We start from the raw sequence: 1003608 nt of genomic DNA, 5'->3' as shown, positions 1-1003608 counted from the left end.
GCCTTCCTCCGACGCCAGGCCCCCGCCTGCGGCAGCACCTGAGCCCTGCTGCGCTAGCGGCGTAACTGCTGCGGAGCGGGGACGAGCCGCGCTGGGAGGCGAGCGAAATGCACGGAAACTTCGTAACTTCCTAATCTGGGAGCGGCTACCGGCCGCCGCGGTGGCGAGCCCACCTCACCCGCCCCGCACGCCGGTGCTCGGTACCCCCCAACCCCAGCGGCTGCGCAAACGGAGTCGGCGCAGTAATGCCTCCCCAGGTGGAGGAGGGGGGTGGCCAGTGAGCTTTGACTAGTTAAACGGTTGGAACCCAGCTTCCGCCTCTCCTAGACCAACCAGCTCTGTGACCTTGACAAAATTACAGGACCACTCTGATCCTCAGTTTCCTGCTGCAGGAAACTGGGACAATAATTCCGATTTAGGAGCTGTTGGAAGGATGGAAAAAAGACAATAGGTATAAATTCTCCCAGCACATTGCAGGTACTGAGCAGAAGCTGTAGTTTAGTCAGCAACCTCCACTCCTTCTCCCACCCTTCATGGACCTCCCTGGGCCTGAGTTGGGGCCAGGACTTCTCTGACCTTAGAGGTAGGTCAGACTGGCTGAACTCCTGCCGGGCCTGTGCTGGGGAAGAAATGAAGGTTTGCTTTTTACTTTACAGTCACTAAGCTGGCACTTTCTTGGTACCCAGCATTCTGCCAGCGAGGTGGGCCCCTACTGAGTACCTCCTGCATGACAGGTGCTATACTGGGGGTTGGGATGCACGGGTGAATGAGACAGGTCCTGGTCCTAAAGGAATTCCCAGCCTAGGGTGGAAATGACCTGACCACCCAGTGCCAAGGCTTGGAGAGCTGAGGGTAGAGGAGGGATCTCCCACAGCAGCCCCATCCGGGGCCCTTCCATCTTTTAAACATACTAGGCTCAAATATTTTAAGAGCTTTGCTTCATTCACAGGATAAAATGTAAACACTCTAACTCAACTTTAAAAGCTTTGATGATCTGACCTTAAGGTTACATACCCTTACCTTTGCCCCCCTCCTTCAGGCCAACTCGACCAGCCAGTCACACTGAACCTGAGAACTGAAGTTGACATGGCACTTCTGAGCCTCCTGAGCCAGGCGCTAGGCCCCAAATCCTTTTCTACACCCTCTCCCCGCCTCCAACCACCAAACCTTTCTTTATCCTCCTGAAAAACTCGTTGATGTTCCTATCAGTCAGCTCAGAATGTATTCTCTCCAGAACTCCTGGCTGCCTTCAACACAGTGTCTAAACTCCCTCTGCTTTACACATAGCTCCGTGAAACCATGAATTCTTATAGCACTAGATTGAAATTTTTTGCTGTCTGTCGCCTTCCTGGACTATAAGCACCTTGAGGACAGGGTCATCTCTCTACCTGGGTGGGGTAGGGAATACTTGAGACGAGATCATTAAAGCTGGGCTTTGCAGGAAGAACATGAGTCGGCCGGGGGAGGAGAGACAAGCTGCTGTGAAAAATTCTGGGTTCAGGGCACACTAGCTGTGTGACCTTGGAAAATCAGTCTCCCTGGGTCTTAGTTTACTCATCTGTCAGATGAGATGATAATATTTCATACCTAACAATATGCAAAAGTTTGTCACAAGGATCCAATGAGAAATATATCTCGGGCACTAAGTATGGTGCTTGGCACTTGGTAAAATTTTAAAGTGTTCTTAAATAGAAGGATTGGACAGCATCAAGCATTCAACGGTATCTCTTATTCCAATATCTGTTTTTTGTTTTTTTTTTTGGCTGCAGTGCAGCATATGGAATCTTAATTCCCTGACCAGGGATCGAACGCATGTCCCCTACAGTGAAAGCATGGATTCCTAACCACTGGACTGCCAGGGAATTCCCTCCAATATCTTTTTAAATTGAAGTATAGCTGATTTACAATATTGTGTTAGTTTCAGGTGTACAGCAAGGTGATTTAGTTGTGTATGTATATATCTCTTTTTTAAATTCTTTTCCATCATAATTTATTATAAGATATTGAATATAGTTCCCTGTGCTATACAGTAAATCCTTGTTATTTATCTATTTTATACACGGTAGTGTGCATCTGTTAATCCCATACTCCCAATTTATCCCTCCCCTTCCCCCTCCCCTTTGATAACCAAAAGTTTGTTTTCTGTGTCTTTGAGTCTCTTCCTGTTCTCTCTTATTCCAATATCTCTGTTGGATTTATAATTCCAAACATTCCTGAAAAAAACATGCACATGAAACCAAAGTAAAGAAAGTAAAATTTTCAAGTGTGCCTCTTCCTTCCTGTCCCCTTCTCCACTCCCTTTAACCCCTAACCCCACTTCCCAGGGCAGCTACTTTTAAGTTTTTCATGTCCTATAATGTATGTCCAGAGAAAAAAGAAGATTGCAGAAAATTATGTACTTATAATGTATGTGTAATACTTGGATTCTGCATAGAAAAAGGAAAGGATTAAACACCAGTTACTGCTGTTATGCCTGGAAAGTAGAATTGGGTGTGGGGATGGGAGATTTTCAATAATTCTGCATTGTTTCAACTTTTTAAGAGTACATATACACTACACATAAAACACATTTCTAAAATTTTTCTGAGGTAGGGATTTTCCTGGTGGCACAGTGGTTAAGAATCTGCCTGCCAATGCAGGAGACACGGATTTGAGCCCTGGTCCAGGAAGATCCCACATGCCACTGAGCAACAAATCCCACAAGCCCGTGTGCCACAGCTACTGAGCCCAAGCACCGCAACTACTGAAGCCCATGTGCCTAGAACCCGCGTGCCACAACTACTGAGCCCACACACCCAGAGCCCATGCTCCTCAACAAGAGAAGCCACTGCAATGAGAAGCCCGCACACCACAACGAAGACCCAAGGCAGGCTGAATGAATGAATGAATAAATAAATAAATAAATAAATAAATAAATGTTTACTGAGGTATATTTACATATCATAAAATTCATGCATTTCAAGTATACAACTCAGGGGTTTTTAGTAACTTTACGAAGTGCTGCAACGTCAATATAAATCAGTCTTAGAACATTTTAGATTCCCCATAAACCTTTCGTACCCATTTACTGTTAATCCCTATTCTCACCCTTAGTCACAGGCAATGACTAGTCTTCTCTGTCTCTCTGTTTTTGCTTTTCTAGTTATACTAGATACATTTTGTAATCAAATAGATGTTTTACAAAAAAAAAGAATAAAAATATCACCTCTTAATCCCACCCAGTGATAGTACTCAGTTAATATTTGTATCTATTGTTCCAAACTTTTCCTATGCATACAAATATGTAACTTTTACAAAGTGAGATTATTGTATACCTTCAGGGTTTTTCTTTTTTTTTTTTTTTCACTTAACAATATAAAGTAATTACACCTCTTTTTGTGTCACTGAATACTCTTTTGCATGATGTTGTATCTTAAGAATGATTTAATTAAACCAAATCCCTATGTTGGGTATTTGGGTCTTTTCCAGTATTTTCACTGTTATAAACAGGGGGAGGTAATAGATGTAAAGTTCTAGAGCTCAGTGAGTTTTGAAATCATACCTAAGTTCAAATACTAGCGCTTCTTGTTTCATCAATTCACTGCCAAATATATACTGGGAATCTACTATGTGCTAGTCCCTAGGAACACAAGAGCAAGCAAACAGCTACCCAGCCCTACCCTCATGGGGCTCAAGGACAGTGGGGGAGAGAGATGTATTTTAATCAAATAATAACACTGAATGGCCCACAGAGAAGGGAGCCTCCAGGCAATGGAGAGGGGGAAGTATGGTTCTCTGAGGAGGTGTCTTTGGAGCACATCCTTCACACAGCCCTGTGCCATTCTTCCATAAGGCACCTAATAAAGGGAGGTGAAGTAGCTGCCCTGCCTGAGCGATGTGCAGCCCCTCGTTTAGTTCCCAGTCCCTTCACCCTCTTAGCTCATTTGGCCCTCTCATTTCCCCACTGAAGAGAAGAAAACAGAGGACACTGAGGCCCAGAGAAGGAAGTGAATTGCCCAAAGTCACCAGGACAGGAAAGAAGGGCACAGCTGAAATTAGACTCTGGTCTGACTCCTAGTTCAGTGCTCTTAGCCCCAAAGGACACTACCCTCTAGAGAGGGTGCTCATCTTTGAAGGACCACATTGAAATAGAGGCAGAAAACACACAGAGCTGCACTACCCAATACAATAGGCAATCATTAATTTGAATGAAATTTAATATTCAATTTCTCTTTTGCATTAGATATATTTTAAGTGCTCCATAGCTACATGTAGTTAGTAGCTCCCACACTGAATGGCTCTGATATAAAACTTTTCCATCATGGTAGAAAGTCCTATTGGTCAGGGCTGACCTAGACAAACAATAATAATATGGTCGTAGTAATAGTACTATCTGACTTGTATATTATTTTCTAAAGCACTTGCCCTGGGAGGTACAGGTCAGTGTGGTCTCCCTCTTCTTCATTTCCCTACCCCTCCCCACACCACAGGCCAGCTCTACAGAAAGAAGCTGAAGACAGAAAGGTGGCTAGTTGTGCCATAGGTGGGGGGTGGAACCTAGGGGATGTGACATCCCTCAACTTCGTGTCACCATGTATCGAAATCCACATGTATCTCTAGCCATTGTCTCCTCCTTCCCTCCTTTTACAAAAACTAGCTCTTCTCAACCAAGGCCAGGTCCTTCCCCTGTGCCTGGACACCCTCCTTACCAACCCTCTAAGGAATTTCACTCCTTAATGTGCCCTTCTCTGCTGTGATCAGCCTCTCCTTCTCTACCAGATTCTTTCCATTATTATCCAAACAGTCTCTTCTATTCTTAAAAAAGAAGAAAAGAAACTAGATCCCCAGATGATCACATGCACCTTGCAGTTTGAGAACCACTGACCCAAAATCAACAGCTTCAGGTGCCAATTGGTGGAGACTCGAATATCACAGCAAAATTGCTGTTGCTGACACAGTTTTCTGAAATGGTGAACAACTTTTGGTAGTCTGAACACAACACGGTGCAATCTTCATTCACTTTGCATATTATTTGCCTCCATGGAATATTAAATCATGCTAGAATATACTCTGTCTTTGTATAAAAAAGGGAGTTAGTTGTTAGGCTCAGATAATTGTACATAGGACTTTCACCTATGTAAATGTCCAGTGTGACATTCAAAAAATCATGATGCAGGGAATTCCCTGGCAATCCAGTGGTTAGGACTCCACACTTCCACTGCAGGGGGCCTGGGTTTGATTCCTTGTCCGGCAACTAAGAACCCACATGCCACAGCATGGCCAAAAAAAAACAGAAAACAAAAACAATACAAAAAATCATGATGTGTAAATGTCCATACATTGCAGGACATCTAGCATTCTGAGCTTCCCCCCAATAAATTCCATCATGATTACCCAAACTCTACCACAAATGTCTAAAAGCTCCAAGTGGACTTCCCTGGTGGCACAGTGGTTAAGAATCTGCCTGCCAACGCAGGGGACACAGGTTTGATCCCTGGTCTGGGAAGATTCCACATGCCACGGAGCAACTAAGCTTGTGTACCACAACTACTGAGCCTGCGCTCTAGAGCCTGAGAGCCACAACTACTGAGCCCACATGCTGCAACTTCTGAAGCCCATGCACCTAGAGCCTGTGCTCTGCAACAAGAGAAGCCACTGTACTGAGAAGCCCGAGAACCACAACAAAGAGTAGCCCCCACTCCTGCAACTAGAGAAAAGCCCGCGCACAACAACAAAAACCTAATGCAGCCAAAAATAATAATAATTTTAAAAATGTATTAAAAAGAAGTAAAAAAATAAATTAAATTAAATAAAAGCTCCAAGTGAGAACTACATCTTGAGACTCACTCAACGGCCTATTCAGGATCTCTATTTGGATATCTCATATGCTACTCAACTGTCCATAAGTGCTGGAGTTTTCCCCTAAACCCCAAACCTATTACCCCTACTATTCCCCATTTCAGTTCTCTTGTTGAGGCTGTGACAGCTATTGACATTGAATGACCAGTAGACCAAAGGTTTCACATGGGCAGAATGTTTCTTTAATTTGTTCTGTCCGTGTGCCTTAGAATAGTGCCAGGCATAGAGTAGTCACTTAAATATTCAGTGAATGTCTGCCCAGCAAAATTGTCCAAGTCCCCTTCCTCAGGTAACAAACCCCAAACATTCCTGGTCAGAAAGTCCCCACTTCCTACAGAATGTCTTCTAATATCCCTGATACTTATATCACTTAAAGATGCAAAACAGCCCAGGTCTACTGCTGAAACTTTCCCACCAAAGTTCTCTCATGGCAGAGGAGACCAAGACAGCCTCCCTGGAGGTCTGAGGCTGGAGCCCAAAATCATTAGCCTCAAGCTTAAAATTTCTTTGAAGTCTCACATTTTATCTTTTAAATTCATGCACATTTCACCTTTTAGTCCCATGTTTGTTTTAACATGAAAATAATGTTTTAAATTACTTCCCTCTAGGAGAAAAATTCAAAGCCCCTTTTCCCAACACTTCAAAAAGAAATTCACACTCTAGGAAGCTGTTCCTTACCTATCAGGTGGCTCTGAATATCCCCTGGCACATCACCACCCAGCCCTGATGGTAATTATACTAACAGCCAACATTTATTAAGCACTTATTATATGCCAGGCAGTACATCAAGCACTTAACATGCATTATGTCTTTAATTCTCACAACAATCCTGTGACGTAGGCACAGTTTTCATCTTAATTTGAGGCTCCAGGAAGGTAAGTAACTTGCACTGTGTCACAGAGCTGATGAAGAGCCCCAGGTTCTTCATTCAACTTGGTATTCTTGATCACTGTGCTGTCCACCCAGTTTGAAAAAGCAAGTTTCTAGACTTTTAGAACAAGAATACTTTCAGGCAGCAGGAAAGCCCTAAGAAATCACCCAACCCCAGTATTTTGCAAATCAGGGAAAGCACTGAGGTGTTTGGATCTCTGGATAGGTAAGTTTTTAGGATCCACAAGTTCTAAAAGAAGTTTCTAAATGTGTGTCTTGGCTTCAAATATAATTTCCAAATAATAATAATAAAAGCACATTCTGGATCACTGGGCCAGCCATCTGGTAAATGATTTCTGATTTCCCAAATGTAGTGCTCGTGTTGGTGCAAAGGGATTACCTAAAATGATGAATTTAACATTAAATGCAGATATCTTAGACGAGCGGTCAAATTTTCAAGCCAGCAAGAAATCCTTTCCCTTAAAACAGTGATTCTCAACTAGGTGTAATTCCCTCCCCATCCCCCAGCCCCTCCTTTAGGACATTTCACAATGTCTGGAGACATTTTTTTGGTTGTTATAACAACTAGCATCTAGTGGGTAAGATCCAAGGATGATGCTAAATATCCCACAATACACAGGATAGACCCCCACTCCCATAACAAAGGATGATCCAGCCCAAAATGTCAGTGGTGCCAAGGGTGAGAAACCAAGCTTTAAAAGGAGTTCTACGTGGGGAGCAAGAGAACAGAGCAGAGGGGAAAGGATTGAAAGTGAGGCTTCTCTGAATGAGCCTTGTTAGATAGCTTTGACTTTGAAATCTCATAAATGATTCATGTAATATTTAAATCATTAAGTCATATAAATTTTTAAATAATCCCTAAAATGAAAAACAAGCCAAAACATGAACATAACTTTATATGAGGTTGATAGCATGCCCACAAAACAAAAAGAATTACCCCAATTGAAAGTACTTAAAACAAAGTACTTTCAACCATACATCTTCAATGAGATATAGTCTAAGGATAAAGGGAAAAAACAATAACAAGGAAATCTCAAACTTCTCCCAACAATCTTATTGTTAGTAAAGATATTAGTGTTGCTATTTTAAAATATGTCTATTGTGGGATAAAACATATTGGTAATTATTATCTCTCGTGGTCCTGTAGGTTAGCTGGACTTAACTGAGTGGTTCTCACTTGGGGTCTCTCATGCAGTTGCAGCAGAGGTCCACTGGTTCATCTGAAGGCTCAACAGCACTGAACATCCAAGATGGTGCACTCATGCTGTTGTCTGGGGAGCTCAACTGAACTGTTAACTGGACCACCTATATGTAGCCTCTTCATACATCTTAAGATTCTCACAGCAGGGGCTCTTAAAGCTAGTCCCAGGACTGGCCCAGCGTTGCCTTCCCTGTATTCAACAAATCTCAGTAGTCACAGGCCCAACCGGATTCAAGTGGGTGGAGGTATAGATTCCATGGGAGTGTGCTATGCATGGGAAGAAACTGATGGCCATGACAGGCTACCAACACAGAGCTGAGTACAGTGACACTTCCAAAGCATGGGGAAATGACCTTGCCCCTTGTTCCTTGCTCTGTTTAAACTTCTTTCAAATCCATCCTCTTCTCTCCATCCTTTCCCCGCCACTATTTCTAAGAGAGTGGTGGCCTCATCTCTCCTCATTCTGTTATTGGATAATTGTTACATACACTCTGAGACTTTTCCAGAAGCCCAGGTAGCCAAGATGAAATGAGCACCTTAGTAAACTGAAACTACTCACTGGCTCACTGAAACATTTAAAAGAAAGAATTGCCAGGAGGTCCTCTGATGCTGCCACCGCTGGCCACTGTGTTCCTTTCCAAAGCTCACTTCTTAAAAACAGGTCACAGAAATCGTCCTTGCCAAGTCCCAGTGAGTTTGGATTTCTTTAAAAATAGCTTGTTCTTCAAGTGCAAAAAATAACATCTGAGACGTTTGTTTAAGTGTGAAACACACCTTTGTCATGACTCAGTACAGGCTGAACGGAAGTTTATTAAACTTTTCAAAAAGAAAAATTTCCTCTTGAACCAAGAAAGCCTGAGAGACAACAGCTTGGGAGTGGGGAGGGGGGAGCTGCAAGAAGAAGAGACAGACAGGTGGAGCCGGGAGAAAAGCAGTAAAATGATCTTTCTCATCATGTGAAAGCAGTGTTCACATGCCGTTCCTTCCACCTTGAACGACCTTCCTCCTCCAGCCGGCCTGATAATATTCTCGTCCTCCTTGAAGCCTCATTTAAATTTCACCCCTGTGAAGCCTTCTCTGACCCCTCCAGGCAGAGTTACTCCCTCCCTCTTTGTTCTCCAAACACTTTGAACTTGTCTTTATTATTAGCACATTGTATTGAAGTTGTCGGTTGGTTTACAGGTCTGTCTCCCTTCTGAGACTGTGATCGTCTCATCGGCAGGGACACTGGGTGAGTCACCTGCGAGCCCCTCTGCCTGGCGCCAGGCCTGGCACAGACAGATGGGGTGTTGGGAGAGGTTGTTGATAAGAGATGGTCTCGCTGGGAGCTGCCTTCAATCCTGAAGTCACTGTTTTCATTCTTGTTCCAGTTTCCAAATGCCTCCTGACTCTCCAACACCCTCCTAATACCAGATCTTTCAATCTACCTGCCTCTGAGCCCTTTCTGAGCTTTCAGCCCTCACCCTGGATACAAAGGAGGAACTGTCCTCTCTGCTACCTAAGGCCAGCTGCTGCCCATGTCCGCTGGATCACATGCCCTTTGTTTCTGCAACTGACCCCCTTTCTCCTGCATCATTGATAACTTTCTCTTTCTGGTAAATTATTCCACCGAAATACAAATACTCCACTTTTTCTCAACCAAACACACACACACACACACACACACACACAAAGACGCCTTTCTCTGCAATTATCCTATTCTCTCCTTATCACACTGCACTCTGTTCCTCTTAATCTTATCAAGGTCATCTGTGGTTTGGGACTTCCCTGGTGGTCCAGTGGTTAAGACTTCACCTTTCCACTGCAGGGGACACAGGTTCCATCCCTGGTTAGGACTCAAGATCCCACATGCAGCACAGTGCAGCCAAAAAAGAAAAAAAAAATTAAAAGAAAAGGTCATCTGTGGCTTCCATGTTGTCAAATCCCAATGGTCGGTTCTTTCTCTGCCTCAGTTTCCCTCCTATCGAATGCACCCGCCCCTCTCCCTGGCACTGTGACTCTGCCAGAACTCAGCAGCATTCAACACCACTGTTCCTGCTCTTTTCTAGAAACACTTTCTTCCTGGGCTCCCAGGACTGCACATGTCCTCCTTATCTTTCCACCTCACTGGCCACTCCTTCTCAATCTCCTTGGGTCGCATCATTGCCCTCAACCTACTTCTAAATGTTGGAGTGCCCCAGGGCTCAGTTTTCAGATCTCCTCACTATCAAACCTACTCCTAAGTGATCCATCTAGTCTCAACGTCTGACGCAGCCCTGGATAATGCTCAGATTGCCATCTGCAGCCCCAACCAGGACTCTGGGCTCGGTGGCTAAGCCTACTCGATGACTTCACTTGGACGTCTAAAAGGCATCTCACACATCTAAAACTAAACTTGTGGGACATCCCTGGTGGTCCAGTGGTTAGGACTCCACCCTTCCACTGCGGGCCCCTGGGTTCCGTCCCTGGTCGAGGAACTAAGATCCTGCAAGCCGCACAGTGCGGCCAAGCAACAACAAAAATAAAATAAAATAAAATAAAAATAAAGAAATGTTAAAAAAATAAAAATTAAAAACATAAATCCAAACTTGTGATTACCCTCAGCTCATCTACTCCTTCCCCAGGGACCCCCACATCTCGGTAAAGGAAATGGCATCACAGTACACCCAGCTGTTCAAGCTAAAAGCTTCAGACTTCTCTTTAACTTCTCCTTCTCCCACACCCCATATCCAATAGTTCAGGAAATTCTATTGGGTCTGCCTTCAAAATATACCCGGAATCTGACATATATTCACTACTTTCTCCACTACAAGCAATAACCTCTTAATTGGTCTCCCTGATTTCAATCTTTTCAACCCAGTAGGTAGAATCAGCCTGTGGGAAAAAAGGATTATGCTCAGTCTTACATACAATGCCAATGGCTTCTCCATTTACCAGAAGTCTTTATTATGTCCTACAAAGTCCCACACCCTCTGACCCCTACCTGTCTCTCCCATCTCATCATCTTTCAATCTCTCCCTCACTCACTGTGTCTCAGCAACATGGGACTCCTTGCCGTTTCTCAAACAGATGAAGAATGCTCCTGCCTCAGAGCCTTTGCACTTGCTGGTCTGCTCCCAACCTCCAAACATCTGCATGGTTCACTCCCTCACCTCATTCAGGTTTCTGCTTCGATTTTACTTATTCAAAGAGGCTTTCCTGGGCCAGCCCATCTAAAAGAGTTCTCTCTCATCCTTTATCTCACTTTATATTTCTTCATTGTGCTTTTCAATTTCACATTGTACCATAGTATATTGACTTGCCTTTTATTGTATGTCTCCCCTGCTTCTAGATTGTAAGCTCCATGAGAGCAGTACTCTACCATCATCAGTTACAGCTTTATCCCCCTTCGTGCCTAGAAAAGAGCCTGATATACAGGAGGTGTTCAATATATACTTATTGAATGAATAGCTACCTGACTGATTGAATGAATGAATGCATTCACTTCTTTCTACTGCCCCACCCTAGGCCAGGCTTCAGCATCTTCCATCTGTGTGGCAGACTGTGAAATATGGCTACAAATTCCTCCTCTCACACGCACACCCCTTTGCAATGTGACTTAGCCCTGCCTCCCATCAAGAGGCAGAGCCTCTTTCCCCACCTCTTGAATCTGAGCTGGCCTTGTGAATCGCTATGGCCAATGGAATCAAGCAGAAGTGTTATTGTATGACTGCCAAGGCCAGGCCTTAAGAGACCTTGCAGTTTCTACCTCCACTCTTTTAGAACACTGCCTCAAGAGCACCATGCTGAGAAGTCAAGGATGAAAGACCATTTGGACAGAGGTCCAGCTGCTCCAGCCAGCCTGGCTCCCAACCAACCCACCAACCAAACACAGCTGCATGAGGGAGCATAGGTGAGACCTGCAGAAGAACTGCCCAGCCAATGCACAGAATCATAAGAAATAACAAATCATTGCATTAAGCCACTAGATTTGAGGGCCATTTTGTTACACAGCAATAGATAACTGATACAATCTGGATAGTTGCAGTGGCCTTGACTCTAGTTTCTCTTCCTCCAAATTTATCAACTCCAGTTCAGCCCCACAGGTCACCAGAGTGGTCATTTTAACTTACTCACACTGGATGAACAATTTTGTTAAGTCTTCAGTAACTCTGCATCTTACAGGGTAACAATGAGCCTCTGTGTTGTACTGTATGAAACCCTCAGAGATCCAGCCTCCACAGACCTCTTCAACCTCATCTCTAAACACAGTGGCAACCTCTGCTGGGAAGAGCAGTTCTCAGACTCTCTGTGCATCAGAATTACTCGGGGAGCTTCAAAAAATTCCAGTGCTCAGGCTCCTCCTCCAGAGACTCAGATTTAATTGGTCTGAAATGGGACCCGGGCAACAGTATTTTTTAAAAGCTCCCAGGGGGATACTAATGTGTAGTCAGGGTTGAGAATCATTGAGCTAGAGGATCTAAAATTGTATTTTAAAATCGCTGATCTTGCCTTCAAGGAAATTCAGAAGCTTCAAGGAAAGATTAAATTATGCTCAGTGCCCTTTTAGCATTAAGTAAGCAATATTGTGTTCTAAGTTTTGGGAAATTGGTAATAGACTCTATGAGTATATTCTTTATCTGAAACACTGAATTACCAATACTTATTCCCTCCATTCTAAGACACACCCTTTCCACAGTTTAATATTTCTGAAATTTCAGGCTCCATCTTATCATTAATACGTACATTTAATGTTACTTTATTTCACCATAAAACTGTAATTAGACTAAAGGTGTGTCTTATTGCTAGTAGTGATCACAATGAAGAAGCATCTTTCTGGGGGCTTCCCTGGTGGTCCAGTGGTAAAGAATCCGCCTTCCAATGCAGGGGAGGCAGGTTTGATCCCTGGTCAGGGAACTAAGATCCCATATGCTGTGGGGCAACTAAGCCCTCAAGCCACAACTACTGAGCCCGTGCACCTCAACTAGAGAAGAGAAAACCCTCATGCTGCAACTAGAGAGGAGCCTGTGCGCCTCAACGAAAGATCCTGCATGCTACAACAAAGATCCTGTGTGCCTCAACTAAGACTCAAGGCGGCCAAAAAAAAGAAAAGAAAAGAAAGAAACAAAAAGAAAAATCTTTCTGGGACACAGCACTGTTGCATGTGCAAAGTGCTATAGCTTCTTTGATCCCAATTGATTCTCCCACCAACTTGGTGAGGCAGAGTTTTGAACTATGTTTTATATATATAAATAACTGCTATAATTTTGAGTATTTCCCTTGGGCCAGACACTTAAGTATTTTGCAAATATTACTATCTCATTTAAGCCCCACAGTGACCCCAAATGTGGCCACCTATCATGCACAGGGAAACAGAGGGCTGAAGACGTTAAGTAAATCACTTAGGGGCTCACACAGCTGGGAGGCTTGGGGAACGTGCACCATAGTCCACTGGGGCTCTGAGCATGCCATGGGGTTTTCAGGAGATGGTCCTCCCTGCTTGTTTCTTAGAATAAAGTACAAATGCCTTGACACAGCATTCAAGGCTTTTTATAATCTGTCCCAAACTTACACTGCAACTGTAATGAAAAATCCAGAGCCCACAGGTAGAGAACAGTCATCAGCTGAGAAGAATCCCAGTAATTAAGAGCCCACTACGTGCCAGAAACTTAGCTGCAAAACCAACCCAGGCCCCCTGTGAATACTCTCAGATAGGTTGCTAGGAAGATCAGAGATAATATCTGCAAAGCCCCCCTCCTCTTTCTTCTGCCTCTCCTTTGGGTACTACCGCTGTCCCATAGCGTGTAGTCTTAGTGGGGCTGTCAATCAAGATGCCCCACCCTTCCCTGGCCAAGGAATAGGTGAGTGACCTGAGGTAGACCCATTGTACTCTCTAGGGATCTGAACCTTGAATAGAGCCAAGCACAGTCAGAAAAATTGGGTCAAGTTGAATCATCCCAATGACAAGTCCCTGTCAATAACAGTAATATTTATTGAATATTTAGAGAGCAAGGCACTAAGATAAGTGTTGTATGGATATTAATTCATTGAACCCTCACAAAATCTTATAAAGGAGGCCCTGATACACTCCCTATCTTTCCTGTCCAGCAGCTGAACAAACCAAGGCAACAAAGCGAAGTGACACAGCCTATCTGGGCAGAGTTGGATTCGAACCCAGACAGCCTGACTCTAGGCCCGCATCCTTCACCAGTAACTCCATCGCTTCCTGGTTGTACTCGTCTTTAGATTCCCTCCCTTGGGCCTTTTCTTTCTGAGCCTGGCTCTTTGTCCTTGCCTCAAAGTCATCCACACTGCAGCCTTCCAATAAATTCCCTTTTTACTCATGAGCCAGTGTAGGTGTCTGTAACTAAGAAGCCCTAACTAATTAAAGGAGCATTTCTCCTGCTTGCAGGTGAGGAGGCTGAAGCCCTGGGAGGTTAAGGAACTAAAAGCAACACCTATTATTTAGTAATAATAACAATAATCATAGTAGCTAGCATTTAAAAAAAATATTTAATGAGAGCTTGCTACAAGGCAGGCTCTGTGCTAACAGATCTGCATAAATTATCTCATTTAAATTTCACACCCCCCCCTGTGAGATCAAGCTGTGTTTTTTATTGAGATATAATTCACATGCCACAAAATTCCTCCTTTTATAGTGTACAACTCAGTGGTTTTTTGTATATTCACCAAGTGGTATACCCGTCACCACGATCTCATTCCAGAACATTTTCATCACCCAAAAAGGAAATCCCATACCCATTAGCAGTCATTCTCCATTCTCTCTGGCAACCACTAATCTACTTTCTGCCTCTATGGATTTGCCTATTCTGGACATTTCATGTCAGTGGAATCATACAATATGTGATCTCTTATGACTGACTTCCTTCACTTAGCATAATGGCTTCAAGTTTCATCCACACTGCAGCACATATTAATACTTCACTCCCTTTTATTGCTGAATAATAGTCCATTGTATGGATATACCACATTTTGTTTATCTAGTCCTCAGCAGATGAAGGTTTGAGCTGTTTGGACTTTTTTGGCAATTATGAATAACACTGCTGGCAAGATTCATGTACGAGTTTTTGTGTGGACATCTGTTTTCATTTGTCTTGGGTAAACACCTAGGAATGGAATTACTGGGTTATATAGTAACTCTACATTTAACCTTTTGAGGAACTTGGCATGGCTATTATTATCCTCACATTATAGATAAGAAAAAGATGCCCAGATTGGTTAGGGCACTCAGAGCCACAAGACTTAAAAGTGGTGGCTGGGCTTTGGGTCTGATCTGGCTGTCACAGGAATAGAAAGGAAAGAAGACTTTGTTCTAAAAAAGATCACTAACAGTGTGGAATTTTTCAGAAATTTTGACACCTGAGGAATTTAGTGCCGCTTCAACTCTCAGCAAAACACACTTCCATCATCATCCTCTTCATCACCGTGAATACTATTAGCTGCAATTTGTTGAGTGCCTGCTGTGTCGCTGGTATTTGATATACTATTTGTCCTAAACCTTAAAACAGGGAAGCCTAGTAGAGGTCTGACAGTCCCCAGGTTTGTGTCCTGCTCTGCCACTTGGGCAAGCAATGTAACCCCTCTGAGCCTCAGTATTCTCATCGGTAAAATGGGGACAATAGTAGTTACCATTTTTTAAAATGATTGTGAGGTTGCATGAGATAGCACAGTAAGAGATCAGCAAATACTAGTTTCAACAAGAGCCTGTCAAAACCTAAAGTCTGTCTCCCACGCAAATTTTCCAGCTGAGAAAATGGAGAGATTAGGTGTAGGCTATTCAGGGTCCTGAAGCTAGGGGTGGAAAAAGTCATGCTTTTTCATCTTTGCTCTTTCTGCCATTGGTCCATCCCTTGCTCCCCCCACTCCATCTGGGGACCACTCAGACACCTGGGATTTCTCCACCTTGCCCACCTTATGAAAACTGAGTAAGTGCCAGCCTTTGGGGCCCCTAATGATTCCCAGCTCTCACTCCCCTTCTCTCACATCAGACTGTGTCTCCCAAGACATCTCCTCCCCCAGGAGCTCTGGCTGCAGCTTCAACCTCTCAGCACCTGGCCGCTGGGCACGCTCCAGGGAGACAACTTGGTGGAGTGGAAAGAGTGTAGGCTTTGCAGTCCTGAGTTTGAATTCTAGCTCCATCACTTAGAGAAATGGCATCAGTCCCCTGAGTCTCACCTTCCTCAAATGTCAAGTGGGAAAAATGATTATACTTTGCGGGGTTGCTGCAAAGATTTGAGAATGTATGTCAAGTATCTGGTACAGGTGCCTGGTGCACCATAGGCGCTCAATGAATGCTCAGTACCCTTCCCTAACCCTGCTCCTCTTGTGGGGTGGCAAGGAGAGGCTGAGGCTTCTAGAAGACAAAGCTCAAAGATGGAGTCCGCAGGGCTGGGGAAACAGCTTGGCAGCTGGAGTGAGAGCAAAGGAGGACTGGGGGGTGGCAGAGATCAAAGGCTAAATTATGCAAATAATTCCTTTGTTCCTTGTAGTTTGCACTTGCTTTGGTGCCTCCTGGGGTACAAGGAGAGGCAAATTCACACCATATGCACACAGATTCACAAAAGCACACGTGTGCAAACATGCGCACAAACCCAGATGCCCATGGAATACGCCCTACCATACCACACACAAACAAGCACATGGTCGTGGGCACCTTTGTCTGCTCACAAGTGCGTGTGTATATACTCCAAACGCATACTCATCCGCACGCCCATGCAGTCATTCAGAAGCTCATATGCCCATGAACATGGGTGAATGCATGACCACGTGGGTACATGCAAGCACATGTGTGTGCACAGGCACACGCGTGTTCACGACCACAAGCCCACACGAGAATGCACACAAATGCTTGTCCACGTGTGCGTGCATTCTCTTTTCAAATTCCCAACTCTAAATAGAAGCATAAGCTGCAACATATGTGCCTCCCCGTCGTTAGGAGAGAGGAGGCTGTAGAAAGACAGCTTTGCAAAATAATGTAGAGAAACTGGCAGGGGTTCCAAGCACTGCAGAGAAGGTTGAAGGGATGGGGGTTGTCCAGCAGCTGGGTGAAAGAGGACAGAGGATGAGATGGGTCTCTTAGGGAGAGGAGATGACCCCTGAGGTCACCCACCATCAACCTGAATCCAAATTGACCAAAGGTTTATACTAAGAGCTCCCAGACTTATCGATTACCATGGCTATTCACAGTCAAACAAGGCTCAATATGAACACTTAGCATCTCCAATAGGTCAGGCACCGTTCTAAGCCCTGTACGTGGAGGAACTCATTTAATCCTCAACAAAAGTATGCTTAACATTAATATGACAGTTACTAATATTATTCTTCTTCTCCTCAATTTTCAGACTGGGGAAGCTGAGGCAGGCTACCTGCCCCCCCCAAATGATGGGACACCCAGATTCTGGCGTGACCTCCAACTTTGGAGCACCTCTCTGGACTTGCCATTTCCAGATTTCCTACTGTGCCCCCCTCCTCCCTCCTGGAGCCTCCACTGCTCCACTGACCTCTGAGCACAGACTGGACCACCTTTGCCCTCATTCATTCATTCATTACCATGCAAAGCATGAGTCATTTACTCCTATTCATGGTACAGACTACAGAAGGTTAATATGGTCTGGTGGATTGGAGGTGGGGACAGAGGGAGTTCAAGACCTGCCTTCCTGGGAAGGTGACTTTTTCCCCCAGCTTTGTGGAAGCATAATTAATATGCAATAAACTGTATATATATCGAAGGTATACAGTTTGGTGTGTTTTGCTATATGTTGATGCTCACAAAGCATCACCACACTCAAAATAATAAACATAGCCATCATCTCCAAAAGCAGGGGATGGTTTTTAAGATGAAACATGAAGCAGAAGTTGCCCACGTGATGGAGGAGTGGGAAGTGGGAGGGAAGAATATTTCAGGAAGAAGGGTCCCTTCCAGCTCAGGTCCTTCGGAAAGAAAAAGCAAGTTTCAGCTGAGAAACTCAAAGAAGCTCTGTGTTGCTGCAGTGTAGGGTTGGGCAGTGAGCAGAGAAAATGGGGCAGGAACAGTTCCAAGGGGCCAGATTACAGGAGCCTGCACTGGCCCCGCCCTGCAGTCTAGAATTCTCGCAGCCTCTTCATCCTGCTACAGGTCAGGCTGGTCCCAAGGAGGAAGGCAAGTTGGAAGCGTTTTCTCCATGGACCAAAAGAGCAAGGCTCTCACTCAGCCAGGGAGGCTCCTGTAGCCTATTTCTAGAGGCTAACCCTACAGAACCCAAGGTAGCACTTAGCTCTGAGCACTCAGCCTGCCTGTTAACTGGTAGATTTTTAAATTTTTAATCTGTATTTCAAAATCTGTAAAGGTTTTTAAATTGATTTTGAAATTCTTATTTTTTTTATAAATTTATTTATTAATTTAATTTATTTATTGGCTGCATTGGATCTTCATTGCTGCACACGGGCTTTCTCTAGTTGCTGCGAGCGGGGGCTACTCTTCATTGTGGTGCGCAGGCTCCTCATTGTAGTGGCTTCTCTTGCTGTGAAGCATGGGCCCTAGGCGCATGGGCTTCAATAGTTGCAGCACATGGGCTCAGTAGTTGTGGCTCACGGGCTCTAGAGCACAGGATCAATAGTTGTGGCTCACGGGCTTAGTTGCTCCGTGGCATGTGGAATCTTCCCAGGGCAGGGCTCCAACCTGTGTCCCCTGCATTGGCAGGGGGATTCTTTACCACTGCGCCACCTAGGAAGTCCATGAAATTCTTATTTTGAAGATACTTAAAAATAGCCATAATCCCACTTGCCCAGATATGACCAACATTAGCATTTAGGCATATATTCTTCCAGACCCTTTTCTATACCTAATTATATATATATATAAAACTTTAAATGGATAATATCAGGTTTTTATCCATATTTTAAAATTTAACATGTTATACGTTTCCGTGTCTATAAATATAGTTCTATAATAAACAACTCTTTATTATTGTATTTTTTAAAAGTGCTGTGATAAGCTTTCTTGCTTATACACCTGTACACAATTCCTTGTTTCCTTAACATATTCAAGGAATACAATTATACATCTTTAAAATTGACTTTATCGAGAAATTCCACATTTTTAATGATTTTGATATATATTGCCAAAGTACTCTTCAGAAAGACTGACTCAAGTTTTCAGTTTATGAGTGTTTCTCTTACCAAACTGTTGCCAATGTATATTATGTACTAGCAGGTTTTTCTTCTAAACCTGGTCCGTTAAAACATGGCATCACAAAGCTGCTTTAATTTGCGTTTTTAATAGTTAGCAAGATTGAGCATTTTTCATGTTTATTAGTCATTTGTATCATTTCTACTTGCCTTTTTTGGATGTAAAAAATAATTTCATTGCTTATTCTAATTATCAAAGTACTACATTCTGACTACAGAAAATTTAGAAAATAATACCTATAAAGAAGAAAATAAAATTTAGTCAGATACCCACAATTAACCATATTGTGGATTTTTTTTTCCACATAGAGAGGATTAGAAATAGATCACATATTTAGAAAACCAAAATAGGATCATGTTCTATATAGCTTTATATACTGCTTTTAAATGCATTTTAGAGTGGTAATTTTCTTATGCTATTAGGTATTGTTTTAAAAACATGATTTTAATATGTGCAAAATGTAGTTATACCATAATTTACTTAATAATTGCCCTAATTTAGACATTTAAGTCCTTCCAATTTTTTGCTGTCATAAATAACAAAGTAATAAACATCTTAATCCTCAAGTTTTTTTCATTTTTTAAATTATTTAGCATAAATTCCTGGAGGCAAAATTTCTAGATTAAAAAGGCACAAAGAATTTTTTTAAGGCTTTTCCATAACTTAAACTCTGTTTCCACATACACTGGCATTACCATACAAGAAAAGTGCCTGTTTCTTGACACACTTGTCAAACTGGGTATTGAAATACTAGGTGAAATAAGGAATCTCATTGTTATTTTCAGTTTTGTTCCTTTGATTACAGATGAGCCTGAGAAATGAACTGATACTGTGTCTTACTTTTCCAGTCCAGCTCACAGTGATGGGAGCTGGGGGAAGTGCGTTATCTATGTTTGGGGTCTTCTTCCACCACTTATCATAGAACTAGGCACAGCTTTTGTTTTTGTTTTTTGGGGGGGTTTTGCCACACCACAGCATGTGGGATCTTAGTTCCCCCGACCAGGGATCAAACCTGTATCCCCTGCATTGGAAGCGAAGAGTCTTAACCACTGGACCACCAGGGAAGTCCTAGGCACAGTTTTTTTTAAACCACGTTTGTTGTTTAATTCGAATTTTAAAATAATTTTAGTAATATTAATAACTTTATTTAAAAATGTATTGCTCTTTTCTGCCTTTAGCTTTGCCCTCTTGTGAGTCACTCTCCGAATATCATCAGAGTGATCCTTCTAAAACATAGGTCTGATGGTGTTACCTCTCTCTAAAACCTTCAATGGCTCACTATCCCCCACAGGATAAAGTGCAAGCTCCTTGGCCTGACATTTGCGGCCCCTTATGGTTTTGCCTCAACCTTCCTTTCCAGTGTCATCGCCTAAGGACATCCCCTAGACCTTACCTCCCTGACCCCACAACTAATCTCTTAGCCACACCAAACTCCAACTTGCTGCTTCCCATTCAAATGGAGGGCCTTTACCCACACTGTTTCCCTTGCCCGGAATCCCTTCTCCCTTTTTCACCCGGCAAAGGCCTCCCAAGCCTTTGAGATCCAGCTGAACAGTCCACTTTCCTGATTCCCCAAAGAGAGAGAGCTTTTGGTCTTGTCCTCGTACCCCCATAATACAATGAGCATGCCTTGTCGTTCCTCACCTGAATCCCCAGCTCCTCACCGCACTCTGCATCCTTAGGGGCAGAAACTTAGTGCCCACATCTCCCTCCCCGGGTGCCTGGCAGAGAGTAAGGGCTTCATACATGTTTGCTGTTGAAGAAAAGTGTCTCTCTAATAATCTAATATTTGGTTATAGAGCACACACTCTGACCCAAAAGCTGTCATCAAAGATGTATAAATTAAAACACAAAACTTTTCATCAAAATGTCTCCCAGGAATGGCTGGGTCAGAGCGGTTGGCTAGCTGCTAAGGTGTTTAATAAAAACCCCAGTTAATTAACAAGAGAAAAATTCCTTTGTGGTTTGCTTCAAGGCAGAGGACAGCCAGAAGCTGGTGCTGGAGACAGATCCTGGCTTCGCTTCAGGTTTCTTTCAGAACTTTTAGAGTTAAAAGAGCAATTTGACAGGATGACTATGTCTAACCACTTTGACCTTGCATCCCACTGCTAGGAACCCAAACTAGAGAGATATCAGCTCAGTTGTGCAAGGATACACATGTGAGAATGAGCTGTTAATGCACGGTTAGGAGGAAAAAATAAGCAAATCATGCTGTACCAGCCGTAGAATCCAAACAAATGTTTAAAAGAGTAAGGTAGATCTGTTATGAGATGAGAGTGAAATCCTATATAGGATTCCATTTTGCAAAACAACAACAGTGAATTATGTACACAGGTGTACACACACACAGAGTTTGTAAAGGTATGAGAGAAGATCTAGCAGGCTACACATCTAATCTCTGGGGAGAGAGTTGTGGGGGAGGGGAGGAGTACTTTCACTTTTTTACCATCTCAGCTGTGGGTTGTTTCAATTCTTAAAAGCAGATATTAATTTTGTAGTTAAAGGGAAGATAAACAAATCCCTTTACAAAGCTGGCTTCCAAGTATCTTCTCAACCTTGACTCACAGGGCTTCCTCATTCCAGGGATAATTGAGTTAGAATAATCACTAACAACTGTCACTTGTGTTTTCTTTTCAAGCATTATCCTACCTACTATGTGGGATTTTTTAAATATATATTTAAAATTTTTATTTATTTTTGGCTGCACTGGGGCTTTGTTGCTGCATGGGGGCTTTATCTAGCTGTGATGAGCAGGGGCTACCCTTCGTTGCAGAGCATGGGCTCTAGGTGTACGGGCTTCAGCAGCTGCAGCACGTGAGCTCAGCAGTTGTGGCACAAGGGCCCTAGGGCTCACAGGCTTTGTTGCTCCGCAGCATGTGGGATCTTCCCGAACCAGAGATCAAACCCGTGTCCCCTGCATTGGCAGGCAGATTCTTAACCACTGAACCACCAGGGAAGCCCCCCAACTATATGTTTTGATTGTCACAACAAACCCACGATAGACACCATTATTATCACCACCATCTTACATCTCAGGAAACCTGGATTCATGAGTGTCTTCAATTTATCAAATACACAAAGAAAAAAAATTATATGAGTACAATGTTAGTGGAAATGATAGAATGGGCCCCCTATATTCTGCTAGCAGGAGTGTAAATCGGTACAAGCTTTCCGGGGAGCAATTAAAGTATTAAAATTCTTTAAAACCTGCATCCCTTTATCCCAGCAATTCCTTTTCTAGAAATTTATCCCAAGGATATAATTAAGGACATGCACAGAGTTTCAGCCATAAGGATGTTCATTTAGAAGATGCTTATGATATTGAAAAATTGGAAACCACTTAAATACCCAAGAATAGAAAATCACTTAAATAAATTATGTTTTGTTCATATGAGAGAATACTATAGGGTCATTAAATAGTGGTGAAGAAGAATATTTAATGACAGGGAACACAGTTCGTGATGCATTTTTAAAAGTAGGTCACAAACAGTATGTATTACATGAGTCCATTTTTGCTTTAAAAAAAAGAAAGAAAAAAAGAATATACCTAATATACATGCATAGAGAAAAGGTTGAAAAAAGCATAGCAAAATGTTAGTACTAGTTACCTTTGGGAAGTGAGACTACTGAAGATTTTTTAATTGACTCCTTTTCTTAATTGTATTTTTATAATTCTCCCTTGCTAAATGTCCTATATGAAAGTGTATCATTATGAATTGTATTACATTTTTTGTATTACTTTTTTAAAATTTATTTATTTATTTTATTAATTTTATTGGCTGTGTTGGGTCTTTTTTTTTGCTGTGCGTGGGATTTCTTTTTAGTTGCGGTGAGTGGGGGCAACTCTTCGTTGTGGTGCGCGGGCTGCTCATTGCCATGGCTTCTCTTGTTGGGGAGCACGGGCTCTAGGCACATGGGCTTCAGTAGCTGCAGCACATGGGCTCAATAGTTGTGGCTCACAGGCTCTAAGGCGCAGGCTCAATAGTTGTGGTGCACGGGCTTAGTTGCTCCGCGGCATGTGGGATCTTCCTGGAGCAGGGATCAAACCCGTGTCCCCTGCATTGGCAGGTGGATTCTCAACCACTGTGCCACCTAGGAAGCCCTGTATTACATTTTTTAAAAGAGATTCATCTCCTTGCTTTTGCCCCTGCAGCAACTTTTGTGGTCCTGCCTTCGTGCCTTCCTCCCTCCCACATCCCTGCCCTCTCTGCTCCCGGCAAACACTGCTCATTCCACAAGGCCAGCTCCTCCAGGAAGGCTGCCATGATCTCCGCTGGATTCTGGGCTCCCTAGCTCACACTCAGCTTTCTGTTATTCTTGCATGAGACACAAGTATCATGTGACACTGCCATAGTATGCTGGGAAGTGGCTAATCAGCCCAGGAAGCTTAAGGCATCTCCAAAGCAAGCACTCAGTCCCTTGTCCTTTAAATAGATCTAGCGGCTTACACAGCAGGTATTTGTGTACCTTAAAGCCCAAAAGCCCTCAAAGCCCCACCTCGGACTTTCATCTGCGGCTCTCCCACTCAACCGGCCTCACTCTGTTCTTCACGCTTGGCTCACTAATCTCTTGGTTCTGCCCCCAATCTCCCAGCACCCTGTGGGCTTGCCTTGCTCTGACCACTGGTCTGCCCATGCTTTAGAGCTCACCTTCCGGTTGCATTGATGTCTGGATAATAAGCAATGCCACCTTTCTTCTGGTCCTCCAGCCCTTCACCAATCACCTGCGCAAAGTCAGGGGCCAATAATGACCATAGTTTTCATATAGCAAACATCTATTATGTGCTGGGCACTCTGCCAGGTGCTTCACTGGCCAATCTCCTTTAATCTGCATAATAATAATAACCATAGCTGTCCTTTACTGAGTCCTTACTCAGCTCTTTACATGCACTCCCATTCTCCCAAGCATGAAAGAGAGTTTCAGAGAGGTAAGGCGAGTTGCCCAAGGTCACAGAGCTAGTAAGGAAGGGGTTGTGCCCCATCTCAAACCAATCCTTGTCTTTGTGCTAACTTCATCCCTTTAACTGGTACCCTTTGCTGCTCCTACAACTACCCTCTGGGATAGATGTGAGAGATGGGCAAACTGAGTTTTGACAAGGTTAAGTTATGGTTCAAGGTCATTTCAGCAAATCATCAGAGGGGCCTGGGAGCTTAGCCCAGGTCTGGTCTTGGCGAGGCACTGGATGAATAGGAGGGTCACAAAAGGGGAGAGTCTGGTGGGGGAGAGGAATGGGGCAAAGGTCCCCACCAGGAAGGCAGAGATCCAGGGCTGGGCTCCAATCTTGGCAGGAGAAGTAAAGCTGGGAAGGGAAGTTTCCCAGCGTTCCCCTCCACCCCAGGAACACCACCTACTTGTCTGGTATAGCACAGCCATTCTTAGATCATGCCTGCCACTGTTCCCCTTGGACTTGAGCTCAGGGATCTGCTGAGAGGGGTGAAGGTGGGGTGCTCAGGGCTTTCTGGCATCTGGGAGAGCTCAGATAAGCTGGGTTTGCCACTGCTGACCTGCTAGAGAGTGAGCTGCCATGAGCAGAGGCCATGCCTCATACCACTTCTCATCCACTGCGGGCATAATAAAAAATTCAGGTGATGGATCCTGGGTGCCAAGGATGACATGGTGAATCTGGGCCCCAAAGTTCTTGCTTCAGGTCCTGGCTCCATCACCAACTTTCCCTGGGGCTTTGGGCTTATTACTTTCCCTGATAGTGCTGTAATAGCTCCCCTTTTGGCTGTGGCATGATGGTGTGTGTGAAAGTATTTCAAGATCTAGAGTCAAGAATAGCTGGTATAGCCACTCTGGAAAACAGCCTGGTGGTTCCTCAAAAAGTTAAGCATAGAGTTACCATATGACCCAGCAATCGAACCCCTAGGTACACACCCAAAAGAAACAGACAGATGTCCACATGAAAGCTGGTACACAAAGGTTCACAAGCAGTATTACTCAGCCCCAAAGCAGAAATAACCCAAATGTCCATCAGCTAATGAACGAATAAACAAAAGATTTTTACCATAGTAGAATATTATTCAACCATAAGGAAGAATCAAGTACTGCCTACATGCTACAAAAATGGATGAAACTTGAAAACATTATAAATGAAAGAAGCCAGGCAAAAAAGGCCACATGTACGATTCCATTTGTATGAGATATCCAGAATAGGCAAGTCCATAGAGACAAAAAGTAGACTAGTGGTTGCCTGGGGCAGGGGAAGTTGGGGGGAGTGATTACTAACAGGTACAGGGTTTCTTTGGGGGTAAGGAGAATGTTCTGGTGATGGATGCACAAGCTTGAGAATATACTAAAAAGCACTGTACAATTTAAAAGGGAGAATTTTATGACATGAGAATTAAAAAGAAGAGGAAGAAGAGCTGGCATTGACTTGGTGCTTTCTCCTCCCAGCTCTGTGGCTTCCTGCATCTTACCTTAATCTTCCCAACAGCTCTCTAAGGGAAGGACCCTCATTACCCCTTTTTGTGTAGATGAAGAAACTGAAGCAGAGGGAAGTTCAATAGCTTGCCCAAGGTTGCACAGCTCTGTGCAGTGCAGGTGCAAGGTCAGCGTGGACCCCGCGGTACTTTGTACCTTTTCCTGGGCCCAGTTTCTCTGTCCATCTCCCCCAGGAGGCCATGGGCGCCTGGGGAGCAGATGTCTTACTCTTGGACACCCAGCTCAAGGCCTGGCTCATAGACGTTTATTGAATGGACAGAAAATTGTGCTATCTTTGCCCTCTCGGCTGGTTCGCAGAGAAATCGACTTCTCACAAAAGCACAGCATCCGCCGTGAAATCTTAAGGCTGCCAGATGCCGCATCGCACGCGCCCTGAGGTTGCTGAGCCGAGAGGCAAGAACCACCTCAAATCGAGACAAAATGCATTTGTGGTTTTGAAGGAAAGCCGTTAGAAGACAAAGTCTGTCTTCCAAGGCCAAGGTTGCTCTAACTCCGTTTACTTAAAGTAGAAAGAAGACACTCCCGCCCCAGTGAGTCTGGGCCAGATTGCAGGAAGGAGCGTTTTTTTGCTGAGCGTCCACCACGAACCGCAGGAGAGAGCGGGCGGGGGACGGTGGGAGCCAAAGCAAACATTCTGAAGTCAGAGATAATGGCAGAAGGTGGGAGGAACGGGACTAGGTTTGGAGGCCAAGCAGGAAACAGGTCTGAAAGGAAGGGTGGGAAAGCAGGAAGCTTTCTGCGCTTTTATAAAAAGATGGCCCTCCTGAGTTTCGGGGGAGATCCAGTTGGAGCCAGGCTGGCTGAGACAGCAGAGAGCCCACCCTGCTGCAGCAGCCGCCTCCTGGGCTGCCCCCGCCCTGCCATCCTGCACGGGGGCCGAAGGGCTCCTTCTAACACAGAGATTGCCCCAGCCCCCCCCCACTCAAAATCCTTCCAGGGTTCCCCATCGCCTATCATTTAGAGAAGCATCCAGACAAGGCGTTTCAGGCTTCTCTGTCCACACGCCGGCCCCAGCCCTCCGGGTCCCTTCAGCTTTCACTGCCCGCTCTCTGTGTGTCACCACCCCCGGATCTAACGCACCCAACTGCATGCTCTTCCCTAAACGAACTCTACCTTTCCCGGCCTTTGCATTTTCCCTTCGTCACAGCTATGTTTTGCCTCCTCAAAGAGCATCTCGAGGGACTCTTTTCTCTACTTCTTGAATCTCCCTCATGTCTAGTCCAGGGCTGGCCATGCACCAAATGCTCAGTAATTGCCGGAAGAACTCATCAAGTGACCACAACGGTGGAGAGGGTTCTGAACAATCCACCTGTTTGGTCAGCTCTTACATAGCTGGGTGCCTTAGGCTGGGGTCCCCGGGAAGCAGCCTCTGAGGAAAGGACTGGGGTCCAAATGGTGCATTTGGGAGGTGGGCATCAGCACAGAGTGCTTTCACAAGCAGGTCCCATTCTTAGCAACTACGGCCCCATCCCTCTGGGGACGTCTGGGAAGTAGGATGAAATACCACTTAGAGTTGCTGCCACCATGAGGGGCAAGGACACTGGGGTATTCACCTGCCTTCGTCTTGACTGAGGGCAGTTCTGGGGTGTTTACTCCTGGGCACCTGTGGCCTGCTCCTGGCCTCACAGCTGCTCACAGCAGGAGCCCCCAGGCAGGTTCCAGATGAGTAGGAGGGGCGGGGGCACGCACGATGGGCTTTGCCTCCAAATGTGGGCCCCATTCTCCCAACCTCTGAACCTTTGCTGTGCTGTTCCCATACCTGGACTGCCCTCTTCCAGGCCTTTCCCACCAGCAGGTAAATTCCTACACGCCTTCATGGCCCAGCCTGATGGTGTCTCTCTGGAGGCTTCTCCTGACCCACCCCAGAGGAGTCAGTGCCTCTCCCACCGGCCCCACAGCACCCACTCTCCGTATCACTTGTACAGTGGTTCCCACTGCACCTCCCCTGTGTTACCACCGCGTCCACTAGTGGCCACAGGGTCTTGTCTGTCTGCCCCTCCGGCCTGGGAGCCCCATGAAGGCAGGGTCTCCATCTGGCTCATCGGTGTCCCTAGCACCCAGCAGAGTGAAGGTGTCCAATGAGTGAATAACTGAGTGAATAAGTATTAATAATCTCAAATATTTGTTGAGCACTATGTGCCAGACTCTAATCTAAATTCTTTCCACGTGATGACGTTTACTGTACACGGCCACCTACGAGGGAGGTGCTATTATCATCTCCAACGAACAGAGGAGGCATCCAAAGCACGGAGGACTTAAGGACCTTAGCCAGGGCCCCGCAGCTCTAAGTGGCCAAGTGGAGAATGATTGGGAGGACCTTCCCTGGTCCCTCAGGAGCGCCACGCCCCCACGAGCCAGGCAAGAATGGAGACTCCGCTGGCCCAGGGCTCCTCTAAGCCACCTCGGGCTAGGAAACCATCTGCTTGGGAGGATGGTGAGAAAGGAAAACAAAGGAGGCTGCAGAGAGGGGCCTGGAGCCTGCCCTCCTGCGAACCGGAAACCTGCCCAAGTCTCAGATAAGTGGAGCTGCATGTGGGGTCCTGTGCAGAGCAGCCTGGGTAGGTGTGAAGGGTGTCGGGTCACATGATTTCCGGGAGGACAGTTGTAACAACAGATTCTCCCAGCCAGGCAGCCCCTCACAGGCTTCTAAGCTGCTTCTTTTCCATGATCCCATGTGCCCTTCACCATCCCTTACTCCAGCCCCGGTGACGTGGAAAGGTATGGGCTAGATGAGTCTGCCCAGGGTCTCAACCAGAGCTGGGGTTTTAAATTAGGTGTGTGTGACCCTGAGGGCGGTACTCTTTCCACTGTGTTTCAGTCCTCAGTCAGGATGCAGGGCAACCTTGCTTTCCCTGGGGGCTGGGGAGAGAGAAGCGGGGAGAGAGACAGCCAACATTACATCAGGCTCTCAGTACGTACCAGAAAAACCTCATTCCATCCTCATCACAGAAAAGGATGAGAAAAGGATCATTACATCCTTTCAAAGCTGAAGAAACTGAGGCCCAGAGAGGTTAAGCAACTCAGCCAAAGACACGGAGCAAAGGACTGGAGAGCTAGGAAGGGGACCAATTTGCAATGGCCCCAAAGTGTAAAATCTAGCAGGTAGTGGGGGAGTCGAGGGAGGGAAGGAATATGGGAATATGTGTATAAATACAGATGATTGAACTTGGTGTACCTCAAAAAAAAATCTAGCAGGTATATAGGAGAAGAGGACATTGGAGGTATTGTAAATTAAGTTTTGCCAAATTGGATACGGCAACTGCACTGTTTGCCTAAAACCTACTAATCTGTATGCACTTCATTCCAGAGATCCCTCACACCACAGAACAGGAGACAGGCTGCCTGAGACACCTGAAACTCAGACAATTCACCCTACAGCAGGCATGAGACACATAGCCAAGGTCATGAGTGTGAGGAGGATACCCACTGCTCCTGTGGCCAAAGGCAGCTGAAGAGGCTGGCTGCCGACATAGTGGTCCCTAAGGCTTGAGGCTTAAGAGATGCTGAGGCTCTGTGCAGCAACCCCTGGGGGTTAGGGAGGGGCAGACATCTCAGGAAGGCATCTCAGAGGACAAGCAATGATTTTGTTAGCTGCTGAAATCCCAACTGTTTCATGAAATTTTATTTGGCCTCTTGGGAAAGAACTAGCTGTGATCCAACAAGGGCAAAAACGCAGATACAGGGAAAAAAAAAGAAAACTAGTCTCTTAAAATGCAAAGGCTTGAAGGTGCTTCCCAGAGACTGCACTGAGATAAATTCAGTGGTAAAAGAGACATCCGTTCGGAAATGATGACTGTTTCATGGGAATCACAGGGCAGGTTTAGGAAAGATGTTTTTCTCAGTAATATGACAGTGAGCTTGCAGCAACTGTTCAAGTTAGCAGTTAAGGAGAGCTGGAATTCTCCTTATTACATTAGAAAGGTTTGGAATTAATAGGGAATCCACCATGCAGAGTGGAATGCACTTAACAAATACCAAAGGCATTTAAAAATGTAAGACCAAAGGTTACAATTGTTTCATCTTTGCAGAGTTTCCCAAACACTCTCACTTGCATTAAATCACATGATCTGCAGAACCCTAATGTGCAGGAGAGTGGCCAGCAGTACATGTTTTCTTTTTAAAACAGAACAAAACAACAAAAAAACCCAGCTTTTTTGAGATATAACTCACATACCATACAGTTCACCCATTTAAATGCACAGTTCATTAGTTTTTAGTATATTCACAGAGTTGTGCAACCACCACCGCTATCTAATTTCAGAACGCTTTCGAAAATAAACCCTGTATCCATTAGCAGTCATTCCAAATTCCTTCTTTCTCCCAGCCCCTGGCAACCACTAATCTACTTTCTGTCTCTATGGACTTACCTATTCCAGACATCTCATATTAATGGAATCATATAATATGCAGTGTTAATGGGTTGAATGGTGTCTCCTCCCCCCAAATTCATATGTTGATGTTGTAACCCTCAGTACCTCAAAATGTAACCCTGTCTGGAAATAGGGTTGTTGCAGATGTAATTAGTCAAAATGAGGTTTTTAGGGTGGACCCTAATGCAATGACTGGTGTCCTTAAGAAAAGCAGAAATTTGGATACAGAGAGAACACCATGTGAAGATGAAGGGAGAGATTGACGTGATGCTTCTACAAGCCCAGGAACACTGAAGATTGCCAGCAAAAGCTACAAGAGGCATGAATAGATTTCCTCAGAAGAAAGCAATGCTGCTGACACCTTGATCTTGGACGTCTACCCCCTAGAACTGGGAGACAATAAATTTCTGTTAGTTAAGCCACCCAGTCCGCGTTACCTTGTTATGGTAGCCCTAGCAAACGAATATGCAGGGTCATCAGTGGCTGGCTTCTTTCACGTAGCATCATGTTTTCAAGGTTCATGCATGTTGTAGTGTGTATCAGCATTTCATTTCTTTGATGACCAAATCATATTCTATCATATGGATTTTACTGAACAGATACACCACATTTTATTTATCCATTCATCAGTTGATGGAATATGGGTTTCATTTGCTATCATGAAACATGCTGCTATAAACATTCATGTACAAGTTTTTACGTTGACATACATTTTCATTTCTCTTGGGTATAGATCTATCTATATTTCTCTTTTCTAGCTGCAGAAATTGAACCCCCATGAGACGACTTGCCCAAGGTTATCATCTAGAGCATGGAAGGACAGTCCCGCCAACTTAAATCTGTTTGATTTCAAACCCGGAGGTCTTTCAACTCTATTAGGCTACACACACTCACACTCCTGCGAACTCGTTCACTCCTACACACAACACACTCGCATAACAGATAGCTCTTTGAGCCCGCTGCTTTGCCCAGGGTGCAGAAGTTCAACGAAAACAATCAAACAGAAGTGCTGCGATGCTGAGGAAGACACGGAGACTTCCAAGGAATAAATAAGTCAGGACATTGATTTGAATATCACCGAGGGAAAGACCAAAAAACATTTAAAGGGGTATAAAGAGGTTAGTGAAGAGCGAATGGCTTGAATGTGGTCTCCCGTAAGGCGCACACAACTTCTATCGATTGCGACGAGATTTCTGGAAACAAATGCAATTTACCAGCAGAATAGTATGCAAGTCAAAGTCATTTATGTGAAGAGAGCCGCACTTGAAATCTGTGCAGGGCTCTGCTCTCACCATCCAGTTACTCAGCGCAGGCGGGAACAGCTTACATAAGCAGGCTGGCCTCTGATGGGGCGAGCGCAGGAAGATTTGATTTCACTGTTTCTGTGAGTGAGCGGGATCAGAAGCTATTCTGAGTGGCCTCAAAGGAAAAGCGCCAGAAATCATAAATAAAGAAGAAGTCAAGCGTGTCCAGTGGCCATATCAAATGTGACATTCCTGCAGAATGTGGGAACATGGTATCTTTCAAGCTGCTGATTCTTTAAAAAAAAAAAATTGAAAATACCTTAGTTCCCAGTGACAATAGCATTCACTACAGTTAAAACCTAACAGAAGGCAAAGTGATTTGGGGCAGAAGAAAAAAGTAGCATTTGGAGGAGTGTGAGATTCAGCCTTTCTCTTAACAAATATTTATTTTCGACACTCTCTCTGCCTATCATTCTGTCCCCACTGTTCTCCAGTCCCTTACCCGGCTCCATTTTTTTCTTACTTTCTTATTGCTCCCTGAGCATATATTGTACATTTACTTGCTTATTGCCTGTGATGGCTAATTTTATGTGTCAACTTGACTGGCCCACAGGGTGCCCAGACATAGGTCAAACATTGTTCTGAGTGTGTCTGTGAGAGTATTTTTGGATGAGATGAACATTTGAATCAATGGACTGAGTAAAGCAAGTTGTTCTCCCTAATGTGGGCAGCCCTCATGCAGTCAGCGAAGAGCTGAGTAGAACAAAAAGTCCGGAGGAAGGGACTTCCCTGGTGGTGCAGTGGTTAAAAATCTGCCTGCCAATGCAGGGGACTCCAGTTCGATCCCTGGTCAGGGAAGATACCACATGCTGTGGACCTATTAAGCCCATGTGCCACAACTACTGAGCTCATATGCCACAACTACTGAGCCCGCATGCTGCAGCTACTGAAGCCCACTTGCCTAGAGCCCATGCTCTGCAACAAGAGAAGCCACTGCAATGAGAAACCCGTGCACTCTAGCAAAGAGTAGCCCCCACTCACCACAACTAGAGAAGCCCATGCATAGCAACAAAGACCCAATGAGCAAAACAAACAAAAAACCCAACCAAACAAAAAAAACACCAGGTAAAAGAAATCAATGTGTTTAAAAAAAAAAAAAGACTGAGGAAGAGGGAACTTTGACTTCCTGACTGTTTGAGCTGGGACATTGGTTTCTTTCTGCCCTTGGACTGGAACTTACATCATGGGCTCTCCTGAATTTCAGGCCTTTGGACTCAGACTGGAATGATATCATAGGCTTTCCTGGGTCTCCAGCTTGACAATGCAGATTTGGGGAGTTCTTAGCCTCCATAATTACATGAGCCAATTCCTTATATTAAATATCTTGATATAGATAGAGATATAGATACAGATGATAGAGGTGTAGATATAGGGGTGTGCGTGTGTGTGTGTGTGTATACACACACATCTATAGGTATATATCCCATTGATTCTGTTTCTCTGGGGAACCCTAATACATTGCCCATCTCCGTTAATGCAGTGTAAGCTATCTCACCTCGCTTCCAGATGATGTCATTCTCCTGCTTAAAGTCATCAGGGTTTCCTTTGGGGTATAGAGGGCCATACACAGAGAGCTGGCCTTGAAAGCTGACATCTGGCAGCCACAGATGGAGACAGTTTCTGACCCTCTCTCTGACTTAGGTGATTAGACTTTTCTCCAGGTGGCCTCATGTCTCAGGGATGCTCCCCCTCCCTTGATTTTAGCATCACTCCCTCAGGTGAGCCACCTCTTATCTATGCGGGAGCACCAGTCAGCCGAACTGGGCCTCTCTCCCTCTTTCCTCCTCGCCTCCCCCCAGGAAGGTACGATTCAAAGACGGGTGGCACTTATTTAATAACAGCTGAGATTGTAATTCACACACCACAAAATTTACCCCCTTAAAGTGTGTAATTCAGTGATATATTCAGAGTTGTGCAACCGTTACCATTACCTGTTTTCAGAATACTTTTTATCACCCCAAAAGAAAGCCTGTAGCCATTAGCAGTCCCCTCCCCTTCCTTCAGATGCTGGTAACCACTAATCTGCTTTCTGTCTCTATGGATTTGCCTATTCTGGATATTTTGTATAAAAAAAAAATCATACAACCTGTGGCCTTTTGTGTCTGTCTTCTTGCATTTAGCAACATGTTTTCAAGGTTCACCCATGTTGTAGCATGTCTCAGTAATTCATTCCTTTCTATTGCAGAATAACATGTAATTGTATGGCTATATCACATTTTGTTTATCCATTCCTCATTTGATGGACATTGGGTTGTTTCTGCTTTTTGGCTATTATGAAAAATGCATCTGTGAACAAGTTTGTGTGGACAAATGATTGGATGTGGGCATATACATAGCAGTGGAATTTCTGGGTCATGTGGTAACTGCATATTTAACTAGCTGTGGAAATGCCAAACCATTTTCAAAAGTGGTTTTAGTTGGGAATTCCCTGGTGGTCCAGTCGTTAGGACTCTGTGCTTTCACTGGCGAGGGCTTGAGTTCAATCCCTGGTTGGGGAACTAAGATCCCAGAAGCTAAGCAGTGTAGTCAAAAAAAGTGGCTATAGCATTTTACATTCCCACCAGCAATGTAGGAGGGTTCTAATTTCTCCACATCCTCATCAACACTTGTTATTGTCTGTCTTGTTTGTTTCAGCCGTCCTAATGGAGGCAGAGCTTAATATTCATGGTGGGGTCTGGGGTAAATGTTGTGTACTCAGGAGTTTACCCAGCCTCTTTGTCGCCCATCCTTCACCATATTGGCCCATCTCAGCCACCAGACCCCTACTGTGCTTCCACCTAGCATCCCTCATCCTTCCTGGCTCCATTCCACACCTTCCCATGCTCTGAGGCACCCTTGTCTCTGTGCCCTTGGCAGTTGTCCCACCTCAAACTAGACAAACATCTAGAACCAAATACAGCCACCTGCCTGAGGAATGTGGCTGCTGTCTGGACCCTCAGATGTTAGGAACCAACGTTCTTGGCTACAGAGTCCAGCCCACATTGAGCCCAAATAACCTGTCTCTTTAGATACCCCAAAGGGAGGAGGAGTTAGTTCTGATTAAGGTCAGTTCAGGAAACAGTTACTGGACTTCCCTGGTGGTGCAGTGGTTAAGAATCTGCCTGTGGGGGACACAGGTTCGATCCCTGGTCTGGGAAGATCCCACATGCCTCGGAGCAACTAAGCCCGTGCGCCACAACTTTTGAGCCTGCGCTCTAGAGTCCACGAGCCACAACTACTGAGCTTGCATGCCGCAACTACGGAAGTCTGCACACCTAGAGCCCATGCGCTGCAACAAGAGAAGCCACTGTAATGAGACGCCCACACACTGCAACAAAGAAGAGCCCCTGCTTGCCACAACTAGAGAAAGACCACAGGCAGCCAAGAAGACTCAACGCAGCCAAACGAAAAAAGAAAAAAAAGTTACAGTTGATGCTGCATGGAGATAGTGGTGTTCCTGGCTAACCTTTATTTGTTCAGTGCTCCCTGTGGGCCTGGCACGGTGCTAAGCATGGACACATGTGCTCTTTATTAACCTTTACCACAGTCTTATAAAGGAATAGAGTTATCACTTCTATTTTATGGGTGAGGAAATTCTGTTGAGAGGACAAATCACTTGCTCAAGGACGCAGAGCATGCAAACACTGCAATATAAGCCCTGGGTTATCTGAGACAGAATATAAATGCTTACTTGGTATATAGAGCTTCCCTATGCGTTGGAGATGATTTAGGTGCAGTCCTGCTCTCCACTTTCAGGTACCAAAACCTGTATTAGTTTCCTCTCGGTGCTGTAACAAGTAAACACAAACTTAGTTACACACAAACTTAAAACAACACAAATTAATTATCTTATGGTTCTGGAGGTCAGAATGCCCAGTGGGTCTCACTAGGTTAAAATGAAGAATGTAAGCAGGTTAGGGCTTAGGGAGAGAATCCACTTTCTCATCTTCTCCAGTCTCTGCAGGCTGCCTGTGTTCCCTTGCTTGTGGCTCCATCTTCAAAACCAGAAATGTTTTTTTGTTGTTCTTTGGGTTTCCAACAACATTTTTCTAGGAGTCTTAAGACTCTGCAACCAGGGAATTCCCTGGAGGTCCAACGGTTAAGACTCTACACTTCCACTGCAGGGGTTGCAGGTTTAATCCCTGGTCTGGGAAGTAATATCCCACATGATGTGGGGCGTGGCCAAAAGATAAAAAGACAAAGATTCTGCAACTGTATGGACATTTTTTTTTTTAATTTAGCTCCCCCAAAGACCAGAAAGGGCCAAAGCTACCAAAAATGTGGTCCAGGTTCTCAACACTTTAAAAAATGTGTTAAGTGTCTTGATACATGCTACAACATGGATGAACCTTGAAAACATTATGCTGAATGAAAGGCCATATGCTGTATGACTCCATTTATATGAAATTTCCAGTGTAGGCAAATCTATAGAGACAGAAAGTAGATTCATGATTGCCAAGGGTTGGAGGAATGGAGGGGAAACAGTGAGTGACTGCTAATAGGTACAGGGTTTATTTACAGAGTAATGAAAATATTCTGAAGTTAGTGGTGATGGTTTCACAACTTTGAATACACTGCTGAATTGTACACTTTAAAAGGATGAATTTTGTGGTATTGTAATAGAGAAGAACAAATCTGACTCCATGTTGGATCTGTTTCTTTTAATTTTTGTATTCTATTCTTTTGCTACAAGTTAATCACCAAAGGGATGTTGCCTATAAGCTTAAATTATACATAATGGCCCATCTCTGGGAAGCCTGCCACCCATGTGATGAGCATTCAGCTAAAATATCTTTGTGTAGCTCACAGGAAACTTCCTGACCAGGCCCACCTGTGAATGGCTACAGGCAGGAAGAAATCAACACATCCCCTATGGAGGCTGACTGGAACCAGAACTTTACCTCCCCCCCTCTTAAGCCTGAATTCTAACTCCGAGAAGATGATTCTTTGGGACACTGGTCCACCATCTTCTCTGTCTGCTGGCTTTCCTTGGTCGTTGCTATTCCTTGCCCCAACAACTCATCTCTAGATTTATTGGCCTGTTGCGCAGCGAGCAGTACGAGCTTGGAATTGGTAACAGTATGTGAATTATATCTCAATAAGGCTGTTACTCTTTAAAATGTGATAAGTGTAAAAGGTGTTTTGGGACACAGAAATCTCGTAGTCAAGTCTGGGCTTTGGGAAACTCTCTCCAGATGATGCTATGGCCATGGCTGAAAGATGAGTTACGTATCAAATGAAGGAAGATGGAAAGGACATTCCAGGCAGAGGGAAGAGTGTGAATAAAGATATGGAGGTATGAATAAGCATGGCATCCCCAGAGCTCCCCTCCTTCACCTGGTCTGCCTGGATCCAGGGCTTGATAGATCGTTAGACAGATGAATGGACGAGTGGATGAATGGATGGTGGGTGGGTGGATAGTTGGTGGATGAATGGATGGTGGGTGGATGGGTGGGTAGATGGTGGATGAATGGATGGTGGGTGGATGGGTGGGTAGATGGTGGATGAATGGATGGTGGGTGGATGGGTGGGTAGGTGGTGGATGAGTGGATGGTGGATGAATGGATGGTGGGTGGGTGGGTGGATGGTGGATGAATGGATGGTGGGGGGGTGGGTGGGTAGGTGGTGGATGAGTGGATGGTGGATGAATGGATGGTGGGTGGGTGGGTAGATGGTGGATGAATGGATGGTGGCTGGGTGGTGGATAGATGGCAGATGAATGGATGGTGGGTGGGTGGGTGATAGATGGCAGATGAATGGATGGTGGGTGGGTGGGTGGATGCAGTGGTAACAGAGGCACATATAACCTAATTATCTTATCTTATCCAATACTTAGCCTTTATGGAGCACTCCCTTGATGTCTGGGTCAGGAATTCAGGGAATGTCAAAGATGAAAGACACAGTGTGCCCCCTGGGGAGTCTGCAGTCCTGAGTGCAGAGCACAGGGTCAGTTGTGGAGACACATCACTGTTGCTGCCAGGGGACTTCCCAGGAGAGGGACCAATGGTTACATTTAGGGGATGGACAGAGAAGAAGGAACTGGAGGAGAAGGTGGAGAGGAACACAGGAACCAGCCTGCGGTAGCCTCACCCCTTAGCTCTGTAGGGAAAAAGAAGCCATGGAACAGGACACCCTCAAGGTGGCATGCTGTCCAGGGAGAGCCCTGGCCTGGGACATAGGAGACCTGGGTGCTTGTCTCCTTTCTGCATTCAAATCCCTGTGTGACTGGACTAACCTTCTCTGGACTCTACTTCCTTGTCTATATGATGACAAATGTGAGCTTGAAAGTTTCAAAGGCCCTTTGGTGAAGCTGAGTTGGTGGAGTCTTGAGACAGCAAAGCAGGGGAAGAAACATCATTTCAAATTCATGCTGGGCAGTGCGGTACAGAGGAAAGAGCAGAATCCTTGGACTCAGATGGTCCTGGACTCTCATCCAGCCACACCCCTTACTAGACCCAGTGTCGTGGGCAAATACCTTAACTTCCCAAGTCCAATTTCCCTCATTTGCGAAATAAGCTTATCAACACTTATCTCAGAGTTGTTGTGAGGATTTAAGTAAAAACTGTACATAGGGCACTCAACATATGCCAATTTTTAAAAATGTTAATTCCCATCCCCTGATTTTATTTCTCTCTGTTTAGTGCACATATTTTAGGTTTAATCTGCACCTTGTTCCCTTTTCCTCTGAGAAGCCCCAACACCAGGGATGAACCCCAGCAGCCATGTGAATATTACGTAACCCTGTTGCCTTGGTCATCACTGATTGGACCAAGGTGGTCACCTGACCCAACCTGGGCCCATCAGGTTGAATTTGGAACTGGGGCACCAGTCAGACTCTGCTGGGTGCTTGAGCCAGCCAGTGGCACATCCGAGAGTCGAGTTTGCTTGAGGAAACAAAGGAAGGATGGAGGGAGGAAGGGGGAGAATGAGGGAGAACGGGAGGAAGGGAAGACTCATTCATGCCTTGACTTAGTTTGATGAGCTACTAACCCGAGGCTTTGGGCACCTCTCCTGAGACTGATCCCTGAGGCTGAAGTCCTGACTGATGTCACCATATCACAGAGGGTCTTTCCTGTGTCTGCTCCTGACAGGGACCCCTCTGAGGAAGAGAGGGCTCAGGGGCAGACAAGAGGAAGGGCCCTGCCGAGATGTGCTGACATTGGCCAGGAGTGGCCACCTCTTGCGGAGCCAGAGATTCCCCTGGGGGTGTGTGGCTGCCTTAAGGACTCGCGGTGATTCAGGTGGTACCTGTTGAGGCCTCCTAATGAGGACGCCCAGGACAACAAGGAAGATCAGGCCTCCTGACTCCATTTTGTGCAGACAGGGCCAGGAACCCCCTTGAGGGTCCAGTGCTGCTCTGGCGCCAGGCCATGGGTTGTCGGCTGCCAGAGCTGGCCTGTTCTAGGACCCCTCTTGGCCATCCTGCTCCCTGCCCTGCCCCGCTGACGTCTCTCTCCTACCTTCATCCCACCTCCTGGCTGCTACCACCACTTCTGATTCATTCTCGGCTTCCGCTCTCTGCTTTCTTTCTGTGTCTCTTGGCTTCTGGCCTTGCAGAAACAGAGCTCTACCTCTCTCCGGAGGCTCCCTCTCAAACCCTGAGAGAGAGGCGTGTTGGCTCATTTGGTTACTGTTATCTGTGCTGGGCCCTGGGCTCCTGCCGGGCTGCTTCCCAGGCCACGGGCCCGCCCGTGGGGATGGCTGCCTTTGTGTTGGGTACACACCTTAATCCAGTATGCAAGGGTGGGTCACCCAGGCAGCTTTATTCTAGAAGGTGCTGTGGGCCTGGCAGCTTTCAGAGCATGATACCTCTTTCTCCCGTATACATGGGGAAGGAGCAAATGAGACTGTGGAGGTGGATACGCTTTGAAAAGTACAATGGGCCCACTGGCACAAAATCTTTATTATTTACAACATCAACAAGGCCATCATGTCACTCCTCACGGAAGTTTTACTTCCCTAGAACTTGTTGGCCAAGGGCAGTGGTTACCAATGGCCCAGGTCTTTGATTTCCAAACTCTCCAGGGAAGTTGCTGGGACACCCAGCCTCCCTCCACCTCCTCCCATTAGCGCTGCTTCATCAAGAAGCTGCCTTACCTGCTTCTCTGGTCACTCAGGGCTCTCCCGACAAGGCTCACAGATCCCCACACTGCAGACGGGCTCCCAGGTGCTTTCACTTTAGAGCTCCTTCCACTGGGAACCCAGGACACTCCCCACAGCTGGGGAACCAGCTTCCTCTTCTTTTCAGCCCTGCCCACAGGGAATTGGGGGGAGGGGGCTATGGCTGTTCACCACCCTCTAGCTCACAAATTCTAGCCCTTTGGAGAGAAGGCCTCTTCCTCTGTCAAGATCCCAAATTCCAGAGAAGGGACCGTGACTGGTTCAGCTGGGGTCAGAGGTCCACACCTGTGCAATCAGCTACAGCCAAGGGCTGTGTCGTAACCACCTCCATAGATACGGGCTGGGCAGCGGTGGAGGGGGTCACCCAGGGCCAAGCCTTCACACCAAGGAACCTGGCACGTCACTGTGCTGCCCTTTGCCCTGCCCTCTCGCCAGCACTGGAGTCAGCCCCTGGACTCTCTGCTTCCTCATGAAGCTTCCTGCCCACCTTGGACCTCGGAGACAGACTTGCTTCTCTCCCCTTTCTCATTTGAGTGCTATTCTTTGCACCCCAGGGCTGGACTCTCAGGCCCCAAGTTCCCTTCTCTTGTTTTGGAATCTAAAGGGTCGGGGTGGGAAGGGCGGCCAGCTTATCAGACAGTCAGCCCTGACAGCCCAGGGTTCCCAGGCTGTTATGTGGCTTAGGCCCCCCTTCTCCTACCTCCAGATACAGTCTTTTTTCTTCTTTTTTGGTAATAGCTATCCTGAGATATAATTCACACACAATACAATTCACCTGTTTAAAGTGTACAGTTCACTGTTTTGTTGCCTAATTTGCGTAATTTGTATTCACAATTATGAAACCATCACTGCACTCAATTTGTAACACCCCCTCCAAATCCCCACTAGCATCATTCCCTTTTTTTTCACCCCAATTCCTTCCCCCGCAGCTATAGACAACCCCCAATCTACATTCTGTCTCTATATATTTGTCTATGCCTGACATTTCAGATAAATGGAACCATACAATATACAGTCTTTTGTGACTGGCTTCTTGCACTTAAGATTTTCAAGGTTCATCCACATTGTAGCAGATATCAGTACTTGATTTCCTTTTATGGTGGAATAATATCCCATTGTATGGACAAACCACATTTTATTTATCCATTCATCAACTGGTAGACATTTGGGTTGTTTCTACTTTTTGGCAATCATGAATAATGCTGCTGTGAAGATTCACGTGCAAGTTTTTGTGTGGACACACATTTTCATTTCTCTTGGGTATATAGCTAGGAGTGGAATGACTAGGTCATACAGTAGCTTTATGTGCAACTTTTCGACGACCGTCCAGACTGTTTTCCAAAGCGGATTTTGCATCCCCACCAGCAGTGCATGAGGACTCCAAGTTCTCTGCATCCTCGCCAGCACTTGCAATTATTTGTCTTCTTGATTGCAGCCTTGAGAAGCTCTTACTGTCCATCCTAGAGGGCCTCGCTCAGAGGCCAGCCCTTCCCCGATCCATCCTTGCTCCCTGGCTTCTCGCCTTGGAACTCCCCTGCCTCCTTATGACTGCATGTAATAGGGCCTTTATAAAACTCAAATGATGCTATGGAAGGGCCTCATGCTGGGGCCAGAGTCAGAACCAGTTCCTCTCTGGCACGTGGTGTGATTTGAACAGAGATTAGAGAAAGCCCAAGCAAAACTAGCCCTCCAGAAGCTGCTGTCACAGCTGAAAGCTTCCATTAGAGCTATTGCTCTGGGATGGGAGGCTGGCCCTGAGCTTACTCAGGGCTCGACTGGTTTGTAAAACAAAAATTCACTTAACTCCATGTTAGAGACTTCTTTTGGGGGTGGGGGAGGGTGTGTATTTGGCATTCATTTCTCATTGTTCTGAAAACAGTGCTTTGATTTAAAAAAAAAAAAAAATCCCTTCTTCACTCTCTCTTAGTCTATTTGGTTTGGGTGGGCCTGGACCCTTCCAGAGGTAATGGCCCCTGTTTGCCCAATCACAGTGAATGATTCAGGGTGGTCACATGACCCCATCTGAGCCAATGATAATCAGCCCTGGGACCTTTTCAAGATGAACCAATGAGTCAGCAGAAACACTGGTCTGCAGAGGAAAAAAAAGCAGATATGCAGAGAAAAAGCAGAAATGGAAGATAGTGTGGCCTCAGGGAGAGAGATCCAGAGAGAGGCATGGAGTCAGAGGTAGCCTTTTCATTCCTGTGTTTCTGGTTATGCTTTCTGCAGTGGATTCCATGACATCCCTCCTTGTTTTATAGTACACCCCATTTTTAGTTGAAATTCTGACTCATTCAATTTTACATGACAGAAGCTCAAATCAAATTAGCTTAAACAAGAAAAGGGGGATTTCCAGGCTCACAAAATTGGAAAACTCAAAGGATGAATCCAGGTACGGTGGAATTTAGGGCCTCAAATGACATCACCAAGAAGCTATCTCTTTCTTCGTGTTGGCTTCTTTGTTAGGTAGATTTTCCCATGAGGTAGACAAGATGGCCCCAGCAACTCCAGGCTGTGTAGAGACCCCTGAAAGGCAGCACCTCTTTCCCAACAGTTCAATAAGGTTGGAGACAGATTCCCATTAGGCCCTGAATCTGCCACTGCTGTTCCTGCTGTTTACTTTCAGACCAATGGGGATGGGGAGGGGAGGAGGAGAGAAAGAGGAGGAAAGGGCATAGCATTTGTTTAGTACCTACCAATGTGGCGGTCACTGTTCAGCTCATTTACCTCTGATGGAGCCCATTCACAACCTCAGCTGACTGCCTTGGAAGGAGGGCCAATCCTGTTCAAAGAACACTCCTTTCTGTGCCTGAGCCTTCTTGGGCTTGAATGTGCAAAGATGGGCAGGGTTTGGGATAGGGCCTGAGAAATTTGAATTGTTCTGCCTAGGAAAGTAGAAGAATTTGGAGGGGTAAATAATAATAATAATAATAATAATAATAATAGCAGCTGACATTATTAACACTCTGCCAAGTGCTTCCCATGGATTACTTTATGAAACCATCACCACCAATCCTCTTATCTTCAGCTTCTATTATCCTCATCAACAGATGAAATTGAGGTTCAGAGAGGTTAGGTAATTCCCATCTTATCACACAGCTGATAAGATGCAAAGCCAGGCTCACAGAGCCAGGCCATCTGGGAACAGAACTCTTGCATTTAACTACTGGACTATTTTGACTCTCAAAGAAGAGAGATGTGAGAAGGAAGATGAAGAAAAGAGCCAGGATTGTTGTACAACACAGGGAATCTAGACAATGTTTTATAGTAACTGTAAGTGAAGTATAACCTTTAAAAATTGTGAATCACTATTTGTACACCTGTAACATATAACACTGTACATCAACTGTACTTCAATTTAAAAAAAAAAAGGAAAAGAAAAGAGCCAGGATGAGGATAGGGAATTGTGTGAGGTGAAGGGGCCCACAAAAACTTCCCAGGGGTGGGCTGACCAAAGAACTTTTAAGAATAGGATTATTGGACTTCCTAGGTGGCGCAGTGGTAAAGAATCTGCCTGCCAATGCAGGGGACAAGGGTTCGAGCCCTGCCCTGGGAAGATTCCACATGCCACAGAGCAACTAAGCCTGAGCGGCACAACTACTGAGCCTGTGCTCTAGAGCCCGTGAGCCACAACTATTGAGCCCACGTGCCACAACTATTGAAGCCACATGCCTAGGGCCCGAGCTCCGAAACAAGAGAAGCCACTACAATGAGGAGCCTGCGCACCACAATGAAGAGTAGCCCCCGCTCACAGCAACTAGAAAAAGCCTGTGTGCAGCAACGAAGACCCAACGCAGCCAATAAATAAATAAAATAAATAAATTTATTAAAAAAAAATAGGATTGTTCAATGTCTGTTTGAAGATGTTTTTATTGTAGTACTTGAAACCATCCCTCTGACTTCCCTAAATCTTCCTCTGCCTGCCTTACAGACAAATACCTTCTGTGGTGGGTTTCTGGTGGAAATAGCAGGAGGCGATGGCCACATTCCATGTCTCAGTCAGAGCTGTGTGAAAATAAAACAGCAGACTTGGGTCAGTGGCCCAATCCAGACACTAAACAAATTTAGCAGAAGTTGCCGCTCTGATGCAGAGGGGAGTGTGAAAATGTAAACCATTCCAGAACCCTCTGAAGCATTTGGGATATCTTTGCATTTCCACAGGGTGTGGAAGATAGATTTGAACTGATTTTTTTTTTCTTTTTTTTTTGGCTGCACCATATGTGGGATCCTAGTTCCCTGATCAGGGATCAAACCCATGTCCCCTACATTGGAAGTGCAGAGTCTTAGCCAATGGACCACCAGGGAAGTCCCAGATTTGAACTGATATTTTTGAAAGCATAAGGGATGGGAGGCCCCAGCTGACAAATGGGTTACATACAGATGGCAACCTGAGTCTTAGAGAGGCCCCAAACCGTGAGAATATCAGTTCCCCTCCTCTGCATCCCCGAGCCTCCAGCCTTGGGATGGGGTTTGAAGATCAGACTCCAGTTTACGTTTGTGATGGAGTGGGCCAATGACTTAGGTGAGAAAGTGACCAGGGAGGGGCGTGGCATCTTTGGGCCTGAATGTCTGACCCGGAGCATAAGCCTTCTTGTCAGAACTGACACAGATGAACTTCAAAGAAGGAGCGGGCTGGCTTTGCTGCCTTAGGTGGGAAGGGTCCCAGGGCCTGGGATGTGGATACATCTGTGGATTGGCCTCAACTGGCTCCCGCTATAAGGAGAGGAAAGAGAGGGGCAGGGAGCCAGGCTGAACTTGGCCAGGGACTCGGGAGAGAGACTCAGACCTGCCTGGTAAACTCTGATGAGGAGAAAGTCTGGAACGCTGGGCCCCCGGGGGAGGGCACCGCTGGCCGGGGTGGGGGCTGTCTCAGAGGCGGCCCTGAGCTGCAGCCAGAGCCGGAGGAGGGGGATGCAGGAAAAAGGGAGGTAAACTTGTCCCGCTGCCCACCTGGGCAGACTCAAGGCCATTAGCTTTCCCAGAGCAGCTGAGAGATGCATCTTGTCGGCTGCCAGCGGGGCCCAGAGGACGGCCAGGAGCTGGAGGCTGTAAGGCTCTCAGGCGAGTTCCTGCAGCTTTTCCCCCTCCTAAACCTTCCCAGGGCTTCTCTAAGGCTCCCTTCTCCTCGCTGCCTCTTCCCATCCTCTCTGCTTTCCCTCCAAGGCTGCAGCATCCCCTTTACCCTGATGACACCCAGGTGTCCATCTCCTGAGAGCTCCGGACCTCGTACCCACCCCTGAAACCCTGCACCCCCGCTCCCGATGGCCACAGACCCCTCACGCTCAGAGGCCCCAATCCACACTCCTCTCTGCAGCCCCAGGTGTTGGGAACAAGACTTCTCTCCTCAGCTCTTCCTTTCCTTACCCCCCACCCCGCCAGAAGAGAGCTAGAGCTCCGGGTCAGGCCCCCCCGACTGAGCCATGTTTACCAGTGGGTGGGCACGGGGGAACCCGACCCCACACATGGCCCTGCCCACACTTGGCTGAAGCTCTTCTCTTCCCGTGCCGTGGGATCTGTGCTCACCCTCTGCTGCCTTCCCATCCCTGTCGCAGAGGTGGTTGGCTAAGCGCTGCCCGGGCTCGCTGCTGCAGGCTCCTTCTTCTCTGGAAGGTCATCTGCAGGACCTCACTGCTTCAGGCCTGTCCCTCCTGGCCCTCTTAAGGTGATGGGATCCTGAGATTCGAGCTTGGCCTTGGAGGGAGAGGCCTCCTTGGGCCTTAAACCGACCTGGGTTGGGGGGCTTGGCACTGGGTCGAGGGCAGAGCCCAATGAATAACACAGTGACCCGTGTTTCCTGTGATATAGCTCCCCCAGACAGTGCAGGGAGGGGTGGGTGTTAAGAGACAGGTGTCCCTCCTGGGTCCCTCTGCCTGATACATTCAATAAAGCCTCACTCCATCCTGATTTCTAACTATCTTTCCCCTTCAGATCCGATCCCCTTTTCATGTTCCCTGTAAATGGTTTATGAAGGACTTTCAGGTCCCTGGGTTACAATTATGGGAGTTTTGTTACCAGTGGGGAGTCATGCACCTTTGACAGTATTTGGTCCAGTTTCTAACATGCAGACCCTTTTGGTTATAAGAGCAATCTCATTCTGGTTAAGATCGGGTTGTTTTAAAACTTCTGGCTCAGGTTTGATTACAAACTTTCTTTTTCCTCCACTAGGTAAACTAAGCTGGGAGCCCTGGGTGCTTAAGGTGTGAGTGTGAGTGTGAGTGTGTGTGTATGTGTGTGTGTGGTCTGTCTCACACACACACATACACACACACACACTTCCCCTGGGCTCACCCCCAGGGCTGGGGTTAGGGGAAGAAAAGAGGGACATGGCCGTCCCTCTAGTGGCACCTCGTCAGGCTGGGGTTTCCCCTTTTGTGAGTCTCGGCTGTGGTGTAACTGGTTTAACACCTGTAGGTCTGGTGGCAATAGGTTGAGGCCCCTGGGTCCCACTGACCAGGGACTTAATTCCTGGCCCCTCCCCCAGGCACTGGTGGTCCCTCCCCAGACAAAGCTACACCTTCCAGTGACCCCCTTAGCCGCACATCAGTCACTGAGAAGGTTCCGGGGAGCCTGCCGCCTCCACCCCCTTCCAAGCCCCCACATCCTATGCTCTGCTCGACCTCTCTGCCTCCCAGGAACCAGAACCCAAAGGACTTCGCCCTGACACTGTGCCACCATGTCCCCCTCTGGTGGGCCTGGGGCAGGTGGCAGCCCACGGCTAAGCAGGCAACCAACGGGGAATGACAGCTTGACAGCTCAGTCTCCCCTTCTCATGGTCATCCCCAAACTTTATGGGCAGTGCCCTGGGGATCCCATTTCTCCACTTTTGGAAGTAGAACCACCTCTCCCCTGCAGGGCCCTGAGTGGGGGATGGGGGGCATTTTGTGATTGTTCACTTCTTCAAAAGGCAAATTTCTCCAGGCTCTGTTGCTCTCCATGGTAAAACATACCAAACCTGTTGGGCCTCTCTTCCCCTGGGGACCCAGAGTCTCTGGGTGATCTCTGGGACAAAGATTCCTATCAGGACTTCCTGCTGTGCTGTTGTACCTGCCAGGCTGACCCCAGGGGCCCGGGAGTCATCCTAACCGCTTTCCTCTTCTTTTTTTTTTTTAATTTAAAAAATTTGTTTGTTTGTTTTCATTTTTGGCTGTTGGGTTTTCGTTGCTGCGTGTAGGTTTTCTCCAGTTGTGGTGAGTGGGGGCCACTCTTCGTTGCGGTACACAGGCTCCTCACTGTGGTGGCTTCTCTTCTTGTGGAGCACAGGCTCTAGGTCTGCAGGCTTCAGTAGTTGCAGCACATGGGCTCAGTAGTTGTGGCACATGGGCCCTAGGGCACACAGGCTTCAGCAGTTGTGGTGCACGGGCTTAGTAGTAGTGGCTTGTGGGCTCAGTAGTTGTGCTTGTGGGCTCTAGAGATCAGGCTCAGTAGTTGTGGCACACAGGCTTAGTTGCTCTGCAGCATGTAGGATCTTCCTGGACCAGGGATCGAACCTGTGTCCCTTGCACTGGCAGGTGGATTCTTAACCACTGTGCCACCAGGGACGTCCCCTTCTTCTCCTTTTTGCTGCCCCATGACAAATCTTTCCTTGCCCATCAGACTCACTTCTCTGCTCCCTGTTCATTCAGGGGCCCCATCCATTCTCACCTGGACACGCATCTCAATGCTTCCCCTGCTCCAGGTCCTTCCACCAATGGCAGTGACCTTCCTAAACTCCTAAAATGTTAGTCTAGTTATATTCCTCCCCTTAACAACCTCTGATGGTTCCTTAATACCTAGAGAATATTCTAGCTCCTGCTCCCATATTCTAAGCCTCTCTCAATTTGAGCTCCAGCCTCGGCTCCAGCTAAGTCCACACTTGTACCCTCTGCTTAGCTGCCGTGGCTTCATCTAGTGCACAGCTTGACAGCCGGTAGTGACCGGCCCCTGGCTGTGAGGAGTGTGTTGAGGGCTGTGAGGAGAGTGCTGTGATCAATTAGTGATGCCTGCCATGGGTCCAGGGCTGGCAGAGCTGCAGGGTTTCTGCCACCCTGTTCCAGTCGTTCCAAGTGGTCCACCTTTTCCCACCTGGAGTCCACCCTGGACTCTCTGTAGCACACATACTGCATTATTGCCATCATAAACACTCCACTTGTCCCCACGCTTGCCACGTCCTTGCACACGCCATTACCCCTGCCAAGACTCCCCTCCACCTGTCCTCCATCTGTCAAGTGGCCCCTCACTTTTCCATCTTTCTATTTAACTGGGGTGACGTTGCACCTCATCTCACTCAGGTTTATACTGTGGCCCCACCGTAATTATTAGCAGAACCCTTTGCTCTCATGCATGTCCCAGGTCTCACTGTGAATCATGTACGCTCACCCTGACTCCAGCACACACGACTCTAAAGGCACCTGTATCATTTTTAGGTCTGTCTTGCCAGCGCCCAGCCCAGTGTCAGGCACAGAGAGGGATCGTGGGCTGGAGCAGAACTGAACTGGCAGGAAGAAGGAGAGAACGCAGACAGCAGGGTGAGAGGTGGAGAGACCCGGTGACAATTAGCATTTGAGTGGGGCCCCTGGGACCCAAGTGAACCAGTCAGTACCTGCCTCAGAGGAAGTGGGGGCTTCCCATCAGCCCCACAGCTCAGGTCCCTGGGGGGCGGGGCCCACAGAGACACCGCGGTGGGAGACTATAAAAAACTGATCGAGGGAGGCCCAGATACTGTTGGCCTACCAGTGTCATCGGAAAGTAAGAGATCTAAAAATACAGCCGGCAGACAAAGAGGAAGTGGGTGCAGCTGAGGCACAGCTATTGTTCTGCACTGCCTGCTGCCCTGAGGGTGTCCTGGCGGGGGAGCTGGTGCCCCAGGGTCTTCACTCTGGCAGTGCCCCCAGCTCGGAAGGTCCCTCCTTTCCTGCACTCTTCCCCCATCGAACTCCCCTTCTGGAAGTTCTCAGCTGCAAAGACACTTCTAGAAAGCCTTTTCTGACTTGTCGCCCCACCCCCCCACAACCTGGATAGATTAGTTCTGATCTCTCCTCCGCGGCTCTGTCCTTAGATCATTACTTATGTGATCGTCTGCCTAACCTTGACCAAAGCCCCTCATCCAACTTTGGTCAGAGGGCTTGAAGTCAGGCACCTGGGCTCAAATTCCGGCTGTGTGACCTTGGACTGCATGCTCTGTGCCTCATTTGTAAAATCTTTCCTCACCTGTAAAATGGAGACAGTTCCAGCAGCCACCTCGCAGGGTGGTTACGACTGTAGCACGCTTTGAAGCACATTGCGTGTCTAGAACCTTCCCAGACACATTGTAAGTCCCTTTATTATCAGCCAGCGTTCGCTACTACTATTACTTGAGGGCCTGGCTGAATTGATATTCTTGCCTCACCGTGTAGCCCCTAGCAAAGTGCCTGGCTTATTTATCAAATGGACACATTTTTATTTATGTACTACCTGGTTCCAAAAAAAGACTTAAGGCCACATGACAACATACATTATTGAGAGTTTTGCAAATTTTAAAGCAAGCTTAAAATGTCTGTTATTTCTTCTTGACAGCCCTGGTGTCTCCCCAGGGCTAACCATCCCTCCCAGTCACCGTCTGGTGTGGACCAGTGGGCCCCCACTGGCACTGGGGCCCCCTCCCTCCCAGAGTGTCTGTCTCTGGTTACAAGAAAAGCCTGTGTCCCATGGAACTGAACGGAAATGTGCCTCAGGTCACTTCCTGCCACTGGTCCCAGTTCTGCCTTTCAGACCTTGGCCTGAGAATATCTGCAAGAGATTTGAGGACGGGGAAGCTTGCGAATCCTGGGCAGAGGCGTGGGCTGGGGAGTGGAGCAAGGGCCTGGGGGGGGGGTGCCCTGGGCTGGCCAGCCATCCCTGCCCGGGCCTCTGAGGGCAGCTTAGGGGTGTGAGGACAATGGAGCTGTGTTTTAGTTAAACCGTCACTCTTGCCGGAGTCCCAGGGAGCCTGAATAATTGACAGTGTGGTCAGCAGCTGACCGCTACTTCTAAGCGTGGCAGAAATCGATCAGGTCAATGTGTACTGCCCCAGCCCCGGGAGGCCTGGGGGTCAGAGCTGAGAAACACTGCCCCATCCTGGGTCCTAGTCAAGCAGTGGGACCGCAGTCAGGCGGACCTGTCTATGTGCTCAGTGCCATCCTCCTGCCAGACTGTTTCCTTCTCTTCCATGGGGCCAGGAATCCGCTCCTCACCAGTGGGTAGAACGGGAAAGTGCCCGGCAGATAGAAGGGGAAAGTGCCCTAATCAGAACGCAGATACAAACAGTGGGCTGGATGGGGAGGATGAAGACTCTGACGGGGGAGGTGTTTGTGTCTGAGGTGCCTGCCTTGCAGCCTGGAGGAGGAGGTCCAGTCACTGGATAATTGGGTCTGGAGCTGATGGGAGGTGGAGGTTCAGGTGTCCCCACTCTAAGTGGTCCCCAAAGCCACAGGAGTGGATGAGAGTGTCCAGGGTGAGTGTAGAGGGAGGGGAGGAAGCAGTACAGGTTCTGGGTGATGGGCTCAGGGAGAGGAGACCCTGGGGGGACAGAGAAGGAGCAAGGTCAGAATGTGGAAAGCTGCTCAGAGGTCAGGTAGGATCAGGACTGAAAGCGGTCTGTCTTCTGCATTTAGGGGGCTTATCAGGGCCCCCTGTGAGGGCAGTTGTAGGAGCATTCGTTGTTGGGTGGGTGGGAGGAGAACCCGATTTTCCTAATAGCAGGGCCTCTAGAAGCAGGGGCACGAGGAGAGCTTAAGGGCTCCCAGGCACTCACTTAGGTGGGTGATACCCGGAGGCAGCTCTGGTAGCATCAGGAACACTTAGGATTTAGACCTAGATCAGCCCCTACTTGTACAAGCCCTAATTTTTTGTCTGCTTCTTAATTCTTTTCAATCTAGTCCCTGTTGTCTTCTCCTCTTGCCTCTTCCCCCACAATCGTCATCCAGAAAACTCCTATTCACCCTTCAAATCCCACTTTGAATATCACCTCCCACTGCAGGCAATTCCTGACATCTGCGCATGTAGAGTTCATCCCTCTCCCCCCCTACCTTGGGCATTCTTTCTTCTCTCACATGTGTTTGTTCATTCACTCATTCATTCGTTGACAGGGGTTGACAGCTCACCTACTATGTGGCAGGCTCTGTGCAGACCCTGGAGATTCAGTGAACAAGACAGATGGTGACAAACTCCATTTCCAACTGCTGGGGCAAAAAGGGGGGAACTCAAGGAGGCACTGAATAACCAGATTGCTGGGGGGCAGAGCCACAGCTGCACCAGGGGCTAGGATACTGCCAGCACCCCACCATCACCTTCTCTTCTCTTTTCTCTCTTTTTCTCCTCTCTCTGTGTCTCTGTCTCTGTCTCTCTCTCTCTTCAGCTTACCTTCCTACTCAAATTGGCATCCCGTACTTTGTGGAAAACAGAACTGCTCTTAGCTCCCAAGTCCCCACCAGGGAGGGTATAACTGTTTCCCCCCAGTTCCAATTTTAAAAACCAACTGCAGAGGGCTTCCTAGGTGGTGCAGTGGTTGAGAATCCACCTGCCAATTCAGGGGACACGGGTTTGATCCCTGCTCCAGGGAGATCCCACATGCCGCAGAGCAACTAAGTCCATGCGCCACAACTACTGGGCCTGCACTTTAGAGCCCGTGAGCCACAACTACTGAGCCCATGTGCCGCAACTACTGAAGCCCACGCGCCTAGAGCCCATGCTCTGCAACAAGAGAAGCCACGACAATGAGGAGCCCGTGCACCACAACGAAGAGTAGCCCCCACTCACCACAACTAAAGAAAACCTGCACACAGCAAAAAAGACCCAACACGGCCAATAAAATTAATTAATTAATTAATTAATTAAAAAAAAAAACCAACTGCAGAGAAGTAGCTGGTTGTCCAGGTTTGGGTCAGGAGCCCACCCCTCCTTAACCAATCAGCCGAAGCTAGAGAGTGAGGTCATGGGACGACGTGGTAATTCCTGCTGGGACCACCAAACTCCACAGAGCAGGGAGAGGAGCTGGCCCCCAAAAGAAGTAGGGATCTTTTTCCAGTACGAACTGTGCAGGGCAGATGGGTTGGTCCTCAAACCAGTAGGGGTCTCATAAGGCAAAGGAACGCCATGTTGTGGAGGAAGGAATCCTGGTACCAGATGTCTGGGGGCTACAGTCCAGAAGGATCCTCACCTTCTTGGTGCCCTGGACCCCTCTGACATCAAGTGAAGATTCCACTTCTCAGAATCATGGTTTTAGATGCATAGAAGAAAATACATGGGATTACAAAGAACACCAGTTATGCTGGTTCTGTCCACAGCTGTCTTGGGGACCTTAACTGTTGAAGGAGTGTGAAAAGACTTTAGAAATTTGCTCTGAAATCTCCTGGAGGGAAAAGATGGGAACCTTGGCCTTTCCCTTGAGGGTGGAAGCTGTTAGCCCTGCCTGGAGCCCGGGATGGCCCTGGAAGAAGCTGGCAGCAAAGGAGATCCTTGGAGGGGGTGGGTTGGTAACCAGGTGCAGAGCTGAGGCTACAGCAGGCAGGGTTCCTGGCGGCTGTCAGTGAAGACTGGCTCTGGTTAACCTAAAGGAGGTGTTTGGGAAAGTGTCAGGCGGCACGTACAATTGACGGGAGACTGGAAAAGCAGGCTCGACGGGAACCCAGAGGGTGAAGGCTGGGCTGCTGCCTGCCAGCCGGTCACCATGGCTCCTGCTGGCACCCGGAGACGGTGCCACTCTGCTGCAGCGGCCTTTAAAGTTCTGCCTGACGCTGGGCCTCTGTGTCACTCTAACGATTCAAGGTCCCGGGAGGGTTTGTCCAATGGGCCACACTTTAGGCCAAATGGCCACAGCCTGGTGGCTGGGGGTGCGGAATATGTGCCTCAGTCAGTGTCTGTGGTGCTAGTGGGGTTCTTCCACCATTCGGGATCCCCCAAATAGATACTGGTTAACCAAAGCCGCAAATGTCTACTACGGCTGGTTCTGAGATGTGCGCGTGCACATATGTGTGTGTGCGTGCGTGTGCGTGTGTGTGTGAACTGAGGCGATGGGTCATCTCTTCAGTGCTGTTCTGTCGAGAGCCCGGTCCTGGGGTGCTGTGCAGTGACCTGTAACCCTGGGGAGAGAGGTTCCTGCCTCCGCAGAAGAGGAAATACTGCAGGCCTGAGGCAGAGCATAGGGCCTTTCAGGAAATGAACCCAGCATCCCCATTTCTTCTCTGCAACCCTTTAAAAACAAGGATTGCTGACTCCTTTTGGCATGAGTTAGCAAGGACCGCGGGAGTCTTAGACTTACCATGGGGTGGGGTCTCTCTAGAGCAGGGGTCCCCAACCCTGGGCCATGGACTGGTACCAGTCCGTGGCCTGTGAGGACCAGGCCACACGACAGGAGGTGAGGGGTGGACGAGCAAGAGAAGTGTCACCTGCCGCTCCCCATCGCTGCCCACTGCTCCCCGTCGCTCCCCATCACGTGCATTGCTGTCTGAATCATCCCCCATCATCGCTCACACTACCACCTGAACCATCCCCCCGCCCCCACCGGTCCATGGGAAAATTGTCTTCCGTGAAACCCGTCCTGGTGCCAAAAAGGTTGGGGACCACCGCTCTAGAGAGAAGTCTTGGGCTTCCAATGATCAATAGATAGGGCCCAAAAAGACAAGCCTTTACTCAGAACCTCACCCTTGGGGCACCGGTGACCTGCGTCTCCATCTCAGCCGTCTTTGCCCATGAAGCTTCCAGCCCAGGGCCCAGCACCGAGACCCGGCCCGCTATTCACCCGCTGTCCCTTCTTCCTCCTGGGCTGGGCTACACTTCCCAACCTTCCTTATAGTTAGGTATCGAACATGACCTTGGATCGGCTGATGGAAAGTGGACAGAAGTGGCCTGAGCCACTTCCAGGCCCAACGTAGAAGTCTCCATAAAAATCCATAAAAGCCTGCAAGTCTCCGAATTCTACCCCCATCCAGCACAAAGCCAGTGATTCTGAGATCTATGGGACAGTATAGCCACAAGAAGGAGGGAGCCCCTGAATCACCCCTCAGAAGGCCCATCCACCCATCCTCCACCACTATATCCGCCATGTGAGCCAGAAAGACAACTCCACTGTACCACGGAGACTGGGGGCCTGGCCACAGCAGCAGCTGGGTTCACGGACGCACTCAGCAGATGACAGCCGAACTGAGGTCTCCACGAGCCTGGACAAAGCACTGTCCTGTCCTGGGCCTCAGAGTCCTTGACTACCAACAAGAACCTCCTGCATAGCACAGGGAACTCTACTCAATATTCTGTAATAACCCATATGGGAAAAGAATCTGAAAAAGAATGAATATATGTATATGTATAACTGAATCACTATGCTGTTCCCCTGAAACTAACACAGCATTGTAAGTCAACTATGCTCCTATTAAAAAAAAGTCACACACACACACACATTCTTTGACTATATGAGAGCCTGGACCAGGTAACTTCTAGGGACCCTTCCTTCTGGGGCAAGGGAGAATTTTAGCTACACATACACACACACTCTCTCCTTGCACTGGGGGCTGTGTCTGTAAGGATAGGCCCTGGAATGGTTTCTCGAAACTGTTTCTCTCAAGCACCCAAATGGGGATAGCATTCCGGAAGCTTGTTTCTAACAGACATCAGTATAACAAAAACACATGCTATAAACCAATAAAATGCGATGACCAACTCCAGTGATAAAATGTGTTTGTTTATATGTATTTTTATACCTTCCTGGATCATAAAAGGAATTACATTCTCATCAGATGGTGTCCACGCAGACAGCACTGCAGGGAGAGAGGAAGTGGCAGCTTTTGTCCTTATAACCTTGTGATCCTGTGGACTAAATGGCCATCTTTGTTGGCTGCTTTCTCCGAATCCTCCAGGGCTGATGAGGGGGTGGGGTGGGGGTGGGGTGGCAGGAAGGGAAGAACGGCAGATTCTGTCGAAGATGATTTCTTCCCAGGCTCCTGTCACAGCCCTTCTCCCCTTTCTTACAGGGAGAGCGGTACCAGTGAGGCTGAAGTCTTGCGCTGTGTCTTAGTCACAAAGGCCCTTGGATGGTAACGATGGCTCACGCTTATCCACCAGGCACTGCTCTACCTGCTTTGCATAGAGTACGAACTCACTTAAACCTCATGATATACTTTCGGGGTCGGGGGGTGCATTTTACAGATAGGGAAACTAAGGCACAGAGAGGCTGAGAACTTGTCCAAGGTCACACAGCCAGCAAGTAAACAAGTTGATATTCTCACCTAGCCAGCTCCGGCTCCAGAGTTGCCTCTCTAGGTTGGGAGAAAGATTCTGATCCTTATTGTAAAAGCCACCAGAAGCAGAGGAAAGGAGTAGTAAAGTAAACACAGATTCTCTGTGTTTGGCAATGTCTGGAGACATTTCTGGTTGTTACAAGTGGGGAGGATGGGCTGCTGATATCTAGAGGGTAGAGGCCAGGACTGCTAAACATCCTACAACGTCCCGGACAGCCCCCGCGCCCAACCAAGAATTATCCAGCCCTGAATGTCAACAGCACCTAGGTTGAGAAAACCTGCTCTGAGGTCAGGCAGGCCTGTGACCTCTGCCGCTTCCTAGCTGTGTGGCCCTGGGCAACTGGCTCACCCTCTCTGAGCCTCAATGTCTTTAGGAGAACATGGGTAGGGGATCAGTGAGACAAAGCCTGATGCATAGGAAGTGCTCTATAAATGCCAGCTCTTGTTGTCTCCATCTTATTCTTCCCTGCACTTCCCCATCCTTACCCGCCCCAGGCCCTGTCACATTTCTTGACCAAGAAACAGAACCAGGTGAGCTTGGGAGAGTTAGGAGTTTATGTCCCCTGCTTGCTCCTGGATGTGCCGATGTCTTCAGCTCCTCTAATTACTTATTTAAAGGCTATCGATTCCTTGGCTGCTGCTGGGAGGCCTCGCGGAACTCCTGTCTCACAAAGAGCAGAAGCGCCTTGGCCTAGCGACTGGGGCCGCAGCCTGACATAACCAGGCAGGGGGTTATTTGCACCGGGGAGGCTCGTGAAATATTCATGTGCTGATTTAAATACCGAGGATGTCAGAGCTGGAAAGAGCCAGAGAGATCATATCAGCAACGCCTGCCCTCATTCAGAAGGGGATGCAGCTGGGTGAGGTGGGGAGGGAGGGAGGCTGCCACATGAGGATTCAAGACACACGCCAAGGCCTCGGACTCACTGTGTGACCTTGGGCAGGTCACTTGCCCATTCTGGGCCTTTGATTTCTCAAATGTAATGAGAAAAAGGGGGTTGTGAGGCTGAAATGAGATGGATATGTAAGAATAAACATAGCACATAGTAGGCCTGCAAAATCTAACTGCATTTAAAATTAGCGACACTTGGATCTTCCCTAGTGGTCTAGTGGTTAAGACTCTGTGCTCCCAATACAGGGGGCCTGGGTTCAACCCCTGGTCAGGGAACTAGATCCTGCATGCCATAACTAAGAGCCCACATGCTGCAACTAAAGATCCCAACATGCTACAACTAAGACCCAGTGCAGCCAAATAAATAAAATTTTAAAAAAAGTCGGCAAGCCTGTCTGAGCCTGAATTTCCTCCTCTAGAAATTTCCCAGGGTTGTTAAAGCTACATGAGATGACAGATGTGATCACCTTTACACCAGGCCAGAGACAAAGGGATGGCTGATAAATGTTAAATGTTGTGTGTTTAACTCGCATGTATTAGTGCCCAGGTGCTGTGCTAAGCCCCAGGTGCTGTGCTAAGCACTTAACAGGCACTAGCTCTCGGAAGCTCCCCACAGCAATGGTGGAAGGTATTGTTACCTGAGTCCCAGTGGCATGCTGATTAGCTGACTGCTGGGAGTGGGGGAGGGAAGTCCTGCTTTGTAACCTTTGTCTATTTCCCTGGTGTAAATACTCCCACCAGGGCTAACTGCCAGCCTGACGTCACTGAACAGACTGGGATGAGATGTATGCACCCCTGGATCTCTATTTACAGATGAGGAAACTGAGGCTCAGAGAGGTTGAGCAACCTGGTCAAAGTCACACATCATGATGGGCCAGAACCAGGACAGGCCACACCGCCTTTCTCCCAGTCCAGTGCTCCTCCCATCACGTACTCAGGCCAGCGCTGGGGCCACATTGTCCTCCCACCCCAAAGCTTGTTCAGGACACCAAGAGAACCACACTTCAGGGAGCGCTGGCTCCAAGCTGGGCCCTGGGCCAGGTAGTTAGAGATGACATTCTCTTACTGATTGATCCCACCAGCCTGTGAGGCAGGAATTCTGGTTGCCCATTAATGGAGGAGGGAAACGAGCTTAGCCAGGGAAGTGACTTGCCCAAGGCCACAGGGCTGGAATGAAGTAGAACTGGGAATTCCAAGCCAAGCCTCCAATGACTCTAAAGCCCACATAACTTCTCCACCATCTGGCCAGACCCTCCCCCTGGACACCGGCCCCCAGACTGCCTGATCCATGGAGGTACCCATGTGGAAAGCCCATAGGTGTCCACGGACCCACTTGCTTCCAAAACTCACCTCTTTCTCTGTCTCAGTGGCATGTACTAGAATCAGCTAGGATTTTAAAGAAATCAATCATCAGAACCCACATCCGATCATTTGAATCAGAATCTCAGGGGAAGGGCTTCCCTGGTAGCGCAGTGGTTAATAATCCGCATGTCAACGCAGGGGACACGGGTTAGATCCCTGGTCCAGGAAGATCCCACATGCTGCGAAGCAACCAAGCCCGTGCACCACAACTACTGAGCCTGTGCTCTAGAGCCTGTGAGCCACAACTATTGAGCCCGTGTGCCGCAACTACGGAAATCTACGCGCCGAGAACCTGTGCTCAGAAACAAGAGAAGCCACTGCAACAAGAAGCCTGCACACTGCAACGAAGAATAGCCCCCACTCACTGCAAGTACAGAAAGCCCACGTGTAGCAACGAAGACCCAACACAGACAATAAACTAACTAAAAAAAAAAAAAAAGAAGAATCTCAGGGGAAGAGGAATGAGGACCAAGTGGCCCTGGTGTTTAAAAGCCTCCAGGGGATTCTGATGCGCAGCTGGTCCTGGGAACCACGGCCCTGTTTCTCAGTCACCCCTGGTTCCCCTAGGAAGAGGCAGTGGCTAATGGGGAAGTGTCAGACCCTAGAGAAGGACCCCAGGTGCCGATACTCCCAGGGCCCTCGAAGATGCCAAGGATGTGTCGGTGGGGGATTATTCTGCATCTTAAATGGACACAGACACTAATTCACACACTGAATTAGTCCCTTTGTCACACAGCTGCGGGCACCGGACAAGCACACCGGGCAGCTTCCACTCTCCCCCTGACTTGGTAGCCCGCCCCACTCATTTATTCATTTACACAGCACGTGTTTATAGGGTCACACACTGGGCTGAGTGCTGGGGCGCAACAGTGACCGAAGGGCCCAGTACCGGCCCTCGAGGAACGTAGGGACCAGTGCACGCAACCAGAGGAAGGAACCTGCATTCACAATCGCTGTGAATTTTCTGGCTTTGTTCAGAAAAATGAATTATACTGCAGGAGGCAGGAGGGCAATGTTGATGTCTTGCTTCTGAAAAGGAAGGAGAGGAAGAGAAGACGGTAGGGCAGCGGGGAGAGAGTCTGGGTTGAGCCCTGGGGCAGGGTGATCAGAGCCAGGCAGCTGCTGGGTTCCGACGGCATCTGCTCAACTCGGCTGTGTGGCTGCGGTGCAGACCCTCCCCGTCCTAGGAAACCTGGAGCAGAGGGCGTGTTGCTCATGCATGGTTTGTGTTAGCGGCTTGAGAGGAGCTGAGTTTCACGTTGGGGTCAACACCACATAGCCCAGGGATAAGAAGGAGAGGGGCTGGGGAAACGAAGTTTCTCTGCAGATAGGCCGGGAATGGAGGCCTCTAGTTGGATCCAGAGGGCCCAGGGCCCCAGCTGCCACTGGGGTGACAGGGGAAGGCGGGCTTTTTATCAAGTGATTGCAGATGTGAGGAGGCCGGTGAAGCAGCAGTGTGCGGTATTACGAAGTACAGAATAATTTGGGGGAGGGGTGATCATAGTCACCACTGATTGAGCAGGTCTTGCGCCCCGGATTTTGTACATTGCACGCCATACACATTACGTCTTTGAATCCTCACCAGCTTTTTATGAGGTAGCAGCTATCATTATGCCCATTTTATAGATGAGGAAACGGAGGCTCAGAGAGGTGATGTGACATGCCCAAAGACACATAGCTGGTATGTTGCAGGGTCAGGATTTAAATCCAGGTCTTTATGATTTGAAAACCTATGCTTGGGACTTCCCTGGTGGCGCAGTGGTTAAGAATCTGCCTGCCAGTGCAGGGGACAAGGGTTCGATCCCTGGTCCAGGAAGATCCCACGTGCTGCAGAGCAACTAAGCCTGTGCACCACAACTACTGAGCCCATGTGCCACAACTACTGAGCCCGTGTGCCACAACTACTGAAGCCTGCACGCCTACAGCCCATGCTCCACAGCAAGAGAAGGCACCGCAATGAGAAGCCTGCACATCGCAAAGAAGAGTAGCCCCCACTCATCACAACTAGAGAAAGCCCACGCAGCAACAAAGACCCAATGCAGCCAATAATAAACAAATAAATAAATTTATTAAAAAAAAATGAAAGCACGTGCTCATCACGTCCACCCTGTTGAAGCTGCCTCACCTTCTACTGCGCTTTCGTCAGAAGGCCCACAGGCCTGTGGATAAAAGAAGGGACAGAACTCGCATGCACACTGGTCCACCCGGTGACATACACACAAAGGAGTAACTGGCTCAGAGAAGTAAGAGAACTTGCCCAAGGTCACAGGAACTTCACAGCCCAGGCCTTCGCTCTGCCCCTACAGCTGTCAGAAGGCAGCAGCCCTCACCTGTCCTCCGCCCGTGAACCTCTGCTGCCCCGCCAGTGAGGCGGCAGCAGGCACCCCGGGCTGGGTCTCTGGGGCAGGCCCAAGTCTGGGCCTCAGAGCAAGGTCATCGGGCACCTCCCAAGTCACCCCCAGGGAAATCATTAAAGGGCGTCAGGCTCATTGCCTTTGTGGTAGAAAAAGGGAAAAAGACAAGGCAGAGACGCAAGGAAGATGGGCCTGATTCCTGCCGAACTCCTCCCATTTGGCTGAGTCAGCAATGCCGGGAGGCCTCCCTGGCCTCAGCACAGCATCGCAGGAATCTGCAGATAGGCTGGGGTTTCTCTGCACTGGCCGGCAGGGCGGTGGCGGTGACGAGAACAGGGGGGAAACGGGCTGCTGTTTTTCTCCTCGGGTCCTAGTCGCTCTCTCTACCCACCCCCACCCTGCGTCTTGCCCATGTCTTTGAAAGGCCACTTGTCTCAGACTTCACAGCACTCAACAGTCTAGAAAGCCCTTACAAAGAGCTCCGTGGCCTCTAAATGGTTTATGATTCCGAAGTGCTTTTCGGATTATAAAAAGCTAATCCACAATAGCTTCCTTAATGTGGCAACATTTACTAAACGCTTTGCAAGTCACAACGTGTTTTATAGTTTGCATCCTCCTTTGCAGCCCCAAAATGCTTGCCTCTCTGGAGAGATCTTAATAGTTTGCAAATCCTGGTCACACCCTTCACCTCATCTGAACTGCAGAATTAGCTCCATGGCCAAGGCTAATAATATCTATCCCTTGTACAGCACTTAGAGTGTGCCCGGCCGCCGTATGAGAGTTTTATGTATGTTAACACGCTTCATGGGCACAACAACCCTGTGAAGCTGGTATTCTTATCATCCCTGTTTACAAATAAGGATGCTGGGGTGCAGTGAGGGAAAGCGTCTTGTCCAAGGTCACAGGGCTGTTAAGTAGCAGAGCCTGGATTTGAGGCATTGATGTTTGGTGGGATGAAGGCAGGTTTTGTGCCCATTTTTCACATGAGGAAAACGAAGGGCCAGCTCTGTCCTGCTCACTGTGTCTCGGCACATCTCTTGGCTTCCCTTTTCCTTCTCTGCAAAATCAAAGGGATAAGCCTGCCCCAGTCTCTTCCCAGCTCTGAACAGATGTGAGGCATGGTGGTGACAGTGGCAGCTGGAGCAGGGCCAGGCCTGAGCACCCACCTTGGCCTTGCTCTCTGTGTGGCCACTGTGTGGCAGGAGCCCTGCCTCGGTTTCCCCTTCTAGGGCTCAGCTCTGCTCTGCACACAAGGTCATCTGGAGGCCTGTCCTGAGACCTCCTGTCTCACACGCAGGAGAAGGGAGGGCAGGGTAAGGGGGGGGCGGAGAGAGCAGGGAACTTCTCTGGGGGCCTGACTCAGAGAAGGGAACTGCAGAGAGGAAAGTGGGTGCCCCTGGAGAAACTCTACTGAGAGCCTGGGGCAAAAAAAATCACACAGTCCAACCCTCCAACCCATTGTACAGATGGGGAAACTGAGGCCCAAGAGGTGAGGGACTCATTTGTGGTTACACAGAGCACTGAACACAGAGGTGGGACTGGAACTTATTTCTAGGCTCTTCCATGGCCCATGAGGAGAACTGGCTTTTGATCTAACAAGGCCTCAGACATTTGTTCATTCATTCATTCAGCCCGTCGGTCAGCTAGTCATTCAACAAACATTCCTTCAGTCTCCATCACACACCAGACCCTGGAAATAATAAGGGTGGGTATAATCATGGTCCTTACTCTCATGGGACCATGAGTTGAGAGCCAGGAGCTGAGCTGTCCAACCACAGTAGTCACATGTGGCTATTAAGCACTTGAAATGCAGCCCATCCCAACTGTAAGTGTAAAAGACACATTGGATTTTGAAGACTTAGTAGAAAAAAAAAGTTAAAAAACAATCTCAGTAATCATCTTGATTACAGGTAGAAATGATATTTGGAATATATTGGGTGAAATGAAATATTAAAATTAACTTCAGCTGCTTCTTTTTTAAGTGGCTATTGGAAAATTAAAACTAAAAATTACAAAAGTGGCTCATATTATGTTCCTATTGGGCAGTGCTGGTCTATAGGGAAAGTCAGAAAAGGAACAAATAACCCCCCCCGGCAGTCTTACCTTCATGCTCACACTGGCCAGAGGTGTAAACAGGCTCAGAACAGTGGTGGAAAGCTGGCCCGGGATGTGATGAGGGTCCGAGAGATGGAGCCAACTTATCTCCAGTTCTCAGTTCTTCTTCTCCTGGGGGCCCCAGGAGTCCCTCTCATTTTTCTTCCTCCTCCATTTTCTTCTCCTCCCAGAGCCTGAGGCCAGCTCCCCTTCAGTCCCATTTCACGCCACCACCTCCAGGCTCTGCAGCAGCTGCAAGGCCATCAGAGAGGAGCATCTACGTGGCAGGCACTTACGTCCCCTCTCACAGGCCCTTCTGAACAGCCGAGCCCCCCCCCCCCCCGGGGCAAACCCTCTGGGGCCACACCGCCTGTACCCGGGCCTGCCCACCCACCCCCACCAGCTACGGCCCATCACCCGTAATGACCCATCTGATTACAACTGAGCTTCAGGTCTTGCAGGGAAAGCACAGGAAGATCTGATCAGTGGAGAGGGCCAGGAGGAGGTGGCACTTGAGCTGAGGTCGCTGTGTAGGTAGATGTGACTTCAGGGAAGAGTAGGTGCAGAGGCTGAGAGCACTGGGCCCTGAAGGGATCCTGACAGCAGGTCAGCCTGGCCAGGCTGTGGCTCAGAAATCTGAGGCAGTGGTGGGAGGTGGGCTATGGGAGTGCACAGAGGCCAGATCACAGGGCCTTGAAGGCCTTGAATTTGGTCTCTATCTGGGGGGCACTGGGGAGCCAGGGAAGGTGTGAGCAGTTCCTGGAAGCCTGAAGCTTTCTCTGGCCTTGGGCAAGGATCAGGGGAGGCAGAGCCTGAAGCCAGCTCTCTCTTTTTCAGAAAGTTGGCCCTTTTGCAGGGCTTGTTAGAATCCCAGCTCCACTGCTTCCCAAGGTTCGCTGCTGTGTGACCTTGGCCAGATGACCTACCTCTCTGTGCTTCAGTGTCCTTATCTGTGAATTGATGATAGTGGTGATTCCCTGTGAAGGTTTTTGTGCAGACCCAGCGATGTGCTGCGTGTGAGGCGCTTGGCACAAAGTAGGTCCACACATGGTTGTCCCCTTTCCTGTTCCCTTCCCTGAGCTCCCACTCCACCTGTCAAACTCTATGCCCCCGCTCCTCAGGCAGCAGGAAGCAGGACTGGGGAACATTTCCGCACCCGTCAGAGTATTTATAGCTGTGTTCTGTCAGCTCGTTGTTGTTTTTCGGTTGCATATATATTTTTACATTCTCCTCCGTCACACGTGGTTTTTCAATGTGGCTGAGAAACACTGGGGGTGGATGGATGCAGAGGGTGGAGGTGGAGACCCTTGACCCGGACAGCACCTGGGCACCTGAGGACCCAGCCTGGGTCATTTCTCTCCAGCTCAGAAACCATCAATGGCTCCCCAGTGCCTCTGCACAGAGTCCAGCCCCTTTCCTGTGGCACGAGGAGGCCCCAGGCCCCACGCATTCCTCTCTCCTTGCCCTCTTTGCTCCACTCCTCTGAGCCGCTGGCTCCCTGGACATGCACAATGCAGGAGGAAGTGCGCCAGACATAGCTCTGCCACTCACCAGCTGTGCCACCTGCAGCAAGTGTCTTTCCCTCTCTGAGCCAAGTTTCCTGTCCTGTGAAATGGGGATCAGTACTTCCAGCCTCATGGAGCTGCTATGAGGATTAAAGGCAAGCATGAATGAACAGTAGCTGTTATTGAATGGGCTCCAGTCTCCCGCCTCCAGGCCTTTGTACAGGTTGTTCCCCCGTCCCCCTCCCCACCAGGAATTCTCTCCTCCTCCCGACTCCCAACTCCACTTAGAAAAGTCCTTCAGGGCCCACCTCTTCAGGGAGCCTGGAGGGCATCGCAACCTCTCTTGCAGAGGAATTCTGAGAGTTCTTTGCCCCAGTAGTCTTTCTCCTCTAGAGATAGTTTACACACTCCTAGCTTGTGAAGATAGCCTGCACTCTCACAATGCAAAGCCTCCGCATGGTCCCGTCCTATCCTCGTGCCAGCCCCCTGGGGAGTGGGCACCGTGTCCCCATTCTGCAGAAGAGGAAGTGGATTTAGGAAGGAAAATGAGTCATCCAAGATCTCCTCCAATCAGGATTTCCAACTCGAGGCCCTGCGGTCATTGCCATGAGCAGTCGTGGGCATGTTCACCTGCCCTGTGCCAGACAGGTACCCTCAGAATAAAGGTTGGTCCAAACAGCCCTTCCCCTGGGACTCGGGGCTTTTCTCCTAGTCTTAGAGCCCACCCAGGCCCACCTCTCTGGCCTCTGAGCTTCCTTCCCCCAGCCCGGGACCCCACCTGCCAGGGCTCCCCCACCCCAGCTCTGGCTGACTGAAGTGGGGCGGGGCAGGGGTGGGGAATGAGGGCACCGTTGCTGGGCAACGAGCCTGGAAAGGATTCAAGCCTCCTTGAGAGGAAGGGAAAGGGGACGTTTCCTGGGAGCCGGAGGTGGAACGGTGGTGATGGCCTCCACCTCAGCTCCACTCTGCAAGACCAACCTCTCATCTTTGCTGCTCCGACCCTCCTTCAAAACCTCACATGCTTACTTTTTCTCTCCTTCATTCACTCATCCTAACTCACATGCATTTATTTATCAATTAGTTTGTTAATTTATGCATTTACCTGCAGCCTGGGGAATCACGCCTTCACCACTTACCAGCTGTGTCTCAGTTTCCCCATCTGTGAAATGGGGGTAATAACAGTACCCACCTCAAAGGCTTGTGGTCACATGGCACATGGTGAGCACTTCATGAGTGTCTGCTCTTAGGATGATTACTCATTCACAATATTTTCTAAGCACCAATCCTGTGCCTCGTGTCATGTGGTGACAGAGGTAAAGAAGCTCTCAGTTTAGGGGGAGAGACAGACAAGACCACAGGTGGAGCTGGCATGGGCCTTGTCCATCTGGTGTCTGGATTTTCTCCCTTTGTTTCCTGGGCACAACATGGGAGGGTTAAGAGCATGAGCTGATCCTTTGCTTGCCCACTCTGTGCTCTTGGGTGACAGATTGAACCTCTCCTGATTTCAGTTTTTCTTTTTAATTAAATTAAATTAATTATTTATTTTTATTTTTGGGCCAGGCTGCACAGCATGTGGGATCTTAGCTCCCCAACCAGGATCCAGCCCTCGCTCCCTGCATTGGAAGCATGAAGTCTTAACCACTAAACCGCCAGGGAAGTCCCCATGACCTCAGTTTTTCTATCTGCAAAAAGGGACCGAGCAGTAACCATTTTACTGGATCTAGTAAGGAGGAAATGAGATCAGGTGTGACTCTCCTTGGGCACACAGTAGTCAGCTTTCAACAACGGCAGTAATTACTGTTACTGGTGTCTGGTGGGACCCGAGGCTCCTCAGGGCGCTATGACATCCCTGAGGGCCGAGACCCAGTTTCTCCCCCACCCTTTCCTCTCCTTGTTCCACCATCCCAGGTCTGCCTACTATTTCCCACCTCCACACGGATGTTCATGCTGTTCCTTCCTCCTGAAATAACCTCTCTCCTGCCTTCTAAAGCGCTGATACAGTTCTTGGAGGCTTCAGGCCCCAGCTGGCATGGCTTGCAAAGCAAAACCGGGAGAAGATTTTCCAAAGACCCCCAATCACCATTCACCTCCTGACTTACTTCCTGCTGCAGCCAAGCCCCCAGGACCCCACCTGCTGGAGGAGCCAGGTGGGCTGGCTGGCTGCAGCCTCACCAAGCCAGCTGGCTCAGCTGGGGCATTAGTCATGCTTTTCTGGGAGCTTCTGTCCCCTGAGGCCAAGCCCACAGGGCCTTCTCAGCAGGTTTCCTGCCCACCGGCTCCCTGAGGCCCCGAGAACACTCCCAGGAGAGATGGTCCTTGTTACACCCACTCGCAGCATCCTGGGCTGCCTCTTCCCAGCACTTGGCACAATGGTGATGCATTCGTTTTCTGTGGGTGTGTTTGTTTAATACATGGCTCTTTGGCCAGCCTGTACATGCTACAAAGGGCAGGCCCTGCCCACTCTGCCCCCATACCCAGCCCAGACCTGGTATATAGCGGATGCTCACTGCACAGCTGTGGATGGACAGATGGATGCACGGATGGGTGGATGGATGGAAGAATGAACAGTGTGGAGCAAATGGGGAAAGTGGCTGCCTTAGCTGCCATGACAAAATACCACAGACTGGGTGGCTTCAGACAACACAACTTTTTCTCACAGTTCTGGAGGCTGAGAAGTCTAATATCAAGGTGCTGACTTACTTCCTACTGCAGCCAGATTCAGTGTCTGGTCAGAGCCCACTTCCTGGTTCAGCCATCTTTTTCCTATAACCTCACAAGGTGGAAGGGGCCAGGGATCTCTCTGGGGCCTCTTTCATAAGGGCACAAATCCCACTCTTGAGGGCTCCACTCTTAAGACCTCATCACCTCCCAAAGGCCCCCCATCTAAGTACTCTCACACTGGGGGTTAGGTTTCAGCATATGAATTTTGGGGTCTATTAGCTATGGCCTTCAGTCTTCCATATAGATGAACTGAGGAAGGGAGACTGAGTATCAGGAATTCTCAAGGTGAATCCCAGCTTTGCAAGCCTGGGCAAGCAGGGTCCCCTCCCTGGGCCTGCTTCCTTATCTGTGCTCTGCCTAGAACCATCGTGCCTACCTCAAGGAGATGGATGTGGGAATCAGAGCAGATGAACCGGGGGGCCCTGAGAGGAGCAGTGGCCTGCCTGAAGTCGGGGCTGGTTGCAGTCACGCAGACTTACGGACTGCCCGCCACTCTGTCCCTCACTCCCCTGCTGCCCTGGGGAGGCTCGGGGACACGGGGGCCTTTCTATGGGAGACCAGCCTCTGCCTGAACCTAGATCCCACAGAAGCACCGAATGGTCCAGGGTTTGAATGCTGGTTCTATCACGGCCGAGGCTTCCTCATCTGTCAAATGGGTGATGAGAGAAGCCCATGTGGTTGTTCTGAGGAGACAGGAGGGTCATGATGTAGGATCCTGTGGTGCCCAGGACACTCCCTGCCTGCGAAAGGGCAGCTATTTTCGTGATTCTTATTGTTCCTGATTCGTATTTGTGTTTCGCAAAGAAGATCCCGGTTAGTGGTTTTTGAAAATACCTCTCTGGGAAGTGAGATTCTGTGATTCTGCTGTCGTGGCTGATGGGCTTGTCAGCTGGTCTCCTCCAGTGAGGTTTACTCTGGTCCTACCCTCAGTCTCAGCCGGACTCCAGTCCCTTCCTACCTCCCATGTACTATCCCTTAGTTCTGTCTCAAGTGTCCCCTAATTTCCATGGGCAACTAGGGCTCAGCCTCCGATCAGGCTCAGGGCTGAATCTGGAGCCAGGATCAGGCTCAGTCTGCGACCAGGCCTGTGGTTAGTCAGGGTTCAGCCTGTGACTGACGTTAGGGCTCCGACTGGAACGCGGATCAGAGTGTGGACTGGGCAGAACGTAGGCTCAGCCTGTAAGCAGCACTGAGTACCAGGGACCTGGATTGGGTCTCATTCAATGTTGGGGCTGCGCTCTGCCTCAGATGTCTGTGATGGGTACCTTAGATTGGGTTCCTGGAAAGTGACTCTGAGCTGGAGGATTGTGTGTGGGTTTACAGGGGCGTGCCCACCTGGAAGGAAGTGGGAAGGCAGGACTGGGCAGAGGGAGAAGCTGACTGGTGATGAGGTTGCAACAGAGGCCCCTTCAGGGTTCCCTGGAGCTGTGATGATCCTTCACTGTTGTCCCAGTTGAATCAAGGGAGCGGGGCCTTTGTACCCCCACATCACATGGGCACTGGGCTCCAGCGGCCCGGGCAGGGGGCGTAACCCAGTGAGCCAACAGCAGCTGGGGTGGATAATCGACCCTGAAGGGGACTCTGGAGCCCCCAGGATCCCCTACAACCAGCCTCAGGGCTCTGGCTCAGACCACGGTCTCAGCCAGCTATTGAGAGTAGAAGAATGACACGTGGAGACTGGACGTCCCCACAGGACAGGATCTCTGTCCCCAGCTTCTAGGGCCTGGCTGGGCAGTACAGGCCTCAGCTCACAAACGGAAGAAGAAGAAAAGGGTGAAGTGGGGCCAGCTGGTCAGCTGCCTCCAGAAGCTCAGAGAGGGTAGGCTACCTGCCTGAGGTCACACAGCTGCTCAGGGCAGAGCCAGGCCTGGAATCCAGGACTGGCTGAGTCCAGAGCTTCTGTTTTCTTGACAACACCAGACTGTGAGCTTATTAGAAAGCAAAGGCTGGGAATGAGAGGAGGAAAGACACTCCACCCAGTTCTCGGTGCAGGGCTCCAGCATCCGCCAACCCTGGCTGCCTCTGGCTGGCCCGCCAGGACCCATGCCCAGGGGAGGGAATTTGGCATCTTGCAGCAGGCGGCCCTTCTTGGGTAATGAGGCCCAGCCAGCGGTTTGCAGGCCTTACAATGTGAATAATTCATTTGCAACCAAGTCTGGGAATTAGAAACTGTTACCGGATGATTTATTTAACAGGGGCTGCTGCTGGGGAGAGGGGAGGAGGACTTTGAACTATAAGAGGAAAGTGTGTGCCCTATAGATGGATTTAAAGAGGCCTATAGACCTGGGTTCCGATTCCAGTTCTGCCTCCTACCAGTTGTGTGACCTTGAGTAAGTGACTTGTCCTCTCTGTGCCTCAGTTTCCTCGGCTGTAAAACAGGGATAATAGAGTTGTTAGAAGGATTAAATGAGGCAGAATTTGGAGAGTGCTTCAAATCATGTCTGGCTTATAGTAGGTGCTAGTAGGTGACCTAATAAAGGAAAGCTTATACATAATGATAGGAACTAAGTTAACTGGCCATCTGCTTTGCGCCAGGCCTCATGCCAAAAACTTTATAGGCACTATCCCACAGCACTTATATAAAGTGGGCATTATTATTATACCTATGTTACACATGAGAAAGTAGGAGCTCAGAGAGGTTAAGTAACCTGCTCAAGCTCACACAGCTAGTCCTGGCAAAACAGGGATTTGAACCCAGCAGGCTTCTCTGACTCCAGGGCCTGTGCACTTACATCCACATTCCCATATCACGGACTTAGCACACAGCTGGTGTCTAACGTTCATTTTACTGAAACTTCCCCTTTCTCCCCACATCTGCTATTGAATTCTATTCTAATAACAAATCCCACAGGCGGTCAGGGAGATCGTGGTCCCTATTTCTCAGATGAGGAGTCTGAGGCTCAGAGAAGGACGTGGATCGCTCAGCGCCCCACAACCCCAGATGGAACCCAGGTCTCTCCAAGGCCTCACAGCCATTGTCACAGTTGTAATGTCACAGCTCAGCTTTGGGTGTGCCTGCTCACCCCCGGACAGCACTCCTGGGAGCAGCGGCTATGTCTTGGTTTTGCCTGATTCACAGAAGGTCCTCATTAAATATCAGATGAAGGGAGGGAGGGAGGGGGCAACCCTAAACCCAGGTGGTAGGTGGGCTCTCTTCCTCCATCATTACAGTGCCCTGCCCGCCCCCATAGGACACACTGGAACACACCTTCTCACGCACCCCTACAGGGTGAGGAGGGGCTGGGGGCCAAGCTGGGGCTGGGGGACATCAAGGCCCTCATGAGCTGCCTACGCACTTGCTGTGAACCTGGCTCTTCCGAAGGGCGTGGTCCTTGGCCTTCCACAGGGGGGCAGCACTTTGCCCATCTCAGATTCCCAGCCCCTTGCCAAGGCGAGGCAGGGTCTCTGGACACTGCATGCTGACCTCTATGTGAGCAAGGGGGTATGGCTGTTCAGCCCACAGTGTCGGCCTGTGGCCTCAGGGCCACGTGTGTCTGTGAATGAATGAGAGTCTGTGTCTGTTCTGTGTGAGTGGTGTGTTTGTAGATGTGTGCGGAGGGATATTTCTGAATCTTGTGTCTATCCATAGCTATCTGTGGGCATGTGTGTGTGTTCTGTGTAGGTGTCTGTACCTCTTTGACCTTCAGATTTGGAACGATCAGATGTACGTGTGTGGGCACCCGTGTACAAGTGTGCCCACGTACGTGTATGTGTTGGGGTGCTATGGGGGGCATTGTGAGGACATCTGCGTACTTCCATCCAGGCAGGTGTAGGTCTATGTGAGCGAATCTGTGAGTTTGTGGAATTTTGCATGTGTCCAGGTATTTGCATATCTGAGTTTGGAGAGCACTTCCTGTGGGATGTGTGCGTGCGTGCACTTGGTGTGGGATGTGTGCAGACACACAGGAGTATACAGAGATAGGCCCAAGCTTTGGAGTTGGGAGTCTTTGTTACAGGTCCAGCTCTGCCATGTGACCTCAGATAGACCCGCCCCATCTAAGCCTCGGTCTCCCCTTGTGGGAAACGGGTGTTTACATCAGCCTTGGATTCTGGGCTCCTGGCTCAGCCAAGGAGGCAGCTGGAAGTGAGCTGTGATGGTGTTGTGGGCAGGTTTTGTTACAGGTTATTAAAATCCTGTTAGCATTATTTTGGGCTTGGATTTGCTCTTTCCATCACATTTAAAAGGAAATGGATTTCCTGTTTCAGTGTCCGCATTTGTTATTCATTCTTTGTTTTCATAAAAATTTAAAAGACTACTATTTAGACTCAACTGGAGAGGTCAATCACTTTTCAAAAAATTGTAATTCTGCCCCTCCCTTCCCTGCAGCCGGAGCAATCCTTCAACCCATTGCAAATGCCCAGCTGTCCTGGCATTGCCACCAAGGCCGCAGAGCCTGCCCCCTGCTCCCTGGCAGCACCCAGGCTCCCTAATGGTGCCCCATCCTCCCGGTCGCCTCTGGGCCACCCCTACTCTCTGCCTTCTGCCACGTTGCCCTCTGCCCCACTCCTGGAATCCGCCAGCCTCCCCTGGCCTCCAGGCCTCTGTACATGGCCCCCCTCTGCCTGGAATGCTACCTCCCCTGCCTCGGGGGGGAGGGGCCAGGTGATGTGGGAGGTGGCTCACGGGAACCTCCCCCAACCCCAGGTTTTTGTAGGAAGGGTGGGGTGTGGACAAGTGGCTTGTACGCTTCTAGTTCCCGAGCTGCTCTGACTTGGGGAGCTCTGGTCCATTCCCATCCCTCAACTGGGGGCAGCAGTGCTGGCTGGGACTGGCATTGCCTCTGACAGTGCGGTGACCTTGGGTGGGTCGCTTCCCTTCGCCCATAGGGAGAAGGGGACAGGGCACAGAATGGGATGGGACAGGCTGTCAGTACTTCTTGCCTACAGTACCCAACCTCTGTCCCCACCTGCCTAGATGCTCCCCCGACCCCAGCAAGCCGGTGGCTGGAGGACCAGGCGGCTCCGAGACTGTGAGCCACTGGACTTGGGCCAGTCCCCTGGCAGGATCCCCAGAGTCCACATCTGAGCCGCATCTGAGCTGTGGGGTGGGTCCAGCCCCGCTCTGAGAAGCGGGTGGAGGCTGGCAGCTGGTGGGAGAGGGGAGCTGGTCTATCCTGGAGCTCCCTCTAGTGTCTCCAGAGGGGCCTGCAGCCTGTCCTTCAGGCTGGGGTTGTCTGGACCACCCTCCCCGAGCCATCTTGCCAGCCCCGTCTTCACCCTCATCCATCCATCACTGGGGGTTCACCAGGCTGGGATGCTGGGGTACACTCTGGCCTTCTCCCTCTTTCTCAGCCCCAGCAGACACCATGTTCTGTTGTTTCTGCCGCTCAAATGCCCACCCTCATCCCCGTCCTCTGTCTTCCTCCCTGTCCTAATTCAGACTCCATGACCTTTCCCTGGGATATTTCTACTCTCGCCCTCCTGCGGTGCATCTTCCACACTCCTCCTAGAGGGTACTCTGCCCCATGCAGACCTGATCGTGTCACCCGCCCCCCCCCCCCCCCCCACCAACCCCTCCTATGGCTCCCCAGTGCCCGCAGGACAAAGCCCAATCTCCTTGGTACCTTACAAGCTCTTCATGAGCCATCCTCTGAAGATGCACCAGCCTTACCTCTGACCACAGCCCCCCACATCCTGACCTCAGGCAAATTCATCTGTCTGCCGTCCTGAAGGTACAATGGTTTCTCCTACACCTGACTTTTGTCCATGCTGGTCTCCAGCTAGGTATGCCTTCTGGCTCTCCTCTACCCAGAAAACGCCTACCTCCTCTGGGAAGCTACCCTCTGACAGCTGGCCTCTCTGTCCTTTGGGTTCCCACCAGGCTCTGAGCAACTGCCTCCCAGCACTGTCTGTTCATCTGTCTTTCTACTAGATGTGAGCTCCCCAAGGGCAAGGGCTGAATGGCCCTAGCTGGTGTATTAATCACCTACTATGTGCCCATCCTTAGGGGGTGCAGACGTCTATACTGGCGACTAAAACAGGGCATGGTCAGTCAGTCCTGGGGGCTTCAAGCGAAGCCGTGGGGTCTGTGGGAGCACAGACGAGGCCCCAGCAAGCCTTGGGGTGACCAAGGCTGCTCTGAGGAGGCGATGCCAGAACTGGGTCTTAAAGGATCAGCCAGGTGTCAGCACAACATTCATCCAGGGTGGGCTTTCCAGGGAGCAGACCCTGGCAGCAAAGACTTATCAGCCAAAAACCAGCCGGGGAGAGCGTGTGTGTGTGTGTGTGTGTGTGTGTGTGTGTGTGTGTGTGTTTTCAGCTGGGGTGGGGTAGGGACATGGCACAGCTGGGTGTAGGGGTAGTGGAGAGGGTGGGAGCTGGTGGTGTGGGTGCGCATCTGGGGAGGTACAGGCAGCTGCATGATGAGGATTTGGGCATCAGGTTCAGGAATTTGGACTTGGCCTGAGGGTAACTGGGAGTCGACAATCTGGGACTTGGAAAAGTCCCTCTGGCAGTTGGTGTAGAACCCAGGGTCCTCCTGGGCGCTGTTCTGGGAATTTGTGGGGGTACGTCCAGTTTTCATGATGACTGGGGGCACCAGTGGCATTTAGTGGGTGGGCCCTGGATGCTGGTCGCCCTGCAACGTGCAGGACAGTCCACACCGTGGAGGATGTCCCAAGTGCCCTTTGGCTTTTGCATGTCCTGTCAGATATTCACGTGGAGGAAAAACACCTGTTTGTGTCTGAGCCCAGAACCCAGGCCTGGCTTGCATAGGCATAAAAGCACTTCTGTGTGAATGCTCTGAGCTTTAACATACACTGAATTTGCCAGAAATACAACCTCCATGTAACTTGAAGGAAGATTGATCTTTACCTTGTTCAGAACTTTACGTAGAGTTGTTACCATCTGGAAAAATTACTTACTTAATACTTACAACAGTACTTGTGGTATATGAGTTGGTAATACATCATTCTGCATAGGTCTGCATTTAGGGCTGTTGCATTCAGGGGGGTTCTACGTATAGGCGCAAGCTTCTCGTTATTTTATCACGTCTTCTAGTGTAGTCAATGAGAGTATTTGCAACTTGAAAGACCAATCAATCCTAAATTTAACCAACACTTATTCAGCTCTTAACATGTGCCAGGCACTGTTCTAAATGCTTCATGAGTAATTACTCCTTTAATCCTGATAACAACTCCATGCAGTAAAGTGCTGCACAGAAAACAAAACAAAACAAGACAACCCTTTTTGACTGGGGAGCTAACTGAGCACAGAGAAGTTAAGTAACTTACTTAAGGTCACACAGCTGGGAAGTGGGGAAGCCAGGATTTGAACCAGTGTCTGTGCAAGTCACTGCTAGCATACATGGCTCACTCTTGGTATTTCAGTCAGGGCACTGGGATCATTTTCTGTTGGGGAATTGTATGCATATGCACGTCATTTCATTTCAGGTTAATAAGGGGTGACACAAGATATTTGTTACCAAGGGGGAGTTGATAGAAGGTTAAGAACCACAGGTAGAGAGCTCCTGAGAGAGCTGGGCTCGTCAGGAAGCTCATCTGGGGAGGGTCGTTTGAGAAGGGCAGGGGGCTGGGAGCAGACCTGGACACACCCCAACATTCTGAGGGGAAAGGGAGCAAGGAATAGCCAGGTGGGTAGGAGGGAAGCCAGGGGAGAGAGTCCCAAGAAGGAGGGAGTGGATAACAGCAGGGAAGGCTCTGGAGAGATCCAGTGAGGTCAGGGCTGAAGGCAGCCCCACACTTGGCCACAAAGAGAACAGGCTTCCCTGACCAGTGAGAGCCGAAGCAGCAGCAGGGCCTCCACTGGAGCTGTAGTCAGAAGGGCCCCCAGTGCACGAAGAAAGAGGGGGAGCCCTCCAGCTCCTGCTGCCTCCTAAGGGGAAGGGAGCCGTGAGGAAGGCCACAGGGATCCGCAGGGCAGAGAGGGGAGAGGGTAGGTCGGGGTGGGGAGTGGGGGACAGACAGAATAACCACATAGCCCCTGAGAAGGGAGAGGCAAGACCCTGGGGGGGGCATCCAGGGCACAGGTCACCTTGTAAGAGTCTGGAGGCATCTCCTGAGTGGGAAGCAGCCCCCCCGGGTCACCACCCCTCCCCCACCTGGGCCCTGGGGGCAGTAGCCCACCCTAAACTGAACTCTGAGGTAGATACTAGTATCACCCCAAGATGAGGAAACTAAGGTTCAGAAAGTGAAAACAGACCAACAAAACCTTGCCCAAGGGCACAGGGTAGAATCAGGATTCAAATCAAGGGGCCTGATGCTAAAGCAGGTGTTACCAAGCCACTAAGCTTTACTGCCACATCTCCCTAAGGCTCGTGGGCACTCGCCCCAGGACTGCGTGCCCTTGACCAGGGAACAGGCAGCAAATAATGCCTGAGTTGGGTGGAGCGCAGTTAGTCAACCTACAGTCAGAGGTTGGGGGAGGGGAAAGGGGTGGCGTCAGGCAGCCCCTAGTTCGAATCCTGCCCCTGCACTGATTACCTGTAGGACCTTGAGCGGTCAATCTCACCTCCCTGAGCCTTGGTTTCCTCATCCATACAATGGGGTCAATGGTGACCTTGCAGTGTCGTTGAGGAGGTAAAATGGAATTATGTTGGCTTCCTTTCCCCTTCCTCAGCCCCACCTCCAGGCCGGGAGGATGGAGGAAGTGGACTCTCCTGAGGGACCGTCTTCTCAGAGAGGCTGGCCCACTCTTACTGTCTCTTCTCCAGATCCGAGCCTGGGAGTGCCCTGTCGAACCTGGGTCCTGCCTGCAGCCCGCGGGCTTCGGGCGCCTCCTTCCCGCTCACTGGGGCTCCCTCTGCCGGTGCTGTCTAGTTCTCGCATCCCTCCCTCAGTGTCCTCCTCTCCTGCCACGGTCCCCACCCCAGACCTCGCAGGACACTCCCAGTTCTGGCCACAGGGTGGCGCGTGGCGGCTGCAGGACCCGGGCGAAGGTGGGGGGGGGGGCGGGGCGGGCTTGGAATAGGAGCTCAGACAGGCGCCCTACCGACCCCGGAGCTCACCGTAAAAACGTGGGTGTTTGTGTCTCCAGAGACCCAGGGGTCTGTGGGAGCCTCGTGGTTCTCCTGTTCTCCGCCTGGGGCTGCCTGGATCTCTGAGAAGCAGAATAAAGAGAACTTGCGCTGCTGCTGCAGCTCACGGTCACCCCCACGTTGCGGATGACGAAACTGAGGCCCAGGAGAGACATTCACGTGCTGAGGTCGCTCCCTAGTCAGTGGCAGAGCTGGGCTCAAACCTGGGTCTGTTCAGCTGACTAGCCTGTGCTTCCTCAGCAGAGTGGAGAGACGCTCCCGCTTGGAGGGGGAGGGGCTCCTGGTGTATGTGAGAGGCAGGGAATTAAAGGTGATTTGGGAGTGGGGGGGGCTCCGGAAACCAAGGAGCAACTCCCACCCCAGAGGGACCAAGACTGGAGGGTGGAGATGCGGCAGGGATGTGGACAAGGGTCCTCCCAGGCCTACGGTTTCCTCTCTGAGCACTTCCCCAGCGCCGGGGAACCAACAGAGCCACCGCTGCCCATATCTCGCGGGACGCCCACTGTTCCCTTCCCGGAACTTCCGCGGACCATTGCCTGTCCCTCAAGCACAGCCGGGAGCTCCATTACTTTACTGAGTCTGTCTCTCCAGACTGTGCCCTAGGGACACATCTAGGGCCCAGCACAGGGCCTGGGTGGCCTGAGTCCACGGTCACTGAATTGCACTAAACAGGGATGAGTTGGCAGGGGCCAGTTGCTCATTTCAGGAAGTCCTTTCAGCAAGGGGATTCTCCTTTCACTGGAGCTGAGGGCAGTGGAAGAATGGGCTGTTTTTTGATGTTGTAGTGCCTTTGAGATGACCTAGATTCCTGGGTCCAGGTCCCCACAAGAACTCCTCCCCTCCACCCAAATAATATTCCCCCCTCCAGCCCGGAGCAAGCAAGCATCAAGTGCAGCAGGAGACTGTAAGGGCAGACAACAAGAAGAACTTCCCAGCACTAGAGAGGGAAAGCCTGCTGCTTAGTTAGAGCTGCCATTCAGTAGAATGGGCTGCCTTGCACTGTAGTGAGGTTTCTGGAGCTGTAAACAGCAAAGGCAGAAGATCTAGGCCAAAGGGGAGAAACAGAAAAGACTCCGTTTGGCTGGTGAGGTGGTGGTGAGGGTGGGGGGAGCCAGGGGCCTCGTCCTGAGGGCTGAGGTGAGAGGGGCTGTGTGTGGCAGTGTGGGGACCTTGGGAATGAAGGGGGGGGACCGAGGGACACTGAGGAGGAAGAGCCGCCCGGAGCTGGTGCTGGGTTGAATGGGGGGAGGGGGGCGCCAGTTGCAGGAGGGGCTGCAGGGGTGGGATGCCTTCTCAGGTGGGCAGCACTGGGCGGGAGCAGGCTGGGAAGAACAAGCTGAACGTGGGGGGTGGGGGGTGGGAGGGGGGTGGTGGGGGGTGGTTTCCAGCAGAGAGGAGGTCCTGGAGGGGAGCTCAGGCCGGGCTGGGGAGGGAGGCCCAGGCTAAGAGAAGATGGCGGGGGCGGGGGGGGGGGGCAGGGTGGGATCACTGAGGACTTGGGAGTAGCTGGGGCATCCTCTGGTGAGAAGAACAGCCCCCAGAACAGAAATGTCTCTGAGGAGGCTGAGGCAGCAGGACCTGCGAGGTGGGAGGAAAAGGAGGGGGGGCCCTCAGGAGGGAGAGAAGGGTGGGCCCCAAGACCAGGCCAGACCCAGGGGGGCCCCCCGAGGCCCCATCTGGAGTCCGGAGCCCTGGGGCTCGGGGAGAGGGGTGGGTCCGAGCCCTCCTCTAGACCCTGCTCAAGGTGGAGCTGCCTGGGAGGGCGGGGGTGGGGGGGGGAGGGGGAGGGGCGGGCGGGAGGGGCCGGGCCTCTGTCCACGGCCTTAGTGCTGGTTGGAGGGAGAGGGGGGTGTGGAGCCCGCCAGGCCGCCCGTTCCCACAGCCGCCGCGCAGAGCGCTGCCATGTCGCTGGCCCGGCCTGGGACCCGGGACCCCAGGCCCCTGGCGCCGCTGCTGCTGCTGCTGCCGCTGCTGCCGCCCTGGGGGTCTGCCCGTGCCCTCCCGGCCGGTGAGTTGGGGCTGGAGGCTCGGGGGGCCTGGGGCTGGATCTGTGCCTAAAGCAGGCTGTGAGGCTGTCCTGGCGGGTGCCGAGCCTGACCGTGGGGTGCAGCGGGGTGCGCGGCTGTGGGCCACCGGAGCTCCAATGGTCGAGGGGAACTTTGTGGGGGGATCGCGGCCGGCTGGGGTCCGGGTAACGGGTGGGCCGTGTGTCTCGGGAGGTGTTGTATCCTGTAAGGGAGGGGCGCTGGGCTGGGGTATTCTGGCTTGTGAGGCCCGAGTCTGGGGGGCGGGCGTCTGATGTGAGTTGTGTGCAGGGCGTGGGTTGTGGGTGCATCTAAGTTGTGAGGTGGGACAGCTGTCCTGCACAAGCCAGGAGTTGGGTCTGAGGCTCTGTGGGTGTGATGGGCTGTATCCCAGTGCAACTTGTGGGGTGTACGTTATCGAGTGGGTTGAACTGTGTCTTTGCTCTTGACGTGAGGACATGGGGTGGGGGCAGCAGATCCCTGCGTGGTGGACTGGGGTGGAGACGAGGGAAGGAGACCCAGGGCTTCAGCCTGCATCCCCTCCATTTGGTGAGAGCCCTGCTTGCCCTGGAGGGGGTGGAGTGCTGGCGTGCTCTGGGGTCCCTGGGGGGGGGGGCTGGGCACTTGGGAACACGTGTGTCCATTGTTGCCGCCCCCCCACCCCAGCATTCCCAGGTCAAGCTGAAGGGGCTTCATGAAGCCAGACCCTGTTCACCAAGAGGTTTTTGCTTTTGTTCAAGTGGATTCACGTGTGTGTGCGCGGGCCTGGAATTCTTCCTGGGGGGTCTGAGGACGCTTTGTCTTGGTCACTATAGCTACCCGGCCAAGCCTGGGAAGTCTTGCGCAGGAGGGTGGCCTGGGCTCCACGGCGGCTGGGGGAGCCCCCACCTCCTCAGAGTCCCAGGGTGTGGGGCCAACCCCCCCAGGCCCCTCCCTGGGGCCTTCCTCCCCTTCGTCTCCTCTCCTGTCTGCAGGGTCCTTGGGGAGGATGAGGCCCCTGTTTTGCAGGGGAGAAAACTGAGGCTCAGGGAGGGATGGGAGCTTTCCAGCGGAGCCCCGAGGCACACTGGAGAGGCGCTGGGGACCTGCTCTCCGCACGAGGGGCATGCGATCCTGGTCTGTCCCCTACCCTACAGTGCACACACACACGCCCCCGCCACACACCAGCACAGTGGTTGGCACACACAAGGGCAAACACCACCACATGAACAGGTGTCCACAGGCACATGCAGACCCACCACATGTGCATCTGAGCACACACGCCCAACGGTACGTGACGCATGCCTGCACACACGTGTGCGTTCACACCCAAATGTAGCTTCATGTGAACCTTGTGGCAGAGTGGACACTACGTAGATGGGTGCTATAGACGGGAATGCTGATATACACACTCGCCCCCACACAGCCCTGCTGCAATTCCCAGGAGACGGGGCGCGGGTGATGTCACTTGAAAAGTAATTTCCATTCCAGAGGGGATGGGGGTTCTGGATGCCCTGGGCCCCTGGCTCTGCTGCCCACCCCTGCCAGGCCCTGAGCAGGGCCCCTCCGTCCTGGGCCCACTGGTTGCTAGGAGAGCGCCAAGCATCTTGGAGCACAATGGGGCACGTCGCTCTCACATCCCTCCCTGATGCCTGCACACCCAGGGGGCCTGGCTGACAAAGGGGCAGCGAGTCCAGCCCCCAAGTGTGGCCCCTCCTCCAGCCAGAGCTGGGTGGGGGCCTGCAGGACAGAGAGGGGGGCAGGGAGCCACACGCTAGTGCCCTAATGTCAGGATTTGTTGGATAGTCAGTATTTGCTCCAAGTAAATATCTGTTGACAAATGAATAAATAATACCATCAGCCTTTACATGGCAGGCGCCGTGCTACTGGACTAACATGATCGAATTTAATTCTCACAACTGCCCTGTGAGGTCAACTCTGATACCCTCAGCTTACAGAGGAGGAAAACAAGGCCCAGAGACGGTCAGTAACTTGCCAGAGTCACAGAGCTTGTGTGTGTCAGGGCCAGGATTTCACAGCCGCCTATGGGACTAGTCTATGTAAAGTCATATCTCCTCTCTGTGCTTCTGTCTAAAGGGGGCACACCAGCTCACTCTGAGGGCTGCTACAGGGATTCAGTAAGAAAACGCAGGGGTTCTCCAACTTAGGTTTGGCATGGAATCCCCTGTTTCAAACGAAATTTTAGACAGAACCCAGAGGCCACTAATAGTTAAAGGTGGCCTGTTGGGGTGGCAGGCCTGGAACCCCATCTGCCCAGTCTCACCCCCATTCCAGAAAGTGTCTCCGTGGCCCCAGCCCTCTGAGACCATGGTTTGGAAACACTGGGATTTGCCAGTGCCGGGCAAGTGGTAGGCAGCGGAGCCATGACAGCTGCTGTTGGGATTATCAGAATTACACCTTTTAACCTCAGGTGATAAACATTTTTGTAAAAGACTATTTCATACTCTCCTGCCTTGTTAGAGTTATTTAGCCCCTTTCTGATGGTTCTGCCTCAGTTGCACTGCACTGTTTATTATTCAGTCCTACCCTTGGGGCCTCATGCTATTAGGTGGACAGTTTTTTCCCCTATGCCAGAAGCACATCTTATGGGATCCTGGGTGACTTCTCAGATATATTCTCTTTTTTCCTTTGTCAAAATGAGAAGCTTCACAAAGCCCACCCTCAGCAAATGCTTCTCGTTAGTTGTTGGCAGTTCTTGCCAGGTCCGTTCCAAGTGGGCATAAAGTAGGAGCTACTGGGCACCGAGTGAGGCCTGAAGCACCGTGGCACTGTAAGCAGCTGGGTTCTGGTTAGACAGGGAAGACTGCCTGCTCTGCGCAGGCTGATACTGGAATCTTCACTCTCAAGGCAAGACTTCCGTGACTCTCTCCGTGCCTGGGGGAGGCTGGGCCAGAATGCTCTAAAATGACAATACGTGGGTGGCAATTTCCAGTTTGCAAAGTGGGAATTTCACCTGCATCGGGAGATGTGGACTTCTCAGAAGTCTGGAAATGATCTGCTTCTTAGTTTTTTGAGGGATGACCCTGGTCATGTTTATCAACCCGAGTTAGAAAAACAGAAGTTTTCTTAACAGCACCCACCTTTTCCAGTTTGAATCAAACACAATCATGTAATAATAGATGTGAGATGTGTAGCACAGCTACACATGCACTCGTGAAATGGTTCTTGTGATTATAATCTTGTCCTTTCCATGAAGAAAATTCCCTTCCTGGAGGTGGGCTCTGGGCCTTCCCAGGGCAGGGCAGCAGGTCCAAGGGGAGGGGCGGGTGTCCGTTAATCCCTCCCCTGCCAGGTCGTCCCAGGCAGCCTGAGAGGTCAGGAGGGATTTGTAAAGATAAGCACAGGCCCCTCATCACCCCGGCAACAGGCCACGCCCCTCCAGCCAGGCCGGGCAGGCCCCTCCTCTGTCCCGCCATCCTCACCTCTCCTCCCCTCAGCCCTGGGCTAGCCTGGCCTCCTGGGCTCGCTCCTGGGAGGCAGAGAGCCCAAGGTCAGTGCTTGTTCCCAGGCCTCAATATTCAAAGGAGTCCCCAGGGAGGATGTTGTAATGCAGATTCTTGGGCCCCAGGCCCAACAGTTCTGCATCTCTGGGTCTGGAGCGGGGCCCAAGAATCTGTATTCTTAATACAGGCCCTGGGGTGATTCTGGAACCCCCAGAGCAGAGGCTCTGGAGCAGTGAGACCTGGGTTTGGATTCCAGCCCCTCCTGGGGAACTGGGAAGTCACGTATCTCTGAGCCTCACTTTCCTCAACTGTAAAAAAAGGAATGATAGCACTTCGTACCCCCTAAGGTAACTGTGAAGACTGAGATTACACACGAGAGATGGCTGTCCCTCACACGCAGGCTTCTGGCACTACTGCAGGCCTCCTGGGGCAGACAGCTCCCTCCTCCCTGCCTGCAGGAACTCTTTCCTCCGGTGGGGCTGGACTCTGGCTCCCGGCGCTCCGTCATATAGGGTTGTGGCCCATGGCGATGAAGCACCGTCCCCTGCCCCCCAGCGCTGCCCCCGCAGCCTACTCTGACATGGAGAGCTCTGAACTGGGGGCAAAGCTCCAGACTAGGGTGGGGTCCCTTGGGTCACACAGATGAGGGGTGGCGCTTGTCGGGATTAAACGAAGGGCCTGTTGGCACAGGACCCAACAGCCAGGGCCCTTCACAGTGGGAGCCGTGACTACTGTGCTCCTCGCCCTAAGTGTGCTGGGTCCAGGGACCCGAATCATGATAGCCAGGGCCCTCACTGAACGCTCGCTGGTGCCAGGGGTTCACTCACGTCCCCTCAGTGGCTCCTCACGACACTCACAGGGCAGGTCGTGTTCACACCCAGATCCCAGCCGGGTCGGACGCCCAAACCTGCGTCCTTTCCTGAAGGAGCCCGATCCACTCACCCCCATCAGAGCATCTTCCCCACCCCCCCCCCCCAATCAGAGCATCTTCCTCCCCCATCAGACCAGTTAGCCCTGCGGGACCAGGCTCTATACTGATCAGTCCCCATGGCTCAGGATGGGAAAAAAGAAAGACAAGTTGCCCATAAGCCCCTCAGAGAGGCCCAGATGCCCCCTGCCCTCACCCATGTGGCCAGGCTTGGGGGAGGGGAACTGTGGGCAGAGACAGTCTGTGGACCCGGGGGCCCTAGAAGGTCGTCTGGGCCTGACAGTGCTCCCCACCTGCTGTCCCCCTGCCACGTGCCCGGCCCTGGGTGTGTGCTTGCCCCCACGCCCTCTTGGTGAGACTCTCAGTGACCCCATGTTGAGATGTACCAGGTGCTTTGGGCCCCAGGCCCAAGAGTCCTGCATCCCTGGGTCTGGAGTGAGGCCCAGGAATCTGTATTCTTAATACAGGCCCTGGGGGGTGGATTCTGGAACCCGCAGAGTGGAGGCTCTGGAGCAGTGAGACCTGGGTTTGGATGCCAGCCCCTCCTGGGGAACTGGGAAGTCGCGTATCTCTGAGCCTGTGGGGCGGGGCCGGCAGCCAGGTTCCCTTCCTGGGTCCGTCGGTCAGCACCTGTGTCTCCCTGTCCCCCAGGCTGCTCGGCCCTGGCTGGCAAGGGTGCGGGGTTAGCCAGTGGACAGCCCTGCCTCGTGGAATGTGGATGACGCCTGAGAGGCTGTCGAGCCTTATCTGGGGGTCTTCGCTGGGTGGGGGAGGGGAGGCACAGGGCTTGATGCTGTTCCGGGGCCTGGTTAGTGTCTGGATGACAAGCTGGGTGGGGGAGGGGCACCTCTTGGAGCCCCAGGTTGGGGGGGTGCCTCCTTCTTATGGGTGGCTCCCCTTCCCCCATCACTTACTGAGCTCCTACCACAAGTGGGCACTTGACTGCTGTCCCTGAGGCTTTCCATCCTTCCACATTCTATGAGGCACGTACTATTATCATCCCTCATCAGATTGGGAAACGGAGGCTCAGTAGGAGAAATGACTTGCCCGAGGTCTCATAGCCTGTTGGCCGAGCTGGGATTTGAACCCAGGGCTGTTTGACTTCAAAGCTTCAAAGTTCTTACACCAGCAGGACACTGACAGGCTCTCAGGAAGGGAGGGAGCTGGTAGTTCAGTCAGCACGTCTCCGTATCAGCCCTGAACCCTGTGACCTCGGCCAGTCTGGCTGCTCGCTCAGTTGCTGATGGCAGATACAGTGAGGGCCAGGGATCCCCTGAGAAGTTCCCAGGCCAGCGGGGCCAGGAGGGGAGGAGGGGTGGAGGGGGCAGAGGGGCCTTTGAAGTCCTCCATCTCTAGTTTCACGCAGGGATGGAGTTACCAGACCCCGAGCAGGAGCGGTGGAGTGGGCAGTGGGAGGAGACCCCCTCCTGGGAGGGAACAGGCTGGGGACCCCCTCCCCAGGTGGGGCTAGAGCCCAGGGACAGACCCTGAGGGCTGAGCCAGCGCTAACTTGCTGTGTGACCTCAGGCAAGAGTCCTCACTTGCACTTTTGAGCCTGGATGCTCTCCTGTAAAATGGGCCTAACAGGGCCTGCCTCCAAGGGGCGCTGCGGGGATGCGGGGAAGGCTGACACAGCGGAGCGCGAAGCTCACAGGGTCCGTGGGCGTCTGCTCACTAACCCTGCCGGGAGAGCCAGGCATCCAGGCTCTCCATTCCCTGCTATGGAGGCCCTCCCGAAACCACTGCCAGTTCTGGGTGCAGGTGTGTGGGGCCTGTTGGGACCTGGTCTGTAGACCCCCCTGGTGCTCCCTCCATCCTCCTGAGTACTGACGGACCCCTGCTGCTCTCTGACTCCAGGATCTGGGGATGGGCCTGCGTGCGGAGAGGGCAGTGTCCTGGTAGCCCCTGCCCACCCTGCCCAGCCAGTTTCCTCTCTCTACAGGAACGGTGCCTTCGGAGACCCCAGGTGCCTGTGCCTCAGACCCATGCGCTTCAGGGACAGAGTGCCAGGCTACAGAGGATGGTGGCTACACCTGTGGGCCCCTGGAGCCCTGGGGCTGTGCCAGCCAGCCATGCCACCACGGCGCTCTGTGTGTGCCCCAGGGTCCAGATACCAATGACTTCCGCTGCTACTGCGTGCCCGGATTCCAGGGCCCACACTGTGAGCTGGACATCGATGAGTGTGCGTCCCGGCCCTGCCACCATGGGGCCACTTGCCGCAACCTGGCCGACCGCTACGAGTGCCACTGCCCCCTTGGCTATGCAGGTAACGGCCCCAGCTGTCCCCAGAGGCGTGTGTGATGTTGACCCCATCAGCGACTCAGAGTTGTCAAATCACGAGCTCAGCTTTGACCGCAGCATAGAGTCACCCCCAGGCATCCCCGCAGCTCTAGGATGTACCCACTCTTGGTCTTGCTGTGGAACGGATGCTTCTTGGGCTAACCTGGCAGTTCTGGATGAGAGTGTGAGTGAGTGAGATCTTGCACGGTGCCTGACACACATCAGACACAGGACGCATGTTATATGAGCCCCCTGTAGGGTTCAGGTGGTGCCAGGGGTGGAGACACCCCTCAGGCATCTCTGGGACTAGAGTGCAAATGTGCCTGGTTTGGCTTTAATGAGGACACGTCTAGACAGTATTTCTAGCATCGACTTACTCCAGCAAAGACATCATTGGGTGGCTCGCTGGATGGTTCTAGAGCCTGCATACCCCTGGTATGGTTCAGGGTGTAATGTGGACCCCCCCTCCCCTGTGGGCGGGAGCCCCCACAGCTTCATAGAGACACTGGTGGTCTTGCACAAACTGTAATGTAGATATACCCCCAGGGATCTCTGCTGTCTTAAGGGGGACAGTTCCCTCCTCCAGAGTATGGCCTTGTCCCAGTCCCATCCATGCTCCAGGTGAGAGCATCCTGGAGCAACTGCCTGGAAGTTGGGAAGGAGGGCGCAGCTGGGGACAGGTCTGGAAGCGAGGCTAGGTCTAGGGCAGCTGGGAGCCTGCAGTGTGGACCCTCCGGGTTCTATTCAACCCTGAATCCAGACGACTCTCTCTGAGGGCAGAGGGCAGTGTGAGGTCACCTCAGAGCAAGGGGTACAGACTTGGGGGCTGGGTTCCAGGAGAGGGGATGTATAGTGGAGAGACGGATCTCGGCACACAGACGAAAATGAACTCTGGAAACGGGTTTTGTGTACCTTTCTCATTATTTGAGAGCCCAGGTGTCTGGACAGATTAGTTGTGGGTGTGTGAGTAGGTCATGTAAAAGGCCTCAGTGTCTGCCAGTATCCACGGGTGTCTGGGCTCCCTGAAAGCATTTGTGGGAAACGTCTGTGTGTGGGTGCCAGCAGGTGCGTGCCTGCCGGATGCATGGTGCTGGGACGCTTTGGGTAACGCTTTCTGGGTGAGTTGTAGATGTGAGTGGGGGCAGTGTCTGCTGTGATTCATTTCCTCCTCCTTCTGTTCTGAGCCAGGCGGGGGAGGCTGGGATTCCAGGCGGCCTGGGCCTGGCTCCCCCTGGCACAGAGGGTGGGAGTGGGGCTGGGTCACAGGAAGGAGGGGCTCTGTTTTGTGCTCACTGAGCCGGGAAGGGGGGAAGTTTCCAGCTGGAGCCAGCTGGGTTCCCGGCCCCCCATGACCAATCCCACTTAGGGGGCAGAGGCAGGGCCACTGGAATGTACAATGACAAGTGGGCTCCACGATGAACTCCGGCAGTGCATTTCCAAACTCTGAGATCCTCCATCTCCCTTCATCTCCACAGCACCTCCCCCGAGAGCCTCCCAATGGTCTTGGTTTTGTCCAGGACTGAGATGGTTTCCAGGACACAGGACTTTCAGTTTTAACAGCAAGACAGTGCAGGGAAAACCTGAAGGGAGTTGGTTACCTTGGTCCAGCCTCTCCCTCTGGGGTATGTCCCTCCTCGCCGGGGTCCCTCCTTACACCCTCCGCAAAAAGCCAGCGGAGTGAGCCTTCTAAAATGCAGAGAGGACCGTGTAAGTCAGCTGCTTAAAACTTTTAGGAAAAGTTCTGATTGTGTTACCACGGCCTGACACCCCCCACTCCTGCCCCACCTCCTCCACTCTCCCCTTTGCTCCCGACCCTACATGTGCCCCTGCCCTAGGGCACAGTGCCCCTGCCCCAAGCAGTCTTCACCAGTAGTCTCTCTGGAGAGACCAACGGCTGGAATCCAACTGCTCACACAGCCCCCTATCCTGGTCTAGCGAATGCCCCCTCATCCTTCAAAAGTCTCTTCTTCCAAGAAGCCTCCCCTGACTCTCAATTCCCCTGGCTCTTGCTTGCACAGGATCTAGCACGTTCCCACTGTTGAGGTTAGCAAAATTAAAAATCAGCCCTCATTTACGTAACATTGACCTAATCCCCGTCTCCTGGGCTAGACTGCTGTGAGCTCAAGGGGGCAGGGATGTCTGTGTTGTTTCAACCCCACTGCCGTTGCTGGCGCAAGAAACACCTGCTCTGGATGAAAGGATTCTCCCTTTGGATCCTGATGGTCCGCCGCCGGTCACTGTCTGGAGCGGGCCTCGGGTCAGCCTGGCTCGGTCTCTCTCGCTCTCCCTCTGGGCACCCAACTCTCTGTCTGTCTTGGGCCCTGTCCAGGCGTGACCTGCGAGGCTGAGGTGGACGAGTGCGCCTCGGCGCCCTGCCTGCACGGGGGCTCGTGCCTGGACGGCGTGGGCTCCTACCGCTGCGTGTGCGCGCCGGGCTACGGGGGCGCCAGCTGCCAGCTGGACCTGGACGAGTGCCAGAGCCAGCCGTGCGCGCACGGGGGCGTGTGCCACGACCTGGTCAACGGGTGAGCGAGCGGCCGGGTGCCCTCGGGCGGGGAGGCCGCGCGGCAGGCCTGCGCGGGGCGGGGGAGGGGGCGGGCGCCGTGGAGGCTGAGGGGCCGGGGCGGGCGGGGGGGTGGGGGTGCCGGGCGCGCGCTCAGCTCCGGCCGCGCGACCCCCTCCAGGTTCCGGTGCGACTGCGCGGGCACGGGCTACGAGGGCGCGCGCTGCGAGCAGGAGGTTCTGGAGTGCGCGTCGGCGCCCTGCGCGCACAACGCGTCCTGCCTCGAGGGCCTCGGGAGCTTCCGCTGCCTCTGCTGGCCAGGTGTGTGCGCGCGTGCGCGCCCGCGCTCCCGGGGGGCGGGGACGCGGGCGGAGGAGGACACCGGCCCTGGGACGACGGGCTGAGCTGAGTGTGTGCGTACCCCGGCAACTTCTCTGAGCCTCAGCTTCCTGATCTGCGAAACACAGCTAATCACAGCGCCTGCTCCTGGGCTGCTGTGAGGAGAGAAAAGGTGCAGCGCCCATGAAGCCTGGGCACAGGGCCCGGCACCTGCGCAGTGCTCAGTAATACTAGTGATGATAGTAACGCGATGCTGATGCTGATGAAGGCTGCCGTGGTCATTCCTACCCTCTCAGTGTGTCCCTCTCTCGGAATATCCGTGACCATATTCTGAACTGTTGTCCCAGCCTGGCCCTGGCAGCAGTGGGGGGGTGCTGCTCGGTGACCCCGTGTGACCCACGTGTGGGTGTGTGTGGGTATCTCCCTAGGCTACAGCGGCGAGCGGTGCGAGGTGGATGAGGACGAATGTGCACTGGGCCCCTGCCAGCACGGGGGCCAGTGCCTGCAGCGCTCTGACCCGACCCTCTATGGAGGCCTCCAGGCCGCCTTCCCAGGTGCCTTCAGCTTCCGCCATGCTGCGGGCTTCCTGTGCCGCTGCCCGCCGGGCTTTGTGGGTGAGCCCCTTTGCCCCCCTTCCAGGGAAGCAGGTCTGTAGCGTCCAGATGTGGGGCGGGGAGGGGGGGGATGCTGGAGTGGGGTTCAAGCACCTCTCTCTGGCCTCAGTCTCCCTAGCTATAAAATGGGCCCTTTCCAGTTGCAGTCTGGCTCTGAGGGAGCTGTGGGAACCACAGCTGGGCTTCTTGCAGGGGACGACTGCAGCGTGGATGTAGACGAGTGTGCCTCACGGCCATGCCTCAGTGGAGGCCTCTGCCAGGACCTGCCCAATGGCTTCCAGTGCCACTGTCCAGATGGCTACACAGGTGCCTGGGGAGGGGTGGGCACTGGGGCAGGGCAAGGTCAGAGTTGGTGGGCCTGGGGCAAGAAGGTTTCTCCTGGCTGATGTGTGCAGGCTGGTTGATGGGGTCAAGGACATTAGGGAGGAGGTGGGTATGGTGGCCCAGGCGACAGGTTAAGAGGACCTGGGCTTTGGAGGTGGGAGTGGAGGGAAACTATTTTGGAGTGAAGGTTGAGAAATATTTGTGAGGGCGCTGTAGGTCCAGTGGGTTATTTCAGGTGTGAGTGGGAGGTGGCAGGGGTGCCGGCTGAGTTTCTGCCCTGGGTGATGCTGGGTAGAGGATGGTGAGTTCAGCCTTGTCCATACTGAGTCTGAGTGTCTGGAGCACCCGCAGGGAGCAGCCTGGGTGGAGGCTGGTGATCTAGGGTCTATGGCCCAGGAGAGGGGCCTGAGACGGGGTCAGGAGTGTCATCCTGGCAGTTGGGGTCACAGGTGGCCAAGGTTGTCCGGGAGAAAGTGTGGAGTGATGGGCAGAGAGAGCCTTAGACACCTGACATCAAAGGGCTGGGCAGAGGCCGGGGGGCCTGCAGGAAGGACAGGGCAGTTCAGCCAGGACAGAGGAGGTAAAATCAGTGGGGTGTGTGTGGGTGGAGGGTGAGGGGCAGTGTCTGGAGAAGGATGAGCTTGACCTTTGGGGAGCTGGGGCCTGTTGGGCAGGAGCTGGGCCTGCAGAAAGCCTCTCCCTGCCTTGGGTACAGTGGATGCACAGACACACAGACACCCTTCCCTGCGGACACTGATGAACCCGAGGAACTCCTCACACACCACAGAGTGTCCCTGCCCCCTCTGGAATGCCTGTGATGCTTCCCCCACACCCTCCCGCATTCTTGCTCCGACAGGCTGCCTCCTCTCCCTGGCACGGTTCCTGGGCACAGGCTCCCCTGCCCAGGAGAAGGAGGCGGTGATCACCACCCTCCCTTCCACCCTCACCCACCCTTCCACCCTCACCCACCCAAAGATGCTGGGGTTCAGCATCCAACTCCTGGCTGGCCAACACCCCCGGGCACCCTGAAAGCCCATCTCCTGCCCCCACGGGCTGAGGTTCCCTGAGTCCTGCCCCAGAAACAGTGGCCTCATGGGTGCCTGGCAATGGGCCCACCGCAGCGTGCCCTGCCTCTGGAGAGCATTCTCTGCGTTGCTTTCCTCTTCACCACAGCTCCCTGAGGTAGGGTTCTAAATCCCCATCTTACAGATGAAGCCATAGAGGCTTTAGAGGGGCGTGTCATCCCCCCAGGTACAACAGTGTCAGCGGGAGCCCAGCTCCTCCCCAAGCTGAGCTCAGCTGATGGGTGACAGGGAGGTCAGACCTCTGAGGTCAGGGACTGGGAGGGGGAACCCCGGCTGTGGACCTGGGATCCTTGCCACTGTCCATCCCCTTCCTCCCTTTGGGTTGTGCTGGGCGTGGGGGAGGCCAGTGCCTGGCATTCCTGAGCCAGCTCTGAAGGAGGCGGCTGGCCAGGCGGGGAGCTCTGCTCCCCAGCCTCGGTGCCGGCCCACCACCCTCAGCCCGTCTGTGGGGAAATGCAATGGGGCTGCGGGCTCTGTGGACCTTCCTGGCGGTGTTATGGCTCCTGACAGGTATGCAGGGCTGGGGCCTCGGGCTGGGGGCTGGCTGTCCCCAGAGGAGGCGCTGGTGATTGTGGGCTGACTGGGGCCACGATTCAAATCCCGGCGGCTTCTCTGGGCTTGGGTTCCCCCTGGCCGGGATACGCGGGCACGGCTGCCCTCAGTGATTTTGTGGAGACTCTGGCTGAGCAGGGGTTGGGCTGTGGCCTCTTGACCCAAGCTGGGGACAGAGCACCTGGCGTGGGAGCTGCTGGAAGGGAGGGTGACCTCACAGCCAGTGCCGGGGCCCTCAGGTGGGGGATGGGGTGAGGGGGCTTAGAGCCAGGGGCTACTCGAGTGCCACGGATGCTAACGTGCACCCCCCCTCCCTCCTCCATTTCATCACTCCATCCACAAAGGCCATGCCAGGTCCTTTGCTGGGCACCAACGACATATCCAGGCCTCTGGAGGAGATCTCAGCTGAGTACACAGATATTTTCAATACAGGGTTCTGGGGAGCTATGCCTGGGAGTGGGCAAGGAGTTGGGAGTGACACAGTAGCTTGGAGTTGGGGGTCAGAGAAAGCCTCCTAGGGGACTGGCCATTTGAATTTGGGCTTTGCTGGATGAGTAGGGGTTTGAAAGGCAGGGTTAGGGAGCATGAGGTATTCCAAGCAGAGGGAGCAGTATGAGCAAACCCGAGAGGCCGGACTTCCCGGCAGATGCTTGGAGGAACAGGCAGCTCAAGGTTTGTAGGGGGCAGGGCTGAGATTTGAACGCCTGGTAGGACCCAGGCCATAAGGAATCTCGAGTGCCTGGGTGAGTGACTGGATCTTAAGTAGCAGAGGAGCCTGGCCAGCTGATGCTTTAGAAAGAGATCTCTGGCTACTTGTAGAGATGGATGATGGAGGGGATTCTGAAGGCTGGAGAACCATACACTAGACTGTGGCCTGGGGAGCTAGTGAGGCAGGGGAGGTGAGGTGGGAGGAAAGGGGACATTGGAGAGTGCTTAGGGGATTGAATTGACTCACCAGATATGCTAAAGGAAGGAGTGTCTTGGATTCCAGCCTCTGGGGCCTTCAGGGGACCTTAAGAAATCCTTTGGGAATTGGGAATGCATTTGGTTGATAGATACTGAGGTCCCTGACCCAAGAGGCAGGTAAGCTCTGGGTCAAGACTGTGGTTCTGCCTTGCGTGCTGAGCCTTGGCCTGGTCTCTCCTGAAGGCCTGACATGTCAGGAAGATGTGGACGAATGCCTGTCGGAGCCCTGCCTCCATGGCGGGACCTGTGAAGACACCGTGGCGGGCTACATCTGTCGGTGCCCAGAGGCCTGGGGTGGACATGACTGTTCCGTGCAGCTCACCGGCTGCCAGGGCCACACTTGCCCGCTGGCTGCCACCTGCATCCCCACCTTTGAGTCAGGGGTCCACAGTTATGCCTGCCGCTGCCCACCTGGTACGCATGGACCTTTTTGTGGCCAGAATACCACCTTCTCCGTGGTGGCTGGGGGCCCTGTGTGGACTTCCGTGCCAGCTGGTGGCTCCCTGGGTCTGGAACTGAGGTTTCGTACCACGATACCTGCTGGTGCCTTGGCTGCTCGCTCTGACACTTGGGGCAGCGTGGAGCTGGCACTGGTGGAGGCCACGCTTCAGGCCACACTCTGGAGCCACAGCAATAATGTGCTTGTCCTGAGGCTGCCGGACCTCCCCCTAAATGACAGCCACTGGCACCGAGTGGGGGTGACACTCCGCCTCGGGGTCCTGGAGTTGCGGCTCTGGCACGAGGGCTGCCCTGCCCTCCTCTGCGTGGCCTCCAGTCCTGTGGCCCCGCCTCCTACGGCTTCCCCGGCCCCAACGCCTGCCGGGTTCTGCTCCATCCAGCTGGGTGGCGCGGCCTTTGCGGGCTGCCTCCAGGATGTGCACGTGGACGGGCACCTCCTGCTGCCTGAGGATCTCAGCGAGAATGTCCTCCTCGGCTGCGGGCGCCAGGAGCAGTGTCAGCCTCTGCCTTGTGCCCACGGAGGGGTCTGCGTGGACCTGTGGACTCACTTCCGCTGTGACTGCCCCCGGCCCTATGTTGGTCCCACATGTGCTGACGGTGAGGAATGAGCTGGGTGGGCCCCAGGGCAGGGGCTGTGCCTGCCCCCAGCCCACAGGCCTCATGCCTGGCACCTTCTCTCCCCGTAGAGGTTCCTGCTGCCACCTTTGGCTTGGGGGGCACCCTGAGCTCTGCTTCATTCCTGCTCGACCAGCTGCCAGGCCCCAACCTCACCGTGTCCTTTCTCCTCCGCACCCGGGAACCTGCTGGCCTTCTGCTCCAACTTGCCAACGATTCAGCAGTTGGCCTGACAGTGTTTCTGAGCGAGGGCCAGATCCAGGCTGAGGTGCTGGGCAGCCCTGCGCTGGTGCTCCCTGGGCGCTGGGATGATGGGCTCCGCCACCTGGTGATGCTCAGCTTCGAGCCTGATCAGCTGCAGGGCTTGGGGCAGCAAGTGCACGTGGGCGGGAGGCTCCTCCCTGCTGATGCCCAGCCTTGGGGTGGGCCCTTCCGAGGCTGCATGCAAGACCTGCGACTCAACAGCCTCCACCTCCCCTTCTTTCCACCGCTGCTGGGGAACTCCAGCTTGTCCGGTGTGCTGGGTAGCGGGCAGTCCTGGAACCTCACCATGGGCTGTGTCTCTGAGGACATGTGCAGTGTGAGTGCTGGGGGATGGGTGGGCCCTTTTTCTAGGATACACCCTGCGTCGCTGGGGGTTAGCATGTCCTTCTACTGGTCAGGTTGGCACCAGGAGGTGGAGAGCCTGCCCAGGGTCCCAGTGCTGGAGAGAGGCAGAGCAGGGTTCACTTTCATCTCCTCTCTGACCAGCTGCTCTGCCCTCTGACAGTCCCCATACCTCCTCTCTCAGTCTTAGTCTGAGACAGACACCCTGACCCAGGCAGAGGGCCGCCCAAGCCTTTCTGCGAGAGTTGCTTGGGGGACAGGGACACTCAGGTTTGTGAACAAAGCATCAGCTCTAGAATTGGAATAGCCTGGGTGTGAACTCTAGCTTCTCTATTTACTGGCTAGGTGACTCAGCAAGTGGTTTCTCCTCTCTGAGCCTCAGTTTCCTCATCTGTAAAATGGGAATACTACTTTTCTATTTATTTGTGAGGAGGTAATGTATCTGCAGTAGGTGCTCAATGAAGAACCACTGCAGGGATGGTTATGGTGGGGCAATGCTAACCCCAGGCCTGAGTCAGTCCCCGCCCTGATTCTCCTGCAGCCTCCGCCCTGTCTCAATGGTGGAACTTGCCTTGTCACCTGGAATGACTTCCACTGCACCTGCCCTGCCAACTTCACCGGGCCCACGTGTGCCCAGCAGCTTTGGTGTCCTGGCCAGCCCTGTCTCCCGCCTGCCACCTGCGAGGAGGTCCCTGATGGCTTTGTCTGTGAGTAACTGCCCTGGGAAGTCCACATGCTGGGTGCAGGACACTCAAGCTGGGTTAGATCCCACCCCTGCCTTCGGGGCTCAGAGACAGTGGACCAGGATGCCAACAGCCCCAGCCCAGTGTGGTTGGGCCACTGCATCCAGAAGGACAGGCCTTCTGCAGGAAGAGAGCACTTGCTAGGTTTTCAAGGGCAAATAAGACTGACCCAGCACAGGGAAGGACATTTCAGGAAGGGGGCAAAGCATGTGCAAAGGCATGAGGTTTTTAAGAACTGAAATACAAATACGGGTATCAGGGTTGCTAGGGTCCTTGAATGCTAGGCCAGGCAGCTTGGGACTTTTTGCCAAGGGCAGTGGGGAGCCATGGGAGGGCCAGCAGGAGAAGACATGATCAGCATTTTTAAAAGATGACTGTGTTATATTAAAATGATTGCAGTGACGAGTGAGCCACAGTGATGACACAAGGCAACTTCACTAAGGAGAGAAGGAGAGAGATTTTCCGAGGGGTTATTATTGCCTGGTCTGTGACTTGGAGGGCAGGGTGGGCACAGTAGGGTAGCTCTCCCCAGCCCAGAGCTGGTTCTCTGGAGGTAGTGCGTTATGAGGCGGGGGGAACAGTTCCTGGGATTAGATGATAGGTGTGTGTGTGCTCTTGCCCCCTGATGGGGGGGGGGGGGGCGCAGCAGACTGTGTCCCTGCATCACTCGGGTGTGCTTGGGCTGGGGTGGGTGCGGACAGACCGTCTCCCGACGCTTTCTTTCTCTCCCTGCAGGTGTGGCTGAGGCCACGTTCCGCGAGGGACCCCCGGCCGAATTCAGTGGGCGCAACGCGTCATCGGGGCGCGCGCTCAGCAGCCTCTCGGTGGCCTTCCGCACGCGAGACCCTGAAGCCGGGCTCTTGCGCGCCGCGGACGCCGCCGCCGCCGTCTGGCTGGCCGTGCGCAATGGCTCGCTGGCGGCCGGCGTGCGCAGCGGCCCGGGCCTGCCGGGCGCGGTGCTGCCAGCGCCCGGGCCGCGCGTGGCCGACGGCGCCTGGCACCGCGTGCGCCTGGCCATGGAGAGCCCCGCGGCCGCCGCGTCGCGCTGGCTACTGTGGCTGGACGGCACGGCGACGCCCGTGGCGCTGCGCGGCCTGGCCAGCGACCTGGACTTCCTGCGCGGCCCGGGCGCCGCGAGGGTCCTGCTGGCCGAGAACTTCACGGGCTGCCTGGGCCGAGTGGCGCTCGGCGGCCTCCCGCTGCCCTTGGCTCGTCCGCGGCCCGACGCGGACCCCGGCTCCAGGGAGACCTTCGCGGCCTGGCCCGGAGCTCCGGCCCCAAGCCTCGGCTGTCGCGGAGCGCCCGTGTGTGTCCCCTCGCCCTGCCTGCACGGCGGCGCCTGCCGCGACCTCTTCGACGACTTCGCCTGCGCCTGCGGCTCGGGCTGGGAGGGTCCGCGCTGCGAGGCCCGCGCCGACCCGTGTCGCTCGGCGCCCTGCGCCCGCGGCGCCTGCCACGCGCGCCCAGACGGCCGCTTTGAGTGCCGCTGCCCGCCTGGCTTCGCGGGCCCGCGCTGCAGGTGCGGTTGGCGGGCCCGGGCATCCTGAGTCTGAGGAGCCGGGTGGTTACGGGGCGGGGGAGGGGGGAGGGGGGAGGGGGGAGGCCCCCGGGGGTGGTGGGTGGGGCAGACTAGTCCGGAAGCGCGCCTGCGGATGCGCTGGTTCCATGGGCCAGCCGCATCCCTTCTCTGAGCCACCGCGCTGTTATCTGTAACTTGGAAACAACAGCCCCCTAGAGTTGCCAGATAAAACACAGGACACCCGGGTAAATTTGAATTTAGGATAAACAACAGTGTCGTTTGGGAGTGGGGGTGGCGGAACCCAGAGCTAGTGTTGGAAGAAAACCTTGACGCTCTCCAGCGGAGCTGCCCACCACCGTCAGTCCTGTGGGACAAGGGCAGAGCGAAATGGTCCAGGTCGGCCACTTCCCTTATTCAGTCTGGCAATGGCTCCCCACTCCTTTTGGAGCCAAGCTTATGGAGGGGTGTCTGGCAGAGGCCTGACCCCGCCTCTCCCCACAAAGAATGCCAGGGCCAGGCTTTATGTCTAGGAGCCTGCTTTCGCCCCAGGAGAGTCCTTACATTTCATTGGCTCCTCAGAAGACTCAGAGCCTTGAAGGGTTCAGCCTGATGTTGTACACTTTGCTGGGGGTGGGGCTGGAGCAGAGCAGAGTGGCAGCCCTGTGTCCCACCCCTTCCACCCCAGACACCACTTCCATGATGGACAGCAGGGTCTCTAGGAGGCGGCCCTGAAACCCTTGGATGACAATGAAGAGGCTCAGGTCACCTGAGTGACCCATAGGCGTGGGGGTGGGCCAGGTCCCAGGTGTCCTGCCTGCAGTCCAGCCTCTGTGCTTTCTCCTCAGGTTGCCTGTCCTGCCAGAGGGGTGCGCCCTGAACGTCACCTGCCTCAGTGGAGGCCCGTGTGAGGATGGGCCCCAGGGTGCCAACTGCAGCTGCCAGGAGGGCTTTGCTGGCCAGAGGTGGGTCTGGGGTCCAGGGGCCTGGGAGGCGGGATGGTGAGTATGGAGAGCTGGGCAGGGCGGGCCTCTGGTTCCCCTCCAAGCAGGGCAGGTGAAGTAGGGTGTGGATCCTTGCTCACCTTCTCAGCCCTCACTCAGCCACACTCCACCTCTGTCACTTGAGTTCTTTCCTTCTGGGGCTTCCAAGACCATCCTCTGTTATGCAGATACCTGCTGGGAAGCAGTTGACTGGTGATGTTTCTTAGAACCCCATGCTCAGCCCACCTGCATCAGGGCCGCCTGGGGAGACTGTAAAGATGCAGGTTCTGGGCCCACTCCAGACGGAGTTCGCATCCCTGGACAGCTGCCTTTACATAGGCTCCCCTGTGGCTCTGATGGAGTGAGAGTCATCCTCAGTCATGAATGCTGGGGTGAAGGGGCGTGGTGGGGGATGGAGGTCACATTCAGCTTCAGGGCCCAGCCAGGCAGGGACACTGCTGGGGACAGTGGATGAATGAGCTTTGATGCCTGTGTGTGTAGAGGGTGGGGAGGGTTTGAGGAGGTAGAGGCGCTGGGGGAACAAGAGGCAGCCTGGGAGGGAGTAGCTTTCTCAGCCCCACCCTTGTCCCTGCCTCCCAGGTGTCAGATCCCCTGCGAAGCCAACCCCTGCTTGAATGGTGGCACCTGCCGGGCAGCTGGTGGGGTATATGAATGTATCTGCAGTGCAAGGTTCTCAGGCCAGTTCTGCGAAGTGGTGGTGAGTGATGCCAGAGGGGGCGGGTGCCCTGTATTGGACTTTAGTGAGATGATGTTTGGTGCTGGTGGGGGGGGGGGGGGGGATGGGGGAGAGGAGTGTATACAGCACCTGTGGAGCTGTTCCTGGACAAACCCTGTCATGGGGTGGGGAGTAGCGGGGAAAGGAGACTCAGGTCCCTTCCACACCCCCAGACAGGAGGTCTTTTCACTCTAGGGAGAGCTTGGGGGCCCCCACAATGCCCCTGGGGACTGCAGTAAAACAGTTGGGATTTACCAAGTCCGATCTGGACCAGGATTCAGGGCCCCCAGGACCTTGGAATTCTGGCATTTACGTTGGTGAATACAAGAGCCTGTAATCGCTAGGGGTTTCTAGAGTAGGAAGATGTGGGGAGTCCAGGATTCTGAGCCAGAGAAGCCTTGGCGGCTGTGAAGGGAGCCCCTGACCCCAGGGAAGCTCAGCTGAGGAGAGGTCAGAATAGGTGGGAATCAGCAGGCAGCTTGAGCTTGAACCTCTCTCTGGCTGCCTCCCCACCAAAGGGCAGAGCAGACTCTGCAGGCCCAGCCGGAAGTGAGCCCAGAGTGGGCGCAGCAGGGGGTCGAAGCCTGGGGAGGATCCTTGATCTCCACAGGCTTTCAGCGGCCAGGGTCATAAACCTAAAATCCCCTCTGCTTTGGGGGAATGTTTCCTTTCAAGTTGAACTTTACAGCCTCTGGCTCCCCCCTCCCCACTCCCCCCCCCTCCCTCCTAGGGAGGAAATGGCTTTACAGCTCCCCCAGAAGTGCCCAGGGCTGGAGGCTGGGGAGAGAGAGCCCATTCAGGGCTGGGATGATTTTTTTCTATGGTCTTGGGCACCTTCTTCAGGGCTGGGGGCTGAGACTTGGGACCCAGGTCCCAGTGGGCTGAGAGGTCTCATGGGGTAGAGGGAGGACTGGTGAACCTGAGACCCTGGGCCCCCCTGGAAATATGTGATTCTGGGGCTTCAGAACTCCAGGCCTGTAGAATCTTTGGTTGGGGTATCCCAGGTGTCTGTGGCGAGACAGAGGGGTGCTTTCCTGGGCCCCCCAAAGCCTGGTCTGAGTCTCCTGGTGGATTCTGAGCTCTCCATCAGCCAGGTCAGCCTGCTCCACCTCATGCCCTGCATGGGCCCCCTTGCTGGAGAGCCTCTCTCGCTACTGCCTGAGATGCCTCCCACTCTGGGGTTAAGCCTGGTCTCTACAGACACTTAAAAAACCAGACAACCCTTTGGGATCGGGAGGGATCAAGTCCCATCACTTCAGACTGGGTGTTTATTGAGAGAGGCAGGGTGACAGGGCTGGGCACTGAGGCCCACCTTGGCCAGTTGAAGGAAGGACCTTCGGCTGGAATTCGAAACTGAAGGATGGTGGTGTGAGTTGGGCATGGCATGGCATTGGGGGCAGATGGAGGGCAGTGCCAGTCCTGGCTCAACACCCACTAGTCATGTGCCTGGGGGAAGCTGGGCAAAGCCTGTTTTCTCCTCTACTACTTATCGAGTGCCTACTGAGCAGGTTCTGCTCTGCATTTTGGGATATACAGTGAACAAAATAAACCAAAGATTCCTGTCCTCACAGAAGAAAGGGGGTGTCCTCGCTCCTGCTTCATCAGATCACTGTAAGGTTGACATGAAATCCCATGCACGTGCGGAGCTCCTACTAGGCATTCAGTAAATGTGTTTTCTTTCCTCCTAGCCAGAACCCCTCTGCTGTACAGGAATCCCCTTGCAGTGGCTGATAGGTGGCTCCCAGGCACTTGCTTGCATACCTCTGGGGCCAGGTCTCTCACTACCTCCCTGGGAAGCCTCTGCCCAGCGATGTTTTTTTTCCTCTCCTCTGAAGGGCCTGGGGGTCTCCTTGCCTCCACAGTCTTAGGCATCTTATTGCATCTCTTGCAGAAGGGCCTACCGCTGCCGCTGCCGTTCCCGCTGCTGGAGGTGGCAGTGCCCGCGGCCTGTGCCTGCCTCCTCCTCCTCCTCTTGGGCCTCCTCTCAGGGATCTTGGCGGCCAGAAAGCGCCGCCAGTCAGAGGGCACCTACAGCCCGAGCCAGCAGGAGGTGGCCGGAGCCCGCCTGGAGATGGACAGTGTCCTCAAGGTGCCACCTGAGGAGAGACTCATCTAGGCACACCTGACTACAGCTCCAGTACCTGTGAGGTCCTCGACGTCTACCTGGAAACCCAAGGAAGCCGCTTCTGGGAACCTGCAGGGAAATGGCTTGCCCCTTCTGGGCCTTGGGGAGCTGCTGTAGGGCGCAGGATACCTGCTGGGGAAGTGTCCTCTTTGCTGGGAGCCCCTGCCCCTGCCCTGTCCTGGACTGAGGGGAAGGGGCACGCTCAGGGAAGTAGAGAGGGGCCAGTGAGGTTGTGGACATTCTCCATCCAACTGCCGGGTCTCACCTTGGCAGGAACATGGCTGTGCGGGGAGGAGCACCTGTGGGCGCACATGATGTGTTCTGGAGTGCATGCGAGTGAGTGAGTAGGTGTGTGTGTGTCTGTACCCGAGACTGTTGATCTGCAGGTACCAGTGTGAGTGTTATGGATGGGGCTCACGTCTTTGCAGTTAGTGCACATGACCGTGTAGCGGGTGCAGGCAACCCCATGGAGGGGCAGCTGGGCAGTGACCACCTTCCCAGCCCCGGGACAGGGGCAGCCCAGGGCCACGAGTTCTCCTGGAGGCCAGGGCTGCCCAAGGACCAAAGCTCCAGCTCTGGCAACTTCTCCCACCCCTGGAGGCTGCCCCCGCCCCAGAGGCAGCTGGAAATCAGTGGGGTGGTGAGCCAGCTATTAACGAGTGAGCTCCTGGCTCCCAAAGCAAATGCTCCCTGAGGCAGATCTGTCTCTGCCCTGTGCCGGAGCCAGGCACGCGCTGCGCCGGGATGCAGACCGTGGGGCAGACCTGCAGGAGCCGTGGGGGTGTCTGGGCCCGTGCAGCCTTCCTCCTGCAGGACTGTCACTTGTAGAATGGGGAAAGCAGCCCCTGCCTACCTCACAGGGCTTGTGAGGATCGGCTCTGCAATTTGTTAAAGTCCGGTCTCCTGTGAGGGGCTGCCCGGGTCATCCCAAGGTGTCGAGAAGGGAGAGAAGAGAGTGGGGAAGGGGCCTCCCCGAGGGGCGGCAGGGAGGCCGGAGGGTGATGAGGACGGAGGAGCAGCCCTCCCTGCCCACCTTGTGGTTCTCCAGCTCCTCCCGCGCCCGTGTTCTCTCCAGGCTGCCTGGCGAGGCTGCTCCTTCCCCTGCAGACCAGTCACCTCCCTAATGGCCGCTGAGGAGGGGCTCGTAGGAAGCTCTCAGGGTTGTTTGCTGAGGCAGGTACGCGGCAAACATTGGCACCGCCTCTGTGTCGGGGCTGGTCCTGCGGACAGACACAGATGAGGGGAAGAACTGGCTGCTTTGCTTCTAGTCCCTTTCCTGGTGATGCCATCACACAGGGACCTCTGATCTCTGAGGGGCACCTGCCTGAGAGCCTGGGCTCTGAGCTTCAGAGTCCCTTTGTCTCCGACCTGGCGATGTGCCCTTTGGTCCTTCCTGTTTCCCAGGCCAGCGCCCCCTATGCCAAGGCCAGGAGACCCCTTGGTACTTCTTGATTGGAGGTCAACCTTACCCAGCTCCCTTAGGGGTCTCAGCCAGCTTCCAGAGGCACAGGAGTCAAATGTGAGGTGGAGCCATGTGGTGAGGGGGGCAAGGGAAGGGGTGAGGGGCTGAGACTGGGATGGGAAGGGCCCTGAAAACTAGGTTAAGGGGCTTGCTTGGTCCTTATCCTATAGAAAGTGGGACCGCCTTCCCTCCAGTTTTCTCCATGACTCCTGGGAAAGTGGAGGAGAAAACATCTGCTACCAACAACTTAGCCCCAGCTAGTGCCTTGGTCAGTTTATGAAGTCAGAGATTCGGCAAACCTCTGTTTGTGCACGCTCCTAAGAAAAGACCATCTGGTGGAACTCCAATACATAAAAGCTGGGCTGTTCTTCTTTGTCCTCCTCTTGTTCCTAAGGGTTCTGGGTACCTGTCATTTTTAAGCACAGCCCAGGGAGGGGGACACAGCCAAATGACGGGCAGATGGTGGGGACAGAGTATGTCTAACACCCAGTCTGGGTGCTTTATCCAGGTGTCCTTCCCCAACACAGCCTACAGAGGTATAGGTTCCCAGGCTCTGTCAGCCCTTGCTAATGAGAGGTCTGTGGGGGTGAAGTTCCAGGTGGCCCCTTAAACTTGTTCTTTCCTGGAGCCTGGGTGCTTTCAACATCATTGGTGACCTGTAGCCCTGCTCCGTGGACCTGGCAGGACCGTGCACACCTGTGACCAGCCCACCCACCCCCCGCCCCTGCCCCGAGGCCCAGCTTGTAAGGGGACGGGGCTAATCTGGGCCCAGAGGCCCACATGGGAACAGGCTTGGGAGTGGGCCCGGTGTCAGAGTCTTCCCTGACTGCTCCAAGCCCTGGCCTCTACCTCTGCAAATGGGGATGCTGAAGATGCCTGAGGCCTTCCCTTCCCGCAGAGCTTCCTCAGGACACAGGGATACCAGCCTTCCCAAGAAGATTTTATTGAACGCAACACACAAAATTTCATCCTTGGACTTGCAAATTCAATCCAGCAAGTGAAGAGACAGCGTGCTTGCCCCCAGCCCCCAGCATGGGGTGGGCTTTGCTTCCCTGGAGCCACCTGGTGCCTCTTGCCTTAGACGGCACACTGGGTGGGCTACCCTGTTACCAACAGGGCTCAGGGGTCTGTTCAGAATGGGTGGATTTGGAATCTCTATTGAAACACCTGAGTGTCCTAGAGGTGCCCACGTGGCCCAGACATGACACGGTCCCCCATTCCAGCAGCCAAAGGACATTGCTGAGATTCAGAGAAGACGTGCCCAAGGGGCTGTGATTGACTGAGGAAGGGGCTGTGTGCTGGGCCAGCAGCTCTTCGCACCCCACGCCAGAGCAAACCTCAGGGCCAGCCCTCCAGGCCTCACTCACTCGTGTGTGGGGGTGGTCTCCCAGCCCCTCAGACACGGACAAGGCTCCCTGGGGTTCCTTCAGGAACCCCCTTGTCCCGTCAGACACCCCTGAGACTGTATATCTGACCATTCACAAATAGGAAATGAGAAATCAGGTCAAAATGCTCACAATTTCCTGCATGTCTCAGATAGTTGTTTTCTTAAATGGTTGGGCCATATTTTAACCTGGTTTATTGAAACTAGTCAATTTCGAGATGCATCAAATCAATAAAGTAAAAAGGAAAGGAAAGATAAAAGAAACAATAACAAAATATTTCAATTTAGCTTTGGTGACATTGGCCTCAGGAATTTCTGTGCTGGCAAGAATCACAAGATGGGCAGGGAGGGGGTGGCTCCAAGCCCTGCTCCTGCCTCCAGGCTGCCCACTCACCAGGGGCCTGGAGGGGTCTCAGTGCCCTGCCCACTCCTGCCCCAAGGAGCCAAGCAGTTGGGACTCCTGCATCTCTGTGGTGTTAAGCTTGGCCTTCCAGTGGGAATCTGGGTGCCTGCTTCTCAGCTCTGCCCCCTCAGACCCACTCGACAAGAGGCCAAGTCCCATGTGACAGTAACTCGAGACCAGGAGAACCTGTGGGGACCAGAGGGAGCGTGCTGGATGGCAGCCTGACTCCTCCTGATGCTCTCAGATCTACCTGTTGCCATTTTGTCTTCTACAAGTCAGAGCTGCTGGTGCTCCCAGCCCCCATGCAGGGCTGGCTGCAGCTTGGTTTGGCTACCTTGAGGGATCGCAAGGATCCCTGAGCCCCCAGAGCCCTACCAAGTCAGAAAAACGGAAGTTTGGTGGTTAGGGTGAAGACTCAGGAAAGAATGCATGTGCCTGTTGCTAGAGAGGGTTTGGAAATGCCTCACCAGGTAGATCCTCCAGCCTGGGAGAGGGGTTCCTTACTTTAAACTCCAAACCATGTGCATCTCGTGCAGACGAGCTCATGCCGAGGGTACTGCCAATACCTGTGCCCATCGAGGTGGGGTATGCAGGGCTGGGCTGCAGTTGGGGCAGGAGAACAGGGCTCAGGAGGAGACATCCTGAGGGGGCACGGGGCTCCTGGTGGGCGATTTCCAGAGGGAAGGTGGGTAGGACATGGTCTGGGGCAATCATTGGCCCAGCTGACCTCTTTAGTGCAAAATCCAATCAGGGGTGCAGGGGAGGGGTGGTGGCAGGGCGGGACAGGTGCCCAGGAGCTGGGTCATTCCCAGGCTGGAACTAGCGCCATTCTCCAGAGATGGGCAGTGTGGAGAGGAGGGGGCAGCACAGAGGGGTCCCATCTCTTCCCACCAGTAGAACCTGGGCAGAAACAGAGCAGCAGGGGGGGCAGGGCCGGCCAACCTCGGAGCTGCCGCGGCAGGCAGCCTGGCCTTGGCTTGCCGCGAGCCCTCAGCGCCTGCTCACTCGAAGGTCTCCCACTGCTTCCTGAGCTGCTCCACTGAGCCGGGGGCTGGGGCCGGGCTCACATCTTGCTTGGTTTTCCGTAACAAATCCTCAAAGGGGTCTCTGGCCTCTCGTGGAGCAGAGGGCCGCAGTGCTGGCTCCAGGCCCTGGGGGGGTCTGGGAGGAAGGAGTGGGGGGTCTCCGGGTCTCAGGGCCAGCCCTTGCTTGGCCTCAGCAGCCCTGGCGCTTGAGCGGGCCAGGGGCAGTGTTCGGATCCTCGAGGGGGCGACTGCTGGGGGGCCCAGGGGCTGCAGAGAGTGGGCACCCATGGGCATCTGGCCAAAGAGGTTGGGCATGGAGAGGGCAGACAGGTTGGGCTGAGATCTATGTGGGGCACAGAAGCCAGAATTGGACAGCAGGAGGCTGGGAGCAAAAGCTGGCCCCAGGGAAGCAGGAGGGGCCCCGAAAGGCCCAGCTGGTGTGGAGACCAAGGGCATGGTGGGCAGTGTTGCTGGCACCGATGGGACAAAGGGGTTGAGTGATGGCTGTGGAAATGGGGTGGGGGTCCCCATGGGGGGAAAGCTAAATTGGGGGGTAAATGGGGTGGCTACATGTGGGGCTGCAGGGCCTGGAAGGGTACTGCCTGACCAGGCTGTGTTAAGTGGGTCCAGGAGGGCCAGCAGGGCGTCACTGCCTGTGCCCGCAGCCCCTGGGGCCAGGCTGAGCGGCTGAAGCAGTTCAGTGGGGTCTTGGGGGACAGCACTGGGGAGGAGCCCACGGGTTGGGGCTGAGCTCGGGGTAGCCTGCCTTTCCCGCTCAGCCTGCAGCCGCTCCGAGGAGAAGTCGCTGAGGGCAGCGCCAGCAACCTGGAGCTTGGCTGGGCGGGCGGTGGGGGGCGGGGGCACGATGCCCAGCTCTGGGGTCTTCCTGCCCTGGGGCCGGGGGATGGTGATGCTGCTCAGAGTGGGGGTGGGCATCTCTTCCTTATCGCTGGCGTTCAGGATGCCATCCTGGTTCTGGGGCCTGCAGGCCAGGGCTGGGGAGTTCCCGAGCAGTGCTGAGGGCTTCTCGGGGGAGGTGGCAGGAAGCTTGCTGGGGATGGCCATGTCGTCCTGGCCCAGGCTCCAGAGCTTGTTGTGCGGGTGGGCGAGCTTCAAGGCTCCTGGCATCCCGCGGCTCCTTTCACTCCTGCCCAGGTCCAGCCTCTGTTGGAGGAAACGAGGGAGGTAATGACCACAGGCAGATCTGGGACAGACTGGCAGGCAGCACATGCCCCTCCCCAACCCTCCTGTGTGCCAGGTGGACACCAGGACTGTGGTCCCAGGAGTGTGGCCAATTACCCCCTGGGGCCCAGAGCAGTTGTGGGCTTGGCCCAGGTCAGCGGCAAAAAGCAAACCCAGGGGGGCTTCTCTCACTGGGTGGCACAAAGGGCCTCCAGAGAAAGCCCTGTCTTTTCAAGCCAGCGCTGCCAAGTAGTTTTAGGAAAAGGACTCCATCTACTAACTCTCTACTGGCCTGGCTCATTTTACTTTTCAAAGTGTGTGGGCACTTTCAACCACCCATGAGCCTAAGAAGGCAAGTGAGGCTCAGGGCCAGGGTGAAGGCACACTGGCTGGGAAGGAAATAGGAGGACTGGGCTCAAGTCCCAGCTCTGCCACCTACAGGGCCCACAACCTGGGCATCACGTCCCTTCTCTTGGCATGAGCTCCCTCATGGGCAGCCTGGGAATATCAGGTCCCTGCAGAGGGGCACGTATGAATCATCGGATACGTGGGAGCTTTGTGAATTCCACACTGTGACCAGAGTGTGCAGTCAGCAGCTCCCAGTCGCCAGTGAGGAAACAGAGGCACAGAGAGGAGGTGTGATAGACTGAAAGTCACAAGGACGATCAGGGGTCGCACACGAATATCCAGAGCCCAGGAACAGTGATCCACAGGCTCTCCAAGGAGCCTTGGTGGGGTTGAGATAGTCCCGGTTCCACCAGGGGTCACAGTCCTGCCCACCTCTGATGTGGGAATGGAAGTGGGGGCAGATTTCCATCAGGCTGCCGCATCTTCCTCCAGTGGTCACTGTGAGGGAGGTCTGGCCACCAGCCAACTGCAAGGTTGCAGTCAGGTGGCTCTGAGCATGGCTGAGGACCCTGGAAAAGTTGCCGTTTCTCTCTTGGTGTCTTTCACCGTTACACGGGGAGACCTGCCTCATGTGCAGAAAGCGCCTCCAGCTTGCGGCCCCCCCCACCCCATACCTGATAGTCAAAGGTCCCCGGCTGCTCCCTCAGGTCTTTGGGTGTCCGAAGGTCCTCCAAGCTTTTGGCCTGGCCCAGCGGCTGCAGTGGGACCTCCATGTCGAGGCTGCTAAAGACGTCCTCCAAGAGGTCAATGCTGGCGGCCCGGTCCGGTGGAGCTGGGCTGGGGCCCACGGGCTCCCGCACTCGCTGCTCTGGGCTCTCCGCCTCGTCTCCCGCACTGTCTGACTCCTTGAGTGTCCGATATGGCTGCGGCCTGGGAGGAGGCAGAGCAGGCTGGATTCTCCACGCCCTGGGAGGAGCAAACAGCCCCCACCCCCGAGAACCTCCAGGCCTGAAGAAGCACACCCGGGCGCCTTGGGAGAGGAGAGTGTGCTGGGTCCCCGCGAGTGCAGGCGTCTGGGCAGTGCCACTCTGACAGACCTGGGCTGAACTTGGGCTCTGCTCACTGAGGGGCCTGGGGCAAGTTGCTTTGGCTCTCACTTGCACTGAGGGGCCCACCTAGTTTCTCCAAACCACAAGACCCCCCGAAGAACTGGCTAGTGGGCCTACATGCCATTCACACAAGGCATGAGGGATGGGATGTGGCTGGAGGAGGAACAGGCAGGAAGACTCATTCCTGAGCCCACTGTCTGCACTCCCACCCCTGCAGTCAGGTGCTGGGAACAGCTCGTGGGGAACTGAGCTGAGGAACTCTCTCCAGGGAGCTGCCTGGTGCACCCTGGGATACGATCTGGGCCTCAGCCTGTGCTGACCTTGGTTCCAGCCCTGGTGCCATCTATTGCTGTGGGACCTTGAGCAAGACACTTAACTTCTCTGAGCCTCAGCCGCTCCCCCATTCCATAGTGCACTCCCTTGCAGCTGGTGGTAGGATTACACAAGCAAACAAGGTGCACAGCAGCCATTCTGTCCATTCAGGCACCAAAACCTTGCAGCCAACCCAGGTGTAGGTGACACAGGGTGCCTCTTGCTATCCTTTCTCACAAGCCTGAGCCCCAGAGTACGTGGAGAATGGTGGCCACACCTCTAATGGAGCCCAGGCCAGAGCAGCAGCCCACCTCGTCCAGCCACGAGGCTCTGGCTCCTGGGTCAGGCAGAAACTGCCCATGACTCTGGTAAAGTGGGGGAAGGATGCCACCTGCTGGTCCTGAAGACCCACTTGCATGAACCTGGGCAGGGGACAGTTAGCAGAGGGAAGGGTCTGAACTAACAGTGTTGACTCTTGACGAGGACTACATCAGACTGGACTCTCTTTGAAGCTACACAAACAGCCTGTGAAGTAGGACTCACCCCCTCCCCCACTTTATGGATGAGAAGCTGAAGCTCAGAGAGGCTAAGTAACAGAACCTATGTCACACAGCACGTGGCAAAAGGTAGAACTGGAAGCCAAGTATGAGAGACTTCTAAAGTCCCTCACTTATTCTGACTAAATCATCTGACCAAGCTCCTTTAACCAAGTTTGAACATGATGAAGGAGATAAAGAAAAGTTAGTGTGCTTTGTAATTAAGTAAATAGAGTTCTTTAGAAGAAACCCATTTTGTTTTGAGTTAAGATGGCCTCTTCCCTTTCAAACACACAAAAGCCTATGATTTTCATAGATCATGGCTCAGGGAGTGAGCATTATTTAAAATAATTAAGGCATCAATTAATTTAAAAAGAATGTGACCTGCTGAACTCTGCAGTAGGGGAGTCCTTGGGCGTTATCTTTGTGAAATGGCTTTACCTGCAAGGTGATTTTAAGTTGATACATGGATGAACAGTTCTTATTCCAATGATGCTATCTTTATTTTACTTAATAACAGAAATAATAACTGATACATTAAGCCTATGATATCACAGATATTATTGTTTAAGACAAGGTCTTTCTTTTAGTTTTAAAGAAGCAGATTCACTGTACAAACCAGGTGGCATGTGAAGCTTAGGCAACACTGACTTAGGCCACTGCTCGCTAAGTGAGGACATCAGGAGGGGACTGACCTGCCCATGGTCACAGGTGAGCTGGTGGCAGAAAGGGCCAGAACCCTCCTCCCCTGCAGGGGCAGTGGCAGGAGCAGAGCTGTGGGATTTATCAGGTGCTGGAGGAACCCACAGGCCAAGCCTCAGGGGAGGGACTGGGAGCAGGGAGATGGTGAAGGGGGCTGGGAGGGGAAGCAGGGGAAGAACCTCTCTTCTGTAATCTGGCTGAACGGTTCACTCCCCAAAGGGTTGCCGTGGGTGTTCAGCAAAGCGCAGTTCCCTTCCCCTAAAGGCTCCCATTAAAAACACCATGCAAACAAATAAACGAAAACCAAAGCTGTTCTTTGCTCAATCCCAGCTCTGAAAAGCCTTAGGTAGAGAGGCAAGAATTGACAAAGAAAGGGCAGCCACCAAAGCCCAATTCCAGGGGTGGCTGGATTGTGGTGAACCTTCTTTTCTCTTTCTTTCTTTTTTGCAATTTGTAATTAGAAGGAGGCTTAGGCTATAAATAATAATGATAAAAATTATCTTAAAGTCAGGCAGATCAGTAAAACCTTTGGATATGTCAGCATTAACATATACATTCCATAATGGTAACTTTTTTTGGTTTTTTTTTTTTTAAACTTAAAATCTGACACTCCATCTCCATGGCTTTCCAGGATGTGCTGAGATAAAGGAAGACACAGGCAGCAACAACTAGGCCAACCACAGGCACCGATTCCATTAACAGTCAAGTACATTTTCCCCATAAGGAATAAGACCCATGCTCCCATCTCACACCTTTAGTGCCCAGTCAGTCTTGTCACCTCACCCCATTGTCAGAGCCCCCGTGGGGCTGGCAGAATGAACGTCCTGAGAGGAGGCACACAGAGGGGCCTATGTCCTGCAAGCTGGCACTGGAAGGCAGCAGCCCCAGACACCCCTCCCCCCACACAAGTGCAAGCTGGCCACCCCCGCCCCTCCAAGTGGTCCCGGAGAGTCACCAAGCCGAGCTCAGGGAAATGCAAGAAGGAAGGAGAGACCATTCAAAGGGAGTGGAGAAGAAAAAGCTTTCAGTGAAGCCAGAGCTCGGGCCCTCTTCCCGCTGGCATTCATCATCAGAGGAGTCTTCGGAGAGGAAGACAGCATAGTGTCGCAAGGGCTTTACGAGGCTGGGGCGGAGGAAGACAAGAGAGAGAACAGTTAGGAGGCTCCTCAGGACTCCACGTGGCAGGGTGGGAAGGAGGCCTGTGGCTCAGCGCCTGACCCTGGCCTCCCTCTGCCAGCCAAGGAGGAGGCTGCCTGGAGAAGGCCCGACAGGCCCCATGGTGAGGAAGCTGGTCCCAAACAGAAAAGAAACTATGCGTTTACCACTTGTGTCAAGAGCCTTAAATGCATCTATGACCTCATAATTCCAATTCCATTTAGATAACCCCAAACGTAGCAACAAATTATGCACAGAGATGTTCATTATTGCTATGTTTATAAAACACAGGACAACCTAAATTTTCACAGTAGGAATCTGAAGTAAATTATGGTACCGTTGGCTGAATATTACCCTTCAATTAACCATAGTGTTTACAAAGAAAAATCTAAAAGTCAGGATGCAGAATTGCAGTTATACTGTGTTCTCTCTCATCTGCTTATGGAGAAATGCACAGAAAAAAGACTGGAAATGTATGTGTCTAAATGTCAACAAAAGCTAGTAGGTTATGCGTGATTTTTTTCCCTCTGCTGATTTTTATTTTTTGTGTCTTCTACATTTTCTCCAATGTGCATATCTGCTTCAATAATCAGGACAAAATAAAAAATAAAAAAGTTAAAGAAGAAAGGGAGCCATGTGGAAGAGCACTCGCGAGAAGGCCCTTTTCTGATTATCGGCCGCTCTCTGGAGTCTCCCTCAGATGCCTCTTCAGAGAGTCTTTTTCATCTGTGATGTGGAAATTAAATATTCATTGGTATAAAAAATACATCTCCCTTGTCAGCCACCTGTGAGCTCTACCTCCATAAACACAAACACATACACAGCCCAGAGAAACTCCACGCCGGCTCCGATGAATTATACACTGACCAGGCCCGTGAGAGGCGTGTGCTCAGGAGAGTGGAGCTGGACCCCGCAGCCCTCGGTTCAAATCCCGGCCCTGCAGCTGCTGCTCTGGCACGTGGTTGGGGAGGGGCAGCCCACATCTCTGCTCTGTACAGCGGGCTAGACATGCACCAAGGGTCCCGGGGCAATGGTGAGGTGTGGGATGGTGGGGTGGGAGACACAGGGGCACCTGATGGGGGCCGAGCTCCTCTCCCCCCAACCCCCAGCCAGAGTAGTCTCTTTTCTTTGCCTTATATGATGCAATTCCTTTCTGGTTTCATTTCAAGAAGAGGAAACATGTCCAGAAAAGTGCATGGGAACCTGGGTTGGATGGTAGGTGAGGGACAGAAACTGTCCCTGAGGGGACTGGGAGAGGGGATGGTCCAGCTGCTACTACGATCCAACCATCTCCGGTGCTAAGCCAGTTGTTACCCAAGAATATGCTGTTTTTTTAAACGTGGAACCAAAGCTGGCACCCAGGGCTGTGAGTTCCCTAGCACTGTCACACCTGAATCGTTCATTTCCAACTTCCATTGTCCCTGGAAGTTAGCTGGGCAAAGAGTTTTGTCCTTGTACGGAAGCAGAGGTTGAGGCTCAGAGAGGGAAAGCCACTTGCGTGGGGTTGCACAAGGAGGTCGCAGCACTCCTCTCCCCTCCCAGGTCGCCTTGCCGGGCGTCAGGGACGAGACACATCTCAGCCTGTCCTGGACTGGTGGGAGCACGGCCTAGGGGACGCAGTCTCCTGCGGATTCCGGAGAGAGGGTGGGGAGATCTGACCTGCAGAAACGTGCTCTGGCCACCACAGGGGCCAGGCTGCCTAGCTCCTGCCTTGTCTACCGCAACAGAAAACAAGGTCTAGCAGAAGGCCTGTCTTCCACATGGCCACTGGAATCCTGTTCTGAATCACAGCCCCCACCTTATCACTCTCCCACTTCACACCTGCATACCTGCTGCTCTGAACCGCGATTTCATTGTGATTGGTTGTGTGGTGGGTAAGGTGTCAGCAATACTAATGCTCAGATGTGTCTGGGATGACTTACTCATCTGTTTAAATGTTAGGAGGACCCGCCCTCATTCACCAGCACAGGACTGGTCTCCCGAACGGACAGGGTGCAGGGAGGCAGGCACCCTGCCTCAGGCTGTACTCTGGGGAGCTCGTGGAATGCGCTGGATGGGCGGAGTGACGGCCTCCAAGTCCAAGCTCCAAGCAGGGCAGACACCGTGCTTTGTGCCTGGCCTCGCCCATCTCTGTGCACCTTCCCCACCACCTCTGCCACCTGCCCTTGCTTTTGCCTGTTGCACTGACTGCCCTTGCCCTGCAAGACAGCTCAAACCACACTCGTATGGAGCCTTCCTGGAGCTCCCAGCGGAGCTTTCTCCCTAGGTGGAGTTGGCTTCTCCTTGGGCTGCATGGTTTAGTGCTTCATCAATACAGTTGAACCTCTTGCAATTCTATTTCTGAGTGGAGGTCTTCAAGGGCAGAGGCCTGGCGCATTCTCTTCTCTCTCCCCACCAACAGCACAACGTGAGTGCAGAGCAAGTGTGCTGAGGGAATGGGTGGAAGCCAGCATGCTAGGGGGACAAGGCCCTGCACACGCCTGCTTCACCCCTCTTCCTGGACCCCCACCAGGCACGTCCCTTTTCTCCGCTCTCTGGTGTGGAGAGAAGGGAACCCTCCTACACTTTTGGTGGGAATACAAATTGGTGTAGACACTATGGAGAATGGTATGGAGGTTCCTTAAAAAGCTAAAAATAGAGTTGCCATGTGATCCTGCAGTCCCACTCCTGAGCATATATCCAGAGAAAACTCTATTTTGAAAGGACACATGCACCTCAATGTTCAGAGCAGCACTATACACAATAGCCAGGATATGGAAGCAACCTAAATGTCCACTGATAAAAGAATGGATAAAGAAGATTTGGTACATATACACAATGGAATACTACTCAGCCATAAGAAGGAATGAAATAAAGCCATTTGCAGCAACATGGATGGACCTTATTGTACCAAGTGAAGTGAGTCAGACAGAGAAAGACAAATATCATATGATATCACTTATATGTGGAATCTAAAATATGATACAAATGAACTTATTTACAAAACAGAAACAGACTCACAGACACAGAAAAACTTATGGTTACCAAAGGGGAGGGGGGAATAAATTAGGAGTTTGGGATTAGCAGATACAAACTACTGTATATAAAATAAACAACAAGGTCCTACTGTATAGCACAGGGAACTATATTTAATATCTTGTAATAAGCCATAATGGAAAAGAATGTAGACCTGTAGAACGGGACCATGTCTGGGGGTAAGGTTGTGAGGATATTGGGGCAGGCAGGAGTCTCAGAAAAATGCATAAAAGCATATCCACAAGTAGGCATTGTGCCAGGGGCTTTACATAGGTTACTTCTACCACCCCCAGCAGGAAGCAGGAAGGTGTCACTGTACAGATTTTGTAGAGGATGAGACTGTCATTAGTCCATCCATCCACCTGTCTGTCCATTCATGCACCCAACAGAGAGGCACCTCCCAAGTGCTTGTGGTGAGCAGACCCAGTGCTAGCTGAGCACGGGGAGTCATGGTGAAGGGGAGAGGCGTGACCAAGCCACTCAGCCAGGAAGTGGCGAGCACGGATTCCAGTCCAGGACCCTCTTTTTCCTGTCCTCTGGGCTGGTGGTAGATATGTAAGAAGGGGACACGCACCTCTGCTTGGGTCAAACTGAATGAGGCTTTGGGTGGCCCTCAAATCCATTTCGAATGCCTTTCCAACACCCATCCAAACACAGGTTCCTCTCCTCTAGTTTTAACAAGTAAGCAGACAGCACAGCTTGGCACATTAGCTGAATGCCTCTAAACCTGTGAGGAATGTCTAGATTCACACAAGAGCAAAGAGACTTTCTGCTGGACTCAACCTTGGCTTCATCAGATCAGGATGCTGCACTTCCCATCACTGTCAAAACCCAATGCCCGCCCACACGCGAGATCACGGAGGATGCTGGGGCGGGGGGGTGGGGAGTGGGGAGAGGGAGCCTCACTTTCCAGCTCTCCATTTTCCTTCTCCAGCCGGCTCTTCTGGCCAGGCCAGACTGGTCGGGCAGTGGCTTCAACAAGAGGTTCAGGGTGTCTCCTGGACACATCATCTGTCTCTCAAGAGCGACGGAACACCCAGATGAGCACTCTGCCATGTTGTCTGGTCAGAGTTTCTTCAGGTCCAGGCTTTGGGCCACATGGATGACGATGACACTAGCAGTATTTACAAGTGATGGGCTAAATGCTCTCTGTACAGTTTCTGATTAATTACTCATCACATCCTCATTTTGCAGATAAAGCAGCCAAGGCTCAGAGAGGGGGGTCTCTTGCCCAGTGTCACACACCAGCTAAGGGTAAAGCATGCAATCTGGATTTGCCTGACTCTAAACCACTTTGTGATCCTGCCTCTTCAGTTCTGTGGACCTGAAACAATGAAATAAGGGGTAGGGTGTTTCCCCTTCCACTTTTGATAAAAAGTGAGATTTCAAAATAAACTTATTTAAATTCAGCTGCTCATGTTCTCGCATGAAACATACAGTCATATATTTGTCAGAGACAAAGGACGAACCGTCGAATACGTCCAGGTTTAAATTTTTTATTAGCTTAAGGCAGAATATGAAAAAAAAAAAAAAAAAAGTGTACCTCTTCCCTCATTAACCCAATTCAGCTACTACCCTGCAGTCTGCCACCCACCACTTGCCTGGATTTTATTATACACAAAGAGCTGTCTGTGAAAAGGCAGGTCGTGGTGAACTTGGCTACCCAGCGAGGGCTGCTGGAGTCTTGGCGAGAAAGAAAGGCCTGCTGTCCATCATGTTCAGACCCCATCCTCTCCCACGGCTGCTCCCGCCTCTGCCCACCTCATCTCGGTGCGGAGTTCCCATGCAGATGACTCCCCGAACCCTTTCTAATGTTTGGTTTAACGTGTCGCCGGCTAGCACGCGCGTGTGACAGTGGTGACAGGCGCGGCTGTTCCTTTTTAAATACCATGTCAGAGACACGGCGTCAGGAAGCGGGAACGTGCTCTGTGGCTCTCTGCCGTGCTGGGATCGCACGGGCTTATTTTTTAATGAGGAAGATCTGCATCTCGAGTTTTTTTCATGTGTCACTTCGCGTGGACAAATCAGCGGCACGTCACGCTGGCCCAAAATGAAATGCTGACAAATGTAGATATTTCAAATTTAATTGACATTTAAATGTACTTGAGATAAAGAAGGGAAAAAATCAGCAAGGACTTGGTCTCTGGAGGTAACGAGGGGAGCTGGTGATCATTTTTTAAAGGATCATTTCACTCCAGCACAAAGGATCTTTCTAAATGTCTTGGCCGCTCTGGCGTCCCTTGATTACAGGGCTCCTATAGGGCTGACAGGCAGAGACAGGCCCCAAGATGCGGCCTGTCTGTCCAGTCTTCCACCATCCCCCATGTGCCAGCCAGATGACCTCGGGAAAGTTCATTGTACCTCCCTGAACCTCAGTTTCTTATCTGCAAAATGGGGATTCTATGGCCCTCCTGTGAGTCTTATCACAAAAGTTGAATGAAAATATTCGTAAAGGGCTTTGCATGGTGCCCAGTGCATTTTTAGTTACTACCAACAAATAGATTACTGCCAACAAATTACTACTGCCAACAAACAGATTCTGAGCTTCTTCACCCTGTACAGAGTCTCCCTTCGGTGTTCAAGGACAAACAGGGTGGTCCCTACCATCAAAGACCTTCCCAGTCAAGGTTACTAGTCCCCAGCTGGGCACCGGCACATCAGAATCATCTGCCTGGAGACACTGCCATGCCCCCTCCATCACCACTACACAGGGCCAACACTCTGGAGCACACCTTATGTGCATGGGTTAAAAACAGAGAAAGAGGCTCTGAAGCAAGTCAGAGGGGTCTCTGGGGGAAATAAGCTTGGTGCAGGACCCACAGGGGAAGCTCTGGAACTTGCACTGGAGCTATTCCCTGTGTGGCCTGCGGCAAGGCTAGGACTGTTACCAGGGAGGAAGAACTGGAGACCGATACGGGAACCTGCAGGACATGGGATCTTTGTACTCAGTGGTATGTGAATATCTACTGAAGAACAGTAAGGAGTGACTCCCTGCTGTAATGAGTCATCATCACCAATGAGAACGTGTCTTCCTGTCACGTGGACTGGTCTAGTGGGGACAGGTGAGTGTGAGGCCAGGTCCTTCCCACCCCGCTAGGGACTTGCTCTGCCAGAGCACAGTGGTGGGTATGTCTGGCTCAGGAGCTCTTGGACAAGGCTCAACTTGGGAGGTGACACTGGGGCTGGGCTTTTAATCGTGAATCCAGCAGAGGCTGCACAATGGCCTGGAGGTGTCTCTGGAGCAGGGGGCACAGGGGCTTGAGGCTGGGGTGGGGTTTCAAGACAAGAGGCAGGTGGGGTTGGCAGGGGCCAGTTAGTGGAGGGCCTCACACCAGTGTGAGGACTGAAGGCCATGTGCGAGGTCAGGAGGTGACATGGGACTTGGGGAGGCAGCAGGGAGGCAGCAGGGGGGCCTTCTTGGCTCGACTGCCCTGATCTCCATCTCTTGGGTTGTTGTGCCCTTTGCCTTTCCAACCTTCATGCATCCATCCACTTATTTATCAACCATGTTTGTCTCCCTCCCTCCCTTCCTCCCTCCCTCCCTTCCAAAAAGATCACTAGGGTCGATTTCCATGTCCACACCCATGCCCAGCATGCCAAGAAGCCCTTCCCGGGTGCTGGGTGGACACTGCGTAGGTGGAGAGGCCCGGCTCTACTTTCCCACCTTTCATGCTCTTTGCTGGAGGGAAGATGGGGAAGGGAGCACCTTAGGGGAGCTTTCCCTGCCTGGAATTGTGCAGATTGTGAGCAACAGCTGCCCCTCACCCTGAGGACAGCCTCTGCCTGCCGAGAGCCTGAGTCTTTTCTAGGGACCATGGCAGCAGTTGGGGGGGTGGGGGAAGCATCTGGTGAGAAAGCAGTGGACGTGGAGAGGGGACCCAGCAGACCTGGGTATATGTGCTGGACCTAGGGCAGGTCATTCCACCTGTCAGAGCCGTGGCCCCCCCGCAGCTGAATGAGCCAACAGTGTGTTCACTACGAAGACTTTCGGGGAGCAGGGGAGGCTCACCAAGGGGACATATGTCAAAGTACTGGGCTCAGAACAGGCACTCGGGAAACGGTGATGTGGAATCTGGAATGGGGAGGGTGCTTGTTGGGGTGGCAAAGCCTTTCAGGGGAGATTGAGCTCAGTGATGTCTTGAAGATGGGACACCTCTTGCAAGGGCATCCTAAAGGCTTAGCTTTTCAGCTGGAACTAACTCCTCCAGCAGTGACAGCTCCTGGAAGAGTCCTTCCTTCTGAGCAGCAGGCAGAAGTGCTGGAGATGAGGGGGTCCTGAGTCTTCCTGGGCTGCTGTCGCCTGGCTTCTGCTTGGTTTTGTCTCCCGGGCCCCAAACCCACAGTTGTGGAGGGGAGGGGACCCGAGTCAGGTCAGAAGCCTCTCACCTTGCTAATTGGGTCTGCGCCCTTCTGCTCGGTGTCCTGGTGGCTTGCCAGGGGGTAGTGCCCCAACAGCTGCCCCTATCCCCTGGGGCCCAGGGCCCAGCTCGCAGTTTGGAGATTTGCTCCTGGGGCTGATCGCAGTTTCTGGCTCCCAGAGGGCCAGGCTGGGCAGGTGCTGGTAGCTTCATATTCAAATCCTGATCACACCTGGCTCATAGTAGGTGCCCTTTACACACTTGTGGTTGTTAACTGACACCCGCCCCCATCTCCAGGACGCTGGGCTGTAAGCTGCCCTCAGTGATTCCTTTGTTCATTCATTCAGTAAATATCCCTGAGTAACGTGGGCCAGGCTCCGGTCTGGGAGTTGAAGAGTCAAAGCTGAAGGTCACGCAGCCCTGCCCTGCTCACAGACTACCGGGGTGTGCGAGTGTGTGTGTGTATGCATGCAGGGGACGTACCGGGGCAGTCCTGGGCACGGTGGCCTTGGGAGAAGGGAGCCTGCAGTTTGAGGAGGTGTCGGGGGGAGTGTCAGATTGGTGAGGGCACAGCAGTCGCTGCTGCTGACTGAGGATGCTAGTACAGCTCCTGTGGGCAGTTCCCCAAATCGCCGTGTTCTTTGGGATGTTAACAGGCATTGTGCTAAGGAAAAAAAAAAAAAGAGGGCAAAGAGACTTACCCAAGGTCTCAGACTGGGAGCTGGTGGGCCAGGATGCTGCCCAGGTCTGCGGAGGCCAAGCCAGGGCTGTGTACCAGGCCCCCACCCTCAGGGCAGCTCTGGGTCTGTGTAGGAGGGAGAGGGGCACCAGTTGTGACCCTCAGCCAGGAGCTGTACTGAGCCCAGGTCTAGAGGAGACGGCGTTGTGGGGCGGGGGGGGCCTGGGGGCGGAGCAGTATGTCATCTCCTGCCAGAGCATGTGTGCAACCAGCCTGAAGAGATACAATTGCAAAGTGTTCTGAGACCTGGTCTTTGGGCAGAGCTCTCACTAAATGCTTCTGGCAGCTTCTTCTGATCTTATTTTAATCTTCTGGGGCTTTGGAAGCTGGGGTCACGCAGTGCAATTCAGATGAGCAGACGCTACAGTTCCTGAGCAGAGTGGGCTGGCCATTTGGTGCACGCAGCGCCTGCCCAGCCAGCACCACCTGCAGGAGTTCTCCTTGGCCAGAAGGATTTCTAACGCCAGCCGCCAGCCGCACGTCCCTCTGGGTCTCCCAGACCCAGATTCCTGAGGAATCTACAGTTCTGATGGGAGTGTAAAGTGGTATGATTCTTTCAGAAAGTTATTTAGTAATACAGAGCAGAAATCTGCCTGTAAGACTGGTTAAGGGATGGGCTTTGGCATTAGAGACATGTTTGAAGCTCAGCTCTGCCACTAACTAGCTGTGTGACTAAGGGCAGTGACCACCCCTCAGAGTTGCCGCTACTTCTTCCATAAAATAGAGCTAAAGATACCTACCCCCAGCCTTAGATTTCTTGTGAGGATTTAATGAAACAACATTAATGGTACTTGATCTTATAATAATATAAAACTAGAAAAAACTTGGAGAACAAGGACTTTCACTTCGGCATTTTTCACGTTTGTGAAAACCTGGAACAATGTACAAATCCCATAAAAGGGGCGTGGTCAAGCAGGCCACACACATATACACAATGGGATCTTCTGTGGTCACCACCAAGCGGCTTACATGGACATGGCGCAAGTCTGTTCTATGGGATATTGTAAGGAAGCTGGTGGCTCTGCAAAATACATCTAGAAAAAAGACTGGCTGGGAATCTGCAGAAATGCTAATAAGTAGCTGAACTGAAGTAGTGGGATTCAGAATGAACTTGTCTCTTTTTCCTAACTTCCAGATTGCCTATAAGGCTATTGGGTTATTTTTACAAACAAACAGAATTACTAGAAAAGAGCTAATTTTTGCATGGACTGGAGGGTGTTCTGCGTGTCCCCTTTAGAGGACAAGGTGTGCATTGAAAGAGCTCAGGCTCTGCAGCTGGCCGGGACTGGGCATGTCTCAGATCCACACTGAGCACAAGCCCCATCACCATTAGGACTCAGCAGATAGCCCTACCCTTCTAGGTTATTGTGAAGATTAAAAAAGGTAGAGGTTGCTTGTGACTATCTCCTTCCCAACTCTCACGGCACTGAACGAATGAAAGAGAGAGGCACCTGGGGCCCAGTAGGTACACCCCACCCCCCCAGCTTTGGCCTCTGTCTGCTCGCTGTGTGTGGTCCTGAGGGGCGGGCAGTACTGAGGACAGCACTGCCTTTTAGGGCTTGCTATCGCTCTTTCTAAGCTTCACACTTGATGGGAAATTGCCCCATATCCAAGAAGCCGAAGGGAAGAAAAGCTGGAGCCTGGCAGCCATGCACGCTCCTGCTGAAATAACCAAAGCCCACCTTTAACAGGTGGGGAGCTGTGACCTCACCATGCCCACTGCAGCCGCCATCGTCCTCACCACTCAGAGTAGCTCACAGTCATAATTAGGTTCTTAACAAAAAGCCTGGATGTTGCAGAAGAAAGGGCCAGGTCCGTCATCAGACAGGTGATCTCTCCATCTTCCAGCCCTGAGACCTTGGGGAAGTTATGGAAAGTCTCTCTCTAAGCCTCTGTTTCCCCACACATTAAATGGGAAAGCCACCACCTACCCTTCATGATCTTAAGGGACGTCAGTACATGTTACTTCTCTTTCCTTCCCCAGATAGAAACACTTGGGCTCCAGTTAACACTGCTTCCTTGGCAGGAAGAGGACTGTACAGCTCTGTTCCCAACCCCAGGGAAGCAGAGAGGTAGGTGGCATGTGGGGCAAGTCATCTCAGGACATGGAGCTGTCTCTCTGGGCAAAGCCAGGTGAACAAGGGGCCGCCATGGCCAGCAGAATGCAACAGAGAGAATGAAATCGAGCAGCATTTGGAGTCCTGGGCCTGCTGCTTTCTAACTGGACGACCCTGGAACACAGGTCAATACACTTTCTGAGCCTGAGTTCACGCTCTATGGAAGGGACTCCTGAGAGGACCGAGAACACACGAGGCACTCCCCTGTACTCGCTGCCAACTGGCCTCTGACCCACAACCTAATCCCTCCTAACCCTAACTCTCACCCCGGGGGCTCCTCAGGGCATACCATCTGCCCTGTTCTGAATACTAATGTAAGCAGCTAATACCTCTTGAGGAGAAGTAGTCACTGAATATCAATTAGCTAATGTTAACTGAAAAACAGAGGGAATGTTTTCCCTGGAAGTCTTCGTAAAGTATTCTTCCAATTGTTATCAAGTGGTTTTGAGGGGCTAGGACACCTGCCTTTCACTGGGGAAAGAAATCTGACACAGGAAAAATTTCGTTTTGGGAAAATGCAAGTCAACAAAATTCAGCCCTGGGATTCCCTTTACGGCCTCCTTTAAAAATCCTGAGAAGCTCACACTTAGCACGTTTTTGAAGATATTTGCTGAATGAATGGATGCAAGAACGGACATGAGCTAGAAAGCAAAAAATGGACTTCAGTGGGTAGATTGGCCAGAGAGCTGCTGGGGATGCTACCGGGCCTTGATGAATTCCAGACTCTGAGCCGCTGCAGGAAGCCATGGAGACTGTCTTATTCTTAATCAGCTTCATCCTGCTGTCCACAAATTTAATTATTTAATGTGCTTTTTGGAAGTGAGAGTTGGGGCAAGAAGTCGGGAGGACTGAATCCCTCCCTCAACTTCAAAGATCCTGTGTCTCCTGCTGCCGCCCAATTCCTCTAAGTTTCCAATGCACTTTGATATTCCCAGTGGAGACAAAGATTCATGATTCAAGAAAATCCAGGTCAGATTAAAGGGCCAGGCACTGAGTCCGTGTGCCCAACACTGAACCACCCGCAACAAAGGCCCATTAGGATGTGGCTCCTGCCCGCCGGCTTGTCTTCTTGTGTCTCCCAACACAATGCTGACAGATTGGTGGGGCTGGTTTCTTCTCCCCCAAAACAATATTTTATGAGGAGTCTGTTTTATTAAAATATTTTCCGCTGGATGCTTCCTATGTTTCAAGAAGTTGGTCTTGCCAGCTGGAGCTGATGACAGTTGAGAAAAACACATCCAAGTGCTGTTGTGACATGGCATTTGGAAGTGGAGGAGCACAACGGGGGGTGGAGGGTGGGAGAGAAGGCAGCATGGGAAGAGACGCAGGAAAACACCCGGGTTGCACCAGAAATGTCACTGGCATTATGGGAGGACAGCCCCGCCCCCCATACTAAAAAACATGAACAGAAACCCTTGGAATGATGTCCTAAAATACACCTCCCTATCTCCTGGTGGACCAGGGTCACTGTTATGTACGATCACAGAGAACTTGTCATTTGTTTTCTATCACTGCCAGTTTGCCAACCCACTAAACTAGCCACCCCTTGCTCACACTGGTTCATTTCAACCCCAAATGTTTCCCGAAAAGAAATCTAAAACAAGGCATACCGCAAAACAAACAAACAAATGAAAAACACCACAAGAAGTGGTTCCGACATAGTTCTGGTAGTCACCAGAATGATGGGGTTACCAAACACTGGCTCTTTGCATACACTGACGAAGCAATCCCCTATCACTGGGCTGGAAAAGCAACTGTGTAAATAAATGCGGTGATGAAGTCCAAGCTCTAATCAGGAACCCGGCCATAAAATGGGTAATGCTTTTCTGTAGGATAGGAAACGCTGCTGGTCCAGGGTGTTTTTGGTGCAATGCAAGAATACTCTGGATTTGCATCTCAATATCTAAAGGACCATGACCCTGTATCCCAGTACAATGTCTAAAATATTTAGCCCAGTTTTAAAGGGATGGCTCTAAAGAAAAGTGAGTAATTTCATTCCCCTAAGGAGAAATCTTTGGGGTCTGAGGCTCTCTGAAGCCATGCAGCATTTTCTCCACAAGGGGGCAATCACAATCCACGCCAGGGAAACAGTCCTCGCTATTCCCACCGTCCTGTGTCCTATTGTGCACAGCAAAAGTTAAACCTACACCCAGCTTCTGGAGTCCTCTCTTCCACATTCTGCATCACTAAGCATTCCCAAGGCACGCAGACATACACAGGTTTGAGGGCTGCCTAGGTAGGCTGGTTCTCTCTGTGGTATCTCTAGTGATACCATACTGTAAACCAGAGAATCCTGGAAGAGCTGAAGTGGACTGCTACCCGGGCTAGGCCACAGCCTGACATTGGGAATTATTTCTTCCTTTTAGCTCTTTTTCTGGCTAGGACCTGCTGTCTCCCTTAACTTTGTTCCCTGAGAACTTTTCTGAAAATAAGGAAGACACGAGGAGCATTCCCCTCTTCACCCAAGGGACTTCAGGGTCCCAGGGGCAATTTTTTTGGTTCCCTGAACAACCCTAGACTGAGATGGATTCATGCACTTTTTCAAGGCACTGCAGGAAGCCAGTGTATAGCTGCTGAGTTGTCTGGGCAGAGACCACGGGCTGTGCACCTTGGGGACAAAGGGAAGCACTGCATCCCTCTGATGGAAGCAGCGCCACCTTCTCCAGGTGGCTCTAAAGCCGGGGCTGTGTGCAGCTTTAAGCCTCCCGCATTCAGACAGCTCAGCCTCTGGCCACCGCCTGTCCACCTGCCTCGTCATCCCCCTCATCTACCCAACATCTACCCAGCAAGTGATGCTAAGCCAGGTCCTATGCTTGGTACGGGGCACAAAACCCAGCGCCTGTCCTGAGGAGCTCTGGGCCTGAGGGGAGGTAGAAAAGCAAAGTCATAATGAAACAAATGCTAAGGCGCAGGAGAGCAGAGGTACTGGGGGGTGGGGGGGCAGGGGCAGTGGACGAGGACAGTCCTGGGTACAAATCCGAACTCTGGAGACCTCGAGCAGCCCAGGCCTAGGAAGGTGGTGGCCCTCGTTAAATACGTCGCCTCCTCTATCAGGTTCCTAACTCTCTCTTTCTGACCAGCTATCTTTAGCACAAGAAAAGGCCTAGAACCTTCTTCTAAGCTTGTCTGAGTACCCCTTGGGTGTCACCACTCAAAACCCAGCCCAGATGCCCGGCTCCCTGGCCTCTGGGGCCTCCGGCTGCTGTGATAACTGCCAGCAGAACGGACACTGCAGATCAAGCCCTGCTCCCCGACGGACCTCTTTGTGAAACACCCGCTTGGGGCTCCAGGGAAGCCTTTCGAAGGCGTGGGCTCCACCAAGCGCTGGCCCCACTGGGCTCCTGCAGACAGAGGGGAGGGGAGAACAGGGTACTCACTGCTCGGGGCTCGAGACGGACGTCCTCCGGCCTTCCACCGTGATGTTGCTCTTTGGTCTCTTAACAACGTGTGGCCGTGGAGGGCGCACCTAGAATGGGTACAGAAGGAAATCCCTAAGAAGGGCTGAGTTGGAAAAGCCATACAGGAACATTCTCAAGACGCAGATAAGTGGCCCCAAAGCAAACGATGAGGAATGTTCACAGCACAGGCTCAAAGGCTCTGCTTATCGCGGCCATTGAAATGGCAGTCAACCCATGAACTGGAATTCCGTGGCCTACGCAAAGGGGAAAGGCTCTTCTGAAGGGCTGGGTGTCCTCATCTGCAGGTAGGGAATGGTTCCACCTGCCTCATGGAACCCTCGCAGGGCTGCTGTGAGGGTTCAGTGAGACACTGTCTGTGCAGGACCCGGAACAAAGAGGCCCTCATTAATGATAGTCCCTCTTGCCTTCTCTTGGAACCTGGAAACTGGTTTGACAGAACAAAAAGGTTTCACTCAGACTTTGTTTTTAGGGTACATGTACATATTTTGTTCTTTTTACAACTGAATTACGGGATGCTTATTTTCCTCTCTAAGTGGGAGGGGGAGAAGCAAATACAAATAGCACTGGAGCACCAATAAGAGTCCTCCTTCTGCTCCCCTGGGCATCCCTATGCAGTCCTCCCAAGCAGGACTCGGCCTGGACGTCACACAGCCTGTGTGGCCACTGCACTTACCACGTAGACCTAGCTGTGACAGTGAAGTACACAGCTTCCTGGTCCATAGCCAGGCTGCAGCGACAAGGTGATTTTGTTTCTGACCTGTGGCCTCTGCAAGCCAAGGTGACGGATCATATAAAATGACACCCTCTTCTCCCACCAGAGCCCGTAATGAGAGTTAGGCTAAGAATTTCTAGGTGTCCTTAGAAGGATACTCATTTGGTGCAATCAACATTACCTGGCTTTAAATTTGGCACCATTATCTCTGAACAATGCCAGAAAAGGGCTGGAGAAAGTGAAGAAAGCCTATCTGTGATTTTGTTGCCAATAAGAACGACTGAGCAGCCCTGTTCGGGGGCTGCTCTCTCTCTGCAGAGGAGGGACCATGGCAGGAAACGCCACGGTTGCTGAGGTCAGCGGACAAGACAGGGGAGAGCACACAACATGCTCCAATCCCTGCCTCCCTCTTCCCTGAAACCCCCCCACCCCACCCACAGCCCCGAACTCAGCGCTGGTGGGTGACGCAACACAATGGCTTCAGAACACAGATTACAGAAGTTGGCTGCATAAAAGACAAGTCTATAGTCTATAGTCTATCGTCTCCTCAAGCCCTCAGGTCTCCGCACATCTGATGTAACCAGAGTTTTTCCTGTGGAATGGCCAGTCTGATCTCAGGCTAGTTTGGCAAATCAGAGCTGTGGTAAAAGCCAAGGGCATTCCACCAAACTCGCTGTCTGCTATGGGATTCCTGTGACGATTCAGTGAGATGGTGCTGGGAAAGCGCCGGCATGGGCCTGGCACACAGTGGGGGCTCCATAAACGCTCATCTTGCTTCTCTGGGACCTTGTCAATAACAAGAGGCAGGCAGGCGCGGGGGTGTCTCCGCATCAGAAGGTGGATTTATGATGGTCTTACCGGTGCCCAGCAGCCTGCTCAGGGCTGGTTGACAGGGACCCCTCAGCAAGATGTTTAGAAAGGAACACTGCGGCTTGGAATCTAAGAAGCGCGGAACAGTGTTGCTATCCTTCTCACTGTTACTAGAGCAGTGCCTGCCGCAGACCAGACCTCCAGTCGCCAGCTGCTGAAAATGAATGCACCCGTCCCCTCCCCCGCCCGTGCTAACCCTGAAATGTCTTCCCGGCCCAGAGCCAGACTCCTCCTGCAGCTGGTAAGCAGGATCACCTGGTTTGCACCTGACTTTGCACCACAAAGGGGGGCGGGGGATGCAGTCGGGGCAGCGCTGCCCTGCTCCGGAGGTCCTAGGGTGGGGGCTTCGAGAAGGTCAGACAGTAAGGCCTGTTCGCTTGTCCTCGCCCACAGCTGCTCCTTGTACAATAGAGGCAGGTTAGGAATGTGAACTTGTGGCTGAAATGGGGGGATTAAGTTTGTGGCAACTTCAACTGAACTTGCAACGTGGTGAAACATGGGGAAAAAGAACAACAGAGCTAATTAGACGAGCTGAGCTGTCACAGTGCCGCTGAATGGCTCAGTGCCAACAAACAAAAGGAATGGGTTGGCAATCAGCAGGATCGATGGAGAAGACTGCTTCATTAGGGATGATAAACCAGACAGAGCAGGAGAGGGAGGGGCGGGAGGGGGAGGGAGGCAGCGAAGGGGGGCAGGGAGAGAAAGGCACGGAGGACCCAGAGACAGTCACCCGCGCGGCTGCAGACACACCCAGAGTCACACACACAGCTGACTGGTGTGGACAAAGCAGACAGAAAATTATACTCACGGACAGACAACCACCCAGAGACACGCACAGAGGCCTCGAGATGCCAACATACCCACAGTCTCACAAATACACACTCACAGAGGCACGCACAGGAGAAGAAGGCACATGCATGAATCTCTCTCTCTCTCTCTCTCTCACACACACACACACACACACACACACACACACGGCCGCAGACAACGTACAGCTAGAGCCGCAACCAGGCACAGACACACACGTACAAAATGGTTTAATTAAGCCTGAATCACAAGACGATGCAGACAACTGGCCCGTCATATTTCAGCGATCACATCCGTCTTTCCGGGGTGCTTAGGAAGGGTGGGGGCTGGGGATGAGGGGAGAAACCACATACACACACAACGGCGACTGGCCCCACCAGTGCTGGGATCCCAGCAGCACCGGGGGAGAAAATGCAAAATGCAAACAGGGATTTGGAGCTCTGTTCAAGGGGGACTTGAGGGGAAAGTTGGGAAACCAGCCAATTCCCCACTGGATTTAAAACCTGAGAAATCTAAGTCGGCAGGGTTAAATGTGTATTGAATACAAAAGCACCGAGTACATTTGATTTTAATGGTGAGCAAGAAATAATAAATACAGAGCTTATAAAGCGCTTCACATGCGGCCGACCACAGCCTGCCTCTCCCCTGCACGCCCCAGCCCACTCCCCTGAGTCCACCAGACATTGGCAAGGCTTTCTTCTGCTCTTTCCTTTTTCTTCTTTTTAAAATGAAAATCTAAATCCTCTGGTCACATCTGAACTCCAGCCACAGGTGCCAGGCTACAAAGCTTCTTCCAGAAAGGCTGAATGGCTAGCCCCCATGCTCCCACTATCCTGGGCTGATGGCCATACTTCTGCCCAGAATGTCTGCAGCTAAGTGACCTGGTAAAGCCTGGCTAGGGGCCAGTGCCTCCTGACATTAGAGCTTGTCAGCCCATCTTCTTCGAGGCCCTAGAGGGGTTCATACCCCATGTGCTCCAGGTTCCCCTCTGTGTGCAGTGGTGCCTATTGGAAGTGCTTGCATGAGTGCACTCGAAGTGAACAGACCCTGGGGCACCGGGGAACACAAGGCCCAGAGAGCAGAAAACGTCTATGGTTGCCAAATTAGTTCCATAGTGACCCTGCTTGGCAGAAGGTATTTGGGTTTGTAGAAGGTGTTTGGGTTGGCAGAACTGGGGTACCTGCACCCACCTCTTGAAAGGGACTATGCTAGGCACTACACATATATGACCTCATATCCCACCAGGCAGGTGTAGCAACCCATTTTACAGATGATGAAACTAAGGCTCAGAGAAGGTATGCATCTGGCCTAAAGTCACACAGCCAAGAAGTGTCCAAGCTGTGATTCCAACCAGGACAGACCTCTCTGACTTCCAGGCCCAGAAGAACCAGTTCTGCTAGGCACTTGCCTCTTTAGCATCTCATAACCCAAGCAGGGTGCAGCCCCGAGTGCTGGGGGCTGTACCCCTGCACTAGGGCAGTAGCAGAGGCAGCTGCTACTCAGGCTTTGCTCAGGGCAAGATTTGCTTTCCCAAGTCCTCAGCTGCCAATGGATGTGGCTGAATTCCAGCCCCCTCGCCCCCCAATCTGTACGAGTCCCCACACTGCCAACACAATGTGCAGCCCACAGTAGCTGTTTCTGGTACATGCATTCTTCCAAGCGGAGCAATCCTGCCCCAGATCATACTTTCTAAGAGATTCCCTGCCTGCCTTGGATCCTAGATCTCTCCAGGGGCTCCTGAGAGCTACCCTGTGGATGACCTTGGTTTGGGAGACGCTGCTTGGTGAGCAGTGGGGAGAGCAGGGCAGAGAGGTGGGCCTGGGCTCAAAGGCCAGCGTGGCTTCTTATCATCTCTGTGGTCTCGGCTACCAGTTGGGGAAACAGAATCTGCCTCCTCCAGGCTGTTGTAAGGACAAAGGAGCACAGTCTTAGGCACATAAAAGGTGTTCAAAAAATGTCAATTCTCCTCACCTCTGCATCCCTGCCAGGATCCACCACTGCTGTAGAGATTCCACAGGAAGCCCAGTCTGCTGCTAATTAACTCTTCTCACCTGAAGGCTCTGCCCCAGTCCTTTGTACTACAATGGACTCTCTGGAGATGGAGATGGAGGGTCCAGGGAGCCTGATGTGCTGGAAAGACCACGGGTTCTAGAGTCTGGTGACCCCTTTGTGTAGTTGAGGGACTGGGGTTAAGTTACTAAGCATCAGCTGTCTCATCTCTAAAACCGGTGGAGGTGATGCCTACTTCATAGAGTTACTATGAGGCTCAACTGGGATGATGTGACTAAGACTGATTTGCTGACTATATGAAAATCCTAGGTGAACGGTGGTTATTAAGAAACTGGGTCATTCCTTAGAAGTTGTAAAACCTGCTAAGAAGAGTAAGCACCGCTACTGTGTGCCAGGCACTGTGTTGGGTGCTTTACAAATGTCATCCATCTTGACGCTCACAAAAAGCCTCCATGAACAAGGGTGTATTAGAGAGAGGAGCGAGGCTCAGAGAGCTTCAGGACTTGCCCAAAGTCATACAGCTTTGGTCTCGAGCCTGGCTCTGTCTACTCCCCAAATCTATGTTGCTAATAACTGTACTGAAATTCTACTTAATCACACAAGTTGGCTTCCTGTCCCTCAAACTGGTTTCTTTTTGCTGTTTGTGCCTTCCTTCCAGGGAGCGGAAACATTCCAGCCCCTCGACGGCTGTGCTGATCACGGTTTGACTGGGGTACAGGATGGATCTGTCACCCGCGGTTGGAACTGCCTCCACCCCAGCCCTCTTAACTCCTGTACTCGGCAGGGAAGGGAAGGAAAAGAGTGCCACAGAACTTTCCAACATCCGCACAGACAGCTGCCACCCAACCGAGGCTGGGTACACGCACCAAGGATTCAGGACAGACACAGTTGAGAGAGCTCCTAGCCACTTCCGGTTTGGTGCTGCCCGATTCGAATCGATTTTTGTTCAAATAAACTCTTAAAATTAAAACAAACAAAAAAACCCAAAATAGATACAGTTCAGCCTAGTCACCTGCACCCCTCAGCCGCCCCACCTTTCAAGATGGATGTGGACACCACACTGGGGAGGGCAGGAGGGGCTGGGACTTGGGTGTGTGGGGAACTCTGATGGCAGCTGGGCAGGCACTGGGCTCCTCTGGCTTGACGGCAAGAGTGGTGGCTGCTTTCAACAAGAAACGGAGAAATTCTTCTCTTGGAAAACAGCCCTCACTCAATGGTCCTGGCAAGTTTCCTTCCCCCTTTAAAGAAACCTGCTAAAGTTAACGGGCCTCGGCATGACCAAAGTCTGAGCTCACAAGAAAAAGGACTTCACGGATGCTAAACACCGGACCCACACCCAATATTTTCCCGAGAAACCACAGATGGGTCCCTCTCCCTTGCTGGCCCGATCCCAGGTGTTGGGGGGTTTATCACATCTCATCCTGCTTTTCTGCCCTCACTTGGAGCTTTGCTTGGGAAGGTGGAGCCCCACGTGAGGCCTGGGAGAGGAGGAGACTGGTCTCCATCTGAGCCAGCTCAATATTCTCTGGGCGTAGCCTCCGCCCCTGGGAAGGGACATCAAATGCATTTCCAAACCAAGATCTGGCGGAACGAGACCCCTGCTGCCTGACTTCTGCTTCCTTTGTGAGGAAGAGGCGGCTGCAGCCTTTAAAGCTCATCGGCTAGCAACCTAGGAGATGCACTCAAACGATGCACACACGGCAAACACCCCACACAGCAGCCCGGCTGCCTTCAGCTCTGACCTGCAAGTCGCTGAACTGATTCAGGAAAAGGAGAGAGAAGCCCAGAAAATGCAAGTTCAGGTACATGCCACACAGAGGGAAGCTGAAAAACCCACTTCCTGGTTTTCTTTGGCAAGGCAGCTGAGTTCAGACCCCCGAGGTTTAGTCAGGCGGGGAAACGGCTCAGGCAGTGTTAGGCGGGAGGGTAGGACCACCGGCTACTCACGGGCCTGGAGCGCTGTATCTTGGGAGGCTGCGGGCGAGTGGGACGGAGTCTCTGTGGCTGCATTAAAGTGGAAACTTAAGGAATCAGTACACACGGAGATGGTTTGATGCACTTCCACACACGGCTCCAAGCATCCAGCACCCAAGCCAGAGCCCGAGGGCCACCCTCGACGCCTCCTGCTCCCTCAGCTGGTCACCGGTTCCTGCACATCCCCTGTCAGAGGCCCTCCCCTCCGCCTCGGGCCTGGATCACTGTCATCACCTCCCGACAGGGCCCCTGCCTGGATCGCCTTGGCCAGTCTCTACACAGGCCAAGGGGGATCTTCTAAAATGCAATGAGACGCTGCCACACCCCAGCTTCAAGACCTCTGCTGTCGCCTCCTATCCTGGGGCCACAGTTCAACAAGGCCCTGGGCTGGCACTGCAAATCCTCCAAGACCTCGGTTCTGCTGTGCCCCACCCAGACCCCTCCCAACTTTCACCTGTGCTCACCAGCAGACCCTCGAATGGCCTGAGGCTCTCAGGCCAGCTTCCTGCCTGCCCAGCAGGTGGAATGACCTACCCCATCCCCATCTGCCTGGCAAACCTTTACTTGTCCTTCAAGACTCTGCCCTGGTCAGGTGCTGCCTTCAGTGCTCCCACTTATCACCCACGATCACCCCATATCTGTGCCGCCCACACCTCCCATTCTCCTTCAAACATTCATTTCCTTGAGGGATTCACCCCTGTTCCTCGGGAAAAAATATCTGCTCAATAAATGTCTGATGAACAAATAAAATTTGCACAAAACGCCTGACTTTTGAACTCAGGACCTAAATAAAAATCAACAGAGCACAGACCTCTTAGCTTGCTCCTCAAACCCTTTATTGTGAGAGTCAAGCTTTGTTCTGTCAACGGCCTGCCCATCTAGATGCCCTGGACAGTGGGGCAGATGGGTAGACAGAGTAAGGAGAGTAAAAGTCCACAACAGACCAAGGTCATGGACACTCAGCAGCCCTGGGAGGCTTCCAACTGGTTCCTCTCATCAGTCACACAGTTCGCAGAGGTCCATCATTTCACCACAAAGTCCAGACCTGCACCACCCACTATAGGAGCCAATGGCCATATGTGGCGAGTCCAAATTAAGACGTGCTGTAAGTGTAAAGTGCACACTGGATTTCAGACACTTAGTTTGAAAAGAGAATGTAAAATATCGCAATAATTTTTTATATTGATTATATGCTGAAATGAAAATGTTTTGGATATTTTGGTTAAATATATTATTAAATTAACCTCATCTGTTTCTTTTTACTTTTTTAATACAGTTACTAAAACATTTAGAATTCCGTGTGTGACTCGCATCTGTGGCTCCCGTTATGTTTCTCGTGGACGGCACTTCAGAGCTTCACTTGGTGGAGTGGTCCTCCAGACAGCACACCTGCCTTACAACTCATTCTCTACACCCGACTCCTGGAGGGAGCGGCCGTGTCTCAGGTGTCCCTGAATCCCTGGTGGCCAGCACAGGGACTGTCAGAGTGGTCTGTGGAGAAAGTTGGCTGACAGACTTGGTGGAGAATTGGGGTCCCTCATGGCACACTGAGAGCAGACGTGGACGGAAACACAGTGTGGCTTCCCAGATCCTGTGCCATTATGCCAACCCGTGCTTGGTGACCCTTCTTCCGTTGGAGGCTACCTGGGGTTGGGATGCCACCCAATGAGATGAGCCTGGCTGCCCACAAGTGCAGAGGCTTCTGCCCTTGCTTAACCCCCACTCTCACACACAACCCCCACTTTCCCCATCACCCTCAGCTACCCTCGTCCTCAGCCACTCTGCTTCTGGGTGACCTCCTTCTCTGGCCCCAGAGCCCTTACCACTAGTCACCTCTGACCTGACCATCTCTGTCCCTGCTGGCGGGGGTGGCAGCGTGGCTGGGCATTCCGGAGATGGTCTCTGGGGTCAGACAGTTTCAGACTGAACCCTAGGCCTCCACTCACCCTGCGGCCCAAGATTTAACCATCCAAGCCTTACTTTCCTCATTTGTAAATGCGGGTAACAGCACTACCTACCTGAGGGGGCTGTTAGGAAGTTTCAACGACACGACTCGCCAAGACCTTTGGCCAGTAGACGCCAGTGACTACGACCATCAGCAGGTTTCCCTGCCTCCAGCCTCTCCCCCTCCCAATCCAACTTGCATGCTTATTCCAGAGTGGACTTCAAAAAATACATGCCCAATTACGTCATTTGCCAGCCTAAATCAACTCAGTGGAAGGCTGGCATCTCCCAAGGTGTCTTCTGAGAAACACCATCCTGCAAGATGCATTGTATGAAGGAAGAAAAGGGGTTTCCCCAGACAGACAAGCCTGGCATGTGCCCTGTCTTGCTCCATTTGGAAATTCACAATGCTGGTTAGCACAGCAAAGGCTGCCAACCTTTGCAATAAAAAATCCTACCCTGAACAGGCAAAACACTATGAACTTTTTTTTTTCCCCATGAAAGTCCTGTTTCCCATATTTATTTGAATATAGACTCACTTCCTCTATAACACCTGTTATTATGTCCTGGAGAAATGCTAACGGAAGTGTTCAAAGCCCTCCAGATTTGGGCCCCACCCATAAGCCTATGCAGTCTCATCTCTGGTGCATCTCCCCCCAGCCCTGCCCCACTCATCCCCTTGCTCTCCCTAAAAGCTCAGGTGTTTTTGAAGGCTGTTCCTGAAACACCTTCCATCCCCTTTTGTCTCACTCTTAGTGCCTCTTATTCATCCTTCACTGTCTGACTCAAGCACCGTTTCCCCCAGGAGGCCCTCCCTGCTCTTCCCTGAGTGGCTCGGGTCAGGTGCTCTGCCCCCATGTATTCCCAGCACAAAGGTTGTAATTAACAGCTCACTCATCTCATTTCTCTATTTACCCTGGTGTCTAGTATGGCTCTGGGTAAATAGGTGCTCAGCAAAGATTTCTGGCTGAAGTTTCCTGGGACATGTGGAAAATCAACACGTTAGTTCTCTAGATTCTGTGATTAATTTATATTGCTTTGACTGTCATCAGGAAGTGCTAGTTCTTTTGCAATTGAATTTATAAATGGTGGGAGGAAGCTAGTAGAGTAAACCAACGGGATCTACAGACACCAAGAAACAGTGCTGTGGTACAAATGTCCTGAGTGCAGCTGTGAGGACCCACCACAGGGATGCTGGGTGGATCACAGCAGCTCCCTCAGGGTAAGGTGCGCAGTGGACACACGGCTGAGAAGCTTCCGCTTCTTGGAGGGGAGGGAGCAGTAGGGCTGCTGGGCCATGGTGGTTGCCGCTTCCCAAGTATGCTGGGTGGCATGACAGTGTGGGACACAGGTTAGGGAGAGCTGAGTACTCTGGGGACCATGAGAACAGGTCACAGGGGTGGAGTGGTGGTGACCTGGGTGGGAGGAGGGGGTGAAGAGAGAAGCTAGAGGAGAATCAATTCAACATACCGTTTTCTAGAACATGGCTCCAGTGCCGGGGAAGCTGAGTCAGGAAGTAACTGAATGTGGGGCTATGACAGGGTGAGGTGAGGCCCGAGAAGATGGCCAGATACAGTGAAAGTCATTTCCGTGAGCCGGGGCCCCGCCCCCACCCCCGACCACACTCCCAAGGCCCAGGGCCGCGCACTTGTCTGTCTCGTCCCACGGCTCCAGTGCCGGGAGCTTATCCCTCCATGGACAAGGAGGCAGACTGGAGGGAGGGAAAGTGACCTGCTCTCAGCCTCCTGACTGTGAATCCAGGCTCCTCCCACTGCCGGAGGAAGAGGAGGCAAAACCAGAAGAGCCTTGGAGCAGAGAATCAAGAGGTCCGGGCACTTCTGCAGAGAAATCATGTCACATGTGATCCTTAATACCCTGGGTACACTGACTGCTGATTCTCAAGTGAGTTCAAAAAGGCTGCGCAATCTTTTGCTAAGAAGAGTTCTGCTCAACAATTCAGCTGGCACTTCCTGAGCTGAGCTACGGCATGAGGGATGGGGACGCTGGGGGTTTCCATGACCAACACAAGCACCTGCCTTCCTGAAGGTCACGTGCAGTCATGTAGTCAGGAGTCCTGTGAATGGGAGGACCTTGGTTTTCCAAGGAAGTGTGCTGTGAGCAAGGCACTTTTGAAAGGGGCTAGATTTTACTAATCTCTTCTATTTACATGATGCGTTTTCCCTTCAAAGCATTTCTACTTCTCTTCTTTCCTTTGAGCCTCGCATTTCCTGGTGAGGCAAGTTACAGGAGGGTTATTTCCCTGCAATAGACGCAGGAAACAGGAGGCCCAGAGAGGTTAAGTGACTAGTATGAGGTCACACAGCTAGTAGCAGGAACTAAAACAAGCAGGTATTCTTAGTCCATTGTGCTATCCTTGTCAACCGAAATTTCCAAAGTCATCTGGAATCCTTTCTGATTTGGTTTTTCTAATCCTTATCCCTTCTGAAGTTGGACTGTTGTTAAGAGATCTGTGCCTTAGAAAAAAAGGCTGATGAGAGAATGACTGACATCCTCTCCTTCCTTTCTTATTTGAGTATCTCTTTCCAGTGCTTTCCAAAGGAGATTCACATGTTGATTCATTTAACAAACAATGGAGTATACTTTGTACAGGAACAGGGGCACACCAGTGAATAAGACCCAGGCCTGCCCTCAAAGGGCCCCCACTCTGATGGAGGGGTTATAATACAGGGGGAAAGAGGGGTGCTGAGGTCTGTGGAGATACCAAGGAGGGGCTCTTCTATTCGATGGGGGTGGTACAGAATTTAGGTGCATGAGATGGGAAAGGGACTGGATTATACAGTGGTCCAACAAGACCGAGTGAGGGTGAATGTGAGGATGGAGCAGGTCAGGAGGACCAGCTGGTGGGGCGGGGGGCGTGTCACATAATATAAGGCCTTGAACGTCAGACTAAGAAGTGTGGACTTTCTCCTGTGTGCAGTGGGAGGGATTTAGGCATGAAGGGACATATCAGAGGCCTTGGTGTCAAAGATGGATGGGAGGAGGATGGGTGGGCTCCTAAGGACAGACACTCCCTTCCCACCATGGGGGCCTGGCCAGACCTCCATGTTATCAACTCACCAGCTGGCACGTGACTGCTGGGAGGTGTGAATGTGAGAGGGTAAGCCCCAAAGTGTGATTGACACGGAAGTCCCAGACAAGAGAGGAACTCTTTGGCCTCTGACAATCTCTGCCTGGCCCTCGGTGTTTATATTTGTCAGCTGTATGGGCCAGGTGAATATGCTCATTGGATATGAAACCCACATTTATGAGGACAGCATCTGATTTGCAGCTAATTTGTTGATGCAGCAAAACACATTGTTTCCAAAAGGTCAGGAGGGGAAGCCGTGTTGGAATATCAACTTAATTACCTGGGCGGCATGGATGAGCGGGTGCTGTGCACAGGGCTGCAGGGTGGAAAATGTTTCATTGCTGGGCATGGACTTGGGGCAGAGAGCGAAGCGGAGGGTGGAGATGGGAGCAACCTGTGAGGTGGGCAGAGCTGAAGCTCTTGTGGCCCACTGTGTTCCAGTGCCTAGCCAGCAGAGCTGCTAGCCTGGGACTGCTCATGCGGGGAATGAAGGTCATTACTCCATTTCACAGATGAGGGGAGGCAAAGACTTGCCCAGGGTCACACCAAGCAGTGGATGACAGGTCTTTGGAAGAGGGTCAAAGAGCTTGTCTCAAGTTAACTGCACGCTATGGCAGGGGTTCCTGTGATGAATGTGGGAGGGGACCGGCTGTTTGGGAACCAGTGCACAGATCTCCTCAGTCCCCATGGAGGACACACCTTGGACTATCCCTTCAAGGTCAGAACCAGCATCCCCATTTCACTGCTGGGAAAGCAGGCTCAGGGAGGGGAGACAGATGCTACCTAAGGCCACACAGAGGGTGAAATGTCAAAGTCAGTGGGGCAACAGGCCAGACCCCAAGTGGAGACCAGTGGTGTGGGGAAGGGGGTAGAAGATCAAAGATGCCCGAGGCCACAGGGACCAAGCAGCCTCATTGAAGGTTGAGGGCTATGCATGCAAAGCTTGGGGTGGGGAGGCGACCTGCTTGAGGTGGCAGCCAGGGCCCCTGCAACTCCTCTTTCGGAGGGCCAGAGAAGGTGGGGCGTGCCCAATGGCAGCTGGAGGCATGAGAACGGTGGCCTCCAAGGTCAGCCTCAAAGGGGATTCCAGATCCTTTGGGTCTGAATGGTGTTTTGAACTGTCCTTTTTCTGTCAGATTCCCATCCAACCCACCTGGAGGAGGCCCTGGCATCCTCAAAGGGGAGGCAGGGTAGATGCGGGGGGCTCCTCTGTCCTAGGGACGTGCCCCAACCAGATGCAGTGCCAAGAATGGAGAGGGTAAAAGGGAAAATTCACAATTAAACCCTGTCACTGTTTAACGAGGGAAGAGTTCACCTGGTTAATTTTCCTGGCTAGTAGCCACATCAATGCTCTGACCTGTGCATGAAATGGCCCTGGTTGGAAAAGGAAGACAAAGCTTTCTGTGGCTTTACAAAGGGCCTCTGGGCTGAGAGCAAGGCTCCTCTACTCCTCGGGAAGGGAGAGCCGCTATTATGCAAGGTATGGAAATAAAAGAGGGCTTCTTTTGATAAGCCTCCAAAAAGGAGTGTATTGAAGCTATATTTGTGTGGAGTGTCTCCTTTGAAATGCCCAACCAGCTTTCTCGGGCACAGCTCTCGCCAGTCCCCCAACTCCTGTCATTATCTTGAATCCTCTCGTCCACACTTGATAGAGCTGATCCTGCTTGTTGGGGAGGATCAAATGCTTGCTCCGCTTCAGAGTGTCAGCAAGGACGCTGGAGAGGACTGAGCACTGGTGTCCTACAGCACTCGCTCTGTGCCAGAGGCACTGGGCAGGCCCTGGGCCCTGACAGGGGATCCTGGGGCCCTTGGGCTCTGCAGTATCTGTAGAGGTAACTCTCAGCTCTGAGCTATAACCTGGGAGGGATGCTCACGGGAAGATGCTGCACAGGATGGACTTCCACATCAGAGCTGAGGAAGAAGTTTCCATTCTGCCCACACAGGGCGACAAGGAGGTGCTTCTTCATGGAAGGAGGCTGGGAGGGGCCTCATCCTGGAGCACCCTTGATGGGTATCCCATCACCCAGTGTATCCCAGTCAGTCCTTAAACTCTAGATAGAAGTGCTGCCATGATCCCCCCAGCCCATGTTCGTGCGATACATTAGGAAGCTGGTTGTCAGACTCCAGAGGGAGGTTCCCATGTGCCTGCAACTCACCACCGTCCTGTGGCACCCTCTGCAGGGGTGCTGGGGACTGAAGGTGGCCCTCGAAGAACAGCCGTCGGGTCTGTAAGCCATCGTCTCTGCAGAGGGGCTGCCGGAGACTCAGCCACCTCGACAAGTCACCTTGCAAGGCCATTCTCTCCGCCGGGCCCGGGCACTCTTTGCAGTGAGTGATAGCTGAGCTGAGAGACGCCTCGGCCTGGTCCTGAGAGCAGTGCATTCTTCCCCGATGTTGACAGGAGTAGTATTTTGTAGTGGTGCTGGTTAATTTGTAGTGGCATTTGTGGTTTGAAGCCTTGTCAAGATCCCTGATTACTTCCCGTGCAAGGAGCTTGGCTGACGGGGAAGTTCACATGCTGAACAAAAGCAGCGAGGCAGCTGTGAGGTAAGGCTGCAAGGGGACCGGGTGACCCCGGCGCTTGGGGGACAGAGGCGGGGGAGGGAGGAGGGCCAGCAGTGGGGCGGGGGAGGGGAGCCTTTTGTTTTTAGTCAGGTGCAGCTGCTCGGTCTGAATAGGTGGCATCCCATTGGCGGCCTGAGGTCGGGCAGCAGATGCAGCCGTGGCTGGGCAGGGGCAGGGAGCCTTGCTGACGCGTGCCATTCTCTGCCCAGACAGAAGCAGGAGGCAGGGGCTTCCCTGCTACCTACGCTGGGCAGCCATCTGGGATGCCATGAAGGGTGCCTGGGTGATATTCCCAGGAGGTGGGGGATGCGAGGAGGGGCTTCCAGATGTTGGGAGAGAGAATCTCCCCTCTGATAGTGGCAGGGGGGCTGTTTTGAGGCACTTGCTATATTCCAGGTTCTATACTAGGAGCTCTACCTGTAAGGTCTCTAATGATCCCAACAACCCTGCAGAGAAGGTAAAATCCCCATTTGGCAGATGAAGAAACTGAGGCTGTATGGCTCAGTGACTTGCCCAGGCCTCACCACTAACAGGTGGCAGAACCAGGCTCCAGACCCAGGTAATTCTGACCCCAAAGAAGCCCACACTCCTTCCATCAGACTCTATACACAAATGGCAGAAAGAAGATGCTGAAACGTATCCCCTTGAGAATGAGGGTGCTCCCCTCTCCCTGGGGAATTCCTCCCCCCACATCCTCTGAGCTTTTTGTCTTGCTAAGTCCGTTCTGACCACTCAGAAAGGTTCGTCTTTGCAGCCGCCTACATTTCACCAGGCCTGTGTCCTGACTTGGGGAGGGTTTGCTCAGTGCATTTAAGGGCCGGGGCCAACTCAGCAAAACCAAGGCTAATTTATCATCTCTGGAATGATGTCCACCCCAAGCACTACACCACTAGGAAATGAAAATAAAGACCTTCTCCTGGTTTTGCAGTTGTACAGATAGGATCACACAGCATCCTCCGGAAAGGGAGTCCAGTGATTACAACAGCTTCCACACTGCTCTACCTGCCACCAGCGCCCCTCGCCCCGGTCCACTCGCAGCTCGGGGAGCTGGTCATGTCCTACACACAGTCCTCAGCAGACCATTCAAGATCCAGTCCTTGGCCCACCAGCCCCATGCCCCACCCACCACAAGCAGCCCCTTTTTCCAGCCCTACAGACCTCCCCGCCACTCACGTGCCACAGCTCTTCACAAGGTGTGCCCATCCTGCATCTGCCTACCTGGTGGATTCGGCTCATCCCTCAAGCCTCTGTCCCCTCCCTGGAAGCCATTCCTCTCTTCCTGGCTGGATAGAGCCAGGTTTCTTTTTCTTGTCCCTCCCCTAAAGACGAGGGGCTCCTTGTCAGTGCCATAGCCTCTTGATCACATCTGGATCCTGGGCTCTAGGTCCAAGGTCTGCACATGGTCAGTGCAAAGCAAATGCTCGCCCAAGACTTTGGGACTAGCCTCAAATGATCAGTAAGGCCATCGCCCAGCATTTGACTAATGTGGACCAACTAGTTGTCATCCTATCACTGAGTCACACTGTCCACAAGGCTGGCAAGATATCTGATCAGGAATGGCATGCTTCTGATCAGGAAAAACTCTCAACCTGGAGGTATCCTGGTCTAACAGGTTGAGCCCAAGGCCACGCCAAAGAGCAAGAGACTCTTCGAGGAGAATGCAAAGGTGGGAAGCTTAGATGTGGAATATCCCCAAATTTCCCCAGTGTCTGTTAAAGACAGACAGTCAGGTTCACCAGACAGAGTTTTTTGTTTTTTTTTTTTTTCCTTCCCTTGGAACAAATGGATGGAGAACCTGGTTTTAAAATTCCTGGACCCTGGAATACATTTCTATCTGTGTCAAAGTCTAGCCCTCCACCGCCTCAGCAGAGTTTAAAATCCTAGCTAATAGGTTAACAACTGTTTTTCTTCAGCTTCAAATGAAGAATATCAGAAGGCTGGGGGGATATGCAGCTCTCCAATTTGTACGGACTGCACACAGCTCCCTGCAACGTGTGTTTGACAGGACTGACATTTTGTACCGCTGTGAGATGGGAAAACGTGTGACATTTTTATTCATGGTGGCGTACGCCCTTGTAATGATCAGCTCTGGTCGATGTGCTTACCGCAGCAGCCCCAGAGCCCTCGGAGAACAAACAGGAACCCAAGGTGCCAGCAGTTCGACTGCCTTATTAAACACCGCCAGGATCCTAACGAAGACCAACTGCTGGAAAATCTCACTGTCAAATCCTCAAGGACATTGTCAGCGCACAGCTAACTGCATATATTTTTCATTTAAAATACTGAAATCCAGCATTGTGCCATTACAACCAAGGGGAGGGGCACCCACTCCAGCGGCCATTCTGTCAGCTGCCTCTTCGGAGCTCCAGATGCTGGAGCCAGATGCCCAGTGGGATTCAGGGCTCAAAAAGGGGCGGCGGAGAAGGGAAACGGATTTTCTGAAAACCCAGCCCAACCTTCAGGGTGAAAGGCTGAAAGTTACAGGGCTCTGGTGAGAGTCACTTGGAAAGTTGATCCACTGGTTCTCTCCTAAGTCTAAGTGAATGTACATAATGAGAAAATCCGTTCCCCTCAGCCAGCCGTCTTCTAGTAGGTGCAACCCATCACATTCTGCACCTTGGTGCTAATCAGCCTTCTGCTTGGCGGCACACCTTAAGACATCTGCAGGAACACACGGCCATGGTAGGTTTCACACCTTGGCAGCAAAGCTGTATGTCAGGGTGCCCACCTGCAATCTCACCACTTGCCTTGATTCCAAGGCCTCAAGGTCAGCGTGCAGGAGGACCCCCTCCCTTCCACGGTCATTTTGAATGCTGATGCACACTGACGGATGGAAGCCAATCACATGGCAGACCCCGGAGCTTTGGTGGTTGTTACTCGGGGTGGTTTGGTTATGGCTGCACACGCTAACATACTGATGTATTTATTTTGTAAGTATGTATTATTTATGCAGTGCCTCTATTTCCATATTCCAGCCCTGATGCACCAAGACACACTCTGCTATTTATTTATGGGGTCCTTGGCATAACAGGCCTAACAAGACGCTCGTGTGTGGTTCTTGCAGGTTTGCAACAAACCGTAAGTGGTTGGCTAAACAACTGGATGTTTTCCATCCATCACAGACAGAGGCTTGCATTTTAAGGGGCTGCCCGTAAAGCTGGTTTAGCATAACACTGTACATCATCCTTGGCAGAAATGCCCTGGGACACTGAAGAGCTGGCAACCCAACGAGAAGGAGCCCTAACCTTCCCCGTCCTGGGATGGGGCAGGGTGTAAAGTAAGTCATGGGTACCCTGGTTACAGGCCCCAGACCGAGACGGGGAAAGGAAAGCAGATGGTAGACAGCCCTAGGGCAGAAGCAGGACAGTGAGGGCGGAGATGTCCTGTTCCTCCCAGCTGGCCACTCTGTCCCTCTGCAGAACCTTTCACCACTGACCCCATACATCCCAATAGAGACTCCTTTCATCATAGACTGCACCTCAAATCTCATTAGAGCATGCTGGCTGGAGGAGGAGAAATGCAGCCTGCATCCAGCCCTGTGCCATCCCAAGGTGAACATCAGCAGCGTCCATGAGGGCATCCAGCGGACCACAGTGCTCTGTCTCTTTGGTCTCCTGGACCTCTCTCCCATTGTTCCCTCATCTTCACATCCCGTGAGCTCTTGTCTGAATGCTGGCAGTGTCATTAGTGGTCTCCTGGCCTCACCTGCTTTCACCCCTTCCAGCAGCGGCCAAGAGTGAGTGTTCCCAGATGCCATTCCCTCGACTGTAATCCCTCACTGGCTACTGACACCCACAAGATACGATTCAAGCTCCCCCAAGGCCTGGCCCCCATCCACCTCTGCAGTTTAGCTCCTGGCCCTCACCAGCTGCCACCATTAGCATTTCTCTTTCCATATGGTTTGTTCACTGTCTCCCTCAGACAAAGAGTGCCATGAAGGCAGGACACACATCTCGTTCCTTTGTGACCCTGGGGACGTGGACAGGGCTTGGAGTTCGACATGTCTCATGATGTGTTGGACAAGTGAAGGAAGGCATTAATGAAGGCATAAAGAGGTAACTCAGAGTTCTGCCTGGCAAAAAACTCCAAGACATCAGGATTTTTAATCACAAAGATAGGAGGGCAGCAGGGGAAGAATTCTTAGCTGGTCATCATGGTTTGGGCAATGCAAGGTGTTTGGCAGACAGCTGTAGGGTGAAAGCATCTCTCTGCCCTGCCCTGTCTCTGTGGAGAGAACTATCCCCAGGTCAGCGCACCTCAAGAGCCACCATCTTCTGCCTTTTACTGACCTCTGCACCCCACCTGGCCTCCTGAGGCACCATTTTACAAGGCTCAACCTACTGCCCTTCTGGAAACATCTAGTATCAACCTCTCCATAAAGTGCAAATAGGGATTTACCTAGAAGGCATTAGGGACTAGAGCATCCCAAGGAGGACCGAGAAGTGGCTGTAATCATGGACATGTCAGAAATTCAGTTTAAACTGCTTCCAGGAAATGTTAATCCCCCATCACACTCTGCATGTTAAGTGGGATATAACCAGTGACCCCTTGGGAGAAGTCCCTTTTATACATTCTCTTTTAGTACTTTTATTACATTTTATTTTTATTACATTTTAAAATTCTTTGCCATATAAACGAAATCTGATTCAATATTCCAGAAGACAAGGAACTAAGCAGATTGACAATAAAACTGAGCTGTCAAAAACAGTGACCTAAATTAGGGACATGGTCAGTGCCATCTCAGATCTAGTGTGCAGGAGACTGGCAGGCAGCCTTTGCTGCCAGGGAGCTGCTGTCACCACCAAACTGTCCCGGGTCAGGCGAGCTGAGCAGTATGGCGGAAGAAGGCAGGGTTTTGAATCTGAGTCCATCCTACCAGCCAGGGGATTAGGGTAAGGCCCTGGACCCTAGTGAAAAGTGGGGCACTTGTGGTCCCTCCTGCGTCAGTCTAGGGAAGATAACGTGAGAAAATGCAAACACCTGCTAAGCACACCGCCCGGCTCCCAGCAGGCACTCGGAAGGCCGGCATCACTGTTGTTCTTACCCCTGCGTTAAGGAATCCAGGGCTCTGTTAGGTTTACTCTGGGGAGAAAGCAAAGTCTCAAATCCAGGCAGCAGCCATCAGCCATAGCCAGGAGTGGGGGAGAAGCACAACACAGTGACCTTGACCTCCCTAGCCACTCTAAGCCGCATTGCTGGATTCTAAGTGTGCCCCAAACCATCAGCAACCACAACCGGATACCCCAGGAACCAGATGGAACTGAGGCAGAAGGCTTGATGAGGAGGGTACAGTGAGGGGAGGGCCCTGGGGTCTAGCATCAGGTAGACCTGGTTTGGAAATCTTGCTCTGCCACTTACTGTGTGACCTTGGGCAAGTCGCTTAACTTCTGTGAGCATCAGCCTTCTGGGGATAATAACAACTGTATCGATCTCATAGGGTTGTTGAGAAGATTCAGGGAGATGATACTGTGGGGGCGCATGGCTCTCACAAGTAGGTTTGCATGAGAATGAAGACCAACTGGACCCCTCCTTATCCTGCCACCTCTCAGGTAGTCCTTGTCACCCCTTCCCCTGGGCACTTACCTCGTCCACAGCAGGGCTCAGGGACTGATGGGGGACAATGTGACAGGCAGCCCCTGGCATGCGCTCCCGTGGCTACGGGGTGGGGACTCCCTGCACGGCCAGTGACACTGAGCTGACTCTCCTGGAGGATCATGCTTGCGGGATAGAATTTATTTTCAATATTTTATGTTTTATTTCCCCTTCCCTACTGGGATAAACTCTCCACCTTTGGCACAGAGAATTCTAATCTGAGAAAATGCCTCCTCTGGTCTCGCTGAATCAGATTTCCTGCTCTTGTCCTGCTGGGCTCAATCTCTCCCTGGCAGGGAGCTGCATTCCGAGCTGCTCCAGCACAGACCTTAAAAGAAATTCTGTTTTTAGGCTCTGGTCAGTCCTCTGGCAAAGAGACCCTGCTGTCACACTGCTGAACGCAGACAGGCTTGGGGGACGCAGGAGGCCTGTCGCACACGCACGGCACAGCACGCAGGGGTCCTCAAGTGAACACAGGCCCACAGAACAACAGCCACCACCTTTTTTGGTTTCTCCTGCTCTGCTGAACTGACTGGCGGCTCAAGAGCATGGGGAATGCACAGAGCTGCCCTCACCCCCGCCCCCCAGGACCCACTGCCTTCCGTGTATTCACAGCTCACTACTTGGTTACTCCCCAGAGTCACTGGTCAGCTCATCTGCCCCGGGCCCTGTGAGGGTGCTAAGGTCACGGAGATGAGGCTGACACTATCCCTGCCTGGGGACAGTGCGTCAGGCGCAGGGACAGTGCTGGCCAGAGCAGGGAGGGGATGGCTCTGTTTGGAGGGGTCAGGGAGGGCTTGTGGGGCAAGAGGTGCTTGAGCGCGCCCTGAAACGCTGATGGCATCTTGTCAGCTGGAACAGAAGAGGAAGGACATTCCTAGCACTGGCGACAAGAGGAGCCCATTCATCTCTGGGTTCCTCCAGCGCCCAGCACGGAGCCTGGCCTGGAGCAGATGCCCACAAAGAGCTGGCGAAGGAGTGAATACAGAATTGTGCTGGGCACTAGAGGAGAGGAAGGGACTGCTCACGGTGGGGCACTTAGCAGTCTCGCAGGGTGAGAAGGAGCTGGCCGGACGTCGAGGACGGCAGGTACCTCCAGCCCAGCAGGCCCAGCCATGGGCAGGGGTTGGGGCAGGGGCCCTGGTGGCTGGGTAAGTTCTCCTGATCACCCACTAGGTCTGTGCCCCGGGGAGGGAATCCTGGAGAGGGACCCACATTCTGGAGGGCTGAAGGGCCTGCCTATCTCACTACTTGCTGACGTTTTCTGATGCCCCTTGTGCCTTATAGACCAGCGGAGGGATGTATGGATGCAGTGGAGCTGATGCCCACGTGGAACCGGGGTGAGGCAGGTCTGGGGAAGACCAAGGACAGACTAAAACATCGCAGCGAGTGGAGCTTGTGAGACGAGTGGATGAAAAGCAGACACTGGAGCTGCCAGAGCAAAGGTGGTGCTGGAAACCACAGGGGTAGCTGAGATCCCCACTGAGTGGAGAGTTTAGAGGGGACAGGCCAGAGCTGGGGAAGAGCTCTGTCCAAGGGAAGGAGGACCAAAGACTTTGTTCCCTTGGTGCAAATTCCAGCTCAGACCTCTCGCCCTGCTGGACTTGATACTTCATCCACCCACCAGGCTCCCGCCAGCCAGCCCAATTTCCATGCCTCGGTGTATTTTAGTCAGACCTTTCTGGAGACTTTACCTTGGGCCAAAGAAGTGATTTAGAAGGCAAGAATTCCTTACTGCAACCAGCCAGAGAAAGCCATGGGGATTGCGTGGGTAAGGTGCGGGGAATTCCAGGGCTTAACTGAAGTCAGTTGCCGCCCAATCCTAGAACAGGCTAGAGCACCAGCTGTGTTTGGTCTCTCAAGTTCAGAACCGTCATCAGGTATCTGAGACACAGCCTGAAGAAAGCTGCTCCCACCTAAACTAGGACAACGAGCTCTCTGCCTAGTCCTTGGAGCTGACAGAAAGCAAGGGTGTTAATTAAATATTGTGTCTACTCTGCAGTGATCTCCAGCAAGTCAGCAGTGATGAGGTGATGGGCACCTCCTGAGCGTGCTGGCGGGGAATCACCCTGAGGACCAAACTGGTTGGAGTTTAAAGCAAACGAGAAGGGACTCTGAGATGCCCCGTGGCATGATCACACGGCACAGGTCTGCACCTTTCAAAACCACAAGAGGGGTTCTGTCCACCAGGATTGAGCTGAACCACTCACTGTGACACTGTGGGCTCCCTGAAGGCAGGGGCCTTGTGATCGTCACCCTGCTTTCACAGATGTGGCACAGAACAGGTTCTGTGATTATCTGCTGAACAAGCGACCTAGGTTCTTGGCTCTTTCTCCACTCCTGGCCCTGGGCTGCAGCTGACCTGGCACACTCCACTCCCCAGGAGGCGTCTCAGACAACTGTGCCCATCTCTGTAAGCTGCAAGCCCTGATTCCTACCTCCCTGTCGTGCACTCACCTGCCCCCCTCCATCTGATGCCCTGGTTGACCTCTGACCTGGACTCTCCAGATACGCTCTCGATTTTGAGATCCCCACCACTCTGGGTGTGAACACTCCTCTGCCACCAGACAAGAGAACAAGGGCCTGGGACAACATCTCCCGTTTGGCTTCTGTGCACATTTATCAGTTTCATCTGTTTGCCCTTCTTTTGATAATAGTCCCTAATTTCCTTTCCAGGAACTACCCCTCCTTCACTACTTAGGTACGTGTTTCAGGCCTACTCATGGCACACAGAAAACCCTTGGCCACAACGATGGGTTCCAAGATAGGCATTTGATCAAAGTTGGTTCAATGAGTGAATCTGTGCCTTGTGCAGTGGTCACTAGGAAGTGACACGCTCCTGCTGGTCTGGCCCCTGCAAGGATACAGTCTGGAGCTGCTACAGCCACCCTGTCACCAGGAAGGGAAAGCCTCCTTGAGAATGGCACCAGCAGAGGAGCCAAGCCGAGAAATGCAGCAAAAAACTGGGTTTGACCGACATGATTTAATACCTGGATCAAGCCATACTCGAAGCTGGTATGAGTGAATAACTTTTCTTTTGGGGTTTATGTCTCCTGAACCCAAAGTAATCTAGCTGATGTAGATTCCCAGTACAAGCCCTGCCCCTGGTCTTCAGGGGTTGGACTGGCTCCTGACACCCCAATACTAACTCCTAGACATGCCCAGTTTCTATCCTGTATTCTAATCCCTCACATATACCAAGAAAACACCCAGTGTGCCTTTGGTATCTAGTGATGGGTTTGGTGTGCAGTGTCTATACCAGGTGCAGGATACTAATTTTCTTGTCTTGGTGCCACCTGAGGCCCAGAAACATTAAGGATGGCCTGAGATCTGGAAGAAAACCAGGAACAAGGCCTTACCTGTGGTCCAGCATCCTGGGATCCTGGGCCACCTGCCTAGGCTGCTGCACTGGCCCCATCACTACAAACGCAGCAGGAAACTGCCATGTTCTTGGCACAGAGCTGAGGCGTGAACCTGAGGTCTAATAACAGACAGCATGGCTTTGAATCCTGACTGTTGCTTCTGAGCTGTAAACCTTGGCTAAGCCCCCAATCTCTCCAAGCCTGCCTCCTCTGCAAGAGGAGATGATACCCAAGACCCAGTAGGCTGGCTAAAAGGACCAAGTGGGCTAACCTGTGGGAACTGGAGTTGGAACACAGACCCCCTTCTCCAGGTCTCAGCGCAGTGTCTGACACGCGGTGAGCAGTTCAGGGCCCCGCTCCCCTCCCCCCGGCCCTGTGACCACAGAGGTGCCCAAACTGCTGTCAAAGTGTCCAAGATCTGGCAGGAGGCAGGCGGTGTGGACTGTGGCCCCTGGCCCTTTGCAGTCCCCCTTAACTTGTGTTGAACGGAGGTCAAGTGGTGGAGCTTAGAGAGCAAATCGCTATTTTGAACCTGGACTTTCACGTGGCTGCTGACATTTCTCAGCCCCTCCGTGGCACGTCAGGCGCCCCCGAGCTCCCTGTGGCAGGAGGAATACTATCTGAGAAGGCAACAGCATGTGCTGGATTTTCAACCCAATCCTTATGAATTTCCAGAATCTAATTTCTCTTTTTTGATTGGCAAATTTTTCCTCTTGAAATTGAACATGTCTGCTCAGAGGAGCAAAGCCTGGCCTTGTTAACCTTGCATCAGAAAGCTGTCTCTGGGCTACCTGGGCTATAAGAAAGTGAAGCCACACAGAAAGACGGGCCCAGCCAGCCAGCCACCCTCGCCAGACAGACCTGACAAACCCACGACCAATTAGGGACCACACTGCTTTTGGTAATGGCAGCGAACGAGTCAGAGCAACTCTGCGCAGCCACCTGCCAGCACTGAAGGCAGAGCTCCCTTCTGGCCACCCTGCAGCCAGCACGCGGGAGCTGGAGGGGATGGAGTGGGAGACCACCCCAGTCATGCCTGCTTTCTCACACAAAAATATGGTTGAGAGAGTGGAAAAAGGGGCAATGGAAAAGGGGAAAATACGATATGGAAAGAGCAGGGTTTGAAGGAGCAGTGTGCAGAGTGCTGCCTCATGGTCTGTGAAGGCACAGCCGTGAAGTTAGGCCGAGAAAACGACTGGACTGCAGACCATGACGCTCACCTTCTCACTCATGCCCCGTGCCCCAACCTGCCCCCGGCCCCTTCCCCTCACGTGTCTGAGTCAGACTTGGGCACCATCTCCTGGCCGTGCCCCCAGCACCTCTCCCTCTACCCCATGAGGCCAGCCCTCCTCGGTTTAGGTGATGAGTTTCCCACAAGAGCTGTAGGCACGCAGGCCAGTTCCACGTGTGCGTGTGCAGGGGTGCATGTTCTGAGAGCCGTGGTGTGATGGGCGCTGGGAAGAAAAGCTGACGGGGAGGCCATGTCAGTGGGTGACTGACATTTGGCTCTGCTTTGGCTCCACTGGAGAAACAGACTGATGTTTACTGAGCGCGTATGTGTAGCACTGAGCCAGACAGATGGTACCTCACTCAGTCCTTGTAAGGACCTATGACGTGAGTATTACTATTCCCACCCTAAAGCTGAGAAAACTGATTTCACTGAGGTTACGTTACTTAGTGAAGGTTACAAGCTTGTTCGCGCCAGGACTGAAATTTAAGTCCAGAGCTGCCTGATGCTAAAATCTGTGCTTTACCCTCTACCACTGCTTTCATCAGCTGATCAGCCTTTGCCTTTCAGCAGCTACACACTTGGGGGGTGGGGGGCTGTACTTGCTTTCTCTCTCTGTGAATGGCTGTTACATATGTGTGTGTCTGTGCATGTGTGTGTGTGTAATTTTTTGGCCATACCATTTGAAAGCGAGTTTCAGATATCACCTAAATACTGCAGTGTGCACCCCTGAGGCATAAAGGTAAGCCCCTAAAAGCCATGGCATCAACAATAGCTCTCTCATATCGCATAACAGCAGTCCACCTTCAAATCTTCCAATTTTCCCAAGAATATCTTTGAAGTTAAAAAAAAAAAAATCCAGGTTCATACTTTGCATTTGGTTATACAGCTTAGTCTCTTTGACAGATTAAATTTTTGCTTTTTTGATAGAATTCAAGGGACACTGGGCCTTTCCTTCTCTTGCCTGCTTTCTCCCCAGCTCTTCTTCTTTCCAGGTCGACCCAGCCTGGGAGTCTGGGGGTGTCCCAGCGCTCACCTCTCTCCCCTCTGCTCCGTTCCTGGGACATTTAGGACTAGATCTTAGGAGCTCACAAAAACTCAAAATAGAATGAGACAGGATCTAAATTCCTATAATACAAATCTGATTCTACTTGGAAACAAAACCCTTATTTATGGAAAGTGGTTTGGAAGTAGTTTTTAACCACTAATGGAATATTCATTTTCCTTTTTCAATTGAATGGAATTATAAGCATAGCAACTGAAATAAAATCAAATAACTTAGATACACAGCAAGTACTTAAACAATAATCAATCATTAATCAACATAAAAATTCACATCAATAATAAAACCCCAAGATGTCTACTGACTGCCAGGTCAGTGCCAAGCCCTCTGGTGGACGTTCCAGGCTCGCATTCTCATGGGGGAAGACAGGCAGGCATTAAAGATATAATTACAAGGCTGCAGGAGATGCACTGCAGGTGCCAAATTCTGGGGTAACACAAAGACAGGAGCAACCAAATAGTCGGGAGGATTTACAAAGGGGACCTCCTCTGAGGGCGGACAGGCAAGACCATCACGAGCTATGCCAAGGGTGAAGGTGGAATCTTCAGGGGCAGCGAGAAGCAGGGAGGTGGCATGACCACTTGTGTGTGACGCTGTGTGGGGAATGCAGTGCTGGTGAGTCTGGAGGCCAGGAGGCCAGTTAGGAGGCTGTGGCTCAGTGCAGGTGAGCAATAAGACAGCCTGAACCAAAGCTGTGACAGAGGTGGTGGAGAGGAGAGTGACTGGGCAGTGTCAGGGGGCAGAAGGGAGAGGTTCTGGCGGGTGGGGAGTGGACCCAGGCTTCTGGATGGACCTTGCTGTGGTGGGAGATGGAGGAGGAGGGGTGAGTGTGGCAGGAGTGCACATTCAGACTGCAGGCCTGTGGTGTGAGGTGTCTGGAAACATGGGAACATCTGTTGGAGGTGTTTGGGAGGCAATGGCTGAGTTGAACGGAATCGTGTGTGACTTCCAAGCTCAATGGGGCAGAAAGGGGTTTCTCAGCGCCCTCACAGCCAAGGGTGCTGAGAAGGCATTCGCTGGCTGGGCAGCTTCTCCAGAGCAGCACAAGACTGGCACTAAACGACTCGGCCCATGCTTGTAAAGCCAGATCTCTCTGCGTGCTCAGACAAGCAGGCAACGCATTCTAAGAGCTGCTTCTGGGGGTGTATCCAAACCACTCCGTCCCAGGTCTCTGGGAGCCATGGTAGTGCTTAGTTTGAGCTTTGGTTTAACTGGCTTTTCAAACCTTATGTTAAAGAGGTTTAGTGAGCTTTGCTCAACCAGGAGAACAGACAACTTTCAATGCACACTTTTTGGAATCTATCAGATTGGAAGGCAGGCAATTACTTTGTTTGTAGGATTAACTGGGGGGAACACAATGAAGGGGTCCTGGAGTGGGTGTGCCCCATCCTCCCACCTCCTGAGAAGGCCCAGTCCCTGGCCGAGGCCCACAGCATGTGGCAGCACGTGTCCAGGACTAGAATCCGGTGTCCCTGGGTGCCTCTGCCAGTCCAGTTCCCCAAGCCAGGGAGGGAGAGCTGCACTGAGAGAAGCAGGGGTGCTGCTGGTGTGGAGTGTGAATTAGCTCCTGACTCAAGTAAACTTCTTCTGGGCCTGCTCCCCCATCTGTACAATGGGTATGAGGCCTTTTTCCTTACCCCCTAATGTCAAAGATTCGATTAAATGAGTACAGAAGTGAAGGCACCTAGTGGCTTGTCCATCTTATTAAATGCAGGGAGCAGAGCTGTTTCCATGGGGGTGCTGCCTCTGTGGATTTCTCAGGTGGGGAAGGGTCAAGGCAAGATGTCTGGCTGAGGGGTGCCCAGACTCTGCTGGGGAGCGTGGGGCTTCCTCACTCCTTCCCCAGTCACAGAAAGGAGAGAATGCCCACTTCCCTGTCCAGGAGAGAAAAGCATGGGGGAGCCCTTAGCTTCTCTCTGTGCCCTCTTGCTCTTAGCTGCCTGGGGCAGGAGGAGTGCTTCACTCTGAGTTTGGGAGAAGGAACTGAGCATGCTCTCCTCACCTCCCTGCACCACCTCCCGCGCACACAGCAGAGAGTCCACAGGCACCCTGGGCACTGCCTGCAATTGTCCACATCACCTGTGGGAAGTAGCTGTCTTTTCAATTCAGAGGTGAGGTTTGAGCAAGCCCATTTGGCTTCAGATCTAAAGCAGTATTCTCCTTTTAGCCTATTGGTAAAAAAGGTGGCATTTTTATCTCATTTGACTGTCTCCTGGGCCTTATTTCTCTTTTGATTCTGAACTTGGGAGAAAAAAAAAGTTATTTACAGTCTCCCTAAACCTAAACATTTTCCAAGGAAGGAAAAGGTATGCTCAAGTCAGAGACTTTTGAACTCTTGAAAGAAATCAGTCATGATAAGGATGCAGAGCCTAACCACAAACCCATTTGTTTGCCCTGGTCTGGGACCATCCTCACGGCTCATGAGGAGCTCCGAGTGGCGTTACGTGTGTGTCTGCTTTAGAAAACAAATGAGGGACTTCCTAGGTGGCGCAGTGGTTAAGAATCTGCCTGTCAAGGCAGGAGACACGGGTTCGATCCCTGTTCCAGGAAGATCCCACATGCCGCGGAGCTACTAAGCCCGTGTGCCACAACAATTGAGCCTGTGCTCTAGAGCCCGTGAGCCACACTACTGAGTCCATGTGCTGCAACTACCGAAGCCCATGCGCCTAGAGCCTGTGCTCCACAACAAGAAAAGCTACCCAATGAGGAGCCCACGCACAATGAAGAGTAGCCCCCACTCACTGCAACTAGAGAAAGCCCACGTGCACCACGCACAGTCAATAAATAAATAAATTTAAGAAAAAAAGAAAACAAATGAAATGCTAGTGACTTCAGTTTGTTGACAAAATACCTTTTAGCGATAGGGCCCAGCTTAGGTCTACAGTGGTTCTGCAGGTGAAGAGGCTGCCATGTGGGGCCCTCAGTGCACCCTGAGCGCACCTCTCTCACTGTTCTCGTCACTCTGGGTTGGGCTGTCCATTTGCTGTTCTTTCACCCTTATTACACCCCACAAGGACTTTTTTTTTTTTTAACACATGGTAGGTCTCAACACATGGATGAATAGAATTAAAGGGAGGAATGGTCATGGCCTTGAAGGAGGAAGCTCCAGTGAAGCAGAGGCAAGAAAGCACCTTTTCTCCCCTGAGGGCTCTGTGAAGGCCTCCCCCAGACTCCCTGCCTCCCTGCCAAACGTCTCCCTGAAGTCCCCTGGCTGGCTTCACGGCGCTAGCTTTGTGAGGTGGAGGGATTAATGTAATAAAGATCTCACTAGTCTCTGCCCCAGTGGAAAGCTAACTGTGCTTCAAGGATGAAATCCACAGGAACACAGACTCAAGGCAAAGGTCTTTCTAAGGTTAGCATACGCTGTCTGGCTACCTTAAATTATTTTTCTGGGATGCATTAGCTGTACTAGACATTTCAAACAGAAGCTGATGTCTCTCCTTGGTGAGGAACCTGAAGTGGGCTCCGGAGTTGAACTGTCCTGGGTTTCTGTGCTGGCAATGTGGCCCTGGGAAGGTCCCTGAGCCCCGGCTCTGGGTCCATAAGATACAGCTAATGATCGCTTCCTCCAAGGACTACGGCAGAGGGAACATGGAGACCTTGTACTGTTGGGGCTACATGAGAAGTTTAGGTCACATAAAGATGGACACTTAAAAAGATATTTTTGGATACATCTTAGAAAAAAAATTGGACCAGTACATCAAACCTATGGTTTTATCAAAATCATTGCTTAAGATGAGGATAAAGTTGGTATAAATGTCAGGTTGGAGTCTGTTTAAAGAAAAATATCATGTAAAAAAAATAGTACAGATGGAGGACAGAGGAGAGTGTGGCAAAAAATTCTGAAATGGAACTCAAAAGACTTCTTTGAGAATACACAGCCCCTAAATCTCATGCCTGCCGCTAGCAGGTGCTCTAGAAACGCTGCCTGTTCCGGTCAATGGCCCATCAAAATAGGTGCCTGGAGAAGGACTGAAAGACAAGCTAGGACCAGGGCAAAACTGGAAAGAGTTAAAAGAAAAGGGTCTCTGGTTTCCCTGGCCCATCCCCCCTGCAGCTAATCTGTCACCTAATGAAGAAGCGGCCGGCACAAGTGAGCTGGCTGGCAGTTCACTTACAGCAAACTGATTAAGAATGTTCAACCAACAGCAGACTGTAGACCTTTCCAGAGAAAATAAATAGAGTGTAGACTGTATGCAAATGTGTTTGTCACTTTGACAGCACGTCTCAATTAAGGCATCTCGAGGCTGTGGGTAGGCTCTGCGGCTGCAGCTGTAAGGGAGAGCCTGCTGCATGGCTGATACTTGGGGCTTGACCTTAATCCGCATGCATGCATTAAAAAAAACCCTGCCTTCCTGTACACTTGCATAATGCTGGCAGCCACGTGAGGGAAGTGACAAACGGGGAAAAAAAGCCACTTTCATCCTCTCCAGTTTACAGACCTGTGAAGGCACAGACAGCTCTTATTTCAACAGAGTTTGGGGTGGCTTTTTTAATTGTTTATCCCCAACCCGTGCGCACACACACTCTTATTCTGCATTTAGCTGGGAATGACATTAAAGCATCTCTACTTCTCGCTGAAATGGAAAGAAGGTCTTTCTCCATTTCAAATAGGGCCTCCTTTTTTGTGTTTCGAAAATGGAATGTTTAACACCATGAAATCCCTCTCCCCCGCCCCCTCTTTCTCTGTAATGGGCTCCAAACTCCAGAGAGGGGCTCTTTTCATGGGAAGGTTAGTGTGTGCAGGAATGAGGACAAAGAAAAGCAGGAAGCTGGCTCTGGAATGTCATGCTGGCGATGACCGGGGTGGGGGGTGCTGTGCTTTCAGCAAACACAGCCAGGGAACTGGGGCGCAGATTCCTCCAACAGGGCCGGAGCCCCTGGAGGAGGCAGCTCCTCAGGGTGCAAACACCGACACAATTTGAAGATAATCATTAATCAAATGAGCACTGCCCCGTGGATGCTTCTTTCTTGCACAACATTTCAATTTTTATAACACCCCTTTTAAGTGTAAAATCAGAAAAGGGGGATGGATGTCTCCAAGTTTAAGATGTATGGATGTATTATCTAAAAATATTGATTACAGAGGAAGATTCTTATGTTTTAACAAACTCATCCCTCACAATAATAACCCACAGCAACAATTTCATTAGTTCCCTTCATTTCTAAATAGCTCAAAGCCTGGTACACAGCAGGCACTTGAAAAATGCCTGTTAAAAGCAGGAACGTTTTAAATGCATGCTTCTAGATCCTTTAGGTGATAAAATAGCATCATATTTAAGATAAAATCATGAAGATTATTTTAATACGCTTCATCTAATACATGGTTAAAGAGTCAGGTGATTTAAGAATGAATAACCTTGCAAACTCTTGTTACAGTCATAGCTTGCTAACAGAGCCATTTCTCACAAATAAAAAAATTATGACTTTTGCTAATCAGGAGAGTCAATTCGAGAGTAGGAGGGCATACAACATTTTCCAACCAAAAACGTAAACACAGATTGGGAAAAGGATAAGAAAATTTTCAGTTTCTATATGTTTTACTTAAGAGAAGAAAAATCAAACAGCTGGACAATTTTTAAATGCTCAGGTTGAAAACAGTTGGTTACAGAATTGGATCATGAGAATCGTAGCGTGGGTGTTTACTCTGAGAAGCACAACCCCCAATATTGATTTTCAGGAAGTACATTAATAAAGAACTCCTAATTGATTTTTTTTTAAGACTTTGCTTGTTGCCTTTTATTTGAAGGTGCAAAGAAGGGCCTGGGATGCTAAAGTGTTCTAATGAGATGCTTAGCTAACAGAGGCACCTTAAACGGAGTGCCTTGGAGTAGGGAGGCAGCAGCTGCATTTAATGACTTCATTCAACAGTTGAGCTGGTTTATGACCATAGCCATACTGTCTCCTCAAAATTTCTGAAAATTCACCTTTTTGAAACATGTTTGCACCAAGCGAAACTTTGACGATGTGCAAAACTCCATGGAGTTGTTTTGTTTTGCCAGGAAGAGTGGAAATGAAAAACTTCTACATGTGCTATTTTTTGTCTGTTAAAACATAACAAAAAACGCAGGCCAGTCAAAGGGCCAGGGTACATACCTGTCCAAAGTGGACTGTGATTGGCCTCCGGTCTTCTCGGAATTTGGGGTCCTTTGCTTCCACTAGTGGGGACGGTGCAGTCTTTGGCAGCTGCTCTTCTGTGGTGGGTGCACAGCCATTCTCGGTGATATCCTGCAGGGAGAAGCCCGGTGGGGGATTGGTGTCAGGGTCTTGACCCCTGTGGTAAGCACAGGGGCTCCCTTCAACCCCACCTCTGAGAGGCCTGCCAGGGAACTCCCGCTAGGACATTCAGAGCCTATCCCCCGCTAAAGATGGAGGAAACAAAAGGCTAATTTGGCCCTTTGACTTTTAAGAAGTAGAGAAACCAAAATCATACACATTAAATTACAAAGACAACATAATAATTTACAATAGTGAGGGGAAAAATCTTTCATCCCACTACCTTACACAGCTATTTTAATTTTTATATATTCACTCTGTCCACATGCAGACATTTAAAAATTACTTGCAATCACAGCTCGTGCATAATTTTACATTCTGTTTTTCCTACTATAAGCATCTCCATGGTGCTACACAGTCATTAGAATGATAATTTTAATGGATGCATAATATTTCACTGAGCAGATACTCAATAATTTAATAAACCATGCTTACTACTATTGGGCATTTAGATTGTTCTAATTTTTTTTTTTTAACTTTCTAAGCATCACACTGATAAACACTGCAGTCTCTTTCTTTTGGATTTTTTTTTTATGGAAATCCCTAGGAATAAAATTGCTCGATCAAAAGATATAAACATTTTGAAGGCTTTTTATTCATTCTACCAAACTGCTTTCCAGTTTACACCAACTACCAGCAATGGATGCACTGTCAGTTTCACCGTTTGCATTAGCCTTATTATTTTAAAAATGTATTGCTAATTTAAGAGGTGAAAAATTAGACCTCATTGTTGTTTTAATTTGCATTGTTTTGATTATTTGTGAGTGTGGACATTTTCTCCACATTTGTTTACTGATGACGATACTGTTTGTGAAAACAATGTGTTCTTGCTCCCTCTTTCTTGGCTCTAGTCTTTCTGGCAGAGAACGAAGGAAGAAACTGAAGTCTGAGTTAGGATTCTATGACCTGGAGAAAATTTAGAGAGCCGATGTCATTCTTTTAAACTCAAAAACTTATATTTAATTTGTGCCTGTGATGAATGAAGCCAAATTTTAAGGTAAAGGAAAATCCCAATGTGCAAAAGGCAGGTAATGACTCCTTTGTCTAACGCTGGCAGCTGACCATACCCATGGGTTTCTAGGGACGTGGATGGTGCTCACTTGTGTATTGTGGATCATATGGCTTTATTCAAGTCATGAAAGTTGCTTAAATCTTCATTTGAGCAAGAGAATAAATGTACAAATAAGAAACATTTAAATCATTGTTTTTCACTAAGTAAAAATAATGCACAGCTAGAATAAAATAATAAATTCAGTTTCCAATTATTTTCATTGTAAAAACAAAACACATTTTGGTCAACAAAACACATCCTTAGTACTCATTAAATTCGGCACATAAAAGACTTGACAATTGGTTGTTCTTACTTAGTCAAATAGAGAGAATGGTGGCACATGGAGGAAAGTGATCCCTTACTAAATAATAATGCATTAAGGAAGAAATGCATGTAACATCTTTGAGCCTCAGTCTCCTCATCTGTAAAATGAAGCTATGGAAGCTATGAGGAGTAAAGGAGATTAAGTAACATAAGTGTCTAGAACATTTTTACTCAATAGTATCCTATATACGGTACTCAATAATAATAACTGAGTACCTGCTAATAAGATACTCAATAAACTACAGGGAGTAAATCAACTACACTTTAATAAAAATAAATGAGAGGGATCCCTCCCCCACCCCTCCTCTCTATATATTCAACTCCATACACCCAGCTGAGTCTCTGCACTGCTTGGTAACAACACAGGGAGTTGGTGACCTCTTGGTTTTTCAGGGAGGGCTTGCATCAAGTAGCCCCCGAGTCTTAGCCTGGCTGAGGCTCAGTGATGAGAGAAGCTGCTGCCAGCCAATTAGAAACAGCTCTCCTGGAAAGGGGCTGCCCTAAGGTGCTCAGGTCAAGTGGAACAAAGAGGGGGAGGGGTTCCTTCTGTGCCAGAAGGTAACAAAGGGCAAAAGGGGCATTCTGGATCCAGTGGGGTTACGGAGAGGACAGACATAAGAGGCTGAGTAAAGCCAAACAGCAAAAAAAAAAAAAAAAAATTCACTTTAGTTCAGGAAAAATACTGTGTGTGTGATTGGTTGGGGGAAAAAAAGACATGAAGCAGAAAGGTAATCTAGTGAGAAAATACTGATAGTAATGAAAAATATAAGATACCTATTTTTAAAAATGTCTGTGGTAGTTATGGGAAAAGTGTCTTAGTTTAAGTTTTTAAGTTAAAATTTTAAGTAAAAATGTCTTAGGTTTTGTTTTTACCATTAACTAGCTGTCTGATCATTCTAATTCACTCAACCTCTCTGCACCTATTTCTTTATTTTTACAATGGGGAGACCACCATCTGCTTGGTGAACTTCAAAGCTACTAAGAGAATGGGTTAAATGAGATGAGATGTGAGCAAGCTTTGAAAAATGTCAAAGTCCTGCGCAAATTGAACGTTAGAGCCTTCTTCCCTGCAAAGTGGAAAAAGCACCATCTAAAAGGAAGAGCTTCCCTGTGTTGAGTGCCTACTACTTGCAGTCACTTCTCCAGACCCTTGACCTTCACTCTCACACTTAGTTTCCACAAGAACCACAAGGTAAATAGGATTATTGCTCTTTTATAGGTGAGGAAACAGGGCTCAGAGAGGGCAAGTTACCCAAGGCCACATGGCTAGAGAGTAGAGAAGCCCAGAGTGATGTGATTTCTGGCACTTATACTGCATATCGACCCAAGACAATAGCACAAGAGAAGGTATTCTGAGTTGAGGAGGTGCTCAACCAATCATCAGATGTGACCTCGGCCTCAGAAACCCCTCTGTCACACTGACCCTCAGCTGCCGTGCTGTGTGATATCTGCGCAATTCTCTTATCCCTACAGACGGAATGCCTTGGGGTTTGGGTTCTCTGCCCCAGAGCCTGGAATATAATACACGCTTTCCAACAAATCTTTGTAAAGTTGAATTGAACCTTTGGAAACCAAATGTGTCCAGTATACACATGTGCTTGTGCATCAGTAAGCACGTTAATTTCCTTTAGTTAGAAGATCCAAAGGTGCCCAAGACTTCTCACAAAGCCCTGTGGCTTGCCCCGCCAACCTGTTAACTTCACTATTTCCTCCACCTGGGGAAGGACAACTGCTTCCTCCCAGGATCCTCGAGAGCAGAGCGGGAGGAGCTCTGGCCAGGAAAGAAATAGGGCCAGTTCACATCCTCTGCTGTAGGTACCAGCAGAGACCATACACACTGCAGGAATCCAAAAACACAATTCTTGGTACCTGTGACTAAAGAAATTGTGTTCTAAGAATTAACTGAGATGTCATCAGCAAAGAGTATGGGAAAACAGGTACTCATACCCTTCTGGTAGGTAGCAATTCCTTTCAAAACTCTAAAAGACATAAAGGGCCTTTGGCCACTAATTCCATTTCCAGAAATCTATCTGGATGAAGTAATGAAGAAGTCCCATAAGGATTCACCTATGAGGACGTCTGCCTAGAAAAAATGGGAACTAAAGTGTCCAATAATGGGATTAATGAATGGACGTATGTCCATCAGATAAAACTGTATATAGCCATTTAAAACAACATGTGCAAGAAACATTTAGTAGTCTGAGAAATGGTCAGAATACAGTTAGTGAAAATGCAGGTTATAAAATGAGATTATTTTCTTTTTGCTTATCTGATTTGTTGAATTTTCTCCAATAAATGTTTTTCATTTTAAATGTTCAAAATGTCATTTAAAAGAAACAAAACAAAACATGCTTCACCCCCCCCCCCTCAAATTATGAATCTGACGGGAGGGGTAAATCTGTTCCTTCCTGAAGAGTCACACAGGAGAAAGACACTAGACAGAGCTGCAGATCAGAGGCCACTGCGGAGCAGTTGATTTCTTCCCAGGAGTCCCCCATGGCTTGGCTCAGGGCAGGGGCACTATTAGTTCCCATCCCTCAGTAAAGCAAAGAAGTCAGAAAATAATCTAGTTTCTACCACCTTCCCCAAGCTGGAATCAAAAATCATGACTGGGATCTAATCTCCACCTGTCTGTGGAGAAGGCAGGGACAGAGTCCCCGGGAGAAGTCTGGAGGCAGGAACCCAGTGGAGGAAGGGGGCACTGAATGGCCTTGGGTGGGAGCTGGGGTGAAGGAGCTGAGGATATGACTTCATGAGGCAGAGATTCGAGAACATTCCTGGCCCAGGGGAGGTAGGGAGCAGGGCGCCTGGAGGACTACTCTGGTGGCTGTGTGGAGGACCAAAAGGGAGAGGATCCTATGCCAGCCATGTTCTCAGGGTTCGTGCCCACAGGTGTGTGGGCAGATTGGCTGCTCCAGGTGTGGGATATGAGAGGACAGATGGGATGGAAACTCGCGTTTGCTGAGTGGCTACTATGTGCTGCTGTTTAAACCCATTACCTCTCCTAATCAAGAACAATCCAGTGAAAAAAAAATCTCTATTTCCCCTACTTTATAAATGAGAAAAACTAAGTTCAGAGAGGTCTAGTAGCTTACTCAAGGTCACACAGTTAATATCCTACACAATCAGCACTGAACCCGGCTCACCCATCTGCCTCAGAAGCCTAAACACCACGCCACAGTGCCAGGGGTTTCAAGGCTCCTGTGGATGTGAGGCTGAGGACTCCCACCTCTGATTCAGCTTGTTGGTGTCCATGTTCAGATTTGTACAATGCCCTACTTTTCCAGTCTACTTCACACTACAGCAAATGCAAATTACAATATGAATATTGATATCAAAATAGTATCCAGAGTTGGAATTTCTGTGATTGAGGTTGCAGCGGAGACAGGGAGCTGACAGTTGTGTGATGCAGTGTGAAAGCATCTGTTCTATAAGAGTCTACCTGGATCTCCCTGCCCCACATGTACTTCCTCACTCTCTTCAATACACTAGGAAATGTTTAGCCAGAACCTCAAGCCTCCGCTAACCCAACTGTGAATGTGCTCCTTTCAATCACACAAGCTCTAAATCAACAAGCTCGATTTATCTTTAAAAGATCAAAGATTTAAAAAGGGCTGTGAGGAAATTCCCTGGTGGTTCAGTGCTTAAGACTCGGTGCTTTCACTGCCGTGACCAGGTTCAATCCCTGGTTGGGGAACTGAGATCCTGTAAGCCAACTGGCGCAGCCAAAAAAAAAAAAAAAAAAAAAAAAAAGCTGTGAAATGGGCCCAGCTGATTCAGTCATTTTGAATTTGATACTGAAGAAAAAAGATAATTTTTCAGGGGTTCCCCAACAGGCAAAAAAATGACATCCTTATGTAAATACCTTAATGTTCCTTGTAGGTAAGAAGCAATGTGTGTGCAGCTACTGCTTTTAAAACAGGGCATTCTGGTGCCAGCTGCGTACAGCATGCAACAGAATGAGATTTGTTGAGAGCCGCGAGCCCAGCCACGCAGTATCCTCCCACAGGCCAGGTCTGGCGGGGAGGTGCTCTGGACGAAAGCACTGTATTCTCTTTTTAGAAAGCGATGGCTGGATAGCATTCTTTGCCATTTCTTCTTCTTCCTAATTTTGAGCAAGTTAAACTTCAAAGAAGGCCAAGCTATAGAAGAACTTGACCACCTTGCTCCATTTATCCAGAGAAATGTGTTATCCATCCTTCCTTTTTTTGTTGTTGGGCTGAAGCAGAGCAGGTATGGAATAAAGCCACACTACAGTCTCTATTAACAATTATTTGCCAATGGTCACACGGATACCCTGAAAGCTCCTCTTTCAGATGCTTTGAAAGTCTGCAGCACAAATGAACGAGGGATGGAGAAGGGGCCCTGCTCGGTTGTGTTAGAGATGGACCCTCCACACACCATGGTGACCTCTCCACAGGTCGGCCCCACATTTTCTATTTGCAATTCAAACCCAAGGCGAGAGTGAAGAGGGCAAGGTTGGGTTCTTGATTATATCTGCAGGGTCACCATTGCTATGCAGAGTTAGAGGAGGCCAGGTGGCAACCCAGTATATTTGAAAATTGGGTCTTTGTTGGGAACTGCCTCAATTTCATAGCAGAAACCAACCTTGAGATGTCTGTATTGGACACATCTGGGGAGCCACACAGATATGTTGCCATGTAAAGGGGAGGAGGCAGAGAGGGGGGAGCAAAAAAGCCAAGGAAATATTTTCTACTGCAGTGAGAGAGGTCAGACAAAGCCAAATTCTAAATTAGCTCAGGAAAGGGAGCTGGAGCACTGTGGAAGACCTGGTCCCGTCTGTCCCAAACAATGCTAGAGTTTCAATTACAAAATAGCTCTTCCAAGAACAACTGCAAAATATCAAGTCGGCAGAAATCTGTAAGACCGAAGGGGGGAAAAGTGAAAATTGAAAAGGGTGCACTAATAGATCTGTCAACAGTCCGATGGTGACAAGCCACATTTCTATGAAATGCCTTCACCATTTGTGTCACCTGAAATGTACTGACACTCTCTATAGAACATTATCTCCTGAAGCTATTCTTGAAAAGACTGGCAGGGGGAAGAGGAAAAGGGGAGGGAAGACTCTGTCTCAGATACCATCAAGGAAAGGAAAGGGAGATGGCACGGAGGAGAATGATCTAGATTGTTTAAGTGAACCTTTGAACAATATCAAAACCCCTGAGCTTACCTGGCTATTTGCAGAAACGTTACGTATCATAAAAAGGGGATTTTCTTAAGGCCCGATGCTTATGTGTACAAGGAGGGAGGCAATGGCCTGCAGAGGGCGGATCTGACCAAGGAGGCACACGTGTCCTCCACCTGAGGAGGGAACCTTTCTTTGCTTACTTCAGGTAATATTCTAATACTAACCCAATGTAGTTATCAAGGAGGGAAGACCTGGTGAGAGCTCCGCCTTCCCTGCCCCTCCATTTTATATCTGCAATCCAATTCAGTTGCATGTGACTGGGGTAGGAGATAAAAAGGTGTATTTAGGGACTTAAATAACAACCAAGTAAAGAATTCCACCTGCCAGTCTCTGGAGGGGTGCAACGGACCACAGTTAAGGTCCATCTGAATTTACAGTAGCAGGATTTTTATTTCAGGACTTGAATCTCTGCTGCTAAAAATTCACTCTCAGCTGAAACTAAGCATTTGCATGCTTAGTCAGAGCAAATTATTTTCCAATTAAATGAAAGGAATCAATTCCTTTGACCATTTCAAGTTAATGAAAGGTCCTTTCTGACTTCCTAAAATTAAAACTGCTTTCAATTTTTAAAAAACTGCCAAGATAGACAAAGGCCCTTATTAACCTGGCACATTTTGGAGGCGTGGGGATAACGAAGTAGGTGATCCCAAACATCTTTTGGAAACTAAAACACTTGTTTCAAGAAGGCAGTATGAAATAGGATAGTGGTAAGAGCACAGACACTGAGGTAGATGGGTCTGGAATCAAATCCCGGCTCTGCCAGGTTTAAATAGTGTGACCTTGGACACATTACTTCACCTCTGAACTGTGGTCTCCTTACACATGAAATGAGAATAACCCCGCCCCAGGGTTGTTCTGTGGATTAAATGCGAAAGTCCCTGGGCTGGACCATCCTTAGCAAGTGCTTCATGAAGGCTGGCAGTGCTAACAATGATGACGATATTCGTAATAATATAGAGATGTCCTCTCTGTTATAGTAACCTCCCTGGACAAGTCCAGAGAATCTGGTAGGGGGACTCTTAGCCAGGATGCAGCCTGTATGATTTCATATGACTTTACTGATGGTCCAATAAGACAATCAGAGCCTCTCCCTGCCCCTCTGAGTCTCACACACGAATTGTGAGCAGAGCCTGCAGTGCGCTCCTCAAACCCACCCTCTGTGCCCTGTTCTGCGTGGTAGCCACAAGCATGATGGAACCACGGCAGTCATTTCCCTACAGATGCTTCTTGGTTTTGGTTACAACCAGCCCCAGGGCAGAGGTCAGCTGTAGGAGGTGGTGGTGCCGGGATGGGGAGGCTGAGCCACTTTGTATGGACCCTGGTGAAGCCCAGGCCCGGTGGGGCAGGCAGGGGACAGACCGACAGACTGAACTTGCTTGCCTTTGTGGGTTTAAGCCAGTCTTAATGTTATTTGAAGACAGTTTTTTGTCTGTGAATATTTATAACAGTGTGAAAACTCCCGGACAGCTGGTAATGCATTTTGAAGTGTGCTAACAACACTGTATCAAACAGCCTCTATTGATCACATCGTACTTTTTTGTGGCCACGCGTTTCATACACGGTGCTTATACATTTTGAATAAGAACGTCAAGTACCTTTTGCTTCAAGCGGTTTTTCACCTCTTTTATTCCCATTTTTGCATGATCTTTTGCCTGCATGAAAAATTAATTTAAGTTAAGATTCCCTTTCTGTTTCCAGCAGGGACTATGCTTGATTTCAGTCCGTCGTGAATCACCTTCTCTGATTACTAGAAAAAGGAAGGAAAAATGGGATCATCAAGTCGAAAACATAATGGCTAAGAAAACAAATACAATGTTGAAAGGTTAAAAAAAAAATCCGTTAAAGAGGCTACAGAGATTTTATTTTCTGCATTTTGATGGCACTTTTTCCTCCCCCTCTGAAGCCCTTCTTCTGCTCTCTGTAATTATTTATCTCGCAGCCTGGTGACAGCTACCAGTAAGAGGAGAGCAGCAGCTTCTCCAGCTGCAAGATTCAGAATATCTATTACACTTCACCAGGGCAGGGCCTCAGGACCAATTTGCTGCCCAGGCTGAACAGACACATCGCTGGGTTTCTCTGGTGCCATTTCTTAAATTTCATTTTGGGCAGACATCCTGGCTTTTATTTTCTGTCATTCTAAGACCTGTGTGGTTCTCTTGGCAGCCACCCACCCCATTAAAATAATTAAAATTTAAGCACAGAAAGGACTAACAAAATTAAAAATGGAAATAAAACAAAACCACCCCAGTCAAGTGGCTCAGAGTCAAATTAGCAAGCAAGAGAAATCATGAGAAAAAATACTTGAGGCTTGTAAAAGAAGGAGCATCGGAAACTGGCGTGTTCTCTTATTTTCACTCTCTGCGGGCACAAGTTTCACAAACAATGCGTTTCCTATAGGGCAGTGATGAGGGAGACGATGAAGAACTTGGGACAAAAACTAAGGGGTGTGTCCCAGCATGAGCACTCTTCAGTCACCTGCAAAGTAGCTGCTTTATTCCAACATAAGAACAAGGACGTGAGCAGGGAAGGTCTGCCAGAACACCTGACAGACCACTGCCTCTGGTTCTCAGGGAGGCAGCCGTGGAGCAGCCTGAATTTTAGCCACCCCCCGTCTACATTTTAAAAGCAAAACCCAGTAGCCTCCCATTTCTCTGGAGCAGCAACTGTGTGCAGAAACATTTTAAATTAAAAATGTCACTGACCTGGTCATAAAACATCAGCACTTAATAGTTCTAAGAGCATTGAGAGCTTTAGGAAATAACACAGCAGCCCCCGAATCATCTCTGAAACATAGGATCAGATCTATTTAAGTGTTTCGTCATGCTAAAGAACAGGTTTGTTTGGATCCTGAGACCAAGACCAATACTTACAAACTTATAGACAGTCTTCATGGCCGGGTTTGCTTTCGTTTTTACAGTATTCAGAATTGCTCCACTTCCTTTCTATAATAAAAACGTCAGTTAGCAATTTAGACTTAAGATATAGTAGGCCGACACCAGCAAAGACGTCTTCTCTTTAATCAAGTTCAGCAACATTTCAAAAGAGTGTAACTTAATTAGAGAAACAGGCCTAGATAGTGACTGGTCCCGGGCAATTCAGTTATGGGTGCAATCCCTGTGGGTGGGAATGGGGGCGGGTGGGGAATGAGGATGATGATAAACTAGCTGAGGGGGACCCCAGGCTCTGTATTTTGCTTGGCACCTGTCTGCTGGCTAGGAGGAAAGCTCATCACATGCTCTCTGAGGCAAGGGTTTCCTTGGAGTAATCTACAGCTTCTCAAGAAATTCTAGTTACCATGGACAACATTAAGGTAAGTTTAATAACAATGGACTCTAACACCAAGCTGACGCAGGAAACCAGGGGCCTGATCAGGAGAGATTATCTGGCTACTGTGGCTACCTCAATCCATGCACCCTCCTTTCCTCACCCTGGTTTTCTCTGTTGTTTTTAAAAAATCACTCTGGCAGGCTGCCTTTTTTAACATGTACATCTTGACAAAAGGAAAGAATGATTAGCCATAGATGTTCATCACTTATACTTGGTATGAATCCAACATACCGATTTCTTGGCTCTGTTTCTTTCGGAGAACAGGGGTGCAAGGGGAAGAGGGAAGGCTTCCTCAGTACACAGAGGAGGCAATGAATGCACATAAAATGGAGAGGCTCCAGATGTGTTGTGAGGGCTCACTGTGGGGACACCCTGGCTTAGGGGTACCAAGGGTACCAAGCCACCAGAGGGCCAGTCTCTGCCTTCAAAGACCTCCAGTCTGGGGGGTAAACAAGTGCAACCCAAGATGGTGAGAGCCACACTGGCTGTGTGCACAAAGAGGGTGGCGGCAGCTCGTTGTGTGGAAGGGCGGAGAAGGCTTTAGAGGATGAAATATTTGGTCCGTGAGGGATGAGTAGGAGCTCATGGTGGAGATAGGAAGGATGAGAACATTCTAGGGACAGGAAACAGCACATAAACAAGTGCTGCAAAGCCATGGTGTGTTCTGTAACAAGGGCCATGCATCACAGGAGGACTGGCAAGTGGGGCTGAGAGCCAGATGGGGTCAGCCCATGGAGGGCCAGCACAAGGAGTCTACACGCCAGAGGATTTTTAAGCAAATGCATCACATAATCAGATCTGTGGTGGTTTGGAAAGATAATTACAACCAATCTGAATGGAGAGAGAGACTGGATCCAGTGCGTATACAAAAGAGTAAGATACACTATGTAATTATTGGGATTAACTTATAGCACAATTTTTGGTAACTGCTTGTATTAGAAAATTTGAGCTTTAATTAAAAACTTCAAAATTTGACCTAGAAAGCATTCTCTGTTGTAGGATAATAGGAAATTTTCACCCACTCATTTATTCCATACTGCTTTCCAAAATTACTCAGTATCCTGTTTCAATGGTCCTTTAGAGTATTAAAAGTCCCTTTATCAATCAATCAACAAGTCCTTATTGCTTGTCTGTGATTTGCCAAGTGCTGTGTTTGGCCATACGAGAAGAACAAAAGAAGCCTTTCATTGAGGAATTGCTTACTCTCGGCCAACTGCAGCCACTTCCAAGGGACCCGCCTTGGCAGCAGCGTGCTTGGCCCACAAGCAGGAGAGCATACTTATCACACTCTGCTGGAGTTGCTTGTTTATGTGCCTGCCTCCTCAATAAGACCAGGTGCTCCCCCAGGGCAGGGTCTGCGTCCTGTTCCCCCCTGTCTCCCCAGTACCCAGCGTGGTGCCTGACACACAGAAAGCCTTCGGTAATACTCACTGATGAACCCATGTTAAAGGAAAGGCAAGCACTTGAATTCTTTAGTGGCTTCTGAAGCCCTAGGCACCTGGCTTCCAACACAATAAAAAACTGTTCAAAACAACAGCAAGAGGATGAAAACTCTCAGTGACGTGTTTTCCATCCTCTCAGGAGCCTTTGCTGTGAAAATATTCAGAGCAGCGAGAGGGACACATTTTTGGTTTTCCCATGAAAAGTTCCCAATTGGTCTGGCCCTAGAAGGAGACCCCCAGAAATGCTCTAAGATGGCAACATCTTTCAACATGCATTGGCCTGCTTCCTGAGACAAGGCAGCTTCTCCTGGCTCTCATCATCCTTACTGAGGGATGGTTTGGACAGTCTCATCCTGCTAGTCTCCACCTGGCAGGAGAATGGCCTGGCTTTACAAACAAAAGCATCTTCAGCTGGGAGAACGGAGTGCCCTGGGCCAAATGACAGCCTTGTGGGTGGCAGGGGAAGAGGAGGGCTGCCAGGAGGCTAAGGAGGGGCCCAGGTGGCTCTGCGAGGGTGATACTTACCCGGACTGTGGAAAGCCACTGGTGGTACAGTTTATCACTCCCTGGGGAAAGAGGAGGCAGAGAAGCTGGTATTTAAAGAAGTCATATATACACCCTCAGGAGTTCCTCAAGTTGCTTTCAGCATGCAGAACTTGGAAAGTTCAAAATCTGGAGAACCACATGGAGGCTCCCATGCCCCTCATTCCCTGAAGGAGTTGCTGCCACAGGTTTTCTTTCTCAAAGTGAGATTTGATCCTATCAGTGCCCTGAGTACAAACCAAATCCTCCTCCTTGCCTACTGGATAGAGGTCAGACCCCTTAGCAATCCTGCCTCTCCTCCCCTGTCTTGTCTTGGCACTGCCCACCCTCTGCTTCTCCATCCTGTACTAATATCCTGCACAACCTCAGGCTCCCTGACCACGAATCCTCCAAGCTGTCCATGTCCTCGCAAATGCTGTTCCCCTTGCCTGGCTACCATTCCCTGCTCTCTCTGCTGCGCACACTCAGTGACCAGCTCAGTTATTTCCTCTGTAAGCTTCTCCCACTCCTTCCTCTGAATAGCTCTCTAGGATAGGTAACACCCATTCAGAGGGCCATGTTCTCTAAAGTTCTGTGAGCCACGCCAGGGCAGGAACCACAGGGCTGCGTGTCCAGTGTAAGCACAGTACTGGACACACACTAGGTGTCCCCTTATGCTTAAGCAGTGACAGGGAAAGAAAAAGGGGGCACTGTGGGGAACTGATTCATTTTATTTGGTGGGATATGGAGGTCTTATCAGCAGACAGCTTTTCTAGAAGTCTGAATGACTTGACTTAGTTTAGAAACACATAAAGCCCATCTTCTCCCCAGAACCCATATTCAACTGTTAGAATGCTACTCAAACCCGCCTCCTCTGTGAAGCTCTCATGTTACAGAATGAGCATTAATAGAGCCCTATTCTACCTGCACAAAAACCTGTGTCTGCTCCTTTTCCTGCAGTGGTTTAGTCTGCGTTTGTCTTTAGTTATGAGCTTTCTCCTCAGTCTAAAAGCTCCCTGAGGGCAGAACTGGGCCCCCCACTTATACTGTACAGGGCTGTGGACACAGCAGGTGTCCAGGAAACGCTCATCAGTGATTCACACACTGGTTTTATTGATTATTGTGCTCTGCATGCAGCACAGGCTGGTGGGGCCTGACAAAGGCATTTGTAGGTGAGATCACACCTAGCTCTATGAGTTTATGGACTGCCAGTTGGATTATCAGCACAGTCCAGACCAGACACATGCGCAGCAACAAGAGGAGGCGAGTAGTGTGATTATTATTGTTTTGCATTTAGTTTTACTTTGCTGACAAAGACTGAGGCTTTGGGAGGTGGAAAGATGGCCAGATCGGGATTCAGGAGACAGGGTCAGCCACTAACACTTCTCTGGGCCTCAGACGCCTCCTCTGAAAAATGAGAGGATGATTCATTCCTCTGGTTCTAAAGGTCTGCAGAGACTGGGCACACCGCAATGATCTTATTTTAAAGAAACATTTACTAAGCAGTGATTCTGCGCCAGGGTCCATCCTGGGCTACTGCACAAACATTTCCTCAGGGTCTCTGATTTAATCTCAACAGGATTCCTGTGAGGTAGGTACCGTTGCACTCCGTGCACAGATAAGAACACTTCAGCTGAAAGAGGTGAAATGACTCGACCACCTATTCATTGCGAGGCAGTGAATCCAGGTCTCCTAATTGAATTCCTCGTGTGCTTTCCACTGCACTGTGCAGGCCAGTATGTTATCTAGACTTCGCCCACCCAGGGGAAGCAAGTGACCCCAGGATGGAGGACTTCAGATAAGCCAATGTGCATCTCATCAGAACGTGAAGAGTAATTCCTCCAACATTTCAAGGCCAAGGTTGAAATCAGCCTCTCTCTAATTCCCAGTGAAGGAAAAAAGAAATCAGTGCCACTCCTAGCGAACACACCCCAATCCCACAGACAGGCCACAGCTCAGAAACAAAAACGAAATGCCCTCACCAGCATACTCGCCCATGTTGATCTCCTCTTCAAAAACATCACTGAAGCCCTCGCCGGAATTGAGAAGGTCTAATCTACCATCGATAAACTATACAAAGAAAGAACAAAAGCATAACAGCTAGTACAAAGGAACAGGGTAAGGCCGTTCAGCTGGGCTCCTCAGTATATGACCAAAGAACTAAGACAGGAAAGGGTCTTTGGAATTGTGAGCTTAAAAAAGTGAGTTTCTGAAAAACTGGCTGTGTGTTCATGATAACCTGTAAAACTGCATGGCATATCTGCAAAGGCTCTGTTTGATCACTGAGCACCTTCCTCACCCAATCTCCCTCCCCAGACTCTGGGCCTCTTTGGGCTGAGGCCTGAGTCCCACCCATGCCTGCAGCCTCAGTGTTTAGAGCGGAGGCGGCTGCAGAAACCCCTCCAGGGACCCAGACGCACACCAGGAGAGGGACGCCGGGCACCTGTTTGAAGAGCTGCAGCTGTGTGGCATTCTGCAGGAACTGTCTCATGGCTCCAGAGCGATAGTGGGACACGAAGGCTTCCTCGCAGAAGGTGATTGGCTCCTCCTGGGAGACAGAGATGAGACAGGGAGAGGTGGGTTAGAGGGATGGAGTGTGAGCGATCCGCACTTGAACTCTGTTAGGTGGCGCTTCTGTATCTGCTGATTTATCTAATCCTTATGTACCTGTGAAGTGGCTGTTATGCTGGGTGGCCTTCTACTCTATGGATGAGGAAGCTATTTCAGAGAGGAAAAGACATCTCCCAAGGTCACAGAGCTGGTAAGAGGCAGGGTGGGAACCAAAGGCAAGATTCCAAACCCTGCCCCAGCCCCTTCCACAGTAGCCACAGTCACACCCCAACAGCAAGTTAGTGGGATGTGCCCTTCAATGGGATGATTTCCAAACTTTTCTTTTCACTTTTAGGAGAGGAACACTTTCTTTGAGAAGCACCTTGTGTAGCACTCATTACATTCAACAGCCCAGCTGCCCTGGGAGGGCTGGGGGTGGGGATGCTGGCCAGGCTCTCCTTGCTGGGAGGTCTTCTTCGTACCCCCCCCCCCCTCCAAATTGCAGTCCCTAAGGCAGCCTTGGAACACAGTTTGAAAACCAGTTACACAGTGATCTTAACCAGTAGCAAGTTATAATTTTAAAATAATTAATTATATTAGAAACCAGGGATGATCAAAAATAAGATTTATCATCCAGTCAACTTTGTGCTTATGCTGTTTGATAGGAAAGTTTGCTTTTAGCAAACTACATTTTATGAGTCAAGAAAATGACACCCTAAGCTTAAAAAAAAATACCATCTTTGTAGTTAACACCTCAGTCCTTCTTTGAAGGTATTTGGAGTACTCATCTATACAGACAAGTCTTTAATTTCAACAGTGTATTCTCAATTCTAAGAGATCAGACTTTTACATCTTGAACTAAATTAAAGGTACCCCTCCCTTCACAGACTTGGTGGCAAACACAGACGTTTGAAGCTCCGCTTTTATCCTGCTTTAATGAGTTAGGTGAGTGTTAAATTTACTGTGTTGCTGCTGTAATTTCCGAGAGTCCCTCCTGCTTAAATCTAGCCAGTACTAGCTCAGCAACTGGGCAGACTTACTGCACAAGGGTGGTAAGGATGACCCTAAAATACAAGGGTGAGGGGAATATTTATTTTTTACAGTTACACCCCACCTAATTTTACAAAGGATCTGAGGCAGCTTACATTAGCACCTAAAACAAAGAAAAAGATCAGTGCTGGAAAATACATAAATATGTAAAATGTATTTATTTGGGGAAAAAGTATCTGGATATGCAGGTCCTATATGGTTTCTAAAATTCAGTTACAAAATTAGCTCCGAGCTTCCTGGCTGCAGAAGCAAGAAGGGAACAATGCAAGTGCTATACTGCCTATGAGAAAAAAACACACACCAGTTCCTCAGGAAAAAGTTTCCATGACATTTATTACTTTGCCGTGGATTTATACCTTCCTTGCTGAACAGTGGAAAGATCAGCTAGTGAGAACCAACAGAAGCCCACCTGGAATTTCATTCCTGTGGCCTGGAAGTTTTGCGTCTCACCCTTGGAACCACATCAGGGCAATGAATTCTCTCTCCAGGAGGTCTCACCCACGAGCACAGTGTCACTCATGTACTGCTCACTCCTAATAAACACTGTCAGCTCAGACATCTCTTGTTCCACACCCATATGTCTCAGTCCCCACCTGGATGGCCCATTAGAACCTCAAACTCAGAATGGCCCAAACTCCCAGTTACTCTCCCATGTGGACTGCACTCCAAATCTGTTTTTCTTTCCTAAGTTATCATTATCCATAGCTACTCACAGTAGAGCTATCAGATTTCCCTCATTTTTCCCATTTTTCAGTGCCATGTCTCATCTGTCTGTCCCCTGCTCTCCATCTCTTGGCACGGGCCTGACTGCCATGGTGGACGTTCAACTTTGTGTCCCTCTCCTGTTTCGTTCCTCCCCGTCTACTTCAATTCTTCTGGCCAGAGTGATTTCTAAAATGCAAATTGGCTCACGTCACTATCCTACTAAAGAACTTTGACTGTGGAGATGTTACGTGTGTGTGATTATGTAATTCTTGCACTGGACTATAAGCTTCATGCGGGCAGGAACAGTCCCCGTTTGGCTAGCAGCTTGCGTGTCACACACATGGGGTCCTGTGTCGTGAAGGAAAAACAAGTCCTCACTCCTTAGCCAGGAAAACAAACCCTTCCTAAGCTGACCCCAGCTTTCTTTTCCAGAGTCCTTTTGTGTCACTTTCCTATGCTCCCCCGTATACCTTATGCTTCAATTGCATCTCCTAATCATAGGCCATGTGTCCTTTCCCACTTTCTGTCGTCCTTTAAACACAGGCCTGTGTGCAACAGCCACTCACCCCTGCTCAGTGCTCCTATGGTGCCTTGTGCACCCCAGGCGCTAGGTACTCTTCACTGGTGTCCCTGTGACCAGGAGTTTGAGTGGGCAGAGGCCCTGCTGGACTCATCACTACACTCCTTGGGGACAGTGCAGAGCCCAGCCCCCAGGTAGAAGCTCAGGGATATTGGTTAAAGAACCACAGAAAGTGCTTGGCCCTGGTTCCTGTCACAGGAGCCCTGCGGTCTCTTGTGTGGCTCAGACATCGCTTAGCCTGATGGTAGAGAGCTCTCAGAGCACGAGGCCAGGTGAGTGACGCTTGTGTCCGGGGAGCTTAGAGCTGCTCAGAGGAAATGCTCATTGGAGCTGTTAGCATTCACTCCTGGAGCTTTGGTCCAGTGTTGCCAGGAAGGAGAAGTCTGCTAAGGGATCAATAAATTCAAGAGATTTTGCAACCAGATTTGTATGGAAGAGTAGCCTGAGGCAGGCTTTAACTGTAGGAGAGCAGAAAGAATCTCATCTTTGGGGAGACAGGAACATTTTGGGGTCTGTTGTCTATTTACTGGAGATGACATCCCCCTGGTCAGATGTCTGTGCCATAGAAATGAACAGAAGGTCATGGGCACAGATGGGAAACACTCAGGGGAAATGTGACAATGGGGGCTTTTTCCATAGAGAGTTTAAAGAACAACATCAGCAGTGTCCGTTGGACATGGAAACAAGTACTGCCTACAATGTTGTGCTGCTGGGATGGGTGGCAAAATATCCACCGGAGTCAGAGAGGAAAAGGCTAATCCTTGCAGGGCAACAGGTGTGAGTTATGTGAGGAGAAGTGGGTGCACTCAGTGGAAGGGTGAATAAGTTAGATGAGCCATTCCCATCCATTCAGGGCAGCTATTCTACCCTAATCCTGCACTGTCACCAAGAGTCATGTATAAAGATCTGATGGGTGGCAGGCACAGAGGGCGCATTCCCCTGTGCTACTCATCTTCTAAGGAAGTGACAATAATCACGGTTTACCTGATTTTTACAGAATAGCAGGTAAGGTACCTTGCCTGAGGTCACATGACCCGCACAAAGCCGAGTTGGAGTTTACTACAAGGTGGTCTCCAAAGCCCAGCCATCTCGTGCATGGTCTGCTATAGACTCGGGTTTTCTCCAAGGCCTCAGTTCTGTTTGCCCTTGGACACCTGCTGTGGAGCACGGCGTTCTCGTTAAAGTGGGAGTGCCTCATGTTCTCCTAGGGGACACTCAAAGCACCAGCCCCTCATAGACAAACAGCTCCCGGGAGGGAGTGGGCGAGCCGCTGCAAAGGCTCTTTCTGCCACGGGCCCAACTGGATGCCTAACCGTTTGCACCTGCATGTCCGCCCCCTCCTGTGGTTGAAATGGCCGCCCCCACTCTGCTCTCTGCAGTGCAGGGGAGCAGGCAAGGTGTCTTGTTAATTCCTTCCTTTATAAGAAGTGCCGATTTAGTCCTCCTGTTAGGCTGATTAAACCTTTTGTCTTCTTGGGCGACACTCTAGGTGCTGGGGTTACTGACTGATAGCGACGTTAATGCAGGCAAGTCGGGCCGTGAGCGTTCAAGCTCAGATCGCATTAGTAGCATGTTCCGTCTATGACCCAAAGGACAGTTAAACACAGCTGCTTGACCCTATCAAGGATTTTGTTATGAAAAGACGAGTTTTACTCTCAGATTATCTCCCTGACACATGGAATCAATTGAAAATTCCATTATTAATGACTCCATCTTTGTTAACAGGTGAAGCTGTGATTCCAAAGGTTTTTGATACTTCCAGAAATAAACGGCTTTTATCCACAGCACTGTGGGTACTGGCATAAAAATAAAATCTCTCATCAGAGTCTTCCGCATCTTTCCTTGTTCTGCTGATCCATATGCAAAGTATCAAATTCTTATTTTCCTTCACAAATTTAATTTTTACCAAAATTTTATGTGCACACTTACCCTGCAATTCTAAGAAGAAGAAAAAAAAAAGGTGTCCACTCTTTATGGACTTTGCTTAAATTAAAACAAATGACAATTTTGTAAGATTCATCCATCCAAACATTTTAAAAACACCTACTGTGTGCCAGGTTCTGAGTTAGGGGAAGACAGATGAACAAAACACAGTTCCTATGAGTAATCCTACTAAGCAGATGGCGGGGGTGGGTGGGGGGGGAGTGGGTGGAGGTATGCATAGGTGATATACGAATGGCAGAATGTTATGTTTATAGCAGCCTTATTCACAAAAGTCAAAAGATGGAAGCGATCCAAGTGTCTACAGATGAATGGATAAACGAAATATGCATACAATGAAGTATTACCCATTTTTCAAAAGGAAGGAATTTATGGCACATGCTGCAATATGAATGACACTTGAAGGCGTCATGCGAAGTGAAATAAGCCAGTCACAAAAGGACAAATACTGTCTGAGTCCCCTTATCTACAGAGTTGTCAACTTCACAGGGACAGAAAGGAGGATGATGGTTGCCAGGGGCTGGAGGGAGGGACAGGGAGCTGTTGTTTAAAGGGTACAGGCTTTCAGTTTTGCAAGACGCAAAAAGTTCTAGACATGGATGGTGGTGATGGCTGCACAACAGTGTGAATGTACTTCACGCCACTAAGCTGTCCACCTAAAAATGGTTAAAGTGGTAAAATTTATGTTATGTATATTTTATCATAATTGAAAAAAAAATTTAAATGATAGGATGTTTAGTTGTAGTAGCTGGGCAATGGGTACATAGAAGTTTATTTTGCATATATTTGAAATTTTCCATAATAAAAAAAAAAGAAAAGCTTCCGTTACCAAGGAACCCTGCCTACTTCAGGGAACAAATAAGTACAGTACAGCGTGACAAGTGGCACACCAGAGGGCTGGCTTTGTTCTTTTTGGGGGAGTAAAACCATCTTTAAAAAAAGCTTAAAAAAATTAAAAAAGAACTCTGATCCATTTGAGGTAACACAACGTGGGGAAAGGACACGCCTTGGGGTCAGAAAGACCGGTACTTGAACCTGGACTCTGACGATACTGGCCACGCAGTCCCAAGTGACTTGTCTTCCCTCATCTGTGACAATTACTCAAGGCTGGCCCATCTCTTAGGGCTGCTAGAAGATTAAGACAGATGACAACAAATAATCATTTCTTGAGGGCAGAGATTGGGTTTTACCAAGGCTGGTAACATAATTTGTGAGACCCAGTGCAAAATGAGTATGCAGGAAAATAAAAGTGCTGTTGAGTACTAAAATACAAAGCTTTTTTCTTTTTTTTTTTTTTTTCATGGTCTCTTTCTAGACTCTTTATGGTACTTTTTAAGTTTGCTATTTAATGTCATTCCATGTAAAGAAAAAATAAGAATTTAAATTATTAGCATGGCTTTTATTGTTCAGTTTTGTATTGTGCAATGCCAGTTCTAAATGCTAACATATGTGGAATCGTATTTTGTAAATTGTATATGCATTTGTATTTTGTTCTTACCAGACAGTGGAAATGTTGCACAAAACTAACTCAACTGTTTTTTATTTCAGTTCTTGATATGCGCACATTTTATTAACATTCTCTCTCTTCGGCTTACTGATGAGAAAGGAAAAGGGACTGTGTTTGCTCCATCTTTAACCTCTCCTTCCATGTCATCATTTTCGTACGAAGTGGTTGGCTAACACAAGGATGAGTAAGGAATGTGAGAGGTTTCTGTGGTCATTGGTGCTTCCTAGAGCACCACTGCCTTCTCTCAGTGTAGAAGTTCTGGGAGCTGTCAGTGCTCTGCTGCCTCAGCCGCAGACACAGACACGCTCACCCCGCAAGCGAGCTCTGCGCATGCTGGGTGCACTGGAGCAGCTCTGTGCAGCTCGCCTCTGCTCCTGCGCATGCTCCACTGTCCCACCAGACTGCGTTCACAAAGCATGAGTTTGAAGGTAAAATTAGTAAGAATTTCGAGATGGTGGCAGCAGAGCATAAACCAGGCGTGGGTCTTTCTGTGCGCGGGGCCTCAGTCACACATCACACACCAGCGAGGCCCACCTGGTCTCACACTTCTCTTCTCCCCTCTCCCTTTACAGGCGAAATACTCAATAGGGACGCTGGTTGTTCACTCTGTTTGCCATCTGACTGGGCAGCAAAGAACTGCTTTAGGCAAGTTTGTGGGTTTGATGGAGGTGGGGTTTCTGAACTCCTGAGCATGGCACTCAAGGCTCTTCATGACCTTCCCCAGCTGATGTTTCTTGCTTATGACACTGTTCACCTTGTCCACACACTCATTTCCTTCCAGGAATTCTGGACTGTTGACCACCCCCCAACCGCTTTACACACTCTCACTCCTCTGGCTTCCTTCTTCATGTTACTTCTTGTGAGAACCTTACCTGATGCCCTCAGGTGAAGAGGGCCCTCTGCTCCTCCTCCAAGCCCCCACACCAACACCACCCGTGCCCACCAGCCACTCCCAGCCCACTGCAGTCTCCTAGAGGCGGGCTCTGATCTACTTCCCGCGGCTGGCATGCAACAGACATCAGCTGAGTCACTCCAGGAAGAGGCAGATGGGGGAGTGGGACACAGAGCTGGGTGCCTGTCCCAGCTCTGCCCCTGTGTACAAATGGCTGCACCTCTCAGATCCCCACTCTCACCACCTGTCACATGGCGGTTGCTGGGGGCTTAAACAGGGATGAATGTGATAGCGTGTTAGCAATGCTCGACCTTGGCCATGCATTAGAGTCACACGGGGCACTTTTCTAGTAGTTTCTAAAACTCCCCAGGTGACTCTAGTGTAGCCAAGGTTGAGAACCACTGGTGTAGGTGAAAGTGACCAGCACAGCACCCAGACCAATCAACATCCATTTTTTAAAATTAAGAATAAAGAAATATTATAAAGAAAGACAGAGAATCTGGCCCTGTTTATCATAGCAGTCCCAACCCAATTGCACTTTGTGTACCTCCAAATTCCTAATAAAACACCCAAGTCATTGGCTAAGGTGCAGTATAGCCAAAATCTTGCTCTGAAGTCTGAAGGGTGCTTCTATAGCCTCCCCTGGGCAGCCAGTACCGCCCTACCAGCCCCTGCTCCGGGCCGCGGCACCACTCTCAGAGCTGGGTCGGAAGAGCTGCTCCTCACAGGGTTAGCTATGGTGGCGGCCAAGGAACCTGGGCGAGTTCCCAGCTGACACGGAAAAGGCTGAGCACAGTATCTAGCCTAGAGAATGCCAGATCCTCACTGGAAGGCAGGGAAGGAGGGTGGGAGAGCTGGGACAGCAGGATTAGACTCCAGTCACTCCAGGTTAGCTGGAGATGCTGCTAGCTGAGCACTTGCTCTGGATCAAGGTGTACCTTCCCCTCCCTGAACCCTCACGAGAGCGGGGGGTATCCATAAACGACTCCCGTTTTACAGATGAGGAAAGAATGCCCATGCAGGTGAAATGTTCTGCCCAAGGTTTCAGAGCTGGTGGGTCTGAATGACTCCCAAATGCAAGTATGGTCTCCTCCAACCCTCAGAGGCACGCTGTGGTACATGCTCGAGGGCAGCAAGGAGGACCGGAAGGTGGCTGCTGCACAGCCACGGTCATGGCTGGGCTGGGCCGAGAAATGTTTGGGGATGACAGGACCAAGACGGCCTTCTGAACCACGTGGTAGCCCAGGCACGCCGGGGAAAGCCTCCCAGCCTGGGCCCCTGTGACTATAATAAGCCCTAAACAAAGAATCAATGTGTCACTGTGAAGGCGGCTCACTGTTGGGATGATTTAAGTCAGGGGAAATGTGGGTGCCCGACAAGAGCTCCTCGGATGATTTGCAGGGGCAGGGACAGCCGGGCTGACAGTATTTGCCCATTCGGGTAGGCCAGCCGCTCAGTATTGACAGAAGCCCCCCCACATGCGCGCTAGATTACAGTAAAGACATTCAAATCACAGGCGCAGCGGCCCACGCCCGGCTGCTCTGTGCCAGCAGCCCCTTCCTTCTGCATTAACTGAGACAAACAGGCGGAAGTCAGGAAATTCTGATTAGTGCGGGGTGGCGGACGAGCCGGGAGGCCCGTGGAAGCCTAGGAGACACAATGAAGTGGGTCCTCGTGCATACTAGCTTAAGATTTCCTTCCCAGAAGAATGCAGATGGGGGCAGCTCAATGGGGAAAGCAGGTGCCCTGGGGATTAAAAGAGGCCGCTTACTGAGCGCCACCTGCGCTGGGCGCTGTCACGTGCGTTATCTCACTGGCTCCTCAAGGCAACCTGCGAGGTAGGTGTCGCTGCGACCTCCATTTTACAGATATGGCTACTAAGGCTCAGAAAGGGGACGTCACCGGCCTCAGGCCACAGACCTGGTCACTGACAGAGCCAGAGTTTGAAGCCAAGTCTCTCTGGCCCTGGGGCTGATGCAACACAATGTAGTTAAAAGAAATAACCACGAGATAGTATTTGATGTATCAGCTGCCACCGGGGCTGCTCTAGCAATTCGGGGAGATGGAGTAGAAGGCGGTGATGAAGAAAGACAGTGGGCTCTGGAGAGGTGAGTGAGTTTGGGTTCCACTCTGCGCTTGCAGGAGCCAGTCACCTCTGGAGCCTCTGTCTTCTTACTGATGTGCCAGAAGCGATCCCTATCCTCATCCTCTGAGCATTCCTACCATTGTGTGGGCAGGTCCAAGGAGCAGTGGTTAGGTCAGCGAGAGCTGGTGACCACCCCCGCCGCGGAGCACCGCGCTCTTCCCAGTAGGAAGCAGGGACATGCCGAGATCTCAGTGTCAAACACCTTCTGCTTGGCCACCAGAGTGTGCCTCGCTGTCACTAAGAGCCAGATTCTGGGTTTTAACACAATGACCCCTGCATTCCAAAGTCCCAGGAAAGGATGTGCCACACTGACTAGAGACGAGGATGTCGTTTCCTGAGAGCGAGAAGACAGTTCAAGAGTGCGTACTGGAGAGGGGGTGGGTTTGGCGGGCCTGGTGGGCCCCTGCGAGAAATGTAAGTCAGTCAGCAGGAGAACCAACGTTAGCTGTGCCGTGGGAACATGGGACTCACGGATCAAAGGCTTTTTTTTTTTTTTTTAAAGGACATGGAGATAAAACTGGAGGAGCACAAATTAGTCTGTAGAGAGGAAAAATTCCAACCTCTGAGTTAAGGGAGGGGAAGACAGACAGACCTCACATGAGATATGTAGTCCACCAGTCCTTGGTGACACTTCCTCAAGGGAGCTCACCCACAACAAGGCCCATGTGCTGGGTTATCGAGCTCACTCACTGGGTCACTGGTTTATGACCAGCCCTCTCCTGAATGTCACTTATTCAGGGCCAACCTCTGCAGTCTGGATGGGGTGTGCTGCCCAGGAGGCTTTGGCAGCAAGTTTTTAGTCATGAATAAATGGCAGCATTGTGAAGGGGAAAGGGCACAAGGGGAAAAGCTGAAACCCTGGACTTGGCATTGATTCCTTTTCTTTGCCTGGGCCTCAACTTCTTCATCTGTAAAATGGGAAGGTAATGAGCTAGAAAATCTTCAAGGTACTTTCAAATGCTAACGTGCTATTTCTAGACACCCATCTAGGTCTTTCTATAAAGGGCCTTTCTCTATGAGGTCACCCACAGCCCCCCACAAGGAACGTGTCTCGATGCACAGCCCTCGGTGCAGAGCTGGGAACAGGGAATGAACTCGAGTGGGAACGGCAGCTCTGCCACTTACTGCATCTAGAGCACAGTGGAGACTGCATCCTGAGCCCTCTGAGACTGTTCTCTTATTCCCCAAATGGAAGATATACTTCTTACCTCACAGGGCTATGTGGAGATCAATAGGTGATTCATGTAAAATAGTTAGCTCAGGGGTTGACTCATAGAGGGGCTAGAAAATATCAGTCTTCTACCCCAGATAATGGTAGTTCTCTGCCCGGAGCATGCTTTCTGTGATTTACTTCAGGGCACATGACGCACATGACCTGCCCAGGACATGTGGAGTCAGGACGACGATGTGGAGTGAGGAGCAAAGGGACCACCCCCACAGTGGCCTCTGCAGAGCCCCTGCCTGGGTCGGGTGCCAGGCACACAGGAACTGTGGTTGAAGCCTGGATCTGCATAACAACCCTATTAAGAGAGGCTCTTTATCCTCATCTTACAGAGGGACATGACTTGTCCAAGGCCACAGCACTGCAAAGACCCAGAGCAGTATTTGAAGCCCCTTCGGTCTGTCCCCAAAGCCCAGGCAGGCTCTTCCTACAACACCCCAGGGCACTCTGAGCATGCTCAGTTGCCCAAACTTTTTTTCTTTTCCCCCCTGTATTTCTGGGGGGAATCTGAGATACAGAAGATGATTTCTCACACAAAAAAAGTCCCGTCCCACATACTGCAGCCCCAGCCCAAGGAGTCTGGAGTCTCTAGATGGGCATTATGTACTACCTGGGGACTCAAAGGAGGCTCAGTGCAGACCAGAGCTCCGTGAATGGGGAAGCAAGTGAGCCTCTGTGAGCCTGTTTCCTCATCTGTAAATTGGGGATATTACCTACTTCATATCAAGAGGTTTGAAATGAAACAATATTTGTCCAGGTGCCAATTCTGAGTGGCACACAGCAGGTGCACAGTGGTGGTTCAAGTCCTAACAGCTCTTTTCAGATGCCCTCTGAGAGCTGGGTGTTTCATCTTGTGTGGGACCTTTTGCATCTTCCCTCAACAAATACCTGTGACAGGGCTGGGAGAGCACAGACAGGGTGACTGTGCCAGGGGCAGCGCGGGCTCCAAGAAAGGCCACACGGGGGTGGGGGTGGCGCTAATTTAAAAACCAAGCTCCAAAGAGGAGTAGGCACTAGTTAGATGGAAAAGCAGAGGAGGCCATGAGCAGAGGAGCGGGGCCGTGACAAGGCAGTGCACAGTGTCCCTGTGGTTCGAGGGGCATGTCACAGACGGGGTGAGACAGATGCTGACTCTCCCCTCCCTTATTTGGGGGCGTCTTCCCTGAGAGCCAGAGATCTGAGGAGTGGTGAATGCTGGACCCCTAGAATACACAACTCCAAGAAATGTGCAAAAAATAATTACTCAGCACATGCTGGTGGCTCGCCCCTGAGCAACCCGCTCAGCCCTGAGCTGAGCTTCCCATGTCCGAGGAGCAGGCTTCATTCACAGGGAATGAAGGGCCTCATCTTCAAATCTACCTCCTACAGGCCAGGCTGTGGAAGTCCCCCCCCCCGCCCTTCAAGGATTAACTGGGGGACAGCTGCCCTGGGATGCTCCCCCTCGCCTTCCTTCTTCCTGCCTTGGCTGGGTGGGGTGTCCCTGCTCTAGGTTCCGCAGCCCCCGTGCTAACCTCCACTATAGCCCTTCCTGTCATTTTTGCACTCCTGGCTGCCCGGGCATTCCCTCGCCGGATGCGGACCCCGCCTGGGTACAGGCGGAGTCTTCCTTGGCTCTGCATCTCCAGTTCCTAGCACGGTGCCTGGGTCAGCGCAGGCACTCCGATGCTTGTTGAATGAATTATTCACTGCAGATAAGGCAACAGGAACACTTCTGAGAAAGAGGCCAACGGGGTGGAGAGCAAGACAGACAGACTGAGGATGAGGGTTAGCGGGAGGAAGCGAAGAGAGAATGTGGAGTGTGTGCTGGGAGGGGTAGCGGAGGGAGGCGGGCTGCCGGGAACACTGTCTAATTAGACCACATGTGCAGAGCAGCATCTGGCTGAAAGCGCAGCAGTTTACACCGCTCCTGGAGTTGTCGTGGAGACAACCACATGACCAGCCTGGAGCCGAGACTCAGGGGCAGCAATCCAGATGCACTCCTAACATATTCTGACAGAGAGCAGATGGGCAGCTATTTGCAGGGCCAAAAAATGCCAACTCCGCTCCCCTCCAGACCTGTGTGCCCTCACTGATCATTTTCATCTTGTAAAGTCATTCTTATATGCCCTGGAACCACCAGTTCCTCCTGTGTAGGAATCAGTGTGAAAGCTGCTATTTCTGTAGTTCTCTGACCATCACAACTTCCGGCCTGCTCCTCTGGGTGAGGAAATGTCGCCACTTTTAATGAAGGGGTCCTCTATGTTGGGCTCCACTGCCTCAAGCCTCCTCCCTCTTCCAATCTCTTTCTCAATTAAAAGTGTCTAAATTCCTCACTCTTTAGGCCCCACTAAACAGACCCTGGCTCGGGAGCAATGCTGAGCAAGTGTGGGGAGAACAGGGGCTTTGTGGCTGAGCTCCGGCTGGGCGGGCACTCACCTGGGGCACGCACTGGGCCTCTCCAAGCTTGGTTTACTTCTCTGTGAAGTGGGCTTTGTAACACCAGCTTTCACAGGGTTATTTCAAGGATTAAATTAAATAATTATGGAAGATCCTGGAAAATAATAAAATCCTATATAAAATGTTTACCAGCATAAAAGCTCTTTATAAACTTCAAAAATTTTAGGCAGAAAGCTCATTATCATCTGAGTAGTAGAAAAATGACCAAAATCTTAGGTGCTCTATGAAATTTTATTACCCACATATATGGCAAATTTCTCATTTATGTCTTTGGCGAGGTGGGAAAACATCTAGTGTCGGAGAATTAGGTTGGTTTAAATTCTGGCTCTGATGCTTACAAGCAGTGTGATCTTCAGGAAGCAACTTAGAATTCTTTAGAGCCTCAGTTTCTTTATCCATTAAATGGGAATAATCATTTTTTACTGCCTATGAGCTAATTCTAGTTGGGACAATATATGTAGGCAATATACGTAGGCACACAGTAGGCCCTCAATATATGTTTCCCTCCTTCCTGATCATTTAACAGAATCAAGCAAAGCTGAGGGTTAGAAGAGCGTAGTGAAAAGCGTGGGTTCAGTTAGAGTGGGTTGGAGTCCCACCCGCTGGCTGTGTGGCCTTGGGGAAGCACTCATCTTTTCTGAGCTTCGGTTTACTCTTCTGGAAAAGGAGAACAGGACATACCTGTCACACTGTTGTGTGGTTTAAAGAGAACAATGAACATAGAGCCGTTAGTATCCCATAAAGGTCACCATGATCCTCCTCACTCTTACTGGAGAAATCCTCAACCCTTTTGGGAAAAATCACACCTTTTATGTGGGTCCAGCCTGGGGCCCATATGCCATACAACAGAAATGAGGGTCCTTTTTGATGGACAGGGCATAAAGTGAAGTGAGGACCTGGACTGGAGGTGTGGGCTGCTTTGGGCTCCCATCAGGACGGCATCCCGGTCCAGCTTGCTGCCTGAGTGGCGTGTGGGGCGGGCTTGTCCAGGTGCATGGAGGCTTATTTATAAAGCACCGCAGGGCTTCCCGCTGCCACACTCGTCTGCTATCGCAGGTGTAGGGAAGGCCCAGCTAAAAATATTGCTAACGTGGGTTTAATGTCGCCCAGCAGAGACTAATGATTGTTTTAAGTAAATATTAATTATAAGAGTCACCCAGATAGAGTGCTGGAGTGGCATGAATATTCCTGCATCTACATATGCAGGTGAAGAGCCCATGTGGGGAGATAACTTCTTACACACCTCCTCCAGGGAGTTATTTAATGACTGGAGGACTCTAAATATCTGGGCGATTTCTGGTTAAAAGATTTGGGAAGTGTCTTAATATGTGAGATACAGGGATTTTCCTATTTGAGACACAATCTTCTCCAGACCAAATAGCTGATTCAGTTCTACTGGACACTTTACCATGAAAAATTGTCACAGTGGTGTGGAGAACCCAGATTTGGTTCAAGGCCCAGCACGCTGGCCAGCCGATCTGGGGCAAGCATCTGCCCAAGAACCTGGAAGTGGGGGTTCCCAGACTGAGATGGTGTTCTGGTTCTAGTGCTTTACTACCTGTGTCCCCTTGGGTATGCTCTCTCCCTGAGTCTCAGTTTCCTCACCTGTATGGGAAGCTAACATTTGGTGATTAGTTTGATCAATGGTTCTTACATCTGGTATTGCAAGGAGACTAGCCTAGGGAGGGTCTTTTTAATGCAGATCCCTGGGCTGTGGCTTAGATGTTTACAAAGCTGCTAAGATTCTAATGCATTTGGGGACCTGGGTCGGGGGAGTAGCAGTAACAAGAGAGGTAGACACACGTGCTTACAGGGTGCTAGGCGCCTTTCTAAGCGTGTTACATGTACACACTCATTTAATCCTCATAACCCCATGAGGTAGATATTGTTGCTGTCCCCATTTTACAGTTGGGAGATGGAGGCACAGAAATGTGAGTTAACGTTCGTAGGTTCACACAGGCAGGATTTGACCCAGGTGGTCTGGCTTGGGTCTGTGACTGACCTAGACTGTAAGTGCCAAGCGGACGGTGGTTCTGCTTCTCTTCATCACCATTGTGTCCCCAGCGCCCAGGGCAAAACCTTCCGGAGCAGGTGATGGATATGATCATCAAACACTTAGGCAGTTTTAGATACGCATATCTCACAATATCCCAAGGAAGATGGGATCACACCCTCCATTTTCAGACAAAGAAACAGAGGGCAGGACAGTGCAGTAACCAGTTTACGGCCATTTCCGAGTGAGTGGTGGGACTGGGATTGGAGGGCAAGCTTGGCTTGCTCCTTTATCTCCTGCTATGTAGCCTAGTAGGACACGATAGCAAATCCCTGCTCTACAAGAGGGATGTAAGGATTAAATGGGCATAAGACTCCTTATACACTAAACAGCTTTCCAAATCCTCCTGATGGACTACCTCCATCTCTCCCAAGGCAGTTACTTCAAAGATAAGGGTGCTCAACAAATATTTGTTGACTGAATGGAAACATACCAACTGAGATTATGACCCCACACAGTTTTTGGAAAAGAGAAGGTTCTCAGAGGGGTCTTTATACCTGGGCTCTTTTTCCAGGACGTGTGGACAATAACAGTCCTATGTGAGGCCAAGACATTCACTGGTTGGGACCCCAGACTCTGACTTTCTAGAACCTGGATTCATGACCTTTCAGCTCCTGATCTCTATGCCCCAAGTCCCTCCTGTAATAGACAAAGCCGAGAGAAGAGGGTGGGACTGCATCTGACCCAGCAGGACTTGGGATAGACTAAGCCCAGATAACCAAAGCCAATTTCGCTCTGCAGAAATCCTTTGTCACAGTTGGGTTATTAAGTCTTCCAAAGGCTTTTGGAGGTTGTCAAGGGAATGAGCATCCAGGAGATGGGCTGAAATCTGTGCCAGGGGCACCATGGTGGCTGTGACTTCTAGCCATTTCCCTGCCTGAGACCAGTCCATAAAATAAGGACAGTTTTGTTCCCGGGAAATGGCAGCCCCTCCCAACATGTGGCTAGCAGGTGTCTTATCTTCAGGAATATCAAGTCACCAAGACCGTCCTTCTTTCCATAACAACAATAACAACAGGAGTAGCCACTTAACTGAGTGTCTGCTATTCACAAACAGTATTTATTCTAGTTAGCCATTAACATGCTGAATTGTTTAGCGGAAATTGTACTGATGTCTTCAACTTACTCTGAAAACGCATCAAAAAATAGATGCAGTGATAGATGGACAGATACGTGATAAAGAAAGCATAGTAAAATGTTAATGGTACAATCTAGATGGTAGGTATATAGGTATTCACTGTACTATTCTTTCAATTTTTTTGTATGTTTGAAACATTTTGTAACAAAATGTTGGGGGGAAAACCCACAGGGGGACATGAAATGTTAGACTTCAGAGGGGCAAGGGTGGTGGCAGGCAGGATGTGTTATTCTACCATCAACTAGTCTTGAGGGGACACCAAACATGACATTGTGTTATCCAATTTACTGCTGATCTAGTGACAGGGAAGTATTAAAAGTGAGTTATAAATGAAAAGCAAACTACTTAGTGCACATCTACTATGAGCCAGGCATTGGAATAGTAGTGACTAAACTGGTCAGTTTCTCTCCCCTCAGAGAGCGTGGGGAGAGCACCTCCCTCCCCCCCACCCCTCCACCCCACACATATATGTGACAGGCATGTGACGGCATCTACCCTCTTTTCACAGATCTGGAAATAAAGCTCTGAAAGGTCAAGTGACTTGCCCAGGACCATACAACAAGTAGGTGGGGGGTTCACAGCTGGGGGGGTTCACCTCTAGGCTTGTCTAAGTGTAAAGTCTGGGTTCCTTCCTCGGCCACCTTTCAAAAAGGTCACTAACATCACCAAATCTCATTTGTTCTGGATGAGAGGAGCCACGTAGAAAACTGACATCCCAAGATCATTTGCAAATTTCATTCCAGTCATTCTTTTCAACGCTGCCCCTCATCAGACTGGGTCCCAGATTACCAGCAACCAAATTTTAATTCTCTTCACTTGGAAAATCTTTCAGCTTTTAAGGTGGCTTCCCATTCATTACCTTATTTAATGCTCACGTGACCCTGAAAGATAACTCTGGAATTCCATTTGACCTGTGACAGGCTGTCTGCTCAGCCCTCCCTTCCCTCTGCCCCAGGCCTAGTAGGGGCTGGTGAGTTTGGTGGAAGGAAAAGAGAAGCTGTCCAAAGACAGCAAGTGGATGACAGAGTTTTGACTGGACAGTTCCAGGCCTTTCACTGCCCACTGGCCTGTTTGCCCCTTCAGGACCCCAAAGACCTTTTGCCAATAACCTCTCCACAGGGACCAAGCGATTCTCCCTCTTGCTCTGGTGGCACATTTGGAGCCTCTCACTTCTTGCTTCCTTTAGAAGATAACTGCCGGGTAATTTGTGGTTCTGGCCAGGGGGACTGTTAAAAGACCATCCCAAGAACCCCTGAAAAGAGCTTTTATTTAGTAATGATGAATGGGGAAAGCAAGTGTCAGCTGAATTCGTTTTAACTAGCAATACATTCCCTGTGTCAGGATAGACCACCCCCCCCCCCCAAAAAAAAAAAAAAAAAAAAAAGAGAGAGAGAGCAAGAGAGTGTGGGCTGGTAATCTGAGGTACTTATGAACAAAGTTGTTTTAAGAGAAACACAAGATAACAGACTTTTTGCTGAAGGACTACTTTACTTCCTAGACATCCCACCCCCAGAGCCATCCCTCTGATCCTGGGAGGCTGCTCTGGTTGGTTCCCGCCTCCAGTCACCTCCCTGGGCCCTGCTTCCAGGCTCTGCGCCGACTCCTGCTGACCAGCACCTGGAGGGATCTTCCTAATGTGCCACTCCCGCCATCTGATGGCATTACATCCGCTAAAAGCTAAAAGCGCTGCCCTGCTCCCTGCTGCTTCTGCGAGGGCTCTGAGGCTCCTCTTAGCTGGCATGCAAGCTTCCCAAAGGCCCCTCCAGCCACACCTCCTGCCACTTTCCCCTGCAGACCGGTCTCAATCACTGCAAGCTGCCTGCAGCTCCCCTGTGCCGACCACACTGTTTCTGACCTCCTCGCTCTTCTTTCCTCCCTTCATCAGGCTAACTCCTACTCATCCTACAAGGCCAAACTCAGGTGTCATGGCCTGCAAAAGCCGCCCCTGTCCCCAGGGCCCCTCTCTCTGGAACTTCCGTGGGCTCCCATGGCACCCCGAGCTGACCTCTATCATCTCATACAGTTCCCTGCTTACCCGCCGGCCTCCCCCTGGGACATGAGCTCTTTACAGGTAGGGAGGGAACTGTCTTACTGGCCCACGGTTCCCTTAGTGAGCACACAGCCTGGCACACGAATGGCACTGAATACCTGTGTGTTGAATGAATGAATAAATGAACGAATGAATGAATGAACCATCTACCATCCTATACGGGAGTGAGTCCCATGAAATGAAGCTGCGTTCTGAAAAGTAAAAGAATACCAAGAGAGTTTGAAACAGACCCACACCATCCCAGAATTCTTCCTGGAGCAGACGGCTGCACAGCAAGGCTGCAATTATAGACACGCACACACACACGCGCACACATTGTTTAAAAAAATTCATAGAATGCACTTAACGCTGACTTTTTTTCTTATTGGAAACCTGTTTACAATCTTGTCCACTGTCAGTCTTAAATGTCACTTTTCAGAAAGATGGCTGCTGCCAGGAGAAATTTATTTTCAAATTGAATCACAGCATGTTCATGCCGAGAAGCGCCTCTTTTGAATCTCTAAATTGGAGGGAATTCAGGGAAGAGAACGCGAGGTGATTAGAATCTGCAGAGGCTGATTCAGGAAGAAAAATTACGAAGCTAAAATATGCATGGGTGAGCTAAACAGCAGCTCTTAGTTGGTGGAGATGGTGAAGACAGGATAGCAACTACCTGTAAACCTACCAGAACAGCCAGGAGGCACAGGAAGAAGTGGAAACAGGGCTGAGGGAGTGGGGGCATGAAACTGGGAGGGGGGAGGGAGTCTAAGCAACAGGAAGGAAGTGCACATTTACTGACTGCCCACCTCTGCCAGGTACTGTGCAAGGTTGCCTTTGCCCACTAGCTACATCATTCCTGTTGTAAAGGTGAAGAGACTGAGCTTCTGAGAGATGAAGAAACCCAAATAAGGAATTGGGGTGGGGGTGTGTGTCAGTGTCTACCAACCACCCTGCCACCAGCTAGTGACTAAGACGAGTTTGCAGTAGGCATCACTGTCCCTGCTATTTGCCAGAGGAGGGTGATCAGGGAGGGCTTCCTGGAGAGGGAACTCTTCAGCTGAAGCTGATTATGCTTCTTTGTTCCTGCTCAGAGGAGAACTGCCAGCTTAGGAAAGTGAGCCGGACCTCAGCCAAGCCTCTTGATTGGACCCCCACCCTGGGGTGTGTGAGGTACCTGTCCTCCACGGCAGATTCTGGCCCCTAATGAGCCAGCCAGCAGGCACTCTGCATCCTGGCTCCTGTACCTTTAAGCCAAGTGAACTTGGGCCAGTCTGAGCCCAGCTACCTCCCTGAGAAAATGGAGCTGATGCCATCAGCCTCATGGGGATGCTGTGAGGATGAAAAGCACTGGCATGTGGTTGGAACCCGGTATGAACATTATTTTTCTTTTTTTAACACTAACATTATACACGTTGTTGATCATTCCTTTGACCTGGCAATTGTGTACTCATCAGGACCCAGCTCAAGAAACCACGCCTTTAAGAAGCCTGTCCCAAAGTTGCACGGTGCCCCCTCCATTCTGAGAGTCCCACAGAGGCCTTGAGTCAGGACTATGCTTTGTTCACCACTGAATCCCCAACCCCAAGGGCAGGGCCTGGCACATGGAAGGTGCTCCAGAGCCACCAGTGAAGGGATGGCTGAGGGGCTGCTCAGCCCCTCCACCCGGCTGCTGCTGAACCCCAGGGCGGCCTCCAGGAACTCAGCGAGCAAAGCCTGGGCCTTGCATGCTCGCTTCTGCATGCAGACACTACCTGAAAGCTGAGGATTCCCAGCCCAGGCCCGGGGGCTCTGTGGGTTCCCTAGCTCTAAGTCGACCTGATGCCTGAAAACCAGTGTTTGTCGGAGTCTGTCCTGCGCTGCACCTGCTGTGGAGGAAGTGCCCTGTGCTGCCTGATGTCCCACTCTGATGGCTTCTGAGGGAGGGTGTGTTCTGGGGCAGCTCAGGCTCGAGCAGGCTAGTCTGGGCACCCTGGCTCTGCTGCTCACTCTCCATGTGACTGCTGGGACGTTGCGGAGCTAATCAAGCCTCAGCTTGTTGTTTGTAAAATGGGGAGAATGCAACCTACCTCACAGCGTTGTCATGGGGAACAGACAGCTTTTATGTCAAAGTACCTGACTCAGGGCCAGACATGCAATGGAGACTCAGTGGTTGGCAGCTGTTATTGCTGTCCTATTCATTCTCAGTCTCCCAGGACTACATAGTAAACTGGTTATCTCCTAGTAATTGTGGTCATCCAATATAAGCTATTAAATGTTACTTTATTAATTTAAAAATGTGTCTAAATCTGGTCGGAGTGACTTGGTTCTGTTGAGTTGGCAGCTCTGGTCTTTGGGAAGCCTGAGCACCTATCCTAAAATTTCCCTATTCAGAATCCAAGGAGCCCACACCAGGAAACTCATTGCGTCCCCAGTCATTTGGTAAACCTCTATCCAGTGGGCCACATGGTGAAGGGAGAGGGAGCTTGGTTTCTGCAGACAGATGGATCTGGGTTTGAATCCCACTCCGACTCCCTAGCGCCGGGCTGCTTAGAGCAAATCTCTCATGTGGAGGCAAAGGGCTGTGGTGAAGACCTGACCCTTGGATCCCAGTGTCATCTGACCCATCAGGGCATGTGCAGAGAGTGCCACCCAGGGATTCTTCCAGCTAGCCCTCTGATACTGTTCCTGCCCTGCCTTTAATCTTTCAGTGATTGTCCTGCCTTCAGGGTGGCTGTCCCTCTATTCATCAACACTGACTGCCAATCTACTATGTACCAGGTCCCGGGGAGGGTGCAGCGGTCAGGAAGTCCGAAGTCTTCACCCTGCATTTGGGGGCCTCCCGCACTGGCCCCTGCCTGCCCTTTCTGCCTTGCCGCCCCTCGCTCCCTACTCTGCAGCCGTAGTAAGTGCCTTCGGGTCCGTGAATGCACAGGGCATACTCTCACCACTGAGTCTCTGCCCGGTTTCCTTCTGCTTAGATGGTCCCTGCTCACATCATCCACCTGCCTGACTGTGACTCCTGCCCCCTCCTGGCCTCAGGTGTGAGCTTCCCTCCACCAAGGCCCTCAGTGCACAGCATGGCACGAAAGGGAGACCCTGGGCAAGAGCGGGGAGTCCACGGGCCGTAGTGGCCGGCAGAGCTGACCCTGCTCAGTTCCGTATCTTCCCACCTGTGGCACCTGGGGCAGGTGACATCACTGCTCTGCCCCCAATCTCCTCTTCTGTAACACATTGGTGGTAATGTCTGCCTCAAAGTTTCATCTCAAGGATTACAGGACACCCATGGTAGGGGTGAGGTAAATGGCAGCCATTGTCATTGTCTCCGTAGTTTCTTGCCTGTCACTCTAACTAGACTGGGAGCTCCCTGAGGGCAGGAGCCATGCCTCTGCCATCTTGGGACACCCCGTGTGAGGGGCAGAGCCTGGTGCACTTGAAATGAGCAAGTGACAAGTCTTGGGGAAAAACGTCTCTTGAAATCAGAAGCCTCTTTGGTGCTGAAGGAGTTAAAGTCTGCTCGTGCTTATAAACAAGCCCCATTTCAGCTCAGCACTATCACTGGGTGTGAGTCACAAGGCTTAGCAGGTGTGGGCAATAATGAAAGGCTTCAGCAATCTACCTGGGCACGGTGTTTTTGCCTCTAATTCCAAAGAGGAAACTCTCTCTATGGAGAGCAGAGGAGCTCATTAATGAGACTAATTAGGTGTAAAGGGGGTAGAGGCTGGCATCAGCTGCAGCTTGGAGGAGCTAATCATTAAGCTCTGTAATCTCCTGCACTGAACACAAGCAGATCAGGCTCAGGCGCTGCGAGCAGGCTCCCACACCTGAGTACCTGACCACGGGCTTTGGAGAGGCTGAAAGGCCTTACCTCTCCCCCTGCCATGCTCCACCAGGCGATCTCTCTTCCTTACACACACACACACACACACACACACACAGACACACACACACACACACAGACACACACACACACACACACACGTGTCAACTTCCAGGGAAAGGAGCCAGCTCGTCCAAGAAGAGGCTTTTCTCTCAGTGCTCCCTCACCCCTGAGAAGCATGTGCTGGGAAGTTGTACCTTGGGTTTTATAAGCTTTCCTGGATATAAAGAATGGATCAAAGACTCTCCTTCTTGGCCTCCACATGTAGAAGATGAAACTCTCGTGCCCAGAAGTCCAGATTTCCTAACCATCATTCACATTTAGCTGCCACTGTGAGGATCTCTCTTTCTGTATCCTCTCCTCCCTGGCCTGTGAGCTCAGTGACCTGTGGACTGGGGGCTGGTTCCCTGGGATCTTCAGTGGCTGACATCCCAAGGTGTCATGGATACACTGAATGTGTGGAGGGACAGATGGGAGGGAGGGTGGCGGGGAGAGAACAGATGGATGGATTGTGGCACTGCCACTTTTCCTCAGTTCTGTGGCTTTGGTCAAGTCATAACCCTGAGCCCCAATTCTCTCATCTATGAAAGGAGCATAAGAAGATCACGGGCGCAAGAGCATTTTCAAAAGTATAAACCACATATAAAAGTAGTTCACTTATAATTACTGTGTGTTTAAAATTTCAGTAAAAGAAGTGAGAGGCTGATCATCAGGGAAGTGGGAAGATAATTCCAATGAAGTCCCCACTCTGGGTTTGAGCTCTCCAAAGGGGTAGAGGCTGCAGGGGTAGAGGGGCTTGCACCTGGAAAACTGGGCTCTCGGATGCTGGCGCCGAGGAGAGTCTGCACTGTTTACAGAGCTCTCACTGGCTTCGGTCCTGGCTGCCTGCCACCTGGGAGGCTCTCCATCTCAGTGACGTGCCCTCAGAGACTCCTGGGTGGTGGGGAAGGAAGAGCTCGGCTCCTCGTCTCCCCCATGAGACCCACTCCACACAGCCCCTCTTTGACCTTCTACATCTGCAGCAACATCCAACGGGAGCCCTCAAAGCCAGCACTGACCAAGCCACAAGTGTTCCGCCAACACACCCTGAGGATCAGCTTGCTGGTGACACCCTCCTTGCCCTTAGAGCCTCAGCTCTGCCATGAGCACCTTGGTGAAGCCTTCCCTGATATCCAACTCCTTCCCTCCCCCCGCCAATCTTCTACAGTCCTTCCGTCTTCTGGGCACCCTCCACCCCACCGCTGACCACTTGTTCCCACATTTGTCTCTTCCATTCCATCGTGAATGGGAAGAAAACTCCTTCTTCCCAATGGAGCTGATCTTGTCAACCCCAAATCAGCCAAGGGGCGGGCATGTGACCTGTGTCTTTCCAACTGGAGGCCCCCATCCTCTGGTCACAGTGATTGGTTCAGGGTGGCCCAGATGTAGCCAAGCTGGGCCAAGCAGTGTCCTCTGAGAGTTAATGCACAAACACTGGGGGCGGAGACTTACTTCAAGCTCTAAGGACCACACAGGCCCTTATGCCTCTACTGCAAAGCAAGAGAATGTTTGAAATAAAAACTAACAGGCAAAGCCAAGCCAAACCATGATTGATGAGAGATGAGACAACATCATTTGAGCTCCTGAAGCCAGTCATGGCTGCAGCAAGGGAAGCCTTGGGGTTCTCAGCTATGTGAGCCAAGAAATTCTCCCTCCTGCTTTTTTTTTGCCCAAGTTAGTTTATGTTCTACCATCTACAACCAAGGGAGGCCAACCCAGGGTTTAACCAGGTCTAGGGCCATTTTAGTCAGCCTGCGGGGCTTTTTCCCTCCCCAATATTATTGCTGCCACTGTCCTAACTAGAACAGCCTTCATATTTAGTTCTCCCCCTCTTGCCTTTGAGTTGTGAGCCAAGGTCACAGTTCTTGACCAGAAACAAGCAAAGACACGGCAGGACCTGAGGCTGCTCTCAGACAAATGCCTGAGGCCCCCAAATAGCTCTCCTGGATGTAGCTGTCCTGTGGAATTTTCTGGCCCCACATGCTCCTTATAAAAACCACTGTTTGTTTCTCAAAGTTTTTTTTTTCTTCTGAGATCCCTTAGAATATTTTCCACTATTTTCTTGGACTGAACAACAAAAATCATGAAAATATCAATATACACAATGTCCTATAAAATCAATAGCTTTAAAATAATTGGAATTAAAAAGAGGAGCAGTGGGGACTTCCCTGGTGGTGCGGTCGTTAAGAATATGCCTGCCAATGCAGGGGACACTGGTTCGATCCCTGCCGGGAAGATGCCTCACGCCACAGAGCAACTAAGCCTGTGTGGCAAAACTACTGAGCCTATGCTCTAGAGCCCACGAGCTACAACTACTGAGCCCGTGTGCCACAACTACTGAAGCCCACGTGCCTAGAGCCTGTGCTCCGCAACAAGAAAAGCCATCCCAATGAGAAGCCCGAGCACCTCAACGAAGAATAGCCCTTGCACGCCACAGCTAGAGAAAGCCCCTGCGTATCAATGAAGACACAACACAGCCAATAAATAAAGGTATACTCTTCTAAAAAAATAACAAATAAAAGTAAAAAGGGGAGCAGGGGAGCCCAAGACCTGCCCCCACTAACAGTATGAAGCAATCTGAAAGGGGTGCTGATATGTCTGAAGCTCTGATGCTTTATGTACATATTATAATCCCCATTTCACAAATGAAGAAACTGAGGCTCAGAGAGGGTGAAGTATGTTGCTATCCATCACACAGCTTGGCAAATGCCTACTGCTCCCTGTTTAAGGCCCAGCTCAAGTGCTGTCTCCCCCGTGACCTGAAGCCTTCTTCCTGGCATCTCCAGCAGAGCCCCCACAGCCCTGCATCCCACAGTTACCACGGGGTCGCCTCCTGATGATTACAGGTGGGCCTCCACAGTAGGCAAGATTGCAAGGCAGAGACTTCTTCATTCATCTCCATATTTCTGTCCGTCAGGGCAGGGCCTGGCCCTGGGCATGGTTGCAATAAATGTATGCTAGAGTAAATAAATGGCTGAAGGCGTCATGATTTGAACCTCACCTGTTCAACTATAAGCCAGACAGAGCTTCCCCTCCCCCAGATGCCTCCGTGACTGCCTCTTATTCTCCCTGGAGAGGGTCAGGCTGGGTAGGAGAAGTGGTTACAAGGCTAGAGGGAGCACGGACAACGGTAATAAATATGTAAAACCCAGAATTCGTTACATCCAGCTAATTCCAAATGCAAAAGACACCACATCCTCTTAGACAGACCCCAACGAAGGAGTCTGGCTTGTGGTCAGAGGAGTGGACCAGAATTGTTTGCTCCAACTTAAGAAATCATTCTCTTCTCGATGCACAAGGTATCAACAAGACTCTCCATCCTCCACTAATTTTGTGGCCAAGGGATCATCCCCACCCCGCCTCAGTTTTAGTTCTGTAAAAGATCCTCTTTTTGGTCCCTGAGAGGTCCCACCACCTGATGGCTCTGAACTAGAGACTCGCTGGTCAGGAATCTCAAAATGTGCAAAGCGGAGGATGTAGTTCTCTTAAAGAGACAGGGTTACATCAAGATGTTAACACTGCACAAAGTAAACTCTGTCCTCTGGGGGGAAAATGCTCCATAAACCAGAAATAAAGCGAATATCCCTCATGCAGTGCACTTGAAAACAGGCACCTTTATGTGGTGCCTGCCTTCATCTGTCAGCCCAAAGAAAGGGAGAAAGGGCCTGGCGAGCCACCCAGGAAAGACAGCTAATGCTTACAATTCAGGCAGGCAGGAGGTCTGCGAACGCTCCCCTCTAGCCTCCCACACTCGAAGCATTTCCTAGAGTGAGGGCTTCAAAGGTAGAAAGGGGAAAAAAGATTTTCCCTCTGCCCTACGCCAGCCAAGAGGATATCTTTCTGTTCCCTCTGACAGACACAGACACAGACACAGACACACACAGACACAGACACACAGACACACAGACACACACACACACACACAGAGCTATAGGAGAGAACCAAAACTACACACCTTGCTAGAAAGGAGGGGATTGTGTTTGAGACCACAGATGAAGGTCATGCCAAAAGTACCTGATCTGAAATGAGAGGTTTAATTCCTATTTCTGAAACTTACCAGGACTAAAGGAGATTGAGAGAGAGTGGGAAGAGGCACTCCATGTGAACTGCTAGCACAGCAGTGGGCACACACATCTACAGATCCTGACATTCACTAGACTGTATTGACTGGGTCTTCATTACCAAGTATAGGAAAGACCATTTCTCAGTAACAACTAATGAGGAAAATCTTGAGGGGCACTGGATAAGGCCCTATTCCTCCTCACCTAAGGCCCCAAACTTCTTTCCTATTGACTCTGCCTCAGTGGTATGGCTCCAAATAAAGTTCTCTGTCTGCCCGTGGTACTGAAGTTCCCAGTTAAATGCTGTATGCTCTCTTTTAAAAGACAAAAGTCAAGTTTAGCCCCTATCAGTCACTAACACTTTAGTGAAAATTAGTCCATTTGGTGTTTAAAAGCAGGAGAACAAGTCATATCAGATTTTGTGTTTCTTTTTCTAATAGCTGGTAAGGTAGCTTGGGGGTAGGGCCGGGGGGGGAGGGAGGCAGCTACTTTAGGTACAATACAGGCGGGCGTTAGTGAGACATTTGGGAAAATATCCGTCTCCATGTGGGCAAAATGGAGAAACACAGGCTGAACAACCATAGCTAAGTGGTGGGTTTGTAGCTGTTGTCAAAACTGTTGGCCAGTGTGCTCTGTCTGTGGTGAACTCTCTACTTTGTTCTGGTGCTAACCAACAACACCAATAGTGACTTAGACAGAAGCACCGAAAATGCCGATCAAATCTGTGAAGGAGAGGGTGACAGCAAGGATTAAAAAAATTCTCAGGAGACAGGAACAATGGGCTGAAACTAACAAGTTCAGATGTATTTAGGACAAATGTAAATTCCTACACTTAAGTTCAAAAAATCAACTCTACAGGTACTAGTCAAGGCTGACCATATGGCAGGTATAAAAGTGGCAGAATTTTATGTCCGATACATGTTCAGCAATGGCCAACAGTGTGACATGGTTCAATAAAAGAATAATGCAACCTGCTACATTCACAGAAGTAGAAAATCTAAAGCTGCACTCAAGAGCACTAGAGTCCAATAGAGATACGATACCAGTCACACATGCAATTTAAAATTCTCTAATTTGATTCTGGGGCAAATTTCTACCTCATCCTGCACAGATAAGGGAAATAAACAATTGAAAAGAAGAGACAATTCTCTAGTAGCACATGTAAAAAGTAAAAACAAAAAAAACAAAAAACAAAAACAAAAATAGGGGAAATTAAATCTAATAAAGTGTTATATTTTACCCAGTAAATACAGTAACTATCATTTAAACATTTAATCAATATGGAAACTTATTGAGTTTTACATTCTTTTTTCATACTAAGTCTTAGAAATCTGGTGTATATTTTGCCCTCACAGCCCATCTCTGTTTGCACTAGCCATATTTCAAGTGTCCGATAGCCACATGTAGCTAGTGGCTACTGCACTGGACATCACGTGTCTTGAGTAAGCATGGGGACAGGTCTGCCAAGTTCTCTTCTCATCAGACCACATGTGGAATATCTGGTATTTTAGGCATCTAGGAGGGACAATGACAAACTAGAGCCCTCCAGAGACTAGCTGAAGAACTGGGATGAGAAGGCTGGTGCAAAAGGACTTTTAGGATTTGTAGGAAAATCACAAGCAAGTGATATTAGTGGTATGTGGCTATAGAGCATAACACTAGGACTAGAGGATGAAAACTGTGATAAACAGATCTGGCTCTTCAAGAGTGAGTTTTTCTGACACGAGGGGCATGTAAGCAGAAGCCAGCTGACCTGCTGAAGGGGATGTACGTAGACAGGAAGTTGGATGTCCTCTAAGGTCCCTGTCAACTCCGAGATCTAAGTGTCACCATCAAGTAGAATGGCTGGCTGTCTAGCCGACAACCCAGAACGTACATTTCCAAAGATGTTTTCTCTGTCAAGCAGTATTCTTGGGGGTACAGATTTATTCTGGCTGACCCTCGTGGGCTGCCTGTGTGGCTCTGGTTGTCAGATAAAGGCATCATGGGGCCTGAATTCCCATGGTCCCTGCAGTCAAGAAGCTTACAAGTGAGGGTGTGCAGGGAACATTCCTCGTTAATGTCATCAACTTGCTGGCTCCCAGCTGACTACGGTGAACAGAAGTGCCACCAGAAGGGTCTCTGTGTGAGCGCTCCTCCTGTCATCTCATGGGAAAAGGACACCTCCAGTTCTCCATGGACTCCAAGGCTAGAGAGGCCTCTGGCCCATGGAAGATCCTGGGAAGCCCAGAGCTCTGCTTTGGATGTCTCACTACCCACTGGTTGCCTCTACCTGAATGTACCACGGACACCCCAACATCAACATGTCCCCAATTCAACTCCTTACCTCCTATCCCCACTCCCACCCTGTTCCTCTGTGACCCTGGATTTGGCTGAGTGCTCTGTTGAGCCAGCTGGCTGTCACTGATCTGGGTTCTGGCTCTCACAACCTGGTGGGAGAGGCAAAGGCACACATAACTCTAACATAAAGCAAACTGGCTGGAACAGAGGGCTTCCCAGGGCTCCCTGGGAATGGCAGAGGAGGACAACAGAGATAAATCCCACCCAGGGGAGCCTGGAGGGGCCTCTCAGAGAAGGGCTTCCTTTCCTTCCCCTGGTGTTCATAGGGGAACGTGTGTTAGCTGTGTACTGGACACTGGAGGCCGCCATGGACTCTGATGGGGCTTCTGTCCTTGAGGTGCCTGCAGCCTCCCGGGAGAGACGGGTACACGAATAAGGGCAATAAAGGGCTTAGGTGAGAGGACAGAGGCTCGCCTGGGTATAACGGATGCCTGAAAGAAGAAGGTGCAGATCCCACCTGGCTGTCATGGAAAAGCGACACAGAGGAACAGAGGGCGGGATGCTCATGTTGAGCCTTGGATCTGGTCAGGTGGAGCCTGGAGGGTGTTCCAGGCAAAGAGCGCATAAGCCAGAGCATGGAGCAGAGCAGCCTGGGGCCCAGGGCCCACAGGAACAAGTCTCTCCACAAGGGGATGTGGGGTATGGAGGAGAATGTGAAGGGAAGTGAAAAGAGGTGATCACTGGCTAGATCATGAGGGTCTTAGATGCCAGGCCAAGGAGTTGAGACGCTCACCTCTACAGACTGGGGGGCACAAGAAGGTTTTAAGATCAGATCTGTCAGGAGTAAGTGTGCCTTTTTTTTAAAGCAAGAATTTTTTTTGTTCTGCCTTCATTTTAGTAAAAATGAAGCATTATGGAGCTGGCAAATCATCTCTGCATCCCAAAGACAGTGCGACATGTGATAATGACTGTGAAGCGAGGCTGAGCCTGTTAGCAAGAATGACCAGGGAGTGAGAGGCAGGAGCGGTGCATTACCCTCCGCCATTGTCTCTTTGTTTGAGCATCATTAGGAAAGGAGCCATTAGAAAAACACCAGCCAGGTAATAGGAGGGAAACAGGTCTTGGCAGGGCTGTGTTACCCATGGAGAAATTAGCAAATAAAATTCAGAGAAGGCAGGGGCTTCTGTGCTAACCCACTGAATTTCTTGGGGAACAACGGCACATGTGGCTGCCAGCTGAGGAGCTCTTGGTGAGGCTGCAGACTCGCCCGGCGTTCTGCAGCAGGCTTCAGGTGGGCAGAAGCAGCCTTCTGAGGCAGGGCCATGATGTGATCCCCAGGCCCCTCTCAAGGGCTGGTCACTCACCCCCGAACCACTCTCCCAATCACCAGGTGATGCACCAGGGATGGTGTGATGACCCACGAAGCTCACACTCCCCGACATGGTAGCACTTGAGCCCCAAGGGAGTCAAGGCAGGCCTGTCATCCCCATTCCACAACTGTCGGCAGTAGGGAGGGAGGGACTCGTGTTATTCATATACCCGTTCCCTGCCACTTTGCTTAGCCCCAAGTTCCCCTTGTCGAAGTGAGGATCACTCAGAATACCAAGAGTGTCAAAAAGGAGAGGTAACTCACTGGTCAGAATGAAAACTGAGGGTTGGAGCTACCACTACAGCAAACAGGAGCACCCCAGACGGTGGTGCCATCACAGTAACAACGCTCCCTTTCCTAATTCTCTTAGGTTTCAGATACTCCTTTCAGAAACCCAAGATTTCATGGAGTGCCTGTTACAAGCCAGGAGCCAGAGAAGAGTCACAGCCTCTGCCCTACGCTGTGCAGTCCAGTCTGGCACTTAGAACAGGGGTGTGCATCCCTGAAGGAATTCAGCTGGGGCCAGGGGTCTGTATTGTGGGGGTCAAAGTTGGGCACTCTGCCTTAGGGATATCTGAGAAGTACTGCTGGGTGATAAGGAACTGCTTAAGGTGGGGAGAAGACAGGGTGTGTAGAATAGTTTGTGGGGAGAGAGTGGAGGCCGGGGGACTGGAGGGTTACTACTTGTACCACCATCACTTCACGTACAGCTTCTGGTTCTCTCTCCTGACAGCAGTTAGAAAGAGAAGCAGAGGGACTTCCCTGGTGGTCTAGTGGTGGAGAATCTGCGTTGCAATGCAGGGGATGCCGGTTCGATCCCTGGTCGGGAAACTAAGATCCCACATGCTACGGGGCAACTAAGCCCACACGCCACAAATACTGAGCGCAGTGAGAGAGCCTGTGTGCCGCAAACTACAAGAGCCCACACACCCCGGAGCCTGCGTGCCACAACTGGAGAGAAGCCCACAGGCTGCAACGAAGAGCCCGCACACTGCGAGGAAAGATCCCACATGCTGCAATTAAGACCTGACACAGCCAAGAAAATAAATAAATAAAATAAATAAATATTAAAAAACAGAAAGAAAGAGAAGCAGACATCTTGGGGGTGGGAGTTGGGATAATCCGTCTCTGGGACTCTAAAAACATTCTGCAAATGTTTCTGGGGAAATCCCCTCCACTAAGGGTGCTACGTCCCAGGAAGATGGGGATCTGGGCAGAAGCCAAGGTACTCTTCACCTTTCCTGGTAGCAGGGCAGAGCACATTTCTTTGAGTGGGCCAGGCCTGAGGGTCTCTCAACTGACAGCTGCTTCAGTGCCAGGAATTTTCATGTCACCTTGTACTAATGGAAGAGGTTCCAAAGATGAGGATACTCTAAAGCTTCCTACTTAGCCAATAATACCAACTTTTTACTGCTGCTCCAAAGGAAGCTGGAGCAGCTTGGAGGTGGGCCCTAGAACTGGCCTCATCCGAGTGTAGCTCCTGGTTCTGACACTCCCCAGCAGCTGGGGGAGGCTGGGGAGACAACTGCACCCTTTTTAATCAAAACTGATCCACCCGTGAGGCTGGCAGAGTTGGTGCTATCTCAGTTTCATAAATGAGAAAACAGGCCAAATGACTTCTGGGGGATATATACAGCTTTCAGGGGTAGATTTAGGGCTAGAATCCAAGACTTTTTTTTTTTTTTTTAAAGCCCTTTACTGGAATATAATTGCTTTACACTCTTGTACCAGCTTTTGAGGTACACCAAAGTGAATCAGCTGTATTTATACATATATCCCCATATCCCCTCCCTCCCGTGACTCCCTCCCACTCTCCCTGTCCTGGCCCTCTAAGGCATCACCCATCATCGAGGTGATCTCTCTTTGTTATACAGCAACTTCCCACTAGTTATCTATTTTACAGTTGGTAGTATATATGTCTATGCTACTCTCTCACTTCATCCCAGCTTCCCCTTTGCCCCCCACCCCCCCAACCCTGTGTCCTCCAGTCCATTCTCTGCATCTGCATCCTTATTCTTGCCCTGTCACTGGGTTCATCAGTACCATTTTTTTCTTTTTTTTAGATTCCGTATATATGAGTTAGCATACAGTATTTGTTTTTCTCTTTCTGGCTTACTTCACTCTCTATGACAGACTCTAGGTCTATCCACCTCATTACATATAGCTCCATCTCATTCCTTTTTTATAGCTGAGTAATATTCCATTGTATACATATGCCACATCTTCTTTATCCATTCATCTGTTGATGGGCATTTAGGTTGCTTCCATGTCCTGGCTATTGTAAATAGTGCTGCAATGAACATTATGGTACATGTTTCTTTTTGGATTATGGTTTTCTCTGGGCATATACCCAGGAGTAGGATTACTGGGTCATATGGTAGTTCTATTTTTAGTTTTTGAAGGAACCTCCAAATTGTTTTCCATAGTGGCTGTACCAACTGACATTCCCACCAACAGTGCAGGGGAGTTCCCTTTTCTCCACACCCTCACCAACATTGGTTGTTTCTAGATTTTTTGATGATAGCCATTCTGACCGGTGTGAGGTGATACTTCATTGTGGCTTTGACTTGCATTTCTCTAATGATTAGCGATGTTGAGCATCTTTTCATGTGTTTGTTGGCCATCTGTATGTCTTCTTTGGAGAAATGTCTATTTAGGTCTTTTACCCATTTGTGGATTGGGTTATTTGCTTTTTTGGTATTAAGCTGCATGAGCTGCTTGTGTATTTTGGAGATTAATCCTTTGTCCGTTGCTTCGTTGGCAAGTATTTCCTCCCATCCTGAGGGTTGCCTTCTTGTCTTGTTTATGGTTTCTTTCGCTGTGCAAAAGCTTTTAGGTTTCATTAGGTCCCATTTGTTTATTCTTGATTTTATGTCCATTATTCTAGGAGGTGGGTCAAAAAGGATCTTGCTCTGATGTATGTCATAGAGTGTTCTGCCTATGGTTTCCTCTAGGAGTTTTATAGTGTCTGGCCTTTCATTGAAGTCTTGAATCCATTTTGAGTTTATTTTTGCATATGGTGTTAGGAAGTGTTCTCAATTCATTCTTTTACATGCTGCTGTCCAGCTCTCCCAGCACCACTTATTGAAGAGGCTGTCTTTTTTCCATTGTATATTCTTGCCTCCTTTGTCAAAGACAAGATGCCCATATGTGCTTGGGTTTACCTCTGAGTTATCTATTCTGTTCCACCGATCTTCCTTTCTATTTTTGTGCCAGTACCATACTGTCTTGATCACTGTGGCCTTGTAGTATAGTTTGAAGTCAGGAAGCCTAATTCCACTAAATCCATCTTTCCTTCTCAAGATTGCTTTGGCTATTTGGAGTCTTTTGCGTTTCCATACAAATCGTAAGATTTCTTGCTCTAGTTCTGTGAAAAATGCCATTGGTAATTTGATAGGGATTGCGTTGAATGTGTAAATTGCTTTGGGTAGTATAGTCATTTTCACAATGTTGATTCTTCCAGTCCAAGAACATGGTATGTCTCTCCATATGTTTGTATCATCTTTGATTTCTTTCATCAGTGTCTTATAATCTTCTGCATACAGGTCTTTTGCCTCCTTAGGCAGGTTTATTCCTAGGTATTTTATTCTTTTGGTTGCAATGGTAAATGGGACAGTTTCCTTAATTTCTCTTTATGCTTTTTCGTTGTTAGTGTATAGGAATGCAAGAGATTTCTGCACATTAATTTTGTATCCTGCTACTTTACTAAATTCATTGATTAGTGCTAGCAGTTTTCTGGTAGAGTCTTTAGGGTTTTCTATGTATAACATCATGTCATCTGCAAAGAGTGACAATTTTACTTCTTCTTTCCCAATTTGGATTCCTTTTATTTCATTTTCTTCTCTGATTGCTGTGGCTAAAACTTCCAAAACTATGTTGAATAATAATGGTGAGAGTGGGCACCCTTGTCTTGTTCCTGTTCTTAGAGGGAATTCTTTCAGTTTTCCACCGTTTAGAATGATGTTGGCTTTTTAGAATCCAAGACTCCTGATACTGAGTTCAAGATTTTTCCATAGCCTCTGGGGATCCTTGGCAAAGGTGACTCAAGGTTGAAAAACGCCCTCAAGAGAGCAGCTAAGAATACTATTTCACTTTGGTGCTCAGACAGGTCATCAAGCCAGATCCTCTCTGTTAAGGACACACAGTCTGACAATCCCATTTCCTAGCCTCTGCACAGCTGCCCTCTCTCTAGAAGCTCCACCTCACCTCCTAACTTGTTAGCAAACTTCTACTTATCTTTTAAGACCCACCTCATATGTTACCTTCTCTTCAGACTTCCTTTTTTTTGGGTACTTCTCCTATACATCCATCTACTCCAACCCATCACTGTCTCATTCATGGATTTTTTTTTTCTCTCCGTGTTTTATTTTATTATTATTATTTTTTTTTTTTTTTAATCATTCATGGATTTTTAAAAAACTGTCTTGTCTCCCTCACAGGACTTGAGCTCAGGGACAAGGGGCTGCCCCTAGTCATCTTTTGATCACCAACAGCCAGCAGTGCTGACACAGTGGGGGTCAACTGAATGCTTCTTGAATGGACAGTCTTAGTTAGGTCAGGGTTCTGGGAGTGGAAAATAGCCCCAGGAGGACACACTTTCATTAATACCCGCAGCTCTTCCCTCCATGGGTAAACATTTGAATGGCCCACGTGGCTGAGTCACAACCTCACAAGACAAGGCCCCCTTCCTCCTCAAAGGAATAATTTAATAAACCACAGGTGTTACAAATTGCTACTTTCTCCACTGTGAAAGACACCATGAGGAGTGGTGTTGGGAGGAGGCAAAGGAGAGGGGCAAAAATATCAGGGCTGTGTGGTGGGAGATCATGATATTTACAAACCCTGAAAGAACCCCTGACCAACATTAAGCAAGCGATGTCCTAATAGAAGGCCAATAGGTTAGACTTTTTGGATTCTTTCAAAGACAAGCAAAAGTCGTGCTATCAGAGACCCCCTCCAGTTCCTATCCATTTCTTTCCTTCTAACTTCCCCCCTGAGCCGTTTTCCTGGCCCATGACAAGTACGGAAAGCAACTCTCTGAGCGTTTTTAAACACTATTTTTCTATTGTTTTAATGGCCCCACTAAGGGCACCATTGTTCCTTGGCGGTATACACGCTTCATTCTAGTAATTAGCTGTCAGAGAGGACCCGACAGCAGCCTAATGTTGTCCCCTCAAATCATATTAATGAAATGCAATCCACTCAAATGTCCTGAATGCATATCTGTAATTGCATTAAGCAGAGAGACTGGGGACATCAGGATCAAACTTCAGTCTCTGAACAGAGTGTTACGATCAAGCACATTAATCCATTATTTCTTCAGAATCTGACAGCCAATTAATATAGCAGGCCTTCATACACCAGGCAAAGGATTGATGTCCCAGTCATGATTTTGTTTTTTAAAAAAATCATTAAAATGACTGTTTGTACTCAGGGATGTCAAAGTAAATGCTGGGTGTAATGTTTCTAATCAAAATCAATTGTTCAAAGGTGGAAAGATAAGAAACAAACTTTAGAGAAGCACTGTCATCGCTCCCAAAAAATGAAATTTAAAGATCTGAAAGTCTCACTGCTTTCCCTGGTGTTTTTTAACAAAAAAGTAGCTAAAATTAAGTATTAGTCAGAGTTCAAAAAGCTCAGCTTCATCAAGTGATTTTGAACAGGACACGTTCGGCATGGATTCTTTTTTATTTTTAACACAAACAGGTCTTTGTTTTAAGGATTTCACTAGTATTCACAGCTTAAATGCCTAAGTACACAGTGCGAGATAGCCCAGTCCGGAGTTTTCCTGCTTCAGTCCACAGAACACATTTTGTTAATTACCAAAGCTGCCTCATACAAATTAGAACTTCTGCTGGACTGGGAAGGCAAAAATAAGAATAAATACCTCTTCAAATCTGCAGAATTGCACAAATGTCCTATGAATCAGACACACTTGGAAGAGTGTGCAGGTCAGTGGTGCATTCAGGACTGTGATAAAATTTAATTAGAAGCTGCTATTAGGACAGTGTTATTGATGTGCTGGAGCACGCGGAGATAAAACTGCAGCCTACGTATTGCCTGTGGCCTTGTGAGAACCATCTTGGTGACGCTGACTGAACCATGCTGAAGTCACCCTCATTTCTGGGTTGAGGACCGGAATGTGCATCCTCCACCACCACTCCCCTGCCTCCTCTGGTATGTTCCAGCTACACAGCAACCAGTGCTGCTCACCTCCATGGTGGGTCCCTCTACAAATTTTCCTTGAGTGACAACTGTCAACACTGAGCCCTGGCATCCCTTTCTTCAGCCAGGTTGGTAAGCTTTCTGTGGGGCTCCATGACTCCCACACTTCCCTCTGGCACAACACCTGCCAACACTGTGTGGGGAGTGCCTGCTCCCGGGCTGAATTCCTTTACCTGAGTGTGCATAGCTAGAGTGTAGGGATGACCACCTAGCATAGGGCCCAGCACGTAGTGGTGACTCAAGAAAAGCTTGCTGAATCCAACAGAGCCTGAATATCTTTAAAGCTCTTGATGTGAACTGCCACGCTGCTTTCATACTCCTCTCAGCGGCATACGAGAGTGCCTTGTGGGCTCTACTCCAATTGTAAAAACTGGGTGTGCTGACTTTATCTTCTATGGCTCACCATACAAACACTGGCTGTTTCTAGTTTTATTTCCACAGACCCACCTCCCTTCCACCTTAAAAAAAGAAAAACCAAAAAACCCCAAACCCCACAACTCTACTTCTCAAGATAAGTCTCACCCAAACCTCGAGAAATGGGACATTGATTTTATAAGCAACACCACAAAAGTAGCAGTTGTCTCATCAACCCAGACCCCAGGCTAGGAGAGGGGAAGCTTGTAATTACTGTGCAAGGAGCCTTAAGAGTGGACGTGGAGATGTACAGGGTATGAAACAAGATGTGTGCAATTTTAGGGTTCATGTCAGAAAGACACTTTTAATAGAAGAATTTAGATGCTGACAACTAAGAGATGGTTTAAATATGCAAAGCCTTGGGTGAAATAACTGCTGGGAAGTTCTGATTATAAAGAGTCCTGTACAACATGGGAGGGTGGGGAAGAAGAACACAGCATTTACAGAGCGCCCACCATGTGACTTTGCACAGGCTCACTTTACACGCATTTCTCATTCAGCCTCCATGACCATCCCTGCGAGGCAGGAATGATTGTCCGTGTTCCTGAGGAGGCTCAGGGAAGCAAGGTAACTTGCTTAAGGTCATCAGTGCACTAGTCAGGAGCAGAGCTGGGATCTGAATCCAGGTCTCCATTGTTCTAGCCCATCCTTCCTCTCCATGCCATGTCTCACCAAAGGTCATCAATTTTTCTTCTGTGAAAAGAGTTTTAACTACCATTGAAGCAAAAACACTATTCAAAGTATCCCAGGGGCTTGGAAGAAGAAGGTACACAGTAAAGATGTGAGCAGAAGGTGTAGTGAAGGGGGCCAGGGCTTTGAGGCCCAACAGGTTGGCGTTCAATTCCTGGCTCAGTCACTCGGATGCGTGATCTCGGGCAAATCACTTAGCTGTTTCTGATATTTGGTTTCCTCGTCTGAATTATGGGGATAAAACCACATACCATAAGGGGATCCCTATAATTTTATCCAACCACTCTCTCCTGCTTACAGGTTGATGGATGGTGGTAATTCATTCTTCAAGGCTCAGCTCAGTCACCTCCTCAGGAAAGTGCCTCAGGTCTACTTCCTGCCCACAGTAAACACCTCTGACTCCTCTACTCATCTCTGAGCACCAGGCAAGCATGACCTGGGTGCTCCCTTCTCTGCACCCTCAGGGCCCAGCACAGAGCAAGCACCCTCCCTCTTCACCTGGGCAAACAAAAGCCCCACACTATTCCAGCCGCTTAGCCTACATGGGAGTGGAAAGTTTAATTAAAAAGCAGAAAGCCTAAAAAGTTACCTATTTTTCCCCTTAGGTTTCATCATTTGTACGAATTTAAATGAAGCAGGTCACCTGGATATGCCATGGTCTCTGAATGAATAAACATTTGTAAATGCCACTCAGAGAAGACAGACGCAGAAGGCCTCTCTCTGCAGGTCCCATCTCAGGACTCCAATCATTTCAGGTTGGCAGACAGTGTGGGATTAGATTTTCTTAAAAGCAAATCAAGGCACCAAGAACACCAATTTCAAGCTCTCCATGAATTCTGCTGTTGTTCTTAAGTAGATCATCAACATCCAATCTAAGAGAGAAAAATAAGCTCAGACATGTTCCCCCTTCACACTCTGGCAAACTTCTGTTTATCCTTTAAAACCCACTGTAGAAACACCTCCTGTGAAGCCTGCCCTAACCCCTCTTCTGGGTTCCCTGAACAGACTTCAATAACAGCACTTAACATACTGTGCTGAAGAGTTCTCCACATGTCTCTCCCACATGACAGTGAGGGCAAAGGCAGGGTTCTGCTCACATCCGAGTCTCCAGCTCTGAGCTCAGTGGCAGGACTAGAGTAGGGGCTTGATAACACATGCTGAAATTAATATAAAAACATCTTCACTCAAATCTGGGTTTCTCATCTCTAGCATCACGGTCAGGATCTAACCATTAGGCTCAACTCAGCTCAGAGCCAGAGTATTGTTGCACCGAAAATAAAGCCCACCAATTTTCTAATATGTCTACAGAGAAATATTGCTCAGCAATTTCTTGAACAACCACCTCAGAATTATTGAGGGGGAGTAACTAGCGAGCAGACTGACTGAAGTTCAGTACCTGGCTTTGCAACATCTAGTTGTGACCTTGGCTATGAAGCAAAGCCTTAGTTTGCTCATTGACAAAGCAGAGATAATACCATTTATCTTGTAGGGTTGCTGGGGAGAGTAAATTAAATAATGCATGTCAGGTGATTTGCACAGTGCCCGGCAGATGGTCTGTGCTCTTAAATGGAGGCTTTCTGGGTCAGGAGGTACAGCTCAGTGTTAAGATCATGGACTTAGGAGTCAATTGGATAGGTTTGAGGCCTATCAGCCACATGACTCTGGGATAGTCAACCACCCTCTCTATGCTTCTTTCTCCTTACTCATCAAAGTGGAACAACAGCAATACCTGTTAGATGGTTTCAAGGAATAGTTGGGAATGTATGTAAAAGTACCTGGCACAGTTCCCAGCACATAGTAGGCCCTCAATAAATGGCTTCAGAGAACCAGGGAAACCTTTAGCATCAGTCTCCATCTTCTGCCTCCAACCTCCTAACCCCGAGCCCATCCTATGTCAGTCACCAATTCTATCTGTGGGCTCTGGCAAGGCTGCCAGGCAGACGACCTTGACTCGGCATCTGGCCAGCCTCCTGCCTGTAGGACTCCCAGAAGCCCACATGCGTGGAGAAGGTGTAGATTGTATCCAGAGGGGGCTCTCCTTGAAACACACCTGAACATCTCCAGGTGTAACCAGGTGTCTAATCAGATACTGGTGACGCTCCCCTGCCATTCTCCCCCAGCTCCAGTCCCTCCTCCAGGCCAGAGTGATCTTTCTAAAATGCTGACCAGATCTTGTACTTCTACTGACTGCAGCTCTCCATGGGATGCCCCATCTCAAGCTCTATGTCCTAAAGCTGGCTCCACAGCATCAATAGGACTTCTGCCTCAGAAGGCTTTGATGGTTAAAAGTTTGAGAAATACTGGGTTAAACCAAGTTCAGTATGGGTACCTGCCAAGCACGTGTAGAGCCTTCATTGTACACGGTGTACTTCCAAGAGGTGAACCAAGTCAGTGTATTCTGAGAGTCTCTTGGCCACAGAACCCTTTTTATTGGAAGAACACCCATTACCACCAGTTTGAAAAACACTGGGCACACTCCTTAGAATGGAATTGGTAAGAGTATGAGGCTTTTTCACAAGCCCTCCTTTCTACTTTGGTCCCTCCCTCTGGCCCTTCCTCCCTGCACCACTATTTTTCAATAGTGCAGAACTCATGGCTTTGCTCCAATATGTTGCACCCCACCCCCTTCCTGCCTAGAAAGAGGACCCCTTCTCCATTTGGTAAAACTGCACTTGCCTTTCAAGGTCGAGTTCAAATATCCCCTCTTCTGTGACACCTGCCCCTCAGCCCATCTCATTTATTCCCCACCCACTCCCCGCAGAGTATGCTATAGGGATCCCTTTTGACAAAGGGATGACCTCTTTATTTGCTTTTCAAACACCTCCTGGCCCCCCACCACAGGAGATAAGCTCCTGCAGGGCAGGGTATTCCATGAATGATCTATCTTTGTACACCTGGCACCAGGCCTGCACAGGATAGGTGCTCAATTATGCTGAGTAAATACTCACTATTCAGTCAGAAGGAGCCATTGCATGCAAAGTAACAGAATTTTTTAATGTGGTTTAAATGCCTTAGGTTTTATAGACTTAAAGACTTCTTTATTTCTCAGAACATAAATCCTTAGCATCTGACTATAAATTCTTAGTGGATTTAAAAGCATCATGCACTTTCTGCTCTACTGAAGACAGAATCTGAGAAAGGCAGAGCCGAGGGGCCTTCAGAGATCTGCTGACCCTGCTCTGTCATGTTAAAGATGAAGAAACCGAAGCCCAGAGAAGGGAGGGCTCTCCCAGGGGCAGCTCTCCTGATGCCCAGGCCAACCCTTTCCCCCTGCAACTCCATGGACTATACAGGCAACTCCTCAGGTGTATGGAGGTGACCAATCAGGGTCTCGTGATCCAACTGCCTCCTCATGCCTAGCTGAACTGAAGAGAACTTCTCTGTAATGATATCAAAATGTGCTGCCTGGTAATTATGGACTCAACAGTCATGATGAGCTGTGGTACATGTAGAAAAGGCTACAAAAAAGCAGTGACATCATGGCATGAGAAAAGCCACCTCCCCCGCCCCAAAAGACTTGGCTGGTGTTCACTCAATGTTAAATGATGGCAGTCACATATTTCTTCAATATAACTCTGAAGGAACTCCGTGATAATTTGGCATCAATATCCAACTTATGTTACCTAACATATTTTAACAGCTACAACTCCTTGCATGAGATATTCTATATGGACGGATCTATGGTGATCAGTAAATTACAATATGTACAAGTACAAATGCCTCTAAGGAAACAGAACTTTATGTAAATATGTGGTATTTTATACAGAATCCATGGTACCTACTTACACAGGTTACTGTAATAGATGTGTAAACAGATATACGTTGGAGAAGATAATGTTTGTCTTCACAGGGACTTGGGCTTATTTCTTTAAACAATAGATTGTGAAGCGGGATTTACAAGTACCCTCTACATCTTGAGGCATGTAGGCAACACAGCTTTAAAAGAGTTAACATGTCTCTACCAGAAGTCTTAACAAATTGAATCTTATTTAATTAGATATTGTATTTGGGGGGAAAAATGAAATAAAATTCTTTCATTAACTAAACCAAACTCCTTAAAGGCAACAATATGTTCCTCTTTGTCAGGACAGAATGGAATGAAATCTTTATTTTAATTGGGGTCAGATGAGGAGCCATTTGGCTTCAGATGCTTTGTTTATCAGCCCTGAGCTTTATGGCTGAACCGGAACGTGAAATATTCCATTACACAACTGTTCCACTTAAAAGCCCACTTTCCCAACGATTTTTCATATGTTAAATGCTGTAAATATAGCCTAAGCTTGCTTTGAAATTTAGAAATAGAATACTTAAAGATTCCCCAGCGACATGATGATCCCAGATGGCCCTGGGTCAGAGGTGCTACTTCTTCAATCCAGCAACGTGGCTTCCCTTAGACAAGGGCCCTGAGGTGCAGAAAAGTAGGCTAGGAGGCCATCACTGTGCCACTGTCCCTCAGCGTGCATGAGTGTGTGCCCTTCAGATACCTGAGCTGACAGGTTCCAGATTTATGAACGAGCATTTACCAAACACCTATTACATGCTAGGCTCTGAGAGACAGCACAGTATGGTGATTAAGAACAAGGACTCTGGAGCTAGACACTAACACTGTGGGACCTTGGGCAAGTCACATAGGCTTTCTATGCTTCAGTTCGCTCATATGGACAATAGGGAAACGAAGAATATTCACCTCACAGGGTTGCTGTGAGGATGAATGAGTAATATGTGTCAAGTGCTTTAAGAGTGCCGGATACAGAGTAAGTGCTATTATTATGATTACTGTTAATAAATATTTCCACATTTGTCTTCATAACAACTTACTGAGGTAAGGGGAAGCAAAGCCCTTTCATAAATGAGGAAACAGGCTCAGAGAGGGTAAATTATTTGTCCAGGGTCACACAGCCACTTCAACCCAGGCTTGTCTTAAGTTCAAGGCTCTTTCCACAAAGAGATGTTGCTTTTAGGACAAAAAGAATAAACACATATTTGAACTTAGAACCCTGAGATGGCTCAAAATTTCTATATACTCTTTAAAAAGAGTATAACACTTATAACATTTTTGCATGGGTAATCATGCAGAGGAGAACAAATTTGTAACCACTGCCATTTTTTCTTATAACTTGTGTCCCCAAGGGAACTCTAAATAGATCTTATTATCTACAAAAAAGATGACCTATGTCATCTAATACAGTAAATGATTCAAATTTAAAAATTGGCATCTTTATTATAACTGAGGATAACATTAGTTACAATTAAGTGTATTAACTCATTCATTATGTGTTTATGTGCAAGGTTCTAGGCTGAGAGCCATTCAAGTTGACTGCATGAGATTATGATTTCTCTCCCCCAAATGTATTAAGGCAGGAAAATATTATTATAGAAATACTATTTCTTGTCTTAAAATAACGTAAAATAACAGTGTTCAGAGACTCAAAAGACAGTTTCCATTTCCACTGTGAAGTTTCATTTGGCTTTACTCAGTTCCCCATAAAATGTATTCACTCAGGAAACAATTTGCTTTTCATCTTTTAAGTTCCAGCATCGAAATTCATCTAGAGTAGGATTCTTTTTCAAGCACATCGGCAATGGGTTAATGATGACATTATCTGACAGCTCCCAAATAACACAGGCAAAGAGAGATGGAACTAATCAAGAAAATATTGCCTCAGCTAGACTTGGCAACTCCAGAGCCAGTGATACACTCGACAAGGCTCCTAAAATGAAAGTAGCAAAGTTTTGGCAAAAGGCACATGTTTTAGTTTCATTTTCAGTGTAGATAATGTCTGCACCTGATAAGAGCGAGTCAAATTCCAGTATGTCTTTGAAATTTGCATTCACACATGCTTACAGAAAATATAGTCATTTCAAATTAAATGCATCATTCATGGTTCATAAATTCTAAGACGACACCCATGAAGTTCTCTCTCTATATTTTCCCATCTTCTGTGAAATGCTTTGTTCTGGAAAATGTAATAAAATGAGCTGTTTCTGCAACTTCACAGCAGGTAATTTAATTTGATGGTAAATCACTTTCCTGTACTATTTTCATATAATTGTGCCACAATCTTTTGACACATTAAAAAAGATAAGTGGACATCTACATGTATGTAATTCACTAATTGCACATCTTCAGTGAGGGAAAATGCTTATTTTAAAAGTTATTGATTCTCTTTACCAGAGTTCAAAGCGAAGGTGCCATGAACATCTAAATAAATATCAAGGAAAGCAGAACCAGGTGAAGTGTGAAGTGTTAAATTGTATCTAAAAAAGTATAAAAGATAGAGAAAAAAGATAGATATACCAATTTCCAATTATCATAATGTTGTTTTATTTCTAGCACATTCTCAAACTTGAAAAACAAACACTGAAACCAGAGGAATTAAGGAGAGTGCCCCCGGTTGCAACTGACAACTACAGCAGTGCAGCAGAATGAGGCCTGGCTTCAGCGCAGACCTGGGTCTGGTCCCTGCTTGGCCGCTTACTAGCTCTGAACACTGAGAAAGTCACCTCTTACGTCCAATCCCCCAGTTTCTTCAATTGAGGAATGTGACCAATACTGGTACTTGCACCTCCTCCCTGATAGTCAGCTGTGTGTGTTAGGAGGGCTTTGTGAATCACAGAGCCTAAGCCAACACCAGTGATAGATGCTGCAGGGTGAGGCAGGGATGGGGACCGGAGGGCAGAAGAGCTGCAGTGCAGCTAGGCTGGGGGGCTGACTGTGGTCTGGGGTCCCTTGGCTCTCACAACAAAACCCAGCAGTTATCAGGCCTCAAGACTTGAGGGTCTCCGCTTTGCTCGTATGTGGAAGCTGTGTGCGGTCAATCAAATAGGAAACCAAAATCAGAGAGGAAAATGACAAAGGGAGAGAGGGAGAAGAATACAGAGGATCGAGTAGGTCAAAGTGTTCCTGGAAAATAAAAGCTCCAAACAAGAGCCAGCAGAATGGCAAAAAGGCAAACAGACGATCAAAAGCAAGAGAACAAAATGCAGGCCGGGAAGTCAGTGCCAAAGAATTGATTAGTCAAACATATGAATCTCTCATGCTGAAGCAGAAATATCACAGCCCTGGCTCCTCACTGTGGAGCCCTCTCGGCATAATGGGAGCTATGAAGAAACCGGGGAATAAAGCAACTTTCATTTTTCCTCTGTGAACGCAGAGGGCCCGGCCCCATGAGGACCTCGCCTTGTGCTGGCTTCGAGGGGGAGCATGGCCCCTGGCCACGGGAGTGGGGTGCGAGTGAATGGGCCGGCACTCGGCTCACTTCACTTGAAAGCTTGGAGGCCTCTACAGACGCAGATCTCGGGCAAGAACAGCATCCTGGGACGTGGACTTATAGATTCAAATGAGGAAAGGTGAGTGTCCTTCTTAGCACCATGGGGACTAGAGTTCCTTCGCTTCTCTGTTCAGCGCTCCTTCTGTGCTGCACAGGCCCACTGGTTACGCTGGCAGCCGGCAGTGACAGAGCGCTACTGAACTCAACAAAGCAGGAGCCAGAAACTTAGCAGAAATGATGCAACTGGAAGATTCCCAAACGTGTGGGGTGGCCCCAGAAAGGGTGTATATAAGTTTGGTTGGCAACAATAAAGAACTGTTAGGCAGCTTGGAATGTGGAAGGAGCAGCAGATTTGAAGCCAGCAGACGTTGGTTCTAATACTAGCTTTGCCATTAATGGTTATGTGATCTTGGCCAAATTACCTCATCTCTCTGAGACCTGGTTTTTCTAAGCTGGAAAATGGGGATAATGATACATACCTTGAGGGATGCTGCGAAGATTAAATTAAATGAGATGTGGAGATGCCTGGAAGTGTGTTTACCTCAGTGTTGTGCAATTTACATAATCTGAAGAAGACATGCTGCCACATTTTAAAACATTTCTGGTATTCTGGAAACTAGAGAATAAGCTACATTGTGGCTCTTCTCTGAATGGCTACAGGAACTTGGATCACTGAAGTTTATTACCACTGAAATCACTCTGAGGCCTGTTTACCTTTGGCCTTTCTTCTCTGGTGACCTGTGGGGCTGCCTGGCCTGAGCTCCAGGATGGAAGAGCTCAGGGTTTGCTTCTCTGTTGACTCTGATTCTCAGTGCAGGCACCTTGTTTACTCCACACCCAGGGTCAGCCTGGCACAGGGGAAACAGCTCAGGCTTTGGGGTCAGAGCTGGTGGGAAGCCCAAATCTGCCACTGACTCAGCAGTAAAGGTGTTTCTAAGTTGTCTATATACCTTGTACGCATGTGTTACTGGAAATTGCAAGAAGGAAATACATTTTTTTAGGGTCAGTCCCAATGGGACAAGTGAGATTCAACAGAACTGATGCAAATGGAAGATGTTCTACACACCTCAGTGCTACACTGTTAATTTTCTGTCAAGTTCTCCACCTCTTTCCCTGCTTACCAGGGAGCCAACTAAGGCTCAGGGTCTGAGGACATCAGAGCTGGAAGATTCCCTGGATTTCATCCAGTCCAGCTCTTCCTTTTACTGTTGGAGAAATGGAGACCCAAAAGGGTTAGGCAATTTGCATCCAGGTTACACAGGAAACTGGAAGTACTGCTTTGCGGTGGTGCTGCTCTGAGGTGGCTCCAAAGTCAACACATAGAGCATTGCCCTTGACCACTGGTAGGAAGGGACTAGCTGGCTCCTTCATGGACAGATTGGTTGGTCAGTACTGCTGAGCTTGCTGCTGCCTGGAAGGCAAATGACTGCAGAACAGTGGGATGTACACCCTGCTGATAACTGCCTGCACTGCCCACTAGAGTGTCTGCTTGAGATATATCTCAGATGAAAACTGAAAACCTTCCTCATCTCACTGCAGCCTTGCCCAGCCTCTGTTCTCTAGGATGAAAAAGATAGGAAGGAATCAGCTGGGTACAAAGAGCTGCTATATATATATAATACTCAAGAAACTAAATGTCAACAATCCTCTAAAAAATTCCAAGTCTGAAAAAAAATTTGTATATAAATATCATAAACAAAAGGCTTATTCAACCCAACATATAAAAAGTTCCTAAAAATCAAGAAAAAGAATAATTACCCAATAGAAAATAGTCATATACTTTATAGAAAAAACCCCACAAATTATTCTTAAATGTAATAATAGGGATGTATATAAAATTTCATTGAGATATCACTTCTTACCTGCCAGATTAGAAATAATCCATATGTTAGCAATACAGTCTATTGGTGAAGCTATGGGATAACAGAATAGGAATGGGGGAAAAATACAACCCCTATGGAGGGGAATTTGGCAATAACTAGCAAAGTTACATATGCAATTTTTATTTGACTCAACAACCTCACTTCTAGGACCTATCCCAAAGATATACTTAGAAAAATACAAAATGATATATGTACAAGGTCACTGTGACATCTAATAGCAACATCCAAGGAACATCAACATGGTACTGGCTGAAAAAACTGTGACACATCCATTCTATGCAGCATTAAGTAGCTGTAAAAAAGAATGATGAAGATCTCTGTACACAGTGATGGACTGATTTCCAGAAAAGATTAAGTGCACAAAAAGTAAGATGCAGAACAATGGATGTAGTAGCTACCTTTTTTCAGTAACAAAGAGGGGTGATGGGGGAGGGAAGTATAAAGGTAGAATGAGTGGGGATGAAAGCTTGATTTCTCTGAATGAATCTTGTTACATATTCTAAATTATGCAGAGAGTTCATAAAATCTAAAAAAAAAAATTAAATTTTAAAGAATTCCTAAGAATTAAAAAGATACTGAAACAAATGAACCTAACTATATATTACATTGGTGACATAATCACTTGGAGAAAAGAATTACTGTAACAGACCCTACAGACAACATTCTGTGTATCCTCAAGGGGCATTCTTAAATGACAATAAAAACCAAAACAAACAAACAAAAAATCATAATTTGAAAATTACTGGCAGCAATAAATTTGATGTTTTAATTCTAAAACTATTATGTAAATATTGATAAAACAAATAATTATATTGTATGAACATTTTTAGGAACCAAGAATTTCAAGATAGAATAAACATATAAGTATAAAATTTAAAAAGTAAAACTTATGAAATTTTCAATTGAAAAGAAAATCAGTATGAACTCATTATTCTTCCTTCTTTTAAAAATATACACCTAGACTCTGTCCACTGAAAAGCTCTAGAAGTAATGACAGATCAGTAGCAATGACCACCCCCAGTATTCAGAAAATGGTCTCTCAGTGCTACTCCCCACTACAAAGAACCAGGGCTCACTGAAGAAAGGGCTGATTCCAGATCTGGGACAGCAAATTTACAAGATGAACCTGAGGCATCTTGTTGTGCTGGAATACAGTCATGAGTTAACAATCAGAAAATCCACATCATGGGACATTCTATAAGACAACAGGCCTGAAATCTTCAAAAATGTCAATGTCATTAAAGACCAAAACAAAACAAAACAAAAAACGAGGGGATTGTACTAGATTCAAGGTCACTAAAGAGACAATAAGAACCAAATACAATGTGTCACCCTTGTTTTGACCTCAGGTATATAAAAAAAGAAAGTTATAAAAGATTTTGGAGCCAACTGGGAAAAGTGAATATAGACTGTAAATTGATAATATTTTTATATCAATGTCACATTTCTTGAGAGTAATAATGGTAATTATTCTTGAGAGTAATATGGTAGATAATGTACTGCTTCTGAGGAGACAGGCTGAATTTAGGAGTGAAGTGTCATGATATCTGCAACTTACTTTCAAATGATTCAGCAAAACATAAAACAAGAAGTGAGGTGTATATACATATTTAGAAAGACAATGTAAATGTGTAAAACACTAAGTGTTGGTGAACTTAGGTGAAGGGTTAAATGGGTGTTCATTGTACTGTTCTTTCAACTTTCCCATAGGATTGAATTTCTTCTAAATAAAAAAGTTGAAGCAAAAAGAAAATATTAAATTCTTATTTTTTAAAGATGCTTACTAATATAACCTAAGGGTAAAATGAAATATAATACCTGAATTTGCTTTAAAATAGTTTGGCCAAAAAAAAAACCAAAACAGTGGGCAGAATAGGAGAGGAAATAAATGAAACAAATAAGACAAAAATGTTGATAGTAGTTAAAGCTGTGTGATGGATAGATGAGGGATCTGTACTCTGTACTTCCTGTATATTTGGAAATCTTTACATAAAGAGCTCACATAAATAAAAAATAAAAAACAATGAGAGCCCAGCAAATAAATGGACACTAGGCAGGTTTCATAACAGAAAAATTAGTATCTGGCTCATACACATGAGAAGTTCAATGTCACTAGTAATCTAAAGAAATGAAAATTAAAACACAATTCCATTATTTTCACACATTATAATGACAAAGATAAAAAATAAAGATTCCTACTTGTAGCCCAGGGTGGAGTGTAGATAAGAATGGACAACAGTAAAACATTTATGAAAAGTAATTTGACAAGTATATCAAGAACCTTAATAATATGCATAGCCTTTAATCTGGCACTGAAACTGCTGGGAATTTAGTTTAAGGAAAAACTCAAATGCCAATGAATCTCTCTACATAAAGTTGTTCACATCAAACTACCACCACCAACAAAGATTTAAATTTCCCTCCAGAGGGGCACAGTTAAGTAAACTGTGGCAAATCTAAGCAATGAAATTATATAGGCATTTACAAAGACACTATCTCATGGCCTGAGAAAAATCTGTATGATGAGCATCACATGAAAAAAAAAATGAATTGACTATATCAGCTCAATTATGTAAAAAGGCATAAAAACATTTGGAAAGAAATGCACCAAAATTTAATGCTGGTTGCCTTAAGGTGGTGGGAATGTGAGTGACACTTTTCCCTCACATTTTTATTTCTTTTCCAAATTTTCTACAATGAAAATACATTACATTGACAATCAGAAAAAACAATACACATTATTATTTTTCGGATGTTGTTTCAACCTGGCCCTTTGCCCTGGTGTAAATTTTTATGATTGCTACTGTTATTACAACGAGAAGAGAAACATCTTAAGTGACTGGTTAGCTCTGAGTGGCACTAGGGATTCACCCACGTGGGCTGGATTTTATCTAGTACAAAGGACCCTATAAGTAGGAACATTCAAAGGCAATTAGTTGGTAACAATATTATAAATAGAAAAGGAGCCAAATAAATGTTTCCTGGATATCATTAATTTAGTTGTAAAATAGATTCAGAGTTACTCTGATAACCCCATATAAAGAAGGCACTCATTATAAAGACAGCCATGTGTTAAACAAGAAAATGTTAGATGCAGAGATGGCTCTGCTGTACACAACTAAGATATTCCCACAGAGACAGCAGTTCTCAAAATATCACCCTCAAAAACAAAAGCTTCATCTAGGAAAACAATCCCAGTGCAATACTAATTGAGTTGGTCCTGCCTACTTCTCTCCTCCTCCCTGCTCTGGCTCGGTCTGAATGCTATGACCCAGTGCAGACCACTTCTTGGAACTTTCTTACTTATAAAGTGGGCATAATAATTTACAATAATATTATTGTATAGGAATACAGAGAAGACTGGACAAGAGGCATGGGACGCACCTAGCACAGTGCCTGGTAGGTAACATTGATCCCATCTCAAAAGAACTCATGCGCCTCTGTTTCCACTGCTGGTAAGCAAGTCCAAGTCAACCCCATCCTGGGTGATCACAGTGACCTCCTAACTGCTCTCTCTGCTTCCACTAAGACCCCACCCACCCAGCAGCCACCGTGACTTAAAAAAAAAAAAAAAGGTTGTTTCACACCTCTGTCTCAAAAAGCCTTCACTGGATTTCCACTGACTTTGAATAAAACCCAAACTCCTTTCCATGGCCTTCAAGTCCTTGTGTGATCTGGCCCTGCCTAAATCTCTCACTTCGACTCAGGCCACGTGCCTCCCCCCTGCTACATCCTAGGACCCCTAGATCGCTTTGGTTCCTCCAAGGGAACCACTCTGCCTGGAACGTTTTCAACTCAGCCTGGTTGGCTGATTCTCACCCTTCACTTCTCAGGTGAAATGTCAGCTCCAAGAAGCCTTCCTTGACTACTCCATCTGAAGTAGAAGCACTGAAATACAGCTCAGAGGCAACATTTAAAATGCTATAGCTGTCCGTCTCCCTGTTTACTGTGTCTGTTCACTAGACTGTAAGCTTCTTGAGGACATTTGTCTCCAGTCACTTCTATTGGCCACCTCATTCCCTCCTCTCTCTTTCCTACCACAACCCTATCCTCCTCCGTGAGGACAAGTGTTTCAGGCCCTGTCTCAGAGGTAGGGGGGTGGGTTCTCACACTAAGCCAATCCCAGTGGCCTCAATTTCCTTACCAGTGATTGCTTAGGGCATGGGGATATGACTCAATTCTGGTCAATGATGCATGAGGAGAAGTCACCAGGAGAGCTTCTAGCAAAGGTTTTCTGAATCTTAAGATATACCAGGAAGAGATGGTCCTTTTGCTGCCTTTTGAGATTGCTGTGAAGATGTAATGCCTGGAAGTGACACAGTCATCTTGAGACCACGAGGGAAACCATCCTGGTAGCATGGCCAGTAGGCTGAGATAGGCAGACTCAAGAACAAAAGAATGGGGTTCATGATATCATCAGTGAGCTGCTCAATTAGCCACTCACTGAACTGCCTACCTCTGACCTTTCTAAGATCAATAACAAAGTCCTTATTATTACAGCCAGATTTCTGTTACCAGCAGCTGAAAGCTTCCTGGTACATTATTTTGTTCTCTCCCACCCACAATCCACTGTAGTGCTTAGCACATAGTAGGCCCTCAATAAAACTTATTTGAATGAACGAATCAGTGTTGTATTAAGAAAAAAAGTATTAAGAAAAAAACCTTGTTTCTAGAGTAGGATTCATATCATTTCTATGAGAAAAGTGTTCAGTTTTTGTTTCTCCCCCCTGCCACTTTTTTATTAAACAACCATTAAGAGAAAAAAAGGAGAAAAGAGGGAAAGAAAAAATTTAAAATACAATTCTACCATCCTAATGTAGTACAGAACTGAGCTATTACTGTAAAGGTTCATACTGTAAACACAGACTCCTTGCACCAAGGCAGCTCACAGAGATGCAGTTCCCCAGTTCCCTTAGGCAATAGTGCAGTGTGAGTTTATTTTATAAATATCTCAGGAATAAAAAGAAAAATTTTCCATTGGCTATTAAGCTTCCTAGAATTATTCACAGGAGAAGTTTTTAATGTAAATGGAACATCCATTTCTAAATAACCATCCTAGTAGTTAAGAGGCTTTGGAGTCAGACATGGGTTTGAATCCTGCCTCTGCCACCTCTAGTTGGTGTAACCTTGCGCAAATCACTTAGCTTCTGTGAGCCTCAACTTCCCCATCTATAAAATGGAAATAATACCTAATTCATAGTTTGTTTTTTGGTAAGATATGAGTACTCATATGGCCCTAAACTTGGACCTTAGTATACTGTTAATGCTCAAAAGATGTTATAGTTATGATGAAATTGTTCCTATGATAATATTTTTAAGTTTCATGATTCCTTAAAGAAGGGCCTTACATGTTGAAGGACACAAGAACTGGCTAAATGCCATGAGCCACAAGTCAATTGAGATCTGGCTTCCCAGTGTTGCCAAAGGCTGGCCTCCTTCCTGGGGGACAATGTTGCCCAGTGAAAAGAGCACAGGCCTTGGAATCAGTCAAAACTGGGCTCTAGTCCCAGCCATGCACTCAATGGCTATGACCTTAGATCTGACATGAAATCTTCACTCTTCAGTTCCCTCATCTGTAACAGGGGTCCTACTACTCCCATCCCCACCTCCTGCCCAAGGTCTTTGTGGACTGAGTGACAGAGCACATAGAAAGTATCCAGTACGGTGCCTGGTACACAGGAGAGACAAAATACACGCTAACTCCATTCCATTTCTTTCAGTATCAGCTCTTCCTAATCACATTCACATTGAAACCAGAAGTTCTCACTACACAATGAACTGGGCCCCCCTGGCAGGAGGGCGCAAGAATGGTAAGTTGGCTTTAAAAAGATGACTAAATTGCCCAACAATGGCAAATACATATAATAAACCTATCCCACAAATGTTTTATTTGGTTTTAAGGTCCTGCTGTGCCTGTATCCCGCTACCCCCTTGAACATGGGGGTCTCTACGGCTCACTCACACAGGGAAAATTGGCAGACCCCTCTCCCACGCCCAGAGCTGCTTCTTGTGCCCTCTGCCTGAGGACGGCAATGTCACAAGAGCAAGGGAGCTGCACAATGCCCAGAGATTGATGAAAATACGCATCTGAAAAAGGGAACGCTGTGCAGAGAGTGGTCGTGTGGGCAGGCCTGGTGCATGGGAGCAATTAGAGCAGGTTTGCAACAACTCAGTGCTGTTCTATTCAATTGCTTAAAGAATTGCCATAGCAACAGCAGCCACACATAGTAAAGTGGCAGCAAGATGGAGCAAACACTTGAAAAAGACTCTCTCTTGTTAACCCTCCTCCCCTCCCCAAAATGAATAAAGGGCCATTTTGTTTCTCTAAAATAGTCTTCCAATCAATGTCCATACTTCATGCCAAAGTGGGTGACTAGATGCTCATCCTTCATCTTTTTGTGTGTGTGTGTGTTAATAACAGCAGCTACCTTTTAATGATCTCCTACTATGTCCTGGGCCCTGGGCTGATGAAAACTTCACCTAATAACTCTAGAACCTGGCATTTACTGAGGGCACACTTTATCTGCATTGGGGACAGGAGATGTCCTGGACATTGTCCCCACCTGCAAGTAAGATGGAGCCATATGCAAATTTGTTTATGAGATGGGGTGGCATCTGAGCCAAGTCTTGAATGAACACTCAATGGGCATCCATTATGTACCAGGGAAATACAGATGAATAAGAGACTCTCTTTTTCTCCAAAAAGCTTACAGTCTAGTGTGGAGAAGAAACATGGAGGTAAAGCATTAATGTGAGGTCACATCTAATTGCTAATATATGGAGTTAGGAGATCACATTCAGTAACGTACTTGACAAAACAAAACAGATTTCAGGAGGGGTGTGTGGGGAAGGCTAAACACTTAAAGAGCGCTGCCTCCTGTCGGTTGATGGCCTAGGTCCCTTAGCTGTGTTACTCATGGGCAATATTATGTTACAGGCGGATCCCCAACTTCGCGCCACGTGCTCTTCCTCACCCTGTTGATGAGATGTTCCTCATCCCACAAGAACCATGGGAAGCGGTAATTCCTACTTCATGTGTACGATAAGATATGCAACCAGAGCTCAACTAGTTGTGACTTGCTTTTAGGGTCATATAGCTAATACGTTAGAGTTAGAGATTTGAATCCAAGTCATTCCAATTAAAAAGCCTGTCATGTTTACTTGGTATGCTGAATAGATTCAGACTGACAGGTCACTGGTTGGAAAGTTCACAGCTTGTTCTTGGAATAGTGGAGGTTGGTGCTGGAACCCAGACCAGTGGAGCAGGCAGCCTCTTCAGAGAGATTCTATGTAGAAAGATGTTCTTTCCCCTCCTTCAGGGCTGCAATTAGGCACAAGCTGGCCTACTGGGTTAAATTTACCCTTGCTGGGGAGGGGGAAGGTGACTAAAGGAAGGCGCACAGCAAGAACTCCAGCCTCCTTTTTTGAGGCCTTCCCTGAAATACGTGCTAACCATCTAAATTCCACAAGAGAAGACACTATTTGAGAATTTGCCTCAATCACCTGTGTATGTAGGTGGGTGGCAAACAAATGCCACAAGCCAGGGGGCAGAGAGAAGACTGCTTTAACCAGATCCTTCTCTTTCTGACTGATAACTCACTGACCAATAATCAGCTGGCATTATGACCCTTCTCCACAGGAGTCACGGGGAAAAGAATTTAAGAACATGCTCCAAACACTGGACAACAGGCAGATCACGGACCACTTCCTCCCCACTAATGGGCAAATCCCCCAGCATCAGGTCAAAGAAAACCATAAACCTTCCAGGTTCACCCAGCGATGCTCTCCACCATTCTCTAGTCAAACCTTCTCTCCTTTCCTGCTGACCTGTCCCTCTTGTCCCCAATCACTGCCCAACACACACACACACACACACACAGTTAAACCCTTCAGATAGACACCCCCTCACCTCTTCCTTTACCAGAATCCCCCCCTTCAGGCTTCCTTCCCCACTGATACTCAGGCAGAGTGGCAGAGGGCCTATTCTCTGCTCGAAGGCCAATCTAACCACCCTGCTTTGCCAAATTCCTTTCTTCTCAGGCCTTTGGTATTGTCAAATGCCCTTACCTCCCCTTTCTTCCTCGTCAGCATTTCAATGTGCTCATATTTCTTCCAATGTTAAAACAACAAACACTCTCCTCCCTGCCCTCCCCCCCCCCCATTTCCCCTCCTTCCTATAAAGCCACCTGGCTATCATGATTCCCTCTCTCCACTTCCTACCAGCCAAACTGCCCAGAGCAGTTGTCTAATAGCACCCAAGATTCCCAAGACCTTCTTGTGGTGAACACCCACAGGAGAGTCTCTGTCTTAGTCTAGTTAACCTCTTTTCAGTGCTGGACACATTTACTAAGCACTCTGATTCCTGGGCTTTGCTGTGTTAGCCTGGTTTTACTCCCATCTCTCTGGATGCGCCTTCTCTGGCTCCCCTTTTTTGCCAGCCTCTTACATACATACAGATGTTCTTTGTCTTAGGCTCTCTTTACCTGTTATGTGATATATTATACTTCACCTAGTTAAATATTTACCACCCATATACTGACATCTCGCAAATCTCTATCTCCATCCCAACCCTCTCCTCTGATCTCATGGATTCCTATTCAAATCTGCCTGACTGGACACTTCTTGGATGGATGGCCACGGACAAGTCAAACTCAACATGTATAAAGTTAAACTCATCTTCCTTCCCAAACTGGTTCTTCTTCCTTCATCTGAGGGAGCAGGATGAAGTCACCTGGCTCAGTCTTGCTTTTATTCTCTCTCCTCTCCATGTACTCAGTTACTGAGACCTGGGGATTCTACCTCAACATGTTTCTCAAGCCCATCCACTTCTCTCCACCGCTTCAGTCCCTTTCCCAGTCCAGGCTGCCATCATCTTTCCCCTGGGTATGGTAACAGCCTCCAGGGTGGCCTCTGCCTCCAAGCTTGCCTTCCTATCACTCAGTTCCCTTCTCACACTACCACCACAGTCACCTTTAAAACATGCCTGCATGTTCACCCAACTTCCTTTCTTTTACAACTCTTCCATAGTTGCCCCGATGATATCAGAACTCATTTTAAGCTTCCTGACATGGCTTATAAAGTCCTCGCTGATCTGGCCCAAAGCTACCTTTAAATTTCACTTCTTGCTAAGCCCCTCCCTTGTGCCAATGTCTGATACCTACAGAGGATGCCTCCCTCTCTCCTTTCCCTGGCTCTCACTTCTCAAATCTCAGTTTGTGTATCACTTCTTCTGAGGCACCTTCATTGAGCCCCAGTTTCTGGTTGGGGGCCCCTTCCAGGGTCCAACCTTATCCTCTACTTCCCCTCTGGAGCACTCATTAAACTATATTATAATTGCCTATTTGCTTATCATTCTCACCACTGGTCTGTCTCATTCCCAGTTGCTAACCCAGTGCCCAGTATGATTACTGAGACATAAGAGGGGCTATTTGTGGTTAAAACAATGAACAGGTGAGTGAATAGAGAACTGAAAGAAAGGTGCATTTGTTTAAAAATAAGTTCATGCTATAAGAGTAGACGGTCATAGGATGGTAGGAAAAAAACACCCAATTTCTGATATGAATTGACTTCTAACCTTGATTCTGCAAGTGACTTGTTTTGTGACATGGACTGACTGTTTAATGTCTTGGAATCTCAGTTCCTCATCTGTAAAACTGATGTTACCACCTATCTCTCAGGTTACTGTGTTAAATGAGAAGACACGTAAAAGCACCTGCCACCATGTAGGGTGCATAACAGGCATCAGAAATGTTTTTTAAAATTAAGTGAATAAGTCTAATTATTCAAAAAGAACATTTCAAGGTACATGAGAACAGAGCTGGCTGGTAAGACACATGACCAGCACTCCATCTGCAATGATGAAAGAAAGCTAAAGGCAGAAGTCACGAACTCAATATCAAAGCCATTCTGTGCAAAGGAGAGGATTCCTCCAAAGATGTTAAATTAGAAGAACTAAATTTCCACACGATGTTCTCATTACTTTCCTAGCAAGCTGCTGAGAAAGTGAAGCCATTTTTCTTGGCAGCTTCTCTAGTACACTGGTCTTGCAGAAAACCAACATTGCTGATTTCCTCCAGGATTGGGGGTTGCTTGACAGAAAACCAAGATGAAAAGAAATACTTGCCATATTTATTGCTGAAGCCTGATAGTGTGAAAAAACTCTCCTCACAGGCACCCAAGCCAGGATCCTAGAAGTCACCCTAGACCACCCCCTTTCCAGCGAGTCCTACATTTTTTGACTGACTAATTCTATCTCTTAAATCTCTCTCAGATTTGTTCTCTTTGCTCCATTTCCACTGCTTTAGAGTCCTGAGTTCAGTTTTTCTTCCCAGAACTATTAACAGCTTTCTCATCAGTCTCAGCTTTGGTCTCATTTCCTCCCAACCAACTTCCCTGATGCCTTCAGAAATGCAAATGTTCCATTCCCTGCTTCAAATCCTTAAGTGTTTCCACTGACTGACTGACTGACTGACTGACTGATGGCAGGACACCCAAACATTAAGTGAAGCAGTTAAAGGATTCCACAAACTGGCCCCTGCATCCTGGTGTTATCGTTCAAAGACACATCCTATAATCCAGCCATGTGTCATGTGGAACAAATGAGTCTTTTCTGAAGGGTTACTACTCTCGCTATTCCCTCTATTTAAGGTAATCTTTTGTTTTCTGGAAAACTCCTTCAAGACCCATTTCAAGTGAGTAATCTATTCCTCTGGGAAGCCACCCTTAACCTATCCTGGCAGATTTAATCACATCTTCTTTTGTGCCATTCCCTTATCTAGAACTTTCCTTCATTTTACTACATTACAACTGTTTTTCATGTTTATTCCCTCAGGGGCTTTTGAGTTCCCCTGTCAAATAACCTGATCAACATAATGTTTTTGAATGAATGAATGAATGAATGAATGACAAAATAATGTGTATCTCACCCTCATCTTTGGCTGTAATGCCCAAGCTGGGTTGTGTGAGTTCCTACAAAATGCTACTGAGCTACTTGAGATAAAGAACAGATAAACAGATACACTATTACAAAGGAATTACACGCGATGTGATTTGCACAGAAAAAAATCTATGTGAGTTTGGACCCTTCCTCCCTCCACTATAGTGATACTCAACACCAGCATTCTGTGGGTGCTTAACAAATGCTGAATAATAACAAGAGACTTTTTAATTTATAGAATAACATTGTAAACATTTCATCACTTCCTTGTGGCTGAAAAATTCTACATTTAACAACATCTGCCCAATAAAGCAAAACCAAAATTCTGCTACTGAGAAGAGATAAGTGGTACACAAACAAACCTTGGTGAACAGTCTATTTAGACAGCCAAAAGAATGGGAAAGATGGAAATTTTGTGCACCATGAAAGATAAAAAGGAACTAAAGTTTCCTTTCTCAGAAACAACATAGGAAGAAAATGGAAAAGAGGCCAAATATAACTCTTGACACTTCTCAGGTCACTAGCACGTGGCATCCTGCACAGGCTGAGGCTGGAGCCATATTCATCCTCCCAGTTACATCCACCCACATGACAGGATAATGCAGTGATCTGAAGCTATTTCACTGTTCTGGGGTTTTAACTTCTGGGATGAACTCATGAATTCACAAATGATAGAATCCAGGTCGGAAGCTAAGTAGATCTGGGTTCAAATCCAGGCTTTTACTTCTTTTTAGCTATTTTACCTAGGGCAAAATCCAATCTCAGTTTTGTTTTTTTTTTAAATCCATAAAATTAGCAGAATATCACCTATTCTGGAGATAATACTGAAGAGTTCAGCAGAACAAAACACAGAGAGATCAAGAGTAAAAGAAGATGAAAAAGTAGTTGGATAAGAGATTGGAAAGTACCAACATATTGATATAGGAGTTTCCAGAATAAAAACCCAAACCAACCATACAAAAGAAACCCTAGTTTTGGCAGAGAAGTAATATTTAAAAAGATAAGGGCTGAGAATATTCCAGAACTGAGGAAAGATGAGCCCTCTGGCTGAAAAGACACTATGAGTACCAAGGAACATGAATAAAAATAAGCCCATCCCTAGATACATTATAGCAAAATTGCAGAATATAAGGTGAAAGAAGTTCCTAGAGAGAAAAGATGGGTTTTTATAAAAGAATGACAAGTGATTGATCACAGATTTTTCACCAATAAAAACAGATGAGAAAAGACAAATTTTCAAAGGAAGAAGGAAAACTGCCAATGTACAGTTTCATATTCAGATAAACTACCCTTCAAAAGTCATAGTGAAATAAAGATATTTTGGACATACAAAGATAAAAGGGGTTTGTAGATCCTCACTGAACAAAATATTAAAGATATAATTCAGCAAGAAGAAAAGAGAACCCACAGGGAAACAATGGTAAACACAGATGTTGATAAATTGTAAAACTACAGTCTGTTTTATTGTTATTGTTTTTTTTTTAAATATTCTAGTAATGATAAGATTTGTACACATGGGTGCACAATGAGTAGTTAAAGTACATTAAAAGCCATGTATTGTTTAGGAAGAGAATAAAGATGCTAAATAATTTAGAATTATTAATTTATGTGACTTCTATATGTGTAGGTTTTTCAGTATTCCGGGCTAGACTTCCAAAAAATTTTCCTAGGAAAGCAAAATGTCCCCCTTATCCATTTGTAGATGTAGTCTTCCTATCATATTTTATAAACAGCTTGCCTTAAACTAAGCTCATGTTTCAAGTTACTCTGTAGAAGGTTTGTTTAGGATCTCTCTCCCCCTCTGCTTTGCTCTTTTTCCCAGCTGAGTCATTTCCTTTCCCTTTTAACTTCCTTCATTTTTCACATTTGAACTTCAATTAAAAAAAAAAAAAAGCCTCCCAAACACTCTACTCTTTTTTTCTTTTTAATTTTTAATTTTGACATAATTTCAGATTTATAGAAAAGTTGCAAGAATAGTATAAAGAATTCCTATTTACCCATCACCTAGATTTCCAAATGTCAACATTTTACCACAATGGCTTTACCTTCTCTCTCTTCCCCCACACACATTATTATATTACATATATGTCTCATCTGTATAAAATGTTTTTCTGAACCATCTGAGAATAAATTTAAGACATGATGTCCCTTAACCCCTACATACTTAAGAATAGTCAGTTCTGCTATAATGTGACATATATCTTCCTAAAATTCACCATGCTTGGGGCACAATACTCAAAAACTTCATCAGTGATATGTTAGAAATTAGAAAACTAATAAAAACAGTACACCATTTTATACATGTTCAGTGGATAAGAAATATACAAATATTATAATAAACATGCCACTTTTACCTTGAAAAAGACCTGAAGTTTGCTGTGAAAGTGGCTGTCAGCAGGACTGCAGCATGTGGGTAGATTCTGAAGTGGTGGAAGAAGGATGGAGAATTGAAAGACTGTTGTGTACAGGAAATGTGTGACTCGTCACACACGTGGTGAACTGAGGCAGCTCTTAGAGGTGTGTGCATGTGTGCATTCTGTGTATTCCTACATGTCTTGGTTAATTTGGGTGCAGTTTTCTGCAGTCACCTAGTATTTCTCATGGATGAGATCATGCATGATCAAACATGATTGAACACATTATGCTCAAACGGTTCCCTAATATGTCAATTGCGTTGGAACAATCTTGTGTTGTTAAAACAGGCATTATAGCAAACTGTATTTCCTAAAACCAAGAATGGTGTCTTATATAACCACAGTATAATGGTCAAAATCAGGAAATTAACATTGGTACGGTAAAAATCTAATCTATAGACTTTACTCAGAATTCACCGATTGTCCCAATAATGTCTTTTTATAACAAAAGAAAATCCTGGCTCATATATGGCATGCAGTTGTCCTCTCTTTCAGTCTCTTTTAATCTAGAATAGTTCTTGGGTCTTTCTTTGTTGCAAGACATTAACTTTTTGAAGAGTACAGGCCAGCTATTTCGTAGACTGTGCCTCAATTCAGGTCAGACCCTCTACTCTTAGCTCAATCTATCACTGTTGGCTAAAGCACTATTAACGCCTGAAATCTTCCTGAATGTGATTCAAGTGTGGAGGTAGGGTCTGTGTCTTTTATCATAGCTCCCTTTAAAAAAATCAAGTGAAATCTGCATTGGGAAACCTAGAAAATGGCAGTTACCTAACTGCCCTTAAAATAAAAGTCCCTTCTTTGAAGAGAATTAAAAAGACACACAGAAAGCCCATCTACTACAGAAGGTAATTGGCTTACAATACTCCAAAGTATAGAAGTACGTCACCCACCGAACAGTCATTTTGGAAGTCTGACATTCAGATTAATATTTTAGGAAGGCTACTGTGACTGGAGGAGGAAGGTTGAGAACTAACATTTTCTGAGCATCTACAATGTGGTAATTATACACATTATGGTAATACGCATTTAATCCTCATAACAGCTCTGTAAAGTTGGCGTCACTGTTCCAATTTTATAGATAAGGAAACCGAGCCTGGATATGAACACCTGCCTAGATTGCTCTGAATCTTACACTCTTTCTCCCATATCTCTCTGTATCTTCTAAGAATTGCCAGTGTTCTCATGTGTATTAATCAACAAAAAGACAAACCAGTAAGGTTGCAGTCCAGGGCAGAGCATGAATCAAAGAAGCTGAATCTAAGACGTGGATAAATAACGCAGATAGCGGCGGTCACTGCTTTACCTAGAGCTGGCACTCACGAACAACAATGCATTCACAAGCATATCTGGGACATATTATGCAGAAACTGCAGGGTTACAAGTTAATATTTAGATGAATTATCTCATTTTGGGCTTCCTCAGTTTCTACTGTTGAAATGTTTCTCCTGAAAAAGAAAAAAGCACCTTTTCTACAGAGCCAAGCCCTGTATCCAAGTCAAAATTCTACTACTTATTAGCCATGTGGTTGTTGAATGCCAAGCTCTGTGTCAAGCACATAGTAGGTGCTCAATACACGCTTCAAAAAAACATTTTGAAAATGCTTTTAATCAGTTTAGCACTGGGCTTTTCCCCCAACTATATTCTTATCTTGACTAAAGCACAATCCAGTCATTCACTCACTCACTCGCTCACTCACTCTCCTTAGCATGCCAAAAACACAGCTAAGAGATCTACAAGAACGTTCTGGTGTCCTTTGGCATACTAAGGTTTAGAACAGGAAAGTTCTAAATAACAGCTGAGAAGAAATGAGAAATAATACCACGTACCTCTCTAAATAATAAAGTGTTCCTCATAATTCTTCTAAATAATAGAGGAAGAAAAGCAAACACACTGAAGCCTGACTTTCTCAGATTCCAAAGCTTGCCATTCCCTGTGCCATAAGTGGAGTTCAGAAAGACAAACCTCTTGGAGTTTGGGGCTTGGTGACTGTGATTTCTTTGTGTGTACCCATCCTGTGGGATGTCTGGAGGGCTGGAAATTGGAGGGAAAGCACCTTCTAACCAGCCAGGTAGGTTTTAGAATAGGGTATGCGATGCTGCCACTATTGATGGGGACCCATTAGATTATTCCAAGACTCGGGGTTCACAGCTACAGCAGGCAATTTACCTGTCCAACAGAGTTGGTGAATTCTTTCTTCCTAGAAAAGTCAACAAAGGTAAAGGCCATAAATTGGATTATCTGTTTACTTACCAAAAACCTGGGAAAGAATGTTTACTTACATTCAAATTGAGCCATCCTGTCTCTTCCAAGGCCACTGAGGAAATCCAGAACCTCAACATATTGGGTCAAACCACACTTTAAGATCCTTAGGAAATTTGAAATGTGTTACACTAAGAAGGATCCAGACCTTGCAATCTCCGGGCTGAATTTTAAACATAGTATTATGAAACTATAAAATTTGGAAATTATTAACACCTCATCTACCTTATAATTCCATTGAGTTTCATTTAACTTACCATGTAATTTATATTTACACATGAAAAACTATATATAACCTATATGAAGGTATGTAGCATAATAATAAAATGATGATCTGTGATGCTACCCCCTAACTTAAGAAACAGACATTATCACTGTGCTGTCTTGGTGTCCCTCCACTGCCTCTTCCCGTACCTCTCCCTAGACCCCACTAACTCCTGTCTTCAATTCTGTTTCTCATTCCCTAAAGTGGGTTTTTTTTTTTTTTTTAAAAACACATTTGTGTGGCTGAAATAATATTTAGTTTTGATTATCGAGCCTTAAAAAATTTTAGTACTGTATGTTGCTAAGATTCATCCCTGTTGTTGCTTCACTAATTCACTAATTTTTATGGCTGTATAATATCACATAAATATATTATAATTTATCTATTATCCTTCAGTGTATATTTGAATTGTTTCCAGTTTTTTTGCTGCTATGAAATTTTTGGTACATGTCTCCTAGCCTAAATAGGCAAGAGTTTCAACTTTATAAAATAACGTCAAATTGTTCTCTAAAATTAAGGTACCAGTTTATTCTATAAGCTGCAAAATAAGGGTACCTATTACTCTACATAGTCACCAATGTAAGTATCTGACTTCCTAATGTTTGCCAACTTAATAGGTGCAAAATATAATGATGTTTTGGTCTTAATTTCAGTTTCCTCGATTTATTAGTGAAATTGAGTATATTTTCAGATGTTTCTGTTCATATCTTTCCCCTGTTTTAATTATTATTGATTTACAGAAATTCTTTATATAATCCAAAACCAAGTCTCTGTGTATTAAAGTTGCAAATAAATATCTTCCTTCAGGCTGTGGCTTTTTTTTCCCTCCCCACTTGCTTTACAGTATCTATTTATTTGTTTAGGAACAAAGTTCTACATGACTTTCTCTGAGAAGTAGGATTCAAAAAGACAAGAAATTGGAGGTAGGCCAAGATCCTAGAAGACATCGTTGATGTCTTTCTCTTTCCCTCATCCAACACATTAGCAAGTCTAACACCAAGTTATACCCCAATCTGACCACTGCTCTCCACCTCCGCTTGGCCACACCGTTCTCTCCCCCACTTTCCTGACTTCTCCTCTGGAGCCCCTGCAGGCCTTTCCTCACACAGCAGCCAAAACAAGTTTTTTAAAACTGGAACTCAATCATGCTACTCTTCTGTTTAAAGTCCCTCCAACGGTTTCCACTGCACCGAGGTTAAAACCCAAACTCTTCCAGAGCCCACAACGTCCTTCACAATCCACCCCTTGCCTGCCTCTCTGACCTCATCTCCTAGGACTTCAGCCACGCTGCCTTCCTTTCTCTCCCTCAAACTGGCCAAACCCTTTCCTGCCTCGGGCCTCTGTACTTGCTGTGTGTTCTGCCTGGAATGCTTTTACCCCAGATAACTGTACACCTGTCATTTCTCATCATTCAGGTCTCAGCTCAGATGCCACCTCTTCAAAGAAGAGCAACAAAAAGGACCTCCACATTCCCCTCAAGCCTATGACCTGCTGCCCACTACAGTGTTTTCTTTGTGGCACGTGTCACTGTCTGAAATCATCATCTTGTGATTTTTGTTCACATTTACTACCTGTCTTCCTCCAGGGGAATGTAAGTTCCATGAGAGGACTTACTACACTTGTGGATTTCTCAGGAAGAAATGGAAAAATGGAAAAGAAGGATTCTGGGAATTTGGTAGCAGTGATAACAGTAGTAGCACAGTTTTTTTCAATATCTTCAAATCCTCACATAAAAAAGGCAGAACTGGAAAGCAAAACTTCAAACACGTGCAACATTTACAACAAGAATCGGTGAACAATGAACCCCAAAATGTAAGCAGGTGAGTACAAACCATCAGTACCGCAAATCACCAAGACTTGCTTGGTGTTAACATTTGCACCTACAGACGTGAGAATGAGTGAATCTCCAAACAGCCAATGGGGTCTTGCAAAAACTCAGTGGGCCGATTTAAGAACAGTAGCTGAAACTGGGAGGATTCTGATCTCTGCAACAGCTGAGAGTGCAAGGGACCTACAATAAGAAGCACTGAAGGTGCTGGAGTGGTCCAGCCCCTCCGAGCCCTATAAGCCCTTATGAACTCAAGAGAATATGTCGGGACTCCCTTCCAAGGCAGGGATGCACACTGGGCAGGAGCTGCTAGGAGTGGAACCAAGACTAAGCAGGACAGTGACAAGGGAGAGGAAGGTCTAGATCAAAGGGGGTGATGGGAACACTAGAAAGGTTCACAAAGCATCTGTCAAACTTTTGAACACTACCAAAAATGACAAGAGAAGGAGTTCTGTGAAGTCAGAAAAGCTTTCTTGAACTTCATCTCATTCTTAAGTCAGGAAAACTAATTTCACATATAAATGAATAACATAAAGGCATTGAGGTAAAATCCTTCACAAAGTTATAAGAAAAAAAGGGGAAAGATATGCCCACAAATAGATTAAAACTGCAATTTACTATTTCAAAATGAGCTAAAGACATTAAGAAAGTTATACAAAGTATGAAAGAACAACATATGAATTGTAAAAACTTAGAAATGAGGGGCTAGAACTCAGGAAAGAATTAGATATAAAAGAAAAATTCTTTTCTGAAATGAAGACTAAACTAGAGGGACTATAAGAGAATATTAACTCAACTGATAACGCTTTAAGAAAAACAAAAGAAGGGAAAAACTTTAAAAATAAAAAGGAATTCTATCTTAATAAGAATATAAAGTTAAAAAAAGCAATTGAGATAAAAAAGATTTTAAAGAAAACGAAAGATATTGAAGACAGGCAAAGAAGATACACAAATAATTGGAGCCCCTGAAGAAAATAATAAAGCAAAAGAACAGAACCAATGCTAAAACCTATCATTCAAGAAAATTCTCTTGGAATTAAAAAAATACTTGAAATTGTATGTTTTATATATGTTGAAAGACCACATTATCTACCTGAGACAACAGACCCAAAATGACCATCCAAGAAGGTCTAATAAAATTACTGGACTTTAGAAGAGAAAAAAAATCATTAGCATCTAATAAAAAAGAACATGTGATTTGTTAAAGAAAATTAAGATTACCACCAGACTTTGACAGCAACACTTTTTGCCAAAAGAAAATGTAGTAATACATTTAAGATATTCAAGGAAAGAAACTATGAGCCAAGGATTTTATATCCAGCAAAATGGACTCATCTAGGAAGGGCACAGAAAAATTCATTATCAACAGAGGGAGTATTGTTAAAACAGCAGAGGGAATATCGTTCTCATGAGGCTTCCTGAGGAATCTACTAGAGAGACAGCTTCAGACAACCAGAAATGGCCAAAGAGCTATTACCATTAGAACTGGTTACAGTAACCTGAAGCTTGAGACTAAACAATGGCTGAGAGGGAGAGAGTCTAGTGTGTAACAGCCGTGTGTTCTAGCAAGGTAAATACAGCTCGACTAGCCAAAATCTGCAGGGAGAATAGGGAGAGAACATGCAAAACAAAGTTAAAAGATATTCTGTAATCATGATGGTGGTAACGTGTTTACTGAGGCTGCTGTGTATGACAATAAATTATTAATTATGAGATACTATAATTCTATTATCCCCGGTGCCCTTCACAACCAGAATTCTCAGTATAGAAGAAAGGACATACAAATGTAATAGGGAAGAGGTTAAGCAAAAGTTCTGTAGTCTTGAATTGGGACTGGAGTATCTATATATACACACACATGCACATGTATACTTGTATATGTGTGTATCTCCCTCCTCTGTCCACTGAAAAGGCCTGGCAACAATGACTAACCCAAGCACCCAGGTTTTAATCTTAAGATATTACTTTTCACTAAAAGAAACCAGTGCTTCCTGAAGAAATGTCTTATTCTAGGTTTGGGGGCAGGAAAGGTACAAGATAAGCCTGAAGCATCTTGTAATTTCAAGTAACAAGGGAGTAAGGTAACAAGGGAGTAAGGTAACAAGGGTCATGTAAGAAAAAAAAAACACAACTCTGGGCCAACCTGAAGAAATTCTCACTGGCTAAAATGGGACAGTTTGAGTTTCAATAATAATAATAATAATAATAATTGCAATGGATCCAAACCCATTAAATATGTTTAAATCCACCATGTTATACTAATACATATACAAAAGAACTGTCATGTTTTGAGGGTGTTAGGGAACTAATACTTTATACTAAAAACTGGTAAATACAGGAAAGAATTAAGCACTTATCCTGTCTTTGCTATATAAACTGTGACACTGGGTAACAATATAGTAAATGAAGGAAAGTGTCTCTTTATAAAAATATTCCAACCAATAAATGAAAAATAAACAATAAACTTAGAACATCATCATTTTGCAGCTCCCAGTGAATAAACAGATATAGGTATTAAGCATCACTGGATACTAAAAGTCACTAAAAGACACAACCAGACTTGATATGCCTCCCATAGACTTGCCATATACCACCTGCAATCTCGCCAAGAAGACTGAACCTTAGTCTATCTAATCTCAAAACCCAGTAGCCAATTAGCAGGAAATTTGGAGGACAGAGGAACATGGTGAACAGCACCATGATCACGCAATCAGCATAACAGGGGTGGAGGAGGAATCTATAAGTTAAAAGAGAATTTTAAAAGCCATACATTTTTTTCTTTAATGAACAAGACTAAACTATAGCATCTAGGGGTACACATTTGGGTAATAAAACTATTTTTAAAAAATATTAAAGTCAGGATGGTGGTTACTTTTGGCATGAGGAAAAGGATCTTGATGGAAGGGGTTTCTTGAGTGGGTAGTAAAGCTCTATTTTTCATTCTGGGTAGTGTTGGTCTTTAGCCATTTATTTGATTAAGGCAGTTTTCTTTATCTATTTTACAATGGAAAAAATTTTTTTATTTTTATTTATTTATTTATTTATTTATTTATTTTTTGGGGGTACACCAGGTTCAATCATCTGTTTTTATACACATATCCCCATATTCCCTCCCTTCCTTGACTCCCCCCCTCGAGTTCCCCCCACCCTCCCTGCCCCATTCCTCTAAGGCATCTTCCATCCTCGAGTTGGACTCCCTTTGTTATACAACAACTTCCCACTGACTATTTTACAGTTGGTAGTATATATATGTCTGTGCTACTCTCTCGCTTCGTCTCAGTTTCCCCTTCACCCCCCTCCCCCTCCCATACCTCGAGTTCTCCAGTCCATTCTCTGTATCCGCATCCTTATTCTTCTGAGTTCATCAGTACCATTTTTAGATTCCGTATATGTGAGTTAGCATACAATATTTGTCCTTCTCTTTCTGACTTACTTCACTATGTATGACAGATTGTAGTTCTATCCACCTCATGACATATAGCTCCATCTCATCCCTTTTTATAGCTGAGTAATATTCCATTGTATATATATGCCACATCTTCTGTATCCATTCATTTGTTGATGGGCATTTAGGTTGCTTCCATGTCCTGGCTATTGTAAATAGTGCTGCAATGAACATTATGGTACAAGTTTCTTTTGGGATTATGGTTTTCTTTGGGTATATGCCCAGTAGTGGGATTACTGGATCATATGGTCATTCTATTTGTAGTTTTTTAAGGAACCTCCAAATTGTTTTCCATAGTGGCTGTACCAACTTACAGTCCCACCAACAGTGCAGGAGAGTTCCCTTTTCTCCACACCCTCTCCAACATTTGTTTCTGGAGTGGGTAGTAAAGCTCTATTTTTCATTCTGGGTAGTGTTGGTCTTTAGCCATTTATTTGATTAAGGCAGTTTTCTTTATCTGTTTTACAATGGAAAAAAAATTTTTAATGTATAATGATACCTGTCTAGTGGGAAATATTGTAATGGTTGAATGTCAACGTTTCTTAGTAAGCGGTGTCATCATGATGAGAATTCTTACTATCTTTCTCATTAAAATACAGTCTTGACTTTGAAAAAGAAACCTTCATATCAACTCCACTGTTTCCTCATAGGAAAGAATGTAGAGAAAACTCAGCTATAAAGAGTTATTTTTATCTACTTAAAAACTAATATTGTTGATAATGGAGGAAGCTACCCATGAGTGGGGACAGGAGGTATATGGGAAATCTCTGTACCTTCCACTTTTCTTGAACCTAAAACTGCTCTAAAATACAAAGTTTATTAAAAAAAAAACAAAACAACTCACCTATTATTAAGTTCTTTGCGTGTGCCAGGCACCATGGTGTATTATCTCACTTAATCGTCACAACACTCCTATGAGGCAGGTTACATTTGTTCTCCCCCTTTTACAGACAAGGAAACTAAAGCACAGAGGGGTTAATTAACTTGCTCAAAGTTACATCAATAGAAGAGCAGAACCTAGATCTATCTGACTCCTGTGGGAATTTCCATATTTGATCCATCTTTTGGTGCCCAGTCTCTACTTTTGGAATTAAACTGACTTACTGAATACTAACGATTAGGAAACAGATATTAAGGTTACATAAGCTACTACCTATAGCACCACTTCTTGGAAGTAGAGGGAAAAGAGGCATGAGTTCCTTTGAGTCCGGTAGTCACAGAGACCCTCCTCTAGGACAGGCTGATCTCCTCAGCACTAGGGCTTGAGTCCAAGCTGGCAAGATGCTTTCTGCATCAAGATTAAATGTTTTGGGGAAACCAGAAAGATGAAAGAAACAGCTCCATGCTGCTGACAGCAGGGAGTGCAGCAAAAATGTTTTCTGTACCCTAGGAATGCAAAGTCACCACCCTGACACATTGAATTATCAACTCCAGACTAAGAACCGAGATGTTAGAGTTCATGTTTCTTCACTAGATGCTGGAAACCACCACCAAAGAGGATCAGAAACAGCATGGGACCAGTGGAAAAAAACATGAGTTCTAGAGGCAAACAGCCCTGGTTCCCAATCCTGGTTCCATCTCCTACCAGCACCTACCTAACTGGGGGGCTCTCTTTATCTCCTTCCTTGGCTTTCTTTTTCTGAACAACACTTATCACCACCTGATACAGTACATATTGACTTTCATCTTTGTTTCTTGTCTGTGTCTGCCTAGAATATAAGAGATGTGAGGGCTGGAACTTTATTTTGTTCACTGCTGCATCTCCAAGCACCTAGAACAGTGTCTGGCACAGTAGGGTCTTGTTAAATGTTTGTTCAAAGTTGTTAGTTTAAATTGTTTCAACTCTGTCTGCTTTAAGTTCCCTATCAAACTGGAGATACATACCATGCACATTTAACCGAGAAAATTTAAGGGCAAGAAGTAGGCGTTCAATAGATAGTGGGTTTCCCCTCTGTATTTCTTCTGTGTAACTTTCCTCAAAGGAGGATAAAACTAATCAACTCAGGATAAAAGTTTCCCTTCAAGGAATAGATAATGACCTTTTAAGCTGCCAACTGACTTGCTCAGGACACCCTCAGACCTACAGACCATTTTTAAGGCTATGAAGATGAGAGTAAAAGTGCATCACAGCAGGAATATGGGCAGAGAAAGTCTCAAGCAAACGGCTTATAAATAATGCCAGTGAGCTGTGACTGAGGAGAGCAGGGTGAGTGGAGATCTGCCAGGTCACATCACTAACAGGGACCAGCAAACCAAACATAAATAATCTCCAGTTAAAGGCTTTCCAAAATTCCTGCCACACCTCCATGGAATGTGACTGCTAGTCAATTGGGCGTGCACTGGATAAAAGGGGAGCTGCTCCACAACCTGTTGTGGAGGGCGGGGGAGATTAACAGAGAACAGTGCTTTACATCCACCATCTCATTTAATTCTGAAAATAACTTTAGAAGGCTGGTATTTTCATCCCCATAAAACAAATTAAAAACCTGTGGTTCAGTGGGGAAGGGCTCCCCGAGGTTTCACATTTCTTAAGTGGTAGCTTTCCTGGAATCTCAACTTTCTTTAGCCTGTACTGAACTGATAACTACGATACATGTAGGGTACCTCTCCAACACTGGGATATCCCATTGCACACTTTACTAACTGCCCCCCACTCCAATGCCCCTGGGAAGTGACTATATTAAGAGATTAAAAAATAAAAAATAAAATAAAACAAAAACAAAATAAATTAAAAAAATTTAAAAAAGAAAAAAAGAAATTAGACATCTATAGATAATAATTGCTAGCAAATAAAACTCCAGCCAATTCACTGAAGTCTGGAGTAGTCAATCAACATATGTGGATTTCTAGCACTCCTGTTAGCCCTAGGCTAAGCCCCCCAAATTTTAAATACCTTGTTCTTGTTTCATTATAAATTATAGGAACCAGTCAGACATATGTCAAAGACACCCTGTGACAGTATCATTTACATAGAGATTCTCCTTCCTATTTTACAATTCAGGAACTAAGGTTCAGGAAGGTATAGTAACTTGCCTGGAGTCACACTGTTGGGAAGAGGCACAGTCCAGGCTGGCACCAGGTCTAACTATAAATCAGGTTTTCGGTTTTTTTTTTAACTTCACCATGTTGTTTAGTATTTGTTGGGGGGTGGGGTATGTATATCACGACATAGCCTTAATATCTGGAATCTGGGAGTCCTGTTTGACCTCAGACCCACTCTCCACTCTTTTCTATTCTGTACAGAGGGCAGGCTGAGTTCCCTGGGCTCCCGAGTCAGCTGGCTTCCTGCTTGGTTTGGCACATGTGAAGTGCTGGTGGGAGATGAGGAGGAGGACGAGGAGGACGAGGACGAGGATGAGGAGGAGGAGGAGGAGAGGAAGAGGCTGAGTGTTTCTCCTCTCTCCCCTGCTGGGGCGGGCTGTCCAGCAATGGTTCGCCTCCTCTCTGACCCAAGCATCCACAGGTTCGCCTCCTCTCTGACCCAAGCATCCACAGAGCCACAGGTTCCAGCTTTTGCCAGGTGACCCTGGCCCTGGACCCAGGCACACCACCTCTGCTGTTGCTAATCTCTGGATTACCTCTCTGCTCCTCTGTCAGCTGGATAACCATTTCCTTGAACTGCTTTCTCTCCTGTAGACATATGAAGGGGTTTCTGTCATCCTGGTTAGATCCTGACTGATACATGGATCGAGTTGCTGGACCGAGGGGACAGGGACCGGTGGCCTGTGGCCCTGAGCTAAGAAAGCTGAGTGATGGCTGGGCTCTGTGTCTCAAGACCACCTGTTGACCACAATCCTTTGTCTGACTAGACAAGAAATGCTTTGGAAAAGGAGCATGCTTTTTTTCTGAGGCTCATAGCAATGAGACTGGGGTGAAATGAACGCAGTTGGTACCCTAATTCCATGGCCTCACAGCAAGAAAAATTCACCATCCATTTTTAGCTACAGCAGTGTTTCCCAAACTGTGGTGAGAAGTAGTAGACACATAGAATGTTAATAGGTAGTTTGTGGGGAAGTGGGTTTTGAAAAATGCTGGGTTAAACAAAGTTAACCAGATTTCTTTACAGCAGGGCATTATAAATACCTTAAAAAAAAAAAGAGTTACAGTATGCAGTATGTGACAATCACAAATTTTATGTGATCAGAAAACATATCAATATCTTGTGGATCTAATATTTCAAGGACCACTGTTCTAGAAACGCTGGTTTATAGTATTAGTGCTAAATCCCTTCGTGGCCTCCTAGGTCTTTCATGGACTGAAGCTGACCCCTTCCTCACTTTGTCCTCAGCTATGCTCCTTCCTGTCTGTGTTCTAGACACACAACTGCTCACAGTACCCAACCATGCCATATAATTTCAATGCCCCTTGCCTTTGCAAGGGCTGCTTTCTGCCCCTGCTGCTGGGGAACTGCTACTCTTCCTGCAAGGCGCCAGGTGCATCCTTCCCTGGGAAGCTTTCCCTCAGCATCCAGGCAGGAGTGACTGGTCATGCCTTTGGATATCTACCACCCTGTAGAACATTCCACTATAGCAGTTACCGCACTTAGTACAACTCTCTGCTTACCTTCTGTCTCTGCCCCTGAAGGGTCCTTGAGAACAGGACAGAGTCTTACTTGTCAGTGTGTGCAAGCCAGTGACCTGGGCAGGGTGGTCACCAGGTCAGGTTTGTGGGGGGAACAAGTACATCAAGATTTTAAATACTTGTAATCATTTCCTGTTAATTGACTTATAATTGACTTACATTTCATGTTAAATCAAATAATAGTTTCATTGTTATGATGACCCATAATAAATTAACATTATATTAATGTAGTTTTTATTATGATGAAAATAATTGATTTTCTAAAAAATTCTAATATCGATTACAAAACACCATCAAGAATATTTAGCACCTGGATTAACACTGCTACCAGAAAGCTCGCCACTAGGTGTCAGTCAAGGAAAAGAGGAGGAAGGGCTGCCTTTAAAAGTGTTTTGCTTTTTCAGCCAATTATCACTGTAAATATCAAATATTTAAACAACAAAATATTAGGCAATTAAAATTATCTACTAAAGGGGTGTTTTTAAGAATATATCCAAAATTTTGAAATTTCCCATTTGCAAAATAGTTTATAAATGGTGTATTTTTCAAGAAACATTTGCACAAATTAGAGACTGACGCCAAAGAGGAGATCAGCTCAGTATTCTGAAATGACCTCAAACTGTACATAACACAGACCACATGGTAATCACCATTGGGGTGAGTGGGCAGAGGAGAGAGTGTGGTTTCTAGAATCAGACAGATGGAAGGTCCAAATCCTGGCTCTGCCATTTCTTAAAAAAAGTGACATAACCCTCCCTAGCCTTGGTTTCTCATCAATAAAATAGGGCCACACCACTTCCTCCGTATGAGGACTGTAAAAATCGAATAAGAGAACATACATATAAAGAGTGTAGCATAAAATAAATGCTTCATATTATTTTCTTTTTCTTAAGACTTCAAGTCTTAATGATTTATTTAACAAAACTGTGTTTCAGCTCCCAAACTACTAAGGACACTGTAACCAGGGACTATTATAATTTCATTCACTCCACAGAGAATTATCAAGCACCTTCTATGTACTAGGCTCTGTGCCAGGGATCCATGAGTAATCATGACATTCCACTGTGGCTTCCATTTCTTTGTGAAAGGGTAGCATAAGGCTGAATGTGACTGTCTATTTCTGAGAACATACCCACACCCTATAGAAAATCAGTGTGGATGCATGTCTGAGGGGTTGAAGGCTGGGGGAAGGAAATCTACAATTTTATCCTCTAATCATCATAAATACCATAATGTCCTCCACAGAACAAACCCACCATCACTCCACCTTATGTTACTGAACCTCTATTGTGTGCTGGGGGTATAAGAAGGAATAAGATAAAATCCTTTTCTCAAGAAGCTCACAGTTTAGCTCTGTACATGAAGTCATATAACACTGTTTCAGGCTCTAAATTGTCAGATGTTATCACTGCTTGAAAATGGATCAGAAAGGTTTCTTTTTTCGGTCTCACTGAAAAAGTAAAAGACCCTAACACAAGATCATTTGACTTAAAACACTGGTAACAATAACCATTTCTCTTTGCCACTGCTTCTGCAAAGATACAGTATTTAAAACTGCCACCCTGGATTCAGCTCATATACTGAATCCACGGATCCCTTAATATACTCGCCTTGTGTATTTTCCTAACTAGAACTGAATATTTACTGCATCCTCTGTGGTGATTTCACAGAGGATGATCCTCTCCAGATCCTAAATGCCTGGGGTTAGCTACCATGCAGATGCTGGGCTATGTCTGTTTTACATTTACATGTTCATGGTGTGGTGTTTGTATCAGATTCTTCTTTTCATGCGCTAAGATGAAGCCGTGGATAATTTTTTTAAATTAAACATCTATATTGTGCAACACTGAAATATGACCACCTGTCTTTCAGATACATAGTATGGGGAAAAAGGCATCCTTCATTCATTTGTTCAGCCATTCATTCAACAAACATTTAACGAGTACCTACTAAATATTAGACTATGTGAAGGACACCAAGGAGCAGCAAACATGGTCCCATTAGACAGGAACAAAGTAAGAAAGGAGCCAGGATTACTAAATGAGATCAATTTAAAGCCTGGAAATCCTCCTGGATAGTCTAAGATACACTGGCTGTGTTTTATTTTTCAAGTATTTCAGAACATGTGGGGATTTCATTTTGATCATATTCAGTGATGCTCTTTGAAATAATACAGTAAAGCTTGATCATTGTGTTTAAGTGGATTTCTTGCCAGTTCTCATGTTCTCTCACTTAAGAACCAACTTTTTACTTGGGCAGTCTACTTCTAGAACAATGGCTCCCGGTTTGGTGAGCATTCACTGTGTGAATCAAGGTGCCAGGACTCCCAAACTGTTTCTAAGCAACATCATTGTCCCTGGAAGGTGGACACTGGGAATTTGGTGCCAATATCAAACAAGGGTCATCTTCTCCCAATAGGCAAAAATTGTTTTGATGAAATTGGAAAAAAAGATTCTCAATTATATTTTCTTTTATGCATGTTAGAAAGTAATGCATTTCTGAATTTTAAACCCTTGGTACCACCACTCCTATTTGCCTATAAATGCTGGTGAGCAGTAACATAAATGAATACCAAATAAATACTGAAGGAAATAATCAAATGTGATTTATTGCAAATCTTTCATGCATTATTTGAGATAAAAGCTGAACTTTCATAGTTACTTCAAAATACAGGAATAAATGAGCCAGAATCTCATGTTTTGACTGGTTCCAGGTAGCCTGACATCTGCTGAAAAGTATGGTCACCTCTGTTCTAGAATGTGGCAGTCTCATCTCCTCCCCTTTTTTGTTTACCTTCATATCACCCAGGAAAGGTCACTCTCATTTAGTTAAAATCTGTCAGCAAAAAGCTATATTATTGCTATTTTTCTCAATAGTCCTACAGGGTAGGAATTATTTCCATTTTATAGATAAGAAAATTGAGACTCAGGTCATCATCTGGCAGATGACACAGCCAAGAGTAAAACCCAGGTGACTCCAAAGACCACACTCTTTCCATCACACTCAGGAGCCTCCTTAGCCACTCGGAGCCACAGAGCTACAAGTGCTGGTCCCCGGAGCCCTGGTTGGGAGCCCCTCCCCTTATCCCTGTTTCATTCGCAGGACGTGATCTTGACTTGGGATGAACACTAAAATGAGAAAAAATGGTAACCAGGAAGTTGCCAGCCGCTTCTCCAGTCCACCATAGACTCCTATGTCAATGCATCTATTTAGCTCAGGCCTGTAGGTTTTGGCTATAATTCTCTACCTACTTGCCTAAAACAAACCAGAAAATCAGAAAATCTTTTACCAACTTTTCCTACAGAACATTCATGGGTACCTATCCATGCTTCACAAACATACCACTGTCCACTTAAAAACAGCACAGGTTGTGTGGAAAAAAGTTGGTGATTCCTCAAAAAGGTAAACATAAAATCACTATATTACCTGGCAATTCCACTCCTAAGTATATACCCCAAAGAACTGAAAACAAGGACTCAAACAGATACTTGTACAGTAATATTCACAGTGGCATTGTTCTCAATAGCCAAATGGTGGAAACAACCCAAGGTCCATTAACAGATGAATGGAAATACAAAACGTGCTATACACATACATACAGTGGAATATTATTCAGCTGTAAAAAGGGTTGAAGTTCTGACACATGCTACAATGTGGATGAACCTTGAAAGCATTATGCTAAGTGAAATAAGCCAGACACAGAAGGACAAATATGATACAATTTCATTTATATGAAATCTCTAGAATAGGCAAATTCATAGAGATAGAAAGTAGATTAGAAGTTACCAAGGGCTGGTAGGATGGGGGAATTGAGAGTTATTGCTTAATGAGTTCAGCGTTTCTGTTTGGGGTGATGAAAAATTCTGAAAATGCATAGTGATGGTGATTGTGCAACATTGTGAATGTAATTAATGCCATTGAATTGTAACTAAACAATGGTTAAAATGGCAAACTTTATGTTATTTGTGTTTTACCACAATTTAAAAAAAGAAAAAAGCAAGGGCTCTGGAGATAGACATGGGTTTGACTCCCAGCTCTACCATTGCTGAGTGGTGTGGAGACTCTCAGAGCCAGCCCCAGAGGCACACATACCAGCCCCTTCCAGGCTTCATCTAATTTCTTGTTTCCTTTGGTTTCCTTACTTCCTTATCTCATCTTGCTTTACGGTTCCTCAAGCTTTTTTTTAGCACAAGATAGAGGCACAGACACATTAGTAACATCCTTTATATATGTTCTGGGTATACTCTGTTTGCCTCTGTGGAGGGCAGGGAGCACATACCACGAAGCATTCTTAATTCTTTCCATTTTGAGCTGCTCTTAGGCTGAGTCAACGGAAATCTGCTTCCTTACCACGTTGTGACAAGTTGGCACCCAAAGTCAGGCTCCTGCATGCAGACTTGTATTTCTTTGACTCAGAAGACTTCAAAATAAAAGTATCAAAGCTGTATTCACAAACATGTTTGGTGGAATATTAATGATAATCTCAAAAAATTGGTAACAATCTAAATGTCCAACATGAGAGTGGTTACAGAAATTATGGTAGCTTACTTGATAGAATATTCTGCAGCCATGTAAAAAAGCCTTGGATGTAATGCTAAATAGAGGGAAAATAAACTTGTAACTTAGATTTGATAGCAACTATGTAAGCACTTTGCATAATGAAAAATAATAAGAATATACAAAAGGTAGTTGAGGTAGTTGTGTTAATTCAATGGAACAGTGATATTTTAATTTTTTTTTGTTTGTAAATATTTTCCTATTTTCTGTTACACTAAAAACACATAAATACAGTTTGGGTTTGTTTTTTTTTTTAACCATGAGATCAATGGTGTTACTCAACCAGAAGACAGATATATATGGTATTTTTCTGACCTGCTCCAACATAGCCTCGTCCATTCATGCTTGAAAGCCAGGCTATCAATCTGCTTTTATCTTAACTTCTCTGTCTTCAAGGGGTCTTAGGTGGATAAATATGACTCAGCAGAATCATGTGCAAAATCAGGGGCTGTAAAGTGGATGAAGCCAGCGAACCCACAGCTGAATCTGGAAGCTGGGCCTCTTGGGAAGGTCTAAGCAGGCAGCACTGGACGAGCTGGCTGCTGCCTGCACAGCCTCCTTTGCAGCACTGACGCTGACTGTAGGTTTACTGTCCCCACCTCAGTCATCGCTCCCCGTGGGCAGGTGCTGGGCTCCATTCATCCCGGGGGGAGCCCAGCCACCACACTGGCCCAGAGACAGCCACACGAGCCTGCTGAAGAAACAACTCTCACAGTGCTCCACCTATACTGGCCTTTCCACAGCTAACTGGCATAGAACAGAATGCATCTTAAAGCACCAATCCCCATCAGTTTTGCTCTTTGATCTAACATTTACCAGGGATCTGCAATGGGCCTGACATGGGAAATGCACCTTCATATACACTGCCTTAAGATGACTCCATGTAGCCATGAGCTATGAAATAAGAAACTATGGACAGAAAAAAGGATACAATTAAAGCACACAATTCTATTTTTAAAAGTTCCTTAAAACTGAGGCCACTGTGCTAAGAAATGTCTTCTAAAGAGAGGGTGGTGGTTTAGTCTTATTCAGATTTCAAGATGATATCATTTTAAACAAAGGAGTGAGGTAAAGTAAGATTCTTTTTAAAATTCATTCGTTCTCCCTAGGAGGGAGAAAGAGGACTTGAGGCAAATTCAAGACCCACACTGCTGTACACATCTTCCAAAAGTTGCAGTCTTCTACCCAGCAGAGAAAGGATCCTTGGCCTAGCAATTAAAATCATTTGTCTTTTATCCCCTTCTTGCCAAAAAGGACCCCAGCCCTAACTAGTTAATCCCTAACACACACTGCTACTCCCAGAGTTGCCTGGCAACTGCTAGGAGGCGTGTCAGAGAGCAAGAAAGGCCTAAATAAATGAGCTGGAGCCTGGGCTGCTGCTTGACATGGATAAAGGGGGTTTTTCCAAATGGGGCTGTCTGGCTGCTTGTGGTTCTGTCATTTAAGTGGAGAAGAACAAGTTGGCTTGGCTGATATTGTTAAAGACCTTGGGCTTTGCACCTGATATGCTCCGAGTGTTTGAAAAATGGGTCACATGCCCTTGTGATTTGCCGACACCCTCCCCTCTGCCAGGCAGCACCAACCTCCAAAGCCTAAAGACAGGGTAGAAGCAATGTGTATGCAATGAACAGAGGTCGAGGGCCAACTCCAGCCCCACACACTTCTCTGTTCTTTCATTTCTTTCACCCATCCTTCCATCCAGTCTCAAAATACACACATTGATGCCTTTGCTATGTCATGACCCATGCCTGGCGCTGGAAATGCAGAGAAAGAGTTGTTAACGTGGAACACGAGGAAACCAGAACAAAGACAGGCGAGGGGGTGAGGTGGAAGAAACCCGGGTTTTTGAGTCAGGCTGACCTGAGTCTGACTCCCGGCTCTGCTATGTGCCAGGAGGTCACAGGCAACCTCAGCCCCCCTCCCCCATCTGTAACGTGGACAGCAAGGGGCAGTCATGGGGAATTACTGAGACTACGGATGCAAAGCAACTTGGGGATGAAGATTGTTGGGCCACCAAGCAGGTAGGAGACTTGGCTGTTGCTGGACACCCTGGCGTATCACTTTCTGACCCTCAGGAGGAATAAGTCACCTGGCCCTGAAGAGAGACCACACTGGGGAGCCTACACGGGCCCTCTGGCCCTGGACGGGCACATGGCAGAAGGCACGGATGGAGAGGGGCAGCCTGGCCCATGGCTGGGCCTCAGCAAGTGGGCCGCTTTCCTCTTCCCTTCCGGGCAGGGGAAAGAAAGTGAAGCTTGAGACTCCTCAGTCAACTGCATTTTGAATTTTTTCCAGTAGGAGAGGGAAAAAAAAAAAAGGCCAAGGAGTTGAAAATCTCAAGCACGCTCTGGGCCGTGGAGGAGCTGTTGCCTGCCCATCTCTGCCTCTTGGGCTGGGGTAGATCCCTTCCAAGGGGCCCTGTGGGAGCTGAGAAGAAAGAAGCATCGTCGAGTCTGTGATGTTTCATGTTTTTAAAAAACCCAACCCTGTGACTCTGCAATGACCCTTGTCCCGTGGCCGCAGCCGCTGGCCCAGGTGGGAAGCCCCCACACTGCAGTGTGCGGTACACCCTTGGACACCCTCCGCGCCCTACAAGCTCCTCCCGGCCCAACCCTGTAGGCCGTCTTCGTCTTCAGCTGTGGACTGTTCTCCACTCAACCTGCCCCAGAGTCTCCCCTCCAGGCTACCAACCACTTCTGATCACCAGCTCTCTCCTTCACTTTATGAATCGAAGGCCTTAAATGTACTCAGGTCCTTTGACCTAGTAAAACCTCGTTGGCAATGCTGCCTAGGGAAGTAATTTAGACCATGGCATGAAGATTTATAGAAAGATGTTCACCATCGTGTTGTTTAAAATGACGAAAGGTTAACGACAATCAAAAGGACCAGCACTAGAATAATGTGGTGGGTCTTGGCACTGGTGTCAGATCACAAGAACTTGATAAAAATCTCTGCGAGTGGGGCCCACACATCTACCATTTTAAGAGCTCCACAGGTGATTCTGATTCACAGCCAGGGTTGAGACCCCTGGGGTCACCTGATGGGAGATGTACAGCCAACGTTTAAGAAGAGTTTTTATATGATATGAAAAAATGCTTACAATACACTAAAAGGCAAAACTAAATAAAAGGGAACTGGATTGCTTTGCCAGCAATATGTTAAATCTCTAAAAGTAAAAAAATCAAAACCCCAAACCAAAATGAAACAAAAACAACCCCAATCTTCCAATTTATCCCTCCCCTACCTCCTTTATATATAGAACAGTAACTAATAAGAACCTACTGTATAGCACAGGGAACTCTACTCAATACTCTGTAATGGCCTATATGGGAAAAGAATCTAAAAAGAGTGAATATATGTATATGCATAGCTGATTCACTTTGCTGTACTCCTGAAACTAACACAACATTGTAAATCAACTAAACTCCAATAAAAGTTAAAAAAAAAAAAAGAAAGATGAGGAAAACTTAGGCTCAAAAACAGACAGACAACCCAAAACCCTAGAACCTTGGTGGAAACATGCTAACACGTTATCGCAACTCCAGATGATAGGATTATGGGTATTTTCTTATTTCTAGTCCTGTTACTTTAAACCTTTTTTTCTTTTTTTTTTAATAACCAGAGAAACAACTAAAAGGCAAGTGGCCCTATGAAGGACACCCTATCCCCTCAGCACCATGCACCCTCCCCCTGCCGTGTGGGCTGACTCTAAAACCCCTGACCCCTTCTTGAGCTCACATGCACTTTGCAGTCATTATTTTAATTACTTTCACAAACAATCTGGTATTAGAAGTGTTGTTATTCCATTTTTTAGATGAGGAGAATTGGCTATAATTAAATCTATGGTTTAAAAACCATCTAGATAACATGGTGAGGCTTGGTCAGAAACATTCAGGCCCTCTGACTTCCCTCCTGGCCTTACAGAAAAAAGTCATTCTGGTACAGATAAATCAGAGCAAAAGCACAACAAGTCTGCCTTATTTCATTGATTCTAAGATGCAAATTTCTTCACATTTTAACATCTTTGAAATCTTGACGGCATCCTTCAATTATAATTGGCAGCACCCTTTCTTAACGATACATGAAATAGTGGTACACCTCATGATGGAATGATAGCTAAAATTCAATGAAATGTACCATGTTTACAACCTATCCTCAAAATGCTACTTTTAATGGCTACACAATATTTTATCATATGGCTATACTTTAATTTACTTAACCAGTTGTTTATCATTATAGACACTTAGTCTGTTCCATGTTTTTACCATTATAAATCTGCTGCTGGGGACACCTTTACATCAAGTTTTCCTTTTTTCTACTATGGGCATCATCCTCCTCTCCCAGATTCAAATCTTGGGAGACATTTTGACACTTCTTGTCCCTCATCTCCCATATTTTATCTATTTCTAAACTCATCTAGTCATTTCTTCTCTGTGGCATCTTTTCCTGGTGTAACCACTGAAGGGCTTTCTTCTGAATTCCCCAACAGTCCCCTGGTCTCTGCTTCCAGTTTCCTTTTCAGTCCAGAGCTGGATTACTGGTCAAACATGACTTCAGTCACATCACATCTCTGCTCACACTCTTAGCCTAGCACCCAAGGCTTTGTCAAGTCTGGCTCCAAACTCTCCTGCAGCCCCATCTCCCCACCCAAACCCATGACTCCAGACAAAGGGGCCATGAGAGGTCCTCCCTTTGCTCACCCAGATAACTCCACACCCACCACAGGAAGGGATGCTGCTGTCTTTTTCCAAGTTTCACCTTTCCTATGAAAGGTTTTATGGCTAATTTGCTCCTCACCAACCATCTGGAAATACAGAATGACAGGTATACTTATTCTCATTTCACACTGAAGAAACTGAAGTTTAGAGCGATTAAGTGCTCTGCTCAAGGCTGTACAGCCTAGAAGTACAGAGCCAGGCTTTAAACTCCAGGACTTCCATCCTTAAGCCCGATGCCTTTGAGAGCCAAGTGCAAGTACAACCATAAACTTCTCTGGAGGAGCAACTTGTGCCCAGACATATACCCAGTGATATGTATCAGTCTCAACAGCCTCTGGATCTAGACGCATACATGACAACAGTGACATCACTGTAAGAGTGGAAATACTTCATGTCTGTCAGTTCCCAGCAGCCTAAGGAAAGGACTGGGCCAATTGTCCCAATCTCACTTTAAAGAAGGGAAGAAGACAGAATTTTCCTTGAATTATACCAGCTCTCAAAACAGCACTGAACCTGATTGGTTTGGCTGGGTCCAAGGTCAGGACAAAGAATCAGAGCCACTTGTCTTGGATACAAGCTTCCTTTCTTAGGAAGCAAAACGTGTGCATCCCTTCTATTATGTGACCATGACATCGCCTGAAGCTGAGGCAGCCAAGTGAGTCAGGCCCAAGTGCTGGATGGAAGACGAGGAACAAGGTGGCATTAGGCTGCTGCTCCCTGAGCACCCACTGCCCTGGCCACTTCACAGAATGTGTGCCCTGGGTAAAGGGAAAACAAAGTGCTATCACTCTGTGCTTCGCTTACACATACAATGGAGTCATAACAGTGAAAAGTACTTAGCAAGGTATAACTGTGGCTTATGAGGAAGCGTGATCAAGATTCACCATCAGAGTCTGCACATGAAATGCACTGCCTGATATCTACTCATCTTCTGTCATTTAATCTAATAAAATGCTATGGGTTAAATCAAAAGGATCCTGACCTACAGGCAGTGTGAACTATGTTGGTCCCTCAAAGCCACTCCGACTAGGCTGGGTGTGGCTGCCATCTCTGCCTGCTCAGGGTGCAGGGAGCTCCACGTTCCTGAGAGAAAAGTGCTGTCAGCAAGGTCCCCTCCAGAGTCCTCTCCTATGAGGCGACCCAGGTCCCCGGGCCAATTGCTCGATTCTCTTTGGCCAAGAGGCAGGTACTCGATGAAAGCTTCTCACTGAAGCTGGGAGAGCTGGTAGTTTCTTTGGTTTTAAGGATTACCTGGTGCCTTCATTTCCTCACAATAACTAATCACCTCACGGATGAGGCAACAGAGGCTCAGAAAGGTTGAAGGGCCACGGAGGGAGGTGACATTATTCCCCAGTCCTCAGCACACTCTGTAGTCAATACACCAAGACCACTCTGGGAACCTCTGAGAAGGGAGCCCCCTGGATACTTTGCTTTCTTGAGTGTGGAGTAGAGGTCCCTTTGCAGGAAAAGGGTGGCGCACCACATGGGAAGCATGGGCTTTGGGACCACCTACCTGGCTCCTCCACTGGTTAGCAAGTCATCGCTTCTGTGAGCCTCAGTATCCCCATTTGTCAAGTGGAGATGATCACTGCTACCTCACAGGCTTACTGGGACTCCTCAGTGAGAGCAGGTGTGTGTGCAGTGCTGAGCGCTGCGACTCACAGAGGGTGCTACTGTCCAGGGAGGGGAGGGGTCCTAAGAGCCACAGGAGCAGAGTGCTTCATGCAGGGCAGTGCAGCTTCCTTGTGCTAAGAAGTAGCACGAGGGGAGGACACTCCCCCAGCCCCCCATCACATTCACACACACACACACACACACACACACACACCTCTTTTGATGAATTCAACAAGCAGAAGAATAGGTTTCTTGTGGCCCTGACTGAACGTGGATTCCTGACATGCCAAGAAGCTACTCACCGGCTCGATTTTCAGAGCGTTTCGGTAGCTACCAAAGAAAGCGGCCTGGGCCTTGAGGAAGGCTCTGGCCACACCATCACCAGTCGTCGTGGAGACCTTCTTCAGCCGGTTCTTCAGTGATGAAATCTGGTGACGGAGAGAAAGGAGACACAGGCTGAGGGCAGGGTCGGAGGAGGCTGGCTGGCTATGCCTAACACACACAGAGCTCTAGAAAATCCCCAGGAGGGGGTGGATTTGACACCTCAGCTGCTGGGAGAACAAACATGCATTCAGTATTAGGGCAGGTTTTTGAAATTTAAATAAATATTGTTCCTATTAGAGCATATCTAATAAAAACAAAAACAAAACCGCTTTCTATGTGCCAGGTAATTGCTTCTGCATAAATTTTCTTACTTAATTCTTTCAACAATCCTGTAGGAAAGGGATTGTGTTCCCATCTTGGAAGGGTGAAACAGTCTCAGAGAGGTTAGATTACATGCCTAGTAACAAACCCAAGAAGTGGCCAAGTTGGAATATGAATTGAAGTCTTGTAATCTGAGCCAGAACTACACAAATTTTTTTTAGTTCCAGTTCCATTTCCTCTTCAGATTACTTACAAATGTTAGAAATAAATGGCTTATTTATAATATAGATTGTAATATACATTATTATATACCTCACACCTCATACTCTACATATATATTTATCAAATGTATTATAAACTATAATTTCTTAAATATATATAAAGTATATATAATGTGTATAATATATATTATTATAAACCTCATACTCCAAAGGAATAGTCATTATATAGACTTATAGAAACATACTTTATATTTTGTATAGAAACATACTTTGTATGTATATAATGTAAACATACATTATATAGCTTATAGATATGCACCCAACAGACTAAAACAAAATAGACAAGAAAGTCAGGGCAATGGAAGAAGAAGCAGCCCAGTATAGACCTAGTATATAAATATAAACCATCAGGCTTACATAGTAGCTAGAAGTAGACTTCAAATTTGACTTAAGAGCCTCCTAGTGGTCAAAGCAAAAAGGGAAACATGAGAAGTTATGAGATTCTTTGGGTCCAAAGCAGTTGCACAAATGAACACAAAATTTCCTGAAAGTGAGAACTAAAAGAGATTTTTCCTGTGAGTCCTCAACATAGGAAAGATTGTGTGACATGCCATTATATCTCAATAAAAGTTCTTAAAAAAAAAAAGATTGTGTGACATGATGGTTGTTGCCCTCAACATCAGAGACAACATCAAGCTTCCTGATCTGCTTCCAATATGCCATCCAACTAAGGATGCTATATTGCACAACTTCTAGGCACACCACTCACACTGTGTTCCATGTGAGAAGTGCCCCTGGAATTGTGCAACTTGGTAGCCTTAAGTCAATGATGATACAGTGGTGGGCAAAACCAGACAGGGGTCCTGCCCTCATTAAGGTTATATCCTCATGAAGAAAATACCAATACATTGCTACCATGACAAGCCTGTGATAGTGCTCATCAAAGAGATCAAGGGAGGCTTCCAGAAGAGAAACAGGCTTAGACTGAGATCTGAAGGATGAGCTGAAGTAGTTAACTCACAAAGAAGGGAAGGAACAGTGTTCCAAACACAGGGATCAGCATTTGCAAAGACACTATAGTGAGGAGGAGTTCAGAGACTAGGGAGAACTGTAGCTTCAGTGGAGAGAATGGTGGAGAATATGGCTTACAATGAGGATAGAGGGAAAGGCACAGGTCAAGAGCTATGAATACATTAAGGGATTTTTTTTCCCTTCATTTTGAGATAAATGTAAAGCTAATGACTTTTTAAGCATGCAGGTGTCATATCAAGAGCACATTTCAGGCTTTAGGCTTTCAGATTTAGGACCATCTAATGGCTGGACATTATTTAAAGATAAAATTTAGGGTAAAATTTAAAGATAAAATTGGAAACCAGATGCAGGTGGTCCATGAATCATCTAAAAATTTTTAATATGAATGAGTAATGATCATTTTTCTGGGTACAGGCTGTATAGCTATCAGGTTCCTAACGGTACCTGTGAACCTAAAAATATTAAGAATCTGGGATGGATTACATACATTTCTGAAATGCTCCATGGATATTATTTCTTATTACCAAGCTTCTGATAAGGGTTTTGTAATAGCTTTTTAAGATACATTTTACATATCATAAAATTCATTCATTTAAAATATATAATTCAGTAGTTTTAGTACAGTGACAGTGTTGTAGAACTATCACTATTATCTAATTCCAGAACACTTCCATCATCCCAAAAAGAAAACCCATCTTATTGGCAGGCACTTCTCACTCCCCACTAATCCTGCTCCCTTCCTCCCTCACCCCAGTTCTAGGTAACCATTGATCAACTTTCTGTCTCTATGAATTTGCCTATTCTGGACATTTCATATAAATGGAATCATACAATATGTGGTCTTTTTTGTGACTGGCTTCTTTCACTTAGCATAGCGCTCATTATAAACATGTTTCATCTACATTGCAGCACTTGTTAGTACTTTATTCTTTTTCACAGTTGAATAATATTTCATCGTATGGAAAGACCACATTTTATTTATCTTTTCATCAGCTGATGGGCATCTGGGTCATTTATACTTTTGGGCTATTATTATTAATGCTGCTACAAACATTCATGTATAAGCTTTTATGTGGAGACAGCAAAGATTTTGAGGCAAGAAATAGAATGGCAAAAATCCTCTGCTGCCAGATCTTTTAAGATAAAAATAATCCATGTTTACTGAGCATAGCGGAAGAAATCCTGTGCTGCTGCTAAAGGGGCGCGCCACATGCTCAGACAGTCTCGTGAGTGAAGGTGGGATGACCTCCTTCTCAGCTAAGTCAGAAGGGACGGGAACATGTGTTGAGGGGGCAGCCACTCCATCTCCACTCAGAGGTGGGCCAAGGAAAGCAATTTTCCTCTGCAAGCGGCTTGGAATCTGTCTCAACACCTGGGTGTAAATATTCTGTTTATTGTGACACCCCTACCCCCCCATTCTGAGATACATGTGCCCCAGCGCCACAGTGGTGAGAGCTCATGAGAAGCAGAGCAGGCCACTCTGAGCCGCGGCAGACTGTCATGGACCTCCAACTTGAAATAGCAATATGAAAAAGAAACATGCTTTATTAAAATGTTAAAAATACTGCCCACTTCCCACCCTCCAAATAATAAAAACCTGCCTTTCCCAGGGACGAGGCTGACATTTCCATCCTTTGAAACAGTAGAAGCCGGTGTCGCTCTGCTCTTTTGGCTCCTCAAAGCCCTTGGGCCACCTGTGCCGCAGATTATTCCTCACTTAACCTTCCCTGGCCTTTCCCTTTCATTCGGGAGGTGTTTAATTACCTTGGACTCACAAGGCTGCACTTCAGGTGAGCCTCTCCTAATGGCCTCATTACCATTTTACACAAAGAAGTCGTTGCTGATTGTAACTGAGCAAATAGGAGTGTGTGCCTTCCTGCTCGCCCCAGCTGCTCTGTAACCAACCAAGCGGTCCTGGGCTCTTGGTGCCCCTGTGACCACTTAGGCCAAGACTTCTGAAGACCTCTCCTCACCCTGCAACAAGGAGAAGCTTTCGTCAGCACTTCAAACTTTGAAACTTCAAGTATATGCGCATCTGATAACTGGTGATAGCATTTTGTCCTTTAAATAAAAGCGAGGAAGGAAAATCTAAGGCTTAAATAACCCACAGTCATACATCTAAAACCCAACTGGCTCTGAGTACTCCTGGGGGTGCTGGTCAAATCATTAACATCGGGCTCACCTGGCATAATTTGGGGGGGGGGACAGAAAAGCCAGTGAGGGTGGCTTCCTCATTTAATGAGGTATCAGGAGGGAGACAGAAAACAAAGGGAAGAGAGTACAAAATCGAACTCCTCCGCTTCTTAGCTCCCCTCCTCCTCTTGTCCCACCTTGGGTACCGCAGCATCATCAACCAGTCTCCCAGGCTAGATTCAGACGTTAGATTCCATTCTTCTCCTTCCCTTCCCACAACCATTCTCCACATCTTACCACCTCACCCCCAAATATATCCTGAATCTCTCAGTGCCCATGACCTTGGCCCTGTGCTACTCAGCTCTATCCAACCTCTCTGGCCCAGATAGGGGAGTAGTTTCCTAGAAGGGCTCTCTGTCTTCAGTTTTCCCTCAATGCCATCCACCCGTAGCTGTACTAGTATTCTCGGAAACATACAAATCTAATCACTTTCAAAATCCTTCAATGCCCGCACCCTTGGCCATCACCATCTGCAAAAAAACATCCCAACTCCTCAGAGCAGTCTGTGATGCTTTCCTCAATTGGCCTCACTTTCCTTGGCCCCACTTAACGGATACTTGACTGATACTGAATTGCTATCTAGTAGCACATACTACCCTCCAGCCCAAACATCTGTTGACAACTCAGATGGAGTTATCCCTTGTCCCTTTCTGTCCTACTTGTGAACATCTATTTACCCTTTGAAAGACCATACAAGTGCCCATAAGTAGGGGCCTATTAAGTAAATTATACCACATCCTTGAAATAGTGCAGAGCTGCTAAAAAAAAATGTGGCAGTACTCTATGAACTAACATGAAAAGATGTCCACAAACTACTCCCAAATGGGGGGAAAACACAAGTTACAGAGCAATATATATATCATGAATCATTTAAAAATACATAAATATATAAAAATCATTTATATATACGGATGTTTATGTATATGTAGTAAGAATCTAAAATGCCACGTATCAAACTTTATGAGGGATGCTTTCACTTTCTATTTTATGCACTTTTGATTGTTTTACCTTTTATAAAAAAGCATGTTACTTTTACAATAAAGAATTTAAACAAGGTATTTTTCTTTAATTTTCTCAAATTAAACACTGCCTTAGGTTAAGGGAAAGAGGGAATCCAGATGTCCCCTCCTTTGTGAAGCCTTCCCTGACCACTAAGACGGGCTTGATGACACCCTGTCTGACCCCCTTGGACCGCATGGGTGATTTGTCAGTGAATTGCAGTGTCTACCACCTTTCCTGCTAGACTGTGAGTTCCTAGAAGGGCCAGCAGTGGTCCTGCAGTACTTGGCCCAGTGTCACCATTCAGCACTTTTTGCTAAATAAAAGATGAGTGGTGTTTTGACATTTTGAAAGGCATTTCCAGTGGTTGAGGCTTCCTGCTAAGGGGAAAATCTAGGATCATATTCTTCAGTGATTGATCATTGGAAGAACTGGTCTTGGGTGGGAAGGACTGGGGGAGAAACTGATACTCATCCATTTCGCTTTTGCAGAAGGCCATCACTAAGATGCGCCCAAAACTGCAAGGGAAATGAAGCTCTGGTCGCTGAATGAATTAAAGTGGACAACTGGACCAGTCTTACACAACACTGCACACGCCACATGTCCAGTAATATACGCTGTATCTCCCACCCCATCCCTCATCCTCTTCCTGTTTTCCCTGGTCACTGCAGGTTCTACCTCTGGGGTCTCTTGGTTTCACCTGCTCCTCTATTCCCACGCACTCCTCAGGCAGTAGATGTGGAGCCTGAATCACAAAAGCCTAAGATTAGAAATCACCTTTCTTACTTTCTTAACCTTTCTGACTTCAGTTCCCTTTGCTGTAAAATGAGGTATTTGTAACATATATACATTGTGAGGATTAAAACATAACAGATGTAAATGGAGAACAGATGTAGCAAACTGCCTGGCTTTGTGTTTTATTTAATTAGTACCTGGACTACTGTACCAGTCTTTTAACCGGTGGCCCTTCTTCTATTTTCTTCCTGGTCTAATCCATCATTTGCGCTGAATTATCTTTCTAAAACGAGAGGTTGAATCATATCACTTACTTTCTCTAAAATTTTCAGTGGCCCCACGATGCTAACATATAAAGTCCAAGTTCCTTAGTACAATATTCAAGGCCTTCTATGGGTTTGGCTCCAGCTCTGTTTCCAACTTTATCTTCTACTCAATTTCAGAAGCCTCGAAACTATCCCTAAGCCTGGGGTATTTTTTATCTCATTCTCTAATAAAACACTTCTATTAAAAAAATTTAAAAAAGCCACTGACTTTCTGTGATGCCCTCTGTCAGAACAATGCCCTCTTTCTCAGGGCACATTAGTCTGTTACTTTGGTTGATGCCTAATCTTTGCAGACCTCATGCTGGAGATGCTCTGGGAACACAGCTGCATATGACCAGGGCCCAGCTCCCTTGGGCTTGCAGTCAACCCCCCCAGACCAGCCACAAGGTAGCTTATTACCACTGCGAAACGGGCTTTCCCACTGCCTTCACCACCGTCATAGTTAGCTCTTTTGTATAACCAGCAGCTTACGTATTTTCCTTCCCACTATGATGAAGATATAACCCTTGCAATTCAAATCAGCACGCGACAAGTATAGGTTTATTTCGTCATCACTTGGTTGCAATTTGGAGGCAGGGAGAGGAGAATAAAGATGGCATGCTGCTCACCTAGTCACCTCTGAGACACTCCTATCCACCTCTTTCCGTCAGTGCTGGCACCTTAAGATCTTTCAGCAGCTTCCCTGTTGCTCTGAGGATAAAGATTGAAGTCCTAGCCTGACCTGCAAGGCTCCAGCCTTTTCCACAACTGAGGCTCCTGCACCCCCTGCATGGCTTCAGCCACACCCACCAGGCTCCAGCCACCCTGACCTCTCTCACACCCCAGGACCTTTGGACAGGCTGACTCCTCTGTTTGGAGTGCTCTCACCACCATTACCCCCTTGCCTAGCATTCAGCACTGTGCAATTGGCCTTTCCACAAACAATCCATCACCTGTGCTGTCCAACGTGGTAGCTGATATTGAGCACTTGAAATATAGCTGCTCTGATTGAGGAACTGAATTTTATTTCATTTTAATCAATTTAAATATAAATAGCCACAGGTGGACAGTAGCTACCATACTGGACAACCCAGGGCCCTGGATCAACTACTACTCATCCTTCAGATCTCAGTTCAAATACCAGTGGCTCAGTCTGACCCCTTCAGATTAGGCCAAGGTTCGCTTGTCATATACTCTCACTGTACCTTTCCTTCAGAGACAAACAGCAGTGTGATGATGCATTGTGCGACAGTCCCTCAATGTCTATCTCTTCCATTAGACTGAAGGTTCTAGGGAGGCAGGGACCATGGCCACCCTCAGTGCTGGCACAACACTGCAAGTAGAGATATAGTTCTTCTCAACGTCTGACTCTAGTCAGCCTGTGCAGGGGGCTCCCATTTCTTGCATTAACTGCTCGGTGTCAGAACTGGAGTTAAAAGACATTTTTTGGCAAATCAGACACCCAGCGGCAGCTGGAAGGGGGGGCAATAGAATTACTTTCTCTCCCCCTTTTGAAAACAGCCCTTAAGGACTAAGGCAAATTGATTCTTCCTTTCCTGAACAAACTAGACATCAAGGTTTCGTTATAAGATCTCTTGAGGAACATGTGGGTCTGGAGAGGGGAGAAGGAACTATTGCCTTGTTTTCTCTTCCTCAGGGGCACGTATACATTGGCTCCTCCGCTGCCTTCACGTGGGCAATGAAAATGGCACAGTGCATCTGTCCACACCTTAGTTAGTCCTTGCCTCAAATTTGAAGCAAAAAGTCTTGATGTGTAAAGGCAATCTCACCCCACTCTCTTTCCCAGTAACAGATTCTGGGAAAACCAGGAATTCATCAGGAAAAAGGAATAGGAACTAGTGTTTATCAAGCACTCTACTAGGTACAAAAAGCAATGGTAGGTGTTTTTATACCCAGCATTGCATTAAAATTTCAGAACAAGTGGGCCAGGCAGGGATGGTTATTTCTACTCTACAGATGAGAAAAGTGAGCCTCAGCCCCATGTCACACAGATAGTACAGCAAGGGGCAGAGGCCAAAGTCAAGCACATGTCTGTCTTACTCCAAAGTCTGTGCTATTCCATTAATTCTTACTGCTGCCAGGATTTCTTAAACCAGCAAATTAGATTTGTCCACGATACTGGTTTATTTTTTCTACAACTTAATATATCTCCATTATCGCCTCCTTTCATTCCTTGCTTTTCCGTTTCTTGCTTGAGAACATGGTTGTACCTTGACCTTGGTTGGCTTTAATTGCTTCTTCTGCATCCCATTTTTCCCTCAAAGAGCCAGGTTCTCCATGGGGGAGTGGGGACTGTGCTAGTTATGGGAGCTCCAAGCTGGGGCTGGCTATGACCCCAGGGGCCCAGGTCTCTGCTCCCTGTCTCTCCTGACATCTCATGGGCCGCGTATTAAGTCAGAAAGTTAGAGGCAAGCATTATAATTCTAAGCAGCTTTTTGTCGGACAAAAGGATCAATTTTCATTATGTGAGTGGCTACTTCACTACATGCTATAATGGCTTTGTTGAGCATCCTGAGAACAAACTATCAAGTCCTCAGGATGACATTCTTGGATTAAAAAAGTACAATTTAAAAACAAAAAGGCCCATTTCTACTATCTGCCAAATAAAGCTCAGGAGGGGTCTTGCACTCACAATGCACTCCAGCTCCCTCCCTGTGCGGTGAAACCCAGTACCTCAGAATTGTAAAAGGAAACACACAGTAGCAAAAAATTTTGCATTTTTCTATCTATTTGTAATACTTATCTTCCTCCAAACACCTTTTTTTTTGCCCAAAGGAAGTGAAATTGTCTTTGTTTTCCCTAAAAAACAATTTCGTTTTAACATAGCACACACACAATTAATGCAGCTGAACACTAAAGAAGACTACAAGATTTGAGCTCAAAGTAAATGTGTTTTTATAATATTAGGTGGTCATTCAATAAGAAGATTATTTCTCTCCAAATATGTGCAAGCATGTATGCCTATGTATGTATGTATCCATGGCGTATTTTCAAAGAAGGGTTTTCTCCCCATACTTCTGGCAGTTTAGGTTTAAAGGTCAGATTTAAACTATCACCATGTTTCACAATGCAATCTGTGCAGTGCTGCGTAATGAAATGGTTCAGTAAAGGTGCTCGTGGAAATTCTTTTAATTAGGTCTAAGGCTTTTCAGTTGTCAACATGAATAAACCAAGAACCATTCTCTTGCAAACACAAAGCACAAACTACAAATGTAAGTTACCTTTGAAAAGACAGATACACACTTGTAAAAGGAAAGTTATAGTACATGTTTTTTTACAACATATCCTTCACCAATTTTTTAAAAAAATACCAACATCTTTCAACAACAAAATGGACTGCAGATCAAAAATAAAGCTGTTACTCTATTTCTAACGAACCAGGACACTAATGCCTAGTTCTAATGAAAAGTATTTGGAAGAAGGCTAAAGTTAATCATAACTAAAAATGTTTACCAAGAGACTGACTTTTTTCACGAGCAAAAGCCACCTTTCCATTTAACTATAGTTAATCCTATAGCTCAGCATTCTTTCAATCAGACATGTGAATGTTCCATAATGACTCCTGCAAATTGAATGATATTGATTAAAAATGCACCAAAATGCACTTTTGCCCTCAGCATTACCTGAGGCCTAAAAGATGAGCATATCACAGTAGGAACATCATCAAGACTCCTGCTTTTCGAAGCTGTGTTGACAAACTAAACTATTTAGATTTGAAATTTTCAGGCATCAGCTCAAAGCTGAATCTAGGGATTGAAATTTACAAAACAAAAACTGCAAGAAAATGGTAGGCTGCTTGGGGAAGTTGGATTGTATATGCATTGAGCTCTGATGGAAAAAGCAAAGCTAAATGATTCCAGTTACCACCAATAGTTCAGGGTTAGACGGATACAAAGGTGTTTATAAAAGTCAACAGGCTGGCCTGTGACTTGACGTGGAATGGGATAACCCAAATGGAGCAATGGTTGCATGTAACAAACATGCACGATAAATCCATGCATTGATTGCTCAACCAATGAATGTATGTCTAGCAAACCCTGAGTTCAAATTCTGACTCAGCTGCTCAGTTTAGCTGGATGCCTTTAGGCATCTTCTTAACCTCTTCTCTTCATTTATCAGAAAAGGGGTAAAGTACCTCTCCCTTCCCCTCAGGATTGTTATGTAGATTAAATGTCAAGATTTTCAAAGCCTCTAGCACAGTGCTTGGCACACAGTAGGAGCCTAATAGATGGTGACTACTCTTCCACAGTAACCCAACTCCAAAGCCCAAACTACCCAAGCCACTATTTTAGCATAAAAAAGAATAATAGGCTCACAATTAACATTTTCTAGGGCATCAATGACTGAAATGTCACTCATTATGCTAAGCCTAGTGGGTTTATCTAGACCCAAAACAAACTTATGTGTATTTGGGAGTTAATGAAGTGCTTGGTGTTTACAAAGATAAAAGCAAGATTTGTCTCAGCAATAATCCTGGGCTGAATGGATATAGATTTCCATGCTTAGGGTTGCGGCCAGGCCGGATCCATGGCGGATCACATGGATACATCCACACAGAGTGAGATATCTCCCAAGGGGATCTGGGCATCTCCACCTCCTCAGGGGAGGAAAAAAAAAAAACAGGAAGGGGGGTGGGGGGGTGGGAAGTGTGTATAATAGATGTGTTTCACAGTGTCCCTGCTGTGATGAACAACTTGATCCACTTACAGTTCCAAACACATGATGCATAAAAGAGCTGACAGAAATTCAGTTCTTGCAAAGAAAAGCATCTGCTCTCTAGTGGGAACGGCCAAATATTAAGCAGTTTTAAGGCAGGGCAAAGACCTAGAGGAGCACACTTCATTATCTAGATAGCCAGAGTCAAGAAATGCAGAAGATCACTAACGAACGAAGAAGTAGCCGAGATTCCAAGCATTAATTACCCATAGTAAGATGATTCAAGTTAAATCTTTGTTACGACAAATATTAAGCCCAGCTGTGTTTATGTAGCAGTTGTGAAAAAGGAGGAAAAAAAAGAAATTCGTGTACAATATCTGTGAGCTCTGCCAGTTAATTGAATTCGCTGGCAGCATTTCCTCTACCACGAGCCAAACATCCTCAAAGATAAAATGTAGCTTTTAAACAGACCTGGGGAAAACGGAATCAAGAAATTTCAACCAATAAAACACAACTCTTTACTGGTATAAAAGTAAAGTAAAATTCAGTAATGAAAGGAAGGAAGTCTCTTAAACATTTACTGCATTCCAGAGCCTGGAGTTGCGGTTTATTGCTGAGGTCTCTTCTGATGTCCCACAGTGCTCCTGCTCCAGCATCTTTAATGAAGACCCATAAACTCCCATAAAATACTTGATTGTTGACAAATCATACACACACACACACACACACACACACACACACACACACACACACACACACACACTCTCTCTCTCTCTCTCTCTCTCTCTCTCTCTCTCTTTCTCTCTCAGGGCAAGGCCCACTGGATCACAATGCTCCTTCCCTCCCTGCATGAAATTTACAAGTCATGGAGTGGACAATGTCATGGAGGATGGTCTAACACAGAACACAGACCTAAGAGACAATCCCCTAAAAGCATGAGGGATGAATGACTGGATAACAGTGACTGGTGATACTGATAAGAACTCTCTTGGGCAAACTGTCCCTGGCAATCTTGATGTTGACTCAAGTCCAACATCAGATTTGGGGTGGGGAGAGCTTGGCCATCATCTAGGAATCATAGAAGCACCAAGATGTTGGGTCAAACATTCCACCCGTAGTCTGTAGTGCAATGTAGTGCAGATCCTATCATATCATTATCTGAGCTACCTACCTTAGTTGATGCCCCATTGCCCCAAATATGAAGTCCAAACTTGTTTTTATGACAGAAGACCATTTCCCATCTGGTTCTTTCCATCTACTTCTTTGGTCTCAACTTTCGTCCCTCCCGAACACACACCCTATGTTCCAGCTGGACTAAACTATTATTCTCTGCCCAAACACATTACACTTTTGTTTACACCTTCAGCCGCAATGCATTCCATTCCCATCTCCCAGTATGCTCCTCTCTCCTTTTCCAGGAACGGTGACTGTTTCTTGTACATCTCCATGTTCCTATGGTCCAACACACTAAACACACACCCAAAAAACTTTGGCTGGATAAATAATCTCCATTCCTGAACTGGCTATCGATCTGCCCTTTTGGGACACTTTGAACCAGAAAGTGTCAGGAGGTTCTTGTGGAAGGAAACAAAGTGAGTAGAAGAGCGGCAAGAGATATGTAGAAGAGGCAGGCAGAAACTAGATTATAAAAGGCCATATTATGGAGCTTGAATTTTACCCAGAGGAAAATGAGGCACCATTAAAGGGTTTTAAGCTGAAGAGTGATATTCATGTTCAAGATTATGCCTTCACTTACAGCAACAGAGAATGGTCTGGGATTGGAGAAGTGGGGGCAAGTCTGGCAGCCCAACCTTCTATTAGCTCTTCTAACAACCAGCCAGTGACCACACTGGGAATAAGGTCCATGTCTTAATCTTCTCTGCATCCATTACACCCAATACAAAGCCTGACACATAGCAGGTGCTCAGGGAATGCCTGTTTTGGTTTGTTTTGTCTTTTCTGGCTTTACTGAGGTCTAACTGACAAATAAAATTGTATATATTTGAAGTGCACAAGGTGATGATTTGATAAATGTATATATTATGAAATAATCATCACAATTAAGTTAACATTCATCACTTCACATGGTTACTTTTTCTCTGTGTGTGGTAAGAATACTTAAGATCTACTCTCTTAGCAAATTTCAAGTACGTAATAGAGTATTACTAACTATAGTCACCATGCTGTACATTAGATCCTTGGAACTTATTCATGTTATAACTGAAGTTTGTAACATTTGACCAACATTTCCTCATAGGAAATATCTTTTGAATATTTCCTTTCTATTAGAGAATACAAACAATATATGTTTTAACATGGCAAAAGGATCAAATCCACAAGGGTACTAAGTCTGCAAGGCCTATACACATAAAGATCTACATAAGATCCTCAAGACAATCCAGAGTCTGCGCATGTCCCCACTCAGCATTTTTCTTCCTATTGGGATTTTAAGAATGGGTTTTTTGCAAGGTTTACTATTAGTTCAGACATCTCCCAGAAGGACAGACTGCTAAGCCAGGTAGCTGTGTGTCTGCTCCCCTACTTCTAGGATTAAATGTACTGCTGATTCACAAGGTAGCACACCAGCACCTAGGAGGCCCTAACAGCAGCATCGCTAAAGTCTGAGGGTTCCGGGCCTTTGGAAAAAATGGCATAGAGGAGCTCCAGCCAACAAAGCTGTGAGCAATGGCCCAACAGAGCAAGGCCATCTCTGAGCAGGGACTGCTCTCTCTCCAACTAGTATACTAAGTGGGGGTTACTCCAGAGGAAAGGCAGCAAGCAGACTCTGGGCTTATTTGAATCCGGGCCCTTCTGAACCAGTTTTGCCTTTGGACTCCCACAGACAGTCAGCTACATGATATAGCCCAATTTAATGTAATCTGAACTAGTCCCGAGGTCACAATTAAACAAGATGCTGTCATTCATTCAGTGAAAACTTACTGAGTACATGCTATACATTGAACTCTGGGGCAGATACAAAGGTAAAGAAGGAAGAGTTTTTAGTCCCTACCCTAGAGGGGTTTGAAGAGAGGACACAAAAAGACAAAAATAATTCCGATACAACATGACGAGTGCTGTAACAGAGGATGTGCCATGTGCTTTGAGAATACAAAGGATAGAGCAATCAACTACTGAGGGAGGGTCAAGGAAGACTTGATACTAGAAAGACCAGAAAACTGATTGGAGTTATAAGAGACTGAAGGCAGGAATGTAATTAGGAAGCCATTGCCAATTTTCCAGTTTCACAGCACAGAAGAGAAGTACAGGGTCCAAATGACTGCTGGACCTCACACAGGTGACTGGGATATTTACACATGCATATAATTTCCACCAAAAAATTTTAAATGAATTTTAAACAATTTTTCAAAAGTAGGTGCTAACTTTCATGTTACTGATAAAAGTGAAAACTGGCATAATCTTTTGGGGAGGTGGTGGTATTTAAAAAGTACATATCAAAAGTCTTAAATTTTTATATAAATTTTTACGATTCAGAAATTCTACTTCTAGCAATTCATGAAATTCAAGTAAATGATATAGAGAATTAGCTACAAATATGTTCATCACACTGCTGTTTAAAACAACACAAAACTTGAAATTACCAGGTCAAATACATTATGGTATATATCCATACATTCACACATTAAAAGGTATGAATTTTAATGATTAAAATGGTCACAATATAGCAATAGTTATCCTTTTTTTCTTTTTACTGTGATGCAGAGCAATGAATGTATTATACTTTGTAAACCAGTATTATGTGTATATTATGTATATCTAATTTAAAAGTTTCATGAACTGATGCTTACCCATACTATTTGTGATAGACTCTGATATTTCTTGTTCAACTCCTTTTAAAAAACTGCTTGCTGTGACCCACGAAGTTGATTTTATGGTTTCACTAATGGGTGACTACTTGCAATTTGAAGAAAGCCATTTTTAGGTTGTAAAGTAAAACCCCAATGGCATTTAGTAATCATGACCAAAGAGTCAAAATGCTTGGCACTCAATATACCCACTAAATTGTAGCTGTAACGTACACTGAATTTCTCCCGTCTCTTTTTAAAAGGGAACTCTGATCTTCAGAAATCTGCTTTTCTAGATACCTGTACAAAGTGAAGACTCAAATGTTGAATGAATGAGTTTTCCAAGATCTAGAGTTCAAACAAGATTGCATATTTTGCTCACTCTTTCATTCATTTACTCATTCCACAAACATTCACTGAATGCTCCTGTGAGCCATGCACTGTGCCAGGGCTGTGTTCACAACCATGTAAAGCCCACATGCTTAGGAGGGGAAAGAGTTATGATACAGTAAGTGGTATAAAAGAGGTATACAAAAAATGTTATGAAATCCCAGAGGAGGGAGTGCCAAACTGTGGAAGCATTATAGAAGTGACATCTGAGGAGTGCTCTATAGAACAAATAGGTTTAGCCAAGCAGAGAAGGAAGGGTATCCTATGCAGAGGGAACAGCATGGAAAGAAGCATAGAGATGTGAAAGAGCATGAGGCCTTGGGGAAGGGGATCATTCTCCTTGTGGCTGGGAAACAGGGTATGAGTAATGAAGTGATGCAAGATGAGGCTGAGGGGTTGCCTGGGGTCAGCGACCAGCTTGTGAAGAAGCTTGGATGCCGCATAGAAGGACTGGAAACAACTCTGGCCTGGGGCACTGTAGGTGCTCTGTAAACAGTATCTTTCTTCTCTTGCCTTCCTCCCTTTCTCACACCAGTGAAGACTGCTCGAGGTGGTTTCTCTCTTGCTTTACATGCTTAGAAACCTCTTGGATATCCCTCAAAAATTCCACCAAGGAAGAAGTTTAAGTGATTTAAAATGCATCATTAAATCATCTGTGATCTTTTAATCCAAAGAATACGGAGAAGAAACTATAGTCCTGAAAACATACAAACCATAAAGCCGAAAGTCAAGATTCACGTGTTTCAGGAGGGAAGAGGAAAGATGATTTTCCCGTCATAAAACTAGTAATAATTGTATCACAGAAAATTTAGAAAATGAGAGAAAAAAAATGTTAACTCATAACTTTACTATCCTAATATACCACTGTTGATAATTTGGAAATTCTTTTAAAAATCTTCTACTTCTGAGTATCTGGCTGTTTTTCTTCATTACAGTCACAGTAGATACATCATTCAATATTCTGCTTTTTTCACTGAATTGTATCCTTAGCATTTCCTGTGTTTCCCACATTCTTCATAACTATCATTTTCAGTGGCTGTATGGTACACTCCATTGAATGAATAGCAGTGGAATAGATCACCTTAAATACTCCCCTTATTTGGATACTAAGGTTGTTTCCAACTTCAGTTAATGTAAACAATGCTATTTGGTTAGGTGACTTTCTCTCCATTTACAAGTATTTGCCAGAAAAAAACCTTAAAAGTAGAATTACTGAGTCAAAAGGGAATACATATTTTAATGTTCTATTACCTATATCATCACATAAGAAAGCCTGATTTAGAAGAGCATCAATCAGGTTAGAGAAAGCATGAAGTAAAAGAGAATGTAAACATAGGGTAAAAGTCTCCACATACATGTGCATACACAAAAACTTGTGAGTTTCAGGCCAAAGAATATTAGAAAGGGCCCTGACTGAGCTCTGAAAATCAGTGATAAAGTGTAGTATGTCCACATCACTGGAAGCCTGGAAGAGTTTGAAAGCTCTCTGTTACCAAGCTTTTTAAAAGCTCTACAAATTACCCGTTGGCTAAAAAGTGTATACTTAACACTCTTGAAGGAACAAGAGATGTTCTTTAAATTTTAAGAGGGAAACAGATGAAGAGTGCTTGGCTAAATGGTTGCAGAGGGAGGGATATTATGGTCTCAGCATCCACATGGGCTTGAGATAAACATCAAGTCTATAAACAGGCAAACAGGCCTTTACACTAATAAAAGATGGACTGTTCGTGCCATATTCCTTCCCCCAAATCCACAGCTAGGGAACAATATGATACTGTCAGTGAAAGCAATACATTTGCAAGTTTCATGGAACCCAGCAACGTACAACAGTATTAACCTTGCCAACTCCCGTTTTTTTTCCCCCAGTGGCACAAAAAGCTAACGGAGATAAGACTACAAAATTTAAGACTAAATTGTCTAGGTAACTAGTAGAAAGCCAGAGCCATCCTGCCTCCAAAGTTACCCCTTAACCCATGTGCATAAATCATGTGAAAATCAGCAGAGCTATTAGAACTTTCTTTTTAAAATTAATTTCCAAGTCCTCTTCCTTTTTAAAATTTACTTTACTGTCATTACTAATATACAATAGAATGCATACATTTAAAAAGTACAGTTCAATTAGTTTTGACAAATATTTACATCTGTGTAACCATCACCACAATCAAGAAATAGAACATTTCCTTCACCTCAAAATGTTCCTTCCTGCTCTTTTCAATCAGTTCCTGCCTTCTCCATCCCAGGCTAAGGCAACCACTGGTCTGCTTTCACCCACTACAGACTAGTTCTCTTTCTTTTAGATTTTATACTTGAAATCATATAGTGTCTGGCTTTTTTTGCTCAGTATAATATATTCAAGATTCATCCATGTTGTTTTGTGTACCACAAATATGTTACAATGAATAATGATTCACATAGTAAAAAAATAGGGATAAAACATATTGCTTATCCATCTATCAGCTGATGGAATCAGGATTATTACCAGGTATTGTTTATGGTGAATAAAGTTGCTATAAACACTCATGAATCAATACAAACCTGTTTGGATATACATTTTCATTTCTCTTAGATAAATACCAAGGAGTGCGATTATTGGGGTATATTGTTGGTATACATTTAACTTCAGAGAAAACTTTCAAACTGTTTTCCACAGTGTTTGTACCACTTTATGCTCCCACCACCAGTCATGAAAGTTTCAGATCAGTTGTTCCACACCCTTGCTAATACTTGTAATTGTCAGTCTTTAAAAATATTTTTTAAAGTCATGAATGACTTACACACAGTAAAATTTACCACTTTCAGTGGCTAGTTCTATGAATTTTGAAAGATGCATCTAGCCATGTAACCACTCCCACAATCAAGATACAGAACAGTTCCATCATCGTCTGATTTTCCTTGTACCCCTTTATAGTCAGCTGCTCCTCCACCCCCTGCTCCTGACAATCACTCATCTGATTTCTCTCTCAACAGTTTTGCCTTTTCCAAAATGTCAAATAAATGGATTATTCCACTTAGCATAATGTGAGATCCATCCATTTTGTTGGATAGATCAGTACTTAGTTTCTTTTGATTGCTGAGCAGTATTTCATTTTATGGGCATACCACTGTCCTTCTCCAGCTGAAGGACATTTGGAATGCTTCCAGTTTTTGGTGATTATAAACAAAACATTCATGTACATGTGTTTATGTGTACATAATTTTTCATTTTCTTGGATGAATACCTAAGACTGGAATTACTTGGTCACATAGAAAACATTTAAGATACTCATTTATAAGAAATGCACGGTCTTTTCATGTCAGCCATACCTGTGGGTATATAGCAGTACCTTCCTTGTGGCATTAATTTACACCCTCAAGGAGCATCTTTCCCTGTGCTTATTGACCATTTGAATATCTTTTATTGTTAAGTGTCTCTTCAAGTCTTTTGTCTACTTTTTAATTTGGCTGTTGTCTTATTATTCAGTTTAAGGGTTCTTTACGTATTCTGGGGAAAAAGTCCTTTTGCAGATATAAGTATCGAGAATATTTTCTCTGTCTGTGGCTTGCCCCTTTGTTTTTAAAATGATGACTTTTGAATAGAATAAGTTTTTAGCTTTTATGAGGTTTAATTTATCATTTTTTCTTTTATGATGTGTTTTACACATCAACTAAGAAAACTTTGCCTACCTCAAGTTCATGAAGATTTTCTCCTATATTTTCTTCTATTCATTTTATAGTTTTTGCCTCTAAGTTTAGGTCTTTAATCCATTTTGAGGTAATATTTGCATGAGGTAAAAGTCAACATTCATCTTCTTCCATATAGATATCCAGTTCTTTCAGTAGCATTTGTTGAAGAAAACTATCCTTTCTCAGTTGAATTACTTTGGCATATTTGTTGAAGATCAATTAACCATTTATATGTGGGCCTAATTCTGATCTATTTATTCTGTTCTATTGAACTCTGTGTTTACTTACAATGTTGATCTACCTTTACTATAACTTTATTGTAAGTCTTAAAAGTAGGTAATACAAGTCCTACAACTTTGTTCTTTTTCAACATTGTTTTGGCTATTCTACATCTTTCGCATATTCATGTACATTTTAGAATCAGCTCTTTTTTTTTTTTTTAAAGCCATCTGGAATTTGGGCTGGGATTACATTGACTCTATAGATCAATTTAGGAAAAATTAACATCTTAAAAATATTGAGTCTTCTAGTCCAAAAAAGTGGAATATCTCTCCACTTGTTTAGGTCTTTTAAATTATTTTCTCAGAAATGTTTCATAGCTTTCAGTATACAAATCTTGCACATATTTTGTTAAATTTATTCCTAACTATTTTGTGTTTTATATGCTATTTAAAATGATACTTTAAAATACATAATTTTTCAATTGCTCATTATTAGTATATAGGAATACATTTGATTTTTGTATACTAACCTTATCCTGCACCTTTGCTAAATTTGCTTATGAGACCCCCTTAGGATTTTCCGTATACATGATCACATTGTCTGAATAAAGTCAATTTTTCTTCCTTTCTTCTTTCTAACCTTTAGGGCTTTTACTTCTTCTCCTTGTCTTAGTGAATGGTTAGAACCTCCAGTACAATGATGAACAGAAATGGGAAGAGCAGACATACTTTGTTTATTCTCATTCTCAAGGGGAAAGCATTCAGTCTTTCACCACTAAGTACGATGGTAGCTGTAAGTTCTTCCTAGACTCTCTTTATCACAATGAGGATACCCAGGTTTGCTAAGAGCTTTTATCAAGGACAGGTGTTGAATTTTCCCCCAAATACTTTTTTTTTGGCTTATGTTTTGATAGTTTTCCTTTTTTAGTCTGTTGATATGGTAAATTACACTGATTGATTTTCAAATATTTAACGAATCTGTACACACTTAATCATGATGTATTATCCTTTTTATATATTCCTGGATTCTATTTGCTAATATTTTGATAAAGATGTTTAAATCTATATTTATTAGGTATATTGGTCAATAGTTTTCTCTTCTTGTAAATTCTTTGATTTTCATGTCAGGGTAATGCTGACCTCATAAAATAAGGTGGAACCTCATAAAATAGGGTGGAAGGCATTCCTTTCCTCTCAATTTTCTGAAATAGTTAGTGTAAGATATATCCTTAAATATAAGACAGAATTAATCAGTGAAGCTATCTGGGCCTGGAGTTTTCTTTGTGGGAAAGTTTTAATTACAAATTTAAATTTCTTTAATAGAAACAATACTATTTTCCATTTTCTATTTCTTCTTCAATCACTTTCTGTAATTCGTGTATTTCAAGGCATTTTTTCATTTCATCCAATTTGTCAAAATTGTAAGCATCAAGTTGTTGCTATTCCTTTCCTCTCTTTTTAAAAAAGTATATATTTTGGAAAATTTTTAGATTCACAGAAAAGTTGCAAAGATAGTAGAGAGAGCGCCCATATACACCTCACCCAGTTTCAGTTTTGCATGTCTTACATTACCATGGTGCATTTGTCAAAACTAAGAACCCAACACTGGTACATTATTACTAACTAAACTCTAAACTTTATTGTGATTTCACCAGTTTTTCCACTAATGTGCCTCTTCTATCCTAGAATCCAATCCAGAATTCCACACTGCATTTAGTTGTCATGTCTCCTTAGTCCCCTCTGGTCTATGACAGTTCCCTAATCTTTCCTGTGTTTTTCATGACCGTGATAATATTGAGAAGCACTGCTCAGGTATTTGATAGAATGTCCCTCAATTTGAGTTTATCTGAAGGTTCTGTCATGATTTGACTGGGTTTTTGGAAAGAATACCACAAAGATGACATATCCTCCTCATCACATCATATCAAGGTTACGATGATATACACATGACATCACTTGGTTAAGGTAGTTTCTGCCATTTCTCCACTAAAATTACTTTTTCCTTTTATATACTCTAGTTTTTGGAATTCAGTCACTAAGTCCAGCCCACACAGCTTAAATGTATATGTGTGTGCGTGTGTACATGTGTGTGTTGGGGGGGAGGGGGAGACAGAGATTAAGCTCCTTCTCCTAGACAGGACAGTGCCTATAGATATTATTTGGAATTCTTCTATAAGGAAGATTTGTCTCTTCTCCCCTATCAACTCCCTCCATTACTGTTTGTATGATATATCTTTTCCTTATCCTTTTACTTTTCAACTATCTGACTTTTTATATTGAAAGTGGAATTCCTGTAGACAGCATATAACTAGGTCTTAGTTTTTAAATGTAATTTAATAATCTCCGTTAAGTGGAGTTTTTAGACCATGTACATTTAATGTAATAATCAATACAGCTGAGTAAATCTATCATCTCGCTAACTTTTCTATTTGTTCCACCTGTGTTTGGTTCCTTTATCCTTTCCCCCCAAAATCTTTTGGATCATCAGCATTGGCTTATTAGCTATATATCACTGCCTTATTTTTTTTCCTTAGCATCTCCTCTAAGGTTTACAATATACATTTTTAACTTAATAGTCTACTTTCAAAAGATATAATACCAATTTACATATAATTTAAAAACCTTAAAATAGTATACTTCCTTTTTCCACCTGTCCTTTGTGCTACTGCTGTTATACATTATATTTCTATGTATAGCACATAACACACAGATATTATTTACTTTACTCAATTATCTTTTATAGAAATTAAAAATGAGAAAAGAAGTCTCTTATATTTACCCACATATTTACTACTCCTGGCATTCTTCATTCCCTTATTGTCCACGTTTCTCTATGGTATCATTTTTCTCCCATATTAAGAACCTCCATTAACATTTCTTGTAGTGCAGGTATGCTGACAATGACTTCTCTCACTTTTTATTTGTCTGAAGAAGTTTTAATTTTGCCTTTATTTTTGAAGGATATTTTCACTGGATATAGATTTCGAGGTTGACAAAAATTTTCTTTTATTGTTTAAAAAAATGTCATTCCATTGTCTTCTGGTTCATGTTGTTTCTTATAAGAAGTCTTCTCGTTATCACTTCTTTCTTTTATACAATGTCTTTTTTTCTTTAGCTAATTTAAAACTTTTCGTTGTATCACTTGTTTTCAGTAATTATCATGATGCACCTTTGTGTGGTTTTATTTGGGTCCATTATGCTTAATGTTCATTGAGCTTCCTGGAACTGAGTTTACTGTTTTCATCAACAGAAAAAAAAATTGGCTATAATCTCATTAAATATTTTTTCTGTCTCTCTCCACCCTCCTCTCCTTCTAGGACTCTTATTACATGTATGTTAGTTGTCCTGATGTTGTGCTATGGGTCCTCGAGGTTCTGTTAACCTTTTTCAGTCTTTTCCCTTTCTATGTTTGATAATGGATAGTTTGTTTTTTTTTTTCCCTTGAATTTATTTTTATTTTTATTTTTTACAATAAACTGCATATATTTAGAGTGTACTATTTGGTATCCCAATCTCCCAATTCATTCTCCCCCTCAGCCCTCCCCACTTTCCCCACTTGGTGTCCATATGTTTGTTCTCTACATCTGTGTTTCTGTTTCTGCCTTGCAAACGGGTTGATTTGTACTATTTTTCTATAGTCCACATATATGTGTTAATATACAATATTTGTTTTTCTCTTTCTGACTCACTGCACTCTGTATGACAGTCTCTAGGTCCATCCATGTCTCTACAAATGTCCCAGTTTCATGGCTTTTTACAGCTGAGTAATATTCCATTGTATGTATGTACCACAACTTTTTTATCCATTCATCTGTTGATGGACATTTAGGTTGCTTCCACGTCCTGGCTATTGTAAATAGTGCTGCAATGAACACTGGAGTGCATGTGCCTTTTTGAATGATGGTGTTCTCTGGGTATATGCCCAGCAGTGGGATTGATGGGTCATATGGTAGTTCTATTTTTAGTTTTGCAAGGAACCTCCATACTGTTTTCCATAGTGGCTGTATCAATTTACATTCCCACCAGCAATGCAAGAGCCTTCCCTTTTCTCCACACCCTCTCCAGCATTTACTGTTTGTCGATTTTCTGATGATGCCCATTCTAACTGGTGTGAGGTGATACCTCATTGTCGTTTTGATTTGCATTTCTCTAATAATTAGTGACGTTGAGCAGCTTTTCATGTGCCTCTTGGCCATCCGTATGTCTTCTTTGGAGAAATGCCTGTTTAGCTCTTCTGCCCATTTTTTGACTGGGTTGTTTGTTTTTCTGATATTGAGCTGGATAAACTGTTTATATATTTTGGAGATTAGTCCTTTGTCTGTTGATTCGTTTGAAAATATTTTTTCCCATTCTGAGGGTTGTCTTTTCATCTTGTTTATAGTTTCCTTTGCTCTGCAGAAGCTTTGAAGTTTCATTAGGTCCCACTTATTTATTTTTGTTTTTATTTCCATTATTCTAGGGGGTGGATCAAAAAAGATCTTGCTGTTATTTACATCAAAAAGTGTTCTTCCTGTGTTTTCCTCTAGGAGTTTTATACTGTCTGGCCCTACATTTAGGTCTTTTATCCATTTTGAGTTTATTTTTGTGTATGATGTTAAAGAGTGTTCTAATTTCATTCTTTTCCATGTAGCTGTCCAGTTTTCCCAGCACCATTTATTGAAGAGGCTGCCTTTTCTCCATTGTATATCCTTGCCCCCTTTGTCATAGATTAGTTGACTGTAGTTTATCACTGGGCTTTCTACCCTGTTCCATTGATCTATATGTCTGTATTTGTGCCACTACCATACTGTCTTGATCACCGTAGCCTTGTAGTATAGCCTGAAGTCGGGAAGCCTGATTCCACCAATTCCGTCTTTCCTTCTCAAGATTGCTTGGCTATTTGGGGTCTTTTCCATTTCCATACAAATAGTAAAATTTCTTGTTCCAGTTCTGTGAAAAATGCCATTGGTAATTTGATCGGGATTGCGTTGAATCTGTACATTGCTTTTGGTAATATAGTCATTTTCACAATGTTGATTCTTCCAATTCAAGAACATGGTATGTCCCTCCATCTGTTTGTATCACCTTTGATTTCTTTCACTAGTGTCTTACAGTTTCCTGAGTACAGGTCTTTTACCTCCTTGGTTAGGTTTATTCCTAGGTATTTTTTTTTATTTTTCTTATATTTTTTAATTTTTTATTTTTTGGGGGTACACCAGGTTCAATCATCTGTTTTTATACACATATCCCCGTATTCCCTTCTTTCCTTGACTCCCCACCCCTCGAGTCCCCCCCACCCTCCCTGCTCCAGTCCTCTAAGGCATCTTCCATCCTCGAGTTGGACTCCCTTTGTTATACAACTTCCCACTGACTATTTTACAGGTGGTAGTATATATATGTCTGTGCTACTCTCTCGCTTCGTCTCAGTTTCCCATTCACCCCCCGCCCCCTCCCGTACCTCGAGTTCTCCAGTCCATTCTCTGTATCTGCATCCTTGTTCTTGTCACTGAGTTCACCAGTACCATTTTTAGATTCTGTATATATGAGTTAGCGTACAGTATTTGTTTTTCTCTTTCTGGCTTACTTCACTCTGTATGACAGACTCTAGGTCTATCCACCTCATTACATATAGCTCCATCTCATCCCTTTTTATAGCTGAGTAATAGTCCATTGTATATATATGCCACATCTTCTGTATCCATTCATTTGTTGATGGGCATTTAGGTTGCTTCCATGTCCTGGCTATTGTAAATAGTGCTGCAATAAACATTACGGTACAAGTTTCTTTTAGGATTATGGTTTTCTTTGGGTATATGCCCAGGAGTGGGATTACTGGATCATACGGTAGTTCTATTTGTAGTTTTTTAAGGAACCTCCAAATTGTTTTCCATAGTGGCTGTACCAACTTACAGTCCCACCAACAGTGCAGGAGAGTTCCCTTTTCTCCACACCCTCTCCAACATTTGTTGCTTCCAGATTTTGTGATGATGGCCATTCTGATCAGTGTGAGGTGATACCTCACTGTGGCTTTGACTTGCAATTCTCTGATGATGAGTGATGTTGAGCATCTTTTCATGTGTGTGTTGGCCATCTGTATGTCTTCTTTGGAGAAATGTCTATTTAGGTCTTCTGCCCATTTGTGGATTGGGTTATTTGCTTTTTTGGTATGAAGCTGCATGAGCTGCTTGTATATTTTGGAGGTTAATCCTTTGTCCATTGTTTCATAGGCAATTATTTTTTCCCATTCTGAGGGTTGCCTTTTAGTCTTGTTTATGGTTTCTTTCACTGTGCAAAAGCTTTTAAGTTTCATGAGGTCCCATTTGTTTATTCTTGATTTGATTTCCATGATTCTAGGAGGGGGGTCCAAAAGGATCTTGCTTTGATGGATGTCATAGAGTGTTCTGCCTATGTTTTCCTCTAGGAGTTCTATAGTGTCTGGCCTTACATGTAGGTCTTGAATCCATTTGGAGTTTCTTTTTGTGTATGGTGTTAGGAAGTGTTCTAATTTCATTCTTTGACATGTTGCTGTCCAATTTTCCCAGCACCACTTATTGAAGAGGCTGTCTTTTTTCCATTGTATACTCGTGCCTCCTTTGTCAAAGATAAGGTGCCCGTATGTGTTTGGGCTTACTTCTGAGTTCTCTATTCTATTCCATTGATCTTCCTTTCTATTTTTGTGCCAGTACCATAGTGTCTTGATCACTATGGCCTTGTAGTATAGTTTGAAGTCAGGAAGCCTGATTCCACCAACTCCATTTTTCCTTCTCAAGATTGCTTTGGCTCTTCGGGATCTTTTGTGTTTCCATAGAAATCGTAAGATTTCTTGCTCTAGTTCTGTGAAAAATGCCATTGGTAATTTGATCAGGATTGCATTGAATCTGTAAATTGCTTTGGGTAGTACAGTCATTTTCACAATGTTGATTCTTCCAATCCAGGAACATGGTATGTCCCTCCATCTGTTTGTGTCGTCTTTGATTTCTTTCATCAATGTCTTAAAGTTTTCTGCATACAGATCTTTTGCCTCCTTAGGCAGGTTTATTCCTAGGTATTTTATTCTTTTGGTTGCAATGGTGAAAGGGAGAGTTTCCTTAATTTCTCTTTCTGATCTGTCATTGTTGGTGTATAGAAATGCAAGAGATTTCTGGGTGTTAATTTTGTATCTTGCAACTTTACCAAATTCATTGCTTAGCTCAAGTAGTTTTCTGGGGGCATCTTTAGGATTTTCCATGTATAGTAGCATGTCATCTGTGACCAGTGACAGTTTTACTTCTTCTTTTCCAACTTGGATTCCTTTTATTTCTTTTTCTTCTCTGATTGCTGTGGCAAGGACTTCCAAAACTATGTAGATAGTAGTGGCGAGAGTGGACATCCTTGTCTTGTTCCTGATCTTAGAGGGAATGCTTCCAGTTTTTCACCATTGAGAAAGATGTTTGCTGTGGGTTTGTCATATATGGCCTTTCTTCTGTTGAGGTAGGTTCCCTCTATGCCCACCTTCTGGAGAGTTTTTATCATAAATGGGTGGTGAATTTTGTCAAAAGCTTTTTCTGCATCTATGGAGATGATCATGTGGTTTTTATCCTTCAATTTGTTAATATGGTGTATCACATTGATTGATTTGCATATATTGAAGAATCCTTGCATTCCAGGGATAAACTCCACTTGATCATGGTGGATGATCCTTTGAATGTGTTGTTGGATTCTGTTGGCTAGTATTTTGTTGAGGATTTTTGCATCTAAATTCATCAGTGATATTGGTCTGTAGTTTTCTTTTTTGTAGTATCTTTGCCTGGTTTTGGTATCAGGGTGATGGTGGCCTCATAAAATGAGTTTGGGAGTGTTCCTTCCTCTGCAATGTTTTGGAAGCGTTTGAGAAGGATGGGTGTTAGCTCTTCTCTAAATGTTTGATAAAATTCACCTGTGAATCCATCTGGTCCTGGACTTTTGTTTGTTGGGAGATTTTTAATCACAGTTTCAATTTCAACCCTTGTGATTGGTCTGTTCATATTTTCTCTGTCTTCCTGATTCAGTCTTGGAAGCTTATACCTTTCTAAGAATCTGTCCGTTTCATCCAGGTTGTCCATTTTATTGGCATATAGTTGCCTGTAGTAGTCTCTCGTGGTGCTTTTTATATTTCTGTGGTGTCCATTGTAACTTCTCCTGTTTCATTTCTAATTTTATTGATTTGAGTCCTCTCCCTCATTTTCTTGATGAGTCTTGCTAGAGGTTTATCGATTTTATTTATCTTCTCAAAGAACCAGCTTTTAGTTGTATTGATTTTTGCTATTGTTTTCTTTGTCTGTATTTCATTTATTTCTGCTCTGATCTTTATGATTTCTCTATGTCTACCAACTTTGGGTTTTGTTTGCTCTTCTTTCTCTAGTTTCTTTAGGTGTAAGTTTAGATTGTTTATTTGGGATTTTTCTTGTTTCTTGAGGTAGGGATGTATCGCTATAAAATTCCCTCTTAGAACTGCCTTTGCTGCATCCCATAGGTTTTGGATCATTGTGTTTTCATTGTCATTTGTCTCTAAGTATTTTTTGATTTCCTCTTTGATTTCTTCAGTGATCTCTTGGTTATTTAGTAGTGTATCATTTAGCCTCCATGTGTTTGTGTTTTTTACAGTTTTTTTTCCCTGTAATTGATTTCTAATCTCATAGCATTGTGGTCAGAAAAGATGCTTGATACGATTTCAATTTTCTTGAATTTACCAAGGCTTGATTTATGACCCAAAATGTGATCTATCCTGGAGAAGGTTCCATGTGCACTTGAGAAGAACGTGTAATCTGCTGTTTTTGGATGTAATGTCTTATAGATATGTATCAAATCAAGCTGATTTATTGTGTCATTTAAAGCTTGTGTTTCCTTATTAATTTTCTGTGTGGATGATCTGTCCATTGGTGTAAGTGGGGTGTTAAAGTCCCCCACTATGATTGTGTTACTGTCGATTTCCTCTTTCATAGTTGTTAGCATTTGCCTTATGTTTTGAGGTGTTCCTATACTGGGTGCATATATATTTATAATTGTTATCTCTTCTTGGATTGATCCCTTGATCTTTATGTAGTGTCCTTTCTTGTCTCTTGTAACATTTTTTATTTTAAAGTCTATTTTATCTGATATGAGTATTGCTACTCCAGCTTTCTTTTGATTTCCATTTGCATGGAATATCTTTTTCCATCCCCTCACTTTCAGTCTGTATGTGTCCCTAGGTCTGAAGTGGGTCTCTTGTAGACAGCATATATATGGGTCTTGTTTTTGTATCCATTCAGCCAGTCTGTGTCTTTTGGTTGGTGCATTTAGTCCATTTACATTCAAGGTAATTATCGATACGTATGTTCCTACTACCATTTTCTTAATTGTTTTGTTTTTGTTTCTGTAGGTCCTTTTCTTCTCTTATGTTTCCTGCTTAGAGAAGTTCCTTTAGCAGTTGTTGTAGGGTTGGTTTGGTGGTGCTGACTTCTCTTAGCTGTTGCTTGTCTGTAAAGCTTTTGATTTCTCTGTCGAATCTGAATGAGATCCTTGCTGGGTAGAGTATTCTTGGCTGTAGGTTATTCCCTTTCATCACTTTAAATATATCGTGCCACTCCCTTCTGGCTTGCAGAGTTTCTGCTGAGAAATGAGCTGTTAACCGGATGGGGGTTCCCTTGTATGTTATTTGTCATTTTTCCCTTGTTGCTTTTAATAACATTTCTCTGTCTTTAATTTTTGTCAATTTGACTACTATATGTCCTGGCATGTTTCTCCTTGGGTTTATCCTGCCTGGGACTCTCTGCGCTTCCTGCACTTGGGTAGCTATTTCCTTTCCCATGTTAGGGAAGTTTTCAACTATAATCTCTTCCAATATTTTCTCAGGTCCTTTCTCTCTCTCTTCTCCTTCTGGGACCCCTATAATGCGAATGTTGGTGCATTTAACATTGTCCCAGAGGTCTCTTAGGCTGTCTTCAGTTCTTTTCATTCTTTTTTTCTTTATTCTTTTCTGCATCCGTGATTATCACCATTCTGTCTTACAGCTCACTTATTCGCCCTTCTGCCTCAGTTAATCTGCTATTGGTTCCTTCTAGTATATCGTTCATTTCAGTTATTGTGTTGCATATCTCTGTTTGTTTGCTCTTTAATTCTTCTAGGTCTTTGGTAAACTTTTCTTGCAACTTTTCGATCTTTGCATCCAATCTTTTTTCAAAGTCCTGGATCATCTTCACCATCATTATTCTGAATTCTTTTTCTGGAAGAGTGCCTATCTTCTCTTCATTTAGTTGTTTTTCTGGGGTTTTATCTTGTCCCTTCATCTGGTACAAAGTCTTTTGCCTTTTCATTTTCTCTGTCTTTCTGTGGCTGTGGTTTTCAGTTCCACAAGACGAAATACTGCTGATACTGCTTGATTCTGCTGTCTGCCCTCTTGTGGAGGAAGCTGTCTAGGAGGCTCGTGCGTGCTTTCTGATGGGAGGGACTGATGGTGGGTTGGGCTGGGTGGGCGGAGCTCAGTAAAACTTTAATCTGATTTGGTGGGTGGAGCTCAGTGACACTTTAATCTGCTTGTCTGCCAATGGGTAGGGCTGTGTTCCCACCCTGGTGGTTGTTTGGCCTGAGGCGACCCAGACCTGGAGCTTACAGGCTCTTTGGTGGGGCTAATGGTGGACTCTGGGAGGGTTCACACCAATGAGCACTTCTCAGAACCCCTGCTGCCAGTGTCCCTGTCTCCTCAGTGAGCCACAGCTGTGCCCCCCCACCCCCCGCAGGCAACCTTCCAACACCAGCAGGTAGGTCTGGTTCAGTCTCCTATGGGGTCACTGCTCCTTCCCCCTGGGTCCAGGTGAGCACACTTTTTTGTGTGCCCTGCAAGAGTGGAGTCTCCGTTTCCCCCAGTCCTATGGAGGTCCTGCAATCAAATCCCACTGGCTTTCAAAGTCTGATTCTCTGGGGATTCCTCCTCCCATTGCTGGACCCCCAGGTTGGGAAGCCTGATGTGGGGCTCAGAACCCTCAGGACTTCTGCGGTATAACTGTTCTCCAGCTTGTGAGTTGCACACCCAGCATTTATGGGATTTGATTTTAACGCAGTTGCGCCCCTCCTACCATCTCATTGTGGCTTCTCCTTTGTCTCTGGATGTGGGGTGGATTTTTTGGTGAGTTCCAGTGTCTTTCTGTCAATGGTTGTTCAGCAGTTAGTTGTAATTCCGGTGCAAGAGGGAGTGAGCACATGTCCTCCTACTCCACCATCTTGATCAACCTCCTCATAATGGATACTTTTTATTGCTATGTCTTCAAGTTCATTGATCATTTATGTGGTAGTGTCTAATATCCTTTAAACCCTATCAGTGAAATTTTCATTCCAGGTATTATATTTTTCACCTCTAGATATTCCCTTTCATTTTTTTTATATCTTCCATTTCTCTCCTAATTTGGTTCCAGTCTTCCTTTAAATTCATGAGCATACTTACAACTTTGTAATGTCAATCTTAAGGTTCTCATCTGCTAATCCCATCATATCTGTCATTTTTGAGTTTGTTTCTATTAACTAATTTTTCTCTTGGTTAATGGGTCACATTTTTCCTGATTCTTAACATGTCTAGTATTTTTTTTTGATAGGATGCTAGACACTGTGAATGTTACATTGTTGGGTACTGGATTTTGTTGTCTTTTTTTAAAAGAGGGTTGAAGTTTATTTTGACAGGTTAATTTTGCTGTATATCAGGTTGATTGTGATAAGGCTTAAAAAGAAGTGGTTTTGTTTAAAACTTTCTACTGAAGTTTAACATACATACATACATAAAAGTACACATATCATTTGTGTCCAGCCTGATAAATTCCTGCCCATGTACCTGGCACTCAGATCAAAAGCCAGCACACTACCAGCATCACTGAAGTCCCCTCTTATGTTCTGCAAGGCCTGATTATAAGCTGCATTAGGGCAGGGCTAAAATCACCTTTACTCTAGAGCTAATTTAGACTACCATACCAAGGCCTGGCCTCCGGGGGTTTCTAATGATTGCATGAGTGACCAACAAGATCTCCTTACTCTGGCTGTGCTAGAGCTTGAATGACTCCTACTCTGTAGGAGCTCCCTACTACACATGAGCAGATCAGTCTACAGCAGATTAGTCAAGAGGACTCAATTCAGATTTTTGCTGGGTAGCTCCCTCCTACCTGGTCCTCTGACCCACAAGTTTAAACCACCTCTCCCTCTGACTCAGATCTGCAACCCCTTGATTCAGCAAGACTGTTGTGCTTTGCTGGGGAGTCCCCTCTGGCAACAGGGTCCAGAAAATGCCTTAAGGCAGAAGGCCAGAGGGATCATAGGCCTCATCTCAATTGCTTCCTTTCTCTCACAGATTATATTCCTGTACTGCCTGTTGTCCAATATGTGAAAACAGTTGTTTTTGTATTTGCCCAGAGTTTTATTTGTAAATGGAGGGAGGAGAAATTCAGTTCCAATTATTCCATCATGGCTAGAAGCAGAACAAAGGCCTCTTTTAATAAAATTTCCAGCATGGATGCCATGTTTTGCAAGATTGCATCTACCAAAATAACCCAATCCATATGTCCCTTCCATCCTTCCATTTATCTATTCAGTAGCTGCTACATCCCTTGGAAACAAAGACGAATAAAACTTGATTCCTGCCCTCAAAGAACTCACAATTAAAAAGGAAAGCCAGAAATGTCTAATAAATTATACTGCTGGATGGTAAATATAATTTTATAAGCAATATCAGGGTTTGTGAGGACAAAGAGAAAGGTACAGTCAAATCTACTTGGAGAGGTCAGGGAAGGTTTTTACAGACTTACGTTTAGCCTGAGTCTTGAAAAATGAGTTTCATTTTTCACTAGTGATTGACAGATGGAGTAGGACATTTGGGACAAAAGAAATGGCATGTAAGTATAAAGTTATGGAACAATATGTAAGCTTGGGAGAACTACTAATTCCAAACACCTATACATAGGGTTTGAAGCAGGGAGGGGAAAGAGCTAAAGTTATGGGAAAAAAATGGGAGGCTCCTATCCTAAGGGAGGGCCTTGCATGCCATGCAAACCATCAGTTGCATCCATAATTCATCATCGCTGACTACCACCTATAGAGCTCATAGGACAACTGCTTCATACATACTGTATTCATTACATTTAACTCTCACAACCACATCTTATAAGGAAACTAAGGCTCACAGAGCTTACATAATTTTGCCCAAGATCACATGATTAGTAAGTGAAGAAGCCAGAATTTAAACAAAGGTCTGTCTGATTCCAAAGCCAACAAAAGGAGCTTGCCTCTAATCTATAGGCACTGGGAAGTTATAGAAGAATGTTTTTGTCTTCAGAAGTTGTTTTTTGTTTTCAAAATCATGTTCATTGATGAAATGGTTTTCAGTAGGAGAAAATAAAGTTAAATTTATGTTTTAGAAAGGGCTCTCTGGTACATGAGGAAGAAGGGCTGGGGTCTGAAGAACCAGTTCAGAGGCTGTTGGAAACAGTGCAGGCAAGAAATAAGAGCTTGGATTAGGTGGTGTTTAGGAGGGATGGAGACAAGGATTTGAGAAAGTTTAAGAAGCAGAATCTGTCAGATGCAGTAAACAAGCAGCTTTGGCAAAAGGGGAGATCTTGAGGTCAACTGTGGACATGCTGATACACTGAAAGGACCTGGTCCTGTGCCACACGCAGAGGACGCAAAGGTGTGCCAGACAAGATTTTCTACATGGACAACCTGGAACAAGTGTGGCAGGTGACTGTCGACACCCACTAGAAATACATGGCAGACCTTTAAAAATAAAAAACTGGTTTTCTGACTTAAAAAAATTAAATCTATAAATTCCACTGAAACACAGTAAGCACTATATGGACCACATTCCCTCCTGACTACTATCTTGGAATCTTGGATCTTTGATCAGAGCCCCATTCTGGAAACTGCTGCTGTAGAACATTCTCAACCCTCCACCAACCAGCTTGCAAATGGGAGGTCCTTTTCACGCAGGCTGAGAACTGTTAGGACGTGGAGGGAACCAACTGTCCTTTAACTCTGGCTGTAATTATTGACAACGATTTTATTAAGAACAAATGCAGGTACCAACAACATGAAAGCACGGTGCCGAGCATCTGATGAACACCACCATTGCATTTACTCGCCACAACAATCTAACGACAAGCCTCGTAGTCCTCTTGTAAGGATGGGAAACTGAAGCTCAGAGAGGGAAAATAACTTGCTCAAGTTGCTTTGGTTCTCTGAGGCTACCTCACTGATCATTAAAAGGCATCTTGGAATATGCCATCTTCAGGAAGCCTTCACTACCCTCCCCCGGGCCCTTCAGTGCCTGATTCCTATTTTCTTTGTGCCCCTGTTATGCTATATCCTGAGATATATGTAATTCATATTTCTGTTTCCCCTACTTGAATATGCTCTCTGAAGGAAAGGACTAGATCTGTTTCATCTTCGCTGATGCCCAGCACAGGGTCACAGGGCTGCACATGGGCTAGTTAGTCCATTCCATGATTTCTGAGCCATCAGTCACTCATCTTGGGCTGCCTGGGGCCCCTGGCCATTCCTTATACTTCAGATACCCCGGGCTCACTTGTCACATTTACTCAGCGCTTGCAAGGTCCATACCTAAGGCACCTATGACTTAAAGGGAGAACTTTCCCACTGAAAGGGAACCGGAATAGAAACCTTAAATTCCTTGGACCAAAAAGAACTCAAATTACAGCCAAGAGGCCCTAAGACACCAACCATGTACCCTGTCCTGATCAACAGCAAACCTCATAGAGTCTGGCACTTGTATTTTTCCTACACTGTCATCTCTCTCTGCCTCAGAGTGGGACCATGTGTGGGCTGGGTATCATCCAGACTAGGCTCCAACCACAGCTCTGCCCCCACCAGCCGTCTGATCTGTAGTAAGACACATGCTCCCTGGGGTTCTTTTCTCCCTCACCTATTCCATGGGGCTAGGATGCCAACTGAATGAGATCCCGAATGCAGAGGGTACCTAGAGGGGCGGTGGGGCTGGGGGGCTCTGTGGAGTGACAGAATTGGGTTCATTTCTTTGCTCCCCCTCTTTTTAGCTCTGTGGGTAAAGTGAGGATAAGAAAAATACCTTCCTCAGAATAGTGTGAAGAGTAAATGGGAGGCGGGACTCCCCTGGTGGAGCAGAGGTTAAGAATCTGCCTGCCAATGCAGGGGACACAGGTTCGATCCCTGGGCCAGGAAGATCCCACATGCTGCAGAGCAGCTAAGCCCATGCACCACAACTACTGAACCTACGTGCCGCAGCTATTGAAGCCCATGTGCCTAGAGCCCGTGCTCCGCAACAAGAGAAGCCAATGCAATGAGAAGCCCGTGTACCTCAACGAAGAGTAGCACCCACTCGCTGCAACTAGAGAAAGCCTGTGTGTAGAAATGAAGACCCGATGCAGCCAAAAATTAAAAAAAAAAAAAAAAAAAAAAGTAAATGGGTGGTCAATGATGAGTGTTTAGCACATAGAATTCAATGAATTGTAGCCACTGTTTAATTATGGTACAAATGACACATTCTTACAGAACATGAATGACCCCCCAAAATCTCACAGTGAGTTTAGAGCAGAGAACTCTAAAACCCTGTTGCAAACCATTCATCAACAAGCAGCAATCTCTCCCAGACGGCTAATTCCCAAGTGCCACTGGGACTCCTAGCAGTAATGCAGCAGCAGTGCCCCCTGCCACCACAGAAACCCAGCCCCGCACTAGCACACACGGCCAGGAACACCCACTCCTTCCAGTCTGGATGGCAGCGTGACTTTACAGACTTTCTCGCAAGCAGAGGCACTGAGACGAAATCACAAACATCAGAACTGTACTTCCCAGGGAAGCCCGACCCTCCTCATTTGTGTGAACAATGGGGGAGACTGGGTCTACTTCGAATAGCCACCCACACGGCAGCAACGTGAGACAGGTGTGTGGTCAGATGTCGGCAAACATGGCAGCCAGTTGCTTTTCTCTAAATAGGCCCACTTTCTGTCTCGACCTGAGGTAACTAAGAAAGATTTAGAGCACGTGGAGCCACATTCAGAGCACTGGCAGGTACCTGGCTATATGGGAAACGGCTACGTGGGAAATGGCTGGGCTTGATGGCAGCACTGGAAAAAAAATGTAGGTCTGAGATGCCCCACAGTGCTCACAGTGAAGCCCTTCTGCCTGCCTTCGGTGGGGTTACCCTGGGAGGCTGTCCTCCTCTCTGGACACGGGGATGGCAAGACCCCCAGGCTACACAGAAAGAGGGGCTGTCTGGACCCTGGGTTCACTTCAGATGAGGGTTATGAGAGCAAAACAAGACTAAAAAAATGAACCAGCTCCCAACTTCCTTCACTGAGACTAAGGTTCCAGTTCTTAGGCCACAGGAAAACCACAGCTGTCTCTGTCCCTTCTTCTCCCCAAAGGCATGTTCACGTGTACTGCATGAGCTCCTGGGAGTCAGAACTCAAGAGCTCATTACCCACCACATCATTTGGGAGGCTCTGGAGGTCATCGAAGGGGGTTTCCAGGGTGTTGGTGTCCACATTCAGGATCACGACATCATCCAGGGCCATGTTTCTGACTTTCTGCAAGTAAAAAAAAAAAAAAAAAAAATCCAGAAGAGAGAATCATTAAAGGCCCACGAAGACACAGATAGTTCCCTGGCTTTCTCTGGGAAAGGAGAGTAAGGAAGAAAAGTGACATTTGACAAAGGCGTACTCCGTGGCAGGCTCAATGCCAGGCAGTTCACATGTGTGAGGCCATTTAACTGTTACAAAAACTCTGTGAGCTTGTATGGTCATCCCCAAGCCCCAGAAGTGGAAAGGGTTTCAGACACTAAGTTTACATGCCCTGGGTCACATAGCTAGGGGGAGAGATTTTTACACCCCAACACTGTTTTTTCTTTTCCTGTATTTTCAAATTGAAAAAAAAAAAGAAGAAGCTTAAGTCTGAAGCTCTGGCTCCAGGAACTGTGATACACAGCTAGGCTCTTATGATCAGCCCCATTCAATCCATCCCCTCTCATTTACTAAAGACATCTCTTTCAGACCTTGGCATTCTTGGGTTTGGAATACATTGTATAGCCTAGTGTTAACATATTAATATTTCTCTTAAACATTAAGTAGAAAGGTCACACTTTCAATTTGGTTCCATTTTCCATAGAAATCCAGCTAGTGAATCATGGCTCTGAGGCTCTGGCCATACCCCATTATTCTACTGGTACAGTAATGGGAAGGGTAAGGGAGACTTGTGCCTACTAGGTGTTCATGTTTGGTGAGAGGATGAAGGTGCAGCATGGAGAAAACAAAAGCCCACCATTCACGAGCAACTCTCCATCGTCTGTAGAAGTATAAGACTGTGTGTGTGTGTGTGTAAGCTGGTTTTCAATCACACTACTTACCCACCACTAGAATCCATCTCTACTTTCCTCCAGCCTACCTACCACTTCCGACCTCATTCAATCCTCTTACCCCATCATATATCAGAGCTCATTTCTTTAGAGTCTAGAACTTTCATATTGTCCTGATTAAGCAGAAAGACCCTATAATTTGTAGTCCAAACTGGGACACCTGTGGATGTGAAAGAGAGCATATTACACCAGGGCAGCAGCATCAGATCGGCTATGTGGTCACTCTATGTAGAAGGGGTCAGTTTCATTATCAGCCACCCTCTGAGCTAGTGGGTATGACCATGCAGGTGCGCACTACTCAAGCACGCCCAGCTAGCTAAGCTAAAGCTGAGATCTGCCAATCCATGTGCTTGCTGAGTGGCATCAGCTGAAGGTGGGGGTAGGTGCCAGTGGAGGGAGGGAAGAGACGCCTTTTCCTAATTCATCCAAGAGCACCGTACAGCTTAGCAGTGGAGCTCGGCGTCCAGAGGGCTGCTAAAGCCTAAGTTTGCTAATGCTCTGGAAATGGACAATCACAGTGTAGTAGATGCTTACTAGTGCTTGCTCTGTGCTTTACTGACTAATTCTCATTTAATTCTTACCAAATCCTGCAAAGTGCACACTATTATCTTCATTTCAGGTAACTTGAGGAAAATAAGGTTCAGAGAGGTGAGATGAATGGCAGAGGTAATGCAGCACTGGCTTCCTCCACAGCCCATGTTCTTGTACCCCACCTCAGCCTCCTCATCGTCAGATACCTCCAGTGAAACTGACCTCTGCCACCCTTGTTGCTGAGTCCTAGCACCCCTTTGCCTGCCTGCCTCCCCCTGTTGGGGTGTGGGTTCCTTCAGGGGCTCATCAGTTTGGTTCAGCACTGCATAATAACCAGGACCCAACAAAATGATTGGCACTTGGTAAGTGCTCATTAACACTGGTTGATGTTTGCTGTCTCAAATCCCAGCCTCTAGGACAGAATTTGGTACCTAAATAAACATTTTGAGATTCTTCCGAGCAGAAGGGTGGAACCATGCTGGTCAGAAGCCTCCTAGGGTTGAAATAATACTCCCAAGGGCAGGATCCTGGAACCCTTCCACTCAACAAGACCAGGAGCCTCAAATTTCTTCTGCTGTTGACTTCTCCAGGGGCTAGTCCACAAACCTACCAATCAATGCATACATTTACTAAATGCTTCCTGTGGGCTGAGAGCCGCATGGGAGGGACAAGATTGCCTACTTAGAAGTTTATTCTTTCCTCCAAACCCCAAAACTCATACTAACTGACTGCTTTATTCACAGGGTAAAAAGCTATCCTCAAACGGAACTGATAACTAGTGTTTTACAAAGCAGAATCCCATTTTACAGTTGAGAACATTAAGACTCATGGTGAATTGTCCAGAGCTCCTTAGGTGCCTCACTTTGCAGTCCGACAGGTTAAATACTTAGCAGTGCACAAGCAGGAAGTTACAAAAGCAGCCTCAACAAGAACCTTTTTCACTTATATCACACTTCAGAGCTCACAATGCACTTTCACACAGATTCATTTTCAACAGTTGCTGGAGGTGAGGGAATCACCATTTCAGAGATGAGAAACTGAGGCTCACAGAGGTGACGTGGCTTCCCCAAACCTATGTGGCTAACGAAATGGCCTCTTCACCTGTAAAATCGAGACGGTAACTGTGACTGCCCCACCCCCAAGTCCCCTTCCCCCCGGGCTGCTGCTGTGCGGATTAGAGGTGGTGTGTGCACAGTGCTGGGCACACAGCAGGCCTTACAGTAGCTATTACTATTGCTTTTTCAACATACGTATCAGTCATGGCCAGTCTGAAAACTGTAGTGGCGATGGCCTAAGGACAAAAATCCTCTGGGCCCTCTTGGTAACTGCTGGGCTCTCACTTCAAAGGCTGAGACACTGGCACTGGACACAGAGAAGGGGCCATGAGGGGCTCCAGAACTCGGCTGGTGACTCTGGGCCTTGAGGACTGAGCTGAGGGCAGCCGCACCCCACAATGGCCGATTTTGCCTCATCTGACCTCCAAAGAGCTCCAGAGCCCCAAACAGATGTGGGCAGGGGGCCTGGCCATTGGAGAAAAGCCTTGGGCTGAAAGGCCCAGTGACAAGGCTGTTGACTCTGGATCAGAATCGGGTGTTGCTTCTGCGTTCCCAGTGGGGCCTCAGCAGCACAGACCAGTCCTTGTGGGCTCTCCACGGCTGGGCTGGAATGGGCTTTTGATTTCTTCCCACTCCTGGCTGGAGGACTTGCCGCTTAAGCTGTGTGGAGTGTTTACTTTTTGAACAATGGCAGCAGGCTGAAGAAGAGGAAAAGACCTGGCCCTTTCTTCTGACTTAGCAGGCCAGGGTCCCCTTAGTAACCAAAATGCCCGAGCACCAGGCTCCAGGAGGAGCTGGGTCGGCACAGTTTCCTCCCATAGGACAATGCTGCCCTCCTAGTGGCAAGGCCTCTTCCAAAGGGGCTGGCATGGACTCAAGGGCCTTCCTGAAGCTCATGTTCCCAAGGAAAGAATCAGAGGCCAGCTTGGCCGGATGATGCCCTATCCCTGAAAGGCTCAAGGAAACAAGAGGAATGAAGAAAGGCAAAAAACAAAACCCCTCAAACTGGGGGATGGGGTGGGCAGTGCTGATGGAGAAGGAAACTGGGCCATTACTGGGTGCCCACATTTAACCCTGACCATGCCATGAGGGGGGTATTACCAGCTCCATGGTAAGGAGGAGGCTCAGAGAGGTCAAAGAAACTGGTCCAAATCACACAGCTAGGGAGTGGCAGAGCTGACTTTTGAACCCAGTCTGACTCTTTCCAGAGATGTCCTCAAACCAGTTGCTCGGACTTCAGAACAAGTATCCACGTAGCGCATGCAGCTACACCAACACTCTCAGGGCTTGCTTTTCTTCACTTGTCTTTTGTATCATTAAAAATTAGGTATGTAAAAAAAAATGGGAAAGACAAAAAAGTTCAAAGAAGAAAACTGTGGTTACCCTACAATGTTTTGGTGTATTTCCTTCCATAACCCTCTCCCCCAATCCCTATTTTTTAAAACACAGATGAAACAATTGGTAATGTTTCTTTCTGATTTTCTCATTTATTACAATATAAGCAATATTTCATTTCATTAAAAGCTTTGTAAAGATCATTGCTAATTGCTACAAAATGCTCTACTTTGTAGAAACAAACCCAATCAAGCCCATGTTGTTGGTTATTTCCAGTTTTTAAGAAATTATTATAAATCATATTGTTGTGAAATCTGTAGGCATAAAGCCTTGTGGTTTAGGATGGATTCCTAGAAGTGGAATTTCCTTTCCACTTCTTAAAGAGTGTCCCTCTCAAATTCGACTTTGAGAGAGATATCTTTACTTCCAATTATTTTAAAGTCATTTTATCCACAGCTTGTGTTTCCTACTCTAAGTGAAGAAAAATCAGCAAAGACACGAGCAGATGTCAAAATAGTCCTCCAAAAACCCTACCCAATTAAAACACTTACTAGTACCGCAGCACACCGAGACAGCTCTCCGGTAGCTCGTCCCACCAACACATTCCCTCTCTTTTTAGTTACAACATATGCCAAAGCTCCTGCCAGCTGCAAACCCTCCCCCCACCAGACTCTATAGGCTTTTTCTCAGAATGAAAAAAAAAAAAGGAAAGATATGACATGCACACCGGCTTTCCAAATGGCATTTCTTGCACAGAGAAACACAAAAATGGCATCTTCTCATAAATATTGTTAATCAAAAATGTCTTTCCCTTTATGCTTTGTCACAGACAGACTTCACCTGACCTCTGCCTTTCAGGACAAGAAAGGGAAAAATCACAGTATGGGAAGTGGTCAGGGACAGCTGAGCAGATATAGGTTTAACCTCATAAATTCTCCAGGTTTTCATCTGTAAAATGGGCATCACGATAGTATCCACCTCAGAGAGTTGTCGTGAGGATTAGATAAGCGAACACACGTAGAGTTAGCACAATCCCCAGGACATCCATGAGAAGCATTCAACCAACAGTGGCTCTCTTGCCTGTCTGTCCCCTCTCCCTCAGTGGTTTTTGAAACCTCAGCAGAGCCTGGCTAACCTCACCCCAGAGGGCCTAAGGGAGCGGAAAGTTTGCCTTTCCCCATGGAAGCCTATGGTTTACTCCCACAACCAAAATAACAGCTCAATCTAGAGTTATTAATACAGGCATTCGATTCCTTCCCTGGTCTGTGGGCTTCTTGGGGCCACCAAGACAGATCTCTGTACTCTCAGCTCCTGCCCCAATATTTGGCTCCCAGCAGGCAATTTCTGAATGAACGCATGAATGAATGTGAGGCAGTAGAGCCTAGAGGGGAAGAGCATAGGATCTGGAAGTCAGTCTGTCTGAGTTCTCATTTAGCTCCTCCACTTACCAGCTGTGTAGACTTGGGCATTTCACTTCATCTCTCTGTGCCTCAGTTTTCTCCTCTGTAAACAGTGCCTACACCTCATGCTTGTGATGAGGATTAAATCAGTTAACATCTTAAAAGTACTTAGACTAGTGACTGGCACATGAGACACTCAAGCTAAAATAAAATTTAAATAAAAATGGTCTTTTGAGGGTGATGGAAATACTCTGTATCTTTATTGGTAGTGGTTTCATGAATGTATAAAACTTAGAATTCATTGAATTGTACACTTTAAATGGATGGTTCATTGTGCATAAATTACAACACAATGAGTTGGTAAACACATTAGCGCTATGTCCAGAACACACAATAAAGTCACAAGAGACTGTGAAAAATAACAACGCATGAATGATGGTGACCAAATGCCACATGACATGGTAATTCTGCCCCAAACCGTCATCAATGCACATTCTGATTTGCAGCTGTGTTTGGCTCCCTGCCTCCTTCCTTTTTTTGTCTAGCCTAGGATTTCTAAAACTTTTTTTCTACTCATACCTTCTAGGATATGTATAGAATCCAATGCCCCGATACACTTCCCTAGGCAAAAGTGGGATGCACTTGAGAATCACTCTACCTTCAGTGTATCTTCTCTAGTCAAGACGATTTTACTGAACCTTACTTTCTTAAGTTGGTTGTATGAAAACAATGGGTCCCTCCCAATCCCCGCTAAAATATAAAGTATCAGCTACACTTGTCCATAGCACACTTGTCCTCCACACAGATGGGGGTGACCCTGCCTATCTAGAGAGGGGATTGGGCAGCTAGTGACAAAAGGCAGGACTTAGAACCAGCTCATAACATGAAGAACAAGGACCTGTACTGGTGACATAATCCAGGGGATCCAAAGAATGGTCAGGAGCCTGTGCTGCTCCCCTGGCTGAGGAAGCCAGGGGCTGGAGGTGGAGGAAAGAAGCTGGTCCTGGACCTTGAGAAGCAGGGGCCAAGATCCATCCCTGCTGCCTCAGCTGAGAACTAGGGTCCTTATCTTGGATGGAGGTTGTGGGGGGTGGGGGGTCAGTGAGGTGGCATGCATGGAATAAATGAGTCAGCACACAGTGAATCTTTTCTGTTGTCCCTCCATCAGGACCACAGTCAGGGCAGAGCTATGTCTCATTTGTCTCTGCATTTCCAGTGCCCAGCACAGTGCCTGACACAGGGCACATGCTCATTAATTGGAGAATGAATGAAATATTGTGGCTGGGTGCACTCTATTGGGAGGCAGGCCTGGCACAGATGTCAATGTCAGCCCCAGAGTACAGTGTAAGCCCAATGTTAGAGTTTGCACGAGGACGTGTGATGGGAATAATAATGACAATGACGATAATCATGTAAAATTATCATGATTAATTCATGTAGAATGAACTCACAGTTGACACAGAAAGTAAGATGGGCTTTACCATAGGAGCTAAGACGTGGGTTCTGGAATGAGACAGCCAGATTCAAGCCTCGCCTCTGCCACTGTGTAGCTTTCAGATAGTTCTTCACTTTTCAGCCTCGGTTTTCTCATCTATAAAATGGGGATAATATTACCTACTGTCCAGCTGTGGTTGGAGATTTAAGTGGGATAATACATGTAAAGAACTTAACACAGTACCTGATTGCAGTAAGTGCAATAAATGGGAGGCTCTGAAAAGCCAGTTTCTATCCTTGCAATTTGAAAGTAAGATTAGAGTTCCAAGAATATACGAATTTGAACAACTGATTTTCAGACCAAAGGCAAAGGCTAATGACTCCACTATTATGATTCTGTGTCATTAAAAACTACCACCAACCTATTGTTCTTTTCCTGGCTATGTCTCAGGGACATGAGCACATTCTCTGGAGCCAGACTGCCTGAGTCCGAATCCCAACACCGCCAGTTACAATTGTGCTACCTTAGGCAAATCCTTTAACTTCTTTGTGTTTCAATTTCCTCATATGTCTGATGAGATTAAAATAGTACTGACACCCAGGATAACAGTTACCCTTGGGTCAGAGGGAGAATGACTACAAGGGGGGCACAAGAGGGACTTCTGGGGGCTGTTAATATTTTGTTTCTTCACCTGGTGGTGGTTGCATAGCGTGCCTACCTTATAAGAACTCCTCTTGCTCTACACTTCAGATAAGTGTACCCTTCCTATAAATCTCATACTTCAGTAAAATGTTTACAAAAAGCAAATAATATGGACTTCACTGGATTGTTATGGTGGTTAAATGAGTTAATATATGTATAGTACTCAGAGTAGTGTCTGGCATATAATAAGCACTGAGTATTGACTATTATTATGAAAACAATATAGCAATAATTCTATGCATAAAACAGATTCAATCTAGAATATATCTCACTGTCAGAAAATTCGTTTGCAAAGGTATACACCTCCTGGACACTTATTGCTTCTTCAATCAATCCTGTCCCCTTCTCCAGAGAGGAGCAAAGCAGCAGTATTATTGGGTACATTCCGAGGGACCTTTGCAGTCCTAAGTCAGCCTGCTTTGGGAAAATAGCAGGACTGAGTAGGAGTCAAATTGGGCTTTGGGTTTTATCTTCTTCAAGGACCCAGGGCAGGTTATTTAAACCTCAGTTTCTTCCTCTTAAAATGGGGCTACGACCATGCGCTACATAGGGTTGGGACAGGATTAAGTAAAAAGAAAAAAAAAATGGAAACATTTATTTTATACCTACGTGGACATGTTTCCATCTGCCCAGGGTGCTGGTCTTGGCTACAGGCAGGCCTTCTCCCTGCTACAGGGACCCCCGAGGCCTGTAAGCAGTCTCCTCTCCTATGGCCAAGCCAGCACCTGAGGCAGCACCTCTGACACCAGCATCTGGATCACCAAGCAAAGGGGACGGGTCTAGACCGATTTCCTGCAAAGACATTTTGCTTCAAGAGGATGCATCATCCTCTTAAATCAGAGCATTATCAAGCCCACAAAGTGCTTTGCTTTGGCTCAGAGAAAGTCCAGTGTTTGTTTGTCTCTGAAAAAGGTACAACTGATATGGCTCCTGGCATTACAATTTATGTCTCACTTAAGTAATGACTTCTTGGCAGCTTTTTTTAGTTTTGAAAGGTAGGAAATATGGTTAAAACTAAACCCCAAATTACATCTTAATAGTTCGTTAATCTAAACTTTATACTAAGCAACTACTGCTGGACTTCACACAGTCACCTCTTGGGCTGACTCTACTCCTGGTTACGTGTGGGCTGGCTGAACGGGCCAATGTTACACGCTCTGCTTCCATCAAATGACCGACTCCCACAACAACAAAAAGAGAGCTACTAGCTTATGTGTTCCTCCTGTGGCCCAACTCCTACACGTACCATTTCATGCAATCCTCATGACACCCTTGTGGAGAGATGAGGAAATGCAGGGTCAGAGAAGTAAAATAACTTGTCCAAAGTCCTAACTATGGCTCAGCAGCAGTGTAGCTAACGTTGAACCCAGATGAACACCAAAAACTCTGTATTCCCCAAAGCATCTTACTAATCACTCTGACATGTCATGTCCATCACAAACACACTGAGCAACCTGTAATTTAACAGATGTTTTTCAGAGACATACCAGAAGAATCAAGCAGCTTGATGGTTGGTCCAGATTCCATTAAAATTCTCAAGGGAGAGGGTTTCCTACGGAATAGCGTACCATCCAATATGCGGAATACTGGACGGATGAGGACACTGAGGCTAAAGAGATTAAATAGTTTGCCCATGTTCTCACAATTGGTGTTTGACAGAGAAAGGATCTGAATCTGGGTTCTCCATGCCAATGTTCTTTCCACTATACAGCCCATAGCAAATGTACTCAAATGCATGCGCATGTATATGAGAACATAACAAAGAACAGCATGGGGAGCTGCTGGCCTCCTAGGAGGAAGGGAAAGAGAAATCAGAGGGAAAGTGGAAAGGACAGGAAGAGGAAAGGCAAATATTCAGGTATTCTAAACTCTATTCCCTCCTGAAGTCTCAGATACACACAGAGGGAAGAGTGATATTTTCCTTCCCTTCCTCTGGCCCCAAAGGTCACTGAGCTGCCAAGCAGTTGAAAAACGTAGTGGTCTTTTCTGTGGAGCCAGGAGTCACTGATTTGCTCCTTCCTGCTCCGCAAAATTAAAAATCTAAGCCTGACAGTTCAGAGGACTCCTGAAAACACTGCTGGAATTTCCCAGCGTGCTTTAAACAGAAACAGAAGCTTGGCAGGGGAGGGAAGTGGTATAAGCACCTCACAGGTCAGGCCAAATCCACTCCTCACAAGGTAATAAGCACCGACTCTCATTAACAAATCCAGAGATTTTCAACCCAGGTCAGCAAAGGGGCTATTTCATCAATGGGCTTTTTCCTTCCTGATCATCTATCCGTTGGACATTCATTCATTCACCCATTCATTCACTCGTTTGGTTAGTCATGTCAACCTGATGGATGACTAAAACATGATCTCTAAACTCAAGGGGCTCTCGGTCTACTTGTGTGTGGGGATGTGGGTAGGGCAGGGTGGGGTAAATTACAATCAATAAGCCTAAGAAAAGGCACAGTCACATGTAGTAGAAAAGACCTCACTCTGGTGGAACATCTCCATTCATACAAAGCTTGCCCGGCTGCCTCCTCAGGATGGTTAGAGGCCCAAAGTCTCAGAGTCTCAAGGTTGGTATCCTGGCTCACTCACTTACTCGCCAGGTAGCTTTAGGCACAGACCTTTGCCTCCTTTAGCATCAGTTTCCTTCTCTGTGAGACTGGGTCTTGATCCTCACCTTCAGGATTGTTGAGAAGATTAAAGGGAGTCACAGTAGGGCATGTGCTTCATAAGGGGCCAGCCACAAGGCAGAAGTTCAGTCAGTGCCAGTCCACCTCCTTCTGAGATTTTGGTTCCACCAGCTCTGCCAACTCTGGGGCTCACTCTACAAGTCCACCCAACACAGCACCACCATCCTCCCTGGCCTCTGCTCCGCCCCCTGGAATGGAGGGGTGAGCTCATGTACACCTCTGACACTGCTGGGGTTTTGTCCCAAATTGAAACATCCTTCCTACTGCTAGAGACTCAGTTTCCTCATGTGTAAAAAGAAGGAGAGGAAGATGTCAACACCTTTCACACTGCTGCAAAATGCAAACAACAGATGAGGTGGCAGAGCACTTGGTAGGATGTGAAGATGCCCAGACATGGATCACCGTGATTATCTCCATCCTGCAAGATGCTGCTCTTCTATGAAACCTTCCTGACTATTCCTGCTCCCACAGCAAGTGGCCTTCTTTGGTCCTAAGCAAGTACAGTGGGCAACACATACTTGGGTCCTCAATTAAAAACTTGGTTAGTGATGTTTCTAATTGTTTCATGGCTACCTGTCACTTTTCCCTTAAAGTAACTGGTTTAACCATACCATATTTACATATACTGCAATAACACTCACTGTTGTTATCTATAAAATATTGTAGAGTTTGAAAACACTATTTTAAAATATATGATTTCATTAGATCCTCAAAGCAACCTCATAGAATAGGCATTATTATAATGTCCCATTTCACAGAAGAGAAAAATGAAGCTCTTGTCCCACGTCCAGAGTAAAATCAGTCAGGCTTTGAGCTTTAGACTGCCGTACCCAAAGCCTGGTCCCCTTCAACTCTCTGTGGAGCCCCCTCTACTTTCCTGGTTTAACAAATACTGAGGACAATGACCAGGTCACATATTTCTTTTGTAACCTCCATAAATAGACTTACCATAGGCTAGATATATAACAAACAGACCCTAAAAGCAGGGCCAGTATAATTTTTTTTTTTTTGTACACACTAAAACACTTCACACAACAAAACAATTGGGTTTGAATTCTGGTCCTGCTAATTATTGGCTGTGTGACTTTGGACAAGTTACTTAACCTTTCTGTGCCCAAATTTCATCAACTGCAAAGCCAAGCCACCACTTCTAGAGCACAGACTTGTAAAAATTAAATAATGAGTGTAATGCATCCAGCAGTATTTCAAAAATAGTATCCATCCAATCTGAAATGATGAAACTTGAACTTAAGAGTTTCACTTGGGGTTTAAGGGGATATTGATTCCCTAGTCCCAAAATGGTTTGGGGTCACCCTCTCATAAAATAGGGCCTTCCTTCCTCCCACACAACTGCCACTTGCCATCATTCATTCATCACTAAGCACACCAAACCTGGACTCCCATCTCCACCTGCCTTTTATTTGAAATGTCAATTTTTAAAGAGTGGAGAGGTTGGAAACCCAATTTAACAAGCATGCTGAAACATTGTTTATTGCCCCCATAAACATGGCTTAGTGAGAATTACGGACTTAATCAGAGTGAACTTATCTCCCGGTGAAAAGGAACACTTTAAATTTCAGAAATGGCACCTTCACTGTGAAAATCTCTTAACTTTTCAAACAAACTACAGGGGGTCTTAAACATATGGGCAGTAAAGGGGCAGTCATTACTGTGATTTGTCTTGCCCCAGAGCCAAGGAACCCTAAAGGTCCATAACAACTTTAAGATCTAGGAAAAATATTTGGAAAATCATATTCAGGAGACATGTCTCTAAAAACACCCAAAAGGTCTGCCGAGTGGGAAATAATATCTGTACAGTTGCTTGGGGCTGCCCAAAGGAAAGGACCCTGTCGTCATTAGAACAGGGCTATTTAACAAGCAGCAGCACTGAGAAAGCTCACCTCTCCTCCTGTGTGTAAGATTAAGCATTTAGCAATAGGCAATATTTTGGGACCTGCTTTTTCAGAAGAGAGGTGCTACATAAATCCCAAAGGCTGCTAAACAGCTGGTCTGATTTTTTTTCTTTCTAAAACACATTTCCAAAGGATGAGGTTCTGTGAACCCCAACTTCCTAACCTGAGACTTCATTAAGGCTGCTCTGATCATTCCAGGAAAGGTTTTCATAAAGACACCCTATTTTGCAGAGAATGTATCAGCCTGGCTGCCAGAGGCAGGAAAGGCAACAGATATAAAATTTTATTATTTCAATGCCCCAGTAGCAGCCAGGAGGACTTAATGAAATTGCCAAGATTTACAATCTGAAATAGCTATTGCACAGACAGATATGGTTAAGGGAGCTGTGCCCTCTGACCTTTCAACCCTTTGATCCTCACACAGCAGGTGGCCTGGAGCCCCCTCCTGGGCATCTTCCCTCTCTTCCGACACTGCTGAACCTTGATGTGCAATAAGCCTGACCCTACACAGGTGACTCTCACAGTGCTTATCACCAGCAGCTGCTGCTAATGGAACAGCCCAAATCACTTGGCCTCGAGATTCTAACTCCAAGATGGGGGGAGAGGGATCTGCTGTGCAGTGTCCTAATGGTGCTGAAATGATGCCCAATAGGTCAGCCCCAAGTCCAGTTGTTTGGAAATGCTTAACGATGTCATTACCAAAAACTGTCCTAGAAATGGAACTCTGGCCTCCTCCGATTTATACTTCGAGTTAGGAAAAAAAAAAAATCACCTTTTAAAAATAAATCACAAATCTCAAAAAAAAAAAAAAAAAAAAAAAAAAAATCAACTCCGAAGTCCCAAATGCATCTCTCAGAACTTCCCTAAAACCATGTGCAGCAAATTTATACCAATGAAAATCAAAACAATTTTTGGAAACCTAAAATTGACTGTTTTCAGTTCCATGAAATTTCATTTAAAAAACCCCATATGCCAAAATGTCCAAATTCTCTTATTTTTAAAAATTGGGATGACTTCCAAAATCGTAGCTATCTTTTTCTTCCTTTTTTTTTCTTCTAAAGCTAAGGATGGGTAATGTGCATATGTACTTATCAAGCTTCATAATTTAACCCATTCGGTCAGTACAAAATACTTTCAATAAAATGCTGAAGAGGCAAGATACAAATTTATTACCACTGTATCTTTTAAAACAACTGACTCCTGGGCGCCAGCGTTTAATAGATATTCTGTTTGGTTAAGGACATGTCCAGGAGTCTAGGCAGCCCCAGTCTGCAGCTTTTAGTTTTTGTCAGATATTTGGGTTTATGGAAGAAAGGATTTTAGGCAGGACACATAAACCACTCTGTGGGATGTTGATAATGTCCAACTTAAGTGTCACTGTTGATCATATTTAGGAAAAGCCCTCAGCCCATGCCTTTGTTTTTAAACAAGCATAGTACTGTGGCCCCACTTTTTACGTGCAAAAGCCTGAGCTTAGGTCATGAATGTCTGAACCCAATGGAAAACAAAAAACAAAAAACAAACAAAAAAAAGCCCACTTCTTTTGTAGCCTAAATGGCATATATTTTAAATATTCAACTTTAAATTTATTTTGAAGTCAGCTGAAAATCAGACAATATATAGAGAGAGGTTTATAGGCTCCAATTTTAGTCACACTTTTTTCTATGGATGTTTAAGTTTAGTACAGAGAGCAGTTTATGGAGAAATCAGTTTAGTAGCGGGGGGAAAAGGTGCAGTTACTATATCACAGTTTGACCACTTTGTACAAAATTATTATTGAGTTCTCTTCTTCAGAGATGCCTATTGGAAATACTTTATTAATAATAGCTACCATTGAATGAGGGCCTACTAATGTGCATGGAACTTTAGCCGTATGATTTCTAATTGTCATCACTGTAAGGCAGATGACCCCATTTTGCAGCTGGAGATGTTAAGGCATACATGCACAGATGCTCAGTGACTTGCCCAAGTTACAGAGGGACAAATAGTGGAGCTGGGATTCAAACTCAGGATCATTGACTGCCTTTACTTAAGCCCTTGGTCCATCCACATTTTTCCCAACAAAAGCAAAACAAAAACAAAACAACACAACAATATGCAATAATCTGTGCAGAAAATGCCAGATTTCAGCTTGCTTACACATTGCCATGGCCCATTTAAAGGCCTTCCAAGTCAATTATTTTAGGTCATTAAGAGGAAGTTTAATTTGGTTGACAAACACCCTTACTGTGGTGACCTCACATATCAACAACAAATGTCTGATGGTCACAAACCTGCACCATGAGTCTGCTGAGCATGGTGTTAAACAAAACCACATGTGCCCTGATTCCAAGTAGGATTTGACTAGGCCAAGGGTACCACTATTCAATCATCATGCTGCTGGTCTCAGAGCGCCCACAATGGCCCCGCCCCTAATCACTTGCAAGGAGTTTATGAAAAGAAGTCACTAGTCCCATGTGGCTGTGTTCAGTTGAGGATGCCTTTAAGCTCATGTTGATTTAGAAAAAGTCACTCAATAAAAAGTACAAAAAGAGGCTGAAAAAGAGGGCAGAGCCAATCTTAGGTAGATGTCTCAGCTTATTGTAAAGAAAATTTACCAGTTCTATACACACATAATACTGATAATCACATCCATTTACTTGGCGCCTACAATGTGTCAGGTACCAATTTTCTCATTTACTCCTCATTAAAAAACTCCTATGAAGTGGAGAATCTACCCATTTTACAAGCAAGAAGTCTGAAGCTCAAAGAAGCACCTTTACATCTCCATCTGCAAAACAGGAGCACCCCTCTCAAAGGCGTGACAATTAAAAATTATATGGCTCAAGTGCCATGTATATTGGTAGAACCTCATACAATGGTTGGTATTATTATTAAATATTTCCAATAGGCATCTCTTCAGAGGATAACATAATAGTAGTTTTGCACAGAGTGGCTGAACTCTGTGATGTAGTAACCATATCTTTCCCCCTGCTAAAGTGATTTCTCCTTTAAACAAAGGAGATTGTTTAAGTCGCCTAGTAGTGGTGGAGCTAGAATCTGAATCCAGGTCCCCACAACTCTAGAGCCCGAGAGTTGTTTCCACCCTGCTCCACAGCCTCCAGCATGCTGCTCCTTATCTTAATCTGACAGGAATTTGGTTAGTTTAAGCATCTCTTAGTAACAATTTAGAAACTACATTTTCTTTGAAGTCAGTTTTTTAACGTTGCTAAGTTGACCTGCTAAGTGATGACAGGAAAATTGGAAAACAAAAGCATCAATGATGGTTTCACATTTTCTACTGGGACTCTCCCTCATAAATTACTTAACTCAGTTTTTCTAATCTATAACAGAGGGCTATCTCATCTCACAAGAGAACGTTTCAGTCACAACAAATTAGACTGAAAATGTACTGACTGCAAGAGATACTTAAATCAGCCAGAAGTACTTGTTCCCTTTGATTACATAAATTACTACTAGAGCTTTAAGTTGTTTTATATTAACTAATTCCAACATTAGGATAAGTGGCATTTAAGAACCATACTCATTTTAAAAGCAGATGCCACACGAGGAGGAGAGCTTCCAGGGCAAATCCATCAGGCGAAATCCAGAACATTCTTCAGGGCCCAAGTTGAACAGAGCTGCTGAATTTTCACTCTGAATGCTCTGGATGTGACAGAGATTCACATGTGATGATTCTGCTTGATAACAGCACACTAAGGAAATTCCAGCAAGACCAAGCTACTGTCCAATTACTTTTCTCTTTATATAATTAGACAAGCATCAGGGTTTCATTGATCTAAACTTTGCCTCTTATTTTTATACTACTCACTACGAAGAATAATGTTTGGTAGAGTTTTTCAAAAAGCTCTTCACATCCATTATATCAGTTTGTTCTCACAGCTCTTTGAGATGGATAATATGATCTTAATTTCACTGATGAGAGAATGGAGCCTTGGAGAGGTTAAGTAACCCAGCCCCAGTCACAAGTGTACTCAGAGCTTTCCTCTGGAGAAATATGAGGCTGCCAGACGTGACCCCTCCTTTCCTCTCGCTACAGTCCCCAGTGCACGGCCTGGAGGCCACCCTGAGAAAGAAAACCTCAGGCAAAGGTGAGAGCCTCTGCCCAGGATTGGGGCAGGGCTAGGCGTAGCCCACACAGGCTGATCCAGGGGCTCTGGGGTCTGACAAACCCATCACAGTGCAGGGACTGGATGCAAATTATTTTATCTCTCTGAGCCTCAGCTTCCCCATTTGCAAATATGGATATCGCTTCCTTAACAGAGAGACTCTTAGGATGTGCAAAAGTGAGAACAGGTATAGCATCTAGCACTGTTTGGCACTGAGCAAGGACACAGAAGATGGCAGTTTCTTCCCAACTCTCTCCCTTTCTTGCTAAAGCTCTTCCCATGAACCGAAGACTGAAGCTACCAGGTGGAACTTTTCAGGCAAATATCACCATCTTTTAAAGCAGGACTATGATTACTTATCACTAACAAACAGATCTCACATGTAGTTTCTCAGTTCTTGTGAGGACACATGCACAAGTCACCAGCTATACCTGCGTGTAAGTATGGCTCAAGAGTTTTTCATGAATCACACTGTTAACAAGGGAAAACTACATCTCACTACCGTCCACCTGTGGTGTCCTGTGAAGAAGCAAAATGGTACAATGGTAAACAAGAAACACTCTTTTACCACGAGACTTAAAAAATAAACATAAAAAAATGAAGAAAGGATTAAAGACTTCCTACGCCAGAAGAAAATGAAGAGAAAAAACTAGTTAAAATGGTATGAATTCAGTTGATGGCAGTTCAGATTCTTTGAGAGGTAAAGGGGGAAAGTTATTTTTCTTTGACTGTAAATAAGTAAATCCTCTTATTTTGTGTAAAACCTCCACAGTTAGACCACTGCAGACACATACAAATATCACCTCTGGATCCCAGAGACTGAGAGGCATTTTGATGTGGACAGGGATGCTGTCCCTGGAGTGGTGGCTCAGTGCTGCCCCAAGCACTTGGGGCATTTGCAAAACTAGGCTTCCACGAGCTCTGGCTAAACCTTCCTACATAAAGGATGGTGAAGAAGAGAGGAAAGCTGTGAACTGGGCCTGTCTTCTCATGCCCCTGTCACGTGTCTCTCGAAATTGCAGGTAGAGGCCTGTGAACTTGGTACCTGGGTATCATTCTCCCTGTTCCTACTGCCTGGAACTTAGCACTTAGTATATAACCTAAATTTATCCTCTCAGACTGGGCTGTAGAAAGATTATCTAATTCACAAAAAATACTTGGAAACAGAGAGGAAACAAAAATCTAGTAAAAACAGTGCTTAAGACCTCAAAGAAAAGTCATCACTACAAATACCTCTGCCATGGTTTGGTAGCAAGGAAACCATTCGGAAGCTTGGGTTTGGGACGCTAATACATCTGAATTTTATATATATGGTTGTGTTGTGTAATTTACTTAAGAATTACCTTGATCTTTACAAATATCAATTTACTTTATTAACATGGTTAAGCAGTTTCCAAGCATTTTATATGGAAGGACCGTGTTTCTAATGGCCCAGGAGGAGGAGGCCTGCCCATGCCTCTCCCCTATTTACACCCTTCAATGGCTCTCCATTGCCCTATAAAGTTGAAACTCTTTAACACAGCTTACAAGGCCCTAGATGGCCTGGCCCTTGCCTGCCTGCCTCAGCGCTCCTCTTCCCTTTCAGCTCCACACTCCTGTTAGACCCCGAACTGCTCATTCTTCCTGGGAAGCACCATGGTCTACACTGTGAGTCTTTGCAGATGCTGTTCCCTGTCTGCTGGTGGAACTCAAATTTATCTGCTACATTTCCATTTAGGTATTCCCTTCCTCTGAGAAGCAGAGCCCTCAAGGCTCAGTCTGCTGTCTTTCCTACCAGAGCCTATTGCCTCTCAAATTCCCTGCAATTACTTTCTCCTTGTCTGCATCTGTCCTATAGACAAAACTCTGAAGGCACAGATTATGTCACCTTCACCATTTTGTACAGAACCCCTATGTCTGGTACACAGAAGGCTCTCAAAACATTACTACAGAAGTGGATGTGTACTGTGTACTGACCACAGGCCAGACACTGGGATATGTTGGACATATACAGGACTCATTTATTTAATCTTTACCACAGTCTTAAGAGATGGTGACTAACCACTCCTACAGATGAAGTAAGATACAGAGACAAAGTACCACACCTGAAATTACTACCGTAGGGGAGTGGTCAAGCAGTATTTTCAAGTTCTTTAAAAGTGCCACTTTTGCCCCTGACCCAGCGCCTCCGGCACTGTCAACCAGGAGAAAACAGCACAGGCACAAGCCAATTCTAGTGAAATTCTTTCCCTAGGGAATGAAGATGATCCCTGGAACCCAAGAGTCCCTAAAACACATTTTCAAAGCTACTGACTTAACAATGTAAATGGCTTTAAGGCCACTGAGGAAATAAAAACAATGGTTGCTGACCTTTGTTGAACTCTTTACGCGCTAGGCACTGTGCTGGGTACCTGATAAGCTTTATCTCACTAGATCCCTCAACGATACTATAGGGGAGCTATGGCCATTGCCCATATTTTACAGATGAGAAAATAGAAGTTCAGAGGTCCATCACCTTGTTCAAGATCAAACAAGCAGGAAGTAGGGAGCCAGAAGCCAGAGCCCACATTCTAACTATCACACTTTACTGCCTCTGTGTATAGGTGGAGCTTCATTTATTTACAGGCTAACCTGAGCCTCTGTCTGCACTGTGTCACTGCTTCCACTTTTCCTTCCTCCTTCCTCACCATTCCACCACCGGGAATGACACAAAATACCTTCTGCATGCATCCCTCATGTGGTTCTGAGGCCTGTACACAAAGCATTGTTTGTGAAGCTTGGAAAGGAAGGTTTTCATTTATCAAAAAGGAGAAGGAATCCATCTAGCAGACCTGACCTGGCACCTGCTACCAGACGTGGCACAGAGGAGGAGCTGCAGAGTGTCTCCTGAACTCAACTGAGGTCGAGGGCATGAAAGGAAACAGTCACCGTGTAATCTGGCCGCGTGTTGGTATTTCCTAGCTGCCAGCTAACATGATCATTCTCTCCAAGAAGAAACTAGGTCTATGCCAATACCCTTGGCTATCCTGCTAACTTACCACCAGCCTCAAATTAGCATTTGCTTAAATGAGAGAAAGGATATAAAAAGGCAGTGGAGGGATAAGAATGACGATCAGCTAGAAACTTGTCACTTTAGAAGGAAGGTGGACTCCTTTAGGTGACTAGGTTACCAGTTAAACAGACAGGGCACCCTGTAAGAGCCTGAAGGCTAGAATTATATCGTCCCCCCAAATAACCTTTTTTCAAATGAGAACACTAGGTTATAATTTATATTTCTTTTTGTGCAACAAATTTGAGTGTCATAAAAATGGTTAAAAAGTCTTCCTATGGTAGCTTTTTCTAAACTTTTATGAACATCTGCCACATTCATTTGAAGTTTAAAAAATTCTGGCACATATGCAAAGGCATAATAAGGTGCCTATAGCTTTCAAGAAAAAATAACAAGACAGTCAAAAATAAGCCTTTTGCTGAATTGCCAGTAAGAAAACTAGTGTGCGAGAGGAGATGGGTCTTCCTGAGCTCCTTCCCTAAAGAGCTGTCCTTTGGCCCCAGGTAGGAGCTCTACCCCAAGCATCATAGCCCATGGTTCCTAGAAGAAATCTCAGGGAAGCACCTCTCTCACTTGAAGGTATAATAGAATCAGATAAGCCCAATGAAAAAGCACAACTAGAGCACTCCGAGTCTGAGCTGAAATCCATGGGAGGAGATCAGGAGACTATATTTCATGACTTGGTAGTTCACAGCTGCCTCACACACACAGGAAACGCTATTTTGTTTGGAAAGCATCTCAGCTGGCTCCAATAGTGGGGCAACTACTATTTTTGTTTTCCTTTTAGTGCTGACCACACAGTAGTTCAGCATGGCAAAACCCTCCCTAATTTAAATCACCAGGGCTAAGATTTATCTTGGCCAGTGCTTCCTGAACCTTCTCACTTAAAACCCTTCTAAAGCCGAGGAGAGTGGACTTGCAGCCATTCACCTAAGTGCAAAACTCTGCCTCAAGTTTTAGCTTCGAAATTTATCCGTGTTGTGCACTGCATGTTTTACTACAAAAACAAACAAACAAACAAAACCCCCAAACACCTTGCTTTAAATTGTTTACAATCATATACAAAATAAAAAAAAAATGTGCTCTCTCCATCTTTAAGAAAAATTATGGTGCTGGGTTCCCTGAAAATAGCGATGCCCATTGGAGGGCTCTACTGTGTTCCAAATTCCAGCTTTCCAAGCCCTCACTCAATCCTTCTTTTCAGAAAGCACCTGCTGAGTGTCCTGCTAGGTGCTGAGGACACCACAGCGAATGAAGCATAGTCCTTGTTCCCAAAGAGCTCCTGCTCCTAGGGATGATGCAGAGGACAGGGAAGAAAACAGCTGTTATCCCGAGCAAGAGGTACAGTAAGCAAAGACGATGGCCAAACAGAAGGACTTCCTCAAACAGCTGGGGAAGAGCAGGCTTAACCATGCAGGGGTGCGGGGCTGTGGGTGTGTTAGGGACCAGCCAGAGCACTGGCTAACAAGGGACATCAAGAGGACAGAAGACTTGATAGCGGCAGGGAGACTGAGCAGAACTTGGGGAGTAGGGCAGAGGAGGCTGAAAGGCAGGCTACTTAAGGCAGAGTGACCAGATAGAAGGCAACCCCTAAATGTTGGAACCAGGGACTGAATTACATACTCATCTTCATACCTCCAAGACCTAGCAAAATGTCTGGAACACAAGAGGCCTTGATTTTGCTTCTTGAATGAACGAATAAGGCTTTGCAAAAATCTAAGAAAGCAAAGTAAAATGTCAACGAAGGCACTGACGAAGGAATAGGGAGAGAGACATGTCAGAGACTTGGTGACTATTCAGAGAGAAAGACTGAGGAAGAGGACACTCAGCCATGCTCAGTGTGTCCCACTTTGGCGCCTTTTCAGGCAGTGGTGCCATTCACAGGGACCAGGAACAGTGGAAGGGGAGTGGAATAACTCTACAGAGGGGCATGTGTGCGCAGATAATAAGGGGTTTGGGGAAGACTGAGTTTGAGATATCGATAGTACATCTCGGTGACCTTCAACTGGCACTTGCAACTCTGGGCCTTAAGTTCAGAGAAAGGCATGCCAGTGTTAGAATCACAGTTGGGCGTCACTGACATTACCTTAGTAGCGAAAGCAAAAAGCCTTAAAAAAGATGGCCAGAGGGCATGTAGAGAAGAAAAGCAAGCCAAGACTGGAAACCTGGACAGTGCTCAAGGTAAAAGGCCATGAAAAAGGAGTCTGAAAAAACCCGTGCTGGAACAGCCTGGAAAGCAGAAGAGGCAGGAAAGAGCTGTGGATGCCGATAGACCAAATGGTCTTTAGATTAGTGTTTCCAACTGTACAACAATTGGCACGAAAGGTCTATTAGCAAGTATTCGCTTTCAATTTTTCACATAGGAGCTCTGAATACACCCCCTAGCTTGACAAACAAAGGTAAAACACAGAAGAAATCTCTTCAATCTGATCTAAATACACCATCCAAGATAGCCCATAAACTGTGTACTGTATGTGTTCAGGGCTGGGTGATGACAAGGAGGAACTGTTAACAGAATGTAGGAGCCACATGGCCGTCCTGTCAAATTAGAAATTTGAGCAGATTTCTGTGGTCTATTTTGATCAAGATTCTCAATGTCAAACAAACAGGTTTTTCGATAACCAACTTGTTTCATTTTCGTAAGCACAATAGCACAGTGTGCAACAGTGAAGAAGCAGGTGGTCCTCGTCTACGTGAAATGAAGGGAACAGAAGAAGAGAAGTAGCACTTCCTTTAAGACATGCAAAGCATCATCACAGACGGACATAGCTGTAGCTTTTCCCTCTGAGAGCTTATCTCCTGTGCAAAACAGGCAAGCCCCCTACCTCCTGCCCCATTTTGCTCTTGTGCATATTTCAGCTCTTTCCTGAGGAGGGAAAAGCTTAGGGCTCATGTCTGCAAACCAGTGGCACTTACAAAAGCACAGAAAAGTCCTTTAAAAGAATTGCTATCTAACCAGTACAGTCATGTAGAAAGCAATCTAGCCTTAGATTCATAGCTTTGACCAAGCATTTCTACTTTAGGGGTTCTACGCTAAGGAAGTAAGTCAAGATGCAGATTAAGCCTTATGCATAACGATGTTCACTGAAATGCTATTTATAACAGTGAAAAATTATAAACAGCATAGTGTCCAACAGTAATAGGAAAATGGCAAAGTTGTGGCATATCCAAACAGTAGAAGGACAGGTAGCAAATTAAAAACTGTTACTGAGAGTAGGCAAAAACATGTAGAAATCCCCATGCCATAATATTAAATGAAATAAAGACATAAACTTCTATACCACATCAGTTAAATGCATTTACACAAAATATATATTCACGGATTAAAGATGAGGACGAAGAAGAGTAAAATGCTAACAGTGGCTGAACCTGGAATAATGCTATTGTGGGTAATTTTAATGCTCCTCCTTACACTTCTATATACTTTCTATACCACATTTTCTACAGAGAAAAAAATGTAATATTGTTGCAGTGATTTAGAATAAACATCATTTTGAAAAGTGTATCATTTCCCTTCCCTCGCTCAAACCCTTAAAGAACCCTTTCCTCCTGCCTCTTTGAACCTCACTCCCTCACCCATGAAAATTGACAATCTCCAAACAAAGTGAAAAAAACACTGGAAACAAGAGCCCAGTGGAAAGGGTCTAAGCTGAACGCTCAGCTCTGTGCATGAGGTGTTGCTCTGACACGCTCCCATGTGTAGAGCTGTGAATCCAGAGACTGAGGCTCTTCCATTGCCACGTAGCAAAACAAAACCACGAGTAGAGAGATCTGGGGAGGAGAGGAGCCAACTTACCTCCATTAAACTTAAATGGATTCCTATGAGGTAGGGCATGGGAGCACTGTGAAGAGAAACAGAGACACACAGCTGCTTTAATGTCTGTTGCTTCTGACAGAAAATTACAGATGGTTCACTATTTGGAGAAAAACTGTTTTAATAAACGTATGCACAGTTACATTTCCTTTCACAACAGAAATCCTAATATGACATTTTGTTCCCAAGCCTAGAAACTTCAGAAGAATTTCAAAATATGGGCAGTCTTAGAAGCAGCACGGGTGGTGACCTTGGCGTTAGTCCCTAAATAGCAGCCATGTGATTGCATAGCCTCAGTTGCCTTATCTTTAAAATGGCATTTTGGAATCTAACTGGCAGCTTGCTATCAGAATGAGAAAATATATGTTGAGTGATTAGTACGGTTCCTGGTACAAATGCGAACCACTGTTGCCATGATTACAACAGAAAAAGCAGTTAACAATGTCAGATGGAGGGCATAATGTGCTTCAAAGAGGAATGATTTTTTATTTGCTGTTTCCTTCTGCCATCGAGAGGTGATCTAACCATCCTGATTGGACAAAGTACATCAAAGCCAGCAAGTACATCTCCACCCCAATTGCACACATGCCATCCGATGACACTGTAATTCAAAAAGCCCCTTCCAACTGCTTCATTCCCAGAGCAATGGGTTCCCTTACTTAGTGACTGAGCAGGAGACGCGAACTCAACTCCAAGGGCTTTAAAACCTGGGCATTATGGATTGACTATCTTTGGTTTCAGGTGCACTCACACATATTATCATTATGATGCTACTTACCAATGATAAATGGACTACACAGTACACAAGGAACTTGAAATTCATCTTTCCTAATCCACACAGCAACCTCACAAGGTAGGTACTATGCCCACTTTACAGAGAAGGAATAGGCCCAGAGAGCTTAAATCACTTCTCTAATGCCACAAAGCAAGCGGCAACCCTAGGATTTCTCTCCAAAGCTTCTTCTGTGTTACACTGACTTTGTAATACTGGACCTAAAATCCCCAGGCCTGCCTCACACAGTGTTGTTCCTGGGGGTAGGGGAAGGAGGTCAAGGAGTAGAGAGGAAGGTAGAGGTTGACACCTTTTCCATCTGTCTCTCCAGCACGTGATACATCCAGTGAAAGGTGCAAAGGGTATTTTATAAGCCCAGTGGAAAGATACCTAGCTCAGACTGAGGTGACCAGGTACCTTTCCTCCGGTGCAGCTGGTGGCATGGAAGTGGACCTAGGAGGGTGGCTTTCTTGGGGGACAGTGAAGTGAAATGAGGAGTGGGAAGAAATGAAAAAGGAGAGGTTTTCTTTTCACTGAATGCTAAGGAGTTTAGGCTTTATCCTGAAAGCAATGGATAGGCAATGAAGGTTTTTTAAACATCAGATGTGCATTTTAAAATTGTTCAAACATTTAAAAATAAGAAAGAGCACAATTCCCTCATTACCATTCAACAAATAAAATTCTTCAAGCAAAAATCCTTCCCCAGAATGTAAAATGTTCTCCTTACTACAGATCTCAGCAGTAATATATCTTGGGAGCCTGTAAAACAGTCTTGAATATTAGCAGCACAGTTTGGGAACTATTCTTCTAGAAGACTTTTATATTTGATAATAGCCAAAGAAAGAATTAGACACACAACCGCAGTGAAAGTAGAGTTGTCTTTTCTTTGCTTTCTTCTCCTTCTCCTTCTTCTCTCCTTCTAAAAGAAGGTATCTGCTGTGCACATGCAGCTTCCCTTTGCTTCTAGGGGCAAGGAAATGCCCTATGATATTTTTTTCCCTTAAACTGTAAACCATTAGTTTAGCTGCCAGCTACACAAATGCTCAAACTTCCCAGTGTGCCTGGCTCTGCTGTCCAAGCCTTCTCCAGTGTACACTGAAATGAATGTGTTTCTAATTAAGTAGCTTCAGGAACACGACAGCTTCAATGTCAAAAATACAAAGTCTGAACCCTGGCAGGAAGCCTTAAGACTGCAAATGTCTCATCTAGTGGAACCTTGCCTAATGTAATGAAAGGAAGCAGGAAGAGTGCAGAATTCCAGAAAAATGGCCACTTATTAATGTGTCCAGAAGCACAGGCAAACACATAGATGGGAGAAAAACTCAAATCTGTAATATTTAATCAAATCTTATAAACTTTCCCAGCTCTAACCAGCACTGTCACGCAAGTGACAAATGACCCTGAGTTTTAATTAGAATTTCAGAACTGAAATTCCAGCAAATGAGTTAATGTATAGAAAGCCATTCCAACAACTATGAGAAAAAATGTAAAAATAAATACCTATAGCAAAAGCCTTTGTATAATCTGACTACAGGCTCTTATCTGAAAAAATTTTTTCTAGAATTTTAAATATGTAGGTTTTAATGCCATGCTCTTTTGTCCTGCAATAAAAAATCAATGAGAAAGAGGAAGAAGGAGCCTTAGAAGTGATGGCAGATGTAGAAAGGGACAAAGTGAGACCCACTCTTCTGATACCATTAGGTAGGCTTTTTATTAAAGCTCAATAATTTCCCAAAGAGTAATTATGGCCTATCATAGAAATGTAGTTTCTTAGCCAACTTAGGGCTGCAACAACTCTGTATTTAGAAAATATTTAAAACACATTTATTCTGAAATCACAGCATGCCATGTTTTGTATGAATGCAAATTTGGACAAATACCTTTTACAATGTCATCATTTGCTTACAAAGCTTCAAATGCGGCCCTGAATCTACTGCATTTTTGTTCTGCAAATATACTGATTACAAATTTCAAGTGGGGAGAGGGAGTGAGATAAAAAAAAGAAACCCAGAGACTCCTTAACATCTCAATGTAGCAAATATGTAACTAAGTAATTCTACCTGCATTCTGAAAACAATTTCTATTCTCAATACACCTCAGTAGTTATTACAGCTACTGAATCGTTCTTTTTTGTTGTGAAAAGAAATTTGGGGGGGGGATATACTCACCCATGATCAAGTCATCTTATCACAACTACCTTCATTTTTGCATTATTCTCCTCTAATATTAATGTTAACATTTAAAAATATCTTTGAAATTATAGAGTGCATATATTTTATTATTTTCTCATTGGCTACATTAACATTTCCCATATTATACTACAACCTCTGTGATTATTTTAAAGACTGTGTAATATTCCACCAAGTATGGATGTCCGTTAATTTACTGAACCCTATTGCTAGAGTTAGACATTAAGTCACTTACAACTTTTCACTATAAGTAATTTCATAAACATGGAATTACGTAAACATGGAATTACCAAGTCAAAGGGCAGGGCTGTTTTTAACATATAATCTTTTGTTATATCTTGCCAAAGTGTCTCTTAAAGGGGCAGCACCAGCCCCAGTGGAAATCTTTCAGGATTGCTGCAGGGATTATAGAGAACCCATGAAGCGCCTAGCACAGGAGCAGCACATGGTAGGCTTAGTAAGTTACTATGTCCGAATGGGTTCTCTTCACAGCCCTGGAATGGGTGGTATCATTGGACCCGTTCTCTTAGTACCCAAAGAATGGTTTCCTGTTCCTGCCCTGGTCCTAAAGGATACCTGGCAAAGTGTTGGTGAGCACAGTCAAGACTCCATGATGAGCGTGAGGTGCTTGACAAGCGTCACCCCTATACATGAATTTCTGACCCCAAGCACACTCTCTTGTCTACTTACTGAGCTCAGTAGGGTTATCACTTTCTTTGAAGGGCAACCTTTAAACTTGATTTTATGTACCACCAAAAATGCAAAAACCACCAAGTAAACTATGATTCATTACTTGCTTATCACACAGAATGACACATTTTTAAAATCACTCATCACTCTTTCTTAAAAGAAAATATAGCAAAAAATTGGTTAGGCTGGTCGTAAAAAACTTCACATTCAGAACCTGACACATTTGAATCATTTTCTGATTCAGAGTCATCAATGCCTATGTTTTTTTCCAAGGGTATCTCAGTAACAAAACATAATACTGTACCTAGATGCTATCTTCCTTTGTTAGGTGCCAGAAAGAACTTGTTTGTCACTTATTAAGAAAATATCAATGCAAATACCTGTTTCACCAATAGCATATGAACACCATGCTTCTCTGCTCTGGTGCCTTTCAGCATTCACACTGACTTTACATTTCAGTGCTGAATCTAACTGTGATTTGGAAGACATTTTAAATGGCAATTAGACACAACATGTGCAGAACCAACAATGCACAAAATTAAATTAAAGGGGTGATAATATTAACAGCCGCGACCAAGTTCATGCCTAGGAGGGCCATCGCAGTTGTGTCACAACTGCCCTATGGCTGACAGTGATTGTGGAATGCCACTGGTACATGTCTGAGTAGTGGGATAGGGTGCATCTGCCCTAGGCCTTTGTTCTCTGGGAATTATGGCACTATCTGACTTCATCAGTGTCACCCTGGAAGAGTAAAAGCTATTCTTTCTTCCTTCTCCCTTGCAAAGGAGAAGGGTTATATTGCTGGTGTCAAGGCAGTGACAATATAATGAATGACCTTTACCTGAAAGGCATGTTTACTTTGAATCCTCTTAAAAGGAAAAGGAACTCATATTAATTGAGCTACTATAACCCAGCTGCATCACTTATACATAATTCTCAAGGCAACTCTGCAAGGTATTGCTACTGTCCACAGTTTCAGGTTGGGAAATAGGCTCGGAAAGGTGAAGTAACTTGTCCCAGGGTCACACAGCTAGTAAGCAGTGAAGTTATAATTCAAAGTCAGGGCTGTTGAACTGAAAGCCTATACTACCCCACACCACATGCTCAGTACTTAAGCCAGAAGAAAAGGAGTGCTGGAAAACCAAGGAGGCTATTCACCCAATCCTCTTACCAACTCCAGGCCTGCAATGCAGAGCACTGCTCTTATAGGTAAGTCCTACAGCATGAGCTCATTCCTAGCAATGGACAGGCATGAATATGGATACTGCAAACTTATTAATGATCCTATAGTCCCCGTTCATTATTACTGCACTTTCTCGATTTAATTCCTTTCCCCCAGATAACTAGAGCCCTCTTAATTATTTTCCCCTGAGGTGAGCGGCTACTAATTGGAAAAGAGTCAGGTGAAATAAAGGAACACTGGCTGCTCCAATACATAAAATGTAGCTTCTCAAGATAAAGAGGGAGGAGAGGAGAGATGAGATGTGGAGAGAGGTAGGAGGGCCCCCACCCCAACGTAAGCAGCACCTCTCTGACCTCAGTAAGGATATAGCTTAGAGCTGCCCAGGGATTTGGAAGGTCCACTCTTTTTCTTTTCCCATATTAACGCATAGTGAGCTTTACAATGTACACATCACGGCACCCATCTTGCCTCTCAGAGACACTTCACCTTTTTAGCCAAACACCCAGATCTAAAAGGAATCCCACAAGTCTTTCCTCAGTTCACTGTCTTTACAGGAAAGGAAAACTCTGGTCTTATTCATTTGAGCTTTTCTTGCTTCCTTCCTTCCTCCCTCCCTTTCTTCCTTCCCTCCTTCCTTTTTTTTTTTAAGAACTTTTATTGAGATACAGTTAACATACAATAAATTGCACATACTTAGAGTGTACAATTTGGTATTTTTTTTCTTATTAGAAATGTATATATGGCAATCCCAATCTCCCAATTCATCCCCCCAACCCTCCCCCTTCCTTTCTTTTTGAAAAGAAACAAAAGTATAAACACAGTTTGTCTAACAGTTTAAAATTCTGCTTTGAGATAATGAGGCCTGGCATTGTTAGAGATGTTAAAGGACAACAGAATGGGGGAAAGAAAGCAAACAAAGACCATACAACACACCTGTTGGAGAACACCAATAATCCTAGTTTTCACCTTCCTGAGAGTGACCGGATAGATGAGCCGCAGGCTAATACAATGGCCAGTGTTGCACAGGGCACGAAGAAGAGCAAATGCTGTTTACGGTGCACTTGCCACAGCCAGCACTAGGCTAAGGGATTGACGGACATTTTCTTATTGGATCCTCAGGACGATGGTATGAGGTAGGTATTACTATACCACCCACTATACAGATGAAGAAATGAAGGTTGGGAAACTAAACAACTCACTGAGGTCACACAGCTAGTAAATGGCGGCCTGAGACTAGAACCCAAGTCTGTCACACTGAGATAGAGCAAGTTCACTGCTTCCCAGGAGCCCAGCCCTGTGCCCAGCTGTGGAAGAGTGGAAGGAGGTTCGGAAGTACCACGTCCTGGCCCCTCCACGTTCTAGCCGAGACACCGGCCAGGCCCTCACCACAGGAACCCCAACTTGCCTCTGAGCTGAGCCACGTGTGTCCCTGTAGGCCTCGGTCCCTGCCTCCTCTAAGTCCTACTGAACCCACGCTGTCCACCAAGCACCACTTCTCAGATCACCCCGGGGTTGCTAACACCTCCCTATTCAGAGGCTTTTGTCTGGGTCGCCCATTTGGCATAAAGCACATGCTAATTTGTATAGTTATTCCAGACTGTCAGTCACAGGAGACCCAAACTCTGTTTCTGATTCCCCCAAGTCTATGGTGGGGCTGTGTGCAGAGCCGGACGAATAAAGATGTGGGTATGTGCTAAGTGTTCACCAAATACCAAGGGATGTGCGGGAAACCTTATCTTATTTAATTACCAAATAATCCAATTTATACCATCCATTTTCTAGATTAAAAAAGGGACTCGCAGAAACTTGCCCATGGTCACAGTTAATGGTGATTCCAACCCAAATCCTCCTACTTCAAAGTCTCTTACACTACTCTTGCTTTACATTAACCTTTTTTTAACCATTATGTTACACTTAAGGAAAAAAAATGGATATTTGATAATTATAGTTGAAAAATAAAATATCCAGTGGACACTTTGTAGAGCCAGAATAAAACTACATTTGCCAGCTAGCTTAATGAATCGATACCCTTTCTTATTCTAAACAGAATTTAAGGCAGTTTATAGGAATATGTTCAATACAGCAGCAAAGTAGGGGCAAAAATAGGGGCAAAGGGAAAAAACATAAGCCAGGGTGAGGTGAGTACTTCAATGTCTGCTGTGGGGTTTTGTACACTTGCTGGGATGGCCACAAATCTGGCTCTGAGTCCTCCAGCTGCCAACCCAAAGGGGGAAACAGGATTGTAACTCAATTCACGGTGTCCACAGAGAAAAATAAACTAGTCATTCAGGAACTTCAACTGGGGAGGGGAAAGAGAGAAAATTAACATCTTATGGTGCATTTACCATGTGCTCAGTGTTTTCCACATGCCGGTCAGTCAGTCAGTAAATATTCCTATGTGTCGGGCACCACGTTGGGCTGGGGATCGAGGAAAGAAAAAACAGTTCTGATTCCTACCTATTTGGAGCTTACAGTTAATAGCAGACAGCAAATAAGCATATTCTTTTATGTATGTAAGCTGCCGCGAGGAGACGTACAAGGTGCCGCGGGGTGGACCTAGGATGACCTCAACTCATCCCCACGGCAATCTTGAAAGGCTGATCTCCATAATTCACACAGGAACCTATGGCTCCAAGAGGTTAAGTGACTTGACAAAGGTCACAGCTGGTGAGAGGCAGAAAATATGACTTGAAAGGTAGAAGGGGTGTGAATGCCATTAGTTAATAGAAGTTTTCTTAAGGGAAAAAGTATTTAGCTTCTTGCCTGGTTCCAACTGACCCTCCCTGATTTATGAGCAATAGCAGAGGAGGAGGGTCTGTACGAGGATAGGAGCAATCCTAGATTAGAAGAGGCAGCACAGACTGCCTTGTTTCCACCTGCAGTTTTGGCAGCCACAGTACAGGGCTCACAGCAGTGGAGGGGCTGGGCACGCAGTGCTGGGCACTGGAGATGGTCTGCTAATGCGAGACACGCGCGTATCTGAGCTGATGGTGAAAGTGCGGAGGGAGGAGAATGCCCTCCTGAGTATGAGCCTGTAGCTTCCTGGGGTAACCCTGGGGGTTGAGAAAGCGTTCTAAGCCACCAAACCCAATTGAAACAAACACAAGAGTTACAAAGATAGTGCCTGGACAAAAACCCAGAAAGGTCAACATCAAAGACTTTAGAGTAGTCCGCCCTTTTTTGCCTCCTCAGTCCACCGGAAGGAGGCAGACTTGGAAAACATCAGGAAGGGCTCCATGGCTAAGACCATTGCAGCAGGAGAAGTTAATCACAGGGGAAAGGTCAGGAGACGGGGCTCTCTATTGCCCCAGAGAGTTCAATGAGAACCATAACAGCCAGAGCCAGGCTGCAAAAGGAAGTCTCTGGTTTGAGCCACCAGCAACCTATGAGACCCTCGTAGAAATGCAGGAAAGAAAGATGCACAGAAGAAATGAGAAGAGAAAAAGAGGCTTATGGATAAATAAACCAAGAGAAAGTAATCCCAAAAAAAGAGTGTAAAAGTTGAAAACGCAAGTGGTAATGAGGGGGGAAAAAATCTTTCTGTTCTTCCAGGACTAAGATATGTCACATGCCAAGAAACATAGTGTCCAATTACCTTCTTAGCCTAGGCTCTTAGTCCTTCAAATATTCACAGGGAAGACAAACTCATATTTGTTGAGAGATTACTCTGAGCCTAGCACTGTGCTGGTGCTTCGTGTATTCTCCCTGTGGGAGAGGCAGGGACACATCCCCAAATCCCTGCCACGAGGTAACCTCCTCCAGAGCTGAAGCTTCTCTGAAGATAACATACATGGTCCATGGCTCCTGCTCTACTGCTGACCATGAACATATGCAGAATGTCTTTGCTGAAGAAACCATTATACTATGTCTTAGAAGTGTCAGAGTTTTCTAAGTGTTGGATTCAAGACAGGCTCCAGGTCAGGGAGGAGTAAGGAATTACATACAGGATATGCCACAAGAAATGGAAAACCAGGCCAAGGCTTGGTCATATAAGCACAGATCAGAGCCAGCTATGTCCCATGGAGGCCAGGCAGAAACTGGGGCAAGGGAGGCAGGCTGTTGCCCCTCACCACATCAGTCAGCAGAAAGGGGACTGGGAAGGTGGGACTGGCAGGGTGGGTCCAGATACTCAGATGTAGATGTAGCAGCAAAGAAGGTGGAGGACCATGGGGCAGTGGGCTGCCATCAGGGGAGCTCCCCAAAGGGTGAGTGGGCAAGCCAACAATCACCATCCCCAACTGTGGAAGGGTCACTCCCACGGTAAAGGGACACTGTCTTCTCTAACCCTGCAAGCCCCAGCACCCTCATAGGAATGTCAATGCTGAGGCTGGATGACAGCTGTCACACACTGCACTCCTAGCATCTGTGCCATCAGGGGCACCTTGGAGGGACCAGATGAAGGATGCCAACCATCTAAACAGACTACTCATTTTTATAGAACATTTGCTTTTTGCTATATATACTTCTGAAAGGTTAAAAAATATTATTTTAACTAATAAGGATGAATTACCTTACTAAGAAGAATAAAGAATGTATTAAAAACCTAATGAATCTGGAATTAGATAGTGGTGATGACCGCACAAACTTGTGAATATACTAAAAACCACTGAATTGTACACTTTTAAAAGAGTTAATTTTATGATATCTGAATTACATTTCAAATTTTAAAAATCAAATGGAGAACTTGAAAAGGCAGTTTTCCTATAGAACCTATATAGTATATAGATTCCTACAGAATCCACAGCATAGATAATGCAAAGAGCCATCTCTTCTTTCTCCGATTTTTCCACCAGGAGGATAGTTTACTCAGAAATTGCCCAAAGCTTCCTCCAAAGGCTCTTGGAATTTTCAGTTTTGGGTGCTGCTGAAGGAAATGAAGGTGCATCTCAGCATAGGGCTCAGTGACCGTCATCACCTAACAACTTCTTTTTAGGTGCCTACTTGATGCCAGGCTCTTTCTGGAGAACAATATTTTTAGCTATATTCTTGTGGATGAGAAAAGAGAGGCTCAGAGAGACTATGTGATTCACCCAAAGACGTATATTCAGTAGGACCAGAGCCAGGATTTGGACCCAGAGCTTTGACTTCCAAGCCTGAATTATTTTCTGCTACTCAGCCTCTCTGCTCAAACCTCAAGGTCAAGTCCAGTCAAATCTTACTATGAGATTTACCCAGGAATCTATAATTTCACTTTGTTCAACCAATACACATGGTTTGTACACCTTCTAACCATCAGGCTCAGCACAGACCCAACCTCCCTCCTTCTGTATGAAACTGAAATCTAGGTCCTTATCCCCTTCTACCCTCCCAGATGAGTTCCTGCTGCAGTGGTTGCAACCCCTGAGCAATGAACCTATCGTGGCCCCTAGATGCTCCTTAGCTTAAAAAAACCCCTCCCAACTCTTGCCTGGACACCTGAGTTCTTTTGTGAAGTAGTGTTTTCTCAGATCCAGAACGATCTACAAGCTCCTACCTTCCTATGCCCAATGCCAGGGACATAAAAGGCACTCATAAATACTTGCTGCAAAATGGAAATGACACAGTTATTGCTTACATGTTAGAATTCAATCTTGAACAAAACTTGCACAGCCCAGAGTTTGATACATATATATGAATTATATATTATATAATACACATATATATAAGAGTTTGAGATATATATATATATATACCTCTCTCAAAGAATTTTAGTCATAACTGTCTACCTAATTCACTTCCATTCTATCTGGGTCTTGCGAACTTGAACTGGATTCTTGGATCATTTATATATATACACACATACACGTTAATGTATATTGACTACAAATACATATACACAGTCAGTAATAACAAAAATAGTACCCACTATTTATGAAACACCTGCTTTTATCAGTAATAATTACTACTCACATTCAACAGAAGAGAAAACAGTCTCAGAGGTGTTTAGTGACCTCAAAACTAGTAAATGGGAAGCCAGAACCAAAGCCAGGTTTTTCTGTTTCTACCACACCACACTTTGTTGATTTCTATCACTGCCACCAAGAATATCAAAAAATCCCACTTACGTTCGCATCAATTTATGCCCTGTGCAAAATTTCAAGGCATCAATGAAGACAGATTAGAATGGACCCAGCTCTAATCATTCAGCTATCACTTCACAGCTTCGTCTAGACTGATGCCCCATCACCCACATGGACTATGCACCCTGTGAAAAGGCATATTAAGACTGTTTGTAAAAATCCTAGATGGAATACATGATGCACTATGTGGGGGTTGATTCTGAACCCCACGTATAGCACAGATAAAGAGCCTAGAACTAGGATGTCTCACAGAGAATCTGAGATGCCCACTCTGAATGGAAGAATGGATTCCAGAGGCACCTAGAAATGTCAGGAAATATGATGTATTTTACAAAGTCAGATACAAAATCCAAACCTTAATTGTACACATTTAACTTTTTGGTTCAACTATGCCCTCAGAGAATATCGGGAGTTAGCTACTAACTTGGTTCTTGGTCTGGCAGCCCTTTAGGGGGGAAAATATGAACTTCTCCCTGATCTGCTTTGGAAATATTTTATCACATATTTGGAAATACGTTAACAGGTGTCCAGAATAACCCAAATATACAATTTAATTTGGGAACTGATTTGTGGTCCTTATTTAGGACTACTTCTGAAGAAGTAGCAAGAAAAAGGAATTTACATGGGAAATACCATATGGCTTCTACTGGGACCTTTTATTAGCAACATTTAATTAGCATAGTGCCTGGTACATATTAAGTGCTCTATAAATATTTCCTGAATGAATGAATAATGAATGATAACATAAGTCCACAATTATTAGCAAATCATCAAAAAGCTACGTAAAGAATTTTTTTTCACAAAATCTTGGTGGTAAGTACAACTTATTCTCTAATTCTTTAAAGGATATTAGTAAGGAAAGCATTAATACGAGATGGCCTTGGGTTTCAAGTGTAGACTCTACCATTTCTTAGTTGTGTCATGGTAGGTAAGTCACTAAACCCCTCTGAGCTTCAATTTCCTAACCTATTCAATGGGGCTAATATTTACCTACAGCTTGATTTTCAAGATTCGCAATAATGTTTATAAAGAGCTTGACTTGCACACTGTGTTCCATAAATGGTGATTATTATTATGAAAGGGAATGTTGATTTTCATCAGGAAGTTAATCCTTTTGTCCCAGAAATGGGAAGGCTCTTCCAACACTGGCCAAGGTCAGGGCTGCCATCAGCCAAGGTAGGAAACATTCTCCTTTTCACTTTCAAAATCAAGAGAATGGCATAGATCTAAAGTAGAAAGGAACCAGCAGCACATGTTTTTAAATATTCATAAGGGCTGGAAATGTCTTACTCCTTTCGTTTTCTCTGCCATCTGCTTTTGTTTCTTTTCTTTTCATTCTTATGCCACAGCTGCAAATGAAAACAACCATACAATAACCCAAGTTAAATAAAAAAAAAATCAAAATAAAAACAATCTGATGGGTAAAAAGAGAAGATGAATTATAAAGTTTTTCCCTGAGCTCACAAGGCAGCAGAAGCAAGAAGAATGTCTGATGTGAATTAAACCTTCTGGAAACCAAAATCCATGTCCCATGTGTATAATAACCATGATAAGAGCAACCACCGTTTACTAAACGGCCCCTTTGTGCCACTTGACGATCAGTACCTCTAATTCCCAAAGCCACTCTTCAAAGTAGGTAAATCAAACCCATTTTACAGAAAAAGAAATGGCAGATCAGAAAGGTAAAATACACTTTTAATGGTTACACAGCTAGTAAGAGATGAAACAGATTTGAACTTGGGTCTAAATACAAAACCCAGGCACTTTCTCTACCACCCTCTCCAAAAATGGGAAGGAACATGAAAAAAAATTAATTTGGGAAATATTTAGGGCAGACTATTTGTATTAAATAGATTTATTCAGATAATTAAAATCTGTGATTATAGCTCTAATTAAAGTTAACTTAGATAATTGGTTGTTGTATTTGTGAATGTGCAATTAGTCTTCCACATAATTGCAGGCTTTCAGCATCATACTTTCCATTTATTCACTGCATCCCAGAGCTTTGCTACACTTGCTTCTGTTCTACCAAAGGCCACATTACAGCTCTTGGGGTCTCTGGGTCCAAGGACCATGACCTATGATACCAATAGTAGGGTCTAGGCTCAGCCCCATTTAGCATGTCTTTGTCCAGAAGTCGATGAACACCTCATCTTCAAGTGCAATGTAAAAAGCTCTTACAGCCTACGCTGTTGTCCTGAAAACTCCTAGCAGCATGTACCTGAAGAAAAACTGGCAGCAGTGGTCCTCATGTGTTAATTACACTTGCGAAGTCTATTATGCATAGAAAGGGCACCTGCTGGCAGTGAAAATGACTAGAATCTGCCCTTCCTGTGCAGTGAGTAAATTGAGAGTTCATTTCTACAGGAGATAATAGTTTTCAGATTCCATTTCGTGTATCCCCTGCATGGGGACGTACTTAACATTTAAATCATCTGCAGAGGAACAAACCTCCTTCAGATTTACATGTTTCAGGCTCCTAGCACTTTACTTAAAATGCTAGTTATCCCTGCTGGCTCTTAGCACCAAGGATTAAACTTAATGGTGGTGAAAGTCACCGAGCACAACAGAATAAAGTTATTAGCATTGACTCAAATTTCATGACATTTGTAGTTTCTGACCAAAGCAGTGGTAGCAGGCTGAAGGTGATCAAATCAAGCCTTGAACAGAGGATCTGTTTTTCCTCTTGGGGTCTTTTATTTCATCATTCTTACATCTTGCAGTTAATAAACAGATACCAATCCCCACAGGCCTGTAATCATTCTTTGGTCAAATGTCAAAAAGTTCTTCCATGAAAACAAGAGACCAGGAGAGAGACTGCTATCACACAAACAGAAACTTCCAATATGGAGCCTAATCACAAAACCCACTCAGGCTCCAAAAATTACAAGCCTTAACTCTGAGTTTTTGGAGTGAAAGTTTGGGGTGACAAGGGCTTTGCAGCCATCCTTGCCAAGTTCTCCCTTCTCCGTTAGAGCTGCCAGCACCATTGCTCTTGGTCAGGCTGGTGAGAGTTCTTGAGAGGGTTAGAATTTGAGAGGAAGTTGAAAAGAGGCTCTTGGGTCAACTTCCACAAGAAAGAGGGAAACAGCTAATAAATCTTCTAAGTAAACAAGAAAGGAGGGCTGGGACCTTAGATGGCAGCTGGAAAGAACAAATGGCCAGAATAACCATTGATTTTTTTTAATGAAACTTTCAATTATAAAAGCTATTGTTTTCCACTGTAGCAGTAGAAATATTTGAAAGTATGGAAAATAAAATAAAAATCATGCAGAATCCCTCTCCCTCCTCCCCAACACAAATCACTGTTAACATTTTGGTATACTTCCTTTCAGACTTCTGCCTCTCTATATGTACGTGTGTATGTATCTAATTTTTGTGTTACATATACACATAATTGTTTGTTTTTGTAAAAATGGAATTATATGTATATCACATCTATTTTAGGGCAAGTTACTAGACCTCTTGGGGTCTTAGTTTACTGACCTGTGAAATGGAGCTAATAATACCTGCCTTACAGGGTTGCTGGAGGAATTAAATGAGATACAGATGTAAGGAGATGGTCCAGTGAGCGGGGCGGGGTGGGGGGTGCATAGGAGAGATTCAACAATGGCAACTGTTGTTATCACTGATGTTACTGACAGAGCATTTTCTTTTCCATAGTTTTGGGACTCTAAGCTGCTGGTTTTAAACTAGCTAACAATTTAGCAACTAAAACTTTTCAAATAATGGAAAGGGAAAGCTCTGGAGGCAGAGGGACTATAGTGACTTTCTCAGCTCCACCAATCTCTGTACACAAAATCCCCTGGGTGTTCTACCTAAAGCATCAAGACACACAGGTGTTTCTTCCAGGGAGAACTCTAAGGTTTCCCCATAGAGCACACGTCTGGGGTGAGGTGTGTGGGGGACCCTGAGGCACATGTCTGTGGGGAAGGGACCTCTGTCTGTGTGGGTGAGTGTGGGGCCACGTATTGGGCGGGGTGGGGGGTGGGTAATGTACCTGTGAAGGGTGCTGTACGTCAGGGCTGGGGCACTGTGTCAGCAGATCCTCTGTGATTAAGGGGACTGGGTGTCACTGGGTGAGTCTGTCTTAGGGGACATATGTCCCCTTTCCCACCTTTTCTTTCTATCTCCCTTCCACCTTCCCTGGTGTGCTTGTTCTTTCTTCCCCCCTTCACTTTCCTTGCCTCTTTCCTCCTCTCTGAGCGTCAGTGTCTGCCTCTATCCAGCTCCCCAATCTTTCATTCAAACAACAATGAACACTATGGATAGTGAACAGGTCCTTTCCTTTGACATATATGACAGCAGAATAAACCAAGAGCTGGTTCAGAAGCTCAAAAGAAGCAACAAATCTATGCAGAGAAATTGCCCCTTAATCTCAAGAGAGGTGGGAGAAAGGCATGGATAAAAAGACCCACCTTGATAAGAAAGATACGCACTAAGGAGAGAAATGAGCCAATTCACTTAATGCTATGCACTGGAGAGGGCCGCTGAGCTTCACTCGATGGCGCTAAGCTATATCTTTGTTGAACCCATGGCTTCTTGGGATGAGGATGAGCCCAACACATGAGGAGGACCATGGAATACCTTTAAATTCCCAGGACGACTTGGCTACCTGGGTGAACCTCTTCATGGAGTAGACTGCAAAATGGGCTGGAGATCCCAGCAAAAATTATGACTGACCTGGACTCAGTCTCTCTGAACCGAAGGTAAATGACCCAAGTCATCTGTTCTTAAGTGACAGGGCTTTGACCCCTCAAATGGGCCCCTTTCTCCTGAAGTTCTCAATTTCTGGCAGGCACTGCAGAGCCTTTTCCTATTCATGTGTATCGCTCCCTTATCAAATTCTGCTGATGTAAGCTGTTTGGAGATAATGTCTTTAATCATAATACACTGGAGAAAGAAATTATTTATAAGGACAATAGATCACACAGTCTTTTTTGTTAATCCATTGGAGACAGACGATGAAGATGATGCTTCTGTGGAAACATTTACTGACATCTATTATGAGCCAGCTTTTCTACATGGTGTCCTTTCATGTTATTTCATTTCATCTTCATATAATTATGTATAGAACAACTTTATGTTGCAGATGAGAAAACAAAGCTTTTAGCCAAGTGACTTGCCCGAATGGTGAGTTGACTCTAAAATAAGTCAGCCTCCCTCCCTCTCTCCCTCCCTACCTTCTTTCCCTCTTTCCATTAAAACACATTTCACTGAATAGTGGAATTCCCCTCAAGAGACTTCAGAGGGTTCTGAAGGATGCTCGTGCTCCCAAACCATAGCGGAGAGCAAGTCTTACAAAACGTGCCAGGGCATGGTTGAAACTTGAAGACTTTAGGGATCTCAATTGTTGTTGACACCAGTTTCCAATTTGTCTTAGGAAAAAACAGTCACACAACTACTTGGTGCTTTGGTTTCCCTACGCTGAGGAATGGGGAAGGTATTATCTACCCACTTGAACTCCTAAGAATGCCATGACATATATGAAAGCTGTTTGGAAACCAACAAGCCACACAATCAGGTGATCTAAAATTCAGATCACTTTGAAGTCTGTATTTTTAATTTGGAGTCACCAACTGCATTACAAGTTATAGACCTAACATGCCTGGTCATTCTCTGCAGAAGAAAAAGCAGAGGACAGGGTAAGCAGCAGCCTTACCAGCAGTAGTCCAGCAGATGTGGAGGCAGGACGGGGATGTACACGTGCTGCCAGAACATGGGGTAGAGCATCGCAGCAGACCCGTGGATGCAGGCAGTCAACTGCAAAGGAAACAAATTAGAGATTCAGAGCTGAACAATTAAAGACAGGAGACACTGTCATTTGAATTCAGCAATTAAATTAAATATATACTTACCAACATATTTAAAGTTATGTTAACTCAATACCTCTAATTCAAATTAAATAAGAGCTTTCTTTTTACAAAAAAATGTATTTTCTTCACAATTTTCATGAAGTTAATACACAATGACGGTAGAAAATTTAGAAAATGGAGAAAGGGATAAAAGAAAAGTCCTCACCATTTGAAAATAATTTAACATTTTGGGATATTACATATATATGGACTTTTCTAAGAAAAATCAGGACTACTGTAAATACAGTGTTGATTTGCCCTAAGTTAACATTATTTGCTGGCATTTTCCCATATCTTTAGAAAAAATCTTTTAATGCCACTCAGTGAATTTCCCATACTATATTTAACCACTCGTCCATCATTAATTTATATAATCAGATCAGGTCAATAATTTTTATAGATGGTTCCTAGATGTAGAATTTAAAGACAAAGGTTATAAATATTTTAAGGCACTTAATAAACATAATAAGTGTATTAATATAATAAACAGATGAAGGATTGAGGCTCTTTACACTCCCCTAGCCACGTACTGGGAGGCTGGCCTCCCTTTACCTCACTGTACCGATCTTCATTTTATTTTTATTTCTCTGATCATGACTGAAGCTGAATATCTTATTATATGTTCTAAACTACATTTCTTAAGTAAATAGTCTGCACATATTCTTAGTCCACTTTTTCTAATGAGAATTAGTATTTTTTAAATGATTTAAAAGCAAATACCGGATATGCAAAGGATAGTAATCCTTTGTGATGTTTTTGAAAATAATTTATCCTTATTTAATTTTCTTTGAATTTCTGGGTAAAGAGAAAGCTTAAATAATTACATGGGCAAATATTTTCCTTCATGATGGTTTCCACTGCTTTTATACTAAGAAAGTCCTCCAAATTTTTCCTCAGCATTTAACTCCTTAATCCATCTGGAATTAATTTAGGTTTAAGGACTGAGGTGAGAATTTATTTTTTCCACATAGTTAATCAATTGCTCCAGCACTGTTTACTGACTAATCCTTCTACTCCCTCTTCTTTTGACTTGTCCCTATTTCATATTTTTTTCTTTTTCTTAAGAGCTAGCCCCATCATACAATCAGTATTTCATATAACAGAATAATTAGGAAACAAAGATACAATGGAATAAAATTGCTACAAAATTCAATATAGTGAGAGAAGGAAAAAAACCCAACATCTTTGGAGATAGGGCTGTGAAGTGACAAAAGCCAACAACACATGTTTCTTTCTGTCTTTTTTCTTTAATGTTTCTTTGGTTTCTGGGAAGCCTGTTCCCATGAGGACTTTGCTTCTTTTGGAAGCTGTTAACCGGCCTTTGCTGACAGAAGGACATTTACGTGGCAAAAGAGTGACGTGCCAAGGCCCAGTTAAAAGAATCCCAGAGGTTAGTGTAACATGAACAGCTTTAAATTGGATATTCTGCTGATGGTTCACAGTTGTGAGAGCTGTGTATTAAATCCAGGGCCACTACTTTTTTCCCCTCCATTTCCCTCCAGACCCTGTTCTTTAAATCAGGTACATGCCATGAACAGGAGCTCATTCAACAAGCTCTCAAGAGTAGCTCCCAGTGACTCTGCTAAGGTTTAATCCATCTTTTCTCAATCCACTTTGGTAGGTTTCCACATAAAGGAGGCTCTCTGTCATATTATACATGACTAATCTCTTTGGGCTTAGAAAAGATAAAAAATCTTTACCGGTGTTGAGTGAGTGGAAAATGAACCAACTGTACTCCAACTCCACCCTGAAGTCAGACTGGAGGGTTACACTGGCCTTCGGTCCCAGCTCTTCCTCCCCATTCTTTAACCAACTGCCAAAGTACTGTTACTAAAGTGCAGGTCCAGTCATGTAACATCCCACTCAGAAATGTGCTTAGAGGCACACCTGGAAAACGCATGTGCTCATGTCTTCACCAGCTCCCTGTCTACCTGTGGAGAAGCATCTCCAGCCACAGTCTCTATTACCGTCTCCAAGTTTATCCTTGGAATAAATCATTTGCAGATTTAGGAATAGTTATGTACTCCTTTTCCTCCCTTCTGTCTTCCCACTGGCCCAGATCTGCGCCCCTAGCAAACTCCTCCTCCCTTGGGTCTCTCTGTACTACCTTCCTCTACAAAGCCTTGCATGGCTCCACTGGGCATGTGCCCACGTGTCCCCATTATTAATGGGACTATGACTATTTGTCCTCTCACTGTAAAGTACAGTAAGACCCTGTGTCTCTTTTGCTCATGGCATTATACACACACACACACACACACACACACACACACGTATATGTATATGTGCTAGATAATGCAACGTTTCTTGAATAAAAAACAATTCCCACTTCGAGTATATTCATGATATAGTTAGTGGCTTGGCTTTTCATAGTATTGGACCAATATTTTTATGAGTCTCACAGAGCAGGGTATATGATTCAAATCCCAAAACAATAATTTTTGGAAAATTAAGTCAATGGATCCATCCAACCATTTATTCAATAACACACCTACTCTGTAACTCTACAACACCCAAATAAATAAATAAAAGCACCTAACAATCTATACGGTGCCGTACAAATGTAAGGTATCATCATTGTATGTATTCACTGGTAATTTTCTTTGAAAAAGTCATTCAACAGAATGTTCCTGGTTGAGACAGAGCCTGAATACTTGCCTCTTTTTAGCTTAAATTGGTTTGAGTCAAAATCCTATTTCAAGCGACACAGTGGCAGAGATCTTATCTTCAGACAATGTTCTTTTCATGTCTCCTTAGCCTCAAAAAAACCTAGCAGCTAAATGACAAGGTTTTAAAATTACTTATCCCTCATAAAAACCAAACTTTTAAGATGTCTGATCATCATTTTCATTGGGAGGTTTTCTGAGGGCCAAATCTCTGCAATTGGAGTAAAATGCTTTTACCTATTTGATTAAGAAAACAAACAGAAAAAAAAAAAAAAAAAAAAAGGAGTGCTTTGGCTCTTTTCAAAAATACTAAATGGCACAAACAACGTGCATCATTTCTTACAAATAGTGACTAAGTGGACCACAGAAAACTGTTATGACATATCTATGCTTAATCAGAAATAACATACATCCCATAAATTATCATTAGCCACTTACTTAAAAAAACAAAACTTTAAAACTAAACTCCATTAAAAAAAAGAAGGGTCCTAAAGGCCTATGCTCACTTCCTTACAGAATACAAAATTTAAAAGTAATGAAAGTATACAATTTGGATTGTAGTCAACAAAGGGGTATTGTGAATATTTAATTGAAGTGCAAGTTGAGGAAAATGATCTATCAAAATCTCACTCAGTGGGAGAATGGAAAGATAGTATGTGTAAAATTTGCCCAAAGTCATTAGTCACAATGAATATTCATCAGAAGCCAATTATCAATCCCATTTAACGACACCCCAAAAGATTTTGCCCTGAAGCAGCTGAATAGTCTAAGACTCCAGACAAAACTAGACACATTACACAGCCAACAGCCAGTCTAGCCAGGACAGAAATTGTAAAGTAAACCACTGGTGGGTTTTTGGACGCACTTTTAGCAAATTCTGTCCTCAATTAAAGGTGCACAAGGTCAGTCTGATTTCGGAGCTTTCTATATGGCTCCATAGTTTCCTTTGACGCAAAAGGAGAGAAAGGAGAAGGCAGTGGAGGTAGGACATGAATGGAGAGCCATCAATGATGGGGTTTGAAAAATCACAAAGACACATTTTTTTTTTTTTCAATTTGAGGTATTTCTTAGGGATAATGCCCAGATTGTCACAATCTTAGATACCAATTCAGCTGATTCCTAAGAGTAGCTCTGCAATTTAACATGGAATAAAAGTAAAGGGACCCCCTTTAAAAAAAAAAAAGGAATCTCAACAGTAAGTGCCAGGCACCATCCTGGGGGTTTAGGATCTTGCAAAGAGCTGTTTTAGAGGTGGGGTGTGTGTGTGTGTGTGTGTGTTCATATACACTCCACACTACATTTCACAGATAAGGAAACAGTTTCAGAGGTAAGATAACTTGCCCAAGGCCACATAGCTAGTAAGTGACAGAACTGGTACTCATATCCAGGTCTGTCAGACTATAATGGCCACCTCCATGACGCATAAGTTAACTACTGTTTTGAGTGCCTATACTGTGCCAATACAGTATGCTCAGGATTCTGAACTAGGTGACATATTGTCCCTGTTGGCATGGCCAAATTATGTAGAAAATTATATTGAATTTGTCTTGCTGTTAGATGACCAAATATCTAGAGCAAAATACTACTTAATAGAAAATAATCATTTAAAAAACAAACACAGAACTGATGATTTCCTGAGGATTAGTTACATTTAAGTAAGGAGGTGTAGTATCTTTAATTCACAGGAAATTCTAGAGAATGAAGGAACAAGTATTAAAGGGAAAGGTTTACATTTCAATTTGGGCACACCTACTGGAAAGTCTGGCTTTCTGTCATGTTCCCTTTCACATACTTTCATGGAGTTTCCACTAAATCTCTTTTTGATCTGAGCAAGTCACTTCCTCTCCTGGGTCTCAATATGGAAAACAAGAGGCTGGACTACATGATCCCTGTCCCCTCTTCCAGCTTTGACAACTTTGATCTAGAGGAATTTCCATCCTTTGATGTAAAGAATGCTCCTCCTCTGCCCCAGCTCACCTTCCTCAGCCACACTGACTAAGCATAAGTACAACAGACTCTGTCTCAAAGTTGGTCTTGCTTTCTCTTCTCTGCAGTCACAGGGGCACACCTGAAACTCATGTGCTATCTAGGAACCACCATCTTTCAGCCACCGCATCTCCATTACCTGACTGTGGAAGGCACAGCCTTCCTCCATGCTTGTCCCCTGACACTCTGAAGATCTCAGAGGTAGAGAATCTTAGGAGACCAGGGGCATGAGACTAAAGATGTGAGCTCCTCAAGGACAGAGACCACATTTGATTCTCTCCTTATCTCTAACTATGCTTCACACAGAACAGGTGCTGAGTAAATGTTTGGGGAATGTCAGAATGCCTCCAGCTTAACATCATGAGGAATGGTAGACAAGATTATCAGACATTTAACAAATTTCAATTGCTTAATAGATCACAACTAGAAGCTGTAAATTCCGAAGAGGTATGAGATTCCAAGTTCCAAAAGTTGAAAGAGGAAAAAAAAAAATCAGATGGTCACGGTCACTAGTCACATCCAAGAACTCAATGTTAAAAGATTAAACTGACACCTACTTCATCACAGGGTTAGAGGCATTTGAATTTCTTCTCTGAACCCAAACATCAGCAAACTAATAAAGCACAGAATATAGAGAGAGTACCAGATTATGAACCTTAAAGACAGGTCACTTTTCAGTCTACCCATTTCAACCAAAAGTAATCCTATGTATAACAACTGTAGAAAACCCTGTGTCTTAGAGAAGTTGTTAGCTTTCTCAAGTTAAGAATTAGATTCTTCTATTTAATTATAAACCACCCTTGTGGTCATAAGGAAATAAATGGTGCCATGATTCAGACAATATGATTCAAACAGTGCTTTGATTTTTATTTATTCTTACATGTAAAACCCACTATAAGATCAACAAAAAGTTTTAAGTAAAACCTTCAAGCAATCTGAAAGTTAATGTACTCAACCCTTCAAAAAGAGTAAGAGAACAACCTTTAATTATAAATGGTTCAAATTGTGTTTATTATAGTTAGTGAGGGAAGAGTTGGCTTTTTAAGAAACTATCAAAGATGCTTTGGCTGAAAGAGAACTTAGCCTCAGAAATCAAAGGCCTTCAGCTCTTCTAGACAGATGCCAGACATGTGAGTAGAAAGAAGAAGGAAAAGAGCAAAGAATGTCCTGCTCTTCTTAGACGTCGAAATGTAATGCTTCTGTATTTATTTTTTGTGGGGTAGGAAGGGCAATCTTTCTTCAAGTAGTTTTTCTTTCATTTGGGTAGAACTCATCATACTTCTTGCTTCTCCACCATTCTCAGGGAAAAGGGAAGGAAAAAACTCCCACAAAAACCAACACAGCAACATGGAGTCAATCGAACGCCTTCCACTGAGAGAAAGATCACTCGGGCAAGAAGGAAGCTTAGGCAGTCACCTGCCTACTCAATCACGTCTCTTTCCGCCCACCCCTCTGTTTTTTTTTTTTAAAGGTATCTACTAACTAGAGTAATCAGAGTAAGTTATTAATCAGGGCAACAAGTTTCGTGCCAAGATCTGACACTTCAAAACATCAAAGCAACTAAAACTGCCAGAGAAAAGCTTTAGCCACCAAAGCAGAGGCAGACAGTATGGTATTGTAAACTATGGTGTAGATAAGCCTGTAGCACCATACGTGAAGAAACTGCAGACTTTTTTTTTTTTAAGATGAAAAAGAAAAAGGTAAAATTACATTGGGATTAATAACAATTCGTTTAAATACATGGACAGCACTTTCCCATTCTGCACCTATGACATATTCTAACTGATCATGGACACAGTCTGCAGGTCCCTCTGAACATGCAACCATTGTCAGTGGCTCCAAGCTGGCACTCAAGAAGAAATCTATTTTCCACCTCAAGTCTAGCATAAGTGGATATTTATAATTCTTTGAAAATATTTCTAAGGTGATAATTTGTGTTTAGCTAATTTATATACTGCTTTAATAAAGAATTGCATTTTTTAAAAGAAAGAAAGTATAACTGAACATAGAATCATAAATACCTATCGGGCATCCATACGTGAAAAAGAAACTAAGAAACCTTCACATGGTAGGAGTTACTAGATTTGAAGGCATAGGGAAACAAAAATTTCCCCTGCACACTTTTGTCAGACAAATCCAACCTCAGAAAGTGACAGTAAATTCAGAAAGATTGAAGCTATAAACAGACACCACTGTGACTACTTACTCAGCATTTACTATCTGCCAGGCACTGTTCTAAGTGCTTTACATACACTATTTAACTCATTTAATCTTCACAGCAGCCCTATAAGGTAGGTAGCATTATTGTCCCCATTTACAGATGAGAAAACCATGATTCCTAGATGCTAAGGACATCGTGTAAGGTCACAGTAGTGGCAGAAGCAAGCTATAAACCTAGGAAATTTAGCTCCAGAATTCGTGCTCTTAGCCCATAGGAAACTGCCTCTGTGCTATGATCTGTATTAATCCGACAATTACTGAGTATCCACTATGTGTACACGCCATGCCCTCAAGCGATTTAAAATAGAGAGAAAAAGATCAAAATGTAAGCAATCAACGTCAACACAAAAGCATTATGAAAGAGGTGCTATAACAGAGGTTCAAGCGTGCTAGCACATAAAGAAGGAATCATTAATTCTGCCTGGGGCAAGAATCAGGTCTGCTTCCCAGAGAGAGAGCATGAGAGCAGAGCCTGGAAGGATGAAGACAGGAAGCAGTTAGTCTTTGGTCAGCTGGTAATGCTGGGTTAAATGAACACAGCAGCTTCTTAGGCCACTCCAGCTCCACGTAGTGATGACTATGGAGATCTGAACAACAAATGACAATTTAGTCAATGACTATGTGACTAGTGAGAAGTGGGCGGATATGGACAATCTCATACGAGTTGCCATGACTATTCTCTGTTGCTTGGATTCATTCACCATCCACTCTCACTAGTTGTACTAATTAAATCTTCAGAGCTCTTCCAGGATCTCTACAGCCTTCTTTGCTTCTGAAAGTCAAACCAGAGTTTATTGCCCCAACAAGGTAGGATTCAGAGTAGTATGTGCCCAGCAATGGGCTACATGTTTTCATATCTATGACCACTGAATCCTTTCAACAACCCTGAGGGGGGTATTAATACTGCCCTCTTTTTACAGAAGAGGACAGAGAGACTCAGAAAGATAAGCTGCCAGGGGCTAGAGAGGATTAAGTTACACAGGTAGAAACTGAACAAAACCATCCTGGCTTGAAGTCTGGTGTTCTCTCCTCTCCTTCAGCCCTGCTGTCCTTTTTCTTGGGAAAAGATAGCAGAAACAGGGCTGTATGAATCATCTAGCTGGGAGAACACACAAATATCAAGATAGCAGATAAGAAAAAATGTGAATTTTCACAAGGTCTGTACCAACCCCTAACTATATAGTCTAACCTCACATCACACTACATTTGCTCACCAGTTACCACACTTTCAGCTTGCAGAAACCATGGGAAATTTTGAGTTCTTGTTCTCACTGACTCAGCACATAGTAGGTGTTCTAATTTCGTTAACAAAATCCACAGATGTCTGCCAATGTTAGTGCCATTTAGGGCTTTTGCAAGTATATTAAGATGTCAGTGACTTGAATATTACTCATTAGTGTTTTTTAGTAGAGATCTGATTCATAAGAGTCATATAAAAAAGCTATCAGTCCTATAAAGAACATACAATTTATTGCACAAACTGACCACGCTACTAAAATAATAAACAAGATACTCTGCAAATGCTCTCAATGCAATGGCTAAAAAGAAATATCACCTCTCTAGATCTATTTATACACACGTATCTAAAATTACACTGGTGGACTACATTAGCACCCAACATTACTGAGAGCTTAAATAGATTATACTTACCTCCGTCCTGTTCTAGACTAGTCCTGCTCTATACTTAGCTCTGTCCTGTTCAATGTCAAAATCAGAGCTCTCTCAAAGAGAAGTATGGAAATAAATAATTTTTTAGTGCTAATCTATACTCACAAATATCTTCTAAACAAACTTAATCAGCCTCTAATACACAGTCTCAAAATGAAAAGGACTCTAATGATGCAAAATAACTATTGTCTTAGAGAACTGTCTATTCACTGGTTCTGAATCTGCTTCTGTATCAGTCATTTGGGGAACCTTAAAAACATGGACATCCCATGGCCCCATGTTAGACCTTCTGAATCACAATGTCTGGAGGTGGTACTCAAGAATCTGAATTTTTAACAAATTTTCCGAGTGATTTCTAACACAGCTAATCCCTGAGTCAGCATTTAGGAATCGCTAACAGACTGAATCCTCTGTCTAGTCCATAACATGTACTCAATGTGTTGAAGTCAGAGGCAGGAGAGGAAGGCAACAACCAGTAGGGAGACCATGGCTGGTTGAAGTCACAGCAATTTTTAAAGTACTGCAAATTAAACTGTTGTTACTCTATATATAACATAGTTTATATAATCTTCATAACATCAAGGTTCTTCATTCTAGTTATAGCTCAACATGAACAAGAGAAAATGAACTCACACATAATTAAATAAAGAACATAGTTCAAAAAGCAGTTAATTGTATTTACATTTAAAAACCAGAGAAAAACCACACAAATAAAACATACCAACCTTTTCTCCTATTTCCTGCCAATGGAAGTTCCTTTCATTTATTTCTAACAGTTTTTAATATTCTCTGGACCACAATAAAATTTTATGTGATGGAGATTAGAGAGGCTCTGCTATTTGAAAGTTTGGCTGCAGAGTCTATATTTCATGCCACTTCATTACATTTTGTTAAGGATTTCCCTCTTCACCGAAAGGGATTAATTTTCTTCTTACTTCTTTGAATACTCTTCTTAGGTTGTTAGTGTGAACTAGGTTAATCTCTCTCTTTTTTAACATATAAAAGATGAACAAACAAAATGTTCAATTTATTTTATTTTTTAAATGGAACACTAAATTTAGTCTTAGAATTCTCTGTTTGGTAAGTTTCCAGTTACAAGGTCTTGGCTTCCCTTGAGCACAGTTTGAAACAAAATAATGCAGTTTGTTCCTACCGCTGGAACATGCAGAGTGGAGTGTGCAGGCAAAGAGGCCCTGGCTGTGGTCCAGTATTTCAAACCTTCTTAAACTGCCACTCTCATCTAGGATTCAAGGGCTGAAGATAAGCAAACAGGATTAGTTACTTCTAGCCCAGAAGAGCTAGGAAAGCTTTACACACATCATTCAGGTACCCAACCCACTACACAGGCAAGGGTAGTCATAACCAGGTGGAGTTCATCAGGAACGAAGTGAAGGTGAAGCTCAATCTGAAAAACTCCCTAGTCCACAGACTGGCCCTTCTTAGGTCACAAGACCAGGTGGTGCTAAGATAGTGAATGCTGTCAGTTGAAGTGGACGGGACAGGACTGAAGCAACGTTGGGAAGTTATGCATCCCTTCACACCAACACTGAAGTGTCTACTAAGGGCCAGACCTGAGGATGCTGGGGGAGACAGAAATATCACCCACTACTCTCTAGGTCACCAATGTCCAAGGCCTGCCCAAGGCCCACATTCTCTGGGACTAAACAGGAAGAAACCAACAGGGAGAAGGTATTAGGTTTTTTTCCCTTCTCTACCTGACGTACTATCAGAAAAGTAGTAATTCTTTTCATAGTTATGGGTACCACACAAATAATTAGGTGTGAAGGCTCAATTAATTAGGCAGCAGTCTTGCCACTAAACTGTGCTTCCTTCCTAAGAACTTGTTTTAAAAAGCATCCATTGAATAAAACAAATACACATTTCTTTGTGAAGTAAATATGCTCTTGTCATCATTTAACTGGATATTCTTAGTTTTCACAACTTCTTGCAGCATCCCTATGTCACAGAGGGAGTGATTAGGGCCAAGATACACAGGGGCTGAAAGGAACTGCAGCACTTGAAACCTGAAACCACAGTGAGTTGGGGGAGACATGCCCCCGGGACCACCAAGGCTGGGCTCACAGCAGAGGAGCAGCACGGATGGGGCTGGGTGAGTAACAACATGCAGACAGAGTGGGCTGAATCTGAACGGTGCTCATGGATATGGGGCTTTGGCTAATAGGGTGAGTGTGCCAGGTAGAAATTCACATACTGGCCTTCTGTCTCCCTGGTGCCAGGCACATAGAAAATGTTCACTAAATTGGAAGTAAAAAGCTTAGATATGCACTCCAAGGCAATGTCCAGACTGAAATTCTTTCTGTGATTTCAGATCCATGGTTAACAGAATGCTTACCAAGAATGTTTCTCTGGGTACAAATGTCAAAGGGAACTCATAACAAATGGTGAGTTATCAAGGAGGCAGTATGAGGCAGTAAGAAGGGGGTTGGCTTGGAGCCAAGAGAAGGGGATTTTAATCCCATCTCTGCTACTCATCTTAGACAAGGCACTTCAACTTTCCAAGTGCCAATATTCTCATCTGAAAAAAGAGAATAAAACCAACTAATTTCTAGGGTTGTTGCAAGAAAAAAAAAATTAGCACAGTGTCTGGCACATAGTAGGTGGCTCAAAAAGGGTAACTTAAAAGAATTTTTAAACGTTGTCAGGGATAACTGGGGACCTGCCATATAAAATATAGAGTGAATCTAAATACGGGCGTCCTACATGCTTAATCCACGGATGCTGTTGACACACCTTGGGTAGTCTTGGAGCTATTTACAGGCTACATAAGAAGCTTCCCTAAATACTGTACAATCAGGACTGACTTCTTACCCAAACCAGCATTACCAGCTCCACCAGCCACCTGACCCACCAGCTTTGACTCAGAGTATCTTTTTGGCTCTTTATAAGAATTTTCAGATCCCCTCAAGTGTGACAGATATTCTTAACAGTGTGCCTCTGGTTCTTGTGACAGTTCCCATATAAGGACTGTGATGCTCGTTTGAGAGGTGGCACCCAATAAACATAACCTGGCCCCCACAGCAAGCACTTTGAAGGGGCTAAGACTCATCTATACATTAATTCCTGGTTGTTTCTCCCCTTCCTGAAGCCAAAGCCTCCCTTCCCCTGACACTGCATCACAGTGATCCACCTGCATATCCATCTCTTTTATGACTAGGACGTCACCTTGGGCAAGTTAATCGATCTGTCTGAGTGGATGGGCCATTCTGTAAAATGGGGATAATATTGCTCTTCTAGAACTCCTGTTGCAATTAGATGATATTATCTCTATAAAGGTCTTATTTTAGACCTACTTGCTATCCACAAGAGTTACCAAAAAGCAATATGAGTTAAACTCAGATATGAAAATCTGGAAGAAAAATGGGGCCTCTGTGTTAGAAGAAATCTCACTGAAGTATTCACATTAGAGAACAAGATGTAGTTAAGCCTTCCCTATTTATCATTTATAAAACAATCAATATACATTAACTGTGCAAAAGAGAACAAAAAATTAATGTTTTTCTTATACAGAATATCACAACATTATTGACCGAGAAAACCTGAAGTGAATATTACCTGACTCTGAACTAAACATTGCTGGGTTTGCCTCTATTGACGCACAGTTATTTTTACACAAGGCGGAACTCTGGGGTGTTCGACGGCTTTTATCTTTCAGATGCTTGATGGCTCTGAGAAGCATTAAGCCTACATCTTATCAAACAAAACTGAGAAAAATGTGGTTTGTCAAGGTGTGACAGGCCACATCTGGATCTGTCAAGAGAGGGTCATCAGAAACTGCAGGCTAAAGTAGCCTTTGCATTCCCCCTCATCGAAAAGATAATAAAAAGCCACTATTGAGGAAATAAAAGGCAACAATTAGAAAACTTCTTAAATTCTGAAACTGAAGAGGTCCAAAGGCTTGGATAAAACTGATGTCTGCTCAGCTCCTTCTCCCCAGAGAAACTGTACATAACAAACCGATCAGGATGCTGCTGACTCCATGTGAGGCGTAAGGAGACCCCTCCCCTTCCCTGAAGAGATTTCTACCATCAGGTAGTAGAACTCAGAACTCAGTTAAGAAATCAACTTTTTGTTGAAAAGAATTTTTTTTAAGTCAAAGTAATGTGTTTATAGCCTGAAAGACAAAAACAAAAAGTGCTAAAGCCTTATACTACTAACCAACAGCAGTCCATCTCATGATACTCCTTATCCTTAATTCAAAGTAATCACATTCAACACAATATTTATCTCCTTATTTCTAAATATCTATTTCTTGATTAAAAATTTTAAACATTAATACTTAACTTCCCATTATAGATGTTAATAGTTTACCAAAAACATATACATACATCTTATGCCAGACTCTGTTCTAAGAGTTTTGCAAGTATTAATATTAACTCGTTTTATTTGACATGAGGTCATTGGTGACTGAACAAAAGCTGTTTCAGTGGAGGTGGGAGCTAAATCCTAACACAAGACAGAGGAGAGAATGAGAGGAGAGGAATTAGACAGTAAATAGCAATAACTCTCTTGAGGAATCTTATTCTAAAAGGAAGAAAAAAGATAAAAGGGATGCAGTTAAAGATGTTTTATTTTGAAGTTTAGGAGACACTATACTATGTTAGCAAGTGCATAAGAATGTACCAGTAGAGAAGAAAAAATAATGATGCAGGAGAGAGAAGCTCAATGCTGGCGGAAATTCCATAAGGTAACAAGAAGGACGCTGAAGTGTTATCTTCTCTATGAGGCACTCCTTGGCCATCCCTGCCACCTCACCAGTCCCCATCCACTCTCCTCCTCTGTGTTACTGTACTCCTCGTACTTAGAACTAGCTAATGTACAGTATAGTTAACTCACCTTGTTTATTAAAGATCTACCCTACTAGAATGTAAGCTTCACGTGAAGACAGAGATTTTTGCCTATTTTGATCATTGTTGTATCACCAGTACCTATGACAGTGCCACAAAAAATATTTGTTGAATGAAGTCAGATGGACAAGTGGAGTGGTTGCCCTAGAAAGGATGGACAGTTCATCCACAATAGAGAAGGCGAGTGGAGGACTAGTGACCACAGGAGGTTGACAAGTGTGGTAGGGGCTGGTGCCACTCTCTCCTGAGCACTTCTATTAGATAAGGATAGAATTTCAGGTTAGAAATAATTTTCCCTTAGAAGTTTAGACACTGTTTCACTATCTTCTGGTTTCTAGCATTGCCATTGCAAAATCTTGTGCAAGTTTGATTCTTAACCTTTGTACAAGAACTACTTTGTCTCTATCCCTGTATTGTAAATTTCATGATAAAAGGGCTTGGTATCTTCTTTTTTAACTTTCCAAGAATTCTGAAATATATATATACATATAAAAGTATGTATATCATATAAGCGACTTTTAAAGGAGAAATATATAAGACGCCAAAACCCAGCACCTAGTTCAGGGCTGGCCAACTACAGCCTGAAGACTAAGTCTGGTGTGCCTCCTATTTTTGTAAATAAAGCTTCCTGGAACACAGTCACACTCACTAGTTTACTGACAGTAAACTACAAGGTCAGAGTCCAGTAGCTGCAACAAAAAACCATATTTACTATCGGACCCTTTACAGAAAACTTTGCTGATCCCTAACCTAGCTCAAGAAAGAAAACAATACTTCTGGTGTCCCATATATGCCTCCTATATTCCTTTCACTCCCTCTGAGGACACTACTACCTAAATTTTTTGTTAAACATTCCCCACCCCCCTCATAATTTGTATGTATCCCTAAATAATATACCATTTAGTTTTTCTTTTTTTTTCTAAGAACTTTTATTGAGATACAGTTAACATACAATACACTGCATATATTTAGAGTGTACTATTTGGTATCCCAATCTCCCAATTCAGTGCCCCCCAACCCTCCCCACATTCCCCACTTGGTGTCCATGTGTTTGTTCTCTACACCTGAGTCTCTATTTCTGCCTTGCAAACGGGTTGATTTGTACTGTTTTTCTATACTCCACATATATGTGTTAATATACAATATTTATTTTTCTCTTTCTGACTCACTTCACTCTGTATGACAGTCTCCAGGTCCATCCATGTCTCTAAAAATGTCCCAGTTTCATGGCTTTTTACAGCTGAGTAATATTCCATTGTATATATGTACCACATCTTTTTTATCCATTCATCTGTTGATGGACATTTAGGTTGCTTCCATGTCCTGGCTATTGTAAATAGTGCTGCAATGAGCATTGGAGTGCATGTGTCTTTTTGAATGATGGTGTTCTCTGGGTATATGCCCAGCAGTGGGATTGATGGGTCATATGATAGTTCTATTTTTAGTTTTGCAAGGAACCTCCATACCGTTCTCCATAGTGGCTGTATCAATTTACATTCCCACCAACAGGGCAAGAGCATTCCCTTTTCTCCACACCCTCTCCAGCATTTACCGTTTGTCGATTTTCTGATGATGCCCATTCTAATTGGTGTGAGGTGATACCTCATTGTCGTTTTGATGTGCATTTCTCTAATAATTAGTGATGTTGAGCAGCTTTTCATGTGCCTCTTGGCCATCCGTATGTCTTCTTTGGAGAAATGCCTGTTTAGCTCTTCTGCTCTTCATTTTTTGACTGGGTTGTTTGTTTTTCTGATATTGAGCTGGATAAACTGTTTATATATTTTGGAGATTAGTCCTTTGTCTGTTGATTCGTTTGAAAATATTTTTTCCCATTCTGAGGGTTGTCTTTTCGTCTTGCTTACAGTTTCCTTTGCTCTGCAGAAGCTTTGAAGTTTCATTAGGTCCCACTTATTTATTTTTGTTTTTATTTCCATTATTCTAGGGGGTGGATCAAAAAAGATCTTGCTGTGATTTACGTCAAAGAGTGTTCTTCCTATGTTTTCCTCTAGGAGTTTTATAGTGTCTGGCCTTACATGTAGGTCTTTTATCCATTTTGAGTTTATTTTTGTGTATGATGTTAAAGAGTGTTCTAATTTCATTCTTTTCCATGTAGCTGTCCAGTTTTCTCAGCACCATTTATTGAAGAGGCGGCCTTTTCTCCATTGTATATCCTTGCCCCCTTTGTCATAGATTAGTTGACTGTAGTTTATCACTGGGCTTTCTATCCTGTTCCATTGATCTATATGTCTGTATTTGTGCCACTACCATACTGTCTTGATCACCGTAGCCTTGTAGTATAGCCTGAAGTCGGGAAGCCTGATTCCACCAATTCCGTCTTTCCTTCTCAAGATTGCTTTGGCTATTTGGGGTCTTTTGCATTTCCATACAAACAGTAAAATTTCTTGTTCTAGTTCTGTGAAAAATGCCATTGGTAATTTGATCAGGATTGCATTGAATCTGTACATTGCTTTCGGTAATATAGTCATTTTCACAATGTTGATTCTTCCAATACAAGAACATGGTATGTCCCTCCATCTGTTTGTATCATCTTTGATTTCTTTCACTAGTGTCTTATAGTTTTCTGAGTACAGGTCTTTTACCTCCTTGGTTAGGTTTATTCCTAGGTATTTTATTCTTTTTGCTGCAATGGTGAATGGGATTGTTTCCTTAATTTCTCTTTCTGATCTGTCATTGTTGGTGTATAGAAATGCAAGAGATTTCTGGGTGTTAATTTTGTATCTTGCAACTTTACCAAATTCATTGCTTAGCTCAAGTAGTTTTCTGGGGGCATCTTTAGGATTTTCCATGTATAGTAGCATGTCATCTGTGACCAGTGACAGTTTTACTTCTTCTTTTCCAACTTGGATTCCTTTTATTTCTTTTTCTTCTCTGATTGCTGTGGCAAGGACTTCCAAAACTATGTAGATAGTAGTGGCGAGAGTGGACATCCTTGTCTTGTTCCTGATCTTAGAGGGAATGCTTCCAGTTTTTCACCATTGAGAAAGATGTTTGCTGTGGGTTTGTCATATATGGCCTTTCTTCTGTTGAGGTACGTTCCCTCGATGCCCACCTTCTGGAGAGTTTTTATCATAAATGGGTGGTGAATTTTGTCAAAAGCTTTTTCTGCATCTATGGAGATGATCATGTGGTTTTTATCCTTCAATTTGTTAATATGGTGTATCACATTGATTGATTTGCATATATTGAAGAATCCTTGCATTCCAGGGATAAACCCCACTTGATCATGGTGGATGATCCTTTGAATGTGTTGTTGGATTCTGTTGGCTAGTATTTTGTTGAGGATTTTTGCATCTAAATTCATCAGTGATATTGGTCTGTAGTTTTCTTTTTTGTAGTATCTTTGCCTGGTTTTGGTATCAGGGTGATGGTGGCCTCATAAAATGAGTTTGGGAGTGTTCCTTCCTCTGCAATGTTTTGGAAGCGTTTGAGAAGGATGGGTGTTAGCTCTTCTCTAAATGTTTGATAAAATTCACCTGTGAATCCATCTGGTCCTGGACTTTTGTTTGTTGGGAGATTTTTAATCACAGTTTCAATTTCATCCCTTGTGATTGGTCTGTTCATATTTTCTCTGTCTTCCTGATTCAGTCTTGGAAGCTTATACCTTTCTAAGAATCTGTCCATTTCATCCAGGTTGTCCATTTTATTGGCATATAGTTGCTTGTAGTAGTCTCTTATGGTGCTTTTTATTTCTATGGTGTCTGTTCTAACTTCTCCTGTTTCATTTCTAATTTTATTGATTTGAGTCCTCTCCCTCATTTTCTTGATGAGTCTTGCTAGAGGTTTATTGATTTTATTTATCTTCTCAAAGAACCAGCTTTTAGTTGTATTGATTTTTGCTATTGTTTTCTTTGTTTCTATTTCATTTATTTCTGCTCTGATCTTTATGATTTCTCTCCATCTACTAACTTTGGGTTTTGTTTGCTCTTCTTTCTCTAGTTTCTTTAGGTGTAAGGTTAGATTGTTTGGGATTTTTCTTGTTTCTTGACGTAGGATTATATTGCTATAAACTTCCCTCTTAGAACTGCCTTTGCTGCATCCCATAGGTTTTGGATCGTTGTGTTTTCATTGTCATTTGTCTCTAAGTATTTTTTGATTTCCTCTTTGATTTCTTCAGTGATCTCTTGGTTATTTAGTAGCATATTGTTTAGCCTCCATGTGTTTGTGTTTTTTACAGTTTTTTTCCTGTACCATTTAGTTTTTCTTAGTTGAACTTTATATTAATGAAATCACACTGCATATTATTCTGCAGCTTGTTTCTTTTACTCAGAACTCTGTATGAGACACCAATCACATTGATAGTGTAGTTCATCTTCACTTACACAGTATTCTACTGTATGGCTATGCAACAATTTGTGAGTTTTGTGTTGGTCATCTGGGTTCTTTCCAAGTTTAAAAAACAAATCCAAAAACAACGCTGCTACAAACATGTTTGCACATGTATCACATGATACATGATCAAAAAGAGCCTGTATGTATGTGTATGTACACACACACACACACACACACACACTTTCACCCAGGAGTGGAACTGCTGAGTGTTGGGCATATGCAAATAGTTCTGTGCCATATACTCTCCAAAGAGTAGTACATGAAATTCTCCAATACATCTGCAATGTAACACTTGGTTTATCAGACATCTAATTTCTGCAAATCTAGTGTTTTAATTACTGTAGTTTTAATTTGCTTTTCTGTGATTACTAATGTGGTTGAGCATCTTTCCATATATTTATTAGCCATTTGTGTTTCTTCTGTGAAATGCCTATTTGTGCTTTTTGCCAATGTTTCTATTGATAGATTTGTCTTCTGCTTTTTTTAAAACTATAGTAGTTCTTTATATATTTCAGATATTAATCTTTTGTCAGTTTTATATATAGCAAATATCTCACCTCAGCTTGTGACTTATCTTTCCATTCTCTGAATGGTATATTTTAATGAACAAAATTCACAATTTTAATCTTTTCCTTTATGTAATGCATACTTTGGATTATTTAACTGAATTCATTTCTACTCCAAGATCACAGCGCTTATTCTGTCTTCAAAAAATTTTAAAATTTTGCCTTTCACATTTAAGTCCTTGATCCATTCGGAATTCAGTTTTGCATGTTGTATAAGATATAAATTATCTCCCTTTTCCTCCCCATGTGGATAATCAATTATTGAAAAGTCCATCCATTCCCCCAGATGTTGCAATGCCACCCCTGTTGTATATGAAGAACCCACACACATGTGGTCTGTTTCTGCAATCTATTCTGTTCTATCAGTCTATTTGTGTATCCCTATGCCATTACTAGCATCTTAATTACTACAGCTCTATAAAAAGTCTTGATGTCTGGTAAAGCAAGCTTTACCACCCATTCTTTTTCTTCAATTATGTCTTGGCTCTTCCTTTGGCTTTTCATATTAATTTTAGAATCAGTTTGCCAAGTACTATGTAAAATCCTATTGGGATTTTGAATGGAATTGTATGTAATCTATATTATACATCATTTACACCTTCAATATAATGAATATTCCTATTCATGAACATGGTCATGCTTTTTCTCTATTGAAAATTCACATTGAACATATGAATTTTCCCTTTCAATATGTTAACGTGGTGAGCCATAGTAATAGATTTTCTAGTATTATCAGCCTCACCTTTCTGGAATAAACTAAACTCAGTTATTATGCACTATATTTTTAAAATTTTATTTATTTATTTATTATTTTCAGGGGGTACACCAAGTTCAATCATCTGTTTTTATACACATATCCCCGTATTCCCTCCCTCCCTCGAATCCCCCACACTCTCCCCGTCCCAGTCCTCTAAGGCATCATCCATCCTCGAGTTGAACTCCCTTTGTTATACAGCAACTTCCCACTGGCTATCTACTTTACAGTTGGTACTATATATATGTCTATGCTACTCTCTCCCTTCGTCTCAGCTTCCCCTTCACCCCCCACCCCCCGCCAAACCTCGAGTTCTCCAGTCAATTCTCTGTATCTGCGTCCTTGTTCTTGTCTTGTCACTGAGTTCATCAGTACCATTTTTAGATTCCGTATATGTGAGTTAGCATACAATATTTGTCTTTCTCTTTCTGACTTACTTCACTCTCTATGACAGACTCTAGGTCTATCCACCTCATGACATATAGCTCCATCTCATCCCTTTCTATAGCTGAGTAATATTCCATTGTATATATATGCCACATCTTCTTTATCCATTCATTTGTTGATGGGCATTTAGGTTGCTTCCATGTTCCGGCTATTGTAAATAGTGCTGCAATAAACATTCTGGTACATGTTTCATTTCGGATTATGGTTTTCTTTGGGTATGTGCCCAGTAGTGGGATTACTGGATCATATGGTAGTTCTATTTGTAGTTTTTTAAGGAACCTCCAAATTGTTTTCCATAGTGGCTGTACCAACTTACATTCCCACCAACAGTATGCACTATATTTTTTATGTATTTGCTACTGTTTTGTTTAAGATTTCTACAGGTATGTTAATGAGTGAGGCTGGCTGATAACTTTTCTTTCTTGTAGTGTCTCTTTGTGTAGTTGAATGTCAAAATTATACAAGTGTCACAAGAAAAGCTGGGATGTGTTCATTCCTTTTTCTAGACTCTTGGGGAGTTTGTCTAAGATTGAAATTACCTGTTCCTTAAGATATTTGATAAAATATACCTGTAAAACCATCTGGGCTGAGTGTTTTAGAAAAAAAATTTTATATACTGATTCACTTTCTATAAATTAAATGACCTATTCAATTTTTATATTTCTTCTTAATTCAATGTTGGTAAATTATATTTTTCTGTTCATGTCACCTTAGTTTTTGAATGTTGGCATGACATTCATAACAGCATTTTCTTAGCATCTAAAGTTTCTGCTGTATCTACTCTTTGTGTTTACTGATTTACTCCTTTATTTCATTTTAGTTTTTGGAAGAAGCAGAAATAACTTTGTGTGTTTAATCCACTATATTTATCTAAACAAAATCACACAGGAGGTACATTCTTCCTTATCTATAAGACAGAGAAATGACAGCACCTACTACAAACTGTTATAGTGACAATTAAATTAGTTACTAGATGAAGAAGGCTTAGTATAGTGCCTGGCACATATTAAGGCCTAAAAAATATCATGATTATATTATAGAGAATTCAATTCCACTGTTATGATGTCCCATTTTTGTTTTACTTAAGTGTAATGCTTCAAAGCAACAGTAACTGGTTATGGACCAGACTCTTTTAAACATGCTCTTAATCTGTTCAGCCTCATAAAGAGGCAATGATAAATCTGGTTGGCAATATTCTCCTTCCAAACCTCAGTCTGGGTGTTCAGGCCCTGAGACTATGAACTGCACTCATAGTTTAAAATAAAATGCAAAACAAAGCAAGAAGTCTATTATGGGCTGTTTTTCTCTTGAGGGCAAGGGCCATACTTTTATCACCTACTATGTGCTATGAGCCTAGCACCCAGCAGGCAATTAAAAAATTGTGCATTCTTGACAAGCAAACAATACCAAAAAATAATACAGTTACAATAAAAACCATAAAGAAAATTCTAATGGTCTCCCTAAGTTTTCATTATTAGGTGCCTTGAATTCATAGGTAAACACATAGGTAAATCATAGGCCTATGATTCCATCCATAGGCCCTTCAATAGGGAAATTCTCACTATAAGAAGGTCTTTCTACCCTCTCTAACAGTCAACTTCTCCTAGTCAATTTCTTTATGTCAGTTTTACCTCAAAAAGGAAAAACAAAAAACTGTAAACAGATATTGAACTTTAGTTAATAACAAACATATTCAATTATTTGGGGGGAAGCACAGTGATGTCTGTGATTTACTTCGAAATGCATCAAAAACCAAGGTAGCTTGATGGGCGGTATGAGATAGGCGTGTGCCAGAGCCAGCACAGTAATGTGTCAATGGGAGAGTCTAGACACAATTGTACGGATGTTCACTGCAAACTGATTTCAGTTTTCTATGTTTGAGAATTTTCATAATAGATGCTGGAAAAAATATAAACTCTTATACTTAGCAAGTTAAAAAACCAACATAGAAAGAATATGAAAAATATTTATATTATATAGTAAAAGTTATTACAATATAAAAAGAGCTCATCCCAATTTTCTTTTAAAATCAAAAGCCCTATAAGTTAAATGGGAAAAGACATTAATAAAATGCAAATAGGAAAAAAAAAAAACGGATGGAAAATATTCAGTTACCTCTAACCAAAGAAATTAAAAATAAAGCAAACCTGCTATACCATTTTATGCCTATTTTATTAGGAAAATTAAAGCATGTGTTCAACATACACAACTCTGGCAAGGCTGCAGTGCAAATAGTACACTCAGGCACAGCTGTCAGCATCCACTATAAGAAAGCATAGCCTGTTTGGGAAGCAATTTGGCATCCATAAGTCATAGCACTTATTCAGTCCTTTGACCCAGAGGTACCAATCCTTAGAATACAAACTGTATCAGTCAAATGCAGCCAAAAGATGTTCACTGCAGTGTTACCTACTAAAGGATTAAACTATGAACAACCTAAATAGCCATCAAAAAAAGAAAGATTTAGCAAATGATGACATATCAGTATAATGGAATATGATATAGACGTATAAAAAATGACGATAATGGAAGCTTATGTGGAAATATGTAAAGTGCTCATAACATAATCAAATGGGAAACTATTTATAATTGATTGTGAAACTACAGGAATAAATGAAATGTGCACTGACACTGTAAAGGAACATGAATAATTAATGAAAATGACATGTTACTATCTGAGGGGATTGTGTCTGATTTCTTTTTCTAAAGTTCTCTTTAATCTTTCCAATACATACTTCAATTAAAATAAAATTAAAAGGCCCGTCTCAAGACTGTCTACTCACAGTGCTGAGTTTGCTGCAAATGATGAGTATCCGGCGTTCGTAGAGCATACTGGCATACAGATGTAACATGTTGTTTACATCCACAGCCACAAAATATTCTGTCAGATTTCTCTAGGAGAAAGAAGAAGGAGAGGTTTGTGGCTTATTTTGTTTGTTCTTATTACAAACAGTATCTAACAGAAGCATGAGAAACAGAATAAAATCAGCAAGTATACTCCCCTCTTCCCCTGTCCTATTCTTTCTCCCTGGGAGACCAAATCTCACACGTGAATCATGAAATGTAAAGTTGGAAGAGAACTTAGAGATGAAGGAGTCTGAGCAATCACACCTCTGGGTGATGATTACAGTTTACAACATGAGGTCATGTGCAACAATGAACTTGCCCTTCACGTCAGTTCCAAAAGGTGAGCAGCACAAGAAGTCTGCAGTCTTACAAATGAGGAAACCAAGGCAAGAGAGAGACACCAACATCGAAAAACATAATAAGCAGTAAAGATGGGACTGCAGCTCAGATCCTCTGACCCTGGGTCCTAGAACTTTCCCAAAGCACCATGTTGTACTTCTGAGCAAAAGAAAGTACCCAGGGACCAAAATGCTTCTGGCACAGACCCTGTTTCTGTCCAACAGGTCCCACCCACAAAGGCCGGACATGCCCCTCTCCTGTCATCACTGCTGGGGTCCCCCCTCCTCCACAGTTTACATTTTCTAAAACGGCTCAGCTGGAAGTAAAGCAATTTCCAAGATCTACAATTTCCAGGTATTTCACTCAAAAGGGGGAAGAAAACCATTGAAGACAAGCAGCGGCAAGTTGTGACAAAGCAGTGTTTTAAACTAGCTTTTGTCTGTAGCCTGGGCTTCATTCCTTTAATTAGTACTATAGATTGGTACTCTTCAGCTTTCAGAAAAAATGTAATGTGTTTCATTTCTGCAGCCCCTTCTATACCCACCTGACTTTAATAATACACATGAATATGCTAATTTCTTCAATGTTACAGGTTTTCAATGCCATACAATATAATCCTCTGAAAATGAAGGAGGTTGGGAGGGAAGGAACACTATTGCCAGGGGTTGCAGTTTATAATGATGAAAGATCCATAACCCCCATAAATTCAAGCAAACCAGGTGGATTTTATATGCAAAATAGCATAAAGTGCTTTTCAACAATATTATGGGTTGGGAATAAGAATGGGCACTTATCTATGATTTACTGTTTGAGTACCAGGTTAACTATCAACCCTTATAAATAAAGCATGAGTGAATTAATAGGTCCACATACTGACTACCTCCCAAGTACCAGGCACTGGACCAGGTACTCTTGAATGTGTAATTTTAAGCAATCCTCAAAAAAATCCAATGAAGTATTATTCTTTCCAACATATAGATAAACTAAGTCTGGGAGAGATTTGGTAACTGGTAGAGTCAGATTTTGGCCACAGATGCAACACCATAGCGCATACACTTTCCCTTACATTATATTCTCCCTCTTAAATACTTTTAAACATCTACAATATACAAGGCTTTACATATATTATTTCACTCATCTTGAAGCCATTCCTTGAACAAATATTATCATCTCTATACACAGATAAGAAAACAGAGGCACAGAGAAGTAACTTTACCAAGGTTATATACAGTAAGTGGATAAGGCATTGTTCAGTCTTGGGTGGGTTTGCCTCTGAACCTGTGTGGTTTTTTTGTTTGTTTGGTTTTAATACACCACTAAAAATAGTAGATAAAAGTTGCATTTGGAAAGAACAAAGCAGGATCAAAGTATGGCCAAAGAAAAAGTGTTTCTGTTAAAAATTGTTATTCTATTTATTGAGTAATCCTTACGTGCCAGACAACAGGTAAACCCGTGTTCTCTCTAATCTTCTCAACAACCCTGAGAAAGACATTATCAACTCCACTTTATAGATGGGAAAACTGAGGTTCGGGAAGGTTAAATAGTCTTCTAAAAGGTCACCCAGCTAGAAAGGGCCAAGTTTCAAAATCAGGTTTCCTGAACCCCAAACTCTTGCTCTAACCACCACACCAATTTGCCTCTTAACAAACTTGAAAAACAAAACTAATCAAACAAGAAAGTCGGTCTGAATTAATCAAAAAGTGTATCTCTGGCCCGGTGGACTGAGGAGTGCTGAGCTAATGAAGTCAGGATGGGGTTTGTTCTGAAGACAGTGACACGGCAGAGCTATTCTCGCAAACAAAAATACAAGGCCCTCAGCTGAGCATTTCAGTAAAATGCTTAACTGCTGATGAATTACATGAATTTTTCTTTTAGGAGAGGATGGAAGTAAAAAGAAAATAGAAATGAGGAGCTTAAAGAAGGCCAGAAAGCCCATTAGCACTTTTGACAGATCCAAAGATAACTCTGAAGCCACCAAAACGTGGCCTCAAGAGTCTGCCAAGAAGCTTCACGCTGGGTAGAAATATGTTACACAGCTTGCCGTCCAAATAGGGAGACACAGCGTCAGAGACAAATCCTGCGCCTTATTTTGGTGGGAGAAAAAAAAAAAAACACAAGGATACTTTTGTGGATAGGGAAGGGAACATTTCTGAAATAAAAACACCACTTGGTTGAGGTATAACCCCCAGCCCAATCAGGTTCTGAAGGACTCAGGTGCTTGTTCCAAAAAACTCTACGCAGGTATGTTAAAAATATGTAACATTTAACCAAATTCTCTCTAAACTGTCATGTACTTTTTTTGGTATTTCTCATCCCATCTGTGCTGATTACCAAGATATTTGTGTCTAAACAGAAGCTGTCTTTCTTATCTGCTTCCTCCCTGCCTCTTTCCTTCTGGGATGCCACCCGCCTAGGCGGTGGGAGTGGGTGGGAGTGCCAACAGCCCTGGGAACCTCACTCAGGGATGGGAGCACCTGTGGGGCAGAGCGGACCTTGGGGACACCTGAAGGGAGCCCTTGCAGTTCCCACCAAGCCTCATCTAAGAAGAAAACCCCTCGGAGAGAGGGGACTTCTTTCCCCTGCCTTTAAGCATCCGGTAGCTTAAGCCACAAGAACTCTCAATTTCTCAGGCCTGCCATGCTTTTCACACCCCCAGGCCTTTACTTCCGCTGTTTCCTCTGCCTAGGACGCTCTTCTCTTCCTTGAGGACACCCATTTCAAGACTCAGCTCAAATGTCGCCTCCTCCTAATAGGCTTCCTCAACTCATCTGTCAAGGCGCCCTTTGTGCTTCCATAACAATTCGTCTCTATCTTAAAATCACTCAGTTACAAGTATGTTTGTGCCACCAGACTGAGATCCCTTTGGGTAAAATGACGTATCCCATCATCTAGCAGTTTGATAAAAGAGGGAATCAATGAGTGGAGAAAGCAACTGGCTGAAAACTACTGCTCATTAGCTCAGGCGTGAGCAGGGTAGTGGAAGAGAAGCACAAGGGCCTGGAAGGGGAACAATGTGGTGTGTTAGGAAGAACGCAGCACTTGACTTCAGTAAACCTGGATCTGAGTTGGATGAAGTGATCAATAACTTAGTGAAGGGCCCACAGGAAAAGAAGTGACACTGGAGACTCACAAAGTCAGGTAAGGTAGCTGGGGAAGGGGGAGCTTTTAGAGGTATCTGTGGCTACATTCATTTAAAATGTAAAGAAATACGTGGTTTGTTCATCAGGTAATTGGGGCGGGGGGCCGGGAGAACTGTACACAGAGGCAGGTGTACATTTCACAGCCAGGTCAATCATATTTTTCAGACAGGTAACAACACAGTATAGGGAACGAGAAATAAGAAGAGAAGGCTTCCATGGCAAGTTATCCTAGGTCAAGACTGCAGCCAGAACATACGGTGAGCTTACATTTATTAAAAAAAAAAAAAAAAGCCACAGGTATGCCACTCTCTCCCAGCACTTGCCTTTAATGGAACTAAGTCTTCAATCTTCCATTTCTGTTTCCTATAATCAGCCAGTCAACACTTGTTTGACTCTTACTAAGTGCTTAGTACTACCCTGGGAGCTAGGCCTGCAGAGATTAACTAAACATGACCCCCATGTTCCAGAAGTGGAAACCTGGTATGCCAAGAACTGTGATCCAGGCTAGACGTGCTCCAGGGCTGGCTGAGAAGGGAAGATTCAACTCTGCCAGATGGGTATGGGGGGAAGTCTGGGGAAGACTGGACAGAGGAGAAGATACTCACTCTGGGCCTCCCAACAGGGGGTTCACTCAGGGGACAGGGGGAAAAGCACATTCCAGACAGAGGCAAGGGGGAGAGAGCAGCTCTATGCAGGTCAGTGGTGCACAGGGCAGGGTGCAGGGCAGGGAGCGTTCTGGGGCAGGGGAGCTGGGTTCAGATCCTGTGGGAGACTAGACTTTTATCCACAGGTAACAGGGAGCTGCTGGAGAATCAGGACACGATCATATCTGTGTTGCAGAAAGATCTTCCTAGAGGTCCTGTGGATGATGCACATGAGAGGGCAAGCAGGAGGCAGGGCAAGCAGCTAACAGGCTACTGCCATATTTAGGGAAAGAATGATTACAACAAGCTATTCAGATAAAAGCTTTGAATATGGATGTCACAGATCTCTGCAAAGTGGAATCACAGGGCTTGACAATGGATTAGACTTGGAAAGGGGGTAGGAAGGATCTGGAATAAGCCCAGACTTCTAGGTTCCTGTGCGCCACATCTGTTCACTTGCTCAACAAGTTTTTTAAAGGGAGAGTCCAGTCTTTTAGTGAAGGATCAATCCTCCTTCTAAAGAACCATCAATCCTGTCAAACATGGTGTTGCTGTCCACCTAGTCTTAGGCCTGGTGTCCTGGGTTATAATGCCATAAGCCTAAATTACCATCCCCTTTATTCCCTGACAATTACTCCTCCGTGAGATTCATCCGCTGAAACGGAAAACCTTGCTTAGATAGACTACTTCCCAGTGTCCACACTCAAAAGGGCTCAGTTTTCTCAGTGCTAATAAGTTTTTAGGCTTAAGGAAGAACATTCCTTTTCTATTCATGGAGTTTAAGCATTATTTAAGTTGCATATAGTTATGTGCCTCTGAGCATCCTCCTACATGCCTAGCATTTGTTATATGGGCCCACTCTGTAGGGCTGGGTAGCAGGGACATGAAGCTGACCACTTCCCAGGCTGAACAGGGCTCAAGTCTGAGGCAGGTATCTGGTTAACAAAGACAGAGAGCCTGGAAGTTGAGCTTCAGAAGAGGCACGTGCTGTACAAGCTCCTTAGGCTCTCCAGGCTTTTCATCTCCACAAAGCAACAGTGGTGAAGAACCTTCCTTTCTGTGACTCTAAATCCAGACAAAGAAGGGAAGACACCTGGCAAAACCTCACTTCCCCCAGGAGAAGCCCCATAGTGGCTGCTCCCTTCTAGCTGTCCCTGCTGGCTCCTGTGCCGATCCAGGTGGCTGGGGACTTCAGACTCGCTGTGATCCACGCCCCGGGTGAGGAAGCGGGTGGGGGTGGTGATGGGGGAGTGGAATGGGCCTCGGATGGGAGGGGATATAGTCGGGCTTAGAGAAAAAGCGTCTTAGGTTCAGTACCTTAGGGAAATGAGATAATCCCCAAACTAAAGAACTGACTCTAAGCTGGGTACTCCTTGGAGCCTTCGAAACAGATGCTAGTCCGCCCCACAGTCTGTCATTTTATCAGTCTTTGTGACTGTGAGCTTCATACACAGTATAGATGATAAAGACTTACTGTGCTGTGTCTGGAGGAGGTTTCTAAGGCAAGAGGCTGGTTTTGTCCATGGGTCTTATTTCCTGAAATAACTCCTGCTCAGATTATTTTACCAGAATATAAACCTTTAAAATCTTCAATTAATTTTTTTATAGACGAATTCAGGTTACTTTAGTTGTGTAGAATTCTTAAAAAGGAATTATAAATTTGGCTTCTAAAATAATCTGTTTGCGAAAGAATCCCACAAACTCACACAAGCAATCAAATCAGAAAAGTATATTATAGGAAAGAAAGCAGAGTTTACCCAGAGGTCAACTTTTATCCCTCTGCGTGAATGGAAAAACCATTAGAATAAACAATTACCTGACAACTCTTAACAGCAACAATGGAATTCTCTATAATCTCAGTACTTGATAATAGGTCTTCTACTACCACCTCAACTTTGTTTATTTTTGAAAGTCATGATGAGTTCATAAATCTTTTCCATATCATGGAGCATCTTTTGACAGAGTGGAGTCTGGGCAATGTTATATGTAACTGTCCATTCTAAATGCTTTCCTTGCATCATTAACCACTTGGTATGACACAGGCCAGATAATTAAGACAGGTTTGTTTAATATTCTAAAAGAAGGCCTATATGATTATCCATTAATCAAAAGTAAACTTCAAAACCTGGCCACACAAAAAAATCCCTTATACAGCCAGTTTACAATGTAATTATTAACACATATCAGTTCATGATCTGTGACTTTTTTAAAAATGCAGGTCAACTGTTTAAAATTTATAAAGATTTATGCTCATTTAATTATTGCCTGTATAAAATTCACTCCTACATGTGTTATCTTGATAGACAGAAAAAACCCTGAAGAGCAATTACATACTGATAGTTTTTCAGTGAAAAGGAAGAAAATATTTTCACACAGAAATTGTAGAAATAATGAGAATTAACTTCAACAGAGATCTGAAAGTGGAAAGAATTAATTTTCTACATTTGCTTTTCATTAACATCTTGCAGACTCACTGGCCCAAAAGCCAAGTGAAAGGAATCATTATTTTTCCTTCTCCTGAGAGTGACTGCATTGCTAATTCATTCATTCATTCATTCCATAAATATATACTGAATATCTACTCTGTTCTAGGTACAGTGCTAATTACGGAGATGCAGTAATGAAAAAATACTGATCCTGCTGTTACGGAAGGAGAGGTGATAAACACAGTCACATAATTATATAATTTACACTTTGGATGAATGATTTCTTAGGAGGGTATTTGGAGCCACGGAATGGAGGCCCAGGATTCAGCAGCATCTCGGAGCGGAAATCAGACTGACCTGAGTGTGACTGCTGGTTTTAGCATTTACTGGCTGGGTGGTTAGGGGCAAGTTACTTCACGTCTCTGGGCTTCATTTCCTCTTCAGAGCAGGGATAACAAAGGCTGCGGTGAAGATTTCATGATATAATAAATAGCGCCTGATCTGATCCACCGTGGGTGTTCAACGAATATTACCTCATTTCTCCTCCTCACATTAACCCTTCTCTGAAGCTGTCCGAAAGAATACGATTATCTGCTGACAGAATCAAGTTCCATATCCCAAAGTCCCTTTACCCTTTTCTTTGCTTATTCTCTTAGTTCAGTATGTCCCTAAGAGGAGATAATAAGTGTGTACACAACACCTGCCACATGACAGGCACTAGAGTCCTGGACTCTATTCCCTGTACCATTTCCAGTCAATGGTGGCTGCTAAGAGACTTTTGTGGCCAAACATACACTCCATGAAAAGTGCTGATCTTCACAACCAAGAATGTCAGGAAAAACCAAGAAAAGACAAGCTCCAAGAAGTAATGTTCCCTAGTCCTCAAGCACAACTCAAGAGAGGTTAAGAACTTTAGGAAAGCCGAAGGAAGAAGGGAAGGAAAGAACTATCAAAAGCAGTAACTCTGTTGCACCAGGCATTGAACTTGGAACTTTACATGTAAAACTTCATTTGTTCTTCTCATTTTCCTTTATTAGATAAGGAGGCTCGAGAATATAATACGTATCCCAAGGTCTCAGAGTGGTGGAGCCCAGTGTCTGGCTGTCTCCAAAACTCATGTTCTTTCCACTACAGCAGACTATATCATATTAACAACCCCTTCGCTATTGCTTGTTTCAATTTGCAAGGCGGCAATTTAGTCATTTTAAATTAATCCTTGAAAAATCACCAAGAGATTAAAATGCAAATTTCAACATGGCTAGAGCTCAGTAGTGATTCTATGTCAAAAATCACACAAATTGGCCCTACAAAAGTTCAGATTTTCCTTAGAGGAAAAGCTTTCCTGCTTCATTTCATACTTGAAATATGGAAAGTCATTTCTTTTCCTTTTTCCTCATGAATATCAAAAGTCAACCGTAGGGAGGCAGGGGGGTATAATGGAAACAAAATGCTTTGGTTCCTTACAAACCTGGGTCACTACACCCCATTTGGAAGCAGACCTTGGGCTATAACCTCAGGCCTGTGAGCTCCGGGTCCCCACATGTAAAATGAGGCTCACGTCTACCTCTCACAGAGTAGCTGTAAGGATTTAAATGGAACCATGTATGTTAGGAGTCTGGCAGATTGTTTTTATTATTCCTGCTTAGAAACAAACAAGGCCAGCCTTTTACTGGTTTGCAAAGGAGGATTTAGGGGACAATGGGTCATACACAGGGAATTGGTTCATTAGTGGCAAAACCAGCAGAGGGAATGCAAATTTTTTTTAAATGGTGGGGGCAGGGGAGGTAGCATACAGTGTAGACAGGAATTGGAGATGGGGCTATGAAGAAGATAAAAATTTTTTCCTATGCTATTTCAAATCTCAGTAATTGTGGCTTTGAAAATTGAGAAATTGTCAGGACTTTCAGATACCTTAAAGTTCTTAAGGAATTCTCAGTCCTTAAAATTAAAAAATAAAAAGATGAGCTTAACCTAGGCAATAATTGTTATTATAACATTATTTATAATAGCAAAACATTAGAAACAATCTAAATGTCTGTTAGTAGGTGAAGCATAGTTAAAACATGTGGGGATTTCCAGTAAAATATGGTGGACTAAACACAAATATCTGTCTTTTCTCTCTCCTGATACCAGGCAACCCTCAGCCCCCCTGCCAGGAAAAGTCACAATGAAATAATTTTAAAAGACATAAACCTCAAAGAACAGGAGAAAAGACAGTAATTGAAGAGAGATGTCAAATTTTTTGGAAGCCACATATTATTAGAGAAATGGTTCTCAACCTAGGTTATTTGCCCCTAGTGACTTTTGGCAATGTCTGAAGACATTTTTGGTTGTCACAGGTGGCGGGGTACCATCTTACAGTGCGTTGAGCCCAGGGATGCTGTTAAACACCCTGCAACACACAAGACCCTCCTATGCAACAAAGAATGATCTGGTCTAAAGTGTCACGAGTGTCAACCGAGGTTGAGAAATTGAAGAAGACTGACCTGGCAGCCCAGAAAAGGCTGGGACTGGGGCACAGGGCAGCAAGCATCCAGCCCAATTCACACCACAGAACTCAAAAAAAGTTCAGGAACTGGAGATGCCCAGCATCTCTAAAGGCTAGGGGAAGGGTGCCAATAAAAATAAGAGTAATTTGATGCCAAGATTCTCCTCTTCCAGCTCAATCAGCTAGTCAACTGGCCTTTTGGAACCCTCCCCAAGGAATAAATGTTTACTTTCTAGTAACCAGAAAGCCTTGGGGACACCAGGTATAGCTGAGGACAGGGGATAAAGAATTAAATAAAAAATGGGAGGGGAGCTCAAAGTATACATGCTAAATGTTCACATAATCTACCACCCCACTCAGCTTCTAGAACAGGTGTGATAAAGCTTACACTCATTGGCAAGAGAAAACTGACTAGTCCAAAAGAAAAGATTCTGATACTGATGTTTGAAACCTTCCCCTCCTCCCCAGTAGCCAGGCCTCTAAGCCATGATCTACAGTAAAGACCACCAGATAACAAGCCCACCAGGTAACAAGCCCCATTCATGAACACAGAGCCTCCAAATAGCTTTTTAGTGCCTCACTCAAATATGACTGGGTAGCTATTTGAGGAAAGGCCTCTACAATCAAAGATACAGAACAAAACAAACAGAAGAGAGGACCACTAAGGAAGAACACAATGCAAGGAGAAGAACAATTTTTTAAATTTATGAATAACAGTGTCGAAGACATAAGAAGAAATGTTGCACCCATGAAACAAGATGCCATTGAAAATGAATACTCTATTGTACAACACCAAAAAGCTCTTGGATATTAACAATGATGGCAGAAGTAGAGAGTTCAAAAGGGTGGAAAGATTAGTTGAAAAAAGTAGAAAAAAGACCAAAAGAGAGATGGAAAATACAAAAGTTGTGAAAATTAAAGGATCAACACTAGGAAGCTTAACATGCCACCACAGAGATACCAGAGAAAGAAAAGAGAAAAAAGTAAAGAGGAATTTTTTCAAAGAAATAATGTGAGAACATTTCCCAGCTCTAAAGGACATGGATTTTCAGACTGCATGGGTCCACCAAACGCACAGCACAATAGATGAAAATGGACCCATAGCAAGGCAAGTCATTGTACAATTTCAAGACACGAGACAAAGGATCCCCCCACCCCCCAAAAAAATCCACCCAAAATACCAAAAAAAAAAAGGAGAAAAAACTCACAGCAATCTGAATGGATTAAGACTTCTAAGTTTCAACATGAAATCTAGAAGTTGATGGAGCTATGTCTTCAAAGCTCTGAAGGTAATTCCCAACCCTATCAAGAGTAGAATAGGGGCTTCCCTGGTGGTGCAATGGTTACAAATGCTCCTGCTAATTCACGGGACAAAGGTGTGAGCCCTGGTCTGGGAAGATCCCACATGCCACAGAGCAACTAAGCCCGTGTGCCACAACTACTGAGCCCATGCGCTGCAACTACTGAAGCTCACACACCTAGAGCCCGTGCTCTGCAACAAGAGAAGCCATGGCAATGAGAAGCCCGTGCACCATAGAATAAAGTCATTTTCAGTCATGAAAGGTCTAAAAATGTTGCCTCCAACACTGTAAGGAAACTACTGGAAAATGTTTCATCAAAATAAGGAAATAAGATAAGCAGTAAAATATGAAATCCAGGAACTCTTATTTGACGAAAGTTGTATAAGAAAGAAAACATATCATAATCTATCACATGATTCAGTTTGGTCACTGAAATGTAAACATTAGCTTTTGATTCAAATTTTTTCCTGAAGATCGAGAAAGGATGGAGGAGGGGAAATGTGAGTGAGAAAAAGATACTTCATGTGTACGTGTGTTTCTGGGGGAGAGGGGATCAGAGACCTAAACTCTCATCTTCTGGGAAAATCAATAGCTGTAATCTGAAACAGAAAAATTAAGAACAGCAATATGAGCATGTTAGTTAAAAACATGGAGAAAAGTACAACTGCTAAAAACTTGAAGGTAGCTGCCTCTAGGAAATGGAAATAAAGGAAAATTTGGAAATGTCATCAACAGTTATGTGACATTACATGTTTTCTAAAGCCATTAATATGTATTATTTTCATAAGAATAAAAATACCATTAAATATCATTTAAAATGGATGAAAGATATGCACAGTTTTGAGAGTACATTAAAAAAGTGAGTTGCAAAACAATATGAATAGTACTGTTTTATGTCTAAAAAATGTCTACAACACACAGGCATTCATACATATGACACGTGAATTCATAGAGAAAGGTCTGAAATGACACTCATCAAACTCTGGATTGAGAATGGGATTAGCGGTGGGGGAAGGATGGTGGTAATGCAGGACCTTTCACTTTTTTTAATATGTACTTCTGATTTGTTTAATTTTTTTACAACAAAGGTATTTGTAAATAATTTTTCATAACACAGGTAAACATTCATAATATATTGTCATAAAAAAAGCAGGTATAAAGGCATATAATTGATATGATCCCCTCCCCCCCATCATGTTTTTTAAAATGTAGCTTCTGGGCTTCCCTGGTGGCACAGTGGTTACAAAACCACCTGCCAATGCAGGGGACACGGGTTCAATCCCTGGTCCTGGGAAGATCCCACATGCGGTGGAGCAACTAAGCCTGGGTGCCACAACTACTGAGCCTGTATTCTAGAACCCACAGGCCACAACTATTGAGCCCATGTGCCACAACTACCAAAGCCTGTGCACCTAGAGCTGGTGCTCTACAACAAGAGAACCTGCCGGAATGAGAAACCCATGTACCACAACAAAGAGTAGCCCCTGCTCACTGCAATGAGAGAAAGCCTGCACGCAGCAATGAAGACCCAATACAGCCAATAAATAAATAAATAAATAAATAAAGTAGCTTCTAAGCTTTAAAAAAATGTATCAAAAGAACCCTCTTATCTCAAGCAAAATATTACCTAATTCCTAATTTAAGCAGATAGAAATGAATCTGCTCTGAATACAGCAGGAGCATCCATGCCCTCGTGGGTCAGCCATCTAGCTCCCTCAGGCATTCCCGTGTCCCAGAGCAACCTCAGGCAGGGCTCCAGGCAGAACAACTTGAAAACTACTACCATCACATAAAGGAAGAAAAGAAAAACTCAGAACATAACTTTCTCTGGGATTACAATGATTTTTCTTTTGCTTCTTATAATACACATATATACATACCATTCCTATGACTTGGAACAGTTTAAATAGTAATAAAATCTGTTCCTTACCATGCCTATATAACCACCTAAACCTGTTACATTCGTAGCAGCGATGGGTAAAGAAGGTCAATAGAACTTCACTAATCTTTTCAAATTATGATTCTATACTCATATCTCCTATTTCTTAGGGTGACTTTGATCAGTTACATTTTTCTAGAAAATTTTATATTATCAATTTTCAAATTTATTGGATATGTCTAAGATTACTTCGTTCTTTTATTTCAGTTTTACTTTAACAATATTTTCTAATAAAATTGTAATGTATTTTTGTAGTTTTAGTTTTTTTAATTGCTTTGCTATTCTTTTTCTAGCTTCTTGAATTGCAAGTCAAGTTCATTATTTTCTAAATTTATTATTATAATATTATTATATTATTTACAATGAAAGCATCCAAAGCTATGAATTTTCATGAGAGTAGTTTTGGCCATATCTATTAGGCGTTTGTTGTTCAGTGTTCTCACTGTCATTAATATCTAAATAATACCCAATTTCAATGTTTTATCCTCTTTGACACAACCACTCCTTCAAGTAGATGAATACTTTAAAAATCTTTATTCATCATTAATTTCTAGTTTTATTTCATTACAATAAAAGAGTGGCCTTATAAGAGTTTGAGTTTTCCTATTTTGAATTCTTATCAATTTTTGTAAATGTTCCATGTCACACCCCTGGCTTCTGCTCTTTCTGCAGGACGTTTCCAGTTCCTTTTGAGTTCCTTCATCATCTATACCTTATTGACTGCTCAATAACCATGTCCTTTATGTTGCAGAAACTCCTCAAATTTTCTAGTTCATGGTGGCTCCTTCTGCCATTATGTGCACATTTTTCCCCTTACTTTTATACTTCTTTTATCATTTCAATGGAATTTTTTGAGAGATGAAAGGTAAAATTATAGGCTCAAAGTGTAGCACAGTATATGAGAACTCAGCTTCTAGTATCGAAAAGATCAATGTTTGAATTCTAATTCTACCTCTTCTTTGCTACAGAACCTTGAATATGTTACTTAAGTTTTCAGGACCTCTGTTTCCTTATATAAAATAATAATTAGGGTAGTTACTACCTAAGCTTGTTAAGAGAGGTAAATGAGAAAATACAGGTAAAGCACTGAATACATTATTTGACAAGCACTAGTACTCAATAAACATTAGCTATTGTTGTTAAAATGGTAACTGTGGTCTGGGTTTTTTTTTTATTACTTAATGTCAAACAAAAAAGAAGCAATGTTTTCCACCAGAGCCTGATCACAGATAGTAAACTTTGTGAATATTTTTGACAATCCCCATTTATTAAGACCGTTACCTAATCACAACACTATAGACTAACTTCATTAATTAAATGTGATTACTCAACATATTCCAGTACTTTAAAAGGTAATCAAGTACATACCTGAAAGAATCAACAGGACTGAACAGATATCTGTGCACCAATGTTCAAAGCAGCATTATGCACAATAGCCTAAAGCTGGAAGCAACCCAAATGTCCATCAACAGATAAGTGAAATGTAGTATGCTACATAAATATGATGAAATATTATTCAGCCTTAAAAAAGAAGGAAATTCTGACACATGCTACAACATGGATGAACCTAGAGGATATTATGCTAAGTGAAATAAACCAAGCACAAAAGGACAAATACTGTATGAATCTATTTAAATGAGGTGCCTAGAGTAGTCAAATTCATAGAGATAGAAAGCATAGCGGTTGCCAGGTGACGGGAGGAAAAGGGAAATGAGTTGTTTAAAGTTGTTTAATGGGTACAGAGTTTTAGTTAGGAAAGATGACAAAAATGCTGGATATGGATGTTGGTGACAGTTGCACAACAATGTGAATATGTTTACCACTGAAATATATACTTAAAGACGGATAAAACAGTAAATTTTACGTTATGTATATTTTGTCACAATTTAAAAAAGCAACCAAGTGCCTTAGTGGTGGTGATTCTATACTTAATTCTACATAGTACTATTTATAACCCAAATAAACCATTTTGAAAATGTCTTAAGACTAGGCTAGATATGTCATTCAGCTTGTTCAGAGAGCAAATATTACCCTCTGCTCCCTCAGAATCACGTACACTAAGTCTTTAAGAGGTGGGGGTGGGGGTCCTCATACTTCTACCCACAAATACTTTATTTTACTTTCTTAAAAATGAATATAGAAATGTAGTAGAAGCATAATTCTACTTGAGTATGTTTACCCTAATAAAGAAATCTTTATATGGTAAGTTCTTTATATAGAAGCATTTTATTTACAACAGCAAAAACTAAAAACCACCTAAATTCACAACAGTGAGGCAATAGCTAAGTAAACTACATAGGAAATTGAATATCATGCGGCCAACAAAAATGATTATGAATGAAATGGCAAAATGCTTATGTAATAAGTGATTCTATGTAAATGATACATTCTAAAAAGACTGCAATTAATGCACAGAAATCTCTTGCATTCCTATACACTAACAACAAAAGAGCAGAAAGAGAAATTAAAGAAACAATCCTATTCACCACTGCAACAAAAAGAATAAAATACCTAGGAATAAACTTGCCTAAGGAGGCAAAAGACTTGTATGCAGAAAACTATAAGACACTGATGAAAGAAATCAAAGACGATACAAACAGATGGAGGGACATACCATGTTCTTGGATTGGAAGAATCAACATTGTGAAAATGACTATCCTAACCAAAGCAATTTACAGATTCAACACAATCCCTATCAAATTACCAATGGCATTTTTCACAGAACTAGAACAGGAAATCTTACGATTTGTATGGAAACGCAAAAGACCCCAAATAGCCAAAGCAATCTTGAGAAGGAAAGATGGAATTGGTGGAATCAGGCTTCCTAACTTCAAACTATAGTACAGGGCTACAGTGATCAAGACAGTATGGTACTGGCACAAAAATAGAAAGGAAGATCAGTGGAACAGAATAGAGAGCCCAGAGATAAACCCACACGCATATGGGCACCTTATCTTTGACAAAGGAGGCAAGAATATACAATGGAAAAAAGACAGCCTCTTCAATAAGTGGTGCTGGGAAAATTGGACAGCTACATGTAAAAGAATGAAATTAGAACACTTCCTAACACCACACACAAAAATAAACTCCAAATGGACTAAAGACCTACGTATAAGGCCAGACACTATAGAACTCTTAGAGGAAAACATAGGCAGAACACTCTATGACATACATCAAAGGAAGATCCTTTGTGACCCACCTCCTATAATAATGGACATAAAATAACAAATAAACAAATGGGACCTAATGAAACTATAAAGAAGACAAGACAAGCCTCAGAATGGGAGAAAATATTTGCCAACGAAGCAACGGACAAAGGGTTAATCTACAAAATATACAAGCAGCTCATGCAGCTTAATACCAAAAAAGCAAATAACCCAATCCATAAATGGGCAGAAGACCTAAATAGACATTTCTCCAAAGAAGACACAGAGATGGCCAACAAACACATAAAAAGATGCTCAACATCACTAATCATTAGAAAAATGCAAGCCAAAGCCACAATGAGGTATCACCTCACACGGGTCAAAATGGCCACCATCAAAAAATCTAGAAAGAGTAAATGCTGGAGAGGGTGTGGAGAAAAGGGAACCCCCCTGCACTCTTGGTCGGAATGTAAGTTGGTACAGCCACTATGGAAAACAGTATGGAGGTTCCTTAAAAAAGTAAAAATGGAACTACCATATGACCCAGTAATCCCACTACTGGGCATATACCCAGAGAAAACCATAATCCAAAAAGAAACATGTACCACAATGTTCACTGCAGCACTATTTACAATAGCCAGGACATGGAAGCAACCTAAATGCCCATCAACAGATGAATGGATAAAGAAGATGTGGCACATATATACAATGGGATATTACCCAGCCACAAAAAGGAATGAAATTGAGTTATTTGTAGTGAGGTGGATGGACCTAGAGACTGTCATACAGAGTGAAGTAAGCCAGAAAGAGAAAAACAAATACCATATACTAACTCATATATATGGAGTCTAAAAAAATAGTACTGATGAACCCAGTGACAGGGCAAGAATAAAGATGCAGATGTAGAGAACGGACTTGAGGACATGGGGTTTGGGGGGTGGCGAAGGGGAAGCTGGGACAAAGGGAGAGAGTAGCATTGACATATATACACTACCAAATGTAAAATAGATAGCTAGTGGGAAGTTGCTGCACAACACAGGGAGATCAACTTGATGATGGGTGACTTGGGCTGGGATAGGGAGAGTGGGAGGGAGTCATGGGAGGAAGGGGATATGGGGGTATATAATACGACTGATTCACTTTGGTGTATGGCAAAAACTGGCACAACAGTATAAAGCAATTACATTCCAATAAAGAGCTTAAAAATATATACATAAAAAATAAAAAAATAAAAATAAATAAAAAGACTGCAATAAGACATCAACATGTTAATAAATGATTACCTTTGAGAAATATGAATAATGATCATTCCTTGTCTTTATGCTTCCCATATTTTTCAAATATTCTTTACTTGGTTCTGCTTTTATAATGCATTATTTTTACAATGGGAAAATATAGCTTTTGTTTTTTTTTTTTTTTTTTACTAATTTTGAAAGAAAATAAAAGAAGAATAAAAATTTAATTTACCCCTGCTCAAGTACTCACATTCTCAGGGATGCTGGGAAGTTCTCTGGTATCAGGCACAGTAAAATAAGAATGCTGGAAAAGAAAAACAAAAGCTATTTATTTCTTCAAAGGTATGCAACAAGCACATTATTCACAAACCAGGTAAATGATCTGAAGATAATTCCTCACCCAGATGAAGTAAAAGAGTTTCATTCATAGAGAATAGTCTATGGAATATTTCCTTTGGATAATGTTGGATTAAAGCCACATGCATTAAATCATTGGTTTGATAGAGTTCTTTTCTGTGAGAGAGGAACTTCTTTGAGAGATACAAAAGAACAGCTCAAAGAAGTTAAAGGCTAAATTCTCATATGACGTTTACAGGTTTCTGAAACGGACTTCATAATATATTGTTCAATGAGGCAAGTGGACTCTAGGGACCAAACATCACTAGGTTCACTCAGGAATGGTCTTTACCAACCAAACCCACCATTTCATTTCAGCACCTGAGATTATACCCATCTACAAGCTGCGGGCCAAATCTTACCGGAAGGCCCAAGGGATGTTAAGGACAGCTCCAGTGGAAGGACTGCTGCACTGAGCACTGCAGATGCCTAACAGTGGAGAAAGTCTTTCCACTATACGTGCCTCCCGACTTCCAGTGCAAGTTCCAGTGAAAGGAGCGGGAGACTCAATGAAGTTGAAAACCTGACCTGTGCAGAGAACTTTCAAGGAGGCATCTCCATGCATGTAACAAGCATGTGTCTCTGAGTTAAATGAAAACAGGCTGAACTGATGACACCTCCTCCGTGCTACTAAAGACGCAGAGAACAATGGCAAGCAGGAATGGAAAGAGCCTGGTGCTGGCCAATTAAAGAAGGGACTGTGCAAAGGCCAGGAAAGGTCACATACAGAGAAAGTCAGCTTAGCCATGGCCTAAGTTCAAACCTAGTCCCCCAAGTGACATTTCAGGAAGTTCTCCCCACCCCCCATTCTTGGATAATTGCAAAATAAGTAGGTCTCTGGAAAAATGAGTTGTACAGGCTTCCTGAAATGAAAGGCCTGGGGGACAACTGCAATAACGAAAAAAGCAACAATAACATTATAAGCGATCTGTCTCATAGCAGATATTTATGAACACCTGCTGCATGGAAGGCTTTACACCAGGTACTTTATAAATAGTATCTCTAATTTCCATAACAAAATTTAAGATAGATATTATCTCCATATTACAAATGGGTAAATTAAAGCTTAGAGAGGTAAAGTGGCGTAAGGTCATATAGCTAGTAGGTGACAGAACTAGGATTGAAACCAGGTCTGCATAACTAGAGCTATGCTCTTTCCATGATAACAGACTGTTATACCTCTGCTTTTTATGAGCAAATTATAGCTAAAGCTATTTGAATTAAACTAATAAGCTAAAAAGTAAAAAGCAAAGAAAAATATTAAAAGATAACTTAAAAACACTCCCTGCAGTGCACTATTCCAAAATCTGTATGTTTTGCTAAAACATTATCTATGAATTATTACAATAGAGATTATGTATCATATTAGCTATGGGAAATTAATTGGAAACTAGTTAATTAATTCAACAATGAGGATTAACATAGTAAAATACAAGTTAAATTTGATGCCATGAGATACCAAATTCTATACCAGATGGCTAGAACGGAATTCCAGGAAATGTTCAGTAATGGAAGTCCACATGGTGATGGAGTCACAGAATAAGGATCAGCACAGTGAGGGGGAAAGGACAGGGACCACCGAGTCACCTGCTTAATAATTATGTGATCTTAGGCAACTTCACTTAATAGCTCAGAATCTCAATTTTTTAAACCTGTAAATGGGAATTGTATTAGCTACTTCAGAATTGTTGAGAAGAATAAATTTATACATGTGAAGTACCTAGCATTGCATAAATGGTATTTTAACAGAAAATTATTATTACTGTTCTCAACTGTTAGTTTGTATTCCTATTTTTCTCAATCACCTATAGCACACACACAGAAACATTCTCTTGTGACTACAGACAAAAAGTCCAAGATTGCCATTTTATCAATTTTTCAGGCTCTATAATCCAGATGAGACCAACCCTTCAGAAATGCAACATGGAGAGAAGAATTCCTTGCGAACAGGAGAGAAGAAAATGTCTGCCTTTACAAATGCAATAGATTGTAAATAGCCCACGCAATTCCAAAACCAAGTAGTCCCCAGGCCGTCCTTTGAGATTCTGTCTTGCTCCATCGCCCGTGAAATGCTGGGACCAGAGGAGGTCAGAAACATTCCTAGAAACCACTGGCATGAAACAGCTGTACCCCCCCAACAGTTCCTCCTGCCCTGGCAAGGGGCTTGTCCTTGAGGCCTGGCAGCCACTCAAGGGAAGGAGAGGCCCTTCCTTCCCAGCAGCTGGTGACCCAGCCAGGCTACTCCCCAGCTACCTGTCGGATATCATTACAGACTGAAGCAGTGAGATTAAGCTGCTTAGGAAAAGGGACAGAGACAAAGGCAAGGTTGCTTAGCTATGGGACAATGACTGTGGCAGGTTTAAAGCTCATTTCTTCATCTTTTCCAGACACTCTTCCTTACACAAACTTCCAGAAAGAGGTTTCTTTCCTTCCTATGCTCCATTAAAATGAGCAAAACCCTCTACCAGTTCCTTCTTTCCTCTGTCTTTCAACACTCATGGCCTAGTGGAAAGAACATAGGCTTGGAAGTCAGCCCTGGGTTTAAAAGCCCCAATCTCACTTATTAACCACACAACCCTGGATAGGCAAGTATCTTTTCCTCTCTAAGCCTCATTTATGAAATGAGAATTCTAATATCTATTTGTAGAGTTGTTTTGAACATTAGAGATGTATACTTGGCATAAATTAGGAACTTAGTGTATAGTAGATCTATTATTAGTTATTGGCAGTAACACTGCTTTCAATGTGATCATCATGAAAAAAAAGAAAACAACCCTTTAAGATATGTTCATTTTCTTTAAGAGGGCAAACACCAAGATAATTATCACTGGATATCAACACTGTACCTAGGTCTAGTGAAGCTGAAAGACAACACTCCTTAAATATTCAGACCCCACAACATGGGGAAATAGCCCCTGGATAATCAATAGCTGTCCAAAGCGTATCCATCTGAGAATCCTGATGAAGGTCGTGACATGGGTTTGACCAGAGAACTGCAGTAACTGAAATATGGAAAAGATCTCCTTATCTGATGCCTTATCTGATAGATGAGGAAATTGAGGCCCCCGAGGGTAAAGGTTTTGATTAAGTTCACTCAGGTCACTGGCAAAACTACGACTTGTGGACTGAAATCTCCTAGTTTGTGATTCAGAGGCTTTTCTTCCCTGGCAAACTACAGACCACATAGCATGTGTATAAAAGAGTTCAAGGAAACCATCTGGCCAGGAACTGCTAGGCAGTCTCCATCCCTGTCCTTGAGGGTGTACAGCCCAGTGGGGCAGATAGGAAAACAGGTTGCGCCGTGTTTTGTGACTAAGTACTGCAAAGTGTATGAGACACTTGGAGGAAAAAAAAGAAAACCTTAGCTAAGTCTTGAGAGGGTATGAATGGAGGATTTCTCTGGAATAAAAATCTGAGTTGAGTTCTGAAGAATGAATACGGGTTACCTTGGTAAACAGGGCAAAGGCGATGTTGAAGGTTCAGGAGCAGCAGGATAGGCTTCAGCAAAGGGGCAGGCATAGCAGTGCTGAGGGTCAAAGCATGAGGCAGGGAGCCCCAGGACAGGGGTTGAGGATGCAGGGGCCAGCCATCCCATTCCAAGCCCAGCATCTGCCATCCAGGAGATTCTAGTGATGGGATGACAGCCAGGAAGAGAGGAAATACAACTCCCCGGCCTGGCTTGAGGTCTCAGAGTAATCAGGGATGGGGAAGGGGCAGATGACAAAAGACAATCCCATCTGGCTCTTTCTGACTGTTAATAATGGAATGGTTTCTCAGTGACTGCTAATATTCTGCCCCCACTTACCACGCTGAGATGAACAGACACTCCTGGGTCAGGGATAGGAAGTTTGTGCAAAGTTTCAAGAAGCTCATTCCACTGACTCTCCTGAAAGAAATAAAAGGCCTAAGTTACAAAGACAAGGGTGAACCTTTGGTTAGAGACCTGCAGAGAGGTCTGGGTACACAGTGACCTGTGGGCCCTCATGATTGAGGAGGTGCTGGTCCCACAACAGAAATAGGTTTGATATTCAAGTAGGGTTGGACAAAAGACACTGCTTATGGCTCAATAAAAGAGCCAAATAGATCCTCCCACACCAAGTTTGACATTTTCTATTCAGTGAGACACCTACCATGACCGCCTTTTATGGATCATATACCATAGCTCTCAGCAAATCTATCCTCTCAACTCCATAGCAACAACTTTTAAATGCAAACAACTGCAGCTTACAGGGCGGGGGTGGTAGGGAGAAATAACAATGACACTATAGATCTTGTCTTCATCATCATTACCCTCAATTAATTTTATTGAGTGTTCACTGGATACACACAGCAGCCTCCAATTATGGAAAGTTAAAAATGAACTACTACAACAGCATGCAATACAGGATGGTGGCGGTGCATTTTAATTAGTGAAATTGAGCCACAGAATGAAATGCAAAGCAGTACAAATTATTGGATTGAAAACAGATTCACCTTTAAAAGGCTCAAAAGAAGGTTGCTTACAGAATTACCCAAAAGCTATTTCTCCCACCCTGTGGAATTCCCTGTACTGATAAAATAGTAATAAGCTTATATTTGTACCCATTTGGTAGCTGTTGGAGCCTCACAACTACCTCTCTTTATATATTGAAAACTAAGGCTCTGAAGGGTAAAGCAACCTGACTGAAATCAGCCAGCTGATGAGTTGCTCAGCCAGGAGCTAATCACAGGTTTTCTGTGTTCAAACCCAGAGCCCTCTTTGCTGTTTCGCAACTGTCTTTGTTAGTGAATTTAAAGGAGAGAAAAAAAGAGGATGGGCCCAGATTTAAATCCTGTTTCAATCTGAATTCATAAATTACTCAAATTTTTCAGAGGGTAGAAATGAACATGTGTAGGTACACAAGTTTAATTCTGCTCTGAAACAATCTCAAATTTACAGAATAATTTTTTTTGTAGGCCAGTACAAAAAATCTTTATTTCCATTTGCGAGTGCATTACCAACATTATGCCCCATCACCCATAAATACCAAGGACATTCTCCTACATAACCACAATTAATCATCAAAATTAGGAAATTACCACTGAAACAACATTACTATCTAATCCTCAGATCCCACCAACTGTTACCAACTGTGCCAATAATGTCCTTGATAGCAAAATAATCCAGTTCAGAATCACATGTTGCCTTCAGCTTCTGTGACTCTCTAGTTTTCATCAGTCAGGAACAGTTCTTAAGTCCTTCCTGGATTTGTATGAACCCCACAGTGAGACCAATCATTCTGTAGAATAACTCTCACTTGTCTGATGTTTCCTATTGATTTAGATTTCAATTCATCCCATTTCTCATGATGTTCACTTTAATCATTTGATTAATTCATCTGATGTCTCTACTGTGAGGTCACTCATTTTCCCTCTGTGTTGAGTAAGCATTTTGTGGATTGATACTTTGTATAAATAACCCATTCCTCAAACTTTTAATTTATCTATTTACTTATTTCTATTAGTATGAACACGTGGTCTCCTGTTTTATTCAATGGGTGATAATCCTTTGTTATCATTATTTGTTCTGATGCTCAAATTGTCTCAGATATGACCAGTGGAAACCTTGTGTGCCTGCAAGCTCACTTTTGTGTCTTTCTGGCATATCTCCATCATAGTTTGTTTTTTTCTTAACTTTCACTTCTTATAATCTTCCACTTTATTAACATTTGAAAAAAAGCAGTGGCTTCAATATCATAAATAATATAATATATAAGGAGACAGGGCTAGAGAGTAGAGAAATATTGGGTTGGCCAAAAAGTTCGTTCAGGGTTTTCAGAAAGGTGGTATGGAAAACCCCGAAAGAAATTTCTGTTTGGAAACTATTGGCTAACGCAATAGTTTCCAAACAGAAAAAAGAAAAAAAAAGAACTTTATTCAACAAGCTCTCTATGACCCACATGATTAGCAAATGTTGAACTGCATTTTCACTCTTTGTCTTTGCATCTTTAACCAGCTATTCTGGCTCAGGCTTTATTTATTTGGGGGCAATAGCATGAAGAGCTTTTTATTTAAATTAAATTTTGTTGGAGTATAGGTGCTTTTCAATGTTTTGTTAGTTTCTGCTGTATGGCAAAGTGAATCAGCGATACATATAGTCCCTCTTTTTTGGATTTCCTTCCCATCTGGGTCACCACAGAGCACTGAGTAGAGTGCCCTGTGCTATACAGTAGGTTCTCATTAGTAATCTATTTTATACATAATAGTGTATATATGTCAATCCTAATTTCCCAACTTATCCCACCCTCCCATGCCCCCTAGGTATCCATACGTTTGTTCTCTACATCTGTGTCTCTATTTCTGCTTTACAAATAAGTTCATCTGTACCATTTTTCTAGATTCCACATGTAAGTGACATTATATGATATTTGTTTTTCCTTTTCTGACTTCACTCTCTGTATGACAGTCTCTAGGTCCATCCGTGTCTCTACAAATGACCCAGTTTAATTCCTTTTTATGAGTAATATTCCATTGCATATATGTACCACATCTTCTTTATCCATTCCTCTGTTGATGGACATTTAGGTTGCTTCCAGTCCTGGCTACTGTAAATAGTGCTGCAATGAACACTGAGGTGTATGTATCTTTTTGAATTATGGTTTTCTCAGGGTATATGCCCAGGAGTGGCATTGCTGGGTCACATGGTAATTCTATTTTTAGCTTTTTAAGGAAACTCCATACTGTTTTCCACTTTTCCCAGCACCACTTACTGAAGAGACTGTTTTTTCTCCATTGTATATTCCTGCCTCCTTGTCATATTAGGGGATCAAAGGTGCGTGGGTTTATCTCTGGGCTTTCTATCCTGTTCCATTGATCTATAATTCTGTTTTTGTGCTAGTACCACACTGTCTTGATTACTGTAACTTTATAGTAAAGTCTGAAGTTGGGGAGCCTGATTCCTCCAGCTCTGTTTTTTTTTTCTCTCAAGATTGCTTTAGCTATTCAGGGTCTTTTGTGTTTCCTATAAATTGTAAAATTTTTTGTTCTAATTGTGTGAAAAATGCCATTGGTAATTTGATAGGTATTGCATTGAATCTGTAGATTACTTTGGGTAGTATATTCATTTTCAAAATATTGATTCTTCCAATCCAAGAACATGCTATACCTGTTTGTGTCATCTTTGATTTCTTTCATCAGTATCTTATGGTTTTCTGCGTACAGGTCTTTTGCCTCCTTGGGTAGGTTTATTCCTAGGTTGCAATGGTAAATGGGACTGTTTTCTTAATTTCTTTTTTTGATCTTTCATTGTTAGTGTATAGGAATTTAAGATATTTCTATGTATTAATTTTGTATCCTGCAACTTTACCATTTTCATTGATTAGCTCTAGTAGTTTTCTGGTGGCATCTTTAGGATCTTCTACGTATAGTATCATGTCATCTGCAAACAGTGACAGTTTTACATCTTCTTTGACAATTTGGATTCCTTTTTCTTCTCTGATTGCCATGGCTAGGACTTCCAAAACTATATTGAATAATAGTGGCAAGAGTGGACATCCTCGTATTGTTCCTGATCTTTAAGGAAATGCTTTCAGTTTTTCACCACTGAGAATGATGTTTGCTGTGGGTTTGTCGCATACAGCCTTTATTATGTTGAGGTAGGCCTCTATGCCCACTTTCTGAAGAGTTTTTAATCATAAATCGGTGTTGAATTTTGTCAAAACCTTTTTTTGCATCTATCAAGATGATCAGATTGTTTTTATTCTTCAATTTGTTAATATGGTGTATCACATTGATTGATTGGCATATATTGAAGAATTCTTGCATCCCTGGGATAAATCTCACTTGATCATGGTGTATGATCCTTTTAATGTGTTGCTAGATTCTGTTTGCTAGTATTTTGTTGAGGATGTTTCTGTCTACGTTCATCAGTGGTATTGGCCTGTAATTTTCTTTTTTAGTGATATCTCTGGTTTTGGTATCAGCATGATGGTGGCCTTGTAGAATGAGCTTGGAAGCATTCTTCCCTTTGCAATATTTTGGAATTTTGAGAAGGATAGGTGTTGACTCTTCTCTAAATGTATGAGGGACTTCTCTGGTGGCACAGTGGTTAAGACCCCACACTCCCAATGCAGGGGGCCCAGGTTCAATCCCTGGTCAGGGTACTAGATCCCACAATGCAATCCGCAACTAAGAGTTCACATGCCACAACTAAGGAGCCTATGAACTGCAACAAAGGAGCTGGTGAGCCACAACTAAGGAGTCTGCATACCACAACTAAGGAGCCAATGAGCCACAACAAAGGAGTCTGCCTGCTACAACTAAGACCTGGCGTGACCAAATAAAAATAAATATTTAAATAAATAAATGTTTGAAAAAATTTGCCTGTGAAGCCATCTGGTCCTCGACTTTGGTTCATTGGAAGATTTTTAATCACAGTTTCAATTTCATTACTTGTGATTGATCTGTTTGTATTTTTTATTTCTTCCTGGCTCAGTCTTGGAAGGTTGTCCCTTTCTAAGAATTTGTCCATTTCTTCCAGGTTGTCCATTTTATTGGCATATAGTTGCATGTAGCAGTCTCTTATGATCCTCTGTATTTCTGCAGTGTGAGTTGTAACTTCTTTTTCATTTCAAATTTTATTGATTTGAGTCCTCTCCCTTTTTTTCTTGATGAGTCTGGCTAAAGGTTTATAGATTTTGTTTATCTTCTCAAAGAACCAGCTTTTAATTTCATTGATCTTTGCTATTTTTTTCTTCATTCCTATTTCATTTATTTCTGCTCTGATCTTTATGATTTCTTTCCTTCTACTAACTTTGGGTTTTTTTGTTCTTTCTCTAGTTTCTTTAGGTGTAAGGTTATAGGTTGTTTGACATTTTTCTTGTTTCTTGAGAGAGGACTGAATTACTACAAACATCCCCCTTAGGACTGCTTTTGCTGCATCCCATAGGTTTTGGGTCTTTGTTGTCATTTGTTTCTAGGTATTTTTTGATTTCCTCTTTGATTTCTTCAGTGATCTCTTGGTTATTTAGTAGCATATTATTTAGCCTCCATGTGTGTGTGTTTTTTACAGTTTTTTTTTTTTCCTGTAACTGATTTCTAATTTCATAGCACTGTGGTCAGAAAAGATGCCCGATAGGATTTCAATTTTCTTAAATTTACTGAGGTTTGATTTGTGACCCAAGATGTGATCTATCCTGTAGAATGTTCTGTGTGCACTTGAGAAGAAAGTGCACTTGAAAAGAAAGTGTATTCTGCTGCTTTTGGATGGAATATCCTATAAATATCAATTAAGTCTACCTGGTCTAATGTGCCATTTAAGGCTTGTGCTTCCTTATTAATTTTCTGTCTGGGTGATCTCTCCATTGGTGTAATTGGGGTGTTAAGTCCCCCACTATTGTGTTACTGTCGATTTCCCCTTTCATGGCTGTTAGCATTTGCCTTATATATTTAGGTGCTCCTATCTTGGGTTCATAAATATTTACAATTATTATATCTTCTTGGATTGATCCCTTGATCATTATGTAGTGTCCTTCCTTGTCTCTTGTAACAGTCTTTATTTTGAAGTCTATTTTATCTATGAGTATTGCTACTCCAGATTTCTTTTGATTTCCATTTGCAGGGAATATCTTTTTGCATCCCCTCACTTTCAGTCTGTATGTGTTCCTAGGTCTGAAGTGGGTCTCTTGGAGACAGCATATATATGGATCTTGTTTTTGAATCCATTCAGCCAATCTGTGTCTTTTGGATGGAGCATTTAATCCTTTTACATTTAAGGTAATTATTGATATGTATGTTCCTACTGCCATTGTCTTAATTATTTTGAGTTTGTTTCTGTAGGTCTTTTTTTTTTCTCTTGTGTTTCCTGCCTAGTTCCTTTAGCATTTGTTGTAAAGCTGGTTTGGTGGTGCTGAATTCTCTTAAGCTTTTGCTTGTCTGTAAAGCTTTTGATTCTCCATCGAATCTGAATGAGATCCTTGCTGGGTAGAGTAATCTTGGTTGTAGGTTTTTCCCTTTCATCACTTTAAATATATCCTGTCACTCCCTTCTGGCCTGCAGAGTTTCTGCTGAAAAATCAGCTGATAACCTTATGGGGATTCCCTTGTATGTTATTTGTTGCTTTTCTCTTGCTGCTTCTAATATTTTTTCTTTGTATTTAATTTTTGTTAGTTTCACTAATATGTGTCTCAGCATTTTTCTCCTTGGGTTTATCCGGTATGGGACTCTGTGCTTCCTGGACTTGGGTGACTATTTCTTTTCCCATGTTAGAGAAGTTTTCAACTATAATCTCTCTTTTTAAAAAATTAATTAATTTATTTATTTTACTTATTTATTGGCTGTGTCGGGTCTTCGTTGCTGCACACGGGCTTTCTCTATTTGCTGTGAGCAGGGGCTACTCTTCATTGTGGTGCACAGGCTCCTCACTGTAGTGGCTTCTCTTGTTGCAGAGTCAACTATAATCTCTTAAAGTATTTTCTCAGACCCTTTCTCTTCTTCTTCTGGGACCCCTATAATGAGAATGTTGGTGTATTTAATATTGTCCCAGACGTCTTGAGACCATCCTCATTTCTGTTCATTCTTTTTTCTTTACTCTGCTCCATGGCAGTTATTTCCACTATTCTATCTTCCAGCTCACTTACCTGTTCTGCCTCAGTTATTTTGCTATTGATTTCTTCTAATTTATTTTTCATTTCAGTTATTGTGTTGTTCATCACCATCTGTTTGTTCTTTAGTTCTTTTAGGTCCTTGTTAAACATTTCTTGTATCTTCTCAATCTGTCTCCATTCTAAACAGAGATCTTGGATCATCTTTACTATCATTGTTCTGAATTCTTTTTCAGGTAGATTGCCTATTTCCTCTTCATTTATTAGGTCCTGTAGGTTTTTACCTTGCTGCTTTGTCTGCAACATATTTCTTTGTCATCTCATTTTGTCTAACTTACTGTGTTTGTGGTCTTCTTTCCACAGCCTGCAGGGTCATAGTTCCTCTTGCTTCTGGTGTCTGACCCCTGTGGGTTTGTGTAGGCTTCCTGGTGGGAGGGACTGGTGCCTGAAGTCTGGTGGTTGGGGCTGAATCTTGTCCCTGTGATGGGCAGGGCTGCATCAAGGGGTGTGCTTTGGGGTGTCTGTGAGCTTAGTACAACTTTATACAGCCTGTCTGCTGATGGGTGGGGCTGTGTTCCTGTCTTGCTGGTTGTTTGGCGTGAGGTGTCCAGCACTGGAGCCTGAAGGTGCAGGAAGATGTGTGGAGCCAGGTCTTAGTGTCAGATGGAGACCTTTGGGGGAGCTCACACTGATTAATATTCCCTGGGGCTGGGAATTCTCTGGTGGTCCAGCATCCTGGACTTGGAACTCCCACCCCAGGGGCTCAGACCTGACCCCTGGCTGGGGTACTAAGACCCCACAAGCCATGTGGCAAGGCCAAAAAAAAAAAGGGAAAAGAAGACAAACAAAACCCAAGACAAATAGCAAAAACAAAAACAAACAACACCAAAAGAAGAAAAAAAACTAAAACAAAACCTAAGACACATGATAAAAACAAAATAAAAAAGACCAAAAAACACAAGAGAACCAAACAAAAGAACCCCAAAATGAAAACAAACAAAACAAAAAAATAAAAACAGAATGCAAACTTAAAAAAAGCAAACATAAAACAAACACACAAGAATGATGAAAAAGAAAACATAAAAACCAAACGAAGAACAAACCAAAACCAAAAAAAAAAAAAAAAAAAAAAGTGAAATAAAAATCTTTAAAAAATATTTAAAAATTTAAAAAGAGAAAAAAAATAAATGAAATAAAACAACAGAAATGAAACAAAAAAAATTTTTTTTCCTGGGGCCTCCACTGTCAGTGTCTTGCCCCCACCATGAGCCACAGCCAACCCCCACTTCCCCAGGAGGACCTCCAATACCTTTAGGTAGGTCTCTGAGCCTGCTGTGGGCCCTGTGGGGGCAGCTCAGACTCTACCTGGCTCTTGCACATAATTGCCCCCAAAGTCCACAGCTGCTTAAAGCTAGACTGGTCTTAGTTGTGGGAACACTGGTTGTCCATTCAGATATCCCACAGATGCAGGGTTTACGAAGCTGATCACAAGGATTTAACCCGTGGCTTGTGCAGCTGCAGGGAGAAATTTCCATTCCTCTTCCTTAGTCATACAGCTCCTGGGGCTCAGCTTTGGTTTTGGCTCCACCTCTGCATGTGGGTCACCCTCAGGTGTCTGTTCCTCACCCAAGTAAGGCTGGCTGGGGCATACTTGCTCACTCGGGTTGGGGAGGGATAAGGTGGCCACAACTAGGGTATGTGCGCTAGCTTCTATGGAATCCCCCTCTAGTACCTGCGGCAGCAGAGACTGGCAAGAAGTAGCAACAGACTGGGGCATGCTTGCTCTGGTGGGAGTCCCTCCCAGTGCCCGCGGTCTCCCAGGAGACTCAACTCAGGCTGGGGTGCGGAGGCAGGGGCTGGTATATGGGGAGAGTCCGTGATGGCGGCCCTGCCTATTGCATGCCACTCAACAATGGCACCTTGTTTCCAAGGAAGACCACACTTCCTCCAGGAGCATCCCTAGCCACCAAGCCCCTCCATCCCATCTCCTCAGGTTGTTTCCTCATAGCTGACCTCCTTACTCCCATCCCTTCAGGCTGTCTCCACGCAGCCAACAGCAGTCCTCTCCCTGGGTCACTCTCCTAACCCCATGCTTTAGCACTCAGGCCCTGCCTGCATTGGCGGATTCCTATCTCAGACTGGGGCGCCCAGGGCTGATTCCCAAGGAGGCTTTGGTGGAGGCAGCACTCAGAAACATGGAGCCTGCATGGGTGGAGGAGGACTGTGCTTAAGGGGCGGGTGAGCTTGCTCAGATGGGTGCCCCTCCCAATGCCCGTGTAGGCAGAGGCCCGCAGGTGGGGAAGAGGGTTGCAATGGTGGCCCTGCCCCTTGCACACCACTCAACAGTGGTGCCTTGTTTCTATGGAGGCCTGGGTTACAACAAACTTTTTCAGTTGTGGAGTTCCTTACTCCTGTCCCTTCAGGCTGTCTCTTCACAGCCAACAGCTGCCCCCTCCCTTGGTCTGCTCTCCAAACCCTACTTTCCATCACGCAGTCCCCCTCCACGCCAAGAGACACACAACACAGGCTGGGTGCACAGAGCTGCAGCATGGACCATGTGCGTAGATGTTACTCTGTCCTGCCTTCTACAGACCAGTTGCTGTGTTCCCCTCTGAACCCCTGAAGCTCCTTCTCTGTTCCAGCTGATTCCCCCTCCATGAGAGGGTCTCTCTAACTGTGGGAACCTCTCCTCCCTTCAGCTCCCCATCAGGGGTGCTGATCCCTTCACGTTTCCTCTTTTTTTTTTTTTTTCTTGTCCTTTTAGGTGTCCAAGGTCTTCCACTAGTGTTCAGCAGGTGCTCTGTGAGAACTGTTCCATTTGTAGATGTATTCTTTTTTTTCTAAATTTATTTATTTTTCGCTGCATTGGGTCTCTGTTGCTGTGCACAGGCTTTCGCTAGTTGTGGTGAGTGGGGGCTACTCTTCGTTGTGGTGCACAGGCTTCTCACTGCAGTGGCTTCTCTTGCTGCAGAGCACAGGCTCTAGGTGCACAGGCTTCAGTAGTTGCAGCACACAGGCTCAGTAGTTGTGGCTCACAGGCTCTAGAGCGCAGGCTCAGTAGTTGTGGCACACGGGCCTAGCCACTCCGTGGCATGTGGGATCTTTCCGGACCAGGGCTCAAACCCATGTCCCCTGCACTGGCAGGCAGATTCTTAACTACTGCACCACCAGTGAAGTCCTGTATTCTTGACCTACTTGTGAGGACAGGTGAATTCCATGTCCTCCTATTCCGCCATCTTGACTCCTTCCCACTCTCCATCATGTTTTGAGCACTTCCTTACTTTTGGCCCAAAAAGATGTTCCAGACTCATCTTATACTTTTCCCTGTCTCAGCTCTGAAATTAGACATTTCTTCAGGAAGTTCTGTCTCCTTTTAAGTAGAAAATGGATTTAGAAACAAAAATTTGGGCACATCGGTGTGCTTACTGCTACTTGTGTGTAGTTGACCCCAGTCCCTTTCAGTGGATAGAGCCAGGGAATATCACACAGACACACCCACAATACACATTTACATCTCCATTTTCTGTATCTATCACATATATTGAAAGCCATGGGTTCACACCAATGGCTCTAATTCCAATCCAACATAGGAATCATTCTAATTTCCTCCCTTTACATATTTGTAACTATAATCTAACAAAAGTGAAAAACCCTGCCCCTATTTGCTTATATACTAGCAAGTAAATATATTAAGAAATCTCTTTTATCACTGCCCCTACCTCCCTCTCCACCTAGACGCCCTCCTTGCCCCGCTCGAATACTGACATCCAGTGCTAGGCCACCAATGTCTGTCTCCCTCCCTCGGACCTCTCACCAGCAAAAAATGCCCTCCTCACCCCAGGTTCCAACACCCTAGTGCTGGGCCACTGCTGCTGTCCTCTTTCCCATGTAGCTCCTTTAGATCCCATTGAAGTTCTGATATCTGGTGCCCAAATGATGCCAAGCCACCATCACCACTGTCCCACATAAATAACTGCCTCATTCCTCAGCCTCCAACACCCTCAGCCAGGCTTCTCTCTGGCTCAGATGTCCTCCTTTTTTTTTTTTTTTTTTTTTAATTTATTTATTTATTATTTTTTGGGGGGAGGGGTACACTGATCAGATGTCCTCCTCACCCTCTGCCATGCCACAGGGATGCCATCATTGCCCTACTCAGGGCCTGATAACCATGTTGTGTCAATGACTCAAACAGACACCCTCATAATGTAGCTTAGGCTCTGACACTCCATGCTGAGCCATCATGGGCACTCCCCATGCCCCGAGTTGAAGCCTACCTACCCTGCCCAAATTTCCCAATGACTTCTGGACTCGGGGAAGGGATTCTGTTTTTTTAATGAAAGCTCTTTCCTCCTGCTGTAATCTGATAGCCCATACCTGGCAAACAATTAAGCCAATTGTAGGCAGACTACCTATTATCTGTGTCATAATTTCTTTAACCAGAAGAAATTTAATAAAAAGAGTCCTTTGTATAAGGTAAACAGACTCCACTAAAACACATCACTGATCTCAGTCCCCAACACTCCAAGAGGCAGGGTCCTTAACTGAGGCAACGGCTCAGAGGATCAGTACACCAATTTTACAGGGTAGTAATCCTATCTCCCTTATGCACTGTACCTACCCAATCTTTCCTGTATCGCAAGACATGTTTTTAAAAGTCTAGTAAGTTTTGTTTTTGTTTTTTAAAAACTGACTGGAACTTATGTATGGGAGAAAAAAATGTGAGTTAACTTCCCATTCTAAGACTATTAAGAGCCTACACATTACACGGTTCTATTTACTAAAGACATCTTTCAACTTTGAGTGAAAAACTGAATGTTTGACAAAAGTGAACCGTGAATCAGAAATCAATGAACAGACCCAAGGTGGCCTCTTAACTCATTCAGCAAAGAGTAAATCACTTCTTTTATGACAGAATTCCCTGATACTTAAGCATCCTTTCAGAGTGAGTGTAGTGATCCAAGGAGCCATTTCTATTAGTTATTCCTTCCATTTAGTGTGGCCTCTGGAATACATTTGCCAGTGAGTAACTCTAACTTAAAGATTTATCCATGATTCACACAATTTCCACCTTTCTCCAAAAACAGCATTTCCCAAAGTGTGTTCCAGGAAACACTGGTATCTCAGAATGTTAACATTTGTCATGGAATTAAAAGGGTATGGAGCCAAGTAAGTTGGGAATACCTGGGTAACACAGATTTCTCCACTGTAGGACTTTTCAGAGCCTATATTACATGAATCTTAAGGAGACAAAAATGAGCCAGAGCTTTCCCTTTCCCAGACCCCAATATTACTCAACTACGGTACCCTTTTAAATGGCACATTTCTTAGAACTAATGTTCTGTAGAAAATATGATGAAAAAAATTCTTTAACGTTTAATAATAATATATCTCAATTAAAAATCTTAGGCCATTTACAAAAAAGGAAAATATAATAAGTTAGATATAGGGACAAATATTCAACTCACTAATAATCAAAGAAATGCAATTAAAATAATGTGAAAAAAGGAGAAAGAGAGAGAAAAAAGAGAGGGAAAAAGAAAAAAGAGAAACAAAAGAAAAAAGAGAGAAAAGACAAACGAAAAACAAACAAAAACAATGAGAACTCTTCACTTGTCAAGAACACAATGAATTCAACAAACGATATTGGTGAGAGTATGGTGACCCAGGCGTTCTTGTACTTTGCCAGTAAAGCATATCTTTTAAGAAAATAGTACAATTCTTTTGGAAAGCAGTTTGGCAAATGTTTTAAAAATGTTTATGTCCACTAACTTTTAAATGGCCCATCTGAGATTCTCCTCCTAAGGAAACGATCCAAAATGAAGAAAATGTTTCATGCTCAAAGATGCTAATGGCTATACTTATAATAGTAAAAAAGAAAAAAAAAAAAGAAAAAGGAAATCGCAAATAATGAAAATTTCCAATTTCAGCAATTTCAATTTTCAGTAATATAAATTCTGTTACTGAAATTTCTCAGTAAACCAAGGTACATGATACATGGTATGCAACCACGAAAAACATTTTTATTAGCATGCGGGAAATGCTTCTATTATTATGGTACCTTAAAACTGTGGGCTTCAAAAGTCTAAATACAGCTCCAGTTGCCCCTTGACACCCATGTAAGATCCTTTAGCATAACATTTCTTCCAAAAGTACAGTGAGGTAGAGCTGAACTTTTAAAGTGATTTTCAGACCCTTAAAAAAATTATTGTAAAAGCACAAGAAAGCCCTACTGAAATGGGAACTGGGACAGCTGGTTAGGTCACTTACCAGTTAAGTGTTTTACTCACAAATCCCAGCAATTCAAATCTGTACCTCAGCAAAATTATTATTTAATACATATCATGAACCTTCAGAGCTGCTTGGGAACATAAGATGGTGACTATTAACTCTGAATTCTAAGGGTCTACTTATCATTTATTTAATTCAAAAAGTAAAGAAAGCATCCCAAAATGCTAGCAATATTTATTGGGGAGGTGGAGGTAGGGACACATATTAGGAGAGATTTTTCTCTTCCTTCCTACTGCTTTCTGAATTTTCCAAACTTCCTATAATGGGAATGCATTACTTTTTTAGTAAATGTTTTAGTGAAATACAAGGCATGTTTTACTTTTATAGCCATAAAAATTAAAGTTTACTTGTTAAAAAGAATAAAATAAAAGGCAAATACCTGTCCTTTTGTCGTGTAATCTGCCAAGATGTTAAGCAGCTTATAAAATACTTCGAACCAGGGGAGATAGCTGGGGGAAGAAGAGGAAACACACGAAATATTAGTACGCAGGTCAAAAACTTGAACAGGAGTTAATTCAAGACGGTACATTTCAGTTTCTCTCTACATCCTAAAGAACCTTCCTGTCATAGGCTGTGCTAGAAACACAGACTGGTAAAATGTTGATTATTTCTGAGATTTTAAAAAATCGCCTGTGTAAGGCAGAGGACTGAATATCCATTATAAATAATTCCCATGCCTCAGAGCTAGAAGAGGTTCATAGAGAAGAAATTCAAAGCAGACTCTACAATCAGGAATCATCTCTGAATAGCACTCCCAGGCCTCTCCTACAATACCCACCCCTTCCAGGAAAGCTTCTATTCAAGTTTCTCACGATTGGACACACACAGCCACACACACATACAGCACTTCCACTGCTGCTATGTGCAAGGTGTCCCAAAGTCTCCATGAGCCTGAAACCATTCATCAAGTTTTCTAATATAATGCACCCTTCTCTGTACTTATTGCAAAAAGAGCTCTAACTCTGTGTCCCCACTGCCCTCCACTGGGTCCTGACCATCATGTCCCTTAACTCTGACAGCCTGGTCTTGACCTTACTCGACCCTCTGTGTGGCTCATAGAATGGTCTTTCTAAAATGCGAATCTAAGTGGCACATTGGATTAAATTCCTGCAGTGGTGCCCCATCACTACAGGAATTCTTAGGACAGTGTTCAAGGCTCTTCTTTCAGATCCTTGACTGTCTCTCCGTCTGGCCTTGCTCTGTACCCCTACATACATACTCCTCTCATTGCAGCCATACTCCAAGGAATGCTCAGGCATCCTCAAGCCTACCTGAGCTAGCAATGCATACACTTGGCACTTTTCTCCCTCTGACCTTCACGATCTAGTCTAGCTGATTTCTGCTCATCCTCACTACCCCCTCCCCATCCCCACCTCTTGTGCCCTAATTTTCTCTCTTCTGTGCTGCCCTGTCATGTGCAAACTCCTGTTATAATAGTCCACACACCATGTGGCACTCAATGGTGTGTCGGTCTTCCTAACAGACTGAGCATGACGAAGAAGAATTACTTTGTCTTCCCAGGGCCAGGCACAGAGCCTGGCAAACCCTCAGTGCTCAGTGTTGATGGAACAAACAAAACCCAACAAAGACTAACAGCAAAGGTGCATTATTGCTATAGAATTATTGTTGAAACATATCCCTACTCCCAGGAAGTTTTTTCACTTAAAATTTAAATGGCTTCTTTCTCCATAAGAAACTTTTCCAAAGCGACATCAAACGGTCATGTGGGAAGAGTGCCGTACCAAGCTCTTGCTGTCCTGCTCGCATCTGCCCTGCTGCGCTAACAGTGTCCGTTACTGATAGAGGCGAGCGCTGACTCCATCCTGCCAGGCAGAGGGAAATCAGCGCCCTGGACAGATTACCAGCTGTACTGCTGAGGGTAATAAATGAAGTGAGAGGCAGTAGAGAGGACAGATAAAGCACACAGTTCTCTGTCATTAACGTCTGTCTGAAGCCAGCACATGCTACTGTAAAATTTAAGTAGCTTATCAAAATATACTGATAAGCAACTTAACTTTTCACTTCTATGACAGTATTATCACTTATGTTAATATGTTTCAATCAGTTCTGGCAGCTGCATATTGATTATTACAGAGCAAATGACTGCTGCCACTTTACACAGCATTTACTTTGGCAGAGTAATGTAAACATTCAAGAGGGATTAGGGAGGAGATAAGTTTCTCCCTTCCTATTCTGTTAAATAAACCTTGGCTGAGTTAAAAGCCATTATAGAAGGAACAATAAATCCCCTCAGAAGAAAACTCCTGCCCAGATTAGAGGACTCTTAGTAAACAAATTCAACTAAGGATTACAAATATCTTTTTTTCTCCCCTGAAAGAAAAAAATACCACTAGTTAAATCCAGCAGGAAGTGGGGAGGGGGGGAGTGGTGGTGTGCGCGGTGCCGGAGTAAGAAGAGAAAATATTTTCTTGTAAGGAAACTATGGCTTCAAGTAAATGAGAGAAAAGCTGAAGTCATTTTAGGAAAACCTGATGAAGTGACTTGGGACAGGCTGGCTTCTCTGATAATTTAGCACTGTGGTATACAGGAAGCAGTTCTGGCCACTAGGTTCAACTGGCCAACATAGTTTGGACCCAGAACCTCACACCTCCGCATCCTCCCCTGCTGTGAGGACACAGGAGGGTGACGTGGTACAGTCACCCAGCCTACAGCAGACTGTGCCCAGGTTCTCATACACAGCCTCGACCTCACCAAATCGATTCTTTTTGGCTACGCTAAACAGACCCTTCAGCCAGTTTTGTAGTTACCCTGGAAATCAGCCATCTCTTTCTCCCTTCAGCCTGACCGGACACAACTGTTCCCCACATGTTGTCCCCTGTGCACTGACAGATGAATATCTAGTGATGGCAGTGTTAAGGTCTTGAAACCAAAACCCAGCTGTCTTCTTCTTCAAAGGATCCCTCTTTTCCCCTGTTGGGAGGCCAGGGTTCACAGCTGAACTTTATCCAGTGGCGTTTCCTGTACTGCTTCATTAGTGCCTACACAACAGCTTCGCGCTGCCTGCAAGGGTGCAGGTGAGGATATGGAGACCCTCCACTCCATTTTGTGCTCGTCTGTCAGCATGGAGTAAACACTACTTCCCAATCCAGAGACAGGAAACAAACACTCCATTACGCCGCTCCTCCCTGGACAGCTAAAAAGGAGTCCCAAACATCTCAGGGCCTGCTCAATTTGCTACCTTTATGCAACTGCTCAAGTGTGCAATGCAGAGCATCACCATGTGGTGGGCTCAGTCCAAGGCTGGGGCCAAAAATCCCAATCACAAAGGGTACCTGTACTCAAGAAGGCCACAGTCCTACATGGGAAAAAGAGACATATAGAACAAGGAGTGATAGTTTAGGTGGGCGGAGCTGGAACTCTTTCCCAAGTGGTTTATTTAGCCTAGGCTTTTGGATCAAATTATTAAATTATAAGGGAGCATTACCATGACCCAATCAGCAGAGCCTTGATGGGGAAAAGCCAAAATGAGAAAAGCCTGCTTCCCAGGCACTAGCTTCAATCCAAGCCTCTCTTGCCAATCATGGGTCAGGTAACTGTCCAAGGCTCTGTCCGCACTCCCTGACTTGAAAGTCAAATGAAGAGGCTTTTGTTTTGTGTGAGGCAATACAAAGTCTTAAACTTGAGAAGAGCTCAGGCAGCACCCAAGTGTTCCTACACACATGGCCTCATTGACGTGGACTATCATAAGCCTTTGTAAGATGTGCAGGGGCAGGTCCCAGAGATTGTGCATATAGTCAAAATCACCCATAAAAATGCCCTTAAGTTGACTCCAATGTACAGCAGTCTTGGTTTGCATAACTAACAAAGCAGCCTGAGTTTGGGGAACTTATTGAATAAAACTGCCTCTGTTCAAATCTGTCAGCTTGGTGAGCTGCTTACCCTCCAGGTGAACTTAGGAACTGAGTCCAATGGAGGACAGATGACTCACTTTTTTAATCTCACTCCACTGAATGGACTTTCAGTATAATCATTTCCACACATGTATAAGTGACCTGTAATAGTGTGTATATGATGGGATTCTGCTCCAGCGTCTTAAATACTAAAATAGAAAACCATTAAAATTTTAAAAAGCTCTCCCACTTCTCTTACTAATAGTTCAGTTCAAAGCCTTTAGACGAGCCCAGAGAAGAGAAGGGGGGGGAGGGAGAGATGGGGTGTGGGGTGCAATAGTGGCAGAGGCTGACCAAGTTGAGAAAGGTGGCCACCTGGGAGAAAAGTAGCTATGAGCAGGATGTCACAGCACAAGCATGGAGAGAAGGATATCCCCGGTTGGAACAAACTGGCACAGAGTTTGGAGCCCAAGTGGGGTGAGGAGGGTTCCCGGGTAAGAAAAAGTCAGGGCTCCAGAAGGATAAGGAGAGTGTCTACACAGGAGGTGGCCTGGCTTGGAGTGTCAAAACTCAAAAGGGGTAAGAAGCGTGTTTAAGTAGGGGAAAGGCCTGCACTGGGTAAGGAAAGCATCTATATTAATAGAAAGAAGTTGACTAGACTAGTGTTAGAACCCAAGAAGATTAAAAAGAGGATCTGGAAGGCAGTCCAGTGTAGGATGTCAGAGCCCAAGTGGGTAGGAGGGCTTCCATGAAGGACGGCCAGGCAGAATCCGAGCAGTTGAGAAGGATGTCTATGACAGGAGGAGGCAGGAGTGATTGCCTTGCCTATGATGTCAGAGTTCAAACGGCGTGAGGAGGTCAGCCACAGAGGAGGGGGGCTACAACAGAGGGAGTTTGGTTACACACAGGGGAATAGATCAAGACTGAGCAGACAAGTAAATATATAACAAGAACCAAGCACATTACTATCAGAGAAGAGAATTACAAATATGGATGGGGAGAAAATAAGAATGAACCCTACCATGCTGAACTGCAATTAGATGTAACTATATGAAATCATGGAGCTAGACAGATACAAGAAATACAAATACAAGTGTATATATGTACACACATATGTGTATATACATTATAGATAAAGCTAGATATTCTCTGGCTAGAATATCTCTAGCTCTAGCCACTGAGGGATCTGGCAGAGACTTCCCAATTATAATAAGCACACTTAATGCCCAGATCCTGGTTTCTAAGTACCATTCTTCACTAGAAGGAACCAGTGCTCCTTGAAGAAATGTCTGATTCCAGGGCCAGGGCTGGGAAATACCTTGTGCTAGAAAAAAGGCAGTGTTCAACATACGATTAGGACATACCAATGGGACACAAGAGCTAGTATGGATGGGTTTCTACTGGCCAAATCTGTGACAATTTGAGCATCAAAACAAATAATGATAGAAAGAGATCATATAATAATAAGTAAAATAGGAAATCACGAATGTATGCTGGAATAAATAAGCAAATTAAAAGTGTGGTAGGCACAGGATAAGGATATTCCTAGTATACTTTTTAATTACAAAGGGGAAAAGAATGGAGAATCCTGGAAGACATGCCCTTAATTCAGTAGTGGACTAACTGAAACAGTGTACCACCTGGTAGAATGCAATGAAAAGAACACAGCATACTATCATATTCCTGCCACAGAAGTAGAATCTAATTCCTGAGGAAATACCAGATAAACTCAAACTGAAGGACCTTTTACAAATAACCTAAATGTCACGTTCATAAAAGTCTAGGAAACACTGAGGAGCTATTTCAGAATAATAAGGCTAAAGAGACATGACAACAAAATGCAACATGTGATTCTGAACCTATATCCTTTATACACACACACACACAAGTGGGGGAGTCCCAGTATTACATGGTAGCATTGCATCAAAATTTATACTAATTTTCTGATTTTGATGATTGCAATGTAGCTATGTAAAAAAAAAATTTTTTTTAATACATACTAAAGTATTCAAGGGTTACTGGGTATTATTTTGGCAGTATCTCCCAAATAGGGCATTTGTATTATACTCACAACTTTTCTAAATGTTTGTTACTGTTTCAAAATTAAAATAAAATGGGGAAGAGAGAACCTAAAGAGTCTCTTCTTCCATCAAAAGTAGACCAACTACTTAATATTCTTTATACAATAAGTATACAGAATAATGACATGAGTTGGGAAAATAAAATAAAAAAATTTAAAACCATGGGAGGAGTATGCAATGGAGAGAAGAGCTGGTTGTAACTGTGGGTGGAGTCAATATGCATCACACAGAGAAGGTTGGGCTTCAGCTAAGTCTTGAAAGAGGCTGTTCTCGGCGTATGAGAAGAAGGTTGGAAGGGGTGGGGATACAGAGCAATAGAGGCAGGGAAAACTCATGAGCAATGGCTTGTAGGCACAAGCCTCTGGGCCTGACTTGAGAACTGTGTGCTGTTGGAATAGCCAGAGAGTAGGGTGTGCAGGCTGCAGGATGAAGGATGAGGTAGGGGGCCAGGCTCTGGAGGGGCCCTCATATGCCAAACCCACAGGCCTCCCTTTAATTCTGAAATCAGTGGGGAACCAAGGGGCCAGTTAAAGAGAAGTTCTGAAGATGAGTATTTAGAGCCAGGCAGAAAGAGATTATTTCCCCCTCACCATAGTCCAGTGGATCATCTCAGCCTTACCAGAGCCAGTGTCCATTCTGCTACCCTAAGAGGAAAACCTTAGGTAATATGATCTCCTTTTACACGTAATTTGAGAAAGATCAATATAATGCTCTGGCTCTAGTATGAAAGAGATGAAAAGTGCTTTATAATAAAAACTTTACCATTTAAGCACTCAAGCACCATTATATTAGAAGATATAATGAAATAGTACCTCCCTGAGGGGCCTGTCGCAGATGTGTGTCTACTCATGCTTGGAATGATGAGTTTAAGGCTAAGAAGAGCGACATACAATACAGTCTTCCAATTTTTCTTGGTGATTTCCACTGCCTGAGGAGCTCTTAAAACTCCATTGTGGGTACTCTAAGAGAGGTATCCCTTCTTTTCTTACTTCCTGTCAGTAGACTTTGCCAAGATTCATTGGATGACAAAGCATCCCTTGGCTAAGGCTACTTGGCCTTCAGTTTTTAAAGCTTTCATATTACTCCCCCCTCCCCCATCCAATTTAAACAAGCAGAGTAGCATGGCATGTGGGGAGAACACAGACTTGAGTCAAATAACCCTGTATGAATCTCAGTTCTGATACTTAGTAGCTGTGACACCTCAGGGAAGCACTCTCTCAAAGATTCAATTTCTTCTTCTATAAAAAGATATACACCATCTATCTAATGTAACTGATGTATACAGAGATACCAAACCTGGGGCCTAGAATACTCTTCCTGTCCTTCTCTTCCTAACATTCTTGGTGCCTGTTTCAGAGGCTCCTCCAGGACTCTGTATAGGAATTCCTCATGTCCTGCAGTCACCAGAGTGGACAGGAAAGTACAAGCTGTTCTAAGAGGAAAATACTCACAAATGATATGACTGCTTAAACCAGTAAGTCCCCACTCAGCTCTTCCAGTTTGACCAGCATCTATACCTACTCCTCCGTCAGTGTCTCGGTTGGTCAAACGTCTACAATACAAAGCAAATAAAACTACAACCTTTGCAAAGGATGCAGGAATTCATGAAGCCCTTGTTAGAGATGCTGGACATCTGCTCAGAGTTGAGGTGACTAACAAAGTGACTAACAAATGAAGACCTGGCAGCATTAGACCAGGTATCAAGGGACGAAGAGAAAAATCAAGAAAAACAAGAATGGTGGCACAATAGTCACATCAAAAGAAAATAAATTCAATATCAAAGGGGTAAGAGAGGCCTTGAAGAAATTGATGACATCCTCAAATACTTTTGGAAAAGTGACTCCTTTTATAACTATGCTATGAAAGTCAAACATGAAGTGTTGCTACATCTGAAAAATCATAATCCCCCCCCCAAAAACCCTACTTGATTCATTATTCTAAGAATTAATGTGTTGTTGGAATAAAAGCTAGATTTTGTCAAAATGAATTTATTTTCAAAGTTTGTTTCATTTTTTTCTAGATAAAAATTCTAAATACCCCCCCCCCCATTTTTACTATAAAATTTACTTAAATAAGTGCATTTTAGTCCCAGAATATGAGGCCCTCCTGGGCTAACTACCCTCTATGAAGACTCACCTTAGTTCTTGATTAGTATCAACTCCATGGGAACAAGGATCAATGACTGTGTATTGACTGTTTAATCTCTAATGTGTGCCTGGCACATGTTAGACATCCACTAAGTCAGAACTTCCCTTGACAGATGTAACTCATCCTGTAGTTTCTAGTAAGGCCATTACCACCAGAACCACAGAGTAATAGTCAACCGACGCTTATTGGGAGGAGGGACTCCAAATTTAGGAGGCAGAATTTTGGTTAGAAAAATGATCCAGAACCAAAAACAATTCCTATCAACGGACTGCTGGTGTCTGTGACAAATAGCTAAAATAGAGTGAGCAAATATTCAAAGTAGATCAAGAAGTACCCACAAACTTAAGATTTCTTGCTCCTTGCCCATCCCTTCAACACAAGTAAACTCCTCTATCTACTTTTTTTGTTTCTACTGCCAGTACTATGGGAAAATGTCCCAAACCAAGCTGATTACTGCAGTTTGGCAACCTAATTTTTCAAGCACGGGTGAACCTCTGAAATTGCCCAAGAATCCTCTAATCTGTTAGTGTATCAGGCCCCAAGTTCCCCACAGAGTCTGCTCTAAACTTATTCTTTTTCTCTCATCTGCAATCCATTTCTCCTGCTCTTCATAAGATACTCTTCCCTCCAAACTTACTGAAGAGAAAAGCTCTACTATGAGCTTGCCTCTCTCCCACTCCTACACCTCTCATGTCCTCCCCTTTCCCTCCCAACTGGAGGTGAAAAGTGGGAAGACCCTAGACCCCAAGCACACTGCCTTCTATAAGACTTATCTTCTCCCTCACTACACTCAGCCAACAAGCATTCCCATCTTTAAGCCCAACAAAAACCACCCATGTGTGCTGGTCTACTGTTCTCAAACTAGAGCCTTAGCACCAAGGTGCACACATTCCTCCCTATGAGAAAAACATACCACATCCTCCTGAGCTAACCACACTAAGCTTCAATGAACATTTTCTGGAATTTAAAACTGAGGTGACGTTTACAGTCCAAACATCACACATTTCCACATCATTCACTTTTCAAATGCTGCAGTCAATCATCCATGAAACCACATATTTCTCCATATTTTATTAAGACTCATCCATTATACGGCTGGTACACTGCAAGGTGCATGGAGAATGAGACCCAGGATCCAGCATTTGGAGAGCTCACTTTCTCATGAAGGAAGCAGACACATTGGCAAATAATGTCAGGAGCAGTGTGTCTGTGCTATGACAGAGGTTCACAGAAGGAACAGAGGAGAGGTTCTGGAAAGTCTTCCCACAGGAAGTGACACTTTGCTGATCAACTTTACACACACACTGCAAAGTCAGGAGACCCACCTGTTCTGTCACTAGCTGTGGCCTGAGCTGTGTTTCTCCTCCCCTACGTGTAAAATGGAGATATGCTATCTACCCTCACATGGCTGTTGTGAAGGGGAAACATATGCACTCACCACTGAGCCTGGAACAGAATAAACAATGTTTTCCCCTGATGAAATCGTACTCTTTTGCCATTAAGATCAAAAGTTGGAGGAACCTAGATAAGGAAAACAACAACAACAACAATAAAACAATCCCCTCTGGGAGATCAGAGCCGGTCTCACTCAATCTGAGCATCCTGCTTTGCTCACAGTTGCTAATCTCAAATTGTAAACTTATTATGGTATCCAGTTAAGCTCAAGAATCTCTGATTTATGTCCATAATTAACATCCCATTGTGATACCTATTATATCTATGCAGGAAAATATATTGTATGTACTGAATGAGCAGAAATATTAATTTGCATTAGGGAAAAAACCCAACAAGCTCCCGTAAAACATCTGTGCTTACATAAATCTACCCAAACATACACTTGGATTTGATTTTGGAAACAAGGTCTTTTCTCTCTTGATGGGTATTCAATAATTGTTGCTTTTAGAGAGCAGATCTGTCGTCTTCTTTTCTATGACAGTATTACTATGATTGAGGGAGATTGCTCAGGAGGAAAGCAAGGAGGCACTTTTCTGTTATCACCGGTGAAGTGTTGGTAACAGAAGATCTGTGGAGTAATGACACCTGCACTGACAATTCAGTGTAATTCTCAGATATTTTCCATTGAGCCTAGAGAGGGTGAGCACATAGGCTTTTCATCATTTTCCTAAGAGAGTTTATGAAGCAGCCCACTCCTGTATTCACACACCTGCAAGACTTTTTCCCCATTCAGAGCATCTTATTTTATGGTTTAAATTACTACTGTAATATAAGGTAATTGGTTAGTGAGGGTCTAACCATGGCCCACCTTACAGAAGCTTTCATAGACTAAAAGAGAAACACATTGTCTCTACTGGGAAAAAAACAAACAACCCACAACAAAAGGAAGAAATGGCTACACAAGAAGTCCTGTCTTACTTTCAGAAGTAAACAACAAAATTAATTATCCCACTGAGACACCATTTGATATTATTCTCATTTTAGAGCTTGGAAGTGGAAGCTAATGGGGAGAGGGGGAAATTTATCAAGCGATAAGTGCTTCGAAATATTATCCTTTACAATAACTCTATAGGATGAATTATCATTCCATTTTACAGATGAGAAAACTGAGTCTCAGAAGTGAAGTGACTTACCTAGGACAGCAGAGCTACTAAAAGCATAACTCAGACACAAAACGAGTCCAATATGATCTCTATCCCAATCACTCCATAAAACACAGTAGTAGCTGTACAACCTGATCAAGGACAATAGTCAATCCTGAGATTAGGATTTAAGATCCTTATCTCACAGTTCTCACTGTAATGCCCTGATAAAATGAAAGCTTGCCTCCAAAGCCCCCTCAGCTCTAAGCATCCTGAGCAGTCCAGCTTTGGCTGCCTCCCAATAATTCAGCATGTTTTCTTACTTTGTCAGCTCCAGGGACACTAGTCATGTGTCAGCTCTTTATTGCTTTAGGAATTAGTGTACATGTTATGTTCAGAAACACAAATATAAATAGCTTGATTTAAAATGTTTTAATCAAGCATGGCAAAAGAGATATCTTAAGTTTCCAGTGCTTCGCGTCAAAACCCAATGCCTCTGCTACCTTAGAGGTGTATTAACAACTTATCTAGAAAAACAATGGCCTGTGTCATACATTCTTAAACAGACTGTTGCCCTTTTTAAAATTTAAAGCATAAAACTTTAAATGTATGCTTATGGTGACAATTAAGGAAATGTGAGATTAGACAGGGCATCAGTTTTCCACAAATAGCACTCATTTAAGTTCATTTCCACCCCAGATCTCTGCTTGAATGTTATATCATTCAATCGCAAATCTCTCTATAAAAGTGTCTGGCTGTCTCTTAAAACCATTTACGCTCTACGCATCAATGCCTTTCCTTGGCAACTTTTTCCATATGCTTAACATCTTTCAGGAAAGCAGTTCTGTCTCAATTCACAGGACAGCACACCAAATCAACACAAGCAGGCAGACAGGTAAAGAAAAGGAGGAGGAGAGATGGGCACAAAGAGAGAAAGTAGGATGTAAATGTAGCTGGTCCAATAAAAGTAATGTTTTAGAAGGCAGAGTTTTAGGCCAAAAGAAAACTAACCAACCACCTATCCCCAAGCAATCAGAGAGCCCTGAACTTGAATTTATAACCCAAACACCCTGTACCATATGCAACTTGAGACACACAACTGGTAGCACTACTGGGGATTTATGACTTATGACTTGTTCATATTTAATTTGTAACCAAACACTTCCCCTTCCTCTTAGCTACCTTAGAAGTCTTGATTAACTCTTGTTTTCACAGGTCAGAGGTTAAATAAAGGAAGGGAAGCATTCTGGGGTGAGACTGCCCAGAGCACCACATCCAAGAGTGACCTGTGCTAGGAACATTAAAATAAGTGATAAGATTAGAGATTGTTCAAGACAGCTGATGTTCAAAGCCTCCTTTGGGTATGAAGCAGGATCTTGCAACTAGAGAGCTGGCAAGAAAGGCGGACAGGAAACTGCTCTCAAGTTACCTTTCACGACAGAGCAATTCTCTCACCAAGAGCTTTCCCCCAAAATGTTTTTTGGAAATGAGACTGAGATTTTAAGGGAAGGTGAAACGGGAATTTGTATAAGCCAAACAGCCCTTCTGCTTGCTTCATTCTGCCACAGGCATTTGTCTTGCCCACCAGATGCTCCTACTCCAAAGAAAACCTCCACGGCTATCTCATTTTGGTTGTAGACTTGGGCTAGCACAAGGGAAGCAAATTTCTTGTACACACAGAGAGAGGCACAGCTACCCTGCCGAACAGGGTATAATTTGTCCAACTGCAAGATCCACCTCATTCCGAATACCTCTACTGCTGTGCCACTCATCATGCACGATGACCACCATTTATTCTGGAATACCAAATGCCAGGAGCTTTACACGTGTATTTGATTATTTACTCCTCATAGTAATTTATTAAGTAGGTACCATTACATCCCCAGATAACATATGAGAAAACTGAAGCACAGAAAAAGTAACTTGCTTAGAGTCACACAGCCACAGAGTACGTGAGGGTTGGATCCACGTCTGTGTGACTTGCTGTATCAGTAGGTATTTTTCTGAAAAAAAAAATATTCCTCAGGGAATAGTACAGTAAAGTACACACTAGACAGCACATACACTTTATATGCGATTAGGTGCTTTCAAATTGTCAAAATGGGACAATCATTATGCTCATTTGTTTTATAGCTAGCTTTCATTCTTTCATTCATTCGTTCGTTCCTTCTTTCCTTCATCCATTCGTTGCCTAATATAAGCCAGGCACTGGATAGAGAGTTGACTAAGGCATAGCTTCCACTATAGTAGACCCCTGATTTAAATGTGTATGTGAAACCATTATGGCATTAGGAATGATCTGATAGAGGCAACAAAAACAAAACCTGGAAAATGTGAGAAGTAATGACTGGGCCACCGTGCAGGAAGCTAAGGCAGGTGTTTTCTCTGCACCATAATCACAGAAAACAGCCAGAGCCCGGAGCAGGCAGTTTCCTCAGCTGAGCCCTTCAGCAGGATGGAGGAATCCAATCTCAAGCAACCTGAGAAGATGGGCATCCAGTACAGGGTGATCAGAGTTGAAATATAAAATGCCATTAGTCACTGTCTGTTGTTTCCCTGACAAAAAATCCTGCCCCTTGGCCACTCATTTCTAAAATAATCTTTGTGCTTATGGCCTATTGCTTTACTATAATCCAGGAGGAGTCTGTAATGCTAAAAAAGCCTAAGATTGGTGTTATTAACTCAAAGTATGGCAGCTTAGAGGAATGTCAAGTGTTTGATTAAACAAGTCATAAGTCATCGTCTCCAGTAGCACCACCAGTTGTGTGTCGCCCTCAGAACAAACCTTAAAAACTAATTTTTAGACAAAGGAAGCTCAGCCAGCAAACCTGGCAGAAACAGGTTTCTCTGACATAAATTCTTAAACTCGTGTAGTATGAAAGAGAGCAGGAAAATTGTCTTTTAATGAGTAACTATTAAAAGCAGAATGTGAAGGTTAAAAAATGTATGCATGAATTATTTTTACTTTATTTCCACCAGCATTAAATGCTGTAACAATTTTTTGGTACTATGTTTTAAATGGAAGTTCTTTACCATGTGTATAATAGTGAAACATATGTACACACATCTAAATACATGCTAAGAAAATGGTTAAATAAATTATGATAAATCCAGGCAACAGAAAAGTTGAATATTTTTAGTAATACTGTAGGAAAATACCCATGAAGTAATATACAGTTGACTCAACTGGGCACGTCCATTTATATGTGAATTTTTTCCAATAAATACAGTACGTGTATTTTCATTTTACAGATCTTTAAATTAACTAACTGCAGGGAAAAGTTTGTGTTTGATTACTGATCGCAATATGTGGAATCAAAAGAACTAGGGTTTGAATCCTGCTTCTATCCAAACTATTTCAGCTTCCTGCCCTTGGGAGAGTCATTTATCAATTCCTCTGTTTCTGAGGCAGAGATAGCAGGATGTGGATCTTCAACTTGCGACGGGGGTCGCACCCCTAACCCCATGTTGTTCAAGGGTCAACTGTAGACTGAAAAGAAGCAATATTCACAACTATGTATCACGTACAATCATACACACTCAAGGAAAGACTAGAAGATAAAAAATTAATAGTGGTTATCTTTAGGTTTGGGGATTACAGATAACCTTTGCTCCCTTCTACACTTTTCTCTACATTTTCTATGGCTGATGTTTGAGCATACAGTGCCTTAAAAATTAGAAAAAGGTTGTTTTGTGTTTTAAGTACTTTACCTTATTCATAGTTGCAAATACTTGCAACCAAGCTAAATTTACAATAGTTCACAAATTATGGACTATCAAAATAATGGAATATTTCTTAAAGCTTTCAAGAGTAAAATTTATTTTTTAAAGTTTGATATTATTAGGAAAAAATCATTACTTTAGAGTCACAAGCTTATAATTATAGGCATTAAATTTTATTTGTTACTTTTATTTCTTTTTTTATTGAAGTATAGTAGTTAATATACAATATAAGATCCAGGTGTACAATATAGTGATTCACAATTTTTTAAGGTTATGCTCCATTTATAGTTATTATAAAGTATTGTCTATATTCCCTTTGTTGTACCATATATCCTTGTAGTTTATTTTTTTCCTTGTAGTTTATTTTATACATAATAGTTTGTACCTTAGCCCCCTACCCCTATATTGCCCCTCCCCTCTGTAATATTATATATTCATTAAAATCAGACTACCGAAAAATACTTAAACAGAGAAAAATATTTACAATATATTTAGATATAAAAGCAGGCTCTATAATATATACAAATGATTTTCCATTTTGTGTTTTCCTACATTTCCCAAACTTTCTACAATAAATATATATTAGTTTCATTCACTTTTAAATTTAAAAAAAGCCACATGTGTGATCCATCCTGCCTATCAACTTCCAAGTCATCTTGTTTGATGATAGGGAGGTGGACTGGTTAGGGAGAGCAGAATCAAAAGCCTATCCTCTTGTTTCCTTAAGTGTGCTTAATAACCGTAATACCCAGTTCCAAAAAAGAGGTTCTCTGGATGAAATGGAAGCATGCACTCTTTAACAAACTGGTCACACCACTCTCATGCTCTTTCCACTGCACTGTGCTTATCATGGATCTCAATTCCAGGGAGCGGTGGTTGGTTAATAAGGTTTTCAGTGACCTTCCTTACTGTGGGAGCAGTCAGCTTCCATCAACCCTGATGGGTCTCAGAAAGGGGACATACTCACTTGTACAAGGCCACCCTAAGTTGAGAGGGGAAAGAAAAAAGGGTCAGAATCTTTTTTTCCCTGTTACATTTTGAGGCCAAATCCTCAAGCCTGGATGGTTCACATAAACATTTAGTAAGCATCAATACATGCCAGCCTGTGCTAGACAGCCAGGATAAATACATGAGTGAGACACAGTACTGTCTGTTCTCAAGGAACCTTGGTCTCTCAGGGAAAGACAGACATGTAAATGGTTAATGTCAATGCACTGTGAGGCTGCTATGATACAACGGGGCACTGAGAGCTGCAGGAACACTGAGGAAGAGCATCTCAACCAGACTGGGGTATTAGCTAAACGAGGAAGCTAAGTTAGATGAAAGAAAAGTGCACTTCCATCTGGAGGGGACAAAATATTCCAGAGGCATAGAGACGATGAACTACAAATGGTTTGGGGTGGCTGGTTTCCACTTAAAGGTAAGGGCAAGATGTTTCTCCATGTGATTTTTTGGGGGGAAGTGGTTGGGAGGTGTGGTTGGGAGGTTCGGATGGGGGTGCAGATGGGATTCTTGGCAGGAGAAGAAGATGAGACTATAGAAATCCAAAAAGACCAGCTTGTGAGGAGTTTTATGTGCAAGACTAGGGAGTTTAGCTCTTCTCCTAAAAGCAAAGAAGAGTGTTAAGCAGAGGAGGGATTTGATCAGCTTTGTCTTTTTGGAAGTGCACTTTAATGACAGTGTGGAAGGTGAACTGAAAGGGGAAGTCTGGAAGCAGAGAACTCAAAGGTTCTAAGACCCAGGTACCTGGCAAAGTCCTCCAGGAAGAAGGTTCTAATAGTGAAGGCTTGTGTCAATGCTCTTTTAATCACTTAGAGAAACTACTGAATGCAATCAAAAAGAGGATTTGGCTCCAGGAGAATAACTAAAAACTGAGTTCCTATTAGGCAAAGGCTGGCCTGAAGAGTGAGCCTCCTGCAGAAGCAGCATCCACTGTGTAATACAGTAGGAAAGGAGGACAGCCTGGAACAACAGGTGTGCTTCCTCTACCTATCAAAGGGCTCCCCCTGAGCTGTAACTTCATCTCTCCAAGCCCATTTTCCTCTGCCAAAGGGCAATACTTCCTATTTATCTATCAAGGCCATAGGTATGGAACGAATTAAGCAACTTAATACAAATTTAATAATAATTTTCTAATGCAAATAATACAGAGTGCCCATCAGAGTTCACAGACCATACCAGGCACTCAAAAACAGGTAGCTTCTGTTATGATTGTCAGGTAGGAGATGTCTACCTGCTCTCTCAGGAGAAGGAGTGGTTCTAAGCCATATTTGGGGTTATTTTAAATGCTTTTAAAATGCTGAGCACCACAAGCATATGTGTATTCTTTACAATTACTTTTACTAATGTATTTGTCATCAAAGAGAGGACGAGGGGCAACAGAAATTATATTAATATTTATCCACTTGCAATACCACTCAGCCATGAAAAAGAATGAAATTTTGCCATTTGCAGCATCATGGATGGACTTGGAAGGCATAATGCTAAGTGAAATAAGTCAGAGAAAGACAAATACTGTATGATATCACTTATAGGTGGAACCTGAAAAAAATACAACAAACTAGTGAATATAACAAAAAGAAAGTAGAATCACAGCTATAGAGAACAAACTAGTTGTTACCACTGGGGAGAGGAAAGGGAGAACAATAAAGGGACAGGGGATTAAGAGGTACAAATTATTAGGTATAAAATAAGCTACAAGGACATATTTTACAACATGGGGAATATAACTATAAATGGAGTATAACCTTTAAAAATTGTGAATCACTATATTGTATACCTATAAATTACACAGTATTATACAGAACTATACTTCAATAAAAATAAATACAGTATCCCTCCCCATGAAAAAGGGAAAAAATATTTATCCACTAGATACAAGATAAACATTTCATTTCAAAGACCGAATGAAAACAAAGGAAAAAAGATAGGGATCATAAATGCGTCACCAGTGTTTTTTCAATCATTCCTCAAAGAATGACTCTTTTCAAGCTAACACTGCAGATAGTTCCTTAAGCTCTCCTGACTGAAGGAATATTACTTGTTGTTCTTGACTTTAGATAAGACTTAAGCCTAGAAGATTTAGTATGCTATAATGATATAAAAGATAGCAACAGTAATAAGACTCTAAGAGCTATCATTAAACAAATATATGGATGTTAACCTTTTTACCTTTCACAAATGTTTGAACTAAACTTCTATTTTAAAATAGAGCAGCTTCTGTTAATTTAAAGATCAATTCACCACATTGAGCCATTCACAGGATGGGAATGAAAATATCTAGTCCCTTAGCTATGTCAGGCAGTGACCAAGCAGTTCAACGGTATTATCTCTACTCCCCACCTCTACTCCTTGCCTGAGCTCAGTATCACCATGCTTTCTCCTAGCTATGAAATCATGCCCAGCCCAGAGGTATCTGACCATAAAACTTGGGTAGTTCCAAGGGTTTGCTCCATGACCAGAAAAAGCAGAACCCAAGCTCTCTGCTACCTGCCCACCCAGACAAGGCAAAAGGGGTATGAGAGCAGCCAGTTGCTCTAAACTGTTCAAACTTCTCATTTTGTAGCACAGGGAAGGGAAGTCCAAAGAGCGGAAGGGGCTTTCCCAGAGCCACCCATTTACAGAATCAAAAAGCTATCGGGACCTCCCTGGTGATCCAGTGGGTAAAACCCTGCACTCCCAATACCAGGGGCCTGGGTTCAATCCCTGGTCGGGTTTGCATGCCACAACTGAGAGTTTGCATACTTCAACTAAGAGTCCTCATGCTGCAACTAAGGAGTCCGTGTGCTGCAACTAAAGATCCCACACACCACAACGAATATCCTGTGTGCTGCAACTAAGACCTGGTGTAGACTAAATAAAAAACAAAATATTTTTTTTAATTTTTTTAAGCTTTTTATTGGAATATAATTGCTTTACACTCTTCTACCAGCTTTTGAGGTACACCAAAGTCAATCAGCTGTATTTATATACATATCCCCATATCCCCTCCCTCCCGTGACTCCCCCCCACCCTCCCCATCCCGGCCCTCTAAGGCATTACCCATCATCAAGTTGATCTCAGTTATAGAGCAACTTCCCACTAGCTATCTATTCTACTGTTGGTAGTATATATGTCTATGCTACTCTCTCACTTCGTCCCAGCTTCCCCTTTGCCCCCCCCCTCCCCCAACCCAGTGTCCTCCAGTCCATTCTCTGCATCTGCATCCTTATTCTTGCCCTGTCACTGGGTTCATCAGTACCATTTTTTTTTTTTTTTTTAGATTCCGTATATATGAGTTACCACACAATATTTTTCTCTTTCTGGCTTACTTCACTCTGTATGACAAACTCTAGGTCTATCCACCTCACTACATATAGTTCCATTTCATTCCTTTTTATAGCTGAGTAATATTCCATTGTATATATGTGCCACATCTTTATCCATTCATTTGTTGATGGGCATTTAGGTTGCTTCCATGTCCTGGCTATTGTAAACAGTGCTGTAAATATTTTTTAAAAAAGAATCAAAAGGTTACTCAACAAACCCAGAATACTGTCACCACTGAATGGATTAGCAACCCCTCAGTATTACTCTGTCCTTTCTTATTATGCTATAATTCCTGCCAACCAGGGTGCAAAAGAACATGGCTTCTCTTGTGTAACAGAATGTGGAGTAGTTGCTGTCTTCATTATCTGGAATTGTCCTGAAACATCAAAATTTCAATTGGATTCCACAGAGAAATCCCACAGTCTCTTACTAACCAGGATTTGAAATAATGTCTGTTTAGCTCCAAACTCGATGATCTTTCTGTCTACCTATATTTTGATATCTGTTCCGACATCCTTCTGGTTTTAGTATTCTATGGTTCATTTGGACATCAAAAATGTATTGACTGTGAGGCCCTTTGCTGGGTCCTGGGGCTAACAGGTGAATCAGATGCAGTTTCTAGTTTTAAGGAGCTCAGTGTCTAGAGGGGAAATCAGACACACAAATCAACAAGGGTAATTACTGAGATAAGTGCTATGAGAGAAGTGTGCACAGGCAGCAATTATCTCTCACATGAGCCTGTGTATGCGCACGTGCGCGCGCACACACACACACACACACACACACACACACACACACACACACGGGGCAGATGACCAGCCCCATCATATGTGACAGAATTTCTTTAAATTCTAACGGGGCTTAATAATTCTAAAGTTAAGTAGAAACGGTCACATTATAAGAACCTTTATTTTACATAGGACAGTTGAACAAAGGCTACTGGAGCTCAGGATCCAATAGTAATCCCCAAAAAGGGCCACTTGATTTTTATGAACAATTTTCTTCTTCCTTTTTCTGTTAATACAGAAAAACTGGCACCTTTGTCTGAGTCCAGAATGTAAAATCAGGAAATAAAATGGCAAGTCTTACAACTGTGAACTTCAATCAGCTCATTACAAACCAAAGGGACATATTTGAATGCATGTTGCTACATTCATTTACCTATTCTGCCAAGCCATTCAATTACACGATTTCAGATTCTGTATAAAAAATACAGCCATGTTTCTTTCAAAAGCTGGTATTTGGAGGAAAGTGATTAGAACAGCATGCTATGATACATTAATATAGTGGTTTCATTTAATGGACAATGGCAGTTTCTGAAATGCTCCCTGTACTTCAAATTATTACACTTAGAATTCATGACTACAATGTGTCTCAACTTTTTTCTTTACTGCCGTACAATACACTCCATTGCCACTGTGAATGCAAACAAAACACATTATCAGAAGAGTTTTATTAGCATTTATAATCTTAATGAAAGTCATTTTTAAGGGTGGGCGGTGGGTATAGGGGGTTGTGAACACTGAGGAGGATAAAGCATCATAATTGAGGAAAGAGTGGAAGAAAGGGAGAAAAAAAGCTAAAGCAGTAGAAAAATCTTAAACCAAAATTTAACATCTCCTTGGAGAGAGAGGGCACAAAAGAGATGGAGTTTATTCTAACCAGAAGCAGCTGTTGCTGTTCGAATTAGGAAGCATTCCTAATGAATCAGCAGTTCTTATAATAAATATACTTCCCTTTGAAATGTGAGGATTCTGCTATGAGAATTTCTTTTGATATATTTTTTACATGAACTCATTAGACGGAGAAGAGGCAACGATCGAGCATGTTCCTTTCTAAATTATGATGGAGATCTTATCCATATCATGTCCTCCCAAGGTTAGTTAGGTGGGACATAGGAAAACAAAAAATAAAAAACACAAAGCTAAAACGGTTTCTACTGATCAACACTCTTTGTGACTCACTCCAAACAAACTTGGTAAGATGCTATGTTAACAGCCACGTCTTACAAAATACCTGCTACTACATGAACTTAACAAGTGCCAGTTAAGTTTAAAATGAAATCAGAGCCATATAAACAATGAAAGAGGCATGTCTTTTGCATTCATTAAAAGGAATTCCCAAATTCCAACATGGTGAAGAGTTGCTTGCAGAGTATATCCTGTTCCCCAGATATCCCTCTTGCCATTTTAAAAAGAGAAAAGGAAAAAATTATGCATATTTATAAATATGCACACATGCATATTTATTTCCTCTCCACCTAGGTTCCATATTACTCTTTTTTTTTTCTTGCATTTAAAAACAGCCATTTTAACAGAGGTTTCTCCAAGCAAAAATCACTGTGCTCCAATCAATATAGACAGAAAATTTAAAGGGACATCTTCCCAGTAGCAGAGGTGAGAGAAACTAGATGGATACTATTCTACCCACCAGTTTTCTCCAACTTTTAATCATCAGTCTTCCTCCTCTTCTTCTATGGTTGGTTTCCAGGATTCTTGGATCCTTGGTACTCAGTACAAAAACCAGGAACCTCAGAAGGAGTTGTAGAGTGACACAAGGAATAACAGAGAGACTATTAAAGCTGCCTTGTCTCCCCTAACACCAATGGTACTTAAGCCTTAAACTTGGAAGTGAAAATAAAAAGACATTCTAAACATAAACACCATCTTTAGGCTGCTTAAAAACAACCCTATTCACAAACTTAGACATGACCTCCTATCTCACTTAGGTCACTTGTGCTCTCAACAACAGGTTAAGAGGACGCAAGGGATATGCAGACCTGCAAAAAACAGAAGTCAAAGACCAAGATGATTTAACTCTATCATTACCATGCCATACAGAAGAGGTGGGACTGAGTAACTTTTTAGAGGAAAGAAGACTTGCATCACATGAATGGAAGTGGTAGATTACCCTGCTTCTTCTACAAAATCAAAGCCCTGATAAGGATGAACTCAGGGAGCAAACAGAGGAGTCTTGAGAAAAGATCCCTTCTCTCTCTCTCTCTCTGGTGTGTGTGTGTGTGTTCTACATTCTGAGTAATTAGGACAGTGGCGCTCAAAAAGGCTCAGGAAATGCGTCTGAGATCACTTGATAAATGTTAAATATTTGAACTCAAGTCCCTCCAAAGCTGCAAGACTTTGTTGCCTCCGTATTGATTTCTAAATCACGAAGAGAGAAGAGACTACTCCCTGGGCAACATTACCTCTTTAGAACATTTCACTTGGCCATAAACTCAGTGTCCTTCTCTCAGATGGAGAAAACAAGGTAGAGAGAGAGGGGTTAGGTGACTTGACCAACATTATATAATTCCATTTGATAGAGAGACTAAACGTCCTAAGGGACAGACTACTAAAAATTATTCCTCCTTTGTTTTCCAAAATGAGTAATCACCAAATAGTTACTTCCACAGAATTCCCTTAGATCCGTTGCCCTGCAGATTTGTATTCCTACAGAAATGCCTGTCCTGGCCTGGTGCTTATTTGGCCCAGGTCTCCATCAACCAAAAGGACAGCTCTGCAGTTTATATATTGTTTTGCCTCGCATGCTATGTTGGACAACCACACTGGCTTTGAAAATATTTCATTAGATGAGGATGGATAAAATATATGAAGAACTGGCAGGGGAAAAGAAGTTCAGATGTCTGAAATGCAGACAATGATTTTTACACAATCATATCTACCTCAGAGCTGCTCATGACAGCAAAAAAATGTAAAGAGCTTAAAAATTAGCAGCGTGTTTTTCTTAGGGACTGGAATAAAAGACATTTGATTATAAACCCAAGCTTCACACATTAGAGATAGGTAAGTTAATTAAAACCCTTGGTTCCCTTTTCTTTAAAACGGAACTACCTGAAAGAGTTGTCATAAGGATTCAACAGGATTCATGTGACATGCTTAGCACAGTTTCCACATGGAAAGTAATCAATACATGGCAGCCACTATTACTATTATTATTAACTTCAACAATAAAGTTCATTAGATTAAGTATGGGCCTCCTTTGCAATGTAGTATTATGTGGCCATTAAAATGTCCTTCAGAGAGAAAATTTTAATGTTATGAAAATACGTAAAAAGAATATCAAAAACAGTATTTGATCTCAAATATGTAAATTTAAAAATGTGTGGAGGAAGGAGCAAGTTAGGGATAGAGGATTAAGAGGTACAAACTACTATGTAAAGAATAAATAATATACAAGGTTGTATTGTACAACACAGGAATACACCCAATATCTTACAATAACTTTAAATGGAACATAATCTATAAAAATATTGAATCACTATGGTGTACAACCTGAAACTAATAGATTATAAGTCAACTATATGTCAATTAAAATTAACTAGTAGCCACATTAAAGGAAGAGAAAAAAATTTAATTTGTGCATATGTATTATATGTATATTTACATATATTAGCAATAAAGGACTAAAAGGAAATGCACCACAATTTCCACCTTTTGGATGGTGAAATTAAAGATATTTTACTTTTCTGCACTGAAAAACATACATTCATTAAAAAGCCACTTGCATTTTTTTTTCCTGTGGATATCCAACTGTTTCATTAACATTTTCTCTTAACAGACTATCCTCCCCCCACAGCCTTTAATCATCCTGGCACCTTTATTAAAAAAAAAAAAATCAATTGATTATCTATTCTGTTCCACTGATCTATATGTCTATCTTTGTGCCAATACTACAATGTCTAATACTGAATACTACAGCTTTACAATAAGACTCAAAATCAGGTAACACGGTTCTTCCAACCTTACTCTTCTTTTTCAAACTTATTTTAGCTAAGTCCTTTGCCATGTGAATTTCCATAAAAATTTTAGAATCCAGCTTGTCAAATTCTATTTAGAAAGCCTAGTGGTATTGCACTGAACCTGTAGATCAATTTGGGGGAATTGACATCTGTATCAGTAACAGTCCCCCACAGAAACAGAATCAATAGGAGACGTGTGTGTGTGTGTGTGTAATTTTATTTTAAGGAATTGGTTCAAGCAAGTCAAAAATATGTAGGGCAGGTCAGCAGGCTGGAAACTCAGGCAGGATTTCTCTTACAATGTGAGGCAGAATTCCTTTTTCTTTGGGAAGCCTATTTTTTTTTGGTCTTAAGGGCTTCAACTGATTGGATGAAGCCCACCCACATTTCGGAGGGTTTTCTCCTTTATCTAAAGTCAACTGATTATAAATGTTAATCACAGCATCATCTAGACTAGCGTTAGACCAAACAACTGGGCACAAGAGCCTAGCCAAATTAAATATCACAGCATCTTGACAACAGTGAGTCATTGAATCCAGGAGTGTGGTTTCTCTCTTTACTTATTTAAATATTCTTTTAACGTATCTCAGCAATGTTTTATACTACATGGTGTCCAGGTCATGCAAATATTTTGTTCAGTTTACCCCTAAGTATTTCATATTTTGATGCTATTATAAAAGCACTGTTTTATTAATTGCAATTTAAAATTTTAATACCAATTTCCTTAACTCACATCATATACAAAATTAATAGAAATGGATCAAAGACCTAGATATTAGATAAATCTATAAAGTGTCTAGAAGAAAATATAGGAGAAAATCTTTGTGCTCTTGTAGTATGCAAAGATTTCATAGGACACAAAAAGCATGAACCATAAAAGAAAAAAAAATCAATAAACTAGACTTTGAAATTAGAACCTTATGATATGTGAAAGACGCTGTTAAAGTGAAAAGGCAAGCCACAGACTGGAGAAATATTTGCAAAGCACATATCTAATAAAAGACTTACAGCCAGAACATATAAAAAAAACTCTCCTAGTTCAGTAATCATAACTCAAAGAACCCAATCTTAAAAATGATCAATAGATTTAAATAGATGCTTTACCAAAGAAGATATGCAATATCTTCTAGTAAATAAGCACATAAAGAGACTTTCAACACAAATTAAAGCCACAATGTGACATTGCCATAATTCAATAGAATGACTAAAATGAAAAAGACTGACAATATCAACAGTTAGTGAGGAAGAGGAGCATTTGGAACTCTCATATATTGCTGGAAAACAATTCTGTAGTTTCCTATAAAGTTATCATACCATAAGACCCAGAAAAGTCATATGTACATACAAAATCTTAAACATGAAGGTTTCCATCAGTCTTTTTTTACAGCAACCAAAACCTGGAAACAACCCAAATGTCTATCAACAAGTAAATAAACTGGGATATATCCATACAACAGAATACTATTCAGCAATAAAAAAGAACTACTCATAAACGTAACATGGATGAATCACAAAATGTTATGCTAAGCAAAAGAAGCTAAACGTGAAAGAGTATATAATGCATGATTTCATTTATGTGAAATCCTAGGGAAGACTGAGCAAATCTATAGTGAAGGAAAACAGATATGTGGTTGCCTAGAGTTGCTGGGGGTGACTAAAAGGGGAACAAGGAAATTCTGAAGGAACAGAAATGTTGTATATCTTGACAACAGTAGCGGTTACATATCTGTATACATTTGTCAAACTCACTAGTGTATACACTTTAAATTGGTGAGAGAGAGAGAGAGAGAGTGTGTGTGTGTGTGTGTGTGTGTGTGTGTGCGCGCGTGCATGTCTGTTTACATTTCTTTAGATCTTCCATTCTGGCATATAGAGATATTTTGAAAAACCCTCCCAATCAAAATTAGCAACAAAGTTGGCTTTTACCCTGAAGCTCTTTGCCAAACTATGGGCACTTTGAGCTCCCAAACAATAGAGATAGAAGGCAGAATTGAAAGGAGATAAAGCTAGAAACCTCCTAAGGATACTACAACTTAAAGCTTGAGGACTACATCTTTAGTGGAAGGATAAAAAAATTTGAATACGTTCTGCCAGTAGAGAATTTTCCATTCTTGATGATCTCAAAGGGTGGAAGGCAAACATCTCCACTGATAATTTCTAACTAAAAATATGCTCTCACATAGATCTGCAATCCAAATTTATCTACAAAGTCAGATAAAATGGCAAACAGATAATACATAGAGCACCATAATCATTAGGACTCCTAGGTAACAGCCAGAAGAGAGGGACTAAAATCTCACCAAGGCCTCCAAAAAAAAAAAAAAAAAACTTCCAAATATAGCTTTATGAATAACAGATAATTAGATACAGAATATAAAAAACCATGTTTAATGTGTTTAAAAACTAAAGAAAAGAATGGAAATGAGTAGAAAATAGAAAACTATGAACAGCCATGTAAATCTATAAAAGAATGAAATAGAACTTCACAAAATGAAAAGATTAGACACAAGTAAAGGTAGAATTAGTGAACTGAAAAATAAACCCAAATACATTACCCATAGTATGGTTGAAATACACAAATAGAAGAAAAAATATGAAAAAGAAGATAAACAACATGAAAGAGAATGAAAAGGTTGAACATATTCTAATCAGATTTCCAGAAAGATGTAATGAAAAGAATGGAGAAGAGGCAATAGTCAAAGAAATAATGGCTGAGAACATTCCAGAATTGCTGATCCAGAAATCCCAAGCAAGATAAAAGAAATCCATACCATAGGCAAAGAACTGTGAAACCGCAGAACTCCAAGTGAAAACAGCATGAGAGAATAAGTGACTTCATTTAAGAACAACAATTAGACATAACTCATTTATGGCAAGTAAATTAAATAAGTAAAAGCAAATTAGAAACACCAAAGGACCTCCTTGATCTAATAAAGAATAATATTTAAGGCCTATCTTACTGAAGAAATCTTAAAATACTTCCTTTAAAAATCATGAATAATAAAAGGATAGTCTGTTTCTACTCATCATTGTACTGGAGATACACGGCACCACAATTGAACAAGAAAATAAAATAAAGAGTATAAACAATAGAAAGGAAAAAAAAATAAAAACAGTCATTTATAAGTTACACAATTTTCTATCAGAAATCGAAAAGAAACTATAATAAATTACTAGAATTAATTTGGTAGCTGGGCAAAAAGATCAATATTCAAAAATCGACTGAATTTCTAAACAACAGAAGAACAGAATATGCAAAGGTATATGCCATTTACAAAAGCTATTAAAAAAAAAAGTTCTTAAGGGAAAAATGATCCAAAGATATGCAGAATCATTATGGAAGAAAAGAAAAAAAGTTTTTGGCCATGCTGCAGAGCTTGCAGGATCTTAGTTCCCCAACCAGGACTGAATCCAGGTCATGGCAATAAAAGTGTCAAGTCTTAACCACTGGACTGCTAGGGAATTCCCAAGAAACTTTTAAATGTTACTAAGTGATATTAAAATAAGACCTAAAGAATCTTATATCATGTTCAAAAATTGGGTAGGACGACTCAACTAACATAAAGATGTCAGTTCGCTCCAGACTTATCTATGTATTCAATGAAAAGTCCAATCAAAATATCACCATGATTTTTTATGAAACTTGATGAGTCTAAAATTTACATGGAAGGGTAGAGGACCAAGAAAAACAGGATATTTTTGAGAAAAGTGAGGAAACTTTCCTGACAGGTATTAATTAAGGCTATCATAATCAACACAGCAAGTTACTGGCACAAGGATAGATAAATTAACTAATAGAACAGAATGAAAAGCCAGAAATAAGACCATGCAGATCAGAAAACTTGATCTGTGACAGGGCTGGCACTGCAAATCACTAGGAGAAAGAGTGGATATTCAATACATGTTACAGGGGCAATTGGGGGGTAGGGGGGGAATGGATCCCAACTGTACAGTACCCATAAAAGGCAATTCCAGGTGGATTAAAGATTTAAATCTGAAAGGCAGAAACATCAACTTTTGGAAGAAAAGTAACTCTGATAACAATACAGAACAAAGACATTATAAAAATACATATAACCTAATATCTCTCATGAACATAGACACAAAAATTCTAAATCAAATATTAGCCAACCAAGACCAGTAATATATAAAAAGAACAAAAAATAATTATCAAGTGGATTGGTAGACCATTTAAAAATCAATTGTCAGGGAGGGTTGGTGGGGGATGAGTTGGGAGATTGGCATTGCCATATACACATTACTAATAAGAAAAAAAATAGCAAATTGCAAAAAAAAAATTTAAAAAAAAGTAATTCTAGCATCAGTGCCTGTCCAGCAGCCAGCACAAAAATATCAGTAAAAATCAATTGTAATTTACCATTTTAAAAGAATAAAGGGAAAAAAAGAGATGTTTATAGCAATAGATGCAGAATAAACAACAAAACTCAACATCCATTCACAACAAAAACCCTCAGTAAACTAGGAAAAGAAGGAAACCTCCTCAATTTAAGGGCAACTCTAAAAATATCTATAGCTCATACTTTATGGTAAAACATAAGACTGAGAACAAGACAAAGATATTCGCTCTCACCACTTCTGTTTAAAATTCCATATGGCACTGGAGGTCCTAGCCAGTGCAATAAAGATATAGAAATAGAAGGCATAAAAATCCAAAAGAAAGAAGTAAAACTGTCTCTATATGTAGATGACATGATTGTTTACTTTACCTAGAGAATCTGTAAAAGAACTCTAAGAACTAATGACTGAAATTAGCAAGGTCACAGGATACAAAGGATACAGGGGTCAATATACAAAAAAATCAATTGTTTATTATATAGAGCAAGCAATTGGCAAATACAATAAAATAAACAATTCTATTCGTAGCATGGTAAAAAAAAACATAAAATACATAGAAATAAGTGTAACAAAAGACATGTAAGACCTTTAAACTGAAAAATAAAAACTGCTGACAGAAATTAAAGGTATAAACAAATGGAAAGATATGCCATGTTCAAGGATTAAAAGATTCAGTATTATGTTTTCTCTCTAAATGGTGCTACAGATTCAACACAATTCCAATCAAAATCCCACCAGATGTTTTTACAGAAACCGGCAAGCTGGTTCTATAACATACATGGAAATGCAAAGGACCTAAAATATCTAAAGCAATCTAGAAAAAGACCACAGCAGTTGGAGCATATTTACTACCAAACTTTAATACTCACTCTAAAGCTATAGTAATCAAGACAGTATGGCATAAGGATAAATAAATATATCAATGGCATAGAATAGACTCATACTTACACAATCACTACCAAGGCATCAAAGTAATCCAATAGGGGAAAGAAAGTCTTCACAACAAATGGTACTAAAATGACTGGATAACCACATGGGAAAAAAATGAACACTGACCCCATACCTCACACCATGTACAAAAATTAATTGGATATAGACCACAGACATTTTAAAAGCAAAAGGCAAAATTATATAGTTTCTAGATGAAAACATAAAAGAACATATGTTATGCATGAGAACATAAGAAAAACCATAAGAGCATGACTTGGGGGTGAGCAAAAGTTTCTTAGGACAGAGAAAGCATTAAACGTAAAAGGAAAATGTTGATAAATAAACTTCATCAACATAAAAAACTTCAGCTCACCAGAAGACATTATTAAGAAAACTGGCAAGCTCTGGAATGGAAGAAAATATTTGCAAAATATATATTTGACAAAGGATCAGTATCATTAAAATACACAAAGAAATGCCATAACTAAAAAAAAAAAATCAAAGATTTAACCATTTTCTTCATATGCCAATAAACATATTAAAAAATGCTCATTAGCTACCAGGGAAATGCAAATTAAAACCACAACGAGCTACACCCACCAGAATGGCTAAAAATAAAAAGACCAACAACATGAAATATTGGTGAAGATGTAGAACAACTGGACCTCTCATACATTGTTGGTGGGAGTGCAAAATGGCACAACCACTTAGGGGAAAGATCTGGCAACTTCTTATAAAACTAAATACACAACTATCCTATGATTCAGCACTTTTACTCCTGCATTTACCTAAGAGAATAAAAATATGTTGTCATAGAAAGACTTGTACAAGAATGTTCACAGCAGCTTCATTCATGATAGCCAAAAACTGGAACTGCCCAGCTGTCCATCAACAGGAGAGAAGGTAAACTGTGATATAATCATACAATGGATGGATATTCATCAACAAAAACAAAGAACTATTAATAAACCAACAACATGCATAAATCTCAGAAACAACACTGAGTAAAAGAAGCCTTACACAAAAGAGTACATATGATTTCATACATACAGAATACAAAATCACAGAAGTAGCTTCCTTTGGGGGATAGACACAGGGACTGATGCATAGAAACTTTCTGGGGTGATGGTAATGTTCTATGTCTTGATAAGGGTTCGGATCACACAAGTATATGCAATTGTCAAAACTCACTAAATAGCATATAAATTTTCTCTAGGAAAGGAAAGAAAAAAAAGAATGGTAAACAAATATTGAATTATAGTTAATAATATTCAAGTAGAAGTGTTCAGAATGAAGTATACTAATGTCTGTAACTTACTTTTAAATGCATAAAAAAAAAGATACATTGATGGATGGACAGACATGTAATAGAGCAAGTATGCTAAAATGTTAATTGTAAAATCTAGGTGATGGATGAATGTTAAATACTGGAAGGAAAAAAACAATCCTAAGTGAAGCGGTGGTAACAGGGAAATCGAATTTCCTAGGATAATAAGAGCAAATGAAAGGATGAGAAAAAGAGAGTATAAAAATAGCAGTAAACAAATCGGGGCAAGGGGATAGGGGCATATAAGGGGGTGATTTTAAACAGATGGGTCAGAGAAGGCCTCACTAAGAAGGTGGCATCTGAGTAAAGACACGAAGAAGAGGAGTGAGTGAGTCATGTACCCAGAAGAGTATCCAGGCAGACGGAACAACACAGGTCAGTATGGCTGGAGCAGAATGGGTAAGATGAAGAGTAATAGAAATGAAGTAAGGAAAGGTAAATAGGCAGCCAGACTGCCTAGGGCCTTGTAATGGGAAGACTTTTCCTTCAAAAGGAAACCACTAGAGGATTTGGGGCCGAGAAGTGGTCTAATTAGACAACCTTTTAAAAAGCCCCCTCTAGATGCTGTGCCAAATATAGACATTATCATTCTTTCTCAACCAGGATTTTAAGGAAAGAATTAAGCCTTAATGCACTGTGACAATCATTTCACAATACATACATATATCAAATCATTATGTTGTACACCTCAAACGAATACAATGTTACATATCAGTTACATCTCAATAAAATTGGGGTGGGGAGGCTTAATGCCTTAAGTATTCCTTTGTAATGAACTAACTACTCTTCTAACATCAAGAATAATACAAGTTATGGGGGACTTCCTAGGTGGTGCAGTGGTTAAGAATCCGCCTGTCAATGCAGGGCATATGGGTTCGAGCCCTGCTCTAGGAAGATCCCACATGCTGTGGACCAACTAAGCCCATGAGCCACAACTATTAAGCCCGCGCTCTACAGCCCATGAGCCACAACTATTGAGCCCATGTGCTGCAACTACTGAACCTTGCACGCCTAGAGCCTGTGCTCTGCAACAAGAGAAGCCACTGTGCACCACAATGAAGAGTAGCACCCGCTTGCCGCAATTAGAGAAAGTCCTTGTGCAACAATGAAGACTCAATGCAGCCAATAAATAAATTTATTTATTTATTTATTTATTTATTTTGGAAACTTTATTGAGATACAGTTAACATACAATTAGCTGCATATATTTAGAGCGTACAATTTGGTATCCCAATCTCCCAATTCATTCTCCCCCCGCCAAACCTCCCCGCTTTCCCCACTTGGTGTCCATATGTTTGTTCTCTACATCTGTGTCTCTATTTCCCCCTTGCAAACCGGTTGAACAATACAAGTTATGACCAGCCTTGGGATAATCGAGAAAATAGTCATTCAAATCCTTTTCTGTGTTCTGGGATCAAATGAGGAATGATGTTTGAGGACAGTCGCATCTGGGAAGTTTAGACTGGAATCAGGGAAACCAGCTGCAGCAATCTAACAAGAAACGATGGTGACTTGGACTAAGGTGGTAGCAGTGCAGGTGAAGAGAAGTGATCAGATCCTAGACATACCTGAATATAAGCTAAAACTGAATCTGCCAATGGATTTGATACATACTGTATTGAAGAAAAGTCAAGGACAGCTCAAGATTTTTGGCATAATCGAATGCAAAGAAGGCATTGCCGTCAATTGAGAAAATCAGAAGCTAAAATTTTAATGTTATGTAAAACTGCCTTTCAGACAGCCAAGAGCTGCTGTGGACAACTGGAGGTCAAGGGAAAGCCCAAGTTTGAGGCTGATATTTAATTTTTGGAGTTGTCAGATGGTATTTATAGCCATTGTCATGTAATCAAGGGAGTAAACATATCTTAAGAAGAAAAGATGACAAGGACTGGGCCCTGGAGCACACCACTGTTAAGCGATTTGGGGAGCTATAGAAGAACTGGAAAAGGAGACAGAAAGAAAAGCCTGGGAGATAGTACAGGAAAGTAGAGTTCCCTGGAGATGATGTGACAAAATGTATCAAAAATTGGTTCAACAGAGGGGTTTCCTACTTAACCTCTCTGAGATGGGAGAAATAGCCACACACTTGAACAATGATGGGAAAGATACAGTAGGGAGGGGGTAAAATGACAATCCAGAATAGAAAGAGAAGAGTTAATGGAATCATATCTTGAGTAGGTAAAAGGAGATGGGATCTAGTGTACGTACAGATGCAGGGTTTTGCTCTTGCTAAGAATCTGGAAAGTACAGGAGAGAAAGCAGAATATATGGACAAACTTGCAGGTGGGTCAGAAGATGGGGTCATAGCAACTTGCAGAATTTATCTTCTGATTATTCATAACGGCAGTGTTTATATTATAGTAAACAAACCCACACACACACACATACACACACACACACACACACAAACACAAGTGGAAATGTGTCCATCAACAGGAGCAGTTTTAAGGCCATTGGTCATGTTCTTAAGTAAGGCAGTAGATTCTCAGGTGTTCACTTTATCATTCCTTACATGTATGTATTATTCTTTCATATGCATCAAATAATGCATATAATAACTATTTATGTAGATCTATTCTGGATAGGGTACTGGAATTGAAGTGTGGTCAAAGGAGACCTGCATTATGTCTATATTATTTAAATATTTATGATGATTTAAATGATTTACAAAGAAAATGTTGATATATTGCTTGCATAATATTTTTGAACATCTAAGTTTTCTGGGCAGGTGACATTAAGGGTCATTTTCTTCAATTTTCTGGTATGCTGTACATTTACATCAGAGCCTAAATATACTCACGGCTGGAAAAATATATTTTCAGTAACCATATATAAAATATTTTAACTATGTATATGAAAAAACACTAAAAGAATATGTCACAATTGTTACATGCAGTGGAGGGTTATGTGGGGGGGGGGGTTCTTCCCTTCTATTTTCTTATAGTACCTTCACTTTGGCAGGGACAGTAGGATGAGCAATCAGTATGGTTTTTCTTTTTATTGAGATACAGTTAACATACAATAAACTGCATATATTTAGAGTGTACAATTTGGTATCCCAATCTCCCAGTTCATTACCCCCCAACCCTCCCCACTTTTCCCACTTTGTGTCCATATGTTTCTTCTTTACATCTGTGTCTCTATTTCTGCCTTGCAAACCAGTTGATTTGTACCATTTTTCTATAGTCCACATATATGTGTTAATATACGGTATTTGTTTTTCTCTTTCTGACTCAATTCACTCTGTATGACACTCTCCAAGTCCATCCATGTCTCTAGAAATGTCCCAGTTTCATTGCTTTTTACAGCTGAGTAATATTCCATTGTATATATGCACCACATCTTTTTTATTCATTCATCTGTTGATGGACATTTAGGTTGCTGCCATGTCCTGTCTATTGTAAATAGTGCTGCAATGAACATTGGAGCGCATGTGTCTTTTTGAATGATGGTGTTCTCTGGGTATATGCCCAGCAGTAGGATTGCTAGGTCATATGGTAACTCTATTTTTAGTTTTGCAAGGAACCTCCATACCGTTCTCCACAGTGGCTGTATCAATTTACATTCCCACCAACAGTGCAAGAGCGCTCCCTTTTCTCCACAGCCTCTCCAGCATTTACTGTTTGTAGATTTTCTGATGATGCCCATTCTGACCAGTGTGAGGTGATACCTCATTGTTGTTTTGATCTGCATTTCTCTAATAATTAGTGATGCTGAGCAGCTTTTCATGTGCCTCTTGGCCATCCGTATGTCGTCTTTGGAGAAATGCCTATTTAGGTCTTCTGCCCATTTTTGGATTGGGTTGCTTGTTTTTTTGATATTGAGCTGGATGAACTGTTTATATATTTTGGAGATTAGTCCTTTGTCTGTTGATTCATTTGAAAATATTTTCTCCCGTTCTGAGGGTTGTCTTTTCGTCTTGCTTACAGTTTCCTTTGCTGCGCAGAAGCTTTGCAGTTTCATTAGGTCCCACTTATTTATTTTTGTTTTTATTTCCATTATTCTAGGGGGTGGATCAAAAAAGATCTTGCTGTTATTTACATCGAAGAGTGTTCTTCCTATGTTTTCCTCTAGGAGTTTTATAGTGTCTGGCCTTACATTTAGGTCTTTAATCCATTTGGAGTTTATTTTTGTGTATGGTGTTAGGGAGTGTTCTAATCTCATTCTTTCCCATGTAGCTGTCCAGTTTTCTCAGCACCATTTATTGAAGAGGCTGCCTTTTCTCCATTGTATATTCTTGCCTCCTTTGTCATAGATTAGTTGACCATAGTTTATCTCTGGGCTTTCTATTCTGTTCCATTGATCTATATTTCTGTTTTGGTGCCAGTACCATACTGTCTTGAAGCATGTATTGATTACAAAATTGGGAATAAAATTTTAAAAAAGATAAACTCTTGGAGGCTTTCATTTTCCAACTCTTTTAGCATTCTCAGTACCCAAAGTTGAATTTTGTTTTTAACTGGATTCTAATCTCCTAATAAATGATTACTTGATTTCTTCATGATGTCACTGGCTAACACTCCACTAAATGTGTGACCCTGGGTTAAACACAGGACTTGAATTTCATTTACAGGACTTGAATTTCATTTACAGTATTGGGATAACCACTCCTGCCTCAGCCCCTTTTGGCTGTCGGCAGGTTGCCTACTGTGCCTTTGGAATCGACCTTAAGTCACCTGGTTAGCATATCAAGAGCTGTTACTTCACAAACCAACAGGTTTTAAATGGTCGGGTCTGTTCCATCTAAAAGCGGGGATGGCAAGCATTTACGCAACCAGACTAGGGAGAAGGCCTAAATGGAGCAAACAAGTCTCCTGTCGGCTCAGTGGCCCCTCTATATTGGTCTCCTCAATTCCTGGGACTTCTCTTTCCCAGCCCTATCCCCACCTCTGGCCCCTCTCTGAGCCCCAGTTTCCAGGTAAGAAGGTATGCTCTTTGTTCTGGTGTCTTTGGAATGGATTTCTTGTATTCTTCAAGCACCGATTCTCATCCTGGGATCAGCTCTTGCTCTGAAGGCTTTCCTGCCTCATTCTCCCCAGACTGGATTACCCTCGGGTCTCTATGATTGACCTGGCATTGATTCTGCTTTGCTAACTTCTGACCTTGACCTCAGAGAGCCAAACAGAGGCCTCTTATGCTCCACCCTCCTCCCCCTTCCTCCAGGCACTTTCCCATATCCCATTAAGTTTTCTGCAAAGGCCCACCTTCTGCTAGCATCAAAGCTTTCTATGTCCTTGGTACATGACCTACTGCTCAACAATGGCTACTGTCCATCCATCACCTCCACAGGAGCCAATTCTGGCAGATATATGTACCTACATTGTGAACTGTATTTCTGATAGTACCTACTGAAGTTTCTCCTAAAACCTGGCCATAGTCATGAGAGTTGGAAAATGTTATGGTAAACTTTCCACCTAGAATCTCTAAGGAACCTGAAACCAAAATTTCCTCAAGCCAAGTGATCTAAAATTCAATGGAATATAGGAAGAGAGGTATCAGAAGGGGGAAATTAACATTTGTTCACCAACTACTATGTGCCAGACATTTACCTGAACACGCTATTTAATCCTTGTCACAACTCAACGAATTAAGAATTACCACTGCAGATAAAGAATCCAACACTCAGAAAGGTTTAATAACTTTCTCAAAGTAGCCAGCACTTGGTAGACAATGTTTTGAACTCAGGTCTTTCTGATTCTAAAGTCCAAATTCCTTACCTAGCTATGTAAATAAAACTCAGATTTGTACATTTATTTTTGATAAAAAGCATTCACCTAAAATTATAAAAATGAAGAAAAGGTAATTCCAGAGCAATATGATGCCAGAGTTTGTTCTGTTTTGATTTTTATTCCACTAAGCAGATTTTGTAACAAGCACCACGTATTAAAGAGTTTTGAGGGCCTTTTGTTCGGTTACAGGCAACCAGCAATTGGGAAATCGCTATCAGAGTTTGCATGGCAAATTCTGAAGGCTGAGTTTAACAAAACTTCCACTCTAGGGAATCCTTTCTGATCATTCACCAGTCAAGGAAAGATAACCCAAGTGCAGTTGCACTGTCAAGTCATGTAAAGGTGATTTACCTAAAGAAAATTCAGCATCATGCAAATTTGGTTTGCACTTTTAAGAAATTCTGATAACTTTAAAATGTTGCTAGGGAACTCACACCCCCTAAAATTATAACATAACTAAAAAATCTTGAAAGAGATCATTTCAATGTATCTCTCCCACCTACCCTGGATGAGTAACAGGTATTTGAGAATGTTTACACAAAAAGGAATAAACAAGTATACATCAATATTTATATGTGAATTCAATAAAATTTTGTCTTCCAACTCCACTGCTACTGTGAAATACCACTGAAAAACAGAAATATCATTTGTATGTTTGACAGAAACAGTCATCCAACACCCTGGCCTTTCAGGTATTTCAGTGACCTGTCATCTTTCTGACCACCTCCTTTACCGCACCTCAGTCATCTCTTCCTTTGGTCTCCCCTTGACCCTCTCATTGCCAAATTAAGACTCCCCAATTCTAAACCTACTTTCCTATCCTTGGTGTTTGTTCACCTTACAACTCCTACTATACTTGTTCTTAACCCTCATCACTGATAGTCTCTTCGTTCTCTCCCTTTATCAGACCCTATCTTCTTCACTCCTGCCTTATCCAGGAGGTCCATCATATCGAGTCCCTAAAAGCCTATGTCTCTTGTCCTTTCATCACGTATGCACGAAAATGCCTTATCCCTGAATGAATCCAACTATTTACCTTCTCTATGCCTACATTTAGGTTGATATGCACGGCTGGGAAAAAATTCCCTACCAATATGTTATACCTCTTAAAATTCTACATGTAAAAAGTCTACAGCATCAACTAATCCTTCAACACCACCCAACAATTCTTTTTTCACTAGTCAGCCTACACAACTATTAAATCTTCACCGTTATCCCCTCAAACATCTACTCTCCATACACTCTCCTCCTTACTCTCAGTATCTGATCTCCCCATCTACTTTATCAAGAAAATAGAAACTAACAGAAAGGAATTGCCTCAACTTTCCAACAACATTCATTCATTCACTTAGTATTTATTAAATACCACTGGATATCTGGGCTCTGGAACCTGATCACCTACAATCTTATTCTAGTTTTGTTCTTTGGATAAGTCACTTAACCTCTTTGTGCTTCTGTTTTTTCATTTCTAAATTAGAGATAAGAATAGGACCAACTTCACAGGGTAGTTGTGAAAGTTAAATAAGAAGCATATTTGGAGCATTTAGAATGGTACCTGGCACAGAGTAAGTACGCCATAAATTTTAACCATTACTACCACCCTGATGACAACTACATGGGTCAGGTACCAGACGCAGACAAATCTATACCCAATCTTTCCTCCTCCCTTTCTATCACAACATAAGAAATGTCTGTGTCTCCTCTATCTAAGACCAATACCTCCAGTCTCTTTCTTTCAATTGGGTTTAGAATAGGATAAAAAGGAAAATAAATACAGCCTAATGTGAGAAGACTTTGAAGGCAAAATTAACTAGCCCAAGGTCATAAGGCTATTAAAATGTAGAGCTGGGCTTAGAAATCAAATCTGACTCTGTAACTGTATCATTCTGCCTTCCACATTTCCTTCAGATTTGACAGAAAGTTCTCCCTAAATACTGCAGCTCCTACTACAGAAATGAAGCTCAGATTTGACACATGAGTATTTTCTCCAAAGTAAATACGGGCCTTTAAAGGCCTGAAACTACAAGTATGCATAAAACACTCTAAATCATGGAAGAGGGAGTACTGAATTCTGAAGGTGGTCAGAGAAGGCTTCACAGCCTACAGATGCCAACGGGAATACTGTGAACAGAAGTATGCAGAAAATCTCTGGCCGAGAGTTAACAAGGGGCAGGGAATGCCTTGATGGTGAGAAAAAGTTAGAGCTGCTACCAGCAGGAAATCTCCTGGACATGACAAAATCTGTTTAATAAAAAAGGAGAACATATTAAAACTATTTGGCATGTGGGCCCAAATCAAACGGTACAGCATGAAAGTCTGGAGATCACCTGAGGACTAAAAGCAGTGTCTCTTCAAGTAGGGAGTTAGAGTTCCAACAGCTGTCAAGGAATCCCGACCCTTCAAGTACTATTAAAGAGGTAATATAAAAGAACTTTAAGGAGTAACGGTGGAGGTGGCAGATAAGAGATTTCACTATGTTCAGAACACCTGGAATCACTTAAGAGACATCTGTTATCATCTGGGAATCAGAGATTAGAGCACAGGACCACTGGTTTAGGTCAATTCAAAATAGCATTTCCATTCTCTGCAGAAGCTGTTCATACGAGTAGGGCTATGGGACTTTGGGCTTTTCATCACAGCTTTATACAGTTTTCTTATTATGGCATTTAAAACTATATAGTTCTCCCACATATCAGGGTAAATACAATAAATAAATTTTAAAATTAAGACAAAGAGAATATGAAAAAAACTAGATTATCTTGAACATCACAATACGCCAGTAATTCTCATATACAGTATTTTAATTCTCATGACGAGAGGATAATAGTTATTTAGTTGATTAATTACTGATGTTATTACCTCTAAACTGACATTCAGAAGTAAAATATTCTGCCCAGGGACATATAGTTCATAAAAGATGAGCTGAGATTTGACTCTCGATCTATCTGACTTTGCCACTATACCTCTTCATATAGGGAGAGGAGGGGGAAAAAATCATAAAATGGTGTCCCTTTATAAAGCTAGACCAATGGCTTACAGACAAAAATCATCTAAAAACTGGAATTTACTTTTTAAATTACTTAAAAAGTAATATGTTTAATTAGAAGCATTCTTGCCTAGCAGGCATGTTAGAATTGATCAAATAAAGGAAAGACAAAGCAGTGGCATTTTATGCTGGAGAATATGCAGCTGGGTAGATCAGCCTGGGTGGTGGTGACCAGAACTCACCCTCCCAAAAGTCATTCTGATGGGCTGGGACTGGTGTTCTCTTCCGTACGATGCTTCAGTCACAGACACCAGCCCCAGTGGTGGGGGAGGCTGAGAAAGGGTGCATGTGGCTCCCTCCAGGCCACTTCGTTCACCACCAGGTTGAAGGGACAAATACCCTCAGAGCCAGCACTATCATAAGAGAGCGCCATAAGTGCTGTGGCATAAGAAAGGCAGCACAATTTCACACGCTTTCACATGCCTGTAGGTTACCATAACTATAAAACAATAGGGGAAATTGCTGAGAACAGATAAATTGAAAATGGATTCCACTCGAGGCTCTCTCTTCATAATTAGGGTCCACAGGTTGGTTGCCAGGAACAAACATTTCTCAGTAACAGATTTTACTGACTTCTTAAAAATTATTTTTTCACTGACTTCCAGTGAAAAATATGTGTTTTGTTCACAACTTAATTTTCCTGGATTAGCAAGAGAAATGAGAGTACAGCAGTGCTGCAAAAAGTAACTCTGAGGCTTAGAGACCCTGAGTTGGTAGTGTATCACTGGCATGAGGTTCTAAAACTCACTCATATAACACCTGCCTTGGTCAGATGATCCTATCAGAGACTGAGCTGCCTGAAGACAGAAAGCACAGCTCCTCCATTCTTCATTCATCCATACAGTAACGTCCTTCCTTCCCCTACAGAAACGCCTGAACAAAAGAGGTGTTCAGGCATGGTTGGTTAGTGGGTAAGTGAGGAGAATTCGTTAGCAAACTACCTAGGGTTGGTTTTCAGAGGTTAAGCAGCATTTCCCTGGATTTAAACTCAGCTGATTCTAATCCAAGGTACCCAGATTCTAGAGCCATCAACTGCAGGGCTGGAGCTCAGGGAAATTAATGCTCCAGCACTGGATTTTAAAGCCACAACAACTGTCCCTTAAGAGCGTGACTTGTGCTGCCCTGGACCACTCTAGGGAGAAGCCTCTTTCAGGATATATGTGATCTTGGTCACTACCAAAAGCACAGCGGAGAAAAGCATATTTTCTTGTATTCCCTTAAAAAAGACACCATAAGAAATTCTAGAGGGGGTGGAAACGCACAGCATAAGAACAAGGGAAATTACCTTTCCTGCAATCGTTGTTTCTCAGTTAGCATCTTCATAGATCTCTACTCCTGGGTCAAATTAGATCTGATCAAATAGAGAATGGACCCATGGACAACACTTATCTTCAAAGAGGAAAGAACACTTATGATGCCCATTTGGTGTTTTAAAGGTTCCCATACAGCAACAGTATTAAGCTCTCATTTTCAGCATTAGCTGAAAGAGTGTTCAAAGCCTTAAAAGGAGAAAGGGGGAAGGAAGGGAGCCTGCCGAGGCATCACAGCTGTCTTGAAAGCTGGAAGACCGCTGTAGTCACAGTCCATCAGTTTCATGCCTGCGGTTTCCTTTCATTCTCAGAGTCAATTTAAATTACTAATAATCAGAAAACCTACATGACAAGACATCTATTAAAGACAACTACTAATAAAATCAAAACTAAGTATCAAATCGGATCATGGTACGGCTGGCTCCTGGGTTATAATTTAAGCTTGCATGAAGTGCAAACTAATGCAGTGGAGGCACTGCTCCGAAGAACAAAATTAATTGCCTTTGTGAGTTCTCTCAACTCACAAAACTCCTTCAGGGAAGTTACTGCTTTGTTAACAAACAGTAGCCACTTAAAATCCCAGATGCTGTTAGTATTACATACATTCTTGATGGGACAGGGGCATAAAGAATAAATTTTTGTTCTCAATAAACTATGCCAACATTTTAAAGTGGGGATCACCTTACCATAACCACATGAACTATAAACACAAACATGTAATCTAGTTTTTAAGTCTGATACAAATTACTCTGTCTTGGTGAGTGAATGTGGCTACTTCCTATTTCACTTTTCCTTTTGTTTGCTAAAGTTACTACGTAAAATATACTGAAAAAGAGTAAATATACAGTTACATTACAGCCCAAGCAACCCGGCAGTGTCTGGTGGCATTCTACATAAAATTTAATTGAAAGACCACCAGATTAGTCAGGTGACCCAGATACCACTCTCAGCTCTGATCAAATAACCTTGGACAAGTAACGCCTTCTCTGGGTCTCTTTGCGAAATTGAGGGACAAAGAGGCTCTGATACTAAGTGTGGCTGTAAATTTCATGAGGGTGGAGATTTTCTTGATTGCCACTGTAGTCCCAATACTCATTTCTTGAAAAAATGAATAGAGTCCGTGGGCCAAATCCTGACTACAAGTCATATACAGTGTAACTTTTTTAATCCCTATAACAACACCATGAAGGGAAATGATTATCCCCATTTCATTGATAAAGAAATGGAGTTTAAAAAGAAAGCCACTTGTGCAAGAACACAGCTACTGAGTGGAGTGGGGACTTGAACCTAGGTTTGTCTAACACCAAAACAACTTCCTATTTTTCTCCACTAAGTAGAATTATTTCACCTACAGCATACATGTCTCAAATCGTTTCAGTTCACTCAAGAAAACAGGATATACATAATTTTTAACTTCTAAACCCTATTTTAATTTAGGACTTTTACACTTTTCATACATTTACAGAATTGTGAGTAGCCTAATGGACAGAGCATTGCAAGAGCCTTTCACGTTCTCCCAAAGGTTGCCCTTCGGCCACTTCATTTCCTCTAGCTTTTGCCAGAGCGCATAGTTTATTCCCTACCACTCTAATCCATCGCTGAAATGCCAAATACTGTGCTGTTGGAATGGCCCTGTCGCTCTAGCATGCACGGTCCACATTTTTGCAAAGCAGCTACAAAAGCAATTTTGGAAACATACAATTCTTAACAACTCTCCCATCTGGTTTTCACACCGGCTCCTTCCTCCATAAGCCCGCAGAAGTCACAGGCAGCTCCTGTTTTCTGGGAAACTAGCTGTCTTTTCATCTTGCTGGGTGTATGTTATGTCTGTCTGTCAGCAAATTGGGAAATGGCCTCCATCCTGACAGATACATTTTGCAAAGCCTTAAAAGCACATACACTAATGTGAAGGAAAAAAAGGAAATTTTTCTGTTTTTGGAATCTGGCTATTTGCTCTTTACAGCTTATGTGTCAAGGGACTGGGATTTCCCAGGTAGATGTACTAATGTAAAATGCATTAGTGTTAAGGTGGGGGCTCCCAATCCACCCAGGGCCAAAGGGTTAATACAAAATGACAGAATTTAATGACTGCTATTACGGTTGCCAGGCAACCAAGAGAAGGTGTGCCATAAAGGCCTAATTAATGAATGAGGTAGCAAGAGTTTCTGTTAACTTGGTAAGCAGTTCACAGTTCACCATTGGTTGGCTTTGCCCAGATGGTAATACTCTTAAGCTTTCTTAGCTCCACTGAGCAGCAGAAAAATAATGTGATTACAGTTGCAGCTCTGGCTAAAGTTCTGACATCCATTCCATACTCAGCGCAATTTCTCAAGTCAGTTGAAACAAGAGTCTCCTACAAGGATTCATATCAGGGATTATATGCTTGCATTTGATTCCTCATACATTCCAGGTCTAGAGGAACACTGGGATGGTTATTTTCTGAGTGCTCTTTTGCTACAGTAACATTAAGAGTAATCAAAATTTGGGGTCAAAACTGAAAGCCATTGGAATTAGAGGCTTTGTTGGGAAATGGTTCTTTTCAAAGTAGAGCCCAGATGACAGTAACAAAGGACTACAGTGGGCGGCCCACCACTTGCCAAGGGCCTGTCCTAGTGCTTTATATTCACCATCTCTGCTTCCCACAGCCCTGCGAGGTAGGGGTCACCACTCTCACTTTATAAGCTAAGGCTCTGAGAGACTAAGTACCTTGCTGGGTATCACACACACTGGTAGAACGTGGCTGAGCCAGGATTCAGACCATGTCCTAACTCCCAAGCCCGTTCTCTGCACAGCGTGCTATGCTGCCAGTGCTGTGGACAGCATCATGCTGACAGCCACCCTCCTGAGAGTGCTCTCTTGGTGTCAAACACAGAGCTAGTATTTAACATCTATTATTTTATTTCATCTTCATCCTTATAACAACAGAGATTCTGCTGGAATTATTAATCTCTATTTTAAAAGAAAGAAAATGAAACTCAGTTAGGTAACCACCCAAAGTCACAAATCTGGTAAACGGGGAAGCCCACACTTGAACTCAAGTCTGCGGGTTCAAAGCCATTCTCACTGTGCCGCACTACCTCAGCCCTTAACTAAGGGCTGGCTCTAACTTCCATCCTGAAAATGGACAATATACTCAATTACTCTGCTCCCTCCATGCCATGATCATCAATTAAATATCTGAACATTTCTTTAAAGAGCATACCTTCTACACCAGAATGCAGCTCAAAACCACCACCTACTCAAACAGGCGAAGGCCCCTGAAAGCAGGTGAAATTGATTAGCAAGAGAGGAAGAAAAGGTTTTTCTCCCCCTAACCTGCAGCTAAGTCTTGAAGGAAACAGAGAAAACAAGAGCGGTTGAGGGGACAGAAGGGGCAGCAGCCTCAGATGGTCTGAGCTCCTAGGGGAAATGCTCTTATTCTTTAAGGGAGGAAGGTCCGTGCATGCTGAGGGGCCAAAGAGGGGAGCCCAAATGAACAAAGGTGAAAAGAGGAGGAAGAAAGATTGAGACCAGTTACTCTCATTAATGGGCCTGCAACTTCAAATGTCATCAAAGTAGAGGACCAGCTCAGTTTAGCAAAAGATCTGAAGAATTGCCCCTCCAATCCTTTCAATCACCAAAACAGTCTTTTCACTGGGCCCAGGCAACTAGTACAAATGTTCGCTTTTCTAACTATCAGGGCTATTTAAAATACATTCAAACCTTTTCGGACTAATCATGGCAAAGTTAATTTCATCTTTTCTTTTCTTTTAATGGTTTGGTCCATGATTATTTACAACTGACTCTTGCTTATCTATGGCAAGTTTTAAAATCGAAGACTGGCTTCCTGCTGCCACTCGGTACACATGTGGACTGCCTCAGTCCTGCTGTTAGTATGCACTTGGGGAAGACAAATAGTACTAGTTTAAGCAAAATGGAATCAGTCGCCTTTGTCCAAAAGAAATGGCATTCATTCATTCATTCACTCATTCAACAAACATCCCATGAGAATTTAAAGGCAAAAAGCTAGGGATTTAAGTACAAAAAATAGGCCTTTTAGTTTATAAGCCTTCAAGATTTAGATTATAAATGATAGTCCTTCCAACTGTATAAGTGAGAACTATCTTCTGCCTTAGACTGCAAAGCTCACTCACTTGCTCACTTACTCTGCACCTCAACTGTTCCCCTCCCTCTCTGCCCTAATGTAGGCCCCCAGAGCTTCCCTTCTGTCCTATTAACTAATTCTTTTAAAATGGAGCCAAAATAATTTCCAACACACACATCTGATTATGCCACTCCCACAAGATTCTCCAGGTCACTCTTCACAGACGTCAGGTTCAAGTCCAAAAGCCACACATGGCATGTGATGTCCTTGCTCTCTCCCTGCCCCCCAACCCCCTGGGGCACTCTGCTGCAGGCACACTGAGTGACTTGCTGCTCTGCAGCAGCACTGTGCTCCTCTGGGTCCGGACCCCTGCTTGCTCTTTCTAATCTTTGTTCCTACCCAATCCCCACCTACCTGGGTAATACTCTTACCTGCCCTTTACATGTCATCTCACTTCTTGACTTCATCAAGTTAACTGACCTTCCCCAGGGCTTTGTTGTTCTATACATTTATGACACTCAAATTGCTAGCTTTATCATCGTCTCCCACAAGAACACCTCATCTCTGCATTGCCTAGTTCATTGTAGAATGCAACACATGCTCATCAAACTGATATTTATTGAATGAATGGACTATAACTAACTATAGCATATATAACTATAACATACTATCAGTTTTATATAGCAATAACACACTACTCTAGTTGCTTGCTGCCCAGATTGGTAAAAAAAGAAAATTCCCAATTTCCCTTCCTTCCTTCATTCTTCTTCCTTCCTTGAACTAGTCCAATCTTTGTAGTCTTAGCAGTTGGGGCTCACTCTCATCTTTAAAGTCAACTGAGATCTTCCCATTAACCTGCATTTCTCATCCTTACCCCCGGAGTTGGAAATTGAGAGTCACAATATAAAACAAGCACCACTCCTCAGAAGAGAGGGAGGATCCCAGAGATTACACATGTGGAACATCTAATCAACTTCTCAAATCACACATACCTAAACTTTCCTAATGAGACTTTAGTATGAATTTCATCCTTTAGTAGTACTGGAAAAAACACTGCATTCCCAGCGCTGGCTCCAGGCCAAATCTGTCCTCAACTTTGGCACTGAGAGTTCACCACCTGAAGTGGGGAGGAGAAGGGAGGAGAAGAGAACGGGAAGAGAAGCAGAAGACCATAAAGTTGCAAAAATATCCATTGAACACGCTTGAGAAGAAAAGCCTGGTTGATTTAAAATGAAAAGTAGGATGCAGACAGGAGGTGGCAGCATGGACTTGAGGTCTGAGCATCAAAATGCCTGGCCAGGCCTCCCTAGCCTTTTCTTCAAGGCTGTGCCACTGAAGCCAGAGCATAACCTCTCTGAGCACAGGTCTGTCCTCTAAAAAAGGCAGAAGTAACTCACTTTTCTTAGTCTAAAGGATATTCTAAGAATAAAAAGACTAAAGATAGTTAGCAATTCCTATAAAAATCAAGCTGTAAAAATTTAACAAATTATTTCCCAGGGCTTTCATAGCTGATACAAAATTGTCAAAATCTAAACTTGCATTCTAATTTTGACTAATATTCTAAATTGGTTTCTAATGATGCAAAAACATGAAATTGGCTTTATTGTATACCATTTCAATATGACTTAAAAGCCATTAACAGATCCATCTACAGGAAAATTCTTAGCAAAGAGAAATTCAAAAGCAACTCTTAGTCATTTTTGAAATCTCAGTTTCAAAGAGTTCTAAGTTTATAGTAAAACATCCCTGCAACTGTAATACTATTCAGAGAGCAGTGACACCAATTAAGTATCCCCCAAGCCTCAGGAATTGTTAAAGATTTCGATATGGCTAAAAATTTAGAAGTTGAATATAAAACTCTCTCATGACCCTCATTATATTTTTCTTCAAAAAGTTTCAATATTAGCAGCATAATTGTGAGTTAAATGCTAAAATTCAGCGACATTCAGAGACAGAATTTACAAAGCCTTTTAAGACACTTAAAAGCTGAATGGCTCAGGTCTTTGATGTGACTGAATGCTTTGCAAACCAACTAGAGAAAAGTTTCCTTCTCTCTCCAGTATGCAAAGGCAGCTGCCCATGACTACAGGTTCTAGAGTGTGATTTGGAAGCATTTTAGCATCACACTCCTCATAATTCAAACCCTGGTTTGTGTCTATCTTTATAGGTCATTGTAGGCCAGATGGAAAATATTAAGGAAAAGATATTGCAACAAAACCAGAGGCTGTGGTGCACAGTTGCAAGGCCCCAGTTAACCACAAGCAGACCTGCAGGCGGGCTCTGCTCAGCTACAAGCAGAGCTCTGGCGCATCCCCTCTCTGCCCAGCAGCAGGAGGGCCCCAGGCCAGCTGAGAGCGGCCACTGTGCCAAACAGACTGTGCGAGTCTCACTGCTCGGATGCTTCCAGAGAAAGAGCAAGAATCGATGGGCTCCTTTGTAAACAACTTCTTGTGCTTTCAGGCTGTGACTAACTTCAAAGGTGGCATAACTTAATCCTGTCACAAATTATGCCATGGAAATCTTGAGGCAGTTTTCTTCCTAAGGAAATAAATACCTATGCGGTTGCTTATAAACTGGATTCTAATAGGTAAACAGCAAACAGCAAAAGAAAAACAAGCACAGCTTTTAGCAAGGAAGAAAAACTGCACAGCCAAATATAATTTCTTCTCACTATTTAAACCCATTTTCAGTAAAATCTTGCTGGATATTTTTATTAGACCTTAAATTTAAAAAGTTTGAGCTGCACTATGACATTTCTTTATACGTATGTCTCTAGGAACAGGTCCCGACTCACAGTATTGACTCACCCTCAAATATTTGTTAAATAAAAAGTTTTAATTGCTAATAATGACTAAACTTTATTAAAGGCTTAGATTTCAACAGGCATGCTTCTGAAGTCTTTATGTGTATTAAATTTCGGGAAAAAGTCAGTTTACCAAGAAAAGCTCTCATTTAGAAATGATGTAAGGCAAGTGTTAATATCATTATTCCCTTTGCACAAAGGCCTAGGATAATCCAGTAATAACTTGCCTAAGATTTAATCTAAGTCTGACTACAAATCCAGATTCTTCCACTACTCCATGCCGCCTCTCCACACCATTTGAACGAACTTTAGCCATTCCAAGCATGGCTATTTCCGAAATGCACTGGACCATGAAGCCCTTGAGGACAGGGATAGGGCTTTATTCATAGTTGAATCCCCAGCACCCAGCATGAAAAGATGAAAAGAATGAATGAATGAAGAGTAGTAGAAGGAAGAGCCTCAGGCTTTTACCAGTTGCCCACATGCAAGCACACAAGATAGGCAGTGTTGACTCCAAGTGTCACAGGAGAGAATACAGTACTGGGTGGTTTTGATAACTGTGGGGGAAAATTAGTGCATAAAGAGGAGGTCTTGAGTATGGATTTTTAACCTGGGCTCCAGAGACCGTAGAAGGGGTTTTATGAAAACCCTTAATGTCTATAAAACTTTATAAGGAGATCCAAAAACATTCTTTTGAAGACAGTTGCTGGAGCTTTCAGCAGATTTTGAAAGGATTCCCATCACTCAAAAAAGTCAGCCCTGTGAGGTAATAAAATTGGAGAAGACCTTCTGGAAAGCAGAGTGGGTAAGACCACGGACTCTGGTGGTCAAGGGCCCATGCTCAAGACATGCCCTCTGAGCAGGCATTGAACCCTGGTCAGATCACTATCACTCTGAAGCTCAGTGTTGTCATCTGTAATTTATCGATACATAGTCGTCACAGGAATTAACTGGGATAATGGATGTTAAAAGTACTGGGCATGATACCTTCTCTCTACCTGGCTGCACTCCAAGTATGTGTAATACACAACAATAACAAATGAGCAGGAGATGGTACAGAACCACCGAAGGGTGTACAATGAAGGTAACAGCTGCTTTTTCTTCCCTGAAACTGTTTAGCTCTCAAAGATTAAAAACCCAGAAAATGTCCTTTTTTTCCAGAGTGTCTACTAAAGAGCCTCATTTTTATCAAGCTGAAAGTTAATATCCACACTATAAACTAGATTTTCTGAAGTAAAGGAAGTTGAACTGTATTCTCATATGCAAAGCAAAACAAAAGAAATTCTGAAATGCCTATGACAGCCGTTGAAAGAAGGAAACATGGATTCTGTCTCAAAATTAATCCACCTGTACAGAGAAGATCCTCTTTTTCAGATTCTCCCAGATATATCCTTTGAAGCTATCTTCTTGGACATCATAATTACAAAATCGTGCAAGGGTTATGAGATCACAAGCAGATGAAGACTCAAAGAAGAAACATCAAGAAACAATTTAGGACTTCCTAGGTGGTGCAGTGGTTGAGAATCTGCCTGCCAACGCAGGGGACATGGGTTCGATCCCTGCTCCTGGAAGACCCCTCATGCCGCGGAGCAACTAAGCCCATGCGCCACAACTACTGAGCCTGCGCTTTAGAGCCCGTGAGCCACAACTATTGAGCCCATGTGCTGCAACTACTGAAGCCCACACGCCTAGAGCCCGCGCTCCGCAACGAGAGAAGCCACGGCAATGAGGAGCCCGCACACCACACCGAAGAGTAGCCCACACTCACTGCAACTAAAAAGAAAGCCCGCGCACAGCAAAAAAGACCCAACACAGCCAATAAAATAAATAAATAAATGTATATATTAAAAAAAGAAACAATTTAAATGATAGGAAAATACCTTCAGAAAACAGACTATAAATTAGTGTGAAAGTCATGAAAAATTAGTATTTAATTTTTTCACTGTATCATTTACATTAGCAACAACAACAACAACAAAACAGGAAAGAAACATTTAGGTATAAATCTAACAAAATATTGTGGGAGTTGTACACTGAAAACTACAACACATGGAAGAAAGAAATCAAAGAAGTCCTAAAGAGAAAGATGGACCGTGTTCATGGATTGAAAGATCTGAAAATTTTGTTAAAACGTCGACTTTCCCCAAACTGATTTACATATTCAACCCACTATTAATCCAAATCCCAGTAGGATTTTCCATAGATATCAAAAGCCAAGGAGCCAAAAGAGCAAAATTTATGTAGTAAGGCAGAGGAACAAACAGCAAACACAATTTTGAAAAGAACGCAACTGGAAGACTCATGCTGATTTCAAGAGTTACTACAAAGCTAAAGTAATCAAGACAGTATGGTATTGATAGACACAGACAGGATTGAGTTCAGAAACAGATCTCACAAATACAGTCAATTTTTGACAAAATGCAAGAGTAATTCGATGGAGAAAAGATGGACTTTTCAACAAATGTTACCGGAACAACTAGACATCTGTATGCAAAAAACAAAACAAACAACAACAACAAAAACCTCAACATCAGACCTTGAAAAAATTAACTCAAAATTGATCATAGACCTAAATGTAAAATATAAAACTATAAAACTTCCAAAAAGAGAAATAGGAGAAAATCTTGTAGCCTTAAGTTAGGCAACAGTTCCTACATATGACACCTAAAGCATGATCCATAAAAGACTGACGTGTGAAGCCTTAATCAAAATAAAATCTTTGAACAGACAAGCCACAGACTCAGAGAAAATATCTGCAAATCACATATCTGACAAAAGATTTGTTATCACGTATACTTTAAAAACTCTTAAAACTCAACGATAAAGAAACCAACTTTTTAAATGGGCAAAAGACTTGAACAGACACTTTACCAAAGATGACACACAGATGGCAAATAAGCACATAAATCATAGATGCTTAAGATAAACCACTCATTAGGGAAACGCAAATTAAAACCACAATAGATCCCACTAACACCTAACAGAATAGCTAAAATTTTAAAATAGTGATAATACCAAACACTACTGAAGATGAGGAGCAACTGGAACTCTCATACGTTGCTGGTAGAGATGCAAAATGATGTCACCACTCTGAGAACCAGCTTGGCTGTTTCTGGTAAAACTGAATGTATACTCGGCACATGATCTAGCAATCCCACTCCGAGGTATTTACCCAAGAGAAACAAAAACTTGTGTTCACACAAAAGCCTTTATGCAAATGGTTACAACTTTATTCACCATCATAAAAGCTGGAACAACCCAAATGTCCTTCGTGAACGGATACATAAACTGTGGTCACAGCCATACAATGGAATACCTACTCAACATAAAAAGAATGAGTTGCTGATACACACAACATGGGTGAAACCTAATCACATTTTCCTATGTGAAAGAGCCAGTCCCCAAAAGATACCAATCATATGATTACATTTTGTGGGATTTTATAAAAAACAAAACTCGAGAGTAGCAATACTCATATCAGACAAATTAGACTTGAAAGTAAAGACTATTAAAAGAGACAAGGAAGCACACTACATAATGATCAAGGGATTCATTCAAGAAGAACATATCACAATGGTAAATATCTATGCCCCCAACATAGGAGCACCTCAATACATAAGGCAAAAACTAACAGCTATAAAAGGGGACGTCGACAGGAACACAATAATAGTGGGAGACTTGAACACCACACTTACATCAATGGACAGATCATCCAAACAGAAAATAAATAAAGACACACAAGCTTTAAATGACACATTAGACCATCTCGACTTAACTGATATTTATAGGACATTCCATCCAAAAACGACAGAATACACCTTCTTCTCAAGTGCACACGGAACATTGTCCAGGACAGATCACATCTTGGGTCACAAATCAAACCTCAGCAAATTCAAGAAAATGGAAATCATATCAAGCATCTTCTCAGACCACAACGCCATGAGACTAGATACCAATTACAGGAAAAAAACTGCAAAAAATACAAACACATGGAGGCTAAACAATTCACTATTAAACAACCAAGAAATCACTAAAGAAATCAAAGAGGAAATCAAAAAATATCTAGAAACAAACGACAACAAAAACACAACAACCCAAAACCTATGGGACGCAGCAAAAGCAGTTCTAAGAGGGAAGTTTCTAGCAATACAGTCCTACCTTAAGAAACAAGAAAATGATCGAATAAACAACCTAACCTTACACCTCAAACAACTAGAGAAAGAAGAACAAAGAAACCCCAAAGTGAGCAGAAGGAAAGAAATCATAAGAGCAGAGCAGAAATAAATGAAAAAGAAGGGAAGGAAGCAATAGCAAAAATTAATAAAACTAAAAGCTGGTTCTTTGAGAAGATTAACAAAATTGATAAACCATTAGCCAGACTCATCAAGAAAAAAAGGGAGAAGATGCAAATCAACAGAATTAGAAATGAAAAAGGAGAAGTAACAACGGACACCTCAGAAATACAAAACATCATGAGAGACTACTACAAGCAACTATATGCCAATCAATTGGATAACCTGGAAGAAATGGATACATTCTTAGAAAAATACAATCTTCCAAGACGGAACCAGGAAGAAATAGAAACCATGAACAGACCAATCACAAGTACGGAAATTGAGGCAGTCATTAAAAATCTCCCAACACACAAAAGCCCAGGACCAGATGGATTCATGGGCGAATTCTATCAAACATTCCGAGAAGAACTAACACCTGTCCTTCTCAAACTCTTCCAAAATATTGCAGAGGAAGGAACACTCCCAAACTCATTCTACGAGGCCACCATCACCCTGATACCAAAACCAGGCAAAGATGTCACAAAAAAAGAAAACTACAGACCAATATCACTGATGAATATAGATGCAAAAATCCTCAACAAAATACTAGCTAACAGACTGCAACAGCACATTAAAAAAATCATACACCATGATCAAGTGGGGTTTATCCCTGGGATGCAAGGATTCTTCAATATACGCAAATCAATCAACGTGATACATCATATCAACAACTTGAAGGATAAAAACCATATGATCATCTCAATAGATGCAGAAAAAGCTTTTGACAAAGTTCAACATCCATTTATGATAAAAGCTCTCCAGAAAATGGGCATAGAAGGAAATTACCTCAACATAATAAAAGCCATATATGAGAAACCAAAAGCCAACATCGTTCTCAATGGGGAAAAACTGGAAGAATTCCCTCTAAGAACAGGAACAAGACAAGGGTGTCCACTCTCACCATTATTATTCAACACAGTTTTGGAAGTTCTAGCCACAGCAATCAGAGAAGAAAATGAAATAAAAGGAATACAAATTGGAAAAGAAGAAGTAAAATTGTCACTCTTTGCAGATGACATGATATTACATATAGAAAACCCTAAAGACTCTACTAGAAAAGTGCTAGCACTAATTGATGAGTTTAGTAAAGTAGCAGGATACAAAATTAATGCACAGAAATCTCTTGCATTCCTATACACTAACAATGGAAGAGCAGAAAGAGAAATTAAGGAAACTCTCCCTTTCACCATTGCAACCAGAAGAATAAAATACCTAGGAATAAACCTGCCTAAGGAGGCAAAAGCTCTGTATGCAGAAAACTTTAAGACATTGATGAAAGAAATCAAAGACGATACAAACAGATGGAGGGACATACCATGTTCCTGGATTGGAAGAATCAACATCGTGAAAATGACTGTACTACCCAAAGCAATTTACAGATTCAATGCAATCCCGATCAAATTACCAATGGCATTTTTCACAGAACTAGAGCAAGAAATCTTACGATTTGTATGGAAACGCAAAAGACCCCGAAGAGCCAAAGCAATCTTGAGAAGGAAAAATGGAGTTGGTGGAATCAGGCTTCCTGACTTCAAACTATACTACAAGGCCATAGTGATCAAGACACTATGGTACTGGCACAAAAATAGAAAGGAAGATCAATGGAATAGAATAGAGAACTCAGAAGTAAGCCCAAACACATACGGGCACCTTATCTTTGACAAAGGAGGCACGAATATACAATGGAAAAAAGACAGCCTCTTCAATAAGTGGTACTGGGAAAACTGGACAGCTACATGCAAAAGAATGAAATTACAACACTTCCTAACACCATACACAAAAATAAACTCCAAATGGATTCAAGACCTACATGTAAGGCCAGACACTTTAAAACTCCTAGAGGAAAACATAGGCAGAACACTCTATGACATCCATCAAAGCAAGATCCTTTTGGACCCACCTCCTAGAATCATGGAAATCAAATCAAGAATAAACAAATGGGACCTCATGAAACTTAAAAGCTTTTGCACAGCGAAAGAAACCATAAACAAGACTAAAAGGCAACCCTCAGAATGGGAGAAAATAATTGCCTATGAAACAACGGACTAAGGATTAACCTCCAAAATATACAAGCAGCTCTTGCAGCTGAATACCAAAAAAGCAAATAACCCAATCCACAAATGGGCGGAAGACCTAAATAGACATTTCTCCAAAGAAGACATACAGATGGCCCACAAACACATGAAAAGATGCTCCACATCACTCATCATCAGAGAAATGCAAGTCAAAGCCACAATGAGGTATCACCTCACACCAATCAGAATGGCCATCATCACAAAATCTGGAAACCACAAATGTTGGAGAGGGTGTGGAGAAAAGGGAACTCTCCTGCACTGTTGGTGGGAATGTAAGTTGGTACAGCCACTATGGAAAACAGTTTGGAGGTTCCTTAAAAAACTACACATAGAACTACCATATGATCCAGTAATCCCACTCCTGGGCATATACCCAAAGAAAACCATAATTCCAAAAGAAACTTGTACCATAATGTTTATTGCAGCACTATTTACAATAGCCAGGACATGGAAGCAACCGAAATGCCCATCAACAAATGAATGGATACAGAAGATGTGACATATATATACAATGGAATATTACTCAGCTATAAAAAGGGATGAGATGGAGCTATATGTCATGAGGTGGATAGAACTACAGTCTGTCATACAGAGTGAAGGAAGTCAGAAAGAGAAAGACAAATATTGTATGCTAACTCACATATACGGAATCTAAAAATGGTACTGATGAACTCAGTGACAAGAACAAGGACGCAGATACAGAGAATGGACTGGAGAACTCGAGGTTTGGGACAGGGCAGGGGGTGAAGGGGAAGCTGAGACGAAGCGAGTGAGTAGCACAGACATATATATAGTACCAACTGTAAAATAGATAGTGGGAAGTTGTTGTATAACAAAGGGAGTCCAACTCGAGGATGGAAGATGCCTTAGAGGACTGGGGCTGGGAGGGTGGGGGGGACTCGAGGCTGGGGGAGCCAAAGAAGGGAGGGAATACGGGGATATGTGTATAAAAACAGCTGATTGAACTTGATGTACCCCCCAAAAAATAATAAATAAATAAATAAAATTAAAAAAAAAAGAAACTAAGATACCACAAGCCACACAGCAATAAATAAATAAATAAATAAATAAATAAATAAATAAATAAATAAATAAATAAATAAAAAAAATCATAAGAAAAAAACAAAACAAAACTCTAGGGATGGAGAACAGATCAGTCATTGTCCGTAGTTGGGAATAGGAGGAGGATTTAACTACCAAGGGAATTTGCAGTGACTTAACCGAACTCTAGTTTGATTGCAGCAGTAGATAATATGACCCTGCACTTGTCAAAACTCATAAAACCGTACGTTACAAAAAGTGAATTTTATGTAAACTAAAAGTGATGAAATAGGATTAAAAGTCATGGTATCTCAATTTTGAAAAAGAAATAGATTTAAACTTTTCTAATACGTACACTTATCTGATTGAATTTGTTTAGGAATGTAGGCTCTGGTATCAGAAGAATTCTGCCACTTTTTAGTTGTATCACTTTAAGCAAGCAACTTAATCTCTGCAAACCTCAGTTTCTTCATCTGTATCATGGGGACCACAGTGCCCTCTCCCAAGGTTATTATGAGGATTAAATGAGGGAATGCATGTAAAGCATTCAGCAAATTGTAAGCATTTAATAAATAGGAGCTGTTACTTACTTTTATGCATATTTTAGCAAGTTTTTTTTAATTATGGAAATAAACGATGTTACATTTACCCCCAAACCAGAACTACTTTAAGATTATTATGTGGTAAGATTATATTGTGATACCTGAAACCAAGAGAAGTCACCTATTCCGAGGGAACTGTTTAAAATACACAGATGACTAAACATTTACACAGTCATCTAATATCCTGTGCTTTCCTTAGCAGGGTTCAATATTACAACTGATTGTTTAATTATGTGTCTGCCTTCAGACCCTGGGCCATGTGAAGATGGGGAATGTGCATGTCTTGTACAATACTGCATCCCCATTGCCTACAGTGGAATACCCAGCACCTATAGACACCCAATACATGTCTCCTTAACCTAAGTCAGACAAAGCAGGAAGTATGTGATGGAGGCAGCACATAAGAGTGGGAGGAAAAATGGATTTTAGAATCAGACAAGCTAAGTTCAAATATTGACAATATAATATTAATAACTAATATTAACTTATTAGTTAATAACTTCTCCAAGGCTCCCTTTCCACTTCTATAAAATAAAGACAATGTTTCCCTTGCAGGGCTGTTGTGAAGGCTGACTAAGATAATGCATGTGAATATACAGAGCACTCAGTTCCTCAAACATGATGGGCTTCCATGTCTGTCTCATTCTCTTATATTAACACATCCCAAGAAAGGAAAGGGCTTGGGAACAAAGCTTGAGAAAACTAAAAAAAAAAAGGGGGGGGGGGCCCTATTAGGTTTCAAGTTGACCACCAGGTAAAATTTGTATGGGATCAATTCAATTACTACAAAGAAGTCTCATGTGTTATTATTTGATCCCCATAACAATACTTTGAAGGATTTATTATTGTCCTCATTTATATAGATGGGGGAAAAGAAGTCCAGAAACGTTAGCATATACTCATTAAGATGTAGCTGGAAAAATATGAGCTGGGACTTGAACGTTCTGAGTTTACATTCTGGGCTTTTTTCCCCAGGAGAATCAAGGGACAAATCAGAGGACACGTTCATCTAAGGACTCAGTGACCTTCCCAATATTAACCAGTTGATAATAATTAAAATACTCTAATCCTACTATAACTGTTTCTAGATGCTCTAAACCTGTTCATCCGGGGAGGAATGAGTGATTACCACTCACAGAGCCCCTACTGTTTACCAGGACCCTGCTGATTTGCAAACATTATCTCATATAACAACACTTCGAGGTGGATCCTTATATCTGAATTTCAGAGATGAAAAAAAAAACAGTTTCAAGAAGCATGGTAACTTAACAAAGATCATAAGCTGGCAAGTGGGAAGCTGGGAAGCAAACCCAAATCTGTCTGATTCCAAAGCTCCTCTCTTTCTACTCTACCACAGCTTTATGGTGCTCCAGACTTTAAGAAGCTGCCTTCCTGATCCCCTCTCATCACCCTCACTGCATACACAGCACTCAGTATTAACCTGAACTTCTATAGATTATCCTTTCAAAATAGTAACTGTTGAGGTATATTTCCTTTTAATAAGTTTTTATTACTAACCAACAATTCTTAATTCCCAAAACAACCTTTTAGAAAAATCACTGAAGACAGTTAGAATGCACTTTCTCTACAAATATACTCATAGCTGGACATGTAGTTCTGATGAGAAATAAAATTCCTTATAATAATTATACATACTAACAGCAATTTTGTCTTTATTGAGGCTAAAAGCACAAAGAAAAAATGAAAAGGATGTCTCAGTAAGTATCTGAGAACAGATGATCTGTAAGAGCTGTACTGTGAGCTTGGAAGGCCTAACATTATCATTTACCATTTTAAACAGGGAGAAAACCCCAGCACCTCACCCAAAGGCACACAGTCCATGAGTCTCAGAGTGGAGTCTTGATCCAAGTTTTTTCCTCTCCTGATCCAGTGGTTCTTCTCTTACTACGTCAGGGTTCCAGGCCAGGTCATACTATAACGTTGCAAGGAAAAAGCCCCCTGCCCTCTTAGTTTCCCCAGGAAGAGCTATTAGGGGAAAGACAGTAATAGCATAGAGCCACTGTCCCTATCCACTTTAAGAATGAATGAGGTTTCATATTTAATATTCCATCTAAAAGTGACAAAAGTGCTAAGAATCAAATGCAATTTAAAAAAATTTTAAACACGTCCATGCATTGGCAAGACTGTACTAAAACTTGTAGAATCCCTCTGATCATGCATCTCAAACACATTTGTGGAAATAAGGAAAAGAGTCATCCAAGAAACACGAATTATAGCAATAAAGCCCTAATGAGCTCACTGGAATTTAATAAGATGATTTGAATTTAAAAAAACAAAACAAAAACCAGCCCACAGAAAATTTGAGTCTCAAGGGACACTGACAACTATCTAGCGTAACTCCCTCATTTTATAGATGAGGTTGATACAGGCCAGACACCTCGCTCAATGTCACCTGGCCTATCAGAAGTACATATAGAACTTGAACCCAAGTCCTAAAACTAATCTTTTCTATATACGACACTGCTGCCAGTGAAGACTGTCTTAATTAACTACCAATGCTATGATGCTATTGATTTTAAAGTTATAGAATGTCAGTGTAATTTACTGGCATTTTTAAGACACACAAAAATTTCATTAAAGCCAGTGAGGTGAGCTAAGGGAACATAGTAGTTAATCCTGCCGGAGTTGGAATTATTATTATACTAGATTAGAGTTACTATTGGCTTCAATATAGAAAACACTTAAAATTTTTTAAATTAACCGTGAATTGAACTCAGTCACTATATAATTGTGTAGTTTGAATTAAATTTACTAAGAATACCCAGTTGTGTTTGGAAAAAAACATAACAGAAGCAAAGATTTTCATGTGTATCCCTTGATCTTTAAAATAGTTTTATATGATAACAGGATGTCCCAGGAAGAGATTTCAAACTCCATTTTCTTCAGGGGACTTAGCAGCCATCACAGCACTTCAAAGCGGGTAGCTGGTGGATTGGTATATATCATGAGCAACTCCCTTCCTTTGGAAATATTTTGAAAATAATACTCTTAAAACAAATACACCTGAATTCCAAGTGAGTAAAGGGACTGCTATTTGGTAACTGTTATTGAAGCTTTGCCACTTACATTCTAAGCTATTATGTAACCGAAAAATACAAACATCCTCCTGGGAAATTTACATTCTGAGAAAAGTTTTTCCAAGACCATTTAAAAGAGCCTACTAGTTGATCTTAGCTGAGAAAACTTCCTAGAAGAATGAGAAATTGAAATAAGAGGAAGAATATCCAGAATGTAAAACGCTAAACATATTAACATTTATCAGGGGACTCATAACCAGCATTTGTTAAAGAGAATTTTAAGATTAATAGCTAAAATGAAATTAAATTTAAAACACAGTTAAACTAATCTGTTTGTTACTCACACAGAATCTCAAAAACAGTCACTAAATATAACCTACATCCCTAAACAATTGTTCCTGATTCTCCTTTTACAAAGTAAAAACCTAAAGATAAATAATCATCACAAAGCTGCACACTGTTGACATCTGGGCCAGATTACATCAAACACTGCCTTTCGATTCAACACAGCACAAGAGAATAAAAAAAATTTTTCCCAATTTAAACCCGTCCCTAGAGCCATAAAGAATGAAAAACTGCCGAGTCAACAGTTTCCGGGTTTGCGCGTGCGTGTGTACGTGTGTTGCGGGGGTAGGGGTTGATGTTTTCGTTTGCTTGCTTTTCAGTTTTTACTCCATGCATGTTCGATCCACCTGCATACTTTTCTGTATTCCCCTCGCCCCATCATTCATTGGCTTTGTAATGCTCTGAAAACTTGCATTCCAAATTATTAATGGAACAAACCTCATATCCTAAAGCGCCAAAAGAATTGGCTACTGGTACAGAAACCATTTGAAGGACACCAGCAACTTTTCTTAAGGCTATTGTTTTATAGTTAAATGCCATTCAGAGCAACTTGAACTAGACCCTTCTACTATCAAAGAGAGTAATTCACTGGGTTGCCTAGGATTTGGCTGGCAGGCCACCCTAATATTTATCTGAGGACAGCTTTCACCTTTGGCTAGAAAATACTAACACAGAGCTTGAAATTGACCAAAGTAAGGAAAGTAAATACTATGGAAAAGACATAACCTGGATTTGCTATGGCTATTACTCAAATGATGAAACCTGCAATACTTTGTTACAACATGTTCACATGTATGCTTGTGTACATATAAATATAAAAGAAGCTAAAAACATTTAATATGGCTTTTAACTAGAGTATAACACTTCAGCCTTTACCCTAATCTAGAAACGTTTTCAAAAATAAAATCTGAAGGACATAACCAGTTGTCTGCTGTACTCTCAAGAAATCTGTTGAGTCACTCTGATTTCAGTGTTGCTTTCATTAGCAAAAGGTAGGAAAAGAGGGATTTGTAGAATTTCCAGAGCTGACTTAACTTTCGAATAATTACCTTATAGACATTGGAGCGAGCAGTGCAGTGAGGGAGTAAGAAGGCCTAGCACAAAATGCATATGGGAGAGGAGGCAGAGAAAATAACGAGCAAACTTTGGGCTTTCTTTCCAAGCTTCAGGATTCTTTATTTTCTTATTAAAAATAAATTTTAAAGCATTTATCTTTCCTAAGCTCTACAACTAAGTTCCTACTCTGAATGAGGATAATCTTCAGATATAATAAAACCAAGGGAGAAAGCCAGACTTTAAAGCATCTAGGAGTGAAAAATTGAAAAAAGAAATGTGGTAACCCACGGAAAAATCTCAGTCCAGCATAGATATGACTTGTAGCTGAAAGTTATCTCAGGTTTTCAGGTCCCACTCTCCTGAGATGATGAACTCATACTATCTTTTAATGAGAGGCTCATATCTGCCTTTAATGTGTGAAAGACACTCCCAGCTGGAGGAGAGTACAAGAAAGATCTAAAATATTTGCTTCAGCTGTAAAGCGCTATTAATGAAAGTTTAGAAAATGAGGTAGCATTAGGGGGAAAATCTCTAGAAGAAAAGATGACATACTCTCATTGTATGAACTCTTAGGGGAAAATACTCCCTTAAAATAAAATCTGACAAATAATCTTCCCTCTCCTACACACGAGAGTTGTTCTCCCTCCTCCACCTTGTTCAGAGCACACTCTTAATCCCCTGGTATGTAGGAGACAGAAAAAAGGGCTTCATATAATTTGCTATTCACACAAAACACCAAGGTTGAGACTCACATGATAAATAGAGAGGTTATGAAACCCAACGGATTCATCAGCTCAACTGGGGGAGAGCTTTAGAATTAATTCTTGTAACACAACCTTTACGTGTGTTTAAGAATGGGAGCACTTACAGTGAAATCCTGTGCAAAAGGGAACCTCAACACCAGCTCAAAGATTTCTGTGTAATTCTCTGTACTGTGTAATGTTCTGAGATTACTAGCATCTTAATTGACAAAAAGCAAGGAAAAATAGAATCTGGCTTTCTTAATCATCTATTTATCTATCTAAATATGTTTTCTAACAATCTAATCTACTCTTAGAATAGTGTATAGGCACAAAAACAACCATTTCCATGGGCTGGTAAAGACTTTCTATCGCATTTAGAGTTTGAGACACTTTCAAATACTTAGCTGGTCTTCAGAGTAACTACATTCCCTGAATGAGCAAGGAAAGTCTTAGAGTCAGCAAAGTATTTGAGATGTTTTCTTATGAAAACCCTCTAACCCTTTGATAGAGAGTAAGAGAGAAACATGATGAAATTACTAAGTTCCTTTCTGAAAAACAAGTCTGTTTCCAACGCCTAAATCAGGTATTTCATATAACATTTTTACCTGTACGTTAACAACTGTACAAAGTAGGTCTCATTATCTTTATTTTATAGATGTGGGAAATGAGGATCAGAAAAAGTTAAGTGACTTGACTTGTCACATGGCTAAAAAGTCAGAATTTGAGGGACTTCCCTGGTGGTGCAGTGGTTAAGAATCTGCCTGCCAATGCAGGGGACACAGGTTCGAGCCCTGGTCCGGGAAGATCTCACATGCCGCACAGTAACTAAGCCCATGTGCCACAACTACTGAGGCCTGTGCTCTAGAGCCCACGAGCCACAACTACTGAGCTCACGCACTCTGAGCCTGTGCTCCACAACCAGAGAGGCCACGGCAATGCACCACAATGAAGAATAGCCCCTGCTCGCCACAACTAGAGAAAGCCTGCCCGCAGCAATGAAGACCCAACATAGCTAAAAATAAATAACTAAATAACTGAAAAAGACTTTGAATCTAGTTCTGACTAAAGCTTTGCATTAGAACTTTGGGCAATTAAAACATGAAGGCATCATCTACCTTCTGTGGGAGTAATAAATGCTCTAAGGTAAGGGTGTTGAGGAAGGGGTATTATTTGTGTGTGTGTGTGAACAGGCAAATAGTGGGATTGGGAAATAAGTTTTTTTACCACTTTTATTCATTCAACAAATATTTATGGAGCACCTATGATAGATCAGGTACTCTTATGTGTTCTTTCTTAATCACATCTAAATTCTTATAAAGCCTCTAGGAAATTATATAATTTCTCTTCTTAGAGTTTCCATATTCCTAGCCTATGTGCCATTGATTCTTAGGCCAATGTGACATTCCTTTTTCTCCTCACACATGCCTGACTGAAATCACGCCAAACCTCAGCAGCTTTTAGAAGTGATAAGTTTGCTGGAGTATTTATGTTAAAAAGAACAACTTCAACAGCACAATTGGAAATAAATATTATATTCCAACAATCAAAATTTAACAAGTAGTCAAGTAGAGAGAAATGGACTGATATGATTGTGTATCTCAGGATGACAACTGATAACCAAGATAGCTCTCCTAGCCATCATCAACATGTTACAGTATTAAAATAAATCAACTTTGTAAGCAGAATAACTGCTTCCTCTTTTTAAGCTGATTAACTTATTCATTTTTTCAAAACATTCTATTTGCCTCCCTGTCTTTAAATTCAAATAATGTAGTCTTTGGATTAAAGACAAGAGCTAGAGAAAATATTAGTCTCTAGTCTCAATTACTATGTTGGTTTGCAGGGGTAGCAAAACATTTAAGGCCTTTTCTTATGATTCCTTTCGATAGACAGCTAGGGAAAAGAAACTGCTTAACATTCTCATGCCTCAGTTTCCTCAACAGTCAAATGAAGAGACATCCTGGCTACCCCTTCAGCTTGAAAGAAACTGAAATTAGTTAAGTAAAGCTCCAGAGTAGATGCTGAGTACTATCCAAAAATGTGTTGTTCTGTATATATTTGAGCAACACAGTACCGACAAAAAGATTAAATCAAAGGTTTTGAGGCAAGAGGGGAAAGGCCAGAATCATCACCATCAAAAAGAATGGGCAGTCATTTTCTCTTTTTCCTTATGTTGAGAGAGAATTCTGCATTGCCTATCCCAGCCAGAACACTAGGAAGATGTGTCCAGTTCAGGCCAGAGTGTTGCTTTTGGAGTGAAGGGGTATCACAGTGCTCTGGAGTTCAGCTTCCTTTGCACATACACAAACACAAGTGCTCAGCGCCCCAATGCTGTTTGTCCCCTCGGCCTCACAGCCCTGCCAGTTGGCAAACCCAAGCCAGGAAGTTGTCAATTCCAATTGCGTTTAAGGCCATGTAGTCCTATTAAAGAAGCCTTGCTGGTTAAGGGGCGTCCTCTGTTTCCAAAGCATGGGAAAAAAAAAAAAAGGGCTCTGCTTAGATTGAAGCTGGCAACTTTCACTGACTAGAGTTTTCAAGGAGCTATGAATGAGTTTAACAAAGGACGTCTGTGGCTAGTTTCTGGCTGAAGTCCATGTCAACAGTTTTTAAGGTCACAGGCCACACTAACTAACATTTATTCCCAGCAGACCCTGTTCTAAACACAAGCTGTAAGTAGTACAAATTTGGAATTTTTCTGTAATCCCTTGAGATATTCCTGATCCTTCCACATGTTTCTGCTCAATTAAAAACAATTCTCACTTTGCACCACAAGAGAGGCCGTGCTCAGCAATCTCAGTCCATCCTTAGGGTAGATGAACAAAAACCTGGCAAATCAAAGGGCTCGAGTGGGGAAGGGAAGGAATTCAGCTGGATCACACTGAAAAGTGCAGACAGCTCCCCAGGGGCTCAGTTTGTGAAAGCATAAAACGAGTTATGACAGAGATCCTGAGGCCATAAAAAAGCAGGTTTGAGGCACGAACTGGGAATAGGTTCCCAGTCCTTTCACACAAATAAGATACAAATTTCTGAGAAAATTAAAAGGTCAACTAGGTGAGTGTAAAACAGTGATAATCTATCGGATAGATGCTAAATAGTCCACTGTGAAATTAATACAATCATTTCTCAATTAAGATGAATTCTTACTCACTTTTAATGTTCTAAAATCAAGATGCTTCTTGAAATCAATCTGAAAATTCATCTTTTCCCCCTGAAAAGCTGTTCTTACCTCTATGGTACATTTTAATAACTGATAGTATTTTTAAATCTTGCAAGGCAACATGGGAATAATTACTTTGAATTGAACACCAAAAATCTCATTTAATCCTCACGGCTCCCATGGGAAGTATTTTCTGTTTTACGGATGAAGAAACTGAGGCTCAAAAAGGTGAAGTGACTTGCTTGCATTCCTATGGAACCAAAATTTGAACACAAGTCTGATTACAGAGCTCAAGTCCATTCTGCAAACTCAGAAAGAGAAAAACACATACTAGAGCATCAATGATCATTTTGGTAGTTAAAGCACGACCATTTGTGGCATTCTATATTTGGAATCATGTTCTATATGAAGGTAGTTATAATTTTTCCAAATTAAAAAAACACATAAACTGTGGTGCAATGAATATTTGGATTGAACTTGACAGGATAAAATTGCAAGAACTACTTCATTAAAAACACACAAAGAAGAAAATTTAAAATACCTGTGATCCCATCACCTAACTTGTCTCATTGTTAATGCTTTGGTATTCAATCACCCTGGCTTTTTTTCTATAAATTTCTTACGAAATAGAGATATCACATATGAAAATTCATCTCTTGCTTTTTTTTCATAACATTATGTCCTAGATATTTTCCATGTCATTAAATAATCACCAAAAACATAATTTTAATGGTATTAATTTAGCTATCTCCCTCTGCTGTTTCTAATTTTTCATTCTATATGCTATAATAAACATTCTCATACACGTATCTGTACATATATTTGAGTTTTCCTTAGAAGATTTCCAAAAATGGGAATAATTTTAAAGGTTTTGAATATATATTGCCAATTATTTTCCAGGAATGCTGGATCATTTTCCACCCTGACCCATAGTGTGTAAGTGCCCACCTCATGGCCACCAAGTATCATCTTCAAGTTGATGTGACCAGGCTCACACAGACTTGGTTATGTACATGCCCACACAAATCACATCTATGACAATGAAATGTATATGTTACAATTGGTCTATCCTCCTTTTAATAACTCATGCACTATGTAATGTTGTAAGGTGCCGGCAACTATCTTACCAAGATTTTTTGCCTGTATTATCTCTAGTCTCAGCCCCGCAAAAGTAGATATGAGGAAATTAAGGCTCAAAGAAGAGTAAATGAGCACCTAAAAGCATACTTTTACATCAGCAGGACTAGGATTCAAGTCCTGCTCTGACTCCAGACCATGCTCTTTATGCCATGCCACCTTGCAGCTCATTTCACTTCAGGGATGATGAACTTAACCTCTTACAACCCCAGCACTGCCTCTTTCTCTAGCAATGCCTCTTCAGACAATGAGGCCAGATTAATCTTTAGGGAAATAAAGAAAGACAACACCTAGATCTCACAGACTTTGAGAAAGGATAATAGCAAGCTGCATGTCTTCTTTAGAAAGCAAGAAGTGGCAGCAATGTGGGACTAGGAGGCCGCTTATACACAGCTGGCAGAACCATCAAATGGCATAGCCACTTCAGAAAACAATTTGGCATTATCCAATAAAGTTGAAGATGTATGTACCCAAGACATAGCTAATTCAAATCCTAGGTTCATACACCAAAGAACCTAGTGCCTCTGTCTACCAGGATACCTGTTCAAGAATGTTCATAAAAGCCATGAACTGGAAACAGCCCAAATGGCCACCTATAGTTGAATGCATGAACAAATTGTAGTATGGTCATACAAAATGGAATACTTATATAGCAAAGAAAAGAAACAGCACGGATGAATCTCAGAAATAAAGAAGAAGAAGATGTAAAATAACAATTCCAAATTGTATAATTCAATTCACACAGGTTCCAAACCAGACAAAACCATACCATATTATTCAGGGATACCTATATAAGTGAAAAATTATTCTGGGGTGCTGGAAATTTCTTAACTTAGACAGTGATTACATGAGTACTTGCTCTATAATTTTTGGTGTGTACTTATGTGAGTATATATAATATATAAATATATGTACACATGCATATATACTTATGTGTGTACATATAGTTAAAATCAATGCATTTTCTTTTTGCAGGTTATAGTTCACAGTTTACAAAAGAAAGGCACAGGGTTGTAGTCAAACATTTACACAGCAGATACAACACACAAAGAACTTTATCAGCTGCTGTTTTATTAGTTATCACAACAAAATTCTCAATTAGTATTATCCTCAATCCACCACTGAAATAACAGACAAAGATGAATGATGGATAAGTGAAAACATTTTATATTATTAATCCAATTTTTAAGAAGAAGGTTTAAAAAATCAAATATAGTACCAATGTTCATTCCATTACAACATAAATATTAACTCTAAGGAAAGGACAAATTCAGGGAGTCCCACTGTATGAAACAAATGATCTCTGCAACTAAAAACACCTGGAATTTTAATCTCTGAGGAATTTTAATAAAAATAAAAAAAGATAAAAACAAATATTGTTTCCAGTAGTTGGGGAACAATGGCTATCTTTACTTAATAAGGATAACCAACATTTAGTATATTTTCATAAACTAATAGAAAAGAAAAAGTACAAATCAAAAATTTCTTTAACATGATAATCAAAATTACTACATATGGATTTTCTTTTAAACAGATGACAGTAAAAATCCTAGCTCAGCAGAAAACTGGACACTAGCAAATATAGTTTCTTCATAGTCTTTTTGGCTTGGAGCTGTTTTTGTGGCTTTTTGTTTTTATCCCCCCACCCCCAAAGACTTGTTTTCTTATGTGACTAGAATTTTAAAAATTTAAAAAAACAAATTTTTGTTTAGGGAAACCAGTCATTAGGAGCTCAGGCAAAAAAACTACAGGACACTGAATTTCACCCCAACTTCTTTTTCCATCACACGTTTAAATAAGTTTTAAAATGTCAAGTTTTTTTAGAGCCCAGCATTTTTTGCTGCATTTGGGCTCATTAATACACATAAAGAGCCAGTTAAAATACCAGACTGAATAAATGAACAATGGGACAATTAACCCCACATACAAAGCTCCACCCACTTTACTTCAAAGACGTCTGAAATATAACGGATTAGAAACCATAAATGATGCCTCTCAGAATTCTGTAATAAATATTGCTTTGTATTATAGATAAGGGATTAAAAATCTCCATAGTGGCAGTCTAACACATTTGTGAATTGAGTTAGAGGACAATTGCCCTCAGTTTTGCTGGAGGTTGTTGGTAGTTTCATGTCCCAGGAATGAGAAATAAACACCTATTCAATTTCCATTGCATACCACAGCATAGAACTTAATTTTACCTACAACGGTCAAAAATTCCCTAAGTTTCTACATAAACTTTTAAGATACGTATACTTTCTTTTCATTCAGAATGTAATATATTCAAAATCAAAATTCATATTGCTACGTAACTTTAAAAGTATTCCCTTTATGCCCCATTATTTTTGGCATTTTACAACTCACACTAATAAAAAGAATTACTTTGAAGATATAAACGTCAAAGTGAAATATGGAAAGGAAAAGTAAACTAAATACATTATCTGTCATTTCATTTAACTAAGACTTTTGATACTATTTTCATACTTCTATGTTCATTGTTTTCAGAAGTTAGTAACTATTCTTCATAGTCAAGAACTGGGTAATAGCTCACACAGTAAGATTAAAAGTAGTTGAGCTTTTCTTTAAAAAACAAAAATACCAAAGTAATTAGCTAAATGACAAATTCAGTAGAACAAATGCATCTTTTAAAAGAACAAAGTCTTAGGAAGAAATTTTTTTTTTTTTTAGATAACTAAGAGCTTCTTCCCTTATAAATCAATCTCACACAAATAAATTATATAGTCAAAAAGAGTCTCAGGAAAGAATATTTAATACATGCTTACTTACAATATGATAAACGAAAAAGCTAGATAGGAAAATATACCTACAGCATGATTCCAGTTCAAGGAAAGAAACACATCTCATTATTCTAGTGATAAGATGACAGACCTCTTTTCTTATTTTTTAAATTCCTCTAATGAGGAAGTATATCTTCATAATCTCAAAAAAATACATCTTAAAAATAAGTGACTCATAATTGATTGTAAGAATTGTGGACTCTTCAAAGTTCAGATGGCATAATGATTTTTCCGTTTGAAATGATGTAAAGAGGTACACAATTATCTGTCTTCCAGGGCCTTTCCATGAGGGAAAAATGTTAGGCTTCCTACTGCTTCTAAAACTGATCACCGGAAGGGCCAGAAAACCTAAATTCAGACTCTTCTTTGTATTCACAAATCTATCTTGCTTTTAAAATAAGAGTGTAGCTTAGATCCAAAGGGCAATTTTAGGTGTGAAGCATATTGAGTTGTTTTCCTTTTTACCTCCTGCCCCGTGAAAAGTAAAGATAAGGCTCAAATAAATACATTCTGCTTATTGTTCCTGTTGTAGGGAAAGTGGCTTGCTTGCAGGGAGATCCAATAAAAATTGCTGATACTCAAACTCAACCAAAAAGCACCAAATGGCCTCTCCCACAAAATGTTTTCCCTGTCTCCCAAAAAGGGTCCCTCATATGGAATTCTTAAGACTCTTTCTCTCAGAAGGCAGGGTCAGTTTCACTGGTTTTCCATTCAAACATACTCTGCATCAGATTAAAACAAAACTGTATCATTTTCTTTACTCCATAATCATATGGTTGGATTGTTCACACAGACTGCAGTGACGCTGGTCAAAGGGAATGTGACTTTTTGATGCTAACTGGATGTTACTGAGTCTTGAAAAACCTTAGTCCCAGGTGGTCTTAGGCTTATTCTCCCGAATGGAAAAAATCACTGCCATAACCTGGACAAGAAGCTGGATTGGGGGTCAGAAGATTGCTATTAGCCAGCTAAAGAATTTAGGACAAAAAATCTTCCCTCTTTGGGTCTCATTTTCATATATAAAATGAGGATGGGCTGCAGTGCATTATTCTTTTTATTTATTTTTAATTTTTTTTATTTTTTATTTTTATTTATTTTGGGGGGGGGGGCTACACCAAGTTCAATCATCTGTTTTTATACACATATCCCCGTATTCCCTCCCTCCCTCGACTCCCCCCCATCCTCCCTCGAGTCCCCCCCACCCTCCCCGTCCCAGTCCTCTAAGGCATCTTCCGTCCTCGAGTTGGACTCCCTTTGTTATACAACAACTTCCCACTGACTATCTATTTTACAGTTGGTACTATATATATGTCTGTGCTACTCTCTCGCTTCGTCTCAGCTTCCCCTTCACCCCCCGCCCCCTCCCAAACCTCAAGTTCTCCAGTCCAGTCTCTGCATCTGCGTCCTTGTTCTTGTCACTGAGTTCATCAGTACCATTTTTAGATTCCGTATATGTGAGTTAGCATACAATATTTCTTTCTCTTTCTGACTTCCTTCACTCTGTATGACAGACTGTAGTTCTATCCACCTCATGACATATAGCTCCATCTCATCCCTTTTTATAGCTGAGTAATATTCCATTGTATATATATGCCACATCTTCTGTATCCATTCATTTGTTGATGGGCATTTCGGTTGCTTCCATGTCCTGGCTATTGTAAATAGTGCTGCAATAAACATTATGGTACAAGTTTCTTTTGGAATTATGGTTTTCTTTGGGTATATGCCCAGGAGTGGGATTACTGGATCATATGGTAGTTCTATGTGTAGTTTTTTAAGGAACCTCCAAACTGTTTTCCATAGTGGCTGTACCAACTTACATTCCCACCAACAGTGCAGGAGAGTTCCCTTTTCTCCACACCCTCTCCAACATTTGTGGTTTCCAGATTTTGTGATGATGGCCATTCCGATTGGTGTGAGGTGATACCTCATTGTGGCTTTGACTTGCATTTCTCTGATGATGAGTGATGTGGAGCATCTTTTCATGTGTTTGTGGGCCATCTGTATGTCTTCTTTGGAGAAATGTCTATTTAGGTCTTCCGCCCATTTGTGGATTGGGTTATTTGCTTTTTTGGTATTCAGCTGCAAGAGCTGCTTGTATATTTTGGAGGTTAATCCTTTGTCCGTTGTTTCATAGGCGACTATTTTTTCCCATTCTGAGGGTTGCCTTCTAGTCTTGTTTACAGTGCACTATTCTTAAGAGCTCTTTAAACTCACCTCTGAGATCATTCTGCAAAGGCAAACAACCAATCATGGCTCTTTAATCTAAATATACATGAAGAGAAAGAAACTTTTGAAACTCGTAAAGGTTGCTTGGTGGCAAGAAAATAATATCTGAAGTTTTGAATCAGACACAAAAGAAAGGTACTGGCAATAAGCCAGTTGAGAGTATTAGCAGTTGAGAATATGAGCTCTGGGTTGGATTTGGAGTTCCAAACCAAATTCCTTCCCTTACTCCTTGTGAGATCTTTGCCAAGTCACTGTATCTTATTCAGTCTCAAGTCCTTTATCTCTACAAGGGAGATAATTTCATAAGATTGCAATAAGAATAAATGAGAATTATGTAAACCACCTGGCATATTAAGTAAATGCTGATAAATGCTGACTCCTCCCTTCCCTTCCAAATCCTCTGTAGTGAACTCTCTTGACTTAAGTCTATCCATCTACAGAATGGTTTAACATTAGCCATCAGCAGCAGTTGCTAGAGGCAGCAAGATGAATAAGCTATGGAGGGAAAACAACAGCAAAATTGCACTCCTGGAGTTCCTAGAGTGGTTTCACTTGCTGCCCTGCACATTAAAAGTGTTCTGCCTTCAAAACAGAGAGAGAAGATACCACGTCTATTGTAATCCCCAACTCATTCAACTCAAAATGAAAAATTTCTTTCAGCCAAAGTCTTGCATTTTCAAATACCCAAAATCCTGAGCCAGGCTGGTTTCCTTTGTAAAGGACCAGAAGGAGAAAAGAAGCTTCCTCCTACAGTGGACAGCCCCAAGGCTGGCTGCTGGTGCAGAAGATACACCTGTCTTTCCAACTGTCCAGTCTGCCAGCCCTCAAACAGCAGGCAGCCTGGAGAACAAGGAAGGTTTTATTTATTTCCCTTTCTCCTCTTTAAAGGTGATTTTCTTAAAACTGTACAGCTTGTTACTATTGTTGAGTTGTGACTCTCTAGAGAATTATACATTTCTAAGCATGAAGGCATCTGTGTAGCAATAAAACATGCAACATTCCCCAACCATTTCATTTTTTTTAATTAAGAAAAAAAAAGTTACAGCTTCCCACAAAGTGATGTTCTGATGAGCACACCCCCCATGCAAGCCTTTCAAAAATACTCTCAAAAAGGGCCCTGGGCCTAGTAAACCAGAGCCTCCACAGGCCCCATCCCATGGGTTCAGTTTCTGACAGAAGCCATGTGCCAGGACCCACAATGAGTGGAATTATAATCTGCCCTAGCAATCAGGCCTTCTCCCAGCTGACCACCCAGAAAAAAACACTATACCCATCATACTTTTAAGGGAAGGAATTAAAAAGAAATCAAACAGCCCCAGAGAGATGGAAACATTCGAAAAGCAGAGGAAAGTCTTCTGTTAAATAGTATGAAAGATCCAGGTTTCCCAAACGGCGTTTAAGGCATTGGGAAGAAAGGCTGATTTCTCCCAGAGGGGCCCCAGCTTTGATGCCCAAACTGCCCTCAAACATCAGGCTGTGCATTTTTGTATAGCAGGGTACCCTCAGGCGAGACAACCATAAATAGCTTAAAATAAGAATAGGAGATTCCATCTGTTTCTGGAGTATTTCAGCAGCACCTGCTTTCAAGGTAAAAATCTGGGAGCTGTCCCCACAGCCTTCCTTCTCAACTCCCTTCCCCAACCCCCATACACTTATTTTAAACTAAAGCAGCTAAAACACAATCCAAAAGGGCTTCTGCCACTGCACCTGCCTAAGGAAAGAGTCCTTTGATTTTTCTCCTAAACTGTGCGTGTTGTTTAAAAAACAGTGAAGCAGTTAGAGAAGCCAAAGTTCTCAAAACCAGACTGTATCACTTCTAGCTTCTTTTTCTCTGTGAAAACTGAGCTTTTCTGTTTATAGTAGAAATGAGTACAATACAGATGAAAAAAGGATGCAATAGCTATTCCTGCCATTAAGTCAGAAAGTGTTTCAGAAGGAAGATGGTTCTCACTTAACACAATTAATATTTAAACATAAGCCCACATGCCTGCTTGCATGGAAAGAAGGACAATAACTCCCCAATGAGGGCCAAGGAACATATTTCATTAAGCATAATTTAAAAACAAAAAACACTGAAGTTGAGGCTTGAAAATTCCAATCTAATCAGATGTTACTCCCAAAGTGATGTGCAGCATCCCTCTAACAATAACCAGAAAATCCCAAGCAATACTCATATCAGACAAATTAGACTTGAAAGTAAAGACTATTAAAAGAGACAAGGAAGCACACTACATAATGATCAAGGGATTCATTCAAGAAGAACATATCACAATGGTAAATATCTATGCCCCCAACATAGGAGCACCTCAATACATAAGGCAAAAACTAACAGCTATAAAAGGGGACGTCGACAGGAACACAATAATAGTGGGAGACTTGAACACCACACTTACATCAATGGACAGATCATCCAAACAGAAAATAAATAAAGACACACAAGCTTTAAATGACACATTAGACCATCTCGACTTAACTGATATTTATAGGACATTCCATCCAAAAACGACAGAATACACCTTCTTCTCAAGTGCACACGGAACATTGTCCAGGACAGATCACATCTTGGGTCACAAATCAAACCTCAGCAAATTCAAGAAAATGGAAATCATATCAAGCATCTTCTCAGACCACAACACCATGAGACTAGATATCAATTACAGGAAAAAAACTGCAAAAAATACAAACACATGGAGGCTAAACAATTCACTATTAAACAACCAAGAAATCACTAAAGAAATCAAAGAGGAAATCAAAAAATATCTAGAAACAAACGACAACAAAAACACAACAACCCAAAACCTATGGGACGCAGCAAAAGCAGTTCTAAGAGGGAAGTTTCTAGCAATACAGTCCTACCTTAAGAAACAAGAAAATGATCGAATAAACAACCTAACCTTACACCTCAAACAACTAGAGAAAGAAGAACAAAGAAACCCCAAAGTGAGCAGAAGGAAAGAAATCATAAGAGCAGAGCAGAAATAAATGAAAAAGAAGGGAAGGAAGCAATAGCAAAAATTAATAAAACTAAAAGCTGGTTCTTTGAGAAGATTAACAAAATTGATAAACCATTAGCCAGACTCATCAAGAAAAAAAGGGAGAAGATGCAAATCAACAGAATTAGAAATGAAAAAGGAGAAGTAACAACGGACACCTCAGAAATACAAAACATCATGAGAGACTACTACAAGCAACTATATGCCAATCAATTGGATAACCTGGAAGAAATGGATACATTCTTAGAAAAATACAATCTTCCAAGACGGAACCAGGAAGAAATAGAAACCATGAACAGACCAATCACAAGTACGGAAATTGAGGCAGTCATTAAAAATCTCCCAACACACAAAAGCCCAGGACCAGATGGGTTCACGGGCGAATTCTATCAAACATTTCGAGAAGAACTAACACCTGTCCTTCTCAAACTCTTCCAAAATATTGCAGAGGAAGGAACACTCCCAAACTCATTCTACGAGGCCACCATCACCCTGATACCAAAACCAGGCAAAGATGTCACAAAAAAAGAAAACTACAGACCAATATCACTGATGAATATAGATGCAAAAATCCTCAACAAAATACTAGCTAACAGACTGCAACAGCACATTAAAAAAATCATACACCATGATCAAGTGGGGTTTATCCCTGGGATGCAAGGATTCTTCAATATACGCAAATCAATCAACGTGATACATCATATCAACAACTTGAAGGATAAAAACCACATGATCATCTCAATAGATGCAGAAAAAGCTTTTGACAAAGTTCAACATCCATTTATGATAAAAGCTCTCCAGAAAATGGGCATAGAAGGAAATTACCTCAACATAATAAAAGCCATATATGAGAAACCAAAAGCCAACATCGTTCTCAATGGGGAAAAACTGGAAGAATTCCCTCTAAGAACAGGAACAAGACAAGGGTGTCCACTCTCACCATTATTATTCAACACAGTTTTGGAAGTTCTAGCCACAGCAATCAGAGAAGAAAATGAAATAAAAGGAATACAAATTGGAAAAGAAGAAGTAAAATTGTCACTCTTTGCAGATGACATGATATTACATATAGAAAACCCTAAAGACTCTACTAGAAAAGTGCTAGCACTAATTGATGAGTTTAGTAAAGTAGCAGGATACAAATTTAATGCACAGAAATCTCTTGCATTCCTATACACGAACAATGGAAGAGCAGAAAGAGAAATTAAGGAAACTCTCCCTTTCACCATTGCAACCAGAAGAATAAAATACCTAGGAATAAACCTGCCTAAGGAGGCAAAAGCTCTGTATGCAGAAAACTTTAAGACATTGATGAAAGAAATCAAAGACGATACAAACAGATGGAGGGACATACCATGTTCCTGGATTGGAAGAATCAACATCGTGAAAATGATGTACTACCCAAAGCAATTTACAGATTCAATGCAATCCCGATCAGATTACCAATGGCATTTTTCACAGAACTAGAGCAAGAAATCTTACGATTTGTATGGAAACGCAAAAGACCCCGAAGAGCCAAAGCAATCTTGAGAAGGAAAAATGGAGTTGGTGGAATCAGGCTTCCTGACTTCAAACTATACTACAAGGCCATAGTGATCAAGACACTACGGTACTGGCACAAAAATAGAAAGGAAGATCAATGGAATAGAATAGAGAACTCAGAAGTAAGCCCAAACACATACGGGCACCTTATCTTTGACAAAGGAGGCACGAATATACAATGGAAAAAAGACAGCCTCTTCAATAAGTGGTACTGGGAAAACTGGACAGCAACATGCAAAAGAATGAAATTACAACACTTCCTAACACCATACACAAAAATAAACTCCAAATGGATTCAAGACCTACATGTAAGGCCAGACACTTTAAAACTCCTAGAGGAAAACATAGGCAGAACACTCTATGACATCCATCAAAGCAAGATCCTTTTGGACCCACCTCCTAGAATCATGGAAATCAAATCAAGAATAAACAAATGGGACCTCATGAAACTTAAAAGCTTTTGCACAGCGAAAGAAACCATAAACAAGACTAAAAGGCAACCCTCAGAATGGGAGAAAATAATTGCCTATGAAACAACGGACTAAGGATTAACCTCCAAAATATACAAGCAGCTCTTGCAGCTGAATACCAAAAAAGCAAATAACCCAATCCACAAATGGGCGGAAGACCTAAATAGACATTTCTCCAAAGAAGACATACAGATGGCCCACAAACACATGAAAAGATGCTCCACATCACTCATCATCAGAGAAATGCAAGTCAAAGCCACAATGAGGTATCACCTCACACCAATCGGAATGGCCATCATCACAAAATCTGGAAACCACAAATGTTGGAGAGGGTGTGGAGAAAAGGGAACTCTCCTGCACTGTTGGTGGGAATGTAAGTTGGTACAGCCACTATGGAAAACAGTTTGGAGGTTCCTTAAAAAACTACACATAGAACTACCATATGATCCAGTAATCCCACTCCTGGGCATATACCCAAAGAAAACCATAATTCCAAAAGAAACTTGTACCATAATGTTTATTGCAGCACTATTTACAATAGCCAGGACATGGAAGCAACCGAAATGCCCATCAACAAATGAATGGATACAGAAGATGTGGCATATATATACAATGGAATATTACTCAGCTATAAAAAGGGATGAGATGGAGCTATATGTCATGAGGTGGATAGAACTACAGTCTGTCATACAGAGTGAAGGAAGTCAGAAAGAGAAAGAAATATTGTATGCTAACTCACATATACGGAATCTAAAAATGGTACTGATGAACTCAGTGACAAGAACAAGGACGCAGATGCAGAGAATGGACTGGAGAACTCGAGGTTTGGGGGGGGCAGGGGGTGAAGGGGAAGCTGAGACAAAGCGAGAGAGTAGCACAGACATATATATAGTACCAACTGTAAAATAGTCAGTGGGAAGTTGTTGTATAACAAAGGGAGTCCAACTCGAGGACGGAAGATGCCTTAGAGGACTGGGACGGGGAGGGTGGGGGGGACTCGAGGGAGGATGGGGGGGAAGTTGAGGGAGGGAGGGAATACGGGGATATGTGTATAAAAACAGCTGATTGAACTTGGTGTACCCCCCAAAAAATAATAAATTTAAAAAAAAACAAAAAAAAAAAACATTGAAGTTGAGGCTTGAAAATTCCAACCTAATCAGATGTTGCTCCCAAAGTGATGTGCAGCATCCCTCTAACAATAACGAGAAAATTCCAAGCCTGTGTAGACAGCAATTTCATGTACAAAAGCCACTTTACCCTTGGTGTACAAACATCAATATTTCTAACGCCTGCCCCAGAATACAGGATGGCACACCACTTTCTATGGGATAAATCCGAAATCTTGAGCATGTTCCACAAGGGCCTTCACACCCTGGCCCCAAGACTTCTATGGCATCATCTCGGCTATCACCCTCTCATCAGGATTCTCATTATTCTTTCATCTTGCTATAGCTTTCAATTCTCTGGGCCTTTGTGCAACCAGTTCTCACTGCCTAGAGAGCTTTTCTCCCATTCTCCTCCAGGCAAGCCCCCAGTGATTCTCCAACACCTAGTTTAACTGGAACCCATCAGCAACACTTTCTCTGATTCTCCAAGTCAGACATGGGCACTGCCTAATCTGTGACCCCAAAGAACTTTACACATATATATTTTTTAAAATAGCACTTATCACATTATATTTTTTATATAAATTTATTTATTTATTTATTTATTGGCTGTGTTGTGTCTTTTTTACTGCGCGCAGACTTTCTTTAGTTGTGGTGAGTGGGGGCTACTCTCCGTTGTAGTGCGCAGGCTCCTCATTGCCGTGGCTTCTCATGTTGCAGAGCATGGGCTCTAGGCTCGTGGGCTTCAGTAGTTGCAGCACATGGGCTCAATAGTTGTGGCTCACAGGCTCTAAAGCGCAGGCTCAATAGTTGTGGTGCATGGGCTTAGCTGCTCCGCGGCATGTGGGATTTTCCTGGAGCAGGGATCGAACCTGTGTCCCCTGCACTGGCAGGCAGATTCTTAACCACTGTGCCACCTAGGAAGCCCCACATTATATTTTAATTACTTGTTTACACTATCCCTTCCCAAAGATTAAGTGGCTCCTAAGACAGTAAGGGTAGTAGAGGTGAAATGGGAGGTGCGTATCAAAATCAGAGGTGGCCTGGGTACAGTGCACTCAGAAGCATATTCAATTTTATATTTGGTAAAGGACAAAAAGTATATATTGTTTTCAGTTTGTAATACCAAGTTCAGAAAATTCAGCTTACCAAAATTTTGGATGAACATGACATCTGAAAGGTTCTCATATGGGTAGCTGGGGCTAGATCTTTGTGTCTATTTTAAGGGACCTTGAGGTAAATAAAGGCCAAAGACTATGTGTTATGCATTGCTCATTCCTGGTATACACTAGATACCAAGCTAATTACTAATTGAATAAAAACTTTAAATGTTAAACTAAAAAAATTTTAGACACCATCTTGATGAAGCAAGTTATTTCTTCCCAAAATGTATAATAGGTTCCGAACAATTCTATTTGGGTATAAAGATAGTTACTCAAGCTTTCTCAAGAGCCAAAATAAGATCCCTATATATAAAGAAGAAAACTGCAGAACACAAATATTTTTAAAGTTCCTTTATAAAGAGTAAAGAAATTTAACATTGTATGGCTTATCTTCCATAATCTACTCCCCCCACCCCAAGTAATACAGTATGGCTTTGAACTCTTGTGTTCCTTCTGTTCATCCAAAACCAGAAATTGGCTATAAATAGCATATTTCATTACAGCTTTAGCCTTGATGGGGCATGTGTTACTTGGGCAAACAGAAGCCATGAAAAAAATGATCTAAGTTATTTTGTCTTAAGATATTTGAATGATTTCAGAGGTAAATACTTATTATATGTTAGACTCAGATGGTGAGTCTAAGACGGTGCTATCTAAAAAATGCTAAAATACTTTCTCAGATTCCTGGGTTTATAATGAAGAACAACTAACTTACCCATAACTCTTGTTCTCCTCTTGTTCTCCAAGCTGGTGCTTTTAATCTAGTATTAACTAGTATCTAGCACCTAGTTAAATAATATAATAGTGACTCTCAAGGTAAAGTAAAATGCTTTAACAGAAAGAACCAGTCAATTGTGGGAGGAAATAATGCTTCTGGCTTTATAAACCATGGCACTTTCATTAACAAGACTTATACTTTAGTACAACCACATCTCTGTCAAGGTTAGCTGGTGACAAGAGTTCAAACCAACTTTGAAAAAATGTTTAAAAATAAACTCAGGGATTCATTTCTTCGTAAAACAAGTATTACTAAGTGTCTACCATGTGCAGACATTCTTCAATACACTTTGGGTGTTTTGCGAACAAAACAGGTAAGAATTCCCAGCCTTCGTGGAGCTTACATTCTAGTGGGGAGAAACAGACAATGCCCCTAATAATGAACCTAATAAGTTAATATTGAATAAAGGATGTCTAAGAACCTTTCTTGTGAAATTAAGTTCAAATTTTGTAAATGCTGATGATCTAGTCCTTTATGGACATAATGCCTGTCCATTGTGTCAGTGAATCTCCACTGTAAGACTCAAAAGTGCATCTCTTATGACTAACATGAATTGTTTGGTAATATGAACCAATAACTGGATTTCATATTTTCTCTTTGAACTAGTGTCCAATGAGGCCTGTCCTCTCACGCAGAGCCCTCAGTAGCCTGTTCTTCCAACTGAATGCAATGGATCTCCCTGTCTCTGAAAGCCATGCACACAATGTCTTGGTCAAGCACTATACTAAGTGGTAGGGATGTAGAGTTGCTTAAGACACAACCTTTACCCTAAAGAGTTAACTGTTCAATATGAGAAAGACACAGGAAGATAGAGGTTTATGAGTGTGTAACTGAAGTGTGCAAAGCATGCAGGGTGCATCCAGAGGATGGGATGATTACCTCTGCCTGGAGAGAGCTACTCTGAGAAGTGCCCAAGCTGAGTCTGGGAGGATGTGTAAATGTGTGAAGGAAGAAAGGTCCAGTCGTTCATATGAGCCAGGAAGACATGAGCTTGGGACAGCAGTCAGACAGGAAGTGATCCCAAAAAACTAAATCCTGGAACATTAGAGGCCTTGTCTGAGCAGATGCCATCATTAGGAACTACATATCTCATGGGAAGAAATGGAAAGCAAAAGTAAAGGTGGCTTCCGAACATACTTGAGCTAGAGTACTGGGCACGGTGGGAATGGTGACTGGACCTCAATACACAGGTTAACTAAAGAAAAAGCATCTGAAGAAAGCAAGGAGACCCAGCAGCAAAAGAGGATGATGCTAATAATGTAACCCAGACCCAAATCCCACCCACGTTCTTTTGGTAGACCTCACTCCTCTCCATTGCACGTGTCACCAACCAGTCATCCAGGGTTAACAGCAAGCCCTTCCACTCATATGCTGGTAGTCTTGACCCAGCAATGTTACCAAACCAACCACAGGGAAAGTACCATTCTGTATGCCTTGTATATAAGCAAAAACTGGATAAGATAAAGACAGCCTTCCGCCCTCATGTTAAATACCCATGAAATGCATGTCCCAGAATTCATAGAAGGCTCTATTTTCAACTACAGCCACTATCATCTGGCATTAGATTATCAATAGTAGGACTTCCCTGGTGGTCCAGTGGGTAAGACTCTGCACTCCCAATGCAGGAGGCCCGGGTTCGATCCCTGGTTGGGGAACTAGAACCTGCATGCATGCTGCAATGAAGAGTCCACAAGCCACAACTAAAAAAAAAAAAAAAAAGATCCCACTTGCCACAACAAAGATCCCACATGCCTGCAACCAAGACCCGGCACAGCCTAAATAAATAAATATCTAAAAAAAAAAATCTTAAAAAAAAAGATTATCAATAGTTAAGAAGACTATGCCATGGGATCGCTCTATGTGTTATATATAGGATATTACAGCACGATCATCTGTCTCCCCAGCTTGTCTTGGGAACTCTTTGAGGGCAAGGACTAGCTAATAGTAGGGACTCAAGGGCTAACAAACAAATGAATTAACCCACCAAATTTTTTTCCATAGTTCCAAGCTAGTATAAGAGATAGAAAACACACCAATTGCTGTTATTTTGCATTCTAAATGATGACAGCAAGAGGCTATTCAACTAGCTTCTCACAAGCATGAAGTCCATGGCCCTACATGCAGACACAGAGTCAAATGCCAGAATCAGATGTGAGCAATTTTTAAATTTAAATTTTTAAATAAACAGTTTTCCACTCTCTGAAATTTGCTGAGTGAATGTAATTGTGCCAATTCAAGAGTCCCCTTTCCCCCAACACACACATCCAAGCTTTGAAAAAAAACATCATAACCCAAAACATTATGGGACAAAAACCTTTCTGCAAAACTGCAGGAACTTGGTTTAAACCCTCATCTCCTCTGAATGAGTACATAAATAGGCAGTGTCTTAGCCAAGGCTGAAATACATTAGACAAAAACGGAAGAGAAAATTTTCTTGAAAAAAAATTGTTAAATAAAAAAGTAAATAATAATTTACATCAGAGTCTAATACCCTGGGCAGGCAGTCCTTGGGCCTCGGCTACTGAGGTATGCTTGAGAACAACAGCCTCACAAAGCAGCCGGGTTTGTACCTTCTTCTTAAAGTCTTTCCAGCAGTTGTCCTCTAGTGCCCAAATTACAGGTGCTATGCTTGATGAGGAAGAAAGTTTGACTTCACTGATTAAAAATAATAATGATAATAAGATCTGTGTAGAGAAACACAGAAGTAGCAGTCCTGACTGACAGTTATTGAGCTAAGGCACTTCAAGAGTCAGCCCTCACACGCCCCACCATGGTGTGAGGCTGTCTGTGTTTGGGGGGCGGGGGGGGGGGGGGGAGGCGGTGGTTTCTGCTTAGTGGGGAGGAGAAGAAAGTACAGAGACTAGTACACCAGAGAACTACCCTTTCTGGAATTCATAGAGGGTCTGCCCTCTTATCCCCAGACCCAAGCCCAAGACTGGGGACCCGGGTTTTGTCAGGGGCGCCTCCCTGCTGTCCTGCCCTGAGCTGTTGCACATGAGCAGAGAGAGACAAGAGGCAGGCCCCTCTGACACCTACTTAACCGAGGCAGATGGGGAGGAGAGTGTGTGGGATGCCTTTACTTGCCCCTCAGGAGGCGCCCAGCAGGAGCCCACAGAGCCAGCAGCTCTGAAATCAGATTTCCACACATCCTCCCACCCCAGAACATGCCTTACCCCTCTGGCAGGAGGAAATGGAGCATTAAGTAAGTGTGGTTCTGGTGTATGGAGCGGGTTTTAGAAGACCCAAAGAAGCCTTCTTAACAGGATTCTGTACTTTTTTCAAACCTCTACAGAGGGAGCCAAGTTGGGAAACAGTTACTAACTCATTGACCCAAAGGGGGCAGGGGTGTTACTTTGAGAAGGACACAATCAGTGTCTGCAAGACGTCCTGAGCTACAGACACATACTTTATTAATAATCTTACATACACAAAATGTCCAAGGGAAAGCCTAACAGGCTAATTTCTGACAGCTCCAGATAACAGCAGGAGGAACTGAAGCCATGCTGATTCTCCAGCTTCTACACACTCCACAGAAGCAATGATCCCTTTTCCCACCCAAGGGATGTGATACAAATAAATAAATACAATTATCTGTAGAACTTAAAGTGCAAGGACAACATTGTGAAGTCCTTCTCCCCAAGTGCAGTGACTTGTGGGAAACAGATAGGAAAATAAAAAGAACAGCTGGAAAACTTAATTACAGAAGAAAAACGCAAAAGCTGACATTGTTTCACAGAACTAGCCAATAGCCAAAGCCATTTTCCTTACCTTAAGATACAGAAGCAACTCTTTGCTCCTGAAGATAAGCGGCAGAACCCAAATCTCTGTTTGCTGTCAATGTCAGTGAGCACGAACGTGAAGTTCTGGCCAACTTGGCTAACTGTGAGGCTGCGGCAAAGACAGAACAAAGGGGAAAATGAATGTGCAGTAAGTTTCCTGATAAAGTATCTAATCACAACAAGTCATTGAACCTGTAACATTTCCTTTCTCAGTGGAATTCTTTGCAAATGAACTTAAAATTTACACACTTCAAGGGAACAGATTGTAAGCTAGTATTAAAAAAAAAAAAAAAAAAGACAGCAAGTAGTGACCACCTCATCACAGCTACCAAACCTCCTACTTACTGAGCTCAGGCAGGTGTGTGGTCACTGTTGATTACTGCATACAAGTCTGAAAGGTGCATTCTATTAACCCCATATTATAGATGAAGAAATAGCCTAGAGTGGCACTGCCTCAGGTGCACCTGGTAAATTGCAAAAAGCTAAATTTTAAAGGTAGGCCTATCTGACGTCAAACCCTCTCTGCCAGCTTGCTGGTAATGATGCTCATCTGATCATTCCTCTAGTTCAGAAAATAACAGGGATTTTGCAACCACAGAATTTAAGTGCCAGCCACAAAGTTAAACACTTGATATTATACCATCTCATTCACTTCCCCAACAACCCTGGAGTTTAGAGGATGTTTCCATTTTACAGAAAAAGAAACTATAGAACTGAATAGGTGAATAACTGAATCAAGTTCACAGAGCTACTAAGGGAAAGAGCTGGAATTCAAAGGAGGGCAAGGTTAGGTGTTACTTCCTAAATTCCTGTATCTTTCATAATTTCCAAATTTATGAGGAATATTTTATATTTTACAGGACAGAAATGGCAAATGTCTTATCAATGCAAGGTATTTTTTAAGGAAACAGGTTTTAAAGAAAAACACAAGATAAAAGCTAAAAATTCCTGTATCAACCCCAAAATCAGCAAACCACACATAAAATAAAAAACATCTAGTTCAAAACATTAAAAAGCATATTACTAATCAGGTTAATCTAGAAATTTTTTTAAAGTTACAAAATATTTAAAAATCTACTTTTTTAAAGCCAATTTACCAGTTAGCTTGGATTCCTATTTAAAAATAAGTTAAATATTAAAATATGAATACACAAATTTATGTTAATATTTTAGAATTTGGCATTGAATTATTCAAAGAAACTCATTAACTTATATTGTATTTTATACATATTTTACAAAATATACTCAAATTGATGCTCTCATCTATAATTTGTTATAAAGTGTCAGTAGAAATGAAAAATCTTGGTTCACCAGGACTTTTCCAAAGGCAGACTCACTGAATTTTTTGATAGGATATGAATTAAGTTTTCAAATATGGATAGCTTTCTTTTCTAAAACTCCCCTATACAGGCCACATAAGAAAATTAAAGAGACTTTCAAGGTATTCCAGGACAAAAGGTCAATGGAATCTACCTGGTCATACTTAAGAAAAACAATTACAGCCCTCAGAGTGGTTAGAGAGTACAAGAAAATAATTCAGAAAGAAAAGAGTTTCAACTCTCCTTTCTTAACTAGGAAGGTGAACAAAAACAAGGTAGCAATTTAAAAGCAAGGTGGTAATAAAACAAGTGTAAGTAAGTAATGCTATCCCTCCACCTTACACAAGCCAGGAGAAGGAACACATTTCTATAAAAGTTATAGAGCTGTCAAGGGGACACCAAATGCTACCTTCTTATGGCTGTTATGTTTTATCTATAAAGCTTGGATACTGTGTTACTATGGTGATTTAATACTATGTTTTAAAGGGGGATTATATGATTAATTTTAACAAGGTTGAGAACTGAAGATGTGTGAGAAACAGGATTCTAGCTCACATAATTAAAGTGATTTGGGAAAAGAGTGGGCCTCACTGGGGGAGCAGGAAAACCCATATTATTAAAATATTTAAAGCAACAGGTCAGGATGATTCTAAGTTACAAATAAGGTCATGCTTTTATGAAATACTATTATGTGACATATAAAATATGACTTTGTTTTTTTAACTCAGGGTTTGATTTCACTTCTAGAATGTTTAAAAAGAAGCATACTAGAAGCAATGGGTATTGATAGGACTAGGTGAAAAGAAAACACCCAGGATTTCTAGGAAAAGGACACAGAAGGAACACAGCTTGGTTTGTGATTTGAGTGTCATTAATTTCTCTATTATCTTTTCACTACTTTCAAAAAGGCTGAAAATTCTTTCAGCTACATTATAGGCTCAAAGAAAGATTCATTACTGATTTACTTGGTTCAAATCCCAACTCAACTGCTTGCTAACTGGGCCTTAATTTAGCAAGTTATTTAACCTCTAAGCAGTTCAATTTCTTCCCCTGGAAACTACCACCCAACCCAAAGCATATTTGGGGAATAAATAAGATAAGCATTTGGTATAAAGGCTGGACCATAGTAGGAACAATTAATAAAAGGGATACGAGCTGCTAACATCTGAATGAAAACTAAAATTCATATTAAAATCATGCATTTGCTTAGAATCTTCCTGACTGACTCAGCTTTGTAACACCTGTAAGTGGAGAAAGGAAGGCTACCTTTCCTCTCTGTCGCAACTTTTCAGTAAGAGGGAGTCCTCTGGGTGACCAAGCGAGTTGCTCACTCTTGCATTAAAGTGAAAAAGATTCTTTTTAGGGTACCACAACTTACAAGGGGTCACTTATTCTCAGTTGATTCACCTTTTAAATTCCTAGCAGGGTGAAGTACAAGTCATTAAGAGCCCCAGACCATTAAACTCTAAAATATTTTTTCCTTGGACAGCCAAATTAACAGTCAAATTGAGTTCAGATTAACTCAAAGGAGTCTGAATCTTCAAGGAATTTATCATTCCCTCTCTACTTGCTAAGGTAGTCTATGTTCACTATTTCTCTATAAAAATGACTTTGTGGAAAGGGTTGCCTTCCTTAAAGGCTGCAATTTTGTGATTACCTCCAGGATCCGAATCCATACATTTTTAACAGGAATCAGCGATTTCATGATGATTAAAGGTAGTTGCGACCATCTCATCCAATTCTCTTGTTTCATAGATGGGAAAACTAAGGCTCAGGGTATTTTGTTGTTGTGGTAGTGGTGGTGGTGGTTTTGGTTTGCTTTTTTCAAAGTATCAAGGGCCAAAATAAAAACTCAAGCCTAATTTTGGTTTAAAGTCCTTTCCATTCTGCCACGCTGCACCAAACACAATGAAAACCCTCCCAAGAAGTTGTCAACTCGGTATAAGGAACTCATGTATGTGAGGAATTCAGATAGTTATCAAACAGACTAACTATACTTCCCACTAAGCAAGAGAAACCAAATTTGAGTATTTCCAGAATTAAGCCCAGGAGACCAGGGCCAAAATCACCCTTAGCTATGCTTCCCATGCCTAGGTGAATATGGAAAACAGAAAAGCAATGACCATTCCAATCACAGGCTTTAAATTTCATGCTGCCTCTTAAATGCCTGTCAGCGATTCAAGACCTCTCCTCCAGCATTTTGCCTAATGTTCAAATTATTTATAGGTTCAGTGTATAAATGGCATGAAGCATGTGGATGGATAGTTTGATTCCAATCTTCCAGTGAGAAATCAGATTTTCTATATCAGCCTCACTTTTAAGTTTAGTTACCCATCTTACAAACTAAGCAACTACATCGGGCACCGTAACAAGTGCTGGATATACAACGTCTACCCTGCTGTGGAGCTTCTTGTCTAGCTGGAGAAGCATAATAAACACAAAGCATACAGCTTGTGATAGGGTTCCATGAAACCAAAGAAAGAACAGAGACAGAAGAAAATGGAAGAGAAGGAAAAGCCCTATCGAGATAATGTGGTCAGAGACAGCTTCTCAAAAGCGATGACAATACTGACCTAAAGGATGGGATGGAGCAGCCACTCCAGAAGCAGGGGACTAGCTGTTTCAGGCAGAGAAGGAGCTGCGCAGAGATTCTCCGGCTGGAAAGAGCTGGGCATGTTCAAGGTACTAAAAGGACACCAGTACAGCTAAGACAAAGGAATCGAGGAGGAAGTGATTGAGTCACTAGATAAAGCAAGCACCAGATCATGCAGAGAGCCCCATATATCATGGTAAAGAATTAGGATTGGCTGATTGATTAGTAAGGGCAATGGAAAGGTACTGGATGATTTTAATCAAGAGAATAACAGTTTGGTTTACAGGTTTAAAATTTTTATCTGACTTTTATGTGGAGAACAGTTTGGAAGAAGGCAGAAATAAAAAGAGAACAGTCAGGAGGCTAGAGCAATAGTCCAGGTGAGACTGGATGGTGGCATAATTCTTGTAGTGAGAGTGAAGATGGATCAGGTGGATAGATCCTAATTAGAGCCAGCAGATTAACTGAGATGGAGTAAACAGGCAGCATATTACCAATTAATGGTAGGAAAAACTAACATGTTTGGGAAGAGTTCAAAGAGTTTTATTTGAGATAACTTTAAGAAACCTGTAAATAAAAATGTCGAGTACATAGCTAAACATACTATGTAGGAAATCAGGGGAAAAGTTTGAGCTGGAGTTATAAATTTGGAAGTCATCTACACAAAGATGGTATTTAACACCATGATAAAGGATAAGATCACTTAGGAAGAGAGTTCAGAGAAATAGAAGAGGATCCAGGACTAAGTTACAGAAAAACCAATTTAGAGGATCGGTAGAGAAGAGATCATCAAAGAAGAAAAGAAGAACCACCAGGCAGAACAAGCAGGAGGGAGTGGTCGACCATAGCCACAGGGATCAAGATAAGAGAAAAAAATGTCTACTGAATTGAGCACCATGGAGGTTTTAGATGGTCTTAAATAAGAAAAGCTCTAGTTGAATGACAAGAGCAGAAGACAGGCTGAAGAGGGCTGAGCAATAAATTAAGACATGTAGGGGCTTTCCTGGTGGCACAGTGGTTAAGAATCTGCCTGCCAATGCAAGGGACACAGGTTCGAGCCCTGGTCCAGGAAGATCCCACATGCTGCGGAGCAGCAAAGCCCGTGCACCACAACTACTGAGCCTGTGCTCTAGAGCCCGTGAGCCACAACTACTAAGCCCAGATGCTGCAACTACTGAAGCCCACGCACCTAGAGCCCATGCTCGGCAACAAGAGAAGCCGCCACAATGAGAAGCCCACACACCGCAACAAAGAGTAGCTCCCGCTCGCCACAACTAGAGAAAGACCACACACAGCAACAAAGACTCAATGCAGCCAAAAATAACCAAAAATTTAAAATAAATAAATAAATAAATAACAGATGTGTAAGTAACTCTTCCAAGAAGTGGAGAATCAGGCAGTAATTGAATGGGAATGAAGAGTCAAAGATGGGTATTATTTTTAGGATGGAGGAATACCAGAACTTGTTTTTAAGCTGTTGGGAATGATTCAGTAGAGGCAGAGACTTATGGTGCAAGAGGAAGAAGATGAAACAGTGAGGTCTGGACTTCGGATTAGAATCCCAGATATGCCACTCACTACAGATGTGAGCACAGGCAAGTTATTGCACCTCTCTGAGCCTCACCGCTAAAATGGGAATAACATTTACTTTGCAAAGTGGTTTTGAGGATTAGAAATAATGCATACAAAGTAACTGGCATCTAATAGGTACACAATGAAATTAATTATTATTGTTATGAAATTATAAAATTTGAGAGATGGAACTGAAACATGTTGCCGTCCTGTTTATTACAGCTTCCTGGCAATTACCTGTTGGGCCATCTACTGCAAGGCATCCATAAGAGCTGCTTCTCCCTTCCTTCACTGTGAGAAATTAGGCAGGAATCAAGTCTTATCAAACTACTACATCTCCCAACCTTTGGTTACATGAGCCTCAAAGCTTCCTTCCATAAACACACCTTTCATCTGCCTAAGACTCAAGTTTTTCAAATTCCCTGCTCAAAGATCCAAGTGGCAAAAATGGCATTGACCCAAAATGCCTGGGGATGACGAGTAGATCCCCACTGTCAGATATCTGCTTGAGAAACTCATTGGATAATTCTAAGAACAGAGATCCCTCCACTCCCTCATCTACATGGGCCTGACCAAGTAAAAATGAATCATAACTGGAGAATCAAAAAGTATCAAGACAAAACAAAACAAAAAGTATCAAAACTAGAAGGAAAAACAGAGGTCTAATTCAATTCCTTCATTTCATCCATGAAGAAACTAAGGTGCTCATGGGAGAGGTCATTTGCCTCACAGCATAGAACAAGTCAATGGCAGAACTAAAACTATAACCTAGGTCTCCTGGTTGCTACCCCCAACGCTTTGTCCACTAAATCCCAACTGCTTCACGGTTCTCGAATGCTATAGAAAATAACCATGGGGCACAGCTTAACCAACAGTTTAAGCTAAACCAAGGGGCTAAACCAAGGATGGAAAACAAGGGATGAAAGTGGCCAAATGGATTCAGTTTTGCAAATTACAGCAGGATGAATGTATACAAGTGGAAGCAAGAGGAGAGGTCTGGGCAGAAATCACTTGCCTTAATTTCATTTTCTTTCAATTATCTGAATAAAAATGGATTTCATTGTCTTCAGTTATCTGAATTTTCTACTTTTTTACAATAAACATATATTACTTTTGAAATAAATGTTAAGAGTTTGCTTGGTTACTTTATTTGTGCTGTGGTGGATCTCACGGTGGCAGAATGATATAGAGTAAGTACGATGCATCTGGAAGTCAGACAAACGTGGGTTCCAAAAGCAGCTTTGCCACTTACCTATAGTGGGACCTTGGATACGTTACTGAACCTATCTGAGCCTCTGTTTCCTCATATGTGGCATTATGATAATGGCAACCTTGCAAATGTATAAGCTTTTAGTGTTAGAAAAGAACACAACACAATGCGTGGCACGTAACAGACATAATAAAATGGTAAATAGCATTTGAACCACATCTGCATCTGTGATTACATCCTAAATCATTAAACTATGCCTCTGCCCTTGAAAAAATTATGTCATTTCACTTTATGCTTGTGTCACTTGTGTGTACTAGTATAATTAATAGGACAACTGAATGGTAGTTGGGTTTTCTGGGTTCTGAAAGAAGATGAGCATAAACATGAAGAAGAATAGCTTTTCTATCATCCAGTGAGTCTCTTGAGTGCTTTGACTAACTGAAGCAGGTTGCCAGCTATCAAGAGCAAGTAAATAGTACCACAATATGAAATGGTATTCAAATCTTTTTTTTTTTTTTTGAAGAGACTGTTTTCATCAATAGTAATAAAAACTTTTGAGAGTGATACAGGGATCTCAGCACTGTCATTTCACTGCTCCTTTCCACCAAGAGCTTCAAGTGCAGTGTAGCATAGAAAACTCTGGCATGGGAAGAAGATTACCTGTTTTTTTTGTCCCCCAGCTCTGTAATTATATGGTTATGACATAAGCAAGTCATTTCACCTCTACAGATCTTACTTTCCATTCTGTAAAATGGGATGCTTGAACCAGATGAATTCAGCTTTAAAATCTGTGGTCTCATTCCCACACATTTTTAAGGCCTCCTGTAGTCAGAACCCAAGCTCTCACGGCACACATTACCCTGACAGCAGAAGGCTTCATCTGCTCTGGCCAAACAATCTCTAGGCTTGTTTGCAGTTTCTCCTCTACCTTGCTCTTTAGTGTGTATGGGGTGTTGGGCTCTCCCTTCCACTTACCCCGTTCTTGCTGTCTTTGCAGTCTCAACACAAGCCTCACCCACTATACGATGTCTTCTCTGACCATCTCAGTCTTTCTCAACCTCACTATCCTTTTGGACAGATATTGTTTACCATGTCTTTACAATACTTTCTGGACTAGACTGAGAAACACATGGAAGGCAGAGCTCCAAGTCTGATACCATTTCCATATCACCCAACATAATGCTATACATTCTGAACCTTCATTTGCTCTTTTGTAAAGGAGATAACACCACCACCTACCTCCTAGAGTTGCTGAGAAGAATAAATGAGGTATTGCTGTAAAAATGTCCAGCAAGTTGACCAGAATCAATTAAAAACTGAAATACTAATTTCCTTCTTTACCACCATTTGGTGACTGGTCTTCCCACAAAGTGGTCTACTGAAAAATGTACTCATTTGGGAGATAGATGTCTAGACTGTGCTAACAGCCTAAGTGGACCTTGGCAAGTTACAACTTCTCTACAGCTTAGATTTCTTCCAATCAAGATAACAGCACTTGTTCTCATCTTTTATGATAGGAGGATAAAATGAGATAATACATGAGAAAGCACTTTCTTTTGAAGAGCTACCAGCATTATTATTTCTCATAAGTCCCAGTTTCAGAAAGAAAAATCTTAAAACAACAGAAGAGACAGCAAGATGTCAATGTTAATGGGCGATTTGATGACGACTGTGAAAACCCCACTCTTGATATAGACTAGAAATGTCAGAAAGTTGTATTATGGTTCCTTGAGGTAGAAAAGCACAGATACTGAAAAGATTAGGAAGCTTTCTTTTTTGAACATAATCACCCGGGGCATTACTCATCTCCCATGCCAACATATTTTCTAAGTCAAACAATATCATAAATACATCTAGGGGGCTTTGCGGGCCTCGGAATCTGGGCATATCCATTTGACAGCGCTAACTGCAAGCTAATAAAAAACACTGAGATTAAAACCTTTGTATTTTTTTGTAAATAAACAATTATTATCTCTTCTGCACTGAAGTATGCCAGTTAGAAGTGGGGCAACAGAAGAGAAAAAATATAGCTCCCCCAATACGGTGATTTTTTTTTTTTTGTATCAATAAAAGTTATCAGTGCCTATAGGGTGCATAAAACAATACAATGTAAGAAAGAACCATTGTACACAGTAAAGATTAAAATATATCCACAAAGAGACATTTCCGTCCCAAATCTTTTTGTGAAAAAAATATGAGAAACATGATTTAGGGGGTGGTAATTCAGACAGAGCATTTTAGAAGATGTTTTTCTAACAAAATAAAGACATCAGACATTATTGGTAACAAAACAGATTTTAGGACTTTAACTTAAGGACTCTGCTTTTCTTCCACTTCAGAATGTAATCACCCAGACAGGTAGGTAAGTAAAGATGTGTATGTGGCATGAGAGAGGGAGGGTGTGTGTTGGAAGGGGGCGGGGGGTTAATCTCATTGTGCATTTCTTCTAATATTAGTTTATAAAGTCAATTAAGGAATACCTTTCCAAAACAGATCACCACTCTAAAAAGGAGTCAGGTAAAAATATATTCTTATTTTTCTTTGTTAAACACCTAGCCACATTTTAAAAACATTTCAGCTTTATTAATTTGTATAAATATGCCCTTGCCATAATTTGTAATACATTTTATAAGCGACTGGAGGAGATTTCATGCATCACTAATTCATACATATAAATGTGAAGTTTGCATTAAACGTCTCTAAACAAAACCCTACTTCCTTGCTATTTTTAGAAGGAATAGGATAAAGAAGAGACAAGAGGACTCTCATTACAGAGACTGACCCTCTTAAAATTAAGGCTATTCTGTTTTGAGCATCAACCTGTTACTAAAACAGCCCTGGTACCAGGATTTTAAAAGGTCCGAGTCTGGAAATACTACAATGGTTGATTGGTTTAAAAAATAACATGTTAGAACCAGAGAAAACAGTGATTATAAGTGGCTGGCAACATTCCAGAGCTGCTTTTTAGTACTCCTTTGCTTTTTAGTACTCTTTTAAACTCCTTCGGCTACCAATTCTCATCTCACACCATTTTTAGGTTTATGCCAAATAAACCAGGACACTGCTACTACAACGTGTAGAAAAGATCCAAGCAGTATACTACCCACATGCACTCTAAATCACTAAACTCTTTCAGGCCTGCCTTCTCTGGGTATACTAAAATACATGATAGAACCTTCCTGAAGATGGGCACATTGTACAGCTTTCCTGGAACAGATTATGGCAGTAATTATTTATAATGATATTTTCTAAAACCTGTGTCGCTAAAAGTGGAATTTTTAAGACGTAACATTTATACAGTCTCATAGTTCAATTTTCCATGAAGAGAACATTACAAATAGGCAGCAATCAAGTGAAAAAATAAATGATTGTAAAAATAATGCTTAAACTGTAATGAAAAATACAATAGACATTTCTTAAAAATAAGATTAAGATGACTATTTTGTCATTTTATTAAGTGTTAGTAAATGATAGTTTTATAAGTTAAAAAAAACTTTAAAATTGTTTTAAAAATAAACCATTTAAAAATAAGCTATTGGCTTATTTAAAAAAACAAAAAAAAGACCCTCAGATTATTTTAATTATCTTCAAGTTCTGATATTTGTACCGCTTCAAGAAACAGTTAATCATAATGCAAATACTAAGGAAATGTTTAGATGATTTTTATTTTTCAGTCTAGAAATCTACTGAAAATGCTTATTTCCCCAGAGATACCATTCTTAGCTATCTAAACAAAATGCAAGACACTATTTGGCGACATGCCTTTTAAATAGCTGAACACCTTTAAACAAGTTGGGCCTATGCTGATTTAAATTTTCAGTTGAAATCTAAGAAAAACAAAGTCTATACAATACTCATAAGGTCATGGAGTCATGTAGTATTACTTGGTTAAGTCAAATACACTGCTATTTCAATAAAAAATTAAATAGCACTGGATTAAATACCAACCATTCTTAATCATGGTTTGAGTCTGATAACCAAAATAAAAAATTTAATGTCACGCAAAACACATCTCACAAACTAACCAAAGCAAAGCTCTAGGCTTTAAACTTTTTGATAGCGTCAATAAAATCCCCAGGAAAGGAGAATACTGCAACTCTCCTTGGAACATAGGTGTTTTAAATCATGGTTAAACAGACAGAATGTTAAGAATGGTATGGTTTTTATTTTCCATAGCAGGTTTATTGACACTTTTTTTTTCTAGTAAAGTTTGAAAATCTGACACTACCTGTCCACATAGAAGGGGAAACAAAACTTGGTCAAAGTCTGTAGAACTTCCTGTGGAGAGAAAGAGAGATAATTTATACATCTAATGGGACCAATAAATCTAACATTAACCACAGCACACAATCTAGTAACTTTACCCTAAAGAAAGAGGAGACAGATGAAGAAATATGGGCTTTATCAATTACAAGGGAGGAGTACCAGGCAGTCAATCATGAGAAATAATAAACATGATCAAACTTCATTAAAAATGAAAAATTAATCAAGAATCACACATGGGCAAGCAGCAGGAGCGGTGCAGGAAAGCTCTGAAGGGAGGGAGGCGGGTGGGTTGCTGAGTGTTAACACCCCTCCAGGGACCATCTCCAGCCTGACCATATGGATCAGAGTGAATAACACCAAGCCACATGGGTTTGGCCTGGCAGGGCCGCTGTTGCTGGCACCGTTTTTGCCTGTTACCTAGGAACAGAGGGGGCCAGGATTAGACAACGCTTCCCAACATCAATAGGCCAAATCATAAGCAAAATAGAAAACCAACTTGAAGATAATTGTCCCTGAACATTGTCAACTACGTTTTTTTAGAATTTGAAACTTTTTTTACTTTATAAAGAAGCTGCCATTTCTGGCATGGATTTATTTTATAATCAAACTATAACAATTTTACATGTGCACTATTTTCAGTCATTATCATTAAATGTCTTATCAAAACTGCACACACTTACCTGCTTGTAATTTATAAAAGTCCAAAGCAAACTACCAGTTTAAATGTCTTGTTTACAAATATGTAGGTACATAAAACCAAGCACATTATTCAGGGGAAATATACAAAAAGGGTACCAAAATAAAAAGAGTGACATTTCAAAGACTTATGCATAAAAAAGAAACTTCTAATATTAAGAATACTAAATGAGACACAATATACAGTGGTGTGTGACTTTTCCCAATAGGTACATTTCATGTATACAGAATATATACACACAGCAACACACAGACCCAAGTAATTAATTATTACTTCCTTCATAGAATTTTCTCTAACTTGACTTAATTCTAACTGCAGACTTGGACAGACCACAGTTGGTGCTTATCATAAGTTCACAGACCAATGTTATAAATTTTAAAAAAGTATTCCTTTCATGCATTTGATTTGCTTTTTAACTATTTAAAATACCAACTTCAAGACAAAATGAAGAACACATTTTTCAGTCATTGAGAAGCTGGTTCAAATTAAAACAAACCTGCCCATTGCAAATCCTAATCCAAGTGATAAATTAAAGATCAGTTTACAAATGTAGCACTTTTCTAACCAATAATGATGAATTATCAATGCTAACTGAATTGATGCTTCTCGCTTCATTTATTTTTAAAACCAATTCTATCATTCAAGAAATAAACCACATCAATCTAATAACCCACTCAATGAAGCGGAAAGCACATTGACTTTCTCTGCCAGAGCATGTTCCGCCTACATAATTCAATTGAGCATATCCTATTTTTTAATATCATTTCAGACTGGATGTATATCACAGCACTGTTAAGGCATGTCATGAAACAATAAAGGGATAGAAAAGTGAAAAATGAAAAAGGGTGGGTAAGAATACTTCAGCATATCCAGGGGCATTACTGATATATTAGTTAATTTCATAATGTGGCATATTCAGAAGACCATGTACATGTTTTAAAACTCATGTTAAAATAAGTTGCAATAGGTAATAGGGAATCAGGAAAACAATAGCAATTTCCCAATGCATAATGTTATTATCAGGCAAATATTGGCAAAGAGATCATACAAAACATTCATTTTAATGTCTGCAGTTTTAATCATAAAATATATTATAACCCCCATAAAAAAACCTCTTAGGATTTACACGTGAAAAGAAATTCCTTACAAATTCCTTTCACATCAAGTTTCAAATACCACAAAGCATCGCTTGACTTTAGTTTACGTACCAAGCATTCTTTAAAACTCAGTCCCCAGTGCTCTCTCATTGCCAACACCAGCTACAAAGACATTTATCCTTTACCCTTCAAAAGTTACAGGTGCAGAAGTACTCCTCTACGCTATGCTGGAGTTGAGTTGCCAAAAGGCTTCAAGATTTTTGAAAGAAAAGACCCCCACGACTATAACAGAGTCAGAGAAATCTAATACCCCCAACTTATTACTCACTACAATATAGAAACTACTTACCACTTTCTAATGTCAAGAGTAATAACCAATCATGAACTTGTCTGTCAGATAATATTAGAACAAATATCAAAATACCCAGTGTAGGCTGAGTATAACCCACCTCCCAAGAGCTTTCCTTTTTACCCAAGAAAGCAGTGATAAGTCTAATTAAGCAATGAGGCAGGGGGAGGCGAGGAGGGAAGGGAATATAGGCAAATGTAGGCACATGTTTGTGCATTACAATATGTTTCTTCGTGTTTGTGATATTACAAGAGCTTGATATTCCAATTTAAATCAAACAACATGGTGGTGTGCTGTCAAGGAGAAAAAACTGAGCATTACTGTGTGTTAGGCATATTCACACATTATCTCAATCAGAACTGAAAAATCGACTTAGTTTGGGGAGGGGTGGACAGCTATAGGGAGGGGAAAACAAGTAATGTTGCCTATAAATAAAAACTGCTGAAATAAACCAATCTTCTTGATACTGATGTTTTCCTTATGTATACACATTTAACTACCTTATCGTCTCTTTCCAAAGAAAAACACAATTACATCAATATGAAAAGTATCACTCTCTGAGAGGGACCTTAAAACCCTGATTTAAACATACTTTGAGCAACATGCTTATAGCAGAGTGTCCCAGTCTTTCAATACTAACTTTACTGGGAAAACCGTCACTAGCCAGTTACCAACCCCCTTTTCTCTCTAGAACCTGTGTCTTTGGCTAGGGAATTTTCTTTGCAGAAGGTAATTTTCCTGTTTTCTCCTCCCTCTCTTCCTCTCTTCATCTCTTTCGCCTCCACAAGCTCTTTCAGACAACTGGCCTCAGTACAACCTCAACTGCCACATAAATAGGGATCTTCAAGATGCAGTACAGCTGATGAAATGTAAATGACCTCATTGCTAAGGCAGGGGGTGGGGAAGATTGTGCCAGCTCTCCAGATCAATTCCCAAGTTTATATTTTCACAAATCTTTTTATGTACAGTTTGATTTTTTAACATTTTAATGAGCAAAAAGTGCATCTATAGTAGCCAGTCACCACAGTTAAAGTGCAGGGCATGAACTAGATCCCAGGAGGGAACCAGTCCACCATGTCACCACTGGCTTTAGGACATTCGCCACCTGGTTCCATGTCCCCAGGTTCCAACTCTTTTCATAATCAAAACACTGCTGACATTATAAACCCCAGACGGGTTTTCTAAAATCCCTCCCAATCAATATATCCAACACATAACTTATTGGAGACAACACTGAGCTCATTGATTAAGGTGAGTTCAGTAGCAAAGTTTTCAAAATAAATGAGACAAGAATACAGCCTTCAACCCCTTTGTGTCATCAGACAATTTATGAAATAGGCAATTTCCAAAAGGGCTTTTCTTCCCAACACAATATACAATATTTCATGTGGGAAGAAGTAAGAGCAGAAGGGGGGTGGGGAGTGTGGAGCGTGGAGGGCGGGCAGTTGCACTGACCTTTCAGTTATGTGTACATTAAGCAGCAGACTGCACAATGCAGTAGGAAAGCAACAGCGTCTACAAAGCTTTACCCACAAGGAGATACCAAATCTCAGAGTGTGAGCCAAAATATGAAATCGACAACCCTAACACTGGATTCACTTGCAAACGAAAATCAGAAATGAACTCAAGATTCATCTCCGTCTTCTTTGGATTCATTTCACCCAATGTGAATTCTCATGCAGTCAGAAGGTCCATCAGGGGAACTTATTCCAATCCGGACAAAGTCAATTAGAATCCTATCTGGAGGCAAAACTTCGAAGACTAAATTTGATGTAGTTAACAAGGGTTATTAATAATAAGAAGGCTAAAGCAATTCCCCCTGAATTTGGAGTGCGGGGTGGGAGGGTATATGAGATCCTGCAACAGCCATCAGTTCAGATGTCAAATACTTTGTTTTCATTACTTCATTGAAACGCATAAACAAAAATAGTTGTATTTGGTAGATGAAAACAACCGGCAGTCAAACACAGACATACACACCCCACAAATAAATGCCATCTGAAAGACAAAACTGCAGGCTGATTACAATGTCCACTGGGGTTATAGAATGTTGGGAGATGAGGCAAAAAGATTGCTTGAATAAATGAATGTATTTTAAAATATGTAAAGCTACAATCAGCCTCTTTGTAGACTGCTGGTATAGCAGTCGATAATTTACCTTTGTCCAAAAAAAGTGAAGGAGGAAGAAGCAGGGAGACAGTAGGCGAGAATTTCCTGAGTTTCTCATATCTAATTCACTTGCTCATTTCAAAACGTAGATGTGTGATGAAAATATCAGTGGAGCCCAAATTCCTAAAATACTCTATTTCTATGTTTAAATTTTTTTAATAGCATGAGGGAAATGCTAACCCTCTAAGTCCTACAATTGAGATCAGTGCAACTGACTTGAAAGAAAAGCCTTTGATTGATGATCTTAAAACTCAAGTGGAAAGTTAAAAACAGAACACACACAAAATCCAAACATACAAAAAAGCTAACAAAATTTCTACTTTAAGCCATTTCACATTAAAACCAGGGACTCCAAGTGAAAGCTAACAGAGGTTTTAATGCTTATGATTAAGAAGAGTAAAACAGAATGGTAAGGAGTTCTTTGAAGCTTAATTAGCACCAAGTTCAACAATGTTGATCAGAAATTTCCTAAATATGAATATAGGAAATATAATTTCTCTCCTTCACTATAAATATCAAATTAAACCCAAGATCCATACTACAGTTACAACCAAACTTTTTTTTTTCCCCAGTGAGAAAAAGCTTTGAATAACGGACTTTACAGAAAGGCCTTTTAATACCGGAACATAAAAGCCAGGTCAAATTTCTAACAACGCTGCTCAAATGCTACAGGGTCTGCTTCTTTTCTTTGGTATATTTCAATATTTACTCCCAGTTCACTTTTTATAAACTTTAGTTAATTCTGAGTCATGCATATGCTATCATTATGCTAACCTGTATAATATCTAATATGTACAATGTTGTAATTCAAAAATTAAATTACAAGGTATAGAAATTCACCATTTTCTACACCATGTATCATATAAACTTTATATCTAAATTATCAAGGACATTAAGTACATGGGTGAAATGCTTACAACAGCAGAAGAGCCACCTCCACAACTACTTTTAAGTGTAAATCTTCATGACCTTTGAAGTCCAAAGTAAAAATACTGAATCTTACAAAAAAAATTTAAATTTAACACAGTCACTTTATCCTTTTGTATCCTTTCCTTTCTTCAAGAATTACTTAAAACAAAGTTGTCCCCAAATTACAATATTACATAACATCCTATATTCTCGGATTTCATTTTATTAACTTCAAATCTTACAGCAAAAGGTTTGAAAATGAGAGAGCTATATTTATAAGGTCAATATAAAACACCAATAAACTTTCTGACACTGTTTCAAATACTTCCAAAACGAACAAATGATTTGGTCAGAATCTCTTGCAATTAGCATTCAGTGGTATCAGTCATATAATTCCTTGCACTTAATAGTATTACTCTACAATATTTTGCTTTGTTCATTTCCTTAAGCATTTTAAATCCTATTATCTGAACATTTATGTTATCAATTTATCTAAAAGAAAGAAAGGTTGGGGAAAATGTGGGGGAGGAGGTACAGCTGGGGTGGGGGGGGGGGCAGCACACACAAGTCAGCACATACCAAAGGAATAGAGTCCCAACAGTGAAACTGCACAATTTCACTGAAGAAGCAACTTGCCCTCAGGAAGATACTATTTAAAAAAAAAAAAAAAAAAAAGAGCACTAATAGAAATACTATTTTGTAAGCATATTAAAAACTGTCAGCTTTTAAATATTTTAAATGTACACAAAAATGTGCACAGATGGGCAACTTTTCTATTCACGTTAGCCTAGAAAAAAAACCTTCCATTATCAAGCTCAAAGTCCTTAAATTTTTTAAACTTAATTGTGCCTCTATTTCTTAGAATTCACACCCCAAGGCCAAAGCTTTCCTGCCACCAGTCCTTCAAATCTGACTTGGACATTACACGGGAGGAGGCTCGAAGCCTCCCTGAGGTCTCACTTCTTTTACAACACGCGAAAAAGCAGTCGATAATGGGCCCATGCTGAATTCACTGCTCTCCACGTCTCCTCTTGGGACACAAGCCTAGCAGATGTGATAAAAACTGTGTCAGAGAAGTGGCTCCAGTTTGTGCCTTAATGACAACTTAAACCTCTAAACCAATATAACCAAAGAGAGGAGAGGTAACAGAACTGGCTGTTACCTCTCTCTCCTGCCAATCGTCGAATATCTCTGAACTAAATTAGCACCTCTACGCACAACATCCCCTGCCACCCGGCAAAATCCATTCTAATTTTAAAAGAAACAAATTCAGCAAACACATCGGGGGCACGTGTTTCTGGGCTGTGTGTGTGTCCCCATCCTAAAATTAAGCCCTAACATATATTTTATGTAGTTTATATTTTCTCAAGCTATGATTGTGGATTCAGATGTATTAAAGGACTGCCTGGTATATTTCCTCTGATCACTATCCTGATAACCGTATTAACACATACAACTGGTAGCCTTTCCCAAAAGTGCCTAAAGCTCTAAAATATTTTTAAATATGTTCAACCATAGGAAAGAAAAGAGATATTCTGAGTAACTGAAACATTCTAATTGTTAAAATTTATACAGGAGAATTTTTTAAACCATGGGTGGTTATACTTTTCTTTTACTTTGTAAGAACTCTTTGTCTAACCTAATGATATGGTACCAAAAACACAGATTTAAATGTGTACTTCTGATAACATTTTCTAAATTCTATAATTCAGCCTTCAGATGATAGGCCTTTTTATCCAGTATCTTGAAAGCCTATTCAGTCACAATTGCATACCCACTTAATCAGCAATCATTGTTCTGGGATGCAGGACTTTGTTGTCAAGACAAGCACCAAAACCTTAAAAAATTTTTTTCAGAACTGGCATAAGAAAAAAGTGATCTTTGTCAGACAAGGACAAATTTATGCAAATCTTTTATAAACATTCACAAACATTTATTTAGCTTTTGAAATGTTGGCCTCATTTGAGAGCATGAAAATGAGGGGGAAGTAGGAAAACGCAAAGGACAGCTTAGAAGCTGGCACGCTACATAAATATTCAGAAGGAAGATTATAGGATTCATGTTAGGCTGTCTTAGGCTTCTCCAAAGTCCACACAGAATAGCAAAGAACAAAACTAACGAGAAGTACAGCAGATGTTAGACAATGCATCAGCCTCTTTTCCTCTCTCACTTGGCTATACTTGGACGCTTTTATATTTTCTTTCAATATGGTTAGGTCATTCAAGGATTCTCCTATAGACTATGTATTGTGGCTACAGATCTATAAGCTGGAGGTCTGTCAGCTTTCCAAAAGTTTCCAATGAAAAGGCATTATGCAAATTCTACCTCTCTTACCCTCTTTCAGGGGGGAAAAAAGCCTCCAGTATGCAGTCATCGGAGTATTGGAAGCCCCAGCCTTCATTTCTGGATAGCTGTGTTTGCCTCAGGGCCACGCTGCTTGTTTTGACAGTGGATCCCCCTAGATAGTTGGGATTAGTCGAGCTTGTTTAGATAAACTTGAAATCAAGGCCTTCTCTAGGTAGACAGCTAGATGTAGCTACCGAGTTTCCAGCTGCCTCCTCCTTTCATCCCCAAACAACTGGAGATTCACAGTAGCTATCACAGCCACAGGCTATGTCACATACATAAGTACAAAATTAAAGGCTGCTAAAAGAAGCCTTTGTAAGTCTTAGTGCTAAAATAAGGAATCTGTACTGCTTAGTTTATACAAATTATTCTAGCACTACCAGTATGGAACTGAAATCACCAGTTAACAAGGCATATTAATCAAGGTTCCCAGCTCCTTCAAATAGACAGGATCATAGTTTCATAATATACCTAACCTTCTGCTTCTTAGCTCTTGTTTGAGAGTAATCACTTAAAATGTTGAAAAGGAAATAATAGGTTTTATTTATCCAGTGGCAGGGGATGTCAGACACCGTCAACAAACACTGTGAGCAGAATATGAAAATCAAAATGTAAATATCAAATCCGCTTTTGAGAGAGAATTATTCAGCAATTGATTAGACAGGGCCTCAGTACACAGTCATCTCCAATTACAGAACTGTTTCACAATCAACTTTTATTTTCCACAACTTACAAATTCTGATGGAATGATATCAGGAGGATTCAAGAACTGAGGAAATTTATACTCAGTACAGAACAGATCGATGACATCTCATTACAAAGACAGAAGGCAAGTGATATGAAACTCTATTGATATAAAAGTATACAATTCAAATAGTTTTCTAAAGTCTAATACTCAAAGATTTTACTCTTTTGCAACTAGAAAATGTCTCGTCAGAGAGCCAGAAAAATACAAAGAAAATAATTCAATTCCACATATACATTTTATTTCACTTTACATATCTTGCTCCAACACGTCGATGCTAGTGTTTACCTGAGGCTGCCTGGGATAAATCAAACACAACTGAAATAGGTTCAAACAGTTTCCAGAACTATTCTACGGTAAACCATACAGCACAGAAGGCCTTCTGACCATACTGTCAAGTCACATAAGGCAGTCTTCAATCAATCAAGTTCATGTATCGCCAATGAAAATGTGCTCTCATAATTTAACAGCTAAGTCACTATTTAAAAGAAAAGCCGTAAGACATGTAAGACATTCTGGAACTGCAGTCATCATCTGAGGTTTTCTTATGAAATTTTTGGTTTATTTCATGTACAACTTACAAACTAAAGAAGGACTCAGCAAACTTTTTCTATAAAGGAGCAGGTAGAAAATATTTTAGGCTTTATGGGCTACTTATGGTCACTCACAGATTCTTCTGGGTTGGGGTTTTTGTTTTTTGTTTTTTCCAACTCTTCAAAAAAGGTACAAATCATCTTAGCTCAAAGGCCACAAAAAACCAGCCCCAACCTCTAACCTAGAGTGTCAAGGAGCCTAGTCACACAGCATTACCCAAACAAACTCACCAATACCCCAAAACTCAAATTTAGAAATTCTTGAAAGGAAACATGACAATGCCAATCATGTCGGTTCTCTGGTGATCCAACAGTTCACACATGATTACTGCTAAATGGCCAAAGGTCTACTGCAAACAAACCTACTCTCTTTTGGAAAAATTACTTAAAATACAAAAAAATATAAAGAATTAAAAAGAAAACATATTTCCACCACTCAGAATTCACAACTGTTTTGTGGCATGGACTCTTCAGAGAAACAATTCCTTCTTATATTAACAGTTCACTACTACAGTTAAGGTCCAGGAGTTTTCTTGACATCATGCTCTCTGGATTCTCAAGACCTCTTCAATTTGAGGATTATTTTGTTTATAATTAAAATTTTATTTTATTGAAGTATAGTTGATTTACAATGTTGTGTTAATTTCTGCTGTACAGCAAAGTGATTCCATTGTTTATAATATTTTTTAAAGCAATATTAAAAAAGAAAGCTTTTTCTGGTGCTTTCCTTGCCACTCACTCAAATACATGTTATATGTACACCCATCGTTCTGTTAGATGTAGAACACAGAAGGGCCTCTTCCTGCCTCTCTCACTTCTCAATTTATGCCCCACCCCCAACTCTTTTCCTTTATGTGTGTTTCCCAGGAATTTATCTTTCTTCTTCTCTCTCTGTATCCTCTTCCATTTAACTACTTTCACAGACTACTTATACTTTAATTTCAATTATCATCACTGTGTAAATGACTCAGATTCAAATCTTCATTTCTAAACTAACTCTCCAGCTTCAGGTGCCCATTCCAACTGCCTTTTGAAATTTCTGCCCCATGTCCCATAGGTACTTCAAGCTCAACATGTAGAAAATCCAGACGCCTTATCTAGGTTCTGGTACACTGCTGCCTGCTAATCCCTTTCACCCCATCAAAACAAGAAAGAACCTCACTACTAATATTTGTTGGTGGACAGATGATCCATTCATGTGACTTTGATTCAAGTATTTGCTGTGGTTGTTGAATTTCAAAATAACTCTGAAGAAACCTTCCCAAGTGTCAATTAACAAGAAAGGGGACAAGGGAGCCCCAGAAATCAGGAATATTTCTAAGTCATCTTAGAAAAGAAAACAGATACATTTTCCTAGGAAAGATAATATATTTAGTACCAGACGATGTGCTGAAGACCCTGTCTGCATGGAGTTTTCCATCTAGTTGGAGAGAGAGATGCTATGCAAAGGAATACGTTAATACATTGTTGGAATTGTGACAGAAGCTGTGAAAGAACAGAAGAGACTGCTCTAAGACAAAATGAAAGAGGCCAGAATTTAGATGGAAGGGTCAAGAAAGGCATCTCAGGAAGTGACCTTTTGAGCTGAGACATGAGGAATGAGCAAGTGTTTATCAAAGATTGCAAGAGCGATAAGGAGAGGAAAGCCAAAAATAAATAAAATTTAAAAAACAAATAACAGCAAGAGCAAGGGCCATTGAACAAGAGCCCATTGGCACATTAGAAGAACTAAAATAAGCCTGGCATGTTGGAGCAGAGGAGGCAAGGGAGAGAGTGACAGAAGATGGGATTAGACAAGTTGGCAGAAGCCAAATCACGTGGAGCCTTAGAGGGCATGCTAAGGGGTCTGGACTTGATTCTTGTGCATTGGAAGTCACCAGGAGGATGTGAATCTTTTGCATCCCACTTGCATGTCACTTCCTAACCCTCTATCTACTCCCAAGTCTTCTAGATACTAGGAGGATTCAGAAGCTATTCTCAGTGAGCTCTTCACATCTCCTGAGTTCCCATGCCATCATTCCTATCATCAGACTGCCCATAATCTCAAGACCCTCCATTTCCACAGGAGGGGAAAGACACACAACTGGGTGCCTGTCAGGCCTCTGAGATGGAAGAGGAGCCTCACACAGGAGCCTTAATAATAACCCTGGCAGCAAGGAGAGAGGTTGTGATTGAGGAGAGCAACATAGGAACTGTAACAGATTTGAATAGGACCAGCTGAAACCTCTCTTCAGAACCTAACAGTCTACATCTTCTTATTTAATCTTCATAGGAAAGCAGTGAGACCACATGGACAAAGGTGAATTGAGTTTGAGAATCAATATTTATTCTTGATATAGAAAATGAAAGGAATACAGAAAACTGTTAAAGTCTGTATATACGTATTATTAGTCATTCCTGTCAAAGTTTTACCATTTACGACTTAAAACCTAAGAATTGTGTGTACAATTGAAAGTATCTAATTGATTTACCTAAGTTTCTTCTGTTTCAGCCTGTATTTTGTTTCCCATATACTAACAGTCGGTCATCTACTCTCTGGAAGGAGTGAAGTGACAAGTGGAAGGAGACTGACAAAACAACTAATGTGTCACATTCTGTGCTAGGAGCTTTACATATATTCAATGATCCTACCAGTAATGTGATGTTGATATTATCACCCTCTTACACATGAACTGAACCTTCAAAGCCAAGTAAAATTACCTTCGGTAGAATGGTGAAGTAACTTGCCTAACTGGAAATAGACAGTGATGGAAAAGCTAAGATTCAAACCCAATTTCATCTGTCCCAGGAGCTCAAGCTCTTCCTACCTTGCTTTCCAATTGCAACAGTGGAGTAAAAGATTTTTGTTGTTGTGTCGAAAGGTCTTAGGTTAGGGTAACCTATGTGCCCGCTTGCCTAGGACATTCTGGTCCTGCTCATTATCCCTGTGTGATCATGGCACCCCTTTTCACTCTCACAGGTGTCCTGGATTGGATGCAATGGTCTTTAGTCTTAGAGAGAGGGAAAACCATGGTTTGTCTGAAGGGTACTGAAAGAACAAATAGATGTTCCATCTGCCTTGTAATGGAAACTGGGGAGTGGTGTTAGAAGAGTTAGTTTTTATCACTTGACTCCCGGCTCTTTATCCACATTAAGGAGTTATCTACATTCCAGGACTTAGTGCAATACTAGACATCAACAATTACACGGAAACAGCAAAATCTTCTCTTTGCTTCATTTTCCTCATGCTACACTAGAAAACATTTATTAAACTAGACTTAGGTATTGTATACACATCATGCCTAATTGTCCTACAAATTCTACAAAATCAGTATTACTACTTTGTTTTACAGATGAAAATAATGATGCTGAAAAAGTAAAGCCTTTGCCCAAAGCAACATTTCCAAAGCCAAATCTCACATAACATGGGGACACTTGCCTTCTACTTTTCTTTGGGCCAAACATACCCCCAAAAAGGCATTTAAAATTTTTAGAGGGGATGACAATTGTTAAGAAATAAGTGAATAATGAAAAGAATTTTAGCTGCCACTAAATCTGTTTATTATAACAGATACATTTTTAAAAATTCCAAAATATTTCTCAATTTACCAAGGGTTAGATCTCTAGGAATGATAAGTATCTGTCAGGTTGGAAGAGTTTTCTGATAAAAATAATGTTCTTAACAGTCACTGCTGATACTTCAAAAGCTAGATGTTATTAAAGAGGCATCATGTCTGAAATATATTCAAATAAAAGAATCTTAAATTCCTCTTTCTTGGCAAGGTGAGATTTAATAAATGAATGTTTTGGTTTGTCCTACTTTGTTCAAATTCTGAGCCCGAAGATCACAGTGAGAATTTCACTGTTTATTGTTATATATCAAATATCTGGCCTATTAACATCCATGTACAATACAAGGTCCTACAGATGTGGACATGTAGCAGGCAAGAATCCCTGACTTTCTGCCTGGAGGAGAGAAAGGATACATAAACAAGAATGTGCAATAAAGCGTTTTAAGTTTTCTGACAGAAGTATGGTCAAGGAAAAAGGCAGGCACTGTCAGGTCTACCCAGAGGATATCAAAGACTCCTCAGAGATGGTGACATTTGAGCTGACTTTCAAGAGCTGGGTCAGCATTTACTAGACAAGCAGACTAGATATTTAAAATATTATCTAACTATCTAATATTTAATAATACTTAGTATATTATATAAATATAAGTATAAAATATTACATAAAATATTCCAGGGATAAAAGCAACGTGAAACAATATCACATATTTCACAAGGTTGATATGAAAGATTTTTGGTAAGCTCAATTTTATTTAAAAACAATCTTAATTATCCTTTCCATTTCTACCCACCAACCCCTACCTGCCATATATATGTATATACACACAGAAAGACAGACAGACAGACATGTACATACATAGACTAGTTCACAGTCTGGGCTTCACATTATACCAAATTTGAAATCTGAAACTGATCAGAGTTAGACAGTTTGAAATTACGGCAGCTGGAGGAATCTTAACTCTACTGCATATAGTATTTTTAAAATGAAAGTTAACATAATAATGTAAAGTACTACATGCAACCAAAAAGGCTAATTTACAAGGACAGTGGGACCCATTACTAAATTTCTGAGGTTTTGAAAATTGAACGTCTCAATATACAGATTTTACAACAGAAATAAAATAATTAGTTATTTAAAATCCCTTCATTACCATTTAAAGAGTTTCCATATTTTCTGTACATTTTAAAACATAAATATCCAGTAACTGTTTCTGGTTATATCTCTTCATCTTTACTTGACAAAGTATTCTCTCCTACCTTTGTGACTTCTCTAGATTTTGCTCTAGAACAGTGTGGGCTTAGAAAGAAAAGATTTTTCAGAATTCTTCCTAGGATCAGCCTGAAATTCTAGAGGCAAATTTATGACACATAGCCCTAATACCTGACAAAACAAAAGCACCAAAACCTGCTACCTTGAATCTATCCCCTAAAAATAGTAGGCACTCTATACTAATTGGTTATTATTAAATGCCAGGTATTATTCTGAGCACTCTACATTTCAAGTCACCTAAACCTCACACGAATCCTATGATGTCTTTACTATGATTATCTCTAGTTTATAGGTGAGAAAATTAAATCCCAAAGAGGCAAATCCCAGTAAATGGTACAGCTGGGATTCAAACCCAGTCTGGCTCCAAAGGCCATGCTCTGTTCTCTCCTTTCTGGAATCTGAACTCCTTAGCAATTATGTCTGTGTATTACATACTTCTACATTCACAGTTATTCGCTGGCCGCTAATTTAGCCTAGCTGCTAAAAAGAGCCAGTAACATTGACTACAGTCATTCCTATACTTGAAGAGTTCACAGTAAGTAAACAGTACAATGTAAGGAGTCAATGCTCCAAGTGCTCTCCTAGTACTGAGGATAGAGTGACTAATTCAGTCAGAGCAAGTTTCACAGAGGAAGTGACATAAGCAGGGCATTTAATGCTGAAAAGAAGTACATTGGGTGGGAGGGGGAACTGAGGAAGGCATTTCAACCATAAAAACATCTTGGGCAAAAATATACAGGTGGGAGAGAGCTAACCATGCTGGGAAATAGTGAGACATTCTATGTCTGGTTATAAAGGGAAGTGGTAGAAAACGAGGCTGGAGGTTGGGTCAAGGCCAGACTGTGACGGGTCTTAAATCCAAGTTAAGAAATTTGGAGTAGATCTTGAAGGCACCAGGGAACCATTAGGAGTTTTGACTTAAGAGAGATGGTGTGATTTGATTTAGGTTTTAGAAAGATATCTCTGGCCATCTTATAGAAGGTAGTCATTACAAGGTCATTAGGTTGTAGGTCATTAGGAAGACTCTACAGGAGAGAAGCTGAGAGTGTGAATGCAGAGGGAAATAGCAGAATAGGACAGATGAGAGAGCAATTTAGGAGGGATAATGAACAGGGTTTGATGACTGCAGACTTGTAGGTACATTCAAACGAGCAACAGGGACTGATTAAATGAGGCTAAAGTTAAGACTGACCACAGCTCTCAAAACCAGACACAGTCCACTTAGTTATCATCATTGAGTAACTCACCAGAAATAAGACCATCCAACAGTATTCAGAGATGTCTAAAATTTACTAGTGATTTTTGGGAGCCAGAATAAAACCAGGAGAACACTTCTAATGAGAATGTATAAATGAGGATTGTCTAATTCCGATTCCTAGAGTCAGATTCAAGTAAATAGTAGCACAACATAGCTGTATAGCCCTAGCATGCCTTCAGAAAGAATAGCTCAAAAAGAATTTGTCTTTTTAATGAGTCCCTTCTACGTAACTGTAACAGCTGGGGAGTGACCAAATTGGAAAGAAATCTTCAACTCAAAAGAAGAGCCTTAAATCAGAAAATGTATCAATTTTTCAATTGAATTTGGCTAAATGTTCAAGGTTTTGAAATACAGTTTCATTAAGAAGCCACTCCAATCCCATCCCATTCTTAAATTCACCCTCTTCTGGAAAGGGGGGGGATGGAAATGAAAGATATAGACATGACAGAATAGCACCTATTATATACAAAGTGGTTTTTCTTCAGCAAACACTTTAAAAGCATTCATCCAAGGTGACAAACTTGACTTGTAACAGCACAAGGAGAGAGGCAACCTGTGATAGATTCTTTTTTAGGATTATTTTTCCCCATTCATGAGCCTATAACCTGAAAAACATTTAAACAAGCCAATCATCAATAGGACACTTTTAAACATATATAAAGAAGCAGACATTTAATTTGGGATGTATTTATACATCTGCAATCTATCAATGAATCTTTCTGAATCTGTAATGTGGTCCCCCAAAATGGCTACATTTGGTGGCAACTGTAGATACTGAGGCACTACTTGAAGAAAGCAGCTTCAGCAGGGTGTTTTGTTGCTATTATGCTAAACAATCACCTCCTAGCTTTTAGGGTCTGAAGAAATTAAGAGTTTCTATCTGTGGATGAGAAAATTACATTTCTACCTACAATCCCAGACTGACAAGTTACTAAGAAATACGGAAACTGACTTTTTTGAGAAAAAGGTTTGAAAAAAATCCATGAATCAACAGTGACTTTTAGAAAAGCACACATCTAAAACAGACCTAAAAGGTGATCTTCTTTAAAGGCAGCTCCAAGACTTTCCACTTGGGTTTCTCTGTACCACGCTTATTAACTTTACTAACTTCTATGGCTTCACAACACAAAGAACAAGAAACTGCAGAAATGCGATTGCATGGTTGCATCACTACCCAAAGGTCCTAGTTTTCAGAGAGATATGCCCAGTTTATGGCCTTGCTATTGTTCTACAAGCTATCAAAACACCCTGAACATGCATTACCTTTGTAGCCTACTAGACAGTAAGGTCTTTCAAGGGGCAGAGGAAATCTTCTACTCTTCCTTCCTCTTTACCTGGTATGGTACCCAGCTCACATTCTGCAGACACTACACTTATTAATCTCTCACTCAATTAATGCACAAAATCAAATCTTGTCTCCTACACAGTTTCTGCCACCAAAAACAGACATGAGGGGCAAATAAAAAAACAGGAAGTGTAGCCACTTATAAGTTATTCTTTTTAAGGCTGGGTTGTGGAGCCATTTTAAAGGGTGACCCACCTGAACCTTATATAAGTAAATCCTTTGGATAATATTCAAATGAATTGACAAATTCTCTTCCATGGCATATGGAGTCATAAAAAGTTTCCAGGACCAAACTCGACTTCACCATTTAAAGTGGATCAAATCTGAATGGACTGTATAAGTAGGCTAGAAGTATGACAGCACCCACTCTGGAGAAGAATAGGGGAAAAAAAGAAAGCCCAAAAGTTTCCAGGAGGAATGGGATACACCCAGGTCCAATTCCATTCTTTGTGAGCTTGGTGAATGCAAGTCCCCAAAAACCACAAACCCAAAGTCTCAATTCCAACTTCAAGATTCTATGGATTAGACAAGTCACTATAGAAAGACTGGCAGAATCTTTGTGGAATCAGTGCCACACTTTATACAGATCAGGTACACTCTGCTTATGTTTCTGTGCCTAACAATAATGGGAAAGTCAAATTTTATCATTTGTTTTCCATTTTGTGTAAATATTGTACGTGTGTCATATTACACAGCGTTGGTGCAATAAGGCTTCCTTTCACAGTAACAAAAAATGTAGGAGCTATGGATTATATCTGTAATTTTCTTATTAGATAGTATTCTTTCAATGCATCAGGGCATGAACAAGTTTTGAATAGAAATGTTTAGTCTCTGGCTCACCAAGATTTTGAAGAAAAAAACTTGAAAGTTTCCATGCACAGCTGCTCACTAAAAGAAGGAGGCAATCACCAACACACAAGTAGGGAGTCTTGATTAAATATTATCTCTGTTGTCTTTTTCAAATCAGAATCTTTCAATCCACTTACACAGGTTACACTGTGAATAAATGAGTTTAAATGTTTTTTTTAGAGCATACCTGAAGCATGAACAGATGAAAACTCCATATTTAAGTAATTACATGCAACTCAGAAATGCCAATTTCCATCACAATTAGCCTAAGTTATGCAACATATTTTTGTTCCTTTTTAGTATATAGGTGATGTATGTTTTTACAATTTGCTTAACTGCCTATAGTGAAATTTTAAAATCACACAGACCATATAAAACCATAAAAGAAAGGGTACCTTTTTATTTTTCCCAATGTACCATGTTTCTACATTGCTTATAGAGCTTATACAAGAAACACTGTTAGTTTCTATATAAAGATTTCCATAAAAGTTTTATAGTTTCTATAAATGCATAAAGATTGTTGGTTTCATTATAACCTCTGTTTCAGTGCCAGTGGAAAGAAAAATTACCTGCAACTCTAAACAGCGATCTACATGTACAAGGACGGGTAGGTATGCTCAGACTTCTAGTTAAACAGCTCTAAGATACTTGCTATATTTCATCAAAATACAGATGAGTGCAGTGGAGAAGCAACTTCTAGCACAGTCAACTCTAATCACCACTCTTAGAACAAACAGGCTATAAAAAATGCAATTGTGAGAACAAATTATTAATTCTTCACATTTTAGTACAAGAAGTAAATTGTATTATAACTAATGTATTTTTAAATGGTAGGTGTAATGCCTATTATACCTGACACATTACAAGGCAATGGAAATCTTCTCTATGATAGGTTACCGTATCTTTATTCTAAATTATCCCATACTACCTATTATAATTACTAAAGGCTCATTTTTTAATCTGAAAAATTGTATGTTTTGAAGCCAAAGATGAGATTTTGATGAGAGCAGTGACCATAATTTGCTAACACGTTAATTTAACTATCCTTTTCTCCTTTAATTCAATTAGTATTCATTACAACTGCACTAATCACAATGAATAAGGTTTTACCAAGTATTTCCATAATTATGAATGAATACAGTAAGCATAATAGAATAATTATAAATCCACTTAATTAATTACAAGGCTATTTCCAGCAGGGAAAGATATTCATGTTTTGTTTTCTTATTTTTAATGCTAGATTGACATGTTGATATCTTTGAGAAACCATTTCCAGAAATGAAAGAAACACATTATTGTGATTCTGTTCTTTTTTAACAAAAATTTTCTACCAGACAGGCTTTATTAAGAGCCCCATTTTCAGAAAGCGGAGCGGGGGGTTGGGAGGGGATGAACTGGGAGATTGGGATTGCCATATATACATTACTAATAAAAAAAACATCAAATTGTACACTTAAAAAAAAGAGCCCCATTTTCTAAACTTATAGTAAGAGAATGAAAAGAATCCAGTTTAAGCTACCAAACCCAAAGTACCTTGAAAATTGTATCTGCAATTTAGTAATCTTAACCCTAAAAAGATAATTTAGACTAATTTGGATTACGCTTATGAGGGACACAATTTTTTAAATTTCACAAGTAAGTTGTTAGAGGTTTTTTTTTAAACACAGGATCCTTTCCAAGTCAGGATCCTACCAATGTTGATGTTTTAGTATTTAAACTAGCTAAGCATTAAACAAAAGCAGATGAATAAATAATATGAACTCTGAAAAGACCTTGCATTTGCCTTTGTTGTTATTTGTTTTTCTCTTTTAAAAAACATAGGCATGGCATATCTTTCAGGAATTAACAAAGCCTGTACTTTCAGGTTTTAAGACAGCAGGCCTACCAGATTTTAAATGAAACATTGAGTGCTACAGTGATTTAATGATTTTAAACCATAGATGTCATTGCAGTCTGAGGGTGTCACAGACAACTTAAGGAAAAAAAAACAAAAACAAAAAAAACAGGGCACAGAGAAATCACTTTGCCAGTAATTATAATCAAGAGTCCTAAAATGTGGCTCAGGCTGCTCATTACTTCTTCCTTCTGTATCAAGACCCTTATTTACATTTCAGATTACATTTTTTATGAAACAGTAAGATCTATCAGAGCTGAGAGGACTGAAATAATGAGGGGAAAACATTTTAATAAAACGTGTTGGGTCTGCATTACTTCCGTGTCAGAAAGAAAGGCTACTTCTGTAGTGATGGATCATTTATTCTGCTTCTAAATGAGAAGCAAAAAGATGAAACTGATGAACTTTTACTGCCCATTTGTCTTTAGCAGACAATTAAGACAGAGAAGATCAAACTGGATTATCATACCACGCAGACAACCGGCCCAACAGTAGTGCATCTCCGGGACCACAGATTTGTAACTCTCTTTTATCCCTCCCCTTTCTTCTTACTTCTTTTTCCACTCTAAAGGCAGTGCTAGCTTTGTGGCTCAAGGAGAGCCAAAAGGCTGGTCATCATTATTCAGTCACAGATGTCAATCTAACCTCCCTTTTTTCTCAGTTTCTAAAGCAGTGAGCCACAATAATTTGTGACAGATTCTTTTACTGTAAGGTACAAAGAACACACAGAATAAAACATCTAGCAGCAGCAAGCGTCTCTGATCAAGTGTGCTGGTACATGGGAAATACACTATATGTAAAAACAAGCACTAGTAGTTTAAGCGAATGGGGAGAAAAACTGGGGGGGGGGGGATGCTGTGGGTGTGTAGTAATAAGTGCTATATTTTGTGGTGAATTATCTCAAATATTCCTTATGGATTACATCATAAATGTTTTAATACTAGAAATGTTGTCTAGATTAAGTATACATTCAGTGTTTAAGGCTTGTATGTAATAGAAATATTTCTAAGAATTCCTTCATAATAGCACACCAAGGGGAAAGATAATTTGCTTAATCCAACAAATGCAAAGAAGAAAAAAACATATAAGATCAGAAGCGAAATTATAAAAAGGTAAGTAAGAAATATGCAGGTCTCATTTCCTTTAACAGATCAACTCTCTGATTTCTTGGAATTTTGAGGTAACTTCTCCAAACAAAGTAGAGCTTTCATTCATCCTTCATTCTTGAGTTATATGTGGTAAAGAAGGGAAACTCTGTGTGTCAAGCTGGAAGAGATGCTAAATAAGGCAGTGATGTGCATACACTCATAAACCTACATCCAGCCCATTAGTATCCTCCAAATTTCAAAACTAAGTCACTGATCTAAACAAAGAAAACAAATCCCTATCCTAAGAGCACTTTAAAACAGCTAAAAGTTATTTGATTCCTACTATAATTTTAAATTATTCCAACTTCAATATACACAATACTTGTAAGACTATCCATTAACTAAAGTAAAGAGAACTAAGTTCACAACACAGCAATACTTAACCAGGGAACTGGGCTCTATACGCAATGACAGAATTGATAATCTGTATTTCTCTCTGTTTCTATCCCATGTTTCATGCGTACGTATGTGGAGTGCCTGTATATATACATACCGTACCCAAACATAAACAAATACATATACTCAAAGAACTAAACATGAAAAAATAAACACCAACGTGTCACAGTAGTTATCTTTGAGTAGTAAAATTTTGATGACTTGTATTTTCTTTTCATTCTTTCTTTTAATTTATTTTCGTTTTATCTTTCTTTCCTAAATTGCTTTTTGCTCATGAACATATTACCATGCAATTTTTTTTAAGTTACACACATACACATACACACACACAGATCATGGTGCTCACAGATTTTCAGATATAGCAAGAAAACATGTTTAAAGGAATAAATCCAGATGTTAACTCTTATTTTAAGTTTTCTCCTACATAATTTTTTTCTCATTGGGTAATTCAGATCATGGGACCACAAAGGTTATTTACCTAGACAACAATATTTTAAAAAATGATTTTCTTAGGAGCTATGGTCTCAAGTCTATTCTAAACAATATTTTAAGATTTTCCACCCTTTAAACATTGTCTAAAGAAAAAAAAACCATTAATAAAAAGGTCCTATAATCTATGGATTGTGTAAATTAAATCCAAAGAGCTCAATCCCATACCAACTTAAGGTAAGATAAAAATTTAACTCTCCTGTTGGAAGATGAAGCAAGGGGTAGAGTGAGAAAATTACTATTTTTGTTAAATCTCATTTTAAAGTCTTGAGATCACATGCAAAGCAAACCATACCAGTTTTCTTGGGCTCTTGTACAGTAAAATCTCATGACAAAGCATCTCATTATCCTGATTATCCAGTTATATTCCTAGAGATGTATCAGATGCCTTGCCCCCTATACAACAGGCCACATTGCAAAGGTGTTACTACTACTGTACTGGATATTTATATTTCATTGTACTTATCCCCCATTCAAAGACATTTTTTAAATACACAAAATTAAATGGATGTACTTCAGAAAAATGTTTTTACTGTGTACAATATTCCACATGTGAAAGGCTTTATAAAATTGTTTTATTGTGTAATCAAGGATGCTTTTATTTCAAAACTGCTTTAAGAAGCATACCAAATTGCATGTTTGAACTAAAAATGTAAGGTGACTCCAAAAAGCTACAAAACATTTCTAATATTTCTCAAGATAGAAAATGGAATCCAGAATGTACAACCTAGATCTAATTATAAACAGTAGAGCAGCTTCAGAACTTCAGCAGTATTTTTTGGGTAAAATAGTTCCTTCCACTCCACTCAGTCCATGCTTGCAGAATGCAGGAAATTCAAGACAGCATAACCAACTGGCCAAACAACTTTCACTACCATCATTAGCACCACCCTCACCCCTAAATATCATTCCTATATGTGTATCTTCTCCTTTAAGTACTACCATAACACAGTTTCATAATCTATTTTCAATTCCAGGAAATGTTATAAACTTCCATCTTCCCTACCTTTTTGTTATGCTGGTTCTTGACTGCTTACATAGCATTAAAAAAAAAAAAAAAGTTCACAGGCAATCCATAAAGGATTTGCTAATGAACTGCAGACTGTAGCATACCTCAAAGTAAAAAGTAAATTTCTGATAGGCTTTCTTCCTTACTTTCTGTTCGTTTTTCCCCTGAAGGTAACACCCCAAATCTAGCACCAATATTTTCAATCCTACTTCAATATGCTTTATTTTTCGTCTTGGGTTCCTAATTACTGTTTCCCTTCCCTTCTAAAAATTCATTTATCTCTTTCAGTAAAAAGAACAGTAATAATATGTTGAACAACTCTGAAATAAATTTTGTCATGTAAAAAATTAATTACGCATTCCGAACCTGGTCACTGTAGTCCTCCGGGAATTGCCTCTGCACCTCAGGATCTGTAAATAATTGACAGATAATATTAATTGGCTTTGGATTAGTGAGCAAGCAGAGGATCACACATTAATATTTGATCAGAAGATGATAGCAGCCCTGGCAGGGGATCCAAGGGGGGCAGCTGAGGCTGCTATGTTGATGAGCACAAGGAAGGACTCGGCAAGGCACTCCCATTACCCTCCACCAGAAATATAAAAAAGAAAAATTTTAAAGACCTGATGCTACTGTTAACTTTAGACTATTACCTAATGCAAAAAATCTTGCCAGCTGCAAATTGCCCTCGATATATTTTTCCAGAGAAAGTGAGTCTTAAGCCTGCTTGACTTTTCTTCTCTTATCAGAAGCCTCCTTTTCATAGTTACAGATGTGGGCTTGATAAACCACCTTAAAGGCCAGTTTCAGATTGTGTGTGTTTTTGACAGGGGCGGGGGGCAGGGAGGTCAGGGTGGAGGGAAGGATTAAATAAGAATTCTTTCAAGGAACAAATGGAAAACTCCCTGCTGTTCAAAATAAAATATATCCTTCCCCCAAATATTTATGATCTCTTGAAAATAGATGAAGTTTTCTTCAAAAGAAAACAATACACTTTTAACTTGTCAGTGTTAACAAAATATCATGACATGAGATATTATGTTCTAACATAATTAGACTTGCTCAGAAACCATAAAAATACATAGGTGAAGATATCTTTCATGACCATCTGTTTAAAATGGAATTAGGAAAAGGGTCACTTGATTCTTCAATCATAATTGCAAGATAATCCAATGCCATCGTCTGTAAGTCAATACAGAAGTATAGTAATTAAAAGCTATTAGCACTCCATTTGCTATTGATTAGGAAAACATTCAATCTTTTCTAGTAAGAGAGAGATCTGATTCCTCAGAGACACATTAAGACGAGTGATCAGAATAATATCTATTTGAGAAATCATGTATCAATGCAAAAGGCTTGTGGAAAAGCACAATATTTGAAGGCCCCCAACCACAGTGATCACAATATATACTACTCAGTTTTCATATCTATCTTTTAAAATACCAGTTTACTTCTCCATGAAAGTTAATCCATGTAAAAGTTAAAACCTTCCATGTCACAAGATAAAGACGCAGTTAATTGTTCTGCAATTAAAGAATAAAAAAGGGAGAAAATTATAGGCCTATTCACAAACTACATTTAAATCTTAAAAATACCAGTTTTCAAGTCACTGAAGTCAATGGATGTTATTTTTCAAAACTCAAGACTGATAACAAAAGTAGAAATATTTAAAAGGTCACACCTAAAGCAGAGCTTCCCAAAATGGGTGGTGCAGAAAAGCTGAAACTATCTGTAGACTACTTCAGCTCTTGAAGTGTCCTCTGGTTGACTTAAAAACTAGGGATCAGTTTCTTTATTCTCATTTTCAAATACTAGGAAGAGATAAATGATGTGTGTAGAATTGTGGAGTAATCCCCCCTGTAGTACCTTGCAGGGCTGCCCTGGTAAGTCAGGGGAAGTAGCTGTTGCTTCTCTCTGGCCTAAAAGGCTGAAAATACACAAGGACTTGGCCCTCTTGTGACAGGAGGCCAGAGGGCGCTAATAGTGTGGCATGAAAAGCACTAGGTCTAGTAAGGGGTGGAGACTAGCCAGCAGGATGCGAAGAGACAGCCACACCTCTAAAAATGTGCTCTGGGGGTGGGGTTGAGGACCCAAAAAGAGGGCAGTGGCTATAATTCCTAAAACATACATAAGTGACTCTGTCCAGAAAAATAACTGCTATTTTAGGATTTAAAATTTAGTATTGAGACCCGCCCCCACCCCCCAATCCCCTCAAAAATGCAGCTCTAAGTCACTGAGGGACAGAGTAAAACAGAGGCTGGAAAAGCCACAAAATAACCTAAGCCTTATTTTTTTTCTTCCAGTTGTCATGTGGTTATTAACACTTACTCTTCAACCAGAAAACTTTATACAGAAATGGCTCACATACAAATCTTTAATATCAGGTTCTCTTTCCTGCAACAGTTTGCTTCTTGGGAACCACAAAATATCAATGGAAATAAAGACAGAATAAAACCAAAGACTACTTTTTATCACCATTTTCTGAGGGGATGAATATCAGAAACCACAATTTGTGGTATGTTCTTCAATTTAAAAAAATGTTTCTTGCTTTCAAGTGGGAAAAGGGTCTTTAAATCTCTTTAACAAACTAAACCAATATATTAACAAGAAACTACATTAAAAATTAACTTGTCATTTTTAAAATGTATTTTATTCATATATACAACATAGAATTGAAAGAAGAGAAGGAAAATAGATGAAAAGAAAGATCAACTTTTTTTTAATACACTGAAGTTAAGGATGACCATGGAACGCCAAGATGGGGGTCATTCAAAGCATATTATCCTCAACACTGCCTCAGTGGTAGGCAACATCGACCAAACACCTCCATCAACTAAACTCCTTCAACTGTCCTAAGACTAACCCCAGAGTGAGATTCCCAGATTTTAACAGAATCATGTTCCAAGATAATACACGGATTATTATTTACTATGATTCAAGCATAAAGCTTTTGATTCCCTTTCTTTAAGGCCCTGAGATTTACAAAAGCAAACTTCATGGGTCTTGAACACTCTCAAAAGCAACATTTAAAAAAAAAAAAAAAAAAAAGGCAATGCTTTTTAAAACCAAAGCCCAACCTATAAAGTTCCATTCAGTTAGCTCAAAGATCCAGTCTGATAGTTAATAAAACTATGAAAGCCATTTTCTAAAAATTAACACAAAAAGTAAAAATAACTTGTATGAATTTTCTTAAAATGTCTATTTTGCACAGGAGGTTGAAATCATGTTTCACATTCAGTCGATCATAACGCCATAATGTCACCAAAATATCGACATTGGAAACATCTGAGTTAAAAAGGTCCAAATACAATCTGCTTTTCTCAAGCAACACAACACCCGCCTTACTAACAGTTTCAGCATGGCACATGTACAAAACCTAGCACCCTGCAGTTCAGCAAACCGCCTTTAAATTTTCTGTCTGGCAGCAATCCACTTGCGTGTCTGTATGTTTTTACAAGTACTCTATGTATTTCATTGCATCAGCTGCATTTCTTTCAGTTTTAAGTGGTCTGGGAACATTTTATGAAATGTTCTATATCTTTATATGGAAAATAACATATACTGGAAAACTGTGCATCGATCTAATATTTATACATCTATTTCTTTACCCACCATCCAATGCTATAATTGCTAATGCTCCAAAACTTCTTCTCACATTCATACCCTCATTGCCAAATGCAGTGTCACCAAACAGCTAACTTTCAACACAAAAATCTGCAGATGAGAGCACTACCATGGAAAAAAGTAACATAACAATTTGTTTAGGCAATTGGCAGTAAGAATAGTTATCAGCATATGTCAAGCTTTCTCTCTAATAAGTGTCCCTCTGACAGAAAATTAAGAACATAATATAGTAATGCATTATTCTTCTTTCTCTACAACTTTCTCCAGGTTCAAATAATAGATTCTTACAAAATTAAAAATCAACTTCAACATCTCCCAGGAAAATATAATCTTTTTGTTGAAAAGTATTTAAAATATCTTGCTAACAAGATGTATGGTATGGAAAAGACTATACATGACTTAACCACATAAGGATAAAAGAGATAGCTGGCTCTAGAACAAGGCTTTGCATTATGTCAATCTGATGAGAAACTACCTTCTCTCAGCACCACGACCATGCAAGAGGGTGATCCCACACAGACACATGTGCACCACTTCCACTGGAGGTCACAAAAGCATTTCCACATTTAAAACAGACATTTCACAGCATAGGACTCCCCACAGCACAGTCTCATTCAGGAGCAGAACATGACCATACTTAAAAGCCTACGTCTTCACAGCAAAAAAACAAAAACAAACAGAAAAAAACTGATCTCAGAACAAATGCCTTAATTTTTTTTTTAAAGAAAAGCTAATTTTCTTCTATCTCAATAGTCCATGTCTTCTAGTCTTTTACTACAACATACTTTTAAATCTTTAAGATATACCAGATTGCCACAGGATGTTTAATTAATAGAATAAGAGTTTGGGCAAGACTTACTGGAAAGGCACTATAAATTATTTTACACAGGCTCCAAAACCTTGAGTTCTGCCTTAGGCTTAAAGTTTCTAGAAAACGTGGTAGACAGATCTTTTACAACAGAAATGCAAAATAATTCATAAAAGTACTGTGCTTATGTATGAGGGCTCATTTGTAGATTGGTAACTAATAAGTGTATACACACACACACCCCTCACCAAATTATTTTCCTGTTTTTCTGTGTCATACCAATGACTGACTCCATTTGAAGGGTCAAGGCATGACACTTTAACTGATTATTGAAAAATACACTGACTTCATTTTCTGTGAAAGGTGTAACAACTGCATAATAATCAAATGTTACAATCTTCTATAACTGGAGCTCTTTTAGGAAATTTAAGAGAAACTGCAAATGTAGCCATTAACATAGGCATTTACACTGCTTTCACTTTCAGCATGCCAGGTATCAAGGTATAAAGCATTACATTTAGTGCCGACTAAATTTATCTAGTCATTATCTCTAGGATATTTCCGTCAATAAGAGACAAAATATTAAGCATATTTAAAGCTTATAACGATAAAAATCTGCCCCTTAAAAGTGAGACTTTAAAATTAGCTATAAACGATATAATCTCATTGTTCAATTTCATGGAGTTTAAGATACTATCTTCCTCTCCCCAAAACCACAGATGTTAATCCCAGCTGTAATCAGATTTAATTTTCCAGATGAGAAGATGGGAATATGCTGCAAACGGGTAATAGTCCATTACACTGCTTTTTCCCTAATGACATTTTCAATTTTTATATACTAAAAATATAGACCCTCAGAAGATGGTCTGAGAAGTTGTACATCCTGAGGACAAACTCAATCCTCCTCAAAACACACTTAAAAATAAGCTTTCTTTTAATCTTTAAGAGGAAAAGTTAGTTTTTTGTATAATGTAGAATTAAAGTTTCTTGACAGTATGATTGCAAACTGGACTACACTAAACTAATAAAGAGCTTCAAGGATACTACCTATTAAATCTGCTACAGCTATAAAAACTCTGCTTCACCTACTTTGTATCATAAAATACCTGAATCAGTAGTTTAGCATTTTAGCCAAATACAATTATTCTAGTAAATTATTTCATTTATGATAGTTAAAACTCACTTATTAAAAATATTTTTGAAAGGAATGTTTCATAGTTTAAAAAAAAATAACACATTTTCCTTTTCTGTGACAATGAAACAAAATGGTTTATGTTCTTTCCTTTAAAAATATTTTTTAATTAAAAATTATTCATTTCAAAAAAAATTTGATTCCAAAATGCAGGTTTTATTCTAAAAATACAAAGGAGTATAATTCACAAAATTTTTAAAAATTCATTTCAAAGTACTTTAAATGAAGTATTGTATGTACAAATGGAATTTCTTACTTTAAAAATCTATTCTAGGTATAACCTTTTTGCTATAAAACATGAAGAATGTAAGACATAAAAATTTTGAGTCAGCACCAATTTTAAACCATGTTTCTATTCTAGCCTTTTTCCTCAACACTGGCATTTAAGATACATTCAAATACTACTTCACAGCAGCCAGCCTGATAAACACAGGAATAGTTCACCATCTACACCTATAATGCAAATCCAAATAGCATTATTCAGTAAAGGAGAGCACAGCCCACCTCAGTATGGCAAGCAATGGAACCATTCATGCGCCAGATTCCTCCTCAAGCTAACATATTCTGCCTTTCAGACATATCCTGCTCTGATGTGACTATTTATGAATAAACAGCAGACACTGACCTATTGTTTTCGATTCTTGGAGTTATGAATGTAGTACAGTTACCAATTAAGTGAATCAACAAGTACTAAATGCATCAGCTGTTCTACAAATAATGAGTCCATTGACATTATGCAGTAAAATCTAGGGAGTTTCATCTTTCTTTCTAGAGAATGCTGATAGATTCTGACCAGTAAATGCCACAACTTACTGATAATGTGAAATATTTCTCATAACCAATTTCACCTACAGGAATATAAGTCTGATCATTAACCAAACTTTTGCTGCATAAACCCAAAAATCAAACCTAAGTCAAATTCCAAAGGGAGATTTAAAATTGAAAAGAGAGGGTGTGCTGGAAGGGAAAGAAAAAAAATCAAAAGAATATGTTCACTTACACTTACCTTTTTCCTTACTGAATATCCTAGTTTTCAATTTTCATTATTTAAGTATTTATGGTTTCTTATATTGGTTCAAAGTCTGGAACTAATCCGTAAACACCTATCAAACTGATAAATACTGATGGTTTTTAATGGTTATATTCTCAGGCTTCCATTACTTTATGAGTTAAGATTAGTTTTACCCCACCTTTTTGAATAAGTACCATACGTATCAAATTTTTATTCCAATGTGAATAATTACTTCAGACTTAACCTAAAGGACAGCTGTGCCCTGTATGTACTACAAAAGTGATATCACTGCATATGGTCTTCATTAACAGATATATCACATTTGTCAAATTTGGTGAAAAGAGATAACTTAATTATCTACTCAAATAAAAACTATTGATTGAGTACCCACTATGTGCCAGGCACTATAATAGGCATTTTACATAAAATGTCTAATTTTATCTTCATGACAAACCTACGATATTGGGACTACTAATCAATTTTATCATAGTTAAAGAAAGCAATAGGTTATTACTAGTCCAAAGTTAGAAAATTAGTATTTATACACGGCACAAATACTCTGATGTGACTAGCCCAATTGATGAATAAGCCATAGTCTTTGCTCTCCAGGAGTTTACAATCTAACTCTAACAGAAAATACAAAGAATAAAACAAGCAATCATTACAGGGCCTGGTAAATGCTGTGCTAGGGATTAGCAGAGGGGCACTGAGCCTAGTCCTGGCCAAGACAGAAAAAGCTTCAGGGAAGAAGTGGCAGAGCCAGGTGTGGAGTCTGGGACTACACCAGGGTTCATCTCATATCACCACACACCCCTTCTGAACAGCCTAGGGAACACTGAGTAAGTATTTTCTGAGTCAAGGGCCCATGTTTTACTTAGCTTTGTCTCCTACAAAATGTCCTGAAGATTATATATATCCAACAGTTACTCTGGCATAAAAAATAGAAGAAAATAAATTCATTAAATACCCTATCTTTCCAAATGGATAAAAGGTCAATTTCAAAACACTGAATTGAAAAGAAGCCTTTGAATACTACAGGCTTCCTATAGATACACTGGCATATAGTAAGCACACGATAAATACTAGTTGTTATATTATTAACCCCAGTGGAGAAATAAGCAAGCACTATAAATTAGATGGCTACAGATGTATAGGTGTGCCTCAAATTGAAAATACATGTGTTCCTGAAATAAACTTTTATAAACCCAATTAAAATGTTCCCATTGCCTGCTATTACTTACTTAGAAATGTTACAACTTTATCAGAAACTGATTTTCTCTTCATCACCAGTGGTTCAAAAATCCTTTAGCTACGGTTTATTTGCCTCCTGGCATCTGTTTGCTAATGATCTGTAAACATCAAATGCACTAGGGAATCTCCCAGACTTACTGAAACCCTGAGGTGAATCTCTGTATAAATTGAAAGACCTTTCTGCTAATTCCTTTGCTTTCTAAGTTTGCATTCTGGATTTTAGAAACAGTTTCATTAAAGATTTTTACAGTAAAATTTATAATGCTATCAGCTACCACTTACTGCATGCCTAGGTATACCAGTATTGCCATAGGTAGTTTATTTTATTATCTTATTTAATCATAACAACAACTCTGCCAGGTAAGTAGATGTATCCTTATTTTATAAATAAGAAAAGTGAGGCTCACTAAGAACAAATTCAGAGTTTAGTAACAGAGCTGGGATTCAGCCTAGAACCATCAGACTCCTAAGAAACCAACACTGGTTTTCTTTTTTGGCTTTATTTATTTATGTCCTCCTGTTGATCTGTCTTCTAGTCATTATTGTGACTCAACAATAAGAATACATCTGGACAAATAACTAAAACATGTTGTTATGAAACAGGCCTCAGCAGATTATGAATGAGAGCTTTCCAATTTCTCTATTTAAATTTCTTTGCCAAGTTCAGGAAATAAATAAAATGACTCCAAAGTAACTAGCACTCAATTCAACTAGTAAATATAGTATTTCAAAGATAAATTCATATTCAAAACTTAGAGTAATTATGAAGGCTAAAGGTTATCCTTGTATCATCTATGAAAAAACTCATTGGCTAAACAGAACGAATAAGAACACAAAAAAATGTTTCCCTATGTAAGAAAATGTATTTCCAGGTACCTCTAAACCCCACTGAGAACTAAGGTCAAACTAGTACATACAGTAAAGATAAAGCTGATACCCCAGCAAGGGAAACACTATGCCTGTCCACCAGAAGACTCTTACACCAAAATTCCACCTCTCTTCCCCGGAGGGACAAGCCATTGTTGTCTAGTTGTTATCCGTATCATTAGAGAAGCAGTGCCTACATCCTTTATCACTTTTGTGCACAAGGTAAAATATACATAACATAAAATTTGCCATTTTATCCATTAAGTGTACACTTCAATGGCATTAGGCATATTCACATTACTGTACAACCATCACCACCATCCATTTCCAAAACTTTTTCATCTTCCCCAACTGAAACTCTGAACCCATTAAAAAACTCCCCATTGTTCCCTCCTCCCCACCCCCCAGCCCCTGACAACCACCATTCTTCTTTCTGTCTCTATGAATTTAACCACTCGAGGTACATCATGTTAGTGGAGTCACACAATATCTGTCCTTTTGTGACTGGCTTATTTCACTTGGCATAATGTCGTCAAGGCTCATCCATGTTGCAGCACGTGTCAGAATTTCCTTTCTTTTTAAGGCTGAATAATATTCCATTGTACGTACACACCACATTTTGTTTATCCATTCATCTATCTATGGACATGAGTCTCTTCTATCCTCTTGCTACTGTGAATAACGTTGCTATGAACATGGGTGTACAGGTATTTGTTCAAATTCCTGCGTTCACTTCTTTTGGATATTTATCCAGAAGTGGGAGTGCTGGATCAGATGGTAATTCTACATTTAATTCCTTTGAGGACCTATGCCACTTCTAATATGTTTTAAGACCTTTATGTTATTAAAAGGCTAGAATCCTTAGCCTGGCTGTTAAGACCAACCCACTCAACTTCATCTCTGCTTCTTAAAGATAAATCCCCAAGCCTAGCCTGCCTGATCAGCTCACTTCCCCATAAAACTTGACGTGCTTCGCTCATTGTTCTCCTCTTCTTACATCTAAATCAGACTCCTCCAAGACATGCTATTAGGCATCAGAATTTATAAATGTGGCCAAAGATATATTCTTATATGAATTAACATTCAATCACCCTAGGACTTAAAAAAATTTAAAACACAAGGAACCATGTCCTCCATCAAAAGTGCAATGAATTTTACATGTAGCTGGTAAAGGAACAGCAAAGCTGGTACATTTACTTACGTTGCTCCCGAACTCAAGAAGCTCCTTTCACTTGTTTTCTAGCACTCACGCTCAGCCGGCAGCAAAATTCTCAACCTCTTCTAAGTTCCCTTCACGTTCTTACTGTGGCCAAAAGCTGGCTTCCTCTGGAGCCCTCTCAGGTGGTGAAAGGTTTCCTCTCCCCCACTCCTTCCACTGGCCTGGAGGGGCGTTGGCCTGCACTCCTTGTTGTCACTTCCAGAACTTTTTCCCTCATTTTCCAAAACCCCAGATTTCAGCTTCAAGTCACCAGACTACACCCGCCACCCCACTCTGCTGTCCTCTACTGATCCCAGGGTCACTCCTCGTCCCTTGAATCTTATGGAAACTGCACACTGCCCCTCACTCTACCACTACGCCCACCACAATCTTCCCAATTTTATTGACACTACATATTCACATAGGTGATCCTTCTAAATCCCAGAATTCTTGACTCCTTGGCCTCCTCTCCATCAAGGAACTTGTCCTCTACCCAATCTCAGCTACTCACTCTCATGGTCATATCCAAACTCTACAGTTACCAATAACTGAAACTCCCTCAATAATCACAATTTCAAGTACCTCAGTACCCAACCATGACCTACCTCCTTCCCTTCTAGATCATTTCCTATAGCAATCCAACTTCATTCTTCAATCCCACCAGACATTCATTCTGTCAATCTTTTCACTACTCTTCATCCACCTCAAGTCGACACTGTCCTATTTACCTAGCTTAAATTCTATTTAGTAACTGTTCCTGTACTTACCTCCTTGACTCTTCCATGCCTCTCTTACTTTGTCATCCTCACTTGGCAAAACCACAAACCCTGTTAAATCCAGCTATCTACCTGCACCCTTGTGCCTGAAGCAAACCACACAACTGTGCTGACTTAATATAACTTTAAATGTGGATTACTCACTGTAAGTGAGCTTTAATGTGACTTGGTAATTATACCACATTTTCCTTAAGTCATTACTGTCTCACTCTCCTTAGTGACTATTTCATACTTTCTCCTCTCCCATCAAACCTCCAACTTTCCCCAACCTCAACTGCCACTAATTATCTTACTTGCCCCTTCACTGAGAAAACCAAATAATCAGAAGAAAACTCTCACAAGCCTCCTCCACCACTTCTACCCACTTATTATCTGACTCCATAGACTCTGCCTTTATCCTATTACTATGAAGAACCCTCCATACCCCTTGCAAAGGCCCCTCCTCCACTTGTGAACTAGGATCCTCTCCCCTCTCACAGCTCAGACATTGCTCCACCAATCCTTTTGTTCTCTTAATTTTACCTCTCTGCTGGATCTTTCCTATCAGCATGCAAACATACTGTTATTTCTGCAAATATTTTTAGAAGGTCAAGCCCACCTCCCCACCATGGCTACCACCCCATTTCTCTCATTCTCTTTAAAGCTATAGTCGTCAAACGAGTATCCATACTCATTGTCACCAATTCCTGTCCTCCTACTCTCTTGAATCCATGCCAACCAAGCGTTCACCCCACCAATTCTCTGAAACAACTCATGTATCAATGACCTTCTTACTGTTGACGTCAATTATTAATCCTCAGTCCTCATCTTACTTGACCTTTAGCACCATTTGACACCCCTGACTACTTCCTCCTCCTTGAACCACTTTCTTCATGTGGCTTCCAGAGCATCGTACTTCCCTGTCTCACTGCTGCTCCTTGGGCTTCTTGCTGATCTCTTCCTATAGAAGAGTCCCAGAGTTTAGTCCTTGGACTTCTTCACTTTTTCTTCCTGATGTCCTTCTTTGCTGGTATCTTTCAGTTTCATCACTTCAAATACAAATATGCACTGTCAGCTTTATATTTCTCCAGCTCAGATCTCTCCCAACTCCAGACTCATTTATCTGTCTACTCCACATCTCCACTTGGATGTCTAACAGACATCTCAAATTTAACATGTCCATAACTGAACTCCTGATCTTTCCCTCACATTCAGATCCAATCTGTCAGCCAATCCTGTCAACTAAATCTTCAAAATATATTCAAATTCTGACCATTTCTCTCCACCTCCTCCACTACCACTCTGGTTTAAGTCACCAACATTTCCCACTTGGATTACCACAATAGTCTCCTAAAAGGTTTCCCTGCTTCTGATTCCTTATAGATTCTTTTCAAAACAGCAGCCACAAGTGGAGAAAGCGGGGGGAGTGGAGGGGACGAATTAGGAGATTGGGATTGCCATATATACATTACTAATAAGAAAAAAAATATCAAATTGTACACTTTAAATATATGCAGTTTATTGTATGTCAATTATACCGCAATAAAAATTCTTAAAAACACACACACAAAAAAACCCCAAAACAGCAGCCACAGTAATTCTGTTAAACTTAAGCCAGGCACTCTTATGTTTTCCCTTCACCAGCAATTCTCTGACCTCACTTCCTAATATTCTCCCCTCCTAATTCTGTTCCAGCCAGGCTGGCCTATTTGCTGTCCTCAAACATGTAAGCCATGCTTCCACTTGACGGCCTTTGCGCTTGCCGTTCACTCTGCCAGATAAACATCAAGGAATAAGGCATGTGCTGTAAGTCTTCATTCACAAGTTACTTTCTCAGTGTGGTCTTCCCCAATCACCTTATTTAAAATTATAATTTTTCCATATCCCTGATATTCCGTAGTCTCTTTTCCTGTGTTATTTTTCTCCTTAGCACATTTTACCACCAAACATACTATATACTATCTTATGTTTTCCCTTACTAGTATGTATGATTTAAAATGGAAGGGATTTTTGCTTTCGTTCACTGCTATATCCCCAACATCTGGAATAGAGCCTAGCAAATAAAAACTGAATGAATGAAAGAGGGAATGAGGGAAGGGAACAAAAATTCAACTACTCCTTCCAGCAAACAATTTGGTAATATACTTCCAAATCATGTGTGTGTGTGTGTGTGTGTGTGTGTGTGTGTATATATAATATATTATTTACATCATATATGTTCTATATATTATATATATGTTATTATTACATTATGTTACTATTACTATTATTACTACTACTTTTACTTTACTTCATTATGATACTTCTTACAATCTCCCTCTATGGGCCCTCCAGTATTAGAGAGGTTGTTGGGCTAAAAACTATTACAGGATCCTGCAACTGGCATACCAGGTGTGATTCAGGCGCTGCCATTCAGATACACCTGGGAGAGACTTGAAATCAGCACAGGCAAGTGGGGAGCCAGGAGATAACATGAAGAATCTATTTTTCTGATGCAGAACTAGCAGGAATGGCATGATGGCTCTGGAGGCAACAACCTTGGCGGAGACTTCCTGAGCCCACAGGGCAAAGATGGGAATATCCCAGGGCTGACAGTTGGGAGGACAGCTTCCAGATTCCCCCAACTTCCTGACCGTGGCACAGGCAGTAGTTCTCTCGGTGTTACTCTGCAGTGTTACTTCTGCAGTGTTACTCTGAAAGTTATTCCTGGAGATTCAGCCTAAAGCCTATTCTTCCACCCTTTCTGATTATTATGTAAAACCGATTTCTCTGTAGTCAATCCTTTTTCTGATAGAGTTATCTTATCTTCAACTGGACTTTGACTGATACACATCTTGTGCATACCTCTGTCCTGTATTTATCACACTGGACTATTATCTTCCATTTACTTGCTGACCTTCCCTACCTAACCCTAGCTTTCTTGACAGAAACACTTTTAACTATCTTGTTTCCTGTTTACCTAGAACAATATCTGACTCACAACACACAATCATTTTTTTTAGTAAGCTTTTAGACAATTGCAGTAACCATTATAAATATGAGAAAGATTTGGCATGAATATTAAAGCGCTTGCCTGGGAATCAGCAGGCCTAGATTCTGCCGCTATGTGATCGTAAATAAGTCTCTAAACCTGAATTCTCTCAAACACAAACTGAAATTTTTTTACTAAATGAGGTTTCTTGACTCAAATTGTATGATTCTATGATCTAAAATCCTTAGACAACTCATTGCTTTGATAAGACATCTGTGTTTTAAGTAACCTTTAAAGCAGGGTGGCCCTGAGGAAAGCAATTCTTTCTTGTTTTCCCTGTGGCCAACCACCCTACAGAGTTAATATGACTCTCACAAGAGACAGAAAACAATTCTAAAGTCCTTTCAATGAAGTAAAATTCTACATTTAAGCAGCAGCGGCTATTTAAATATCATTCTATTTATGCCTTTTAAATTAAGGATTTAGGAAGTCTGAACACTAAAATACATATTTCCCATTAAGAAGCAATTAGGTAACTCAATAAATTGTCCTAAACCAGACCTACACACTTGACGTAACAATAAGAATTTTAAAGACTCAACTCAGCCTCTCTGAGTGGCTCCATGACTTTGCTTCCATGGTTTCACTTTGTAATGTGGAGGGGTTTCCTCTCTCTTGCTATTATTGTAAAATCTGCATTCTGTAAAGGTCCAGCCTCCATTTCAAGAACCAATAAAACCTTGTAGGAGATAACAGGATTCTTGGCTTGGAGTAATTCTATATCTCTCCTTCTCAATTTGCATTTCCACAGTAGTGGTGTTTAGAAAAACACCATCGCGTGTGTGCTTTCATGCTACAAGGCAACTCTTCCTGGGTGGAATTCATCAAGATTCCCCTAAGCTTCTGGGCTCTACAATCATGCTGAGGGCACAGCTGAGTGGAGCTAGGTGAGGAACCAGAGGAAGCAGGGCATACAGGATATGTGGGGGGTTGGGGGTGGAAGGGCAGTTAAGTGAGCAGCAGAGGCTGGTACACAAGGGGAAGGGGAGGGAAGAAAAACAATTCAAACCCCATGGTGCCTAAAGCTAATCACTGTCAAAGTTTCAGTAACTTCTTTCAGCTCTTCTCCAAGCCTGAATAAACCAGGATTCTCAGAGAACTAGCCTGTGCTCAGGGTGCACTGAGACAAAGGTATAGCAGCAAAAGCTGTCATCTTATTGCTTCTCGAAGACTTGCTCACACGGTCCCTCACCTTTGAGTAAACAAGCAACTCATCCCTTAGAATAGGAATGTGGCTTTGTTCGGGTTAGTTCTTCCCAGCTGCAATCTGGGGTTTACTGAATTCACAGGATGCAGCAAACACAGATTGGAGAATGCTTTCCCCAGACACTGACTACATCTTCTCTCTATGCATCCTAGTAGGGACAAACCAGCCCTGCACTCCACTGCACCACCACAGCCCTGTTCTATGTCCAGGTATCATTCCTTCCTCCAGTATCTCATCCTATGGTAGACAACCCATGTACTGCTGCCACAGTAGCTCAACATACACAGCCAAGTTCTGCTATGCTCCTTTCTGGGGCCCCCTGGCACTTACAGGATTAAGTCTGCCTCATAAAATTTTTAGGATTAAGTAAAATAACAGATGTGAAGCACTTTGAACAATGACTGGCATCTAGTAGATGCCTAATACTCTTTTTCCACCCACATGCAGAAAGCATATAAAAACAATAAACAACTTCAGAGGTAACCGACTATTCAGTTCCTCTGACTGTGACCTTCTGTTTATGTAGCATTGGAGTCTTTACCAAAGCTGTATTTCCAAGCTGTACTTGAAATCCTGACCTTTCCCAGATAGCCCTGCTGTATTGTTGGCTCCCATTCCTTTCCAAGTGAGATGCCTGATCTTTCACATTTGTCCTGTTGTCCTGATTATGCCCAACAGGAGCTCTTACTAATTCATGCTGGGCTCCTCACCTGTCCTTGCCCTCAGCTGCCCATCATTGGCCCTATCCAAGAAGGTCCAATCTCGAGAACCAGTGATGTGAGGCTGTCAAACTACCCTGACATCATTTCCCTTCCCAAGTGAAAAAAGGGGTCCAGTGAACTAGTGGGTCACTCATTGCAAGATTATTTTTACATACTCACTACTAGTGGTATATTAGGCACTAAGAGGGCATCAAGAGACATGATCCTGTAGTCTCTCCATGATAAAACACAACAAATACTCCCCTAAAATGGCCCAGGTACAACAGAAATTAAGAAGGTCTGGAAAGGAAGGGTGACTAGGCAAATTATAAGAAAGTAGTAGCTTCTGCTAGAGAATTGTATCCACTGTCCTTTCACATCAACATTGTCCGGAGTTACCTAGGCAGCCAAAATTTCAATTTGAACTTGAATTTTTTTATCCTTCTTGCCTTAAGCCTTGACCAGACCTTGTTAAACAATCAACTGGGCCTCTCCTTCCCCTCACAGCTTCCAAAGTTGCAAGTATTTCCCAAAGAGATGGAACACCAAACCCCATACCTTACCACACTGAAAGATGCCAGAAAAGGGTTGCAAAGAGATGCTGAAGTTTTACAATCTCTTAACTGCTGTCTTTTCCCCTACCTCATCAGATTAGCAAAAGTTCAAAGTATGAGAAACATCTGGCGCAATTGAAAATCTGCGGAAATAATCACTTTCATATAGTTGGTAATTAAGAATGTGGTTGGAGGGTGGGGGGGAGTTGAGGGAGGGAGGGAATACGGGAATATGTGTATAAATACAGAGGATTGAATTTGGTGTACCACAAAAAAAAAAATTGATAGAAAAGCGTATGTTTAGGTATACATAGGAATATAAAATGGTGCAAAAGTAATTAAATTTTTTTTCCAGAAATGGAATATTCTATATTTAAGGAAATGCTGAAATAAAGGAATATTTCAGGAAAAAAAAAAAAAAAAGAATGTGGTTGGATGGAAAGTAATTTAGTATAATTTTCACTAGCACAAATAGAATCAATTTTAAACGTCTATGCCTTTTAAACCACCGATTTTACTTCTAGGAAAGCATCCATGGAATTCATGGAGATCACTGTCTTCTACAAAGAAGTTTATTACAGAGTAGTTCAAAATACTGAAAATATGAAAACACCTAAATAATCAACAGGGCAATAGTTACATAAACTATGGTAAATCTATGCAAAAGAATATTATAGAGTCATTAAGAGTGATTTAGAAAAAAAAGAAAAAAAAGAAAAAAAAGAGTGATTTAGGAGAATGTGGAGCACCTGGAACTCCCATATACTGTTAGGAACAATAAATTGGTACAACCACTTTAGAAATTATTTGACAATATTTAACAAGGCTAAACAAATATACACCTACCTTATGACCCAGCAATTCTACTCTTAGACATATAGCCAAGAGAAATAAGTGTACATGTTTACCAAAAGACATATATAAGAATATTCATGGTAGCTTTATTGCTAACAGTAAAACAAAAGTGTCAATCAACAGAAGGATGGATAAATTGTGATCTGTTCCTACAGTGGAATACTATATAGCAATCAGAAAGAATGAACTACATGCAACAACATGGATGAATCTTGATCAAAAGAAACTACATGATCCCATTTACATGAAGTTCAAAACCAAGACTAATATATAGTGACAACAATCAAAACAGCAATTGCCTCTGGGGGCAGGAGGAGAAGGGAGGATACTGACTAGGAGGAAACACAAGGGAACCTTCTAGGGTGCCACAACTGGTGTTTTCATCAGCTTTACTGAGGTACAACTGACAAATAAAAATTGTATATATTTAAGGTACAACTTGATGTTTTGATATATGTAAACAATGTGAAACAATCAAGCTAAGTAATCTATCCATTACCTAATATAGTTACCTTTTTTGTGTGTGGTGAGAACACTTAGGATCTACTCTCTTAGCAAATTTCAACTGGGTATTGTTAACTACAGTCACACTGCTGTACCATACCTGAACCTGAGAGTGGTAGGGGTTACACAAGTGTATACATACATCAAGCTGTACACTTAACCTTGTGGGTTTACCTCTTTGTAAACCACAATACATTTTTTAAAATAATGAAGTGGTTAGAACATGTATAAGTGACATGAGGTGTCCTTTTTAATAATTTTTAATTGAACTTCTGAAATACTCTTATATTGATTGCCATAGAGATTTAACAAATATTAACTCTTTTATAACTTGTCTTTGGTATATTTCATATATTACATACTTCACCCATGTTAAGTCTAAAATTCAATGATTATTAGTAAATTTACCAAGTTGTACAACCATCACCATTAAGCCAGTTTTAGAACATTTTCATCAACCTAATGAAGTTCCTCATGCCCCTTTATTGTTAATCTATTTTCCTACTCATGTTCCAAGCAACCATTAATCTATCTGCCCCTCTAGATTTGCTTTTTCTGGACATTCATCTAAACGGGATCATGTGTGGTCTCTGCATCTTGCTTCTTTCCCTCAGCATAATGTTTTTCAAGTTCATCCATGCCATAGCATATATCAGTACTTTGTTCCTTTTTATAGTTGAGTAGTTTCCCGTTATATGAATATACCACATTTTGTCTATTGACTCACCAGTTGATGGACACAAATATTAATTTTTGCAACATTCCTATTTACAAATATAGCTAAAGGGTCACCTCCCACCCTCATCCCATTCTCCCCCTCCTCTCCTTCCCAGAAGTCACCATTGTCTTGAGGTTGATGTGCAGCCTTCCCCTTCATGCTTTTATACTTTTAATTCAGATGAGTGCACCCATGACAAAACACAGAGTTGTTCTGTGTTTTTAACATTTCCATATCTGGTTTACTATATGTAATATTTTTCAACTTGCTTTTTTTACTTACAGTAATATTTTTGAGGTTTGTTCATTCTGTCTCAAGTACTCATAGATTGGACTCATTCATTTTTACTGCTATAATATTCTCCAACTATGAATAAGTCATAATTTATCCATTTCCCCTATTGATGGCCATTTAAGTCTTCAATATTTTTTTACTCAAAAAAAAAAAAAACGCTAAAAACACTTTTTTATTATGTCTCCTTGTGCACATGTGAGAATTTCTCTACATTATCTATGTAAAAGTGACACTGCTGTTTCCTAGAGTATGAACACCCTCCACTTACTTTTACAATGTATTGCCAAAAGCACTTAAGAGTTTTTGTTCCCCAACATGCTCCGTGATACTTGGTATTATTCAACTTTTAAAATTTTCTGCCAGTCTCACATATGAAACAGTATCTCATGGTTTTGACTTGTATTTCCTGGATTTTTAGTGATGTAATCTTTTCATATGATTATTAACCATTTGAATTTCTTCTTTTGTGACTTGCTACTTAATATTTTTGCCTATTTTTCTACTTATTTCTTTCAAGTTCCTTATGTATTCCAGATCCCAAACCTTGCAAAATTTCTCCTTCACTCTGATCATTTTCTTTTTGTTTTGTTTATAGTTTCTTTTGCCATACCAAAATTTTAAATTTTAGTGTAGTCAAATCAAGTCTTTTACATCATGATTTGTGTTTTTCCATATCTTATTCAAGAAATCCTTTCATATCCATACCTTTAAAAACATTCTCACATTTTCTTTCAAAAGCTATGAACTTTTGCTTTTAATATAGTTCTTTAATCCAGCTGTAATTTATTTTTATAAATGGTGTGAGCAGGCAGAAAACTTGTTTCAAGTGGACAGCCAATTGTCTCTCAAATAGAACTGCCTGGTGACAGCCATTTTGCTCCTTAACTCCTAAGGGCAGCTGGCAGAGCCCTCCTCATCCGCCCCCCCCCCCCCAAATGCTTAGAGAAAGAGTTTAATATGTCTTAATTCTTTTAAATATGACAAGTCATAGCTAGTGATATTTGGTAGGACAGAATATACCAGAATACACTGGGTCAAGTTTTCTTACACCCAAAGAAAAAGACGTGTTTCACCTTTATCCAACAAAAACACAATGAATCCAAACAGATACTGGACCACCTAGCAAGTGAAAATACTAAGCAACAGCAAAGTGGTCAGATATTTCTACCACCTTTCTTTTATGAATCATGGAATACCAAGTTTTAAGAGCATTTCAGGGGGACACAAATCCAAACTTTAACCTAGCCTTCAAACTTCACAATCTCACAGCGTCCCTCTCCTTTCCAAAGCTTAGGCTTAGAAAAAGGCCACAAGTAAATGCTTATCTCAATAATTACAATGTTAACAGAAAAGAAATGCCTCATTTGATACTGCTGCAATCATCTCTAAACTTCATCCACAGTGATATTCTTACATAAACAATAATTACTTCACCGATATAAATCCTCATGGAACTACTTTGGGGATTTTTATATAATGTTACCTTTACAACAATAATTTACATAATGTAGCAAGTATCAAGCAGCTAAATTTGAATTCTTTGTTCTCTTGAAAAAGGGAAAGAACACCATTTTAGTTAATGATATGTTTCTGAATATGACACTATAAGGCATTCTTCAGGAGGTACGATATACGAACATTGATAATTTACTAAATAAATTCACTGTGCTCAATTCTTTTATAAAAATTCACAGGAACTGTTAATGAAAGCAAATGTTAATTTAATATTTTTTACCCCTTCCATCTCTTGCCATCTATTAAAACCTAACTTGTTGAGAATATAATTTTTAACAGTATTTCTTTGCAAATGCTAAACTGCAACTGCTGTATAATTACCTTTTCGGCTGCAAATTTTCATTCTACGTACTTTATGGTATATTTTATATCCACTTAAAAATGTAAACTCAGTGGTCAAGAAAACAAAAAAGGTACTCTTTGGTTTAAAAATTCATTAAGCATAATAAATTCAATTAGACACAGTATGAGGTTTTCCTCAAAGCCATACAATAATAATACAAGTATTGTATTGTTCAAATATTCTCATTGTTATACAGGTTGTCACATTTCACTTTTAATAGGAACTGACTCAAAGAGACCTTGAAACAAAAGTATCCTAACCAAGTAGCAGTTCCCAAAGTGTCATGCTAAAAACACACTACTCTCCAATTCACACAATTCAAACAATCAAATCGGAGAACAACCACTGCTTTATTAATAGAACAATGCACACTAGTTTCCTGTGTCCAAGTGATGTTACCTAAAAAATATTTAAAGAAAAACTAAAGAGGCAGTAATTGGAATAATATTAATAATAAAATATTTTTAATTGATCAGTTAGATCTCTATCACTGAATGATATTTTTGTGAGTCTAGTGATGATTCCAACTTTAGCTGAAAACAAATGAATTCCAGTTTCTTAAAGGAATTCCTAACGCTGACAATATTTTCCACTGAAAATATAAAACTGAAAATGATTCAACCTCTAAAGACCAAACCCCACTAGAAAAGAAGTGTTGTGGTTAGGCAGAAAATCAAATGTTATTGAAACTAAGATGATGGAAATAAAACAGTACCTTCATAACAAAGATATCACAACTTTATTCTTTAAAATTATTCATCAAGATAAAATTTGCTCTCCTGCAGGGTAAGATGCCAATGCAACTGATTTTATACCATCTAAGCAGTGTCTACATATGCACCTTCTGTTCTTAAATCAGCAGGAACCACTGACCAGCTTAAGCAGTATTCCTAGCCCAATATTCAGCAAATGTGTAAAGTCTGACACCCCCTCCAAATATACATTCGACCATATAACTACTTTAATAAATTCGCATGACTACAGACAATCGCAACACACTGAACAAGTCTAATTTAAAGAAGGATCAGAAAGTCAGTTATTGCAAATAGCCATTGCATTGCAGGTCAGGGATAACCTCTAATAACTCCCACCACCCCAAAAGGGGGAAATTGTTTTAATTTATTAAAAGCATGTTTTCTAAGAGAATTCCTAAAGATACATAATGTTACAACCTACCTAATTTTCCAAACTGGCTTTACTCTTCTTTATTATATAATATCTAACATATGGGCAGGCTAAAACACATCTACAATTTAGTCTTTCGGGACAATCTAGCGCGCAGTACAAAAACAACAACAACAAAAACAAAAACTGGTGTAATAATTCAAAAGGAATAGGAAAACATGCAGCAATATATTCAGAAGATAAGAAGAATGGAAACAATTACTGAGGACATATTTGGCAACAGGCACCAAACTGACTTAACATTTTCTTTCTTAATCTTCACAACAATCCTATGAGATAGGCACTATCATTCTTAATTCACAGATCAAGGAACCAAATCTTAGAGGTTAACTGATTTCCCCAAGGTTTTGCAACTATCAAGTGACAGAGCCAAGATTTAATCTCAAATTTGTGTGACTTCAAAGTCCAAACTTTCATCTGCACCACGCTCTCCCCATTAAAAAAAAAAGAAGGTGGTGGTGAAATAGGCTTTATGGGCTAGCCTGAGAAGTTAAATGCTGTGGATGAAGTTCTTTCTAAGGAGACATAATTTCAAATAAATATTTTACAAACTTATTCAGCATGACCCTTTGTTAATTGGGAATGTTGATTTGGGAATCAAAAATCTGTGACAAAAATCTATAACAAATATCAAAAAACAATTTGAAGGAATATAAATAATTACCTGTCTCTCTAAAACTACCCTTGGGGACCACAGAGTGATTCATTTCAATAGTCCCTTGAATAGAGGCAAACATCATGTTACTTTGAATTCACAGAGGACTGGACAATTTTCAAAGAGCTTTCACCAAGCCTTAGAATTCATAAAATCCTCAAAACAATCCAGTGAAAAAGTTAAAGGATTATAGTGGATACATAAAAGAGGAAAATAAAGAGAGGTATTCTAAAGGCAGACAGTAGTACTCATCAGTCCCACTAATTCTATCACCACACCTTCTCAGAGGCAAAAGCACAGCCACTGAGATGGAAAGAGCTGTTGATGGCTGACTGGTCTCTCGCCTGTGGTCCTCCCTCAAGGCTGAGGGAGCTGGTCACTTCTGGCAGAACTCCATGGGCTACAGCAAGAGAATACTGCCCTGTTCTAAAAATATCCAAACTCTCTACATAAACAACTCCAGGTGTTACTATCATTTCAGAAATGACAAGGTTGAGGTTTAGAGCTTAGATTATTAATGAGGTCACAAATTAAGTAGCAGGGACAAGATTCACAACCAATCTTTGGTCTTCAAGATCAGAGATTATTACCATTTCTAGAACTGCTTTGAAAGATAACTCATCTTTATACCAAATTATAATAGGAAATGTAAATTTACAGAGATTTCACTGCAGGAGATTATAAATAATAAACAGCATGTTGGTCCACATGTTGGAAGGCTTGAGGAAGAACAGATCCTTTTATTTGAAGACATACACTTAAAAATGCTAATCCTCCACATGCAAGGTGTAATGGTAACATAAGTTGATCAACTAATATACTGGAATTTTTAATCCAAATGAATATTACCTTCACAAAATAATAACAAGGCTACACACTTATTTCAATGTTAAATTATTTGGGGAGTAACTTTCCTCAGAGACTTTAGAATGTTCATTTAAATCGCTCATATCTTTGTAGTTGGAATATAATGGATACAGTCTGCAACATGATTAGGTATTACATAATACAGGTCTCAAGAATGTGCCAATTATGCACACTAAAGTTTGAGAACTGTGGCAGAGTAGTATTTAACAACTATCTACTGAGACCATTTCTCCATCCTAAATTTTAAAGAGCAGCATTACTATACAATACTCTGCCTCCTTTGCTTAAAATTACAAATCATTCAACCACATGCACACATAGGTGCATGTACAGAGGTAGCCTTCACTATCCAAACTCTAACCATCTTAACAGTCAGATAAATGTGACTATTATGAGTTTCTCGAAAATCCAAGTTCTTAGTATTTGTCATCCAAAATTCATGAACCAGATATTATAGATTCAGATAATGCAGTAGTCTTGCCACCCAAACTCAAGAAAAAAGAGATTCAGAGAATAAGAAATATTTGATATAAATGGGGGGGGGGGGGGTTTACACACATGTGTTAACATATCCCAGAAATGTTACCAATGACTATACCTAGGAATTGAGATTAGAAGCTATTTTAGTTCTTTCCTTTTGCTTTTCTGAGTTTTATAAATAATCTTCAATGTAGGTACTCTAAATTAAAACAAAAGATTATCTTAAATTCAGATCAACATGCAATCTAAATAGTACATTATTTAGAGATACCTACATATATGGTAAAATAATTATGAAAAGCAAGAAAGTGTGAAAAAAAGATGGGGAAGGGTGTTTATCTGAGGGTGGGAGTGAGGGACAACAGGAGGGCAGATTCAGGGAAGGAGCAAACAGAGAGCTTCAAGGTCTTAGCGGTGTTCTATTTAAGCTAACGTGATAGTTTGTCTTCAAAGACGTCACCAACAATTACCACCATCCCTTTGGCACATGCCACTTCTTCCACCAAGTCATGGAGTCTTGTTTCCCTTCTCCTTCAGCTGGGCTGACCTCATGACTTGCTTTGAACGACAGAATGCAGTGGAAATTATGCAAAGCCATTTTGGGGCCTAGGCCTTTAGAAGCTTGGCAGCTTCTGCTTTCATTCTTTCAGGATCTAGCTTCCATGTTATCTCAGGCTGGACTTGTGAATGAAGAGAGGCCACATGGACAGAGAAAGGCCCAGCCAGGACCCAGCTGTTCCAGGCACCCAGGTGAAGCATGAGACACATGAGTGAAGCCATCTTGGACATCTGAACTCCCAGCTGAATGAAGAACACCAACTGACACCTTGTGGAGCAGCAGAATTGCCTAGGGGGGCCCAGCCAATTCACAGAAAGATGAGAAATAATAAATCAGTGTTGTATTAAGTAGTTAAGTTTGGGGGTGATTTTTCCTAGGTAGCAATAGATAGATAACCAAAAATAAAAAAACTATATCGCTGTTTTCTATACCTTATAAGTAATAAATAATCTTTTGTAGGATTAAAGTTTTAATTCATAAGTTATTTATATTCAAAGTGAATAATGTAATCGCATTTTATATTCAAAATATACAAAATTGATTTTCTTGTGGGATTTCAAAAAATAGCTGGAGGAACAGCATTATCCCTGATTATCCATGTCAGTTTCCCTGTCATAAATAAGATTGGTCTGTCCTTTTCTTTTGTCTTATCTTTTTGTCCTAATATTTTTGTGTTTGAGTTACAACAATGTAGTAAGATGAAGAAGCATGCCATTTTTGAAAAACATTTTAGAACAGTTTAAATAGCACAGGCATCCTCTGCAAAGATGTGAATACTGACTAACTAAACCATCTGGAACTGGCAACTTTTGAGGAGTAGTGTTTTGACAACTTTATCAAATTCCTCCATGAATGTTGTTCCAGGTAAGTTTTCCACCTCTTTTTCACCTACTTTACTAATACTTATTTTCCTCTAAAATATTCATTTCATCTCAAATTCATAAAAAAATACACAATATTCTCATGTATAAACAGACAATAGACTGAATATACACATAATAAAATAACAAGAATTATCTCTGAGTGTTGGAAAATTTTTATATTGCAATTTAAATTTATTTCCCAAATTTGCCAAAATAAATGTCATAGTTTTAAAATGAAAAAAATGTAAAGAATCAACAAGAAACCATTATAGCTCCTGTTCTATGAGTAGGACAGCATCTAGCTCCAGTGTGCAACAGCTGACAGAAATGCAGAAAATGTGAAAATAAGAAATAAGAAAATGTGAAAACTGAACTCTGTAACTTGACCACAGTCTTTCCTTATGGTGGATTAGAGGTAACAATTTGTATTATTTGAGCATTTGCCACTAATACCTACAAAACAGATTAACTATAAGGAAGGGAGCAATCTATGCTTTCGTGAGATTTTACAAGACCCCCAGAATATTCTGTTCCATCAAGTCTGTAAGAGTTCCAAAAAGACCTCTTAATAGGACTGCATTCTCATGCCTTTTAAAATTCACTGTTTTATCTGGCTTGGCGGAGGACAGGATCCAGTTCCTCAGCCCAACAATCTGCAGAGGACAAGCACACAAAATACCATCCCAGTGGACACAATAATGCAGCAGCAGCCACAAGCTCCAGCCCTCCCTTAGCTTGCATTATCATAATTTATGCCTCCTTGGAGACTGGAATATAAAACAATGATTAATGCTGAGAAAGTCAACAGCATCAAAGGTTGGAACTGACCACTGGCCTTAAGGAAGAAAATCATAATTCAGTTATACAAACATTTATCAAACCTGTGTTTTAAAAATCCACTGAAAAATGAAATCACTTTCCAAGCTACCAGAATCATAACTATTATCATCTTAATCCTTAAATGCTATGGTTCCCGTTTATCTGGGTCTGTCTTTCTATAACCCTACATATAACCTGGGTTTTTATACATCTGTATAGCACTTGATTTTATCAGACTAATAATTACAGCCTATAAAGTCACCAGGGCAATAAAATTTAATAAGAGCAGTAATTTGAGCTATTAGAGAATGTCACTATGACAGACATAATGTTATCATCATTATATAGTTTATATAAGACAGATTTGTCATAATAAATATTAACAGTATTGGAGATGTATTTTCAATACAGTGGAAAAGGCCATGGTACACAATATACAGAAGTAAAAATTACTTTAAAAAATACACAGGTTAGAAATAGATAGATATAGACTCCACATAAAGAGGGGAAATTAGTAATCCCAGAAGTTCTGGTGATGGCATTGGTGCCTAAGGAAGACTCTAGGGCCCTGAACAGTGTACCAAGTCAGCAAAGGCATAGGGAATAACATTTCTTTAAGAACTGGATATATCCTCATTTAGCTGCCCTAACTTAAACACAGTTTTGCCTACAGGCTACACTACACTGTGCTACAGCTACAACAATAGCTTGCAAACTTTTTTCTTTTGCCCATTATCCATATTAAGAAATATGTTTTATCTCCAACTGTTACATACATAACATCCACAGATCACAGTTCTAGGAAACACTACTTTTCCTTACTATATGTTATTTTCTCTGACAATTGCTATTCTATTCCATTTCATGTTTTAAAATTCACTTCCTGACCTACTAAATTGATTTCATTACTCACTAGTGGGGCATAACCTATAGTTTGAAAACTACTGGTAGGCCTTCCTTAATGCTTAAGGGGGAAAAAAGGAGAAAGAAAGAAACTAATACCAGAAACCCATTACGTACCATATAATATGCAATAAGACATCATTTGTGTTCTAATTTAGTTTTCACACCAACCCTATTATTCAGGTAATGTTCACTGATTTCAACAAATATTCATCCTTTCAACAAATATTTACTAAGTACTTACTATGTGTCAGATACTGTGCTAAACTCTGGAAATAACTGAGCAGTGAACAAAACATACAGTCTATGCCCTCAAAACACTAGAGTCCATGGAAGGAAGATATTAAAAGGGAGGTAAATGCTACAAAGAAAAACCAAAACATGATTTGAGAGCACATAACTGACAGATCCAACTTACACTGAGAGATTACAAAAGGCTTCCCGACAGAATTATCATTTGAGCACAGACTTTAAGGATGCAAAAGAATTAGACAAAAGTAGGGAAAAGGAAAGTGGTAGGGGTAGAGGAAACAGCACTGACTAGAGGAAGACCCGAGGCAGGAAAGAATTTGGATCAAAAGAAGAAATAAAGAAGGCCAATGTAACGATCACTGAGCACAAGGGAGATGAAGCCAGGGAAGGAGTCTGGTGCCAAACTACACAGGATCTCACGGAGCACATTAAGGACTTTGGACTTTATTCTGGTATAAAAGGAAGGGACTTACAAGTTTTGAACAAGAAGGAGTGGGAGGTACAGAAGAAGATCAGATATGGAGAATGAATTAGAATTGGGCAAAGCTGAATCTAAGTTTAGTTAGGTGGCCAAAACTGTAGTCTGAGTCACACTGTTTCTCACTTCGACACAAGTCATGGCAATGGAGGTGAAAAGAAGTTAGCATAAGTTGAGTTAAGAGGTAGAACTGGAGAGTTAAAAGTGAGTGAATGAGAAGATAGACCAAGACAGAGAAGCAGGGAGAGAATGACTCCCAGGTTGCTGGTACAAAAACTCTAAGATGGGCAAGCCGTAAAATGAATAAAATTTGGGGGAAAGATCCTAAATTAAGTTTGAAATGACTATAAGGAGAAATTCAAGAGGAGCCATGCAACAGACTGTGTGATATCACACACCTAATAAATGACAGAGACAGACTGGAATCCTGCCAGGGCTATTTAACACCAAAATCAAAGTTCTTTCACAACACTGAAATAAAGATGAGAATTATGGTGATGACAATGATAAATAGGAAACAGCATCAGCTAACAGTTATTGAACTCCTACTATGTTCCAGGTACTTACAACCACTCTGCTGAAGCTGCTGGGGCCTAGGGGGGCAACGTACTTTGCAGAGGTTGACAAAGGAGCAACACCAAAATTTAAACTCAAATCTAAAAGGACTCTAAAACTTATGCTCGTAAACTCTAAACCACAGTGCCTCGCAAATCCAGAAAGGGGATACCAATACGTTAAGTCTCAGTCGCCTGCCAACAAGAGAATGAAAGTTCTTTGAAGGCAGAGCAGTGCTGATTCATCTTTGTAAACTCTACCACAATGCCTCATTAGTGGTTTGCTGAATGCAATGTGAAGACATATGTACTCAATTTGCTGTTAAATCAATTTTTTTTTAGATTTGGAAAATCACCAAGAGATTACATATTATTAAGTTTTTTTCCCAATGTATACAATTTAAATTCAAACACTTAGGTAACTTCAAAACTGAGAGGGTCACAAAGTAAGTGAAAGATGTCAAAATGGCAAAAATACTCTTCCAGACAGGCTAGATATTCTATGCAATTTTTTCCTGACACCAGCACACCTTACAATCTATATCTAAGGTACTACTATAAGCTATTATTTTGTTTTAAATGTGAAAGTTTTAGCCATCTACTCTAGTATAAGATTAAATACTTAGAAAATAAAACAAAACTCTCCTTACCAAAAGTTTACCCTTTGGAGAAAAAGGTTAACTTCACTGTATAGTCCCAAAAAATGGAGTTAAATTTCAGTTCAAGAACTTTGGTAGCACTTACACATCTTATATAAATCTTATTTACAACTGGAATGAATAAAATTAGTTCAAAGTTAATTTCAAGGTCTGTACTACAAGAAGGCCTTTTAAGAAAGAAACCTTGGCTCCATTTACCCAATAAACATTAAAAAATTTTTAAACGTGCAGGAAGCATGTTTACCACATTCCATAAACTTTAATAAGCCACTGAGAGTAAGATGCACCACCAGTCTATTACTATCCAAAAAAAGAAAAAGAAAAAGGTAGGGGAAATTAAATTACAGTGTAATGGTTTCCTAACATGTAAAATTAACTTATACTTATTCACTTCTTTAGAACAGATTTTTTTATCTAACACTACTGTACATACATAATAAGTAAAATATAAGCACAACAAATTAATGAAAGTATTTCTAAAACTTCTTCACATTCAGAGAGCAACTCTTCTGAATCACTTTTCGACTCAAAGTCCTCAGTCCAGGCTTTTTCTAACAATATCATCCCCTGTGCTACCAGGAGCACTTGGTGACGCAGCATTTTTTTTAATTAAAAAAAAAATTTTTTTAATGTTCCACTACTGCCTCCAAGATTTTTTCCCGTTGCTGACACCCATTCCACAATGGATGCTGATCTCACTAGAGGATGCCAATAGAAAGTTTTCAGATTAAAATCTACATTCATATTCCTTTTTCAAATGGTTCTAAAATGTCAATAGTTGCAGGTGTCCAATCATATCACCAGGACCAAGAGCCAAGTTCTTCCATGCTTCAGCAATGACATCATGACAGCTGCCTGGTTTGCAGTGATTGAAGACCCCATCTATTGTAAGACGCATTGTGATTTCAGACATTAAACTATGAGAGAAAATGTGTCCCGGAAGTGATGAAATAAGGTAAATTGGCTCTAATTCTATAAGATGGCACACTCATCACACGAAGTCTCATCTGGAAAGCAAGATGTGGCTGATTGTAATTTTAAACCCAATTTTTCACTGCTCCTTCCTTGAGAGATTATACATCCCTGCCTGTTGGCATATGACTTGCAGTGCCCTTTTCTGCGGACATAGTGGCCAAAGAAATGTGAACGCAACTGACCTGTGCCAACTCGCAGCCAGAGCTGTACAGGCCATTACGACTCCACTGTTTCTCTTTTCCTTTCACCATGAGAAAGGCTCATCTCAGTTGAGTGCTGCTCCTTCAGTCTGGGTCCCTGACTGAGATACAAAGCTGACCCTGGAGCAGAGCTACAACCAAAAGATACTGCAGGAAAGTAATAAACTTGTTTTTCTCAGCCACTGAGATTTCTAGGGTCCTTTCTGTTAATTTGTTAAGGCAGCATAACCCTAGGGAAAGTTTATTAGAACAGAAGATTCCTGATATGAACTATGGACTCTAAAAACTTATTTCCAAGTGTCTGGGCCAGAGAGGTTCCTCTAGGCCACCATGTTCTCCCCTGTGACCTGCCAATCACTGTTGCAGAGCACACTTCCCCTTCGTCACCTTACTTCCAGACTATTTGTATCAAATCGCTCCTCACACCACATTCCATGCTACTCTTGATTCTCTTGGCTAAGCTTCTCAATACTAGCTCTTCTCTTTTCATTTTCATCTTGCTCCTCAGGCTTGCTTCAAGATACGATCTTCCCTTGGGTTCCCATCTAATCTATTTCTATTCTCTGCCATGGCCTGCCATTCCATCTGTCATATCCCAGAATCCACCAACTTTGGCACATATCCTGTGGACAACCATCTCACTCATTCATCAGATGTGATGCTCAAACACCAACTAGATTCTCTTAGTTGGAGGTCTATCAAGAAGTACTTTAAAAGTTCCTCTTTCAAACTGAGTATGATCCAAAGCAATATGAAAATTTCAAGAAGTGTAAAGTATGACTCTAGAAAGAATTTTTTAAAAGATTTTTTTGATGTGGACCATTTTTAAAGCCTTTATTGAATTTGTTACAATATTGCTTCTGTTTTATGTTTTGGTTTTTAGGCTGTGAGGCATGTGGGATCTTAGCTCCCCAGCCAGGGATCAAACCCAGACCCCCTGCACTGGAAGGCGAAGTCTCAACCACTGGACCATCAGGGAAGTCCCCGAAATAACAATTTAAACCTAACTTAAAGCTGGAAAATAACTTCTAAAATTCTAACAAACCTATAATTAATCATACAGTATGGACTGAAAATTATACATACATAGAGATTTAACAAGAAATCAAAGCCTATGATGTATGGCAAATACTTGTAAAGTGTTTTTCCATTGAAAAATAGCTAAATACAACTCAACTAATTGTGTGGGTGGATTCACATCCAATTATTTATGCATACAAAATTAATTATACGTTTCTACAGTCCACATTACATATATACACCTACATAATACTGATTCTATTTGGACTTGTTTCTCTATCACTTAAATTTCCTGTGTACCTGCCACTTAATATCAAGGTACTTGTTACCCTCAAGTCCAAAGTCTGAAAGAGAAGGTGGACTAGAACAGGATTATTTACTGCCTCAAGGAAAAGACTTTGTTGTGATCCTGGACAACATTAGTCTATTCAAACACCTGTTTCCTCATAAGGAAAATGGGGCTAGTACCATCTTCCTCAAGGAATGAATGTTATGATTATAAAACATTATAAGAAATTTAAACCAGTGCCTGAATAAAGGGCTCCTTTTTAAAAAGCTAGGTGAATTTCCACTCCAGTTAAGGAGAACTAGGATTTAGATCTATGTTTCTATTGAGAAAAAATAGAACAGATGAATAAAATATAAAAAAGAACAACTGTTCAAAGGCATCAAAGAATTACCCAAAAAGTATCAAATTACATTGAGCCAAGATACCAGAGATCCTTTAAAAAAAAAATCATTATACCTTTGAGGCCACATTTCTCCTGAAGATGTGGGCTGATTCCGGGAAAGGCAAGTAAGAGGCTAAAAGGTGATCAGAGTTTTCAAATCACCAACAGGTTAACAGGATGAGACTGGAATTCAGGGCCCATAAAAGAGAGGTCATCTCAGGAAGCACCTTAGGCTTCAGGCATGAACCCCAAATAATTATATCCCATGATAAAAGTGAAAAGGAAATAAATGAATTCTCAGAGACTGAAGCCCATCTTCAAATGATCTAAATCCCTGACTGAGAGAGAAGGATGGGGTGAAGGAACTGGAGATTGCTAGTGCTCCTAACCTAAATGGGAGGGAAAGAGGAAGGGAGGGAGGGAGGGAGGGAGAGAGGAAGGATTCTGCAGAAAACTAGAGCTGAAATTTCAGAACTGGAAATATAATTAAGTAATTATTCAATGGACAAGTTTAACAGAAAACTCAATTAGTTTAAGAGGAAAATCAGCAAAATGGTAGATAGGCCAGAAGAAAATACCCAGATAAAGTCCAAAAAGACAATATACAAAATATAAATATAGAATATAGAAAAGAAAGAATAAGAAATACATGACCTACTGTGAATAGGTCTAACTTACATGTAATCGCATTCCCAGGGCAGGGGGTGAGGGGGAATAGGGTTACAAGCAATAGGTAAATACTGGTTAGAACTGTGTGAAAATTAATGTGAAAAATCAAATCCTAGATTCAAGAAACACTCTAAACCTCAAGCAGGAAAAATACAAATACAATATAGTACCACTGTTGAAAACAAAAGATGAAGAGAAAACCTTAAAACCAGCCAGAAAAAAGAAAACTGCCATCAAAGGAACAACACTAAGACTTATAACTGACTTTCCAGTAGAAGAAAGGGAAGCCAGAAGATAACGAGATAATACTGTTAAGACTCTGGGAAAAAATAGCTGCCAAACTAGATTTTTACACCCAGTGAAAATATCAAAGATGAAAGTTATATTCTGGGAAGAAGGTGATATTCTGGGGACCAGCAGCACAGTTTTTGAAACTCTGAATACTCATCTAGGGTCATCTTCCAGGATAAGGCCTTACACTGAAGGGAAACTTGGGGTGAAATTATAATTGAACAGAAAAACTACAGAGGAGGCAAAGAGAAGGTTCAGATAAATGTGGGAGAAGAAAACAGAGCCAGGAAAGATTAGGTAAAAAACCATTACATGCTTTTAACTACCAAATGAAAACACCAGAAGACAGAGCTTAGTGAAGTTATAAAAGCTCCCTAAAAACTCCTCCTCCTATAAGTTCAGTAAAATTAATTTCACATATAAATGAGCAACAAAAAAGTGTTAATACAGTAAAATTCCACAGGAAGTTACAACAAAAACCAGAATAAGATTCAGCTAATATTCCTACAGACAATGAAAGAATGTTAGAAACACATGGCCACAAAATAATCAAAACTGTAACTTTCTATTTCAAAATGTAGAATAGTTAAAATACATTAAGAAAATTGTAAAAGACATTAAAAAACAGAAGTCAGAACTATAAAAGCATACAAGTGAGGTAATGAACTCAGGAAAGAATCAAAATTAAAAGAAAAACATCATTTCAGATATGAAAACTAAATTAGAAGAAACATGAAAACAAATACACACAGCAGATAAAGAATGAAGAGAAACATAAAGGGGAGAAGTCCAAAAGAAATGAGGAAATAGAATTCAAAATAAAGTAGCAAATAATGAAGAGAGACGCAAAGAAAATCAAACAGATGCATAATAAAGGACAGAAAGAAAACAAAAGGAAGAGAAAAAATACGAGTATTTTTACTAAATTTTAGCATTTTTACAAGAAAACTTCTTAGAATGTAAAATAATAATAATGGTGAATTAAATCTCAATTTTTAAAATATCAAGTAAACCTCAAGATAAAAATCATTACTAGATATAAAAATGGTCTTTTCATAATGATGAAAAGTTCAATTTACAAGGAAGAAATAATTCTCAATTAGTATACACCCCTATAATACCACCTAAAATGTATAAAGCAAAAGCTGACAGAACTATAAGGAAAATGAAAAAACAAAATCTCATTCTATGATTATGGTTAATATACATTTCTTTTGCAACTAAAAGAACAAGACAACAAAAAATTAGTAACAGTATAGATGAATTGAAAAGATCTTGACCTAGTTGACACAGATAGAACATTGCAATCACAACTGCACAATACATATCTTTTAAAGGACACATGTACTATTTACAAAAAACAACCAAATTCTGGGCAATAAACCAAGTCGCAACAAATTTCACATGATTAAAATCATAAAGAACAGGGAATCAGTAACAGTTTTCTTAAAAGGCTGCACAGTTAATTATTTTAGGCTTGTGGACTAAATGGCCTATGTCATAACTATTCATTTTGCTGTTGTAGCAAGAAAGCAGTCATAGATAATACATAAACAAATGAGTATGGCTGTATTCCAATAAAATGTCACATAAAAACAGATGTCTGAGCCCCTGGGCCATAGTTTGCCAACCCCGCAACAAACTATGTAACTCTGACCAAATTGAAATTAAGCTAAAAAATAAATAATAATTAGAAAAATCTCTAGATGGTTGGAAATTGAACAGCACACTTCTAAATAACCTGTAGGTTAAAGTCAAAGTAAAAATTAGAAGATATACTGAACTGTAAAATGAAAGACATTAATAAATCTTGTGTGATACAACCAAAATCATGATTATAGGGGAAAATGTAACCTTTATTTTTTAAAAGATTTACCAGAAAGTAAGAAAGGCTGAAAATCAGTGATGTAAGCCAGGATAGGCAAACTATAGCTCCAGGATCAAATCCAGCCCACCATCTGCTGTTGTAAATAAAGTTTTATTGGAACACAGCCCTGTCCTTTGTTTACATATTGTCTATGGTTGCTTCCCTTTTATAGCAGCAGAGGTGAACAGCTGTAATAGAATTGTAATAGAATCCACAAAGTCAAAAATTCTAATTAAAGGACACCATTCAGAATAGCAGAGAATATCAAATACCCAGGAACATGACTAATGAAAGATGAACAAGACTCCTACACAGACAGTTGTAACAATTGAGAGAAATTACAGAAGACTTAAATGGAGAAATATGTCATGTTCATTACACATTCTCCATGTCAAGACTAAATATGTAAATAATCAACCTACTCCAAATTTACCAATTCGATAAAATCCTAATCAAAATTCTAGCAGGGTGTTTTAAGGAAATTAACAAGCCAATTCAAAAATTATATGAAACTACAAAGACCAACAATAACCAAGTAAAATGTTTGACAATAACAAAATGGAAGAACTTACTCTACTAGATAATACAACTTATTTTAAAACTTCAGTATTCATTCAGTTGATATTCATACAAGCAAAGATGAGTACCTCATGAAGAGACTCATCCATATATGGACTTTTGATTAATGAACAGTAGGGGAGAGGAGGTGGGAGCGGGGAGGAGGAAAGGTGACAGAGATGGTGGAACAGCTGCCCTATACCTCATACCATCCTGCCCCCCCCCAAAAAAAATCAATCCCAGGTGCATTACAGACTATACATGAAAGGTAAGTTTAAATGTTAAAACTTCTAGGATAAATACGGAAGAAAATCTTTTAAATCCTTGGAACAGGGAAAGAGTTTTAAAATAGGACACAAAAAAGCACATAGAAAATATTAATAAATTGGACTACATGAAAAGTAAAAATTTCTACTCAGCAAAAGACCTCATCAAGAGTAGAAAGATAGCCCACTCTTGCCATTCTTATTCAACATAACATTGGAAGTCCTAGCCAGAGCAGTTAGGCAAGAAGAAATAAAAGGCATCGAAATTGGAAAGGAAGAAGTAAAACTATCCTATCTGCAGATAATTTTATATATAGAAAACCCTAAAGACTCCACCAAAAAATATTAGAAATAATAAATGAATACAGTACAGTTGCAGGGTATAAGATCAACATACAAAAATCTATATTTGCATTTCTATATGCCAACAATGAGCTAGCAGAGAAAGAATTAAGAAAACAATTCCATTTATAACCACATCAAGACAACAAAATACCCAGGAAATAAATTTAACTAAAGAGATGAAAGACCTATACACTGAAAAGTGTAAGATATTATTGAAAGAAATTGAAGATGACACACATAACCAGAAAAGTATTCCATGCTCATGAACTGAAAGAATTAACATTGTTAAATTGTCCATATTATCTAAAGCAATCTACAGATTCAATGTAATTCCTATCAAAATCCCAAGGACATTGTTCACAGAAATAGAACAAAAAATTCTAAAATTTCAACAAAAACACAAAGACCTCAAATAGCCAAGGCAATCCTGAGAAAAAAGAACAAAGCTAGAAGTATCACACGCCCTGATTTCAAACTGTATTACAAAACCATAGTAATCAAAACAGCGTAGCATTGGTAGAAAAACAGATAAACAGCTCAATGAGCAGAACTGAGAGCCCAGAAATAAACCCAGACACATATGGACAATTAATTTACAAAAAGGGAGCAAAAAACATACAATGAAGAAAGGATAGTCTCCTCAGCAAATAGTGTTGGGAAAACTGGACAGCCACATGAAAAAAAAAATGAAACGAGACTACTATCTCTCACTATAATCTATTTTGAGTTGATTTTTGTGTAAAGACTTGAATGAAAGACCTGAAACCATACAACTCCTAGGAGAAAACAGACAAAATGCTCGCTGACATCAGTCTTAGCAATATCTTTCTAGATATGTCTCCTTGGGCAAGGGAAACAAAAGCAAAAATAAACAAATTGGGACTATATCAAACTAAAAAGCTTCTGCACAGCAAAGGAAGCCATACAACAAAATGAAAAGAGAAAATACCAAATGGGAGAAGATATTTGCAAATGATACATCTGATAAAGAGTTAATATACAAAATATATAAAGAACACATACAACTCAAAAACAAAAACCTCAATTTAAAAAATAGGCACAGAAGCTGAACAGACATTTTCTCAAAGAAGACATACAGATGTCAACAGGCACATGAAAAGATGTTCAACATCACTAATTATTAGAAAAATGTAAATCAAACCACAATAAAATATCACCTCACACCTGCTAGAATGCCTATAATCAAAAAGGCAAGAAATAACAAGTGTGGGCAAGGATACAGAGAAAAGGGAACCCTCACACACTGTTGGCAGGAATGTAAATTGGTGCAGCCACCTATGGAAACTAGTACAGAGAGTCCTCAAAAGATTAAGAATAGGGACTTTCACTGGTGGCACAGTGGTTAAGAATCCGCCTGCCAATGCAGCGGACATGGGTTTGAGCACTGGTCCAGGAAGATCCCACATGCTGCAGAGCAACGAAGCCTGTGCGCCACAACTACTGAGCCTGCACTCTAGAGCCCGCGAGCCACAACTACTGAGCCCATGTGCCACAAATACTGAAGCCCACACACCTAGAGCCCATGCTCCACAAGAGAAGCCACCACAATGAGAAGCCTGCACACCGCAACAAAGAGCAGCCCCAACTCTCTGCAACTAGAGAAAGCCCGTGCGCAGCAATGAAGACCCAACGCAGCCAATAAATAAATAAAATTAAAAAAAAATTAAGAATAGAACTGCTGTACAATCCAGCAATTCCACTTCTGGATATTTATCTAAAGAATAAAAATACACTAATTCAAAAAGATATGCGCACTCCTATTTTCATTGCAGCATTATTTATAATAGCCAAGATATGGAAACAACCTAAGTGTCCATCAATGGATGGATAAAGATATCATAAATGTATACAATGGAATACTATTCGGTCATTAAAAAAAAAAAAAGATGAAATCTTGCTGGTTTTGACAACATGGATGGACCTTGAGGGTATTAAGCTAAGGGAAATAAGTCAGATGGAGAAAGACAAAAATCATGTGATTTCTCTCATATGTAGAATATTAAAAACAAAGAAAGTTAATGAACAAATCAAACCAAACCAAACCAAATAAAAACAGGTAGATACAAAGAACAGAGTAGTGGTTACCAGGGGGGCGGGGTGGGGGGGAGCCATGAAATGGGTAAAGGGGATCAACTGTAAAGATGAATGGAAACCAAATTTTTGATGGTGAGCACATTGTAGGGTATACAGAAGTAGAAATGTGTTGTATACACGAAACAAATAATGTTGTAAACCAATATTACCTCAATTTTTTAAGAGTGAAAAGATAAGCCACAGAATATAATTGTAACAAATCAAACAAAACAAACTGTAACCATCAAAGGGCTTATAATCTGAATGTACAAAAAAATCCTAAAAGAAAAACAAGATAGCCAAATAACCAATAAATACATTAAAAGATGTACGACTTCATTACTAATCAGGAAAATGCAAATTAAACTGTAATGAAATACACCATACAACCACCCAGAATGGCTAAAATTGAGTACTTTTGATATTAAGTGTTGGTGAAGTTACGGAATGACAAAAACTCTCACACATAGTTAGACGGGAAGCAAGTTGGTTTAACCTCATTGGGAAAACTGCTTGGCATTTTATGCTAAAGTTAAATACGCACACACACTATGACCTAGCAATTTCACTCCTAAGTATATCAACAGAACAGAAATGTGAGTATACAAGCAGCAAATATATTCAAAATAATGACAAACGCTTCATTATTTGAAACAGCCAAAAAGAAGGGGGAAATGTTAATGTCTATAGACAATAGAATGGATCAATTATGGCATATTTATATAATGGAATACTGTATAGCAAAGAATGAAATGAGCAAACTATAGTACCACACAACAAGGATAATCTCATAGATGTAATGGTAAACAAAAGAAGCCAAGTGAAGAAATATCAATAAATACACTCGATTCTATTTATATGATTTCACTTATATATGTTCAAAAACAGGCAAAAATGATCAATGTTGTTAGAAGTTAAGATAATGGTTCTCGAGGGAAAATGGAGGGCGCAATGATTGGAAGGACACATAAGGATGGCTTGCAAGATGCTGGTAAATGTTCTATTTCTTTACCTGGGTGGGAGTTACACGGATGATTTAACTTTGTTATAATTAATCAAGTTTTTAACTTATAATTTCTTATTTTCCTGTCTGTGTGCTTAAATAAACTTTTTCTAAACATAAAACTAAAAATGATCAGCTGGAAAAAATTAGAATGTAACATGTTTTGTCAGCCAATTTTCTTCTCTATAAAATCCTTGGAGGTGGGGGGAGGATGTGAAATTTCCTATAATGATCAAATGAGGACCCTATTAATTCTGAATTAACAGGATATAGTCTGATCTTAAAAGGCATAATATTTACATTTCAGAAATGAGTTAACAAAAAGTCATCGGCTTCACCACCAGTGAAGTTTCCTGAATTTGCCTCCATGTTTGATTTAACTAGGGGAAAAAGCAGCCTATATATTTTTCCGCACATAAGCCTTCAAGTGAGCGAACGAGAGAAATTCACCTTTTAACTTTAAAAAGATTTGTATTGATAACACACAACAGTGGGTGTCAAACCCACAGTTTAAGCAGAATACAGTTCCTTGTTTCTTATTATTACCACTGTTAAAAGAATGAGTGCTTGATTCTTATATCCTTGACACAAATTAAGACATTTGAAATTCCTTTGCCAAAAGAAAAATAGATGAAAGGTATCTACCACCTCCAAAATTTAGCAAGCACCAAAATAATTTATTCAACATATAAGGATCATGGCATAGTAATAAAAAAAAATCAGTATCATTTACTGAGTTTTATTATGCGCTGGGCACTTGCTAAGCATTTAAGATATTTTATCATAACACCACTATGAGGAAGACAGGATTATTTTTCCCATTTTATAGATGAGGAAATAGAGCCTTAGAGAAGTCAAATAATTTGCACACAGTAAGTAGCAGAGGGGGCATTTAATCAGTTCTTTAGTTTGATGTGAAAAATAGGTTTTCTATTTTCTATTTCATATCATTTTTTTATCTTGAAATTTTGAGCCTAAGTATTATGCAGGGCAGGGAACGTGCATATATATGTACACACATACACACTTAATAAGGGTTTTAAAGACGAAAAAATACTCACATCTGCAAGCCCGCTGTGTAGCAATGCATCCGAACAAGAGCTTAGGTTTGCTCCAAGAAACAAAATGGACTTCTCAATGATAGACGAACAAGCCAAAGCACTGCATATAGTAAGTCTACAAAGCATTAACTGGATTAATTAGCAAGGGATTTGAGAAGCAGCTTGGAGCTAGGAAACCAAAACACTAAATTGTTTAAATACTTTGGCAAAAGATCAAGGTTTCTAGGCAGCACTGGGTCTCCTTCCATCCTTTTCGTTCCATGTTTTAACACATTTAACCTGTCTGAGGTACTTTTTCATGAAATATGAATGACATTGTCAAAATACCAAAAAGAAAAGTGAATTAAAAAAATACTGCAAGCTGTTACCAATTCTGCCAACATGCGAGAGCCCAGGCAACATTAATTACAAATCAATCGCTTAGGACATAAACAGCTCTTATCTCTGGTAAACTCTCCCTCTAAAATAACTTGCTTTAGGGAAAAAAACAAAGCAAATGTCTCTTCTATTATACTTGGTGACCTAATCAGGACAAAGAAACAAAATAAAACAGGAGAAAATGCACCAAAGAGCAAATGTGAAAAAGGAATCCTAGCTAGATGAACGCCTGGAATGCTACAAGAACAGCACTATCATGTAGAAATAATGAAGAGGAAGTGGTCAGGGTAGGGACACTTACTTGAATAGGTTTCTGGTTTCCAGGAAGTAAGAATTTTTACAACGCAACTGATTTTCACAAACACATATGGCGGCAAAATGATAAAAGAAAGCTTTCAACTACAATCATGGAGGGAAAAAAAAATTCTAGTTTTATGAGGGCCAAGTACACACATCACAACCCCTCCCCCAACTCCACCACACACAAATAATCAAAATACTAAATGCAAAAATCAAAGGGTCCTTCCAAAAATCTAGTTAATCTAGACTCAGCCCACAAACTACTAATTTCCCTCACTCTATCTTAGATATTTCTGAATTTTCCTCTTAATTTTCCTAAAGGGTTAGAGAAAATCTAACTACCTTTCTACAGCAAAAACTCAAAATTCACTACTCCACAGAGCACTTCATTTATTCCGATGGGGAGAAGTAGAAGGGAATCACTAACTTTCCATCAAGATACATCCTGACTTCCATTATACACACTAGGGTTTCTATGAATATAGGGTATAAAAGTGGGGAGAGCTCCAGCTATGAAGCGTGGCAAAAGCAGTATGGTTGGAGGCAGTTTTCTTAGCCCCCATCAATTAAATGATGAATATGCTCCACCTTGAAGCCATATGAGGATTAAAGATACCATGTGTAAAGTATCCAGAAGTGTCTGACACAAAGTAGGTTTTTAACAGTTACTATTATTATTTCTTCTTGGCTCTAGGCATATTGTATGTAAAGTTTCAAGGATAATACAAATTCTTCGCTCAATCAGAAGTTTTACTGACAATTACATAAACAAGGCACTGGCAGCTTATGGTAGGTTGCTATATGCTGGTCATGAACAGAAGTTATTCCAGTATGTCCAAGGCACTGTCCCCAAAGAGTTCACAGCACTGTCACATCAATTGCACACTTATCCAAAATAACTGTGAGGAAAGACTAATGGGCAATAATACCCCTGGGTTCACATATGAATTAACAAAACTAAGGAAATCACAGAGTTAACAGTACAGCCAAGCTCATGTAAATTTCCTGACTATGGGTGTTTTATTCACTAAACTTGGCTGCCTGTAAGAGAAAAATAATAATAAACACAAATTTATTTTTTCAAATAAAATTATAATGAAGAGAAATATAGTTAAAAAAGAATACAGTTTTCAAAAAAATGAGAGGATATATTATAAAATTTCCAAAAGAAAAGTGGCCCAAAAGGTAGATAGGTAGGTAAACTGTATTACACTTTGGGTTTAAGTTTTTTAATATTTCATATTATAGAATTTTTTTGAAATGACAACATCATACACTATTCATTTCAAGTTTGAGGAAATACTAAAATACTATTGCATTATAACAATTTTCCATACAGGTAAACATAGCTTTTTAAAAAATAATATTTAATGCTGTCTTAAAAATAAAATAGTGTTTATTCACATTACAAAATTCACTACTTTTTCAAAAGAAGCTCTGTTTCATTTAACAGTGGCTAGTTTACAAAAAACACTAATAATATAAAATGTTTTGGGGTATTTATTGCACAAAACAAGCTACAACTATATTTCTGTTATCTTCTATACTTTCCTTACTAAACATTTACTGAATACCTACAGTAAGTGAGGCTCTCTGAATACCTTACATCATTAAAGGTCTTATGCCATTAAATTCTCAAAACAACCTTAGGAGGCAGATGGCAATAATTCTGTATTACTGATGAGAAAACTGAGATCCAAAAAGATTAGGTGCCTCAGCCACATTAGTATACTGACCATTGAAGGGCCAGGATTTAAACTCTAAACTGAGCATAAAACCCATGCATCTTAGACTATACAGGCTGCTTTCCCATATTCCTACATTCTCTGTAATTAAAATAATCAAAAAGCTACACCACCCCACTGCCTTCACAGACACCAGTGTCTCATCACTCAACAAAGATACTGCACAATTAGCCCCCACTGCCTGCTCCCAAAAGGACTGAGCATCTTTCAACAAACCAGGTCAAGTTAAAGGAGAAGAAAACACAACTTTAAAATAGTCTTGTTGCATCAGCACAACCCAGAAGCTACCAGATTCTTCTATCCAGGGTTAAAAATATGGATACAAACATACAGACATATATAGCTTTTCTGAAAATTGAAAAACTAAACTATTTTAAAATTATCTTTCAAGACTATATACTTTCTATAAAGAAAGGCTGCGAGCACAACTCAGGAGTCCTTGACTCGATAATCGCCAATCTCACCCCAAACCTCAAGGTCAGCATTTATTTTCCTAAAGAGCTCCAAGAAAAGGCAAAAATTAAGAAAGCTGAAAATGTGCTCAAATGTAAAGACCAGAAAAACTGTTAGTCTGCTTTGAATTCAGCTGATGTAAGTTGGAGGCATAAAACATACAAACCAATGCAACTTGTACATTACTCTGATACTCATTCCTCTTTACCAACTGCCTATGAGTGAAAATACATGTTGTAACAAAACACTGTATTAGCTCCTTTATTCCTCATAGCAAGCCTCTAGGATGGGCCCCATTAATAACCCCATTTTACATACTGAGAATTAAAAAGTTGGACTTCCCTGGTGGCTCAGTGGTTAAAAATCTGCCTGCCAATGCAGGGGACACAGGTTCCATCCCTGGTCCGGGAAGACCCCACATGCCGTGGAGCAACTAAGCCCGTGCGCCACAACTACTGAGCCTGTGCTCTAGAGCCTGTGAGCCACAATTACTGAGGCTGTGTGCCACAACTACTGAAGCTCGAGCGCCTAGAGCCTGTGCTCCACAACAAGAGAAGTCACCACAGTGAGAAGACCACAAACCACAACAAAGAGTAACCCCCACTGGCTGCAACTAGCGAACGAAGACCCAACACAGCCAATAAATTAATTAATTAATAAGTAAATATTTTTAAAAACAGGTAAACAAGAATATAAAAAATAATAAAAATAAATAAAAAGCTAACTCACGCAACCTAACATCACACAACTTACAAATGGTAGTAACTGAACTAGAACTTATGCTTTTAATTGAACCATACTTTAGCAAAACCTTCTTCCAACAGAGAAGTTCAAAATATACCTGAATCATTATCTTTAAACAGAGATGTCGCAGACACAGTCATATTCTTTTGGAAGCAGCATGGTATAGTGGGAAGAAGCAGGCCTAGAATCAAATCACCAACCAACTACTTACTAATTGCATTATCTTAGAGTAAGTTAATTTCTCTGTGCCTTGGTTTGCAACAACTATAAAAATGAAGACAATAGTTCATATCTTATGGGCTCCAGGAAAACTAAGAAAAAATACACACGTGTGCATATACATGTATATGTGTATATACATGTGTGTATATATATAGCAAATAGAAGCCTAACAAATGCTATCATATCCATGCTCTTATCTAGCTCTTGAGTTTGCTCCATTTCAGCACTCAGAAGAAAAATCATGATGACTGTTAAAGAGCAAATGCAGAACCTACCAGCACTTTTAATCAGGTGATTAGAAAACTGAAATGTTGACGAGTAAAGAAATAGCCATATCAAGTCATTAGCCACAATGGACCAAACCCAAACACTGCAAAAACTTCCTTAAACTGCATTAGATGTTTCTGCCAATCATTCAATGTGGCCCCTGGGAAGAAAACTCAACTAAGAAAATTTACTTTTCTTTCTAAACTCAGTTTCCTTGCATGGCGGCAAGCAGGATCCAATTACAGATTTGGACCCTTGGGAATCCTACCTTAGAAATCTAGTTCCAAAAGAAAATTATATCACTTGCCCTCAATGGTAAACCCCCAAACTTCCAACCATTTCCTCAGTTTCCAAATACTGCAGATGACTGAGGGAGTTCATACACTTATTTACAAGGAAGTCCTCAGCACATTAAGTAGAAATTATCTTTATGTGTATATCATCTCCACAAAAGGTACACATGGGCAAGAGTCAGGTCTTATCCATCCAGCCATATTTCACTCTCTGCTCACCCATGGCCCCCAGAAAAGGCAGTATAGCATAACACACCTGGCTGACCACAGGGATCATCCCAGGCCTAGGCTGAGCCACATGCTCTATGCTGGGAACACACACAGAAAATGTCTGTCAGCCATGGGAAGCCAAGCTTGAAAGATCATATAGTCTGAGGATGACCAATTTGAGCCATTATCAAGATAAATAGTGAACCAAGGAAGCCAGCAGCAAAAAAAAGGAGAATGAGCAAAGCCATGATGAAAGAGATGGAATCACCCCAGTGTACAACTTTCCAGTTCTAGTTTGTCCTTGTGAAGCCCAGCACATTTTGCTGCCTGTTCTTCCCTGTATAACAGACCCCTCAACCTCCATCCCTGCCTTCTTGAGCTAGTAGCCTTAACAAGGACATTAGCCTATTGCCTGGCACACAAAAGGGATTCAATTAAACATTTAAAAACAGGAGTACAAACCTTATAAAGTACCTGATGTTAGATGGGCAGTCCCATAATTAAAGCTGCCTCAACAGACAGGCCAATTTCCCTTAATCCACTTACCAAATAATTGTTGAGGAAACAAACAGTATTCGAAACAACATGACAATTTATTCTAATTTATCATCCAATAATAATTAAGCATTTGAAGCTTACAATGAAAGCACAGTTCTGCAGTTCATATTGTTCTTTTAAATTAAATAATTTGGAATCCTGTGAAGAGTCCCACCTTACAGCATACTCCCTCATTCTTGTGCAAATACAATCTGTCTATCAACATATTAGCATTTCAATCACCTTTGCTTTTTCCATAACTAGGAGAGGCTGCCTTCATTTATTCCTATTGAGCATATACCACCTATGAATTATTTCTAAAGCTAAGGAGCAAAATTGCATTTAAATCCAAGTAAATGAGAAACAAACTATTTTTGAAAATAAATGCAGGACACTAGTTCCATATACATGCTCCCAAGTATTATAAATATGCTTTTCAATGATTAATTTACCTTAAGCTGCAAATAATTTCCTCTGAACTAAGTCGTTATACTAGTTGGAAATGCAAAAGCAACACCACATTTCAAGATTTTTTTTTGTCTATTTATCTTCTTAAGAATTCTGCATCAATTTAAATTCCTGGGGTAAATACATCCACCATTCAAATAAATTTTTTTCGAAGTCCCCTTTAAGCATCCCTTTAAGGCACTGACCATAAATGGTGTAGTTTGCCCTGGACATCATTAAAATGTAAAGCTAATGAGGATTCAGCTGAAAACAGAAGGAATGTAACCTATTTTCAGGCAAAAGTTCTAACACAGCAATCAGAGGAAAAAGCTCTTTGATGTTTCTTTGTCTCTTCTCATTAATTTTTTTTGTCTAAAAAAAAAGACATGACAATTTAAACTAAAAAAAAAAAAAAAAAAAATTACGTATATACATACCTACCAAAGTTTAAACACAATAATTATAACAGAACTCCAGTGAGGTCATTAGAATTTTTTTATGAGATTAAAAAAAAAGACTCAGTCATGTATACACGGGGATAAAACCACCTACTTGGCAGAACTGTCATAAGGTTTAGAGATATGGTAAGTAAAGTGTGTAGCACAGTAACTGATACATGGAAGGTACTCACTGATATTAATTCTCTCCACTTTTGTCCCTCTCCGGTCTCCAAAGGCTGTGGAGAGCTGTGTACAGCGCTGGCACAAAAAGAGTGCTCACAGAGTAGCCATTATTATTATCACACATGATGTATTCCTTTTTCTTGCAGAAAAATTCACTATATTAACCCTAACCTTCTTTTCAAGATTTATGCAAGATTCAGCACCTCCTGTCACTAGACAGGTGGGGCATTATCCAAATAACCAGCATGGAGTAAACAGTCCCGTGTGACATTTTATCATGTGAAGTGCCTGCACAGGTATAAATATTATATCCTCTCCGGTTTTATTGCCTCATTTTACAATTATACTACTAAAGAGCAAAATAGCATGCAGAATGTTAAGTGGCATTCTGCTGCTTGGAATTTTATCCCAAGGCTCCATTCAGAATAACAAATGTGGGAGCTATTTCATCTCTGCTCTGTTGTGAAGAAAGTCATCACCCTTACTTGAATATATACGATGATTTGGCTTTCTGCAACCCATTTTGTGCTAAGTGAAATCTTAAACCAAATGTGATAATTACCAAGAAGCTGTCATTTAGGAAGTATTACAGTGCTTTCCAGAGAGACCTTTTTGTACATCTTGTAACTGTTATACCAATTCCATAATCCCAGTAAACAAAGCCTAATCAGCAATAAGTGGATCTATTTAAGATAATCCACCCCTAAATAACATTAGAATTTAGAATTTTTCTACACTCAAACAAAAAAATTGTAAATTCAATAAACTAATCAGCTTTTCTAAATGTTAAGAGACCAAAACAACGTTTCCCTAGCAAATTTCATTTTAAAAGCATTTCCACATAAATTATCTCGTCACTGATTCATTCATTCCATAAGTATTAAATCTTCTTAGTACTGAGCACTGGTCATACAGTGGTAAAGAAAACAGCAGGTAATCCTACCCTCACACAGTTTTAGGTCCAGTGGAGAAGCAAACAAACTAATAACCACAATAAGTAACATAATTACAAGCTATGATAAGCACTACAAGAGGATACAGTATATGGAACAAGTTTACTTTGGTGATCTCAAAAGGGTTCCCTGAGGAAGTAATGTCTGAGGTAAGAGCTGAAGGAATGCGAGTTGCCTAGTTTAAAAAAATAAATAAAAGGTGAATAAGTTTTAGGATCGTGATAGTTGAGATGGAAAGAAACAACTAGTTTTTAAAGACATTTAGGTAAATCAATCAAATATCTGTGATACATTGAACAGGCTGAGTGGGAAGGTAGGTGACCAGGATAAATGCAGTAGGTTTCTAGCATGCAGAACTGGATTAAAATTTTAAAAATTGTTGCTCACTGGAAGGGAACCAGATCTTCCTCAGAGTCAGTGGGGAGATCATGAGTTAGGATTTAGACATTTTGAATTTCAGATGCCTCTGAGGCATCCAAATGGACTGGGAGCTCAGAGGAAGAATTTTGTACCTCATTCATTTATTCAACATGCAATTCCTAAGAAACAATTACATATCAGGACCCATGCTCCTCATAAAGGAAAAGGAGATGAACAAGATGCTGAGCTGCTTTTTAAAGAAACAAACACAATAACAGAGGTGCACAAGTGCACTGAAGTTCAAAGGAAGGTGAAACAAAGTCTGCCTGGACAATCAGGGAAGATTACATGAAGGAAATTATCCTGAAATATAAACAGCAGTCCCTCAAATGGAGAAAGGGAAAAAGCCTTTTAGACAGAGGAAAAGCATCTGAAAATGCTAATTAGTCTGCAGTGACTGCAAGTACAAAGTGTGTGAGTAGTAAAAGGAAAAACATAAGGACCAAATTTGCAGAAATAAAAAGGATTATAAGAGAATCCTATGAACAAATGTATGACAACAAATTAGATAATTTAGATGAAATGGACAAATTCCTAGAAAACCAGAAACTACCAAAACTCATGAAGAAACAGACCGTCAGAATAGACAAAGACAATTAATTACCAATTTTAAAACGTCCACCAAACAAACAAACCCCAGACTCACATGGCTTCACTGGTAAATCCTACCATACATTTAAAAATAATTCATACCAATTCTTCACAAAGTCTTTCAAAAAACAGAACAGGAAGAAAAACTTTCCAACTCTTCTAGGAGGACAGAATTAATGCTGATATCAGAACCAAATAAATACATCATAAGTATAGAAATGCAAAAATCATTAACAAGGTATCAGCAAACCAAATCTAGCAACACATGAAAAAAGAATTAAGCTAGGGTTGAGCAGTGCCAGCACCACCTCCAGCACAGGGCCCACAGACTCAGTGATGCAGCAGGACAATCGCACCTGGAAGGTACAGCAGCTGGAGCCAATCTGCTGATTTAAAATAATAATAATACACAGGGTAGGCAGAATAGGTGAAAGGGATTAAGAGGTACAAGCCTTCAGTTATAAAATAAGCCATTGGGATATGATATACAGCATAAGAAATATGGTCAATAATATTGTAATAACTTTGTATGAGTACAAATGGTTACTAGACTTACCACGGTAATCATAAGTCAAATCACTATGCAGTGAAACTGAAACTAACTTAATACTGTATGTCAACCATATTTCAGTTAAAAAAAAAAGACTGGGGAAAAAAAAAACTATAGACCATGACCAACTGAAATTTATCCCAAGAATGCAAAGTTGGTTTAACATCCAAAAATAGATGAATGTAATAAATCACACCAAGAGAATAAAAAACAAAATAATAAGACCACCTCAACAGACACAGAAAACACATTTAACAAAACCCAACATCATTTCATGATAAAAAGCATTCAACAAACTAGGAACAGAAAAGAACTTCATCAAACTGATGAAGGGCATCTACAAAAACCTACATCTAATATCATACTTAAGAGTGAAAGACTGAAGATTTCCCTTCAAGATAAGGAACAAGACAAGCATATTCACTCCTGCAAACTTCTATTCAAAATTGTATTGGAGGTGCTAGCCAGGGCAATTAGGCAAGAAAAAGACAGAAGTCATCAAGATTGGAATGAAAGAAGTAAAACTATATTTGCAAATGACATGATCTTATATAAAGAATATCATAAGAAATCCATTAAAAAAACTATTAGAACTAGTAAAGTAGTTCAGCAAAGTTGCAGCAAGATAAAAAAAAAATCACTATACAAGAATAAATTCTTATTTCTATTTACTATCAACAAACAATATGAAAACAAAATTAAGAAAATTCCACTTATAGTAACATCAAAAAGAGTAAGAAACATAGGAATAAATTTAACAAGAGAATTGCAAAACTTGTACTTTGAAAACTATAAAACATTATAGGAAGAAAAGAAGATCTAAATAAATTGAAATCACCCTATGTTCATGGGCTGTAAGACTTAATATTGTTAAGGTGTCAATGCTTCCTAAATGGATCTACAAATTCAACTCACTTCCTAACAAAATCTCAGCTGGCTTATTTGCAGAAATTAACAAGTTGATCTTAAACTTCATATGGAAATGCAAGGGACCTAGAAGGGCCAAAACAATTTCAAAAAAGAGTAAAATTGGGAAACTCACACTTCTCAATTTCAAAATTAACTACAGGGCTTCCTAGGTGGCGCAGTGGTTAAGAATTTGCCTGCCAATGCAGGAGACATAGGTTTGATCCCTGCTCCAGGAAGATCCCACATGCCTCGGAGCAACTAAGCCGGTGTGCCACATAAAAAAAATAAAATAAAAAAAAATAAAAATAAAAAGATTTAATAACAAAATTAACTACAAAGCTACAGTAATCAAGACGGTGCCAAAAAAAAAAAAAAAAAGACAGCACAATACTAGCATAAGGATAAGAACAGAATGAAGAGTCCAGAAATAAACATTTACAATTGTTAATTTTAATTGTCAATTGATTTTAAACAAAGGAGGCAAGACAATTCAGCGGGGCAAGAATAGTCTTTTCAACAAATGGTGTTGGGACAAATGGATATCTACATGCAAAAGATGAAGTTAGACTCCTTCCTTTTACCACATACAAAAATCAGCTCAAACTGGATCACAGATCCAAGCATGCAAAATAAAACTATTAAAATTTTAGAAGAAAACGTGAGTAAATCTTCTTGCCCTTTGGATGAACTTTTTTAGATACAACACCAAAGCACAAATAACAAAAATAATTTGGAATTTGAAATCAAAAACTTTTGTGCTTCAAGGACACTATCAAGAAAGGTAAAAGGTAACCTACAAAATGAAAGAAAGTATTTGAAAATCATATATCTGATTGGGGACTTGTATCCACAATAAACAAAGAACTCTTAAAACTTAAAAAAAAAAAAAGATAAATGACCCAAAAAATAAATAGGCAAAGGGTCTAAATATATATATTTCTCCAAAGAACATATACAAATGCCCAATAAGCACATGAAAAGATGCTTATCATCATTAGTCAATAGACAAATGCAGATCAAAACCACAATGAAATACCACTTCACACCCATTAAGATAACAAGACACACAGACAATAGCAAGTATTGACAAGGATGTGAAGAAATTGGAACTCTTGTACATTGCTGGTAGTAGTGTGCTTAGGAAAAACCCATTCTTCCTCCTATGTCCCTCTCCTTTATTCTCACACTACTACCAACTCACAACACTTCTGCCACCAAATGTGTGGGGGTTTTGCCCCACGCCAAGCAATTCTCTATGACATCAGCTGCAATCTAACTCAATTCTAACACTATCTCCCAGGAGATAACATGATAACAAATTAAAGACTCAGCCTGACAAGACTGCCACCCACCTTATATACCAACCACAAGTAGTAGGTCCCCAGATTCCCCACAACTTCTGTCCAACTTGGCTGCAAATTGGAGGTTCCCATGACCTCCTCTGCTTGGATTCAGTTATTTGCTAGAATAGCTCACAGAACTCAGGGAAACACTTATGTTTACTAATTTATTATTTAATAAAGGATGTGATAAAGGATACAGATGATAAAGAGCTTTAAAATGTGAAAGGAAAAAATAAAAAGGATACAGATGAACAGCCAGATGTAGGTCTGAGAGGGTCCCAAGCACAGGAGCTGCTGTCCCTGTGGAGTCTGGGTATGTCATGCTCCCAATATACAGATGTGTTCACCAACCTGGAAGTTCTCTGAATCCCACAGTATGGGGACTTTTATGGAGGCTTCATCATGTAGGCATGATCAATTATTAACTCCATTTCTAGTCCCTCTCCCCTCTCTGGTGAATGGGGAGATGGGGCTGAAAATTCTCAGCTTCCAATCACAGCTTGGTCTTTCTGATGGCCAGGAGTCATCCAGGAGCACACCCAGAATTGCCTCATTAGAACGAAAGATACTCCTGTCTCCCAGGAAATTCCAAGGAGCCCTGTGTCAAGAACTGGGAGCAGAGACATATATTTCTTCTTAGTTCATAGAATGTAAAATGGCGCATCTGCTTGGGAAACAACTTGGCAGTTCCTCAAAAAAGCTAAAAACAGAATTATCATATGATCCAGAAATTCTACTTCTAGGTGTATACCCAAAGGAATTGAAAGCAGAGACTCAAACAGATACTTGGATGCCACTATTCACTGAAGCATTATTCATAATTGCCAAAGGTAGAAACAACCCAAACGTCCATCAATGGATAAACATACAGTGTATACATACAATGGAATATTATTCAGTCACAAAAAGGTATGAAGTTCTGATACATACTGCAACACAGATAAACCATGAAAACATCATAAGTGAAACAAGCCAGACACAAAAGAATAAATATTGTGATTCCACTCATATGAGGAACCTAGATTAGGCAAATTCATAGAAACAGAAAGCTTATCAGGTTACCAAGGGCTGGAAAGAAGGAAAATGAGGAGTTACTGCTTAATGGTTACAGAGTTTCTGTTTAAGTAATGAAAAAGTTTTGGTAATAAATAGTGGTGATGGTTGCATAAAAGTGTGAATGTAATCAATGCCATTGAATTATATGCTTAAAATGGTTAAAATGGCAAATTTTATGAAATATATATCTCACAATTTAAATAAATTAATGTAATATACCAACCGTCATAAAATTGTACTCTTTAAATGGGAGAACTGTAATGGTGTGTGAATTATATCTCAACAAAGCTGTCAAAAAATAATTAAAATTAAACACTAAACATGTGTTTTAACAGCAATTAGACACAGCTACAGAAAAAACTAATAAACAAAGATATGAAAAATTTATTGAAATGCAACAGAGAGACAAATTGAAAATACAAAAAAATATGGTTAAAAACTGTGAAGGACAAAGTGAGAAGGTCCAACCCATGTCTGGTCAAAGTTTCAGAAGAAGAGGAAGGAAATAATGGTGGGGAGAAACAATAACTAGAGATATAAAAAAGAGACCCCAATCCTCATATTCGAAGAGCTAAATCCTAATCAGGATATATAAGAAGAAAAATCCACCAGTAGACATATGCCACAGCTACACTAGAGAACAAGAGAGCTTATCTATATAAAAATAATAATTAGAATGGAAAGTGATTTCTCAACAGCAACACAGAAGCCAGAAGACAATTAAATGACATCTCCAATGTGCTTTTAAAAAGTATCAATCCAGGGGAAAAAAAAGAAAACTTTCAGATAAACAAAAAACAGATACTTGCCAGCAGCAAAGGACTATTCAAGAATGAAATTATCCCAGATGGAAAAAGTCTGAGATGCAAGAAGATGTGAAAGACAAAGAAAGTAGAATATACATGGGTAAATCTAAATAACTGACTATATTAAAAAATAATAATAATGTCTTACAGGTTTAAAGAAAATACACAACAATAAAGGCATTTAAACTGGGAGAGGAGTGATTAAAGTTAGACTATATAATGCATTATTCAGGAGGAGGGTAAAGATGCCAATTAATTTTGCTAGGTTATATAAACACGCTAAAATTTCTCAGAGAGACTGTATATTTCTATCAGTTTATAGAAATATATCACATACTCTGAAATAAATAAATATATAATAAATTAATAAACAAATAATATCACAGACTCTGAAAGCACACTACCTGGTTAGTGTAATAGTAAAGTAGTACCTTTACTACTTGATAGTCATGTGGCCTCGGGCAGTTAAATAATGTCTCCATGCCACAGTTTTCCCATCCACAAAACTAAGACAAAAATAGTATCTCCTAGGGTTTTTGTGAGGATTAAATGAGTTACAGGTAAAGCATATAGAACAACAGCTGGTTACATAAGTAAGTTCTATGTAGGTCATAGCCACCATGATTTTTAGTGTAACTATTAAAAGTACAGAAAAAACATCTAAATTCCAAATATAAGAGGAAAAAAATAGAATAAAAATGCTTGATTAATCCAAAGAGGTGAAAAAAAAAATTAAAAAGCATTCCCAGTGAAAGATACAGATATCAGACTGCATTTTAAAAGATCCAGTTACGTGTTGCTTATGTGTTATGTTGAAGAGACATACTTCAAAATAAGACTGAAAAAGTAAGGAAATAAAACAATGGAAATGTATAATTTGATGAGTTTTGACATATGTATTAACACATGAAACCATGATCACAATCAGTCGCCCCCAAAAGTTTCCTCCTGCCCCTTTGAAATATATCCCTCCCTCTCCACTTCTCACCAACCATCCCTAGGAAATCACTGATGGGCTTTCTTTCATAAACTATTGATCAGTTTTCACTTTCTAGGTTTTTGTTTTTTTTTAAGTCTAGCAGATTTTTTTTTAAGCTCTTTATTGGAATATAATTGCTTTACACTCTTGTACCAGTTTTTGAGGTACACCAAAGTCAGTCAGCTGTATCTAGGATTTTATATAAATGGAATCAAAGAGTATGTGCTCTTTTGTAGTCTGGCTTCTTTCACTCAGCATAATCATGTTGAGATTCATCTAAGTTGTTCCACAACTGTTCCTTTTTATTACTTACTAGGATTCTATTGAAGGTAATAACTCAATTTGTTTATCCATTCCCAGCTTCTCCCAACAACAAATGATGTTAAAATTAAGAAATGGCTTCTGGGTGAAAATCAAATCTAGGGCACTCTTAGGATACCACTGTCTGAAGATGAAGCTGAGGGCATAATTTTTAAATTCTTTGCAAGACCTCCAAAAGATCCATGTGGTACCATAGAGAATCATTCAGTCAAACGACAGGGCTTTTAGAATGTTTTAGAGTATAGTTCCTCAGTGGTCTAATTAGAAACCCAAAGTAGAAATGGGCTCATCTCATTTGTAGATATGAATATTATGCGAAAAAATAATACCAATAGGTTTGCAGGAGAACCAAGGATTTTTAAAAGGAATTGTACTAGGAGAAAAACTGCCAGCTTGGACTGAAAGGAACAGAGAAAATACAAAATGAAAAAAAAAACACCAACATTTGAATCACCAAACTCTACAGGCCTGAAGCAGGCTGAGAAAACTACTGAGATGCTAGCACAGGTTCCCGTTTATTGAAAAAGAAAAGACGACTCAAAACCCAAATGCCTAGAAGGTGGAAAATTAGAGCCATGGAGAATCATTCTCAGGCAGGAATAGGACTGACTGAGTCTCCATCAAGAAACTTCCAACATGGGACTTCCCTGGACGCACAGTGGTTAAGACTCCGAGCTCCCAACGCAAGGGGCCCAGGTTCGATCCCTGGTCAGGGAATTAGATCCCACATGCATGCTGCAACTAAGAGTTCACATGCCAAAACTAAGACCCAGTGCAACCAAATAAATATAAAAAATAAAAGTAAAAATAAAATAATTTAAAAAAAAGAGACTTCCCACATTTGCCCAGCGGTATTTCAGAACTGCTATGGAGTACAGCCTCCTGTGTGTTCCTATGTCCCCCCCACTGCCTCCTTTTAGAAGATGAATGTCTCCAGTAGTTGTCTTATGCCTGTCCCACCATCACATGTTCGGGAAAGAATAAAGGAGGAAGCGGGGGTGATGGGGACAAATAACTTCTCTCTTTAGTTCACAAATTAAGAGGATCTGTGCTTGAGAAGACTTACTTAAGGAACTGTATCCAAGGCACTTCATTCTCATCTAGGCCTGACATAGTTCAGGAGATTGAGGGGTATGAGCTGATGCTGTAATGGGATTAAACTTTGGGGGGGCCTTGGGGGAGACTGAGTGAACTTATATTTCCATAGCAATTGGGTATAAAATTGCTCCCTACTCCTCCATTGAGCTCCCACAGCACCTTGTGCCTATCTTTAATATATTTATCCCAAATATTTATAGTTGCTGGTTTACAATTTGTTTCCCTCACCAGACTTAAACTCCTTAAGAAACAAAGTGTTTATTTTATTTATACCCATAGCATTGAATAGTCCCTCAAATTACTCATTTGAATGTATGAATCAGTATATGAAGCAAGCCCAGGATGTCAAGGATTCAGGTCATGCAAATCCATGCTGATAAAAACAAGGTCACATTCCTAGGGCACTTGTGAGACAGACCTCAGTGAAACAACCAAGAACACTAAGCAGTTAAAAACAAGAATGATCACTTTATAGACCATAGCAGTGTATGAAATACTGAAAATCAGAACTGATTCTCAAGAACATCCTGAAAACATCACCCTATAAACCTGTATTTTAGTAGCCCGACACAGCTCAAAAGCATTATCTGATCAGAGTACAACTGGTTAAAGAAAAAAAACCTTCCAAAGGTGATTTTTTTTTTTCATTTTAAATTTTACTGTAAATAATAAGTGATAGGTTATCAACAGGGCAGAGTACAGCTGTTGTGTAAAAGAGGAGGAGGGAAGGGAAAAAGGAGGGAGAGAAGGGGGAAGGAAATATTTCACTTAAAACAACACTTTCATAAAAGCCCCTGAATGGAAGACACTGAAATTATGAGCTCCAGCCAGTTTAGGGAACAAATCCTTCCATGAGAGTTTTCAGGAGATTTCTTTTTTGATATAAAAAGGCTTGATGACAGGGTAAAGAAACCACTCAACATCACTGCAGGACAGCACTTAGAGACATCTTTCTGTCTTGAGATACCAGCTTCTCAATAAGACTACTGTTCCTTTCACTGGGTTGGAAAATTTCTCAGAAGCAGCAGCACCTCTTTTAGATAATCCCTGCAATACACCTAAAAAAGCAACTTCTAAGATATCTTCCTGGAAAAAATTAAGTATATACCTTCACCTTCAAAAAGTCACTTCTATTGTCTAAACATGTAATTTGCAAGAAAAGGGAAACCTTGAGTGAAACAAATATTGGGCAGCAATAACTGAGTCAGAAGAAAGTATTCATAAATCAGTTTTGAATTTGTTACAGTACCTCATTTTAAGCCTGGTCATTCTTAGTTCTTTTCTTCTCGCAAATCAACTTTCCTGGTCTCTCTTAAACAAATGGCAAGTAGTGCATTCCAGCCCTCAGCTAACTCTTCTGCCCAGGAACCTGAGATTGTTGCATGACCCTAATCACAGCTTTCCTAAAGAAGTGACATGCTTGAGGTTTAGTACTCTGCCTAATATAAAAAAAAATAATAAAATTCAAACTGACCCAGAAAGAAAACCAAAAACCAAACAAGTCGAGTGATTTAATCAATTTAGCCAAATGGTTAACAATCCAAGTGAAGTCTCTCTTCTCTCTCTTGGTCAAGCATATCTTTATCGGTTACCAAGATAGTATCAGACACTGCATAGCCTACTGCATGCATAGTGGTAATAAATGCAGTGGATGGGAAACAGAAGATAATGAACCAATCCTTGATATACACTAAATCTCTTTCCACCCTGCTAGAAAACAAGGGTAAGCCCCTGGAGATACTCTAGAAGTAAATGTAACTACAGGTAAAATCCACTCTAAAAAATACAATTATAATGTCTAGTTCAGAGTAAATGGAGCCATTTCAAAAGCCTCACAAACAACTAATACTAATATTGCCTTGTTTATTTGTATAAAATAAATTTCAAAGAATGAGAAATTCTCTAAAACAAATATTTTTAAATGTCTCTTCATTTAGGTAGCTACCTACTGAAAAGACAGTTATAATACAATATACAGGGTATCAAAAGGTAAGTCATCTAACCAAGTTTGAATGGGGTAGGGGAGAGGAGGAGGTAAGAGTAGACAGAGAAAAGGGATGGTTAAAAGTCTTCTGGAAGAGAGGGCACCTGATCTGAGTCTTAAATGCAGGTAAACCAGGAGAAAAGGAGGAGGATGGTACAGAAAAAGGAGGAAACAGAAGAGATTTAAATGATTCAGCTAGAGCACAAGGTCAACGTCGGGGTGGCGAGAGAAGAGAGAAGAGTGGGTACCAAGTCACGAAGGGCCTTGTATGATGCTAAGGATTTGAGTATTACCATATAGGTAATGGAAAGGCGTTACAGAGTTTAAGCAAGATACAGTCATGACTACATCTGTTTAACATACACATCTCACTGACAGCAGGACAGAAGATAGGTTGGAAGGAGGAAGACTCCAGCCTAGGAAACCAATTAAGTGGCAATAATTCAAGGAAGAATAAGGAGAGCCAGAACCAAGATAAAGTTGGATGATGATGAAGAAAGATAGGAACGAGATTAAGAAATCAGACTTTCCCTTTCTCTCCCCTCTTCCTAATCGGCAATTGAATCCTAAAGCCAAGGTACACATCCACACTTGGTGAGAAGTAACCACAGTGGTCCAGAACAGTGTCCACATACAAGGGCACCCAACACGGGGAGAGAGGGGCCAAGCAACATGAGGAGTGTCCACACAGTAAGGGGCCATCCAGTATACGGTGTCAGAACCCAAGACGAATAACAAGGGTATACACACAGAGGAGCTGCCCAGCACTGGCAGTCAAAGCCCAGCCAGGGAGAAGAAGGAACCCACAGGGAGTAGCTGGCTGGTATGGGTTATCAGAGCCAAAACTGTTTGAGAAGAGCGTCCATGTAAAAAGTTGAACTGATGAGGTGTCAGAGCACCTAAACAGGGTAAAGGGACTTCCATACAAGGGCCGCCTAATACAGGGTATCAGATCTTGAGCAGGAGGAGGAGGGCAACAACACAGAAGGAGGTGGCAGTTATGTACCGGGTGTCAAAACCCAAGCTGAATAAGGCATCTGCAATGAAGGACCAGCCTGTCATGCATTATCAAAGCCCAAGCTGGATGAGGCAGACATCCATGTGGCAGAGGCAGAGTAGCATATGGTAGCAGAACTCTAGTGGAGTAAGGAGGGCATCCATTCTGCGAAGGAGGTGGTGGCAGCCATGATGAGAGACTGGTCATGTACAAGAGAATAATAAAACGTTAGTGTATTAAGGATAATAGGAACGAGGTTGCTTGCTGCCAAAAAAAGAAGTTAATAATATGGAAAGGGAGAAAACCAGAATGAACCTTGTGGTGTTGGACTGAAATTGGAAGTACTGAAGTACATCAGTATTCACAGATGGATACAGAAATACACTCAGATGTAAATGTATGTGTGTTCACATACACATCAAATACTCTCTAGTTCTGTCCATCAAGAAGGCCTAGGGGCAGCAACACTTCAATAGCAATGAGCATACGCAGCATCCAGATTTTGGCTTTTTTTTTTGGAGGGGCCACGCCTCACAGCATAAAGGATCTTAGTTTCCCAACCAGGGATCAAACTCGTGTCCCAGGCAGTAGAAGTGTGGAGTCTCAACCTCTGGACTGGCAGGGAAGTCCAAGATTTTGGCTTTTAAATAGCATTTTCCACTAAAAGGAACCAAAGCTCCCTGGAAATATGGCAAACGTCAGAGCTAAGGAAAAAAAAGTAAAAGATGAGCATGGAACATCTTGTGCCAGAAAGTAGAGAAGTACTCAAGGAATGATGAGGATGTGTCCAAAGAGCCGAAGTGCCCCTTCAAGCTGGTTCCTACTGATCAAAGCTGGAACAAATTGAATAATGCGGTTTATTATAATAGTCTGGGTAACAATAATAACCTTGAATAAAAAAGGAAATGATGAGTACAAAGTCAAATACACAAATAAACTGAAAGCGTAATAAGGAATGGAATATTTATATCATTTCAAAGCACTTTCCCCCAAAATACTTATTACAAAGAGGTAAAGAGTAACTTTTCAATAGAGAAGCCTGGCAAATACTACCTTACTCAAGTGATCAAGTGATCATCCTTAGCAATGGTATAAGTCGAAATTGTCCACTGGCATCACGAGAAGAGCACAGCATCACTTCTGTGATTTCCTGCCAAAGATGCTTAACTTAAATCTAATCATAAGAAAACATCAAACACAAATTGAGGCCTGCAATCTTCAAATGTCAAGATAATGCAAATCAAGGAAAGACCCAGAACTGTTCTAGACTGAGGGAGACTAAAGAAACATAAAACTAGATGCAATTTGTGATTCTGAACTGAATCCTATTGCTTTAAAGACCATTACTGGAAAAACTGGCAAAACTGGGAATTAGATGGCAGTACTATATCAAAATGAGGACATTAACCTTGATGAGTATATTGTGGTTATATATAGGACAATCATCCTGTTTGCAGCAAATCCTGAATTATTTGAGGGGGAGGTCTGCAACTTATTCTCAAATGGTTGGGTTGGGGGAGGGAGGGACTTGCTTGAAGTGTAATTACAACTCTTCTATAACTTTGAGATCATTTAAAATATTTTTAAAGCTTTTTAAAAACATGGGGAAAAAATACTGTGGTTCAACTTTAAGACACTGATGAAAGAAATCAAAGACGACACAAACAGATGGAGGGACATACCATGTTCCTGGATTGGAAGAATCAACATCGTGAAAATGACTGTACTACCCAAAGCAATTTACAGATTCAATGCAATCCCGATCAAATTACCAATGGCATTTTTCACAGAACTAGAGCAAGAAATCTTACGATTTGTATGGAAATGCAGAAGACCCCGAAGAGCCAAAGCAATCTTGAGAAGGAAAGATGGAGTTGGTGGAATCAGGCTTCCTGACTTCAAACTATACTACAAGGCCATAGTGATCAAGACACTATGGTACTGGCACAAAAATAGAAAGGAAGATCAATGGAATAGAATAGAGAACTCAGAGGTAAGCCCAAACACATATGGGCACCTTATCTTTGACAAAGGAGGCACGAATATACAATGGAAAAAAGACAGCCTCTTCAATAAGTGGTGCTGGGAAAACTGGACAGCTACATGTAAAAGAATGAAATTAGAACACTTCCTAACACCATACACAAAAAGAAACACCAAATGGATTCAAGACCTACATGTAAGGCCAGACACTTTAAAACTCCTAGAGGAAAGCATAGGCAGAACACTCTATGACATCCATCAAAGCAAGATCCTTTTTGACCCACCTCCTAGAATCATGGAAATAAAATCAAGAATAAACAAATGGGACCTCATGAAACTTAAAAGCTTTTGCACAGCAAAAGAAACCATAAACAAGACTAGAAGGCAACCCTCAGAGTGGGAAAAAAATAGTTGCCAACAAAACAACGGACAAAGGATTAACCTCCAAAATATACAAGCAGCTCATGCAGCTTCATACCAAAAAAGCAAATAACCCAATCCACAAATGGGCGGAAGACCTAAATAGACATTTCTCCAAGGAAGACATACAGATGGCCAACAAACACATGAAAAGATGCTCAACATCACTCATCATCAGAGAAATGCAAGTCAAAGCCACAATGAGGTATCACCTCACACCGATCAGAATGGCCATCATCACAAAATCTGGAAACAACAAATGTTGGAGAGGGTGTGTAGAAAAGGGAACTCTCCTGCACTGTTGGTGGGAATGTAAGTTGGTACAGCCACTATGGAAAACAGTTTGGAGGTTCCTTAAAAAACTACACATAGAACTACCATATGATCCAGTAATCCCACTCCTGGGCATATACCCAAAGAAAACCATAATCCGAAAAGAAACATGTACCATAATGTTTACTGCAGCACTATTTACAATAGCCAGGACATGGAAGCAACCGAAATGCCCATCAACAAATGAATGGATACAGAAGATGTGGCATATATATACAATGGAATATTACTCAGCTATTAAAAGGGATGAGATGGAGCTATATGTCATGAGGTGGATAGACCTAGAGTCTGTCATACAGAGTGAAGGAAGTCAGAAAGAGAAAGACAAATATTGTATGCTAACTCACATATACAGAATCTAAAAATGGTACTGATGAACTCAGTGACAAGAACAAGGACGCAGATACAGAGAATGGACTGGAGAACTCGAGGTTTGGGAGGGGCCGGGGGTGAAGTGGAAGCTGAGACGAAGCGAGAGAGTAGCATAGACATATATATAGTACCAACTGTAAAATAGATAGTCAGTGGGAAGTTGTTGTATAACAAAGGGAGTCCAACTCGAGGATGGAAGATGCCTTAGAGGACTGGAGTGGGGAGGGTAGGGGGGACTCGGGGTGGGGGGAGTCAAGGGAGGGAGGGAATACGGGGATATGTGCATAAAAACAGCTGATTGAACTTGGTGTACCCCCCAAAAAAATAATAAATAAATAAATACAAAAAAAAGATGTGGCATATATATACAATGGAATATTACTCAGCCATAAAAAGGAATGAGATGGAGCTATATGTAATGAGGTGGATAGACCTAGAGTCTGTCATACAGAGTGAAGTAAGTCAGAAAAAGAAAGACAAATATTGTATGCTAACTCATATATATGGAATCTAAAAATGGTACTGATGAACTCAGTGACAAACACAAGAACAAGGTCGCAGATACAGAGAAAGGACTGGAAAACTCGAGGGTTGGGGGGGCGGGGGGTGAAGGAGAAGCTGAGACGAAGTGAGAGAGTAGCATAGACATATATATACTACCAACTGTAAAATAGACAGCCAGTGGGAAGTTGCTGTATAACAAAGGGAGTTCAACTCGAGGATGGATGATGCCTTAGAGGACTGGGACAGGGAGGGTGGGGGGGAGTCGAGGGAGGGAGGGAATACGGGAATATGTGTATAAATACAGATAATTGATCATGGTGTACCTCAAAAAATAATAATAATAATAATAATAAAAATACTGTGGTTCAAATAGACGTAGGGAGAGCCTAGTATGACTTTCAGGCTTCTGGAAGTGAGCAAATGAATGATTACTAATGCCATTCAACAAGACCTTAGAATAGAAGGAACAGTTTTAGGACTGGCTTTTCAGTTTTGCTTTGCTGCGTGGCCAGAAGTGGGGGTAGAACATCGGGGGTAAGTGGTGCTAAATTTAATTTGAGCAACCTGTGGGACATTGAGAAGCAGCTGCTGGCAGAGGAGCCAAGTCTGGCACTCAGGAGTCTGGGCCAAAGACACAGACTGAGAAACTACCAGTCTGTAGGTGATAGCAGAAACCAAGGTGTGACTGAGATCACACTGGGAGATTTTATACTCCACCATATTGCAGAAGTAATCTGAGATGACTTTTTAAAAAATACACATAGTTAAAAGGATTTTAAAAAATACACATGTAAACTGAGGGATAAAGGACAAAGGGAAGATTAAAAGGGGAAAAAAATAAAGCCAGGGCAAATAATAGCATACAAAAATGCATAATAAAAAATGCATATAAAAATAATAGCTTACTGGACTTCTCTGGTGGCATAGTGGTTAAGAATCCGCCTGCCAACATAGGGGACATGGGTTCAGCCATGGTCTGGGAAGATTCCACATGCCATGGAGCAACTAAGCCTGTGCACCACAACTACTGAGCCTGCACTCTAGGGCCCACGAGCCACAACTACTGAAATCCGCGTGCCTAGAGCCCATACTCCACAACAAGAGAAGCCACTGTACTGAGAAGCCTGTGCACCACAACAAAGAGTAGCCCTGACTCCCTGCAACTAAAGAAAGCCCACACAGCAACGAAGACCCAATGCAGCCTAAATTAACTAATTAATTTTAAAAAAATAAAAATAATAGCTTACTAAGAAAGTTGCATATAGTTCACTGAGCTAGAAGGCAAATATAGCCCTAAGGTTCCTGAGAGGCCAAAGAGAACATACAGCAAAGAGGAGCCTCTAAATGCTACATGGACACCCATTTACCATACAGTATGCGCTTCCTTTGTTAGCATTTACCAACAGCATAAATCTGACATTTTCCTTTTGAAAGAAAACAAGGTATACCATTATCTGTTTGCTATCAAAATAGGCTTATATTTTAACATGATATGAATAAAACAGTTCTGATACTTTTTTAGTCATCAGAACACAAATCTATCTACAACCATGAATGCTTCCTCTTCATTTATAGGACCAGGAATAAATTAAGAGAATTAACAACAGGAACAAACATTTGCATGGGGTTTATAGCTTAAAAAGCATTTGTATTTACTGTACATTATTTCATTCACTCCACATACCATCAATCAAGACTGGTATAGACTTAATTTCAGATTAGCAAATAGGTTTAGAGACATTAAATTACATATCCGAAATTATATGGCTAATAAGTAGGAGAATTTGGACCATAATTCCAGTTTTCTTACTCCATGGTTCACTCATTCATTTATTCATCCATCCAAATATTTATGAAGCACCTCTCAGAGAACACTGCCCATTCTGTATTGTTGCTGTGAAGATCAAAGAAAAGTGCATGGGACTGTTTACAAAGTATAAAGCCTAAAAAATGTTAGCTATTTTCAAAGCATCATCATTAGATCTCCCTTCTAAAGATATCAGCCCTGCATACATTTTTGGGAAACTAAATATGGTATGGAAATAGAAAATATGCATGAAATTTGGTTGGGACATATTGGAAAATGCACATCTAGAAGTAGAGGAGTGTGCCAAGATGAAGCTGGGATAGGCAGAGAATAGTTCATGAAAGACCTCTTGCCCTGCTAATGAGCTTGACTTTAGTTTGTGGTAAAAAGAGGACAGAGAAAAGTGTAAGAAGGGGAGTGCTGTGGTCTCAGCTGTGCTTTTGAAAGATCCCTCAGATGACAACATTAAATATGGATGTGAAGGAAAGCATAAAGGCCAGTTAGGAGGCTACAGTAATGAGCTAGGAGAAAGAGGGTACAGGCTTGAGCTAATTGAAGGTAGCCACTTAACTTTAAGCTAATTTTAATCTGCAACATTACGTTGTCTCTGGCCTCTAAAGACCTAAGGGAAACTGAGACAGGCCAATAGGCCCTTAGAAAGAACAAGTTTTAAACAAGGTGTAAGTCATACTACAGACAACTGAAAAACTAAAACAGAATCATCCCTGGGACTTTGTTTCTGCAATGGAGTTACACAGTATAATTACTATTCTTATTAATCTACAGGGAGCCTACTTTAAAGTCATTAGTTCATTGTTTCTTTTTAATCTGAATGATTCTCAGTGATTAAAGTTTTTATCAGTTACAGAATTCTCTATAGTGAAAAAGAACAGCTGACTTCAGATGCATTATGCTTTAAGCAAAAACTAACACTCATTAACAAGATTACCTGTTGTGATTAAATAAATACAAACTGTTTGCAAAGTTTGTAAATGAGTAAAACAGCATAAAAGTAAAACTTACCACTTAGCACAAACCTTATTTTCTTAACTCTTCAAGTCCATGTAGGAAATAGGGCAATCCCTCACTTTTCAGTTTCCCATTTCCCCACTGCATTGCCTAATAAACACCTATACTTCACTTTCTGCTGCTTTAACTTCCTCAATTGTATCTGCTAATAATGCCTAAGCATGTTGAACAAAACAGCAGCACATGAAAGAAAGCCTGTGTCCTATGTTTTACAGTGCTCCACATGGCACAACAGAGTTTCTAATAGTGCATCAGGTCATAAAAGTTGTACATATTATGAAATCTCAAGACAGCTATTTTGTGGAAAACATTAATTATATTTACAAAAAGTTCTTAGCAAATCTTTAGTAAAGGCTACAATTAATTTATGGAGCCTTGAAAAGTCTACAAAGGGTATCAGTGATAATACTAGAAAAGAGAAAGAGTTTCATCTGGCCTTAAACTGCAAAGTTCATGTCTAATTTGACTGATAAGAGTCAGACCACAGACTATTAAAGTTGGAAGGGATCTTAAAGGCCGTCCAATCCATGCCTATGTCCCCACTTCAAGGGTAAAAATCCCATGTAAGACCCTGACCAATGCTTATGCAGCCTATTTATTTAAGAAAAATTCTCCTTCAAATATTCAAGTTTCAATTTGGCAGTTAATTTCAGTCTGCAAGTTAAAAGGCACTAGCTGTCAGTCAGATCTCTCACCCAGTTCCCTCCTGAAAAGAAAAACTGACAGATCACAGGAGCTTTCTTTTGTAAACCAATTCTGGAACTTTCATGCTTCTTATTTGTTAGGTTAAAGGTTAAATTGCTGACCTGTGCCCTCCTGCTTAGCGGCCTTCCCCTTTTTCTGTAAAGCTTTATTTTGGGGCTGTATTTACATGGATTAGTCCCTTTTCACGCTAAGAAGGAATCTGTTCACAGCCAAAGCCTTAGTTCTGGTTGTACAAAAAGCAGCCACAATTATTCACCACCAGACAATGACCATATTGTGGATTTACAAAAAACCCACCCCAGCCATGGAAAGATCTGTTCTTGCTGCACAAAACAATAGAAGAAAAATCTTATCAAGCATTCAAGAGAAAGCAAACAAAGCAAGCCCACTGTGAACTTGATGAAGATGTCAAGCTCCTTTAAAATATATATATATAAATCAACAAAGAGGGGTTTTCTTGTAAAGTCTTGGGAGTGAGACTTTTTCTACTCTGAGTTTCCCTTTCTGGTTAAACACAGTCAGTATCAGCAAGACATTGACAGCCAAGACCTGCAAATGCTGCCATTTTCTAAGCACGCTTACAGACACTTTCTTAAATGCACAATGCAAAGAGGCTTTCCTTTCCAAATATGCCCAGTGCACATGCCAGGCAAATCATTTTCAAGCTAGTCCCTTACTACACAAGCTCTTTCAGCAAAGGCAAAATTCTTGTCCCAATCTCTAAGGAACAAACATAGGCTACCTCCCCAACCCCTAACTTACTAATTCCTTTGAAAAAGGGGGAAAAAAAAAAGAAAGGAAAGAAAAAGCCATTGGATTTAATTAAACCATAGCTCCAACAAGATTTCCTCATCTGACACCCATGAAGTATTATATACACCCAGTTCCTTTGGGCTGGGTTTGAAAGACAGTCCCAAGTCACAGAAACAAACTTTCACTGGGAACATTTTATGTAAGGTGAGGACTTCACAGCTGCTACAAAAGCTAACTCCAGTCCAGGACACAGCTGTCTAACAAGACATGAGAGCAAATACAAAGAATTTCTCCCACCAACAAGTCTTTTAGGTAGATGATTTCTATTCTCTTTAGGCTAAAATGACCTAAATCCACCATCAGCAGAATGCCCTTCAAGTAAAATAAGAAAGTAAAATAATCACAGATAGAAACAAGCACTAAAAGTACACCTAAGAATCCCTAAAATATAATTTATTTAAAAGGAATAGTTCTTTAATTCATCATAGAGCAAAATACTAAGATAATAATACTTTATTTTGATCTCAGAAAATGGCTCAATTGAAGGCTCCTTACAAATTTTGGAAAACATCTGTAACAGCTTATCTTTGACACAGCCCTCTCTCTGTTCCTCTATCTGCCTCTCTATCTCCCTGATCCTTCTCTGTCCCACCAGCCCCCCCCAAAAAAAAGGAAAAAGAAAGAAAAAAAGGGCAATACCAAAAATTTGGTCATGAAAAAGTTTAAAACTTGAGAGTAACATAATTTGTCTTGTTGTAAAACAGGCTGAATTTACATGTATAACAACAGGGAACTGGTTAATCAAACTACAAGACTGATGGAAACTTAAAAAATTAATTGAAATGCTTAAGATAACCATCTTTTTTTTGGCTGCTTGCGGGATCTTAGTTCCCCCCAACGAGGGATTGAACCCGTGCTGCTGTAGAAGCGCAAAGTCTTAACCACTGGACCGCCAGGGAAGTCCCTATGATAACCACCTTAAAGTCTTACTTTTTCCTATTTAAAAATGTACACCAAAAAATAAAATAAAAAAATTTTTTAAACTTAAATGTACACCAACTGCATGTTTGTCAAATTCAAAACTTGAAAGTGGGATTGCAATGGAGGTGATTTTATTCTCCTTCAAACTTCCTGTAATATTTTGTCTTTTTTAATAGTATTTTTAGTGTGAAAATGAGACAATTCTGGCCAATCGCCCTATTTAGATGACTATGACAACTACAGAAAGTACTTGCATGCAAAGCCAAAGCACAGTGTCTCAGAAGTTTGCTTACTTTGAATTAGCAAATTTATGATCCCCAAGAAAATTAGGATGGCACTACAAGGACCAGAACACAAAGTAGGAAGTACTTAAACTCCTCACCAACTTCTAGGAGGAACGAGATTAGGGCACAAACTACACTCAGAGTCGATTCAAATGTAAATGCTCTGCTTCCTCTCAAACAATGATAAACTCCCTCAGAGTTAATAGTTTCTCCCTAAGAGATTCATCTCTCTTTTCAACTTAGAGGTATGTTTTGGAGAAAAGGAAGAAACACATGGTGGGGCTTAGAGCAAAACCTTTTAAATTCTTTGTCATAAAAGCTGCAGAGTAAACTACATTTCCTTTACTAATCCTTCGAACACTTGTTAAACTTGAGTGCGCTGACAACTTTGCCACTGCAATCACATTTTGGTTTCTAACAAGTTAAAAAAATACTGTGGTTGTACTAAATTGTATTACCATCTTCCTTGAACACCAAGTGAGAATTTATGCTGCCTTCACAAACTGTTGAAAGAGACACTCCCTAGGGAGAAATAACTTTTGGCACATTGCATAGCAAAGCTAAAGTTACAAAAGCAGGCTAAAATATCTCTTTCACCACACATATATTTTCATTCTCATTCCCTCCCTCTCTCTTTTCCTCTCTCTCTTCCTACCCACTCCCTCTCTCACTCACACACTCACCAATATATAAACATGAAAACATGCTATGCCTTCCACAGGCAAAGGAACTGTCTTGAAAGACCCTAAGTTTAAGTTCATATCTGGAAAACAAATTATGTATGTAAGTTTTTTACATTAAGTATGTAAGTCTTTTTGTTAAGTAGCTTTTCCATGTCTTTGGAAATACATTAACAAAGCTCCACAAATTGCTCACCAAAATAAAAAGAAAAAAAATACAGAAAGTCGTTATCAAGCATTTCAAAGACTCTCTACTCCTCCAAGCTATGAAGAATAATATAGGTGTTCTTTCACGTCAGGAGGCTGAAAGAGTAGAAAACAATGACTTGACAGAAGAAAGAAAACTAGGCACTGTTAATTATTTTATAGTTAGTATTTTATTTCCTCTTCACAGCAGCTCTAAAAGATAAGCTTTAACAAACTCATATTTGCAAGTGCAAAACCAAAAATGATGATTAACTTCCCCAAGGTCAGATCACTATTAGTTGCGGAGCCATAATTCAGACCCAACTCCAAAACTCTTTCCACTACACTCACTGCTTCTGCTAGAGCAGAGGGTGGGCAGCTTTTCGTGAGACAAATTCTCATGATGCTGGACCACCAGGCAGTTTCCCAGGGGTGGCAGAAAAAGCCTAAAATGCAGAAAGTATGGGCTGTCACCGAGGCCAGAGTAAATGCCTCATTGTATTCTGGGAAGTCTGATGGACGCGTACTAAATGGAGAGGAAAAGGCATTCCTCTCCTAGCGAGACAAATGTAAGCATGCCTTCCTTTAAACTTCTCAACCTGAGCACATCTGCTCGTAGAAAGGGCAGAATAACATCTTCCAGAAAAATCGCTAGAGAGAAAACCACAAGATAACTCTTGCTTCTAACATAAATGCCCTCCCCCTAGTTCTACCCAAGGATTTCCATTAAAAAACAGGATATAGCAAATTGAGCAGGCATTCAACCTATTGGAAATGAGATATTTATCAACAATACAACTGCAGAGACTAATCAAAATATCAAGGTTCGCTGCAAACAGTTGGAAATGTGTCAGTTCATTCATGTGTCCAACAAATATGTGCTGAGTGCCTACTATGTCCCACTTACTGTTCTAGGTGCTGGGTGCACATCAATGAACTGAATAAACAAAGATCTCTGCCCTTGCGGAACTGACAAAGTTTGATCACACAGGGTCCCTCAAGCTGATCAGGATCTGCCTAAAAGTCAGATTTCTTATTAGTAAAAAGAAATAAATTATTCCTCCATGGCTTTGCAAATGCTTTGCCTCCTCCCCTCCCCAGCACTTATCACACAGCAAGCTTTGATAAGCAGTGCTGAATGGATGAAGTATGATACAAAAACACCTTTGTAAACAAAATGGGGAAATGTAGTAGTGGACAGCCCTAAATCTCAATTTAAATTGGGTCAGGAGCTAAACTTTCATCCTACAGCAGAACCAGAGAAGCCCAAATAAAACCTGAGTAAATTCAATCTCCATTCAGCAAATCCAAGAAAAATTAGGTCCACTTGTGCCAGGGTCCAACCCTCAGGATTAAGAATTTTTTCAAAACCTAATCCGGACTTGCTAGGGCTGGCTACTGCAGGCAATAAAGGACCTAGTCAAGCCTTCCAAATGCCCTGAGCCTGAAACTGCCTTAGATGTGGTCCTGCTATCACAGTGGAGAAGGAATGAGCCTTCAATAGGAACAGATGACATTTTCCCAGTTTAGACCCCCAATGACCCTCAACTTCTAGTTTGAAGGATCAAAACAAATGAATCCAACTTCTTTTTTTTTTTTTTTTTTTTTTTTTTTTTTTTTTTTTGGCACACGGGCTTAGTTGCTCCGCGGCATGTGGGATCTTCCTGGAGCTGGGATCGAACCCGTGACCTCTGCATTGGCAGGCAGATTCTTAACCACTGCGCCACCTAGGAAGCCCCGACTTCTTTTTAAATAATAGTTCAAAATGAGAGATGCTCTGTTCTGTGTCCTGTGCTTAATTCTTTAATATTTTTTTCTCTTTTAATCTTTACAATACCACCATGAGGAATATCATCATCATCCCCATTTTACAACTTAGGAAACTAAATAAAACAAGGATAGAGACTAGGTAATTTGCCCTAAATCACACAGGGAATTGAGTCACAAGCGGAGTTGGAATTTGAACCCAGATGATCTGATCCTACAAACCATGCTCTTAACTAGATTTTTGCTAATTATATTTTTGAAGTTTTTGGGGGAAGAGGGGCAAGAACTCCTATTAACCAAAATATTTAGCAGGAAGAGGGAATAAAGTAAATGTTCTGCTGAGCTGATTTTCTACTTCATTGAGAGCCATGATGAAAATATTTTTCATTTCAGTCTTTGTAGAAAATCTTTCCCAAATACTGCTGTCAATTTTCCTCTCATGGTAAGTACAATCTAACAAACTAATGGAACTCTTTCCCTGTGATGTTCTAGAAGTCAATTCCAACATTTTGAGTATCCGTGATGATTACCACTGAGGACAGGAAACTGAGCTAAATATACATTAACTAAAGACCATATTCCAGAAATGAGCTCTTTTAATAAATCTCTGATACCAGCTTACTTTCTGGCTCTTCTCACAACTAGACAGTTAAAACAAAACACCAAAAAACTCAGGTAACTGAGGATTTATCATTGAGTTCTTGTTAAAGTTTAACTGTGACATGAGTGGAGGAAAAAAACATATAGGTTAATCATTTGAAATTATCCATGTGTCCAAAGTGTGCTTTTCTGGAAAGAATTCAGAGTTAATCCTACATTTTCAGACAATTTTCTCTTTATCAAGTGAGTTCAATATCTTCATCTCACTATTGTTCTCGTATTTGAACCCTTTCAAAAAGGAATTTAAATTAATTATATCAGAAGGAAGATTTAATCTCAACAAAAATCACAATCGCAGGAAGTTTTATTGTTTGGAGTTTGGTTGGGTTTGAAGTTTGGGTTTTTGTTTTTGGTTTTCATTTAAGGATGATGTTGAATTAAGTCATCACAAGAATGCCTAATTTGTACTTGTTTCTATGTTAGGCATTTTAATACATACTGCCTCTAATTCACAAAGAGATATAAGTTCCATCGAAACAATAAGCAAACTAGAATCAGTTTAAATAACTTTACCAAGGTCAAACAACTAGTTCGTGGCAGAAGAAATCTGACTTCAAAGCCTATAGTCTTTCCATTACATTGTTTTTATTACAAATTATCCATGAAGATACTTACTGACATTGTTATAATCTAGACGGCAATCCACCTGCATCTATTTTCTCATCAAATAAGGCTTTGTGATAACATAACATTCTAATGCCTAAAGAACGCATTAAAGGTAAAAAAAAAAAAAAAAAAAGAAAGAAAGAAAGAAAAGGAAAAAAAATGTCTTAAATCAAGCAACTTATTAAAGTTTCCTGCTGGGCAAAGCAAGCTCATAGTGATAGCTTTTCTGAAGATTTCTTCTTCTAATGAAAGCCTTTGAGGAGACTGCATGTTTTCAATGTAACATAAAGAAGAAAATGCAAAATGTGTTGTGAAATAATACCAAAATAAGTTCAAAGGCTAGAATATAATTCCCTAACAGTTAAAAAGTTTCCTAAGCATTTAAAACATGAGGTACAGTTCCTGTCTTACAGAGCTCACATTCCACTTTCTATAGAGTCTAGCACAGCACTGAACCTAAAGTGAGTGCTCACAGAATAAGTGATTAAAAAACTCTAACCAAAAATTAGATGTATGATAATAAGACCTCAGTCATATAGACTCCTGGGGAAATGAGGCTTATCGGCAGTTTTTGAGAAAACTGAAGACCTACATTTTTCAGCATTGAAATTTAATCATTTTGATTGTAATTCCAAACTACATTATATATTTCACTGTTTTGAAAAGAGTATTTTGAATAAAACATTTTCTTGATGACTACAATGGACATTTATTTTGGCTGCCTAGCATCCATTCTCCCTTCCTCTGGTAATAGCACTAGATTTTCCTCTGAGGAACTACCCTGACACATTCTCAGGCTACAGAATCCAAGTGGCATTGAATAGGCCTCCAACATACACACTCCCTCATTCCCCAATCAACATCTCAGAGTTGCTCACCCAAAACCATCATGATTGGTTCATAGATCCGTCTATTACCCAAATGAGGCCTATTACAATGGTCCATGGGTTAATGGCTAAAAATAACATAAGACACTCTTTTTCCACTTGGGTGACTAAATTGGTAGAATAATCTTGGATTTACTAGTAGCCATCTTTGCCACTGTATAGAGAGTACTTGCCCAGAAACGAACCAGACACAGCAGACAGAAAACCAAGAGATAAAGATATGACAAATCTATGAAAATATATGTAGAACACCTAGATCCAGCAAAACCCAAAGCCAGTTTTATCACTGCAACTTAGTATTGAGAGCAAACAAATTCCATTTTTTGCTCAAGCCAGATTTCGTTGGGTTTCTGCCACTTACAGCAAAAAGAATCCTAATATAATTATTTATTGTCATCAACATAATCAATAACTGTGCTGATCAATATAATACAGAAAAATCCTCAGGGCAAAGGAAAGCACATAGGGCATAAGCTAAGTGCTTTCCCATGAATAAAAGATTTAAGTTTGAATGCATGGATTCTGAGAAATCTACTTTGGTTGGTTACTTTTACTTACTTCCCATTTTTCAGCTGTGTTAGACTGATAACAATTGTTGGACAGCAGAGTTCCACACAGATAGGAACTCTTGCCTTAAATAAAAATAACATAGTAATTTAAAATAACAGCAACTCTGGAATAAACCTAACAAAAATACATACAAGAACTATATGAGGAGAACTACAAAATTCTGATGAATGAAATCAAAGAATTAAAGAAATGGAGATATATCCCAGATTCACGGATCAGAAGATTCAATATTGTCAAGATGTCAGTTCTTCCCAACTTGATCTAAAGATTCAATACAATAACGAACAAACTACAAGCAAGTTACTTTGTGGATATCAACGAATTGGTTCTAAAGTTTATAGAGAAAGGCAAAAGGCCCAGAATAGCCAACACAATATGAAGGAAAAGAACAAAGTCCGAAGACTGACATCAACTGACTTCAAGACTGACCATAAAGCTACAGAAACCAACACAGGATGGCATTGGCGAAAGTATAGACAAATGGATAAATGGATCAATGGATCAACAGAGAACCCAAAAAGAGACCCACAGAAATGAGTCAACTGACTTTTGCCAAAGCAGCACAGGCAATACAATGGAGCAAAAATAGTATCTTCAACAAACAGTGCTGGAACAACTAGACATCCACATGCAAAATACTGAATCTAGACACAGATCTCTCTTAAATCTTTCACAAAAGTTAACTCAAAATGGATCACAACCTAAATGTAAAACACAAAACTATAGAACTGCTAGAAGATAACATAGGAGAAAACCTGCATGATCTTGGGTACAGTGATGACCACAAGCATAACCCATGAAAGAAACAATTGAGAAGCCAGACTTCATTAAAATTAAAAACTTTTGCTCTGCCGAAGACAAAATATCAGGAGAATGAGAAAACAAGCTATAGACTGGGAGAAAATAGTTACAAAAGACACATTTGACAAAGGACTGTTATCCAAAATATACAATGAATTCTTAAAGCTGAAAAATAACAAAACAAACAACCCAATTTAAAAAATGAGCCAAAGATCTTAACAGAAACCTCACCAAAAAAGATACACAGATGGCAAATAAACATATGAAAAGATGCTCCACATCATATTTAATCAGGGAGATGCAAATTAAAACAATGTTATACTACTGTACACCTGTCAGAATGGCCGAAATCCAGAACACAGACAACACCAAGTGCTGGTGAGGATATGGAGCAGTAGGAACTCTCATTGCTGCTGGGAGTGCAGAATGGTACAGCCACCTTGGAAGACAGTTTGGTGGTTTCTTACAAAGCTAAACATACTCTTGCCATACAATCCAGCAATGAGGCTCCTTGGTATTTACCCAAAGGAGTTGCAAACTTATGTCCACATGAACACCTGCACGTGGATGTTTATAGCAGCTTTATTTGTAACTGCTGATACCTGGAAGCAACCAAGATGTCCTTTAGTAAGTAAATGGATACATAAACTGTGGCACATCCAGGCTATGGAATATTATTCATCACTAAAAAGAAATGAGGCATCAAGCCATGAAAAGACATGGAAGGACATTAAATGCATATGACTAAGTGAAAGAAATTCATCTGAAAAGGCTACATCCAACTATATTACATTTACAAAACTGGAGATGGTAAAAAGATCAGTGGTTGGTGGGGAGGGGACAGTGTGTGGAGGGCAGGGAGGGCTAAACAGGTAGAGCATAGAGAATTTTTAGAGCACTGAAAATACTCTTATACTATAATGATGGATACATGTCATTATACATTTCTACAAACCCAGAGAATATACAACACCAAGAGTGAACCATGACATAATCAATGGACTTTGGATGATTATGACGTGTCAATGTAGTTTCATCAATTGTAACAAACATATCACTCTCAGGGGGAACGTTGATAATAGGGGAGGCTGTGCATGTGTGGGGCAGGAGTATACAGGAAATCTCTGTATCATCCTCTCAATTTTGCTATGAATAAATCTTTTCTTAAAAAAATTAAATCTTTCAAAACAAACAATAAATAACAACAGCTCCCATGAATTAAGAACTTTCCATGTCCCATGGACTCTGCATTTTATTTTGACCCTTTCAACTGAATGAAGTAGGTACTATTAGGGCCCCCATTTTATAGTTGAGAAAAAGGAGGCTCTGAGATTAGCATTTTGTGGCAATAAAAAAACAAACAAACAAAAAAAAAACCTTGCAGCTCACATGTATTTTATTGTTTAGTGGATCAATGAATTCTTAGTCCACCTAGAGGGCTATAGGCCTAACAGGATGAACCACACATACAACAAGAACCACACTGTTGTGAATAAACCAAAAATTGTGAGACTTCCCTATTTTATAATTTATACCCAGATGGCCCCTAAATCACACACGTTAGAAACAGGAATAAATCTGCAATCAGCTTCAAATAACTAAACATTAATAAAATATATTGCTCACTTTGTTACTTTGTAAGAACAGCAATTCAAAGTCATTCTACATAACAATTTAGAGCAACAACACAGTGTAATAAAAAACACAAGCTTTAAGCAAGGATATACAATTAAGGTAAAATTCAAAATGTAATCTCAATAGAAAAAAGCAACTTGAGAGAGGCATACAGGAGGGCTTCAGAGATACAAAATGTTCTATTTCTTAAGTTGAGTGGTAGGTGCATGCATTTATCTTTATTCTTTAAACTATACACATATATACATATATACACGTTGTGTCATAGTTTCTATAAACTTGTTTAAAGAATAAAGTCATACTAGAGTTCAAATCCCAACTCTGAACTTTGAAAAAATCACTTCCTATCTGTAATCTTTAATCATTCAACACTTATTGAGGGTCTACCATATGCCAAGTACTGTTCTATTCAATAGATGTTAGAATATAAAAGTACAAGAAACTATTTCTGCTCTCATGGAACCCCACTTTTCTTACCTATACAATTGAGATAATACTTCTTAAATTAGGTGGTGTGCAAAAGCTTTATTACAATGATCTGTCACTAGACTCACTTCTAATTTAAAGAAATAATCACCATAGCAATACTAAGATGCAAGGCACACTGTAATTCTCAAAGCTACCTCTGACTTTTAAAAATCAGCTTAAAAAGTATGGTGAGATGAGGTTCCACACCTCTATCCCAAACAAGATGTTTTCTAACTGGCATATCAGGTACCTAGAGTCAAGAGAAATTACAAAGATTTTTAAGTAATCCATGTCTTTTGCGTGAACGATAATTTGTCCCTACTAAACTACTACAAATAAAGATCTATACCTTAATACTCCATAAAGTGGATTCCATTTCCCTGGAAAATTCAGGAGAAGCAAAATAAAAGCTAAAGTAATCATGCTGAATCAAAAACAACAAAAACAAAAACCCTAGAAGAAACCCTTGTACATCAGAAAAAACAAAAACTCTCATTTGAAAAGATACATGCACCTCAATATTCATAGCAGCTCTATTTACAATAGCAAGGAAATGGAAACAACCCAAGTGCCCATCTACTGATGACTGGTTTAAGAAGATGTGGTGTGTATATATATAGAATACTACTCAGCCATAAAAAAGAATGAAATATTGCAGCAACATGGATGGACCTAGAGAATATCACAGTAAGTGAAGTCAAAGAAAGACAATTATAGGGCTTCCTAGGTGGCGCAGTGGTTAAGAATCTGCCTGCCAATGCAGGGGACACGGGTTTGAGTCCTGCTCCAGGAAGATCCCACATGCCGCAGAGCAACTAAGCCCGTGCACCACAACTATTGAGCCTGTGCTTTAGAGCCCATGAGCCACATCTATTGAGCCCATGTGCTGCAACTACTGAAGGCCCCGCACCTAGAGCCCATGCTCCACAACAAGAGAAGCCACGGCAATGAGGAGCCCGCACACCACAACGAAGAACAGCCCCCACTCACCACAACTAACGAAAGCACGCACACAGCAAAAAAAGACCCAACACGGCCAATAAAATAAATAAATGAATAAATAAATTTATAAAAAAAAAAGACAATTGTATACAATACCACTTATATGTGGAATCTAAAAAATAGTACAGACGAATCCTACATACAAAACAGAAACAGACTTGGATATAGAAAACAAACTTAAGGTTACCAAAGGGAAAAGAGGGAGGGGGAGGGATAAATTAGGAGTATGCAATTAACATACTCCTAAACTACCATGTATAAAACAGATAAGCAATAAGGATTTATTATATGGCACAGGGACCTATATTCAATATCTTATAATAATCTATAATGGAAAATAATCTGAAAAAAATATGTATATATAATTGAATCACTCTGCTATACACCTGAAACTAACACAATATTGTAAATCAACTACACTTCAATTTAAAAAAAAAGAAAAGAAAGAAACCCTTGTATCTTTCATGAATGAAAACTGCCTCTCCCGTGATTTTCTCTATAAGCCTGATTTTTCTTCCCCTACATTGTCTGATTTTTCTTGCTGCATGTGCAGGTCATATTAACCAGCTATTTTGGGGAAGATGCCACAGGAATGAAGTTAAAACCCTGATTCTACCACTTGTGGTTGTCAAACTTGGGCAATTACATTAACCTCTTTGAACCTCAGTTTCCTCAAAAATAAGACCCATCTTTGAGGGTTGTTCGAGGCTTAAAAAGGAATACTAAAAGAAAGTGACTGGGACATAATAAGGACTCAATTAAAGTTAACTATTTTATCACCATTCTTCAAAAGTTTGCTGTGATTTATTATCTTATTTTTATTGAAAAGAAATAGAATGATAAATTTTGTTAACACCTCTAAGAATATTTTAATCTGAGGTAAAACAACTTTCAAAAGGGCTTCTTTGCCTCCTCCACTTCATCTTTAAAGAGAAAGCATAAATTGTTTATTTTTCAAGTCAATTTTTTAAAAATATCTGATGATGTTGATCATACACTGATCACAAGCAAAGATCCCAGAACCAGAGTCCTATAAAATGAAAGCTTAAATTCAGAACCACAGATCAAGCTCTCAATACCTTAAGTTGGCCAAGACTCAGTTTTCTTCATGAAACTGCTAATACAGAAATGTGAACAGAATTTAAGAGAGATTTTAAAGCCAGGTGGGTGTTTTTGTTTTTGTTTTTGTTTTTTTTTTAGGTTACTGCTCAACTCTGAGGTAGCTGAAAAACTCAGTTAACTAAAGCACCACGTCTTAAGCATTCTTTTCATAAAGTTCTCAAAACAGTTTCTCAACTTGACTATCTACTTCTTTTTAGAAAGTGGCCACTGGACCGATGTATTAAAAATGCTGGGAGAAGAACAGACACAGAGGGAGGCTGGTCTAGGGAACAGCCTTGAGAACCTGATGCTGCCACTGCTGGTGCGAAGTGGCTGCCCAAGAGTACCTGCAGCAGGCTCAGACAGAGATGCCAGCTGTAAGGAGACACTTGTGTTTGAAATGCATTCCAGAGTTTCAGCGTGGCCAGTACCATCTGATCATGGGACTGGGCAGGCTCATCCCCCTTGCAAGAGCACCCTCTTTCAAGACCTTCAGTCAGATGGCTGAACTCAGCTCTGGGAGCGTTCACAACTGGAGATGACTGTATTCATTTTCTGGTGGGTTCTTCAACAAACACACAAATTGGAGTACACAAAATGAAACTGGCAACAACAACAAAAAGCACTAAAAAATTAAGAACAAGGTAGGTCAAAGATCTACTCAAAATGACCTTCTTTTTAAAATATTAAAATCACATACCTAAATAACAAGGTTATACACAAAAGATGTTCACTGGCATTATTTACAACAGGGACTGGAAACAATCTAAAGATGTAATTATGAGTAAATACAGCACATAAACATGATGTCATAATTTATAGCAACTAAAATGATTTTTACAAGCTATATTAATAATTTTAGGAAAAGTTTAATGATTTGAGGGAGAACAAGGAAAACACACACATGTAGCCGAAGTTGGGGGGGGAAATTTATATATTTACACACACACACACACACACACACACACACAAGAAGGCTACAAGGAAATAAATCAAAACATTAATAGCAGTTATTACTGAGTGATAATTTTTCTCTTCTTTATAATTTTTCAAAAATTTTTAAATTTTATACATAGTCAAAAACTAGTAAGAAAACAAGCTACTAAAACTTTAAAGATAAACAGAAAAAAATACACACCAAGATAATCTGCCAATATGTACTCAAATAACTGGAAAATTTTTAGTATTTTTTTTTTATTTACAATGAGAATATACCACAGTATAAGAAAAATCATAAGAATGAAACTCTCACAGAAATCTACAGAACAAAATGTATACTAAATCCTCCAATTAAAGACCCATAAAGTAGTCTCAGTGCTTTCTAACCCACCTTCTCACAGCAGGGAATTAATCCCTCTGGGGGATGCAAACAAACTTCAAAGAGAAGATTATGCCCAGACACTAGTACTGTATAGCATAAGGTTTATACTTAAGTTTGCTCAGATATTTTGGCAGAGATCAGAGATGCAGATCCAAGGAACAAAGCCTAATTTTAAGACTGATTCTTTGCAATCATCTAAATGGCAAAAATAATGCAACAAACAGTATCAGAAAAAGGCAAATATAATAAGTTGTATTAAAAAAAAAAGGTTGTATAAATAGACAAAAGTTACCTAAAATCAAAAACTAAGTGACCAAAAAAAAAAGAAAAAACTAAGTGACAGCTTTTTCACTGGTATTAGCAGCTAGGAAATCTTACGAATTCTCAAAGAAAGTAAGCAGCACCGTGAGTTCAGTTTGTGTACCCAAATTTTATTTGCACAATCTTGGGAAGATGTCCCACTCAGTGCCATAGGTCTGGATGCAATATCTAAGTAGAACCAACTGAATACACATCCTTTCCATAGATGTCACTGAATGCTCTTCAGAGCACAGAACACCGGAGTGTTGACAATACTTTTACATGTGTAGACATTAAAAGTAATCGATGGGAAAAAGAAGTATCTTTAACATTTAGTAATATTTCTTACTGGCCTTTCTCACATTTGTCATCCTTTTATTGTGAGGTAATATTTTAGGTATTATTTAGAAGTACCCAACCATTTTATATAAACATGTTTTATGTAGAAGAAAAGCATATCTTAGTAATTTGGCTTTATTTAGTTTCCCAATTTTTAAAAATCATGGGTAATGAATTAAAATTAAGTTTAGCTTTTCTGGATATTAATCATCTAATAGAAAATTAAAATCCTTGATATATTAAAAAATGTGGAAGACAAAACTATAAATTTCTTGGAAGTAAATATAGGATAATAGCTTCATATCTGTAGGGTAGAAAAATATCAATAAACTATAGACATGAAAAATCAAGACGTTTTGATCAAAGATACCAGAAAGAGAGTTAAAGGCAATCCATAGAGTAGCAGACTGATATCTACAACACACTTGACCAGACAGATAATTAACATACATAATATACGATTTTAACAAGGAAAAGATAGAAAACAATTAAAAAATGAGTAAGCCTTGAACAGGCACTTTAAAAAGGAGATATTCAAGAGGTCAATAAGCATATAAAAAGGAGGTCAATCTCATCAGTCACCAGGAAAATGCAAATATAAACAAGGAGATACTACTACACAACTATCAGGTCTGCAAAACCCAACAAATCTAATTGCACTGAGGACTAATGAAGATGTTGAACAATAAAGACTATCAAACACTGCTGGAGGGGGTGTATACAATCACAATCAACTTTGAAAAACAGTTTAGCATTACCCAGTAATCTAGCATGGTGTATATCCTATGTAAATGTATGTTTACATGCACTACCAGGATTTACATATAAAGATCACAGCAGCATTGTTTGTAATACCAACTGCAAACAACTTCAAGTGCTTTCAGCAGTAGAATAAACTGTGATATAATATTAAAGTGTATTACACTGCAGTGAAAATAAATGACTACAGTACACACAACAACACGGAGGACCCTTACAGACTTAAGCAAAAAAGCAGCAAAACTACATACAGAATAATTCTATAAAATTTAGAAGCAGGCACTACTAAATTAAATTTTTCAAGGAGCTATACTCATGTGGTAAAACTACAAAGAAAAACAAAGAAATGAATATCATAAAAGTCAGGATAGTAGTTACCTCTGGAGGAAGAGAGGGAGGGAATTCTGGGGTGCTGGCCAGCCTGACCTCTAACATTTACAGGGCCTTAGGCAAGAGTATAAACAGAGGCCCACAAACCATATGTCTACATATTTAAAAGATATGAAATAAGCTAACAAACTATTAAGTAAAATATGTTCCATCCTCCTATCATAACTACTTGGAAGGCCAGATTCACGCTGAGAATTCTTGGATTCCTTAGAGTTCCATGTAGAAACATGGTTCAGGGAAAAGTGGCCACTGACCCAGAGCCCATCTTCCCCCTTTTCATCCCACACTGCCAGGAACCTCACACACAGGGATGCAGTCACTTCCATTCACAAATCCAAGCTCCATCCCACACCCTGCTCCCCACAAACAGATACCCTTAGGCTACCCTTTGGGCCTAGGGGTGTGTACACCAGCAGCCAGTCTACGCTCAGAAGGACAAACCACAGGGAAGACTCACACAGACTCTGGAAATAAGCCTGGGGCCACTGGGTCAAGAAATTCTTAGATCCTAGGTACTCAGGCTCTAAATGGGCATGTCCCATAGGCCCCACAGACTCCCTGCCTGAAAGGGGCACTTCAGAAGAGGGCCAAACCAGGGCCCTCTAAAGCATAGGACTAGACCAGGGGTCCTCTTGCTAGGACCAGAATTTCCTTAGAATCAGGCAATATTATCTGTCTTAACCTGGAGAGCAGTAACATGGGTACTCACTTTATAATTATTAAACTGTACATTGAAGTTTTATGTATTTTTTTCCATAAATAATGGAATGGACATCATATCCCTGCTTCTGATACACTGAGAAGGACATGATATCACATTTGAAATATTCCTACCCAAAATCCATAACCTGAATCTAATCATGAGGATACAATCAGATTCAAACCCAGGGGCTTTCTACAAAACAAGAGACCTAATATCTTCAAAAACATGTCATAAAGGGTTAAAAAAAAAAAAAAAAAGGTTGCAAAACTATTCCAGACTGAAAGAAACTAAATAGATGTGAAAACTAAATGGATTACATGATCCTGAATTGGATTCTGGATCAGAGGGGAAAATGCTAAAGGATATTATTGGGACAACTGATTAAATACGAACAAATGACATTAACTTTCTTACTTCGGTAACTGTACTGGAGTTATTTAAGAAAATGTCCTTATTCTTAGGAGATATATCCTGAAGTATTTAAGAGTGAAGGGTCACAATGTCTGCAATTTATTCTCAAAAGGTTCAGCAAAAAAATACAATTTATTCTCAAAAGGTTCAGCAAAAAATACATACAGAATGATATAAAGCAATTGTGGCAAAATAGTAACAATTGATGAATCTAAGCGGGAACTTAACTATTCTTGCAAGTTTTATCTTTTAAAATATTTCCAAAATTTAGTTTTTAAAAAGTAAAATAAAGGGTTAAACAAGAAAAGATCTGTCTACGAGAGAGGAATTAGATGACTAAAAGAAGAGGATAAGGTAAAGACTTTTCATTTTCTTCATTTTTCTTATTTGTACTCATCAAACTTTGCTCAATTCCCCAAGAAAATTCATTTTGCCTTTGGGGGGAAAAATCCTACAGCATTGAAAGGGGGAACATTAGCAACTGTAGAAATAAGAAAAATTTCTGTCCTTAAATCTATCTTTCAAATCACAGCCGTCACCAACTGGTTATTCTGTCGAGTCAGCTCACAGAGGTATTGTTGCATGAACTTACCTAGTATCAGCTACCTCCCTTCCCAATCCAATGGTTTGCACAAGTAGAGGCATAACTTAAGATGAATATTAATATTCTATTTCTAGAATGACCATAACTTTATAACGTTTCACAGCCTTCATTAAATAATCCAGAAAGTGGAGCTCACACAATTCTCAGTTTTGATACTGAAGAATACATTCACTTTAACAAATATTGCTGACATTGTGCAAAGCCCTGCAGATGACGTGGAGAGATGTATACAACACGGTCACTGCCCTCAAGAAGGCAACTTAGCAGAGTGAAGAGGACTTGAACCAAAAACCCTGGCTATTCCACACAGTAACTATATGATCTTGGTAAGTTATTTGACCTCTCAGATTCTATTTTCTCACAGGCATAATGGAGATGACATCTAACTATCTTTAAGAGTTGTATTATAAGGGCTGACTATGTATGTCAAGTATATAGGACAACAGAGCAACAGATACTCAATAAAAGGTAACTATTTTATGAGAATTACAATCTAATTAAAATAATGAAGTAGAAAATATGCCCAAGGTTGCATAGCCAATTACAGGCATAACTACCATTGGAATCCTGATTACTCCAAGCTTCTAATCCAAATAAATTCATTCTCCATTAACACCGAATAATATATGCAACCGTTGGTGTGTGTAGACCAAGAGCTGCTCCCTAACATACCTTTGGCAAATGCATCACTCTCTTAGGTACCAAGAAAAAGAACACTAGGTCAGAAGGTTATTTTTTCTCATTAACCAAGAAGTATTTTAGGTCAAGAAGTGATTTACTCAGCCTGCACAAGATACTCTAACTTTACCCAAGACCCTGTTGTTCACGTATTCACGTCCAAACTAGTCCAAAAGCTAAAGCCAAAGGAGGTGTTTCCTTCAACTAATTTCCAACCTTTTTTTAACCAGTTCACATAAAATTTACTGAATTAAATCCATTTCAAACATCTCCTTCCAGTGTAGTGGCAGAGATTTCTCTTTATATGATTTTGTAACCCAATTCTAACCTTCCTTATTAGCAAGGTGACAATATTTCATACTAAGGAGTTGACTTCTGGGTATCTCTGAAAGATAGAAACCAAAACCCAGTGATTACAAGGAATACAGCCATACTTCAAGGCTGTTACAGCAATGACTCTTAATTTAAATTGTTTACTGTGCTTATTCTCCATTCCCTAGGATGACGTGGGCACAGATAAAAGGGAAGGACACTTAAACATACTTAAAGATAAACAACAGTTTAGAGTATTCACATATTATCCCATGTGCATGGCTATCTCATACAATACACAAACACGCGATATCACAATGGAACACGCAAATACCTGAAAGAGTGCCACCTGTCCTAGGATAGGCCACTTCAACATACACTTCAAAGGTGGTCTCCGGGTTTTGCCTACAAAAGAAACAGATCGTGATCACTGACAAGGATTGAGGCAGCATGGTATAGTATAAGCAGGCTGTGGTATAGGGCAGACCTTGATTAAAATCATTAGCTCCACAACTTAATGGCTGTAGAACTCTGGTAAGTTACTCAACTTCTCTGAGCCATGCCTTCCTAATCTATAAAACGAAAATACCTAACCAGAAGAATTACTGTGAAACGTAAAGAAAATACAAAAATTGTCTAGATACAATGTCTGGCACATAATAGGTTAGCCATTATTATGATTGTTACAGATGTCATATTTCCAATTCATACAGCTGGATCTCCAAAACCATAAATAGAATTTTGAGGAAACGCAAACCAAAGCAACACCAGCACAAAGTAACCTTCTCCCTCATACTCCAGGATAAAATATTCATATGATGAAGTTAACTTGTTTATTTACAGGTTTTAAAGACTCAAATAAGAGAAACAGTGTTCTATCTCATTAGGCTATTATGAAGACAGGATGCTAATCTAAATTTAAGATGCTGTAACCACAAATGAGCCTTCGCAGGAATTGGCAATGGCAAGTATATGAATGTTCATTATTATATCCTTTTACCTTTTTATGTCATAAATATTTCATATTAAGTTTTTAAAAGATCATAGGATTAACAGAATGTTAACAGTTGTTCATTCTGAGTGATGAGAACATTGGGGTTATATTATCTTCATATTTTCTCTTTTCTTTTTGATTCTAAAACTACAATAAAAAGATTACTTTCAGATTGCATGAAAATCATTTAACAGAAGAAAATGTTACACATTCAAATGTCTATGACTGAATTCTATTTTAAACCTGACAACAAACCTCAGAGAAGAAAGTTTCTGAGTTGCCTAATCAGACCTAAGGGTTAATTACAATCAACTGAATACCTTGAATTTGCCCAGTAGATTCCACTTTTCAAAATAACTATCTCATTTATCTTATTTCATCCTCATTATAATCCTATGAGGTATGTGGGTCAGTCATTACCCTCACCATACAGGTGAATCTGAAGCAAAGAGATTCTAAGTGACTTGTTGGTAGTCTCACAACTTGTTAAAAACACAGCCAGAACTGCAACTCAGACCTCCTGGTGCTCAAATTCTGTGTTTCATTGATTCTAAGATGAAATTTTTTCCCATGTTCCAATGTCTTACAATCTATTGCATCTTACAATTCTAAATGGCAACATTTTTTTTTCTTTCTTAGTAGTACGTATAATAACAGTGCATCTTATAAATAATGGCATCTTAGACTCAATAAAATACGGTAATACTCCCTCTACTTCCTCAGGAGTAGTTGTCAATCAGGGATCTACTTATTTCTCTTCTGAAGGATCATCATTTCCTCACTGAAGAAAAAGTTGGGCTTCTGCTTTAAATAAATACCTACAGCGAAAAGATTTGGCTGCTCTAAAATTCAAGGAATTTAAATATACTTTGTCAAATATAATTTTTAAATTAGACATTCAATCAGAGTATCTTACTTAACTAAATAAAAGTAAACTCAAGTTTTAAGAAAGCTGTTTAAAAATGTTTTTGTGCTTTTTTTTTTTTCCCTGCAAGAGAGTACAAAAAGACCTACAAGGTCAGCATCCTTTGGTCACCAAAACACTTGTGGAAAATACCACATAGAACATCCCCCTTATTCAAATGATCTCAAAGTAGAGGGTTTGTTGAAAGAAAGGAATGTTCTAAGGTCATCTGAAGAATACCAGGAAGATTTCCTCTAAAACCTAAAAATATCTTTAAGCCTATTTTGCAACTGGCTGAATTTCATCTCAGAATTTCATTCCTCTGGATTAAGATAATGGCTTTCAAAATGTGTTCTGTGGGACCCTAGGACTCCACGGAGATTCCTTGGAGATTCCATGCATTTTTTTACCCAAATATCTACTTTTAAGTTTATTTTTCCCCATTTAAAAAACTGAAAGGAAAAAAACATGAGCGTGCAAAGGTGTTACATACCAAATTTTTTTAACACTGGAGCTCTGACATGTTAACCTGTGCCACTAAGTTAAGGTGGTTTGTACAGATCTGCTCTCTCTTAAGTGGAGAACATCCTAATGGTGTCTAAACTTATTATCTCTGCTTCTTCTCCTCCCTTTCTCTTTAACACACTTCAACCAGACTTCTGAATCCACCACACCACTGAAACAACTTGCCATGATCACCAATGACCTCCACATTGCTAAAGTGGGCCAGAATGGTCAATTCTTGATGCTTGTCTTAACCTCTCAGCAGCATTTGACACAGCTGACTGATTTGCCCTCCTTCTAACACGTTCTTCACTTGCCTTCGAGGACATCACTCTCGATTAGTATTCTTCCTGCCTTACTGGCAGCTCCTTTGCTGATTCCTTCTCACACAAGCTCTCCTACCCTCGAACTTAGTGCTGGACCGCTCCCTGTCTATACTCTTTACTTAAATGATCTCATTCAGTTTCACAGCATTAATTACTAGGCAAATGCTGACAAGCCCCAAAGTCCTGTCTCTAGCCGGACTTCTTCCCTGACCCCAGATTACCTTATCCAACTGCCTGCTCAACATCCCCATATGGATTTCTGAGAAGCATTTCTAACTTAACAAATGGCACTTTTCTTCCTCAGACCTGCATTTCCTGATATCCGGGGGCCCGGGGGGGGGGGGAGGGGGAATCATACCAAACTTGGTATCATCCTTTACTCCTTGCTGTTTTATATGCCAAATCACCCAAACTCTGTTGATTTAATCATCAACATATCCATACTTTTAATGGGTCTCAGCATCCCCAACCGACCATCCTTGACAGATCACCAACATTTCACCTCGATTACTTTAACACTCCAACTGGTCTCACCGCTTTCTCCCTGGCCTTCCTACAGTCAGATTTCAACTCAGTGGCCAGCAATCCTTTTATTCCAAAGGTCAGGTTATAGCAGTCCTCTGCTCGAAACCTCCCCAAAGCTTCCCATACCACTCAAAGTAAAAATCAAAGTCTTACTTCTGGAGATGCATGGTGGTGATGGTTGCACAACAATATGAGTATACTTAATATCACTGAACCATACACTTAAAAACAGGCTGGTAAATTTTATGTTATATGCATTTTACTATGATTAAAAAAAAAATGAGGAGGACAAAGTCCTTACAAGGTCCTACATGATCTGGTCTCTGCCTATCTCTCCAATTTCATTTCATACCTCTCTCCCCTTGCCCACTGTACTCTAGCCACACTGGTCTTCTGTCTGTTCCTCAACACACCTAATTCATTCCTATCTTATAGCCTTTGGTACTGACTTCCTGTCATTCAATTACAGCTTATACCTGACCTCCTCAGAAAGGCCTTCCCCCACATACTCTCTAGCATCAAATTTTAATTCTCCACATCTCACCAATCACAACCTTGTTTCCCTCCTCTAAATGTAAACTGCAGGAGAGCAGAGACTGTTGTCTGTCATACCCACTAGTTTTTCCCAGGTACCTAAACAGTGCCTGGCACATGGCCAGAATCAAGTAAATATTGAGAAGGAATAAAGGAAGTACAGACTAGCATTCCTGGGATCTAAAAAATTTCCACATAGGAGTGATTATACACTTTTGTGACAAACTTTAGCATGTTAAAAGACAGATTTTGAGCCCCACCTCCAGAATGTCTGGGGTAGGACCTAAGAATTAGCATTTTTAATAAGTACCCAAGTAATAGTGATGCTGCTGGACTAGTGATCACACTTTAAGAACTACTAATCTAGTTAAATGGAATTCTTCTTCCAAATAATTAGTACATATAATGCAAAATAAACATAAGGTATACCTCTATAATCCATCATTTCAATAGTGCTTTTGCAATAAAAGATTTCAAAGAATAAATGCATTCGTGGAAGCAATGAAGCTAACTTCTATTGTTATCCATAGTTACTGCCTCATTCTAATGAATGATAAAACTACCTAAGTTTCTCAGTTCAAATAGATGCCAGAGTTCTGTTACATGGAGTCAAAGATTATGACAGTCTCTTGGGGGTGGGGGTGGGGGGAGGGAGCAAAAAGCTGACTACGACACTAAAAACAAACTGGACTATATAAGTTACAGTCCTGCTTATCTGTGATCATCAACACGCATTACAGAAGCAGTGAGGAATGTTGTGACGAGTTACATGACACATAAGGGACAGTGAACCCAATGCAGATGGAAGCATTTTCTAATTCTCTGCAAAACAATAAGTTTTAAAGTGTCTCCTCTAAATGCAAAAGGCCAAGAGACTCTTACTTAATATTTTCATTAAATCACTAAAACCACTAAAATTCAGTGGAACTACTGAATACCTTGAGACTACTTATTTCCTCCATTACACTTTAAGATGCTTAATATTTTTAACTATCTGGCTAAAATAACTGAAAATTTTATTTATGTCCTATCAACACTCCTGCTAATTCAGTACACGTAATAATACTAGAATACCATATTCCAGGCATCTTGCAATACAGTCCCAAACTTTTCCAGAGCACATCATATCTTAACATATTACCATGGAAAGGTCCTGGTTCTGTGATGATATCCCATTATTAGTTGCCTCAAACTCCTATACCTCCACGATCTGGAACTCTGTCCATCTGCGAAGGTCTTTTTTTGCCACCCACCCTTACCTCGAGCAGTCTTGAACCCTAAGATCCAGTCATACAGAACTACTTGCAACTCTGAACAAACCATGCTCTGATTCTCTAATGATAACATCATTATCATACTACTACCCATACCTGCTCTTTCCTATGTGCCAGGCATGATCCTAAGCACTTCACATGCATTATCTCAGTTAATCTTCAACAATCCTGTAAGTATTATTACCCCCAGTTTAGAGATGAGAACACTGAAATTCAGAGATAAACTAGCCAAAGTCAAAGCAAGGAAGTGGCAGAATCAGCATGGATCATCCAAAGGCACTAACCACTTTACTATTCTACCTTATTCAGCTGCTCTTCTGCAAGGAAGTGTCCTTACAGTCTTTTTCACTTGACAAATTCATTCATCAAGTCTTAGCTCAGGCATTTCCTCCTCTCTGGGAAGCCTTCGCAATCCCCCACACTCACATCCTAGACTGGGTTAAGTGCCCCTCTTCTGTGCTCCCAAGGCACCCTGTACTTCCCCACTTTTGCAGCTCTTACCACATTCGACCCTGACGCAATTACAATTACCTGGAGAGCTTTTAAAAGTCTTGATGCCCAGGCCACACCCCAGGACAATTAAATCAGAATCTCCAGACATTGTTTTTTTTTTTTAAACCTCCCCAACTTATTCCAATGTGCAGCCAAGGTGGAGAACCACCAGTGTGCCTCTAATTAAATATGTTTTCCCTACTAGACCAGCAGCTCCTTGAGGGCACCAACTGTCTCCTCAAATCCCTAGTCCGACACCTGGCACAATAAATGTTTGATGAATGAGTTTTCCTCCAACATCTGACACATAGTTTCCAGTTCCCAATAACTATTTCTCTTTCTCTAACAAGAGGTAATTTACTGAATACACACTGCTTACACCTGACTGTTATTCTTTAAAGATGTTTTCCTTTGGAGTCAAAGGTATCAATAAGTCACACCTGCTGACAACAGCCTCAGCTCTTAAATACGAAAAAATGACACATAAGCAGCTAAAATGTGTTTGAAAGAAGGGAGGTCTGCTCAGTTCTTGCCTCTGGGAGAATGAAGCCTGAGAGTAAGCCAAGAGAGCATTTCTATTCAATACCACACTCTTCTGAACACAATTCTCAGTGATTCACTGGAAGGGCCATGCTCAGTGCTCAGCGCCATGTTCTCAAAATGATTAAGTACACTCAGCTTGAAGTCATGAAACAGACAAAGGCTCTGACAACATTCAGGCAGCAGGAAAGCTAATTTTTTTTTTTTAAAGAGCATCATGCTATTGATCACTCTGCTGGATCATCAGCTTTCAATTAGGACCTACTTTTCTTCAATTACAATATATTATGAGATTAGGAGAAAAATGTAACACTAACTCCTTACAAAATGAATCTTTGCTGCATATGGTAACCATGCCATAATGCTATGCTCTCATCCCTTTCCGTGTTATTTAGAAGGACAAACAGACACACAGTACTGGGTACCCCTACTCATTTCACAGCTATCAAATCTTCACACCAGCTAGTATTCTAACGCAAAATAGCAAACTATTCTCTATGGATTAGGGTAAAACTTCAGCACACTGTCTCCTTAGTTACAAACTTATATGCTGAAGGGGCTGAGATATACTATTTCAAAATTCATACCAACTTAACTGTCTTAAACTTGACAACATGGTCAAAAGTAACTGTATACACTTCAGAATGTGCTAGCAAACATCACCTAATAAACATTGATTCCTTTAAGCTAGATAAACAAGCAAACAAGGTAGTGTTAATATTTCCAACAAGTCTCCGTTTGTTTCAGTAGACTCTGAAATTAAAGCCGTTTTTCCAGGCTGAAAATGCTGTATCAAAGGGTGCTTTCTAACCCATAACAAGTTAACACCTCCAAAGAAGAATGCTGTCATTGTTGAGACTTGTCAAAAAATTATTAACTTAGTTGTGTAATTATATACACCAGTCATTTCAAGATTTTGCACTTAACTTTTCATTTCTAATAATGTTCTCGAGATCAGATTAATAAAGACACACAGACACTGCTATGAGAGGAGTTACAAAGTTTTACCTTACTATAGATTCCTATGGAAAGATTCTCATGCCACAATGTGCAAAGTAAGTTAACTGGAAGAAGTAGAGCTGGATCCCAAGCAGAAAGAGCCTGCACACCCCTTCACAATGTGTAGTACTCCATGCACTTTTAATAAATTCTCTCCTGTGCTGAGCAGCAGTGTAAAATCTAGACTTTCCAATTATACTAACAGCATTTGCAAAGATGTCATCCATTTCCTTATCAATAAATATTTCTGTCCTTAAAAAAATTTTAAGAAACTCCCCTTCCCTCAGTTTTCCTCTGCTCTTTCTGAACAATTTACTCCTAAAACTATCACGTGGGCAGAGCAGGGTAGGTGCCCACATCAGCAAGCTCAGCGTGAGATGTCAAAGCCTGAGCAGGTTGAGGAAAATGTCCCTACAGACGGGGTGACCTAACAAGAAATGTCAGATCATGAGCGAGGTAGGAGAACAGCCACGCTGAGAGGTGGCCTGGCCAATACGATCTCAAATCAGAGTGAATGAGGAAGGCATCCACTGAGGGGAAGCACCGGCGTGGGGAGCCAGAACCCAAGGAGGGTGAAAAGAACATTCATGCTCCAGGGCAGCCACAACCAGGATGCTGAAACAAGTGGAGTGTGAAAGGTGCCCCAACACAGGTATCAGAGTGCAAGAGGGTAAGGAGCATATCCAAGCACGAGGGACCCTAGTGTGGGGTGGGGAGTCAGAGCAGGTATGAGGAGGCTGACTATGTAGGGTGGGAGGAGAATTGCCCAGCATGATGGGGAATCAGAGGGCAAGCACGGCATCCACAGGGCAATGGGAGAGCAAGGGCATGTCGAACCACCACAGTAGGCACTGTAATCCCAGGAAAGCAAGGTGAAAAACACCCACACGGGGTGGAAGGTGATAGTGGAGCATGCCTAACGCAAGCCCAAGACCAGTAAGGAAGTCCTGCTTTCTCACAGTGGAGGTTAGCAGAAAACTATAATAGAATGAATTCTAAGGAGATATTGGTGTGAATTCAAGGTTTTTAATAAGTATACAATAGAGAACTGTAAATATAACCTGACTTTTAACACACACATACTTCCTGGCTCTGTCTACTGAAAGGGCCTTGGTAGGAGCAACACCCCAATAGCAATGAGCATATCTAGTAACCAGACCTTGACTTCTACATACAACCATCCTCTAAAATGAACTGGGGGGTCCTTGGAGAAATACCTGATTCCAGGGCTAGGGCAGAGAAAGTACAAGATGAGACTGAAACATCTTATTGTGCCAGAAAGCAAAGAAGTGCTCAAAGAATGATGGGGACATGCCAAAAGGATACAAGAGACAAATTAAAAAGGCTCCCACTGCCAATCTGGGTAATATGAGCATAAAAATCAATAATATTAACAATTATTAACCAATCAAATAAACAGAAAATCATGAACCCACGTTGATATAAATGAATAAACTGACAATTTAATAAGAAATGGAGTATTTACGCAGTCTTAAAGTATCTTCCCACAAAATCTTTCCTAGTTGCAATGATGAAGAGTAGCTTTTCAGTGTAGAAGTTTGGCAAAAACTACCTTAATCAAGCCATTAATGTGATCACCATCAGGAATGGACAAGCTACTAGAATGCAATGACAAGAGCTCTGTATCACGCCCATGATATTCCTGTCCAAGATGCTTAACCTGAATCTAATCTTGAGGAACATCAGACAAACTCATATTGAGGGACTTTCTAAAAAATACCTCACCTGTAATTTTCAAAAGTGTCAAGGTCATGAAAATCAAGGAAAGATTCAAGATCTTTCCAGACTGAAGGACGCTAAAGAGACATGACTAATAAATGCAACGTGTGATTCTGAACTGGATTGTTTTACTGTAAAGAATGTTACTGAGACAATGACTAAAATATGAACGAGGTCTAATGATTAGAGATAGTAATGAGTCAATGTTAATTTCCTGATTTTGATGGTTGTATTGTGGTTATACAGGAGAATGCCCTTGTTTGTAGGAAAAGCACACTGAAGTATTCAGGGGTAACGGAGTATCAGGTCAGCACCTCACTTTAGACTGGGTTTTAGAGAAGTTCTCTGTATTGCCAACTTTTCTGTAAGATTCTGGTTTAAAACAAAAACAACCATTCATTAATAGTAATTTCCCTGACATGTTTTTCACCAAGACTTTCTCACAAAAATGATACGTGGTTCTAGGGAAAGAGCCCCAGACTAAATATCAGAAACCCTGGGTTCCAATCCCAGGTAAATCCCTTACCCACTATGGGATTAGAACATTCCACTTACCCTTTCACATATCAGCTTCCTCCCCCATCAAGAGATAACATCTGTCCTGCCCATCTCAAAAGTTGTCTCAGGGATCAAATGAAAGATAAACAAGAAAGTGCTTTGTGAACTAAAAGATACTAAACCAAGGTAAAGAGTATTATTTATTATAAAAAAATAAAATTGCTTCACCTTACAAATTACAGGCTTTGTAAGTAATCTAGACATTATTGTGTATTTCAAAGATTCAAAACTCTTAAGCTTTCAAATACTGTTACTAAAAGCAATCCAGAAAATAAGGAACCATCCTAATAGAAACATTAGTCTAGGGAATAAATGAATTTTAAGAACAAGGGATAGTTCACACTTAAAAAAGAATTTAAAAAAATCTCCTCTACAGGGAAAAAATACTGAACAAATGCAATGTATGAAAATCAAGAGTCTCCGGATATACAACTTTACCTCTCAATTGGTAATACTGTGACTGTTTGTACAGTTTTATTGTTATTGTGGAACTCTCACCTTCCTTTCTGAACCTGATTGTCAAAACCTTGTCAAGGTAGTGGGATAGTATTATTTTCCCTGTTTAACAGAAAAAGAAACTGAAGCTCGGAAGTGGTAAGACTCCAGCTGATTCCCGGTTTTAAGATTTCAAAGCCCATGACTTTTCCATGTCCCCTCTTCAAAAACTACTCCCAGTTGTTTAAAGTAGCAACTCCTGATCCTAGATTAGGGATGGGGGAGACAGACCATTCCAAAGAGCACATGAAAAGCTTCACCACCCTTCCAGGAATAGAGACTTTAATTTTTTTACATACAATTTTCAGGGAGCTCATGAGGCTACTTATGGAAATAGCTTATTTCACTGATGACTTGCTTTATGTTCTTTCTCATTTAATCCTCAGGCCAAGCCTATGAGAGATTAATATCATTACCCCATTTAAAAAGAGCAGATACTCTGCACAAGAGCAAGCAGTTTCTAAACCTTGTTAATACTTACTAAACACTTAACTGTGTGTCACATACTGTTCTAAGCACTTTTTAATGTATTATCTCATTTAATCTCCCCAATAACCCGTGAAAGAGATATTATCATTCCTATTTTACAGATGAGGAAACTGAAATAAAAATAAAAGCTTAACTTCCCAAGGTCAACAGCTTATAAGAGAGAAAGCTGGGATTTGATCTCAGTGTGGCTCAAGTCTCTACTGTTATTTTTTAAACCAACTCTACATATATAATATTCATTTGTATCTATATTAATATATACACACTAAAATGCACCCATTTAAGTGTACAGTTCTAGGAGTTTTTGCAACTGTATACATCCATGTAACTTCTACTCCATTGATTTTTTTTTTTAATTTATTTTATTTTATTATTGGCTGTGTCGGGTCTTTGTTGCTGCACGAGGGCTTTCTCTAGTCATGGAGAGTGGAGGCTACTCTTCATTGAGGTCCATGGGCTTCTCATTGCAGTGGCTTCTCTTGTTGGAGAGCATGGGCTCTAGGTGTGTGGGCTTCAGTAGTTTTGGCACTTGGGCTCCGTAGTCGTGGCTCGCGGGCTCTAGAGCGCAGGCTCGGTAGTTTTGGTGCACAGGCTTAGTTGCTCCGCAGCATGTGGGATCCTCCCAGGCCAGGGCTCAAACCCGTGTCTCCTGCATTGGCAGATGGATTCTTAACCACTGCGCCACTAGGGAAGTCCCCATTGATTTTTTAAGACTTTTTTTTTTAAAAGAGAAGCTTTAGGTTCACAGCAAAGTTGAAAGGAAGGTTAAAAAATTTCCTACATACCTACCGCGTTCACACATGCATAGTCTCCTCCATTATCAACATGTCCCACCAGAGTGGTACATTCATAATAGTTGATGAAGCTACAATGATAACAGCACTATCACCCAAAGTCCACTATTTACATTACAGTTCCCTCTAGTTATATAGTCTATGGGTTTGGACAAATGTCTATTGCCATGTATCCATCTTTACAGTATACAGAGTATTTTCACTGTCCTAAAAACCCTCTGTGTTCCACCTATTCATCCCTCAATGCACCAGCCCCCAACCCCTGGCAAGCAATTATCTTTTTACTGTCTCCATAATTTTGCCTTTTCCAGAATGTCATATAGTTGGAATTATACACTATGTAACCTTTTCAGATGGGTTTCTTTCACTTAATCATATGCATTTAATGTTCCTCTATGTCTTTTCACGGTTTGAGAGTTCATTTCCTTTTAGTGCTAAATTATATTCCATTGCCTGGATGTGTCAAAGTTCATCCATTCACCTACTGAAGGAAATCTTGGTTTCTTCCAACTGTTGACAATCATGAATAAAGCTGCTATAAACATTCATGTGTAGGTGTCTGTGTGGACATAAGTTTGCAACTCCTTTGGGTAAATATCAAGGAGTCTGATTGCTGGATTGTATGGCAAGAGTATGTTTAGTTTTGTAAGAAACCACCAAACTGTCTTCCAAGGTGGCTGCACCATTCTGCACTCCCAGCAGCAATGAATGAGAGTTCCTACTGCTCCATATCCTCACCAGCACTTGGTGTTGTCTGTGTTCTGGATTTTGGCCATTCTAACAGGTGTACAGTAATACAGCACTGTTTTATTTTTTTTCAGATAAAATATTATAGGTTTATTTAAAACTTAACCCTCACCTTCAGGATGCAAAATACAAATGCCACAAAATGTTCATTTTTTTACTTTGTAGTTTACAAATATACAAAATAGAAGTTTGCTTAAATTTATATTACATATTTATTAAGGCAAGAAACTATACAGAAAACATTTGTTCTGCTTAAGGCATACTTGGGAATAAACCATTGTACAAATTATTGCACATCTGAAACCACAGTAGCATTGTTTTAATTTGCATCTCCCTGATTACATATTATGTGGAGCATCTTTTCATATGTTTTCATTGTGTGTCTTCTTTGGTGAGGTGTCTGTTAAGATCTTTGGCCCAGTTTTTTAATCAGGCTGTTTTCTTAGTTTTGAGTTTTAAGAGTTCTTGGTATATTTTGGATAGTGGTCCTTTATCAAATGTACTTTTTGTAAATATTTTCTTCCAGCCTATAGCTTGTCCTCTCATTCTCTTGATACTGTCTTTGGACTAGCAGAAGTTATTAATTTTAATGAAATCCAGCTTATCCCTTCTTTCATGGATCATGTTTGTGGTGTTGTATCTAAAAAATCATCACCATACCCAAGACCGTGAAGATTTTCTCCCATGTTATCTTCTAGGAGTTCTATATTTTTATGTTTTACATTTAGGTCATGATTCATTTTGAGTTAATTATTATGAGGGATGTAAGAAAGGTCTGTGCCTAGACTCAGTGTTTTGTATTTGGAAGTCCAGTTGTTTCAGCACTGTTTATTGAAAAGGCCATTTTTGCTCCATTATATTGCCTTTGCTCCTTTGGCAAAGATCAGTTGATTGTATTTCTGTGGGTCTATTTCTGGGCGCTCTGTTGATCCATTGATCCATTTCCTATTCGTTCACTGTCAGTTTCTATAGCTTTATAATCAGTCTTAAAGTCAGTTACTGTCAGTCGTACAATCTTGTTCTTTTCCTTTATATTCTGTTGGCTATTCTCAGTCTTTTGCCCCTCCATATAAACTTTAGAATGAGTCTGTCAATATCTTCATAATAACTTGCTGGTATTTTGATTGCAACTGCACTGAACCTATAAATCAAGTTGGAAATAACCGACATTTTTGACAATATTGAATCTTCCCACCCACGAACTCTCTCTCCATTTATTCTTTGATTTCATTCAGAATTTTGAAATATTCCTCATACACATCTCGTACATATTTTGTTTAATACCTATTTCATTTTGGGGGGGGTGCTAATGTAAATGGTATTGTGTTTTTAACTTCAAATTATACTTGCTCACTTCTAGTATATAGGAAAGCAATTAATATTTGTATATTAACCTTGTATCCTGCAATTTTGAAGACATTATTTTAAAAATTATCCAAGATGAAACAGAGAAGGAAAAAAACCCAAAAAACAAAAACAAGACAGAGCATCATGACCTGTGGGACGACTTAAAGCAGCCAGTAATTGGAATCCCCAAAGGCAGAAGGGGCAAAAAAGATATTTGAAAAAAATAATGGTCAAAACTTTCTAAATTTGATGAACACTATAAATGCACAAATCCAAAGAGCTCAACAAATCCCAAGCACAAGAAACATGAAAAAATCCAAGACAGATGATAAGCAAATTGATCAAAACCAGTAATAAAGAGGAAATCTTAAAAGCAGAACAAAAAACACGTGTTACATTCAGAGGAACAAAGAACAGAATGACAACAGATTTCTTGTCAGAAACAAGGCAAATGAGAAGACAGTAGAGCAACATCTTTTAAGTACTGAAAGAAAGAACCGACAACCTAGAATTCTATTCCCAGAGAATATTTCAAAAGTGAAGGCAAAATAAAGATTTTTCAGACATTACAAATGCTGAAAGAATTCTTCACCAGCAAACCAGCACTGTAAGAAATGTTAGAAGTCCTTCAAGCAGAAAGAAATGATGCTAGATGGAAATACAAATCTATACCAAGGAATAAAGAACATCAGAAATGGGAACAACCTGAACTAAAGTCAAATAATCATCTCAATAGATGTAGACAGTTTCACTGGAGAATTCTACTAAACATTTAAAGAATTAATACCAATTCTATACAATATCTTCCAGAAAACAAGAGGAAGAAACACTTCCCAACTCATTTTACAGGGCCTGTACTACTCGGACGCCAAAACCAGACAAAGACAGTACCAGAAAAATAAAATTCTACACACACACACACACTACAGAACCAATATCATTCCCAAATACAGACACATAAATGCTTCGCAAAATTTTAGCAAATTCAATAATATACAACATGACAAGTGGAGTTTATTTCTGGGATGCAAGGCTGGCTCAATATTGAAAAATCAATGAAGTCTACACCATATTAATAGGCTAATAAAGAAAAATCATAATTATATCAATTCATGCAGAAAAAGCACTTAATAAAATTCAACACATTCATGATAAAACAAAACAAAAACAAACAAACTCAGAAAACTAGCTTCCTCATAAAGGACCTAATAAAAGGTCCTTTAATAAAGGACTTCTACAAAAAAACCTATAGTTAACATTATACTTAACGGTGAAAGACTAATTATATTTGCTCTAGGATTGGGAACAAGACAAGGATGTCCACCCTCACCACTTCTCTATCACACTACAGAGCCTAGCAGGGCAACAAAGCAAGAAAAAGAAAAAAGTCATAAGAACTGGAAAGGAAAAAAATTAAATTGCTCCTATTTGAAGACAACACAACCATCTATGTAGAAAAGAATCTGGAATTTAAATTGAGATAATCTCATTCTCTCTTTTCTATCTACAATTTTTCCATTTCCAGATGACCTCCTTCTAGAAATTTGTCTTTGTAACCCTTCCCTAATGGTGTCCAAAGCCAAAACCATAGATTTGGATAGCTAAGGATTTGAGACTTCAAAAGCACAAACCATAATGTGAAAATTTGATGGATCAGATTACATCAAATTAAGAATTTCTGTTCAACAAAGGAAAATTTTGCTTAAAATTGAAGTATTATCTCCATTTAGTTATTTTTTTCTGTGACATGGGGGAAAACATCCAGCAACATTCAATTTTAACAACAACCTGGAAAACTGTTAATTAATTCATCCATCACTAAGAAGTGGATATATACATGCTATATCACTAAGATACACACACACATACACACCTCCCCTTTTAAAAAAGTGGGGGGACCAAGGTTGATATCTGACAAGATGAGTCAATCAGATTCTCTCCCCTAAGAATCCAGAGCTGAGTCACAAAGCTGGAGTCAGTTATATGGACTTGTTCTAGGACTTAGGTCTATTAACTGACCAAAATCACCTGAGAAATCTTTTTCAAAATACAGATTCCCAGGTCCCAGAGATTCTGATTCAGAGGGTCCAGGGTGGGGTCCCAGAAAAAAATGTTAAGTTCCCCCAGGTGATTCTAGTACATAGCCAGCTAGGTTTGGGACCTACTTAGTTAAATAATGCCAACATTGATCACAAGTAGGAAGAGCCCATAGAGAGAAGGAGGGAGACAGAAAATACAAGAGTCTATTTGGTCCTTGAGAAACTACAAGAGCCTAGAGGCTGTGGGAGTGCCCAAGAGACTGACTGTGGAACCTCAGCTCCCCGAGTGTTCAGGTCCAGGCTCTCTGTGACCTGCCATGGACATCTATTCAAGGGTCTGCTACTCCCTTAATATAAAGATCATTGACAGACAGGAAAACTTTAATTTTCCATAAGATTTTCAGCTATAGTTGGTCTGCTTACTCACCCAGGTAAATAAAATGCCCATTTTTAATTTAGAACATCTTTACTTTTCATATAGTTTGCCTATGCTCTAGATTTATTGATAGATGGCACTTAATCACAGACATAAAAAGTTCCCAATATAAGGAAAGGCATCTCAGAATACCTAAGCTGTCCAAGTCCAAGGCCCTTCAGAGAACTTCAAGACCAAATGGAAGGGCTTCCCTGGTGGCACAGTGGTTAAGAATCCACCTGCCAATGCAAGGGACAATGGTTCGATCCCTGGGCGGGGAAGATCCCACATGCTGCAGAGCAACCAAGCCCATGCGCCACAACTACTGAGCCTGTGCTCTAGAGCCCGAGAGCCACAAACTACTGAGGCCATGTGCCACAACTACTGAAGCCCACACACCTAGAGCCCGTGCTCTGCAACGAGAAGCCACCGCAATGAGAAGCCTGCGCACCACAATGAAGAGTAACCCCCACTCGCCACAACCAGAGAAAGCCCGTGTGCAGCAATGAATACCCAACACAGCCAAAAACAAAGTAAATAATAAAATAAATCTTAAAAAAAAAAAAGACCAAACGGAAGAACAGAAAACAATCCACAGACTACCAAATAACCCTTCAGAGCAAAGTCAACATTAAAGCCGAGAAAATCTCTTGCTGTTTTACAGTATGTAAAGAAGCATGAGTCCTAGAATGGTGAAAACTATCCGCTTGCCCTAGTTCTGGCCATGAACTGGCTGTGCAGCATCGAGTAAGAAATGGGAGACAACAGTAGGCTAGGAGGACTAACATGTGAGCACACATGGACTGGCTGTAACATAGCTTTAAAGGCTTCTCTCTCTAGAATTCAATTTTCCCATCTCTAAACAGATCACTAAGAATGATCTCTTCCAGTTCTAACATTTCTAGCTCTATTATTCTAAATCAAAAAGATCTGCAATCTTTTTTGCAAAATACAAAGTCATATTTTAGTTGTTAATATGAAGGTTCATGTTTTATGTATCAAAATATTGATTTAGATTAATACAAATGATAATTTCCCAAGTTCCCAACTTATAAAAGTTCTTTGCCCTGAATATCAACTCAACAAACACTTAAATGAAATTCAGTCACTTGCTCTGGGGCGGTGGTTTTCACTGTGCAGGGCAGATATGTCTTATGGGGAAGGGGAAGGAAAGGAAAGGAATCTACTACATAGAACTACTTTTATTGTTTTAGATGTCTAAATTTCAAATAAGATTTCCTCTGACAAAGAGTTCCAGAGCTTTAAAAACAAAAGTTGCTCAAAGAGCATACATGCAAACAAAACAAATGTATAAGATAGGGATGCTTATTATCCAGTTTACCAATAAAGAATCTAAGGTACAGATAGATTAAGTACTTGCCTGAGGTCAGGCACGTAGGAAATGAGGAAGTTGGGACTAGAACCCAGGCATTTTTGCTCAGGTCCATGCTCCTAACTACTATGCTACAGCTCAGCATGCCACCACACAATTTAGAAAATAAAGACAAAAATATAAACTCCAAGGCTCCCAAATGCATTCAGGAATAAAAAGATACTCATTAGCATGACATGAAAGGTTGTTTGCAATTCAGCCTTGGCTAGACCCTTCAGCCTCATCTGCCACCACCCCCTACCAATACACACACACATACACACACACAGTTACAGTCACATTGTGCTTCTCATCAGGCCTTAATCTCCCCACATGTTGTGTATGTACATTTACCATTTATTGAGCTATTTCAGAAGGGCTGGGCACTGAACAAAGCACTTTATACACACCTCATTTTATCCACATGACAATGCTGCGAGGTAGGGAGTATTTCTGATTTTTACAAAACTGTCTTAGAGAAATTAAATAGCTTGCCCAAAGACAAATATCCTGAGTACATGAACTCAAACTCAGGTCTGTTCTTACTTCAAAGGACATGTTCTAGATCCCAATTTCCCTGCCTAAATTCACTCTATTTCCAAACAATGTCCAATTCATTCATTCAAGATGCATCTAGAACAGTGATTGGCAAGTAGTTGGCATTTAAGAGATATGCTGAATGAATTAATGAATGCCTCCTCCCTGGAGGCTCCTCTGACTCCCTTACAAAACCCAGTTGCTCTCTCTACATTGCCACAAGACTTGTTTCAAAGCTCTATTATAAGGCTTCCCAAGAGGTAGTCTATACTTTCTACTTATATGTGCATATTATCCACTAGACTGAGAATCATGTTTCACTTCATCTCTATTCTCAGTCCCTAACAAAAGGCTTGGCTTTTAACAAGCACTAAGTTTGTTAACTGAATGAATTTCCCTGAGGAACAGGAGAGAGATGAGTAAGAGATTCGTGATTCATATTAAAACTTCTTTTTTTCTCAGGAAATAAACAACATTCAGAACTGTGATATACTCAAATGTGTGCTCCATAAATATTTCTAGGTTTCAACTATCATCTGAAGCATCTAAATTTAACTCATTCAACACATTTATGAGTAATCTAAATACATACATATAATGGCTCTTAAGGAGCTTACAATCTAGTCAAGGAGACAAAACATAATAAAATATAAAAGTAAACAGTCCAACATGAGCTACCATAAGGAAATACATGACTAGATGTCACATAAAAGGTAAAACAAAATGCTGTGGGTTTGCAAGTTGAAGATCTCATTCTGAGCTAAGGCTGTGGGTCTGATTATCTGTGGACAGTCGGCAGTGAGGCTCTTTCCAGTCAGTAGCAAAATGAGGGGGAAATGGGACAGTGCAGTGTGTTTTCCATAGAAAGGTATTTAATTCAATTTTTAAAACTGTCCCTAATCTAACGTTGTGTTCCTCCTGCTTTCTTGATGTAAAACTGTAACTTCTTTTCAAAAATAATGGTGAGAGGAGATGATCATTTTTACGTAGTTCCACAAAACTTGTTTTAAAATTTTTATTGGTATAAACATTTCAAACATTTGGGAACTGCTGAGCTAGAGAATTCAAGAGAAGCATCATAAAGAGGTAGAACCTGAAGCAAACACTGCCAGGATGAACACGGCAGCAAGAACAGGATTTAGTTAGTCGGGGAGGAAAGAGATTTTAAGCAGGTGGAACAGCCTGCACAAAGTACAGAGGTATGAATGTTCATGTAAAGTCTGAAAAAGAGCAACTAGATCTGCCTGATTAAAATCTGGAAAAACTGCAGCTGCAAATTCCATTTCTGGCAATGTGACAAGCTAAGTACATTTCTGACCTTCCACTGAAAACAAGTATAAATAATGGATTTTTTTCATCTTCTCAAATAAACACACTGACGAGCTTACAAGAAAATAAGGAAGACTCAGATGAAGAACTAAGTGAAGACTGAAACCCAAGAAGGCAATCAAAATACAAAAAACTACCTTTCTCCTTGAAGGCATTCACATAGACCAATGCAAGCTTCATTCTCCCAATCTAATGGGGTTTAAGGAATGCAATACAAAACTAAGGTTCAACCTAAGGTGGAAAGTGCCATAGATACCCCTCCCTCATAATTTAAACTGGAACTACAAAGGTGATCAAGACAGAAACCCATCCACACGTGTACACATTCAGGAACTATAATGAAAACCACTAGTCTCAAAACTTAGCATTAAGAAAGGAAAATCTTTCTGCAAGTTCAACCACAAACTGGCTCTCACAAGGGATTGCTACTGAATGGTCAAAAACCCCTCAATCCAGGAATTTAAGTTGAAATGGTCACAAACTAAGTGGCCACAGGACACTAACAAAAGAATTACATAATCTCCTGTGGAAAAATTCACTTCAACCTTGGCCTCAAAATAATTTTCACAAAAAGTTCCAGGAATTACGAGCTCATGGGCAAAAATTAGAAAACCCTCAGGGAAACAAAGCCCATAAATAAGAACTTCAGAAATAAAAGACGGCAGAATCAGACTTTCGAAGGCTTCAGATACTTGAATTGTAAGTCTGGATATGGGATAAGTGTTTACTAAGCTTAAAGAAATAAAAGGGATTGAAAATTAATAAAGAGTAAGAAACCATAACACGATCAAGCAAAATTGAAAAAGAACAAAAAATTTCTCAAAATAAGATAAACACAATGGATGGCTTAGGAGCAGAAAAGATACAACCAAAGAGAATTAGTGAATATACAGAAATTATATAGAATAGTATTCAGAAAGAGAAAATATTTTAAAAGAAAGCAGAAGACACAGAAGATAGACACAGAAAATATAAAACCAGTCAGTATTCTAGAAGTGGAGGAAAGAATGGGTTATAACCAATAGCAGGTTTTAGAAAGCTGGTTTTAATATTCTATTTACCTTTCTGGGTTCCCCTCTTCACTTAGCACTGGGTCTTAAAAATGGCTGAAAATTTTCCAGAACTGACAACAGATACACATTCACACATTCAAGAAGCCCAATTAATGCAATTAATCCTCTCAGTCCTCCCACTACCAGGTCTGGACTATAGATTCAGTCATGGAAAGAGCACAGCAGAAGAGCGTTAATAAAGCCCCAGCTTTCTGACCAGCAGAATAAAAAGGGTGGCCTAGGGAACTGGGGAGATAGGAGAGAAAGGAAAGCTTAGAAAAATGACCCCAAAAGTTGGTTTTTTTTTTCATAAGTTTATTTGCCATCTGTATATCTTCTTTGATAAAGTATTTGTTCAAATCTTTTGCCCACTTTTATCTACTGGATTCTGTCTTGTTGATTTGTAAGAGTCTATATACTGAGTTTATATATTAATATACATGTTAGACAAATGTTTTATATGAAGGAAGCAGTAGAAATAGAAAGAACTGGTCAAATGTGTGAGTTTCTAAAAGTCTGTGGCTAGTCTTTCCATTTTCTTAAAGAGTCTTTTGATAAGTAAAAGATTTTAAGTTTGATAAAGTCCAATTTCTCAATTATTCTTATATAGTTTGCTTTTTGTGTCCTACTCAAGAAGTTTGACAGCACTTTACCAATAGACAGCACTTTACCAATAGGGACAAGTAATGTGGGAGGGATCAAAAAAAAAAAAAAAAAACTTCCTAGATTTCTGCCTTGGATGAATGAATAAATGCAACACCACACTGAAACTATCTTCTCAAAGGACATCCATAACCCACCGTTAAACCAAGTCATCTTTGCTGGACTCCCATTTTCCACTGACCTCCCAACAGCATTCTACATAGCTTATCCATGTCTCTTCTTTTCCCTTAGGTTCAAATCTTGAACCTTGCTTTGATATACTCAGTTTGAAATTAACTCTCATAGCTTCACTTTTCTTATCCATGCCAATGATTTCCAAATCTCTACCCTCTCTTTCGGGTAATAGTGGCACCAACATTTATTGAGAGGCTTACTCTGCGACAGGCACTAAGCCTGTCTTCTGATTGCCTACTGCATATTTCTCTTCAGCCTATAATTAGTTAACACTCAACTCAATTCATCGTTCTTGACCTCAATGCCAGTTCTCCCTCCTGACACACCAGTTTCTGTCAGTGGTATGCTGACGCTCCCAAATTGGAAACCTTGATATTATCACCTTTCACTTTAGCTTCTCCTCCTTCCCCATATTCAATTAATTCAGTAGTTCTCCAACTGTTACCTAAAACACTGGCAGTTTGGGAAATAGACTAAGGTGCCAAATATGGCCTTTTCCCAATTTCCATGAAAAAATAAGGTAATATAATTTTAAGTTTTCCTTCTATAAATTTTTCTTGAACCTCTCTCACCTGCTAGTCCCTGTCTATTCTAAAATATAATATAAAGTAGTATCTGATTTAGGAAAGAAAAGTGTAGTTTGAAATTTAATATATAAATATTTCATAGTATTCCTAAGAATATCATGACTTTTAGGTACACCATCACCTGAACATGTTTGAGCACCACTGAACTAATAATGTGCAACTCATATTCCTGCTAAATTGTTCTTTCCTGTGCAATATGGAACTTTTCCTATGAGGAAGTTAGACCAAGGTGGGAAAGGTCAGACCAATTTGCCTGAGAAAAGATTAAGAAGTAGGCCATCAGAACACTCTATAAATTTCTTCCTCCTTAATTCCAGGCTATGACTACCTATCCTGTGGCACCAAAGAGAATAACCAACTTATAGGCAGAGGAGAAACAACTTTCATCAATCAGTGTTAGAATGACTAACTTTATATACTAGTCACAGCAAGTGAGACACCCCAGGCTGCATCCTCCAGTTAAACCAGCAAATTCTGAACTGTCTTTCTCTGCTGATTATCAGTATTTACTCTGGGGATAAAGCATAACAACCTTAGCCTAAGAAAAACAAACACAAATACAAAAATTTATAGTCCCAAAGGGGATTTGCCAAAGCCACATGGTTTGGGGATTATCAGTTATTTGGAACCATCACAAACATAAATAATTGAAAGTTAAATATATAAAAAGACTACTGATTATACTGTTTTATGAATAAAGCCCAGTCAACACCAAATTTCCATATTAAGTTAAACATTCATTTAATTATTCAGTATATATTAACTGAGTGCCTACTATGTGCCACAAATTGTGCAAGTCACTCAAGGTGTAATAGTGAGCAAGACTCTCCCAGCACCTGACTTCATGAAGTTCACACACTAAAGGAAAGACATTCAAAGAAGAATAACAGTCAAAGCTGATGGGCAAAGTTTCTCCAAGAGCAGCAGGAAGAGTAACGGGGATGCTCAGAGGTTTCTCCAGAGCTCTATTTGAGCTAAAACATGAAGAATGATTAAAAGTTAACCCAGGGTATGTGCATGTGCACTTAGAAGTAGGAAGTGAGGAGTGCTATGGATGAGGCTGGGATCAGACAAGAACGGAGGAGAGAGGACACTAAGAGTCATATAGACCTGGGCTCCAATCCCAGCTTCACCACTTATAACCTGTGCGCCCTGGGCAAACAACATCTCTGACTTTAGTCACTTTATTTGTAAAAGGGGGAAATAACAGTTCTTACCCCATAGGATTATGGTGAGGAATAAATAATATACTGCATGCAAAGTTATTAACTTCCCACTTGTTAGCTCTGTGACTTTCTGCAACTGGAAATCTCTGTGTCTTTTTCATCTGCAAAATGTGGATCATAGAAGTACCTACTCCTATGTTGTTTTTTGTTTTTGTTTTTTTAATTTATTTATTCGTTGGCTGTTTTGGGTCTTCGTTGCTGCGCGAGGGCTTTCTCTAGCTGTGGAGAGCGGGGCCTACTCCTTGTTGTGGTGCACAGGCTTCTCATTGTGGTGGCTTCTCTTGCTGTGGAGCAGGGGCTCTAGGCATGCGGGCTTCAGTAGTTGTAGCACGTGGGCTTAGTAGCTCCGTGGCATGTGGGATCTTCCCCAACCAGGGCTCAAACTCGTGTCCCCTGCATTGGCAAGCAGATTCTTAACCACTGCGCCACCAGGGAAGCCCTCCTATGTTGTTAATGAAGGTAAATTCAAAGATTAAGTGTGAAGATTTAATGAGTTAACAAATGTAAAATACTTAGAAAAGTACTAATGTTCAAAAGAATTCAATTGATGTTAGTCATTATTTTTATATTAATAGGCAGAGTCAAGATCTCAAAGGGCCTTTTAAGCTATGTGAGGCGTGTGGATTTTAATCTGGAAACGTGGGAAGGATTTTGACATGATCCAATTTGTCCTTTGGAAGGCTTACTCTGGATACTGACTGGACTGGTAAGAGTAGTAGAAAGAATCCATCAGGAGGAGTTACAGTCATTAAGGTAAGAGAAGGTGGTGGCCTGGACCAAGAGGACAGCAGTGGAGACGGAGACGAGTGCATGAATCAACAAGACTTGATGTTTGGATTTAGGATGTGAGATGTCCCCGGGATCTTTCCTTCCCTTCTACCCTCTATATGCCTACTAAAGATTCATGAAATTCCATTAGTTCTCAGTACTTGCCACTCTGTAACTGACTCCTAAAATATATCTTTAGCTCCCAACTTTCCTATGACTTTCAGGTCCATATTTCAACTGCCCCTGGAGAGCTCCCCATGGACAGTTACCTCACTCAATATAATGCAAATCAAACCAAAGATTCATTTCCCCAGAAACATCTCAATGTCCTTATTTTTAATGCTAGCTCTGTCACCTTTTTCTCTCAGTTACCCAGGCTACAAACTCTGCAGTCATCATCCATCTGGTTGTGAAGACTTTCTAATTTTCTGATACTACTCCCTGACAACCCTCATTGAAAACTTAACTATTAAAAATAAAGGCAAATGTGATGCAAAATAAAAGGAAATATCCAAGTATCAGCCCTCATTACCTCTCTTCTAATATAACAGGTTAATTTGCCTTCCCACCTTCAGCCATTTTGCCCTTCAATCATGGGTCTCTCTCTCTCTCTCTCTCTCACTCACACACACACGCTGTAATAGGTAGAGGAAGATACTTAATCTCTTGACTTTGTCTTTAAATTAGTTATACTGGTTGTAATAATTACACACAAAAAGTACAGTGAGAACAGAGACAAGAATAATTCTAATGGAGTATACTCTGGGAATTTTAGTTCTTTTGCATGTCATTAGTTGAAAATATAAGAGTATCAGGCAGTGAGGGAATAAAATTCTACCTCAGTAGTACAAACACCTGCTAGTCACTAGGAATTCAACTGGGGACAATGAACATGAACCAGTTCTTCAACTACAGATCTGAGAAGGGGATCACACTGTCACCTGTGAGCATAAAGAACAGTGCCCATGGCATCCCATTCATTCCACCTGTGGCAAACAGCAAATGTAGATACAGCGCACCTTGCTCAAGAGCACACGGAAAATAAAAGACCTGTTAAAAATATTGCAAATGGAGGAAACAGAACATCATCTCTCGGAGAACAAATATACTTCTAAAAAAGATTAATATATTTCAGGAAAGTGACATACTTAAATAGAGCAGAAACATGACTTCAAGGAAACAGCAACAGAAAGCTACAAGGGAAAGAAAAGAAGATAAAAAGACAACAAATGAGAGCCTTTTAAATAAGGATGGAAGAAAAAGAGTGACTTGCAAGGAAAATAAAAATGCATGGTATTAGACACATTACCTATGGTATATGGTATTCCTGCCGAAATGTTTAAATATGAACTTAAACATGAGGAAACTATGAGAGAAATCCTAAATGTAGGACGTTACACAAAACAATGGTGAGGATTCTTTAAAAAGTCAATGTCAGAGACCAAAAGAGGAAAAAAAAAAAAGGCAGAAGAACTGTTCTACATAAAAGAAAACTAGAGACATGATAGCTAAATGCAACATATGATCCCTAACGGGACTCAGACTCAAAAACGAACAGCTGCAAAGGACATTATTGGAACTGGGAAAATTTAAAAATGAATTTTACATTAGATAATACTATTGTATGAATGTGAAATCTCTTTATGGTGATAAAAGAACTGTAGTTATATAGAAGAATATACTTGTTCTTAGGAGATGTATGCTAAAATACAAAGAGGTAAAACATCATGACCATAACTTGATATTGAATTGTTCAGCCAAAAAAAGTAAAATAAATCTGTGTATATAACTGAAAAGGGCGAGTGAGTGTGAATGTAGAAGGGGGAAGGGAGGGATTACCTATCCCCTCATTTTAGGGAAACACAGATAAGCATTTTCCTGTACTCATTACTTATGAGTAATAATTTTCTTAAATTCAATATAGAGACTTCCCTTGCTTATCCAAAATCAGTAATCACTGATAACTTTTTACACTAAAAATCATACCATTTCTTTAATAGTTTTTTAATATGGTCCTGTTTCTTATGAGGCCAGTATAACCTTGATACCAAAATCTAACAAGAACACTACAAAAAAGAAAAATTATAGCCAAAATCTCCCGTGACTATAGATGCAAACAAAAAAATAAAATAAGGACTTCCTAGGTGGCGCAGTGATTAAGAACCCGCCTGCCAATGCAGGAGATACAGGTTCAATGCCTGCTCCAGGAAGATCCCACATGCTGCAGAGCAATGAAGCCTATGCGCCACAACTACTGAACCTGCGCTCCAGAGCCCACCAGCACAACTAATGAGCCCATGTGCCGCAACTACTGAAGCCCGCGCACCTAGAGCCCATGCTCCACAAGAGAAACCACGGCAATGAGAAGCCCGCACATCGCAATGGAGAGTAGCCCCCACTCGCTGTAACTAGAGAAACCCCAAGCACAACAACGAAGACCCAACACAGCCAATAAATAAAATAAACTTATATATAAATATAAATATATATACACATATATATATATAAAAACTCAGGGAGGGAGGAGGAAGAGAATATGATTTTTAAAAATCAAAATTCATATATAGGAACTTCCCTGGCAGCACAGCAGTGAAGAATCTGCCTGCCAATGCAGCGGACACAGGTTCGAGCCCTGGGCTGGGAAGATCCCACATGCCACAGAGCAACTAAGCTGGTGTGCCACAGCTACTGAGCCTGTGCTCAAGAGCCTGCGAGCCACAACTACTGAGCCCATGCGCTAGAACTACTGAAGCCTCTTGTGCTCCGCAACAAGAGAAGCCACCTCAATGAGAAGCCTGCAAACCGCAATGAAGGGTAGCCCCTGCTCTCCATAACTACAGAAAGCCTGCATGCAACAACAAAGACCCAACACAGCCAATAAATCAAAATAAATAAATTAAAAGAAAAATTCAGATATGACTCTTTATCAGTCTCAAGCACTTTCTGGGCTGCAAGCAGCAGTGCACGTATGGCCAAGTCCAAGAATCACACCATACATAACCAGTTCCAAAACAGCATCAATAAACTCTAATCATAAAGGCATCTTTTAAGGAGGAGGAACATAAGTTCCTAAGGATCTTGAACTTTTTCCAGAAACACAAGAATGGTCTAAAGAAGATGCACACCAATAAAACTAAGACCACCAAGGCCTTTGTCAAGCTCAAGGTCCTGAAAGCTTAGGAGACATGCTTGTATTAATGACAATGATCTGCTGAGCTGAGCCTTGCACCAAGGCCAAAGTCAAAGCCAAGGCTCAGGCTCCCAAAGGTGCCCCAGCTCCCCAAAAGGCTGCAAAGTAGAGGTTTCAGTTTGCCAACATAAGGATGGAAGTACTCGTGTGATGCCCTGGGCTGCTCTTTACACAAGACTGTTGTCCCCGTGCTATTTTGGGTATACATACCCAGATAAGAAACAAAAGATATTTAGCATAATTTTAAATTCTGAATGGATTGTAAAGTATATGACACTGATGTTAAGAATATTCTCCTTCTGAGAGTAGCACAGACATATATATACTACCAACTGTAAAATAGTCAGTGGGAAGTTGTTGTATAACAAAGGGAGCCCAACTCGAGGATGGAAGATGCCTTAGAGGACTGGGGCGGGGAGGGTGGGGGGGAATCGAGGGGGGGGAGTCAAGGAAGGGAGGGAATACGGGGATAAGTGTATAAAAACAGATGATTGAACCTGGTGTACCCCCAAAAAAATAAAAAAATAAAAAAAGCTTAATAAAAAAAAAAAAAAAGAATATTCTCCTTCAAATGGGATCATGACAATGCACCAAAAAGGAAGAAAGTATTATTCTAGCACCCTCATGGCCTATGTTAAACAATACTTAAATATTCATAATAACACAATTTTTAAAGTTAACCTAAGGATAAATAATGGAAAACTTGGCTTTGGTCATTGAATCAGAACTAAAATGACCACATAAAAGTATAAGCTTAGAGGGCTTCCTGGGTGGCGCAGTGGTTGGGAATCCGCCTGCCAATGCAGAGGACATGGGTTTGATCCCTCCTCCAGGAAGATCCCACGTGCCACAGAGCAACTAAGCCCCTGTGCCAAAAAATTAAAGAAATAAAAATAAAACAATAGAAGCCCGGTCTAGAGACCACTCTAAAAAAAAAAAAAAAGTATAAGCTTAGAGAAAGTAGATGTATCCTTCTCTTAGAAAGTGGGGCGTCAAAAGACACTATTGAAAGTTAACAGAATAAAGAGGATTAAATATATTACATTAAAACATAACCATTATAAAAATTAGAAATAATATAAACATACAAAACAGTGAAACAGGGAAAGAGAAAAGTATTATAAAGGTACTCATCTTTCATTTCAGGGTGTAAATACTGTCTAAAGTTGATTAAGAGATAGAGATTTTTCTAAGGGTTAGGGTTAACCACCAGAAGAACTAAAAATAAAAGTAATTAATAGAGGCTGTTCCTAAAGGACTGTGGGGTACAGTAGAGAACTATTTCTCTTCACCATGAGCTCTTCAAACTATTTGATTTGTTACCACATGCATTTATAGCTTTGACTAAAATAATTTTTAAAGTTTGACAAACATTCTGTTGGTGAAGCTGTAAGGCAATAAGGGAATATGAACCGGCTCAACCTGTGTGGAGGAGAATTTGACACTTTTTATTAAAGTACTCGTTAAAATTTTACTTTACAATTTTACAATTTTACTAAAGTAAAATTACACATAAGTTTGTTTTTTGACCCCACTTCTTAAAATCTATCCCAATGGTATAATGGTAAAAATACAAAAAGGCACATTCACAAGACTATTCATTACAGCATCATTTGTAATAACACCGGAAGCAACCTAAATGACCATCGGCAGGAGACTGGCTGAATAACCCATGGACCATCCATCCAATGGAGTACTACACTGTTCCTACAGAGAAATGAGGATGACCTCTGTATACTACTACAAGTGATCTCTTTACAGGGTATAAAATGAGAAAAGTAAAGGAGAGAAAACTGCATACAGAATGCTATCATTTGTCTGAAAGGTTGGTGAGGGGAAGTGTGAATGTACTTATTTACCTTTTTTCTAATGAAATTAAAAATGAAAAAAAAAATTTTTAACTAGCTACCTACAGAGGAGGGAAGGAACAGGGTGGTGTGGGAAGGACAGAAGTCAGATTTTTCTGAATAAACCTTTTTTGTAGATTTGGGTTTGAAACCATAGAAGGTTTCAAACAAAATTATAAAACAAAATTATTTTTAAAAAGCCATCCCAAAGGATTGAAAGAAGAAAAAAAAACCCGCCATGAATTGAGTTGGTGATACAACCACATAGAAAGATAAACTATTTCTAGTGGTTTTAAAAGAGTAACTTGACTATACATTCCTAGTATGATACACTCTAAGGACAAAAAGAACTGCCAAATTAAAAACAAAACAAATAAACAAAAAAACCTGTTTTCCATACACACAGTTGGTGGTAATATTGGTACTGCTGTTGAGTTTTGTAGATATTGTGGGATAAAGCAAAAAGAGTACTTCTGTTGGTGGCATTGGAAATCAAGACTTTTGGCATGAGTGATAAGAGATTCAGAAGTAAGAATGATGAGGTTAAATTAAAATGCTATACACACACATGAAAAGATGCTCAACATCACTCATCATCAGAGAAATGCAAGTCAAAGCCACAATGAGGGATCACCTCACACCAGTCAGAATGGCCATCATCACAAAATCTGGAAACAACAAATGTCGGAGAGGGTGTGGAGAAAAGGGAACTCTCCTGCACTGTTGGTGGGACTGTAAGTTGGTACAGCCACTATGGAAAACAATTTGGAGGTTCCTTAAAAAACTACAAATAGAACTACCATATGATCCAGTAATCCCACTCCTGGGCATATACCCAAAGAAAACCATAATCCCAAAAGAAACTTGTACCATAATGTTTACTGCAGCACTATTTACAATAGCTAGGACATGGAAGCAACCTAAATGCCCATCAACAAATGAATGGATACAGAAGATGTGGCATATATATACAATGGAATATTACTCAGCTATTAAAAGGGATGAGATGGAGCTATATGTCATGAGGTGGATAGAACTACAATCTGTCATACAGAGTGAAGGAAGTCAGAAAGAGAAGGACAAATATTGTATGCTAACTCACATATACGGAATCTAAAAATGGTACTGATGAACTCAATGACAAGAACAAGGATGCAGATACAGAGAATGGACTGGAGAACTCGAAGTATGGGAGGAGGCGGGGGTGAAGGGGAAACTGAGATGAAGCGAGAGAGTAGCACAGACATATATATACTACCAACTGTAAAATAGTCAGTGGGAAGTTGTATAACAAAGGGAGTCCAACTCGAGGATGGAAGATGCCTTAGAGGACTGGGGCGGGGAGGGTGGGGGGGACTCGAGGGGGGGGGAGTCAAGGAAGGGAGGAATACGGGGATATGTGTATAAAAACAGATGATTGAACCTGGTGTACCCCCAAAAAATAATAAAATAAAATAAAAAAATTTATAAAAAAAAAAATGCTATAGTCTTGACTTGTAAATATCCATATGAGCATGTGATGTAGTTTACCTTAAAAATACACACACACACACACACACATACACACACTAGTTCTGACCCCTGGAGAAGCCTAGAAATAACAACTGACCTAGCAGCAAAAAAAAGAAAAAAAAAAAAAAAAGAACCTTCTAAAACCCAGACTGTAATCTCTAACACCATTTCCCACCAAAAGGAAGCAAGACTCCTTAGAGAAACAGTAGAAAACATGTCTGGAGCAGGAAACATACAAGATGAGTCTGGGATTCTGTCAAGAGGACTCTAGAAATTAACTTAAAGCAGCTCCCATTAGACAAAGATAGGGCAAATTAACATCAACGAGGATAACTATAGTAGAGTGAAATACAGCAAACAGGTTTAAATCTATGTGTTTAAAGTGATATTCAGAAAGAAAAAAAAAATCAGTCACCTTGGAAAAATGCTAGGAAATTAACTCAGTTTGAAAAACGAATAAACTGAATCAAATATTTATTCTGCCTTTCCTATATGCATTGCACCTCAGGGTAACCAGATGGTTGATATGCGTAAGTTTTTCTTTATGGAAGTATTCTAGCCAATATCAAGAAGAAATGATGGAAATAAAATATCACCATTTTATAGCCTCTAATAAATTAATGGATCAAAAAGAGATAACCAGACAAAATTTGCTTCAAAATAATCTGGGGCTGGAAGGCAGAGAAGAGTTATGGTCAGTTATCTATAAATGGAACTAACAAAGCCATAAATTAATAAGTGCTGAAACTGAGTGATGGGCACTTGGGGGCTCGTTATACTATTCGCTCTACTTTTATAATGTTTAATTTTTTCCAAAATAAAAAACATTAAATAATTTTAGCATTCGGAAAAAAAGGAATGAAGTTATATTAAAAAGACTAGAAGTAAAGAGTGATACCAGCTAAATAAATAAATATAAACGGGGTAAATCTTTTTTAAAATTGAATAAATTTTCAACTACTGGTGAGAAAGGAGGCATAAAATATTCTTAAATGCTATTATCATTTTAATTATTTGCATGCTCATCTTATCTCTCTTAGTAGACTTTAAGCTTCTTTTCTCCCAACCAGTAAGAGGAATAGTGCTTTGCATATACCAAGATCACAAACCTTCAAATAAATTCAGTAAAATGTACAACACATCATCCTAACATAGAGAAAAAGCAAATGCTTTGTCCACAAAAAAAAAACTATAAAAAGGAGCCCTTGCTTTTTTTTGACTTTTTAACTCTAGGTTGTTCAGACAAGTGTGTCCCATCCACTCCAAACAATATTAATGACAGCTGCCATTTACTAAACAGTCATTTTTCTGCTGAGGGCTAAACTAAGATTACTTTTAATTCTCACAACAACACTAGAGATGAATTTATTAGCTTCCTTTTATAAATTAAAAAACTGAGGCTCAGAAACTTAGAACTCAGATAGGGATCGTGCATGTTTGTGGGGACTCAAAGCTGAGGGTCTCCGAGGCCCACAACCCCCTCACTCCTCTCACACCCTGGAGTAGTTCGCTTGGAGTCAAACAGCATCTTTCTCTAGATTGGTTTCCTTCCTCCTATTTATTCATACAGCCTAGGCGAGATCAATGCAACATCCCTGAAACCTTTCCTGTGGCTAAAGTGAGTTCAAAAGTTTATTTTTTTCTCTCTTCTTAAATCTAACACGGACAAACATCCCCTCAGCAACTCCGCCCAGCCCACTTGAAGTCTTACTCATCTAACCAAGCACACATGGCGCCCTTAAAGATTTCTTCCTTTCTCACCACAGACTAAAATGCCTTCTCCCAATTATAACTTTTCACTTTTCCTCAGAAAAGCAAACACATTATATAACCAGTCCTCACCTTCCAAACACTCATTTATAATATAACTCCTCTAACCTTGGCAAGTCATCTTTGATTCTTCTCTCGCCTCTTACATGTAATTTGTCACCAAGTCTTGTCAATTCTACCTCTAAAATCTCTCTCAAAGTCATCCTTTTCCTTTTGAAAACCAAAACCTCACTTCAGGCCTTGATCTTCTCCAGTATAAACTATAGCACAGTTCCATAAACCAGTGGTCTCTAGTTTTTTTCCATGCATTCCTCCCTATCGGTAAAAAATTTGAGCTTACCTCCGATATACGTATTTTTATTTGTAAATTATAAGAATGTCTTACCATACTAATCTATAGTATATTATTAGAAAACACAAAAACAAATTTTGAAGGTTGATATAGAAACGAATGTAGATTCTAACATACTCTTTTCACAACCCAGTGGATCATGTTGCACAACCCAGAGATATCACTGTTCTAAACAACTGCTGCCAGAGTAATCGTCCTAAAAACCCAAATCTGATCATATTACATTCCCAACTCAATCCTTCAATGGCATCAGGTTCTAGTGTCACAAACCTGTTTTTTCAACTTCATCACCTATAATCTTTATCCACATATTCTGTATTTCAGGTGTATCTGTAATCTCCCTATGTCTTTACACACACAGTTCCTTTCATCTGGAATGTCTTTATGCCTGACATATGTAACAGTATCTCTAAGAGAAAAATACTTTTTTTTTGGCCACACTGCCTGGCACGTAGGATCTTAGTTCCCCAACCAGGGATATAATCTGCAACCCCTGCATTGGAAGCACAGAGTCTTAACCAGTGGACCACCAGGGAAGTCCCAAAAATACATTCTAAATGCCATAACCAAATTACAAATGAACTTTCGGGATGTAACCTATCTTTTCTCTAGGAACTCATATATTTTGTTACTTCCTGTATGTGGCTCCTTTTCCAGTCCAAAATACTTAGAAAGAATGGGTATGGATTTCAATTAAAGTAGAGGAAACCAACTTTGCTTTGTTTCCTTTGGTTTATTTTTCTTCCTTGTTTATCTTTCCATTTCCCAACAAAATCCTTTTAAGCAAAAAGGATGTTTCAAATCCAGAGATTAGTTCCCCCTAGGGCCAGGTAAAAGGCTGAACTTTTGCAACCCACAAGAATTCCAGCCAGGAACTTACACACAGATTTAACTGCCTGAATAAAAACGTTTTCCTATAGCAATACTCCAGGTTTTATTTTCCCTGTTTCAACTTTCCTATCTGCTGTGCAAACCCCTCCAAGTTGACTGCAATGGCTCAGATTAGAATGATGGAGCTGCAGCAAAACATTTTCCAGAAAAGTCATGAAAATTCAACGGACTGACTCAGTACTAATAACAGGGAGCTCAGTCTCCAGCAAGACTTTTGTTCCACCACCCCAAGTCTTCGACTGAGGGGAGCACCATGGTGGCGAGAGGAAAGAGAAGAGGAAGTCACATCTCAACGCCTAGTCTTATCACACAGAAGGAAGATGTCAGTTGTGCTACACAACAGACCTCAAGAAGCAGCCAGCCTGTGGTGCATTTTGGTAATGGAATCTTTTAACAGGCTGCCCAAAGAACCCCTGGAGCAGAGCAATCTTAAAAAGCCAAGGCTGCTTCTCTGTATCAGAAAACAATGATGGGCTTATCACCACTTCCAAGTCATATAATGTCCACTGTTCTTCCTCCAGAAATCCCTCCTCCCTCCTCCAAATTTCACTTTTCTTTCAGTTCCAGTTTCACCCTCTTCTAAGAACCGATCTCTGTCTACTCTGATCTTTCGTTTTCTATACAACTCATGCTGGCCAAATCATAACCACAATGAGATACCACTTTACACAATGGTGGTGCAATTGCTTTGGAAAACAGTTTAACAGTTCCTTAAAAAGTTACCATATGATCTAGCAATTCCACTCCTAGGTATATACCCAAAAGAAATGAAAACATATGTCCACACAAAATGTTCACATCAACATTATTCGTAACACTGAAAAAGTGTAAACAACCCAAATACCAAACAACTGATAAATGGATGAATAAAATGTGGTTTAATCATACAATGAAATATTATCCAATGATAAAAAGTAATGAAATACTCATATATGCTACAACATGAATAAACTTGGGAACCATTATGTTTAGTGAAAGACAAAAGATTATACATTACATGATTCCATTTATATGAAATGCCCAGAATTGACAAACCTATAGCAACTATAAGCAGGTTAGTGATTGCCGAGGGCTGAGAGGGCTTGAGGGGAATGGGGAGTGACTGCTGATGGGTATGGAGTTTCTTTCCAGAGTGATGACAATGTTCTGGACTTGGATAGTGGTATTTGTGAATATACTGAAAACCATTTAATTATATACTGTAAAAGAATAAGTTTTATAGAATGTGAATTATATCTTAATAAAGTTGTTTGCAGATTACCACAGCCTACAAGTCCCTGCTCAGGACCCCAGTCTCTCTCTGACCTCACCCCAGCTTCCCTGCCATCAGGCACTACCCAAACCCACTATCAGTTCCTGAAATCCCTCTAGGGTTTTCTTGCCTCAAAGCCTCCGTATATGCCCTACTCTGCCTGGAATGAAGTCTTGTGTCTCTTTACATGACTAATAACTTCTCATCCTTTTAAGTATCAGCCTGAATGTCATCTCCACAGTAAGTCCTCCCTCCCTACTCGTATCTAAAACAGGAGAGCCGCTCCCATCGTCCTCTCCCAGCATCCTGTGTTTACAGCACATCCACATAGCTTTACATGAACTGATTTTTTTTTAATCTGTCAGGTCCAGCAGATTGTAAACTCCATGAAAGTAGAAATAAATATTATTCCCATTAGCACCCAGTGTCTAACAATTCCTGGCATTTTAGTGCCTGTTAAGTGCTAATTAACATTTTTATTCCCCTAATATGTCCTGTCTTCATACAATATGTTCTCTCTATTGAGACTACTACCGCTGCTGCCACAACCACCACTGTTACCACCATGATCACCACAGCCTTCACCACAGCTTCTACTCCCTCTGCCACCATTCTTACCCCTTTCACACCCTTACCCATCTCTACTGTCTCAACTGAAACACCATCTTCTTGATGAAACATTCCTTCCTTGGAAGCTCTCCTTAGGAGACAGTCTCTCCTTTTACTCATCTATTCATCACGGGCTCCATCTCCACTATAGTAATGACCTTATTTGTCTAACACTTGGGTTTTTTGGTGGACAGGGCACCTGGAGGGAGTTGGTTTTGTTTTACATTTCTGTTTCACTACTACTTTGGAGAGACTTATAGCAAAGAGAAATCTTTTCTTTTTGTGTCCCCAGTACTTAGCATGCTACCGGGCACATAACATAGTACTTCTACCAATTATGATAACAATAATGGCTAATATTTACTGAGTATTTAATACACCCTTGACACTTCTTAGTTCGACAGTAAGTAAATGAATGAATGAATAAATTTCTTGGTTACCAACCTCAAAGAGGTCACAGTCTGACAGGGACAGAAGACAGGTATACATGCTAATGCAGAATAAACAGCACCACAAAGCCAAATCAGCTGCCCTGTCCTCTCCATATGCCTTCAAATCTTTGAGTATGCTTTTCTCCAAGTCCATAAATGTCAGGTTTCTTCAAACTCACTTAGAATACTTCCTTCGATTACTTACAATCCACTTCCTGCCCTTGGTGCCTGGAAACAATTTCTAGGATGTCACCACAAGCAATATTAAACTGCCACAGTTTCCTGCTGTGCATCTACATTATCAGTTATATTGCTTCATATTAACCACATTCCAGTCCACTGGGATCACTCAAACACTAAATAAGATTTAAACATACCTGTCGAAGATTGCCAGTTACCCCTGTTCCTTTTCTCTCTCTAGATAAATAAATGTCTGCTCACGTTTAAGGTTTGGGAGCTTTCCAGAGTGCTACTTGCACACAGGTGACCTTTTATTTCCTTTTTCAACTAGATGTTTGGTCTGAGGCAAGACAAGTTACCTTTATTAAAATGAACATGAACTAAACACTCTTCAGAAAAAATAAGGAACTGCTGCCTGTTTGTGCAATTTGGCTTAAAAACTTATAAAACATAAACACTCTTCCTCCTCAAGAGTTCAAATAGCAAATTGTTATTTTTTAACTCTATGCACAACTCAGAGCCTTTATAGTTAGGAACTTAATTCAGATTCTAACCTATTTCTTAAATGCATTCCATAAACTCTTCCTAAACAACTTTATGTGTCAGGTACTGGGTTTGACATAGGGATCTCAAAGACAAATAAAATAGCCCCTGCTCTCAAGAAGTTTATGTCAGACTTAGTATGGGAGACACACAAGGAACTGGATTTAGTGCTTATGACAGTGATAAACACGGGGCCACAGAAACAGATGCAGGACACCTGGCCTAGGTTGGGGGAAGAGGGGACACAGCTGAAGGACACCTGGCCTAGGCTAAGGAGGGATGGGGGCAGGGAACCGGCATCAGGGTAGGCTTCCCAGGGATGGCATCTGATCTAAGGCCTATAAGCCCCCATTCTCTCATTTGAAAAATGTAGCTAATAGTACCTATGTCATTGGACAGTTGTGAGGATTTGATGAAATGGTTCACATAAAGCATTACCACCATGCCTGACACAGACGTTGTGCTCAGTCAGCTTTAGCTTTAAAAAGAAAGTCTGATCAAACACTAAACCTCAACTCCTGTGCCTAGCAACTCACCTGCTTTACTACTGATCATATAACAGACAGCAGCTTCACAATTACACACAGTATTGTTTTTAATCAACTATTATGTTTTAATGAGAGAATGCTGAGTCCTGCTCTGCATGGTCACCATCTAATTCCTGGATCATCAAAACCTTCTTCTCCAATACCTGAAACGCACAGTTCTCTAACATTTCTGGTATAAAACATAGCAGTTTTCTTAGTCTTTTGATAGAGAAGGTGTAAAACAAACTAACGAATACCGAGTTCTTAATATGGGCCCAGCAGTCTTGTTGATACTGTGTTTGTTGCTCATAATTACCCTGCAACATATAGTCTTCCCCATTTTACCTTCAGGGCAACTGAGGGAGAAAGAGGTATTTTGTCGAAGTTTCTCAGCAGACAAAAGAACTGGAATATGAATCCAAATCTGATTCCACATTGCTAGCCTGACTGGACCACACCACATCAGAGATGAGGAGAGAAAGCACAGGTGGCCAGAGTGCTCTCCTCCCCTACCCACAAGACTGTCCTACACAGTAGAGCCTACACACTTAGACTTCACCTAAGCTGGGGAACACCCTGAGGTCAATCTGTTCTTTCCTGTCAGGATGGAACAGATGGTCAGTAGTAATCAAAGTCTTGTCTCCCTCCAAAATTAAGGAAGCACCTAATAAGATGGTTTCCTCACCACCTATCCATCCTCATTCCTACCTCCAGGCAGATGCTACATAGTCGACAGTCACCATAAATCACAACTACTTTTCATAATTTCTCTCTTCATATTCTTTCGGCCTCACCACAAGTAAAGCTAACATAATTCCCACGTCTAAGTTTTTATCACCAAGCAGTCTAGTTTCAAGATCAAGAAGGCTATTCTTTATACCAATTTCATGCTTAATAGAATTTCATGCATTAGTATAAGTTCTCCTGCCCAAGCACTCAGATAAACAAAGATGGGTTCCACAAAACACTCTTGAGAAATGTATTTGTCAACCTGCAACATTCAAGAGCAAGACAGAGACCTGATGCCCAGGCATCTGAACTTCGACTTGTTGGATCTTCATGCTGACTCTGACACTGCCTTGCCTCATATTTGGCAAATTTCTGAACTTCTCTGTAACAAGAAGTGTAAGCACCTTCACAAGTATACTCTGCGACTCTATGGTGGCTTTTGTAAAGTGTTTCTAAGTGCTATTGAAATCCCAAGTTTACAACTCTTACTTGGAAGCAGGAGCTAAACTTGGAGTGCCTCTTTAATCCCAATGGTTCACAGAATACATCTTTTTACCTCCCAAGCTTCTTAAGCTCTTATTTGGAGCATGCTTCTTTTTTCCCTCATTTCCACAAAAATCAAGAATTAACAGTGTATTCATTCAACCCATCTATTTTCATTATCATAAGCTAACTTTTCTAGTCTCAGGGCTGCTGCAGCCTGTTAAGATACATTTTGTGAATGGAGACCTAAGCCAGTCAGGGGACTGCAAGGCTGGGCAAAGGTAACAGTGCATGGACATCGACTGCACAAGAGATGCAATACTTGAAAAATTATTAGATTTCGTCCATAAGGCCCTTCCCCTTTCAAACTTCCCTAGCATAACTCTCAAAATGCTGAAGTAAACACATTCCTCAGACTTTCTTGTCAGCGCGGGTTTAAAGTATCCTATGAAAGCTGTTTTAAGGAAAAGCCTGTGCTATTAACTTTGTTTTTAAATGCCCTTAAACAATTCTATTACTCATAGAGAAAAAGTGAACATTTGTAAGTGATTAGAGATAAGGCATCTCATGTTCTGGAACTGAGGAAGGGAGAGGCCAAAAGAGGACCTGGCTGGGAGGGGAGATAGACTCCAAAGTAACACACCCAAATGGGACTGCATAAAAGTTGCACTTTCCAAAGACAACTTCTACGTCTAGAAAGAGGGTAACAATGTTTCAATGGTTCTGAAGTGAGATGTATCAACTTTTTCCGCGGAAAAGTAACCCCTCACCAGGGACTCCAGGTGAATGAATGAGTGAGCGAATTTGCCAGATTGGATTACAAAACCCTTCCAACGATTATCAAGATCAGGTGCTCAGTTACAGTACTGAGGTATCTTCCCTCATAGCCTTTGGCCCTTGCCGTGGGGAGACTTGCATAGATAAGAGGGGGAAACGGGGAGAGAGAAAAGGGCCTTCCTCCCCAGGCCACCCAGACCTTCGGTCCTAGAGGGGCCCCTCCCTCTGAAAACCTCACGCGACTTTTATGGGGGCCCCGCAGGCCCTAAGCAGCCAGGCTGCCACCTCAGGACCTATCCAACTCTCAGGGGCGCCCCAAACATCCATGTGGAGAGTTGCTTCTGGAGATTTCTCGCCCTCCTCCCAATAGTTGTGTGACCGTTTTCAGAGGCTCTCTGTAACCCGGGGGGGGGGGGGGGGCCACCCTGTAATCTCAGCTGTTCCCGCCCTCAGGTGAGGAGGGGACACCTGACCACCGGCACCCTTCCACCCCGCGCGCACCCCGCCCCCGCGCCTCCCTGGATCGTCATGGCAACCGTCCCCCTCCCCGCGTGACGCCGGCACGCGGGGCGCCCCCCGGGTCCCGGCAACAAGTCCCCCGCGCGGCCTGAGGCCTGCAGCCTTGCCCGGCCACCGCCGCCCCTCGCCCGGCCCGGCTCCGCCCGGCCCGGCTGCACTCACTTGATCCTGGAGCCCATGGTCCCCGGGCCTCCTCATGGGCCCGTGGGCCCCGCTCGGCGCTGCGCTGCCCGCCCGCCCGCGGCCGACCGGCCTCCCTCCGGCGCTCTCCCCGCCCCTTCCTCCCTTCCCTCAGGCTGGGCCCGCCCGCTCGAGGCTCGCTCCCTCGCCGCCTCCGCCGCCGCTGCCTCCGGGGGTTAATGTACTCGCTTCAGCCCGGCGAACGCCATGGTTGCCGGCGCGCGTGCCCGGCGCGCACCGCCCCCTCCGCCTCTCACACCACCGCCCCCTCCCGCCCGCGCCGCCGCCGCCCGTGGGGGCTGCCGGGAAGTGTAGTCCGCTTGTGGGAGGCGGGGCTGCGGGAGGGCGGTTTGGGGGATGGAACCGCGCATCTGCCGGGTGGACTCCAGGAGCTGGGTGCCTGGTGCCTTCCGGGTGCCGGCCGCTAAAGACCTCCCCTCCCACTGTTCGCCTATAGAAACCAACACCTGCGACCCGCCTTAAAAGATCTTCATCCCATAGAGACCCCCAAGCTCACCTGAAGAAACCTTTACCCATTCCTCTCCTGTGGAGTCCTCCCGCCCAGTGGCTCCGGTGTAGAGATGATCAGTCTCCCACTCAGGCCTCCGTGAAAACACAAGTTTTTCCTTTGAAAATCCCATACGTTCCAGTCAGTTCCTTAAGAGAGCCACAGACCCTCTTCTCTGTCACACCAGCCACTTCCCCAATATGGTCCTTGATGGAGACCCCTTCTTCTCCCCTTAGACCTTTAAGGAGACCTCACATCCCCACAGGAAAGCCACCTGGGGACTTCATAGGACCCATTTATTGGCTCTGCTCTGCCCTACCCTTGAGGGGCTCTGCCTCCTTTTAAAAATTAGCCATTTGGGGGCTCCAATACAGAAATCTCGTGTTACTATAGCAGTCCCTGGTAGAAACTAAGTCAAGGCCAATGAAAGTACTTGAGAGCCAAGATCACCAACCTGCTCCCCCTTGGGGCTCACTTTAATGAACACCCTAATATCACCGCCTTTAGCCTGGAGGAATCACAAAGGCAGCAATAATGATCACTGCCATTAGCTACTGTTCAGTGCATGGGTGAGTGAGTACGCTCTCTGAACCAGGCACTCTATTTCCCCTACATGGTTAGTACCAATGCTCACAATAATCTTCTGAGTTTATCCCCTCTTTTCACATAGAGGAAACTGAGGCATGTGCTCAAGGTCACATAACTAGCAACTGGTGGAGTGGAGATTAGCATCCAGGCTGAATAATTCCAGACACATGACATAGTTATGCCTTAGGATGGCACCTTTGGCCACAAGTCAGAAGACACCCTAGGTTCATGGTTCACTTGTAAAATTAAGCTTTTCTTCTCTTTTTTACACTTTTCTGTTCTGAAAGTCCATTCATCTCTTCTGCCATTTTAGCTCTTATAAATTCATGGAATGTCTCCCGCCAGTCACTACAGTAACTAGTTTCAGCCAGATAGGGAGCAAAGAAAGCAAGAAGAACTCCTTTTGGAGTTACATTCTTGATAAAGATAATGTCTCTTTTGCCTATGCCCTGAGGTTATTGAAGGCATAGGATGAACTTTTTTGAATTAAAACAAACAAAAATTGAAAATGTCCAAACTGCTGTTTTGAATTGAAAGTCTTTTGTATCCAGACACCAATACTGACTTATAAACACTCCCAGGAGCAAAGCTCTGCTAGACAGGCAGGGCCTCTGTCGTATTTATTCACCTTGTTTCCTATGAACCCTCTCCAAGGAACAGTTGTTATCAAGATCTTCCCTGGAATGAGCAGCCAGTTCAAAAGCTCTGAGCAGGAAACTGTAAATAAAACAGAGTTATTTGGTGGAGGGCAAAGCTGGCTGCTTTTCAAAGGAGGTTGTAGCCATCCCGGCCACAAAAATGTCTGAGTGCCTGCTGGGTGATGATGCTGGAGGTGCTGATGGTGGTGGTGGTGGCGGTGGTGTGTGTATGATGGAGCGGGGAGCTTTGAGGGGGAGGGCTATGAATCTGTCCAGGTGGCCTCTGAGACTGCAGGGTGGTCTGGGGAGATGACATTGAACTGGGAGTTAGGATCCTGGCTTCTAATTCTAGCTGCATCACTGCATCACTAGCAGAGAGATTTTAAGCAAATGATTAGACACTTGTCTGCTTCAGTTTCTTCCTCAGTAGAATGGGTAGAGAGCTCAAGCAGAAGCTCACATCATAAGAGAGCGTGTGATGGAAGAATTAAGAGGGCAGGCTCTGGAGCCAAACTGCCTGGGTTCAAATCTCAGCTCTGTCTTTTACTAAGTATGTGCCCTTGGGTAAATTATTCCCTTTCTCTGTGCCTCAGGTTCTTTGTCTGTAAAATGGAAATTATGGTAATAGACCTATCTTACCAAGGTGGCTTGGGAATTAAATGAGTTAATGACACATAAAATACATAAACAGTGACTAATATATAGTAAGCACTCAAAAATTATCAGCAACTATTACATGCAAGACACTTAGCACAGTTTGGCTTCTATTATTAATAGTAATAATCTTCATAATAAATAGTCCTGTACTTGAATTCAGTAGACCTGAGTTCCCAGGATGTAATTGTTGACATTCTGAATCAATTAGAAGTCAGTTCAACTGTAAATGATAGAAGACTTAAATAACAGTGGCTGAAAAAAATAGAATTTTATTTCTCTTTCACATCAGGTCTAGAGATGAACATTCCAGAGCTGGTATGACAATTCCACAAAGCACACTCTAACATTTGAAGTCATAGCGACAGGACAGGGCAGCTGATTTGGTCTTGGGATGGTGTTTATTCTGCATTAGGTTGTACTTTTGTCTTCTGTCCCTTAGACTGTGACCTCTTTGAGGTTGGTGACCAGAATTCTACCTTATTGCTCCCCTGTTCTCCAGAGGCAGCTTCCACCTCATGGTCTAGGATGGCTACTTGAAATATCTTGCCTTCTAATCTGCAACCAAGACAACAGAAAGGAAAAAGGTTATGCCCCACCCCAAGCCCTAATCTTTAAGTACATTTCCCTGGAGTTGCGCCTACTGCTCCATTCACATTCCATTGGTCAGAACTTAGTTATACAACTACATCTCACAAGGAAATAGGGCCTTTATTTCAGAAATCATGTGCACACCTGAAACCGGGGTGGGAGGTGTGTTTCCAGGGAAGAAGGGGAATACAGACATTGCAATCTCTCAAGCCATGCTTGGCTATGTGACCTTGGGCGAGCCCCTGACTTTTTTTGGCCCTCAATTTCCCTATATCCAAAGTAAGAGTTTCAGGCCAGATGACCTGTCTCCAAAGTCCTTTTCAGTTCTAAAATTCTCTAATTGGTAGCTTATTGTTTTATAATTCCTTTAAACCTAGGTGCATCTGATGTCGTTCAAACAAAAGCAGACTTCTGTGCCAAGTACATGGCATAATCAATGTTTGGAATTAAAACCTTCCAGTGATGAGAAGGGGTTTTGGAACTTTACCTTCTGGACTATTGTCAAAATAGGCTAACATAGGCTAACTAAGCACATCTAGCAGTTAAAAAGTCCAACAGTGTGTGCGATACCACCCATGCAGACACTGATGCTCCTGGGTTTCCAAGCTGGCCCTCACTCCTCTGTATCTGTTTGGTTTTTCTGCTTAGGATTTAAAGGACTGTCTATTGAGGGGAGAAGAGCAACCCCAAGGAGCTCTAATTCCCCACCAATGATACAATATAAAACGGACTGCTGGGCCAGTGGTCTGTTATTCCTAGCACACTTGGTTGTGATTCTATATATTTTTCAATTGAGATATAATTTACATGCCATAAAATTCGCCATTCTAATGGGTACAATTCAATGGTTGTTAGAGTAATCACCAAGTTATGCAACTATCAGCACTGTCTAATTATAGAACACTTCATCCCATAAAGCAACCCCACACCCATTGGCAGTCACTCACCTTTCCTGCCCTTCCCCCAGCCCCTGGCAACCATGAATCTACTTTCTGTCTCTATGGATTTGCCTATTCTTACAAGTGAAATCATTTAATAATATGGCCTTTCTGTCTGGCTTCTTTGCACTTAATGTAATATTTCCAAAGTTCATCCACCTACCATCTATCAGTACTTCATTCTTTTTTATTGTGTGATAATATTCTATTGTATGGATAGGCCACACTTTGTCCACAATTGTTATTGATGGATGTTGAGGTTGTTTCCACTTTTTTGGCGATTATGATTCTGATGATTATTTTTGTGTGGACATATGTTTCTAATTTTCTTGGGTGTTGTGGTCATACTCTGCAGGAAGAATCCACAGCTCAATTAATAGGGGTGCTGCTCCCCTCACCCCAAAAAGGAGGGTTATATAATGAGGGTTTTGTAATGAGGGTTCCAATTTCTGCACATCCTCATCAACACTTGTTATTTTCTGTGTGTGGTTTGTGTGTGTGTGTGTTTTCCATAAGAGCCATCCTAATGGGTGTGAGGTTTTAACTTTCATTTACCTAATTATTGATGCTGAGCATCTTTTCATGTGCTTATTGGCCATTTGTATACCTTATTTGGAGAAATGTCTAAGTCCTTTGCTCATTTTTTAATTAGGTTGTTGTTGAGTGGTAGGAGTTATGTATTCAAGATATTAACCTCTTATCAGTTATATGATTTGTAAATACATTCCCCCATTCTGTGGGTTTCCTTTTCACTCTGTTGAAGTGTCCTTTGACAGAAAAGTTTAAAATTTTGATGTAGTCCAATTTATTTATTTTTTCTTTTGTAACTTGTGCATTTGGTGTCATATCCAAGAAATCATTGCTAAATCTAATGTCATAAAGCTTTTCCCCTATGTCTTCTTCTAAGAGTTTTTATAATTTTAGCTCTTACATCTCAGTTTTTTATCTAACGCGTTAATTTTTCTATAGGGTATAAGGGAAAGGTCTTTGTTTTCTTTGCAGGCTAAAAGTGCTTGAGCCCTTCCCCTCACATGGTTAGTAACCCCAGCCAGGGTGCTCCCCTGCTCTCTGATTGTATGATTCACTGTTCCATTATTGTTAACAATACTATTCAATACCTTGCAAATACTTAATGATTTTATTTTTCCATCTGCTCAATAATCAGGGAGAGCTATTTTCCTTGCTTTAAAAATGAAGATGCTGATACACAGCAGGTGTAAGTGACTTACCTGAGGTGAAACAGCCAGAAGGTGATGGAGCCAGAACTCAGCCCAGATGCCCTAACTCCTATTGTGGGTTTATTTGTTAGTTCCCTAAGATATAATGTTTTATTTTACTATGGTTTTCCTTCACCAATTTATTCATTAATTCATCAAATATTTTCCTTAGTGATAATAACAACTTCATATTGTTAAAAAATAAAAAACAAGACTGTGCTACTACCATATTATTTCATGACCTGGTATCCCATTGCTCAGGATTTTGTGCTTGGGACAAGGCATTATTGACGGAAAATTTCAGCAGAACGGCAAAAACCAGGTATATCTACTGGATTTATACAACTAGGTTTTGTATATCACAAATAATCAGTCTAAATATCCTAGACTTCGACTTGACTTCTTAACACTACAGAGTATTACATACTCAAATGGTAGAAAATGACTACTAAACGTTCCAGACATTACAGTGCTTTATCAAGAGGAGGACATTAAAAAAAAAATCAGTGCTTCCTACCACTGCTGCATGAATATAATGCTCTGGAATTAGCAGAAAGTGTAATTCAGAATACGAGTTAGTGGAACTGAATCATAATCGTGCCATATATGCTTACCTAACAATTATTTCTCTATTTCTCAACTGGATGTCTTTCAATAAATAAGAATTTATCATTTAAAAAAAATAAAATAAAAAGCAAGAATAAACAGCACATGTAATTTCTTTACAGTCCTCTCCTGGCCATACATGGATAGAAATTGATGTACTTAAGTCTTTTCTTATAGAAGCTAAGGGCATGGGCTCTATGTGTGTGACAATGGGCAAATTAGTAACCTCTCTCAGACTCAGTGTCCTCATGTAAAATGAGGATAATTGTACCTTCGTCACAGGGTCATTGTGAGAATTAAATGCGTGACACGTGAAGCACACAGATTTGCCTTGCATTTGGTAATGGCTCAGTGTGAACAATTATATAATTGTCTTCTTAACAACAAACAACCAATAAAAGCCAAATTCTAAGAAAGGCCAGTGAGAATTGCTGATTTAAGTCCTTGGTTCCCGTAATTAGCCACGTGTATCAGCGTCACCTGTGATGCTTGTTAATAATATGGAGTCCAGAGTTCTGATTCTGGATATTCTGATTTAGAAGCAAGATCAGAGACTCAATGGTTTTAACGAGTTCCTCGGGTGATACAGCCCCATAATCACTGGGTCTGTGGGAACCACTGATTTAAGCTTTATCCAGATGCCAACGTGAATTGAATTCCCATTAGTACCTACAGGGCCTCAACAGGCCACCTGCTCCTCTCCCCAATGTCACCAGCCTCCAGCTCTGGATCCTGCATTCCCCGTGCTGTCTTCCTAAAACAGTCAGTGCATCTGGCTGAACACTGTTAGTACTTGGAGGCCCAAGATAGGTGTCATCAACAACCCATTCGCTCACATACCGAATCCCTCCTATGTGCCAGGTCCTGTGCTTTGAACTCTTTTTCGCTCCCAGTTGAGGCCCATTCCTCTCCCCAGCCCCTCAGTGTAGCATTGAGCAAACATTTTCAGCGGCCTTACTGTGTGCTTGGTGCCGTGTGCTTGGAGCCTAATGCTTGTTGCCAGGGATACCTCTATAAATAAGAGGGTCTGTGGATTAGACACAGTACAGAGTGGACACCCTGTAAAAGGACCTCTGTGCTCCCAGACTTGCTTCTGACCCCTTTGCCTTGCCTCTGGTGCCCAGATCTCTGGGCTTTCCAGTTCACTACCTTGCAATTTGCTCTTCCACATTCCTTCTCTCTGCACCTCTATTTTTACCTCTATCTTACATTTTATGTGTGCATTGTCTACCCAGCCCTGACCTTGGCTCTTCTCAAACCACCTTGGGTATTAATTCTACTTGTTAGGACTTCTAGGGCCCCCTGCCCTAGAGCTGCTTCCACTTCCACCTGATTTACCAGTATTTTAGGCAAGACTCAGGCCTAAACTCCAGAGGTCCTGTCCATCTCTTCCATGTTGAAGCTGGTCACCACTTACCGCCACCTTTTTGGAAGTGAGCTGGAGAGTGTGTAGAACTCTGCCCCACTGTACTCTTGGACTCTTTTGCCAGTTTTCCTTTATTTTATACTTTTTCCTACACGCATTTATATATATTGCTAATATATATAATGTAAATTATTTTCCCTACTTATTTTAACAACCCCTTTTCCTAAGCCTCACATAATCATTTTAGTATTTTGGTTGTGAGCAGAAAATATAGTTGATTGAATTCTAAAGTTTCAATCCTAGTATATCTCCCACTTCACAAATCAAGGCACACAAAGTGAGTGACAGTGGCATACTTGTCTTAGCATCTGAGTGGAGATTAATACCACAGTTCTTGGCCTGGGCAGAGTTTTTGCTAGTCAGTCAGGGTGGCCATGACACAGAGGAGGAGATCCACTGATCCACTTCAATGACAAAGTTGTTTTTAATTTGTAGGTAACTTACTGACGTCCTTAAAGGTGGCTCTACCTCCTTAAAATAATGACCCAACCTCCTGTGAGCTCTGCTTCCAGTGGTGAAAGTCAAATCTCTTTAGGAACAATAGAGGCAGTATTGTGTGATGGTTAGGGCACAGACTGCCTGGGGTTGAATCCTGGCCCTACTAGAGCAAATTACTTAACTTACTTTCCTCATCTGGAAAATAGAGATATTGTTAGTACTTGTTTCATGGGGAGGTAACAAGAATAAAATTATTATATCCATAAACACTGAGGACTCAGCAATAATAAGTATTTGATAAATGAAGAATTATCATAGATACAATTGATAACCACTGACCATATGCTTTACTCACATTATCTTCAGTCTTTGCAACACCCCTGAAAGGTTGGTACTCAGATACACATTTTCAGAGAGGAGAGATGATTTGCCCACAGTCACCCAGCCAAAAGCAATTTAGGAGCTGAGAGTTATGCTAAAGGGCTGTCAGATTCCCAAGCTGCCTCTTCTTCCAAAACAACTTCTACCAATTCTCATTCTTTTCTCTCTGTCTCTCGCAGCTCAGCTAAAAATATCCTGAGCAGCATCCTCATTAGCTAATATGCATATATTATTTTGTTGCTTTGTGAACATAATTGGTTCATTCAAAGGGAAGCCTTCCACCTACATGAAGGAAGGAGCTGAGCTGCTCTGTGAAAACTCATCTGAATTCAGAAGAGTCAGCTGCCTGTGGAAACCCCTCTGCTTCCGGGCTTATGTCCCTAGCTGGATGGCAGTGTGGCAGAGTGGAAAATAAATGTTCCATTCACACACTCCTGCCACATTTGAGCTGAGAGACTTTGGGCAAGTCCCTTCCCATTTCCCAAGAGTCAGTCTTCTCAGCTGTTAAACGGAGCTCCTAGAAGCACTTGCCTTAGAGAGTTGTGGTGAAGATTAAATGAGATAACTCATGGGGCCTGACATTTAGTATACGGTCTCTCAAAATCTGGAAACTTCTGCAACATAGGCATCCTGTATGGAATAAACAACCAACACTTGCAGGAAAGGCAGGGTGGCTTAGTGATGAAATGCCGAGGATCTGGAGCCAGGGGAATGATGAATCAAACCCCAGCATACACCAGGCTCTGGTTCTGTGACACAGTTTCTTTCTCTCCCCAAGCCTCAGTTTTCCTGTAGTAAAAAAGATATAATATATATAAAGAGCTTAGTAATGCAGAATGGCTGCATTCACAGCAAGCCTCCCCAACCAGATCATCTCTCTAACAGCAGTGGGAGTAATTGATTTCTGCTTCTAGGGCAGCACACACACAGACACCACAGAGTGTTCATCCTGGGGCAGAGCATGTGTGCTCCGGGCTGCTAAAGCCAAACTGTCTGCCCTGACTTCTCCTGCTGGTAATGTGGCTGATGACAGCTTAATGGACTCTTTACCCTTGAATGCTAAGAGGAAAATAGCTCATGGCATTATAACATATGAATGTATGGGGGTTTTTTTCTTCTTGAGAAATGTAGAGAAAGAGAGTCAGAAACGTAGGTAGACTTGAGCCAGCAATCTGAACCTCCCTCTTTCTGGCCCTGTCTATATGGTGGACAGATTTAGCCGTTGCAATTAATCCAATCATTCATGTTTGCAAAATACTGCCATATCTGTGTGTGTGTGTGTGTCTGTGTGTGTGTGTGTGTGTTTCCTTGAATGACCTGGATGCAGGACATAGTCAGTTTATGATAAGAGGATGTAAATGCCCCTAAATTATTGATTTCCCAGGGACAAGCCAGTTCCTCTCAGAATGGATGGGTAAATGTACACACTCATGTACATACACGCGCGCGCACACACACACACACACACACTCTCTGTTGTTATGCAGAAGCTGGTCAAGATCCACCTGCATGACTTTCAAAAAGCCATGCCATTCTGACCCGTCAGGTAGGGAATCCCCACTGTGGGAAGTTAATTTTTTCCTCAGCCTCACAGTCTGAGGGAGGAGGTAGTTCGTGGCAACCACAGACACCTCCATTAGGTTGAGAGGGGCCAGGGAGGCAGGGATGAGGGCAAAGAGAACCATATGGAAGAGTGGGGAGACCACAGACTTGAAGAGCCACGCTGACCTGGGTTCAAATCCACCATCCTGACTTTGGGCAAGCCTCTTCCTCATCTTGAAGCCTCGGTTTTCCCAGCTGCAAAAAGGGTTTCGTGACACCCCCTGACATGGTGCTGTGAAAACGAATGATAAAGCAGGTAAAGGCCTAGCAGGACAGGAGGCCCGCGGCCAGGCTCAGGGTAGTGCTGGGCACAAGGTGGCTCTGCTCCCTCGGGAGGAAATCCAGGCCAGGCAGGAAGTGCTCAGAGTCCCAGCTCCCGTGCAGCGCAGGGAGCATCCTTTCCAGCCACCCAGAGCCTTGCCGAAAAGGAAGCCTGTGGAATCGCGCGGCTCTCCATCTGGCTAATGTTCACTTATGTTTCCTACTGGAGAGCATCACTTTTTTCACCTCACCTGGTTTGTTTACCCAAACAAGCTGCTCATTAACAACACGAATTGCATTTTCTGCAATTCTGTTGACAGCACAAATGTCTGCAGTCAGCCTGGGAGTTTGGTGGGAACTGTTGCCGGATCCCACCCAGCTCAGCCAGCGCAGCTTCTGAGGAAAGAAATCAAGGCCAAGCAGGGATCCAGGGAGGGCCGCTGGGGGTAGAGGAGGAGGGCACCTGTCTGGGGCCTGTTGGCAAGTCCAGCCCAAGGCCTCCAGGCCCTGAGTGGAGACAGGGCTTTGGGCCCTCCTGGGAGAGATGAGGCACTTTCCAGAAAACAAAGGTAGACAGAAGATTTTCAAGCAGGGGGGAGAGGGGAGGGGGAGAGAAGGAGCCAGACACGAAAGAGGAGATGAAACCCCAGACCGAGGTACAGACCTGGCAGGGGCGGAGGCCCAGCCTCAGCAGGGAGACCCTGAGGGGCTTCCCTTGTGGACCCAGTAAACCCCCAGCAACAAGCAGTAGATGAGAAAAATAAAAAATAATTCTCTCTCTTCTTGGTTTGGCCCCAAAAGGCTGAGATCAACCTCTTTTGCCAAAGCTCTACTCTCTCATTTCCTTTGCTCAAGCAGGAAGAAAGACAAGGTTTTTCATGTGTATGTTCATTTATTTTAAATGATTGCCCTGAGAATGCTTTCTTTTCTGTACATTTCCTCTTTCAATAAGTTTCCATGGACCATTTACTGATTGCCGTGCAATTGCTGCTGAGGGGTATGGAAGTGAGAAAAGACATAGCCGCTGACGTCTTGGAGTTGTTAGTCTAGTGAAGGGAGTGATATTAAATTATATGACAAACAATTGCAAATAATGATGCGTTGGATGAGGGAGAAGTCCAGGATGGAAACATGTAACAAGGAGACTTGACCTCTGACAGGGGCCATCAGTGGCATCTTCTAGAAAAAGTGAGATTGAAGCTGATACCACCATTAAGAGAAGTTATCTAACTGAAAAGTGTCAAGGAGCAATGGGCCTATGTGTTTGGTTTCAGATCTTTTCAAGACACCAAAGAAAGTCTTTGAGTTCCTCCTCTGTCTGAGGGAAAGCTTGTATGGAACCTGGGAAGTAGATGGTAAATGCCTGACTATTCAAGATAAGCTCTAGGAGGCAAAGCCCCAGCCAATACCATGGTCTGGCCTATAGTACACATACACACATATTGGTTAATGGAAAAAGAAAATAGCGGGAGGTGTGGGTAGGAATTTCACGCAGGGAACAGCATAAGCAAAGGCTCAATATGTGTCCAGCCCCCATCGTGTTAATGTTAATAATAAATCAATAAACAATACTGTTTAACATGTATCTGCAGTGGCTGTCTCTATATAATCAGAGTTCAGATTCACAGCATCTCAGTGAGGTTAGGTCACCATCCTCACAGCTAGGGAAATCCCCAATTCAGGGTTCCTCTGCTCCTCTATGATACCTCAAAATTTGTCATGCCCCCTCCTCACCCTGGCAGACCAGGTTCTTAACACAGCTCTTATCTCAAGAATGGGTGATACCAATTATCCAGCCAGACCCCCATGCCCAAGAGCCCAGAGGTAGGACAGAAAACACTGGGGCCCAAGAGCCAGAACATCCTTCTCCTCCTTGCTAGGGTATCAAACATTCCTCATTGTGGCTTTTACTTTCCCCACCCCCTCCTAACAAATGATTTATTCTGTAGGGCCTCCTGATCCAACCCAAAGTCAAGAGGGATAAGATAATAATAGCAGAGTTGTGTTGAGAAATTACCCCATACCAGACACTGTTCTAAGTGCAGTTACTTGTATTAATGCATTTAATCCTCCCACTCACCCTGCGAGGAAGACACTTGATCATTCCCATTTAACAGATGAGGAAACTGAGGCATCAAGCTATTAAGTGACTTGTGCATAGCAAGCACCCATTATACTTCCCCCACCCCTCGTACCTCTTCAACTCTTTCTGGTGGTGGATCAACAATTGTTGATCTCTTCTATGTACCACACATTGTACATAATGGTTTCATTTAATCCTCACATGAACCACCAGGTAGAAATGGTTTTTAATCCCCATTTTACAGAGAAGAAAACTGAAGGTCAGAAAGAAAAGTGACTCATCCCAGCTTCCTGGGTTGGAGAAGATCTTAAACCTGGGTCTGTTTGCTTCCAAAGTCCACCTGCTAACCCCAACTTCCATGCCAGGCAGGATTCTAGTGCATTCTATTGTCTCCTGCAGTCCTCATCCAGGAAATGCATCCACAGTGGTATCATCACACCCAACACATTTGGGAGAAAGAGCTTCCAGCCTAGACTTCAATCTTCTCACTTGATAATGGAGGTAAAAACCCCTAAATCCTAGAATTATATAGCAGATTAAATGAGATCATGTCTGTTAAGTACTGGGCACATAGAGGCACTTGAGAAATCTTTTTTTGCTCCCTTCTCCCAGCTCTTTCTTCCTGGTCATTCACACAGTCTTGGTTTGTGTAAGTCCGTCCATTTCCAGTGGGTGCCCATACTCACCATCAGTCATTTCAGTTTCCTCTGGGCATTGTAAGGTGCTGTGTACACCTACGGCCCCATACAAATAATCACTAATAACAGTAATAAACCACTCACCTTTCATTTACTGCCAAGCACAACGCATTCTGACATGTTCCTCTAGAAAGGCAAGCCCATGGCTGCACAGACATGGTAAGTCATTTTCCAAATGGGCATTTTCTTTGGAAGAACTAATTTAGCCTCACTTCCAGCAAGCTGCATTCCTGAGGCCTCTAAGTACAGAGATTCAAACTGGCCGGGGTGTATCCTGGGCTCAGTTGGGGGCCAGTACACAAGGAAAAGAAGACTATCAACTCCAAAGAGCGTACATTGCCTGGACTGCATCATACAAGTGGGGAAACTGAGACCCAGAGATGGCAAAAACTAAGTAATGTTAATAATCATCCCAGCTGCCATTTACCTAGCTAGAGATGATGGCAGAGACTGTTCCAGAAGAAAGTCTCCTCCAACAGGAAGCAATCAGCCACCAGTTAGAACAATCTAGATAAGCCCAAACACTCTCCAGACTGGTCACGAAAAAATTTGAGTCTTTTCAGAAAGCAATTTGGCATGTCAAAACACTTTTAAAAGTTAATGCTCTTTGATATAGCCATTTCCTTTCTCAAAATCTGACATCAACCATCAACAATGGAGACAAAAGAAATGCACAAAAATTGCTGCAGTATTACTTATATATGTCTCAGTTTTTTGTTGAGCATCTACTATGTGCCAGTCAATGCATGGCACTGTCCCGTGGTTAGACCTCAGGTTACCCAGGTCCATTCAGTTGGCTTCATGCCCTAGGGAGGTAATGTGACAGAATAGAGGGAGCCTGGGAGTTGGAAAGACATGGATCTTTTATTCATTCTTTCATTCACTCACTCACTCATCCATTCTACAAATATTTTAAAAACCCTTATAGGTAAACATAGAATTACCATATGATCTAGCAATTCTACTCCTAGGTACACCACCAAAATAACTGAAAACAGGTATTCAAGCAAATACTTGTACGTGAATGTTCTTCTCAGCATACGTAATAGCCAAAAGGTGGAAACAACTCAAATGTCCATCAACCGACAAGTGGATGAACAAAGCATGGTATATACATACAGTGGAATATCATTTGGCCACGGAAAAGACTGAAGTGCTGATACACACTACAATGTGGATGACCCTCAAAAACATTATGCAAAGTGAAAGAAGCCAGACACAAAAAGTCACATACTGTATGATTCCATTCATATGAAAAGTCCAGAATCAGCAAATCCATAGAGACAAAAAGCAGATTGCTGATTGCCAGGGGCTGAAAAGAAGAGGAAATGAGAAACTGCTTAAGGGTAGAGGGTATCCTTCTGGGTGATGAAAATGTTTTAGAACTAGATGAAGGTGATGATTGCACAACACTGTGAACATACTGAATGTCACTGAATGGTACATTTAAAAATGGTTAATTTTATATTATGTGAATTTCACCTAAAAAAAATCCTGATAAGATTTTTAGGGAATTAGGCACTTGTTCCAAGAATGAGACAAAATCCCTGCCTCCATGGAGCCTGGGGCAGGCCTCCCACAACTGAGTAAACAGAACAAAACATAAACAAGATGACTGCAGCTTGCGATAAAGCTGAAGCAAGGTAGGGAGGTAGAAAAACTGAGTGGAAGGGGAGTTTTTTAGGTCATGTGCTCAGGGAAGGGCTCTCTGAAGAGGTGACATTTAACAAAGAGCTAAGTGAGGTGAAGGCGTGAATGATGTGGATAGCTGAGGGGGAAGAAGTTTCCAGGTAGAGGGAAGGGCAGGTGCACTGGTGCTGGAGCAAGGATGAGCTTGGCAAGTTGTAGCCTAGCAAGGAGGCTGGTGTGACAGAAGCAGAGGGGATGAGGGAGTGTCGGGAAGCGGGCAGCCCATGGCCTGCCTGGGCTGCCTTTTCTGAACCAAATCCTCATTTCTAAAAATGGGCCAGAATCCCTACCTTGAAGGTCAGCCACAAGGATGGGAAAAGGTCCCAGGCTTCAGCAGCCTGTAAGAACAAGTGCATTCATATAAAGTCTTCTCTTTCTGGATTCTAGAAGACCAGGCTTTCACAGTTCCAAGCAGGTCTGGGATTCCCAGGTGCTTACATGTGTCCAAATCCCAGACCTGGATGTCATGCACGGTCTCACCTGGACAGACGAGGACTAGGCAGGGCCCTGCCCCTGTACAGATGGCACTGCCGGTGCCTCGAGGCCTGCAGCTCAAGCCGCCATCTAGGGACACTCATCACCCTATGAAGTGAGGAGAAAACTCCCCTCCGTGTGCTCAGCTGGTGAGGGTGGGTCCCTGCAGCCAAGCTGTTTGAGACCTAAGGGTCACAGAATTTGGTGAGGTATTTAGCTTCTTTCAATTCAAGGAAGTAGCCCTTTGTTCCCTGAGGCACATGAGGCAGTGAGTTTCAGTAGTTCCTGTGCTCACCTTCCTTTTAAAGTCTCTCTCATTATACGAAACAACTTGATGGGAAGTTCTCTCAGGGCCCTCATCCTTACCCTGCAATGCAGCAGGGTCTCCACCACCCCAACTCTGGGTGAGTCCAAACCTCTGTGGGGGGCAGGGCTCAGTGTGTGCTGGGTATTCTCCATGTGCTCCTCAGATCCACTCTCTGCCACTCTGCTCTGTGCCCCAGCAGGCTGGACTGCATCAGCCAGGCTCACCTACCCCCTAGCTTCTGGTTGAGTTCAGCCAATGGGGAAGACCAGCAGAAGACTGAAGGGCAGGAGGGGAGAGGGATGGGGCCTTACACCCCGCTACACTGCAGCCTGGCTGAGGCTGCCTCTTCTCTCCATGGTCACACTCCACAGCAGTGGCACCTGTCTGCAGCTATGACACTCATCAAATTCAGGAAGCTCCCCCTCTCCCTGCCTCTCACATCACAGATAATAATGGCTCCTTGCTCTTGCTAATCCTGGGGTGCTTCACCATCCCATAGCCCTGCCCACCTATGCAAATAGTCTCTTCATTGAACTCCTTTTAAGTATCCCCTCTTGCCCATGTCCCCTCTCTCCATCCCAGACCCTGAGTGATACAAAGTCTTTCCCCTGGGAGCCCCTCAACTCTTCTGCAATCAGCAAATGTAAGCAAAGAACATCATCAACGCACGCCCCCTTCTCAGTCCAGACAAGCAGCCTTGTTACTTGTAGAAATAAAGAACGAGCTCTTCCAGATCCAGGTTAGAGATGAAGAAAGGCTAAGGATAAGCACTTGGAAAGACATCTGAGGATGAGCTGCTTTCAAAGCAAACAGAGCTTTGGAACAGTGGTGAGTTTTGTTATGACTGGTGAAAGTAGGGATAGACTACAGCTATCAGGCATCTCTGCCTGTCTTCTCAGTCCCATAGTTCCAACATATACAGACATTCTGGAATGAGACAGGGAAGGACTGCAGCTAAAATCCAGGATCTGATTGGGGGAAAAGATGACAGGATGCGAGCGTGTTGGAAAGGCCCAAGTTAATAGTTTGATTTCTCTCAGCACTTCACAGAGAAAAAGAAGCAAAGGTGAGATGTTTATTTTCAAAGCAAGCAACATATTTCTTATGTTCTTATATTTCTTATGACAGTATCTCTGCTTAATAGCCCTATCATGTCTAATAGCTTAGGAGATAAAATACGCTTCTTTGATCTGAGCTAGTCAAGAAGAGTGACAGCTGGCATTCTGCACACAAATTTAGTGCCTTGTCTAATTGTGTTGACTTCTCATTATTGGAAAGTCTCACAACCAGTAGAGAAATTTTTTTTTTAACTTTATCAAACTGTTAACCATTTCCTGGCTCCTACCCGACTCCACCCCCCAACACACGCAGCCTCTTGGAAATGACACCCTTTCAAGAGTGGAGTCAAACTTGAGCATGACTTGGCTCCGGGCTACAACTTGTGTGAGGGGCCCTTGGGAGCTTTGCTGATCAAGAAGTGGGTCCTTCCCATCCTCATGTATATCTCCTCTTCCAGCCTGGGGTGGTTATGCCAATTTGAACCCGATGACAACATCCACCTGGGCTGATTTTGAATTGATTTTGAATGTGATTTTTATCCAGCCATTGGAGGTCACAGGGCACTTGTAAATCAGGCTTACTTATAAGTAAAGGCTGGAAAATAGAAATGCATCAAAGTTGGTCTCTGCCAGGAAATACTCACTATCTGGTGGGAGAGATGGGCACATAAACATTTGTCCTACCTTGTGGTGACTACGTTGGAATCCTGATTTGGTCTTCCTCCCAGGATGATCTTGGGGATGTCGCTTCCTCTTTCTGAGCCTCAGTTTCCCCAAAGGCAAAATAGTTTCCTCAACAGGGCAGTGGCTTGCCAACTTTAGGTCACATGGGAATCACCTGCAGATCTTTGTAAAGCACAAGTTGCTGAGCCCCAGAGTATCTGATTCAGTAGATCTAGGGGGAGGCCTGAGAATTTGCATTTCTAACAAGCTCCTAGGGGAGATCACACTTTGAGAGCCACTTTCATGCCTGATGGGGCAGATTACACGAGCTAAGTTGTGTGAAAGACACAGTGCAGTGCCTGTTTGAGCTTTACTCAGTGATTCTCTCTATAAACCACAGACCTACATACACAGCACTGGGCAAGCACATGGGGTGGGGAGAAAAGGAGGGAAGTCTTCCTAAATGTCGTTTAGCCACAGAGGCCAAAAGTAGGAAATGAACAGCGAAGCTCATCTGGGGGCTAGCCAGCCCTCTTCTCTGCTGAGAAAGACCATTTCCCTCCTGAGGCAATGGCTTTCAAACTTTCTACTGTGACCCACTGGAAGAAACTCATTTTACATCACCACCCTGAACACACACATGCATATGTGTTACAAGGGAAACACAAAGCAGGGCTTCTCCCTTCTCTGTGTGATGATTTTCGGTTTTATTAAGCATTAAAAACATTCATTGCACAATCGCTAATATTAGCCAAATTAAATAGATGCTGTACCAGATTACACAAGGGTGCATCTAAGTCAGATTTAGAGAGGCATTTAAATCAGAATTGGGCAGGGAAGGTTTCTTACAATAGCTGACCCTATGAAGTGCTGATGATGAGTCAGGCTCAGTTATGAAATGGAGCTAAATTCCAGATGAACAGATTAAAACACATGCACACATGTACGCACATTTGTGTTTTGACTCACTTAATCCTCATACCAACTCTTTGAAGTAGATAATATTATCACCACCTTTATCCCCCATTTTACAGATGAGGCTAAGTGACCTGCCCAAGGTCAGACAATTGGTAGGTGGCAGAGCTGGGACTTGACGCTGAGAACTCTAGCCCCAGATTCTGTATTAATAGTCACTCTGGCCCACTGCATCTCTGTGCTAACGGACTGCAATCCGTAGACTAGAAATCTATGCCTGGAGACTTTAATCATGGCCCATCCATTGGGTTAACAAACATTTAAAGATTTCAAGTACCAATCAGAATCCTACATGTTGGCACAAATCTAAATAGAGTGATTAATGTCTTTCTTTTTCCACGAGTCCCCGCTAGGTGCCATGTTTTGTTCCAGGTACTGGAGTACATGCAAATTAGTTAGCACATTGCTCAGATGCTCAACATGTAGTCACTGGCACCGGCTCTTTGCCCAACCCTGTGTTAGAGCAGCCATACCTGAGCCTGACACTCAGGGTTTGGGGGTCCAGGAAGGATCAGGGGGCCCTCCCTTGGTTTCACATGCACCAACAATCCCATCTGGATCCCTTCTTTTCTCCTAAAGAAACGAGAGACCAGGACTCTCCTCTTGTTTCTTCCTCCCTGCAGCTTAAACACATAAAATGCCAGGCAAGCAGAGACGATTTATGGAAGGTATTAATAAGGCCAAATTTGCGGTGGCTGGTTTGGTTGCGGCCGCTCCTTCCTGTGCTCTGGGCAGTGAGAGCCGCCAGGGAACACCTGTTAAATGAATTCTGTGGTCCTGTCTTTGGCCCCCATCCTGATGACTTCCTGCCCCTATTAGGATGCTCTGCAGCAGGCTTTGCTGCCAGGAAGTGGGCAGTCTGGCCCTTTGGGGAACCCCCTCTGCTAGTGGCTAAGCCAGAGCTTAGTTTGATTCCTTCACATCGCTCCCCAGGTGCACACTCACCAGCCTGAGGCTCTTCCTCACTGAACAGATTGCCCAGACTTTGGCCGTGGTTCGCAGAGATCATGCTGAGTTAGTATTCTAAAGCTGTAAAGTCAGTTCTCTATGCTTTAGTCTTTTTTCTCCCTCTGAGCTTCATAGTCTCTGTGTGCTGATCTGATTCAGAACACTGGATTTCTTTCTGATAATTTCTTTATGAATGGTAAAGACTTGGGTTTTGAATCAGACAGGCCTGGGGTTGAATTCTAATTCTACCACCCAGGGGCTTTGTGACCTTGGCTGGTGACTTTATTACCTGAGCCTCAGTTTCCTCAACAGAAAATGAGGATGAAAGAATGCATGTAAAGGTCAGCAGAGACTAAAAAGATGTGACTAAATGCAATGCTGTATTCTGGATTGAATCATGAGACAGAAAAAGGACGATAGTGGGACAACTGATGAAATCTGAATAAAGTCTGTAGTTGAATTAATAGTGTCTTACCGATGTTAATTTCTCAGTTTTGACAAATGAACTTTGGTTATGTAAGACATTAACATTAGGAGAAAGCTGGGTGAAAGTGATACAGGAGCACTTTGTACTATCTTTGCAACTTTTCTGTAAATCTATAGTTTTTCCCAAATAAAAAGTTAAAAAGGAATTCCTGTAAAGCCCTGAGAAGAGTGTCTAGACCCAGTAAATTCTTGAAAAATGTTAGTTATTTTTATCATCATGATGACAGTCTCATTTATTCCTTGCAACTCTGTGAAGTAGGTATGATTTTCAACCCCATGTTACAGATTTGGAAACTGAGACCCAGAGAGGTGACAGACTTACCCAGGGTCACACAGCTAGGAAGTGGCAGAACCCAAGTTCAGTCTAGCTCTGCCATTCATGCCCTTAACCACTCCGCCTTCTGCTCCATAGTGCTATCATGGAGATAATAAATGATAAGTAATTATCATTACTATGATAAATAATAGGGGGAATGGGACAGAGGGATGTAAAACAAGCACAGATTTTAGACCCAGAAAGACCTGGGTTCAAGAGCTACCTCTGCTGTGGACCGAGGGCAAATTGTTTAACCTCTCTGAGCCTCAGGTCCTTTGCCATTAACATGGAAATAAACTCTCTGGAATAACTGAGATGGCAGTAAAGGAACTAATACATTGGAGAAGCTCAGTTAACACTAGTTCTTCCTCCAGCAACGTGTCTGCCCACCTGGTCCAGACAACTGCCTCTCACTCTGGGGATCGAGCAGGGGTTCTTACCTGGCTGTCAACTCTGATGCTGCTAGTTATTCACTGTGCAGCTTTTAACAAACTACTTCACATCTCTGAGTGCCAGGTTGCTCAAGTATTAACTGAAGATAAAAGTCCCTGCTTTGGAGGATTCTTGAGAGAATTAAGAGATGTATCTGAAAGATCCTCAGCACAATGCCTGGCACTAGATAAGTGCTCAGTGAATGGTAGATACCATTCAACAAGTATTTCTGATTCTCTCCCCTTATAGGCACACAGTAGAGTCACACCTCTTGACCCCCTGATGTTTGGGTAGGACCGGGTGACATGTTCTTGGCAATGAATTGTGAGTGAAAAGTGATATGTGCCATTTCCAGGTCAGGACACCTGATTACCTCTGGGAGAACTTCCAAATCCCTTTTTCCCTTTAGAGAAAATGATCATAAAAACAAGAAGATGGCTGCTCTTCAACCTGAGTCCCTTTGTGACCAGATGAACAGCATCCTCGTTTTGACCCATGATGGACATGCAGCGTGAGTAAGAAATAATCATTTATCGTGTTAAGCCACTGAAGTTTTAGGCTTGCTTATTATTGTAGCAAAATGTAGCTTAATCTATACAGCACTTATATTAAATAACTATTATAAATTAAAGAAAAAATATACACACATGACACGTTCATCTACCAAGCATACTCATCATCCCAGTGAGCTGTAATTTATCTCCATTTTACAAACGCAGAGATAGAGGTCAAGGATGCTTGTCCAAGGTCACATAGCTGGAAAGTAACTGAGTCTGAACTTGACATGGCTTCAAATCTTCAAATTTGCTTGTTTATAGCATGGTTGCCAGCCACAAGCTGTACCACTCAAGATGAATTTGGGTCAGAAACTTGGATCCTTGAGAGGTTTCTAGGAGGTGGTGACAAGGTTGAACTTTACTTTGTTCTCTTTCCATCTCTGCCTCTCACATCTTGCTTTGCTCTTTCATAATTTTAATATCTGAAACCTCACACCAACCATGTCAGTGATGTGAGTGTTTTCAGAAAACATGTGCTGGGCATATGATTTCAGCTTAAGCTCTAGTGCTTTGTAATTCCCATATTTTTCAACCAGACAGATACTTCTCTGCTCTGCAGCGCCATTGCATGCTGTGTCTTTTTTTTTTTTTTTAGAGCTTCTCACTAGTAAACTCTTTTTTAATTAATTAATTAATTTATTTATTTATTTTATTGGCTGTGTTGGGTCTTTTTCTTGCTATCCGCAGGCTTTCTTTAGTTGCAGTGAGTGGGAGCTGCTCTTCGTTGTGGTGCGCGGGCTCCTCATTACCATGGCATCTCTTGTTGCGGAGCATGGGCTCTGGGCGCGTGGGCTTCAGTAGTTGCAGCACATGGGCTCAATAGCTGTGGTGCACAGGCTTAGTTGCTCAGTGGCATGTGGGATCTTCCTGGAGCAGGGCTCGAACCCATGTCCCCTGCGCTGGCAGGTGGGTTCTCAATCACTGCGCCACCTAGGAAGCCCTGCATGCTGTGTCTTCACTGTGAGTTTATTTTAGAGTCTTATCCAAGCTCGCCTCTTATCTTTCCGTGGCTCCAAATGAGTTACTTACCCTGCAAACTGCATCTATAAAGTGGGGTCATGAAACCTACCTTTCCTGTGAAAAGCAGTTTGCAAACTCTGTAGAGCATCATACAAGTGTTAGTGATCACCCAGCACTTCACTTATATAGGCAACAGCAAGCACTTATTGAGTACCTACTGTATACAACACTGGGGGCCTGGAGATAAGAAATGAATGGGATGCTGGGCCTGCCCTCAAGGAGGCAGTATGTTGTCATGGTTAAGAGCACATATGGTGGGACTTCCCTTGTGGTCCAGTGGTAAAGAATCTGCCTCCCAATGCAGGGGACGTGGGTTCGATCCCATGTGGGGGAACTAAGATCCCACATGTCACGGAGCAACTAAGCCTGCATGCTATAACTACTGAGCTCACGTGCCACAACTAGAGAGAAGCCCATGTGCCGCAACAAAAGATCCCACGTGCTGCAGCTAAGACCCAGTGTAGCCAAAATAAATAAAGAAATAAAAGAAAATAGATAAATAAAATAAATATTTTTTAAAAATAAATTGAAAATTTAAAAAAAGAGCACACACAGTGAAGTCAGAGAAACCTGGGGTCCCTCCCTTATTCTTACACTCACTTGTGGCCTTTAGTCTTTTTTCTTCAACTGCAAAATGGTGATGATATTAACATTTACCGCAAAGCACTGTTGGAAGGTTTAAATGAGATGATGCCTAAAAACTGCAGTGCCTGACAGGTGGGAAACATTGAACAGGGTGACCACGCAGTGTTTGGGAACATAGTAGGAGCTCTATAAATGTCTGTTGAAAGAAAGCAGGAAGAGCAGGGCATGGACACAAATGAAGGTGAGCTTCCAGGAGAGATCTAGCCAAGCTGACCTCGGTCTAAGCTAAAATGAAGCCCCTGGGCCTAGACCAAGGAGGAGGTTCGGCAGCCTTGAAACTCTCCCCTGCGGGAGCGAGGCTCAGAGTCAGGAGCCCTCAGAGCCACCCGGACATTAATGCCACCGTGGCACGTGAGAAAACATGCTTCCAGCCAGCACTTCCCACTTGGGCAAGCAAGTGTTAACAGGAGAGCGAGAAATGAGGAGTGAACATATGGAATGCCATTATAATGCAGAACCCTGGGATTAAACAGCTCAGTGGCAGGGAGCAGCCACCCTCCAGGCTCCAACGGCTCCCCTGGGCTCCCCCTTTCTCTCTCTGCTTGGGTTGGCATACACCACAGGCTCCGGTTTTAGGAAACAAACTTGCATCCAGGGCTGAGGCCACAGGTGGGTGACCAGGGCTTTGGGGTCAGGCAGACCCAGGTTTGAATCCTGATACTCCACTTTCCCTCTGCAAGATCATGGCAAGACACATCACCCCTCTGAGCTTGATTTCCATACCTGTCAAGTGGGGATGATACTACCTTCCTCACCAGGTTTGGTTGTGTTATTAGTAATGGCTCACATTTATTGAATGGACTTGATGTGCATTTCCTGCATCCACTCAATTAATACTGACAATAACCCTAATACAGGTTATCTCTATCCCCATTTGACAGATTAGGAAACTGAAGTACAAAGAGGTTACAAAACTTGCCCACAGCGAGCTGGGATCTGACACTAATATCTATGCTTTCTCCACTTCACCATTGGAAGACATTTGACTCACATTTCCTCCACTTCAAATATCTTTAAATCTGGGAAGACATGGGGAGAAGAAACCCAATTTTTTTAAATCAATTTGAATAATTAAATTTGGCAGCAAAAAGCTCAGGATCGGAAATACTTTTCACCACCCCATTGCTGAATCTGTTTAATGTATTTTGAACCAGCTTAGTTCGGCTACTTAGGAAATGGAGCAGGAGTTTAAATTTTAAAACTAGCAGCGAGGGGTCACATCTATATGATGTTCGGAGAAGTCTATACTCAAAGTTGGCTTCCCACAGGAGTCTCAGGGAGGTCACCCTCACCTCTGAACTCATCCGGGGCTCTTTAAAGGCAAGAAGAGCAAGAAAAGGAAGACTTGAAGAAAGCTTTGCGTCTCAAGCCATTTATTTCCATAACAAGCATGTTTCATCTTCAAAGCCCTTTACAAGCCATAATTAATCTTCAGAACACCTTAGTGAGGTGGGTGCATGGCATTACCTAGGTTTTATAGGCCAAGGTGGCCCAGGGGAGGCCTTTGGATGCTCTGGCAGGCCAGTCTAGGATTTCCCAATCCCAAACCAGGCCCATTCGATTAATCTTCAGAAAATGTTTCCTGATATGAAGGAAGGTATGTAGGAAGAAGAGGCAGGACTTGGGACACCTGCAGAATGTAAACTCTGGTGGTGGTGTTATTTAAATATGTTTCATTTTATTAGAATTATACATGGATTGTTAATTTTATTTACAGAAACTATTAATAACAACAACTCGTGCTTATATAGGTATATTTAGCATTTCCAAGGTGTTTTGTATGCAGTATGTCAAGTATCATTTCATTCAATGCATATTTATTTAGCACTTACTTGAGGCCTGGGGATGGACCAGTAAAGAAGGCAGGTAAGGGTCTGTTCTCATTGGGCATGTGGCCTGGCGTGAGAAGTCACCATTATTCTCCCTCTCCTTTTTTTCTAACGGATGATGGAACTGAGGCTTAAGGTCACTCAATGAAGGGGTGATGGAAGCAGAACTCAATCCAGGTTTGGTAGATTGTGAAGCTTGTGTTCTAGCCAAGTACAAAGATGTTCATGGCAGCGACACTTAAAAATGGCAAAGAATTGGAAGCAACCTGTATGTCCGTTGGTTACGAAATGGATAAATAAAATGTGGGAAATGCATGAGATGAAATATCACACCCATCAAAGATGTAATATTACGTTCACTTACAGATAATGTCAAAAGGAAAATGTAAGAAACAGAATTAGATGTATAACACATCACTTCCATAAAAATTTAAAAGCACACTCAAAGCAATGTGAAATATTTACATATATGTGAATAAAGGTATAGAAGATGGATTGAAAAGCCACGTTGGATACACAACGGTGGATGCCTTGGGGGTAGAAGCAGAGTTATGAATTAAGGGTAGGGGACCAAAAAACTAGGGGTGGGGTCATGCTAGATGAAGAGAGTGGGGTGCCACAAACCAAGGGACCTGGCTGACGGACTTGATTTATGTAAGGGTCCTCCCAGGCCCCCTCTAAAACTAATAACATCACAAGACACACACATCATCTGCTCTTTTACAGGCTAGATTCTCTCCCCTCAATCTCAGTGTCGAAATTGCCTGTCGAACTTGAACCAGCCAAAAATCTAAATGAAAAACAGGAACAAAAAGAGCAAAATTTGAAACCAACTTGAGAAGTGAACAGTGTCTGTTTGGGCTGCAAATGGGTGCTGTCGAGCGTGTGTGACAGCCATCACGGAGCAGAGACCAGGAGCAGCTGAGCTGTGAGCCCTTTTGGGCCTGGGCCTGCGCCATGGGCCAGGTCAGCCATGACGCCACGGAAGCCATGGGGCAGCAGGGGAATGGGGGCTGGAGACTGCCCGCCGAACCTTGCTTCCTCACACCCCAGAGCCACACTTGCCTGCTTCCTTGTTGGTTTCCTGCCATGGCATGATCGATTCTTACAGATACGTTTTCTAGAAGTTGAGTTGTGCCAGGCAAACCATGCCAAAGCAGCCTCATTTCCATGTGTGGTCTGGGTGGATTGGGGGAGACTGGAGGCAGAGTGATTCTCAATTCCAGCAAGGCACTTGGAGGAGTATTTCACCCACCTGGATCTTCCTAAAATGCAACTCTGACCGGGCCCCTCTGCTGCTGAAACTGAATAGAGTGGGAACCGCTTGGCTGTGCACGTAAGGCCTTCAGTGTTCTGGTCTCTGCCAAACTCCTAGCCTGGTGCTCTCCCCTCACCCTCTCCCCACCAACCCTTCCCTGCGTTGTTCCCGTGGTCATCTGACCCAGCTTTGAGACTCAGCTGCATTGTTACCTCCCCACAAAACTCCCCAGACCTTTCCCCTTCTCCTGCTCCACCCGATCAGGAAGAATTGACATACCAACTACATCAGTTACTATGGGTGAAATGCTGAGGACAGTAAGCCTTAGGAGCTAGATATGCCACAAAATTCAGAATTTTTCAGACTTTATAAAATAGCTAAATTTCATATAACATTTTATTAAAAAACACAAAAAAAAGCTTGCTCAGAATATGGAGCAGGCCACCGTTAAAACTCATTACTGTTTCTGCAGGAAATGCATGAATATTCACACACTAAATGATGATTATAAATAGTTTCATGTCAGGTCAGGCAAGGTTTTGTCACTAAACTTCTGAAAGAGAATGTTGGTGTTGTTTTTCAGAGCATTTAGGATTTTGAAATTGTGGACCTACACTACTATTATTATTCCATGTTCTGTTCCGCTGTTGTAACAACATTCCTTAGGACCAACGCAAGCACTTAGTATCCACTAAAATTATGCAAAGCAATTGACATCAGTAATCTCATCCTTATGCTACCATGAGGTACAAAGAAGTTCAGTAACTTGCCCAGGTAAATGATAGAGCTGGGACTTGAACTCATAGCTTTTCTGACACCAAGGCCCACACTCTTAGTTACTACCCCATACTGCAATTCACTACTGCTCTTTACACATCATGGTACTTACCTCCTTTTGCTGCAATTTATACTCTATAAGTTTCTCTCTCCAACTTGGCCATGATCTCCTCAGCTGTGGGGACTTGGAACTGCTCCATTCTTGCCTGCGAATGAGTGAATGAAACTCATATGCATTGGATGGTTACTGCTGTGGGCTTGATGGGACTGTCATGATTGGCTGTGTCACATGTTAATGAGTGCCAGCTAAGGGCCCCAGAGTCAGGCAAAAACATCAAGACAGATTCCCAGCCTTTAAGAGGTTCACAGTCTAGGAGGAGAGATAGGATGCATCTCCCTGCCACCGTAACACGAGGTTAAGGTAAGAGAGACGTCTGCATAGCGCTTGGGAACTTGAGGGAGGAGAGGCCATCCTGCTGGAGCTCATAGAGGGCCTTGTGGATCTATCCATTAGCTATTTTTGCATTTTAAAAACCTCAAAACTTAAAGGCTTAAAACAACCATTTCTTTACCTGACAAGTCTACAGGTCAGCTGGGCAGTTCTGCTGATCTGAGCCAGCCTTGGCTGACCTTTGCCAGGCTCACTCATGTACGTGAGGTCCGCTGGTGGGTGAGCTGGGGGCTGGTCTTGGATGACCTTGGGTGGACAACTCAGCAGTCCTCCATATGTGGTTTCTTCTCCTGTAACAGCCCAGCCCAAGCTTATTCACTTGGCAGAAATGGGGAGGGGGGGGGAGAGGAGGGGAAGCAATAGAGACTGGGAAAGTATGTAGGGTGCCTTGAAGCCTAAATTCCTACCTCACAGGTCAGCAGGGAGGACTAACTGAAGTGAGGCAGGGAAGGTGTACGGTTCATTGTATGTCAACTGGACTGAGCCATGGGGTGCCCGGATACTTGGTTGAACACTGTTCTGGGTGTGTCTGTGAAGGTGTTTCTGAATAACATTAAATTTGCATCAGTAGTCTGAGTAAAGCAGATTGCCCTCCCCTACGTGGGTGGGCCACACCCAATCAGCTGAAGACTTGAATAGAACAATAAAATGGAGTAAACAAGAATTCCTCCACCTGACTGCCTTGAGCTGGCTCTTTCTGGGTCTTGGGCCTGCTGGCCTTCAGAGCGGGACTACAACATCAGCTCTCCTGGGTATCCAGCTTGCCAACTGCAGATGAGAATTTGTCAGCCTCCGTAATTGGGAGAGCCCCTTCCTTACAATGACAATGTATCTCCTACTGATTCTGTTTCACTGGCCAACCCTGACTAATACAGAATAGACTCTTGGGTAGCATGAGTCATCATGCCCTCTTCTCCCCCAAGCAGCGAAATTAGGTTTTTCTTTTCTTTTTTACTAAGCTTTTCATTGAAGTATAACGTAGATACAGAAAAATGCATGAATCACAAGTCATAATAAGCTTCATGGATTTTCTCAAAGTGAACATATCTGTGTAACCATCACCCTTATTGAGGTAATCAAACGTTACCATCCACCAAACCTCCCTCACTTATATAAACCCCAAACATTTTTAAAAATAAATAAATTTATTTATTTATTTATTGGCTGAGTTGGGTGTTCATTGCTGTGCATGGGCTTTCTCTTCTTGTTGCGGTACACTGGCTTCTCATTGAGGTGGCTTCTCTTGTTGTGGAGCATAAGCTCTAGGCACACAGGCTTCAGTAGCTGCAGCATGCGGGCTCAGTAGTTGTGGCTTTCAGGCTCTAGAGTGCAGGCTCCGTAGTTGTGGCACACGGGCTTAGTTGCTCCGTGGCATGTGGGGTCTTCCCCGGAACCCGTGTCCCCTGCATTGGCAGGCAGATTCTTAGCCACTGTGCCACAAGGGAAGTCCTATATAAACCCCAAACATTTATATAAATGAAATCAAATACCATTTGTCTCACTTCTTTCACTCAACATTATGTTTGTAAGATTTATTTATGTTGTTACTTATAGCAATGATTTATTCTTTCTTGTTGACTTATAGTAGTCCATTATATGAATTTATAACAATTTGTTTATCCATTCCAATCTTTTTTTAAAAAAAATATTAATTAATTTATTTATTTGGCTGCATCAGGTCTTAGTTGTGGCATATGGGATCTTCACTGCAGTGCATGGGCTTCTCTCTAGTTGTGGAGCGTGGGTTCAGCCAGGGATCAAACCCGGGTCCCCTGCATTGGAAGGCAGATTCTTAATCACTGGACCACCAGGGAAGTCCCTATCCACTACTCTTATTGGATACTTGGCTCATTTCCAGTTGGGCAAATATAAAAAAAGTTGCTAGGAACATTCTTTTCCTTTTATTGCAGTAAAATGTACACAGCATAACAGTTACCATTTTTACCACTTTAAAGCATACAGTTCAGGGGCATTAAGTGCATTCACATTGCTGTGTAACCATCACCATTATTCATCTCCAGAATTTTTTCATCTTCCCAAACTGAGACTCTGTACCCAGTAAACAATAACTCCCCACTCTCACCCCCCACCCCCCAGTAACCACTATCCTACACCCCCCGGTAACCACTATCCACTATCCTACTTTCTGTCTCTATGATTCTGTGAATATTCTTGGATATGTATTTTGGTGCACACATGCCCACATTTCTATTAGGTAAATAATAATGGCTATGTCAGGTGTGCATATGATCAGCTTTTGAATATAATATCAAACAATTTTCTAAAATGTGTACAAATTTACACTCCCACCAGCAGGATACAAGAGTTCCATTGCTCCACACCCTCACCATGACTTGGTACTGTCAGCTTTTAAAATCTTAGCCAGTCAGATGGGGGGGTGAGCTGGTGTCTATCTGTGACTGTGATCTTCACCTCAATGATTTCTAATGCCACTGAGTACCTTGTCATATGCTTATTGGCCACTTGGATTTCTGATTTTATCAAGTACCCAGTTAAGGTTTTGGTTCAGTTTTCTATCAGATTGTCTGTCTTTTTCTTATTGATTTGTAAAATTCTTTAAACATACCAGATACAAGTCCTTTGGTACATAAATGCATTGCAAATACACTGAGTTTGTAACTTACTGATTTTTCACTCTCTTATGATCTCTTTTGATCCATAGTTCTTAATTTTGATGAAGTCCAATTTATCAGTATTTTTCTTTATTTTTTTAAATTTATTTATTTATTTTTGGCTGCATTGGTTCTTCGTTGCTGCACATGGGCTTTCTCTAGCTGTGGCGAGCGGGGCTACTCTTCACTGCGGTGCAGAGGCTTCTCAGTGTGATGGCCTCTCTTATTGCAGAACATGGGCTTCAGTAGTTGCAGCACACAGGCCCAGTAGTTGTGACTCGTGGGATCTAGAGCGCAAGCTCAGTTGTGGCAGCACGGGCTTAGTTGCTTCACGGCATGTGGGATCTTCCTGGACCAGGGCTTGAACTCACGTTCCCTGCATTGGCAGGCGAATTCTTAATCACTGTGACACCAGGGAAGTCCCTTCTTTATGTTTTTGTGTCCTGAAATCTTTGCTTACTGAAGGTTATGGAGATAGTCTCCTTTGTTTACTTCTAGAAGCTTCAGTGTTTAATCTTTCACATTTAGATCTGAATAAAAGCTAACTTCCCCTGTGATTTTATGACAAACCTGTATCCAGCTCCCCTCTCTTTCCTTCCAGTATGCCCCATCACCTTCCCTCCTCACTGTGTCCTGGCAGATGAGGGGGAAGACTCGTCCTCCTTTCAAAGTCAGAAAAGAAACTCAAGACTCAGGTGGGTGGGGAGAGGAGCGGGGGGATGCTGGCTGGGCTGGCAATCATTGTGGCTGTACCCACAGTCCATTTCCAGCTGGAAACTTCTCAGCAGGGAGGCCAAGGCCATTCTTCTTCAAAGAGACACCCCTTCTCCACTCCAACCTGGCTGATCTGAAAGTGCGGTCAGGGCTCCTCCTAGAGCGTGCAGGGCACTGGGAAAATACATTTTGCAGGCCTCCTGTCTATACAAACAATCTGAGTCACTCAAAATCAGTAAGTCGACACCATTCTGGTGTGCCAATCTCACAAGATTCTACAAAATCCCACATGGGCCACCAGGAACGAATTATCTACTCACCGGACTGCCTTCCTAGAACTGAAGTATGTCTGGTCCATGTGGGCAAAAGTCTTGAAGCTCTTCAGGCATCTGATTAAGCGGAGAAATGAATCCTAGGGTCCACAAAGACCCCAAGCTCAGGGTGCCCCACCCAGATGGCACAGCCAGCTTAGCCGATGCCAGCCACCAGAAGGGGGCTTAGAAAATTTCAAGGCACTTCAAGCAGGAGGACCCTCTGAAGAGCCGGTGTGGAGGAGGGTCTGAGGGTAATTCTAGGTGCAGTCACACCAGGGTGCAGTCAGGGGACCCTGGGAGACCTTCCCTGATCAAACCCTCACAGTCCAGTTTCCTGTCTTCAAGGCCTTCTTCTTTGGGTTCTGTGGTTCCTGAGAGTCCCATCGTCTGGCTGAATTCTTGGTCTACTTGGCTTTCAAGCTCATAATTAGTCACAGTCTCATTTCCACTTCTTCTTTGTGTAAACAGTACATAGCCTACTCCCCCCCTCCTCCTCTTCCCTCCCCTCTCTTCTCATCTCCATCTAACTTTCTCTGCCTTCTCTGTTTCTTTCATTCTCCATCACTCTCTCTTTCTCCTCCCTTCTTTCCCTCCTCATTTATCTCTGTGCTTCCCCTCTATTCTCTTCCTCCTCCTCCCCTACCAGACACACACACACACACTTTGGGCCTTGCAGCCCCTGAACTCCTCTGGCTCAGCCCCTCTCCCAGGCAGGCGTGTAGACCATATGCGTTTCCAGGAACAAGCAGGAGCCCAGCGGATGTAGCATGGCAACCTGGTAACCATTTGTTTTCACCTGGTTTTCATGCTGCTAATATGTTGGAACATCTCCATACTTTAACCCTCCTGGAGCAGGTTGCACAGTCTTGAAGGAAGAAACAGAAAGGAGAAGAATATGGGAGAACCTGTGGGGTTCCCTCACTTCATCCAGCAGCGATCAGTCGAGCCCTAACCTGCCCTCGGTGGGGCCTGGCTGGGGTCAGGGGAAGTAGAGGTGAAGCAATCGGGCTGAGAAGAGCTCATAACAAAAGGAGGGAGGCACACAGCAAAAGAGTTTACATCCAGCCTGATACACACAGTGAGGGGAAGGGGGCGTGCTAGAGCACCCAGTGGGGCATCTAATGCAGCTTTGGGGTCCATGAGGCTTGCTGGAGGAGGTGTTGCCAGAGCTAAATTGTGAAGGTCAACATCAAGGTCAAGTAGGTGCTAGCTGGGCAGGGAAGGAGGACAGAACATTGTACACAAGAGGAACAGCAAGTAGAAAGAGCACAGAAGCTTAAGAGATCCTGGTACCTCCAGGTAACTATGTTCAGAATGGCAGTGTGTGCCTGTGCGTGTGCGTGTGTGTGTGTGTTTATGTGTGTGTGGTATGTGGTGTTTGTGGTGTGTGTGCCTGTGCATGTGTGTGTATGTAGTGGGGGTGGAGAATATGTAGAAAATGAGGCTAGAGAAGAAGGCAAAGGCCAGGTAATACTCCGAGGACCTTAAAAGCCAGGCTGAATAGCCAGGGCCTTACTCCAAATGCCATTAACAGAGAGTGGTATAGCCACATTTGTGTTTTCAAAAGATCCCCAAGGTAGAAGAGGAATAGAAGGAGGGGTAGTGGGAGGCAGGGAGACTAAAGATGAGTCCCTGCCTCTCTCTGGTTCCTCTGCCCCCTTCACTGGGGACCATGGGCCCCTATTCCATCAGGCTCTGTCTCTATCTTGGGCTTGTGTGCCAGGCCAGCTTGCCCCTGGGTAGCTGCATTCCCTTCTCCATGAAGGCCTTCAGGGCTGAGCCAGGACAGGCAGCTCCAAGCTGGGCTTCCCTGGCCCCAGCCGTAGCCTCAGCCTGCCAGGCTTCTAGACTTAACCTGACCTCAGTGGGGTGGGGAAGGGAGGCACACAGCAGCCCAACCCCTCGGGCAGATGGGTCCAGGAATCAGTCTGGCCATCACCCACTCGGTACCCATGTGTCTAGGTGAAGCTCTGAGGCTTGAGGTGCGCCCTAGTTTCAGTTTTTACCCACCTACCTGCTGGCTGAGAGTCAGTTTGGCAGGAAATCCTCAAAATCTGAATTCAGACTTCCAGAAGGACCCGGTTTCCTGTCCTACACTGTTGTCACACACAGACTGTGTGTGCTTGGGCAAGCCACTGCACCTCTGGGCCACTTTCCTCACTTACAAAATGAGATTCTGGTCTTTACCCTTGGAGACTTGGGAGATTTGCATGACATGTTGGAAGTATTGTGCCTGAAGTCATACACGTGTGGGCACTAAATGAATGGGGCTGTGATTGTCATCCTTGTGTTCTCTGATGGCCCTGGCTGGAGTCCTTACTAGTTGTGTGACCTTGGGCAACTTACCCTCAGCAGGACCCTGTTTCCTCACTTGTAAAATGGGAATAATGCCAGCATGTATTGTAGGGAATTGTGAGTTAATCCAGGTGAAGGGCTCACGCCAATGCCTAGTATGTAGTAAACATACAATAGTATCTTCTTATTTGAGTTTCTCATGAGAAACTCTATTTTTCTCTCTGATTTGGAGGTCACCACTGAAGCCAGAACCCCTTGAATAGTGCCCCAAGATGCAGCTTATGTCCAAGAAGCCCCCAGACCCCATATAACACAACAAAGTATTAGCTGTGGAAGCACACCTGGTGGGGTTATGCTTAAGACATTTCACAGACAATTTTACCAAGATTGTCTGGGGAGTGAGGTGTGGATTTTGTTCAGTGAATTGTTCAGCTGAGTTTCACACTGGGTGAGCCATAAGTCGCTTCTAGTTTGGAGAATATCGTTCATTTATTCAGTCAACACACTCTGATACCTTCTCTGTGCCAGAGAGGGATGCTGAGGAAAGCATGCTGAAATCACTGCTTCTTATCAATGAGCAGACATGTTACTGCAATTTCCTAGGTGGATGATGTAAGCAAATTCCACTTCCCTGTAAGAAGAGCCAAGAGCAAAATTATTTCTTCTCTTCCAACAATTCCATATGATGCTTCCAGGTCTGGCAAAGACATTCCCTCTATTTAGATTCACCGAGTCGTAGCTTTCCAAGAAAATTCTAATGCAGCATTCCGTTTAATCTGCAAACAACCCTGTAAGGAAGAGATTATTATATCCTTCCTGCAGGAGAGGAAATCGAGACCCAGTGACCTACCCAGATCAACCAGCTAGAGAATTGAAGAGCCAGGATTAGAACCTAGTCTTACCCAACTTTGAAGTTCACATTCCATTCACTGCACGATGCTGACCTGTAAGGTCCCCTCAATGCCCCATTTACTGTGATTCTTTTTTGAGATTTAGTCCTCGGGAGAAGGAAGTTTGTCTTCAAGAAGGAAGATTCCACTCTCTGAATGCCCTTGATTCTGGTTGGTCGGATAGTCTCAAGAAGGATCAGCCTCAGTTTTTCCCCCCACATCTTTATGTTTTCTCTTTACGAAGGTAATTCATGCCTATTTTTAATAATTCAAACATCATCAGAACATTTAAAAAGTGTGAGTCTCAGGTATTCCCCTCCCCCAAAATAACAGCTGTTAACAATATTGAACATATTCTTCCAGTCTTTCCTCATGCAAATATTAATAACACACACAAATATCATAATAATTGTTAGTGTTACAGAAATAAAGCATACCGGGACTTCCCTGGTGGTGCAGTGGTAAAGAATCCACCTGCCAATGCAGGGAATATGGGTTCGATCCCTGGCCAGGGAAGATCCCACATGCTGTGGAGCAACTAAGCCCATGTGTCACAACTACTGAACCCACGTGCCACAAATACTGAAGCCTGTGTGCCTAGACCCCGTGCTCTTGCAACAAGAGAAGCCACCGCAATGAGAAGCCTGTACATTGCAATGAAGCGTAGCTCCCCCACTCTGCAACTAGAGAAAGCCCACAAGCATCAACAAAGACCCAACGCAGCCAAAATAAATAAATAAATACATTAATTCATTCATTCATTTAAAAAAAGAAATAAAGCATACCATACACCTTTAAAAATGTTAACACTATATTGAGAACATCATTCACTGTCGGTTCATATAACCTGCTTCATTTGTTCTAATAGGTTGCTATAGACTGAATGTTTGTGTCCCCCCAAAATATATATGTTGACCTAATCTCCACTGTTAAAGAGTATTTGGATGGGGGTCTTTGAGAAGTGATTAGGTCATGAGGGTGGAGCCCTAATGAATGGGATTAGTGCCCTTATAAAAGAGACTCCAGAGAGCTTTCTCCCTGCCTTCCTTCTGTCAAGTGAGGTTATAGTGAGAAAATGACCATCTGTGAACCAGAAAGTGGGCCCTCACCAGACACCAAATTTGCCAGCACCTTGATCTTGGACTTCTTAGCTTCCAGAACTATGAGGAACAAATTTCTATAAAAAGCTTTTTATAACTCACCCAGTCTATGGTATTTTTATTATAGTGGACCAAACTGACCAAGACATAGGTGCATGGTAATTCAAAGTATCGATGCACAATTTTTCTCACCATTCCCCTGTGGATGGCTATTTGGCCTGCTGCCTTTTTTCACTTACAAAAAACATTGCTGGAAGGATTCTTGAACCTTGTGCCACCGTGCCCAGCACTTCTCACTTGAAATAGTATAATCTCAACAAAGGATTTCTGTGAATAGCTTTTTCAATGTTTCCCTCCCTTACCAAGCTCTGAGATTTTTTAAGGGAACCTAACGGGATCATGTCTGTGTGTTCATGAGAATATCTCAGTGCCAAGTTCAGTGCCTGGTACGTAGTAGAACCTCAGTAGATCATTTTGTGTGAACAACTAAAGGAACACATTACTGAGTAGATCTATGCATATTTGAGTTTGTGTCTGCAGGGCACATTATTAAAAGGAGAAATGTCAGGTCACAGGATGTGCATCTTTGAAGCATGTTTACAGGCTGCAAAGTTGCCTATGAAAAAAAAAATGAACCAATGAGGTTAGGAGGTTAGGAGAGAGCTGGTTTCCCCACACTGCAAGGAAGACACACTTTGGGAGGACATGAGAGTATAGTTGTATTCCATTATGTGCCATATAGAATGCGGCGATCCCAGTGATGAATCTTCCCCAGGCTACCCTTCAGGAGCTCTCACCTGTTACCAGCTACCAAGAGAAGAAAGGAAATATGAAGCTGCATTGCCTCAGCAGGGAAGACAGCTCCCTCCCCAGCACCAGCATGTGCCAGTGCTGCCTGCTCCCAGCTGTGCCCCACCTTGCCTCCAGCCCCTTGGTCTCCCAGCTGCCTGGCAACCAGCAGTTAAAGACACAGCCTTTGAGGTCTCTGCCTGCCTTGCCAGTTTTAGTATGGCTGCCCCATGCCCTCTCCTTAAAGGCAGAACAGGAGCAACAGCCAGGCTTGCTTTAAAACTGGAGATTACCCCACAGCTGCATGGGTCTGGGAGCTCAGGCAGCAGGCAGAAACGCAGCCTGGAACCAGGGGTTAGGTGAGCAAGGAGATGGCCCACAGGACCTCTCTGCACTGGACCAAGTACTTTCCTCTGACCTAAGGGATGGCTGCCTGGGGTTTCACGTGTATGTGTGCATCACGAGTATGAGTGTCCTAACTACTATATATAAAATAGATAACGAAGAAGAACCTACTGTGCAGCACAGGGAACTCTACTCAATACTCTGTAATGACCTATATGGGAAAATAATCTAAAAAAAGAGTGGATATAGGTATATGTATAACTGACTTACTTAGCTGTACAGCAGAAACTAACACAGCATTGTAAATCAACTATACTCCAATAAAAATTAAAAAAAAAAAAAAAGAGTGAGTGTCCTAGAAGCACAGGTGCAAGCACCTGCCCCCAACCTCTAAGAAAGCAATGGAAGGCCAAGGCATTCAAAATCTCTGGCTTGGTTGGTAGGCAGGAAACAGCTGAATCCTTCCCCCCCCCCCGCCCCATTTAGGCTGCACCCCTCTTAGATAACATGTCACATTTACCTTTCACTAATTCTTTCAACAAATATGAATTGAACACCTGCTCTGTGCCAGGTACTACTCAGGGCTCCAGTGACAGCACAGCCAGATAAGATCCCTGAACTTTAAATTTTAAGAGGGAGCAGAGTATATGAGCACAAGCAAATAAATGAACTAAATAACTTCAGATGGAGAGTGTTTTGAACAGAATAAAACAGGCAATGCACTCGAGAGCATTGGGGACTGCCTTTAGACTGGGTGGTCAGGAAAGTCCTCCCCAATAAGGTAGCATCTGAGCTGGGGCTAGAATGAGGAGAAGGAGCCAGACCAGTAATGAACTGGAAACAGAGTGTTCCTGGAGGAAGTCATGGCAGGTGCAAAGGTCCTGCTCCAAAAAATGAACTTGGTGTTTGATGGTCTAAAAGATGATCAGAACTGGAACACATAAGCCAGGGTCGGATCAGGCAGGACCTGGTAGACTGTGGGAAAGGGTTTGCATTGTTTTGCATGCAGTGGGAAATCATTTCCTACTTTGTATGTAAGTTACTGTTAAACATCCATTCATTCTTTCGCTCATTTGTTCAATCAGCCAGTTGGCCAGTCAGTTAACAATCTTTCTCCGAACAAAAGCACAGGGACTGGGGAGAGAGATGAATGAGAGACAGGCCTTGCCCTTGCAAAGCTCATAGCCTAGTGAGCAGACATTGTGGACGCAGATACCTACAACCCAAAGGGACACACAGAGGGATGCTTGAGGTGCTGGGAACCCAGAGCATTTTTTTCTGAAGTGGGAGGATTGGGGAAGACCTCCAAGAACACACGATGTACTTGAGCTAGGTCTTGAAACACCAAGCACCATGCTGGAACGTCAAGGTGCTCAGTATATATTTGTCAAATGAAAGAAGAAAGGGAGAGAGGAAGAGAAAGAAGAAAGAAGGATGGGAATTTGCCAAGTGCTGAAGAGGGAAAGGGCATTTGAAGCAGAAGGAACTATGTGTGCAGAGTTTCAGTGACATGAAACAGTGTGGAACATGGTCATAGGTGACGTCCCAGAGGTAACAGGTGAGCAGAACACTTCCCGCCTCCAGTTCTGGAACTCCTGCAGTTTATACCACATAGTAGGTGCACAGTAAAAATGGGTGGGGTGGTATTTAATGCAATTTGCTAAATATTTCAGTCTCTCAGTTTCCAAGGCACATGCTAAGATTGCATGGCTCTGCCATATGTAGAGTTAGGTGTGGACTTGCCTTGGCCAGTAAAATATGAGCAGAAATGATGTGAGTCACCTCTGAACAGACGCTTTAAGAGCTGGTGAGTGATTTGTGGTGTTCCCTTTTCCCTGCCTCAGCAATCACAGAAGTCTGGGTCCCAATCACTCAGCTTGGGTCCCTGAGGGGAACAACATAGAGCAGAGGTCCCCAGCCAACCAGCAGTGTGCATACAGGATGAACCACTGAGACTCTGGGTGGGGGCGGGGGAAGGGGTTGTTACTGCAGCAGAACCCAACCTCTCCTGACTTACAGAATGAGTGAGTGAGTGAGTGGAGATGAGGGAAGATTTCTGAGTTAAAGCAGGGGCGTAAGGCCCCTTTGGAAATTATGGGTGTGGTGAGGCTGTCAAGGAACGAGTCATCTGAAGCCCATAAAAATATTTCTTGAGACAAAAGTCTTGGAGTCTCTTAATTTAGCCAGTCAAAGGGAACTGGACTATCTCTCCAGCCACCCTGACCTCTCCCATGGGCTTTCACTTCTCTTCTTTCCCAGGGACAGCATTTTGATTTTCCTATAAGCATTGCTGTAGCCTTGGCCCATTTCATTGGCTTATTCATTGTTTCCTAGGCATTTCTTGTGACCTAGTCTCTGCTAGAGATAGAGAGAGACACAGAGAGACACAGAGAGAGTGACAGAGAGAGAGAGGGAGAGCTGTCCACAGTACAAGAGATTGAATTGGCGTCCCTGACATGTAAACTAAGTGCAGAACAATGGGCCAGAGTTCATCAAATGGTAAAGGCAGGGGGGACTTCCCTGGTGGCACAGTGGTTAAGAATCTACCTGCCAATGCAGCAGACACGGGTTTGAGCCCTGGTCTGGGAGGATCCCACATGCCGCAGAGCAACTACAGCCATGCACCTCAACTACTGAGCCTGCGCTCCAGAGCCCGCGAGCCACAACTGAGCCCGTGTGCCAAAACTACTGAGCCCATGTGCCACAACTACTGAAGCCCGCAAGTCTAGAAGCCTGTGCTCCACAACAAGAGAAGCCACTGCAATGAGAAGCCCGTGTACCACAACAAAGAGTAGCCCCAGCTCTCTGCAACTAGAGAAAGCCTGTGCAGCAAAGAAAGAAAGAAATTAAACAAACAGGAAAAGGCAGGAAGAGTATCTCAGGCAGCAGAGTCAACATGTTGGAAGGCATAGGATTATGAAAGAGAAGTGAGGCTCTCAGGTGGGCTAAGTGGCAGTGATGGAGCCAGAAGCTTAAGCATGGAGAGCTCGTGAAGGGCCTTGAGTGTCAGACTGAGGGATTTGGACTTTGTCCTAACATCAATAGAGAGCCAGCAAAGGTCTTTGGGAAAAAGATGGGCAAAAGATGAGTTAGGTAGAGCTGAGTTTGGGCTGTAAGAAGCACGAGACAAGGGTCCCCCAGCCCCCTCTTCCCACCTTGGTCTCTGGCAGTGAGCCCCAGTGAGACCAGTCCCTGCTCTGTATTTCCAGTATCTCCATCATGTTGCTTAGCAACCTCCTGCAGACCCCTTACCTGCCTTCTTAGATCTCGACCGAGCCCAGCCTTTGTCCAGCTGATAGCATCTTTCCCTCTATCTTCTTATCTAGACAGGGGTTTTTTAAACAGTTATGAATGAAGGTTCTAGAGCCCACAGACCTGGATTCAAGTCCCAATCCACAATTTCCAGCTGGATGATTTGGCAAGTGAAGCAACCTCTGTGAGCCTCAGTTTCTTTGTCTGTGAAATGGGACTGACAACTGATATACCTCACAATGTTTAAAGAGAAACAGTTCAAGGAAAGAACTTAGCAAGGCACCTGGCACATAGTAAGTCTCGGTGAATGGTCAATGTGATTATTATTAACAAAGGGTGACCTCACAGGGGACGAGAGTGATGTTTAATGTGTGTACAGTGCTGGGAGGGAGGGAATGTTACATATTCCCAGCTACTTTGTAAACTCTTTGGACTCTTATAGCTTGTGCCCACTATGCCTTGAATTTCCTCAAAGGCCCTCATCTCCCCATGTCCTGGAGGTTGAATTAGCCAGGTGGGTGGAAGGTTTGCACAAGGGATGTCTCCTTGAGCACAAGGCCTTGGGTCTGCATTGTGCTGTCTCTAAACCCTGTGACCAGAGATGGGCAGCTTTGATGTGCAGCTACAAAGGTCCACCTATCTCTGCCTGAGATGGCCAGCTCTGTACAGGTGACGACACCCCGCCTGCTTTGAGGATGTCTTTAATAAGCGGTGTTCCCCTGAAAGTCACAGTGACTGCTCCTGGAATGAGCCTGGTTAATGGGCACAAAACAGACCTGGAGCTGTGGTCATACCCGACTCCTTGGGATAATTGGGGTAAATTTTTTCTTGGGCCCAAATAGGAAGGAGCAGGCCTTGGATGTGTGACTGCTGCGTGGGGCACTTGCACACCTAGAATCTCGCCAAATCCCCTCAGCACACTTGCAAGTCACCCTTCCTGTCTCTGACTTACAGATGTGGACTCCAGGCTCAGGAAGGGCCAGCCACTTGCCACACAGCTCTAAGGAGAGGAGCCAGAGGAAGCAAGGTCTACATGACCCCCAAACCCAATGACCTTTATTTCTATGAACTTAGGGGGAACATGTTCTAAGGTATCTCTTCTGCCAGGCTAAGCCCTATTCACACTCTTTCCAGAGAGTAAATCTGATGATCTCACCCTCTAATACTCAACTCCACCCCCACCCCCCACCCACGCTTAGAACCTTGCCATGGCCCACCTTGGCCTACCAGTCAAAGCTTTCTTGGGAGGGAGGTTCCCTATACCCACCTCACTGGCTGGCCCCCCACCTTCCCCTGAGACCCCTCCAGCCCCCAGCAGGAGCTAGTCCTTGTGATCAATTCACCGTTCCCAGTAATACCTCCAGGCCTTCGCCCATGTTCTTTCCTCTGCCCACAGGACTTCCCTCTACCTAAAACTCTGCCTGGGAAACTTACTTTTCCTTTCCAGCAAAGCTCTAGCCTCACGTCATCTGGGAGGCCATCCTTGGGGCTCCCATGAGAACCCCCTCTACCACAGCCTGCTAATGCTCTTGACCACTGAGGGCGTTTCTCCTCCACCAAATCACAGTCCTTGAAGGCCAAGGTGCTTGTATGCTTCGAACTTCCAGTTTAGGAGTTCACAGATTTTGGAAGCACATATGATTTTTCTCAACAGAGGGTACTCGAGAGCTATAGTGAGGGTACAATCTCCAAGGCGCAGCAGTACCTAAGGTTCATTAAGGCCCTGCTATGACCTAAGTCACGGCCAAGCACTTTACACAGAATCACTCATTGATTCCACGCACCTTGTGAGGAAGGTTCTTTTTTATACCCATTTTACCCATGAGAAAACTGAGTCCTGCAGAGCTTAAACATCTTGTCCAAGGACTCTTCATCTGCTTAGTGACAAATCCAGGAGGGTTAACTGAATCTGATGGCATTCTTTTTGTGTATTTATTCAATCTGTCAAAATTTACTGAGGGCCTGCTCTGTGCCAGGTGGTGTTTTAGGCACTGGGGATACTAGATAAGGGGTGTGTGTGTGTGTGTGTGTGTCTGAGTGTGTGTGAGTATATATATATGAGTATGTAGGAGTGTGTGTGCGTGCGTATATCGTAGAGGCTGCAGGTGGTGACTGGGGTGAGGATCAGGGGAAGAGTCCCAGAAGAGGTGACATTCAAGCTGAGACCTGAGAATAAGCCATGGTTAGGTCAGCAAAAGTGGGGCTGGGGGAGCCTCTAGGAGGGAGAGCAACAGAGGTGAAGGCCTGGCGTGAGAAAGAAGACAGTGGTTTGGGGGAATTGGGGGAGGGGGGAGGGCAGAGGTTGGTGGGAGATGGGGCCGGAGATGGAGGCAGGAGGTCCCAACAGTTAAATTTATTTATTTGTTTATTTTTATTTTTATTGGCTGTGTTGGGTCTTCGTTGCTGCGCGTGGGCTTTCTGTAGTTGCGGTGGGCGGGGGCTGCTCTTCATTGCAGTGCGCAGGCTTCTTATTGTGGTGTCTTCTCTTGTTGCGCAGCATGGGGTCTAGGTGCACGGGCTTCAGTAGTTGTGGCTTGCGGGCTCCAGAGCACAGGCTCAGTAGTTGTAGCACATGGGCTTAGTTACTCCAAGGCATGTGGGATCTCCCCCGACCAGGGCTAGAACCCGTGTCCCCTGCATTATCAGGCAGATTCCCAACCACTCTCCTGTCAAAGAAGCCCCCATAGTTCTCTGACGACCTAGAGATTACGTGCCAACAGCCTGCTGAGTGTTCCTCTGTTAGAACAGAGAAAGGAGAGCCAGAGGTGCAGAGGGAGGTGGTCCCAGCTCTCAGTCAGCTCTGTAGTGGAGTGTAGTATATGCTGGGTCCTGGACCAGAAGCTGGGCACCCTGGGTTTGGACCTTGGGGGCTGACCGGCTGTGTAGGCCTGGACAAATTGCTTTACCTCTCTGAGCTGGTTATTCCACGTGAAATAAAGAGACCACTTCCTATATAGTTGCCCTAGAAATGCTTGCCCCTTCATTTCCTCCTGGAGAAAGGAGCTTATTTTGCCCAAGAGGGCCTGCTCAGGATAGAATAAAACATTTATTGGACATGCTCTGATTCCTTGCAACTCCCAGCAGGCAGTAAAACACAGGGCGGAAAAGCTGTCCCAGGGACTTTCTAAGATGAAACGTGTCTGCTGTAAGGCTGGGCTCCCTACTGGCCTCTTACGGACCCTCTTTGCCAGCCTCTGAGCTGCCTTTCCTCTCTGCCCAGAGGTTAAACATGCCAAAGGCTTCTGTTTTTTTCCCATTTTTTTCCCTCTGCCCCTGCACCAAAGAGAGTTATGACAAGCTTGGAGCTGCTGCCACTTTCTGGCTGTGTGTTCCCAGGTAAGTCAGTTTCCTCCTCTGAGCACAGTGGTTTAAGGGCATGGGTTCAAGGTCCGTCCTAGCTGTAAGGCCTGGGGTGAGTCTCTGTGAGACTCAGTTTCCTCATGTGGAAGATGGGAGAAATAATTACCACTGTGATTGTTGCAAATAGATGAAGAATGGAATGCATTCAGCACAAGGCCTGGCACACAGCACCCAATACAGATGCTCTTTTTTTTTGGGGGGGGGTGCCTTTGCCTTTTAGTCTAGGAAAAGTTTTTGTTAGAAGTAAGGGAAATGTCAGCTTTGGAGTATTTTTTACATTATGTTTTCTGTAATTTAATTTAATTTTTTTTGCCACGCTGAGAAGCATGTGGAATCTGAGTTCCCCAACCAGGGATCCAACCCAGGCCCTTGGCAGTGAAAGCAGGGAGTCCTAACCACTGGACTGCCAGGGAATTCCCAGCTTTGGTTGTTCAATTGTGGTAAATACGCATAATATAAAATTTATGATTTTAACCATTTTTGAGTGTACAGTTCAATGGCACTAAGTATATTCACATTATGGTGCAGCCATTCCTGCCATCCATCTCTGCTTTCTCATCTTCCCACACTGTAACTCTGCACTCACTAAACAATAACATCCTATTCCCTCTCCCACCAGTCCCAGGCAACCACCATTCTATTTTCTGTCTTTGAGAATTTGACTACGCTAGGTACCTCATACAAGTGGAATTATACAGTGCTTGTCTCTTGTAACTGGTTTACATACTTCATTTAGCATAAAGTCCTCAAGTGTCACCCATGTTGTAGCGTGTGTCAGAATTCCCTTCCTTTTAAAGACTGAATAATATTCCGCTGTATGTATATAACATATTTTGCTTATCCATTCATCTGTCAGTGGACACTTGGGTTGCTTCTACCTTTTGGCCATTGTGAGTAATGCTGCTATGAACATGAGTGTGCAGATATCTGTTTAATTCTGTTTTCAATTCTTTTGGATGTATACCTAGGAGTGGAATTGCCAGATCATATGGTAATTCTATGTTTAATTTTTATATAGTGTGTTTTAAGGCCTCCATTTCTTCAGCTTAAACAGGGACACCATGGCCAGAGAGGGGCTCCTTCTCCACCCCTCCTCCCTCTGCCCACCACAAGGCTTTGGTGCCCAACTCAAGTCTCCCTTGAGTTATGCTGACTTTCACTGTGGTGGGTGTAGCTGGTGTGTTTCTGGCCCCCCATTGACACGTGGCATCCAGCCATCCCTTGTAGGACAGATCTTGCCTCGGGCTTCCACTTCAAAGAGGACTTTAGGGGCCCCCTCCTGTTTGATAGAGCTCCCTAGATGAAGCCAAAGCACTGCCGCCTTGTCTCAGCACCATTAGGAGGATTACCTCTTCCTGCAGCCAGCCCGGGGGACCCCAGCCCAGGGCATCATTGTCACCCCAGCCCCACTGGCCCTTCAGAGTCTGCACCTCAGCAGGTTAGTGTCGTGGTTACAAGCATGGGCTTTGGGACCAGACAGATCTGGGCTGGAGATCTGGCTCTAGCAGTTGCGGGCTGCGTGACTTTGAGAAAGCCACTTCTTCCCACTGAGCCTCAGTCTCCTCATCAGCAAAAAGGGGATGGCAATAAACTCTGTTAGGAAAATTGAGCTAATGCCTGGAAATCCCTGAGCCTTCTGCCTGGCACAGAGCAGATGGTCAGGAAATGCAGCTGTCATGACCATGGTCTTCACCTGGTCAGGCAGGAAACTGAAGGAGGTGGAACTTCCAGATGGAGGGGGGCTGGGATGGTGAAGCACTTTGGAGCAGGGTCCTCAAGGTTCCAGCTGAGGTAGCTTGGGAGGAGATTCCAGGTTGGTGAAGCCCAACCCCTCTCCTCCCCATGGAACTATCTTAAATTCTCTTTCCTTCTTATGAGTTGAAGGTGGGGAAGGGAGCATACATTTATGGAATATCATTGTTATGCCTTATTGTGTCTCATGGAAAAGGTGTCAGTCCTTACAGCTTTGTTTATTCTTCTTTAATTGAATGGAAGAATTTTTATGAGAAAATTGGTCCTGTTTTTTTGCCATTAAAATATGCCTAAAAGGGCATGTACAGGAGGCAGCAATGTGGATGCTGCCTCCTCATCTCTCGTTAAATCCCTGTATTTGAACAGGATGTTAGAGTTCACGTGATTCTGTCCCATTGTGCATTGGTCATCTTGACCCACTTTACAGATGGTGACACTGAGGCTCTGAGAAGTGAAATGGGCTCCACAGAGAACTGGAGTTGGAAACAACACTTTCTGTTTTAGGCAGTCCTCACTAAGGATGTTGTAATGGCTTGAATGGTGACCTTCAAAATGATATGTCCATAAGCAACATGTAAAAGAATGAAATTAGAACACTTCCTAACACCATACACAAAAATAAACTCCAAATGGATTAAAGACCTAAATGTAAGGCCAGACACTATAAAACTCCTAGAGGAAAACATAGGCAGAACATTCTATGACATACAACAAAGCAAGATCCTTTTTGACCCACCTCCTAGAATAATGGACATAAAATCAAGAATAAACAAATGAGACTAATGAAATTTAAAAGCTTTTGCACAGCAAAAGAAACCATAAACAAAACAAGAAGACAACCCTCAGAATGAGAGAAAATACTTGCCAACGAAGCAACGGACAAAGGATTAATCTCCAAAATATACAAGCAGCTCATGCAGCTGAATACCAAAAAAACAAATAACCCAATCCACAAATGGGCGGAAGACCTAAATAAACATTTCTCCAAAGAAGACATGCAGATGGCCAACAAACACATGAAAAGATGCTCAACATCACTACCAAAGCCACAATGAGGTATTACCTCACACCGGTCAGAATGGCCATCATCCAAAAATCTAGAAACAATAAATGTTGGAGAGGGTGTGGAGAAAAGGGAACTCTCCTGCACTGTTGGTGGGAATGTAAGTTGGTACAGCCACTATGGAAAACAGTTTGGAGGTTCCTCAAAAAACTAAAAATAGAACTACCATATGAGCCAGTAATCCCACTCCTGGGCATATACCCCGAGAAAACCATAATCCAAAAAGAAACATGTACCACAATGTTCATTGCAGCACTATTTACAATAGTCAGGACGTGGAAGCAACCTAAATGCCCATCAACAGATGAATGGATAAAGAAGATGTGGCACATGTATACAATGGAATATTACTCAGCCATAAAAAGGGATGAAATGGAGCTATGTGTAATGAGGTGGATAGATCTAGAGTCTGTCATACAGAGTGAAGTAAGCTAGAAAGAGAAAAACAAATATTGTATGCTAATTCATATATACGGAATCTAAAAAAAAAAAATGGTACTGATGAACCCAGTGACAGGGCAAGAATAAGGATGCACATGCAGAGAATGGACTGGAGGACACGGGGTGTGGGGGCAGGGAGTGAAGGGGAAGCTGGGACGAATTGAGACAGTAGTATAGACATACACTACCAACAGTAAAACAGATAGCTAGTGGGAAGTTGCTGTATAGCAAAGGAAGATCAACTCGATGATGGGTGATGCCTTAGAGGACCAGGACAGGGAGAGCGGGAGGGAGTCATGGGAGGGAGGGGATGTGGGGATATATGTATAAATACAGCTGATTCACTTTGGTGTACCTCAAAAGCTGGTGCAAGAGTGTAAAGCAATTATATTCCAATAAAGAGCTTAAAAAAATATGTCCATGTCCAGGAATCTATGAACGTGACATTATTTGGAAAAAAAGGTCACATTCAGATGTAATTAAGCTAAAGAAATTGAGATGTAATTTGCAGATGTAATTAAGTTAAAGAATTTGAGATGAAGTCATCTTGGATTACACAGATGGACCCTAAGTCCAACGGCAAGTGTCCTTATAAGAGGCCGTAGAGGAGAAGACATAGTACAGAGGAGGAGAAAGCCATGTGAAGATGGAGGCAGAGATGGGATTGTGCAGCCACAAGCCAGGGAAGGCCTGGAGCCAGCAGCAGCTGGAAGAGGCAAGGAAAAATTCTCCCCTACAGCCTTCAGAGGGAGTTCAGCCCTGCTGACACCTTAATTTGAGACTTCTAGCCCCCCGAACTGTGAGAAAATAACTTTCTGTTGTTTTAAGCCACCCAGTTTGCAGTGATTTGTTATGGCAGCAGTAAGAACCTAATGCACTGGTGGTGACTGAAGCCCCTAGCTCAGCCTACTCTTCATCATAAGCCCTCTTTGGGATGACCACTCCAGCCTCCCCTCTGCCCTCCTTGCCTCCAAGCTCACTCCCTTCAGTCCCTCTGCTGCACTGTGACTGCCAGAGTGATGTTACTAAAATGCACAACAGCATCTCATTCCTTTTTGAAGTCTATCAGCTAGAACTGTCTGTTCCAAGAGACAGAAAATCCAACCCAAACTGGCTTACACAAAAAGGAATTTATTGGCTCATGAAACCAAAAAGGCCAGGAGCTAGGGCTAGCTTCATCTTGGCTGGATTCGGGGCTCAAACGATGTCACTGGGACTCATTTTGCTCTGTCATGCTGCCTTCTGCTCTGTTGGCTTTGGTTTCAAGCTCTGCATGGCAGTGAGATGGTGGCAGCAGCCCCAGCCCCTGCTTCCTGTTAGATTAGAGACCAGCAGAAAGGTTCAAAGACTTCTGTCAGGTCGTCAGACTGAAGTCCTAGATTGGCTCCCATTGGGCCTGCTTAGCTATCCGTCAGCCAATCACTGTGGCCACAGGAATGGAATGTGCTGACTGGCTTAGGTCTAGATCACATGCTCCTTCTCCTGGAGTCATGGTGGAGTTGTCTCTACTAGAACCACACGGACTGGGCGGGAAGAAAGGGTAAAAAGGGGGAAGATGCAATCCCAAAAGAAAAGTCCCACTCCAAGTATAGCAAATGAATGCTGAGCAGCCAAAACAACAAAAAACAAACAAGCAACAATAATGAAAAAGAGGTGGTGCAGTGGTTAAGAATCCGCCTGCCAATGCAGGGGACACGGGTTCGATCTCTGCTCCAGGAAGATCCCACATGCCGAGGAGCAACTAAGCCCACATGCCACAACTACTGAAGCCCACGTGCCTAGAGCCCATGCTCTGCAACAAGAGAAGCCACCATGCTGAGAAACCACCTGCACACAGTAATGAGGAGTAGCCCCTGCTTGCCACAACTAGCAACAAAGACCCAGTGCAGCCAATAAATACATACGTACGTAAATTTATATATTAAAAAAAAGAGTGGAAAAAAAAAGTGAATGTCCACTCAGATGCTCTTCACTGGTTCTGCCAAGACACATCAAGATCTCTGTCCCTGGTCTCCAGGCTTGCCTCAGTTCCAATTTGCTTGACATACGCAGGTACATCCTGTCACTTCTTGCATGTGCTTTTGTTCACATGGCGCCCTTACCGAAAATATTATTTTCCCCTTCTGCACACCCTTCACCTAACTGATTCCTACTCCTCCTTCAAGATTTCTCAGCTGGGGGTTTTATCTCCACCCTGGATCCCCCAAAAGTATCCTGAAGCGCATCTATAATGGCTCTTACTCCATTGGACTGAACTTGAATGCTAATGAGTCTGTCTCCTCCACTAAACTCTGCACTCCATGAGGGCAGGAATTTATTGTATTTTAATTTTTATTTAACAAACACATAAAGTCCTTTCCAAGGATCAACCATCATTCTAAGCTCTTTACAAATATTAAGTCATTTAATCCTATAACAAACACATAAAGAAGGCTCTATTATTAACCCTACTTTAAAGATGGGGAAATTGAGATAGAGAGGTCATATCTGACTCATCTCTGTATTTGTCAGGCCCAGCTCAGGGCTAGGCACATTGTAGGTACTGAAAAATATGTGTCTTTCAGTTGTCTCTCCTGGTTGTCCAATCTTACCATGATAGCCACGTCCTCAGATTTTCCCGTTTCCCAAAGTTGCCCACGTTCTTGGTTTTCCCAGCCTGAAAGTGTTGTTGCTTGGGTAGCCTGGGCTGGCATCCCTCTGGCTCTGCATCAGGTGCCAGGCTAGTGACCCAAGAGCTGGCACAGAAACCTATGACATGAGGAAGGGACCTCAATCTGGACCACTTAGGTTCATAAAATCCCTGCAATTGGAGGATGAGCCCAGGAGATGCCCCTCCCCACCACAAAATGATCTTCTGCCTTCCTCAACAGAGTGCCACCCTCCTCCTCTGTGTTCCCAGAGCCCAGTACAGGCGTCACTTACCTGGACAGACTCCTGAAGACCACTCTGTCCAGAATCCTAACCTGAAACTTCTTGAGCTTTAACTGGATCAAAATTAAAAGGTATATATGTCTTGTCCTCACAAGAAAGATTATTTCATTAAGGTCAGTGAGCCTCTACTTCTGCAGACCTGCCTGGCTCTGTCACTTCTGTCTCCCTCCTGCCACCAGGGCTCAGTCCCCATCCCTCCTTCATCACTGTTTGAGCTGCCTCTTCCTCACAGGTTCTTTCCTCTGTCTATCTGGTTTGTCTGTCCATCCCTGGCCTTGCTCTGCCTCTATCCCCTTGTCTCTGTTCTGGTCTCTTTCTGTCTGCCTGTCTCTTTTTCTCCTTGTCTCTTTCTGCTGGACTCATCTCTCCTGTGTCCCCTGGCATGTGTCTGACTGTGTCTCTTGCACATCTGTCTGTTTCTCTCCTGACCTCTCTCCCCGTCCTTGGTTATTTGCAATGTCCAGAAATGGGCCTGGAACCTCTATCTTTCTCATCATATCGAGAGGACCCCTCTGTAGCAGGGCAGCCTTGGGGCTTCCCAGCCTGGACTCTCTCCGGTTCTATGAGCCTCCTCTCTTCTCCCCTTGCTCCTCAGGGCCCCTCTGCCCAGCCCAGGGGGGTAGGAGCCCTCCAGGCCACCTGGCCAGGGTGGCTGTCTGCTGCCCCGAGGACCCAGGCCACTGTGGCTTTCCTTAATGAGAGCGCCTTCAGTGACACATTCATTATTCCTGTTCGGTCGCTTCGAGTCAGAACTGATTAGTTACACTTACCGCCGCAAAGATGTAATGATTTTATTGTTTATCTTCAATTTATTTTGATTAACATCTCCGTTCTCTTCATTGCAAGTGCAATTAGGTGCAATCTAACAGCGACTACTTTAATTTTGTTGAAATTAAGATGAATAAGTGATGGCTTATGGTGCTTTGTTTAACAAATAAATCATAGTTAAGAGGAGTGTATTAGTAATAAATGAAAAAAGACAGCTTAATTAAAATGCATGGAGCCAGCCTCTTGATGTACATCCAAAATCCAAATCTGAATTCCAGAAATCAGAGGGAGCTGAGGGCTAGGCAGACCCTTGCCACCTCTCACAATGGTGATCAGAAGATGACAGACGGCTTATTTTGGTTTGGAGGCTGCTGGGCAGAGAAGAGCAAGGCACACAGACGACCCTTGTGAGTGGGTCACACCTTGTCAGCAAACGCCTCCAGGAACCTGGTGAGAAACCAGACTTGGAAGAACACAGGAAGAGAAGCCTCATCCCCCACCCCAGGAGGGATGGGCTTCCATGCCCACACCCTGAATTCTCCCTGGGAACCCACTGAGGGCAGGGGCCATGTTACCCCTTGCCCCGCCCTGCAGGTTCCCTTGGGAGGTGGGGGAGATCATGCCAAGCCGGGGAAACCCAGAGCCAGTCTCTCAGTGAGATCTCCTCCCCGCTGGGCTGACAGGGACTTCCCCATCTCTTGCTTTGGAAACAAAGTGCAAAAAGTCAGCCCTGGAAAGTTTCCCGTGTGAAGTTTAAAAGCGCCTGTACTGGAGAGGCCAGCTTTGAAGCAGCTCGCTGGGGCCCCTCGGTAGGCTCCTGCGAGTCAGAGGGCCGGCTCGCCTCAGATCCGACGCACCAGCCACTGCAGGGCTGGGAAATGGGAATTGTTTTTAAGCTGAAAAATTACTCGTAGAGCTCACTCCTTTGCCACCGCTCTTCTTTTGTTCTCCGTCATCTCCTTCCTCCTCCTTTTCCTCCTCCTTTGCTTCCTCTTTTTAGTGGAGAGGAGTAGCAGACCTGGGTTCAAATCCAGATGTAGGTTCTTACTAGCTGTGTGACCTCAGACCAGTGACTTAAGCTCTCTGGACCCCAATGCTTATTCAGAAAAGGGAGAGCAATGGTGCCTCTGAGGCAGGGGGTGCTGTGAAGGTTAGTCAGCATAACTGCGCAAAAGCGCCCAGATCCTGCCTGGCCCAGAGGAGGAGCTCAGTGAGCATTAGCTGCCTCCCTCTCTACAGGTCCTCCTGTCTCCTCCTGTCTGTGTACTGCTTTTAGCTAGATCTTCACAGACAAGTCTCCCCATCCTCTCTCCTGGCTCACAGCGCCTATTTATCCTTAGTCCTTCTGCATTTAAACTTCACTTTTCTTTTTCATCCTCTCAATGCATGTTACTGAGTGCCCTACCAAGCCCTGCGCCACACTCTGAAGGACTGTACAAGGTGAGCAGACCAGGACAGGCCTGCCCTCAAAGAGCTTCCAGTCCCGCACCCCAAGTGCCTTTCATAATGGTCATGACGGTCCTGTGTGCTCGAAAGTGTCTTCCCCATGAAACGAGCACTTTGGGAAGGTAGGGGCAACGCCCAGCACAGAACCTGGCACACAGCAGGCACTCAGTGGCTCCTGCTTGTTTGGTTCAACAACAAATGCCGGCTGAAGACGCTCCCATGGGGCTGACTGTAGGGGCACAGAGAGGAAGGAACCAAGCCTGGATGTGTGGTCTGGGGGAGGCCACACTCACAGATGCCAAGGCAAGCAATGACACTGCAGGTAGACCGTGATGGGACAGAGCAGCGGAAAGGACAAGAGACGACAACCCCCAAAACAGATCACAGGCAGAGGACGTGTATGGGGACTGAATCTGGCTTCCCCCTTCCTGTCAAAAAAGGGAAATCAGGACTCAGGTGATTAGCATGTACTGAGGCCCAGGTGCCTCCGCAATCTATAAGCCCCTCCCCCTCTGTGCCTGGCCCTGCCCACCTCTCCAGCTTCATCCCTCTCATTCCTTCTGCTCCAGCTACCATTGGCCTTACTAGCAATGCTCCCTCCTGCCCCTCACCCCTGGCATATGCTGGTCACTCTTCCAGGAACACTCTGCCTTTAGCAGCACCTTCCCACTTCCTGTCAACTGCAAGCCCCACACCTGACTTCAGCTCTCACCTTGAGAAAGCCCTTCCCGACCCAGCCCAGGTCAGTTTCCCTGGTTCTTTGGTCTCAACTGCACTCTCTACTCCTTCATGGCACTGTCATGAAATAATTATGGAATTGCTATTCATAGTCCATCTCCCCAGGTAGACTGCAAATTGCTTGAAGACAGACAAATATGGGTTCAAGGCCACTTAGTGTGCAGCCTTGGGCAAGTCACATCACTCTAAGTTTTGGTTTCATCATCTGTGAAATGGCAACAATAAGTATCTCCCTTTTAGGACTGTGGTTGGGATTATCCATGGTATGCATCGTGTGCCTACAGAAGGTTATTTATTCTGTCCAGATTTTATTCCACAAATTTGTAATGAGGATTACACTAAGGGTACAGCAATTCACAAGGCAGGCTGTCTGACTCTGAAGCTGCACTCCATCCAGGAAACATCTTTGAAACTTAAAAGTCTGTGTGTGTGTGTGTGTGTGTGAGAGAGAGAGAGAGAGAGAGAGAGAGAAAGCAGGGAGGAACAGGCTTTCTCGCGCTTGGGTTTAAGGACAGGAAAGAGTATTGTCCTTCTTCTTGGTGTCAGTGAAGGAGGAATCAGCAGGTGACAGGGCCTGAGATGTCGGATCCAGCTCTGGGATCTGCCCTGGGGACCACAGATGCTTCCCCAGAGAGGCTTTCGAGTCCCCAGGAGAAACCACTCTTGACTTTTCCTGCTAAACTGGCCTTGTGGTACTTGTCCTGGCCCAGGAAGCTGAAGATGGAGATTTTGTGGGGCACAGTTGGCACCTAGTGAGCCCTGGTCGCCAGGCAGCTGCCACAGGGGCTGCTGCACTTGGCTAAGTATGAACTCAGAGAGGGAGAACCAGAGTCCACGAGCACTTCCCACATGCCCTTCCTGCGGCGCCCCTCCCAACCACATCACCGAGAGCGGCTTATTAACTCCTTTCAGACACGGAAACTGCAGCTGGCAGGGAGGAAGTGACTTGTCCGAGGTCTCAGAGCAGAGAAATGCATTAAGTTGGATTCCAGGGCTGGGGCTGCCGTTCCAAAGAGGGAGAGATAAATAGTCCTCCCGGGCAAAGGGTGCAAGGGGTGGAGAGTGAGGGGAGGGAGAAAGAAAGAAGAGAGAGTGGGAGAAAATGGTGAGAGCGACCGGGGAGAGAGGGTAAGAGAGTCAGCACCACGGCTGCAAAGAGAGAACACAGAGGCGCAGTGAGCAAGAGAGCCGGGGACACCGGGAGGGACCGAGAGAGGAAGGGAGACAGAAAGGCGACAGAGACCGGGAGATGGAGAGAGACCGAGGGAGGCGGGCAGAGACGGACAGACGGAACGGTCAGAGCTAGTGACAGTGACGGGGGAGCTGGGGGAGCGCGCAGCGGGCGCGGGCCGGCGGCGGGAGGGGGAGGAGGCCGGGATGCAGCGCCGCGCGGCCCCCGCCGCCGCCCCCGCCCGGGCCGCCCTCGCCCGCAGCCTAATGACCGCCGCCCCGCCCGCGACGCCGGCCCGCGCGGACCCGAGGTGGCCGGCAGCTGGCGGCGCGGGGCCGGCCGGGGAGCCGCGAGCGCCGCAGCGACGGCGGCAGTGCCCGGCTCGGCGGGCCCTGATTGATTTGTCAGCCGAGGCGACAAAACCGCCCCTCCGATCCGCGCCCCCGGTCCTCGGCTTCCCCGGGCGCGGGGCCTCCCTCCCGCGCCTCGCCCGGCTCCCGGGCCGGTCCCGCAGGCTGGAGCTCCCCGCCCCCCGGCCCGGGCCCCGGCGCCCCTCCTCGGCCCCCCGCCCCCCGCCCCTCCTCCGGCTCGGCCGGGCTCGCCCGCGGGTCCTGGGGCTGCCCGCTGCCCCCTCGCCCCCGCTGGGCACCGTGCCAGCCCCACCAGCCCTCACCCTGCCGCTCCCCCCCAGCCCGGCGCCCCCGGCCCCCGCCCCCCGGCCCTGGCCCGGGGCCGCCCGCCGAGCCGGCCACACCCGCGGCGGAGGACTCGGAAAGGTAAGAAGGCGCCCAGGCCGCCCCGAGGGGCAGAGGGCTGCGCGGGGGGCGCGCGAGGACCGGGGCGCGAGAGGACCGGGGCGCGTGCGGACCAGGGCACGGCGGGCACCCGCGGGCCGGGGACCGGGAGCCGTCGCTGCCACCGAGCGGGGACACGCGAACCCCGCCGGGCCGGGAGGGCGCTGAGCGAGTTACAATCGCATCGGAAGGACCCGGTGGGAATCGGGTGAGAGAGTTATCCGTCTTTCTGTCCGGGGACTCGGGGGTCTAGTTCTCAGCTACGGACGTCTTTCATCTTTTAAGGAATTCTCCTCCTCTCACACCTTCATCTCGGAGTCTCTAAAAATTTACGGAACCATTTTCCTATGTCTCTTTTGAGGAATCACCTTTTTGCCTCTCTCTTTCTCAGGCAGAAGGAGTCTCTTCTCATCCCTTTCCCCAATTAAGCATAGTCCCTCCTTGCCCCATTGAGAAAGATTTTCTTTCTCTTTCTCACTCCCCAGTTGAGAAGCAAATTCTCTCTCAGAATTTACCACCGTCTTCTTCTCTCTCACCCATTTTGAAGGCTAAACTCCCTTCTCTGTCACCCTTTTACGCCGTTTAATTCTGAGGGTGCTGACTCCATTTGAGTTTTCAACTAGGGAATGGACCCTCTGTTCTTCTGGGTGCAGGGACCAGTTATGGGGACTCCTTACCCAAAGCAAGGTACCAGCCATCCCTGTTAGCCTCCAGGCAAAGGGCAGCTGCCCAGGTGAATGGGGCATTTGTTTCCAGGGATGAGAAGGGAACACTTCACCCAGAAACAAAGAATTGGGACTGACTGAGACTGTTCCAGCCTCTTCGCAGGTTGAAGAACCCCAGCTTCTGGGCTGAGGGCCCACATGGGGCCACCCTCCCCCACCCCTTTAACTTTAAAATAGTTTAATGAACACAGAGAGAGAAATCATTTTTTTTACTCTGCGTGGTGAGCAGTCTACAAAGAGAAAGGGGAAAGGAGGGAGAGAGCTTTAACTCTGATCCCCGCAATTAGTTCCCTGGGAGTGGGAAGGGGGGGCAACCCGGGAGCCTCAGTTCTTCAGATACAAAAGCATTTAGATCGCTTTAGACCGGTTAATCCTGAGTCTGGCTCGGGTCTCTTTTGTTTCCCAACTCCATTGTGGGTTTTGTGCAGTTTCTCTCTGTTCGCGTGATTGACTAGCCAATGGATGGTAATTATCCAAATGTCCCCTCTGTCCTTTGACTGACTTCTCCGTATTATGGGCAACTGTCATGCATTCTGTCATTCCATATCATATTACATGTATTATCATATGAAGTCTTCCCCCCCCATATAAAGGAGGGAGCCTCAGCCCAGATGCTGCTGCTTTTAGAAGGAAGGGCCCCGAGAAATTTGTCCTGGGCACAATTCGGAGTACAGAGCAGGGGACTCCAGAAATGGGAGGTTCTGCAGGTAATTTGTTTTGCTGGCTGGGGGTGGGGGTGGGAGGTGGTCTCTGGGGTTGAGGTTAGAAAGACTGTGCTGCAGGCTTGGAGCAGGCTTGCCAGCTGGTATTCCTCCGGCCAGATGATTGGAGCAGTTTGGACAGATCCAGCATACTTTATGGAGAAACTTAGAACCAGCCTTTTGACCCCAGAATATCAGAAAAGTCTGCAGGGCTGAGTGCTTTTTGGGATACTAGAGCTTAGTAGCATGTGCTCAGGACATCAGTCGTTGAGATCCCACATTACACATCTTCTACTTGTGGCTCTTCGTAGGACAAGTTTTGGACTCTTGTCCCTGTTTGCTGCCAAGGAGACTAGGGACGGAGGAGCCAGCCGTGTCAATTCCAAACCCCCACTAGCTGATGCTGAAGCTCTGAGAAGGGACAAGCTTTTCCAATGATGCTTTTTTACAGATAAACTTAATGCCCCTTGGTGCAATTGTGCGTGCCATCACTTAAGAGGGAGGCAGGATTTATAACAAGGAGGCTTTGCAGACGGAGACTCTGGGGTCCTCTGAATCTGTGAGCAGGACTAGCCTTTCTTCTGCTAAAATGGGAAAAAATGTTTTATTATTACAATGGATATGAAGTGCCGCCCAGATGTACAGCCTCACAGTTAATTACCTTGTTCTTCATCAAATATAAAAGCAATAAACTCTCCAGGAAGGAGGGGTGTGTGTGTGTGTGTGTGTGTGTGTGTGTAAATAGGTAGATGGATACATGGATGAATGCAGGGGATTGAGAAACCAACACTCTTTTTAAGCCCACAGAAAAAGATAGACTATTTTATGGGAAGCATAATACACTGCTGCGAGATGCTTTGAATTTTTCGATGATCAAATATACATGATCAAGCTGTGCATGTTCGGGTGTGAGGTGCACTGACGGTCAATGGCTATTGATCAGGCTGTTAAGTGTTTCTGCTCAGTTTTATAAATATAGATGGATCCCAGATGATTTAAAGAATTGGATAGTTAAGAAACTGGCATTCTACATTTCTTTGGAGAAGGGGAAGTGGCTGATTGGTTACAAAAAACACAAACCATTGTTTACTCCTCTACACACACACACACACACACACACACACACACACACCTTGGAAAAGATGAACTTCATTTGCAGGGGTGTTCATGAATAGAGTAAAAATATTCCAAGTGTTTTGTTTGGGGTCTGCCTAAAGCAGTCACTTTGCTGGAGCATTATTCACAGGCTGGGAGTTTACTTCTCTCTCTGTCTCTGCCTCTCTCTGTCTCCCTCCATCTCTCTGTCTCTGTCTCTGTCTCTCTATCACTCTCACACACACACAGAGGCAACCACAATTTTGACCCAAACTGACTTGCTGCTGAAGAGATGGGGGGAGTGTCATTCTGGGGAGTAGGGTCTAAGGTCTTTAAAACCCTTCTGGTTAAGAACAGGGTGAACTGGCCACATGGCTTTTCATGATTAGCTAATTTCTCACTAACCTAAAGATTTTTTAGAAAGGTGTGGGGGGTATGGGGGTGTGTGACTATTTAAAGATAACCTCTAATTGGTCTGGAAAAATTCAGCCAGTGGACACTTAGAAAACCTATTTCTCTTTCATTCTCTCTCTCTCTTTCCTCCTCTCCTCCTCTTTTTCCTGTCTTTCACTTTGCCTTCTAGAAATTAATAGTGGACTTTGAAAGGAAGCGGCAATGAGAAACAGTTGGGAACGGGGAGAAGAGAAAGCACACTTTTAATTTTTTTTAAATTGTGTTGCATGGCAATCTTATTTGTAATCATCCAACTAGCTATTTTGTAGAAAGATCATGTTCAAGAAAATCAGCCTTCACCCAGATCAGTGAAACTCAAACATACAGACAATTTATAGTTATGGTTTGGTTTCACATCTGAAAAATACAGAGTGTGGATTTTAGATTTTTCTGTCTGGAAATACCTTTTCCAGCTAAGAACCCCTCACTGAGAGAGCTCAGGCATTCTTATTGATAAATCCTCCCTAGAAATGGAACTGAAATTGGCATCCCTCAACAAAGTTGATTCACCTAGAAATGGATGAATCAGTCCTGATTGGGTGGACATGCCCTTTCACCTCATTGTGTCTGACCTATCACTTAATTAATCTCTCCCAGATGCGGAGCTGTTGACAGTGCCAAAGATAAGCAGTATTTTGAACAAAGCAGAAAGCTTTTTAAAGAACAAGGCACAGTGAGGCTTGAGGCTCTTAAAAATGTGTAAATCATCAGCAGTTAGATGGAGTTTGTTATAGCTGAGGCTCAGAGATTGTCCCATCTTTGCTAGAAACTTTCTGTGCTTTTCTTTAACCACTGGTATCTATCTACATTCATTTTCTGCCTCTCCTTTCTGTCTCTGGTTCCCTTCCTCCTGCCACTCCCTCTCTCTGGATTCAGACTATCCATGGCTAGTTTTCTGAAAATTGTCCTCTGCTTCCCAGGTTTGTCCCTGGTTCTTCAGATCCTTTTGATAGTATTAGGGCTATCGAGGTGGTCAGCTTCGAAGGCTTTCGGTGACAAAATATTGACCACATTTGCTAGTACCTTATGAAGGAGGACATTTGTGCTGAAGGCACCTTGGTGACATACAGGGAATAGTTCATTAATTAAAAGACTTGCTAATTGCTGCTTGAATTACTGTACAGAGAGAATGAAATGAGTTTGTAAAAAATGACAATTTGGGGATTTTTTTTTGCTTAAAACATTCTTATAAGCAGGTCCTAGAAAATGTGTTGCTTTTACTCATGCCTCTATCGTCAACTATTCAATTGAGCTTCAATTAATGATAATATATGGTCCAGGATCCTTACTGGGCTGACTGATGGAAGAGCTTTGTTGAATTTGGTGCAGGTGGCACTGTTTAATAAGCACAGGAAAGAGTGAATAATGTAGTGCTTGCAAAGAGAAGTAGATGCAAAATAGATCGCTCTAATTATGGCAGCCCCCAGAAATGGAGATGCAAGCTGAAATGGCCAACTAGCCGAGGAAATTCCAAATAGAACTGATTGTCCCCTGCCTTTTTACTTTTGAGGACTGATGGTAGCTTAAAAAGTAAATTTGGATGAGCTCATCTGATTCAACACAAGCACAAATTCAAAATCTAGGTCTGATGACCTATCAATGTTTGCCTTAACTGTCTAGAAGCCTTTACCAGATAGTACCATTCAGCTCTAAAATGGGGCCATCTGAACATTTCATCCTTCAAGAGATCGGCACAAGCTCGTTACTACTAGTCTTCATGCTTTACTGCAAAGTGTCAGGAGATTCTGTTTTTGTTTTTGTTTTGTTTTGTTTGAATTTCTTTATGCCTGAGAAAATGAGTCTATTGGAAATCAAAGTGTGAATACTTAAGCAAACAGAATTTCCCATATACCTGCAAGGGCCCGTAATGATTTTCATTCATGCAAAGATAATCGATGGAACATTAGTTGTTTTAATTAATGGAAGAATAAAAATGGGGGAGGGAGGCAAGAGGTTGGGCTTTGGCTGAAGCTTATGTGGGAAGTGACTCGTTCCTCACCTAAGGAGACAATGCCAGCTCCCCAAATAGCAGTAGATATTTGCTAATCAAGCCAGTGGAAAGTTGGGCTGGGGTAGGGAAAGAGCTCTGCTGAAAGCTCAAGGTGAGAGAAGGTGACCACGCGGAGCATTTTCCCTTCCCTGGAAGCTCACTGTTCCCCTCGGAAATGTGCCACATCCACATCACCTCATAGGAGAGGCACCTTCTTACTTCCCAGGAAGGTGCGATTTGTGCTAGGAGCCAGTATGTTTTGTGATGGTAAAATAGTGCCAGTGACTGGGAAGCCAAAATCAACATTCTTTAGCCTGGATTAAGGAAAGGCTGGGGCTGAATACTTGTGAGCTTCGTGAAATGGGCTGACAGACACACTGGGTATGTGAGATATGGGCAATCCGTATCCAGTAATGTCTCCTGTGAGTGTGCTGAGACTCTTTGATTGGGGACTCAGGGGGGAGCCAAGTCCAGCATCTTTAGTCAAAACCCCCTCTTTTTGTTTTGTGGAAATGTTTACCAAATCCTCCTCCAGTCTAGTCAGCGCTGGCTGGGTACCCGCGTCGATTAGTGTATGTGAAGCTCATAAAAGGTTTATGAGGAAACCTTTGCTTGGAAATAGAGTTGAGGGGTGTCCTGCTATCAGAGAGGGGTGGCAGAGATGCCTTTGAATGGAGAAAGACTGTGGTAGGAATTTTTCCATTCTCAAGTGCCTGTAGACACAAGAGGTGTCAGCTAGTCAAGAGTTCAGCTCCTTCCTCCCCCATCCCCACTTTTTTCCATACAATCCTCCTGATTCTCCTCTTAGCAAAATGTGGTTCCCTGTGTGAGGAAATTTATTGCTGTTAGTTGTGCTTCTACCTAAAAAGCAATCAGATTAACAAAATGAGCAGAATTCTAGGACTGGGGCCTTTCTAGGACTGGGTAGTATTCTGGGTTAGATTAAGAAGAAATTACCCTCAAGGAATGGTGGTAGTTGTACCAGCTGAAAAAAAAATAGACATCTTGTTGTAATATTTACTCTTTTTTCTTTTTCTTTTCTTTTTTCTTTCTTTCTTTCTTTTTTTTTTTTTTTTTTTTTGCTTCCAGGGCAGTTTACATCTTTGCGTGGAAAATGTAGGTGGGAAGAGGCAATTAGCTATTGTGTATTTTATTACAATTGTTCTTTAAGAATAATCTGATCTGACAGATTTACATCGTTGACACTGTGATTTAAGCGGACCCAGATACAAACTTTCCCCACCCTAATCAATAATGGGAAATCCTTTTGCTGAGATTAACAATCTCCGACCCAGTATATTCATATTTCTTTTGCCGATTCCCTGTAATAAAATTGAACATTTTGTCACCACTTTGAGAAACACTGCCAAACACCTTAAAACACATGTCACACGCCAGCAGCCCCTCATTTCCCTCCTCCGGGAGTTTCTACATCTGGAATCATAATCACAGATAAAAACCTTGACAAAATTGCATCTGAGCACATTCCTCTCCACAGCCCTTACTTTCTCGTAACATTTAATACAATATTAATACCTGCTACCGAAAGGCAGGAGGGAGGAAAGGGCTGCCAACCTCCATGTTTCCTGATGCATCATGTTCAAACCTGAAATTTGCACTTCGTGTTTCATTTTAAGTTCAGTGCATTTAACAGGGCCCCAGAGAGAGGGCCCTGGTTAGTTCCCCAACCTGCTCAGCTGACGCTCTGGGAGGCGGTTTCGGAACTGTTCAGATCGCTGCAGGGAGAAAAGGAGGAGGAATTGGGCTCCTCTCTGCCTGAGCTGGGCCAAGCCACTTATCTATCCACAGACATGGGGTTCTTCTTTGAAACAACTAAGGCCCCACTAATTTTTATTGTCAGTGGTGGTAACCAGCAGATTTTCTGTAAGGTGTGACCAAAGCAATGAGTTAATTTCATAAAGAGGTGGCCATGTCTGAGCTGACTTGCTGCTGATTGACAGCCTCTCACATCAATATAAAACACTTCCTCCTTTGCCTCCCCCCACCCAGACCTGGGAAGTGGGGTCCTTGTTGAAGATATGGGGCTTTTCTGCCATCCTTGTGATTCAGCTTCACCCCATCTCTTCTTGGAGATGTCCACAACCCCACATTCTTGCACATTGGCAAGGAAGCACCATTCCTCCGCTATACAAATGAGAAACAGAGGATAGAGAGCAGAGGAAAGTGCAGACAGCTTACCCCATGGGGGGTGGGGTGCGTTCCTGGGGGCATGTGTGATACACTGGAAGTAGATTTTCAGATGTTGGTGGCTTTGTTCAGTCCTTGCCATTCTCTAACCAGAATTAGAGTCAAGACAGACCATAGCAATCTCAGGGAGCCCAACCAGCAATGCTCCCTCCCTTTTTAAGATTTAAACCACCAGGTTTCTGAAATGAATAACCAGCACCTCTAGTAGCAGCCTCACTGTAGAGGGACACACCCCCATACACACACACACACACACACACACACACACACACACACACTTTCCCTAAGCAAGATCCACTTCACAGCCGAGCAAGGAGTGTAATTTGCTGAATGGTGCAACCCTGAGAACAGGAGACATTACACTTTACTTAGGGAAGCGAGGCAACTGGCCCTGTGACTGCAGCCAACAGCTTTAAGAACACAGTTCTTCCTGCTGCAAGGCAAAGAAACAGTTGTCTTTGCCTCTTTCTTCTTTGCAATTATTATCCAAGAGGCTTTCCCCACCCCAATTCCCAGCACCATCATCCTCAGTGTTTTAGGTCCTCCATTGGTGATGCCCAAAGGGGGTCCCCAGGCAGGTGGGTCTGGGGCCAAAGAGGGCGGCTCCCCTTGCGCAGAATCCTTCCCTGGTGGCTCCCAAATCAGGCGTTTTCTCTGCCTGCCTTTCCCTCGGGGGAGACTCGAGAGGCTGCAAAAATCTGGGCGCCCGTTCGCTCGCTTGTCAAGAAGCAAACTGTCTTCACATTCTCCAAGAGCAACATCCCTGCCTAGGAAAAGGAAAGAAGAGGCAAAATAAATAAAACCAGTTAATGTTGTAGTTAACTTGCAAATCAAGTAAATCTGTTGGTGCCGTATTTGAGAAATAAACCATCAGAGCGTCACAGCAAACACACACTTCTGAACGTCTTCATTTTGATTTAATGGTATATCAGCGTCAACTATCGCTTCCTCTGCTGGTACACACGGCCTGATGCCGCGGGAGGAGGGTGCCCATGTTTATCACCGAGTGAGATGACTAATTACACCTTGTCAATCACCGGCTATGAAGACATAAAACCAGCGCGCACAATGAAGTAGTTGCCTGCAGCGTCAATTAGTTGGCGATTCGGAGGTTATTGCGTGGCCCTGCTTTGGCCGCTTCTAATAACGGGACAGCGCGCCGAGAACAGCGCACTGATCAATCACCCTCCTTCCGCGGCTGCCCGGCTCCCGCCCCCTCTTCCCCCGCCAGGCCCGGCCTCACTTTCTCTGGGCGGCATGTGCTTCCTCCCTCCGCGGCCCCGGCTCCGTGGCGCCGGCAGCCCCGGGAAGTTTGCGCGCGGCAGCTCCGCAGCCGGCAGCCGGGAGCCCCGCAGCCTTCGGGGAGCGCCGGGGCTGGTGGCCCCTTTGTTGGAAGAGGCGTGGAGGGAGCGCTTTTGTTCTGAGTTAGTCACGGTGGCCGGCTGGAGGCTGCTACCTCATTATGCGCAGGGTCTGCCTGTCTGCGACGAAGCAGATGGTGGGGAGGTAGGCAGCGGCGAGAGTAGCCAGACCTGAATTCCGTTCACCTGTCACCTCCCACAAAAGGCAGGTTCAAGGTACTTAGGGAGTCGCTTCCCCTATCTGGGGGAGGGGCGTCGAGGGGCCGCTGTTTCCGGCGCCTCCGAAGGTTGCATTTACCTGCGGTTGCCTGCTCCCCCCATCTGCCTGCCATCCCCTCGGCTGCGGCTTCTCGCACCGTGTAAATGTCACTCACGTGTCAGGATGTGTGTTTACAGCCTGTTCCTCTCCTTGTTTAGTCTCCGCGGACAGGGCTCAGCGGTTGTGCGACGTACCCCCGCGGTTGGGGGAGATTAGCAAAGTTACCGGCCTCTGAACCCCGGGCTGGGGGTGGGGTGGGGGCGGCGGCGAAGGGGGCCAGATCCCGTGGCGGGAAATGGGTTTGAGCCTTTTGCAGACCGGAGCGCGTCCCAGCCTGACACGGAGGGATAAATAGGCGGGCGCACCCGGCGGGAATCCTAACTGCCAGGGAATTTGGGGTCGGTCAGCGATGGGTGTTGGATGCTGGTCAGAGAGGTGGCGAAGAAAGCGTGTGCTTACAGATATGGGGGAAGTGAAGAGCCGCAGGGTGTGTTTCCACGTTTCTTGGGACGCCCGTGGCAAGAGTTACCGAGTACTCCTCCCCCCGCCCCGCAGTTCCTAAGGCAGCCCCTAAGGCAGCCCCTGGAGTTCTCGAAAACGTATTGCATCCGTCCAGCCTGGGCACAGAGCTGCACCAAAGACAAACGCTCCAGCGTTGTTACAATTTTTTTCCTATCCGTTGGGCGACCTCCCGCTGAACCCCAGTGACTCCCAGATTACATTTTCATTCCATACTTTCTTTGAAAGAAAGTACCCCAGATGCCTCAGTAAAACATGCTTGTGTATGCGTGTAGGCGTCCATGTGCCTGGGCGCTGGCCGTGTGCAGGCGCCAGAGCACACGACTGTGTGAACACTCGCGCACGCGCGTCTTTGGGATTGCGGTCCTCTCCTTGCCTCGCCTTGGGGCATCTGTGCTTGTGCAGCATGTACACACATACTTGTAACTTCAAGAGGTTTGCAAATATGCAAAACATGGCATCAGAGACTCATCTGCACAGATCTAGGTAGAGTTGCCCGAGTGTGCAACTGTACATGTAACTGTGCAATTTTCCAGTTTATAGATGCATCCTCCTGCCTGGCACTGTACACTTATACTTGAAGTGCACGTGCTCGCTCTACATTCCTGCTGGCTCTGTTTTTGCCAACAAAGATGAACATGTGCATTTGCACACATAAGCATGCCTGTGCTAGGGCATTATAAGCACACATATATTTATGTCTGAAATTTATGTAAGGTTTGTGCAAAGTATGATTTTTGCTGCCTCAGTTCTATGCCCTGTGAAATAAACTACACAGATCCTGGCTAGCCCCTTTACCTCCTATTGGCAAGCAAGTCACTTCACACTAACCCGCCTCCAAAGCAGAGCCAGGAGATGGGACTCTAACTACTAGCTCATTCAGTTTTTCTCTACAATCACTTTTTATTTCCTAAATCCTGCTTCACCATACACCCGGGTATTGCTCCCAAGAGACTCTTGGTGGGCCTGAAGTCTGGGGGTTGGGGTTGCAGTTGGGATTTTTGCGGCAGGCCAGGTTGTTGGAGAAGTGGTGCAGCCAGGCGGCAGGATGGATGCCCTTCAATTACTGGGTCTGTGGCATGAGGCACCCAGCAGAGAATGGGCCTGTGGTTTTTAAGAACCTCACTGATGCCTAATGTAGCTCCGAGTGGGAAAGTTTTTAAAGGGAGGAGAAGGAGAGACAAGAGGAAGTGATGAAAGAATTTGCTTAGTTCCTACTGTGTTCCAGGCATTTTACATCCCTGATCTCTTTCACTCATCACATCCATGTGGAGGGAGCTTACTTGTCCCTCACTTAAAAGATCAGATACAGGCTTAGGGAAGTTGTCACTTGCCGAAGGTTACACTGCAAGTAAATGGCAGAACAAGGATCCGAACCCATGCCTTTCCTAGTTCCTAGAGCCATCTCAACCCACTCTTCCAGGCTGGAGAGAGACGGGGACGAGCGAGAGGGAGCTACATGCTGGGACATTAATTGGGCCCTAGCTCGCTTGAAGCAAGGATAAACTGACTGGTGCCACTCCCCGGGAGCCACAGCTCCCGCCGGTTCTTGCATCTCAGGCTCAGCCGGGTCCGCGGGAGGCCTGAGCGGCAGTCCGCAGCCCGCCGCGCCGAGCCTGGGCTGAAGGCAGAACTCGGCGGGAAGCGGCCGAAGGCTCTCCCAAGCTCTGCCCCAGGCTTGCCTTCCCAGGCCTCCCCAGCCAATGCCCGAGGGGCGGCTCCGGACCGAGGGGAGACCAGAGTAAGATCTCCTCAAGCATCCTCTGGGCGCTGCGCCTTCTTAGGATGGAGACGGCCGGGAAAGAGGATTTAATTTCCCTTCCCGAAGAAATCGCAGGAAACTGTTTGTAGCCTAAAACTCCAAACCCCGCTCACTCTCTCCTCCCTCCCTTGCTCCCGCCCCCGCCCTCCAACCTCGCCCACCAGCTCCCACCATCTCATCTCTCCTCTCCTCCTCTTGCTGCTCCCCTCCCTCTCGGGTCTCCCGCCTTCCCGGAGCACGCGCTGCCGGGGCCCGGGGGTGCCGGGCGGCCAATGGCGCGGCGGCAGGACGTGATGTCAGGCGCGGCTGTAGAAAAGGCGCGGACGCTTGGCTGGCGCGGACTGCAGAGCCGGGGCTGGGCTCGGCGCGCTCTTGGAGAGCTTTGCGCGCGGCAGGGCCCGCGGCCGGCGGCTCCTCCTCCCACTCTGCTCCTCCTCCTTTTTCTCCTCCTCCTCCACCTCCTCCTCCACCTCCTCCTCCTCCTCTTCCTCCTCCTCCTCTTCAATTCTCCCGGTGTCTCTGCTCGGCTCGCTGGCTTCGGAGAAACCCCTACTCCAGTAGCCGACCCAACGCCTAAGCGGGTCGCCTTGGGCTGGGGGCACACCCCGGGGAGGGGAGAGGTCCAGGCAGCTGGGCCGCCGCGGGCACCTAGTCGCTCCCTGGTGAGCCCCGACCGCAGCCGTCGCCGCCTCGGGCAGAGTTTGCGCTCCTGCTTTGCGCCCCGGGTGCCGAAGCCGGACGGGCGATGCCCGCGGCGTGAAAGCGCCCGCAGCGGGCGCAGACCTCTGCCCTCGTCTCCCGCCCCCTCCCGCAACCCCCCCCCCGCCCTGTGCCCTTGTGACCCTGGCTTTGGCGCCGCCGCCCAGGCGCCCCGCGATGTAGCTGCCCCCGCGCCTCGGCGGGAGGCGTCCTGGCCCGCGGGCGCCAGGGGCCCGGAGCCCGGCCTGGGGGCACAGCCGAGCTCGGGCGGGGCCGGGGCCGCGGTGGCGATGCACCGGGCCCGTTAGCGCGGGGAGCGCCAGGCAGCTGAGGCGGGGGGCAAGCCCTCCCGCGGAGGAGCCGCGCCCCCGGCCCCGCCGGTTCCGCCGCGATGCTGTTCCACAGTCTGTCGGGCCCCGAGGTGCACGGGGTCATCGACGAGATGGACCGCAGGGCCAAGAGCGAGGCTCCCGCCATCAGCTCCGCCATCGACCGCGGCGACACGGAGACGGTAGGCGCACGGCTGCGGGGTCGGGACCAAAAGCTGGGACGGGGCTGGCTCGGTCTGCGCCTCTGCTCTCCTAAGTTTGGGGGTACTTGGGGGAGCGTCCTTCGTGCCGCACGGGACTGGACGCTGGGGACCGCGGACAGGATGCAAGGCCCGTAGCTCCCGGCTCGGGGGAAAGCCGGCTGCTGGGGCGGAGGAGGGAAACAAGGTTGAAACTGAAATTTCAAACCCTGAGGGTGGAAGAGAGCATTTCTCCCGAAGTGGGAGCGAAGTCCTACCCGCGGCCCGATGGCTCTCTTCTCACTTCTACGGGCTCTTTCGTCTCCAGCCCCGCGCTCTCCTCCACCTCTCGGCTCTGGCTGCTGGCGGCGCCGCCTCCGGCACGGGGAAGGACGAACCAACCGGCAGCACTGGGGCTCCAGCCGACTTGGGCCGCTCCCTGCCTCCTGGCAGTCGGGGTTCCCGTCCCAGCGCAATTTCAGGGGTCGAAGTCTTGTAGGCCAGCGCTTTTCGTTGTTCGCATCTTGGGCCTCCTGCCTGGCCCGGCTTAGCTCGGTTAGGGCTGGGAGTTCAGGCTCTGGCCTGGCTCTTGTGGAAGGAGAGTCCATTCGGATTTCCACACCTGGCTCCACCAGTCCAGGCCCAAATAGCCAGTTCCTTGCCTCAGACCTCCCTGGGGGGCAGATGAGCAGACACTGCCCAAGCCAGGCCCAGAAGTGACCTGTAGAGGCCAAGGAGGGGGGAGCGTGAGCGAAACTTCTCTGCTTGGAAAGCAAGAGCAGCAGCCCCAGTGCCTTCCCTTCCGAGCTCTTCTTCCCAAGTTAAACACTCTCGGCCTGTCAATTTGGTTAGGGGAGGATTTGGATTGAGCCTGTTCTGCACTCAGAGACTTTGAGGGTGCCCATGCACCCCACTCACCATCTCCCAGAACCCAAGAGGGCCCCAGCCAATGTGGTAGAGGTGGTGGAGGGGCAAAGGCTGCTGCGTGACTTGCCCTGGCCTAAACCTTCAGCTTAAGGATCCAGAGATCACTGGGGTTAGGGGCCAGGAAATTCACCACATCTCTGGGGAGAAGTCTGAGTGGAGGGTGACTTTTAATGGTCATCTTACCCCTTTTTCTGGGGCCCAGCAGAGTGGCTTCTTTAAGAAACAGTTTGGGGGGGAGCTTTTGGAGGACTTTGCTGAAGTAGCCACTGCTGCCCCCAGCCCCCAAACACAGCATGAGCCATTTTGGGAAAAGAGCAGAGGGGACAGGAAAGGGTAGAATTAAGGAGGAAAATCTATCCAGGCCAGCAGCCAGTCCTGGGCCTGCGGCCGGCTTGGTCTGCATGGGTGGGCATGGGTCCTGAGCCCCCTAGATATGGGCCTTTTGGGGTGGAGGAAGCGCACTGCACACCCTGGCAGCCACCCCCCCCCCACCCCGCGTTTAGGGCTAGCTGGAGCTACGGGAGCTGCGGGTGCCCGTTTCCCCACCGCGCGGTGGGGTCGCAGGCTGACGCAGGCGCTGCCGTCTTGCGCCTCCCTCCCTTCGCAGACCATGCCGTCCATCAGCAGTGACCGCGCTGCGCTGTGCGCCGGCTGCGGGGGCAAGATCTCCGACCGCTACTACCTGCTGGCGGTGGACAAGCAGTGGCACATGCGCTGCCTCAAGTGCTGCGAGTGCAAGCTCAACCTGGAGTCGGAGCTCACCTGTTTCAGCAAGGATGGAAGCATCTACTGCAAGGAAGACTACTACAGGTAGCCCCCACCTTGGGACCCACTGCCCTGAGCACCCAGGACCCCTCATCTCAGACGCAATCTTGTACAGTTGTCTTCCCTCCAGTCCCAAGGGAGATTCCCTACCTAGGTCTCCCCTTCTCCAAGCCAGTACAAACTGGGTGACATCTTTTTTAAACAGCTATTTGAAGGAACTCTTGAAAAGATCTGTGAAGTGTAGGGACCCAGAGAAAAGCAGAAGCTGCCCTCTTCTTAGTTTAGATCAAAAATAAGCTTGGATTGGGGGTCTTACACCCTTTTCCCTTTGAAGTTTCTTGGGTCAACTAGAGGGAATAGAAACAGGCACCCACAGACCCAGGCAGTCTGGGCTGGTGTGGAACAAAGTTGGAGGGAGAGCTGGGGGATTGGATTGGGTGCATTTCCGGGTCTTTCCTGGAGATGGAAGTGAAAGCTGGCCAGGATTGAAGAACCGGAATCACTAACAAGCTCCAGGTTCCTTGGTTCTCCTCTCTGGGTTTAGGGTTAGGTCTGCTTATTCTCTCTCGCTCTCTCTGTCTCTGTCTCTGTGATTCTTACAAATTGCAAAGGTTTGTAGGATGCCCAAGCACTGATGTGCGAGGCATGGGTACAGGTTGACGAAAGGGTAAATGGGAAGTTTCCCTTACTCCCCAGCAAAGGCTTTCCCAAGGCTTGCCCAGACTCTGGCCAAAGTAAAGCCTTTTTAGCATGAAAACGGTTAAGAGAAACTATATTTCAGGGTAGGACCAGACCTGGGCCAAAATCTAGTTCCCTCTCCCCCCATCCTCCAAGTTATGACCCACTTGCCCATCTTGAGGAGTGGATTTCTGTCAGTGGCAGTAGTGGCATCTGGAGGAGGGATATGGGGGGTACCCAACCCTGTGTCCCCACAGTCCCCCCCTCGATGGTCCCTACAGGCGGTTCTCTGTTCAGCGCTGCGCCCGCTGCCATTTGGGCATCTCGGCTTCGGAGATGGTGATGCGAGCTCGGGACTTGGTTTATCACCTCAACTGCTTCACGTGCACCACGTGTAACAAGATGCTGACCACGGGTGACCACTTCGGCATGAAGGACAGCCTGGTCTACTGCCGCTTGCACTTCGAGGCGCTGCTGCAGGGAGAGTACCCCGCGCACTTCAACCACGCCGACGTGGCGGCTGCAGCGGCGGCAGCTGCCGCGGCCAAGAGCGCGGGGCTGGGTGCAGCCGGGGCCAACCCTCTGGGTCTTCCCTACTACAATGGCGTGGGCACGGTGCAGAAGGGGCGGCCGAGGAAGCGCAAGAGCCCCGGGCCCGGGGCGGATCTGGCGGCCTACAACGCTGGTGAGTGCGAGGCGCCCCGAGCGCCCTGACGGGTTGAGGGAAAGTGCACAGCGTCAGTGGCAGAGAGCAGAGTGAATTTCAGTGTGCTATACACATATGCTTATAGCATTCTGGGTACTCCAGCCTTTAGCTTCCCCAGGCCCAACGGACGACCTAGCAGAAGGGACATTAGCTCCCTGGGCTCCAGCCCGTGCACCCTCGGCTGGAGCGGGAGGAGAGGGTACATTTAGTGGTCTTGATGCTCTGGGTGCAGGACCTCGTCGGCTAGAAATTTTTTAGAGGCAGCTTTTTGGTTTAGGCCTTCTACCCACTTTGCTGGGCAGAGAGTGCAAGGATAGAGAAAGCAAGGCAGAGCCAACACCAAACACTCTCTAGGTTGGCGTGGCTGAGGGAGAGGATCCGGGGCGATGGATGAGTGAAGCAGTGCGGCGGGAGTCCCAAGAGAAAGGACTGGCGGTAGCCGGGGACACCAGGCTCGGCCTGGCCTGCGGCGGGGTCATGCGAGGTGTCCTGGAGCCGTCAGGCTCGGGAAACTTGGGCCCAGGAGCCTTTTGAGCAAAAGCGGGTCGTAGTGTCCTGCCCGATCCTCAGGCTCCGCCAGGTCTCGGTCTTCCCCGGGTGCTTCCTCCGAGTTCCGGGTGACAGCGGGGCGCTGGGATGAGAGCCGTGACCCTCCAAAGCCGGCGCCCCGGGATGAGACCCAGTAGGCCTGGCCTTGCTCCGGGGTAGGGTGGAGGGCTCGTTTCGCATTTCCGGCATCTTTGAACCCGGCGTTGCTCCGGGAGAGACTCTGCCCCCTCGCGTGTCCCTCCGCGCTCAGGACAGCTGCGGAGGTTCTGAGGCTCGGCAAATTGAACCATCAACATCTGCCCGAAGTCTGCACGGCCGGGAAAGGTTTATGACTCCCCGGCCTTCTGAACTTGATGGAGTTTATTTGCAATTACTTTTTCTTTTCTCTGCGACAGAATCGGATTCGGAGACTTTGTTTTCCTCCTCCTTTTCCCCTTAGTTTAATGCACAAGTGGAAATAAAACAAAACATAAACTCTGAACTGTGCGGAGAGGGCTGTGGTGGGGAAAAAGTCAGGATTATTTTGATCTTAAAAAATCTGAGCTGGCTGGGGGTGGGGGACAGGATGGGAGGTGGGTGGGGGTCCCCTGTTCGCTCCAACGAAGTTGCATGTGGGTTGATCGTGGGGCATGTGTGTCTTGGTGTTCGGAGCTGGGAGGAAAATACAGCCCCCAGTCTGGTGGCTGCAGCCTGGTCCGGGGAGGCGGATTTAATGTTTGCTGAAGGCTCTACCAGAGATGCGGCTCTCCAAAACGTCCATCCCTCCTCACCCACCACCCTGAATAGACCACACTGAGTCCAGATCCGGTCCCCCAAAACAAAGCCGGTCTATTTATCAAGTGGGGTCGGCCTCCAGTAGGAAGCGACAGGCGGCATGGGCCACAGGGAGCGTGGTGGGTGGGGAGCGGGATTATGTTTTCCCGGGGCAGGCAGGTTCGCAACCGGGCTTGCAACTGAAAGGTAGAAGGTACAGAGATTTATTTGTGCTTTTTGCTGTTCCGCCGCCTTCCCGGGCGAGGCCGTGCGGCACGGAGCAAGATGTGGCTAGAGGCTGAGTTTCAGAGGAACTGGCACCCCTACAAGACTTCCACACGCATGCCATATCCTCGTTTTCTCTTTGGTCCCTCTCTTCTTTTCTTTCCCTTTCGGCTCTCCAGGCTCCACTTTCTCGCTCTGCGTGTGTCTCCCGGTTTCTCTGTTCCTGTCTCTTTTTCTCTCTCCCTGCGCTTGCGTCTCTAGCCTTGGCCCGGGCTTCCTAAGCTGGTAGAAACCGCGCACCGCGCGCCGCCGGTGGCTGTGCGGCTCGCTTACTCGGGGCTCCCGGGACTAGGTTGGGGCAAGGAAGGGGGCGCCTCCCTGGCCGCGCCTGCCCGGCCAGGCCTCTCCAGGTCTGGCTGCGGTCTCCTTCCCTCCCCTCCCGTCACCCGCAGGAGAGAAATGGCCGCAGTATGGGCCTCGGGACCGCTGCGACTGGAAAGAGGGCCCCGTGGAGGGTGCGATTTCAGTGGTGTGTCCGGGCAAGTGTGTGTGTGTGCGCGCGCGTGTGCGTGATTCTGATTGCGAGGACTCGAGCTTGTTTGAGTGTCCCGCACCCAAGGGCCCAGCCGTACTGACCCCCTGCAAAGCCCATCGCAGTGGGAGACAGGCCGGTGGAGGAGCGGCGGCACCTTACTACGGGGCGGTGAACTCGGGCAGAGTGGGGAGGGGGCGCCGTCGGTGCGCCCGGCCCTCCGCTTAGGGAAGGACAGTCGGAGCGGCGGGGCCGCAGGGTCGGGAAGTCCTTCCGGGGCGGTGGCCGCGGCGGTCCTCCTCTGGCTGCCCCTCTTGCCCGAGAGCGCAGCCCAGGTCGCGGAGGCGGAACTGAAAGCTAGCCCGCCCCGGAGTGCGGCTGCCCGCGGGCCGGGGGCGCGGACCAGGCGGCTGGAGTCCGTAAGGGGCACGGGCCGCGCACTTTGCGCCCGGGTGTGCGCGCCGCGGCCACGGGAGTCCCGCGCGGACCGGCCGGACGCCGGGGCCTCCCCCAGCCCCAGCTTTGTGTGTGTGTGTGCCTGGCGGCGTAATTACTGATTTGATTCCAATCCATTATTTAGACAATTGAACCTACAATCTCGTCTTTAGTAAAATGAGGCGAAGTCAGATTTGATTACAGGTTCAGTCCCAGCGACAAGAGCTCGAAACCCGATGGGTTAATAACAGATCACGAGTAAATTATTCATGATTTTACGAGCTCTTTAGCTCCATTGAATCGGTCTAATTGAGAGGAAAGAAAAAAAAGGAGAGAGAAAGCTTGGTCCTCCCCCTCTCCTCGTCCCCTTGCTCCTCCCAGGATCCTATCCTGGGGAATCTCGACCAGGCGGGGAGCTGGGGTGGGAGTGAGGGGGCCTGGGGCACCGACCAGATCTGGGCCCAACAGCCGCTTCTTTGCCCCCAAGCACAGTCCCCTGCCCCAGCCGTTGGCCAGCCTCAGCCTTCCTACCTTGGGCAGACTTCTTTTCTGCCCTCCCTTCTTTTCCCTCTTTCCCCTTTACACCACTCCCCGGCCCTGAAACGGCTTCGAAAAAGCCACCTCGCAAGGAACAAGTCTCCCTGAGACCCTGGATTTAGTTTCTTAACCTGGACCCTCCACCGCACCACATCCCTACTATTTCCAGGCCTTGCTGTCCCCTCAGGCTCTCTCTGTGTCTCTCCTGATTTCTTTCTGTCTTTGTAGCGGTCTCTCTCTGGTTCTCCCCATATTCACTGCTTTCTTTCCCTCAGCCTCTCCTCTCTTTTTTCCTGGCTCTGTCCATCTTCCCTCCCTACCACCTCTCCTTTTCTCTCCATTCTCTCTGTCTTTCTACATCTGTCTCTTTCTCTTCTTTCTCTTCCCTTTCTTTCTCCCTCCCCTGAACCACCTGCCCCCATCTAGGCTGCACTCAGGGCACGTCCCTTGGGTGCGTGGGGCGCCAGGGTCCCCATGGAGCTCATTAACAGCAGCAAGGCCCAGGCAGGGGCTGGGCGGAGGGATGGGCCCAGAGATCCCCTGTGGGGAGGCCTGCCCCACCCCTCGTGGAGCTGGGGACTAGGGGCAAGAAGAGGGTCGCTCCCCACAGTGGGGGCAGGGCAGTTTCCATGGATCCCGTTTGGAGTCATTCTCTGATCCCCTTTAAATCGCTGGATCCCCGTTCTTTACTCTGGGCAATCTCAGTGGGAGTACAGCCCGGCTGGAGGGCTTGGGTGCCTGGGTGCCTGTGGGAAGGGGCCCTTAGGAGGTATAGACACTTGCTGACAACTCTGAGGTTAGGAACAAGACCTGCGTCTTGCAAAATTTTTTCTGCAAGGGACTACTCCTGACTTGGGCAGGGGAGGAGTAGGTCACCAGGAGAACAGGAGTACTTCTGAGGTAGTGTCACCAAACAAAATACAGGACTCCCAGTTACATTTGAATTTTGGGTAAACAGCAAATAAATTTTTTTTACTGTAAGTGTATACAACATTTGAATTTTAAATAAACAACAAATAATTTTTTAGTATAAGTGTATACCATGCAATATTTGAATTTAGGCAAACAACAAATCAGTTTTCCATACAGGTATGTCCTATGCCATATTTGAGACATCATACCAAAAAATTGTTCATTGTTAATCTGAAATTCAGATTTAACTGGACAACCTATATTTTTATGTGCTATATCTGCAGCTCTGTTATGGGCATGTGATAAGACAAGGAGATACATTCCTAGTTGCCCACTCTAGGGGGACTGAATTAATCTCCTATGAGATATTCCCCAAAGTAAGACCTTATGTGTGGGATGGCTCAGGATGTATTGAGGGGATCTTGGAGAGGGGTCCTTCATGGCCCCATCAGCCACCAGGTTGCTAAGCAACTTTCTGAGGCCCAAGGTTCCCATCCCTGTCCCCCACCCCCAGTGCCTTCCAGGCATTGGCAGGCCCAGCTGGGCCTCTTCTGGATGGGGACTGGCTCCCCAAAGAGTCATGCTTCATCTTTGCCTGCCTTTGTGGTGTCGGGGAAAGAAACAGCAAGGAGGCAAGCACTGCAGTGTTGAATCTAGGTTCAGCAGTAACCAGTGGTTGTGGCTTTATTTCCCTTAGCATTAGTTTCCTCATCTCTAAAATGGGGTAAATAGCAGTAGCCACCTCTTGGAGTAGTAGTGAAGCCTCCCACCCCGTGTATGTAGAGCCAGAGGCATACCCTGGGTGTGGAATACATGTTCATTTCTTCCTCCAACTTCCTTCCTTTTCCAGTTAGAACTCTGCCACTGCGTGAGATTTCCAAAGATCACTTAACCTCCCTGCCTCATTCACCTCATTTGTAAAACTGGGAAACAACGGCCTCATAGGGCAGTGGTGAGGATTAAGCTACAAAATACAATTTCCAACCTTTGACCCACTGCCTGCAGCCCAGGGCTAAGAATCATGCAGTACTTTTGTGTGTGGAAACTGATGAGGGAGAAATAAAAGAGAGTGGAGAGTATGGTAAGTGAGTGGAGAGTATGGAAAGTGAGTGGAAGTCTGTGACTTCCAGGTGCCCACCCCAGACACTGTGTGAGGGAAAGGGGAGAGGGAGACTGGAGAGTGCATTCCTCCTTAGGGAATGCAGGGAGAAACGGAAAGATCATGGGCCTACCTTGTCTGCAGTCAAGTGACTTCCATTTCGGAGCCTCAGTTTCAACATCTGTAAAAAAGAAGAAATAATGCTTGGCTCAAAGGGTTGTTTTGAGGATGAAAATATGCATGTAAAGCCCTTTAGCACATCCTGTGGAGTTGAATGTCATCAACGAGTTGTAGCTGTTGTTGTTATTATTATTACTATGTTATTGTAACGTGATGGCTCCGAATGGTTTTTGGATTCTCCTAGAGCTGGGTTTGAATCCAGCATTTCCTAGCTGAGTGACCCTGGGAAGATGGCTCTCTCAACCTCAAATTCCCCTGTACATCTATAAAATGGGATAATATCTCCATCTCAGCAGGGTGCGGCACCCGAAGTGTGGTCCTGAGGCTAGAAACATTAGGCGGAGCGTGGGGGTGGGTGTGGACTTGGCAGTGTAGTGGGGGGCTGGGCCAGGAGGTTCACCTGCTGCCTCTGCGTTCCCTCCCCAGCACTGAGCTGCAACGAGAACGACGCAGAGCACCTGGACCGCGACCAGCCGTACCCGAGCAGCCAGAAGACGAAGCGCATGCGCACCTCCTTCAAGCACCACCAGCTTCGGACCATGAAGTCTTACTTTGCCATTAACCACAACCCCGACGCTAAGGACTTGAAGCAGCTAGCGCAAAAGACGGGCCTCACCAAGCGAGTCCTCCAGGTCAGCCGGGCCGGGGATAGGGGTGGGGGCATCTGTGGAGTCAGGATCTGGGGTGGAACCCCCCAGCGGCCGTGGGCCTTGGAAGGACCTTACGCTCTACGTCCGCCTATCTCTGTTTATCTTTATCTGTTCTCTTTCTCCATCTCTTCAGTCTATCTCTAGCTGTATTTCAGTCTTTTCTTTTTCTCTCTTTGTCTTCTCTCTCCTCCAGTTTTTGTCCCTCTGTTTCTGTGTTGTGTGTGTGCCCCTCTCCTCTTTGCATACACACTCAGTCTCTTTTTTTTCTCCTAAGCAAGTCTTAGTTGCTATTTATTACTCAAGTGACACTCAAATATGTTCATGTTGTAAAAGGTTCAAGCATTTCAGATAAATCCAGAGCTCCCCCCCCCCACCCCAGCCTTGGCCCCTTATACCACGATGCCTGTCCAAGGCAACTGCTGTTAGCCTTTCGCTCCTTCTGCTTCTTGCTCCTCACTTGTTCTCTCTAGTTTTTCTCTCTCTCTCTCTTTTTTTTTTCTATCTCTCTCTAGATTTTCCTTCTGTTTCTTTGTTGTTCCTCAGACTCTCCCAGAAGCAAGGTTTGTCAGGGAGAGGGATCAGGGTAGATCCCCTAGGTGGAAGTAGATGGGTGCCTCTGAAACTAAGCAGCATTACATTTGTATGTGAGGGCGCTTTTTTGATAGGGAGGATCCAGAGCTTTTCCCAGATTTCCTAAGGGTCTGTCTATCACCTGCAAAATATTAAGAACTCCATTTGGGGAGTCCCAGGTGCCTGTATGACACAAACTTGTGGCAGAGCCTTGGGTCACCACTTTTTAAATCTTCAGCTCCTCCTCTTACTCATTTCATGGTCCTGGGCGAGTCACTTAACTCCTCTGAGCCTCAGTTTCCTTACATGTGAAATGGGCACAAGAAATGATCTACACTGAAGGCTTATTGGAAGCGCAATTGAGATAATGTAAGTGCCTATCACAGTAGCTGACACTTAACTGCTCAGTGGATGGTAGCTAGAAATAACATTAGATTAATCAGCTAACTGATATTAACTAGTATGAACGATTCTGGTGGCTGGACTTGTTTCCTCATCTGTACAGTGATAAGGTGGGAGAATATCTCCCTTTATAGCCAGTTTAACCAATTTATTCCCCAGAACGTTTGGTTGTAGGGGTAACAATGCACATTTTTGGGTAAGAAAATCGAGAGATGAAGTGATTTGACTGTGGTCCCACAACAGGAGCAGTGGTGCTGGGATTTGAGTGCGGGCCAGTCCGACCCACCCTCCAACCCCAAGTCTTTGAGGATTGAGGGTCCGGGGGTGGGGGGCGACACCGGGTGGTTGAGAGTGATGGTGATGACACCAAAGGCTGTGAAGCTGCCCTAAGTTTTCTTGCGAGTCTGTTAGAACTTTTAAAAAAGCATTTTGGAGGTGACAGCGGTGGCGGGATGGGAGTATGACGCTGGCGAGGGTCCGCAGATCTCCGGGGAGCCTGGAGTCCGCGCTCCCAGGCTGGCTGGGCCCGGCTGCCGGCCCGGTGCACAGCTGAGGGGTCTGGGGCAGCTTGGTATCGCGCAGGCTCGATGGCGTAGCGGAGGGAGCTGAGGGCCCGGCCAATGAGACGCCGATGCGCCTCTCTGGACCCGCCCCCCGCCCTGGAGCTCCGCGGGAGCCCCGCCCCTCCCGTTTGGGTCCGTTTTGCCCAAGGTCCCTTTGACCAGGGCTCGGGAAGAGGTGGGGACGCTGCCGCGCCCGTTGGGGTCTCAGATCCTGCTGGTCCGTTTCCCTCGAACTTTTCGTTTTGGGGGTTAGGTCGGGATTAGGTTGGCGCCCCCTCTGTTCCTCAGCCCTGGATAAATTTGGACTGAGGATCTGCAGTCGCAGCCTTTTTTCTGGTTAGTAGTCCTTACGCTCTCTTAGATGCCCTTACGGTGAGCTGGTGGTGGGGGAGGGATCCGTGAATCAAGCCCTGGGAGCAGGCAGGGGCAGAAACAGGGGCTTGAAGTCAGGCAGAGCTGGGTTCTGTTCTGCCCCTCTACTCACTGGCGGTGTGTCTCACACACATTAGTGACCCTCTCTGAGCTATAGCTTTCTCATCTGTAAAATGGGCACTGTTAGGGCACATACCTCACCAGTTATCCAGATTAAGTGAAATAAAGAGTAAGTGTCCGTGGTTGGGTCTGAATCTGGAGTGAGGAGTCGATCTCTGCTGGCCTTGGTGAGGCAGGAGGCTTGATTTAGGAGCACACTGGATTTCCAGCATAGCTGTCTCTCGTTCTTTCATCTGACCAAATACCTAATGGCACCATGCTCTGGGGACACAGAGCTGAATGAACCACAGTCCTGAGGAAATTCACCTATTCGGTGTCGAGACAGACCCACAATCAGTTTCCCCACAGTGTGATCAATTGGGAGGGAGTTACTGTGGGAGACCAGGGGAGAGACCAACTCCCCACCTCATCTGAGTGACCTAGGACTAGACTTGCCCCTCCTCTCTTAGAATCCTGAGCCAGGGCTGTTCACACCTGCATGCCCTCTCCACCATGGGGACTCAGAAAAGCCAGGGCCTGGGACTAGTTGAGAGAGAGACACACTGACAGTTATGGTATGTCCATTAATCAATAAATGTTTGAGTTCTCTATTTTGTGTCTACTATGTTTTGAAAGACTTGTGAAGTACATTTGCTCACTGGGTACTCACTATCAGGCGTCATGGTCCCTTGACCTCCATTGTACAGATGAGAACATTGAGGCCCAAATGATTTCCATTTGCCCCAAGTCACACTTTGCTGGTAAGTAGCAGAGCTGGATCCAAATCCAGACATGTCTGATCAGTGGGCATTCGCTCTTTCTCCTCTAAGCCAACCCAGCAGTGACTGCCTCTGAGTGTATCATTTATGGCCTTACATTGTTGGGGTGAGGGCAGTCATACCTATAGGGCACATCAAACCACTGTTCTCCCTCCTCCCAGACCTCCCAATCTCTTGCACAAATCTTTAATATTCCCTAACGGCACGACAGCTCATGATTATGCAGCAGTTTGCAAGGCATTGTCTTTCCAGCCTCGCATCTCCCTTACCTTAATATTTTCCTGCCCATTTTACAAATGAGAAGCTTAAGAACTAGTGAGATGAAGTGATTTACTTGAGGACACAGGAGCCAGGCATTGGCAGGCTGGGGCCCTCTCCTAGGTGTTCTGACTACTGATTGGCCAGCTGGGGGGGAGATGGTATGGGGGCAGTTTGGGGCAAGGCAGCTGGTGGTGTGGCTTTGGAAGGTAACATACAGAATAAAGTCCTTTCTGACATAACAGCAGTGTGATTTGGGCACTTTAACTTCTCCTCTCAGAGCCCGATTCCTTGTCTTTGAAGTAGAGATAATAATAGTTTGTACCTTGAGGATTCCTGAGGACTGAGACAATGAATGGGAAGGCTCCAGCATGGTGCCTGCTAGTACAAAGTAGACAAAGTAGGTGCCCATGAAATGCTGTCTCATCACTGACTACACAAGCTTAATGGTCCTAGGCCTTGGGTGCCCCCTGCAGGTTGTGGTCCACCTCTACCCTTCAGAGAGAGTCTGTGTGGTGGGGCAGGTTGAGGTTGAGACTGTGTTCCCAGAAGTGAATGATGTAGGGTGTGTGTGTGTGTGCGCACGCGCGCGCGCGCACCTAGGGGTTCTAGGCTGTTACTGAATCCGTAATGCATAAACACCATAAACATGGCAGGCCTGGGATGTAGTATCCCTGCTGGGAATTTGGAGCTGATATGAGGTCCAGACTTAGCCCTCCCACTTGCTCTCTGAATGGCCATGAGCAAGTGACTTAACTTCTCTGAGCTTCAGCTGTGAAATGAGGATAATAACAGTGCTTCACTAAGTGGTTGCAAGAAGTAAATGAGATGACATAAAGAGTAATTTATATATATATTAGGGACTCAATACATGTTAATTTCATACACATTTACCTAGTAAGGTTCAGGCTACCATCCCCTTTTGCACACATTTTAAAAATTTAATTATCTTCCTTTTGCAGAAGAGGAAACTGAGGTTCAGAGAGGCTAAAACCCTTGCACTGAGTCTCACAGCTAATAAGTGACGAGAGAAGTCAAACCCAGATTGGTCTGATTCCACAACTCTTTCCAATATAGCACAGTGTAGGGCTTCTGATTCTCAGCACCTCCCCCCGCCCCTTGGATCTAGCTGCCGAATGCAGCAATGCAGATGGGAGACAGGGGAAGGAGTGAGTCGTAGATGCCATGTCTTGGTAGGAAAGCAGGAATTCTATTGTAAAGCCTTAGCGGCATAAAAAGTGCTCAAAACTGTCACCACCAGCAGCATGACAACCACAGTGCTCACTAGTCACCAGTGGGCAAGGTGACCGGGAGACAGAAAGGTCCCTTGGATCGAGGTTCATTAAGACATTAAGCTTTGCCAATTCTCGGAGAGCATTCTTCAGCATATCCACGTGCCTCTGTGTTGCCTCTCTTCCTTCCTGGGGAAGGATCAGGGAGGCAGAATGTTAAGATGCCCTACACTGGGGAAGAGGCTGGTGAGCTGATGGATTTGGATGGGTGAAAGTCTCCTTAGGGGTTCCTGCTATGACTTGGAAGGAAAATACATTTTAACAACCAACAGTTCAAAAACATTCTTTAGATGACTAGTTAGTCATCATTAACCTATGTATGTAGGCATCATTAACCTATGTGAGAACTCAAGAACTGAGGACACTAGCTTCCCTCCGTTCACTCACTTCAACAAATACACTGACCTGCCATGTTCTGGGCGGGGCATGAGGTACTGAGGATTCAGTGGTGACCCCGGCAGTGAATAGGCCCGGGTGGAATGTACAGTCCACGGGGGAGACAATGTCCAGAAAGATAATGTATAAATAATTTAAATGGTGGTAAGATTGCTCTCTATGTTTTTCTGTATATTTGAAATATCTCATAGTAAAAATATCTTTAAATGATTCCGGGGCCAATGCTAAAGATTGACTGTGTCCTTCTCTTAGAGATCAGAGTACACTGGCATTAATACAGGCATTGCGGAATCTTGAAGAAATTCAACTTTGTCTAATCCCACATTTCACAAGTGTATTTGGCCACAGAACCCTTATTGAACTCTTGGCAAAAATAAATAGAAGAAGTGCTAGGATGGAAAAATATAGGGGTGCAATGAGAGCATAAACATAGGGACGTGTCCTGGGGAGGGAGGTAGTCAGGAGTGGCTTCCCTGAAGAGGTGAGGTTTAAACTAGGACTTCAGTTCATTGAGCCTCAGCTTCCCCACCTGTAAAATGGAGAGAGTGAGCATTGTTCTGCCTGATATTTGCACAGGGTTGTATGGAGTGTTTGATCTAGTCATAGACGGTTGAAGTTGGATGAAATTTCACAGATGATTTGGCCCAAATCTCTCCTTTTTGAAGAGAGGAAACTAAACAGAGGTGGAGTGACTTGTCCAAGGCCCCAGAGCAAAGTAGTTGTAGCCCTGAAGCTGGAACCAAGGGGTCATGATGTCCAGTCCGCTGCTCGTTATTTTTTATTCTTTTTTTTAATTAGATGCTTTTTTAAAAAAAAAGTCTTTATTGAATTTGTTACAACATTGCTTCCGTTTTATGTTTTGGTTTTTTGGCTGCGAGGCATGTGGAATCTTAGCTCCCTGACCAGGGATCGAACTCACACCCCCTGCATTGGAAGGCGATGTCTTAACCACTGGACCACCAGGGAAATTCCATTTTTTATTCTTTAAAGAAAACTTTCTTTAAAGTTTATAAAATTACAGAACCACCACACAGGCAGGTTAGAAAAAGGGGAAAAAAATCACCCATGTGGGGACACAGGAAACCCATAATCCAGGTGTTGCAGTTTGGAAGTTAAATAGTGGGTAGGGGTAAGGGCCCAGCCTGCCGGGATTCACATCTCAGCTCCACCTCTTTGGCCGGGCTCTGGGCCTCAGTCTCCTTACCTGACAATAACATCAGTGCTGACCTTGTAAGGCACTAACAGGAGTTCATATGTGTAATGTAGAAATTTGCTTAGACGTTGCCTTTTGAGTGAATAACGTTCGTCGTTATTATTTGCTTTGTGAAGTTGCAATACAAGAGGCTGTCATTTTGTTATTCTTTTCTTCCTCACATAACATTCATCACATTTCCTCTGCGACTGAGTGGAGTGGCTGTGTCATGACTTCCACGTGTCCCATCTGGTCGGATGCTTTGGATGCAGCCATTAGTTTTGATGTCATAAAAAAATGCCAGTGGACGTTTTGGGGCTTGAAGCTTTTGTCTTTTGGCTGGTTTCCTTAGTGGCCCTGGAGGGGATTTTTGGGGCAAAATGGATTTCCCCCTGGCCCTCCTGGTCTCCTTGATGAGAGAATCCTGGGGGGACTTCCCTGGTAATCCAGTGGGTAAGACTCTGGCTTCCAGTGCAGGAGGCCTGGGTTCAATCCCTGGTCCAAGAACTAAGATCCCACATGCTGCGCAGCAAGGCGAAAAATAAATAAATAAAAGAATCCTGGGGAAGGGGATTTGCAAGGCAAAGCACAGCCTGCAGGACCAGTGGATGTCTGAGGAGGGGGCACTTAGCCATGTGGGCTTCCTCATCCACCCAGGACTTACTGGTGATCCCCTGGGCACCCGACTGAGGCACTCCTTGGAGATGAAGAGAGAGGGCTGTCAGTTTAAGAAGATGGATGGGTAGAGCAGATCACCTTCCTTGTTGCAGCTGCCCAAGAATCGCAGCCTGTCAGCACCCCAAGAGGCCATAGAGATGGTGTGGTGTGGTCCAACCCCCTTGTACAGGTAGGGAAATTGAGGCAGACCCAGAAGTAAGGGACTAGTACAGGTCACTTGGTTGGTCAGTGGAAGAACCAGAGCTGAAAGCTACAGCCTGTGCTCTTTCCACTACATCATAGTTGCTTCTGTGTTTACTCACTCATTCATTCATTCACTTGCTGACTCACTCAGGATCATGTGGTAGGGAGAGCATGGACTTTTTAATGTCAGATAATCCTGGATCCTAATCTCAGCTTGACCTCTGTGTGACCTTGGGCAAGTGACTTCGCCTCTGAGCCTCTCTGGTTTTAAATCTATAAAATGGGTATAATGATAGTACCTCCCTACTTGGCCTATCATGGAGATAACCTGTGACCGTGCATGTTAGAGGACCACCAGGGGCCTGGCATGAAGAGGTCTGTAAATGTTATCTGTTAGTATTACTATTAACTCAGTGCATATGACTGATTCTTAATCTTTGTCAGTCCCTGTGTTGTATCCCCAGGGACACGAAGATGACTTAGACAAGGTCCCTGTCCCAACAACCTCTTGGGAGGGGATTTTTTTGAAATTCTGGTGATCCCTGGCTTAAGATGAGAAACAAACTCCACAAAACCCCCACGGCAGCTGGCTTTTAGTTGAGTTATTGACTTTCATCCACTGGATTCCCAGTGCCTCAGATCCTGTAAAGCAGAGAAGGCAGTTGTAGAAGATGGTGTCATTGTTTACAAACCACTGTTAGGGGCAACGCCGGAGAAATAGCAAACAGCCAGCAGCTAACTGGTTCCAGCCCTTCCCAAGGGCTTGGAGCCCCGGACCAATGGGCGATGCACTGCCCCCGGGACTTCCCACTCCTGCTACCGCTTAGAGAGTCAGACACACAGGGCGCTCACAGGGCCACACATGGTCAGGACAGGATGGTGGCAAGAGCATCACGGCTCCAGCCTTCCTGACCCAATCTGCAGTGATACTGTAGGAAAGTCGCCTCCTCTCTTGTAGGGCCTCTGGGGGCTTTCTCCATCATTTTCCCCATCAGTCCTTCTCTGCACCAGACAGACACAGAGTCTCACCTCTGTAGATTTCTGCAGGCTGGGCAGGGAAGGAGCCCCCCCACCCCAAGAAGTGCTTTTGGAGGCTGGTCTTAGAAGCACTGTATTTATCTGCAAGCCCCCAGGAGAGGTGATGGCCTGCTTTGGCGGGGAAGGCCAGGGGAAATGTGCTTTCTTCCTGGAAAGATCCAACGGGAGAGAGCTTTGTTTCTTGACTTCACAGGGTCTGCGTCTCCCTGCTTACTCCAGGATTCTCAAGGCTGTGCTTTTTACTTGAGTCCAAGTTGTGTCAGGCCACCAAAAAGGTGGGTTTGAGGCCACAGGTCCCTGTAGCTGGGGTGGTCCCCAGGGGAGGGTTGGGCCAACAGTTGGCCCTTCCCATCCCTGTCTGAGGCACTGGGAAGACAGGCGGATGCAGGCACATCTGGAATATGCAACTGGACACCCCAGAATCTGTTCAATTCCCCAAGGCCCTTTGTTTTATGGGGAGGCTTCTGGCGGGTGTTTTCCTCACGCAAAGGCAAGTGATGGGGCCCCGCCCTTTGGGCTTTTCTCTCTGGGAGATACAACCTCCCACCCCAACCTCCTTGCACCCCCCCCCCCCCCCCCAGATTCTCTAGGCTTCTCCCAAAGTACTTTGAGGACCTCAGGGTACCGCGGGAACTCTGTGCAGTTTGACGAGTGGAAATAGTAGTTGTAGGGGCGGGGGCTGTGTAGATAAGTTTCAGTGCTCTGTGTGTACAGGCTCGTGTGTAGCGGCATGGGTGTGGATGTGTGCGTGTGCCTGTGCTCAAGGGAAAATGAAAGCAAACCCTATTCTCTCTCTTGGGCATTCTCTTCATACCGAGCTTAGTAACTGGGCCCCATGCCCCACCTCCCTCGTAGAGGATCCCGGGACGCTGTAGGTTGGGAGAGGGAATCTTTAATCTGGCAGCTATGCCCAGTCTGCCCACCCTGCCCTGAGACCTGAAACCCCGTGGTGCAGGATGCCGGTGGCTTCTCCAGCGGATGGTGGTGGGGATTAGCAGCTGAATCCTTTTCTTCCTCTTTGTAACTCTTTATTGACGGATTCCTGTGTGTTCTTTACATCGTTCTGGTATTTCCCAGACTTACCATGAACAACTTGAAAAATGGCACCAACAAGAAACTTGTGGGATCTCTTGCCGGCTTAAAGGTGACTGCTGAAAAAATGAATCTGTCAACCGTGGTGGAAAATGATTAAAATTTGGTTTGTGTGAATCTTTGAGAACAAAATAGAAATGCTGTGTGAGCCACACACGTAATTTTACATGGAAAGTTTTCCAGTAGCCACATTGAAAAAGCAAAAAGAAACCTGTAAAATTAATTTTAAGGATATATCTTGTTTGGCCCAGTGTGTCCAATATATTATAATTTCAACATGTAATCAAAATAAAAATTACCATCAAGATAGTCTACCTCCTTCACATCTGATGTGGTTCTCACAGACCAGCCATTTTGGGGCTAGCCACGTTTTAAGTGCTGGGTGGCCACATGTGGCTAGTAGCTACCATATTGGAGAACCTCCTAATAGAAAAGGAAACCCTGCAACAGGCAGTTCGAGGAAAGAACATTTTTATTGTATTAAGAACAAAATATTGCCAGACCAAGTTTTTAATAGCCCCCCCCCCATTCCAGCAGATTAGCACGGATTAGCATCTCTGAGTTAAACACTGAGGGTGGGGGGGTGGGATGCCCTCCCAGTCCTGCCTGCCTTCCTCTGACCATCCCTTCCCTCTCCCCCACACAGGTCTGGTTTCAGAACGCCCGGGCCAAGTTCAGGCGCAACCTCTTACGGCAGGAAAACACGGGCGTGGACAAGTCAACCGAGGCAGCGCTGCAGACGGGGACGCCGTCGGGGCCGGCCTCGGAGCTGTCCAACGCCTCGCTCAGCCCCTCCAGCACGCCCACCACCCTCACAGACTTGACTAGCCCCACCCTGCCGACTGTGACGTCCGTCTTAACTTCTGTGCCTGGCAACCTGGAGGGCCACGAGCCTCACAGCCCCTCGCAAACGACTCTTACCAACCTTTTCTAATGACTCTTGGTCCCCCGCCCCTGCCCCACAATTTCTTTAAAAAAGAAATTATCTTTAGTTGAATTCCAAGTGTATTTTAAAATAGAGGCTTTGAGCAACTAACTAACCACATTTTAGGATCTCGCCTGGAAACTGAGGAAGAAAATAATTGTGCCCCCCCCCGGCTGATGCAGCGGTGTGGACTGGAATTACTTGGAAGATCTATCTGCAACACAACATTTGTGTCACTGTACAGTTTTGTGGACTGAGCGAGGAAAAACAACAAATAATTTAAGTTGGCTAGAGCTTCTGTATTTTCAAAGACTGCCACGTGCCTTAGGAATACTGTTTTATCTCCATACTTTGGATGACTTGTTCATTTTTCTCTCCCTCTTTTTCTCTCTGTATATTTATGACCAGAGCAAAAATGTAAAAAAAAAAAAAAAAGTTTGTTACTTTGAATAGTCCTAAAAAGAAAAAAGAGAAAAAAAAAAAAAGGAAAAAAAAAATCAAATCCCCTCCAACGGTCGCTTTGTTGTTTTAGAATTTTAAGGTGGAAGTCTGTTCGAATATCAGAATTTGTAAACTCTAACCAGTAATAAAACCACTTATTGAAACTAGTCGGTGCCACTGCTGTTGAGTGGGATGCGAAATTCACAGGACTTAAGAGTCTTACTGAAGCCCAGAGATAAATTCCAAGGTCTTCACCTATTTATAATATTTATTTATAATAATTTATAAATATTTATTATAATCTTCATGGGGCCCCTCTGTGCCCCTTTTGTGCCAGACTTTGGGCTGCTTGTCGGGATCCAGAGATGAAGTAGACACAGTCCCTGCCCTTAAGGAATTCAGAGTGGAGGCAGAGAGGCAGGTCATTTTAGCACATGTGCTAGGTGCTAAGTGGGGAGCACATAAGCAAAGCACCATTCATTCATGTATGTGTTCTTTCAAATATTAAATAAGCACGCCCTGCTGGATACTTGTGACAAAGGTCAAAGGTCATCACACCTGTCTTTCTGCTCTTCTCTGGGCTGGAAGGGCATGTCGGGCAATGAGAGAGGCCTTTCCCCATGAGGAGTGAACGCTGTCAACAAAGGGCAGTGTAAGCTCGAGCTTTCCTAATAAAAGACACAAAATTTCAAGATCTTCCAGGAGGGCAAAACCAATTGAATTTGGTTCCCTTACTAAAGCTTCAGGTAACCTCAGAAACCCGGAAAAAAGATGCATCCAGAGAGGACAGAGGATGAGAGCCAGGCAGAGTAAGGTTGGAATCTCTTCTGCGGAGCAATGTGAGCTGAAGGAAGTCATTTCACCTCTCGCGGCCCCAGTTTCCTCAGCTGGAAGGTGACAGTCATGGCCCTTACATGACAGGTGTAGTGAGGACGACGTGAGGTGTGTTGAAGGGCCTAGCAGAGGGTCTGGCATGTAGTAGGAGCTCAGGATATTTTATGCCATGACAAGTGACACATCAGGACCTTGCAGGTGGAGAGCAGGAATGTGTGTGTCCAGACATTGCCTGTCATTGCTGGATGCATCAAGCAGGTGTGGTCTCTGTCCACTGGGCCTCTTACACCCCTTATTTCTCACCCTGAGCGCTACTGCAGGGTACTGTGTTACCAGCTTGATCGAATGCCAGCCATCGTCTAGCAAAATGCCCCACACTGGCCCACCAATTTGAAAACCCAGAGGGAAGATCACAGATGCTTTGAGGAGAAAACAGCCAGGCAAGACTGCCCAGGGGAGCAATCCAGTCCAGGACTGAGGTCTCTCTCCCTTCCTCCTCCTGCCATCGTGCTTGGGACTGGGTGGGGGAAGGGAGTAGGGCAGGAATGGGATGAGAGTCTGTAAAGCTTGAAGTGACTCACTTTCTGAAATGTTAAACACACACACACACACACACACACACACACTATTGTTTCTATTGCTATTTAATGCCTGGCAAATAATAAGAGCTCAATAAATTTTTTGTAAACTTTTATATTGATGTATAATGTGCATAAAGGGCGCATTTCTGAAATGAACAGCTTGATTACTGTTTTCCAAATGAACACACCCGTGTAACCACCACCTGGATCAAGATACAGGATATTCACCGCACCCCAAAGTCTCCCTTGGGCCCCCTCACTGTCAACCCCTCCCAAGGTAGCTCCTACTCTGACTTGTAACACCATGGATCAGTTTTGTCTGGTTTTGATAGGTACATTTTTGCTGAATGAATTCAGGATTGCTCAAGATTAACCAGTGTGCCTGGGTTCAGGCAGCTAGTGGTGGAGGAGCCAGGCTTTGAACCAGGTCTGTCTCCTGATACCAAGCTCTCAACCTCAGGCAGATACATTCATGGTCACACATCCAAGCATGGGGGTTAAGAGCCTCAACTTTTCTACCTGTCACATAGGGAAACAGAATCTACACCTCATTGCGGACTGTGTAAGAGAATGCCAGCAGGGGGCCTGGCCTGTGGACAGCCACACAGATACACCCCGACTCCAGGTGCTCCCGGGGACCCACAGACACCCATGCGTACACTCTTGAGGCTCTAATGGATGGACCCACAGGGTAATGTGCTCACACCCAGACAGCCCCACACAAAGACGCACATACACAAATCTTGCTGACAGGCATAAACAGGCCCAGACGCTCACAAATATAGACAGACACCCAGACCACCCCACACAGGGAGACCCGCACACAAACCCAGACGGGCACACATGCAAACGTTTGCAGGCACCCAGACGCCCCCGCATAGCCTGGCTGTGCCCCTTGCTCAGGCCCGGGCAGAGCTGAGTGCGATCCCTATCTCATCTGTCAGTACTGCCACCCAGACGGAGCAGGCCCTGGAATGATGCCCGAGGATCCCCCACCCCCTACATGGGAGCAACTTCTGAAACAGGGCCTGCTGTTGGGCCAGGGATGGGGGCGCTGTGGAGGAGGCACTGCTCTTCCCTGAGTCCAGACTGAGAGCAGCACACACAGACTGAGACACTCAGAAAAAGAGAGAGGGACGGAGACAGGGCGATGGAGAGAGAGGGAGAGAAAGAGTGAGACAGAGAGACAGAAAGGGGCAGTGACAAAGATACGCACAGAGGCAGAGACAGAGATGACAGCAGGGACAAAGACACAGGGTAGAGAGGCAGAGAGACAGAGAGAGATGGAAAGAGAGCGAAGAGCCCACAGAGTAGTGAAGAGGCACAGAGACCGAGACAGGGACCCAGGTTAAGAGACAGAGTCAAAGCCGCAGGTGGAGAGATGATGAGCTGGAGAGAAAGGTGGATGGAGATTGAGAAGACTCAGAGATAAAGGGAGATCCTGGGACAGACTCAGAGGCTGAGCGAGACCTTGACAGAGAGATAGAGCAAGAGAGACAGAGACAGTCGTTTTGAACTGGTTAAGCGTGACACTCAGAGAGGGAGAAGGTGGCACCAAAAGGACAGCAGAAATAAATAGAGACTCAGACTGGAAGGCAGGTGCTCGGTGGAGGCGGGGCTGAGGCTGGGCTCAGGTTGGCAGCCCACTCTGTCCCCTGGTGATGGGATGGAGGGAGAAGATGCTGTTATCATTGCTGCCTGAGACTCTGGGGCAGTGTCGCCACCTCCCTGCATGCTGGCTTCAGAGGGGACCAAGAGACCATCACCAAAACCTTCTGGGCTCCAACCTGCTGTGAACATGGAAAGCCTCCTGGTTCTTGGGACCTATACCCAGGCCTGGCATTAGGAAGTTTGCAGGGGCTGAGGTTTTGACCATGACTGTTCCCTCTCCTGTCCCATCCTATGAAGTCTCCTTTTCCCCAGAGTGGGGAGGTCTGGGGCAGATGGAAGAGACCTTCCACAGTCTTCACTGCCTTGCAAGAATTTTGGCCAGGTACTTTAGCCACTCTGAACCTCAGTATCTTAATCTGTAAAATGGGGCCAATGATATCCACCTTGTGGGGGTATTGTTAGGATTCCACGAGAGAATGCATACATGCTATATTTGTGGTTTGACTAAATATGAGGGGAGCCACAGGGAAGGGGTGAGGAATTGCCTCAAGAAGTTGGGAGAGACTCCAAGCAGACGTTATGTGAGTTGGGATCTTGGATGAACCAAAGGTGACTGGGTGAATAAGGGGAGCAGAGTGAGCAGTCCGGGCGAGGACACAGCCAGGGCACAGGCAAGAAGGTACAGAGCACAGTGGGGAGTGGAGAGTAATTTAATGGCTGGGGTGCTCCTGGGGAGGTGGGTCAGGCTCAGCTCACGGACAGCCTTGAATACCAGCTGGACCTTGGCCCTGGAGGCCTTGGGGAGGTGCCTCTGATCTCCCTGTTCTTTCCTGGGCTACAGGCCCCCCTTCCCACCCTGTACTCCAGTTGGAGTCTCACGTGATGGAACCAGCTTCTTGGAGAGGAAGTGTTGCCGCTGTGTCCTGTGTGTCCTGCTGGAAGGAGTGGACACATCCAGGCTTCATCTGCCAGCTGAGGCCCCAGGGAGGAGCCACCCTGGACCCTCTGGCCCCTGGAGACTCTAGGAGGGGCAGTGGGCCCTTCATACTTTCCTTTCCATCTTTCCCCTCCTCTCTCCCTCCCTTTCTCCATGGCCCAGTACTGGGCATTGAGGTCTGGGGACGTGGGGATAATTTGGCCAACAGCCCATCCCTCTGGCTCCCGGGCTCTCTGGGAGACAGACATGTCAACAGCCAGCCACTGCCGCCATGAGGGGAGTCCAGGGCTCACAGGAGCCCCAAGGAAGGAGAGTCCAGCTCTGCATGGGGTGAAAGTGCTGTGCAACGTGCCACGCCTTTCTGTTCATTACCTCACCAAGTCCCTCCCACGGCATCACGAGGCAGGGAGGCTCACTCTATTTCACAGAGAAGGAAGCCAAGGAGGAGTCATCTGCTCAGGATCACACAGCTTGGGGGCCACAAGGAGATTTCCACTGCAATTCTAGAAATTCAGCCAGCACCTATCAATCCCTCCACCATGCCGGGCGCTGTGGTGGGGGGCACCTAGACAATTCAGGCCCATCCTGGGGTCTTGTGCAGCTGGACTGGAGGTTCAAGAGGCAGAGGGCGCCCAGAAGAGGACTGATGTTTGGGGGGACCTTTTGAGTTGGAAGATCAGGCGACTGACCTGGATGTGTTTGAGGCCACAGGGAGATCCAGGGAGAGGGCAGAAGCGTGTGCTTAGGGCGCAGGATTTTCCCACCGGCGGGCAGCACCCAGGTGGGCAGGAGAGAATCACTGAAGATTCTCTGGAGATGGAAGCAGCCTCGGGGACCCTCTAGCCAGACTGGTGCTGCAGAACTAGCTTCCTCAGAACCAGCAGCTTTTCTAAAATACCCCCACTGCAGGGGAGCTCAGGTTGGTGTATTTTACACAACGCTTTTTATTAGGGAAAATTTCAAACCTCCATGAAGTAAACAGAAAAGTATAATGAACCCCCATGTACTCATTGCCCAGCTTCTATAGGTATGGGTCCACTCATTCTTGTAACATCCATACTTCTACCTACTCCCCACTCCCAATTCAATGATGATGAGGAGGAGGAGGATGACCTGTGCATTTTTAAAAAGTCCCTCAGGGATTCTGATAGGCAACCTGAGTTGGGAACACCCACCTGGCCCTTTCATTTTAGGGACGAGCAGTGTAAGCTCAGAGAGGAGAAGGGACTAACCTAAGGGGACCCAGCCAGCAAGCAGCAGAACTAGGTTCTTCTTGCTAAAAAGCATTTACTGAGAGCCATGTCCTGTGCTGGTTACTGGGGATGCCAGTGAATAAGACGGCTCCTGCCCTATGGAACTGGGAGTCTTGTGGGGGATACAAATGTCAAATAGCCTCAAAACTAATGATGTCTGTGATAAGGTGCACGTGAGACCATATACACAGGCAAGGGAAAGGACAGCTTCCTGGAGGAAGGTGTCACTGAGAGATCAGATAAGTGAGTGGGAATTAACTCAGCAAGTGGGAGGGGGAGGGGGAGAAAAAGAAGTAACAGCACGTGCAAAGGCCCTGAGCCCAGCAGGTCCAAGGGACTCAAAGGTAGCTAGTATGACTGGAGCTCTCAGAGCAAGGGCCAGAATGGTGGGAGTTGGGGCTGGAGACATGGCCATGGCTTTCCAGGCAGCTTGCCTGTATCTTTATTCCAAGAGCACCAGAGCTGGAAAAGATGAGTCAGGGCAGTTGGGGACAGAGATGAATGTGCGGTCACTCAGATGATGGGGCACCCGACTGCATGGAGGCAGAGGAGATGGGCTGGCTATGGGGAGGGAGAGCAAAGATGGGGCAGAGTCACAGCTGGGTGGATGGTGGGGCCCTTCGATGCAACAGGAAAAGTCATTGGGAAGAGGACGGGGGAAAACGAGCAGGGATTTGGGATTTGGACTTGTCGAGTTTTTGATGCCTTTAAGACAACAAAGTGCTGGCCCATCCTTCCCATCAGGGGGCTCTGAGTCACATGAGGGAGGCATGAAAGGGATCTGGGACATTTACCCATCGCTTCTCTTCTTTGAGTTTCCTATCCCCCCTGAGCAAGTTGGTCCTCAAGCTGGTGTGTGAGACTCAGTCACAAGCTGGTCTCTGCCCACCTCTCTGGTGCAGGACTTGAGACCCGTCCGTCTCTGGGCTTCATGCCAGCCAAATACACCAAACTCAGCCATGCTTTATATGCTGGGTGGGCCCTCTGCCTGGGGTCCTACCCCACCTCTCCCCTCAAAAACTCCTGCTCAGATGCCCCCTCCTTTTCAGATCCTTTCCCATTTAGCCTTCTTCCCTCCTGACCCTGCTGTAACTCTGTCCTTCAGAGCTGAGTCACCACACAGGGCTGTAATTGTCTGTTTGTCCCCACTCACACCTTCACCTCCATCCTGCAAATAGGGCCACCCGGGGCTGGCCTCTCCCTGCCTAGGTCAGCACTGCCAGCACGCTGCTGGGCACAGGGCTCCTAGTAACATATCTTTAGCAAGCGAGCAAATGAATGATGAATCTGTAGGTGCATGTTTAGGGACTATTTTACTCTCTTTCCTGCCACCGTAAGCTCTATGACTCAGTGTCTCTGTGTTCTTCTTTATATCACACCTAGCACAGTGCCCGGCAGGTGATGGGTCCTTAAAAACTGAGGGTATAAATGTCAGCATGAACCTTCACTGTGGCTGAGAATCTAGTCCTTAGAGCTTTGGTCCCGAACTCTGCGCTGCTACTTACTGCTCCTGGGATCTTGGGCAAGTTACTTAACCTTTCTGAATTTCCAGCATTTTAAATCTGTAAAACGGTGGTAATGGTAACACCTACTTCATAGAGTTTTGTGAACACTGAAGGATGTAACTCAGAGTGCCTGGCACGTAGGATGCTCTGCTCAGGGGAGCTGTTGCTATTTATTCAGTTCAATTCAGTCTTTCACTTCAGGCACCTTTAAGAGTCTTTGCTTCAAGAGAAGAGGCGAGGGAGAGGGCTCCACTGCGGGAAGGGCTCAGAATTTCTCACACGGAGCCTGGGGTGGGGGTGGGCTTCGGGGCTGTTCCGGGCAGAGGGGGTGGCTGCCAGCCCAGAGCTGTCCGAGGAGGCCCCTGGGGACTGGGGAGGGGGCGGAAGCCGGAGCTGAGGTCGGATCCGGCGGGGTGAGGAGCCGAGACATCCTGCGGGGGCACCGCGGGGACCTAGTGAAGCTCCCGGGGCGGGGGGCGCCCTGGCACCGCGGGGATTGGGAAGAGGGACACCGGGTGTGGGGTGACGGAGCCCCCGCAGGGGCCGGGCGGAGGGCGCCCCCTGGCGGTACACCGCGGCATTGCCCCGATGGGGTCCGCAAGGTTGAAGCGCCCCGCAGGGAGGTCAGAGACTGGAGCTCTATTCTATTAGGGGCTCTGGACGCTTTCCTCAGCTTCTATGTGAAGTCCCTAACGTGTGCCTGGCACTGCGTTAGGCAGAGTCGAGGAGCTGTGACAGCATGGAAGCACACAGCACAGGGATAGGCACATGGTAGGTCCCCCCAGATGCCTTCCTTTCTCTAGGCTCATTGCTGAGGGCCTCTGGGCAGGGGTGTGGGTCTCAAGCCTGAGCGACTCCCCAAGTATGGGAAGGGAAGAGGAGGTGCAATTCCAGGCACCCATCCTGGGCTCCGTGTGGGGCTCACTCTGCACCACCACCACCCCCTGCCGTGGCCTCCACGAATGAGGACTGAAGCCCTTCTTCCTGGTGTGTGATGGGTCGGGGGGGTGGGGGTGGGTATGGGGTGTGCGCTGAGATGGGGTGGGTGTAGGTTGGGGTGAGGTGTGTTTTGACGTCAGTGTATCTGTGTGTGTAGTCGGTGTGTATGTTAATTTGGGGGTGTCTTTGTCTTCCTTGAGATGTGTGTCTGTGATCAGGTGTGTGTGTCCGCGTGTGAGTCTGTGTTCAGGGGTGTTTGTCCATGTGTGTCTATGATTAGGAGTGTGTGTCTGCTTGTGTCTGTGATCAAGGGTGTGTGTGTGTTTGTGATCAGGCATGCATGTCTTTGTTCAAGGGTGTGTGTAAGTCTGTGTGTTCACACAGGGATGAGAGTTCAGACGAACACAGGTGTTCAAGGTGGTGCCTGTGTGTGTGCTGCAGGTTGGGGGTGTGTGTTGGGGCTGAGGGTGATCTGGGCCTGTCTGAGGAGGGGATGAAAAACCCTAACCCTGTATGCACCCAACAGAAGGGTGGTCAGGCCCCTGCCCTGTCCCCTTGTGGCAGGCCCCTCAGGACCCCTACTTGCCCTTCCTCCCCCTTCCCTAAACCCTACCTGTACTGAGTCTAGCTCTCTCTGCCTCACTTTGGAGATGAAGAAATCAGGTCTAGAGCAGGGAGGGACTAGCCCAAGGACCCTCAGCCAGAAGGCAGTGGAGCCAGGATACTGGCCGGACTCCCAACTCCAGTCTGAATTCTTTCCTCTCCCAGGAGGGCACTGCACACCTTGCGCCCAGCCTGGGGCAGGGGTGGGGATGGGTTTCTGGGCTGGGCTGCGTGGGGAGTAGGACACAAAAGGCCCAGTGTCTGCCCCGGCCTCTTCAGCCTGGCCCTACCCTGTTCTGGGAGCCAGGTGGGTGTCCAGTGCAGGCTGGACAAAGAGGGCCACCTGTGACATCCGTGCTCACCCAGGTCCAACACTGGGGCTTGCCCCACCTGCCGCACCCGCCCTACCGCCCTGTGCACTGCCTCTCATTGTGTGTGACAAGGAAATAAAGCTTTGCCCGCATTTTGGGATCATGGCGGCAGCTCTCAGCTGGCACCCACTCAGGCCCAAAGCGCTTCAGCTTGCTCTGCTCTGAGGAGGGATTGATGAGTAATTAAGATCGTGATGATATCGACACATATATTAAGAGAATCATAATCATGGCTACTGTTGGCTGAGGCCTGACTATGTGCAATTTCTACGCTCTTTAAGCAGGTTCAGGGGAGACAGTGATGCAGGGTAGTTAGGACCTTGGGCTCTGGTGCCAGCCAGACCACCAGGATTATTTCCCAGCAACGCTTCCCAGCTGTGTGACCATGGGCAAGGTCTTAAAATCTCCCTCCCTCAATTTTCCCAGCTGTAAAATGACAGTAGATGAGGGACTTCCCTGGCGGTCCAGTGGTTAAGATTTTGCCTTCTAATGCAGGGGGTGCTGGTTTGATCCCTGGTCGGGGAGCTAAGATCCCACATGCCCTGTGGCCAAAAAACCAAAACATAAAACAAGGAATATTGTAACAAATTCAATAAAGACTTAAAAAAAATGATTCACATAAAAAAAAATGACAGTTGATGAGTTAACATACAAAAATCACTTAAAAACCCTGCCTGGCATTGTTTAACTGTACAACAAACATTAACTCTTATCATTGTGATCTCCTTGGCTCCTCATGGCGTCCTCAGAGGTACGTACTGTTATCTTCACTCTACAGATGACGACACTGAGGCTGAGCCATCAGCCATAGGTCGCAAAGCAAGGGGATGTCCAGGCTGGGTCCTGGGAACAGGCCTGATACCAAAGCCTTTGTCCAAGGCTATATTCCCCACAACAGCCTTGACAGGATGGTTTGTAGCTGATAAGGTTAACCTCTGATAGAAAGGGCTTGCACATGTATCAACTTGTTTGAATCCCACCAAAGCCTTAAGTTGGGTATTCAATGTTATCATCTCCCCTGACAAATGAGAAATTGTGGTCCAGGGAAGGTGCCTCGCCCAAGGTTACACAGCAAGTAAGTGGCAGAGCCAGCATTTGACTCCAGGTCTTTCTACTGTTAAGTAGCATCGTTTTATGTAATTACAGTTTTGATGTGTACCCACTATGTGTCAGGTGGCATGCCAGCACTGTGTCCACATGAGCCTTTGTAATTCTTATAATATTCTCATAGTGATTTTTTGCTCTCTGTAAACATCTATCCCTACCCTCCAGGCTGGGTCCCCTTAGAGGACAGAGCCAGAATGCAATTTACCTCTGGGTGCCCAGGGCCAGCACGGGGCCTGGCACACAGTGAGTGCACAGTCTGATGGGGGGAGACACACATCTGGGGTGGTTACATGGGTGAGGAGGGCTGTAGAAGGAGCGGATGAAGGGGGACTTGGAAGGGAATGTAACTGGGACACCTGACCTATGGTGAGGGTCCGGAAAGGCCACCTTGAAAGGCAGATATCTGTGCTGAGATGGAAAGGGCAGGTGGACGTAGTATATTTACATCTATTGTCATATGCTTCTGTGTGGTGCTTTGTGCCTGACATTACAGTAGTTATGATTTAAAAGTTTTAGAGAGTTCCCTGGTTGCCTAGTGGTTAGGATTCTGGGCTTTCACTGCTGCAACTGGGGATTAATCCCTGGTTGGGAAACTGAGATCCCAAAAGCTGTGCGGTGAGGCCAAAACAAAAGATATATAGTCATTATCACATTTAATCCTCAAAATGTCTCATTTAATGCTCAATACTTGAGGTTGGTACAAGAATTAGCCCTATTTTGTAGATAAAGAGACTTGGGCATAAGGCGATGAGGTCATGGAGCTGGCAGAGCCTGGATTTGAACCTTGGTCTGCCTCCCTCCAGGCAGAGATGGGGACGGGGTGGCGAGTGGGTAAGAGACTCCCTCAGCTGTCTCATTTCATTTTTCCAACAGCTCTGTGAAGGTGTGCCTTAGTTCTCCTTAGTTTTAAAAGCAAGAAAAGAGGCACCATGTGTAGATGAGATTTCGCTCCTAATTTCCTGCTAGCTATGCCCGTTCTCAGTTCTTTCTTCGTTCCCATGCCCCCATCACCGGAACTGCCCCAGAGCAGGGCCAGGCATGCAACAAGCACTCAGTGGAGTGGTGCTGATGGATGCCTGGAAAGGCCCCTCCTGGGCTCCAGGCTGGGGTGGGGATAGAGCCAGAGCGTGGGCCTCCCAGGGCCAGACTGATGCTAGGGCCCGCAGGAGAGAGGTTAAGAACAAGCATTAATTAAACACCTGCTGCATGCTGGGCTCACGTGCAGGGTGGCTTGGGCTTGGGCTTGGGGCTCTGGGTGGCCCCACGAGAGCCAGGCTTCCAGCACATGGGACCCTCAGAGCTTCGCCCAAGCCCCCAGGGGAGCTGTCAGGACAGAGCCTCTCTGGGGTGAGCCAGCGTCTGGTGCCCACGGCTCCAAGCAGGCCAGGAAACGCCTGCTGGTGCATTTGTTTTTCCATCAGCAACAGGCTTACGTAAACTCCTCGCCGGCTCCGAGGCCTGCCAGCGCAGGGGAGGCGGCCTTATCTGATGGGGGCTCTGCCAGGGCCAGGGTTCCCTGCGTGTCCTGGCACAGGCCCCGCGTAGAGAGCCGGGGCTGTGGGTGGGGGTCGGGGCTTGGCACCGGGCTCCCCACCTCTCCCCCAATCCCAGGGCGGGAAAGTGCAGGGCCCCTTTCCCCCAAGATAACCAGGGGGTGCGAGTCTCTGCCCCAGACCCCGATTCCCAGTTCCCGGTCCTGTCTGTGCCCGCCAGGTAAAGGGCCCACCTTACCTGTGCCCCACAGAGGGAGGAAAGTGGTCAGCAGTGAGATGCTGGGGTGCCCCAGTCACCCCAGGTTTGTGCTGGTTCTCAGAACACAGCTGGCTTGGGAGAAAAGGTTCGTTCACCAGCCTTACCTCCAGAGATTCTGATTTAATAGGTCTGGGGTGGGACACAGTATCAGCAAAAAATAAAAACAAAAAACTTTTAATTTAGAAAACATTTCAAAATTATGGAAAAAGTAGTAATACAATGAACTCCCACATAACCTTCCTAGAGTCACCAATTGTTAACCTTTTGCCACTTTTGCTTTCTCTCTCTCTCTCTCCACCCCACCCCACCCCCATCCTTGAGGTGGATAATACTATATATTATTCCCACTTTACAGATGGGGGGGAACTAAGGTTAAAGAGCTGAAGGGACTTGTCCAAGAAAGTGGTGGAGCTGACATTTAAACTCAGATCTCAAATGAAAACTTTCACTGTTTTGCTTTCTTTATGATTTTCTTGTGTTTAATATATTTGGATATTTTGGAATGATTAACACTTGCACATAGTATTGGAGGGTATTAAGTATACCATTTCCTGACTCCAGCATCTTAGTTCCTTATTTAACAGCAGTCTTTGTTACTGGTTTCATATGTATCTGTTCAGAGATATTCTATGCCTATGAAAACAGGTCTAGAAAATTTCAATAGTTTTCCCACGAATGGTATTGTTCTGTCCGCGTCGCTCTGCACTTTGTCCCCCCCCCTCCCCCGCCCTTAACTACGTATCACAGAGATTTTCCCACGTTGTAAATATAAAACTGTTTCATTCTTTTAAAACAGTCCAGGGAATTCCCAGGTGGTCCAGTGGTTAGGACTCAGCACTTTGACTGCCGGGACCCACCTTCGATCCCCGGGTAGGGGAACTAAGATCCTGCAAGCTAGGGCGCAGCCATGAAAAACAACAACAAAAAATACCAAAAACAGTCCATAGTATTCCACCAAATAGATGTTCCATAATTCATTTCACTAGTGCCCTACTGATGGGAAATTAGGCTGTTTCCAATCTATTGCTATTATAAGCAAAGCTGCAATAAATAGCCACATCCATACGCCAACTTGTATAAGCGTATTTGTGTGGTAAATTCCTAGAAATGGAAATGGCTGGGTTAAAGGGTATGTAGATTTTTAATTTACTTAGATATTGCCAGATCGCTCTTCAGGGAGGTTGTACCAATTTGCCCTCCCACTTGCAATGAATGAGAACGCCTGTTTCCCACAGCCTTGCCAGCACAGCATGTTATCAAACTTTTTGATCTTTGACAATCTGCGAGATATAAAATGATACCTTGTAGCTGTAATTTCCTTTCTCCTACTACAAGGGAGATTGACCCTGTTTTCACATGAATAAGAATCATTTACATTTCCTTTCCTGAGAACTGTTTGTTTATATACTTTGCCTATTTTTAATTAGGTTGTTTCTTTTTTTTTTTCTCCCTGATATGTAAGAGCTCTTAAAATAGAAAGAATATCAACCCTTTGTCAATAACATATGATGTGTCATATATACATATCTTTTGGCTTTGTTTACATTATTTTTCATGAAGAATTAAAAATTTTTTGTGACCAGATTTATCAGTTGTTTTCATTTATGGATTCATTTTTTAAAATTATACTTTTAAAAGCCTTCCTTACTCTAAGAATCCTTTTGAAATTACTCATAGGTTTTATTCCTTCTAGAATTTGTTGTGGTGTACAGTGTGAGGTAGGGGTTCAGCTGTTTCTCTGGATGGCTATCTTGTTGTCCCATGCTATTTATTGAATAATTCATCTTTTTGTTATTGATTAGCAATGTTACATTTGTCACATACTAAATTCCTGTAGGCTTTAAGCTGCTGTATTAGTTTCCCAGGGATGCTATAACAAATCAGCACAAACTAGATAACAAGCAGCAGAAAGTTTTTCTCTCAAAGTTCTGGAGGCTAGAAGTCTGAAATCAAGATGGCAGCAGGGCCAGCCTCCCTCTGGTGATCCTGGTGGAGCAGACCATCCAATTGGTCTGTCCTAGCTTCTGGTAGTTGCCAGCAACCCTTGGCATTCTGAGGGTTGACAGCATAACTCCAGTCTCTGCCTTGGTCTTTACCTGGCCTCTCCTCTCAGTGTTTGTGTCTAAATTAACCTCTCCTTATAAGGACACCAGCCATTGGATTAAGGCCTAATCCAATATGACCCTAATTCAGTATGACTTCGTTTTAACTTGATTACATCTGCAAAGACCCTATTTACAATAAGGTCATATTCTCAGTATTAGCGGTTCGGACTTGAACATAACTTTTGAGGGGACACAGTTTTACCCACTACAAATATGCTTTCAAATTTCCTGTTCTGTTCTATTGATCCATCTGTCTAAAATGCACACTAAAATATTGTAGGTTTATACTACATTCTAATATCTGCTAAGACTAGTCTCATTCATTACTCTTCTTTTTCGGAATTCTCAGAATTTCCTTACTTATATTGCCATAAGGACTTTAGAATCAGCTCACTTACTTTAAAATTCCTATTGGTATTTTACCAGAATATATACATATTCTGGTAAATATATATATATATACACATTATTCTCTCCATATATAATATGAACATTATTCTCTCCATATACATATATTCAGGTCTTCTTTTCTGTCCCTCAGCAATTTATTAAAGTATATTTCTAATAAATCTTGTACCTTTTATTTTTGTGAAATTTATTTTTGAATAATCTATCTTTTTTGCTAGTATTATAAACAAGAACTTCTCTTTCATTATCTCTTCTAACTGGCTGTTTTGTATTAATGAGGACTATTAATTTCAGGTTATAAATTTTGCACCCACCACTTCACTGAGTTCTCTTATTATTTATAATGGTTTTAAAGTTGATTCTGTAAGTAATGATCAGTTTTCCTCCTTTTCTTTTCTGATTTTATTTATTTATTTATTTATTGGCTGCATTGGGTTTTCGTTGCTGCACTCGGGCTTTCTCTAGTTGCAGTAATCAGGGGCTACTCTTCATTGCGGTACATGGGCTTCTTACTGCAGTGGCTTCTCTTGTTGTGGAGCACGGGCTTCTAGGTGTGCAGGCTTCAGTAGTTGTGGCACATGGGCTCAGTAGTTGTGGCTTGCAGGCTATAGAGCGAAGGCTCAGTAGTTGTGGCACATGGCTTAGTTCCTCCGTGGCATGTGGAATCCTCCAGGACCAGAGCTCAAACTCATGTCCCCTGAATTGGCAGGCAGATTCTTAACCACTGTGCCACAAGGGAAGTCCCCTTTTTTCTGATTTTTATACTTCTAATTTCTTTTTCTTATCTAATTGTGTGGACTGGTACCTCCAGAACTATATTAAATAATAGTGTTGAAAATAGACACATTTCTCTTATTTTTCATTACAGTGGGAATGCTTTTAATAGTTTCCCTTAAAGCATGATGCTGGCTTTTGCAATGAAATAAATATACTCTACTGTATTTAAATATTTTCTTATTTTCTTAAGAAACAAAATTCTTTCTAAACTGCCTAATTCTCTGGCCTCCTCTACATACAGCCTAGACTCTGCAGTACTAAATTATTTGTTACTCCCTGACAGGGACCCTGTACTTTTTGTGTTTTTTTCAGTTTATATGTACTTTAAAATTATTTATTTATTTATTTATTTATATATATATTTTACAGTTGGTTTGTTTGAATCCTGTTCCAAGCCAATGTACATTGGGTTGAAATATCTCTTTATTTATTTATTTATTTTATAAATTTGTTTATTTATTTATTTATTGGCTGTGTTGGATCTTTGTTGCTGCCCGAGGTCTTTCTCTAGTTGTGGAGAGCGCAGGCTATTCTTCATTGTGGTGTGCAGGCTCCTCATTGCAGTGTGGCTTGTTGCGGAGCATGGGCTTTAGGTGCGTGAGCTTCAGTAGTTGTGGCACATGGGCTCAAGAGTTGTGGCTCATGGGCTTAGTTGCTCTGCAGCATGTGGGATCTTCCAGGAGCAGGGATCGAACCCGTGTCCCCTGCACTGGCAGGTGGATTCTTAACTACTGCGCCACCTAGAAGTCTCTGATAACTTTTTTACATATGTATGTATATATACCCATGTAACTACACCCAGATCAAGGTGTATACATTTCCAGCATCCCAGGAAGTTCCCTTCTGCCCCTGCCCAGTCTATATATGCCCCCAGAGGTAACCACTATCTTATCTTCTATGATCTCAGATAGTTTTGTCTGTTCTTGAACTTCATATACATGGCTTAATACAGTAAGTACTTTTCTGCATCTGTCTTCCTTGGTATGACATAATAAAGATGTGATTCATCCATGTTGCACATGCTGGTGGTTCATTCCCTTCTCATTGCTGTGTAGTACCCTGTCGCAGAAATACACCACAACTCCTTGATCCAGTCTCCTGCTGATGGCATTTAGTTGTTTTCAGTTTGGACCCATTGTGAACAAGGCTGCTATGAACATGTGTAAAAGGTCTTTTGGTGGATATATGCACTCATGTCTCGGGTGTACACCCAGGAGTGGAATTGCTGGGTCATAGGGTAGGTGTATATTTAGCAAAGCATGTACTACTTTTGTTATAAAATAAATTTGGAAAGACTGACAAGTGATTTGTTGTCACTTTAAAAGGAGTCTATAGAGAGTATTGTATTGGAGGTGAATCCCCACTAGAACTGGGGCCCCAGTTCTAGTGTCTGGGGTGTGTGGTTCGATTCTAGAGGGGAAGGTCAAGCACAGGCACTGGGGGTGGGCCATGGAGGGCATGAGCTGTGTCTGGGTCCTCTCAGGCCCCTCCCAGGGAGGAGAGGACAAGCTCTCCCAATGTACTGTCTTCGAGGGCATATGCTGTAAGATTCCTGTAAACAGTCTGATCTGGGGTCTCACTCTCCCCACCTGTGCAATGGGCTGGAGAGTGGTAGACTCAATGACTTCTGAGGCTTTGGGGGCTTTGAGCATCTGCCTGGAAGTTTTCTCTTTCAGCCTCTTTCCTCTGACCCCTGAGGCTGCTGTCTGTGGCAGTATTGACTCTGACAGGTTTTAAAGAGGTGGGGAAAGGTCCCTGAGCCCCAAAGCTTCTGCCAGCATGAACTCTGTGATCAGGCCCCCAGAGGCCTACTCCCACCTCAACCCAAGCCACAGCTGTGCCTCAGGCTCCCTGGGAACCCAGGGGAAGAAGCGGTGAGCTGTGCCAGCCTCAGCTATTTCCATGAAGTCAGAGCAGCTGCTGTGCAGAGTTTAAGAAGTTGTTGTTCTGCCAGGGGGGCACCCCAAGGGAAATGCTAGAGCCAGGGCCCTGGCTAAGGCTGGGCAATCAGATCACCCCTAGATGAGCTCAGGACTTGCCCCCATACCCAGCAGCTGAGCAGAAGTACTCACCAATCAAATACCCCTCGGTCTGGTGAAAACAGTCAGCAGAGCATTTATATGACTCTGCAGCCCGGCGGCACTACTCACAGGGCCAGCTGAAGATACTCGCTAAACCTGGAATATTACTTAGCAGTCCACAGTAGCATTCATTCGTTTGGAAAAAAACCAGAAACTAAACTAAAAATCTCAGAATGGCTCTGGGTTCCCATCCTAGCCCTGCCCCTTCCTGAGGTATGGTTCCTCTACAAGGATATTCACTTCCTTTGTGGTTTATTGGGGAGGTTGAATGAGATAACGTCTTCAAAGTGCTTCTCTTAGTGTCATCAGCAATGATATGCCAGATCCTATTGTTGCAATTCCCTCTGCCCTTGGGGGGCAGTCCTGGGAGCTGGGGCTTTGGCCAGGGAGGGTTTCTACGAACAAAGCACGTGAGCGTTATCCACAGCTTGAAACAGTATGGGATGCTTCAGAGTCCTTTTTAGGTGTACTCTCTGGTTCTCCTCTGAACGTGTTTACAAAGCTTTGCCTCACACTCAGATGCATTTCTCTTCCTTTGTCAACTACACCCACTGTCTAGCTCTCTTCTGGGCACTGGGCTTCAGAGATGCTGGACTTGTAAAGAGTTAATTAGAGTGTATTAGGAGTAGTAGTGATACTACTGATAGTATCAATACAATTGATATTATTGCCTGTCTGCCCATTTGTCTGTTTCCACATTATTAGGAAGTAGCCACATGAATGGTTCAGAGGATATGTTTGGGATGGCCTGACTTGGTTTCTTAGTTCACTCGGGCTGCTATAACAAAAATGCCATACACTACATGGTTAATAAACAACAGAAATTTATTCTCACAGTTCTGGAGATCCATAAGTCCAAGATCAAGGAGCTGGAAGATTTGGTGTTGGGTGACGACCTCTTCCTGGGTCAGAGATAGCCATCTTCTTGCTGTGTCCTCATGTGGCAGAAGGGGTGAGGGAGCTCTCAGGAAAGCTCTTTTATAAGGGCACTAATCCCATTCATGAAGGCTTCACCCTTTTGACCTAATCACCTCCCAAAGGCTCCACCTTCAAATACCATCACATTGGGGTAATGATTTCAGCATATGAATTGGGGGTGGGGTGGGATGCATTCAGTCTATAGCACTTGATGTTCACCACATTATTCAGAGTGGTTCAGGATGTAGGGGCATGGGGCAGGGTCAGAAAGATGGTCAGGTGTCCTCCAGGTGTCTCAAATCGATGGTGTCAATGACAGGTCATTTGCTACCTGATTGGGAGGTCATGTATTAAAATGGCACAGACAGAGAAAACAAATGAATTCAAATATGAGCTCCAAATCAGCGGTCTCTAGGGCAGTCACTGAATGTGACTGAATATGGGGGTTAATTTGTGATCCAACTGTTTCAAACACTGGCAACTCTGTGTAGCTTCTCCATGATGAATAGAAGCAGGAATTGATTTATTTTACTATAGGAAATTATCTCCCTGGTTATGCAGGAAAAGCCAGTTAGTAATAATTACAAGAATCAGCATCAGTTCTTTCTCTGTGCTGGACACTTTTATGCATTTTTATCTGCCTTATTCCTTGAAATAACCCAGGGGATGGGTGTAATCCTTAGTTCAGAGAGATTAAGTAACATACCCAGTTAGTAAGTGGCAGATCTAGAATTCAAACCCAGGTTCACTTGTCAGAGGGCCAAGTTCATACTCTAAATACATGGCCTACACTGCATCCTGCCTTGGGCCCTGTGATTTACCAAGTCCAAAGCTCCTGGTCTTTCTGGTTGGAACTGGAAAGGAATTGATGTTGCTGGATATGAGATCCACATAGAAAATCCATAGTGTGCTTATCCATCAGCAATAACCAATTAAAAATGCAAATGTAGCAAAAAAAAAGATAGGTTTGAGACTATAAACTGTAGTGATCAACTAACAAAAGATGTTTCTCGATGGAGAAAAGACAAAATATTATTGAAGAACACACACATGCACATAAGAATAAATGAAGATGTGTATTATGTTTATGGAAAGGAAGACTGTATCATAAATACTTAAATTTTCAAATTAATAAAATCAGTGTCATTTTAATTAAAATTTCAATAGAGTTTCTCATTAAACTTGTTAAACTGATTCTTAAATTCACACAGAAAGGTGAAAGTGCACAAATAGCTAAGACAAATCTGAGATAGAAAAGGTAGGGGTCCTACCCTAACAAGTACCCTGATTTACAAAACAGCATGATATTGGCAGAAAAACAGATACGTAGGTCAATGGGACAGAATTGACAGCCCAGAAACAAGCCCATGCATATATGGCCAATTAATTTATGACAAAGGAGTAAAAAATATACAATGAAGAAAGAATAGTCTCTTCAATAAATGGTGTTGGGAAAACAGGACGGCCACATGCAAAAAAATGAAACTCGACCATTATCTCTTACTATACACAAAATCAACTCAAAAAGGATTAAAGACTTGAATGTAACCATAAAACTCGTAGAAGAAAACATAAACACTATGCTTTTTGATATCGATCTTAGCAATATCTCTCTAGATACATCACTTCAGGCAAGGGAAACAAAAGCAAAAATCAACAAATGGGACTACATCAAACTAAAAACTTCTGCACAGCAACGGGAACCATCAACAAAATGAAAAGACAACCTATTGAATGAGAGAAGATATTTGCAAATGATATATTTGTCCAGGGGTAAATATCCAAAATATATGAAGAACTCATACAACTCAACAACAAAAAAACCAAACAACCCAATTAAAAAGTGGGCAAGGGCTTCCCTGGTGGCGCAGTGGTTAAGAATCTGCCTGCCAATGCAGGGCACACAGGTTCAAACCCTGGTCTGGGAAGATCCCATATGCCTCAGAGCAACTAAGCCCGTGCTCCACAACTATTGAGCCTGCTCTCTAGAGCCCGCCTGTCACAACTACTGAAGCCTGGGAGCCTAGAGCCTGTGCTCCGCAACAAGAGAAGCCACTGCAATGAGAAGCCCGCATACCCCAACGGAGAGTAGCCACTCGCTGCAACTAGAGAAAGCCTGTCAGCAGCAATGAAGGCCCAACACAGCCAATAAATAAGTAAACAAATTTATTTTTTAAAAAATGGGCAGAGAAACTGGATAGACATTTTCCCCAAGACATGCAGATGGTCAGCAGGCACATGAAAAGATATTCAACATCACTAATCATTAGGGAAATGCAAGTCAAAACCACAGCAAGATGTCACCCATGACTGTTAGAATGGCTATTATCAAAAAGGCAAGAAACAACAAGTGCTAGCGAGGATGTGGAGAAATGGGAACCCTCACGCATTGCTGGTGGGAATGTAAATCGGTGCAGCCACTATAGAAAACAGTATGGACATTCCTCAAAAAATTAAGAGCAGAACTACCATATGATCCAGCTATCCCACTTCTAGGTATTTATCCAAAGAATAAATAACTAATTTGAAAAAACACTAATTTGAAAAGATATATGCACCCCTATTTTCACTGTTGTGCTATTTACAATAGCCCAGATATGGAAGCAACCTAAGTTTCCATCGACAGATGAATGGGTAAAGAAGATGTGGTATATCTATACAATGTAATACTACTCAATCATAAGAAAGATGACATCTTGCCATTTGTGACAAAATGGATGGACCTTGACAGTATTATGCTAAGTGAAATAAGTCAGATAAAGACAAATACCATATGATTTCACTCGTGTGGAATAAAACAAACAAAACCCAAAAATAAATGGACAGGGACTTCCCTTGTGGCACAGTGGATAAGACCCTGCGCTCCCAATGAAGGGGGCCCAGGTTCGATCCCTGGTCAGGGAACTCAATCCCACATGCATGCCGCAACTATGAATTTGCATGCCACAACTAAGGAGCCCATGTGCCACAACTAAGGAGCCCGTGTGCCACAACTAACACCCAGAGCAACAAAATAAATAAATAAATAAATAAATATTTAAAAAAGGAAATACAGAAATTCCGCTAATGCACTGAAATTAAAAATAAATAAACAAACCTAACAAGCAAAAACAAACACGGGAATACAGAGAACAGAGTAGCAGTTATTAGAGGAGAAGGGGTGGGGGGGAGGGTGAAATGGGTAAAGGGGCTCAACTGTGATGGTGAGAAGTAGAGTTTGGGGGTGTGGGCACACACTCTTGGGTATACAGAAACAGACATACAATATAACATTGTACACATGAAACATACATTATAAACCAATGCTACCTCGATAGAAATAAATCTTTAAAAATCCCGATTTATTATAAAGCTTTGATGATGAACTTATCCTGGTTATTAGCACAGAGGTAGACAAATAAATCTATGGAACAGAAAAGAGAGCCCAGAAACAGACTTAAGTTATATGGGACCTTGGTATATGATCAAAAAGCATTACAAATTTGTGAGGGAAAAGGATAGACTATTCAAAAGTAGGGTTTGGAGAAGCTTTCGAAACGGAAACAAAATAAAATGAGACCCTATCTCACACCATACAGGAAAAGAAATGAGATGGATTAATGGATTATTAATACGTATGACATCATTTATGTAAAAATTTATAACACAATCATATTATGTATTGTTTGTGGATTTAAAAGACGAACTGGGAGGGTGCATACCAAATTCCTGATGGTGGTTGCTTCTGTGTAAGGAAAGGAATGGTACTGGGAAAGGGGTATAAAAAAGAACTTCAATTTTAAAATCTTCAACACCTGATCTTTTATTAAAAGTGTCTAAAGCAAAAATGATGAATTGTCTACATTTGTTAACTCGGGGTGGTAGGGGTGTGTGGGTATTTGTTACTTTATATTCTCTGGGTTCTCTGTTATTGAGTGTGTATCTGTGACTATATGTGTATCTGTGTATATAGGTGAATTTCAGATCTTTGCTTAAGGTGGTGTGCATTTATGTGCATTTCCCGTGTTCCTGCTTGCTGTGGCTGCCTTGCCAGCATCTTCTGCCGTACACATTGGCGTTGTGCCCATAGTATGGCCAGAGCAGCCCTGTTAGGTCACCCAGTGACCCTGGGTGATGAGTACCTGCTTTCTTCATAACTCTCCCTGGGGGCAGCTCCTGAATTTTCTGGATAACAAAAAACTCCAGAGTGGGAGCCCACAGGGAGCAGGAGGCTGGCAGGAGCAGTGGCGGAGGCAGAGTCAGGGGCTGCCTCCCACAGGCTCCGCGGTCCACTCTGAATGCCTTGATTCCCAGCAGCCAGGACCACAGATGGCAGTAGCACCAAGTAAATGTCTCCCCAAGAAAGTAGAAATGACCCAGTGCCAGGCATGGGACGGATTCTGGGCTGGGCAGTGTCTGTTTTCACTGTGTACTGTCTTCTTTGAGACCATGGGCAAGTGGCTCCCATTTCTAAACCATAGGCTAAGTAAGTGGGGTGGATGAGAACAGGCTGACCGGTGGCGCACATCTCCAGATCACATGCCTGCATCCGTGGAAGACATAACTAATCAATCACAGCACATTTTCTGTCTCAAGTTCCGTCTAGCCTCCAAATCCTTCTCAAGCAAGCCTCTGAGACCAGTCATCCCCAGCTGCAAGGGAGATGAAACCACCCCTGGGGTGGATGAGCCCTCAGGGTCTCTCTGACTCGAACGTTCTGGGATCCCAACCTCTGGGTGGCAGTAAAACACCCTGGAAACTTTCTCAGTTACCTCGTCTGGAAAATGGGGACGAGAATCCCTCTGACATCTGCTATTAGACTAAATGAGGGAGAAGACATGGAATGAGTTCACAGCAGACAGTACAGAACATGGCAAGGACATTTATGCCCTCGAAAGTACAGTAGAGGCTTGTTCATGAGCTAGGCGGTTCCCAAGTCTATTTTCATTGTGTCTTCCCCACCTTCTCCCTAGGCTGGGAGGGGCAGCCAAGATGTCCTGGGCCCCTGTGGGCACCATGTTAGATCCATTTCACTTCCTGCTCACCCACAATGTTAAAAATAATTATTATAATGATAATAATAGCAGCAAACAGATATAGCTCTATGTGTCTTGCATCCTCATCCTAAGTTTTTTACACACATTAATTCATTTTATGTTCACAACTGCCCAATAGATTGGTACTGTTATCATCCCCACTTTATAAAGGAGAAAAACTAAAGCACAGGGTGGTTAAGTCACCTGCCCAATCTTACACAGCTTGCAAGTGTCAGAACAAGAGTTTGGACCTAGGTAGTCCTGAGTGTAAGCTTTTCCTGCCTTTTGTAAGGTGGGTGCTGCCACTCCCATTTAACAGATGAGGAGACTGAGCCTTGGAAAGGACAAGTGCCTAAGCTGCCCAGGCCTCCCTAAGTGGACAGTGATGAGTTCAACCCAGCCTGCCTGGCTTTTTTCCTGCACCATCCCAATTTGCTGTGAGACCTGCATGCTCTCAGGAAGAATAGCAGAGTGTAGGGGCTCCAAATTGGGGTCCTTTGAGCCTGCAGGTAACCCATACAGAAGCTATGCCCACTGCCCTTGGAAAAGGATGAGGTTGCCATCTGGGAAGGTGTTGGTCCCTAGTGGGCCCATGTGGGCATCCTTACTCGGGCTGAGGAGGGGGAGGGGCTTGAGATAGCCAACAGGGCTGGGCCCCTCTTTAGGGTGTAGGAGTCGGCAGGGCTGAGCACCCTCTTTGGGCCAGGAGGACAGGCGAGCCGGGAGCCTTTCTGGGCTGCGTCTTGACTGTTTATGTACAAGCCTGCTTCTTAGAGCCCAGATCCCTTAGCCTCTTCCCTCGGGTCATCCAGACCTGTCTCTGCAGGGAGGTCACACAGGTGGGACCAGGGCTGGTGTCTGAGCATGACTGTTAAAGGAAACTTCAGGTGAGCCAGGCTGGCACTGAGCCCGTGTCAGAAACACATGCGTGTGCACGTGCACACACACACACACACTCATACACACACCCTGGACTCACCCTCTCACACCGCCACACACAGACACTCTCAGTCATCTGCCACATACACACTCACACACTCATTCTCACACCCACATCCTCACCTTGTTTCCAGTTCACATGCAATAGACCCACCCACTGGAGGATCCTGGCTCAGGCGTCACTCAGCCTGGTTTCCAACACCAGGACCTCTTGGCTGTGTGACCTTGAACAAGACACTTTATCTCTCCCAGCCTTACTCTCCTCATCTGTAAAATGGGCATAATTGTCAAGTAGAAACCTCTCAGCTAACCTGATTGGTCCAAGTAGTTGTTCAGGTAATCTAAAAGTTGGCTAAGAAAGGAAGTTATTAAAAATGGAGTCATAAATACCTTAAACACTTTGTTCTAACATAAAACAATCAGTATAGGCCAAAGCTGCTGCTTTGAGTCAAGTCCTCTGGCTGGCGTCCTGCTTTGTCTGTTTTGCCTGTACCCACGGAGCATTGCTAAAAATTTCCAATTCTTTTTTCTTTTTAAATGGAATGCAAGGACACTTGTGAGGCGTTTGAATTTGGAATTCCACAATGTTATTATCCCGTCCCTCCCAGAATCTCTCCCACAATGAAATCAACAGATTTATTTTTAGCAGTTCATCTTTATTGCATATTTCCAGAGCATCGGACTTAGTTTTTCACAAAACATTACTCTCTCTCTCTCTTTTTTTTTTTTGCAGGCAGATTTCATGATTTTTGTTTTATTTAGCTAAATTATATGATTGCAACAATAAATACAAATTGGCCAACCCTTTTGGGGAACAAACTCTCCTGATTCAGCCAGTGGAAGCCGAGCTGGGTGAAGAATGCTATAGAGGCTTGAGCATCAGCGCTGGTAGGCAGCATCAGTGTCTTCTGACCAGGGACTGGAGGGCAGCCAATAGCCTGGTTAGTTGGTTACATGCAGGTCAGTTAAGATAACTTTTACTGAACACATGTCACAAGACTGTTGGGAGCATAAGAAACAATTTATGTCCAGCCCTTGGGGGCACTCAGTGACCGGTGGCTCTGGCTGCTGCCCTTGTATATCTCGTCATAGCACTTGTCACCTGACTTGTGAGGGTCAGTGACTGACTGCCTGCACTGTGGGGGCTTCTTGAGGGCGTGGTCTTCAGAGCCCAGCACCAGCCTTTGATATGGTGTCTGGTTCCAAAGCCCATGCTCTTTACCACTGAACACACGTGCACAAGTACTGCAGGTACAACGTCACTGCCTAGGGCCAGACATCCTTCTGGAAACCAGAGAAAGACCCTGCCTTTTACACCCAGTTTCCAGGTCCTTTTGAGTGCCCCATGGAAGGTCCCACAGCCCAGGTGGGCCCAGGTAGTGGTGGGCTGAGCTGAGTTCATGTGTAGAGCTATGGTCCCAGGTCCTGAGTGGAAGGAAGGAAACAGTTGGGGCAAACATTTCCACCTGTTTACCCCCACGATGGTCCCTGGGGTTTGTGACCTTCCTAGGTGGCATGCCCTAGGCTCCCATTAGGTGAATTCCCAGAAAGAATTTAACCCACTAACAAGGGATGTTTACATTGTCTCTAGTCTTGAAAAGTTACAAACCATAGTACAATAAACATCCTTCTATACACATATTTTTGGTCTCTGTTGTATTTCTGTAGGTTAAATTTAAAAGTGGCACTGCTGGGTCAAAGGGCATATGCATTTGTTTTTTCATTTAAATAGCTATCTTTAGTGTAGGATAGTAGTGGCAGCCTGGCCACCCTAGACTTCACCAGCCTGTAAATACAAATGCCATCCCATTGACATTAGCCCCCAAGACCCAACTGGTCCTGAACTCTGCCTAGTCACCTGCAAGACTTCAACCATGCCACACCAGTCTCTCCAGCTGTTCGGTTTGTCCCCAGTGATAGAAGGACTGGTAAGTGCCCAGAACACATCCTCCCACCAGGATCCAGGAACCACATGGCCATTCGCCAGGCTACAAGGGAGGAACAGCCACCTGTGCTGAAGGTGCCCCTCGTGGTCCCTTACCTGCCAGGCACAGCAAGATGTCCTTTGCTGTCCCCTGCTGCCAGGAGCCCTCAAGGTAGCCAAGTTGCATTCTGGTTTGTGGAGGAGAAATGGGGGCTGTGGGCAGGGAAGCAGGCTTCTCCTTTCTCCACCTCTGGGTGTCTGGGTCACTTTTTATCTGCTGGGCTCAGAAGCAGCATTACCTGGGCCGGGGGCTTCATTGGATCTATCCCAAACCCAGTTCCTTCAGTCTCTTCAACTGATCCTTCTGGCATAGGGGCCTAGAGAAGACTGGATTATTGTTCCTAGCTCTTCACTGCTTCTGTGAAATACACAATCACACCCTTTGCCACCCAACTTTGCAGTGCCTCCCAGTAGAGCAGGTGGTGCATATTCTAGCTTGCTTTGGGGTTGGGCCTCCTGGTAACATGCTTCAGCCATTGAAGAGTTAGCAGTCATGATGTCAGCAGAGCTTTAAAGGTACTCCTGTTGTTTGCTTGGCCTCCTGGGCTTAGCCATCCATCATGAGAGGAGTATACCCTGGGTAGCTGCTGCTCCTAGAATGACAGACACAGAGCAGACTTAAACTTGACCTGCAGCCTGGAGCCAAACATAGCCAACATCAGGAGAGCCCCAGCAGAGCTAGCACAGCCACAGACTCATGAGTAAAAAGTAAATACTTATTGTCACTTGCCATTGAGTTTGGGGGCTGTTTGTTATGCAGCTTTATTATAGCAATAACTGACTAATACAGGGCTGAAAACCGTCCCTTTTGATACGAGGTCTTTGAACATCCACTCTCTCTTGTCTAGGATCCTCTGCATCCAAAATAATTTATTCTTATTCAACAATCACAAAACAAAACTAAAAATTTCATGATGTTAGCCTATGCTACGGATGACTAGTTTAGCAGTTCTATAATCAACCAGACTCTAATTTCTGGTTTGGGCTTAGCTGCTACATAATAATAGCAATAGCTATTCTTCTTCAGGAATTTCTGGCATTAAAAACCCTTTCCCAGCCATGATCTTCATTGATATTCATAAACAGACTCATGACACAGGTATCCCCATCTCCACCTTTCAGGAAACAACTGGGATGACTTGGTCAAGGTTCCAAGATGTTATGAGGTCTCTGAGGAGTGATAGATCCTTTGTCCTCTCTATCAAGATATGGTCCTGTGCCTGCATCCTTGTCAGTTCCATCCAATCCGTCTTTCTGCCACCCACCCAGGTTCTTGAGGAAGCTGTGTCTTAGCCATGCCTCTTTCTTCTTGTCTATGCTGAAGGCAAAGTGAGTATCTCTCTGCCTTCAGGTTTCATCTTGCACCTCCAGGACTTTATCAACATTGTCTCTGCCTAGAATTTCCTTCTTCCCCATCTCCATATGTCTAAATCCTACTCATTCTTTTTTTTTTTTTAAATTGTGGTTAAATATACATAACACAAAATTTACTATCTTAATCATTTTAAGTGTAAAGTCCAATAGTATTACATACATTCACACTGTTGTGCAATCAACCTCCAGAACTCTTTTCATCTTGCACATCTGAAACTCTATACCCATTAAACAATAACTCACTGTTCCCCCTCTCCCCTAACCCAGTCCCTGACAGCCACCACTCTACTTTCTGTCTCTAAGAATTTAACTGCTCTGGGTACCTCATATAAGTGGAATCATACAGTATTTGTCCTTCTGTGGCTGGCTTATTTCACTTAGCACAATGTCCTCAAGATTCACTCATGTTGTAGCATGCATCAGAATTTTCTTCCTTTCTAAGGCTAAATACTATTTCATTGCATATGTATACAGTATTGTATTTTTTTATTCATTCATCCATTAGTGGACACTTGGGATGCTTCCACCTTTTGGCTGGCTGTTGTCAATAATCTTGCTATAAACATCAGTATAAAGATATCTTTTTGGGACCCTGCTTTCAATTAGTTTGAGTGAAATTGTTGGATCATGTGGTAATTCTATTTTTAATATTTTGAGGCCTTCCGTACTGTTTTCCACAGCAACTCTGCCATTTTACATTCCCATGAACAATGCACAAGAGTTCCAATTTCTCCACATCATCTCCAGCACTTGTTATTTTGTGTTTTTTTAGTAGTAGCTACCATAATAGGTATGAGGTGATATCTCACTGTGGTTGTAATTTGCATTTCCCTAATAAATCCTGCTCATTCTTCAAAGCTTAGACCAGATGTTACCTCCTCCATGTAGTTTTCCCATATCTTCCTGTCTCCACATAATTCCTCTTAGACTGTGATCTCTCCCCCCTCTCTCTCCCTCTTTTTCTCTCTTTCTTTTCCTCCTTCCCTTCCCATCCCTCTCTTTATTTTTCTCCTTTGATTCCTAATGTCTATTGTTTGTATCTCTTTGAAGGCCCTGAGGACTTCCATTTTTGACTACCTCTATCTCCCGCTCCACACTGTAAGGTGGGCAGGGACCTTGACTGAGTCACCTCTGGGCCCCCAGAATCCAATCAGACAGTTCACAGAGTGGATTCAAAGGGTTTTTGGAGTAACTGAACAGTAAATGGATGGGTGCGCAGATGGTGGGAAGGAGACGGAAGCACACGTGAGTGTGTAGATGGTGGGTAGGTGAATAAGGTAGATGGGAGATGGAAGTGTGGGTGATAGAAGGGTGTTGGGTTTCTCTCTGTCAAATGCTCTCCTGTCACTTCTAGACACTGAGCATCTTCATGGTTCTACTTGAGGGACTGCCAAGAACAACCGCTCTCGGGAGCTCTCTTACTTCTCTTGAACCCATTCACTCTGGGCTTTTTTCTCTTCTGATTCACCTCCCTCAGTGTCACCAAGCAAGGGGCAAAGAATGTCTAAAATCCAGCCCTCATTCTGTTTGCCAAGCCTCATGCCTTGTTAAGAGCTTTATCCTTCAATAGGAAGAGGCATCATTATCTTTACACACAATGTGTTCCTCCCAGCCATGCTTGTAAGGCTGTGACAGCTCAGAGGGGTGCTTTTTCCTAATTTAGATGAAGACAACTGTTAAGTAACAGGTGGCTCTGTCCCCACGGGTTCTCCTTCTTCTGCCTTGTTCCTCTCCTTTACCTCTTCCTCTTCCCCCTCCTCCCTCTTCCCCCAACTCGCCCATTTCTTCTCCTTTCTTCACTCTTTCCTTCTACCACATGGCTGGGGAAAAGAGCCAGGACTTTAGATTTAGATCAACTTTGATTTTAAGCTGCTATATCTTTGATCAAGTTACTGCACCTCTCTGAGCCTCAGTTTCCTCATCTGTAAAGTGGAGCTAACAGTTTCCAACCCTCAGGATTGTTGTGTGAATTAAATGACATAATGTGTACGAAGTGTCCCATAATGGGGACAGCAAAATGGTAGTTATTACTTTTATCGATACAACCATCATCATCAGCCTCTCTTACATTTATAAAAATATCACACTGACTACCAAAAAAAAAAAAAAAAGAGCTGCTATTAGTATCATGACACACTCTAAATATCTGTCTATTGCATTCTTTCTACCCTTTCCCTGGAGCTCTTCTTCTTTTTTCAATTGAACCTTTAATCTTTTACAAGTGTGTCATTTAAATAAAATGCCTAGGCATAGGCCCACGGAGGCATAATTTAAATAAATAACTTAATTAAATAATGTCTGCTTCTAAGTGTTTGTTATACATTAACTCAACCAACAACTGTTGCTATTGTGAAAGCATCATGATCTACTCTATTGTTTCAATGAAGTACAGTCATGAGAGCCTGTCCGTGTGCAACCTCATGAGGGTGGGGCTGGAGGTGGTCATGCATCTCTGCAGCTCCAGTGCCCAGGACAGGACCTGGCACAGAGGAGACTCCTATAATGGATTAGTTGAATAAAGGAATAGATGGTGTGGCTAGTGGGCACATGTTGCCGGCGCCTTACCCGTGTCCCTTCAGCCTGTGCCAGAGTTACCTGCAGACAGTTCCCTACAAGCTGGGGGCCTACTCTCTCTCTCCCCACCTGAGGGCGTTCTCTGGTCATTCTCAGCCCACCTGTGGGTAGTCAGAAGTCCTAAGAGTTGCTGTCCTAGCAGAAATCCTCAGCAAGGAGGGAAGGGAACTAGTGGGTAAATACCCCAGCTTGGGACTTCCCTGGCAGTTCAGTGGTTGAAACTCTGCGCTTCCACTGCAGGGGGCACAGGTTAGATCCCTGGTCAGGGAACTAATATCCCACATGCCACATGGTGCAGCCAAAAAAAACCAACCAAACAACACACCCCAGCTTCCTTGACCCTCAGCTGGGCACTTTTAAGGAATGTTCCATACAGCCTCTCAAGGATCTTCAGTGGAATTAAGCCCCAGTTGCCCACAGTGGTCACCCCTGCATAAATGGACCTTTTATCAGCTTTTTCCTCTCCCTCTGTCACTTCTCTACTCCATCACCACGTTTCCTGGGATCATGTCCCAAATAAGTTATTTGCGCCCAAATCATTGTCTTGAGGAACCCAAACTAAGAGAAATGATATGAAAATTTTGTCTTCCAGCACACAAATCACTCAATGTAGGGAAGCTAATTTATTCAAATAGTTACAAATCAACCCATTGTTCTGGGGAACAAAAACAGTTATGGTGTTTTATCCTGGCGTTTATAAACTCTCCCCACCTTCTAAATGTACTAGGACTCTCCTGTATGTGACAAACTTGAACCAGCCTAATTCCAAATTATAAAGTACTTTTAAAGTAAAAATCACACGCAAACTATTATATATAGGATGGATAAACAAGGTCCTACTGTACAGCACAGGGAACTATATCCAATATCCTGCAATAAAGTGGAGAGCAATGGTGAAGAATGTGGGCTTTGGAATCAGATGAGTGCAAATCTTCGTTTATCACCCAGTAGTTGGGTGACTGATGAGAAGTCACTTTGCCTCTCTGAACCTCAGTTTCCTTTTCTGTAAAGTGGTGGTAATAACTCTATGCAGTGGATCTTGTTTTGGTCTCTGGATTCCTTTACACTCTTAAAAATTATTGTTTTCATAAACAAAAAGAGTTTTAATTTATGTTAGTTATATTTATTGATATTTACGATATTAACATGAAAAGTAAAAATTTAAGAATATTTATTTATTTATTGAAAAAGAAAACACTAAATCCATTATCTATTAATGCAAATAGCATAAGTTTTATGAAAAATAACTATTTCCCCGAAGAAAAATATGTTGAAAGTGTGGCATTCTTTAACGTTTTGCAAATCTCTTTAGTGTTTGGCTTAATAGAAGAAAACTAGATTCATATTTGCTTTGGCATTCAATCTGTTGCGATATGTTGTTTTGGTTGAATTATATGAAAAAAAATCTGATCTCATGCAAATACATAGTTGAAAAAAGGAAGAGTATTTTAATTGCCTTTTCAGATAATTATGGGTATTCTTCTTTGATACTACACCAAAACTTGACAAGTAGTAGTTTTTAACAGGTTAGTTTCAGTGTAGACTCTGAATCATATCAGTAAATATTTTACATTCTGTTTCATAAAAATCTATTGGCCAGGGACTTCCCTGGTGGTACAGTGGTTAAGAACCCACCAGCTAATGCAGGGGACATGGGTTTGATCCCTGGTCCAGGAAGATCTCACATGCTGTGGAACAACTAAGTCTGTGCACCACAACTATTGAGCCACGTGCTGCAACTACTGAAGCCCATGCACCTAGAGCCCACGCTCCATAACAAGAGAGGCCATTGCAATGAGAAGCCCATGTGCCGCAATGAAGAGTAGCCCTGGTTCGCTGCAACTAGAGAAAGTCCATGAGCAGCAACGAAGACCCAACACAGCAAATAAATAAATAAATAAATAAATTTAGTTAAAAAAAATCTATTGGCCTGTCTTGCATTTTGAATGGATCTTTAACCTACACATGATTTTGTGACATCATGCATAGTCATTTGGAAAAAATTGGTGGACTGTATTAGGCATATCTTCCAAATCGTGACACATCTCAATATATAATATCAAAGAATTATACTTGACAACATCTGATTAGTCTTTAAGTGTAAGGAAGCTATCAAATTCAGTTTTCTCTTGAAAACTCAAATTTTATCATTGGCAACAAACATCAAGAGTTGTTTTCCTGGAAGTGACAGGCTCACGTCTCTCACTTTTGAAGAAATGTCTGTCAAATGTCCAAGTCTGATTAATCAAAATTTATACACCATGTGAAAGAACTTTCAAGTGAAAATGGTATTCTATGAAAAAAAGGTGGGTAGTTGAGCTCGCAACTCAAATGGTCACACAGTGCTTTTCCTCGAGACAAATGTTGTGTTGAAATATGCAGAAGGGCTTCCTGTGTACTTCCCATTTTTTTTACACAGCATATTAAAAAGATATTTACTCCAGGGTTGAAACAATAATATTAGTAATTTTTACTGACTCATCAGGGACATTTGTTAACCTGCAGCGTGTGGTGGTAAAGAATATAGTGATAATTGGTACAGTTTGATGACATTGCCTTGACTCACCTTTGCTCGTACACCACCCACGTGAATGTCAAACTGCAAGAAAGAAAGGCAAATAACTTCTAAGTACGGCTATGAAAATGTTTGACTTGCAAAGCTTCCGAAAGACTCTTGGGGATGTCTGGGACCTAAAAATCACGCCTCAAAAATTGCTGACCCTGTTTAGTGAGATGTTGTAATAACTATGATCATATATTTAAATGGCATCATGTAGGTTCTCAACTCAAGTTGTTTCTTCTTCTTCTCCAGCTATGCCCCCACGACCCCTTCTTTAGAGGGCTGTTCATCAACCCCTTCCTTTACTCTGTTGATTAGAAACAATAGGAGCAGTCCTCCTCCTCATCCACTCTCCCACATTTGGGAGACCCAGGGAGACCTAGGGAGACCTGAATCTGAGGCTGTTTGACTCACAGATCTACAGAGAATTCATTGATCGCATAGTGATTCATACAGTTGGAGCTGGCTGATGTCTGAGTCCTAATCTGATTCTGAGATACTTTGACAAATATTTTATAAGCCTCAGTCTTATAATATATTCTTTAGTTTTCTCCTAATACTGCCCTTTTGTGACCATGATAACTGACTTCAAAAGAGGCGAGAGGAGGGGACTTCCCTGGTAGCACAGTGGATAGGACTCTGCACTCCCAATGAAGGGGGCCCGAGTTCAATCTCTGGTCAGGGAACTAGATCATGCTTCTGCAACTAAGAGTTCGCATGCCACAACTAAGGAGACTGCCTGCTGCAACTAAGACCTGGTGCAATGAAATAAAATAAATAAATAATAGGTTTTTTTTTTTTTTTTAAAAAGAAGCAGGAGGAGAGATTTCTATCTTGTCCAAAAGCATTGTCTATGCTATGCTTGCAATAAGTTAAAAGCAAAATAAATAAGATAATAAGTTTTCCATAAGTTAAGCACTTTTGAAGATTCCAAAGATTAACTGAACTTCACATATTAATGAGTGGTTTCTATCAGAAGGATGCCAATATCAGCAATATTCTAAAGTAATTAAGATGGGATGATAGAAAAAGCAAAGGAACCATAAAGAATCTATTGTGTAAATTTCTGGCCATTCAAAACTTTTGTAAATCTTTGGAAAGTGCTTCTTGTCTGTGTTCACTTCCAATTCTGTTAGATCCCTTTTTACTAATATTTCTCAATTCTTCTCCTTTGCAGAGATCACTAAGAAAGTTGAATGAGGTCCTACTCTTTCACACATTTTAATGAGTCAGATTGATTTCCTAACATCCAAGACAATCCATCTCAATGAGAGTAATGGAATTTTTCTGGAGGTTAAGGGAGAAATAAGTTATTTTAGAGCTGTGGGCCACCAAGAGAGAGCAAACCTGGTGGATGCTTTAGGTATCAGTGAGGTAGCAGGATTGGGTGTGAGAGTGGAGTTGTCAGACAGTGGGAGGGGTGGCCCAGAAAGGGTAGAGGTAAGATCTTAAAGACACATTTGGCTAAATTTTATGAACTGCTTGAAGATGACTTCTTAATTTGGCCTGGAATTCAATGCCCTGCTGGTAACATTCTTTCTATCACTTCTCCAGGGCAGGCCAGCCTTCTGGATTAGGGTTTCTGCCATTGTCTATCAGCAAGTGACTGTGCAGGGCATTCATTCAATAAACTTTTCTTCAGAACTTTAAAATTTCAGGCTCTGAGTTGGATGTTGGGGATATAGACATTGCTCAGCCTCTGTTCCTGCCCTTGGATCTTGTAGGGGAGTCAGATCATCGAATTCAACTCATCGAGGATGTCCAAGAGGCTGTGGGCCTAAGATCAGCTACTCCGCCTCTTCCATGATATTAGAATAGGGTCTTGAAGGATGAGTAGGAGTTTGACAGGCAGAGAAAGGTTCTTCCAGACAAAAGCATGTGCAAAACCATATGGAGGTGTGAAATGACATGGCTTACTCAGGAAGAATGAGAAATTACAGGGTCACAGGTTAATGGGAAGAGATGGAGGTGAACATGAGGAAGTAGAAAGACGTCAGGTGGTGAAAACCCTTAAATGTCACTATTAGGAGTTTGGACAGGGAGGAGAAGTCAGGGAAGTGTCAGACTCAAACCTGGGTTTGCTGAATATTCAAGGCACCAACTTAAAAGAGTGATAAGTCCCCAGCCTGACCAGGAGCATCTTATATGTTTCCTGCTGCAGTAGAAACTAATTCCAGGATGTTAGAGGCTCTGGAGCAGCTGGATAAGGCAGGCACATAATATTCCTGGCTGTGAAAGACAGGGATGAGAAAAGAATAACTCAATGCATTTCTAAGCCATCCAAAACAATGCAAATCTCATTTAACAAATATTTGTTTAGCTCCTACTGTATGCAAGACAGAGATGATCAGTGTGTTCAAGTCAAAGGTCAAATACCCATGCCTGAGTGCTGGGTTCTAGCCCTGGCTCTGCCGTTGATTTGCTGTATGAACTTGGGCAAATTCTTTCTCCTTTCTGAGCCAAAATTTCCCCATTGGTATAACGTGGGAGTTAGATTTGAGAATTCTGATGGTGATTTCTAGCTCTCATATTCTGTGACTCTGACTTGCGCTCTGATCTTGGGGAAGTCCCTTCCCCTTTCTAGGCCTCAGTTTCCTCATCTGTAAAATGGGAGGTAGGGCTAGACTTAGCTCAGGATACATGGAGCCTGTGCCATGGACACCCAAGTCTCCCCCTCCTCCCAGCCCAGGGTCCTGAGCCATCCCTCCAGCACACTTTAGCTTCTTCTACATTTCTCATCAAGATGCAACATACTTTAAATAGCATCTGCATGACTGGCTGGTTTTTTTCTTCCCTGAGAAGCTCTCTACAAAGTGTGCCAAGTGGCAGCTGTCAGGGCCGAGGTGGCATTTCCCTCAGTGATGCTGACAGCAGCTGTCCCAGCGCAGGCTGAATGGAATGGAAATGACATCATGTTTATTCAGGAATGATGTTCCCAGACCCAGATCAGTGTCAGCAAGATGCTGGGGTGCTTGAGGACGGAAAACACGCTCGAGACCAGTCGCTGGGTCTCCTCTCCTGGAGCACACGCTGTGCCACTCATCTCCCCCCTCTTCCCCTTCACATACGCAGAGCATACCATGCCTTGCAGACCCACGTCACCCCACACAAACAGATCTCCACACACATCACACCCCCACACACACACCAACACACGCCACACACCACACAAACTCCCCACACACACATCACACAAACATATGCCAACACACACACTCCCCCAACACACATTGCACAAACACATATCAACACACACATGCACCACACGTTCATAGCTACACAAACACCCAGAGGCGTATACAGATGTACATGGTCACTCCCAATCTCTATATAGACAGCCACTTTTCACCTATGCATTCAGGTAGTGGCAGAGCAGTTGGGATGGGGAAGAAGCAACAGGTGCTGAGGTGCATAATCTGAACTTTCTTCTTCTCTGTTGCTTCTTGAAAACGGGGATTGTACTGTCTAGTCCTTCATACTGTATCAAGGACTGGACAGGAGAGGTGATATCTTGTGTTAGGACGACTTTGGAGTTCGGCAGACTTTGAAATGAGTTAGGACCATGTATTCTAGCCACGACCCAGGGCATGGTCTTTAACTACTCTGAGCCTCAGTTTCCACATGATTAAAATGGGATGTTTAGAACCATTGGGATGTGTAAAAAGCCCTAACGACTACACACAAAAAATTGTTAGAACTAACAAAAAAATTCAATAAAGTTGCAGGATACAATATCAACATACAAACATCAGTTGCATTTCTACACACTGACAATGAACTACCTGAAAAATAAAAAAAAAAAACATTCCCATTCACAATAGCATCAAAAACAATAAAATGCTTAGGAATAAATTAAGCCATGGGAGGTGGTAGAATGAATTGGGAGATTAGGGTTGACATATATATGCTAATATGTATGAAATAGATAACATAAAAATTTTTTAAAAAATAAATAAAAATTTAAAATGTGCATAACACTATGGTCTGATATCTTTAGAAATGAAAGAATTTCAATAAAAGCCCAGCTTTTTGTTAAAAAGGTAAAAATAAATTAAACCACAAAGGTGAAAGATCTATACAATAAAAACTATAAGACATTGATGAATGATATTAAAGACACCAATGGAAAGATATCCTGGGTTCATGGATTGAAAGAATTAATATTGTTAAACTATCCATGCTACCCAAAGCAACCTATAGAAACAATGCAATCCCTAACAAGATTCCAATGGTGTCTTTTACAGAAATAGAAAAAAATCCTAAAATTTGTGTGGAACCATAAAAAATCCCAAATAGCCAAAAGCAATCCTGAGAAAGAAGAACAAAGCTGGAGGCACCACACTTCCTGATTTCAAACTATGCTACAAAGCTATAATCAAAACAGTATGGTACTGGCATAAAAATAGACACATAGATCAATGGAACAGAATCAAGCACCCAGATACATACCCACACATATATGGTCAACTAATATTTGACAAGGGAGCCAAGAATAATACTTTTCAATGGGGAAAAGATAGTGTCTTCAATAAGTGGTATTGGGGAAATTGGTTATTCACATGCAAAAGAATGAAGCTAGACCCTCTACCTTCTACCAGCCACAATATTAACTGGAAATGGGTTAAAGGCCTGAAACCATAAAGCTCCTAGAAGAAAACATAGAGAAAAACTCCTTGATTTCTACAGAGGCTCCATTCCAACCAAAAAGGCATCCCCCAGATGGGTTTGGCCCTCCTTCCTCTGCCTGCCTGAAACCCCAGACCCCCAGCTTAGATTAGCCTGTATATTCTACTGCTCACTCTCTCTTCCATATGACTTTCCTGCTGCTAAAAAAATAATGAATGACTACCATTTGTAGAGCACCTACTATATGCTGAGCACTTTTATTATTTGTGTCAGTGAAACCTGACAACAGTTCTTTGAGGTATGGAATCTTATCTGACACACAAAGAACCTGAGGTCAAGAGAGGGACAGTGACTTATCCAAGGTCACAGTCAGCTATAGCAGAGCTCCTGCTTTTGACTCTGCTATTTTCACTCTGGCACTGACGTAGCTTAACCTCCCTGGGTCAACACTCATTCCAAGACGGGTCCAAGATGGCAGGAAGCAGTGTTGAGATTGGGGGTTGTTTGTGGGGGGATGGGGGCATCCTTCTCTACTCTTCTTTTGCGCATAGCTGGGGTTAATGTAAAACACAGGTTCTGGAATCATATGATCCTGGGTTCAAATCCTAGCATTGCCACTTCCTTGGGCAAGTGACTTCACCTCTCTGAGCCTCAGTTTCCTCATCTAAAAAATGAGGATGATCAGCGTACTGACCTCACGGGCTTGTTGTGAGAATTCAACAAGATAATATACGTATAAGTACAAAGTTTAGAACCTGCTGGTGGGGGATGCATAAATGGAGCAAGATTAGCAAAACATTGATAGCTGTTGAAGCTAGGGCATGAGGACGTGGGACTTCATCCTATTTTTGTGTATGTTTTAAATATTCTATCATAAAAAGATTTTAAAGAGTTCATCCCAGTGCCTGCCACTAATGTTCACTGTTATTATAAGTGGAGCCTGTTCTTGGAAGGAGGGGGGTAGGACAGGAGTGGGTGAGGGTAGGGGGAGCTTTTCCAGGAAGAGACTGCACCTTGTAACACAGGACTACTATCACCTTAAAACAGGTGCAGCCCCCCCAAAGTGTCAGGAGTAACTGTTAAAAGAATTCACTGACCTTCCCTGTTTGTTTAGTTTCCTCCTTGTGCCACCTACCTCCCTACTCCTAATAAGGTCCCTCTTGTCCCCCACCCCTACCTCAGCTGGCCTGGGTCCTTCCTGCTCTGTTCTGGCACTGCGCCACTAATGAAACGATGCTATTCTGGTTTCATTCCATCTTTTTTTCCCATCTGTTTTTCCTCTTATTTTTTAAACATCACTATTGAAATATAATTCACACATTGGCCATTGTATATCTTCTTTGAACAAATGTCTGTTCAGATCCTTTGCCCAATTTGTAATCTTTTATTTGTCTTTTTATTATCAAGTTGTAAGCATTCTGTATATCTTCTGAATATAAATTCCTTATCAGACACATGATCTGCAAACATTTTCTCCCATTTGTGGGTTCATTCTCTCTCAAGTTGGAGTCTGTCCTTCCAGATTCCACCTACCTCAGCTTTGCTAAACCCCCCGGGGTAGTTTCCTGATTGTGTGACCACGGGCAAGTAACTCAACCTCTCTGAGCTTCAGTTCCCTCATCTGCAAAGAGTGGGTCATGATGCCTGCCTCTCAGGGTCATTCATTGTGAGAAACAACGTGGGGAAGAAATGAAAGCCACCTGGTAAATGTAGTTCCTGACAGCCATTACAGTTGGAATCTACCTGAAATCTACTTCAAATGTGTAAAGGCGTCATCATTTTGCTGGGCGGTCATTTACTTAATGTAAATTCTACAATATTAACTTATTATATAAAATAACTTTGTTTAACGTCAAGTCATTACTGTTTAGAACCTATAAAATATAGTACTCGTCAGTCACTCCCGGGAGAATCCAGGCATTCAGCTCTTCAAGTTCAAGATGCACCACTGGGTCCATGCCTTTCTCTCCCATCTCCCATCCTGAGAAAATAAAAATAAAAGTATAAAAGTTAAGTTAAACAAAGAATAAGTCCGCAAGAGCAAATGTTGAGAGGGGGAGGGTTCACCATCTTTCTCTGGAAACGAGGGATTTCAGCAAATGTGTGAAAGGTAGAAAACAGATGGGAGTGGGCTGACGGATGGAATGGGCACAGCCTAGAATACACTCCAAGAGGGTCACTGAGGAGGTGGCAGTGGCAGCCCAGGGAGAGATTCTGCCCTAGAGTCAAGCAGAAGAGGGTGCTGAAGGCAGTGCATTACCTGCAGGTCTGGACGTGGGATTACAGCTGTTAGTCTCTCCAGCCCTGTCCTTTACCTTGTGTAGAAAGCAGGCTATAGCATTCGCCCAGGCTGAAAAGCAGAAGGCTATTTTGTAAAGAGAGTAAGCAAGCTGTCTGGGAAAGCTAAGGTCCCTGGTATGCATTTTGGTGATCTACAGGGAAGGTCTCCTCATTCTGACATTTGGGGGGCCCTCCAGCTGGCTCTCAACATACTTCCCTTAAAACAAAGCCCACCAGTCACATGTCCCACCTTACCCCATCAGACCACACAGTCAAAATCTTCAGTTGGTGAGAGGCCTCAGAGAAAACTAATCTTACAAAACAGCAGAGGAAACCCCTATGAGCTACCCATTCGTTTTATAAATATGAACAGACACCCAAGAAGCAGCATGTGTGTGAAGAGACCCAGCATCATGAAAGAGAAAGATGAAGCTAAACCGAAAAATTGACCTGGAGGAAACAGAACTAATTCAGAAAATGGAAGAGAACTTTTAAAGATCCTTTAATTAATATATTCAGGTTAGAAAATATTATAGCCATAAAACCAAGTCAGTTTGTCATGAAAAAATGAATAATTAGTGGATAAGAAATAACTCAGAAGGATTAAAATTATGATTGTAGAGAAAAACTTGACCAGAAAGCCTGGAATATAAGGTTGAAGATACATTACAGGATATAGAGCAAAAAGTCAAAGAGTTTAATGTATATAATATAATATAAGATAATATAATACATACACTATAAAATTGAGTTCTATATGGACCATCTTGAGCCCTAGAAAGAGTGAACAGAAAACAGAGGGGAGGAAATAGCCAAAGAAATAGAAGCAGAGAATTGCCCAGAGAGAACCTATACAGTGAAAGGACCCACAAGGTACCCAGCACGATGAATGAGAAAATAGCCATACCTAGGCACATCTTCGTGAAATATCAAGGTAAAGAAGAAATCCTAAAAAATTTCGGATAGAAAAAGCAGTCCACTGACATAAGAATGGAATCAGACTAACACTAGCCATTCCATCAGCAACACTGGGTTCTAAGACAAAGGAGAAATACTTTTAACATTCTGAAAGAAAATTATTTTCAACTTAGATTCTAGACCCATCCTTATTATCAGTCAAACATAAATGAGAGAATTTTTTAGACATGCAACAATTCATAATTCCATGTACCCCTTTTTAGGATGTATTCTAGCAATAAAAAGGAAATAAACCCAAAACGAGGAAGACATGGGACTCAGGAACAGTGGGCCCAACCCAAGGCAGCAGGATGACCTTGAGTTTGCAGGGTTAGAAAGCAACCTGTCCAGAAGGGAAGGGAAGAAGGGATGGCTCAGAAAGAGGAAATGGGGAATTTGATAGACTAGAGAAGTAACAGAAAATTTGGAAAAGAAAAAAAAAGAGGAAAATATAATAAAGTGTAAGAAAGAAAAGAAAGACAATTAAAAACTCCAGGAAAAGAAAAATTTGTAAGAACCCCATGGTCCAAATACAAAGCAAACTAAAATGTGGTAATGTTTTGAGTGTTTGATAGAGCTTAGAAAAGAGAATCAGTTTGACTGTGATGCTAGGAAAAGTCTCCTACTTGTGACCCAGGGGTCCAGACACTGGATTTTAAGAGAAGAAATGGAATCCTAAGGTATTACCTGACTCATCAATGAATAATATTTACAGTCACAATAATATAAATGCTCTTTCTTGAATTTCAGTTTTTAGAGTCAAACTGTGGACAAAGCACAGAGGTATTGGCTGTGGTTGAAGATCAGAATATAAATACTAGCAACCTTGACAATGTGAAAGTAAAAGTATAGCTGGCAGAAGGAAGAACAGAGGGTAGGGGTGCAAAGTCCTCACTTTCAAAGTGGGAAGTCAAGAAATATTCTTCAAAAAACAGTGGTTTAAGAGTAGTGAACAAGGAATGGCTTAAAGTAAATTATTTACATACCATTTATTTATTTTTATTTATTTTTTAGAGTTAACTTTAGCCTTTCATTTATTTATGTGTTTGTTTATTTCTTTATTTTGGTTGCATTGGGTCGTCATTGCTATGATCTTCGTTGCTGTGTGAGGGTTTTCTCTAGTTGTGGTGAGCCCTGGGGGCTACTCTTCATTGCAGTGCACAGGCTCCTTATTGCGGTGGCTCCTCTTGTGGCAGAGCATGGGCTGTAGGCGTGTGGGCTCTAGAGCACAGGCTCAGTAGTTGTGGCGCATGGGCTTAGTTGCTCCGCGACCATGTGGGATCTTTCAGGAGCTGGGCTTGAATCTGTGTCCCCTGCATTGGCAGGCGGATTCTTAACCACTGCGCCACCAGGGAAATCCCTTACATACCATTTACAGTTTCAAAGGTAACAACTGGAAGATTTAAAAATAATTATTTAAGTTTCAAACATTGGAAGAAAAAGAAGAAAGGTAGACTAAGAGAACTAAATTCCCATGTTTCAGATCATGGAGTTGATATTGCATAAAGGTGATAAACCAAGAAATAGAAAGAAAAGCAAATTAGCTAAAGATATCGAGTTACCCACCAGAAAGTCAGAGAGACAAACTATTTTTTTTTAAAGTTGTTTTTCCCAGGTGGGATGGGTGGCTGCGATAGAGTGGAAAAGGGTAGAAGACTTGCTTTTCACCACAACCTCTTTGTACCATTTGTTACCATGTAGACATTGTGCTGTTTAATAGGAAAAAGAAGGGATTGTTTGATAGGAAAAAGAAGGGTTCCAGGTATTCTAAAAGAAATGACTCAAGTGGATACAAGACTCCCTGTCTGCCATCTGGCTGCCATTTAAACAATTTCCCCTTCTGCTGAAATCCCAGCTTTGCTTCCTGACAGTTCTTTGATTTGGGCATGTCACTTCTTTCAGCCTCAGTTTTATCTCCTGTAAAAAGGGAACGATATCCTTGCCTGGTCAGGGCCTGTAGATGTATAAACACTATCATGATGTATAAACACCCCTGTGCCCTCCTTCTTCCCTCCCTGCCTCCCCACCTCCCTCCTGACATCCTAGGGGGCTGTTTGGAACCCAAGGTGTAAGACTGCTTTTAAAAATTCAATAGAAAAAAAAAAGGCCTCAGTCCCTGAGAAACGTTCTTTCCTGCACAGTGGTGAACGGATGTTTTGCCTCGGTGCTGCTCCTGCCTTCCAAGGAATGGTCTGGACCAGCTGGTGTGTGCGTGCAGGCCTGTGTGTGTCTGTGTGTGTGTGTATGTGTGTGTGTATCACAGCCTAGTGGTCCCTATTTAATACTTGGGAAGGGGGTGTCAGCTGGAGGCTGCCGTGCTGCAAGCGTCTTGCTGAAAACGAAGGGCAAGGGGGTGACTGCTTAATGACTAGATGTTAAATGTTCCAAACAATTTATACATTTAGAATCCTAAGTTTTCAAAACTCAGCCCGCCGCGCGGTTCTGCAGATCTTGTTTATAACACATTCGGCTAAAATTATCTCAGTGCATACTGCACCTCCTATAGCACAGATGCTCCGGAACCTGCAGCTCTGTTTTGATCCCAGATATTCGTGCTGAAGCTATTTGTGTTCGCCGTAAATGAAACACGAAACCGAGGAACAGTGGCTCTGGTGGTTTTTTTATAAATATATGCCTAATCTTCACGGCGGGCCCTGGGGTTCAAGTTTTATTTATGTGTGTTTTTGCCTCCTGGTGCCCCCAGGGGCTTGTTTTCCCACGTGCCCACAGGGGCTGCTGCCTGTGCGGGGAGAACAAGGCAGGATGGAGCCGAGTCTCCTTCCCGAGAACTGTCCTCGTCCTTGTCCTGGAAGGCGGCTCAGAGGAGGGCAAAGATCGTGGGCTTTGGACTCTGCCACTACCTCGGGCACGAGGGTCCTGCCTGAGCCTTATCTTCTTCATCCGTGAAATGGGGACAGTATTATTTCCCACCCACAGGGTTGTTGTGAGGAGTCTATGAAATGATCAATAGATGTTAGTTCATTCGTTCAGGGGTATTTACTGAGCAGATCAGGGATGCTTCAGCTTTGCGCTATATCAGATCACGTGACAAGCTTTAAACACTCCAGGTGTGCAGCACTCCCCCCACCCCCTCGGATCAAGTATGCCAGAATCTCAGGGCAGGGGGACCCAGGCATCCTCTTTTAAAATTCCCCTCTGTTTGAGAGACACTGACCTAGATAAGTGCTTCCCAAACTCTCACGTGCACACAAGTTCCCTGGCATTTGTTAACACACAAATTGTGGTAGAGTAGATTGGGGGGGGGGCAGGGCCAGTAAGAGCCACATTTCCGACAAGCGCTGGGTGCTGCTGAAGCTGCCACACTTGAATAGCAAGGTTCTAGGCACCGTCAGGTCCTGTGGGTACCGAGTTACGCTGGGCAGAGGTAGTTACTGCCTACATAGATCTTCTGAGGAGTACAGACAACTAAACAGGCTATGACCATGATAAAGGTTACAACAAGAGAAGTACAGGGCCCTATGGGAGTGCATAGGGGACGATCAGATCAGGCCCTGGGAGTGGGGGTGGGAGGGCATCAGGAATGACTTCCTGGAGCAAGTTAAGTGTTAGCCAGAAGAAAGAGGAGGGATGCTGGGGAGACTGATATAGGCAGACGGAATGGCATGTGCAAAGGGCCAGAGGCAAGAGAGGGGAGCAAGGGCTAGTGGTTCAGGGTGACTGGCGTTTCCAGGTGAAGCTGGATCTGTAAGCAGGGCCCAGATCAGGAAGCAGCTTATTGGCCCTTAAGGTTAAAAGGCTTGACCTTTATCCAAAAGAAATGGGTGGGGAAAGCAGTGAAACGCTTGAAGTGGGGAGGGGGCAGTCAGCTCTGCCTTGTAGAATTATCTATCAGTCCCATTGGCTCCAGCTTCTCACCAAACCCCATCAGCAAAGCATCTCTGCAGAATGGATTACCAGCAATCAATGAGGAGGATAATTGAAGCCCCTGCTAGGTGCAGAGCTCAGGGCTAGCTGCTGCCGAGTGAGGTGGAGGTAACCCTGACCTCGTCCTCATCCACTGAAATCTCTCCACCTATGCGTGGTTGGGGTGAGGGGTGGTGGGAGACAGACACCCAGAGAACATGAATATAAAGTGGACTCCAGTAGATTCAGGGAGAGGAGTATGATGGAGATGGGAATAAAAGGGGCAGAGGGAGGTTCTGAGAGGTGATCTGAGAGGAGGAGGAGTTTTGGAGGCTGGTACAAGGTCAGAGAAGAAAGGAAAGGGACGGCCATGAGGCGTGCTGACAGCACAGTGGCCAGACCAGCAGAGCTTCAATAAGGAGGAAGAGGGCAGGGCCCAACTACTCATTCCCAGGGCCTGGCACTCAATAAATGTTTGCTGAGTGAAGGTAGGGTGCTGTTATGGACTGAATATTTGTGTCTCCCCAACATTCATATATTGAAATCCTAACCTCCAGTGTATTTGGAGGTGGGGCCTTTGGGAGTTAATTGGGGTTAGATGAGGTCACGAGGGTGGGGCTCTCATGCAGGGATTAGTGTCTTTGTAAGAAGAGACACCAGGGGGCTCTCTCTCCCCCTCCCTCCCCTCCCCCTCCCCTGCTCCCTTCCACTCCCTCCTTCCCTCTCCCTCTCTCTTCCCTGGCTATGTGAGGCCACAGTGAGAAGGCCATCTGCAAGCCAGGAAGAGAGCTCTCTCCAGGAACCACATCAACCAGCACCTTGATCCTGGGCTTCCCAGCCTCCACAACAGTGAGAAAACAATTTCTGCTGTTTGAGCCGCCCAATTTATGGTCTTCTGTCATGGCCACAAAAGCTGACTAAGATAGGGGGAGTCTGAGTGTGAAGGGTCTGGCTGCATTGGTTTGGTTGGTTCTGCTGGCATTTTCTTCAGATACTATAACATATCTGTTTTGTTGGTAAATAGTTGCTGGCCCAAATCCCTGGACAGCAACTCCTGCCATCCCTGACACCAGGCCACCCTGGAACTGCTGGGTCTTTCCATCCTCAAGCAACTGAAGAGTTAATGTCCTGACTATCTGGTGACCTTTGGGAGGAGACAGGAACCAGTGGAGGCCACTATAGTTTTCCAGGACAGAAATGATGAGGACTTACATTAAGGGTAACAAAGCAGGCAGAAGAGGTGCGGGATGCAGGAGATCAATGGGGAATGAGTGACAGGGAGGAATCGAGATGAATCCCGTCTGTGGTCTTGGTCACTTAGGGCCTATTCATTATTTGGGAGTCCTTCCTGTGGTGGGTGATGGGTCTGAACCCTGGATAAGGCCAACACTTGGAATCCACCCGAATCCCTTCCCAGGGTGGTTGAAGACAGGAGGAGATCTAAGATTAATCCCAAATGCAAGGAGAAAACAGTTGGTATGATCTTGTTAATCTTGTAAAGGGAATATGGGCCTGACGTTTTCACAGCCAAGAGGCTCAAGGAAGTTCTCAAAGGCTGCGTATCTTCTATATCAAGAGCTGGCAAACTATGCTTGTCTTGTAAATACAGTTCTATTTGAACACATACCCCACTCATTCATTTACAGATTGTTTTGCTTGCAAAGCCCCAAATATTTACTATCTGCCCATTACAGAGAACGTTTTCTGATTCCCGTTCCATGTCAGTTGCCCTAGCTCCCTTTCTCGGCCACTGTCACCCAGCCCCAGAGACCAAAGACCGCAAATCTCGTCTTCCACAAAGTAACACCCAGACAGCCTCCGAGATGCACAGATTAAAATCTCTGTTTTTAATTCAAAAGTGTGAGTCCTGGTTTACCAGGGACCACCTGTCAGTTCTGAACTCATTACTGGGTTGTATCCCTGGAGGCCTGGTGAGTCCTCATGTAAATAGGATGCCTGGGTGTCCCCAGCTGTGCCAGCATCCCGGCAACACCTGGATCAGACTGCTCCCTGGGCTTTCTCTTCCCGTGGAGGGTGGATGTCAAAGAATTCACAGGAAGGCTGAGGCTGATTCGGAAGTTGCAGAATGAGATAGCAAAGAGGAAATTCTGAGGGCCAGGCGGGGAGGGAAGGGGCAGCCAGAGACATCAGCGCGAACTCCCTGGGTGCACTACCCAGTCCAGCCAGGACGGAAGGAGGAGAGTAATTAAGAAGGATCCGGAGGAGCACGACAGGGTAGGAACAAAGGTTTGAAGGTTTGAAGGCTGGGGGGAAGAGTAAAACTTGTGAAAGATGTTTAGAACAATACCAAAGGTGCTTCAGGGCTGGGTCTGGGGAGAGAGACATGAGATAGAGACTCACTGCTTGTTGCAAGTAGGATACTAACAGAAGACAGAACATTCCGGTTTGCCCCCTGCCCCCTCATGAAGGAGAACGTTCTTCAGAGAGAAGGAAGAGCTCGTCCTAACGGCAGCGGCTCTTATATACCAGGCACGCGTCAGGCAGCCGGCATCAGTCTTTTGTTATTTTAGAGTTTTTTGTTGCTGTAACACATCTGTACAGAAAACTGCACAAATAATAAGTGTACAGCTCAGCGACTTTTCACAAATTGAACACACTCATGTGATCCACCCCTGTTTTGTCCCCTTTCCAGTCACTGTCCCCTCCAAGGGTAGTCACTACCCTAACTTCTAATGCCCTGGATTGGTTCTGCTCCTCTTTGAACTTCCTATAAATGGAATCACAAAGTGTGTTCACTTTTGTGTCAGGCTGCTCTTGCTTGATATTGTGAGACTCATACACCCTGGTGCCTGCAGTTCTAGACTGTTCTTTTCCATTGCTGCATTGTGTGAATACACCATGATGTGTGTATCCATTCTAGTCCTTTTTTTCCCCTTCTATTCTACAGTCCATGTTTAATCAGGATTAAATTTTTTTGAGTACGAAAAAAGTATGAAAGAGAATGTCCTTGTATTAGTTCAGAAAAAAAAAAGTAGGTATGTGTGTTTGTATATTGAGAGAGAGAAAGAGAAGAAGGAGAAAAGGGGGAGAGAAAGGGAATCCATTGTATTTTGATGGATGTTTGTAGAGTTTCCAGTTTGGGCTGCTATGAATAGTGGTGCTGTGGACCTTCTATAATTGTGCTTTGATGGAAACATGTATGCATGTCTGTGGGAGACACTTAGAAGTGGAGTTGCTGGATGTAGGGTAGGTATAGGTTTAGCTTTAGCTGATACTGATTAGGAAAAATTCTTATTCACATTTTATAAACAACGGGACTGAAGCTCAGAGACAAGTGATTAGCCCAAGGATGCCTAGGTTCTTGCAGCTGCAAAATCTCTGTCATTTCCTCCCACAGTATCAGCCTTTGGAGTGGTCCCTTGTGATGTGCTAGAGGGCTCTGCACTGTTAATCAACATTTTCAGACAATTGCATAGACTTGTCAAAGACACCCAGACAAACGGATCTGTGCTGATGTGAAGCTGGAAGGGATGGTGCAAGCGCTGGGACTTTAAAAAGTGTCATGGGGACTTCCTTGGCCGTCCAGTGGTTGAGACTACGCCTTCCAGTGCAGGGGGTATGGGTTCCATCCCTGGTCGGGGAGCTGGGATTCCATATGCCTTGTGGCCAAAAAACCAAAACATAAAACAGAAACAAATTGTAACAAATTCAATAAAGACTTTAAAATGGTCCACATAAAAAAACAAACAAACATTTTTTTAAAAGAAAAGTGTTATGGATTTTACTTGAAAAGGAATTGCCAGCCACAGCAGGTGGGGTCCAGACTGTGGCAAGATCAAGGCTGGAGGGGAGAGGTGGTGGTTGTCCACCCAGGGGTGGAGTCAAGAGGCCAGGCCTGTGTGGATGCTGGGAGTGTGAACAGAAGGTGGAGAAGAGGTGGGACCAGGAGCTGGGGAACCAGAAAAGGCCACAAGAGTCAGTGACATGGGGCACAGGTGCTGGGCAGTGGGCTTGCTTCTAGTTTCTCTGGGTGTCTGGCTACCAGGGTGGTTTTAGCATCAAGTGCTCATCTGTCTGATCAGGCTGCATGGAACCTTTCAAGGTGGCCTGGAGACTGCTGAGTACAAGGTTGGTAAAGGGGTTGGTGGATGGTCTTATGTGGTGTGTGATCTCTGAGTGAGGGTATCCAGGGTGGATAAGTATACGTGAGCAGGTGAGGTGGGACTTCTGACTTTCTCCTAACCAAGAACACATGGCAAATGTGATGGGATGTCGCTCCTGTGATTAGGTACACACACACACACACACACACACACCCACTGTTCCACCTACCTAGCATGAACTAGAGAAATCCTCCGTGCTGGCTGGATGAGGTAAGTGGCCACGTTGTGGGGGCCCATGGGACAAGGCACTGCAGGCAGCCTTCAGCCAACAGCCAGCAAACAGCGGGGGCCCTCCATCCTAGGCCACAAGAAATGCATTCTGCCAACAACCTGAATGGATTTAGAGAGGGATTTCCCCCCACTTGAGCCTCTGGGGGAGAAAGCAGCCCAGCAGCCACCTTGTCTGCTGCCTTCTGAGACCCAGAACAGAGGACCCAGCTAAGCTGTGCTGGACCCACAGAAACTGTGAGATAATAAATACACATTGCTTGAGGCCATTGTTGTGGGCACCTGTCGTACGGCAAGAGAACACCAATATGGAGAGCGTGTGTGAGATGTGGGTGGCTCGGGGGGGTTGTGGGCATGGGAGTGGATGTGGATGGCCTGTGTTGGGATGTGTTCGTGTGTTTGAGTGTGCATCTGGGTGCGTGGATGTTTGGGTCTGTGTGTGTGGGAGTGGCAAAGGGGTGTGCGTGTGTGTGCTAGTACACGTACGTGTCTATGAGTGAGCAAGCACGTGCGTGCACATGTGTGTGCGGTGCCCCCTCCCCCCGCCTCTTTTATTACTTCCTCCCTGGGTTTGATGTTGGGGTGAATACAATTTAAAGGGTTCTAAAATTTTTTAGATGAGCCCTAAAGGGACTGGGGCTTTCTGGGCATGAGTCATTACCAGGAACACCTGTGAACTGTTGATTTTAATTGGGCCACAGCTGTCAGGCTGCAAGGGGAGGGATCGGTCCCTTGGCTGGTCTGTCCCCAGCCCCCACCTCCTGTCAGATCTTTGGGTAGGTACAGAGGCAGGAGGGCTGGGTGGCCCCTTGAACCCTTTTCTGGTCAGGCCCTCGGTCCTCCCAGGAAGCAGCCGGAAAGCGCTCCGTGCCTTTGGGACATGAGCTGAGCCCGGGTCTGGCCTCGGGCTTGAGCTGGCGCCTCACCCAGGCCTCAGCCCTCCCATCTGCCGGTCTCCCCGTTCCCTGTGCCAGGAATCACCCACCTGAGACCTGGGCCCCCCCACCCCGCCGCATCCACACACCCACTCACACGTACAAACACTCGTCCGTGCAACAGCTGTAGGGAGTGCTGGTACAGCCCCCGCCGCGTGCTGGGCACTCCGCTGCGTCTCCGCACACACGAGCTCATGGGGTCCTTGAGACAAACTGGGAGGTGGGTCCTCACCATCCCCATCTCACCCACCAGGAGACTAAGGCACAGGGGGCTCCCAGTGAGTAATGCACAGTCACCAGGGCACTGACCTGCGCACACACACACACACACACACATGTGCACGCGCCTGCCCCCTCCAATTACACCCCACACGCTCCCACTCACAGATATTCACACGCATTTGACAAAAACACCCAAATACTCACCTGCCTTCCCAACCAATGTTCACAGGCACATACACAGGATCACACATGCAAATATGGGCCCTCAGGCACGCAGGTGTGTCCACCAGCTACGTGCATTCTCCCTCAAGCACAAACACACCACATCCCCCCTCAACCAGCCACCTGCAGGAACTCAAGGACAGTAAAGCACAATCTCAACCTCAAAACCCCTCTCAGTCTCACCTCTTGCAGTTCTTAACACAGACCAGGCATATTCCCGACAGATCTGCACTCCCAACACACTCACTGAGGGCAGGGCTGTGTTGGCTCTTTGTGGGCCTGTGGTGGGGCAGGCGAGCTCTTGGGGTTCTCACAGCTGCCCGTCTGCAGGGGCTAGAGGAGGCGGTGTCCCTCACGGCTCCCGAGATGGCCAAACCTGCCCACTGTCCACCACCAATCTGGTCCCTGGTCTACGTGCACCCAGTGACACATGACTGTTCCTCCACGGTCACAAACGTGACATGTGACATTCATGTGAGTCACCTGCTCACCCCCTGGCACGTGCAGGCGCTGGCTGAAATGCCCACCCTTTCTCTCGCTCTCAAGAAGTCATGATAGGAAGCCAGTGAGTGGAAGTGATGTCATCATAGCAGGGACCCTAAACCGTTGGGCATGCGACTCATCAGTGCTGCCCATGGGCCTCTGAGGCCTTCAGGACCCCAGGGTCACCTTTAACCTTAGTATCTAAACAAAACAACCACCCCCACTCCATGAAGAGCAGGATCTAGTCACCCTCCTGCCTGTGCCCCCTTCCGGTCACCTTGTCACTTTCCTTCCCTCTATTTGGGGAGGGGGCTTGTCTCAAGCTCACCCTGCAGCCTGTTTCTCCAATGGCTCCATGTCTTCGTGCCCAGCTCCCTCACAGGCCACAACTCCCCAGGCTGTTGGGCACAGCAAGGCGCCTTGGCACTGCCAACCCTCTTCCCTCATTCCTCAAATAATGCCCCACTCAAGGCCGTTGAGTGCACAGGAAGCAATTTTGCTTGGGGGCCTCCCTCTAGACTCTTCTCTTCCCCAGCCACTCCTCCTCAGTGCCCCTGAGCACTTCTGAACTCCTTTCCAGGCAGAGCCATTTGACCCTTCTCTGTCTGACCTCCTCCCCCTGGGCCCTTCGGGCCCGCAGGGGTGTTTCCTTAATAAAGGAACTGAGTTCCCCAAGAAGGGTTTCTGCAGCCTCCCAGGCCAGCTGGCTCACAGCTACTGCCACCTTTCATGAAGGCAATCTTGGCCATCTCATTGCATCAGGACACAGGACTCGCCACCCGCCTCACAGCAGTGCTGATCTAAGTCACCTGGCCGAGGCCACGTCTGAGCTGGAGAAGAAACTGAGGCGTGAACCCACACCTCTACCTGCAGGGGGCGGGGGGGGCGGGGCAAGCAGCTCTGTGTTCAGTGACAGACTCATCTGATTCCAGAAGGAAAATTCATGCTGCCATAAAGAGAAGGGTTTGTCTCTTCTCCATCAATGATCCATTCATTCAACAGACATCCGGAGACTTTTCTGGACTGGGAGAAGGGGGCAGAGAAGAATCAGAAGCAGGGAGCTGGTGGGTTAGCGACACACAGCCGACCTCAGTGCGGGCGAGGGAGAGAAGAGACGGGGCTATGTGCAAGGAGGCTTTATGCAAAGTTCTTGCCACTTTTCCTAAAGCCCTTTCTTCTTCCTCTCTCTCTCTTTTTTTTTTTTTGGCCGCTCCACGTGGTTTGCAGGATCTTAGTCCCTGGACCAGGGTCGAACCCAGGCCCCATGCAGTGAAAGCGCCAAGTCCTAACCATTGGTCCTCCAGGGAAGTCCCTTCGACCCTGGGACTCCTGTGCCCTACAGCAGTGCTTCCGCAACCTTTTTGGCACCAGGCACCGGTTTCGTGGAAGACAGTCCTTCCACGGACGGGGTGGGGGCCTGGTTCAGGAGGTAACGGGAGCAATGGGGAGCGGCAGGTGAGCCCAGCGCTCACCTCCTGCTGTGTGGCCCGTTCCTAACAGGCCTCAGACCCCTCACTCCACTGGTCTGCGGCCCAGGGGTTGGGGACTCCTGTCCTACAGCAAAGCAAACTTCTCCACCCGCCAGTCGCACAGCACCTGGGTCCCCCACAGCCAACACTGAATCCATCACCCTCTCCAAAGCCTGCTTGTTCCCTGGCTGCCCCATTTCCGTGCAGTGGGGCACAGAAAAGGTGTTCTGGGGTAATGCCAGACGCTGCCTTCCTCGTTCTTTAGTGAACGTAACTCTTGGCTGCCTCCCTCCCTTCACTCTACTGTCCCAGAGGAGGCAGAGTGACTTTTCTGATTGATAAACTTGGGAAGAATCAACTGAGCTCAGTTCTTCCCTTTTATCCCTGGGAGCAGCTGCCCACAGGCAGCAGGACTTCTCTTCTGCTCCTCTATGCCCTCAGAACTTCCTGGGCAGTCCCCCCAGTTCAGCACTTCCCAGGGGTACACAGACCTTATTCTGGGGTTTGGCTTGCAGGTCTGTTTGGCTCTCCCCCATAAACATGCTCCCCCGCCTGGTTTTTGTCAGGAACTAAGATGACATCTGGCCTTCATCAGCCTTGGACTTATTTCTTAAATTGATCAGAACTCAGATGGGGAAGAAAGTGGTTCTTTTCTTTTAATTAATTAATTAATTAATTAATTTATTGGCTGTGTTGGATCTTTGTTGCTACGCACGGGTTTTCTCCTCTAGTTGTGATGAGCAGGGGCTATTCTTTGTTGTGCTGTGTGGGCTTCTCATTGCAGTGGCTTCACTTGTTGTGGAGCACAAGCTCTAGGCACATGGGCTTCAATAGTTGTGACACGTGGCCTCAGCAGTTGTGGCACACGGGCTTAGCTGCTCCATGGCACATGGGATCTTCCAGGGCCAGGGATCGAACCCGTGTCCCCTGCATTGGCAGGCGGATTCTTAACCACTGCACTGCCAGGGAAGTCCCAAAAGTGGTTCTTTATTGGACTTCATCAAGAACTCCAGCAAAAGTCACTACCATCCACCCTTCCCTTAAATAAAAAGCCCACCTTCCTCTTCCCTCACTTCCATGCCTCGAGTTTAACCAATGCATGTCAAGGCTTGCCAGACACTTTCAGGCTCAACCACTTCACTCCATTACCACGTTCCTTACTCGTCCAGGCTGCCACCATGTCCCAAGCCATCACAACTTCCTCGCTGGTCTCCCTGCTAGCACTCTCTCTGCCAGCTGTCCTCTTCTCTCCTGGCTGCATAACAGGTGCCCAGAGTCTGCCTCCGTCCCATGTCCTCACTCACTACTTGAAACATCCACATTCTATTTAGAGGGGACCATTCCTCATGTCTCCCCCTTTTTTCTCACTTTCCCTCTGGACAGGGAGTCTATTTTTATTTTATTTCATGGAATTTGTCTTTTGAAATAATTAACCACCTTCTTGCAGCAATTTTTCTTCACCCAGGAATGCAAAAATCACATAACACATTGGAATATTTTTTAACACCCACTTTAAATTATGCAGTTGCAGTATTGTGATAAATATGTAGATCAGGGGAAGTTGGGGTAATATGTTCTGAGCCTGAAGCTGGACTCCATCCATCCCAATCTGTGGAGGAGGTTGGTGGGGGGAGGGGCGTCAGGCACCCTCCTTGAATGGCCAAAAGCAAGAACAGTCCTCAGCTTTTCTTTCCTTTGCAAACCCAAGATCCAGAACAGAGTCCTTTCAACCAGTCCACTGCCCCCTTCTCTGGACAGATGTTTATGTGCATGACCTTACATCATGCTCCTGATAACCTTGGAATCAGGACTGCAATTTTACAGATGTGCAAAGAGAAGCTCAAAGCGGCCAAGGGAATTACCCAGGGGGATGAGGCTAGGAAGTAGGCTCCCAGCACTACTGTGCAAGCCAGAGAGTTTCCTGGTTGAGATGACTATTCCATGGCTCCAAGATGACTGTCGTACACCTATGTCTTTCTCCTCAAATCTCTAACACCCTTCCCCCGTCCTCATGCTCAGCTCACCACCTTGCCTTCTTGTCTTGCTGCGGGTGTGAGACAATCAGAGGAGAACCATCTCTTTGGATTGGATGTGTTGGAAAATGTTAAACAATAGCTCTCTGCATAAGAAGGCACTGATGTGTAGCACTTGCCAATTTCCATGGTGTAAATGTTCCCATCATAGCCTATTTCAAGCTGCCAACGGCTTACTAACCAGCCCACACAAAGTTCCTGAAAATTTAACCATCAGCTCTTCTGAGCCAGCTCTGGGGCACCACCAGGCTGAATCCCCCCCCCCCGTCCCTCCAACCTTCTTGCACCAGTGAATTCGCAACTTCTCCACCTTCCCTGCTCTCACAGAGTGTTCCCCACTGCCCCTGATTCTTCATGAGCCTGGCGCCTGCATGGGAATGCCCCAGAACCCTCCCCTCTCACCCAGCAAGGATCAGACTCCTGCAAGTATTGCCTCTCCTTCCCGAGCCAGCAATTTCCCACTCCACTCGATCCATCCCGTCATCACACAAGCACGTTGTGATGTCTCCCAGAAGAAAACCTTCCCATGACCCTACATCCACCTCCAGGCACCACTCTGTTTGGCTGATCTCCTTTCGAGCAAAAAGTCTTGCAAGAGCAGTCTGGAGCTGCTGTCTCTGCTCCTTCATCTTCCGTTCACTCCTCAGCCTACCTGGTTAGACCTTCATCCTCACCACTCCTGAGGACGCTCTGGTCAAGGCACCCCAGTCCAGGAACTGTGGCCTTTGACTCTTTGGCCCCTGCGTTCTGGAAGTGTTGGAAAGCAGCTACACGTCTGTCCTTCACACCTGCCGAGATTTTGCCCCTGCCGTTCCCACCACCCAGGATACTCTGAGATACCCCGGAACTATGCGTAACGCAATCCCTCACTTCCTCCAGGTTTCTGCTCCGATGACCACCTGGTTGAAAAAAGTGTCCCTTTTCCCCTCTGTGTCCTTTTCCCTGCTTTCTTCTCCCTACGGCTCTCACCACCACCTGACATATGACACATTTACTGATGAATTTGTTTATTGCATATGGCAGAATGTAAGCTCTCTGAAAGCAAGGGCTTCATATTTTGGTCACTGATGTATTCCCAGTGCCTAGAACACATAGTAGGTGCTCAGTAAATATCTATGAGCCAAGTGAATCAATGAATGCGTGAACCAAATAGTGGAACTGAAATTCAAATCCAGATCTGTTTGACTTCAAAGCCTGTGGGCTTCCCTCTCTGCTGAGATATTTCCATGAGCCAGAAGCCTCAGGGGGCCACACCTAAGATTTCTTTGTTTTCTTACGGTCTTGTTGGGGTTTTCTCCCCTCTTTGGGGTACTTAAAGAGACCTATTTCTCTCTAGCTTAAAATTTTTCATGGTACCACATGGCCTTTAGGAAAAATCTAAAATCTTGAGCCTGGCATACCCAGCACCCCCATCTTCTGATCCTGGAGTCTTTCTCTAGTCTTACCTGCTGCCCGCACCAGGGGTGCCTGCAGCCAGCTGAGCACTTGCAACTCCCCTCCCGTGCCAGATTCTGTCCTCACGTTTTAGTTTGCTCAGACTGCCACAACACAGTACCAGAGACTGGATGGCTTTGCTTGGTCAACAGACATGTATTTTCTCACGGTTCTAGCAACTAGAAGTCAAGTGGTGGCAGGGTAAGGGAAGGACCTGTTCCAGGCCTCTCTCCTTGCCTTATGAACAGCTGTCTTCTCCCTGTGTCTTCACGTTGTCTTCCCTCTGTACGTGTCTGTGTCCTCATTTCTTCTTCTTATAAGGACATCCGTCATATTGGATTAGGGTCCATACATATGACCTCATCTTACCTTCATTACCTCTTCAAAGGACCTGTCTCCAAATACAGTCACATTGTGAGGTACTGGGGGTTAGGATTTCAATATGAAATCCTGGGGGACATAGTCCAGCCCCTAACACCTGGCTTGGCTAACTCACCTCCCCGTCCCTCCCCTTCCCTGACTCCCCACCTGGAAGGGTGCATCTGCCACCCTACTCTGCTCTCCCTTGAACTGCCTGCCCTGCCCCCACAGGGCATGCTAGGTTGGAATAACTATTTTTTATGTCTCCACCTCCCCTCATTAGGTTCTGAGGACCTTGAGTGCAGTTCACAGACCCACTTGGGAGCCTGCCTTTGACCTTAGCACAAGGCTTGGCACACAGTAGGGATTTAGGAGATGCCTGAGCACAAGCAGAAAAAATGGAAGGAGGCACAGAAGAAACAGGTTTTTGAGGAATTTCTTCCTATTGCTAAAATCTCTGCTTCTTACTATCTCCTGAAACAACTCCCTGGGGCAGATGAGATGACAAATTGACGAGAACTACACCTTTCTTGCTCTCACAGTCAAGGGTAAGAGTTCCTTCTGACTTTTTATGGGGTCAACTCACTGTGTTTTGAGAAACTGAGGCCACTGAGACTCCTTGGATTGAATTCTGACTGCCTTCACTAACTGACTTTGTGAGCCTGGTTTGCAGCTCTCTTCACCACCGTGAGCATCCGTTTCTCTCCAACAAACGGGCATCATCATCCCGGCCTGTTATGGGAATCAGAGAAAACAATAGGTGGTAAGTGCTTTGAAAGAATTCAGCTCTGTTCAGATGAAGATGTTTTGTTATTGAATTCTAAATGGTGACATAGAAATTATTTCCCTTGAGTATTGTATATATTGCTGTTAAATAATAGAACTTTCCTGATTTGGAATAATTGGGGGGAGGGTGTTCGTGAATTAGTGATAAGTCTGAATTATGGGACATTGCAAAATTTTTATTAGTTTCAAATTAATGCGAATTAATGACTAACCCTGTATTGTCAAGAGATGGTCCCTTGGGAGCATTGCTTTAATGAACAAATAAGAATCATGGGTAATTAAGCATTCACTATAAACAAGAGGGTGCAAACTGAGTGATTTTTAAAAGCACTGGAAAACTTTTTCTTAAAACAGCTAACCATCCTCCCAGTACCATTGGTGTGCTTGGCGAATATATTCATGATACCCCACTTAGGTCAGATGATGAAAAATTCTGAAGTAAGCAGGACTGTGAATCACTGATGCGTGGCTATTGCAAAACGACAGGCTGGGGATGGTGCTCAGAGTGGCAGATGCTGGCAACCAGCAACCTTGTGAATTGCTCAGGACCCCTCAAGCCTGCAGATGGCTGCAGAGCTGGCATTACACCCAACAGCTGCACCCCCATCACACACATACACACAACCTTACACACACCACCACTTCTCATTTGCCTGTGTTCTTCCATACCCAATTACATGTGCACATCCCTGAAAGTCACATACAGTCACATGACACACCTATTCCTACACACACAGATATACATATACACAATCTCGTGTGTGCACGCACGCACACACAACATAACAAAGAAAACCACACAGGCTGAGCATTCCACTTAGGACCCCAACCCCAGGTAAGAAATAAAGGGTCCCAGAGGACACAGGCTGTGCTCCATGTATGTCTTTCCTGCAGAGATGAGAGTGCACAAGATGGGATCCAAATACAGGTGTTCACTCTGCTTCCAAAGAGCCTAAGGTAGGACTCTTTACTTTCCAACTTGTCAGAGAGAGAGCAGAGCATCCCTAGAAATGAATGACAGAAACAAAAATCAGGAAACCAAGAAGAACAACAATAATGGCTAACAGGTATTGAGCACTTGCCATGTGCCTCTGTGCTAAGAACTTTAATGAATTTTCTCCTTTGCTCCTTGCAAGAATCTCATGAACAAGGGACTGTCATCATCACCATTTTACAGATGAGGAAACTGAGGCTAGAGAGGCTAAGTAACTTATCTAAGGTGCCACAGCCAGCAGGTTCTGAGCCAGGATTCAAACCCAGGTTTTCCTGTCTGTCTCCAACAGATATTAACCAAACGCTGCATGAGATTCAGAAGAGGTGGACATGGCAGGGAGTGCGTGTTGGGGTGTGGTGTTATACTGAATAGGGAAAGAAAGAGGAGGAAACGGGTGCTCTGGGAGGTACAACAACCCATGGGAGTGGGAGGAAAACCAAGTTCCCAGGACAGCCTCCAACACTGAAGAAGCCGAAGCTGACTTCACTGGAAAGGACACATGGTGATCAGTGTCTTCCCTTTGAGAGTCTCAGAGTCAGATACCTGAAGTAATTATACTTACCAATTTATGGAGCATTTATTGAGATACTCCTAAACACTTTAGGAGCAACGCCTCATTTGATCCTTGCAATAATGCTACAGATGAGGTGCAATTACAAACTTCACTTTATAGATGAGAAAACTGAGGCTCAGAGAAGTTACCAAGTCAGGGAGCTAGTGAATAACAGAGCTGGGACTCAAACCCAGGTCTGGCTTACTCCAAATCCCATGCTCTTTTCTTGCTTTGTCTGTGCCTGACTCATACTTCTGGAAGATGAGCTGAGAATCACCATGGCTTTGACCACATCCCTGAATGGATAAATGGGTAGTAACAGAGATTTGGGAGCCTTGGTGCTTTTTTTCCCCTACAGATTATCTGGACTGGAAAGGAAGAAGAGAAGGCAAGAATTATTAGGTGCTGTTGAAAATGTTTTAATTTCTGGACAGTGGTTTATGAGATTGGAGTAATGAGAAGTCTTGGTTAGCAATCCGTGGTCAACAGACATTATTGTGCTTTGTTCTTGTTTTTATATAATTCTACTTATTAAGCTGAGGCTCTTGGATCCAACACAACGGACATTCAATGGGATGTACAGGAGGAAAAAGACACATATCTGCCCACCGTGGGAACGATAGCTTTCATTCTACAACTGTATTTTAAGCCTGGTGATAATGGCTTGAGAGAACATCATGAAAGCACTACCCTTGATCTCAGAGACCTGTGAGAATGTCACAGAGGTCAATGGACGAGGAACGAGGGGGAGAGAATGGAAGAGACTGTAATCTTTTATCAGCACCGTGGACAGCAGCCAAGTGGGCACGGATGGGGAGCTGTCCTGGGTACTAGCGCTAACAGCTGGGAGAAGAGGACATTTATCAAGTCGGCTATGTGCCAGGCACCATTCCAATGCTGTATATATGTCATCTCACTTAATATTCTCAATGGGTCTGCAATGTAGATGTCATTTCTCCCATTTTACAGATGCAAATATTGAAGATCAGTGACAGACAGCATCTTATCCATTTGCACACAGCAAATAATAGAGCTGGGATTCGAATCTACAAATATCTGGCTGTTGATCTAGTCCCTCTTCCCTGCTGCCTCCACAGATCCTAAAGACCTCCTGCTCCCCATTCTCACCTGAGTGGGGAGTCCACCTGGGATCTCTCTAGGGCAATCATCAAACATAGGTGATCCTGGGCCCAGGCCGGTGAGGCCAGATTTGTGAGTCTTTTAGTACTGGGAGCAGAGTCCCTGGGAAATGGAGTGTCTTATTCACTCCCAGCCACACACCTGTCTCCCAACCATGGCCAAAACTTTGATCAGTGGGAGACAGTGGCAGCCCCAGCTGATAAAGGGGAGCAGGTATCATGCCGGCCACCCGAAACGGAGGCACAGAGATCTCCACCCACAGTCTCAGCCCCTCTCCCCCAGGGGCTGCTGCCCAATTGACATCTAGCACATCCTGCTCCCTGAGCCCCACTGCTGAGCCCTACTGTTTCCTGTGGGAAAGATAAGGCTGAAGGGCTGGGCTGAGGTCTGATTTAGAAGAGCTTTTAATTCTGAGCCACAGAACTTAGATTCTTTTACACAGAAAATATGGAGCCCTCTAAAAACTCACCATCCATTTTTAAAGTCTTTACTAAGAGCCAGACATGGTGCTTGGCCATTTCCATACATTTTATCATTAAATCTTCACTACAGTCTTGTGATACACTACCGTGAAATAGTTACAATCATCCCCATTTTCACAGTTGATGAAATTGGGGTCCAGAGAGGGGGAGGGACTTGCTGAGGTTACAGAGCTGACTCTGGGGCAGAATCAGGATGAAAACTCTGGCTTGTGTAACTCCTAATTCTGCACTCACTCTCTCATGGCCAGGGGACATTGACCCCCTGAGGGCCAAGGACCTAGGGATCAGAAGAAAGCCTGAGTTGGAGGCTGGACAGAGAAGGCTTTAGGGTCTGTCTCATTAGGAGCAGAGTCACCACAGTTGCAGCCATAAACCTACCTCACAGGGAAATTACTTGGGAACCACACAAATTAATGGCATTTTCTAGGATTCTTAGAAACATTTATTTGGGGCTGTCTATAACGGAATGGAGGGGGGTGTTTCTGGACTCTCAAGGAGGGGCTAAACCTAGGAGTGGCATGAAGTAAAGCAAAGGAGTGCCTTAGAGGTCACTCCAAAGACCAGAGACCCACTCCCATCCAAGGGAATCTAACCTCAGTCTTTGAGTCTCTGTTCCCAGCTCTCCCAGCCCCACTAATCATCTCCCACCCCTCCCAGATCCAAGCACAGTCCTCCTAGGCCACACGCCCGGAGGGATCTTTCTCCTCGTGGCCACTTTTTCTTTAAAAAGATGCCTCTGCAAGACTTGGTGTCCTCACTTGTAAAGTGGGAATAGTAATATCCACCCAGAAGTCGCTGGCCTGACTCATGAGGGTGAGACATGGCCACCAGCTTGGCTCGCTGGGCAAGCCCTTGGCTGCCAGGTGGCCCCAGGACAGTGAGCCAGTGCTCTGGGTCCGAGAGCTTCAGTGGCCATGCTCTGTGGTCTGGCAGCCACAGAAGGGAGGCCTAAATTAGTGGTCACTATGGCAGCTGCCCAAGGCCTTTGTGGTTCTGAGCTCACCCCCACTCACCCCTGGAAGGCTCAGTCTCATAAGACTCAAAGCACCCCCTAACCAAGGCTGCCGATCACACCACAATCTTTTTGTTCTCCTTCGGTCATGACAAATCCATTGCAAGTCCCCAAAGGTGTTATTTTCTCTCATTTCTGGGACTTTGCACATGCCGCTCTTGGGCTAAAGCCCTCCTCCACTCTGACTCACCAGTTAATTTCCATTACATCTTCAGGTTAAGACCTCAGCTTAGACACATCTTTCTTGAGGAAGATTTCCTTGACTCCTAGCCTGGATAGGTATCCCTGCTCTGTGCTCCCCAGGCCCCCTCGTCCACTGGAGTGTGGAGTGGCTTGGGGGCTGAATGGAAAACGTGGCAGGAGAGGTGGGGGTCACTGCCTTCATAATCCACACCTGTGGCTGGAGAGGGATTGCAAGCAGCAGGTGTGGGCTGGGGCTGGGGTGCGCCACTGTGGCGGCCACCTGGAAGCTTTCCTGATCTCAGCCTCTTCTGGGAGGGGCCCAGGTGTAGCGCTTTGTGAAGCTGGCCCCAAGGGTGGCTCTGCTTACCTGGTGGATTGGAGTGGGAGGCAGCAGCCTGTCCTCGGAGGATCCGGGCCACCAGCTGGCAGGGCTCAGTGTACCACTGCCCAACCCCCAGGTTCTTACCTACCAAGAAGGGGCAGGGCAGGCAGGGAGCAAGTCTACACCAGGACCCAGGTGTACGTCTGGACTTAGCTCTGCACAAAATCAAGTCAGTAGACTCGGTGTGTGCAACTGCATGTGGCCTGCTTTAAAATGTGTGGCTGTGTGTCTGCTGGGAACCGACTGTGTGTTTATGTGCCTATGCGTGTCTTTGCACACATGATGCTGCATGTGGGGGTCCACGTGTGCCTATAGGTGTGCATCAATGTGTCAGTACCTGTGATCTGTGTGTGAACTCATGGGTTTGTGACACGTGCAGTTGTGTGTTAGCAAACAGTCTCATGATTGTACGCTCTGGCCTTGGACTTTCACCCACTGTGATTCAAATCCCAGCTCAACAACATCCGAGCTCTGTGACCTTAAGCAAGTTACTTCACTTCTCTGAGCCTTGTTTTCCTCATCTGTAAAATGGGGGTGAAAATGAAAATGCTCATCCTGACTGATTTTTGCAAAGGGATTAAGTAGCAGTATATGTAAAGTACTTAGCACAGTGCTTGGTTCATTGGAAATAAATACTGGCAACTAGCAATTGTATTATATGCGGTTGTCTATGAGTTCATGTCTATATCTCAGCATGTGTTTATGGGCTAGTCTGGGGTTAGGAGCGTAGTATTGCGTGTTTATGTGTAAGCATGTATGTTAATGTGGGTATGTGTCTATATTTCATCTTTATAAAAAAACACTTTCTGTGGTCCCTTAGAAGCTCAGGTGCCAGGACAATCACTAGGAATGAGATTCATGTTCCTAACACGACTTAAAATCTCCTTCCCTGACCCCTAGTCTTTGAAAAGAGATTATTGTTCTTTCAAAAAATCAAAATTTGAGTTACCTGGAACTCACACACATATTGAACCCTCCTCCCTAGGTAACATGCATGTAGTGCGCACATGTGTACACACATACTAATGTCCATGATTGTCCACGGCTCACCCGTGCAGCCCAGCCCACAGCCCAGAAGCCAACACAAGTGGGCAACAACCAGTGCTTCTTACCTGAGTGATTCCCTCTTGGCTTGGAAGGGAGAAGTCCCTGCTAGCCGAAAGATCTTGACATGACAGTTAGAGACAGGCAGGCCTTGAACCCTGCCTCCAATTCAGATCCATTGTCACTGCATGTACCTTACAATATAGAGCATGGATCTGAAGTCAGATAGATACGGGTTCAAGCCCTACTCCTGCACTGGCCCCCAGACACAGGAGGGTTACACGGCTGCAAATTTCTCTGAGCCCTTTGCCTGGGCCTGACCCCAACCCCCGTGCTGCAGCTGGAGAAGACTCAGACTTAGTCCTACTTCAGGAAGCTCCGGATCCCAAACAGACCACCCCAACAGGTGTGACACACCCAGGGAATTGTCGGGAATGACTGGGGGCTCAGGAAAGGTAGAGTTCAGCCAGCCCAGGGACCAGGCCGACTTTGCTACTTGAAAGGCAAACTAGGGAGATGGATAATGAAATTGAGAGAAACTGGACAGAGCAATTTTATGTCTGTTGAATCTAATAAATGTTTAAATGGGGCCTGTATTTGTACACCAATGTTTGTAACAGTTTGACTATTCACAATAGCCAAAAGGTGGAAACAACCCAAATATCCATTGATGAATGAACGAGTAAACAAAATGTGGCCTATACGTGCAAAAAAATATTATTCAGCCTTAAAAAGGAAGGACATTCTGACACATGCTACGACAAGAATGAAACTAGAGGATATTATGCTAATGAAACTAGAGGATATTACGCTAAGTGGAATAAGCCAGACACAAAAGGACAAATACTGCCTGATTCCACTTATGTGAGGTACCTAGAATAGTTAAATTCATAGAGAAAGAAGTAGAATGGTGGTTTCCAGGAGCTGGAGGAATGGAAAATGGGGCATTGTTGTCTAATGGGTACAGAGTTTCAGTTTTATAAGATGAAAAAAGTTCTGAAGATGGTTATGCAACTTGGTTGTACATGTGAATGGACTTAACGCTACTCAATTGTACACTTTTAAAGGGTTCAAATGATGTTTTACATTGTGTAGCTTTTACCACAATAAAAAATGGAGTTTGTATTTACATTTTTAAAAGCCAGATTTATTGGGGGTATAATTTACACACAGTAAAATTCACCTTTTTGAATGTATAGTTCTGTGAATTTTGACAGTCATGTAACCACCACCACAATCAAGATACGGAACATTTACGTCACTCAAAATTTCCTTCATGCTCCTCTGTCATCAGTCCCCACCCCCCCATCCCACTCCCCTGCTCCCCTACCCAAACCCAGCCTGTGGCAACTGCTGATCTGTTTTGTTTGTTTGTTTTAATAAATTTATTTATTTATTTACTTATTTATTGGCTGCATTGGGTCTTCGTTGCTGGGCATGGGCTTTCTCTAGTTGTGCCGAGTGGGGGCTACTCTTCATTGCAATGCTCAGGCTTCTCAGTGTGGTGGCTTCTCTTGTTGCGGAGCATGGGCTCTAGGCATGCGGGCTTCAGTAGTTGCGGCACTTGGGCTCAGTAGTTGTGGCACATGGGCTTAGTTGCTCCGTGGCATGTGGGATCTTCCTGGCCCAGAGCTCGAACCCGTGTTCCCTGCATTGGCAGGCAGATTCTTAACCACTGCACCACCAGGGAAGTCCCTGCTGATCTGTTTTTTGTGACTATTGTTTTGTTTTACCCAGAATGTTATATAAATGGAATCAAATCGAATGTAGCCTTTTGAGTCTGGCTTCTTTCACTTAGCATAACGCATTTGAAATTTACCCATGTTGTGGATATCGATAGTTCAGTTCTTTCCTTTTTATTGCTGAGTAGTATTCCAATGTATAGATGTACCACAGTTTGTTCATCCATTCACCATTGAGGGACATTGAATTGTTTCCAGTTTGGGATGATAATAAATAAAACTGCTGTGAATATTCTCATTTATGTTTTGTATGGACGCATGTTTTCATTTCTTTGGGGTACATACCTAGGAGTGGGATTTCTGGGTCATGTGGTAAGTGAATATTTAACTTTATGTGAAACTACTATTTTTCAAGGTGGTTATACCTCACTTTGTTTTTTAATTGTTGTTAGTGGCTTATTTCATTGTATTCTACAAAAACATCTCTCCATGATTGGATGAAAGGGGGAGAAAACCCCAACTCGGTTCCATCCCACAGTTAGTTTGAGAAATTCTAGTTTGAGAGGAGTCAGTAGATGAAGTATTGAGGTAAAGACTTTTCAGCAGAGAGAACAGCACATGCAAAGGCCCAGGGGGAGGAGAGGGCTTGGCACACCTAGAGAACTGGGAGCATGGGATCGGCAGGGGGGCAACTGGTGAGCCATGAGGATGAGAATGGGGTCAGGGACCAGATATTACAAGATGAGGCTGAGTTGGGACTTTTTCTGGAGTGGAGTGTAGAGAGCCATTGAAGGTTTTAAGCAGCTCTCTCAGGAAAATTATTTGATTTACATTTGCAAAAAGTTCCTCTGGCTGGGAGTGGCAGCTCCCAGGCCAAAGATGAGGAGATTTGAACTAGCATTGGCAGCAGTGGGGCATAGAGGGTAAAATGGATAGGATTTGGGGGTGAGCTAGATTGGGTGGGGAGTAAGACTTTAAGTGGATTGAGGAGCCCCCAGCTTCCCTCTCTTGGGCCAGGTGCCCCTGTAGGGGAGTCAATAGGATGGGGAGGATGCTTATGGATGGTGGGAGTCAGGAAGGGGCTTAGAGACCTCCCAGCTCTGTGGCTGCAGGGTCTGCCTCCATGAGTGCCTCCCTAGCCCAATCTGGACTCAATTCAGCTGTCACCCAAACAGGCCAGGCCTCTGAAAGGCCCCCAAAGAGCCGGTGATTTGTGCAGGCCTGGCCGGCCCATTGTCCCTCTGGGATTCGGTCTTTGCCAAGAGTAACAAAGAGCTCAGCAATGAGCTGGCTCTGGGCTTGGTGTAGGGGGTGGGGAAGATGGGGGAGGGGGAGGATAAGGGGGAGGGGCTCATCTCAGGCCCAGGCAGGGCGGAAGTGTGGCTTTGAGCTTTCTCCGCAGGCGTGTGTGAGTCTGTGGGTGTTGGAGCTTGTGTGCACATAGCCCTAAACTGTGTGGAGGCGCACAAGTGTACACGTGAATATGAACGCATCGTGCGTCTGTGTGTGTGTATCCCAGTGCTCTGTGTGCATCTCCATACAAGTCAGATGTTCGCTGTCTGACCCTTCAGATCCTCTCTCCACCCTGCTCTGTGCCCCCAAAGAGCCTGACCTGGGAGCACATCAACCAGACTCCTGGCTGGCTTCTAGTTGAGTTCGGTCAGTGGGAGGCCCAGCCAGCAGATAGGAAGGCAGGGAGCTGGACAGGTCGGCTCCTTCTCCATCAGGCTGTGAATCGACAGTGGCTGTGGTCCAGTCTGACCACCACAATTTCTGTTGGGTGGTCCCCTGCCAAACTGTAGCTCTCGCTAACTCCCACAATCGCTTCCTCCTCTGACCCTTCAGGCCTGGGGCTGGTGACCTGATCCCCTGCTACAGATAGCCCCCAGGTGGTCATCATGGCTTTTCATTTGCTCTTCACTCTGCCCACATCCTTGTAAATGGCTTCTTTGTTAAAATTTTTTAGCCTTGTTTGTTTCTTGCTGGGACCCTGACAGATAGCAGGTGCAGACATTAAGTGAGCACACGTGCATAGTGCATCTCTTAGTAGGGCTGCACCTGGATGGACCTACATGCACATCAGTGTGTGTGTGCACATGTATGCATGGGCTTCGTACATGTGGGCATCCTTCTGTGTGCACATGTGACCATTTGTATAGGGTCACATGGCATGGATGCCCATGTGGGTATGCACGTGTGCATTTTTTATTGTGTTTCTGCATGGCCATGGGTGTGTATGTCAGCTGTGTTTGGTGTTTGGGGGTGGGAATGATTGTGAGTGGCTATGAATGTGGGCTGGCAGAGCCACAATGGAAAGGAGGCCTGACAGTGGCAGGCACAGGCTCCTCCTACAGGCTCCCAGGCAGCTGAGGATCACGGAGTGACTTCTCCCAGGCTCCCCCTTGGGGCCTCTTAAGAAGCCATGTCCTTCCAAAGGGACCAGCTCCCAGGAGTTCAGCTTGTTTTGTTCAACAAACATCACTGGGGACCCTCAGTGCCTCCATCACTACCCTCTGGGATGCCCCCTCCCCCATGCCAGGATGGGGGGAGTTGGCTTCCTTTGGCTGCAGTCTCAGGACCTCAAATCAGGTGCAGCATAGATAATGTTCACACAGCAAGACCCACTCTTACTGAAAGGGTTAATATCTTTACTCCATAAAAGTCTCATGCAAGAAAGACATGAAACCCAGGAGTTATAAAGAAAATGATAAACAGAGCCAACTCCACAAAAATAAAATATTTTGTGCAGTGAAAGGCATCAAGGAAATTCAAAAGACAAACAAATTGACTGGGACTAAGTATCTGTAATCTATATTGTAGACAAAGAGTAATATCTATAATATATAAAGAGTTCCCACAAACAAATTTAAAAAAAACAGCGATCCAATAGTAAAATAGTAAAAAGCGAAAGATTTATACGATCTGAAGAGAAACCAGAGTATCCAATAGTAAAATAGGCTAGATATATGGTCAAGTATTTCTGAAAGAAATATTACAAATGGTCAGTAAATAGATGAAGAAAACTTGAGCTCATTAATAACAATGAAAATTAAAACATGTGAGGAAACCACTTTTTGTCCAACAGATTTACTAAACTAAAAAGCTGGTGATATTCAATGATGGAGTGGGGAAATGAGCACACTCATATGCTGTTAGAGGGAATGTAAATTAATTTTACAATTGATTGTAATCAATTAAGGGGCAATTTAGTAATATCTGTCAAAATATAAAGTATGTATATTCCATGTGCCAGCAATTCCACTGTAAAAATTTACCGTACAAAATCACTAGCACATGCATGCAAAGATAAGGTTACTCCCTATAGCACTGACAGTAATACAAAAATATTTAGATACAAATGTCCCTTAGAAGAATTACAGTTGAATAAATTGTGGTATATCTACTACTCTGGAATACCATAGCACTATCAAAAAAGAATAAAGTAGATCTATATTACTGACATAGAATCTCTTGTATGTTTTCGAATATGAAAAGCAAAGTTTGGGACTTCCCTGGTGGTGCAGTGGTTAAGAATCTGCCTGCCAATGCAGGGAACACGGGTTTGAGCTCTGGGCCAGGAAGATCCCACATGCCACGGAGCAGCTAAGCCCGTGTGCCACAACTACTGAGCCTGCGCTCTAGAGCCCTCAAGTCACAACTACTCTGCCCACGCGCCGCAACTACTGAAGCCCACCTGCCCAGAACCCATGCTTCGGAACAAGAGAAGCCACCGCAATGAGAAGCCCGAGCATCACAACAAGGCGTAGCCCCTGCTCACCACAACTAGAGAAAGCCCGTGCCCAGCAACGAAGACCCAACACAGCCAAAAAATAATAAAGTTCTTAAAAAAAAAAAAGCAAAATTTACAGCCATACATGTTACATAATTCTACTTGTGCTTCTGAACAATTCTGTGTGTAAATGGGCTTAATAGTTTGCAAATTATTAATGTGCTTTAAAAATAAAATTCTGATCTTTGCAACAGTTGGTCAGGCAACATCCACTGGCCTGGGGAGGATTGGGAACATTATAAAAGAAATAAAAAGAGAACAGCAAATTCAGCTTCACACATTCAAAAACAGGATTTTGTAGCTAGACAATAGTCAACTCCCTGTAGTTCCTATTTATCAACTGAAAATTTAGCCCTGTGGTTAGATTTGGGATGAAGGATGCAACATTGGGGAAAGCCTACCCCAAAGATGGAGCAGAGACAAAGGCAGGGAAGGCAGTGAGACAGGGAGACAGAAGGGCCCCCGTTTCTATCTTTTGGGGCCTGGCTTAGAGGAGGGATGGCAGTTGGTTAAGGAGGTTATTGAACGGATGTTATAATGAATAAGAAGCTGTGGCCTCCACCCCCCATTTTCACCTCAGGAAGGGATCCTCTGAGGATGCCACCACAAAACCTGGGCTGTGGTACCCAGCCTCCAAGATGACCCTCATGGTCACCTTCTCGGCTAGTCCCTGTGGGAACCAGTTCTCCTGGAGCTTGCTATGGACTGAATTGTGTCCCTCCAAAATTCATATGCTAGAGCCCTAACCCCCAATGTGACTGTATTTGGAGATAGGACTTTGGGGAGACAGGGATGAAGGTTAAATAGAGTCATAAGGGTGAGACCCTAATTCCGTAGGACTGGTGGCCTTATAGAGATCTCTTATAAAAGATCTCATTCTGTTTCTCTCTGTGTCTCTGTCTGTCTGTCTCTCTGTCACGTAAGGACACAGTGAGAAGGTGGCCATCTACAAGCCAAGAAGGGAACTCTCAAAAGGAACCAAACTGGCTGGCACCTTGACCATGGACTTTTTAGTCTCTGGAACTGTGAGAAATAAACTATTGTTTACGCCTCTCAGTCTGGTATTGTGTTGACTAAGACAGAGCTCTCACATTTTGGTATGACTTGTGAGCAAGGCACTGACTGTCGTTTGTTCTGGGCCCTCTGGTCAAGGATATTTGTGTGGCACACTTCCTTGGAAGACAGAGGAAGAAGTATCTCCCTCTGTGGCAAAGGGCAGGCATACTGCTGCCCATTACAGAAGAGGTGGGTTTCCTCAGCTCAGAGCCCTCTCCTACAATACAACCCACTGTGTGCGCAGGTGATTTCTAGGCCTCTTCATGTTGGTCTGTGGGAACTGGGGACTGGATAAAAAAATGCTGATTCTCTGGCTACTGCTATTGCTGTGGCGAATAAATTGTCCTCTGTGTCTGACCCAGGAGCCTCATGTCTTCTGCCAGCATCCAAGAAGCAGGAGCAGGTTAACATTTTAGCTTGTAAGTAGGGTAAAATCTCAGACCCTGCACGGTTCCTGACAGGCCTTCCCTACACTGAATCAGATCGGACCCCCTGGCCAATAGAATATTGTGGAAGTGATGTTATGTGTCTTCAAGACCAAGTCATAAGAGATGATACAGCCTGTGCCTGGTTCTCCTGGGATACTCATGCTTGGATCCCAGTCACCTCATTGTGAGGAAGCTCAGGTTTCTCCGTGGAGATGCCCATGTAGACAGCAGCACAGCCCTCTCCAGCTTGTTAGAAATGTGAGTGAGAGACTTCCCTGGTAGCTCAGTGGTTAAGAATCAGCCTGCCAATGCAAGGGACACAGGTTCGATCCCTGGTCCAGGAAGATCCCACGTGCCGAGGAGCAACTAAACCCGTGTGCCACAACTACTGAGCCTGTGTGCCACAACTACTGAAGCCTGCGTACCTAGAGCCTGTGCTGCACAGCAAGAGAAGCCATTGCAATGAGAAGCCCATGAACCGCAATGAAGAGTAGCCCCCGCTCACCACAACTAGAGAAAACCCCCGAGAAGCAACGAAGACCCAATGCAGCCAATAAATAAATAAATAAATTTATTTATTTAAAAAAAAGAAAGAAATGTGAGTGAGCCAACTTGGAAGTGGATCCTCAGCCCCAGTCAAATTCTGCAGCCCTCCAACATCTCACGGAAATCTCAGGGTTCATTCAGCCAGAACTGCCCAGTCAAGCCACCCCTAAATTCCGACTCGGAGAAACCATGAGAGATATTAAATGATTGCTGTTATTTTAAGCCATTACATTTGGGGATGGTATTTTATGCAGCGCAGATAACTAATATATGGGACACAGGCCTCATCCTCTTCGTGGCAGGGTTATCCAGAAGAGGGAGATTCTGAGCTTTCCTGAAATCCCATGTGGTGTGGAAGTTGAGGTAAGAGCTGGCAGACCTGCCAGAGGACCTCTCTGCCTCAGTTTCCTCATCTATAAAATGGGAGATGCTAAGAGTATCTCCTTCCTAGGACTGTGGAAAACACCCATCGACATGACCCACGCAAGGCACGTGGCACGTGAACTCAGCATTAACTTTCGTGTCTAACAAACTTCATCATGAACATGTATTGCTTTTAATGATTTTGAGAGGTTAAAAATTCAGAAAAACCCAAGGAATAGCATAATAGTCACTCCTAATCACACCACCTAGATTAACAGCAACTAACTTTCTGGTCACATCTGCTTCAAATCTTTTTAAAATTAGTAATATACACATATGTGCTCCCTTTGAGAAATGAACCCAAACATTGCAGATGAAGATGGGACCCCCTGACCGCTTCCCAAGCCCCGCTCTTCCCTCCTTTCCCCTGCACAAGCCTCAGCAGGAGTGTGGTGCGATTACCTCTGGCCCAGCTTTTTCCCCAGTGGCACTTGTGATGTCACCTGCACAGCTAGTCCCACCTCCAGTGTCACCAGTACAGTCGCAGACAGTGTCACCTGCACAGTCAGCCCCATCACCCCATGTCAGAGCAACCCGCACCAGCTATGTGCCACCTGCGTGTAGTGAGGCTCGCTCACTCATGGCGTCACCTGCACACGGCCACGCCGTGTCCCCAGCTCAGTGACACTCAATCCCACGGAGTCACCTGCCCACAACCAGCCACACCCCACGGTGTGCAGTCCCATACTCCATCCGTGGCGCCACGTGGTATGACATCACACACAATGTCACTGGACACGGGCAGACCCCTCCCCCGCGGAGCCCCGCCCCCAGGCTGCACTCCACCCTGGGCGCCGCGGCTCAGAGGCCTGGATCCAGGCCCTGCCTCCGCCGGCAGGACCACCATTCAGGCTCCATCTCCGTGAGCGGAGGAGGCCCGGGCGCTGCGGAAGCAGAGCGAATGCAGAGAAAAGGCTTTGTTCTTTGCGGGCAGGTCATTAAAGGGAGCCGGAGCCCCTCTGCCAGCCCCTCCCCTCCAACAAAGGAACAAAACAGCAGCTATTTTTAGATTCGTGTCAAACTCCCTCAGACCCTGGGGTGGGGAGTCCCGTGAGAGAGGCATTTGTGAGGGCTCTAATGAGCGGCGGCAGCCGTGCGGCCTGGCTCTCCAGGCAGCTGGCCCCCATCTCCGCCAGGGGAGGAGCCAGCCCCGGATGTTCCTGAGACAAAGAGAGGGCCGAGACAATGAGAACAATGCCGGGCTCCCGGGACGCCTGCTGGCCCGGGAGCATCCCCACTGGTGCGAGGAGGTCCCACTGGGCACAGGGCGTGGGCATCAGGCCACTCCCTCCTTTGTTGAACCCACAGGCACCTCACAGGCCCCATCTCCCCAAGGAGGCTACCTGGGATGGGTTGCTTGCCTGGCAGCGCGTGGGCTCTTCCTACTACACAAACGTCCTGTGATGGGCAGCTTGGAATCATCCGGACCTAAGCATGAATCCCAGCCCTGCCCCTTAGAGATGGGAGGCCTTGGGCCTCAGTTTCCTCACCTGTACAACGGGAACGATCATTCTCACCTCCCAGGAGTGTAGTGAGGAGTCCAGGAGATAAGAACTGGGTACACAGTAGGTCCTCAGCCTGCTGAGCTGTGAGCTCCTCGCAGAGCAAGGGCCTCATCTTCAACACTGGGCTGGAGAGCCCAACATGCTGCCTGGCGCACAGTAGGTGCTCAGTAAACTTTGTTGAAGAGGTTACTGAAGGGTCCTTACTAGCCTTCCAACCTATAAGCTTGCCCTAACTTGACTCACCGTCTTTCCAAGACCTGCTCCCAGTGTCCCCTTGGAAAGAAATTTGCCAAGACCAAGCCACCGGTCAGCAGGTGTCACCTCTCGGGGCTGCGAGCCCTGTACTGCAATGACAGAGCCTGGCCACCAGGGGGCGCAGTCTCTCAAGGTTTCCCCACCAGCCCGAGTCGTTCCCGCCATCAGGGGCCTGGAGGGCTGGAGAAAGTACCGCTCACCGGGTGGGGTACCTGTCCACTCGCTCAGCCAGAGATCTTGGGGCCGGCCTCCTAAAATACTGTGGAGGAGCAGCATTACAACCAGGACTGTCATCTTGCAATGGTTAGAAAGAACCACTTTGCAGGTCTGACCCGCTTCTCCCACTTGGCAGTGTCCTGTCCTCACAGACTGCAGTGACCCACTTACCCCACCAGTCTTCAGGACTCCCTGTTCTGTCACCCTCCCCTCCCCAGCCAGAGAAGCCCAGGCCATCAGAGCCAGAAGGCCCTCAAGTTGTACCATCTCATGCATAAGCTGTTTGTTTTAGGGGAAGGAAAAAAGGAGGAGGATCTTCAAGGCCTTCTTCTCCTGTTCTAGATCTTCGGCTTTGCTTTGTACCTGCATTATTTCACTGACTCCTCTACCAACCCCTCGAATAAGAAGTTGTTATCTCCATTTATGGATGAGGAAGGTGAGGTCTCGTGAGGTTGCCCAAAGTTTCACAGCTAAGAAATAGCAGCGCTGATACTTGTCCCTGGGGCTGTCTGATTCCCAAACCCACATTCTTTCTGTTCCATTAGGATGAACCATATAAAATTGCCATTCCCATAGGTCAAAGTTTTTAAAATATCTGGTATCATATGCTGAAGCTTAATACTATTCCAGAGAGACTCTCTTATCCTAAAGGAAGGAGCCATTAATTAGAATATTCTGGTGGCAGTGGAGGATGGGAGAAGATTTCTTTGGGAGCAAAACACCCTTAGGAGATGACTGTTGCTGGAGAGATTGTCCCCTCCAACCCCAAAGCCCAGATCAGGATCCTGGAATGGCCAGTTGGCTCTAAAGGCCCAAGTTCAAGGACCTCTGGCCACAGAGGGGTCATGCATCTTGGGCAGGAGGAGAATTGGAGGAGGGTCTTGAGGGGAGATACGGTTTCTCCGGCTGTGTCAGGGAGGCCCCTTGGAAGAGAGACAAACCCACATGATATAAATTTAGGATGTCACGTAATGCCACAGAATATCGTGGCTAGAATGCCACAGAGTGCTGTTGACTGTCAAGGAATGTCGTAAAATGCTCTGGAATGTCAGAGAATGTCACAGGATATCGTGAGTTCTTGTAAATGTCATAAATTGTTGTAAATGTCAAAAGATGTCATAGAATGCTGTAGATGGTTGTAAATGTCATCGGATGTCAAGGACCGCCTTCCAATGTCATCTTAGAATGCTGTAGATGGCTGTAAATGCCATGGAATGACTTAGAACATCATCCTAGATCTCCTAGACCGTGGTAGGCTGTTACAGAATGTCAGCATCACAGAATGTCATGGAAAGTTCCAGCCAGTTGAAAAAGACTTCGGGTTACAGGTTCATCTGCTCACTTTGCAGATGGGAAAACTGAAACCCAGAAATGAAAAGGGGCTTGTCTAATGAAGCTCACCCAGATAGTCACTAGCAGACACAGATTCGGCATCTGGGTCTCTGGACTCCCCGGCCAAGCAGCCGCCCTGGGCTGAGGCGCGTGGGGACTAATTAACCCTGTGATGGAAACAGTAGTGCCCAGTGGGTATTCAGCAAAATTCTCAATTCTGGCTGGTACTAGCCCTATGTCAGGATGGGGAATTAACTCCACATGTGGGGCTTTCTGGTTTGGAAAGCGAAATAATGAGGTCTTTACACTGAAATCAACAACATTCCTTCTCTGCAGCAGAGAGAGGGTAGGTGTGTTGGGGGAGCCCTCAGAGACCTCTCCCAGGCTCTGGGCCAGAAAAGGTGCCCCCAGGCTGTCTTGGAAGTCACTCCTTGACAGCCAAGGACTCAGAGGTGCCCAACTTCGTAGACAACTCTTGGCAGAGGCTCTGGGACCCAGGAGGCTGGGTGTGGGTCTCAGAGCAGGGGGGAAAGGGGGGCAAGGAGGGGCCCTGGGAGGGTCTTTCCAGCCAGATGTCAGGCAGGCAGGAAGGGCATCACTTTGACTAAACTGATTGCCCTGAGTGGAAGGGAAGTTAGCAATACAAATCCGAAGAGTCCTTCTGCTGTCTCGGCAGGCGGATGGGTGTGGGTGCAAGATGGCAGGATGAAAGTGTCTTCAGGAGGAGGTCTTCCCTGGTCCACCCAACAGGGAATTCCACCCATGATAAGACACACTCAGCTTCTGTCCTTTTGTCCCCAAGCCCCGTCTCTCCCTCTTCTTCTCCCCCACTCTCTCCTTCCCTCTTGTAAAGATCCCCACCCAGAAATAGCTTGTCCCCCTCCAGGCTCCTGGGCGGGTGCCTTGGTTCTACAAACCACCCTGCAGTTCCTCTGATCCACACAAAAGGACAGAGCCCTGAAGCTCTCCGCCCGCAAAGGGGAAGGGAATCAGGGAGACTCCCAGGGATCTGCTTGCATCCTCACCAACACAGAATCCCCTTCCCCTGGCTGCTGGTCCAGGGACCATTGCAGGCCCAGAGACAGCCCAGTGTGTCCCCAGCCCTGAAGGGAGAGTTGGCAGTGGCACAGAGCCAGCTTGCCAGGGAAGGTCCCTCTGGCAGACACTGGAGCTGGTCCGGGCTGACCACAGCCACCATCCCAGCTGGGGAAACTTTGCCCCTCAGGTCTGGGCTGGCAGTGACTGAGAGCCTAAGACACCCACCCTCTTAGCAAAGCCTTCCCTTCTCTCTAAGAGTTTGCTCCCTGCAGCTGTAAAAATAACAAGGTCCCAGCAGAGTCTGGTGGCAGAGCTGAGTTCAGGAAGGGGCATAAAGAATGTACAAGATGAAGAGGGGGTGAAGGGGCTCAGGCAGGGCAGGCTATGGCACTGGGGGGTCTGGGGGTGATCAAGGGCTGTGCAGGACCGCAGGGGGAGCTGTGGGGTTGGCCCCACTCTTGTTCATATTAATGAAACTTCCTAGCAGTGCGTGCATGTGTGGTGCTGGAGACTGTGTGTCTGCATGTGGACACATGTTACCGAGTGTGTGTCCTCACCCCTGTGGGGTTCCGTGTATGTATGTCCCGATGGGTGTCAGCAGGTCTTTCGGCATGTTGGAGTGTATATGTTTGTGAACCTGGATGTTTCCATGTGGGTGGATGTGATTGTGTGTGTACACGTCTGTGTATCTTAATATAAAGATAGTGGTCTCAGCATTCGCTGTTAAGAGGATTTCGTTTGAAAGACAGTGGAAAGCAGCATTGAAGAGCTCTACCTTGGACTCAGGAAGATCTGGGTTCAAATCCTGATGGTGGTACCTTGGGCAGGTGACTTAGCATCTGTGAATTGTAGTTTTCCATCTGTAAGATGGGGACAATACTAGTAGCACCCTCATAGGGTTACCATGAAGTTCTAGGGAGACAGTGAACGTAAAAGGGCTTTGTGAACTCTAAAAGGCTGACGAGGTGTGGGAAAAGACGGGATGTGGGCTTGCTGTGAGTTCTGAGGATAAATATGGTAATAATATGCAAATCACACGTGAGACTCTATCAGGAATAAGAGAACAATAGAAGGAAATGCCAGGCCCTAATGTACCTGGTGTCTTGTGTACATGTTGGGGACAGTATTTATTAATGTGCCAATGTCAAGTACATTCCATCCCCTGCCCGCATTTGCCAACCTGGTTCCCAGATCTTGAGTCGTGAAGAGTCAGAAGAATGGGTATAGGAGACAGGAACAGAGACAAGGAAGGAGAGGTGAGAGGCTGAGATGATGTATGTGATAAAGCACTGGGAGGAGGGGAGAAGAAGAAGGAGAGAGAAGCTGGAAGAGGAATCGTGGGGACTGGGTGTGTGAAAGGTGGTGGAGCAGGTGCAGGTGAGAGACTGGGGAGAACAGAGGGGTTGGTGAGAAGTGGTGCTGTGAATTCTAACCTGGATCCCCTTTAATGTTCTTCTTGAAATTCAGGTACAGGCTGGAATTCTTAATATCCTATTGGATGGCTGTTTCTTGTGTCTTTGAATGTGATTCTGGGCTGAGATTGGACCATTTGGGGCCACCGCCTGTAGTCTAACCAGCTATGTCCAAGGAAGGTGGTCTGCCTCTGAGTGGGAGAGCAGTTTGGGGAGAAGAAAGGATCATTGTAAGCTAGGAAGATCCCTCCAAAGGCATCTTCCAATGAGGAGCACTTTCGACCCTTGGTGCCAGAGCACCCTCCCTGGGCAGGTGCCCCTCTGTCTCCCCAAGGGAACAGATGGAAAGGCTGGAGAGGATCTCGGGGCCCTGGGGGTAGGCCACTTGAAACTCCCACCCTCAAGCTGGCCATGGGTCATCCGCATACACTCTCTGCCTTGAAGAGCTTATATTCTAGTAGAGGAGACAGAAACCACAACTCCATAAGACATGGTAAGAATAACAATAAACAAAAAAGGTGTTACAAGGCAGAGTGGAGGGGAAAGTGTTGGCCAACCCACCCAGGCAGAGAAAGGGCACCACAGAGGTGGTGACCTTCAACTTGAGTCTTGAGGTCTGAGCCAGAGAGTGCCAAGAGGACACGGAGGAGAAATGTGTTCCGGGGAGGCAGGAACAGCTTGTGCAGAGGAAAGGGGTGTGAGGAGCCTCGTACATAAGGGGAAAGGCAGGAGGATGACGTGTGGGATGTGAGAGGGAGAACCCAGAGCAAGAGGGGCTGGGGGAGGAGATGAGCTGGGGAAAGACCATCAGAGCCCAGGTCAGGGAGCACTTGAATTCCAGGGTAAAGGGAGAGGTTGTATCTTGAAGCAATGAGGAGCCCTGGGGAGATGTGGAAGGTTTTAATCAGGGAATAATGGGATCAAAATTGCATTTTAGGAAGATTGCTCAGCCTGCGAGGTGGAACACGGGAGGGAAGATGGGAGGCAGGAGGGCAGTCAGTGACGAAATAATAGTGAACATTCATTGGTTTCTGTGTTATTTCACCTTACGTGTTCCACAACCCAAGGCAAGATCAGCACCCTGGTTTTACAGATGAGGAAACTGGGGCTCGAGAGATGAAGTGAATTTCCTGCGGTCACACAGCTTGCACCCCAGACCTGTCTGATGCCACAGCCCCCACTCTCAGTCTCCGAGACTAGGGTGAAGTGCATGGGCTCTGCGTCCAGCCTGCCTGGGTTCGCGTCTTCACCAGGACATGTGACTCTGACATCATGTTGGCAACTGACAGAGCTCTGGGCCTTAGTCTCCTCCTCTGTGAACTGAGTTAATTATAGCATCCTCCTCTCGGGGGCCTGAGAATCAAGAAAGTTGATCTGTGCAAAGGGCTTGATCCAGTGCTTGGCAGGTAGTGATCACCCACTGTGTCACATGCTGTCCATCGCGGAGCCACAGCCGTGAGCCATCCGGCCTGGGCGGGCAAAGCAGCTCTGGACAGGAGAGAAGGGGGAGGACTTGAGACATGTAGAGGGTGGTGTGGGTGGGACATGGCGGGAGGGTAAGGAGGGAGGAGTGGGGGATGTGTCCTGACTGTCCAGGGACCTCTGGGGGTTGTCAGGGCTCGTCACTCATTTGGGGCACTGGAAGATGAGCAGGTTCAGGGAAGGAGGATGAGCTCAACCTGGGGATACTGCATCTCCAGCTCCTGTGAGCATCCTCCACCCACTCACCAGTACCCACCTCCCCTGCAGCCTGGAAGAAGACCCATGAGCTTCCTCCCAGCCCTGACCCTCACTCAGACAATGACCTATTCTGAGCTGAGTCTCCCAGGAAAGCCCCATGTCCTTGGCAGGGTCTAGGGACAGACCAGGTCTCACCAAGGCCAGCCAGAGACTGTCTCCTCACCAGATCCAGGGTCCCCTGTCCAGCCTCAGAGACACTCCCAGGCCCCTGCTGGCCTCCCAGCAGCAATCCATGCTGAGTGGGCCTGGGGCCCCTGCAGGGCAGGTGCACTTAGAGGACCGGGATCTTTTCCTTGTGTGATTCCAGTGTTCTCTCTGAGTCAATATGAATACCACTACCAGAAAAATGCTTCTTTAAAAATGTAGGATTTAAAAAAAAAAAAGTTGGACTTCCTCCTAATATGTCATTTGGGGAGTATTTAGGATGACAAGACCTTTCCAGTGTTTTAGAAAGAATGGATATATTTGTGAGAAAGACTGGCCACACATATGCTTCTTTCTTCTGAGCCTTCTAATATAAATGCCATAACAAAATGTTTAGAAGAAAAAAATCAGGCAAAATGTACCAAATAGGAGTCCCTGTAGGTGGGATTGTATAAATTAGGGATGAAGGACCCATTTTTGAATTCAGACAACCCCAGTTGTGAATTCCTGCTCCATCTTTCCACGTCTTGAGCCACAGGCAAGTTATTTTCATCTGTTGGGGGCTCAGTTTGTTCATCCTCTAAATGGGCATGGAAATTCTGCGGTATTTTCTGACCCCAACAGCCAGTTCTCCAGTTCTCCAGACACCCACTGGTGTCCAATAATTCAGCTCAGTTCTGACACTACCTACCTGGAATTAGCGTCAGATCCTACAGGTTCAAGGGCTGACAAGACTGCCCCCACTTCAGATGCCAGTTGCACCTGTACTTCTGATGGACTGGCTATAAATTGGGGGCCCTACGACCCTTACTTCAAGTTCAATAATTTGCTAGCACAGCTCACAGAACTCGAGAGAATACTTTACTTGCATGTTCTGGCTTATCATAAAGGCTGTAACTCCAGAACAGCCAAGTGGAAGAGATGCACGGGGGATGGGGGTCAGGGTGGCCCAGAGCTTCCATCGCTTCTCCAGCACCCTCCCAGTACCTTGACACTCCTGACAGTGTAGGCAAGAGGAATAGAGACGCCAACGCCAGAGGGTGAGGCCCAGAGTGAGGGCTCGAGGAAAGTGGGCCATCGTGAAATGCTGGGGGCAGGATGTGCCCGCCAGAACCACAGAGTCAGCAGAGGGAAGGGCAGGAGGGCAGGGCTGGCTGGGGACAGGTGGCGTGGGGTTGGTCTCATGTCTTGAATGCGCCTCATTCTCTTCTTTCCCTCGAAAATGAAATCATTTTTAAATCAAAGTGGTATTTATTTAAAAGATTCCTTGGAAACAAAAAGGTTCACTGGACAATATTCAGGTTGTACAGAAACATGAAAGAAAACAAAAGCCCCAGGAAAAGCCCATGTCCAGACATTAACTAATAACAATATTTTGGAATAGTTTCCTCCATATCCTCTCCTTCACTCTATCATTTATCTATCTATCTATCATCTATCTATCTATCATTTATCTATCTATTATCTATCTTTCTATCATCTATCATCTCTCTATCTATCATGTATCTATCTATCTATCATCTATCTATCATGTATCTATCTATCATTTATCTATCTATCTATCTATCATCTATTATCTATCTATCTTTCTATCATCTATCATCTCTCTATCTATCATGTATCTATCTATCTATCATCTATCTATCTATCTATCATCTATCTATCATCTATCTATCATCTATCATCTATCATCTATCTGTCTATCCATCTGTCTTATCTACAAACCTACCTATCTATCCATCTATCATTTATCCACACATTCATCCATCCATCCATCTACCTACAAAAAGGCATCATGATATACCTGATAATTTTCAATCCGCCTTTTCACGTTAGATGTGAGCATTTCCCGTGTTATTTAACATTCTCCTATAACACCTTTCCCTATTTTTAGGGAAATATGACTTCATTGTTAAAACATTTATTATAAGATAAAATAGAGAGAAGCTGCACAACACAATGTATAGCTTAATGAAATAATAAACAGACACCCTTGTGACCACCACCTGGTTCAAGAAAGAGAACTTAGCCAGCTCCCAAATGCCTCCCAGCGCCCTGCCCAGTAACAACTGCTTCCTTGCCCCCCAGAAAATCACTATCCTGATTTTTATGTCAGTTACTCCTTTGCATTTCTTTGTAGTTTTATCACCCTAGTGGATACTTTTAGACGCTATAGTTCAGTTGGACATTTAAAATAAATTCAGTGTCTTTTAAGTTCTTTTCATCTACAGCTTCCCCCTTCATCTTGTTCTTTTCCTTAAAATCTATATGTTGAGGAACAGTGCCCGTTTGGCCTGTAGGGTTTCCACAGCTTGGATTTTGTCCAGTGCAATTCACTGTGTCCTCTGTCTGCTGTACTTCCTGCGAATTGTCTTCATTTTTAATGGTCATGCCATGATTTGTAACCAATGCCTTTGGATTGCCCAGCTTACCGTTTTGAATTGTTATAACAAACACCAGGATGAACATCCTTGTCTAGGCCCCTTTCCGTGCTTGTGACTATATTGTTCTGATGGGGCCTGTCACCCTCCCCTTCCCCACCTGTCCTCAGTCAGGAACAATGTGGTGTCACCTTCCGGTCAACCTGTCCAGCCTTGAGAGCTCAAGGCAGCCTCGGCTCACCTGCAGGCAGGGCTGCTGCCCAGAGCTCCATGACACTCTGGGTCCCACCTCCCCATCTGAGTTTGGTTCACTCTGCCCCTGGAAGACCATTCCTGCACGGTCCAGTTTCTAGTCCTTCCCCACAGCCCTTATTTCTGAGGTCCCAGCAGTTTGGGGAATGATCCCCCACAAAATACAACATGTATCATTTTCTTAGTATGTGGCTGAGTTATTTACATACTGAAAAAAATGCAGCCTAGCCTGTGCTATTTGTGGCCCACATCATATCCGCTAGACCCACCTCTAATGTCACCTGCAGCTGTGGTGGACACTTAGGGTTTTTCCAAGGCAGCTGAGAAGTCATCTAGGGGAGCTAACAGTCTTGTGGTCAACTTTCAGCCAATGTGAGATGGGGGAGCCAGAGGACAAATGCCTTTGTTTACCACCCTTTAGAGAGACAATTTTCAGGGGTATTCTACACTTTTCCTTAGGGATTCCCCGGCCAGACTTACCATCACTTGCCTGGTCCAATGTGTACCCTTCCCTGGCCTTCCCTCCTCCCCTGTCTCATTCCCTCCTTCTCTGTTGCTTCAGTCTCCTGGTGTGACCTCATGATTAAACTCCCAGTCCCCAAGTCCTTGTCTGAGACTCTGTTTTGGAGGGGAACCCTAACTAAGACCTTAGAGTTGTATTTTGTGAATCACAGCCTGGTGACTGGGCTAACCAGAATTCTCCAGAAGTGGGCAGCTTGAGAACCCACACCAAGGGGGCTGATACTCACTGATCTCTATAGTGAAGATAATCTCCTGTGCTTGAGAAACAGGCTGCAAGTTAGATGCCCACCTTCTGCCCACCTAAACGGCAGATTTAAACCTTGTGACAAAGAAGCCTTGTCATTTCTCTGAGACTGTAGCAGTATGTTTAATTTACCTTCTCCCAGGTGATGGTACATAAAATTGCCATGTAGGGACCCAAACTAGAGGAGAGAGTTGGTGGCAAAGTGCCTCTGAGTCACCAGGAGTAAGTGGCTAGACATGGCCAACATGAGGTTCAGTGGAGTTTGTCTTCTTTGTGATTGTTTTTAAAAATTTATTTATTTATTTATTCATTCATTCATTCATTTATTTAGGCTGTGCTGGGTCTTTGTTGCAGCACGCAGGATCTTTGTTGTGGCATGCAAACTCTTAGTTGCCGCACGTGGACTCAGTTGCAGCATGTGGACTTTAGCTGCTACATGCATATGGGATCTAGTTCCCAGACCAGGGATTAAACCCAGGCCCCCTGCATTGGGAGTGTGGAGTCTTACCCACTGGACCACCAGGGAAGTCCCTTTTTTGTGATTTTTATATTTACTCTCTTCATTTAAGTTTTCAACTAGGTTTGTTGTTTTCTTAAGTCCCCTTGACAAAAAAGAGTTATTATTTTTAAACATAAAAGAGTTCATTTGATCAATAAAACTCTCTAATAAGTCATTGGAAAAGTAGACCAAAGACCTAAAAGATAAATCACATTAAAATAAAGACAAATGGGGACTTCCCTGGTGGTGCAATGGTTAAGAATCTGCCAGCCAATAGAGGGGACACAGGTTCAATCCTGGTTTGGGAAGATTCCCACATGCCGCGGAGAAACTAAGCCAGTGTGCCACAACTACTGAGCCTGTGCTCTAGAGCCCATGAGCCACAACTGTTGAGCCCACATGCCACAACTACTGAAGCCTGCTTGCCTAGAGTCTGTGCTCAACAACAAGAGAAGCTACTGCAATGAGAAGCTTGCACACTGCAATGAAGAGTAGCCCCTGCTGGCCGTGCATGCAGCAATGAAGACCCAATGCAGCCAATTAATTAATTAATTAATTAATTAATTTAAAAAAAGACAAACAGCCAGTAAAAAGTGAAAATATGGTCTTCCTTTCTAGTGAGCAAAAAAAAAAAAAAATTAAAATGACAAAACACCTTTCTGATGTCAATAAAATAAATTTTTAGAAAAGACAAATGTTAAAATATCATCTTTTCTCTATCAAACTGGCAAGAATTTTAAGATGTTAAAAATGCCTAGATGGTGTGACAGGCTGCCATTTATGCATTCCCTCAAAACACATCCTTTCTTTCTTCCATTACAGCAGAGTCGTAGGTGGGCACACGGACACCCAGATAGAGACTATATTTCCAGGCTCCTTTGCAGTTAGGTATGGCCATGTGACTAAATTCTTGTCAAGGCACATGTTAGAAGTGATGTATTTCATTTTAGTTTCATTTGTACCAGTCAGGGTCCCAGTAGGAAACAGACACCATCCTCAAATTGGGTACATTGGGGAGAGTTAAACACAGGGACAGTTTATGAAGATATGGGCAGTGTGTAATAAAGAATTTGGCCTTTATCTGTGGTTCCTGGGAGGTAACCACCAAATCCTTGGCATTTCCTGAGTGATAGGAGTATCTTCGTTATCCATGATGGGCTCCTCAGACCACACGTGATAGTTTATGCTAGTAAGGTGACTTGTGGTGGGCCCTTAGAAAGTTTATGCTAATGAGATGACTCAGGATGGAGGCTGACCATTCCAGAAAGTCCAACAATGTGATTAGAGGGTTGAGGCTTTGAGCCACATGATAAAAAAGTATCCGTGAAGAAATAAGTATCAATTAGCCAGCAAGAGTCTGTCCACTTGAATTTAATCAATGTGTGTATAATTGTTTCTTTTTAAAAATTAATTAATTAATTAATTAATTGGCTGTGTTGGATCTTTGTTGCTGCTCGGGCTTTCTCTAGTTGTGGAGAGTGGGGGCTATTCATCATTGCAGTGCATGCACTTCTCCTTGCAGTGGCTTCTCTTGTTGTGGAGCACAGGCTCTAGGTGCAAGGGCTTCAGTAGTTGTGGCTCGTGGGCTCTAGAGTGCAGGCTCAGTAGTTGTGGTGCATGGGCTTAGTTGCTCCGCGGCATGTGGAATCTTCCTGGACCAGGGCTTGAACCTGTGTTCCCTGTGTATAATTATTTCTAACCCCCCTTTCCCACTGCTTGAATTTGGGTCCGAGTTCCTGTCTCTGAGGCCTGCCGCATCTGCTCTCTGTCCCAGATGTGATAGGTAGGTTGATAACATTGGATTCCCAGCCCTTACACACACTTTCAGGATGTACAGGATGCCCTAATGTTCATCACAGCTTCTCTGATTCTGACTCCCACAAATGCCTGGGTTCTGGTCTTGTTAGAGCCTACTCCATAACAAATTCTAATGCTTCCCTTTCAGAACTATTTACTTTCAAATTGTTCTTTTCTTATCCCTTAGCATAGTCTGGGTCCTGTTTATTTATAAGGTGCATCTCTGGTAGCTTTTGGAAATTTGGTCCACCTGAACAATGGTGGCAGCGTGGGAAGTGGCAGGGTCCACCGTAGGGAAATGCAGACCGTTTCAGCACCAAGGAGAGCTCTGAGGGAGCCAGGATGATCTTGTGCGGACAAAAGCTTTTTATCTTGGAAAGCTCATGAAGACCTCTATAGGTCACATCCACAGTAAAGAATTGTATATCCTTGGGGTGTCAAAGGGTTTCTCACCTTTTATGCTAAGTATAAGGGACTGGTAGTGGCTGCCCAAAATGTTCTATTGAAGAAAATTGTAAAACTTTGCATAGGTTCAACAGGAAATTGTTCTAAGTTTGATTAATGATGTCTGCCACAGGTGGAAAATGAGTAAGCCGTGGAATGTTTGTCGTTTGTTTACCAAGGTTAGTCTAGCTCTTAAGGTACACATAGAACGTTTATATATGTTTTTCTATATCTGTCTATATTTGTCTATATTTTCCTTTTAGGTACTGTTTGCCTTTTTTTTTTTGTAATGAAGTTTCTCCTGCCATGAGATTATGAAAATATATTTTAGTTTTTTTCTTAAAACTTTTACAGTTATTTTTTTAAATCCCATATGTTTTATTGGTCCCCTCATATCTTCCCTCATCAATACCACAAAGCTTTTTAAAAAATTTTATTTGTTTATTGGCTGTATTTGGTCTTCGTTGCTGCACTTGGGCTTTCTCTAGTTGCAGCAAGTGGGGGCTACTCTTCCTTGACATATGCAGGCTTCTCATTGCTCTGCTTCTCATTGTGGTGACTTCTCTTGTTGTGGAGCATGGGCTCTAGGTGCATGGGCTTCAGTAGTTGTGGCTGATGGGCTCTAGAGCACAGGCTCAGTGGTTGTGGCACACAGGCTTATTTGCTCTGCGGCATGTGGGATCTTCCTGGCCCAAGGATCAAATCCGTGTCCCCTGCATTGGCAGGCAGATTCTTAACCACTGCACCACCAGGGAAGTCCCAATACCACAAAGGTTTAATAGCTATAACTTTGCATTTGGATAGATTATAGTGAAATTCTCTTTAAAAGCCTCTTTTTAAGCTTTCTTATATATATTGCCTCCTCCAATAAACTTCAGAATCAGCTTGAAAATTTCCATTAGAATTTTAATTGGGATTGCATTGAATTTATAAATTAATTTGGGGAGAATAGAATTTTTGTGATTTAAAGTCTTCTCCTTCATGAAGAGTGTCTGTCTTTCTTTAAGTCTTCTTTAACTTACATCAATAAAGCTGTGTACTTTTCTTTATAGAGGCTATACACATTTCTTCTTAAGTCTATTCCTGAGTACTTCACACTTTTTGATACTATTGTGAATGAGATTTTATGCGTAAAATGTTATAATTGGTTAGTACCAATGGCTTGGAAAATTACTGATTTTTGTATGTTGTTCTAATATCCAGACTCTTTACTAAATTCTCCTACTAGTTTATAACAGCTTTTCGTCATTTTCCTCTTGGATTTTCTACACTTATTGCCTTCAAACAATGATAGTTGGTCTTTGCTTTTCTTTTTTTTTAAATAAATTTATTTATTTATTTATTTATCTATTTATTTATTTTATTGGCCGTGTTGGGTCTTTTTTTGCTGTGCGCAGGCTTTCTTTAGGTGCAGTGAGTGGGGACTATACTTTGTTGTGGTGCACGGGCTCCTCATTGCAGTGGCTTCTCTTGTTGTGGAGCATGGGCTCTAGGCACATGGGCTTCAGTAGTTGCAGCACATGGGCTCAATAGTTGTGGCTCATGGGCTCTAAAGTGCAGGCTCAATAGTTGTGGCACATGGGTTTCGTTGCTCCGCAGCATGTGGGATCTTCCAGGAGCAAGGATTGAACCCATGTCCCCTGCATTGGCAGGAGGATTCTTAACCACTGTGCCACCTAGGAAGTCCTGCTTCCCAATATTAATACCAAATCATCAATCTATCTTATATTTTGTGCCTTTAAAGGTAAGTTTCAGGCATCAGTACACCTCATCCTTAAGCACTTTAGCATGCATATTTTTAATTAGTATTCAATATTTGCTTTTGATTCTTTTTTCTTTTTAATATTATACTGCTTCATGCATAGTGTAAGGATCATACAAAAATACATTTCTAATTTCTCTCTCCATCCATTGGGATATTTAGTCATACATTTTACTTTTTTATATGCTATAAACTCATAATACATTGAATTTTATATTTAATTTATGCTATTTTCTTTGTTCTTCATTTATTAGTGTAGATCCAAGCTGTTGTCTGGTATTTTATTCCTTCTACCTAAAAAAAAAAAAAAAATCTTCTAACATGTCTTTAGTGTGGATCTGCTGATTGTGAATTTTCTCAGTTTTTATTCATCTAAACAATTCTAATTTCTCCTACATTTTTGAAAGACATTCTCATTAGGTAGATAATTCTTAGTTTACATGTTTTTTTTTTTCTTTTAAAACCTTAATGACATCACTCTAAGTGCTTTTGCTTATGTAGTTTCTGTGAGAAATCTGCTATAATTTCCATCTTTGTTCCTCTGTATGTAATGGGCCTTTTATCTCTGGCACCTAGAAGACTTAAATTTTTTTTCTTTATCTTTAATTTTTAGCATTTTAAATATGTTGTACCTCTCTCTTCAAAAAACAGTATCCTCCTTGGTGTGCTCCAAGCTTCTTGGATCTGTGATTTGGTGTCTTTCATTAATTTGGGGAAATTCTCAGTTGTTATGTCTTCAAATATTTCTTCTGATCTGATTTTTCTCTCTTTTCTACTTCTGGAATTCCAGTTACATGTTTATTAGACCATTTGATATTGTCCCACAGCTGTAGGTCTTAAGTCAGTCCTTTTACAATTTTCTGAAGAATTCAAGCATCTTACAGCAATTTAACCCCTTTTATCACTTCCAGACCTTTGCAGTATTGTTGTCATATATTTCACTTTAATATATTTTATAAGCTCCACAACACATCTGCATCATTGCTGTTATAAACAGCTTTTACTCTTATATTTATCCATTTTCTTCATTTTCCATTCTTTCCTGCAGTTCCATATACCTATCTGGGCTCATTTTCCTAATCTGAAAAAGCTTTCTGTGGTCTGTATTTTTTTCTTTAATATTTCTTATAGCACAAATGTGGCAGTAATGAATTTTTCAACCTGTATTTATATGAAAAGTCATTATCTTACCTTCAGTTTTTAAAGTGTGTAATGTTCTGTGTTACCAGATTTTTTCTTTCTACGCTTTAAAGATTTCATTCTACTGTCTTCTGGCTTCTGTGGTTTCCACTGTAAAGTCAGCTGTAAGTCTTAATGTAATTCTTCGAAGGTAATGTGGTAATGTGTCTCTTCCCCTTTTGTGTCTCCTTTCCTTTTTAAGATGATCTCTCTCTTTTGTTTTCAACACTTTGCCTATAATGACCTAAGATGTGGTTTTTCTTGGTTTTATCTGCTTGCAGTTTGCTGAACTCCCTGTATTTTGGGGTTACTGCCTTTCTAGCTTTGAAAAAGTCTCAGCTACTATATTTCCAAATATCTTTTCTGTCCCATTGCCTCTTTTCTGCTTTGTGAACTGCAAATACACAATTACAATAGAAAAGAGAGAGGATGACCCCCCCGTTCTCATTGTATCCCATATGTCTTCATCACTTTTCTGTATATTGCAGCATTTGCCTCTTTCCATGCTGCTGACCTATACAAATATTTTCTTCTGACTTATTTTCCACTTCACTAATTACCTGTTCAGTTGTTTCTAAACTGCTGTTAAGCCCACTTAATGAGTTTTAATTTTCAAAATGTTGTTTTAGAATGCTTATTTGATTATTTTTATAAATTTCAAATATCTTGAAATCCTCCATCTTACCATTAATTTGCCCATCTTTCCCAAGATTCAGTTTAACACGTTATACTCATAGTTATTAAGTCCTTGTCTGATAATTCCAATATTTCATTTATCTATGTGTTTGCTTATATCTTTTAAAATTGATTATTGGTCACATTTCCCTGTCCTAATACATGTTTAGGAATTTTTTAAAAAATATGTCACACATTATATATAAAAGAATCATAGAGGCTCCAGATGAAGGTTTCCCCAATCCTCTGTAATGCAGATAGTATGGGGGAGATGATCACTTCAGTACAATGAGGGATTGAGCTGGGTCAGGGCAGAGTTGCACTTTTAGTAATCTCGACCTATCTCTGAATTTTTTTTAAAAACATTTTTCTTTTTTTTAATATTTATTTTATTTATTTATTTTATTTTCAGCAGCATCAGGTCTTAGTTGCCGCACGTGGGATCTTCGTTGTGGCGTGCAGGCTCTTTGTTGTGACACACTGGCTTCTCTCTCTAGTTGTGCACAGGCTTCTCTCTCTACTTGTGGCGTTGGGCTCCAGAACATGTGGGCTCTCTAGCTGTGGCTTGTGGGCTTAGTTGCCCCATGGTATGTGGGATCTTAGTTTCCTGACCAGGGATCAAACCTGTCTCCCCTGCAATGGAAGATGGATTCTTAACCACTGGACCACCAGGAAAGTCCCCAGCCTACGTCTGATTTGTTCCAAACCCCTGGGGGCTTTTAATTGAGAGACTGGATTGTCTTTGACTCTTCAGCTCTAAGTAACTATGAGAGATTCAGCTTTTCTCTTTAGAGTTTTGTGCCTCTTGATGATGAGATCACCAATGTTTGTGGCAGTGTCCTCCCTCTAGTGAAATATAGCACTGTTTTGTTTGTTTGTTTGTTTTAGCACAGATATCTATTTTTTCCCATTTATTTATTTATTTGTTTATTGGCTGAGTTGGGTCTTCATGGCTGCACGTGGGCTTTCTCTAGTTGCAGCAAACAGGGGCTACTCTTTGTTACAGTGCGCAGGCTTCTCATTGTGGTGGCTTCTCTTGTTGGGGAGCATGGGCTCTAGGCACATGGGCTTCAGTAGTTGTGGCACATGGGCTCAATAGTTGTGGCTCGTGGGCTCTAGAGCACAAGCTCAGTAGTTGTGGTGCACAGGCTTAGTTGCTCCGTGGCTGTGGGATCTTCCCGGCTCAGAGCTCGAACTCGTGTTCCCTGCATCGGCAGGCGGATTCTTAATCACTGTGCCACCAGAGAAGTCCCAATAAAGCACTGTTAAAGCACAGATTTTGCACCACTTTTTAGAAGCTTTGGGCCCAGCCACTCAGCCTCCCACACAGTCCAGAACTCAAAAAATTGTTCTATGAGCACACTGCATTGTGTACACGTATAGATTCCACCCACCCCACTGGCTCTACGAGATCATCCAAAGTTTTGCTGTCTCCTTATGTAGACCCTCAGCCTGAGCCAAATTAGATCCTCAGGCCAAGCCTAGATTTGGAAAATTCTCTTGAGGCTGATCACCAGCTCACCTGGGAAGGGCTCTTAAGCCTCTGGATTTTAGTTCATCTAGTTCTCATTACCACAGCTCTGTGATGTTTTTAATAATAAGATTTTGCAGTTTATCTCTTTAGTTCCTAGTTAATGTAGTGAGAGGACTGGCCTGCCATAGCCTAATATATCCTACTCAGAAAGAGAAATCTCCTTCCCTTAAATGTTTAACATATATTTAAACTTACATTTTTCTATATATGTCTAGAGTTCCTCAGTAGCTACACTCTCTCTTTGAACAAGTTAAGAACACTTTCACTCTTCATCCCCACCCCTGAGTACATTCCACACTGAGATCATCTGGGGTTTTAGTTCCTGGGTGGTTGCTGTCATTGCCACTGCTGCTGTTTTATTATCCATTAAAACTTAGACTTAGCCACAAATTTTTACTATTCTTTTTTAAAGTCAGTGTTTCTTGTATCCCATGTCTGTTTTGTCCTTGTATTCATTATTGTTTTCTTTTATGACAGTACAATCTTGAGTAGTTTCTTCAAGAGAGTCTGTGAATAATAAATTTGTTCAGAGTCTGTCCCAAACATTTTCATTTTCCTCCCACTCTTGAAGGCTAGTTGGGTTGGGTATAGGATCTTAGGATCAAAACAATTTTCTCCACAAATTTGAAGCTCTTTTTCCATTGTCTTCCAAAGAGAAATTACTTGCCAATCTGATTCTTACTCCTCTGAGGATGAGCAGTTTTCTCTTGCTCTCTCTTTAGCTTTTAAGACTTTTCTCCCTGAAATTTTACCACGGTGTATCCAAGGGGTGAATCTCCATCCTTCTATTTATCTGTTTAGCACTTGATTGATCCTCTCAACCTAAAGACTCCTGCCTTTCTTCAATGGAAATGTTCTCTTATTGATTAATTAAATTATATTCTTTTCTCCATCTTCTGCTTATGGAACACCTACAAAAGACTAGATGAATGTTGAAACTTCTGTATCTAGTCTCTATGTCATTTAACTTTTTTTTCATTCTCTTTATTTCAGTCATTTTGCACAACAGTCTGAGAGAATCCCTCAGCTTATTTTTAACTCACTAATTTGTTCTTTTTTTTTCTTTCTTTTTTTCCTTTTTTTTTTTTTTTGGTGGGGGTAGAGTGGGTGCAGGGAGGAGCCATACCATGTGGCTTGTGGGATCTCAGTTTCCTGACCAGGGATTGAACCCAGGCCATGCCAATGAAAGCGCTGAATCCTAACCACAGGACCACCAGGGAATTCTCACTAATTTGTTCTTTCAAAAACAACTTTGAAACATTTCAACAATACAGAAAAGTATAAAGAATTAATAATACAACAAACATACTGGTACACACCACCCAACTTTGTCACTTATTAGCATTTTGCCTTATTTTCTTCATATTTTTATTTTTAAGAAATAAAACATTGCCAATACAGTTGAAGCTCTTTTTGTTCTCTTACCAATTCCATTCCCTTCCTTCATTCTCCAGAGATAACTATTGCATTGAATTTGGTCTTTATAACTTTTAAATATCTTTAAATACCTTTTATGAAGGTATTATTTCTATACTATATAATTCACTTATGTTGAGTGTGCCATTTGATAAATTTTGGCATTTGTGTGAAATTGTGTGACCACCATCACAATCAAGATATAAAACAATTTCATCACCCCAAAAAGTATCCTTGAGCACCTTTGCAGCTGATCTTCTGTACCAACCCTGGTCCTAGACAACAATTGCTTTCTGTCATCATAGCTTTGCCTTTTCTATAATTTCATATAAACGGAATTATACAGTGCATGGTCTTTTAAGTTTGGTCTATTTCACTTAGCATAATATTTTTGAGATTCAGCCATATTTTTGCATGCATTATTTCATGTTTAATTACTTATTATTGCTGGGTAGTATTCCCAAGTGTGGCTATACAATAACTCAGTTATCTGTTACCCAGTTGATAAACATTTAGATTACTTCCAGTTTGGGTCTACTCTGAGTAATATTCAACTATGAACATTTATGTACAGATCTTTGTGTGGACATATGTTTTAATTTCTCTTGGGTAAATAACTGGAAGTCGAATTGCTATGTTATATGTTAAGTGTGTGTTTAACTTTATAAGATGCTAATGTACTGTTCTCCAAAGTGGCTGTGCCATTTTGCATTCCTGCCAGCAGTATATGAGAATTCCAGTTGCTCTATATCCTTGCCAACACTTGGTATTGCCAGTCTTTTTAACTTTAGTATGTAATGGTACCTCGTCATTGTTTTAATTTGTATTTCTCTAATGACTAGTGAAGCTGAGCATCTTTTCATGTAACTATTTCCATTATATATTTTTTTCATGGAATTTCTGTTCAAATATTTTGCCTATTTTTATTGTGTTGTTTATCACATCATGAGTTCTTTATATATTTTGGATACACTCTTTTCATATTTTTTAATTAAATTTTATTGAAGCATTAATCATCCATGTTATAGTGAATGCATCAAAAAAGTATATACTATTATTTTTATGTTTTAACTTTATATAATAGGTATTACGCCAATTTATCTTTCTGCATTGCTTTTTTATTTCACTCAGCATTATATTTTTGAAATTTATCCCTTTGGATACATGTATCTCTAGATGATTCATTTTGTCTGTTGTATAGGATTCTATAATGTGACCAAACTACAATGTGTTTATCCAATCTGTTGGATTATTGGCTGTTTCCAATTTTTTGCTATGACAAACAGTTCTGCAGTGAACACTCATACGTGTTTCCCTGTACACAAACATCAGAGTTTCTCTGAGCATACACCTAGAAGTGGCATAGGGGCTGCATATCTTTAAATTTATTCCAATTTCTCTTTGGCTATATTCATTCTACTATTCAGCCAACTTACTGAGTTTTAAATTTGAACAATTATTTTAAAATTTCAAGATCTCTTAGTGATTCATTTTAGTAACAGCCTATTCTCAATATACGGATATGATATCTTCTCCAGTCTCCCTAGGGATGGTAATTATACTACTTTAAAGTCTTCTTTTTATTTGTGTTGGCTCTCTTAAATCTATTCCTTTGGGTCTTAGGTCTTCTTTTTGTTACATTTGATGCCTCTCTTGCATAGTGTTGATTTTCCTCTAATGCTTGGATATTCTTGGTTTTCTGCTCACCTTTGCTTTGAGAATCCTTTCTTGCCTGTCTCTGAAGGAAGGTTTCGACCACAAGAGCTTGCCTCTGATCATCACTGTGAAGCAGTTCCGCCAATGGTTTCTGATACAAGTTGATTTTCTTCCTACTTCCTACTATGTTCCTGGATTCCCCAGGGCATGTCCTTCACTCTCAGACCCAAATATGTCCCCTCACTGCTCTGGCTTGTGGGTAAACTCCCCTACCATCAGCTGCTCAGCATGAGCAGCGGCAGGGGTTGGGGAGGGTAGGATAATGGGGGGAAGCTGGGCAGGGATGGACCAGCCTGGCTGCTCTGAACGCAGCTTCTCAACTGCACAGTCTCATGATTGCCCCTCGGTCCCCCTGCTGCTGAGACCCCCACAGTCCTGTTGATTCTGAGCTGAATGCATTCCTGGAGCCAGCTCGGCCTCCACCCCCCTCTCCCCACCCTTGCACAGGGATGCTCTCTTCATGTGTTTTAGGCTATGGGCTCCTCTGTCATTCCACACCTGTCTACTTTCCATCTTTCAGGAATTCCGCAAAGTTTCTGGTCCACTGAGGACCTTCTTTCTTGATTTATACAATTGTTAGAATAGAATAATTTACATCAATACATATATTTTTTATGTTATAATTAGGGATTTGAGGAAATAGGACTAAACCCTGTCTGTCATTTTAATATGATCTCTCATGCTTCTTACCGTCTTTAAATTCTGTCTTCTCTGTCTTCTTTGGAACTCTCTGTTCTTTGGTCTCTCTGTCTCTCTGTCTCTGACTGTGGCTCTGTTTCTATATCTTTCTCTGGCTCCATCTCAGTTCTGACTCTCTCTATTTACATCTTTCTCCTTGGTCTCTCTATGCCTTTCTGCCTCACCATCCCCTAATCTCAGTGGTTGCTCCGCATCAGTGGGAGGCTCTGGCCCCCACGGCTGGCTGGCTCTGGAGCAGTTTGTGGGTGGGGGAGCCCCAGATTGCTGCAACGTGGAACAAGGATTTCCAACACATGCTCTCTCTGGCAGCCTGCCACCACAGCTCACTGCCTGCCAACATCACACTTCAACTTAAAGAGGGAAAACTGCCAGACCAATGTTTTAGCTACAGCCCCGTGTCAGGGTTGCATGGGGAATCTCACAGCAGCCCCTGCCAGAAGCTAGAGCTGTGAGGGGATTGGGGAGGGGATTCGGGGCTCCTTGGTGTTGGTGGGGGGTCCTGGCTGCCACCCCCTCTGGTCTCACTCATTCTGAGTATCAGAAAGTTTGCTTGGAATCCACTCAGGGCCTCTCCCAGGATGGGAGCTCTTCCCCTCCTAGTTCATGCCTGGGTAGGTGGACAACTCATGGTCCATGCCATCCACAGTGTGCCTGTCTCCTCCATCTCTGGGCAGAGTAGTTCTGTGCTGTGAGCTGAGACACCACAAGCTCAGGGAACGGTCTGGGACTGAGGATGTCAGTGGAATCGCTCTGGTTTTACTAGCCTAGAGTTAGGAAACGTCAGAGACCTGTGTAGAAGCACTCATTCTCGCCAATGAAGAAATTCCCCTCCCTCTCAGTGCAAAAGCTTTATTCTTTTCTAGGACCATACCCCTGCCAGAATAGATGTGCCCAGCCTTGCTAGTACATCACTCTAGCAAATGTAGGGATTCCTACTCAGGTGAGTGCAGAAGTGCCCATCTCTACTTGTGTGATGCACACTTCCCTGCCAGTATAGACTCACCCATCCTTTCTTTCACAATAGTCATTCCCAGCTCAACTACTGCAGATGCTTTTGTTCTGATCGGTGTAGAAGCATCCACAGCTGTGCACTCTATTCTTATCAACACAGACGTGCCCTCTTGCTAACTCCCGCCAGAACTCAATTTAGATATCTCTTCTTCCAGGCAGCCTTCCCATTCTTCCTTGCATGTGCAGAGGCTCTCATTCAGGGCAAAGAAGAAACGTGCTCATCTCTACATTATAGAAGTTCCTAGCACAGTCAGTGCACTATTTATTATTCCTCCCATTGTGGATTTGCCCAGGGTTCTAGCAGGAATGAGCCCATCCCAGACTGGGGGTAATGCCTCCTTTTAAGAGTACAGTTGTTCTTAGAGCTTCAAATATAAAAACATGCATGCATATAAGCATAGAAGTACCCATTCTAACTAGTAGAAACAGTGATCCTTGAGAATACAGAGGTTCCCAGTCCTACCTACTAGTGCAGAAGTGCCCACCAATGTGGAAGCGTCTCCTGGAGGGAGTATAGAGGCTTCCAGCTCTGCCAATGTAGACGCACCCCTCTACCACCAGAGGCAGGCAGGCCCCTCGTGACACCTGGCAGACCCAGAAGAAGCATGTACCAATGAGGGAAGGCAGCGTGGAGAGGCGGGGCAGGGAGAGGGAGCCACTTGATCAAACCAACAGCCTGGCGGAAGTGCTGGCTGCCAATATAAACAGATAAGCACTAATAATCACTCTTTCTTAAAAACCCCACTTGCATGTCCCATTTTCCTAAAGACGCCACCTGCACAGCTGCTCCTAATCAAGGACCATTTAATTCGTTCCCAGATCATTGTCTGCACTAATTGTCTTAAACAAACCGAAGTTCATTTCACCTTATTCCCCAAGGGCCTGGAGGGCTTCTAATTACCTGTAGGTGGTTCTCCACACAGCCCAGCTTCATTAAAGATCACAATATGTTCCTCTAATAGGTTTCCCATTAAAATCCAATGGGTTCCCATCAAAATGAGTTATGTCCCAGGAAAAAAATCCACTAAAATATATTTTAATTAAAGTGAATTAGATATTGCATATGTCTGTTTCTGCCAACAGGTTGCACTTGGGACCGATGCTAGCAGAAAGCTGAGGGGAGAGGTGGGAAAGAGAGGGATGGGGTAGAGGCAAGAAAGTTCAGTTGTGGGGTGAAGAGCTTTGGCATCAGATAGTGGCTCTGCCACTCCTGGCGTTGTTACTTCAGGCAGTCACCTCACCTCCTTGAACTTCAGTTTCCTCATATCTAAAATGGAGATAATAATCCCTAAGCTTGCACTTTATTTTTGCTAGGAATAGAGATTATATATATATTATATATAATATATATATATAATATATATAGTGTTTCACACATAAAAAGCACTCAATAGATGTCACTATTATTATATAATGTTATGAATATTGTATTAGTCAGCTGTGCTGCGTAACAAACAATGCCCCCACCCAAATCTAAAAGGGTTACAACAACAAATCTTTATTTCTCATAAGAAGGACTACAGGTTATCATTGCTCCATGTGTCTTCTTGTTCTGTAACCCAGGCAAAAGGATCAGCTCCTCCCTGTCATTCTCATGGCAGAGGGCAAAGGGCAAGAGAGCAAGATGAACCATGCAACTGTGTTCTAATCTTGTGCTAGACATTGATCAGAGAAACTCACACAGCCGAGCCAAGCAGTTGTACTGAGAACTCTACCCACCTACCAGGAGGCAGGGCAAGGGTGAGGCGTAAAATCCTCTTACAGGGAAGGGAATGAATAATTGTCAACAGTAAGATGATATGCCACAACCCTATCACTAACTATTATAGGAGTGTTTCTCAAGTTTACCTGGCAATAAAAATCTGGGCATCAAAATATAGAGACCAGAGTTACTCAATCAGAGCTACCAAATCAAATTCTCTGGAGGAGGGTCCTAAGAACCTGTATTTTAATGTGTCTCAGGTCATCTTTATCATGAGGAACATTTGAGAAACACAGTTTTATAGAATAATGGATAAAAACTTTGATTCAGAGAGATCTAAGGTTGCAGACTCTCTCCACCATGTATTAGCTGTGTCAATCTGGGAAATATTCTTAACCTCTCTGAATCTCTTGATTTGTGATATAAGACAACACATGCAAACCACATAGCACAGTGTCTGGTACAGGGCAATCCTTCAACAAACATTAGCACTTCCTATTTTTAAAATAACAATAATGATGATAATTGATGGTGGTAACCAATGCATCGCAATAAATAGTAATGCTAAGAACAACAGTATTAAATAAGAATAATGAGAATAATAAAGGTAATGCCACACATGTAAGAATTCAACCGGAAGAGTTGTCTACAGCCACTGGCTTTTACTCCAAATTCCTTAGTAACAGTCCTTGACCCTGGCTACACATTAGAATTACCTGTGGAACTTTAAAACATCCTAGTGCCTTGGCCCCATCCCTGGAGATTCTGACTTAATTAGTCCCAGGTGTGCTTCACACCAGTCAGGCTCCCCAGGTGTTGCTACCATGCAATCAAATGTGAAAACCACTGCCCTAGAGTCTTGCTACTCAAAGTGTGGTCCGAGGACCAGCAGCATCAGCATCCCCTGGGAGCTTGTTAGGAATGGGGAAACTCAGGTCCCACCCTGGACCTGAGGAATCGGAATTTGAAGTTTGACAAGACCTCTAGGTGATTTTGAGCGCATTATAATTTGAAAAGCACTGTCCCAAAGGACCTCATCCCCCACCCCTCGTCCCACCCCTGGCCCAGTGGTTGCATCCCTTACCCTCTTGGCAGCACTCAAAGCTGAGGAATGGTTCTGTCTGGAAAACCCCTCTCCCCCGTCACTGTCCATAATACCACACACTTCTGGCTTTCTACATTTTTGGCTCCTCATTTTTTTCCTCACAAACACACCTCTGTCTGCCTTTCTCTTCCTCTCACTGTCTTTCTGTCTCACTTTCTTTTCCCTGTCTCTCTCCTTGTCTCATGATTTCTCCTGTATGGCTATCTCTATCCCATCTTTCTCTCTCTCATCTCTCTGTCTCTCCCATAAGCACATTTCAGCCCTCTATGATTGAGTCTTTTCTCTGCTATTTTGTGAACAGGAGGCCACATATGGACCCCCAACTCAGCTTTATGGCTCATTTCAAATAACCAGCCCAAAAGGCAGCCCAGCATTTCTGAATCTCAATGCCGAAGTCACAAGAGAGAGAAGGTGATTGGCTCAGCTTGAGTCAGCATCCAGTCCTGGTCCAGCCAGCTGTCGTGGGGGGAGCAGAGAGATGGGGTACTAACACGGTCTGTGGGACTCTCCCCTGAGGGAAGGTCAGGTTTCAGAGAAGGGAGATGTGGGGCTGGAGGAGCACAAAGGATGTTCACCACACCTGCCTGCCCAGGTGGACTCTCTTGGCGATTGGTTTTGACTTGAATCAAGCTTGAATACCCCAGCACTTTGGCCATTGTCATCTGAGCTACTAGCAGGTCCCCATTCTCTTCATTCCAGCACAAGCTACTTCCTGTCTTGGAGCCTCAGCTTCCTCATCTGTGAAATGGGGACAAAAACCCCTCCCAGCAAGGCAGTTGCGAGATCCTACATGATATCATGTGGGCAGAGTGCCCAAGGCCCTGTTGGTCACAGTGACCATGACACATTTGAGTTCCCTGAAGTCCCAGAAGTTCCCCTGATCTTCACCCGCCTACCCCCTCCTCCTTCTTCCTCTCCTGCCATCACCATCCTCCCCTACTACCAGTGTGGTCCCCGGATGCCTTGTGGTCACATTCAGTGAGACACAAAGCTCCCCTCACCACACACATATCACTAATTTGGGACACACACCAGGGTGCCCGCACTTAGCTATTGAAACCACAAACTCTGATTATCCTGAGGCTCGTGGCCAACCTGGTTTGAAGGGAGGGAGGCAGGAAATACCAATGTCTATAGGACATCGAATGCCCTACTTGCCCCTAAGGGCCTCCTGGGTCACCCTCCACATCCCGTGGACAGAAGCAGCGATTGCTTTATATTTCTTATTATTTTCTCATCCATTGAGTGAATGTTCTGCATTGTCTTCTGGCTGTTGGCTGAGCACTGCAGATTTGGAGATGAGGGGAGTGGGTGCTGAACTTGGGAACCTCAGCCAATGACCTATGCCTGTCCAGGTCTCACCAGCCTATGTGTGCAAAAAGATCACATGAAGATGTACACCTAGTCCCTGGCTTACCTCCTCACCCCAGAACTTCAGCCCACCTCACCCCCCCCACCTGCCACTGCCTTGAGATAGTTCCGGTTGTCCCCAGAGATGTCTTGCATGGGTCCATGAACTTGACTGGGCTGCTCTGGCCTCTGTTGGCCTAAGCCTCTCTCACTGGGCCATGGACCTCTCCGGCCCTGTGGACACCTTGGCCGGCCTCTGAGACACTCGGTCTGCTGCACCAGCCTCTGCTCCACCCATACCCAGCCTCACGCCCAAGATCCAGGCAGCTCCTAGGACTGTGACAGATCGCTTTGTGTTCAGTCAGGAGGTCCCTTCAGTGGAGATGCTTAAGCCTCAACGTGATACAGGTGTTGATGAAGCTGCTCTTTCAGTTGGAAACACACAACAGCTTTCTCCCTTGGGTGCGACACACAGCTCACCGGGACGGTAGAATTAGGGGTGCTTCAAATCTGGAATGCACATTTTTGCTCAGGCCCCATTGCTTACTCCAGAATCCATGTTTTCTAAAGATTAATTCTCACTACGAGGCCCTACAACCCCTTCCTGTGTCCTGGCTCCCACTGGCCATTTCCAGCTATAAGCAGCAGAAACACCAACTCTGCAGAATGTCCTGTCTCACAGATGAGCAAACTGAAGGGGGGCAGGGTTGCTCCCAGGTCCACGGCTCTGCGCTGGGCTGGAGGGTGTTGGAGAGCAGATACTCGCTGGCCCCTCTCCCCAGGGGTTGGGGGTACATCCCCACCCACTGAGCTGCGCATGGCCATGTGGCTCACTTTGGCCATTGGAATGTGAGCCAAGTCCCTAAAAGTGCTTGTGTAAGTTGCTTTGTCTTCGAGCCCCTGTGATCTGCCAGGAGAGGAGCTCTCTTCTGCTCACTGAGACCCCTTCAGCCCGGACCCCAGAATAAACACATGTGGAACACACCGGAACCCAACCCACAGCCTGTAGCAGAGTGCCCAGCCCAGCCCAGCCCAGCCCAGCCTGAAGTAGCTGAACCACAGTAAACCTGCTGACCCGTGACCTTAAGCACTCGAAAAAATGCCTGATGTCACTCACCGAGTTAGGGGGATGTTTGTTTTGTGGCATTATCATAGCAACAGTTGACAAGTCCAGGCCCTCTGGGTGGGGGCTCACTTTCCTTAGGCCTGTCCCCTGAGGTCTCAGGTGGCTGCTGCAGGGCAAGGAGTCATGTCTTCAGGCAGTTATGTGGAGAGGCAGGAGAAGGGAGCAGCTTTTTCATGTATCTTTTGGTTTTCATCAAAAGGGACACATTCCCTGGAAGCCTGTTCCCCCGTAGATGTCTCCTCCTGTCTAATGGGCAGAGTCATGTCACAGGCCTGTCATCCGTGCTCTAATCGATCACTGGCCAGAGGGATGGAATCACTGAGATTGGTTCACATTAGGGAACATCTTCTCCCTCCTTGCGGTGGGGAGGGGGCTCTGTGACTCATAGCAGTGCCCAGTGGTCAACCAAACTGAGCAGCTTCCATTAGCCAGGAAGGAAGTGGGCCACAGCAAGTGAGTGGGAACCCACAGATGTGGCCACAGTCTCCTGCAGCCCCAGGAAACCGACAATCAAATGCAATATTTGTTAATGCATAGGTCAAATGCGTAATTAACAAATGCATACGTTAAAATAGCACCGTGGTTCTTATCTCTCTGTGATCCCAGTTGGTCCTCTCTATGTTTACAACCTTAAGGCCGAGGGCTGCTAGATTTTTAGCAGAACCATTCAAAACAATTAGGCAGAACTCCAAAACATAAGACAGATAAAGACAGAAATACTCTGGTTCATGGGGGATACGTGTGTGTGGCAGTGGGCGGAGGGGAAAAGGTTGGCAGGGAGCCCTAAGCCCCATTTTCTCGGTCTCCCTCTTCACCCGCTCCCACCCAGGACCACTGAGATATGGTCTGAGAGTCCAGGATTCTGCCAAAGTCAGTTAGGAAATCATGGTATAGCAAAAACAAAAGCCACATGTATTGAGTATCTACTATGTTCTAGGCAACTGTGCATACGTTTGCACCTTTAATCTGACAACATCCTTCATGCAGTGCCTTACGCCCACCCCCAGCCCCCTCAGGGGAACTCGCTCAGGACAGTGCCCCGGGCTGGCAGGCAGCTGTATGGGAAGAGCACTGACTCTGGAGGCACGTGGTGGCTTTGGGGGAGCCCTGGGTTTGAGTTCCAGCTGTGACTTTGACTTGCTCTGTGGCCTCAAGGAAGTCTCTTGACCTCTCTCGGTCTCCGCATCCTCATCTGCAAAATGAGATATTGGGTTCCCAAGCTCTGACATCCTAGGACCTACATTTAGGCCACCCCAGCTGGCCTGGATCGACACGTGCTTAGCGAGTCCTCCCCACCGATGAGGCAGAAGCAGCCTGGAAGGGCCTGGGCCTCTGAGAGAGGAAGTGGGTCTGGAGCCTCGCACCCCCACCCGCCCCCACACGCTGCTGCCATCTGACCTGATTGAAACCCAGCCGGTGGGGCCCGCCAGTGACTCACCCGCTTGCCCTATCTGATTGTCAAAGGCGATTCCTAGAAGTTGAAAGTCACTTCTCCCCTTCCGCGGCCGTCGCCACCCCCTCCCCCAAGAGGCGAGTTCTAATTCTGTCCTTTCCCCTCAGAGCCAGGACGAAGGCAGTGACAGCATAAGGGGCTTTCAGGGGAAAGTCTGGGTTGGAAATCTTGAGGCCTGGCAATGCTGGCCAGGGTGAGAGAGGCCGGGGAGGAGATGGGATGTGTAAGCGGGAGGGGGAACAAGGCCTCCATTCTGCCGCTCACCCGCGGTGTGGTCCTGGGCACATTACGCAATTTCTCTTTGCCTCAGTTGCATGTAAAATAAACAAGAACACCCTCTTCCCAGTTTTATTTCTCAGAGATAACTACTGTTAATTGTTCAGAGTGTGTTCTTCTGGACTCTTCTTTTTGCAGAGACAGACCCAGAAGAGAGAGAGAAAGGTGGAAATAGAGAGAGGTGGGAAGGTTAGAATGGGCTCACACTGTACAGGGAGGGGGTGAGGACACAGGCTTGCTGTGCAGAACGGGTTCTGGAAGCATTTTCTGTCACCCTCACTGACCTCCAAGAGAATTATGAACGCAACAAGAAGCAGGATCTTGGCCTGCCTTGTTGCGTCCCGGCACCTGGAGTAGTGCCCGGCACACAGGAGAGGGAAGAGGCGGAGGAGCCGCAGACCCACGACGAGGGGGACTGCAGCTCAGTGACACCAGCACGGGCTGCCGCAGAGCCCCCATCCCGTGCACCCACCTCTGGGGGTGGCATGAGCATGGCTGCTGTTCACTTCCATCTTCCAAATCTCCCTCTGCAAGTCCCGTGACCCACGACCCCAGAGCTACACAACGAAAGAAATTCTGGGCAACGTAGTTTCACTTAGTTAAGTTGACACGATGCAAAACCACCCCAGTTGGGATGCTCAAGACGCCTTCAGACGACACTGTGACAAGAGCGGGAGCGTTAACGTCCTCTGGGGTAAATCGGTGTAAGTGTCCTGGCCTCTGAATATGAACTGCTTCTGACCCTCCTCTCTGATGGGGATGGAGAGCAACATTCCACAGATCAATAGCCACGCCGGGTGCCGGCGGCTGTGTCGTTCCGGCGAAACGTCTGTGATGGGGGCTAGCGGGTACTTGAGTTCATGGTGATTCACCATCATCTCTGATCCACTGGGTTTTTACAGGGACTCCACTGCTGAACCGAATAGGGATTATAATAGGAGCCACCACTCCTGTGTCCTTCCTAACCTTGAGGGTGGCGCTCATCTCTGCCGTTCCTCCCAGCATGTGGCCTGGTTCTGATTTACTCTCTTGGCTGGGGTGGGGGCAGTTTAGGGCCCTCCCCTCTACCTTCCCTGTGATGAAGTCTTTTACACCACAGGGCAGGGAACCAAGTGAAGTTTCCGCCAACTGTTAAGTATATCCGTACCAGTTACACACTCAGGGACTGGAGAGATGACCAGGGGTGGACCCATTAGAGCCACTGTGAGATGGACTTAAGTCAGCACTCATCTGTGGCCTCTGTCCACCCCAGGATGGCATGTTGGTGATTCTCTGGTTTTAACGTGATACATCCATTCTCACACGTCTGCCTTCTGAACCTTTTGATCCCTTCCCCAGGGCTCTGCCAAGGCAGTTTTGTCATCGCCACCTCCCTGTAGACCAGCTAAGCCTCATGTCTACATGTCTAAGCCTCATGGAGCCATCACAGAAGTGTTAGGAGTGGCTCAGGGCTCCTGAGTCATTGGACAAGTGGTCCCTGTCAATCCTCTCTCCATCTAGCCTTCTATCCTCCCTGCCCTGATACAGGACCTTCAAGACCCCCTCCCGGGGGTGTTCTCCCGGCTCCTGCCAGTACACGAGCCAGATCTTGCAGTTCTTCTGGTAGATAATCTGTTTCCTTTCACTAAAGAGGAAATGCTAACCTCCACAGACCACGCTGAGAACTGATTTGAGTTACTGGTCTGCATAGCAATGAGGAGAACAGGGATGCCGTGGAGGAATCCACATCGCCCTGAGAGGCAATCACCCCTTTACATTGCCTCCCACCACCGCGAGGCTCTAGCAAAGAGGAGGGACCACTTCTACCACCCAGAGGTTCAGGGGACTTTGAGGCTCAGGTTTATCAAGCATATCCACACAGACGTCCCCATCCCAGGTCTCAGGGTCCCAACCTTTCTCTACCGGCTCTTCTATCCGCCTGGAAGACTCACTGGGGCTGTACATTCAGCTCCTTGTTCCTCCACTACTCTTTCAGTTAGGTCTTGGGTCTGATTTTCAGCACGGCCTGCCCTCCAGCTTCAGGAATGAATAGGGCTATTTTAAGTGCTGCCCTGGTAGCTTTCTGGCTTTCATGTCACACATTGGGGCCCATGTTGAGAGTGGGCTGACTTGAGCCTGTTGTTTTCTTCATTCGGAGCTGTCATGGCAGTTAACCTCAGCCGAACAACTCTGCAACCCTTTGAGCCACCACTGCCCCCCATCTCTCAAGTGCTAGAGCTACTGGATGAACCAGTGCCTTCCATTCCACCTGAACCTCTAACCCAATTAGATGAGAGTCTCAGCAAAGGTGAGGCTACAGCACCCCAGGGGTTAGTACCCCTCCACTCACCACTAACCATGGGGTCTTTGTTGCCATCCGGCTGGTGAGTGATTCCATTCCAGAAGCCCACCCTGCGAGTCTATTCCTAGGACCATCTGTGTTACCAGCTGTCTTTGGTTGGGTGCCCCCAGAAGCAAATCCTAAGACAAGGATGGAGTATTAGCAGCTAGTTTTTTCAAAGTTCATCCCAAAGAAGGAAAGGCAGTAACGGGTGTATTAATGAGGAGGTTCCTACTGTGGGCAACTGAGGCTCAGTCTCCCTGGGACACTGACAGAGCAGAACATGCCCTAGAGTTGTCCTGCCCAAAGGGCAAGGAAGCTGGGGTATTTATCCCCCCACTGCTATGCATCCTTGGCTGAGCGCCGCCCCTGGAGGTGTTAACAGCTCAGTGCTTCTGGCCTCTGATAATCAACTCTGCAACAGGGTGGAGAGGAAGCACTCAGGCAGAAAATCACAGGTGCCTGCATCCGACACCACCAGCAAGTGCTGAGGGGATATAGGTGGGGCACCCACACTGGCTGCTGCAACCAGTCCGTTGAGAATCAAGATACACATGCACTGAAAGTATTAAAGCAGACGAGTAGCTGAATTACTGCGAGCATGCTATATTTAAGCACCTTACATGCTGTTGCTCATTTCATCATAATAGCAGTGTTAGGTGACGGCTATCAGGATTCCCCCTTTACAGACGAGGAACTGAGACACATATTAAGCCACTGTCCCCAGATGCCACAGCTGTAAATCACTATACCTCCAGCTCCGCACAAGCTATAACTGTGTCTCGTTTTGTTTAATACTGTATATGTTAATATTAAATATATACTTATATTAAATGAATGAATTAATCTCGTATCTATGTGCAGTGAATTCTCTGAGGGCAGGAATATGATCTTTTGGCTTCAGTATTCAGAGCTCCTAGCCCATAGCTTGGCACTCAACAAGAACTTATTGAATAAATGAGTGAATAACTTAGGAAGAGACCAAGAACTAGGAGTTTCTTCCTCAGCTACTGATAACTGTGTGACTTTGGATAAGTCTCCTTCCTGGCATGGCCTCAGTTTCCCACCCTATAAACATTCCGCACTAACGCTTGCCTCCTAACCATCCAGCCCCTTGCTCAAGTGTCACCACTACAGTAATTTCTGGATTCTTGTGGAGACTTCTGATCCATTGGGCGCGGCTGCCTTCCCACTAACCACTGCTCCCCTCCAAGGACCCCCCCCCCCGGCTTCCTTTCTCATCCTGATCAACCCCATCATCACATCACCATATTCCCCCGGTGACTTCAGACACCCGTGCCGTCTCACACCACTGAACATCACTGGAGAAAATCACACCACAGAGTTGCCAGGTTTCACTCTAAATTCTCCACTCCAGACCTCGGACGGGCACTTCAAGCTGCCCCATGGAGGCCTCCGTGTTTCTCTTCTGTGGGGTGACCACTTCCTACCTTCTCTCTTTCACACTTACCACCCCCTGGCCACCCCTCTGGCTCTCAGTAGACGCTCCAGACATAGGTTCAAAGAGCAGGTGCCAGGAGCCGAGACTGTCGCCCGGTTGTACCCCATCCTGTGGACCTGCTGTATCTGCCTTCATCTTTGCTTCCTCAATCCCAACACCCAAAGGCCACGTGCCCTCTCCTCTCAGAGGATGATCTTGCTGCTTCTGCTCTGGGTCCTGTTCCCTCTCACCTGTTCAAGGACTTGAATCCTCGTGCGTGTTGTCTCCCCTCTTCTCTATCATCGGCCCCTCCCTCTTCCCTGGTTCTTTCCCATCAGCGCACAGACCTGCTCCAGGTCTTGCTTCTTTTTATTATTACTATTATTATTCTTGGCTGCATTGGGTCTTCCTTGCTGCGCATGGGCTTTCTCTGGTTGTGGGGAGCAGGGGCTACTCTTTGTTGCAGTGCGTGGGCTTCTCATCGTGGTGGCTTCTCTTGTTGTGGAGCACAGGCTCTAGGCGCTTGGGTTTCAGTAGTTGTGGCTCATGGGCTTAGTTGCTGCACGTCTTGTGGGATCTTCCCGGACCAGGGATCGAACTGGTGTCCCCTGCATTGGCAGGCAGATTCTTAACCACTATGCCACCAGGGAAGTCCCCAGGTCTTGCTTCTTTACAAAGCCCTCCCTTAGGCCCCATGCCATCCCTCCCTCCCTCCTCCCATCTCCTCAGGAGAATCTCCTCTTCCTCCTCCCCCACCTCCCATCAACCCAAATGGCCTCTGCTCCTCCCAGCCCTGGGCCTCCAGGGAGGAGCTCCAGGGGGTGAGGCAGGAGGCGAGGGGCCTCTGTCCACCACTCTCTCCAGCCTCAGCAGCAACGTGTTCATCTGTCTCCACTGGTCTGATCCAGCTCGAGCCACCCAGACTCCCTGTTTGATCACCCAAATGGAATCTCAGCTTCTCTTCCCTTTGGAGCTCAGTTTGGAGACACACCCCTTGACTCCAGATCTGGGCTTAATTTCAGCCAGTTCAGAGTGGTTTGAGCTGGTTTAGGACAAATGCAACCAGCTAGGACCAGCTCCAAAGGCTTGAATCAGCTGCATCAGTTTGTGTAGCTCAGAAAAATTCCGCTGATCCTGCAGAGCTAAAGCAGGCCAACCCAGGGAGCTGTGGACAGGTAGGGTCAGGAAGCCCCTGCCCACAGCATGTAGCTTGAGCCACTCCAAACCTGTCTGCTGGTCCCATCCAGTTTGCTCAGGTCATAGCTTTTAAGTGTATTGAGGGCCCCATAAATTTTTGCTTGGAAAAAAAAAAGTGTTTGGAAACCACCAGGGGAATGATTGCTTAAGATGCCTTCCAGCCCTGCTCTTTTTTTTTAAAAAAATAATTTTTATTGGAGTATGGTTGATTTACAATGTTGTGTTAGTTTCAGGTGTACAGCAAAGTGAATCAGTTATATGTATGTATATATGCACTCTTTTTTAGCCCTGCTCTCTATGGTGTCAAGTGCTAAGGAAAAGGCCAGTGTTGACCTCTGCCCAGTACTTTTTATTACTAATTTTTAGACTTTTGTTTTCATTTTCATTTTTTTTATTTTTAGAGACTGATTTTCTGAGAAGGTTTAGGTTTACAAAGAAACAGAAAGTGCACAGAATTCCTATATAATCCCCAGTTTTCCCTGTGATTAACATCTTGCATTACTGTGGTATATTTGTTACAACTGACGAACCAATATCAATACATTGTTATTATCAACTAAAGTCCATAGTTCACATCAGGGTTCACGCTTTGTGTTGTGCATTCTGGTCAACGTGATATGACGTCTATCCAGCAGTATAGTATCCTTTGGAATAGATTCACTGCCCTAAAAATCCTCTGCATTTCATCTACTCATCCCTCCCTCCCCTCCCCCACCCCCCACCCTTGGCAACCGCTGATCTTTTTTACTGTCTCCACTGTTTTGCCTTTTCCAGGATGTCATATAGTTGGAATCATACAGTATGTAGCCTTTTCAGACTGGCTTCTTTCATTTAGCAATATGCATTTGAGTTTCCTCTATATCTTCTCATGGCTTAATAGCTCTTTTTCTTTTGGTAGTAAAATATACACAACACAAAAGTTTTCCATTTTAACCACATTTAAGTGCACAGTTCCGTGGCCTTAAGTTGCACAGCCATCACCGCTACCCCTCTCCAGAACTTTTTTCCTTTTCCCGAACTGAAACTCCATCCCCGTTAAACAATAACTCCCCATTCCTACAGCTCATTTCAGTCTGTTTATCCATTCATTGATTGAAAGACATGTTGATTGCAATCATGAACAAAACAGCTGTCAACATTTGTGTGCAGGTTTTCGTGTGGACCTAAGTTTTCAGCTCATTCGGGTAAATACCAAGGAGCGTGATCATTGGACCCCTGTCCAACTTTATTTCATCAACATGACTGAGCACCTGGAGTGCGGCAAGAGCCAACCCCAACTCTCTACAGATGTTATCTTCTTTAACTGCCACAATAGTCCTGAAAATGGGTGCTGTTATCCCCAATTTACAGACGAGCAAACTGAGGCTCAAGAAAGTGAAAAAAACTTGCCCCCAGTCATGTATCTGTGAACTGGCAGAACCAGGACACCAATCCAAGCTTTCAGGTTTAGAGAAAGATGCAAGATGTAGGGGGAGGGGCAAAGAGATGATTTCCAGTTCGCTTTTGCATCCAGCTCTGACTTGCTGCTTTTCTCTCTTTGACAAAACAAATACATTTGTTTTCCGATCTGGTCGTACTGGGAGGAGCGTCCTTCCCTTCCCAGTGACTCTCTCATCGGAATAGCTCTCTGACTCAAAGCCAACAACCCACCCGCCATCCACATACACGCTTCCTTGTGAATCTCCCTTTCTCGCCCAGCCACAGCTCTGGACGAGATCGGAACAACTCCTGCTTGTGGAAAAACATCTTCAAGCTGACGAATCCTTTTCTCTCACAGGCCCCTTCTTCCCTTGGGTGTCCCATGACTGCGGACTCCCTGGGGAGACCAGGAGGGGGCAGGCCTGTAGGGGGACACGGCAGGCAGCTACTGCCGTGGGTGGCTTTTGCTATGGTCAGAGGTGGACTCGGGCGACAGAGCTGAGGTTCCTGGGGTCACGTCGCTCTGGAGTCAAAGGATTCTCGACCAGGAAATGGACTGGGCCCACCCACACCCACAGCTCAGCTTCCGGGCCCGGTCGGTACCCCCCGAATGGCCTCCCTTCTTTTCCCCACTCCTGCCCATTCCCTCCATCCCCAAGCCCCCTTAAGTACCAATAATGGAAGTGCTTACTAGGCCCCGCAACAATTCACCCTTATATTTTATTTATAGCTGACAAAGCTCCAAGCAGGAAAAATATAATCACACTTTAAATAATGGACGTTGTAGGTATTAGAGCTACACGGGCAGTTCCTGGAGCTGCCGCGATATCTCCCTGCAGACCTGACGGGGCGCATGCCGACTGCATTTTTAATTTTTAAAACATATTTCTTCCCAAATTATTCCACGTTACAGAGGAGCCACATTTATGGGGGTGATAAATTACTGTAATAAAGCGCCTCTTCCTCAAATATATAGGACGAAGCCACGCTGAGCATGGCCCAGCACAGGCAGCCCCGAGAGAGTGGCGGGAAGTCCCACTGCCTCGCTCCTCACTTTAATTATTTGGCCGATGTGTCCTACATTTTTAATACAGTCACAACTTTTCTTTAAGCAAAGAATTCGAACCGGCCACTGATTTGTCTCCGTGAGTGTCATTGTACACAGGGACCCACAGATGTGGGTCCCTGTGTGTGTGCCCATGGGTGGTGAGGTATGCATGGGTGCAAATAAAGGTGTACAGTGCACGCATGTGCATCTGTCTGTGAATATGCACATGTGCTGATGCCTGTTCACATGTGCAAACATGCGTCAGCGTGGCAGCCTCTGGATGCCCTGATGCACACACCTGTGTATCCCCGCGTGTGTAAGGCATGAGTGTATTTGCACACTTACGAGGATACATCTGCGTTGGCTAAACACACGTGCTTGTGTAGACTTGTCTTTGTGTACACATGGCATGCTGGTGGGGAGTGTGGTTTCAGGCACATGATTCTAAGCGGACCTGCTTTCTCCTTCCAGACCCTCATGTGCAATTTGAAACATTTCTCCTGCATTGAATCAATTCCCCTCCTGCCTTCCCTCCTTCCTCAAACAGTAAAGCACAGATGTTAAACCACAGGCTCTGAGGTCAGACTGCCTGGATTGAAATGCCTCTTTTTACCTAGACCACTTTGGGCAAGACTCTTGATACCTCACTTTCCCCATCTGTAAAATGGAGTTCCGATTAAGAGTATCTAACTCCTAGGGCTTCTGGGAACATGAATGCGTTTAATATGTGTCAAGCAGCTCACGTGCAGGGAATATAAGTGTTAATTATTGTTCTTCCTTTCTTCCTTCCTGTTGGCCATGGCACAGGCTGCTGGAAACTTCCTTGGAAAGTTACATGCAGGAGAAAGCCAAAGGTTGGGAACCACGAGCTGATGAGGAAGCGGCTTAGCTCAGCACTTACCCTCCTCTTGCCCCAGCTCACCTGGTGGGGGTGGAGCCTCAGGAGTGCCCCTCAGGAGCCCACGTCCATCTACACAAGCTTGTGGGCCCTCAAGGGCAAGGCTGTGCCCATTTCATCTTGCAAAGTGTCCAGCAGAGCAGACCCTGTGAACACGTGCTGTCTGGGCAGACACCTGAACGGATGAATGGGAGCGGGGAGGGGGTGAGAAAGGGGTGCAGGTGGCTTGTTGGCAGTGACCTCGGGAAGTAGGAATGTGCAAATGAGCTGGTTACTCGGTGGGTACTTGGGGCTCAGTCCCGTGGGGAACCGCTGGGGGATTTATGAAACGTGCCTGGAGTTGTCCACCTGGGGACTGGCAAGCTTTGTCGGTGTCCTCTGTTCCTCACTTGAGGGCTCCCCCTGGGGATATTTCCAACCCTGGCATTTCTAGGTGCTCTGCAAGAGGATGGTCAGGCTTCTGTGGTACCAGAGAAAGTTCCAGGCAGAAAGTGGAGATGTGGGAGCTGGGGACGGGAAGATGCCCCTGGGGTGGGGATGGTTACTGCAGAGCAGGGATCTCAGAGGTGGACCAAGGGGAGACAGGCAGTGCCTGGAGAGTGTCTGCTCTGGGTAAGCACTGCACGTACGGATTCACAGATGGACGTGAGGATGGGCAGACACGTGGATGGACATGTGGAGGTCAGTGAGCTTTCTCTGACCGGGCAGGAAAGAAGTTGCTCAGTGGGGTGACCCTGAGGCCACATCTTCCCCTGCAGGACTGGCAAAAGTCCCTGAATTGTCAAAGCTAGATGAGCAGGAGGGGAGGCAGCAAAGGGCTGCTCTGTTGGGTTAGCCCAAAAGGTCACTCGGGTTTTTCCATAGCATCTTATGGAAAAACCCAAACGAAATTTTTGGCCAATCTAATAGATTGGTGTCAGGGACTCCCTCTGGCTGAGGCTCCTGGTCCTGCCCTTGACTGTCACACAAGCAGGCCTGCACCTCACAGACACTTCTCCCGCAGGACTGAAGCCCCTGCTCGGGGTTGGAATCCAAGAAAAGAGCAGAAATCCAAACGCTAATGCTTCAGCCTCATCTGTGCTACTCCTGACCACACCCACCGGAGTACGATCTCTGGCTCCTCGCCCTTCCCCACCAGCACTCTTCTGCCTCCTTGACGTTGCATGTGCTGTTCCCTCTGCCTGGAATGCCTTTCCGCTGTGATCAACCTGGAAAATTCCTCTAGGAATCCATCAGGGCTCTCCTCAAATGCCATCTTCTGCACCAAGCCATTTGATCAAAAGCAATCCCTCCCTCCCCTCTGCTCCCTGAGGACTCTCCTTGGACCCCAATCCAGCACCCACCTGGGGTTCTAGTAATGCACGTGCTGACACTTCAGTCCCCACCAGCTGTGGGCTCCTCAAGAGCAAAGACCACGTCTGTGTCACAGCTGCCCTCCCGGTGCCCAACCCAGAGCCTGGCATGGATCTGGGGCCTCCGTTTCTTCATCTGGAACGTGGGGTTGATCATCTCACCCACCTTATCATATTCTTGCGAGGATTAGATGATTGAGGGTTTAAAACGCTGTGCTTAGAACAGTGCCTGGCAGGTAAGCTCTAGGTAAGTATGAGCCTTCACTATCATCAACATGGTTTGGAATGAACTTGGAAGCCCCGCGTGGAAGGAGAAACAGAACTGCCATGTGCCAGCTGCTGCCAGTGCCCGCAACTGCCCTCCATCACCCCATTTTACACATGAGGACACTGAGGCTCAGGAAGGGTCACACAGCTAGAGAGGGGCAGAGCCTGTGTTCTCCCCACGCTGCACTGCCCTGGCTCCCTGTCTGCCCATCCCTCTTTCCTCCTCCCTAATGCCCTCCTCACCCCAATGAGGCTACAAGGGGCTGTCCAGGGTCGTGGGTTACATGTGGGTGTTGATTTTTTTTTAAAGCAAGAAAGGTTTATTTCTTTTTCTATATAAATTTATTTATTTTATTTATTGGCTGCGTTGGGTCTTCACTGCTGCACACGGGCTTTCTCTAGTTGCTGAGAGCGGGGGCTACTCTTCATTGTGGTGCGCGGGCTCTTCATTGTAGTGGCTTCTCTTGTTGCAGAGCACAGGCTCTAGGCACCTGGGCTTCAACAGTTGTGGCTCACGGGCTCTAGAGCACAGGCTCAATAGATGTGGCGCACGGACTTAAATGGTCCGCGGCATGTGGAATCTTCCCAGAGCAGGGCTCAAATCTGTGTCCCCTGCATTGGCAGGAGGATTCTTAACCACTGCGCCACCTGGGAAGTCCGATGTGGGTGCTGATTTTTAATAAACCTGGGTTCAGGTCCCAGCCTGCCGCTCACCTGCTGTGTGACCCTGTTGGGTTGGTGACCCCCCCTTTGCCTCAGTTTCCCCACCGTCTCCTGAGGATTTTGGGGACCCTCTCCAAAAGCAGGTTTGCCATGACTCTGGCAAAGCTAAAGCTTCACAGCCCCTCAGTTGCACAGGCTCTTTCTAAATAAAAATTCACTTTTGTAAGTAAATTTGTATTTGTGATTCTTTTTTTCTTAAAGACGCGCTTTCGAGGTACCAGCTTCAGGCCCCCCGAATCTGATCTTCCCCATGACACCCTCTCAGGCCCTTCCAGCCAGATGCCAGGTAGGCTGGCACTGCATCCACCCCCACCCCACCCCGTTTCCTGCCCAGAGGTCAGTTCCTGCCCAGTGTCAGGTCCTGAGGTACAGATGGGGGCTTGGGGGCTTGGAAGATGAACTCAGAGAGTGTACTGGACGTTAGTGTCAGGGCTGGGCTTGAACACATGTCTCCCAGATCAGTATAAGGCTGGCTGGTGCCAGGGGGGATATTCCTCACCCCTGAGTGCTCTGGGCTGAGGCTCAGAGAATGACTTGGTGCCTGTCAAGGGGCCTGAGCGCAGGGGCAGCTGTGGGTGGGGGTGTCCAGGGATTGCTGCTAAAATAAGCAGCAGCTTCCTCTGAAACGCCTCTGCGGTCTGTGCAGGGGAAGGAAGTGGAGGCCCGGAAACAGGAGGGGGCAGAAAGGTGAGAGGCCTGAAACTGCTGCCAGCACCTCAGAGACCAAGCTGGGGCAGCCCCCACCCACCCAGACACAACAGGGGGCCTCAGCCAGGCTGGAGCCTTGGGGCCTGGGGAGCTCAGGCCCAGCCTTAATACAGCCCAGAGGCTGCAGAACCCCTCAGGCCACTCTTGGGCTCCCCCAAAGCCTCCCCACTCTCCAGCCTGGAATATCTGACCTGGAATGCTCTTCCCCACTTTTTCCTTTAACACCCAACACCAGTGTCACCTCTTCTGGGAAGCCTTCCCCGATCACCTCCTAGACACACACACACACACACACACACACACACACACACACACACACTCGCATGCAGGATCAGATACCCACAGACCCTAATTGTAAGTTGTAGCATTCATTGTGACAGCAGGCATTTACTGAGTGCTTTGTGTTTCGAGTGTCATGTGCTCTACCTGGACCATCTATTGAATTCTTAAAAAACACGATGCTGTGATCCTATCAATAGATTCATTTTACAGATGAGCAAACCAAGGCTCAGAGAAGATAACCAACTTCCTTGAGATCACAAGGTCAGACAATTGCCAAGCCAAGAGTGCAACTTCACAGCAGGGTCATTTCACTGGGCGCCATCCTCTTAGACTAGGATGTGAATGGTTGCCCCCAGAGTAGTACAACACAGCTGCACTCAGGAGGCTGAGCTGAGATACCAAGGAAGCTTAACTTTCAGCCTTGCCCTTGCCTGCTCACTGGAGTAGCTGGGAGCTATTGTGTGCTCTAAGGGGAGAGGGGAAGCTAGGTTGTAATCAGGAAACATTTCGGTGTAAACATTTCTGGTAAACTGTGCAAAGAGATCTTAGAAATCGCTCCACGGCTTCCCTACTGAGGTGGGTTTTCTGTTTATGGATCTGCCCCACCCAGCCCCACCCACCACCCTGTCAACTGTGAGCTCCTCACGGGCAGAGACCAAGCCTTGGCTTCTTTGTCCACTAGATGCTGCTTGGTACACAGGAAGCTAGGACGAATTTGTTAAATCAGGGAATGAACGAATGAATAAAGATGGGTCCCTCCGATGCCATTATAAATATGAATGGCATCATCCCAGCTTAAAAATGCTAGGTTGGGGACTTCCCTGGCGGTCCAGTGGTTAAGACTCTGTCCTTCCACTGCAGGGGGCACGGGATCGATACCTGGTCAGGGAAGTAAGATCCTGCATATCGAGTGGGGTGGTCAAAATAAATAAATAAATAAATAAATTTTAAAAAATGCTAGGTTGACCTCCCTATATGCCAGCCTGCATAGGTGCTGAGGGTAACTAACCATTTGGAAAGAGTGCAGTTCAGGTCAGTGTTTGCCCAGGAGGCCCAGGAAGCCTCCTGCCACCCTGCCCTCCGCAGAGGCAGCACTCCAGCCCCATAGGCCTGGGTCCACAGTCACCCCTCGTGGCCTTTCAAGCCCCTAAGGAGGAGGCCTCCTTGCTGCAGCTGAGGTCAAAGCCTCCTCGAGAGAAGGAGGAAGTGAAAGTGCTGTGCGAGTGAGTCATTGAGGGTCCTGGGAGGGTCCAGGGGCGGCGTGGAGGGAAAGGCTGGAGGGAAGAGACACCAGAACCGGGAGCCTTCCCAGGACCCTGGAGAAAGACCTGGGAGGGCGTCCGGAGGCGAAGGGCCTGCAATCACCTCCAGGCCCCTCCCCAGGCCCTGGGCTCATCAGCTTGGAGAAGAGAACATGCAGGAGACACCCCCTCCCATATCTCTGAGGGCTGCTGTATCTCTGAGGGCTGTTGCAGAGCATTTGAGGCCAGAGAAGTCACAGAGGCCACTGCCCACCATCTGGGCGGGGCTCGGATGCCAAGCGGTCTTCTGGCAGTCACAGTGGCCGACAGCAAGCGAGGCAGTGCGTGCAGTGGTCAAGGACTGGGCTCTGGCCTCGAACCTCTGGGCTCTGGGCTCCTGACTTGGAGTCCCAGCTCTGCGCCTCACAAGCTGCATGACCTCAGGCAAACGGCTTCCCCTCTCTGTGCTCCCTACTTCCTCTTCTGTAGAGTGGGGTAATGGTACCTAAGCTAGACGTGATTAAACACAGTAACACACAGAGTGTCACAGAGAGGGCCTGGTACAAGGAAACCCACAATAAATGGGTGTGGCCATTGTATCAGTCAGGGTCTTCTCAGGAAAACTGAAACACTCTAAGTTTTGAATAAGGGGAAGTTAATACAGGGGCTGGTTACTCAAGCATAGAAGAGCCAAGACATTATACGAGGGATGCTGCCACCACCCAGAGATCAGTGACAGCAGGAAGCCTGGAGGCTGGCAGGAGGAGGTGGCTTATCAGAGTGGAGCATAAGAGGAGTAGAGAGAATCCACATGACGGTGGGGATGGGTTGTGGGCTTGCGGGCCAGAACGGAAAGGGTCTGGGGGGCCAGGCAGAGAACGAAGGGATGCAAGAGAGTGCCACCAACTTGGCACAAACTTCAGTCCTGTTCTACTTCCTCATAGTGCCATTGTCATTTACTTGCTTTACCTCTCACTGCCTTCATCTCCTCACTTGTAAAGCAGAAGTAAAAATAACACATAATAACAGCAAACACTTATATGAACTTCAGTTCTCACAACAGTCCGGTGAAGCCGGTACTAGTATCACTGTTACACCCATTTTACAAATGAGGGAATGAGGCCCAGAGAGATCCGGTCCCACAGCTGGGAAGTGGCAGAGCAGATGTGATCCAGTCTGTTGGCCTCCAAAACCCTGCTCTTAAGTGCTACGCCACGCTACCCAATTTTACCATCAACAGCTCTTTCCCCAGCTGGCCTCACCCAGTTCAGTGCCTCTCTCCGTCTCAGACTTGTACCAGGGCCCCCAACCCAGACTGTTAATCAGTACCCACTCGCAACGGTAGCACCTGACACCTGATGTCACTTTTCTCCCAGGCTCGGGTCCCTGAAGTCACCCCGATGTGGGTGTGAGCCCCGGCTCTGCCATTTTCCAGCTGTGGGACCTGGGAGAAGCCACTTCCTTTCCAAAAGCCTCGGTTTCCTCATCTACGGCCCAGGGAGCCTTGTCCTGAGCTTGCTGGGCTGTGGTGGGGATGGCATGAAGCCACACTCGGGAAGCATGTGGCGCTGGGACGTTTGTGCGGTCCATCAAACTATTATCAAAAGTTAATCATATCCACAGTTCTGGGGACAGTGCCAAGTGTTTCTTTGCTTTTCCCAACAGGTCTTCTGCAGAGTGCATCTCGGGAAATTGTTCTGGGCATTGCCCGTTTGCTTTCAAACGCAGCTGCCCTTGGTCTGCAAAATGCTTTTCCCAGGCTCCTTTGCCAGGTTGAGCCAATGGGAGGTTCTGGTGGGCAATCAGAGGATGAGAGACGCCAGGGTATTTTCCCCTCCTTCTCTGCTTAGTGGGGGATGGGGCGTGGGTCATTTTTCCAGCACTGGCTGCTGTCTTTTGTGTCTTCAGCTTCTACAGAACCACCCATTCCTCTGCAGTGTCATCACTTCCTCCATTTGTCCCTCCAGCCCGGGAGTGGTAGCCCCTCCTGCTGTTGCCCAGATGGGATTGCCTCACCATTTGCTGTGTGACTTTTCAGCCCTTCCCTCTCCTATGTAATCAATTCCCTGTATTAAACTTCCTCTGTCTGAAATACCTAGAGAGGCTTCTGTTTTTCTGACTGGCCCTGACTCATAGCAGCCATCTAGGGCTTTCCTTCCCTTAGAATTTCCTCCCTCTTCTCCAAGCCCAGAGTCTTTATTCTGGAGGGTTGGAGTCAGAGCCCTGAGGGCACATGACAGGGGGACTGCACAGGGCTCTAGCTCCTTCTAGCTCTTTGCAGTGATCCTGATCCGAGATGAACAAAGATTTCTGGTACTAACACTGTCTCCTGCAGCAAAGACGGGGTATGTCATGTGCAGTGAGGCTGTCTCTTTACTGTGCCTTCCCAAAGGCTCACCCGCACAAAGTCAGGAGAGAGGAAAAAGCAGTGAAGGAGGCAAAGAAAGCCCCATCCGGCCACACTTGTAGAGGACCTGGACAGAGCAGGCGTTCAGCAAACCTTTCTTGTCCTCCGCCTTCAGGATCATTCCTGGGACTCAGGCCAAAGCCTTGAATTTTAAAATCAGCCCTAAGGGGAATGAAGGCTTTCTCTAAGCCAAGACAGCTGCCCCAGGGCCCCACTCCACAAGGAGCAAAGGAGCCAGGGACAGACTCCTTTCAGCGAGTAGAGGGGTGTGGTCCTGCCTCCCAACCAGTACCTCTGGGACTCCTATTGGGGGCTGCTCTCAGAGGTCCGCCCCCCTCCCTTCTTCCCTTCCAGAGCCCCGGGTAGAGGTCACTTCAGTCAGCCCCCTGCCTCTAGGCTACAGCAGAGGCTGGTCAGATGGGAGGCTCTGGTGGGTCTCACAGGCCTTTCCTTGTTGTGTCCCATCTCAGGCTCTGGGCCCCTGGCTTCATCTGTCACTTTGAAGCCTCCTACCCCTCACACAGGGACCACTGTAATTTCTAGGATTTCTGGCCTCCCGATTTCCCCCATTTTCATGTTCTTTGGGGTGTTTGCCCAGGCCCCTACAAAGGTAGGAGGAACCCCAAAACTCCTCCAGTCCAACCTCACCCTCCGTTGTAAGTGAGGAAATAAGGGCTCAGAATAGAGACTTGCTGGAAGCCTGCAGAGTCACTGGCAGGCAGCGGGGAGCCGTAGGGGTGGAGCATGTGAAGAGCTGGACTAAGGCCCCGGGGGCACGTGACCTGCATCAGCACTTGGACAAGCATCTGTACTTCATGTCACTCGCAGGTACCAAAGAGGCCACACACATCTACAAGCCATCATACCCCCCCGGAGACCACAGGCTCAGCAATCTGGGGACTCACACGTGCATACAGGCACACACATGTGCACCCCAGTGGGCGGACACGCCCACCCCCAATGCACACACAGACATGGATTTACACCCACATGCACACTCATCAGCACACACTCATAGCCACACACCTACACGTGCCCCCAGGGAATCGCACACGTGTGCACAATCTCGCATGTATGCAATCTGCTACACGTCCCATAACATGCATGCATGCAAACAGCTCACACACACACACACACACAAAACAGCTCGCCAATGTGCCCTCAAACACCTGAACATACTTCACACTGTGCATCCACGCAAGCAGACAACCCTCCAGGACGGCTCCCATGCAGTGACCACAGGGACGCCCGCAGCCGCAGGCACAGTGCCGCTGCCCACATGCACACACACACACACACAGTCACGTGGAGCCTCCTCCGCCTTCCCCATGGCGTGTGTTCTTACCCTTCTTAGTGGGACCCTCCTCAAGGAGCCAGAAGCCCTCCGGCTGCCCTTGGGACTGAGGAAACACCTTGTCCCCTCCCTAGCCCTGTCCCCTAAGCTGGGTGGCCCGGGTCCTGGGGGAGGGCTGCCCAGCTCAATGTCCGAGGCCAAAGTCTTGTTTGCAGGCACAGGGCGGAAGTTGCATAACCTGCCCCAAAGCCCGGTGACCCAGCTCATTGTCTCGAGCTTCCCCTTGGCTGCAGGCCCAGGCCCAGCCGGCCGACCTGCTTCTCTTGGGAGGATGGGGAAGGTGGCTCCTCTCTCCCCTGCCCTGGGAACCGACGGCCAAAGAGCACTCCACTGGTCCCCAACTATATGTGCCACCTACCCGAGGCGGAGACATACAGAACTTAGAACCTAATCTCCTCTCTCCCAGCTGGGGAACTGAAACCCAGGGAAGGCATGGGGCTGGCCCAGGGTCACACAGCAGGCTGGAGGCACAGCAGGGCTTGCACTGAGGCTCAGTTTTCTCTCTAAACCTAAGAAATTCACGCAAAATCTCAGTCGTTCTAATGCAGATGAACAGAGCAATTCTGGGTTAAGACGGAGGGAACCCCAGAGTCTGCGAGTCGAGACCACCATGCACCCACCAACCCCCATCATGGCTGGGTAAGTTCATCAAAGGATCAGTTTGCCACATGACCAACTCACTGAGCTAACCAAATTTACCCCAACTTAAAAAAGTTTGTTTTTAATTTGTAACGTTTCTGACAATGTGTCTGAGATGAACTGGCAAGGCCTTCGAGGCCCATAGGAAGCCAGACCCCTCTCCACCTCTGGGAGCTGCAGCTCAGGCTGGGGTGCCCCCCCCCTTCTCCCTCAGGTCTTAATTCCTGTTCCCTCCAGTGGCAGCATCAGGAGGTGGGGTAGAGACAAAGTGAATATTCCTGAAAATTCCCGAAGTCTACAGCTATTCAAAACCATCCCATGCCTGCCCACCTACTTTCTCTCCTTCCCTCCCTCCTGCTTCCCCTCCCTCTCTCTTTTTTTTCTTCCTGCCTGTGTTCCTTTCTCATCTCATCCCGTTGAAATTCACAAGGCAGGCCCTAGTGGAGTAGTATGGTGGCCCTTATGGTCAGAGTTAAATTTGGGTGGGACAGCTGCCTGCTGGGTCAGAGCATGGGTCTATGCAGGGGGATGGAGAAGATGAATAACCCACTGAGGATTAAAGGAGCAAGGTTTCTCGCGGACAAGGGAGGTACAAGTATGGAAAGGAGGACCCTGAAGAACCTGGTCGCGTTGGCTACCCTTGGAGCTATTGGTGATAGACACGGTTTAAAGCATGCATGTGCTTGTGTCTTCTTGGCTCTGTTCACTGAGAAAGACTGGGAGCAACAACGCTTCAGCAGCAATGAGCACACCTAGCACTGAGGTCGTATTTTCAAAACACCATTCTCCCCTGAAACAGAATCCAGTACTAATCATAGGACTCTACGTGGTTGGGCTGTCAACAATATTTACATTGTCACAAAATAAACCCAGAATATTTATCTAACCAAAATTTATGATATGATTGTATAAGGAGGATGGACCAGGAGTGGCAGGGAAAGAGATTGTATGGGAAGAAAATTCTTATCTTCCAAAATAGGAAGACAATAGATTATAACTAAAACTGAAAATCAAGAAATAACAGTATGTTTGGGATAGAAAAGAACTTTTTTTATAACTTGCATCCTGACTTTTTAAAGATAATTGTATGTATTATGTGTTAAATCCTTCTATATATACATTGCTATTTTATATATTTAACTCAATAAAGAGAATAAATCAGAATAAACAATAAATTTATATGAAATTTTTAAAAAGAAAGAACCATGTGAGCCTATTATTTAGAAGTATAAAGGTAAAGGAAAAAGAAACTGCTGTGTCGTGCTAAAAGCAGTTGCCCCTGGTGGCTGGGAATTGGAGGCAAAGACAGATTAGACAGGAGACTACATCCAGAACAAAGTGCATGTATAATTTTAATAAAAGTTGAAGTCAAAATAGAAAAATATAATTAAAAGAAATATATATTTGAGCAAAGCAGTAAATTTGGACAATTGGTGGAGGTGACTATTTAGCAGAATCTGCAAAAGAATCTCCCAAATGCTAAAGTGCTGACGAAGCAGAAAACTACTTTTTAAGGGATTAAAAAAAAATCAGTCTCTAGTGAAAATTTTCCATGTGATGCAATGAAAACTTATTCATAGGGTATGATTTAAGAAGAATAAATGCACTAGAAGAATAAATATCTTATGACCCTTAGCTTTGGCCACATTGAATAGTCCTTGAAACACTGCTAGGAAGGAAACATATCCATTAGAAAAATGTACATTGAACATAAAAAGACTATTTCTTAAACAGATTTTTGGAAAATCGGTCAATTTAGTAATATGGGGCAGTGGTCCTTCAATGAGTCTTTGGAGAACTAACTTTGGCCAAATTGGCCTTGGGAGGTTTGGCGGTTTCCCCTGCATCCAAAGACCCTCCACGTGACCCAGGCCATTCTCAACCAGGTCCAGCTCCAATTCGATCGGCAGCCTCCCTGGAGGAGAGCACTCACACTCTTCACAAGAGCCCCGTGTGGTATAAATTTATACCCGATTTTACAGATGAGAAAATGAAATCTTGGAGAAATGAACTGACTTGCCCAAAGACTCACAGTCAAAAAGTAGCCTAACTGGACTTGGCACATAAGTTGAGGAACTCTAAGGCCAGGGTTCTCTTGCTCCTTCATCCCTTGGTTCTCCCACCTGCTGGCGCCAGACCTAATTAGAGCCTCGCTGGCCCCTGAGATGGGCTGGGAGGCAGATGTGTCATTAGAGCACGAGATGCTGGGAGCTCACACCATGTGTCATTATGTTTAATTACATGAGTTGAGGTTTCTGCGTGGGCTGGTGGAGCCAGAGTGTCTCTGTGCCCAGGTGGCCAGAGGATTTCTGCAGCTGAGTACTGGGGCAGGAGCTGCCCAAGGTCCCTGCAACAGTCCTGGGAGCAAGGCCTATGTTCCCTGCATCTGCTGGAGAAAGCCAGCCTCCAGCCTTCTTTCTGGGGCTGTGGGGAGGTTCTTGGAGGGAAGGTACTGTCCTTCATGCCTCTCTGGGTGTTCTTAGCCAGACTCCCACCCAGGCAGGCAATGGAGTACAAGGAGATGACTACACAAAGAGAACAGCCCCCAGTTCCCCTCATCCCACTCCAGACAGACAGACATATACAGGAGCACACACACGCACACACACACACACACACACACACACACAGAGTATACAAAACATGCTTTTGGAACTTATACCTGAACTGTTGAGTAAAGAGCTGCTTACTCTTTCATCAGCTGCATTGTGTGTTTGCTTTGGGGTAAGGGCAAGTGAGAAGGAATGTGGGACAGGAAGAAAATGGGGTTTGTCCTCTCTGAGCAGAGATGGCCAGTGGAAGCAACCTTTCGCATGTGTTCATTTAATAAGCAGGTATTGAGTGGCTTCTGTGTGTCGGGCATTGTTCTAAGCACCGCTATTATGAAATAAAGTCCCTGATCTGAAGGAGTTTACTTCTAAGGGATGAAGGACAATAAACATACAAATAAACATGTAAGGCACCAGATGGTGACAAGTGGTATGAAGAATTAGGGTGAGGGCGAGGAGCACCTGTTCATTGATGATGTCTGGCTGGGGAAACAGTCAAGCCTCTCTCTGCTGATTTGCCCAACCAAATCCAAAGGGTAGACGGAGAAAAGCGTGGGTTGTAGAACAAAGGAACTCATCACGTCAGTTAGCTCTGATCCTCTTCAACCTCCCCTCTTTCTCTAATATTTCTTTTCTTTAGAAAATTAAATATTTGAAATGTACAGAAATTATAGAAAATTTTGTGACAAATACTCATGTACTCACTACCCATGTTAAAAATGAATCTTTAGATTTATAAAAAACAAAAACCAAAACTTACAAATACAATCAAAGCTCTCTCTCTTAGTCAAGAAAGGCTAGGTTAGGTAGTAGTAACAAACAATCCTCAAATCGTAGAAGCTTTAAATAAGAAAGGTCTTTTTCTCTTTCATTCTCTGTAGCAGATGAGGGTTTACTGGAGAGAGCTGTATTCATTGTAGTTGTTCAGGAAACCAGGCTGATGAATGCTCCACCATTTTATGATGCTGGGAGACTTCAGGATTCGCCATGCAGGAAAGGGTGCATGAAGACTCACGCATTTGCTGTTAAATGTTTACAGCTGGCAGCAGCATATGTCACTTCTGCTCATGTTTCATTGGCTAAAGCAAATCATGTGTCTATATGTCCAACTTCAAAGGAGCAGTGAAGTGTAATCCTCTCATGTGTTCAGAAGAAGACAAGAACTGACATGTTGGTGAGCATTAATACCTACCAGTTTCCCGAGCCCATTTCCATCTATCCCTCACTCCCAGGGATAAGCCCTATCTGAAAGTTGTTGTGTAAAATTTTCATCTATGGATTTTGTTTTAACTTTTAATATACCTGTATGCATGACTAAATAATACATGGAAAGAAATCATGAAGAAAATTAGAAAATATTTTGAACTGAATGACAATGGAAACACAACATATCAAAGTCTGTGTGATGAAGCTAAAGCAGTATAATAGAGGAAAAGTTATAGTATTAAATGGATATAGTTAAAAAAGAATGTTCCAAAATCAACTATCTAAGCTTCTAACTTAAGAAACTAAACAACACAGAGCAAATCAAACCCAAAGCAAGCAGAAATTTTAAAATAATATAGATAAGAGTAGAAAGCAGTGAATAGAAAACAGAAGAACAGAAAAGAAAATAAATGAAACCATAAGCTAGCTCTTTGAAAATGTCGACAAAACTGATAAATCTCTAGCCAGACTGAACAGGAAAAAAACGGAGACAAAAATTACCAATATCAAAATTGAAAAGGAACATTCTTGCAGATCCTAGGAACATAAAAATCTGTAAGGGAATGTTTACGCCCAACTTTATGACCATAAACTTGACAATTTAAATGAAACAGGCAAGGGAATTCCCTGACTGTCCAGTAGTTAGGACTCAGTGCTCTCACTGTCAGCACCCCAGTTTCGATCCCTGGTCGGTGAACTAAGATCCCACAAGCCACTTAGCATAGCCAAAACACCAAAAAAGAAGAAAGAAAGAAAAGAAAAAAAATAAAACAGGCAAATTCCTTGAAAGACAGAAACTATCAAAGCTTACTCAGGAAAAAATAGATAACCCAAATAGTCCCATATCTATTAAGGAATAGGAATTAATGGCAATAAAAGCTTTCCCATGAAAAAAATTCTAGGGCCAGATGGCTTCACTGGTAAATTCTCCAAGTTAAATTCACTTAAGAAAAAAATGGTGTTAATCACGAACTCTTTCAGAAAACAGAAGGGGAGGGTACCCCTCAACTAATTCTCTGAGTTCAGAATTACTCTGATACCAAAACATGACAAAGACATAAGAAAGATATCTATAGATCTATATCCCTCATTAACATAGATATAAAAATCTTTAACAAAATATTAGAAAATAAAATCCAGCAATACCTAAAAGAATAATGGATCAAGACCAAGTTGGGTTTGTCTCAGGAATATAAGGTTGGTTTAACACTAAATAATCAACCAAGATAATTCACCATATAGACAGATTTAGAAAGGAAAAAACATATTATCAATTTAATAGATGCAGGAAAAACATTTGACAAAATTTGAAACCCACTTACGATAGAAAAAAGAAATTCTCAGCAAACTAGGAATAGACGGGAACTTCCACAACCTAATGAAGAGATGTACAAAAAGACCTACAGCTAACACCACTCTTAACGGTGAAAGACTGAATGCTTTCCTCCTGAAACTGGGAACCATGAAAGAATATCCACTGTAACCACTTCTACTCAGCGTTGCAGCCTGTCCAATAAAACAACAAATAGACAAATAAATAAATGGCAAACAGATTGGAAAAGAATAACTAAAACTCTACTTATCCATGGACAATACTATCATCTATGTAGAAAAATCCCCCAAATCTACTAAAAATCTAACAGAAATAATTAGTAAATTTAGCAAGGTCGCAGGCTACAGGACTGATATGCAAAAATCAATTGCATTTCTATGTACTAGGAATAAAATTTTTGAAATTAAAATTAAAAATCAATACCACTTACAATAGCATCAAAAACATGAAAAAGCTAAGGGATAAATCTAATGAAATGAGACTTGTACACTGAAAACCGAAAATCATTGCCAAGAGAAATCAAAGGAGACATAAATAATTGGAGAAATATACCGTGTGTGGATCAGAAGACTCAATACTTTAAGATGTCAATTTTTCCCCAATTATTTATAGCATCAACATAATCCCAATCCAAATCCCAGTGGGTTTTTTTGTAGATACTGGCCTACTGATTCTAAATTACACATAGAAATTCAAAGGACTTAGCATAGCCAAAAGAATTTTGAAAAAGAAGATGAAGTTAGGGGACTGTCTCTACATTATTTCAAGAATTAGTATAAAACAACAGTAAGCAAGACACTGTAATAGTAGCCTAAGATTGGACCTATGGATCAATGTGACAGAATAGAAAGTCCTAACATATGGGCTTCCCTGGTGGTCCAGTGGTTGAGAATCTGCTTTCCAATGCAGGGGACATGGGTTTGATCCCTGGTTGGGGAACTAAGTTCCCACATGCCGGGCACCACAACTAGAGAGAAGCCCGTGTGCCACAAGTAAGACTGGGTGCAGCCAAAAATAAATAAATGAATATAAAAAAAGAAAGTCCTGAAATAGACCTCTACACATATGGTCAGTTAATTTTTTTTTTTTTTTTTAAGATTTATTTTATTATTTATTTATTTATTTTTGGCTGCATTGGGTCTTCATTGCTGTGCACAGGCTTTCTGCAGTTGTGGCAAGCAGGGGCTACTCTTCGTTGCCGTGCCCAGGTTTCTCATTGTGGTGGCTTCTCTTGTTGTGGAGCACAGGCTCTAGGTGTGTGGGCTTCAGTAGTTTCCACACGTGGGCTCAGTAGCCGTGGCTAACGGGCTTAGTTGCTCCGAGGGATGTGGGATCTTCCCGGCCCAGGGATTGAACCCATGTCCCCTGCATTGGCAGGCAAATTCTTAACCACTGTGCCACCAGGGAAGCCCTGGTCAGTTGATTTTTGACAAAGAGACCAAGGTAATCCAATGGAGAAAGAATAGTCTTTTCACTTTTCAAGAAATGATGCTGGAACAATCAGACTTCTAAAAAAAGAAGAAGAACCTCAACCGAGAAAATATCTGATGAAAACTAGGATCCAGGGACCTCCCTGGCAGTCTAGCGGTTAAAACTCTGTGCTTTTACTGCAGGGGGTGTGGGTTTGATTCCTGGTCAGGAAACTGAGATCCCACATGCCATGCAGTACAGCAAACAAAACCAAACCAAACAAACAAACCAAGGATCCACAATTTAAAAATTTTAAAGTTCTTTTATTTACTTTATTTATTTTGGGCACCCTTTAAAAAATTTATTTATTTATTTATTTAATATTTGGCTGCGTTGGGCCTTCATTTCTACCCGCGGGCTTTCTCTAGTTGTGGCAAGTCAGGGCTGCTCTTCGTTGGGATGCACAGGCTTCTCATTGTGGTGGCTTCTCTTGTTGCGGAGCACAGACTCTAGGTGCGCGGGCCTCAGCAGCTGCAGTATGTAGGCTCAGCAGTTGTGGCTCTCAGGCTCTAGAGTGCAGGCTTAGCAGTTATGGCGCACAGGTTTAGTTGCTCGCAGCATGTGGGATCTTTCCGCAGCAGGGATGGGACCCATGTCCCCTGCATTGGCAGGTGGATTGTTAACCACTGCACCACCAGGGAAGTCCTTGGCCACCTTTTTATTTACTTATTTGTTTGTTTGTTTATTTATTTTGGCCATGCCACACAGCTTATGGGATCTTAGTTCCCCGATCAGGGATTGAACACAGGCCTCCGCAGTGAAAGCGCCGAGATCTAACCACTGGATCAGCAGGGAATTCCCTTAATGTTCTTTTAAATGAGACAAACAACCCAATAATAAAATGAGCAACAGCTTTGAAGAGACACTTTTCCAAAGAAGACATATGGATAGACAGCAAATAAGTGCACGGAATACTCAACACCATTATTCATTAGTCAATGCAAATTAAAGCCACAAGTCAGCACTGCACACCTACAGAATGGCTAAAATTTTAAATCCTGACATCAACTTCTAGAAAGGATGTGGAGCAACTAAAAGATACACGGCTGGCAGGAATGCAGAACTGTACAACCACATTGGAAAATAGTTTGGCGGTTTCATTTAGTTAAATATATGACCCACTGATCCTACTCCTGGGTATTTACTCAAGAGGAACAAAAACACATGTCCATACAAAGACTTGTACATGAATATTCATAGCAGCTTTATTCATAAAAGTAAAAAACCGGAAACAACCCAAATGCTCAACAACTGTGGTTGGATAAGCAAAATTTGGTCATTCCCACAATGGAATACTACTCAGCAATTAAACACAACCAACTACTGAAACATGGGACAATCTCAACATCAATCAATCTCAGAAGCAATATAGTAATTAAAGTCAGACATTAAAGTCTCACACTGTATGGTTCCACTTATATAACGGGCTGGGAAACACGAAGCTATATGGAGCTAAAACCAGATCAGTGGTTTCCAGGAACTTGGAATTGGGGTGAGGATTGATTACAAGGGGGCACAAGGAATTTTTGGGGTAATGGAAATGTTCTGTATCTCGATGGCGGTGGTGGTTTCAAGACTGTACTCAATTTCCAAGACCCCTCAAAGCCTACACTTAGAAAGGATGAATTTATCAGATGTAAATCACTTCTCAATAAACCTAACTTTCAAATGGCTCAAAGAAAAATGATGTCGTATGTATGTGTGGGTATAATACACATACAAACATGCCTCTCACATGTATACGTACATATGTGTATATATGTGTGTATGTATCTATATGTATAACTCTATCTATACATCTACAGAGTGAGATTGGAGGGTAAAGAATGATAAAGCAGATATACATACAAATATATATGTATACACACGTGTATATGTATACTTTTTTTAAACGGGGGAGAGAATGAGAAAGCAGACGTGGTAAAATGCTAACATTTGGGGAAAATGAAAGTATACAGAAATTCTTTGTTCCATTTTGCAACTCTCTCTAGTCTGAAATTGTTTCAAAATAAAAAGTTAAAAATAATACGTGATTGTTTTTGTATGATAAAAATTTGCATATATGGCACTAGGCAACATCCATTCTTTTACAGCTTTGGTTTTTTTCATAACACATCATGGTTTTGAAACATGCCCGTGTTGATATGTATACGTGTAGTCATTCATTTGCACGGTCATAGGATAGCCCACTGCGTGCATGTTTCACAATATAGTTACTCTTTTCCCTGTTGAGGGACACTTAGGTTGTGTCCTTTTCTCCCCCCTCCATCACAAACTGCTACAGCCAACACCCTTACTTAGTTTTCCTGTGCACGAATGCGACAGTCTCTCCAGGGTTTAAACCGGGAGTGGAATTGCTCGGTCATGAGACATGTGAATCCCCCCTTTATTTAGGGACTGTGAGGTCGTTCTCTTCAGTGGTCCAACCAAACATCCCTCCACCCAGGACTTCGCAGGGCCTTGTGCTGTCATGCTTCTTCCTGCTCTAGGCTCAGCCCCTCCTTCCAGAGACTCCTCATCCCATAGGTATGGACATTGACTAACTCCTTGACCCAGGGGCCAAGGGCTTGGGGAGGGGAGGATGGTTTCTCTTTTGGTGATAAAAATGTCCTAAAATTGACGGTACTGATATAGTTACGTATCTGTGATTATACTAAAAAGCAGATTTTAAATGTTTTTTATTTCCAGTTTTATTGAGATATAATTGACATATAACATTATGCAAGTTTGAAGTGCAATGAGATGACTTGATATACGTATGTGTTGTGAAATGATGACCACAATAAGGTTAGTTAACACAGCCATCGCCTCAGTTATCGTGCGTGTGTGTTTCTGGTGAAAACTTTTAAGATCTATTCTCTTAGCAACTTTCAAGTATACGATACAGTATTATTAACTATAGCCACCGTGCTGTACTTTAGATCTGCAGAACTTACTCATAACCAGAAGTTTGTACCCTTTGAATACTCAGAACCACTGGTTTGTACACTTCGAATGAGTGAGTTGTATGGTACGAGAATTATATCTCAATAAAGCTGTTCAAAAAATTAAGCCTGGTGAGTTTTCTCTTTCCTCTCCCCTCTCCACTTTCTTTCTCTATAATTTTTCTCCTCTCCAATAAGTATTTCTTGGCTGTTCCCAAGCAATTCCTGTTCATAATTCCCTGTCTCTGCCTCTTCTTACCAAATGTCCTTATTCTGCATCAGCCCATGAACTGAACTGCAAAGGAAAGGATTCTCCAGGGAAGCAGTAGATGCAGGAGAAGTTACAAGCAAACACAGAATTCTCCCACCCAAGAGGGAGGCTGTGGACATCAGGACTAGGATTAGAGTGAGGCAACCAGGGCACAAAATGTGAGGAGGCAGTTACCCTCGGAACATGCAAGCGCAGGTTGGCGCCCAAGAATGACACACAATTTACCGTTTTGTTTACACACAAAACCATTTTAACGCATGCAATCCAATGGTTCTTAGTACATTCACAATGTTGTAGAACCATCACCACTAGTTCCAGAACATTTTCACCACCCCAAAAGGGAACCCCATAGCTAAGAGCAATCCTTCCCCATTTCCCCCTTGTGCAGCCCCTGGCAACCACTAATTTGCTTTTTTGTCTCTATGGATTTGCCTATTCTGGACATTTTACATAAATGGAATCATAGAATATGTGGCCATTTGTAACTGGCTTCTTTTATTTAACATGACGTTTTCAGGGTTCAACCACACGGTAGCATACACCAGTACTCCGTTCCTTTTTATGGTCATATGATATTCCATTATATTGATGTATCGTATTTTGCTTACCCGCTCATCTGTTGATGAATATTTCAACTGTTTCCACTTTTTGCTATTGTGAATAGTGCTGCTATAAACATTCACGTACAAGTTTTTGTTTGAACCCCTGTTTTCAATTCTTTGGGGTTTACACCTAGGAGGAGAATTGCTGGGCCATATGCTAGTCTATCTTTAACTTCTTGAGGAACCATCTCCTTGCATTTTGCACCTTGAGCATCGAGCGTGCTTCATCCTAGTCAGCCCTAGTGCACACTTGCCCATTTATGACTTTCGTTCCCACATCCCCACCATCCGCATCCACATCAGCAGCTTTGAGGCAGAGGGGTTGACGTGGGCAATGATTGTAGGTCACATGCAGGGGCCAGAAGGATGTCCTGTGACACTAGAACACAAAGGGAACACTGGCATTGGGACTGGAGAAGATGGTAGATGCCAGGACACCAGGTTGTCATCCTCAGAAGCTGGGACTTCACGTAGTTGGTTGCAGGGAGCTGGGAGGAGAGAAACCACCAGGGGAGGAAAGATTACAAACTCTGTCTTAAGACTTGAGAGCACCCAGGGGCACACCCAGGGAGAAGTCACTCTAGTCCTGCTCTGCCCTGACTCCACACGGGAGTTGAGGTGAGCCCCTTCCACCCAATGGACCTCTGTTTCTCAGACTGGAAAATGGACATAGTAAGCGTCTCTTGTCAGTTGTAGGTGAGATTCTAGATGTGAGTTGGCTTCGTGATCTATGAAGATCGGGATAGAGACTTCCACTTGAAATGTCTGCTCAGGTGACTCCAGGAACATGAAACAGGTAGACCCTACTTTATTTGGCTCTATGGAATCATCTGAGAAGTTGTGTGTAGACTGAAATTCTATCAAGGGAGACCCATTTACAACCTACACGGGGGAGCTGACTACTCAGAAGAACCCAGCAGTGAATCCTCAGGCATGACTTTTGTGTTCAATAAATTGAAATTTTCATATATCGAGTTTGCAGCTCAGCCCAACTCTGAAAAATTAGTTCAAACCATGTGGAGGTGGAGGTGGCAGGACTCTGATTTCTACGGTTTTCAGAGTACAGGGACTTTCTCCGGAGCAATAATCTCATCTAAAAGAGGCCCAGGGCCTCCCACGTGGGCTTGAAAGGAGAGGGCTCTGGACAGAAGAGGAAAGGGGGGACTGTGCTTTCCCCACCCACAGAACATGAAGCTCAAAGCAGATTATGTTAAGGCAAGGAGGTGTGCTGATCTTACCTGGGGAATTTGTAGATTATCAAGACCGGCAGGGAAGGAAACAAGGGACTTTCTCTTGAGGGACAGGGATATTTTAGACTCCAGTTCAATCCCCATTTGTAGAGGGAACTTCAGCCCCATGCTGGGCACTTGCTACTTATTATCCCACTTAATTTTTCTAATAATCCCTTCATTTACAAAGCCAACAAGGGTCAAAAAGGTCAAGAGGCTTGCCAAGGTCACAGGGCAAGTTGTGGCCAAGATTTGAACCCAGATCTCCTGACTCAAGGCTTGGGGCTGGTTCCACCAAGCCACCTCCAAGTCACTTTGAGAGTTACAAAGAGTCGGACATGTGGGTGACATCTGGGACAGAGAGGACCTAAGTGATCCTGGGCTAATGTGACTCTGTGGGGGGTCATTCGTGTCTTCTCTTTTTGGTTTGTCCTGGAAAGTCCCACATCTTTTGCAGAACTGCTTCCTAGTATCCTTACCTGGAATGGATGCCAAGAGCAGCCAAAGACCAGGCTTGCCTTGGAGGCCTGAGAAGGGAAGCCCAAGGTAAAGGGTCAGTCCATCTCATGTGGCCCTCGTGGCCAGGGGCCCTGCAGGTGAGTGGAATAAGCCTGTATTCATCAGCACCCCCTCACTATCCTGAGCAGGGGGCTGGTGGGCGGGTGGGGGCAGAGTTCCCCAAGGTGAGACTGCCCTTCCCTAAACAGGGCTGCCTGGGATTCAGAGACCACATGGAGAGAGCAGGGACTGTAGGTTGAGACCAGGGTTCAAATCCCAGTCCTATCACTTACTCGGCTAAGTTTCCTCACCTCTCTGTGCCTTGGTTTCTCCATCTGGGACCAATACTCCTCAGATGAAAGGGGTGAGCTGTTATGAGAGCACATGCACTAAGTGAGCTCATAGGAAGCACTTCCCATCAAGGAATGAGGTTTCCTGATGCTCCTCCAGCCCCAGAGAGCAGAACCTGTGCCCAAAGGGCTAGCACACCAGCCTGGGCACTGGTGTGGCCATGGGGAGACACCACAATGGGCCAGTCGTGGTCCCTGCCCTTCAGGAGCTCATGGTCTCGGGAGGAGGCAGAACCAAGCCAGCTAGTGAGATAAGGGCTGCAGCGGAGGGATGCACAAGACAGCCCAGGAGGTGGAAAGGAAAGACCGCGTAGAGTCAAGAAAGACTTCACGGGGGAAAGTCTAAATATTTAAAAACCTGCTTGCCATGGTCACTGACCAGTCAGAAAGGACACTGGCTGTAAACAATCCATAAAACCCATCAGTGTGACTATGAATACCCTGGGAAGGGGCATTTGATTTGGGTCCTGATGGATGAGTAAGAGTTCTTTAGACAGGTGGGGATAAAAGGGCACTCCAGGCAGAGGGAACAGCTTGTGCAAGGGCCTGATGACAAGAAAAAGCAGGGTATACCTAGAACTGTATGGCTGGAGCATAAAATGCATATGGGGGTGGGGAGTAGAAGAGCAGGTCTTGAATACCAAACTAAGTTTGGGAGACACAGTTAGGACCCTTCTGATGTGGCAGTCCCCACCAGTGACCCTGACGAACAGGCACAGCAGTGGGAGTTTTCAGGGTCTGGACACTCCTCCCATCCCAGGCCCATAATATCTACTTGGGGGCAGCGGCGTTGCTTGGGTCTGTCTCGATTCTCCTGGGGGAGGGTCCAATAAGGGTGGGCCAGGAGGAGAGGCTCAGTCAAGGGCCCCAGAGTGTCACTGAGGCCCCCTGTCTGCTCAGGAAAAACTCAAGGATGCTTTGGGAATAAGAGGCCTGGTTCTAGCACAAGCTCTGCTGCTTATGTACTGTGTGATCTTGAGTAAGGCACAAACCCTCTCTGGGCCTCAGGGTCTCCATAGACGGCATGAGGAAGCCTGTTGATTTCTCCCTTGGAAATTAAGGGGGTGCCAAGCTGATCCTCTCCAACCAGCCACGCTGCCTGGCCTCGTGGGAAACGTGACGGATTTGAACTTAGGTAGAGCCAAGTTTGAGTTTCAATTTTGGGATGTCCCGGATCTCTGACTTTGAGCAAGTGTTAAGCTCCGGGCCTTCAATTCCTCATCTCTAGAATGCAGACTTGATTGCATTCAGTATTGACCTTGCACAGTATTGCAAAGTCAATACTGTGTAGAAGAAACAAGAACACTCCTAGGTGCTGGGCAACAAGACAACAAAAGTGGTAAGAGTCTTGCTCTCTCTTGCACCCCTTTAAGGGTGTCCTTTGCTTGTAAGTCTGCTCAGCTGCAGGGCCTTTGCTGAAGCTGGAGGTCAGTGGAGAGTGGGGAGGAAGGCCGTACCCTTTACTGCTCTCCCAGGACACTTTTGAGCACGGAAGGGGGCACTGTTAGTAATAACCAGCTGTGAGCCAGGTCTGTCCAGCGGAAACGGGAATCTATGACCCCGACGATGAGAGGAGATGCAGAAGTGCAGAAGGAGCTACAGAGGGAGACGAGGAGGGAGCAGGCACCGTGAGAAGAGGGCGCGAGGTCTCGAGCTGGCTTCAGGACATTTTTTTCTGCAGGATGTGCTGATTAGTTTAGTTCCCCTCGCCAGTGTTCCAGAAGAACTTCAATAAAGAGCTGCTCCGCTTTGCAGCAGCTTGGGAATTGGATTTGAGTTGGATGATTTTTTTTTAATCTCATGCATTTGCTTGCTGGTTGGTTGCTTCATTTTCTTCTTGGATGCGACTCCCTGCTGAGCCTGCTCTTGGGCTGGGGGCAGGAAGGCCTGGTTACAGCTGGGCTCCGCAGGTAAAGAGCTTTAGGATGCTCAGAAAATGATCATTGCTGACAATATCTTTCCCTTTCCATCTTCAACAACAGCGCCCTTGCACCGGGACCCTGTCCACGGTCATCTCAACCCCCCAGACTCACCAATGCCTTCGTACTCTCCAAGTGGTCTGAGCCCTCCTGATTCCCCACTCCTCCCCATGCAAGAATTCTGAACTCCTCCGAGAGCCTGCTGGATGGCTGTCCTTTCCGCTTCCTTTCTCTTCGTCCCCAGTGGGGGCTGGGCTGGGACGCAGCTGGCGGGGCTGGGGGGGCTCTCCCCCAGACTGCGCCTCTGCGCAGCCCCCTCAACGCGGCACACCCGGGTCTGCATTCCTCCATCCTTAATGCCTCCTCTGGGAACACAGGCTTTCAGAAATCTGAGAAGACCAACCAGCCGGTGCAGGCCAGAGGGAGGTGGGCCCAGACGGGTGGGGGACTGGGGGTGTGGGGGGAGCGGGGGGCTTGGCGTCTGCCTTCGCTGGAAAGAGAAACTTCAGGCCTTCCCATCCCCTTTCAGCTGCTCTGGGCTTCCAGACCGGGAAGAAAAGAGGGTTGGCTTTTGCTAAACTCACTTGGGGAGATGAGGGCCAGAAAAGGAAAGAAGCTGTGGTAGTTTGTAAAGGTAGAGGGAATTTGCCATGTCTACCTGGTGCAAAGGTTTCCACATCAGGGATCCTTCATGGCCTCTTAAGCTTCTGAGACAACAGGGAAGACTGCTTGCAGGACCAACCAGAGAGGGGAAGCTACTAGCCCACGGTCACACAGCCATGAAGTGGAGAAGCTGGAGTTCAAATCCAGGCTGGTTCTGCAGCAGCACACAGCCTCCAAGTAGGTGTCGCAAGCACAGTTGGAACTATGCCCTTCCTGCACACCCCTCCCTGGTTAATGACCAAAACTCTTCCCTTGAAGGAATTTATTTAGGGATTTTTTCATTCTATTGGTGTAAGCCCCCCCCCCCCCCCCGCCCCACGCCACTATGCTCTTGGAATCTGAAAATGATGACTCATTTTAAGTCCAGAAAGGATGGTTAGAAATTGATTTGCTCAACTCCTTCTTACGGACGGGGAAACTGAGGCCCAGAAAGGGCCAGGACTTGCTCATGTCAGACCCAGAGCTCTCAAGACACAGCCTGCTTAGGTGGAGTCTTGTCAGGCAGGCTGACTCTGCTATTTACTTTCTTTTATTGTTTCTTGCTTTCTTTCTTTCTTTTACCTTTTATTGGAGTATAGTTGCTTTACAATGTGTTAGTTTCTACTGTACAGCAACGTGAATCAGCAATACACATACATATATCCCCCCCTTTTGGACTTCAGAGCTATACAGTAGGTTCTCATTAGTTATCTATTTTATACTTAGTATCAGTAGTGTATATATGTCAATCTGCCATTTACTTTCTGCATGACCTTGGCCAGTGTATGTTACCTTTGGGAGCCTCAGTTTTCTCACCTATTAAATGGGGATCACTGAAGGGTTGTTGCAAAGATTAAAGGAGGTTCTAGGTTTGGATGCAGTGGCATCGTTCCCAGCACACAGGAGGTTCTCCGTACAGGCTGGCCGCCTGCCCTCTTTCCTAGCAAAGGAAAATGGAACCTTAAAGCACTGAGATTAGGGCACCCCTTTACAGGGCCTAAGGGGGTGGATAATAGGACCCAGCGACATATGAGAGCTGGTTTGCACTGGCTGGTGAGAGCTATTAAATAAGAGCAGGTTGTTAAATCTTTGGGAATTGTAGGGCAGTTGTTGATAGGTTTAAATTAGCCGTGCTGGGAGTGCTTTACACCATGGAAATTGGCAAACACTACAACAGGGATTTTTTTTTTTTTAATAAAAGCATATAGCATGGGATTTGCCAGAAATAGGAAGTGACTCATGGTATCATTATGCTTATTTTACAGATGAGACCCCGGAGCTAGCTGTGCCAGCAAAATGTATCTGCATATCACTTATAAATTACAGCTTCATTATTTCCCCACTGTGTGACCTTGGGTGAGTCACTTGGCCTCTCTGAGCCTGTTTTGTCAGGCAGAGAAACCGAGGCAAATACCCAGCTATATGGGTAATGCAAAGGGAAAGGAACCCTGGCACCCACCTCACAGGCTTGTTGGGACGATGGAAAGAAATGACAGCTGTAAAATGTAAAGTGCTAGTTTCTGAGCCTGGTACACAGCTGATACTGATATTCTTTTCAGCCAGGAGCTGGCTTGGTGTCTTCCTCTCATCCTAACCTGGTGAGAAAGTTTCCCAGTGAGGACACTGAGGCTCTGGTTGGTGAGGTGGCTTGTTCAGGGCCGCACTGCTAGTAGGTGGCAAAGCAGGCTTTGAAGGCCGGTCTGATTGGCTCCAAGGCTGGGTTTCTGCCAAGGGCCTTGGCCACAGCCGGTTCTGGGTGGAGGTGGGGGTGGGGCTGGGGGGTGGGGCGGGGGTGATTGCAGAGCTTGGGTTGTGGTCTTTGGCAAATGGCTTCAGGCAGAACGTGTGGGGTAGAAATGGCTGCCTTGCCCAGGTCGGCCTGAGCTACTCGGCTCAGAACCCAGAGGCTGCAGCTGTGAGCCTAGCGGTGCCCAAACATGCCTTCTTCTCCAGGGACGCTGGAGGCCCCAGAACTCACCGCCTCTCCTCTGATGCACCACTCTACCCATACATCCTGCCTCAGGGGAATCACCCTAAAAGAGCAATGGCTGCCTTGGACCAAGTCCTTGGAATATCACTGAATGAGGGAAAATGGATCTTCTTCCCCAACAATCGGTTAGACCTTCTCTGCTCCCACTGCTGGCACAGAGGGCTGCTTTGGGGCTGGGGGTAGGGAGTGGCCATGCAGGCTCCTCCTCCAAGAAACCTAACCCAGCCTTTTCTGATTCCTGCCCCTGCCCTCTTCCTCCTCACTCCTACTCCTGTTTTGTCAGCCTCTGGTCTCCATCTGGTCCCTCCCCCCTCTGCCCCCAACACAGTCCTGGCATGTCCTGATGCACGGAAAACGTACCCCCATTCCCAGAAAGCCAGCGGCAGGGATGGGAAACCCAGCAACCACATGCCCGTCTCCTCCTTCACAGCACTTCCCCCATTTGGGATCTGGGGTAGATGGATGGATGGTGTCGTCAGCCCTAAATCCAGAGGTCCCCCTGCCTCAGTCTGCTCTGAGAGCAAGCAAGTCCCATGTCCCACCCACCCCCCAAAGTGAGTACAGGAGAGGCCTCAGGCCCAGAGGAGACTCACCTGGGACATCAGACCCATGTCCCAGGAGCTTCAGGAAGGGCAATTGGGCCCCTCACTTGGCCCCCAAAGTCAAGTGGACACCTCGATGCCTGGGGGTGAAACATGGCCAGCATGGGCCCCGGCTGACTCAGTTCAAAGCAGAATTTTGGACCCATCAGATGCCCCCCTTCAACTGTGCTTTAGACAAATCGGTTAACCTCGCCACGTTAATTTTCTCATCTGTAAACTTTCTCATGCAGGTCACTGACACCCATATCACAGTGCCAATGCATGGACTACACAAGGGCATGACTCAGTGCCCAACTGCGATGATCAGTTATTTATTCACCTGGCAAGTTATTGATTTATTTAACATGAATAACAGGGTGGCCATATAATTTATTGTCCAATCCAGGATACTTTTGAGAGTGAAATGGGACACTACCATTGATACTGGGACAGTAGGCATAGCCCAGAACTGTCCTGGGCACACAGGGACCTGGTATCACACCATGAATCTCGTGTCTCCCCTGTGCCAGGCTCCGGACAGCTGGGCCAGGCGAATCCATCACCACCCCTCCCCCAGGGAGGAGAGAGAAGAAGCCACCGCCAGAGAGTCTCGCTCAGTCAATATCAGGAGAGAACAGGCATCCAGAAAGCAAAGAAAGGCCAAAGTCCCAGTGTTGTGTGAGCTTAGGAAAATCCTTCGGAGGCCAAAATAACATTTCCACAGTTCCCCGTCTCCTCCTCTGATGCCTCTCGGCAGCCACAAATACCAACCGTTTTACACAGGGGCACAGTGGTTTTGACTGTTCCTAGCAGGAACTGACAGAGCGCCCACTCCTTTGTTAATTTAGTATCAACAGTCTCTGAGTCTCACCTTCCTCATCCGCAAAATGGGCAAATGGGCATCACTGCCTCAAAGTGTAGTTGAGGAGGTCAGTTAGGAGAACATACATAGGGACTTCCCTGGTGGTCCAGTGGGTAGGACTCCTCGCTCCCAATGCAGGGAGCCTGGGTTCAGTCCCTGGTCCGGGAAATAGATTCAGCATGCAACTGAGTCCACACGTAGCAACTAAGAAGCCCCATGCTACGACAAAGATCCCACGTGTTGCAACTAAGACCCGGTGAAGCCAAAATAAATAAATTCATTAATTAATTTAAAAAGAGAGAGAGAGAGAACATACATGAAGGGCACAGATCTTGGTGCTCATTACGAGTCGGGCTTTGAATGTGTTCATTGAAACGCCAAGTATTGGAGGTTGGTGGCGGGAGCTGCAGGGAGGTACAGGGATGCGGCAACATCACTGGGTGCATTTCTGCCTCTTACTGGCTGCATGGCCTGGAGCCAGTCCCATCTGTAAAGTGAGAGTTGGAACGATAATCCCCAAAACTCCCCCCCACCTCACCACCTTAAATGAAGACAGTTAACGTGTGTTATTTGCACATTCTGGGGGCTCCTGGGTGTGAGGTCTACCATGTCAAGCCTCTAGCAGACTCAAAGTTGGCGACTAAGACTGCCAAAGCCTGGAGGAGATAACTGTTTAGCAGACCCTACCACAGGATCAGCAAAGCATGAAAAGCTTACAAGATGCTTCTATCTGGGCAGAAGAGCCCTGACATCCTGCACGTAAAGTCCTGTTCCTGAGAGCATCGTCTTAGCCTCCCCAGATCTTCCAGCTCAGGAGCACAACACTTCACTCTTCACCAGACATTTGCAGGAATACAATTTCATGGGACCACTGTCATCCTGTGACAGAGGCTGTCTGTCCCCATTTTACAGATGAGCAAACCGAGGCCCGGAATGAAGAAGTGGGTTACCTGAACTCACACAGCTGAATTTTCAAGTTTCAGAAGAACCCACATCTGGGTTCCACCCAACGCATCTCTGGAGCTGAGAATAACACCACTACCAACAAAATTAGCCCCAAAGCCAAACCTCACAAATGAACCTGGGTGCCATTGAAGAAATCGCTCTTCTATGTCTCTCCAGTATTTTCCATTTTTCTTGTTCCCCAAACAGACTGTAAGTCCCCGAGGGCAGGGACCACGGCTGAAACTTCTGTCATCTCTCGCAGAGCAGGTGCTTGCTAAATGCAGACTAAATGCAATTATTTTGAAACACTATACGGTCATAAAAAAGGAAATAGCTCTTTGTGGAGTGATAGGGAGTAGTCTCCAAGAAGTGCAGGAAACACAAGGTATATAACAGTGTGGATCAGATGCTATCATCTGTGTGAAAAAGAAGAGGGGAAAAGTACACACACACCCACACAAAACACATTGTCTGGAAACAGTGTGTTTGGCAACACTCATTCCCTCCAGGGAAAAGAAGGAGGTAGCTGGGGATCAGGGTGGAAAGTAAGTTTTTCACCATTTTTTCTGCACCTTTGAACTTTGAACTGTGGGCAAGTATTATCTACTCAAAAAATAAAATATTTTAAAAATTAAACTAACTAAAAATAAGGTTTGCTATTTTTTAAAGTGGGCCATATGATGGCATGGAGGGGAGGGATGCTTCCTGCATTGCCGGTCCTTACCAAAATGTTCAATTGGTTTTCCAGCTTGCACTGAGCAACGTGAAATCCTAAAATGTCAAGGTCAAATTTTGCCAGTCAAGAAAAGGACCTAGGGCCACACAGGGAGTGAAGGGCAGAGCTGAGGTGGGCAGGAGCCCTGACTCCAGTCCTGACTCCCTCCCCCACCATCTGGGTTTGCTGCTCCTGAAAATCCCCTTAAACTCTTGTGAAAGTTCTTGGTCAGATACACAGACATCAGGAGGTGAAGAGGAGCCCAGCAGATGAGGCCCTTATTTCATAAAGGAAAATCTGAGTCCCCCCATGCAGTGACCTTTGCAAGAAACCAAGGTGACCCTAAAGTTTATCATCTAAACCAAGACACTTTTGAAGCGAAAAGGAGTGCTGTTAATAATCACACTCAGACGACAAGAACAAACAAGAGTTCCTGGGAAAACCCAGACACCGACCCCCGCCCCCCACCAAATGCCCACCATTGGGAAGCCTGCAAGAGGACATTTTGGACAAAGGGCCTTCAAAGGACACAATCTGATCCTAGTACTTTATGGCGCCCTCTCCCCCTACTACTGCTCCCCCAAAATACAGACAACAATGTAAGCTTTGGGTAAACCCGGGTTCCAATCCAGGCTGGGTCCAAACCACTGTCCTTCTCTGAACCTCAGCTTCTTCATCTGTAAAACAGAAGCCCTGACCCCCACTTTCAGGGATGCTGGGAGAATGCAGAGCTGGGCATGGAGAAGGTGCCCAGCAAGAGTAGTTTCTCTTCCCCTAATGCAGAGAGATAACGAAACGACACAGACTTAATCCTGAAACCCTTGGGGGTGAACGGAGAGCCTTTCTTCCAGACCAGATTCACAAATGCCGTGGGAGGAAGTGTCAGGCACTGTGTGTGGGGAGGCGTTGGTTCTAATTCTGGGAGTCATTTTGCAAAGCACCTCTTCGCAGTGACTCATCTGGGGACTCGCAGAAAAATCCTTTGTGTTAAAAACAAAAGTTGAGTGGGGCTCAGGTTGGATTGCACCATTTCTCTCTACCTACCGCTGCCGTGGCCAGTGTAGCGCGGGGCATTTGGAGGGTCTCTGGGCAGAGTTTAACATGATTCTCCCCCTCCTCCCCCCTAGCATGTCACCAGGGGCTGGGACCTAGACAGAGGGAAGTAAGTAGGAGGTGAGGAAGAGGAAGGTCAGGAAAACAGGGTGGGGATGACTCTCCCTCCAATCTCCTCAAGTCCTGCTGCTGCAACCGTCCTGTCTCTAGAAGCCTACAGCGGATGCCCCAGGCCCTCCTGTGCCTAAATTATAAGCCCAGAGGGAGGGAAGGGGCCGTCCAGGACTCCTTCAGTCTCCTAACACTTAGCAGCAGCCAATGGCTGGCATGCAGCCAGACCCATCTCTGCTGATGGTGGCTGGCTGTGTGACATACAGCACAATTCTTCACCTCTCTGAGCCTCAGTTTCTCAGCTGGCAAATGAAGACATTGGGTGTACCTGTTACAGGAGCTCAGTGAGGCTGGAAACAGGCTTTACAAATGGTAGATTCTTACACAGACATGTGTGGGGGCCCTCAGTGCTTCTTTCCTCCGTGGTCTGGTGCTGCTCCCAAAGTTTTCCTCAAAGAGGAGTTTCAGGTTCTTGCTTTGGAGTGTACTAGGATGGTTCTCAGAGCATGGGGCATGTCCTACACACAGAAGACCTCTTCCCTCACTCCCTCATACAGCCCTCTGTTCAAATGTCACCTCATCAGAGAGAACTTCTCCCAGCACTCTCTATGAAAAAGCACCCCTGGGGGGCTCTCCTCCCCTTTGCCTGCTTTATTTTCTCCACCAAACCTATTTTCCTTGCAGCACCAGATACTTTTCTGCCCCCCAACCCCCACTCCCAGACTGAAGCCCCAAGAGAGTCCAGGCTATATTTTGTTCATGACTGTATCCCAGTGCCTAGAATAGCATCGGACCCATAGATGGCGGGCGCTCAGAGATATGTGTGGACCGTATGAATGAATGAATGTTTGCTGCACAAATCTAGCCAATATCACCCACTTCCTAGTAAGACAGCCACACACTATCTCAGAACTTCTATTACTTTCTATTGTTTTATGCAATGTTTATTCTTTACATTTAACTCTTCAATCTATCTGGCATTTATTGTGAAGTATATCACGTGAGGTGAGGCTGTAAACAATTGCAGAAAGATCAATTTCATCCCTGTCTGTTTGTGGAAGGGCTGGCTCCTCTGGACAGGCTGCTGCCTCCCTCTGCCCCTTCTTCTTCTTCCTTTTTTTTGAAATATATTTATTCATTTATTTATTTGGTTGTGTCGGGTCTTAGTTGCGGCAGGCAGGCTCCTTCGTTGTGGCGGTTCCCTGGCTCCTTATTTGCGGCACTTTGGCTCCTTAGTTGTGGCATGCAAACTCAGTCGTGGCATGCATGTGAGATCTAGTTCCCTGACCAGGGATTGAACCTGGGCCTCCTGCATTGGGAGTGTGGAGTCTTAACCACTGCGCCACCAGGGAAGTCCCCAGTCTGGCCCTGCTTGTATCAGCAGCACAGAACTATACTGTTCACACCCTAAATTAAGCACACAGGCACAGGAATCAGACCATCTGTGGTCCAGTTTCTAGCTCAACCACTTACCAGCTGGGTGACTTTGGACAAGAGAATCTGCTTCTCTAAGCTTCAGTTCTAGGCCTCATTTACCCCACCTGTAAAATGGGCACTAAAGCAGCATAAAGCCTCCTTCAAATAATGGCTGAGGGACTGAACAGCACCAGACAGGCAGCGTGTGCAGCCGGGAGCCTCGCACAGTGGGTGTTCAGTTGGTGTCATTATTGTCATAGATCCCAGCCAGTTGAAACATGTTCACTCGCTGGGCAAACAAGCCCAATGGGCATCCCCCTGTGCCCAGCACAGTGACCAAGCTGGGCAGCTGGCAGGCAGCCAGCGTCAGTCCCGGGTTCCTGCCCTCCTGGGGGACAGAGCACAGTTTTGCATGTGGAGGAAAAGCAGCGAGTGTGGAAACAGGAACTGTCTGGGCCAGGAGCGTCCCCTTTTGGGGAGTGGGTTCCTCCTAGGAAGTGAAGCAGAGAACTGAGCTGCTGCCTTTGGGCCCCCATACAGACTCTCCTTCGAGGCGGTGTTAAGCATTCATTAGTAGTCTTACTTCTTCCAGAAATCTCTGCACACTGACTCTTACTGGTCTTGGGGTCCGCAGGAAGCGGGGAGCTCCAGATGAGGAGACGTTGGCTCTCTGAGCGCAGAAAACAGCGCCTTCACCACATCGAGATACCCTTGGAGCCTACTTCAGTGCCCGCAATCAGCAGGCGCAAAGTAAGAGCTTGTTGATTAGCCGATTTCAATATAAGCAGGGCTGCGACGGGAGTAAAGTTAGGTGATGGGTATTCAGAAATGCGTGGGAGGGGTCCCAGGGGTGGACTGAGTGCAGACTCTAATCCTGTGTCTGGACCCCTAGAAGAAGGGGAGATGCCGGGCCTGACTCTCTGTGTGAGTCTGGACCTCAGTTTCCCCCGCTTCGAAATGGGGAGCGGGTCCTCCGCTCACTGGGCTCGGGAGAGCGAGGGGATCCGGCCTCCGCGAGGGCGCCGCCCCGGGCGCCCCCCAGCCTGCGTGGCGGCAGCGCGCACGAGCGCAGGGGGCGGCGCGGCCCCGCGGCGGGGAGGGGCGGGAGCGCGCGCGCGGCCCCGCGCAGGCGGCGGCGGAACCCAGCGGACGAGCGTGCGGCCGCGGCGCCGCCGACTCGTGTGGGACCCACCGCTCCCGCCGGGCGCCCGCCGGTCCGCGCGCCGGTCCTCCTGCCGGCAGCCGAGCCCGCCCGCGAGCCGGTGAGTGGCCTGGGGCCGGGGCCCGGCCGGATCGGGCCGGCGCGGGCCGGGGAAGGGGCGGGGGCCGGGCCGCGGGGCCGTCACCTACTCTCGGGCCGAGCGGGGCGCGCGTGCCCGCGCGCGCGCGCGCCCGAGGTTCCGCGGGGGAGAGCGGCGGGTGTGCACGCGGGAGGTCGGGGCGCGCGTGAGCGTGCGAGTGTGAGTGTGTCCCCGGCCGTGCGTCCGCGCGTGCGTGGGCGGCGTGTCCATCTGTCCCCCCCGGGTGTGTTCGCAGGAGTGTGCGCGTGCCTGTGGCCGAGTTGGTGCGTGTGCACCTCGGAGCGTCGGGGTCCAGGGGTTTGGCGTGAGTGGTGCGGGGCAGGCGGGCGTGGCGCCCACTTATCCGTTTATTGAGTGTTTACTATGTGCCAAGCGCTCATGTGGGATCTCATTTTTGTGAGAGAATGTGTGGATTCGGGGGGTATGTGTGTGCGCGCACACGTGTGAGTGTTCACAAGCGATTAGTGTGCGTATTTATGAGCCCGCGAGGACAGAGTGTACATATGTGGGTGTGAGCGTGTAATTTGTGTACAGGAGTGTGCGAATATATTTACGGTGGAGCCCGCGGGCCCCCCTTTAAGCCCATCAGGCCTGCTACGTGATGTGCCCGCCCCTGGCCCGGATGTCAGGGAACCCGTGGAGAGAAGCAAGCCTGGTGTGGGCACCGAATGGGTGCTGGGCTTTGTTTGGAGCATGCGAGGCCAGAGGTCAGATCGCAGAACCCAGCCGGGCCTCGGCAGGGCCACTGGCAGGACCCTGCAAGTGGGGCTCCAGACTGAGCTGGTGCTGTGGTGGGCCTGGTGGAGCCTCTTGGCCTGGCACTGGAGGACTTGTATTCAGTTTTCCTAAATACTCTTCTGGGTCCCCTGGCTTTGTTCTTGCCCCTCTCTGGCCCTGGTGAATTTTAACCCTTTCCCCAGGCCTGGGGTGGGGCTGACCCTGGGGAGACCAGGGGTCCAGGGACACTTGTCTGTGTATCTGGGAATCTCTCTGCCTGCGTTGCTCAGTAGATAGATATTCATCTGATTTATTTGTATGAAACGTGGGCTCCAAGTGTGAGCCCCCAAGACAGTAACAAATGGATCACAGCAGGCTTGAGACACTGTCTTCCAAGGTCTGTCCTTGCAGTTTTGACTGACAGGTTTTGGTGTGCTTTATTAGTGTTGAAAATCTCTGCAGTCAAAAGTCTTAATTGCTTTAAGGCAAACTTTAGAAACTCTGGAGCGCCCTAGTTCGTTTGGATTGTCAAAATTCAGCTTGCCTTTCTGAGGGGAACATGTCGTCTTAGGAGCTCAGTGTGTGCGCAGGCGAACCTTGGAGGCACATTTAAAAACCGTGGCGTTAATGGAAGAAGAATTTCATTGAACGGGATGCAGAGCCGGCTGAAAGCGCCTGTTCCTCACGCAGCAGCTTATTGAGTGAACTTTGGACGTCTTCTTTTAGCAAACAAAACCTGGAAGGAAACAAAAAAGACCCACATTCTTTTTCTTTTTTGTCCTAAAAAATGAAGAGAAAAAAAAAACCCACCTCTGGGTGTGCTGGAAATGCTGCCTCCCCTTCCCCCAGCAAGGCCTGGCCCTCCCTCAATCTCCCACCCCCAAATAAAATATGCCTGTGGGGAGCTGGGGATGAGTCACTCCCTGGCAGAGAGCCCCACGGGCAAACATTTGGGAAGGTTCTTGCCTAACTTCCCAGAAGAAAGGCCCAGGATTTAAAATGGTCCCTGTGGTTTGTCAGCCTCTGCCGTCCCGTCTGCCTCGGAAATGACTAAAAAGTAGTTTCTACCTCCGCAAAATGAAGTCTCAGACTTAAGCAGCAGCCCAGGTGGGTCTGAGTAGAGGGTCATTCAGGTTTCAAGAAACGGAGCTCCTGGCTTTGCCAGATGGCACAACGTTCTGGGCGTCGTAGTCGTCCCTAAAGTCAGGCCGTGGAGAACGGCTTCTGGTTTTATATGCGCAAGGAAATTAAGGCTCAGAGAGATCAAGCTGTGTCCTGGGACTGCAGAGAGGAGGTGGAGGCAGAATCCTGTCACCTGCCTGACTTGAAGTTCATCCTGTTTCCACTGCACCAGGATTTTCCTTCTGAAGGTGCACAGACTGGGTGCTGAGTGCTTTACCATACATACATCTATTTAATTTTCACTGTGAGGTAGGGGTTATTATCTCCATTTTACAGATGAGAAAATTGAGGCTCTGTGATGAAGTGATGTGCATCATTTTAGGAAAGTTATGCACCACCACTAATGGCCACCATTTATGGAGGGTGTTCCATGTGCCAGGCATGGTACTAAAAGTTTTAAGGGCCTTATTTCACTCAGTCCACTCACCAACACTGTGAGATGGGAACAGTCGTGATGCCCATTTTACAGATGAGGGCACGAGGGCACAAGGAGATTAAATCATGTGCTGACTACCACATGCTAATATGCGGTTGATCTTGGATTTGAACCCAGGCTTGACTGAGCGGAGCCCACAGTCTCCCCACTGAACCTGTAAAGTCACAGGGGCTGTGTATCATGTGCCTGCCACAGTGTGAAGGTTCGGGGTTGTCATCCTGATCTTACAGAGAGGAAGATGAAGGTTAAGTAACTTGGGCAGAGCCATAAAGTGGCAGATGGCAAAGTCAGGATCCAAACCCACAGCTCGGATTCCAGACTTGAAGTTCTTAACTTTAAACCAGGTCTGTCTGCCTTTGTCCTGCTGTGGATTACGACATGCTGGGTTCCTTGCTGGGCTCCAGACTTCTGGGGGGAGGTCTTCCTGAAGGTACTACCATCCTTCCTCATCCACGCTTGCCGCGCTGGTGCAGATGACCAACGCCCAGGGCCAGAGGTGTCAGATAGAAAGGGCCACAGTTCACATTTTTTCTTTCCTCTCGAAATGCCAAAAATTGGTTTCAGAAGGGAAGTGTCAAAACAATTGTCAAAAGAGAAGACGATTCCCTTCCCCTTCTGGGGTCAGACCAAGCCAGGGAGCTAGAGGGTGGAGAGTGGAGGGCCCTGGTGAGTCATCCGAGATTAAATATGGGTTGGCACCTCCAGGCTTGTGTGGGGAGGAAGCAAGCTAGGACACTGCCCTCAGGAAGAGCCCAGCGTCCTGACCCCTGCCTGATGGTGGCGAGTTACCTCCACGGGGCCTGACTCTCAACATGAATATCTGACAGCAGCGTCATTTCTGCGTAGGCTTCTTGTCACTTACCACTTCAGTCCCGTGCCTGTCTCTCTGTGCCTGTCTCTCTTTCCCGTTCACCTCATTTACATCACGGTTTATACTACACGGTACTGGGAAGGAATGTTGTGTGTGAAGACCTGTGTGGTTTGGGGTGTGGGGCGCCCCTGCGAGTGTCCTTTGGTGTTGAAAGGAAAAGGTATTTCTTTCCCTTCCGAGTGTGTTCTGCAAATTGATGAACATTTGCAAATTGCTTTGAGATGCGTTAATTGAAGGTGCGAAATAATAGATCTTGTGCGAAGGCCCAGCCACATTTCTGGCATTGATGGATTCCTCTCCCGTCTGGCCTGTGATTTGGGGAGGTAAAAATAGTCCTTGTTTCTACATTTTTATCTGTCTCTCTCTTTTTTTTTTTTTTGTTGACATCATTCTTAGGAAACGGTTTGGCACGTGCCACGGACCTTTCCTTGACTGTCACCTCAGGTGGTGGTCAGAACTTGGAGCTCTGGGAAAAGGGTGCTCATGGAGTAAGGGGTTGTCTGGGTGGTCTGGGCACTCCTGGGTGTCTGTGAATTTGCTTTGAGATGAGCGGGTGAAGGATGGCCACCCTTGGCCAAAGACCCTCGTGGCTTTTTGGTAGCTGACCGTTTTCTCAATTCTGATTCTAGGGTAGTGACAAGATAGCCTTTGGGGAAAATGTTAGCTTAAAGAGAAAAACTCAGGCCAGTGGCTTCATCCATTCCTATCTGAGCTGGGTGACATACACACAGCCCCTTCCTTTGGCCAAAACTGAAAAAGACCTACGGCCTCCTCAGACAGGAGCTGACATTGGGGCAAATCAGTTGGTGGTGTAATTTCCTGTGACGTTTGATTTGGGAACTTGAACTTGGAGAGTGATCTAGCATTTTGACATCTGTCCCTCTAACAAGACTTACTTGTGTGGAAACAAACCCTCATACACAACCTCTGCCGTTGTCTCCAGTTCTGGATTTTTCCAGACAACTTCTCGGGTGGTCTGGTGGCAAAGGCCAGGTCTTCTAGCCAGGCCTTCTTGGCATCTACCGGCAGGATCACTGCACCCCAAACCCGACTCAGCACTGTAGCTGGCTCTGTTTTGGGGGTTGGGGTGGGGGGCGAGTGAGGGGCCTATAGAATTGAAAGGTGGCCAGCTGGGATCTGAAATGCATTCAGTTCCAACAGCCTTGATCCGCGTGGAGCCGGCCTTTCTTTCTCTTAGACATCTGCGTGATGGTGACCTCACAGAAAAGAAAAAGGGGCTTTATGTAGGAATTCCATAGAGTGTGAAGGAATTCCGACAAGAGAAGGGGGAGGGAGGCTGCTGCTGAGAGCCTGCAGGGCCTGCGTTTCCCGGAGTTGTTTAACCCTCACACTTCAGAATTAGGCTGGGGGAGGGGGCAGTGCTTGACCCTCGTGAACGGAGAGCTCGAGAGCCGTTTAAGGAGGTCCCGAGGTCCCTGAGTTGTAGTTGAAGCCACTGGGTTTAGTCCCTCAGACTCGTTCTCATAGCAGATGAGCAGTGGAGGTGGACATTGGACTCGACCCCTTTCCCCAAGGCCCGCCCTCTCTTGTTCCCAGTTGTCCCCAAGGTCTTGGAAACTGAGGATTGTCGGGAAGAGACCTGCAAAGGGACAGAGTTACTTTACAAGCCACCTTCAGCTCTGATCAGTCCAAGCTGCAGATGAGGGGTTCAGTAAGCTCACTATCCAGAGAAGAGCTGTGTGCCCATTTTACAGGAGGGAAACGGAGGCCCCGAGAGGGGAAGGCACTCACCCACAATCCAAATGAGTGAGGTGGGAGGCCCAGACCCGCTGCTTGTGAAGAAGGCCTTCGCCTCTGGGAGCCTGTTTCCTCATCCGTAACACAGAAACAGTGTTATGACCTCATAAAGTGTGAGGGAAGAACTAAACAAAATCATACGCACAAAATGCTTAGCACGTGGGTAACACCTCATAAGTGCTTGATGAGAGACTAGGAACTACTTAATTACCAAAGACCTGCCCAGGGTCACAGGGCCAGGAAGGTCATCTCTTGGTCGGGAGCCTTTTCAGTGCCCATGTATCTTGAGGCCCAAAACAAGGCTAAAAGGGGGATGTCGGGGGCCCCTCCAGGGAGGTGCCGCTGAAGCACTTTTCTATGACCATGACCCTCAAAATAGACTGCAGAGGAGACAGTGATGATTTGGAAAGAGGAAGGATTTAAATGTCAGGGTGGCCCTGGGCATCGCAGGGAAGTGTTTAGAAATCAGTATTTTGCTTTCCTGTCTAACACCCCTGCCCCCCGCGCCAGGAAAGTGAGCCTCGTAAGTTTTTGGTGTGTCCTCTTGGAGCTGGAGGGTCTCGAGAGGCCCCGAGAGCTGTGTCAGCCACGGCGTGTTATTAAGCGAGGCAGATGTTTTGTTAATTATTTACACAGCGTCGGCCCCATCAGAGGTCTGTGTTGACAGAGCGGCTGTCGCAGACCCAGGCCGGGGGCAGGCAGTTCTTGGTCGGAAGTGAGCAGGCAGCCCTCCCCCCCAGCAGGGTCCTTGCAGAGGGTCTGCACAGCGAGGCCTGAGCGAGTCTCTGCGTGTTTGGCATCCCCTCTTAAGCCACCGAGGTTCCCACGAGCTGCTTGGCTTCCCTGAGGGAGAGGAGAGATCTTTGTCCCCCGGGGCTGGCCGCCCTCCTGAGGTGGCTTCTTTGGGCCTTTGTCCAGCTCTTCACCTCCGAGACCCCGCCATGGTGTGTGTGGTGAGGGGAGAGCATTGCTGGGCCCTGGAGATCTTTGAATCCAGCACCTCCCCAGCAGTCAGCTCAGACTAGGGCTTCACGTGGGCCCAGCCTCTGCTTCCTCATCTGGCAAATGGGCCAGGAACACCAGGGACAAGGCCCTTGATTCTTGGGCACCCTTTGGGGTGATTTGCCTTAGAAATCCAAGTTTAGGATTAGAATTCTGAAAAGAAAGGACCTGGGATCAGAGCCTTCCCTTAAAGGCCACTAAGGATGAGGGATGGACTTCCCAGGTGCTACAGTGGTTAAGAATCCGCCTGCCAGTGCAGGGGACACAGGTTCAATCCCTGGCCAGGGAAGATCCCGCGTGCTGCAGAGCAACTAAACCTGTGCACCACAGCTCCTGAGCCTGCGCTCTAGAGCCCATGAGCCGCAGCTGGTGAAGCCACATGCCACAACTACCGAAGCCCATGCACCTAGACCCCGTGCTCTGCAACAAGAGAAGCCACTGCAATGAGAAGCCCGCACACCACAATGAAGGGTAGCCCCCGCTCTCTACAACTAGAGAAAGCCTGTGCGCAGCAACGAAGATCCAACACAGCCAAAAAAATAAATAAATAAAAATAAACGAATTAAAAAAAATAAAAGGATGAGGGATGTCAACTCCCTGAAGCGGGAGGGGGAGAGGCAAGCCTACCGTCTTCAGCCTTGGCCCTTCTGCTCTTACGTGTTTTATGTAAGTAGGTTTTGTTTAGAAGTCATTTTAAGAAAAGGTTCTTATGTGAAATATGCAAAATCTATAAATCCTCAGAGACAGAGGGCAGATTGGTGGGTATCGGGGGAGGGGGAGGGGAGAATGGGGAGAAACTGCTTAATGGGTACAGAGTTTCCTTTTGGGGTGAAAATGTTTGGAACTAGGTAGAGGTTGTGGTTACACAACATTGGGAATGTACTAAATGCCCCTTAATTTTTACTTTAAAATGGTTTCTTTTCTTTTCTTTTTAAGCTCTTTATTGGAATATAATTGCTTTACACTCTTGTACTAGCTTATGAGGAACACCAAAGTGAATCAGCTGTATTTATACACATAACCCCATATCCCCTCCCTCCCACGACTCCGCCCCACCCTCCCCGTCCCGGCCCTCCAAAGCATCACCCATCATCGAGTTGATCTCCCTTTGTTATACAGCAACTTCCCGCTAGCTAGCTATTTTACAGTTGGTAGTATATATATGTCTGTGCTACTCTCTCACTTCGTCCCCGCTTCCCCTTCGCCCCCCGCCCCCCCAACCCCGTGTCCTCCAGTCCATTCTCTGCATCTGCATCCTTATTCTTGTCCTGTCACTGGGTTCATCAGTACCATTTTTTTTTCTTTTTTTTGTTTTTAGATTCCGTGTATGTGAGTTAGCATACAATATTTGTTTTTATCTTTCTGGCTTACTTTAAAATGGTTAATTTTATGTGGAAAAAATTTTTTATAAGAAAAGTTTCTGACGCTTAAAAATAAAAGCTTAAAGGCCTCTCATTTTACAGAGGGGGCGAATGAGGCCCATAGAGAGACTGTGACGAGCCTCAGGTCTCCCACACAGGCTGCGGCTGTTCTGTGGCTGAAAGCAAATCAGTCTCCCAACTTGCAGGCCAATGCTCTGGTTCGTGGCACCAGGGCCCAAGCTGTGAGTGATAAGTTGGAGGTGGAGACACAGACCATTCCCTGTTGTGTGGGTTGAGTGGACTCCATTTTGTTAACCAGACATGCCCTTGCTGGCTGCGGTGTGGTCATCTGTCCACGCATTCCCTCGAGAAGTTCTGGGTCAGGCATTATGCTGGCAGCTGGCATAGATACCCTGTAACGCCCCGCCCCTGGGCCTCTCACCACCTGGTAGGATCAGAAGCTGTGTCGTGACCCTGGTGTAGGTGTCTGTGAACAGTTTGCAGCAGGCGCCCTTTGGGACTCACCCTCTGGGGAAGTGGGAGGGCTGCCAGGAGGGACGGGCTCCCCAGCCTTGAGGGAGACGTGAGGTTTGCCAGGCAGGGTGTCGAGGCCTGCAGGCCTGAGAAGGCTGGGGTGAAGGGCAGGTAGGCCGCAGGGTGAGTGGGTGGGTGGGGCCGTGGGACGAGGAGCCGGCAGCCGGACTGGGGTCCTGGGCTGCGGGCAGACCCCGGGCAGCGCGGAGCCAGGACCTTCCTGCCACGTCGCCTTTGAGGCCTTCAATAGAGCCTTTGTACTGGGCACTCACCACGTGTTACATTCTGTTCTAACACTTCACGTGAATCAACGCGCTTCCTTCTCCTGCAGTTCTGTCACACAGGTACCATTATACCCAGTAATGGACAAAGACCCAGAGATAGAGATTCCAAGCTACACGGTGCTGATTCCCGTTCGCCTGGGTGTTGTGAGAAGCCTGTGTCCTGGGGTCTGGTCTGAAGGCTGCCCTCTGGAAGTGCCGTTGTGTGGGCTGTGAGTTGGTGGCCGGGCCCAGGGCCTGGGAGAGGGCCTCCTAGGCAGCTGGAAGGAAGACCGTGGACCAAGGGGCAAGTGGTGAGAGAGGAGGCTGCCAGGGCCCACCAGGAACTGTGAGGTCTGGGCTTTCTCGCAAGAGCAGTGGGGCCCCTGGTACTTCTGCAGCCTTACTTTTCAACAGTCTCCCCCTCACTCACTCCTCCCCAGCCACACGGCCTCCTTACTTTTTCTCAAACATGCCAAGCGTACTCCCACCTTAGGGCCTTTGCCCTTGCTGTCCCGGCTTCCTGAAATCCTTTTCCTCCTAATATTCCCATGACTTGCTCCTAGCCTTCATCGGGACACTGCAAAAGTCACCTCTCCAAGGAGACCCCCCCACCCCCACCCTATGAAAATTAATCCCATGTCCTTCACTCCCCATTCCCTGGCCTGGCTTTATTTTCCTTTAGGGCCCTTACCCGTCCCTGACATCATATGTTGGTCATCTGCCTCCCAGACTGGAACATGAGCTCTGTGAGGGTAAGACTTCGTCTGTGGACCACAGCTGTACCTCAGTGTCCAGCACCATGCCTGGCACATAGGAGGTGCTCAGTCAGTAATGTTGAATGAATGTCAAGTGTGCGAGTGGCAGGATCCTTGAATAATGTTTATATGGAGTTACCGAAGCTGGTGGCAAACTTGACTGACTGCAGGGACCCCCTCCTCATTCCTCCCAATGGGCAGCAAAGGGCTGAATTGTGCCGGACAGAGAGGGTATCTTAGAGAAAGACTTGTCCTTGTCGGAGGAACGTAAACCCGGAAGTTACCTCCCAGAGTTACGGGGGTCTCCTTCCTTTGCCCCTTTTCTGCAAAGGCGGCTCCTGAATGTCCATGAGGCGGGGGGAGGGTGGCTTTGGGTACGGTCGGGTGGGTGCCGTGTCTTCAAGCTGCATTTTCTATCAACCACGCTTATTTTTTAGAGGGCGTGTCTTTTGGGGATTGCTCAGGGAAGGGAAAGGGGTTAACTCTCCCAAGCCACCTCTGGGCACAGACATTTGCTGTGCAGCCAATGAGCAGGAGGCCAGCATCTGCCCCAGCCCAGAAAATGGGGAATCCTGGGTGGAAAGAGGAAACGATTCCCTAGCTGGTGTGGCCTTGGTGGGCCACCGGGATGGGTTCCCAGATAGCGGGACCACGGGGTACCACATGGCAGACAGACAGGGAGCCCACCACATGCGTTTGGTGGGTCTGGCCAAGTCCAGCCGGATTTAGTTACTCCAGGATCTCAAGCATGGACTTGGCATGGCTGACTCAGTGTGTTGTGCATTTCCTTTGTTCGTCTCCCCCAGGAATTTTAGTGGCCTTTTGTGTTTGTTTTAAATGCCAGCCTCCTCAGCCAACCCGAGAGGAAACGAGGACTGGATTTTTGTGCAGAGGCTGGGGACAAAGGTGGGGCCTGCCAGCTCTTGATGGTGATAGCTTGGCATATGGGGAACACGCAAAGAAAATACTTTTACTCCAAGCTAACACCTTTCATTTGCGAATATTTTATGACCTCCCAGGACGTCAGATGTCAGTCATCTATAGGTTGGACACATGATGACCATCCTGTCCAAACGCCCAAGGTGGCAATGGTCTGTAAAAGCATTTGAGTGACATTTGGGGAAAGGAGAGGCAGTTTGGAAGAAGCTGTTTGGTCACTGGTGTGTGAGAAGTTCCTGGATGCTTGAACGGCTTCAGGGGCGGCATCTTTGAATGCAGAGTGCTGAAAATTCCAGGACATATGGTCACTGCAACGTGCTAATGTTAGCAATCGAGATATTTAATTACCCAGAAAAACCCCTTTACCTACCAACTACAGGTTACCGGAGAGCTTTTATTTCTCAGGAGGAGGGTCTTACAGCAATATAATTCGGACCAGCAGACAGGGAGTCATTATCCCTCATTTATTTGTTAGCTAATTAAGTGATTTATCTGGTCACGCATTTATTCCTTCAGTTGCCGTCCATCCAGCAACACTCACTGGATCCCAGTCTGGGCCAGGCTTGGTGCTGGGCACTGCGTGGGAGGGCGGGGTGGGGGCGGGGCGGAATAAAACAGGGGAGCACATGTGACTGAATGCCCGCTGGGTGCCAGCCCATTGGGCGGTGTTACGGGCTGCAGGTGAATTAACTTACATCCCAGTGGACGTGTACCAAGCACCCACTATGCGCAGATCTGTGGAGATACAGAAAGGAAAATGACAGAGCACAAGTAATTTGAACTCTTGCCCCATCTTGCGGGATTTTTTCAGTCCCGGTCCCTCTGCTTGCTGTGATAAACCCGGCCAGCCACCATTCACAGGCCACACGGTGATGTCCCCGGAATGAACCAGAAACAATCCAGATGCCCCAGGAACCAACGTGAGAGCAAGGCAACTTCACACGTTGCGTCTCAGTTCAGCGTCTTGCCACCACCCAGCATTTTGAGACAGAATGTGAGATCTCGTGGTTGGCTAAATACATAAATATTTTATGCCTCGATATTCTGAAAATGAAGCCCGAATGCGCAGAACTGCAGCACATCAGTGCTATAGATCATATGTTATAATAATCTGATGACATGTTGTTTAAATATTTATGGACTGATGTGACATGACAATGGGGGTTGAGAGCAGGCTCGGAGCAGAGTCGTGGCAGATGCTGGGAAGGAGGGAGCAGACGCGCACGGTCCCGGGAAGCGCCCCGCGATGCTCAGGTTTCTCATTGGATGTTTTGGGGGTTTCATGGCAATAGCACCAGCTGACGTTTTCTCGAGCCCGGGTTGTATGCTGCATCCTTCACTGACATTACCTCACTTACTCATCACAGCAACCCCTCCAGGATGGGACTTTTATTAACCCCAAGTTACAAATGGGAAACTGAGGCCCAGGGCAGGTCAGATCTGCCCCAGAGCATACATCTAGGGGGTAGCCCAGGATCACACCCCGGTTGGCCCGACTGTGCGGTCTGAGCTCTTAGTCACCATGAATTCTGCCCTGTTGGTGACAAGTCACATCAGAAAAGCCTGGTTGACCTCATGCTCAGTACCCACTGGACTTTATAAACCACAGAATGGAAGGGGATGTCTGTAAAATGCCGAGAGGTAATAGAAACCACAGGAATAAATATCTACCCCGTGAGATCAAGCCATCGTAGCCAGGTGCCTGGCATGTGGTAGGGGCTCAGGATGTGGCAGTGCCACCCCTCTGCTTTTTTTTTTTCATTGTTGGCTTTGCAGTCATTTGGGGAGCCCGCTGTGGCCTGTCCTACATTCATGTCCTGTGCCTGTGCCGTCCCCTCCCCTGCGGGCACGATAGCCCCTTCAGTCTCTAACAGCCCCGGGAGGTGAGTCAGGGTGTCCCCGCCTTACAGATGAGGGCCTCCTGCCCATCTCCCAGAGCCAACCCCCAGGTCCCTGCCTTTGGGAGGCAGCGTGCACGTGCCAGCTCTGTCCACCACGCCGTCCCTGCTGCTCTGCTGGACCAGCTCCCTCTGCCTGACTGTGAGGCTGACAGTCCTGCCTGTTTCCATCACTGCTCTGCGATCTGGCTTATCATCACATCCCCGGCACCGGAAACCAGGCTTGGCCCACAAGACAGCAGTAAGGGACCAGTGATGGGCGGGGGGAGGGGATTGTTCTGAGAAGCTTCTTAGGCAGTGATGGCCTCGGACCCAGCAGCAGTGTCTTCTAGCTCTGCAGAGACCCAGGGGTGTCCCCAAGGATCAGTGAATAAATGGAAGGCAGGGCCAGCCACGCAATTTGGGGGCCCAGTACAAAGTGAGAATGTAGGTCCCCTTGTTCAAAAAGTAGGAGGAAGACTTTTTCCTTCCCTTCTCCGTCTCTCTCTTCCCACCTGCCTGATGTTTATAATTTATTTAAATGCCAGGATCCCTTGGGCACAGGGACACTCACAGGGCGAGTGCAGACCCTCACAGGTGCCCATGGCCCCACCCTGTGGCTCGGTGAGCAGACGCACCTGACCCCAGTCTCGCCATGTCTGTGCCCAGGCCCTTGCCAAGGGTGGGGAACAGCAGAGGTGGCTGGGGGCTGGGGGGAGGGTGGGGGTGGGCCGCTGAGATGCGCCCTGGGCAAGGCAGGACCACCTGTGAGCTGAGGCTCCGCACCCCCAGCACATGCACCATGGTTCCACCAACTTCCCTTGGAAGACACAAGTTTGAAGATAAAGTGAAGACTTTCAGGGGAGTGAACACAGAGCATGAAACCCCAAGCAGGGGGCTCCCTGCTAAGGACAGAGCCGCGTGCGCCGGTGCTGGTACTTGCCCGGGAACCTGGCCCTGCTGGGAGGACGGTAGCCTTTCAAAAAGAGCAAGGTCCATGTATTGGGTCTCGACGGGGGGCTGAGGCCAGTCTTGTTGGAAGGGGAAGTTCTGCTGTGAGGTCCCGTCTGCAGACCGCTGGCCCCAGATGTGACCGCTGTCAGGTGGCCCGCTGGTCTCCCTCCTCACCCTGGGCCTCTCATGCAGAGGACACACCGTGACCACGGGCCTCCTCGGAAATGTCCTCCCTGCTTTAATCTCTTACGTCGTTGCCGAATGTTGTTGCGGCGACAAACCCATCCCCTCCGACTTCCTGAGTGACAAGGGTCAGAAATCGAGTGATAAGGTTGCTGACCTGCTTGCCCGGGAACAACGCCAAGCAGGTGGTGGCCTGGAGAACAGAGAGGGCTGGGCACTCAGATTCCACCAGCCACCCACGCTGTTCCCAGCCCTGAAACTGGGGAGCCCAACAGCCACAGGATGTGCATGTCTGGCCACTCCCAAAAACATGAATGAGGGACGCTCGGGAAAGTTGACTGACGCTTGTTATTTAGTACTGTGTACCAGCGATCTGACCAAGTGCTTCATCTGTGTTGCCTTAGTTAACCCTCGCAACAATGTTAGGCTGACCCCATTTTCCAGATGGGAATAACTGAGATTCACAGAATGAAGCCATTGGTCCAAGGCCGTAAGCCACATGGTTTGGAAACGGAGATTTGAACCCATGCCCGGCTGACCCCCAAAGCCACTGCTCTTCACACACTCCCAGGCGTGGCTGGAGGGCTGGGGTCACTGCCTGGCTGAGCCGCTGCCTCCACCGCTGCGTGTGCGTAGGACGGGAAGGGAGCTGGACCCCAGCCACTGCTGTCTGCCTTCTCCTGCCTCTGGGCAATCACCCTTCTTGGCAGAGACTGTTCCCAAGGCTCCAGCTCCAGCTCTTCTCTTCCAAGATCCAGCCAGCCCTGGGGCTACTCTTAGGCTCGGAGAGGGAGGAGGGAGATGGTGGGTCAGACAAACCCAGATGCAAGTCATACCTTTGCCTCCTGCTCACGTGTCTCCTTGGCTTGTCACTTCCCACTGGGCCTCAGTTTTCTCACTGCAGAGCGAGGGGTAATTTCAGTTCCTGTCTCTGGGGGAGCTTTCGTGATCCAGTGAGGTAGGCGTGTCCGTTACAAGCATTCAGCAGTCGGTGGCTGGTAGCGTATTGATAATGCCTGACGCCGTGGGGCGAGGACTGCAGCTTGGTGGCACCTGTGACCCTCAGGAGCCCTTCTCCACACTGGGACAGGTTGGAAATCACCCAGCCCAGAGCCGCCCTCCCCTGGGAGTTCCTCCCTTCCTCGCTTTGCTTGGTCACTCATTGATCCCACAGGTGCGGGCGCTGTCGTGAGGCGAATAGTGAACAGAAGGGACAGAACAGAGCGGGTGCTCCCGTGGGGAGAGCAACCAGGAACAAGAAGTGGGGGAAGTAGGTTCAGTGTCGCCGGTCCGGGTGTTGGAGACGGATGGCCGGGGGCCGTGGTGGGGTGGGGCTCAGTGTCCCGCGTCTGCCTCGTGCAGTGGTGCTCCCTGACGTCTCTTAACTCCCTGGGAAGGCCGTCACTGGGGGTTTAACATGCTGCCTGTTGTTCAAGGTCCCAGCTTTCCCAGGGAGCCCGGGATGGCCTCACTGGGTTGCTTTGCCTCCAGTAATGTCTTTGAGAAAGTGGTTTTCACAGCTGGGAGGTGGGAGTTTTTCTCAGGCTCCCCCAGGACTCTCAGCCGCTCCCTCTCAGGGCTGGTCGCCCCCAGGGCCACCCTGGGCAGGCCCTGGCCGTGTATTATCATACTGGCTCCCCAAGGTGACCCTGTGATGCAGGTTCTATTAGTCCCATTTTACAGACAAGGAAAGGGAGGCTGAGTCATTTGCCCAAGGGCACACAGTAGGTCCTTTGCCTTGGCTGTGTCTGTCCCAGCTTCGGCCTCCACCCACATTTTGCATTTGGACAAACTGAAGCCCCCCAAACAGTTCAGCAACTTGATCCCGAACTGTGGGGAGGGGTGAGCCCTTTGGGTCATTGTGGAAACAGACATCCATTCCTCAGTGAAGCTGCTTTTGAGATGCCACTGATTGTCAGAGCAGGAGAAACTGGGAGAGGTGATGGTGTGTTATGAGGGCCTTTGGGTGTGACTTGCAGGGAGACGGCTGTGTCAGGGATTCCTCCAGGGATGGATGCCAGGGCCATAGGGTTTTATGGCATCTGGGACAGGCAAGCCTTTTAAAAGAAAAAGTTCCCAAAGCCGTCCCATCCCACCGTTGGCAAACAGTCCTTAAACGGCAAAGAAACAGCCGTGTTCCGTGTTCACAAAATGGTGAGCTGGCATTCAGGCCCATTTATTTAAACCCGGAGTCGACGAGGCTAAAGACTTCAGCTCTGAGTGGCAGCTCGCCGCCTCGCTGCCGCCGGGGAGCGTAATCGTCAGGGTTTTCTTCCCATTTACGGGTTTTTGTGTTGTTGTCTATTTGTAAAATGAGGCTTCTGCTGGCAAAAGCAGGTTTTAGCGAGTGCGGCAGCTCTTTCAAGACCTAATAAGGCCCCAAAGGAGGGTGTGTTCCGGCAACACTTTCCTCCCCCACCGGGGGCGGCCGATTCCAGCTCGCCTCGTGCACTGTGGGCACCGGGTACCATCCGTCTTGCTTCCCATGAACGGAATCACTGCCATCACTTCTGCGGGACAAGATGGGCCCTTTGGAACCGCCTTGAGGACAGAGGCAGGAGCAGCCGCCAGGCAGTTTTGCTTAGAAGGGAAAGGAAAGAAAAAAAGAGAGAGAAACCAAACTCTTACACATGGATGGTTCCTTGGGTCCTACGAGCCTGGGCCCGGGAGGAAAGGGGCAGCAGGCCGCACTGGGACACCTCTTGGAGGAGAATGCACAGGGCCTGGGTGGCCCCTGTCCCCAACGCATAAGGAGAGGGTTTGTCACCCTGAGCTCACGCCTTGAGTTCAGAGGAAGGGAAGGAGGGGACCCAGCATTGATGGGGTCCTCTCATATGCCTGACCCTGTGCCGGCTTTGGGCATGTCGTGGACGTGGGTGTCACTGACTCCATTTTCAGATGAAACAGAAGACGCTCAGAGAGTCCAGAAACTTACTTCAGATCATATATTTTATACGTGGTAGCTCTGGGGTGGTTCATTTTCCCGGGCCGCCCTCTGGAGAACAGCATTGCCCCTCGGGAGGTGACAGGAAGTAGCAGAGTGCGGACTTCAAGTCCAGACGCCCCAGCCTGCCCCTGCTTCACCCCCCCCCGATTCCCCACGACTGAGCCAGCATCGAGGGGTCTCTGCTGTTATATTGATACAGCGATGCTGCCTGAGGGCAGTGCTGAACACTCTGTCTGATGGTGGGAGTTCAGGCCCCTGGGCCCCTGAGTATGGAGGACGGTAGCGGGGAGGGACTTTCACTCTGCCTACTGTCCTACGTGCCCCTTGGCAGCAGGGGTGGCAATAATTGTCACCTCCAGTGCCAGCTCTGATAGACTGGTAATGGCTGCCTGAGAGGGCATGTTGAGAAGGCTTTGGGATTGATTAGCAATGTCTGCTGTGTGCACAAGAATGAGGATAGGAGATGAGAGGGACCAGACTCAACGTAATACAGTTCTTAGCCTGGGCTCTGACCCTGGGGGGGTCATTGTTCTCATTGTTAGTTAGTTGTGTGCTTCATCACACTGTAAACTTGGAGAGGGCGAGACTGTGTGCCTGGCACACAGTGGGAATTCCGCAAGTACCGGAAGGAAGGATTGATGAGGGCTCAGCTGTTCCTGAAAGCGCTGTCAGTGGGGATTCTCGTAGAGTGAATGTTTTAAAAAACACATTTTTAGACTTCTAGGGGTAAGATGTAGGTGCCCACATGTTTAAACCAAGGCCCTCCCCTCCATGTCACTGAGTGGCTGGCTGTCTTTGACTAAATAACCTTTCCAAGCCTCGGTTCCTTCATCTTTGAAATGAAGTTCCTCATGGGACTGTGGCGAGGGGTGGCCAAGGAGGTAACTTCAGGGAACCCAGAGCCCAGAGGTGGGCAGATTGGCAGCCAGAGATGTCCAGTCCAGCTGCCCCCTCCTCCACCAGCCAGGCCCCTTCCCTCTGCGGCGCTGAACTCGAGGCTCTCTTGGCTTGTGATGCCTTTCTTCTCTCCCCCCAAACCTCACCACCTCCTGCAGTCTCCTCTGACTCAGGACACTACTTAGGACTCTGCTTTAAGCCCCACAGCCCCCTGTGCTCCCCTCCTTGGCGTGTCCCCTGACCCTTGGGCCCACGGATGGGTCAGTCCCCTGAACTCGGAGCCTCTCCAGGGCTGGAACAAGCCCACTTTCCTCTGTGGTCCCACCGCCTAGCCCAGGGCCTGGCCCAGCGAAGGCCTTGATGACAGTGATGAGGGGGAAGGGTGATGCACCTTCAGTTTGCTCCTCAGGCCTCGTTACCATGGAAACAGCTGACACGTGGAGACTGGGACGCTGTGTCCAAAGTCCAGGCCTCTGTTGGGGGCAAATGGGTTGGCTGGAGAGATAGAGCCTGTCCCGTGGGGAGAAGTCTCATGACTCACACGCCCTCTGGGCCTGCTGCAGGTGATTCGTTAAGGGTCTGATGCTGTGGGTGAGGATCCTCTGATCCTGTGATGATCAGGGCTTGATCCTATGGGCTGTGGGCTTTTGGAAGGGTCTCACGTCAGGGAGTAGGCACATGTGTGGCCTGTGTGGAGACCGGGGTGGCGGTGTGGGAGGATGCTGCAGATGTCAGGGTGCACAAGAGGGGATGGGGGCTGGCCTGGGTGAGTGGGAGCGAGGTGGGCAGCCTGGAGCAGAGATGAAGAGGGGCCCCATGTCAGCAGTCTTGGCTCCTCGCTGGAGACCCCTGTGTCAGGAAGCAAAGAAGTCGAGGCTGCAGATTTGAAAGAAGGTTCTGCTGTGGCTTCAACTGCTTCAGGATCTCGGGAGTGGTTCCTGATGGGCCGGTCTCAGTGTCCTCGTCAGTAAAGAAGTGGTGATGAGCTCTTTGCCCTTTGACTCAACACCTGGATTTGGGGTGGGGGTGGTGATGGAGTGAGGCTGAGACCCGTAGGGTCAGAGGAAGAGTGAGGGGGGAGCAGGAAGAATCAGGAAGTAGCGAGGAATTCCCGTGAGAGACTGAAGGGGCTTTGGACTCCGCAGGGGCTTGTTGTGAGCAGGGAGCCTGCCTGTGGCTGGGGAGTGTTCAGAGGGGAGAGGATCCTGTCCCATGCCCGGTGCCTCCTCCACAAATGCCAGTTCTTTTCTCTTAACAGTATACAATTACTTATATAGAATTCTCAGCTATCTTTTTTAAAACAACTTCTTCTCCTGCTGTTATTTCTTTTTAACAGAGCATCCATCAGGGGTTTACATGTGCTGTCATCTTCTAGTCTTCACCTTTACATGGCTTCATTTTATAAGTGAACTCAAGGCTCAGAGAGGTAAAGTGACTTATCCAAGGTCACACAGCAAGGATTTGAGCCCAGATCTGTCTCCCCTGGAAGCACCCAAGGATCAGTAGGGGTTAGCCAGGCCGGGGTGGGGAGCTAGGTGGAGGGCACAGGATGTGCTGGGGCCGGAGGTGTGAAGCAGTGGGTTGCAGGAAACAGTAAGAGCCTCCTTGGAGGCCGTGTGGTGGATGATGGGTGTCAGCTGGGATTGGGGTCAGACATAAGGAGGCCTTGAATGCTATGCCCTGGAATGATGACTTTATCAGGAAGCCTTGAAGGTTGATAAGGGAGGGAGGTGTAGTCAGGATGGTGTTTCTGGTGGCGGGTGTGGAAAATGGTTTGGTGTTATGGAGGGGGTTCAGGCCGGGAGGCTGGTGTGGTCGTCTGTGGACTCCCCCAGAGCCCCGCAGCTGCCTAAGGCTGAAATTCCACCCAAAAGAACCTTTGGCTTTCTCCCACCCACCAGCCCAGCCCTTCTCTGCTGGGTGTTGGGGTGGGAGGCCCCTCACCTCCACATCCTCAGCCTCGCTCACAGCTTTCTTGTGAAAAACAAGGCCGACGCCTACCAACTTGCTGGGGACAACGTGCGAATAAATGATAAAATATGTAAAGCTCACAGCAGCTGCTTTGGGAAAGGAAAAAAAGTGCTGTGGATGTGTTATGTTCCCTAAATCCGGATTTCTGCCTGTTTTTTTCTTTCCGGGGATGAGAAGCTAGAGTTAATGGGAGTGCGTCCACCTAGGAATCATTTATTTCCCCCGATTTCCAGGCAGTCTCATTAATCGGAAAGAGCCCCGGTTTTCTGACATGCTTCCTGGGGAGCCCATTGTGTAGTCACCGTGATTGAATTCTGATTCTCCCCTTATCGACTGATTGATTGACTGGTCTGGAGGAGTCAGAAGCAAAGCTGTTCAGACAAGCAGCTCTCAGCTTTAACGTTTGTCTGTGGCATGCTGTTGGGAAGGCGTGGTGTGGGCTGGGGTCAGAGGTTCCCCTGGCCCATCTGGTCATCGGCCTGTCTTGCAGCTGACGTGTGGCACGCGGCGAGGAGCTCACAGCATCAGGTGTGAGGCCATGTGGTGGGGTCCGTGGTGCCTAGGGGGTGAGCCGGCTGTTCCCAGGATCTGTCCAGGCATCGTTTCCCACAGGGGGTGAGCCTAGCTTATCCCGGGAGCGCCTGTGTGCCCCGTCTCAGAGCCAGGTAATGCCAGCCTGGTTCTAGAGGAGACGGGTCTCCCCACCAAGGGGCTAGGCTACAACCCTCCCGTCCTGGCCTCCCACAGGGCCCAGCATCCACTTGGGATACAATCCAAATATTTTTATCTTGAGTGGATGAGTGAGGGTAGGCAGACTAACGTGTCACATACTGTCTGGGTGACTTTATATACCTGAGTGGGGTTTCATTTCATCATCACCAGAACCCATTTTTCAGCTGGGGAGGCTGAGACTCAGAGAGGTGAAGATCATGGCCAAGACACCCAGCAGAGAAGGCGCTGGGCTGGTCTTCACGCGTCTGACCCTCCACTCCGGTTAGAGCGCCGGCCCCTCTACTTATTTCGCCTTTCCCTCCTGACGCCAAGCTCCCCGAGGGCTGGACCCAGCTGCCCAGACCAGGTCCACACTCCCCTTCCCTTGGTGCAGGTGGGCCTCCTGTGTGCCACGCACACCCTGGGCACTTTGCCTCCACAATCTCATTGAACGTGTCAGGCAAGCTTTTTAGGGAGGGCTCCCCATTTTCAGATCATGAAAAGTGAGGCTCAGAGAGGTGATGAAACTTGGCCAAGATTTTCAAGCACGTAGGTGAAGGACCCAGATTTAAATTCAGGGAGGACATTCACCTGCTGGAACAGCCTTGCTGGTGGAGAACGGGTGGGTTTTGTGGGCTGGCCTGGGGCGTGATGATTTAGAAGGCTAGACTTTTTCAATGGTCTAGGCTAGGACATGATGTCAGAGGCTTTTCCACCAAGAAAGAGTAGGGAATCAGCAGGGGTCAGGCAGGGCTGGTGGGGCCTCTCTTGGCTCCCTGGGAAATGTGAGGCAGTAAGGCCCCCCATACCACCCCAGTCCTTAGACAGCCCCCTCCTGCCCTTCTCTTTTCTGGCTTCCGTTGCCCCGCCTGTGCAGTGGGAGGAAGGGAGGACCCCCACTTATCTGTTGCCTGCGGATTATTTGCTAAGCAATTTGCTGCGCAATCTGATGTAATTGTCCCGGAGACCCCGTGAAGCCTCATGTGTACCACCTGGCCCGCTCCTCGGCTGTTTTCCTCGTAGCACTGATTACGTCCAAGATGACCGTGTCTGTGTGCTGCCACGTCTGGGTCCACCTCTTGACCACACACCTCTGGAGGGGCAGGGCCCTCTCCGCCTTGTGCCGTGGACAGTGCTTGGCTCTGTGAGCCTCTCAAAAAAAGCCTGGCAAACGATGACGGAATGAAGGAACCTCGTTTTCTTGGAAAGGAAATGAAGGCCCACAGAGCACAGCTCTGTGCCCTCATCCCCCGCTGGTGCAGGCCGGATCCCCTGCCCATCCAGGGCCAGCTGGGGCCTCTCTCGCTGACCCGCCTTCAGCCTGGAATTCCAGGTGCTCCTGGGTCCCCGCAGGTTCACACCGCCCAAAGAAACTTCCAGCCTGCGCCTGTGGCTTTGGACCGGCTCAGAAAAAGCGTGTCCTGTGACTGCTCAAGGAATCTGGGCATTTAGCCCAGAAAAGAGTGTGTTTCCTGGCTTCCTGAGAACTGGGGCCCACCCTGCCCCTGGCCTGGGCGTGCAGAAGGGGAGGGAGGGAGAGATGGACTCCAGCCCTGGAAGGCGAGGGCGTCCGGCCTTATCATCTGAGGTTCTTGAGACTGTCCCAGCAGGCCCACCCCGGCATGACCGGGCAAAAGTTTCCCCAGTGCGGCGGCATCTCTGAGATGGGATTAGCGCTCTCAAGCTCTCAGGTTACTGGAAAAGAAACATTCCTTGAACTCAGACAGCTTTTTATCCCCGGTGGCTCTGCCGGCACACCTCACTGGTCACCACGAGGCAGACGTGGGTGCTGCGGTCACGGAGCCCAGGGTGACTGGCTTCCATTGGGTCATCAGGCCGCCAGGGCCAGATGTTTCGAAAGCTCCTCCCCGCAGTGCCAGGCATCTGGCCTCTCCCTCTGAGGCTAGGCGCGGGTTTACGAGGTGTCTTTGAAGAGGGCTGGAGTCATCCGGCCCGTGATGTCTGTTCGTTGCATAATTTCACAATTTGGTTTTCTTTTCACAAGAAGGGTCAGTGCTTCTCTCTCGCTCTCCCTCCTCCTTTTCCTTTTTATTTTCTTTTCCTCCTGATCCTCCCTCATTGACTGGCCTGGAACGCCTCCTCCCTCGGGCTGGGAGATCACCCAGTCCTCAGAGAGGATTAACTGGAATTACCCACAGGTTAGCTGGAATATACTTGTCAAGTTTCTGAGATGGAGAAAACCTCCTTTTTGTACTCAGAGGAGAGTAGAGGAGGCCAGCCTCCTTTCTCCTCGGCCAGATTTGAAAAAAGTCACCCAGCAGGGCACAGCGGCTGGAGTTTGGTTCCCAAACACCAGACCCAGGCCAGGCCCGGGGCTCTGTGACATTCTCACTGATCCAGGTGACATGAGATAAAGACAGGACTGTCATCAGCTACTTTCTTATGTCAGGTGTCCTTCTTTTATGCCGGATGGTGATCACAGGTAGAAATTTTATTTTAGATGTCGGAAAACATCGGCAACCTTATGTCTCTCTTCAGAATTTGGGGGAAGCTTTACAGGCCTGTGAAATCCCCAGACCTGGGAACCACTGATTTCCTTCCTCTGAAGCACCCAAAACAGAAGTTGAGTCTGAGGGAGCCTTTGATAAGTCTGCAGTGCCTGGAGAACCCGGGAAACTGCGGCTGCATGTGAAGGCCAGCTGTGCTCGGGGTGGGGTGGGGGGAGGCGGGGGAGGGGAGTGTGTTCACTTCCTAGGGCTGCCATAACAGATCACCGCATGTGGGGTGGGCGAAAACAACAGAAATCCATTCTCTCACAGTCCTGGAGGCCAGAAGTCCAAGATCAAGGTGCCGACAGGGTTGGTTCCTTCTGGCAGCGCTGAGGGGAGTCTGTTCCGAGCCTCGCTCCTGGCTTCGGGTGGGTCCCAGCAGTCCTTGGCGTTCCCTGACTTGTAGACGCATAGCTCCAACCTCTGCCTCTGTCGTCACGTGGCCTTCTCCCTGTGTGTCTCTGTGTTCACATTTCCCTCTGCTCATAAAGACGCCAACCATTGGATTAGGGCCACCCTAATCCTGTGTGACCTCATCTTAATTTGATTCCATCTGCAAAGACCCTATTTCCAAATAAGCCTGCATGTCCAGGTTCCAGGTAGATGTGAGTTTTGTAGGGATGCTGTTTGACCTGGTACAGGGGCCTAAGGGTGAGGAGGCAGGCCCGTCTGGATAGCACATGGCTGAGCCTTAGTACTTTGGAGTGTCTGCGGCCGTTCAAGTTGGGTTAACCAGGGTACCCAGGGGCCCCGCCAACATTCGCACAGAGGAGACAGGTGCGCACAAGGGCCCCCGCCCAGGGAGGGAGAGCTGCCACCACAGCCACGGCCGGGTCTTGTCACCCCCATTGAATAGACTCAGAGACTTGGGATGTGACCTGGCCAGGGGCTCGCTGACTCTAAAAAGTCTGTGCTCTGCATCCTAGACTCACTGGCCACAAGCATTTAGTCCTTCGGCAGCACCGGCTGGGGCAGCTTAGAGCCAAGAGCCTCTCCTCACCCTGTGTGAGCCTCTAGCCCTGGGCACGCCCTCTGGGCCGGGAGAGTAGCCCCTCCTGGTAATGACAGGGCTCCGCTGTTCTGGGTGGTGCCTGTCAGTGCGGCCTGTGCCTGCTTCATGGGTAAATGGCAGCCTGCAGGGCAGGAAAGCGGGGTCCAGGCTTTTCTGTTTCCCAGGGATGCTTATATCTTTCGGCAAAGGCCCTGTGACCAGACGTTTCCCGGGGAGTGTCTCAGCCCAACACCTCCTGGCCGAGTGGTCTTGAGCTAGCAAGTCCCAGGCCTCTCCGAACCTCCTGTCGCCTCTTCTGGGATTCCAGCCCTGCCCGTCTCAGGATTAGGCAACGGCTGAGTGAGTTAGAGGTTGTAACCACCTTTTATGAATCCTTCCAGTGCCTGGTATGGAGGCTGGCACACAGTCGGTGCTCAGTAAGCACTCACCAGCTAGGAGAGAGTGTCTTAGAGCCCAGAATGTAAACCCCATGGCCCTCCTGAGATATGGCCCAGCAGGGTCTCTTGAGAGGGGGACTCTGGAGGCATTTCCTCCCTCCTGTCTGTGGACAGTTGCCTGAGATGACCAGGGCAGGGGTGGGAAGGGACGTCAGTGTGTGTGTAGCGTTGGCGGAGCCTGGATGCTGCGAAACTATGACTGAGGCTTTAATTCATCACGTAACCTGCTGAGTAAAATCATACCTAGATTTGGTACCAAGGGAGGCAGAGTGTGCAAAAGAGCCCTGGAAGGGGAGTCTGGAGACCCGAGTTCTGGCCCTGGCTTTGCACCACGCCTCATCAGTTCTGTGTGCGGGTGTTCACTCCCTCTGCTCTGCAGACCTGAGGCCACTGCTGTCCTTAGGGCCTCTGTCCCACAACGGATGCTGGGCTCACCTCGCCTCCAGGTGTTTGACAGCCTGTGCCTTCTGCCTGGAGTGCCCTCTCCTGCTCCTCTGCTCAGAGCAGCTTCCTGTTCTGAGGAAGCACCCCCACCTCCCCAGGCAGACTTCGCAGGGCTTTCCCTGTGTTTCCACGTCCTGGGTGTGCAAAGCAGCAGTCACATGGGATTGCACATGTTGGCTTATGAGACTCCTCCCTCTCTCTCTAAACAAGGAGCCCCACGGAGGATGGAGGCTGGTCGCAGTACATGCTCGTCGACAGAACGAGCTATTGAATGTCCTTTATGCTCATTGGCAGAACGAGTGATTGAATGTCCTTGGACACATCACCTCTCTGCTCCGAGCCTCAGTTTCCTGTCTTCCTGCTTTCAAGTACAGGAAGTGGACTGGGGATTCTTCGGGCTTTCCTTCTGAGGTCTCTGGTGAGACAAGAGACCTCAAATGAGTGGATTCAGGGTTTCTCCTGCCTGCAGGAACAGAACAGTGGCGTGGCCGTGATTGCACATGTGTTTAACGATCGCCTACCATTGATGCAATGTTACGAACGCAGCATGGGAGATTTTCTGGGTGCTCAGTGCAGCGTTCCCAGTTAGCGGATTCCAGCATCTGGAAAGACGGGACTGAGGTAGCCTCAACAGGGTGATTCTAACTGCCATTGGGCCAACCCTCCCCACCTGTCTGTCCCTCTGCAGGGATTCTACCCACGAGCGGAGGGAAGCACGTGTGCGTCCAGGGCGCGAGACTCCGTGTGCACCTGCCCCATGGAACTCTCCCTGTGCTTCCATGTCTGGCTGGAACTCCCCTTTCATGATGCAGACCGCAGGCTCCACTGGGGTTCATCCCCAACCCCCTACGCTCCAGACCAGCACCAGATTTCAAACCCCACCTTTGCCGTCTCCCAGCGGTGGGAATGGGCACCTGTCTGAGCCTCAGTCTCCCCATCTGCAAAATGGAGATAGTAACACCCACCCATGGGAATGACCAGGTGGACCGAAACACGTGGCCCAGTGCGTGGCATGGGGTGGGAGCACGTTCTCACCATGGGTGTTTCTTACTCTAGAGATCAGAGTGAAACAGAGATCAGCTGTCTGTCTGTTGAAGCCAAAAAATGTCCACTGTCTGAAGAATTTTGTTTTGGAAGACAAGCCCAGGGTTTTGGGTCAGAACCTTATTCCTTCAGGAATTTTCACGGCTGAGCATCGAGGCAGATTTTATAAGCTTGGTGACCACCCAAGCCTTTGAGCCTTCTACGTGGATGTTCCCAGGTCAGGCTTTTCGGGAATCTCTTACACAGCTGGGCTGCTTGTCGCGTCAGTAGCATCCTTTCCACAGAGCAGGTTCTGTCTGGCTATGAATAGATAGTTTTTTTCTGTCTTTCTTGGATGCCTGAATGGCAGTCTCCCTCCTGCGGGCCCAGAGGCTGACCTGAGTGTAAAACTCCAAAATGGACATCAGAGCGGGGTCGCCCGTTCCTGCTCAGACTCTCGGCTCCCAGCGAGGCTCAAAGAGGTGGGTCGATGGCTGCTGTGACCTGGGCGTTTCCTGAGGGTCTCCCGGGCTGTGGTTATAAAGGCTGCTGAGCGAAGTGAAGGAATCAGAGTTCACGGACAAGGTGGCAGCTCAGAGCAGCAGGCGGGTTAAGGAGGATGGTTTAGGGTCTCTAGAAACCCGCCTGCTGGCATCCAAGGCACAGATGCAAAGCCCCTGAGGGCAGGAAGGACACTGGAGATACACCTGCTGCAGGCTGGAGGGCCTTGTGGCACAGTGGTTGGAGTGTGGGTTCTTGGAACCATACTACCTGGCTTCAAACCCCAGTTCTTCCGCTTATGCTGGACAGCACACCTGACCTTTTTATGCCTCAGTTTCCCCCTTGTGTAAAATAGAGATAATTGTGTACTATAAAGGATAAGTAGATTAACTTCACTTAAGTGCGTTGGAACAAGGCTCGGTGCATAGTAAATAAATAAGGGTAAACTGAGGCCCAGAGAGGGCAAGGGACTCATCTGTGGTCACCCAGCAAGTCATCAGAGCAGCTAGACAGAAACTCATGATTCCTAGTCTCGTGGACACTTCCCTCCTCCCCTGGCCTCCTCAGTCAGACTGTTTCAGCTCTGCCTTCTGCAGAGGAAATCGCGTGACCCCTCAGCCCACAAGAATTCAGACTGTACAGAATTTCGGAAACCTCTTCGGGCTGGCCAGGGGCCTTGTTGCAATTCCATTCAGCTGCTAGTTCTTTTTTCTTCCCTTTTTTCCTCTGAAAGCTCTAGAGGGTCTCCTTTTCTATCTCCCCAAAGAGAAAAATTAACCTTTGGCAAAGGAGTTTGAAGACTTAGGTCCCTGCTGTCTGTCCCTGAACCAATCCCCGCCTTCTTTCTAGGCCTCAGTTTTCCCATCTGTAAAATGAGAAGAGGTCCACCTCCCCTCCTTGACAGGCTGGACGGCCCCCACTTGCCAGCCTGTAATTGCTTTGGGGACAAGCGAGCTGAGACGTGCCGACCAGAGTGCAGGTCTGCGTTGATGGTTGGATGAGTGCTGACTAAACTAAAGCTGGTGACGCATCCTTCTAGGAAGTGAGGTGAAACCCACCAGAAATGCTGCCCACTTCCGCCCACCTCCGACTTTCAAAGGTTATTTGAGTCATCAGAGTTGCCTGTGCTTTTCTTGCTCTCCTGTTTCAGCAAAATGCTCCTCGACCCCTCTGGGCTGAGGCTGGGTGGCCAGGACTGTCCCATCTGCAGGTCCCCAAGGCGCCAGAATCGAGGGGCTTGGTGGGCACCGCAGCCACGAGCTCTGGAGTCTGCCAGCCTAGGGGATGAGTCCCAGCTCCCAGGCTGGTGTCACCACCCCTCTCTGAGCTTCAGTCTCCTCATCTGCGGAATGGGTGGGTGAGCCCCGCCAGCAGGGTGAGATGGCAAGCCCAAAATAGGGGGGTGGGAGCCCCAGCTCATGGCCCTCTTCCTTCCTGCTTAAGAGTCCCTGGCTCTCCTGGGCTCTGGCTGGGGCACAGGAGATGTTTATATGCCCAAGGCCTCCCTGCTTCTGGGGACAGAGGGACATTTGGCCAAGCCAGGAAGCCTAGAGGCAGACCCTCACCCCTCAGGGCCAACAGCATCCTGAGCGCAGCCCTCTCAGCCTTCCTATGGGGAGCTGAGGGCCCAGGAGGGAAGGACCCAGAGCAGGGAGGCTGTGGAGCCAAGACGAGAGAACCCAGGATCCTAGACCAGGAGTCCCCTCGCCCTGGGTTCTCCTGGTACCATCAGGGGGGCCAGCCTGGCTGGGCCTGGGAATTCAGAGATGGGTGCCATGGTGGGCCTGGAGTGGACTTGGGGCTGAGCCCTAGCTTGACAGGCCCTGGCAGGGGCCTCGGGCAAGTCATGCCCAGCCCTGAGTCCCCATTTCCTCATCATTCCTGCTGTGCCCACCTCTCCAAGTTGTCATGAGGCTTCATAAGATGGTGTGGGTAAAAACCCTTCTGCAGACAATCAAGAACTGTCCAGATGTGAAGGATTTGATATATGTCATCCCCTGGGGCATTTCTGTGTCCCTATCACTCAGACAGTGTCTGGTACAGGGTAGGTGCTCAGTAAGTGTTGAATCAATGAATGACAATAGGTATCATTTATTAAGCACCTGCTGTGTATCAGGCATCACCCAGGAAATTTACCGTGAGGTGCCATGATCCTCACAACAACCCGGGAGTTTAGGTATGTCCCCATTTTACAGATTAGAAAACGGAGGCTCAAAAAGTGAAGTACCTTACCTAAGGTCACACGCAAGTGTGACCACAAGTATGGGAGGAAGTCGGGATTTACACCTGACTCTTAAGTCCATGTGTCCTTCCAGATGCTCGCGATGGCCTACGTGGTCACCCACTCTCTGGGCTCTGCTGGTGTTTAACAGACAGGTCCCTGGGCAGAGGGTTGGCAGGGTGGGAGGGAGAGGGATTTGTACAAAGCCTTGATTTGTAGCATTTGCCAATTTCCATGGTGTAAATATTCCTACCATGCCTGATTGCAGGCAACCAACGTGGTACCTGTCTCACAAAATCCCTGAAGATTTAGCAAGCAGCCCCCACAAGCCAGTAGTCATGGCTCCAGGTCACCTGTGCACCCCTCTGCTTTGCTCAGCCCCCTCCATGCCCAAGGAAGACCACAGAGTTAGCAGTGCCCCCGGCCTGGGACAGCAGACTGGAACCAAGCAGCTGGCTTGGGTGGGCATACCTGTGCTTCTAGACCCCCCCAACCCTCTCCCTCCAGAGCCCCTGGAGCTCCCTGGGGTCTCAGTATCACACAAAGACTGGGGGGTGGCATGGATGAGATGAGAAAACTGATCTACAGCACCAAGACTGGAATATGAAGGCCTGCCTGCCCCACCGTGTGCGATATTCCTGCCAGGCCCGGAGCAGAGCCCTGTAAACGCCGGGATATAATGGACAATAAAAGTCACTGGAAAATAGTGAGTCTCCGAGGACCACTGTCATCCCTGCCGCACGCTGCTTGCTGGAACCGCAGGCCCTGTGATCATGAGGCACAATCGTCATGTAAATATATAGGGTCTCTCGCCAGCCGAGGGCCGAGATTTATTTTATTGAGATGGTGGGGGGAGGAGGGCGCCTCAGGTTCATCGTCCTGGTAACTTTGTAAAACGCTTTGCCATCACTTCCAGCTTCCTGGGCAAGGCAGCAGGGGCCAGTGTGGCCTCTTCCATCCCCCCCAGAAGGAGGTGGTCACCTCCTGCCACATTCACAGGCCCAGGGGCCTGCTTGGCCGTGAGACTGGGGTCCCCTGGGGAATGAGGACTGGCCTTATTGTGACAATTGGTGCACAGCATGGGTTGCCAGAAATATTTGCTGCAGGGAGATCGCTGTTGAATGAGCGCTGGGTTTTATGCTGATCGATGCGATTGATATTATGGTAATTTTTAATAATAGTAGCAGCAGCCACATTTATTGTGCTCTTGTGTACACCTAGTCCTGATAGTCCTGAGCTGCTGGCATTCCGCCTGCATGTCCTCCATGTGGTCCTCATAACAACCCCACGAGGTGGGTCCTACGCAGCCCCCTGTTTACAGAGGAGGGAACTGCAGAGAGGTGGCCACAGGCCTGACCCGAGCTCCTGTGGCTGGACAGAGGCAGTGCAGGATTTGAACTTGGGGCTCTCAGACTCCAGAGCCTGTGCTGGGCTGCCTCACCTTACTTCCTGGCCCTCGGGTCCCAGTGCCACCACCTCCCTGCAGCCCCCTTGATTGGCCCAAGTTGGAATCCATGTCCCCTGCTTTGATTCTGCAACGCAGTTAAGCACTTGGGTCTGCTTCCCCCACGACCACAAGGACTCAGGCCCACATTTCCATCCAGGCTCTGCCCCTCTCCAGCTGGGATACCTCCAGCGCGTCACGTGACCTCACTAGCCTCACTTTCCTCATCTGTCAAATGGACACACTGTCTGCCTTGCAGGGTCGTTTCGTTAAGCGCACAAGCTGCCTACACCCCTCAAGGCTCTAGCCCTGCACCTGGCACTTAAGGGATGCTCTGTGTGTGGACCCCACGTGTACACACAGCCACCTCCATGGCTGTGTGTCTGGGAGCCGGGAGGCCGCTGAGCCATCCCCCGACATGGCTGTGGCTTGTTGTGAGTGGGGAGGGCAGTGTGCAGGGGGCTGGGGGGCTCACAAAGTCTTCCAAGTTCAGAGAGAGTGTCCCTTAGCAATTCCAGACCCAGAAGGTCTGGTTTTCCTCCCAGACGTGAGCACAGGATTAGATACAGGCTCCTGAAGCTCAGTTTCAGGGCGTGCCCGCGAGTCACAAATCCTCCATCAGCCTCATAAAAAATGTTGGCCCAAGAAGGGCCCTCCCAAGACCGCGGAGCCCGACCCACCCATGTTGTAGATGGAGAAACTGAGACCCAGAGCCCAACCCACCCATGTTGTAGGTGGAGAAACTGAGACCCAGAGACAGGCCCTGACTTTCCCAAGGCCATGCGGCCCTTGGAGAGTCCCAGGCCCTGTGAGCCCTGAGCCACCGTGCCATGTGCCGCACTCATAGCGGGATTCACCCTCGAGGAGTTAAAGATGGCCTCATGACTCCCTAGGCCCGACTTGGGGTCCCCGAGGGTCCTGGGGGGAATGTGACACAGGAAGGTCCAGGGCCACCGTGGTGAGATGATGTGCTGGCCGTAACTCCGCGTGGGGTGGCAGGACTAGATGGAGGAGACACTGTCGCCCACAGACTGAGCCACACTGAGCCTCACAGAGGTCGTGCTGGACGCTCGTGTGACCCGGGAGGCCCTAAGAGTCTGGGACGATGGGACTGCGAGCTTGTCTGTGCCTCTCAGCGCAGCTCTGCCCTCTCCTCTGTGTCCTAGGTCGACAGGCGGGGAGTGACTGGCAGCAAGTGTGTGCCCACGGGCATGGAAGCTGATCAGAGCCAGGGTAGACTTCTGGAAGTTTCTCACCGCCCTGGCCCAGGAGGAAGAGGAAGGCTCCAGGAATCTGTGTTTTCCCTGGATGCCACCGTGTCCTAGATGGGAGCCCTGGAGGGAATTCCTCTCAGCAGATAGGAGGCCAGAAGCAGAAGAAAAACAATGGTTAGGCAGAAATTGCCCAACTCCGGGGCCTGACCGCCCCGTCTGGAGCCTCTGCTGTGGGTGGAGGCAGATGCCACCCACCTCGCCGGGTCACGGAGCACGGTCCTCGAGGGGTGCCCTGTGCACCGGGGCCCAGGCGGGGAGTCCACCCGCAGGTCTGTGGACGGCTGGCCTGGGCCCAGCCGCAGCCACCCAGGGGGCCGGCACCTGGCATATGCCCGACAGTTGGGCCCGGCTGGCGGGGAAGGTGCGCTGGCAGGTGGCCGAGCCCCGGTGCCAGGATCTGGCTCCGTGTGTCCTCTGGGCCTCAGCTGCCATGTGCCCGCGTCAGTCCCAGCGGTCGATCTGCAGATGGGGCGCGGGGGGTGCTTTGCCTGGGGTGGAGCTGGCTCTTGTTCTGGAGAAGGAGGCAGGTGCCGACCACGGGAGCTCTTTTCGGAGATGGAGGGCCGGGGCTGGCCTGGAGGCCTCCCTGCCTTCTCCCACGTGCCCGCAGGGCCGCCAGCCTCCATGCCTTTGATCCCACTGTGTTCTCCGCCAGAATTCCCTTCCCCTCTGGTGCTAAACCTGCTCATCCTTCCAGGCCACCCCAGACCCCACCTCTTGTAAGAAGCTGTCGGTGACCTTGCCTGGGTCACGAAGTGAGGGTCCATCAGTCCTGTGCTTGGGGGCACTGTTCATGCTCTTCTCTGGTTTGTGGTTATCTGTCCATCCCCATGTTTCTGGGTTCTCTCCTGTGACCCCATAAGAGCAAGGGGGTCTCCATCGCGGTCTGGGGGTCACCAGTGGGCAGCACTGACCCTGAGCAGAGATGGCAGCTGGAGGGACGTGTGGAAGGAATGGGAGGCGGGGACACTGAGGCCTCAGTTCCTGGATCCACAGGCTGCTCTGGGAGAGCGTGGGGCCAGAATAAGGATGTCATCATCAACAGTAACGCCCGTGATTGGGGCTCTATGATGTGTCAGGCTCGGGGCTAAGCGCGGTTGAGTCCCCTCACGGTAAGGAGCCCTCCACAGCCCTGGGCGCTAAGTCCCTGTTTTACCCGTGAGAACCCTGGGGCCCACATGGCTGGGGCGCACCAGAGCCAGGACTCGAACCCAGGGTCGCTGCCCTCGAAGGTGCTCATCTCTTAGGCAACAAATAATTTTGGCTCCGCTCACAAAAGAGATGAGAAAGGGTTAAGCTTTTAAAGGGACAGCAAGCACATTTATGGTTCTTCGCGTTTGCTGGGCCGCAGTGGGGGTGGGGGGATGGAGCAGGGGGGGTGGGGGGGGCCCAAAGGAAGGAGCCCCCTCATCAGTCCCAGGCTGGTTTAATCTGCTGTCAGTGTTCTGGGTTCTGGGTTGGGGGTGAGGGGTTGGCAGAGCCTGCAGGGCAAATTCCTTTGCCTGACCGTATGGGTGTGGGGTGGATCTAGGAGGCGGGGTCCTGGCCAGGCGCTGCCACTGCTGTGCCCATTGCCCTGGGCCAGTCTCTTGTCCTCCCGCCTCAGTTTCCTGGAGGGTAAAATGGGAGAGCAAGACTGGGCGATCCCAGAGTGGACTCTGATTGCATTCCAGCCTTCTGGCTTAGGGCACACACGCGCTCTCTCCAAGGCTGACCCGTGGCCGCTGCCAGCAGATTGCAGTCCCTGGTGAGCAGTGGGCTCCCTGGTGGCAGTGACAAGTTCCTTTCACCACAGAGGTGGCAGCCGGAGCTATTTTTGGAGCAGCTCGTGGTGGGGGAGTTTCCTTTTGGCAGTGGCTGGGGACGGGAGTCTTGGGCAGGGGAAGTCCCATACGGAGACAGGGCTGGCCCCTCCTCCTTCACCAGCTCTGGCACGAAGAGGCCACCCAGATCCCCAGAGGTCCGGGTACCGTGCTCGCATCTGCCCTCAACCCTAAGCCGATACCTTCCCCGGAGCGTCTCAGGAGCCACTTTGCAAGGTACTGGCCTACGCCCTGACTCCTGCTGTGGGGAGCCCCTCACCCTTTGTGCCACCTGGGGCTACCGCCTTTGCCCTTGAGCGTATGCCTCGAAGTGACAGGGAGGCAGGCCCTAGAGGTCTGCAGAGCCTGGGCTTGCAGAGCACCTAAGCTTGGCTGCACCTCTGCCACTGCTGCCCCCTTGACCACCCACCTGGTGGGGGCTGCCAGTGAGCCAGTGCCATCAGGCTGGCATGACCTTTGTCATTGCCCAGGTTGGGGGAGGGGTGTCCCATTGGGTTGTCCCAGGCTTTGCCAGAACTCCCGAGGTTACGAGAGAAGCAGAGAAAGAGGTTCTTCACTCTCCAGTGTGGGTGTTGGCTGCCTGGGCCCCTTCCTGATGTCTGAGCAGTGAGTTCTCCACGGAAGTTTCTCCTGCCAGGAATAGTCGCCCTTTCAAACCTTAAAAAGAGAGCAGGAGAGAAAATTAGGGGTGGCCGGGGGTGCAAGAACCTCCCCCGTGTAGAGGCCACTGGTGGAATTATGGATGTCCTTCTGGACCTGGGGCACGCTTTTTACAAACACCGAGCCTCCGTCTCCCTGAGGGCTGCTCTGCTGGGTTTCCTCCTTTAGCTGTTGGTTGGCTGGGCAGTAGCTGTGGTCTGAGACAGGATATGGGAGTAGAGGAGTTTCTGCTCTCCCCAGGCTTCTCCCTCCTGGTCTCTGGTGTTTTACGTACTGGATCATCCCCCCTCTGTGGCCTGCAGGGGCCACAAGGAGAGTGATTTGGTCTCTGCCCTTGAGGGAATCTCTATTTGAGGGAATCTCTATTTGAGCAGGCAGTGATGGCACAGAGACCAGGCCAGTGGAACCTGGAAGTAACTGTCTGGGGGAGTCCAGGAAGACTGCCTGGAGGAGGTACCCTGGGTTGGGCCGGGAAGGAGGATCCAGGTTTGCCAAGAGGCAGCTCATTCGAGGCAGGGGAAGCAGAGCCTGCCAAGGCCTTGAGGAGAGAGCAAGTTCATTTCCCTAGAGGACAGGCTGAGGCTCCCCACAGAGTGAGACCCGCCTCCCCCGCAACCCCAGCTTCCCCCAGCTCAGTAGTGGTCTCCAAGGATGGCCCCAGGCAAATGAGATTAAAACCCAGACTTGGGAGAGAGTCGGAGCTGGGCTCTAACGCAGGTGCTGCTATTTATGAGCTGCACAAGCCTGGCAAGTCACTTAACTTCTTGGCGCCTCGGTTTCCTCATCTGAAAGAGGGCAGTGCAGACATTGCAGAGGAGTGTGCCCAGGTGCTGCGTGTGCCTCCCTGGCGCAGAGCAAGTGCCCGGCAGATCTTCCTTCCCGGGTCCTGGAGCCCAAGGTCTTCCCAGGTAGAAACCAAATGCCTCATTGCTCCTTGAACTGAGACATGTTTACAGTGCCTGCATTTTTTTTTTCTTCCAGAATTGGGTTTTATTACCCAAGGAGGAGAAAGTGAAAGGTGATCTGGAGCCTCTTCAATTTTAAAAAGGCTCAGGGAAGCCCTGCAGTGCGTGTGTGGCATGGTTTTTTGTTTTTTGGGTTTTTTTATTTTATTTTATTTATTTATTTACTTATGTTAGCTGTGTTGGGTCTTTGTTGCTGCACGCCGGCTTTCTCTAGTTGTGGCAGGTGGGGCTACTCTTCATTGTGGTGCGCCGGCTTCTCAGTGCAGTGGCTTTTCCTGTTGCAGAACACAGGCTCTAGACGCTCAGGCTTCAGTAGTTGGGGCACGTGGGCTCAGTAGTTGTGGCTTATGGGCTCTAGAGTGCAGACTCAGCAGTTGTACACATGGGCTTCGTTGCTCTGTGGCATGTGGGATCTTCCCAAACCAGGGCTGGAACCCGTGTCCCCTGCATTGGCAGGCGGATTCTTAACCACTGAGCCACCAGGGAAGTCCCGGGATGTGGTATGTTTTGAATTGCTTGGTGATCTCTGCCTGATCTGAGCCCTAGGGGATCCTGAGCAGGGAGGCAGATGTTTCTAGCTTGGGGCAGCAGGAGGGTGGGAGGAGCCCCCCCTCCACCGACTGGTCAGAAGTCTTCTCACCCAGCTCCTGCTGGGGGCCTGTTTTGTGCCAGGCCCGGGGGCGAGGCCCTGGCAGTTTAGACATGGCTGCTCAGACCAGTCCCCACCTTGAAAGGCCAGCAGAGGAAGGGGAGGTGACAAAGGGAGCAGTTTGCCCCTGAATAGCTGGACTTCAGGGGAGAAGCCTGTGTGGATGCCATCAGATGGGGAGGGGGGCTTGTTACCCCCTGACTGCCCCTGGGCGTCTATCCTGCGGGGTCCAGCTGTTTCCCCTTTATGGATAAGGGAGGGGGCGGGACTTTCCCAGGATCCCACAAGACGTGCTGAGCCTGATGTGGACCCAGGACCCGGTCCTGACGCAGGAGACAGACGTTGCCCCATGGGAGGTCATAGATTGCACACAGAGGCTGGTGTGTGGAAAGGCTGGTCCAGGGTGTTGTGTGGTTGGGAAGGGGAGGCCCTTATGTTCAGGGGCCCAGGGCGGGGTAGGGTTGCAGGAGGGCAGGCTGGCGCCAGCTGGACAGAGTTTGGGATGCCTTGCTCAGGCGTGTGGGCCTTTTTCTGGGGAGTTTTGGGTGGGGAGCGGCAGGTTAGGATTTGTGCCTTGTGGAGGGACCCTCCCTTGATGGGCTGGAGGTCGGGTCATCAGACAGGAGGGACGACAGGGACCCCACAGAGACGCGGCCAGGCCGGCAGAGGGCAGGGGCTCTGGATAAGTGGAGGTGTGTTTGGGGAAAGAATCGGCGGCCCTGGAGGAAGACCAGGTGTGGGCTGTTAGGGAGGGCGAGGCGTCCGGGCCACGAGCCTGGCTTCCCGCCGAATTCCTGGGCAGACAGGAGACCCCATCACTGAGATGAGGACCCGGGGAAGGGCAGGTGCGTCTTCGGTGCCTGGGACTTTTGGTGGTTTGGGTCTGGAGCTCTGGAGAGAGGCCCTAGGATGGAGAGAGATGGGGTGGGTGGTGGGCGAGGAGAGGAGAGCTGGAGGAGAAGGACTGGACGGGGGTGCGGGGGAGATGAGCTGGGTGGGCCCTGCGTTGCCCCTCAGCCACTGGCCTCCGGGTTCTTCAGGCCCACCCTGTGGGGAGGCCCCACTGCCCTGAGGAAGAGGCTTAGGGACCTCTCTGCACAGGCTGCACCACCCTCCCGAGGGGCTGCGCGTGGTCCCGTGTCTTAGAGCAGCCAGGCTCCTGCTGGTCGTGGAGCTGCGGAATCTGAGTAGCAAGTGTGGCTTTGTGGGTGGGGGTGAGGGGGCCCAGGACCAGGCAGGAAACCAGACACCATCTGTGACTCGTTCCCTACAGCTCCCAGGCCCCCATGACTCTGGCCTGAAATCGGGCTGCTTCCTGTCAAGTGATGAATGGGCAACGTCTGCTTATCCCAAGACCAGAAAGGCGCGGGGCGGGGGGTGGGGGGGTGGGCAGTGCTGGGGAAGAACCCAGCAGCCAGAGCCACACCTCTGGGTCAGAATTCACTCATTCACTCACTGTCCAAGGAGGTATGGACTCGGGGAGGCAGGCAGACTTGGTCTGAAGTGGCAGTTCTGCCTGTTGCCTGCTGTGTGACCTTGGGCCCATCCCTTAACCAGTCTGAACTTTCACTTCCTCCTCTGCACTGTGTGGATTATAGCAGCCCCGCTACGGGGGCTGTGAGGTGGGACGAGGCGTGCACGGCACTTGGTGCGCACCGTGCGGGCTCCGTTAGCGGCGGGCTGTCATTACGGCCGGTCCACGTGGGTGGGGCGTTCGATGCTGCCCAGGCCTCACGCGGGGACACACAGGCAGTAGTGTCCCTTTCTCTTGTTACTCACAGCCTCCCTGGTCTGAGGAGCCGGTTCAGGTGGCAGCTCTCTCCGCTGTGTGGCCTGACGTTGGCAAGTCAGGTTTTCCCTTGGAGCCTTGGTTTCCTCATCTGCACAATGGGGATGATGGCACCGCTTCGGTTTCTCGGGAGGTGTCAGATTACTCAGCTCAGGGGAGGCGTTGATGTGGTTGTTGGCTGATGCTGAAACTGGTCCAGCCTTGACCTCACCAGTTGCCAGTCCGTGAGCTGCCTGGTCTCCTGCTGGGCCTCAGCGCTCCATCTGTGTAGGGGTGTGTGGGTCGTGCCGGCCTGTGGCACCTCTCCTCTCTTGGCTGGCTGAAGGCCTCCGGCATCTATCCTAAGCTTCGTCCAGGCTGCCGGATGAGCAGAAATAGCCCCTGGTGCCCACACTGGTGTTGGGTCCCTCATGCCGTGTGTGTAGGAGGGTGTGGAGTCACCAGGGTGGTTTCCTACTTCGAGGAAACAACCTGTGAAACTGTTCACTCGGCTGGAAGGACTGAAAAGCGGCCTTCCCCAGAGAAACGGGCACAGGGTACGGTGTCCAGCTGAGGCCGACCTCCACGGTCGTCTGTGTGGTCCTCCCGAGGGCTTGGCAGAACCTGTCAGCCTGGGGGCCACATGGGCCTTCACCAGCTCCACCCCAAACCAGGGGCATTGACGCCCCTGCCCCAGTGGACAGACTGAGGACATGGCTGGGCTCAGCGCCTTGTGGCCTGACCGCACACATGCCCACACGGGCAGAAAAGGGCAGGCAGCCGCTCACTGCTTCCACCTCAGGGCTGGGGAGCGAAGTGGCGTGTAGACAGGTACTCGCACCTACACAAGCCTCAGACACTCAAGCCCCCAAACCTGCCCCAAGCTGGATCTTTGGCCCGAGCCTTCCTGGTGTCTTGGGTCATCTTTCACTGGGAGGGTAAGGCCTCAGTGAGCCACCAGCCTTCCCAAAGTGTGCTTTTGGCAGGAGGCAAAGGAGGGATGTGCCTTTCTCCTAGATGAAGTTTTAGAAATTGGGAGGCAAGCGCCAGGTGACAGTCGTGGCCAGAAAGGCCACTTGGAAAGCCTCAGATCCAGCCCAGCATGGGAACCAGTCCCTTCCGATAAGTGCCTGGATTAAACCCAAACCCCCACGTCTCCCTAGGGACGCACCCCACATTACTAAGAGCCTTGCCGAAGGCCAGGTGGGGAGGAGCACGTCAGGGGGCTTTACAAAGGCAGCCCCAGGTCTCGAAAGTGATGAGGAGGGTGTTTGTTCCAGAATCATCCCAAAGAGGCCATGCAGTGCAGTAGATAGAGCATGATCTGGGGTCCAGTCCTATCTTTTACCAGCTGTGTGACCCTGGGCAAGTCCCCGCCCCTCTCTGAGCCCCAGTTCCCGTTGTCTGTCTGACAGTCCCTCCTCCACCGCCCAGGGACGGTTAGTGTCACGACGCTGGCAGCTGCCAAAGCCTCAGAGGGCCCTTGGCATGTGCCAGGCTCTGTCCTGAGGGGTTTACATCTACATTCAATCCTCAATGACCCTGAAAGGTAGATCTTACTATTAGCCCCATTTTCCAGAGGAGGAAACTGAGACACTGCGTGGTTAGAGGAAGCTGGGCCAAGATTTGAACCCAGGCAAGTCAGGCTCCCAAATAGGCCCTCGACCTTACCCTGGGGGCTCGTCCTGACCTGGTCTCTGGGCACCTGGTAGACAGGCACATGTGTGGAACCCAGGCTGGGAAGCCACACTCTGCCTCCCCAGCGCCCTGGAAATGCAGGCCGCTTGCTCCCTGCAGAAGAAAGGCCCTCTTTGAGGTGGTGCTCAGTGTGGCCTGTGGCTCCGGGTCTCACATTCCGTGGATTTTTGGCCCCTGACTTGGGCTTGGCAGCCTGGGCTCCATTGTTCTGCAATTTGGCAGGAGCCGCGGGGGACAGGCAGCTCTCGGAGGTGCCCAGAGACTCCTGTGCACAGTCTTTTCCCAGCTCTTCGCATCTCATCCCTCCAAATCCCTTGGCCTTGGTCCTTCTGCATCTGAACCCCCTAAGAAGGCGTTTCTGGCAGGGATTTCCAGGGTAAAAGGGTTGGGTTTCTGTTGGGGTATAGAAAAAAAGAACGCAAATCCTCTGAAATCCAACACCCTGGAGAGCCTCAGGAGGCAATGGCTGTCTTGGGCCTGGGAGGCGCTTTGGAGTCAGAGCTGGGTTCAGATTTCTCCTCTGTAGCTCAGTCAGAACATGACCTTGAGTCTCCCCTCCCTGAGCCTCATTCCCCATCTGTAAAATGGGTCTGTTGACAGCCCAGGCTGAGTGGAAGAGATCTGGCCACTGGACGCCTCAGAGAACCTACACTTCCTTCCTCCCTCCTCCTTCCCTCCCCCTCTGCCTCCTTCCTTTGTCCCGTCCTCTCTGGCACTGTGGGGGGGGGGGGGGGGCCAGGGAGGGGAGAGGCAGGGAGGGGCCTGGGGGCTGTGACTTACAGACTCCTTTCCTGGAACAAAGGCCCATCCTCCTCACTGGGGTGTGAGGTGTAGCCAGTTCTATTCGGTTCTGGGCAGAACCACTCTTGGGAACAGTCATTTACCCCAGGGGCTTGGCACACCAGGTGTGTGAACAGCAGCGCAGGGAGAGGGCTCTGGGGCACCTGTGGGGGGAATGGCCCCTCGTGGCCCACCAGCCCTGGGGTCACCCCTACCCACTCAGCACAGCCCCATTCTTGAGTGGAGGGGGCTTGTTTCGTGGGGAGCAGCTGGAAAGGAAAATGATGTACTGCTGGTCAGAGCCTGTGAGGGGTGCAGTGCAGAGGTTTGGGGCAAAGATGCCATCACATGTTTGAGTCCTGGCTCTACTACCTGTGATCCTTGTGATCTGGGCAAATCTCTTAACTTCCCTGTGCCTCAGTTGCCTCATCTGTAAAGGGGAATCATAACAGAACCTGTCTCGTGGAGGTGGTGTTAAAATGAGATGGGCTAACAGAGGTGAAGGGTATAAAGGGTCCAGTGTAAAAGGACTTACCGTTGTTGGCTTATCATTATTATTACTGTTATTTCTGACGAGGCCAGGGCCCCTTACTTTGCTCCTGGGGTCCTGTGTGAGGAATGGGCTGAGCTCCTGAGAGCCTGCAGACCACTGCCTTCCGGGTGCAGATGTCGGATGGCCCCATGGGGAGGTGGGGGATGACATGCGCAGATGCCTCCTAGGTCTTTGCCCAGTGTGACTTGCCCAAGGGCCCAGCTGGGGAGTGACAGGGTCGAGATACAAACCCAGGCCCCTGGCCCCAGGAGGCTGGGTGAGGCGGAACGTGGGGGCCAGGGATGGAGGCCCCAGGGTTTCCAGCCCACGTGATCTGTGAGCCGGTGGGCAGGCGAGGGAGTCACGTGTGGGCCTGGCCTGTGGGCCACGCCTGGTGCCTTCTGAGATAAAGACAGAACCTTCTTGCTGAAGACAGTTCTCCTCCAACCTTCCCCCAGAGGTCTCCCTGAGGGCAGAGGATGGTGAACATGTCACCCCGAGGGGTCTGGGGGTGCCGCCCGAAGCAGCTGCAGAGCCTGCAGGAGTCTCCAGTTTTATCTTAAAATTCACGCGCATTTTACATTTCGTTCCCTCTGTATCCGGTTTATTGTCACACACATTTCCCTCCTGAGTAACAGCAGCGCTGCCTCGGGAAGCTGCTCATGTTGATCTGTTTATCCCAGGGCTTTTCGTACCTAGGTCCTCACTGTGTCACCCCAGGGGTGTGCACTCCGGTGCATAAGCTCGGGCACAGATGGTGGGGATGTGCTGAGGGCCTGTGGTCCCATCTGCATTGCAGGAAGCCGCCTCGGTGGCCCACGTGGAGGAGGAGGGCTTGCTGGAAAGGGCAGCAGGCACTGGGAGACCCAGAGGTCCAGGCGGAGGCGAGGCCTGGGCTGAGAGGCACACCCCATAATACTCTCCACATGACGTCCCTTCGAGAAAGAGCAAAGAGAGACAGCAAGAGATCTACCTCTCTATCTATGCGTACACATTAAGATGAAGCACAGAAAATGCTGCCCATGGGGGGTCAAAACTGGCAATTGCACGGGCAGGAGACCACGCAGGCCGGGCCGGGCTCGGCGGGATGCTCCCAGCCGCCGAGGCATCCCTGCTAGGCCGAGGTGGGTGCCACCTGCAGACCGTGCGCCTGCTCCATGTGGCCTCACTTTCTGCCATCTACTTAGGGTGCTGGGGAGCAGTTTCACCCCAAAATGCTGTGGGAAAGGGTGTGAGGGAGGAGCCGGGCCTGTCCTGAGGACACAGAGAAGGACGGGCCCTGGGCACCCGTGTGCAGATTCTGAAGAGGCTCAGGGTCCTTCAGAGGCAGAGCCGGAGAGGCCAAAGGTCAAGCTCAGCAGGCGATTCAGGGCTTGGTGGCCACACTTTGACAGATGTCATAGACATCTCTAGCCTGGGAGGGCTGGCCCGTCAACTACCAGAAAAAACTGGAGTGGAGGGGAAGGAAGAGTGATCTGTGACCAGATCTCCGTCGGCGTGGGTTCCTTGCCCACTGCCCAGATCACCCTGTTTGCACGCAGCAGGGCCTGCTGACCCACTGGACCGGGCGAAGCCTGTCAGCTCGGGCGTTGGCTGGTGGGGATGGCAGGGGCACAGGTGACCGGGTTACGTACAGGTGGTGAGAGGCAGAGTCCGTCTAGAGAGACAGATGACGTCCAGGGTTGGGTTCTCCAGAAGCAGCCCCTGAGACGAGGCTGTGTGGGGGAAACCGCGAGGGAGTAGAGGAGGCAGACGAGCAGGAATGTGATCTCAGACCAAATCACTGACTCCGCTCGGTGTCTGGAGTGACTTACACCTCAGCGTGTCCTGACCGGAGGCAGGGGAACTGGCGTACACACTCGCCCCCTGGGGCATTGATTCCTCGGGGCTCTAGCGCTCCAGAGGGTATAGACGAGGCTGCCCTAATAGCCTGGCCTGTCCTTCGGGGTTCTGTTTGGGGTGGGTCAAGTGAGAGGTGCCCGCAGGAATGCCAGGGCGGGGTCTGCTGGAAGGAGCAGCAGCCTGATTCGGGGGCCCTCGTCACATGCCTGCCCTGCACCCTGTGTCTTCCTGGCATCCTGGGGGTGCCCAGGCCTGACCCTGGACACCGAGGTTTAGATGTTGCAGAAATGCTTGTGGGTGAATGGAGGGCGTTCCTCCCGAGGAGGAACGCTTTCCCTCTTGCGTCCAGGAGGACCACGGGCCATACAGCTTCTTCTGTGTGCCTGAGCCTGGGTCCTGCCCCGGAGGTGCTTGCCTGCTAAGGAGGCCGGCAGAGGCTGCCTGGGACACCAGCAGTGGAAGCGATATTGGGAGTGACACGGAGATGGCCTTTAGCTCGGGCTTGGGCACATGGTGGGCGCTTGCTTAATCAGGGACAGCTACTGCGGTTACTATGGCAACTGGTGACTGCCATCCTTGACTCTCCTGGGGGCCTCTGATGTGGCAGCCCAAGCCCTGGAGGTTGAGGGGGCTGCTCCCCTGTGCAGAGGGTTCTGTCCCTGCCCGGAGGTTTGTGCAGGACTGGGACTGGGACTCATGGCCTTGGCCTTCCCAGTGTCTGGTGTGCCAGGGCCCAGCAAGGATGGGGATGTGGGGTTCTTCCTGAAGCTGCTGCTTGCAGTCTGACTCAAGGTCTCTCTCTCCTGGCCACTAGGCTGCCAACCTGGGTTTGTCCGGGGTGAGGATGGGGATCAGGGATGGGGGACAGTAAGGTGGAAAGAACAGGCTTTGCAATCTGGCGCCTTCTTTGCTGGCTTGGGGCGGAACCTTTAGATTTTCCCCGCACTGAGCCTGTTTCCCCCTCTGTCCACTGGGGATAGTCCTAGCAACCTAGTCGGGACAGCGTAATGAAATGGGAGGAGGTGCGTCATGTGGGCTCTCGCGTCCTAGCCCTGCCACTTCCCAGGCGGATAATGATAAGCAAGTTACCTAACAGCTCAGCACCTCAGCCTGCACATCTGTAAAATGGGGCAAATGCGATTACCTCCTTGATCCGAGGGCCACCAAGAGGAGAAGGTGCACAGGCCTGTGGGTAAGAAAGCCTTCCTTTTCTGTTGCAGCCCGTGCCCTCGTGAGGCTGGCATGCAGGATGGCAGGACAGCCCAGCCACCTGCCCCACGGAGGGAGCCCGAACAACCTCTGCCACACCCCGGGGCCCGCACACCCTCCTGACCCACAGGTAAGCCCATCTCCTTTGTCTGCAGTGTGTTGGAGAGTCTCGGAGGAACACAGATCCCTGAGGCTGCTTGGTCCCGGCCACAGGAGGAAGCCCCTCGGCAGCCTCCAGGCATCTTGAATGCTTCCAGTGATGGGAGAGGGTCACTACCTAACCATTCAGCCCTCCATCTCAGTCAGCAACACTCACAGACGCCTTCTCTGTGCCGCACTCTGGGCTAGGATGCCAGGCCTGGTCCTGCCTCTGGGGTTTCCCTGTGAATGGAACAGCTTCCTCTCAGAGGGATCAGTGCTGGTTAGAAGGACAGACGTAGAGGGCGTTGTGGAGGCTCCAAGGCAAGTGAGGGGAGCAGGGGAATGGGCGGGGTGCACTCGGGGTCAGAAAGTGCATCTTCACGCTGAGCCAATCCGCCTTCTTTCCGGCCTCAGCTGTGCTCTGGCCCTCTTTAGCCTCTTTGTCTAGGACCAGCAGAGCTTCAGGGACGCTGGCTTCCTTACACCCTCCGCACCCTCGCTATAGATCCTCAGCGAGCCAGGCAGCCTTTTGCAGCTTTCCGGAAAGTGGCTTCTGGGGCTCTGAGCTGCTCGCATACCCCACGCCTTTGCACATGCCGTTCCCTGGGCCTGGGGTGCCCTCCTCAACTCCTCCAGGCCTCAGTCCAAATGCCACTGCTTCTGGGAGCCTTTCTGTTCCACCCCATTCCCTGCTCTGTGCTGCCTCCACACCTGTGCTCAGACACTAGGTCGTGGCTACGATAGCATCCACTGCGGCACTGGCTCCTGGGTCTGCCTCCCTACCTGGACAGCATCTCTGGGGTGGAGCCTTGCCTTCCAAGTTCATGAACTGTAGATGTGTGGAGCGCACCCACCCAGGACATGGCCGTGTGTGAACAGACCCAGGTCTGCTCTTGGGGAGCATACAGTCTCATGGGAGAGAAAGAAAAAGTGCAGAAAAAACTGGGGGTCAGTGGAACTCCAACAAGGCATGTGGTCTGAACTAGGGGACCAGAGAGGCCTCCTGGAGGGAGTGGCTTGCAAAGACCTGGAGAGGACAGAGAACTTGTCTGGGCAGACCGGCCAGGGTCAGATGATGTAGGGTCTTGTGGGCAGTCTGGAATGATGAAAAATGTGTCAAGGGTTGGCTTTTGTCCCAGGCCTGTGAGACCTAAATCAGGAGGAGACTCAGAGACAGCCACCTTCCTGAGCCATGAAAGGATAGTCACAGCTTCTAACTGCCTAGTCCTGTTGGAGGACTTCAGGTGCATTGGTGTTTGACCTGCTTGGGCAGGGTTGCCACATACAGTTGTACAGGTTCTCCACTGCCCAAGGGTGCCTGGCCAAGGAGGCAGGTGAATCTGAAATCCTGTGCCTGGGCTCTCATCAAGCTGTGCTTCCTGGTGTGAATTTGCATCAGTCCAAGGGAAGGGGCACCTCTGTAGAGTCACACAGAGGCCACGCGTGAAGTAGGAGAAACTGTGTGTGTGTGTATGTGTGTGTGCGCACAGGGGGTCCGAAGGCCTCTATGCCATTCGTCCTCCCCATTCCAGTTACTGGCTGGCATGTGGGGGCCCATTTCCTAGGTGGAATTTGGGGAGGATGCTGGGAAGCCCGTAGACACTGCTGGTCCAGGGTCCGTCAGGACTGCTCCCCAATGGCTGGGGGCAGCGGGGCTCCTCGGGTAATGTAGCAATTTGTCATATTAAGTCATTCACTAACAATTGAATCCCCCTTGATTAATCTCCCAGAATTAGCCAGTTGCATTTTGAGCAATTAGGGTTAATTACAGCCTCATTTGGCAGAGCAGAGAGTCCCGTAATTATTTCACGAACAAGGCGAGGAGGTAGTGGGCTGCGGCGGCGGCGGCAACGTCCGGGTGTCTCCTCGCACATGTTGGAGTGGGTAATGACATAGTTAAGTGTAATTAGATACGATTACTCAGCGTTGGCTAGCGGCTGGCTGGGAAGATGCCCCTGGTCCGCCAGCATCTGGCCTGGTCTGCAGAACCAGGGCACAGCCGCATTGACACTGGGGCGGCTGCAGGTCGGGGCTGGAAAGGAAAGTCAGGCGCTTTCTCCGCGTCTCATGGAGCACTGGTATTTAAACGCTGTCTGGGGAGAGATCGCGGCTGGAATCTTGCCTGTTTCAGGACATAGAAACACCTCAAACTGACGGCCCAGGCATTTTCCTTTATGGCAGGAGACACTGCTGTTCCCCTGAAATCATCCTTAGAGAAAAGAGCCAGGCTGCATGAAGGCAAGAATGCTGTGCTCTGGACCAGGCTGGGTTTGGTTCCCAACTCCATCCCTCACCAGCCAGGTGACATTGGGTAAATGACCTCTCTGAGCCTCAGTTTCCTCTTCTGTAAAATGGGGCTGTGAAGAAAGTGAGATGGTATATTTTAAACACCCAACATGGTACCTAGCATTGTGGGTGTAAAGAAAATGATATGTCATTGATCTTATTCTTATATTTTAAAAACCATGTTGGTTTTCACAGCTAAAGAGCCCAGGGCTGGAAATACCCCCAGTGTAGAAAGAATAATTTAGCAAACACTCAAACTCTGGCTTTTGTTAACCTTCTGTGTCCAAGGCTAGTGGTTTGTTCATTTCAAGGAGCTTTCTAGCTCTGGGTACTTTCAGCCTATGAAAATATGTTTGCTGAATCGGGTCGAATCGTATGTGAAATTCATATATACTTGGGAAAGCTGAGCGTGCTTGCTCTTATTGAGGTTTCTAATGAATGAATGAATGGAGTTGAGAAGGAGAGCTTCAAATGCCCCCATGGTTTATGATTTTACCAATTTGCTTCAAAGCATTTTCATCAGGAAAGAAATGCAGGGCTCAGCTGACCCACTAAGAACCACATGAATTTCCAAGAAGGAGAAAGGTGTTCTTGTCTGAGAAAGCCCTGGCTAATGTGTCTTCCATCTGGAAAGTCTTTGCAAACCTGCTTGGGACGTGCCAAGTTCAGTTATATTCGGCACTGTTCAGAGAGAGAGGAATGTGTGTAACTTTGCAGGGGATGGGGACAGCTGTCGTCAGTTCTGCATTGCACCAAAATCTTCATGAAAATCTTCCCAAAGCAATGATGGTAGCTAGATAAGATTTAATGACCAAATATTAATGGCCATTAAAATTCAACAAGTGTTTGCTAAGTGTTGTAAATTCAGCAAACGCTTGTCTCATTTCTGCCTTGGGTCTGCTGGCGAGCCCTACACCTAAGTAGGTAAAGACAAGGCAGAGCGGAGGCTCCCAGGGAGGGATGGACCGATGCGGAGGAGCCCGGAGAATGGGGTGGCTTGTTCTGCCCAGGGCATGAGGATTGACAAGGAAAGCTCTAGAAAGAAGATGACACATGGGCTGATGATGGTAAGGAGTTTTGGGCAAAACAGGGAGAGGAGGACGTTCCAGGAAAAGGAAAGAGCCAGACCTGAAGGTGCAGGATCAGTCGGGTTGGATAAGTGTTTAAATACCTGTGCTTAGATAAGGTAGCACAGCTGGTGTTTATGAAAGCTCTGGAATCCACATTGTTGTTTGGAATTGAATCTGTAGCAAATGGGGAGCCCATTATGGGTTTAAATTGACGAGGGGTTTAGGTTTTAGGTCACTGGTAGCTGGGCCCCGAGGCACAAGTAAGGGGAAAATAGGAGGTCACATGATGCTTTGGTCTTTAATGGGCTGGACACAGGAAGGGAAGATTCTGGAGACTTCCAGGGGGATAATCCAACTGCCCTTGGTAACTGAAGGGATGCAGGAGAGGGAGGTCAAGGACGTGGCCAGCCTGCTGGCATGAGGCTGATGCTTTTTATGGTTTGTTTGCTTTCAAGTCCTTGCTTGTTAGGCGTCGGAGCTGGTTCCAGATTCTCTCATCTGTGTGCTTAAGCTCAGCTTTCTCTGAGCTTGGTTAGCGAGGCTTGTCCTGGGGGAGCCACCGCAACTGAGATGACTTTAGGTTTTGTCATCAGGGGTCTTCCATGTTCAGGCGTCTTGTTCACTGTTCCCATGAGCTGATGGCCCAGAGCTGAGTATAGAGAGACTCCCAAGTTGAGACAGTCACGGTAGTGGTTGTACCTATATTACGTTGTACCTGTATTACATTGTACCAGGTCATATACGTAAGCCTGGCACTTACCTCATTTCATCTTCCTACCAACTCAGAGAAGGAGACCTTATTCAGAACTCCATTTTGCAGGGGAGGAAACCGAGATCAGCAGTAATTTGTCCTTTTTGGTATTGAGGGGCAGATCCAGCAGTGGCTCCAGGTCCTGTGGCCCCACAGAGTGTCTTGTTGCCACTAGGGCTGCAGGAGGGGATACTGGCTTCGGGGATGAAATTAGCCAGATCGTGAAGAGCTGAGCAGGGCTGGCCTCGTAAAGAGTCTGACAATATGGACTCTTTGTAAATCGCGCCCTTCTTTTGTGCCACGCAGATTTAAAACACATCGCTATGTACACATATACTGCATCCATTAGAAGTTCCCTGCACACGATGTCAGATGTCTTTAAAGGTGAAATTCGTTTACAGGAAATGTCATTCTGATGAAGTGTGCTTTCTAAAATCATAGAAACGGTTGCCTTAAAATTAATGATGCATTGCAAATATCAGGGAAAAAAGACCCATCCAGTGTGAAGGTGATTAAAATTCAGGTCAGAAGTCTGACTTAGTCAGGCTAAATTTTTTAATGAGATTTCAGAAAATTAATTGGGCGAATGCATTTTTATTCTTTTAACATGTAATTTTATGCTCCTGTTTTTTTTTTTTTTAGAAAAAAAGGATTTGTCGATGGCTGAGGCTTATTGTGGTTCAAACATTTTAAACTCAAATTAGCACAGGGTGGGGGGGCGTTCGTGGCCTCATTTGATCTGACTTGGGGAAGAGAGCTGGGTTCCACTGAGCTTTCTGGGGTAGGGGTGTCCTGGGGTGGTCCACGACACCCCCTCCCCCTACTGTCTTGTCCTCCCATTTCTTGGGAGGGTGGCACTGGGGCTAGAGGTGGCTCAGGATCTTGGCCGTGACCTTGGCTCCTGATCCCACCAGATTCCTCCTGCTGCCCAGGGAGTTGCTTGCAGAGGCTCGTTCTCTCTGAGATCATGAGTCCTCCCCGGGCCACTGCCACCTCCCTGCTCCTCCACCTCATCTCTTCTACCTTTGGGGGAGAACTAAGGGGCTCCCACCCTGGGGGAGGGGGATGAATAGTCAGAAATGGCTTCCAGTGCCCACAGCACAGCCTAGAAAGGGAGGCAAGCCCGTTGTCTAGCATGGGTCCTTGGCAAACAGCCCTGGGTGACTGGCACGAGGATGGTAAAGTCAGAGGCTACAGGTACATCCACCTCACCCCTTTACTGTAGCCAGAGGATGTGGGGTAAATGACCTCTCTGCTCCTCAGTTTCCTCATCTGTGAAATGGGGCTGGGAAGACCTAAGTGAGATGGTGTACTTTAAACACCCAGCATGGCACCCAGCATCAGGGGTGTTAAGGAAACAGGATGCCATTGACCTTATTCTTGTGTTTAAAAATTCATTTTAGGGAATTCCCTGGCGATCCAGTGGTTGGGACTCCACGCTTTCACTGCTGTGGCCCAGGTTTGATCCCTGGTTGGGGAACGAAGATCCCACAAGCCACATGGCGTGGCCAAAAAAAGAAAGAAAGAAGAATTCATTTTAGTTTTCATAGCTAAAGAGCCCAGGGCTGGAGATATGCCGAGTGCAGACCCTCGGGGGGTGGGGACGGCGTGACGTTGATGCTGACAGCTGTGCACACCCTGCCCAGCTCCGCCCCAGCCCTTGGGAAGTGGGTGCCGCCATTCTCCAGACAGTCTACAAATAATCACAGCAAACATGCAGCGTTTCCCAAGTGCCGGCCCTTTTCTACGTGGTCACTCATTAACTTATTTAACCCCCAGCCACCCCCTGGAGGGGACGCTGTTTACCTCAGTTGGACAGATGAGGAAACTGAGGCCCAGAGGGCTTGCCGGGAAGTGACAGAGCCAGGACTTGAACCCAGGCCTCCAGGCCCAAGTGTCAGCGTTTCAACGGACCAGGCCAGAGTGGCGGTCACCCCTCTGCCAGCCTGGGCCCAGGGGGTTGTGTTTATTTTCCCCGGAAGCCAGCGTGGGGTCCCAGACATCACAGGGGACAGTGGGCATCAGGTGAGGCGTTTTCAGAAAGGCCATCGGGAGGGTCACTGTTAGAGCCACCGTCGTGCAGGCTGTGCTGGGCCCGCCCGTGTTTGCCCAGAAGTTTAGGGCTCCCCAGACCCTCTTCAACATTGTCTCCAGGAATCCTCCCCGTTGGGGCTGGTGATTCTTTTTTTGTTTAATTTTTTTTATTTATTTAGGCTGTGTTGGGTCTTAGGTGCGGCATGTGGGATCTTTAGTTGTGGCACGCAGGCTTCTTAGTTGTGACATGCATGCAGGACCTAGTTCCCTGACCAGGGATCAAACCTGGGCCCCTGTGTTGGGACACAGAGTCCTACCCACTGGACCACCAGCGAAGTCCCTGGGGCTGGTGTTCCTAACAACCCCCCCCCCTCCCCCGCTGCTGCTGGAGTAAGAGCGGAACTTGCCAGGGCCCACCCTGGAGGTGGGTGGCAGCAGGAAGAGGCCTGGCCTTTTTGGGGCGAGGACTCAGTTCAGCTTTTCCTTTTCTACTCCGAGCCCCTGAGTTAAATCCGGGTCAGGACTCTGCTGGCTCAGGCGGCCGCGCCCAGGAGCCCTGTGTCCTGCGATGACCCCTACCTGAGCAGGCCCCCCCCCCCCACCCCGGGGACAGGGCCAGGTCCTAACCCCTCTGAGGGCAGCGGCGGCCCCTGGGCCCTTTCACCGCTGCTCTGCTGCCCGGGTAACCTGCCCCCTCCGTGGAGCTTTCCTCCAATTAGGTCGAATGGGTTGTGACAGGAAATGCAAATCTGGGTCATCGCATATGCAGATGTGCAGGGGAGTCTTAGCGGCGCTGGCGGGAAGTCGCTGCATCCTCTGGGAGCCTCCAGCGGCTGGGGAGCTGGGCCGGGGTCTCTGGGGAACATCCTTGGGGTTGGTGGAGAACGCTGGGGACTCTGACCACTCCTCACGGAGGGAAGCGGAGCCAGGACCTTTAGAGAGCACATGCCCCAGACCCTTCGCTGTCCTGGGGGAAATGGGCGAGGTGGAGGGACCCTGCCCCATGTCACCTGGTAGCACAGCTGGCTCTCCATTGTCAGGGGCTTCAGGTCCCAGCTCCCCACTGCCTGGCTGTGTGACTGGGCCTCAGTGTCCTTATCCATGAAGTGGCATTAATAAGCCTTGTTTTACAAGGCTGTTAGGAGACTTCAGTCCTAAAACCTGTCTAAGCTGCTAGGACAGCCACAGACCCGTAGTAAGTGCCTAAGACACAGCAGCGCGTTGTTATTTTCACGACCGTGTATGATTCCTCCAAGTGCCGAGAAAGTTGCCGTTTTCTGAGGGTGTGTGAGTTCAGCTGCACCCATAGAAGTGACAGCGTCTGGGTTACAGAGTCCCCTGTGCACCAGCCTGTTTTGAGCGCATTTCGTTGTGTCATTCAACAAACATGCCCTGAGCACATGCTCTGGGCAGGTCAGAGGCTCAGTTCAGGGGGCACAGAGGGGACTAAGACAGGCACACTTGGTGCGGCCCATGGTGGGGGGACAGCTGGGGCGCACGTGGCTGAAGCAGGAAGTGTAGGCCTGGCTAGTCACGGGGTCTCGAAGGGAAAGCAGAGGTGGCGTCTGAGTGGGGAGGCCACACGGTACAAGGTGAGGTGTGTAGGCTCTGGATACCCAGTCCCGGGTTCAAATCCCCACTGTGACTCAAGGTGGGGTCTGGAGCCTCCCCTCCGAGCCTCAGTTTCCTGAAACGGTGTAGCAGTAATGTCTGCTCCCAGGGTCCCGGGAAGCATTCTGTACGGTGCCTGGCATGTAGTATGTGCTCAGTAAATGTGTCCCCGCGCATCTTAGATGGACACGCCGTGTACAGGTAGGTCAGTTGCTGTGACTAACGAACTTAACTGACAGAGACCGGCAGGTGGCGGGTAAGAGCATCGTCTTCCTCCTCCGCCAGCCCTCCCTCCCTCACAGGCCCCCAGGTGGAGCAGCTTTAAATCTCTGAAGTCCTTGAGACGTCACCGTCGGCACGAGCCCAGCTGTTATCTTGCTGAGGGAAGGAGGAAGCCAGATTATGGGCTGCGAGGCTGAGTCCCATCTCTCACTCCTGGCAGGAGGGTGCCTGTTAGGGTCTCCTTAGCACACAGCTGGACCTCGGCAGGTGCAGAGGTGGGGAGTGGCTGCTCAGGCCCCACCCCCGCCTCCTCCCTCCTGTCGCGCCCACACCTGTCAGTAACATGACTGCAACCACTAAGCACCTACTGTGTAGGGCTCAGTGATCTCACATGATCCTTACAGCCACCCTACCTCCCCTTACAGACAAGGAAACTGAGGCACAGGGTGGCTTGTGTAACCGCCAAGGTCACCAGCCAACGACCCAGGCCGATTGGCCCCACTGCCAGTCACACAAGGATTCCCGGTGGGGAGATTCCAGAACCCAGCGAGGAGATTCCAGAACCCAGCCCCGGAGATACCTGATCTTCCGCACTCTCGGATGCCCCGGCCCATTTTCTCTTGGGAAATCTCAGCGGTTTATTCCTGCTGCAGTGGAGCTCTCAGGCTTTCTTGCCCCATCCCTTCTCCCCAGACTGAACCCTACACACGTCTGCATACCTATTATGTGCAAGTCATCCGGCAACAGCAGAGACCCTGTCTTCTTGTCACCACCCAGCTGGGGAGTGGCAAGGCGGGGCTGTAGCAGGAGGGAGGGCCCATCCCGCGAGGCTGACACGGGGCATCCTCTCCCCTTCCTCCCTCCTCCCCCTTCCAGGGCCCAGTGTTGCCATCCCTTCCTCTCCCCGAGAGCAGCTTTGCAGGTGTGTTTGGGTGGGGGGTGTACCTGGCCACTGCTGCCTCACCTTGGCTCCATCCCTGGGCAGGTCCTACAGCTTAATCGTGGCTTTCAGTGCTGGCCCCTGGAGAGTCATCATGAAGTGTCCAGATTCTTCACGTTGCCGTAAAGGGGGCAGTTTATCCAAGGAAGTGGGCTCGGAATGTCAGGTTGCAAGTTTAACCTCCATGTTCTCATCTCGGATGAGAATGGCTACCCTGGTGGGGGGGGAAGTTGCCACTTCTTAGGATGACTTGAAGGGTCAGGGTTGGGGTTGCACATGGAGGGCCCGGGGCCAGCGAGACCCCACAGGGCCTCCCACGGCTGTGTGATTTTGCTGCGGTGCTTCCTTAGACGCTTATTGCACCTGCTCTGCTGGGCGGCTCCAGCTGGGACAGGAAGGATTCAGGAGTGACCTAGGCGGGCGAGGCCCTGGCCCACAGAGCCAGCCTTCCGGCGGGGAGACAGAAATGAGCAAACAAATGAGTGATCAGGTATTGAGGGGTGGTGATAAATGCTGTGGAGGAGACCACATCTGCAGAGTGGGGTCGTTGGGATCAAATGGGGCTGGTGGGAAGCTCCAGGGGGCGAGGGGGGCTCTGACAGCGAGTGGGCGATCAGCGTCCCTCCTTCATCCTGGAGGGGTGCTGCTGAGGCTCGGGAAGGGGCAGCAGCCCCCCGGGTCCCGACCCTCCACGCGGCCTGGCTGGTCACCGATGCCCTCTGTCCCTCCCCTCCAGAGGCACCCGAACGTCCTATCTTTTCGCTGCTCCCTGGCCGACTTCCAGATCGAGAAGAAGATCGGCCGAGGGCAGTTCAGCGAGGTGTACAAGGCCACCTGCCTGCTGGACAGGAAGACAGTGGCTCTGAAGAAGGTGCAGGTGAGCCAACAGCCCCCATAGGCTCAAAACCACGTGGCAGGAGCGGCTGGTGTCCGAGCGAACATTGCTGCCCTGGGCCAGTCCCGTCCCTCCCCTGCCCTTCCTTCCCCTCCCCTCCCCCTTCCTCTATAAACAAGGGAAACCGGTACCCACCTCACTCACAGGGCTGTGGGAGAATCAGGGCAACTTGTCTTTGTGAAAGCTCACTGTGAACCATAAAGGAAAAGAAGAATGTGCATGTGCTGAGCACCTGCTGTATACTGATCGTGCTGGAACTCACAGAACAGATCACGGTCCCATGGTAGGGATTATTCTCCCATTTTTCAGAGGAGGAAAACTGCAGAGACATGGATAACTCACCAGGGCCAGAGAGAGCTGAGACTCAGATCTGCAGCCACTGACCCTCTCTGGTCGGCTCTGGGCTTGAGTGCCCTGCCTGACCTCCGAGTCCCTCCTAAATGGGGGAGAGGGTCAGGCTGATGCGTTTTAGGCAGCAAAGCCCAGGCTGGAAGCTTTTCCGTGAGAGCCACTGAGCCCGTCTGAGCGCTGCTTTGCTGCAGTAAGTGGCCTTGAATCCTCCAGCAGAGCTTCCAGAGTCCCTTGATTTGCTCATTTACCTTAAAGAATGAGATGAACAGCCTGGGCAGAGGAGGCCCAGGAGAGAGAAGGCAGCTCAGACGCAGTCACAAGGTGGGGAGATGGAGGAAGAACCCTGGCCTGGAGGCGGCCAGCGCGATTGCTTCCTTGTTGACCTGTGAGCTGCACACGAGCCCTCGGATGACTGGAGGAGAGACGGCCTCCTCAGTTCAGAAAAGGCCCATGTTCTGCTCTTTGTCTGCCAAGGAGAGGGGCTCACCTGGGTTCCCTCAGTATTGGTTTTTAATGCCAGGAAGGGTTCTGTGGTGGGGCAGCTGCAATGTCGCCCTCCTGTTTATTCCTTAGAAGTTGCTGGGAGGACCCACACAGAGTGAACACTAGAGGGGCTGGGGAGTCAGGGGGCGTGTGCTGTACCCCCTCTTCTTACTCAGTCCACACAACTGTCCTATGAGGTTGGGCTATTGGCCCCATTTACAGACGTGAAGACTGAGGCTCCAAGCGTGTTTCCTGCCTTGCCACTTACCAGTGCATGACCTCAGCAAGTCCCTGGACTTCCCTGGACCTCAGTCTCCTCCTCTGTGAGTCGGTAACTGCCTCAGGGGAGTTGCCTTGATGATTCAGTGGAAAGTGGTCAGCACAGCGCCTGGCACGTGGTGGGCACCCAGTAATCCGAACTGTTGTCTTTATAGGGTTCCCTCGGCGAGGAGGTGGGAGACTGGGGTCCCGGGTCTCGTGCTCCCTCTGGGGCTGGTGGGTGCTGGGTTTTAACCACTCTTTCTCTCACCCAAGATATTTGAGATGATGGACGCCAAGGCCAGGCAGGACTGTGTCAAGGAGATCGGCCTCCTGAAGGTGAGTGCCCTGAGCTGAGCGGGAGCCCCTTGGGCCAGGCTGGGCCACATCCCAGCCATCATAGCCCTTGGCCCCTTAGATTTGGAAATGACATACTTTGGGGGGGCAGTGGCTTATTCATTTTCTTGTGGCTGGGCGGGGACCCCGCCTCACCTCTGCCCAGTCCTCACGGTGCCCCCAGACTGGCTGTCCCTGTCCCACGAGGATCCTGGGGACCTGGCTGCTGGGGAAGGATCGAGGGTGGGCGTGGGGTTGAACTGCGGTTTGTCTGCCTCTGTCTCCCTCTTTCTCTCATCCTATCTTCCCTCTCAGCCTCGGCCTTTTTGGTTTTGTTTTGTTGTTTGTTTGTTTGTTGCCGTACCACGCAGCTTGTGGGGACCAGAGATTGAACCTGGACCCGCAGCAGGGCAAGCGTGATGTCCTAACCGCTGGACCGCCAGGGGATGCCCTCAGCCTTGTATTCTTGTACTTCCACGTGGTGGCACTCACGTGAATATTCAGCCACGGTGTGGTCTCGTCTCTCCCATCCTCTTGCGTCTACCAGGAGATGCTCTCTGCTGGGGCGACTCAGCACAGCCAGGCTGGGGCGCTGGGCAGAAGTAACAGCCACGCAGGTGGCTCCCGGTTCCGGGTGCTGGAGGGGCCCAGGGCCACTGAGTTGTCAGCCTGTTGGGCTCTTGCCAGGCCTCCCACAAGGAGGAGGCAGGATGCACACCTGGGGACGAGTCTCCCCAAGGGGCTAGCGGATGTGCCCCTCTCTGTGGGCAGAAGCCCTTATTTCAGCCAGAGCGGGCGGACTGGACGGGGTCGTATCCAGGGCGAGGGATAGTGGTGGTGTCTGGTCGTCCCTTTCCCCCTCTCCGCTGGCTTCCCCACTGGCCTCCAGAGAGTCAGAGATGACAGAACTTTCTGGACTAGACCTATCCCTGGTCTAGGGGCTGCTCTCCCCGGGATCCCTCCCTATCCCCAGGCTTAGGATCCCACCTGGGAATTAGCAGGTGACGGAGGAGGAAAAAAGGGATGGGCTTTGGAGGCCCAGGAGCCTGGGTTCAAATATTGATGTCTTCATTTACAAACTGTGTGACCTTAAGCATGTGACTTAACCTCCCTGAGCCTCAGTTTGCCCATCTGCTCAATGATGAGAATACCTGCCTCACAGGATATGGCGGGTAGAGAGGATTAAATAAAATACTATCTGGAGAGTTCCCTGGTGGCCTCGTGGTTAGGATTCTGGGCTTTCACTGCCATGGCCCAGGTTCAGTAGCTGGTTGGGGAACTGAGATCCCGCAAGCTGCGTGGCACAGCCAATAAATAAATAATAAAATAAAATAAAACAGTACCTGAAGAGGGCCTGGCGCAGGAGGGCACACAGTAGGCACTGACTTGGTGTCCTCCTCCGTTCCCATGAAACAGAGAGAGCTTGCTTGGCACCTTCCTGTCACGTGGGGCTGCTGGCACCGTCAGGCCTGGGACCTGTCCTCGGGGACTCCCCAGCTGGAGGGGAAATAGACGGGCAGCAGATGGTGACCATCCAGGGTGATGCCGGCTGACACAGGGACCCCAGGGCCCCGTGTCAGAACCTGGAAGCCGGCTGCAGGAACCCCGATAGGGTGGATGCGGGGCCAGGTTGTGGTGGCCTTGCGTGCCACACTCAGGATGCAGGCCTTGAACGTGGGAACAAGATGGGGAGAAACGTAGTGACTGGGAGTGAGGGGCCATGGCCAGAGATGGGAGTTGTGAGCTCCACCCCAGGGGTGGCCCCTGGCCAAGATGGGTCCTGGGGGTAAGACTGGAGGCGGGAGGCTTGTAGGGAGGTATCCTTAACTCCAGCTCTCACAGGTTGAAAAATACCCTTCCACTAACATTTTGAAAGTTTTAATAAATGGTCAACTTTGGGACCCGGTTGTGATCGCAGGAACTCTGATTACCTAGCCCTGGGGTACGGCTATCCTGATCACCCACCATGTCTCCCCACTTGTGGCCAAGAACACATGTGTGCCGCTCTCACGAGTGAGGAATTGTACACGTGTGCACACTGAACCACACTGTTCAGTTCCTGGGTGCAAAAGGGTGTGACCACAGCCCCTTCAGTGCGGCCGCCCCGGGTGGCATGCGCCCGGCCTGCCTGGGGAGGGGGTTCTGACCCTCCCCCAGGCTGCGGTGCCACCAGGTACAGCTGGCTTCGGCGGCAGACACTCCCCTTGCTCACTCGCTGGGACCGTGGGCAAGCTGCTGACCACTTGGGGCCACAGTTTCCTCATCTGCCAAAGGGGGTGATGACAACAGTGCTGTCTTCAGAGGTGTTGGGATGAGGGAGAAGAGGCATTGGAAGGACTCAGGGTAGCATCTCGCCAGAGGCACCCCTCCTTGCCATGGTTATAACCTCTGCCCCAAGGCCAGCCCCTTTCCGGAACTTGACCCACCTCCCCAGCCTGCCCGTGGGAAGTCAACAGGATGTGCCAGGGCACGAGGCGTTTCCTACAAAACAGAGGGAAACGTGGTTCTCAGAGGGGCCACTGGGCGACATCGTTCTTTCTGTTCATGCCAGGGCCAGTGAGAGGCTGCCAGGTGTGGGGCGGGAAGGTGAGCCCTGTGGGAACCTCCAGGCTGGCTCAGGAAATGAACAGGGGGATGCGTGGCTGTGTGACCTCTGCCGAGTTCTCCCTCATTTCAGAGCCCAAGGCTGGGTGCAGGGCAGCACATAGCGTAGATGCACGTCCCTTGCCCCGCACCTTCTGGGCCTCTGGGAAATTGGGCTTTAAAGTGACCTCTGGACAGGACCCCCCCAGACGGGCTGACCATACTGTGGCAGAATATTTGCGTCCCCTCTGCCTTCCCCAGATGCTGGGATCATTTTGTTGTCAACAGTTTCAGTTATAAGCAGTTGCTAGGGTCTCCCATTCGTCAGCAGGGGCTGACTTCCAGCCAGTGGGGTGCTGTCCTGTCTGGAGAATACATGGGCCACGGTGGCCAGGCCGAAGGCAGGGCTCCAGCACTGAGCACCGTGCTCAGGGCCGCTCTCACGCCAGCAACGATGTGTTTCAAAATCTCACAAAGGGTGGGTCAGAAATTGAAAAAGTGGGAGGGAAGAGGGAAGGAGACAGACACTTCTGAGTATTCTGAGTGCAGCAATGGAGCAGTGGGGGCCTGGCCCTACCTGGAGGGGCCCGGGTGGGGAGGAGGAAGAGGGAAAGGAAAAAGAGGAGGGTCATTTCCACGAGAACCTAGTGAGTCTTTGCTTTGTGCAGTTACCGTGTTAGACATTTCAGCCCATGTAATCTTCACAACGTCTCTCCAAAACATGTCCATTCTACAGAGGAAGAAACTGAAGCTCGGGGATGGAAAATGGCTTTCCCAGTGTCTCCCAGGTCTGCCTGACTCCTAAGCGCAGGCCTTTTCCCCTAGATATTCACCTCTCTGGCTGTACCGTCTCTCACTGGCTCCCTCTACCTCTTTTCCTCTCTTTGGGCAGCAACTGAACCATCCGAACATCATCAAGTATTTGGACTCGTTCATTGAGGACAACGAGCTGAACATCGTGCTGGAGCTGGCGGACGCGGGTGACCTCTCGCAGATGATCAAGGTGAGGGTGCCTGGCGGGAGGGCTGGGTCTGGGGGTGCCCGGGTCAGGTAGCCCCTCCTCGGCCCGCGTTCCTCACTGTTCTGGCCTCAGACAGAGGTGACTGCTCGGGGACACTCAGCCCCGCCCTGCCGATGCCCACAGGCCTCAGCTCCGGCCCCTCTCGGGCCCCGTCCCCACATGCCGGGAGAGGGCCAGCCATGGACAGTGGCTCGCGGGCTACTTCTGCCTCACAGAGGGATGGGGACAGAACCCCGTATAGGTCAGACCCCAGCTCACGGAATCTGGGAAAGCGTCTCGTAGGTCCACTGGCTCATTTTATAGAAGGGAAAATTGAGCCCAGTAAGGTGGAAAGAGTTACCTGAGGATCACTCAGCAACGTGGGGACAGACCCGTGCCTGGGGCCCAGGTCTCTGCTCCCCGGCCTGGGGCCCTCCAGTGGACATCCTGCCCCAGGATGACCGTCCCAGGGCCCCTCCAGCCCTGCAGAGGCAGCTTCCTTCTCATATAATGGCTGAGGCTGGGGGCCTCTGAGAGGTTGAGTGATTCGCCGGGTCCCACAGCCGCCCCCAGGCTGCCTCGCCCCCACCGCCCCACCTGCTTGGGCACAGGACCAGGTCCGCCCAAGTCTGGACTCGGGGACCAATGCAGCTCCACTGATGGGGCACCTGCTGGGAGCCACAGCCATGCTGAGCACACGCCTCCTTCCCTGAGTCCTCACTGTCCTTAGCCAGCAAAGCTCAGAGAGGTTTAGTCACCCGCTTGAGGCAGCACAGCCTCTCGGTGGGACCCCCGGGCCTGCACGCTCAGCTGCACTCATTGCTCCTCCCTCAAGGCCCTCACTCCCCTGCTGGCTTGCCCCTCGTCCACAGGCTGCTGTCGTGGGTGGGCCGGCGCGGCCTCCCACCCAGGGGCCCGGTCTGTGCCTGAGCCAGGCTGGACCGCACGCGAGACCCCGCCCGGCTCCCAGCCACACTTGTACGTGGGGCCAGACGTGGATTCTCTGTCTTTCCCACCAGGCGCTGGGAGTTGAGCAATTGCTCAGCGCCTGCTCTTCTGAAATTTGGCTCCTAGGAATACAGGCGTTGCTGGAAAGTGGCACTACTTGAGCTGTTATCACCTGCTTTTATATTTTCGTTGACATATTAATGCATTTGCAGGGATGTTAATCTCCACACAGATCCCTGGTGGAAACAGATGTGCTATATCATGTCTTACTTCTTCCTCTCCGCCCCCCCCAACTTTGTTTCTCCTTCCCGCGTCGTTCCCTCACGGAGCACGCACATATCCAACACCCGCTGTGTGCGCACCCCCGTGCTGAGACCCAGGGGTGCCGCTGCACAGGGCGCTCCCCTCAGGGAACTCACCTTCTAATGGGAGGGCGGAGCCGCGAGCGAGCAGTCACCAGCTGCAAGGAACAATCCAAGGTTAGGGTCTGTGGGAGCCAGGGAAGGCTTCCTGGAGGAGGTGACACCTGAGCAGAGACCTGAGGGGAGACCCGCAGCCTAGAGGCAGAACAGCTTGCGCCAGAGCCCAGAGAGATGGAAACCCAGGCGTCCACCCAGCACTTTGGTCCAAGAGAGCACCGGCTGATGGGAGGGGTGGGGCGTGTGAGGCACGGGGTGGTCTGACCATCCAGGGCCTCAGCTCAGGATTTGGAGCCTTGCCCTGAGGTCAGCAAGAAGCTTCCTGAGACTGGTGGTGGGGAGTAAGCAGGGTCAGCTTTGTGTTCTGGAAGAATGACTGGGTGCCCAGCAGGGGGCGGGGTGGGGCTGGGGGGGGGCACGGGAGGGGGAGAGACCCTGGAATGTGGCCGTGGTGAGGGTGCTGCCCCCTGGCAGCCCCGGTGGATCCCAGACCCCCTCACAGCCTCTCAGTCTGTGGAGTGGGGCTGGAGTCAGACGGGCGGTGGGGGCGGGGGGCGTTGCTGGGCAAATTACAAATCCCTCCCCTCCCCAAACCCAGTTTCCACCCCTGTCCTGGGGGCCTCATAGGGGAGGGCTGTGTGGGAACTGCAGGGCCCGGATGCAGGCTCTTTCCAGCTGAAAGAGACCGGGGAGGCACGTGAGTGTCCAGCACCCTTTGTGCCTGGCCTGGGGCGGGGTGCCTCCCTTTCACCCTGTGCCCTTTCCCTGGCTTCCCCAGGGCCAACCACTGGCTCAGAGTTCAAGTTGGTCACTCACCCCCAGTGTTTCTGGAGCAGTGGCCTGGCTTCCGGGCGCCTCAGGCCCTCCTGTCTCAGGAGCCCTCCTCCTCACCTGGCCCGGCGCCTCCCCTCCCTGGGTCGTCACGGGGCCCCTCCCTCTCCCCTTCCCCTGCCTGAGCTTGTTTCCCCTTCATCTGCAGAGCCTGGCTGGGCGCCGCCCCCAGCGGGGGCCCAGACAGGGCAGTAGAAAGATCCAGGGCTCAGGGTCATACACGCCTGCTGGATGACCATAGCCGGGTCCCCGTGCCTTGGTTTCCCTGTCTGTAATGCACCCAGCACAGTGCCTGGCACCTGGTAGCAGCTCAGTTTCTCTGGCCTTTCCCACTCTCTAGCCACCGCTGGGTTTTGAGGGGAACAGGGGCCTTGCCAGGGTTCAGCCTGGGGCCGCGCTGTGGTCTGGCCTGGGAGGCCGCTGGCCAGCGGACCCTGAGTCCCACGGGCTCCCAGCCTCAGGGGCCAGGCAGCACCACCAGGGCCGCGGTGCCAGCGTTATGATGGATGGCAAAGCCGGGAGTTGCTGCCACCCCAGAACCCACCAGAGACTCTGAGCCTTCCTGCTAAATGTCACACGCACCGTTAGGATGTGACATTTAGAAAATCACCACTCACAGCCGTGCACGTCCCCACTTAAATGCTGTAATGAGGATTAGCTAACATCATGGCATAAATAACACCCCAGCCTGGCCCACCACAGAGGCCTGGAGTGGCCCGGTGGGGACTGGGCTCCTGTGCTGGGGGAGTCTGTGCCGGGAGCCCGGGGCAGCTCACACGAGGGCCCCTCCCAGAATGGAGCCTTGGAAGAGCTTCTTGGGGCTTCAGTGCGAGGCCAGCGGCTTCCCGCTGTGACTGTCCCAATGTTGGAGGTGGCCCCATCCAGTCTCAGCTCTGCTGCCCCTGCTGGGTGACCCTAGGCAAGTTCCTGAACCTCTCCGACCTCGGTCCTTCATCAGGTGGTTGCTGGTGTCATGAGAAGTGGGTTAAGAGCTTGGGCTTCCTGAGTGGAAGGCCTGGGGTTGAGCTATAGTGACTCTGCCCCTTATTGCTCCCTTGTGGCCCTCAGTTTCCTCATCTGTGAGATGGGTGCAGTCATCCCTGTGTGGGGCCCAGCACAGAGGCTGCACGTGGCAGGTGCTTAGCAGAGGGTAGCTCGGGTCCCGCCCTCTACCCCATGCCCCGTCCCAGACAGGGAGGGTGTCCTGGGTCCCCGTCTTCCCTGTGCCATTGCGACTGCCCTGGCAGATGGCTTCGCCCCTGGCCAAGGCTTCACCCCTGGCTGCTTTGGGGAAAGGTAGTTGCTCTGAAGTGAACAAAAACCTGGTTGCAAGTTACCGCTGTGTAAGTCATGCCCCCCCGACCCCCACGGGCCTGGCTCACAGGAGACCCCCGGAGGGATGCTGACCTGAACAGTGAACGGAGCACGTTCCTGGCTTACTTCTTCCAGGACCTTCGGTTACGTACCGCTCACTCAGTGCAGCCTGGGCGGCTTTTGGTTTTTTGGTTTCTTTTTTTTCTGGAGCGTCAAGTATGATTTTTCAGGCACCAGAGTAAGTTGTGCTTGTTGAAACTGGTGAGGGGGGGGTCCATTGAGACATGCCTGTCCGTGTGTCTCCCTCCCCCACCGCAGTACTTCAAGAAGCAGAAGCGGCTCATTCCCGAGAGGACGGTGTGGAAGTACTTCGTGCAGCTGTGCAGCGCCGTGGAGCACATGCACTCCCGCCGGGTGATGCATCGAGGTACGAGCCAGCCTGCCTGGGTCCACAGGGCCCAGAGCCAGGGGGAGAGCTGAGCCCCAGGACACGGCTGTCCCCTCAGCTCCTCCTGGCTCCTCAGGGCACAGCCGTGAGGAGGTGGGACCACTGTCTGTTCCCCAGCCGGTGGCGTCCAGCATCTCGCCTGTCCTGGAGTCAGAGAATGGGCATGTGAGACCCCAGGCTCGACTGCACAGCCCTGCCTCGTGCCCCTGTCAGGAGCCCCCCAGAATGGGAGCACCAAGTGCCATGTAGTTACCTGGAGCCCAGGAACAGGGGCCATGCTTGGCACAGAATCTCCAGCCACCAGCACCTGCCCGGAGCCAGCACAGAGGGGGCTGCAGCAAGGGTGGGTTGGAGAGGCTGGCAGGGAGGTGGCCCGGTCATGGCCAGTTCCAGTATTGCCACCAGCTCTGCCTGGGAGGGCAGGGAAAGGATCCCAGAAAAGGGAACTTTTAATATGGGCTTTGAAGTCTTCGTAGGAGTTGGCTGGGCAGAGGAGTGTATCTGAAAGTTGACATCATCCTAAACGGTGAGGAAGGAGCCTGCTGGTGCGAGGCAAGGTGCTGGGTGCTTTACGTAGATGACTTCACTGATTCCTGCATTCATTCATTCCACCTGTGTTTATCCGTGTCTGCTGTGTGGGAGGCACTGCACTCGTCACTGGGGAGCAGCACAGGTTACCTCCCTGAGAGCCTCCTTCATCTGTTAACAAACTTTCGCAGAGTGCCTGCTCTAGCTGTAAAAGAGGAAATGAGACCACAAAAACCCCTGCCCTCCTAGACCTCATAGCAGCCCTGTGACACAGTGAAGTTAGACTCACTTCACGGATGAGGAGACTGAGGCTGTGTTTCTCAAGGTCCCACAGCTGGGCAGAGGCAGGGCCAGAGCCTTGCCCTGAGGAAGCAGGACGAAGGGCTGAGCCCCCATCGCCTGAAGGGCCTTCCTCTCTGCCCACCCCCAGGCCGCCTCCTCCATCCTGCCCCTCCCCAGCCATCCCCGCCTCCGATCCCACACCAGCCCCCTCGTCCTTCCCCTGCAGACATCAAGCCTGCCAACGTGTTCATCACGGCCACGGGCATCGTGAAGCTCGGTGACCTCGGCCTGGGCCGCTTCTTCAGCTCCGAGACCACTGCGGCCCACTCCCTAGGTAAGGGGGCCCATCCACGCCCCAACAACCCGCAGGGCCCTGGGTGACGTGGGGAGATGGGGACCCTGACCTCACGGTGCCTTGGGTTAGTTAGTGCCGCAGAACGCCTCGTTGAACCCCAGACGTTCTTCTTCAGAACAGTGACCAGAGGGAAGTAAACCAAGGCCCTGAGGAGCCGGGATGGGGCTCTCCTGCATGCTCACGCGCTCACGCTTTAGGAGGTGGGGAGATGCAGTGCTGTGGTCGCTCAGGCGGCCGTTTCGTCTTTCTTGTGCTATGTGGTCTCCCATCGTGTGTGGATGAGTGTGTGCGTGGTTGTTTTGAAACCATCTGACCCCAGAGGACCCCCTGGCCTGGCCTCCTCAGCAGCTGGTGCACTGTGGCTCTTCCGTGAGGTCAGAATGAAAGGATGTTCAGGGACCCGCCAACCCCTGAGTTCTCGACATTGCATTCGTCCACACTCGGCCCGTTCCTCCTGCTGGGGGAACGTTTGGGCTGTTTCCAGTTTTTGGCTTTTAAACAGGCAGTTTTGAAGCTGAGGGGCGAAGTGCTCACCCCGTAGAGGTGACGTTGTAGCTGAACTGTGGGGAGTGAATAGGAGCTGGTGGGGCGTGGGGGAAGGGAGGGGCAAAGCAGGGTCGAGGGACCTGGGGTGGGAAGGAAGGCGGGCAGGGCCTCGAGTGCCAAGCTTAGTGGACGGGTACCGTCCCAGGACCGCAGGAGTCCTGAGGGCTGGATGCAAGAGGAGACCTGGAGGTCAGATGTGTGTTCTGGGTCATGTTAAACATTGTCCAGCTTCAGAATCCAGATATGTGAGCGAATGCGATACGTGGACCAATGGAGATTTTTACATTTAATTAGAAACCAGCAAAGTCCCCAGTGGAACAGAAGCAGGGTCCCCTGTGCACTGTGACCAGACCGTGTGGGAACCTCTCCTGATTGGGATGGGGTGCAGGGGCATCTTGCCTTTCCCAGAGCAGCTCCTGGCTCTTCGGGGTGGCGTTTGCAGGGGGTGATGCCCGAGGCTCACTTCCCTGTGGGCTGCCGCACCCACAGGCCCAGCCCCTCGAAAACTACCCCGTCCTCCACGCCCAGCCAGTGCGTCTCGCGTCTTCCCGTCCCCGAGAGCCTGCGGCGTGCCGGGAGGCACACAGCGTCTTCTGGTGATGGCAGAGGTGCTTTCTGGAAGACACAGGTTCCTGGTGGAAACTGTCACGGTATATACAGGTCCCGACGGCTGCAGGCTCTCGGGGTGTAGCACACAATCTGGTGAAACATGCTAACTCAGGGACCAGCAGCTCCCAGCTGGGAACGGGAGTGAGTGAGTGTGAGTGTGTGTGTGTGGGGGGGGGTTGTTTTGAAACCCTCGTCCCCATCTGACCCTGGAGGACCCCTGGCCCGGCTTCCTCAGCAGCTGGTGCGTTGCGGCTCTCCCGTTAGGTCAGAATGAAAGGATGTTCAAGGACCTGCCAGCCCCTGAGTTCGCAACGCTTCATTCATGCCTCAAACAGATGCCAGGTTCTGTGGGAGCCTTCCTCTGTGCTGATGAGGAAGCTAAAACCCAGGGAGCTGGAGCGATTCTTCTGAGTCACGTGGCAGCAGAGCCGGGACCCACATGCAGGCCCCCTGGTACAGAGCCCCCCATGCTTGCAGGAGACTGGGGTCAGGGGCCCTGGAAGGACCTCCCTCCGGAGCTCAGCCACTGACTCCCCGTTCCTGGGTGCAAACTGTCTTTCCCGCTCCCCTCAGACCCTTCTCTGTGGGAAAATCAGTGTGTCTTGTCAGTGTGCAACTGTTTACCTCTCTGGTTTGAGAGCTTCAAAAAGGCCAGAGATTCAAGGGAAACCGTCAAAGAGCAGAGTTAAAGCCACTGCCTCCTGTCCCCTGTCAGTCAGGCCCCAGCGCTCCTCCGTCCCGCTGGGGAAAAGACGGCGGCACCCGTCGGAGCCGGTTAAGATCACATCATTAGGAACGGGCAGAAACGAGGGCTCGTCCGACAGTGTGAGTTTATCGACTTGGACTGGTGCACTTATTATATTAATGAGAAGGAATTGGAACTTGGGAAAAGGCCGCCCGGGTAAGCCTGGCTCTTCCTGAGGCCTCTGAGCGGCTGACGGGCCGCGTGGTGGGTGGAAGGAGCCCTCCTGGGGCCATTTGCCCACCGAGCTGAGGGGCCCGCATGGGCTCGGCAACGCCCTGCTGCCAGAACCCAGAACCGAGGGCCAGGCCCCATGATGGCGACCATGCAGAGCCAAAGCCCAGGGCCTGAAGTCTCCAAGATGCAGGAGAAAGACCCCCTTTCCATAGCGATGTTCTGCACACAACTAAGCCTTGCGCCCACGTTCGGTGGGGCAGGAGATTGAGCTAATTGCAGTCGTGTTGTGACTCAGGGAGGATTTGGGGGGCGGAGGCCCCTCCACACCCTGTGCGTGGGTATGAATTATTCATGCGTTGCATCTCTGCGCACCTACTATGTGGGGATGCTCTGGTGGCAGCCACGTTGCCCCGGCAACCACCTTGTCTCCCAAGGCTGCTGACCCACGGCAGGGCTTATGCAAATCTCATCTCCTCCTGCCTCCTCCTCCCCCAGCCCCCTCCCCGCCTCCGTATTTGCTAACACGAGGCTGGCATGAAAGGGCATTAGTCATGCCATGGCCGGGCTGACAGGTGCGGTACCCAGCGGTGGCAGAGCGGCTGCCTCGGTGTCAGGAATAGGAGCCGTAATTAGAGCGCGGAACAGAATGAGCGTCAGACGAATTACCAGGCAGCAGATCATATTTGTCAGGAAGGATTGCATACATAAAAATTAAGTGACAGTACACGCCGGCATAATGAAAGAAAAATGAAAGATTTGCCTACACACAGCTCACAAGCTACAAGCAAGTGTCTCGCTCCGAGCAACGGCAGCCGCTGCAAGACAAATTGTGGGGCTGGGAGAGCAGGCCCTGCCTGCTCCGCAGCCAAGACGGCAGCCTCGGGCGGGGATCAGCGGCGGGAGGCGAGGCAGGCGCTCACCCAGGCCCCTGCAGGGCCCCACACCGCCTTTCGGGGGGCTGGGGGAACACATTGGGGACGACCCCCCCACCATCAGGTACCTGCTGGCTTTCCCAGGCCACCAAGCCCTGGCCTGGCCTTGGGGCATAAATCCCTTCTTCTCCCTTCCCTGAGCTGAACGTCCTGGCCCCGGGCTGGGCCTGAGACGTGAGATTAGGAGGACGTGGGACGATGCAGACTTCCCTGCTCTCAGGGGGCCCCCAGACCGGTGGGGAGACCGACAGTGCCAGGGTGGCGCTGTGTGGGGTCAGGGAGAACGGTGTCCTGCGGGCCCACTGTGTGCAGGCACAGCGCTGGCCTCTGTGACTCAGCTGTGCCCGAGAAGCCCGGGGTGCACTGGCGGCCTGGAGCTGCCTCGGCGCCTCCCAGGGCTCCCCATTACTTCCGTTTTCTGTAGTCACTGAACTCACCAAGGAGGCAAGTTAACAAAGAAGACAAGGCTTAAAGGATGTTTGAAAAACATGTTGCTTCTTAAAACATCGCAGGAAGGCTCATGTCTTCATTTGACAGATGAGGAAACTGAGGCTCAGAGAGGTGCTACCACATCCCTGTGGTCCCCGGGCAGGCAGGGACTGGAGCCCCTTGATGGGGTCAGCGGCTCTCCAGGGCACCAGCCCACCGCGTGCTGGGAAGTGGACTTGGGGCCCGTTGAGCTCTCTGGGTGGGAAACACTGAGGGTGCCCGTCGGGGGAAGCCCACCCAACAGCATAGCTGTGGGCCTTGTGGGACCTGGGGCATGTCCTGGGCCACAGGGAAGGAGGATTGCGCCCCTGCTGTCACGCCCGCCCCCCGTGGGCATGGCTATGGTCAGGCGCTCAGAGCACCATGCAGGTGTGTCCCTAGCTGCCTCCTGCTTCACCCCGGCAGCCCAGGACACCTGGGAACAGTTGGCCCGGAAGATCTGCGTCAGTGGTTGGAGCCCAGGTTCTGAGCACTGACACCTGGCGGGGGAGGGGGGGTGTCATGTGGCTGGTGAGTGGCTCCTGGCTCATCTGCCTCCTCCCTGACGTTTTCAGGGGCACAAACCATTCGAACAACATGAGCTGGTGGCAGGGAGGGAAGGGGGTGATTTCAAGGGGACCGCAAATGAGGAATCAACCCAGGCCTGGGATGCAAACTACAGCGTGTTCATTCCGCTCACCCGGAAGGCCCCCCGCCCTCTGGCGCTTACAGCCTGGGGGGAAATCCGTTTAGCATCTGCACTACGAAGCACTGTTCTAATAATCGAAGCACTGTTCTAATAATCGTGTCCCAGGTGGTACCTCTTTGTGCTCCAGCCGCCCTGGGGCGGGAATCATCACAGCCCAGGTGTCGTGAGGTGAGAACCTTTGTGGTGCCAGGTGGGTGCTCCAGCCAGAGCCACGTGGCGGGCGAGGTGTAGCCACTCGAGAGTTTCTCTCCCAGCCTCCCTGAGCCATCTTGGATGCAGCCCAGTACCTGGAAAACACAGGGTGCTGTGGAGTAGAATCACTGACTCGTGCTACCTGACTTGCACATCTGTTAGCAGTACTCCACGTGGGAATTAAAAATAGGCAGCTATGTGTATGGATGGAAACTATCTGGAATCAAGTCAACGCTGAGAAAAATACAGTGTTCTTTCCATATCGCTGCGTCTCCAGAGGGCTGAGTGTAGCCTGGCCTGGGGTCAGCTGGTAGTTAATTTAAGGAGGGCTTGACAAGCGGTGGCCTAGGTGAGCCTGGTAGGTGTGTGTGTGTGTGTCTGTGTGTTGCTGCCCGAAGATCCAGTGTTGTGGGGAACAGAGTCTGCAGAGGCCTCGAATACCGGGCTGAGGACCTTTTCTCTCTTGGGGGATGAGGAGCCAGGCGGTCATGGGGCAGGGACATGGCCCCCGCCTTGGGGTGCAGACCAGGTGGGAATGGGCAGGACGGCGGGGGGGCTAAGCCAGCCAGTCGTCCCGGTGAGGCGGAGCCGCTAGGGCAGCGGCCAGAGAGCCAGAGGGGAGGGGAGCCCCCTCCGGATGTGAGGCCTGATTGCGGTTGGGGGCGGGGAGGGAGTTTCATCAGCCAGGGTCTCCTGCGGCACAGGGGAACCTGGTCCTCACCCACTCCTTTGTTCTGCCCCCGCCCTCTTGGCCACCCCCAGCCCCCCTCTCCTCAGCCCTCCCCCTCTCCGCCCCCTGCGCCCCCCACCCCACCCCCGGGGTCTGTGGGCAGCGGAACCTTCCCAGAACCCTTCCACCCACGTGTCTGTGTGCTGGGAGGTTGAACGATTCCCATTTTCCAGAGAGGGAGACCAAGGCTCCAGAGTGTGGCGGGGAGGACCCCAAGGACCATCGAGTTCACCCATCTTCCACCGATGGGGAGACAGGCTGAGAGAGGGCGGTTTAGTTCTCTGCTCGCCAGCGTGGCAGCGGGTTCAGACCCGGCTGGGGTGCAGCTCCTTTGCTGTCGGGATGGCACCCAGGCCCCCAGCCCGCCCGACACCCATTTTCAAAATCACCATTCCGGGAGGAAGTGCAGCCGACAGATGCCAGCCTCCCCTTCGTGTGAAATCTTTGCCTTTTTCATATCTAATGAACATGTTTCAAACACCGCGAGCATTTCAACACACGACAAAGTTTGTTTTGACAGGAGCGGCGCATCTTGGGAAGCGGGGCCCTTTAATCAGCCTCCGCTTTGAGGTCCCGTGATCTCCTCTGATATCTGCCCGGTTTGAAATCCGGGAGTTCTAGGTGACGACGCGGGGAAGGTCAGGGTTTGTTAGGCTCCTCTTTCATATGCAGAGCTCCATCCCGGGAGGAGAGGGTGGGGGCGGGGCTGGGAGCCTGCGGATCTGATGGGGAGATGTCTGGAAGGCGATTTGAGACCCTGGCTGTGTTCGCTCTGCATCCGAGCATCTGCGTGAGACTGAGCTGCTGCTTTGCCCACTGGACGGGCCCGCACAGGTTCTGCACCCTCCCCGGGCGGGACGAGGGGCCAGGCCCCCGCATGACCTTCAGGGCCCCTGTCTGTGGAGGCTTCTCCTCATGCCAGCCTCTCCCTCTCTTCCCCAGAATCACCGCTCCCCCGGGGTTCTGGGTCACATCCTCCTAGGCCCGCTGCGAGCTTGAAACTTCTTTGAAGTCTCTCATTTTATCTTTAAAACTCATGCAAGCTGTGCCTTATACTTCATAATGTTTGAGCACTTACTGTCGGTATGAAAATTGGGTTTTACAGACTTACTTCCGGGGAAAGCTGGTAAAACAGCTGCGTGTGCCCCCTGCAGCTCTGTGCACCCCCAGCACAAGGTGAGCACCCCTCTGATGAGTCAGAGAGAGATTCACACACCAAGGGGGAGCCGCCCCTGCCCTGGGTCAGGGGACAGGAGAAGCTGCCCAGAGGCAGGAACACAAGGACCCGGCACCCAGCACGGACCGGCCACACTTCCCTCAGTTAATGCTTCATGAAGTCATTTGTTCCAAGAATATTTCTGCGCATCTGAAAGGAGGGCAGGTTGGGGAGGCTCTGCACAGCTTCTCTCAGGTGGTAACACATATCAGACTCCCCAGGAGCTTGTGGAAGATGCAGGTGTCCAAGGTCTAGCCCAGGAGGTTCTGGTCCCACAGGCCTGGGGTTGGGCTGGAGGTTCAGATTTTTTTTTTTTTTAAGCTCTCTATTGGAATATAATTGCTTTACACTGTTGTGCCAGTGTCTGCTGCGCAACAAAGTGAATCAGCTGTATTTATACATATATCCCCTCCCTCCCTCGACTCCTTCCCACCCCTCCATCCCAGCCCTCTAAGTCATCACCAGTTATCATGTTGGTCTCCCTGTGTTATGCAGCAGCTTCCCACTAGCTATCTGTTCTACATTTGGTAGTGTATATACGTCAGTGCTACTCTCTCATTTCATCCTAGCTTCCCTTTCACTCCTCCCACCCCATGTCCTCCAGTCCATTCTCTGCATCTGCATCTTTATTCTTGCCCTGTCACTGCGTTCATCAGTACCATTTTTTTTTAGATTCCATATACATGCATTAGCATACGGTATCTGTTTTTCTGGTTTACTTTGCGCTGTATGACAGACTCTAGGTTCATCCACCTCACTACAAATAACTCAATTTCATTCCTTTTTATGGCTGAGTAATAGTCCATTGTATATATATACCACATCTTTATCCATTCATCTGTTGATGGGCATTTAGGTTGCTTCCATGTCCTGCCTATTGTAAATAGTGCTGCAGTGAACATTGTGGTACATGTTTCTTTGGGGATTATGGTTTTCTCTGGGTATATGCCCAGGAGTGGGATTGCTGGGTCATATGGTAGTTCTATTTTTAGTTTTCTAAGGAACCTCCAAACTGTTTTCCATAGTGGCTGTACCAATTTACATTCCCACCAACAGTGCAAGAGGGTTCCCTTTTCTCTGCACCCTCTCCAGCATTTATTGTTTTTAGATGTTTTGATGATGGCCATTCTGACCCGTGTGAGGTGATACCTCATTGTGGCTTTGACTTGCATTTCTCTGATGATGAGTGATGTTGAGCATCTTTTCATGATTTTGTTAGCCAACTGCATGTCTTCTTTGGAGAAATGTCTCTTTAGGTCTTCCGTCCATTTTTGGATTGGGTTATTTGAGTTTTTGATATTGAGCTGCACGAGCTGCTTTGGAGATTAATCCTTTGTCCGTTGCTTCGTTGGCAACTGTTTTCTCCCAGAGGTTCAGATTTTTCACTAACTTCTCCCAGGTGATTTGGCTGCAGCCACTGATCAGTCCAGTCTTTCCTTGCTCGACTGGCTCCTTCTGGACACTTGCTGGGACAGGCAACTCACCACCTCCTGATGCACCTACTCCTGAGAGGGCCCAGCGCAGAGTCAGGGCTCAGTTAACATGGGACACAGATGGGTGGATGGGCCGGTGGATGGATGGATGGATGGAGGGCATATGCAACACTGGCATCCTAGAAGAAAGTACAAGTCACATTTGGGTGTTGGCCTTCTCCCCCTTAACACCAGCGGAAACTGGGGTAAAAGCAGAAGGAGCTGTGAAGAGGTGAAAGGTTGGGGTGGAGAGTGGAGGGAAGGGTGGTGAAGCCCCCGACCTTTTTCCTCCCTGCTGCCCCCAAGCTTTCACCCCACGCAGGGCTAAGGCAGGGATCTGGAGCCCCAGCAGAGGGTCTGGAGGACAGACTAAGTGTCCACACCTCACTGAGCAGCCAGCTCTCCCTGGCCAGGGGAGGGGGCAGTTTAACTGGACCTTGAGGAGCTCACCCGGAGGCAGAGGCACAGAGGGGAACTGGAGGGCAGACCGGGGTTGGGGCTGGGGTGGCCAGCGGGGTGACTGGAACAGAGGGCCAGCTACTCAGAGCCTTCACTTTCAGATGGGCCTGGCCAAGGCAGCCCCAGGCCAAAGCCTGGCCACTCTGCAGGTCATCTCTACCCTGAGTCCCTCCTGTAGGGGCCCAGGCAGACCTAGAATGAGCAGAGGATAAGATTGAGGATGGTGAGAAGTGTCAGGGCCAGCCTGCACTCCCAGCTGGGGCCGGGTGGGGCAGAGGGTTGGCCAGAGGTCTTAGGGGTGCGGTGCAGCCAGACGGTAGCCACTGCTGTCCCTCAGTGCCCTGTCCCCTGCTGTCTCTGCAACCCATCGGCCCCCTGTGGTGGTTCTGTGTGGGAGATGGTTTTCACCTCGTAGGCACATCCATCCACAGCACCCTGAGTGCTGGAATCACTTATAGTTTGGTCTGAGGTTCCCTCTGTTAAGTGAGAACTGTTTGGATTTCATCCTGTGGTTTGGATATGACAAGCCATCCATTTCACACTTGCCCGTTCATTTTCATTCTGCTCCCTTGTGACTGAAATATACAAGAGGTTGCTACTGAAAGTCACAGTTTTCTTATAGAGTCACACACGGGTTCATGTGTTGACTGACAGTTCTTTCTGCTGAATAGCAATTAGCCCCCTGCCTTCAGCCATAAATTATACAATACAGGATGACACAGCTCTCAAAACATGTATTTAAGTGATGGCTGCTGTCCTGGTTTAGGGATTATTGCCATCAAAGGATGCTTGGTACTCTGATAAAGCAGTAATCAGTAGTCCATCTTGGGCAGACATCAGTTAAGTAAGCAGTGTGTTAGGCTGCAAGAAAAAAAGTGTTAACCCTCACACGCACTATCTGATAACATGCGGATGGGTTCATTGACTCAGTGAGGAGATGCTTAGAAGGTACCTGCTATGACCCAGTTCTGGGCAGGGCGCTGGGACACTTGGGTAACACGGTCCTGCCCCCAGCGTGCTCAGGCCAGGAGCATGGGTTTCCAGGACTGTTCCCGGCATGGACAAGTCGGGCATGACAGAATTTCTCCCCTATTTCCAATGAGATGAGAAAGGCAAGAAGATGATAAAGTGTTCAAACAGCTAAACTTTTTCCATGTAAAGTACTGTCCTTGATCTTGAGATTGAGTTTCTAATTGTTCTAGTGTTAAGCTGAATAGTAGTGACACGAAATGGTAGTTGGGATTTTGTATTTTATTTAAACACCTTTACTTGGCAAAAATATGTTGCTCTGAAACACCTTTGGCCCAGGACAGCCTGAAGTCTGGGCCCCTGCTTTGGGGCACCCGTCACTGTCCCAGTTCAGCTCATCAAAGGGCTTTTCTTCTCCCAGGGTCCCCTGTGTTCCCACATGTGGTGCCAGACATCCTTCCTTCTAGGGTCATCAGCCCACATCTCAGGCTCAGCCTCAGCCACACTGGACTCCAGCTCCCTTCACAGACTCTGGCCAAAGCAGCAGCAGCCGCTGTCACATTCACATGGTATCTCCAGACCAGTGAAAATGTCCTCTGTGTGACAACATTTAAAGTCTGCTCCTAAAGCCTCCAGAGCAGTCATCCTCCAAATGGACTGATATCAGAATCTCAGGTTACAAATCTATGATTACAAATCCAGATTCTTGGGCCCCTCCTCAGCCCTGCCAATTCAGCCCCTCTGCTGCAGCTTGCATGCCTCTGGTGATGCAGAGCTCACCACCTGTCAGGAGATCCTCCCATCTTTGCCCAGCTCCAGATCTTCAAGTGTACGTCCTCTGCTTTTTAACTGAAACATCATATACATACAGTAAAGCTCTCTCAAGCCCTTTCCTGATCACTACCCCCATAGAGTAATTTTTTCCTCTTTTTGATAAAAAATGGAATCAAATAGTGGGTGCTCTTTTGTGCCTGATTGATCCATTTTGTGGCACCTACCTGAGATTTGCTCTCGTTCATTGCTGCTTAGTATTCTGTTGTGTGAATAGACCACGTGATCAGTGTATCCTTTCTACTGGTGATTACCATTTGTTTCCAGTTTCTGGCTTTTATGAATAAAGCCACTCTGCACATTCTTAATCACGTCTCTTGATGAACAGAGCACTCATTTCTCCTGGGCATATACCTCGGCGCAGAATTGCTGGGTTATAGTGTCTGCAGTGTTCAGCTGGAATAGATACTGCCAAATGGTTTTCCAAGGCGATTGTGCCGTTTATGGCCCCGTCAGCAACGCGTGAGGGTTCCAGTTGCTCTGTACGTCACCTCCTTGGTTTATCGCAGTCTTTTTAACTTTAACCGTTCAGGTGAGTCGGTGCCTGATTGTGCTTTTAATTTGCATTGCCTTGATGAGTAATGAGAAACACAACATCGTTTCATGTGCTTTTGGCTATTTGGATAGTCTCCTTTGTGACATGCCCTTGCAAGTGTTTTGCTAATTTGAAGGAGGGGGATTTTGTCTTTTATATATTGATTTATAGAAGTTTTTGTTTTTTAATAAATTTTATTTATTTATTTATTGGGTGCGTTGGGTCTTCGTTGCTGCACGCTGGCTTTCTTTAGTTGCAGGGAGCAGGGGCTGCTCTTCATTGCAGTGGGCAGGCTTCTCATTGCCGTGGCTTCTCTTGTTGCGGAGCACGGGCTCTAGGCGCGTGGGCTTCAGTTGTTGCAGCACATGGGCTCAATAGTTGTGGCTCATGGGCTCTAAAGCGCAGGCTCAACAATTGTGGCGCACGGGCTTAGTTGCTCTGCGGCATGTGGGATCTTCCTGGAGCAGGGCTCACACCCACATCCCCTGCATTGGCAGGCAGATTCTTAACCATTGCGCCACCAGGGAAGCCCCCTATTTATAGAAGTTTTAAAATATATTCCATATATAAGGCCATTGGTGGGTATTTGTGTTGAGAAAATTATCTCCCAGTCTGTGGCTTGCCTTTTAACTCTCTGAATGGTCTTTTGGTGAAATGAAGTTCCTAATTTTAATGAAGTCCAGTTAATCAGTCTTTTCTTTCATGGTTAGTATCTTTTCTGTCCTGTTTAAGAAATCGCAGCCAACCCCAAGTCTGGACATGCTGATTGGTGCTAGTAGCCAAAGGTGGTGGCTGAGAGTTTAGTTCCTAGAGCCTGCAGATCTGGGTTTGAACCTCAGTCCTGCCACTTTTATGAGCCTTGCTTTCCCAGTCTGTAAAATGGGTTAACACACATGCCTGGTTGGTCCACATTCACAGTGGTTGTTTTCACTGTTGAGAGCCGCATCTGGACTTTTCTGGGATTCAAGCAGTCACCTTTAGAGGATATTTAGTTAGTTGCTTCCCAGAGCCTGGCCGCTGTGTCCACTGCCATGGGCAGTTGGCAGGAACACCATTCCTCAGCTGCTCAGCCCCTAGACAGATACTCAGGTCTGGGTGGGTGCCTGTCTCCAGGGGCTTTTAGGGCCCTCCTAGCATGGGAATGTCCAGTCTGGCCCGTCCCTGTCATTTGACAGAGGAGGGGACAGGAAGGGAGGGCGAGGGGGCTGCCCAGGATCCCGGTGAGGCTGAAGCTGGGCCTCTCCCCAGCCCCACATCCTCCCCCCCGCGCCCTCGTGTGCCTCCCCTGCACAGAGTCTAAGCACCCATCCTTTGCTGCGTTTCAGTGGGGACGCCATACTACATGTCACCAGAGAGGATCCACGAGAATGGCTATAACTTCAAGTCTGACATCTGGTCTCTGGGCTGTTTGCTGTACGAGGTGAGTGGCTCGCGGCTCAGCAGCATTTGGTGGGGTGTGCATGGTGAGCAGCCAGCTAGGGCAGGGCTCACCTCCCCAGCTCGGGGTGGGAATCAGGGACGCATGTCTGCCTGTGGCATTGGTACCATCTGGGTCCTGTCCTTCACCCCACTCGGCCCCATGTCTGCCTGATTAGCAGTGTCAGGCTGGAAGAGGTTAGAGGGGTGGTCAGTTGTAGGCTGGGTGCCATCTCACCCTTGGGCTGCTCAGATCTGACTAGAACCAGATGGAGAGTCCAGCATCCACTTGTTGATAGAAGGAGCACAGGCAGGGCGAGCTGGTTGCCCCGATTTCCCTGGTAACCAGGGTGATTCTTTTCACTGTTTGTCAGTGACCCGTGGATCAGGCCCCATGCAGGGCCCCGGGGACTGAGGAGTCAGCTCAGGCCCAAGCTTCTGAAACACTCCCCAATGCGGGGAGGCCACGTCCTCCCAGGGTCAGCAACGTGGGTCTCCCTAGAGACCACCATCCTCTCCCCTGAGCCGTGAGATGGAGCCACCAGGTGGCTGTTTCCAGATCTGGTGGCCAACCTGGATGGAGGGACAGGAACGTTTCTGAGTCTTGGTAGGCTCAGACATGAGAGAACATGAACTCGTAACGCTCCCACCCATTTTGGCCGGCCACCGGGGACCCTGGATAACCGAGGGTCTGGGGAGCAGAAGCCACACTTGGCCATGAAGCTGTTGCAGTTGCTGGCGGGAGGTGGGAGCCCTCTAGCATCTCCAGGGCAGTGGCCACACCCTCCCACCGCCCCGGCCAGGACCACCCCATGCTGGGCAGCTCTGGGATTCCATCCATGTCCTCACCTGTAAAATAGGAATGGTAGCTGTCTTCATTGTCATAGGCCTCATACATGAAATAACAGATATGAAAGGCTTTGAAGACCCTCTAGGGCTGTGAGACACCAAGCATGGTTTGGGTTTAAAGTTGGAACCTTGATTATTTTTCTGCTTTCCCTGGGGTGGACTTGAGCATCCCTGGAATCTGGTTTGGAAGTGATAAGCTAAAGATTCTCCCAGGGCAGCGATGTGCAGGGTAATATTGAGGGGCCACTAGGAGTGTTTTGGAGTTTCAGAGACTGACTTCCTTGCTTCCTTGGGAGTGTTGATGCTGGAAATTGACCTCATGGCCCGTGGGTGTAAACTTCAGGACTCAGCTACCCACCGCTGATACACAGGGACGGGGTCAGCTATGTGGTCGGGGTCGCTTGGTGCTGGGATCCCCTCCGCCCTGCATTACAGATTGAGACTATGAGATCACAACTCTGATCCCTTTGCAAGGTTTATGCTTCACAGCACCTTTCTTTTTAAGCCAGTGGCCTGCTATTAATAGCAGATATTTCATTTTAAAAGAGTGGCCTTGTGGTTAAAGATGAAGCCAAGGGGAGATGTGGCCCTTGTGGCGTTTGTGCCTGAGCCCCCTTTTCCTGGAGGTCCGCAGTGGGGGCACCCCACGGAGTCATTGTGAAAGTCTGCGGGTGAGTCAGGCCATGGCAGCCAGAGGTGGGCAGCAGACCGTGCTTTCCAGGACTCACAGGGGCATCTGCTGTAGAAGGACTTCTCTTTTTTTTTTTTTTTTATTTATTATTTTTTTGGGGGTACACCAGGTTCAATCATCTGTTTCTATACACATATCCCCGTATTCCCTCCCTTCCTTGACTCCCCCCGCCTCGCGTCCGCCCCACCCTCCCCGCCCCAGAGGACTTCTTTTAATGAGTACCGAATGGGAGCAGCCACACTGAGGCACTGCCCGCCGGGGGGCTGCAGGGGGTGAGAGTGCAGAGCGGCTTCTGGGCCCCAGGGATGAAGAGGGCTGAGCTGTGAGTCCCTCCCTCGTGGGGGCACACAGCTCCCATAGCTGTGGTAATTTGGGTGAGAGGGGCGCAGGGCCTGGTGTGGGCCCAGACATCGGTCAGAAGGACGGGAGGTGCAAGTTTAGCTCCCACTCTCCCCGTGAAGGCCCTGGGGCAAGTCAGCGCCTCCCCCCGGAGCTTCAGTTGCCCGAGGGTAACGGGGTCACACCTGCCTGGTGAGGTGTGGGCAGCACCTGGCTCAGAAGGTCCTCGGGCAGTGGGGGGGGCAGGTTGCTGAAGCGCTGTCACTCCCCACCTGGCTGCCCAAGAGCCCCCTGAGCCGGTGCAGGCGAGCAGGGGACCTCATGTCCCTTTTTGCTTTGGCCAGCGGGGAGCCAAAGTCCAGCTGTAATCTGTCCCCGCAGAGACTCAGCTTTGTCCTCCTGCCCTCGTGGATACTGTCCCCAGTCCACATGGTTCTTTGCTTTTCCATCCTGCATTCTGGGTTTCTGTCAGCCGCTTCCTGCCTCTGTGAACCGTGCGAATCTCCAAAAGTAAACAAGCAGGTGACCAGGGTGTGACGGGCCCTGCTCCTGTCCTCTGGGCTCCTGTGCTGGTGCCATGCCTCCCACACCCCTAGAGGCAGGCGCAGTCCTCGAGTCCTGGGTCCCCGCCTTGCGTGCCTGGACGCGCATCTAAAGAGGCAGCCCCCGTTCTGGGTTCCCCAGCATGGAGGTGGAGGTGCCGGTTTATTTCATGATGGATTGATTTGCCGGCAGTGTGTGCGGCTCACAGCCAGGGAGGGGCACGTCGGCAGCGGGAAGTCAGTGAAATCAGTTGAGTCCTGCGTCCACGGGGACAGCTGACCTAAAGCTGGGCCTCCCACAGGAGAGGGCGGGTGTGGCTGGCGTGGCTGATGTGGGGGCCCCTCTGAGGGCAAAAGGCCATGGGGGCTCTTCCCCAGGCTGCCACCCCCAAACTCCATAGGAAGACAGAACCGGTTGTTTTCCCAGCAGGTGGGGAGGGAGACACATCTGAGCCCGGGGCCGTGGTCATTGGAAGGAAGCGTCCCCCAGACACAGCTGGAGTCCCCGCTGCACAGCCTGCGGTGTGTCCCGAGGGTGCCAGCCTAGAGAGCTGTGACAGGCTCCCCACCCCATGCCCACCGCCAGATCACATCCAAGGATTCTGAGCAGCCCCCGTGGAGCACACCTGGGCCAGGGCAGCAGGTGACGGCACAGAGCCCGAGAAAACCCGCTCACGGCGGGGACAGGCCTGCCCTTACCCACGAGCCCCAGAGTGGGCCGGACAGCTCAGGAGCCCCCTGTGTTAGGTTCCTGTGGCTGCTTTAACAGGTTGCCGATTGGCCTCCTACAACACGACATGATTCTCTTACCATTCTGGAAGTCAGAAGTCCAAAATCAATTTCACTGGACTAAAGGCAAGGAAAAAGAAAAGGCCTCCCAGGCTCCTCGGCTTGTGACCTCTTCCTCGTAGCACTTAAGTCAATACACCTTCTCTCCTGTACTCGGATCTCCCTCTACTCCTTCTTGTAAAGATACTGTGGTTACACTTAGGGCCCACCTGGATCGCCTAGGACACTCCCCCATCTGGGGATCCTAAATTTCATCACATCTGCCAAATTTATTTGCCATATAAGGCAGCACATTCACAGGCTCCAAGGATTAGAACATGAACATCTCTGGGGGCCTTTACTCAGCCCCCCCACACCCACTTCCACCTGGGCATCCAGATGTCCACTGAGGACCTCCTGAGGTCACCCTAAGATGCTGATGTTGACCCATGGCTAGTGAGAAGCCATCACAAAGCACTGTACCTGGCCTGTGCCCGTCAAGGTGGGTGCCCAGTGGGATCTGTCTTGAAGAGGTCAGCATAGGAGAAACCAGGCCAAACAGCTCAGCTGCAGGGAGCAGCACTGCCCTGGACGTTGGAGTGAATCACAAGAATCACACCAGGCCACTCCCAACTTTGCTGTAAGGGAGAAAATGGGATCAGAGAGGTGGAGAGACTTCCCGGGGTCACACAGCGAGGAAATGACCTAGATGGGCACCGGTACCCAGGCTGTCAGTGCCTGCCCTCCTGTGAACAGGAGCCAGGGCCTCTCCCCTTCTTCCCAGCTACCAGGGGAGGCGTGACTGGTGGAGAAAGAGATGCGGGGCCTCTGCTCAGGGCCCCTTTGAGGGAAAGGCCCGGTTGTGAGGAGCCCGCAGTAACTGCAGCGGCCCCTCCGGGAGCTCCCAGCAGGGGTGCCCGAGCTTGGCCTGTTGGAAGGCCTGGTGCTTTATTTTCATTACCCGGCACGCCCCGTGGAGGCACTCAGCAGGTTGCCTGGGCTCTGCAGGATTTATTTATTTACGTGGGAGCTCAGCTCTGAGGATGGAGCTGAAGGAATCAGGATCCTCGGTGGGGGGGCCTTCTCACAGCAGCCTTAGCCTGAGGGGCTGAGACCAGCAAGAGGGTGGCCTGGGGAACGACCCGGGCTCAGCTGTGCCTTGTGTGGAATTCTGCTTTGGAATTCTGGCTGAGCCAGAGAATGGTCTGGATGCCCCCTAGCTCGTGGGGAAGCAGGGCTGCAGACGGCTGGGCCACGGGCCTCTGGGTTCAGCCTTCACTCCAGGACAAGCTTGGGAGATACTGGTGATGAGATGGATGTCTGAGGCCCTGACAGGGCCGGAGTCGAAGGCAGTCACTGTCCCCTCTGAGTCAGAGTGAGTCCCCTTCTCCTTCTGACATCTCAAATCACACACCAGTTTCCCTGAGCCCTCCCAGCGGGGGAAATGCCCACACTCTCCCGTTTTCCCGGCTATGTGTCATCCCAATAACGCCAGGGAGGAAAAGTTCTGCATTTGAGGAGCAGTGCTGAGAGCCATGGCTTTGGCAGCTCTAACGAGGCAACCAGTATCAGCCCCCAAACAGCAGTTCGTCCCCTGCTTCGACCAGTCAGAGGTGGGTGGTCGCCGGTACGAGGAGATCTCGCCATCCGGGGTAATCGTTCTAATCCCAGTGTCTCAAGCAGCCCCAGAGGTTCCTTCACAGCCCAGTGCTCTGATCTGGGTGGAAGGCCCGTGGCCGGCAGCTGGAGGGGGAGCAGGCGGGGACGCTGCTTCCTCTAGAATCTGCATTTATGGATGCAGAAGCCCCTGTGAGCCAGGGAGGCTGGGAGGGCCTCCCTCATTGCTGACCCTGTTCAGAAAGCATTGTTGAAATGGTGTGGGGAAGATGCTGGGAGGGATGGAGAGATTATCTGAAGGGAGTGGCAGACACAGGGCTCATGCCTCGCCACCCTGGGGCACTTCTGGAGTCCCACGTGTCAAGGTTTGTACAGACCTGATCAGGCCGGTGTGTTGAAAGGATCACCCAGTCCCTCTCCCAGGTCAGACACATGAAAAACCAGAGCCCGTGTCAGTGGCACCGACATTTAAACATCCTTTCTACTCTGAACAGAAACACTTTCCAGGAAAATCCATCTTAATCTTCCTGCCATGACTTGAAGGGCACCAGATCACCCTGAATGACCGCCCTGGAGCCCCAGCTGCTCTCTGTTGTGGCAACAGATGTCCTTTTGAAACTGCCCAATAAACCCTTTGCACCCAAGGTTCTCGTTTTAATTATTGGGACTACATCACCCAAGTGATGCCATGTTGCACGCTAGATGGTAAAGCCAGTTCCCGGGATGACTGGCCGAGCCCACAGGGGACAGGGCCTCTGCACATTCATCCTGCCCTGCCAAGTGCCAGGGCCACCCCCTGCAGCCTTCCCACGGGGGAGGCTTTCATGGTCCAGGCAGGTTCCCAGCCCTCCTCAGAGGGGCCCAAGCCCCTGGTCGGGGGGAGGAGACACCCATGGGAAAGCACTCATCCAGGGCCCAGGCACCTGGGCGCACAGGTGCTGCCCCAGGCAGACTCCTGACCTGGGTCAGAGGAGCCCCGGGACCACACTCCAGGCTGTACTGCCTCTCCAAGGGCCATTTGGAAGCCCAAAGACACTGCCTGGGCTCTGAAGCTCCCTGAGCTCCTCCAAAGGAGGCAGGCTCTTGGGATCACCTGACCTGTTCACAGGGGTGAACAGAGCACGGGGGCAGACCAGGAAACGAAAGCTGATGGGCTACCATGGGTTCCCCGTGCCCGGAGACAGGGCTCGCCGACCTGCCTTCCGGGGCCTGAAGGGGAGCGAGGATCCCTCAGGTGTCCCACAGGCCCTGGCTGCGGGGTCCGTGCCGCGTGGCCCCGGCAGCCCGGCTCCTCGAAGGGAACCAGGGCCAAACAGGTAGGCAGGCACCGTTGCCCGTCGACACGTCATCAGCAGGTGTTGGGCCGTCACTTGGAGGCAGGCAGCCGTGAGCAGGCGTGGCCAGCAGCACTCGAATCCCATTACGGAGTAGCCGGCGGGTGGGGCTGGCGGGGGCCGCCCCGCGGCTCCTGTGTGCCCCCTGTGGTGGCACCCGCAGTACCGCCCTGCGTGGTGGCACCCGCAGTACCACCCTGCGTGGTGGCACCCTCAGTACCGCCCTGCGTGGTGGCACCCACAGTACCGCCCTGCATGGTGGGGTGGGGAGTCCGGGTAGTTCCCCGACTGGGTGCGAACCCGCTGGGCCCTCCACAGTCCTCCAGGAGAGGGCCTGCTTCCAGGATGGGCTAGACGACGTCTGCCCGGGTTGTGATGCCGCCTCCTGTGCCAGCCAAGCCTCACCGCAGCCCTGCCGGTGGAGCTGCGTCCATTTTAGAGGAGGAAACCGGAGGCCAGGCGTGGGCCTGCACGCGGCTGGCCCTCAGGACTCAGCTGCCCCTTCTTGATTGCCTTTACGGTTTTGTCACTGAAACCTTTGTCCCATTTAATTGCTTATATAACAAGGATCGTGCTAAAACGGCCACCTTCTGTTGAACCCCATCTTCCTCAGGACGTGGGGGAGTCTTGCTGGACAGCGGCCACAGTGAGGACCCGGAAGCACCACACCCCCATCTGGAGCGGCCCCTTTTGCCCTGGGCCTCATGGCTGAAAACTCATCTCTCATCCCCCTCTCCTTGCAGATGGCAGCTCTTCAGAGCCCCTTCTATGGAGATAAAATGAACCTCTTCTCCCTCTGCCAGAAGATCGAGCAGTGTGACTACCCTCCTCTCCCTGAAGAACATTACTCTGAGAAGGTGAGTTTGCTGCTGCCAGGGCTGGGCCTGGTGAGCTCCAGACCACCGGCAGGGCTCAAGGAGGGGCAGCTCCAAAATCCCAGGGCTGTGGGGCTGAGCTTGGCTTCACTTAACAGAGTGGAGGAGGAAGATTTCTGGGGCAGTGACTCAGAGGGGGAGACAGATTCATGTTACTGGAGGTCTCAGGGATCCCCGTGTGCGCCCCCCGACAGCAGGGCTGCGGCCCACCCACGGGCACAGGAACCCACGGGAGCTGCCCCGCTAGCAGGGCTCGTGTGGTGTCCGACACCAGGAGCCGGACGCGGGGAGTGGCAGGGCCTTAGCTGGCCCCACACCACTGCTGGCAGCCACTCCGCTTCCAGGACAGAAAACCAAAGCAAGCAGACTGGTCTCCTTGCTGTCACTGACCCAAGTCAGACCCCTTGGTCTTTTATTTTCAACATTTTACTCTGAGTGCAGGGACTCTGGACACAGACTCTGACAGGTCTGGCCATCACGCTGACAGGCAAGGCTGTGGGAGGGCATCGTCCGCCTCAGTTCCCTCATCTTGAAAACAGGGCTCATATTTTGCCTTCATGGATGAAAAGTGAGGATGAGGTGACAGGTTTACAGCACAGCGTGGTTAAGAGTGTAGACAGATGCACAGGTTTACACGTTCCCCTCACTATTCTTGGGCAAGTCCCTGAAGAGAGGAGTCTCAGTTTCCTCATCTGTAAAATGGTATGATCCTGGAATCGACCTCACAGGATTAAGGATTAAGGCAGTGCATGGGACGTGCTCAGTGCAGCACCAGGCTAACGTTCACCACCATCAGGTAGTCACTGGCTGTGGCACAGGGCCTGGCTCAGAGTAAATGCTCAATACGGGTTACTTCTGTTCAAGGTCAATGCTAGTGGGTGTGATAGGGAGTCTGAGTCCTCCACGGGCCCACCCTGCAGGACTACAGGCCATTGCCTCACAATAGTAGCAGCTCACACTTGAGACTTACCGTGCTGAATTCCCCCGCTCCCCTAATGCCACGTTACCAGGAAGGAAACTGCAACGCAGACTGGTTAAGTAACTTGCCCAAGTCACATAACTTCCTTGTGGTGAAGGCAGTGTTTGACCCAGATGAACTGCATCTAGCCACTGTGCCAGCCTGTTTCTTGAGGGCACCCCTCTTCTGTAGCCAATCGTGAGGAGCCACCCCTGCTGCTCACCTCACAGTCCTGAAGGCTCTGGAAGGTGCAGCCCTTGCCCACCAGGGCCCTGGGTCTGGGCCGGCCAACTTGTGGTGACCAGGTTCCCAACGTGTGCTAACCCTGTATCCAGGCAGGCCAACTAGAAGGGCCATCGGCCACCCTTCTCCTGGCAGCCTTTGTTCCCAGTGCCATGCCGGCTGGCTCTGCCAATTTCCAGCACCCGGAGGGAGGGTCAGGAGTGCATGTGCCTACAGAGTTCTTCTGTGTACCTTTGGAGGAAGTACTTACGCTCTGGAGTAGAAGTTGGCAAGAAAAGAAAAGCTAGAGTTCTTCACCAAGTTAATAGTTGCATTTGGTTTTTCTTCCCTATCTTTGGTTAGAATTTGGAATTTTGTTTGTTGAAAGTTAAGAAGCTTGGAGCCATGCCACTTGGAGCAAATGACAACTTCTCTGTGCCTTAGTTTCCCCATCTATAAATGGGAACTGTTCACTTCTGCCTTGTGGTTATGAAACTGAAATGAATGAATTCACATAAAGCCCTCAGCCCTCTTCCCTCCCAAGTCAGTCCTTCCATCATCAAGAGCTCCTCCTCCCCAGAGTACCTGGCTCTCACCAGTTATGTGCAACTTCTGGAGGTGCTAATTTTTAGCACTGGAGCGCCTCAGCACACCTCACTTTTGAAGTTACATCTCCTCTTAGAAATGGAAATGAGACACTTTGTTTCTCTTCTGAAATTTTCAAGCACACACTTATTGCCAACTGTGTGGTTTACTCAAAAATGAGCGATTCGGGTCACAAAGACTTTACCTTAATGTGGTTTTCTTGGCCACTTTAACCTGTCAGAGGCCAACCACAGCTCCCTTCCCCTGAATGTTGTAAGGTTCTGAACAGTATGGGCTCATCGTGGGCAACCTCAGACTCCAGGAGTGTCCAAGCCACCTGCAGGCTAAGCTGCATCTGGCTAGGGGCCTCCCAGTGTTTATAAAGCAGTGAAATCCCCAGCAAGGCAGCATGCATGTTGGAGCCTCTCCAAAGGGGAGGAACCCCAGGCCTCTCAGCCTGGAACACCTCAGGAGTGAAACAGGGAGTGTGCACCAAAGCTCGGGCCTCCACATGACCCTTGAGCCCGCCCCAGACTCGCTGAGCACGGCCACAGAGTCCACATGAGCCCCCTCTGTCAGGACCTCCCCTCTCCCTGCTGCTGTCCTGTCAGCCCCTCCAGCAGCAGGTATTTAAATGAAAAAATTGCAGTAAGCCCAGTGATGCAAGTTAAGATGTAGGCTTTTTAAGGTCATTATTTTAATTACCATTAAAATAATTGGCACTCTGGCCATCAGAAGAATGGAAGCGATCAGAGGCGCAAGGTGCCCCTCCCCCACCCCGAGGCAGGAGCAGCCTTCAGTGTCTGTATAATTAAAAGCTCCGTCTTTCATGAGCACAATAAAGAGGCCAGGGGGTGGGCAGACTGCAGTTCTGCTGCATGTTAATGCATTTATTATGATCAATAAGCCCTTGCCTTGAGTTTTGTCCTCTGGTTTGGGCATCTGCATGACTGACAGCAGACACACACACACAGTACACACAGATTTAGCCAGTAGTGTAGACAACTGAAGATTCAAAATTATTTGGAGGGACCACTCTCAGGGGCCAGACAGGCCTGGGACTGGTCCTGCCCTACCCCAGTGACTGTGACTACTCACCCACCGCTCACCTGTCTTGAGCACCTTTCCTCATCTTCTGGTTGCCCTGTGGGTTAATGCAGAGCCTCAACAAGGCTGCTAAAGAATAGCGCGCATCCTTCTCTCCTTTGCAGTTACGAGAACTGGTCAGTATGTGCATCCACCCCGACCCCAACCAGAGACCTGACATCAGCTATGTGCACCAGGTTGCCAAACAGATGCACGTGTGGACTTCAAGCACCTGAGCGTGGACGCAGCGGCGTGCCTTCTCAGAAGCCACACCACTCTGCCTTACCTGAGTCTTCTCTCCAAAGTGGCCACCTGGTAGCCGAGACCAACTAAGACAAGAGGGTTCAGCAGGTTCCCCAAAGAGGGTCCGGGCTTTACAGCAGATGCTGAATACAGGGCTGCTGGGGGGAGGGGCACTGGTCACGCGTTACTGGTGGTCAAATTTGAAAGTCCTTTCTTTACATTGTTCTGAACACTCTCAGCTAGGTTGTTGACAAGGGTGAATGGTTCAGTGAGCCACTGAGGCACCCCTTATATCTGGACTGTAATGTGAATCTTTCGGATAATTCCTCCAGCGACCTGTCAAGGTCTGAACTAACAGGAAAATCCAGGAGAATGTGTGATTTGTAGTGAGCCTTTTAAAATGGTTAGTAGCAAGTTCGGTTTAGCTCTTAGAATCGTTTCAAACAATCAAGCTGTGTGCTTAATTTACTCTGTTGTAAGGGGAGAAAGTGGAAATAATTTTTTTAAGTAGAGTGGAGATTTTCCTAATATTTTTATCATGTTTATAACTTGATGAATGACGATGAGGTGAACCCAGCATCTGGCAGAGAGGCAAACAGCATCTGAAAGCCGTGAGTGCTTTCTGTGCAGTGCGGCTCAGCCATCTTCTGAACACCTGCTAGTACCAGGCATTCATCACCTGCTTGAATGCTGGCAGTTCATTTAATGATCAGTGTTAAGTGTTTTCCTCCACGAGAAGAAAGCATAGGATACGAAAAACATGCGGGCTTTGCCCTCGGGCTGTTCTCTGTACAAGTTCTGGTTCTGCATCTTCCTAGCATGACCTTGAGCAAGTTTCTTAGCCTTTCTGAGCCTGTTGCCTCATCTGTAAAACGGGACTAATAACATCTACCTTCAGGGTTGCTGACAGAATTTGAAATAAAATATGTAAGTTATCTAGCACATTGTAGGTGATCTAAAAATGGTAGCCACTTACCCCTTCACAAAGCTGAAGTCCATGGACCACGTAAGTCAAGAGTTAATGTACAACTGTATTATTTGTAGGAAACCAGAAATGTGTTCATTTATTTCTTGTTCCCCAAAAGGATTAACTGTGAAGACTAATTTATAAATGTGAACTTAAGGAAAACTCAAGCTCTGAAGGAAATAGTCTGAATTTTGTTTTTACACTCAAGTTAATCCTCAAATGGTCTAAGTTGTCGCCCATGACTTGGTGACAGTTCAGCCCTCCAGACAGAGCACATGCCTGTCCGCTCCACTGGTGTCCTGGTCAGGAGCTCGGACCAGGCCTCCCTGGGGATAAAGGATTCGGGCTGGGCCACTGCGCTGTTTCCACGTGTGAACTCTGTTCTACTGTAACACTGTCGGGTTTGAGAAATTTTCTTCAGATGCAGCCTTTGCTTTGTACTCATTCTCCATGGTTGAAATAAAATGGGGTAAGAGGGGTTCCTTCTGTGACTATGACTCATGAGTAATTTTAAAACAGCGTCACACTGCAGCACAGTTTCTAAAGCCACATTCAAAAACACAATTTCTCAGGCCCCAGATATTCTGAGTAGTCTGGGAATTTTTTAAGCTCCCCAGATAATTTTGATAAATTGTCAGCCAAGTCGCCATCCTAAATAATTCCACTGTCCTTCCCCCCCCGCCCCCCAGCCCCCCCGGCAGTTTAACAAGGGCGGCTGGCCCAAGAGGGTGCTCCTCCGGGAGACCAGGGCACCGGGCCTCTTGTTCATGTCCCCTAGCCACGCTTGCTCTGGGGGACAGTCAGACCGTATCTCCTGCCTGGCACTTAGCACTGAAAGCTTTTCTGATTCCAGACAGATTTTTTGGTAAATAGTCTGCTTATGGCTCTCAGAATCCCTCTGTCTCCCTTGGCAGTACCAGCTTTGGACACGAACTTGTTTTCTGCATGCCATCCACTTTCGACACCATGAGAACAATTCTGCCTACTACTAGGACTACCCCCCGGAGGTATACAATTTCAACCATTCAGCAGGCCTGAGTGTTTGAGAAACGATCATATCCTAATTATTACAGATAGTAAGACCCAAAGCATTCTTCTGACTTCCATGAAACTGGCCAAAGTGGCGTTTACCCAGGTGCATGCAGCTATAGCAAAGCAAAACTGTCCACCCACCTGCTGCTTCTTGGTGCTTAGAACTGATCATCTCTATTTCTTTCCTACTTGGCTGTTGGGATAAAAGGCTGTGCTGCACTCATCCTAAGACAAAAAACAAAAACAAAAAACCTGGGACTACCTGAACAAAGAGAAAATAAGTTAGCACAAGGGGTGGGTATAATAAATGTTCACCTGAAGAATCAGAGTAACCCAATCTGACTTCCTGCAGCAGATGAGGCCTCGTCTGTCTGTAGAAGGGTCACACTGCTACACCACCCGAACACAGAGCAGTGTTCAGGGCGGGATCAACATCCTGAAGGGAAGGCCAGGTCGAAGGGCCTTAGCAGCCAAAAAAAACCACACAGTCCTCAGACTTCAGCCACTTAATGTGGTTTTCATTTTTTTATTGGGTTCACTCAGCAAACACTGGCCGAATGTCTTACAGGGGAGCCTCCACCGCGCCCAGTCTTCTAGAGCAATGACCAGCCACCCGCCACCACCATTCAGGACGTGTCCATTGTTTGGACTGTTTCTTCTAGCACCTCGATCTCCAGGGTAGTGACTTTTTCAGTGAGGACTGCAGTGGTCCCTTTCTCACACCTGTACCGGCCAGACCTAGTGAGAGAAAAACAAAGGCAGAGTTAGGATCCCCCCAAGGGGCCTGATGGAGGGCTGGAGAGAGGGACACGTATTCAGGCAGTGAGCAGGCCTGGACTGCAATGCTGGCGCTCCTGATTCTGTGACCTCGCGGGGATTCAGCTCCCCCAGGGTTCACTTTCCTCGGCTCTCAAGTGCGACAAAATGGGGATACCTGGTAGACGTGATGCCCGTGAAAAGAGATAATATAGAGCACCTGGCACTGAGTGGACACTCAAATTTCCTTCCCCACCTCACCACCCCCAGAAGATGCTGGAGAGCATTTGGTCCTCTGCCTTTAAGCTTCAACCTCCCTAAGTACTTCTCAGTAACCAGCAGGAAGCGAGTCCTTTCCTTCAGCTGCCATCGCCATTCTCTTGAATAGTAACAAGGATGACGTAACTGTTACCTTAAACACTTCAAAAATATTTGGAAGCATAAACAATACAAAAATGACCTGCAACCAGACTCTGGGTTTGTCACTTTTGACCACACTCTCAAGACTCAAGAAGGGAGAGTTAACTGTCCCCACAGGGACACAGTAGATTACCACGAGGACATGGCCAACACCACCTTTCTCAGGGTGAATCTGACAGAGGTTTCTCTGAGTACAAGGTAGTCTATAAGATAAAAATCTGAACTGCTAATTTCACCGTGGGACCAGGAATTACAACACTTTCAAACAGCACAAGACCAACTGTTCCTCTCGTCTGTCCCCAGCTGGGACACTATTTCTGTCAACCTGACGACTAAGAGGAGGCTGCTGGCTGTGCCATGACTACGTGCTCCTTGAACAGCCATCCTCTCAAATGGGAGCTTGTGCTCAAAGAGAGGCAGGAAACAGAAAAAAAAAAAGGGCAGCATAACAGAGCTCTGTACAAAACCAGGAGTTTGTGCAGCCAAGAACAGCTGGCCTTCATTTCTGCAAAACCTTCCCACAGTCCCCACCACGCTCTCTTAAAGGACCTGAGCAGCAGCACCTTTGTAAGATGAGCCCCGCCCCTCCCCTGCTGCTGTGAAGACGCTGCTCCGTCCCTAACACTGGACGGACCCTTGTGGCTTGTGGTCTTGGCCAGAGCCCCACATGACTCCTGTGTGCCTGACTCATCGGAACCACGACGTCTGTGGGAGCTGTGGACACACAAGAGCTTCCTCACCATCCTGGGTGACAGAGCCTGGTTTCGGCAGCACGAAGGGAGGGCTTCTACCTGTAGCAACAGTGGGTTGGAAAACAGGGCTGCAGAGGAGCTGGTGGGAATGTGCAAGGCCAGGTCCAACACAGTCCGGGCCTGAAAGGTGGCTTCCCTTCCCACCTAGGGCCTGAGGAATTCCACGGGCTCATTAGAGATCACCTAGTCTGGCTCCATCGTTTCCAGGACTGGTGCCCAAAACCACCACCCTGAGCCAGAGCTCTTTGCTGCCATGCTGCCCTAGCCTGTCGCGAACACGTCTCCACAATGCTGAGTGCACACTGCCGAGAGTACCTGCTGCTTCTCAATGTTCTCTCTGTTCCTTTGAGTTACTCCTGACTTGGTGTTAAGTATACGTGGTGGGAGTTAAAGCAGGATCGAGGAAGGTGATGTGCTTGCTCTCCTCCCGCAGAGCTTGGGGCTGAGTTTATAAGTGCTGCTGCGTACATTCAGATGAAGGCAGCTGGAGCAGAGCTCAGAAGGCACATTTTGAGTGGCTCAGCCTCCAGGAAGAGGTGAGGCAACTGGACAGGCAGCTGGACAGCCATACAGGACTGCTAATGGACCTGCAGCTCACCTGCTACTAGGGCCAGACACCTTCCCGTTACGCCAGCAAAGCAACTAGAACTTCGCCCCCGCCTCTGAGCTGCGCGGCACCGCGGAGGGCAGCACCTGCTTGGCAGGTGCCATGGGCTAAGTGGCACGGCTCCCACCAGAGCAGGAAGCACCAATTAGCTCCCAAGGCTAACTTTTGGGAACTCTTAACCATCTAGGAAATGAAAACCACTCTGAGGAAAAGCAATGGGCCGGCTGCCCTAGAAAATGTACCTTCTCACAGAATTTCATACAGAATTCAGAGGCATCTTTAAGAGACTAGAGAAAGGACAACACGTGATTCAAAGCTCCCCCTGCAATCCCCAGTCTAGGAGTCTTTCCAATCAGCCTCTCCCATCAACATTTTAAAAATTATATCACTTTTCTACACCTGACAGCAGCCCACAATCATAAAGCAAATAATGATTCAAAGGTCTTTTAAGTAAAGCTGACCTGGGGACACTGGCTTTACTTAACTTGCTTAAGAAACAAAAAACCCTGTCCAGATGCCATGAATAAAACAAGGGTGGCCACAGGAAGAATCTCCTTTCACCTACCTGGTCCCCTTCTTGTTGGGCACTGAGTACGGGCGGAGAAAATCCAGCTTGCTCTTGCTGATGACACAGAGATCAATGTTACTTCCAGACCCCAGGTCATTGAAGATGCCAGCTGCTATGGCTTCACTCACCAGCTTCTTGGCTCCCTCCTCCTGAGAAAGAAAATAGCAACAATAGTGTCCACAGTCAAATGCAGGGCTTGCTCTGATGTCTACAGAGTGCTTTCACAAGCAGTAAGAGAAAAGAGGAAAGAAAAAAAAAAAGTCGACCTGTGAGGGAGGCATTGTTTTCAGTGCCTGTTTTATAAATGAAGGAACAGTCTCTAAGTACCTCAATGATCTGCCCAAGGTTCCTCAGCTGGTAAGTGAGAGCCAGGCCTTTCAAACCCTTTATGCATCCCCCACCCCCACCCCCTTCAACAAATTGCTCCACGTCAGACACTTGCCACATAACTGAGAACTGTGGGGTCGGGAAACTTTTCTTACAAAGGGCCAGGTAGTAAATATTTTAGGCTTTGTGGATATACAGTCTCTGTCATAACTACTCAACTCAGTCATGGTAGCACAAAACAGCCACAAACAATATGCAAACAAGTGGGCATGGCTGTGTGCCAATAAAACTTCATTAAACAAAAATGGACAAAAATGGTTGGAATCTGCTTCCTGGTAACATAAGGAATAAAGTCAATATCATGTGGAAATAAACTAACACCAAAACACAGTCCTGGAGAAACGTTGGCAGATCCAAGGTGGGACCTCTTGCCCAAGAGAATCTATCCCCTCCTACTGATGAGTCTGCATGTTCACTGAAGTGATTCCTTTCTTTGAATCTTTTACTTTTCCTTTAAGAGCAAGTCGAAGTCTCCAACAATTACTGGTGAAAAAGCAGATTATTTCTTATTTAAGAAGCATCAGATTCTAGTAACTACAACACAGTGTAATAAGGGCTAGTGGATAACTGAGAAGGAGCTGTGAGAACACTGGCTGGGTCAGCAAAGCTTCAGGGAGGACTGAAGGACAGGTTACACACCTGGCACTCAGAAAACAGGCAGTGAAACAGAAGACAGGTGCCAGAAGCAGCAGGCAGGACCTGGGGAACACCAAGTGCAAGCTCTTTACACAACAAGGACAAAAAAAATGAACCAATCTCACAAAGAAGAGACTTTAACTTGAGCTGTAGCCCTCCTTGCCTGTACACCAGGCATGAGGGTCCATAAACAGGCAAGCGGAAGTAAAGAGCTCATCCAAGTAACATCCTTGGAGAAACATGGATGCCCTGCCCCAAATTCCAGCCTGAGATCAAAGAGCAGGTTCACTGTCTTCAAGTCCTGAGAAGACTGAAGAGATCTCTCAGGACTCCTGCTCCTCTGCCTACCCGAAGCCAATAAGTGGGATTCCAGTGACATGAGCGCCCTCTACAGACTCTGAGAAGGATAGAGAAGGCCCTGCTGGAAGTGGGATCCTCCGCAGCCCAGCGGCAGGGGCTGGGGTGTGATTCTGATCTTTATCCCACCAGGTTTTTCACTTGCTGAGTGACACCTATGTGGTTTCAATGAAACCAGTTATTCTCTTGTGCATATACAGCCCCACAGAACTCATTCAAATAGGATCCTCTACATCAGAAGCTCTCCCCTGGGATTCCCAAGCCTATGGAGGCCAAAAGCCTTACTGGAAACCAGTGAAGGTGGCAGCCAAGAAAGCATCTTAGAGTAGGAGACGGCGGCTGCTGCTGCTGTGCTGCTGCCACAGAGACAACAAAAACCAACCACTACCTTAACAAATGCAAAACCATTCCAACTTGTTTCTCTTGATAAATAACCCGTGGACGTGGGGGGTGTCCTGTGTATCAAGGCACCTCGATTATACCTCTCTGCTCCTGACCTACCATCTCCTCTTCTCTTCTGTTTTATTATTTCCTTTGCTTTGTCATCACTGCTCTTCTCATCCTTGCTGCTGCTGCCTTGAGCCAGCCAATAGTACCTAGTGGGTGTCACAGATGCTGCTGGCAGCACTTAGGACTGCAGATTTAAATTTCCCAAATTATTTTATATTTGGGGACAGAGACAGGGGAAGACTTACAAGAAACAAATATACACATGATATTAGGCATGCATACCTGACATCAATCCATCACAACTACTGATACCAGGATGCTGACAGTGCTGAGATTACAGATGAGTCTTCCTCTAATTTGCAAATATTCTTTAATGTGAGTGGATAAAACTTATAAAACTTAAAATGTGCAAAATGTATTACATATAGCCTGAGTTACTCATAAAATTATTGTGTGTGCTATTATTTAAGTGTAATGCTTTTAAAAACTGGGGAAATATACCTTTTAAATTCCTGCCACAACCACCACCCCCATTTCTAGGGAAGATAATTCATTAAGGAAAGAAATACCGTTTAAGTCTCTGATTTTTTTCCCCCAGTCCTACCTGCCTCTCATATACACAGGACTGAAGATGTCATGAGATGGAATGAGCCTTACCTTTTACTAAGCACCTACTATAACATGCCAAGTACTGAGTCAGGCACTTTGATGGTCACCATCATTTTTAACCCTGCCCTGACCATCTTCTGAGGTTGGTACTGACAGAAACTAAGGCTGAGAGAGAGTCAATGACTAATAAGTAGTTAAAACAGGCCCATTGGGCTCCAGGGCCGGAATGCCACAGCAGCACACCAGTGCAGAAGTAATCTGTCTCAGCTGTGAGCTAGGGGCTTCTCAGCAAACTGGGGACAGCGGACAGCAGTCCCTTGATGCAGGGTGTCATTCCCCCATTAGCAAGGATCTTTAGAACCTGAGCAAGTTTAAGAGAAAGATGGTGGTTGCCAATTTTTCTTTGAGCCAACTAGCCGTCCCTCTGATGGTCATTTCCATGGCAGGGAAGCACAGTTTCCCAAACTGCCCACAGACCACCACCTAAACATTTCTACAACATGATAGCGCAAAGATCAATATTAAGATCCAAAGTCGTATTTCACATATTCCTCACCTCTAGCAAAAACCCTCAAGAGGCAAATAGGGTGAAAATTACCAAGGCTCTTTTGTCTGCCCATTACTTACATAATGTCTTCAACAAATATTTACAGACACCTACTATGTTGCAGGAATTGTATCATATGACAAATACAGTCTTTTACCACAGGATTTCCATACCCAGAATTCTAGACACATATGCAAATATGCTACTGGGCATATTCATACTGTGTTTTCCTTATAGTGGAATTTCACAATTAAACAAGTCTTTAACACGTGCTACCAAATATTTAGGAAAACTATCAAGAAAAACCACAAACTAAAAGCAAGAGGTGGGGAAAACACCACATTTTTATCTGTCTCTGGCTCACAATAAATGCAGAAGCATTGTTTCCTCCTTTAGGATTCACTCTTCATGAGGAAACTGCACCTCCCTTTTCTGGAAGGGGCGAAGTGGCCTGAGTTCTGAGCAGCATCCGCCGGGGGACAGCTGCTGCAGAGGGGCTCTGACGAGGGCCCTGCAGAGCCTGTGACCCCGGCTCTCTCCCACTGCTGGGCCAGCATCCTCTCCTGGCCAGCTGCTCATAGATTTACACTGCTAGTCACAAGGGAACTTGGATTCAATGTGTAGACAGAGCAGCCAGACTCATCCAGGCTATATTAAAAAAGCTCTCCAGGCCAGTGGCAGCTTCCTTTTACTTTGAGCTGCTCAGCCAAAAGATCACCTTGATCCTGGTGCTTGAAAGGTAGTTGGGCAACCCAGGTTCAAGGTCATCTGGCAGATATGGAGGCAGACAGACTGGGTTTGAATCTCCAGTTTCCTACTTACTTACTGCTGTGTAACCTTGGGCAAGTCATTTCACCTCTCTGAGTTCACTCTCCTCCTCTGTAACACAGTGATGATAAATTAGGATTTATCTCAAGATTACTGCAAGAAATAGAAATGAAGTATAGAAAGCACCGACCATAGGGTCTGGCACATAGCTACTGCTTAAAAAATGGTAACTTATTTAATACAGCAAGCCAGAGGGCTCCTAGAGATACAATTTATCTCTAAGGAGTGACTGCCTATACCAAACCCCAGGCCAGGAGAAGGAGGTCCAAACAAACCTGCTGACAGATCTTCACACAGTGCTGTGGAGAAGTTCCTAGAATAATTAATCCAAGCAAAAACCACACTCCCTAAAAGTTCAGAGAATATAAAAGGAGCACTTCCTGCTTTATAGCTACAAAGACCAAACTAACTGGGAATATCAGTCCCCTGGGCCACCCCTGCTTCTTAAATGAGATTACAATAAGAGTGATGTACTGTACTACAAGTCAGCTGTGACAAGCAGCACTTTATAGAGCTATCTGTTTGTCTCCATCACTGCATCGCACAATGTGTCCCTGGACTCCAATGTGCAGCTCCATTTACCGCTACATGACAAATGGGCAGCACTTGTAAAAGGCACAAAGAGGTCCACGTCGGCCATGTAATGGTCACCACAGCTGTACCCAAGTGCTTGAGGGGACAAAACAGACCCCCAAGTTCATTAAACTGACCAGTAATGGATCTTTCAAAAAGTGCCTTAGGAATCATACAGAAAAGGCTAAAATAAATAACTCAGCATGGAAGGCTAATCTGAAATGGTGTTTGATAAATTATTTATAACACAGGCGATTGTCTGCATTTAATATTGGAGCTACTAGTAGCATCTTTAAAAGATGATTTATGTGTTGTAATGCCATTAAACTTTATATTGGCCCACTGCTAGCTATAAAGTCTGCTGAGATTTAGAGAATGAGTTTTAAACTGTCACTGCAACATCATAGGAGACAGAGACTGTATTAAATCTTTCCTTTAAACCTGTTATCTAGAGAGTTGCATTTTGTAGACACTCACAAACTGATAGATTACCTCGGCATCCGCTACAGTGCAGGTCCAAAATAGTGCTGCAAAGAAACTTTTCCACATTATTCTTGTCTACAGCTACAATCAAATTTCTCTTCTCACTTAAGTGATTTTTAGATTGGGAATGTCACCAGAGTAAAATGTAGGTGCTCCAGCCAATGGGCACCCTGGACAGTTCAGCATCAAATTAATACTTTAAATAAACCCTCAACATTCTACTGTTCAGTTCTACTTTCTGAACAGTGCTTTACTTACATTGGGGGCCAGCAAAATATTAAATATGCATTTGACTGAAAACCTAACATACTATTTTAGATACAGCTTTGGAATCTGAAAATACACATACATGGCAAATCATCTGAAACAATAGATTTGTAACTAAAATTTTTTAAAGAAGTTAAAATAAAATTCGTTACTTGCTGGAAAATATATTCCATTTATGTGGCTGAAGTGCTAACGTTAAGGGGGTTCAAAAGGAAAGAAAGATTCGGCCTTTTTCATAAAGAATGGAGCTCCCCTGGCTCTACTGTTTTTCAAGGCATTTGAGAGGCACCCCTTTGCTTTCTGTCCCACTATCACGCCAAGAGTCAGGGGACAGTGGCTCTCCTACCTTTGCTTGAGGGGAATAAGGATGTGGGTGGCATCAGAGCTGAACTCTCCCACAATTTTCATCAATTTTCTTATTTGCTATTAAATCTACAAGAACCATTTAGTTCATAATAGTTTGCTCCTTTACTAAAAACTAACAATTTTACTCAATAAGAATTGAAGCAGTCCAAATTCATCTTGGAAAAAATCTGCATAATGTTTTGTCACTTTGATTCGAAACAGCAAAAAATGCTATTGCTCTGATGATCCGCAGCAGAACAGATAAAAGTCTGGATGTGACAAGAGTCTCGACTCTAAAAAAGAGGACCAACTGGGACATTTGTAGAGACATGGATAGACCTAGAGACTGTCATACAGAGTGAAGTGAGTCAGAAAGAGAAAAACAAATATCATATATTAACACATATATGTGGAATATAGAAAAATGGTACAGATCAACCAGTTTGCAAGGCAGAAATAGACACAGATGTAGAGAACAAACATATGGACACCAAGTGGGGAAAGTGGGGAGGGTTGGGGGGGAATGAATTGGGAGATTGAGATACCAAATATTACACTCTAAATATATGCAGTTTATTGTATGTTAACTGTATCTCAATAAAAGTTCTTAAAAGAAAAAAAAAAAAAGAAAACCAAACTCAGAAGAAAACAAACAAAAAAAAAGAGGACCCAGGGCATCCTAGGTGGCGCAGTGGTTAAGAATCCGCCTGCCAATGCAGGGGGCACAGGTTCGAGCCCTGCTCCAGGAAGGTTCCACATGCCGTGGAGCAACTAAGCCCGTGTGCCACAACTATTGAGCCTGCACTTTAGAGCCCGTGAGCCACAGCTATTGAGCCCACGTGCTGGAACTACTGAAGCCCTTGCGCCTAGAGCCCATGCTCCGCAACAAGTGAAGCCACGGCAGTGAGGAGCCCGCGCACCACAATGAAGAGTAGCCCCCACTCACCGCAACTAAAGAAAGCCTGTACACAGCAAAAAAAGACCCAACACAGCCAATAAAATAAATAAATAAATAAATAAATAAAGACCCAAATCATGCTGTTTCCATCCCAGGCAGCTAGCACAGTGCTTGGGATGAATGAAAAAATGAAACATCAACTTCAAATGCATTCATGGCTTTGCCAAACTAAAACATGAAATTAATTATGAAACAGATCAATACCAAAATGGGGTAATTCCCAAACTGCACCAGTCCCAACTGGGGGCCAGGGAGCAGGAGCATTCAAAGACAGTTACACACTCGCAAGGAAGAGCTTTAAACACAGTGTTCTGTAGTGGCCTGCTGACAAGCCGGGGTTCTGACTATGCCACTGATGTGGCCTGAAGGAGTCATTCATGGCTGATGGTTGAATAAAACTTAAAGAGCTCAAAAAGGTGTTTAAGACAGTCCCCCCAAAAGCAGTGTGCTTCCTGTACCATGTAACAGACCTGATGTATCCCCGGTATAACCACATATTTTACTGTAGAAAAGGTTAATTTAATTTTTTTTTTTCAGAGAGGACTGTGTGACAAAAGCAAAGGTGTCTGAGTTTTGTTTTTGGCTCGAGCTGTCTGGGTAAATGCAGTCTGCCTGTGTAAACACCTGAACTGTTAGGTGTAACGGAGCTGCAGCTGGTGCTGAGTGTGCCCAGAGCGGGGAGGCCCTGAGTGTGAGGGATATGCGAGGCTGCACAACCCAACGGGCCAGAAAAGGCCATCCCAGAACGAGAGAAGCCTGAAAGAAGTGGGTCACTAATGAACACAGCACTTCACTCTCTCTGAGCCACATGGGGCAGTCAGAGGAATGGGGATAACGCCTCTGTCCAAGGGCTGGTGGGAGGAATAAAGGGGCAGGAAGGCCCCTGACACACAGACTCTACAAACAGAATTGGTGGCAAGTTCAAGGGTAGAAGGAAAGAGGTGAGGGTGTGAGAGAACTAACATGGGCACCCACCACATCCCTGGGTCTGAGCCAAACACTTGTGTTACGTACTTAATCCTCATCATCTCCGCCTGTACCACAGAGGAAACTGATGGGCAAGAAAGGTTGGCTGGTGCACTCAAGGCACATGGCTGAGTAAATGGGCCTCGGGGATCTGTGCCAAGTTAGTGCCTGGCACCACCAAAGCCTACGTCTTCCTGTCCCACCACAGGAACAAAGGTGGTGGGCAAGAGGTTTTGCTGGATTCTAAGGCAGCGAATGGAAGGAAAAACACCCAGGCTTCCAGAGGGAAAAGCACCAAGAGAGACGGGAACATATTGCTTTCCACAAGGAGAAGAAATCAGCATTCACAGCATATGTGTATACAAATATATATTTCCAAGGCTGCACTGAATCAAATATAATCAGAGAAGAAGAAAAAAAAAACAAGAAAGACTGGGTTTAAAGAGTGAGAAATATGTTCAACAATCCTCCGAATGAAAACCAAGCCGCCCCAGGTAGTAATAAGATCTTAATAATATTTCTCTCTCTCCATAAGACAATGTGGTCAGTGATAATTCTGCCAATAAATCCCTGGAGATGCTGCAAGGGCTATCACCTGAAAAGAAAGAGGGGGAAAATGAAGTAAATTTGTTCCCTGGGTCACAACAAAGGTAAAAAAAGAGCCACGTTCACATCAAGCCTATCCACCTCCAAAGTCTGGAGGGTGGGAAACCAGTGAGGAGTGCAGGGTGCGTGGGAAGGGTCTGGGGACTGCCAGGCTGCATGGCTGCTTCTACAGCCTCCCAGGGAGCAGGAAGGGCTAGAAGGAGATCCAAGGAAGTACAGAGCACCCTTGTTCCAGGACATTTAAAGATGGCCACAAATGAAGCAAATTTCAAACGATGCAAAACCCCTAAAAGAAATATACAGGGCAGCTTAGTTCAGCAAACATTTACTAATGCTCTGCTCTGGTAACTAATACACTCCACAGACATTGTGCCAAACACTGGCGATAAGGCCTGAACAGGTAGAGATCCTGCCCACGAAGCGTGCAGAGTCCAGAGTGGAAACAAGTGCAATACGGTAAGAGTTTTTCAGAGGCAAGGCTGACAATGGAACTACGAGTATACAGAGGTCTCACGGGGTGCAGGTGATAAAGACTGGGCTGAGTCTTGACACACATGTAAATGGCAGCCAAGCCAAGGCGCAGAAGTGATGGCAGGAGTAAAGCTATAAAAATGAGGAGAAAGGTGTGGTCAGGTAGCTAGTGAATTCAGTGTGGTCGAATTCCAGGGAGCCTCATGGGCCATACAGAGTGCTGGCCCTTCATGCTAGTGGGAAGACGCAGAAGACAGTTTAAGCCAGCCAATGATGTATTTAGATTTGTGCTTTTTGAAACTGCAGCCTGCAAGCAGTGGGGGAGGAGAGGCCAAAGGCAGGCGACAGGAAAGCAGGTGATTATAATATTCCCAAGCCAAGTGCCGTTGATAGGTCTGGGCTGGTGGTGGGGAGGATCAACAGCAGGACTGGGAGGCGGGTGTGGGAGAGGAGGAAGCCGCAGCCAGGAGGGAGTGCAGGGAGGGAGAAGCAGAGAGTACCACCTGGACTTCCAGCATCAGTCGTGGACACTGACCAAACTCTAAACAAACTCAGCCTTCACAGAAAGGCCTTTTGTAATTTCTTGGCAGCTATTTTTCTGGTGGGTTGATGGGAGACAATGATTAACTTAATTACATATTCTGCGGCAGGAACTCTAAAGGATGTCACCAAAAAGGGACAAGATAAAGGCAGAGCCATGAAAACATACTGAGGTTGTTCTGGAGAAAATGATCTGGGCTGGAACCAACCTGTAAATGCCACTTCACTGGTGGCAGGGGCTCTCAAAATACTCCCGTCTGGCCTCTGGAGTGTGGTAGAAAGAGTATAAGGGATTGGTTAACTATGGGGGCAAGAACCAAAAGACCGTAAAGAAAGAAGCTCTAAGGGAGATTCGTGGTCACGAGGGCTTGGCCATGTGCAAAGCACAGTCCTGAGGAAGCAGACGTGAACAGGCCTCAGTAGAGCAGACAAGCAGAGCAGATGAGACAAAGAGCCAGATAATGGGGCGCTGCCAACTCAGACACTTTCCCACGAGGCTTCCGCCAACCACCCTTTCCAGGGACCCCATGCACACACACGGCCTTCAGACAGACTATTACCTAAGGTTCTTGGTGGGGAGAGGAAGCCTTCCGAAAGGGCATAAGGAAACTTCTGGAGCCAGTGGATTTATGTGCTATACTGATCATGGTGATGGGGCGGGGGAGGTGAGGGAAGAGGCAAGGCAAAAAATTTAAAAGAACAAAGATTCAGGAGATCCAGGTATGAGTCTAGTCTTGCTACTTACAGCTAAAAGTCACTCAACATTTTTAAGTCCCAATTTCCTCATCTGCAAAAGAGGCCTAAAACTATCTAGTACCAGAGTGGTTATGAAGATTAAAAGACTCTATGCACTGGAGAAACTTCTAGCACAGTGCCTGGTATGCAGGAAAACCATGATGAATGCTAACATGATTGGATTCTACCCCTCTCTCTAATATACACAAATGGTTATCAAAAGCTTAACCCCTTCAGAACCACCAATGCAGTGGGCAACCGATAATAACTCAGTACTTTGTTTTTTCAACCTCTAGTTCAAAGCAAATCAATTATGAAAGAAGCAATTATGCTGCAAATGAGATTCAAAATGATGCTGTAAAACTGGTAAAACTGTGTTCACATGCGTATCTTTCATACAGACTTCACTGCCATGTCAATAAGAAGTGTACTAAGTAGCACATTTTCACTTATTACACTTCACTAGAAATTATATTTTAAAGGGAGGAGAAAAGAGAACTTTACATTTACTGTTTGCAGGCACCGTGCCAAATATATTCCTCCACTTACTCTTCCAAATAACCCTTTAAGGTAGGTACTACCCCTTACGCCCATTTCAGAAATCTAGGAAACCAAGGCTCAGAGAGGGAAAAGGACTAACCCAAAGGCATATGGCCAACAACTGGAAGGCCCGAGATTCCACAAAGTTTTGCCTGACTCCAAAGCCCATGGATTTTTCACTCAAGACAGCAGAACCTCCAAAATATTAGCATCCAAAAACAGTAATGATGCTTGGCCAGTCCTCAGATATAAGTGATTAATAACTCGTGGGTTTGTCTTTTTAAAGTACTTTACCTCTAAAATTCTTCAAGGTTGCAAGCATATTGCTTAAATAATGCTGCTCTATCACTCCACCACTCATCTGGCTTGTGAACATCCTGCTGAATTTTTCTAATACAGAATGTACATTCATCAAATCCCAAAGTAAAAGCCTATCAAATTCACTGCATCAGCACTACATTCAAATGTTTCTATCTCCCTAAAATACAAGTATAAAACCTCTCAGCAAACAGAATGAGTCAAATTGTTTTTTAACCACCTTGTATATCAATAAAAAAGATACTATTTAACTTAATTTTCCTATGAGGCCATGTGTTGATTGTATATCTTAACTAAAATCGACCAAGAAAAGGCACTTTAATTTTTTTTTACCATTCTGGGGCAAGAAATAGAGGAAAAGAGAGCAAACTTTTCTTAAGCCTGACTGTAAATTACAAATATGGTCCTCCTTACCACTCCTTCAGGTACTGACTTAAGCCCATTTTAGAAATGAGTTTTATATTTTACAAACTGGGGCTACAGGGGTCACAGAAGAGGCAAAAACCAACCTTCAAACCTAGACCTCTTCAAAGTCTGTGCGTACACTTTCCACCACGCCCTGTTCTTATTCCTCTATCACCGCAATTCAATTTATCTGAGTTAAAAGAAAACAATATATTTGTCAAGGAATCAAAGTTAATGAGTCCTTAAGTCTTTTCAGCATTCCCATATCACCACAGTTCTGATTTTAGGGAGAAAACCATATTCCAACATTATGACAGGGTGACAACGGCTATGACTATGATTGTGTTCTACAGATACAATGTTCATTACAAATATTTTCAAAAATCTGGACTACTAGGTGGAATGTTAAAATATCTATTTAGCACAACTTCGTATCATTTTTACAATTTTTTTTTCTGCACAGTTTCAGGGTTGGGGAGAGTGGTATAAATTACCTCACAGAAACCCACAAGTAACATTATCTGTTAAGGTTAAAACTTTAACTACCTTCCTGAGGTATGCTGCTGGGGTCTCATTACAGCAGGTAATCTCACATTCTGCCATGCACAACACACTAAGTACCAGCATCTCCCAATTACACTGCAACGTAAATCTCAAAGGACATTTGAAAAGTCTACACAGCTCCTGCACCCACTGCCAAAACACGACCACCTCTAATGGAACGTGGCAGCTTTCTAAACTAAATATTCACACGCAGGGACAGGGATGCTAAGCTCGGCCATATCCCACACTGAAGAGTGGATGCTAATTAAAAGGCCACACTGACTCGGGAAATGACCACTCAGACAACTTTAGACACTGTCTGGAGTTTTGTTTTCCTATTTCCAAACATGTTCAGCTGTCCAAACTTCCAGGATTACACAACTGAGGGAAAGCCAGAACAGGAGTCCCCACACCTTCGTACGTGGTGATGCCCCTCTTCTGGAACAGCTTCCTCTACTCTCTGTCTCCCTACCCCACCCCTTCCTCAAACCCCACGACAAAAAAAAAATTTCAAGTGAGGAGCCACATGCTCTTTGAGGCCACCTTAAAGTCTCCCAGACAGATTTCACCAAGTCCTTTTCTGCGTTACCGCTATGCCCCCTTTATATGCACCATTCTTGTGCTTTCAGCACTTTCATTAGTTTGTGGGCCTGTCCACCCCACTAGGCTGTGAATGTCACTAGGAAAAGGACCCTGCCTCATCATCACGCACAGAGCTTGGCACCGGGTTGGAGATAAATAAAACTCTGGTGACTGGAACTCAAGGCCACCCTTCACATCTCGGAATGACCACCACTTCTCAACAGTTTACAGAAGCCTTAATGGCGACTCGAATGGGGATATAGATGTTCTTCTGGTGGTGTAGGTACCAAGAAACTTCTGGTTTCTTTGCCCACTGCTCTTTTGCCTTTGCCTTTTTGCTTCTGCCTTTTATGTCTCAGGAGTTTTTGAGAAAGCACTTTTAAAAAAGCCTTCATAATAGCAGAGGTATCCGATGTACATTTGTTCTTACCATAATCATTTGGCTATTTCTGGAACTGTTTCTACTTCAGCTAGCAAAACCTAGACTTGATATAGGCTGTGATGCAAAAAAAAATAATAATAATAACTGTCATAATAGTAGTAATGGCTTTAAAATACCTCATCTAAGCCAACTTTCTCATGCCTCTTAAGAATTGCCAATCCCTTCAAATATTGGCAGTTCCATTTATTCAGATCTTCCGATACATAAACTTTGCTCACCTTTCCCCCCCTTGAGTTGATGCAGATATATGAAAATCATAAAAGCTTTTTTTTTTTTGGCTAGAAACGAAACTTCTCTGCCTGTGCAAATTACAGGGGCATTTTAAAATTACCATATGTTTTAGATCAGAAGGCAAAAACAGTACAGCAGCCCATGAAAACTTTCTAGCCCATGAAAGCTTACAATGAACTCACTGAAACACAGCCCAAGCTCTCAAGTGACCCTACTCTTGTAGGCAGCGGTCCCATTTAACATTCAAATACCCTGTGTCGGTAAGTTTACCATTTTTATATTCATTTACGTGCACAATGTAAACATACATAGGTACCACATTTAAATATCTGGCCCCAAATGTTATTTTAAACTTAATTTTTCCACAGAGCTATTTGATTTTTTTAGAAATAAGGCAACGAACCTTCCCCCAAATTCTTAATCACACTTCAGCGTACATTAGTGCATGTGTAATGTGTGGCTGCTTTGCACACCCACAAGCCCACCGCCTCCCCCGTTCTGCTATCGCACACCACACAAGTATAATAAACCACGTTAATATTTCATACCACTGTGAAATATGCTGGAGTATCAATTCAACATCTGCTGTCTTTAGGGTCCGGGAGTCCCGCAGAGACACTTTCAATTTGTAATTGAGTTCTATGCTGAATTAATCAGCAGTTTATCTTTTTTACTAAAATAACGTCTTCACCACTAACCCAGATTTACATTAACAATTTATGCCAAATTACCTACCAAGGCAAAACTTATAAGATTCTAAGCTACCATCCAGTAACACTCAGTCCTATATTTCATTTCTTATATTTCTCTAACCTATACACAAGAAAAGTAGAAATCCATTGTTCGAGAACTTGCAAGCCTCTTCCCACAGATGACCTCTTGCATTTGTGACACAGAGCCTCACTTCTGACAGTGAAACTCAAGCAGGGGGCTGGGGGTGGGGTTCCCACCTTCTCCTGAAAGCCACTGTTCAATGTTTTCATGATTCAAAATTTTCACAAAATAAGATTTCTAGAATGGGATGAAATCAGTAAGTAATAAAAGAGCTTCTTTTATTTCTTCTCCCACAGAGCTGTGACATTCCAAATCTTAGCTTGGCTTAAGTAACAAAAAAGACAACCTACATAAAGGGAGCATTTTTAGTGCCTTAAATTGTGTCCCTGAGACCCAAGTTAGTAAAGGCAATTCAAACTGATAAGAGACGGAAAAAGAAGTCCATTTTCTCTTTGATAGCATGATGCCAAATACATCAGCAATAACACCTTCCTTTTAATTCCACCTGTATAGCTGGAAGTCACCAAACATTTATTTCTATTCAATATTATCCCTGCTCTTGCCTCTCTCTGATTCAAGAGTCTCTGATCACAAAGAAGTTACATTCTGTCCACTGCATCTTTTCCACAGGTGCAGCAAGCAACATACTTTGTGAAATATTTCTCCTATATATTTTCCCCTACCTTTCAGAGTTATAGGAAATATGTAAAGTAAAAATATCTCAAATGGAACACCCGCTCCAAAGAAATGTATCATAAATAATTACCTATCTACTATCGAGTAAAATAATCCCTTGTTTTCAATCTACTTTGCCCATAGCTGTTTAAGGAATTTCCACCATCATACAGAATGACCTCTTTCAATACTACCTCTGGATTACAGCACCACGTGTATGCATTCAGCTGGTACCCAATTAGCACCTGCTAACTGATTACATATTATTGATTATATAAGAAAATGAAATTCAGTGTATACACAGCAGGGTAGAAGACATGGAAAAAATTTTGCGCAGAAATATTTTTGGTGGAAAAGCCAACAACGAATTCTTCAAGTCAATAACTACGGCAGTACCATCTGCAGTGTTCTCATTATTCTTCACAGAATTAGAAATAGAGACCTTCAAATTTTACACAGGGTCACTTCCCTAAGATTTGTTGATTCCTGAATTCCAGAGGCTTGGCCCCAAGTGGCCATTTCTAAGTCAAGGAAGACTAAGGAATCCTAGAGAATCAAAGGGAGAGAAGCAATTATGTACCTGTGACATCCCAAACTGCATGGTAGGGAGCAAAGTCCTGCTCTTAAATCATCAGGTGAAAGACCAGAGAAAACTTCCCTCTGCCTTTCCCAACACCACACAATGAAAATGTGACCAAGAAGATGCAAGGAAGTAACTTTAACTCTAGAAGTCTTTTTCTGCCTCTCCAAAGTTGGCCCACCAGTGAGTTCAAATTCAGGAGAACAAACTCACTTTTTAAAAAGGAGACAACTCAAAATATCTGATGCTGGTGAGAAGCTTTAAACTGTCAACAGTGTCTTCTCAGCATCTATTCTAAAGACTGAATGATAATTCTCCAAATCACTCACTGAACCATAAGGCCAACTTTAATATCTGTTCATTTCTAAAATTAAGTCTTTAACTCCACTGGAAATCACTACTAGGAATAATTCTACACAGGACTCCAGGGATTATATCTTTAGGTTCTGACACCTCTAAAAACTTTTTTTTAATGTTAGATACGAGAGAAAATTACTGGGGAAAATTAATACATTTTTTATCTAACAATAAAGACACAATTTACTATGTCTAATGCTTCAGGTCTTAAGGAAAGCCAATAAACAGGAATTATGACCAAAAGCAAATGACAGAAACAGCCTCAGGGAGTGCCTCTAAAAGGGACCTTTCAATAGTTAAACACACAACCATCCCAATTACCACCCAAATCCAGTGCATAAAGAAGTGTGTCAAGGGTTTCAATAGTTACATTTAAACATTTCCATACTTGCATTAGTTCTTAACCTATAAGGAATCCATCAAAAAGACAATGAGACACCACCTCACATCCACCAGGATGGCTATAATCAAAATGCCGAATAATAAATGTTGGTAAGGATGTACAGAAACTAAAATCTTTATACACTGCTAGTGACCCAGCCACTCTGTAAACCAGTCTGGCAGTTCCTCAAAAGATTAAACAGAGAGAGTTACCACATAACTCAGCAGTTCTACTCTTAGGTGTATACCCAAGAGAAATGACAATATATGTCCACACAAAAACTTATTCACAGATGTTCACAGCAGCACTATTCACAATAGCCAAAAAGTGAAAACAATCCAAATGTCCAACGAATGGGCAAATAAAATGTGATACATCCACACAAGGGAATATTATTTAACCATAAAAAAAAGAATGAAGTACCAACACATGCTACAACAAGGACGAAATAGTACAAAAATAATGTAAGTTAAAGAAGCCTGCCACAAAACACATACTGTATGATTCCTATTGTATGAAACGTCCAGAACATGCACGTCTATAGAGACAAAGTAGATTAGCTGTTACTTAGGACTAGGAGGGTTGAGGGTAAGTGGGGAGTGACTTCTAACAGATATGGCATTTCTTTTGAGGGTGATGAAAATGTTCTAAAATTAATTATGGTGATAGCTGTACAACTCTGCGAATGTAATAAAAATCACAGAATTGTACACTTATAGTAGGTGAGCTGTATGCATGCACACTACATGTCAATGAAGCTGTTATTAAAATAAGGCATCCAACATTTTTAGACTAGAGGACCTAAAAAAAAGTCAAAACATCTAGTGACATATCACCTATCAATCACAGAATTCACATTTTGACAGTAATTTTTTTAAACCTAGAGATCACAAGAAACAAAAATGTCAGCATAGATTCTTAGCAACATTTCATAAGAAAGAATTCTGGCTTCAAGTATATATATATTTTTCACAGATATACAAGATACCTAAACAGATGTAGTACCCAGACAAACAACCTTAAAATCTAAAAATCTGGAAAAGTGAGTCAAGTTCAGCTTATCAAGCTGACACCTATTAATCTACTACAAGAAAAACAGTCTTAAACACCATCAATATCAATACAGACAGGAAAATCATTGTTTATGACAGCTATGGAGGGTCAGTTGTGTTTTTTTGTTTGTTTTTTTGGTTTTGTTTTTTGTTTTTTTAATTTTGCATTTACTTAAAAAAACTCTGTTTGATGCTAGCAGGGTTCAAGTCACACAGGAAGGCGCTTCGGCTAAACACTGATCGTCTTCCTTGATCTCCATTGTCTGCTGTGTGGGTTCCGCCAGCAAACCTCCCAGTGAGTGGTCACCTTCCTATGGAGTCATTAAACCTCCGAATGTCAGCTGGTGGGGTTAGCCAGCAGCTTCCACACCTGAGCCCCATGGCAGGGACAGAGGCATTTGGATCAAGGTCACTAATGAACACAGAATGCACATGCCGCTTGTCAGGGCTCCTGAGCTCCGAATTGCACAGATGCAACCGAAATAAGATGGAGGACAGAACAATTGTTGACGAAGATTAAAAAGTTTTGGCAGTTGGGGTGAAAAGAATACCTCGTTATTCAAATATGATAGTCTTGCTTATTTTTTTTATTTTTGGTTCAAGTTATTCATGATTTGCCTCAAATGGACAATGCCACTCACCAATATAAAGGCTTACTGGTCTCATTACTAAATCTGAAGAAGGCTATGCCACCTGAACATTAGCTATATAGAGAAAAACAGCTCCCCTGTAACTATCTGAAAATTTGGGGGGGGGGGGGGAATCTCAGGATATTTGCGAGGGAGGACAATTAAAAGATGAAAATAAATTCTGATAAATTCAAAGAGAAGAAAAAAAGTCTGTTATAGCCAAATGACTGACTGACATTTCCCAATACCTCTGTATTTCTAACTTTGCATCTTTCTATCCCTGGGTTCCTTCCAATCACTGAGCTCACCAAAGAGGTTTATATACCACCTCTGACACTTGTCTGACTTCCTGTGAAGACGACAAGACCTCGTCAGAGAAAAGGAATAGCCCAAACAGCCCACACCTCTGCTCACCTGGAATAAGATGTCTTTCCCCACTCTGTTGTCAAAGAATTACAGGCCTAGCAAAGAGGCAGAAAAGCATGGTGATGGATCACACTGGAGGGCCAGACTGACCGGGGTTCAAACCACGATTCCATCACTGCCCAGCTGTGTGACCTCAGGTAAGATTTTGATCTCCCTAAACCTTGTTTCTCTTCTCCACAAAACAGGGATAACAAAGTACAGACCCCACACGATTGTTGAAAAGTGAGATAATACAGAGAAAGCTGTTAGAAAAGAGCTTGGCACAGCAATAAGCACTCAAAAAGCATCAGCTACTATGACTGCTGTGTTTTCAATACCCTCTCCCCATAGCAAAAAGGCAAATACTTCCACAGCCTGTGTTATGTGTTAAACAGGCTTCTTCTACTGTCAGTATGACCACTAGCTAGGCCTGTCTCTGATTTTAAGCTTTCAGATGAGAAAGAAGAATCATATCTATCTATATTATCAAGCCTGACGCAAGAACAAATAATCATGTTAGTCGTTGCTACGTGATGTTTTTGTATCCTACTACAGAATTACTAAAAAACAGAAGCAGCTGCCGTATTTTAGAGCCAGTTTCACGTGAGCCATCGTATGAAGTGTTTTACAGACCACACCTAATCCCACAGCAACCCGCAGGCAGGTCTCCGGATCCCCGTCTTCTGGATGAACAGTGCTGGCCGTGGCTCGCCCAGAGTCATGCCTTGAGTGCAGTGGAAACTCACAGCCCAATCGTCCAGCTCCTAAGCTCCCGTGCCCTTTTCCATCTGACCACACTGAACTCATGCTCTATATTTCCCTTTGGGACCAGTCTATGTGCCAAACTGAACAAATTTTTTTTTTGATAATCAAAACAATGCACATCTCTTACACTACTGTCCATCTGCAAGGCACAAATAAATCTGAAACATCAGTGTCTTGCTACTATCAGACTTAAAACAAACAAAAAACTACACTCACTTCTAAAATCTGCTATCAGAACACCATACTGGTATCAACACTTTCATTACTTAAAGTGGATCTAAAGCTGCCTGCAATGACAGATTAATTGTTTCCTCCGTAGCTAGGTGTTTGGCTTCACGTTTGTGAGGTAACCACAACCCTTTAGGGCGATAGCTGCTCACATCTTTAGCAATCTATAAGGGCTTCTCTAGAGGCCAGCACTTGCCGAGTGATGAAATATGACTCCATAAATCAGACGGCTGAAGTGGCACTTGTATACGTCACCATCTATCTTCGCGACTTCCCTCTGAAAGGTATAGGGGAAGAGCTCATCCCTCGGTACTGCGACCAGAGAAAAGGACCATCACAGTTGGCACTGACTAAGCATGTGCTACTTAAAACTGAAGACACACTAAGACTGGGGGGGAAGAAAAGATCCTGCTGGTGTTAGCACGCCTCAGGCAGTGGTAGAAGCTTCAGCAACTCATCTTCAAAAGGCAGAGAGCCAGAGCTCTAGAAACCTGCAAAAATTGGCTAAGCCTGCAGTCTTCATTTCTTTAAGTTGAGCATCTTCAAAGTCTAGAATTCTAACTGTAGGGCACAGCAGCTGCCACTGCAGATCTGATCCTCTCAGCTTTTGGCAGCTCTCAACTTGAGATTCTAGCAAAAGAATTTTTCAAGTTGCTATTATTGCCTGTCATGGATTTATAAATATTGTGCACTATCTGCTGTGGCATGGCTCTCATGGGACACCAGAGCATGCCAAATGCATAACAGAATGAAAAACAGTTTCTATTCTTCAAATAAATGCTAATTTTTTTTTAACTGTGCTCACATGATGTGTTTGGTGACCAACTTCAATAGTACAGAATATGTATCAGAGAGGGGGAAAAAAGCTGATTGTCTTTTCCAGCAGCATTCAGCTGCTACTTTCATTAAGCTTGTTTAATTAGATTCCAGATGCTAATTTGCAAGTCGATACCAGAGGGTGCAGGACAGTTTGCCTTTGAATCATCTCCCTGTGATGTGAGGGTCCTGCCGCACACCACTACCCTTCAGCGGCCCTCGCATGCTTTCTGACAATTAGTGCAAAGCAGGGACAGTATTGATCTTGACAGACTAAATATTAATCTTCTACCCATTTTAATGAATTATAATCTTCAAGAGTCTAAATTTCTTACTGGACCAAATGAAAACATTTCTACTTACAAAGAAATGGGATGGAAGGAAAACTAACCTAAGTTATCAGATTCATTTCCTTAATTCCCTCCCCACCTTAAAATTTTTTATTTCAGTAATTTTCAAGATACATACTCGCACGAAGCTAACATCGTATTTCCAGGTACAATGGTCAAATTTCTTATACTTAACTGGAAAATGGACTCAGAAGGCCACAGTGTGTTTATCACTAATTTCCTGTCTAGCTAGCCTGTGGATAATAACCAGGATAAGGGGCTTAGTTCTTACGCCAGCCTTAACAATAGGAAAAAAAAATTCTAGGGGAATGGCTCCACGCAATTCATCATCACCAAAAAACCCTCTAATGCAACTGACCCCTTGTCATTAGGTCAACTCCCACATTTCAAAATCCACTATTCTGCTAATATAAAGTACAGTGTCCGAATAAGCACCTTGCTGATAAAAACAAAGCATGAGATTTATCAGCAGTAATACAATTTTCTTATGCCTTCATTTTTATCAATCTGAGTACTATGAACACTAAAGGTGAAGTTATCAAACTGTCTCAAAGGAAGATAAATCTGGGCCCAACTAAGAAAAGTTGCTTCTGACACCTTTTAATCCACTCATTCAACAAATACTGGCGGACTACCTACCAGTTACCATTCTGGCATGAGGAAGCACAGTTCCTGCCCTCAGAGAACTTTCAGGCTAACAGCAAGGAGAAAAATAAGAAAATGAGCATCCCAAGACTAAGACAGGCAGTGTTAGGGCCACCAGTGGATGAGAATTTTAAAAGATTTTTAATGGGCCTTAAATTCACACAGTTAGCCAGCAGTTTCTCTGAAAACTTGAGTCAGAGCTTTTACCTGAGACAAGTCATTGGTTCAGATTACTTCAAACAGCAAAGCCTGTCTCAGGCATTTATGAATCCCAGCTGGGTTTCACTGTGCTGCTTTTTGGCCTGTAATTTCCCAATGAGCATTTGCCCTTGGCCCCATCTTCATTTCGCCCGTGTACTTAACGGGGTGTTTGCTTTGTTAACTCTGCCCCAATACTTTTTGATAAATGTACTAGTTATCTTCCTCCGTTAGCTAAAAAAAAAAAAAAATTCCACACTTTCCAGATGGGAAGAAGAGAAAGTCCCCTCCATTTCCCAGGGGTTTTTGATGACTCAGATTTTGCTTTAGCTCAGGGTTATCCTGTCTCACTCTACAAACATGCACTGAACAGCGCGAGCTGAAGAAGAGAGGTGATTTCATGACCCCTGCCCTCAAGGGTCTCCCTCTCTCGGTAAGTGGGGGAGATACCCCTGAAAACAGCCATAAAACAATGGGACAGGTATGTACAATGCAGTACAGGAACACAAATAAATGAAGAAGCAGGTGAGAGCATTGCTGGCAGACACCGGCAACGAGAAGGATGTGACAGCAAGCAAGTGCACACTGTATTCAAGGAACAGCAAGCAGGCAAGAAGGGCTGAAGTGGAGCAGGAATGCAGACCTATGTTTCCTAAAGTTTAATATTCATACTCCTGGGCTTACACATGATGGTGATATATGAATACATTTTTTATTTATATTAATAGTATGCACTCATTTTCATGTGTCTTGGGGAAAAAAATAACCAGCACATTAAATCCAGGATTTCATTGATACAAACTGTATTTTAAAAATAAATCTAAATTAAAAAGGTGAACTAGAGTGGCTGTAGGGAAGAAAGGAAAGGGAACTGACTAGAAAGGAGAACTGCAGTGAAGGAAATGTTGTCTTGATCTGACTGATGTTTACTTGGGTAATTACAAATGCCAAAATCTATTACACTGTACACTTCAGAACTGTGCATTATATGTAAATGATGACTCAATTTATAAAACAGTGAGCTGATGTAAAAGAAAATTTTCAAAAAAAAAATAACAGTACAGGTGGCACCCAGACATGGCAGAATCCTTAAATGCAGTGTGCAAATGACAAGTTCAAGACTAGCCCTGTCCAGTAGAAATATGTGAACCACACATGTAGTTTTAAATTTTCTAGTAGCTACGTTTAAAAAAGTAAAAATAGGTAAAGAAAATTTTAATAATATTTTTATTTAACTCAATGTACTTAAAATAGTATTGTTTCAACATGAACCATATTACTAACGAGATATAATTTTAAATTTTTTGTACCAAGTCTCTGAAATTTGGGATGTGTTTTCTACTTGCAGCACCTCTCAGTTCAGACTAGCTACCCTCAAGTGCTCAATAGCCACATGTGGTTGGCTGGCTACTGTACCAGACTGTGCAGCTGAAGAAAATGAGAAAACATTAAAGGTTTTTAAGCGGGGGAGGGACTTTCATTCCATAAATACTATAGTCTAGGCCCAGCACTATCCAAGACACAGGTTTGTAGTTTTAAAGAAAAAAAAAAAACCACCACCAACAATAACACTATGGGCTTTTTCTAATTTATTTGTTTTAACAATAAAGCCAGGAGTTTGTTTCATGAGTCTGGCCTAAAAATCACTGTTTGGCAAGGAATGTATAATTACGATAGCCTAAAACTGCCCCTCCCAATGCAATTCTCTGTGAAGTGAGCAGCAGTTACTGTCCTGGCAATCCACGCAAGACTTGAGAGGCAGAAATGCTCTCCTGGGTTTCTGTTTGAGACACATCCAGAATCCTTTCCCCTACTGAAGGGAAATAAGCAGACTTAGTCATCCAACCCTGCAGTCTCAAAATAGGCAAGAAATAAAGTTATGGAGGGCTTCTTGCCACAGAAAGACAGAAAGCCACCCTGGAAAGAAGGAAAATAAAAAGTTTGGAAATTTGAAACCAAACGTTTCCATGAAGTTCTACGCAAATGCAGAGCCAGAAATGACACCCTGGCTGAATTCTCTTTCACAACAAAGTCACTAAAACAGGGTCCTCTCAACTTTCCTAAGCAGTCTCGGCCTTCCACTGAAATCGCATCATTTGATCTTCACCAAAAGCAAGCAGCATGGCCAGCAGTTAGTTGCTTGGTCTTCACAGTAATTTTAGTATCTATTAACATCCCTTTAGATTTTTAAAGTATTATCTTTGCCTTCCGTTTACTTTTAAACTCACTTCACTGGAGAAGCAAGTACTGCCTTCTTCTTAATAAAGTGACTTTTGTTGACTGTCAGTGTGTGTCAAGTTTCAATAACTTCATTGAATAAAAACCACTCACCTGAAACTGTAAATTTACTTAATCTGAAATGGGAATTTGGTCAACCTGTTTCAAGGCTTCACCACTAATACAGAACAATAAATGGTCTGAATTAGAGATAAAACTGATGTAAGGAACACACTCTTCAGATTGATAATATCAGAAATTTTATTGAAGGGATGATTCACATTTCCCTTTACTTCCCTAATCACAGAAATATTAAATTCATGGCCTTTGAATCATTTCAAATCCAAACTCTAAATAAATAAAATTACTTTAGCAGAGTGTTAGTCACTTTTAATATACCTCATGCTTTCAACTTTTTCTGCAACTCTCATTTTTCTTTAACATATGGAAGTCCCAATCAATTGGAAATAGACACAGCTTTCAAGAAAATTTGAAAAGATTAATGTGGCTTAAAGGAGGGCTTGACATTACTGAGGTGATTTTCTAAATGAAAATCATCAGTCTTTCTCTCTATACCTGCATTAGTTCGAATGGATCTGTGGAGCCTTAGGAATTCCTCTCCTTCAGTATGAAGACTGGGAGATCATTTTTTTTCTTTTTCTTTTTAAGTGACCTAGTACATCTTATTTTTCCTCAGTACTTAAGACCCCAAACAGAAAATCATGCTGATATGGGAAATAAATGTTCACACTGAGAAATGAGAACAGAATTCTAATCTCATTTACAGTTGATACTTGGACCGGTTTACAATTCTTAATTGGGGCAAGACTATTGTTTCTAGTACAAAACACCTAGCTAAATTCTATCTTTAGTCACATGTTTTAATTCCTGTAAATAGCAAGAAAGTGAAGAAAACTAGCCACAAGTGACCAAGTCACTTGTGTGCTATCCCCACATACCAAGGGTACAGTGGCTTCTGGCAGGAGACCCCTGTCCTGGCTGTGCACCATCCACGGCCCTACATTCTCTGCTCTCCTGGCACCTGGCCCAAACCTGAAGATCAGAGAGCTTCAGAACTCCAATGACACTTGATGCTTTAATGACAATGAGCTAGAGAAGAACACAATTTTTTAAACATGCAATCTTTCCCAAAGATGATTAGGCATAAAGCACTGTCAAAAAGTAATTCCCAGAAACACCCTCTGGTATCTACACAAAACATTACTGCAAAAGCAGGAACAGCAGAAACCTACATATTAAGGAATAGGGTAAATCACTCATTAACAGCCTAATAATTGTCAAAACCAAGTTGATACTCCCCATGAAAAAATTAACATCAAAAAACCAAGGGCAGATGATGAGGGCTGCCTTCAGGACATAATGTGCCTACAAGCTGGTTCAGCAGTGAGGACAAAACACAGTGGAGGAATAACGTGGTACCATAAAGTATCCAAGCAGACTGAACACTCCTTCCAAAGTGACAGTGAAAGACCTGTGGCTTGTTCTTAGAGATGGGGGGGCAGGGGGTTGCTTAATGGGGGTACATCTATCGTTAAAGCAGACAAAGATGGAATGTCATTCCAAAGATACCACCCTTCCCACCACCAAAGAAAATATAATAAAAGAATCTCTTATAAATATATGTGAGACACTAGATACATCAAGCTCTGAGAATAGGCCACTATACACATGTCCCCATCTTCTGTCAAAATGCAGAACAATCTACAGGGATTTTTCAGACTGTCCCCATTTTCAGGCCAGGTCTGCGTGACATGCAAAGACATACATAGTTTCTCTATTCTTAGTGAGAAAACAAAAAAAACCTGTCGTTTTGAGATATTGTGATAGCGCATAAGAAAACATTCTACACTGCAGCAGCATTTACAGCCAAGAAGATTCCCAGACAGCCCAGAGACCAGAACAAAAAGCTGAACAGTGCAGGCTCCTCAAGCCTGAGGGACGGCTCAGCAGGGCCACTCTAAAATGAAGCTTTCCCAAGTAACCAGTCTTCTCAGCAAATGTAGTACCTGTGCCAAAGAGCATTCCAACTAACAGCAATGCTGCTCAAACTGTGAAGGAATCAGCAATTAATTCGCAAATGTCCAGCATACAACTAGAAAGATAATCTGAGAGTAAAACTGCAGGGACTTACATACCTCCATATCTGGCCTAAATTTATCTTCAAACACAGCCATCGCTGCCAAGGAGCCAGAACCTGTAAGGAAAAAAGATGCATTTTTAGCATATTTACCAACTCCCAGCTTCTCCGTCTCAAGTCTACCTCGGGGCAGCAAAAATGGCAAAACACACCCAATGTCACATTCAAGTATAGTGTAAATATTAATACTATAGGGCCACAAAAACCAGGTAAACACTGCTCTTCAAAAGCCTGGAGTCACACTTACCACTATCTCGGGTAAACTTGCAACTGGCCCTAATTCTACTATTGACAGGAGTAACCGTAAATTATTCACAATAAAGTCCTGAAGCATGAAAATGAGGTTATGGATAACGTGTATTGTTCAAAAAGTGAATGCCACATAATTTCATATATCCTGTGCTGTGACTCTTGTGCTCCACATCTGTGCCTTGGCAGGCTGCTGGGTACAGAGCTAAATACCAAGCCAGTTAGAAAGAATAGATTGTTTTAATGAGCTGGCCCTGGTAGAGTCACCTTGACACACGGGGAAGAAACTATAGCACGAGCAATGGTAATAGGACTGCGAGCTGCAGCCACCAGGTTATTCCAGCTACAACTGTAAAACACTTTATTATGTGGCATTTATTTGGAGCTATTATTTTTAGTTCATACTTTGAAGAGTAATAGCTGAGTAGACAAAATGACAAAGAAACAAAAATTTATTATCACAATAGCGAATGGCTGAAAGGTTATGCTGCATAGATATAAACAGATAGCAAATTTCTCCCTACAAACGTAGGATGTAAAGGCATTACGAATAAGTATGGGCTCCCTTTGAATGGATGTTAAAGGCAGCTCAGCACTACCTGAAAATTTAAACTTGCTTTGTTCAGAAACTAGAGAATCTTTAGAAAACCATCATCTTGTCTTCACAGGGTCCTGGCAATATTTCAGGATACTCTACTTTTGGAGAGAGGATAGAGTTGCCCACAATTTTTTACTCCAATTAGAAGATTTTTTTGGCATTTATTACTTTTTAACTTGTTTTGCATAACACTATCTATTTAGCTGGGTCACAGAGAAAACCATATTTTCTATTTAAAATGATTTGTGTACATCGCTTGACCACCTCAATGGTTTAGCAAAGGAAAAAGGCAGCGATTAAACAGTTTCAAATGAGGTGTCCTGCTGATTTTATCAAGTCTGCTGAATGTATAATGAAAAAGGAGAAGCTGACAGCATTGCTGCATTGAGAAAATACAGACTACCTTATCTGAACCATTTAAGGAGGTCCAATTATAGATCAAATTTAAAGGGTAGAAACAGCAGATTTACAGACACAAATCAATGAACATGGTAATCGCGATGCCTGTGACAGATATTCCTGTTAGGGAATATTGCTGTGGTTGAGGATCATTACCTTCACAGCACCGGATACATCACAACTAAAGCAGTGGGAAGCGACGAGTGCAGACGGCATTACAGGCAATGACTATTCATTTAGGCTTTGGGAGCAAAAGGCAACCCCATTTCCCCCCCTCACAGTTTTTTCTCCTCAAGAAACAAAAAGGGAATCTGAAGAGATATTAAAAGCCCTTTAGAAAGGAAACAGAAATTAGATATAAAACTAGTGCACCCAAATAAAACTAGATACACAGACACAAATTCACCAAAATCAAACCTTGGAATTTCATAGTATATGTGTCCTGGAAAACCTGGAAATAGAGTCAAGGTCCACCAATGTTTTGTGACTCACACGTTTACTGTGAGTTTCAGGGATCAAGGGAGAAAAGTAACCCAAGTTTCCGTTTTAAGGCACAGGTGAGAACCAGTCTCGAACTTCACAATAAAAAAACGAGCTGGTTTTGTGTGGAAGACAAAGGACAACTGTCACGAAAAAACAAGAAAACTGCAAATAAGGAAACCTCAGGAAAAAAATACTTCTTTTCCAACCTGGTCCAAGAATATCTCTGCAAAGAGCCCAAGGGTAAACGCACCAGAGACCAAAAGTACACATTAGAAAAAGACAGGGGAAGGATGGCTGTTTACCTAAGAGCTAACAACTTTATGGAAAACTGTAATCAATTACCGGAAAAGGGAACACCCAACTCACCTTAAAGGCATCTTTCCCTAAGACAACTAGCCTTGTATTTTCTCCTGGGCCATCCTTTCTCTGGCAGTTTCACAGTAAATTATTTTTACTCTTATTTTCCCTGGGCACATAGATTTCCTTCTGCATTAGCTTCATCTAATATTTTAAGAAATGAAAAATATTTCCCTTCCAATATAATAATTCTTCCTTTATCAAAAGCTTTTTTTTTATGAGAAACAGCACTGCAGATAAAATTTCTGTAAGTGGAAGTACACAGTAAATCTAAATTCTCAGAACAAAAAGTGTTTATCAACGTAGTGATGTTTCTCATCAGACGGCGATTTTTTTTCAAAAGAGCTGGAAGGTGTAGAAGAGGTAAATATAGAAAGGACACAGGGATCCTTATTACACTGTATTTCTGCTTCCCCATTTACATCACACCTCCCAACTTACACACACACACACACACACACACACACACACACACACACACACACACACACACACACACACACACACACACACGGATACACACACGCACATGCAGAGTTGAGAAGTTTTCAGGAAAACAGGAGCTTGCTAAACTGCCTGATTCTGCTTTCCCTAAGATCAAAGATAAGTGGACTCCAAATAAACTTGAAAAGAAAGGGAAACTCAACATTAAAAACAATTTCTAAATCACTTGCAAATTAGCTCCTGCTCCTAGCATTTTAAGAAACGAGGACTTTGGCGCCCCCTTTTCAGAAATACACAGAGGTGCTAGGAAGTAGAGTGCAACTGACTTTGTCTACAGGTTTCCAGGAAACTCTGAATGTGTCTGTTATTTAGAAAAGAGAAGACAGAATTTCAAATATGACTGCAGTCGCCCAAAATGGCAAGAGAACAACATGCAAACCCTCACGTAATTTCAAAGCAATGCAACCAAGGAAAGGAACAAGGAGCTGGCCATTAAAAAGAAAAAAGATGGTAAACTCAATGAGATAGGTCTTTTAAAATAATTTCATTCACGTTTCCCAGATTTTGTTTCAATGCCACTTAAAACTATATACAATAAGTCATCAAACAAATTCCATACTAACATAGCAGCCATTTCACTCACAAAATGTTTAAATATTATATCCCATTTTCCCCATAAACCATAATAATGTCCGTAGACAATCCATTATTTCAGCATCAACCTACTAACCTAGCATTCTCATACCCGAAACCAAGGTAAAAATCCTCTGAAGGATTTACCCTGATTTTTTATTCCAAAAACAAGGCCACCTCAGACAATTAGTCAGAACAGCCTGCTTTCCCATTAAAGAATAAACAAACAGAAAAGCCAAGGGACAGTGTACCGGGTATAGGGGCCGCTGCTTAGACAGCAGGCGTGTCAGGTGAAGGAAATGGATGGCAGAGGGAATGTGCTTTCCATGAGTGCAGGAGGAGCTCTAGGAGCAAGGGATATGAGGCCTGCCCTCAACGTCTCTTACAGTAGAGAGGAGGCAGTCGAGGGGGAAGAACAAGAGCATTCTGTCTGAGCACCCACCATGGGCCACACATCGTATGCTGTCATTTGGTTGTCCTCATAGCAACTCAGTGAAGTAATAAAGCTTCTTGTCTAGGATTACAGCGCTAACAAGCACAGGGCAGGATTCCTGTCTCAGGTGTGACCCTATGTCACTCTCTCAAACAGAAAGTTCTACAGGCCACAATACAGTTCAGAGCAGACACGCATGACTTTCTATGACCAGGTCTCTGGCTCCCTCAGCCCCTCCTCCTCCCCAATATACACACACACTTGACACTCTACCAACACTAAAATGACAATAATTTCCTAAACGCCCAGACCATTTCAAGACTATCCCACCTTGGCACATGCTACTCCCTCCGCCCCTCTGACAGGCCAAAGAACTCCAAGGCACCTATCTAACCCCAGCTGAGAGATGACTTCTTCCCAGAAGCTTTCCTTGACTGCCACAAGCCCATGAGAGTTTACCACTCTCAACTCTGCCAACCTGTCTATCCCTTCACAGCTGCATCCCCCATACCTAGCAGTCTCTGGCACACAGTGAGCACTAAACAGAATTTGCTGAATTAGACTGGGCTGATTTGAGCTGGCCCTGAAGGAGTGATGACAGCAGTAAATGCCTTAAGTGTAAAAGAACATTTATTACCTAATTTACCATACCAGGATGAATATAAGACAACTCAAATGTAAAGTCAGTCAATTTTCAAAAGGAAAAAAAGGCTTTAAACCCACAAAACCACATCCTATTGTACATCCTAGTCTGGTCTGAACTCTATGATATCACAGGAGTGAAATGCCCTCCTTGGATTTCTGCATTTTTCTACCAAAGCTCTGTCTCATCAGTAGTTTCCAGGTAGCTGCTCCTTAGCAACCTCCACCAAGTCTGCCTTTTTCAGCCCACCCACGGTTACAGGAAGCCAGTGTTGCTTCCAGAACAAGGCTCTTTAAAACAGAAAAACGAGGTACAATTCAGCGACCAGCATTTAGAGGAGGATGTGCACGACACTGATGGCTACCTAGTTACCCAGTGACTTAGCTCTGCATCCACTGTCCTTCCCCAAGCTCGCCCACGCCATCCACATACCCACCTGCTCAACCACCAACTCCCAAACCACCCAGCACAGGGCCTCTGCCAGGCTGTAGGCAGAGACAGGGTTGGTGGGCAGGGTACACAACTCTGCCCTCTTTCATCCACGGAGGACAGAAACTGCTCTGCACTCCCTGATCCACTGTACCACCAGTGTACCACTGGGCACCGCCTTACCCTGGCTGTCTGGGTTCAGTGCTCATTAAAAGAATTCAACAGACACCCCTCTGAGTCCCAGAAAGCACGGTCTGCTCCCCGTCTCTGACTGCCAGGGCCTGACTCACTCGCAAACCTTCAAGATGACTCCGTGAGGCACCCACACTGCGGACCTCCAGAAGGCGGCTCAAGCACAAACGCCACAAGGGGCACATCTCCAGCTACTCTTTTAAGATGAAGTATCTGCCTTCTTAATAACAGGCCACTGGCTTAAAAAAAGAAAAGACTAACACCTGTTAACAATGTAAAATATAAGCCCTGAAACTCCGAGAAATATGTGCAACATGCAGGGCATTAATAAGTAAAAAGAGCTCATAGATAAATAACATCAATACACCAACAGAGAAAAGGACACAGCAGTTTACCAAAAAGAAAAAAGGCAGAGGCCTATACACATTTAGAGACACTGTTCAAGTTCACTAGTAATCAAAGAAATACAAATTGAAACTAAACAGCCATTTTTGGGCTTTTAGATTAGCAAAGATTAAAAATAATAGTGCTGACAAAGATATAGTAAAAAAGGGCAATCTAACATTCTTGTAGAAGCACAAATGTATAGAACTTCTCTAACATGCAATTTAGAAACATCAATCAGAAAGCACAGAGCTATATATACCCACCAAACCAGCAATGCTACTGCTAGAGAGAGATTCTAAAGAAATAAATGGATGGACTTCCCTGGTGGCACAGTGGTTAAAAATCCACCTGCCAATGCAGGAAGCACAGGTTCAATCCCTGGTCTGGGACGATCCCACATGCCATGGAGCAACTAAGCCCATGTGACACAACTACTGAGTCTGCGTGCCACAACTACTGAAGTCCGCACATCTAGAACCCGTGCTCTGCAACAAGAAAAGCCACCGCAATGAGAAGCCAGTGCACAGCAACGAAGAGTAGCCCCTGCTCGCCACAACTAGAGAAAACCTGTGCAGCAATGAAGACCCAACACAGCCAATAAATAAATAAATTTATGAAAAAAAAGAAATAAATGGATACGTACCCTAATGACATTGTGATCATCATTCAGATTACAAAAAAACAAAATAACAACAACAAAACCTGGAGGTAACTGTAAAGGTCCAACACCAACAATCAGGAGATAGGGAAAATAAACAAATACTATATATATCGTCATTAAACAAAACAATATTTTTTGGCAATGTCCATGATACAATATTTACTGAGTGAAAAACATGTTCCAAAGAAAAATGAACAGATATACAATACACATTATACACATCTGGAAGAAAAAATTTTTTAAATTATGCTTATTTCTGGGTGATGCTATATTCTTTTTGTTTACTTGTGTTTCCTTATTTTTCTTCAGAGATGACACATTACTTACAATATTTTAAGATACACACTTGGAGAAAATAAGAACTCAACATTGTGAAGGGATGGAAAAAAAACCCCAAAAGACCAAGACCTTGCCAGCTGTCACAGTCTTGCTGTGTAACAGCAGCGGCAGGCAGTTTAGTCCAGAAATCTGTATATAGGGGCCTGAAGGTCAACCCACACGAGTCAACAGTCCCACAGAACAACAGCAATCAGTCATCACAAATAAATAAATACACCATGTCTCTCTACCACAGTCCTTACGAGGGCTTCCTTAAGACAGGCACCAAAATTTTTTTAAAAGAGGTAAAATCATCTTAACAATGACATCCTTTGAGCATATCAGCGCCAAGCCAGATCTCACTTATCCAGAAGTCTACTGTGTGCCAAACAGATTACTAAACAGACCACAGACAGACACAGTCCGCATGGTGTTTATGAAATGTCAAACCACAGTCACGTGAGTTTTGCTTGCTCCTCAGACACGGCAGGTAAGTGCAGTCCAATGCCACAGAAGGGAAGATTGAATCTGGGGGATAAGGAACTTGCCCAGCTCACACCACACAGCCAGTGATTAGCAAACCTGGGAATGTGAGCCCTGACCCTCCTAAATTTAAAGTGTCCAACACTGCTTCTGTTCCATGTGCTGCCTCTTAAATTGCAGAGCCAAAGGCTTGAAATTAAGATTAGCAAGTAAGCATGGAAGCAGCTCTATTTTCTTAACTCCCCAACCCCAAAAGCATGCTTTCTAACTTACTTTTTGCTCAGATTTCAGCAGAATTATTTCCACACATCTGGATACAGTTAATTTGTGTTGTTTTGCTTGGAAATTCAAATGAGACTGAGATTTTAGTTAAATGTTTTAAATGATTAAACAGATGCCATTCACTATATAGAAATGCCACTCAAGTATCTAAGTATTTGTTTTTAAATAGTCCCATTCAAAAAAAATAATAAAATAGTGAAATTAGTCTCCATTTTTAAAACCCTCTGAGGGTGTTTCTGATCTTAGTTTATCAGCATTAGTATTCACAGTTCAATTTAAACCTAACATTTTCTGAGAGAACAATCCAACTCAAGACAAAATTTGAAATGTATCAAGAAAATTTTACTGATTGCTTAATTAGAAGTTTAAAAGCTTAAATTGTTTTTACTTGCTCTCTATATTTTTTAAAAAACACCTGAATTAATATGGCTTAAGGATAGTGGGATTTTTTTAAAAACATGAAACATGGGACTTCCCTGGCGGTCCAGTAGTTGGGACTTTGCCTTCCAATGGGGGGGGGGGGGGGGGGGGCAAGTTCAATCCCAGGTCCAGGAGCTGGGATCCCATAGGCCTGGGGGCCAAGGAACCAAAACATACAACAGAAGCAATATTGTAACAAATTCAATTTTAAAAAAACTTTAAAAATGGCCCACATAAAAAAAAAAATTACAAAACAAAACAAAACATGAAATGTTTTATTTTTATACATGTCAGAATTCACTAAAGTATGAAATCAAACCTGGCAATTCTAGAATCTATTTTATCAGACATGCTGAAGAAACTATGAAAGACAATTTTCTAAATTCTGCTGCTCTAAGTCAAACTCTAGGAAGGATCTGAAAGCCAGCAGGTAGAAATCTGCTTTTTCTAATAAGGTCTAGGCTCACAAATTCTCACACTGGGGAATGGAAAATATTTATTGAGTGTCTTTTTGGTCCCAGACCCTAAATTCACGTGAGGCAGTTATTTCCTCATTTTACAGACAAGGAAACTGAAGCTCAGTTAATTTAAAGTCAACAAAGGGGAGCCAAGATTCAAACCTAGGTCTTGTGGTTCTTTAATCCATGCACCTTCCAGGAGGGCAACTCTCCACTCATTCCTTCAAGCCAACCACCCCCGGTACCCACTGGGCAGCAGGCTCTGGAACACAGATGCACAGGATGTGGCACAGCTCTGCACTTTCTTCCTGTTTCCCCCAGCACATCACTGATGCACTCCCAACCCTGCAAGACTGCCAAGCTGCTCCAGGAGGCACCACCACATCAAGCACAAGGTGACTGATGCCCCGGAAACTACAGGACAGCAGCCCTACTGCCCTGGCTGCATCCCCGCACAAAGGGGAGGATGACAGAATGTGTCTCCCTCATAGCTCGGCTGAGACCTGAATGAGATGGCTCATGTAAAACAGAACGCCTGGCACGTAGTAAAAGCTCAATAAAAGCTAGCTATTACAAACACTGTAAGACAAGGTCTCCATCCTCCAGGGGCTCTTTTATACAATCATTCTCAACAAGTCTCAGTGCTGGCAGCTTTAATAGAAATGGAGGTCTTTAAAATTCTTCTCTCAAAGTCATGAAGTTCTGAGAGGCAGGAGGAAATGGATTTCTACTGCTTTTCTGCCAAATCAATTTAGCCAGATCTTTTCAGGAAAAGAGCTGCTCCTTCTGCTAAGAAGTAGTCCATTTTAAGCACCCAAGGACCTGTTTGCCACCGTGGCCTGCGAAGGTGTAAGATGTATGCAGCGATAAAAGAGTAACACAGAGAACTCTCTCATCCATCACTGTCACCCCTCCCTGACAGAGTGCTTACTCACACTTGCTCATTGTTAGTCAACTGGCCCTTCACCCTGGACAAAATTTGGTGCTTTCCACAGACTCATGGGTTGGGATCATTTTTCACTCTGTTTCTGCCTACAAGGCCTGGTCTCCTGGTGTTGGTGCCTGCTCTGGAGACCAACACTGCCAATGTGTGAAGAGCTGATTCATGAAAATAAAACAACGTTGGTGCCGAGGGACGACATTCAGCCACTAGAGAGCAGTGGAACTCCTCTCAGCGCCTGGGAAAACTCAGACACCGGCTTGAAATGGTTTAATTGTATGCATGCATTTCATTATAAGTCTTGGCCAAAAGCTTCGAGGAGAGGCAGGCCAAGCAATCAGACAATCTTGCATGGGTTGCTGAAATCCAGCTTCGTCCTTTGTCAGCATAAACAGTTTAATTTGATGTTTTCACTCCTGAGTAAGCACTGAGTATCACATTTAAACCCCTTGTGAGGGGAGAGAATGCTTCCTTTTCATCAGCAAATGTACCTCAATCTCAGAGTCTTTTATCCCCAATGAATAAAAATATATATATACTCCATTTAATATGCTAAGTAATAGATTTTAAAGCATCCAACAACATTTTCATTCAGAAATTAACTTCTCAAAAAATGCAGTTCCTTTTCTAAATGTAATGTAGTCAAAAAGGAGTTAAATCTTACTCTAAATAGATAATTTAAAACACTACTTGAAGGGAACAGGGATTTTTCTTAAAATTGCAACTACAATGTCTCATTGACCTGACAGGTTACAAACACTAACTCTTAAGAAAACACTAACATTTGGGGCATTCAAGCCTAAAAAGTGAAAGACTGTTTTATTAATGTATTTTAATGAAATGGCACAAGGTATGAGGCCAGAAAATTGTTCTCCTCCAAACAGAGGAGTTACCTAACCCTATGCTGAAAGGGTAAAACGGAGGATGAAAATTACCTTAAAATTATATGCCTCTCCTAATCAGGCTCCCACAATCACCAGGCCCCACCAGGAAACAAGCTCTCACTCAGCACCACAGAGCGCAGGACGCGCACTTCTCTCTCCCACTGCAAGAGCTCAAGGCAGTCAGAGCTGACAGGTCTTCCAAAGGCACCCTTTACTCTGGTCCACATTTCAAAATAGCTTCCCAAATTGCAAGTTAATCCCTTTCCAGGCCTTTTCCAAGTTCTCCTGTCCCTCGGAACCCTCAAGGACAAAGGACCACAGAGTTCAATAATTTATAAAAACACTCTTAGTCTTAATCGTAAGTAAAGGCTTATCTGTCCATAGAGCCTTGTGCAAACAACAATAAATCCTATTTCCTGGAAAAAATGTGCAAAGCACTGTTACATATATTTTTTCACTTTATTCATCTGTGGACTAGATGGTATTATCCCCATTTTATAGATGAAAAACGAAAACAAACACTAAGACCAGAGAGGTAGAGGAATCTAACCAAAACCACACAGCTAGTAAATGGCAGCTTTAGTTGTCAGCAAATCCCTAGTTATATGACCTCCACATGAAAAGTCTTGTGATGCACAAAATGACTTTCCACTTGGTCTGTCCAAAAGAAAGTAAAAGATCATCAAGCATTAGATTATGAGAACATAAAGGCACTTTTTGTAGTAGGGCCAATTCTGAAACAAGAGCAGGTAATGATGAACTGATTAACTCCACTCTCTCTGAAATGGGGTTTAAAGCAAAGGACTTAAAAGTGTGCACACTGCATTCAACTTCTGCAATGTACTCCTGGCAAGGGCTTTTACTTCGTTGTAGACTAAGGACTGAACTCAAATCAGCAAAGACTTCATGGAAAAATGTCAGAGCCGAAAAAACAGGAAGAAGAGCACCCTAACATTAATTCAATACCTCACTATTTTACCTACAAGAGACATTTAATATTTTTTACACAAAATCAAGAACAAAGTCCACTCTAATAAGAAGAGATGAAGAACCAGCAAGGCCTGGTTCTATTACATTCCCTGAAACAACATGAACTGTAGAGGTAAATACTTTCTCATTTCCTAACATAACGGCACCATCTATTGGCTTAGTACCACCTCTGCAACAACCAGGAATCAAGATGCATAATCCAACTTTCATGGGCTTTTGGTTCCCAGTTGCTTAATTCCTGGCATTCCACAGTGGTATAAATTTTAAGATACAAAATCCATGCATTGCACATTTCACATCTTCTGAAATTCATCTTATTTATATTAATCAAAGCAGGAAAAAGTGCCAGAAAAATCTTAGTACACAGAACTGCACACAGAGAATGTGTTAGCACTAAAATTATCAAAACACCATGCACCAAACACCAATGATGTTCTACACACAAAGATTTTTACACATGATATCTCACAATCCTCACACATTTCCCATGGAACAGATTCTCTAACCCCCATTTTCCTGAAGGAGAAATCAACACTCATAGTCAAACAGCTATATAAAGTTGGACTTAAGAGCTGAACCCAGTCTGACTGCAAAGACCAGCTCTTTTCACTATCCCACCCCACCTCAAAAAATTAAAAATAACGCCACAGCAACATATGCAAGGGAAAAGCATATAGTGCTTTATAGAGCATATTCACACACACGCGACACTGCAGCGTCCTCAATAACCCAGTGACCTTCAAGTCAAAAAAAATCAGCTTCTTTTTAGAAATGAGGGGTTTGAGGTACAGAGAGGTTAGGTGACTAGCTCTGGTCAAGCAGGGCTGACTGAAGCCAGGGCTTCCATCTCTTTCTCTAGGATTCTAGGTAATACCTCAGGTGGTTACAGAAAAGCCGGCTCTGGGTGGTCACTGGCTGTATGGACAAAGCTTCCACCAGGATGGGGTTCCCACCACTGCACAGCCCCTGACCCACAGAAAGCAGGGGCTGAGACTCACTCCAGTCCTGACGGAAACCCATGCTTACAGAATACCCAGTCACCCGGCCCACACTAGTCAGGAAAAAGAATTTCCAGCAACACTAGAGCTACAAGGTCATGTGCCCTCTGAGAAGGCTTTCACAAGGGCCTATGAATTAAATACAGTGCTACTGAATTCACAGCTGATTTCAGAGTTGAAAATGAACGTGGAAGAAATATTTGCCATCTTGTAGTGCACTGATTTGATACAGAGCAGGAAATTTTTTCAAATCGAGTCATGTAGAGATAACAAAATGTCTGCACACAGGTTGCACTTTAGTGTAAAAATATGGAGAAAACGGCAGGTGTGAATTCCCTACTGATGTTCCTAAGTTCCAACTTAATTCTAAGACTCTTCTTTGCCCACAAGGTGAGACATCCAGTATGTTTACTACTCTGTCCTGAATCTTTTTAATTGCTAGGGGGTTCTGTAAACTGGGACATAAGAGGTACATTCCAGTAATTAGAAAATTGTATAACCCATTTATCTGGAGATAGAATTTTACCTGGATGGCCCTGGCAGTGACCCAAAGGCTTCCCTAATGGTGCATATCAATGGTTATTCCTTAACTTAGTATTCCTAAATTGTCCAAGGGCCTCATTTCCAGGAATGTCGTGCTTTAAATTTCATTCATATTAATTCTCTATGTGAATAAGTGGGCAAAATAAAAATTTTATATATGTTGCCAATGCAGCTACAAGGAACACTGCCAAACTAATAGCAAAAGATGGTCCCAAGCTTCTCCTGACACTACTTCAGTTTGCTTAATAAAGAAAACCTGGCAAGTTAAAAGAATAAGCTAATTAATCTGAGAATTAAAAGAGCCCACACTTTGTCTATTAAAAAAAAAAAACCATAACCCTTTTCCCTTTCTTAATAAAGAAAAGTCAAAAATCTTGCCTGGCTTTCCACAATCACACTAATCGATCACCTGCAGTCTCTTGCAAATTATTTTCTTAAAAAAGAAATAATTAAATGAAACCTAAGGGGTCCTTTCTTCTTTTTTGAGAATGGACCAAATCTCACATTTGGTCTGGACCACATGCCACACACTACTCACAGCAGTAACAAAGCCAAGGGGGAAAAGTCACAGAGATCAGGGCTCTCATGCCAAATCCCGCATCTCCAGGCTACATGACCTCAGCACACCTCTCTGAGCCTCAATTTTCTCATCCGTAAGACAGGGATGATAGTAGCCACCTCACAGCGGTGCAAAGATTAAATCAGTAAAGCGTCTCACAACAGCTGCTGGCGCTGTAGCTGGAAAGCTGCTGGATGAACACTGCTATCTTTATGTCAAAATTCTGTTCACAAAAAAGATTTTAGGACAGAAGCTGTCCGAGGGCCACACCACGAGGAGCTCGATATATTCTTCTCTTTACGCAAACTCTCGGGAAGGCAAACCCTCAGCGAGGAGGCTCCTGGGCCCTGTGCTGAAGGAGCTGTGCCAGCATGTTAGAGACGCGCAAGACAAGACAGGTGTCTTCTGTTCCATGTAAATTAAGAGTAGCCTTCAGGCGCCTGGCTAGTCGCCAATACAGGCCCATTGGGTAGACAAAATTTAGACACCCTTGTCTTACGGGTAATTTGTAGCTTCCAGCTCTTACTGTCAAATCACTCAGAAAAAAAAAAAAGATTCATCACAAAGTTGTATTTTTCTTTCTCATAATAAAAAACTCATAATTTCACTAAAACATGAGAATTTACATGAAATATTCATTTTCTCACTTACACCACGGTTGCGGAAAGCCTCAATCCCACAGGGAACGTTAACATTCAGTGGGCACATTTCATTTAGGAGGGCCTTCTATGTTATCTGTAGCTGGAGATTTAGTTTGTAGCTCACCCAAAATCAGTCAATGAATTAAAACAAAAAACCACCAAATTTTGGCACTTCTGGGGTTCTTTCTCACTATCCAGCGCCCCTTCCCCTCAAAAAAAAAAAAAAGGCGGGGGGTAGGGGGAGAAAAACCACCACCACCTCCATGGGAAGCTGGAAGAACTCCATCAGGAAGAAAGGCAGCCCAGCACAGCTCCCACTGCAAGGAAAGAGGCATCAAGCCCTGCTCAAAAGTGAACAATGGCTAAAAGAAACTAAAAGAATGACAACGACAAAACCAGGACAGCATAAAAACTGTATTTTATTTCACATTCTCTGATAAAAGTCTCCTCTTCACAAGGGACTTGGATTAGAAAAAAACAAAATATAAAATTCATGTTGTCTTTGGGTGGTTGAATTGTGTATAATTTTTTAAAATGTTCTTTGATACTAGAAAGCTACTTCAGTAAATACTGTTTTTAATACGTAGGATAGAAAATCTACACAAAAAGCAGTCCAAAATATGCTAAATAAATGTCCCTAGGGAATTTGTATAAATATTTTTAGTATTCAGAAGCAAGGCTTAATAGCTTAATGAAGTAACATCTGTAAGATGAGAAAAATCAAAGCCGTTGTGATAAGCTCAGGCTTGCTTGAGCTGAAAGACAAGGGTTCAAATCCCAGCTTTGCTGCTTACAGGCAGGGCAGTAATGGGCAGGTTAGTAAATCTAAGTTTCTCATCAAGGTTTCTCATCAATAAGAAGGCAATGATACCATCCCTTGCATAAAATTTTAACTGAAAATAATATGACAGCACCAGCAGACACTGACACAGAGACACTTCCAAATATGCTTTAAATTTAAAACAATACTAAGCTTTAAAAAGAAAGAAAAAAAAAGGACCTATCACATATGCAATGCTTTGTGCTGTTCTCTTAATGGCTCAACTGGGGCCACACAAATGGAACACAATCTAAACCAACTCTACTCCAGGGGTACTGTAAACTGTTCACAAACAATAAACAGCAGTTACGGTTTCTAACACTAGATTTCATATATGCTTTGGCACAAGCAAGTTAGAGAATCAGAAAATTCACCATCAAATATTCATTGAGTCACGCAGGACTCTGTGAGACTCTGGGAGCAAGACGGATTCTACTGACAAGAGAGCTCAGATTCTTGCAGAGGCAGGAAGGACAGGGCTGGGGAAAGCAGGGCACGGACAAGGTTGAAATCCTGGAATCAAGTTTCACACCAAATTCCTGGACAGGGACCTGCTAACAGCCTGAGACAGTCACGAGGGAATGGCTTCTGGACTAGACCTTGGAGGATGAGTAGAAATACTCTGGGCAGAAAACGCATTTCTGAAAGAAGGCAGCATGGCAACAGTAGGGTGTGAAGGGCAGTTCAGAAAGGGGCAAGGGGTCTGTTGCCACAAACACCTAAGGTATAAGTGGAGGAGGAAGAGGAAATGAAACAGAAAAACGGGTCTAGAGCCCGACTGAAAGGGAGGTGACCCCACTGGAGGAGTTACTGCAACACTGCAGTCAAGAGCCAGGAAGGAAGTGGCACTGAGGAAGACAGAAGAGGATGATCAGAGACCCAGGATGGGGCCTAACAGCTAGCTGATTTCTGAGTGCTCTCTGTGATGACCGTGGCCATCCCTGTGCCACTGGACCCGTCCACATTCTCAACATTTCCAGCAGAGTGTAATCTCCCTCTCTGCCTCCAGACTCCCCCATGCCAACCCTCCTTCGGAGAGCTGTCAGGCTGCTCTAACAAGTGCTTCTTATCCTATCATCCCCTGGCTTGAACACAGTAAATGGAAACCTCCAGGACAAAGTCAAACTCAGCTTGTACTATCGGGACTCTCCGCGGCCTAGCTTTCCAGCCCTGCCTCTGCTCCACCCTCCTGAACGTCCATACATCTTCATCTCTCTATGCCTCTGATTCTGCTGTGCTCCCAGCATGGAACACTCCCCCCCACCCACTGCACTTCCCTCACCCATCTGGCAAACTCTGGCCTTCCAGTTCTTGGACCTAACTAGTTGCTTGTGCACCGCAGGGCCTAAGAAGTCCTTCGGTTGAGGGTAGGGAGTAGGGTGGCAAATCCCTGGCTAATTACTACTTATCATTCAGGTCTCAGCTTAAAAGTTACTTTTTCCCTTCTTTCACCTACCAGACTGGCAAGAATACCCAAAGTAGGGGAGTTTATAAGAGAAAGGCACTCCCATATTCTCTTGGTGGAATACAATCTTTTTGGAGGGCAATTTGGCAATAGCTCTCAAAGGTAAAGCGCACTTTATGGTCAGCCATCTGTCACTTTTGGAGGCTGCCCAGTAGCTATACTTCCTTTCTGTGTGTGGGGAACCCCACCACCTTATAAATGGATGACTGAGCTTTACCAATCATCACCAAGCAAGCACCTACCCTTCCCCATCAGGAACTCTCTGACAGTGAATGTGACGGCAGGAAGCCTCAGCTCTGGACAAGGCAGCCAGGGCCTGTGCCAGCTGGGCCAGCAGTGTGGTCTGCAGCATTCTGCCTTCACCTGCAATGGCCTACTCTGCAGCATTCTTTCTTTCTTTCTTTCTTTCTTTCTTTCTTTCTTTTAATTTATTGATTTATTTATTTATTTATTTTATTGGCTGTGTTGGGTCTTTGTTGCTGCACAAAGGCTTCCTCTAGTTGCTGTGAGTGAGGGCTACTCTTTATCGTGGTGCACGGACTGCTCACTGGGGTGGCTTCTCTTGTTGTGGAGCACGGGCTCTAGGAGCGTGGGCTTCACTCTAGGAGTGTGGGCTTCAATAGTTGCAGCACACAGGCTCAACAGCTGTGGCTCATGGGCTTAGTTGCTCCATGGCATGTGGGATCTTCCAGGAGCTGGGCTTGAGCCTGTGTCCCCTGCATTAGCAGGCAGATTCTTAACCACTGCGCCACCTAGGAAGTCCTGCAGCATTATTTCTGATACTGTTTTTGGTTCCAAATCCAGTTCTTGCCCTCCCAGCTATTCTGCAAGCTACCTACTATCCTTTAAAAAAAAAACAAAACCTCCTTTCCTAAATCATCCAGTGATTCTAATGCTTGCACCAGAGATCTCTGAGCAATACACGTGCACACCCTAATCCAGAACTCCACTACTAAGAATTTATCAGGTGTACTTATACAAGTACACCAAGACACATACCTATCAATAGGAGAATGGGTCACTAAATCATGGTAGAGACATATAATTCTATGAAGATGTTCTTATAGACTTGACATAGATCTACAAGCACTGATAAAAAAAACTTCTTCAAAACAAGTTAACAGTAACAGAACAGTATTTACAGCATGACCTCAGTTGTGTATTTTTAATAGGGACAGACAGACAGATGACAAATGACAGATATATATGAAGATGGATCAAAAAACATTTTCTGAGAAAAATAAAATAACCCCAGCAGTGATTACTTTGGAGAAATATGAAATAGACTTACTTTTCATGGAATATTTTTCCCCATTTGAATGCTCTGTCATGTTCATAAATTACTTTCATTAGGAAATGTTTTCATGTCACTTGCCCAGTAAGGACTTCCCAAACTCCTTCCTGTTATTATCCACATACTCCTTCCTGTTATTTTCTCATTACTGTTCTTTTCCTCCAGGGCACTTAGCATAGTACATTCTTTTAGTTTTGTGTGTATTTACTTGTTTAATTCCTATCTCCTGCACAAGGCTATAAACTCTGAGGACATGTGCTGTGTTGACACTACATTCCCAGTGCCTAGCACACAGTAGATGCTAAAAAAAAAAACATCCGATATGCTCAACATCACTAATCATTAGAGAAATGCAAGTCAAAGCCACAATGAGGTATCACCTCACACCAGTCAGAATGGCCATCATCAAAAAATCTAGAAACAATAAATGCTGGAGAGGGTGCAGAGAAAAAGGAACCCTCCTGCACTGTTGGTGGGAACATAAATTGGTACAGTCACTACGGGAAAATTGATACAGCCAGTATGGAGGTTCCTTAAAAAACTAAAAACAGAACTACCATAATGACCCAGCAATCCCACTCCTGGGCATACACTCTGAGAAAACCATAACCCAAAAAGAAACATGTACCACAATGTTCACTGCAGCACTATTTACAATAGCCAGGACATGGAAGCAACCTAAATGCCCATCAACAGATGAATGGATAAAAAAGATGTGGCACATATATATGATGGAATATTACTCAGCTATAAAAAGGAATGAAATTGAGTTATTTGTAGTGAGGTGGATGAACCTAGAGTCTGTCATACAGAGCGTAGTATGCCAGAAAGAGAAAAACAGATACCGTATGCTAACATATATATATATGGAATTTAAAAAAAATGGTACTGATGAATCCAGTGACAGGGCAAAAATAAAGATGCAGATGCAGAGAACAGACTTGAGGACACAGGGTGGGGCGGAGGTGAAAGGGAAGCTAGGATGAAATGAGAGAGCAGCACTGACATATATACACTGCTAAATGTAAAACAGGTAGCTAGTGGGAAGCTGCCGCATAACACAGGGAGATCAACTTGATGATGGGTGATGACCTAGAGGAGTGGGATAGGGAGGGTGGGAGAGCGTCGCAGGAGGGAGGGGATATGGGGATATATGTATAAATACAGCCAATTCACTGTGTTGTACAGCAAAAACTGGCACAACAGTGTGAAGCAATTATATTCCAATAAAGAGCTTAAAAAGTAAAATAAAATATAATATCTTAATTTCATGAAAAAAAAATCTGATAAATGAGTGAAAGTAACTTATCCTTCTCTTAGGATTCAGCTCAAAGTGAAGTGAGGCTTTCCCTGAAATCTTCCAGTTTAGATGTGACCCCTTCTCCCTTGGGCCTCCACTGGCCTTTGTACCTACTGCCCTTGTCAGTTTAAACACCTGTCTCCCCCATCACACCGGGAATACGCTGAGGGCAAGGATTGATCTAGGCTTTCTCTGTGGAGCCTGGATGGCACTCAAGAAAGAGTTGATAAATAAATGAATAGATGAACAAACAAACTAAACCTCAAAGTAACAACATACCCATGTATCTAAAATCAGGTGTTACTGATGTCTTGCTCTTGTTAATCTTTTATGAAAGCAAAACCAGACTGTGGAGAGTAATGACTTCTCTGTAGAAGTGTACCATGAACTCAAAGCTGTGCAGCCAGCACCCTGGACTCACACTGGACTTGGAGGGAAGCAAGATCGCTGGCAGCCAGGACAGAGCACAAAGTGGAATTGCAGGAATGAAAGGAGCAGACACAAATCTACTTCACTCACTCTCAACAACTTTTCCTAAATTCAGGATTATGCTCATAAGGCAAATTACTACAGTTCAAAAGCAACAGAAACCGATTCAATTTTCCCATCTTAAAAATGAAAAGGCTTTGGGGCTTCCTAGGTGGCGCAGTGGTTGAGAATCTGCCTGCCAATGCAGCGGACATGGGTTCGATCCCTGCTCCAGGCAGATTCCCACATGCCGTGGAGCAACTAAGCCCGTGCGCCACAACTATTGAGCCTGCGCTTTAGAGCCTGTGAGCCACAACTATTGAGCCCATGTGCTGCAACTACTGAAGCCCACGCACCTAGAGCCCATGCTCCACAACAAGAGAAGCCATGGATGAGGAGCCCGCACACCACAACGAACAAGTAGCCCCCACTCACCACAACTAAAAAGAAAGCCCGCGCACAGCAAAAAAGACCCAACACAGCCAATAAAATAAATAAATAAATACATTTATTTTTTTTAAAAATGAAAAGGCTTTGTATCAATGGTAAACTTCCTGATTTTGATGATTTTATCAAGGTGATGTAAGAGAATATCTAAAGGATTTTGAAGTAGAGGGTTATGGTGTCCGCTATTTACTCTCGAATGCTTCCATACACACAAAAAATAACAATAATAATATCATAGAGTGAGCAAAAATGTGGTAAAATGTCAACAATCGTCAAACATGAGTAAAGGGTACATATGACTGTTCATTGTACATTACTGTTACTTTCCTGTAAGTGTGAAATTTTTTTAATTAAAAAAAGAAATGGAACTACTTAGTAGAAAAGGCTATTCCACTTTTACTACCATTTAAAGGCATCAGACGAGGAGAAATAAAAGCAGTGCTTTGATGGAGATGACAAATAAAATGGAAAAAGCAATTCAGAACAATTCTAAAATTACTGTATCTTCATTTTAAAATAATTATTCCATATGGTATCTGGGGGCAAATCATTCTTCTCACAAACAGGGAACATCTGTTGTATACAAATCTTATAAGAGGCTTGTGTATTAAATGGAATGGAAGAGCGAAGTCTCAAACTAGTAATTTCCAAACTATTCAAGGCAGCAGTTATTCCTGGCTCTGTAGAGCCAAGAGAGCAAGACAGAAAATGTAAAAGGTTAACAACAACTGGAAAAATGCCAGTTACACATGACCTACTCAAATTTCTGGACATATGCAATTTCACTCAGAAATTTAGCATGAAAGTTAAACTCAAAAATCCCAACTTTTCTAAATATTATTTTATCACTTTTTCCTTTTTAGTCATTAAAAATACTCTTATCTAGCATTTAGAGCAAAAATACAAATGTACAGAGCTGATTTAAAAAGTGTAGTTACTATTTATAGGCCAGGCACTGCACCAGATGCTTTACATACATTATTTCTAATCATATTACCTGGTATGCATGGTAGGTATTACTGATACCATTTCACAAGTGAGAAAATCAAGGTTCAGGGAGGAATTAAATGCCCAGGATCCCTCAGAGATTAAGTGGCAGAGAGGGACACCAGTCACTCCAGCTTAAAAAAAAAAAAATCTCTGCATGTACCAAGACTGTTCCCCCAGTGAGGCCTCAACTCTAGCCTTCCCTCTATCTGGGAGGCCCTACCACTCAAACCTCACCTTCTTCATGAACCTAACTTTAACCTTCCTTTTAACATTACTATCTGCCTTCCACCATAACACTCTCAAGTCCCCTTGTACTGCATTAATTTTTTTTAACTTTTTGTTTTGAGATAATTGTAAATTCACATGCAGATGTAAGAAATAATACATCAAGTTTTTGTACACCCTTGATTCAGTTTCCCCCAAAGGTAATATCTTACATAACTGTAGTATAATATTACCTGCATTATTTTTTTTTCCCTAGTATTTACCACTTTTTAACATATTATAAATATATCTATAATAGTTGCTGCTATTGTCTATCCACCTCCACTAAAATATAAACTCCTTGCAGGCAAGAATCTTTATCTAAATTTTGTCCTCTGCTGTATCCCAAGCACACAAAACAGGGCCTAATTCCTAGCAGGAACTCAATAAATATTTGTAGAAGGAATTAAAGCACTGCATTGCACTGCCTCCTCTTATCAGGAAACAGACCAGCTCTTTAAGAGACCACCTTGGTAAATAAGAGAATTCTGAAACATCAGGGAAACATTTCACTCACCCATGGTGACATAAGGCAACTTATCAGTTGATCCATGAGGATAGATGCTGTAGAGGTGAGGTCCAGTAACATCTACTCCCCCCAAAACTAGGGCTGCACCAATGTAACCTTGATACCTGGTGATCAGAGTATGCATAAGGAAAAAAAAAAAATGAGTCTACATTGCATCACTGTAACTCAACCGAAAGCTGTATGAGAAGTCAGACAACAAAAAGCTTTTCTTACGCTACTACTGCTTCATTAAATAGTTACTGTTTTGATGGGGGAAAAAATAGGGAATGGAAGAAACATACTTGAACATCTACCATCAGTCAATGAAAATGGTAAATTGTGTGAGGCACTCCATGTACCTTACATCTTAGTCTCACAACTCCCTTCAAAAGAAGACACTATAATTCTCACTGTAGAGAAGAGAAAACCAACCCAAAGGCATTCATTTCAGAGCCAAGCTTGGCTTACTCCAAAGATCATCAGCACCCTCCCCATCATACCTCTCTGTGATTAGCAGATAAGCTCCCTTCCAAGTCAACAATGAGTTGCTGCTAAACGAAAGCTGTTCAAATTATCAACCTCACCATAGCCTCATAGGAAAATGGCTAATGTCAAAACACCTTTTCCTTGAATAAATCCACATAATTATGACAGAGATGAGCTCATACTGAGTAAAGGAGAGAAGTATGTCATCATGCAGGGAAGTGAATGATGAAATAACTCCATGAAAGCCTATAAAACCCACTGCTGCTGCCCACAGTTTAAAGCTGTATCTCTCAGGAACATGGGTGAGAATAGATTTTCCACCCCACCCCACCTCTATTTAATTCTGCACATATTTGTTCCTTTGGACACTCTACTTGGTTGGTTTTCTGCCTCCCTAGATTGCTTTCCCTGTATCTTGTTCAGTTTTTTTACCACTAGAACTGCTATGCTAGATAAACAGGCTGGATTTAAAGTTCTCCACTGTGAGCCTTTAGCTCTTTGGGAGGAAAAATGAAACCAACACATGCTGAATTTGCCTAATGACACAATCATTAAGACTGACATAAATTAACTCAAGAACCAATCAAAGTCATAATTTTATACTGTCTGAAACATACCTACCCATCAGGAAGCACTCTAGATCAAGTCTAATATTTCCTGTGTCCCTTGATTACCAATTTATTATTTTAAATCTTCCATTTATAAGTGAAAAAATAAAGAACAGGAAAGGATTTTAGAAGCAGCCTCAAGAGGGAACAGTAGCCCAGACAGGGGAAGAAACTGGGCCTGAGCCATACAAGCTGCAGCAGCATCAGACTAGATCCCAGGGCTCTGGGATGAGAAGCCAGAATCACCAGACCCACCACTCCCACCTCAGCCCAGTGCTGAATCCACTACACCAAATGCCTGCCAAATGGGTTGTTTAGTTAAAGTCTATAATAACCAGCGAGTTCTCTTTCAAGCTAAAACATAATCTGTTTGATGCCTTTAAAAGAGTCAAAGATACTTTTGAAAGTCAATGAAATCCTTAAAAATTAATCCAGAAATTCTATTTCTGGGAATCTAATTCTAAGGATATAAAAGAACAAACACGCAGAAATGAATGCATAAGAATGTTTACTGCACTAACTGTTTATGATGCTAAAAAAGTGGAAACAGAATTAGCTAAACTAATACAGCTATATAACAGAACGCTACACAATCATTAAAAACCATGCTACATCTTTCACACACTACTGATGGTAGTGCAACTTAGTACAATCTTTCTTAAGGACAATTTTGACAATATGTATCAAAGTGTTAAATGTGGTTAAGAATCCGCCTGCCAATGCAGGGGACACGGGTTTGAGCCCTGGTCCAGGAAGATCCCACATGCCTCGGAGCAACTAAGCCTGTGAGCCACAACTACTGAGCCCATGTGCCACAACTACTGAAGCCCACATGCCTAGAGCTCGTGCTCAACAAGAGAAGCCACCACAATGACAAGCCTGCGCACTGCAACAGAAGAGTAGCCCCCGCTCACCACAACTAAAGAAAGCCCATGCACAGCAATGAACACCCAACACAGCCAATAAATAAATAAATAAATTTAAAAAAAATGTTAAATGTGCCTACCTTTAACCCAGCAATTCCACTTCTAGGAATTTATTTTAGAATATGGCCTAAAGAATTAATAACACAGGTACCTAAAGATTCTACATTCCAAAGGGTCCATAGAATACTTTATATACCTTAAATACCTTAAAACAGGCAATACTGTTAATCTTCAAAAATTGGTTAATAGGGACTTCCCTGGTGGTGCAGTGGTTAAGAATCCGCCTGCCAATGCAGGGAACACAGGTTCGATCCCTGCTCCTGGAAGATCACACATGCCACAGAGCAACTAAGCCCATGCGCCACAACTACTGAGCCTGCACTCTAGAGCCCGCGAGCCACAACTACCGCAGCCCATGCGCCTAGAGCCCATGCGCCTAGAGCCCATGCTCCGCAACGAGAGAACCCACCGCAATGGGAAGCTGCTCACCGCAACAAAGAGTAAGGCCCCGTTCACCGCAACTAAAGAAGGCCCACACAAAGCAAAGAAGACCCAAGACAGCCAATAAATTAATTAATTAATTAATAAGGAAATCAGTATTACTGATTAAAAGAAATGGTTAATAACATAGATTATTATGATCCAACAAAAATTAGGATATCGATCTCGATCAATGGTTCTTATATTTTTATGAGGCACAGACCCCTCCAAAAAAATGATTAAAATTGTGGAACCCTCGCCCATAACAAGTGTCCACCCACAAGTTCTTCACTATTTCAGGAGAGTTAGAGGTCTCCAGAACACCTCCAGGGGCTCAAGGTAAAACTCTCTGGATGCTGAACTCGTCTACTGATGGGAACAATATTCACAATATACTGTTATGTGAACAGGGTCAGTTACAAAACAACACATATAGTAGGATTCCATCTTTGCAAGTACCTACACGAGTATATATGCATAGTATAAAGGGTCTGAAAAAACAGATCTCAAAGATTCATAGTGCATGTGCTTAAGTGGCAGAACGTCAGCTGAAATCTACTTCCTTTTCACATTTCTACACTGTCTTGAATTTTTTACAATGATGATATATTACTTTTACAATAATTCATAAAAAGGTTATTTTCTTTCTGAAATACTCCAACATGGAAATTATTCAAGATGCACTGGTAGGCAAAAAGATTAGATTATATTATGGGATAAAAAGCACAACTATGACCCCATTTTAATGGAACAAATGCACCATTAAACAGGAAAAACCTTGAAGAGTGTACAATAATCTGTTAGCACCAACTGCTTGTGGGTAGTAGAAATTCAGATATTTTCTAAATTTTTTTGTTTGTCTCTATCTTCTAGCTTTTTTACTGTGAACATGCACTTGTAATATGAAAGGAAGAGAGAGAGGAAGGGTCAAATGAATGAAGGAAAGAATAAGCAAATTAAAAAGACTAGAAGTATATACACCCAGCCAAAATGTGATTCTTCCTAAACGACAAAATTTTAATATTTTTCTTTGGGCTTTTCAGTATTTTCATTTTTCTACTATAAATATACATTACTTTCATAAGGGAAAAAAAAGTACAATATAATGAACTTTTAAAGTCTCTACATATTCAAAGTTTCCAGAATACAGAATAGCATATCAAAGATTTCTGCTAGACTCAACAAGGAGGCTCCACGTTCAGAAGGAAAAAGTATGACTTACGTCTTCTATACCTAGCCATCACAGAAGTAATATAAAAGCACTGTTTAAACAAGGAAAAAGATGTCCACTTCTGTTTATCAAAACCTTTTTTCTCACTGATTCACATACAAGGAAATGAATTATTCAGGGGGAAAAAAACAGCAAGAAGAGTACACCCTGTATTCTTTTTCAACCTCTGAATAAGGGTCTAACTGTGTATCAGGCTCTGTACTAGGCACTGCATAAGCCTTGTTTCTTTATTCATTTCCTCCTCAAATGTTAGAGAGACTCAAAAGTTAGAGAGACAGAACTATTTTCTCCATTTTATTGGGAAAGAAATTGAGGCTAAGAAAGGTGAGGTGAACAGCCCAAGGTCACATGAATGTAAGCACTGTAGACAGGATCTGAAGCAAAGTTCTAAAGTCAAATCCTATGCTTTTTTCCCTATACTAGTGACTCACTTTATGTAACTCAACAAAAATGTCAAAAGACATAAAGAACTGTAATTATCTTGGTTTAACTTTTTAAGCATTCTTCTCAAAACTTTGATAAAATTTAACTTTTACAAAGCATATTAAAGATAATAAAACACCTAAAAAAAAGAACTTAGAATTCCTGAAACATTCTAAAGAGATTAACATAAACATCTGCCAGATTTAGCTAAATGCTTTAAATGATACTGCAAGCAACCCTGAAATATGCTATTTACTGCAGTTTTACAAGTTTAAACATTGTTTTAAATGTAATGCACCACACAAACCACCAGAGGGAGCTTTGTATTTAAAATCAAAACCACAAATGTCTTCAGTTATCTTGACAACAGTTGTGCTTTAACAAGTTCTCACACTGTACTGGAAGAATTTACTTGATAGGCGATAATTCTCCAGGATTAGGATGATGATTATGTACATAAATAAATGGAAATCACTGACATAAAGGCTCAGTACAGCCAGAGCAGGACTTGGGTAGATATGACTAGGCTTCCTGCCCATATGACTCATAAACCCTGGTATCCTCTCCTGTAAAATAGGAACTATTCTACTGGCCTTGCTGCACAGCTACATTAAACCTCTTATCCACTTACTGAGAGCCCAGGGGCCATGCTACCTTTGTAGATGAAGACCTGCAAATTCACAGGAAGGCAAGAGCCAGGCAGGAAACAGGGAAGTGAACAGACAGACCAGAACACATGCTCCCACTTTTTTTTGTTGTTGTTTTATTTTTTGTTTTGTTTTGTTTGGCCGTGCCACCCAGCTTGCAGGATCTTAGTTCCCCAACCAGAGATCAAACCCAGGCCCCCTGCAGTGGAAGCTCTGAGTCTCAACCACTGGACTGCCAGGGAATTCCCCACATGCTCCCACTTCTAAAAGCAACAGCTGCCACTCAGTCCCAGATTACTGCCCACTTTATGAGTTTTTATCAAAAGAAGCTGGAAATCCATATTTTAAATTCAAATCTCCCAACTTATAATTATTTGCACCCCCCCCTTTTTTTAAAACACTATGTGACCCAAATGAAACTTCTCTACAAGCTGAATATGGCTTGTGAGCTGCCAGCTTACAATCTCTGCTTTCTGTTCTTGCTCCCCTTTAACTCACAGGCCTGGATCCAGCTGCTACCACCTGGGGTAGAGATAAAGAAAATGTTTTGCGTAGGTTGCTTAATGAATGACAAGGACCAGAATAAAGGCCTCTGATCAAATTTTTAAAAAATTTTAAAAAGGTATTCTGATGCACATTCTGTAAAGAAGGAAAGAGGACAGGACTTTCCTGGTGGCGCAGTGGTTAAGAATCCGCCTGCCAATGCTCGAGCCCTGGTCCAGGAAGATCCCACATGCTGGGAGCAACTAAGCCCACGTGTCACAACTACTGAACCTTCATGCTGCAACTACTGAAGCCTGCGTGCCTAGAGCCTGTGCTCCACAAGAGAAGTCACCGCAATGAGAAGCCCGTATACCGCAACTAAGAGCAGCCCCTACTCGACACAACCAAAGAAAGCCTGCGCACAGCAATGAAGACCCAAATGCATCCCCGCCTCCTCCAAAAAAAAGAAAAAGAAAAAAGAAGCAAAGAAAAGAGAATTTGCTAAAGGTAAGGCAGGTCACAAAAGATGCCAGTGTTCCAACTCAAGACTAAATACCCAGGCTATTTCCACTATACTACACTGTCGCTCTTCTTTTTACTAGAAGCAAATGAGAAAATGGACTTAAAATTCGAAAACTGTCTCAACCTATACAAACACAAAGTGATGATGTGATTACTAACTACTTAGAAAACTACTAAGAGGAACTCTCTGTGGGTGTCAGCAGGGAGTGAAGGTCAGGTTAGGCAAATGACTGCACCTCTTTAAGCCTCAGTCTGTTCACTTATAAAGCAGAGACATTAACAGACTCTCTCTCAGAGCTAAAAGGATAAAGTGAGATTGTACATTAAGCACTTAGCCTAGGGCCTGGCACAAACAAATAAGCGTTGGTTAATAGTAATGCTATTATACTCATTTACAACCAATTACAAATATCACTTCTCATTCCATAGTTATCTTGCCCTTAAAAGAGAAAAAACAATTATTTGTGTTTGTGTGTGTTCGCAAGATGAACTCAAAGGTTCCTTCCAGCTCTGACTTTCTTACTATGAACAAAAAAGGTTTTTTTTAATCCAGCAGTACTCTAAGCCTCAGCAAATGACCCGATTGGTCACATGTGATTCATTCATGAGGAAGACCAAAAAAAAAAAAAAAACCCCACCATAAGCCCATTCATAACAGTTTTTTGGGGGAATAAAATGTGTATTTCTGAATGCTTTTTCTCAAGCTTCCAGGCTTCCCTTGGCTGAAAATCTAAGACATGAGAAAAAGATGCTACAGAAATCCCCATCCTGGAACCTTACCTGAAAAGCATCTGCTTCAACATCCGATTGGCCGTCACAACTCTGGGAAGGCGGCCAGTGGAAAGGGAGTGGAGCTCCAAGTTGGAAGAAATGAGCTGGGTTGTCATGTCTGTGTCCGCAGCTGTCCCAGCACCACAACAACTAAAAAATACAATTAGAAATGTAGCTGAAATTCAATTACCAAAGGGCTCAATTAGAAGTGGAGCTTCTTGGCAAAGTTCCACAAAGTTCAAGGACACAGAGAGATGTTTTTGAGTACATCTGCACTGTAACTACTCTAACCAATCTTAGATAAACATAAAATTAAGAGTGAACATCTAATTATATGCAAATATATTTTCTGTGGCCCAATGGAACATTTCAAATCATTATTTAGTTGCTATGTTCTTAACAGAGTGTGCATTTTACTGATCCTAGAAAACATCCAAGTTGTACAAAAGAGCAAGGCATGTTAAAAGTCTTACAATTTAACATCTACCAAGTATTTACTACTAGATACCAGTCATTCCAAAGCTCTGAGAATAAAGAAAATGACACAGTAATAGCATTTGATTTCAAAGCTGAGTGGAGGAGACATTTAATACAATAGTAGCATAGGTAGAAAATGCTATAGGAAATTGGAGGAGAGGGCAATTAATTCTGATCTTTGAGGCTTCATTTGAGCTGGATTTGGAAGGACAGAATAAAGACTATACAAGCAGAGACAAAAGGTCATTTCTAAGCAGAGGGCCTAGCAAAAGCAAGTGTGAAACAGTTTGGACATGAGGGGAACGGGGACATGAGGGACTTAGGGACAGTCCAGGTACTGCAACTAAGACCTGGCACAGCCAAATAAGTCCAAAGAAAATTTTTTTTTTTAAGAAGAGGACTTGAGGATGGCTGGCTCAGGTGGATGGAAATGCCATTTAAGGGAGACAGAAAGAAAATACAGGCTTAACAGCAGGTTTTATAGAGAAACAGTAAATTCAATTTTACCCCTGATGTGTTTAAAAATGAGTTATTCAAACTAATCAATACTTACTAAATGTTAGGAGATATGAAGTGTATTTTTGAACAGTTCTTGTCAGCAACAACCATCCCTTCAGTTGCCCTTGTATCTGCTCCAAGAACTATGCCATCCTGTTTTTAAAAATATACATGCTTTTAAACAACTTCACATGTACAAACCACAGTTCTCTACTCTAGGGAGAACAATACTGACCATCCCCTGCTCCCCCTCCCCCCACCTGTTGAAACACTGTGCTATACTTTCAGCATTGGAGAAAAGGTTTATTAATAAACATTACTGGTTGAACCCTCAGTAGGTGGTAAGAACTATCATTCCTGTTTTCAAATAAGGCTCAGAGATTCAGTGAGATCCTTACAAATCACAGAGCCAATATAAGTCTGGATTAAGATGCAGAAATCCTTCCATTAAAATAGCCACGTCTGTCAATTTCTTTTTAAAAGATGTCACTCTTTCCCTCTAACAACAACAACAACAACAACCAGTTATCTCTTTTGACTCTTACAACAATTTAAATCAGGAGTTACTATGTCCACCTGATAGACGGGAAAGTGTGGCTATGAGAAGTGACCTGCCCAAAGTTAGAGACAGCAAAAAAGCTAAATGGTTAAACAAATCTTGTTTTCTCCCATTACATCACCCTGCTTCCTAAAGTAACAATTTAAGACAGAAAATTGGCTTCCTGTCGAAAACTCTGCAAAGTGAGTAAGGAAGATAAACTGTCGCTAAGTGCACAACACTGACAAACGCAGTCTCTCTTAAAGGACCTTTGCAAGATGTGCCCTTCCTCACACAGTCCGGAGAAGTAAAAGAGGCCAAGTGGCCTGGTTCCCGCAATTACTTCAGACACCGCTGCTCTCAGCCTGTCCCGGCTTACCTTATAGACCACCCCTGCGATGGTCGTCCCAGTTTTCCGGGCCGTTGGAAGCTTGTGCCCTTTCTTTGCAAAATCGGCTTCCAAGATGGCATTTCTGAGAGCAAATGAGAGAATAACGCGTTGAAGGGCAGACCCTCACTGCGTCGCAATGGAACGAAAAGTTTCTAATAGGGATCTTGGGAAAAGGAAAAACTACTAGCATTTGCTTTCACGCCCATCTGTTCACTGGCTCCTCCCAACGGCAGGACTATTGTCCCGTTTTCCTGCGAAGAGAGCGTCTGAGAGCGCCCGCACCACAACTAAGGATACGGAGATGGAGGGTGTCCTGGTGCGCTGGGAAAGTGGAAGAGCAGACCCGGCCTCAGGAGAAACCCACGCTCAGGCCCTGATTCCCCTGAGTCACAGGCGCCGCGGGCCGCGGGCCGCGGGCCCCGCCCTCCACCCTTCGTTCGGACTTCTCGGCTCAGACAGCAACCCAACTGCGACTCCGACATCGCACTTCCACTCCCGCCCTGCACCCGGCCCCAAGCATGGGCGAACCTGCGGCAGTTATCGAAAGAGAAACCTCCAACCGGTGGCTCGTACACTGACACTGCCGCCATCTTCCCGAAAAAATACTTCCGGGCCGGGGCGGGAGCACGCAAGAAGAGCAAGCACTTCCGGCGCCGCCAGCCACCTAGGGCTGAAGGGGCGGAGCAAACTTCGCGCTAGAATGATTGATCTTAGAGTTACCGGCTCCTAGAGGAGCCTGGAGATGTTTGGAGTATAGCGCCCCAAGTGGCGCGGAGGAGAAACTGACCCGGGGGGAAGGACTTACCCAAGGTGGACACACCAAAGACTAGACCAGAGTGGTTTCTGCTTATAATTCGACTACATGGGGCTTCAAAGACAGACACACCCAAATTCCAGGCACAGCCCCAGCACAACCTTGCAATGAGCAAGTCCTCTCAACTCTGAATGTTTCCTCTGCTGTCAAATGGGGATAATAGCTGCCTCAAAAGGCTACTGTGAAATGAACAAGAAGCCTGTAAAAAAAGATGTTCAACATCATTAGTCATTAGAGACACTCAAATCAAAACCACTATGCGATACCATTGCACACCCACTAAGATGACTACAATCAAAAAGACCAAAAATAGCAAGCATTGGCCAGAATGTGGGGAAATTGGAACCCTCACACATGGCTGGTTGGAATGTAAAATGGTGCAGCAGCTCCAGGAAACAATTTGGCAGTTCTCCCCAAAATTAAACATAGACCCAGCGATTGTCTCTTAGGTATATATCCAAAAGAATCGGAAACAGATGTCCACAAAAATTTGTACACAGATATCTATAGCAGCATTATTCATAATAGCCAAATGATGGAAACAACCCAAATGTCCACCAACTTGATGAATGGATAAGCAAAATGTGGTACATCCATGCAACAGAATATTATTCAGCCATAAAAAGGAATGAAGCATTGACACATGCTACCACAGGGATGAACTTAGAACACTGTGCTACGTGAAAGAAGCCAGGCACAAAAAGCCACATATAGTATGATTCTGTTTCTATGAACTGTCCTTACTAGGCACCAATCCATAAAGCCAGAAAGTAGATTATGGTGATTGGGAGATTTAGGGGCGGGGGGAGGAGAGAATGGGAAGCGACTAAAGGATACAGAGTCTCTTTTGGGGATGATGAAAATGTTGGAAAATTAGATAGTTGTAATGGTCACACAACATTGTGACTATACTAAAAGCCATTGCACTGCAAATTTTAAATGGTGAAATTTTTGTGATGTTAATTTTATTTCAGTTTTCAAAAAGAAGCTGTGAAGATTGAAAATTTGTATGTGGAGAGCATTTATCCTGGCAGGTAGCAGCTTCTCCACAAATAGCTATTATTGTTAATAGTACATTCATTTCATCCTGCCTACAAGCCTCAAAGGTAGCTATGTAATTCAACTTATTTTACTGATGGAAATTAAGGTTCATTGAAGTTAAGTAACTTCCTCAAATTTACATAGCAAGTAGATCACAGCAGCAATAATTGTGGGATGAACTAATTTATTCACTCAGCAAGTTTTTAAATGATTCAATTATGTAAATTGTTTGCTCAGCACCTACTATGTGTCAAGCTTGTTTCTAGGAATGAATGAATGAATGGCATCCCAATGACCCAGAACTGTGCCTGTCACAACTATGTGTTCAATAAATATTTGTCAAAGGTGAAATTCCTTTTCATTATTTCTCTGGGTCTTTTGTGCGACATTAGGAAAATGAAGCCTCATCTATCCACCTCCACAGGAATCTACTGATGAAAACGTTTGAGTATCTCCTGTGGCACCAAGTTCCTGCTTTGGTGAATGTGAAAAGTAAAAAGACAGGCTCTGTTCTAGAGATGTCCACTTCCTGATGAGAGAGGCTCAACTCCATAAGACCTAGACAGGACAGGTCATAATTCAATGTGCTCCGGATGCTGTGGGGTCAGTAAATAATGATAGAGTGAAGGACTGCTTTCACAACATTCATCACACTCTCTCACGCCTGCTCTGGGCTCAGCCCTGGAGCAATGAGCACAAAGGTGAATCAGATGGAGTTCCTCTCCTTACGTTATGGATTGAAATGTGTGCCCCCCACCCCGCAGCTGCCAAATTGATATGTTGAAGTCCCAAACTCCAGGTCAGAATGTGACCTTCTTTGCAGATAGGGCCTTGACACAGGTGATCAAGTAAAAATGAGGTCATCAGGGTAGATCCTAATGCAGTACAATTGAGGTCCTTTTCAAAGTGGAAATTTAGAGATAGACATTCTCACAGGGAGAACACTGTGTGAATACGACAGCAGAGATTAAGCCAAGGAATGTCAGAGATTAGCAGCAAACCCCCAGAAGCAATACCAGAGGCCTGGAACAGCCCTCAGAAGGAACCCACCCTGCCAATACCTTGATTTCAGACTTCTAGCCTTCATAACTGTAAGACAATAAATTTCTGTTATTTCTGTTATTTAAGCCACCCAGTTTGTGGTACTTTGTTACAGCAGCCCTAAGAAACGAATACACCTCATGGGCGATGGTAGGGAGAGAAGGCCCAGAAAGACTCAGCCCTGTGTGCTAAGGGCTGGGTGGAGGTGGGATGCTGCAGAAGCCGAGAGGCTCAGAAGGACAGAGTATGAGGTCGTGGGTTGAGAAGGCGGGAGGGACAGGTACATGAGCGAAGGCCGAGGGTATGCAGCAGGCGAAACCAAACAAAACGCCCTGGCATGCTTTGTTTTCAGGAAACGGTGATGAATCTGATGCAGCTGCTGCGGAGGGGAGCACAGCAGCCTGCAGCTCTCCCACAGGACGGTGGTGGGGCCTCTGGGTCCAGCCATGGGGTCTGGGTAGGAACTGGAGGAGTCAGGGAAGAATGCGGAAGTGACTTGTGGTCTCAATTTGTCCTGGGACACTTTTCGTCCTAACTGGGTCTTTTCGGTTAACACTGTCTTACGGCTTCTGGAGGTGGCCCAGTAGAGGCAGCTGGAGCCCAGCAGAGGGCGACAGAGAGCCTCCAGGCAGCCTAGACCCTGCCCCTGAGATGCCCAGTCCAAGGCCCCACAAACTCCACTCAGCCTAGGGCAGGGTCTCCGTACCTCCAGCTGTAGGGAGGGCAGCCCTAGATATCCGGCACCCAGAGACCCTGCTTCAGCCTCCCTGTCCAGCATGACTGCTGGCCCCTGGGACTGCAGCTCCATCTAAAACCTGGGCCTGGACGCAGTCCCACTTAATCCCTGGCAGTGCCACCAAACCTGACGGACCACTAAAGCTACCACTTCAGCTCTGGACTTGGCTGTGTGACTTCAGGGGAGCCATCAGACTCTCTGTGCCTCAGTTTCTTAATAATACAGTAACAACCAACATTCCCTGTGTGCCCCCCATGACCTGTTGTAACCACTTCTTATACCAGGTCTCATGGTCATCCTAAGCTCCTAGAACCTACCAACACAGAAAACAGATGATCAAGAGACAGACACAGGGATGCCCTCAGGGAGCTGGCAGTCCCTAAGGACCGAGCGTCACTGCCCCACTTTACAGATGAGGAAAGTGAGGCCCAGGGAAGTGAAGTCACTGCTGGCTCAAGGTGATAAGGAGCACACAGAAAAATGGCAGAGCCACAGTTCAAGCCACATGCCTCCCAGCCCCAGACCAGACACACCACCACTTCCCCGACCCCTGGCAACTACGCCAGCTGGAACCCAAATTCCCAGGTGCCCTGCGGCTTTGCCAGAACAAAAGCAAGGCAAGCTCGGCTAGTTCCCAGCTGTGCAATTGGAGGCTGGTCTCTTCATCTCTCATCTGTCTCCTCATCTATAAAATGAGAACATATTACAATGTTTCTCTTGCCTTGTGTGTACCAAGTAAGAACATGCAGTGTGAACTGTAAAGCACTTCATTCATTCATTCATTCATTCATTCGATATTTATTAAACCCTTCTTTGGTGTCAGGCTCTGAGCCAAATCATAGTCTTGAGGGGTGCTGGTCTGGGAACTGCACCTCCAGTTCACCGTGCTAAATGTCCTAAGTGACTCGTGCAAGAGCAAAGCCAGGAAACGGCTCCCGAGAGGGTCTGAGGCAGCAGGGTAAACACCCGGAGTCCAGGAGTTAGCACCAAGGCCAGGAGACCAGAAGGTGCATCGCACACGGACGGTTCAGCTGTGCACGGCCCCCGCACCAGCCTGGGTTGTCCAAGGGCCTGGCAAGCACCCTCCCCCCAACCTGCAGGCTGCTAGGAGCCCAGCGTGGGATGAGCCCTGGAAGCCTCACCCCTGTCCTCTATCAGGATACACATACATCTGGGGGTGCCCCCCACAAGGAGACTTGGCCATCTTCCCATTGCAGGGAAAGCAGCCCATGATGCTCTGGTTGCTAAGGCAACTGGGCCCTTGTTTTTCCTTCTTCATAAATAAGCTATAAATAGATAAGGCAAACCTGGGCGCCTTCCTTTGCATGAATTAGTGCAGCTGCTCCCAGCTCCAGGGCCCTGGCACAGCATCCAAGTGCAAAGTCTTGCTGCACAGGCCACAGAAACACAGCTCCAGCGGGAGGGCATGGCAGACACGTGGCAGCATCAAGTGTGAATCCCCCCCACCCTCCCCCAGACTCTCCTGGGGCACTTAGCAGATTCTGGGGCCCTGCTGAGACCCACAGAAGTCCAGTCATTGCAAGTGGGGCCTGAGACAGGAGTTTAACTACTTAACCCCAGCAGATGAGATGAGCTGTGAGTTTGCCCACCTAGCTGATGGTGAGCAGCTGATGGGGATCGGAGCCTGTGCAAGCCACAAGGAAATCACGAGAATACATCCCATTATGAAGGGCTTAGCAGGCTGGCTCAGAAGCTGGGCCTGTCCCAAGAGCACTGGGAAGCCATGGGCTGTGTGTAAGCAGAGAAAGAATGTGACCTCTCTTGGGAGGATAGGACTCCCATCTGACAAAGGGAGTTTAAGCAGAGGGTGTCACCCAAAGACAATGTGTCCTGAAGGCTGCTGGATCACAGCTGACAGATGCTTCCTCAAGCCAAGCCTCTGAATGTAGACACTGGATGCCTCCCAGGCACATCTAGCTCCACATCTTCACCATGGTCTAGACCTGCCATGCTCCCCCAAAGTGAGTCAAATGCTACCCCATTCATTCAATCATTCATCCAGACATCCCTTAAACAAACTCCAGTTCTGTGTCTGGCATTGTGCTGGGCTCAGGAACACAAAGACTCTGCCCTCAAGGAAAATGGATACAGCAATCAATGTAAGAAAGTTAAAGGACCAGAAGGTTCTGATAGACACTGCACAGGGTACAAAGAGGTTCAGAGGAGAGAGAGAGGACAGCTCCCCCAGGGAAGGAAAAACATCAGTTAGTGCTTTAAAGAAAACATGAGATTGTAAACAAAACTAAAAACATAGTAGGCGCTGGCTAGCTGGGGTTGCAGGAAGAGAGAATGGGTGCTCCAGAAGGAGGAGAGTCTGAGCAGACACATGGGGGCACGTGGGAGAGCATTAAGTGAGAGGGAGTGGGAAGCCGGAAACTCGGCAGGGACCAAGGCAGGCAGGCCCTCACATCAGTGTGTTGTGACAATCAACCTGGCAGCTGGTCCATGGATGGAATGGACAGGGAGACTGAAAACAGGCAATCCAGGAGGGAACTACAGCCGTGGACGGGGAGGAGGGAAAGAGGATGGGAACAAGGGTGGTGGCGGTGATGACAGTGAGAAGGGAACAGTCTCAAGAAATATTACAGAAGGTCAAACAGGATACGGTCAGAGACGCAAGAAGCAGAGAAAAGGAGGAGTTGACATTCTCTGAGGGTCTGACTTGGGCGGCAGGATGGATGGTGGTGGGAAGGTCCAAGTGGGTCCCTATAGGATGTGTTGCATTCAAGGTCTGGGCTGGGGAGAGAGGTGCAGGACAGCAGGGAGAAGGCTATGCAAGTCCCAAGTGTGAATGAGATGCTTCAGGAGAGTGGGCAGAGGGAGACAAGGGAGCCAGAGACAGAGGCCAGGGACGGAAATGTTTGCCATGCAGGAAAGGATGAGGAGCAGGCAAAGGGTGGAGAGAAGGAGTCAGCAGGGAGGCAGGCAGGGACCGGGGAGAATGATGTCATAGCCGCCAAGACAGGGGGTGCTGGAGTCGGAGGGAGAATGGCCCAAGTTCAAACAGTCCGGTCTGGCAAGGGGTCGGAAACACATCTATGGGACCATTCTTACCAATCGCACTACTGTCACTATCAAATCAAGCAAAGATTCCCCTTTATGGCTCTACCCTCAGACAAAGATAGGGCTGTGAAGATGTTCATGGTGACATTATTTATGATAGACCATATTGGATTTTACAGTGGATTATATGTGGGATATATATTGGATAATAAATTATCTACATTTAGATATTATAATAGATTCTATATTATTATGAAAATCTGGAAACCACTTTAATGTCATACAACAGGTAAATGGGTAAATAGTTTATAATGGAATATACAAGGCCATTAAAAATTGTGTTTTCCATGTATGTTTAATGACAGAAGAAAGGCTGAGAAACAGGCAGAACATATATTGTTCCAACTTTGTAATATATGTGGGTGTACGTTATGTATGTAAAAAAACAATCATATTACTAATAGTCATAATTCCTTGCTGGTGGGATATCAAGTCATACTTATTTTCCTCTTTGAGCCTCTACTTTTTTTTTTTCCAGTTCTCTACCTATGCATTATTTTTTCTCAGCTTTTTTATTTTGAAGTTTGCCAAGCCTTCAGAAAGCTGCAAGGGTAATATAATGGACCACTATCTCCTTCAGTCCCTTCCACTCCCCACCCCCTCACCTCGCTGAATCAATTGAAAGTCACACAACCCTCCAGCCTAAACGCTAAAGTTGGAATCTCCTGAAACAAGGACGTTCTCCTACGTAAACACAATACCGCTATAAGGATTCAGTATTACTATCTAATACTCAGTTCACTTTTAAATTCCCCCAATTATCTCAATAAACCCTTTATGATTTTTGTGATCTAAGGTCCCATCAGGGATCACATACTGAATTCAGTTGATGGATAAACACTCCAGCAAAAGTCTCCTAATAACTAGGGTATTCTCATTCCCACACTGTCACATTCCGGAAGTGTAATACGGATCCAGGATTATTATCTAATATTCTGTCTATGTGCAAATTTCCTCAATACCACCTTTATGATTTTTTTTAGAAATTTTATTTTTTTTAATTTATTTATTTATTGGCTGTGTTGGGTCTTCACTGCTGTGTGCAGAGTTTAGTTGTGGTGAGCAGGGGTTTCTTTTCATTGCAGTGTGCGGGCTTCTCATTGCGGTGGCTTCTCTTGTTGTAGAGCATGGGCTCTAGGTGCGCGGGCTTCAGTAGTTGTGGCTCATGGGCTCTAGAGCGCAGGCTCAGTAGTTGTGGTGCCGTGCTTAGTTGCTCCGCAGCATGTGGGATCTTCCTGGACCAGGGATCGCACCTGTGTCCCCTGCGCTGGCAGGCAGATTCTTAACCGCTGCGCCACCAGGGAAGTCCCCACCTTTATGATTTTTGTGATCAGGATCCAGTCAGGGAGCCCCACTGAATTCAGTCTCCGTGACTCTTTAGCCTCCTTCAATCTGAAACAGTCTCCAGGCTTGTTTTTTGTATTTCATGAAGAGACCAGGCCTGTTCTGAAGAATTTTCTTCAACACGGACTTTGATGATTTTGGCAGGTAAGCATTTTTGGCAGGAGGTCCTCATAAGTGATGTGTCCTTCAGGATACCACATCAGGGGGCGTTGATATGGACTTGCCCCAATATTAGGGGCATTCAATTGAATCATTTGGGTAAAGTGGGGTCTGCCAGGTTTCTCCAATTGTAAAGCTAACAAAAAATTCTCTTTGTAATTAAAAAGTAATTTTCGGCGACTCTTTAAGACCGTGCGCATAGCCTATTCCCGATGGTCTCTGACCCAATGGCAATAGCACCCACTGACGATTTTTACCCAGATCTGTTTTTATGATGTTGATTATAAGATTTCTGTTTTTTTCTGTTTTCTGTTTCTGTTTCTATCACTCCTCCTCAGCTGGCACTCTTCATTTTTTAAAAAATATTTATTTATTTGGGCTGTACTAGGCCTTAGTTGCGGCACACAGGATCTTTAGTTCCAGCAGACGGACTTCTAAGTTGTGGTGTGTGAACTCTTAGTTGCGGCAGGATCTAGTTCCCAGACCAGGGATGGAACCCGAGTCCCCTGGAGTTGGAAGCATGGAGTCTTACCCACTGGACCACCAGGTAAGTCTCTGGCACTCTTCTAAGGATCAGCTTTCCCTTATCCTGACTTCTCTGGGTCTTTTTATTTTTATTTTTTATAATTCAAGGACTTTTTTTTTCCATTTTATGCATTATGGTGCATTTCTGCTATTAATCATTTTGATCTCCAGCTGTCCCAAATGCAGCCATTGGAGTCCTTTCAAATGGGCTCCCCACCAGTTGGAGATCGTCTTTGCTTTCTGGCATGATAACATATTCCAGGCGTGGAGTGGAGCACTTTCTGGGTCCATCCAGCCCTCTCAGCCACAGAAGCAGCCACTCACCTCTGGACCCACAAGGGACTTGGAGGAGGTCAGCGGGCAGCAAGTGAAGCAGTGGGGGCTGGGTGAGCATTCGGAGTTCTTTCTCTTGGAGCATCAACAGCCAGTGCTTTAATTAATGGCCCCCTCCAGGGGCCCAGGGCCAGTTGCCTAGAGCTTAGGAACAGGGCACCAGCCCGCTCAGGCATCTCATTTCACTTCCTATCCATGCACTTCTTGCGTGTGGAAGGATATTAGTTACAATACAAAAATGAAGAAAACCTGTGTGCTTTTTCGCAACTTCACTGAGGAAAGGAAAAGGTAGGGAATAAATGCCCTGATTTTAGGAGGGAAAAGCACGTGTGCCTGAAAGTGTGTGTGCGTGTGTGTGTGTGTGTGTGTGTGTGTGTCTGTCTGTCTGTCTGTCCCCAGGTTCTCCAGCCCTCTGCATCCCCTTTCTTCTTTATCTTACTTCTTTTCTGGTTGAGGTAGGGTTTGCATATAGGGAAATGCACAGATTTGTAGGAGCCAGTTGGATGGGTCTTGATAAATGTGTAATCAGCACCCAACAGAACATTTCCAGCAGCCCCAGAAAGATCCTTATGCTTCCTCCAGTCAATCCCTCATAAAGGCAACCACTCTCTAATATCTCAAAATTTCAGAACCTCACACAAACGAAACCATGCAGCAAGCACACCTCCTTTAACTGCCAAATAAAATGGTGGTGGAAAGCCTGGCAGTACCACCATTGCCCCCAAAACATTTCCAAGGCTTTCCTGGGGAGAGAGAAAGAGGCAGGACACTGATGTCCCTCTGTGGGTTCTCTCTCCAAATCCCTGCTCCCAGTCTGGTGACCAAGAAAGGGACTCAGACCAGGCTCATTCCCCCACCCAGAAAGAATCATCTTCTGTGGCCCAGAAATGATGACCTAGAAACCCCACTGGACATGGCAGGAAGCTCTCTACCCAGCAGTGAGGCTCAGACAGGCTGATGGCCCCCGGGCCCCCGACTGTGGGGACCCCCGGGGGACGGCGGTCCTGTCCATCTGCCAGCAGGAGCAGTGAGCAGCGCCAGTGGCCGGCCGGCCGGCCTCCTACATTTCTGCTGTCAATCTGCCCGCTGCCCTGGGTTGTTTACTGGAAGCTGGCCTCCCTGCCAGGGTTCAAAGCCCTGGCCCTGGGCGCATCCACGGCAGGAAGCAGGCCGGGCGGTAATTGGCAGCGGGGTTGTGCTCAGCAGCCGGCACTGACCCGGCATCCTCCTCCGGCATCGCCTTTGAGTGGCTCCATACTGACCTTCCAGGCCTGCAGGGACTTCCTGCTGAACGCTGAGCCCGCACCAGCAACAAATTACTCGCTCCCCAAGAAATCTATTAAAAGGTGACAGCAGTTTGGGGGCCGGGTGGCCAGGGGGTCCCCAGCACAGGAAGCCTACTGTCTTCTGTTCCCAAGAGCCACCCGTCGACTCCAGCAGAACACAGAGGGAACTGAACTAGAACTCGAAATGTGGGGGCCGAGGAAAAATGATTCAGACCTGAGGAGAGGCTGCCATCCGTGAGGCCCATCTGCGGCTTCCCGAAGGGAGAGGAGGCAGGATCCCCTCAACCTCAGGTCCAATCTTCCACTTGCACTCTGTGTGACCTTGGGCAAGCCACTTGGCCTGTCTGAGCCTCCCATGCCTGTAAAGGAGAGAGAAGCCCACCCTGTGGGTGGGCAAAAAGCCAGTGAAGTACCAGGCACATAACAGATGCTATGCTCTGTGAGTGTCACTGGATCAGAAGCAGACTGTGTTTATTTCATTCTCCAGCCCAGAGAGAAATAAGCCCAGAGTGACCTGCATGTGTGTGCCCACGTCCCGAGTAAGGCAATGGCCAAGCCACGAGATCACGTGGAGTGGAGCTGCAGCTGGAGGCTCCAGGGGGTGGGGGCAGGACATCTGAGGATGGGGACGCTTTTACCACCTTCAGCAAGGCTCTGGCTGATCACTGAGCCCCTGGATGGATGAAGGGAACCAATGCGTGAATGCCCACATCGTTGGTAGATGATGTATGCTGAATAATGGCCCCCCAAAGATGTTGAGGGTCCAGTCCCTGCAATCTGTGAAGATGTTGCCTTACATGGTAAAAGGGACTTTGCAGATGTGATTACGTTAAGGCTCTGGAAATGGGAAGATCATCCTGGATTATCCAGGGGGGCCCAGGGTAATCACAGGGGTCCTTATAAGAGGGAGGCAGCAGACTCAGAGTTGAAGCCTGAGGTGTGAGTTGAGGGAGAGGCATCTGCTGTGGACCTAGGTGACACTGAGGCCACAGAGTCATGTAATTTCTGTCCTCTGGACCTGGGTGGGCCCAAACTCCAATGTATTATTTTCACCATAAGATGAAGTGCTGCTGGGACCACTGACCTTATGACTTTGAGGATACAAAAACACTGGCTCACGAGGGACGGCTCAAATCTCATAGGTACTTGATGTCCCGCAGTCATCAGTCTCTGCTGGGATCCAGCAGGGTACCAGGCGCTGATTTTCTAAGGGCGAGTAGCTCTTTGCAGCCAAAGTCATGGACTTGCTTTTAAACCCTTGTTAAAAGAAATACTTTTTAATAAATACTTTTGATTCACTTGGAAATTTGCCCATTTTGTGACTTAATTTTAATTGAACTGGCATTTGGAGAATTGGTTTTAGCAAAATGGGTCAGAGCTGGCTGGATTCTGGTACACAAAGGACGGCCTCAAGAACCCTTCCTGCCCTTGGATTTGCTCTCTTCTGGGCTGGCTTTGCTTTTACTTGATTTTTCTCTAGATCGTGGCAGAGGTGGCCACCATTCCTCTGGTTTGGCTGCCCTGGCTGGGAGAGCAGGACTTTCTCAGCAACTCCAGTAGAAGACCACCTGTTTTGTGTGCCCATCCTAGAATGACTCCCCTTGGCCAGGAGCATGGGATACCCTGACTGGGTGAGCCTGGGCTACATGCCCACGTGTGGGAGGCAGAGTTCTAAAGATGCCCCCTCCCCTGGTTTCCATTCCTGGTTATTCAATGAAACACTAACCTAAGTTCTATGTGGTGGTTTTATGCGTCAACTTGGCTGGGCCACAGTGCCCAGATGTTTGGTTAAACATTATTCTGGATGTTTCTGTAAAGGTGTTTTTGGATGAGATTCACACTTAAATTGGTGGACTTTGAGTAAAACGTGGACTTTGAGTAAAGCTGGGACTTCCCTGGTGGTCCAATGGTTACGACTCCATGCTTTCAATGCAGGGGGCGCTGGTTCAATCCCTGATTGGGGAACTAAGATCCCAAATGCCACACACACATGACACAATTAAATAAAATTTAAAAAAAGGCAGATTACCCTCCGTCATGTGGATGGGTCTCATCCAATCAGGTGAAGGCCTTAGTAGAATAAAAGACTGACCTCCCCAGAGCAAGAAGGAATTCTGCCAGCAGACTGTCTTTGGACTTGAACTATAACTCTTTCCTGGGTCTCCAATCTGCTGGCCTGCCCTGCAGATGTAGGGTTTATCAAGCCTCTACCATCATGTGAACCACTTTAAAATTTTAAAATTAATCTTTAAAATCTCCCCTCCCCCTCCCCTTGATATGTGGAATTTGTTGATATAATTAAGGTTACTAATCAGCTGACATTAAAATAAGGTCACACTGGATTATCTAGGTCACCCAATATAATCAAATGAGCCCTTAAAAGCAGTAGAGGAAGGCAGAAGAGGAGGATAAAGAAATGTGGAGAAAGGGAAGTTGGAGAGACATGAAGCAGGAGAGGGATTTGACCTGCCTGGCTGGTGGAGACCACATGGAAAGCATGAGGAGGAGTACAGACAGCCTGTAGGACAAGGACCAGCCCCTGAATGGCAGCCAGCAAGGAATGGGGACCTCAGTCCCACAACCACAGGAACAGAATCTAGCCAACAGCCTGAAAGCGCTTACAATTTACCCTCGGCAGCTCCAGAAAGGTAGGCAGCCTTGTCAACACCTGGATTTCAACCTTGAGAGACCCACAGCCCGGGAACCAATGGAGCCAACCTGACTTCTGATCTACAGAATTGTGAGATGATTGATTTGTGTTGTTTCAAGCTGCTAAGTCTGTGGTAATTTGCCATGACTATAATAGAAAACAAATACACCACCCATGGAGGGACTAATCATATACGATGGGCTCCCCAAATCAGGTGCTGGTCTCAGAAGTGGGGAGCCCTGGGCAGAGTTGACCACAGTGTCCAAGCTGAAGATTGATTCTCCATTGCCCAGTACCAGCACCCAGACACCACCAAGGTCAGGGTCCCACCCCAAGTTTCAGACCCACTTAGGTAAGGGGTCTCAGCCCCTCTGCTTGCACCCATGACCACAGCCCCCTAAAACAAGGTGGCAGTTGTTTTCTCTGTTCCAAGAATTTCTCCAGCTCTCCCTCCACTCTTCTCTCCATCTGAGGGCTTCTTCAGTTTCCACCCACTACTCAGGTGTCCAGAAAACTCCCCAGAGTCTGGCCAGCCCCTTGGGTCAGACTTGGAGCAGTCCCCAGCAGGGACTTCCCTGGTGGTGCGGTGGTTGGGAATCCGCCTGCCAATGCAGGGGACATGGGTTTGAGCCCTGGTCCGGGGGGATCACACATGCCAAGGAGCAGCTAAGCCCATACGCTACAACTACTGAGGCCTGCGCACCTAGAGTCCGTGCTGCGCAACAGGAGAGGCCACCGCAATGAGAGGCCTGCGCACCGCAATGAAGAGTGGCCCCCCACTCGCCACAACTAGAGAAAGCCCACGTGCAACAACGAAGACCCAACACAGCTAAAAATAAATAAATAAATAAATAAATATTAAAAAAAAAAAACAAAAAAACAGCAATCGTAGTGGAGCAGAATCCCTGGAGGTGGACAGGAGGAAGTAAGAGGAGGAAGAGCAGGGCCTTCAGGCTGCTAGGCTGCTGGGCAGGTATTATCACAATTAGTCCTTGTCACAGCGCCACCTGGTGGACAATGGAATCCTCCTTTCTCGGAAGGAAAAAATCAAGGCTCTGAGAAGGTGCAAATCCTTGTCCAAGGTCAGTCAGCACACTCTTCCAGTTACACGTGACAGAAACCTAATTCAACCTGGCTGGAGAAAAGGTAGGGGGTGCTGATCCGTGCAACCTGGAGGTCGAGGGGTGGCTCTGGTTTCAGGCGCCCTTCTGCTCGGGGACTCAGAGAGGTCCTCGTCTTGCCCTGCCTCTCTGTCCTTGCATCTCTTCCTGTCTCTCCCTCTTTTTCTCTCTCCCTTCCCTCCACTCCCTACCCCATGCCCCCACCCCCACCCCGGGTTCTCTCTCACTCTGTCTCCAATCTCATGAGTGCCCTCCTCTCAGTTGGCTTTATTCCCTCCAACTGCATATGGATAGGACAGAAAATGTATGCTGTGGCAGAGACAGAAACCTGATTTTATTTGAAGCAGCAAAGTGCCCAGGTGATAAATGAGCTTTCTCAAACTCCCTTGCAACCAGTGATATGTAAATAGAAATATTCTATAGTCATTCTGGGAAGGCTGCCTAAGGGGAGGCAAGCTGACACAGCTAGAAGGATCACCCCTTTTGCCTTTCTCCCCTTTCTGCCTTCCTGCTGCCTAAAATATGGGTGTGATGGCTGGAGCTCTGGCAGCCATTTTGGGCCATGAGGTGAGGCTGGATGCCACTGCCAGTCATATGAACCCTGAACTGGCCACCATCAGACTTCTTTCATTTTCAAACAAACAAAAAGTATTATATATTTAAGCCACTTTTATTCAGAGCTTTTTGTTATATGCAGCCAAACTTAACCCCACGATACACGACACAAGCAGCTCCAGCTTGACATCTTTCCAACTCAGAAACTCCAGTCAGGACCCCCACACTTCTTACTTACAAGGCATCTAGTGAGCTCTCAATGGCACGGCTAGGGTTACACACTCATGACTAGAGGAATGGCCAAACCATGTCCGAGGCCCACTCCTGGTGTGCTTATGTTGCTGGTTTGCTTCCTTTTGAGGACAGCCAGAGTGGAACCACATGAATGGTGGGGCAGGAGAATTCCCCAAAAGAAGTGGGTGTGCTGGACACCTAGGAGGGGACAGGTGTCCACTACAGCTAGTGTGTGGTGAACCCGCTTGCCTAACTCCCAGGCTGGACACTCTCCACCCTACTCTGCAGCATTTCAGTCTTAACAGAAGGGGCTTCCCTATCCGTCCTCTCAGGCGCAGGACCATGCAGGAGCCCACTGGGGTTGGTTTGACCTCTCTCAAGAAAGTCCATCTGGAGTCCAGTGTGAGGGGTCAAGAGGATACACGTGTGGAGAGTTCCAAGGTCAACCCCAGGGAGCATGTCTCAAGTCAGCACTGCCAGTTACTTGTGGGAAACAAGTGTGAGTCAAACAGAGCCGAGGTCAAAGCCCATCTCAGCCACTCCAGCTGTGTGCCCTTAGGTAAGTTGCTTTACCTCTCTGAGCCTCCATGCTAATTCCCTCATTTCTGTCTCCAGGCCTGTCTTCACTCCCTCCCTCCTAGCCCTGCACACACCTAGAATTCCCTTTTCTTTTTCTCACCTCATCTGTCCATCCACCTCCAGAAGGCGCACCTCAACAGCTCCCACCACACCCAGCCAGAAACCCAACCTGTGACATGTGGCACAGCCTCCTCGATGCCAGGATATTCTAACGTGG

At 44.9% G+C, this 1003608-nt stretch overlaps 5 protein-coding genes across 9 annotated transcripts; 3 read left to right on the top strand and 2 right to left on the bottom strand.

Moving 5' to 3' along the window:
• The first annotated feature begins 76343 nt into the window (after window positions 1-76343).
• On the top strand, window positions 76344-97273 carry CRB2 (crumbs cell polarity complex component 2). Its single transcript, XM_057724799.1, has 13 exons — window positions 76344-76449; window positions 82779-83102; window positions 85446-85641; window positions 85801-85940; window positions 86387-86572; window positions 86765-86878; window positions 89683-90555; window positions 90645-91153; window positions 91721-91886; window positions 92658-93441; window positions 94287-94403; window positions 95022-95139; window positions 97049-97273. Exons 1-13 carry the CDS (start codon window positions 76344-76346, stop codon window positions 97271-97273), a joined length of 3858 nt encoding a protein of 1285 aa, XP_057580782.1.
• Window positions 97274-99670: 2397 nt separating this feature from the next.
• Window positions 99671-617313, bottom strand: DENND1A (DENN domain containing 1A). Of its 4 annotated transcripts, XM_057721732.1 has the most exons (25): window positions 617079-617313; window positions 578215-578285; window positions 494947-494990; window positions 472429-472478; window positions 461496-461615; window positions 380511-380580; window positions 367090-367170; window positions 363139-363192; window positions 346167-346277; window positions 323669-323769; window positions 307096-307141; window positions 284183-284284; window positions 249174-249299; window positions 166358-166462; window positions 165897-165984; window positions 163918-163958; window positions 161494-161565; window positions 160219-160275; window positions 151860-151991; window positions 126895-126951; window positions 122386-122529; window positions 120507-120595; window positions 106740-106868; window positions 103761-104016; window positions 99671-102720 (listed from the first exon to the last, which is right to left on the bottom strand). In XM_057721732.1, exons 1-25 carry the CDS (start codon window positions 617093-617095, stop codon window positions 101533-101535), a joined length of 3351 nt encoding a protein of 1116 aa, XP_057577715.1. In that variant the 5' UTR covers window positions 617096-617313; the 3' UTR covers window positions 99671-101532. The 4 variants fall into 4 exon arrangements, with proteins under 4 accessions (XP_057577715.1, XP_057577716.1, XP_057577717.1 ...); XM_057721733.1 differs by lacking the exon at window positions 106740-106868; XM_057721734.1 differs by lacking the exons at window positions 106740-106868; window positions 122386-122529.
• Window positions 617314-682569: 65256 nt separating this feature from the next.
• Window positions 682570-701805, top strand: LHX2 (LIM homeobox 2). The gene is made up of 5 exons (XM_057723668.1): window positions 682570-682689; window positions 684221-684423; window positions 685338-685741; window positions 691411-691616; window positions 701195-701805. The coding sequence occupies exons 1-5, from the start codon at window positions 682570-682572 to the stop codon at window positions 701480-701482; spliced, it is 1221 nt and encodes a 406-aa protein (XP_057579651.1). The 3' UTR covers window positions 701483-701805.
• Window positions 701806-843740: 141935 nt separating this feature from the next.
• On the top strand, window positions 843741-929734 carry NEK6 (NIMA related kinase 6). Of its 2 annotated transcripts, XM_057724999.1 has the most exons (10): window positions 843741-843889; window positions 886090-886208; window positions 895870-896010; window positions 897397-897459; window positions 900932-901042; window positions 904870-904978; window positions 906036-906143; window positions 918077-918171; window positions 925051-925164; window positions 928159-929734. In XM_057724999.1, the coding sequence occupies exons 2-10, from the start codon at window positions 886119-886121 to the stop codon at window positions 928267-928269; spliced, it is 942 nt and encodes a 313-aa protein (XP_057580982.1). In that variant the 5' UTR covers window positions 843741-843889; window positions 886090-886118; the 3' UTR covers window positions 928270-929734. The 2 variants fall into 2 exon arrangements, with proteins under 2 accessions (XP_057580982.1, XP_057580983.1); XM_057725000.1 differs by lacking the exons at window positions 925051-925164; window positions 928159-929734 and adding an exon at window positions 923468-923635 and having other exon boundaries at window positions 843758-843889.
• Window positions 929735-930766: 1032 nt separating this feature from the next.
• On the bottom strand, window positions 930767-988568 carry PSMB7 (proteasome 20S subunit beta 7). Its single transcript, XM_057722627.1, has 8 exons — window positions 988418-988568; window positions 987878-987971; window positions 987016-987113; window positions 985995-986135; window positions 979418-979533; window positions 958427-958485; window positions 933376-933527; window positions 930767-931013 (listed from the first exon to the last, which is right to left on the bottom strand). The coding sequence occupies exons 1-8, from the start codon at window positions 988477-988479 to the stop codon at window positions 930902-930904; spliced, it is 834 nt and encodes a 277-aa protein (XP_057578610.1). The 5' UTR covers window positions 988480-988568; the 3' UTR covers window positions 930767-930901.
• Window positions 988569-1003608: the final 15040 nt, after the last annotated feature.

This window comes from Hippopotamus amphibius, chromosome 2, assembly GCF_030028045.1.
Source record: "Hippopotamus amphibius kiboko isolate mHipAmp2 chromosome 2, mHipAmp2.hap2, whole genome shotgun sequence".
NCBI lineage: Eukaryota > Metazoa > Chordata > Mammalia > Artiodactyla > Hippopotamidae > Hippopotamus > Hippopotamus amphibius.
This window is presented reverse-complemented; position numbering and strand designations above follow the sequence as displayed.

What these genes read in the sequence shown, in the direction of transcription:
- CRB2 (XM_057724799.1), top strand. Translation starts at nt 76,344, where the DNA reads ATGTCGCTGGCCCGGCCTGGGACCCGGGACCCCAGGCCCCTGGCGCCG. An exon ending in CTGTCCAGATGGCTACACAG is followed by an intron (nt 86,879 to 89,682) that starts GTGCCTGGGGAG and finishes TCTCTCCTGAAG; the next exon opens with GCCTGACATGTCAGGAAGAT. An exon ending in TTCGCGGGCCCGCGCTGCAG is followed by an intron (nt 93,442 to 94,286) that starts GTGCGGTTGGCG and finishes CTTTCTCCTCAG; the next exon opens with GTTGCCTGTCCTGCCAGAGG.
- DENND1A (XM_057721732.1), bottom strand. An exon ending in ATTACACGACAAAAGGACAG is followed by an intron (nt 367,171 to 380,510) that starts GTATTTGCCTTT and finishes TATTTCTTTCAG; the next exon opens with GAGAGTCAGTGGAATGAGCT. An exon ending in AGAGCCTCCCAAATGATGTG is followed by an intron (nt 249,300 to 284,182) that starts GTGGGTAATGAG and finishes CTCCGTCACCAG; the next exon opens with ATTTCATCACTGAAGAACCG.
- LHX2 (XM_057723668.1), top strand. Translation starts at nt 682,570, where the DNA reads ATGCTGTTCCACAGTCTGTCGGGCCCCGAGGTGCACGGGGTCATCGAC. An exon ending in TGCAAGGAAGACTACTACAG is followed by an intron (nt 684,424 to 685,337) that starts GTAGCCCCCACC and finishes TGGTCCCTACAG; the next exon opens with GCGGTTCTCTGTTCAGCGCT. An exon ending in TCTGGCGGCCTACAACGCTG is followed by an intron (nt 685,742 to 691,410) that starts GTGAGTGCGAGG and finishes TTCCCTCCCCAG; the next exon opens with CACTGAGCTGCAACGAGAAC.
- NEK6 (XM_057724999.1), top strand. Translation starts at nt 886,119, where the DNA reads ATGGCAGGACAGCCCAGCCACCTGCCCCACGGAGGGAGCCCGAACAAC. An exon ending in CACACCCTCCTGACCCACAG is followed by an intron (nt 886,209 to 895,869) that starts GTAAGCCCATCT and finishes CCTCCCCTCCAG; the next exon opens with AGGCACCCGAACGTCCTATC. An exon ending in AGGAGATCGGCCTCCTGAAG is followed by an intron (nt 897,460 to 900,931) that starts GTGAGTGCCCTG and finishes CTCTTTGGGCAG; the next exon opens with CAACTGAACCATCCGAACAT.
- PSMB7 (XM_057722627.1), bottom strand. Translation starts at nt 988,479, where the DNA reads ATGGCGGCAGTGTCAGTGTACGAGCCACCGGTTGGAGGTTTCTCTTTC. An exon ending in TCTTTCGATAACTGCCGCAG is followed by an intron (nt 987,972 to 988,417) that starts GTTCGCCCATGC and finishes ATTTGCTCTCAG; the next exon opens with AAATGCCATCTTGGAAGCCG. An exon ending in TCGCAGGGGTGGTCTATAAG is followed by an intron (nt 987,114 to 987,877) that starts GTAAGCCGGGAC and finishes TTTTAAAAACAG; the next exon opens with GATGGCATAGTTCTTGGAGC.